Genomic DNA, 1,153,433 nt, shown 5'->3' with positions numbered 1-1,153,433 from the left:
GCATGCTGCTAGCCAGAGACAAGAGCCAAATTCAACAGTGTAAAAAGTGTGGTTTCTACTGAGTGCATGTTTCACATCGCCTTGAAGGCGAAATATCTTCAAACTGTTGTTAGCTAAGGAGTGGACCATGCTGTGTTTGTTTGCTGAGTTAAGGATTTGTAAGAGGAGCTCTTTCTTGCACTTAGCCTTGTGTCCCTATAAGCGATGTGAAACCCAGTGCAAGGTCATAGCCATGCAGTAGGTGCTGACTGTGTAAGCAAGGTGTTAGGCATGATCTGTCAAATACAAGATAGAAGCTGATGCTTTTGAAGATTTATTTTAATTTATGAAGGGAGAGATCTTTCATCCACTGGTTCATTTCCCAAGAGTTCTAAACACCCAGAGCTGGACCAAGTCAAATTTAGTGTCCCTGAACTCCAGCCAGGTATCCCACAAGAGTGACAGGGGCCCAAGTGCTTGGGACAACTTCTGCTGCATCCCAAATGCATTGGCTGGAAGCTGTATTGGAAACATGGTGCAGCATTCCCTCTATCCCAGGCCCTCGTGTTTGGGATGTAGGCATCCCTGGCAGTGGCTTAACGTGCTGTGTTGCAACATCCACCCCAAAAGTTGACCTTTTTAAATTAGTGATAACGACTCTATACTTATAGGCTGTCATGTAAATCTATTATTACTATTATTATTATTACAATTGTATTTACTTTTTCTCAGAACAGTTCTCTTTCTCCATGCCTCGCTCCCTTATATTAGGTAACAGAGGAACTGAAACCTGCGTGGATATATGATGAAAAAGGGTTTGGTTCTCCTCCTGTAGAATGCACACAGGCAGGCCCACTACAAGCTATACATCATAGCTTTAAATCACTACCCAATTGCTCCCTGTAAAAACTCTCCCTAAAATCTTTATTAGAAGGAATAGTGTGGCTGCTCCAATCCTGGCTTGACAGCAGGAAGAACTCCTCCACTACACTGACCAGTGATGCTGAAATTTGACCATCACAGCTTTATAAAATAGTTTAGGCATTTACTTCTATACACTGCTTTTAATAATAAAGACATTTAATATCCAGAGTGAAAATGACTTTGATAATCACAGAGTTTGATTTATGTCTTCCTTATCTCTCAGTAAGGATTGACTTAAATTTCCAACTCTTTCTCCTTCCTTCAGCCTTTTCCCTATTCCATAGATAAATTTCTTTTGGTGTCCAGATCTGCACATAATGCCTGGTATAAAGTGGTTCCATTAAAAATGAGATATTTTATCTTGGTGTGCAATTATTCTCATTTTCCCAGGACAAACTGTTTGGAGAATTTAAAAGTTGTATTTCAGAGGTTTTATCTGTGATTTTATGGAAATGAAGAAAACTTAAGACAATACCAACCAGGCAATTTTAGTGAAAATTCCAAGGAAAACAATCTAGGAAAAGGGAGAAAAAGAAAGAAATTCAAAAGACCCTGTAATCTTCTGACATGCCACGTTTTCCTAACTAAGGGAAATAAAACTGTAGTCACTCAAAACCTTCCCTAAACATTGCTGTTTTCTGGACATTTTTATGTTTTCTTCTACTTTCTTTTCTTTCTTAAAAGGTAATTAAGTATTCATTACTTTTAGAGAAGAGATTGCTCTGATAATACGGTCAAGAAAAGCAGTTTCTTAACATTCCTCTGTCAAAAATGTTAAGAAAAGCAATAAAACGCACTAGCAAAAGGAAAGTACTCAGGTTGAATGAAAAATCCATTTTCAAGTGTTATTGTAGTGGTGTAAAATGATACTGTGTGCTGAAATGCCTAAAAACCTTTGAAACTTTGGAATGGTATTTTTAGTATTACTTAGGGTGTTGTATAATCTTACGTAACTTCTAAAGTATAGCATTTTGAAATTCTCAACTTCAGTTTATGCTTCTATAAACGTTGAAGTGCAAAATAATATCCCCACCTCGAGGGATTATTGGGAAGGTTAAATGACATAAGGACATATGAAATACTTAGCACACTGCCTCACATAAAAGTCAATGCCAAAAAAGTGATAGCCAAAAGCAAATATTGAAAAACTTGCCAGACAAAAATAGAACTACAATGAGCACGTATGGATCAATATGAGCATGTTGAGAGTAAACACAGGTGCTGTCAGTAATTCTAACTGAACCACAGTTATCATCCCTAATGGCTCCCGGGACACCATCACATATGGCTTCCCTATCAATAATCTATTATATGACAATCCACCAACCTTCATTTTGGTAATGGCCACATACACACAAGACAAGCAAAGCCCTGAGTTAATGGTTTACCAATAACTTATCCACATTGTCAAGAAGCAATATTTATCAGGATTATTTTCTAATCAGAGTTTGGGTTTACCAAAGTACCGATCAGCCATGATTCCTCAAATAGATCCACAAACTAGCTTGTCTTATTTACACTTTTCTTATAAACTGCAAAGTTCCCCAAGATTTTACTCTCTGCCTGATTAAAGCTAATGCGCACCCCAAGTGTTTTTGGAATGTCCTTGTAGTCAAGGTACTGTTATTTCAAAGTGCCTATAACTTCCTAGCAGAAATTAAAATGACATTTAATGAGTACAAAATGTGTTTTCACTTGAAATGCAATTAAACCAACTTGGACAAACAGTATCTTTCTAACTAATATAAAACCAGCTGTGTTTATTAAGCTGCTCTGATGGTATTAGAATTTCTCTCATAGAAACATTTGTTTTATTTAAGATATATGATTTTCTAAATTATAATTGACACCATAGATAATGCTATTTTCATGGCAAGTTTTGTTCAGTCAAGTTATTTCAAGAGTCTTCATTTTTTTTTTGAGCTCTCAGCAAGCTTGAGAGATCATGCATTAATAAAGATTTTTGTGGAGAGTTGTCTTACAGGCTTGTATTTGGAAAATCACATAATAAAAATTCCATTTTATGACTAGATATGATGTATTCATAATTATGCTAAAATTTTCATTTTTAAATGCCCAAAGAAATAAATGACTTTTGCATAAATTTGTTTCATTTTCCTAAGAGGCAAAACTTGCAAATCATTTTGATAGTGTAGAAAAAAACCATTTCTGTAAATTGCTCACTTTTTTCCATTTTCATTTATATGTCTTGGCATATAAGACCTATGTCTTCATGTATTGCATGTTGCTGTGACTCATTGAGGTTTTATGCTAAATGTGGCAAGTCAAAAATTATGTTTTCCAGCGGAAATAAATGTGTCCATAGGCAGAAACAGAGAGAAGTATATCCCCATACTTGCAATACAAGGATGATCTCACAGTGAAACGACAGATAAGCCCCTACATTGTTGGGAGACACCTCAATGGCAGTATGATGGACTTCTGGGGGGTACTAGAAAGACACCTAGTGAAAGACTGGAGAGGAGAACAGTGGGAGGGAGGTGGAGGAGATACCCCAATGCCCATTAAGCTGTGTCATAAAATAAAGAATAGAAATTATGCTTTCATTTCCACATTCAATGTTTTTTCTTGATTTTTCACAATTTAGGTCCATCGAATTTATTAGTAATTAATGTTCTTGTGTGTTTATGTGGATTCATATATACAAATAATGACAGAAATACACAGTTTTCTGAGCAAAACCAAACAGCAAAACCAAAAACATTACTGCTATTAAGAGCTAGATCTTAAAAACAGGATTGTAAACTGCTCTATCTGAAAAGAGCCTGTTATCAGGCTATGAAACTAGAAATTTAAATATCTTAAAATGAATTTGCATATTGATAGGCTACACAAATGACAATTTTACATCAAGTTTTCATTGGCTCCCTCCTAACAGCCTGGGAAGAGCAGTGGACTGTGCTTAACTATGTGTGTTGACTAGGTAGATTCAATCCAGCTTAATATGAATATATAATTCAATCACGCATTATCTTTCCCCTTTGAACTAATCATAGCACAGTTTTAGGATTAGGCCGAAGCTAAGACATTCCCTTTTAGATTAATGTCATTTTATTGGCATTAACTTCTCTTAACTCTGTTTGTAACAATTGGCTTTGGGTTGGTGTTTGGCACAGCGGCTCACACATCCAAATTCCCCCATCATATGCGCTGTCCAGGTTTGAGCTCTGTCCGTTTCGTGATTCCTACTTCTGCTAGAGGTGGCAGGTGACGACTCAAGCACTTGTGTCTCTTTCACTGTTGGGAGACTAAGGGAGTTTCTGCTCAGCCCTGGCTATTCCAGGCATTTGGGGAGTAAACCAGCAGGTAAAAGATCTTTCTGTCTGTTTCTTTCTCTGTCAATCTGCCTTTCAGGTAAATAATAAAATAAGAATATGAAACACTTTTAAAAAGAAGTGTCTTAAAAATAAATGTAGAATTAAGAAGTGAAAACTACCAGGATATGTCCAAATTAAACATTGTTAATTAAACCAAAAAGATAGATTTATTCATTATCTACCAGATATTTCAACATACCTGCCAGATAAAATCACTGTGTTTAGTACCACGAAAGACATTAAGATTGTAATAAGAGACTCTGCCCTCAAAGAACTTCTTACACATTGATGTGTACAATAATACACATTGGTCATCAAAATTCATAGAGTGCTTTGATTAGAGACATATGGGCAATATAATTAGATGTAGTCTTTCTTTTTCTTTTAGTTTTGATATGCTGTATGTGGACACATTTATAAATTATAATTACACTTAATCACATAAAAGTGATAACAGGTAATAGAAAAAGGAAAATTGGAACATAAAAAATTTAAAATGTGGAGACATATGGAGGCACACGCATAGAACTTCCACTAGTATTCTTTGTCTGTTTTTTGTTTTTTTCTCAGTGTTTTTTTTTTTTTTGTAGTCTTTATTTTCTAGAATTTACAATGTAAGGCAAAACAATTAGTTCAAAGACCAATGGTGAAAATATTAATTATTTAAGTATTCTGGGCCATTTTGATAAGAAATATGTAAATAGAACTGTATCTTTAAAGAAAAGATTTGTTTATTCATTTGAAAGTCAAAGTTACAGAGCACCTGGGAGACCTTCCTTCTGCTGGTTCACGCCCCAGATGGCTGCGAGTCAGCACTGGACCAAGCTGAAGCCAGGAACTAGGCGCTTCATCCGTATCTCCCACATGAGTGGCAGGGGCCCAAGCACTTTATGCCTTATCCGCTGCCTCTTCCAGGTCAACAGCAGGGAGATGGATACCCCTCTTACGCATGGAGCAGCCAAAATAGGAACCAGCACCTATATGGGAGCATGAATTGTAGGTAGCTGCTTAACTCATTGTATCACAATGCTGAACTCTGTAATTTTGACAGTTTCTGTCACACCTGTCCGTCAGAAAACAGACATGCTATCCCTGATGGTAGAAGGGAGACTATGTTTCCCAGCACACTTATGTGCTCCTTCCCCAGAAACTGGAGAAGTTTTATCAAGCCATGTGCACAAAGTGTGGTGATGAAGGAAAAGCAACAGCAGTCTAAATCACTCAGCGTGTGTAATGCCAAAACCAAGCCTTTAACGGTGAAAACAAAAACAAGAACTATTTAGTCAAGTGTCAACATAGCAAATCCTAGCTGGTAAACTTCTCCGCATTTTTTATTATATTCTTCAAACTATGTTTACAGACTCCTTCTAACAGGAATGAATTTGAGATGCCTTCTTTAAAAAAAAAACAGATTTTTTTTATGCAAAATTAATTACAGGACTTGGATGGGACTCTTGCCAACATGGGGCTCTGAGGTGTAAATTTTATTAGTTTCCCAATCATTTCATTTGATTCCCCAAATTCTTAAAACACTGAAAGTTTGATTGAAGCCAGATGTGACTATTGAATTTTAGCTTCATCATCATAGGATTTGTGATGGTGAAACACTTGGAGATAATTCATTAATGACTTCTACTAATGATCTCAGGCCCTGTCCACATACATATAGACTTTGCATAGACAGTTTCATCAGCCCACAGACCAATCTTGATAGTCAGAATCTTAGTTACAGCACTACTTCAGAACTGGGGCTCAGCTGATCAAAATCAGGCTCACTATACTCTTCTTTTTTCAAAAGATTTATTTTTATTGCAAAGCCAGGAGCCAGGAGCTCGTCCAGGTCTTTCACGTGACTGAAACGTCCCAAGATCTTGGGCCATCCTCGACTGCTTTCCCAGGCCATAAGCAGGTAGCTGGATGAGAAATGGGGTAATAGGAATTAGAACCAGCACCCATGTGGGATCCCAGCACATTCAAGACAAGGATTTTAGCCACTAGGCCACCGTGCTGGGCCCTCACTATATTATTCTATCATCATTTTACATTGCCCATGGAGCATCTGTGGACTGAATTCAAACATATTTTGAGTATTCAAAGATTGAGGATCTGAACATTTTTAATTACTTTGGTTTCTTGGAATTACTTAATACACACATATCCCAACATTCATCGAAAAACACATTTAAACCAAAATGGCTCTAGGGTGATGTTTACTGTTTTAGTGAAGTTGGAAAAAGGAGATAAATTCACCTGCTCAGAGTAATATAGTAAAACCTTGTGGAGAGGAATGCTTTTCTAAACTGCATAGCTAGGCTTTCATTCCAGTTGATTTTGTGGACTTTACTCTTTCTGTCTCCTGAGAAGTTTCTGTTTAGGTGACCTCTACAGATTCACAGATAAGACAACATGTGCTAGAGTGAAAAGAAAAAAAAAAAGCTGCTTTTCACAAGAACATTATTGCTGTTTCAGGACCACGGACTGACCTTAGCAATGTCTGCACATTTCTCCAGTGAAAGCTTGGGCTGATACACTTCTGAGTTATTATTTACAGGTAAATTCTTGATGTCTTCCATGAATGTGCACTGAACTTTCTATGGCATTCATTTCCATGGCAGGTGCCTTTGTGTACTGATTATTTTGGCAGAAAACAAATGCCCAAAATAGCCCTGTAAGAAATAAAAGCAAACCCAAACCCTTCAAAAACAGAACAGAGTGACGATTCTTCAGGTCCTCATTGGGCCTGAGGACAAGGCTCACGAACCTCCTTAAATCCATTTCTTGTCTGAGAATCTGGCTGAGAAAAAGTTGTAGACAGGATGATGGCCTAACAGTGGAGGAGCTGGAATTCCCAAATCGAGTTGGATCTTCTACTACCTGTGAAATTCTCCAAGTTCCCCTTACCCATGTGCCTTGGTGTATCCAATTGAAATAGAAGAATTTTCTAAGTGGAGTATGTAAAATACAATGTTAGGGTGTAAAATGTACCTTGGGAGGCGACCTCTCCCATAATTCAGGTCCTCTCTTTGCATGGGAGTGCCATGGGAAAATTTGAAGAGAGGAGTATGGGAGTGGATCAAAAAAGAAAAGTAGAAAGTCTACCAGGTAAAATAAAGAAATGAAATTCTAGCAAGAAGGAAAAAGAGCATTAAAGTTATGGCAGCAAGTAGATAAATCATCTAGTTTGTCCAGAGCACCCCGAATGCTCAGGTGAAAATGCTCAATAGTTACATAGCAGTAAGGCTGGGAAGGACCTGGCTGCTTTCCAAAACTTAGCTCCAATGTCATGGCAACAGGAATCCAACAGAGATGTAATGCTAAGGGATGGACAATAGCTATATTTTAGAAGATCAGTTCTGGCAGCAGGACAAAAATGGCTGGGTGTGAGAAGACAACTGAAGCTGTGCAAGGATCGCTTAGAATCCAATCATCAAAGAATGACAAGGAAGACCCAGAGAAGGCAGAAATGAAGGAGATACCAGTGAAAGCAGCTTCTCAGATGGACAGACTGGATTTGGGGGAGGGCGGAGGAGAGGAGAGAGGAGGAGAAAAAGGAAGGATGGTATTCGGTTTCTGGTCTGGAGCTGTGTTTGATGGGGAAAGAGTATTTTGGGCCAAACATGGTATGAGGTAGCGGGAAGCAGAAACTCAGCATTAGAACATCAACAACAAAAGTAGAGCCAAGATAGACATTGGTGAATTATCAAAATTTGAGGTGATGTCAGAAAATGACATTTTTATGAAATAATGATATAGTTATGAAAAGCATAGTTTAAAATATTGGGCTATGGGCCAGCATTTAAGAGACAAATATGAAAAAAAGTTGAGGGGAAGAAAGGGTTTCTTTAAAATTATTTATTTATTTATTTATTTATTTATTTATTTACTATTTGAAAGGCAGATTTTTACAGAAGGAAGGAGAGACAGAGAGGAACATCTTCCATCTTCTGGTTCACTCCCCAAATGGCCAAAATGGCCAGAGCTGAGCCAATCCAAAGCCAAGAACCAGGAGTTTCTTCTGTGTCTCCATGTGGCTTCATGGTCCTGAGGACTTGGGACATCTTCCACTGCTTTTCCAGGTCATTTAGCAGGAAGCTGGAATAGACATGGAGCATCCATATGGGGTGCTGGTGTCACAGGGCAGAGGATTAGCCTGCTGTGCCTTCACGACAGCCCCACAGCAATAAAGAAGCTTTTCTCACTGAAATACTTCTAGGGGTCTCTGGAATTGATGATGATCAGGTATCAGTGTCTTCTAGGCATGAGCAGGACTAAAAAGCACTCTTGATAGGACAGGAAGGAAGGCTGGGTGAATTCTGAGTGATTCTATGAGAGTGATGCTGAGTTATTGGAGTAGATGAATTCCTTGAGCTAATAAATGAGAATGGTATCGAGAGAGTTTGGTAGTGCAAGGAAAGAACAGCCAAAAGAATATGTGTTGTTATGGTTTGTTGTTAGAATGGAAAAAGAAAACATTCAAGGAGAAAATGACTATTTGGTGAGAGAGTAAACAAAAGATTGGGAGGGGAGGTACAACACAGCAGGAGAAAGAAGAAAAGAATCAGCGATACATGAACGGATGTCTCTTCGATACCAGGAAAGGTGAAATGTCTAAAGAATAAATTAATGGAAAAAATACATATGAATTTAAGCTTCTTATATTGTGCTTCTGAGATGGCTTTAAATCTTACAGTGGACACATACTGGTAGAAATCCAAACACACTTCTGGCTTTCAGGGGTCTATTATCATCATGAAAATAGAATGTTTTCCATGTTATTCCATGATATTATTTTTTGGAAATACTAGCTGAAAAGAAGGTCATAAAATCCTGAGGCGGGACATCTTAACAAACTGACTTTGTCCTCCCACTTCGAAAACCAGGGCTGGTTTGGGCCAGTCTGAAAGACAGGGAAGGAGACACTTGTGTCTGGGCATAATTGCTTGTTGTGATTCCAGACCCAAAGAAAGCTAATGTGAACACATCCCCAGATGTTTCCTAGAATTTCTAGGTCCCAGGTTTACTCCCAGAACTTGCAGGGAGGCTCACTCCCAGAACTGGACTCATGGCAAGACGAGAATTCCATGACTGTTCAGAGTAAGTGGTTTCCACCTTGCACCTGTGGCAAAGAACTGGAGCAAGCTCAGTCTTTATAATGAAATGGAAAGGACAACATTTTCCATTGGAATGCAATCTTCTGCCTGGACAGTTACCAGTTACGTTTTTTGGACATTCATTTGTTTTCCATCAGATTACCCAATTGTTCTTCTAACTGATTTTTAAAAGATGAACTGCCCAGTTGTTAATACTTGGGAAAAGTCTTAATTTCTTTGTCCCAAATCAATGAGAACTGAAACACATACATACATTTTAACACATGCATACACAAAAATTACTGCACATAGTGTTGAAAGTCAAACTACTGAAAACCAACTTGTGTTCTAGGCCTGGATCCAGGGGTGCAGGGGCTGCCATATTCTTGCCTTTCAGCTTGAAACTAGAGATCTGTAGTCAATCTAGAAATATCAAGTACTTTAACATGAGGAGGTACCGAAAGCAATGGTGGATAGGGGTGTTTCCATAAAGATTTAGCAGGGAAGCCAGAAGGAATTATGTTGGAGAGAAGGAAGGAAAAGGCAGAATTGTAGTATTATTGCATGTCTGGGCCCTATATAGGGCACAGTGCACCAGTGTTTATTCCGTAGAGTCCCACCATCACGGTAACATTATGAAGTAATTTCCTATATACCATAATCTGGTTAGGAAGTGCTTTCCACAAGGTGTCTCCTATAGGACATACAGGGGAAAAAAAGAGAGAGAGAAAGAGAGATACTTGATCTGTTAAATTACTCTCACTGTTCAAATATTTGAAGTACTAATTCATCACCCGAGACATTCAATTTATATTTTAACATCATTATAAATTTAATGAGATGAATCTTTGCACAGTTGTGAAGAAAGTGTCCTTTGAAAGGAAAGATATTAACCTTGGAGAGGACATGTGGGTTTACTCCTGAGAGCTACCACCTCATCCAATCTCTCTTGGTTGTGTAATTAATGTACACAGAATCTGATCTCCCAGAACGAACAGAGAAATCCCTCTGCCTTTGCAGGATAAATATGGGTAATGGGATGAGAGCAAGATGCTAGAGAAATTAAACCTAAACTCAAAGACAATTCTAAGGTGGTTCCTGGGTGCAACTTAAAGAAATGACAATATAAGGGCTTATGACCAGACTGTGAGTAAAAAAATAATCCAACACTTTGTTTAGAATAAGAGGAGCTTTTTGCTGTCTTAGCAATGCTATGTATTGTAGATTTTCATTTATTATCATTTTTGGAACCTTTGCCTTGCTAAAGCCCAGGTATTTTATAGGTCTTTCTGACACCTCCCAAGAATCCATGGGAGGAAATAAAACCAATAAAAGCAATCTGCAGGTGAAACTTGTAGAGGTGACTTAGGGAAAAAAATGTAATTATTCTATGTGGCATTTTACCATTTTACAGAAGTTACCACTTCATCTCCCAGAGGAAGTATTGACAGATTATACTGACTGGCCCATGATTTTAATTTATGTATTTGTTCTTAAAAAAACTTGTGTTAATAGGAGTTACCCCCTAAAGCATCAATCCTGGTATCCTAATCATCATTACCATCTAAACATTAAACCTAATTGAATATCAACACACACATGGATTGATGAAATAATTCTATTTCTCTTCGCACATCCACCTTTTAACAAAATATACATATTAACTATGATGAGATAGGGATAATGGTAGACATCTAAGACAGGACATGAAATACTCCTCGCCATCAAAGAGATTAATACCCAGTGGTATGAGATTATTGTAAAAAATAATCACAAAATAATTACATAATTACAAGCTGGGAGAAATGTTTAAAGGGAGATTAAAACAGGATGCAGCAAGACAGTTTTCAAAGGCAATGAAAAGCTTTTCCAAGCAATTGAAATTCAGCTGGAGCCTGCATGGTGAGTGGTATTAGGTGGAGTGTGGTGGCTGCTAGAAAAACAAGGCAGGGGGAACAGTCAGTTGGGGCAGGGAGGGTGGGAAGCAGGGCAAGTTCTAAGGTAGGAGGCCTAGGGAGCAGGAAGGGCAGGGTTAGACAGATTGAAATTAGGTACAGCCTTGCTCTTCAGGGGCCCAGAAATGGTTCTGAGAAGCAAAGAGTGAATGGGTTGCCTCTGCTCTGTGTGGCAAAATAATCAGAGGAAGTGACTGTCCAGGAGGAAAGCTTGTCCAAAGTCAAAGCACAGACAGGAGGAGTCTCGGGTTTGGGTGGCACTTAGTGAAGAGGAGGTAAGAGGAAACTGGCATCAAAATGACAGAACTGGGTGACGGCTTGACTGCAGTAAGAAGACATGCAAATGACTATCGGTAACGGACTGATAGAAAATGCCAATATCAGAACCAGGCTTTTTAGGTCTGTTTTGTTGTATTTAAATCTGTCCAATACAAAAGGATTTCCTGCTTCTCAGGTTAGGAGTGTGATGCTAGAAATTCGAAAGGAGAGCTGTATGAAAAGGTGGGTAGCAAGACACACAAATTCTACCTGCTACTGGCTCACATTCAAATACAGGCAATGACTCTCTTTTTCAATAGAGAAAATGAGAAATAATCACATATCTGAATACATATATGTACCCACAAATGTACATCCATGTGTATGTCCATATATGTATATATGTTGAAAAACTTGGGATACTTGCATGGTCTCTACAACTAAAATACAGATATGTTGCAAGGGGATTGAGGAGGATAAAGAGAAATAATTCATGCTCAGGTCAGAAAGAGTAACTGAAAAGAAGGGTGGGACGGTATTTTTGAAAGAATCAAACGTGTTTTCAAAAACCAGTAAGTCTTGTATTTCCACCTTATTACAAAAGACAGTGGATCAATTTATCAAATAGTATATAAGAAAGAAATTATGTATGAAGATTCAGTTGCTTTCTGCATTTTTTTAAGTGAGAGGTTAAGAAACTGAGACAGACAGTGCTCCCATCTGTTGGTTTGCTTCCCAAGTATCTAAAATGTCCAGATCTGAGCCAGGCTGAAACATAGAGCAGCAAAGTTAATCGAGGTATCCAGTGAGTCATTACTGTTGTCTCTCCAGGTCTACATTAACAAGGTTCTGGAATCAAAAGTTAGAGCCAGTGTCCAGCATGATGGCCTAGTGGCCCTGCATCTGCTGGGATACCTTGTGGGCACCGGTTATGTGCTGGCTACTCTACTTCCCATCCAGCTCACTGCTTGTGGCCTGGGAAAGCAGTCAAGGCTGACCAAAGCCTTGGGACCCCGCACTCGTGTGGCAGACCGGGAGCGTGTGCTTTGAGTCCTGGTTATTTGGCACTTTGGATGCAGCCTCCTGCTAATGCAGCAGCTGATGGTCCAGGCGTCGATTCCCTGCCATCCACAAGGGAAACCTGGGTGGAGTTCCTGACTCCTGGCTGCGGCCTGCTCTAACCTAATACTGTTGCTGGCATGTGGGCAGCGAAGCAGCAGATGGAAGATCTCTCTCTCTCCACCCCCTTCCCCTCTGTGTGTGTGTTTCTGTCACTCTGCCTTTCAAGTAAAATAAATAAATCCTTAAAACATTCACATGTGAAGAAAAACACAAGCAGATTTCATTTTAATGTTGTTTGAGCATGTTTTTAGCATGTTTCTTCAGATTCTAAACTTACTATTTTGTTAGAAAACTGACTCTCTTCTTAAGCAGACGAGGATTAGTTAGTAATTCCATTAAATATTTGTCCAAGGTTGTAGAGGGCTCCCACCCTTTTTAGTTTCTCTAGGGTGTCTCGCTGGTGAGAGTGCTTTGCTTAACCCCCCTGGGTGTTGATTCTAGGAGTCTAAATATACACAACACTTGCTAATCGGTGAACTAAGCGTTCTTCCACCTCCCTTTCCTCCCTCGTAAGGTAGGCCTTACCTGTTCCAGTTTTGCTCTGTTGCTGTTGATGACTTGTTCATGTCTCCTGTGTGTGGTAATGCTGTATAACAGTGCTGTCTGTTCTCTAAGACAGTATAACTTGGTGAGCCATTAGGATCAGCATGGGACAGATGGTAGAACAGTCTTGGAATCATTAGACGCAAACATGCCATAAAGCTAATGAAGTTACAAGGCTTCTCCCCTTGCAGGGATGCCCTCAGGGTTCTTGGACCTAAATCTGTATTTTTAATTTTATATTCTTTTCCTTCAAAAAGATCCTCTCTCCAATGAAAGAACTTCAGACTCAAAAAAACAAAACAAAACAAAAACAAAAACCCATGTTTTCACACTGTGCTCCAATAGTTTTTCTGCCTTTCTCACAGTATTTCAGCTTCATGAGAACAAGGGTAATCTTATTTCAGTTCGCTATCTAGCATTTTGTTCATTTAGCGTGAATGAATCATATGCATTTAGTAGTTGCTCTGGAGTTGTCTCTGGGGAGTGAGATTTTCTTGGCATTCATGCATCTTCATTAATGTCAAGTTGGTGGCAAAAAAAAATTAAGGTAATCCTTGTTTAAGTCATATCTTAGGTTTTCCAGGTTTTTAAAGAGTTCAGAGTAACTATTTCCAGAGTTTTGAGTTAAATGCATAACAGTTGGATCGGTCCGGACAGTATTTTGCAAAAATGTCAAGTCATGTCAGTCTTCTTTCACTTAATCTTTTCCTGGTTTATTTATGTATTTATTTTAAATTTTCTTGGAGTATTTCCCAAATGGGAATCACTGAGAATGGATATATTCAGCCAGCTTTGTAGACTCTGAGAGTGCTTCTAAAAGCTAAGACTAGGCTGAGAAACATAATGACACATGATTGAGCTTCCTTTAAGCTGTCATTTCATACAGGATCTAAATTTTGCCTCTGTTTATTTCTCAGGGTGCTTCTTAGGAGTCTCCACTCCTTTCTTAAAGTTGACAGATGCGGACAGGTTGGTTGACATATACTACCCAAGAGCTTATAGTCTCTACATGATTCCTCTTTAAAAGCTCAATGATCCACAAGTTAATGACAAAAAATCATGAATGAATATCATCATTTCTAAATCATACAATTGAGGGTCATACTCTGGGTTTTAAGAAAGCAAAAAAAATGGTTTTTTCCTGCTTTCTTTGCTATGGTCAGTTCCAAGGTTTTTTGTTTGTTTGTTTGTTTTTTAATGCTACAGAAATTCATTTGTCATTTCCTGACCACATAATGAATAATTTAAGAACAATGCCAAACTGTTGATACATCTCATAAATGTTTTAACTAGTAAACAAATGGATTATTATGGGGATAATCTTTTAGGTAGTCATAAATAATGTAACAAAATAGCCCCCTGAAAAATGATCATAAAATAACATGGGTAAGGATGTAGTTAAACACTGTACTCGTAAGAAAATTTTGAAATTTGTCATTGATTGCCTGACAATTCAGTAGCTACTGACAACGAAAATATGGGCCAGCCTTGGGATGTTATAGGAAGCTGCCTTGTCCCTCACCTGCTACTTTCTTGCAAGTTCCTTCAACATTTATCATTGCAAGTTTGATCCTGTTGTCCGTCCTCTATTCATCCAAGCAAAGAAAAACAATTACTAAATGTTCATTCATACGCATTTGCCATCTTCCGTTCATCTCCATCCCCCAGGCCTATGGTTTCTTTAGGAATCCCCACTACCTTGGTTTATTTTTCAAACACAGTAATCTCAATCACCTTTTCTGGAATTTATGCTTAGTTGTGGAAGACTGTCAACATCCTTGATAGATCCTTTCAGATGGAAAATTATCACCAAAATGGTCTCTTTCCTTACTCTCCAGGTTGCTATGAATTAATGTATAAGCTGTCTGGCCCAGTAAGGCATCCAGACCCCAAACAAAAGTGACTGAATTATAATATTTCTGGCATCAGTTTGGTTTTACCAGTGGCTTCCTAATTAATATTTGGGAAGATCTGAATTTTAAAAAAAAATTTTCCAAAATAAATTTTGCTGCAAGTCCTTCAGTTCTACAATAATGTTCTGTGTGATGGCATGCAGCTAGTGTAGGCTAAGCTCTTACACCTTCTCACATGCTTGAGATATAGTATCCTTTTTAAAAAAGGACTTCTCTGATTTTGCTGCTTCCTGCCTGCTGAGCAGTGGCACTTCTGGGGAAAGCACAGTCATTCCAACCAACTCCGTAGAGTATTATAGTGCATAATCTTATCTTCTGGTTTGCTGTTTTGGTGGCCTAGTATAATTTATATTTGGTGAATATTCGACAGCTACTAGAAGGTATATACACGTAGGTACTTCTAAGAAAAATAGCAAACAGCAGCATCATTGCTAAGGGCTCTTTGAGCAATTAAAGCCACCCAACAGACTTTGTGTCTTACTATAATGTCAATGCAGTTTGAATTAAATTCTTTCAGGACAGCTTTAAAACAAACGCTTTTTTCCCCCGGCACCCCTCCCTTCCTTTCCACACACAACACAATAAGGCGAGGTGCTCCAGGTCTCACTTCTATTTATTTAATTGCGGCAACCAGAAATTACAGAGAAGCCGGTATGCATTAACACCCGAGAATGGAAAATCAGAGGCATGTCATTTTGAAACTGCAGTAATGGGTTAATGCATATGGATGGTGCCTACTCACCACTTCCTAACCACAACACAGAGTAAGGCACTGTCAAGTCAGGCCAAGTGAGCCACGCAGGCTGCCCTGTGACCACGAGAGCAATGTCTCTGGCACCAAGGCCGGCTGGATCTTTCCGTGGTGCAGAGCGCTCTGGCCTGTGCCTTCTCCGCAGCGCAAGTGCCAGGGCACATCGGATTGCAAGGCGCTGCGAATTCTCCACCAGAGGGAGGACGAGGAAGCTCTAAGTTTCGTTCGCACCCGCGGTCCACAGGCAAGCTGGAATCCCAGACAGCCGGCGCTGAAGAACTAGGGGTTTCCAATTAACCACTACTCTCTTCCAGGGCCACTCCCTGACCTCGCTCACCCTGGGCACAACCCAGCGGCTGGGCCAGCGCAGCCAGTTGAGTGCTGGCTGCGCTGGAAGCCCCATTTCCTTGGCTTCCTGGGAAATTCAATAGCCTTTGAAGAGCTGAACGCCTTCCCTCGGAAGGGTTCTGGCCAGCGCAGCCAGGGCTTCAGCGACTGCTGGCTGAGCTGGAAGCCCCTGTTCCTCAGTTTCTTGGGAGTTTCAATAACCTTTGATGAGCTGAACGCCCTCCCTCGGAAGGGTTCTCTGGAAGCAAAAGCTGGAGATAGGGATTCCAACAGGCACGTTATGAAACACAGATGACATACACACACATACACACACACACACACACACACACACACACGGAGCTGCAGAGACAGCGCCTTCTGATCACCTTTTCGAGGTTCCTACCAGTCCTACCTAGCTAGATTTGTTTTACCTGCAACCTCCCGACAGGATTTACTTTTGCCCCCGAGTGCCAGAGAGCTTTGTCACCCACGTGAAAAAGGAATGAACCTTTCATGCTCGCTAAACAACGCACATGCCTCTCCCTCCTGGGGGTTCATTTTGGGGCGAGCAGGTGTCACAGCTGCAAACTTTTGTCGCCAGCGTTGCCCCCTCTCTCTCCCCCGACCCCCAACTCCAGCGCAGAACAGCCTGCCGGGGCACTGCCTGCCTACGGAGTTCCCGGGTCCCGTGCTGGCGGCTCGGTTCCTCTTTGCGCAGCTTCCAGCGACCCCTGTCGGGGGTTCCCGCAGCCGCCCGGCGCGCCGCCCCCCGCCCGGCCCGGCCCGTCCCGGCTCGCGTAGGAAAAGGGGCTGCGCCCGGGAGCGCCGAGGCCAGGCTCCTCCCTGTGGCGCGTCCGCGCCTCGGGGTGGGGGTGTGGTGGGGAAGAGGGAGGGGGCGAGGCAAGGGGAGGGTGAGAAGGAGGCGCCAGCCTCCAACCTGCGGGAGGTGGGTGGCTGTGGGGCAATTGAAAAAGAGCCGGCGAGGAGTTCCCCAAAACTTGTCGGAACTCCGGGCTCGCGCAGAGGGCAGGAGCGGAGCGCAGCGCGGCCACTTGCACAGGAGATGGGAGCACGGGCGGGACGCTGAACGCCTCTCCCTCCTTGGGCTGCGAGGGCGCCGGGCAGAGGCCAAGACAGGAGCGGGACGCAGCGCAGCGGGCTCCGCGACTTTCCGGGGAGCCAGGAGCACTCCCCTCCCATCCCGCATCCCAGAGTGAGGGGGAGCCGTCCGACGGAGCGACCGCCAGCCCCAGGTGGCCAGTACCGCGCGTAGCGTCCGCAGCGTCCGACAGGAGACGCTCCCGCGGCCGCGCGAGCGCTGCAACCCCGGGGCCGCTGGCCCTGCCCGCCTTGAGGGACAAACTTTCCCCAAAGCCCCCGGGGACCCAAACTTGTCGCGCGGCGCTCTCGGCCGGGGGAGGGCCATCCGGGCACAGCACTCACTTCTCTGGCGAGATGTCCGAGCGCAAGGAAGGCAGAGGCAAAGGGAAGGGCAAGAAGAAGGACCGAGGCTCTGGCAAGAAGCCCGCGCCTGCTGAGGGCGGCCCGAGTCCAGGTGAGTGCGTAGCGCGGCCCGGGCCCGGTCATCCTCCACCTCCTCCAGTGCAGCCGTCGCCCCTCCCCGGCCCGTCCGCCCGCCCTCGCCCTGCGCTCCGGGGCGCCGGGCCCCGCTCCGGTGAGGCGGCGGAGTCGGGCGGCGCTTCCCCTCGGTGGGGTCGCCCCTCACCTGGGCGCCGAGCCCTACCGGGCAGCCTACCCCCTCCCCGCGCGCCGGCCCTAGGGCGGCTGTCTTGGGCCCAGCACCCTTCTAGGCTCCGGGGCGCGCGGCATTCGCTGGCAGCGTCCTCTTCAGAGCAGGAGAGGCTGAGCCTCAGGAGCGGGATTCCCAGAGCAGAGGCCGAGGCCGGGTGCGCGCGTGCCTGGGGGCCGAGGGCTCCTTTGCACGGGCCCCGTCTGCCCTCTAGCGAGGAAAGCAGGAACGGGCCGCCTGGAAGGAGAGCCTGTTCTAACCCCAGAGCGGGGTAGCCTGGCTGCGCAGAAAGGGGGAGTTCGCCACAGGGTCCCCGGCGCGCTCCTGGGATGTTGGAACCCCGGCGATTTGGGCATTTGGGGGACGCGACGTGGTATCGCTGTGTGTGCGTCGGTTCACCCTGATTCAGGCCTGAGATATGGAAAACTCGGAACCCGGAGAGGGATTCCTAAAGGGCAGCGAAGCAGATTTAAAAAAAAAAAAAAAAATCCAGCCCCGTGCCAAGGAACGGAGGCTGCTCCACGTTAAATTCTACAAACTTTGGACTTGGCGGGTCTCTTCGGGCTCGACCCCAAGGGGTATCCGCAAGTAACAGTTTATCTGAATGTTTGCACTCACTTAGTGATTATGTTTATACACGGAATGAAAAAAGCGATTGAACCTCTAGAAACAAGTCTTCCTGGGATCTTCAGCGCAGGAATGCCAGTGGCCGTTTGACCGGGTTGTCCTAAGAAAGGCTCACGTTTTAGTCCTGGTGACCAAGAGAGACATCCCAGGGGAGTAGTGGTTTCCGAGTGAGTGAAGAAGCTGGGAAATAAAAGGGGCGGGAGTGAGAGTGCCAGGGCTTTTGTTTGTTTGTTTGTGTTTTTTTGTCCCCTGCTCTTGCAGTTCCCAGATGCTAATTGTTCCAGAGGCATAGCCTTGTCCCAAGCACCCAAGCACCACTGCAGAATTCATTCAGTGGCACGCCTGGTAATGCTGTGGTCCAGGCAGATAAGCAGTGGCACTGTCCCGTTTGGTGCAGGAAGAAAGCAAAGCAGATTGGTTTAGGCCTCTCGTTGGTATCACTGATACAGCGTTTCAGAACCGGGGCTATTGCCAGAGACCTCAAACAGGGCTTTGAACAAAACAGAAATCAAACAGAGAGTGATTGTTTGCCACTGACCCTTCCCTGTGCATGCTTTTGGAATGAGACACTGCTGATTGGAGTCACCTTAATTTCTCTTCATTAGCCCTCGTGAGAGTGCAGAGAAATTCCTCTGATTTGTCAGGGGACGTCTAGCATTTTATCGAGTAAGGTATTTGATATGGGGAAGTGAATTAGCAGTCTGGGTCAGTGATGCCTCTACTGTCCAAGGAAGAGATGTTAGATTTGAAGTTGAAAAGACTGCCTGGTGCATCCTGGTCACCTGTTTGTGGTGCTGTCCTGGCGCCTGGCTGGCCTGGCCGTCTGTGGCCCTGGGAAGTTTCTGTGGTCTCTGTGGGTGGTCTGTAGAATGGAGGAGAAGGGGCGGTGGTCTGAGGTAGGATCCCCTGGAGGGGTTACACTCAGAAGTCCACAGCCGCTCACGAGCTAGCCCGTGATGGTTCAGCTAGGTCTGCCCTTCTCGGAGCCGAAGAGTAAGCAAGCCTTGGTGCCTCGCGGGTCTCCTAGGGAACCAGAAGATTCTGGCCCATGCACTTTCACGCGCTTGGTGGGTCTCACGCTGCGTTCAAGTATGCAGCTGTGAATCTACCCATAGGGGACATTTATTCCACCACCATTCTGGAAAGACTGGGCTAAACTTGACCTTCAGGCAGTTTCAGCATAGTAAGGTACATCCAAAAGTTCGTGGAAAATGTAATTTGAAGATGCCTAAAGATGAAGGCTTGCTACTTGGATGCAAAGGATGAACTAAACAGTCTGGAGAGTTCCTGAGCCACTAACTGCAGCATCGCACAGATAATAGATATCCTAATGTGTGTTTTCCATGAACTTTTTGGAGTCCCCTGCATTTGCCTGCCTCCCCTCCCCCCACCCAGTCCTTTTTGGAGGAGGGATTTTGTGCCCTCTCCAGGGCACCTCGTGCATGATAAACCATGCAAGAATATTTATTCTGCACTCGATTCCAAAAGGATGGTCAGCTTGAGCCAGCTGCATGGGAGCATAGAAGCACATTTTAACGAATAATACTGCTTTGGAATGAGGATTTGTCTCCTTCTATCATTTTCTTTTCAGTGGTAGATGTCAGCGTCCGTTTCTTCGCGAGAAGACATCACCGACAGCTGTGATGGTTGTGGGAGAACATGCGTTGTTGTGTGGTCTTAGTGCCCGGAGTTAGGTCTTGAGGCATACTCTGAGTAATGACCTCTAGATACCACAGCTAGCAGTATTTGCATTTGCTGTGCCAACCCTGAAGAGGGCTGATAGGAGGACCACCATCTTCATAAATGCCTGCATCTTAGTATGTTCTGGTCTCCTGTGCTCCTGCACATCCCTGGGATCTGAAGGCAGCAGCCAGGGCTCTTGGTGTAGTGTTGTGACATGGCTTCTCTGCCATGTGGGGAAGGATCATGCTGGTAGAACTCAGCCCTCAGACCCACCGTATGCTGTATTACACATGGAGGCGTGAACACATCTGTTGGACGGAAATTTTCACAGCGGGGGCGGGGGGAAGGCCCCTTTAACTTTCATATGACATGTGTGACTGATATGTGATACATACATGGCTATGTTTCATAGCATCTGCATTTTTACACAATTGAATGAATATTGAATTGCACACTGTTGGGACTGCAGATGTTCAACAGAATTATCTATTCTGTAATAATAGCTCTAAGAGGTCCCAAACCATGAGGGTCACTGATTTTCCCTTCTTTGCTCAGAATAAGCACACCCTTAGCATAATTGTGGGGTGTGCATTGCAGATTTTCTACCAAGGACTCTGGCGACATCTTGGGTCTCAGAGATGCTGACCCTCCCAGACCCAGACTTTTGCATTTTGAGGCAACTTCACAAAAGCTTTCTTGGGAAGGCAAAACAAAACAAAACCTTTTTTTCCCGCAATGAATACTTGACTGTAAGCTTCTTTTATGATTCTGTTTGCTGATTTTGTTTGTTTGTTTGTTTTTTCTGATTCTGAAAAGGATACTTCTCTCCCTGCTCTCCCCACTCCCCTGCTCTTAAATGACCTGGAAAAAAATTCATTCTCTTGCCTTGTCAAGTTCTAAAATGATTGTGTCTTCTTTCTTTCCTTGCTGGCAGAAGGGCTATTTGTGAGTTCAGGTGGTGGAAAAATTGAGAAGTTGAGTGTTCCAAATGGATAGAAGTGGCCTGTGTGCTCCCTGAATGACATCAGCCACCTGTTAAGTAAGTGGCTGCACAGGCTGAATACTTGTAAACATTCTTGGACAGAGAGTGCCCTGTCACCCGGGGGCAGCGTGTGTACACAGAAGGGGAGGAATGTCCAGTGATCTGTTTTTATCTCGGTTACTTATAACCACGCGTGGTATGTAATTGTGGCCAGCATTTGAGGTTGAAACAGAATGAAATCAGACTGTTGAAGAAATAAAATCGTAGGCAGAGTGGGAGAAACTTGGATGCTGCTTTCCTACCTGCAGAATGACAAAATGACACTTACCGGTAAAAGAGTGGGGAGGAAAAGGGTGAAATCCGAGACTCAGAAATGTGAACAGAAAGAACTTTGTTACCTGTCAGGCACTGCGCTCAACTTGCTTGTATCCATTCCTAAGGAAGCTGCTGTTGGTTGAATTCTCACTGTATTCCAGACAGTCTGACGGATGTGCTGTGTGTTTGATCACCTGCTTCACTGTAAGGCAGCAATACGCAGATGGCGTGCTTCCTAGATCTCCTGGCTGATTGCCTCGGTTTAAATCCTGCTTGGATGGCTCCTTAGTTGTATACTTCTGGGAGCGTAATTTAGGCTTTCTGTGCTGTGCGTAATTTAGGCTTTCTGTGCCTCAGTTTCCTTTTCTGTCAAATGGGGATAATTATTATTATGACGTCAATGCCAGATGAGGCCCAGAAAGCGCTGTATACATTGCCCAGTGTGTAATAACTGCCCAGAAAATAACAGTTCTCTTTATAAAATTACCAAGGAAATGAGATGTCTGTGTCCAAGGATATTTGATGTACATTACAAGATTTACCTTTTATGGTAAAAGAAAAAAATCCAACACTGATCTAAGTTCTGAGCTAATGTAAATATTAATATGTCCTACCTGTAAAGATAGAGCAAAGTGGATTCGTATGTCAAATTCCGAAGCTGCATATATGTATTATGAAAACAGAGCTGAGTTCAATCTAAATATTGAAAGTAGAGTGAGGTGCAAGATAATTTTATCTCTGGCAGAAAAATGCTGAGGTTTCGAGGTATGAGAAGATTTGCAAACATGACTCCTTTTCTGGCAATGTGAAAGAGTTGATACTTAAACCTTTGTTGCATAGAACGCAAAATCTTCTCTTTGGGGACTAGTGGAAGTAGTTGGAAGGTAAATTGTACAGCAGCTCGCTTTTCTTAAGTTTTCATCAGGGGTAACAGTACATTAGCAGTAATTCAAGGAACTGGGTGCAGGTGTTCCTAAACACAGTCTCTCCAAGACAGTGAAGATAACCAAGCCACCATCTCTCACTATTCCCCCTCTTACCTGTTGCACAGGCTGCGTTCAGTGCTTAAAGTTCCGGGCGTGTGATCGATTCTTACCACACCATTGATCTGTTCACATTCTCAAACACAAATTTGACTTTAACAATACTGACAGCTTATCATGTTCCATTACGATAGAAGTAAAACCAACTTAAAGTTGTTGGTGGTTTAGGTAAATCGTTTTGTTTGTTCAGAAGAGGTAACAAATAAACTTCTCATGGTTCATTTAACCCCTTGACAACTAGGGAAAAATAGAAAATTTTATCAGACAGTGTTAACTTTGATAAGTATTTGTTTTAAACATCAGAAAAAATGTATGAGATTTGTTAAGTTACATAAAGTAAAATTTCCCCAGAGGAACAGTGATATTTTGGATTTGTCTTAATTTGTGCATGGCTGGGTGAGTATATCCTTCTTTGAATTTTCATAGGTTAAAAAAAAAAAAAAAGCAAGCTACCACAATGCCAATAGATGTCAGTGTTTGTTGCTTTAGAAAAGCAAGGTTTAGGAGAAAAAGAGAGAGAGAGAAAAAAAAGGAAATAGCTTCATTTATTCTCAGTATTAATAAGCATAAAACTAGCTACTTTAAAAGATTTGGTAATCATACATTGTATATTCTTGCTTACTAAATTACATTTTTTTGCTAATGAAAATATCAGTTGGTCACCTCCGCTTCAACATGCTAACAAAATGCCTCAGCAATAAATTCCCAAGAAGAATTCAGAATGTAAGCAGAAAATACGCTAAACCCTGCTGCTTAAAAAATGTATTTATTTAAGAAACTCAGAGAAAGGGCAGATAGAGACTGAGCTCCAGTATTCTGGTTTGTTTTCCAAATAACATAGCAGTTGGAATTGAAGGCAGGAAAGGGGTTAATCCAATTTGCATATATCCCATGTAGGTGCCAGGGATCCATTTGTTTGAACCATTGCCACTGACTCCCAGGGTCTGCCATTAGCAGGAAGCTGGAGTCAGGAATCGAACTAGGCACTCTGATAAGGAATGTAGGCGTAACTGTTAAGCCAAATGCTTGCCCTCTAATTGGTGCTTCAAAGCCAAAAGTGAAGTCACAAGGCCGTCTGAGAATGTTACACATTGCATTTGTTTTGCATCTTCCAAGTCTGCATTAGCCATCCAAGTTTCTTCTCTCCCCTTCTTCACTTTTGGGCATCTCAAGTGAGACCTTTGTGCAGGTCAGGGATGCTTGGGATTCTCAGCATTCTTCCTCTGAACTGGTGTCACCCTTCTCTGGCCTCCAGAGGGTGCTGCAAGAGCATCACACTGCTACTCCCCAAAGATTGACGTTTCACCGTGAAGTTACTGCAATGTTCTGCGCAATCTATGGAGAGGGGTGGGCTCCTAGTTACAACAAAGCCAGCTGCTTCAGCTGGAGTTTGTCTTCAGTTAGAGCTAATGGCCCAAAACAGTGAAGAATTCTGGGTCAGAACATTGAGAAATGCCATTCTGATGGTGGCAATGCGTCTGCTCAGATTTCCCCCAACCTCTGCCCCAAAGAACTAAGGGTCTTCCTAAAACTTCTTATGGCAGGTTCCACTATGTGCAAGTTACCCCCAAGACATGCAGTCATATTTCAAACTTTGACTTTTGCATTGGAGAATCATATGGGAAAGCATCAAAATCAAACAAAGGATCTTTACCTTTTCTTTCTTCCTCTGGCTGTTTCCTTCACCTCTGACTGTAATATTTAAGAGCCCCACTTAGGTTGAATTACACTTCTCCCTCACACCACATGCAGGTTTGCAAGATCCTTCTTGTGGCCCGTGGGCTAATACTGTGGCACTGTCACATAACCTCTGTTGTTGGGTAGTACCTGCTCATGATCAGTTTGCCCCGCACCTGACATCTCCCTCGTGAGTTACTCCCTTTGCCATACTTGTCCTTCTTTGCATTGAGCAGGCAGCTGCCTCCTCTGGGCAGCTGTTGAGTTTTCTTTTCAGTGGTCTGAGACTCTTGCATTGTTTTATTAGGTTGAATCATACAAAGCTGTCATTTATATAGGGCATACATGGCTGAATATTGTCAGGGTCTTAGAGTCAAGTCTAATACTTGGACTTCCTTGAGTAGTTTGCTTTTATTTATGCTTTTTGTATCAGTCTACACAATACAGCAATGACAACTTTGAAAAAAAGAAAGCTTGCAAGTTTTTGTAACCAAATAGGGTTATAGTAATATAAAAAAGAAATCTGGCCTAGGAAGCAGTTAAAGTGCAACCAGCAGATCCACTCAAATGATATCTATTTCAAATGACTTCAATATAAGTTGAAGTACCAAGGGAACTAGCATCTTTTTTTGGAGTGAAGAGTAGCAAAAATCTTCTGCAAAAGATGGCTTAATTTTTAATTGACCCATTAGTGAAACTGTGATCATGGTTTATCTTGGCCACCGTATTTCTACAGAAAAATTACAGAGCTGTGAGTAGGAGGTGTTGAATAGTGAAGAGATAGGCCTTGTTTAGCAGAGTAATAGGAGAAACAAAACACCCTTGACTTACTTTCATGGTGCTACATCAATAACTCAATGCTTCTAGTAGTTTTAACGTCTGAATTTTATTGTCAAGTGAAAATGTATCCTTATCAGATAACCTATGCTTATAAAGAAATCATATTCTAGACAAAATTAGGTTTTAAAAATATGTGTTTCTATGATTGTAATTCACCTCATTGTTAGAATAGGAAGTTACTTCAAATGGTTCATGGAAAATGAAATTAACAGATAATTTGTTTTGGTGCAAAAATGCTTAGTATATGCATGATTATTTGATAGCATGTATTTTCTATGAACTTTTAAAAGACTCTTCATACATTCTCATAATTTTACCAATTTTAATTGCATTTTTAAAGGATTTATACCTGTCTCTAGTTACAATGTGGAAAATCTAAAACCAGTCTTTTATGGGGAAATACCTAAAATTTGTCTTAAAATTATTTTTTCTCCCAGAAAAACTAATTTTGTAAGTACAGTGAAATGTTTTGAATACAGATTATTTTATGTCTAGTGATTTCAAAATTGAAAGTTGTGATTCCCATATATCTTATGGTATTTTAGAAAGATGTTTGACTATAAGGCAAAGTTTGAATATTAGCCATGCTTAGAAAAAAAAAACTTCTCTGTTAAGGTCAGAAAATTGTAAGACTACAGAAAAAAGCTTTAAAATTTTATAAAGCTTAAAAGTAGAGTTGAAACTTTATGAGAGAGGTTGTTTTCTTGTTTTCTTAGCTTTTCAGTAAGTCACTTATTTGTAAATTTTTATTTGTGTAAGAAGAAATCACAGCCTGTGAGCTGATATGAAATGCATCAAAGAATCCAAAGAAAAAAACCGAAGGAGTCAAGCACTGAGGATTTAAAAATATAATAATACAAGAGGCCTTTCTTGAATAGCGATAAATCCATATGTTCCTATTTAAGTCTTTAAAAATCTGTATTTTACAAATGTAAGACTGCTGTTCTTAAGTTTATCTGGGCCCAGGAAACTTTCTGCTTTGTTACAGAAGAGGTATTTTCTCCCCTTTCTCATCATAGTCTTTGTACTTTCTGGAGGATAATTAAAAGAGTAGAAGAGGATAGATAGCTGTGTAACCTGCAGAAAGAATTCGAAGTCTTGTAGATCCTGAACACTGCAGCTTGGTCCCTTCCGGAAGACCTTTGTGCTGTGTTTAACGTAATTATGTATAAATGAAAGGGTTGTATTTTGTGTGGTTATCTATATTCATGTGACATTTGAGGATATACTATAAAACCTTTTTTGGATGGAGGCCAATGTCATTTCCATTTGTAACCTCAATTATGGTTGGCTTTAGTCTAAAGTATACATCTGTGTAGTCAGCAGTTCAGATGAAATCCAAACAGGACATTTTTAATCATCATTTTGATGATTCTGTTATAAACTTGAATGGCATTTTTGGGTAACTAGCATATTTTTATTTTTCCCTAATCCGTGGTAATGAAGGAAGTAGCAAGTATGAACGGCATTTTCGATTTGCATTTACATGTTCCACACAGGATGGAATGAAACAAAATCCTTCCATTCAGGAAGTGCCTGAGCTACAGTCCCCAAGGAGCGCCCCACCCCCGACACCATTGATCCACAGCCTCCCAGCCAGCAGTCAGTGCCCCCAGCACTCAGCAGAACCTGGCCTGCTCTCAAGATTATCTGGCCTAGCCACCTGAAAGGTACAATCCCTAGCCTGAATGTGGCCACGAAAATAGGAAGGAAAAGAAAAAAAATGTGACTCTGTTCTGTTTAATCGATGATTCTTGTATTGGGATACAGAGTATTTCAGAAAATGTCATCATGGACATTTGAGCAGCACCTAGTAGAAGTTTTACTGCAATTCCTGCATCTTTTTGTCTTGCCCCTGTCTGTGGGAAGTCACCAGAGAGTGGTTAAGAGACAAAGCTGTCGCTCTGTCTTCTGATAGCAGGGCTGTGAGCCTCGGATATAGTCCCCCTCCCCAACCCTTCACAAAAACAACTCTCTCTGTGAATAAAACCTTTAGGCCTAGGTTTCCACATATACATAAGGGTCCATCACATTTGTATAAAATATCAGTTTTCTTTGAAATGCCAGTTTTATGAATAAAACAAGCGTTCTTTCAATGCGCATGGGGTGATATGTCCTGTCACTTATGGTGATATTCCTGCACTCTGAACTTAGGCCACTGGAAGGAAATTTTGTAAACATTGTACATCTTTTCCTGGCATTTTACATACAGATTTTTTTTGTAAAGGATTATTATATTGGTAATACTTGTATGCATCAAATATTGATTGGACATAAATTTGGAAGCTTTGAAACATTGATGAAACATATACCAAATGTATACAACAGTCATATTATTTTTTTAAAGATTTCATTATTAATTTATTTTTTATTGGGAAAGCAGATGTACAGAGAGGAGAGACAGAGAGGAAGATCTTCCGTCCGATGGTTCACTCCCCAAGTGACTGCGGCGGCTGGAGCTGAGCCAATCAGAAGCCAGGAGCTAGAAGCTCTTCTGGGTCTCCCACGCGGGTGCAGGTCACAAAGTCTTGAGCTGTCCTCGACTGCCTTCCCAGGCCACAAGCAGGCAGGGAGCTGGATGGGAAGTGGAGCTGCCGGGATTAGAACCGTTGCCCATATGGGATCCCAGCACATGCAGGGCAAGGACCTTAATCGCTATGCTATCGCATCGGGCCCGTAACAGTCTTATAACTTATACCACGTGTTTCACTTGAACCTTGGCCTTTGAGTAAAGTTACTATTGGAGAATGGCAGAGCAATAGCAGCGGGTGCTATTTTAACTGATTGATGCACTAATGCATCATATGCACTTGTGTTTGAATAACACACACACCTGAATATCCTCAACAGTTTGTTACTCCCTCATTAGTTCTTTAGCCGTGACCATGCATTCCTTACCACTCATGTCTCTTGTTGGATAACTTTGCATTATATAATGCTTGATAGTATACTTGTATGTAACTATTTATAAAACTGGTGAGTATGAATTATTTCTGTATGTGTGCATATCTTTTGCTTATTTTATTGCATGAGCCACACATATATTTGATTATTTTATTATGAGGTATAGTAAGTTAATTTTTATTTGTTTAGTAGGTAGATATTATATATGCGCCTATATGTCAATCTTGTTTTTGTATTCTTTTGGTATTTACTCTTCCAACAAGGGAATTAGAAATATGTTATTGGTATTAAACCCAGCAGTTCATTGTTTAACATTATCATATTCTTTCCACATCTTTTACTCCAAATTGCTTTCTAATGAGGGCTGCCTTGAGCCCCGTGTGATAACATATTTCAATAAACAGTTATAGTAGAGGCAACACTGAAATTATTGCCATCTAGTTCTGGGGAAAAAAATATTGAAGGCTAGTATATTCTCCCTAGAAGAATTAGATCAAATACAGAAAATAGATTGCGATTCTAATTTGTTTTAGTGAGGTTACCTTGTGGTATATTTGGAACCCCCCCCATGGGGACCTTTCATGCATTATCCATTTGGGGAAAGAGTTAGACTTACAGGAATTATGGAAATTAGCTGCTAGGTTTGTCAAGAAAAAAACCAATTATTTGAATATTAAGTTGAGTGGAAAATGGAATACATGATTTTCCATATATTAAGTTGAACAGCACTGGGACACTTATGTCCTGTGGTTTGGGGAGCATTTTACTATTAGTATTTTTTAACATATTGGCTATATTGTGTGTTTTTAGCTGTCCTGAACCTGACAGATAGAATACTGATAGCAATGGTTAATATTTTTTGGGATTTGGAACGTAATTGTAGAGTTTTAAGTGTTGTGTACTTGATTTATGACCCCTCCCCACCCCATCAAAAGGGACTTTGCTCTATTTGGGTAAGGAAGAAAAGACAAGGACCATTAATCTTTCTCAAGGAATTAACAGAGGCTAAGAGAGAGCAGGGAGGGTACATGCCTGTGATTTGTGCAGGTTCATTATCCTCTCAAGTTGGATCTAAGACTTCCCTTCCAAAAAGAGTCTATAAATTGGACCATGCATGGCGGCAATAATGTCACTGATCATAGAACAGGAATTCTGTGTGAAGTTTTCATGAAGCTTGAAAAACTCCGTGGAAGCTCACATCGGCCCCTGGGGAACATGACTACACTCCGACAGGGTCCTGCGGGTTTCAGTGCCTGTCCCCACCTTGTACCTCGAGTCAGCTGACCCCACTCTGTCTCTCAAAGTCATGATGAGTAGGCGTGACCCAACCACCTCCCTGCTTCTCTCGCAGAACAGCCATAAGTCTTGGTGGCAGTCCTATAGAGGTGTTCCTCCCGGAGAGAACTTTCAGGACTTCAGGTGAAAGGTGGCCAAAGGCAGGCTGAATGCTCTTTCAGTCACTGATGTCATTTTGTGACGCATTTGCTCATTTGAGATTCATGCCTAAGAAGCACATTGGCAGCTGAATGCCACAGCTCCTGGATAAGGCTGTTTGATCTGAAGCAATATTAATCACAGTTGTATCAAGAGAAGAATTTGTCTTACTGGTCTCAGGTTGTCTTGGTCTTAAATCAACTCCCAAGAAAGGAATAGCCCTCTTTATATTTTGGCACTGCTAACGATTTTAACTCACCATGAAATTCTCTTTTCTGGTAAAAATTTAGTTTTTGATTGTGAGCATTGAAGTACTTCATTGAAAAATTCCCAACAGATTTAGCAGATAATGGACATCACTAGAATGATAGTGTGTCATGGTGCATGTGTAAGTGCAAGCTGCTTTGTAAGCTGTGACAGGTGAGTTCGTTGGAAAAAGGCTTTGTGTTGCTGGTCACTGTAGGAAAAAAGAAATGCGACATAGACATATCCGAGGGGCTAAGTGTCAGTCTTCACATTACCTGGTTTTGTTTTTAGGTTAGTATAGGCTTTCTTTTCTGTTAGTTTAAGACGGTACTAATAGGGCAGACATTTGACTTTGTAGTGGAGATACCAGTTGGAGTGGAGATGCCAATTGTCCTGGCTATTCTGTGCAGGTTCCTGCTAGCGGGAAGGGGGTGGTGGCCCAAGGACTTAAGTCTGCCAGCTGTGTGAAGACACAGATGGAGTTCTGGGTTCATGGTTTCAGCCTGGTCCAGGCCGTATGGGTATTTAGGAGAGTGAATCAGCAGATAGAAGATCTTCCTGTTTCTGCTTTTCTAATGAAATGAAGACAAATGTGAACGTTTTTAATATTATAGTCAGTGAGTGAAGTGGTGAGAAAATGCTGCTAATTTAATTAAAAGAATGTGTTGAGTCTGTGTGTGTGTTGCTGCCTTTGGTAAAGTATGGATGTAAATCTACAGTACCCCTGATGTATGGGCGTGTCTCTCAATGGATCATGCATTTATCTTGTGGCTTAAATTTGCACAATTTATTTTAGAGTTCTCAGTAAGTATTAATCAGTGCTTCATTATTCAGACTCTGGAATTGGAATTAGAAGTTTGGTTCATCCACAGCTCCTGCTCCTCCTGGAAGGGATTGTGTTACATTTTCTATTAAGTACATGGAAGCGATTAAGAAATTAAGCTGAGGCAGTTCAAGGAGTTAATAGTCATCAATTACTACGACCACTGACTGCATCTAATACTTCTTAAGAGTTTGTTATATAAGTAACAACTATTCCTGATGATAAGTGAAAATATTAGCGCTTTAGTACTGCCTTGAAATGAAAGTCTATTTTTTTTTTAAGATCTGTTTTATTTATTGGAAAGTCAGAGTTATGGGAGGGATGGAGACAGAGAAAGATCTTCTGTTCATTAGCTTACTACCCAAGTGACCGCAATGGCTGGGACTAGGGCAGGCCAGAGCGCAGAGCCAGGAGGTGCAGATAGCAGATAACAGCTTGCGTGTGTGTGTGTATCAATAAATTCATGTATGGTGTAGATTTTTATGAGCTGTCTCAGCTCTCTAAAGCTTTGTTAGCTCCAACCCTTAATATGAGATATTCAAGCGCGTGAAAGAGGTCTTGGTGGGCTCCCTGGATACTCTTTGTAGGAATGGTGTACGTATACCAAGTCCTGAGCACTTGTGTCTTGGCCCTGGCCCTGAGACACCAAATTGCTGGCCAGCATCGGTGAGCCACCGACCAGTGGCTGAATGCAGTGACATCACTGACAACCCAAATTACCTCTGACCCAGGGACCCAGAGGTCAAAGGCTTTCTAGTCCATCATTAGATTTCTAGGGTGGTGGTTCCATTTGCTTTAGGAGATTTATTTGTTTATTTAAGTTTTTGTTTGGGAGGATAGAGGAGGCCAGAAGGAATGTTGTGATTTTGTCTGGGTCTCACATGGAACTTTCTGGGAGCTTCACAGACCAAGCGCCGTTTAGGGAAGTAGTGGGGAGGAGATTTGCCTTTGAGAGTGCCATAACCTCCCAAGCTGCTGAATCCTTTTAGCTGGCCCCAGTCCTGAGTGGGTTACATTGTGGCTAGAAAGGGACCGAAGAATCCTTTGGGAGGCCATTCCAGGAGCTGGCAGGATAAACTGCTGATTGCAAGTCAGCAATGGATTGAAAGGCTATCCAGGCCGGAACGAGGCCAAGGTTAAAAGGGCTAGAGGATGAAATCCTGGATTCAGTACATGCGTGTGCTTGTGTGTGTGTGTGTGTGTGTGTGTGTGCTAGGATGCCAAGTCTGCCTTTTATTTAATCAGTGATCTCCAGTTTAGTGTGAGGTGGGATCCTGATACATTTTCAGAGTCTTAATTAGTGAACACCTTTTCCAAAGCCCTTAAGTACTTAAAAAACAGTAAATTACACGAGGTCTAGGTAAACAAAGAATTGGATTTTATGTAGAAAACAGTTTACTTGCTGAAGAAGAACTTTGGGTGGGTGAAATTTAATGTGGTTCATTTAGCTTAGCATATACCTAGAAAATTTGTTTAGGTATATAAATTATTTGGCAAAAGATAGAACTTGTTTATATATATACATATATACACACATACATCTACATATTATATATAATATGATTTTTTTAAGCATTTGAAAGGCAAAATGGCAAAGAGAAAAGGTTTTCATCCGCTAGCTCATTTCCCTCGTGGCTGCCATGGCCCTGGCTGCACAAGGCTGAAGCCGGAAGCCTGGAATGCCATCTGGGTCTCTCACATGGACAGCAGAGGCCCCAGGATTTGGCCCATCTTCCACTGCCTGCTCAGTTACATTGCTGAAGACCTTGATTGGAAGCTGAGGAGCTGACCCTGTGATTATGGCAATCCATTGTACCACAATGCCATTTTTAATAGTTGCCATGTTCTCTTCATACGTGTATATTATGTGATGGACCCTTCTCTCCTGACTGTGATCATTGTCATGAGCCCCATGCCGTGAGATGTTAATATCCCCTCTTTCAAGGAAAAAAAATGGTTGGTGATATTCTTTTGGAAGCTCTAGCTATACCATTCCTTCTGACAGGTCCAGTTTTGATTTCCACATGTGATTCTTCCTTCTATTTATTTGTGTACTTATTTATGTGCTGGCTTTGCTCACTTGATCAGAGATAATCTTCACTAATTCATCAGGTTTTTTTTTTTTTTTTGAAAGATTTATTTATTTTTATTGGAAAGTCACATACACAGAGAGAAGGAGAGACAGAGAGAAAGGTCCTCCATCCTCTGGCTCACTCCGCAAGTTACCGCAATGGTTGGAGCTGAGCCAATCTGAAGCCAGGAGCCTGGAGCCAGGAGCCAGAAACTTCTTCCAGGTTTCTTACATGGGTGCGGGGTCCCAAGGCTTTGGGCTGTCCTCTACTGCTTTCCCAGGCCACAAGCAGGAAGCTAAAAGGGAAGTGGAGCAGCCAGGACATGAATTGGTGCCCATGTGGGATCCTGGCTCATGCAGAGTGAGGACTTTAGTCACTAAGCTACTGCACTAGGCCCCATCAAGTAGTTTTTCAACTCTGTGGATCATCTTAACAGCAGGATCGTAATACCCAGCTGATTTATGACACCATATTTTTTTTTTCTGTGTAGTAACTCTGAATTGTCATTAAGCTATTTATTGAAAGGATACCTCTTAAGCTTTCCATTAGTATGACTCCCAAATGTATCCAGTCTCCTCTTGATAAAACGCTTATTTTATTAGATAAGCAGCCGACTGCTTTTTAAGTGAAGTGGATTAAGCAGCTGGGATTGTCATTTTGATTGCCGTTTTCACGTCAGAGTCCCTGAGTCCCACGCTTAGGGCTGTAAATGCTGTCTGTGAGTATCAGCACCATAATTAAGGATTTCCTGATAGGATATCAAGCACAAACCAAAGAGCTGAGGAAAAGTAGATGGAAAAATAAATAATAAAAGGCTTCACAAAAGCTTAACCTGAAAAAAAAAATGTAGTTGGCAAGCGTCAGGCCCTGCACCGGTGGCTCGAGATCCGTGTAAGCCCACCAGCTGCGGGTCCGTTTACTACCAGGAAAGGGTCAGTTCCACGTTTTTCTTTCTCTGTGGCTCAGTTCCAGGAAGGTATTTTAATTGATTGGTGGGAAGATTTCAGCAGAGACAGAACTTAGAAGCTGAGACCCATTATTTCTAGTACAGCGGCTTCACCACATTATTGGGTAATAAAGCTAAAGGCTGCCGAATGTTTCAGAATTATTTTCTGAAATTTACATCCTCTTTATTGCCATCACCTTGAGAGAGTTCACGGAAAGGCCTTAGTCAGCATGCAATTATGGTGTTAGATATAACATATGGTTTGGTCTGAGCCCAAAATGCGCCTAGTCATCCGTGTACTTCAGTTGGGCAGGAGCTATTGAAGAATTACCTGTCGGTCTCCACACCAGCCCTTTGAAGGTAATCTGCCTTTCTTCTCTGGATGCTTTGAAAAAAGATTTGCCCTTCCTGTTCCCCTGCTCCCCAGCATCACTATAATGTAAGAGATGCGTGGATTACTTTTTCTTTACCCTGCCCAGGATCTTTGGGCTTCTTGAGTGCATGAATTGACTTTCTTCTAGAACATTCTTGTCCACAGATCTTCAGAGATATGCTATAGCCCATTCTCTGCCCTCCACACTTTCTATCCCCCGCCATCCCCCCAGAACTCAGATGAAAAGTGTGTTGCGACTTATCCCCAGTGCTCTTTGCCAGGCTTCCCAATGTCGGTCCTCTTCTTCATCCCAGTGCTTTTTAATATGTGTATGTATTTACTTGGAAATGCAGAGTGTGCAAAAGGGAGAGAGATCTTGCATCCCTTGGTTCACTTGAATGTGCTTAATTGTAGCTGGCTTGGACAGTCTCACTCCTGAGATTACCTGTGAGGATTTTCTTCTTCAGTTTTGTTCCCCATGTCTAACAGTTTTATTTGGTCCCTTTTCAAATCCTCTGTGTTGTGTTTAATGTTGAAAAGTTTTATTTATTTACTATTTATTTATTAACTATTTGAAAGACCAAAGGGACAGATAGAGATCTTCCACTCTCTTGATTCATTCCTCAGATGGCTCCAACAGCTAGGGTTGGGTCAGTCTGAAGCCAGGAACTCCATCTGGGCTTCCTTCTGGGTGGCAGGAACTCAAGTACTTGGGCTATCAGCAGAATCTGCATTAGCAGGAAGCTGGAACCAGGAGCAGAGCTGGGAATCTGTGCACCTGACAAAGGACTCAGACATCCCACTTGGTGTCTGCCACATCAGAGGCTTGCCATCCCATGTTTCACTGAACCCTGAAAATATCTTGCAGTTTATTATTTATTTCTCTTAGCAAAGTAAGCCTAAGTGTTTCTTGCTTTGTAGGTGATGGTTTCAGTACGTGTTGTTTCCATGCCTCTGCGACAGTCGCTGCCCTGTAAAAAGCTGTCAGTGGGAAGATGCAAGTGCATTGCTGTCAAGTTCTGTGTTTGTCACTGCAGGGTCCCTGGGCCCTATAAAGGTCATATCTGCAGGTTCCCTGGGCAATAATTACTCAGTAGCTTACCTGGATTTTCAAGTGTCTGTCTGCAGCCTCAGCACTGTCCTCTAGCTTCACCTGGGGTTGAGGCGATGTCCCTTTAGTCTTTGGGGCTTGCCTTGGATGTCGCTTTTCTTTGGGTTCTGTACAGATCTAGCGCCTTAGCTTACAGTGGGGGAGAATCTGATCTGCGGCAGAATCTGATCAGGCACGTCCTGAGCCTTGAATTCTGTCTTCTTCCTCAGGATGGGCAAAGCCTTTTAAAGAAAAAGTGATTGCGTTACCCAGGTATTTTGCTTATATCTTTAAGATGCAGGATTTTTATCAGAATTTGCCCTCAGAGTTCTCTATTTTTTCAAAAGCCTTAAAGGTGTTGGTTATTGTTGCAAGTAAAAGTTATTTTCGATTGCTGGAATAGTTAGCATTTTATGATCAATTATTATCAACCTGTTGTTACAGGGAAATCAGTGCAAGGGATGGAGGTAACCTCATTTTCACTGGAAAGGAGAATTTTCCAGTGGACAATTCTCCTTGAGCAAAATGAAATTTAGTGAGTTGGAAACCTACCTCACAGTGGTCAGGTGGGGAGTTTTTAAGACAGGAAGACTTGACAACGTGTTTAAAGTGGTGTCTTTTTTAGTACAGTTTGGGTGAGCTTAGTATAACCGCTAACCATTAACAAGAGGTGGAGACACAGCCCAACAGAAGGCCAACGTAGTAATCCTATGTAACTTGCCCGGGATGAAACAAAAAACCTTCAATAGGGTGTGATGCATAACTTCTTTCTATTTCCATGATAAATCTAGAAGGTAGACAGGTGGGAAGGCACTTTTGTCTTACTGAAAAATCTTTTTTGCCTGGCTAGAGCATCCTTAATTTATTTGTCCGGAAAGATTGTGTGCTGTTGCTGTGGCTCTCCAAGGCAGCAGTGGCTGCTACAGGCTGTCACCGGTGAGTGCACACTTGAAACTTCTCTAAGTGTGCGTACTGCAGGGCCAAGAGTTAACAGAGGTAAACACAGGCATTGCAGCTTGGAGTGTCAGTTGAAGAAATGGTTATTGTAGTTGAATTGGCAGCGTGTCCTCTGGCTGCCATGAGAAGTGGATGTGTGGATTATAGCTGGGGGAGGAACACAGCTGCAGGACACAGCGCAGAGCCGGACTCCCAGAATCTTCTTTGCAGGTCGAGGGTGAGATTCAGCCTAACAGGATTTGGATCATACCCCAGGCTAACCAAGTCCTGGTAAAATCAACTCCAGGTGTTTCCGTTATTCTTCAGGCCTAAGTATTATTAAGACAAAAATAAAATAAAGCAAAAGAGTGTTTTAGGATCTGAATGGGAGGGGGTTGGTCACTAACTGCTTGGGAAGGGCCTGCTGGTAACAAAGTTTGTTCTCTCTTGACAATTGCTCTTGCCTGTTTAACATACGCCCTGCATCTCCAAGGGCTTGTTTGGGTTTCCTGCAACTGGGCTGTTATGTTTGTCCCCAAGAGAATGCTACCTCTTGGAGCTTTTTGTACTTTGTGCTGTAGAATTTGGGCTTTTGGTGTATCCACAGTTCTCAAGTTCAGTTATAGATGATGACGTTTTAAGTCATTGACCTTTTTTTTTTTTCATTTGAAAGGCAGAGTTGCAGAGAGAGAGGGAGAGACAGAGAGAAATCTTCCATCTGCTATTTCATTCTCCAGATGGCCATATAGCCACAGCAAACAGGGCCTGGCTAGGCTAAAGCTAAAAGCTTCTTCCAGATCTCCCACGTGAGTGAAGGGACCCAAAGACCTGGGTTATCCTCCACTGCTTTTTCCAGCTCATTAGCAGGGAGCTAGATCAGAAGTGAAAAATGCCTCTCGTGAGAGGCCTCTGCTCTCAAGTCCATTGACTGAACTTGACTGGCCTAGCTCCTTCTGCTTGCATCCCCACTTCTAGTTCATTCTGTATGCTGATGAGAGTTACCTTCCTAAACTGGAGTTAGACCATGGACCGTGGATGCTCTTCACTTTGAAAGCGTTCTTAATTCCCTTTACTTGTGGATTGAATTCCATGGACCCGCAAGGCTTGACTGATTGCAGATATTTTCAGATGTCCTCCTCCAACCCGCCACACATGCATCCTCTTCCTCTGAGTGCATGTTTGAGTCTCGCCTGCTTGGCACTTACTGTGCCCTGACAGCAATGGGATTCACTACTTGTGCCTGTGATCACAAATCTGGTTATCTCTTTCCGATTGCCCATCTATCCTCCAGTAATCCCTTCTAGATTCTTTCGTAAATTTTGTCTTTCTCTTTGTTTCCTTGGTAACATTTCCTTTATCTAGTATTATACCTATCTGGGACTAGTGTGGTAGCACAGTGAGTTAAGCTACCTATTGCAATGTGGCACCCCATATTAAAGTGCCAGTTTAAGCCATGGCTACTCCAATTATGATCCAACCCCCTGCCTGCTGATGCACCCAAGAAAGCTGCAGAAAATGGCCTGAGTGCCTCTGCCCCTGCACCCAGGTGGGAGACCTGAATGAAGCTCCTGACTCCTGGCTTTGGTTAGATCCAGCTCTGGCTGTTGTGACCATTTAGAGAGTGAACCAGTAGGTGGGAGATTGAGCCTCCACTTGGTCCCCTGCCCCTCTCCAAGTCCCCCCCCCCCAACTCTCTATCTTCCTCTATCATGTGCTTGCCAATTAAAAAAATAAATTTTATCTCCCTTCCCACTAAAGTGTTCTTTTTATTTTCTAAGGCGGTGTAGGCCTGCCAAGGCTTCCCGTAAATGGCGAGAGCAGGAAAGTCCCTAAGACGTGGTAACTTTGTGGAATCTAAAACCCCTTCCCTGAAAGTTCACCTTGATAATGATTCATTCATGCAATCCACTCTATTGCCACATGTAATCTGGGATTCTTACTCCCCCAGTCTCTTGAGCTACATAAATGTTGTCTGAAAGCTCCTCTCCATCCCATGAAATGTATGAGCTCTTGCAGTAAGGATATGTGTTTTCATGAGGGTTTTTGGTTTGGCTATTCATAGCCAAGTTTTAGCCTTAAAAGAATAACCCTGTGTCTGTGACACTCTAGTATATAGTTTTAGGATACTGAGATAAGCTGCCATGATCTTGTGAGTGATCTTGCACATCTTTTAAAGTTAGTTGTGTTTTGCAAGTTGCCATCAGTTCTTTGTTACCTGTTTTATTCTTGATTTTCTGGATATATTTAATATAGTGGTTCACAAATGTGGTCCCTGGACCAGAAGCATCAGGAATACCTGGACACTTGTGGGCAGTAGAGCTCCTGGGATGGGGTCCAGAGTCGCCTTTTGGGTGACTCTCAAGGGTGAGGCCCATGCTGTGGAGAATCCTGGTTGGTATAAAAGCTCACAAGCCTAAGTGCCGAATTCCTTGAGCTGGGACCCATGGTTGAGAGACATGCTGAAATTGCAGAGTTAGAAAAACTGAATGGCAAGGAATGATCATGGTGTAACCCCTGTCTTGCTTGCACAGGGAATTTGAAAATAGACAATGAATCCAAGAGCTACAGGGAGAGAGATGAAAATCCTGAGCAAAGGGAAGTCACGGGGCCTGTACCATGGCTCAATGGCTAAATCCTCACCTTGCAGGTGCTGGGATCCACTAAGGGTGCCATTTCATGTCCTGGATGCTCTTCTTCCCATTCAGTTCCCACTTATGACATGGGAAAGCAATGGAGGATGACTCAGAACCTTGGGATCCTGCGCCTGAGACCCAGAAGAAGCTCCTGGCTCCTCGCTTCAGATACGCTTAGCTCGGAGTATTGTGGCCACTTGGGGAGTAAACAAGCAAATGGAAGATCTGTTTCTCCTTCTGTCTGTAAATCTGATTTGCCTTTCCAATACAAATAAAGGGATCTTTAAGAAAGAAATGGAAATCAGGAAGTCAGGAGAAAAAAAAGTCTTTCACATAAGAATTGCAAAATGATACTTAAGACCAAAAGTGGCAAAGATTGAATTCTAGAACTGCATAAGTTGTTATGGGTACATGTACATGTTTTTATTTCTTTTGGTCATTTCTTTTCGTGATAGTTTAATTAAATAGTGTGTATCACTAGACCAAGAATGCTTTTAGTAGAAATACCTTCATTATTTGTTCTACTGTCTATTTTCTCCTTTAAAAAGAAAAGATTTATTTACACAGCAGACTCATCACATGTGATAACGGTGAGAAACATTACATGCAACTGTCTTACTGCAGCTGAAGCACTTGTACTTCCTTTTCTCGTGTGTTCATTTCCTACTTTGATGTTAACACTCCTCAGTTTTCCCATGACTCATGGTTCATGAGGAAGATGGACTCCTGTGGAAGTCACTGGAAATGTGAGCATTCATTGAAGCTGCAGGTGACAGTGGTGGAAGAAAGCAATGCCCAGCACAGGCACGGTGTATGTCTGCCAGGAGTCTGTATTCTAGTGATGCTAGGGAGTGCTTGTATGTGGAATTCTTAGTTGTATATAGAAATATGAACTTCAAGGGCAGGCCTTACCTTTAATTGTGTGTGTGGTGTGTTGTTTGTGAACTTGAAGTGTTTTTAGTTCCTCACAAAAGACTTCAGTGATATTCCTAAATAAGTATTTTTGCTCCACTCTGTCATTAAGCTTTTTTAAGATGAGGACATCTCAGCCAGAGTATTTCCCAGTGTCACATCATTGCTAATTACATTTCCCACCGAAGAGAGAGCCAGAAAGCCCTGGGTGTTCACTCTGGTTTTGAAGAAAACCTTTCTGTGAAATGAAGTACCCCATTGCTAACTGAATTATTGATGATTGTGATTCTTTTAGGTAATCAATGATAAGGTGATTAGAGTAATATGAGTAATGATTATGGGGTATTGGTAATGGGCAGAAGTGCAGGTGAATGACATGCATGCGCATTGAGTTCGTCATCATAGGTTCATGTGAAGCGAATCCCTAAGAAGTGCTGTCCTTCTCCCCTGTTGCGTCTGAAGGAGTAGTAGATTTAGATGTGAGTGTATGTGCTGAGTGCATACAGATGTTGACGGTGACGAGTTATGTACTGGAGCTACCTAGCTGGGAAAAGCGAGTTAAGAGGATTGAAGTTAAGAATGAATTTTTTATAGTCTTTACACTACAGATGATAAAATAAAACAATAAAAACACTGTTCTAATTAAAGATACATCAGTGGCATCTACATTTGCAACTAGTAATGATGGATGCTGGGCTCTTATTAATTTTTACTTAGCATTCCTCACTCACCAGGCATATTTTAGGACTGGTTCCTTTGCAGTTTGAGATGCTTGTAAATGCATTTTGCTCCGGGGTAAATATTGTGCGTACAAGGAGATTCTCAGCTCCTAAGGTCTGACCTTGCCTTTGGTGCCATTATGATTTATTGTCTGGGTGTGACTTTCAGGTCTTAACTTCACGGTGTTGACTCTGTCTTTCTGCTTAGGTTCAGCCTCGGTCTCCCCACCTCCTTAACTTGAACTTTATGTATGGGGTGTGAGTCCTTTGCTTTCACACAAGCTAACAGAGGCCAGGTTTCTTAAGGTTAGGATTTACTTTTACTGACAGCATCCTAACGCTTAGTAATATGTACTTCCATTCTCCTTGTCTTTGTTTTCGTCTCATTTCCCCCCAGTTTTAAAAAAGACTTTGAAAGAGTAATGCAGAAAGAAGAGAGGGGAGAGACAGAAAGAAAGAAAAGTATTTCATTAGCTGCTATACTCCCTGGCCGGAAAGGCCAGGGTTAGGCGAGGATGAAGCCAGAGGCCAGGAGTTTCACAGGGGTCTCACTCATGGACTTGGGACCATCTTCCACCATTTCAGCAGGCACATCAGTGGGAATCTGTCCTGGATGTGAAACAGCTTGAACTCTAACCAGCACCCATGTGGGATGCTGGCACAGCAGCCCATGGCTTCACCTGCTCTGCACAATGCCACCCAGGTTTCTTTCTTACTTTAAGTCCCTGGCTTCAACCTTTTCTCATTATGACCATTGAACGGGAATTGTATGACTTGCAGTTCAAGTGTAAAAGAACAAGAAGGCTGAAGAGTTACTCAAAAGAATGAATAGAAACATCCCATGGTAAGACAATGCAGGAAATAAATAAATGCAAATATATGCATGCAATCACTATGTATATCCATTTTTAAATTTTAGATACACACATGGCCATAAAAAGTCTGATACTGATTAAGGCTCCAAAGTGATTCCAAAGCTCATGTAATTTTTGTGTGTAGTTCAATACTGGTCCTTTTTCCTTCTGAGTTCTTTTTGACCTTTTATCTTTCGTACATTGTTAAGTTGCTTATATTTTATAGTGCATCTTTCACTGACTTCTTACTCCAAGTATTTCATCCTGATCTGCTTTCACGGAGATTATTTTCATTTCCCCTTTTCAGTGAAACAACTGTGACACGTTTTGGAAATACTTACGTTAGTGGCACACTCTCCAAATTCCTTCTAATCTGTTTTCCTCCACTTCTCAATTTTTGATTTTAAAGTCACTTATGTCTTTCCTGCTAATTCCCATCACAAAAATTCAGCATGATTTCACTGTCCCTATGGGAGTAAAATGATATCAAATTAATTTTTTAGAGTTTAAAGTCTTTTGATGCTGTTAGATTTTTCTTTTTAAAGCATTTTAATTTATTTGAGATGCTGGGAGGCAGAAAGAGAATGTGTGTGTGTGTGTGTGTGAGAGAGAGAGAGAGAGAGAGAGAGAGAGAGAGAATGTATGTATGTCTGCCAATCTACTTCTCAAATGCTCCCAACAACTAGAGTTGGGCCTGGCTGAAGTAAGATCTTCCATCCAGTGATTCACTTCCCAAGCAGCCAGAGCTGTGCCAATTTGAAGCCAGGAGCCTGGAGCTCCATCCAGGTTTCTCATGCAGGTACAGGTTCCCAAGGCTTTGAGTCACCCTTGACTGCTTTTCCAGGCCACAAGCAGGGAGCTGGATGGGAAGCTGCTGGGATTAGAACCAACACCTGTATGGGATCCCAGCGTGTGCAAGGTGAGGGCTTTAGCCACTAGGCTACCACGCTGGGCCCAAGTGTCCCAAGTCTTAATTGCTACACCAAATGCCCTTCCCAGATTTTGACTCCTGAAGCCAAAACTTCATACTTTCTAGAATTATACTGTATTGTCACAGGTTCTAATGCTGTCGGAGTTCTCGCTTAGCCAAGGCTCCATCCCAATGTGTATATATGTATCTCATTCCATCTTAGCTCCTCTTTACTGTAATAGAAAATCATTGACAGCCATGAGAGGATAATCTGTCGCATTTGAGGAAGAGTTTATAAATCATTGATTTCGTAACAAGTGTGTTCTTGTTATGGCAGATGTAGTTGTCCAGTTGGATGAGCGAGTCCAAGTTTGATCTGTAATTTTGCTCCCTCTGGTCTCTAACCTGCTTCTTCTTGTCTCTGTGATCATCAACGTCAACCAGGGAGTTTCTGATCAATAAATCTTCCCCTTTGTGTTCAAGGTAGGAAACCATCATCAAATAAAAGTCAGCATAGCAAGCAACTGTGTCAAATAAGACAGGCATTCACACATTGGTAACGTGTTTTTTCTCTGACTTTGATGTTGGATTTCCATTGTCATTTTGTTTCTTTATTTTTTAAATATTTATTTATTTTTATTGCAAAATCAGATATACAGAGAGGAGGAAAGAGAGGAAGATCTTCCGTTTGTTGCCAAGTGGCCACAATGGAGCTGAGCCAATCCAAAGCCAGAGCCAAGAGCTTCCTCTGAGTCTCCTACACGGGTGTAAGATCCAAGGGTTTGGGCCATCCTCTACTGCATTCCCAGGCCACAAGCAGGGAGCTGGATGGGAAGCAGGTCTGCTGGGATTAGAACTGGCACCCATATGGGATCTCTTCACGTTCAAGGCAAGGACTTTTACCGCTAGGCTACTGTGCTGGGTCCTCCACTGTCATTTTCTAAGCAGTACCCCCGACCTCCACTTAGGGGGAGGTTTTTTTCCTGCCTGAGCCGGGTAAGGCTGACATTGATATTAAGCATCTCATAGCTCTTTGCTTATGTGGATGGAGATCTCGTTTCTTTAACATTAACAGATAATACTGTGAGTATTATATTCTATAAACTGTTTATTCTTAGAGCTGAAAAATGTGGATCCCTCAGGAATTATTTCCATACTGCTGTCTGTGTGTAGGAAACGAGCCAATTTCAAGTGCTCGGTGAAATTCTGTAGATGTTCTGTGGTAATCTGTTGGTGCTCTGTAGTCACCCTCCCTGAGTTTCTGTGAAGAGCCAGCTCTACGCTTGGGGTGTGAATACAGCCATAGGCAATAAAAACTAATGATGGAGACCATGTTCCAATAAAACTTTATTCATCAAAAGAGATGGTGGGCAGAACTGTGGCCTTCTTTGCTCTATAATCACCCTTGAAGTCTTATCATTCTCTTGGTATCTTGCAATAAAATAGTTACCATTGTCTATACAAGAATTAACTGTAGTTTTATGTATCTGGTGTTTCTCATATTTTCTGGCCAATTTCATCTGTTCACTAGGTATTTGGCTTTTTTTTAACATGTTAAACAATTGATAAACTTACCCAAATGTATGGTTAGGAAAAGTTCCACATTCAGTGGTTGATCAGATACCCTAAATGCTCTTCAGTTCACAGTCTGTGCTCCAAGTGCACCAGCATTTGCACCCAGAGTTACCGAGTGCTGAACCCTGACTCCTCGTGGGAACACCATGCTGCGTGAGGAAACCAATTATGTTCCCACAATGAAACCTCAGGAACAAAGGGAACTCTCTACAAATGGGCCAGTTTGACAATCACAGAGTATAGTTGGTCAGGGATTACTTGCGTCTTCAGAACATGCACTCTTCTAACTCTAGCTTCTGAACCTGTCCTGGGCTTCACAGATGACCTTGATCTCAATGTCCATGACAGTCAGTCATAGCTCTCTGGCCTGGGCATCATGATGGGTGCCAGCCTTCTTAGTGGCTACTGTTCTGGCTCTTGATGGCTACTTTCCCTTTGCCAGGATGCATGTTTTAGCTCAATCTGTGTTCAGTTGCCTTTGTGGTTGGCTTAACTTGTCTTTTCCCTCTTTGCTACTTTTGTGGTTGCTTTCCAGGGGATTGGTTCCTGGCTTGTTGTTTTGGCTCATTGCCTGTTACCATCCTGAAAATGCTGAGCATGGAAATGGGGGACAGGAGTGGGTGATAGTAAACTTTATTATTATCATTTAGTCAAAAAGTAGTTACAGAGAGAGAGAGAGACAGGTTTTCCATTCACTGGTTCACTTTCCAAATGGTCTCAATGGCCAGTGCTGGGCCAGAACAAAGCCAGGATCTAAGGGCTTTTGCGTTGGGCTCACATCTTCCACTGCTTTCCCAGGCACAAGGACAGGGAGCCAGATATTAAGTGGAGCAGCTATGGAATCCCTTTGCCACAGATGGTGGCTTTATGTGCTATGCTACAACACCAGCTCTGGTAGTAAATTTAACTAAGCTTGTTAGTACCCTGAAAGTAAGGTGTATGTAAGTGAGAAATTAGTACTTTTTTTAAAAAAAGACTTATTTTTTTAAATGGCAGCAGCAACTGGAGCTGAGCCCTACCAAAACCAGGAGCCAGGAGTCTCCTACTCTGGGTCTCCCATGTGGATGCAGGATCCCAAGGCTTTGGGCCATCCTCTACTGCTTTCCCAAGCCACAAGCAGGGAGCTGGTTTGGAACTGGATCAGCCAGGACACAAAGTGGTGCTCATATGGGATCCTGGTATTTGCAGGTGGAGGGTTAGCCTGTTGAGTCACCATACCAGCCCCAAGAACACAGTATTTTATCTCTGTTAACAGAATGAATGTTTGTGCCATTTCTGACATAACCAGCGTGATTCGGGTTTGGATTTCAGAGGAGAGCTCTGTGCTGGGTCAAATTCTCCTGGGCGTTAATCCTCTAGTTTGGCTTGGAAGGAGATAAAACGTGAGAACATTTGCAGGTAGGATTCTTGTGACCGAAGGGTAACACCAAAGTAGGACCTGCGCGTCCTCTTGAGAGTTAAAGTAGATCCAAGAATGAGCAGATGTTGTACCTTTGATAGTTTTCGACTATCGTTTGCCAAGGTAGTCATTCACATCAGAAGACTGGTGTATGCTCGTCTTCTAGAAAGCACACATCCAAAGTGATTTGCTTCTTTCTTTACATAGCTTTGAAGACTATAAAGGACCTCTTTAAAGCAAACTTCGTATGAATGCTCCAGAAATAACTGTGTTCTTGATTAATGTAATGTACTTTATTTTTCAAATTCACTTTGAATTTATTTTTTTGATCGTCAGGGAAAATTGCAAGTATTTATGGCATTCAGCTTGAGATTCAAAATAGGTATACCTTGTGGAAAAAACAAGTTAACTCTAATTGACTTGCGCGTTATCACATACTGGTCATTTTTGTGTGTGGTAAGAACACTTAAGTGCTACTCTGCAGTTTTCATGTAACACCATGTGCTTTGAATCAGCTGTTTAAATATTATGAAATTAGTATTTACTCTTACCTGCAGAACAACCTTCCATTCCTAACACATAGACTTGGTGGCATGGATCTAGCTGAGGGATAATTAGAATAATTGATCTTTCAAGTCTTTAACTTTCACTCCCCCCAAAATTCAAAAATTTATTTTCTTTTATTTATTCAAAAGAGTGACAGGAAGAGGGAGACAGAGAGAGGGCATTCACTATACTTGTAAAGTCACCACCATCTCCTGCCAATCATTGTTTAATAGATTTGCTGCATAATTTTGATCTTATTCCACGGTTTTCCCATGTTATCTGAGATATATCAAAGGCATATAAGAACTAATATCTGTAATCTTTGCATCTAGATTGAAACAGAAATGAGTTAGGAGATGTATTAAAAATCAACCCAGAAGTGAATATTATGGGAATTTGTAAAGAATTTTTCTGAAGATCTGTTTGGAATTCTTCTGTTCATTAAATGGTAATTTAATATTACAGATGATGACAGTTTTTTTAAAGGATTTATTTATTTTTATTGCAAAGTCAGATATTCAGAGAGGAGGAGAGACAGAGAGAAAGATCTTCCATCCAATGATTCACTCCCCAAGCGGCCGCAATGGCTGGAGTTGAGCCAATCCGAAGCCAGGAGGCAGGAGCTCTTCTGGGTCTCCCACGTGGGTGCAGGATCCCAAGGCTTTGGACCATCCTTGACTGCTTTCCCAGGCCACAAGCAGGGAGCTGGATGGCAAGTGGGGCTGCCAGGATTAGAACCGGCACCCATATGGGATCCCTGTGTGTTCAAGGCAAGGACTTTAGCCACTAAGCTACTGCACTGGGCCCCAGATGATAATTTTTTTTTTTTAAAGCAAGACATATACTGTTATCTGTATAGTAAAGTCATTAGGAAAATAGCATATTTGGGACAAAGTATTTGGTGCAAGTAAGTTGCTGCTGTTGGTACTCAGCAGGGGACCTGTGGCAGTGGGTTAAGCTGCTGCTTGTGTCACCAACATCCTATTTCAGAGCACTTTTTAGAGTCTCAGCTTCCCATCCACCTCCCTGTTAAAATGCCTCTTGTGTTGTTGCCACCCAAATGGGAAACCCAAATGGAATTCCAGGCTCTGGGCTTCAGCCTGGCTCAGCTATGGCTGTTATAATCATTTGGAGAGTAAACTATCAAATAGAAATCCTCTTTCTGTTTGTCGCTTTTGCCTATTACTGTGCCTTTCTGTTTTTTGTTGCCATGGGGATGCCAGTCACCGAAAATCACTGTGTGAGTTAGGTCAGCAACTCCTTGTGACTTCCTGAAACTTTGTACACAATGGGTAGTTCTTTAATACCCTGCAGCTTCACAGCACTGAGAGATGATCTGAGATGTGTTCCCTTTTGTGAGATGAGGCCTGAGAGAGCGGGTGTTGGTCTGGATCTGGACGACCTGTGGTCAGTCCCTGTGGTCAGTCCCTGGGGTCAGTCCCTGGGGTCAGTCCCTGGGGTGAACTTTACTCCTGATCTGACGTCTCCGGTGTGCAGCTTTCATTCCTTGGGGGCTCTGATCCTTCTGGATAATGGAGCTCTTTCCTTGGCTCTGAATGAAAGAACATGGAGGTGGAGTGATGTCTGTATAGTTACTGCTTCTACCTCAATGCCACATTCTCTTTTTATATACCAAGGCCCTAGATGTTATTTCCTGGGATAATTTCTTGGGCAACTGCTAATATTAGGAAATCTGCACAAATGATTTTTTCTGGGGGGGAGACGATTGCATTTTTAAATTTTTTTGTTTCTCCTATAACAAATGCCTTAAGTTTGGAGGCTTACAGTAAGTCAATTTTAAAATTTATTCGACAGCACAGTGATAGGTAGAGAGAGATTAAAATAGAGAGTGATCTCTTGTTTGCTAGTTTAATCCCCAACTGCCTGCAGCAGTCAGTACTGACCAGGCAGAAGGCACAAGTCAGGATTTCTGTCTGGCAGCCCAGTGCTTCATCTGTCACCTGCTGATCCATTAAATGTGCATTAGCAGGAAGCCTGATTGGAAGCGGAGGCAGGACTTGATGCCAGCAGTCTGATAAGAGGTATAGGCATCCCAGATGGTGGTGTAATCCACCAAGCCACAAGGCCCGTGGTTTTTATAGTTTGTAGTTCTATGTGTTAACTTGTTTTAAAGATTTATTAATTTTTTTATTTGAAAGTCAGAGTTACAGCAAGAGAGGAAGACACACAGGGAAAGTAGCATCGTGTATTCGCCCATTTACTCCCTAGATGGCTAAAACAGCCAGAATCAGGCCAGGCCAAAGCTAGCAATAAAAAGCTTCATCCAGGTCTATAGGGTAGGTCACAGAGACCGAAACAATTGAGCTATCTTCTGCTGCTTTTCTCAGGCCATTAGCAAGGGCCCGGTTCAGAGGTGAAGCAGCTGGGACTGGAATCAGCACCCAAGGTCAGCACCCAAAACGCTGACATTGCAGGCTGAAGCTTAAACATGTTGCACCACAGGGCCCTACACGATGGCTCAGTGGCTAACTCTTCACCTTATAAAGGCCAGGATCATGTATGTGTGCAAGTTTGTGTCCCAGCTCCTTCACTTCCCATCCATCTCCTTGCTTGTGGCCTGGGAAAGCAGTTGAGGATGGCTCAAAGCCTTGGGTCCCAGCACTCATGTGGGAGACCTGAAAGAATTTCCTGGCTTCAGATCATTTCAGCTCCAGCTGTTGTGACCACTTGGTGTATGAACCAGTGGACAGAAGATCTTTCTCTTTTTGTCTTTTCCTGCTCTCTGTAAAATCTGCCTTTCCAATAAACATAGATAAATCTTAAATTTAAAAAGCAAAGCATGTTGCACCACAAAGCTGGTGGGCATTCTAAGTCTTGATGTGATAAAATCGAGTGAGTACAGGGTTTTAGGAGGCTCTAGGAGAGAATTTATTTTCCTGCTGTTTAAACTTCTGGAGGCTGCCTTGGCTCAGGTCATCTCCTGACCTCAAAGCCGGCAACACCACATCTCTGACTCTTTTCCTTTAAATACACTAAGGAAAGATGGTCTTCCTTTAAGCATCCACATGATTACATTGAGCACACTTGGCTAATCCAGCATAAACTCCTCTTCTCAAGTTCTGTAACCTTGGTTTTGTCTGGAAAGCTCTATTTGCTGTGTGTTTCAGGGATGAGGATTGAGAAGTCTTTTCATGATGATATTTTACCTGCCCCCGGAATGAGTAGCCTATCACTGGCTAAGATTTTTATTTCTTTTATTGTTGGTTTATTTTTCATTTGTTTGGAAGGAAGAGGAAAAGAGATAGAGGGAGAGAGGATATGAGAGAGAGAGAGAGAGAGAGAGAGAGAGAGAGAGAGAGAGAGAGAGTTCTCCCCCATCAGCTGGTCACTCCCCAAATGACTGCAGTAGCCAAGGCGGAGCCAGAAGGAAGGATCCAGGTACTCCGCCTTCATTGCCGATGTGGATGCAGTGGCCAAAGAACCTAGCCATGCCTGCTGTCTCCCAGAGCACACAGTGTAGCAAGAAGCTGGTTGGAAAGCAGAGTACCCGGAACTCACCTGCTGCACCAGAACAGCCACCTCTGATTTCAGCAAGTGGGCAGTTAAGTGAAAAACGAAACTTTACATTAATTTGCAAGGCTTTGTAAATTGCTAAAATTGATCAAGGACTTAAGTGACAGGGCAGTGAGAATTGTTACCAACATTTGTGGAGTATTTGAAGTGTGACACACACTAACTGCTATGTACTTTAAATGCAGTATCTTATTTAATCCTTTTAACAGCCCCGTGAGATAGGTTCTCTTACATTTCGCATCTTAAGAATTTAGGACTTAGAGAAGCTTAGTAAGTTTCCTAAGCGAAATAACTAGTATGTGGCACAATAAGAATTAAACTTGATATTTAATCAGTATACTTCCTATTTATATTTAATCCTAAAGTGCTAAAATTGTGACAAAGTGCAATGCAGTGTTAAGAATGTGATTCATACAAACAAATGCTAATTGTTTTCACAAATGCTTTCAGAACAAAATAATTGAGTAGTTAGTGTTCCGTTGATTGGTATTCGTTGGCTGTATGTGGATTTAGTGATCAGTCCTCAAAGTCTCAGTATAAGTAAAAAAGAATAGTCCTATTCCTTAAAGAGAAGACATACAGTTACCTAAACAGTTTTTAATGCTCTTAGATTAAAAAGGTGAAGGATTTATTTTTCAAATCAGATTATTGTCCAATAGCTTCATAGATTTTCCATCTACTCTGCCAAACGTGGAACTTGTTCATCTTACTCATGTCTGTGAGCCCAGTAATGAACAAGAGGTAACCGTTTAAGAAATGGCCGATAGCATTTGCTGAGTGAATGGAAACTGAACGATGTCTAAGAGGTTGATGCCAGTTATCTGTGTATGAATGAACCACAGTGAGGGTGCTGCTTAGATATCAAAAGTTTGTATAGCTCAATACAGAATAATCTAATATAAATTGGCCAAGAACAGACCATGTTCTGTTCAAAACATCAGTGCAAATTGATGTCAAAAATTAATGCAAAAATGAAATTAACAGTTGTGTTTGCTTTGAGGCCAAAATTGAAATCCATTATAGTTTTTTTAATGTTGCATGGTTCCACTAATTCTCTCAGCACCCTTCTTAAAATGACTTAATATATAAGACTAGCAAAGATAGTAGCTCTTATCAAAAGTTACTTAGTGTGTTTTGAGATGAACCTTTCTGCATTTAAACCAGTGGCCCGTTTCATATGGCATATTAGATGCATAGATGAACTTTTTTTATTCATTTATTCATTCTATTCAGCAGACACTGAGCACTGTGCTAGCTAACTAGGAGAAAAGATGCATTAAAACACAAAAGCCTCTGACTTCCAGGAACACTGTCTCTCCTGGGTAAAACAACCACAATATTTTTTAAATGTGTTGTATTAAATGGAATAGCAAAATGGTTTGATAGGAATGCAGAAGAGAGACATTTTCTTTCCAAAAGATGGTGATTGGACTGTCATCTTGAGTTTGGAGGCAGGAATTTTGGATTTATGGAAAGCTTTCAAAGATAGATCCCATCTGTGATTAAATCTAAGAATGTTTTATAAAAAATGTTTTTGTTTGTTTGAAAGGCCAAGTTGACAGGGAGAGAAAGATGCCTTCCATCCACTGGTTTATTCCCTAAATGCCAGCAGTGGCCAGGTCTGGACCAGGTCAAAGCCAGGAGCCCTGAACTCCAGCAACTCCTAGACTCTGATGTGTGCTTGGCAGGGATCTAACTAGTTGGACTGACTTCCATTCTTCTCCCAGGCACATTGGCAGGAAATTAATTGAAAGAAGAGCAACCAAGACTCAAAGCAGAGCTTGAATATAAGATGTTGGTGTCGCAGGTACCAGCTCAACCCACTGTGGAATGATGGCCAAATTTGAGAAATTAACAGTGACACAGTACTACCAGCTAGCCTGCAGGCTGAACTCAAGATTTTACCACCTCAAGTACACCTGTTAGTGCTGAAATGAGACAATGAAGGGAAGTGCTTTGTACACAGGAGGCTAGATGTTTGGTAATGTATAAAATGCCCTGTGAGTGAGTCCAGGGCAGGTTGCTGGTTATGAAAGCTGCCTTTTTGGGAAGCAACTTTAAACAATCTAACCACGAATTCTTTAAAGGAAACTAAGGATGATGCACTCTGTCCATGGATTTAACTAATTCCTCATGCATCTGCCATTAGCAGGCAGAGCGGGGGAAGTTGTAGCTGTTGTTGAAGGTGGTACTTGCTGGTTGCTCCCCTGAATTCCCTTCTTGGTGCTTGGATGCTCTTCCTTTGTCCTGTGCAGTGTGACCTCACTTTGCTGGTGAGGAAGATGAGGCTCACACACAGGCAAACCACCGAGGGGTAGGTGGGAAAACTGGAAGTAGCATCAGGGCCTGCTTGGTTGCAAAACCCCTGCCTTTTCTCCTAAACACTGCTGCCTGAGTTGTTTCCTGCATGGCCTTCCAGAATAAGTACTTTCTGAATTGTATTTCTCATTGTGCGAAACTTCATTTCCTTTTTTATTGTAAAACTTGACTTGCTTCATGCTTCAAGGATTTTCCACAAATTACTGAGTGATTGAACAAGAATGCTTTTGCTCTTTGGAGGATTTCATAACTTTAAAGACTCATGGCTTTTCTTTCTCGGCCTTCTTTTTGTCAGTCCTTAGGATTCTATACTGTTTAGTCTATGACTTTCCACTGGCTGCCTTTTCCTTTGAACATGGGAGTGACCCCTTGATTGTTCCCAGATGCTTGTTTTCTTTCGTTCTGGGGAATGGCCAAAGCTATATGCAATTTTTGGGGTGTTAATTAGGTACACTGTGCCAGATGCATTTATAGATTTGAATATCTTTGGACTTTTTGATCATTATTAAATTAACATTGAATTTTTAAAACCATGCAAAATGCTTTCAGTACCTTTTTGTAGCAGAATTTTCACAACTGCATGGAAATAAATATGGCAGGTGTTTTCCCGCACTCTTATGCACAGGGAGAGGTTCAGAGGAATGTTGAGACTGATTTGTCCCACAGACTCAAGCACCATAACCTGAGTTTCCTGATTTTCCATTTTTAGTTGAGACTATCAAAGACAGAATAGGCAGAAGTGTAGGATATGAATTACTGGGTTTTGCAATTGAAATTCATGGGCTGTAAACTATTAGCAAAGAATCTAATTAACCGTCTTTCTAAATAAAACAAACAAAGTGTATTTCTGGCAACTGCGAGTATTTCTGGGGAGGAAGTGAACACACACCTTGACAGGCTAAGGGAACTGCATTTTAACTTCTTTGAATCATATGGATCTATGTGTTAAGATAATATTCTTGCAAGCTAGAGCCAGAGGATTTTCTCAGAGTGTAGTTTACGTTCACTTTCAAAAGATACTTGAATAAATTTGTTTTTTTATCACAGAATTAGGGAAATCACAAATTCTAGTTCTTATTGTGATTTCTTTCTGTGTGTGGTCTGAAAGCACAGTGCATTGATTCAAATCACACAATTTGACTTGTAAGAACTGTATGGGAGAGTGTAGTAGCCTTATAGTTCATTCTGTTGACTACATAGTTTGATGACTTTAGGTGATCAGTAATGTAACAAGGATTTTCAGACTACCAACAGTGGGTTAAATTTCACTCTGATCATTTTCTACCTCTTGGACAAATTAATTTCAGTGTTAACCCTAAGACTGGAAACTCGCCATTCTTGATCTTTCTTGGGGGCCGAAGACTCAGAAGTTAGGTTGTCTGTGGATCTGCCTGATAACATACATAAAGGGTACACACACTTTCCTGAGCTCAGAAAGTCAAAATGAAAGAAACCAAAGTAAACAGAGTAGGAACCCTACCCATTGTGTCCATTGTCCTGTAGGACACCTGTAAGAACTGAAATTGAGCAATAAGAAGTATATTTACAATAAATCTTGTGCAATTAGAATGTTCACAGAATTGGAAACTTGAGACCTAATGGGTTTGAAGCGATAGGTCTCAGTGAATGAAGAAACCTTGTTTTATCCCAATATGTGTGTTTTCATGTCATTCAGTTTAATAAGTTATCTGTGGACAAAAAGGAAAAGTTAAGAAAGCCACAGTGACAAGGAACACAGACTTGCCTAACTAGCAAAAAAGCAGAGTGGAGAGGTCCAGAAAGGACACATTTATTTCATAATTAGCTCTGCTAAATTTTTTTTTCTTCCTCATAAAGGAGCAAGTTTTAACAGGTTACATGAGCAATATTCTGGGTTATGATGAATGAGTATGCAAAGTTCATTGGGTACTTGGTTAGTTTATACGCCTTATTTAAAAGTTTCCACATCATTGTCATTGTTTAAAGCTACTTGTAATGAAGTGCTAACTCATCTTACCTGAGAATTTATGCAGCTCAGAACCTGTGAATATATTCCTGCTGCAAATAAAATGAGCATTTTAGTGACAGCAGGTAATTAAATGTAGTTCAGTGTGAACAAAGGAAAAATAGTCATGAAGAAGTATTAACAGATCAGAGACATGCTAATGTGAGCACTGAAGCAGTAAACACGTCAGAACAGAAAATAAAACAAATACAAATACATCCAATTTTCAGTAACTGTGTACTTTTCGGCTTCTGTTTGATTGACAGTTTAGAGGTGCATATATCCAGAATATATAACATAAGGGAAAAAACCACCCTGTCTGTGAATGGCAAGAAGTAAATGTATAAACCTATCTCAAATGAAATTAGTATCACATCAGTTAGGTAAAATTTCCACCCTGTGAGCTGGTGGGCTGGAATGGAGCTTGTGGGTCTTCTTTATGCCCTTGAGTGAGAAGCTCCTGGGGCAGCTGTGGTGACATCATTCATTAGGCAGATGTGTTGAACACCTACCTTCCAGGTGCTGGCAGGGGTGCGGTGATTTTTTTCCCAATGGCCACTGTCATGCTGTGTTGCCTTCACACCTTGAAAGAAGCATGTTGATTTGCTAAGATGCTTTGGTAGCTTTGTCCTCACGTGGGGTTTTAACACATTTCAATAAACATCAGAGCGAGATACAATACTGTTCACCCTTGTGGCATTTGGCACTTTACCCAGGACAGCCAGTTACATTCAGATAAAGACGTAAGAGTGTCTTTGTGATCTCAAAATTCTTTAAAACACTTGAAGCCCATAAAAATTATTATTAAAGAATTACCTATAAAGTGTATGGCCTTCCTCTGTGGATTTTTGGGTTTCTTTTTTTCCAGTTTGAACAGCACTGACTCTGCCTTCAACCATGTTTTTAGTTACGAACCCAATAGCAAGTAAGAAGTTTACTATAGTTTTAAAATATATAAGTATTCAGTTTAAAAATGTTTGACACTGGTTTAGGAACTAATCCTGGCCTCAGGAGTTCATTCTTGCAGAGAGAATGTGGGTTTGGCTTCAGTGTCTCACATCGTGGAGCCTGGGTTCGATCCTGGTCCCAGCTCCTGACTCCAGCTCCTTGCTACTACAGACCCTGGAAGGCAGCACTGATTGGATTGCCGCCACCTGTGTGGGAGATCAGCTCAGCTTTGCATTTGAGCCCTTTGCATTGGTTCAGCCATTGTGGGTATTTGAGGAGTGAACAAGGAGTGAACAGGTACATGGGGAGCACGCTCTCCCCCTTTCTGTCTCTTTCTGTCTCTCAAAAAATCATGTTTTCATAGTTAGTAGACTAGTATTTTCTAATGAAATAATTAACGTTTTATTTCGTGTGAGTAAACTCTGGCCGAGTAACATGTGTCAGTTTCAAATGTTTTTTTTTTTTTGCAAACATAGCTATTTTACAATTTCTCACAAAAGGAAATTTGCCTTTTTGAAAATCAGCTCGTTATGGGGAGAAGAGGAAAAAATCATGCAAGCTACACAAGATTAAATATTCATTTGTATTTTTATATGCAGTCTGTGAATCTGTTCTACCTAGTAGTGTAGCAACCAAGAAGAGAAAGACTTGTATTGTTGCTAAGGTTCCTGGGTTTGAACTTGGAACTCCTAAGTGAATGAGGACCTTGTGGGGTTCCTCTCTGTCCTCAGGGCACTCACAGTCTGGGGATGTTGTTGTGCAGCTCTGCTGGTGGTGCACAGATCTGTAGCTCTGTGCTAAGGAGGACTTTGAGTTAATGTCTCCAGGTAGCTGTTCTTTGAGAAGCTGGGGGTTCTGGTATCACAAATGTTACCCCAAAGGACACAGCAGTATCCGTGTCACAGTGAACTTCTGTGGGTGCAGCATTGAGCAGTTTGGGAGCTTTTCTACTTTGGATAGGTTTGGAGCTAGTCAAGGAGACTAGTGAAGAAGAACCTTTGTCTTGATGGAGTGAGAATAATCTCTTCAAGCAAGGGCTCTTAGCAGATGAACCAAAGGGAAGGATAAATGTTGATTTGCCAGACAAGTGATTGGTTTCCTCCCACCAAAGGACATGATGGGATTGCAGCTTAAAAGTCATGGGTGTGAGGTTGAAGCATCTGAGGATTTCAGTACAATATTCTTTACCCAATGTCAACATCTTATTAATTCAAGTTGTATATTCTTATTGAAATATTGGTAAGAATTAGACTGAAAGCCCAAACATGATTCTCTGGGTACGTAGGGTGGAGAAGACATAGCTAGCTCCTAGTGGTAAGATGCCTGCATCTGGCATCAGAGTGCCCTGGGCTTTAGCGCTAGCTTTGGGGTTGATGCCAGTGCTGGCTCTGGGGGGGTAGCATTGAGGGCTCAAGGAGCTGGGTTCCTGCCACCCACCTGCACTGCTTTCCTGGCTCTGGCTTTGGCCCTGTCCCAGTCCTCCTACTGTGGCCATCTGCAGAGTGAACCAGTGGATTAGCGCTCTTTCTGTCTCTTCCTCTCAGACTTCCTCTCCAGTCACCACCACCAAATAATAATAGTTTTTACTAAACCCTGGGCCTTTATTTAAAGGCAAAAAAAAAAAAATCAGATGAGGAAGGTTAGAAAACAGAGAAATCAAAGTTTCCTTTGTTTCCCTTTCTCTGTGGCTTTGCATTACTGTAGGCATTTATTCTCCATCAGCTGAATCATCTGAAATTTAGTTAGAAACATTGTGATGTTTCACCCCTGAATTATTCAGGTGATGTTTCCTGACAACAGGGAGTTTCTTTCTTTTTTTTAAATATTTATTTTATTTTTATTGGAAAGTCAGATATACAGAAAGGAGGAGAGACAAAGAAAACGATCTTCTGTCCAATGAATCACTCCCCAAGTGGCCGCAACAGCTGGAGCTGAGCCAATCTGAAGCCAGGAGCCACGAGCCTCTTCCAGGTCTCCCATGTGGGTACAGGATCCCAAGGCTTTGGGCCATCCTCATCTGTTTTCCAAGGCCACAAGCAGGGAGCTGGATGGGAAGTGGAATAGCCAGGACCTGAACCGGTGGCCATATGGGATCCTGGCGCATGCAAGGCAAGGACCTTAGCCATTAGGCTACTGCACAAGGCCTGAGATTCTTTCTTTTAAAAGATTTATTGATTTAAGTCAGAGTTACAAGGGAAGAAGGAGACAGAGAGAACTTTCATTTTCTGATTTGCTTTCCCAATGGTTGGGACTTGCTGCAGCTAGGAGCCAGCAGTTGCATCTGGAACTCCCACCTGGGTGTGGACTGGGTCATGTTCTTTTCCGAAGTGTAGCAGCCAGGACACATGATCCGGCGTCCATGTAGGACGCCAGTTTTGTAAGCGGTAGCTTTACTTGCTCAGTCACAACCTAGCCCTAAGGAGATTGTTCTGTGTGAGCACAGTGCTGTGACCAGACATAAGACATTTAATTTTCAGTTGATAAGTTTATTCATGTTTTACAAATGATTCAGTAATGTCATGTGTAGCTATTTTTTCATAACAGAATTGTCAATAGCTATATATATATTGCTTTGCTTGTCATATCTGTTAATGATTTTAACTTCCTATAATCCAGATTAGTTTGATAGCTCTTTTCTTTTCCTTTTTTGATCACTCACATAATTGACATTTTTAAAGCCTGGATCATTTTTTTTTTAAATTTTTTTTCTTTTTATTGTATTGTTGTTGACAATCTTTACATAGTTAATTACAGTTAAAGGAAAAAAAAAAGGTTTAGGGGGATAGGAAAGTGGGTAATGCTATTATGTCCATATTGTTTCCATCATGTATCTGAGGTAAAGGGGGATATTGAGGGAGAAGCCCCACCCGGTTTCCCGCCCACCCTAAGTCCCGGATGTGGGGCATGCTCTGAGATATGTGCTCGAGTGGTGTTAATAGTTCTGCAGTTATGAATCGCTGCCAGTTTCGCTCGATGAGGTCGTCCACCAATTGATATGGTCCATCATAAAGTCTCCGTTTGCCCCATAATTTGCTGCCAACATATAGCTGAGATGAATGATTGACCTGTTCTGTCTTCTCTCCTTTCCTGGTTAGAGTTCTGAGTCCAGCAGTTCGATTGGGGAGATCTCCAAAGATACTTTGAGGTATTCCCAGACTAGTTTCTTGTATGTTCTAGCAAGCACAGGGCCCGGCACAGTCCATCACCCCGATCAGCTGGTGGTTGCAATTGCTGGGTTGGTTCCGTTTTCAGTCCCGAGTTGCACTGGAACCAATGGGTGTTGCAGTCCAGTCTGGTTCGGCCCTTACATCACCCAGTGGGAGCTGCAGCCTAGTCGGGGCGACCCACAATAACCCCCACCAAGCCTGCCCCCTACCCTGGTTTGCCAGTATGTGTAGCAGAAGACCAGTCTGTCCCCCATCCCATTTGGCTCTGGTACTTGTCAATGGGTATTAAAGCTTAGTTCTATCTAACCAACTCAACCATCCAGCCCTCCCAGATGTTGTTGAGTGCCTCTCTATCTAGCCATCCCAGCCCCCGTCCTAGTTTTCATGCCCTCCCACGGGAATAGTGACCCAAGAAGGGGGAACCCACTTTTCCCTCCCAGGTCTCTCTGTCCCGGTTTATGCACTCTTTAGGTGGTCCTGAGATTTGACTCGACAGAATTAGTCCCCAGTGCCAGCTTCTGCCAGCTGATGCTGCGGCCCTGATCTAGTCCACATGCAGCGCACAGGTGTTATAGCCTTGCTTGGTCGGGTCTGTCTCTATCCCAGCCAAAACTCTCTACTGGGAGTAGCTGACTGGTGAGGGGACCAGCCCCTTAATCCCCCCGCCAGCTCTGCCCCTTCCTTCCTGGATCTCACGTGTGCTGGATGGGTGCTGCATTCACATCCAGTACAGGCAGCCACGCCCTGGCATTCCATAATGTGTACTGGTTGTGTCGCAACCAAACCCGGCCCATCCCACACTCTGTTCTGGCGATCGGATTTGCCAGTGGTTGACATGAACTGATTCAGCCTGGTCTGCTTTAGATTTTTTTTATTATTATTGGAAAGCCGGATATACAGAGAGGAGGAGAGACAGAGAGGAAGATCTTCCATCCGATGTTTCACTCCCCAAGTGAGCCGCAACGGGCTGGTGCGCGCCAATCCGATGCCGGGAACCAGGAACCTCTTCCGGGTCTCCCACGCGGGTGCAGTGTCCCAGTGCATTGGGTCGTCCTCGACTGCTTTCCCAGGCCACAAGCAGGGAACTGGATGGGAAGTGGAGCTGCCGGGATTAGAACCGGCGCCCATATGGGATCCCGGGGCTTTCAAGGCGAGGACTTTAGCCGCTAGGCCACGCCGCCGGGCCCAAGCCTGGATCATTTTTTAAAAATAGAATATCACTCCATTTGAGTGTGTCTGATTATATCTTCTTATTCGAAATCAAGAGTTATGCTTTAAAATCGTCAAATGGAGAGGAAGACAAGATGAGAGAACAAAAAAATGACAATGAAGAAACAATGACAGAAAAGGGGGGATAAAGAGATACAGACCGATTTATGATAAATGTTTATCAAAAAAAGAAAGTTGAGTAGATTTTGTTGCTAAACGAGTGTGTGGAGTGGTTGGCAAGGGCATGAGATACTGAGAATTCGGGACAGTTGGCTGAGCAGCAAAGGCGCAAACTTTGAGTTTTGGTTATGCCCAAGTTAGAGGTAAAATCCAGAAGAAGAAGAAAGTCAAACTGGTTCTTTTAGCCTACATCTAAAATAATGAGGCAAATTATTTTTTCTTAGTATTTGTAAGCTAGCTTCTCTGATGCCATTTAGCTGCAACCAAATTTTTTTTCTTTAAAAACCCCTTATCAGACTCATACCTTTAAAAACCAATTTAAGGAGTTAATAAAAATATAAATGCACTATCCTAGAGAGATGAAAATTCAGTCTATTTAATAAACCTCCAAAGCAGAGATTCATGTGCTACCTCACAAAGAGACGTTTTTGAGAACTCTTCAGGAAATAAATCTTTTTATCAAGCCGTCAGAAGACAATGAGGTGATCACAGAAGATGGTTAAGAAATCGCAGTTGTTTTTAACATATTGGTTACTCAATACTATAACTATTAGTTACACAACGAAGTTAATTGTTGCTGAGGGTATGTTGGAGCCTTTAATTGATCGGGTTGATAATCTGATGGTTCTGCCCTCGGACCGGACAGGGTCTCCCCAAGAAGCTGAGGAACTAGACTGGACTATAAGATGTTGGACTCTATGTTTAGTTTATGCTTGCAAAGAGGGAATCTCAACTGTACTTGATCAGTGGATATGCAACAAGGTGGAATATTCCACATGGGGGGAGGGCGGGGGAGGGGTGGGGTGATTCCCAGTTCCAACGAAACTGTATCACATAATACAATGTAATCAATGAATAAAAAAATAAATAAAATAAAGTTATAAACAACAACAACAAGAAAACAACAACAACAACAAAAAAGAACTAGACAGAATCATCAGGTATCAAAGGCAAGGAGGAGCTGAAATAAGTTTGCTGACTGGCCAGGGTGTTGACCACATTTAGTGCAGACTTCTTCAGCTCTCTGGATACATAAAGGGAGGATGCATGATTGTAGAAGCCCTGCTACAAAATCTCAGCATTCGAATCATTTCTGCTGTAACTTACTGCAAGCCTCATAGATGTGTTCCTGGCAGATTCTGTTGTTGTTTGTTGTTTTTTGTTTTGATTTGGTGGTAAGGATGGAATTGGAGGAAAATCAAGACCCTGAGTGGGAGAGGTGGTCCCTTTCCTACACATGGCTGAGATACTCTGCTGTCCTTGGAGTCTGGTTCATTTACCCAGGGAGTAATTATGCAGCAGATCCTTGAGGCTCAGTCTTATTTTCCTGGTCTGTTGTTTGGGATTTCCTGTGAATTCCTGAACTGAGGAAGAAATGGATTTTGTAGTTGGCTTTTGCAAGGGAAATCGTTGCTGATCTTTTACGTTCTGTAATATTGACACTCAAGTACAATTGTGTGTGCAGAAGAAAACTCATTCATCATTATTTTTCAAGGGCTTTTTTTTTTTTTTTTAAAAATATACTTATTTGAAAGGCAGAATGACAGAAAAGAGAGGGAGAAACAGAGAGGTCTTCCATCCACTGGTTCACTCCTCAGATCCCACAATAGCTGAGGTTGGACCAGAGTGGAGCCAGGAGCTAGCAACTCCATCCTGGTCTCCCATATGGGCAGCAGGGATCCAATCACTTGGGCTTTCACTTTCTGCTTCCCAGGGTGTTGGTTAGCAGGATGTTGCAACCTGGAGCAGAGTTAAGAGTAACCCAAGCACTTTGAGTTGCTTCCTGCACCTTCCTTTCATCCCTGCCCCCTAAAGCTCATGAAAGGGTAGTGGTCATCTGGAATGGTCATAGCAACTGTAAGTTCGATAAAAGAGCACGGTTGTGAGTTTCTGTCCAGACAAATAGAGCCAATTGTTAAAGCCTCTGGGGCTTTCTTTCTTTTGGGGGCCACCTCTGATGACAAAGGATAGTGAAATGAGCCCTAACTTCCAAGTCAGTCATTTGCTTATCTCTCAAATTGAACTTCTCAATTTTATGAATAGTGTAATGCTTTCTTGTCTATTCAGAGAACTGAGATACATAGCTATTTGAGGCATAAGACTTAAAAATAATGCCTGGTGATAGCACAGACTTTTGATTCTTTAAAATGATCAATGTTTGAAATTTTTAATATAATAAGAGAGAGGGATGTGAAGTAACTACCTAGAATTTGTCTCAGAAATAATTATATAGTCTAGCTTTCCTTCCTCCCCTTTTTTACTTAATATATGTTTTATTTGGGCATTTTATTTTTCTCCAAGTTGAGACCCATTTTGGCTCACTCATTTAATTTTTTTTTTCGTTCTCTCTTGAGTATAACTTTTAGGAATGGTGTCTCAATCAGGCTTACTCCAAATTAGTGTGCTTCTCTTCGAAAGATGGCCTGGTGACCAGAACATGTTTTCCCTTTCTTTTCCTTTTTTAGCCTTACCTCCCCGACTAAAAGAGATGAAAAGCCAGGAATCAGCTGCGGGCTCCAAACTAGTGCTTCGGTGTGAAACCAGTTCAGAATATTCGTCTCTCAGATTCAAGTGGTTCAAGAATGGGAATGAATTAAACCGAAAAAATAAACCACAGAACATCAAGATTCAAAAAAAGCCAGGGTAAGTATAATGCATATGATAGCAGGCTCTGCATCTAGCCCCGGGATGCTATGGATGTGTTTACCATTGCCAAGCATGGCATGCAACATAGGAAAATATTTTCAATCATTTTTAAGGACCAGAAATTGCATCATCATCTAAGAAAGGATTTGGAGTTCCTGATTCTAAGAGGTCTGGAGGAAGAAAGGAAATAGTGGATAGAGAAAGAACTGTAGAAACTGGGGAGAAATGGAAGGGAATAAGGAAGAGCATTATTGGCAGCTGCTACATATAACTGATCTTTCAATAAAAAATATGTTGTTTAGAGTACCACTGTCTCATGCCATCAAAACCCCAACTCAGTTATGAAGCTCACTCAACACCTACACAGATATAAACAGTTGAAATGTAATCAAATGGATTTGGAATGTTCGCCAACAAGCGGTTAAAGCATAGAATTGCATCCAGTAAGAATTTTTAATCGCTAGTTCTGTTAAGCTGCATTACTATTATAGCAAAGTAAAACATTTGGATATCATAAGCAGAAAGAATCTTAGATTTCCCTTCACTCCAGGACATGCCCATAATTGGAAGGGCTTCCTGCAGGAGTTGTGTGTTCTGTACCTAAAATGATGTGCCTTTATTATCTCTACCTTCTCCACTTTCGTTTCCCATTTAACAATTGTTTCATCAAGTATCCAACTACATTTTTAAAGTTCAAAAAAGATGGGTGTGTTGGGTTTCTGCTTGAAAGCAGTCCTTCCATGATGGTGACATGTGCAATAGAAAGCATCAAGGGTGCTGCTTTCCTCACCCATACCTCACAGTGCCAGTAAAAGCCCAGGCATGAGAAGGGAAGCAGCAGCAGAAGGATCTCCTCTTATATTTATTGTATAGGATGTGCACCATTCGTGAACAACTGAGGACAGAGTAATTATAATGAGAACTTAATCTAACCTTATCAAAGCATTTAATTGCTCTGATGACTCTGAGTTTTGTTTTTTCTTATGTTCTTGGTTTAACTACACTGATACTCTTATGTTGTTGAGTGGGTCAGCGAAATGTGTTGATTTGGATGGATAATGATGAGGGAGAGGACAGGTAGGTATTGCTGTCTGCAATAGGTGGTACTTCAAACATAAAAAAAATGCAAAGATGTGTAAAGACAGGATATTTTCAGTTATAATCTTATCTTTGTTAAAAAGATAGCATTCCAGGGCCTGGCGAGGTAAAGTCCTCACTTTGATCACACAAGGATCCAATATGGGTGCTGGTTCTAATCCCAGCAGCCCCATTTCCCATCCAGCTCCCTGCCTGTGGCCTGGAAAAGCAGTCAAGGACAGTCCAAAGCCTTGGGACCCTGCATCCGTGTGGGAGACCCAGAAGAGGCTGCAGGCTCCTGGTTTCAGATTGGTTCAGCTCCAACTGTTGTAGCCACTTAGGGAGTGAATCAGTGGATGGAAGATGTTCCTCTCTATTTCTCCTCCTTTCTGTATATATGCCTTTCCAATAAAAATAAAATAAATCTTTTTTAAAAAAAAGATACCATTCCAATATATGATAGGGCAGCTGAACACTCTTTGGAAAGGAAAGTTATATATAAAGGAAGTTATAAATTAATTGTTACATGGTTTTGATGACATGTGAAATATCATTAGCATTCAAAAAGGCATTATTGTTTTCGCTTTATCTCTGGACAGCTAAGAACACTATCTATGTGTTAATAAGATCCCATTAGATTGGGAAGGCCAATATTCAGAAACTGCTTCTTTTAAAACAATAGCCTTGCTGGAAGGAATTAAATGGGGTAGAATTTATTCATATTATGTGTCAGAAAGTTACTCCTGGGAAAGTTTTTAACATACTTGATCTGGAAAGAAGATGTATTTTGTGTAGAGTGGGCAGTGACTTGGTAAGCTTATGGGTTTTCTGAATTGGGCATTTTGTCACTTATGAAGTTGTACTTTTTTAATAGCATGATCATATTTTTTGTTATTTTGAAGGTAACACGTCCAACAGAGTCTACAGTCAATACAGTATTTTTTTAGTGTATCTTGTCATTATAAGTTTAATGAATACTATTATTATTGAAATATTTTTTAAGATTTATTATTTATTTTTATTGGAAATTCAGATTTTACAGAGAGAAGGAAAGACAGAGAGAAAGATCTTCCATCCACTGTTTCACTCCCAAAGTGGCCACAATAGCCAGAGCTGCGCTGATCCTAAGCCAGAAGCCAGAAGCTTCTTTCAGGCCTCCCTTGCAGGTGCCTTTGGGCCATGCTTATCTGCTTTCTCCGGCCGCAAGCAGGGAGCTGAATGGGAAGTGGAGCAGCTGGGGCGTGAACAGGTGCTCATATGTGATCCCAGTGCTTGCAAGGCAAATATTTAGACAATGAGCCATTGTGCGGGGCCCTATTTGTTACCTTTATGTTGATGAAAATTTGTGATTTTCACCCTGTTGTGGACTGTGCTCACTGGTTCTATATTTTAGGGGATATATAATGGAAGTGTAGCAGGGACTGATATGTTCAGATATGGAGAAAAAGTGCTATATGTCTGTATGCATACAGACCAAAGATAGATTCCCAGTGAACGAATTGAATACATCCTAACAGTAAATATCTGACAATATCCATGCCCATATTGTCGGAAAACACCTCAATAACAGCGTGATGGACTTGTGACTGTTCATGAAAGACATCCATTGTAAAACTAGAGGGGAAATTAATGGGGGTGGGGAGACAGGGAACTTGGGGAAGGGCACTGGCAACCCCAGAGCCTATGGAACTATATCATAATACAAAATAAAATATTTTTACATGTAAAAAAAAGACAAAACCATTTTTAACATAAAGCAATCAGTGGGCCCAGCGTAGTAGCCTAGTGGCTATAGTCCTCGCCTTGCATATGCCAGGATCCCATATGGGTGCCAGTTCACATCCTGGATCATTCACTTCCCATTCAGCTTGTGGCTTGGAAGAGAAATCAAGGACGGCCCAAAGCCTTGGGACCCTGCACCTGGAACAAGTGCCTGCCTCCTGGCTTAGGATTGACTCAGTTCCAGCTATTTGGGGCCACTGGGTTGTAAACCAGTGGATGGAAGATCCTTTTCTCAGTCTGTCCTATTCTCTGTAAATCTGACTTTCCAATACATGAATCTTTTAAGAAAAAAAAAAAAGCCATCGGTACCCTGAGGATGAAGACTATCTGTGTTCTGCAGTGGTTAATTAGGCATTACTTACTTTCACCTTTGTGGCTCAGATCAAATAAGCACTGGTGAATTTTAGTTTGAGGTTTAAAGAGTTCTCTGGGATTCTTTTCAATAAAACATTGACTGTTTTCCAATCATGAGTCTAGGTTTCTTTTTCACGTTTTATGATGTAGATTCTTCATAGCAGCCAGAATTTCCTTTTAATCCCTTAGTGGCATGAAAAGATTTCACACCAATATGCAATTTCAGTTATTTTGTGAATCTTATCCCTCTTTCATTTCTGCTCCGACCAACAAACTACATTCCTTCATGTCCTTCCTATGGTTTTTGAGTTCACGTTTGAGCCTTTGTTTGTTTTATTTGGCTAAGTAATGTGTGGGAACAATTAAAAGACACGGAAACCACCCTATGTTATACATCTGCTTATCCCTTTGTTTTTGTTTTCTTCGTCTGGTGGATGATTTTGATTAAGGAAACTGGTCAAAGATCTGGGTGTGTGACACATTCATATTTCAGGGCTGTCCAATGGACTTCATTTAAATATCTGTTCCACATTAACTTTAGGAAAGGTTGACTTCCTACCTTTGTGTGTTTCACAAACCCATTTTGCCTTGTCTCTTCATTTCCATTCTTGTATACTTTTTTGTTGGTTGGATGATTGTGATTTCTTCAAATTACAAAAAAATGTTAAATAATTAGTTCTTCTTTGTCATGAATGCAGGTTTTGTTTTGTTGTTCGCACACCTACCCTTATCTTATTAGCTGGATGCTTCTGGCAAGTCGCTTGAACTTCATAAGCAAGGCAGTTCTCGATTTCCTTATGCAGAAAATGGGGATACCCAGGAGGCACGGGTACAGTGCTGAGGTCTGTGGCCTATGTTTTGCATCAGAGAAATGAAATTGTACTGGCTGTGGAGAGCTTTCCCATGTGCAGTTACAATCACCTTAGCCTAGAAACTATGTAAGCTGAGTACGAGTAACAGCTGGAACCAAGAATAAAACTCACAAATGGATGCTTACTTAAAAAAACAGTAAACAAAACCAAAGTTTGCTTTTTCCAAAAAAAAAAAAAAGAAAGCATCTAGCACTCTCAATTTAATGTGTCATTGTTTTCCTTATTTTAAATGTAATCCGTGTTTATTACAGAGATCCAGATATTTCAGGAATGTGAAATGTAATTGTAATAGCCAACACTGATTGGGAGCACACTACTTTACATTGTTTTAAAAATACCTCAGTTAACTTTTAGAAAATTAAATTCCATTGTATCACCAGTTTTTTTCCCAGATCTCCAGAAAACTCATCAAATGAGGAGCAAAAACGGTTACATGGATGATTGGATGGGAATTGATGATTTTCCCAGGTTTTACTTTCTTGCTCTAGATAGCAGTGGATGGCCTGTTGCAATATAGGATTTTGAACCAAGTTCTGGCTGTTTGTCTCTTTATTCTGGCTCTACTGTAGAAATCAAAGCTTTGAGCTCTTCCCAGGTAAATCCCAGTGCCCATAGGGTCTTAGCGACTCTCCGAATGAGTGACTTGAGAGTTGTGTTGCTGGAGAATCCTAATTTCTGTCTAATTATAAAAGAACGACATCCACTTCGAACTAAACAAATATTCTATCGTATTTTGGGGTATAAGGTTCTGATTGAAGTTTTAATTTCAGATAGAATTTTAGGGAAGAAATAGCAGAAACCATCGATTTGATTTAATCTTCTTCTGCCTAGAGATTCTGCCCTAGGAGTGTGCTTGGCAGGTGGCTGTCCAGATGTCACTGACTTCAAAGAGAAAACCTCGTTTTCATAGAACATCCTATCCATTTTTTAAACTTTTTCTGAACTTTATTTTATTTTTATTTGAGAGGCAGAGTTGACACAGAGAAAACTTCCATCTTTTGGTTCACTCTCCAAATGGCTGATCCGAAGTCAGGAGCCAGGAACTTCCTCCCGGTCTCCCTTGTGGGCACAGGCTGCTAAGGTTTGGGCCATCCTCAACTGCTTTCCCAAGCCACAAGCAGGGAGCTGGATGGGAAGTGGGGCAGCTGGGGTGCAAACCGGCACCCGTACGGGATGCCAGCAGTACAGGAGGAGGTTTAGCTTATTATGCTACAGCACTAACCCCACCCCTTCCTTTTTTCTTTTAATGTAGAAAAAATTCTTTCTTAGGATACCATCCAAAATATACCAGTAAAGTTTAGTTCTATCCTAGTTCTTTTAAGTTTTAGTTTCCCTATGACTTAGTGATCACAAGTAATTTCCTTCTCTAAATAAGAGACTTGCAAGCATGTTGAAATAGCTCTTTATACTTCATTCATGGAGATCCCTGTTTCTTAGGCCAAATTCTCTCCTGTGATAAAATTTCTAAGCCCTGTTCAGCTGTGATCGTTTCCTAACGTCCTCCTGTTACTGCTAGTTCTCACCAGTGTCACTCCCGACATAATTCAGTAGTGATCCATTGAGTGAGCAATGTGTTGGGATATTCATCCCATTTATGCTCTGGTTTAATATCCATTTGGCCCAGCAATGAAAGTTTCTTTTCGTAAAATAATTTCTGATCTGTTCCTGCCTCTGACTTTTGAGCCTGTCTTTGCTTTGCTTATCTTGACTGAACTGAATCTTGGTCTTGACTAAATTAATGTTCCACCCTAGAATTCCCAGCGGTGTTTTCTTTTTTTTAATTTTTAATTTATTTTTATTGAAAAGTCAGATATGCAGAGAGGAGGAGAGAGAGAGAGGAAGAACCTCCGTCCACTGATTCACTTCCCAAGTAGCCACAATGGCCGAAGCTGAGCCAGTCTCAAGGGTGATTTATGCAGAAAGGATTCTATGTCCACATTTCATCCCTGCCTTTAGAAATTTACAGTACACATTTCATAAAAAAAAGCACTGAGAAATATTGCAGGAAAGAAACCTGCTTAGCTTTTTAAATTCAATATTTATTTGAACATCAGTTTTTCTGTTTTCTTTCCACTCTCTTAAAAATGTAGCATGTGATTCCATTAATCAAAATAGCATTTCAGGAAACACTGCCTAGTCCTAATAGGACTTTTCTTTTAAGGACTATATATTTTTTAATTATAATGAACAGGTTTGCCATATTTCTTATAGTTTGATCCAGTTTACTGAATTAGGATGTTAGTTGCACAGTGTCATGAAGGGGTTTTTATATACAGATACTGCACTGACCCTATATTTATTCAAGTAGGGAGCAGGAGGTTTTCTTGGGGATATTATAATCATCTTCATTTTATATATTCTTGGGATATTGCTATAATAACTTGGTCTCAGGATTCTGTGATTGAACAAGTTGCTGTTTTCTCATTTTAGAGATTTATTCTTTCCCTGATGTCCTTTCTGTGGTTTTACATCATATATGAAAATTCTTCCAGCAAACTGTGCTGAACTTTGGACGGGAAAATCTCATGACAGTGTATTTCTTCCATGGTTTCTTAGTATTCTCCAAGGGTGTCTGTCATGAAGGAAACTGATTATTTATGGACCAAAATTATTAATAACTGACAATTTAGTTAAACACCTTATAAATGAATATTCCAAATCCAAGCTTAAAAATGTACCTAATGTAGTGATATAATATTGTTGAGTTTTAGTCATCTTGAAAGTTGTTGTATTTCATAGTGACTAGTCATTCAAATGGCCTATTTTGACTTTTAGACATTTATTTCCCTGTTCTCTGAATAACCTTTGTGGCTAATGTGTGACTAGTCTTCTAATGGTTGTTGGTGGTTCCTTTGTTACCTTTTTTAGATCCATTTTTCATCAACTCTTTTCTGTAGATTGTTATTTTCAGAAAGTATAAGCAGGTATTTCCTGTGAATGAAAAGGAGTCCATGGTCAGATCATTTGGAGAGAAGTCAGAAAATAAAGTTACTTAACTATGAGGGTGTGCTCTGAGAATACATCTGTTTTTGATTTCATCTTTGTGGGCACATGGGGCAGTGTCTTGGCACACACCTGGTCAAGCCTGTTGCCCATAGAGCTGTGTGGCCTGCTCATGGCACTCCAAGGGCACAGATCTGTTTCAGCACCTTTTCAACTGAGTCCTGTAGGCATGACATAGTAGTGCAAGAACACACAAGGCATTGATATCGATACCCAGAAAGGTGCATTAAACAGACCATGTAGAGGATATACAAAGGAACACTTGTGCAGGGAAATGAATGTGCAAAACTGCTTGCGTGAGTGAGTGGGCAGTGAATGTGCACTCTAAAGAATTCATGTCTACTACTGTAGATGCAATAGACCTGGCACACTACATTTACAAGAAAAGACTTTTCCTTCTTCAAAAATAATTGCAGGGTCTTCGTGCAATAGCCTAGAGGCTAAATCCTTGTCTTGTATCTCTGGGATCTCATATGGGTGTTGGTTCATAGCCCAATGGTCGCACTTTCCATCCCGCTCCCTGTTTATGGCCTGGGAAGGCAGTAGAGGACAGCCCAAAGCCTTGGAACCCTCACATGATAGACCTGGAAGAAGCCCCTGGCTCCTTGCTTCAAATTGGCTCAGCTCTGGCTGTTGCAACCACTTGGGGAGTGAACCAGCAGATGAAAGATCTTTCTTTCTCTCCTCTCTGTGTATCTGCCTTTCTAATTAAAAAAAAAAAAAGCAGACAAGATCACATCTTCAAAAATTATTAATTACTGTAACTTTTTAAACTTTGTATGCATTTCTTTTTGTTTTGGATTTGGGACGCTAACTTCATTGAAAACACAAACTCATTGTAGGCCACAAGAACTTTTTACATCATTTTAATTTTATCAGATTGCCATTTGTCAAAGCCTGTAATGTGGCCTATCTCTGCTTCTTGAAGAGTCTGAATGTGTTGATGAATTAAACGCTCTGTGAAATTATCTAGCATTTCAGAATAAATGAATACAAATTCTATCTTTGACCTTATGTTTCCAAACTTGCTTCCAGGAATCCTTTTAGTTTCCTCCAATTTATCTAGTGCAGTCCTGGTGGATTATGACTGGTGAAGTTAATTTTTCAATCCACGTACTGGTTTGATTATTGCTGCCCTTGATTTGGGCTACCTTACATTCTCTCGGCCTTGTGAATATTGCATTATTTTCTCCTGCAGTCATCATTAGGTAGGAATATTAGATCCTGTGGAGTGCTTAAGTGGGAACATTCAGCTATTCATTTTTTTTTTCATTCTCATCCAGTGACGTTTAAGGACACATCAAGGACAAAACAGTGGTGTGTACTCTGAGAGAATACCAGTAAGTCCTGTACATATTAGGTTCAGACATGAGACATGCTGAAGGAGCTCTCAGAGAAAGAGGGTCATGAAAAACATATGTAAGACAACCACAATTTAGATAGAGAGGGCTGCTTGCCACATAAGCATAGCAAGCATAATGAAGCAGAGGGTGCATTAGATAGTCCTCGAAAGTCAGGGAGGATTTTGTGGGGTAGAAGTGCAAGGCCTCCACTGTTGGAGGAAGAAATGAAATGAGCAAGATGGGAGAGTGGGGAGTGTTGGAAGACCACAGTCTTACGTGTGGACCTCCCAGATTTGCTTTCTTTGACTAAGGATAGTAAGGATAGAATTTGAAACTACTGATCCAACTTGATTAATGCTATTGTTTGACATGAAGACCAGAACATTCACTAAAATCCAAGCAAGGTACAATATGACAGTCTTGTAACCTGGAATTTTATCTTTACTCTCTGCTTTCTTTTCTCCCCTAGCAAGTGACACACCAGGCTAAGAGGATGCTTCACAAAGGTTTTAGTAAATGCTGAGCCAACCCTGCAGTGCTGGGTTTGGATATCCTGCAGATTGCTTAAGCGACAGACTATGCAGCAGTAAAACCCACACAAATGCCAGTCATGATGCTGTACTTGTGGCAAGAGAGAGAGAGAAAGAGATGGAGAGAGATGCGTATTGATTTAATATTCAGAGTTTTAGAAAAGTGTGTGCTAATGTTGCATGAGTATTTGTTCCGGTATTAAGCGCTGTTCACATGGTACTTTGCTCACAGCAGTGAGACTATTAGGGGAAGACAAACCCCTTTATTTGGGAAATGATACATCCTCTGAATTCAGTGGATGCTACTCTACTGAGAAGCACATGGTCATTTTTCCTGTTCTTATCTTCATTGTCTTTCTTCAGCAGATTTGTAGGGAATGATTTTAACTTTTTTTTGTTCTTTTCCCAAACTGATGACATTTAAATAAAGATGAGAATACTTAATAGTTTGATCTAGGAATCTAAGGGTGTAACATGCCTGGTGATATGGTAGAGCAGTAGGAAAAAATGTTAGAGAAGATCTCTTTTAAATTACTGGCCTGACCCCGGGCCGCCATGCGGCCTGGGTGCGAGGGTCCCTGCCACGATTCCAGCCTAACACAGCCAAGCTTTCCACCACCTGCGCAGATACATGGGGTGCGAGGCTCTCGGGCGGCCAGTGCGCCATTTGGCGCCAGGCTTCGCCTGCTGGCCGCCCGGCCAGGAAGTTCTGGAATTTGGTTTCTCTGATATGCTGCATGAGACGCTCCGTGCTGAACCCACAGTACTCTGAGAATATGTATTAGTCCTTAAGCTTTTCAAAGGCATTTAATCTTCCTCTGAAGAACCTGTAGTCACTTTATAGTGCCGATCGCCAACATCAGCTCACTTAAAAGGCAAAATTCCGGGCTTTTCCAGCAGGATGCCCCATTACCTGATAGGATGAGGGATCAGCAGAGGGGTCACAGAAGGCATTACTATGACACTGACTGGCATTCAAGAACCATACTCGGGGCTAGAATGTGTAAGGCATACGTGGACCAATGCCCTGACACTCTGACCCCATTGGACGGTTTAGAAGGGCCGGTGGAGTCTATGCAGGAGGCATGACAGTCTATAGGACGCTCTGGGCTGACCAGAGCAACCTCTGGCATAGTTAACACTGGCTGGCAACAGGCCTGGTTGGAGAGCGTGGTGGAGGCCTTGGCTGCGTGGAGCCAACCACTAAGGGGCACAGGAACTGGAGGGAGGCTGAGTTCTGGTCGGGTCACAGTTGTAATCCCTTGGCACAAATATCAATTCGGCTTTGACGCACCATGCCGGATTAGACCACAGCACAGTTTGGTGCTCTGGAGGACCAGGATAGACGTTGGACGGGCTCGGCTAGGCCTCAACCCCATCTGAGCCATATATGAGATATGCGTGGGTATGGACGAGCCGTGGCTGGGCTGAAACTCTCAACAGCAGGAACCAGAATGGATTGAAGAGCGGTGCTGGCCGAAGGACCTGCTGGAATGCGTGAAGCCCGACACCATGAAGGAGTCGGAGGGAGGAACCTGAACAGATCCTCTGACAGGACACTGACTCTACAAATAAACGCAAGAAGCATGGAGGTAAATAACCCAGAAGAGGCTTTGGAATGTGACCCACTGGAATACACTTGGCTCGGGTTGGGGCAGACCAGGCTGAGTCGGTTCACGTCATCCACTGGCAAGCCCAAGTGCTGAAACTGTGTGGGGGCCTGGCCGTGTTTGGTTGCGATAAAAAAAAAAAAAAAAAAACAAAAAAACAAACAAAAAAACAGTACAAAACACAAAATGCCAAGGTGAAATGGCCTGTGCTAGCAGGGAATGCAACACCCGACCAGCACTCCTCCCACTGGTTTAGGTGAGGGACAAGAGTGTGATGGGCAGAGCCGGGGAGAGATGCGATACTCATTGGTTCCAATAGAGGTCGGGGCTCAGAAGAGAACCAACCCAGGGGTTAAAACCATCAGCTGATCGGAGTGATGGACGGTGGCGGGCACTGTGCTTACTAGTAGTACATGTAGGAGCCTGGACTGGGAATGCCTCAAAGTTTTTTTTAGGGGGATTCCCCTGAACAAAATGGAGGAATCAAAGCATTAATCAAAAAAAGATGGAAAATGGAGTAGATGAATCAACCACCTCAGCTTTATGCTTGCAGCGGAAAACTGGACAAGGGGAAACCCTAAGACGGACTATGTCAATCAGTGGACTCTGCACCAGCCTCATCATACCTGGACTGTTGCTGATGATATGTTGGTGCTTCTAATTGATCGAGGTGACGCTCTGCTGGCTCTGCCTACAAACCTGAGAGGGCCTCCCTAAGAGGCCGTTGAACTTGAACTGGACAAGTGGGATGCTGGACTCTGTATGGTGTAAACTTTTAATTAGGGAATCTAAACGGAACTTGAGCTGTGGTTATGCATAAAGGTGAAGGAATTCATGATGGGGGAAGGGTTTGGGGTGAAGGGGGGGGAATCCCAGTACCTATGAAATTGTGTCATGTAATGCAATGTAATTAATGAATAAATGAATATTTAAAAAAAAAATTACTGGCCTGAATAATAACAAGGGTTTTATGCTTGGTTCCACTTAAGTGGGATGTATCTTACTTTTACTCTAGATGAAAAAATGCAGCCAGATCATTGTAATAGCAGGTTTGTTTGAGCAGGATACATATAAGGTAGGGAAAGGAGTTGGACAACTCTGAAATTACATAAAAATGAAGCTTGGTTTTTATTGGATTTCTCTAGTGTTGACATCACATTGGTTCTGATCTTACAGGAAGTCAGAACTTCGCATCAACAAAGCATCACTGGCTGATTCTGGAGAATATATGTGCAAAGTGATCAGCAAATTAGGAAATGACAGTGCCTCTGCCAATATCACCATCGTGGAATCCAACGGTAAGAGCTACCTACCGCATTGTGTTTCTCAGCTTTGAACAGGAGTGATCAAGATAATGGTAAGACTTGGGATACATTGCTATGTTAAAACTTGTTCAGAACAAATAACAAATATGGAAAGAAAACCAAACATCTCAAGTATGTGTGTCCCTCTTAGAGTGCTTCACTTCATGAAATGATATAGAGCTGAAATGTACAGACTTTTAAAAAAATATTTTAATTAGATCATAAATGGCTGAAATAGGATGCGTAGCTGAGAGAACGAGGTTATACATCTCCCCTTGATCCTATCAACAATACGAGAAAGTCTTACAGGGTACTTTCTCTGTGTGTTGTGATTGTATGTGTTTTTGCACTTGTGTGTATGTATGTGTATGTACTGAACATAGTCCTAACTCAGTCTAGATCATTTTAATGCTGCTAAGTATCTTTTAAGTGATTTCATCTGAATCCAAGTAGTGTTGTTAGGCCTATTCATTTTTTTTTTTTTTAATCATTGGATTTTGAAGTTAAGACAGTTTGAGTTTTCCTACTGTGTTTGGATTTCAGTTTCAGCTCTCCTTACAGCAGTGTTGGAAAATGTTTGTGAGACAAATGAATGAGTTGGAGGCACAAAGTGCCACCTGGTCTCTGACAACGTCTCTTGAGTTTGTTGCAGGGAAGTAAAGAGCGCGTGGGGGTGGCGGGCTGTCTCACAAACTGGAGAGGCATCCACAGGTGCTGATGACGCACTAGCAAAGCTCATTCAAAAATCTTCGGGAATGATCAAGTTCTCAATCAAGGCCATAGGTTCTCCTTTCCCAGTTTGAACCCTGGAACTTAACTACTGCCTTTGTAAGTTCTATCATTTGTTAGAAAACCAAACCTAATCGCTTTGCTCCTTGGAAGGAGATCAGAAAGTGCCCTGTGCAAGAGCACGATTTCTTAAAATTATAAGCTCAAAGTGCAAGGGAAAGGAGTCAAAGGTCAGTCTCAGGATTAACTCCATGGGAGGTTGATTAGCTTTTGCTGTTTGAGCCACAGGTGACATAAGAGGAGAGAAGGGAATGAGATAAAACACAGACCAGGGCTGGGTCACCTCTGGACTGTGAACTAACTGCTCTGCCGCAGTGGAAACCCAGCTCATTACTGTCATTTTAGATGACTCCTCCACAGAGAGTAAAGAAGAATAATGAAAAGTAGTTTCTGTTACTGGGATGGAGATCTGTGTTTACAATGGTTTCGAACATAAAGGCCATTTAGAATCCGTACCACAAAAGGTAGTATCATTTGGTTCTTCAGCTCAGATTAGTCCACGTGGAATTTTATGGAATATTGTTTGTAACATAAACTTTTCAAAATTGATACCTGTCCATCATCCTTTGCTTTTACCATTTTATTTTGAGCTAGTTCTCCTCATTTTGTCCCTGGCTTGGTTTACTTGGTTCTAAATGCTGTTGAATTATGATTTTGACACTTTGATTAGATTTGTGTAGCTGTGCCATGGAAAGCAAAATTAGATTTCATGTCACGTTACCATGAAATGTTTCCAGAAATATATTGATTATTCCATGATTTCTGATTTATAGGATTAAGCAGTGAGTTATTTAACTTATATGCGGTAGTTGCAAAAATTCATGGAAAATGGAAATGGAAATTGCATAAATAGCTTTCCATGACTTTTTAAAAGATGTTTTGTAAGCATGATTTTCAAAAAATTTGTGCACTAAGATAAACTTAACTTTTAAATTACATTTTTCATGAGTGGATCTTTTATAAATGTTTACTTATTTATTTGAAAGCCAGTATGAGGGGGAGAGGGAGCGAGATTCAGTCGGCTTCCCAGTTGCCTGTCACAGTCAGGGCTGGACCAAGCTTTGAATTCCCATGCAGCCCTCCCACGTAGGTTGTGGGTTGGAGGGATGTTAGTCTTTGAAACATCCCAGGATGTCCCTTTTCAGGATTCAAACCAGGTCCTCTGGTATGGAGGCCTGTTTGTGGCTGTATTCTTCTTGGTTCTTTTTAAGACATTCTATCAGGCCTAACTCCTATTTGCATTTCCTTCATTCCCCAATCAAATTCTCCATGACAAGCATCTGATTAGCAGTGCTCACTGTGCCATACCACATCAAAAGACTTGATGACTTTACAAATCTTCTGGTTAGATCTCTTCCACTGGCTCCCCCAGGACAGGGGAAGCCCCCAAAACAAAGCAGCCTGGAGGCGGTGTCTCTTTGGAGTGTGATGTGTGGCGGGCACCATGACGGACAAGGCCTGTGTGGCTTACCTGTCAGCCAAAGCCCTGCTCTCCCTATGCCTCAAGAGTTTGATAGTGCCACTGAAAGGGAAATAACGGTCACCCTGCTGTATCACCTCCCGGCTGGCGTTTCCGAGTTCATGTGGTGATCAAGGCTGCTTCTCCGAGCAGTGGCTACGGAATCCTGCTCTCTCTGGGGCTCCCAGGTCATGCCTTTGTGCTGTCACATCGCACGGAATCTTGGCAGAGGTGTTTCCCACAGTGAGAACTCTATGGTTTCTACTGTGCCGTGAACCACCTCACAGCCAGACCATCTCTTCCCAAACAGGTAAATCACTGTTGACGGAGGCTCATAGAGACACATTCTCAAAGACTTGTTTCCAGGGAGGGTCAGGGGAGAGTGGGGATGTCCTAGAAAAAGGAACGTCTTTTAAGTAAGAGCATGTTGCCAAACTAGTCTGTGGAACTCTTCTTGAGATATTATTTATATTCTTTGTGAAACTATTTTGTTTGCTTTGTATTTACTTTTTTTTTAAGATTTATTCACTTTCATTGGAAAGTCAGATTTACATAGAGAAGGAGAGACAGAGAGAACGATTTTTCATTCACTGGTTCACTCCCCAAGTTACGGCAACAACCAGAGCTGAGCTGAGCCGAACAGGAACCAGGAGCCTTCTCCGGATCTCCCACATCGGTGCAGGGTCCCAAGACCTTAGGCTATCCTTGACTGCTCTTCCTGGCCACACTCAGGGAGCTGGATGGGAAGCACGGTGGCTGGGACACCCATATGGGATCTCGGCGCATGCAAGGCAAGGACTTTAACCACTAGGGTTCCGCGCCAGACCCTGTATTCTCTTCTTAAGAGACATATAGTTGTCATTGGGTAGTTTCTTTTTCATTAAAAACATTCTTTAAAAATTTTTATTTTATTTGCTTGAAAGACAGAATTACAATGAGGGAGAGAGAGCCAAAGAAGAGTGGTCTTCCATCTGTTTGTTCTCTCCCTAAATGGCTGCTGCAGCTGGAGCTGGACCAGGCTGAAGCCAGGAGCCTGGAACTCCATTCAGGTTTCCAAAGTGGGTGAAAAAGGCCCATTCCCTTGGGCCATCTTTCACTGACTGCTCTCCCACTGCAGTAACTAGAAACTAGATCTTGAAGTGCAGGCAGAACTTGAACCAGTGATTCTATGTTATGCCAGTGTCATAGGGTACCCATTGCACCCCAGTGCAAGGTTCTTATTTTATAACTTGTGAAGGTGTCCTTAATGATTGACCCTGAAATATAGGCACAGTCTAATTATCCTAATTTGATTGTGAAAGATGCCTTATGATTTACTGAAGTTCTCACTCAAGTGCCTGTTTGTGCTAAGATGTTTGAATTACTTTTTGAGAAATGTGGGAAAACATTGCTGGGAAGCTGTGTTCTTTCTCCCCTGACAGCATTACCCTTTCCAGTGGTTGTTGCCTCTAAGACAGCTATAGTAATTGTTAGGATAAAATTAGCTTAGATCATAAAAGCCTCATTGTTTAGGCCCACCTAAATTAACAGTAGATTTAGGTGAAATGATCTGAAAATGTGGGAATTCCCTTATAGTTGCGTGGAATATAATTGAATGAAACGATGACTGTACTTGTGGTATTTTCAAGTGTTTAGGAAAATACGGGGGCTGATGGTATGGCATGGGGGATATTGGTGGCATCAGCAATATGCTGTTTAGGCACCACCTCATGTCTTGGCCGCTCCATTTCTAATCAAGCTCCCTGCTAATGGCCTAGGCAAAGCAGCAAAACATATCCCAAGTGTTTATTGGTTATGCTACTCAAGCAGGAGATTCAGCTCAAGCTTCTTGCTCCTGGATTCAGCCCTGCCCAGCCCTGGCCATTTTGGCAATCTGGGGAGTGAACTAGTGGATGGAAGATTTTTTTCTATCTCTCCTCTGTAATCCTTTCAAATAATATTTTAAAAAGATAAAAATACAAACGTATAGTAAAACATTGTTAGCCATTACTTTCAGAATATGTTTCTGCCTCTCATTGGCCAAAATAATTTATCATCTAGTAGAAATGCGTGTATAAACCTATGCAACCTGCAAATTACCTTTGATGCTATGTGAGTCTGATTAAGTCCACTTGAGTTTTCATACAAAGCAAATCTCACAAGTGACAGCCATCAACGTGATGAATTGCAAGTGGTTTCCTTTGATGCATCCAAGTTTGAAAGACCCTATAGACTACATGCATACAGCATGTATAATGTATCTTCATTTTTAATTTATAGATTATTTTATTTATTTGTTTCATAGGAAACCTGCATCTAGCAATTAATTCTTAGCTAACAAGCACCATGAAACCTCCTGGGAACTGGAGTAGGGAAGAGAATAATAGTCTTAACTGGTTTTCAAATTAATTAAGTAATGCTGTCTTTTGAAAGATTAATCCAGGAGACTGTACAACAAATCAATCATATCTTCTTGGCAGTTTTCTTCTTTAATCAGGAGAAAAATGATCTGAGTGAGATTTGGCCTCCCATAGGAGCAATTGGGCTCACAGCAATAAAATAGCTGCTGCATTTGAGATGAGCAGAAAAGTTTTGTTTTTCCAAAAATTAATTAAATTATCAACTGGTGCTGAAGAAATTGGCTCGATTGACTTAGGCCAGCACCCCCACATTGACGGTATCTCTGGAAATGTCGCAGTGTTTGTGGACAGCCTCTGGTGGTGCTGAAGCATGTGGAGCATGTGTCACAGTGTGAGTGCAGTCCGTGTGTGTTATCTTCAATAGCAAGAGCAACGCGAGTGGGAGAAGCTGATGTATCTTTCAGTGCATGGGTTCCATCCCATCTCTGTATCGCTGATGAATTTTAGGGTTTCTCAGGGTCTTTAAACACTCGTTGTGTGCAAGAATTCAGATACACAAACAGATTCCTAAAGCCTCTTTACCTACGCTAATAAGTAAGTGTGCCCGCTTTTTAAATCTTAAAAAAAAATGACTGAGTCAGAATATTTGTGTGTGTGATAATGCCCTACAGTTTTAGGAAAACACGAGTATGTTGAAATGCACGCAGATACGTTATGTTTGTGTGTGTGTGTGTGTGTGTGTATATATAATATGTCTGTGTGTTTTGCTGAATAGTTGTATTATGCTAATGGAAAAAATCTCAAGTCATGCATTCATAGCAATTAGAAAAACTCGTTTCCAGAAATTTTTCATACACTACAACTTTTTTCCCTGAAACCAGATCCAGTTTATTAAAAAAAGCAAACATTACAAATACACTAATGTTCCTTGTGTTAACTTGCCTGCTCAGCATAATTATATTCAATTCCTGGTGATTCTAATCTTCGTTGATTTGTACCAATCAAGGCGATATTGAATGAATGCATTTGATATACTAAATGACTGTGGGAAAAATATGTGACCTTGATAAACATCAAAGAGATTCTAGGCCTTAATATTATCTTAAACATCTCTAAAACATAATAATTTATTCAATCATGCAACAAAGGTTATTTTGTAGATCATGAATTATACCCATGCCATCCATTATAAGTGCTGAGTGACATTCATTAAAATTTTAATTTTTACCTATTTGAAAGAGTAACACAGAGACACAGAGACAGGTTTTTCACCTGCAGTTTTACTCCCCAAATCCTGCATCCAGCTGGAGCTGGGCCTGGCCAAAGCCAAAAGCCTGGAATTGTATCTGGGTTTCCCATGTTGATGACAAGGACATGTGTTCTTGAACCTTCTGCTGCTGTCTCCCAGGGTGTGAATTAGCAGGAACCTGGAAAGGAAACAGACCCAGAACTTGAACTTAGGCCTCCTCCAGTACGGGGTGTGAGTGTTGCAGACAACATCTTAACCCCTAAGTCAAGAGTCTTTTTTAAAACAAAGATCTTTTCAGTGTAGAAGTAGATGTTAACTTCTGAGTTTGTATTTCCTCTAAAGTTAATTCAGAACTTAGTATTATTTTTTGGTGTGTATCTGAAGCCATAATCATTAAGGATATTTTTAAGGTCCCCAAGCTAAAAATCTAATTTTAGGAAAGGAAGTTATTTTAAGTTGTGTATGTGGTTTCACCTTTGTAGTAACCTCCTCTTCTGGTATTTTTATGTAACATTCAATTTAAAAAAGGAAATAGTATGGTTAACCTTTCCTCTAATCTGAGGTTTTTGTGCTGCAGTTAGGAAAACTCTGATTTTTTTTTTTTTTCTTGGAAGGTCATAGTGGATAGTTACTTACTTTGTCAAAAATAAATCTGAGTTGGGCTTGGGACTTTTGCCCAAGTCTCATTGTGTACCTTCAGCTCACCACATTGCTCTGGTTTCCATGTCATTGGTGCGTCGTGAAGGACAGAGTGAGGAATTCTCTCTCTTCTGTGGACTGTTTGGAAATATGGATTTTCTTCTAGGCTTCCCCAGGGAAGCATGGACAGCGTACATCTTTGATCAATGTTTGCTCATAGTTTTTCCAGGGCACAGACTGCTTTTCTACAGCTCAAACACAAAGAATACTAAGTGGTAGCTGCTTCAGAAGCAGATATCTCAGGCCCTCCAACCCAGCCAATCCTCATTCCTCAGCTCTGTTGGTTTGAAGCAGTCCCAAGGATATTGCACACCTTCCTCATTGCTTTTACTACTTCCTGATTTAGGTGGGTCAGAGCCAGTGTAAACATTGATGTCTTGATAGCAGTCTTACTTCTTGAATGGCTGTGTCCTCCAAATACTTGATTAGACAAGCTGCTATTTACTCAGCGGCACCACCAAGTCACACAGCCTTACTATTGGTATATTTCTGGTCTTTCTATAGTTCTATTTAACCTGACACATAATCCTACACATCCCTACTGTCTTGTCTGACCTTTTTTTCCTAATAAATCTTTTTGTCCCCAGAGAAATTTCACAGGTTAAAAACATATTATTGCTCCTTAGATTGGAAAGATAGATACCCAAGTGACTGTATCTATATTTAAAGATGATCATATGGATAATGAGCATTTGTAACTCCTTGATTAACAGGGTAGTCATTCAGACTAAACACGATAGCATGTGTGACCTGCTTAGCATTTCCAGTTAGGTGTAGAGAGGCTCCCCAGAGCCCGTTTCTCTGTTGTATTGGTTAGGAAGTGGGAGCTAACATTGAGTTATGAAGCAGGACTTGCTCAGAGCATGCAGCCTGGAGAATGGCCATTGTTGCAACTCTGCAGTTTTCCAAGCTTCATAAAACTGAAGTGAGAAGTATTCAATTCTTACAGATGGAAGCCTTTCCCAGGACTAAACACAGACTTAGCTGGATACCATAAAAGGCAATAAGAAAGCAAGTACCAGGTTTGAACAAGACTTACAGTTCTTCACTTGTAGAATGTACATCTTTGATTTCTTTCAGGTGAGGAACTGCCTCCCCACTCTATGCTGTGCCCCAAATAGCTGAAATACCCTTAGATATTAAAATACCTGTTGGAGTCATCTAACATTTTTTAAGTAGGTTTACATGCCAGAAGTCAATATTTTTCACCAATGTCAGCTAGAAGTGTTGCTTGCTTTTCCTTTGGACTCAAAAACATACTTTCCAAAGATCTGTGACTTGAAAGTTCTTGACTGTAACCTTGTGATCCTACAGCAATGACTTTTTTGATTCCTTCATTTTGGCCTTTCTGAGTCTCTGCCTCTTTCACTGGCTCACTGACCCCAGTGTTGGCCGTGAGTTCCTTCTGATTGTTCCGGCACAGTTCATCTTCTGCTCTTTGCCCAAGAAAGAAGAACTGGGCATTTGAATAGCATCTTTTGCATTCCTTACTCTCTGTGTGTATGCACTGAACTTTTTTCATGTCCATGCATTCTTCCTTTCTTCCTATTCATGTTCAGTTTGAAAGCAAGGCTCCAGTACCAGCACCCGGCCTCCAGATCATACATCATAATATGCTGTCACCTTTTCTTTTTTGCAGAGATCAGCACTGGCATACCAGCCTCAACTGAAAGAGCATATGTATCTTCAGGTAAGAAAAATAAGCCTGGCCAGTTGTACTAACCAGAATGACAGGCATAACTGCTGGCTGCTCCTTCTACTAACCAGAATCCCCTCTGCATTCAAATTCCAGCTCTTGTTTTCTGCTCCAATATTTTTCTCAGCTTTGTACTGGATTGCCCTTTGGATATTACTTAAGAGAGCATGGTTCTTATTGTGCATCTGAACTTGGTTCTGAGAAGCGCAGATGAAAGAAATCTATATCTCGATGCAACTTAATGCCTTTTCACAAATAAAGAAGGCACCTGGGTTACAAGGATAGTTTCATTACCTTTAGAAATGCTTCATTTTGCTGTGTCTGCATTTCCCCTGTCAGACTCTATTCCTGGAAAATTTATCAGGGTCTGGTCTCTAATTTTTGGGCTTCTAAGGACAATTTTTGGATCGCTAAACTTAGAAATACCTTGCAGAATGATTTTAAAGTGTTGTTTTTGTTTTTGTTTCACACTTGCTAGTAATATTTACTGATAGCATTTATAGCCTGGGGAAGTTGTTTATTACCCAACACTGTTTAACACATGCAAAGCTATCATTCACGTATCTGTCCATTTTGTTTCTTATATTTTCTCTATCTCTATAATTCTGCAATTAATAGATCTTTACAACATTAAAAGAATTCTTATTTTGAAGCAAGTTTTTAGAATCTTGATTAAAAACTCACTTCAGAAATATGATTCTATGGTTATAGTTGTATGGTTTGGGTGACCAATTTTTGTCTCTCTTTTGATAATCACAATCAAATCATAAAACTAGGCATTGTTTTTTTTCCCAGTTTACAGGTAAATAACAGGAGCATTAGAAATATTAAGTCATACATGTCAGAGTTAGAAGAAGAAGGACACAAGTCAGCATTCTTTCTGTTACCCAATGTTTAATGTTTCAGCTTCATTGATATTCTTCATTATGGGGGCAGAATGTTGTTGGAACTATAGAAGGCTATGTAATCAAATATAGTCCATTGTCAGCGTACATCTATCAGTGTAAACTCTTCCCTTTAAAGCACTGTTCAAGACTTAAAAAAGCTTGTTATTTCAGTATCTTACACTGTGTTAGCCACATTTAAAGAATATTCAATGTGCCATTGCTAAGATCTAGAATGTGCGTTATGGAGCAAAATGATCTTGTAGTAGAGGATGTCACTCTTCTGAAAGAAGCATTGAAGATAAAGAGGATGGATGAGAGGTGGGAAGGAAGGAGGGGAATGAGAAAAGAGAAAATTGTTGAATTACCGAATCTCTTTACCTTTCATCCAGTCATGTCTCTAACACAAGGACTTCATTATTGAGCTCCAGTAGATGCCTTTAGGAACCTGAACAACTTAATTTATATGGTGCTTGTCATGGGAATTTAGGTAGACCATAGCTGTTATTTCCTGAAGTGTGACTTGAATCTTTAACTTTCTGGCAGTTGAATCTCAATCCTTCTTTGAGTCTAAGTTTGTCTTTTCTTCTTCTTGTTCTTTTTTTTTTTTTTAATGAATGAACCCTGGGATGAAATGCCTTTATTCTGCATGAATTTTATCTTACACTCGGTCTATTTAATACTGGTTTTACTTCTTTTATCCTTGTTAAGAGAATCTTGTTATTATACTTTTTCAACTGTTGCTTTGTTTGTTGAGCATGTTTCGGTTGAAGGTAACTGCACTCAGGAACTTTGCATGGACTGTATTGAACACTGTGTTTGGTCAGGATGTTTATGCATATACAAATAACCTGGGTATGCATGAAAATTGACTTTAATTATCTCTGAATAGGAGGGTTGTTCTCTGTGATTTCAAGTTTGTTTTTAAAAAAATACCAGGTCTGAGAGAAGGAATTATAGATGTCACCTGTACTGCGGATCTGTTCAAAGTAGTGTTTTTAAGAACTTACTTAAAGCACTTGCAGAATTACTGACTCCATTTTCATTTCTCTCTCACAAGTCTTGGGTCTAAATCTCAAACACACCCCTTTGTGGTCTTTGAGTATAGTGTACAGCTTGCTTTGACTCAGAAATGCTTCAGTTACTCTTTGCACTGTGTCCTGATACAAATCTCTCTCTAGATCGTATCTAAGCCTGGCAGACTGTTAATTTAAGCATCCAAGCAGCAAGATTCAACAAAGCCTCATTCCACTTTTATGTTTTATAGAGACTCCCATTAGAATATCAGTATCAACAGAAGGAGCAAATACTTCTTCATGTAAGTATATTTAAATATCGTGTTTACTGGTTTTTAACCCAAGACAGTGTCTTCCCTGGAAGATAATGCTCCTTTGTAGCGTTTCCTCTACTGATGGGTAATATGTTGAGTTTTGGAGCAGGATAATATGTGATACTTTGAATAGAATCGGGCTTCTGTTATGTTTGGGGTCAACCAAATGCCTCTTCCTCCCACTTATATGTGAGAATATTAAATTGCAGCATATAGGGCATACTATTCATGTACTGTAGTGGGACTGAATGCTGAGAAAATAATTGCATAGCTTCTAAGGCCTAAAAGCAATAGAGGACTTTGTGGGTTTTTTTTTTTTTTTTCTGGTTTATCCTGGTGCCTTTAGCAAGTGCTTGAGGCATGATTCCTTGCTGTCAGGGGCCCCTAATCCAAAACTCTTGGTTCTCATATAAAGGCTGCTGTGGTGAAATAAGGAAACTATATATAGATGCCCTTAATTCAAACTCAATAGCAAGTGACTAATTATGAACATGCTTGAGAGCAAGTCCCTGGGCAAGGTCTCAGATTAATTCTCACCTGTTTAATATGAAATGTGCTTTGTGCTTACGGACTTCTACAACTGTTAGATTGATTGGTGCTTTGTGCGATGTCAGGGGAACTCAAGAAATTAGCAAAGACTAGCAAAACTCGTTTTTGATACCTCTAAGTTGAGAATAGCAGAGTATTAAATTTTGATGTTCAACAAGGGAGTTGACCAGTCCTTGAAAATAAAACTTGTACGTGCAAGTTTTTTTTCCAATTTAACTCTTTGTTTAAAATACTTCTCAGCTTGCTAAGTTCTTCAATAAATATGTTCTCAGTGAACCCGAAGAGTGTATTTTAAAGCAACAGTCTTCTTTGACTATCAGTGTAGCAGGAATCTCTTGAAAACAAGTCTGTGCTTTGGGCAACTTGTTCTGTCAATTTGTTGAGCTAGATCCAGTTTTTTTTCATAAAGCCTTTCCCTCCAGGTTGGTGTTACCAGACCTGTTAGTATATGATGTCAAAAATATCTTTTGTTGCCTGAAAGGATGCTGTTTTAATTCCACAAAGCCTTATTTATCTGGATTGTTGGCAGCAAACTTGTAAGATCAATGAGCAGGAAATGAAATGGTAGGAAGACTGAGTTACCCTCTCATGTGTTCTAAGGACCACGGTTCTGCATTTCAGAACAGTAATTCCTCCTGGGGAATTTGGGATATTTGTAATGTAGTTCTCCTTGTAAAAATAGTGTAATCACATGGATCTTACCTGACTATCATTAAGGAAGGAATCATATTGAACTTCTAGAAATTGTTAGTGTTTATTATACAAACGCAAACCCTAGATTTGTTTTGTTTTTGACATTTTGTTTGAAACTGACACTTCCCCTGCGTGATTCATTGACTACAGTTATTGAAATGCTTGTCATTGAACCCTTCCTGCTATCTTTAAGAGGGCTGTGGATGCTGACCGTGAAAGAGGACTTTCTAGTGCTTGGTTTTCCAGTGCTTGTGGGAACTGAAAGGAATCTCTCAGCTTACATTTCTGTTGCGGCAATACTATTGCAGACAGAAATGATTCTGAAATCCTACCCTGTTCTCTAACTTACAGCAGAACTAGTGCTTGTTGCTTGGTAATGGTTTCATCCTTAGAAAGAAGGTTTTGTGTACCATAATGTTCACATCTTTCCATGAGCCATTTTCACACATTTACTACCTGTTCTGGGGCCATGAATATGTTCCTCTGTCATGAAATAAGCTCTCTACTTCAGAAATGTAAGCGCTTTGAAGGTAGAATTCTAGGTGTAGTTTCATTTAGAGTGGTGCAAAGAGCATAGGATGTGTTTATTAGATGATGACCACCGACCGCCCGCCCGCTGGTGGAATAATATCAGCGAGTTGTTCAGAGTTGTAATGGAAACTTTATTGGAAAATCCACTCCTGGGCCCCCTTCGCACAGAGGGGAAAGAGGAGGGAGGCGAAAAGGGCCCCTGAGATAGGGGTGGAGGAGTTTTATAACCCCCTAGACACATGGGCAGGGAAAGGGGCTGTCCGTGCCCCAACTATGTAAGGAATGTCCATTTAGGTGTGCCATTGGTCAGTGGGAATCCCGCCAGGTCATTGCCGTAACTGGCTCCGGTGGCTGCTTTGTTCCAGGCTGAGGCCTGGGAAATGTGCTGGGCTGGAGCAGACCAGCCCCCTGTCTCCAGTGCCCTGGGCAGCCATCAGTGTTGTTTATATCAGAGCCACATGTAGAATTGCAGTGCAGAAAAACTGGAAGAAAGAAATAGCCCCACTTAGGAAGTCCTGAAGTGGAACCTGAAGAGTCAGCAGGTACACCAAGCTGGACTTAGTAATTCAGCGTGTAATAGCGAAAAAGCCAAAGGCCTTGTAAAAAGTTCACCTAGCTCAGAAATAATCAGTTCCAAAGAATAGGTTTCTTTTCATTTTATTTCAGCCAGAAGGCAGATGCCACTAAACCCTGTATTCTAAAGGTGAACTGTGCTTTTATAATGTAATCGTGCCTGTGTGGGCTGCATTCCGAACTGTTGACATTGAGGTTTTTCAAAGCGAATTTTGGAAAGCCTTTCTGAAAAAATATGGATTTGGCAAAGTTTTTATGTATTAAGACAATTATGTGTGAAAGAGGTGAGGCAGCCCAGTTCCTGCTTGGTTCTGAAGATACCAAGGGTGTCCCTAAGAGCATCTCACTGCCTGGTAAATTTTGGAAAGTTTGGTTATATTAGCTCTGTTCTGGCTCCTGCTTGGAACCCCACCTGGGAGGCCAAGTCCATCTCTCCTGTTTGTATCCTGTTTAGGCCACTGTAATTTATGTTGGATTAGAAAGAAAGGAAGACACATCCCCTCCATAACTCATCCGAGACAATAATGCTCGTCTTCTAGTCTTTTTTAGTCACTGTCTTTCAATTCTAGCTTTCTAGTTATCCATCTTCCCTGTCTGTATAACGTAGCATGGTATTTTTCATATAATTTTAAATATTAATTGGAAGTTAGAAATATGTTTTTAAGTTATGGTAACAGTAAAGAAATCAGTCTTCCTTTTTTTTCTTTAATGTCACAGAAATCGTTTTTGAAGAATTGTTTATTGGGACCAGCATTGTGATACAGTATTTTAAGCTGCTGCCTGCACCCTGGCAACCAGTATTAGAGTGCTGGTTCAAGTCCTACCTACACTACTTCCAATCCAGCCTCCCCAGTAATATACCTCTGCAAGCAGCAAAATGTGGCCCAAGCACCTGCCTCCCTGCCAGACACGTAGGAGGCCTGGGAGGAGTTTTACCTGACTTTGACACATTCTCTCTGTTTCTCACTCCTCCCTCTCTCCCCATCCCCTCTAACTCTCTCTTTCACATAAATGACTCTTTCAAAAAGGTTAGTTTGTTCATTTGAACATCCAAATTGGCATGGGGTGTCGGCAAGCACAGGTCACTCCACCGTGCCACAATGCTGGCTGCAAAGGAGTCATTCTGGACTGGAGGCTTGAAGATTTTGTTTTTGTTTTTGTTGGTTTTCATTTAGAATCTTCTTACTAGTTTTGCTACCTTTCTCTTTTTGTTTCCTAGCATTTTGTAAATATCGGTAAGATATCAATTACTAATCCTTTTGTTTATAAAGCAATTTTTACTTCTTTTTTACAGCAGCAAAGTACTACTGCTTCAATTGAGAACTTTTAGTTTATGTTAGCTATTTTTAGTTAACTGTAATCTTGCAAAAATGTCAATTTATTGATAATCATCCTATTTTCAGTATTTTTTTTCCTGAAAGTTGGGCATCTGTGAGTAAAGTTTTAAGTGGCCGAATGAGTGTCCTATTACAAGTAAGTGACAGGGTTTAGAAGAGCTTAACTCCATAAACCAGTTGATAGGACTGTCTTTTTCCTCCTTTCATATAATTAGCAGAAATATAAATGGATTGTTCAGAACAAACTTTACTGAAATATCTGAAGTGTCAGCTGCCAGTGACCCTGTATTGCAAAAATTTCTGTTGAATGCTCTAAAAATATGTTTTATCAGCCGCTTTATAGTGAAGCAAGCACCATCCATGCCAAATATGTAAGAAAATAAAAATAAAAGTTTATTGAATAACAATAATAAGAAAAGCATAATATATGTTTCAGATAATAATGGCAGCAAACATTTGTTGAAGGCTTCCTGTATGCTAGATACTGTGGTATTTTACATACATGAAGACTCATGTTTGTAGATGATGAAAAATTGATGTCTTGCCCAAAGTCACACAAGCAGGATGAAACCTAGATAATCCATAGCCTAGTATAATGCCAAGGATTTTGTCCCAGCAAAAAAAAAAAAAAAAAATGCTTTAGTAGTTAAAGCATTCTGCAAATGCTTGGAAAAGTAGCTTTTGATACCAAGTGGTTGGGAGCATGAGTAGGAGAATAAACTCAGTGAGTTGTTTCCTCCCTATGTATCAAAGCTTGACAGGTGAATGTGATGGAAAAGGACACAGACTTTGGTTGGATTTCCACTCCAAATGTCTAGGTTTGTACATGTATTAGGAAAGCTCACACTGGAAAAAAAGATATGCAAATCACTTAGCTCAGCTTTACTTTAACGGTATCTCTCCTATATGTGGAAGAGAACTCTGTACGTGAAAAAGTGATGTGGCTCTAAGGGAAAGGTAAAGATTAAGGAGTCGTTGTGCCTTATTGGAACAGTGCTGGAAAGTATTCTAATTGTTGGAGAAGGAAACAATTTATGACTTTCAGCCCCCTGATGATGCTGAATGTTCTTTGCCAGGAAATCACTGTCTTTTCAAAATAAAACATATTCTTAGCTGAGGCTGCATTTGAAGTCCTCTTTAAAATCTATGAATGAAATGAACAGTTCAATCTTATTTTTGGCACCTGAAAGAGGGAGCTGAAGAGGAAAAAAAAAATCTTTTATCTGCAGATACTCTGTCCTAGTAAGACACAACCTTTTCACTTGGGAATAACACAGTGGTGTGTATTGATCAGAGGGGACCACGGCTTTGAACAAGCATTCTTGCATTCTTGCCTGCTTTAATGGGACAGGAAACTGCCTGGACTGTTGCTAAATGATTCTCAGCAAGAGAAATAGCATTTCCATTTCAGATCTTTATTGGTAGTAAAATGTGAACCTGTCCCGTCACTGCCAGAGAGCTGCTTCTAACTGAATCCAAATTGTATTTCCGGATTGCTTGGCATGTGGAAAGGAGCAGTGGCTCTAGCGACTGTGGACAGTTAACAGGCAAGTAACCATGCACCATAGAGCAGTCAACCACTAACCTAAACAGAAAATTACACAGCTGGTGATGTACCCTTCCTTCTGAACGCCTGAAGAATTATCACAGATGATTTGAGCATGAGTGACTTAGAGCAAGAGTTGAGGTCTGTGTATCTTAGACTTTAACACATGCAGGCAACTTACTACCTTTATGTTATGTTCATTCATATTATTAGTTTGTATTAACTTCCATATCCCTTACTGGTTTTTTTTCTTACAATACCACCTGTAACTATAATGTAGTTCAACAGTCCTACCTTTGCTCTTTCTAAAGTCTCTCAATGTCTCATTATTTTCCATTACTGGATAAGGTAACTTCCAACCTTTTGACCAAGCATTAACCTTTAGTATGAGGTTAAAATGAACATGTTACAAAAGTATTCTTTTTGAACAATAAAAATACGTATGTGTGTGATGTGTGTATGCACATAACTGTTATTTGCATCAAACCTTATATTTTGTGAGACTCATTTTCATATTTTTCTGATTTAGTCACATGACTTGATGACTTAGACCGAGATCCTGTTTATCAAATGAGGGATTTGAAGATGAACATTTTTTCTGTCTGTCTAAATGAACATAGAAACTCTTTAAAAATCTGTAATTATTTATGTGAAAGAGAGATGTAGCAAGAGGCAGAGAAAGAGAGGCCTTTCATCTGTCGGTCACTCCCTACATGCTCACAGTGGTCCATGTTGGGCGACAGCCTAAGACAGAAGCTACGAACTCAACCCGGATCTTCTCTGTGGTACTTGAGTCGGTGCCACTGGCTCCCAGGATTTGCGCTTGACTGGAATCTGGAGTCAGGAGCTGGGGCTGGGCGTTGCACTCAGGCTTCTTCCTGTGTGGGGCCACAGTTGTGTTCTCACCATAAGTCAAATAAATGCCTATTCCCACAGTTGTTTCAATTTTTTTTTCAAGTTATCTAGGGATGTAAGGCATAGGAAGATGGGGAAAGATGCCTTTCACTTAAAAGGCCTTAGATGCTATTTTAAAAATACCCTCCTTTTTCCATCAAAACATAGCAGAAGGAGTAAAGAGCATTGTAATGGAACAGCCACATAAGAAATACAGGCAGTGATTTTAATTTAGGAATTTCCCAGTAGCAGGGGATAGAAATTCAATTCTAAAGAGCTTAAATATAAAGGGAATATCTGGGTTTACATAAGGGGCTAAACTCAATCCATGGGCTTCAGTGATGTAATTGGTTCCTAGGTCTTTGTGCTTTGTTTCTCTACCAGTGTTAGCTTCAGTCTCAAGGGGTTTTGTATGTCTGACAGAGAGATCACTGCTGATGGCTCTAAACCTCGATCTCCGTGGCTCTTAATCTAACAAGAAAGGCAGAGTCTGGTCTTTACACATTGAGCAGATTGTAAGACAGAATCTGATTGGCCCTGATTGCATCATATACCTACCCCTAAAATACTGTATCCAAGGAGCTTAATGATCCCACTGAGTGTGGACTGGGTCATGTATCCACCCCTGTGTGCGTTGGGGCTAGGGAGGGCGGATGGGCTCAGCCCCATGGGAGCTGCAGAGTGTTGTAGCTTCATTATGGAGAGCAGAGTTCAGCACCAGAAGAAGGGGAAAGTGAGCTCCACTGGAGAAAAAGCAACCAATCAACTACCACTCATGAACCAGCAACCTCAGAACAGTCAGGAAGTGGATACTAAGTGCCAGAATTGGAAAGGGAAATTAAAGGTAGACAGTTTTAAAGAATTAAAGCAAGCTGACCAATTTGAAAAAAAAAAATAAAGAGTTAGGCAATTGAAGAAAACGGGCGATATTATTGTTCAAGATTCTGTATTCATACCTCTGAACCCACTAGGACCATTCTTAATAATCCCGGAAATAAAGCTTCCTGCAGAAAGTAGAAAATGAATTACAGCTTTCAAATTAGGATGCATGAGGAGCACTACGAAATGTGCTAAGTATTCTGACTTTGCGGTTATCAAAGAGTACTCCTTTTAAAAACTCCAGGATTCAAGAAATTATTTTCTTTTGCCTAGGTAATTATATATTGATTAGTTTTCTTTTGATTGATAAAGAAAGAAGGCATGCTTAGCCCACGCCACTTAAGATTTTATGGAAATCTCAACAGGTCTCCTTGAGGTGTGAGATAACAGTGACTTTATCAGTTGTATAAATACCACTATTTAAGCCTAATGATAATGACGTTGGTCAGTCATTTATGCCCCTCACTCCCTTTTCTCTGTCCCGTTCTTATTATAGTGTGTCCAGTGTAGCAGTAGCAGGCGCTTGCATCCTTCATGTCTTCAGCAAACGTGTTAAGTACCCATAGTTCAGCTAATCATCCAAGAACTGCTATAGGGGCATTTCTTTTATTTTAACCCTCTTTCTATCTGAGGTCAGCAAAAATTTAAAAAACCAATTATATGTGCTAAAGTGGATTATGGCCTGCTCATTTTCATATGAATTTCTTCATTACTTTGGAGCTCCTGAGTTGTGGTTTGCCCTGATTGTCCAGAGAATCCCTTTTGAGAGACAAGCTTTCTAAGAGCTGCATTATGAAAACTCAAAGAAAGAGAGGAGAGCTTTGTGAGATCTTCAAAGGTCTTGTAGTGCCAGGATCAGAAATTTAATGTATTTTAGTGTTTTAAAGGAATTTGATTTTTAGCCTCTTTAAGTAAGAAACATATAATAGAGGCAGGGCTTGGCTAAAGCATAAGGAAGGTCAAATGCCAAGTGAATGGTGACTTTAGGATTAAAATTCGAAAACTGTTCCTACTGTTTGATTTTTAGATCACTGAGAAGTTTCTCTCTCTTTAGTTAAATTAAATAGTGAATGCCTTTCCTACTGGGTTCCGGCATGGCGGTGGGAACTGCAAGTGCTTGCCTCTTGGGATGTGGTGGGAGGATGCTTGAAGGCCACCCTTAGGGATTATTTCTGAGCGTGAGGAGTTGAAAAAAGTTAGAAACATCAGCGTTGTAGATTATGCGTGATTATCCATAATTGCAACATGAAATAGAATAGACAGGTGGACTTTCCAGTTAGGTTTGGTATATCCTCTTTTTAATAATATTGATAGAAAAATAAATCATTTGTGGTATATGATTTAAAAGGAAACTTTCTTTAAGGAGTGACTTATTTTTTTGTTGCTGCATTTTTAAAGAAAAAAAAAAACAGTAAATTTTGTTGCTGCTTCATATTAACAGGTCAGTCATCTTACCAAAAAATCAGACTCCTGTTGAAAGATGAGGTTCTATAATTTATTATTAAAAGTATAAACAATGAAGTGATGATTAACAATGATCAGAAATTAATTCACACAAAATAGGGCATTGAAAGCAGTTTGGAGGGACTGGTAAGGAACTGAGAAATTTAATTTGCACTTTTGGAGGCACCTAATGGCAGGATAGCCTGTTTGAATTACTGGTGATTATCAGATACACACCATCGATTTATAGCTGGGATAGTGGATCATGAACATAACTGAGAATTTGCTTTGTTTGGGTAACCTGGAAATGTATTTGGAAAGTTGCAGCTTCTTAAGTAATTTTATTTCCTTCAAGATTTATTTTTCTCTTAATTTTTCAATTGATAGCCTTTAAAATGCATCCTTAGTTATAACTGAATGGCTCAGTGTAGTAAATTAAAATGTTAAACAGTTAATGCATCAAAGTTATTAAATGTTGAAAGCATATTTTTTGGACTTTATGCAAATCTCTTCTTGGATTTTTCTTAACATTTTTTTGAGAGCACCATTTAATTGATAAGAAGCTTCTGTGCCATTCGATTCAGATTTCATCTAAAAATTTACCTTATGGGAATTAAGATCTATTAAGAAAAAAAGTTCTATGGGATGTAGTATTTTTTAATGTTGTAAAATAGTGTTCTATATGCATGCCCTACATTTTAGTCCAGTGCTGTAGCTATTTAATCAACCTGTAAAAATACATTTTATTTGCAAATAATGTGACTTAGAGAACGGATCATGGTTATTTCTAATTCTCAGACATAAAAGCCGAACGATGCAAGTTGCTGCATTTTCCCCCCACTGACTAATAGAAAAGAGCTGTAAAATCTGACATACTCACCTCTGATGAAACACACCAGGAGATGTCCGTCTGACACAGACAGGACATTTCTATCATAAGACATGCTGTGCAGGGCCTAGGGAAAGGAACAGCTTTACATATACAAGAAAGGACATTATTTAAGTAGCCACCATAGTTTTTTGCTGTAAATTTTATGCATTTCCCATTGGGCTAATCAGGTGAATTTCTTTTTTCTCTGCTATGCTCATGCCAGCTTCTTAATTTCAGTTCCCTAATGGTCCAAAGCATAAATGTATCTTTGTTCAGACTTTGCTTAAGTTATCTGTGAGAAAATAAACTGTACAAAGAGTCCCTGGGTATGCTTTAGGATGAATAGATTACTGGGGTGAAAGAATTACTTGTACGTGCAAATGAGACTGTATGTGAAAGCAAGATAAGATTCAAGAGGGAAACAGATGACTCAAGGGCACCTAAGAGATTTGTTAGAACTTAAACATGTTTTTACAGTGGAAGCCAAAGGGACTGGGGTTTTAAATTATTCAACCTAGTAAAAATATACATATAAAGATGAAATGTAATAGGCAGTACATGTGTATACACAGAAACAAATACTATAGTAATAAGATGTTGTGTGTGTTTCTAAAGCTTGTAGCGTGTAGGCTCTGGATAAAAGGATGTTTAGAGTTGATCTTATGGACGCTTCTAGTGGGGAGGGTCTCCGTGACAACTGGGCTCTTTATAAGTTAAAAAGTTTTAAAATATTGTACCCCACTTCTCCTACTGGAAGTACAGACCTGAATATAATATATTAAAACAAAACCCTGACATTATAAAAAGAATTCTTTAGTTCCCAGCCAGGGATTAGAAGTAGAAAGTTTGTTATTCACCATTCTCTCGCTTCAAACCAAAAGCTAGCCACTTAGCTACCATGAACTATTCAATACTAGCATGGAAGACCCTAATGAAGAGGGAGTCTGGCTTTTGGTGTTTGTATTACTGTTATCTATGGGAGCACACTTTTAAAGGTTTGTGGGAAATGGAGTTAGTATTTAAATTTGTTTGGGTGCCAAAAAATATTGAAACTCATGTGTAGTATTTTTTTTTCATATGTGTTCTCCATGAACTTTTTAAAGACCTTTATACACATGAATTTAAAATAGTTCTTGCACCAAAATAAGCATATCCTTTAATTTTGTTTCTCATAAACTTTTTGAAGGACATCTGTCACTATGCCAGTTCCTAGAAAATATTGATTGAACTCATGTAAATCTTTTTTAATAAATTAGTAATTTTTAATTAAAAACTTCAATTAAAATTTACATAAAATTATATGTATATGTATGGGATACCATGTGATGTTCTGATACCTGTATGCATTGTGTAATGTTCAATCAAGTAAATATATTTTATTTTCTCAGATATCTAACATGTCTTTATGGTGAGAATATTCAAACTACGATTTCCTAGGTTTCTTTTTGCAGGGAAATATATAATAAATTGACATCTAGAATCACTCTTCTGTGTAATAGAACCGTAGAAGTTATTACCCCTCTGTAAGGGTAACTTAGCCCTGAGTAATCAGTAATCAATCACTCCCCATTCCCGCCTGCTCTCCTCCTTCCCCAGCCTCTGCTAAGCACTGTTACACTTTTAACTTCTACGAGAGCATTTTTTTAAACTCCATATATGAATGAGATCATATGATGTTTATCTTTGTGTGGTTGGCATATGTCACTTAACATAATGACCTCTGGTGCTTTCCAGATTGTCGATCCTTTGTATACGTGCACCACATTTTCTATACCTTTTCATTAGTTGATGGACACTTAGGTTATTTCATTTCCTGCCTGTTGTAAATAGTGGTGAAATAAACATGGGAGCTCAGATGTCTCCTTGACAGACTGATTTAATTTCTCTTGCATATATACCCAGTAGTGGGATTGGTAGATTTTGAGGAACTCTACATTGTTTTCTACAATGACTGTACAAATTTAGATTTCCAGGAGCAGTATACAGGAGTTCCCTTTTCTTCCATATTCTTGCCTGTAGGTTTGATTTTCCTTTTTATAGAATACAGAAAGACATCAATAGACAGAGCTCCCATCTGCCAACTTAAACCTCCAAGACCTACAGCAACTGGGATTTGGCTAAGAGCTCACCTTAACAATCTCAGGTTGTTAAGATAGATATGTAAATATTCCACAATAGAAGTTTTAAATATTATCTGTAGTAGTAACATGTTATGTTATGTATGTTATATGTTGTGTATAAAGTAAAATTGAAATGTCAATGAGGTGGTCACAGAAGGTGGTTAAGAACTCACATTTACTTTTAACATATTGGTTACTCATTACTATGTCAATTAATTCCATAATGATATAAATTTTTGCTGATGGTATGTTGGAGCTTATAAGTGATCGGGATGATACTCTGCTGACTCAGTCTTCAGACCAGAGAGGGTATACCTAAGAAGCCATTGAACTTGGCTGGACAATAAGATGCTGGACTCTATGTTTGGTATATGCTTGCAATGGGGGAATCTCAACTGAACTTGAACTGTGGTTATGCAACAAGGTGGAGGAATCCACTATGGTGGGAGGGTTTGGGGAGGGGTGGGGAGAATCCAAGTACCTATGAAACTGTGTCACATAATACAATGTAATTAATGAATTAAAAGTAATAAATAAAAAAAGAAAAAAATAAGAAAAAAAATAAATATTATCTGTAGTAGTATTAAGGAATTTGTAACTTTTTGAGAGATGTTCACACTCTGCTTCCATGTTAAACATACTGCAGCTTTTACATCTAAACATTTTCTTCATTTTAAAATACTCATTTTCATGCTAATTTATAAGAGTCTATCTCCGCTTTAAAGGGTTAGTAGAGATTATTCCAGACTCTGCATATTAGCTGGTCGCTGTTCCTCTCAGTGGTGCTGAAGACACATTGGTTTGGGAATAAATGAATAACCATACTAGTGCAATAAGTGGATTTTGTATTATTGTTATTATTAAAAATAATGATAAATATCAAAAAAGGAAACACATTAGTATCTTAATGACCCTCTCCTGGATTGGACAGATAGAGGTTCAGACAGCATGCTATTTGTTGAGATTTTGTAACAAGTGGTGGCAGCTGCAGAGTTCAGCTCTTGTCCCTTGGGCCTGTGTTCTTTTCATAGTAGAATAATATCAGAAGAAAACCCCCAGAGAACTGCTCTCGTGACCTCTAGTCCTTCCAGTCTAAAGGGCATATGATCATGGTCGCTACTTTCAAAACTACTTTTCCCTGATGAGACTGTTTGGATCACTATGACAAAAGGTGTTCAACCAAAACATGTTAGGTATCAAGTAATGTTTGCTTTGTGCTAGAATTATTTAGAAATATACGGTTAACTTTGGCGTGAGTTGAGACACATTCATTTTCAATAGGGGGATAATGAGAACAGTGTTGAGATAGATAGAATGTGTATGCAATAAATATTTGAATTACTTGGTTATGAAGGAAGAATAAATATAAGATGTGATTGATTGCTCAGTCACTTCATCCTTGATTTGCATGGCAACTTTCAGACGTGGCATTTTGTGTAGTTTCAGATTAATATGAAAAATTATTTGGTTTTATTCATCCTTACAGAAAATTTTGTTCTGGTTTTGTGAGCCTAGACTGACTGACTTTGTTTTCAGTGGTTTGTGTGTGTGTGTGTGTTTGTTTTTCCCCTCTGCTAAGCAAGATGGTAGTCTTATCCTTGCTTGTTAACATTTACAGCACTCGGTCTTTTGTTGCACTCTGGTGTAAATTCCAAGTGACTGTCAATGATTAAACATAAAATGCAACTTGAATGGCACTATCTCAAAACGTACTTAGAGCCATGACAGGTATCTGTCTGTAGCAATATATCAGTTTGGACATTAGAAAAATAAATACTTGTGTCTGGGCTTCTTTTTCTTTACAGCCATTGGGAAAGTACTGATTTTTTTCCCCTGGCTTGCTAAAACACTAGCATGGGTGGACAACACAAATTCAGAATTAATTATGCCAAAACTTAAAATCTCATTCTGTGCAACATACTTCTGTACCAGTTGTAATTACTCATTTGCATACAGACACTAGGATCACATTGGAAAAAGAACATATAACTGTAATTAAAAAGCAAGCTCTCGAGAAAGATAAGATACACGGAATGAATTTGGACTACAATTTGTCTTTCTTAATTGATGGCAGAAGCTGAGCAATTCGAATTGTGTGTCAGTGGTGATCTCAGGACTCTCTCCAACCCCCAAGGCTCTTCTTTTTAAACATTTTAAACATTGGTTATTACTTAGCTATTTTATTTGGCATGGATTCCTTCTGTCTCATCTCCTAATGCACTGGCAAGGTTCCTGTTGCCAATAGCTTAGAGCCTACTACTGCTAGGGTAAGCGACATAGCCGAACTTTGTAGCCTCTGCATCCTAATGAATAATGCATCTGCCTTCCTGTAACTATTTGAACCCTTGCAATCAGTAGGCATCACTTCATTAGTCTGGGTAGAAAAGTTTTGAGATGAACAGGTGTATTTTTAGGCAGTTGTTATCACTGATGTATATGTGAATCACTGGGTTAATGCTAATGGAAAGCCCATGGTGTTTGTGGCAGACAAAAACTAGAGAAACAGCATCTTTGCTGGTGAAACTGTGTGTTTGATTCAACCTGGAAAGCTTTGGTAATGTTAGTCTAGGTCCCTTTGAGACTTTGTTGTCTGTGATTGGACCTAACTTCACCCTTATTTATAAACTTTGTGCAGAATTCGTTGACATTTCAGATATGTGCACACTTGTACTTAAAAACAATAATAATAAGGCTGTTTTAAGATAGTACTTAATTCTCAAAGTAATTTGGTCTAACATTTTTGGTTCTTTGTGGAAGAAGCAAAAATACTACGTTAGTTTAATAGAAAAGCAAGTGATGTTTAACTTCCAAATGCTCATAAATTTATGAAATTAAACATTAATATTTTATTTTTAAGCATCAGAAAAATCAGTGTTTAAGCAAGAAAAACTGACTTTTAAAAATGAAAATGCATCACCATGGTCCTTTTAAATTGCGCCCTGAGTCCATGTGGATGAGTGAAGGTCTGTACTTTTGTATACCCTTGGCTTCAGTGGACCTGCTTTCAGTGCCTACATCTCAAAATCTCAGTGTTGAGCATGAGGGTTTTGTTGTAAGGATAAAAAACCTTCAATTTGATTTAGATGTTGAGTGAGAAGCATGCTGCTCTAGAGCACGGGTTGGGAACGTCTGGCCCATGGGCCATTTCAAGCCCACAAATCATTGGGTCTGGCCCTGCCAAGGCAACTGCAAATGAGACTCGAGATTCAATAAACTTGTAGCAGGCTAACATTTAAGTTGGTCTTTTTGTGTGCTCCATGGATGATGCTACAAATACCCAAATCTGAGTTTATGACTTGATTTCTTTCCTCATCTTGGTGATATAAGAAGAAATGTGTGAAGTCTTCAAAGAGTTCATAGAAAATATGTGTTATGAAAAATGTATGCATGGTTTTCCTATATTTTTGCATTAAAGACTTACCTTTTAATTGCATTACCTTGAACTTTTAAAACTATTCTTATATATACAACACAGGATCATCATAGTGTCCAGTAGACTAGTTGTTTTGATTCTTGTACTTTGTGGGAACTTCATTTACATGAATTGATTTTATCATGTCCATTATTAAGCCATATAGCATAAGTCAGTGAATATAACAACATAATGCTGCACTTTAATTCTTGGTGCTGGGGGAGCCTGACATGATAGCCTAGTGGCTAAAGTCCTCACCCTGCACGTGCCGGGATCCCATATGGGCACCAGTTCTAATTCTGGCAGCTCCACTTCCCATCCAGCACCCTAATTGTGGCCTGGGAAAGCAGTCTAGGACTGCCCAAAACCTTGGGACCCTGCATCCAAATGGGAGAATCTGAAGAATCTCCTGGCTTTGACTGGCTCACTCAGCTGCAGCAATTGCAGCCAAGTGGGGAGTGAATCAGCAGATGGAAAATCTTTCTCTTTTTCTCTGCTTATGTCTGTATACTTGCCTTTGCAATAAAAATAAATAAACGTTAAAAATTTTTTTACTTGGTTCTGGGAAAAAAGCTTACTGATCCAATAAGTAAATCTCAAATTGGGAATTGTGGGATGCATATTCTTATCACATTTTTTTCTTGTTTATATCTTCTTGCTAATCTTCCCCCCCCACACACACACACACTCTATTTCGGGCCTGAATAGGTCCAAATAAAATTTGTACAGTAGAGCTCAACAAAGAATTACCTCATACAGTTAATGAGCTCCTTCCTTCCTTCCTTCCTTCCTTCCTCTCTTTCTCTCTCTCTCTCTCTTTCTCTCTTTCTCTCTCTCTTTCTTTCTTTCTCATCTTCCACTAGTGTAATTGTTAATGCAATGTAGGGTCATCCTTGCAGTTACAAGAAAAATGATCTTTGAAATGAGATGATTTACATCTTGGCTTCACTATTTACAACTGTGTGAGCATTGGTTCGGTTGCATGGTTGTCAGCCTTCTCTTTTATATTCTAAAATTTATCAGGATTATACCACTCTTTAAGTTGGAATTGTGGTCTCCTCACCCCACCCTTCACAGATCTTGCTACTTCAAGGAAAAGAGTGATTGTAGGATGAAAAGCCTATAAATTCCTGATACCAAATTTATAAGCTCTAACACGATGTCTAACACATAACTAACCACTTAATAAACATTTTGGGGATGAGCAAGTGGTTATTTATTGCTAACTAAATGAACGTCTATCTTAATTCTTTAGAAATGGTAGCTTTATTTATCATATATAATATTGTGACCTTAAAATTTAAAATCTGCTGCTTTTATAAAGCAGGACATTCTGAGGTTTTTCTAGTTTTATTTGGCAGCTTGTGGAAAGTTTGTTTTAATGCTGAACAGCAAATTTTCCAATCAGTGGCCATATGTTGGCCGAATTACAGTAATCCCATTTCATTTGGCATTGTACAACTGAAGCATTTGCCCTGATTTTTTAACAGTGGAATAATTATTTTTGTACCCATTCAACACTTTTTTTCTTCTGCTAGTCATAGGTCACTGCAGCACTATCTGTCTCTAGAAATATGGTGAATGTTTTGCCTGAGATGCCTGAAGAGGTTTTGCACTCTTACTGCATTTTTTTTCATATTTCTGAAACTGTTTTACTATCCGTATGTCACCAAATGATATTCCCTGGAAAACTGCTGAGTCAGTGTTCTTTCACTAGCTGTTTTGCTTTTGAGGGTGTGAATAGGTGTGAAAAATCTTTTTTTATTATTTTTTTAATAATCTTATTTAGTTGATTAGGGAACAAAGGGTCAAGGGCTACAGGGTGAAAGTGGGTAATACCAAGGTGTGAAAATTCTAAGCTTTGATGTACCTTGAGGATTTGCATCCCTAACTTTTTCTTTGAATCTTGTTTGGGTGAAAGGAAAAAAGATTGAGTTGTGCAGAAATCCCCTTTAGATACCTTGGACTGCATTCAGTAAACAGTAGTTGACATTTGGAAAGATGTATTGGAAGATGAGAGTGGACCAAATCCAGGTACTTAACCTCAGATTAAGGTGACTTAACCTGAGGATGGGTTATTTGTGTGACCTCTAGCGACAAAGTCGTGGCAAAGCCTCAGGGAAGATTCTGAGAAATACTTCAAAAGATTTAAGCTTCATTTTAGCAGGCTGTCTAAAATCATCTCAAATCATTTTGTGCTAAGCCATGTCTTTCTAATGTGCAGTATCTGGGGGTAGAAGAGAAGCATATGGTTGAAACTCTGTGCACTGCTGTGGTATGTAAAAGAAGCACTTCCCTGTAAGGTTAAATTGCTTTGGTGCCTCTTTCTGTCAGTGATATGATTTAGTTAAATACAGATGCTTTTAGAGGGGCTTTGTCCTGCATCATACATATTTAACAGTTTATAAAATAGCTGAATACATAACAGGGTGGGAAATACATTACTGGAGAGGTTCAACCTCCATGTAGGAACCTCTGGTCTTACAGTGTCCATTGACTGGTTGACCATTGGACAAGGTAGATTCAGCCTGGCAACGTCCTGAATAAGCCAAAGAATCTATTTACTTCATCAGGATGAAGCTTATTTCTGACCCTGCTGAATCCATCAGTGGTGTGAACTCTACATTTTCTCTAGTGACATTATTTATACCTGTTCTAGTTCCCCAGACATGGAAAGCTTAAGGAAAATCCTCAATAAATGGGATTGGGGATGTTGGGGGTAGGGTAAGAAAATACTCTTACATTTTCTGCTGCAATAAACAGTTATATAGATACTTCTTTGCCACTAGATCAAGTTCAAGTGATATACATCCTTGATATAATTTTGAAATCTATCCTAAAAGTAAATTTCTTAAATTAAAAGTGGTAGGAGAAGGTACAGGGTGGGGAGAGAAGTTGCATGGCCAGGGTCAAGTATTCATAATAAAACAGAATATCACAATGAATTGCTAGTCATAGATAGTGGCCAAAAACTGCCAAGAAGAAATTATTTTTAAAAAATGCTTTGGTAGCTTTTGTTATTTCTAGTTGAAGAAATCATATAATAAACAAAGCTATGATTAATACCATGATTTTAGAATTAATTATTTAAACATTTGCATCAAACATCAACCCTTACATCAAAAAATAGAATTTGGAGTGAATTGCGTAGACAAGGGCATTTTACTTACAGATCTTCTAATATGTATGCCAGGCACATTTTAATACATTCTTTAGGAGAAAAATGTTGGTGATGAATTGTGCCAGCAAATAGAAAATGTTTCTCTTGAATAAGCCATGATAATTGGACCAGGAGTTTTCTAGTTCTTATGTTTCAGTGGCTGGTGACCCAGCCATCTGCAGCCTTCCTTTTTCTGTCCACCGGCCATTACACCTCCGCTTGCCCCAGTATTCTGATTCTCTGATTTGGCAGTCCTGGATCTAATGTGTATTGGCACCACTGCAGTACTGCTTGGTTGATGACTCTGCTGAATGACAGTTTTCTGTCTTGAATATACATTCCCTTCCTGTCCCTAGAGTCTCTATTCTAAGTCTTCCCACCTCAGCAGCAGAGCCAATTAAGATCTTTGCATCAACAAGGTCATTTCTCATCTGCAGCCCAGTCTCTGAAAAAGTTGCTGGGTTCTACTTTCCACACTCCTTTTGTTTGAGGACATGAAGTGGAGGTACTAAGCCCAAATGGGAAAGCAGGTGTCTGAGTGCTTCTCCAGCAGAGGGTCACTGAGTTGTGATCACCGGTGGTCATGGAGGCATTAGGTAGAGTAAACCTTCACATGGAACAGAGGTAAAGCCAAACTAAATCAGAGTCAGGGGAGCCATCCATGGCATGGTGACAGAAGATCTAAACAATGAGGGGATTGTGTGTACCTTGGCAATACATAACTGAGCAACTTTCCTTTGTAGAAATGAGCTGATGAAACAGGTAGCACATTCAATCTCCATTCCAGTCCCGACTCTAAAATTTAATTCTTTGTGACTCTAGGGACATTGTTTTTACCTGTTTGAAAATGTTTCTTCTTTTGTAAAATAAAATTCATAGAAAAGTTATGGTCCGATTCCAACATTTAATTAAAAATGTAAAGTATTGAAGGAGGGAGAGTATAAAAACTGTAGCATATTGCTGTGATGACAGTGGGTCTGTGCATTGAACCTAAATTCCTTTGTTCCAAATAATTTCTGAAATAGAAAAAAAAGATACAAGTCATGTTTAAGAGGGAAATAGAGGGGCCGAGAGAGAGAGAGAATGAGAACGTGCAATTCCATGCACATGTTTACTCCCCAAATAATTACAAGAACTGAGACTGGGTCAGGCTACAGGGAATCTAATCTGGGTCTCCCACATAGCTGGCAAGGACCCAGTTACTTAAACCAACACTGCTCCCTCCAGCGTCTGCATTAGCAGGGAGCTGGAGTCCAGAGGCACCGCTGAGTGTCGAACCCAAGTAAACTCTTACATGGAACACAGAGTTCTTACCCACTAGGCGAAACATCTGTCCTGGAGCGAACCGTTTTTAAGCAGATCTGATTCTGGTAACATATTGTTTGATTTATGGTAGTTTTAGGTTGAAGGTCAAATCATCAGATATTTTTGTCTTTCCACTTTGAAATTCATATTTTGAGGTAATAAAAATTGTCACAGAAAAAGGCTTCACCTCTTGAGCTGAGAAGGGTGGCATTTTGTTTTAAATAGGAAATTTCAGCTTCCCTGAGCATCTCAAAACCGTGAGCTTGCAGCGGTATTGCCTGCCACATCAGTGACTCACTCAGACTGTCCAAGCACCTCTGGAAGCTGCGTGTGTTGCCATCCTTCCTTGTTTTGGTTCCTTTGACAAAACTTTACATTTTTATCTTGTTCCACAACAAGGAGAAAAAAAAAACTGTTGAAAAGCTGAAGAATATGTATGCTACAAAGTCTTTTCAGATTCAGACATTTTTGATCAATAGGAAAGTATGACAGTTTAGGTAATTCCTTTCCCACAGTTTCTTGTATTCTGGGCAAGGTTTTATTTTCTGCACGGGTTTATGTGAAGTTTCAGGGTCTCTGAGTAGCTGGTGCTCTGATGAGTAATTCATGACAGCCTTCACATGTGTATCATCTCATGCTAACAAGTTCCTCTCTATTTTAAGGATAAGATTTAAAAATCAAATTCAACACATTTGTCTGGAGCATTTGCTCTAAGCGACATGCTGTGCTATATACTAACTGCATTTCTAGACTGATTTGCAGATCTGTTTATAGACATAGCTAACAAGCACCTGAACTTTAACCAGATAACAAGTGCCTTGGTAGAAATCAAAGGCAGTTTACTTCCATTACAAAACTTCTCTGAATTTGTATTAAATTGGTGCTGATTGACTGCACAATTCTTCCTTCTATTTAACCACAGTTTCTTTTACCAAATTCACATGCATCTATTATTGTTTTTGTTACATAAGATTGCACTTGTATATATACATAATAGCAAATTACTGCTTCTGTTTCTATTGTTTGCCATAAGTCTCAGTGGAAGAACTGTGTGTTGTGACATAGATGGTTAAGTTGCTGCTTGCCATGCTAGAACTGGCTGAAATGGTGGCACCTCCCTTTCTATGCCAGCATCCTGCTAATGGGCCTCAGAATTAAGCAGAGGATGAGGCAAGAGCCTGGGCTCCTGCCACTCAAGTGGAAGATCGAGTTGGAGCTCCAGGCTCCTGGTTCTGGCCTGGTAGAAATCTAGCTGTTGGCTGCTGTGACCATTGGGGATGTGAACCAGCGGGTGGGTTCTTTCCGTCCCCTCCCCTATTCTCTCTCTCTCTCTCTCTCTCTCTCTCTCTACATATATATACATATATATGTATATATATATATATTGCCCTCCCATCTTCCTCCTCCCATCTATCTTTCAAAGATATATTTAAAAAAAAAAGACTGAAGGGCAAAATAGACCCAAAAATTCTCTCTCGGCTCTTTAGCTGTGCTGCTCTGTGTGCTGCCCCTGTCTGAGACAGTGGAGGCTAGAAAGCAAGGCAGTGAGAATTTGACCAAAGTAACTAGGTCAGTATATAGGAGGGTACTTTAAAAATTTAGTGGAAAATGGAATTAAAATGTAATTTTTTGGGTGTCAGAAATAATGACATCTGTGATTCATTTTCTCATAATACGGATTTTCTGTGAACTTTTTGAAGACCTTCTCATATTGCTAGAGTGAATAGAATGGATGACCTTCTGTCCATGTACGATCGGATTACTATAAAGATGTTTTCTTCCTTCCATCATACACACGCATACACATACATACACGCATACACACTAATGGCCCCTGACTTAACAGTATTTATGTTGCTTCACCTAAATAGTTACAATCTGGAGTACCCCCTTTCTGGAAGATATTTTCTTATAATTTATATGGCCTTCTTCAGTGCCCTTTTTATGTAATGCATTCATTCAGTGTAGCTTGTTGAATGCTTCTGTGTTCCAGAAATGTTCAAGGTACTTGGAACGTAGTGCTCCAGAAATGTTCAGGGTACTTGGAACATAGCGAGCCAGAAATGTTCAAGGTGCTGGGAACGTAGCGAGCCAGAAATGTTCAGGGTGCTGGGAACGTAGCGAGCCAGAAATGTTCAGGGTGCTGGGAACATAGTGCTCCAGAAATTTCAGGGTACTTGGAACGTAGCGAGCCAGAAATGTTCAAGGTACTGGGAACGTAGTGCTCCAGAAGTGTTCAGGGTGCTGGGAACGCAGTGCTCCAGAAATGTTCAGGGTACTGGGAACATAGTGTTCACAGCAGACACAGGTGCTTGCCCTTGTTATGCTGGTGATGACTTTCTCACACATTTGATAAAAAACATACTGTGTAGACAGAAAATGGAGGATAATGGCCATTTCCCCCTCATCATTTACTCAAAGTTCTGGTATATTCTAGATAGGGGAATGGCCTATAGTTGTACAGAGGCAAATAGTATTTTAAGTTTATAAAAAGGCACAAAATAGTAAGCATTTGAGACTCATTCTCTCATCAAGCTTCTTTTGAATTCAGACTCTCAGTGACATGTCAATGTATGATATATATTTTTTCTGTTTTGGGGGTACTTGAAATAAACTCCTGAATCACAATTGTCAGTTCAGAGTTTGCAGTGAATAATGTCAGACATTCTATACTAACTGATGTATTGATTTGTAATGAAAGAAAAGCCTGCACAATTAGGTGTTGGAGAAACTGAAACCATAGTGAGTGTCTGGTTTATTTTTATTGAGTTAAAAGTCACAAAACATGGAATTAGCCATTTTAAAATGAACATCTTATGATGTTTGCACCTACGATCTCCAACTCGTTCCAAAACACATGTGCAGTGTCATTTTAAAAGTAAAATTAGAAACAAATGTTTTTGTATTTATCCAATGATTTTACTTACAGGGAATGAGAAACTAATGAGGTCTCTCAAAGAGAATGCACCAAAACTCTCATATAATATAAATATCTTTCTATGGAAAAACCTCATAGCCTCATCTCTGAGATCATTTACTGTATCTTGAGTGGGCACAGCACAGTCTGAACGCATAAAGAACAAAATGTGCCTGGGTTCATTGACCATTCGTGCTATAAAATGTGCACGCAAAAGAACAGTCAATAGTAAGCATTGAACACAGACTCTCACGAAGTAATTCTGAAGATTAGGCAACTCGTCCTCCCTAGGACGGTTTTCTCCAGATTGCAAGATGGTAGAGTCACAGGTATCGCTCGCCCTGCAAGTGGGCAGCACACATGCCTTCCCAGAAAGGGGATGTGGGCCTCTTCTCACCCCTGTGGCATCCCAGATCAGGTAAAAGAAAAGCCGGTAACATACTGGTTTTGTCTTGCCCTCGGAACTTTTCTTTTTAGTTGGGAAAAGAATGACAGACAAAACATCAGAAAAGCTGATTTACTTCAAACTTTCCCTCTCCTGAAAAGATGTGTGATGGTTGAGAGTTTAACCTCATTGTGAAGACAGTTTCTAGGAGCCAGCTGAACTTTTATAAGGCGTATTTTGGGGCAATCAGAGAAACCTAAATTTGAGAAGCATGTAACTGAATTGGATTTAAAACAAAAAAACTAGAGGGGAACACATGGATAGTGTTGGAGACATACGGGCTGATGTGAAAGTTGTCAATTTATAAGGGGTGCTATAACCTGTGTGCTCCTGACTCAATAAAACTTGAAACCAAACAAGGAGAAGGCAATGTGATAAAGCGGATTAATTCAACACTTGGAACACTCACATCCCCTGTGTCAGAGTGCCTGGGTTCAAGTTCTGCCTCTGCTTCCTACCCAGCTTCCTGTTGATGTGCACCTTGGGACGCAGCAGGCAATGGCTCAAATACTTGGGTTCCTGCAACCAATGAGATAGACGTCAATGGAGTTCCTGGTTACTGGCATGATATGGGCCAACTGCCTGATATGCAGGCAAATGGGGAATGAACAGTGGGTGGAAGATCTTTCACTCTGTGCCCCTCTCTCTGTCAATTTGGCTTTCAAAATAAATGAAACTACATGCACAAAACTAAATCTATGTGTAGCATGGATTAGGGTGACATGGGTTTGCGAAAACCAGAAAGCGATGGTTCTTGCCTTCAAAGAAAGTCTCCTTTCTCTCTCCTGTCCATATGGCATAGTTAATAATGCATGACTGTGAAAATGCACCCTGGGAATGGTGCAGGTACAAAAGGCTGAGGCCATGATTTCAAAACGGAGGAAGGGTTCCTTGCAGGAGCTGAGGCTCTGCTGAGGGGATGCTGTGGATGTGTGTGAGGAGCATTAGGTCCTGGAGTTTCCTCGGGAAAAATCATGATTTCATAATTCACTAGCAAGTGAATAAATGGTTTAGAATTTACACATAGTGATCCCCAAACATGAAATTATTGCTGTCATCATTTATGCTGTACTACCCTGCAAAAAATGAATTCTACTTATCTTGGGTCATGAATACAAGAAGCAAGGATACACTTTCTAGAGATAGCATTTTCAGAGTCAAATTAGAAAAGCAGAGAAAAGTAAAGGAGAAAGTAAATTTTTGTATTGTAATCAGAAGCAAAATGGTATTTGTAGTCCTCTTTCATCTCCTGAAGCTATGCTACCCACTTTGAATAATAAAATAAACAAAATTAATGCAGAACTAACTGTCCTTGCTTGATTGCAAGTAGCAGAGGAATTGAGTATTTGTTTTTATTTGATTCTATTGTGGGATTTTTTTTAATTCCCTGAAGATGGCTTAGGAGGATCTGAGATATTACAAAAGTGGATTAGAAATACAAATGCATTTCACTTTGTCTTGCTGAATCCCATTCTATTGTTGTTATGTCTCCTCTATTCCAAGTTGCCTTACCAGCATTTTTTTCCCTACCTTCTATGGTGGACTGTTTGAGCCTATGCTTCTTTGTCACTCTCTCCATTAAGATTTATTCTCTTGTCCTTAAATCTGGGTCACACTGTGTCTGTTTAACTAACAAGATGTAGTGGACATAACCTGTGCTGCTGCAGGCCCAGATGTCAGCGCACTTCATCTATACTTCTCCCTCTTCTGATGCTTTCTCTCAGAGCCCAGCTACCTTGCAGGGACAGACTCAAATTCTGTAGGTAGGCCCCAAGTTGGTGCACCATTTGGTAGCACCAGCTGAGCCCCAGCTGTCTCCTATCAGCCGCTTGTAGGTGCAGGGCCCCCTGGCCTCGGTTTGGTTGTACCTGCAGCTGGTTACAGCCAGAGCTGACATCAAATGGAGCAGAATATTCACTCTCTAAAACACAGGAATCCTGCACACTAATGAGCTCTAACAAAATAGTTGTGGATTTAACCTGCCTCGGGGCTTATTTTACAATCACATATAAATTAAATAGAGTGTTCTGGAATTGAGAGCAAGGGAGAACTCAAAGAGATAATATTTAAATGGCCCATGTTTAATCCTCCAAGCCTCTGAAAAGTTATTGAGTTAAATTCTAGAAGACTCTTATTTTGGAAGCTAGGCACCTGTAAGTGGTTTACAACTATGTTAATTCCTATATCACTGTTGTACTTTCTAGTTCTCTTATTCACTCATTGAAATCATAGTGAGCAATATATAATAAATACATTGTTTTGATTTAAAAGGAAAGCAGTACATTTTTAGCAGAAATATCACGAAACAAAACTTGCAGAAACCTTGGTTGTGTAATATTGTATTTTTCAGAGTACTTTATTATTTTTACATGTACTTTTTTTTTAATTCAAGGCAAAGACAATCAGCGGGTGGGAGAGCAGTAGTGGAAAAAGAGGAAAGAGGTCTTCAGTCCACTGATTCACTCCCTCAGTGCCTGAAACAGCCAAGACTGGGCTGGAATTTTTACTATGAGCACTAGAGTAATGCACCGTAATATATGTGTTTATAATGCTTGGTAAAATGAGTAGTTGCGATTGGCACAGGTTAAGAACTTTTTCTGATGGTTATAGGTCTTTGTTCTTGCTGTTTTCTCCTACCTGCCTGACTTGCAGATGACTGAACTGCATTATAGTCTTTAAAATTTAAATGACCTTGACCCTGGATGAAAAGCAACGTATGGTACTTGAGTACAAAATTGCTTTGGGACAGAATTGAGTAACGAAGTGCCCTATATTTAAACTGGGTGATCATTGCAAGAATTATAAATTGCTCTAGTTTGGTACAAATATCTATCTGCTGATAATATTTTTAATATTTGCATGGTTATTGATCATTAGGATGGTAGTATCTGTGCTTGAATACTTTAATAGAGTTTTTTTTTTACAATATGAAATTTCACATCCATCATAAGAATCTTTGTAAGAATGCTCTTTTCACTACTTCAAAGTCTAATGATTACACCTGGAAGAAAAGTGTAGGAATGATTTGAAAATACATGTTGCAGCTATATAGATGCAGACTGTACAGAGGTGAGCTTTCGGATAATTCCTGTTGTCCACAAGCTTGTCATAGTCATGGTTACAATTATGCAGATTGAGAAAGGCTTTTGTTGTTGTCATCAGTGATAACACTGCAAACATGTTTTCAGATGTTCATATCCTTTAAATCACTTATAGTTATAGGCTAGTTTCTTCTAGAAAGAAATGGTGATATCCCTCATCGCATGCCATGCAAAGCTTAATACTTGCTGAATGCACTGGAGATTGCATTGCAGCCAGTATAATGTGCTTTAAGCATAATTTCTCCAGACTCGAGCTCCAATGCCACTGCCTCTCGAATGGCTCCTGTGGATATAGGGTATACATTTAGAGAGAGTTTTTTAAGTCTCCCATTGGCATGGTGAAGAGAGTGGTTCCCTGGGAACCATTTGTGTGTCCAGTTCCAGTGAAGTGAGAACTAAAGGCTCAAAAGCAGAGTGTGCACAGCCAGAGAGCAGAATGATCAGTGAGTCTGGGTTCTCTACTAAGCACGTGGCCTTTATTCCTCTGTTTTAATGACTGCTGTGTGCAAAGAAAAAAAAAATAGCTGCATCGAAAGCCTCTGTAAGGCAGAACTGCTGAAACCTAACCCAAAGGCATGCTCTTAGTGCGGCTCTGGCTGAAGACATGTGGTATCTATTACTGCACCTAGGGAATTCAGACCTCTGCAGTGTGGAGTCACAGGCAGAGACTCCTTTCACAGTGAGGTGCGCTAGCCTTTGCTCTCTTCCCAGCTCTGTTACTTGCCCGTATTTCCTATTAACCTGACATTCATCTGGTCTCCTTTGGGGGAGGGGACAAGGGAGACGAAAAATTAAAGGGGACCACAGTGCGGATATATGGGCTGCCATCCGCAATCTGTAGCACCCTCTGTGTCCTACACACCCTCAGCAGCTCACACCAGGACATTCCAAGTCTCACTTAGTCCCTAGCAAAAAGCAGAGCTGTCCATGGTTAGGAAAATGTTCTAGCTGTCAGTTGAGAATCAGGTAATCCGGTTCCCTCTTGATGAACAAAACTTATCTGAGGGCTAGGGAAGGAATGCTACTGGCCAGCCGCAGGCAGGAAGAAATTGCTGCTGAAAAGCTTTGCCTCTCTAGGGAGGAATCAGATACCAGACTTTGCCAAGCCTCAGGTCCAACCCATAAGGTCCCACCTACATCCCCCCCCACACACACACCCCATCCAGCTTTGTTAGCTTGCTAGTATTGATCGCCAGCTTTTTCTCTGACCCAACGGTGGGTGAAGAAAAGAGAGTCAGCAGAGACAGACAGCAAGCAGGGTGGGTGGGAGTGGTGGAAGACCGACGGGGGAGGAGGGTTTGGCGCTTTTGTACAGAAAGAGAAAGAGAGGAAGAAAAGGGGTGGGGGCCCTGGAGACCAAGCTTAACTGGTGCCTGCCTGCTTCTCTTTGATTTGATGGTCTTTATTCCTTCTAATTGGATAAAATAGGAAGTCACTGGCAGTCCTGTGTTGCTGGGTGTACTGTACTGATTTCACTCAGACCAGCCAGCAGCTTGAGAGTGGGGGGTTGGAAAAGGAGAAGAGAGGAAAGAAGAGGAGACAGAGGGAGAAAATAAAAAGAGAGGTGTGTGTTTGAGATGAGGAGGGGAAAGAAAGCAAGAGACTAAGAAAAAGGGAAGAGACACGCAGAAAGAAAGTGACTGAGCGCTCTGGAAGGACAAAGAGGTGTGGTGTGGGGGGTGGGGGTGGAGGCAGGGCGGGGAAGGGAGGGACCTCCCCTCCCGGCCGGCCGCAGGCTTCCCTTCAGATGCTTCTGTGATGCTGCTGTTTGCAGTGATGCTCCGAGGGCAGGCACCTGCTGCTCTGTAATGATTCAGCCTCTTTCAGCCGTCGCGTTAACACAACAGGATGCTGTTGCTACTGTCATTGCTGCCTCTCTTGCCGCCGCCGCTGCTGCCGCCGCCGCCACTGCTCCTGCTTTTGCTTTTACTTCTGCTGCATGACAGTTGCTTTCTCCATCTAAGCAGACAGCAGCTTCAGATGCTCGAGGTGAGGAACATGCCTTTCAGTTTGGGCTACTGGTTTACCTAATTAACCAACGAGCAGCTCCCGCTTGTTTTGGCCCCCGTCCTCATGACCAGCCGGGATGCTTTGGAGAAGCATTGAAAAGAACTAGAAAAGTGGCCCAGAAACAAACAACAGCTTAGAAAATTATCACAATATACTTTTATTTTGTAGCTGTTAGAAGCTTTTTCTTTTTTCTTGCTTTTTTTTTTTTAATGATCTTCCTTCTGAATTCCTCTTGCTTTGGATAATGGCTTTGGACTAGGACGACTTATCGATTTCCCTCTTTAAGATGCTGTCTCATTTGGTTGGGGGGGCCTCTGCGTGGTAATGGACAGTGCGAGAGGCCAGGCCTTCTTCTGGAGGTGAGCCCATGGAGATTTATTCCCCAGACATGTCTGAGGTAGCCACCGAGAGGTCCTCCAGCCCCTCCACTCAGCTGAGTGCAGACCCGTCTCTTGATGGGCTTCCCGCGGCCGAAGACATGCCCGAGACCCAGACAGAAGATGGGAGGACCTCCGGCCTGGTGGGCCTGGCGGTGCCCTGCTGCGTGTGCCTGGAAGCCGAGCGCCTGAGGGGTTGCCTCAACTCAGAGAAAATCTGCATTGTCCCCATCCTGGCGTGCCTGCTCAGCCTCTGTCTCTGCATTGCTGGCCTCAAGTGGGTGTTTGTGGACAAGATATTTGAGTATGACTCTCCCACTCACCTTGACCCCGGAGGGTTAGGCCAGGACCCTATTATTTCTCTGGCTCCCACTGCTGCCTCTGCCGTGTGGGTCTCATCTGAGGCCTACACGTCACCTGTCTCTGGGGCTCAGGCTGAAGCTGAGGTTCAAGTTACAGTGCAAGTTGACAGTGGCCTTGTAGCCTCCAAGCCTCCACCGCCACTGACCCCCAAGAATCGCCTGTTTGCTTTCTCCTTCCTGCCATCCACGGCACCATCCTTCCCTTCACCCACTCGGAACCCTGAGGTGAGAACACCTAAATCTGCAACTCAGCCACCAACGACAGAAACTAATCTCCAAACTGCTCCTAAACTTTGTAAGTAGAGCGATGTGGTGACGATACATAAAGCAAAGGGGGTGGGCTTGAGCCCCCAAGAGGTGCTCTCCAGAGCATGTCGCTTGGGTCCCTTTCTTCTTGTGTTATAATTGCCTGGTTTCCTTTGATCACATCATGTGATTGAGATGATCGGGGGTGGCAGGGAAGGGATGCGTAGAAAAATCTCGTAAAGTCCCGGCGTCAATCAGGGCACTGACTGCGGCTCCTCCAGCTGCATTGTTAAGTCTGGGGCCAGGGATCCAAATCGTGTTTGAATTTAAGTTCAGTCCAGTCTTTTTTTTTTTTTTTTTTTAACACTTTCTGGAATTAAAACATTGGAGCATCCCTTATTTCAGCAAGCATATAACTTCTGTGTATCTCTGAGTATTATTTTGTCTCCTTTCCTCGATGTGGACTTCTCTACATCCTCTGCCTTCCCCAAGCTGCCCGTTACATTTCTCTGCCTTCTCTTTCTGACCCCTGGTCTTTGCCTCCCCTGCCCCAACCCCGTCTTTGTCTTTTAATCCATTCTTTCTGAAATGGCAGCAACTGCTAAAATGTTTCTGGCGCTCTACCTCCCAGGAGCTGGAGTCGCCTGGCTGTCCTGCTCTTGGTCATGGTTCGGGCTGCTTACTGGGGGGCAGCTTTGTTTGGTTTAGGATGCAGGACCGTTCTGCATGAAGGGATTTTTTCTCAGAGGAGTTTTGTCTTTGGCAAGCCGATGTTTTAAGAGCTTCCTTGGCAGTTGTTACAAAGCAAAGGATCTATTAGTAAGGTGCATCGTTGTTTCAGACATGTGTCATTTCAGACCGCCAGACTGCAGCAGTTTGATTTAATGACCTGTGGGTGAAGGGAGCCCACGCTCCTAAAACAATACAGAGCGCTGTACTGCTGTGTGCACTGGCTCACTGAAATAGCTTTATAAAGAAAGTTGACAAGGATGAAACCATGACTCGTCAGATTGTTCTGAACGTCAGTGCAGGGGGAGGAGTTTTCTGTAGCTTCTTTTAATATTTCCAGATTTAATATATATGCATCTATCTGTATCTCTCTCCATATATACCTGATATTCATATAGATGTAAATGTGTATGTATATTCTGGTTTATTTTTATTTCAACTTCTACTCCTTTTCTTGCTTTTGATGAATATTCACCAAGTGGAATCAAAGTAAAAGATCAGAACATTTGGTCCTTAATACCTTATGTAAAATCTCTTAGAGAGTTAAAAAAAAAAAAGAAAGGAAGAAAAAAGCTAGTTGAAGATGAAGATCCCGTGACCATTCTGTTTCCCTTCTAGACTGTAAGAGTGAGAAACACCTTTTGCAGGCATGGTGTTCTGTACGAACCAGAGCACTGTGGCAAAGAAACACAGCAAAACATAATTTGTGATTCAGGGAACTTAATTGGCGATTCAGTGTAGGTTTACACACGCTGCTTGCAGTGGCACAGATTGAAAAAAAAAAGAGAGAGACTGGGGATGAGAGACTTGTTTTCCAGGTGTAATTACGGGCAAGCTCCCTGTAGACACTGCTTTGTCCGTTTATCCAATCCCTGAAACCAGGTGGAAGCTCTGAGAGTCACCGCTGCTCTCCCCACCCCTCCCCACCTGGCAAAGTGACCCGGAGATAATACCCAGATGAAGTGAAAGGCTTCTAAAAGCAAGCGCAGTTCCTGCAAGAAGTCAAACTCACCATGCACACAAGGTTACTTCTTTGTTATTTTCAACTGAAGTGTCTCATTAAAATGTGTCTTCCTAGGTTTGATTGACCAGGGGGAGTGGGGGGAAAGAAGCTGTCAGTTTGAAAAATGCTTCCTCTTGATTCTGTAATTGTATCACCCAAAGACATCCAATAAAGAAGCATCTAGTACCTTTTCCTGAACTAGGACCATGTCAAAGTATGCTGGCAAGTTTTGAGCAATTATCTTTGGAAGGTGAATTCTTCTGCTTTGTGTTTTAAGAGATGTCACACTCTGGTTTTTTTTTCTTTTTTTCTTTCCTCTATTTTTTTTTCCCCATTGATTTTGTGGCATTTGCAATAAGTGGGAAAGATTTACTGCTGCCTAAAAGCATCACAGTGGCCAGTGTTGGCCAGAGGCACAGCTGCTGCATTCTGAAGTGTGTTGGAGATAAACTGGCACAGTTGTTCTGCGGAATAGTTTTCTCTGGAAAAGTTAGGGGTAGATGATGGGCTAACACTTGAAAGCCTACTGGGTCTCTCTGCAGAAAGCTGCATTAATATTTTCAACTAGTGCCCTTAAAACTTTTTTTTAATTTACCAGAAAATATCAACCGTGCTAGGAGATTAATAACTGTCAGTCATGTGTTGGTTTGGGGGAAAGAGTTGGTTCCAACAGCTTTGTTTCAGAGATTTCTAAGTGTCTGTTCTGCTTGTTATTAAAGAGTTCTGTAACCAGTATAGGAAAGAAGACGGTAAGCTTAGAATGGGACGGCCGCTTGCTTTCTCCTTCCTTCCAGCTAAGCAGGTACTGTTTACTCCCACGAAGTGCAGGGCTTTCCTTTCATCATGCGTATTGTTGACGTGAACTAACCTGTCGTGGCTCAGATCTGATACATGTCTCAGCAGTTTCAGAATTTTGTTCTTCCTTTTCCATTTTTCCCCCTGCCTCAGCATATTCAGCATGTTACATGCAGGGCTGTAGCCTTCAAGGTCGTTGGCAGTTGAGAGCTAATTGATTCTTCTTTCTCCTGGAGCCTGAGAGCGGGGAGGATAGACAGTCCCAGTAATTGCGTCTGCTCTGTCACTTCCTCAACCAATCTACCCAGTCACATTTAATTTTATAAATACTAGAATTACTCTTTTCCTCCCTGATTGTTATTTGCTTACAACATTCTTGATCTTTAGTATAATCAAAGGTAAAAGTGTAACATTTAATATAACCATAGTTTAGGTATCTGTGGTCTGGTTTTCTATAGGGGTAAGGTAATTTAATTTCATGTTTTCATTGTATTAATCCATGCATGTCTGGAGATCTTAAGGAGTAAAAACAGAAGTAACGTTTTTTTAGCTGAAGATTTTCTATGAGTAGGTAGTAATTGCCATTGCCACAATATGAATTAAGCTTTTATGTTTAACCAAGTCTTGTCATACTTGAACTATCCATTTGTTGTCTTTGCCTGGGCTTTTAAATTCTGCCAACCTTGTATTTGTGTGGGAAGGACTGACATTTGGGAGACTGAACAGTCAGGCTACCACAAGAACTGGTTAATATTGTTGCCAGGACACTGTGGTGCCTTCTTGAAAGGAAAGTTATTCTCTGGATTGGAGACCCTGCTTGACAACAGACTCTTGGAAACAGGAATGTATTGGCATTTGCATCTTCAGCCATGTTCATCTTGCTTTCTCTTAAACCTTTTTATGGAAGCGCATGGCAAAGCATTGTTACCACAGTGACAGTCTGAATCACCGCCCTCTGCAGAGGACCAGCGTGATGAACTGGACGTGCCAATGGACTCCTTGCCCTTGTCTGAGCCCCAGTGGGGCCTTCTGCTTTCATAAGTGTAATTTCTAACAACTTCTAGGCACCCTAGCCATACTCATTTAGATCTTAGACATAAAAAAAAACCAAAAGGAAATAAAAGATCTCCAGTTTGAATGAAATAATTTTACAAGTTTACCGATGAAACCCAGGCACTGAAACAATACCTGAAACTCTTGTACCGAAAATCACGAAACACTGAAAAATTAAGTGAAAATTATATCCTGTGTCCTACCATTTAAAGACACGTATTCACACACATATGTAATATGCATACACATCTACACACACATGCACTCATGCTGCACTGCCACTTTTTCCTTATCCCTGTTTTAGAGACATCAAGCTGAACATTGAATGAGAATTTAACTGGCATTGGACTGGCAGAGAAGAAGTTCAAGTTCAGTGACCACTACTCAAACGTGTCTTGCTCCTGTCACCTAAATTAAATTTTCTTCTTGCTTTCCTGTCTTGCTTTTATTAAATTGTCGGTGTTGGTATCAGTGGCCTCTTCCTTTTGCATCCATCCAGGGTTCAGCACGCTCTTGACAACAGCCTGGATGGCTAAGGGTGAGCTCTTCTCTGATGGATGGCAAATGACAGTGTGGACTCACCTCTTTGTTTGCACATCCCACCTGGAGTTTTCTTCCTCACTCCTTTGAGATTTCCAAATTAATCTTAGTGCTGTTGTGCCATCCTGACTTCCCACTCAGATGCTGCGGCTTCCTTCTTGTGCCCTTGTGGCCTGTTTTTTAAGATATCAAAATATCTTATCTTTTCAAATAGATCTTTATTTTAGTTCACTACTAAATGATATAAAGGTTTATCAGAAATGGAGTTATAGGACATGTTTATTCCATGTAGTGTAAAAATTGTTTTTGAAACCTGGGAACATTGGGGATTTTGAGTAAGTTTGTGGAAAACATGTATTAAGAAAAAATATTGCATGGATTTCAATTATTTTTTGTACCACAGTGAACATCTCTGATTTCACTTTTCCACTTATTTTTTTGAGTCATCCCTGCATTACAAATGTACAAAACACTCTTTATAGCTAATGAACAATAATATACCATTTCCTATTGGCACAATCCATCAGAAGCTTTGTTCCTCTTCTTTCTTGCTTCCTCTTCCTGTCCTTAGTGTGCCCAATGCCAGCTTCTCTGCTAATGCTTTTACATGCTTGTACATGCCATCTTTTCTTCATGCCCAGAAAATGATCATTCCAAAACCATACATCTTGTTTTCTTTCCCCCTTGCCTTGAGTAACATCTCATAGTACACTTTGAAAGCATGAGGAGTTATTTGATAGATTTAAAAACTGAAGTGTAATGATATCACAGATTGGACATTCCTGAGAACCAGGGCCATAGTTTCTGCCCGCTGAACCTATTGAAGTTTCCTTGGAACTGTAGGGTGTACCATGTGTATATCTGCTGCTATGGTCTAGTTTGCTTCAGTATTATTTTTCTGTGTGCTAGTGATTTGCTTTTTTTCCCCTACCATTTTTGGTTCTTCATTCATGGCTTAGGCTTCAGGTGCCTGCTTCATGCTCAACACTGGGCAGTAGTTGTAAGGTGTGCACTGGCTGAATGGCTTTGTGGTGTGCACTGGCTGTATGGTGTGTATTGGCTATATGGTGTGCACTGGCTGTATGGCCATGAGAACCAGTAGGACTCCTAGCCCTCAGGGAGCCTGGGGTCTGATGGGTTTTGAGTCTCAGTTAATTCAAAGTACTTCCTACCCTTCCCTTCCCTTCCCTTCCCTTTCTCTTTCCCTTTCCCTTTCCCTTTCCTCTCTTTCCTCCCCTCTCCTTTCCTCTCCTCTTCTCTCCTCTCCTCTCCTTTCCTGTATAAGAGGTCTTCACAAAGTTTAAAGAGGCTTTGCATATTGTAAAAGCCTCACCAAGAGACTAAATATTTTTTTTACACCAAAATAAGCTTCTTGTTAAGTTCCATTTTTTGCATGAATTTTCGAAGTATACTTACGTACTTTTTGAACTAGTATTTCTTCTCTTCGTCATTATTTTATTCACATTTTGACTGATTCATCTGCGCTTTCCTTAATATTGTCCAATCTACCTAGAAATGCCCTTTATGTTTTCAAGGTGGAACCAATCCCACTTTTGTTACCTACAAGCTGAGTAGACTTGGCTGATTGATACGTGGCCAATAAGGCACTATTTACTTGAAAGTCCTGCGGTGGTTAGGAAAGTAACGACTTCCAAGGCCTTTAGGAGTGCTCTCTGCTTGCCTACTTATTTTGCATGTGAGGATTGTTAACAATATTTTTACATTCTAACATTTTTCTTTTTCTTTTTTGGTTCTCTTATCTATGTGTTGTTTTACTTGCAGAACATCAACAGTATTAAATTATTTCCTAAGTGTTTCTAGTTGCATTGTCCAAGGAAAAGCTAGAATCCACTGTTGTGTTAATTAGTTGATAAACCAAATAGTGGTATGAATTTTTTAAGGTATCTTTATTTATTTGAAAAGCAGGATGACATTGTGAGAGGGCAGCAAGTGGAGAAAGACAGTGTTCCATCTGCTGGCTATTTCCTCCAAAGAGCTGCAAGAAGTAGACCTGGGTTAGGTGGGAGCTGGTAGCCCAGAACTCCCTCCCAGGTCTCTCATGTAGGTGGGAAGGACTCAGTTCCTTCAGCCATCTTCTGGCACTTTTCTGGGCACATTAGCAGACAGCTGCATAGGAAAACAGAGCAGCTGCTGGGACTTGAATTGGCCCTGGTGTCACAAGCAGCAGGGTGACGCACTGTGCCACAACATTGGTCCCAGCAGCGTGAGCTTGTGAGTTCGTCACAATTCCCTATCCCCTCCACAGATCTTATTTTTACTTACTTTAAAGACAGAGAGAGAGAGAGAGAGAGAGAGAGAAATCATCCATCTGCTGTTTGATGTAACACCAATCATAGCTGGCTAGGCTAAAGCTTGAAGCTGGAAATTTCATCCAGGTTTCCCATGTGGGTGGCAGAGGCCCAGGTACTTAGATTATTTTCCACTGTCCTCCCAGGCACATGATCAGGGAGCTGGGAGCGAAGCAGAGGAACTGGACTCAGCCCAGTACCCCTACCCTGTATGCTGGCATTACAGCTGCTGGTTTAACTCACTGCACCACAACATTGCCCCTCCATGAGTTCTTATGCCATTCATGTGAGGAGTGATTGATTGGAAGTGAATCAAAAGTTCATCATCATCAGAGAACTTGTTTCGGTCTTCACTGCGATGATTTCGATGTACTGTATGTGCATTCAAGGGTTATTTCTGAGCAATGTGATTGCTGTCATGCTTGTAGAATAGTATTTGTTGAACATTTGTTGGGGAGAGGGAGTATCTGGATCACCACCCAAGTGAAGAAATGCGTGTCTGGAATGGTAAAGTGACCTGCCCAGGTCATTACAGCTGGTCAGTAGCAGTGCTGAGGCTGAAAGTTAGGTGACTCTTTCCTTTGGCATACACTGTTTGCTTTTCTTCTCCAAGCTGTTTTTAGCATTTATGTTCATCTGTGGTAACTTCAGCAAGTTCATGAAAAGTAGAACTCAGACATAAAGCTGTAGTAGCCTAATCTTCCCATACTCTGCATTTCCATAGACTTCTTGAAGATCTGTATGTTATTATGTGCTAAAATAGTTCGGTTTTCCCACTTTGTATGTAAGTCCTGTTTACTAAAACTTTTATCTCTTCATTGTAGTTGCCTTCTTTAGAGAAGACTATTTTGCCTTGATGATTTTCATCACCATGAGTCACTCCTCTGGAGGTTGGAGGTCCATCTCCCAACATCATAGTGTATGGAGGAATATTTTAGCATTCAAGTTATCTCAACTGATGAGTGCTGTTAGTTTGGAAAGCAATTAGCTTCTTATAGCTGGAAGTATTGAAACAAAGGCACTGCTCAAGGGGCTTCAGAAAGTGCAGTACGAAGTCTATTATTAACCTCTGAAGTAGGGACCGATTTTCACGTTCTCTTGCCTTGAAGCATTAGCTTTCCATTTGGACATGCTTGAATTTCAGTCCCATTTGCTACTGTTTGTAACATTAAGCCAATAAGAGCATCTGAATATGTCTGCCCATTTATGTATAATAGGAATGCACATGTCTTATACTATTGGGAATTGAGGGAAATCATACATATACATATATATCCATATACATATACATATCATAAAGATAAAAACCAGTACAAACTTTCTCCCTCATTATACTTTTGACTCCCAGCCTCATTTTGCTTTATTCCTCCTTTGCTTCTTTTCTTTTCATTTTATTTTAATAAGAGAATGGAAAGGAAAGAGTATGAGAAATAAAAACAGAGAGAGTATTCACTTCCACAGACTTACTCCAGAAATGGCTATGGCAAGTTTTCCTGAGCCAGGGCTGAAACTAGGAAGCAGGAACTCACTCCAGGAGTTCCAGGCACGTGGGCCTTTCAAAGTATTAGCAGGAAGCAGAGTTAGGAATTAGAGCCTGCACGTGGACGCAGGATCTCTGTGTGGGATGTGAACATTTAACCACTAGATTGAACACCCAGCCCTCCTCCTTTCATCTCTACAGTGGTTTCATAACAAAATTTGGAAAATTTGGGAATTTGGGGAAGTTTACAAAAAGCCAGCAGTGTAGAAAACATTGAAAAAACATCCTAGTGAAGTTGAAATTGTATGGGAAACTTAAGATTAAATGTCAGCGCTACCACTTTGCTGCTGTGTGACTTTGAGCAAATCACTCCACCACTTGACAGTTTTTACATCCAAATAAATGGATCTAAATATTGTGATAAAAGAACTAAAATCTTGGTGAAAAAATCCTGCTATTAAAACACAGCTTAAAACCACTCTATTCCTTTCCTCTTTCTATCTGAGATCACACATGTACATATTCACAAGTGCTTTTTTGTAGGAACAAGTTGGAGAGCGTCTTCAGAGGGAATAGCACAGGTAGATGGTATTTGACTTACTCCTTGAGCTTCAGTGCCATTAAGAGAAATCGTTCTTCCATAAAAATTAGCCAGTGTCCATAGATGATTACTATTTGGATAATGCCCAAACATTGTTATATAAGGGATTTAATTATAGCCAGAATGATAAGAAGTTACTTGTAGGAGACAAAAAGAAAAGAGTAATGATTTGGTTGTGTCTAACAGAGAAAGAACATCTTACCTTAATCTTAACATCTTAAAGTGGGAAGGTGGGAGTCTTGGAAAGAAATCTATAACATTTAAATGCAGAACAAGGAAAGAACATTGACTGAAAAGCCATGAAGCCTTGACCTGAAGACAAATTATGTTTTCTGACTTAATAGCAGACACCGATAGATCCAGTAAAACTCAATGAGAAGTGATAGAAAGCTTCCTCAAACCAAGATTTTAAAAAATTTTTCATCAGAGGCATGGTATGACAGGACAGACTTGATTTACTGTAATTTTCAGGAAAATATTCTTTTTGAGTATCTGAATGGTTCTTCTTGGGTTGCTGTCCTCCCAGCCCAGGAGAACGTTTAGGAAATCTGGTTTAAGCAAAAGATAGTACAGAACTTAGCACACTTTTATTACTCTAATAAAATTTAGTCTTCAACTCGTTTTGATTCAAATTGTCACAGTTTCACATTAGGCAGATGTGCGTGGTTGCATATACATTTGCACCGAAGGTGAGATGTTCGTGTACATTATTTCCCAGCATGCCACCCCTTGTTTCTTTTTGACTTGGGTCCCCTAGTTATTGTCCTCTTTGCTCTCATGCTCCACCCCATTACTTCTCCAGTAATTTCCTGCTGTTCCCCGCATTGCTCTCTCCCACCCTGTTCTCAAGGCGGTGTCTCAGTGCACCCAAGGTTATGGAGTAGATGGCCCAGACTTGTGGTTTCCCACTGGGTAGCTTGGGGGAGAGTGAGTGAGGACCTTAACCACAGGCTTGACCACGATTAGCCTGATGACTCTCAATGCTGCCTCTTCCTTGCTAAGTAGCAGGAAGTATTTGTTTGATGAAATATGTTGTCACAGCAATAAAAGCTCCATAAATAAATGGAATGAGCTAAGGAGAGCAGAATTGAACTCTTGTTACCATTTGTATGTAATCCCTTGGTGGAGCTTTATGGGTCATAACTGGTTGCTCTTCTGGGAATAAAAGGAATGAGCAGCCATTGATTGTTGTATCATGCTAAGTATTACGTACAAAAGCAAATCTTAAGAATGATGAGTGGCTGAGTTTACTGTTACAATATCTGGGCACTCCTTACTGTAATCCTTAAAGTAAGCTGGATTTTTCCCCCATCAAACAACTCTTGTGGTTCTTCAAAAGAAAGAGCAAAAACAAATCATGTGATCTATAAAGAGTTATATTTACGTAGATCAAAACTGTTACATAAAACAATTACTCAAGCCTTTTTTTTCTTTCTGCCTCAGTGGTTTAAAAGGAGAATCTAAATTAGCTGCTCACCAGTGAGTTTAGTTTTGCCTGAATCTGATCCCGTAGTTAAACCTGAGCCGCAATAGCCAATGATAGATGCGTCGCCTACCTGGTTAGTAAACTATTCATGAAAACAATGGGTCAGTACAGAGAGACTTGAACTCATCATTCAAGATGGCTGATTTTTATAACTAGCTGATGACTTGTCACCTAGAAATTTTATTTCAGATTGCTGTCTTTTCATATGATGTTTTCTATTGGCCTCTAAAAAAGGACTTTTTAGGTATAAGATCATCATAGTGTTGGATATTATTGATATATTTAGGACATGGTGGTTTATACTATAACTTGTGTGAATACTGTGATTGTAGCAGTGAACAGGCTTGTAACAATGTATGTGTTTAATGTAAATTGGGTTATCACATAATCAAAGAATTTCAAAGCATTCATGCATAAACCAAATCTTTTATTTTAACATAAAGATGTTAAAATTTTGCCAGAGGTGATGTAAAACCAGAAAATCCTAATGATCTTTTTCATGTATCATATGCCTGTAGTTACCAAGTTACTTCGAAATTACTAGATATGAATAAAAGAGCTTTTCTATACTTCTTTTATAGTTCTGATCTCCTAGAGGTTTGGAAATCACATTTTATACAAGTTATATAAAGAAAAAAAATCTCTCTAAGTGAGGATCTGTACTTTAGAAAACATGTAAGTTTTGGTGACTTTTTTTTTTTTTTTTTGTATGTCACTTTTCCCTGTGATCTGCACCAACACAGTTCGGATGATCAGTCAGTGCTGCGGCAAGAGAAAGAGTAACTACTTGGTTTCCCACACATAAAGGACTTCAGCGTAATTCCAAGTTGTTTTGTGATTTGTTAGTCCTTTCATTAAAATGAGGGTATTGCAAAAGTTCAAGTTGAATTCAAATGTAAGTTTATTTTGTTATAAAAATCTGGGGGCGTGAGCAGCATTGTGCCTCTGGACTGCCATATGTGTGTCCCTGTGAGACTTTCGTGCTCCACTTCTGATCCAGCTCTCTGCTAATGCACCTTGGAAAGCAGTGGAGATGCCCCAGGTGCTTGGGCCCCTGCACTCACCTGGGAGACCAGAAGGAAACTCCTGGCTCCTGGCTCCTGACTTTGGCCTGGAACTGCCCACCCCCCACAGTAGTTGTGACCATTTGGAAAAGGGAATTATTAGATGGATCAGCTCTCTCTCTTTTTCTGTTTCTCTGTAATTTTTTCAAATAAATAATTCTTTAAAGTTTTTTGAAAACCATGCATAGATTTTTTTTCATCATTCATTTGTTCCATGAACTTTTTGAAGACCCTCTGTGTGTAGAGTGGTGGTAATTAATCTTTGAACAAGGATCATAGCATTTAATTTTCATTTATAAAAAAACCATATGATTACTGCGGAATTAACCAATCTGCTTTATTAAGTCTGTTTTGAATTTTGTGTTTTATGTGATTAATAAAGTAGAAATGACCTTTATTTCTTTTCATTTCTTGAGTGCATATTTAAAACAAACAAAAGGAAAGCACTGCTGTTGTCTCTTAACTCTTTCCCTGGTGTTCAAGGAACACAAACTTCCTAACTGGCTAACTCTTAGCTTCTTCTGTTCCTTTGCCCATATGGAATCTAGGCAACTAGGACTCATTTTTAAGATTTATTTATTTATTGGAAGGCAAAGTAACACAGAGAGATCTTCCATCTGCTGATGTACTCCGTAGGTAGCAGTTGCAGCCTCTCATGGTTCATACCAAAGCCAGAAATGCCTCCTGGTCTCTGCTGTTGCTATCAAGGACCTGAGCACTTGGACCATCTTCTGCTGCCTTTCCAAGCTCACTAGTGGAACAATGGATAGGAAGACAAGCAGCCAGGACTGAAGCTGCCCCTCTGATAAGGAACACCAGCATCTCACTGTACCCTAATACCAGCCTCTGGTCAACTAGAATACTACCTTCTACATCCTTGTATTTATATTTTCCATGTATTTTTGATTTTCTGCCATAAGTGTTCTTTTACCACTTCTCTACCTTTCTAAATTCTGCTCAGGCTCATGACTCCCCTGCCCCTCCAAATTAGATGTGGATGCTTCGACATCTTTCACCCCATGTTACACCTCATCTCAACACTTAGCTACCTTCTGACTTGCTGTGTTCCAAGGTAGATACTTTCTTATCATACATACTAGAACAAAAGTTTACTAAAGCCTACAGTTATGTTAATTCATCTATGGGCCCTGTACAATGCCAGATAATTTTTTTTAATGAAAGAACTAACCAGTGAGGTGTGGGCATTCAATCTGGTGCTTAAGCTGACAGTTGAGCCTTCTACAATCCCATGTTACTGGGTTTCATACTCACTGACTCATGCTTCCTGCCCATGCAGATCCTGGAGGGCAGCACTGATGACTTGAGTCATTTGAGTTCCTACCACCAGCTTGGGATACCTTTATTGAGTTCCCAGTTTATAGCTTCGGCCTTAGTCATGGGCATTTAAGGAGTATACAGTGACTTGTAGCTCTCCCCATCTCTCTGCTTCTAAAGTAAATGAATAAATACATTTTCAAGATGTCCATCATAGCATATAAAAGATTTTAAGCCACAAATGATTTTGTTTCATGATCTTGTGGGGATTAAGAGCTCACACTCTGGTTGTATTCCTCTGGCTGTCTGTGACCTGCTTTATATGTCTACGAAAGAGCAGCAATGATTGCACCTCTCTTGTGGGATGATTGTGAGGATCCGATGAGAACTCAGACATGAGCCAGTACCACGTAGCAGTTTTTTAAAAAATAGGCTGTGTTTCCATCCATTTCTTTGCTGTTAGTCTAATAGGCTTGAAGAAAGAGACAAATTCCAATGACCTCATTGGCAAAGATGCAGACAGGTTACCATCTTGGCTTGGCATGTTCCCGTGTTTTTTCCTCTTTGTGATTTGTGTCATTGTACCTGAACTGCACTGTGGAATCAGAAGAAGGGCAGACAAGGATAAGCATCAATCAACCTGTCAGTTAGAAATAGAGCCGACATGTTTGAGACAGGAAGCTTCCTTTGCTGGCAGAATGCCATGCATTGACATGGATGTGGGCAATCATGTGCAAGCATTTCTAGAACTGTTTGCCATGACTTCTTATTTTGTCATAAAAATATGAGCAAATCCACAAGGGGATAAGCAAATTTACTAGTTTTTGAAGAACAAATGTAGAAGCTTTGTATTCCTTTATGCTCTTTCAGTAAGGTAGAAATCGGTTTGTTATGTAGATGTACTTCATGAATTCATGTGAAGACCTGTGTTGTCAATTAGATGATAACAGTGGTTTAGAAATATCTGACCATAGAACTATTAAAACTTTAAAAACATAAATATCTTATGGAAAGGTTAGCCAAAATATTTTACTTTATCCATGGGGGAAGTCAAGATTCGGAAATGTAGAGGAATTGGCTCTTCCGTACTTTCAAAGTACAAGAAACAGGAATTGGTTTTAAAAATAGAGATACCATTCCATTTTAGTGTTTTTCACTTCTTAAATCTGTGCTGTTTCACTTGAAATGATCATTTTTAAGGCTAAGATCTTCTCTTTTTTTCATTCTTCCATTTTATTTTTCAAGTGCCTTTCATTGGATTTTGAAGAGAGAAAACGAGCAGAAAAAAATAAGAAAGGAATTTGTGTGTTAATTTGTAAGGTAGTACCTCAAATAAAGAAAATAGTGCATGTAGGATGGTCTAAATAGTGAAGGAAGAGTATGGTTATTTTGAATGATATGGTTAATTAACATAGACCTCTTTGGGACGGTTACAGCCAGTGAAAGACTTGGAAGAAGTAAGATAGCTGAACATTTGGATATATGGAAGAAGAATGTTCTAGATATAGGAAAATATCACTGCAAAAGCTTAAAGTCCTTGCATGAAACTCTAGGAAAAAATGGAAGACTGGAAGACCATTGTGAATGGAGTATTGTAAGGTATCCAGAGTGTATCAAGACATGAAGGAAAAGAGATGACAAGGGCCTCATTGGATAAACCTTCACATGTGCCCATGGGAATCACAGCTGTCCCACCAAATGAGATGAGTGGCTTGGGCAGAGTAGGGACCATCGTGTGACTCAGCATGCCTCCAGTTTTAACTGCCTGCTGTGTTGAGATTAGATCATGGAGAGGGATAATGGTGAAAACAGGAGGACAGGCAAGGAGACTGTTGGTACAGTCCAGACATGATTGTATGTGTTGTGAGACTCAAAAGATGTTACTGGATTTTTAGGCTCTAGGTGTATTTTGACGATAGATTTAGAGTATCTTAATGATGGTTTAGATATGAGATTTGAGTGACAGTTAATAGGGTTGTTTCATGTCAAACAGTTAATAAGGTGAGGTTGGCTCTAGCCAGATAGGGGAAGAGGTGAAAATTTATTTTGCTTGATCTCCTATTAGAGTTCTTGTCAAAGTTACAAATGAGGACATTGTTGCCTCATAAAACCAATATAACATGCCTAAGAACCTCCTGTGAAACCTATATAACGTATGCTACCAAAGTTGTTGAGAAATGTTAGGGTGAAGTTACAGTGTAAGTTGGGGAGGTCCGGGCAGGATGCTGCATTACAGTACCCTAAACTGATGGTGATAGAACTGAATCCCAGGGAACTCTATAATCTTTCAACAAAACCACTCTGTGGTTCCTCCCTTTATGGTTTCCTCTGAACATACTCTGTTGTTCCATGTTCACACCCTGTTCAAATTGTTTGCTTTGCCTGATGTATCCCTCTCAGCTCATTTTCGCGGCCATTTAAACTTTATTTAAGGACTCCAGTCATCTTTGAAATGTTTCCTTTATCCCTTAGAGTTGGCCAAATATCCACTCATCTAAAATTCAACAGTATCCAGTGTTTTCCACTCATTTCTCAAATACTTTGTTATATACCTGTATTCCCCTAAGACATAGACTTATTTTACCCTTGCAGAGTTGTTTCAACAAATCCAGCCATATCGATATTCTAAGGCTGTTACCAAGAATGAGCAGCATGCCTCAACTTTATTTATGTTTTCATTAAGCTCTCAATATTCCGGTTTTTATGCACAGGAGGAGCTCAAGTATTGCAAACGCTTCTGAAAGTTTTCTTCAATATGTCCAAATTTCACTTTTTGTTTGTTTATTTCACCTATTACTTTCCTGTTCTTTACTAGACTTTCATGGAAATAGATAAGCAATAGAATGAACAAAAGGCAGTTATCATCAAAGGAAAAGAAAATCTTAGTCATTTTTTTCTTCCTATTTTTCCAGACCTCTTCTTAGTGGGATACCCCCTTTTGGAGCTGCGCCGGCAGCCATGTGTTCCTGCTGGTTACACAGTGTTTAGCTCAGCCTGGGCCTGAGTTTCGCTACGTTCCCATCCTCTTCTGTGTCCTCAGTCTCATCTATTATGCAGGCTCTTATGCTCGCATTAGCAGCATGTGCTGTTACTGTCACCCATTGAACATGACTCTTAGTCTCCATTCCAGCAGCCTAGTCCCTCTTTAATGTTCCTTAACCATCCATTTCCCTGCATGTTTTTTGGCTTAAATTGTGTGCATTTTATATTCCCAAGTAGCCTTGATGTCTCTGTTTTGTTTTAACTTGTCTCTTCTAACTTAGAAAACATACCCTCTAAAGACCTTGAGTTCAGAGGAGTAGGACTAAGAGCTAGAACTAGGCAAAGACATGACATGCGTGCCCTTAGCCAGAATAAAATAAAAGTCTGTGAAAAGCATGGAGAGCCAATTCTGGTGAAGTTTGAAGTGAAAAAAAAATAATGATTAAAAAGAAATAGAATCATGGGGCTTGGTGTTGTGGGGTATCAGGCTAATCTTCCACCTGCGGCATCAGCATCCCTTATGGACACTGGTTCATGTAGCAGCTGCCTCGTTTCTGATCCAGCTCTCTGCTTATGGCTTGGAAAAACAGCAGAGGATGGCTTAAATCCTTGGGCCCTGCATCCACTGGGAAATGTGGAAGAAGCACTTCGCTCTGTGCTTTTTCAGATCAGCTCATCTCCAGCCGTTCCATTTAGGGAGTAAATTAGTGGATGGGAACTCTCTCATTCTCTCTTGCTTTCTGAGTGTAAGTGTGTCTCCTTCTCTCTATGTAAATCTGCCTTTAAAATAAAAATTAATAAATCTTTAAAAAAAAGAAGGAATAACATCAGAGGCATCTTCATGTAGGATAACTGAGGTGGGCCTTGATGGATGTAGGTACTAATGGGTGTCAGAATTTCAAGTGGAATGAAATGCCAAAAGCAAAATACGTATGTTAGATGCATAGTGACTGAACTGGTCTGGTTGGAGTGAAGGAATTAGTTGATAGTTTATGTCGTAAAATATGGAAATGCCATGTGTCTGCTACTGTTAGTCACCCCTGTTTTAAAAGTAACTGATAATGCAGAAGAAACTGATGAATTGTACATTAAAGTAACCTTAATTATGATGGGGCATATGATTGGCCTACCAGTTGAGATACTTGTTTCTCATTGTACAGTGCCTGGGTTGGAGTCGCAGCTCCACTCCTGGTTCTAGCTTCCTGCTCATACAAACCCAAGCTCAAGTAAGCATCTAAGTCACTGCCGTCCACATGGGAGACTTGGTGAGCCAAGTTTGGCCATCTATGTGTGTGGAATGAATCAATGAATGATAACTCTCTCTATGCCTGCAGCTACCCTCTCTCAAATAGAGTTTTTTTTTTTTTTTTCAAAAGAATAAGGGTTCTGATTAGTGATGGTGGTGGAGGTAATAACCTGAATGGTACAAGAGGAGGTGGGACATAAAGCACAGCTTTGAGACAGACTGTGAAGAAAACATTCTACGGGACTAATTGAATGTGGGGAAGGAAGGAAATGATTCTACTCACATTACTGATTTAGTGGTTGTTAAATGAATCTCTGAATGATGGCATCATGCATTTATTCAGCATGTATTTATTGGGTTCCACTAAATCTTTATGTATTTGTTAATGTTCAGAATCACTGGATTTATGGTAAGAAGTGATTTGTACTCCAATTTCCAGGAAACATTCATTGCTTTCTCCTGATGGAGCTGTCCAGTTGAGTAATATTAATTGTTCTTCCATTGATATTATGTAAAAATTGAAGCTGATAGAATACAGAACTTAAAGACATTTTCCTTTTACTTTTGACATTGTTTGTTATTGCTGTTTAATCAGAATGCCTTTAGGATGTGTATTTCCTTAAATGAGTCTCAAAAATTTAAATACCTAGATTTCTTTTGGTATAGAAAGCACAAATGGAATTACATATTGAGTTTGTATTTAGCCTGTTTTAATGCACTGTATTTACATGGATACAACCTATCCATGGCATTGTATTTACATAACATATCCATGGCATTGCATTACAGGTTCTTTTGTATTAGTGCTGCAGTTCGTGAATTTTCAAGCTTGTAATTATACAACTGGCAAAAAAGAAGATAGAAAGCGTTTCTCCAACAAAATTGTATCTTTCCCTTGTTTATCATCGAGTATTCATATCAGACTATCCACGCATTATATTCCACAAGTTGGTGCATTTAATTTATCCAAAATGTACAGCAGTTAATACAGGCTTTAGGCAGACTATTAATATTCACACTCCCAATTTGTAGCCCTTTCATCCATGTAATTCTGTTGATTTATGTACTCTGTGCTTGGGGAAGAAATCTTTCACGATTAAAGAGGCAGTCAATAGGTTGTTGCATATTTTCAATTTTTCAAAGCTAGCAAATGAAAAATGTAGAATGATTTCTCCTTGCCCTGTTCAAAAGGAAACTGTTGATATCAGCTGCATATCACGCATACATTGTTGCAGTTTGTAAATAATTAATACTGGAATTATCGTTTGTGTATTTAAGTAGTTACGTGAATTATTAGTGTTTGTAAGTTATGTTTGGAATCAGAATTTGAAAAGTCTAGTGAACTACTTCCATTGATGAAAACAGTAAAGAAAGGAACTTTAACAAGATCAATGTGACGTCTTCATTTTATCAGAATATGTTTTATTCAAAAATATGCTTCCATTTAAGTTAGAATTCAGTATGCAAGAATTTCAGTTTCTGTTTATTCTTGCCTGCTGATTCTGTGTGTCTTAAACAGGAATTTCTTTTGTGAATGATTTTTTTCTACTTGCACCCAAATCCCTTCTTTCCAAGCAGTGGTTAAAAGAGGCTAAATCTGTATTTTAGAGCATAAATGAGCATTTTGTTTTGCTTACTTTATTATTTGCATAATAAATTTGTGAATTTACAGGCACTCTTTTGCAGGGACTTCAATACCACATGTTCAGACAGATGTGGGCCAGAGATCAGAGAATAGATTGTTTCATTTGTTTGTTTGTTTGTTTTTAGCATTTCAAAGTCTTGCCTTTTGTGTCCTACTTCCAGGAGAAAAGAAAAATGATAATTAACAATAACTCCAAGTGAAAAACCCTTCTGGAAATAACATATGAAAGGATTCAACTTAGATCCGTGACTTTCACCTTCAGTCTCAAGCTTATAAATAGAAACATTGTTTTCATATTTTTCTCTACTTTTTGGAAAAAAAATATTTGAAAGTCAGAGGGAAAAAGAGAGAGATTTCCCAACCACTTGTTCACTTCCCAGATGAGCACAACGCCCAGGACTGATCCAAGATGACTCCAGTAGCTGAGTCTGGTGGCAGGGGCCAAGCACCGGCACCCTCCTGCTTCTCCTTCCCAGGTTCATCCGCAGGGACCTGATGGGAAGTGGAGCAGCTGCAACACAAACTGGTGTCCATATGGGATGGCAGCATTCCAAGTGGCAGCTTTACTCACTACACGACATTGTAGATGCCAACGCTTTCATGTTTTTCAAGGGAAGATAAAGACAAGTGTCTTCCCTGGCCCTGTTCTGTTACTTCCAGTTTACCTTCAGCTGACTTGGCACTGCCAGAGGAGCCCTGGAAGTACCCAAGTGTTTCGTTGACTATTGCTTATTGGATTCTTGTTAAGTTGTCATAAAATATATAGAGCATGAAATTTGTCCTCTCAGCCTTTTTAAAGTGTACAGTTCAGCAGCATTAGGTATCCTCACATTGTTCTAGAAAATTCTCCCAAACATGGAAACTCTGTACCTATTGGGATAGTGACTCTTGCTTCTGACCCCACCCTGCCTGTCCCGATGTTCAGCGTTTATTTTCCATCTCTGTGAATTGGATTCCTTTGGATGAGCTTGTTGAAGTGAGCCATGCAGTAAATATCTAGTCAGTCAGGACCATCCTCAGGACACTCCAGCTGCAGTACCTGTCACAATGTCCTTCCTGTAGAAGATTGCCTGCAGACCCCGTGTGTGTACTCACCACCCTCTGTGGGCACCTGAATTGCTGCCAGCCTTTGGCTGTTATAAATGACACTGCTAGGAATTTGGATGTAACAGCACAACTGTTTTTTCTTCATCTAGGATGTGAAAGTGAAACCAAGAGCATCATTTTGTGTGTGTGAATCTGGTCAAATTTATGCAAAATAAAATTTCCCCATGGAAACATACTATTAAACCTAATGTTCCCTACTTCTTATTTTAAAAACACCTCTAAAGAAAACACTGTTTCTCTGTGGAAAGGGTAGTAATTATTTGCTAGAAAGATGCTTTCAATTCCAGCCAAGACTTGGGATTTGCTTATTTCTTCCTGTCTTCCACTTTTGATCGTTTCTAAAATGCCTCACCCCGTCTCATTAAAACTGGAGGACTGACTTTGGTTGTTGACATACTCAACTATTTCAAACAGCTTATCATTTCCAAAACGCAGTTGCCTCTTTGAATTATTTACTAAAAATGGTCTCAAGACACTTTCCCACAGATGATGATAGTGATAATGAAGAACAAAAGAAAGCAGGGACCACTCTGCTACCCCTGTGAGGAGTGGGAACTTGGTTAAAGGTCTGTCCATATCCCCCTGCCTCAGAATCCCCCGGGAAAATCCCAACCTGGATTTTCTCGCAAGATCTCTTATACTCCACATTGTCAGGACATTTGTTTTTATCCAACTGAACTTGTAAAAATAATCCAATTTATACCACAAGTGGGTTTTGATATAAAAGAATGTACTGAATTTAGACAATTGAAGGACTGAGATTATGTTGACCTTTTTAGGCTCTATGCCGACTAGATCTAAGGTAGCAGTTGTACTTCAAATCCCTTGTGGATTTAAAAATAATTATATTTTGGTTCAATGTGTTTTTCAGATCGGGGCTTTTTTTTTCATAATACATGCTTTTCTTGAATTTTTTGAAAACTCCTTGTATGCATGGATCTCAAATTAACTTTTTCCCATGAACTTGTGCAGTGCCCTTGTAGTGGAATGAGGCTTTCATTAGAAACTCTTGGATTGCCTCTTTCACCACCTAGCTCTCTGCCTTACTGTGTTGGAAAAGTTTATGTGTGTGAGAGATCTAGCCAATTCCAAGATCGTTATGTTGACCTAAATGAGTGTCAATGTAATGCTTTGTTTTTTTGTTTAGTATCCAGGACAGAATGTTTGTTTTCTGTTTACTTTCTGTTCTCTAAGAGTGGGAGGAGAAATCCTTAAGCCTATGAAGCTATTACAGAAAAAATATCAAATGTAAAGTGAAGTATTAAAATATTTTGACATGGGTTAATGTGTCACACAGAGGTGTTCAGAGAACCTAAAGCATGTTAGCCAGGAGAGTTAGGATGCCCTGGAAAGTTCTTTGGTTTACTTAAAATCACACATATAGGGAGGAGACTACATTCCTCAGATACTACATTCCTCCTTGGATTGCCTGGGTTTGCTACCTGGCTTGTCTCAGGGCTTCTTGCTAGTGCAGACTCTGGGAAGCAGTGATGATGGTCTGATTGAGTTCTGTCACTCACGTTCGAGGCTTCCAGTATTTTCTTGCTTGTTTGTTTAAAGGTTTATCCATTTATTTATTTCAAAGTCAGAGTTATACAGAGAGAGGAAGAGATAGAGAGGTCTTCCAACTGCTGGCTCATTCTCCAGATGGCCACAGCGGCCATCTGCCTTCTTTGGATGAGCTTGTTGAAGTGAGCCATGCAGTAACTGTCTGGTCGGGCAGTAGATGCCCCACATTGTGGCATCGTCAAGACCATCCAGGCTGCAGTACATGTCAGAATGCAGAATCCAGGTTGGCTTCCAGCTTGGAATCCCTGTTGCAGCCTGCGCTGTTATAGGTATCTGGAAAGTAAACCTGCAGGGAGGAGATCCCCTCTGTCCTTCTCCCTCTCAAATACGCAAACCATTTAAAAATTACATACACAAAAAGTCACACCTCTAAACGGTGATGGATTTGTTAACTAGCTCATAGAAATCAGCCCATGTTGCATGCCAATATCAAAACATCACATTGTACGGACTCCATGAGTGTATATGATTGTTCATTTCATGTAATGTGAATGAAAGAAATACATAAAATCACACACCTCACTACAGGAGGTCAGCTTCAGGAGCTGGGGCAGTTGTGGGACCCTCTGCCTGGGTTTGCTCTGACTTTGCTTTATTTAACACGCATGAAAACAAGTTGTCCTTGAGAAATTTTCCTGTAACTTTTTGACTAATGGGTGTTGGGAGGGGGCTCAGAAACAAAGGCCAGGGATTCGTTTGCTTTTCCTAACCTTGTCCCCTTTGTTCATCCACATCGTATTACAACATTCCCTTCCCAATTCCTTCTGCTTTCCTCATCCGGAAAGGCTAAGGCTGATGGGATTAGAGGCATTTTTGTTTCAGGTACCTGACATCTGTGAGCCTTTATAACAAATGAGAGAGCTGGATTACGGGTTTCCTGGGGATAACGTTTGGTTTACAGCATAGGGGAAATTTGCCTTAATTAATTGACACTGTCATGGAATCTAGGAATATTGCTCTTTGCACAAGCAACAAGACAATATTCATTTTTAAATGCTTACGATTGTTAAAGAGTACACACATACCCACACATCACTGAGTCCTTCTTGCTGTCTTTTACTTGTTTTGACATTTAAATGTGAATTGTTAAAATCCTACAAGTGGATACTGATAGTGTCAACATTTCATGGATTCCTAGAAAATGATTGCTTTGAATTGGAAACTCCCTCCCCCTCCACCATACTCAAAATCTTTATGAAAATAAAATGCAGAGCCCTCTTATTGAAATAATCATTTGGTTTGAAAATACAAGAAAAAGCAATTTGTGGAATGTAAACCTCTCTCTCTCTTTTTATTAGAAAGCCATTCAGTACTGTCATGTGGGAATAAATTGATTTTCATATAATTTTTCTAAACTGATTTTTGCCCTGAATGGTAGTTTCTTGAAATATCCTCGTATTTTCTTTCTGAATTAACTGCTCCTCCATTAGACTTGAGCCATGCCCTGTTGCCCTTAGTCCTATGTACAATTTTATATCCTCCCTCTTTTTTTAGTTGCCAAGTGGTCTTCATTCAGTATGTCAAACATCATCTTTATCTTCATATATTGCTCTAGTCAGTCTGCTATCCACTTTATATCTCTTTGTCCTGAAAATTTCCTATGTGAAAAATATTGGAGACCCTGGACTTCCCAAAAGTTTAAATTTAAGAGCTTCTTATTTATATTTTTGTTTGTAGTATAAAAACTTCACAAATAAGTCTGAGTCTTCTTGGCTATGTAAGTTATGATACATTGTAAAATGAATATTTCATAAACAAAAATTAATTTACATAGGAACACAATGGCTGACATAATGTTTATTAGAAAATATTTCTTTTACCCACATGGTGTCTTTTATCTTAAAATTTTAAGAAAATTTGCAGTATGGATCTTCATAGCGATACCCTTCTGTTATTCTCATTAACATAACAGCAACAACTACAATAATAGCTATTATTACTACTATTATACTCTGAAGTATTTGGCCCCAAATAAAAAGAAGTGTAAAAAGTTCTTATGTTCATTTCTACCCCTCTTCTCACGTTGTAGATATAAAGAACTGTTTTTCCTGTTTGAGGCACAATTTTTAGCTATTATTTACCTAACAAAACAAAAGTATACAGTTTATTCCCACTGAACTTAAAAGCTAAAATGGAGCATGTTTAAGAATTAGTATCCATTACTGACCTTGTTGATCACAGATATAAATAAAACAAGAAGTTTGGTGTCAGCTCCCAAAGCAAAATATTTTAAAGCCATCAAGTAATGGCAGTGACTAAGCAAATAGCCCATCCAGTCAATGTGAGCTGATACTGTAGTGTGCTATAAAAAGGTAAACCTTTTCCAAAGCTTTAGAAATTGATTTAATATAATGAAACATGGATACTTCAGAGAGTGTAAGAAATGCGTTTATATGGGATGCAGGCATTGCAGGCAACAGCTTAACCCATGGCATCACACGCTGATTTCTCTGATGGGCTTTTCAGAGTAGTTGCTATAAAAGCAAAGAATTACATATCCAAAAATACATAGAAATACAAAACAGCTTGTATGTAACACAAGTTACATATGGATGATTGCTTTTATTCATAATAAGTTAAATTCAAAGATTAATAATAATCTTGATTGGATTTCTTGGAATGACCAAAATCACACTGACCTCATTTAGCATCAGTAGTCTCTGTCCCCTCCACCACCACCATGGCATTTCAGAAATGATGCAGCTAGGACTTAGAGATGTTGGCTGGCTTGCCTTGATCCCTCTAAGTTATGGTGACTTATTTGGTGAACTCCAAGCCTCTTCCTCCATCTTGGCTGGATTTGCTTTACCGAGTCACTTTTCAACTGTATCTGTGTGCCAAATATACCAAAGTCAGGTGGCTTTTGTATCAAATGAGATATCGCTGCAGAAACATTAAGTGCCATGTTTTCACCTTGAGGAGGATGTATTCCATGATGTGTACGAGCTCATAAAAAATGCGATGATGAAGGGATGATATTTTTAGTGCTGAGCTGGACACTGTACAAAATCATGATGTTGTTGATATTACTGGCTATGGCACAGAACCAAGCTGTGTGCGCATAAGTCAGGGTTGGAAATTGCTTCCCAGTGCTCCTCCTGTCACCCACCCAAACCAAGCTGCTTCTTTTTAAGAAGCTGAGTTCATAGAGTTTCCTGTTTTGTTTGCGTTAATAAAGAATACTTCCTGCACAGCCCAAACTAAAAAATTTGTACATTAGTCTTCTAATACAAGTGAATATTTGTCAATCTGATTTTTTTTAAGATTTATTTTTTTTTATTGGAAAGTCAGATTTACAGAGAGAAGACACAGAAGAAAGATCTTTCATCTGCTGGTTCACTCTCCAAGTGGCCACAATGTCCAGAGCTGAGCTGATTCGAAGCCAGGAGCTTCTTCCGGGTCTCCCACACGGGTGCAGGGTCCCAAGGCTTTGGGTCATCCTTGACTGCTTTCCCAGGCCACAGGCAGGGAGCTGGATGGGAAACAGGCTACCGGGATTAGAACTGGTGCCCATATGGGACCCTGGCGCATACAAGGTGGGGACTTTAATCATTAGGCTACTGCGCAGGACCCAATTTGATCTTTTAAAAAAAAAAAAAAATATATATATATATATATATAAATATAATATTTGGAATATACTGATTGCTCAGATTTGCATATTTACAGTTTAAAAGGCATCTTGATTATAGTCATTGAAGAAAAGAATTTGTACTGTTTAAATATTCTCATTACTGCTTATCCCATATACTTTGAGCAACAGGTATACTCTAGAACTGACTTTAGTGTTTGAGAAGAGGGACTAGAGATAAATGACTACATGCTCGGTGTGTATGTGCTGGGGGAGGGAGCCAGTGCTCTGTAGGAGAATGGAAAAGAGACAAGTATTACAATAAAAGCAGTTTACACGGTACCTTTTAAAGGTACATGAGATTTACATGGTAGATAAAATATGGTCATTTGTTAATTATTTAATTAAGCACATTTTATGCAAAACACTAGAGTCAGTTTCTCATGTTCACTTGGCCTTACGTGGATTTACTAAGCAACAGGAAATTTGTAGATAATCTCCTTTCCGATGTGCATAAATCAAGAGAATCAGAAAAGCATGCGCACAGTGCCGCCCCGACATCAGCTTGTGTGTCCTTTGTACCTCAAGTTCATGACGGTTACGTTAGTGAAACTGACACTCAGGATACCAATTATGCCTGGCCTTTCAGTAGCTGTAGTAGAGTAGATGCGTGTTGCTGTGAAGGTTGATCTTGCGTTGTAGCTAAGGCAACGGGCCTTCTGTTGATATTTCGGTGACCCCTCTAACATGTGTCATCTGGTGACACAAAAGTCAGTGACTCCTGCTTTAATGGGGTGACTCAACAGATTGGGGAGAGCAGTAAAGAAAATACACCTGGGCTTGTTCTTGACATGTCAGTCACCATGACCACACCAGGTGGTTGTGAGTGGAGCCTGGGGGAGACATTGTTCCTTCCACAGGCTATGCCGCCGGGACTCCCCAGCGGCCCTCTTCATGTCAGACTGAACCGCTACCGGGGCTGTGTTTCAGAAATGACAGCAATTTGTAAATCCAGGTGTGGGTTCCAGCTCCCTCGTTTACAAGCTATGTGATCTTGGCCTGTTGGTGTTCATTTTAGCACTTTCACTTGTCTTCTGTAAATCTCTCTAGGTGGTTGTGTGACTTCAGTGAAATGATGCGTGTGAGACTCGGATTCTGTAAACTCTAACAGTGACTGACACTTAGTGCTGGCTATGACTTTATCAGATAGGCACATGTTGAGATATGCAGCTTGCCTGTTGTCTGGGACTCCTGTGTGCCTCGGGGATGTATGGTATCAGCAGTCAGTGCGAGAATTTCAGTCTCTGAAATGCAGTATTGGCAGGAAGAATAACAGCCACAAGCTTTCAGGTTTGCTGCACATGTTGTCCATGTACAGGAACTGGTGAGAAGCAGGATTTGGATTTGAGATGTCCTTGCTTATCTCACTATTTAAGCGGGAGGGTGTTCAGGCCAATTAAATTTATTAAAACAATATCATCCTCTTGGATCCTTGGTGCATTCTGTAAAATGTGAAGATGTATCTTCTTATCATGCACTGGCTTTGCATGGGCTAGATCTCAGGAAGCAGAGAGCCTTCCTGTTTATCTAGGAGCATGCAGCCAGATAGAATCATGTGTGAGAAGTGTGATAATCCCTCAGCTTGGAGCTCAGCAGTCATATTGCCCTCTTCAACAGGTGAATGCCTTTGAAATTACTTAGCGAATAAGTAAGCTGACTCCTTCGCAAATATTGCCTAACTTTTAGTGCGGTGTGACTAAGTCAGATCATTTGAGGAAGGTGTACAAGTTAGCCGTCTCTCTCCATTGATGAACATTAAAGAGGACTATTGAAGTAAATGACAATTCCTTTGGAATCTCTGGATTTTGAGTTTTGTTCATCTGCACTTTCTGGAATTTCTCCTGGATGCGTTAAAGATGCTCTCTGGGACCCGGCGCAGTAGCCTAGTGGTTAAGGTCCTCATCTTGTTGTGCCGGGATCCCATATGGGCACTGGTTCTAATCCTGGCAGCCCCGCTTCCCATCCAGCTCCCTACTTGTGGCCTGGGAAAGCAGTCATGGACAGCTCAAAGCCTTGGGACCCTGCACCCATGTGGGAGACCTGGAAGAGCTCCTGGCTTCTGGCTTTGGATCGGCTCAGCTCCAACTTCAGTGGCCACTTGGAGAGTGAATCAGTGGATGGAAGATCTTCTTCTCTGTGTCTCTTCCTCTCTGCCTTTCTGATAAAAATAAATAAGTCTTTTAAAAAATGCTTTATGAACCAACTTCCACTTGCCTAGCAGGTCATGTAGACCACAAAACTGGAAGCAGAGGTTAACAGCCCCTCTCCTCAAATCGCCACAAATTGCCTCACCCTTTGTAATTAGGAGGTGACAAATAGGCCAAGTTCTAAGATTGGCTCAAATGATTTTTCCCCACAGTGACTGGAGTTTTTCCTGTGTTCAGTAGTTATACAGGCCTGCAGTAAGAAATTGTTGCTGTCTTCTGCTACGTGATTTCATCATTTCAGCTCAGGTTTCATTTACAAAAATCCTCTGTACTTTCCTTGTCTTTTCTGTGTTGATCACGTTATGTTACTGACAAATAGTGCTTATCTTCTGTCTGGGTAAATTATGTATATTGACTGTTTATTGAGATGATCATGTATAAAAACTCCATTGCCGAATTTAAATTTCACTCAAGTCAAGTGGATAATGGAAATTCACATTTTATAATAATTTATAATGGAAATATTTCTCAGGAGGTGTTTTCTTTTTTGTTTTTGTTTTGTTTGGATTTGTTTTCATGAATGTCCTAGGCCACCTACATGGAAAAACTGAGTGAGAGCTTGCTGCAAGATTAGGAAGCAGAGATGTCGCCCATGATCCAAGATTACTGGCAATATCTGATATTTTGGCTTTTGATCATATAGACCATGTCATGTAGGTTTTCTTTCTTTCCTGTTAGTCTGGAATGAAGTGATTCCTGTAGACTTTCTCGTTCTGTTTGAGTGCGATTAAGGGTTCTTAAAGTGCTCATCCCTTGCATTATAGGGCAGTCAGCTTTAATGAGTGCTCCAAGGTACTCTCATTATACGTAAGGCTTTTGAAATAAGCTCCTGTCTCCGTCAATTGCTTCATCTCCTTCAAAGCAATTAACATCAGAATAAAGGAGGTTAAATTGGACTTCCGGGCTTTGATGAAATTAATTAATACCCCTTCACCAGTGGGGACAAGAAGTGGATAACCAGCCATTTCCATTATTTTATATGAAACATGGTTGATCACCTGAGACATGGGTGCCTGTTAACCCATGCTGGATATGATAGCTTTTACATTCATAAAGTAAATGGGGTTTTGTCTATTATTTTGATAGCTTGACTAAGAGTGTTTCTCTCTGTTGGTGACTTGGGCTGGATAAGGATTGACTGTTAACCATTGACACTTGGATAGGATGAAAATTGGAAAAAATAAGGAAAAAATAGAAAAGGAAGACATTAGTAGGTACATTTCAATATTAAGCCATATGTCCTAGATAAAAGAAAGCTTTTCAAGATTTTTTAATTTGTTTATTTTTAAGGATTTATTTAATCGTTTATGAGAAAGATAGATATACAGAGAGAGAGATACACAGAGATCTTCCATCGGCTAGTTCACTCTCCCATGTGGCCACAAATGCCAGAGCTGAGCCGATTCAAAGCCGGGAGCCAGGAGCTTCTTCCGGGTCTCCTATGTGAGGTTTTGGGCCATTCTCCACTGCTTTCTCAGGTCACAAGCAGGGAACTGGATGGAAAGTGGAGCAACTGGTACTTGAACTGGTGACCATATGGGATTCAGGAGCATACAAGGTAAAGATTTACCCACTAGGCTATCAGGTTGGGTCCATTTATTTATATTGGAAAGGCAGATCTACAGCGAAAAGAAGATACAAAGAAAAAGATCTTCTGTTTGCTGGGTCACTTTAAACCCTGCAACTGTTGGAGATGAGTTGATCCAAAGCCAGCAGCCAGTGCTTCTTCCGGGTCTCTCACATGGGTGCAGGGTCCCAAGAAATTGGTGCATCCTCTATTGCTTTCCCAGGCAATAAGCAGGGAACTGGAAGGAAGGTGCAGCAGGGATATGAACCAGCACCCGTATGGATTGCATGGTTATTTTTCTTTAATATTTTGAGAATACTCAATACAGATCATGTGACTATGCCATTTTACATTCCAACTAAGAGAGCACAGGGATTCTCTTTGCTGCAGTTATTATTTTTTTAAGTCTCCTGTTGACTTTGATTGTATTTCCTTGATGGCTAGTGATATTGAATATTTTTCATATACCTGTTGGTCAATTATATGTTTTACTTTTAAAAATGTCCAGATCTACTGCTCATTTTTCCACTAGATAATTTATTTCTATTACTGAGTGAATTTATGTATGTATTCTGGCTGTCTCCCCTTTATCAGATGGACAACTTGGGAATGTTTTCTTCTATGCTGCATGGTTCCTCACTCTGGTGATTCTTTCCTTTGCTGTATAGAAGTTTTTAGTTTGACGAAATGTAATTTGTCTATTTTGCTTTTGTTTCTTTTGTCTGTGCCCATTTCAGTGTCTTGAAGTTTTCCTCGATGTTCTCAGCTAATGGTTTCATAGTTTCAGGTACTATAGTTAGGTCTTTGATAAATTTTGAGTTGCCTTTTTTGCAAATGGTGAGATTGAGCCCTAGTTTCATTATTTTGTTTCTGGATGTCCAATTTTCCCAGCACGTTTTTTTGAAATGACTGTCCTTGTTGCATTGCATAGTGTCGATGCCTTTGTCAAAACCAGCAAGCTATATTTGCATAGGTTTATTTCTAGGTTCACTATTCTGTTTTGTTGCTCTCTGTGTCTATTTCTATGCTTTCATGGTGATGCTTTAATTACTGTAACTTTGTAGTATATCTTAAATTCAGGTAATATAATGCCTCTTGTTATTTTTTTTCTGAATTCTGATGTTCTTGAGTGAGTGTATTTATTTATTTTGATCAGAATGAGAGGAATTTTTGTTAATGTACTTATAAATATATCCATATTCTCCTGTGACCTAATATACATATCATAGTCTTTGACAGCTATTTATTATAAACTTAGAGACAAAGAAAAAGTGATTTCTTTTAAAACAGTAAAATGCCTTATTATTTTACACATTGTAAATTAAACTGACAATGTACCATTCAGTCAATTCTTCTTGTTTGCTCTTGATTGCATTTAGTTGTGAATTAAGATTATGGGTTAAATTGGGTATGGTGTCTAGGATAATTGTCCCATAAAAGTTTATTAATAATGTGTCTGATGGTTCATCGACTAGAAATTACCTCCAGTCTCACATATTCAAAATAAATGTGTTGTAGATAGAGTGATAATTCCAGTAATAACCCTGTCATCCATTAACAATGAGATCTGAATGACTGCCTGGTGTTGTTTATCCAAGACTTCGAGATAGTGGATACGGACTCCCAGTTTCCAACATGGTACTGCAAGAGTACTGGGACACCTGAGTCAGTGCTCAAATCAGAAAGTATTAGGCAATTAGCATGAGGGGGTTGGCCCTGCCAGGATCCCTGCACAGTTAATTACAGTGAGATGATTTTGAATGCAGCTTTTAAGAGCCGCGATACAATTTAAGAACATGATTTCTTGGAAATGCAAACTTAAACCTTGGCACAGGCATACAGACTTTTGCCTGATGAAGGACAAAATTGTATCAATGCCTAAGATAATGACAACAGTAGTAACTAGTTATGGATCATAGACTAAATCATTCTAATATTTAAATAAAAGATCATGAGAGTCAGGCAGAGAGAACTTCCATCTGCTGGTTTACTTCCCAGATGGCCACAATAGGTAAGGGTTGGGCCAGGCTCAAGCCAAGAGCCTGAAACTCTCACACAGGTGGCATGAACCCAAGCACTTAGGCCGTCTTCTTTCCCAGACACATTAGCAGGGAGCTGAACTGGAAGTGGATCAGCCAGGACTCAAAGTTGAGTGTTGAGTGTTGAAGACTCAAAGTTGAGTGTTTGAGGACTCAAAGCTGGTGTTGCAATCGTGGCTTACCTGTTAAGGCCAGTATTCCTCAAGGTTGCAAATATTCACTCCTGAAGGTAGGTTTGTTTTTTAAAGGTAGGTTCTTAAGGAAAGAATTAGACCCACTACAACTGAAGAACCCAAAATGAGAACCCTAAAATAAGAGTAATCTTTTCTCTAACATTGCACTGGAAGCAATGCTGGCCGTTATTTCTCAGTTGTGTCTACAATTATAGGTGAATGATACTTTCATTGTTACTTCAGTTTCTCTGAGAATAAGGTTTCTCATTTGCTGAAGATTGTACAAAGTAAATGTTGTAATCAATGTATTGGGATTTTGTTTAAACAGGTCATTTTGTCAGACTTTGTGATTTTTCAAAAGTAACATGACTGAAAGATGTAGTGAATTGGTCTTGAGGACAACAGTCTGCAACATACAATTAGTTGTGCAGTACTTGCTTGTGATGCTCACTTTAACTTTCCAAAATGTATTGGTTGCTCTTCTAGGTGTCTGTGATGTTAAGCTGCAGAGCCACCTGGAAGACTGTATTGTGCTTGGAGGTGTCTCTTAGAGCTGTCATTAGACAAAGACATCTGTTGCTATTTTCAAATGACTGGGTTTTTTTTTTGTTTTTTTTTTTTTGTCTATAGAACTTCTTATCCACAATTTTACTTTTGCTGATTGTCTGTTCTCATGATCACCCAGGGTCCCCCAATGTCCAATTATTTAGTCCAACAAGATATTTTGTGAAAGAGAGAGACCATTTTCACAGAACGTTTATTATAGAATATTATTAAAATAACAATGCTGTATTTTGAGTTTTTGTGATGGACTCTGGAGTGTGTTCTATTTACGAATTCAGCTTAGGAGAGGTGTGTGTGTGCTTGTCTCTCCAAGAAACCTCACGGTAGCTGTAGGGTCTGGTGGTGCTGTCTGTGGTTTCTTGCATCCAGTGGTGGTCCTGGAATACATCCCCCCAGATAAGTGGTGACTGAAATATAAAATACTACAATGATAAATAATTACAGTAAAGCCTCTACAAATAAAACTGATGTAAATCTGTAGTTAGTGGGAAATTTATGTAGGAAAACTTAACTGTTTTTTAAGTAATTCTCCTTTCTAATAGTTTAGTTTATCATACAAAAACATGTGCCTTATCTAAAGTAATTTATACAGTTCATATTATTTTGATAAATATCTAAGGAAATTCATAGATAAACTTCCCAACTGAAAAAAAAAAGCCTAGTAACAATGTCATTTATCTTCGATCATTTATCTTTTTGATAACTATTTTCATAGCTTCTGAGAACAGTCAACTTTAATTTACATCTGATGGTTAAAGACTTTTAAATATTGTTTATGCACAGTCAGAATTATGACTTCTTAAAATTAGTTTTAAATCTTTGGATCTGCTCCATAGAGAAACATGTTGTTAAATGCCAATAAACTTGAGAAGCTCACCATTTTCTGTACTTACAGTAACAGCCAGCAAAACCTATTTCCATGTTTATTTACTCTTTGTTTTAGTGTGTTGTGTCAGTTGACAGTAGTCAGGGCCTGTGTTGTTCTAAATTGCCATAGAACCAGGAAACACAGGCTACAGAACTGTCGGCAAGGCGCACAGCACAACTTAGGGAAAGCGTTTGCAGCAAGAATCTGTGTCAGGCCTTGGAAATGGACTCTAATTGCAAACTGGCCCCAACTGCCTCTCTGGAACAAAAGAAGCAGCAAGAGAGGAACCACCAAACAAGCTGGATGCACTTTTAGGCACAGCAAGACAAAACTAGGGTTGCATTTGTTCATTCACAGCAAATACTCAGACTTGACATTTTGCTGCCCCTGGGTTTTAGCGAAGCCTGCAGTTCTCCCAGGAGGTGGCTTGCCTCATTCTAATTCATCTTAATGTTTCTGCTCCCCTCCTATGCAGAGTCCCCTAAGTCTCCCACCTCCCATATTTGAAGGTAAGACTTTCTCCTAAAGCAGCATTCTCTTCTGTTACCATTGTGTCTTTAGACGGGTAGGATGCTCCTCTGATTACTAAAGTTTGGATATAGCAGCTGTCTGCTGCTTAGTCACCATGTACGGCAGCCCAAAGTCTGCTCTAAATTCGTATTATTCAAAACCTTCTGTTCTTCTCATTTGCTTCTCTTTTTTAAGATTTATTTATTTTTATTGCAAAGTCAGATATACAGAGGAGGAGAGACAGAGAGGAAGATCTTTAGTCCGATGATTCACTCTCCAAGTGAGCCGCAACGGCCGATGCTGCGCCGATCCGAAGCTGGGAACCAGGAGCTCTTCTGGGTCTCCCACGCAGGTGCAGGGTCCCAAGACTTTGGGCCGTCCTCGACTGCTTTCCCAGGCCACAAGCAGGGAGCTGGATGGGAAGCGGGGCTGCTGGGATTAGAACCGGCGCCCATATGGGATCCTGGTGCGTTCAAGGGTAGGCCACGCCGCCGGGCCCCTCATTTGCTTCTTGAATTAAAAATTAATTCTAGAATTCCTCAGAGGGACAAAAGGTACATATCATGTTAATTTTTTTCTATGCTTATACACACACCTCCTTTGATATGACCTGTATGGAAAGAATTACTTTATTTAGGGCACAAATAGATAAGGAAAAAATTCTGAATTGCAATGGTTTTGCTTCTTCACTTTGCCTCATCGAAGGAGAATGGTTTTCTTTCTCAGAAGGTATCCCCAATTTAAATAGAATTGTAGGAAAGTGCTTTCTGGAAAGATCTACATTTCATTGTGCTGGTTTTCATTTTCTGCATTGATAAATGATTTATATTTTACTGAAATATCATCTTTAGGGTTTCTTTTTTTCATTGATTTTGTGTTTTTCAATTAAGAAAACTGTGGGAGATGTTATTTGAGGAAGCAGTCCTATAATACTATTTAAAAAAATTAATTTCTCAGATCGGGTTATGGTGAACCTTCCTAACTCTCAAATTGAAAGAACAACATTAATCAATGTTTAGCACCAATTCTTTGACAACTCATATCCACTTGAACATTCATTGTGAGGTAACTAGAAAATTTGTAGTGAAAGCACAGAAGTAATTAGATGCTTGTTATTAATTTTCACAATTTTGTCACTAGTGATATTTTCAGAAAAAAAAACTTGTTGGGCCTGGCGTGGTAGCCTAGTGGCTTAAGTCCTCACCTTGCCAACGGCGGGATCCCTTATGGACACTGGTTCTAATCCTGGTGGCTCTGCTTCCCATCCAGCTCCCTGCTTGTAGCTTGGGAAAGCAGTCAAGGATGACCCAAAGCCTTGGGCCCCTGAACCTGCATGGGAGACCTAGAAGAGGCTCCTGGCTCCTAGCTCCTAGCTTTGGATCGGTGCAGCTCTGGCCACTGCAGCCGTTTGGGAAGTGAATCAGCAGATAGAAGATCTTCCTTTCTGTGTCTTCTCCCCTCTTTATATCTGACTTTCCAATTAAAAAAACAATATTAAATAAATCTTAAAAAAAGCCCCACAACTTGCATATGCCCTAGTTCAAGGTTAATTCAGGTGATAATTAAGTGAAATTTTTTTACTATAGTTAATTTTTGAATTTGAGATGATGTGACAAGTGTTTAAGCAGATTTTCAAGAGTCTACCTCTAAATTCATTACTACCAAAAAATTTTTACATTTGAGTAAATACCTAAAAGAGGATTTAGAAGAAAAATCATTTCAGTGGGATCCGCAAGACATGGTTCAGTTCCCAGGTTTTAGTCACCTGTTGAGAACCACAGCCCAATTCATGTCTTCAACTACATGTTTGGAGGAGCTTGGTCAAAATCAATGGATTCTCAACGAAAATGAAAATGAGGACTTTCTCCTTGCCTGGACACTTGTCGTGATCTTAGTGTAGAAGGATTTTCTGGAAAGATAACCTGAGGAAGTTCCACTCTACTGGGGAATGTTCCTGAAGAAATCAGGTCTCCTGGCTTGGGAACCCAAAGAAATTGAGTCACTCAGCATAAGAATTTGACACTACATGATGTTTACTTTCAAACATATTTTGTAGTTTTGTATCTACTTATTTTAGAAATAAGTAGTTTTCTCAGTAAGTGTTAACATTTTTACATATTTAATAATTTATGTTTGTGGAGGCAGAGTGAGGAAGGGGAAGAGAAACAGAGTTTCCATCTGCTGGTTCATACCCCATTTGTCCACACTGGCTGAGGTGCCCAGGAACTCAATGTAGTCTTCCTGTTAATGGGTGGCAGAAAAAACAAATGGATTCATCACTGCTGTCTCCCAGAATCCACATTGGGAAGCTAAAGCAAGATATGCATTCCGAACCCGGACATTGTATCTTATCTCCTAAGCTAAATGCGCCTCCCGCTATAACTTAGATATCCTGTCTCCAAGGCTGGTTTCTTATAAAATTAACACAAAGGAAGAAAGCTAGTGTGAATTGTTACCATCGTCTTTGCTGTCTATCCATTCATGTGAAACCTTGGTTGGGTTCTTCTGAATAGTGTTGGTTCCCTGTGTGTGCCATGTCCACGTTACCTACCAGTATTGCCTTCCGAAGGCAAAATATGTGACAGAAAAGAAAAAAAGATATAGGATTCCAAGTTCTATGACCTAAGTCGTATTAGAGGATTGGAAAAAATTAGTGTAAACGACGACTCAAGCAAGGAGGTGAGAAGAAAAAGAATGCTGTTTTTCTGTATCCTACTAGGTATGATATATTAAAGGAAAAGCAAATATAGCCAGAAATAATAGCGTTTTCTCCAAGTTGCACATAAATGAGACTTTGATTCAATGAACCAATTTAGGGAGGTGGGGCAGGAGTGACAGAAGCAGAAAAAATCTGAGTCTCCATATCAGCGTGCAAGTTGAGGATAACCCAGACGATATGGAGAAACTACTTCCTGAGAGAAAAATTATGTGTGGCACAGTGGAAAGCCATCTAAGCCCTCATACTTGCTTTCCGTGGCTCCTCAGCTGGGCAAGTGACAAAGCAAGCCCCAAAGATGAATTGCTGACTGTATGGTAATGCCCTAAGGAAGGTCTCAGTGAGAGACAGGGAGGGCTAGCCTGTCCCTGCTTGCAAGCATCGGGGAATGACTCATAGGATGTGGAAGACAATGTGCTCAATTTATGGACCTGGTTCAGAGTGGTGGATTCGATATTAATGACCCCATGATTCCATAAGCACAGGAAACATTGTCAGTTAGCGATGAAGTAAGAAACTGATTGAAATTAGCCCAGTGTCTGAATCTAGATGCAAGAGGCTCTATGATGGCAGCTGCTCAATTCTTCATAGCCTTGCTCCTGAATGGGTGCCCAGTTGAGGAGTCTTTGGGATTGTGGAGATAGCTTTTAAAAAATCCTAATATGTAAGAATCTATCAAGTGCTTCCAACAATCTTCCTATTTCTTGCTATTTCTATTCCCCATTACGATGGAATTGAAAAAAAAAAAAACTGTAGAAATCATTACCAGAGGAGATTATTGTAAGAGAAACTGCAAAAAAAAAAAAAAACCTGGTGAAATCTAAAATATATTATCATTTTCAGTCCTTCAGTAAGATGAAACTGTTCCTGAATCCTCTCTAAAAATTTACTCGAGCTATGTTAGGAGGGAAGTAGGCAGACAGATGTTGAATGAATGGATGGATGGATGGAAGGATGGATTGATGGATGGTGGCTATTGTAAGTATGTGCATTGAAAGAAAATGTAATAGAGCACTATCATCTACAGTCTCTTGAAGTTATTCCAACAGGGACAAAAAGGGGGGAGTGGGAAACAAAGGAAAACCCGGAAACTGCATATGGGATAAGCTCTTAAGGAGGTTGTCAGACTAGACAGATGAGCCATTATCCGTGGAAACAAGAGACACTCAAAACCATTAGGCCAGACTGTAATCTTCCCAGGCAGGAACTCAGCTCTGATGGCCTGGAGAGCCCAGCAGTCTGCCCAGGCATGGTTGCTGCTTCCTGCATGCTGATCATCAAAACACCGACAGGTCCAAACCACAAGCTTCTGTTGTGAAACATGGAGCAAATGGTTGACTTGCAGGCTGTAGTAGCTATGGGCAGTCTGCAGCTTAAGGGTGTCTGAGAATACAAACAACACCTCCTTCCATCAGGGGTAATTATGCTGAACATTATCAAAATAAATGTGTGAGTGAAAGACTTAATTTAAAAATGATATATCTGAGTATTATGGGGAAAAGGTTTAAGTCACTGCTTTTTTTTTCTTAAGATTTATTTATTTTTGTTGGAAAGGAAGATTTCCAGAGGAAGGAGAGACAGAAAGATCTTATATCCTCTGATGCACTCTTCTAGTGGCCGCAATGGCCAGAAAGCTGAGTCAATCTGAAGCCAGGAACTTCCTTTGGGTCTCCCATGCAGGTGCAGGGTCCCAAGACTTTGGGCCATGCTCTCCTGATTTCCTAGGCCACAAGCAGGGAGCTGGATGGGAAGTGGAGCAGCTGGGACATAAACCAGTGCCCATATAGGATCCTGATGCTTGCAAGGTGAGGGTTTAGTTAGTGAGCCATTGCTCCAGGCCCAATATCACTGCTTTGTTAGAAATCACTTTCACAGGCCAGGCACAATAGCCTAGAGGCTAAAGTCCTTGCCTTTGATTCTAACCCTGGCAGGCCCCTCTTCCCATTCAGCTCCCTGCCTGTGGCCTGGGAAAGCAGTCAAGGATGGCCCAAAGCCTTGGGACCCTACACCCCTGTGGGAGACCTGGAAGAAGCTCCTGGCTCCTGACTTTGGATCAGCTCAGCCCCAGGCATTGTGACCTCTTGGGGAGTGTATCGGTGAACGGAAGATCTTCCTCGCTGTGCCTCCAATAAAAATAAATATTAGAAAAGAAAAAAAAAGAAATCACTTTCATATGTTTTCTGCACATCTTTGTCAGTGTTGAGAGAGTGAAGTGTTTATAAGCTGGGAATGAGCATGAGCTGCCTGGATTTCAGTCTTGCCTCTGTTTTCCTATAAGCTGTGTACTCCTGATAGTTGACTTCATGCTGTAAGATCTCGGTCTCCTCATCCATAAAATGGGCCTAAAATAGCCATTAAGTCATAAGATCAGGATGCCTAAACGAGATGCACTTAAAAAGAATCTCTTTGACAGTGTCTGAAGTATAGGAGGTACTACCAGCTCATAACATATTGTTCCCTGTTTGTGTCACTTCCTTCCGGTACCCTCAGAGCTGCACGTGGGTGTGCAAGCACAGCAGGGGATCTACTGGGTCTGAACAATGACTGATGAGTGGGCAGCTGCATCAGCTGCAGTAGAAGAAGGACAAAATGCACAGCCTTAACAGTCTAGCTAGTTCTTACAAAGAAATAGGGATTTAAAAGGGCAAGCAAGACAAAAGCCTACCTAAGAATCAAGTAGCTAAAATACACAGAAAATGTACAGCTCGTAGACATATGGGTCTTCGGTGTTCATTGTAGTTTTTAAAGCCCATGGTATTTTTCACCTAAGCTACTCACCCTGCTTGGAATTCTTGGCCTCCTGATCAGTTTCCAGTAAGTGACTTATGGTTCTTTCAGGGCAGGGGATGCCATATTGCTTTTATTCCCAGCCACAAGAATGTGTCCAAAGCTGCTTTTTTTTTTTTTTTAACAGTGATTAGATTTTAATCTGCCTTATTTTTCTTATCAGTGTCTGAACTCTTTAATGGTAAAGTCCTGTTAGAATGTCATCATTACAGCTTACTCTTTTGATGTTCTTTACCCAGCTGTCTTCCCTCTGCTCAGCCAGTAATGTGTTCGATGAATATCTCCTGAGTTATGAATGGATACCAAATATAAATATGCAAGGAGTTTCAAACCCTGGTAGAATTCCCAGAAACTCTTTCTCCAGCGCCGCCAACGGGCGCTGATTACACTCAGATTAATAATCGTAGCACCTTCTCAACACTATTTAAACAACATATGATATACCAAGGAACTACAAACGCCTTTGAAAGGAAACATAAAATTAAAAGATATGTTTATTGGGGTGCAAAAACAATGAAATCCATTCGTTGTAAAATGCACATTTTTCTTGATACTTTGAGGAAGATACCATGTATACATGGCTTACAAAAATGTTTACATCAAAATGAACTTACATGTTAATTCAATTTCCTACTCTCAAGTTACCAAATCAATAGCACCTTTAGCTTGTGCTTAAATACTCCTCACTGTTAGGTCAGTTTGCATCTCTGTGTATACTTGTTCCTGTTTTTATTGTTCTCTTGAAGCCATAGCTTGCTGCTGGTTCTTCTATTAGGCATTTGAAATGCTGAATTACTTTGCATCACATTTGTTCTTGTATTGTCTAGGCGCTCGCTGGCCTCCTAGGGCCGTCACACCATAATCTTAAACATAACATGTGCCTTGTGGCCCAGCTGTTTTCCAAGAGGGAGGGCTGCAGCCAAGAAAAGCAAGATAGTATCTTGAATACCCAAAGGAATTGATATGACTAAAAAGCAGCCCTGCAGCCAACTGCATAGCTGTCCAAGAAAAAATGAGCCTCTTATTTGGATAGTTGGAGTTCTTGTGATCAAATAGTAGCATTTGAAAAAAAATTATGATATGATCTTTTGCTGTACAGATTCTCATAATATCCTTTTGTAATAAAGATTTGGGCATTCGTCAGTCTTGTAGATAAAGCTGGAATTGTGGCAACAGGAAGAAATGAAGAAAAAACAGAAGAGTTCATGGACAGTGTGTTGTTTCTTCATAAACATGACATGATAAAAAATTACCTTTTTGTTCAGGACATTTGCAAACAACACAGAAAATGACTTAAGGTTGCTTCAAACTTGGATCTAGACAACTATTAATAAACTGCTCTCTTTTTGTTATTGTTTCTATTCTTCCCCTTGAAAATATTTGCCTGTAATATTTCTTCAGTGAGGAGAGAAAATTATAATATGTGATTTTTTTAAAGCTTTATATTTTCTTCTGGTGTCCCTCTTGCCTTACTTATCTTAAAAAAAACAGCCAAGTTACAGCTATTTTGTAATGTCATTTTCTACCAACGGCTTTATTTTATTTTTATGATCAATTAAATAGCTTGTGGTCATGGATATGAAACGCTGACAACATTTGGAATTCGTGTGTGACACATTAGCCTTGGTCCTACCTTTGCCCTCTAGAATATGTGTTGGCTTATAGTATGACCTCTTTTTAGTTAGTTAATTAATGAGCAAAGCAGAGTAAAGGAAGAATGAGAGACAGAGACCTTGCATCTGCCTGTTCACTTTCCAAATGCTTCCAACAGCAGAGGCCGAGCTAGGCGAAAGGCGGGAGCATGGAACTCCATTCAAGTTTCCTATGTGTTTGGCAGGGACTCAAGTAGTTGACCATCATCTGCTGCTCCAGAATCCATCAGCAGGAAGTTGGATTGGAAGAATAGTAGCTGGGTCTTGAACCAGGCACTCATGGCAAATATGGGCTTCCCAAGTAGCCCCACCCAGTCTGTTGCACCCAACACCCACTCCTATTCTAGCTGTCATAATTTGAACTGTTTCACTGCCCCTGCCCTAGTCCAGGAGAGAGGAACCAGTGGAAAATCATTTTGTTCTTGGATCTGTTTAGAAAATGAAGTCTGTCCTAGGAAAACTAGTCTTAAACAGTCATATCCTTCCTCACCCCAACTGTGATATGCCCTAAGCTTTGAGATCCCGGACTTGTAATTAACCTTGAGAGAGTTGGGCATGAAGAGAGCTTAATACTAGATCAGATCACAATGTTTTCAAACTCAGTTTCCTCCTTTTCTCCACTTCTATCTCTTCCTCTTAGTTGAGAAATAGAAAGATGCCTGATGCCCAAGTAAATTTCCTGAATGCCTGCAACATCTGGAGCTGGGAACTCTATCCACCTTGCCCAAGTGGGTATCAGGAACTCCATTGCTTGGGTCATCGGCCCTGCCTGCCAGCATATGCATTGGTAGAAAGTTGGAAGCAGGAACCCAGAGCCAGGCCTAAACCCCTGTCAGACTGGGAACACTGGCATCCTAACTGGTGTCCTAAGTACCTGGCTAAACTTACCTGGCCCTCCAATTCCAAATTTTGAAAACCAGCTAACTCTGTTTTCTCCAACTGAAGCTCCATTATTGTGTATCTAAAATAACAAAATCAAATTTCCTGTTGTTGAAATTCTTATAGGACCCAGGAAATATCTAGTCTCAGTAAACCCTGGTTCTCTTCAATCTCAATAGCCCTCCCTGAGGCTAAACTTTATTCTGTTCGCACTGCATTGGCTCTGCATTGGCTACTCCAGTTTGGCTGGGCCAACTGTCAGGGCAGGTTGAACACAGCTGAATTCTTCTCCTTCCACTGATGAGTGCCTCCTGCTGCACTTACTCCCAGGAGGGTTGGTGGTGTCCCTGAAGGACACTAAACCCAACAACTCCCGCCTAGTTCAGATTCAGCTTTTTTTATGCTCCGCAGCTCTGAGCCAGCAGTGGTTTCTAAGGGCCCAGGGCTCCCAAGGATTAGAGTCACCACCTGTGGAACCATCCCCTAGTGAGAAAACCCTGTGAGCATGCAGAAGAAGCTGGAGAGACCCACAAAATGACCTTTGGCTCCTTTGAATATCAATAGTAATCTAGGGCAGAATGATCATTTATCAGGGCCCTATGCAGTCTACAGTGTTGATGATAAAATCCGGAGTTAGGGACATAAAATGATTCTGTCTTTAATAATCCTAGGACCGACTGGATTCTGAGGGATGCCTTCTAAAAGTTACATGGAAATCTAAGAATTTTGCTGTTGGTTACTTCTCCATGTCTATTTCTTTCTCTCCTTCTATGTGTGTGTGTGTATTATGTGTGGTGTGGTGTGAGTGTGTGGTGTGTGTATAGTGTGTATGTGTGTGCATGCATGGTGTCTGTGTGTCTTGTGGTATGTATGGTGTGTATATTTGCATGGTATGGTGTGTATATGGTATATGTATGTGTCATGGCAGGTACGTGTGTTGTGTCTGTGTGGGTTTTTGCATGTGTGTGTGTGTGCATGTGTGTCTTAACCATTTATTTAAAAAGCCCCTCTCTCTCGGGCCATCCACAGACTTCAACTTCACACAAGTTCACAGGTGAAACGCAAATTCTCCTAGGAAGCCTGGTGCTTCATTTCTCCCAGTGATAACAGCCGCCCAGACATACGTATCTGGGCACCCTGTGAAGAAACACAAAATTTCAACAGGACCTGAGGGCAAAGGGAATATTGGTTTCAATCACTAAATCTGCTGTGTACTTGAATGGGTATTTATTGTGATGTGTTCAGCAAGTCTTAAAAAACAAATTTACAGATACTTGTTCAATGGACTTCAATTTTGAAAAAAGATGGTTTTGAGTCTTGTAAGAGCCTGCAGTAATAAAAGAAGTAAAAGCAAGCAAGTTTTTGGAATTATTGGGGTAATTAATTTTATAAATTTTTTCCTATAAATTCAAGTTACATTTAAGTTTGGTGTTACAAAATTACTTGGGTGACATCCTTTCTTTAAAAAAAATAGACTGCAGATATATTAATGGCTGGGCTGCTTTCTGTCATGATAATGAGAAGCAAATTACATGTATCCTGTTTCTCCTAAAGAAAAAAAATATATTGTCTTTATCACATCACCATCAGCATCTTCATGGCAGTGATCCATCTTTATAGAGTATTCACTGTAGACATAGGGCTGCTCTGATCTGAAACAAACAAACAAATGAACCTTTGAGGTCTATTTCCTATTCTTCCTACTTTATTTCCATAACTCAATTAGTCTCCAAAGCCCAATTCTAATATGCATAACGACTTTAAGTATCTTCCAAATACAATCAGTTGTTTTTAAGTGTTCTCCGGACAGGGTCAAAGCTACCTATTACATACATGCACTAGGAGAATTTAGCACAGTTGGCTGCTGGCAACAGACACAGAGATTTATCCTGCGCAGCTATTTGCTAGCCTGCTGGAGGCCAGCCAGTTGCCTAATGGATCATGAATGAGTCAGTTTCATTCAGCCTCTTAGAAAAGTCAATTTGTCCAGCAGCACACAGTTCTCTGTCCTGTGGGTTTCTGCTTGGCATTACTGTGACAGGCTGTAGTCTGGGATTTTGCTTCTCTAGATTTTAGCCAGGGCTTGCTCCCAGAAGGCTGATGGAAGGACTTAAAATCCTCCTCTAGCAAGAAAAAATGGTGTATTAAATGTTGCTTGGAAAAAATTCAGCAGACTCTACAGTTCACCTGTATCCAAAAGTGGGTCAGGGAGCAAAAATGTTCAGGTATTAAGTCGGATTAAGATTTGTGTGTGCGACGAACAGCAGTGCTTGCCTTTTGATTACTTCAGGCTCAATTGATCTTTCTATTTGCAGTTGCAGAAAAATAATGAAAACAGGATACAGCTGGAAGAGACTAAGAACGTTTGCTAAGAATCCTGAGCCATGGCCCAGGGTTGAAGAGTCAGTGTGGCTCCTTTTAAGGAAATATGTCCAGTACAAGGAACAAGGGGACCAAACCTGGGCAGGAGAGAGAGACAAGCAGTCTTCCAAGGTTGCCACAGGTGGAATTCCTCTGGCAGGATCTTTCCCTGGCATGTCCAGTTTCAGTTAGGTGGTGGGAAAGGAGATATTGCCACACACGTCAGGGTTTGTAAATACAATCTGTGATCATAGCTCTTATACCAGGAAGTCAGCTCCTCCAAGAACTTTGCCAGTAGCTTTGTTGATTGGTTGTACACAACCAAGAAGTCAGTTTTCTCCTGGAATGTTCTGTAGTGAGGGATGCTACTTAACGCATAGTTTGAAAAGAGGTATTACAGTTCCCTTACATAGAAGATTCTTGTTCTAGTTAATGACTCCCAGAACATCCTAATTTGTCTTCTCCATAAGTAATTCATTTTTGACTGAATACCTTTCTGTTGTTGTTTTTAAAAGTTTATTTGAAAGGGAGAGTGATAGAGAGAAAAGATGCATCTTTCATCCACTAATTCACTCACCAAATGGCCACAATAGCCAGGACTGGACCAGGCCAAAGCTAGAATCCTGGAACTCTGTCCAGGTCTCCCAAGTGAATGGCATGAACTCAATGATTTGATTCATCTTCTGGTATCTTTCCAGGTGCATTAGAAGGGAGCTGGATTGGAAGCAGAGCAGCCAGGACTCGATCTAGCTCTCTGATGCCCACCTCATAAGCACAAGATTAACTCATGAAGCCATAATGCTGGCCCCATGCGTACACTGTTCACTTCTCATTCCTGCCATGGCATCTAGACTCTTGCAGTGGGAAGAGAAGACAGAAGCAGCATACTTTTGCCTTCTGCCATGTCTCTGGTTCAGAAATCATTAGATGGAGCATGCTGGGCCTCAAAACACTGCAAAATTTTTATTTACCTTGGGAAAAAGGATGACTTAATATGTGTATTACCGTTCTTCATTTCCTCTACTTGTCCAGTAAAGTCAAAATCTTGTCAACCTTCAAGGATGGAAGCTTTTCCCTTCCCTGTCCATGCATTGCATTTGTTGAAAGATAGCTTAGCTGAGCAGCTGTTTGACTTTTCTTTCCTCCTGTATTCAGTTTGAACGATCGATCGTTATGTAAGGATGCAAACATCGTGCTTGTCTGTTTCCTCCTTGCCTTTTTGTCTCTTCCTGTCTAGCCACAGGAGCAAGTCTTTGGCTTGAGTTCAGCTGAGCTTTCTTAGCTCCTCCATGTCAAGTGCTTTCTAGCTGATAGAAACAAGTATGTTCTTGTCACTGGGGTTAGAGGTCCTAATTTCATCTTTTATTCTGACTTTTTCCCTCTAGCATCTATCTGATTAAAACCCACATTGTAAAAGTACATGTCCTAGATTGTATCCAACACTTGCTAATATCAATTATTATCATAACTCAAAGCCAAGATTGCAGATGTTCATTGTAACGCCTTGCCAATATTCTCAGGGCTGTTTCTTTTTTCCATAGATGACTGTTCCAATTTAAGTGTGTTTTCTTTTCAAGAGTTTTCTATATGTGCGACTTCTGACATTTACAAAATTTTGCTATTCCTAATATTTAGTCTCTCATGAGGTGCTTCATTTTTAAGTACTCTTTTCCTTGTGTTTTTTTTTTTTTGCCAGCATGACCCATCATTGCACTAGATCAGTTCCTTGTTATTCTTTTGAGCATGACTAATAATAATAATGTGTGAGCTCCAGTCTCATATTCCATATTTTAATTGTATAAAGCAGCTATGAAGACTCACACTGACAAGATGCCCAGCCTAAATAAAGTTAGGTCATGTCTAAAAGAAATTTTGTGACTCAAGTGAAATGTGTGGGTGTGTGCACATGAGAGTGAAAGAAAGAGGGTGAGAGACGCAGCACTTATGCACAGCCTGTAATACTAATAACATGAAGGTATTTCAAGAAGTTCCTGGAGGGGCCAGTGTTGTGGTGCAGCTAGTTCATATCTCGGCTGCTCCACTTCCAATCCAGTTCCCTGCCCATGTACCTGAGAAGGAATTTCAACAAGGCCCAAGTGCTCGGGCTCCTTCTATCCGTGTGAGCAACTGGGATGGAGCTTCACACCCCAGACTTTACTTTTTGCCCAGCCCTGGCTGCTGCAGCTATTTGCAGAGTAAACCAGCAAATATAAGATTATGTCTCTTCTCTCTCTCCCTCTCTCCCTGTGCCTTCCTTACAAACAAAGAAAGGAATTTTTTTTTTTTAAGGAAATTCATCTATATGGGGTCTTCAAGAAGTTCATGAAAAGTGCTTGCTATGAAAAAACTATGCGTAGATTTCAAAATATCTTGGCACAAAAGAGTTTTACACCAAAAGACCTTTGAATTCTATAATTCTTTTTGATGAATCCTTGTATTTCCTCAACCAATTTCTTCTCCATATCCTGTATAAAAGAAAGGAGATCAGAGGTGCAGCTGGATTCAGTTTACATATTAGTGCACCATAATCCAAACAAGAAGAAATGATTTGCCTGCAATCCCTGAACTAGGTTTATTGAAGGCTATAAGTTGGGTCTTATGGGTTCATGTGGTCCAGCCCTTGCTTGGGAGACTGGGTACTTTGCTCAACCTTTAGGTGCTTACCAACTGCTAATGGTCTAAAAGAAGAGGACATGTTAAATTTTAGCATTGCAGTCAATCTTGAAATACTGTGAGTACCAGCCAGATTGTACACTCAAAAGAAGACCTGTATAATATCAAACAATCTTTATTGCAGTTTAATGAATAAGTATAGAAATGAATAAAATGCAAACTAATAACATTTTGCATGGCTTGTAAATTGATGGAAACATCTAGGAGCAGTTATAGAATTGGAAAGAACTGGTAATGGAAAAATGTTCTCTGTTGGATTAAAACTCAGAATTGTGAAAGACATATTGTTTGAGATCCTATATGAAGTTGCTGGATTAGAAATTTAATGTGGTGTTGGGAGGTGGTGTTCTCCAGGGCATGCATGAGTTTCCAGATTCATAAAATGCCACATGGTCAGAGGATCCAATCCTTTCCGCTAATGGCATAGAGTTTCTTATTTTGAAAGTTAGGTGCTTACAAGTGAGAGGATTCAGTCAGAGGAAACAAGGCATCATATGACCACTTGTTATCAAAGTGTAACATCCAAATAAAGTCATCATCAAATTCACTCAGGAGTGCAGCAAAGGCATGTCCAGTGTTTTAAGCTGGTGTCTGGATGCTTATAATCAGATTAGCTGTCAGTGAAAGTGACCACAAAATTAGATGATTTTGACCCACAAAAATGCAGGAGCCTCCCTTCCAGGTGTCTTCCCCAGTTTTCCATTTCCCTTCTTCCCATCTTCATTCCGACTTCAGGTAAAAGGGAATACAGCTTGCTATTTTTCTTGTTTTTACTGAGCTTTAACATGAAGTAAAGTGCTGTCATCCACACCCAGCTTTGCTAAGGAAACCAGAGAAAATGAAAAAAGCCATTTACTCATGTCCCAAAAATTTTTTTCCGGGAGTAGGATTGTAATGGGTAATGTCATGATCATCTTCACTCTTGCGATTATTTAAATTTCCTTAGTGCAGGGGGAAAATTTAAGTGGTAGGAAATCTGCATTTCTCTTACTTAAAACAAAAAACAGTTCTCTTTAACTGGAAGCTGTGTATTTTTACCCTCTTCGATTTTGTGAGTTGCTTTTTATTTACATCATACTACTTCACGGACTAACCTGTGGGCTATTCCACATCGGCAAGAATGCAGAATCCTGCAATTCACTAGGATTTCGGAGATATTGATCATAGTAAGGAGCATCATACTTTTTTCTATATCTGTCTTATTTGTTGTTTTACAAGTTCATTGCTAATTGAAGGCAGTGAAGCTGTAGGATTCTTTTTCAAGAACTTTACAAGGCAATGTAATCTCTTTACAGCTTCTTTTGTGCATCTGAATGTATATTTGATGTGGATTCATAGAATCAAAATGTAGGATGGGATGGATGTGGTCTAAGGTTCTATTGCATCTATCATCCTGACTTGATGGTAACATCAGGTTGAGTATCAAAGTCAAAGAAGCAAGTTCTTCAGAGCAGAGAAAAATTGAGAAAAAAAATTAAAGTTGTTTGTACTCAGCTGATTTTGAACCAGCCTATTCTGCTGTAGAATTTCCATTTCATGCTAAAGAAGACAGTTTGGAACTGGCCATCACTTTCGGCTTGGCCATATTTATAATTCTTACAATTTCTGGGACCTTCGAGTAGGTGTTTTTGGGGGTGCATGGATAATTCAAAGCAAAGCAATGACTTTTTTCTTGCTTGATATCCAGAGTTACAAGCCCATTCTGAGTGAGCTGGAGGATTGCTTTGTGACAGATCTGACTGGCCTTCAGAATGTTCTGGTAAATGTGCCTGCTCATACAATTATACTGGTCTACATCAAAAAAGTCATTTTTCAATCCCATTTTCTACAAAAGTTTGGGGTGTTCTAATATTTAACCTCCTGTTTCTATAACTTAGATCTGTAAGTTTGATGAACCTTTGTAATTTTCTTCTATGAAAATGTTGAGTCACCATCAAGTGTCAACATTCACCTGGGGCTGACAGAGTCTTCTGCAATAATTTTTTAATGAGGCCGAATTTCAGCAATATGGGTGTCCACAGGAGAACCCGAATTAATCTTAGAGCTGCAATGTGGCTTGTATCCACTCTCTGTATTTATGTTAGAGCTGGTTGGCATATTGTAATTAGAAACCAATGAAAAGATATGTCTATCAGTATAAAACTATTACAAAAGTAATGTGCAGTGGCAAACATTTGGCCTAACAGTGAAGACACCCATATTGAAGTACAAAGGTTTGAAAACCAGGTTACTAACTTGGTTTTCAAAGGGAACTCCTAACTCCAACTTCCTGCCAATGCAGACACTGGTGCTGGCAGCGATGGTTCAATATTGGGTCCCAGCTCTTCATGTGGAAGATCTGGACTGAGTTCCTGGCTCCCAGCTTCAGCCATCACAGGGACACACAGATTTTTTTTTAAGGTTTATTTTTATTGGAAAGTCAGATTTACAGAGAGGAGAGACAGAAACCATCTTCTGGCCAAGTGGCTGCAATGGCTGGAGCTGAGCCAATCTGAAGCCAAGAGCTTCTTCTAGGGCTCTTGCATGGGTGCAGGGTCCCAAGGCTTTCAGCCATCCTCCACTGCTTTCCCAGGCCACAAGCAGGGAACTGGAAGCAAAGTGGAGCAGCAGGGATACGAACCAACACCCGTATGGAATCCCGGAGATTGCAAGGTGAGGACTTTAGCCATTAGGCTACCGCGCTGGGCCCGACACACATAAATTGAAGCATTGGTGGGAGCTTGTTTTTATTGCATCTGAACGAAGGTTTAGGCTCTTAAGAATTAGAAAAACAAATTTCAGTGCTGTCAGTGACACCTCAGTATAAATATGGAGCAATCTGTTAGACATCAATATACTGGAAAGATAGCAATTTTCAATAAGTAAAAACATAAGAACAGCGCAGAGTGAAATCACTTTCTTCATATAGCACCCAAGGAACAGCTGGAAGGTGAAGGAAATGTAGAGCGAATGACACATCAGACAATATGCATCAGTGATTCCATTGTAGGAAAGGGTCATTATAAGAGAATTATGGGAACAGACAGCATCTTCATGCTGTGCGAGAGAAGTTATGATAATAGGCCTACCTTGCAGCAAGGGCGTTATAGGCATATTAAGCTCAGTGTAAAGGTGCTACCACAGCAGACCTACCTGTCTCTGATTGCAGATAGAGAAAACACAGAGGGTGAAAAAAAGCCAAACACCAGAAATGATGCCTGAGCATCCATGTGAAGGGAGAATGACAAAATATAAAGACCCAACAGGATGTCAACTGGAGCACTGGTCAAGAGACCAAGGCCCCCACATCAGGTTCATTTTGGACAGTCTTGGCACCAGCACCAGGCAGGCAAGGGGCCTTGCATCCTTCATGGCTTGCTCCATTCTACAAAGGCTGCTTCTGGGAAATTTCTAGTGTTCTGTGGTCTCGAAGTGTGAAAGAAGTGAGATGATAGAATGACCCCCATGAAAACTCTTACTTTCATTTGCCTTTATATATAATATTGAATTCTTAGGGCTAGGAGTGATTTCCTAACTCCTGTCCACAGACTAAAGAAATACACTGCCCATTTCACCCATTCACAAATAAAGCAGAATCCTCTTTGACGAGAGGTTCCACAACTATCGTATAATTGCTGCCAGTAATAAAGAGCTCTTCCTACCCCCCCCCCAAAAAAACTACCCCATGGCTCTTTTACCAAGTCCATTTAAATGTCGTAAGTAAATGATACACATTATCCGTACTTCATTCATGTGTATTTGCATTCTTCATCAGAGTGCATCTGTTCATGGTCAATTAGTATGAAACCATGAATGGGTAATTTTGCAGATATAGTTTTAAATAATCATTACCAATGAAACTTATCTACTTCCTTCTATTCTGTAGTTGACAGTGATTGAGGAACCAAAATGGAATCTGTAAAGTAGAGCAGTTGTCAGATTCAGGTTAGTCAAGCACCTTGTTCGGGTTAGTGATTAATGTAGAGAGTGAAATCTGCTTTCCTTGGAAAGTCAGAAGAGAACCTTTTCATGCAATAGAGTTATGAGACAGTTGCTAGTTGTGTGAACCGTCTTTGAACTTAGTCGAATGGAGATATAATTTAATATTGGGACCTGAAGAAAAGGACGGAAGTCTGACTTCACATGTAAGAGAAGAAAATTTTCTTGCTTCCTCTTTAGGATATTGTTGTTTTATGTAAACATGTGAATGTGATTAGTACAGATGTTTAGATTATTCTCTTGTAAATTCTTTCATTGTCTTAAGCCATCTTTTCTTTGAAAACATACAGTTCTTCATACAATGACTCAGATTCTTCCATATTGTGAATGTTTAAGTCTTTATTCAGTAGTATATTTGGCTATCAGTAATTTAAGAAGTGTCTACCTATACCTGCCTCCCCTTCCCATGGTTTAATTCAAAGTTGTTTAAATTTTTTTGTGTGAGTAGGCAATCTTTTTGGGATAAAAATCACCTTTCATACGATTTATCCTTTTAATGTGTACAGTGTGTGTAGACTGTTCACAAATTGTCTAACCCATCACCACTGTCCAATCCTAGCACATTTTCATCAGAGCACACATCCCAGTGGTGGTCACTTCTCATTTCCTCTTCCCATCCTCACCTTCACTGTTCAGTTATTTTCAAAGCAGGTGTTCTGTCTTGTGCTTTTAGCTAGCAGAGATTTCATGAATTTAAGAAGATTAAATCTACACATTTAGACACATCATTAATTTGACCTTTTTTATTTTTACTTTTAGTGAAATAATGAACAATGAAATACTCATATAACGTGAAATAATTTTGGCAAGATTGTGAAGGAAATGAAATGGTTTAAATAAATGTGTTTTACCTACCAGTCAACATGAAAACAAAGCCAAATTCTATGACCAGAGTAAGGATAAGGGCAAATTCTTTTTAAAGAAATAAATGAATTATTTTTCAACTAGTGTGAAAAAATCATATAAATGCTATAATGATAGAAACAGAATTACCTTGAGAAATTCTGCAACATCTTCTGTTTACTCAGCATGTATTCCTTTTCACACCACCTGCAATAAATCCTTATTCTGTTCACCTCTGCCAAGTGATCTGTTGGGTTAGTCATCTTGTGCCTTTGCTGAAACAATCAGGTCAAAGTGTATCTCTGAACACAAGGGCTTGATAAGCTATTTGATAATGTAAGTAAGAGTACAAAGGGACTCTGAGACTTGTTATGCTAAGCTAATTCATGTAATTTATAGTGTGAACACTGCACACATTTTAAAATAAGCCAACCATGTTACTGTTGGATTCTGCCCAGTCTCGCCCTGCCACCCCTTCTCCAGACTGCAAACCACCCTGATACGCCATCCTGTACTGGACTGATGGGGCACTTCCTGCCTCTGGATCTGCAGAAATGGTGTAAATTTTCAATGCTAAGAGACAAGCAAGCAGAAGTCAGCCATGGTCTCTTCTCTGCAAACCTCACACTGTCCAATCACCTTAGGCACCCTGGCTCTGGGCTTTACCCCCTGAACTTCTGCTTCTTCACCGAGTGGTGCTTCCGCCAGTTGTTCTCTGCCCAGGTGAAGCCAGGACTTTGGGTTCTCAGAACATGCTGATTTTCTAAGTAGCACTTGTAAATCTATTCTAGTCTTACCCGTTTTCTGAAAGGCAGCAAAGATTGGGAAGCACTGCCTTGGTTGTACAAGCACTCCATGTGAGTATATTCACCCATGTGCTTGTGTATTTTTGATCCAGGATCTTTTTAGAAAATCTGCATTTCAGATTTTTTTTTCTACTTATTCAGAACTCCTTTTTTTTCAAGAATTCTGAGCATATTTTTAAAAAGCACACATGCACATTATGCCTTAAAATGTATTCCCTGTCTTTAAATCCGGAGACAAGAATGGCAGGGATAATGACTTGTCAGTAATTGTCCAGTGTTCACTATTTCAAAGCTCTGCATCTTTCTCCCAGAAGCCTGATGACTAGTGACAGATAGGCCTAATGACACTGAGCCAACACACAAGAAGGTGATTGGAAAAGATTCATTATTGTGGGCTTCAACTTGAATAATTTTGTTTTTATTTTTCAGAGTTTCAAATTTTTCTAAATTCTTGGAGTCTCAGTACAATGCATTGCAAAGTAGACAAAGGTGTCAGCTAACTAAAATGATTCACTCTGCTACACTTGCAGCAATGAATTGAGAAAAATGTAAATTATTGATCACTGATTACTTCCTAATATGTTAACATGTTTCACTCTTCTACATTCCATGATAAATTTAAGGTGTCCCAACTTTATAACATGTTCTTGAGTAAAAGAAATTGAATTCCTTCCTGTGAACTCTGCCTTGGTCAAGGAAGAATCTGCTTGAACTGAAATTCTCTCAAGTACTTTTAAAAAGTAAGATAATCCTCTGCGTTTGACATTGGCATCCTTTACGTGTGACAGTTCTTATCTTAGCTGCTGTACTTCTGATCCAGCTTCCTGCTAATGCACCTGGGAATGCAGTGGAAGATGGCCTGGGTCCTTGAGCCTTAGCACATATGTGGGAGACCTAGAGGAAGCTTCTGGCTCCTGCTTCAGACCTGCCCAGCCCTAGTCATTACAGTCATTTAGGGGAGTGAACCAACACATGGAAGATGTCTCTCTCTTCTTCTTCCTTCTCTCTCTGTAACTCTGCGTTTCAAATAAAAAGAAATAGAGCTTCAAAAACTTATTTTTTTTTGAAATGCAAAGAGAGAAGAACAAGTGCTAACTTCTATTTTGTGGTTCAGTCTGCAAGTGCGCAATAACAAGGGCTAGTCCAGGATGAAGCCAGCAATTCCATCCATGCCTCCCATGTTGAGAGGCAGAGCGGTTGGCAAGACACCAAATACTTGGGCCACCATCTGCTCCCTCTTGGTGCATTAGCAGGAAGCTAGATGAAGTGTTCTGATATAGGATGCCAATCTCCTAAGCCATGGCTAAAACCTGCTGTGCCACAATCGCCCATCCCATGCTTTTGAAAGACTCCAAACTGACAGTAGATACCCAGCTCAGGAGATCACCAAACCAGCATTTCCTTGAGATTTCATTATAAAATAAATCAATGTGCCAGGAATTGCATTTTCTATTTTCCTCATAATCATATTCACTGCTTCTAGCTTAGCTTTTTCTCTAAAACTAACAACTTCTCACCTTTGAGACTTGACTCATAAGGCTGAATGCCAAAGCTGGAAAAATCTTTGAATTCTTTTTCGTAATGTGGGACTAGGAGGCCATTTATAATAAAGTCATAGCAAAGTCATTTATAACAGCAAATCAATAAGAAGTGGCTGTGGAAGGGAAGCATATCCTAAGTGTTGCCTTTGAGGCATTGATCATATACAGCCCACATGGGAGAATAAAGACTAGTGTGTCACTCTCCCTTACCTCCTGCATGGAAGCTGCTGGGAAAGCTTTGTACCCCTGAAAGGCCGTATGTGGGATGCATGTTGTGGATTTGGTCACAAGTGGATGGATGGAAATCAAGGGAACCTGCTGAAAGAAACAGCCTCTTGTGTTTGGGCTTTTGTGGTGGTAGAAATCAGCTTTTGGAGAATGGATCAGTGGGTGACGGTTTCAGTATTACTGTAATATTTCACTTGCAAAATTATCCCACACTTCTTAGAACGCAAGGAAGGGAGAAATCAAGAACATTATAGGTGAGTTACAAGCCTTCCTATTTTCATTTGTCTTAAAGTGTTATCTTTTCCGAAGGTTTACTTACTACTTAGTGTTTATTTGAGAGGCAGAAAACAAGAAATACTCTTTCCTCATGGCTACAACAGCCAGAGTTGATTTAGGTCTCTCATCTTGAGGGCAGGGACTCAAGCCCTTGAGCCATCGCCTGCTGCCTCCCAGGACACTGAGGAGTGGAAAGCTGCCACTGGGAGTAAAGCTGGAAACTGAACCCAGTTGCTCTGATATTAGATGTGAGCATCTCAAGGGTGTCTCAACCACCACACTAGCCACCTGCTTCCTATAATGCTATCACTGTCTTTGCATTATTTCTTGTCTCTAATGGCTTTGGTTTTAAATAATACTACAAGAAAGCATTTAAAAATGATCAAATGAGGGTTTCTTTAAAGCTGCAAATGAGTTTGGCTTGGATGTTCATTTTCCTCAGCTTTTCTGAGTGCCATTTAATTGTATTTTCTACTTTTTCAGATATATTTTTATATCTGAAAAACATAAGCAACAGTATGTATCATAGCTGAAGGATGGGATGGGTATGTGGAAATAAAATGGGAAAAAAAAGTTCATGGAAAATGGCTTTGAAACAGAAAGGTTTGGGTATAAAAAATCTTGAAGTTTATGTGTAGTTTTTTCATGACATGAAATTTCATAAACTTTTTGAAATCATTTATATTTGAAGACCACCATTCTAGATTTCTTATCTGGCCTTGATAGCTTTCCTTGGCCGAACCAACTACAGCTTGAATACAAGCAACAAAGTAAGAGTAGGGGAAGGCTTATACTGATTAATCCTTTGGAATGTCAATATTTTAATGAATGCAATCAGTTCTGAAATATCCTTTCCAATTAATTTTCCCAATGATGGTAAAATGCCTTGATCTCTTTTTTTCACTGATATCATTCACATGTTTTTCTGATCACTAAAAAAAAATTTTTTTCACAAACGTCTAACCTAAGTTATAGGGCTGTATTTTTTTTTTAACTTATGTACAAACCAAAGTCATTTTCTGATTTCTCAATTTTTCCTCTGTGTCCAGAGACAAAGTATTGGATAGAAGTCAGAAAATCAATAGCAGGTTGAAATGAAATCAGCATTCCTCTTCTCTAATAACAATACGTTACTAAGATCTGTCTATTCGTGAAGCTGTCAGTGCCATGAACCACTTGGTTGCATCATCTTTGATACGTTTCAAACAGAGTCACACAGACATAGCACCACCAACAATACCAACAGCAACAAGGGAATGGCCAACGTTGTTGTGCAATAGGCTGCAATGCCAGTATATCATGTTGGGGTACTGGTTGAAGTCCTGACTGTTTTATTTGTGATCAGACTTCCTGCTTATACGTATGGGAAAGCAGCAGAAGATGGCCCAAGGGCTTGGCCACCTATCACCTATCAACATTGGAGACCTAGATGCAATTTCTGGCTCCTGGCTTCAACTTTGCCTCACTCTAGTCCCTACCAGACTGTAACAACTATGCAGAGAGTGAATCTCTAGCTGGAAGAGCCTTTCTCTCTTTCCCTCTCTTTCTCTGTCCCTCTCCCTTTCAAATAAATAAATCTTCAAAAAACCGTGGAGGGGACATATACACAAACTTACAACTTATACTGAAATAACTTGATTCTTACCTTTCTATTTTTCTTCTTCTATACTATTACTTCCATGAATATGGGGATTAATGGGGATTCTTGTAGAAAGAAACAGTTGTAAATGCAGTGTTTTTAGGAGTCTACTCTCAGTGAAGAGTAGAAATGGATGGCTGTTGTATTCTTACCTTTACACAAGACATAATTTTTTAAAAAATACAATAAAACCAGCTGTTTTTAAAAATTCAGAAAAATAATGTGGGAAAATTGGCAAAACATTTTGCATGAAAATATCCACACAGTTCATGCTCATTTTTTAATAGTCTGTTTGTATTTATTTGGTCAGATAGATAGAGATCATTAGGGAGAGAGTTCCCCCATCCCCTAATGCACTCCTCGAATATCCACAGTGGCCAAGACAGAAGCCAGGAGCCTAGAACTCAATCCAGATCTCACACTGGTGGCAGGGACTCAGCTATTTGAGCCGTCACCACCACTTCTCGGGCCTCCCATTAGCCAGAAGCTGAACTCTTGAGCCAGAATCAAGATCAAGCCCAGACACTGTGATGTGGAACCCTGGCATCCTACCTGCTAGGCTACTTGCCCACCTTAGATGGTATTTGTTAATGGAGAGGGATTGTAAGACCACGTATGGACAAACAGCTGTTGTTTTGTTGAGGTAATGTGAGAAATTCAGCATTTGCAAACACGATGGCTTCTGTAGGAAACACTGGGCTTGCACACCAATGACTCCGAGGAGGGTCTTTGTCTTGGTCGCCACCATCTTTGTCTTCTCTTTTACATGTGCTAAGGCCTCTTGGGATGAATTTCCAATACCATCAGCGAAAATGCAATATGCTGAGCAAGCACTTAGAATGTAATTGTGCTTTATAGGACAGAAACACGGCCCTTCAATAACAAAGAATGACTCTGATGAAATGAGTTAATCCAACAAATTGCCAGTTGCCTACCTGACATCTTAGTGAAAGATGATAAAGTGCGTATGTGTTTAAAGTATCCATAATTTTTTTCTTTCTATATTCTGTTCCCCAATACCCAGAGGGCAAATAATAAAGACAGCACAGACAAAATGGTGGATTTTAATAGTTGTTGAACTGATTTTGATGGATTTAAAATTGAAGCTTCAAAGACATCATTTCTTTTATCAAGAGTTAATTTATCATTGGGTATTTCTACTTCAGCAGCAGTAATACAATCAGACGGAAGTTTCCCACGATTTACTAAATTGTATAAGTAGCTTTGTACAAGGCATCATGAAAGAACGTTTTCGTAATGGACTGGAGAATTCATCTGTGGGTAATATAAACCAAACTTAAAAACAGGTAATTATCTCTTTTGTGATTTGATGACAGCAAATTAAACTGAAAAATAGATAGGATAGTCTAAAATCTGTATGTAAAAGCTGAATCTTTTTTTTTTTCATATATAACCAAGGCTCTAACTAACTATTGATTTGAGAAAATGCATGTGTTGTGTGCATTTCTGTACAATAACTAATTATTCCATGCTGGGTGTTTGGCATTACATGTTGTAAAATTAAAATATCACTGAAATATGCAGCCTTTCAAGTTACAGCAGAAACAAGCTGAGCTATATCATCTACAGACAGCCTTTATTGGTCCTTCTGACTTTAGTCACCTCCATCCTCATTCATCTGTTGATGGTCAGTGGAAGCACTCAGAAGTCACATCAATGAAATTAGTAATCTGTGAAGGTGGAACTGCGGATAAGGCCTGTCATTCTGGATTTGTGGTCACTGGGATGTGCTTTTTATGACCATTGAGAATTTTGGCTGGGATTCATAAAATTTTATTAATAAAAGGCGTCTATCCAGTGAGATGTATCTATAAAAAATTTCAAACACAGAAATCCTTTGGTAATCATTTGAATTTTGAAAATATTCTTAGTCAAGTATATATTGTAAAACAATCAGTGTGTGGTAAGTGACCACAATTTTTAACTAGTTTTTACCATACTGAACAAAAAGTACTAATGTGGCAACATTTTTCTTTAGAAATATGTGATAGAAAATGTGTGGAGGACATTAATTAATGCTTTTCTATTTCAGAGGGCTTCACCTTTCTATCCCCGTCCAAATGCAACTCAAATACTTCTTGAATAAATTATAATCAGGATGCCTGAAATTAAGATTTAGATATAGCACTTTGTGATATGTAAGAGTTGTACCAGGCCTTGCTTGAATACAGGAATTGTTGTGTAGACCAAAGCACCAACATCATTCACGTACCAAATTTGACCCTCAGAATAGTTGACTTCAGTGTCTTTCAGTCTATCCCGTTCCTCATTGCAGTAACCCCTATTAAAAATGTTCTGTAAGTTGTCAGTCCATGCTTTGTTTAGTTGCAAGGAAATGTTCAACCCACTAAGCCTTATTAGCTCTATACATTTTTCATGTGCATCCAACTACAAATTGGGGCTTTGTAGTTTTCATTAATTGGATCTTCTTGTTATGCCATAAAGAGACAGCATTCCATATATTTATTCATCTTTGATTTGGATGAAGACTGTTCCTCAGTTTCTTTAGTAATAAAATCCATGTCGTTATGATAGGTTTTTAGGGTTTTTAAGATGTTTATTTTCAGTGTATTTGAAAGACAGAAAAAAATTGCCTTTTTACTAGATCACTTCCTAAATGCCCACAACAACCAAGACAGTGTCAATAGGAAGCCAGGAGCTAGGAATTCAATCTGGGACTCCTACATTGTTGTCAGGGACCCCCAACTATTTGCAGCATCCTCTGTTGCCTTGCAAGACAAGCTTTAGGGGTCTGACGCAGTAGCCTAGTGATTTAGGTCCTCACATTACATTTGCCGGGATCCCATATGGACACCAGTTCTAATCCTGGTGGCTGCGCTTTCCATCCAGCTCCCTGCTTGTAGCCTGGGAAAGCAGTCAAGGACAGCCCACAGCCTTGGGACCCTGTGCCCCCATGGGAGAGCCAGAGAAGTCTCCTAACTCCTGGCTTCGGATCAGCGCAGCTCTGTCCATTGTGGCCGCTTGGGGAGTAAATCAATGGACAGAAGATCTTTCTCTCTCTTTCTCCTCCTCTCTGTATATCTGACTTTACAATACAATCTTCTAAAACAAAAGACAAGCTTTAGCTGAGACTCAAATCCAGACGTGCTGATGATGAGTGACGTCTTAGTAGCTGTGCCAAACACCTGTCCCCATGTGATCAAATCTGATGTCCTTAATGAAACAAATCTCTGTCTTTTAAACCAGGTCCATTTTACCGGTGTTCTGTTTAAAGACTGCTGCCTGTTGTGCCACAGTTAATAGCATACATGTTAGCTGAGTGACTAGGAGATGATTACTGACCTTTTTCTTCCAGAACATCAGGATCCCTGTGGCAGTGTTAGGAGCATCTGGTTTGAAAGATTGTCTGTGTCTCTTCATCTTGTCCCCTTTAGCCCACCGTGCTCCTGAGTTGGGGTGGTGTGCTGAGGGGCTAGCAGTTCTCCTGCAAACTCAGCCTTATTGGAGGGTTCCACATTTCAGTGCTACTCATGGATGTAGGATGTTACTGAAAAGCTGACTCTAAGACATGTGCAGGGCCTGTCCCTGGCGTCGAGGAGACCAAAAAACCCTTTCCATTTGGCTGATTCAGAATACATTATGACCTGGTAGGGCTGTGTGTGTGTGTGTGTGTGTGTGTGTGTGTGTGTGTGTGTGTGAGAGAGAGAGAGAGAGAGAGAGAGAGAGAGAGAGAGAGAGAGAGAGAGAGAGAGGAGGGAGGGAGGGAGGGAGGGAGGGAGGGAGAGAGAGAGAGAGAGAGAGAGAGAGAGAGAGAGAGTTTTGCTAGCTTACAGAAAGCTTTAATTTAAAAACTTCCCCTTCCCTTCCTGATCTGATCACAAGAGAAATGGAGTAGAAATCCCAGAGGTACAGCAATGCTGTGGTAGGATAGTTCTAATTGCCAATTTGATAAAAACCAGCTTCTGAACCGAATGGAAAAACATAGTAGCTTATTTTTAATGATTGTGTGTGTGTGTGTGTGTGTGTGTGTGTGTGTAATACTGTATTTTACCTCGACAAAGGAAGAATTTAAAGTGTTTTACACTATTTGGGTAGCAAGATAGCCAGCTGAATTTCTGACAACTGTGGATGAGGTTTTGTTATGCTCCAAATACTGCAAGGGACTTATACTGATAACAAATCAAATTTAATTGAGTTTTGGCTTCCAGAATCTGACAGAATCTGGTTTTGGATGCAGCATATTGACCTGTGGCTTGGTCTAGCAGCCAGAACTGGGCCAGACAGAAAGCAGGAACCCAAAACTCCATCTGGGTCTCCCACATATAAGTCCCAGGTACCCAAATACTGGGGCCATCACCTGCTGCCTTCTCAGAGACATAAGCAGGAAACTGGATTGAAAACTAAGCAGCTAGAACTTGAACACATGTTCCATACAATAGGGGATGCTGGCATTGTAGATAGACTTAACCCACTGACCGTGATGGCCAGGCTGAGAACTGAAATCTAGTTAAGAGGAACTGGATTATAGACAGTCATCAAATTGAAAAACATTGGAACGATGAGTCAAACCAAGTTTTAGATGTCTATATCTTCATTATGAACAGTGAATCTGAATTGAATGTTTATGAGACAATGGGAGGGTATTGTGACGAATGGGTCTGTGAATATTGCGGGGAAGTCTCTTGTGGGTGAGAACTTTATGGGGGATTTTCACTTTATAGGTGAATTCTGTTTGCAAAGAGATCAGAGGTAGGCATCAAAATACTTGAATGTTTTATGTCTCTTTTCTTTTATCTTTCCACTTTGAGATAAATGGGACTTGTGAGTATGTTAGTAAGCCAAAAAGGAAAAAAAATCTCTTATATTACCTGAGATCCTGACATATTACCCAGCAAGTCAGAGGTGATAGTTTTGGCGTGGGGCTTGGAGTTCATACTTCTGCATATGTACTCGGGTTACTTTTTCCTGAGTTAAACTTGAAAACTGGAAACTTTGAGAAGTGTGTGGCTATGTATACTGACATGAATGTCTGTTTTTTTCCAAGATTGTAGAATAATAAAATAATGTTCACCTTAGGGAAAATTAGACCAACATTTTACCTTAGGAATATTAACTTCTAGTTAGACAGATAGTATAGATACCCAAAGGAGTTTTTTAAAGATTTATTTGGTTTTATTGGAAAGACAGATTTACAGAGAGAGAGAGATCTTCCATCAACTGGTTCACTCCCCAAATGGCCTCAATTGCCAGAGCTCTGCTGATCTAAAGCTAGGAGCCAAGAGCGCCTACTGCATCTCCCACTTGTGTGCAGGGTCCCAAGGATTCCAGCCATCCTCTGCTGTTCTCCCAGACCATAAGCAGGGAGCTGGAAAGGAACTGGAGCAGGCAGGGCTTGAACTGATGCCTATTTGTGATGCTGGTTCTTGTAGGCAGAGGGTTAACCAATTGAACTATCATGCTGTCTCCACCAAAATTATTTTTGAGAACACCTCCGAGTAGTCGCTGGAGATGTGGAGATCATATGGAGAGGTTTTTTCAGTTTGTTTTTTACTTCTTGCTATTTATATTTTATCAACTATTAGGCTTGCTCATGTCCTTTGAGTTGGTTATTAAAACTGGTCTTGTGCATTAGAACTTCAATAGAAGGAAGGCTTTAGAATGACGTCTATTAAACTTAGAGATAAATGCTAATCAGCAAGATACAAATTATTAACTTTACAAATTCTTTTATAAACCACATCTGTATTTCTTTTGAGTATTATCTGTATATCCTTTAAAAAACAGTGAAAAAGCAATTCATGTAGAGAAGATAATACTTTTTAAAGAAAATGTATTTTGTGCTTGGATGCAAATTTTATTCATTTTTTCATAAATGAGACCTTAATCCAGATAATTTGAATAATTTAAAATAAATTATTAGAGCTGACTTGCCATTTCTGTGAAATAGTCATGTGTTGTTATCTACACATTAATTATTAGTGGTAACAAAATGCTACCTAGTGTCAATGAAAATGATATCTTGAGGATAAAAAAAAGTAAGACGTAAATACTAGAATCTCTTTCGCAAATTCCTGTCATACCTTTGAGAGAAAGTCCAGAGTCACTATTGAAAAATACTTCCTTAAATCTATTTTCAGAGCAATTGAGAAAGTTAGATATTGTTTCAAACTTGACATAAGATGAAGTATAACTTCCCACTATTAAGGCAATGAGGCAAGAGTACGTTGAATTATATGAATTTCTGCATTAAATTTAACAATAATTCAACTTTGACTTTCCTATTAAAAATGCCATTATATAAAATACTTAGGTATAGTCCTAACGAAGACATAAATAGGTCTCATTTGACTCAAAGTGCTTTTGTTTTTGTTTTTTTTACAAAGGAATTGACTTTTGTTTTCACTGTTGCTATCCTCTCCTTTCAGAAATCAGGCTTCTGAATTCCAGACTTAAAATTAAGAAAAATTTGAAAGTAGGGCATTTTTTTTCTTTTCTCAATGAAAAGGAAAAAGCCATGGACTCTCTTTATTCTGCTCTTTGAAGCCTCAACCACTTGAGGTGAGCCGTGTGGAATATTTGTTTTGTTAACCCACCAGGACACCTTTCAAAATAGCATGTTCCTTTATTCCATAGACAATCTGTAAGCCAAAGAATCATATTGACATTATTTTTGATGAAATCCTAAAGAGTGAATGTTAACACACTAAAATCTTCTAATTAAGCTTTCCTTTCCTCATTTACATTTTCTTTTTAGGATTTGCGATAATTTTACTGATGTTCTTACATATTCTTCTACCTGCTACTAAGGTAGTTAACCTACATTATTGAAGAAACTGAAAAAATGCTAAAAATAATGAGTAGAAGGAAAAGGCGTTTTTTTATTATCTCTAATGGAATCGTGTTACTGTATATTCTGAGTTATAAAATCAAAGTTCTCTTCTCATGAAGTCTCAACTTGAAATCCATGGAGTAATAAGAACTGCCTTCAGAAGCCAATGAACCCCAGGATTGGATATTAGGTTTTCTATTTGCACCTGTAAGGAAAAATCCATAGCTATCCCCAAATCTGAAAAGAGTGAGCTTCACAATTATCAGAAACACCACTGGGAAATAAAATACTTGCATACCCTCTTCGAAAAAAAAAAAAAAACAAACAGTAACACTACAGTTAGAGGTCTGAATTGAATCTTAACTCTGCTGTTTTCCATTTCTAAGTCCTTCATGTCTCTGAGACTATTTAGTGTCTAAGTGGGGGAATGATACTGAATTTATAGGTTATTATGACTCTATGGGGTCGCATGCATTGTTTTCCTGTGGTACAGAGAAGTCACACAATAATTGTTATTACCTGTCCCATCCTCAGAGATGTCACACATGTTTCTTAGCAGCCCGGTGTGAACGTTGAACGTGAAGGTTGCTACTCTGTCACTTGCACTGATGGTATCTAACACTAAGTGCATATCGGGGTCAGGCCTGCCCGGTGGCTCTCACTTGTGGAAAGCACCACATTCGCTGCAAGGTGGCTCCAGGTGACATTAGACTTTTATGCCTTATTTTTTTTAAAGTAATTTAAATGATTGCTTTTTCTTTATTAGGGAAGAAACCATGAGAATGCCAACTGTTTTGCTATGCTGAAGCTTCTCTTTTAAGCTCTTTGCAAGGACATGGAACACTCTTCTCTAATTACTTTTTATTGATTTCTTGACATTTCTGCCCAACCCCGACTGCTTAGTTTTAGGAATCAAAGGATACTAAGCTAAAAATGTTAATGGTCCATTTGAAAGTACAGAGTTCAATATTTTAGCCCTGTTTCTGATGGGCAGTTCAAGGTTAAAAGCTAAACAAAAAACCACCATATAACTGCTTTATTATGTGCCTCAGTTGTCTTCTCTTACCATAGAAATAAATAGGAAATTCTGTGTCTCAGAACTCTAATAGCTTCCATTTATTTTTGCAATATCTATGATGTTCCCTGTATCATTTCAGATTTTTAAATAGGATAAGGCTTGACATAATCAACTGAATAACGAATTTGCAAAAGCCTACTGACTAGAGAAGAAGCTGATGAAGATTAATTAAATTAACGCTGCACAAGGGGAACTTTCAAAAGTTCATTGAAAATGTGTATTATAGATATTTCAAAATTAGATTTTCAAAAATTTTGCACCAAAACAAAATTCATCTTGTAATTCTGTTTTCCATAAGCTCTTTCGAATACCCTTGTAAAATTCATTCTTGTCCCAACTTTGTAGTCATTTGCCATTGGTAAATATTTTGCCACTTCCTGGTTTATAGATAAATATGTAAAGCAACTCTGATTATATGATCTTTATTATAACTGACCCCAAAGAAAAATGTCATAATATTAGCTTTTTAAAACAGCCATCTTCTGTAAGAATTGCGCATTTAAATAGCTTCATAGTTAGAAATTAAAGGAAAGCTAGCACAGGATCCATTTTTAAAACCTTCTCGTGATTTATTTTTTATGTAAAAATCAGGTTAAAGAATATTGCTGGGGTGAGTGCTTGGTGCAACTATTAAGATGTCATTTAACACACTTGTCGTTGAGATTATGTCATTGAGGTACAAAGCAAAGTGCCTGGTTGCAGTCCCTGGTCCACTTCCTATCCATTTTCCTGATAATGTGCACCCTATGAGGCTGCAGATGCTCGCTTGTGTACCCAGGTTTCTGCCACCCACATGAGAAATTTTAGTAATGTTTCAGGCTCCTTGCTTCAGCCTGACCCAACCCCAGCTGTTGTGGGCGTTTTGAGAGTAAATCAGCAAATAGAAGTTTTCTCTCTCTCTTTCCTTCCCCCTTCCTTTCAAATAATTCTTTTAAAGAAGAAAATGACGACTTCGTAAAATGGACCTAATATGAAATGTCATGTTATAATTTTTCATTTTATGTAATTTGTCTCTATCTCTTACAGAAATATCTTTTTTCTCCTTTAGCACTTAACTGCATACAGTCAGCTTTTAAAGTGACATAGTGATAATAATTTTGCATAGATAGAGGTCAGAGATCTTATGCAAATATTCCATATTGCACAGGTATCAGAACTAAATTTAGCATCCCTTGGAATGATTCTTGCTGCCATAACTCCATTGTTTATGAATCAGAAAGTATATATTTGTATCTACGTGTGTGTGTACTTGCATTTCTCTTACTTTGGCTTCCTAAAGAAATTAAAAAGGCAGTTTTTTGGTAACTGGGAAATCTTTATTAGGTGAAAGTTAAATTATTTTTCTAGAGTAAAGTAGGAAGGAAAATGAGTAAAATTTGAATGGAAGTCAAATAGAATCCATTATGGCACTCCAGTACCTTGTGATCATATCATTGTATTTTTGATCTTTGTGAATTACTCAGGATCAACTTAGGGGTGCTTAACCACAAAGATGACCATTTTATTCTGAAGCAGACAACAAAATGCTAGATAATGTGGACTGGGCGTTTTCCCCTAGTTAAACTAAAAATAACATTGATTTGAGAAAGGCTGGCCCCCTGCCTTCTGCTTCGAAGGCATAATATGGAGGTAAAATTTTAAATATCATTTTCTGACAGTAGAGTTTGCAAATGTAAGGACCTGTTCAGCCATTGTATGTGCAGGAAGGTGGGAGAACATCACTTCTCTTGCCGTCATCTGGTTTCTGTTTGACTGCAAAGTCATGTCCCCCATTCTGGAATGAAAGGCAGCTCCGTCAGAGGCTGTCTCATGGGCTCGCAGTCAGGTTGCGTTGGAATTCCTCTTTATTAAGCTGAATGCACAGCAATGCCTTTGGACCCCCTTCGGTCTGTTCCTTCGTCTGGAAAAAGAGAAAGTGGTACCTATTGGTTTAGTTATAGTGGTATTCAAAATGCTGTGATGTCTGGCACATAGTAGGTGTTTATGAATACCAGTTTATTTTGTTTTAGCTAAATGTTTTAAGGAAAAAAAGGTAATCATGTATTGAATTGGATTATCATCAGGAACAGTGAGAGATTTTTCTGTTCTAGTTACCTGAAAGTCAGAGGAACCATCTTGATTGATTCACCTGCAAGAATGGATGTCTAGTAACCTAATAGGCTGATAAGCAGACCTCCTGAATTGTTGTAATTATTGTTATTATTTTAAACAAAAGGGTTTGGAAGTAGGGAGTGAGAAAGGGGCAAAGGGGAATTTAACATGACTTTTACTGGCAACGGCTGTGTGTGCTATTCACTTTGATTTTTAATAAGTTACTTCTTATGAATTTTGCCTGCAGAACTAGGAATGCTGCATATGAATTCTGTCATTTGAATTAGTTCAAATCCATGTCAGCCTCATTAAAGTGATTACTTCTCTTTTAGTTCGAACATATCATTTTTGCCTTATTAAGTCATTGAGCTGAACTGAGCATTGAGGGTGTATTTTCTTGTTATTTCAATTATACGATGTTCCTGCTACGTTTTAGGGTAGTCACAGCTATGACTTCAGTGCCACCCCTGATATCTCCTGCAATTACCTCTGATAGTGATAGATTCCTTCTGCTTCCATGGTTCTCTGATCTAAGAACATTTGGACTTGGTTCTGACCTCATATCATGGCTAATCACTGGTTTTCTTGTAAAATAGAGCATAACTTTTATTAACTCAGACATATTCCTTATCTCTAGAATTGGATCAGTCATGGTTTCCTTCTCAGACCAGTTAAAATGGTCACTATTGTTGTCTAGAAGCTGGATCCCTGGTCTCACAAGTTGGAGAACCACATGACTCAGTTCTCACTTGAGTCACCTTCTGTCTGCCTTTTGTGTACATATTCAAATTACCTATCTCTAAAATGTGACTCTGGCAACAGCGACCACATTGCCATTTACAGGAACATCTGGCTCTGTTGAGGAAACCGTGGACAGAACTTGAAATTCAGTAAATCTCTAAGTGGACTAATTTTTAAAAAATATTTATTTTGAAAGTTTGAGTTAGAGAGAGAGAAGAGATAGATCTTCCATCTGCTGTCTTCTCTGTCCAAATGGCCATGAAGGCCAGGATGAGCCAGACGAACCTGTGTGGTTGCAGGGTTCCAAGCACTTGGGCTGTCATCTGCTGGTTTTCCAAAGCCAGGGAAACTGGATCAGGAATGGAGCATCTGAGACACCAGCATTCCAGGCAGAAGCTTCACTCATTGTGCCACAACACTGGTCCCAACAGGCTAATTCTTAATTTAAATTTTATTTAATTTAATTAATACATTTTTGATTCCTTTAAATAATTAAATTTTTAATTAATTTAAATAATTTTGTTTGTCCCATAAATGGTGCTATAAATGTCCAAAGAAAAAATAGTGCTCCCTACCGTTTACCCAACTAATTAAATGTTACTAGACTTTCAAGCTGTTGTGCCTTGTATCCATATTACTGTTGTGATTCTAGACAGGAAACTCCACCTGACACTGTATTTGAAACTTGATCGCACCAAGATTTTTAAAGTCTAGAAAAACCAAAGGGGGAAATAAGTCTAGAAGCATAGTGCAATCAATATGAAGAAGCAAACTACTGTGCTAGGCACAGAGCTCCTTCTGCTTGCAGTAGACCTCCTGTGACTTTTTCACTTTAGTCCTGGTGGATGCAACAGCCTTACTTCACGTTGCTGGCATCCTGGATCTTCCCAATTGAATTGAACTTCACATTCATTTCTGGGTTCCAAATAGTGATCCCGTGTCACAAAGCCTTTCCACTCTTTCCTTCTCTCTCATCCGTCTGCCATAAGAGCATTTATGGTTTTTTTTTGCTTTGACTTTGTTAGTCATAGGCAAGATTTTTAAAGACATGTGTGCCCAGAATTTTCTATCTGTAGCATTAAGGGCTTGCTGATAGCTAGTTCTGATGTTAGAAGTATTTTGACACTGTGCATTCCTTTTTAATGCTTCAGTTGTTTCATCCTCATCTTCTGCTGGCTCATCTTGGTGCCTGCAATTTACAACAAAAATACTTAAATGAAATGATCTTCTGGGGAACCCAATGCAATGGCTCAATGGCTAAATCCCCACCGTGCATGTGCTAGGATCCCATGTGAGCATCAGTTTGTGTCCCAGCTGCTCCATTTTCCATCCAGCTCCCTGCTTATGGCCTGGGAAAGTAGTAGAGGATGGTCCAAAGCCTTGGGATTGTCACCTGTGTGGGACAACTGGTAGAAGCTCCTGGCTCCTGGCTTTGGATCAACTTAGCTCTGGCCATTGTGGGCATCTGTGGAGTAAACCAGTGGATGGAAGAACATTTCCTCCGTCTCTCCTTCTTTCTGTAAGTCTGATGTATCTTTCCAGTAAAAATTAAATCTTTGGTATTGGCGTGGTGGCCTAGTGGCTAAAGTCCTTGCCTTGCGCACTCCGGGATCCCATATGGGAATCAGTTTGTGATACGACTGCTCCACTTCCCAACCAGCTCTCTGTTTATGGCCTGGCAAAGCAGTCGAGTGTGGCCCAACACCTTGGGATCCTGTACCCACATGGGAGACCTAGAACAAGTTCCTGGCTCCTGGCTTCAGATCGGCTCAGCTCTGGCCATTGTGGCTACTTGGGGAGTGAAAGAGTGGATGGAAGACCTTTCTCTCTTTCCACCTCTGTAAATCTGACTTTCCCATAAAAATAAGTAAATCTTGAAAAAATAAAATCTTATAAAAAATAAACAAATATAAATGTTCTTCTGATCCTGAAGACATCCTACGAACAACTAAAACAAGTCAACTAAATGGCCTTGATGATGGCTAAGAATTAAATGAAAGTTTAAAAAAAATTAAATAATAATGATTCTCAATATTTTTGACCACTAAAGAAGTTTATATCAAATCAGCTTAAAAGCACTTTCGGATTTTTGATGAAGACCAGCTAATGAGGCTAAAATAAGCAAGCAGAAGATGTAGAAAATAAAAAAAGGGGAAATCATCTCAGGCTATAGAGCTAACAATGAGATATAAAAACAAATGAGCTATATCCTTATTGTATCAGTGAATCATTCAGTTTCTGTCATTTCTTCTGTAGATAAGCTGAAGAACAAAAACCGACCAGTGAGTGACAGAATGCAGTTTTATTTCCTTTTAGACTGTTTTGAAAGGCAGAGAAATAGACCCTAAGAAAGATCTCCCAACTACTGGTGTGCTTCCCCATATACTGCAATAAAGGGCTGGGCCATGCAGAAGACAGGAGCCAGGAATTCCAACTTGAACTCCAGCATGGGTGTTTGGGGGCCATGTATTTGGGCCCTCTTCTACTGTCTTCACCGGCACAGTAGAAGGGACCTGAGCAGGAAACAAAGCTGCCAGGACTCAAACCAGCACTCTGATATGGGATGCTGGAGTTACCGATGGTGGCTTCAGGTGCTATACCACAGTGCCAGCTCATCAGATTGCAATTTTCAAGGAAAGGGAAGCCACAATCACAGGCACAGACACATGCATACACACATACACGTGCACATATGGGAGTTGCAGGTCAGAGCCCTGTAGAGTCATGTAGACATTAAACAGATCCTGTTAAGATGTTACAATGAACAATATGAAGGGACAGTGAAGAATTATTGAATTATAACAGCACTTCTTTCATAATCAAGGTCATGATTTCTTATCACCATTTAGCTGCTGGGCTTCTTTAGAACAGTGGTTCATTTTTAGTAGTGTCTTTGGTTTCAAGGTGCAAGCAGAAGGGCAAGTCTTAGACAGGAAAGTCTTGTACCTGTGATTGTCTAGTAAGGGATGAATCTGTCCTGTGACTGAATACTCAGCACACCATAAATGATTGTGCAAAACAATCATCAGAGGCAAGGATTCATTTAGGGAAATGACATGAAGAAACCAGTTCTTTTTTTAGGAAAAGAGTAGCAGGGTTCTGTTGTCTTTGTAGAAATATCATGAGTTCCTACCTGTCAAACCTCAGCTCATCTTTTATCGGGGTTCTGAAGTATAATTCCATTTCATGTTTCTTGATAGCCACGACACTCTTGAAATAGTGAGGTAGCAAATTCCTCCTTAGGTGAAGTCATTAGATCCTTCAGAAATTGTATGGACTTACAAGAACTTACACTGGAAATGTACACACAGCCTAGAACTTGGCTTTGAATTATTTCATTTTTTATTAATTTTAGTTTTCATAATAATTACATGGTTGATCAGGCTGGGAGGGATCAAGATTTAGGGAAAACTGGGTGAACTCATTATTTCCAATTTTGCTGTTTCTTCTTGTTTCTCGGGGAAAGGGAGAGAGAAAGGGGGAAGCCACACATGACTTTCCAAACATCCCAGTACCCAGGAATGAGGAATCACCACCATTATCAATCCAGGGTCTCCACGTGTACATATTCCGAGGGTTCCGCCCAGGTGGCTTGGAAAGTTCTGGAATGCTGTCAATATTACCCTCCCAGTGTCCATTGGCTGATATAGTAAGCCTCAGGTCTCTGTTCTCCAAGACTTTTTGCTGCCATCGTTTGACTGGGGTAGTTGTCCAGTTTGGTCTGTCCTCCTTCTTCTGCTACAGCACCAAATGAGCTGCCATATTCTCCTTTTACAACAGGGCCTGTGTCCACTGCTCTGCCTTTTTCACTAAGTAGGACATGATCTTGCAGGTTAGCCCAATGACCTGGGCCAGGCGACCCAAGCCTCACCAAATCCCCCACACCTGGGGGTCATAAACCCAGGACCCACCTTGCAGGCCCTGGGACCAGCGACTCAAGCCCCACCGGGTCCCCCACCCCTGGGGCTCATGAACCCAGCACTCACCTCACAGGCAGGCCCCAGGACCCAGGGTAGGGAAGGCTCTAATTTTTAGATGGTTTTATTGAGCTATGGGTCCAAGCTGCTATGTTAAACACTCATTCTGTCCTGCTCTCAGTTGTTTAGCTGATGGCTGTTATGTATGGAGCACCTGGTCATGGTTGGATAAAATCAAGTTCTGTATTAAACACATGCTTGCAGCATCCACAGAAATGGTTTATATTGTGAAAAAGGAGATAGAAGTCCTTAGCCATTCCGAGTTCTTATAGCTCCAGGAGATGGAACTGTTATATTAGCCCATTTACACAGATGAATATAGTACTACAAGGGAAAAAAAAGCTAGTAAATTATAACCAATATCCTAAGTATGGACCTAATTAATATTCACGGTTTCTGATGGTGCAGGAAAGTGGCCAGGTAGGCTGAGTGAGACCCTGACCTCTCCTCCACCTCTGGTTTTACGATGTGCTTCAGCATGCCCTTTCTGGGGTTAGCTGTAACCTGGAAGGTTTCCTTTAGGCTTTTCCAACAGCAGAATAGTAGATGTATATAAGTTAGTGAGGCCAGATGATGAGAGTAAGATACTGAACACATGGCTCTGGTTTGTGCAGTTTGGAAAAGGAGTTCAGTGTGCACCTGTTTGGGTCTTTCCTTTGGAACAAGTTTAATGTCAACAATAGAAAACAGTCGCTTATTAGTTCTCAGTGCAGAGGCCGAGAAGTTTAAAAAAATAAAATAAAATAAGCAGGGTTTTAGGGAAGGTTTCTTTAGACATTATCTAAAATGTATCATTTTTGGCAGAGGATTTGCCTGTAAATTTACCTTCCTACTATTCTCATCTATGACCTAAAAATGTATATTTTCTTTAGAGAAACAAGATCTGTTATGAACCAAATACTTTGTGACCAGCTTGTCTTTTAGGGGGCAAGACAAACAAAAACAAAACAAATAATTTTCTTGAAGAATAGTCTTTAAAAACTTATATTTACTTTGAAACCTTGTTTCATTCCTGTTCAGATTGGTCATATGTGGAAAAACAATAACTGTATTGGAAAAACTGGATATCCATGTATTAGTTGTTTATGTAGAGATTGTAGTGGAAACCTAAAAACTGCAAATACTCTTTTAATAACGCATTATGTTACAGAGATGTTTTGCTACTCTGATCATGAACCTGGTAACAAGGAACTCCTGGGAGTTGTGGGAAAATATATGAGCTGAAATTAGCCAAGTGTTGGAAGGCAAGATTCATATGCTTGAACACGCTTTTACTACTTCGTTCCATTGTATGCAGCAACCTTTGGCCTCTGTGAGGAAAATGCTGTGCTGATGGAAACAGAAACTATTTATGTCCATAACCATCACACAAACATACAACTGCAGTAATTTGGATAAATGGTGCATAGCAATGTGCAATGCATGATTTTAAAGTGGTGCAGGCTAAACGGATAACTTTCTGAGAATATTATTCAGGCTATGTGTTAGTTAGCTTTTTGTTACTTCCACCAAAATATCCAAGAGAAGTTTGTTACGGTGGAAAAGATTTGTTTTAGCTTACCGTTTGGAGGATCACAGTTGAAGACCAGGTGTCTGGCCAAGGCAGAGCTGGTATGTAGCTGGTATGTAGCTGGTGATGGCATGCCTGAAAGTGAGTACTTGGATAATGGGAAGAGGTGCAGGACAAGGTGTGAAATACAAGTGAACTCTGGCATCGAGCTCCTGCCTAATTAACGTATACACATATGAAGTCGTGTTGTTTCTTCACTTAGCTTTTTGTTACCCATTATAATCTTGCTAATTTAAACATTGTCCTCCCTGTCTACACCTTTGAATGAGCTTCACTGATCTCATTTTCTTCTTCCTTTCCAAAGACTCAAGAAAAGACTATTAATTTTATTAATCAAAGCTCTACTCAAAAACCTAACTCTCTGTGGTCTACATATTAAACATTAATTCCAGCTAGGGTTATCAAGAGGTTCTCTGGTAAGGTGCATTATTATTTTATAAGTTCATTAGCTTCACCTCCTCATTTATAATGCATCTCCTAGTGAAACGGAGCCACTGCCTGCCACTAAACCAGGTGTTTCTTTTCTTACCTGCATCATTAATTCTTACTTCAATGGAATACCACCTTCTCCCACAGCTACAGTTCCAATTCCCCTTCTCCAGGTATCCTTCTTTAGAAACAGAAAAATAAAAATACGTCCTAGTCATGTATTTATTGCTTGGCTCATGCCCAATTAAATTAGTTGATTTATATTTTCTGTTGCTGCTGGGAATTCAACTCCTTTATTTCACTGGATTTGCTTAGTAGCTAATACTGGTATCCAGTCCTACAATTTTAAAACAACAATTATTTTCTCATTAGCCTCATTAGTATTGTTTTTGATTCCTGCCTTATTGCATTTGGCTGTATGTTTGAGAACAATACTAAATAATAACACCAGTAGTCAATATGGTTGGCTTTTTTTTTTTTTTTTTTTTGACACTCATGGAGAGACCTCCAGGAGTTTCAATGTTAATCTGACTTAGATTATTGACCAAAATTATATGTGGATATATATTTTTAGTTGATATTTAGTCTTATTCTCTTTTTTTTCCCAGATATATAATTATTTGAAAGACATAATGATACAGAGTGAAAGAGACAGAGAGGGAAAGAGAAACCTCAAACAATTTTGGATCGGCTGGTTTACTCCCCGAATGTCTTCAGCAGCCAGGGCTAGGCCTGCCTCAAGCCAGGAGCTAGGAATTCCATAGCAGTCTCTACATGGATGGCAGGAAGCCAAGTACTTGGGTCATTATCTGCTATCTTCCAGGGGGGTTAGCAGAAAGCTGGATGGGAACTGAACTCAATTCGAGGCACTCTAGCCAAGTAATGGCATACCCCACTATGCGACAATATCCACCCCCATACAGTGAGAGTACCTTGTAAAGACACATGTAGGAAAATTTGAAGCTATTTTATTTTGGTATTTTGTAACTCATACTTAACCTTGTACTATACAAGCATACTTCCAAAAGTTTTGAAAAATTGAATTATAACATAAATTCATTTTGGTGAAAAAATAATTCCAATCCATGCATATGAGGTGGCCTACAAAAACTCATGAGAAATGCATACTATGAAAAAACTATATGAATTTTAATCTTTGCACCAAAATATGAATTTTTAAAGCTCTTTCATGTATACATGCATTTAAACATATACATTGAATGTATGAAAATAGAAGTAATAATAATCAGGAAACTCCTTGCAACCATCAGCTGTGGAAGCAGTGGAGTTTCGTTTCATCCTGATCCTGTCCGATGCATTCCCTCTTATTGCTTTGTTGAATCTGCTAGTGAAATGTGCATTTCAGTGCATATTTCTAAAATATAGACTGCTTTATTTTTAAGCATAACTGAAATACATTAGACTCAGACAAAATTGCTGATAACCTTTTAGGCTTTATTAATAATTTAGTTGGTGGTCAGATTGCTTCTTTCAGATATCATGCATTTATAACAGTTTGCTTGTCTCAGGATCCAAATCGGGGTCATCTATAACAGTTGATTTGTATACCTCTAAACCCTCTTGAAAGTGTCTATGTTTTGGATTTTTTTTTCTCTTTTCCTCCATTTTACTATAGCCCACAGTCTGTTTGTTTCTTTTTACCTTTCTAATTTTATCTATTTGTTTGTTTATTTATTTTTAGAAAATCAGATTCATGTAGTTTTCCACAGTTTGTATTTTACTAATCGAGTCCCTCCTCGGTGCCTTTTGTTGTATTCCTTTGACCTAGTTTACTTCCTATGAATTCATCCTTAGCATGTGAATTCTTGATTAAATTCAGGTTTGAGAATAAAAATACTTGATAGCCTTAAACGTTAATTTTTAATTTCATTCCATTCTGGTTCAGTATCTATTGAAGGAAGTTTAATGATTTCTTTCTTTATTTGAAAGACACAATTATAAGAGCGAGAGAGAAACTAAGAAAGGTAGAAAGTCTTCCATCTGCTGGTTCATTTCTTAATTGGCAAGACTGGATCATGGAGCCTGGAGCTCCAGCCAGGTCTCCCACCTAGACATCAGGGACTTTTCTGTACACATTAGCAGGGAGCTGGAGGTGGCGTATCCAGGAGTGTAAATGATGATCACATGGAATTGCCATTGCAGGCAACAGATTAACCCAGTGTGCCACAATGCTGGCCCCAACCATGGTTGTTTTTGATTTGTTGCATAAGATAATGAATTTGCCTCAGGTTTCTTGCTTTTGATCTTTAATCACTCTCTTTTCTAAATGTGTTTTTATTTGATGAATAAATTAACTTATGTCATTAAATATCAAATGGTAATTTCAGTAGCTTGTTGAATAACTGAATCCTTGATTATTGTTGGAAATTCAGCCCTCTTGAGGTTGATTTATTTTGTTCAGTGCTCAAAACTTGGGCTAGCCTGGACACTGACATGACCTTCCAACCAAACTGATCCTGGTAGACAATGAAGAATATAGTGAAGAATGTGTGACTTCAACATTTAGCCTTGTGAAATCTATAAATATATCCAATTAAGCCATTCAATGAACTGCTAATATTTGCTTTGCAGGGTGGAAAAATTATACTCCCTTAGAAAAAGTATTGATGGAACACGATTCAGGGGACAACTTCAAAGTTTGCAGAAGGTTTATGCTGATATAAAACTGTCAGTGATTAGTGAGAAATATATGTATATAGTGTAACTGGTGTTGACTTCTTAGCCAAGAAAAGATCTTTAGCTTTGTGAAGAAGATGTAGCTTTCATGTAAACTCCATCCAGTGAGTTACTCGTTATGGAAAAAGACACTCTACTTTGAAAGGCTGTGAAATACTCTAAATAATTCTGATTGCTGAGTTATTGCTAAGAAGTAGTAGACTAGGAAAATTGTACTGTCATGAGTAAAACGCACTGTGGGAAAAAGGAAACAAAAGCAATCTTTCCCAATCATCTTACTTTTGGGGATAACACTGTCTAATGAGACTGCATCAATTGCTCAGGCCCTGGGAACTCAGAATCTGCTTCCTGTTAAGCCACAAATGACATCAGTGTTACATCAAACATTATAGTTCTGTTTTATGAAGAGAGACACTCAAAGGTCACCGTTCAGTCCGTTAAACAGAAGAAGAAATAATATCGTGGTCTGTCCAGAGAGCTGTGAGCAAAAAGCTGGAGCCATGCTTTTTAATCTACTTCCGCTCCAGTACACATTTAACAAAACAGAAAGCAAGCATTTCCTAATTCACCTGTGTGACCTTGGCCAGCCCTTCCCTGCGCACATTTATGAACTCATACCTAGAGGTACTTTATTAAATGTGCAGAGCTGTTCCTTAGAGATGATGTATATTTTACAATGTGGAGTAAATCATAAAATATACTAATGTCCCTGTGAGTCCTGCCATTGTATTTACGTTTCAGTGATTCCTTAAGCCTAGGTCCATCTGCTAAACTGATTCACCTCCCCCTGGCCCTTAGTGTTAATTGGCCACCTTCTAGGTAGTCTGCAAACCTCTAAGTGCTCTTGGTTTGTTGGACAAATCCTGATATCCGTAAGGTGAGGTGCTTACCTCTGCTTCAGCATACTGTGGTTCCCAATATTGTGTGTGGCCTCTGGATACCGCTGCCTGCCTTCTGTGTTTCTGTACTTTGGCAGAGTTCAGTAGAGCAGAGGTCAACAGCAGCAGCTGGCCCCGAGAACCTCCAAGTCCATACAGGTTTATTTTATCTCCTCCGGCTCTTTTCCTCCCTCTGTTCAAGCATCCACTTGCTATTCAGCGAAGGATTGAATTACAACTCAAAAACAGCAACAACAACAACAGCCAAAACACATGCCATCCCAGAAGGACAGAGCTACAGTCGCTCTGGGTCAGGCTCTGGAGTTTTCCTTTGAAAAGCTAACGGCTGCACCTAATCTTTGTAGTGACGAACAGCTTAATATTTAAAATGTAACAAAATCATGGATTTCATTGAGAAAACTGAGTAGAAATATTAGTTAAATTTTCTGCAAGTAACTCATTAGGAATTCTCTGGGAAAAAAAAAAGAATTGCTGGTAAACAAACATTCACTCAGAGCAGATAGGATCTAATAATTGCTCCATGGGGTATGCGCTGTGTATTCCTGCTAATTGTCAAGGACTAGAGCAGCTCCTTATCTGTCATTTGCATTTGTGTAATGGTCCTGGACTATTGCTGCTGTCTACTTCTCCGATAAGGAAAACACCACTTAAAACAAACAAGAAAGCAAGCTATATTTTTCAGTATTGTATTCTTCGCTTGCTTGGAGCAGAAAAAAAAATTGGCACACTACAAGAGATACTGTGTGATTCCGTGGGAAAACATTTAGTAATGAGCAGCAAAGACAATTATTCCTCGGATTCTTATTCTGTGTTTTTTTTTTATATTTGTAACATAGAAGCAAAGTATGGCATATTTCATATGCAGAATAGTCACACTATTTAAAATATTTTATAGTTTTTAAAATATTATGCTACCGGGCTCGGCAGCGTGGCCTAGTGGCTAAGGTCCTCGCCTTGATCCCATATGGCTACTGGTTCTAATCCCGGCAGCTCCACTTCCTCTCTGTCTCTCCTCCTCTCAGTATATCTGACTTTGTAATAAAAATAAAATAAATCTTTAAAAAATATATTATGCTACCACATAGTATTATAAATACATATAATTTATGTAACTTCGTAGTTCAGTCAAATATTATGAGTTTGTGTACATGATAAAGGTGAATAAAGCATGAGCTTATACTTAGCTTTCTTTTAAATATTGTTTATTTTGTTTTATGAACAAATTTACTGAGTGTAAATTATTGATAATTATAGTAAAGTTGCATAGAGTATGTTATCACTTTTCACTTTCACTTTGCAATCATTCAGTGATTCAGATGATGTCACAATACATAATTTCCTAGGAAGCAGCCTTTGACTCTTGAATGTTTACAGTGTCAGAATCTGGGCAGACATTATTTTGTTTTGCTTTTTCAACATTTCTGTCATTACTAATAGTACAGAATGATCCTTTATTGGGTTACATCTGACAAGACATTTTGAGTTTCAGGAGGCAGAAAGTCACCCAGAATGAAATGGGTAAAATTGAGCCTTTGACCAGGGTTTATTTTTGTTTTTGTAATTTTTCATTCATTTACTTTTATTATATTTCAAAGACATAGAAAAAACTACCTTTATCTACAGCCCTACTGCCCAGATTCCCACAACAGCTAGGACTTGGCCAGGCCAAATGCAGAAACCTGGAACTCATACTGGGTCTCCTCCATGGGCAGCAGGGGTCCAACATGACCTGCTCCCTAATGTGCACATTGGCAGGACACTGGATAGGAGTGGAGGGGCTAGGATTTAAACCAGGTACTCTGATATGGGATGCAAACATCCCAGACAGCAGCCTCGCTTCCCTGCCAATCCCTGACCTCAAGCATCTTAACATTTTTAACCCTGTTGACTTCAGTTGATATTATTACATCTTGCACGTCTTGGGCAGTCATTGAAGAACTGAGGGAGGGAGAAGGAAAGAGAGGGAGTGAGGCAGAAGGAAACAGGAGGAGGACATTTGCTGTGTGGAAAAGCAAGCTCATTGAGATCTGAGAAGTGGCAATCCTCGGAGAACTGTCTAACCTCCCTGGGAGTATGTTTGTCTAAGCAGAGCAGGTCTAGAGAAAAATACCCCAAAGTGCATTCTCCAGTCATAAATTGCTGCTTTATTTATGTTTTCTTCCTTATAGTAAAGAATAATTTCCCTGCAAATATGTCAAGGAAAGTGTGTTTGGGATAATGTAGGTTCTTGTAGCCATGACAAACGTAGGCAATAAAGTCATCTTTAACAGTGCTCCTGTTGTTGTTTCCGAGCTGTGACCACTGGTCACAAAGCAGAGGGAGACAGGTGTATTAAGTCCCGAGTGAATGAGTGCTGTTTACGTCCTTCTCAGAGCACTACCTGGAGTCTTTCCTTTTTTTTTTTAATAAATATTTACTTTTTTATTCTAAAGGCAAAGTTACAGAGGGGAGGAGAGCGAGAAAGATCCATTCATTCTATCATTACCCTGAGGGACGCAATGGCAGAAGCGGGGCTGGTCTGAAACTAGGAGTGTCTTCAGAGTCTTCCGTGTATACAGGGGTTGAAGCACCTGGGCTGTCTTCCATTGCCTTATCAGGTGCACTAGGAGGGAGCTCGGTCTGAATTGCAGCAGGTGGGACCTGAACCAACACCCACATAGGATCCTGGCGCCACAGGCGCCAGTGTGCTATATAATAATACCAGCCTTGGGAATCATCACTTGTGTGTCTACGAAACCTTTAGGTTTGCCTTTAATAAAATTTCTCTCCTACTCCATTCTGAAAGAATGTTGTTTGCATACTTTGTTGTAAAACCTGCTTTGTCCATTTCACTACTTCCTGGCAGTTACCAAATGGAAACTGACTTGGCGATACAATGTGTGTAAGCCAAATACAGAGGATATCAATACTATAGGCCTAAATGGATGGATTGTACACTGAGTTCAGCCAAGATGCATGAAAGGAAAACTGGAAAAAATCTGAAGGGTGTTAGAGTAGCATCTCCACCCAGGATCGTGGAATGACTGCCACTGATTTCGCTTGGTTCAGAATCACAGTATCTTGTCAGTTCACACTGGCATCACCTGGGAGTTCGTGACCCCTTTACAGTTCATGATCATGTTTTGATTGCACTGCTGCTAAAAAACAACAGTAATAAACACCCGAGCCCATGATTGTGTGATAAAGTTGATAACATCATTCAAAGAATTTTACTAGTAAACATCCTATTATTAGTTGCCAGTAATGGCCCAAGAACTTTCCAGAGTAGTGTGTCAGAGCTTGGTACTTTTGGATAGCATGAAAAAGATTGGCTGACGCCAAGAGCCAGGAATTCTGTCTGGGTCTAACATGTGGGTGGTCTGGGGTACACATACTTGGACCATGTTCTGCTGCTTGCCCAGGTGCATTTGCAGGGAGCTGGATCTGAAGCAGAGCAGCTGGAACTTGAATCAGTGCACATAGGGGGTGATGTCATCTTAACCAACCTGGCCAAATTGCCAGGTCTTATTTCTAGTTTTAATCTTTATTTAATAAAGATTATTTACAAAATTGGTGTGAGGAATGACATGACGGCTCTGTCTCTTCTGCTTCTACTTTGATGATCATTTTACAATGTATGTAGAATTTCTGCGCGTGTGTGTTGGGTGGGGGCCTTGTGTTGGTGTTGTTTTCGTGAAAGCCTCAGGACCTGTATTAAGTCTGTGCAGCATTTGTAGCTCGGCTTGGGTGATGGGAACTCGTTAAGAACCTGTCAGGGATTCAGACACACTAGGGTCTGCAGGTGGTTGGGTCTTCTGCAGAAATGTGTAATGACAGCACGCTGCAGGTGGTCCATTGTCAGTGTTCAAGGGCCAGGAAGGACACCCTACCCAATTTGTCATTCCTTGGAATCCTGTCAGCGGTCAAAAGCCTCAAGCACAAAACCTTGAACAATGGAGGCAACTTCCTTTCTGATATATTTTGGAAGCAATTGTCTTGGACGAATGTATTACTGCATAGCATATAATGAAACGTGTTTACTCAAAATATAATATTATCTTAAAATTAGATGCTGTGGGAAATACAGAAACAGCTGCTCTGTGCTTTTACAGACGAAGAGAAGCAAGTTTCATTTCTCTCTTTCTGATAAAGTTGTTAAAGGATAACGTTAGCTAGATACTAAAATCTCTCGTCTCCTCACAACACAGATTGAAAAAATCGGAAAATGGACTCAATTGTCGTGTTCAATAGCAGATTCAGGAATAGTGTCTTTGAAATCCCCCAGATTTCCACAGTCATGCTTTTTATCTGATTGAAAAGTACAGCGTGAGGATTCTTCCATGCACGCTAGAATGCTGCCTCTGTGCTTTTATCTAGATTACAGTTACTCTGCAAAAACTCCTAGAAGAGTATAACTATCTCTGTTTCTATATGGGAAAATGGAGTGTCCTGGTTGACGGTTTGGTGACTTGCTCAAGGACGCAATGCTAGTAGGAGATGCAATATGAACCAGGTCTATCACCAAAACCCCAGTTGCTTGGACTGAAAGCCATGCCCTGAACACTGAAAATGGTCCACAGACATGTATTTCCTTTCAGTAAGAAGCAAGAAAACTTGTCTAAAATGGATATTTTTTCCCTGAAAGATTAAATAAGTTCCTCATTGAGTTGATGTTGGTTTTGCTTTTCATCCTAATTACATGAGTGATAAACATGTTGAATGAGACCTGTTTGAATTGGCCTGGCCACTGCCCGTAGTGTTTTGAGTGGTGTTCAGGTTGGGAGAGGTTCCTGAGACTAAACGATCTTGAAAGCTTAGTCTGGGTTTTGGCTTCATGGACTCCATACACCCAGCAGTGAGGGCTCATGTTCAACTTCATTTCCACCTACCTGTGACTTGAAGCTGTAAATATGAACATTTTCACTCAATGGTGCTACAAACCCAAATGAAGTTCAGTTTCACCCCCCTAATTCTAAAGAAAAGAATGTTTATAGTACTTTATTTGATATTCTCAGAAAAATAGAACTGTCTTTGCATTTTCTCAAAAGTCATCCAAGAGTGTTCTTCTGAGTAAGAACTATAGTAGATTAAAAATGGAACAGAATAGCTTCCACTCTGTATGTCAGTATGTTTTGAATTATAAATCTTTCGTTTGGAATAGATAAGTCACCTGATAATTTTCTTTCCCATTCACCATGTCTAAAAATGAAACATCCTATACATGTGAGGTGTAATTTCCACCATGAGTAATATTACCAGTTAGTCGCCACTGGAAGCCGACATGCAGATTAAGCTGCACTGACATATGCTCAGACCAATAACTTTGAGTCTTCCTGGAAAATGCATTTTTCTTAATGACATTAGAGCTTTACTTGTCCAACTACCTCAGAGGATATAATATTGGTTCTAAAAGTGAGTCTCTTCCCTATTTAATTATACTTAAATTAACTGTGCAATTACTTATTACTTTATGATTTTACTCCACAAAACTACATCAAAAAATTCATGAAAGAGTGGATTTATACATATATATGCTTAGTGTGTTGCAATTTTTAAAAATATCTGCACTTTTTGCCTATTTTTTAAAATCTGCATTATTTTTTGTCTATTAAATGAATTTCTAAGTGTCCTTGTGTTTAATTACGCACCTGATAGAACCTAACTTCTCTGCCATTGTTTGTCAAGCCTGAGAGTTCAGTGAAGTCCAGTCTACATAATATGAACTCTTTCATCTAAGAGAATTTAAGAGTCAAGTCTGCTTAAAAGGAGGATGATAGATGTAAACCTTCCTCTTCTTAATCTCTTCTCCAGCTACGTCCACATCTACCACTGGGACAAGCCACCTGGTCAAGTGTGCAGAAAAGGAGAAAACTTTCTGTGTGAACGGAGGCGAGTGCTTCATGGTGAAAGACCTTTCGAATCCGTCAAGATACTTGTGCAAGTAAGGAAAGACATCCTCTGTGTGCCTCACATCCGTATCTGTCAATTTGTGTCTCATGTTGCATCATTTGCTTTTTCCGATTTTGTTGCATCCTGTTGAATAATGCTTGTTTTATTTTTGTAGAGTTTTTTGGAACATACTTAATAGCATTTGTCACTCCTGTGTTTTATGCAGAATTGGTTTTTGCTCTTTTCAGTGCATGTGGGTTTTATTGTTTTGTTTGGGGTTTTTTGGCCTTCATATTTATAATGTTGCTTTTGTTGTGGTTTTCGTCATTTTACTGAAAATGAGTTGTGTAAATATCACGAAGGGCTATAATCTTTGATACCTACTTCTCTATCCAGTACATGAATTAAGCTGTTAGAGGATGTTCCTTCCTTATCCCTGTGATCACTTGCAGATGAATAGTTCAGCTAAGAAACATAGAAGATTATTGACATTGCTTACACTTGGAAATATATTATTGTTCCTTAAGTATTTTTGAAAATACACTTAGGGTCGATATTCCTGGTGGTAGGAAAGCAGATGGCTTATATTTGGAAAAGCATTTACTGTGTGTAGCCTTGTCGCATGTAGAAGGCGGTGATGTTCGACACACTGCTATTGTCTATAGATACACTATAATGGCCCTTTCTGGAGTAGCTGCTGCAGAATTAGAGTATCAAATTCTCTCTTAGTAGGGAGCATAAAAACAAGGACACTGATGGAATACTAAATATTTAAACCTGTGGTAAAAAAAAATCTGTATGTTCATTAAAACAGATGTATTTATTGTGCCAGGAATTTCATGTCTACTGTTGATCTTATTCTGTAGATGGTGTGTGGATTCACAATTTGATGTGAGTAAAAGATGTTTAATGTTTTATTGAAGTGATGAAAAACACACATTGATTCTCTGTTGACCCATGGCTGTGTCCCTGAAGCAAGATGTTTTTAAAGGCAATTCCTTTAAAAATATAGAGTCAAAGATCTAACAAATCTTACAAGCATTCCACAATGGGAAATGCAGTGTATACACTGGCACAAAGTAGCAGTGCTTATCCAAAAGCATGAAGAATCATTTAGTCATAAATATTGTCTCTTGTTCTAAAATAACAGTTTGTGACTTGGCTGTTGATAAGGAAGATCAAGTCTGTTAATCTCAGTTGTCTTAATGAAAAGAACAATTAGAAAAAATTAAATGGCATAAGAAATAGCAAGGCTATTTTCCTTTTACATTTTACAAATAGCATACAATGCTTATGAGGCAGTTCTAAGAAAGTTTTCTTTTTTTTTTTTTTTTTTTTTGGAGTAATGAAGTGTATCATCCAAATTTTGAGTCAGCACAAGTACAGATACCACTGATATCTTTACTTATTTATTTATTTGATAGAGTCAGGCTGGGAGTTCTGTTTTACCTCACAGATGCTGGCAACATCTAGGGCTAAAACCAAGAGCTTGATACTCAGGTCAGGGCTTCCAGCTACTGGAACCCTCACCTGCTGACTCCTAGGGTGAGTATCAGCAGGAAGTTAGATTAACCAGAGGAACTGAGAAGCAGGCACTCCAAAGTAAGAAGCAGACATTCCAGCATCTATTTTACCATTAGGCCAGACACTTCCTGTAAAATTTGCATTTTGCAGCAAATGTTTTACCTTACCCCAGAGGAGAGGTTGAGATTGGGCCCCGTGGCTGTGACTTCATGCCTTCTGGAACTGTTCCTCTGGAGGAGAAACCGCACCAGTGGCATTGGTGATGAGCTAGCTGATGTTACCAGTGAAGGCAGAAACTTTCAAAAGTATATGTGGTCTGTTACAGTGAATAAGGACTAGGAAAGAAAACGCGAGAATGCTAATTTCTAGCTAAACTCCTCTTTTGTGAAAAAGGAATAAATAATGGTAAGTCCCAAAATAATTATATGTCATAGTCTTCTAAAACTTCTACAGCAAGGTAAAAATGAATTTGAAGGAAGGGGGAAAAAAAAACTATTCCTTTAGGATATGAATGATGTCATGTGATTGAACTTATTGTTTAGAAACAAATTAGTGTTTTGATCATTGAAATAGTCAAATCTGTCTGTCAGCTATAGAATAAAAGCCTGTCACGATCAGGCTTTATTCTGATGATTTGCAGTGAATACAGCCCAATTGGGACACCCTAATCCATCATAGTGAATGGAGATCGATAAATTATATAGTTTTCTATAAAGATGATCTCTGATCAAAATAAGAAATAGCAGAAGCTAAGAATCATCTTCTTATGAGATTCATTTGTTACATGCAGAAACTTTGTTATTCTTTCCTAATCTTAGGCATAGAATGCATTTGTGTTTTCATAACTTTCTCTGAAAAACCCCTCAAAGTTCTTTCAAATTTATCCCATTTATAAGCAATCTATACCCATGTTATCTTTATCTCTTACTTTACTTCTTTAGAAAAACAGCTGAGACAGCTGTATTTTAATTATAATAATGAAACAGGATCGTTTTTCATCACGGCCTTTGCAGAGATTTACAAGCTGCGTGAGTGTGTGTGATGGTTTCTCAATACCTCCAAGGAGCTAGTCCAGCCATTTTCCACATATTAATTTCAGCCATTCTGTAGGCCTCCCACATCCAGCACAAAACTTTTAATCACATAAGTGCTGTTCATTTGTCCCATTTTGGTATTGTGCCAACAACTGTAATTTTTCCTCACCCACACAGTTTCTCATTAAATTTTAACCCAGTCGGGACAGGGGATGCAAATTTGCTCTATTTATTAAAATGTTGAAGTGCAGTGTGTGTTGCCTTCCTAATAATTATCAAGGTAAGACAATCGTGAATGAATACCATACCCCTCAAGTTAGTTAGCTGGTGGATAATACACCCGCCTTCTAGGTCTCAGAAAATTGCATCACTTTTTAGTTTTTCTTGGTAATTAGAATCTTTTAAATATATGTTAGAAATTATTGCTGGATCTTATTAGAAATAAAAGCTCAGATATTATTTTCAGAACAGGTTTTCCATCTTTTGGACCATGACCTCATGGGTCTGTCAAAGCATGCCAATACCTTGAGGGAAGGATGAAAATATATTTAACCTGAAAAATACTCCAAGTCTCCCTCTTTTTTTTTTCTTGCTGTTAAATGAAAGTATTTTTTTAAATCCCTATTTTAAAAACATCTATGGCTTTTAAAAAAATCACAACTCAGAATTTTAACAAAGGGACATAATACGCCATAACTTACAATAATATATTGTTCACAAGGCCACTTGAATAGAAACAGAAAACATAAAAATGTTGCATTGGCTCATCATGGCCCTGTCTATGAAGATCGTTCATAGTTTCCATATGGCCCTTCTGTCTAGAGCAAAAACATTGCTGAAGCATGACCCACATCGTTCAAAATCAGCTTTATCCCCGACCCAAGACATGACTCAGAAACACCACAAGCAGAGAAATTTCCAAGTAGTCTCTCTGGTCACCTAATCCACTGTTGTCTTCTTGGGAGTTGGAGTTGATTTTACAGCAAATCTCTTTCGTCTCTGTGTTTAGAACAAGCTGTTCCTTCCAAATGGATTAACCATATAGCAGTTCCACACTTCTCTAAGGAGAGATGTGCTAGCTACTTGGACATCCCCTGGGAACTGTGTGAGGATGTCAGTGGTGGTTCTTGTCTTTTATGTTTTTCTTCTCTCTACAATAGTTTAAAATTTATCCTGGAGGGGAAAAAGTAGCTGCTATTCCAGATTATATAAACACAGAAAAAAAAATCATTCTTTTTTTTAATCCCCTGATGCTCTGTGTCGTCATGTGATTCAAAGAAACAAGATCATTTTGAACATGAAATTGTCCAGATTTTCCTCTTTACCTCCCTTCTTTGTCTTGAATGAGTTTAATAATATCTGCTCTTCTAAATAACTTCAGTGGAGGACTATTTAAAAGATATTAAAGAGGATTGCTATCAAAATTGTTATATTTGCGGCTGTGTTTATAGATCTGAGAGCTATCCAGATGTGGCTTCATCATGTGGGGATTAGAACTTTAACCACCAAGTTTGATGAACAGGCTAGAGTCCTTCCATTTCAACTTTCTGAGTAATGTGTTTATATCAGAGTTAATATATTCTCCAAATTTTTTCTCAGGGAGTCATTCAAATTCAATGAGTTCATTTCTGCTGAAGTATCTTTTTTTTTTACTTTGGGGAAGTAAGATTTTTCCCCTCTTTTAGTAAGAAACAAATGATGGTATTATTTTCTCTGTAGACACTAGAAAAATAGCTCCAGCTATCTTATCGAACTGTGCTATCCTACTTAACCTGGAATTTTTCATTTTATTTTAAACAGTAATTTTTATATGTTTTTCTAAGTCCACCAGCTAGCGTTAATACTTTCCAGTTGATGGGGCACTTCATGTCTCTGATCATTAGCTTCTTTATCTGAAGAAGCAAAAGCAAGGAAACTAACATGAAGGGGTGGTGCTGCCAATGGATTTTTAATGATTATATAAGCTTAATATTTGTGAAACCAGTTAGGCCCTTCTTGCCTTAGATATTATTTTATGACACAATTGTGAGACATGTGTAACTATAGGAGATAAAATCACAATAAATGTTATAGTGAGTTAAGCTCAGTAACTGAAATCTAATTAACAATTTGTAGATTGTTTGTGTCAGGCATTTTGAAGCCACAGATCTTGGATCTCTGGGATAAAAAAGCAAAATATTTGAAATGACAAATCAGTGACAATTAATATATTCCCATTGTTACAATGCTGACTGTTCGGGTAGTGAAAATCTAAAGAAGGGAAGGACTGGGCTAAGTTAACGGGAATTTTATAAGCAGGGCCATCACATAAGGAGTCTTTCCTCTGTGTCAACCAAGGATACTGGTTGGATCTTTATTCTGTCATTGTGGCCAGTAGCTCTGATTTAGGGACTAAAATGAACAAGCAAGAAACCTATGAATTCTGAAGGCCAGGAGGAGGACTTTGGTCATTGTGAGAGTTGATAGGGACCCATAGGAACTTCTGGGACAGGAAAGTGGTGCCATGAATACAGCAGATATTTGGGGAGGAAGGACGTGTGTTTGGGGTTGAGAAATTTGATTACCAGGCAAAGTAAAAGGAAAAGAGATTCCAACCGGAGTTAAGGGTTTATAAACTACTGGTATAATGATGATCATAATAATATTGTATTTATTAGGAATGGATTGAGTTCAAATGATCAAAGGGGTGATAATTCAAACCCATAGTTGGGTCCTGCAGCCCTATCATGTTGGCCCTAGAAGGAGAGATGTGATTCAGAGGATACATTGGGTGAGAACAGCATCCAGTCCATGAGAACACACTGCTAACTCTGGTCCAATTCCTGCTCTGAAAGGACCCGTTTCTCAGAATGTGTGTTACCTTTGGCCTTGACCACTTCTCTGTTCTTGAATGTTGTGACATTCCACAGACTGCAGACATAGGTGGATCCTTGTGGATCTAGGTGCTGAGTTCCTCAGACAACCATTGCTTCTTCCCTTTAAGAAATCTCATGGATCTAGAATCCTGCTCTTTGCTTGTCAGGGATTTGTTAGCTCTATGTGATCTTGACTCACCTCGGGAGATTGAAGGAAACCCTTTTGTTTTTGTAGGAATCGCTTTAGATTCAGTTCTGCCTAAGATCAGGTGCAGTGCTGAGCAAGCCATTCTTGCTTCCTTCACTCCTATCTAAATGTGTGGAGCTCCTAAGAGAATGGACCAGTAACAAAATCATACTTGTATACTGTGTGGAGTCCATAGGCTACCAAAAATAACAGTTATGTTTCAAGTATTCATTTAATGATAAATTGCAGATATGCAAAATGCTGTGAAAGAATGTGTAGAGAACTGAGAGAATGTACAGTAAGGACCTGCATTTGTCAAAGGCGGAGCTCTATGGAAAAGAAAGCCGTGCAGTTACTACCTTCAACTGCAGAAAGTGCATGCTTTTGAAATATTTATGCGGAATGAAGCAAAGTATCATTTACATGTTTCATCATTAAACAAGGCTGAAAGCCCTCTGAATCTGAGCAGTTTGAGCAGGCAAGGAAGCATCATACTGTAGGGAGGGAGACAAAGGCAAATCAGCAGTCCATGTGTCATTGTGTCACAGTGACGCAGAGATGTCAGAGACGTGAATTGATCCCATATCCGATGAAACTGTTTGACCCCCAATTAGGGATACATCATACAGAGTAAACACTGGCCAGGGCTTTGGTCTGCAGCTGAACACTGCAGAACAAGCTGTGCAAACAGAGCTTTAGGAAGGGCACGAAGGTTCAAACGAGGAGGAGTTAATTCATAAACACTGCCACCCTCACAACTGGGATTGTATATCCTAGACACTGAAAAACAACATCTGAGGGCTGAGATGACTTCATTTTTTTTCTCAATGTTTATTCAGGAGTCCAGAGAGGCCCTCTCTATATGGATCCTGTTATCTCATGGATTGAAAGCTAGTCCCCAGTTAATAATAAAAAAGAAGAAAGGAGAGAGAAAGAGAAGCTGACCAGAGATGGGAGGTATAGGCTGGATCTGAAGGGAACGTTATTGGAACATCTTATACTTAATATTTTCTTTAATGATGTTGAAGAGAGCATTCTCTTGAGGCAATAAATGTATTTTGCAGATGATGCTGTAAAGAACACTAAAATACAAATTAGAAAAGCATACACAGATGTCAAGAAATTTCACTCAAAGGTAGATAACAAAATGATGTTCATCTTGGAAAAATGCAGACTAATAGTAACAATACACTTGGGAATGAATAATCTACAATACAGATACTCCACCAGTGAGTGGGTGAGTTCTGGCCAGAATGCTGAGCCAGCTCAGGGATAAGAAAAGTCAGGGTTTGCAATGTGATACTATAGAAAAACAGACCAGCGCAGTTTGTGCTGGTGTGCTCACAGCCAACCTGCATCTGTACAGAGAGAGACAAAGGTGTTTAATGCTTCAAACCCGCCCATATCCCTCCATATGTATTCATTGTCATGTTCAACATTTGATCTTTGTAAGGCTTGGCAGCAAGCAAGTCTTTTTAATGGTGCGTGTTGTAGAAGGAAATATCACCACTGGCACTGAGGAAGAAAAAAGATGATAGGATTCCTCTTCTTTAGACAAAAAAAACTCTTAATATTGTTCAAACATTTTATTGTAGGCTACTGATCAAAGCAGAGGTTGTTAATTTTGAATTTTATCCTCATTTTGCCTGGACAAAGGAGGGCCTGAAGGATACTGAAACTGAAAGAGAGAGCGAGAGAGAGAGAGAGAGAGAGAGAGAGAGAGAGAGGAAGAATAAAAAGTTATCTAATGATGATTTATCAATCGGAGGTGTATAATCAGTATTTTATAAAAGTATCCATGCCTAAAAAACTGAAAATTTGCTAGACTGTTGGATGTCTTTGACTATGTCTTGTTTCTGTGCCTTCCAAAAATCAGGAGGTGATTTATTAGAATAAAAGGCATTAAATTGTTTCTAAAGTACATGCATGTAAAAGTTTTCTCATTGCAAGAATGTCTGATTATTAACAATGTATTATAGTTAAGAACAGTTTTTACAATGAGCTGTTAGGTCCATTGTTTAATGAATGTATTTACATGTACAAGCTATGGTTAGAAAGGTATAGAAAACTTAATTGTCTGAAACTGCTTGGTGGCTGAAGGAAGTTTCAGATCATGCATGTAAAGATGTGACACTGACTACATCATACCTGCTTTCACTGGGATAAAGCAGACTTACAAATTCTTGCATGCACAATGTTCACGAACCTCTAACATTGAAACTATTTCATCTGGATCTGTGTCAGACTGAGAACATGAGATGAAGATACTCAGAAAGCCTCATTTAAATGCCCCTGAAATATAGGCTTGTCTCAGTGCACACATTTTTGAAATCCATGCATCTGAGAGGAGTTTCAGAAAGTTCATGGAGAACCACAGCTACAAAAATCTATACATCAATTTCAATATATTTCCTAAGAAAATAAACATCTTTTTATCTCATTTTCCACAGTTTCAAAATTTTCTTATACTTTAATATATGCTACTTAAGGACAAATGATTCCTTCCACCATCCACCCCCAAAAATATAGCTTTTTATTTTGCTAGTGTTAGACAGAAATCTTAGTAGATCTGCATTATTGAGTCCTAGGTAAACTGATATTTTAATATCTAAGACTTAAATTTGACATAATAGACTAGCTTAAAAAATCATAGAGCCTTTCCAAATAAAAAAAAATAATGTTAAGGATTTTTATTTGAGAGAGGCACTCTTTAAGAAAGGTATTGGGAGTTTACATTTAAAAAAAAAAATGGGGAGATTCAGAGTAGTGTCCCATAAACCATAGAAGGCAGGATCCAACACTGGCCTTTACTTGGCAGATCAGTCAACTGTGTAACAGCCTCTGATACCATCTTTTCTGGAACACTACAGTGCTAAGCATTAGAAGCATCAACTGGGTCCAGCGCGATAGCGTAGCGGTTAAAGTCCTCGCCTTGAATGCACGGGGATCCCATATGGTTGCCGGTTCTAATCCCAGCAGCCACTTCCCATCCAGCTCCCTGCCTGTGGCCTGGGAAAGCAGTGGAGGATGGCCCAAGAACATGGAGAACAAATATAGACCCAGGACTGTCATGTTAGGAGGGAATAGAGAATATTTGGCTTCATAGTTAAGGCAACCTCACATTGGGATACCTGAGTTCCATACGTTCCTCTGCTCCTGACTCCAGCTTCCTGAAATGTGAGTTGCGGGAGACGTGGTGATGGCTCAGAGAGCTGAGCTCCTGCCATTCCATGGGAGACCCTAACTGCATTCTTAGCACCTGGCTTGGACCTGGCCTAATCCCAGTGTTCAAGTATTTAGGGAATGAACCAGCAGATGGGACCATTCTCTCTCGCTCGCTCTCTCTCCGCCTCACCCTCTGTGACTCCCAGTCACAAATAAATCACTGAAAGTTTTAAAAGATTTATTTATTTGAAAGACAAATTTTTATATGGAAAGAGGGAGGGGCAAAGAGGCCTTCCATCCGCTGGCTCATTCCGTGGATGACTGCAAAGGCCAGAGCTGAGCAGGTACAAAGCCAGGAGCCATGGGACTTCTGGATCTCCCACACGGATGCCCAAGCACTTGGAGCATCCTCCCCTGCTTTCCCAGTCACATTAATAGGCAGGTGCATAGGAAGTAGAGCATCCAGAACTAGAACCGGTGGTGATATATGGAATGCTGCATCACAAGTAATGGCTTAATCCACTATGCTAACAATGCTGGCCCCTAAATAAATAAATAAACAATTTTTCAAAGAGTAAATACTAAAAAATTATAACAGGATTTCCATGTCTTAATCTGATCAATGAAATGAAATAGTACATTTTTGAAGCTGCAACAGGTGCTTGATTTTTCTGCAAATTCTTAGGTTCTTTCGAGAAATAACATGCTTAGAGTTTGCCCAGACCCAGGCCAAAACACATTGTTGAAAATTGGATTAAATTTACCGTATTTTTACCTTCTGGGAAAGTGATAAATTAAAAACATATCATGCAGCACTCATAATAGAAGTTTGCCAAAAGCCAGAGAGTCTCCCTACACTATTCAAAATTATCCTGTAGAATACTTTCCTTTGCATATGCTTTCCCCACAAGCAGTACAGAGTGCAGGTGCTTGTGCCGATTGCCTCAGCCAGTTTCTGCTTCCAGCTGTCTGCTTTGGCAACAACTCTAGATGTCTATGAAAGTTACAGAACGAATTCAGTTGCTGACACTTGAATTGCTGCAGTATTTACATGTGTTTTTAGTTCTATGATTGCTTTAAAATGCATTCCATCAAAATGATTTTTTTTAAAGTGCTTGACTTCTCAGTCCCTAAATAATCCATTATGAAGAAAAGGTGTTGGGGTTTTCTACCAGTGATTTCATGTGTCAATGTGAATATTAATTTCCAGAACTTTTCTAGTAAAGTGGATATTAAAAAAAAAAAGAGCAAGACATCATTTAATTAAAGGGCAGAGAGAGAGAGAGAGAGACCTGCAATCCTGTGGTTCATTCTGAAAATACCTGCAACATCCAGAGCTGGGTCAGGTTTAGTCCAGGAGCTGGACACTAATTCAGGTTTCAAAGGTGAGTGACAGAGAGGCAACAGGGATGGCTCTAGTCACTGGGTCTCTGTCACTCACCTTTGAAACCTGAATGGAGTGCCCAGCTCCTGAACTAAGCCTGACCCAGCCCTGGATGTTGAAGCCTAGCTTCAAGCCCTGTGCATTAACTGGAAGGAAGCCAGAGTCAGGGGTGGAATCAGGGCTTGAAGCTAGGCACTCAAACAAGGGCTACAAGTGCCCTGGGGGGTGGCATTTGCTTTTCCGAATGCTGTGCCTGACAGAGGTCCTCAGTGAAGTCCCTTCATTTTATCACCGAGGAACCTGAAGCCCACTCAGTACATTCAAATGACTTACCCATGTGCAGCCAACAGCAGAATTGGTTCCAGGATGGTGGGCTGCAGTGTCCTTATTCTTAGTTCAGGGCCCCTTCCGTCTTGAATGTACATATATTTTGGGGGGGGGGCGGGGATCTTGCTGAAATGAAGATTCTTGTCCATGAGTTCTAGACCTGGTACCTGAGATCCAGAATCTGTGAAAAAGCTCTAAGGAGATGAAAATGCTGTTGGTCCAGGGACCACACTTTGAGTAATCACAGGACTTTGTAACACCACGAAATAATGCTAAGCAAACTCCTCTCCCAGGTGAAGGTGAATGTTAGCAAAAGAGTGATTTCAGTTCAGATATAGCTGATAATTTTTAAAAAAAAAAACCTATAAACCTTGAATAGTACTAGTGTCATTGTAGCAAATATTGTATATGATCTTATAATAGAATAAGCTACCATTCCGTAATCTTAGATTCTTAGAAGATCATAAGGATTAGAAAAAATATTGGATAAGATTTTTTTATCTCATTCATGTAACATGTCCTTTGATCATCAGACTGGCATATTAGATACTTAAATGACAATTTCTGGTAAAAGCACTCCTTCTCTTAAGGGAATCACATTTATTCAGCTATTTCTTGATTTTATAATGAATAAGATCCAATAAATGGATATTTGTCACCTTAAATGGTCTGTCTCTCTTCTTCTCACATACACATACACCCCAACTTACTCAAAAACTTTATATTTTCTACATGAAATAAACTGATTATGGTGTGCTCAATATTTGATTTTTATCAGGAATGTAGCAAGTAAGATAAAATCATTTTATACAGCATAGCATTCAATCTGGAATTGTGTATTTAGTAAAGAATAGGTCTATATGGGTTTATAGTCCTGATTCAGGAACAAATAGACAAGTTTTTTAAAGATTTGTTTTATTTTTATTAGAAAGTCAGATATACAGAAAGGAGACAGAGAGACGAAGACCTTCTTTCCATTGATTCACTCCCTAAGCGACCGCAATGGCCGAAGCTGCGCCAATCCGAAGCCAGGAGCCAGGGACCTCTTCCAGGTTTCCCACACGGGTGCAGGGTCCCAAGGCCTTGGGCCATCCTTGACTTCTTTCCCAGGCCACAAGCAGGCAGCTGGATGGGAAGTGGAGCAGCCAAGAGTAGAACTGTTGCCCAAGATCCCAGCATATGCAAGGCCAAGAGTTTAGCCACTAGGCTATTGTGCTGGGCTCCAAATAGACAAATTAAAACCCCACATCTTCAGAAATTATTTTATCAAGCAAATTATATGGAAAAAAATCACATTCTTTGCTTTATTTCCTACTAAGACATTCTTAATGTAATATGAAAGTGTCACTATGCTCCTAAATCTGTATTAGGGAGTGTGGGAATTTTTTTACTAAAGAAAAATTAAAAAGAAAGAAACGACCCTCAAACTCTCAATTCATAAAACTTTATAAACCTTTTCTTAACATTTTATTTCAGGATTTTTTGAACTTAGAAAGCAAAAATTGTGAGGTAGTAATACAGACAGTTCCTCATTCACTGATTTCTTTAAGTAGATTCTCCTTTATTTCCTGCAACGAAAGTATTCTGCAGAAAAACAATCTACATCAAAAGTCTCATTTTTAAAATTTTGTTTAGTTATTTGAGAATAATGACCATAGAGAGAAAGAATTCCCATCTGCTGGCTCCCTCCCCAAAAACTGAGAGCCAGAAATTCAGTCCAGGTCCTCCATATGGGTAACAGCCCAATTGCAGAAGACCCCATCACTGCTGCTAGGTCGCATGAGCAGGAAGCTGGAGCTGGGGCTGAGCCCAGGTACTGTCACAGGGAATGCCCACATCTTAACTGATGTCTTAGAAAAGCAGATGAGTTGGAAAACACGAATTCAATGCAAGATGCTTGTTCTCTAAGTTTATTGATATTGTTAGTCATCATGATTCTACTGATAGTTACACAAATTCTCTTACGGCACAAAGTCTGGACCTGCTAGCCTTTGATTCTGTAGCCAGTACTCAAGCAGGGGGAGAACTGCGTGGACCAACACTCACTAGACAACATTTTTGGCATTTAGCTTGGTCTGAAGGGAGAGAAATCATCTCGGTAACTGGTAAAAGCAGATGGTTTTATTTTCAGTTTTTGATGTCAGAAAGTACTTATTTAATCTGGAGAAGAGTCCTGTGAAAATGAATAGGTACATATATGTTATCAGAGCTGATTTATATTAGGGTGCTTTGTATGATGGTTTCTATGTAAATGAGCTATTAACAAGAATTATGACTGTGGGTGTTGAACATTCAGATAAAGTTTTTTTTTATTTGTTTTATTTGCTTGTTAGAACCTTTTGATCCTAGATAAAACTAGTCAAATCAAAAATGTGAAATTCCTGAACTGAGAGCAACAAATAGAGCAATTTTCCTGTTTTATCAACCATTGCGTGATCTTACAAAGAGCAGAATATGAAGATTCTAGACACCTGATAGGTATATGTATAAATGAGCAAAAGAGAAATTTTTATGTCATTTTAATATAGATTTTACCTTAAATGTAATGTGATATCTATTGAATATACCTGTAGAGAAGTAATTTCTGAAATTTTTTAAAAAAAGATCTTTGACGGGGTAATTGGATTAGCACATTGTTACCTGCTTCTCCCTAATATCTTTCAGTGTTAAGAATAAGACTTGTATGAAGTCTTAAAAAATAATAAAGCAGGCTTTATTACTTTTCTTGCAATTACTGTAGCACAATAATCCTTGACTTTCAATTGTTTGACCATTTAACTTTCAATGTATGCAGTACTTATGAAACAAAAGTATTCTATTTATATATATGCATATATACTTTATATATACTTTTGTGTATATATATGAAATATATTTTTCATATATATATATGAAAAAGCTCAAGATCACTTCATAATAAAAGGAATGGAAAGAACCACGTAAGCTCTACCCAAAGCCAGATATTTCACATGGTAAGACTCAATGACAGCTGCTCGTGCCTTGTCCCCTCCATTCAACTTTCAACCTCACTGGAGTTAAATCCCAGCTAGCTAACCTTTCTGAAGACTGAAGCAAACAACAGCAGCAAAAATCTGTAACCGAGAGCTTTCATGGTTTTCTGTGAGTGTGGTCTTTTCTTTGTGTTGTTCAGGACCAGGTCATTTTTAGGACTCTTCATATTCCATAGGACGAAAATTGCCAGTCTGAAAGTTCAGTGTCTTTAGCATTCTATTGCTTATCACGTTTTTGCCCTTTAGGTGCCAACCTGGATTCACTGGAGCAAGATGTACTGAGAATGTGCCCATGAAAGTCCAAAACCAAGAAAGTATGTTAAAATAATCTGAAACTCGCTTTCTCCCCCAAACTACAGCAACAATCACTGCCAACTTGGTGCTTTGACACCTCGGTTGTAACTGATCCCTTCTGTCCTAATGATGGCTTGATCACTCAGGGCATAAGCCTAATTCCATATGATCTCGTTAACCACATGGATGGCAAAGTGTTTAAAAGCTGGCTGAGGATGCTCTCAACCAAGGCAGGCAAGCCAAGCAACAAAACATTTCCTTCCCAGGTTTTTGGACAACACGGTCACGTGGAAGACTGAGATGATTTCATTTTAAGTGGCTTCTTAAAAACAAAGGCAGTCACTTCACAATGCTGAGAACTTTTTGTTATACCCACCCGTGATGTTTCATGTTTTATTTTGACCATCTGGGGGACATGCCAGAGTCTAAAAGCCATCATCAGGAAGAGGAGTCAGTTCCTAAGGGTGAACCCACCAAGTTCAGTCAAATGACACTGAAGGAGCTTCTTTCTAGCATATATTCACCTCTTCTCTTTTTCTCTGTTTTTTCTACCATTGTTTTTTTGTTTCTTCTCTCAGGTGCCCAAATGAGTTTACTGGTGATCGCTGCCAAAACTACGTAATGGCCAGCTTCTACAGTACGTCCACTCCCTTTCTGTCTCTGCCTGAATAGGAGCATGCTCAGTCGGTGCCGCTTCCTTGTCGCTGCATCTCCCCTCAGATTCCACCTAGCGCTAGATGTCTGACCAGGTCTAATGTTGACTGCCTCTGCCTGTCGCATGAGAACATTAACAAACGCGATTTGTATTACCTCCTCTGTTCGTAACTAGTTGGCTCTGAGATACTGATAGGAGGGTGAGGCTCCAGATGTGTCTGAAGTTGATGTGGCATAATGTGCTATGAAGTGAGAGTCCAATGAGCAGAGAAATGATAATAAAGGCATTGAAAAGTGTCACTGTTATTGATCAAAAATAAAATCATTCCGCTGAACAGTCCAGCTTCTTTATCCCAATGATGGCATCCTGAGAAGGATGTGGTTAAGCTGTAACTAACATGCACTTGAAGTGATGGTAAGTTAATCTTGGTTCAGAATGTATTATTTATAACAAATAAACAAAATAAAAAGAGTACAGATGTTTCTCTTCATTAAGCGAACAGTTTGCATGTAGGTATATGTTTTAGAAAGCACTGATGAGGAAAATTAAAAGCAAACATTTCACAGCAAATGAGATATCCTCACTTCTGTTTATATTGCCTGGGGAATGAGTAATTTAGAACCAGTTCACACAATAATTTTCTTATGGTAACATTCACTATCAGAAGTATTTCTTCATGTTACAAAGGTACTTGTAGGAGAAAACAGTATTTTTAAAAAATGTTGAAACTTAGCGGTTCAGTTCTAGAATATCTGTTTTGCTATGCAGAACTTAGCAAATTCCGAGGGATTTCTGTGATTCATGAAACTTTAAACATCTTGACTAAAAGATCCAGTTCACGTGGTATATAATTGCTTAACTGAACTCTGCATTGTCATTTTGTGAAATGAGATTGCAGCTTTTGATTCTAAAACTTTCAAAGCATTGCATTGCAAAATGGATTCCATACAGTTATTCATTTAGATTAAGAGCTGGCACATTTTTTTGTTCTGTAAGGTTCAGACACCAAGTGTCTTAGAGTTTAACAGGGTACCAGCACTGTCAGCTACTTAACTCAGCCACAACAGTGTGAAGCAGCCATAACCAAAATGCGTTAACTGATACGCACGGCTGTGTTCCATTAAAATCTGTATTTACACAGCAGGCAGTTGGCTGGGCTGGCCAAAGCCCTGATTAGACTACTTTATGTAGTAAATCTACATGAGAAACAACAATCGTTAACTGTTGTAGAAAGTCACCAGAATAAACTATAGAAGGCATTGGAGATCCATAAACTATCAATAAACTATAGAAGGCATATGAGATCCATAAAACTCCATCATCTACTTAGTTGAAGTGGGATCTGTTGTCTATCCACACAAGCCATAGATCCTGCCACAAATTGCTTCCCGTTATTAAAAGAAATTGATAAATTACCACTGCTAACTTTCCAAGTACAGTCTTTAATCACAAATATTTAGATAATATGCATTACCAGGCAGAATTATTCTTTACCACCGTATGAAATTAAATTTTTGAAACTGTGTAGGATGAAAAGCAAAAATAGAATAGGAAAATACAATTTTATTTAAAACATGAAGGACATTCTTAGAAACGTGTTTGTATTCAGATAACATATTCAGCAAATCTTTATGATTGTCTGAATATAAAATAATGTTTTAAAATGTCATGAAATTTCTGGGCACATAAGTTCTTAGGTAAAGCTTCACTGTTCATTTGAAGCAATGTTGGTGCACTATACAAGGGAAGCCTTGAGAATGAAGGTATTTCCTTGAGTACTAGCACAATTAGATTTGACAATAGTCAACTGGTTTTTCAAATGATTTTTACTTTCATAGGATAACATGAGAAATAAGTATCTGTGATGTCTCCGATATGACTTCTAAAATATATTCTTTAGGAAGCTCTCAGTGACACTTTTGGAGAATATCCAGAAAATTACCATTTTTATTAAACCTAATTTCATGAGAATTAATAAGAAGAATACTAATGAGCAAATACGTGCAGTGACTTTGCATCATTGATCATTTGTGGAAGACCAGTAGCTTCCAGTCAGAAAGTGTTTTTCCAGCATGGGCTAATCCAGTTAGCTTTTTTTTTTTCCCTTGGGATTTATTTATTCAAAAGGCAGAATTACAGTGGGAGAGAATCTTTGATCTGATGACTTACTCCCCAAATGGCTACAGCATCCTGGTGGATGGAGCCTGAAGTTTCATCCAGGTCTTCTATGTCGGTACAGGAACCCAACCACTTGGGCCATCTTCTGCAGCTTTCCTATGCTGTTAGCAGAGTTAGCTAGGAAGTGAGACAGCCAGAAGATGAATGGAATTTATTATGGGATGCTGATGGCTCTTAAATGGGTTGCTGACATTGCAGGTGGCAATTTAATTCACTATGCCACAACACTGGCCCAAATTTTCTAACCCGCAGGTCTTACATTCTCAATTTTCATCTCTTAAAGTCCCTACATATGAGGCAGGAGAATCATATTTTGCTGCTGTGCGAACTTAATGTTCAAAGAGCAATGAAGGTTGAAACAAAGATGTTGCTACAACGATCTTCTTTGAAATTTGTTTTTAGCCATGAAGTCTAGAGAACAAATTTTTAAGAATGAGGGCAGTCCTCAGATTTATAGACAAACACTTCAAACTTACCAAACTACATTTGCAATTAAAAATAGCATCCTAAAAGGATGTACAGTTGCTTTTGAAGAAAATTATTGACTAGCTTTGGATACAGGGATTCTTATTAGAATGTCCTCTGAGGCATTTCTTGATGTATGAAAACATTTAAAATATGAAAGAAATGAGCAAATGTATATTTGATAAGGCAGCTATTTGCTTTGAACTATAACATATTTACAAGACTTTCTAGGAAACTACTGTCAAGCTTAGCTTCAAATTTGACCTCTGCTGACACAGAATTCCTTGTTGAAAGGAGTATGTTCATCACTACATGGTATATACACAGAGAAGGAGCGGGAAAGAGAGAGAGTGTGTGTGTGCGTGTGTGTGTTCTGACAATCCATAAGTGATTTACAGACTTTATGGAAGAAAAAGGATAAAATATCTATAGCTTCCATAATCAGAGACAATGAGGAGTAAACATTGTAACAAGCTAATATTTAATGAAGAGCTAATTATTGAATAGCTTATTGAATATTATGAAAGAATGCAATTTTAGAGCTCTAAGGCACATTTTCAAGATGAATAAACAGATTTCTAAAAGTGATTTTGAGTCTTAGGGAGTGAGTGCATCAGTCATTGGCATGGATTTCTAAATGCTTTAGAAACCTTGAGCAATATGATTATCAAACACACGTGTACCTTGCTAAGAGTAGAATCAAGACATACTCCACTTAGGACAAAACGACACAAGTTCCAGCTGAGTGTGACACTTTGTGATGTGTGTATTTGTGAGTATGCACATGTGCACATGAAAATTGGGGAGTGAGGAGAAAGTCTTCCACCACATTTCAAAGGGCTCAGTGGCAATATGGATTGGTTTATGTGAGAAACAAAGTATCTACGTTTATACAGGTAAGTCTAAAAGGCCAGACACCAAGTGGGTGCTGTTTAGGATTAGCAGCTTCAGAACTCCTTCAGAAAGCTCAAAGCTGCAGAAAGTCAAGAATGCATATAAGACTTTAAGAGTCTTTCCATAAAAAGGCCCAAAGTGTTAAAATAGTAAAAGCCTGGATATTTTCATATTGTAACATGCCATAAGTGCATAGATGTATAATTTTGGCAAAGCAAGTTAGGTTATTTTTCTCTTCTCTAATGCAATTGAAAATTTAAATTAACCTGTAGGTTAATCAATTTTCTTCAATTTCTTCAAGCAATCATAGAATCCTAAGGCAAAGGATTACTGAGTCAATATTTAATAGTTTCTGAAGACTTTGACTTAAATTAATTTTTTATATTGCCTAAGACACAGCAGGAAGTCAAAAGTAGAAAAGTGAAGTGAATTGTTTACAGTAACCTTTGCAGTTCTGAATTATTAATTTAATTTGAAAATTGTAGTGGTGAGGCAGAAATTCAATAGGAAGTATGTGATCCTAAGCCAACACAGGATTATAATAGGACAGACAGAAAGTAAAAACCTCTTCATGAAACAAAAAGTGTTTGCATATTCTGCTGTTTCTGACTCATGATGAAAGAAATGTAGCTAGCAATAATAGCAATACATTAGAGCAGAATTTGATCCAGATCTAGAATGACTGATTCATGCATGTTTCCCCTGCTTGTTTCCTTGTTAAGGCTTATGGCCAGAAGAGATTCCAGATTTAAGTACCCATTTCCCATTGAATTATTTAAAATTGGAATTGCCTGATATGAATGACTTCCCATGAAATGAAATTAGTGTTAGGCTCACAGACTTACCTATAAAACTGTAAATGCAGTAATATGTATGCATGGGCATGCTACTAATTTTATTGAAGACTTAACTAAGCTTTCTATGCAACTAATATAGATCATTAGCAGTGTTCATGTAGGCATGGGATAATGATTCTCTGGCAAGAGTTTCATAGATATGTCTTATTGTTAACCCTTAAATTATTACTGACTGGTAGGAGGAAGAGGCAAGACAAGGATGAGATTTTAGACAAATTGAGTACCCTCATTATGGAAATGAGTAAGGAAATTCATCATCAAATTCTTCGGAAAACTGATTTTTTTCCTTCACTTTGATGTTCCAAAATTTATATAAAGAAGGCAAATGGAAAAAATTTTTGCTAATTTGGCAAATGAAGTCAATAGGAATTCATTTGGATCTGAATCAATTATTTTGCTGTGAACACTTTACAAACAAATTTTCCCTAAATCCCCCTAGCTTCTGATCTATGGAGATTTAGGAGATTTGAGTACCCTGGACCTAAGACATAGGAAACTGTGTCATGGGTACAGATTATGCCTCCTGTTCCCATTATTATTTGATACACTATTAGATCTATTAGTATGATTGTTATTACCGTAACCCGGTTCAGTGCATTTCCTTCGGGGTAGTAACCTTTCTTGGACTTATCTCAGGAGCCTTTCAATTTTCCTCTCTCCATGAAAACCATCTAAAGTGAACCTGGATGCCGTCATTGCCCTTGGTCTCTGTGCAGAGGTGTTTCCTGAGCTGTTCCTTTCAGCGAGTGGCCAGCATATTGCACGTGTCTTCTTTTCTAGAGGCACGTGTTAGTAGGTACACCTTTCAATGAGACGTTAACTTGCCCAAAGTCACTAAAAGGTAATGGCAGAGGCAGGACCAGAGCCTAGGAGGACTCTGCTTCCTTACCTCCTACTTTCTGTGTATGTGAAGTACACTCTGTGCTCCAACCAATGTGTTTGTTAAGAGAAACAACCCTTTGCTACATATTTCAAATGTTAAGAGATGCATTCTCACATGACAAGAACACCCCAGAATCTCTCAAATCAGTAAATCTGGAAATAAAATATAGGTTTTGGTTCAGAGTCTACCCTGATTTCTCACCGGCCTCTTCACGATCACCACCGCTACACACACACACACACACCACACAGAAAGGTCTAGTCTTCCACATGATGGCACTTGAATTTCAGTTTTTCCAGAGTAAATGTTTTTTGGACCCATTGCCTCCCATGAGCCTGGGTAGGTTATCTTACCTGCACTCCTAGATTAAGCAGAGTCAGAATTGCTAGGGTTGCTGGGTAAAGACTCATGCCTGAAGCAATATTCACGGGCAGGCCTGAAGATGCTTGTAGCACCATGCCCCTGTGGACTTGGCCCTGTGTAGAGAGAGCTCTCTGATACTGGACGGAGCTATGTTTCCCCATCATAGCCCAACACACTTATAAAACAATTGTTTCTATTTGAAAAATGAGGCATAGAGTGCTCCCATATCACATACACACACACACACACACATAACACGAATGTGAAAACCATTTGATGAATGAGATACATTGACATAAGTGGTGAAGAAAGTGGAAGGTTATGGAGGAACAAGAGATAATAGGGTATGGCTCCTTACAAGCCATGAAAAATATAAAGCCACTGTAATAAAGTTTCCTGTTGGCTTCTACTCCTGGCTCTGCCACTATCAGTCTTAGGGAGAAAAAAATCACCCTTTTCCACCTCGAGAAGGAATAAAATATCAAGTGACTTGTATGATCATACAAGTTTTTCTGGATCTGAACCATGAAGTAGTTTAGAAGACAGTCCAGCTGTCTAACTTCTCCTTCAGTTAGGTTTTTTAAGGGTTAATAAAGACAGTGTGATTTGCACGGGTTACTAAGAACAGTTCCCTATGTGGACTCAGGGGGGCGTACCTGAGCACTGCTTCATTAACCAGTCACTGTCCTGTTCAATGTGCACGCCCAGCGAGCTGGAAGAGTCATGTGTAATGTGTTTTGGAGTGCGGTGTATTGCTCTTTTCTGAAACTTTTTCCCTTTCTTTTTTTGTCAACTTTCTGCATTGGCAGAGCATCTTGGGATTGAATTTATGGGTATGGACCAATCATCATTCCTTTTAGCCTGCAGATTTTAGAGCCTAAGCGCTGAAACCTTTTTCCCTTCCTACTCTTACTTTTCAGTTCCTGACTAATTTCCTTTTTCTTTAGAAGGGATCATACAGCTATAACAATGATTTCTCTGTTCTCAAGCTATGATTAGCCTACCAAAATGGTACTGAGTGCAGCAGTTGTTAGGGTACTAAGCTTCTTCCACTTAGAGTTCAAAATCACATCACCTGCTGCAAAGAGACACATATTCCACTTTGTTGGATTGGATCTGGTTAGGCTGTTATTTCAAGCCAGGGTAAGTTGGAGTGTGCTCCCTAAGACTACAGGGGAAATCGAAGCAGGGGCCTTAGAACAAAAGAGGCTGTCAGCTCATCCACTTAGAAAACATGCCACATGGTAGATGGAAGTTTGACATAAAATATACAAATCTTCTAAAAAGCCCATCCATTGCAGTATTAGAGGTGCAGATTCAGATTTGCTGGAGTTAGTCCAGTGGGATTCTTGTCCATTTCATTCTCTGATGAGCAGGGAAAGACAAATACAGAAAGACACTTTGTGCTATGTTAGGTGGAGATTCCAGAGCTCATGGAACTAAGTTTTGAGTGACTAGGATTATCCAGACTAATCACCAAAGAACAATTCTCACACTGGAACCTACCTAAAACGGCATCTCCCAAGAGAACCTGGGATACAGGCACACACCTCCTGAAGGCCTCATCCTCCATGATTAGGAGCAAAGGCCGTGCTGTCTTGCCAGTGACCCCAGTTTCTGAATGGCCTGCAGCCCTGGAATGGGCTCACAGGTCAACAACACAAAACAACACCTGATTATTGGTTGCAGTGTCTTAACACAGCCAGGGCTTCAGAGAGCTGGTGCCTTGAGGTGAGAGTGGCGCAGTCTACCCCTGACATACTCGCTATGGCTCAGGGCGAGTGAGGCAGCTGCCTGCTCTAGTACAGCAGCTGCATGAATTGCCCATTCCTCCAGCCAAACTCCCCTCTCCCAACATACATACCACCAGGGGTGGGAGGGGAGAATTCCTGGAGAAAATGCTACATTTGATGAGAAAACCCCCAAGTGTATATGGAAGGGTCTTTGTGCATCATAAACAAGCACGTCAGAATGGGCAGCACAATATGGAAACCAACACCACTGTTGGGGTCTCTTCCTTCAAGACAAAATAATATAATAGTAATAATAACCCCACTTCTGCAACTTACTGGCTTTTCCTATAAGGAGAAAAAATACCTATAATCCCTCCAGCTCTTCATTAACAGTGTTTTTCCTGCTCTGTAGCTGAAGGATCTGACTATGGATTTCACTGTCTCTGTTCCTAAATACTAAATAAGATTGTTCCAGTATCAGTAAGAACTTCTCAGGGCCAGTGAAGACAAATATCACACCTCTCAAGGCTCTGTGGCTGCAGGCTAGCCCATAGAGTAAACCCCAACAGTGCATCCCGAAAGAAAATCTGACCCTAAATGTCAATACAAAGTGCACAGACAAGAGCCGTGTCTCTTGGCCTGGCCAGCTATGGCTGAGACGGGCCTTGATCTGAATCACTGTAAAGCATCAAAGTGCATCTCAGACAAGTGGCTCAGCCACACGTCACGCCTGGAGACAGGCTCACTGATGCCATAGATTGTGTTTGAGCACTGTCTCTAATTTGTGCTTGGCCTAAGGACTCATTCATACACGGCAAATGATACTAGTAAGAAGAAAAAGGGCTTAAAAACCCATTGTTTGTATTGTTGATCCGGTAGGAGAGTACTTCAAAAAGGTCATGGAAAATGGAATTGAAAGTGTTCATTGTTGATGCCAGAAACTTTTAAATCCATGCATAGTATATTACATACTATGAATCTTCTGGGAACTTTTTGAGGACTCCTCATCTTTTTCCTTGAACATATTCATACCGTGGCAGGTGCAACTGCTCTAGCACAACCAAGTAAAGGTCAAATGCAAATTCAGCTGAGAAAAGTGCTGTGCATGTAATAAATGCTGATGTGGATACAGAGCTGTAACCCCTCCTCTGTATTCTGCAGGTTTTGCCTTCAGTTCTAATTTTAGTTCCTTCACATTACCCTTTGGCCTTTATTGAACTACCTTTTTCTTTCCCTGAAATAACCATTTTACTGAAAAGCGTGTACCTTCCCGCATAACAAGAATGGGCAAGTCATGTGCCATTTGTTCATCAACCCAGCTCCATCTATTCTGTATAAGTAACAAAAAGAAAACTTATCAGAGAGATCCCTGAAAATGACAGTTTTCCCCATTTATCCCTGGCACATGTCCCCATTTTTGCAATTTGCAGTAGCAGTGCCTCTGCTTTCTCTGTAGATAAAATGTTAGGGTGTCAGTGAAAAAGCGCACAACCAAGACCTTATCATGCCAGTCAAAGGAGAAAAAAGTGGAGTCAGCAAAAAAGGCTGGAGTAAAGGAGCAACTCCAATTTCTTGGCAACCATAGGCATGCTCTTGACCAGCTTACTGCAGCAGCAGGAGCTAGCTCTACAATTCTCATTCCCGTGGGTGAGGGCCATGCTGGGAGATGGGGGAGGTGAGGCCTCTGCTTCTTAAAACATGGATGCTAGCGACTGGGATGCTAAGTGCCACAAGTGCAGCTGCAGTGGCATCAGCTGTCAGATGACACTCATTCAGAAAATAAGATCCCTGTTCTGTGGTTCTGGGGGCGGGAGGCAGCAGACACCAGCAATGAAGGCATCAGCACTCACACTCCATGTCCTCGTTTGACTTTTGTGGCACAAAAATCTGTGACACCAACTCTGTGTCTTCTGGTCCATTGTCTTCACCGCAATGCACCAGCTGCTTGGCTTTCTAATTGTGGCTTCCACACAACCGCTAGCCCAGGTTAGGAGTTATGCTGTATGGGATAACCCTTCCACCTCTGCATCTACCTTTTCTTCCCACCCCAGCATTTCCTGCTTCTGTTTCTTTTTTATTTGGTTTTATTTCCTCCCTTAGTATCAGGCATGCTGTGCCAGGGACTTCAGATGGCTCCTTAACCTTTAACCTTGTTTTTCCTCACACTTTTCTCTCTCTCTCTTTCTCTCTCTCTGTCATTCTGTCTGTTCCTTGGTTTGTTTTTCTTTTCCACTCCCAAGCTTTTGATTTGTTTTTGTATAATCTATGCAACATTCTGATCTACCTACTGACTTCTTTGTTCCTCCCTCTCCTGTTAATAATCAGTATGTTATTAATATGATTTGACAATGCTCTTGACTTGTTAACTGGAATTTGATGCTCATGGGCTCGGCTTGTAGGGAAATGTTTTTGTTTAATGACAGGGTCTACTGTATCACAGAAATTATACATCACTTTTATTTCAAGAAAACTTCCCACAAATTAGCCTTTCCAAGGAGGAAAAAGCATATGCAGTTGCTGAAATTGCAAACAAAAAGTTAAAAATATCTTTTGAGGGTCTCATGTTGTCCAGGCAATGCAGCTCTGTTTGTATGATCTTCCCAACTCTTGACCAGCTTATTAATCATAATGGCAAGTAAGCAGCTTATATCACTTATTTTGTCATAGCAGAGTGTCTTTCTGAGTGAATTCATTGCTGCACTTCCGATGAAAATAATCAACTCATTAGAGATCTGAGTCCTAAAGTCTCCAGGTCCCAATGAAATCAGCAAACCTCATGAAGAACTTGAGCTACCTCAGTCTTATCAGGTCAACCTCCTCTCCCCACCCCCACCCCTTAAGAAACTGATTTGCAGATAGTAATGTTTCTGTGAATCAGAGATAGATAATGCAGTTGTGGTACAATGGTATCTTGAATTCAAAATTCTTAGCATCACCGTTCCTTTTTTATATTGTGCATTAACTAATTTGCCATATTGACCAATGCAGAAATGTACATTCGATCCCAAATTGTACGTCACCTGTGAGAGTGACTTCTTTATTCAAATAAATTTTGTTCTCTGAGTACAGTTGGTAAAGGAATAAGAATTGTCCTCCAAAGAACTCCCCTCCCCATCTTATTGAACTTTCTAGGATACAGTGCCCTGCTGGTCCATAGTATGTTGCTTCTTATGTTTCCCCTGTTTTACTGTGAAAGCATAGATGTTCTGACTCAATTGACTTGCTAACTACAAGCCAAGTTCATGTTTGCAAATGTCTTTGAATTTAATTTTAAGTTAGACATGACTTTTGTAAAGACCACCGGACAGTAAGTGTTGATGTAAGATATCTGGTAACTACAAAGAAGCTAGAGCCGGGAGGGAGAGGGAGGAAGGTATCGGTGGGACTGATGGCAGCTCTTTTGATGATGAGCATTCCTGTGGTCTTTACAAGAGATTATTTTCTTTACAAAAGATTTTCTTCAAAAAGTAAAAACTGCACAATTTTTATTAAATAGCAATTTTATACTTAATGCTTGTATCTTGCCAGTTTAATACCATACATATGTGTATATATTATAATATGTTGGAGTATTTTTATTGTAAGTGGCCTCAACTGGCTTTGTTATTTATGCACAAGTATACTGTAGAGCATGTTGTACCTTAGACAGATGTGTTAGCATCCTGAGTTGTAATGTATTTATTTTCTTGTGAACATGGACAATGTTGTGCAGCATGCCAACCGTTTGGGTGTAATGTGCCGAAGCAAGTGTAAGTGACCTTTGGTGACATCTGCCCTCATCCCTTTCCAGAAGCAGAAGAGCTCTACCAGAAGAGGGTGCTGACCATAACTGGCATCTGCATCGCCCTGCTGGTGGTTGGCATCATGTGTGTGGTGGCCTACTGCAAGACCAAGTAAACCTTCCTCCTCCATGCTTTCTCCTCCTCAGTGCAGAGATGCCTTAGAAGGCCAGGGCTGCATGGGGACCAGCTCCACAGCCTAGTCTTATGGAAGAAAAGCAGAGGGCTTGGGATAGGAGAGGTTTTCTGCCTTAGATTTCCCTCTGAATTATTCATCAAGGACCATTCCTAGTCACCTACATTAGAAAACTTTGCCATTTGTGGTGAAGCACCCCAAAAATGTGCAATAGGGGGTTACAGCTCCTGAATGGATGAAGGACTTAAGTAAGAGACTTGAACTTCAGGGGTGCCTATAGGTGGGATGGGGTGCAGGTATCATGCACTAGTTAGCTTCTCCTCATTACAATGAAATGCCCGAGGCAAGTAAGTTAATATACACACAAACATACATCTATGTGTGTATGTATGTGTATATACATATGTGTGTATGTCTATTCATATATATATATAGCTTATTTAGCTACCAGCCAGGTTTTTTTTTTTTTTTTTTTTTTTTTGGAGAGGAGGTAACATGAGCTGGGAAACACTAGGTGGAGGTTGGGACTGAGGAGAAAATGGGGTGGAGGAGCTGGGTTCTGGGAGATTGGGGCGGTGAGGGATAAGAATGGGCAAAAAAAAAAAAAGAAAAGAAAAGAAAAGAAAGCGGGGCTGCAGGGCTGAGGGGAGGGAGGCAGACCAGAGGAGCTGGGGTGGGTGGAGACCAAGGCTGAGAGAAAACAAGCAGTGGAGGAGTAAGGCTGAAGGGAAAAGGGTGGGAAGGGTGTGGTGGGTGTAAGCTAAAGATGAGAAAATTCACCAGTCAGTTTTGCAAGATTCAATTGTCAAGATTAGAAAGTCCTATTGGATTGAGCCGCAGTGAGGAACAGTGGATCAGAAACAGGAAAAATCGCTGGGCAAGACGGGAAGCAGAGAGCGTAAGACCCAAATGGAAGCTTTCATAACTCACTACGTTCACCAAGTTCACCAGAGAACCACCTCCTGAGGCCACGACCTCCAAGGGCTCAAGGCCCTCTTTCTAGTCCCTGTCTCTTAAGGGTTCCATACCCTCCCAACAGCAGCACCCTGGGGACTATGTAACACATGGGCCTTTGAGGGACGTCCTAATATTCAAACCATAGCACATGACATAGTGAGAGGGAGGTGGGAATCATCACTGCTGAGCAAGAGGAAACACTTGGTGATGTATTTGAACTTCAGTTTTGTGATAGTGATTGTTTTTCAAGTCTAATTAGGTTGCCTGTACAAATATCCTCAAAAGTGAGAGGTGTGTAAAAGAGATTTCATGGGAAGGAAATCAGACAACATTTGCTTTTAAAAAAACAAAACGGGAAACATGAAGATAAATGTGTATTCACCAAGTTTGACCCTTTGAGTTTGGTCTGTATTACTAAATGCAATTATTGTCTGAAATGAATTCACTTGTTTCTCCTACATATATCTTCCCCTTCAACCCTGGAATATTAAATTAACAGGTTTTTTTTTAAAGATTTATTCATTTTATTACAGCCAGATATACACAGAGGAGGAGAGACAGAGAGGAAGATCTTCCGTCTGATGATTCACTCCCCAAGTGAGCCGCAACGGGCCGGTGCGCGCCGATCCAAAGCTGGGAACCAGGAACCTCTTCCGGGTCTCCCATGCGGGTGCAGGGTCCCAAGGCTTTGGGCCCTCCTCAACTGCTTTCCCAGGCCTCAAGCAGGGAGCTGGATGGGAAGTGGAGCTGCCAGGATTAGAACCGGCGCCCATATGGGATCCCGGGGCTTTCAAGGCGAGGACTTTAGCCGCTAGGCCACGCAGCCGGGCCCAACAGGGTTTTTTAAAATGTTTTGCTTTTTGGACTTTGACTTTGTAACATAATCCTCTCTTGCCAAACCTGACCATGGGGATATTAGCCTGATAAGAATATTGCATTGGGGAGCATAAACATACTTGTAGGTCACAAAGGCCAGAACATGGATGGTATTTTCTCAGTGCTCCATGATTTTGAATGTTGCCAGAATTCATAGACAGAAAAAAGCCTTCAAAGAATCAACCTCATGAATCTTATTAACACCAAACTCAATATTCATTACTTAATAGTGTCGTGTCAGCAAAATCTGCCCATCCCTATGTATGTACAGCATGCATACACACTGTGTGATGGACAGATTTGAGACCAAGATCACATTCCTAAGAGGTTCACAGGAGGAAATATACATGGAATCAGCCTTCTCAATCCTACAGCTTATCTAAGACCAACAGCCATCTGTAAAGATTTAGCAAAAGATGGATCAGTTAGGCAATTCGGAATCTTAGCTAAACGCTAATGTACTTGTTTGTTCTGTTTTTGCTCCTCCTGGGTAAAACAGTCAAGCTTCGCTAAGATGCTCATGTAGCTTTTTACATCATTAGCTAAGGATGGGGGAGTCTCTTTATTCGTGTTGGAATGGCACCATACTTCATTCCCTCTTCCTTAACATCAACCCACTACTTTGAGTTGTCCTCATAGGGATTGGGAGGATTAAGGTTGGGCTGCACTAGTAAACAATAGCAACGGTAAACACTTCCTGTATTTATATTTATGTCCAGGAAGCAACGGAAAAAGCTTCATGACAGGCTGCGGCAGAGTCTTCGATCTGAGCGGAACAACATGGTGAACATTGCCAACGGGCCTCACCATCCCAACCCACCACCGGAGAACGTGCAGCTGGTGAATGTATGTTGATTCTGGCCAGTGGAAAAATCCAAGCATCTCGCTTCGCTTTGGGCGCCGTGACGTTTATTGGCTAAAGCTTTTAGGCTCTTAGCTGTCACCATTAATCACCAGGGCTTCCAGGAATCCAAGGTTTTGCCAGGAGAAATAATGGGAACAATTTTTAAAGTAGATTCGGTTACTGTAAAACCGGCACATTTCCTCTTATAAAGTGTTCATTAACAGAGTGGAATAATAACACAGGGTTTGTTCAGCAGGAAGGCCCTAACGGGGGGGGGGGGGATAAAAATAAAGTGAAGAAAAATAAGGAAATTAATGATACAAGAATCATAGGGAAATTTTAAATATATGATTTGGGAGCCCAAGCTATTCCAGTTGATTTAGAATGGAGAACGAAGTAAAGGTCTTATGGGTTTTTATTAGGAGCCCTCTTCAATGCCTGATCATTTTTCTGATCTTGATTATCAACAGAAGACTTTGCCACATGAAAAGATCCAGTGTTTTATCAAAAGACACTTCTCAGGGGCGAACCTGTACGAAAGCAATGCTGCCTTTATACCGCGCGACTGGGACTACAGTGTCCCACCCTGCAGTGGATATAGTGGGTCCCTAATCCTTCAGATATATGCAAGTCAGCTTTACCAACTCCTAGGATTTTCAACACAGATAACACAATATAAGATTGTTGGGAGCATTTATGTATTAGCTTCTAGAACTGTCTTTTGGACAAACATGGGACAGAGCTGAACTCAGTTTTCCTGGCTTTGGAGTATTGCTCTTCTGTGACAGCTTAAACCTTCTTGTTTTGTTTGTTTCTCTATTTTTACCTCTTGGCTCCTTTGTATGGTTTTCAAATAGATAAAGCTTGAAGATCATATTACATTGCCATTTCTGTCCTATGAAAAGTGTGTGCCGGGGTTTTCAAAAAGTTCATGGAAATGTGACTACATGTTTCCCTGAGCCTTTGAACTCTCTTGAAATTTTGAGGGGGTAAGATATAGCATAGTATGCCTGTAGTCCAAGACTACTTCAACCACCAGCCAAGCTTGCTACAAAAAGACCTTTAGGGTATTGTCGAGAATAGGCTAACACACTTACATTTTTTCCTCTTATAATCTTAGGCAAACTGTTATGCAGTGGTTAAGTGCAGTCTCCATGAACATAGCTCTAATCTGCCACTCTGCGTTTCCTGATATTGGATGCCTAATTCCATTTTCCATCAATGTTGAAAAAATTCTTATTTGTTTATTTGTTTGTTTATATTATTGGAAAGAGAGAGACAGATGCAGACAGCCAAGACACATTTCCCACGTGCTAATTCACTCCACAAATGCTCTCAAGAGCTGGGCCAGGAGTCTAGAACTCCTCTGCATGTCCCGTGCTGGTAGCAGGGACCTCAATACTTCAGCCATTTCCTTTTTCCTCCCAGAGTCTGCCTAAGCAGGAAGCTGGAATAGAGAGTAGAGTTAGGACTGGGTCCCAGCTGCTCCCACATGGGATGTGGGCATCCCAAGAGATGTCTTTAATTGAAATGCTAAATGTGCACCCCACCATGAACTTTTTGAAATATGCTCATCTGTAAGACATAGATGGACACTCTGGGTTTCAAGTATGGCTCAGATTGTGAGACTGGGTTATGTCTTTTCTCAGCCGTCTGTCTTCATCATGAAACCAGACTTAAGAATAAGACCTACTTCCAAGACACCTTGTTAGCTTTTAATATGATCATCTTCTGGAGACACTCAGTCCTGTGGCACTTAACCATGAGTGCTCAACAAGTGTGAAATATTGTTTTCAGCGTATTTGCTGAGCTTAACATTGCCTCCTAAAAGGCAGATCTGAAACGGTGAAGAAATGCAGAGTGGGTCACTTTGTTCCCTTTTTCCTAAGGCAAGCTGGCTGAACATGCCAGGAAGAGCCCTACCCAACATTCTGTTCCCTAGCAGAACAGCTCAAGTGTCAAGTCTACTTCTTTTCTCCTTTTCCTATCCATAACTCAATTAACAGCATTTAAAACAGTTCAAAATGGTCCTCGCTTGTTGATAGAAAACAGTAATAGTGTCTGTGGTTTGCTAATATAGAAACAAGCTGCACTAAATATAAAGCCCTCTGTACTTATAATGGACTTTGTAGAGACCTGGATATATTATTGCAAGGCTTTTGAATTTCTCAGCAGGCTTGTCAGTCTTACCAATGACAACAAATTTAAAATATCAGCAATAGTAGAGCTATGTGGGCACAAAGAAATTGAAAGACAATGGTAGATACAAAATACAGATTTTTTTAAAAAGTTGTTTTCTCCAGTAACCTGAAATTTCAAATAAGACCTATCATCTCTATGCTCCTGTTTCACTCAAGTATCCAATGGTTTCCTTCAACTTGTTAAAACCTTGGCAATAATAAATATGGGACAGATATTTGTATTGAATTCTGGTCATCCTACAATTGGAAATGAAATACAGAAAAGAATATATAGTTGTTTTTCCGTCAGAATGTAGCTGTGATTTGGGGTCCTGGGATATTGCATGCAAATGCAGAGAGTAACTCATAAACTTCAACTAATCTAAAAGCCTGTGCAGCTTCAAGAGATTTGACATATAGCCAAAGGAGAACTAGAATTTATTACGAAGCAAGTGTGTGAGAGTCTATTTTTGTTTGCATGACAATGTTTGATTTATATCTATCTTCATGTTTTGTCTCTTTGTTTATCTAGCAATACGTATCTAAAAATGTCATCTCGAGTGAGCACATTGTTGAGAGAGAAGCGGAGACATCTTTTTCCACCAGTCATTACACCTCAACAGCTCATCATTCCACCACTGTCACTCAAACTCCTAGTCACAGGTAGGGGAAAACACATTGCCTTTTGCTACGACCACCTACAAAAGGGAGCAAGCAGCATGTATGCAGCCATTAAGTATTTGATCTGTAGACACAGACCTTGGGTATCCACTGGCTCTGCCTTTAATTGCTGTGTAAATTTGAGGCTCCGTTTTTCCATTACCAGAGAAAGAAGAGGGATACTTAGCGCACAGGGTTCTTGGTTTGTATTAGAGATTGTGCTTACCCATGTCCTGCTGCCCACTGGATTGCTACACTGGGAGAAGTTTGTCTTAGGTTGTGTACAATACTTAAAAGTTGCCTTCTTTTGGTAATTGGATTGCTCTGTGAGAATGCACATATGAATGGGTTATGTAGCTCTCCAGTGCCACAGTGATTAGTACCTGAGGTACTCTACCAAGAGGAAGAGAGAAAAGAAAAATAACAAAATGTTTCCTTCACTTAAGCCACTCAAGGAGAGAAATTATGAAAGTTTTAGCAATGGTGGTATTTGAATAATATTTATTGCACAAATGACCACATGAATGAATGAATGAATGAATGAATGATAGATTTACAAAATCAACCTAAGACTTTTTAAAGATTTATTTATGCATTTCGAATCTAGAGTTATACACAGAGAAAGAGATTTTGTCTGATGGTTCACTCTCCAGATGGCCATAATGACCAGAGCTGGGCCAGATCAAAACAAGGAACCTGGAATTTCATCTGAATTTCCACACGGGTGGCAGGGGCCAAGTTCTTAAGCCACCTTCTGCTGTCTTCCCAAGCACATAAACAGGAAACTGGATTTGAAATGACACCAAGCAGCTGGGACCAAAAGCTGCACTCCTAGGGGATGCCAACATTTCAGGTGGTCATCCAACCAGCTGCATCACAGGATTCTTTGTAACAGTTCTGTTGGTGGAAACAAGCAAGGTTGTATGTTGTGAGCAAATGACTGATTGAAAGGATTGAAATATTGATCAGAATGACTTCTTTTGACTTTTATTTCTTCATGCGATTTTTTTTTTCTGAAATATCTCACTGCCTCTCACATTTCCCCCCTAGCTGGAGCAACGGACACACTGAAAGCATCCTTTCGGAAAGCCACTCTGTTATCATGATGTCATCAGTAGACAACAGTAGGCACAGCAGCCCCACAGGGGGCCCAAGAGGACGTCTTAATGGCTTGGGAGGCCCTCGCGAGTGTAACAGCTTCCTCAGGCATGCCAGAGAGACCCCTGACTCCTACCGAGACTCTCCTCATAGTGAAAGGTAAAACCGAAGGGCAAAGCTCCCGCAGAGGAGGACCTCAGTAAGAGGATGCCCCAAGCACCTGCGGTCTCCCTGAGGCCATCTGCTCAAGTCAGCAGAAGGGGAGACAGTACCCTGCTCTAGCAGCACTCTTAGCAGATGAAGCTGTTTTTGTTTGATTGAATTCATTTCTTCTAAGCCTCCAGTGGCATCCCAGTGGCCATCAGGCAACAAACTCCTAAGGAATTAGAGTGATTCGATGGAAAAAGTGCAGCAAATTTGCAGTTCCACACTTTGGCCACAGGCTCAAACTCACACAGGGTCTCAGGGTTCTCTTGGTGACTTAAAACAGAAGGCATCAGTGCCTATAAGATCCTGCTAATAAACTTACTTTACTTTAACATGATAGTCTAGCTGGCTGAATGTTCTCATATGCCACTTTGGTGTGACCTTCCAAGCTCAGGTTAATCAAGGGCTGAATCACTGCTGACTGTCATATAGAAACAACTACTGGTTTTCCTTTATGTAGTATCCCCTTCTGACATTACAAGAAGGGATAAATACCAGCATTCCTTGTGTGCTGTGTCTGGCAGTCTCCAAAGGTGATTTTTGAAGCAGATATTGCCTTTGATGTTGGCCTTTATTCCAAAAGCATTGGCTATATTCTGTGCCAGTTGGGTTGGTTTGAGGAAAAATAGCCAAATTAAAATAAAAATAGAGGAAAGTAAACTGGAAGAAATGATACATGCAGAACCTTAACCTAATAGATTAGCAATCCATTTTTACATAAATTGAAAGAGAGTTACTCCCAAGTGGCATGTTAGCCCATCAGAATGCTCTTATCTGTTGGTTTTCAAATCCACTGAATTGATTCTGTGTTATCATTGGCTCAGTCTAACCACTGAAAATTTAGTAGGAAGTTTGCATAATGCTAGATCAGCAATGGCTTGGTAGTTGAATGGGTGTTAAGGATTTGGGTAAACTCGCTCACTCATGAACTGGAATGTACTCATAGCAAACAATGAGCCATTCTGACCTAGCATCAGCCTGGATAGAACCTGCTGATTATGTCTTTAACATTCTTTTCCCAAAAATGACGTATTGGACTTTCGTGGGATTTATGAAATTAGAGGTTTCCTTGCAACCCATTTATAAAATGCTAAGGCAGGGTCCAAAACTGGTTTAAAACATTAGTTTGAAATGCATGTAATTGTGTCGTTATGTATTAAGCAAGTCTGTCCTTCCTAATTCAACCTTTTGTGAAATATGGAGAGAATGTTAGGGATGAAGTTTTCCTTTATCAGTACAGATGATATTTATCTTTTGAGGTTGACTTCCTTGCTGTGCTAGGCTTTCTCCCATACCCCAAATATTCTCTAGGACTGAAAAATGCACCTGAACTTGATAAAGTGAGAAGATGAATCATTTGTGTGTGCTGGTTGAATTTGGATTAACACTTACAGGAGAGCTTAATTTATCAAAGGAAAAAGTCTGGAGATGCAATTCCCAAATGTTTTTTATTTTTGAGACATGTTCCCATTTTAGATGCATCTGAATGTCATATGCATCTTTAAAAAACAAGCAAGAATGTTGGGACGTTTCTTCTCCAGTTTTGCATGAGTTCAGGTGATTCTGTCCTCACCGTCACAGAGAGTACCAGATCAGATCCAGTGAATAACAAAGTGAAGAAAAGGATCGTGGAGTGTTATGTGCCAGTAACATTTTTATCAAAAGATGAATAATGTGGCTTTGCATAAGCCAAGTTCTCTTCAGGCCTTCTTTTTCTAGAGGCATGAAAGCATGATGTGGTAAAAACAGGGTTGCATATTGATGACAGGATTCAAACTTGACCTATAGGGGACTGGCTCAGCCCACCTGTGAGCAGGCACAAGAACTAAGCCAGAGACTGGACTCCATTGTGATGATGACATAGCCAAACTAAGGTTCTCTTAGGCTTTACTTTTGCAAATCTTGGACTTGGGGATGGTTAGTTGCTAATTGGATGTTAACTAGTTGCATTTCATAGAAAAAGATTAAAAGCACACAAATGTATGACACTGTTATCAGGAATAAATCTAAGTTACTATGCTCTTTTTTTTTCATAAGACATAACCTTATAGCTGAGCTAAGGAGAAACAAGGCACACAGATCCAAATGCATGCAGATCCAGCTATCAGCAACTCATCTTAGATCTTCTTCCATTTCCCATTTGGGCTTCATTCTCTAAGACCCCTTGGCCTTTAGGAAGGTATAGTATTTAAGTAATACTTCTTTCCCTTCCAAATCCCTGAGCCTTGGTCCTCCTAAACCAAGAGGTTTCCAGAACCCTTGGGCCTCTTTGTCTTGGCTCATTTGCTTTTCTTTTTTTTTTTTTAATCATAATAATGAGATTGGAAATCCCAAAAGCTGTGATGAGCTAGGCAATGTAGTTGATCTTTGCATGTCCTCCCACAAGGAAACTCTTGGCTGCATAATTTTAGATTCCAAGGGTGCTGAATTTCCTAGTGTCAAGATCAAGAAGAATGCCGTAAATAGAAAATTCTTTGTTCTTTGATTATATAATACCATTATCTCTATGTCCTGACCCTCCCTATTCTGTGTCCTGACCTCAGCACACTCATGCAAGCTATTCTGTGCCCACACAGGTATGTGTCAGCCATGACCACTCCGGCTCGTATGTCACCCGTAGATTTCCTCACGCCAAGCTCCCCCAAATCGCCCCCTTCGGAAATGTCTCCGCCAGTGTCCAGCATGACGGTATCCATGCCCTCTATGGCGGTCAGCCCCTTCGTGGAAGAAGAGAGACCTCTGCTGCTCGTGACACCACCAAGGCTCCGGGAGAAGAAGTATGACCACCATCCACAGCAGTTCAACTCCTTCCACCACAACCCGGCGCATGAGAGTAACAGCCTGCCCCCCAGCCCCTTGAGGATAGTGGAGGACGAGGAGTACGAAACGACCCAGGAGTATGAGCCAGCTCAAGAGCCTGTTAAGAAACTTGCCAATAGCCGGCGAGCCAAAAGAACCAAACCCAATGGCCACATTGCCAACAGGTCGGAGATGGACAGCCACACAAGCTCTGAGAGCAGTAACTCAGAGAGTGAGACAGAAGATGAGCGAGTAGGTGAAGACACACCTTTCCTGGGCATACAGAACCCCCTGGCAGCCAGTCTAGAGGCAGCACCTGCCTTCCGCCTGGCGGACAGCAGGACTAACCCAGCGGGCCGCTTCTCCACGCAGGAAGAAATACAGGCCAGGCTGTCTAGTGTCATTGCTAACCAAGACCCTATTGCTGTATAAAACCGAAATAAACACATAGATTCACCTGTAAAACTTTATTTTATATAATAAAGTATTCCACCTTAAATTAAACAATTTATTTTATTTTAGCAGTTCTGCAAATAGAAAACAGGAAAAAACTTTTATAAATTAAATATATGTATGTAAAAATGTGTTATGTGCCATATGTAGCAATTTTTTACAGTATTTCAAAACGAGAAAGATATCAATGGTGCCTTTATGTTATGTTATGTCGAGAGCAAGTTTTGTACAGTGACAGTGATTGCTTTCTCACAGTATTTCAGCGAAGCGTCCCATATATTCAGTTTTTTGCTGGCTTCTTGTGCATTGCATTATGATGTTGACTGGATGTATGATTTACAAAACTTGCACCTGTCCTTCTGTTTGCTTGTAGTAGCACCCAATGAGTCTGTCTTCTAATGGCACATCCATCCTAATACTCTTCTCTTTTGTATGGAATTTTCTTTGCTTTCAGAATATGAAATGAGTTGTGTCTACCCTGCCAGGCAATGGTTTGCTTCCTTGGGCTCTGAGATAATAGTAGATCCAACAGCATGCTACTATTAAATACAGCAGGAAACTGCGTTAAGTCTTGTTAAATATTAGGAAGAAAGTAATACTGTGATTTAAAAAAAACTATATTCTTAGTCTGAAGACAGCCTGCTCTTATTCAAAAGAGCTACCATTGTCTTTATTTAGAATTTTTTTTTTCTTCACAAAAAGCAACAGTTGTAGGGATAATTTAGAAAATGGGTTCTGGCTTGCTATCAGGGTGACTGTGACACCAACCAAGAGGATGTAATTTCACTTTCTCTCTGGGGGAATGATCCAGAAGTTCACTGAAGATCACAATTGGGAAAGGTGCAATCATTTCTGACTTGTATTTCTTGAAACTAGAGCTTGATGCTGTCTTGGATCAAAAAAAAAAAAAAAAAAAAAAGATGCATTTCAGGCAACAAAAGGCCCCATCCAAACAGCACAGCACCTTTAACAGTTTATGTCAAATACAGCCAGAGTGAAATATGCCTGCTGCTCAGGGAGGTGACTTGTTGTCTTAGGGCAATATTTCTGTGGGAAGGTATTTAGGAATGAAGCTATAGAAGACACAGGTGGAGAGCAGCTGTAGAACATGGCTGATGGCTTTTAAAGGTCCTTTCTTCCCATTGTTTTTCTTTTGTTTCGCAATGCTGCCTTGATGAGATCTAAACTATGCATGAACATTTTTGTCAGGAATGGCGAATGTGCATGTGATTTGTGATTACTAAGAACCTCCCACCAGGGACGATTCATCAGAAAGTGTCAGGAGTGTTGGAAGGATTGCACCTTTCTTTAAAGAGGTGACCCCCAACCTGTGTTCCGACCTCCACTTTTATAGCCTGTACCACCCTTTTTCTCCTTCTCTTAACTTTTGCTTAACTGTCACAAACCAGGACTAAGATTGATCTAAACTTTGCATGTTCTCTTGGGATTATCAATCCAAGGAAAGTCCACAGGAGTTCACATTTGAAATATCTGCTAATTTAGGAAAATTAGATTTAAAAACAGAACAAAATGCAGAACGCATTTCATGCCCTGCCTGATTATCTGTCAGTCAAGGCTAAAGATTTATGGAGGCTCCAAGTGGCTTCCTAGGAGTGATGGGGCTAAACTGGGAAACAGCTTAGCGTTTTGGTTGCAGGTGAGCTTCCCCAAATATGTTGCATTAAAATTTAATGGGAAGGAATGACATACAAAGAGGTCTTAGAAGAAAAATGCAGGCTGGGCATGAGTCACGTCATGATATTCCTACATGTTTCTACAATCCACAGAGATACTTGTCTTGCCCAGTTTTTCTGTCACTGTTCATATGCCACTCACTCTATGCTCAGTAGTGTTCTCATCTACTTTGCCGTCTACTCTAAGGCACTGCTGCCAGGTTGCACTGATGTCCCCAGTCTGTAGAAATGAGTAACATCATGGCACAGGGAAGGAGACAGTCCTCAACATTACTTTGGCATGCATTGCCCTTGAAAGCCTTAGCTCATTCTTGAGTATTTCAATGTATACATTCTCACATAAATGAAAAAATAATAACCTGAACATTCATTTCCAAATGCCTTGTACATTGCAGTATTCAGATGTTCCATCCTAGGAAATTTCCAAAATAGAATTTTTTGTGAGGAGATGTGAATCACATTTTTCTGAACCTTTGAAAATTGCTGTAGATTTCCAAATAAAAATGAGAATTTAGGACAAGAGACAATTTTATCAGTAGCTTGGTTCTGATCATTTAGAGAGGTGGTGTATTAGTTGGGACAGCCTGTCTGCGCATAGAACAAGGACTTTCCTGCCCAGGGCCACTTGCTGTATCCACCATATTCATAGTTATTGGGATGTCTCTAGCCACCCTGCTTTGCCACATCACTCTGAATTATGAGCCATTTCTGTTTTGTTTTGTTTTGTTTCTTAATTTGGACAATAGCTACAATGGCAATTCCAAAGGAATATAGATCTGTGTTCCAATCATGTGGAGCTGTCCAGGGCTTTGAGATTGTGGGAATTTCCTAGGACTTTTTCAACAATTTTGTTACCTGGAACTGAAATCATGTTCCACCGAAGGGTATGCAATAGAGTATAGCATCTGCAAAACTGTTTGTGTTACTCAAGAGTCTTGTTCTATCCTGTTGTGTTCCCCAAGCGTGCCCAGACAGCCTTCTGCTTTCTGCAAAATGCCACTCTGAGTAGGTGAATGTGTCCCAAATAGCATCATACTCTTTCTAGTGTCGGGGTGACTGTCTTAATGGTAGTTTGCTCAGTAATTATGCCTTTCTTTGTTGGTGTTATTTTGTTATTAATTTTTTTTGGCCTGGGTTGAAGGGTACATGGCTCACCTTGATGAAAATAAAGAAGGCCTGTCTTACTTTGTAGTACTGGCTCCATGCCATCAATCAGAGATGTGCGTCCTCTGAGATCCATGAGACACTGCAGAGAGATACAGATGGAAAGATATGGCCACATTTCACAAGTTCCATTATATATTCTTTTGTAAATACATATTGTACATTACTTGGATGTTTTCTTAAACCATTTATTGTCTTTATGAGTTAATGTCAGTTTTTACTCTCTCAATTTACTATGTAACATTGTAAATAACATAATGTCCTTTATTATTTATATTTAAACATCTAACATAGAGAGAGTTGTTTTCATATAAGTTTAAGATAAATGTCAAACTATATGTTTTTTTGTTTTTCTTTGCTTTAAAATTATGTATCTTTTCCTTTTTTCTTTTTTTAAAGAATAATTTATTGTTCAGGAGAAAGAATGTATATGTAATTGAAACTATTTGAAGAATGCACATTTGAAGGCCGTGAGGTACTGATAAACTAAAGAAATTATTATCCAAAATACTAAGCAATAAGTAATTGTGATTTATTTAAAGTTCTGTTCATTTTCCATGAAAGACATACTGCAATAAAAATGCTACTCTGTGGACACCCGGCAGTGTTGCTCAGCAGACTGCTGTTTGAGTCTGTTCGACCAGCACCCTTCATCTTACTGCAGTGTTGTGTTCATTTGGGAATGTGTTCTGTGGACTCCATCGTCATATTGTCTGACCACTGCTTTTGCCATACTGCCTGTTCTTGAATCATCTTCTGACCACTAATTCTGTCTGCCACTCTACTTCTTGATAAGGGACCCCATGGTAAAGCAATATGGTACCCCCCTCCACCCCATTACATAATAAAATGTCTAAACATTTTAGGGCATGACTACCTGGATCCTGGGTATCTATATGTTCTATAGTGGCAGCAGGAAACCCTATCAGACTTGTGGAAATGTCAGTGTGCCAGTCCCATGCAATCAAGAGGGGTAAACCATGTGACCATAGTTCAACTGGTCCAAGGACCGCAATGGGTTCTAAGGCAACCACTTAGAATGTAGTTCAGGTAAGCTTCCCTATTGCTTCTGTGGATTTACTTTCCATCGAGCCTACAATGAACCTTTTCACAGTTAAAAAGAGGGTAGGGCTGCATCAAGTTCCTTCCCCTCATCCTCATGCTCATCTTTCAGCTCAGGGAGGGGCTCAGGCATGAGAAATATCACCTTTTAAGACCCAGTCATAGAGATGAGGATATTACTTCTCTTATTGCTCTTAACCTAATCAAAAGCCATATTTTAACTAACAGGTATTTGCATGGTCCTTTGTATACATTTCAAGCATATATTTTAGTTACTAACCACATACATTAAGAGTTTCTGCAGTGTGGAGGAAAAGTCTGCAATACCTTTGGTATGCAGTGGCCTTGTTTGGAATGTGAAGGTAACTTGAGGCTTTCCAGGAAAACCATCTCTGCTTCCTTTTACTAACTTCACTAGTGTCACCTCCAAACAGTCTGGTTGTCTAGGAGATTCAAAGTATAGCCTTGATTGTATTAGTTTTTACTAGTGTAACATTCAGAGTTGTTCAGTATCCTCCATTGGTGTCACATTTAGTTGTTACACACACACACACACACACACACACACACACACACACTCCTTCCAAACATTCTGAAGCCAGCCACTTTCTTCGTTTGTCCCATAGTCATTCAGCCAGTTAATTATGCAGCAGATGCAGTAACGCATGGGATACTCAAACATGAAAGATTGGGGCACATTCCTCAGTTTATTCTGATGCTTTGTCCACTCTCCAAATCAAAAGCTGTGAACACATACCTTAGTAACTTCAGTTACGGTTACTATCTAAGACCTCAGGGTATTTGAACCAGACATGTAGGGATTTAGGGACCGATGGCATGGCAAGGGTGACTATTCTCAAGCAACCAAATTAAATAGCTGGGTAGTTATTACAGTTTTCATTCATCGTTGACTCTGGAATGACAAACCCAGACCAGCTCTACAAACTAGCAATCCATTTCCAACATAGTGTTTTCCAAATTATTTGGTTATTTACTCTTCGTAATGATGAGTGACCAAAGGACTCAGTGTCTAGATTTGGCATTGAATGAAGCTGACCTGAAATCTAAAGACAAGATCCTGGAGGCGTGTGAAATTTCTGGTGATCCTGTTTGATCCACTGAGTTTCTTTCCCTCTCTCTCTCTCTCTCTCGTTCTCTCATCCTCTCCAGAATAGATATAAACAAAATACATTTATAGAAAAATTCTCTGAAAATTTTGGTAGGAAATAGAAGTGTATTCAGCTAATGAGTGACAAAACTTTGTTATTGCAACATTACTAAAGGTTGTTGATGGACAGGGTAGCAATGCCCTCTCTCCCATGCACCTTCAGGTTCCTCTTGACATTAGTTGTTGGCCCTCTTTGGTTAGCTGTGGGTTTCAAGCTTCAGCAGAGTTTCAAAATATCATAAGAACAGTATTTGTTACCCAAAGGAAACCTATCATTTCACAAGTAGACCAAAAGAAGGACCCATCAATTCCTAAAGAAAAGGCAGTGAATGGGATAATAGTTCCATTGGAGATATTTCTTCAATCCTGCCCCTTCCAAAGTGCTCATTGGGACAGAACTTGACTAAGGAAGAGATCCCTCTTTCCACTTCACATTACATAAAAAAGAGGTTAAAAATGTACTGCTGTTGACTTAAATTTTAGTGTCTTATGTATATATTGGCTCATATACAGAGAAATGAACTGTTAGATACACATAACATTTTACAGTAGTTCATGGCTCGAAACACCTTTATAAAAAATTCTGCTTATCTCATGATTTCATAAATGATTGGGAAAACTCAGGCATAAGAAAGTTGAAACTCTAAGGAGCTGCAAGGATAATGCTGTCCCCAGGGCTGCTGAGTGGGCCTTTCCATTCCATCCTCCCCCCTTGCCATGCTTCAAGCATGAACATATCCTTAACTTTTAGCCTTTTTTTACATGCAAAGTCTAAGTGACACCTAAAATTAGGTTTCTTTAGAGAAGAAGTAAGCCCTTCTTGCCTGTGGTTCAGTTATTTGGGGACCATGTAGCTTTCTAAACAAATGAAGTATAACCAAAAGAGTTAAGTGTGCAATCTCAATATATAGAGTTCTGACTACCCACCACTTGATAACTTTGAGTTCACATTTTTCTCCTCCAGACTTTTTTGCTGAACTCTAAGTGCAAGGCTATAGTACAGAAAGGATTAAATTTGAACCCATGTAAGGAAACCGGCAAATACCTAAGACAGGGTCAGTGTTATAGTCCATTTGCTTCTTTCCCTTCCAGGTTCCTATGTTACAATCTAAATTCACTACGTTGCACCAACTGATATTTCAGATATACTTTATCATTTCCCCTATCCAATGTCATTAAACAAGTTTTAGAAATAACAATTGTGTGTTGAGAAGCATAGTCACCAATTAGCATTTGCAGTTGTAACTTAAATAAATTCCTCATATCTTAGAATGCATCATAGGTACAATTTGCCACTAGTGTAGCCACATCCCTTCACATCAGCTACCTAACTTTTAATAGTTTATTATGAGAATTCATTATAATTTCACAGAAATTTAATGAAAACTACTACTTTAGAGTTTTCATAATCCAACCTTAGACATCTTTGCAGTCACAGTAGAACAATAAAATCACTATCCTACCCTGATATAAATCTGTGAACATCTGTTTGGCTAGGTCTATACCCAGGGTATTCACACATATTCCACTTTCTCAGACTATAATCCAAGAAAATATCTCCAGATGACAAATTTGGAGGTATTAAGCCTCATATTCACTTCTTCAAAACCATATTTATGTATTTATTTGAAAATCAGTATTACAGGGAAAGGGCCACAGGCCTTGAGAGTCAAGGTTGGTCCATGTTGAAGGCAAGAGCCTGAAACACCCTTCTACATGGATGGCATGGCCCGCATAGCACACTGCACCACTATATCAGCCCATTAATTTAACTGTCAATTGTAAAATATCACAGAGTTTGTGGGTGCTTACCACTCATGTCCTCTACCTATCCAGTAATTCTTGGGGTTCTAGCCACTCTTCTATTTATGTGAAAGACAATATTCTTTTTTTCTCATCTCACATATGAATCAATAATTTACAAATCTAGGCCATTTGAATTTAATCTTATAGAAGTCATCCAACTTCAAGGGTGGTGGGTGATTTGTTTATGATATCAATCATTAGCTTGTGGTACATATATATTGATAATGATACGAGAGGCACACAATTTTTTATCCATTAGTCCTCATTTAAGTAAAATATGCTTTTATTGATAACAATGGTAACTCTAGCTCACTACAAAAATAAAGTGTAATGAAGTGTTTAGAATATCTTGAGCAAATAATCTAGATGTCAACTTTGTATCCTTCTGTCTGCTATCCCATGGGTGGAGCTTACACTTTGTTTTAGTGCCCAACTTTCATCAGGGGATTCCTTTTTTGCCTTATCTTGAGCCATGCTCTTGAATTGAGATGTTTAGAGAGCTTATCTGGGGCCTGAGGGCTTCAGGCAACAGTAGTTCTCTAGAACTTTTCCAGTTTGCTACAGCGGAGCTTCACACAGCATCTCATCCTCTTCAGAGTGGCATGCACTTCTGCAGTTAATAAGATAACAGAACAAACACTTCCATCTTGGGTTTGAGGCACTCTCTGCCATGAAGAGATTAAAAGACCCACTGTGTGAAAATCCCTTGTTCTAAGCTCTCCAATACCTTGTAACCAGACTCCTGATGATCCTGAAATGATTCTATGTTCACTCAGGAGTTTTCCCAGAGATATTCCACCCTTGCTCTAGACCGACCTCTACAGAAAACACAGTCCTCCCATTGTAAATCTTTGTTAGGAATGCTTCTTTCCCCAGCAATTCTCTTTACTGATACCTCTTTATTTCAAAGACACCCAAGTCTTAATTCCACACAACTTAACACTTTGAGCAGGAAGTTGTGTTTCAAGGGAATTTAAGGTAATTTCACCAATCTAAAAAGTGCTTCTTGACTAGTTGGACCCCTTTTAGATGGTTGAAAGGCATAAACACACATCAACATGTCTTTCCATTTATTGGCTTGACCAAAGATGATGCCCAGCATGAAAAGGTATCAACTTCATGACACATTTTGGACTTGCCTTCATGTACTGTAGCAGTTGAATCTCAGTCAGGAATCTGAAGCGATTGTTCCTATGACAGTGTCAATGAGGTGTGTTCCACTCAGGGTCAAATCATGTTAATCACCAAGCAAAGCGGCCTGTATGGGCAAAGGCCTCTCACCTGGTGAGTAGAGCCACATACACCCTGAAGAAACACCTGTGCAAATTCTGGATGTCTCCTTCCACATCTGATTAACAGTGGAGGTCATACTGCTGAAGTGACACATGACCACGCCCCCTTCTTCACAGCCTCACTGCTTCTGCCCTTGCTCAAAACCTCAGGATCTCTCGCGGGAGCCCATTAGCCTCCTAGCTGAGCTGCTACCTTCAGTTCCTCTGGTCCATTCTTCTCATTGTGCTAGGAAGTTGTTTCTAACTTGCAAACCTTGTCTTGCCGGTCTCTTGATGCGAAACCTTCCAAGGCTTGTCAGTCTGATGTCACAGGCCCATTACATGGTCTTGCTCCCACCAAATCATTCTGTCTCATCCTTCATTTCATTCATATGATTTTCTATTTCCCAAACAAACCACAGCAGTGTTTATCATTCCTAGTCATTGGCACACCCACTTCATGATTATTACCATACTCATGTACCCACCTATATAATTTTTTTGCATATGATTTTTAATTGACTGCATTTTTAACTTAAATGAAGTCATTACAAATAAAACTTTGTATCAATGCTGTGAATGGAAAAATGCAACCCATTGCCATAATGAAATCAGAACTGTAAAAAAATAAATATAATTTTTAAAAAATGACTATGAAGTTCTAACAGGATATCATTGCTGGTTAAACTCTATGCTATAAGTCTGTTCTTTGATTGATGAAAAGGCAGACCAGTGAGTGTTAGGGAAATGCAATATATCTGGAAAATACAAGAAAAATATATCCCTTGAGTTAGGTGGGATTGTGAGGGAGTTGACAGTAGAGTCACTTCAGTTTTATTTAATGCTATTTAATTCTTATTCCGAAAACCATCGTGGACACATTTACTCACTCATGCATCTTAGGAAACACAGTCCTGTGTTGGCTAGACTCCTGCTCCTGTGCACTTCCTCTCCCTTTCACAAGACTCTCTTCTCTGTTCCTTCACCTCTCTGCCTTGAGTCTCTTTTGAAAGTCCTACCCCAATGCTAAGTGCCTGTCTTTTGCTATCTCACAACATGTTTTGTTTTCGAACATGTTATTTTCTAGTCATCTCAGGGTTTTCCATAACCTGGAATTCCTGGCACAAAAGACAAAGCTGACATCAGAAACCATTATTTTACTTGTATGGCTCCCAGTGCCAACAACAGAGCCTAGAATGTGACGGATGCTGAGTGCCTTGTGAATAAACCACTGGCAGCTGGAGACCCAGGATATATAATGGAAAGAAATCTTAGTGATCATAGACATTTTTATTTTTATTCTGCTTTTTTTTCAAAAATGTATTTATTTATTTTAATATCAGAGTTATCAAGGGAGGGTGGAAGTGGTAACACAGATTCTCTCTGTAACTCTTTCAAATAAAATTAAAAATAAAATAAAATATTTCTTTTCAGAAAAAGAAAAGAGTAGCCCATACATTAAGAAAACAAAGCCAGATAGATGTGAATGAAACTAAGCTTGCTACATCATGGTCCAAATCATCAAAGCTCAGAGCCCAAGAGCACAAGCGAGAAAGACTTGGTGTGGAATAGGTTTTGTAATGAACACATGAGTATACCACACATACCTGCTGTCCTCAGCATGCTTCCCTCACCATCCAAGAGGCCTAGCTAAAAACCATCCCTTCATTTCTCCTTTCCCTCGTCCCTCAAACTTCTCTCAAAAGTCTTGAAGATTAATCCATTTACACGATCTTATGAAGAAGTCTTCCACATAGACCAATGCATTAAAACTGATCCAAGACACCAAACCTTTGAAAAAGTACGGAAAAGTCCCAAATGTAGAAAAAATCCTCAACAGGTTTCTCAAATGCACATGTGTAAAACACAAAGTCAACACCACCTACGGCCCTGGCACAGTAGCCTAGAGGCTAGAGTTCTCGCCTTGCACACGCCAGGATCCCATATGGGCGCTGGTTCCAATCCCTGCAGCCCCACTACCCATGCAGCTTCCTGTTTGTGACCTGGAAAAGCAGTTGAGGACTGTCCAAGGCCTTGGGACCCTGCACCCACATGGGAGACCCAGAAGAGACTCCAGGCTCCTGGCTTCAGATTGGCTCAGCTCTAGCCATTGCAACTGCTTGGGGAGTGAATCAACAGATGTAATATCTTTCTTTCTGTCTCTCCTTCTCTCTATATATTTGACTTTCCAATAAAAATAAAAATAAATCTTAAAAAAAGAACACCTACAGGGCAAGCTTTGTGGCACAGCATGTTGAGCCATGATTGGCGATCCTGCCAACCCATATGGGAACCAGTTCAAATCCAAGCTAGACCACTTCTGAACCAACTCCCTGATAATGCAGTTGGGAGTCCAGAGTGCTTTGACAGCTCTCTTCTTGGGCGCCTGCATTTACATGGGAGACCTAGATGAAGCTCCTGCTTCTTGGCTTTGGCCTGACCCCGCCCTGGCATTGCAGCCATTTGGGGAGTAAACCAGAAGATAGAAAGTTCCTTTCTCCTTTTCTTTCTCTCTCTCTTCTTTCTGTATAATTCTGCCTTTCAAATAAAAATCATTTCTTAAAAGATGCTATGCGTAGAGTCACAGAATGTACAATTTAACAGATGGAAGGCTAATTTGTAATTCCATATGTTTGGTAGGTATGTGGAACTAGTAGCAAGGGAGTAGAAAGATATCTGCCTTCTTACCCCAGATGACCCTAGTCTACAAATACAACCTTCTGAGGAAATCTATCAAATTGTCTGCTTTAAAAATAATAACACAAATTTTTGTTGAGTCTGGTGATTCTATGACTGGCCTCAAATGTAGTTAGCAAAACTAAAAGAATCTAACCATGTCATTATTTCAGCTTTGCTGAATAAGAATCAAGTGCAATGATATGGCACACTGATGGTCAATGGAATATCATGCAACTTTGAGGTTCAGGAGACAGACAGCTGGATTGGAAATCCATATAGAGCTTTTAGAAAATTCCAGTAAAATCAGGTATCACTGGCATTGAGCTGATGATACCCAAATCTCCCGTCAAATTTCACTCTAGTTAGACTGAGAATCCTCTCCTTAGACACCTACTCAGTGATGCCAGGAGGTGCGAGCGTTGTGCACAGCACTCAGATCCATTTGGTTTCTGATATCTTAAAATACCCACCTGCAATGCACCAGGCTCAGGGTGAGCAGTCATTCATAATTTGCCAGCAAAGGGACCAGTGTTGTGACATAGTGGGTAAAGCCACTGCATCTGACACTTGCTTTCCATAAGAATGACTGTTCATGTCCCAGCTGCTCCACTTCTGATCACGATAATGGCCTTGGGAAAACAGTGGAGGATGACCCAATGTTGGGGCTCCCACGACTCTTGGGAGATCTGGAGGAAGCTCGTAGCTCCTGGTTTCAGTCTGGTATAACCATGGCATTTACAGCTATCTGAGGAGTAAACCGGTAGATGGAGGATTAATCTCTAACTCTAATTTTGAAATCAATTAGTCAATAAATCTTTTTTTTAATGTCAGTTAAGATTTGCATCCCACATCAGAGTATCTGCATTTGAGATCCAGTTCTCCTTCGGATCCAGATTCCTGCTAATGCAGACCTTGGGAGGTTGTAGGTCATGGTTCAAGTACTTGGTTTCCTGCCACCCATGTGAGAAGCAGGAATTGAATTCTCAGCTGCTAACTAACCCCTTTCCAGCCATCATGGGCATTTCAGGAGTGAAGCCACATGTGGTAACCCTCTCCATCTGTCTGTCGGCCTTGTTCCCTTTCAGTCACTATGCCTGTCAAAAAAGAAAAAAAAAAATCAGCAGGCTGACAACCAGACATTAAAATATAAATAGCCATGAGCTTGTGCATGGTTAAAGCTATTAGGTCAGAACAGCTTCACTCCATAACCAGGTCAGTGGCCTATTATTATTTTTTTTTTCAAAACCAAGACCCAGAAGATTTAGAACAAACCACTCAGATGATTACAGCTCTTTCCATTGAATCCACAGTTTGAACATTAAACTCATCCACACTCACCCAGCTAACAAAAGGCCTGGACAAAGGAACTGGCAACTCCTTACCTGCTATTAGGAAACATACCTGTTGATGGGTTAAAGACTGGAGAAAATTCAAAGAGTAGTAGCTTCATGCATTCTTGCCTAAACACATACGTCCACACTTTACTTTGGAATCTGACACTGGGTCAATTTTCCTAGAGTTTTCCCACATTGAGGTAAGAACCAATGTAACATAAAAAACACAGGCTCTGAAATCAATGACACCTAGCTTTGGATCTTTCTGTTTCACTTGGGAATTCGGTCAATTTAATATCAGGTAGGCTCAGATACATGGTGGAGGCTAAATGAGATAGGGGATGCACATTCTAGCATGATACAACACCAGTAAGTGATTAAATACTATATTTTTAGTTGACGGTTAATTTATTGGAGGGCTGCTACAGATGGGTACTCCCGAGTTTGGTCATCTAGCTTACTGGGATTGTTCCTGCCCTGCTTTTGGGAACATTCCCCTGGGGTGGCTAATTGAGCATTTATCACTAACAAGCTGGATTCCAGGCTGTACTGCCAGAACAGAGCTCCTTTTTTGCTTACCCAGCAACACCAAAACATAACAGTGCAGGCTTGCTCAGAGCCGAGTGAGCCCCACAAAGCAGATGCTTCTTCTTCCCCAAGAAGAAAACTGTTTGACCAATTCTGCATTGGGGAAGGCTAGTTTGCTCCATCCAATTAGCAGGAGCTAATTGAGATTTCAAGGTCATTTGTGCAGCATCCCCTCTCCCTCACATGCCCAGAGCCTTGGCTCCACTCCCTCCTGAACTCTGTGGCTCAGCATCCCAGTACGGCATCCTGTCAACAATCGCAATTCCTGTTTTAAAGTTGGCTCTCCTGATGATATGCCACAGTCCTCATTTTTAAGGAAACCGATGCTTGGCACACGATGAAAGGCTTCACAGATTACGAAGGTGATGGCACTGGTTTCTCCTGCCTTATGGCTTAATTTAATTAGAAGGTCTGTAATAGCTCAGCAGCCGACTTGTGCTGCAGAACTAGCTCCAATGCACCCAGAGGCAAACGGCAAGAGCAGAGCCAATAGGAGGCAGGCTGGATGACTCATCAGTGGATGGCACATGCAAGGCAGCCTTCTTTTTTCTGCCCGGATCAAGCAAGGTGACTGAGAAATCTTCCCTGGGAAGAGAAACCTGGTAACTGCTTCTAAAAGCTCACTTTTAAAAATATGCTCACTGGGAAGTAATCAGCGGAATGACTTCCTGACCTTGAAAGGCTGCTTTGGCCACAGGACCTTGAAGACACTAATGGAGGCAGTGAAATCCAGCTGTCTGGGACTTTGATCAAGTTCATCTGCCCCCCACAGAGCAGGCAGGACCTGCGGTAGCAGCTGCTTCTCTGGGACATAGGGCCCAGGCAGAGAAGGTGGGCAACCCAGCTGCTTTTTCTTATTCTGGCAGAGGCTCAGTTCCTGCACGCTTTTGCAAGATTTCAGATGTGCACAAATTCTGAGATTTATGACCTTTATCGGGAACATGAAGCTTCACAGATTTTGTTATTCAATCATAACAAACAAACAAACAACAACAGAAAGCAAGACCCTGAAGTCACAGAGTGTCCTGGCAGCTCTCTTCAGGCTGGACACTAAGGCTGCCCCAGGGGAGAACTGCTTCTCTCCAGTTCCATTTTATTTTTTTATCTTCAAAAGGCCAAGGCTGAGAAGCAGAGATAACATGTGGTGTGGAGCTATGGGATGGCGATGTTTTGTTGAGATGGAGATGAATAAAGGTTTGACAAGTGATGAATGAGTTCCTAAGAGACTTCATGCAGTTGTGGGCATTTGGGAAGTGAACCAGAGGATGAGAGGGCTCTCTCTCTCTCTCTTTTTCTCTTTCGCTTGCTCTTTCTGCCACTCAAATACATACAAAAAAATTGAACAGCCTAAAAGAACATTGTTAAGGTTACCCAACACATAGAAAAATACAGAAATTATCATTTGGCACAGAGCAATTGCCTAGTAAGTGTTTACGTGAAAATTCACAGATACAGGCCCAGCGGCGTGGCCTAGTGGCTAAAGTCCTCGCCTTGAACGCCCCGGGATCCCATATGGGCGCCGGTTCTAATCCCAGCAGCTCCACTTCCCATCTAGCTCCCTGCTTGTGGCCTGGGAAAGCAGTCGAGGATGGCCCAGTGCTTTGGGACCCTGCACCCGCGTGGGAGACCTGGGGGAGGTTCCTGATTCCCGGCTTCAGATTGGCGCAGTACCGGCCGTTGTGCTCACTTGGGGAGTGAATCATCGGACGGAAGATCTTCCTCTCTGTCTCTCCTCCTCTCTGTATATCTGACTTTGTAATAAAAATAAATAAATCTTAAAAAAAAGAAAATTCACAGATACAATGATGATGAGTGTATTAGAAATTTTTATTTCTGATAAAAATTATCAGAAATAATTTTTTTAAGAAAAAAAATAACTGCCCTCAGAAGGATATCTTTCAGTCAGGTTTGAAAAGAGGTTTTTTTTTTTTTTTTTTTTTTTTTTTTTTTTTCCCCAGCTAGCAGAGAATGGACTAAAGACAATTACTGCCAATTACTTTAATGAGAATATGCCGGGGACACTGGCAGAACAGAGTCTATTCAAGTTTTTATAGAAGCTGTAGCTGGCAGGTGGGATTGAGGATGGAATCAATATAAGGCTGATGTGGCTGTCATTACATTTTGGAGTAAATTTCAGAAATAGAAATTATCAAATTAATCTAGAGACCAAGACTCTAAGGCAATGGGCTGGGGAGGCGGGGGTACTGAGGGGGAAAGATTTCAGAGGTGAAGGCGATGTTGTAGATGAGTAATGACCATCAGGCCCTGCTGTGGATTAGTGGCAGGAAAGAGACCAGGAGATGGAGTGGAGGGGGATTGATGAGGTGAGAAGCAATGGACTAGATGACTGAGTGATGTGTGCTGTGAGGTGAGAGAGGATCCAAGGATATCTCTGAGCTTTGGAAAACTTCCTGACACCTGTTCTAAGAAATTCAATAAAACATTCTTCATGTACTTGTAGAAGTACAAGCAGCAGGAGTTGAGACAAGCCATTACTCTATTCATTCATGTAGTCAGACCCTGTTTGTCACTGTGGGCTGCTGATGCCTTGCTGTGCTCATATCTTCCTGGCTACCACATTTAACCTTCACCACGTGACTGTGAGACGGGGTTTATTCACAAACTATAGATGCTACAGAATGAGTCTTGCCTAATGTCATGCCATTAGCTAATACTGGAGCCATAGATTGGGTGAGATTTGGCCTCATTCTAACACCCTGCTCTTATAAGCTGCCTTCTCTCTGCTCTGTTTGGGAACTGGCTACCTCACAGGACTTCCACTGACAGGCACTAAATAGTCTCCCTTCTTCAGATGAAGACTGATTCTCCCCATGGTCATAGATGATTTGTTTTGGGATCCCAGCTGAAGGCAAATTATGCTTGAAGCTAGGTTGTGTTCCTGTTTCAAGTTATTTATTATAGTAGCAACACGCAACTAAAATAGGCATGAAGCTCATACTGTTCCCCACATCCATATTCATTCATTCATTCATTCATTCACTCATCACTCTCTAGTGTGCTTGCTATTGGCAGCATCCCTGTGGTACCCTCTGCTGTGCTGGGCTGTGCCAGGCCCTGGATCAGTGCTTTGAGGATGTCCATGATGCTGCCTTCCTTCCAACAGACCACCTTCTACAGCAGGAATTATCCCATGGCACTCTGAAAGGGCATGCTCCTTGATTTTGTGTCTCATGCCTAAGATTGCTAGAAATGTTAGAAATCATTTTTCACTCAGCATTGGAGGAACTACATTGAGATCTGCCCAACCAGTCTTCCAGGAAATTGAGTTTAGGTTTATGGCTGATCCCCAGCTGCTTGTCGGATGTCAGGGACGTTTGCTGCACTCTCCTTTAGCCCTAATGCTTAGAACGGTGCCTAAAACTTAGAAGGCCCTTAGTAAATATAGCTTGGATGTACTGCTTTAGGTACAACTAATGACAGGAACAATCACAAGGCTCTACAGAAGAAAAGAGCTTAATTTGTTCAAGATTCTCGTAGCACTCCTCTTAAGATGAAAGGCAAAAGTCTATACTTACATAAGGGCAATGTGGATGGTTTTTTTAAATCAAGATTGATTACAATAGTGTAATTTTGTTCTTGTATCATTTTTTTAATGTATCATCAAAGAAAAAAATCTCCCTGAACAAAAAAAATCATGAAGAATAATCTTTGGTTCTTTCCATTAGTGTAATTGGGCATCTCAGTTTAGCTAGGGGAGCTTCAGTCACGCCTGGGCATGTCTGGCAAATTGGTAGGAGCAGCTGCCAGGAGCCTGATTGCATATGGATGGAGGGTCCTTTGGGAAAGTTCTCATTCTGAAGAAAGAAGTTGCTTGGCAACAAGAGGGTGACCCATGGAGACAGCCTTACCTAACAGAGCATCAGGGAAGCCCTAGTACAGGGTGATGTATGTTATTTAGGCGGTTTTCCAAATGATGCCATGAATTTATACAGAAGTGCCTGGACAAATGAATCTGCTTTGCCAGTGCCTTTTTTAAAACACTGGATCACAGTGTGGTGTTTCAGGATCTATTTCACAGATGGAAACCTCCATGTAAGCAAAACTTTCTCTCCACTACCACTCTCCCCTTTTTCTTTCCTTCCTTTTCTCTGTGTGTGTGTTTTGCTTTTGTTTGTTTGTTTGCTTGTTTGTTTTCATTTTTAAAACTGAAAAAGCAGTTTTGGCTGGGAAGAGTTTGGCCTGGTGGTAGGATGTTGAGATGGCTATGTTCCCTACGGAGATGTGTGGGTTTGAATCCTAGTCATTTCCTGATTTCAACTTCTTGCTAATGTAGACTCTGAAAGGTAGCAAGAGAAAACTCAAGTGGTTAGGTCCCGGCCACCAACATGGGAAATGCAGATTGAATTCCATGGTCCTAGTTCTGGCCCTAGCCATTCCAGACGCTTGGGGAGTGTATTAGCAGATGGGAATGTGTCTGTTTCTCTGACTATCAAATAGACAAATAAATAAATAATGCAGGGAAAGTGCTTCTGTTTAGTCAATTGAAATGGACCTCTGATGCCTAAGGCACCCAAGAAGTATGCCATGTGCCCCAGAGAATTGAGCAGTCTCTACCAGAACTGGGAGAGGCCATGACTAGAGAGCTGAGGCAAGTGCTAGTGAAAGCCATGTTGATTCCAGAAGCTTATCAAGGCATAAGAAATTCACTGTGGTAAGACGCTTACATCTTAGTCTGTTTTCAGTACCAATCCTTGATTCTAATGATTTTTTTTTTCCCTTGAAACGGGCTTCTCATCCAAGCTGAATTACTTCTCACCTAAGGGAAAATTTCATGCATTTGTAGAATAGCAGCCAGACCAACACACTATATAGAGCTAGTACTGTGCATTTAGTTGCTGAACATGGACAGATCTAGAAATGAAATGGAAACAGAATTAGAAAGAACACAGTATGGCCAAATTCCTTCTACGTGACAAGTGATGGCATATAAACATTTCATGTAAATTATTGCACAATATTTACTATACAATATGTGTGCAATGTGCATATATTTGCATATAATTTATAATAAAACTATATATAGATATAAAAATCAAACTAAAAACTTCAGCAGCCACAGAGACAGCCAGCCAGCCAGACTTGTTCATTCCTTAAAGGCCTGAATTGGTTGGGACTGGGTTAGGCCAGAAAGCCTGGAATTCAACCCAGGCGTCTTAATCCTTAGGCCAAATGCCCCCGTTACCCGGGCAATCCTTACCACAAGCCATCCTGATAGTTGGTGACATGTGTCACATGATAATTTTTAAGTCATAGGGGTCAATCTGTAGCATTGTCAGCTGACGAGATAAATCTGAACACATCATGTACATCAGTGTTTCTCTTCTATTCATAATCATGCAGCGATTATAACAGGTTCTATGTTCCATTAGGATTGAACGTTTGACTGTCACTTAAGGTCTCTGAATATTTTTCAAGAATTATCCAGACTGTATGGAATTATCTAAAAGGTGCCTGAGGCCGCAGTCACCCAACAGGAGGTTTTGGAGCCTGAGTTGGAATCTGTCTATTGGTTCTCAAGACCATAGTGTTTATATCACAACATACTTCCTGCCTAGAGTTATTTTTACGTATCAAAGGTGTGATAGTTTCAAACAGCACTTATACTGGAAGAGTTAGCAAAGCCACTGCCTGACCTTAAACTTGATTTGTGAAAGCTGCTGCAGTTGCTAGGGCTTTCCATTGCTGTCAAAGAGGGCAACACACCCTCCATCTGGCAGCAGAAAAAGTCGTGTCTGCCCTGAGAGGCAAGGTCAAGATTAAAGCCACAGTAACGTGTCCAGAATGGAAGGCTCCAGAAAGGCTGTCAGGAGGTGGTGAAGACGTTCTCCCTTGATTAAGCTATGACTTAAGTCAATGTTTCAGATACACCCAGACTGACTTCAGCATCCAACTTAGTAAGTCAAGTCTTGCTCTAAGATGAACACACCTTTTCTGAAGTTGTTTTTTTCTGAAAGGGAATTGGAAGTCATGGTAAGAGAATGAAGGTTGTGCTTGGCCATTGCTGAACTTCCCTTAAATTCACTTTTTTTCTTCTACCCCCTATCTCTCTGCTGTGTTATTACAGCATAGATAGCAGGTGAAGGAAGTCTCACACCACCAGAGACAATACTGACTGAGAAACCCACTCAGAATTTGAGCCCCTACTGTCTAATGGGATAGTCAATGTTATCTAGAACACAGATCTATCTACCTTTTCTGATGTCAGGCTGATAGATGTGGCTTATGGACCTAGTCATCCCTGAGAAATCTTACATAGGATGCTCAAGATGAGAAAAATAGAAATGCAATATTTCTAAGATATTGACACACCCTAGAGTCCTTAAGACATTTTCCAAATCAAATTGTCTTATTATTCTAAATATTAACGTCCATCAAGTTTGAACTTATACCTTCACTACTTTCTATGCAAATAAAGTTAGGAAAGCCACTCAGTCTCTCTGGTCCCATGTTTCCGTATCACCACAATGTGGAGACTAATACCCACATCACACTGCAAAATTCAGACTGAGCATCTGGAGGATAATAAACAAGAACATCTCCAAAAGAAAGTTCATAAAAATTACATCTGATTTGGGCTGGCACTATGATATAGCAGGTAAAGCCACCACCTGCAAAGCTGGCATTCCCCATGGGCACACCCATTCACATCCTGGCTGCTCTGTTTCCCTGTTAATGCACCTGGGAAAGCATCGAAGGATGGCCCAAGACCCGGGTCACCCATATGTGAGGCCCAGAAGAAGCTTTGGGCTGCTTTTTTTTTTAATATTTATTTTTACTGGAAAGTCAGATATACAGAGAGGTAGAGGAGAGACAGAGAGGAAGATCCTCCATCTGTTGATTCACTCCCTAAGTGGCCGCAGTGGCTGGAGCTGAGCCTAGTTGAAGCCAGGAGCCTGGAGCTTCTTCCAGGTCTCCCTTTTGGATGCAGGGTCCCAGACCTTTGGGCCATCCTCAACTACTTTCCCAGGCCACAAGCAGAGAGCTGGATGGGAAGTGGGGCTGCCAGGACACGAACTGGCACCTGTATGGGATCCCAGTGCACGCAAGGCAAGGACTTCAGTCATTAGGCTACTACTGCACTAGGCCAGCTCCTGGCTTCTGACCAGCCCAGCTCCAAATCTTACAGTCTTTTGGGGAGTAAACCAGCAGATGGAAGATTTCTCTGTTTTTTTTTTCCTCTGTCTCTATGTAATTCTGCTTTTCAAATAAATAAATCTTTATGAAACTACTTACATTCATTGGGAGATAAAGCTATGTAATATGTGTTGTCAGCACAAATGACAACTGATTTATGTTAACAGTACTCACTGAAATGTACTGAGTATGTGCCAGGTACTCTGCTAAGCACTGTACTGTGTTGTTGCTGAGATAAATCAGATCTGATTGGCTTGCATTCTCAGCTGGACCAGTTAAAATCTGGTCTTACTCCAGAATTTGGTTTTCTAAGTATTATGAAGAATCTCATGAATGTATTTTCTTGTTCATGAATTAGTTTTTTTCATTTCTAGCTTCTATTTGCCCATTTGACAACTCAAAACTAAATCAATGCACAATGGCTATATTTTTTAAAAAGGCTTATTTTTATATGAAGAACAAATTTACAGAGAAAAGAAGAGGGAGAAAGAAAACTCTGCCATCTGCTTGCTGCTTGTTCATTCCTCAGGTGGATGCTCCTGCCATTACCACTGATAATGAAACACAATGCAAAAATCTCCCGTAGTGGCAGATGTCTGGCAAAGAGGTTACTTGACAGGTTAGTATACCCCACTTTGCATTTCTGTTTTCTGTTTATGAATTTATTTTATTTTTGATGTTGTTTACATAGTTGAGAAGAATGCATACCCATGTGGGCCACCGATTAGGGTGGGGAGCACCAAGGCATGGGGCAAAGTGAGTAAGACAATTGCTTCCAGGTTTTTTTTTTTCCGGTATCTGGGAGTAGTGGGGAGGAAAACGGAGAGGGCTACTCCCAGCAGCCCAACTGCATCAGTACACAGGGATGAGGGACGGCCTCTCAGTGTCATCTCAGAGTCCCCAGTGTGGAGCACATACTGAGGAGACTGCTACGTTGCTTAGACAGTTCTGACATGTTGTTGATTTCATTGCTCCAAGGTTGAGCAACTCCTTCCGAGGTCCTATAGCTGACATAGGTCACCCTAGAGTCTCCATTCATCCAGACACTTGCTGTCAAAGCTTGGTCAGGAGAATCATCCAGTTTGTTCTGCCATCTGTGGTCCCAATGTCTTCTGCAGGCCTGAATGATCTGTCTTGTGCTCATGTACATCTGGGCATGTCGTCCGCTACACAGTTTTCAGCAACCGAGGAGGCTCAGTTCTGACACATGCACCCCATGATCCTATGGGTTTCCCTATGATTGAAGTTTTGAGTCCAGTGGTCCAATTGGGGTTGTCCCTAAAGAAACCTTGACAGAGGTGACCCCAGACAGGATGTGCCAGCCAGTATGGGATCTGGCTTAGTTCATCACATCAACCTACACACTGGTAGTTGCAGTCATTGATAAGTTCGGTCCCAAGCCTCATCTCATAGGCAAACCAATAGATGTTGTGGCCCGATCCAACCCTAGTTACCACATACATACCCTCATGCATACCAGCAGGAACTGCAGCTAGTTGGAGTGATCCACAATAACCTTCACCAGGCCTGCCCTACACGTGAAGGTATATGCAGCAGACTGGTCTGGTCTGTCCTATGTCCCATTTGGCTCTCATATATATCAATGGGTGCTACAGCCTAGCCCAACCTGACTGACCCCACTACCCAGCACACACAAATGCTGATGGGTGCTACACCTTGTTCAGCCAGGCCTGCCCCCAGCCCTGGTTCTCATGCTCACTGGTGGGAGCTGTGGCCCATCAGAAGGGCACTCATAATTTTCCTAATAGGCCCACTCTCAGCCCTGGATCCTGAACTTTCCAGGTGGCACTGTGGTCAAGCCTGATGGGCTTGCCCCCAGCCACAGCAATTACCAGCTGATGCTGTGGCAAAGCCTGACCAGCCTGCATTTATTCTGACTCACGCATGTACCAGTGGACACAGTCATTTAGTCCAGCCTGGCTCACATGCAAAACAACAGGTTTTGTAACCCTTCCCAACCTGGTCCACCCCAAGTCCCAGCTCACACACTCACTAGTGGGAGCAATGGCCCAGCAGTGGATCCCTCACAGTCCACATATTGGGCTTGCCTCCCCTTCCCCCAAACCTGGGGTCTTACCTGTGCTGATGGATACTGTGGCCTAATCTGCCTGCCTCACCTTGGCATTCGCTGGCAGGTGTTGCAACCTCACTCGGCCCAGTTTGCTTCCAGTTCCAGCTCATGCTGGCAAATGCTGCAACCTAACACAGCCTAACCAGCTCTCAGTCCCACTCCTAATGTGAGCTGGCTGACACTGTGGCCCAACCAGGCCTGTCCCTCACCCTGTCCTGGTTCTCCGATCTGCCAGTGGGTGTTATAAACTGGCCCAGCCTGGCCTGCCCCAAGACCTGACCCACATATTTGCAGTGGACACTTTAACCCCACTTGATTTGGACTGCTCCCAGACTCACTTGGTTCTTGTGCTCAACTGCAGGGATTACATCCCATCAGAGGAGTTCCCCAAGCTCCTTAATCATGCCACCACCCAGTTGCAGATCTTACACACATCTGTGGGTTCTTGGCACAGCCTCAGTTGGTCAATCTCCTGTCGCAGCAGGTACAACAGCTTTATCCTTACTGTAGCTTCCAGCTCTTACCATTGGGCGCTACAGACCAGCCCCACCTGGCCTTTCTCCGAACCCAGCCTTCACGTGACTCGGTAGGTGCCAGAACCTATCCCTGTCTACCCTAAAACCCACTCCAGCACCAATGGATGCTGGAGCTCAGCCTAGTCTGACACACCCAAGACCCAGTGGACACCATTGCTAAGGGAGCCTGCAGCTATTTCCAGCCCTGTTCACTGCCCCCATTCTGGCTCTTATACTTACCAGGGGGAATCACAACCCAGCCAGGGAATTGTCTTAGCTCCCTGACCAGGCCCGCTGTCAGTCACATATCTTGCTTGTGCCAATGGTTGTTCTGATCCAGCCCAGCATAACCCATCACCCAGATTGACCTTTGCCATCAAATGCTGCAGCCTGGACTGGACTGGCCAGATTCTTGTTTTGACTCTCACTGGTAGGTGATGCATCCAGCCCTATCCAGCCTGCCCCCATTCCTGGCTTTCATGCAGACCAGTAGGTGTGATAGCCTAGCCTAGCTTGGCATGGCTTGCACCCTATCCTGGCTCCCATGCATACCAGTGTGCAATGGTTTGGCCTGGCCTTAGCTGCCCCCTCCAACTCCCCCACCATGAGCCATCCCACATCCTGCCAACACATGGAGCATCCCTGACCAGCATGACCAGCATCTAGTCTCAACTCACATGTTCACCAGTGGGAGCTACAGCCAACCAGGGGAGTTCTCCAAGTTCCCCACTAAATCTACTCCCAGACCCAGATGCCTTGCATGGCAACGGGTGCTAGGCCCTTACCTGGCATAGTCCATACCACCATCTCAGCCTTTGTGTGTGCCAGTAGATGCTATAGTCTGGCCCACCCTACACCCAATTCCTGGATGCACTTGTGGGTGTTGCTGCCTGGACCAGCCTAGCCTGTTCCCAACCCCAGTACTGATGAATGGTGCTGAGTTCCATGGTTATGCCTAGCTCAGCCGATTACCACCCACACTTCTTGAGCAAACTAATGGATATAGTGGTTTCACAGGGGTGAGCCCACGTGTCTCTCACAAAATCTGCTGCCAGTCATGGTTCTCTCACGTGCTGGTTAATGTCATGACCCAGCCTAATGTGGTTCCGTTCCCTATCATGACACTCATTGGCAGGCTCTGCGGTTGAGCCCTGTCAGATAGGCCCCCAAGCCCTAGCTTTTATGTTCACTGATGAGTTGTGGTCAGCAGTGGAAGATGCTAAATAGTCCAGCTCAGATCCTCCATGGGAGTAGGTGTATTGGTGTAACCCAGAAAGGCCCTCCACTTTCCCTCCACAAAACCACTCAGTCTCAGCCCCCTTGCTTACTTGTAACTACAATGGCTTTGTTGGTGGAAGTCTCCTAGATGACATTCCTTACTGCAATGTACTCTCTCAGCATTCCCCCTCCCACACGTCTTACACCCTCTTCCCTTAGCAATCCACAGCTCCCGGGCCTAGGAGTGCATGGGTTCCCAGCCCAGTATTCTGGCTAGGTGGCATGCTGGCCTGGAGCCTTGCATGTCCACCTGGGACTAAACACATGCTGGTTCCCTAGAGTCAGTCCTTCAGCATGTGTGCCAGCCTAGAACCCTACTCCTCCATCCCTGAGACCCAAGTACATTCATTTTTCCCCAAGTCTGGTCCACCAGTAGGTCATGCCATCATGTCAGCCTAGGATCCCCTCTCCCCCTCCTACCTTGCCTGTCCACCAGCCCAGTATCCAAGCATATGTGCAAACCCCAGACTTGCTCTGCTGTCTGGGCACAAGCCCGCACTGTTGCAAGCAAGGCCACCACTTAGTGTTATATGGATTTAATTCTTTGCTGTGGCTCCTGACATCAGTTTCCTATTAATGCAGGCCTCTGGGAGACAGTAACAATGATTCAAGTAATTGGGCTCTTGACACTCCTGTGGAACATTGGGATCAAGTTCCTGGCTCTTGCCTTTGCCCCCATGCCCAGATGTTGTGGTATTTGGGGAGTGATGCAGCGTTGGGGGAGAGGGACTCTCTCACACACTCTCTCTCTCTCAATAACTAACTAAAATTCAACGAAAAGGAACCCAGGCTCCTACCACGACTTCTAGCAGAGTCCAAAATCTTAACTTCATTGCCATGACTTCAGTTGAAGAAGCTGCAGCTGACGGCCAGTTTTAGTGGCTGACTTCCTGCACACAGGGCACATAGGCCAGACAGGAAGAGAAACATCCCTTCTTCTGTGTTGTACCCAAGGAGCCAGACTATGTCTGAAGGAACATTGGTGGTACAATGTGTTCAGCTCACAAGCACTTGTAATCACACACCAACTGTACGCACAACACACACACACACACACACACACACACACACACTTGTTCTAGGAGTAGTTTCCCCCATCCTGTATAGAGATTCAGGAAAACTGGATTGAGGCTTATTTGGACTTACCTTGCACCTGACCTTAGATACTTACATCTCACACAACGCCTTGCTTTCAGGCCTTCTTAGTCTCACTTTTGCTCAGGGATTTCGTTACCATTTTCAGGAACCCGTCCTAAGTGAGGCCTGTTTAGTCCAGGAGACAGACTCTCGTGAAATATTTTTAGCATCCATTTTATTTGGAAAGAGAATTCAACTTACTTGAATGAAAAACTGTTAGAATAATGTAATGTATAGAAAAATCCTTTATCAGCACTGCAGTACTAATACAACTGGGTAGAACAACAATTAATGATTTTTTTCTACTAGGGACAAGTCATACAAAGACCCACAAACATACTCTTCTATAGCTTTTTATGTTTGCCGCTGACTTCAGGAGTAATTAGGAAAGTGTGATTGTTACTGTTTGACAGGGAGGAAGGGAGATTCCGAGCAGGCAGTTGACCCCCAGACCCAGTGTAGAAATCCAAGTTTGTTCCCAATATTTTTCCTGCTGATAAAGCAGGCGTGCCAGTAGATGTACTAAGCATATTTATATCCATAGTTCCTAGTTGTCTTCTCTGTCTTCTGAAAAACAAGCACTTATTATTAAAGTATAGGACTCAGAGGCAGATGCAAGCTTTCTGGATCTTCAGTTTAGTAAAGTGTTACAGTTTACCTGGATGTGCTAACTGAATTGACTACAAACCAAGTAAAAGACAATTCCTGCTGGAAATAATGACTCCTTCATCGCATTATGTGGTAAACATAGGCAGAAGATGTAAGGAGGCTCAGTTTAATTTTGAGAATCTAAATGGGCCAGGTAATAAACGGAAGAATGACTTTTATTAAAATACAACTTTTCTGTATATCTAGTAGTGGCAAATAATACTGAGAAATACAATCATCATTAGCATCACAGTTGCCAAAACTTTTAGTGAGATAGGAAAATGATCAGAATACTTTCAGTTTTAATGCACAATTAATTGCTATCTATTTTTTAAGCAACTTACCTCTCTGAGTGAACACTCACATCTATGGGTTTACTAACTTATTACATTCAACAGGTGGGGGTTACTTCTGTGCTTATGCAGGGAGCTGACAACTCAATTCCATACCTTCTATTTAAATGCTAAGGATCACACTACTTGAGCCATCTCCACTGCCTACCAGGTCTGCGCTTACAAAAAGCTAGGCTCAGGGATAGCATTGCAGCGTAGCAGGTAGGGTGGCCTCTCCCAACGCTGCCATCCCTATGAACTCTGGTTCCTGTTCTGGCTTCTCTACTTCTGATCCACTCTCTGCTGAAAGCAACTGAAGCAGGAAAAGCAGCGAAAGATGACTCAAGTGCTTGGACTGCTGCACCTGCTGGGAAACCTGGATGAAGCTCCTGACTCCTGGCTTTAGCCTGGATCAGCTGTAGCTATTGTAGCCACCTGGGAATTGAACCAGCAAATAGAAGGTCTCCCTCTCTCTCTCTAACACTGAATTTCAAAATAAATTAATCACCATTTTTGGGAGAAAAAAAAAAGAAGCTGTATTCAAGAGCTAGAACCAGAATCAAACTCTGATGGTACTCCAATGTCAGGCAGTGCTTATCAGCATGGTAACTGATATGCCAACTATCCACGTTAATATTGACAAATGTGTATGCTGCATACTCCCATCATATATAGGCATTGAAAATATGATAACATGATATTGCAGAGTGAATGAATATTTCTAAATGATAGACTTATAGATGATATTTTAGACTGTATATTTCATTTTCTGCAACAAGTAGGCACTCATTTCAAATTATAAACAATAAACATTTTCATGGGGAAAAACCTTAGGTCTGTTATGTATCTAGCTTGTTTTGGACTTGAATGGATGTTGTGAGGGATCTCCTCTCCTGCCATTTTGTAATTTTGTACCCTCTGTTGAGTCTTAGTGCCACTTGTTCTCCATCTTGCTCATCTTTGTATTGCTGATATGCAGTTTGGAATGTGGCAGGCAGCTAATGGCATGTACTGAATGAATGGAAGAAAGGAATTACATTGAGGATCGAGAGTGGGCCCCCAGGTTAAAGAAACAACATGAACAAACACCAGAGTGGCAAAGATCTCTGTGTGAATGAGGGTAGGTAACCACGTATTGCTGAGAGAGAGGGAAGGGATTAAGGAAGCCTTGGTGGGCAACCCTGAACCTCTGTATTTTTTATTTATTTTTATTTATGTATTTATTTTACATTTTGTGCATGAGAACTCTGAGGCTTCCTAAGCTTAAACTGCTCCAAGTTGTGTTATTGGAAACAAAGCTGAGATTGGAACCTAGAGCTGTCCTGCTTCCAAAGAGCCTTCCAGTTCTCCTGCATGCCTGGAAAAACCATGTAGGCAGAAGATAATAATAGGCCACCTTTGACTTCTGAGGCAATGATTATTGTTGGTGGGGCATGACGCTGAAAAAAGCGGCAAAACACACTGCTCACCCCTCCCCTGCCCTGTATTTTGTATACTTGTTACCTTGTGCTATTCCTGACACTCACATGCCCTTGGGTTCTTGCATGGAAAAGCTTTGGCAGAATACGTTTCCTGAGAGGTGTATCTCAGGGCATTGGTAGTTTTTCCATACAAATTATCAGCAGGGTAAAAACCCTGTAGGAATCAGGCACATTTCTGCCTTTCTTCTTTTAATCCAATAATCTGCTGTGGGGCACCTACTATGCCCCCACTCACTGTGTAGGCATTTCATACGTATCATGAACAAGACAGATACTGTCTCTTCTGAGAATGAAGGGCCAATCAATCCACTTGGCTGCAGGTGGAAGAGAGATAACAGCGTTGGAAAGCTAAAACTACAAAGAAGAAAGAGTCTAGGCAGGGAAGAACAGATGCAATGGGAGCCAGGACTTTTTTTAAATATCTATTTTATTTTTATTGGAAAGTCAGATATACAGAGAGGAGGAGAGACAGAGAGGAAGATCTTCCCTTCATTGACTCACTCCCCAAGTGGCCGCAACAGCCAGAGCTGTGCCAGTCCAAAGCCAGGACCCCGGAGCCTCTTCCAGTCCCCCGAGGCAGGTGCAGGGTCCCAAAGCTTTGGGCCATCCTTGACTGCTTTCCCAGGCCACAAGCAGGGAGCCGGAAAGGAAGCGCAGCCTCCGGGTCACAAACTGGTACCCATATAGGATCCTGGTGAAGGCAAGATGAGGACTTTAACCGCTAGGCTACCACCCTGGGCCTGGAAGCCAGGACATTTTAGAGACCTTGGTATGACAGGAGAGTAAACAAAGAACCCAGAAGAGGTGCTCAAAGGTGCTGGTCTGCACAGTGGAGGTGGCCTCCCACCCCTACCATGGCAGAGTCACGTGATACTTCCTCCCTACACAGCCTTGACCTGCAGAGACAATGAACCGCACACAACTTCAGCATGAATCTTGCTCAGATGAGAAAAATGAGTCTTGCATCCTTAACGGGGAGATTGCTATTACATACTAGTGACACCATTTCCACTGTCTCAGACTTTTTACATTAATGCAGCCCAAGGTGTGGACTGAATGATATAAAAATGATTGCACGCTTGGGAGCTATTTTGGGGTTTGATTGTTTTATGTCACACACGGCTTATTTGGATTATGAATTAACTAATAAATCTGTGTTACTTCTTAGGTTGTAGGATTTAAAGGTTTCTTCCTCCTTTTGTACCAAGTTAATTCAACTATCACTGGTGACAGAAGATGATGACTCAGTAGTGCCATTAGTGTGACTTGCTTCACACACACACACACACACACACACACACCAGTTTTCCCCAGAACCACCACCCATCACTCATCTTTCTTAACGATTGAGACATTGTGTCCCTAGTATTATGAATAATTTATGTTCTACGCCATGTAATTTACCTCAGCTTCAGCACACCGTCTTGAGCAACTGACCCAATAAATATTTACTCAAATGTATTGACTTTTTGTATATTTTGAGCTATATGTGGGAATCAAACTTAACAAAATCACTCTAAACATGATGAAAAAAAGTCAAAGTATCACCATATCCTAGATACAGGAAGAAGCAAAGTGTTCTTCAGCCTAACTCTCAATGCTTCTGACACTGAAATATTTGTATGAGAGATAGGAATAACCAAACTGCCTTTTTTTAGTAGTCCAGAAATCTTTTTTTATTGTTCATTTGTAATTATCATGCCAGAGAGTCATATGAAAAGTGTTCCAGCAACTCAGGTTCCTTTCCATTGGTTCAGACCAAGAAGGGCTTCTCTAGTACCACTTCCGTTGGACCTGGGCCCTTTTGCTTCAGCTTCCTTTTCCTGCTCCTTTTCATTGACATGTTCCAGGAAGCTAACTGGTTTCTGGGAGGGCATCCTATGCCCAATATGCACGTTAATCCTCTTGGCAAGAATCTTGCGCTCCTCTCTTGTCCGTGGACTCGCCCAGTTTGGCCATGCTAACACAGGATATTCCTTTTTGAACAGTTCCCATTCTGCTGATGTCTACATTATCACCATTCTTGTAGATGTACTTGGATACAGCCAAAGATACAGCTCCGTGTTTTCCAACACATCCGTGGAACACGTGTTCCGTGTCTGTATTGCTCTTATCTTTCCCTTGGTGTACGTCATTTTGATGAATTTTTGGAAGAGAGTAGTTCCAGCCAAAAGGCCCAAACTTCTCTTCTTGCTCTTTAACATAGTGATGTGAACTACACAGGATGACCACACGGTTGCATTTTTTCCACACACTAACACATTCTCTTAATATTCATGCCCATGTGGATGCCAGGGATCCAGTAAAGCTTTGTTCCAAAAAAATCAGAGCAAAATAAATGTATTGCTACTCTTATTTCAATTCCTATTTTAAAATTTCAATCATTGTGTCTCTTTTTCTATTAAAAAGATTTATTTATTCAAAAGGCAGTGTTACAGGCCCGGCACGGTAGCCTAGTGGCTAAGGTCCTTGCTTTGCACACATCAGGAACCCATATGGGCATCAGTTCATGTCCCAGCAGCCCCACTTCCCATCCAGCTCCCTGCTAGTGGCCTGGGAAAGCAGTGAGGACGGCTCCTGTACCTACCTGGGAGATCCGGAAAAGTCTCCTTGCTACTGGCTTTGGAACGGCTCAGCTCTGGCCATTGCCATAAGATAACCTGGGGAGTGAATCGATGGACAGAAGAGCTTCCTCTCTGTCTCTTCTCCTCTCTGTATATCTGACTTTGCAATAAAAATTAATAATTTTTTTTAAGGCAGAGTTACAGGACAAGAGAGAGAGAGAGATCTTCCATGCACTGGTTCACTTTCCAAATTGCCACAGCAGGGCTAACGAAGCTGAAGCCATGAGCCAAGAATTCCATTTGGGTCTCCCACATTGGGGGCAGGCAACCAAACACTTGAATCATCACCACTGTTTTTCCATGCACATGAACAGGAAACAGACGTGGGAACAGAATAGCCAGCTCTTTGCCACGGGATGCCAGCAGTTTCTTCATCTGTGCCCCAATGCTGACCCCATGGCTGAAGCACTTTGGTACAAAAAAAAAGTGCCAAAAAAAAAAAAAAAAAAAAGCTGTACCAGGCACTGTGGCCTAGCAGCTAAAATCCTTGCCTTGAATGCGCTAGGATCCTATATGGGCACCAGTTCTAATCCTGGCAGCACCGCTTCCCATCCAGCTCTCTGCTAGTGGCCTGGGAAACCAGTCGAGGATGGCCAAAAGTCTTGAGACCCTGTTACTCACATGTGAGGCCTGGAGGAAGCACCTGGCTCCTGGCTTCAGATTGGCACAGCACTGGGAGTTGTGGTCACTTGGGGAGTGAATCATCAGACAGAAGATCTTCCTCTCTGTCTCTCCTCCTCTCTGTATATCTGACTTTCCAATAAAAAAGTAAATGAATCTTAAAAAAAAGTGCCTGTTAAATCAATACTTCAATCTCTGCCTTTCAAAGAAACATGGAAAGAAATCCATAAAAACATTTTTTAAATACTAGATCTCTTGTTTAAAAAGATATTCAATTTTACTTTCTGAATGACTGAGTAAACTGAATGACTTAGAATAAAGGCCTTTCTGGAAGTCAGGTTAAAGGAAAGTGCCGAGTCACTGCAAGGCTGGAAAGAGACCTACCTGGAACAAAGCATCTACTCAGCCACGCTTCCTCGTGGGTGGCGAGCTGGCGTTTTTCAGGATTGTTACGTTTAGTCCCTCCAACATCTTTTTGATAGAATTATCCTTTTTCTAATCAGTAATCTGAAGTGAAGTTAACTGAATCATCAAAGTGCATTAACTTAGGCAAAGTTCTCACATGATCTTTACACCATGCCTTGCTGTACCCCAGCAACTGTTCCGTGGACTCACGCACTTTTTTCTAACTTAAAGATGTCATATTTTCTTCCTGATGCATGTGTTAACATCTGGTTGCTGACTTCAAGTCTGGCCCAACCCTGACCTTTGCAGGAACTAGGCAGTAAATCAGACAACCTGGTCCAGAATTCAAGAGTAGGAAGAAAATTATTTTGAAGCTTGACAAAGCCTGGCCCATCATCACTCTTTAAGAAATAAAAAGACTGTTTTTTTCCTCTAAAGATTTATTTATTTTCATTGGAAAACAAGTCTGATTTACGGAGAGGAGAGACAGAAAGATCTTCCATGCACTGGTTCACTCCCCAAATGGCCACAACAGCCAAAGCTGAGCCAATCAGAATCCAGGAACTTCTTTCAGGTCTTCCGTATGGGTGTAGGGTCCCAAGGCTTTGGGCCATCCTCGACTGCTTTGCTAAGCCACAAGCAGGAAGCTGGATGGGAAATGAAGCAGCTGGGTCACGGACTGGTGCCCATATGAGATCCTGGCACTTGCAAGATGAGGATGTAGCCACCGAGCCATCATGCTGGGCCCAAAAAACTTACTTTGTTATTTTGTTATCTCATTCTTCTGAATTTAGTCTCTGCTATCCACCTGAGTTTCACATTTTAAAAGAACAAACAGGAGGAAGATTTATCTCCAGCATGAGGTGGTAAGGAGAATAAATACTTTCTCCCAAAGTAAGTAGAAAACTAGAAAACTGTCATTGAGTGCTCTAGAAATTGATCACAGACTTATACAAAACCAAGAAGCATTTATGTATGACACTTTTGGTAAAATCAGCAGAGGCCAGAGTTTCCCTGTCTTTGGGGCTCCCACCCCTCCTCCATTTGGGTTGGGGAGCAGAAAGGATGGCTGTATCAGGAGGGCATGACAAGCCCTAAAACAAGATGCTTTGCTTCTGGTGCAGAGCAGGCTCCCTTTATTTGACTGTTGTTACCTTCCTTGTAACCTTTTTAAATTTTTTTAAGATTGATTTGTTTATTTGAAAGACTAACAGAGAGCTCTGTGCTCTGTGCTGACCACCCAAAAGGTGTCAATAGCCAGGGCTGAGCCACATTGAAGCCAGCAGCCAGGAGTTTCTTCTGGGTTTCCCATATGGGCACGAGGTCTAAGCGCTTGAACCATCTTCCACTGCTTTCCCAGGTGTCTTAACAGAGAGCTGGATTGAAAGTGGAGCAGCCAGGACTTGAACTGGCTCTCATATGGAATGCCTGGTGTTGCAGGTGATGGATTAACCAACTATGCCTCACTACCGCCCCAGGAACTGTTTTTGAAGTATCAGAAATCTTACTTATTTGATAACCGTAGAAGGACATTGTGACCCTAGCAGGTCAAGGACCACAAGATTACAATTGATATGATAATATTTGTATGAGAACAACTGGATGGATGCCATTTGTGTATTCATTGGATACCATTTGTGTGAGAACAACCGAATGGATACCTTTTGTAGAACTGATTGGATATCATTTGTATGAGAACAGCTGAGTGGACAGCATGTGAATGAGAACACTTGGTGGAATATACAAAACAAGAGTTCCAAACAAGAGTGTAGAAACACTTGGTGGGTTCTGTTGATAAGCTCAATACCTCCTCCCTTATCCTATATGATCCTGAGTCTATAAAGTCTGATGCCACTAATAAACTTCGGCTTTTGACCATCAGAGTCTACGCATGTTGTTATCGGCTCCGTGCACCAGTCCATCTCTGCGAGATCAGCTAACAGATAACTTCCCTTATTAGATTCTGTTCTTGTGGGGAAAAAGCTATTCTTTATTGTGCTACAAAGTCTCTAGCATCAGTAATGAAACCACACATTCATGAGACATCACTGGAGTTATTTTCCATGGGAAAGCTATTCATAGACACTAAAAAGCTACAATTCCGTTATACATTTAAGAAAAATGAGAGAGACAAACAAGTGCTTTTTACACACCACAGTAGTGAGAAAGTTCTTTGTCCATGAAAGACTGCCACATAAATCTTGATGCGACATCTGATTTCTGGGAGGGAGTGAAATAGTAGTCTGTTTGGTGGCAGTGCACTGGCAGAACATTCCCATTGACAGTTGAGAAGAGGTGAGGTGTGCCTGGAAGCTGCAGGGAGAAGGTTGTCAGGTAAAGTAAACAGTAATGGCTGGAAAAGAGAGGCCTGGTCCATGGAGTGTGACATTACATTTGCCAAGTTTCAAGGAATCAGGGACTGCTTTCCCTTCACTAGACTGCTCTGCCCTGCAAACCCTCGTCACTGGCTGGAAGGACTGTTGGGAACCACTGCAGGTAACAATTGTTATTGTCACCTGCCCTGCAGACAACTGAGGGTCAGGAGTGCATGATCGTGGTTGTCATTTTATGCTTTGGGTTGCAGCGTAGAAATGTTCCCAGGCAAATCCCTCTGAAAGGTAGAAAGATGGGAGGAATTCCAAATCACTTCCAGCCCACAGTTCTATCAAGGCATTCCCAGCACCACACAAGCCTACGTGTTACTCAATCTGTTGAACATTCTTTTTCTCTGTTATAGTTAGTAAGCATTTATTTTGGAAATTTTGAAAAAAAAAGATTTATAGCTACCATGAATATTTTTACACAGATTTTCTACCTTCTTCACACAGGCATTTCAAATTGTGATCACAATAATCAACACAATTTTCATCTCTTCCTGTCTTCATTTATCTATATTTTCTATTATAAATGCTTAGCAGGGTCTGGCATGGTAGCCTAGTGGCTAAAGTCCTCACCTATATGGGAGGATAGGATCCTATATGGGCACTGATTCTAATCCCAGTGGCCCCACCTCCCATCCAGCTCCCTGCTTGTGGCCTGGGAAAGCAGTCAAGGACAGCCCAAGGCCTCGGGACCCTGCACCCACGTGTGAGAGACCTGGAGGAGACTTTGAGCTCCTGGTTTTGGATTGACTCAGCACCAGCCGTTGCGACCACTTGAGGGTTGAATCAATGGACAGAAGATCTTCCTCTCTGTCTCTCTTCCTCTCTGTATATCTGACTTCCCAATAAAAATAAATAAAATAAAGCTCTAATAAAATGCTTAGGAAGCACCACTTTTAACAGTTGCCTTAGCAAACTCTGTACTCAGGTTTCTAGGTTTCATAAATTACACTGCAATGGATATTTTGATACATGGAGTTCTCTACATATTATAGAATATCTACTTAAAAGAGATGCTCAGAAGTACAAACAGTGGGTTAGAGTGTACACACATTAATTTTTAAGGCTTTGGATAGATTTTTTTGTTCTAAATGCTTGCAAGAACATCAGCAGTGCTAAGGTGGTCCAGCCTAAATGGAACCATAAGTTATCTTTTTAAGAGGAAGATGCCTGGGCCCAGGGCAGTGGTCTAATGGCCAAATCTTTGCTTTGCATGCTCCGACATACATCCATATGGGTGCTCATTCATGTCCAAGCTGCTCTACTTCCCATCCAACTGCCTGCTTGTGGCCTAGGAAAGCAGTAGAGAATGGCTCAAAGCCTTGGGACCCTGCACCCCTGTGGAAGACCGGAAAGAAGCTTCTGGCTCCTGGCTTCATATCGGCCCAGCTCTGGCTGTTGTGGTCCTTTGGTGAGTGAAACAGCAGATGAAATACTGTTCTCCCTCTGTATCTCTTCTCTCTGTAAATCTGCCTTTCCAATTTAAAAAAGTGAATCTTCAAAAACAAAAAACAAAAACAACTCTTGGGTGTAACTCTGTCTTTCTACCAAAGCACAGGCTTTGCCAAAGCACAGGAAGCAGACCATCCATTTTAAAACCTTTTCTACTTTCATGATATGGATGGACATGCACCAACATGGGAGGATTTCTCATCAACTGTGGCTGGGTTCAGGGCTCTGTGTGCCCAACACCTGCCTTACATCCCCGGACCCCTGCCATTCCTGTCTGCTGCATAAGAGGCTGTCTCCAGCGGTTCATCCTTTAAAACAGAAATACCAGAGAAGGAATGTTTTTTAAAAGCTATTTTGGTGGTATTAATATAACAGGAGAAAGGATGACTCTTTGGGAGGTACTGGCCTGGTAGCCTAGTCTGAAGTGCTTTTGAGACACTAGCTGTCCTGATGCATAGCCAAAGCATGCAGATCAGTTTTGACGGGAGGCCAATCTTTCCATCTCTCAAGTCCAGAATAGGACAGGAGGAAAGAAAATTAACAAGTGAATGGAGAAGGAGAAGTGGAAAGAACCTAATGGGAAATGGTTATAAATCCTCCGCTAACACTGACACTGATGCTCATGGTCATGTAGATGCTGGATTGTGTAGCTGTGCTAAGGTTGCGTTGGCAATGAAACTGCCGTCTGCTCATCTAAAGCTGTATGCATGAAGCAGACAGTCATCCTCTTTATTTTCAAATTTATTAATACATTTATTTTCATCTACTCAAAAGGCAAGAGTGATAGGTAGACAGGTGATAGATAGATAGATAGATAGATAGATAGATAGATAGATCGATCTTTCCTTCCCTAGTTCAATTCCCAAATGACTGTAATTACCAGGACTGGACCATGCTTGAAGACAAGAGCGTGGAATTCCTTTTAGTCTCCTACATAGGTGGTAGGAAGCCAAACACTTAAGCAATAACCCACTGCCACCCAAGGGCATGTTAGCAGGAAGCTGGATAGGAAGCAGAACAGCTGGCATTCAAACCAGCATTTCTTTATGGGATTCAGAAATCCCAAGCATAGGATCTCTAAGCAACAGCACCACAATGTTGGCCCCTATTACCTTTGTTGTATAAATTTAGATCCTGAGATTTAGAGATATAAAGTAATTTGAGTATTTCAGCAGTAATTTCAGTATTTCAGTATTACAGCAGTTAAGTATGGAAGTAGTGGTGGGGGGAGGATGTTTTGTTTGAAAGATTTCTTTTATTTATTTGAAAGCCAGTGTATCAGAGGGGGAGAGACACAGAATCTTACATCAGCTAATTATGGTTGCAACAACCAGATCTGGCCAAGCCAAGGAGCCAGGAGCTTCTTCATATCTCCCTTGTGGATGCAGGGGCCAAAGCTCTTGGGCCATCCTCTGCTGCTTTCTCAGGAACACTAACAGGAGCTGGATCTGAAGTGGAGCAGCCAGTACTCAAAACTGGCAACTCTATGGAATGTATGACAGTGTCAGAGATGGTGGCCATAACTACTAAGCCATATTGCTGGTACCCAGAACTGGTATTTAAGGCTGAGATCCAATCTACATGATCAACTCTCAGAAAATACAGATGGTTAGAGAATTCGTGAGAAGAACTCAGGCTAAATCTATTAATGCATAAGTAGAAAAAGTAAAGAAGCAGGCAGAGAACTGAAATAACTTAATTAAGGTTTGTTTATATAGAGCTCATTTTTTTTTTGAGCATCAATGAAGTCATTTTAGCATGAGTTTAAAACTAGGCCAAATTGTACAAGTCATACTTACTAATAAAAATCAAATAACATAGCATCAAATTTTAATAATATGAACAAGTGAACAATTTTTCCAAAATGAAGTAAGTCATGAATAAGGGAAGAAATAATAAGTTTAATTACAGATTGCATGTAATATAATGACAATGTAAGACATTTATTAAAGAGAGGGAGAGAGATTTCCATCTGTTGGCTCACTCCCCTGACCAGGGCTGGATTAGGACAAAGCCAGGTGCAGGAGCTTCCTCCAGGTCTCCCTATATGGATGCAGGTGCCCAAGCACTTGGGCCACCTTTCACTGCTTTCCCAAGAGCATTAATAGAGAGCAGGATCAGAAGCGTAGCAGCCGGGACTTGAACCAGCGTATATATTAGATGCCAGTGCTACAATTCACAGCTCAATCCTCTGTGCCTTACCGCTGGCCCCAACACAGCTATCTCTTCTATGAAGACAATTTTAGAAGTCAACTTTTGCACAAAAGTCAGTCTGTGACTTTCATCCATGCTCTCCTAATAGAATGGGACCAATGTGTAGAAGATAAGCTGAAGTCTAATCATGAGCTAAAAGACAGCCATTTTTACTTCTGCTTTATCTGACAAGTCATTTCCTTACAGGACTCACTAAAGTGGATCTGAACTTAAATAACTAGTGTTTTTTGGTGTTTTTTGAAGCAATTGCAAAGTGGTAGATAAATGCTGATGGGAAATTTTCAGTCTCTAGCACAGAATAACTCATCTATTACTATTATGATCCCCTAGAAATTTTCTCTCTAAAACGGTGCCAAATGATTATTTATGAATATCTCTGCTAATTATCTCTAAAAATGTGCCAAATGATTACTTACTTACATTGCTGCTAATTCATGGGCATTGATCTGAGTAGTGTGTGTGTGTGTGTGTGTGTATACATACATGCAAATGCACACACAAAAGTCACTACAACATCTGTATTTCATGCATTCTTGGATTAATTGTCTTCTCTCTTCCATGAAATTCTATTAAAGTATAATGTCTCTTCATGTCTTCAATTTTCTTGAGGACTCCAGCATACATAGAGTATCAGGAATTAATAATTTCGTTCCATGTGCCAAAATGCACCAATTTAATTTTGATTTACTGGAATTATTAAAAGCATACCTCTTTCAACTCTCTTGAGTATTTTCCACCCTTTTTAAATTTTTTTATCTTGTCATTGCTAGCAATGATTTGCCACATCTGATGGTTCTTAAAAATATATATATTTATTTTACTTATTTAGGCAGAGTACAGAGGAAGAAAAGAGAGAGAGAATCTTTCATCTGCTGGCTCACTCCCCCAAAGCTGCCACACCAAGTCTGGGTTTCGGCCAGGCCAAAATCAAATCCTTGGAACTACATTCCCATCTCCCACGTGGGTGACAGGCCGTTCTCTGCTGCTTTCCCAGGGGCATATGTAAGTAGCCGAATCAGAATCACAGCAGTTGGGCCTCAGACTGGTGCTCTGATATCAGGTGCTGGCACCAGCATCAGCTTAACTTGCTGTGCCACAGTCAGCCCCTGTGCTGATCTTTTGTTAGATCCTGATGTTTTTCGGTGCTTCGAGGGTCCTGTGTTTCTAGTACCCTTCCTTAAGGGACACCACAGTCTCCTGGTTCTTTTATTGCATTTTGTCTCTCTGAATAATTTTTCACAGATGTTTGTGTTTTCTGCATGGTGCTGTAACTGTGTGTGTGTCTGTGCGTCTGCTTTATCTTCACTAAACGTGCGAGCACACGAGAGAAATGCCTGTGTTTAATACTTTGTCACTTTCATGAACATCTGTTATACATGTGCTTAAGCACATAGACACGCAGCGCTTAACAACAGGAAAGCATTCTAAGAAATATCCATTAGGTCATTTTGCCACTGTGTGAATATCTTGGGGCATACTTACATATAATATGGCTATGACAGCACCAGGCTACTTAAGCTTAGGGATCACTGTCACAAAATACATCATTGACCAAAATGTGGACATAGATCACATTTTCGAACATATGTATATGAATGTGTGTAGTAGTCTGGCCATATTGGCTGCTTAATAACTACATATAAAATTAGGAAAGAAATAGTGGCTTTTATATAGTGTGAATAACTATTCCTTTGATGAAAACAAAGCTGTGTTAATATTATTTTTAATTTAAACTCAAGACTTTGTAAATACATAAAACCTGGATGTACAAATAACCTATCTAACGTCCTAAATAGTTACTTCGAAACTCTTCTATCTCAACCTCCTATCTCAACTACATGAAGAATTTTTAAAATTTAATAATCAGTTGTGATTTCTAGCCTTATGACACTCCTCTGGTATAGAAGTATCTCTTTCCATCAAAACAGCAATAAACAAGACTGAAAGTACAGCAAGCAAAATTCAGAGAGTGGACCAACCTAAGAGCTACCTGAAACCTGACTTCAAAGTCTGATGGTAGCAGGTATGTACTCAAAAGGACTGGGACTTCTTGTGATACTGTGGTTTGTAAGGTCAAAGAATATGGTTCTCAGAAGCATGTAGTCATTTTGGGTCAGCTCCCTGAGTTTCCATCCTTGAACTTACCTTTGCTCTCTCAACAATCTGCTGTGTCTCAAGGCACCTGGAGATTTCCCACACTCTGAATAAGCCAGTGGTGTTAAAAAAAAATTCTGATTATCAACCACAGTGCCTGGTTGCTTGAAAATACTGTGAACATATATATTTCAGATATACTATTCTGAGTCAGACAGGAAACATTCTTGGAATCAGCCTTCAAGTAACTTCATTAGTCATTTTTTCCCCTGTGTAGAATTGTTCTGTTCAAATTCTGTCTGTGACATGGCACATGTAATATCAGAGTTGACTTCACACACATGACTTGGTCTGTGGCACATGGTCTGTAACACATGACTGTTACATGTGCTCTTATCAGTCAGTTGGCATTCCCACTGGTCATAATGAGATTGTATATCCTATGTACTAGCTGCTCATTGATCCTGGCACTTTGAATAAGAAAAAAACATGGTGCCATTCTGAAGGTGACATTACCTGCAGAGAATCCATATAGATGACCAGCAGGCCACATTGTGAGAAATCAGTATTTCTGGTTATAAGCCTCTGTGACTTGTGCTGGCTTCCTATAAAGCATTTTCACTAAGTACATTTGCCCTGTGGGAGTCCGGAACTGCTATGAATTAGTGACTGGCAGCTTCAGAAACCTTTCCAAAAGGTTCATTGTTGTGATCATGGTGTGCTTTAGTTTTACTTTTACATGATGATGGTAATGTATGGCTTTTCTTTAAGGATTTATGTATGTGAAAGCCAGAGTTACAGAGAGAAGTGAAGGTGAGGGAGAGAGGGAGAGAGAGAGGGAAGAAATGAATCAGTCTCCCACCTGCTTGTTCATTCCCCTAAGTGACCACAAGAGCCACATCTGGGTCAAGCTGAAGCTGAGTGCCAAGAACTTGACCCTGCTCTCCTACCTGGATAGTAGGGGTCCAAGGACTTAGGTCGTCTTTCTCTGCTTTCCCTGGTGCATTGGCAGAGAACTAGACAGGAAGTAGACAGCTGAAACTCATATGGAGAGCTGGTGTAACAGATGATCACTTAACCTACAGAGCCAAAATACTAGTTCCATGTGTGTGAACGTAAGGAATGTAAATAACCTTTCTCCTGAAAAAAAAAATAAGAGCCCTATTTGGGTTTGAACTTCAAGTCTGATGTGTTTCCAAGTATTCTTCTGAAGGAATATATGAATTTATTTTGAATGCAGATGGAGAACAACCAATGGTATGAACTGGGATCAATTGTCATTCAACACATACGTTATCCTCAGCCATCATGAGAGAATACTATTGATCCCAACCAGTGTCAGCTTGTTCATCCATGTTACTGTGAACAGTCGAGTTATGAGAGGAAGAGAGAGCATGCCAGTTCCAAAGAAAGATTTTAAGAGGCATTCAGAGTTTTTGCCAACCTCCCTGTGCTCTATTTCTCATCACACTGATAGAACTAAATAGGAGGTATTCCTTTACCTTTGATTCTGGTATGAGAAGCAATCTATATTGCAATGTAGCCATAGCCAACAGACAGAGCTCACTAAAACGTGTCTGTGGTTACAACTACCTGAAATTTATGAGATACGTTTCTTTTTTAAAAAAAGATTTTGCTTTTTTTTTTTTTTAAGTTGGAAAGGCAGATTTACAGAGGGAAGGAGATACAGAGAGAAAGATCTTCCATCCACTGATTCACTCCCAAATGGTTGCAATGACCAGGACTCAGCTGATTCAAAGTCAGGAGTTTCTTCTGCATCTCCAACATGAGTGCAAAGTCCCAAGAACTTAGGCCATCCCCTGTTGCCTTCCATGGGATAGTCAGGGAGCCAAATTGGAAGTGCAGTAGCCAGGACACAAACTGGTGCCAATAAAGGATGTTGACACTTACAGGTGGAGGATTAGCCTGTTGAACCACTGACCCAGCCCCTAAGGGATGCTTTTCTATGCAGCACTGCTCAATAAAAAGGGCTCAGATACTTTAAAAATTATTTATTTCTTTGAAAATTGGAGGGGAGAGAGAGAGAGCACTTCTGTTTGTTGGTTCACTCTCAGTTGCCTGCATCTGTCAGGGCTGAAGCCAAAAGTCAGGATCTTCATCCAAGTCTTCCATTCAAGTGCAGGAGCTCAAGCACTTGGACCATCTTCAGCTTTTCCCAGGTCATTAAAAGGAAGCTGGACCAGACGTTGTGTAGCTGGGATTCCAACTGGTGCCCATGTGGAATGCTGGCATTAAAGGGGAAGCTGTATGTGATATGCCACAATACCAGCATCTTGGGTACCTTTCTTTATCAAGGGTAGGGTTGAATGATTTTCCATTTAAATACATGTAGAAAATATCATACTCAAAGAAGGATGATTCTGAAAATTATTAAGTCAATCAGGACCAAAGATATTCAAAACAAATTCTGTTATCCACCATGCAAAATGTCACACTAAAAACAAAAATGAAAATAATTGATAGCAACTTCTCTGAAGATTGCTGGCGGACTGACTCCATCTCCTCCTGAGCTTGAGTACATAGTCAAAGCATCATTTCCTTGTAGCTCATTATTGTCATTTCCAGGCATTTTATGTTTTGTTTCACTCTTTTTGAATTTGTTTGCATTATTGCATCCATTTGCTCAAGAGCCAGAATATTTGAACAGACATATTTTTAGTTGTAACTAGAACTGTTTATGTTTAAATTACAGGCACTGGGCTTCCGCATTTTAACTTTTGCCTAAAGAACAATTGGTTTTTTTTCTCTGATTTGTTTCATATCTGTTACTAATTTGGCAGCTCCTTTTCTCTGGCCCCCTGGGGGATGCTCGTCAGAAGTCTTCCTGGAGTAGTGATATATTTTTCTGCAATACTTGCAGTAGAATATATCAAGATTTTGATTTATGTCTGTATGCAGGATGAGTATTCTTATCAGGAAATATAACATCCAAAATTTCTCAAATAAAAACTCAAAGAAATGTAAGGACATTTCAGATTTTCAAGTGTTTCAGACTTCAACTTTTCATAATTTGGGTGCCCAACCAGTAACACACATGCAAAGCTTAGAAAACAAAACAAAGCAAACAAAAAAACAAAACAAAACAAAAAACCCCTCCAAAATCTAAACTCTCTGATTCCAAGGACTTTGAATGAGAGCTACTCAACCTGTATTTAAGTATTACATTCAGAATTATCCCACTGGCCAAGAAAATGAACACAAGTATAGGCAGAGGTCATTGGCACTTCAAGCTCTTTGTGGAAGTAGCTGTAGAGCCTCAATAACTTATAAACATCAAGCAGTTGTGACACATGCCAGATTATTTTATCAGCAATGACCACCAAGTTCTTTCCTGAGATTTTCATATCTAGCTTTAAACATAATATTCCCTTTTAATTGACTGTATCTCAATACACAATGTCTAATTAGGTGCCTTATCAATATCTTATCATAGGAATTAAGTATATAAAAGCCAATTGCTTGCATTCCTTTTTTTTGGTTACCTTTGGTACCTGCACTGAACCAAGTGTTCAGTACCTGGAAAGAAACAAAACCTCAAGAACATGTAGTTGGGATAATCATGCAATGATTAGTACAATCATTGGGAAGCCACTTTATGATTATTTCTTGAAAGAAAACATACACATCTCATTCACAATAGCTGTTGGGTTTTTTCTTTTTAATGTGTTTGTTTATTTGCATTTGAAAGGCAGAGAGAAAGGGAGAGACAGAGATATGACATCCCCGGGTTCACTCCCCAGATGTCTGGCACTGCCAGGGCTGGAACTCCAACTGGGTCTGCGTAGGACACTCAACTCCTGTAGTTGCCATCTGCTGCCACCCAGGGTTTATACTGGCATGGTTCTGGAGCTGAGTGCAGAAAGGAACTTGAATCCAAACCCTCTACCATGGGATGTGGGCATCAAATGGCATCTTATTCAGTGTACCAAATACCCACCCTTCAAATGACCTCAAATCCATAGCAATGAAAAGAATTCTCAAAGTCAAGAACATATAAGTAAGTGCATTTAAAAGTATGCTCTTTATACCTGTTACTATGAGCTGGTCCGTGTCTCTCATCCCCGCCTCCCCACCCCCATTCATATATTGAACCCTAGTCCCTATTGGGTTGGGCAGATCAGAAAGGATTGCATCACTCAGAGAAAATGAAGCCGGCATTTCCAACCAGAAATGTTTGGAATGTCGAATCACCCTTAACCTTGTCCTTGTGCAAACGGTCAACACCCACCATGATGAGTGCCCTGAGCTACAAGTTACACGTTCGCAAATCGAGGAGCTCCTGCCTTCTCCACCTCCATCCCACCGTGCATAACATACATAAAAACCCAGGGTTGTAGGAAATGGCTGGGGGAGGTCATTTCCCTTATGCGGTCACCCCGATGAAGAAGTGTTCCCCAGCAGTCACCCGCCAGGGAGCTGTCCATCAGATTGTCTCCCCTGGCTAATAAAATCCTTTGCCCGAACTAAGAGCATCTCTCTCAATCGCCTTCAAACCCAACAGTCCCCGGTAGGATAATACTAGTGGGCGGGACCTGTGGAACATGATGAGGTCATGAGGGCAGAACTCGTGATTGATTGGTGACCTCATAAAGCAGAATCCAACTTCTTCTCTCTGCTCTCCAGCATGGTGGTCAACTGCTAACCAGGAAGTGGACCTAACAAACACTGAATTTGCCTCAGTCCTGGACTTCTCAGCTTTTAAAAAACTGTGAGAAAATAATTTCTGTTATTTTTCACCATTCACTTCATGGTAATTTGTTATTTAGAAGCCTGAACAGACTCAGACACCAGATATATTCAGTAATAGATTATTTAAAATTTCTCAGCCTTATAACAGTTGCCAAAAATAGTATATGCCTAAAATTAGCATTAAAAAGATGTATACAACAGCTAATTAACAAAATTAGACATCTTAAAAGGAAAACTGAATAAAAGAAGTGGCAATACATGTTCTTAACAGGTAAATTCAAACAAATTAGTTTTCCCAGGCTATTTGTTGGATGAAAATCTCCAAAATGTTTTTTTTTTATTTTAAATTTAATGAAATAGGTTAATAATAAAGTATGGCACAGCTACAACACAATTTCCAAAACAAGAAACAATAGGACTATAAACAATAAGGACTATACTGTAAATATGAAAATAAAATACGAAAACCAGAATTATTTAACAGTAGAATAAAACTTATTGCACACATTAACGGCATAGGATAAAAGGTACTAAAACCAGTTTCTGTATACACAAAAAGTATCAAATTATGGAAATCAAGAAAATCAATTATTTTGGGACAACTAATTACCCCTATAGAAAATAGTTTTTAAAAAAGTTTTATTATCTTAGTAAAAATTTGTAGCTAGATTAAAATGCTACATGTAAAAAGCGTGGACTTTATAAAAAATTAAAGATCATTATGTGAGTTTAGAGCTAGGATCTTCTTAGCATAGGACAATGGATATGATATTTGACGGCAGAAAATGAAAATAGGCAGGTCTAAATATGCATAAGAAAAGAAAATGCCCTGGAAATGTAGAAAGGAGGTTTCGCATGTCACAAGTTGCCAACACACATGATAGAAGTATTTAATTCCAATATAAAGGAAAACAAAACGAAACAAATATTAGATTGGGGTTGGCAAAAGATAGTATATAAAGTTAAGCCACTACGTTCAGGGCCAGCATCCCACGTTAGAGTGATGTGGACGGAGGTGTCCAGTTCAGGGCAATGAGTTGGGAAGCCAGTGTTTCCTCATCTAGGTAATCCTTTCGCCCACCTGTGAGTCAAACATGCTGATCCATCATTACCTGGGAGCTGAGGGAGGCGGTGTAGCATTACCACCCTTGTTTAAAACCCCTCAAAGCCCATCCTGAGGAGGGGCCTGCCTTCTTTGTCTCTCACATGCCCTCTGGCTCAGTTCCGGTGGATGGACTCCAAGGATGAAGAGAGCAATTTCTTTTACGTTTTCCCTTTCTAATCCACTCTTCCTGAATGTGATTCTGAGGAAAGACTCAAATACCGGCCCTGAAGGTCCCCGCTGCTTTGGAGTCTGTACTGCTTTAGGTATCTGCTTCCCCTTTCCTCCTGTTTGCAAATTTCGCACCGTTCAGTTGCCCACCAGTCCCTAGCGGCCCCTCTCCCTAATCCCCACCCTCCTATCAATCATCTGCAGCTCCAACAGTCTCAATTACCAATCCCTTGGGTCCTGCCCACAGCCCCTCCCAAGCAATTCCCCATGCCCCCACACCTCCCAGGCTCACCTGAGTTGTATGAAATGAGTCTCCATGTGCTTTTCCCTTTTCTTTGCTCTCTCACCCTCCCTTTCCTACTTTGTTGGAACAAAGAACCTCCTAGGTACCTCATTATGTCAGGTACTTCGTCTTGCAGTAAAGTTACCGTGAAAAGAGGACTTGGCTGCGAGAATGAGTTGTAAGAACTTAATTGTGTGTGGGGGGGGAAATCTAACAGTGACCCATGTAGCTTTGCAATCACCTTCTGAATACACTTTACCACCCACTTAAGCTGTGTCAGTGTCTGCTTAAAATATCTCTTAAGTAAGAAGAACCCAGGAAATCAATAGCGGGGCCAAAGCCAGATCATCACAAGAGTAATGATTCAAATGCAGGATGCTCTTATTTCTCTCCAGCTTCCTGTGACAGTACCTGGGAGTGTAGAGGGTCCCTGGTGCAAACAGGAGACGACTGGATGGATTTCCAGGCTCCTGCCTTTGCTCTGGTCCAGCTCAGGCCTTGCGAACTTTTGTGTGATGAACAGGTGGATGGAAGAGGTGTTTTGCTTATTTTCTCTCTCTCTCTCCCTTTTTCTCTGTTATTCTACTATTCAGATAGATAAAATGTATCTTTAAAAAGCAAAACAAAAAACATAGTCATGTTATATGTTGCAATGTTGCCTAGAAGAAGATACTTGAATCATTACTGCACACAGACAAATGGGCAGAGATTTTCAAGAAATAATGGACAAACTGATCCGGAGGTCAAAGTTGAGTTCACATCATGGGGCTGGCACTTGTGGCAGGGCAGGTTAAGCCTCTGCCTCTCATAATGGCACTGTTCAAGTCCTGGCTATTCCATTTCTGATGTAGTTTCCTGCCCATGTGCCTGGGAAAGCAGTAGAAGAAGGCCTAGATCTTGGGTCCCTCTACCCACACTGGAGAAGAGCTCCTGCCTCCTGCCTTAACACCTGCTCAGCTCCCACTGCAGTGGTCATTTGGAGAGTGAACCATCAGACAGAAGATTTATTTCTCTGTCTCTTGCTCTATCTCTGCAACTACACCTTTCTTCCAAATAATTTTAAAGAAAAAATCCTAGAGGGTTTGGCACTGTGGCACAGTTTGTTAAGCTGCTCCATGCAACACTAGCACCCATGGCCGATGACCAGATCTAGCCCTGGCTGTTCTGCTTCTGATGCAGCTTCTTGCTAATGTGCCTGGGAAAGCAGCAGATGAAGGCCCACATGTTTGGGCCCCTGCCACCAATCAGGGAGACTCGGATGGAGTTCTCAGCTCTTGGTTTTGGACTGACACAGCACCAGCCATTCCCCCCTTTGTCTTCCTCCCTTTCTCTTCTACCCTCACTCACCACATTTCAAATAAATAAAATAGTTTTATAGTTGAAAAACAACTCTTGGGATGAGGCATGAACCTGCTGTTTAAAAAAAGAGAGAGAAAAGCAGGTTTGTCATTAATTTCTACTTCACAGTAGTATGAATCAAAAAACAAAGAACAAGTTAGTGTTATTACAAGAAATTTGATGCAAAGTGCGGAGATTGCCTTGTCTCACAAGAAGGAAGAATTTTCATGCAGTTTTCAATGAGCAAAGCAAGATTTATTAAAGGTAAAAACCTTTTGCCACAGCATCAGGATGGTGGACTCCAAGAGAGGAAAACCTGAAAAGCTGGTTGAAATGGAGGCTTTTAAATGGGTGGGTGGAAGTGGAATAGAACAGCAGCTAATAGAAAGGACTGTGAGGCCTCAGAACCCAAAGGACTGCTAATCCTTTCTAGCTTGCTCAAAACAAAACTCCGTCAGAAGCATGTTATTGGGAATGTCATTGTCGTGATGAGCTAAAATCTCCAAAGGGTGAAGTCACTGCCTGTTTGCCTACCATTCTCACAGTAAAGCTAGGAACTCAAGAAAGTGATGCATGCTCCAAGTGGTGCTCCACCTAACTGCCCAACAGGTGCTATTCTTATGACACAACCGGAAAGCAAGAGAAACTTGGTAGTTTGCTTTTCTAAAGAGCAGAATAAGAGAGAAGCAAAATCTTAAGCATTTTCAGAGTCACCGCCTCTTTGTCATTTCATCAAGAAGCTGCCCCTTTTTGCCTAGGTGTCACTAGTTCTCAAGATAACAAATTATTTGAATGACTTGCTCATTCTCTAATCTATCATTTCCAAAATATTTCACTGACACAGTCATCATGTTTTCAGAGACATGAGGAACTCTAAGGAGAAAGGAGAGCGTTTTCCCGACGTTATTTCTAAGATTAATATATACATATTCATATAATATATATTCATATATATATATGAATAAAAACCGGTGGTTGTTGAAATCTGAGCTTGTAATGTAGGAGAGTCCCTTGGCTGGCTCAGATTGGGAAATCTTTCAGTTCTGATGTAAGGATATATCTCAAACCCCACCCATTCCCTCCATCAAGACCTCAGTCTGCGTATATCAGGGCAGTGGACAGGACAGAGAAAGCAATCAAAGAAAGTGGCTATTAAAAGCTCACAATCTTGCTGGAGGGAGGAAAAATGAGTTTTGCTGAGAGCTAAATACCTAGCAGCTATTTTCTCCCTGGGCTTTTGTTTGGGATTCTGCATATGCATATTCACACTTTTCTTTTGATAATAATGTTGACACACATTTCAATGGAGCACTTGCTGAGCACGTAATGACTGAGTTGCATAAGAAACCACTTGGACTATTTCGGACTCTTGCCATTTCTAGGGATTCCATCTGAGGAGGCAGAAGGGATCTAAGCCAGTCCTTGATTGTTTTTCTGAATGAGGTCAGTGCAGTGGCCAACCCAGCCTTCAGACCCCAGCTCCCTGCTTCCTGTTGTCTAGATTCTGCTAGCTTCCTCTGAGGCCTGAAGTGGAGATTATTGCGGGTGTGCCCATCTGTCTACAGCAGCATTTCTTAGGAACTTCCTCGTTTCCCCGCTCTGCTCTGCTCTGCTTCATGGTAGATGAAAAATCGATCGTCTCTGCTTCTCTGCAGCCAGGCAGAAACCTGCAGGACACCGAGGATCTATCAAAATCATGACCTATCAGCCGTGATACGTGTGTTGATACATGCTAAGGGCAAAAGGGATGTGGTTGATGAATACTCCTCTTTGCTACCTAGGATACAAGAAAGGAATGTGTTCAACTGTCAGTTTATTGTAAACTTGCAATGACAATGGAAAACAGCATTTGGGGGGGGGAGCGCACTCAGATTACACACTAAGTTACTTTGCAGTGTTGACTCTTCTGGACCCAGCGCAGTAGCCTAGTGGCTGAGTTCCTTGATTTGCATGCACTGAGATTCCATGTGTGCACTGGGTCATGTCTCAGTTCCCTTCCAGCTCGCTGCTTGTGGCCTGGGAAAGCAGTCAGGGATGTCCTGAGGACATGGGCTAGCACCCACATGGGAGACTTGTAAGAAGTTCTTGGCTCCTGGTTTCTGGTTTTGGATCAGCTCAGCTCCAACCTTTGCACTCACTTGTGGAGTGAACCAGTGGATGAAAGATCTTTCTGTCTCTCTTTCTCTCTGTAAATCTGACTTTTCTTTTTTTTTTTTTTCTTTAAAGATTCTATTATTATTGGAAAGCCTGATATACAGAGAGGAGGAGAGACAGAGAGGAAGATCTTCCATCCGATGTTTCACTCCCCAAGTGAGCCGCAATGGGCTGGTACGCGCCAATCCGATGCCGGGACCAGGAACCTCTTCCGGGTCTCCCATGCGGGTGCAGGGTCCCAAGGCTTTGGGCCGTCCTCTCCTGCTTTCCCAGGCCACAAGCAGGGAGCTGGATGGGAAGTGGAGCAGCCGGGATTAGAACCGGTGCCCATATGGGATCCCGGGGCTTTCAAGGTGAGGACTTTAGCCGCTAGGCCACGGCACCGGGCCCTGTAAATCTGACTTTTCAATGAAATAAAATAAATTTTAAAATAGGTTGACTCCTCTGGAACTCAACTGGTAATGACAGTATAAATGGGTAGGGAGTTAGTTATCAAAGGGGAGCTGGAATTCTTGCAATGGAACTTTGTCCCTTCACCTGTCCTCTTGATCAACTTGATACACTCACCTTCTCAGGATGCACTGTGTCTCATCCAAGACTGAGAAGCAGGATGCACTTTGATGACCATGAGGAGGAGCCACAGAAATTACCGGATAACTTCCAGCACGCTAAGACCTTAACCCATTAGCTTATTCCACTAAAGCAACAACCCCTACCTCCTTGAAGAGAATGAGAATAGGGCAGAGACCTCTTTTTGTCCCTGACCAGACTTGGGGCTGTGACCTGGGCTTCATCCTTTTGATGCTTATTCTCTCTCTCCTTGTAGATAATTCTCTGGTCCACTCACGATGGCTGTTTCTGTGGGGAATAACCCACATGCAGCGTGAATGTAAGCTCATTCTTCCACTGATAAGTAAATGCTAATCTCATTGTGCATTGTTCTGTATCTCTGCTTGCAGTTCTCATCTCTAGGGCAGGGGGAAAAAACCTAGTTTAAAAGTTAAGACACAGAGAACCGTTATCAGTAACAATAGCACCCACATTCAAGAACAGCAGCGTTCTTCTTCCTGTGAACCATGGCTTCTCGGAGCACCAGTAGGAGGTACAAATGATGGTTAGAATGCTTGCAACCTGGTTTACCCACCTGTAGTGAGATTTTTTTTTTAAGATTTTTTGAAAGATTTGTTTATTTTTATTGTATAGTCAGATATACAGAGAGGAGAAGAGACAGAGAAGAAGATCTTCCGTCCAATGATTCACTCCACAAGTGGCCATGACAGCCGGAGCTGAGCAGATCCAAAGCCAGGAACCAGGAACTTCCTCCAGGTCTCCCACATGGGTGCAGGGCCCCAAGGCCTTGGGCCGTCCTTGACAGCTTTTCCAGGCCACAAGCAGGGAGCTGGATGGGAAGCAGGACTGCCAGGATTAGAATTGGTGCCCATAGGAGATCCTGGCACATCCAAGGTGAGGACTTTAGCCACTAGGCCATCTCACCAGGCCCTAAAGATTTATTTTGATTAGAAAATCAGATATACAGAGAGGAAGAGAGATGGAGAGGATGATCTTCCATCTGACGATTCACTTCCCAAGTGGCCACAATGGCCGGAGTTGAGCTGAGCTGAAGCCAGAAACCAGGAGCCTCTTTGGGATCTCTTACACATGTGCAGGGTCTCGAGGCCTTGGGACGTCTTTGACTGCTTTCCTAGGCCACAAGCAGAGAGCTGGATGGGAAGCATGGTCTCTGGATTGCTAACCGGTGCCCATATAGGATCCCAGCACATGCAAGGTGAGGACTTTAGCCACTAGGCTGTCGTGCTGGGTGGTGAATTCTTTTTTAATCACCATTTAAAAATATCTTTTCAATATATCCAACAAATACAACTGTTGTATTTTCATTTTTTAAGGGAAAGTTACAGAGAGAGATCTTTGATTTGCTGGTTCACTCTCCAAATGACCAGAGTTGGGCTGTCCAAACAAGGAACCAAGAGTTTCTTCCAGGTCTCCCATGTAGATGCAGGAGCCCAAGCACTTGAGCCATTCTCTGCTGCTTTCCCAGGCCATTAACAGGGAACTGAATAGGAAGTGGAGCAGCCACAGGGTAGATAGCAGGAGGCTTATCCTGCTTACAATTATTGTATTTTTTAAAATAAATTTTTATTTTTTTATTGTTGGTGCTGTTTATGTAGTTGATCAGGGTGGAAGGATTGAGGGTTGGGGAAAACTGGGTGTGATCATTGTTTCCAAGTTTTCTATTTCTTCTTTCTGTATCTGGGGGAATGGAGAAGATAAGGGGAGAATCATACTCAGCTTCCCAACTGCCCTAGTACCCAGGGATGGAGAGCAGCCACTTGATATCAACCTAGGGTCCTGATGTGGCACATACTCTGAGGTTTCCGCCCAAGTGGTTTATATAGTTCTGGAACGCTGTCGATCTTGCCAATCCAAGGATGAGGAAACACTTCCAATATCCATTGCTTGACATAGTCCACCTTAGAGTCTCCATTTGCCCAGATGTTTGCTGTCGTCATTTGGCTGCGGTAGTTGTCCAATTTGTTCTGTTCTTCTATTATGTTACTTGATGTCCTCCACAGGCTCCAAAGGACTTCATATCCTCCATGTATATCAGTGCCTGCTGTCCACTGCTCTTTTACACTGAGGAGGCCTAGTTCTGATGCAGGCACCCCACAGTCAGACCATCAATCCTAGACCTGAGATCCCAGGTTCCTGCATGTCCTCACTTGTGCCATCCCACAGACTCCCTGCAAACCCATACATCAAGTCCCCACTAGCATGCCTCTGGACAGTCAGTTAGCTTCCCCCAGTGTCATTGGCACCCAGGTCTGGATCCCCAGTCCCCCGAGCTCATGGACCTGACACATACCATGCCCATACTGGCATGGCTCACCTCACCTTGGCATTCACTAGCAGGTGCTGCAGCCTGGCTTAGTTCCAGCTCCTGCTAGTGAGTGTTGCACCCAAGCCCACCCTAGCCAGCCTCCAGTCCTGGCTCTAATGTGAACTAGCAGGTGTTGCAACCCAACTTGGCCCATTTTGTACTCCATCCTGGTTCTCAAATCTGCCAGTAAATGTTATGAACTGACACAGCCTGGCCCACCCCTATACCTGACCCACACATCTGCTGGGAAGTACTATAACCTGGTCTGATCTGGGCTGTTCCTTGCTTTGGTTCTTGCGCTCAGCTACAGGTACTGCATCATGACAAAGGAGTTCCCTAAGCTCTTCTATTAGGTCTCCTACCAGTGGCAGATCTTGTGTACATTGGTGGGTCCTTGTCCTAGGGTGACTTACTCCACCTCTTGTCCTGGTAGGAACAGTGCCCTTGCCCAACTGGTCCACACCCATTCTGTTCTTACTGTTGGGTGATGCAGCCTAGCCACACCTGGTCCACACCCAGATACAGTTCTCATGTGGTTCAGCAGGTGCTGAGATCTAGCCCAGCCCATCCTATACCCACCCTAGCTCTCATGAGCACCAGCAGGGGCTGGAGTCTAGCCCAGTCTGGAACACCCCAGACTCAGTCCACACCCACGTTGAGGGAGGCTATAGCCATGTCTCTCCCAGCCCACTGTGCCCTTTCTGATTCTCACACTCACCAACCCAGCCAGGGGATCCCCGTAGCTCCCCAAACAGGCCTGTTTCCAGCCATAGTTCTTGCATGTCCCAGGGGAGATTGTAGCTCCACAGGAGTGAGCCCACATACATTCCTCATTCCTCTCTCCCCCCAACTGACAGATTCTGCCCCCAGATCTGATTCTCTCACATGCTGGTTAGTATCATGGCCTAGCCTACCATTATTTGACCCTTGTTCAGACTCCACTGGTAGATACTATGATCTAGCCCTACCAGGTAGGTCACCAGTCCTAGCTCAGTCTCAATCCTCTCTCTTACCTGCAAGTACAGTGGCCTTGTCTATGGAAGCGCCTCAGTAACCATTCCTCGCCTAGACATGACTCCCACCTGTGCTGTTGCCCAGAGCCCCTGTAAGCCTACATCCCCAAGTTCCTAGAGAGCACTGCCAGGTAGTAGGGTCAGAGGACCGCAGCCAGGCCTGGCCCGGGCTGCCCACCCTTGCTGTCAGGTGGGTGGGTCCACAATTATTGTATTTAAATGTTAAGAATGAAGCAATAGGTGAATGAAGCCAAACAAGACAGAATAGTTAATGAAATTAGGAAGCTTGGGGTCCTCTGATAAAATCTACTGGTTCCTTTGTGATGGAAATATAGCTTCAGCTCACAGGGTAGGAAGGGTTGGACAGTTGTTTGAGGGAGTTTTTCCTTATAAATCTGTCTCCTGCACTGCATTTCCATAGAAACCAAAACAGTACATTGTAATCTGAGTGTAAGTGCCCTAGGGACCCTGTGCCCTGAATGTTATATAAAGTGTCAAAGTTGGATGATACCCTGGTTACCTGCTGGCCCAATTCCTGCATCTCAGAGGAGTTAAAGGATCTGCCCCAGGACGTACCATGGGTCAAGCTATTGGCACACTCTGGTAGACAGCTTTCCTTTATCAATTATGCTGCTGCTTCATGCTGTCCCCTTTCCCAACGCCACTGTGATCCTAAGTCTGACCATTGTCACATCAGTGATTTCACCTAAGGAAGGAGTGGTGATGTGAGTGGTTGTGCATGATGGAATTGTTATTTTGCATTCGTTTGCACAGGTCTTGCAAGCAGCGATCCCAGCATCTGCAGCATGCATGTGAGCAGCCAATCTACTTTCCTACCCAATCTTATTACTTATTTACATGAGAAGCTGACATTCCTTAGCTTATAAATCATGTCCTTGCCACTGTGATGGCAGTGCTAGAGTGATTTCCCCAGGGGGCAGGCAGAGACAGAAAGTAACTGTGCATCTAGAAGGGCAGATAAATGAGGCTTTTAGCAACTTGAAAACCAAGGGAAATTGGATGATGCTCATGGTCATGGTTAGCAAACGGGACAACACTGGAGTCAGTTTCTGGTTTTCTTCCCAAGTCTACAAAATAGAACAATAGTAAGCCATTGTCATAATTCTACCATAACTTATCTTATTGAGACTAAAAGAAGCAGAGTACTATCTAGCATCTAAATCATACTACTGCAGTTAAAAGTCCTCACAATAACTTTAGAAGTGAGTGTTATTTATAATCATCATTTTGTAGATGAGAAAAAATGAGCCTCAGAAAAGCTGACTTTCTTGCTTAAGGTCTCAATTAGAAAGACACCTGGCACTGAACATGTGCTGTTTGGCTGCCGAATCGTCACACTCTGACCTGAGGGATTACTGGTGTAGGGTTCTAGTTTTTGGACTGAAAACACACAAACCCAGAAAGATGATATAGTCAAAGAGAACTGCTACCCATTTGTAAGTAGTGCGATCTGACTTCTAGTTCTGGGGTGTCCTTAGGCAAGTTTTCTATTTTGCATGGTTTTTGCATTCATATCTGTGAAACAATGGGTGTTGGATCATTTACTTCCTCTGTTCTAACTTGCTAGAGTTAGTGTCTAGTCAAGCTACAGGCAGAAGATAGGTCAGCAGGCTTATTTCAGTGTAGTTTACAACCGGAGATTGACAAATACACAGAACAATCTAAAAAACACAGCTCATACTCTCTAGGAGGGCTGTTGGGGAGCATTTAACAAAACTTAATTTTTAAAAAAAACTTTCAATGACTATTAAATAGGAAAGTACAGCAAGAAAAAATAGCAAAACCATGAGTCTCTTTTTTTGAAAAATTATTTTATTGGAAATGCAGATTTACAAAGGGAAGGAGAGACAGAGTTGATAGCGTGGAATATGGATCAGAAGTGTGGCAAGTGGGATATGAACTGCCTTCCAAATGGGATGCTGGTGTTTGAAGGTTGACAATTAGCCTGCAAAGCCACTGCACTGGCCCCAAAACCATGAGTCTTGGCTATAATTTTACCACTTATATTTCCAGGCCAACTTTTTTTTTGGCGTTCATATTTACAAGCATTTCCTTTCCTTTTTTTTTTTTTTAAAGATTTATTCATTTTTATTGCAAAGTCAGATATACAGAGAGGAGGAGAGACAGAGAGGAAGATCTTCCGTCCGATGGTTCACTCCCCAAGTGACCGCAATGGCTGGTGCTGGGCTGATCCGAAGCCGGGAGCCAGGAGCTCTTCCGGGTCTCCCACGCGGGTGCAGGGTCCCAAAGCTTTGGGCTGTCCTCGACTGCTTTCCCAGGCCACAAGCAGGGAGCTGGATGGAAGCAGGGCCGTTGGGATTAGAACCGGCGCCCATATGGGATCCTGGCGCGTTTTAGGCTAGGACTTTAGCCGCTATGCGATCATGCCAGGCCCCATTTCTTTTCCTTTTATTTTTACTTCTTTTTATTATTATCATTTTATGATACAGTTCATAGGTCTTGGGATTTCCCTTATGCCCTTCCAAACTCTCTCCCCCCTCACTGAGATCCCTTATAACATTAATATAGTATAGTTCTTCATACACAGTCATATGTCCATCATTGCGGGCATGGACAATGGCAGAGAATCTGGCATCCTATTGTCATATATAGTAAACAGTTTCATTGGGAGTCCATCTTTTGAAGTAGAGATGCATACTGCATTGTGTACTCACATCTAGATAAGATAGTCTCCTTTACATAGTTACTATACATCCCCTTAAATGAAAAGCCACAAAACAAAATCAACAACAGGAAGAAAAAAACCAAATCAACAACACCATGAAGTTAAATAACATACTACTGCATGACTAATGTGTTGCTGAAGAAATGAAAAAGAAAATCAAGAACCTTCTTGAAGAAAATGATGCTTCTGTATGATCTAAGAGTCATTGAAGAATTTAATACGAAGAAAGTGTTCTGAAGAGATGAAACTAAAAAAAGACAATGAAATCCATGAGACATAGTTTCCATTGATCTTTTTTTTTACAATGAAAAAACAAAAAATAAATCTTAAAAAATGATACTTTAAAGACTTGGTGCTTTGGAACCAGTGTCATGGCATAGAAACCTAATCAATCCTCCTCCCACAGATGAGGGTGGAAATCTGTTCCAAAGATGGTGTTTAGAGGTGGGGTGTTGGGGAAGTGACTGGGGGGATTGTATTGCTAGGGGTAGCCACCTTGAGGGAATCAAAGTGGCTCTGCAAGGAGAGACAGAAGCTTGGCTTCACCTTGGCATGTGCAGCCAAGAACATCACTGCTAAAGGTTGAGCCATGGAGATCGTCCCACCCGGGACTGGAGAGCACCATAACTGAGTCAAGGTAAACCTCTTCTCTTATACAAATTGGTGGCCTCAGGTATTTCATTGCAGGAAGGAAAGTCTAACTAAATGCACTTATACAGTGGGGATGGCCAGCAAACTGGGAACTGAGCGAGGCATGTTGGGTGGCCTGTAAGAATTGAGACTCGCCCCTGGCTGCTAGCCAGCAGGAAGGAAAAGTCTAATCACACCGGGTTGGATTTAGCCAACACCCTATGAATTTGGAAGAGCCCCCTGAGCTTCAGAAGGAGTGCAGCTTAAGTAACACCTTGATGGTAGGTATTCTTGGGAGACTCAACTAAGCTGGGCAAGAACTCTTGATCAAGGAAACAATACATGTACTGTTTGTTATGTCACTCATTTTGAGATAATTTGTTTTACTGTCATCAACATGGTTGACCTCCACATCCATGGGGTGTATGCTTCTTCTCTGTGGTCCTGTGAACGTTACCATACTTCAACAGTGCCCTTTGTTTTACTGAAAATGCTCATTTGCTTGCTCTTTTTATGTAAACCGTGAGTTCCAGAAAAATAGAGGCCAGGTTTCCTTCAGCTTTCTGTCCTCAGAGCCCAATAGGCATTTAGGAAATGCTGAATCAGATCCCCCAAGTCAGCATTGAAAGCAGCAGAACTCACAGTTCACGAGCTGTCTGAGGCTTTCGGGCCAGCTGCATCTTCCATGCAAGGTTATAAAAGCTGTAAAGCATTCATATAACTCTAAATGTAGCAAGGCTATAGCAGAGGTGGGTGTTTTCTTCAAGGTACCTGACTTTTATTATCTCCTAGTAAGTCATTGTGTCATCTTGTTCATGTCACTTCACGTCTGAGCCACACCCCCCTCATCTGTAAATTTAGTATCTGGACTCCCTGGCTGCTCCCTACGGCCATGTAAGCTTAAGCATTTTATAACTCTATGAGGCTTCAAACTAGAGAACACATGTGGATCTATTTGAAAGGAAAGAGGAAAAACATCCAGGAAAGTGTGTTAGCACCACATTCACTAGATCTAATAATCATCAATGCCATATACTTGGAACACTCTTATCCAGTGAAGAAGGGGAGAAAGAGAACAACAGGAAACAGTGAATTATGAAAGCAGCACCAAAAATAGCTCTGAAGCTGAGCTCCAATCCCTAACACCTTTGGTGATGTAAGCGTTATCAGGCCCTAGCTCCTCTTTCTTAACTGGCCAGATCAACTCATTAATAAGGGGACACCAAGCGAAAGCCAGAGCCCCACCCCTGAATTCTACACTCAATTGCCCCCAGTGTTAATGTAATTACTACCTCAACACTAACCACTATTCTGAGAGCTTTGCAGGGATGGAGGCCCTGATGAAATAAATACCCCATCTGCCCTTAAATCCAGACAGACTGGAGCTCACTTCGGCCATTTCAAAGGAAGCAGGCCGGTTCCTATCACTGACCAATCAAGAGGAAGGCCACAAGTGTTGTGGACCAGCCAGAGACTCACCCATGAGCCGGTGGTACATTGCTCACTGCCAATGTCAAGCTCCCTCTGAGAGTAGAGAAATGCGCATTAGCTCCCTGCATCCTTGCTCTGCATGGTGCACAGCTTTCTTCACTGTGCAGCTGGCTGTGCACTGGACGAGAGGCCCCAGTTCGCCAGGTTCTGGAACAGTTTTTCCAACCAGTGTTGAGCCTGTGGCTTAACACCTCTCATGTAAAAGATCACATTTATGACATAAAGATCTTCATTCTTTTATTAATGAGGTTAAAATATTTTTTTCTCTGATGTTCTATTGTTTTATCAAATACAGTAAAAGCTATAAAGAAAGTTTGAATTTTAAAGAAGATAAAAAAAAACCACATGGAGTGCATGTTGTGGTTATAGAAGCCATGGTTGTTGTGTTTCCATTCAGAGCCTGGGTCATTCCCACATATTTTTGTATAAAAATGAAGCTAATCAGCATCAACGCATAAAACCTTTAAAACGCATAAAACCTTTGGAAGCCCTGCGTTGCATAGAGGTCAAAGACAAATGCCTGCCCAGCAGCAACAGAAATTTTGCAAGTGATGGGTGTCACATTTGCATATGAGAATTAGTTTCTCTATAAACACAGTTTGTTCTGTGGATTAACATTTTGTGTCCTCATTAGATAACAAACATTTCCATATTCAACCTACAAAGCTGCCAGAGTTGACTCTGCTTGCCATTGCGCAACAGCATTGGAACCTCTGTTTATGTTGATGCCAATTCGTAGTGCTAAGTCTTAGTGGAATGGAAGAGATCACTAAGGCTATTAATCTGAATAGTAGTAACAATGTAGGAGAGTTTTTGCAAACCCTGTTAACTTCAAAGATCATTAGCAGCAAAGTGTCTCTGGGTTGGAAAAAGTTGTGTGGCTGACTGTGTTCCTGGGCTAATAAAAGTGTGAGAATGTTTCCAGTGCCTTCTGAATGAACGACGTGCTATAAAGAAGGATGTGCAAGTAAAACTGGGGAGACCAGGGCACTATGCTAAATTTTGCATAACCCACACCTCTCAGCAGGTTGATAAGAACTGCTGTCTCCCCAGGACCCTGAATATTCAGAGGCCGACCTCCCTTTCGCAGCTCTCACCTGAGTGCTCTATTTCTCTTGCCTGCTGCATCTGTCTCCTATTTATACCTGACCTTCGATGGGGTTTTCTCCAATTCTTCTGCGTCCCACTGCTACTTTGCTGTAGAGTGAATGTCCTTTTTTCTGTTCTAGTAGGATACCATATTTCTCCCACTTCTGTGGTGTACAGTATCACCCCAGTTTCCCAAGAGCACAGCCTGAATGCTCAGTGTTGACCAGACTTGATCTTTGTTACGATTCCTTCACCTCCAGCTTTGACACAAGTTTCTGGTAGGGAAAGAGGCTAGATCTAGCTCCTGGGCACCTGCCCCTACTCCATTTTTCCTTTCTCCTGTTGGCTTGTAGTTCTGAAAGGATGACCTTATACTTGGCTAGCTAGCTGGTTACTGGTTTCACTATTTAGTTCTTCACGCAAAAAGGCACCTGCTGGTCTCCTTTCTGCTATTCACATTTTAATCCTTAAGGTGTATATATGTATGGCTCCCAGATTGGGTGTTTTGCTCTACCTTTCCAGCTGTGGAAAGAAACCAGGGACATTGAATTTACAGAAGACAAGGTTTAGGAGGCACAAGTCAATTTCTCTTAACTCTTGAAGGATCATCTTGTGGAAAGAAAGATTAATTTGGTCCTTACAAGCAAGCCAATGGATGGAGGCTATAAGGAAGAGAGGCTAGCTAATGAGAAAGAGAAATCTAACACCTGTGCATGGAAAAGTGAGTCCTTTGTTCCTAGAGGTATTCTAGTAAAAGCTAAATTGTAACTGGCAAGATAGCCAGTTAAGGAAATTTGTGCCTCAAATGAATTGTACTAAGTAGCTTTGAATCACTAACTAGGGCTGTACATTTCTCTGTGGCAAGATGTTCAAAAACTGATAAAATCTGAAACATATCTTAGGGGTTGAGGAGAACTTTAATAATTTTCTTAACCATATATTTAGCATACTCCTTTATGCACAATTACGAATCAATTATTCTTACCAAAGAATAAAGCTACAGACTGGAGGTAACTGTTCATTTATTGTACAATGTTCACTGAGAACTTTTTAAAAGATCTATTTATTTGAAAAGCAGAGTTACAGAGAGAAAACAGGGATCTTCCATAACCTCAATAGCTAGGACTGGGTCAGGTTGAAGCCAAGAACTTCTTCTAGATCTTCCACATGGATACTAGCATAGAAGTGGAACAGCCAAGACTCAAACTGCCACCCATATGAGATGCAGGTGTCATGGGTGGTGACTTTACATGCTACACCTTAGGATTGGCCCCTCATTGAGCACATTTTATGTCATGGATGTCTTTTTAGGTTTTAGAACAGAGTGATGAGTGGACAAAATTTCTACTTTCATTGTATTTTGGAGGTAGAGAGATCCTTTCTGTAGGTTCACTCTTCAAAGGCCAAACCTGAGAGCCAGGAACTCAATCCAGATATCCCCATTGGGTACCAAAGATCAGTTGCTTGAGCCATTGCCTTGCTGCTTCCCAAGATGCACACTAATAGGAGGTAGGAGCCAGAGCAGAAACCCAGGACCTCAGAGCTGGAACGTTAGCATCTCAAGCCAAAGAGAGCAGCTCCCTCCACCACACACCCAGCATTCCTATTTTTTTCTGTACACAATTTTAAAACGTATTTGAAAGGCAGAGAGAGGAAGAGATATGAAGAAAGATATCTGTTCCATCCTCTTGCTTCATCTGTAACTATTGGTAACATCCTTGCTGGGTGAAACAAGAACCTGGAACCTTATTCAAGCTACCCATGTGGGTGACAGGGACCCATGTCTTTAGATCATGCTACTTCACTTTCCCATGTGTGTGAACTGGGAGCTGGATTGGAAGCTGAGCAGCCTGGACTCTAATGTACTCTGATAAAGAATGTCACAATGCTGGCCCTCTGAGTTCCTACTCCTGAACATTCTAGTTGAAGGCAGGGTTAGGTCTGTAGACAAAAGAAAAAAAAAAGATAGACATAAGAAAGGGTAGAAATATGTCAAGACACCCCCTCAGCTTATCTTTATAGCACTTCCTTTATGTCCCTTTTACTCTGTGAACTTTTCTGAAACACTAGTGTCAGGGTAACCAGGAGAAACAGCAGACAGAGAAACCATAGATTGTTTCTGATTCTAAGACATGATGAATGCATTTCTCTTACAAGCTGTTTCATTCCCTAGAGTCAAGATGGAAAGAGGAAGAACTCTCTCTCATAATGGAGTCTTAATAAATACCCATTCAAAGAATGTAGACTATGTAACAAACCATTGTGATGTAAATCCTACTCTGTATTGCTTAGGGGAAAGAAGACAGAAAATCATCCTCCTGAGGCAGGTGTCCATGAAGTTACTAGGAACGGCTGTGAATTCCCAAGGACCGAGGTGCATGCTTCCCTTGGAGTGGCTCACAGCACTGCATCTTCTGAGCCCCCACTGTTTCCATCGCAAAACAGATTCTTGGAAGTGAAGCAAGTCTGTTAAAAAACTGTTCTTTATGCAATGAAGGATGTAAGGAAACTGGAGGAAGTTCAAAGAAGAATAACAAGAATGATTAAGGGGCTGAGAGCATGATTTATGTTGAATGATTAAAAGGATTAAACATGCAGAACTTGGCCAGTGCTACATACTTAGCTATAAAAAAAATCAAAAGTAAGTGCCAAAGCTCTCAGCTCCCATGAAAAATACAAATTTGCATATAATTTGGCACATATTTCTATGTGAAGCTCTGCAGATCCTTACTGAGGCAACATTCATATGATGCCAAAACCACTAGTCTGTTTGGTCACTTTCGAGTACAACCTGGTGATGTCAGTAAAAACTTGCTATTTGATCTAATTGCGTAGACAATGGAATCCCTATGTACCCTCCCAGGACCACCATCGGCATGTAACTCATCTAAAATGTATAAAAAATACTAGCACACATAATCATTTACTGAGGGCCATAAACCAAAATCCCTTCCGAGGGGAAACAGGTCACAGCAATAGTGAAGTGGCTTGAGCCTGGGGGCAGGTGGTATAGGGCCCATCGGAGGGGAGTATCCAGTATGAGTTCCAGCTAACTGTTGCCAGAAGAGGATATTAGCAATGAGTAGAATTGGGAAATCCAGATTGTCCCATATAAAGAAATCTGTTGATTAACACAGGCATTTGGGCAATGAACCAAGAGAAGGAAGACCTCTATGCCTACACTGCTCTATCTTTGTCGCCCTGCATTTTTGCATCCTTATTAAAACTACTTGATCCTAAATATTAGAGCTAGTTTCTGGATTCTTTCTATGCTTCTTTGATTTGCATGTTAGTAATTGGTAATACTGTGTTAATTATGATAGCACTGAAGTACATTTTGAAATTTAAAAAGAAATATGAGTCCTCATACTTTATTATATTTAAAAGTCCCTTGAAGTCCTTTAAATTCCATATGCGTCTGAGAACGGGGTTTTGTGTTTGTAAAAAAAAAAAATCACTGGGATTTTGATGGAAATTGCACTGAATCTGTATACTACTTTGGATAGTATTGCCATCTTAAAAATATTAAGCCTTTAAAAGCATAAACATGAATTACTTTCCATTTGTTTATGTCTTCTTTAAGTTGTTTGAAAAAGTTTTGAAATTTTAATTGTACAAATCTTTCATTTCCTTGGTTTAGTTAGTTCCTAAGTATTTTATTGTTTTTTATGCTGTTCCAAATGGAATTTTATCCTCTGGTTTTGAAAAAATGATTTGTTCATTTATTTGAAAGGCACAGTAGCAGAGAGAGGGAGAAAGAGTGAGAAAGGGAGAGAAAGAGATGTGCCATTTACTGATTGGCTGCCCCCCCACCCCATCGCCCAACTGCCTTCAACATTCAAGTTTGGACCAGGCAAAAGTCAGGAGCCTGAAACTACATTTTGGTGTCCCCTCCAAGTACTAACTAACATTCACGTTTGGACCAGGCAGAAGTCAGGAGCCTGAAACTACATTCTGGTGTCCCCTCCAAGTACTAACAAGCCCCAACTCTGACTAATGCTGTGGTTAGATGAGATTGGGCACATCTCAGGACGGTGTGACTCTAGACTCCATCCTGGTCTCCACATGGGAGGTGGGACCCAAGGGTCTGGGCTATCTTCCAATGCCTTCCAAGTCATACCAGCTGGGAGCTTGGTCATAACAGCTGGCATCTGAATAGGCACTGGGGATGTGGGATGCAGGTCCATTAATTTCTTTAATTGTTCATTGTTAGTGACATTTGCATGTTGGCTTTCTGTCCTGAAACTACTGAATTTCTTGCACTTTTTGTGTGTGAAGTCTTTAGAGTTTTCTATGTACAAGATTATATCTCTGGGGGTTCGGGCCTTGGGATTCGGGGGCAACTGCCGCTCCTCACAGTGTGGCGGCTGTGGGGGGTGCCCCTGCCGGGTCGGACCCAATGCTGGGGGCTCACGCCAAAGACACTGCCACAAGACAGTGAACGAGTCCTCGGCCTCATCCAGGGCGGCCATGCACCATGTGGTGCCAGGCTTTGCCTGCTGGCCGCCCGGCCAGGAAGCTCTGGGTAATGGATGTCCGAATTGCTGCTTATATAGCTCTAGGGTGACCCCACTGTTTCTGGGTTCTGAGTCAATCCTAAAGATTCCCAACGCCAGTAACTCTTCTTTTGGAGAACTTCTAATCACTCAATAATGCTGAGCTTTGAACACCTATAATGCAAAAGATAAGCCCTGGATTGTCTAGCAGGATATTTTTTTGCCTGACATGATGTTGGTTCAGGAGACTGGTCACATTAGGCAGGTCCATAATTTTAACTAGCACTCTAGAACCTTATCCTGGGGTGGACTCTGTGCAGGATGTGTGGGCCACACCCTGTAGAAAGTTTGGCCCCACTGGTAAACCTAAATTTTAGGTGGTTATGGACTAAGCTAGGTGTGACCAAGGAGCCTGCCATCAATCACAGGTAAAGGGATCCGCCATAGACTGGACTGGGCAAGGCAGCAGCACCCAAATGTGCATCCTGAATAGGCTGTGGGGTGGGCCGGGCTGCAACATTCACCAGCTCATACAAGGCCAAATAGGAGGCCAGAGTACACCGGGCACTGGCCTAAAAACCAATGGCATGTATGTAAACTGGGTTTTGGAGTGGATCAAGTGGAGGTACTTGGGAAGCTCCCCTGGCGAGTCATAGCTCTCGCTGGTGAACACGCCGTCCAGATCAGGGGGTCGGACTAGCAGGGCATAGTAGCTCCAAAATGTGTAAATTGGTAATGGAACGTAATGTACTGGGCAGGACTAAGCAAACCTTTGTTTACAAGCAAAACTAGAAACCAGCATGGAACACAGGTCATACCGAGCTAGGCTCTTGCACCTACTGGTCCTCAGAGCAACCACGGGCAGGTGCATGATTTACAGCTAGGAACAAGCCCAATCGGGGAGGTAACGGGACACCCTAACTAGGTTGAGGTTCCCACCAAGGGGCGTATGTACTAGAATTGGAGCTGCGTTCTATCTAGGAAACAGTTGTAGTCACCCGAGGCACTAGTGTGGGCTGGGATTGGATGCACCAGGCCAGTTCAGATCCCAACACCATCTTGAGCCATGCATGAGCTGTATGTGGGTATGGACGAGCCATGGCCGGGCTGAAACATCCAACAACAAGAACCAGAATGGGGTGAAAGCCAGCCAGGAAAAGCCACAGTTCCTGCTAGGACAGGAGGTGAACTGAGTTGGGTTGGCTCAAGGACCCCCTGGCATGCGCAAAACCTGCCATTGGGAGGGGTTCTGATGGAGGAGCCTGGGCAACTCCTCTGGCAGGACACAGTCCCTGCAGGTAAGCGCAAGAAGCATGATAGGAAACAGTCCAGAATAGGCCATGGAAAGTTTCCCACTGGCACACATTCAGCATGCGTCAGGAGCAGACCGGGCTGAATCAGTCCATATCACCCACTGGCAAATCCGATCACCAGATCAGAGTGTGGGATGAGCCGGGTTTGGTTGCGACAAAACCAGTACACATTATGGAATGCCAGGGCGTGGTTGCTTGTACTGCATATGAATGCAGCACCCAACCAGCACACGTGAGATCCAGGGAGGAAGGGAGGGGCAGAACTGGCGGGGGGATTAAGAGGCTGGTTCCCTCACCGGACAGCTACTCCCACTGGAGAGCGTGGGCTGGGATAGAGACAGACCAGACTAAGCAAGGCTACAACACCTGTGCGCTGCATGTGGACTAGATCAGGGAAAAGCCAGGCTGGGCTGATTATTCCTGCTGGTGCAAGCATAAATTAGAGTGGGTGAGGGATGTTTGGGCATAGCCGCAGAAGCTGGCACTGGGGACTAATTCTGTCAAGTCACAGGACCACCTAAAGAGTGCATAAACCGGGACAGAGAGACCTGGGAGGGAAAAAGTGGGTTCCCCCTTCTTGGGTCACTATTCCCGTGGGAGGGCATGAAACTAGGATGGGGGCTGGGATGGCTAGATAGAGAGGCACTCAACAACACCCGTGAGGGCTGGATGGTTGAGTTGGTTAGATAGAACTAAGCTTTAATACCCATTGACAAGTGCCAGAGCCAAATGGGATGGGGGACAGACTGGTCTTCTGCTACACATACTGGCAAACCAGGGTAGGGGGCGGGCCTGGTGTGGGTTATCGTGGGTCGCCCCAACTAGGCTGCAGCTCCCACTGGTTAGTGTGAGGGCCGAGTACGTGCTGGGCAGAACCAGACTGGACTGCAACACCCATTGGATCCAGTGCAACTCGGGACCGAAAACTGAACCAACCCAGCAATTGCAACCACCAGCTGATCGGGGTGATGGACTGTGCCGGGCCCTGCGCTTGCTAGAACATACAAGAAACTAGCCTGGGAATACCTCAAAGTTTCTTTGGAGATCTCCCCAATCGAACTGCTGGACTCAGAACTCTAATCAAGAAAAGACAGAAGACAGAGCAGATCAATCATTCATCTCAGCTATATGTTGGCAGCAAAAAATGGGGCAAACGGAGACTTTATGATGGACCATATCAATCAGTGGACGACCTCATCGAGCGAAACTGGCAGCGATTCATAACTGCAGAACTATTAACACCACTCGAGCACATATCTCAGAGCATGCCCCACATCCGGGACTCGGGGTGGGCGGGAAACTGGGTGGGGCTTCTCCCTCAATATCCCCCTTTCCTCAGATACAAGATGGAAACAATATGGACATAATAGTATTACCCACTTCCCTATCCCCCTGAACCTTTTTTTTCTTTTTCTTTCTTTAACTGTAATTAACTATGTAAAGATTGTCAACAACAACACAATAAAATAGATTATAAAAGAAAAAAAGAAAAAAAAAAGATTATATCTCTGACCAGAGATAATTTTGCTTCATCCTGTGGAACTTTTTCCATCATTTATTTTTCTTGCCTAATTACTGTCTAAAACTTCCCATATCTTATGGATTAAAAATGATGAAAATGAACCTTGCTGTTGTTAAAGCAAAGATTTCAATCTTTCTCCACTGATGTATTCTGTTAGGTTTTCATATATAACTTTTCAAGATTTATTTATTTTTACTAGAAAGACAGATTTACAGAGAGCAGGAGAGACAGAAAGATATTCCATTCACTGGCTCACTCCCTAAGTGGTCACAAAGGCCAGAGTGCTGAGTCTATTCGAAGCCAGAAGCTTCTTCCGGTTCTCCTACATATGCACAATGTCCCAAGGCTTTGGGCCATCCTCTACTACTTTCCTAAACCACAAGTAGGGAGCTGGATAAGAAGTGGAGCAGCTGGGACACAAATGGGCATCCATATGGGATCCCGGCACATGCAAGGCAAAGATTTAGTCACTGAGCTGTTGTGCTAGGCCCTATATGTAACTTTTATTATATATAAATATATTATATTGAGGTAGTTTCCTAGTTTGCAGAATGCTTTTATCATAAAACTATTTCATAGCTGTGGATTGTTGGTTTTGTCAAACGGCTTTTCCAAATAAACTGAAACAATCATGCAACTTTTACCTTTTATTGATTGTTTTTTCCTATGGTGAAATATTTCTCGCATTCCAGGAATAAATCTCACATGGTCATGTTATACAATCCTCTTAATATGCTGCTAAATTTGATTTGCTAGTACGTAACTGATAATTGATTGAATTTTCATAACATTGCAATAAGCACCACATTCAACGTTTTCTTTTCAATGACAATTTCATTCATTTCAAAGAGCCAAATTTCGGTTTCTTTGATTGTTCTCATTTGTTTCCATTCTCTGTTTTGCTCCATGCTAAGTTTTGATTGTTTTCCTCCTTTGTCTAGCTTTGGATTTCGTTTGTTCTTCCTTCTAATGCCTTAAGTTATGAAGTTAAAATCTTGTGTTGTTTTTTTAATGGTTTACGTTGTTTGAAAGGCAGAGTTACAGAGAGAGAAGGAGAGACAGAGAAATCTTTGATCCATTAATGCACTCTCCACAATGGCTGAAACCAGGAATTTCCTTGGGGGCTCTCATGCAGGTTCAGGGGTCTAAGCACTTGGGACATTCTGCTGCTTTCCTAGGAGTATTAGCAGAATACTGGATTAGAAGCAGAACACCAGGGACACAAACCAACTCCCATATGGAAGGCTGGTGTTTTAGGTGGCTGTCTAACCTGTTACACTACAATGTCAGATCCATGTTGTGTTTTGTCCAAATGTAATGTTTATAGCTATAAATTTCCCACTTTAAAACTGCTTTTGCTGTGCCTTATAAATTTATAGATATGCTGTGATTTTATCTGTTTTTGTCTTCTGATTTCTTGTGTGATTTAGACTTGATTGATTGGCATATGATTTGATTTTCACAAATTTGTGGCTTTTTTTTAGTATTCCTATTGTTAACATATTCTAACTTCATCCTGTTTTAAACAAAGAAGGCACTTTGCATAATATGTACCTTTAATAATGTATTCTGGCTTAACGTGTGGCCTACTATATGTTCTGTGTCAGAAAAATCCTGAGAGCCCGTGGGAAAACATGCCTGTGGCTATTGTTGGGTAGACCGTGTATATTTGTGTTAGAGCTAGATGGTTTGATGTATTAAACCCTGTATTTCCTCCCTATCGCTTATCTGTTTCTTTTATCCACAACTGAGAGTGCCGTATTGACGTTTCTGACTGTTATTGTAGAACTGTCCACCTCTCTAATTCTTTCCGTTTTCTCTCTTTCACCTTGTGGGAGGAGACTGCCTTGAAGAAGCTGGGGGTCAGAAGCCTCCTCTGAATCTTCCACGTGGGTGAAGTGGTCCAAGGACTTGAACCATCCTCCACTGCTTTTCCAGGTCATAAGCAGGGAGCTAGATTGGAAATGGAGCAGCAGGACATAAACCAGCGCCCATACGGGACTCTGGTGCTGCAGGCAGAGGAATAGATGCTATGCCACTGTGCTGGTCACTGCTCCTTCTCTATCTGTATAAATGTTTATGATTTCTATGTCTTCTTGATGTTTAGAATGTTTTATGACTATATAATCTTGACTCTGTAACCTCTTTTAAATCTGTCTAAAATTAGTATAGCTGTGTTTGCTCTCTTTCAATTACTATTCGCATGGAATACTATTTTATTCTTTTTTCACTTTATAGCTGGTTTTTTTTTGATATTTGAATGTTTGCAAACAGAAAATACACATGCTCTGTGATGTACAATGAGGTTTTGTTCTGATAAGTTCACAATAAGTTGAAAACATCATGATTTTAAAAAAAGGACATCAAACTTACTGAACTTCATGATTAAGCAACACAGCTCACTCTATTGGCTTCTTCACCTCATAACCACATATCCAGCTGGAAAGTGCAGCCCGCCATCCGTGATCAGCTTCATGAGAGAATATGATACCACACATTGCTAGCTTGGGATACGATCAAAAAACAATGTATGGCATCTACTGAGTTGCTTTTGCATTATTTTAAAGTAAAGAAAAACAATCATTTTAACCATTCTAAGTCAGGGAACATCTGCAGTTAGTATCACTTTTTAAAAGGAATAATGGAAAAAGAAACATTTTGTCAATCTCTATGATTAGATATTTTACTTCTTACTCAATCATGATCATGTGCTACAAAATGACATTTGGTCAGTAACAGATCCTGCATGTGACAGTGGTTCCATAAGACTATTAATAAGGTGCTGAAAAAACTCTGAAGTCTCCTCGCTGCCATCTTAATGTTGTGGTGCAATGCATTCCTATGTACTGGTGGAGATGCCGGCATGAACACAGCTAGTCCATGCCAGTCAGACGAAAGCTTAGCAACACAGCTATGTATGCTACAAAATGACTGGGATGATAAGAAACAACTATATATGGCTATGCTGTGGTTTTTCGGTTGTTATGTTAGAATGAATGCTTCTAACTTCCAAAATAAAAGCTGACTGTATGCCATGGTACATCAGCAGAAGGCCAGTGCATCTTGTGTTTGCCACATGTCTTGATCCCTTCGGATGCCACGTCAGTGGCCCGACCTGCCCCATCTCCAGGTTTGTGTTAAGTGCACTCATGATATTTGCAGAGCAATGAAATTGCCTCATGACGCATTTCTCAGAATGCATTCCTGTGGTTAAGCAACATATGACTGCACATTTAGAGTAATTACTGATAAGGAGAGATTGACTTCTGTCGTCTGGCTATTTGCTTTCTATATGCTTTGCGGCCTTTTTGTCCCTCATTTCCTTCATTGCTGTCTTTTGTGTTGGTTGACTTTCTTTGAAATGAACTATTTTAATTCCCCTTTATCTTCTCTTATGTGTACTTTACAAATGTTTTCTTCACAGTTAACATGGAAAACAAATTTAAATCGGAAATTTATAGCACTCTAATGTGAATTTATAACACTGAATACTCAATGATGTAGAAAATCTACTTCTTTATAGATTTGTCCCCAAGATGACATCTTTATATATTATAGTTCTAAAACTATAAACTAATAATTGTCTTTCTTTAATGCATGAGGTAGTTAAGTGATGGAGATAGTAAAATATGGAGTTACAAACCAAAGACACAACAACACTAGATTTGACCATTTCCCATATACTTATTTTCACTGTAATCTTTACTTCTTCACTTGGCTTTGGGTTATTGTCTGACGTGTTTTTATTTTGATCTGAAGGCTTCTGTTTAGTTCTTGTAGAGCCCATTTATTGCTACCAAATTTCTTTAGCTTTTGTTTCTCTAAAAATATCCTGATTTATCCCTAATTTTTAGAGTATGGTTTTGCCAGATACAGACTTCTTAGTTGACATTTATTCTTGAATTTAAACAAATTATTAATTTTTTTTATTGGAAAGTCAGATACACAGAGAGAAGGAGAGACAAAGAGGAAGATCTTCCATCAGTCGATTTACTCCCCAAGTGGTCACAACAGCTGGAGCTGAGCTGATCCAAAGTCAGGAGCCTGGAGCCTCTTCTGGATCTCCCAAATGGGTGCAAGGTCCCAAGGCTTTTTTGGCTGTCCTTGACTACCCTCCCAGCTTACAAGCAGGGAGCTGGATGGGAAGTAGGGCTCCTGGGACCAGAACTGGCACCATATGGGATCCCAATGCATGCAAGGCAAGGACTTTAGCCTCTAGGCTACAGCTCCAGGCCCTTCTTTCATTTTAAGTGCATCCATTACCTTCTCATCTCCAAAGTTATAGATGAAAAATACACCTTAAATCTTACTCAAGAATGCCTTTGTATAAGGACTTATTTCTTTCTTGTTAATGTCAAGATTATCTCTACACCTTTGCCATTTGATAGTTCGATTATAATTGTTCTACATAAATATTGCTGAATTAATTAGGTTTTTATCTCTTATGTTTGTATACTTCATCATTTTGGAAAATTTTAGCCATTTTCTCTTTGATATTCTCTATTCCTTTTTCTCTCTCTTCTCCTTTGGGAATGCAACATAATACTTATATAGGTCTAGTTACTGGCACTGCACAGGTCCCTTAGAATCTGTCCATTTTCCTTCTATCTTTTTTCTTTCTGTTACTCAGAAGTGAATATTCCAGCTACCCTTATCTTAAACATTTCCTGATAAATTGGTCTGCTCAAATATAGCTAATTTAGCTTTCAATCCTGTTGAAGTTTTCATCCAGAATTTCTTTCTGATTTTCTTTTCAAATTTCCATACCTTAATGGGTATTTCCAGACTATCCATATATTTTGGTGGCTTTCTTCATATTTTCCCTTTTAGAGCATCTTTAGTAAAGTTGTTTTAAAATCTTTATCTAGTGAATTTACCATCAAACTGTTATCAGGAAAACGTATCATTTTCTTAGGAAGAAATACTATTTTCCCATTTCTTTGTGTGTTCTCTCATTTATCTTGTTTCAAGCTGGACATTTGTGTCTAATTCTGTGATTCTAGAAACAGAATATTTTCCCTTTCTCAGGGTTTACTATTTTTATTTTTCTGTTTTGATGGCTGTGTGCTGTATCTATACCAAAAATCAAACAGGAATAAACTTACGATCTTTTGAGGTAATTTCTGACGCTATGCCTTCCCCTGTAAGAATAATTTCTAGTTCTTCCCTGTATTTCCAGTTATTCAGGAACATTTGTATTTGTTTCCCAAAACGAAATAAGAGAAAAATGAAGTGGTGGGACAGGGGAGATGCTGAACCTATACATCTCCCAGAAGTCACTTCACTCAGGATGAGAGATTCGTAACAACAGACAAAGCTTAACCATCATGGTCATAGGGGTCATGTCTGTATGTCTGTATGTCTGTGACCAGAATCAGCAACTGGAGATCAAAGCACAAACTCTCAGTAATTGGAGGACATGGTCCTTTTTCTTGCCATTCCAGCTCCTTTTAGCTCTGTTCAAGCTAATCCAGGAGCAAGCACACAATTTTCTGCCACATGATTGAAGGGAGAGGGATGGGTTGCACCTACCTGCTGAGTTAGGAGCTAAAATTGACCTAAATTCATAACAATTTATTGTTTGAGCCTTTATCTGGAAATTGCAACCCTTTAATTAAGACAAACTCTATTAGTGTAGCTATGTTTGTTGTGGGGTGGTGTGCATGTCAAGGTGGACATACTGGTGGAGGAGACAGATTCCTGGGATTCCTACTCCACATTATGTTTTCAGAGGCTTCTCATGACTTGTAACTTCCATGTCCATTTGTTGTTTAAATAAGGAGGTTGGACAGCATGTGTTAAGTATTAATCATGATTCTTACCTACACAAGTTAAATATACCTAAGAGTGATAGCTATAATTCCAAAGACTATAGGCACATCAGTATACATTTTTATGTCAGATAAATACAAATGTAATTTTAATAAATACAAAGGAGAGAGTTTGTTTTAAGATTTATTATTTGGGGCCCTGTGCAGTGGCCTAGCATCTAAAGTCCTCACCTTGAATGTGCCAGGATCCCGTATGGGAAACAGTTCTAATCCCAGCAGCTCCACTTCCCATCCAGCTCCCTGCTTGTGGCCTGGGAAAGCAGTTGAGAATGGCCCAAAGCTTTGGGACCCTGCACCCGCATGGGAGAGCTGGAGGAGGGTCCTGGCTCCTGGCTTTGGATCAGCACACAACCAGCCGTTGAGGTCGCTTGGGGAGTGAATCATCGGATGGAAGATCTTCCTCTCTGTCTTTCCTCCTCTCTGTTAATCTGACTTTGCAAAAAATATATATTTTTTAATTTATTATTTGACAGGAAGACTTATGAAAAGAAGAAGAGACAGAGAGAGGTCTTCCACCTGCTGATTCTCTGCCCTAAACGGATTCAAAGCCAAGAGCAAGGAGCCTCCTCTTGGTCTCCCAGATGGGTTCAGGGTCTCAAGGACGTAAGCCATCCTCCACTGCTTTCTCAGGCTGTAAGTGGAGAGCTGAATCAGAAGCAGAGAAGCTGGGACATGAACTGGTGCCCAAATAGGATGCTGGTGCCAGCAGGCTGAGGATTAGCCTATTGAGCCAGCATGCTAACTCCAAAGGAGGGAGTCTTAAAGATTATTTTTAACAGGACTTCAATGGTTTAAATGTAGTTAATGCTTCTAAGGTTCACCTATTAGCAGCTTGTGGAAGCTGATGGAATCATTAGGAAGTAGAGCTAATTGGAGAGGCCCTTAGGGATGCAGGAATTTCTCATGGGAATCTGATTAACTTTTCTGAGATGTTTCCTTTAAAAGTTTAAGCGTGGCCCCACTTGATCTCTTCTGCTTCCTGTCTGGCAGTGGAACCACTTATTCTTCCGCCTGCTGAGACAATTGCCAGCCAAGAAGTCCCTAACCCATTCCAGCACCAGGCGCTTGAGCCTCCAGGATGATAGGGTACATTAACCTCTTTTCTTTCTCAATAGCCTGCTGCAGGTTTTTTGTTATAGCTACAAAAAGCCAGGACAAGAACCGTGTCGGTTTGCTGACTGTGTACATTATGCAGTTCTAGTGACAGCAGTGGGAAGTGCACATTAGGCATGTCACACCACGGGTAAGATAGGCTAGCATGACAAATCCTGAACATGGGAAAAGTGCAGTTCTTGGGATGATGAACCCTCATGGTGCAATCAGGCTAAATGTCTAGCATATTCCCAAGATATCCTTTGTTTATTCTCTGCCAGGCTTAAACCACAACGACTTCCAGAGGGAGAGGATTAGGGAAGAGGTCTGGTGACAAAATGAGAAGTGATTCCATTCTGGCAGGTGGGAACGCAATGGTCATTTTTAGAAAAGAAACGTTTTGACTAAATAAATTTTGACAGTGAGGATTATGAGATGGGGGAAGTATGTAGTGAAGGAAACTGTGGGAGCCCCATCCCTGGAGCCATGTGAAAATCAACAGGACGAGGATCTAGAAAATTTCTAGGATTCTGCATGGACTTTCCTGGGGCTGCGGATGACATCATGGGTCTCCCCTGCTTCCAATGGCTACAGTTCTCAGATTTTATGTGCTTTCCAGGGTTTTATAATAATGTCGCTATGCTTGGCTCCCCTTACACCCCAAAATGAAAAAAAAAAAATTCAAGCTGTCTGATTCAAGGAGCATGAAGATGCCCCCAAATGGAAACTGTGCATCATAAAATTCTCCAGTGTGAATTCCATTATTCCCTGAAGGTGTAAGACACCATCATTTGGTTTTATTTACCTTGTTCTTTTCCTCCTCTAGCTTGTTTTCATTTTAAGAGACAAAACCAATGCAACAGCAAATTCTCACAGTACTGACTCGTCTCAGTCCACTGGTTTGCTAACAGGGATTGTGACTTCCTGAGTGATAACTTGGTAGGAGATTGAGGCAAAAGGAAAGCTCCTTAACAGCAGTTTGACTGTGTCGAATATGGGTTTCTCTGAGATTCAGGCAATAGAGAAATTATTGCTTGGAAACAGGCTAGTGTTGTGATGTAGTGCGTTAAGCTACTGCTTACATCCCACTTTCCACCCCGTTCCGTACTAATGCACCCGGGGAAAGCAGTGGAGGACAGCCCAAGCGTCTGGGTTTCTGCACCTCATGGAAGACCTTGAAGAAGCTCCTGGCTCCTAGCTTTGAGCTGGCCTAGCCCCAGTTGTTGCAGCTATTTGGAGAGTGAACCAACAGTTGAAAGAGACCCCTCCCTTCTCTCTTTCTGTAAATCTGCCTTTCAAATAAATACAAAATAGATCTGTTTTTAAAAGGTGAGTTTGAGGAGTGTGTCTGGATGAATATTGGTGTGCCTGTAGCTGTAGTGTTGTGTTTTTCATTCTTTGACACAGCTGTTTGTTTCTTAATAGTTACAGATTAATGGATGGCAGCAAGGTTGTCCACAGCTCTGTGGTCTTCAGTGGTAACCAACCATCCTTACTACTGGCTACATAGTTAAAATCCATGATTAGAAGTCTATGTTCTGTGTCTTTCTCTCTATTGTGTGTGTATAGTGTATAGTGCATGATAACCTTTAAATTTTGTATTTTTTTCTTGTAAATATTTCCACAGACTTTCAACTTTCCCTAGGACAATCTTATTCTGGTTGATGAGGACCACAGTGTGCCACTAATGGCCAGATGCTCCATGTTGAAAGCATCAGGCTCCTCACCCCAGAGGCATGAGTCTGGGCTCTTGATGAGGGAAGGAGCAGAATGAAGAAGGACCCAGTTCAGTTCAGTTTTATGTTTGACACCTTACTTCTCACACCACTCCTTTACTGTTCCATTTAGAATCTGACTTAGCAAAACATCAGAAACTTTTATATTTACTTCGCAGCTGGGGAGTGAAACAGTTGATGGAAGATTTCTCTGTCTCTGGCCTTCTGTGTCATTCTGCCTTTCAAATAAAATAAACCTTTAAAACAAAACAAATCAAAACATCATCACAAGCCACTGGTATTGAACTGAAATCTAACTGTAGAAATTCAACTCAGTGTTGTCTGACCTGCCAATCTCTTTGCTTTCGTCCCTTATGCTCACCTTGAGAAACAATGAAATCTAGTGTTTCTTCAGGTCTGCTTCTCCAGGACATTTTAGGGCATTTTCTTTCCAATCTCCAGCCCTGTCTCCACCAATAAACATGTTGCTTTGCCTCCAGTTGAGGGCCCGAGTCTATATGAAACCATGATGTTACACAATGCGTGGTGTCACAGAATGCGTGTTGATGTCATAAAGTACTAGAAGATTCTGGAAAAGGCGCTGATCCTGCTTCCCATGTCCCCACTGTTCCCAAGGGATCATCACATTTTCTGTCTATGCTCCAGTTGTGGTGGACATAAATAGAGCTGAGTTAACTTTGGGCATTCACATTTTGGCAAATTTCTATGAAACACCATAAACAGAGTATAGAGTTAAGGAGCTGAAGTTATTAAGATGGGGTGGGGTGAGCAGAAAACATGCCAATAAAAACAGACAATAGGTTTTTTTAATCCTTTCCACAAGAATTCAGGCAAAAGGGGAATAAAATAATTCTACAGGGTCACTTGTAATTCAGCTTAAACTAAGCTCAGGAAACTGAATAATATTCCTCAGAAGGCTGATTTATGTGCTTCAAGTTACTAAGTCCCAGGTGCTGCAGAAACTAATACAACTTCTAGAAATGTCCTAGCTCGTGGGCTCAAACTGACTGCCTAAGTCAATTTCCAACATTCTCTTAAAGCATTTCAGATTCAGTTCTGCTGGGACTGCATAAGTCCTGGATTTCTGCATTAACTGGGATGGCTTCATGAAGGCCAAGTCCAGGAACCTAGGCAGGCTCCATCTCAGAAGCAATTTTTGTTCCAACGGCTGTCTGTGAATCATTTCTTTGGAAACCTAAAGACCCTCTTGTTATAGAACCAGAGGTAGTCAAAGCTCCCTGGCTCTTGTAGCCCTCCCAAGTCTATTTAAACCATGCATGGGTCAAATCTCCTCTACTGCGTAAAACCCCACAGAACAGTCACAGAATCCCACCAGGCTGGAGGGAGGAGAGCCCATTTAACACACCCTTTTCTTCCCTTACCTGCTTCCCCGAATCTTTCCATTTATCCCTTAGTTGGGGGTGGGGGGGTGGAATAAGAACCAGATGGAAATGTGATAGAGTTAAGATGAAGGCTTCTTCAGACGTTCAGGCATTTTATAGACCAATGGTACTGATTTTTTAATTACAGCTCACTAGTACTTAAGTTCATCTTTCTTGAAAGAGAGACTAGCAGAGAAAATGATCCAACAAAGGCAGAAAAAATCCAGCAATTTCTATGGGCAAGAGGCCCTTCTGGCGTGGCTGTTGTTGCCATGTCAAGACATCTAAAAAAAAATCAAGTGTTTCAAAGTCAAATTTACTTGAGACCATGAAGCTTCATTTTTCTCCTTGGTTCCAACGACCTCATTCACCCAGGTCTTTATTAGGCATGCTAATAAAAAGTAAAACAGAACCATTTTTGGCAACCTATAGCATTTCTTTCTTTTATCCCCTCAAAAATGCCCTGGAGTGGTGGTCCAGAGTGGAACTAACACATCCCAAATGCAGGCAGTCGGAGGGGATGGAAGAGAAGCAGAGTGCCCGGCTCCGTCCCAGGCCGGATACGAAGACCTTGATAACCGAGGTGACTGTGCTTGGAATTTCCCCGTTTCCTCCTGCAAAGGAGATGGGGAGCCAAACGGAGCGCTTATCTGAGAAGCGTCAGAGCCTTGTCATAAGGATGCTGGGCAGGCAGGGTGAAAGTTTTGGCAGGTACAGATGGGATTATGTTTGACAATGCATTTTCTTGGTGATATTAATCTGAGCTCTGTTAGTTCAAGGCCTGAAGGAGTTCCGTAATTCCTTTAGTGCTGTCTATGGTATACATTGTATTCCTTTGACATGGATGAAACAAAATAATTCCAGCTCAGTGTTTGGGAGAAAGTCACTCCAGCTGGAGAAGTGTGACTGAGGAAGAAATCTCTAGCATATTTCACATGGGGCTGAAGCAAACAGTGATGAATGGTTTCTAGGAGAAACCCTGCTTTGAAAGAGCCCCCAGCTGGATGTCACAGACCCCTCAAAAGAGAAGGAGGAAGCCAGAAGCATAAGCACATAAAAAAGTTTATTTCGTTGGGAGAGGACTCTGAGAACATCCATAGTAAGTGTCTGAAATTTCAGGACAAATGGTAATTCTGTTAAATTCTTAAATTTGACCCACTGACACAATGTGAAAATTTGCTCTTCTCCCTATTAAAGCCAGAGTGACATTTTAGTATACATAATTTTAAGGAGAAATATGGGAAAAGAATCTCACGAGAGTTATTAAAACAGCTGTAAAGGAGAAGTAATTTTTCCTGTCTAAAAATAAAACTGAAAAGCATTCTATCATGTACTTCACACTAGGGAAGTATCTGATAATATCAAGAAGCTTTAACTTACATGTTATTTATTATTTGAATTGGGAAGAGAAAGAGAGAGTAAGAGAGTACCCTTTCCTGCTGTTCACTTCCTGAATACTTACGATGGCCAGGACTGTGTCAAGGCTGAGGCTAGGAACTGGGACCTCGACCCAGGCCCCCCACGTGAGTGGTGGAACCCCAACAACCTGCATGATCACTGCTGCTTCCCCAGAGTCTGGATTAGCGGGAAGTCAGAGTCAGGATTTGGAGCTGGGAATTGAACTCAAGCATCTTAACCATGAGGCTAAATGCCCACTCCTGTTGAAATCAGATTTTTAAGATACTCCATCAAAAGGAGAAGCTCACCATCAAAAACAAAGGAAAAGGAATGACACAGATAAGAAGAAAGTGAAGGGACTAACCTAGAGGAAGAGTTGGTGATGGAGAGAGAATAGAAAAAGGGAAAGGAAAATGTAGTTCAGAGAGAAGAGAGGGCACATAGGAAAGTAAGAGGTTCTACTTCCATGGGATTTGCACTTCTGTAAGAAGGCAAACTGTGTTAGAATTACGTAGACTAAAGCAAACATGATAAAGGAGAGCTTGAAATCCAAGAGAAATGAATTGTTTCCAAAGGCATCTAGCTTTCAAAGTACATCCAAATGCTTAGATTCAGGTATGTTCTGTCCTAAGATATTGAGGGATCTTTGCAGGCAAGATCTCAGCATAATCGTACAATTGTATGGAAGTACAGAAAGATGTGCAGGAAATTTCCATACAAAATTTACCTAGCCTCCAACAATGTTGGTAAGTGGGATTTAAAAGAAATTTTGCCCTTATTTTTGAGAAATCATGGAGAATGATGAGAAAAATTATCAGAAGACTAACAGATAAGGTATTTTAGGATTTTTCAAAAGTGGTAGGAAGGTGTTTTCTAAAAATCTGTTCTTCAAGAAAACTTGTAATAGATCTCTTGGGAAGTTCTACCAATGGTTGAGCAACTTTGAGCATGTATGAAACAGTCACCCCAGGTGTAAGAATGATCTCACTGTAAAGAAATCAGGTCTTCAGTTTTTCGTGAGAAAATTTCTTGACCAATGAACCAATTGATTTTTTGCCTGCAGCATATCTGCTTTCCCAGAGGTTATTTGAAAAATTCTTTTGTTATACATCTGTTGACAAATTGGTTTTAGCTGTATGTAGTAGATTCCCAGCTAGTGCCAAGAGATTAAGGAATCAGGAACAAAATAAAAATCATTCCAACAGCATGTCATAGCGCTTGGGCACTGGCTTAAACATGAGATGGCTGAATAAAAATTGAAAGATAACTTTGATTGTTGGGAGACTAGCTTGAAACCACAAAGTTATATTTTGATTATTTTGGAAAGACTATTCTGTGTAAAATACATGCGAGAAATGTGCTAAAATAGCAATTAGTATGAGAAGACTGTGGGCTTTCAGTGGATATTTCAAGGTGAATTGTAAGTGGGAAACATTAGAGCAAGTTTAGACGTTATGTGTCTAACATAAGGGAAAATAGAGTGACACTACAGTTCACATGGTTAAAACCTGCCAGGAACATTATGATCCAGTGCAGGTCTCACGTCCAAGGGGGCTCATTGACAAATCATTACTCATTCACAGAAAGGGGAAGAGGTCATTCTTTTTTTAAGAAGACAAGTCACAGCAATGGAATATATTATAGTTGTTTTCAAAAAGCAGGAGCTAGTACATGGTCAAGTGATTAGATGAATTCTCAGTGTTCTAAGATGCAGAAATAGTCCCAAGCTACAGAGGATGTAATAAGCAAGCTTAAATTCATTTAAAACAGGGACAGAGACCAATCGTTCCGTATTTTTAGTAGGTCAATCAACTTAAGTGTTTGTAACTTCAAGGAATCATCTGGAAGGAAAAGCAAGACTGGGGAATCAACAGACAGTAGATGAGAGCATGTGCGTGTCCTAGGATTCATTTCTTCCCTCTGTGTCCTTCACAGAACAGCCGAGAAGCTAAATTTGTATGTGTACATGTCTTGGAAGAGATAGCCTGTGTTGTCCACAGAGTTGCATAGGTACTACCACCCTAAAATTCAGCTTCTTTTGCCTACGTTCAGAAAGAGGCCTCAAGCAATGAATGGACCACTTGAGGCGCACTTGTTTTTAAAGTGTAGATACAAGAGCGAGAAGAAAGGGCAAGTAGGCCACTTCCTGTCTGCTTCCAAGCCTTCCCATCTGTTCTCTGTCTGTCTATTCTAACTTGTTTGTTCGTGTTTGTTATGAAAGGTTTCTGGAGCAATCCTGATGGTCCTTATAAAAGAGAGTGGGGACCCAAAGTTGGAAGCAGGCAAGGGCCAGAGGAAGCTCCCCTCCCTAGTTCCGAAGGAAGCTTACTGTTCTTCTGTTTCCGCGGACCGTCCAGGGATCCTGGCTGTCGCACCGATGTCCCTGAATCCTGCAAGGCAGGAATTGGGCTTCTTCCATCCCATATTGTAGGTCCAAATGGGGGTGGGCGACCTCAGAGTTCCTGGCCTCCGAAGGCACTCCTTTTCTCCCGTGGTCTCCTTGGCAGTAGGGATGTAGTCCTCGGTGGTCGTACTGATAGTCCTTGGTGAGGCTCCGGGAGTCTTCAGGGTTGGGACACAAGCCTCCTCCTGTCCCCCTGCTCCGCTCTAGGGTCCGCCACCGACTCTATGCGTATGACCTCCTGTTAAGAGGTTGTTAGGATTGCTCCTGATTCCCTCCACATGTCTTTGTAGTTTTGCTATTGTCTAATGCTGACTCGAGACTGCTTTCTATGAGTTACCAGTTATGATCCTGATGGGTTATATTTCCCCCGTCTTCCTCACACCTACTGGGGTGATGTAAGATTTCTCTGCCCTCCCTCCCCATTTCCACGTGTCATAGGGCTTTACAAGTTTGTTAGGTTTTACAATTCTTGATGTAGATCATAAGCAATCTGACTCATATCGATTGTTGGTTCATTGGTTACTTCACAATGTCTTATTGCTTGAGATACAGGCTGTTTGGGGTTGGAATAATGTTACTGTTTTCTGCATTGACATCATTTCATAACAGCCACATCATCACAACCACAACAACATCATCAACACCAGAGTATAGCACCCTGGTAAAATAATGGGCAGCTGAGTAACCAACACATGCTTAATTAAAAGGAAACACAGAAGTGGAAGTGGCCAGCCGGGATGCACTTGTGACTCACTGGGTGGGACACAAAGATCAGATACTCCTCTCTGGGGTGTTGAGGATTTCTCTGCACACCCCTCCCAAAAATATTCACCTGAACTGTTGACATTTGTCCTGTTAAAGTTATAGAGTTGGACTACCCGAAAAACAGCCAGGTTCAGCAAAATCACGCTTCAATGCTATAAAATGCTAAATACTAACATTGAAAAAGACAAGAGACAGCTGAATAGCAATCTATAGCCATTTTAAGGTATATAGACCATGGTTGAATGTAAACCAAAGTTGAAATGTCTATGGGGAAGTCACAGGTTGTGGTCGAGAACATGCATTTTCCTAGTAACATATTGGTTAATCAATACCATGTCAATTAATGCCATAATGCTGTAAATGGTTGTAAATATTGGGTTGAGTTTTTTACTTGATTGGGATGATACTCTGCTGGTTCTGCCTTTGGACCAGAGATGGTCTCACCAGGAAGCCGTTGAATTTGCCAGGACAATTAGATGCTGGACTTTACGATTGGTCAAAACCTCCAATGAAAGAATCTCAACTGAGTTTGAACTATGGAAATACAGCGGGGTGGAGCAATCCACTGTGGGAGGGGGAGGGTTTGGGGAGGGGCGGGGGGAATTCCAGTGCAAAAAAAAAAAAATGTGTGTCACATAATGCAATGAAATTAATAATAATAATAAAAAAAAAAAAGATTTAATAAGTCATAAAAAAAAAAAAAAAAAAAAGTAGTATCAAGACCATAACATCAAGAGATCTAACAGTTATAATAAGGTGTTAAAATAGATAAATTTGAAAGAAATTTTTATTTAATATTTTACCCTGTTTTAAATAATTGATAGATATAATAAACTAAAATTATTTAAAAAAAAAAAAAAAAAAAAGAAAGGGCAAGTAGGTAGTGACAGAATTTAACGGGAGGCAATTTGAAAGGTTTCATGTGACAAAAATCGTAGCACGCCTGGAAGAAATGGGACACACATCTTGAATCAGGTAAATGACGTGCAACAAGGCGATGTAAGAGCTGTCAGGGAGCCCTGGTGTGAACTCATTTAGAAATCAGTGACGCAGAAAAGGGCTGTGCAGTCAACTGAAGGAGAGTTTCAGTAGGGAGAGCTAGAGGTTTAAGGAGACTTGTGGAGACAGTAGGATGTAATCCAAACCTGAGAGTTGAGGCACCCTTCCTTTTATTTCAAAGGCATTTTAATAAGTATTGGAGCTTCATTCCTCTGACTGATTTAGTCTTCCAAGCAAAAGCACATGCTTCACTTAAGAGGAATCCCTGCACCCAAGTTTCACTATTCTGTCACCCCCGGACTTTCTTGCCCAAAGCTTCAGGAGTTCTTAGACCTTGCAGAGGAATCTATCTCCAGGGAAAAGCTGCTCAGGGTTTGATTAGGAGCCAAGCTCTTGACTCCTGGAGGGGAACTGCTGAAGGGGAAGCTTGTCAGGAGCAGTTGTATCTAGAATTTGAAAAGAGCACGTCAAGTCACAACTGAACGCAAAAAAAGATTGGAAAAGGGTCTAGGGCAAACGAAAAGGGTCAAGGGCAAACCTTTTTGGAGAAGAAAGAGACACAGCGAGGTAATTTCCAGAATGCGTGATGGATGAGAAAGCAGAGATTGAACTCTCTTCGACTTCGTAATGTTCTCAGCAGCTCTGGTGCTCAGAGAAGTGTGACGGGGAGAAAAGGCCAGCCTTCACCTGTAACATCTTCTTATTACACAAATGGCAAAGATGCATAAGATAATTGTGGAAGGGCCCCTTCTAATGCAATTCTGAGCAAAGATCCAAGTGCATCTCGGTTGCATTTTGTTCTCTGCTCCCTGAAGTGAGAGTACAGATTATTCACAAAGGATTTGGAACATCTCTTCCATAGTTACGTTCTGAAATCCTCTGCAGATTATCCTGTAGCCTGGCCAGAGGAAGCCCAAAGAACTGTAAGGCAATCCTGGGTCCATGCTCTGCATGGGTGGGGAAGTTGGAGCAGAGTGGAAGAAGGGATGCTCGACCCTGGGCACTAATTGCCTGGTACAGGTAACTGAAATGAAGTTGACAAGTCAAGCACTTTTTTAAATAAAAGATTTATTTATTTATTTTTATTGGAAAGTCAGATCAACAGAGAGGAGAAAAAGAGAGGAAGATCTTCCATCTGATGGTCCATTCCCCAAGCGGCCGCAATGGTTGGAGCTGAGCCCATTCGAAGCCAGGAGCCAGGAGTCTCCTCCAGGTCTCCCATGTGGGTGCAGGGTCCCAAAGCCTTGGGTCATCCTCAACTGCTTTTCCAGGCTACAGGCAGGGAGCTGGATGGGAAGCAGGGTCACCAGGATTAGAACCGGCGCCCATATGGGATCCTGGCATGTTCAAGGTGAGGACCTTAACCACTACGCTATCGCGTCAGGCCCCAAGCACTATTTTTTAAAGTATGTTTAAACTTTCACTAATCTTCAGAAAAGGGATGAAAAATGAGTGACAGAAAATGAAAAGAACCGTGTTAACTACCTTGGAACAACTTTCTCATAGAGAAATGAGCAGCCCCTCCATGCTGGAGCTATGTACCTTATTTAGGGCAGGGAAAATGCTGAAGATAAAGAAAGGATTCTGAGCTGTTCGGGGAAAGGATAGTTTCAGAATGTATCTGTGCAAAATGAATGTTAATGTTAGAAATTTTGACCAAAGAGTATTTGTTCATAGAGCATTGAGGATCCTAAGTGGCCCACCATCATAATGGGGACTGGATAAGCCACTTTCTACCGGAGATGTAGTGCTTGAAAGGCAAGAGATTGCTTGCTTCCAGAGCTTGCTCAAAAAATAAATGTAGCTAAATCCCTTCATGCTGGGTGGATTTGGCTGCATTCCCCATGGGACTAATATTTCTTCTGAGGGTTCTTTTCTTGAAATTCGTGTGAATGTTTGCAAAGAGGTCCCTATAGAGAAAACTACCTCAGTCACACAGCCTCTGAATTATGTTGCAATTTCTAGTGTGAATGCTATGTTAATGCAGTATCATGGGTGACAACGAATATGCACCCAAGTCAGGAAACTCATATTTATGACTTAAGCAACAGTCTTAACTTCTCCCTCTCTGGTATGCTCGGTGTTTTATGTTATTGTACTTCCAGTGAAATTTATACCTCTGTGTGCATTGTGGGTGAGTTATGGCTACACTGGGAATGTTAATTTTGCATTTCTTGACTTCTGTGTGTTCAAAGGGACAAGGTTTCAAAAATGCTCTAAAGCATAGCATGTCAGATCAGAAGACGTGGGGTAATTCTTTATGCTTGTGTTATGGAAGTTAGAAGCCTACAGATGGGCACTCCTTAGAAGCTGATCCTGGGTCACACTTCATGGAGTGCAGGGTGATGGGTGGAGAACATGCTGTCCCTGGAAACATTCAAGCCAGGTAACAAGTATGAGGCGATAGAACAATAAAGTAACGGGGATTCATTGCTGCTCTAGGTAGCAATCACTTATTAAGCACCTATTGCTCTAAGTATTTCACTTGTGCCTTTCACCACCACTTAGGATTTTATAATTCCAACTATGCACATTAAGACACTGAGTAATGTGAAAAATCCATCAATGGCTATAGGACACTTAATGAACAGAGTCACAACTAAGCTCAGGTTCTGTTGACCTTGAAGCCCATGTTTTCCGGTTGCCTAGCCTTTACCTGTGAATCCAGCTCAGTTCCCCTTGGCTGGGGAATCATCACAGAAAAGGAAGTCTACTTTAATTTCTCCTTTGGGGAAATAGGGATAATGCATAATGAACATGCTAGACTTTTGTGGGATTATTTTATTTATGACTTCACTGTTTTCACTGTAACTCTCCAGGTCTGTGAACCAGCAGCAGTTTAGGTGATATGGTTTTTGATGCTGTGGCTTACTTTAAGAGAGAGACTTTAGAGAGATAGATGGTGCCTCTTCTTGTCTATGTCCCCATCAGGTCACACATTCCTGCCTGTAGGAGAGTCACCTGACCCCATCAAGCTGTGATTTTTAAGTCCTGATCTTTGTGTATCTTAGCATGTTAGCAATCATTTTAGTAACTTCTTCCATATTTCAGAGATTTCTTCTCTTACGTTTTGTAAAATGTCTAGGTTTCTGATACTCGTTCATGTGTTTCTAAGCTCTATAGTCAACCAACATCCCCAGCACCCTTCTAGCTATGCTCGCATTCACCAGGTTTGGGAGCTCTGTGCTTCGTTGTTGTCATCTTTTCTTGCTTTGCTGGAGCAAATAACCACAATGTCATTCCCCTATGGCTACTTCAAAACTCAGTCTTCCTCCAGTGGCTCATTGATAGTCCCTTAACTGATCCATTGTGAGAGCTCCGTGGACTCCTCCTGTCAAGGGTGATCTCCCGAGATGACGCTCTTGCTGCTTATCACTCCTCATCTCTCTCCCCCCTCTCCTCCCCTGTTCCATGAATCTTCTTGTTCATCTTTCTTGTCTGCTCTCAAAAAAGGCAAGATTTTAATACTAATAGCACTAAAAGCAAGACCACTGGTTTGAATCACTTCACTACTGAATTTCTGGAAGACAAGAAGTAAATTATAGTCTCTATTTTACATCTTGCTTCTTTTTTCCATTCTTGGGAATAGGTGACAATGCCTTCTTCACAGGAGCTAGCATGTTAATATTCAGTAGATGCTGGATAATGAACAAAGAAAAGAAGTTTGGCTCATCATGCTTGCAACTTCAAGGTCCTGACAAGGGGCCCTTATGTGTGACACAGAATGATGGGGGGAGTGACAAAGGCCAAACACAATAGGATCTCTTCTCCATAATAACCCTTTCCTATGGGGACTGATACAGTCACTTAAGCCCTAACCCGTACCTATCAGACAGCATTATTCCATTCAAGATCCTGGAGCATCCTTGATCTAATCACATTTCACTAAGCCCCACTTTTTAAAGACTCCATCATCCTATCACTCCACACAGGGACCCAAGCTCCCAGCACATGATCTTTGGGGGACAAATCATACCCAAACCACAGCCACAACCATCATAACTTTTCTGTTCCTAAAGAGAAAGAATCTCACTCTAGGTTTGTTGGAAGAACTGTTTGATAGTAAAAGAAAATTGGAGGAAATCTCAGTCAGATTTTCTTTTCTTGGGGCTATTGGGTGTAGAAGAGATTGCAGAAAATGTTGTTGTAACTGTGAGAATTATGGTACTTAGCAATTTGATTTTCTTTACTTTAAGGGCATAAGTAGATCTATTCTTGCACTGTATCATATTGATGTGTATTTGCATATACACATGTGTTCACCTGGATTGAAGATTTCCTTTTCCCGTCTGAAGCAGTAAATGTATTCATCATTTTCAACAAAACTTTAGAGTGCCTCTTGTGTAGGTGATATTCTGACGTGCTGGCTAAAATAGAAACCCTTCCAGATGAATTGTCAAATCACAATAAAGGATTGTAATGCCATATGACAAATGCCACTGCAGTGTCTCAGAAAAGCTCATTTCTGTTTCAGGAAATGGAAGCATTTATAGGAGATGTTCTTCAAGGGTTGCCCTCTGACTTTTCTCCATGTCCAAGGGGCATATTTCCTTTGAAGTACTTCATGTTAGTAGAAGACAGTGACACAGAGAGGAGCTTCCAGGAGTCTTGGGCAGTTGCAGGGTACGGAGATCATTCAGAATTGCTTCTCTGTTGCCAATTTTTAAAAAGTTCTTCCTTATTCACTTGAAAGACAGAGTGGCAGAGAGATGGATCTTTTGTCTGCTGGTTCACTCTCCAAATGGTTCTTGCAGGAGCATGGAATTCCTGATTTAGCAGAACGCTAGATTGCAAGTAGAGCAACTGGGACTTAAACGGGCACTCCTATGTGGAATGTTGATATAATAGGTATTGGTTTAGCCCACTGTGCCACAATGCCACCTCCATTCTATTTTAATTATTTAAAGCAGTCTTAGAAGATTCCTGAAAGCTAAAAATGCTTGTGCCGTGAATCAGAGGCAAGTTTTGGGATTTTGGTTTTGCTTTTCTATGCACGTATGTAGAGGTACAGCAGGGATAGATGGCTGACTGCAATATGTCCATAGTGTGTGGTTTCAAATGCCAAACCTCAGTGTAGCAGCCACATGCTGGCCTACCCAATAGGTGGACAGGAGTGCTGCTTGCTTATTCTGGTAGCAGAGGAGTCCTGTGGGATCTAGGATTCTGCATGTGCATAAACACACACAGACATTTTATGGTGTGTCTCTGGTCCTCAACTGGACACCATCAAACAGGCAATTATTTTAAAAACAACCTCGAGTATTTGTAATCTCACAGGCATTCTCTCTCTCTCTCTCTCTCTCTCTCTCTCTCTCTCTCTCTCACACACACACACACACACACACACACTCTCTCTCCCTCTGTTTCTCTCTCACACACGGATATACACTGTATGGATAAACTCTTATAGCAACCACGTATCTAAGATTTTGAGATATTTTTGATTCTAAGTTTTCTGCTCCATGTTCAGACCTCATTTGAATTGTGTGTTTTGGTTTGGGGTTTACAGATGTATGAATATTAAACATCAGTGTTCTGTACTGGATGTTGTGGCTTGGTAGGTTAAGTCCTTGTTTACAACACAGGAATTCCATATGTATTAGTTCAAGTCCAAGCTGCTCCATTTTTAATCCAGTTACTTGCTAATGCATTTGAGAAGGCAGTGCATGATTTCCCAAGCGCTTGGAAGCCCTCCCTTCCATGTGGGAGACCAGATAGGGCTCCCAACTCTTAGCTTCAGCCTGGCCCAGCTCTGGTTGTTGTGCAGTGGACTAGCGGGTGGTAGGTCTCTTTCTTTCTCTCTTTCTGTCTCTCTCTCCGCTGTTTCTCTCTGCTGCTCTGGGTTCTAAATAAAAACAAATAAATACACATGTTTAAGGAAATGATGTATTTTTTTAATTTGAAGGGCAGAGTTCTGAGAGAGAGGGAAATGAATCTTGACTTCACTGTTTCATTCTCCAAATGATCACATGGGCTGGGGCTGGGGCTGGGCCAGGTCAACACCAGGAGTCGGCAGCCTCTTCCAGGTCTCTCACTTGGATGTAGCGGCCCAGGCACTTGGACCATCTTCTGCCTCTTTCCCAGGTGCATTAGCAGAGAACTAGATTGGAAATGGAGCAGCTGGGGCTTGACCTGACACCTGTATGGCGTGTTGTCACCACAGGCAGCAGCTTTGCTCAATGACCCAACTATAGCTCCAATAAATAAATCTTTAAACAAAACAAAACAAAAACACTGTATTCTTTATTTAACACATTAAACTCTTCTGATAGCCCCATTTTTCTCATTGGCTTTGGCCCCTACCATAACTTACCCTTTTCTCTCCTATGTTTTTAATGGACAGTCCCTAGGCCCAGGTATTTCTCATATTTGACAGTAGTCATTGAGAACAGCTTTGCCCACCCATGTGAGGTCAGGGTTGCAAGACATCTCACTTATGTAAGTTGGTTTCAGCTACTCCCCCAAAGTGCAAATTAAACAAAGAGTTTGTAGTGTCTAAGTTTGCCATTTATATGATCATTACTTCTCTGCTCCGGTTGTCACTCAACCCATATGTGTCTAGGTTTCATCTTCTGTAAAACTGGTGTTTTCATTAGATAAGTTCACATGTTTAATTGCAACAGTGAGTGGAGAATAGGGGAACAGTAATTACTTGCCTTTTACTCTACCTACTACTAACACTACGACAGCTCAGTCAGAGCAGGGGAAGGGCCCTAAAGTTTGCATGGATACACGTGGCAGCCTCATATGAGCACAGGACAGGAAGAGAGTAAGAAGTTGTTTGAATCAAGACCAAGCCATCTCCCTCCCCTTACACAAAGAACTATGGATTAACAGTGAGGGTTATGGGAGCCCATTGGATGCTAAGGGCTGTTCCAGCAGCTCACATCTGCTCCTTACTCAGTTCTATTTTTCTCCTTGTTTACCTCTGCATGCCATGTCAACCCCTGCCCTTCAAATTGCTGTCACTCTTGCCTCTGACTCAGCCAGCAGGCATCTTAAAAGTCAACACAGGGAGTTCCCCAGCCAAGCATCACAACTTTATCACTCTCCTTGTTTCTCACTTTTGTGGCATAACGTCCCTTCCAAGGCCTCTGGGGGTCCTCATTTGTGCCCCCACCTCCCCCTCTCTCACCCTGTGGCTTCTTTCCCACCATCAACTCTATAACAAATCATGACATGGACATTGTAATTTAGTCTGGAATTTGAGCTTTGAGTTTTACCCAAGAAATTATGTATTTCTAAATATTGGCCTTTGGTTCTACTCTTTGAGTCGAAATGATATGTTCAAATATTTCCTGTCTTTTCAGATTCATGATAACTTGGGTGATTGAGTGTTTTTTTAGGCTGTTTTATTTTATTTAAACTCTAACCCTCTTCTTTAACCTTTGAGGGTTTTTTTTTTTTTTTTTTTTTAAGGAAAAGAACTGTCCTCAGGTAAAGACCAATTTATTTTCAGAAAATGTACTTGTCCTATGATACTAACTTCTTTCCTTTAACACAAATATTGGGCCCGGCGGCGTGGCCTAGCGGCTAAAAGTCCTCGCCTTGAAAGCCCCGGTATCCCATATGGGCGCCGGTTCTAATCCCAGCAGCTCTACTTCCCATCCAGCTCCCTGCTTGTGGCCTGGGAAAGCAGTTGAGGACGGCCCAATGCATTGGGACTCTGCACCCGCGTGGGAGACCCGGAAGAGGTTCCAGGTTCCCGGCTTCGGATTGGCGCGCATCAGCCGTTGCGGCTCACTTGGGGAGTGAATCATCGGACGGAAGATCTTCCTCTCTGTCTCTCCTCCTCTCTGTATATCTGGCTGTAATAAAATGAATAAATCTTTAAAAAAAACCCACAAATATTATGCCTTATCTAGACCTGCTAAAGAGATTAATCCAGAAAATAGACCTGTAGAATGGGAAGGTTTTTAAAACCTTCGACGTTTGCTGGTTAAAAAAAAAAGAAAGCCTTTTGCAAAGTTGTCAATTAAAAAAAAATCCAAGTGATGATGAACAGAAGCTGAATAATATTCACTTAATTTAACAATCCAGGCCAAAAATATGAAAACGAAAAAAAAATGAAAACAATTGTGGTTTGCAGTCCACAGTGATTTCCAAGGTTGGGCAGGTCCTTGAAGTCTTTTGATCTTTTGAGGAAAGCTGTACTAACACAGTGTCAGGGAAACATCAGGTTAGCGGACTGCTGTGACTTTTGCCAGGGCCACAGTGGTACATAGGATGTGTGAGTGATGAAAACAGGCACACGGATAGGAATGAAGAAGCCAGAACAGAAGCCAGAAGCTAAACAGAAGAGTGTCTCAGTTGAAACGGAACAAGTTTATCTATACCAGTTCGTTAGTTTGATTCATACAGAAGTTGAGATCTTGAATATCAGTAAATTGCTGACACATAGCAAATCATACAATAAGCAACAGTAGCCGCCAGGACACCCTGGCTCTGAACTACCCTTTCCCATGAATTTCTGTGGACACTCATTGCCTCTGCTTTTAGAGCAGTGATCTCAGAGCTTGACCTCAGTGCATGACCCTCAGAGCTCTTAGGCTGAGGACTCCACGATGCCTGCCCTAGTCCGCTTTTGGTCATTGTTCAAGAAAAAGGATTCCTCGTTATCGAGGCTGTTTGCAGTCTCATGTCTGACCACACTTTTTTCTTTTTGCCTTCTCTGGTTGGTTCTGGGTAAACTCCACTCCTTTCATGCGGCCTCCCTTCTTGAATCCAGCCCATATGGATGTCACTTTTTTTCTGCTGCAATTATGTCAGAACTCTAATGCTGAGAGGCCAACCTACAATGGGAAATTGGTCCTTGGGAACCCCTAAGATATGGAAATTCAGGGTTACTAAAGTCCCTTAAATAAAATAGTGTGGCATTTATGTCTACAGGACCAGTTGTATAAATAAAGGTGACAGTGAAGGCCCAGGGTCACCAGATCTTTCTATTGTAAGTAAAATTTCTCAGGAGATGAGTCTCCCATTGTCACTAACCTCTTATTCTTTGTTCTTACCTTTCAGGAAGAGGAAGAGTGACAGCCGGAGGGGCTATACCAGGCTTGGGCACCCTCTTGCCTGCTATGGTGCCTCAGGGAAGTCTTACATCACGTCTGAGGGAGCCACAGCAATGCTGACAAATGGATACAAATGAAATCTCAGTTGTGGGAGCAGACAGAGGTCACTCAATCACCCCATCTTTCAGATGCAAAATACTCTGCTTTCACTGTACATATGTATTTTAAGATTTATTCATTTATATGAAAGAGTTACAGAGAGAGGGAGAGACATAGAAATCTGCCATCTGCTGGTTCACTCCCCAGATGGCTGCTGCTGTCAGCACTAGCCAGGCCAATACCAAGAGGGAACAGTTTCTTCCAAGGTGGCAGAAGCGTGGGATAACACGTGCTCATGTTTTGGAAAAGCTTTATCTTTTGGGAAGATTGTTGACTCTTGACTCCTTGCAGGATTGCCCTTGCTGAGGCCACCCCTGACACAGAGAAGCTGTTCTTACTTTAGTAAAAGGCAAAAGATCTATGCAATTTGAAACCAGAATATTGTTCTTACTTTAGAGACTTGAATGAGTCCCTCTCTTCTTCCTTGACTCCAAAGAAATGGATTCAAGGCTTTGTTTGAAATCTAAAATTCTGTTTTATTTTCTTTTTCCTGACCACTAACACAGTTGGTATGAAAGTAACAGGGTGGGCATTTTGTACAATAGTTAATTTATATCCAATACTAGTATGCCTGGTTCAAGTCCCAACGACTTCAGCTGCCTGCCATTGTGTGCCCTTGGTGGTGGTAGATGATGGTTCAAGCACCTGTCTGGGTGCCTGCCACCCACTTTGGAGACTTGGACTAATTTCTGGGTTCCTGGTTTTGGCATAGTGTTTGAAGAGTGAGCAAGTGGATTGTAGATTTTTCTTCATCTTCCTGACTTTCAAATACAATGGGGAAACTTTTTTTTTTAAGCATCATAGTTTCTCTCATTTTCTGGAACAAATACCAGTTATTTCATTGAACAGGGACATACCAATTACTTCACTGAATAGGAAACACATCCTACAGCTGTAATGAGGTCTTTTTCAGTATGCTGTCAATGAAATTTATGAATTACCTGTACAAAACTTTTCAGTGTTGATGTCTGTGGGCAAAGTCAGAGAATAATTAAGCAAGTCAAGACTAGAATCAGCCAGATTGTGATGAGCCTGGAATGTCATGCAAGCATCTTGAATTTACCCCACAAAAAATACACAGGTAGAGGTGTTATGTTTCGTAATAAAGTCACAGCGGTGATAGAATGGAAGACAGGTTTTAAAGAGTGAAGGATTAAGAGGATCAGCTGTGGCCATGGGTACAGAATAAAGTGACAGAGCTGAGGGTTATTTCAGCCCAGAATCGGTGTCTAGTGGAGCTGGTGTTGTGGTGCAGTAGGGTGAAAAGTCAGTATCTCAAATGTGCACCTGAAAGTCTTGGCTGCTCCCCTTCTGATCCAGCTCTCTGTTAGTGTGCCTGGGGAAGCCCTAGACAATGATCCACGCACTTGGACCTCTTCCACCTACTTGGAAAACCAGATGGATTTCCAGGTTCCAGATTTCTGACTTAACCAGTCCAGCCTCTGTGGTCATAAGTGAACCACTGGATGGAAGATCTTTCCCTGCCTGTGTGTAATTCTGCCTTTCAAATAAATCTAATAAATAAATAAATAAATAAATAAATAAATCTCAAAAAAATTGGTGGTTATTGCAGGACTCATCTTATTCAGCTTTTCTCATGGATTACAGTCCTGGACTACTTTTTAAAGAGATAGCTAAAGCCAATTACTTCATAGAGTAATGAGAAGGTAAGACCAGTTAGGAATTTCTTGAATTATAGCTGGTCTGAAGACTTTTATCTATACTAAAATTCAAGATTTGCATAGAATTCCAAAATGAAATCTCCTTTAAAAATAGGAGGTGCTGGGTCCTATGCAGTAGCCTAGTGGATAGTCCTTGCCTTGCGTACACTGGGATCCCATATGGGCACCAGTTTGTGTCCCAGCTGCTCCACTTTCCATCCAACTGCCTGCTTGTGGCCTGGGAAAGCAGTGGAGGATGGCCCAAAGCCTTGGGACTCTGCAATCATGTGGGAGACCCAGAAGAAGCTCCAGGTTCCTGGCTTCATATTAGCTCAGCTCCGGCCATTGCAGCTGCTTTGAGCGTGAACCAGTGGATAGAAGATCTTTCTTTCTGTCTCTCCTTCTCTCTTAAAAAATAGGATGTGCTAGAATGTCTCATTTTTTTCACAAGATATGTTGATTAAAATTGAATTGTGATATAGGTTAGATAGTACCTTGGGTGTCCACAGAAGGTCTTAGTCCTTAAAACTTGGTCCCCTATGTCTTAGGCTAATGGCTAATGGATTAAAGGTCAAGACTCAATCCAACTGTGGTGACTGAGAGTGGACATTCAGGAAGTGGTTACACTGGATTAAGCACCTGAGGTGGAGTCCCTGTGATGTGATCCATGGTGACTGTATGAGGTGAGACCACGTGGATGTGCAGGACTTCTGTGCTCCCTGCCTCTTTTGACCTCCTGGCTCGCCATGTAATCCCTCCTCCACATATATTTGACCCCTCACTCTCCTTGGACACATGCCCTCGTGGGCCTCTGATTAGGTCGGGGAGGGTTGAGGCCTGGGTAGCACAAATGTTTCATTTTTTTTCCCTCCTGTGTTGAGTTCAGGAAGGAGCCAGGGGAGAGGAAGGGGAGCAGCTCCTTGCCATCAAACTACAGCAGTAATCCGGGAGAGGGGACAGTTATTTGCTTTAGATACCCCAGGCCACGTATTTGCTGATGGGTGCTGCAGTTTAGCCTGGCCTGGCTTGCTCCCAGCCCTGTCTCTCCAGGAGGAGCTGTGCCTGGCAGAGTTCCACACGTTCCTGTCCCAGGCTTGCTTCCATCCCTGGATCTCACTCATGCTGGCAGCTGCTCTGGCCCTGCTTGACATGCTTTGCCCTCATTCCTGGCCTTTGCATGTGCCGGCAGGTGCTGCAGCCTAGCCCAGCCAGTGTCTTCTGTCTTCCCAGGCCTGTGAATGTCAATGATTTTCACAGTACAGCCCGGCTGGGCCCATCACCACCCCCAGCTCTCGAGCAAACTGGTAGGTTGTGCATTTCCACAGAGGCAAGCCCAAAGGCCCTTATAGAATCTCCCCAGATCTGTCAGGTGCTGGCGGTTCTTCAGCCCAGTCTGATGTGCCCCACCCCCTAACTTACACTCATGGACAGGTACCGCAGCCTCGCCCAGCCAGGCATGCATCTTATCCCCAACTTTTGCGTGTGCCAATGCAGCTTTTGCATGTGGATGGGTGATCTGGCCTAACCCAGACATGCCCTCTGGTTTCCCCTCTCTAAAAAACCCCATCTCAGCTTCCTCGCCTACCTGCAAATGCACCATCTGGATTTGTGGAGGTCTCCAGAAGTCCCCACTCACATGTCAAACCTGCCCCTACTCCAACACATTCCCAGACTCCTTTCCCCAGGGAATCTGTACCCTTGCCACATGGTGGCTTGGAGTATGCAGGGGAGCCAGGGTGGCATGTCCCAGGAAGGCAGCCCCTATCCGACACACTAAGCTGTGTGGAGGCACATAGAGTTCCCTGTGTATCTATTAAAAAGAATGAAATTCTACCATTTGCAGCAAAGTGGCCCCACTTAGAGACCATTATGCTCAGTGAAATAAGCCAATCCTGAAAGAAAAGATATATTTTCTCTTTGATATAAGGCAACTTTCATGTAAAATACAAGATCAATATATACACATACATAGGTAAACACATATGTACATATATTCATTTAGAGGAACTGTATAATGGAGACTAACATACTGCAAAATGAAGATTGCAGTACGCATTTCTATTTCCAAATAAAAGATAGACTTCCCATGAAACTGTTAAATATACCTTGACAATAGGATGCTGGACTTTCTACCACTGTCTGTACCTAGAATGTCAGGATACACTTAAATAGCAGAATGATGGACTTGTGACTATTGCTGAAGGACTATACTATTGTCACATTATGGGGAAATCAGCTGGGGGAAGGCGGAAGATGAGCGGGAAAATCTTTGAGCTTATGGAACTGTATCATTAAAAAATTAGATAAATAAATAAAAACAGAATGAGAATACTGGTTAAAGTTGTGTATATTAAAAAATAGAATAGGCATTTATACTAGCACACGGGTATAATTACAACAGATTTGGCATTAAACAGGCCCAGAATGCCCACCAGTTTTTGGGTGTTTTTCTTCCAGCAATATAACATTTGCCTAGGTACAAGGCAATCTAGGCAATTACCTGCAGTTGGGGCAACTCAAGTTCTAACTATTATAGGATAGTATTCCTCCACTGTAAAGATTTTATTCTGACCATGCTACACTGTTAAGAGTTTGTCTGTTGGGATGAATTGCAACTTGTCACTTACCACATCATTCTATTATTATTTTGGATATATTTATCCAATTCTTACATGTCTTGATAATTGGTTGTTTTCCTGAAGGTGGAATTTAAGTTCACTCTGACATCCTTCATAGCCCTGTGTGTAGTCCTTGATTCTTGCCAAGTATTAACTGGATGAACAATTCACTTCTTCAAGATCTGCAGTGCAGTTTCCAATAATGTTTTTAAACATTACTTGTTAGCCAAGTCATACACACTTAAGGTTTTATATTGGGGAAGGGCCTAGAGACACAATGGATTACACCACCACCTGCGATGTCAGCATCCCGTGTGAGAGCCTGTTCCAGTTCTGATTCGCTACACTTCCACTTCAGCACCCTGCTAAAGTGCTTGGGAAGAGAGGGGAGAATGACCCAAGTACCTGAGCCTCTGCCACCCACATGGGTGGAACTAGACTAGGGAGTTCCTAAAGGGAAGTTCCAGGTTCTGGGTTCCTAGCTTTGGTCTGACCCAACCCTGCCCATTGTGCACATATGGGGATGGAAAATCTTTCTCACTTTTCCTCTCCTCCTTTCACTCTGCCTTTCAAACACATAAAATAAGTCTTTAAAAACATTTTCATATTGTTTACTAGGAAAAAAATCACACACATTGGTTATTAGCAAAATCATGCACATTCAAAATTTTCTTCAGTTTACTTTCTTAATTCACACACATATTCATATTTATTATGGTGGAATTGAACCTGACATTGTTCTTAATTTAATTGTGTCTATTCCAAGAAGGCTGACTTGGGAGAAAAAATAAACCAAAGATCTGGAAACCCAGAGGCTGTTTTCTTAATTATGCATTTTGGCAGTGGGAGTTGCAATATGTTGCCACCTATTAATTAAATTTGTACTCTGGTGGATTGGCCAAGAATGAGAACATTCAAACTAAAATGAACCAAGAAGGATGAGGAGGGTAATAAGTCTAGGAAACCACTTGGGTAATCAGATCCTTTGCTGCAGCAAGACCTTCTAGGGACTGTGAGAACACTTTGGGGGAAAGGTGAAAGCCAAGAAAGAAACTACAAATTCCAGCCAGAAAAATCACCATCAAAATATTATGTGACTGTATAACATATGGATAGGTAGTATTCAACCTGGAAGAAGAGACAATGGTAAGCTTAACACGAATTGGAGTCTTCAGTGTGGATGAAATTCCAGAGACCTTGTGGATTCTAGAGCGCTACCACCTGTCACTGCCTCTCAGATCCCTCTGAAGCTGCAGATCGCTAGTGAGTCCATCTCCTGAAAGTGCACCAGCACAAACAACTGGCTGAAACCTTTGGATTCACAACACATTTACCCATTAAAGGCAAGAGAAATAGAGTTCAGGAAGGGTTGGCCACCTGCTCCAGATCATGCAGGTTGTTAGTGGCAGAGAGGCAAAGAGGCTGAGGAGTGCATCCAGAACTCCAGCTCAGTCCTGGGTTTCCTCCAACACATTTTCCCTCCTGTGTTGTACTGTTCCATCATTCTTCATTGTATTTCATTAAAACTCCCTTATCTTTTTGCTCCATGGGAGAGAAGCTGAAATACAAATGCAATGTCTTTTGTGTGAGGGACTAGGCTGAATCCTTTCAAGTAAACTATTTTCCTAGTCTAACAACCACAGAGAATACAGTTCTTATTGTGTGGTGAGGAAATTAAGAGAAAGCAGATAATTTTCCTAAATTTACTCAGGTGCTATGAAATACAGCTCTTTCCTTCCAATCTGCCAAGCTGTCTCACTCGGGATGCTGCTTCTGCTATGGGAATGACAAGGTGTATTGTGAACATTGCTGTGACCATGATTCAGTACTTTTAAACATAAGGAGACTTCAAGTGGAAAACTATCAATAGACTTGTTTGGGACTGTCTTTATCTCTCCCTACTTCTTCTGGCATAATTTTCCTAGTTATTCTAGTCAAGTTTATCTGTCTCTTCTTTCTACTTAAAACCTCAGCCTCAAAGCTGACCATAACTTTTCAAATTTTGCCTGTGTCTTATCTCAGAGTTCTGTTAATTCTTCCAAGATTTAATTATTTGTATTGGAGAGGCAAAGTTACAGAGAGAACAGACAGAGAAAAAGATCTTCCATCCACAGTTTTACTCCCCAAGTGATCACGACAGCCAGAGCTGAACCAATCTGAAGCCAGGAACCAGAAGCTTCCTCTAAGTCCCCCATGTGGGTGTAGGGTCCCAAGGCTTTGGGCCATCCTCATTATTTTCTCAGGCCATAAGCAGGGAGTTGGTTTGGAAGTGGAGCAGCCAGGACATGAACTGGCTCCTTCCCGTATGGGATCCTGGCACTTTAAGGGGAGAATTAGACAATTGAGCCATCGCACCAGGCCCTAGAACTACTAATCTGATACTGCAGAATTCATGGAGTAATAAGCATCAAGCAAGTACATGAAGGTGTATATCTAAATAGTTTTTTATGATATAAACATTCTACTATGAGACAAGCTAAGCATCTAGCAATAGAAAGGAGGGTTGTTCACATAAGGCAAATTTGAGCATGTAGCTTTTAGAAACGATGTTGTACATGTATTTACTGGGATGGATATAGTCCTATGACATAATTAGTGAGAGGACTGTGATCATATTTACACACAGAATTCTGTGACTAGCTTTCTGATCCTTTTAAAACTCTATAGTATGCTATTGTGTGATCATACTATATTTACCTACTACCTGACTAGTAGATCCCTTAATAATTCCCATGTTTGGGGGCTCTGTAATGGCCTTCAGTTTTCTCCCCAGGGATACAATGTCCCTTCTCTAGATCTTTTGCCTCCAAATACTTCTTCTTCCCAGGAAGAAATCTATTTTTCTTTCCATCTTATGGGAAATTCACTCACTTGGGCATTTTTGCTGTAACCACATTGTTTGTGATAGTAGAACCTCCATGATCTCAGTCAGCCATATTTTGTTTCTCAATAAAGGAGAAATTATGAAATTCAGAACGGGGAGGGATTGGTACGGTGATTCAACAGGCTAACCCTCCTTGTGCAAGCAGATGGAAGATCTTTTCCCCTGTATTTCTTTTTGCAAATCTGTCTTCCCAATAAAAATAAATAATAAAAAAGAAATTTAGAATGTGTCACCTCTCTCGATGAATTATTGTCTTCTAAAACAATTTTATTAGACTGGTAAAAATGTATTTTTTTCCAAGTCAAAATCACAACAGAGGCTCTTTTCTTCTTCGTTCTGTTGTAAAATTCTAATTCCTTACTGAATCAGCAGAGGCTTTTGGAGGAGTAGGGGTCAAAGAAGGAAATGGGGAAAGATGAAAGCACATACCTAGGTATAAAAGATAATATACTTATTGACTTGATGTGGTAGTTTAATTTCAATAGAAAGGGGGTCTCCAAAAGGAGACTGAGGTGAGTGCTGGAGTGCCTGGTTTAAATCTCAGCTCCTCCACTTCCAATCCACCTTCCTGCTAATACACGTCTTGGGCTGCAACAGGTGATGTCTGAGGCAATTGACACCCTGCTACTGACACAGAAGACCGAGTTGCATAACAGATTTCTGGCTTTGTGTTGGCACAGCCCTACCTGTTGCAAACATTTGGGTGTGAACCAGCAGATGAAAGATAACTCTCTCTCTGACTTTCAAATAACATATGAATAAACAAAGTTTGTTTTCCCATTCAAGAACATGTTCATCTTTTAAATAACTCAGATCTTCTTACTTATATAAAAATGTATCATGATGTTTCTAATAAATTTTATATTTATTCTTAGTTTTTATAGTCGTGGCTGCTATTCTAAGTGTGATATTTTCATTTTCAATTTTATTTTTTAGATGGTTGACAGTGTATAGAAAAGCAACTCACTTTTGTGAGCTGATTTTGCGCATAGCTACATGTTAGAATCTTTCCTCTTTTCTGATTGTTCTGCTTGAGTTGGAGAGTGGTTCTTCCCGTAAGTGTCTGGAGAGACAGTTGTGACACTTTCATCACTTTTGGATATGTTCCTTCTGATTTCTTCTGATTTCTTTCTGTGTTTCATGTTAATTAGAAGCTTAAGGAAAATAGGAAAATGTTGAAGTGTAGCCATGATATGGGGTAACTATATTGATTGGTTTTTTAAAAAGATCTATTTACCTTTATTGGAAAGGCAGATCTACAGAGAGAAGAGGCAGAGGGAAAGATTTGTACCTGTTGGTTAACTCCCTAGGTGGCCACAGCTGAGCCAATCCAAAGCCAGGAGCTAGGAGCCCCTTCTGGTTTTTTCATGTGGGTCTAGGGTCCCAAGGCTTTGGGTCCTCCTTCACTGCTCTCTCAGACTACAAGCAGGGAGCTGGATGGGAAGCAGAGCATCTGGGACACAAACTGGTGTCCACATAGGATCCTGGCACATGCAAAGTAAGGATCCAGTCACTAGGCCATCATGCCAGTCCCAACTATATTGATAAAAAACAAAACAAAAACAAACAAGCAAAAAACTTGGAAAACCTCAATCTGAGTGTTGAGCTCAACACACTGTTATGTTTTTGTTAGTCACTGCTCCAGGTGGTAGGACTTTTCTTCTGTTCCCAGGTGACTAAAGATCACAATCAGAAAAAGAATCAGGAATGGGTATTCTGTCACGGAAATGATGATTTTTTCCTCCTTAATCTTTTAATTTATTGAGTTACATGGATGAATTTTCTCATTTTGGAGCCCCCTCAATATTCCTCAGTAAATTGTAATTGGTCATGGTCCATTATCAGATTTAACTTGTGACTATTTTAGCATTTTGTGTCACAATGTTTAATTAGTGAGGCTGGTCTGTAGTAGGGAAGCTGTCCATTTTTTCCTATGGGTTGGAATACCTCATGCAACATAAGAATAATCTTAGCTTGGATAGTTTGGCACAGCATAATCCAAGAGAGAAAAGTAATTTATGGGCCATTAATTATAATATGATCTGTTTATTTTTAAAATGCAAACACACGTATCAAAAACCTAGATGAATGTATCAAAGATTAATAATGTTTCTAAGGAGACAGTGGGTTTTTTTTCCTTGCTTTTATTTTTGCAGAACTGCACATTCTAGGATGTGAATATTTGGGAGAATGTTATGTAGGGGCAGAAGTATGTAAAAACTGTGTGACCTGAAACTGCCCATTATGGGGATATGCTCTCAGAATCTCTGAGCAAACACACCTTGCACTGTTGATTGGGTTTCTCTGTCTCTCCTCACTCCCCCACATCTCTCTTCTAGAACTTGCTCCTCATGTCTGCATTGATCTTGAACTTAAACGCCCTCCCCAAAACACACATACATATAGATACTCATATATGTTATATAAAGCAGAGAGAAAAGAGAGAGACAGAGCATTCTCTTCCATTGGCTTCCTTCCTAAATGCCTGTAAGGGCCAGGTCTGGGACAACTGAATGCCAAAAACTCCACCCAGGCCTCCCACCTGAGTGACCGGGACCCAAGCATTTGATCTCTCACTTGGCATCTCTCAGAACACGCATTAGTGGGGACTTAGAATTGGGAGTGGAGCTGGCACTCAAAGCCAGGTACTTTGATAGGAGATGAGTTTCCCGAGACGGATCTTAGCTACTGCGATGGATGCCTGTCCACATCTTTTTGTCTGATTTGTTCCAGTCCGACCTTTGCACAGACTTTCTGACATTAATTTATTCTAGATTCTGTAAATATGTTTTCCTGACTTGGGAATCTTTGGGGTGTAACAGTAAAGCTTGTATCCCTTAGCACCTTCTGACTCCATCCACTTTGTCATACCCCATCATATATTATTGCCTTTTGGGTGGGAAATGACATTGCCTTTGGTGGAGGGGACAGGGTTAAGGAGGAGTTTATGGGTTTCCTTTCTACAAGTTTTTATGAGCATATGTCCCAGATACCTACTTGCTTTATTGGGATGGAAGAAACACCAGAATCTTTGCCACTGCCTGAAATTTACTTCTATTTTTGAACTCAAAGGCAAAAAAAAAAAAAAAAAAAAAAAAAAAAGGATTTTTTTTCCTCCAAGGAAGTCTATTAAAGAGGGATGAGGTGGTTACAGAGTTCCTATTTATGGCCTTAGCTAAGTTTTTATCTTAGACTGTAGAGTTGGGCTTCTCAGCAATTTATAGAGTCACGTAAAAATAACTCAGGGCAGCAAAAGTTACCTGCTCCAATCATCTGAACCGGTTTAACTGGGACACACTGCAGCTTGGGGAACACTCCTCGCCAGGGTTACCCTGCTCTTCATGGGCTATGGATACCACTTGATGACTATTTTCAGAATCGCCAAATCAGCCAGCACCTGAGCCCTTAAGCAGTCTCCCTAGTCAAAATGGAGTCCTCTCCAATGCACTCTTACAGGGCAAGACTTTCCTTCTTTCCAGCTACTTGACCTAAAGCAATTTTAGTCTCTGTTCAGGTCAACACCCTCCTCCGACATCTAGAAAACTCACTTTGATGAAATGGTTAGATTGTTTCTTAGCATGAATTCAGAGCAGTTTCTTCCCTTTTGGGTCCTCTGCCTCACGTAGGAGGGACTCTGAACTGGGGAACAGTATGAGTTAATGGTTCTGCACGTGAAGCCTGGAATGTACTTCCTGGGTTCAGAATTGACACCTTGACTTTAGCTGTGTTGACTTGAGCTGATTAATCGTGCTTCACAACTCTTTCCCAAACTGTAACACTGGGGAAAATAATAGACAGTTAATAATGTTGTTGGGAACCCGAGTGTCAAGGTCTTAGCAGAGTGGCAATTTCTCAGTGGATGCTCTCTGTTCCTGGGGACCCTGGGAAATACTTAGGGACTCAGTGAACTTTGGGGAGAGTCATAAAAAAGAAAATGCAGAAATTAATGTAATAGAACAAAAAGAAGCAAAAATCTCTGCTTAAGATAGACTGGATCACGGATGATTTTGGTGCAGGCATTTCCGAGCATGTATTGACATGTACCTATTTGTGCCTCGCGTTTGAGTGCTCCACTCTGAAATCTAGAAAGCTGACTTGGACTTGGGGTTAGTCTCTTTCTTATGATTTCAGGGCAGGTACTCTCCTCTCAGGCTCCTTAGGTAGGTCCCCCAGTAGGACTCCAAAGCAAGAGGTCACACACAGGATACTTCATGAAGTTCATAAAAAATATTAGTTCAAAATATTTATTGTGCATTTGCATTTATTTATTTTATTTTCATTCAAAGGGCAGAGAAGGAGAGAGAAAAAATTCCATTTGTTGGTTCACTCAGCAAATGCCCACAATAGTTAGGGCTGAGCCAAGGAAACTTGTCAGAGTAATTTATGTATCTCCTCCATGATAACCTTAATACTTGTTTCTTGCAGAAAATAGAAAATAGAACTGAGTTCATTTAGAAAGTAGTGCTTTTTGAATGTCTTCTTTAGAGTTATTCTTTTTGTTTGTTCGCTTATCTCATTGTAGAGGGAAACTAACACACTAATATTAGAATGATACTAATACTGATATAAATATGTTTTGGTAACCTAACATGACAGCCTTAACGTTGACTCAGCATTACTTGGAAACTAATTTGAATCTTGGAAAACTGTGAAGCTCAGTTTACAATTTTCCAAACCTCTTGGGCTCACATTCGATATGTGAATTTTATTAAACTTTACTACAATACAGAAATGACCAATTCTTAGAGTCTGTGGTTCGGAGCTGTATCATAATCATATTTTAGGTCCTTTTCCAACATTTGAAAAATCATTTGAGTACACAGGGCATGTGAGCTCATGTTAGAAACACTAGACTGTCATTTATGGGGATAAAAGTAGCAGAATTCAAATAAATGCAGAGTCATAACTAATATTGGTGACCTAATATGTACCAGATCCGGTATCCTATATTTTAAAAATAATTACTGGTGTTATTTTTATTTGTGTGTGTGTGTTTTTAAGATTTTTTTTTATTGGGAAGTCATATATACAGAGAGGAAGAGAGACAGAGAGGAAGATATTCAGTCTGCTGGCTCACTACCTAAGTGGCCACAATGGCCAGAGCTGAGCCAACCCGAAGCCTGGAGCTTCTTCCGATTCTCCCACACATATGCAGGGTCCCAAGGCTTTGGACCATCCACGACAGCTTTCCAGCAGTCTTTCCCAGGTCACAAGCAGGGAGCTGGATGGGAAGCAGGGCTGCCAGGATATGAAGAGGTGCCCATATGGGATCCAGGCGCGTTAAAGGCGAGGACCTTAATTGCCCCAGGCCCTGTGTGTTTGTTTTTTAAATAAAGGGGTAAGGATCACTTTCCTATGCTCTTCATACAAGCTTATTTTATAAACTTCAGTTTAAAATTTTTATTTTTTTTTTTTAAGTTGGAAAGTCAGATATTATAGAAAGGAGGAGAGAGACAGGAAGATCTTCCATCTGCTGGTTCACTCCCCAAATGACCTCAACAGCCGGCACTGAGCCATTCCGAAACTAGGAGCCTGGAGCCTTTTCGGGGTCTCCCATGTGGGTGCAGAGTTCCAAGGCTTTGGGCCATCTTTGACTGCTGTCCCAGGCCTCAAGCAGGGAGCTGGATGGGAAGCAGGGCCACTGGGATTAGAACCAGCCACTATATGGGATCCTGGTAAGTTCAAGGTGAGGACTTTAGCCATCAGGCTACTGCGGTGGGCCCTAATCTCCATTTTTCTAAGTATTTATTTTATTTTTAGCCAAAAGGCAGAGTTATAGAGAGACAGAAGGAGAGGTGGGAGCAGGGGAATCTTCCATCTGCTGCCTCACTCTCCAACTGGCCTCAGTGGCTAGAGTTGTGCCAATCTGAAGCCATACCCCAGTAGTTTCCTTTAGGTCTCTCATTTGGGTGCTGGGATCCAAGGACCTGAGCTATTCTTCACTGCTTTCCCACACTACAATCAGAGAGCTGGATTAGAAGTAGATCAGCTGGGACATGAATCCGTTTCCATATGAGATGCTAGCTGCGCAAGCAGAGGCTGAAGCTACTAAGCCACTGTGCCGGCCCCTCAACTCCATTTTTTAAAGACGCTTTTCATATCCTGGATCAATGGTTCAATTTTTCTGAGCTGTGAGCAACTTCATGGGAGAGCTGTTCCACAGATTTCCAATCCATTTACCAGCTTTTTATTGAAGATTTTCATTATCCATGGAATTTGTCTTTAGTACTTTTTTGTTTAAACTCATCATGTCTGCTTACTAAGAAAGTTAAAAGCTAAAAACCATATTCTTTGCCATATTTTTTACTTCTTCCAATATGGTTAATACTGTAAACATATGTAAGTATATATTTATGCATATATGCCTACTTTTTAGACACTTGATAGCTATATATTTTCTTGGAATACGATGTGAGATTTCAATACATGTAAAAATGTGTACTGGTCAGATTAGGATAATTGCATATCTATAACCTCAGACATTTATTGCTTCTTTGTCCTGGGAACATTCAAATTCTTATGTACCACCTATTTTTGAAATATTTTGTTAATTCTGATGGTTAGCATTTTTTCTATAAGAGAGAATTAAATTTTAGAAATCTGTTCATTTAATTTATTTGTAAATGTTTGTGTACTCATTCTTATTTTTATTTGAAACAGAGGGACACACAGAGATCTTCCATGTGCTGATTCAGTCCATAAATGCCTGCACCATTTGCGTCTGGCCAGAACGAAACCAGAAGTATGGAACTCAAACTAGGTCTCCTAGTGGCAGACCTTCAGGTAGTTGAGATTCGGATACTTGAGCAAACACCTGTAGCCTCCCAGAGTCCGTATTAACAAGAACCTGGATGGGAATCAGAGCCAAGACTTGGATCAAGTGCTTCAAGATGTAAGTTTCCTAAGCAGCAACCCTTCTGTTATGTTGAATGCCCGCCCCGTACAAGAGAATTTAATCTGGGATGATGAAATCACTGCACATTTGGAGAGTGAGAGATGGAAGGGAAGGGGAAGTAATGAGGGTGTGAGTGTGCAGTTAGTGCGGTCACCTTTGATGTGCACAAGCTTCTTGCCCGCATACTCAGGAGTGCAGAAGGACTAAAGTGAGAGACATTCGTGCTAGCTGGCTTGTCTATCTGCTGTGGCCTCTAGCTACCAGTGAGAGGAGGAAACTGTGCCTCTAAGGATACTTCTGGTCTTTTCTTGGTTCACTTTTTATTCTGGAAAGTCTCTATCATATTTAGGCATCATAGAAACAGAAAACTAAATAGAGAGAAGGGATCTTATTCCAACCTTACACGGCATGTAAACCAGGGCACAAATACTCCAGGATGGGAAACTCGCAAGTCACAGAGTCACTAACCTTGCTAATGAGTACCAAGGTTCTGAAGTCCCTTTAATAAGTTTATGATGGAGGATGAAAGAGTGGGAAATTATAAAGTGAAAATTATTTTTTTAAAGATTCATTTACTTTTATTGGAAAGGCAAATTGGATTTTACAGAGAGAAAGATCTTCTATCTGCTGGTTCACTCCCCAAATGGCTGCAACAGCCAGAGCTGAGCTGATCCAGACCCAGGAACCATGAGCTTCTTTGGGGTCTTCCATGCAGGTACAGGGTCCCAAGACTTTGGACTGTCCTCGACTGCTTTCCCAGGTCACAAGCAGGGAGCTGGAAGGGATGATGCAACCAAAACACAAACCAGTGCCTGTGTAACATCCTGGTACTTGCCAGGTAAGAATTTAGCCATTGTGCCAGGCCTGAAAATTATCTTTATTATTGATTTCATTTATGAGAGAGAATGGATATAGTGTGATCTCCCATTGTTGGCTGACTTTTCAAATACTCACAACATGCAGGGTGGGACCAGGCCATGCTAGACACAAAGAAAGCAATCTAGGTCTCCCACATTGGTGGGAGGGACCTAGTGACTCGATCCAACACAGTTGCCTCCCACAGTTTGCACTAGCAAGAAGAAAGCATGGAGAGCAGACCTCGGGCAAGATGGGCATCCTTGAGGGTGGCTTCACCGATAAATGCCTGCCCTCCTCTCCCCTAACTGATTTTCAAATACATACGGATACTTTTTTTCCTGAAAACAAAGTGATAAACTATGGCTTATGATACAAATATCTGGATTTTTCTATGGCTATACTATATTACACTTACAAAATTACACGTCCTCTATGACCATTTTTATATTACAGTGACAGAATTGAGTGGCTGTGGCAAAGCCTGTATGTCTAAAAAAAATAAAATATTAACTGCTTGCTCCCTCACAGAAAGTGCCAACTGACTCTTGAAAAAATTTTTTGTTCTGTGATTCTGTGAAATCAGAAAATAACACTGCCTTGTTCACATCTGTGAGCCCAGATCAAGGCTGATGGGTCCTTCGAAATTCATTGACTATGATAAACTGATAAATGAGACGAAATAAGACAGCTGCAGTATCTAAGTGGCTGGTTGTGTTGATGACTTGGGCAAAGAATGAAGGGTTTAAAAACAATCTGGGACAGGAGAGCAGGTTTCAATCTGTTAAAGGTTTGCAATTAGAATGAAGTTCTACGGGCACGGTCCTTGTAAAGATGGAAGGTGAGGCCGCTTTTTCCAATCTAACTCAGTTACTCCCTGACCTCAAGAGTGTTTAGTGCTGTTTGCCAAATATTAAAATTCTTCTCATTCAGGGACCGGCCATGTGAGTAGACCCAGCTAATGAGTCTAAATTGAAGTGACAGGTGTCACTTTCAAGCACAGCAGTTAATCGGTAATGTAAGACACTTCAGTATTCTTTTTCCTTTAGCTACAGTGACTGACAGTGCTCCCAACAGTGACTGGTCTGTTATCCTGGGACCCATTGCAAGTATAGGCAAGTAGAATGGAGGCTCCAATTGCTGCCTGGACATGTGGTATGTGGCAGAAATAAACCATTGCTGTTTTACAGCTAGGACATTTGAATGGTGCTTGTTGCCGCATGTTAAAGGAGTAAGAGAGAAGTGGAGATGGAGAATGTAGCCTATTTACATTGATGTAAAAGTAGAGTCTTCTCAGCAAATGGGCCCAGCTTGTGTCCTAGCCTTGCACATGCCGGGATCCCATATGGGAGCTGCTTCCAATCCTGGCCGCCCCGCTTCCCACCCAGCTCTCTGTTTGTGGCCTGGGAAAGCAGTAGAGGACTGCCCAGGGTGTCGGGACCCTGCAACCACGTGGGAGACCTGGAGTAATCTCCAGGCTCCAGGCTTCAGATCAGTGCAGCCCTGGCCATTGTGGCCACTTGGGGAGTGAATCATTGGATGGAAGATCTTCCTCTCTGTCTCTCCTCCTGTCTGTATATCTGATTTTCCCATAAAAAATAAAATAAATCTTTAAAAACAATCAGATCAAAAAGTAGAATCTTCAAAAACTTTAGACAAAATACATGAAAACATTTCCCATATGCTTCAAAAGCTTTTTGCAACAAAGAAACCAAAACAGACTTCTCTGTTAATTCCATTTGTCTTGACCTTTTTGAAATAGTCCCTACAATTCCACCTGGAGTAAATAAGACCTCCTGCAAGTTTTCCCAAGTCCTCATTTTGATTCTCATTGGCCCGGTTTATCCTTTCCTTCTCTGCTCACTGGAATTTTAACCCTTCTTTAAAGAAACTGTCTTACCTCCTTCAAAGCCTTCCCTGGCCATATTATGCACAGAATCGGGCCATTTCTCTGAAATCTTGATTTTCTGTGCCACTTGTTCCTTTGTGTTAAAGGGCACACAAGCTATTTTTTTCCACTCATATACAAGCCCCTTGAACTCATCTAAAATCAGGTTTAGCACTTACTGAATCTCTCTAAATATCTGTGAACTTGAATAGATTACTCACAGCCTTGATCCATGTTTTCAGTCTGTCCACAGGTATGTAATGAGCGTCTACTATGAGCACAAAAGAGACTAGTAATTTGTTCATCAGCCTTTTCCCCTTTCGTTCCTTGAACTTGCAGCTAAATCACTCTTCCTAGTCTTTTAAGTTACACATGAATGAATCCCAGTTAATGGAATGTGAGTGGGCAAATTTTAAATGAATTTTCTCTTAGCATGTGCAAATATCCTTCTTTAACCAAGTCTGTCTTTCTGTATTGATTTCCAGAGAATGACTCAAATCAGCATGACAGCCAGCAGAGCCTCCACGTGGCTGAATGTCTGACCAGGGAGCAGTGTTTTTTATTCCTTCCCATCAATCAACCAAATGAACTTCATCTGAGGGAGGAATAAAAATTTATTCGGACAAGCCATGGATAGTTCAGCTTTTAAGTGTTACAGCTTCTAGTACTAACTAGAAAAGAGAACTGGAGGTGAAAAATTGTGATGTTTAACCTAGCGGTCAAACTGTATGACTGAATTTGAGTATCTAGCACAAAAGTCACTAATATAAATGAACTGTGCTTATTGCAATCATGCGTACCACACTTTTTTTTAATAAATAAAAAGGTTTAATTTCTTTCAAATGTAGAGTGATAGAGAAAGGGACAAAGAGATAGACAAGCCGATAATCTTCAATTTGTGGCTTCACTCCCCCTCATGGCTCTAATGGTGCTGGAAATGAGGCAGCTCAGAACCCAGCATCTGGAATTCCATTTGGGTCCCCCATACGATTGCCGACACCCAAGGGCTTGGGAAATCCCATTGCTTCTCCAGGTGAACTGGAATCAGAGAGTGTCAGACTGAATCAGCATGCTGACAAGCGATGCTGCTGCTGCAGGTACCAGCTTTCCCCCACTACTCCATGGTGTCGTCCCCTAGACCACACTTGCAAACATCATTCTCCATTTTTCTTTTGTATGTATAACAAAATTCATGTGCCTGGTGTGGGCCCAGAGGAAAGAATTTGTACAGCTTACCACTCTACATAAATTAGATCACAACTGTAACTGAATCATGACTTTTTCTATAAAAGTGAGAGAAGGCCTTAAAATCACCCCATTTTTCATACACACTCCTAGGTTGTTAGTGATTGCTGGCAGCTACCAGTGCAATGAGAGGTCAATCTGAGATTTTTCCAATATTTCACTCCACTCTAGAGTTTGTTCTAACAATTGTCTTTTCAGGTGAGCCTAAGGTCAAAAAGATAGCTGAATGGCTATTCTTCCATTTCCCAAATATAATTAAGCCATGAGGCTTACCAGAAATTGCTATTAGTGTGTTCACTGTCTGTTGTATTAATAGCTAAATACCATAAGATTAAATCATTGCTCTTACTGTTGCTGTAAAATGACCAGTAATAGAAAAATAAACTAAGATATTGCAAACAGAAAAGTTACGAAAGGGTAAAGTAGAATATATAACATAGTAATAGAAAATATTTAATTGATAGAGTAAAATATGGCATAGATGTATTTCTTTTAAAAATAATTCACCAATTTGGTAAATTTAAATCATAGTGAACATTTGGGACACAAATATGGACAAATTTGCCTTCTAATACATTAGTGGTATAGAGCAAACTTAAAAAAATTAGGTTAATTTGAAAGTAATATTGAAACCTTGAAAGGTGTACATACTTTCTAATAAGGGTCTAGAATTAGTAAAACAGATAAACAAAGCTAATTTCCATATCTTAGTTACCAAATTCCATTTTCCAGTTACAAAAATTACAGATTCTTAAAGAAATTACCTATTGTAGAACCAAGCAGGGAAAACGTAAGAAGTCTAGAATATCCTGTGTGATGTTATGTTAGGAGATAAGAAAAGAAAACCAAACTTCAGGTAGGAGTGAAACCCAAAAGAACAGGGCAAAGCTCAACATTATGAGAAACAAATAAGTGAAGATGCATTGAACTTTCAGACCTCAAGAAAAAAAAATGTCATGTGTCCACACAGGCAGCCATTTAATCAAGCATTCAACCATTCAATGAGGGAGAGGGAATCTTCACAAGAATTCCAACAAAGATGAGTAGATTCTGTTCATTTTGGAAGAAGGAACTTAATTTCTCACTTCTGAGCGTTGATTATACTTAGTGACTTGCCCCCAATGAAACAAGTATGCAAAACAGGCTAATTTTACATGAAGAAATATGGCGAATCCCACTGTAAGCATATAGTAAGGTTAATATCACCATAGTAATTCACAAATATATCATGTGCTTTTTGGTAAGATCCAGTGCGAAGAGCATCTCTCCATTCTTCCCAAAACACATACAGTCTCAACTAAAAATATCTGACACACTGAAAATGAGGGGTACTCAATGAAACACCCAGTACACTTCCAAAACATCAAGATCTTACAACACAAGGAAAGCTTAAGAGATTGCTATGGACCCAAGGAGACAAAGAAAATGACCACAAACTGTAATATGAGATCAGGAACATAAAAGGCCCTCCATGAAAAGTTGCTGGCATGTTTTAAAATCTGCCATTTGCAACAAAACAGTCCCTACTAGAGGTCATTATACTCAGTGAAATAAGCCAATCTCAGAAAGAAAAACAACCATATGTTCTCTCTGATATAAGGTAAACTTCATGCAAAGTACAACATCAATAGAAATGCAGGTAAGCCTGTGTATTCATCAACTCATCTAGAGGAACTGGATAATGGAGACTAGCATACAAGAAGTGAAGATATGTCGCAGTACTCATCTTCACTCCTGAATAAAAGGAGGACTCCCAAAGAAAATGTTAAATGTATTTTGGCAATAGGATGCTGGACTTTCTACAATTGTCTATTGTCTATTGTCTATGCCTGCAATGTCATGATACACCAACAGAATGATGGACTTGTGACTGTTTCTGAAGGACTGTACTATTGTAATAATATGGGGGAACACATTTTGGGGGAATAGAGGTGGTGGATGGAAAATTCCTTGTGCCTGTTTAGTTAAAAAAAAAAAAAGTACCCTTTCTCTAAGTGAAACTAACCCTAGGCAATTATTCTGTGTAAACAATTATGCTGTGCGCTGGTGAACTTTGAGTTTAGCACACAATAGAGTCCCTTGGAAGGGCAGATCCATGTCTGGTCCCTACTCTCATGCACTCTTATTTGGACTTTATGGAAGAGGGAAGGAGGGTGAATGTACTTCTACTGCCAGTGGCCAGGAAACCAAACTTTGAGAAACACATGTAGGTACAAAGTTATCTCTTGAATTACATGACTTTTTATTTTGCTATAGTTTCTTATCAATTTTTCAAATCTTCAATAATTATCAAATCCCTTAAAACAATGCACATCATAAGCATTCTTCTGTAATACATGTATACTGTTCATAATAAAATCAAATTTCCATTAAAAAGCCTTTTTTCACATGAGGGTTTTTTTCCTATGATTTACTTATTTTAAAACAAAGAGATACAGAAACTGAGAGGAAGAAACAGCGAGAGAGAGAGAGAAAGAGAGAGACACACAGAGAGAAAGGTATTCCACTTGCTGGTTCACTCTCCAAAATGGCTGCAATGTCTGGGACGAGCCAAGCAGAAGCCAGGGACCAGGAGTGAGGAGCCAGGAACGAGGAGCCAGAGGCCAGGAGGCAGGAGTTTCCTTCAGGTCTTCCACCACGTGAGTGCTGAGGCATTCTCTGCTGCTTTCCCAGGCACATTAGTTGGGAGCTGGATCAGAAGTGGGATAGACAGGACTTGAACCAGAGGCCACATGGGAGGCTGGAACTACAGGTAAAAGCTTTATCTGCTATATCACAGCATCAGGCCTTTGCATGATGTTCTCAATTTTTTTTTCACTTCTCGTTGTTTGTGTGTGTGTTCAAGAAGGACGACTAAAGCACAGAAGTGTTGTTTTTCAAAAATTAATAGAGTGGGCATTATGGCACATCAGGTTAGGTCGCTCTTGGGATAGCTGCATCCTGTATTGGAGTGTCTAGCTTACAGCCCTGTCTTTGCTTCTGATCCAGTGTTTTGGTGATGTGTGCCTTGGGAGGCAGCAGGTGTTAGCTCAGGGATTTGGGTCTTACCTACCCGAGTGATAGACCAAGATGGCATTCCTGTCTCCTCACTCCTGACTTACCTTGATGAAAGTTTGGCTTTATGGCTTTTTGGAAAGTAAATCAGTAAATGGAAGATCTCTCCTTCTCTATCTCTAAAGCTTTCCCTTTCTGTCACGCACCTTGCCTTTCAAATAAATAACTGTTAAAAATGTTATCATTCAGGGCTGATGTTCTAGTGTAGTGTGTAGTAGTTTAAGCTGCTGCCTGTGATGCCAGCAACACATATGGGTGATGGTTCATGTCTTGGGTGTTCTACTTCCAAATTCACTTCCCTGATAATGAACTTGGGAAAGAAGCAGAAGATGGCCCAAATTTTGGGGCCCCTGATGCCTTTTTTGGAGATCTGGATGCCTCTCCTAGCTCCTAGTCTCCATCTGACCTTGCCATGGTCATTGTGGCGATTTGGTGAGGGGTGAATCAGCAAATAGAAGATTCTTTTTGGGTGTCTTTACTCCTCTTTCTGTAACTCTGCCTTTCAAATAAATAATAAAATATTTTTAAAAGATGATCATTCAATTTATTAAAGTAACACAAGAAAAGATCTAGTTTTCTCTTAGGCTGTTCAATTCACCCTACAACTACTTTAATTATGGATCTAGTGACACTGAACAATCACTTTTGAGGGATCGTTGACTATTTTATACTCTTCTACATATTCTTATTTAAGAATTTAGCTAAATAATTTTAAAAGACTTCAAACCTCATTGATGAATATGATTCCATTCATATATATTTTAACAAAAATATAATAGGTTCTATTTTTATATATTTTAAATACCTCTTTAACAAAACTTTCCAAGATTCTTTTACATAGCAAACCAATCTATCAAATTGTACTTTAAAATGCAAGTCTCAAGTTCTTGAAAATAGTCAAATGTTGTTTACATACTTAGTCAAAATCTCATACTTTCCAACTTAAAATTCCAAGCTTAAAATAAATGAGTCAGTTACATGTTTTGCATTTTCTTCCAAGGCTAATCATTCAGAATTTCAAAATGCCACATCTTTTAAATGTGACAGTCATTTCAAATGCCAGATCCTAAACCAAGTATAAACGTTCAGTTCTGGCCCTGATTTACTTTTTCATACATGTTCTGTTACGGGTTGGACGATAGCCTTCTCATCTCACTTCCAACATTCATACATTGACATCCTAACCCTACTCCCTTGGAATGTGACAGTATTTGGCAATTGGGTCTTTGCAGAAGTGATTAAGTTAGCACAAAGGGTCTGGGAGTGATGCCTTAGGGAGGTAGAGAGAATGCACTTGGCAGACCAGCTAACTATTCCACCAGCTAGGAGTGCTAAACTAGGAGATGATGGCTAAAACCACCATGAGAAAATGAATTCAACTTCAGTTCTTCACTGAGAGTAGAATGTATGAATAGGAAGAAAGTCAGCATATTGGTCCATTTGAGTCATTAAAATGCGTTCTTGGGGCAGTTATCCAAGCAGTTAAGATAAGTGTATGTAAATACACTTACATCCGACATCATAATATCTGGATTTGTTATCATTTATAGCTCCTGACTCCAGCTTCCTATCCATGCAGACTGCGGGAGGCAAGGGTCGCTGCCACTCACGTGGTCCGAGTTCTCTGCTCCTGGATTCCTCCCTGACTCTGCCAGTTGTAGGCATTCTGAGAATGAGCTAGTAGACAGAAGATTGCCCTCTGTCTGTCTCTGTCTTTCCACCTCTAAATAAATAAATAAATAAATAAACAAAACCCTCTACAGTCCTCTGGTGTGATGGCACATAGAAGAGCACAGCTTTAGCCTACCTGTGTATCAGCTTTTTTTCTTTCTCTGTTTTGCTTCCCTGTGTCCCTTAGGATATTGGGTGGAATTACCTCCCAAATAAACCTCAAATTCCTAATTCAAAGTCTGCATTTGGGAGAACCCAACTTAAGACAGTGATGTACAAGCTATGAAAATGTTCCAGAAAGCAGGAAGCTAAATTTGGATTGGAGGGCGTGGATGGAGTCTGTCTTTTGTTTGTATATTGGAAAGAAAAGTGGCCTTGTAGTCAGAAAACTTGGACTGAAATCTTGGCTCTATTGCGTGAGATGAGTACATTTGGAAAATGAACCTCTCAGAATCTCAATATTATACTCTGTAAAATGAAGGTAATAAATGATAATTAAATGAGGTCGTTCTATGCCAAAGTGTCTGCCGTATCATAGAGACTCGAAACATATTAATTCTCTTTCTCTTTATTTCTGCCTTGATTTTATTAATATGCAGTTGGAAAGCCAGTGTGATGTTGGAGAGATAAAAGTCTCTCAGACAAGCTTAGATTTAACTTTAATCCAGGCTTAAACATGTGATCTTTGGGTCTTGGACTAAATGAAAGATAGCGGCATTTTTCTTCTACTGGTTGAAGAGAAAGGGAGATCTTTCTCTCACTGATAGCTGTTCCAGCTGTTTATGACATCATCAGAACTGTTAATGTGGAACTAAAATGTATTCCAAGGCAGCAGCCTACCACTTCAACTCTGTAGGAAAATCTTAATTACTTTAAAATTGTGGGAGGTTTAATTAGGTGTTGCACAGATGAAAGGTTGGCGTACAACCCCCATTGTATTTCGTTGTATGAATTTGAATTTTAGTCTTGAGTAGGTCAGGCTTTTGAAATGGATTTCTCCAGTGACTTTATTTGAGTGGTTACTCAAATGTATTTGATAAAACTGAACCAATCATAGCACATGCACACACACATACACGTACACATGTGTGACTGACTGGCTTAATGTGTATCTGATTGTTTCACAATCACTTCAGCTTCAAAGAAGAAAAAACTTTTGTCCTATTAACCACAGCTTAGTTCTACTGGTCACTTGTCACTGTGGGAGACATACTTATTAATTTTTAATCTAAAATAGTCCATTCACCAATACTGGCTGTATGTTCATGATAAAGAAATCCTGTTTGATTCTATGTAAACAAATTTTAATTTGGATCTGGAATCTGAAGCTTTGAATTTGCCATACTCATTATTAAGAGGTGGGCTATGAGTCCTTTAAAAACTAAACGTGAAATTTTTCCCAGTGAAATTGTGCTGAATTCAATTTTGTGGCATCATCTACACATGGAAAACAGAATATCTGAATAATTATAGCAGACATTTATAAAAAAGCACTTATTCCATGTCACTGTTCTAAATACTTCATGCATGGCATACTATTATAGTCTTATAACTAACACATACTAAAAGGTTATTCTATTTTCAGTTGAAAAAACAAATGTTGAAGGAAGAGAATTAAATGCCCATGGCCTTGTGATAAGATGTACTGGAGTAGGGGTTTGAAACCAATACCTGCTGACTTCAGAATTTGTTATCTAATAGTCTACAATGATCAAAAATTTACATAATATTTTACCTAAAAATCTTGGATCTCATGAGCTTCCAATCTTGTGTCCAAGAACTCTTTCACCATGGTCTCTGCAAATTATTCATGCTCCCAGAGTCTTACCTTCCCTGAAATTCAGTTCCTTGGCTGAAAACCACGACTAGTCCATTTTTGTTGACCATTTTGAAATAAATTCTTTTATTTGAAATAAAAGAATCTTGAATAAGGCCTTGCTATCTTTTCCCCCTTATTAGCACAAATGAAGTGCCAAAGACAAGCTATTAATAAAAGGAGAAAAGGTTCTGTGCCTTCTGATGATGGTGCTGGATGGTGGGTAGTGGATATTGACAGAAGAAGGATTTCGTGGTGGGCCAGGAAGGGCAGAGAGCTGCCCTTCCACGGAATGCAGGACATGCCCACTAGTCCTACCTCCCGAACACTGTAACTGGATGATGTTTTCAAGGTCTTGGTCCTATCAACTTACAATTTTAGAACTTTTACATCCTCTATGTGTTCATGAGCCAAATCTCATTCAAGCCATAACATGGTCCATTTTCTTTACTTCTTATCTGCTCAGTTCCTACCGAACCAGAGTTCTTGCCATTCCCCTGTAATTAATTTCCCAGGACCACTGTAATGGAGTGTGTCAGACTGGGTGGCTTAAGCAAGAGAAATTTATGATCTCACAGTTCTGGCAACTGTAAGTTCAAGATTAAAGTGTCAGCAGTGTTAGTTCCTCATGAGGGCCACAAAGGAGAATAACATTCCATGCTTCTCTTTCTAGCTTCTGGCATTTTCCTAGACGTCTTTGGCATTCCTTGGCTCTGCTAAATTACCCTTTATCCACATGACATTCTCCCTAAGAGTATGTCTTTGCTAATATCTTTTCCTGTTTTGTAAGGGCATCTGTCATGTTGGATAGAGGGTGTACCCTGTTCTACCACGACTTCATCCGGACTCTAACCACATCTACAATGACCCTATTTCCAATGGTGAGCATATTCTATCATCTTGGGACTAAGACTTCAAGGATATAGACAGAGTTCAATCTATAACACTTTTCAAGCATGAAATATTCTGTGTTTTCAATTCCAGATGCTGCAGCATTGAGTGATTCTTCCTTTACTTCTTCATAATGAATTTCTATCCAACTTTTAAGATCTTCTCAAATATAAAGTCTTTGTAATACCATTTATGAATTGTCCTAGATACTCAGTTACCATTCACAACACAGAGAGCCGGCTTCCTAATGGCATAGCCCTGCCTACATGTGCAGCTGTAATTTATTATCTTTCTGAAAACAGTAAGTTGTTCAAGGTCTGTATCCATGTCTTTCTCTTCCCTATTTTTTAGTGTTATCACAGTTTCTGACATTTAGTAAGTGCTCAGTAAAAGTGGCTGAATAACTGAGACATTTTCCTAAATCTGATTACAGGTCTTCCAATTTTATAGCAAAATGCAAGATTACTGAAAATAAAGTATCATAATACATAAGGTCAATATTAAAATTTTTTGAGGAGCTGGGCTATTCTTGAGGCCTGCCACCTCACCATGGGTCCTGTTTGCTATTTCCACAGGTTCATTCCAGTTAGAATACAAAGGAAAGCCCTGGTACCATGTCTTAAGGTGGGTGAAAGTATAATGATAAAGACACAAGACCATTGAGTAGAATCTCTGCACTGGAAACTCTTGGGAAAATGCAATTTTGAATCCTATCAGTGCTTCTCAGACGCAAGTCATTTAGCAGTCACAAACAGCTGCACCGTACTGCAGTTCAGGATTCTTAGAGCATCTCCGTTCCTGTCACTACAATGGATAAATGAGTTTCTACAAGGAAGAAAGTAGAAACAGCTCTTACACTTTTACTCAAGCAGTTGCTTAAAATCCTTACCTCCAGCGTCTCCATCACAGCCAGCTGTGTTACGTGCTAATTCTAAACCTGGTGATTTGCAAGCCCATAGTAAGAACTCTGAACTACTTTATAAATGTTTTCATTAAAATTTGCACTACTGTTGTGAAATAAGTACATGGCTAATGCTAAGTTGTTCATTTTTCTGGGTGGGATCATGAGCTATTGAGTTTAGTCTACACAGAAAATACAATGATTTAGTATTATACAAGAGTGATAATGTGACTGCAAAGTAATGCGGCTTACTATTTTAGCAGACATTCTAGAAATATCACATGAGCATTTAAAACACAAATAAAAGAAATTTATTTCAATGTGGCTGTCATTTTCAGTACCTTGTTTCAGTCAGCTTTAGGGATGGAAATACTTCATTTTTTGCATTTAAGGAGTGCTCAAGAGACATCTAAAGCCAAGGCTAAATACATTGGGTGGATCCATGGCTCAGCTGAGGTTGGGATTGAAAATAAAAATGATTTTTTTTCATGCATGGCTTCAACTCCGGCGCAACTGACTTTTGAGATTATAGGTACAGACAGGTTAAGTAACTTGTCCAAAGTTACATAACTAGGAAATGCCACCTTTCGTATGGAAGATACCACGAAGTATTATTTTTTAAAAAAAGAACGTACCTCAAAACTTCTCAGAAAAACTTTTGAAACCACTCTGCTCCTTCCAGTGGATGCTTGAAAAGGTGTTCTATGAGTTCCTTACAGTAATGAAATAAACCCAGGGAAGGGGGAGGGATTTTCGCAGGCTGAAGGCAGGTGCACTGTTGAGCCAGAGGGGTGTGCAGCACAGGGAGGAGAGTTTGAGCCTGGCTGCCCACTGCTGGAGTCCTGCTCTGTCCTTCCTGCTCTCCTCTGTAGAAACATGAACAAGGATCCAAGAGCACCCGTTAACAGAGACAACCATGTCTTGGTCTACTCCTGAAGCTAATTATCAGCCTGCACAAAGATTCTACTCTTGTTCAGCAACTGCTCAGACTAAACCTACTTTCATGACACTGGATGCTGGAAGTAATTCTAAAACAGAAAGGATAGCAGGCTCAGAGCAAAAATGACTCAGGCAGTAACACAGTATTCTGATAGTAGAGTGGGACTCATCTGGAGAGCTCTCGCCAAGGTAGTGTGCTCTGAATTCATTTGCCTATCTTTGTCCTGTGAGGGCTGCAGTGGTCCTGTCTTAGGCCCTGAAGTTTTGGCAGAAATTGTGTAATCTTTATGATCTTTCAATAAAGCAAAAATTGTTCACATCTGGATTCTCACAGAGTCTATTCACTTATAACCAAGTTAAGCCATAGTTAAGTCAAAGTGTATACAGTGGGCCTACCTGACATCCATTAAGGTCAGTGGAGATAAACTACATGGAAATCTATCAACAAGGTAGAGATGCAACATTAGGGATGTGTTAAAATTATACTGTATGGGGGCCCGGTGCAATAGCCTAGCAGCTAAAAGTCACCTTGAATGCCCCGGGATCCCATATGGGCAGCTCCCCGGCAGCTCCACTTCCCATCCAGCTCCCTGCTTGTGACCTGGGAAAGCAGTAGAGGACGGCCCAAAGCCTTGGGACCCTGTACCCGTGTGGGACATCTGGAGGAAGTTCCTGGCTTCTGGCTTCAGATCAGCATAGCACTGGCCATTGCAGTCACTTTAACTTAGTGGTTAAAGTGCTCACCTTGAACATGCACCAGTGCAGGCCCAGGTCTCCCAAGGATTAACTCCACAGCTTAGCTTGTTTCTCAGAGCATAACAGGATTGGCAATTTTGACCTGATACATCTAGCCACTGGCTTAACCACAAGTTCCTGCTTCCTATTTGTCAAGTTATCTGCCAAGGGATTGGATAAACACTGGGAGGAACTCAAGGGATTTAGGGTGGCCACTACTGGGAGGAACTCGAAGGATTTAGGGTGGCCACTTGAGGACTGGATAAACACTGGGAGGAGCTAGGCAGAGTATAAAAGAAAGCCTGGAGTTTCAATAAAGATCAATCTATCAATCTATCATCGATCGGCATTCGGTGTACTGCGTGTTGCCTTGTGTTGTCTCACTGCTCAGCTCGGGGTACGTGGCGACGCGGGCGTTGCCAACACACCAGGAACCCATATGGGTGACGGTTCAAATCCTGGCAGCCCCACTTCCCACCCAGCTCCATGCCTGTGGCCTGGGAATGAAGTTGAGGATGGTCCAAAGCTTTGGGACCCTGCATCCACATGGGAGACTCAGAAAAAGCTCCTGGCTTCAGACTGGCTCAGCTCCAGCCGTTGCGTCCTCTTGGGGAGTGAACCATCAGAAACAAGATCTTCCTATCTGTCTCTCCTCCTCTCTGTATATCTGACTTTGAAATAAAAATAAACTTTTAAATAAATAGTACACTGTAAGCCCAAAGTCGCATGATTCTAGAGAACCCATCATGCCATCAGTCTGTTCCTTCCAATCTATCCAGCTTTTTGCATAAAATTTTTTTCTCTTGGGCCTGGCATGATAGCTTAGTGGTTAAAGTGCTTACCTTGAGCACACACTGGGAGCCCATATGGGTGATGGTTCTAATCCTGGCAGCCCTGCTTCCCACCCAGCTCTGTGCCTTTGGTCCAGGAATGCAGTCGAGGACGGCCCAAATCTTTGTGACCCTGCACACACATAGGAGACCCGGAAAAAGTTCCTGGTTTCGGACTGGCTCAGCTCCGAAAGGATAATCAGAAGATTATCCGAAGGATAATCTTCCTCTCTGTCTCTCCTCCTCTCTGTATATCTGCCTTTCCAACAAAAATAAGTAAATCTTTAAAATTTTTTTTCTCTTAAAATCCTGTTGCTGTTTAGGAAATGTCCATGAACACCAATATAAACTTGTGCAGTATAGACTTTCCATATTTCAACAAATGTATTGCATTTTGCTTTATATTTTCACTAGCTGGACTTTGATCTAACTAGGGAGTGTTTGTTGGTCCCAACAGGGCTAATTGATGCACTGATGAGCTTGCTGATGAGATGGTGTGATTTCAGGAGGTACAGTTAGGATTAAAAATCGCTGGACACTTCTCCCATTGACCCCATCTTTCCTGGCAATTTCACATTTAAATCTTGTGAAGGCTGCTACCTTTGTAAGAGACAGGCATGTCAAATGGTTAATGATTGCTGTTCCTTGTAAAGGATTTTCTACATGGCAGATGAGGATCCACCAAACCCAAGGGCATTTGAGGTCAATTAGAAAGCCATCAGCACATACAGAATGGTGTATGTGTTAGGTGAATGTATATATATTTGTAGGAGGAGTGTTTTTGTAAGATCCCAAAAGAAGCCAACTGAACAATTTTCCCACTTACACAAAAATCCAAGAATGATCCGTTTCAGCAAATGAATATTAACTAAGGATAAACAAGATTCCTGCGAACAGCATTGCCTTTATGCTTACAGGGAGGTGTAGAGAACTGTGATCATCACTTCCTTAATGGATCCACATACCAGACATTCTGAATTTTTAGGAGCTAACTAAGTTTCAAATATTCTCTTCCATTTTCACGCTGATAGTCTCATATCTGTGGAGTTGCGTGTCCACATTATTGCTGTAGAATCTGCAGGAAAAATTCACCTTGACGATCTTGATAAGTGAGTTACCTACTGAGAAAGCCAAATCATTTGGGAGTTTTGCCTAGTGACTCTGCAGTCAGTGGAAAAGAAATGCTTCCACTAGAATAAGGCCACCAGGTCCATCACACGTTTCTTTTTCACTTTTTATTTTATCATGCTGGGTTTTTTTTAGAATCAAATTCCTTTGCCGTTGATCTTTATCTATATCACCTTCCAGAAAGCCTGGATAATCGTCCCTGTCCTGTGATGGGGCTTATTTCATCCGAAAGTAAACTCTCCTTCCTGGTACTTAACTGGTATCACTCTGCCTATAAATGCAGAGTGGGTGTCACATTTCACATTCTCAAATGCAGATGTGCAAAGATATGAACATTTTTGTAAAACTGAACTTAATGTAGCTTGTAAGTAGCCATTTCCGCCAGGCAGACAAAAGCCGGCTCATGGCATTTCAGGCAATGTTCATCTTGTTCTGTGACTATTGCATTAGTCACAGAGTTTCTCTACTTTGCTGCTTTTTCCCTGTGTTTTTGGGCAGTAGGGTTCCTGGTTAAGATTATTGTTTATTCATTCACCTCCATGACCAAAAGAATTCAAAGTGGAGGCATAAAAACATGGCTAGGAAAGCAGGATTTATTTAGAGCAAACAAAAGTACATATCCAAGAAATAAGTCAGGCAGCCTGGAGAGAGATAGGGAGGGCGGAGAGAGAGAAGAGAATGAACAATTACAACTAATTACAACTAACACAAAAAGACCTCAAAGGAAAACCTTTCACCAAGAAGAAAAACACCTTAACATAGAAAACTCCCAAACCAAGAAAAGCTCTTCTTCAAGCACATTATGTCTTTATCATCTGCAGACCTAAGGAGGATGTGCCGGCTGAGACCCAGCTGAATGTTCAAAAGGTGCAGGCTTGAGAGAGGCTCAAGCATGTCTTATTTCCTAGGCCTTTTCTCTTTAAAAAAATTTTTTTTTAAATTTATTTGAAAGAGTGTTAGAGTGGTTTACTTCCCAAAGGCCAAAATGGCCATGGATGGGCCAGTCCAAAGCAAGGAGTGAGGACTCCCCTCCAGGTCTCTTACATTGAGGTAGGGGCCATAGCACTTGGGCCATTTTCTGCTGCCTTCCCAGGTGCAGCACCAGGGATGAAAAGTGGAATACCAAGACCCAGCAGCCTTACTGGGTGCCAGCACTGCAAGCAGCAGTGTAACCTGATACATTAGAGGAATGGCCCCTCCATGTTGTTATTGTTTTTAGAACTATGGAAATATCATGGTATCAAGTGCATGATGGGAGTGGTAATGCCCTGCTCATGGTAGCTTTATAATAATGATATCGCAATGACCTAAAGGTCAGTTTATGGTGGGCAGAGGCATATCCTGCAGCTGTGTTAAAAATTTCTTGCAAGCACTGGTTCTGCTTTTTCAACACTGTGGAATTTGTAGCTTCTGCTACACAGAAAGTAGGGATTATGGAAGAAGACATACCGGGATGATGCAGAGAAAGGGAGGCTTGTGTAATGGATGGAAAAGGGCGGGATCACGGTGTTGCACAGAAAAGGCGTTGTCACAAAGTCTGTGCTGGCTGCAGCTGTCCCACAGTGGGTTGGCCGCAGGAATGGGCCCACAGTAGGTCATGCCATAGATGTCAAAATTGCCTGGGGCTGTCAGTGAGCAGACTGCCCAGATCAGCCAGGATTGTCAATCAGCACAAGGTGGTTGATTACCGTGACTTATCACCCTGGAGTCAGGGAGGGCTGGCCCTTCCCCTCAATCACTTGGACTACCACTGAGCCATAGTTGATACTATTCTGTCTGGATGTCCATCTCTGACCCTAACCTGAGACCCCGCTCTGGACCCTGGATGACATCATGCCTCCTCTCAGCTCATTGAACCTGCTAGCCACCTCTGTGTTCTCTTGGGGACCCTAGGGAATACTCACCTGCATTTTCCATACCTCACTGGATGCTCAGACTGATGTGCTACTGCCCAAGTACATACCCTCGCTTTGGATGAGTTGGCTGCTTTACTTCTAGGCTTGCAATTTCCCAGGCTTCACTCCAGTAGACCAAAGTGCCTTCCCCCCAACTCCTGCCCCTCCAAAATCTATTATTTCTGCCAGTGCTTACAGGATCCAGCCTCAGCTGCAGCTGGATTCTGAGGCACCTGCCAGTTATTCCTGCTGCTGTGCTTCTTCCTTTTAACTCTGATTTCATCTTTGTCTCCTGCAGGCAGGAAGTTGTTCTTGGATCATTATTCACAGTTGCCTTCTTTCCCACTCAAAGCTTGAACACTTGGTCAGGAGTCCTCAATGGCTGTCAGTCTTTGGAGCTTGGTAAATCTCTTTTTTATCAGAAATTCCAGTTCATACTGCAGAAGCATTTGCATTTATGGAGTGCATTTCTGTCATTTTCAAGATTGATTTGATGGTAGTGATTTAGTAACAATTTTTCTGTTTCTGCTTTTTCTCACCTTCCATGGGACTGGTGCCTCAAGAAGCTAACTGTGGCTTTCTTGGAGGCTTCCAGAAGATTTAACCCCTCATCATTACTTTCAATTGTATTTCAAGGCTTGTTCTCAAGAAAGTCATTACAAAATAGATCATTTAATCATCTTTGTATATACATTTATCACTCCACTTATTAATTTGCCAAAGTCACTTACTTAAAGGATCATGCCCCCATGACAGATAAAACACAAGAATGACAAGTAAGGAGGTGAATGTATTCAGGCTATGCTACCAGGGAGACAATTCTCAATGAAAGGAAGCAAACCAGGAGTTTCAAGAGGAAGTTCAACAAGTGAGTCACAAGGAAGGATGGAATGCAACAATATGATGTTTGAGAAGCAGGTGGAGGTGTCCTTCCAGCGGAATTTTCAAAGGTGGGATAAATCAGAACCCATGGTTGGCAATTATTCTATGGTGAAGTTCAATACTGCCGGTACTCCCTTTTGGTTCAACAACAATGTCCTTCCTCATCATTCTATAATCAGTTGACTTGCTCAGATATGTTAGAAATTATCTCTTACTAAAGCAAAGTCTAAATACAAACCCTTTCGGTAAAATCTTATCCATAAACCTGTCAATCCACAGCTGATAAATAAGATTTATATTCCATGAATTTTCTACAAGCATTTAAGCGTAATCCAACACAATAATAGTCAGTCAATTTGCTTTAAGACAAACTCACTCAATTTTCCTCCATCAGAAAGTATTGTGGGCCCATGGCAGCCTAGTGGCTAAAGCTGTTGCCTTGAGTATATAGTTGCAGGTTCTAATTCTGGCTGCCCTGTTCCCATCCAGCTCCCTGCTTGTCGCCTGGGAAAGTAGTCGAGGACGGCCCAAAGCCTTGGGACCCTGCACGCTCATGGGAGACCTAGAAGAGGCTCTTGGCTCCTGGCTTCAGATCAGTGCAGCTCCAGCCATTGTGGCCGCTTGGGGAGTGAATCAGCGAATGGAAGATTTTCCTCTCTTCTGTCTTTGCTCTCTGTATATCTGCCTTTCCAAAAAAATAAATAAATCTTTTTTTTTTAAAGTGTTGTGCAGGGACCCGGTGTGTCAGTGGCTAAAGCCCTGAACTTGCACGAATCAGGATCCCATACAGGCGCCGGTTCATAGCACAGCTACTCCATTTCTTTCTTTTTTTTTTTTAAAGATTTATTTATTTTTATTACAAAGTCAGATATACAAGAGGAGGAGAGACAGACAGGAAGATCTTCCGTCCAGTGATTCACTCCCCAAGTGAGCCACAACAGGCCAGTGCGCGCCGATCCGAAACCAGGAACCAGGAACCTCTTCCAGGTCTCCCAAGTGGGTGCAGGGTCCCAAAGCTTTGGGCCGTCCTCAACTGCTTTCCCAGGCCACAAGCAGGGAGCTGGATGGGAAGTGGAGCAGCCGGGATTAGAACCGGCGCCAATATGGGATCCCGGGGCATTCAAGGCGAGGACTTTAGCCGCTAGGCCACGCTGCCAGGCCCTACTCCATCTCTAATCTAGCGCCCTGCTTGTGGCCTGAAAAAGCAGTCAAGGATGACCCAGGACTTTGGGGCCTTGCATCTGAGTGGGAGACAAGGAAGAAGCTCCTAGCTCCTGGCTTCAGATCCGCTTAACTCCAGCTGTTGGGGTCACTTGGGGAGTGAAGCAGCAGATGGAAGATCTTTCAGTCTCTGCTTCTCTCTGTAAATCTTACTTTCCAATTAATTAATTAATATTTTACAAGAAAGTATTGTATAAATCTCATCCACAGTTATATGTCTCTATTACTATTGCCTCCAGTAGAATCTCATTCACCCTTATTTATTTAGCCACAGAGACATTTTAGCAAAAACAAAACAAAACAAAATCTCAGTCTGTTAATACCACTACATTTTAATAGACAAGCTGAACTCATAAAAATACATCTTACAACATTCTATAGTTACAGATGTCTCTCACAGTGCAATTTTTCAAAGTAATAAAAATGAACATACTACTAGGCTAAAAGGCCCACTTTCCATACTGAAGTTTCTGGGTTGGTATCAGCTTCTGATTCCCTCTTCCTGTTCATTCAGACCCTGGGAGGCAGTGATGAGGATTCAAGTGGTTTGCGTTCCAAACTTCTGACTTGGACCTCAAGTCCAGCCCATGTGAGTATATGGTGAGTGAACCAGTGGGTCTTATTTAGTTCAATACAATTTATGATCTTAAACATTGCCAAACTTCCATATCAGTACTAGCTTAATTAATCACTAATCCTGGGTAAATTTACACAAACACTATCAAATATATAACACGTCAATGTGCAAACTTAACCCTGATTAATTCTGAAGAGATGTAACTGAGCCTTAAATATTAAACTAATGTTGTTTGCAAAAGCTTTATCTAAATTATGTGAGGTTTTATTCCTAAAACATATTTAAATTAGTTTTTGTAAAAGCATTTTTCCATCTAGCACACTGACAATGTTGAAAATTCAATTTTTAAAATTTCTGGTAATTTTAGGAACATTCAAGATGTTTAAGGATATATTCATAAATAAATAAGAAAGGAGCTCTATTGATTTATTTGCCTAATTTGGTGATGCCACCTTGAGGTAGAGAAATACACCGTGTTCACACAATCAGAGGTAAATTATAAATCCATGCCAAAAGAGAGCGAGCTTTCAGTTTCAGTTCTAAAGTTTCTGCCACAGGCTAAGCATAAACATATTCATAAAACTCACTAGAGTTAGCATCAAAGAGCTGTCCTTTTACGTGGATGTAAGTCCTTCACCTATTGGACCTCAACATAGACCAGTACACTGACAAAAAGGACCAACACACTAAACAAAGCCAGAACAGGAAATGAAGCTAGCCCTCAAAAGAGGCCAGTCAGATGCTTGCCTTCCTACTCACGGATGTGGGTCAAGAGCACAGGGGTATGGCGCACAGAGCAGGGAGTCAGATCCACACCTGGGTTCCCAGAGAGCCAGCCAGAAACTGAACACCAAGGGCTCCAGGAAACTTCTATGCACCTAGACAGGATAAACAAGGATCTGAAAGTAAGATGTGGTCCTATACAAGCCATGGCACCAAAGCGGCTGAAGACACATGTCCTGGGAAACGCAGCGCTAGCTACGGCAATGGGCAGGTCCTTCATCAGTGAGGAGGAAGTCAAGGAGAGAAAACCTGGGGTTGAACTGAGGCAAGGGCACTGGAATAACGTGCTCTGAGGAGTATCCTGGCAAATGTGAGGACAGCGTGGTGCTTTGTGACCAGCCCTTCTTGGAATGACTGCGAGACTTCTGAGCTGCAAAATTCCAGGGTTCAAAGTTTCACACCATCACACCCTTCCTCTACTACATACATCTCAAGTGGTATAGGGTCTTGGGAGCAGGAGCCATGTGAGGCCACAGACACAGGCAGGTTGGAGGTTATTTAACTGGTTTTTTTATTGCACTGAAATGAGAACCATTTATCTTCCATAACTTCACCTGCTGTGTAACTCTATGACGTGAGGGAAGCTATTTAACTTTTTGTGTGTTTTGCGTGTCTTTCACGTATTTTTCCTACTCAGCAAAACTAGGAGTTTGTAAGCAGGTGCAATGGCAGCTTAACCTGCCCCAACATCTCACCTTTGTTGCCCTTAAACCATTTCTCATATTTATCAAGTATTTCATATTTATTAAGCACCTTTCTTTCAAACATATTTTCCCCAAAGCTACTGAGACAATAATAGCTTACATGCCTAAATAAAGGAAGAAAAAAATTTGACTGCTCCATATTTGATTTTTTGTCCTCCTAGATTTTGTAATTCATCATCCTTTCTTGGTGTATTTTTTTCTTTTTATTTATATGACACACAAATATAAAACCTAGAAAAAAGTGGGGAAAAAAGGCTTAGGTAAAGCTCACCTGAATAATAATTGCTATCAAAATATATTTTAAGGGGGCGTTATTTTGTAAGCTGTGGCATCTGCTGTCTGGTTAGATTACACTGACAGTAAAAAATAACCTCTTGTTAAGTGTTCTAAAGGCATTTAATCATTCTAAAAGAAAATTCATTTCTAACTTTCTGCAAAGATTATATCTGGTGGTAAACACGTGCAAATCTTTGTGGATAAATGATTGAAAGCAAATCACTTTTGATAAAACGTTGCCCATATTTACTGATTCTTTTCGAACTCGGGTATTACAGACAAAGGGACGACACTCTTCTCTCCCTTCTGCAAATCTGCCCTTTTTGTAGTGGTCCAGGGCTTCGCTTCACTATTTTCTTCAGGTTTCAACTTCTGCAACCTCTGGACTCTTTCAGGCAAAGCAGAAACACATTCTGTTTCTTTACTCCCAGTATTCATCTTGCTCTGCCATGGCTGTTGCTAGCATAGTCTCAAAAAAACTCTCTTCCATTTCACCGACAACTGGGAGGTAGGTGATGAGAGCTCTCGGGAATATCTGAGCTTTTCAGGAGTCTGGCAGAGCTCCCAGATACGCACAACTGGAGAGCAACTCGGTGGGGCTCACTGCTCTTCTGTTTTCTAGCAGTTTCCCACTGTAACTGAAAGAGAAGCACAGCATGTAAACACAGAGCCAACGGTATACACACTTACATCACACTTACTAATTGTATTTCAGAAGGTAATCATACATGTGTCATTCAAACATCAAAAGCTTTTCATTAATTAACTCAGTGTTAGTCCAAGGTGTTATGTTCCTTAAGAATCTCAGATGTTACGTCCAACCTGATACACTTTGAGATATGATTTACTGATGATAGAGAAAGGATATCAAAATTGCCTCTCAATTAAACGCAAATCAATATTTTCATAGTCTTAAATATTATGCTGCGGCAATATTAGCTTTTTCCTTGATAAATAATCCAATACAGATTATCCAGAAAGTTCAGGTTAATTAGCTTCTTCATGAGAAAATGAATCCTAATCTTATACAAATAAAATGTATTCTGTATTATATTCCCTGCTGACAAAATCAAGAGAAAAAGATATAGCTGAAGTATTATTCTTTCTTAGACCCAAATTATTAAACCACAAGTGATTAAATTTCAATCTTGTGGACTTGTATTTGTGTTTCTATAGAAATAATTTTATTAAAATTCTAGCAGATTTCAAAATTTAATTTTCTTATTTTTCATAAATTTTAGAAATAGCATCCATCAACTAATAAAATAGAATTCATTTAAAATAAAAAAAATCTGTAAATCATGTCTCAGTGTATTCTAGAGTAAATTCCTTGGAATTTCTAACCATTCATCATATTCTACATATTTTTTCTTATTTTCCTTTTAAATAAACGAAGAAATGCTAAGAAATGCTAAGAAAAATAAAATGATAAGATCATGGTTTAATTTCTTCTCTGTGGGTAGCAAAGTATTTCATATTCAAGGCTGAGAGGACAGCCTTCCTGCACTACACACACACACACACACACACACACACACACAGCTCCAGATTAGCCCAACAAGGAAACACACAAATGTCTCATCCAGAAGTCAAAGGGTTTCTCTTTCCCCAATGGAAAAAGGATTCTTAACTGACCGGGCTCACAGAGAAACAGGCAAAACAGGCACAAGACCCACAGGCTGAACCTGTCTGTGCTCTTTTGTGTTGCCCAACATGACACCTGAAACTAAGTAACACAAGGAAAGGAGATTTACGTTGGCTCCTGGTTCTGAAGACTGGAAAGGCCAGGATCCAAAGGCCACCAAGGTCAGCTTCAGTGAGGTTCCTAGTGGCCTCTGGCCTTACATGAGAGGAGCGTGCAGGGAGGAGAATGCAAAGAGGAAGGTAACTTCTCACCTGATGAGGTACCCACTCTCAGAGGAACTGCCTCAATTCCTTCACGAAGGAGGAGCCACATGACAAAGAATACGGTTATCCCAAATGGTATTTAATTACTGTGCCAAATGTCTTACCCCAAACTGTGCATAATTGAGTAAACAGAATTAATAGACAGTGTGGAGAAAACCTGGAGTTAGCAGATTAAAATATGTATTGCTGGGCCCAGCACGGTGAAGTGGCTAAAGTCCTCGCCTTGCACCTGCTGGGATCCCAAATGGGTGTTGGTTCTAATCCTGGCAGCCCTACTTCCCATCCAACTCCCTGCCCGTGGCCTGGGTAAAGCATTCGAGAACGGCCCAAAGCCTGGAAGAAGCTACTGGATCCTGCTTCAGATCAGCTCAGCTCAGACCATTGAGGCCACTTAGGGAGTGAATCAACAGACAAAAGATCTTCCTCTCTGTCCCTCCTCCTCTCTGCACATCTGACTTTTCAATAAAAATAAATAAATATTTAAAAAAATATGTATTGCCATTAATGGCAGCAACAAAACTACAGCACCAAGTTAATGGGCTCAAAGGGCCCCATTCTCCAGAAACATCTACATATATTTATCTACATATAGATACATATTTTTTCTTTTACAAAATAAATATATTTGAGAGTCAAAGAAAGAAAAAGGGTGCACTCTCATTCACTGGTTCACTGTCCACATGATAGCTAAAGCTGGGTCTGGGCCAGGGCTGGCTCCAGGAATATAATCCTGGGCTCCCATGTGGGCCACAGAAACTTAATTATTGGAATTATCACTGCTTCTTTTCCATGGTTGTCTTTAGTAGGAAGCATGAGCCATGTGCTAGAGCCAGAAATCAAACTTACACATTCTGCTATGGGATATCAGCATCTTAATTAGAGTATTTATTGTTAGATTAGCCACTCACTGCCAACAATGTGTTTCTTTGGTTATGTCTGGTGAGTTTCTGGATAAGTTTGGTGCAACACAACTGTGTATTATATTTCTCAATTTTTTTTCAATTTTAAATGAAAGATTTTAAGCAGGTGTGAAGTGAAAAGGATAGTGTCAGGAAACCTGTGTGCCCTTGGATGAGCGTTCGCAGTTGCCACTCAGGGCAATTTTCCTCTGTCAAGTTCATGCGCAAGTCCCTTTCTTCCCGCTTGGTCTCTTCTACTTCTTTTCCCTAACATCCATAACTCCATGTATAACTGCAAGATAGAACTCTTCTAAATATATGATATGATAATGGAATCCCAACTTTTTTGTTTTTATTTTCCAGAGTCAGTTCATACTGATAAATATCCATAATACCAGCAAAACTCGAAATGTCACTAACTGGCATATTTATAGATGGTTGAATCAGAATTCATACTCATTTCCATATTTTTGCTGTTATGTCAATAAACATTCGTTTTGTTACAACACACATTTGTTGATGTATCTTTTAAGTCTTTTTAAATCAATAGGTTTCATGTCTCTTATACACTATTCTATATAAATATCTTTATGAATTAAGATATTATTTCTACTAAATATATTATTCATATCTTTTATTCAAGATACCTGGTAATTGATACTTTAAATGTTTCTGGAGACTAGATTTTGCTAATTGTTATCACTGGAAGTTTGAGTAACATTCTTCTCTTTGCCCCATGCTTTTCAAGTAACTATATTTACATATGTAATCAGGTCTAATTTAAAAATACAAAATAACGTGTGTGTGTGTGTGTGTGTTCTTGATGACGCAGGTGGGGAGAGAAATCTTTTGTTATGTGGTTTTTCCACATGGTTACAACAACCAGGGCTAGGCTTAGTTGAAACTGAGAGCCTAGGACCTCAGTCCAGGTGTCCCACTCAGCTGTTGCCTTGTGGGTGTTCATGAGCTTGAAGTTGGAAGCAGGGGTAGGGCAGGCACTTGAGTCTAGGCACTCTGGGATGGGATGCCAGCATCTTCAGTGGCATCCTAATGACTGTGACAACTGTCCTATAGAGTTAGTTTTGATGTGCTGGAAAGAATTCTTTATAGTAGAGCTGTGTAGGGCCTGGCGGCATGGCCTAGTGGCTAAAGTCCTCGCCTTGAACGGCCCAGGATCCCATATGGGTGCCGGTTCTAATCCCGGCAGCTCCACCCCCCATCCAGCTCCCTGCTTGTGGCCTGGGAAAGCAGTCGAGGACGGCCCAAGGCCTTGGGACCCTGCACCCGCGTGGGAGACCTGGAAGAGGTTCCTGGTTCCCGGCTTCGGATCGGCGCGACACCGGCCATTGCGGCTCACTTGGGTAGTGAATCATCGGAAGGAAGATCTTCCTGTCTGTCTCTCCTCCTCTCTGTATATCTGACTTTGTAATAATTAAAATCTTAAAAAAATAGTAGAGCTGTGTATCTTTTTCAAAGACTATACTTTTTGTCTTTTTTGATTGATCATTCAGTTCAGGTATTGTCAGCAGTATGCTCATTATTAAGCTCCCTCTGAGCACATTATGTAATAGTTCTAGATTGGTGATCAATTCCTAGATCACAGGAACTGTAAAAGTCATTCATCAGGGGTTGTAAAATGGAGATATTCTACAATTCCCTTATGCTTTATCAGACGGGATGCTTCTACTTTAAAAATGGCAGGTGTTCAACAAGGAGATGGCATAATCCAAGTTAAACTTAAAGAGAATGAATCTGATATTGATTTGAAAAATGAGGCAGAAAGTAGGATTTCAAAGACATACTTCAAGATTGCTACGCGTTGTCTGAGAAGTAACGAATGACCTCCAAGCAGTAATAATGGAAAGAAGAAACTTTTGTTTTTTTGAAGAAGCACTTCATGAAATTACAGCTGGCAATTTTTGACAATGACAGAAAGATCGAAGAAGCTGATATCTGGGAAGATATTGATGCCACCAACAGTGACAGAGGACTCCTGGCTTGGGGAAGGAGAGATGGTGGGCATTGTGGTATCTGTTTTTGTCTTCTTGCTAAAGTAGGTATTCTTTTGCGCTGGGTTTTTTTTTTTTTCCTATTGCTTTGGGGACTCCGATTTGAAAAGCTTCATGGTGGTATCAGTCAACCCCTTCAGGGAGCCCCTTCATGATCTAGTATTTCACACCATCTGGAAGTGGAAATATTTACCCGGCAACTAACCAGAATTTTTATTCCATACATTTGTCTCTCTGAACTGCAAACACAGTCATTTCACAGGTTTATAGTGAGCAGAACTCTAATTTTTTGTTTTGTTTTAGTGAACATTGGGATGACCAAGCTAATTTAGAATTCAGATGGTTGTCTCAGAGTGTGTTTTAAATACATAAGCCAAGGTATTTTATTCTACGTAGTGCCCTAATTAACCTTTGTTCCGTCCCTATTGCGTTCTTTAGCTACTGAGCTGTCACTTCTAAGCCTGCCCTCCAGGGTGGGGAACTTCTATGAACAGCCTTCAGTTTCATGGGTCTTTGCCCTTAAATCACTCTTATTTTATCATTACATGTAATTCTGATCTTTGTTAACTCCAATGAGTTGATCTGTGGTATTCTCATATCATAGTGTACACGCGTATTCAGGATCACAGATTAAACATATCATAGACATTTGAAAAGAGGTTTTTCCCTTTTTGCTGCATCGAGTCACCAGCCGTTGGCCTTCCTTGCACTTCCAATTGAATCCTTAATTTCTTCATGTGTATCAGTGTTCTCTGACACTAGAAAAGTCACTTGGAACCTAAGACCACAACATTCAGAAATGAGGAAATAATTTACTTCTGTTTTGTTCTCCTGGTACTATTGCTTGGTTGTGTCAATAGAGAAATTTCATTCCAATTATGTCACATCACAAGTAATAGGCCTTTCCTTAAATTCTTTATCCAAATCTGTTTTTTAAAAACGGAACTTTAAAAGAATGCACCAACAGAGTTAGATACACAAAATAATCTTATCTAGAGACTTGTTTGAAAAGTCAAGAAACCCTTTTTAACAATGGGTAACAGCCCCCTAACGAATCTGTCAAATTATGCATGTTCAATTTCCTTAAAATGTGACAGGAGCCTGGGGATATTCTTGCTTTCAGTTCTAATATTCTCAAAGAAACAATGCAAACACAGTGCAGAGTATCAAGTTATGTCAACCAGTGGGATTTTCGAGAATAAAGAACAGAGTCGGGGATGAATTGGCCACTTACTTTCCAGGGTCATGGCTGCTTCTGAGAAGAATAAGTGTTCATAGAGTAGTAGAGGTGGCTTGCATTTTTGCTCAGTTGGTGCAAACACCTAGTCTTCTATGGCTTCCCAGTCACAGACAGTTAGTTGGGAAGCCGACTTTGATGTCTGCAGCCAGGATGGGCTAGAAAAGAGCCTGCGAACATATGCCACTCACAGCATGACTTGTCAGACTGTGGAGAAACAGCTGGGAGATCTCATGCTCATCTTTCAGAGAATCTGCAAGATAGATTAAGTGACCTTGCCTAAGCTGGATGAACTCCTGCTATCCTAGGCTTTCTAAAAGAACCCAGAGCACCCATAGCAGCTCACAGACAAGTGTCAGACCACGGGACATATGGTATGGGCCTGGCCTCTGGGGGTGGAAATGGGGCACTGTGTTCCTAGTTTCTGCAAAAAATGTGTTAAGAGGAGTCAGATGATGGAGTGAAAATCCATCCAGATTCTCCTTGTCCCTGGCCTGGTAAAGCCGGCACAAAGATTGACAGGGCCTATTTTCAGAACATTGTGCAGTGGGTGGCCTTGAGTCCACTGTCCTTCATGAGTCATTTTAGACATTGCTCCTGAAGAAGTAGTCCTTGGAATGCTCAGAAAAGGATGTGCAAGGAAGAGTAACTCCTGAGCTATTCAGTTCTGCTCATTCAAAAAGGTAAGTTTTTTGGCCTGGCACAATGCCTCAATGGCTAAATTCTCACCTTGCATCCACTGGGATCCCATGTGTGTATGTCCTAGTTGCTCCGCTTTCCATTCAGCTCCCTGCTTGTGGCATGAGAAAGCAGTGGAGGATAGCCCAAAGCCTTGAAACCCTGCACCTGTGTGGGAGACCCAAAGTTGTTCCTGGATTCTGGTTTCAGATCGGTTCAGTTCCAGCCATTACAGTTACGTGGGAAGTGAACCAGTGGACAGAATATTGTTTTCTCTGTCTCTCTCCTTCTTTCTATAAATATGCCTTTACAATAAAAATAAATAAATATTGAAAAAGATGTTTTATCCGTATATAGTACATTTTGATAATTCTTGTCTACTTCTGCTTCTACTTTTTCTTCTCCTTCTGTCACTCTGCCTTTGAAGTAATTAGCTAGCTAAATGAATAAATGCATCTATCTTTAAAAGAAATGAATTACGAAAGCCTAAAAAAAAAATACCAGTGAGGTTAGTGACTTGGGTGTTAACTTGGCTTTTCACAGTGTACTCGAACAGAAAGTTCTGTGATGAAAATGGAAGACCCTCCAGCACTTGTCATGACCTGCTTAACCACAGAGTCTGAAAAGATTGTCTATCCCCAGCAGGTACCTGTTAAGAAGATGCCCTTGAGTACGAAAACGTTGGAAATATTCCAAGGTTTGTCACTCATCCAAAATGAACTGCAGAGACAATTAGCTAAATTTGCCTAATTTGTTGAAATTCACAGCTAGGGTTTTAATTTGCATGTGCAATGGCTGCAGCTGTTCGGCTTTTTAGGGCACATCTAACCTGTAGCATGACATCATCTCTGTAAATAATTTTAGTAACAATGAACTGAAGCAAAATGCCAGCAGCTTCAAAGAATCTGGTGGTCTGTGCCCCAAACTGTACCAGAAAAATAGTCATGGGTCATCCAGGCAAACAGGTTGACCATCTCAGGCCATGCAGAATTCAAGTGTGCACCCACTGCTGGGTTGCTAGAAAGCGATGTTGTGGCATTCGAATGTGAACTATCCTGGATATAAACGGTTTAAATAGCAAGATCTGGTAAGAAGTATTCACTTTGGAAAACACCCAATTTTAGTATTTGTTTGCTTGTTGCTGTAATTACTGTGGAAGTTACACCAATTAAGCAAATAATCACTGTTTATAGAAAGAGAAAATGCAAAAATCATCATTAAATCTAAGAGGGTAATTCTTTGTGTTATAAGAAACCAAGCTGTGCTTGCGGCTATTTTTTTGTTTTGAGTCATTTTGAACAGCTCTCGACACCTCGCTAGGGTATCTCTGACTCACCTGACTCCAGCTTTCTGCTAAAGCAGACCAGGGAGGAAGCAGTGATAGGTTTAGTAATTGGGTCCATGCCATCTCTGTGAGATCCCCCTGGATTTAGTTCCAGCTTCCCAGTTTGGGTGTCCCACCCAGGGCTGTTGCAGGCATTTGAGGAGTGAACCAGTGACTGGCTGCTGTGTCTTTTTTTCTCTCTTTCTCGGTCTGTCTTCTCACTCAAATTTTTAAAACTATACAGACTTATATAGTCAAAAATACATATATATGCATATATACATATCAAGAAAAAAATCTCCCTTTCTTGGAGGGAATCCCTGAAATTTTTCTGTCTTTGAAAATGTTTATAACATAGAGAATTAACGTTTTGATGGTTTTAACCAGAACATCAGGAGAAGTCATAGTTAGTGTCTGTGTAACATTTGTTTATATTCGTTAATGGTGGAGCTTCTCCGCGTTTGTTTTGCTTGTGTTTATGTTCGAATATATGTAAGTCTATGTGAGGTGGTCCAAAAAAACCTTCTGGGAAACTTAACTACAAACATGGATTTGAGGAGGGCGATGTGGTACCACAGGTTAAGTCACTGCTCCTCAAACTTGCACTCCATAATGGAGCACTGATTTGAGTTCTGGCGATTGCACTTGTCAGCCAGCTTCCTGTTAGCAGGCCTGGGAAGGTGGCAAATGATGATCTAAATGCCTAGGTTGCTGCCACCCACAAGGGAGTTGCGAAAGGAATTCTGGGCTCTTGGCTTCAGCCCAGCCCACCAGTCCTGGCTATTGTGGACACTTAAGGAGTGAACCAGCAGCTGCAAGATCTTTTCCTCTGTCTCCCCTTTGCTCTCTGTCACTCTGACTTTCAAGTAAACAAATCATAAAAAGTCTATGTGTTTGGGGCAGACATTTGGACGAGCAGTAAGGACACCACTTGGAATCCCCACAACCCACACTGGAGAACCTGGCTGTGAGTCCCAGGTTCACTCCTCGTTCCAGACTTCTGCTAAAGCCATAGATGATGGTTCAAGTAATTGCATTCTCATTACTCATCTCGGTGACCCATCCTGAGTTCCTGGCTCCTGGTCTCTACCCTGACTTTGGTGAACATCTGGGCAACAAACCTGTGGATTGGGTGATCTCTCTGTCTCTTCCTCTCTCTCTGCTTTTCCAGTAAATACAAAAAAATTAAAAAATAAGACTTTATTTTGCTACAAAAGTTTTAAAAATCAAAGCATGCTATCTTTTTAATCTTCTTAAGACACATTTTTTTACAGATTCTGAGCAAAAATTGGGGATCAAAACAAGTTTTTGTAAAAAAAAATCATGTTAATGCTATGAACTTTCAGAGGTCTCCTCATTCTGTGTATAACTGTCTAAATACACATGCAAATATCGAAGCCATTGTGCAAAAATGAGTGAGTCTCTTGTTCTTCTCCGTGAGTTGCATATACATCTAATTCAACTTGGCTATTAAACCGTTAGGGTTTTGTTGTTGTTGCTGCTGTTATTTTGTTTTATTTGTTTGGTTTCATTACTGACTGCATTAATGTTTAGAAAAGATTAACATTCTAGGTTTTTCTGTAACAAAAATTTTATCAGGTAATCTGAAAAACTGAAACAAGTGTCAGGCAAAATTCTGACACATAGACCATCATTTTTTCAGCTCATTCACATAGCTTGTTTCTAGGATTGCGCAGAAAATGGGGTAATCAACGGTACCAGTTTGCTTAAGGTGATCTCAATGTCAGCAATGAAGCTCCGAATCTGGAAGACCTCAGCCCTAAGAGAACCAGGGCCACTGGTTATCCTACAGGCTGTAGATGCCATGATGACGCATTCCATGACAGTATTACATGAGGTCAAGGGAAAATTCTGAAGCAAGGCACACACAAGCTAATGGTTCACATATTGTGTGACAACCCTCTTGGCTCAGTTGGTCTTGAAGGAGATATGTGGGGCGCCAGCCCTAGGTCCCAAAATCAGAGGTAAATTTGGAGAATTTGCTGGATATGGTCCCTTTCTTCACAAAAGAGTAAAGTATCTTTAAACATCCATTAATCCTGAGAACTCCTCATCCCATTGAAGCATCCATTACACTATCGATTTAGCCATGACATTAACCAAAGGAACCCATCCCTAAAATCCAGTGTGATGTTCTGCACAAGCCTCCAGTCTTTAGTTTTCTGATTACATGTCTGATTAGCAGCCTGTGGAGCAAAATGAACCCTAAGCAGCTATGAGACATTGTATAGGATCAGATTACTGGATCAGTTATAAAAATCCTAAATGTCTCAGGCAATCAGAAGGAAACCTGCAACCTGAGAAGCTGGGGGATTACTGTTTCCTAAGCAGAGAAAAATCTGAAGAGCTACACACTCTCATGTCCATAACAAGGTCAAACCCCAGCAAAAAAGAAAGTTATGATTCTTTCTCTAGAAAAGAGAAAAGTAAACCCATGCCATTCTAGGCAAATGTTGGTCTACCGGAAAGATGACTTGTGCAGTTCTTTCACTATTTCTTCACCAGCACCAGATCACAGCAGTCACCACGTCAATGCACTTGGTATCTCATACATTCTTTTATCCTTTGTTGTAAAGGATGGTTGATCATTCAAGTGTCTCTTCTAGCTCTTGAAAGTGCCCCAATTGCAGATTATTATTCTATTTCAATGTCCTGCTTTACATTCATAAGACATGATTTGCTTTGCTTGTACTTTACCAGACTTTCTAAGTAAGGATTCAGGAGATTGCCGTGTAGCTGGTTCTTCAACCACCCTCTTTTTTCAATTCCTTTGGAAATGGAGGATGATTTCTCTGGAGCAATCCAGAGACGGCTGTGAAGACAGCAGTGTTTCGTGGATGTGTCAGCATCTTCAGTGTATCTAAGTCCTTTCCACTCTCAGCAATGGTGAGCCGACCTCGACCACTGAAAGAGCTCTCCATTCAAACATTGTGTGTGTTTACTTCACATTCAAAGACAGTGTCCTAAATAGTCATTCCCTTGGAATGCAGACCTTACAGCTTTGGCATTAAATTTCTCTAAGTGGAATTTGCTGCACAGATAAAGCACAAAACACAGCAAGTTTTGACTCTGAGGACATTTCCTTTGATAAACCACACTAAAAAAAAGGCTATACAAATAATATAATTTGGTCCCTTGCTTATGGCAGAGCAATTATCTCCACAGTACAAGCTGGAGATACTCACATGCAAAGCAATTCTTTAGGACGTTTCACTCAGTTTCTCAAACTGATGGGCTGCTTGTTCCGACATCTAACTCCACTGAGCCATTGCATCTCAGGGCTCACATCAGAAGACTGGCCCTGCCAGAGAATCGATAAAGGCTGTGTCAGCTTCATTAATGACCAGGAGATTCTGATTGTAGAGTGGAGGAGCTTTAACTATATGGTGGCAATAAACTCCTGAGGAAGAATCTGCAAGGAATAGAATGCGTGTTCAATAAATACTGCCAAGTCAGGGACATGATAGTCATTCACTTTTTGGTAGAGGATCTGGTTGTAAATGCTGGATAAGCAGTGTGGGGTCTGGTGGGACTTGAAAACTATTTCTCTATCTCATGGACCCATCACAATCCTTGAATTAGAAGCTTCTAGCAAAATGCTATGCCAGCTACCTTTAAGAGGATGTGTATCACGTGCTTGGAAAACTGGGTCTTGTTGGAATGAAACCCTGATCAGGCATATGAGAATCCTTCACTGGACAGATGTTCGGGTTGTTGACAGTTCAGATGTTGACAGTTGCTTTAAAAGCAGTGTGAGCCCTTCTTCAGGGTACCTTCCCTGGAAATGATGACTGGCAAGCTTTGAGGGCAGTACATTGATGTCACCATAGGAAGACAGTATGAGCAGATTCAGAGGAAATGAAAGCTGGCCTGTGGACTCCTGTGATATGCTCTCCCTGTTCAAGGGCTCAGCCCTTTGTTTCCTCCTGTTTTGGCAAGTCTAGCCCTCATTCTGCCAGGCTATAACCTTTCGATTCACAAATGTAGCAGCATCACTACAGAGGGAAGTGGCTTGTGCTAGAGGTGGACTTGGCCTATTACACTGCTCACCCAGTGTTGCCCGTTCCCATCAGCTCAGCTCCACCACAGCCAACTGCTCCAAAGCTTTGCTTTTGGCTCCTCTCTGGGTCAAGATGAAGGAAATCCTTTCTGTGTAAGGATTCTTTTAAATGGCATTGGTTAACTTTTAAATGATTCTAAAATATGACCCAGTCATCATTTGTGTTCTTCTTTACTGAATGAGACTCTTGGATCAACCTCTTTCAGTCAGGTTTCCTTTCCTGCCTTCAGACAACCTCGTGTTTCCTGCTTGTTCTCAGAATTGTTGTTGATACCAAAATACATCTTAAACAGAGAACCAACAATGGCAGCCCCATGATTCCACATTTCTCACAACTTCCCAAGTGATGCTAGTTTTGCTGGTTCCATGACCTCGCTTTGAGTATCTAAAGTACAGACAATTATTTCCCAACTTTTCATTTCTTTAAACCTTTAAGAATCCCTCCCCCTTCTCATCATTCTTACTTGGTGACTTTGCTTCTTACTTCATTGCGAAAAGAGAAGCATTTAAGCAGTGTACCACAAACGCACACTCCCCCATCCACCCATGGTCCCCATCCATATTGCTTACTCTGCCTTCCACTCAGCAACTGTAGGGTGAAAACTTGAGCTCAGCTTCAGAACTCTTCCACCCAGCACGCCACACTCCTTCTGCTCTTCCTCATCAAAGCCTGTTTCTTCCTGAATCCTCTCCTCTGCAGTTCTGCTTCATTAATTTTTTCCTGTCTGTAATTGTTTCCAAAATACCATTGTAGTAATCCATTCTCTGCTGCTGATGGTGAAATACCTGAGGCTGGTTGATTTTGAAAACACGAGCTACAACTCTCAGTTCTGGAGATTCAAGAGAATGGCGCCAGTGTCTGCTTGATTCTGGTGAGGGCCTCACAAGAGATGACATCACAATAGTGGGAGGGTGTGTCAAAGGTGATGTCACTTGGAGACACAGGAAGTAACCATCCTCTTGTGAGGACTAACTTAGGATCCCCTAAGATCTATTATAATTTCTTCTGAGAGTAGTGCTCTAGGACGAATTAAATGATATCCGATTAGGTTCCATCTTTTTTTTTTTTTCAGATTTGGCTTATTTTTATGGGAAAGTCAGAGATACAAAGAGAGAAGGAAATAGAAAGGTCTTCTACCTGCTGGTTGACTTTCTAAATGGCCACAACTGTTGGGGTTGGGCCAATCTGAAGCCAAGAGTCAGGAGCTTTTTCCCAGTATTTCACATGTTACAAAGACCCAGCAGTTGAGCTAGCCCCCTTCTACTTTCCCAGGCCACAAACAGGGGCAGCTGGGACTAGACCTGACAGCCACACAGTACAATGGTGCCACAAGCGAAGGTGTATCCTGTTATGCCAGACCTAACCATCTCTTAAACATCGTATTACCTCCTACATTACCACACCAGCAACAAGTGTCCAACAAACCCACCGAAATAACAACACGTACAATAATCTTTATTTTTAGGTATATCTATTTGAAAAGCAGAATGGCAGAGAAAAAGGGAGATGAGTTGGGAAGGGAGGAGAGATCTTTCATCTGCTGGCTCTCTACCTACACAGCCAGGGCTGAGCCAAGCCACGTCAGGGTCCTAGAACTCCATCCGGGTTCTGTCATGTGAGTGGCAGAGATGGAAGTACTGGGGCTGTTATCTTCTGCGTTCTCAGACACATAATCAGGAAGGCTGATCAGAGGCAGGGTAGTTGGGACTCCAGCTGGCATTCTGGTATAGATGATGGCAACACAAGATGTGACTTAACCCTCTGTGCCGTAACAGTGGTCCCAAACACCTTTTATTTTAATATTCAAAGGTGAAGGACTTGGTTTGATTCTATTCTTCACACAAACTCAAATTTCTATACCAATTTGCAAAGTACTATTTTTGTGTGTGTGTGTCCAACTGCATTCTCTCGTAGTCAAGCCACTCCAGCCTCTCAGCTCTTATCATGAGAGTCATACTTCTAAATCCCAAGGTTCATGCTAGGATCCAATTCATTTTTCATCAGCATCTGATAGATTTCTTAACTCCCTTCTTGACACAGCATCTTAGCTTGGTCTTTTAAATACCATGCTTCACTCTCGGTTTTTCTTCTACTTCAGTGGTCCCTCACAGCCTTCCCTTGTCTCTGGCTGCTGAATTCCGTGTTCACACTGCAGTGCTCAATCTCTCTTTCTTTTCTCTATATGCATTTTATGATAATGACTTCTAAAAGTGTGGTTCTAAATGCCATGCATATGCCAAATACATACCTCCAGCTCAAATCCTTAGCCAGAAATCCAAACTCACATATCCAATTTGCTATGCAAGTCTACATCAAGATTTTAAGAACATTCCCAATGTAACAGGTTCCAGACTGAGCTTATGATATTCTTCTATAAATATTTTTCACCTGTAATTCTTCCCATCTCTGGTGATAGTCCCCCTTTCATCCAGCCCAAATTCCTTTCTAATCATCCCCGATTTACCTCTTGCACACTTCACATCATTTGTGAAACACAATGTTATTGCATCTTGGGAATATTTTTATCATGCTATGATTATTACCACCTCTACTGCTAGCACTCTTTCCTGAATCACTTACTTGTAAGGAGTGACTGTAGAAACTCTGAAACAACTCTTTCGACATTGACTTCTGCCTATGTTCTCTTTCAACAAAATCTCTTTGAGAATTTAAGTTGGATCAGATGATTTTGTGCCTTGTTGTCATATATATATATATATATATATATATATATATATATATATATATATAATTTTGAATTTTTAATTATGTGGCACATTTTTGTATAGACTGGGATTTTCCCCCAAACTCCCACCCACCGACAGATTTTCCCCATTTTACTGCCTTCTGAAAGACTTTATTCTGTTCATAGTGCACAAGCAGAAAATCTCATGGCATTCAAAAGGACCAGCAGAGCCTACGTCATTTCATGGCCTCCCAACCGGATCATAGAGCTTGCTGAGTGTCTGCTCCACCTCTGGTCTCCAAGCATGTTGACTTCCTTGGAGCTCCTTGTATTTCCCAGGAATGCACTTGCCTTCCCACCTTTGCAAGGATTTCCCTTCTCCTGAGAATATTCTTCTTTCTACGGGTAGTTTTCTCACCTCCTTTAGTTGTTTGCTCAAATGTCATTTTCTCACTCAAGCATATCCTAAACACTTAAAATAGTAACTATCCCCCATGTACTGCTTCTTTCTGGCTTTCTTTATTTCAGTTACTCTGTTCATCTTTTTTTTAAATGAAGCTCAATCGCATAATTTATTATTTTTACTTATTGCTTGGAATATAAGTTTCCAAGAGGACAGAGATGATTGGCTTTTGCTTTCTAATTTTTTTTTAAGTATAGAATTTGTGGCATAAAGGGATACTCAAACATTTTTACCGAAAATGAATGAATAAACAGGATGAATGAATGAAAGAAAAAGATTTTATTGTAGTTTTAAGATGGCAGATGACAAAACAAACTCCATTGGTCAAGAACCAATGCTCAGACCATATGCTTTACATATGTATGGCAAAAGTCATCCCTTTCTAATCTGATTTTGTAGCCATGTTCTAGGAAAAGACTTCTGTCTACTCATGAGTAAGATTTACTGGGATGTGAAAAACATTCTCCTCCTAAAGTTTTGGCCTAGTCCAAAATCTCAAGGTGAATAGCTATTTTCTATTGCAGGCAGCACTTTGCCAGCATTTTATGGAATGAAACAAATGCCTCGTAACATAGGATTTGGGCTATTGACATAATGTACAGGGGAATGTAGAGGGTCTAGGGCAATGTAGAGGGTCAAGGGCAATATAGAGGGTCTAGGGCGATGTAGAGGGTCTAGGGCGATGTCGAGACGTTGAGTGCACTGAGATTTTGGAGTCAAGTTGTCAAGACAAATCAATATGTGGAGCCAACAAAATAGCTTTGTTCCCTTCAAATAGGATCCTGTTTTCTTTATCAAGGAAACAGATGTTTATGGCTTTCAGGCAGAAAATTATAAGTCAGACAGATTTACAAGACCCCCTTTCCAGTTTGAAAGCATATTTGTCAGTTGCTTCATCCTCGGAGAAAAGAAGCAAAGCAAGCCATGAAAGGTAGATGATTGGTGGGCGTCATACTTGGCACCTCATTTCTTCTTTCTGGCTGGGGAAATAAAGATGCTGTTGACTTCCCACTTAGGGAAAAACACATTCTTGACAGCAGTGTCGTCTTGGGACTCTTGCTTGGAGCAGAGAAACCATGTAAGTGTATGCTAATGCAGAAAACCAAAGGAACCTGGCAGGAGGCAGTGGAGACAGCTCCCATCATGATTCACAAGTAATGACTCCAGAGCCAGCGTTTGTTATAAGTGAGGGAGAAATTTCATGTCCTCGTCCCAAAAGCAATTTAGAGCAGGCTGAAGGAATAACCTAGAAACCTCTATCTTCTCCATGATCTGAAATTCTCAAGGAGCGGTTTGTACAGATTTCAAGAAAATTTAGAAAATGACAGCAGTGGTTATGATAAAGATTCAGAATCTCAAAAAAAAAAAAGTAAATCCAAATTGCAAAGGACACTCAGTAAAATTCTCCAAACACTGTGGGTATATATTTCTGTGCTCTGACTTTGAAGCATTTTAATAATGATTTTTAAAACTATAGGGTGACTATGGAAAAGGGAGGTTTGTAAGATCATGCAGATGTTTTGAGGTGGAAGAAAGCCAGGGCAAAAGGAACCTGAAGAATCCTTCTCCACACTGAAGTGCATCTATGGGAAACAAGTGGCAGGGGAATCCAAGCATTGGCTTCAGATGCAATCAATGCGAGTTTCACACATGCATATGTCAGAGTGTTTTTCACATGGGTATATCACTACGAAGGACTACAACAATTCTTCAAGCTAATCTTAGGGTTTTCAGAGCCAGCAACAACAGTCAAATTTGACACCTGGCTCCACTAATAACTTATTAGCTGATGGAGGAAACTCAGTTTTTGCTTGATGTGTTCTAATAGTCTGTGTGGGTGGGCCAAGCTGCCTCCTGACATGGTTGATTGCTTGAAGGCAATGGGAAGGCATGGATTTAGAGATGTCCATCTGGATTTAGATGCCTGCTTTGCACTTAGTAGTGTAGGGGAGAAACAGCCTCAGGGAAGAAATCTGTTCTTGTTCATCGGTTGGTTTAGGGCTAAAGCATGTTCTTAATGACCAAAGTATAATTTGTCACCTACAGCAGTGCTTGTATTGGCAGAAAGGAACTTATAAACATTTGTGGAGCCGAAACAGCCTTTCAGGAAATGTAAACCCTCTTCATTAACAAGATGCTGCAATTAGCGTGGTATATACAGAAGAGATGACTTCAACAATTTGTGGAAATAATGTTGAGGAAGATGATAAAAAGAAGCTATGTAATTTCAAAAAAATACATAAATTAAACACAGGATTAGAAAGCCAAATAAATAAATAAATGTAATTTTCAAAAGGAAACATAATTTAAAATGGAATTTTGCTAAAGGAAAGGAGTTGAATGCTGACAATCGACAAAGAAATACTCATAGTTTTATTTCATAGAAATTTCTGTAATACTGTTGTTTAGAGAACTATGGATATTCTGCCTAATCATCACATTGAAAGTAGCTGTAGTTGATATGAGTCATATTTTTTAATTGTGGAAAAGTTGTAATTGGCAGCAGCTTGCTTCAAACTTAGAAAGCCCATCTTTTTACCTTATTTACCTGTCCTCATTTTTTCTTTTTTTTTTTGAAGATTAATTTTTATTGAAACGTCAGATATACAGAGAGGAGGAGAGACAGAGAGGAAGATCTTCCATCCGTGTGCTAATTCACGCCCCAAGTGGCCGCAACAGCCGGAGCTGCACCAATCCCAAGTCAGGAGCCAGGAGCCTTTTCTGAGTCTTCCAAGCAGGTGCAGGTTCCCAAGGCTTTGGGTCATTCTTGACTGCTTTCCCAGGCCACAAGCAGGAAGCTCAATAGGAAGTGGGGCTACTGGGATTGGAACCGGCGCCCATATGGGATCCTGTCAGATCCAAGGCGCGGACTTTAGCCGCTAGGCTACCGGCCGGGTCCTCACTTTTATTTTTTATATGATAATTCTTTCTTAAGGAAATTCTGTCGGGGCAGATGTTGTGGTGCAGCTGGTTAAACCTCTGTTTAGGAGGCCAACATCCCATGATGGGATTTCTAGTATTGAGACTCACATTTGTTAAGATCCAGTTTTCTGCTAAAGTACATCATGGGAGCTGGTAGATGATGGCTCACACTCTCGGTTCCCTGAAACTATGAGGCAGACCTGGGTAGAGGTACGGGCTTCTGGATTCTTCCTGGTGCAATCCTGGCTGTTGCAGGCATTTGGGACATGCACCAGTGGATGATTCTCGCCTTCAAATAAACAAAAATAAGGAGAGCAGATCTGTGGAAAAGAATACCAAATCATCCTTTTATGTTCTATTCTCTTGTTCTGGGTCCTTTTGTGCATTTTTAGTCCCAGCTTTTGTCTTGTATTTTCTTTCCTATGCTTTTGAGGAAGAAGGTTGGAAAGAAGGTGTTATAGGGTACATTTCACTGTAGCTGTCAGTAATAAGGTTTCTTAGGTTTTACAAATATGAAAAATAATAATAATAATACTTTTGAGGAAAATTAGCATTACCGATACGGACTGGAAAAAAAACACAAAAAGCCTAAAACAACAAAAAAGTGATTGAAATGATTTAAAGAATAAAAAAGAAGGCTCACTATTAATGGATACATAGAGTCACAGTTGCAGATTGTGTACATCATATCACAGACTATAGGAAAAAACAGGGGGATAATATTAAACTTGATCAAGTAATACACATAAGAAAACTGAAGTTAAATGTCAGTGAAGGAATAGATGTACCTGACCAAAGTACGTAACAATGGAGAATTGTAAACATTCTTTAACTTTCATATGGTACCTACTTTAAGAAAAAGAGGAGGGTGTTATCAGTTTTAAAACATTTTGCACATTTGACTTTATAAAGTTGAATTGATTAGAGAGAGTTTTTATGGTCAATGAGATATCAGAGTTAAGAACAGGATGACCTGAAGCAAAGGCTCATGGGTTACAGTCATGATGGAATGCAAAATAACTGAAAAATAAAATGTTATTGGGAGCTGATGCTGTGGCATAATGGTCTGTTGCCTGCAGTGCCAGCATCCAAACGGCTGTCTATTCAAGTCCTGGCTGTTACACAGAATCCACTCCCTTCTATGCACCCGAGAGGGATAGTCCAACTCCTTGGGTCCCTGCATTCACACCGGAGACCTGAAAGAAGCTCCTAGCTCCAGGTTTCAGCCTGGCCCAGCCTCTACAGTTCCGGCTATTTGCAGAATGAACCAGCAGATGGATGATCTCCCTCCCTGTTTTTCTGTAACTCTGTCTTTCAGATAAAGAAAATAAATTTTTTTAAAAAAGAAAAAGCATACAATTAAAATAGGATAGACAACTGCTAGCAGATCAAGGCTTCCCACTATTCCATTGTATTTCCTCAGTTAAGCTGGTCTAGAAATTTGGAAAAAGCACAGGCCTAGTTTTCCTAGAAGTCAACAGAAGTCTCTGATTGACAATGTCTCGTTATTCACCTGCTTTATATAGTGATTGTCAACTTTGGGGAGTTTTAATGTAGGACACCTTTTCGTTAGGCAGAGGAGGAACATTCTTATGGTTCATTTCACAGGTGTCCTTGGAGATCCTGTGGCAGGAATTTCCCTTCACATTGCTGCTGTCATGGGGAATAATGACACCGCTTCCATCTTATTTTAGAGGGATATTAAAATCAAATGTAATAAAATAAAAAAAATCTGGTGTGAACACAATTCTTTCTCCTTCAATGTGAATATCAAGGTTATGTGGCCTCCTAAAAGAGATGGGAATTGTTCTCTATTTTTCTAACCTCCTGAATACTGATTAACTGGGGTTTAAACACAATTAAACCATAGGTGGTTATGTCATATGGCTGCTCAGTGCTGTTCCATAGGTGAATATGCTGGATGACAGATTCAGAAACCTTGATTGGCTATAGAATTTTTTGAGGAATACAGTTACTCGATAAATATATACTTTGGGAAGCCCTAGAAATATTCCCATTACAGTTAGGAATAATAGGTTCATGCTAAGTAACTCTATTGTAAACATTATTTCTGCTGTGCTAATGTATTAAGCTATGGTATTTAATGGCTAAATGTTAAACAGGGGGTAATGCTTTCACTAGAAGGTTATGATTTCCTCCTGTAAAAATGCAAAAAATCAACTAAACACTATTAAAATTTAAAAAGGAATGTCAAAGAACAACAAGGCCATTGCCATAACATAATTTCTTCTATAAAAGCAAATTCAAAAATTTACCACCTTGCTTCTGACCTTGTATTATCTATTTTGTAAAAGGCGAAATAATTCAACCAAAAAAAATTGACAGTCTGGACTCTTGTGAAAATAAGATCGTGAAACAGTTTCTCTGGTTTCCATGTACCCCTTTGGTAGAATCTGTCATGTCATGAATCTAAGTCTGCCAAGTTCAACATTCCACTTCTTTAATTTATTAAAAATTGCTCTTTTCTGGTTAAGCATAAGGACTTCTTAGACGTCATCCATTTCATCACCAACACTAGCAATGGTTTATTTCTCCCACAAGAGCCATTTTTCTCAAACAGACTAAGTTTTTATCACTTATGAACAGCTACTGCATGTGAGCAAGGAAGAGCAGAACCGGCTGAGGTGAGCTGCTTCTGAGGGTTTGTCAGCTAGCTTTCCTCGGGGGTGTCCTGCCCAGCTCCCTGCATCAGGCTGTGTGTATACAATGAAATCATGTTACCACCAGACTTCAAACACAAGCTGTAACACCAAGTCTCTGAAATCTAGGAGTCCACAGAAGTACCAACTAGTACAGGGGTATTTATCATCACCATCACCTTTTTCTATAGACCCACCCTAAAATATTTTACTGTAAGTCACTAAAATTAAAATATCCCACAGCATGTTTCATTGCTGCCTATTAAAATATGAAATTCATGAGAAATTACTTTAAAATATAAGGTAAGTGGATTCAGCAATGAATCCATCTTCAAAATAATACTGTGGGGCTGATTATGGATCATTTAACCTTTAATAATTCACCTCTTCACTGCCCTTATATTATAAGGGCTATGAGTTCCATTTAACACATACGGAATCATAGACAATAAGAGGTTAACTGGCTTTTTGTGGGCCTCATGGAAAATTGTTGGTGGAGAGAGAACGAAGAATAATAAGTCATTAGCCTCAAATAATTTTCTCTTGGATTTTTCATTTTCATTCTCTTGGATTTCATTTCCCTTGGATTTTATTTTTCTACTGTTATATAATTTTCAAATTTTAGAAGGTTGAATATTCTCAACCTACAATGAAACAATGATATACTTTAAGGAGAAAACAATATAAACACAGAGAAATAAAAGTGCAGAAATTCATGTACAGCCAGCATCAATGACTTGAGATTCCATAGAACAATTACGTGGAAAAGGAGCATGTTTGCTAGCCTTGGAAATCTAAACTAGGATCCAAAATACCAAAATGATCCTCATAGAAATTCCAGAGAATCTTCATTTTCAGTAGTGATTACCAATCATCATCAATAGTGATAACTGTAAGGCAGTATTTTAAGAAATATTGCCTAATGGCTAAAACTTCCTGTATTTGTTTCATGTGGATCCAGATCAAAAATATCTTGTCTTAAATTGGGCTCCCTTAGAAGCAGACCATGACTGAATTCAAAAGCTGCTTAATCACAGAGGCAGTTTCAAAGGGGCCAATGAAAGATGCTAAAAATCAGCTTATCACTGTGAGGAATTAGTTCCTGGGGCCTTGACGACCTCTGGATGTCAACCAGGCCTCAAACTAACAGAATCACAGTGTGTATCTACAGTGTGCATGTTTGTCATTTGTTGACATTCATAGAGCTTCTGTGTTTTATCTGATGTCACACCTGCAGGTATGCACGAAAACATGCACACTGAATGTCAAGAGTCATGCCCAGTGAATTCTGTGTGTGCTGTTCCTTTCCTTATCCTCACGTCTTTCCACCACAGTCAAATACTCCAATCTGTACATGATTTCTTTCTTGGCCTCTTGGTCAACTGGCATAAGAACCTGTGAGTAATGTGGTAATCTTAGTAGCTTTGATGTGGTGGCATCTGTCCCCTGGTATAAGTCTTCCTTTTCCGTAGCAGAGCCTGTAATCCAATAGATTCCTGAAGCCGAAATGGTATAGCTAAAAGCACAAAATGTCATCAGTGAAAGGAATGGCAGCTTCTGCGACTCCACTTCGGCCAACTTGCCTGCTTTCTGGACAAAAAAAAAAAAAAAAATTGTTTTTCTTTTTTCATCCCTGCACTTTTGTAGTCTTGTACTCTTAGACAAGCAAGCATTGCCCAATACAATATCATAAAGGTTTTCCTTCATGTTTTCTCCTAGGGATTTGGGTTTCACATCTTATATTGAGACATTTAATTCATTTTGAGTTAGTTTTTGTATGTAATTTAAATAAGAATCCAGCTTCACTTTAGCTGGGGATATCCAGTTTTCGAACATAGCCTGTTAATGAACCTATCCAATTATGTAAGCATGGCACCTTTGTGGAAGACTATTTGATCGAAGAGAGAAGGACCTACTGCTGGTCTCTCTGTTCTGATCCCTTGGTCTACATATGAGAGGAGACTTTTACAAGCTTGTAGGAAGTGCATAACACAGAACAACTATATGGGATTTCAATCTGTTTTTGAATCAAAGTAAATGTGGCTTTGAAGTCATGTTCCATGAACTTTATAAAACACTTTACGGGAGAGAATCAAGATGGCAGAATAGGGTAAGTACACGTTTAAATGGACAGAAAAACATTTAATCAGGATGAATCAGAGAGGACACATTCCAGCAAATAGGAAAGGACAGAACAACAATAGAGGGGTACCTGGTGACTGACCGACACAGGAAAGCAGCAAAAACAATGGTGTGGTGTTGCAGTGACTGATACTCCAGTGGCATTCAGCTAATAGCAATCTGAACTCTACCAGCAGCTGGAACTCCACCAGCAACCAGGTAGGAAGGGACTTTCACTGAGAGCTTGGGAGGTGAGCCCAGACAAAGAACTATTCGTCCTGCTGGTCCGTTTGATTTGACCAGAAGTAGAGACAGAACAGCAGATCACAGACGGGCAGTGCGAGAACAGGGTGGATTTCACAGCCCAGTCAGCCCCCTAGAGCTGAATTGGGCACCATTTTGCATAAGGAGGCAAAGGCAAGGGAAAGGACTGAGTATACGCTGAGCTGGGAGTGAATCATATCTGCAACGTGGCATTCTACAGGTTCCACCAAAGACAGGTCTGGGTAGCCCTCAGACCTGACGGCCAGCAGATCAAGAACTGTAGTAGTGGTATGTCAGGCACCATTTTGTACACTGTGGCAATAGCTTTAGGACTGCAGGGGACAACAGTGAACTGTGCATGTGCTGAGCTCGCAAGAACTCACTGAGTTCCGTGGATTACACTGGTCCCGCAGGAAAAATAATACCGACTGTGAATTTGTACAGGTCAAAATAGGTCCATGTGGCACCCAGACCTAACGTCCAACAGTTTCCGGCAAGATCAGCACCACTAACAACCAAACAATATAGGACACCTGGTGTCTCTCCAGTCCTGGGACCTGCTCCAACCGGAAATGGGAGAAAGGTTGCAGAGACAATGGTGCAGCCTCAGCACAATGTCACAGGAGATGGAGAGTTGCGAGCCAGGAGCTGGGGCTGTGGAGACCATGGTGGAAATCTAACATAAGAACCCAGACCTGGAACTCGCTGGAGGTTATGGCACAAGTGGCTGCAAGCAAAGAGTTGTGTACCAACTGCAATAAGTAAAATCTCATTGTAGACCTGTGGGTGACACAGCTTAGAAACCTGCCCCAAGGAGAAGACTCTACTAACCAGAAGTACAATGACCAAGAGCAAAAGAAGAGACAAAAGCACAATAAATATTACCAAAAACTCCCCTGCAAAGGAGCAAAACACATTGCCAACCTCAGAGTTAACTGAGGAAGACATTGAGAAAATGGGGGACACAGAATTCAGAAAACTTCTGATCAACAATGAGAAGCACATACCAGAGTTCAAAGAATCTAAGGAAGCAATAAAACAAATCAAGGCTGGTATATCAGAAATTAAGAACACAGTAGAGAAAATTAAAAGTACAGTGGAGAGTCTCCAAAATCGAATGAAGCAAGCAGAAGAAAGAATCTCAGAATTGGAAGGTATTTCCTGTCATCAGGGGGAAGCAAACAAAAAGCTGGAAGCAGAGCTGGATCAGGCCAAAAAAAGTATTCAAGAATTGAAAAACACTATTAAGAGGCCAAATATAAGAGTTATGGGAGTCCTAGATGGTACAGAAAGAGAAGGTGAGTTTGCAAATGTATTTAATGAAATAATAAAGGAAAATTTCCCTAATCTAGAGAAAGAATTGGGAAACAAGTTCCAGGAGGGGCACAGAACTCTCAACAGGCTTGATCAAAACCAATCCTCACCAAGACACATGATCATCAAGCTCTCTTTCAATTGAACATAAGGAAAAGATCCTTAAATGTGCACGTGAAAAAAATCAACCGACATATAAAGGAATGCCAATTAAGCTCACAGAAGATCTCTCACAGGAAACTCTATGGCAAGAAGAGAATGAAGTGACATATTCCAGATCCTAAGAGCAAACAATTGTCGGCCTAGGATAACATGTCCAGCAAAGCTTTCTTTTGTCTTTGAAAATGAAATAAAATTCTTCCACAGTAAAGAAAAGTTAAAAGAATTTGCCTCTTCCAAACCTGCCCTACAAATGATACTTCAAGATGTTCTCTTCACAGAGAAGAGGAATAGCACTTACCAAAACCAAAGGCAAATGTGAAGAACATCCCAGTAAAATGACAACAGAAGACTAAACCAATGAACAACCCATTCCTAAAATGACAGGACCAAAGTACCATCCATACATCTTAACCCTGAATGTAAATGACTTAAGCTAAATCAAACGTTATAGATTAGTAGACTGGATTAAAAAACAAAACCCGTCTGTTTATTGTCTATAGGAGACAAACTTTACCAACAAAAATCAGCGGAAACTATATCGCATGGGTTTTGTTGTTTTCTGTAAGTTTCATCTCTTCAAAACACTTCTGATTAAATCAGACAATGACTCATAGACCATACAGTAGCATCATTTTCTTCAAGAAGGTTCTTGATTTTCATTTCTTCAGCTGCACGGTAGTCATTTAGTAGCATGTTATTTAACTTTATGGTGTTGTTAATTTCTTTTTTCTCTCAGATGTTGATTTTGTTTTGTGGCTTTTCATTTAAGGGGATGTATAGTAGCTGTGTAATGGAGACTGTCATATCTAGTAACATGTCATTTAACTTCAGGGCATTGTAAATTTCTATTTTTGTTTCTATTGTTGATTTTGTATTATGACTTTTCATTTGAGAGGATGTACAGTAGCTGTGAAATGGAGACTAACATCCAGATGTGAGGATACAATGCAGTATGCATTTCTACTTCCAGACAAAGATGGACTTACAATGAAACTGTTCACTATCTCTTGACAATAGGATGCTGGACTCTCTGTCATTGTCCATGCCTGCAATGATGGACATATGACTGTGTATGAAGAACTATATTTTATTTTTTTTAATTTTTATTTTTTATTTAACATATTTTATTATTATACCTCAAATACCAAAGATGATAGAAGCAGCATACAAAGTAAAATTATAAAGCACCTTAACACATAAAGATAGAAAGATTCTTGACAAAATGTTAAGTCTTGCCCAGCAAAACTTAAAATGACAATACATCAAGACAATATATTTTATATCCCTTAAATGGAAGGTTAGTTCATCTTCTAATACATATCTATAGATATGTATTAGAACTATATTTTAATAATGATATAGAGGAACCTGGTGGGCGGGGAGGGAATTGGGGAGGGGATAAGGGAAATGCCAGGAGCCTATGGAATTGTATCATAAAATGATAATAATAATAATAATAATAAAAAGTAATAAATAAATAAATATAACACTTTATGGGATATGTCTTTCTGACACTACCATGCAATTTTGACTACTGCAACTTTGTAATATATTTTGAAATCAGGAAGTCTGGGCCTCCATCTCCTTCCTTCCTTTCTTTCTTTCTTTCTTTCTTTCTTTCTTTCTTTCTTTCTTTCTTTCTTTCTTTCTTTCTTTCTCTCTTTCTTTCCTCATACTGTTTTGGTGCCCTGTGATATGCTGAATGAATTTAGGGACTTATGTCTCTACTTGTTCAAAAAGAAAATTCCAGTAAGATTTTAAGGAGAATTACATTGAATCTAGAGACCATTTTGACTTATGTGGACATTTTACCAATAGGAAATCTTCCAATCAATCACATTATGTGTCTGTAAATTTAGTTGTGTCTGTAAATTTAGTTGTGTCTTTTAAAATGTCTTTTTAGCAAAGTTTTGTAGTTTTCTGTGTGTGAGTCTTTCAGCTCCTCACTTAAGTTTTTTCCTATTTTATTCTTTTTGATGTTAAATTGATGATATTTTCAGATTTTCTTTTGATGCTTTCTGACAGTGTATAGAAACACAACTGCTTTCTTTTAAGATTATTTATTTGCAATTCAGAGTTACAGAGAAACAACACACAAACACAGGCAGGAGGAAGAGAGCAGTGAAAGACAGAGACACTTTCTATCTATTGATTCACTCCTGAGATGATGACAACAGTCAGATCTGAGGCAAGCTGAATTCAAGAGTCAGGAGCTTCATCTGAGTGTTCCACGGGCATGGCTTGGGCCCAAACATTGGATCATCCTCAGTTCTTCTCCAGCAGAAAGATGGTCAGAAGTAGAACATGACGACTTTATGTGCTATACCACAATGCAGGCCCAAAAATGCTACTGGTTTTGTGTGCTAATTTCATATTCTCTAACTCTGGACACGTTTGTAAAAGATGAGTCCATGCAAACAGTGGCCCCAAAAAAAAAAAAAAAAAAAAGCTGAGATGACCGTACTCACACCAGATAAATCTACCATGTCTTGAGCATCCCTGTAAACCAACTGGACCCAAAAATAATACATGGGACACTTCACTAAGAAAGAATAGAATGTACACTGCCTTCATGCAGATGATTTTCTCTAGTATAGATCTGGATTAGTCCACAAAACAAGTCTTCACAAATTTAATAAGACTGAAATAACATCAACAGTTTCTTGAGCAAAATGGAATGAAATAGAAAATTAATAGGTCAAGAAAATCTAGGAAATCCACATATTGAAAGTATGTGAAAACTGCAAAATGAGCATCACACTCAAACAATCAATCGATCAAAGAAGAAATCACAGGGGAAATGAGAAAAATCTTAAGACAAACAAAAATACAACAAGGTAAACATATAGGACATAGCAAAAGCAGTACCCAGAGAAGTTTAGAGAGGAAAAAACAACCGACATTAAAAAAGTAGAAATACATGAAATCAACAACCTAACTTTAGCAATCAAAAACTGAAAAATAAACAAACTAAAAGCTAAACAGGGCCTGCTGCAATAGTCCAGTGGTTAAATCCTTGCTTTGTATCTGCTGGGATCTTGTATGGGCACTGGTTTGTGTCTTAGCTGCTCCACTTCCCATCCTGCTCCCTGCTTGTAGCCTGGCAAAGCAGTAATGGACAGCCCAAGGCCTTGGGAAGCAGGACACGCCTGGGAGATCTGAAGAAGCTTCTGGCTCCTGGCTTTGGATTGGCTCAGTTCCAGCTGCTGCAACTACTTGGTGAGTGAACCAACCAACAGATGGAAGATCTTCCTCTCTGTATTTCCTTCTTTCTGTATATCTGCCTTTCCAATAACAAAATAAATCTTTAAAAAAATTAAATGGAGATAAGTATACCACGTAGTAAAGATACATTGTGGTATACATCTCTACTCCTGAACAAAAGCACAACTCCCGATTTAACTGTTAAATATATGTTGACAAGTTAGAAGTGAGGCTTCTGAAGATGCCAGTTATTTAATTCCTCATTTTTTAAAATCTCTTGACACCTCTGTATATTTTTTTCATTCAAAGTTCAAACTATTGAAGTAAATAATGATCTTGTTTCATATTTTCTGTATGTCTTATATTTACATTTTCCATCTTTGTCATTTCCTTCTTTTTTTTTTGTATTTTATTGATTTCTCTCTGTGTGTGTTAACACAGTTTAAACCCTCTCATTTTGTGTATCTTCTATAGGCATTTTCTTTTTAGTTATCATTGCAATTGTCAAAATTCTTACACAATTTTGTTTTAAACTAATAATTTAATTTCAATTGAAGACAAACTCTACTTCTTTCATCTTGGTTAGCACTGTTTATTTTCCATGTTACAAATTATATCGCTTATATTTTGTTCCATTAGTATAGTTTTATAGTCATAATCATTTTTTCTGGCCTTATTTTAAACTGTAAATTAAAAGTGAGTTCCATTGCACCATCACGATGTTATAGGGTGCTGGATCTTCCTTTAATGTTTAGCTTGATTACAGAGTCCTGTTATTTTTTGATGCTTTCATGTTGCTGGTTAAAAAACTTTCATTTCAACCTTAAAACTTATCTTTAGCATTTCTTGTAAGACAGGTTTGGTAATGATGATGTCCCTCAAGTTTAGTTTATCTGGAAAGGCATTTATTTCTCCTTTCTTTTAGAGGTTTTGTAGGATATAGTTGTCAAATTATTCTGAGTATTCTAAATTGATGATTTTTTTAAATCTCCACACTTCGGTCAAGGAAATAATCACTAGATTAAGCTATCTTTTGCTTTACTCTCAAACCTTGTCCTCATTATTTTGATCCAAAGACCAAAGATAGGATCTTAGCTTTCAATAACAGAATTAAATACCTAAGACAAGCTACATATGAGGGGAAGAGGTTAATGACAGCCCAAGAGCAGTCAAGCCCCTCTGGCTTGGTGTCTGATAAGGGTGATGGTGGCAATGGCAAAGCAAAGCTAAAGAAGGATCCCGTGGTGAGCCAAGGATTAGATGTAGTGTGTCCAACTCAACTTTAAGAAGCCAATGGCACATCTCCAGTGGCATGAACACCTTTCTCCAGGCCTACCTCCTTCACACCATAATTGATTCAAGTCTTCAATAATTTTTTTAAAAATAATTTGTTTGTGAAGGAGAGAAGGAGCAAGATCAAGATCAGGAGAGAAAGTGAAAAGAGATGAAAAAAGGAGAAAAACAGAGACAGTAGATTAAACTCAATACTATGTTCCACTGCTGGTCCCTTCCCTAAATTCTTGCAACAGCATGGTGCTGGGACAGACTAAAATTAAGAGTTTGGATTTAAACTCAGGTTTCCCCACATGGGTGACAAGAACCCAATTATAGCAGCCACCGTTTGCTGCCTCCCAAGGTGTACTTTAGGAGGAAGCTTGAAAAAAACATGAAGCCTAAGCCCCAGTCCAGACACTTGCATATGGAAGGCAAGGATCCCAACTGTTGGGTTAAGTGTAAGGTCAGATAAATAGTTGTCCCCAAACCACTCAATCCATCAACCATTCACATAAGACTTGGGAAACCAAGTACTTCACCCTTGGATCTTTGGTGGATACCAAGTCTGATATCCAGGCCACAGCATCATGTAAAATTTATTTAAACATTTTTTTTATTTGAAAGGCATATTTACAGAAGGGAAGAGACACACAGAAAGATCTTCCATCCACTGGTTCACTCCCCAAATGCTTGCACTGCACGGATCCAAAGCCAGGAGCCATTAGCTTCCTCTGGGTCTCCCATGTGGATATAGGGTCTCAAGGCTTTGGGCCATCTTCCACTGCCTTACCAGAGCATAAGCAGGGAGCTGGATTGGAAGTGTAGCAACTGGGACATGAACCAGTGCCCATGTGGGATGCCAGCATGACAGGCATAGGGTTAGCTAATGAGCCACCATACCAGCCCCACATCGCCTAAATTTTTGAGCACTGATACATGGTCTCTGAAATTTCAGAATCCGATATATTCACTTCTCAGAACTACGTGATTCTGTCCTAAAGATCTACCAAGGCCAGTCTTTCATTAGGTCTTCTTATTTCCTAAACTTTAAGGAGCATTGATGGTGACTATTAGAGTAAACTGAAGACATGTTTGTGAAAATTTTCAATCACGAATCAAAGAACAGCTCATACCATTAAGCTTTCCACTATCCAAACTCATATTTCAACCTTAAGCTCCAATCCAATAATTTCTAGTTCCGGTCAGTCCAACATATCATGCAGACTTTGAGTGTTGCTGAATAATTGCTTTATTAGCAGCATGAGAAGTAAAAACTCTTCCTAAGAGCATACTGAAGTTTTATTCCAGAGATTAACTTCAAAGCATCAAAAGGAATAAAAACAGTTATCAAAAAAAAAAAATAGGCAGCATTTTGCTAGGGACTTGGTGAAACTGATCAACAGTACATAATAAATGTCCCAAATTTACATATTTTAAAACTACATTTATCTCATGTCATGCTGAAAGTCAAGAATCAGGGAGCAACTAAATCCGCAGATTTCAAATTGTCTCCAACAATGTTATGGCTGGTGCTGCGTTATCTGCTGGGGACTGATTGAAGAAAACAGTCAGTTGCAAGATGATTCAGCCCTCTGGATGCTGGCTGGATCTCAGTCTCCCCATTCTCCCCACTTTGGTAAAGACATCACCAGAAGACTGCTTGACTTCCATGGCAGCCTGGTAGTGATCACTTCCCTAAGTGGGTGTAAAGAAGAGAAAGCAAGGAGAAAGCCACAATGCCCTTTATAACCTATTAGATGTCACAGGGGTCACTTCTGCCGAGTGCTAATAGTTTCTACTCAAAGGGCCAGGGTTTTTAAGCTCTATGCTTTGACACAAAGAATATAAGCTCAGTTTTGAATTTATTTTTTAAATTTTAATTTATTTGAAAGGTCGATAGACAGTGAAATCTCCAAATTCCCATAATAACTGGACTGGGCCAGGCTGAAGAATTCCATCTAGATTTCCCACTTGGCTGGCGGTAATCCTCATACATTTCCCATCATTTATTGCCTCCCAAACACATTAGTTGGAAACTTGACCAGAACCTAAGAGTAGATAAGACTGTTAATCAGCCACTCTGATACAGGATGGGACGTAGGCATCTCAAATGGCAGTTTAACCTGCTGTGCCACATGCCCATCCCTGGTTTATTTTAGAACTACGTTTGATCTTGATTCCATGATTACTTATTTGCAGTATTGTACTGGTATATGGAAAACACAATTCTTTCACAAATTAATAAAGAAATGAATGAGTTAATAGGTAATTAAGATGAACTTAATTACATATAGGAAATATCTAAATCGGAGCCCTAAAACATATATGATTAGAGTTCTTTACCTTTTAATATTTACTAAAATCTTGTTAGTATAGGAGTTGAATTGTGCAGTACTAATTTGCATGTGTTATTCAAGAATCTCTTATTTCACATACGTAACACCTTTTACACGCTATTAGCCTTTGACTTATAAATTGGCATAGATTTCTCCGCACCTAGCAAAAACCACTCAGTGTTCACCGCAGCCACTGCCTTAGCTGTATGCGTGTTGTAAATGTCTTTCTCCTACTTTCTCCAAGGACATCGCCAACAGTTTTCTGCTGAATGACATTGGTGGGCTAGCTGACTTTCATTTCATGTCGGCTTTTTCTACCGTCCTAACACTTACTGAATTTAAATAAGAAAAAGAGAAAAAATATCTCCCAGAGAAACTGCCTTGAAAACACTCTGATTTATGATCTCTTCAATTTTTCTGGGACAAATAGAATTCGTTTTCTACATAGCCAGTGTTTCCACAGAAATTAGAAGAATAAATGCCAAACGTAGGCGGTCTCTGGGGAAGAACAACAAAAAAGACACAACTCACAGACATTTGGAGCCTTGGTTTTCAGTCTGTTACTGTGTTCAAAAAAAGGGAAGACCTTTCTCTTGCGGCTCCTTGGGTAACTACTGAATTCTGCTTGACAGAGCATTCACTGAGATTTTTATTGAGGAAGAGAATTTATTCTAAAAATTTTAACTTATTCAATTGTGGTTCCCTAAATGGTGATGTAATCTAATTTCACTTTTGTAGTTTCCACCAGATTGTTTTGGGAATGAAAACAAAAGCTAAGCGATTTCTGGGAATGATCTAAGATGTAAAAGAAATACCAAAATGGAGTTAGGTATTTGTTTTAGGCACAATCCCAAAGATTATTTAAAATGTGAGAATAAATGTAAAGTAATGAAGCTTTCCATCAAAATCGTTTTAACAGGATCTATAGGACAATTTTGGGATCCCACCCGAGTTTTTGGTTCTATACAAAGCCCTGTCCCTTTTGTCTATTATTTCACTCTGTGTCAATTATTTGCATCTTGTCCTTCCCCTCATATTCTCAGAAGTGTCATAGAGAAAATTATATACATTTGTTGATTTACTGAAAATTTCAGAGGGAATTTCTTTTAAAATAGCTTTCATGTGATTTTATAAATCTTATGATTTCCACCTTTAAGAAACGTATGAGCTGTGCTATATTCTATTGGAACAATGTAACAGTGATCAACTAAAAAAATGTGAAGTGATATGAAACTGAATGTAGAAATGTTGGATAGAGGTATAGAATTTAAGATGACAGTCTCTGTGAACTTAAAGTCTGTATATGTGAGGAAGAGATCACAAGGGAGAAGAAAGGAGGGAAGAGTGTTAGCTGGCCTTTGGATGATAGGTCAAGCTTGGATTCGAAGGGAGTGGAGCTTATTACCTAGTAGGCAGAAAAGACAGCATCGTGGTAGGTACATCACATAGCAAACATGCTGGAAAGGTAGAGTACTTGTAGGGAACATGCAAAGCTAGAGACCAGATGAAAAGCATTTTTTGTATCTGCTAATGATCTACTTAGATCTCTGTTAAAATCAAATTTATAAAATCCTCTATTTCATCTTTTTACTATTTAAGACCCAGAAAACACTATCCTTGTTTATCAAAGTAAGAGAATTGAATTATCCAAATGAATTTATGTTTTTTGCATGCCCTTACAGGGAAAGATTTGAAATCACCATGTGCAAGGATATTATATTTAATGTTCTGGAAAATATTCTGGGATCTCAAATTTTTGAGGTTTACTAGTCACATATTTTAAAGATTCCACACACCTGTGGTATGGACAGGTCTAATTCTTCTAATCTTATGTGGGGAATTATGGGTTTTGAGTCATACACAAAGATTTTCACCATCATGGATCAGGAACAAAATTTTTAATGTGAAGTATTGTGCTGTGATTCTAGGTATGCGAAAAGGAATGCTGAGAAGGATTCAGCTTTCTATCTGATTACACAGTATCACTCGGGCACACAAAATACATGAATTGAAAGTTGTGACGTGATTATCCGGTTTAATTTTCTCAAAAATCAGCTCTAAGCCAGACACAGTGTATAGAGATGGAGATAGATGCGGAAGACCACTGTGTGCTGTTCTCGCTTGCTGTGTGAGAGATTTTGTTGGCCCACGCATGCCCCACTGATCTAAGGAAATCTGCTAAGGAATACCCGAGATAGGCTAACAACATAAAGAAAATAGGCTTAGTTAGGTTATAGTTTTGGAGTTTGAAAGCCCAAGGAGCATAATGGGCTCTTCTTGGGTATCCTTAATTGCATTACCTCATAGCAGATGGCAAATGGGAGAAGCCTGTGTGAGAGGAAGTGATCATATCAGGAAACAGGAAGCCAGAGAGCTCGGTTGGGACAGGCTTGGGTTTTTATTACTATTATTTTTATTTGAAAAGAAGAGTTCCCTCCTGAAGTGCCTGCAAAGTCAGTAGCTGGGCACAGAGTCTCAGACCTAGCATTGGAGTTTCAGAAAGGCAGCTTTGTGAGCCATCACTATTGCCTCCCAGGGTATGTGTTAGCAGGAAGCTGGATTGACAGTGGAGCTGGGGCTTGAACCTGCTCAATTAAATATGGGTGCAGACATCCCAGCAATGCTTAACTGCTGCAGCGAATGTCTGCTTCAAGGCTTAGGTTTTTGTGACCCTCTCATGAGAGCTCCCATGGAATCACACAAAAGCCAGCTTAGTTCTTTTAAAGGTATGCGTACTTTTTTGAGCTAAACTGCTCCAATTAGTCCCCAGACCAAAACAGTTGTACTACCTCCATATCACATCACCTTGTGGACCAAGATCCCAACACATGAGTGGGGGAAACTTTAGCATGTAAACTATGACAGACATACAAGTAAAATTTTACTAGGTGGTTCCAGCAGTAACTACACAAACAAGATCATATTTGTTTTAGCTCTGAAACCCTGAGAAGCAATCAATTGAAGTGATAAACTGAAGCTTTTGTGCTCAACAGTGAAGTCGGGTTCTCATTTCAAAGCCTAGTGCTCCATAGATTCCATGGAACCAGGAACACATGGTTGGCATTTGCAGCTGCTAGGTTTAGGGCTCTGATTTACATTTTAAACATTTCAGTTAAATATCACAGTTTGACTACCATTTTTGATGTATTCTCTAGGTCAGTTATCCCTTGAAAAGGTCCAAAGCAACAAATCACCCAAGGATTGTTGGAACAGTCACAAATGCAAGCTTTTTTTTAAGAGGAAATTTTTTGTTTCTTCCTTGATGTGCTTCTTGGCATATCACATCATTTCTAATTTTTAATGTCAGTAAAAGTGACTACAATTTTAAATAAATACCAGTGCTAGCATTTACCTTGACATTGTATGACACCTCAGCTTTACTTAGCTACAACAAAGTTCCTGAAGTAACTACATTTATATGGATAAAATACTTATTTAGCTCACAGTTTGGAGAGGCAAGTCCAAGATCAAGCAATCTCATTAGTTTGGCATCCATTGACAAATGGCAACTCTGGAGTGTGGGCAGAGGAAAGAAGCAAAGAGGGTTGGATTCAAACTCAGGCTTCACTTACCCACCTTCTTGTGAGAGCTGCCTTCCAAGAACCTTCTTTTACCCCTTAACCTTCCTAAGCGAAATAAACTTCCACCTTCGTACTGTTAATTATTGACTGTATAGTTCAAATATCTGCAAATTATGTTCCAGCTATAACAATGAGTAATTTTAGTGCAAATATAAGGGCATGTAACTTGCTTGTTTTGTAGCTCATATATGTACATGTTCTTTTTCTTATGGGAGTAATGAAATGATATTAAGTTAACCTAAACATCCCACTCCTTCATACAAACACGCTCTACATTTGGTTTGTTGATGAATTAGGGAAAATTGAAATAAGAGGAATTTCAAGTTGTCTTACCATCCATTTTCCCTCTACATCATCATTCTCAACATAAATTGTTGGTTAATACAAAGAAGAAGCACCAATAAAAATGCATGTAATCTGAATCTTTGACTGTTAGTATTCCTTAGTTGGAACTGTCTTCTTCCTGTATTCAAATCAAGTTATGTCTCTAATGAAAAATGTTGGTTCATGGATCATCCAACATCTCCAGAATCTTCCTTTTGTCATCAATACTTACATTGATGTTCACATTGTACCCTTTTTGAGAAGTGGTGAGCTTCCATGCATTGCTATCTGTTAGAATTGTGTGCTTGTGGCAAACATTGGTAGCAAATCTAGGAAAGAAAACAGGACACACCCATTGTGCATAGCATCTCTCATCCTGTTCTTGCTGAATTACTCCCCTTAGACTTAAAAATTCCAAGTTTAAAGATAAAATCATTAAAATTTCAAGGCTGTGGTAGAGCACAGGCCCTTCTGATCACGAGGCCCTGTGAGACATCAACAAGGTGGCACACCTAAGGAATTGTCCTTGATAACAACTTGCCATACTGCACAGGTTGAAAGTTGGCTGTTGAATCCACTTTAAGAATGTGACACAAAACATTTCCTAAAGATCTAATCTACCATGTTCCTAAAACTCACCCAGTTTTTAAAGAATATTTTTGGCAAACACAAATTTCTTTTGATATAGTTGTGTGATTTTTCAAAGTAATTTCTATGATTTAAATTCAACAGCATTAGTGTAAGGCAAGGTTAATTTAGTTTATCTACACACTTTGTTTCTAGGAGCACTAGCAAACTTTTGGACTACCCCCAGACAAGAACAGATTTTGAGCTGATTCCCACTTGTAAAGTGTGGATCCAAGCCCAAATTTCAAGGTCAAGAAATAGGACAGCTTAACTGCTTGATACTATTCAAGTTAAAAAGAAGGGACCCCAGTGATCTCATGATTGAAGAGATAAATAAAGTCTATTGATTTTAGCACCTCTTCTATCATTTGGAGCTCTTATAAGGAGAATCCATTAGATTTCAGCACAGGAAAAAAAATTGTTACATGTAGAAGTTGATATCTTCCATCTCTGGTTAAATATGGAGACAGAGTTTGGAAGATGGGAGTAAAGGCAGGAATAAGTGATATAGATTTACTAGTAAGGATCTGACCAAATAGCTATGAGTTCAGGAAAAAGAGTAGATCATCTTGAATAATATTTGTTATTTATTTGCTTGGAAGACAGAATGACAGAGTCAGGAAGAGAGACAGCAAAGGAGAAAGCTTCCATCCACTGGCTAACTTCATTACTGCCCACAACAGCCATGGCTCTAGTAGGATGAAACCAGGAATCCAGAACTCTTTCTGAGTCTCACCTGGCAGACAGTGACCCTTAGTAGTACTTGGACCATGATGTGCAGCTTAGCAGGTGTCTTAGCAGATAGCTAGATTAGAGGAGGATACAAGGCTCGATTCTGTGCACCCTGATATGAGATGCTAATGTCCCAAGTGATGGTCTCACAGTGCCACAGAGGTGGTCCAGACCAACATGAACTTTTTTGTTTTCTGAGTTACCTTGGAAATAATAAATTACCATGGTTCTATGAGAACAACACCATTATCTAACCCATTAGTGTTTGTCAAATAAGTGATATTTTTAAGATTATTTAGGTATCTTCTTCCATTTGGCTTAAGAATATTAGGATAAACATTAAAATGTTTCTTATACCTTTTCAAAGGTGAGACAGATTTGTCAAACAATTACATAAAGTATGAGGCTAAAATTAATGTAGGAAATAACAGCTGCATGGAAGGCACAGGCTAGAGTAATGACAAAGTCAAGAGGAATCATGAGTTTCTTGTAGTCCAGACTCTTCACTCAGATACACTCTGGTCTGTATTTTTGGTGATTTTTCTCTATGATCATTATGGAATTTTACAAGGCCTGTGGAGTTTGTGTGCTGATACATATGTTTTAATAATACTGATGCAAAGTTTTATATGTAGTTTTTTTATTCCCCTGCTAGTCTTAAAAACGGGACAAGAGTTTTTTAAAGGGAAAACAAGATTTCCTTTCACTTTAAGAGTCCAAGTAGAACAGAGAGAACTTGGAAAGTGCAAAGAGTGCTATATTCCTAGAAGTGTGACTCAAAAGCCATCCTTGGTTTTACACCATCTCTAATCTTATTTTTCTCTAGCATTTCTTTAGATTTGCATGGCAGCTAATCCTCATAAAGGAAAAGCCACACATGAAAGCTCAACTCCAACATTTTTGATAAAAATCTTGTAAGAAAACATCTTCTCTCCCTGCCCCCACCCCCTTTGATGCTATTAAAATGACTACACGGAATAGAGTCAAACTTCTCTCGCCAATGTACCTCTTTGGGTAAAATCCAAGCATTAACTACAAGACTTGTAGAGGGAAATGAGCCAATCCCAAAAGGTTAAATACCACATGTTTGCCTTAATTTAAGATGATATGATGTTATGTATAACATGTTATGTTTTGAATGTTATATGTTGTGTATAAACTAAAATTGAAGTATAGGTGAGGTGGTCACAGAAGGTGGCTGGGAACCCGCATTTACTTTTAACATATTGGTTACTCATTACTATGTCAATTAATTCCATAATGATGTAAATTTTTGCTGATGGTATGTTGGAGCTTTCAATTGACTGGGATGATACTCTGCTGGCTCTGTCATCAGACCAGAGAGGGTATACCTAAGAAACCGTTGAACTTGACTGGACAATAAGATGCTGGACTCTATGTTTGGTATACGCTTGCAATGGGGAAATCTCAACTGAACTTGAGCTGTGGTTATGCAATAAGGTGGAGGAATCCACCATGGTGGGAGGGTTTGGGGAGGGGTGGGGAGAACCCAAGTATCTATGTAACTGTGTCACATAATACAATGTAATTACTGAAGTTAAATAATAAATAATTAAAAAAAAAAAAAAAAGACTTGTAGAAAGTCAGATGCGACTGGATGCAGATTATCTAGAATATGCCTTTATGGTCCATAGGACTAACACCGCATGGAGGGAAACATAGGATAGTGGGAAGGCACTTCTAATCACATACACATAATTTTGTAGCCTATCTAGTTCCAGTTTAAAAAAAATCAAGGTATGTAACATGCATTACCTTATGCATATAAAGAACCTCAGAGAAACACCGTGACAGGCCAGAATCTATATTTTTTATTATTGCAATTATAATTACTATTGTTAATATTTTTCTTGTCTTGGAAAAAAGGTTCATATGAAAAGGAGGCTCCTCACAGGCATTTTCTTCCTAAATCCTTTGTGAATACATATTGAGAAAGAGGGACCAAAGTTTATGAGCAAAAGTTTCCACAACCCTTGTCTCGGCTTGGTTATCAAGTTAGAGGACCATCCAGAGAATTAGATTTCATGTTTGCTTCCTTCAAATCCAAGTGGAACTCAGAGTTCAACCTGGAGAACAAATGAAACAGCAGGGCAGAGACCAACCAGCTGTTATTCCTACTGTACCTGGGCAGGTTCTCACTTTCACCATTCTTATCTGAGAGTCTGCATAAGGTTTTTCACAGGGAGAGTCCTACTGTCAGGAAGATATCTGCTGAGAGCTGATACAATAGATGCTATTGTGATTCATCTCCAAGTGAGTGGATAGTGCCTTTTCATTGTCATTTTGCTGCCCAACCTATTGCTGTAAAGAGTCTAGAAGCCACAATGGCCCCCCAATGGTAGCATTTGTACCACACATGCATGGATGTAATAAAGGTTTTCCTCTGCCACCTTCCTAATGCTCAATCTACTAATTTTTCGTTTTGCTTGTTAAAGCTGAAGCTGCTTTCTGTCTACTAAATCTCAAGTATTCCATTCTTTCTAGTAACAGAATCCCAATTTTATTCTAAAATGTAACATGTCTATTTAGAGCACTACAATTCAAGGCCTCATTTGTGGCTAAGTGTGACTGTGCCACTAAGTTCTGGTAAACAAGATAAAAAACTCTTCAGTGGAGGGCACTAAAAAATGACAACAGTAATTTGAAAATTTAAAAAAGTGGACAGGATTTGGGTTTTAGTTCAAACTCCATTTAAGACTCCATAGGTCATATTGAAGTACCTGGGTTTGGTGCTTGACTGTGACTTTTGATTGCAGCCTTATTCCATTGCAGTAAATCATGGCTCAAGCACTTGCATTCCTGCCAATCAAAATGAAAACTCAAGTTAGCTTCCTGACTTAGGCCATGGCCCAATGCTAGCTTTTACGGACATTTGAGGAGAGAATCGGTGGATGACAACTCTCTCTCTCTTTCCATCTCTCTCTCTCTGTATGAATGCATTTTACACTCAACCAAATGGAAAAAAAGTGCAAATAGAAAAGAAGCCAACTTATGAAATAGGTAGGTATCTTGACTGCTCATCAACTGGTGAAGCCACTCTTAACAATTTGACATCAACTAAGATTGAACACACACCTTGTTCATTCAAAACAAAACGCTATCTATCTATCTATCTATCTATCTATCTATCTATCTGTCTATGAATGGATCGGAGTTAAAGCTATCAATGTAAATGAATCTTTCAATTACAATGCGGAATGAAAACTCAAATTACAACACAGTATGTTCAAAGCATCTTTTATGTAAGGTGAAGATGTGCTAAGTTTGCAAAGAAATAGTCTAGAATAAGAAGCATGTAAATCAAGCTAGATTAGTACTTCTAGCAGCCTGGAGAGAAAAGATAAGCCTCAGATTCATGAATCATTTTTTTATTTTCTATGCTATGTGGTGGATCATGAGGGTTCATTGTATGATCCTATCTTTCTGTATACCATAAGTAATTTATATATATATAAGTAATTTTTAAAAACCTTACATTTAATATGATTTCACATCACAGCAGCCTCATATGAGAAGCTAGCTGAAAACATTTTTCTTTTTCTGGAAATTTTGTCCCTGTATGACAAATCTTATTATTAGTAAAATGTACCTTTTCCTGAGATTTCCAGGGAATTAATAGAGCTACCAAAAATTGCCACCATGGGATATAATGATATATTTTAAAGTAAGATTAGATTTGGAAAGTGTCATAGATGGACTTCTTGACCACATTGAATAATCAGGAATGCTTGGGAAGACATTGATTTTGATGGTAAAAGGGTATATTCTGCCTGTGAACTGGCAAACATGTGGCTGAATTCATTTATGGACTTAATGTAGGTCCAATTTTCCTATCTCCTTATACAGTAATGATGATGGATGAGTCTGGGGCTTGCCTGGGGTTTGGGAATGCAAGACCCTGACTCACTGCAATGCAAAATCAATCCAGAATCTTGCCTTAGATTGTATATTAGGTGGTTGGCTCCTGGCTGTCTGCGTTGGGCTGCCAGCCCCAACTCGTGCACAAAATGACCCTGTTGTCTTCTGAGTGATATCTCCCTCCAGGAACAGATTCTGATTTTCCATGAGATTATAAAATAGCCACCACACTAACATTACTCTCAGCTGAAATGCCCACCAATGGATAAGTCTTGCTGAGAATCCTGCTCAAGCCAGTCCGAGCCATTTTCTCTTGTTTATGGACAAGGAAAAAAAAGGAAGAGCTGAACATTTGGAGTCTGACTGCATTTGGATGCATCTGTGGGACCTCAGAACTTGGTCAGCTAAAGGTTTGTTGGAGGGCTCTCTAATTATAAACCATTGAAATCCACCCAAGAATTATGACTGAAAGCAGGAACTTGAAGTTGCAAGAAGATTGAAATTTTTACATTTCTATGTAAAGAGGGAAAGGCAAGGATGTTGGAGCTACTCGGTAAGCATTAAATAAATCATGCTCTTTCATTCTGTTGCAGAGGGATCCAACACTTCCCCTGCTAGGTCCAGCTGATCGACCTCTATAAAATTCTTAGCAGGCGTTTAAATCCCAGAAGGAGCTCTTTTGAGATGAAATCATACAGTGCCTGTGGACAACACCCCTTTTCCCATCCCCGTAACAACCGTCCATCTTCCAGAAACTGAGGCGAGGACTGATTTCCTTAGGAAAACTCCCCAGAGATGGAAATGGCTTATTGCATTTCAGAGAATCCAGTACTCAGGCTCCAGGAAGAAGATCCTTTTGTCTATAGTACCAGGGTAAGGAAATGAACCATTTTGTTCTAACTGGGAAGTAAATCTTGGTCTATCAGTGGAAGTGATAGGCTGACACATTTTTTTTTTAAATAACAGACTTCTCCACATATGGAGTGCTGCTTCCAGTGGAATGGCCTATGTTGAAAATTAAGCATTGTAATGCTTCAAGCAGAAGACAGATGTTTACTCAGCAGAAAACTAATAGGAGAAAAAACAATTGAATTAAGAGGAGTCTCTGACAACACTGAAAGCAGATTTGGATTCTTTCAGAAAGTTTGAGTTGAATTTATTAGGACCAGCAATTAATGCCAGCATCTACTCATGCAGACCAATCTCTAGAGAGGATGAGCTGGATGTATTGGAAATTGAAGCAAGGGAAATCCACAGGGCACAATGGTTGTTAAATGCAAGGGGTGTAGGAGATGGGTTATGTGGCCTCTAGTTTCTCTTTGCTATGAAATGACTCAGTAATGTCAGATGACTTTGTTGAAGACCCAAGTCTAGATTTCTTCTATCAAATCAGGGAACACAGCCATATATTTCCCAAATTCTTCTTTCTATTCTTAGAATCTCAAACTCATGAACTTCACAATTCATGGGACTGAGTCACAAATTGTGTTAGAAAGGAAAGATCAGCATCACCATCTCTTGAAGATAGGTCTTAACTGAAAAAGGACATAGGGAGAAGTAAGTGATAGTGGAGTCTGCCTCAAAACAGGGATAATGAAGTAATAATTCAAAAACTTTAGATTTTTTGGATTGACTTTTTTCAAACAAAAATAAATCATTAACAGTGTGTGAATCTGTTTTATCATGCTGTGATCTCCATTCCTTTGTACTTACAACAGCAACCTAACAATCATTTTTTTTTTAATTTTTACTCAAACAGTAGACCAAGACATGGAATTCTGAAAGCAAATCACCCTCATGTTAATTCTAATATTGTATTCTTTGTCTCCCCTATCTGTTAAACAATACTCAAGTACTCCGTAGTCCAACAACCATACCAGGTCGATAGGGTTCAGACACCTGCTGACGTAAGTGGACTGTCAAGTCCTCTTTCAGAGACACATGCAGATATCCCACATCATTTTCTTTCAGGACCAAACACCTGGTTCTGAATTCCTAGCCCGTACTTCTTAGCAGGTTCATAATGTGTTATCACAAGAAAGAGGTTCTATTAACAGACCTGAATGTTCTTGCCAGTGGCACAATTTCCAACATCACGAAATCATAGAAGTCCCTCTAATTTTAGATGTGAGTCACATTGCAGTTGCGCGGATAAGTATGAAGAATTGACTTCATTTCATATCATTAAAACTTATGAGAAACCAAAGATGAAACATACAGAGGGTATTTGCTGAATGCAAGTTTAATCCTTCTAGTACCTTTAATGCATGTTGTCTTTCTCAAACTTAATCCTGAGTGTAACATCTAGAGCGGGAAATTGAGCCAACTCAGTATTATCATTTATATTTGATAATCAGGAATGACATGTGATATGTGGACATTTGGGTTTTTTTTAAGAGTATGTTTTTGAGCCAAAAAAAACTTCTAATTAGTAAAAATTTGACTGAAATCAGGAGCTTGTGAGTTAAGGACAGAGAATTCAATGTCAAATGTCATTTCTTAATTTAACATATGTGAAATGTTTCTTCCTGCCATGGTGGTCTCTGGGATTTCCTGGTACTTACATTTCACCTCAGAGAATTCCCATACCCCTTACTAAAAATTGGTTTTACCTTCTCTGTTTCCAAAATGCTCAACCTTTGCTCTGCCATGTAAATTTCTTCCAGTGTATTCCACTTTGTAACAGCGAGGGGGGAGCCTATATAAACCATGAAGCAATAAGGACATAGTGTTTGCCACTTGCAATAATTTTCACAGCAAATATTATAGAAGGACTTACAAAACCATTTAACCCTGAAGCACCTTTGCTAGACTAAGTATTGCAAGTTTGGAAAAGATGATGCCGTTCAAATCCCTTGTTTCTCTTCAGTAGTAGGGTGCCACAGTGCCTGCTTCTCAAGACACATTTTGGGGCCTAGAGTGGTGGCCTAGTGACTAAAGTCCTCACCTTGAATGCACCGGGATCCCATATGGATGCTGGTTTTGATCCTAGCAGCCCCACTTCCCATCCAGCTCACTGCTTGTGGCCTGAGAAAGCAGTCTAGGACTGGCCAAAGCCGTGGGACCCTGCGCCCACGTGGGAGACCCAGAAGAGCTCCTGGCTTCTGGCTCCTGGCTGCTGATTGATGCAACTCTGGCTGCTGCGGTCATTTGAGGAGTGAATCATTAAATGAAAGACCTTCCCCTCTGTTTTTCCTCCTCTCTGTGTATCTGAGTTTGCAATAAAAATAAAAAAAAATCTTTTTAAGAAAAGACAGCCTTTGTTTTCTCCTTCTCCTCCATGTCCCAAGTTATTCTTGTAGGTGACAGTGAATCCTTGCCTTCTTGCCTCTCCTCTTCACACTTGGCTCTCTTTTGTCACCAGGAAATATGAGAAATTTCATTCATTGAAGATTGGTCTCTAGCAAACAGGATGCAAACAGAGAAAGCACCTCCTATTTCTGGAGTGATTCAACAGTGGTTTATTATACAATACTGGAAGAATCCCTTGATAGGACATTAGAAAGCCAAACCAAACCAATCAACACGCTGAAAAATTGGCCTTGGAGGCCAAGCTGAAGTCTAAGCCTCCCTTGGTCTCTCACTCTCCAAGCACTTTGTATTTGTCTACTCACTCTTTTAAGTTTCAAAAAACACAGCTAAAATGAAATGCAATTATATTTCAAATTTGACCTAGGGTATGGATAACAACACAAAATTTTCTGTCTGGGAAGCTGCTATGGTTTGACAGGTGCTGTCCTTCCCAGACCCATATTGAAATTTAACCTTTTCCACTACGAATTGGATGAAGGCTCTGGAAGAGGCGTTTCTGTTATGTGAGGACACAGCTTCAGTGTGTGTCCTTAGAAAACATCAATGTGCCAGTACATTGATCTTAGACCTCTCCAAACATTCAAAAAATACATGTCTATGGCTTATAAATCACCTAGTGTGTGGTACCTTGTTACAGAAATACAATCACACTAGGACAAACACTGTTTGCATACAATGGGGAGACGGTGGAATTTAGGATTAAAGGGATGATTTTTTTTTTCTGTGAATATGAAGTGCAGTCACCAACTTGTCAGAGAATTAAGATTTCTCCTTCTTCTCTCTGCCCACCATCAAAATTACCAACTGGAAAGAGAATCTTGAGTGAAAGAGAGAAGTCCTGTGCATGTGGACCAGGATTACAAAGCCTTCCACACAGACAGAAAAGACACTTGACCACCCTGTGAAGTGAGTTCTGACTTACTCCAGTGTGACGCTGTCAAAGTCTGCAAAAGTCCATCTTAAAATTCATTTCTAAGCATAGAGGACAGCTTCGCCATCTGCTGCTCATGGGAGCTGGAAGCCTTTGGAGTGATCACTGTGGAATGCCAGAGCTCACAGGAATACCTCATAGGGAGCAACTGTTATTTTCCGTTGCCCTTGCCGCTGTTCTCCCTTCGCTCCTAAGGATTCTATCATTAAGGGAACCAGCGAGTTAACACTTGGCCAACAAGTGACAAAGGAGAGAAATTTGTGTTTTCTTTTAAAAAACAAAGGCAGAAAAACCTTCGGGTTCACTGTTGATTCCTGGATGGCAAGTCCCAAGCAATGGAAGGCTCATATATTTTAGTGCTTAGTGCTACCTAATGTAGCGTTTGCTGCTGTGTGACTGATCAGAAGAGTACAGAAGTCACTTCAAGTAGGCACTAAAGATGCTACTCCCTAGGGTGCTAGTCAAGAAGAGAGTTAGATGACTCCCTTAGATGTGGGAACTAAAGTCGGAAGGAAAGAAGGAAAGAGGGAAGGAAGGAAGGAACGAAGCAACAAAGCGAGGGAGGGAGGAAGGAGGGAAGGAAGGGAGGGAGGGAGGGAGGAAGAAAGGAATCCACCGGAATTATCTGCTACTATGAATGTGATGATTTTGTGACTTCTAAGACTTACTATATGGGTAAGATTGAATGTTTTTTTTCATTGACTATTATCTACCATTCTTGTCTGTTTTCCTACTGGAGTATGGTTTTCTTACTTTTCATTTTTGGAATTCTTTATTAATCCAATCCATAAGCCTTTGACTATAATGTAAATTTAAACTGTATGATCACAAGAAACTTTAAAAAATTTTTTTAAATGTATGAAAAACAAGCAACAAATATTTAAAAGGCTGGGGGAATAAAGGTTAGACCAGGCACGGGTCAGGCTCTTGGGGGAACAAGTAGAAGCGAGAAATGCTCATCAGTTTGTACCTCTGGGAGACGAGGCTAAGCATGCTTATTTTCTGTAATTATGAGAGCCAGGCACAGTAAAAGCTTTGGCATGGTCAACCTCACAGAGCAATAAAATAGTACAGCACTCCAGACTAGAAGCTCCCCAACACCTGAAGCTCCTCTCGTTGTGAGCAAAACTCCTAGTCTCCAGCTCCACTTCCTAATGAGACTTTTCATGATTTGAGACCTTAAAACCACAAAGCCCAGCTATCATCCCTGTCATACTTTGGCACGAGAGAGGTAAACTCAAATTTTCACCCATAAGCCTCTATTTTCTGATTTTACTAACTGGTATATTCTCTACCCCCAAAGATTTAGAACGTATTTTTGATAATTCATGATTTACTCAAGGCTGTGGGGCTAAACCAACAGAAACCACTCTTTCAGGTACTAGTCTGTGCCTTGAAGCCTTCAACACTAATATTAGTGAGGTCAAGTGTCCAAAGTAGTGGCTGTGAGGATTTTCTAGTGTCTTAATAGTCTGCAGTCTACGGTAAAATGCAAATTATTTTAAAATATGTATAGTCTAAATCTACATTGAAATCTTACCCAAACTTTTCAAATGATTATCAAATGTGCACAGACCAGTTCTTCAGGGAGTGGTTTTGCCATGTTCAACAATAAGTTGTTTCTTTTTTAAATTTTATTTTGTTTTATGACAAAGTTTCATAGGCTCTGGGATAACTTCATTGCGAACATGTACCATGCATAGGGTCCAGCCTCTTATTGTCCAGATAAATTCAGCAGTTTCCTTAGGAGTCCATCCCTGGTTTGAAAGTAGAGCTGACAGAATATCATCCCCTCCAATGAAAAGCCACAACATAACATTGAAAACAATTTACCACATTGTGGAGTTAATTGACTTGGTATTGAGTGACCAATATGTTAGAAAATGCAAGTTCTTAACCACATCCTGTGACTACTTCATTGACATTTCAATTTTAGTTTATACACACTGGCTGTTATACACCTTAAAATGGTTATAGTGTACTATTCAGCTGTCTCGTGTCTATTTCCATTTTTACATTTAGCAATTTATAGTATTGAAACATAACTTCTACTGAACTTGGCAAATTTTAGGATAGTCCAAACTGGCTTATAACTCTAATAAGATGTATATTAACAATTGAGGCACAGAACAGTTTTAGGAGGGGTGTGCAGAGAACTCTTCAATACCTTAGTGAGGAGTAACTAATCTTTGTGTCCTACCTAGTAAGGTATATGTGAGTCCATGCTGACTGTTTCCTGTCTGTTCTAAGCTTTCAAAAAATTAGATTAGATAGACAGGGACCAATAAGGAAAGCTTAGAACAATAAGTTGTTTCTAATGCTTAACCTCATGGCTCAGTCACTTCTCTGGACTCCTGTTGACTGAATACTGGTCTACTAGGAGGGATTTAAAATACAGAGATTTGGATGATCATGGAATAGTTGGATTTGTTAGCAGAATGGGTACAAGACTGAGCATCTACCTAGGAGTTCTGCCAGTCAGACCTCCTCATTGGCCCAGCTGAAGGAAATCTTACCCCCTGAGAATTCAGAGGACATCCAGGGATGTGCTGGGCTTAATACCTATCTGAGGAGCTGGAATTCAGATCTTTGGAAACCATTGCTACAACCTTTGCAACTACGTATCCATCACCTCAAAGTTGGTGATGAAGTTAATGCCACATGTAGCTGTAATACCACTCACCTCCAAAAATTGACTCACTGGCAAAAACTGCAGATTTCACTTCTGCCAATATCAAACAATGGGTTGATTCTTCCAATTATAATATAAAACATCTAATTGGAACAATCCAATTTGCATCCAGAACTCTAGTATTTAAAGGAACTGGGGAAATTCAGTTCTTAGACCTCTGGGTTCTTTAACACAAAAGAGCATACCAGAGAAAATTTGGGATAGATGATGAATGTCAATTTACTCGGGCAACTGTAAAAACACACATTACTCTTTATTAGTGCTTTGTTCCTGGCGCTCACACTTGTCTTTTAAAAATACACAAAAATTATTTTTAGGCATCTTATTAAAAAATCTTGCAGGCATTAAAAATGTGCCTGTGAGGGCCCAAAGCTGTAGCTTAGTGGCTAAAGTCCTTGCCTTGCATGTGCTGGGATCTCATATGGGCACAGGTTCATGTCCCAGATGCTACGCTTTCCATCCAGCTCCCTGCCTGTGGCCTGGGAAAGCAGTAGGGGATGGCCCAAAGCCTTGGGATGCTGCACCTGTGTGGGAGACCCTGAGGGAGCTCCTGGTTCTAGGCTTTGAATTGGCTCAGCTCTGTCTGTTGCAAGCACTGGGGAGTGAACCAGTGAATGAAAAATCTTTCTTTCTGTGTCTCCTTCTGTCTGTATATTTGTCTTTCTAACAAATATAAATAAGTCTTAACAAATGTGTTTGTGAGATTGCTTGTTAAAATGTTGAATTACTTTCTTTTCTTAATAGGTATTTTAGCATGGTTTATGTAATTCATTCATTTAAAACATTTGCTTATGTTGAAAGTGTTAGAGAGAGGGGGACAGGTAGAACGCAGTGAAGGAGAGAGAGACAGAGGCAGAGAGAAAGAGAGAGTTAGCCCCATCCTCTGGCTCAATCCCTGCATGGCTGTAATGTGTAGGGATGAGCCAGGTAAAAACCAGGAGCCAGGAACTTCATCCAGGTCTCCCACATGGGTTACCTCCCAGACCATAATGCCAGCCTTATAATTTAGCTTTTGATGGCTGAATATCTTGAAGTCATTATTGTGAATATTCACAGTCAGTGCCAAAACAATAAGAAAGATGGCAATGCAAAATAGAAGATATTCATTCTAACGAGCCATGGTTATTTCAGGAGAAACCATATGGACCTAAATTATTATATTTCATCTCTCTATGAAAAGCTAACTATAAAAAACGCTGGGTAATTCAACAGAAGTATAATTTTGGCTAATCTAAACCTATTTAGCCTAATACATGTAGATTATGTTACCTAACATCAACATATTAAGCTTCTCTATCAATAAATTTTTCCAAAATGTTTATTTGGAAATGTTTCTGTGTTGGCCATTGAAAGAAGCCCATGAGGGGGCTGGCATGATAGCGTAGTAGTTAAAGTCCTCTCCTTGCACGCACTGTGATCCCATATGGGTTCCAGTTCTAATGCCAGCGGCCCCGCTTCCCATCCAGCTCCCTGCCTGTGGTCTGGGAAAGTAGTCGAGGATGGCCCAAAGCTTTGGGACCCTGCACCCACGTGGGAGATCTGGAAGAAGCTCCTGGCTCCTGGCTTCAGATTGGCTCAGCTCCAGCCGTTGCGGCCGCTTGGGGAGTGAATCATCTGATGGAAGATCTTCCTCTCTGTCGCTCCTCCTCTCTGTATATCTGGCTTTCTAATAAATAAATACACAAATAAGTAAATCTTTAAAAAAAAAAAAAAAGAAAGAAAGAAGCCCATGAATAACACTCTGAGTGTTGTAGAAAAATCATAGTGTCAAGGTCGTTAAACGCAAAAGGATTCAGACAGAACTTCTGGCTTGTCTACTGTTACTCACTAGGGAAGTGGGGAAGCCAGATTGTACACCTGTGTCTTCTGATTAGCACCAGTCACATACTTCTTGTTGTTTTGACATGGAACTGAGTTTCCAGTCTTTTAAAACAAACATATTAAAGTCTGCATTCATAAACAATCGGTTGTCACTTAAGAACTGGGATGCATTCTGAGAAACGTGTCATCATGTGATTTCACTGTCATGGGGACATCACAGAATGTCCCGACATAATCTGGGACAGCTGTGACGTCACTAGGCTTTGCCCTGTCCCATTTGTGATTTGCTGTGGCCTGCATCATTGTGTAATACAAGACTGTAGTTGCGCCTTTAAGGATTCAAATCGTCCAAGCTATTGTCATGGTTGAAGAAGGATGACTTTTTAGCATACTCAGCAAAAACACACGCATACGTGTATACACACACACTCTGCCATCTGGTTGAAGTTTTGGTTTCAATCTATGTGTGAACCAAGGTGATGACAGTGACAGAAGCAGAGCTTTCAAACTCCCTTCCACTGAGCGATTTTGTGAAATTTAGTCTGTTTGTGTGATGTTGCACTCAAAACACCGTTGTCCCAATTCACATGATGGATTCCTTAACTTCCTTAACTTCCTTAACTTTGACTGAAGAGTTGAGATCACTTCAGTGTATAGTTCTGCTCGCTGTATGGTGAAAGGTTATCAGAGCTGCTCATTCTGATAAGAAAATTGGAAAAAAGAATGTCTTAAGTATTAAGCATTGGTAGTAAATGCTACAGTGGCATGATGTGGCATGATGAATTGCTTCCAGGAATTGAAATATTTAAGGCTTGGGGCTTCTGGGAAGAAAGAACACATGGCAGACTGCAGAGGTGGGTGTGTGTGGGGGAGGAATGAAATAAAGGACAATTGAGTGGGACATTTCCCAGGACCGGTAAAATGAAATCTTCTATTATCATCTTTCTAGCTCTTGGTGGGGCTTTTAATCTTATTTTCTTGAATTGAGTAATTATTCCTATCTGCAAAGATGAATCTGTACTGATCAATGGAAGGGAATAACAAGCAGCTGATCCAGTGACCTATAGGAAAGCTCTGCTTCCTCCCTCCACTTCCCCTTTCTGTGCTCCCTCTGCATAATGTGTGAAATAATTGATGTTAGCAGCATAATAGGGTCTGCCTCCCTCCTGACAAAATCTGAGAGCTAGTATGTATCCAAAGGCAATGTGCTTATTTTTATAAAGAGTACATATATGAGCCACTATGAAAATGGCAATTATTCAGCCTTTATTGGTCTAAGCTAGCCTCTAGGATGCAAAAGACTTCTCGTAGTAATGGTATGATGGTAACAATAACAGAACACTAGTGATAGTATGAAGGTGGGGAATCTTAAAAAAAGTATATTTTAATGCATACTGGGAGCTACAAAAGGTGTGCTAGTTTTAATAACGCTCTGGATAAGGAATGAAACTATGCTGAGAATGCAGAAAAGCAGATTGTCAGTTAAGATCAACTGAGCATTTACTGTGTTAAAAATTCTGCATGAATTATTCTCTCCAGTCATTATATAAAATGGTAAGTACCAGCAATGATAAAATGCAATGTCTAGCTAATATGTATAATCCACTGGAGATCACTTGCGTTACTTCACAGAAGTTCAATCATAGAGTCCTCATATGTGCTCTACCAAAAGGGCACTAATAGTATCACTACTTAGTGCAAGTATGAACAAAGTCCAGATATGGCAAAAGAAACATGTCGGAAATTTTGTGCCACTTGATGAAAGGGCCCGAAATAAAAGGGCCTCATCAGCCTGACCCAGCTCTAGCTGTTGTGGCCATTTGAGGAGTGAACCAGTGGATGGAAGATCTTAGTCTCTGTGTTTCCCACTCTCTCTGTAAGTCTCCCTTTCACATAAGTAGAACGATTCTTTTTAAATCAAGTCAAAATCACAAAGTCCCAACTAAATAAAATCACAAATATATTGGAGAATTTTGATCAAGAACTGCTTTAAATTTCACATCGAGCACAACCCCACAGTTGTAAATAAATGAATTATTAAAGATTTTTCTTTGTACAACACAATCTAGAATGAAATTGGAACACAAAGCACCAGAAATTGGAACATTAAATGCATGAAGTCATTTCTCCTCATCAAATACTTTTTGCATAACATTTACTAAAGGCATGGCCCCTGTTCATTTTATGGACTTGCAATGGTATTTTCTATTGTTAAGCATCAAATATTTTTGTTGTTGAAAGTTTAGCAATCCTTACATTTTACAGGATTATTTCTGGAGATTTGGACTCTACAGTAAAAAAAAAAAATGAGCTATGGTAACTTAAAAAGGAATACATGTTTGCTACCAGTTGCTCAGTCCCCCATCTACCACTTGCTTTACTGCAACAATTTTAATTCAGGAATTCTATCCTGACATGAAGACAGATTATACTTCAGCATTCTGAGTGGTCTGCTCATCTCTGGTCTCTTCCTTTTCCAATTTGTTCTGCTTACTATCAAATTAATCTCCCTGAAGTAACAGGTTCATCATATGCATGTCTTGCTTTAAAGCTTTCAAAAATTCATTTAGACCTTGTGAAGGAAATTCAAGCTGATCCAGGCATGCTTCCCAGGATGTGTATTGTGTTTTCTCTTTTAATAGAGAGCTCAGGACTCCTGTAAACTTGAACTGCCTGTTTTCCATCAACATGTCTCTTCAGTATGCGGCACAAATTCTCATACATAAAACTTGCTGTAACCAATGGGACACAAGCTTTCATAAACTGGTGACATCCTTCTCTCTCTCTCTCTATCTATCTATAGATATATGTGTATATATATATATATATATATATATGCTTGCGTTGCCATTTTCCTGCTTCTCTCTATAAATGCAGATGGAGTCCCTGGAGACTACGGGGAACAGAGAGAACAAACCACTCTGAGTTTGCTGGTGTCTGGTGATTGTGAATTGGGCCACTGGAGTCTGACAGCAGTCATCTATGTGGATCAAAGGATGATTTTTCCAGCTCACCTTCAGATTTTCAACTTGATGTCAAGGAGTCCCATGCCCTGTGCATCTAATTTGCTCCAGTGGATATCAGCTTTCCTTTCAGTACCATCCTCACTTAGAAAGCCCTTATTAAAAACAACATAAAGAATGTGTTATTTCTTCAAATTCCACATTTTCTTTATCCACTCATCCATTCATTAATTTTCTGTCTTAGCAATTGTGACTTAAACTGCTGTACTAATGCACTTAACATGGATGTGCTAATAAAGCCCTCATATGCTGAATTTTTTTATTCATTGATTACATTGTATTATGTGATACAGTTTCGTTGGAACTGGGAATCACCCCACCCCTTCCCCCGCCCTCCCCCCATGAGGAATATTCCACCTTGTTGCATATCCACTGATCAAGTACAGTTGAGATTCCCTCTTTGCAAGCATAAACTAAACATAGAGTCCAACATCTTATAGTCTCATATGCTGAATTAATTTCATTTGGGTAAATTCCCAGGAGTAGTTTGGCTGGGTCACATGGGTAGATTTATTTTCAGATCCCTGAGGAATCTTCAAATTGTCCTCCAAATGGTTGTACCAGCCTGCATTCCAACCAACAGGGTAACTTCTCTTACATCCTCACCAGCACTTACTGTTTTTGGATTTTCAGATGCTAACTGCTATAACTGACGTGACTTGAAACTTCACTGCAGTTTTTATTTGCATTTCCCCAATGACCTGTGATCCTGAGCATTTATTCATGTGTTATAGCAATATTTTAAAGACTTTCCACTAATTCTGACATCTTAGAATCTTGAAAGGGGAATGTTAAGTCAATCTTGAAGTTAGAATCTTGAAGGAAATCTACAAAGGATCCGCTTCTGTTGACTACTCCTGATATGTACTATATTTTCTGGTATCACATCTTGTTATATTTTTGTTGTATGGCAGACAATATGTTTAATAATACTTCACAAACTAAAGTTGATGTTATCCCTACTCCTGGAAAGAACATATGAGAAACTGACCATTTATTTACCCATCAGGATTACATCCAGGTCAAAACCAGGTTGCAATTTGAAATAATTTCTATTTGCTTTTGGTTTGCAGTCTTGAAAAGGCTGCATGCCCAATCTGCTATATGATAGTGCCCCCAGCCTTTTCTTAATGGAAAATAGTCACCGGAAATCCTGTATAGAAGTGGCATGCAGTAAACACTGGCTACATGCTGGATGCTGTTCTACATTCTGACCTGTTGTGTTCATTCTACACAGCTGGTAATAGCTATTATGGTTTCTCTTTCCTCCCAAAGAATCCATTTTCTTTTGGTAAGTCAATTTTCTGTTCACACTCAGATTGAGTAAATTCAACTTACCCCTGGAGGCCAAAGGACAGCCAGCAATTTCTGCTCCACTGGGAAAGTCTTTTCCCTCCCTGGAGTTTAGTTCTTTTGATTTTGCACTCACAATTCTCCAAATTTGCCAGTTTTGGATGGATTTTTTCATGGGAGCAATGATCAGAACTTTCTACATGCTGACTGAAAATGGAAATGTTTTCAGTAAGTCTGGGCACCATCAGAAAGCATGATTGACAAATCAGTGCCAATTAGTTCTTGAATAAGTGCTACACTTCTGAGCTTTTTTTTAACTTTTTTTTTCATTTTCATTGGATGAAAAACATTCAAGGCCAATAAGCATGATTTGTTAGTTTTGTGTTCTTTTTTTTAGATTTATTTATCTTTTATTGGAAAGCCAAATATGCAGAGAGGAGGAGCAACAGAGAGAAAGATCTTCTGCCTTTGGATTCACTCCACAAGTGAGCGCAATGGCCGGTGCTGTGCCGATCCGAAGCCAGGAGCCAGGAACTTCTTCCAGGTCTCCCACGCAGGTGCAGGGTCCCAAGGCTTTGGGCCATCCTTGACTGCTTTCCCAGGCCACAAGCAGGGAGCTGGATGGGAAGTGGAGCTGCCAGGATTAGAACCGGCGCCCATATGGGATCACAGTGCATGCAAGGCGAGGAGCCACTAGGGGCCCCAGCTTTGTGTTCTTTAGAATTTGTAACATGTAACATCACCAAGAGTAAAAATAATTGACCTTGTTTAATACTTGTAGCTTCTAACAGAGGCTGAATTCTACTGTAATTGAAAAACAGGTGCATTACAGATCACTTAGCTATTTTGTAATCACTTCCTATGGTCTTTTTACATCTGTATAACAAAGGTAAAGCAAGTTTTAAGATAATGAGTTACCAATATCCACTATTACTTATTATTGGTGCTCGTTCTCTTTACATAATGTGATCTTTCGGTCAAGAAATTCTTACAAGACTGTGTACTCATATTTTATAAAAGCCCATATGAGGTGATCTCTAGGTATCTACTCATTCAACTGAGATCTACACTTTCACCTTTAATGTTTTTATGAGGGGCAGCATTTCCAAATATTCCAGAGTACACTGGGTCCTATAGATCCATGGAAAAGGATTCCACAATTCATAGTTTGGAACTACAACATGTGAAACTTCACATTTGATATTATCAATGAACATTATTATTAGAAGGATCTGAAGTGTTACAGAATAAGTTATTTCTTTGCAAAAGTAAAAAAGTGTTATTCTATACACTTAGTTAAGAAATCTTTTATTAATATATTATTGAGAGGTATTAACTCAATATCCTTTGAACCTGCAGTTCTATGAAGCATACTTCAGAAATTGCCTATCTGGGAGAATAATGAAGTTAAAGATATGATGTCTACAACTGTCTGAAAATTATTTGTAGTAAGGCAATTCTATTGTCATATATGATACACTCAAGAAATCTCTTCCACAGAGATTTTGAAGTGAAATTCCACAGATTTTAAACTAAATATCTACATCCCTATGTAAATGTTGCAGTCTCTGAATGCTATGAAATCTGTGAAGATGGCAGAACTGTCAGAATTATAGAATAAGAATTACTGGGCCTAGTGCAATAGCGTAGTGTTTAAAGTCAAGTGCTCGCCTTGAACATGCTAGGATCCCATATGGGTACTGGTTCTAATCCCGGCAGCTCCACTTCCCATCCAGCTCCTTGTCTGTGACCTGGGAAAGTAGTCGAGGATGGCCCAAAGCTTTGGGACCCTGCACCCACGTGGGAGACCTGGAAGAAGTTCCTGGTTCCTAGCTTCAGATTGGCTCAGCTGCAGCCATTGCGGACACTTGGGGAGTGAATCATCTGATGGAAGATCTTCCTCTCTGTCGCCCCTCCTCTCCACATATCTGCCTTTCCAATAAAAACAAATAAATCTTCAAAAAAAAAAAAAACAAAAAGAGTAAGAGTTACTATTAGAACAAGAAGTAAGATGGCTGTCTGATGTTTTTGACTAAGTGGTTTCCAAATAGATTTTTTGAGTGGCACCCATCAATCTATGTCTCTTTCCTACCTCTTAAGTCACCCACAAACATTTCCTAAGGCTTTCTGATCCTATCAACAGGATTTACATAACTGACCAATAATCCTAAATACAAGCTAATTCAGATTTATTTATTTGTTTTTATTGGAAAGTCAAACTCAACTGGACCTAACTAAGTTTTACTCTAGTTAGTACAAGTTTCAAACATGATCCAGCCAACAGAATCAATGGAGTCCTTGTAAGTCCCACACGTAGGGTGATTCAGCTCCATGATGCACCCAGGAGTTTGCAGCTTTGAAACACAATGTAAGAATTGTCTCACCTGCAGGTGGATTCTCTTGGAGAAACTTGGGTCTCTGAGCATTCTTGGTTGGAGTGGATGTTCCCTCTCCCTGGAATTCTTTCCCCAACATCTCTCTTGGTCAAATCCTAGAAGTTTTCATTTAAATGTTTCTGTCTGAGAGAGGACTTATGTTACCTCTTTCTCCAAAGCAACTCAACTTGAGCCCTACACAGTTCTCTTGCACAGTAACCCATTATTTTGTAATTATAACTTACTTAATTGCTAAAATATTAAGCCTTTGTCTTCACACTTGAATGAACTCTATGGGAGGAAAGTTTTATTTGTTATTTTTCCTTGCTCTGTTAAACACATTGCAATCAACATTAAGGCTAGTTTTGACACATAATAGACACTCAATATATGGAAGAATAAAGTGTATGCTTCTTACATTAAAACCCAAGCTGCTAAACTCTTAGAAACAGGGAGTAGTGATTAACCAAGCTAGGGGGACAGCAGGATAAAGAACATTGTTACTTAAGGGGTATACAGTTTTAGTTATATAAGATAAATACGTTCTGATGATTTATTGTTCAACAACGTAACCTAAATGAACAGTTTTAAGAGAAGAGACTGTAAGTGTGTCAGCACACAAAACAGATAACTATGTGAGGTGCTGACTTTTTAATTATCTTAACTTTGGCTAATAGTTCACTGCATATATATTTACTTCAAGATATGTCTATATTAAATCATCAGGTTTCTAGTATAGCAAAATGTATACAATTTTAACTGCTCCTTAACAAACTTTAAAAAAATGATGTGTATTTTGAAATATCCCTTGATTTCGTCATATAATTTAATCCTAGCAAAAACAGGTTTGAATTACCAGATCTTCCCCAGAGTATAATAGAGTTCTCTTCAGAGTCCTCCTTTGCTTTAAAATAAAACTAGAGCTATTGATGGATGGGCTGATTATGAATCCCCAGAAACAAGTTTATTGTCATAACAATTTCCACAAGGAAACAGCTTTAAAGATAAAGATTAACTTTAATGGTAAGGTGATCACATCCAATTATGGACCCAAAATATTTGAGAAATACTGACCTCTTGTTTAAGTTTCTTTTAAGAGAGTCCTTGGAATCTCATTGAAAACGGCTGATTAACAAGACTTTGTCATGGTGAAATGCAGACACAATTTTTATTATCTTGTGTCTCTAATTGGATTGATAGTGTTCGAGGGGTGGTATTTATACATTTGGATAAAGTTGTGAGGCCCTTTCCCCATAGGAGAGAATAATGCAGATTTTCTGAAAAGGTTATCATTTCATTTGCTTTTTAGGACTTTGCCAATGTTAGACTGTTTAGTGTAGCATGGATGCCCCATACCAGGTGCTAAAACTTGCCTAGAGTATTGTTAAAAATAGTAATTTTCATCAGAGTGACTAATTTGTTCTAAAAAAAAGATAATGACTGCTGAAGAGACAATTTCCCTAATGTTTTTCCTCCTATTTCTTTCAGACATTCATGGTGGGAAGCACTGTTTTAAATCAGTACAAACAATTGTGTAGTTATTTGGGGCAAAGCTGTTCTTTAAGAAATCCTGAGTGGTGTTAGAATGTTGAGGAAAGATGTCCCCCACCTTTTCCTTCCTGCCTGCCTGCCTTTAGTGGAACACACATACATTGCAGGTAAAAATTCAATCCAGAGGTAGAGTTGGCTCTTGGCTGAACAAAAAGGTTCTTATGAAAGGGAACAAGGTATCAGCTTTTGCCATGAACAACAGAACTAAGATGCTGCTAGAAAGCCATGGAAGAGGATTCTGGAACATCTCTTCTTAAAATTCTGTCTTCCTCAGTCCCTACCTCTTTTAACCACAGTCCACACAGAGAAGTTATATATTGCTCCACAGATCCGAAAATTATAAATCTTTATTTTTAGTTTTTTTTAATTGTAGTGCATTGCATGAAAGAAAGAGCAACATAAAATGAAAAACACTCTTTTTCTTTATAGCGTCATCTCACCAAGCTGGACTAGATGCAAAGTGATTCATGTTAGATAACCCTTTAAGGGCTAGACCTCTGCAATAAATAATTAGCTACTCACACGATTTTCCCAGATGGAAGTTATCTAATCAAATGTCTTCATATTTACAAATGAGGACTAAGTCCTTGGATCTCCTCTGAGAAGAAGTTCTTGGCTATTTGAAGGAACAACTCAGATGTCTTCTGATTACCTCACACATTAATGAAAGCAATGTTAACAGTGGACAGAGATTTAATCGAAGCCAGAAGTTTTGTTAAAGTGACTTCTTGGATGTTGGCAGGGTTTCTGTCCATGACTACACTCCTTATTTCCTGAGTTAGCATTTTCCAGGACTGTATCATCTGTGAGCATTGATACTTGAATTTAGGATCAAAAGCATAGAGCGTAAAAATAGTGTCCTTATGTACAGTCTTTCACTATGTGGCCCCAGCAAGCATTAAAACAATCCTCAATAATTTTTATTCATTTTGAGTATCTAATATCTTACTGGATGATTCTCCTGTACAAACAGAGGAGATAAGAAAGGAAGAAGGATGTTGAAAGAAAAAGCAGGAAATTCATCAGTATTTATTTAGCACATGTGTTCTGCAAAATGCTTTCATGCATATACTCAATGATCTCCTTTAATTCTTTCAACAACTCTCTGATGCACGAGATATGCCATGTTATGGATGCAATAAGCCAAAACTAGGTGATGAATAATCAATAAACTAAGTAATGAAGTGATGGGAGATGACCATGTGGTTGGTTAATTCAGATCTTCACGCCTTCAGTGATCTTTGCGCAAGCATTTCATTTACTCCATCATGGGAGCTTCAACTCTACTGAATAAAAAACGACATGGGAGTTAGAAATGGCAAAAACATGAGTGTGCCATAAAAGAAAGAAAAAGGTGTTTCAAAATGACAATCCTGAGTGATTGTCTACACGAAAGTAGATATGGAACTTAGAGCGAACAGGTACAAGAGTGAAGTGGCCTGTGGGGTACACATCTTCTCTGTTTCCATGTTCAGAAATTTCTCTATCCGGTTTGAGAAACAAATCTGCTTCTTACTGTGTGTGTGAGCATGTGCAAGTAGCCAGAGTTTGAGAGTTCGATTCAATAGCTAAAACCCAACTCCTGAGTTAGGCTTATCACCTATTGAAGAGCCCATGTATATATGTACACTCTGGGAAATAAGCTTAGTGAATCATTCCTCAAAGAAAAAGACTTGAAAAGAAAAAAAAAGTCATGGGCAACTATCATATCATCATATCATATCATATCACATGAAATACACAATGGGTAATTTTTATTTCAATCAGGAAAAAGATATCTCTTAAATACCCTGATTCCCGAATATCATTCAGAAACAACTATATCCAATTTAAATCTAGTTGGAACTGTTTATTCAAGATACTTACGCTACGGTTCAGAGCTGTGACACAGCATGTTAAGCAACACGCATGAGTGCTGATCTAAACCCCAACTGCTCTTCTTCTGAATCATCTCCCTGCTAATGTGCCTGGGGAATCAGTGGAAGATGTCCAAAATGTTTGGGCTACTGCTACCCAAACGGGAGATCCAGATGGAGTGCAGGCTCTTGGCTTCAGCCCGGCCCAGCTCTGCCTGTGGCAGACACTTCGTGAGCGAAAAAGCAGATGGACGATCTTTTCCCTTTTCCTCCCTCACTCGTTCCCCCTTTCTGTAACTCTGCCTCTTAAATAAATACTAATAAAAAGATAATATATATCATTTGTATGCTTTAGTAGGATTGTATTTGTCCAAAAATTGTCAGTTTTATGAGAAAAATCCCAAAAAAGAAAAGCTATATAAGAAATAATTTGGGGGCTCAGCGCAGCAGGCTAGTGACTAAAGTCCTCGCCTTGAACACGCCGGGAACCCAGATGGGCACCAGTTCTTTTCCTGCTGGCTCCACTTCCCATCCTGCTCCCTGCTCATGGCCTGGGAAAGCAGTAGAAGACAGCCCAAAGCCTTGAGACCCTACATCCATGTGGAAGACCCGAAAGAGGCTCCTGGGTGCTGACTTCAGATCGGCTCAGCTTTGGCCAGTGTGACCACTTGTGGAGTGAATCAGAAAGCAGAACATCTTCCTCTCTGTCTCTCCTCTTCTCTGTATATCTGACTTTTCAACAAAAATAAATAAATCTTTTTTAAAAAATAATTTTGTTTCTCTCACATTTCAAAAATAATATATTTTGCTTTTACCACACTCAATGTCTTTTTATATCATATTTTGCTGTGAAAAGCTTTTGATCCTTAACATTACCTAGAAGTGCAAGATGACTGCCAGAGCTCCAACAATCACATCCACATTTTATCAGTCATGAAAGAATGTATATCCTAAAAGTTGTACAAACTCTGTTCACAAACAGTTAGTAATATCCTGAGTACCCAAAAAATACATTTATGGGTAGATACCCAGCTAAAAAGTCAAGACTCACATTACTATTTTTCAGTTGGACTATGGTCACTGGAGGAGAAACAATAAATATTCTTCAAATAGGAGTATGGAGATTTTAAGGGAAAGAAAAATACAGGCAAAACCAGCACATATCACATTTGGGTACAGCTGAAGCATTAGTGGAGATAGACACAAGAGTACCATGACTCATTGGCTACATTCTTCAGACAACTAGTATCCTTATTTCCACATTTTCTTTCTGTTTGATTATCTCTTCTTCATTTTCATTGTTCATCCAGACAGTATTCGTTCATGCAGAGTGAAAACTGACGTTTCTCACCTCCTTCTATTCCATTCTCTGGGAGCGCAGGAACAAGGGAAATTCCTTCTCCTACTTGATCCCCCTACTAGTCCCTTCCTCCTTTCATTATCTGCAGGTACTCCCTGCCACCTTGCCTCACCCTGTGCCCTGCTGCTGCAACCAGCTGTGTAGGAGACTCATCTGATATCTTCTCACCTTGTCTCAGTTGAATATCTTCACACACACTCCCTGGAAGCATGAGGGACTTTGAAGCATACGAAGCAGCACTTAACCAATAGGAAATGCAAAAACACCCATTACCATGCTTCTGTCGCTCTAGGGGGCTGATGGGCACATTCCAGAATGGTTTGCCCTAGGAGTCCAGTGGTAGTGAATTTCAGCTGCCCACACAGCAAGAAAACATCTCTTATCAGCTTACCCTCTTTTCCTTTGAAGATTTAATTCTCTCTCCATATTTTGGTTCAATAGCAAATTTATTGTGTTTTGCATTCATTCAAATATTCTGACAAGACAGGACGAAGGTCAGAGCCCTATGACCTCCTACTAAAGACCCCCTCCTCATCTTCCCTTCCTCTGTATTCCAGCGTGACCCTTCAGTCTTCATGAGAACTCGTGTGGTGCGCTGTTCATTCAGATAAAAAATGGTCTTTATAATATTATCTTTCTTCTCACATTTCATCCTCTTATCCACAAGAACAAATAAAAGAACAGGAAGTCTTGCAGAGGGTAATAATTACGAGGTAGTTCACTGGTGAGAAGCGAAAGGAAAATGGAGCTTACTGGCAGGAGAGCCTCTGGAATTTTATCTTGCCAAGGAAGGAAATGGTTATCAAGTCTGAAGGGCTTGAAAAGTAAAGCCTGAAAGATGGAGTCGAATCGAGTAACCTCCAGTTCCCCCACAGAGCCTGGGCAACACCCAACCAGAAGAGAAACTGTGGCAAAATGCTCCAGATTTCCATTTGTTTCCATGATGGCAAGGCTGAGGAAGACAAGACTCCTGCTAAGAAACAACAGGTAGCAAGAAAACCGACCACAGTGGGATAAGTCTTGTCCACGAAGTTGAAACACAAATGAATGTTGAAAGGCCCTCCATGTCAAGAATGAAACATCTATCAAGAAAGCAAACACACACACATAGTAAGGCAAGGACTGCTCTGCACGTGGAAATACTTCTTTGTGGCCCGAGACAATTTCTAGAGTCAGTGTTCCATCTCCATCGTTTTTTCATGTGTCATTGATTCAGCAGGCTCAAGAGATCCAAACTTCTGTCCATTAAAACCTATTGCATGATAGGCTTTCGATTTCCCCCCAGTTCTCACAACAATTCCATGGGATAGGTATGCTTCCTTGCCTTTCCAGGTGGAGATGTGAAGGTCAGGACGCTGCAGTGGTCTGTATGTGACGGCAAGCAATAGGCAAGCACAACACTCAGGTTGGGATCCTGAGAACACCCTGGTTGTCTCAAAGATAGATAACAACTGTTGACACAAGGTATGGGTCTTTCGCCCCAGAAATTCAGCTGTTGATATTCCTGGGCACAGGCAAAATGTAAAGGAGGTTTTGAACCCTATAATCCAATAGTTGAATTCAACTACATTTGGCTTATACAGACTTCTTTTTGCTCCCGTGGCCACATGTGCATTTGACTGCATAAAACTTAACAAAGTAACTTTGAACTTCCAGAATTCATAGCTGGAAAAATAAGCTACTGAGAATTATATTCTTTTACCTGACTTCTCAAAAGAAAATCCAGAGCTGCAAGTTTGATCAAAATAAGTGACTGAAGGGGAAATTGATGCTAACTCATAGAAGCAGATATTCAGAATTAACTTTTTTTTTCTTTTGCCAAAGGCAAGGAACATTTATTTAATCTTGTTGGAGGCAAGAAAATCACAGTTCATACTCAGGGCAGCATTTTTCTTGCATTTTGCCCCTGCTTCTGCCATGAGCTATCCTTACTTCCTCTAAGGTCTAGATGATATTTCAATCTTTCATCAATAACAAGCTGATTTACAGCTACTTTAAAAAGCTAACAGTGAACTTATGACATCAAATCTTTATTGTCCCTGTAAGTTTCCTCAGGGGAGATTTGTATGTATTTTTCTGCCTTTACCTGCCAAAGAATATTTACCTTACCAGTGATACTTTGAGGTCTTGGCTGATTAACCTTCTGGTACAAACCTTGAGGAAACCACTGTTACTGAAAATTGTCATTAGAAACGCTATCTTCTGGGAAGATAGTATTCTTTAGTCTGCTGTCTGATTATTCTCCAGGCTCAGCAGTCTCCTGGCATGGGGCCACTATAAACTGGAATGTCTTTTGTTTTCTCAACCCCAGTGAAAGTTGATGGGCTTAATTGTTATTGCTTCTCTTAGCACACCACCGACTGTATTTGTTGACATTTGATGCAAGCTGTGCATCCTGCCACTTGGGGTTCCAAGGCAGTCCTTTCTAGAAACCGTCTTTTATGTTGAATTTGAGTTGTTTGAATGTTCTCCATACTGATTTCCATAGAGGCTGTACCAGCCTGCAGCCCCACCAGCAGTGGAGTAGGGTTCCCTTTTCCCCGCAACCTCGCCAGCAAGTGTTGTGCAAACAACTCAAATTCAACATACCGTCTGATCCGGCAATAGCACTCCTAGGAATATATCCAGAACACTTGTTTTATGAGAAACCAACATGCACTCCTATGTTCATAGCAGCACAATCAGTAATTGCAAAAACGTGGAAGCAGCCAAAATGCCCATCAGCAGAGGATTGGATAAGAAAGCTATGGTTCATCTACTCCATGGAATACTACTCAGCTAGTAAAAAAAACAAAATGCAGTTCTTTGTGGCCAAATGGGCCAAACTGGAAACCATAATGCTAAGGGAAATGAGCCAATCCCAAAAGGTTAAATACCACATGTTTGCCTTAATTTAAAATGACACGATGTTATGTATAACATGTTATGTTAGGTTTTTTATATGTTGTGTATAAACTAAAATTGAAATGTCAATGAGATGGTCACAGAAGGTGGTTAAGAACTCGCATTTACTTTTACCATATTGGTTACTCATTACTATGTCAATTAATTCCATAATGATGTAAATTTTTGCTGATGGTATGTTGGAGCTTTTAATTGATCGGGATGATACTCTGCTGGCTCTGTCTTCAGACCAGAGAGGGTATACCTAAGAAGCCGTTGAACTTGACTGGACAATAAGATGCTGGACTCTATGTTTGGTATATGCTTGCAATGGGGGAATCTCAACTGAACTTGAACTGTGGTTATGCAACAAGGTGGAGGAATCCACCATGGTAGAAGGGTTTGGGGAGGGGTGGGGAGAATCCAAGTACCTATGAAACTGTATCACATAATACAATGTAATCAATGAATTAAAAATAATTTAAAAAAAGAGAGAAAAAAAGAAACCATCTTTTAATGTATGATAAATTATTAGCTGAGTTCTCTTGATTCTGAAGTGATGACACTCACTGATCACAACTCACCTGGCAAACAAGAACTGGCAAGTAGCTAAAGGAGATGTTGGGACTCTTAAAAATCCCTTGGTACAAGCTAACTCGGGCTTTTGAAGAGAGTATCTGTCTCTCAAAGCATTGCAGAACACGCAGGTCTCGGAGTCCAGACAACATTTAGTACTGCAGAAGAAATTCTACTATTGAAGCCTCTAGCTCAAGGAATTCCTCATTTGTGAAACTGAGCATGTGGAAATTTCTTCTGTAGTCCCTGGGCAGGTATCATTTCTTCTCCCTCCATGAAGGACTTAGAGTGATGGTTTCACACAGGTGGTCCACTGTGCTATTACTTAATCTTGTTGTAGGCCACCCACTTCTTGGAGCCAACTGGCGGCAATATGGATTGGCACTTTTCCGTATGCAGGGACTGTGTGTAGAACTTGCCTTTGCCATCATCCTGTTGCAATGAAGGAAGATTAGAGCTTCGTGTTTAGGGCCGTATTCCTTGAAGGATTCAGACTCAATGTCTGGTATCTGGCAGTGCCAATCCTGGTTTATTGCTTTCCTTGTCTGTGATTCATGACAGTTCTTTTTAAATTTCAGTTCAATGTTCCTAGCCAGAGAAAGCTAGTGCCCTCTTCTGTTGTTGCCACCTTCAGAATCACCTTCTGCTCCTTGTTAGTCATAATTGTATTCTGATTTCCGACTGTTGGAGGGAAAGCTACAATCTTATTTCCAGCCATGGGTAAGAGAATTGGAATCCCTGTCTCTTCTGAGAAGCAAGGCAACAGGGGAAATAGTGGAGGACTATGAAGGTCAGGACACAGGCCAGAGGTTTCCCTTGCCCCAGGTTGCAAGGCCGGACAGCTGGGGAATAGCACCAGTCCCCTGGTGAACTCTGCATAAATGAAGATCCACTTAACCCAGAATTATATAACACTACTGTGATGGTTCTTCCACAGCCCTGGATGTGTTTGTTTTACAAGCTGGGTGATTAAAATGAAAGTAAGCAATTCTGTTTGTTTTGCTGAACTCTTGCTAGTAGGAAAAGAGAAATGAACTCTATGAATTTGAAACCTAAGTTTTGGGTATTGGTCTGGGTGTGTAATCAAGGTTTGGCAGGTGCTACATAGAAGTCTGACCCACAGTGGCTGTTATCAACTGCTGTGTGTATATGGAAAGCCCTGATGGCTAGGGAACAAATCACCCAGGAGGATATTAAAACAGAAATGCATAGTGCTGCTAGGGTTTCTGAAAACTTGTTGCTAATAAAAGTAAACATTTTACAATTAGGAGAAAATATCAACAAACATACCAAGCAAGGTTATTGAGCTTTCAGAAACATGGAAACAGCCCCTTCACACAAAGCAATGTTTGTGTTTGAGAATCATTTTTGTTTGTAAACATTATATATCCAGATTGTTGCTTCGGCTTTGTTATTTCACAAAATGGTGTTGGTGAAAGTTTTGAAAGGTGATCCCATTTTCAAACCATACTCCATTTTGAAAAACAAATTCTTTTGGAAGATTTCTAGATTAGCAAGAAGTTGCATACATTCTAGCAAGTTCACTTGTACCTTCTATCCAGTGTCTCCTAATAGTCGCATCTTCCATAAGGTATAGAAAAATGTCAAAATATTTGTAATTGTCGTAATTGATACATACTATTTGGATCTCACTATCTTTGGCTACACTCACGTATGTGTGTATTTGTGTAGTTCTATGCAATTTTATCCCATGTAGATTCATATAACCATCACCACAATCAAAATAGAGAACAATTCTATCATGGCAAAAGGTCTCTCTTTGGTTGCCCTTTATACTCATGTCTATTTCCCCATCCCCATCCCCATCCCCTGGCAATTACTAACCCATCATCTGTCTCTATACTTTCATCATCTTGAGAATACTGTATAAGTGAAACAACACGGTCTATGATCTGTTGAAATAGTTTTTTTTTTTTTAACCATTTTATTGTATTGTTGTTGACAATCTTTACATAGTTAACTATAGTTGAAGGAAGTTCATCTAACCAACTCAACCATCCAGCCCTCACAGATATTGTTGAGTACCTCTCTATCTAGCCACTAAGCATAATTTCTTTCAGATCTATCCAAGCTGTAGTGCACATTAAGAGGGTTTTTTTTCCTTTTCCTTGAGGAATACTATTCCACAATATGGACATACCATAATTCGTTTAACTCTTCTATTGAAGAAAACCTGGGCTGTTTCCAGTTTTGGACTCTTACAAATAAAGTGGCTGTGAACATTTGTGAATTGGTCTTTGTGTGGGCAGATTTTCATTTCTCTGGGTAAATACCCAAGAGTGTTATTGCTGGATTATGTGATTCAAGTTTGCTTAGCTTTTAAGAAACTGCCAAACTATTTTCCAGAGTAATTGCACAATCCCACCAGGAATGTAGAGAGATCTGATTTTTCCATAACTTTGCCAACATTTGGTATTGTCACTATTATCATTTTAGCTACCCTAATAGATATGTAATCAATTCTACTATTAAATAACATACGATGTCATTTGATTTTTGCTATCAAAAACAGCTGCACCAAAAAATTGTAGTTAACTTTGTGGCTAGGACAAGCATAGTTGCATGATTTATGTTCTGATTTCCATGTGATTTAACAATTTAGGTTTAGCTAACTCTTGTGGGGATTAAAAAAAAGATGACACAGTCATTTGTAATGCAGCAAATTTTGAACAAGATGGTTGGGTTTCTTAATTTTTTTCCACCTCTGAAAAAGCCAGAAAATTGGTCAATTACTACAGTCATGATGTAGAGTTTGTAGATTTTTACAATGGAAAATGTTTCTGGGGGCTATGTAGAAGTTAAACATGCAATAATCTTTTGTGTTTGCTTCTTCGGACTGTTAATATTTGATCAATCCAATGTACTTTTCCTCAGTGTGTTTGATGACACTAAAGTATACAAGGGCGGGTTCTGCTCATTCCCTGTGGAGAGCTGGTTATGTGGGTCACACTCCCTGACTTCCAATGACTGTGCATGATCTCCTTGCTCCCTCACTTCCTGAATCAGGGGAGGAAGGAGCTGTGTTAGCCTGAATCCCAGCTCCCATTGTCCTCCCAAATGGAGATCCATGAAGCAATCTGTTCCCCTATCTGTCTATCAATAGAAATGGAAGCAGCATTCCTCCTGGTTCTATTTTCCCGTCACATCATATCCCTGAGAACATGAGATGCTTTGAATTCTGTGCTAAAAAGTTCCTTTCTAGTATAGGAGGTCCAATTAAAATCCCTTGAGCCATAGTTTAGCTTTAATGTATGTCAGTGTTGAGCAAGAGCGGTCCATGTAACATGAATGCAATGCAAGCCAGTCATTTGGAATAAGTGGTACCATAAATTTGCCAAGACACAGAGAAACAGTCTGTTGGGAAGAAAGGCAAGATGACCTCAGTCATTTCAAATTATCATCTTTATAAAGCTGTTCAAATCAGAGAGGACTCCAAATCATGAATGCTAACATTTATAGTCATTGGTTTGCAAAAAGGGGAAAAAAAAAACAAGAAATTCTAGAGTGGAACACCACCTGAAAACAAAACAAATCTACATCATATTCTCCCTTATGGAACATACATGCATACATTCGCTATTCCAATGGCACCATTTTTGAAGAAGAATGTACAAAAACACTGCTTCTTCCAAAACTCATATTGATGGAAGTGTCTCATCAGAGATAGACCTTATGTGATAACTGCCTTTGTCAGCTTGAGGGAGATGATCTACAGGCTTTTAAAAATCGGTTTAATCCAAGCATTTCATAGTACATTGATGCCCGTTTGTAAATGTTAATGACTAACTGTCGAAATATTCTGTCTCCTGATAAGTCTGAACGGTTGCCTTTTTAGGCACAGGTCAGGAAGTTACTGCGAGAACCACCAGAAGTCCCCAATCTCAGATTCATAGTTGCATGCGACATGTGTTTTCTACCCAGCTTTTATCACAGAACCAAGGTCAAAGGGCATCAGAATCTACAAGTCAAACAGTCTAAGAGGAAGACAAAACAAAGCTGGTTTTAATGAGTGAGAACAATGGGGAACAAATCCAATGAATAATGCCCAGCCTGTTTTCAGGATTCCTTGTGAAATAACATGAGAATTCTTGGAACTCATTTTTCCTTCTCTTCTCCCTGGCGGTTAGCAAGACCTCATTTTCTATTGCTGCAGGATCTGAAGGCTGCTGCCACCTTCTCCATTTTCTTGTCATGTCATCTGTTAACAATTCTTCACTTTCCCTTTTAGGCTCCTTCTGAGATACAGATTCAGTGGATTTTGCATGGTGATTTATTTGTGCCTTCTCTGCCATCCTTCTTATCCTGGGATCACCCACGCTGAGAGCCTTACTATGTGCAAATGACTTCAGACCAGTCTAATGACTTCAGAATAACATAGTTTGAGTCCTTGAATTCTGTTCCTCATATCTTTTCTTCAGAGAAAAGCATTATTCATGTCTTCCAAACCAGAAGTTATCTCAAAATCATCCTACTCCCTAATAACTACAGAAATTAAAATTTCTGATCATTTGATAATTTTCTTAGTGGCTACATATTTTTAGTCCTTCCTAGACTCATCCTGTAATAATGTTGAACTGGTCTTGAATTGTAATGGATAGTAAAAGACTATATATGATTGGTTTTCAAAATATGCATATATGTGTGTATATATAGATGCATATTTTTCCTTTTATATATATAGAAAGAGGTATGTATATACACTCACATGCATTTATTTTTCTGTTTCTGTGTAACATGTTTATATACTATATGATATGTGTATATATAATGTATTTATGGATGCAAGTATATATACACATATATTACAGACAGATGAGCGACATCTAACAGATCTTCAAAAAATTCATAAAAATGCATAATATGAAATAACCAGGCAATTGTTAAAAAGATTTATTGAATTAGTGGAGAGGTAGAATGAAGGGAGAAGGAGAGAGTGGCTTCACATCTGCTGATTCATTTCTTAAATGACTGCCAAAGGTAAGGCTGGGCCAGGGCGATGTCAGAAGCCTGGAACACCATATGAGACTGCCCCAGGTACATGGCAGGGATCCAAATACTTCAGCCATCCTCTGCTGTTTTATCTAGCTAATTATCAAGGTGTTAGATCAAAAGTGGAGCATCTGGGATTCAAACTGGTTCTCCAGTATGAAACACCAGCAACTGTAGGTATTGTGATACGTTAACCAACTGTGCCACTATATTTGTTGTGCATGTATTTTTATGTTCACAACAACAAAAATGCATCTTTTAATTTCATTTTTCCATAAATTTTTGAAGCATCCTTTATATCAATTTCTAAATAATTTTATTGTTATTTTCATACAATTTAGTTGGTGGTGGGCACTCCTCTCCCCCTCCCCACATTCTCCTCCCTTCCCTCTGTTCTCCTGTCTAGAATCATAATGTATGTCCATTGTGAATTTTCCCAAGTCCATCATGCTTCCGCTGGAATAGTCCTGGGACTCTAATATAGGTACAGTGAGGATTAGGCCTTCGTTGTTTATGGGCTGTACCAATAACAGTTATATGTGGACACTGACACTCACAGGTGGTTATAAACAATCCACCTTCTGTGGATGGTTAATTAATGAATTACTTCACAAGTTCTTGTTACATTAGGTGCAAGTAAGTATGAAATAACATTGATTAACAGAGTAAGATTCACGTACGATATCTCTAGATTTGACATCATATTATATTATATTAGAGCAAACATATGATATCTAACCTTTTGGGGTTGGCTCATTTCCCTTAGCATTATGGTCTCTAGCTTGGCCCATTTGGCCACACAGTAATACATTTCATTTTTTTAATCACTGTGTGGTATTCCATAGTGTAGATGAACCACAGTTTCTTTCTCCGGTCTTCTGTTGATGGGCATTTATGTTGCTTCTAAGTTCTTGCGATTGTTGATTGTGTTGCAATAAATATTGGGGCACATGTTGCTTTGTCGTATAACAACTCTTTTGGATATAGTTCTAGAAGTGGCATTGGTGTGCTGTATGGTAGGTGAATTTTTAATTACCTAAGTGTTCTCCATACTGACTTTCATAGTGGCTGCACTAGTCTGCATTCCCAGCAGCAGTGGAGTAGGGTTCCCTTTTCTCCACAACCTCACCAGCAGGTGTTGTTGGTAGTTTTCTGTATATGGGCGATCCTTTCGGGAGTTAGGTGGAACCTCAGTGTTGTTTCTATTTGAATTTCCCTTATTGCCAGAGAGCTTGAGCATTTTTTATGTGTTTGATAGCCATTTGAATTTGCTTCTTTGTAAAGTGTCTGTTTATTTGCCGTGCCCATTTCTTGGCTGGTTTGTTTGTTTTGATGTTATTGTTGTTCTGGAGCTCTATGTATATTCTGGAAATTAGCCCTTTGTCTTCTGTGTAGTGTGCAAAAATCTTCTCTCATTCTGTTGGTTTCTTATTTATTTTGTTGATTGTTTCCTTGGCTGTGCAGAAACTTCTTAGCTTAATATAGTCCTCGTTGTTTATTTTGGTCTAGACTTCTTTTACTTTTGGTGTGTTTTCTAAGAAGTTTTTGCCCACTCCTTTGTCCTGCAGAGTATGTCCAACTTTTTCTTCCAAAAGTTTGATGGTCTCTGGGTGTAGGTTTAGATCTTTAATCCATTTAGATTTGATCTTTGTGTGTAGTGAAAAGTATGTCTTGCTTCTTGTTTCTACATGTTATTAACCAGTTGTCTCAAAAGCAATTGTTAAGACCTTCCTTTTTTCCTGGATTGTTTTCTGTTTTCTTGTCAAATATTAGGTAGTTGTGCATGTGTGGGTTCCCTTCTGGATTTTCTATTTCACTCCATTGATCTACCCCCCTGTTTCTGTACCAGTACCAGGCTGTTTTGATCACCACTGCCCTATAATATGTCTGGAGATCTGAGATTGTGATCCCTCCTGCTAGGTTCTTATTCTTCAGGATAGTTCTGGCTATTTGTGGTTTTTTATGTTTCCAGATGAACCTTTCCATCATTTTTTCCAGTTCTGTGAAGTATGCTCTTGGTATCTTAATTGGAATCTCATTGAATGTATATATTCCTTTTGGTAATATGGCCATTTTGATGATGTTTACTCTGCCCATCCAAAAATAAGGTATTTTTTTCCATTTTTTGAAGTCTTTTTCTATTTCTTGTTTTAATGTTTTGCAGTTTTCTTCGTATAGGTCTTCCACATCTTTTGTTAGGCTTATTCCCAAGAGTTCCATTTTTTGTTCTGTTATTTTGAAGGGCACCATGCTGGTTAGCTCTTCTTCAGCTTTGGGGTTCTTTTCATACACTATGGCTGTTGATTTCTTTTCATTTATTCTATAGCTTGCCACTTCGCTGAACTCTTGCTTAGTTGTAGCAGTCTCTATATTGAGTCTCCTGGTTCTCTACTGTATAGGATCATGTCATCTGCAAACAAAGATAATTTGATTTTCTTTTTGCAAGAATTTCCAGTACTATATTAAATAGCAGTGGTGTTGGATTTTGTCAAAAGCTTTTTCTGTGTCTATTGAGACTGTCATATAATTCTTGTTCTTGAGTTTTTTTGATATGGTGTATCACGTTTAGAGCTTTACATATATTGAACCATCCCTGCATGCCTGGGATGAATCGCACTTGGTTGGGTGAATGATCTGTCTGATGTGTTTTTGTATTCTGTTGGCTAGTATTTTGTTGAGGATCTTAGCATCAATGTTCATCAGAGATATCGGTCTGTAGTTTTCTTTCTCTGTTGGATCTGTATCTGATTTTGGTATTAAGGTAATGTTGGCTTCATAGATGAGTTTAGAAGAATTGCTTCCCCTTCTATTGATTTGAAGCGTTTATGGAGGATTGGGGTCAGTTCTGCTTGGGATACTTTGTAGAATTCTGCAGTGAAACCTTATGGGCCTGGACTTTTCTTTGTTGGTAGGGTTTTGATTACTGATTCAATTTCTGCCTCTTTTACTGATTTGTTCAGGCTTTCCGTTGCTTCTTGGCTAAGTTTTGGTAGTTGGAGGGAGTCCAAGAACCTCTCCATTTCTTGGATGTCTTCTGATTTGTTGGCATATAGTTGTGTGTAGTAACTTCTAATTATTCTTTGTATGTCTGTGGTGTCTGTTGTGATATTCCCTTTTTCACCCTTAATGCTATTAATTCTTGTTTTTTCTCACTTCGTTTTGTCAGTTGGGGTAGTGGGGTCTCTATTTTGCTTATTTTTTTCATAGAACCAACTTTTTAACTCATTGATTTTTGTATATGGCTTTTTTGGTCTCTATTTGGTGAATTTCTTCCCTTATTTTGATAATTTAAAGTTTTGAGTTATTTTGAGACTTGTTTTGTTGTTGATTGTCTAAATTCTTCAGGCATATGCTGAGCTCATATGTCTGTTGTTGCTCCTCTTTCTTCACATAGGCTCCAATTGCAATAAATTTACCTCTTAAAACTGCCATGGCAGTATCCCATAAATTTTGGTATGTCGTGTTTGAGTCTTCATAAGTTTCAAGGAATCTTTTGATTTTTTCTTTAATTTCTTCTCTGACCCATTGTTCATTTAGGAACATGTTGTTCAACTTCCAAGAGTTTACATATTTCCTGGGGTGTTTTGATTGATTTCCAATTTCATTCCATGATGGTTTGAAAAGATGCATGGTATGATTTCTATTTTCTTGAATTCAGTAAGACTTGTTTAGTGCCCTATCATGTGTTCGATCCTGGAGAATGTGCCATGCACGGCCGAAAAAATATATATATTCTGTGTCTTTGGAATGGAAGGTTCTATATATATCATTAGGTCCATTTGTTCTATTGTCTGCGTGAGTTATGTTATTTCTTTGTTGAGTTTTTGTTTTGTTGATCTTTCTAGGGGTGTTAATGGTGTGGTAAAGTCCCCTGCAATGGTAATTTTGGCATCAATGCCTCCTCTTAAGTCACTTAATAATTGTTTCCTATAGCTGGGTGCTCTCCTGTTTGGCGTGTACACATTTATTATCATTATTTGTACTTGGTGGATGGCTCCCTTTATTATTATGAAGTATCCATTTCTGTCCCTTTTGGTATCTCTTATGGTGAAGTCTATGTCATCTGAGATTAGAATAGCTACACCTGCTCTTTTTTCCTCTCCATTCACGTGAAATGCCTTTTTCCATCCTCTCATTTTCACCTTCTTCGCATCTTTGCTGGTTAGGTGTGTCCCCTATAGACAGAAGACAGTTGGGTCTTGCTTTTTGATCCATTCTGCTAATCTTTGTCTTTTTATTGAGGAGTTTAGGCCATTTGTGTTCAGAGTTAGTACTGACAGCTTGCAATTTAGCCCTGTCATGATTGTGTGTGTGTGTGTGTGTGTGTGTGTGTGTGTGTGTGTATTGGTGTCTGTCTAGCTTTTCCTTTTATGTATTTTAGTGTGGAGATCTTGCCCTTTCCCATCTTCGATTCCAGTCCATTTATTTTCTTTCTGTCTTCAATATATTACTGAGGACCATTTTTAGGGCTGGTGTGGTGTGGGCAAATTCTTCCAGCTTCTCAATACTGTGGAAGTATCTAACTTCATTTTCAAATAGAAATGAGAGCTTTGCTGGGTACAATATTCTTGGTTGACAGTTACACTGTTTTAAAGTCTGAAAGATGTTTCCCCATTCCTGTTTCACTGTTCTGAGAAGTAAGCACTGATTCTGATTGGTTTTCCTCTAAAGGTTTTTGTGCCTTTTTTTCTTGCTGTTTCAGTATCCTTTCTTCGTATTCCTTTGAGGGAAGCTTGATTACAATGTGTCCAGATGAGGGTCTTTTTGAGTCAAATCTGCTTGGTGTCCTCTCTCCTTCTTGGATTTGGCTTGCTTTTATGTTCCCTGAGTTTGGGAAGTTCTCCTTTACAATTTTGTTGAACACCTTCTATAATCCTGTTTCCAAGGAGCTTCAGACACCTTTCTCTGCAATTTTACATATTTTCTTCTTCTCCGCCCAGTTCTGTCCCTCTCTCTCTGCACTCTCCCCTAAACCAATCCTCCATGGTTGGCCATCTTAACTCTCTCTGAAGTATCCTTTATATCAATTTTAACTATCCTACCAAACTGATGTGATTGGAGATCAGATACAGAAGTTTTAGTTATCACGCTTTAGGTTTCCCATAAATTGAAGTACTCATTTACTCATTAGGACTTTTTTGCAAATTCTACTACTTGTTTCATTTATAGTGAAGTGCTTTGAAACCATTTTGAAGTGAATGCAAGCTGGAGTGAATTTATGTATTCAGAAAAGTTGAAAGAGAATACTGCTGTTGCCATTGTCTTGAGATTGATTACCCTGTTTTGTTTATATATACATATATGCATGGCTACTCATAGGCTACCTCCAAATGCACTGGTTATTAGCTACCTCATACCTGCATTTCCTCATTCTTAGCCTGGATGCTACAAGTCATCGCTTCACTGTCTTGTCCATCAACTACTACAAAGCTCTGATGCAACTATTTCTCCAATTTAACATCACTAGACTGGAAATCTACTGATGACAATTCAAAAAGTCAGAGGAATGAAAGCGGTGCTGTTACAATTATCTAGAAAGCTTTCAAAAACTATCCATGCCAGAATAATTGACTCAGCTTCTTTTGAATTATACTTGGGAATAAGTATTATTTATAAATTTCCCTGGTGATTCTATTCTTTTTAAAGAGTTACATACTTTCATTTGAAAGGAAGATTTTTACAGAGAAGGAGAAATAGAGGCCTTTCATCTACTGGTTCACTTCCTAAATGGCTGAAATGGCCAGAGTTGAGCTGATCTGAAGCTGGGAGGCAGAACCTTCTTCCAGTGCAGAGGCCCAAGTACTTGAGCCATTCTCTGCTGCCTTCCCAAGCCATAAGCAGGGGCTGAATCAGAAGTAAGCCAGGTGGACAGGAACCAGTGCCCACATAGATGGCAGCACCACAGGTGGAGAATTAGTGTACTTCACCACTGCTCAGGCCTCAAGACATTTCCGTGACTGTGTTTTCTTGAATGCTCTGCATTTGATTGTGGTCGTTGCTTAGTTTTTAACTCACTCTTTTCTCTCATCTTCTGGAAACATTTTGCTATACATGAGTCTCTCCTTTTCCTTCTCAATGTGTTTTACTTTTGTGGGTAAATTAAATCCCATGGCTCCTATCAGGGGTTACATATCAATGACCCCTGGCTCGTATGTGCATTCCAGAATCCTCTTCTGAACTTGAAAACCTTAGGAGGTCTCAAATTCTTTATTTATCTACTTTATTTCAGAAACAGAGACACAGAATAACAGGTGGACAATAGAGTTCCCATCTGCTGGTTGGCCCACAAAATGCATGCAATGGCTGGGATTGGGCTGGTCCTTGGCTGGGGCCCAGTTACAGCACAAGCTGGGAACTGTGGACACATTCCAGATGGCCCGCATGAGAAGCAGGAGCCCAGTTAATTGGGCCACCACTGCTACTTTCCAGGATCTGCATTAGCAGGAAGCTGAAGCTAGGTGCCAAGGCTGCAAATCAAACCCAGCCAATTCCTATGTGGATCACAGCTGCCTTCACCACTAAACTAAATCCCCACTTTGTATTGAGCTCAGTTTCTTAGAGTGAATTCTCTTTTCTTTACGAGAGTGTACTCACTCATTCTCTGTTGCCTGCCTTGGTTTGTGACTGGTCACTAGCTGCAAACAACAGTAGCAAAGTCTTGCCATTCTGTCTCCTCTGTGCACTTGGTAATCTATTGCTATGATTTCTGCATCATTACTAGAGGTTAGGCTCTTCTCAGTTCTTGCTCAGATTGTAGTAGATCATGCAGGACTTCTGGCTTCCAGTCTTATCCTTGCCTCATTGTTTTTGTGTACTCCACATCTCCTTTTTCTCTTGTTCTGGGCTTGAATAGTTTCATCTGTGTTTCAGAAGATGGTAAAACAAGGGTGTAAAATAACAAAAGAATACACCAAGTGATTTTGAACTCATAATCCATAGGTTTAACTTGACAGCAAGAGAGATGAAAACAAAAGGACATAGAGAAATGAGGCGAGCAAGAACAGGGCAAGGCGAAGGCACCAGTGTAACAGAGGACTTGAAGTTGAAGAACCAGCAATTGGAATGAATCAGGCAATCAGGAGAGGAATGAAGTGAAGTATTTTCTTTTCACTTCTTAGATATATTTAATCTCCTCACCCCATTCACTAAAACCTCCCTACATAAAGTTTTAAAACTTGCCAGTCCAAACCAACAAAGGAAGTAGATACAGAAGTCTGGCAAGAGAGGTGTTTGCAGCAAGCAAGTCAGTGCGTGTGGTATGAAAACCAGGACCATTGGGAAGAAATTGGATTGTTTCACAACCATCTATGTCAAGCACCGATTAAAAAGGAAAAATGTTTTTACAAAATTCAATTTTATATTCTCATGTGAATTTATTTATTGGCACTTCTTAAACTTGTACAAAGCATTCACCATTCAGAAAATGATTGCCATCTTTCAACCTTAATTCTGTGAATACAATGGGAAGAATTCATAGCAATTCCTTTGGAATAGAGTTGAAATTCAAGATTGCATGCAAATTCCATCAACACCTCTGACCAACCCACCTTTCTTTCACTGTCTTCCCCTCCTTTAACTGCCCGGTCTTCCCCGAGATCGAGATATTCTTATTTCTCAAATACATTCTCATTCTTCCCAGTATCTGTACCATTCTTCATGCTTGGAATGTCTCCTATCATACTTGTCTGTTTGTATTTCTGTATTAGAAAAATGTTGGGAACACAGTGAACACTGACTAAATGCTTTTGCAATATAAGTCAAAGCTGTGGGTTGCCAACACTGAGGAGTTGCAGGGTCCATGCTACCTGTGATATGGCATCCTGTACAGCCCCGGATCCTGTCCCAATGAGCCTATTTCCCTGATAATGCACCTGGGAAGGCAGCAGAAATGGTTCAAGTGTGTGCGCCCCTGCGCCCATGTGGAAGGCATGGGCAGAGTTCCAGGATCCTGCCCTTGGCACAGCCCAGTCCTTGTCATTGCAGCCATTTGAAGAGTGAACCAGTGGACAAAGATCTCTCTATCTCTCTGTAACTTTGCCTTTCAAATAAATAAACAAAAGCTTATCAAAAAATTACAGGGATTTATAGAAACAGTACCTTGTAGAAATAGACCAACTGTATAGTACCTTTTTTAAAACTGAGAGAACAGGCTTAGCTTAAATGAAAAAGAAATGAAGAGCATTATTTGGAGGCATTGCCATAGCCTTAGTCGCAGATTGGGTCTGTTCCAGTGCTGGCAGAGTGGCTAGGACAGTCAGGGCATAGCATGCAAGGTCACACACTATTCATCTGCATCTGCGGTTTTTTTCTTGAAACCACCGGGAATCCACCCCTGACTCTCAGCTCAGCTTAGCAGTCCAGGATCCCCCAGGACTCAGTTTAGCAAGCTCACCTTCTAAACAGAGATTTTACTTTTTGTTGTATTTTTTGTTTGTTCTTGAATTTGTCCTCCTAGATGAAAATTGCAGATGTACACAGAATGCTGTCTGTCACAAAATCCCAGGTGCACACGTGTAGTCCTGGATGAAGAGATGTGGAATTGCAGAGTCACATACATTTTGTAAATAAAGCCAAAAGGTGTTCTAATATGTGAGTTTACATTGTCACCTGCAACTTGTGATGGTTCCTTCCAGTTACATCCTAACCAACAGTTATCATTTCTGCCTGAGAATTACCATCGGCATTTTCATTAGTGCTCATTGATGAGAAACAGATCATTTGTGTTTTTGTTTGACTGTTTTCATTTTATTACCTTTTTTATTTTTAATTTTTTAAAGACTGATATGTTTTATTTGAAACGCACGGTGATGGAGAGAAAAAGAGGGAAAGAGACAAAAATATCTCCCATCCTCTGCTTCACTCCCCAAATGCCTGCAACACCTAAAGCTAGGTAAAGTCAAAGCCAGGAACTCCATCTGGGTTTCTCCTATGGGTGAGCAGGAAACTGAGCCATCATTCCCTGGCTCCCAGGTACACTTTCAGGTGGCTGAATCCGAAGTGCAGGGTAGCTGGGACCTGAACTGACATTTGAAAATAGGATGTGCACATCCCACGTTGCAAATTAACCTGCTTTGCCACCTTGCCAAAATTGCTTCTTTCTTTTTTAAAAAGTAAATTATCAAAATAAATTTACATAAATATTTTAAATTGAACAGGTTATTAGTGAACAATTTGTTCATATGACCAACACCCTCTTCTGTCTAGCATCTATCTATCTATCTATCTACACAATACCCTATCTATGCGTGTGTGTGTGTGTGTGTGTGTGTGTAGCATTCCCAATACCTAGGAAGTTCTCTCTTGTCCATTTTCAGTATTCTTTCTCCTCTTCCCCAGCCTAAAGCCACTACCCTTTTGGTTTCTGCATGCATGTATACCATTCGCAGACATAGGGCAGCATTGTATACACTCTCCTGTGTCTGGCTTGTTCTGCCCAGCAAGCTGACTTTGAGCTGCATCTATGTTGTTACTTGCATTTCAGTAGTCTTGTTTTTTTATTGTTGAATACTAGTCCATTGTGCATATATACTACAAGCTGTTATTCTACTCTGCTGTTGATGGACATTTAGAATGTTTCTAATTTATTACTGTCATAAATAAAAATTCAATAAGTATTTCAGTATATGCTCTCATGTGGACATATGTTTTTATTTATTTGGGGTTAAATTACCAGAAGTGAAATTTCTGACTCTCAAGGTATATATTTAACTCTACGAAAACAAATATCTATAATTTCCCTAGCATCTGTGTTATTTTTTACCGCCATGCTCCCAACCTCCATCATGGTACTTAAGAATACCAGTCTCTTTGCATCCTCTTCAACATTTGGAATTTGTAACACATGTCAATTTAGAAATTCTAATGAGTTACAAACTCACTATGGTTTAAATTTGTATTTCCAGAATGACTGGTGATGCTACATATTTTTTATGTTCACAGACAACTTATAAAACCCTTTTTTGGTAGTCTTTTCAAACATTTCCCCCCATTTTAGCTGAATTAAATAACATTTTGTTATTGATTTGTAAAAGTTCTTTATGTAGTGTTTATGTAAATTTTACATGATATATATTATGGTGTATGTGGTATGGTAGGAATATTTTCTTCCTATGATCTCCTTGATTTTACTATTCTTAGCAACTTCTTTTGATGAAAAATACTTTTTTATTTTACTGAATACTGATCAAAACTTTTCACATATTGTTAGTGATATTTGTATTTTAATTAATCTCTTTGCCTTGTGTAACAAAGATATTCTCCAGGTAGCAAAGAGCTTTATGCTTTTAGTTGTTATATTTAGGTGTATAACCCATCTTGAGTTGAATTTTCTCTATTGCATGAAATACAGGTTAAGGCTCACTTTGTTGTAAAAAATATTCAGTTATAGCAAAAAGATGGATGAAAGATTTTCTTTTTCATATTGAATTATAATAACAACTTTGTCAGCAACTATTTTACGTTTTATGTATGCATCTATTACTTACCTTTCTATGAGGTTTGTTTGGTCTACTTCCCTATAATTAAATGAGAGCCAAATTGCCTTAGTTTTATTATTAAAATGTTTACTTATTTATTTATGTGATTATTTTAAAAGCAAAGTGACAGAGATGGGGAAAGAGATAGACAGCTTGGCATCAACTGCCCGCTCCACTTGGCATCAACTGCCCGGGCTGAACCAGACCCTATGCAGGAGGAAAGCAATTCTACCCTGCTCTTAAACAGGAAGGATCAAGAGCCCAAGAATGTGAGCCATCATCTTCTGTTTCTTCTGCTTCCAGGGAGCAGTAGCAGGGAGCTGGGTAGGAAGTAAAAGAGCTGAGACAAGTCAGTATTCCAATATAGAATGTTGCCATCTCAGTGCAGCTTAACCAACTGTGCTAAAGCATCCACCCACACTATTTGTCTAATAATTTTATATTAAATTTTAAAATAAGGTAATGTGAGTCCTCATATGTTGCTTATCTTTTCTCAAAAAATATTTTGATCCTCCTTATAGGATCTTTATACTTCCACACACATGTTGTTATCAAGAAGTTTTATTTAAGATGTTATTTGAATTTGTAGGTTTTAAGTTTACCCACAGACTTCTGATTGTTTTTAAGTTAACTTTATACAGTGTAAGATGTAAAGTGTTTGCCTTTTTTGCATAAGGGTGATATATAACTAATGCACCATGTGTTTAAAAGTTATCCATTTTTCCATAAAATTGACTTGGTATCTTGGTCAAAAATCAATTGGCTGAGTGCATCACAAGATGTCAAATCCCTGATCTCCAATAGTAACACATTGAGTTAACAATGCATGAACTAGAATGTGACTATGGGAACTTTAAAGACTGCTTAACACTTAGACTATCGTAAAGTACATTGGCCCCTATTAAGGTTCCTCCCTTGAGATTAAAAAAAAAAACAAAAAAACCTGAGCACTTCTCTCGGCTGCCCAGAGAAATAATATCTGTTTTATAAAACTCAGAGCACCAGCAACAAAATTTGAAAAATTTTGAAAACGTAGGCAAGCAACATGCTAGATATTTCATTGGAAGATGTGAAAAAAAAAGAGAAGCATATCAAAAAAGGTTTAAGAGTTCCTGCAACATTCAGCCATGTGATTGCTGAAGTTTTACATGAGAATAGTACACAAAAACTGAGTAAGGTGTTCTTTTTCAAATACCCATAGTCAGAGTAAATAATGTAAGATACATAAATGAAATGAGAATTGTTCAGGCCAAAATCAAGAACTGAAAATGTATAATTTGCCTGATAAAGAATTTAAAGCAACTTATAAACTTGCTCAATGAGATAAATAAAAATACAGAACACAAACTAAATAAAATATGCATGAATAAAGTAGAAAATGTAAAAAAAAAAAACAAATAGAAGTTTTTGAGCTGAAAGTCATAATAGCACAAGCAGAAAAGTTTTATTAGAGAAGCTTAGTATCATACTTGATCAGACAGAATAAGAAACAATCAAGCCTTAGGACAGAGAGTTAAAATCATAGCATCAAAAGCATCCAAAAGAAAATAACAGGAAGAGCAGAGAGCATAAAGGCTCTTGTGGGATAGTATCAAGTGAATGAATATATTCGTTATGATAGTTGCAGATAGGAGAAAGGCAGAAGAATGAGAAAAAGAGAGAGACGGGGTAGATAGAGATAGATATAGAGAGATATAGATGATGGGCAACAGCAAGAAAAATAGAGTATATTTAAAATATGAAGGCTGGAAATCACACAAATCTGAGGAAAGAACTATACATATGGATTCAAGAAGCTTAAAGAAAACAAGATAAACGTATAATCAACTGTCCAAAGGCAAAGAATCTGGAAAACAGTAAAAGAAAAGCAGCCTGTCCATGAAAGGGAGCTTACAAAAGCTTATCAAAAGATTTCTCAGAGGAAATATTGTTGACCAAAGAAGAATTGATCAGTATATTTAAAATGCTGAAAGACGAGCAAAAACTTTCAACTGAGAATGCTGAATCCAACCAAAGCATTCTTCAGAAAGAATATGACAGAATCAAATTAAAAAAGGATTTCATTAATGTATTTTATATAATTGTAATAACAACCACAACGAAAATACCTATATAATATACAGAAAAGGAAATCAAAAGGGAATGAAAAAATACAGCTACAAATAAATCAATGAAAAATAGAAGAGATAATGAGAAAAGAAGGGCCACAAGAACCTAGAAGACATTTTCAAAATAGTTTTTAAAAAGTGCAAAAATAAGTCATTCTTTAACAGTAGCTAAATGCTTTGGATTAAACTCCCCCATAAAAGGCATAGCTGAACAGATATAAAAGCATCGAGCTACATTGCCACCACAAGAGACTCATTTTAAAACTAAGGAAACACTCAGGCTGAAAATGAAAGAATGATACTTGTGCAATTGGTAACCAAATGAGAGTGGGATTTGCATATACTGACACCATATCAGACAGACAGACTTCACCACAAGAGACAAATACACACTTTATATGATGATAACCAGGCCAACTCACCAAGAAGGGAATAATTGTAAGTATTTATGCACCAAATAATTGTAAGTATTTATGCACCAAATTCCCTCTAACGAAATGAAGCAAATTTTGACAATATTGCAGGGAGAAACAGATAGCAACAATACATCCAAACATGCCACATTCCATAAGGGGTACAGTGACAACACAAAAGGTCAATAAGGAAATAAGAAACTTGAGCAACTTTATAGACCAGTTGAACCTAATAGAAATATGCAGAACATTTCATTCAACATCAGTGACCAGATACTCCAGTGGCAGTCAGTGAGAAGCGATCTGAACACCACTAGCAAGAACTCCACCAGTATCCAAATGGGAAAAGGAGCTCACCAACAGCTCAGGAGGTGAACCCAGACAAAGAACTGCCCATCCTGTTTGTTTGATTTGACCAAGAGCAGAGACACAGCAGCAGATTCCAAACTGGCAGTGTGGGAACAAGCTGGATTTCACAGCCCAGACCCCCCAAAGAGCCAAATCAGGTGCCACACTGTGTAAGGAGGCAAAGGCTATGGGGCAAGAAAATGTATGCACTGAGCTGGGAAATAATTTCTGGCTCAGTGCATTGCAACAACATGGCATCCTTACAGGTTCCACCCAAAATAGGCCCGAGTAGCCCCCAGACCTGACAACCAGCAGATCAAAATTCCACCAGTAGCATATGAGATGCCATTTTGTGCAGGATGGAAAAGGCTTTCAGCCTGCAGGGACAACAGTGGACAGCACATGTGCTGAGCTTGGCGAGAACTCATTGAGCTCGGCGCATTGCACTGGTCCCACATTGAAAATAATCTCAACTTTAGCATCTTATGACTCAAAATAGGTCCATGTGGCCTTCAGACCTAATGGCTAGCAAGTTCCAGCCAGATCAATACCACCAACAACTAAGCTATATAGGACTCCTGGTGTCTCACTAATCCTGGGAACTATTCAAACTAGAAGTCAGAGAAAGGTTATACAGAAAACGGTGCAGTCTCACCACAGTATCATACGAGAGTAGTGATCCAAAAACTGGGGTTATGGAGACCATGGTGGAAGTCTAACAGAAGAACCCAATCTGAAACTTGCTGGAGGGAGTGAGTGACACAACTGACAACAAACAAAGAACTGGGTACCAACTGCAGTAAGTAAAATTGAACTATAGACCTGTGGGTGATGGAGCTTAGAAACTTGCACTAAGGAGAAGAATCTGCTAACCAGAGTACAATGACCAAGAGCAAAACAATAGAAGAGGCATAATGAATATCACTAAAGATTCCCAAACCAAGCAGCAAAAGCCTTTGCCAACTGCTCCACCTTTTTTTCCATTTTTTAAAAAGATTTATTTATCTATTTTTATTGGAGAGTCATGTTTACAGAGAGAAGAGAGGAAGATCTTCTGCCCACTGTTTCACTCAGACTGTTCCACTTTTGATACAGGTCCCTACTTATATGCCTGGGAAAGCAGCAAATTCTGTCCATGAGACCAAAAGAACAAACCACCACAGTCTCAGGGCCTTAGGATACAATAGGGTTCTTGCCCAAGTCTTCCAGAGCAAGAGAAGATTTTTCTGAGGATTTTAGATGGACAGCTGCCAGTTTAAAGCACAGGATTGCAGCTAGAGCTCTCCAGGTCTTATCAGTGTGACAAAGTTACTCCAGGATTTGTAGCACCTGTGACAGCCACAGTCTCCAACGTTTTCTTGGCCAAGTGGAGTCTTTTCCTGGGCCTCCAGGGTAGCTGTGTTTCCTTCCTCCCTCGGTGCTGGCTTTCTGATTCTCTGTACTTTGTAGTGTCTGTCTCCCTTCTTCACCAGCCTTTTCTGCTCAGGCACATGAAGGCGCAGTCATTGCTTTTTTGGAGGGGGTTCTTTCTTTGCCCAAGGGAAGGGCAGACAGAGCCTCTCCACTCAGCCATCCTGTACTTGTTCTATGTAAGTGTGTACAGAGGCTTTGCCTCCCTCCACATTGCTTTATCCTCATGCATCTATAATTTATTTCAAATAATGTCTCAGTATCTTCAGAGCTATGCTAGGTTGTCTTACCATTTTTGTTACAATAGTTAGACAACATGTAGAAAAGAGGTAAGCCTACTTACTTGCTCACATTCTTCTGATCACGATCTTCCTTTCCTACTAATGCAAATACCCTTTATCTGTATGAGGATGGTCCCATCCATTCCTTGTTCATTAATAGTTTTTAAACATAAGGCTGAAGTTTCATAAATGCTGAAGTTCTTCAGTCTGGTGACAAATCATACTATTTTCAAATTTACATCCATAAGGAAAATTTGAGAGTTCATAAACAATCACTAATTAGGTGACTACATGAGGCATTTCATTTTTCCTTTCATGATTCTTTCTAAATTATTTGAAACACACGTGATTTTTAAAGAAAAAAACATTGTGATAGATACAAAATAGAGAAAAGTACACACCATTAATAACACAAGGGAAAAGGGGGCAGAAAGGAAAAAAAATTGTAAATTTCCTGCATTACAAAATTACGATTAAGACACTGCTTAATCAATGTAAACTATTACATAATCTTAATTAGTGAATGCATATATATTTTTTAAAGATTTATTTTTATTTGGAAGAATCACAGGGAAAAGGAGAGACACAGAGAGAAACTTTCCATCTACTGGTACTCCTAATGGCTGAACTAGCTGAAATTAGACTGATTCACGGCCAGGAACTTCTCCTGGATCTCCCTGGATCATGTGGAGCAGGGAGCCAACCACATGAGCCATTTTCTCTACTGCTTTCCCAGGCATGTTAGCAGGGAGTCGGACCAGAAGTGGAGCTGGGACTCAAACCAGTGCCCATATGGGATGTTTTATGCCTTAGGCAACAGCTTAGGTTTATATTCCACGGCTCCAACCCTATAAATAATTTATAAATAACTTATCAGCTATGTTCTGGACATGTTTCTTCCTTGTCTTTCAAGCATTCAAGGCTGGCTCTTTTCCAGAGGGTAGGCAGCCTTTTCTTGTCGTTTATATCTGTGCTATTGAGTCACCTCCTCAGTGAAGACTTTCCTCACTACTCAGTCTGCACAATTCTTTTTCTGATCAATTACGTAGTTCAGATTATCTTCTTTGTATTCAAAAACCTGGTATCACATTGATTTGTTTTTTATGCTGCTCCTCTTACCTACTTATGTCCCCAGGATCCAGCACAACATTCAAGCTTTGTAAATCCTCCAAACCTTCATTTCATACAAGGGTATACAGAGGTAGAAAAAATGCAGGCACAATGTGTAAAGACATCATCAGAATCTAGGATCAAAATTTCCTCCTGTGGTTGTGTGATTGGTGATGGAGAAGTGGCTATGAATCTTTATTCTTTCCCTTGATAGCCATTATACACACCAGATGAGTCAAAATAATTTGACATTTGACCACTTTTTCATGCAAAAATGCTTGGTAGAATGTTAACAAGTAGTCAAATGACCAAACTCTGAGCATCAAAAATGTAAAGAAAAGAAACGCAGCCAAGTTAATTTGAGAAATTCTAAGTAACAGAGAATTGGCTTCAGCTCAAAACTACATAACCTAAGGAACAATGTTACTTTCACGTATCTTTCAGCAAAAAATTTTCTCTTTGGAAAAACAATTTACACTTTTATGCAGTGGTGATCTCTATGCCAGTTATAATAGCAACAGTCTCTCCCACAGTCAAATGATGTGCACTCATTTTTTTTTTTGCCCAGAGAATATAAGGCTTATTCAAACAGTTCACTTAAAAAAAAACAGAATTGAAAGATAAATTGATTTTGGTGCATAAGCTTTTTAAATCTGTACATAGCTTTATCAAAATATGCCTTTCCTGAAACTTAAGGCCCTTTCACACAGGCATTTGAAACTTTATTAGCACCAAAAAAAAACCCAGGTTTTGAAATCCTATTACCCATGAAATATTTGAAGAGTGTCCAATGGCATTTTTTAAAAAGTATTTCTTATCCCATTCCTTCTGTTCGCCAAGCAAGTTGCTTTCTTTGTTCTCCTTTTCCTTAAATAATTCATTTCAAGGAGTGCTCACTCTGTCCCGATGCTAGTACCATGTTGCCTAAGTATATCATGTCATTGAAAAACCTCATAAACTCAATGAAACTGATTTATAATTCTTTTTAGTAAACCAAGAAATTGAGCTGAAGAGTCTTAAATAAAATCCCCAAAGCTCATACCTAATGAATACCAGAGCTGGAGTCCAAATCCCAATCTGATTTCAGTACCTGCACATGCAGCCACCACGTGGCTCTCTCATGCACCTGTACTTACTTGTGCAATCTTTCATATTCCCTATCCCAGGGCCCATTTGAACCATACTCTATGCACCTTTCCTTCTAAGCATTTCTATTAAACTTACACTAGCCGTAATTCACTTCCAAAATTCTTTCTAGCTTCCCATATCTCATTTTATTTTTGTATTTCTTAGTCCCTAAGATGCAGTTTGTCTATAAGTTCCTATTTGCTCTGCACTAATTTTATTAAAAAGGTTCACTATTCCAAGATGCTTGTAGAAATTCATAGGACAGCAAAGCTTCCAGAATCGCTATTAGAAACTTTTGGAAAAATCTCAAAACTATCTAGAATTCACAACTTTTGCTAGATGTTGTTCCAGATAAGAGTTCCAGGGCTGCCCTGAAGACCAAACCTGGTGAGACTGGTTGGATTGTGGTGACAAGCCTAGAGAGATCCAGAGATTTCTCTGGAACCTTAAGGGATTCATTCCCCCCACATACATCTCTGGCCAGCAGGAAACACTTAGTGGAATTCTTACTTGAGAACCTGGATGGCTGGGGAACAATCTATTCAAAAGTTTTTTTGGACTTGATGCCAACTTGTATGCTGTCCAGTGCAATCACTGTTTTTAGCAAAGGTGAATGAGTAAGCCTTGAACAGCTAGAAGGAAACTTGAAGTCCCTGGTTGGATATTCTTAAAAATAGCTGACTATGCCACAGGCAATTCTCCTCAGTAACTTGTGATTCACAACCCTATTGTCTAAAGGTTGATGAGTTTTGGCCATGAAATTATTTCCCGTTATAATGTAATTCAGATTCTAGTAGAGACAAGTCATCTCAGGTTTCCGTGGTCATGGCTCATAAACCAGGTTATCATTAAAGGAAATTTCCATATCACGGCACCAAAAACCTGTGAGTTGCAACATTTTCAGTCACAGAGAGGCTGTTGTGGATTCGGACTTTGACCACCCACTGTATGAGTCACAAGACAGCTTTCATTTGCTTTGCTGGAGCTAAATCTCTGTAGCCCACCTGGCCATTGGCCAAGGAGGCACTTTCTGGTGCTGCTGGACATTTTGTCTTTTTGCTGGGAAAGGCATATTTTGTTGTTGTGGTGTGTGCTATCTCCATTGCAGGACTGTCAGAGGTCAGAAGGGATGTACAGCTTGTGCACCAAGAGCTACACATGACTGTCCTCCAACATAGGCCCCTTCCCTCTCTCTGCCAAGCAGATGTCCTTGGGGATGTTGCTGGGCCATCCAAGGTTCAATTCTACTGACATGGGACTGGAAACTGCACAAGAAATGGAAACGCACTGTGGCTTCCTTTGTCCTCTTTTGCTCCTCCAGCCAAATTGCAAAATGAGCTTTTGTTTTAGGGGGAAAATGAGACTTGAGAACAGGGAAGGTGTTAGTACTTCTCCCTCCCACCCACACTCAGTTTTAACCACTGCCATGGCTCCATGGAACATCTGTTTCCAGGTAACCTGACAGAGCCTGGGAATAGCACCTTTGGATTCCTTCTCTTTGGGGGCCCTTCAGTAATGTTCCCACAGAGTCGTGTCATTTTTTCCACCAAAATGTTTCTCCTTCCCTAATTCAATTCTCCTTTCACTCTGCTGTTGGACTCAGGGACAAGGAAAATTGTGTTGGAAATCAAAATAGCTGCAAAGCACAAAATATCAGTCAAGTTGAAAATCGCAGGTTGAATTTGCTGGAAATCTTGGCCAAGTGTTTTTCCTGGTTGCTCCTTCCTCTGAGGTTGTAGGGAATTACACTGACGTGTGTGGATAGATATCATGTACGACTCGATAAGTCCATCAGGTTCCGAAAGCAATACCCTTGCTTTAGGTCCTATCTAGTGCCCACATCACACTTCATGTCCAGTAATATTTTAAATTAAGCGATGCTGAAGAGCAAAGTGATCTTGTCCACCTTTGCAGTTTCAAGTCACCATGAAAACAGCCTGTGTTGTGGGGTTAGGCAGCCCTTGTAATGCCAGCATCCTTTACAAGGGTTGGTTCAAGACTCGGCTACTCCACTCCCAATCCAGCCACCCAGCTCCCTGATATTAAACCTGGAATATCAGAAGATGGCCCAAGTTGGATTTCTCTCACTCACACAAGAGATTCTGACTCCTGGCTCCCGGCTCCTGCCTCTAGCCTGGTCCAGGCCATGCTGCTGCAGCCATTTGGGGAGTGAACTAGTGAATACAAAATCTGTGTGTGTGTGTGTGTGTGTGTGTGTGTGTGTGTGTGTGTGTGTGTGTAACTATGCCCTTTGATTAAATAAATAAATCTCTGTTTTTAAAAGATCACTATGAAAAAAGAAGTCTCCTAATGGGAAAACTCAGACTTATCACAACTGGAGACCTTGACAAACATACTTTCACACTTTCAAGATGCATATTTAAAACACCAACACAGATACTAGATATCAGCTCAGAAGAAGTTATTTAGATCTCACTGCTTTACATTTCTAATTTTAGGAGAAATTGATTAGAGTTGTGCTCATCAAAGGAGGTAAAAGCCCTTCAGAATACTACAGAAACAGTTCACAATGTGTTCAAATATAAAGAAATAGAGCAGTGAGCAGAATTCCCCAAAGATTCTGATAGAGGATTGTAGTGTTCATAGTACATGTGTGTGGTTTGGCTAAACTCCACTAGCACCAAGTGCCAGTCAACCCTTTCATTCACTTCTCTTCATTCATCCCAACCTCACAATTCTTTTTGCTTCATTCCAGCCACACTCTATATTTGATGACAAGAGAATATGTTAAAATCCATATTTACCTAACTTTTCCCAATCCCTATTGTACAACCTGATCTCTTCTTTTGCCTTCTTTCAACAAACTGTGGTAAGTTGTCCAACCAGTGTCTTTAAGGATGCCATAAGGAACAAACTATTCCATAGATACATAGAGTTAATATGTTCTACCCTGAATTTTCCTTCCTTCTTCCTTTTAGTTGCCTGTCTTCCTTGGGGAAAATAAGTCTCTTCCCTCCTGGACTTCCTTTTGTATTCCACACTGCAATGTTTGGCAGGCCCCCTAATGACTTTCCAGTTCTCATCCAGACAAGATACAGAACAATTCCAAAGCTGTGGCTCGGATCACTTTCTAATCCTTGAAGTACAGTGTGTAGATGTTAAGGCCTGCTCTGGTTGGATTAGATGATCTAATTAAGCAGTGCTGTAACTTTAGCTCACCACACACCTCCCCCACTCCCTCTGGCCCTGTTTAATTTCTGAAGTGTTAATTGCTGTCCCCTTATACACACACAGAGTCATAAATTTCAAAAAAGTCTAAGCATCTTCTAAACAAGTCATAAAGTCTAGTATTCTCTTTTACTTCTACTTTGGTCTTAATTGAACTTGTTCTGATTTAAAACAGATTTGCTTCATATTTTACTGCTAATCAATCTTATTTTTCTCTTTCTTATAGCTAATCTTTTTGTAGTGTATATCCAACTCAGTTTTGCCCTGTTCTTTTCCACCCCTTCCCTCCAATCCTCCATCCTTTTTTTCCTCATTTCTTTCCCTCCACTTCTCTTTCTCCCTCCTTCCCTCCTCCCCGCCCTTCCTACAATGAACAAGTTTGCTAACCCAACAATATGCAAACTTTGAACCTTGTTCAAAGTTAACATTGATGTGGCCTGGATTGTGACACAGTGGGTTAAATTGTTTCTTGTGATTCCTGCATCCAATATCAGACAGCTAGTTAGAGTCCTGGCTACTCCACTACCAATCCATCTCCCTCTTATGGCACAGGGGATGCAGCAGAAGGTGGCTCAAGCATTTGAGCACCAGTAAACCTGGAAGGAGACTTGGACAAACTTCCAGGCTCCTGGTTTTGACTCTCAAGTCATTCAGGGAGTGAACTAGAAGTGAGAGATCTCTCTCAGTCTCTCCATCTCTGTCACTGTCTTTCAGCGTAATTATTCGGTTAATCAATTCATTCATCCTTTTCTTTATAAGTCAACATAGTACTAGCTTTATTCTCTCTTTTTGAAACTTTCTATGTATTTGATTTTTGATAACAATCATATTTAACATAAATGAGGAAAAATAACTTTCATTTCAGCTGGCAAAAAAGGTCATTAAGCATTTAAATGCCTTGCACAATTTTTGATAACCAAAACAAATCATCAGGATAGTAGGCAATACTTACAAATGTAGAAAGCACTTCGGAAGTCAATAACAAATTACATGACAAATGCATTGTTCTGTGACAATCCCATGTCTTCTGTGTTGATTTCATGATATGAGTCAATTATTTCTGTGTTTTTTTGGTCATGGCTGAGTGAAACTAATTAATAATTTCAATGAATCTATGAGTAGTCTAACCATCCTTACTCTAACATTTCCCTGAGATAAATTAGAGCCATAAATTTATTGGAAAAATAGTTGTAATAGCTTGACTCACTAGTCCTGACCTGATAATGGTGATTATAAGCTGTTTACTTAAATCAAATGCTATAGACTAGATGCTGGTGGAGATACAACGACTGTCAACTTTGTCTTCTATTTCTAACTACCTTGCAATGGAAATGAAAAGAATAAATGGTTCTATGTGTGTTTTAAAATTGACCGCCCATATTATTATTTTCTACAAAATTCTTCTCATTATGCAAATCTTTCTAATACTTGAAACATATTTATCTGTATGTTTAATATTGAAAAGAACAAAAGGTGATCTTTTACTCATTGACTCACTCCCTAAATGCCCACAATATGGGCTGGACAAGACCAACGCCGTGAGTCAGGAACTCCATCCAGGTCTACGAGGTGAATGCAGGGACCCAACTGCCTGGACCATCGCCAATGTCTTGCAGAGTTCACATTACCAGGAAGCTAGAATTGAATGTAGATCCCCGGATACGGGACACAGGCATGTCAAGTGGCATCTTAGGAAAACGCCTGCTTGGATATAATTATTCTAATTTCTGTTTCCTATGCTTCATTGTTCCTTCCATACACTGATTTATCATCTAAATATTTTTATTTTAGAACAGTTTTAGATTCACAGGAAAAAAAATCTATAGGGATAATACACTGAGTTCCCAAGATGCTACAGTCAGTTTTCTCTACTATCAGTATCTTACCAAAGTGGAGCACATTAGTCACTATTAATAAACTGATATCAAGGCATAATTCTTAACTAAAGTTCATATTGCATTTATGTTTTATTAGTTTCTAAAAGGCTTTTCTACCAAAGGTTCTTTTTTTTAATCCCAGGATTCCATCCAGAGTCCCACATGACATTCTTTGTAACAGCTTCTTGGCTCTGATAGTTTCTCACACTTTCCTTTTTATGACCTTGAAAGATTTCAGAACTGGGAATGAGATTCTTTGTGGATTTTCCCTTGATTTGGATTTGTCCTGTTTTTCCTTGCTAGGTAGGCTGTGACTGTATGTTTTTGTTTTGTTTTGGTTTTGGTTTTTAAAGATTGATTTTTATTGGAAAGTCAGATATATAGAGAGGAGGAGAGACAGAGAGGAAGATCTTCTGTCCAATGATTCACTCCCCAAATGACTGCGACGGCCGGAGCTGTGCCAATCCGAAGGCAGGAGCCAGGAGCTCTTCTGGGTCTCCCACATGCGTGCAGGGTCCCAAAGCTTTGGGCCGTCCTCAACTGCTTTCCCAGGCCACAAGCAGGGAGCTGGATGAGAAGCAGGGCTGCCGAGGTGAGAACCAGCTCCCATATGGGATCCTGGTGTGTTCAAGGCAAGAACTTTGGCTGCTAGGCCACGCTGCCAGGCCTGTGACTGCATGTTTTTAGAAGGAAAATCACAAATGTATACTTTCGTCACATCGTATCAAAAGTATGTACTTACAGCAGGACTTAACACCAGTGAGTGTTGACCTTGATCATGTAGATACAAAGCTTGCATATTTCTCCTTTCTGCAGTTAACTTTTTTTCTGCATTTCAAATTACACTTGTTGGAAAGTAAATCACTACCTATTGCTCATATTTAAGGCCTGAGACAAGTATATTGTTCTTACTTGAGAGCAGAACATCTGAATAATACACAAAAACCTCTTGTATATGGGAGATTTGTCTTTTCTACTCCTATCGTTTATTTACTCAAAAATTTAGTCATTTAGATATGATATGAACTTGAGGGTATTTATTTTTTCCTTGGGTTATAATCCAGCAACACTTTATTTTACTGCTATAATTGCTGTGGCTTTATCTGTGGTAAGCTTTTCCCATTGGTTTTGTTGTCCTTTGAAGCTATCTGTATCCTTGAGCAATTTCTGGTTTTCCATTCACTTGCTGTCTCATATTTTGAACCTAATAATGCTACAGGTTCATTGTAGATCTTTCCCAACCTGGTTTTAGAGTCAGTCATTTTCCCAAGGAAATATGGCTGTGTTTATCAAAAAACAGTATTTAAAAACAAATCTAGCATCCAGAAATGTTTGTTCTTCTAAACTGTTACTTCTAGATCATCAGGGAAGACAGAACAAGAAAACCTGTGTGTGCAAAGAAGCTCTATAGATGAAGGTACTTCAAAAAAGTTCGTGGAAAATGCATATTACTAAAAACTGTATATATTCTAAAATATTATTGTACTAAAATAAGCTTTTTTCTATAGATTTGCATAAGCTTTTTGAAGCACATTTTTACATTAATGTATTTCTTTATGCAGCCATCAGTATTCCTATAAAGCCAAACATGAGTTTAATATGATGTTTTCAGCTCTCATTCCTTTCCACTTGTGTCTTTTCCTTCTTCTTTCTTTGCTCTTCTGCAAACTTCTACCCCTATTGTGATAAATCTAGACCTTTCCGTCTTCCACCCATTTATATAATTGCTCAATTCTAGAATGTATAGTGATATCAGAATCATTGCACCATACCCAGACATTTATTTTTCAGTGGAGTTTTTGGTAAGCAATTGGTTGCCTGGGTTTGAGCTACACATATTTAAAAACAAAACTTCAGTAGTTCTATTTCATTATACCTACCTTACAAGTGAGACACCCCAGTAAGTACAAAATATGATCAAAATAATAATAACAAAGGAAAACACTGTAAGTATTCTTAGTTCACTTATCCTGTGAAGCAGAATCCAGACAGGTATGCACCTGTCAAGTTTACACAGATGACTCACAACTATAGATGGGCTCATCAGCACTTGGTACAAAGATGTCTGTGCTAAAATATAATGTTCTCTATGATACATACAGAATACAAAATATATAGAATTTTTTGACATCTTGTGATTTGATTATTCCTTTTAGCCCTTATTTTTACTCCTGTGGAACTATATAGTCTACCTTTCCCTTGTTGAATACTGCAATTAGTGGTACATTAAGTCTTTGATTAAAGAGTGGGCTAAAATTAAAGGTAAAAAATAAATGAAGTAGGGAGAGCGAGATTGAGAAAGGGACAGAAGGGGCAAGAGAAGTATGGTTATCCTTCTAGAATTGTAACTATGAAATATATGAAATGAGTTATCTTTATGCTAATAAAATTAAAATAATATTTTAAAATGATTGCGCACCACTTACACCAGACATATCATCCTTTTCTTTCAGAAGATTATAATGATACATTACAAAGAAGAAAGTGTAGTTCTACTGGAGGTTCATGGAAGAAAGAATAAAAAGAAGGAGTCTTATTAAATGTAGCTCCCGAAAACCTGGAAGAAAATCTTAGAGTTATCTTTACCTATGCACAAAGCAAATGGAGATGATAGAAAAGCACTTGGTTCATTTCCTCCAATAATATCCATTCTCTGAATGGGGAATATCAGTGTCAATCATAAGTTGAACAGGATCTGGCTCTGCAAACCTGTGAAGACACATAAACCCCAAAGTTTAATGTTAGTTGGTGATGGATTAATGGTTAATGGAGACTTTCTCTAATTATGGCACCTGGGACAAGACCTAGTAAGAAGTGTGTCTAGTCACTGGGGACTAGCTCTCAGAATATACTATTGGTGAGAGGGTTTTATCTAGAAGTTAAATGTATTCCCTGTGGCTCTCTGCTGCCTGATTTATCATGTGACCATCCGTCCACTATCCTTCAGCCTTCCCGAATGCCTCAAATAATGGGGCCACCTGGTCTTGCAGTGTGGATCTCCAAAACTATGAATTATAACGGACTTCCTCCCTCCTAAGTTGCCTTCATGAAAAGCTAACTGAGAAAATGTCTGAAATTTTCCTGAGGTATTTGTCCAGTATCAATAAAGTTAGTATCCATAAAGTTAGTCAAAAGCAAACAGATATAGAAGCAATGAGATGTTTTTCTGAATGCAGAGCAAACGAGAAGAGATGAAAATTATGAGACAGAAGTTATTGACATGGGAATGAGAGAAGGAATATTTGACCTATACAGGAAATCTAAATAAAAAGATTCAAAACAGCCATAAGTTTTTAAAATGATGTATTTATTTTTATTGGTAAAAAGATTTACAGAAAGAAAGAGAAGCAGAAAGAAAGATTCTCTTACTGCTGATTCGCTCCCTAAGTGGCCACAGTGACCAGAGGTAAGCTGATCCGAAGCCAGGAACCAGAGGCTTCTTCTGGGTCTCCCATGCAGGTGCAGGATCTCAAGACTTTGGGCCGTCCTCAACTGCTTTCCCAGGCCACAAGCAGGGAGCTGGATGGGAAGTGGAGCAGCCAGGATAGGAACTGGCGCTGATATGGGATCCTGGAAATTGCAAGGTGAGGATTAGCCAATTGAGCCATCCCACTGGGTCCAAAACAGTCCTCTATTTTGAAAAGTTTAAGCAGTGTAATAAATCTTGCAATCGAAGTGATATATTATGACTGGAATTATTGTTCTCTTATGGAATAATTGACTTCCTGGGAAATTTTTAAAATCATCTTAGAGGCTCTTAAAATTAATCAAAAGATTAATAAAATGTCAGAACAGAACATTTGCAGAAATTATTGTCTTTATTTGTTGATTAGTAATAAGCACTTAGAAAACATACTGGAAAACATCTAGTGTCCATGGTGCTAGGGAACCGCCCCAGGGACATGGACAAACAGCAAAGCAGAAAGACAATAAACAAGAAAGTTCTCTAGGCTGAAAGATGATCAGAAGACGCAAGTTAAGTTAGGAGGGGTATGTTTGGGGTCCCATTGTACTGCCTTTGAAGAGACTGAAGCAAAAGTACTCCAATTATCCTGCAGGGCTAATGTCACACAGGACTAATGAGAGCTATAATGTCATTCACACAAAGAAATCAAGAGGGCCCACTGAGTGTTACTGGGGATCATAGAGACAAGATTTCACCACCTACCCAGCACTAATGGGATACTCTCTGCCACCTGACTGGTTGGTGTCAGTAGACTAATACAGAAGCAGCATGTTCCGTACTGTTCTTCAGTAAGGAGGTCCCACTGCAGTGTCAGTGGAGACCAAGGGAGGGGTAAGACTTGAACCATGCCCACGTAATGGTGAAGCAAGCCATGCCTCTACCTCTGGTACCAGCATCCCATATGGATGCCAGTTCCTGTCCTGGCTGCACTGCTTCTAATCCTGCTTCCTGTTGATGATACAGGAAAGCAGTGGAGTATGGCCCAGGTGCTTCAACCCCTGCACCTCACAAGAACCTCCTAGTTTCCAATTAGCTCAGCTCCTGTTGTTGCAGCCATTTGGGAAGTGGATTAGAGAATAGAAGATTCTCCCTCCCTCCCTCTCTCTTTCTGCCTTTCCAATAAAAATAAATAAACCTTAAAAGAGAAAGAGAGAGAGCTAGAGAATTGAACCATGCCCAGCAGTAAAGAGGAGCCCTCTTCCTTAGGTAAAAGTCAGGGTAAGTGAGGAAGCTTAACTTGTAAAATGACCCGGCAGTCACAAACTAATTCCCTCCCTCTGCTGAGCGATGTCAGAGAAGGTCATCTAAAGCAGTATGTAAACAGAACAGGCATTTCTATAACTCCAAGTGAAATATTAAGCCTTTTTCTTTAAAGATTTATGTATTTCTAGTGAAAAGGCATATTTACAGAGAGGAGAGACCGAGAAAGATCATTTGTCCACCAGCTTATTCTCCAAGTGGCCACAACAGCCAAAGCTGAACCGATCCAAAGCCAGCAGCCAGGAGCTAGTTTCTTCTGGGCCTTCTACATGGATGAAAAGGCCAAAGGCTTTGGTCTGTCCTCGACTGCTTTCCCAGAGAGCTGGATGGAAAGCAGAGCAGCTGGGATGCGAACTGGCACCCATATAGGATCCTGGTACATTCAAGGTGAGGACTTCAGCCATTAGGCTGTTGTGCCCGGTGGGAAACAGTGTTAAGGGAAATTTTAAAAGCATATTGAACTGAGCAAAGATAAAAGCATAATATATAAAATTTGTGAGACATATCTGAAGTAGAACAGGGAAATTTATAGCAATAAATGCATGAAGTAAAAAGGAGTCTCAACTTAATAACCTAATCTTACTCTCCCCACTCAAAAACTTGGAAAAGAAAGGAAGAGAAAAATAAGCCCAAAGCAAGCAGAAAGGGCAAAAGGCAAAAGTCAATGAAACTGAAAACAGGAAAACAACAGATTGAAACAAAGTCTGGAGTTTTGAAATGATCAGTAACATTGACAATCAGAAACAAAACTAACAAAGAAAAAGGAAATAATTTATCTATGCTAGAAATGAAATGGGAGCATCATTATTACTGCGACAGATGTCAAAATGATAAATGATAAGCAAATGCCACGAACAGTTTTATACACATGAATTTGAAAAATCAGACAAAATGGATCATCTCCTTGAAAAATACACACCAATAGAATCACCCAACATAAAACACATCACATCAATTGAACAGACTTATAAGCACAAAAATGTTGAGCTCATTACTTAAAAACTACTAAGAAGGAATTTCCCAAACTTTGAGAACTGTTCCAAACATATAATGATTTAAAAGGAATCTCTTAGAGAAAATAAAAGAGAAAGCATTATTTCCCAATTTTTTGTATGAAGTTAATATCACTAATATTATCTAATATCAAAATTTATACTATAAGCTCATAGAATGCAACAATTCCATTCATTAGTAGAGAGAAAAAGATACACAAAAATTACAAAACAATTTAGGATAATTAACAGCTTGACAGAAAACTATTAAGCAATATCTCTCATGAATATTGATTTTAAAAGATCCTTACTGACAGTGCCAGAGCAGAGGCAGGCTAACTTGGACTGTGGCAACAGCATCCAGTTTAGGTGCCAGTTTGAGACTTGAATGCTCCACTTTCAATCCAGAGCCCTGTTAATGGCCTGGGAAAGCATCAGTGGATAGCTCATGTCCCTGGGTCGTTTCACCCACGTGGGAGAACCTGAAGAAGCTCCTGGCTCCTGGCTTCGGACCGACCCATCTCTGACCATTGTGACCATTAAAAAGTGAACCACGGGTCCGGCAAGGTGGCCTAGCGGCTAAAGTCCTCGCCTTGAACACGCCGGGATCCCATATGGGCGCTGGTTCTTATCCCAGCAGCTCCACTTCCCATCCAGCTTCCTGCTTGTGGCCTGGGAAAGCAGTCGAGGATGGCCCAATGCATTGGGACCCTGCACCTGCATGGGAGACCTAGAGGAAGTTCCTGACTCCTGGCTTCGGATCAGCGCAGCACTGGCCGTTACCGTCACTTGGGGAGTGAATCATTGGACAGAAGATCTTTCTCTCTGTCTCTCTTCCTCTCTGTATATCTGACTTTGCAATAAAAATAAACAAATCTTAAAAAAGTGAACCACTGGATAGATCTCTTTCTGCTTCTCTGCCTCTCTCTGTAACTCTGCCTTTCAAATAAAAATAGATTTTAAAAAAAAGCTCCTTACCGACATGTTTGTGTATAGAATTTGACCATATATAAGAAGAATATAACCGAGTGAGATTTATTCTAGGGGTGAGTTACTGGCTTGATCGTTTTTTAAAATCATTTTAGCGAACAATGTTAAGAGTTTGCAAAAGAAAGAAACTTGTATTATTCAACGCAGAAAAGACATTGACAATAATCAAGAACTATTTACGGGGGGAAAAAGCTTTGGAAAAACAGGAAAGAAACAATCTTTTTCAACTAGTTAAAAAGTCAGCTAGCATAACCGTCAATGATGAAAGACTGAATGCTTGCTTCCTAAAATGCTTTTTCCACTTCAGGAAAAACACAATCTGCTGGCCAGGTGTTGTGGCATAGCACAGCAAGCCTCCACCTGTGATGCCAGCATCCACATGGGTACCAGCTCCAGATCCAGCGGCTCCCCTTTCAATCCAGCTCTCTGATAATGGCCTAGGAAAGCCATGGGGAAGATAGAATAAGTGCCTGGGCCCCTACACGCCCATGGGAGACTCTGTCTGTTGTGGCCATTAGGGGAGTAAACGAGTGGATGGAAGATTTCTCTTTCTCGGAAGGAAGGAAGGAAGGAAGGAAGGAAGGAAGGAAGGAAGGAAGGAAGGAAGGAAGGAAGGAAGGAAGGAAGGAAGGAGAAAGGGAAAGGAAAAAGAAAGAAAGAGAGGGAGAGAAAACTCAAAAGTTCAACTACTATGGAACCCCATTTTTATGAACATGATTGAATTGACAAAAATCACAGAGGCACAGAACAGATGGTGATTATTGAGGGTGAAGGAGGGATTCTGGGGGGAGGTGGAGGCAATGGCAGCAAAGGGCTGCCCGAAGGATCTCTGTGGCGACGTTCTGCATTTTGACTGTTGCATCAGTGTGGATGACCTGACCTGGCTGTGATATCGTACAATTGTTTTGAAAAACGCTACCACTAAGGAAAACTGACAAAATGATTTACACAATCTCTGTATTATTGTTTACAACTAAATTAAAAAGCTAAATTTCTGAAAGGATCAAATAAGTCCCACATGTCACACACCTAGGTAAAAGATCAAATTTGCTAATCATTATTTTTCTATTTAATATGTAGACTTTGTACAATATAAATCATAATGCCCTAAAATGTATACAGTAAATTGACAAAACGTAAAACTTTTGTAAATTGAGAAATAAATAAAATGCTAAAAAGTTGCAAAATATTCATTCAAAGAAACTAGAAATACTCTAACATCTTAATATGTCAGTACCAAGTATTAAAAAAGACAAAAAACATAAAAAATAAACATACATGGTAAGTAAAAAAACCATGAGATGTTCAATAACCAAAGTTATCAAAGAAGCAAGAAATAAACTAAAAACATTGCATACATCTTAAATATCTGGCAGAATACTTGCAAATCTATGAACCTTTCCAGTTCCCCCTGAAATGCATTTTCTAGATCATTTTCCCTCAGTTATCTGGAAAAATCCATCACTAGCCTCTCAGAATACGTTTATTGGAGTCAGTCACTGGACATTGCACATCTGTTGGTTTCCGGATGTACAACTTCCCAGTTTGTCTTCTTGACATTGCTAAGAGTGGTACTACCACACTAGTTATTTACAACTGCCAAGTCTCTGGGCAAGGAGAGACCAACCGAGTCAAGGAAAAGAGATTGTAACGCGAACCATTAAAGTCATGGGTATTCAGAAGAAATGAAATCTTCATGGAGTACATTCCACAAGGAATGTGGACATTCCCAGGAGTGTGTGACACTCTCAGGAGCCTGGAAATGGACGATACTCTCCAACAGACAAAGACGGGGCTCCCTGCCTCTTGGGTTTCCAAGAGCTGAATGTGCTTCACGGTTTGATTTTTCTCCTGTGCTACGTCTCCCTTGCAGTGAGCTATGACCAGTAGCTACAAAATGGCTCCTTTTTGTCCATGACAAGTTGGTAACAGAATGAAGACCCAGTTTTTGGCCTGAGGCTGAGAAGGGAGCAGGCTTGGCACTGACGTTTACAGATTTCAGAATAGAGTAGAAACAGAGATGCTCCCTCATGGTGAGCAGCAAGGAGCTAGTTCAAGCCAAGGAACCTCAACTCCCAACATATCCTTGGCCTCTTCTCTCTGCATCTAATATCACACATGCAAGGATAGGAGGCCAGATTCAAACACAGAACCTCCAAATGTCTCAGTTCCCAAGCTGGAATGTGCATGGGAGCCAGCCCTTCTCTGCCCAGGCCCTGGCTCACCCACCCCAGTTTCTCCCCCTCTTCCTGTCCTGAACTCCACCATGTCCCACTAGGGTCCTCTGGACACTCCAGTCATTGCACTCTCTACTCACCTCCTAAACACTTAATCACTGTGTGCCCTTCTTTGAGTCTGAGGATAGACATGCCGGATCTGTGATCTGTTCTCTGAATTGGTGGTAGGACCTGGTGGAATGCCATGCAGGAGCGGGAAGAGAAACCAAAAATGTTTGGCAAAGAATTCTAAGGTTTAGGATACAGATTGTAATCTACTGGGGGAGGGCTTTGGGGTCCCATACGTCTAACCTGTCAAGAAAAGTCCAGTTAGAGAACAGAGGAAGGTGGTTCAGGGACAGGGGTGCCCACAGTGATTCAACTGCTGATTGATTCTTCAGCCATTACCAGCAATCTGGTCACTTTCCTTTACACCCACTCACATAAAAATATGCTAATGAATGATGTGTATTATCTTCTCAGTGTCTAAGCATTTGCAGGGAAAATAAGATGGAACTGGAGAACACAGCAGGCGTGCACTTGTTCTGTCTTTCAGGATTGGATGGAGTAGGGGGAGAACACGAGTTAGGAGTTGGAAGGTCACTCTGCCTTCCTCACCTGTTAGAAAAGGATGGGGCCCGCAGTGCCACTAAGACGGCCAATGAGATCCTTGCCTTTCATTACTGTTCTGCTTCTTTTTTTTTTTTTTTTTAATTTTTTTTTCTTTTTATTGTATTGTTGTTGACAATCTTTACATAATTAATTACAGTTAAAGGAAAAAGAAGGAAAAAAAAGGTTTAGGGGGATAGGAAAGTGGGTAATGCTATTATGTCCATATTGTTTCCATCATGTATCTGAGGTAAAGGGGGATATTGAGGGAGAAGCCCCACCCAGTTTCCCGCCCACCCTAAGTCCCGGATGTGGGGCATGCTCTGAGATATGTGCTCGAGTGGTGTTAATAGTTCTGCAGTTATGAATCGCTGCCAGTTTCACTCGATGAGGTCGTCCACCGATTGATATGGTCCATCATAAAGTCTCCGTTTGCCCCATAATTTGCTGCCAACATATAGCTGAGATGAATGATTGTCCTGTTCTGTCTTCTGTCTTTTCTTGGTTGGAGTTCTGAGTCCAGCAGTTTGATTGGGGAGATCTCCAAAGATACTTTGAGGTATTCCCAGACTAGATTCTTATATGTTCTAGCAAGCACAGGGCCCGGCACAGTCCATCACCCCGATCAGCTGGTGGTTGCAATTGCTGGGTTGGTTCTGTTTTCAGTCCCGAGTTGCACTGGAACCAAAGGGTGTTGCAGTCCAGTCTGGTTCGGCCCTTACATCAACCAGTGGGAGCTGCAGCCTAGTAGGGGCGACCCACAATAACCCCCACCAAGCCCGCCCCCTACCCTGGTTTGCCAGTATGTGTAGCAGAAGACCAGTCTGTCCCCCATCCCATTTGGCTCTGGTACTTGTCAATGGGTATTGAAGCTTAGTTCTATCTAACCAACTCAACCATCCAGCCCTCACAGATGTTGTTGAGTGCCTCTCTATCTAGCCATCCCAGCCCCCGTCCTAGTTTTCATGCCCTCCCACGGGACTAGTGACCCAAGAAGGGGGAACCCACTTTTCCCTCCCAGGTTCTGCTTCTTTTAGAAAAGTACTCGCAGCATCACTGAAGTTTAGTTCACTAGAGTTACCTTTTTTCTGTTAAGCTTTAGTCATCATAAAATTTAATTTCCCACCTGCCATTTCACTTCACCCTGATCTAATAGGCTATGTTCAAGAGTAACTTTCTGATTTCTAAAGTCTGTAGTGCAGTAAAAATGAACAACTTCAAACATTTATTGCATAAAAATATAGTGAATACTTTTTAAGTATCAGAGACAATATACCATCCTAGGAATAAAACAGTGAAAAAGACTGAAATGATTCTGCTTTTATTATGCATACAACTTAATGAGGGGGAAGGAAAACAGGAAAAAATTTAAATTATTAATTTTAATAGGTACTTTTGGGGAAATACACAAGAGGGCAAAATGCAGAATTTGTATGTTTATAGTGGCACAAAACTAGTAGATAAAACTTATGTTCTTTGCTCAGGTCAAGCTTACTTTAAAAAAAATCTACTTATTTTTATTTGAAAGGCAGAGTTACAAAGAGAGAGAAGGAGAGATAGGGAGAATGATTTCCAACCACTGGCTCACTCCCCAAAGAGGTATAAGGTCCAGACTGAGCCAATCCAAAACCAGGAGACAAGGGCTTCTTCTATGTCTCCCATTTGGGTGCTCAAGGACTTGGGCCATTCTCCACTGCTTTACCAGGTCATAAGCAGGGAGCTGGATCAGAAGTGAAGCAGACAGAACACAAATGTGCACCCATTCGGGATGCTGGTGCTAGCAGGCAGAGAATTGGCCTGGTATGCCACCACACTAGCCCCAAGATCACTATGTTCAAAATACTTTTCCAACTACTGTATTTGAAATAGCAATAATTCTAAAGACAGTATTGTAGCACAGCCAGCATCCTGGACAGTTCAAACCCTGGCTGCTTCACTTCTGATCCAGCTCCCTGCTAAATCACTTTTCACTTGAGAAAACAGTGCTTAGGCCGCTACCGCCCAGATGGGAGACAAGCAGCATGAAGTGCCAGGCTTCCCTGGCTTTGGCTTATCCTAGTCTTGGCTAGAGTGTCGATCTGAGGAATAAACAAAACATGGAAGATCTCTCTCTCCTTCTGTAATTCTGCCTTTCAAATGAATAAATAATATTTAAAAATTAAAATAGTAATGTCTGCTTCAACTTTCCTTACCTTTTCATCAACATTTTCTCAAATGCACACACACACAAACTTGCTAACACACACGCACACACTATGACTGACTTACTTATTTGTCTATTCATACATTTGCTCTATGATGATAAGGGACTGCTACCTTCTGTTAGATTCAGTTTTGCTCTTACTCTGGGGTTCAGATAGTATCTGGCATAGTAGTAGCCCATAGAATGAATAAACTATATATAATAGGAAAAGATTTTCTGGGAAGCTAACACCTACAATGGAACCTTCCATGCAAGGAAGCTGGGAGAAAGAAACTCTTCTATGTTGAGAATACATCAGTCACACAGGTCCTGAAACCAGAAAGAGACTGACACAAAAGGACCAAGAAACCCACACAGTGGAAGGAAGTGTTGGGGAACAGCCGGAGGTCAGACCAGAGACATGAACAGGGAAAGAGCGTGCTGTGCTTCACAGGTCAGGGTATTGAATGGATTTCATCCCCAAATTGGGAAGACACACAATCCAAGCAGGAATATAATAATCTGAGTTGACCTTAAACATGATCACTCTGGTTTCCGTGAGCCAAACAACAATTGGGTAATGATACAACTTTAACTATATATGGTATAACTTTAACTGTAGTCATATCACTACTATATGACTATTGCTACAACAATAATAAAAATATTATGCAATATTTATTAAGCACCTAGTCTTACCAGACATGGATGCAGTGCTTTACATATTGCCTCATTTAAATAAAGATTAGATTAACTAATTGATAAATTGTCACTGTTTTCATAAATTTTTTTCTTGAGCTTTATCTTCTATATTATATCGTATCAGTATATACAAAGCCAGTTTTTTTAAGTTGCTATGTTACCATTCAATGGGACTCCAAAGAGAACAGCATGCTTCTGAGTTCTTATCCATCTCTTTTTAAAAATCATTTTCATTGAAATAAAAATTATTTTCATTTTATTTGAAAGACTGAAAAAAGAGAGAGACAGATAGGCTGAGGGCTTCCACTTGCTCATTTATCCTTCAAATAGCCAGGGTTGGGATAAGTCAAACCTGAGGGCCTGATCAATCCAGATCGTCATGCAGGTGGCACAGACACACATATTTGAATCATTAGCTTCAGACTCCCACAGTGTGCATTAGCAGGAAGTTAGAGTCAGCAGTGAAGGCAAGACTTGAACCCAGGTATTTCAATATGGGATGTCAGCATTCCAAGCAAAAAATTGTTTATTATTTTATCATACAGTCCATAGGCTCTGGGATTTCCTTACTCTCCTCCCCCAAAGCCCTCCCCTCACTGGTTTCTTCTATATTATTACAATAGCACAGTCATTAATAAACAGTCATAGGTCCATCATTCTGCTATTTAAGTGTATCCTGACATTGCAAGTATGCACAATGGCAGAGAGTCCAGCGTCCTAATGTCAAGTATATTTAACAGTTTCATTGGGAGTTCATCTTTGATTTAGAAGTAGAGCTGCATACTGCTTTTTTTATCTTCACATCTGGATATGCCAGTCTCTAATACACAGTTACTATACATGCCCTCAAATGAAAACCCATCTTTTCTTCTTAAAATTTTGAGAAATTTTCCCAACAATATTTTAGAAACACTATGGATTCTTAAACATTTCCAAGTATGTTTGGAGGTGAAAAGTAATGTAGCAATGTGGGAGATAGCCTCAGAGAATCTTCTTAATAGAATTAAGCTGAGAAAAGGGTAAGGAAACACACCCATTAGGGGAAGAAGTGAGACTAGTATGACTGTAACACAAAACATGGAAAGATGGCAAAGTCAAAAAACCTGCCAAAAATAAAATGGAAGGAATCGGATACCTGATTGAACATGTGTGAAGCCTGACAAGGAGAAACCAGCAATATTTGCCAGGTTTGGAAAAGGAGGGAAGTAGTGGACATTGTTTATATCCTTCCTAGATCCTATTTCTGTGCTCACAGAATCCATCCCCCAACCAAAGGGGTCAGCATCTGTTAAAATCACAGCTACAATCTCGTCTGCAGAAATGTCCTGAAAGGTTGCCCTCAGAGAAACACGCCAGGGAGAGTTACACTTTTCCTACAGGGACAGCTGATGGCCACTGACTGGCAGATGTGTCTCAGCCATGCCTGAAGATGAGACAACTCTGAGAAATTGTTCTTGCTCCAAAGCTCCCGGCAGGGTCTGACTGAGGCTAGACTTCCACCCAAACTACAGCTCAGCCTAGTGTCTGCGCCTGCCTTATCTGTGTCCTACACTTCCTTCCAGGGCCCTCCTGAGATAACTTCCTGAATCAATCACTTAGACAAGAAACCCCAGCCTAGGCTGTCCTTCCACAGACACTGACCTGAGATGGGATAGTAGGGAATGATTGGCTGGCGAAGCCAACGGGGAAAACAGAAAGTAAGAGGGAGGTGTCCTTTTGGGTTTGAGACAATCAATCTTTTCCTAGGATGCTCCAAGTTCCCTCAGAGTACCCGTTGCACAAGAAGGGCAGAATACAAGCTGAAGGTAGTAATCAAGAAATAACGAAGAAGAAGGCACATTTCAAGTACACTTGACCTAAATTTGACTTTTTTGCTATCTATTTCTGAACTAGAGAGCCCAACGCCCATTGAACTACCCTGAAGCACCTTTTATTGAGTGACCTACATTTTAAAATCTAAGTACTTTTCAAATAAAAAATGGAGACCCCGTGAGTAACCAGTGATCAGCAAAACAGCTCAAACAATTTTTCAAGTGTTTTATTTTTGGTAAAACTTGATTTAACTCACTTTGAAAGTGCTCTTCCCCTCAGTTTTTAAACCCTAGGGCATTTCATAGGAAATTTAATCCATATGTTTCTTATTCATTTACATTTTAACTCATAAAAATGTTATTTTTATAAGAGCTGTTTGATATCCAAGAAACTTTCTGAGCCTTTTTTTCTTCTTAATCTCTTTAAAGTCTTGGTTGAAGCCAGAAAGCAGACATGGTGTGTGCTGCACCACCCGAAAATGTAATCCAGACAGACTCAACCATGGACTGACCTCAGAAAAATTCTTGCCACATTCAGCCAAAAAAAACTATGGCAACGAGACGATCAAGACAGTTGTTCTGGACACCGGAGGATCCTTGAGAAATACAAGAGAAGCCAACAGCAAATGATAGCACAGATTAAAGTGAGATTCATCAGCTTGTTATTGATGTATCAGTACCCATACGCACCAGACTGTCAGACATTACAGCAAGATCTCAACCCAAGATATGTCCAGGAAGGGCTGTGGATTTGTATGGGACAAAGTCTCAAATCACCACCCAGAGTTTTCATAGATAATTGTGCCTTTTCTTGGCATGCTACATAATACCCTCCCACAATCTCAGAGCTGTTGATTACATATTCTTAACACACACTACTAGGCATAGAATAAGATGATTACTAAAATATTAACTTAATGATGTAGAAAAATGATAACGCACTGCTACATGAGAAATACAAGAGACAAACCTATACACAGCCATAAGAATCACATTTTTCGTTGCTGTTTATAAAGGAATATGAGGGTTTGAGCCATGGATTGGGGCAAAAGCAGCTCCCTACAGTGTGGCGGCTGTGGGGAGTGCCCCAGCCAGGCCGGACCCAATGCTGGGACTTAGGTCAAAGTCACTGCCGAAAGGCAGTTGACTGAGTCCTAGGCTTTGGGTGGCCAGTGCACCTATTGGGCACGAGGCTCTGCCTGCTGGTTGCCCAGCAGCGAGCTATGGGGTTTTTAGGATATGTAATTGCTGCCTAGGGACACACATGAATAAGGCCAGTGTGAGTGTAGGTGAGGGATGAATTCTGGGTGGTTCCCAGCAATGGGGACTGAAACCTGGTGGTTTGAAGGGGAGAGTCCATAAGATCTATTTGGGTCAGATTGATTCACTAGTCCAAGTGGGAATCCTGAGATGGGCTGTTAGCATAGAGCATCACTGACTGCCATGCACCAGTCCACACAAAAGTTATGGATGGGGACCTATCTTGCAGGGCTAGGTACCAGTACCTGACTGAGGTCACACTTGGCAGGGTCAAGACACTAACCAGCACGTAAGAGGACCAGCCCAGCCAAGGCTTGTCCATACCCAGACACTGCTCACACATTGCTCAGTAGGGGCAGAGACCTAGCCTAGTCCGTCCTACATCTACCCGGGTTCTCCAGAGCACCAGATGGTGCTGGCATCTAGCCTGGTTAGGTGCACCCAGCCCCAGTTCACACTTGTGCCAAGGGAGATTGCAGCCATATCCAGACCAGTACGTAGCCCCCACTCTGCTCCCCCACACTCTCCCATGAGAACTGTAACCCAGCAAGGGTGTACTCTCACAGCTTCCCAACTGAGCCTATTCCCAACCCTAGATTACGTGCATGCCTGTGGTTGCTCTGACCCAGATGGCTTAGCCCCTTGCCTGTCTCAGCCTCTGCCCTCGATGCCGTGGCCTAGTATCCCTGACTCATGCAGATCAGTGGGTATAAGAGCCTAGCTCAGCATGACTGGTACTCCATCCTGATTTCTGTTCTTCCTTGTGAGTTGAAGTTTTCTTGGCCCTGCCCAGTCTGCCCCCTTCCAGTTGCAGCTCGGCCCACCCCACATACTATTTTAGGATGCACTTTCGGGTGCTGCTGCTTTGACCTCCAGACTGGTTGTTGGTTCCTTTACCCGTAAGTGATGGTGAGTTCCATGGTCACACCTAGCTCATGAGCTAACCTACAGAACTTGTATTTCCACAGGGTTGGGCCCACACTTCCCCCAGAGAATCTACCCCCAGACCTGGTCATTGAAATTGTTGGGTCAGCCCCAACTAGGCTGCAGTTCCCACTAGTTTGTGTGAGGACCAAGTATGAAGTAGGTAGGAATGAGCTGGACTACAACACCCATTGGTTCAAGTGGAAGACAGGGATGGAAACAGAACTGACCCAGCAATTGCAACCACAAGCATGTGCATAAGCTGATTGGGACGACGGATGGTGCCGGAACCTGTACTGGCAAGCACACACAAGAATCAGGTTTGGGATCATCTCAGATGAAGTTTCTTTGGAGATCCCTCCAACTGAACTGCTGATCTCAGAACCCCAATCATGAAGAGACTATGTCAGCCAGTGGATTCTGAATAGATTTCATCACAATTGGAACAGCGAGATTGACAGTAATTCAGAACTATTGAGCCATCAAAACTGCTTGAGCAGGACCCTCGGAGCATACCTCACATCAGGGACCTGGGATGGGTGGGAGGCTGGGTGGGGCTTCTCCTTTTTTTTCTCCCCTGACCCGAGATACAGGGGGCAGAAATGATGATATTAGTGTGGAAACAATGGTATTACCCATTTTCCTGTAGCCCTTGACCCTTTGTACCCTAATCAACTAAGTAAGATTATTAAAAAAATAAATAAAATAAAATTTTAAAAAGGAATATGAGAATATGTTACATATGCACATTAAAATATTAAAGACTAATTATCTTCTACCGGCAGGATTGACATGTTTCTTTTTTTGTTTGGTTGTGTTTTCTGATTTTTCTACCATGTGGAATTTGTTATTTAAAAAACACATTTTCTCGTTTTAACATAATTGTCCAATATAGGATCTCCAGAATAGTATAACACAGTAATGCCCATGTTTGTCTTCCCCTTTCTTTTCCTTAGAAACAATAGTGCATGGGGTCCAAGCCGGAGGGGGTGCTAAAGTAAGCACCAGATGATTGAATCGTCTGAGAGTTGATGGAATGCAAGTATTTGTCTGGAGTGGTTGACTCTATGGTGACCATACTTTCTGAACCCTACAGTGGTCAGACAATCTAAAACGTGGGAGGTATGCAGCAGGATAGATTACTTAAAGTCAGAACTATTCTCCAAATTCTAGGACATATGGTTGTTCTGGCTTTGGGCTACTTGACCAGAAAGGAAAGAAAATCCTAAATAGCAATTACAGGACTACTCTCCACAGGAAAAAGAAAATAATGACAAATAATTTCTAAAACTATAGCTGCTGGTGCTGAAGAACCACCGAAAAGAAACTCCTGATTCTCCCTTGTGCATTTTCAATCCAAAGGACTATTATTTTCACATCTGTTGGCATGTAGTCAGATGCTGTTTCAAGTACTGCCTGCACAAAATGTGCATGACTGCCAATATTATTTCCACAATCTGACTGAAACATGTGAAATAAATGCTTTCCTCTGAAAAGTTACTCTCCCTCTCAGCCACCTTCGGCACCCCGTTTCCTCTCCATTTTTCTGTCATCCCCAGCAACCTCAGGGCTGGTCCCCAGTAACAAATATGTTCTCTTCTGTTCAGCTGGGAGCATGAGATCCTCTTTGATTATAAAGATGGAGTTACGGGAATATCCTTTCCTGAGCTCCTATTAGTTAGATAAATAACCCTTAATACTTCCTTCCAATCAAAAGGCATGGAGTAAGTAAGGGGTTTCAGTTAAGTTACATAAAGTCAAGTTATTTCAAAACCCCAGAAAGGGTTGGTATTTTAACTTTTTGTGTTTAATTATATTAAAATCTATTATATTCTCTCCTTCTGGGATGACTGACACCCATTCTAAATAGTCATTGACTTTGAAAGTTCAAAAATGAAGAATTAAATCAATTAGCCCGTCATGCTTAATCATCATTTCTTGCCAAAAGCTTTCAGCTCAAGCCACAAAAACATGAGCTCTTAGCTCCACTTCCTGTTGAATAGGTCCTGAACATTGAGAAATCACCTTTTAGTTTACCAGGGCCCTCATTCTGGATTGATACCACCCAGATGCAATGCCTTTTCTAAAACAGAACTGCATAAATCTACTCACCCTATAAGAAATGGTATGTTTTACTGATATTTTGCTCTGAGAAAAGGTGTTGTGAAGTGGGGGAAAAAAGAGAGAAGAAAGAAGAGGAAAACAAAAAAGAGGAAGAGGAGGAATGGGGAAAAGAAAGTGGGAAGGAGGAAGATAGAGACTGATTTGGCCTTTGTTCATCCTTTAGTGTTGCGTTGTGGTCATGATGACAAGCATGCTTGATTCAAATATCACCGAAAAGTAGCACCCAGCATTAGACAAGATTTGAAATAGCCTAACAGCTGGAGGTGTCTAATAATGAATGATCTCATCCTATCCATCTCTCATTCATTCATTAAACTCACTTGAGAACCCACTCCATGGCAGTCAATAGAGTAGGCACGAAGAACACAGGACTCAGTGAGACAATATCTCTGCCCCCGTAGAATCAATATTGTTTCAGGAGGATAATCAAACCAGCGAAAAGAAAAAGTATAGAGTGAGCAGTACAAAATAAGGAAAACTGAATGTAGTGTTAGGAAAGGGAAGCCAACTTTCTCAGAAAAATTGGCACTTGAGATGAATATTCAAGGATGGTTAGGAGTTAGGCAAGTCAAGGCTAGATGCAAATGCAGGGAATGAATGGATCAGTGGATGAAGGAATTGTCCTTATCAGTACGTGTTGGTCCATGCGTACCATATCATTTCCTGTCAGAACTGGCAGGCTGATGGACTCCACCCACCAAAAGAAAGCATGAATCAGAATTGAATTATGATTGAATATGTGTTTCAAAACAATTTAAAAATGAAAACTCCTATATATTTTTATTATTGCTCATTCAAGTGGAGCAAGATGAAGAGAGACACACACAGAGAGAAAGAGAGAGTTCTAACCAACAACCTAGTCTTCAAATTTGCACAATAGCCTTGGCTGGGTAAGGGCTGAGGGCAGGAGACAGAAACTCAATCTAGGCCTCTCATACAGGTAGCAGGAGTCCAATCACTTGAGTCATTCCTGTCAGAAAGATGTATTCAGGAGTAAGAGCCAGGAACCAAAAACACATAATCCAATATGGCATGTAGGCATTGTAATCATTAGGCAAAATGTTCATCACAATACCCTTAATTCTAAGCAAATAGATTAGGGGTCCAATGAAATTTTGTAAGACACTGTGATGCCTGAGGATACTTTATTTTTTTAAGATTTATTTATCTTATTTAAAATGCAGAGTTATAGAGAGAGGGAGAGAGAGCTCTTCCACTGCTTCTCCAGGTGCTTTGGGAGAGAGCTGGATCAGAAGTGAAGCAGACAGAATCAAACCAATGCCTATGTATGACACTGGTGTTGCAGGCTGTGGCTTAACCCATCGTGGCACAATGTTGTCCCCTATGCTGTTTAAAATACAGAATATTATGTGTTTGAGCAACAATGAATTTAAGTTGCTGTCTCACTTTGACAGATAATAGCTGTATAACTGAGCATATTAACTACTATGGGATCAATTTCTCTATTTGGCTTAATACAAAATTCCTTTTCTGTTTCACAGGACTATTAGGAGAACGTAAATAGTGTATATAGAGGTCCTAACACAGTATTTGGCATTTAGTGCATATGTTTTCTCTTTTTTGTTACTTAGGGGTAGCAGTTTGAGGAGAGGAGAGAGAGAACACTGGATGACCATCTTGGAACTATTGTGCATGTTCTGGCATCTCTAACACTTGCCTAGTTGGCTTCATATAAGTTAGCCTGCCTAACTCGTGTCTGATCATGTTCCTTTTCATCAGCTTGAGGAAAAAAAGCAACTTTTAGTTATCAGTTTTGGATGTCGGTAGAGTGAGTGCTCCATGTTTCATTTACACAATGGAAAGACACCTGCAGTGTAGTTTGTAAAACAGAATAGGATTATTTTATATGAAACATCTCCCATGGTAGCAAAGACACTTATAGTTAATGAGCTAATAAATATTGTCAAGTGACCTTTCTCTTGCCAAGCATTAAACTGTAAAGAGAAGGGGGAAGGGACGGATTAGAACTGCATACTTTCTACAGAGTTCAAGTCCTGGGCTACTCCTAGCTAACTTTATGATATATGACCATATTTCAGGATCAGCAGTCCATTAGTTCCCCCTATTGCTTCATGCTACATGTTTTCAGATGCAGAGTCCTCTTCCTGATAGGCAAATGTCTGGCAGAAAGCACGGTGTTCTTTTCCGATCAGTGCTGGCCTGCTGCAGGCTGGCTTCTCCTGCTACTTCCAGCACAGAGTGAGCTCTGGCCTTCCCTGCTGAACCATTAGCCTCTTGTCGTCTCATTTCCTAGTCTCATTTCCCCCCAGAGATTGCTAGGAGTGCTTGTTCTCAATATTTGTTTAAAAATTCATGAACCCTAATACTTCTATCCAAATACTTGATCTGCCCTTTTTCAGCAGAATGTCACCATGTCTCAAATTTCACATTATAGCCAGTGGCGTTGTTTAGATATTCAGGGTGGACATTGTTGGTGCAGTTGATTAAGCCATCATTTGATAGGCCCACCTCCCATGTCAGAGATCCTGATTCCAATTCCAGATATTCTGTGCTTCCAATCTAGCTCCATACAAAAGCATCATGGGATGGCCCGGCGGCGTGGCCTAGCGGCTAAAGTCCTCGCCTTGAAAGCCCCGGGATCCCATATGGGCGCCGGTTCTAATCCCGGCAGCTCCACTTCCCGTCCAGCTCCCTGCTTGTGGCCTGGGAAGGCAGTTGAGGACGGCCCAATGCATTGGGACACTGCGCCCGCATGGGAGACCCGGAAGAGGTTCTAGGTTCCCGGCATCGGATCGGCGCGCATCGGCCCGTTGCGGCTCACTTGGGGAGTGAATCATCGGACGGAAGATCTTCCTCTCTGTCTCTCCTCCTCTCTGTATATCTGGCTGTAATAAAATGAATAAATCTTTTAAAAAAAAAAAAAAAGCATCATGGGAGACAGTAAAATATTGGATCAAGCATTTGTGTCCCTAACACCCATGTGGTTCGGTGAACCCAGATGAAGTTCTAATCTCCTTGCTTCAGCCTAGAGTCATGGCATTTGAGGAGTAATTAGCAAACAGAAGATGTCTCTCCATTTATCTTTGACACAATGCCTTTGGAATAAGTAAGTACCTCTTTATATAAATAAACATAGAGAGAGAGAGAGAGAGAGAGATCTTTCATCTGTGGGTTTACTCCCTAAATGGCTGCAATGACCATAATTGAGCTGGCCTAAAGTCAGGAACCAAAAGATTCCTCCAGGTCTCCCATGTGGGTTCAAGAGCCTAAGTATTCGGGCTGTCCCCCACTGCTTTTCCAGGCCATTATCTAGCAGCTGGATTGGAAGATCACCATTGCACCCCATATGGAATGCAGGGGCTGCGGGCAGAGTAACCTGTTAAGCCACAACAATGCAGGCCTCAACCTTCTTCTTCCTTTTTTTCCCCCCTTGTTTTTCAAGAAAGAAATGTTCACAAACATCTTGGTGCACATCCCTTAAAAAGGTTACTCCTAACTCCCTTCACCAGGACTGTATGCTAGACTGAGAAAGTGATGAGTGGTATCAAGACAAGACCACAAAAGGCATTGAGGCCTCTTTTTATTATCCCTCTAAGGTTACCCACTTTGACAAAAGTTGGTGTCATGCTTTGGGAGCTCTCAAGTAACCCTAAGGAGACATCCGATAGTGAGAATGTAGCCCCCTTCTGCCAACAGCCGTGAAGTCATTGTCCTGGGAACAACCCTCCAGCCCCAGCCAAGCTTTCTTGTAGATGACAGGAATCGTGTCTGACCTCACAAGAAACCTTGAACCAAAATTTTCTACATAATTGGCTCCTGAATTCCCGAGGGTTTCCTGCCAGCAGGTGCCTGAGACCACTGAGGGGGTGAGGCAATAGTGTCCTGCAGGCGCAAGAACCACCGGAGACAGTTTGGTGGAGCATGTCCAATTACTGTAATGCAAGCACAAACTTCTATAGACTAGGAAAGGAAGGCAGAAGGACTTTTCCTGACAGTCTTCCCACCCAACAATGGCACTGTAACTGGCTAGAAGGCATGTCTATCTTTCTGGACCCTCCAATCAAGTCACAGTTCATGCAAAACATGCATGGCTGGCAGGTATGCCTCAGGTCACAAGCAGGTAGGACATGAGTCATGTACAACATATAGGCTGAAAGGTAAGCCTCAGGTCACATTTACTACATGTTGGCAGGTAGGCTGTGGGTCACATTTGACTTCTTAGAGTAGCTTATCAAGAAAGTCCCAATACAGCTCATCCAATGACAGAGAAGAGAAACTGGGGTGCAGTCCACCACTCTAGCTGCATGCCCAGTGAACAGGCCAGATTGAGGTGTCATGAAATGAAATCATAGTCTGGAGACTCCCCCGAGGAAACAGTGTGCCATGTGCCTATAGCCTCCCACATAAGTTAAGAAGGTAGAGATCCAGGGCAATCTCCCATACTGAATTTTTTTATAGCCTAGTTTATTTGTTCAGACAGAATGACAAAGAGGGAGAAATATATACGTAGAGACCTTTTATCCCATAGTTCATTCACCTACTTGCCACAATAGCTGCGGCTGGGCCACACTGAAACCAGGAATCAGGAGCCCCATCTACACCTTTCATGTAGGTGATCGGAACACAGGAACTTACACTATCTCCCACTAATTTGTCAGGTGCATTAGCAGAGAACTAGATTGGGAGCAGAGCGATCAGGAATTCCAATTGGTGCTTAGTTTATGTACAGATTGCAGAATCAATTTCTTTGGCACACTTTCACTTCCTAAAGAAGAGGCAAATCATTCTTTATCTTTCTTGAAGTTATTTCAATGCTTGCCCCTAATAAATAGTGTACGATATGCTTTTAGATTTGTTCATTCATTTGAAACAGATAGTTAGAAAAGAGATGGAGACAGAAAAAAACAGAGATGTCAGAGAGATCTTCCAGTCACTGATTCACTCCCCAACTATATCAGCAAGCCACGACCCAGAAATTTCAGCTGGATCTTTAGCGTGGGTGGCAGCAGCCTAAGAACTTGGGCCATGATCATTCTTCACCTCCTAGGTACATTGGCTGGAAGCTGGGATTGGATGCAGAGTACTAGGATTTGACCAGGAACAATCTGACGTAGGATGCAGATGTCAAAAGTGGGTGCTTAACCTGCTGTTCAAGGATGGTGTCCTTCACCAGCAAGAAGAAAAAAATGTATGCCCCCACCAAGAGTAGATTATTGGCTCTGGTTTGTTTGCTCTTCCTCTGCTCATCTTCATGATTCTCCTCCCACTTTGGGACCTCCCTGGTGCTCTCCCTCTCAGCTGTCAGGTCCCATCCACCAGGCAGGGAATGAATAGGCGTGCTCATGGCAAAAAAGGCACACCTGTGAGAAGGGAACGGTCCTATGGAGATGGAGGGAGACAGGGTGAGGAGATCCAGACCAGGGGGGTCCTTGCACATGTCTAGAGAAAATGAACTGCCAGTGAGGGCCTGGGCCACAAGTAAGAGTGTTGAAAACCCAACAACCTACCAAGGGTCAAGCCAAAGATTGATAAAGTAGGGAAGTTAACCATGAGATAAGCAAGCATTTTAGAAGGAATTTGGCATCTTCAAGTGATACTAGGATGTTCTCAGTATCCACTTCCTTGAAAAGATATCATTTGCTTCACTTGTCTTTGGTGTGGTCACAGGCTCTGAAGCATCTGAATCTTGTGATCTCCTCCACAGGTGAATCCTAACTGTTGGAATTCTCAGGATTCCATCTTTTTCTGTGCACTTGCCCTGGATAACGTCATCTTGGCTTGAAATAAATCTGTATGGCCATGACCTCAAACCTATCTAGGCTCTCTCCTCCGAACTCAAGATTTCTATAACCAGAATCATACTTCTGTCTTTAAATAAAGAACTATTTGATTTATCTGAAAGTCAGAGTGACAGAAAGGGTGGGGGAGACAAGCAAGAAAAGAAATTCCATCTACTGTTTCACTCCCCACATGGCTGCAATAGCCAGGTCAAGAGCTTGTAAATCCACCTTGGTCTCCCCTGTGGAGGATAGGAGCCCAACACCTTGCACTATGATCCACTGTTTTTCCAAGTGCATTAACAGAGAGCTGGATTAGGATAAGAGCAGCCAGGACTTAAACTGGTTCTAATGTGAGTTGATGGTATTGCAGGCAGTTACTTAGCCTTTTGGCCACAACAGCCGCACCCAGAAACATTCTTTCATCTCTGTATGGTTATCTAAAATCGTAAGACAGTCTGAGAACCATATGCTTAATTCATACCCTGTAACTCACTGATTTTTTTCAGTCATGAGTTTTCAAAATATTTATGTGTATAAGTATTTATTTATTTATTTATTTATTTGCTTCAATTTAGGACTTAAGTTTATCTTCTCTTTTTTCCCCATCAACAGGTCTTATTAAATTTATTTCTAATACCCACTCTTTTCTCTCACTTGGTCTGCTTAGTACCATAATCCAATGAATCTTGTCACTTCCATTTCCCAACCCATAGTTAACCATAAGCATCAACAACCCATGTCAAGTCTTCCAAAAATTCTTTTTTACTCTGAGAACAAAACTCAAACATCTCACTCTGGGTTTATGATCTGGCTGCTGACTTACATAATTGCTCTAACTCATTCCTTGCATAAACATCCTGCTTTTCCTCCCATATATCAGGTGCCTTCTGGCCTCAGAAACTTTGCACTTGCCCTGTGCCTTACTGCTCAGCTTCCTGATCCTTGCATCCATGGTTCTTCACGATATTCAGTCATCAACTTCAGTGCAACTTCTCCCAGAGAGGTCATTCCCAACCAAAATGACTACACATTCCCTCATGGCATCACTATTTTCTTTTGTCATTCTCGTTCCGTGTACTTCTTATCCTTCTCTCTCTTTTTTTAAATTTTATTTTGATGATGTTTACATGGTTGATTAGGGTGGGAAGGGTTAAGGGTGAGGGGAAAGTGGATGAGACCATTGTTTCCACATTTTCCTTCATCTTCTTCCTGTATCTGGGGGAAGGGATGAGATAAGGGGAGAAGCCACATCCAGCATCCCAACCACCTCAGTATCCAGAGATGGGGAACAGCCACCCAATGTCATCCCAGGTTCCCCAACGTAGAGCATGCTCCAATGGTCATGCTCAAGTGGTTTTGATGGTTCAATAGTTTTGAAATGCTGTCAATCTTGCTGTTCCAAGGATGATGAAATCCCTCCAAAGTCCACTGGCTGACATAGTCCAACTTAGAATTTCCATTCACCCAGAGATTTGCTGCCAATGCCTGACTGTGGTAGTTAACCGATTTGTTTTGCCTTTCTTCCTCTATTATGGTACCAGATGTCCTCTGCAGGCTCTATTGGACTGCCATATCCTTCATGTACTTCTGGGCATGCGATCCACTGCTCAACCCAAGCCACTGAGGAGGCCCAGTTCTGGCACATGCTCTCCACAGTCAGACACAGAAGCTGCTTGTTCTGTTTGGAGTTCTGAGTCTAGAAGTTCAGTTGGAGGGATCTGCAAAGAAACCTCATCTGAGCTGAACTCAGACCTGACTCTTGCATGTGCTAGTCAGTATGGGGTCTGGCTGTGCCTGTAACCCACTTCAGCCTACACACACATTGGTGGTGGCAATTGCTAGGTCAGTTACGTCTCCAGTTCCATCTCCTGCACAAACCAATGAGTGCTGCAGCACAATCTGACCCTGAACACCACACATTTGGACCCCTTGTACACCAGCAAGAGCTTCAGCCTAGTTGAAACAACCCCAAAAATCCTCCACTAGGCATGTCCCCAGCCCTAGTTCCTATACTTACCAGCCTGTCCACATTCCATTCGGCTCTTATACATGTGCTCAACTCGACTAACCCCACATTCCAGTCCACACTCATTTGGTGGATACTACTATCTGTCTAGCCTGGCCTGTCCCCAGCCCTGGTTCTTATGCTTACCAGTGACAGCTGTAACCCATCAGAGAGGTGTCCACAGTTTCCCTACTGACTCCACTCCCAGATCTTGCATTTTTCAGGTGGTTCTGTAGTCTAGCTTGACAGGATTTACCCCTAGTTCCAACACTTAGCACCTCATGCTGTGGCAAAGGCAAACCAGCACTCACACACTCTGGCTTATGCACATACCAGTGGATACATTTGACTAACCCAGCCTAGCTCTCCCATAACCCAGCTTACATGTAGGGCAACAAGCATTGTAGCCCGCTTGGTCTGCCCCTATTCCAACTTTCACACTTGCCAGTGGGAGCAGTGCCTCAGCAGGAGAGCCTGCTGCATAGTCCCTACTGAGCTCACATCCCCTCCCCTGGGTCTCATATGCACTGGTGGGTGCTATGCCTCAGTCTAACATGGCCCACCTCACTTTGGCATTTGCTGATGGGTGTGTAGCCTGGCCCAGCCCAGTCTACTCCCAGTTCCAGCTCATGCTGATGGGTGCTGCAGATTTGCCAGGCCCAGCCCATCCCTATCCCAGCCCTAATTTGAACTAGCTGGTGTTGCAGCCCTACCCTGTATGTCCTGCATCCCATCTTGGTTCTAACATCTGCCACTAGGTGCTATGGATTGGCAGCCTGGCCTACCCCTGGGCCTGATCCACACATATGGCAGCAAGTACAGTAATCTGGCCTGGTCTGGGCTACTCCTTGCCTTGGTGCCTACACTCACTTGCAGGGACTGTGTTCTGGCATAGCAGTTCCCCATGCTTCTCTATCAACCCTCTTCCCAGTGGCAGATCTCATGCACACCAGTTGGTCCCTGGCTCACCTGACTTAGTCCATCTCCTTTCCCGGCAGGACAGTGGCCTTGCCCAACAGGCTCACACCCATTCTTGTTCTTACTGTTGGATACTACAGCCCAACCAAACCTGGTCCATGCCAAGACACAGCTCTTACACAGTTCAGCAAGAGTCAAGACCTAACCCACCCTGTCCTACACCCACCCTGGCTCTCATAAGCACCAGTGTATGCTGAAATCTAGCCCAATCTGGCACACTCCAGACCCAGTCCACACCCATGCTAAGGGACACTGCAGTCATATCTTACCCAGATTGATGCCCCAATTCCAGTTCTTACACTCACCAGTAGGAACCACAATCCATCCAGGGGGGGTCTCCGTAGCTCCCTAACCAGGCCTATTTGCAGCCATGGATCTTGCACTTGCCAGTGGTTGCACTGCCCCAGTTTGGAATAGCCCATCCTCAGTCTTAGCCTTTGCCATAGGATGCTGTACCCTAGCCTGTCCTGACCTGCCCTGAATCCCAACTCTCACTGGGGGATGCTGCAACCTGATCCAGCTCAGTCTGTTCCTATCCCTGGTCATGCAAACGAATGGGTATAATAGACTAACCTGGCATGGCACGTATTCCAGTCTGGCTCCTGCACCTGCTAGTGGGCTAAGGTTGGCCTCACCCTGCCTGGCCCACTCCCTCCAGAACTAACCCACACACTTGCTGATGGATGGAGCTACCTTAGCTGGCCTGACCAGCACCCTGACCTGCACCAGCATCTTGCAAAATAAATAAAATATTTTAAAATTAGCCTTCCTCATGCACCCAAGCAGGAAAGAGATATCTCCTGAGCATGCACAGATCCATTCTTGAAGCTGGAGGGGTGATGGGTGTGCAGTTTTCAAAAGCTAGGTATGGATGTTGCCCACACGTGAGCAATTTGTTTTCTAGAAGCAAAGTATAATGCTGAGCATATGTTATCTAAGTAGCCTCGGAGAACTGATACCAACTGGACAGACTAAAGTCCCTGTACCGTACACGCTTCTCAAACCCATGTCTAAGTCATCCAGACCCATCTTCTGAGCCTATCTTTACTATAGACCTTGGTTTTTCTGGGAACTGCCTTGGCTCTTAGGAACAACGTTTCCATTTGAGAGGTCAACAATAACAGGATGGATGTATCCAAAGGCAGAGAGTCCGTTGTGCAGTCAGAATGCCCCATGGCTCAGGCCTCTGGCAATCTCTGTGCCCCCAAAAAGGCAGACCCAGCACATCTGCCTCCCAGCTGTACAGCTGCACCCTGGGCAGCCACGTGGAGTTGTATCTCATGGGTCTACTGGCAAACATTTTATAGACTCCTTCTCTTGTTGAAAATCCCTCACCATTTAACAGGCTCTGAAGCACGAGCCAGATTCTCATCTGCCAAATTAGGAACCTGCCTTCTCAGATGCCAAGTTCAGAAGGTGTTTAAAAGGAGAATTAAGGGAGTTTGACATGATAAGTACAGGGAGTTAGCTCTTCATAGAAAACTTATGTGAGTATGTAGATCCACTCATATTCCCAGCAAGGCATTGTCTGTCTATGATACTGAGTATTTGTCTAGCCACGCACAAGCTGGAAAATCATTTAAAATGTTGTTGAGATATCTTGGAAGTCAGTATTTTTTTTCCTAAGATCCAATCACTTAAGCATAAGATTAGAAGGAACATTTTAGGTGCCAAGTATTGTGCTTTGTGCCGGCAATAAGATACAAATGACCTCAAGAAAGCCAAGACCAAATAAGCAAAATGAGAAATGAACTATGATGATACATAGTGACACATGCATTGGTAAGTGTGTATACAAAGAAAAAGTCATGTGAAAACAGTGTGGACATGGCATGCTAAATGGACTCTTACAAGATAAATAGGAGTGAAATAGATGGTAAAGGGACACATTACAGGGAGGGGTGGTATGAACACAGTGCCTGGACCACAGGCACGTGTGAAATGTACACACCTCATGCACTGGGTGGGTCAGCCTTGGGCAAACATGAGCATGTGCCTTTAGTGAATGAGGCACCATGTTCCTCAGCTGTATGTGGGTGATACACAGAGCAGGTGGTTGTAGCCCCAGCACCACAAAGCCTGCCATGAATCCAGCTCACCATGAGGCTCTTACCTACACCTGGATTCAACTCTGGTCCTGGGTAGGAGCATTCTCCATGGAAGGACACTCAACCCCTGCAGGGCAGGCACTTAGGAGTGAGAGGAACAGGAAGGCAGGGAAGTCCTGGAAGCAATCTCCAAGTCAGCAAACTGAGGCACCATTGGCCCTTGCTCGTCCCTTTCAGTGACTTCCCCAAAGTTCAGTTCTTTTCACACACCTGCTCCTCACCAGCCTTTTCCACCAGCAGCAGATTCATCTGCAGTACTCTAAACCTCACAGCACGCTTTTATCCCAAACCACCTTTCCCAGGAGTGGTCCTGATTTCACACTTGTGCCCTTTCCCACCAAATCTTCTGTCCTTGAACAACATGAACCTCAGCTTGATATTGACTGGAAGATGAGCAAAGTAAACAGTTCTCAGTAAAGTGTGAGTGATTAAAATTCTCTACCATTGCCCTAGACAGTCACGGCTGTTTCCTTTAATTGCGCTGCTTAAATCAATTATACAGGATGTTTCTGGCAGTTTGGATAGGATGCTCTTGTGGGGGAGAAGAGGAGTGCTTGTTGCAATAGTATTTACAGTCAGCAACCAGAACACAGCATGTGCCACCCATGTGGAAAATCATTCCTGGGAACCACAAGAGAAAAACTCTCCTGGGTTCAGGTTTCCTCCCCTCCTCTTCCTTCTTCTCTTCTCTTCTCTTCTCTTCTCTTCTCTTCTCTTCTCTTCTCTTCTCTTCTCTTCTCTTCTCTTCTCTTCTCTTCCTTTTCCATCCTCTCTGTCTCTCATCTGCTCCCCCAGCTTATGGTGAACTTCCCAAGGCCATTGTGCCTCTCCATGCCTGGCAGGCATGGGCTGTTTGAAAAGGGCAGGGAAAAGGGCTACCCAGAAGCAAGACATAGGTGGCTTTGCTACCCCTGAACTTCCCTGACTAGTTCCCAAACACTGGAACCAGCTCATCCAGCCTGGGGCTTGTGGTACCCATGCACATCAGTCAAAGAAGCCTCCTAGCCCTCCTTCAAACCTTACCTACTTTGCTAAATTCCCTTGCTTCTACTCACAGGTGACAAGGCATTCCATAGATGTCCAATGAGATTCACTCCGGATTCCTCTAATATCTCTCCTAGCCAATGGGCTCAGCTCCTACCCTGTTTCTTGGTTCCAGTAGATTTTCTAAAGGAGGCCTTGGATTTGCAAGCTCCTGACAGTGCTGTCCTGAATCCTGTATCTTCCTCTGGGACACAGGCCTGGAAAAGCCATCTCTGGCTCTAATCCCAGCGCAGCTGGGCCTCTTCTGAGTAGAGAGTTTATTTCTGGAGCTGCAGCACCAGGAACACCTCACAGCTTGGGTTAGGCAGGCTGTGGCTGTAGACACCCCATGGGAGCATGTGGCAGGCTAAGCAGCCTTACCACCACCATCTGCCCAGCTGAAGGATCAGGAGCCTCTAATGTTTTCAACTTCTTAGTTTCTTTGGCTTTGGGAAAAAAGACAAAAGGAATCCCAAGAGAATCTTATCAGCCACAGAGAACTCCAGCAACCCTCAGCTGTTTTGCAGGCTTGTTTGTTTATTTTCTATGTGCTCACTCTGATAGCCCCCACTGGGCTCGCTTCTCTTGCCTTGTAAACAACTGGCTGTAATTAAACTTCTGCTGTTGGATAAAGGTATATAACCTTGGAGAGTGCGTGAAAAACAGCTTCACTCTGATGACTTCAAAAAGTGCGCGGTTCCTTGGTCAGGCCCTGGACAAGCTTAATTTATGTCGTCGCTATCTCGCTCTGAAGGACTCTGGTTACTTCACATCTGTTCTCTGTCTAATCTTTGTAGAAACGTTGTGGTGGTCTTGGCAACTCCATGCATCTAGTGGTCTCTTAACTGTTTCCTGCCCAAAGTGTCCAGGCTCTCAGATTTGATTTTCTCTCCCCTTGTGTCCTCAAAAAAGCTTTCAATTTCCTCTTAGTATCCTGGCTGTTTCTTGTTCTTGGACTCCTGCATGGCGGAGCTGTCATGCTCTGCAGTTTCAGTGACTTTAAGCGGAAGCTGGGAAGTTCCACAGGCAGACGAGACAGCCATTCCAAAATGGAGAGAAGAGATGGGGTGGGGGCACAGCATGATGCAAAGAAACATGTACGGTAAAGAACATGTAAGTTGTAGCTAGAATTTTAGAAAATTAAATAGATCTATCACAACGTGTGGTATTAGCAGAGGTAATCTTCGGTAGACCTTCTTTTGACTTGTGCGTGTGTGTATCACCTAATCATAACTGAAAAGTTTGTACTTGCCAAGGAACAGTCAATATGGTTTAAAACTATTCTCTTAGTGCATCTGAATCTGCAACTCTACAATGCGGTCCCCTGTTCTCTCTGAACAATCTGTTCAAAGACCTCAGGGATGCCTGAAACTGTGAGTATTACCAAACCCTATATAGACTACTTTTTCCTACATGTATGTCCTATGATTAAAGTGTAATTAAGAAAACAGCAATAGCAAAATATCAATTTTAACAATAGAACATTTCTAAAAAAAAATACACTGTAAAGGCATTTTAAAAAGCTGATTGTCCATTTCTAATATATTTGAAACAGGACTAACTGAAACCATGGAAACTGAAATCATGGTGAAGAGGGATGGCTGCCAGTGTGACTGAACAATTGGATGATCTTCTGAGTTTTTGTTTCCTTATCTGAATGAGGGATAAGATGTTCAAAGGACTCCAAGAAGATATCATGTGTGTGAGCTTGATACGAAATCTCCTCCACAAACAAGTGATTCTGAAGAGCATCCTCAAGTAGGGTGATTGGGTTTAGATGTCATTCCAAGTCCTCACACATTACTTCATTCATTCATCAGTATTTATCAGATACCTTTTGTGTCACAGAGACTATTTTAAAAACTATTTATGTGGTTATTTGAATGAGGGAGTTGGAGAGAGAGAGAGAGGGAGAGAGACTGACTTTCATTTGCTTGTTCATTCCCCAGATCAACATAAGCCAAGGTCTAGGAATTCCATCTAATTCTTCCATGTGGCTTGTAGAAGCCCAAACATCATCTGCTGCTTTCCCAGGCACCTTGGCAGGGAGCTGAGTAAGAAGTGGAACAGCCAGAACTTAAAGCTGGTGCTTAGATTTGGGATGCTGCAATTGTGGGCCCTGGCTCAATGAAGACCTTGTTGGGGACTGTTTTAGTAGCTATGAATAAACAAAGTCCCATCCTTCATGTTTCTTACATTCTAGTGGATGGAATCAAACTAAATACACACACATAAACACACATATGTGCATATAGTGTGTGATATTATGTTAAATTTAATGGCAGTGCAAAGAGTAGTGCATCTGCTAGCAATTTATCTGTGATCCCATGTAGGGTGATTTTTGTTTCTATTATTTGTTTAACTTTTAAGCAATATTTGGTGACTGAAGATCTTAGAACAATCACTATATGATTATGCCTTTGGAAACATATGCTATGTAAGGTACTCAAAGATTTTTTTGGCAAAGGACAACCTTGGAATGCACTACTTTTCAGAGCTTTCTGGGACAATCAATCTTGGTCATCTCTCACTTATGTCATCATCAGTTTTAATAAAAATAGGCTCTAAACTAACAGGAAAGGCTTCTTGTCTAGAAGGGAAGTAAACATATGGAATGTATTACCTGAGCTAGTTGTAAAAGCCAAAACATAAACAAGTTTAAGGCAGGCTTAGAGAATAGTACATGGAGAATAAATGTGTAATGGCACTAACAATTTTTCAAAGGCATCACACAAGCTGTAACAGGGGATCCCGAGACACTATGGGTGCTCTCTGGGGCTTTGTGTCAAGCGTCTCCCTGCTCATTGTACAAACACTTCAGAGCTGCTTTATCAGGATGAAAGTCCCAGGCCTTGGTGACGGGGTTGAGCAGCAACATGAATCTACAAACCACAAAAGCAATCTTGGACAGCCCATGGAGGACAGCTGGACAATGTGCTCACCCCAGCTTCTAGGTCAGCATGTCAGCTAACATTTCTAAGGCCCACCATCCTCTCCCCAGTTAGTATCTGTGAACCTGGAGGCCCCACTCAGCACTGGAACAATAAAAACAGAAAACTTTCATAGGAAATTTTGTTGTGATATCCTTACTTTATCTGGGAGAAACCAAGAGGTAACTGTCAGGATGGTTTATGATTGAACAATGTACCTGTGAATTAACTGTGATCTTGGGTCTGACCTTCAGTCTCATATTCACAGAGAGCTGAATTTGTCAGTGCACTGAAAGAGAAACTGCTTCTCAAAGGCAGTGTTCATCTACCAAACAAGAATTTATATATACGGCCCGGCGGCGTGGCCTAGCGGCTAAAGTCCTCGCCTTGAACGCACCAGGATCCCATATGGGCGCCGGTTCTAATCCTGGCAGCTCCACTTCCCATCCAGCTCCCTGCTTGTGGCCTGGGAAAGCAGTCGAGGACGGCCCAATGCATTGGGACCCTGCACCTGCGTGGGAGACCTGGAAGAGGTTCCTGGTTCCCGGCATTGGATCGGCGCGCACCGGCCCGTTGCGGCTCACTTGGGGAGTGAAACATCGGATGGAAGATCTTCCTCTCTGTCTCTCCTCCTCTCTGTATATCCGGCTTTCCGATAACAATAAAAATCTTTAAAAAAAAATTTATATATAAACAGAATTATACCTTTTATCACAAATGCAGATATATTTATTCTCCCTCAATAAACCATGGCTTGCGGGGCAGACCTGTTTGTGTAAGGAGTTTTACTGGACCATAATCACTACCATAGGTTTATCTGTAAACTGTGAATTTTCTTATTTCATATTTATTTATTTGAGAGGGAAGGAGAAAGAGCATGTATTCTATTCTATTGGTTCACTCCTTCAATGCATACAATGGCTGGAACTAGGACAGGCTGGAGCCAGGATTCAGGAACTCAATCGCAATCTTCCACATGGGTAGCTGGGACCCAACTATCTGAGTTGCTACCTGCTACCTCTTAGATTGTGCATTTGGAGAAATCTGAATTGGAAGTGGAGTCAGGACTTGACCCCCACACTCTGATATGAAATGTGGCATCTTAATACAGTATTTCAACAGCCAGACCAAAGCTTGCCCCTCTCTTGGAAGAAGTAAACCAGGGTGAGACTTTGCTCAGTAAACATAGGATTGGGTGTGCTTCTGCATGTGGAGTAGTTCTCAGTAAAGAAAGCATAGGATCTGGTTGTCTAGTATTGGAAGCAACTTGCCAGGAAAGTCATAATATTAAAATCCACTGGACACAGAGGGTTTTCTATGAACTATACTTGAATATTTATTGTCAATACTTGCTTAGTCTTTGTCTTTTATTATTGTGCTCCTATTGCCAGAATTTCCATCAAATCAATACTTTCTTAATGCGGCATGAGCAAAATTGGTCACACTTCCTTCCTCCCCAGAGGCTACCAGAACACAGCAATGTATCAGGATGAAATATACACACAGCTCTGAAGTCATGAAGTGGTTCTGTCACATGGTAGCAACATGTGACCACTCTGCATCACATATCTATGAAAATCATGGTTGGTTATCTCATCCATATTATGGCTTGCAATCTTCATTGCTCCCTCTACATAAATTGACTTTTATCTTCCGTCTTTTCTTTACCATGAAACCACACTACATTTCTCATTTTGAATTTTATTTCTGTGGAATCTCTGATACACCTTTTGGCTTCTCTCACCCCTAGTCATAGTCTACATGATTTGCAAAGATTTCATGACTAATAAAAGAAGAAGAGAAGGAGAAGGGAGTCAAGGGAAAGGAATGGGAAAGGAAGAGAAAGAGAGGGAAGAGAACAGAAAAGGAAGACATTTCTGTCATATTTCAATCTGTCAATTATTCTCTGTTTGAATTACATCCTCCCGCAAAGGAGATGTAGAAATTCTAACCACAAGTACTGAAGAACATTTTTAGCAAAATTTTAAAAGATTTGTTGTTGTTGTTGTTGGAAAGGCAGATGTACAGAGAGAAGGAGAAACAGAGAGAAAGATCTGCCTGCTGGTTCACCCCCCAAATGGCTGCAAATCAGCCAAAGCTGAGCTGATTTGAAGTAAGGAGCCAGGAACTTCTTCCAGGACTCCTACATGGGTGCATAATCTTCTACTGCTTTCCCAGGCCACAAGTAGGGAGTTGGATGGGAACTGGAGCAGCCAGGACATGAATTGGTGCCCATACAGGATGCTGCACTTTGAGGTGAAGGATTAGCTACTTGAGCCATTACACTAGCCCTGAAGTTTTTCAGCAATTTACCATTGAACATGGTGTTAGCTGTGAAGTTCTGATTTATGGTCTTTACTGTGTTCTGGTACATTCCTTCTATTTTTTGAGTTTTTATTTTAATCAGGAAAGAATGTTGACTCATGTCAAATGCTTTTTGAGCAATATTATGTTGTCTTTATTCCTCATTCTGTTAATGAATGGTATCGATTGGTGTATCATGAACCATCTGCACTCCCTGGAAATTAATTCCAGTTGAGTGTAGTGTATGCACTGTTATAGTTGCATTTCTAGCATTTTACTGAGCAGTTTTGCATGATGGTTAATCAGGGATATTGGCTTGAAATTTTGTTAGCATCCTCATATGACTTTAATGTCAGGATAATGTTGGCCTCATAAAATGAATTTGTAAATATCCCTGCTTTTAATTTTTTTTGGAAAAGTTTGAGAAGGATTAGTACTAGTGCTTACTCAAATGTTTGATAGGACTCCGATGTGAAACCATCAGGTATCTGGCTTTTCTTTGATAAGGGATTTTTTAAATAATTTATTAACTTTACTTGAAAATCAGAGTTACAGAGAAGGGGGAGAGACAAAGAGAGATCTTTCATCATCTGATTCACTGCGCAAATGGTCTTAGTCACCAGAGTTGGGCTGATCTGAAGCTAATAGCGAGGAACTTTCTTCAGAATTTCTCCCATGAGTGCCAGAGGCACGAGAATTTGAGCTATCCTCCACAGCTTTCCCAACCCATAAGCAGGGAGCTGGATTAGTAGTGGAGCAGCTGGGAGATGACTGAGTACCCATATGAGAGGCTGGTGCCATAGACAGAGGATTGGCTAACACACCACCATGCTGACCCCAAGATTTTTTTATAAATTACAATTTTAATCTCATTGTTAGTCTCTTTTACTTCCTATATTGCCATAATTCGGCCCTGCTAGGTTGTATTTTTCTATTTTATTTCTATTTAGTTGTCCACGTTGTTGGTGTATTATTGCTCACCATGGTTGCTTGGGGTCCTTCATATTTCTGTGGTATTAGTGGTAATGTCACTGTATTCAGTAGCATTCTTGTCTCTCTTTTGTTTTAGGTGGCTTAGTTGTAAGGACTTGTCAAGTTTTGTGAAGTCAAAGATAAAAAATTCCAGTGGGCTCTGCAGAAAGAACCACTGGGACCCTAGTATTACCTGCTGTGTGGCTAACACAGACATACTAAGTACACAAAGCTTTGCGTGTGGTTGGTCACTCTTCATTACCCATGGTGTCACTACAAATTCTCCTTTGGACACTTGAACCCTCCTGAGGCGACTTTGGTTCCTGGTTAGCTGTTTGTTTTTATATAGTGAGAAGAAAGTTGACACTTCCTACTCCACAATATCACTGATATCATGCACTCTCAGCTGTCATCTTGATTTTATGCTTCTGGTCTCCAGCATTACGAGATGAAAATTTTCAGTTCTTTTAAAGCACTAAGATTGTGGCACTTTGTTATAGCAGCTGGAAAAAACTGAAACATAAATATACGGAGTCACATCATGTGCTTTCGTGTAAGATTTTGTGCAACTTTAATCTATTTCAGGACCTTGGTTTTATAGCCTAGTCCTCTGAGGGAAGTTCACTTCTCTTTCCCAATTTTTAGGAGCTCCTCATGTTTGACCCTATTTCCTACACCTGGGAGGGAAGATTTTTTTTAATATTTATTTCTTGTCTGCTCCAAGAAATAATTTTTATAGAAGTTTTGGACCCATCCTATACTAGAATACATTTATTTTTAAAGTGTGTGGAAGTACCTTTCCTTAGTCATTTCTAACATAAGAAGTGTTCTCGTTTGTGTGAACATGCAGTGGTTAAGAAATCAAAGCCTTACTCCCCAAAGCCCTTCTTCTCTGTGACTGTAATTTACTGTATTTCCCCATTAACTTTAGCATCTGGAACTATCCCATGCTTCTCCCCTAAATCAGACATTTTCCAGGTAGGTCAGCATCCTTTAAGAAACAAAGCAACTCATGCAAGTTTTGGCTCAGTCACTGGTAAATAACAATGATGATGATGACAGGAGTCTTTGGCTTTTTGAGCCATTAAACTTAGCTAAAGAATTTTGATTCATAGCTGGATACAAAATACTGTGTGAATGTTGATTAGCAGGTGGTCCCATCAGGTGCTTGAATCACTTACACTTTTTCCATAGTTATCCACAGTTCATTTTCCCTTCAGAATTTTTAGGTAAGCATTTGGAGCACTTGCATGTTTGGGTTTTAGATTCTGGAAGGATTGCAATGGAATTTTCTGGCAATCTCTGTAAGTGATTTACATGCTGTTCCCTTTGGGTGACTTGTTTTACGCATGTGTGTCAGGCTAGTGCTGGACTTCTGCTTTGGAGACTTTTGCTTCAAATTGGCACATGTTGGCCCTTCTGGACTCTGCAACTTCACATTCAAATGAAAAAAGTCCTTCCCCAAGAGAACCCCCATCACATTCTACATTCTGAGGGAAGGAATTCTGAGATCCCTTCTCTGCTTTTTGTCCATTGGGAAGAATTACTGAAAAGCAGCAAAATGTAAGAGCACTGATTTTAAGATTAGTAGAGAAAATTCCAGCTGAAATAACTTGGAAATATGTTGGAGATTCTTTAGCAGGGATACAATGTGTGGAGACAATATAATTAAGAGTCACTGAGGTCTTCGACAAGGCAAATACTGTTAAGGCATCTGGTTAGTATTCATGTCTTTGATGATAGTAAATGATGAGGTGGCTCTTCCAGTTCTGAGGCTGCATCTTGTCCTTGTTAAGTGGAAAGAAGAACTGCAAGCAGAGCATGTCCAAATCATCCTGAAGATAGCAGGGTTGAGGCACCCACAGACTTGAAATAATTCCTGTCACAGCCATCCTCTAAGACAGGCACAAAGGAGTTGGCATAATATTTCACTGCTAAGTCATTCAATGTAGCATCCTTGCATGAGTATAACATATTGGAGTCATAGCGTTTCTCATAGCGTTCCTGTATAGGAGCATGGCTTTTCACAGAAACCCTGCATTTCCACAACAGAACAGCACTAGTGCACTACCATATCTAAGGAAAATGTGTGTTTTTGCAGTGGTGTTTGATGTCATGGGAGAAACAAATTTATCCAGATCCATCCTTACAAAGCCAAGGGTAAATCTGGGTGCTCATCGGGTGGCTCTTGTAATAATTAAGATACATACAATAGTCAGAAGAGAGTTTTTGTCATTAGTTTGAGAGGCAGAGAGGCAACTGTCAGAGTTCTCATTAATGTATTCACACCCCCAAATGCTGAACTGGCTGAAGCTGGGCCAAGGCTGGAGCCAGAAACCAAGCATTCAGTCCATATCTGCCACATGAGGAGCATTGCTGCTGCCACTAGGGGTCTGCCCTGGTGGGAAGCTGCAGTCAGATACCAGATGTAGGCGTGATGACATGAGATGCAGGCGTCCCATGCCAACTACATGCTGATTCCCACATTGAAGAAACAGGATGAAGAGCATCACTAACGTATGTGGGGTGCTGAGTGACTGGCAACAGTCAGAGCCTGCTACCACTTCTGAGCCTGAAAGGATACAGGTGAAAGGGCCACTGCTGGATTCTGGAGAGTAGGGCGGAGAGAAATCTTTTTGTGGTGCATCATGGACCTGTTAGAACTGCTGTGAGGCCAAAAGACAGTAGAGATGAGATTCCCTCACTCTTCCCAGCCTGTGGTCTCCCAAAGTGGTGGCCTAAATTTAACTCAAATGTGAGGGAAGCTTTCGGTAAGAATTTCCTAGTGATGCTGTCTGTATGAGATAGCCTCTTTAGGCAGAAGAGTGGCAAACAAGGCAGAGGTTGAGATGGAAGTAGACATAGAAGAGTGTGTAGCACAAGCACCTAGAATTCAAGGACCCCACCTATTGTATAAGGTTGTAAACACAGGTTACCTTGAGATGAATCACTTCTATTTTGCTTAACATTTCTGGAATGGTTCATCTGCCCTCTTCCAATGTACAGTCCTACCCTATTAACTGTGTCAATAGAGTAGACAGGGATTCCATACTGGAGGAAGGAGAAATGGTAGGAATATTGTTGCCAGAAATATGTAAAACCTGAAAATACAGGTTTGGGCAAAAATACAGTTCCTGGAGAAGAAACATGTTATTTTACAAAAACATTAAAAATCTTTCTAAATTTAATGGGTGGACCAAGAGGACAGATACTGAGGCTAGCAACAAAGGCTGAAATCAGGATCTTCCTGGAGGTTCCTGTCGGAATACATCCCATAGAAAGCTGGGACAGCGGAGGCCTGTGGGACCCTATGGGCTGTATTCCGACAGTTCCCATGAGAAAGTTAATTTTGTAGCATGGTTGGTCAATAACAAGTGTTATTCAAAAGACTCAAAGAAAATGTGAATGAAAAAACTATGGATTTTAAATATTTTGCATAAAAATAAACTTACCTTTTAATTCTATTTCCTATGAACTTTTTAAAGTCCTTTCATAGAACACTTTTAAAATTTACCACTCAGGGTCAGTAATGTGTGCTTGAATGATGATGGCTGGTGTGAGAAAGAATGTGACCATGGGACATAATTCAGTCCCACCGTTAACTGGCCAGAGAAGTGGATGAGAAGTGGACATATGCCACAATAATCTGAAATTAGTGGCCAGAAACAACTTGGGCTAATCAATCAGAACCTGTTTATTTTTTCCTCTTCACATACACCACATACAGTCCCAGTCTTATAATCTCCACCTCAGAAAGGCAGACAAGAGTTACACAGAGATAAATACAATAAGATAGACCAAAATGGGATTTCTTGGGCTGGAGGGTTTGCTGTGCAAAGCCACGGAAGGGTCTCAGAAGCTCAGACGTGAACTGAGCCCAACAGGATGGTGGCTTGTTTGGGGAAGCAGAGAAGAATGTTAGGACAAAGCCACATTCCAAGCAAAGGTTCCCTATGCATGCTGGGAAGATGATAAGCAGCTCTTCTAGATGAACAAGTGTGCACCACCCATTGTTGAGCTGAGATGTGATGGAAGTAAGTGTTTAATAATGCCATTCTGGTCACAGGTATGCCAATTAATGCCTCTGGGGAGAACTACAGGTAAGGAGATAAGTTAGGACACTATGTTGGCTAGGAAATAGTTCAGATGGGAAAGATAAGGACTCTGTTATGATGATGGAGACGGAAGGAAGGGCTGACTCAAGGGACTATGGTAAGAAATGGCCTTGGTGACTACTCCATAGCAGAGGGAAGACTGAAGAATGGAGGCACCAGGGGGAGCATCAGCCTTAGTCATGAGATGCGGCAAGTGAGTTGAGAGGAAGTTAATCATTTTATAAAATAAATAAGGTACATTTAAGACTCTATTAGACCATCTGGGAAGACATTCAATGGAGATTTTTTTTCCACAGGCTAATCCCTAACCTGGGATTAAGAGTTTATTAAAAGACAATGACTGTTGTATTATGATGGCTAGGATTTTGTAAAGGATCTTTGCGTCTATGTTCATCATAAGGTGATATTGGCTTCATAGAGTTTGGAAGGATTTCCTCCCTTTCTATTATTTGGAATAGCTTGTGGAGGATGTGGTCCGTCCTTATTGAAATATTTAGCAGAATTCTGCAATGAGGACATTGGGACTTGTGCAGAGGGAGCTCCCAGTGGCGTGCAGGCTACTGAAGGTAGCTGAACCAGATTGGACTCAATACTTGGGACTGTAGCTCCAGCCACCACTGCCAACTGGTGAGCGGTGAGTGAGTTCTGGGCTTGCCTAGGCCTGAGGGATCCCCCAACTGAATTGCTGGACTCAGAACCCCATCCATGAAGAGAGTTTCAGGTTCCATGGTCTGTGGAGTGCATGTGTCAGAGTTGGGCCTCCTCAGTGGCTTAGACAGAGCAGTGGAAACATGCCCAGGTGCACATGGAGGATATGGCAGTACTTTGGAGTCTGCAGAGGACACCTGGAACCATGACAGAGGACACAACAAATTGATCAACTTACCCCAGCCAAAGTGTTTGCACTGAATATCTGGGCAAACAGAGACTCTAAGGTGGACTGTCAACAAGTGGATTCTGGAGCAATTTTGTCATGTTTGGAGTGGCAAGATTGGCAGTAATTCAGAACTGTCTAACTATTGAAACCTGTTGAGCAGGACCCTCGGCATGCCCCACATCAGAGACCCTGGGGTGGTGTCTGGGGGCTATCCTCCATCCCAGGGTGCAGAGGTTTGGGAGACTAAGTGTGGCTTCTCTGCTTGTCTCCCCCTTCCCCCAAATATAGGAAGGAAAAAAAGAATATGTGAAAATGGTGACCTTACCCACTTCCTGTAGCCCTTGACCCTTATCACCCTAATCGACTATCATAAAAAATAAATATAATCTAATAAAAAATAAGCTAAAAAATTCTGCAATGAAGCCATCTGTCCAGAGCTTTTCTTGTTTGAGAGGTATTTGAATACTGATTCAATCTCAGTCCCTCTTAAAGATCTATTTAGATTATTAATTGCCTCATGATTCAGTTTTGGTAGATTGTATGTGTCCAAAAATTTATCCATTTCTTCTAATCTTCTGATTTGTTAGCATATAGTTGCTTGTAATAATTCCTAATAATTCTATGGATGTCCCAGGTATCTGTTGTTGTATTTCCATTTTCATCTCTAATCGTATTGATGCGTATTTTCTCCTTCCTTTTCTTGATAGGTTAGACTAGTGGCATATCAATTTTTTTTTCTCAAAGAACCAGCTCTTTGATTCATTGATCTTATATATGGTGCTTTTGGTCTCCATTTGGTTTATTTCCTCCATTATCTTGGTTATTTCTTTTTTTCCTGCTAATCTTGGAATTACTTTGCTGCTGTTTCTCTATTTCCTTCAAATGTATGGTTAGCTCATTTATTTGGTGCTTTTCTAATTTTTTAACATATGCGTTGATTGAGATAAGCTTTATACTAGCCAACAGAATTCAATATTACACAGGCAGATCATGTACCCAGACTAGATGGAATTTATCCCTGCCATGCAGGGATGGTTCAACATTAGTAAATCAATAAATGTGATACACCATATGAACAAGTTGGAAAATAAAAACCATATGATCATCTCAATGGATGCAGAGAAGGCATTTGATAAAATACAACACCACTTCATGCTAAAAACCTTAAGCAAGATAGGCATAGAAGGAACATTCTATAAAACAAAGCAATTTACGAAAAACTCAATGCCAGCATCATACTAAATGGGGAAAGACTGGAAGCTTTTCCACTAAGATCTGAAACTAGGCAAGGATGTCCACTCTCACCACTTCTATTCAAAATAACATTGGAAGCCCTTGTTGTGGAGCTATTAGCCAAGAAAAAAGATTAGAACTGAGGAATTAAAATTATCCTTATTTGCAGATGACATGATTCTCTACTTAGGAGACCCAAAAGACTCAGTCAAGAGACTGTTGGAATTCTTAAGAGACTTTGGCAGGTTAGCAGGATACAAAATTAGTGAACATAAATCAATGACACTAGTATGCACAAATAACTCCATGGCTGAGAAAGAAATTGTAAGTACAGTCCCCTTTAAAATAGTGGAGAGGAATCTCAAATACCTTGGAATTAACCTAACCAAAATGTGGAAGACTTCTATAATGAAAATTACAAAAAAAAATTTTAAAGAAATAGAAGATATTAAAACATGGAGAAACCTACCATATTACCAAAAGTAATATACAAATTCAATGTTATCCCAATCAAAATCCCAACAACATTCTCCTCAGAAATAGAAGATACAAACATTCATCTGGAAACACTAGAGAACACAAACAGCCAAAGCTATCCTGAAAAATAAAAATCAAGCAGCAGGAATCACAATTCCAGACTCATGACTGATTGTAAAGGACTATACTATTGCAATGATATGGGGAAATTGGGGGGGGGGGGCGGCAATTTGGGGAGGGGGCAAGGGAAATCCCAGAGCTTATGGATTTGTATCATGAAATAATACAATAAATTAATTGAATTTTTAAAAAGACACTGGCACCCACATATTTCTCACACTTAACCCTCAGCATCAGCCTCATCACTTTTCTCCATTGGTCTTCAAGTTTTGTTAGTGTTACTTTTGTTCTCTCTCACATCTACCCACTTCCCCCAATACCATGCTGTTCATCTTGGGTTCACTGGAATCAGCGACTGTCTCCCAAATAATGTCCCAATCCTGATCAGCCACCTTCCAAAAGCAGGACAGCATGTTCTTTCTGAATTAAAACCCTAACCCTACCATCTGCCCATATGTACTCTAGGTGATTCTCTCAGGCAGAAATCTTGCCAGACCTGACAGACATCTCATAGTTGACACCCATTTAATTCTTATTTTCATCTTTCTATAGCTCATATTCTGTGTCTCAACTGTATGGGTTATTTGCCTTTTAATGAATATGTCACCTCCTCTCACTTTCAGTCTCACAGAGGATGACCCACTCTGATTGGAATGCCACCTTTCTTTCACATTGCATCATTTTTTACATTTGATGTAAAAATATCCTTCCTTCAGGGGATCTGTATTGAGCTCTCAAAGCCAGCTTAGATTATTCTTCTTATTTTTTTTTCTTTTTAAAAATCTGTTCCATTTGAAAAGGAGGGAGGGGAGAGAGAGAGAGAGAGAGAGAGAGAGAGAGAGAGAGAAAATTTCCATCCCCTGATTTCACTCCTCAAATGGTACAACAGCCAGCCATGGCTAGGAAAGGCCAAAGCCAAGAGCCTGGAATTCCATCCAGATCTCCCAGCAATGTGTCAGGGGCCCAAGCATTTAAGCCATCTTCCTTTGCTTTCCTAGGAGCATTAGAAGGGAGCTGAATCAGAAACTGAACAACGAGGACTTGAACCAGTGATCCAATATGGGATGCCAGTGTTGCAGGCAGTAACTGAACCAGACACACCACAAACTGACCTCTTTCGCTTTCTTAGCACTTTATACTCATATCGCTCTACAGAGTTTTTTGGTTACTTATCTGATTCCTACTCCAAACCTGACCTGTTTCAACTATTTTTCAAAAACTACTTTTTTAATGAATAAAGAAATAAGACATATAGGAATGTGATTTTGCTGATATTTATTCCAGTTTGAGAAGCTGGCATTGGATACTCTTTGACTTGTCCTGCGCTAAGGGTGGTCATATAACAGAATGTTACATAGATTATCTTCAAACAGTAATCAAAAACTGTGGTATTGATAAATCAGATAATGTATCCCATAGTGGGAGAGTTCAGTAATATTTAGAAGTCAGAAGAGCACAATAGAAAAAGTCTTAATACTAAGGCTGAGGTTCAACTCATGCTGCAATTTTTACATGACTTTGAACCAAGTCCTTCCATCTATAGTGAGGGTATAAATCCTTCTTCCAATCTTATTTGTGTTAAGTAACAAACATCATACAGTAGATGTTTGATAATGCTGTTTCTTTCTGTTTATATGTATCGCCATTACATTTATACTTTCACTTGTTTTGGGACTTCAGGCATCTTCAGTATATCTTGTTAAAATATAACTATGGATGAGGAGTAGAGATGGGTTAGAATTTACTCACAAAAGGTGGTTCAGATCTTTCTAGAGAAATTTTGTTATGGAGCAGAACAGAGAAGAGCCCAGATGTCATGCCAGAAAGACTGAGACAGCTCCCCTAGCATGTGATGCACCTGCATGTGGGTAGAAACAGAATCCAATTGGTGTGTTTAGCTGAGGTTGACCTTGGCCTACCAACCTGAACATCACCAGCAGTGTGGAAGTCACAAGGCTTTGCAGTCACATCAGCTTCAGCTCTTTCATATCCCTAATGCATTTTCTCTTTCCTTCCAACCAGTTCAGAAGGTACCTAATGAGACTGACTCTGTTAGGGTTTGGCTATGGTTTGGGTGTTTCCCCAGGGTCCACATGTGGAGATTTAATCACCATTGTAAGATGCTGGCAAAGTAGATACTTAATTTGTCTACGATTTCAAACTGTGGGGCCTTTGTTACGTGGTTTGAATTAGATAAAACCATTAGAGTGGTATGAGTCCTGCCTTTTGGGGGTAGGAGTCTAGAACACATCTAGAGACCATAGTCAAATTAAGTGCTGACTTTGCTGGAAACAAACAATGGGGGGGGAACCAGTAGAGGGGAGGTCTTTCTTCTCTTTCAAATAAAAAAGAAAACTAAATGAACAACATGGGATAAAATACACATTATGAAGAAGCAATGCATGGGTCTAAAGTGATTTCTGTCAAAATAAGTTTATCTTTAATCCCATGTCTATAAACTTTAAAAAATCCTCATATTTATTCCATTAGCTAATTTTATGCATTCTAATGATTAACAGTTTGAGATACCTGCTGAATTCCTTGTGAAATTCAAAAACAAACAAGCAAACAGACAAAAAATTCTAATTGGCAACTCTATTTAAAACTTCCACTTAGAAAAATGTCTTTTGAAGTCTCAGTTGAGCCAACTGGGAAACTTGAACTGATAATTCCCTAAATGGGAAGAATTATTCTTTGCCTCTTCCAAGCATTTCTGTTTTAACTCTTCTCTTGTCTGTAACTGGTTTGTTTTGGAACTTGGAGGTACATGGGGCATGATCAATTCTTACTCCAAATCCCCGGCTCGCCTAGAATTACAGAGCAGGCAGACCCAGGGCAGGCCTGCCTGAACTTGACATTGGTGTCAGGTTAACTCAGATGGAAGAAATCCTTTGTGGGTTTCATTTAATTCATGATTTTTGGAGGACATTTCCTCTGATCTGGAAGAGAGATCTTTGAAAGTGTGTAACAACTAGGCTCACAGCCTGGTTCATTAAGGGGTCACATTGGCTTACACAACTAAAAAGAAATGTTCCCTAGTGGCTCATGAAACCAGGAAGAGGCCTGACTCATACAATGTTAAACACATGGACTAACCCAAAACAGTAGACTCTCCCAATAGTCAGTCAGTCAAATGAAAAAATGTTCCATTTTCAGTCCAGACTTGATCTCCTAAAGACACATAAAGTCAGATTTCATCTCTGATGTTTTTTTGAAAATGAACTTTAAGCCAAAAACTGCTAATAAACAGGTATTCTTGAAACTCTAACAGAATCCTTTAAATTTGTTCAACAAAAGCATACTAAGGGACCACTGTGAACGGACTTTGAAAGGTCTTTTAACCCAAAGTGTCTCAACTATGTGTCACATCCCCTGAGTGCGTTCAACTATCTCATGGCCAAGGGTTCCCTTCACTCTCTCATTTCTCCATCAGTCTTTTTTTTTTTAAGAACAATTTATTTGCTTACTTACATAAACTTATTTTTAGATGGGATTTTCATAGTTGATCAGGATGGGAAGGATCCAGGGTTAATGAAAAATGGGTGTGACCATTGTTTCCAAACTTTCTATTTCTTCTTCCCATTTCTGGGGGGAGGTAAGAGATAAGGGGAGAAGCCATATCCAACCTCCCAACCACCTCAGTACCTAGGAATGGGGAACAGTCAATCATTATCAACCAAGGGTCCCGATGTGGTGACACTCCAAGGGTTCTGTTTAAGGGGATGTGATAGCTCTGAAATGTTATTGATCTCTCCAATTCATGGATGAGGAAACCCTTCCAGCGTCTATTAGCTAATACAGTTGAACTGAGACTCTCTATTTGCTGAGATATTTACTGTCGTTGTTTGGGGTAGTCGTCCAATATTTTATTTTCCATTTTCTGCTATGGTACCAGATGTCCTCTGTAAGCTCCAAAGGGCTACCATATCCTCTATCGGCACCAAGGCCTGCCATCCACACTACGTCCTTTGCACTGAAGAGAACCAGTTTTTACAGGTTGGCCCATGGACCCTGGGCCTAGCGACCCAAGCCTCACCAGACCCCCATCTCCAGGGCTCATGGACTCAGCAATCACCACATAGGCAGAACCAAGGACCCTGGCCAAGCAACACAGGCCCTACCAGACCCCCACCACTGGGACTCATGGATCCAGCACCTGCTCACAGGTGGACCTAAGGATCCAGGCCAGACAACCCAGAACCCAAAAGACCCCTTACCCCCAGGACTCAAGGCTTTGACACACACTGTGCAGTCAGTCCCAGTAACTCAAGCCAGGCAATCCAGGACTTGCCAGACCCCTACCAATGGAGCTCATTGATCCAGTACTCACCTCTCAGGTGTGCAGAAGGTCCCAGGCAAAACAACCCAGGCCCCACCAGACCCTCACCCCTGGGGCTCACGGATCCAGCAGCCACCTCACAGGTGAGCCCAAAAACCTGATCCAGGTGACCGAGGCCTCACTGGACCCCCTCCATCATGATTCATAGACATGGCACCCATCATGCAGGTGGGAACAAGGATCCAGGCCAGATGACCAGGGCTCTGCTGGAACCCTATTTACACCCCCAGGGCTCACAGACCTGATATCCACCACACAGGTGGGCTCAAGGACCCAGGCCAGGAAACCAGACCCCACCAAACCCTCCACCCTTCACAGATCCCTCTCACAGGTGGGTCAAAAGGTCTGGGTCAGATGCCCCAGGCCCCACCAACCCTCCTGTCCCCAGGGCTCACAGACCCTGCACCCACAGCCCCCAGGCTTACTTGGCTTATCTTACCTCGGCAGATGCTTCAGCCTGGCTCGGTCCAGCTTTCCCAGTTCCAGCTTCTGTTGGTAGGTCCTGCATCCTAACCTTATCCAGCCGGCCCCCAGGCCTGGCCCCAATGTGAACTGGTTGGTGTTGCAGCCCAATCTGACTCCTCTTGCACTCCATCCTGTTCTCGGATATGCCAGTGGCTGTTATGAACTGGCCCAGCCTGACCTGCCCCCAGACATGACCCACATGATGCTGGCAGGTACTGCAACCTGGCCCGGTTTGTGCTGCTCCTTGCCTTGGTTCTTATGCTTACCTGCAGGGACTGCATCCTGACAAAGGAGTTCCCCAAGTTCGTCTATCAGGTCTCCTCCCAGTGGCAGGTCTGGTGCATGCCAGTGGGTCCTTGGCCCAGACTGGCTTTGTCTACCTCTTGCTCTGGCAAGAACAGTGTCCCTGCCCAATTTGCCCATACCCTATCCAGTTCTTACTGTTGGGTGTTGCAGCCTAGCCACACCTGGTCCATACCCAGACACAGCTCTCAGGTGGATCAGCGGGAGCTGAGATCTAGCCCAGCTTATTCTACACCCACCCTAACTCTCCTGAGCACCAGCAGGTGCTGGAATCTAGCTCAATCTGTCACTCCCCAGGCCTAATCCACACCCATGCCTGGGGAGACTGTAGCCATGTCCAGCCCAGATAATACCCTCATTCCAGTTCTTGCTCTCACCAGTGGGAACCACAACCCAGCCAGGAATCCCCTTAACTCCCCAACCATGCCTGTTCCCAGACACAGATCTTGTGTGTGCCAATAGAGATTGTGGTTCCACATGGGTGAGCCTACATAGTGCCCCACAGATTCTACCCCCAGGCCCAATTCACTCATTTACTGGTCAGAATCCTGGCCCAGGCTCACATGACCTGTTCCCTGTTGTGACTCTTGCTGGAGGGTTCCATGATCTACAGTTGTTCCATGATGTACAGTGGCCCTGCCCATGCAAGTCCCTCAGAAGTCATTACTTACCAGACATGAACTCTCAGGTCCCTGCTTGCCCCCACCTGTGCGATCCCCCAGACTCCCTGGAACCTCACACTCCCAAGTCCCCAGAGAACAGTAGAAAAAAAGCCCTGAGCCTCTAGCAGGGCTCAGCCCAAGTTCTGCCATCCATAACCACATATCTGGTAGGGGGAAAAAAGCCAAGCCTTTGGCCCAGACTGGCTCAAGTTCCGCCCGACACATGGCAGCAGAGGACAGAGCTCCAGTGCAAGTTATTATCACCACTTTCTCCAATGGGTACAAGCATTATTCTCCTTGAGCCTACAATATTAGAGGAAATTTTACAATGTTCGTGAGAATTAAAACCATAGTGTTGGGTTTGCCACTTGAAGTCTTTGGCTTATCAGAGAGTCATTTAGTCTTTATGGTTTTAAGCAAGATATTTAATTGACAATTTTTAAGGATTCTAGAAAAGATACATTTTCATCTTCACTCACTGTTCCTGAGTAGTACTCCATGGATCTAAGTTCTTCCCACGTTTTGTTTATCAATTTATATCATACTGAGTTGGCACTGAGTCTCCTATGTTAACTTTTTTATTTGTTTCTCTCTTATCCTTTCCTGCATATTTCTTTGATGATTTCTTATTAATTGCTCATCGCATCTATTGCTAACATAATACAATGGGCTCACCATGTTCCCTGATAGATTCAGATGTGTGAGTATGGTACAAGCCCAGACAGTTTTTAATTTCACATAGCTGGCAGTCACATGTTAGTTACCACTTCTGGAAACCTTGTCATTTTCATCTGCATACCCCACTGTTGGGAATTAAACATGTTACGGTTCTATTGAATCAAGTTTCAGGCTTCCAGTACTTGGGCTCAGAAATCTCATCTGTTTTACAGTGTGGAGGAGCGGATGACAAGACCCCCACTTCAACTACTGTGACACTTCACTGAGAAGCAAGAACTAATGACTCTTAAGAGTAGCAGAACTCAGACTACATGTAAATATCAGTCATTAGCTGGCAAAAAGAAAAAGAAAAACACTGGGAATACAAACAGAATAATATAAAACTTTCCTGGATGCTGAATGTATCATTTTGAGCTCATGGATAATTATTGCGCCTGGTTTGAGGATCACAGTAAACTATTAGGTCAGTTTAAGTATTAGAAACTTTAAATATTTTCACTCAGTTTAAGGCAACAATCTCATTTGGCAAATTCTTCATATAGCAGATGATCCTGGTGTGAGCAGGATACCTGTGGAACCAGATCATCCGAAAACTGTCCCCTTCCTTTTAATTAGTCCACCGCAAGGGGGCATGATCTACATATGGCCTCCTCATTCTTGCCCATAGATCATTCCGTTAATACGCCCAGCTACATCACTTGCTTTCCTGTGTAGCTCTCAGTTTCAAGGTCTGCCCTGCAGGAAAGGACACACACATCACATATGCATGTTGTCATCGTGAGAGGAAGCTGTGACTACTTTGAATTAATTAAAATGACCTTTCATGCCTTCATTTTGTAAGTTGACAACTAGATGGAGTGGAATGTGGGCATACGCATAACAGCAATAAAGGAAAACAGACACAACATGGATTCCACATTATTTGAGGCTAATGAGGGAATTTAGTGCCATATAGAAGAAAACTTTGATTCCAAATTCCAGACATAAGCCTACAGAGATAGACCATGGGGGTACTTTTCATGTTTTCAAATCGACTACATGCAGATATTATTTGTGCATGATTTCCTACGTGTAAAAACTAGCGCATTTCCTCATCACACCACTGCCAAAATCAAAACAGAGAACATTTGTCACCCTCTAAAATTTCTCCTTTTTCCTACCCCCCTCACCCCTGATTCCAATCAACAACGATCTTTGTTACAGCTTTTTGACACTGGGTGGTGCCAAAAATGAGATAACACTTATTTCTGACTTCTTACACTCAATGATTTTGGCGTTAACTCATTTTGCTGTGTATATATCATTTGGCACAGTTTTCACCCATTGTTGACATGTGGATTGCTTCCAATGTGAGTTGTACAGGGAGCTGCTGTAAATACTTGTATTTAAATGTTTATGGGGACACACTCTTTTTGGGGGGATATAAATACTTGGAGTAGGATGTCTGGGATCATAGGTTTAATGGCTTAAGAAATTATTACACAGCTTTTTTCAAAGTGACTGTACCATGATGTGTTTTCACAAGTGATGCTGAGTGCCCCAGTTACGTGGGAATCTTGCTAGCATTTGCCACTATCCATCTTTGTAATTATAGTCTCTGTAATGGGTTTACAGTAGTGCATCACTTATTTCCCTGCTGAATAATGTGCTTTATATATTTCATGACATTAACGAGGTGTCTGTTAAAATTAGTTTTCCATTTTTATTCAGTTGCTTAACTGCTAACTATCGAGACAGCAATATTTTTTTAGTCTCAATGTAAGTTCTTTGTTGAATAAATACTTTTCAAATATTGTACCCAGTGTTGGTTTTCTTCTCACTTGCTTAACAATGTCTTTCAAAGAGGAAAAATTCTGGGTTGAGGTTCCCACCAAGGGGCGCGTGGGCTGGAATGGGGGCTGCATTCTGATCAGGATACCGTTGTAGTCTCCCTTGGCACAAGTGTGGACTGGGATTGGATGCACCAAGCCGGGCCAGACTCCAACACCGTCTGGTGTCCTGGAGGACCAGGGTAGCTGTGGGACGGACCAGGCTAGGTCTCAACCCCTATTGAGTCATGTGTGAGCCGCATGTGGGTATGAACGAGCCGTGTCTGGGCTGAAACATTCTACAGCAAGAACCAGTTTGGGTTGAAGGTGAGACAGGAAAAGCCACTGTTCCTGCTAGGACAGGAGGGGAACTGAGTGAGGTTGGCTCATAGACCCACTGGTAAGCACAAATCTGGCACTGGGAAAGGTTCTGATGGAGGAGCCTGGGAAACTCCTCTGGCAGGACACAGACCCGGCAGGTAAGCGCAAGAAGCATGATAGGAAGCAGCCCAGAATAGGCCATGGAAAGTTTCCCACTGGAATACATTTGGCATGGGTCAGGGGAAGACCAGGCTGAATCAGTTCACGTCATCCACTAGCAAATCCGAGCACCAGAACAGAGTGTGGGTTGAGCCGGGTTCGGTCACAACAAAAACCAGTGCACAACACGGAATGCCAAGGTGAGGTTGCCTGTGCCAGATGTGACCGCAGCGCCCAAAAGCATGCGTGAGAACCAGGAAGGGAGGGGGCAGAACCGGCAGGGGGAATAAGGAGGGGGGCTCCCTTGCTGGACAGCTACTCCCAGTGGAGAGCGTGAGCTGGGATGGGGGCAGACCAGACTAAGCAGGGCTACAACACCTATGCGCCGCATGTGGACTAGATCAGGGAAAAGCCAGGCTGGGATGATTGTTTCCTACTGATGCAAACAAATTTAGAGTGGGTGACGGTTGTTAGGGCTTAGCCACAGCATCAGCTGGCAGAAGCTGGCACTGGGGACTAGTTCTGTCAAGTCAAACCACAGAACCACTTGGAGAGTGCATAATCCAGGAGTGGCAGAGGCCTGGGAGGGAAATGGTTGTCTCCTCCCTCTTGGGTTACCACTCCCACGCAAGGGCATGAAAACTAAGACAGGTATTGGGGTGGCTAGACAAAGAGGCACCAACAACAACCATGAGGGCTGGATATTTGGGCTGATTAGATGGAACTAAGCTTTAATACCCATTGACATGTACGAGAGCTGAATGGGATGTGGGACAGACTGGACTAGTCTGCTACACATACTGGCAAACCAGGGTAGGGAGCGGGCCTGGTGGGGGTTATTGTCGGTGGTTCTGACTAGGCTACAGCTCCCACTGGTTTATGTAAGGGCCGAGTATGTGCTGGGCAGAACCAGGCTGGGTTGCAACACCCATTGGTTCTAGTGAAAGATGGGGCTGAAAACAGAACCAACCCAGCAATTGAAACCACCAGCTGATCGGGGCAATGGACTGTGCCGGGCCCTGTACTTGCTAGTACATACAAGAATTTGGTCTGGGAACACCTCAGACAAAGTTTCTTTGGGGATCTCCCCAGTCGAAATGGCAGACTCAGAACCCTAACCATGAAAAGAAGACAGAACAAGTCAATCAACCATGTCAGCTATATGTTGGCAGTGAAATACTGGGCAAATGGAGACTCTATGATGTACTATGTCAATCAGTGTATTCTTCAACAACCTCATCGTGCTTGGAGTGGCGAGATTGGCAGCAATTCATAACTGGTGAACTATCAAATCGCTTGAGCAAGAATTTTGGAGCACGCCCCACATCTGGGACCTAGGGTGGGTGGGAAACTGGGTGGGGCTTCTCCCTCAGTATCCCCCTTTACCTCAGATACATGAAGAAAACAATATGGAAATAATAGTCTTACCCGCTTACCTATAGCCCTTGAACCTTTTTGCCCTAATTGGCTATGTAAAGATTGTCAAAAATATAATTTAAAAGAGCAAAAATTTCTCATTATGGTGAATCTAATTTCTAGATTATTTTTTAGTTCATGTGTTTGGTGTCCTATTTTTAAAATTTTTGCAAAACTCAATGTCAACAGAACTTTTCCATTGTTTTCTTCTAGGAGGTTCCTAGCATTAGGCTTTAATTTAAGTGCATAATTATTTGAGATTAGTTGTTGTTTGTGGTTTGAGGGAAGGATTGATATTTTTTTTCTTTTTAATACTAATATCCTTTATTCCATTTCATGGCTTGAATATGTTTTTATCTTCTCCAAACTCATGATAAAATTTAATATCCTTTGTGAGGTTAAGAGAATGGAAACATTCTGAAAATGGCTTTTAGAAGCAAGGCCTCTGGGAGGTGATTAGGATTAGATGAAGTTGTAGAGTGATCATGATTGAATATTGGTGACTTTATGAGAAAAGAGAGAAGTTGGAGAAGACACGTGCACCAACTCTGGCTCTCTCACCATGTGAGCACCGCACTGACCTTGGCATCAGCCAGTAAGAAAGCCATCCCCAGATACGGCTCCTTAACCTTGAACCTTCGGACCTTTGAGCATAAACGTTTCTTTGAAATTTACTCTGTGGTTTTGTCTTATGAACAAAAGACAATGGACAACCAGTTTCAGAAGTATTAAGATTCTTGGGCTTGGCTGCGTGGCCTAGTGGCTAAGGTCCTCGCCTTGATCCCATATGGCTGCTGGTTCTAATCCCGGCAGCTCCACTTCCTCTCTGTCTCGCCTCCTCTCAGTATATCTGACTTTGTAATAAAAATAAAATAAAATAAATCTTAAAAAAAAAAAAAGATTCCTGCCACATCTCTTAAATATGGACTGCTTATCTAAGTTTGAACCTATTCCTGGACTGTATTCAATTCCATTGTTTCTTATGTCTGACTTTATACTGATAATACCCTATCTTGATTATTATAGTGTAAGTTCTCCATTTGGTCCTTTTCAAAAAACAAAAATGTTTTGGCTAGTCTATGGCAACCAATGTTTCAAGTAAATTTTAGAAACTACCTGACAATTTCAGTGAAAATGCCAGCTGGAATTTGATTTTGCTCTGAATCCATAGATCAATTTTGATAGAATGAACACTTTAACACTTGAATATTCTACTGAACCTATAAACATCCAATGAATTATGGATTAGGATCTTTCAGAAAACGTAAGAGTATGGATTATATTTCCATGTATGTGATTCTTAATTCCCTTTAGTTAGGTGAATAGTCACATCTTTTGTTAAATACATTTCAAAATTTGTCTTAATTTCAGAAGCTTTTTCACATAGAATTATTTTTGAGCACTAACTGTGTGCTCTCCAATGTTGCTAAATTTCATACTGATATTAGTATTTGTTGTATAGATTCCCTGGGATTTTCTAAATAAAGTACCCATGCCATGTATAAGTGAGGTTCAATTTTCTTCTTTCTTCCTCACTTGTTTTTCATGGAATTTTTATTATTTTCATTGTTTCTCTTTTTTTAATATTTTTTTTATTTGAAAGGCAGAGTTACAGAAACAGAAGGACACAGAGAATCTTTCATTCTCTGATTCACTCCTCAAATGGCTGCAATGTCCAGAACTAAGCTGATCAAACCCAGGAACCAGGAACCAAGAGCTTCTCCCAAGTCTCTCAGAAGGAACTTAAGGACTTGAGTCATCCTCTGTTGCTTTCCCAGGCATATTAATAGGAAGCTGGATAGGAAGTGGAGCAGCCAGGATACACCCATTTGGGATATTGGTGTCACAGGCAAAGGCTTAGCTTATTTTACCATGCTGCCAGGCCACTTATTTGTTTATTTATTTTTTGACTTTGAAGTCAACTTTACACTTATTGTATAATAACACCACATGAAAATCCTGTCCTTTAAGGAGGAGACAAAAGCACAAGAGAGGTAGAGTGAAGTTAAACACTAAGTTGAACACTAAGTGAAGTTGAACACTAAGATGTTTGATTTAAAATATTTTAAAGGGCCAACATCACAGCTTTTAATTCTCCTTATAATTATTAGTCATATTCAGAAACACAATTTTCACAGGCCTTTAACATCATCAAATATGTAAGAACTATAGACAGTGTTTTTCAAAAGTGATTGTGACTTTTAAGCGCGTTGGCCCTCATTGAGAGCTTAAAAATGAATGTGTACAAAAATAGCCTAGCATGCATGATCACTTTAAAAATGGTTGCTTTGATGTTTGTTCCCATTTTTTTCTCTGGTTCTTTTATGATAATACCTTCTGTCTTATATCCCAATGTACAGTTCTATTGTATTCCTAGATCAACACTGACAAACAGCATTGTCATCATCAAAATACGTAATTTTCAAATAGACAAATATTAAATACATGATTTGTGTACCCTAAAGTAGTTAATAAAATATTATGCTCAAATTACTAGGAAACACAAAAGTGAAAGCCACATACCCAGAAAGCAAACCTTTAAGCAGTTTTTGTTGCTGTTTGATCAGTTCATTTCACTTTTATTAGACAAATCTTATCCCTTAATATTCTATTTTTCAGCTTTTTCTCTAAACATAGTTGGCGTCCATTGTTTCATTTTCTTCAGCCCAGCCTTTTCTCAAATGACTATCATAAGCACAAGCAAATCTCAGAATATTATGTGAGCATCTCATCTTCAGTTCAAGACTCAAAGACCACGCTCTGTTGCTCAATTCAAGTTCATTTGACTGGGATAGAAAAGTTTAAACAGTATTTATTTTTATGGTACGAGAATCCCTAATCACCTTCCTCTTTGTTCCCCTGAGGAAGTGATGAAGCCTCATAGAATCAGAGGAGCTACAATAACTGAGAAGTTGGGTCAGCTATTGCTTAAGTAGTAGGCACCCATGGTTTTGTTTTTCATTGTTGTATCATATCACAAAAAGAAGGAAGAGAACTTTGACCATTCAACCTGAGAGCAATTAATGATTGATTTGCTATGTTTGGAATGTATAATGGAGTGAATTCCAAAGTATGTGCCTATCTGTTGCCAGCGGACAGGAAAAATGTGCAAATCTTTCTCAAAAAAAAAAACAAAAAAAAAACTCTGATTAGATTTCTCACCAGTGATCATGAGTATTGTTTTAGGTGTAAAAGTTGCTCTGAAATTCAAGCATAAGAAGAAATTCTGTTGTAATAGATAGGCAAAGGTTGAGTCTGTGAAGAAAAACTATTTTATCAAGTATGTATTTGTAAAAATAAAGAAAAAAATCCACGTATCTTCCATTACAGACGTGTTCTTTGGCAATAACTCTCTTTCCGGTTCTGATGGTCATTAGATTATGACCTTGAGAGAATTGATAGCTTATAAAGTGATTCAAAAATTGTTTTTAAGATTAAGTAAATCCAACGATTGCAGATATTTAGCACAGTGTCTGGCATATGCAAGCGCTTTATTAAATATTCATTTTCTTTTCTGTTCATATATGTTGCTTTTAAGTGTGTTTTGTATATCACTTGGAATGTCATATAAGTTTTGAGAAAATATATGGAAATACTTCTGCTTTACAAACACTATGGAAAAGTTATTTCACTCACATTGTGAAAAAAGGCATATAACAGTATGCATTATGTAAAAATCCAGGCCAAAGCTCTTATGTGGGTCTTAAGGCCAGTTAAAGAACAGTTGCAGACAAGGTAGAGGAATCCACCATAGGGGAAGGGTTTGGGGAGGGGTGGGGGAAATCCCAGTGCCTATAGAGCTGTGTCACATAATGCAATGTAATTAATTAAATAAAAATAAAATAAAATTTAAAAAAAAAAGAATAGTTGCAGGCAATACATTGTATTGCTTCATCTGATCAAATAGACTGGAGGTTAAAACAGGTGTGCAAAACAATTTGAAAACGTTGACCTGTTGGTGGTGTCAAGTGAAATCTATTATCTGTATTTCTTTATTTCTAATTGTGTACTAAAAAGAGAAAATGCATTCTAATGGAGTACAACCAAAAGGAAACCCTCACTGAAAATGAGGAATCTGCCAGCTCTGCTAAGATTTCTTTTAAAAGTTTATTTATTTCAAAGACAGAGTCCTAGAAAAAGAGACACAGACAGAGAGATCTTCCAACTCTGCTAAAGCCAGGATGTTAAAACTCCATCCCAGTCGGCCACATGGTTGGCAGGGGCCCGAGTACCTGGTTCATCCTCTGCTTCTATCCCAGGCACATTAGCACTTCTCTGAACACAAGCTCCCAGGGCTTGAGCCAGCACTGAGATATGGGATACTGATTTCAGAGATGGCTTAACCCACTGCACCATAACACCAGCTCCTCTCCTAAGACTTGTGTGCATGAACTCAGACAAATTTCGTGCCATATTTGTTGCACACACACACACAAAAAACCAAGATGAACAGTGTTACAGGGGAAGGGACTCATCCAAAAATTTCTTGTTTGACAGAAATGGAAATTATTACATGCTTTTAACACTCTCTTGACCATGGATAAATAATGGTGTGGGTTAAAGGACTATATTAAGACCAACATAGATGTCTCCTTGTTTTGGGTGAATATTTAATGCATTAAGGCCTAAAGAAACTGCCTCCTAAAAAATGATGAAGGATTGCCTGCTGCCTCAGACGGGACCTATAGCTAAGCATCTGTCCACGTACCAGTGCCATTCAAAGGGAAAAGATTATCCTAGAGATGATGGTTGTGGATGGCATCCAGGTTGTTTGGGTTAAGACACCTACCTATGACCTAATCCTGGATTACAGTTTCTAAGAGGAAATTTTCTTGGGTGGAAATCCCTCAGAATATTGTGCCTCCAGTTCAGAAGACACACATACAAAAACATCCTTCTCTCATTGATCTGCATCTGTTTATGTAAAGACATGACATATGGAGACACATCAGCCATGTTCAAACCCTAAAAGAAAGCTCAAGGTGAAAACAACACACTCAAGGATATCCCAGCAGAAGAGTGATAGGAATGTCTACGTCATGAATGACTTCATCTCAAATTCAGAATTCTTTCTAAACAAATGCATAATTTTCCATTTGATTGGAGCTACTGATGATCTTCAACTTCTGATGGGATTGCATTCTTGTAAACTTACGGTAAGTTGAAAGTATATTTGATCTACCTAGCCTTCTGTACATCAGAGCTAAGCACTGTGGTACAATACAGAGTACTAGCTGTTAATCTGTTACTGCTTGGCTAGCTGGAAGCTACCGATGGTAGCCACTGCCCATCCTTTCAAAAAGGTGTCATAATATATGTCACTGCAGAAGAGAGCAAACTTCAAAAGTCATAGTGTGCTTCCTAGTAAATGCACATCACTTGGTACAATTGTGAAGCAGAAAAATCCAACAACCAATCAAATAATTCAGGGACCAGCTGTATCTTAATGGAGGTATATACACTCTACTTCAGGATCAAGCGTTTCAATGGATGTAACAGTTGTTAAATGATGAAAAGGTGCTTCAATCAAGACTGGTAAAATCTGGAACAAAGAGTAAATTAGGAGAGTTCCAAGCTGTGTTATGGAAAACTACTGAAACAAATACCCTTGCCACTTCACCTTCCTTATCTAGAATTCCTATCGGTAGAGGCTTGGCAATATCCATTTCTTTTACAATCAGTCTTGGCTTCCTATTTTGCGTGAGGTTTTCAGAAGAATTTCTGGGATATAGTCATACTAAAAACTTGCTCATAGCTTTTTAGAAATTTTGATTTAACAGAGTATCCTGTGTCATCAGCCTAGTCTGACAGCATACCTAACTGCTGTGTCCTGGGGTAGGTTTTAGGGTTACCATACCACTCCTCACGTCAAGGAACTCATTCTTTCAAAGCCTCTGGATGTTTCTGATGGCTGCAAATCCACCCTGGAACCCTCTGGTCCAACTCCACATTCCACAGTTCAGGAAATGGAAGCCCCCAAGAGACACAGAAACTCCAGAGCAAAGGCAGAACCAGCACCTGTGCACAGAATTCTTTCCACTGTACTCTCTCTGCAGCAGCTTCACTCCTGTTCCCCAAGGTTTTTTGTGTTATGGTGAAAGCATGGCTTATACTAGCTTGGTAGAAAGACAGAGTGCCTATTTTCTTCGATGAGAAAAATCATCTCATTCAACACAATTGTGTGTTATACAACAAATGATGTTTTTTATAAAAAGAGAACTGTCTTAAAAACTTGTCTAAATCCATAAAAATATTTTTCTTAAAAAAGAAGAGAACTTGCCAAATATTAATTTACATACAAGGGGTATTCAAAAAAGTTCACGGAAAATGTATACTATGAAGAAGAAAAACTATGTATGGATTTCAATTTTTTTACAGCCAAATACTCTTATCCTTAATTTTTAAAAACTTATTTGAAAGGTGTACACACCCACAGAGGGGGGCGTGATAGCGATCCCCTGCACTCCAGTGTTTCACTCCCCAAATGACATCAACAACCAAGAACAGGCAGGCCTAACTCAGGAGCCTGGAACAAAACACACATCTCCCTCATGACTGACAGGAGCTCAAGGATCTGAGTCACCATGCACTGCCTCCCAGGGTACACGTTAGCAGGAAACTGCCATCAGGTGCTAAGCCAAGACTCAAACCCAAGTACTCTAATATGGGATGCAGCTGTGTCAAACATCCACTCCTGCACTTAGCTTTCAATTTTATTCTCTAACTTTTAAAAATCACCTCATATTTCTCATATATGGGATAGGGAGAATAAATAGAGGTGATCTGGGAAATCGCTTATAATGAAATGTGACTAAGAATATCACTTCTTTATACCAGGTATCCTCTGTCAGAACATCCAGTTGTGATGCCCAGAGTCCATTTAAGACCATGAAGTGAGTTGTCCAAATGGCAGACTTGTTACGGAGAGTCTAATGTGGGAGAGAACACATTACTTTATCACAACCATCTCTGTCTCCAACTACCCTCACCACAGGTGGGGAAGCTTTTCATGAAATCCAAAACATGAAGCATTTGCACCCCAACTTTTCCCAATTACTCAGTTTCTGCTAAAACTTTCTAGGTCCCCTTCAAGTTACCTCTATTTTGGTTATCTCCCAAAACCCAAGCCTATGATTAATCACTTCTGAAAAAAATTTTTGACTAAAATAATTCTGGTAGGCTTGTTGATATTTTTATAGGAACTGCATTACATGATAGTCTCACTTCATGTAGGTGAGACTATATTATGGTGCAGAGATATGTACTTCTGTATATGAAATGTTACAAGTACCCCTGAAGAGATCTGTCTGTAGGAAGGTGGAGTAGGTCTCACCTGCCTGGGCAAGTTGTACTGGTTGAGGTCAGTGTTATGCAAGCAGCATTCCAAACATTTTTCTCTCACAACAATGAGAGGGGCAACTCAAGTTTCTGGTACTCTTATTAGCTGGAAATGACACGGGAGCCTAGAGAGTACTTCAATTCTGGAACGGAAAGATCTCTATTCACCTAACCTCAGTGAAGTTGTGAATCTCTCTCTCTCTCTTTGCTCCATTTCTGTGCCTCTGATTCTTGATCAGCCTAACTCAATATTTGAAAACTAGGCAACAGAATTGAATCTTTTACTTGAACTTTGATCTCGGGAAGAGAACATATCTTCAGATATTGACCATTGCTGAACAAATAGAAAAGGCTAAATTCCCCAGAACTCGAGGGTAAAGTTTGAAGCTCAAATTTTAACACAGGAAAGCTGTGTTTATTCTCTCAAGTGTCATGACATCTAAATGCTTTTGACTCTAGATAATGAGATTACACTGTGACTTTGGAGTATTTTTTTTCTTCTGTCCCAAGACTCCCTGGCTACTAGAATGCAGTGCCTTCCTTATCAAGCCTATCCATTTATAAACATCAAAAAATACTTGCTGATGAAAAGTGTTCTCTTTCATTGTTGTGAACAGAACCCATTGAAATCTATCAGTTCCCTCAAGCCTATGTGGTAAAAGTATTCCAAGGATCCCTGAGCACAGGACATAGGCCATGCCTACAGCTAAAGGTAGGTGTGTCTGCTGGAGGCAACATTTGCACCTACAAGTCCAAATGGCACCTAGAGCGTATGGTTTTACTCAACCGATGTGGGCTGCTGTGGTCTTTTAAGAGATTAAAGAGACATAACCTTGTGCCATTATTTAGTACATAGATGATCTTGATAAACCCAACAGAGACTGAAAATATCTTTAATTGGGGGCACGGACTGAGTCCACCTAACCTCCTGCACAACCTAGCTCAACAACACAGCAGTGTACTGTAGAGACTCCATGGTGTCCCCTAAGCAGGGTTCCTGTTGAATGTACTTTGCATGAAAGACAAAAAAATCAAACACCAAGTCACTCTTTGAAACTGTGCCTGAGGAAGGAAAGCTTGTGTGTGGAGGGATAAATGAGATTCTCAGAAACAATAGAGAAAACCAGAAAAGTCAATATTTGTTAACTGTATCAGATAAATGCTACTCTCAGTATCCCCAGTGAAAAAGCCCCATCCATGTGCTGCGTTCACTCCTGTCCTAAGAACTCAGGATAATCTAATATTTATTTTTACCATCAAAATTCCATCCACTTAATGTCTTGCTGCCAATAACAATCTAAGAGATGACAAGAAAAGCTACTCTCTCTCTGAGTTAAACGTAATATTATTTCAGCAGCATTATCCTACCCATTCAAAACCATGTTTAGATGTCATGGATACTCTTATCTAAGAACACTTTTGGGATCCACTTATCTCACAAAGAGGATGGGTAACTCACTTCAGTGCAGCAATATGTTTAATTTTGGGGATAGAATTTCTCATTGATGTTTTGTTCTGATCATATATCCCAATCATTTACCCTAGCTTGTTTTCTGTAAATAAGTGATTACTTTCAAGTAAAGGCTGAACACTACGGCTAGTCAGCTTTATGTTATTGCCACTTTATATTCAAACAGACCAGGACATACAACCTTCTCAAAGACAATGCTACAATCACTTCCACTTTCTGTATCCATCTTTACATGATCAGTATTTAACTGGTGGGTAAATGACTAGTTCAAAGAATTCTGATAGGCGCATAATGCCATCTAGTGGACAATTTTCCAAATATCCCATAGGCCACTTTTTTTTTTTTTTTTTTAGAATCAAAATAAGTTTTTATTTTTTGTGGAAGTGGCCCCAGCTACCAACTAAAGATCATTGAATCCTCAGACAAACTTCTGACTTGTTTCTAACAGTGGAGCACTCCTAGTGAACACTAACACACCATCGTATGCTTGTTGAACTCCTCATCTGGTCAATGTATGGGACTAATGCTACTGGAATAAAGGAGTTACATAACATGGACACGTCATGCACTCAGCTCATCCTTGCTAATAGCATACAAGGTATCTAATGCTTACCACCTGAGATAAACAAGTAGGGTGACTCACTACCCTGGAATATGGTAACAAATGTCAAATGAAATTTACAATCTTGCAGTTACATGTAATTCTAACAGTTACTTTGTGATGAGAGTGGAATGTACTCAAATTGCAAAGGAGGGAATTAAAATTATGGAAAATTGAGCAACTTCATTCAGGTCTGATATCTATTATAAAAACTAAGCCTATTTATGCTTTCAATTAACAGTATATTGAGGATTCCTTCATGACAAAGGAGAAGTTCACTAAGAAACTCAGAGATGACTTAACATATGCTACCTATTTTATGTGATTTGATTCTTCTCCAGATATGAAAGGAAAACAATTTATGGTTATTTCAACAGAGGCTTTGAAAGCATCTGATAAAATATGACTCCTATTTTTGGTAAAATGAAAGTCACAATAGATTATGAAGAGATGTTAACATAAGTCTGTTACCGATTATATTAAGAATCCTGCTATTATCCTTACACAGAAGGGTGAAATATTATAATTATTTCCCAATTACATTCTTTAATTCAACTAATATTTCTGCTGCTATCACTATTAATTCAACAATGAACTTGAAGCCTGAGGCAATGCAATAAGACAAGATAAATATTTAATAGGTAATATAATTGTCTCAAAACAATCTGGATGCATTAATGTTGGGCTTTTTTTATTGATTACATTGCATTATGTGATAGTTTTATAGGCACTGGGATTCCCCCAACCCCTCTCCCCATGGTGGATTCCTCCACCTTGTTGCATTACCACAGTTCAAATTCAGTTGACATTCTTTCATTGCAAGCATTTACCAAGGATAAAGTCCAGCATCTAATTGTCTAGATAAGTTCAACGGTTTCTTGGGGAGATCATCTCTGGTCTGAAGGTAGAGCCGGCAGAGTATCATCCCAATCAATTAAAATCCCCGACATTACATCAGTAACAATTTAAAACGTTATGGGATCTACGGCTAGGAACAGGCCCAGTTGGGGAGGCATGGGGACACCTTAACTGGGTTGAGGTTCCCACCAAGGGGCGCGTGTGCTGGAATGGGGGATGCATTCTATCTAGGAAACAGTTGTAGTCACCCGAGGCACTAGTGTGGGCTGGGATTGGATGCACCAGGCCAGTTCAGATCCCAACACCATCTGGTGTCATGGAGAACCAGAGGGTAGATGTGGGACTGATTAGGCTGGGTCTCACTCCCCTCTTGAGCCATGCATGAGCTGTATGTGGGTATGGACGAGCCATGGCCGGGCTGAAACATCCAACAACAAGAACCAGAATGGGGTGAAAGCCAGCCAGGAAAAGCCACTGTTCCTGCTAGGACAGGAGGTGAACTGAGTAGGGTTGGCTCAAGGACCCCCTGGCATGTGCAAAATCTGCCATTGGGAGGGGTTCTGATGGAGGAGCCTGGGCAACTCCTCTGGCAGGACACAGTCCCTGCAGGTAAGCGCAAGAAGCATGATAGGAAACAGCCCAGAATAGGCCATGGGAAGTTTCCCACTGGCACACATTCAGCATGGGTCAGGGGCAGACCAGGCTGAATCAGTTCATGTCACCCACTGGCAAATCCAATCACCAGAACAGAGTGTGGGATGAGCCGGGTTTGGTCTCAACAAAACAAGTACACATTATGGAATGCCAGGGCGTGGTTGCCTGTACTGGATATGAATGCAGCACCCAACCAGCACACGTGAGATCCAGGAAGGGAGGGGCAGAACTGGCAGGGGGATTAAGGGGCTGGTCCCCTCGCCGGACAGCTACTCCCGCTGGAGAGCGTCGGCTGGGATAGAGACAGACCAGACTAAGCAAGGCTACATCACCTGTGCGCTGCATGTGGATTAGACCAGGGAAAAGCCAGGCTGGGCTGATTATTCCTGCTGGTGCAAGCATAAATTAGAGTGGGTGAGGGATGTTTGGGCATAGCCGCAGAAGCTGGCACTGGGGACTAATTCTGTCAAGTCAAACCACAGAACCACTAAAGAGTGCATAAACCGGGACAGAGAGACCTGAGAGGGAAAAAGTGGGTTCCCCCTTCTTGGGTCACTAGTCCCATGGGAGGGCATGAAAACTAGGACGGGAACTGGGATGGCTAGATAGAGAGGCACTCAACAACACCCATGAGGGCTGGATGGTTGAGTTGGTTAGATAGAACTAAGCTTTAATACCCATTGACAAGTACAAGAGCTAAATGGGATGGGGGACAGACTGGTCTTCTGCTACACATACTGGCAAACCAGGGTAGGGGGCGGGCCTGGTGGGGGTTATTGTGGGTCGCCCCAACTAGGCTGCAGCTCCCACTGGTTGATGCAAGGGCTGAACCAGACTGGACTGCAACACCCATTGTTTCCAGTGCAACTCGGGACCGAAAACTGAACCAACCCAGCAATTGCAACCACCAGCTGATCAGGGTGATGGACTGTGCCGGGCCCTGCGCTTGCTAGAACATACAAGAAACTAGCCTGGGAATACCTCAAAGTTTCTTTGGAGATCTCCCCAATCGAACTGCTGGACTCAGAACTCTAATCAAGAAAAGACAGAAGACAGAGCAGATCAATCATTCAGCTCAGCTATATGTTGGCAGCGAAATATGGGGCACACGGAGACTTTATAATGGACCATATCAATCAATGGACGACCTCACTGAGCGAAACGGGCAGCGATTCATAACCGGAGAACTATTAACACCACTCGAGCACATATCTCAGAGCATGCCCCACATCCGGGACTCAGGGTGGGCGGGAAACTGGGTGGGGCTTCTCCCTCAATATCACCCTTTACCTCAGATACATGATGGAAACAATATGGACATAATAGTATTACCCACTTCCCTATCCCCCTGAACCTTTTTTTTTTCCTTTTTCTTTCTTTAACTGTAATTAACTATGTAAAGATTGTCAACAACAACACAATAAAATAGATTAAAAAAAACGTTATGGAATAATTGACATGGTATTGAGTAACCAACATGTTAAAAAAAAAAAAAGAATAAAGTTCTGAACCACGTCCTGTGACTTCTTCATTGACATTTCAATTATTAGTTTATATACAACTGGGTTCTATACACCTTAAAATGGCTATAGGTTACTATTCCGCTATCTCGTGTCTATTTTAATTTTAGTATTTAGCAGTTTATAGTGTTGAAGCATGATTTTGATGAACATGGCTGGTCCTCCTCCCCGTGTAAGAAATTGGCACCCCTTTTCATAGCCACAAAGAGGAACAATATGACAGAACACAGACCTAAAAATTAAGAATAATATCTTTGTTTTGTGCTTTTAGGAGATTTTCTGGGATTCATGATCAGTTGAAGCAAATTCTCCATGAGTTAGAGGATTAAAAGTATTAGGGGAAGTAGAGAAATGGGTCATGTATCTGTCAGATTGGAAAGGCAAGAAGGAGAAATGATAGAAACGACAAGAGCCAGGATGATGTTCTAGAAGAGATAAAACGATTGTGGTTCAGAACTTGCATCTTGTAGCATATTGGTTACTCAATACCATGACAATTAATTCCATAATGTTGTAAATAGTCATTGATGTTAAGTCGGGGCTTTTAATTAATCAGGATGATATTATGCCAGCTTTACCTTCAGACCAGAGATGATCTCCCCAAGAAACCGTTGAATGTATCTGGACAATTAGATGCTGGACTCTTTGCTTGGTGTATGCTTGCAATGAAAGAATCTCAACTGAATTTGATCTGTAATACTGCAACAAGGTGGAGGAATCCACCATGGGGGGGAGGGTTGGAGGAGGGGTTGGGGGAATCCCAAGGCCTATGAAACTGTGTCACATAATACAATGTAATTAATAAAAAAAAAAATAGGGACAGAACTTAGCTCGGTTCATGTCAGTGTTGGAACAGAAAGGAAAGGATCTACTATAAGGAGACATACAGAACTTTCTGAGCTGAGGGAAGGATTGCTCATATATTGATTTTGTTGGTGCCTACAGGCAGTGCTTAAAGGAGTGCACTTTACTGTATGTGAACTAAACCATGAAAACGACTTGTTCCTAAAGCAAATCCATGCACTAGAAAACACTGAATAAAAGTCTACAAATACATTCCCCATGTTAGTCTTTTAAGTTAGACAGCTCTCATTCTCTATAAGAGAATTTATTACTTGTTGTCCCCTATTGCTGTGTGATCTGAGTTTAGTTCCCATGGAGCATTTTGATATATGAGAGAGTACAATAGAAATTTTTAGACAGCATTTTAGCTATTAAGTGTATCACAAACACTTCCAAGGGGTTAAACCCAGAGAAATGAAACAAAGAAAAATATTCAAATCAATCATCTAGCTTCTAATGTGGGTTAAAGAGTCTTGAACAAAGCCCCAGATGTTTGAGTGGACGGCAAAGAACTGACAACATGTATAACCCTGGCTCCCAAAGAGCGGAGAAACAAATCCTGATCCGTGATGTTCATGTATCCCCAGGGTCAGATACTGACTTCTAGGCTCCTTCAAGCATGGAGCATGTCATTGAACAAGGAGCCAGGAGTAGATACTGGGAAAAGATATTCTTTTTTTTTTTTTTTTAAGATTTATTTTATTTTTATTACAAAGTCAGATATACAGAGAGCAAAGACAGAGAGGAAGATCTTCCGTCCAATGAGTCACTCCCCAAGTGAGCCGCAACAGACGGTGCTGTGCCGATTCGAAGCTGGGAACCTGGAACCTCTTCCAGGTCTCCCACATGGGTGCGGGGCCCCAAATCTTTGGACCGTCCTCAACTGCTTTCCCAGGCCACAAGCAGGGAGCTGGATGGGAAGTGGAGCTGCCGGAATTAGAACCGGCGCCCATATGGGATCCTGTTGCGTTCAAGGCGAGGACTTTAGCCGCCAAGCCACACTGCTGGGCCGGGAAAAGATATTCTAACCTGCTGTTGGGAGCCAGCAGAAGCCACCCAAGCACACCTCAACTCTTCCCCACTTAAAATTGCTGTTTCAACCAGATAGTAATAAAGTTTGTGTAAGAGTTTTGCTCACAATATGTGCTCATTACATGTTACTGTCTATATGAGTTTATATGGATGTAACTTTCTGCTTATTGATAGCAAAGAGTAAAACTTTTGGGGGCCAGTGCTGTAGTGTTTCAGGCTAACTTTCACCTGCAGTGATGGCACTCATATGGTTTAAATCTTGGCTGCTCAAAATTTGATCTAATTTCCTGCTAATAGCCTAGGAAATCAGCAGAGGATGGTCCAAGTCCTTGGACCCTTGTGTCCATGTGGCCCATCCTGAAGAATTTCCTGGCTGCTAACTTTGGACCAGCCCAGCTCTAGCTGTTGTGGTCATTTGACAAGTGAATTAATGAATGGAAAATATCTCTCCCTCATCCTCTCTCTCTCTCTCTAACTCTTTCAAATAGAAGATGAACAAATCTTTCTAAAAATGCTTGAATTGTTTTTACTAATATAATATTAATATAAAAAGAATAGATTTCAGTTATACATGTATCATCAAATTTTTGTATTTATGAACAAATAGCTAATTTTGTTATACAAATCATAATAAAAGGTGGATAGATATTCAGATACAAAATGATAAATACTCAGAGAATACTTATTAATGGCCATCAGCACACAGTAATCCATTGGTCCAAAGCAGAACAGAGAAAAGGGACTCAACTGTGCTCATCACAGGTGAAATTAGCATTGACTGAAAGGTGATTCAAAGCTGAAAATGTTCATATACTGTCTTCTGGTTGCCATGTTTATTATTTGATGATGTAATTAAAATATGTTTTAGAATCATCTCTGTAAATTTCCCTCCCCTCTTTCCATGTTCTGCCCATTTACCAGTATGTCTTAAATGGATCCACATTCTTTTTTATGAAAGTCAATTTGTAATCTTAAATACAACAAGAAGGCAAAATAAAAGGTTGAAATGATGAAGATATAGAGTAATTACTCCCTGTGGTTTTGCATTCCATGATTCCAACTACCCATGATCCAAAAATACCAAGTGGAAACTTCCAGAAAGAAACAATTCAAAATTTACAATTCTAAGGAGCGAAAAGAAGTCTCACCCTGTCCTGCTCCAACATAACTGCAACATGAATCATCCGTTTGTCCAGCACATCCACATTGTACATGCTATCTACCCATTAGTAACCATCTTAGTTATCACACTAAATTACACAGCACTGCAGTTTTGGGGTTCAAGTAACCTGTATTTTACTTAACATTTGTCCCCATGCATAGTAATGATGCTGGCAAGCAGGATATGCCAAGGAGAAGCTATAAATAATTTTCTTGAAATAGAAAGTGGAAAAGTCTCAATAAAGAAAGAATCACGCTGAGGTTACTAAAATCCACATCAAGAACAAACAGGACAAAACCTATTGGGTACCAGCTGTGATTTCAGGCATCAACTGGAGGTCTCGGAACACATTCCTGGGGTCAAACGGGGAAATGCTGCACTTGTTTATGCAAAAATTTAAAACTCTCCATAATGTTTGTGTGTACCTCTGGCTGCATCAAATTGTACCCTTGGTTGTTGACAGAGGGAGGAGGGCTGACACATTTTCCCCTCTCTGGAAGCATTGCCATTGATAAAAAAGCAGATTATTTTTCCACAGGTCTTTCACTCTGTGTTTCGGAAATCTGCCAGCACAGCTGCCCAAAGGAACAGGGTCTTTCCTATAACTGCATTCTTCAAAGCTCCTGTTAGGACTTTGGTTTTGATTTTGTGTAGTTGAAAGTCTTCAACGGCTTCTGGGGGTGGGGTGAGATGTGGCAGGAAGATGGTGCCTGGAGTCACTTTATACAGAAATACAGAGGTTCTGTGGATGGTCTTCTGCTCTTCCTCTCCCCCTTTTTAATACGTCCCAGCACCATGTCTGTCCTTAGGACATTTGAGCAGCAACTCAAAGAAATCAATGACGCCACGTTACTAAGCAGTACAAATGACAAGGCAGGACTCCACATTCCCAGAGAGGAATTCATCACTGCCTGCTCAGTAGGGCTGGCATGGAAGCCTTGGTTCCAATCTTAGCTGGAGGATGCAGTGATTATAACTGGGGTGTCTATTTTGACACATATATACCTGGACTATGTAATTGTTTTCAAACAGTGGCTGTATCCCCACAACCAAAGGGAAAAAGAGGTTCTAGGTTCTTTACTTCCAATTCAACCCAGAGTGTCCTCCCTTTAACTTTTACATATTTAGAAGTCATGGAGAGATTGTTATGAAAAAAATTGCATATACATATACACTCATGTCTGTGCATTGCATGTGTATATGATGCATACAACACAGGCACATTTCCACCCTTACACTTCTTCACTTGCATGTGATTGTTTTATCTCTGCATTTATTATTAAAATGACAAAAAATTCTTGCATTTGTCCTTATGAAGACTTAACATCAAGCATTAATGACCTTAATGAGTCTAAGGGAATGATACAGTACTTAATGTAAAAGATAAGGAAAAGGTGCCTACTACAAAGCAGTGGAATTTTAGCTTACTCTATGTATCGTCATTAAAATCTGCAAAAGAAGTGATATGGAGTTTTAAAGAAATGCCTCAGAATTCTTCTTTTTAGCGAAAATAGTTTCCCAATTACATCCATTAGTGTGTATCTGACCTTCGTTCCTTCCAACTCTGTTCAGATCTTGAAGTCCATGACTAGAACATACAATTAAGACTCACCCTTCCAAAGTTCCTCAGCAGAGCTAGGCAACCAAAAACATTCTCTAGGATTTTAGGTTTATTTTATAGACTGTTTTCTCTTTGCAAAAGTCATTTGATTCTTACTGGATTGCATTCAGTTTTAATCATTGAGACCAACTGTCTCGCTTTACAAACAAAAAGTTAATCTTCTTAGAAAACAGTTTATATTTCATTCCATATTTAATTTAATCCATGACAAATTAAAATGGGCATTTCTTCCTTTACTAGGAATGCTTTCATTTAGTGTATAGACTATTTGTTGACTGGTCTCTGGAATCTTCATGAATGGCATTTTTACATTCACATTAATACAAAAAACATGGATAAATTCCTACTCACTTGAGTCAGAACAAATCTGCCCATTTTTAAATTATTTTGTTTTGACTATTTAAGCCATTCCAATTACTTATACTGCATGTCAAAACCAAATTGCATAGAATCAATTCTAGAGGAAATCAATGACCAAAATTATTACAAGCACTTTCTGTAAGTCTTGGATACTCTTTAAAAAAAAAAAAAAAAGGATTAAAGGATTTGCCAAAACACTAGACTTAGAAGGCAAATTCTCTTCATGTTCTCTAATTACTAAAAACTTCATTATTCTAACAAAACACACTATAGGACAATGAGTAGGACAGTAGGATGCAATTTTCATCAATAATGAATATTAAAGTGTTCTTGATGGGATACCAAGTTCATTTTGAGATGCCTGGAATCAGAGATCTCATCCCAGTGCGTGAATCCTGTTGAACCAACTCCTCTTTATTTCAGCTCATTTGACCTTGAGGAAGCTGAGTACCAACAAGCAACTTTCAAGGTCACCCAGAAATTCACTGGAGATTGAGGGCAAGGATCCTGGAATCTGCTTTTCTCAGATCTCATTGGCTAAGTAAGCTGGACTGAGCTCTGGCTTACTTCATTGCTATGGGGAGAAGGAAGGTTAAAACTCTGAGTTTTGATGTCTAATTAGAGTGAAGGACATAATAATTACCACTTCCCAGCATTGTTGTGCAGGTCCCTTGAAGTCACTATGTGAAAGGAGCCCACAGATAGTGGCCTGAGTAGTGGAATACTAACATGTGTCTTAGTATCCAAAAGGAAGCTATCCTAATGAGCTCTGCAAGAAACTGGAATGTTACAGTGTTCCTATCAGGAGCACTTTACTTCTCACCAAGATTAAAAATGACTGATACAGATATCCCCTGGGTTCCTCAGATTGCCTTAAAAACAGGAAATTGGTTCTTATAAATCAATACTTACTCCGGCTGCAACAATAAGTTAAACAGCTGTTTCGTCTATCTTAAATAGAACGAGCTATACCACTGAAATTTGAGCGTATTCCATTTGACTGACAGTTTTTTCCTCAAGCTATATGGAGCCTGGCTGGATAAAGGTTAATTGCTAACTCTGGAGTGCTAATGATAGCACATCAATGAAATTACAGGATCACTGATAGAAGAAAGGTTCCTAACACACTGGAAGCTAGAGGGAAGCTCTAAATAACAGTTATTGATTTGTTTTTCTGAAAGCCAGCCAGTAACACAAACTACTCAGAAAAACAAAAATTATCCACAGGGTTTTCACTCATTTATAATTCATTCCTTATCTTCTAATTTTCTACCTGCCAATAGTGACTTACAAAAGCTATAGATGTCTCAAACAAGTATTTATACTGAGAGAAACAAATAGTGCAAATCATTCTTTTTTTCAACTGATTTCCTCAGTTGAGTATATTTTATGAAGCATAATAATAAGGGAGTAGGTAACTCCTAAACCTCTTGATTTTAAGAGAAATGGAGACTCCAAAGAATGATGTATTGAAAGTGTTACAAAAAGTGAACCTTAGAACATGTCTCAGCATCCTTAATTCTCAAATTAGTTGTCATTTGGGGCCAAATTTGACTCAAGAATTTATCTTCATTGCCGTGTTCTTGAGAAGACATCAGGCCACTTTGAACATGATTGGGCTCCTGAGCCCATGTGGACATTTAAACATCATTGTCCATGCTAATAGTACAGAGTTGACAGCAACTTTCTTCACAGGTGGACCTTGTGTGAAGACTGGTCATTGGAAGAGGTGGTTCCGGTGAAAGGGTTGATACTGAAGTCTGGGGTGGGCTAATTGCTTTCATCTCATCATGTGGTTCTTCATCTGCACACACTGCAAACCACCCTCATGACAGAGGGTGCTCCAAGGGCACTTGATGGAGTAGCCTGAAATAAGAGGGCATAAGCTCCTCGGCTTAGTCCAAACACACACATCACCTGATGCGTGTTAATTTCACTCCAGACTCTTGCCTTGCACAAAAACAATTGTTCTAAACGTAGGCACATATGAAGTGTGAAAAAGAGAACAAAATGTATTCAGCCAGTGAGAAAGTGAGCCCACATGCACACAAAGTATTTGTGGGTTGTCCTATGACTCACGGGCAGTGAGGCAGAATGTGAAGTGCTGAGGCATTGTACAGCAAGCAGCTGAAGCTGAGCTCTACTGCAAAAGAAAGAGAGAAAGCTACCTCATCCTATTATTGGCCTCTTTATGAAGTAAGAGGTGGCACCTCTACAGCTGCATGTGGAGCTTAATCCCTGTATTTTCATGTCCCCCACCACTTAAATCTCAGAAGAAGCAAATGTATCCTGAGAAAGCAAGTGTTCTGATTGACAAGAGGATAGAATTACATGTGGGGAGCTTGCATATCACACTGACATGAGCGTACCTTTTGGACCACAGAAAACTTGCCCTAATTGAGGAAACACTGCAGTTATAAATATGCTTCTTGGACTTAGAAAGAACAGCTGTCCTATCCACTACTCCCATGCAAACATATGACAAGAGTCATCCAATCTAAGAAGGGACTGCTGCTACAGGAATATCCCTCAGACCTGTGTTGCAGCAGACGTCAGCCCCTCCCTGACCTCCTTGTCTGTTTTTTCTTTGCCATGTGTCCCATAAATCTAGTTCTATTCTCTGTGAGCTCCAATGCAGTCTTCTGCCACTCAATGCTGACCTCAATCTGTTTCCTCCTATGATATCAATCAGAAACCAAATCGATGGAGCCACTCAATCTTGGGACTAGAACCTCTAAAAATATGAGCTAACTAAATCTTTTCTGCATTTAAGTTAATAGCCTCAGGCATTTTGTCATAGTTATTAATTCAAAGCCCCATTCCCTCTTGGCTTGTGCTCTTCCTCCCCCCATTATTGCTTCAATCTTTGTTAGCATATATTGGCTGGGAATCTTAGAACCAGGTTCTGTGACATGGCAGGTGCCTTGGGTAGTTTAATCATCATATCCTCCTAAGGAGGCTCTTACTATTTTTGCTGCTTGATGGTGAAGGAATTTGGAAATGAAGTAGGTGAAAAAGCTCCCTCAGTTTCAGAGTTGCTCATGTCAGAGATGGAGCAGTATATCTGTACCTGTTAGGCTTCCCAGGGATACAGCCTGGAAGGTACTTCTCCTTTCTACTTGGCCAGCTTCTTCCCCACAGATCCCAGATTTTCAAGCTAAACTGCTCGTTTGCCTAGGAAACTTGCTCAGTTAAGTTGAGAGATCTCAACGCCTAGTATACATTTTTATTATACATGTTTAGTATGCATTCTAATTTTTCCAATCACTTACACTTCTGTCCAACGTAGCTACAACTCAGGCGAACTTTCCCATACCTCCTCATCAATTTTGATAATTTCCTATACTAGTACTCAGAACACCGAGAAATACTTTACCTCCTATTCTCACTTTATTTTATGGGATACATATGAACAGCCAGGTGAAGTATACCTGCCAAGGCCCCATCCTTCAACAGTCATTATGTTAGCACAAACCAAGATATGATTTAAAATGGTTAACTGCAATGACAAAAATCACTTCATCACTGCTATAACTCAGCAAGCTACAAGTATTTTAGAAGCTTTGCTGGGAATCAGGGATAGAGATCCTAATGTCTTATCTCACCCCTAAGAGTCTAACTATATTTTATATTCTGACTCCTAAGAATTGAAAGATAGCAGCAATTATCATTCTACTAATAGCAGTTTGGAATGAAATCAAAACCAAACTTATGTGACTATTCAAAAAACAGCCTCAAAAGTCCATAATACATTAACAAAAAAGTCATTGTAATTTGGATGTAAGCTTCATCAATGGATTTTCAGATGTGTGACTTCAATGTTTTGGAATCAGCATTAGTGTAGTCTGTGGCCATGACTGGATCAGAAAGACCAGAAAACAACCAACAGCCTCTCAAGTTCAGCCCAAGGCATCCCAAAACACAGAGACATGGTCACGAAGAAATTAAAAAGGCAGATCATTAGGTTTATATACACTCAGACAATTGTCCAGGTGTGTGTTTCTGAACCCCTTGGCAGGTGTTTCTAAGAGCCCCACCCAGCTGTCCACAGCTCAACCAAGTCCAAGGGAGAAGAAAGTGACTGCTGGGGTCATAAAAATGCGTAATTCCCAAGCTCGTGAAGTACTTCATATTTTTTTAATTGTTTTTTGATATGGTTTAGTTGACATTGGGATCTCCCTTCCCCCTCCCCGAGTTTCCTCCCCTCCCTGCTCTACTCTCCTCCAGTCTCACAATGGGTGTGTTTTGTGAATTTTCCCAAGTCCATCATGCTGCCATTGGGGTGTCTCCCAACCGTGTAGGAGATTGTCAGTCATTTTGTTGTGAGTTCATTCTTATACGCCAGGGCCCTAATGAAGGCGTAATGAGGACTAGATCTTCGTTATTTATGGGCAGTGGTAGTTTATTTTTAAATTAGTTTCATGTCATTCTACTTGGGGAAGAAAATTAACAATGGCACAAGATGTCAAAGCCGCCTAGTTGCTGGGCCAGGGGTCATTGTCCTTTCAGCCTTGTCCTTTATCCTTTCACAGCTCAGGACAGGCAGCCAAAGCCCTGCTGTTCCTCTGTCCTAAGCAAAGCCATCATGGGAGTCCACCAAGGCAACAATTCTTGCACCAAGGGTCCACTGTGTTCGCTTTCACGTTGTTATGTTACAGTCAATTATTTACCAGAAACCACACATGATGTAGAGCACTTACTAGTGTGTTTCCATGGAAACCGTTAGTGAAAACAAAACAAAAATTGTGATATAAATTGGTTTTGGCCATGGAGCTGCCTATGTCCTGCGACTTCTTGCTGGGGCCCCTTGTAGGGGATTCTAGGGACCTCTCATTGCCTTTAGCTCACACCTACTTCTTTCACATTTCAATCCCTTCAAAATAAAAGTGTACAGAGTCTAATCAGGAAATCTTTGACATGCCTGTCTCTGTCCAGCAACGCAGAAGCGCCTGAGAGTGGCCTCTCTACCCTTCCCTTCTGTCACTGAATCTACAGGTGGGGTTCTTTCATTTAATTTTACATCACTCTCTTTCTTTAGCTAAAGAAATCTCTATACGGCTATGACTTGTTGATTCCGAACTCTTGGGAACTAATCCTACTGAGTATCTGTGGGTACCTTGTATCACTGTGGTGGTTCCTGTAAATTCCCTAGAAACAGGAAGATGATTGCTGAGAGGAAAAAGTCCTGGAAGCTATCCAAGTCTTCTAAGTCAAAATTTGCATTTTTCCCCCAAGTGCTTCAGGTGACTCTAATGGGCCCAAATACTGAAGCCTTTTGCTCTGAAGAAAGCCAGCACATAGAGAATTCAGACAAATTATCATGGCAAGCAGAAGAAGTAAAACTTCATTCATTCCCTTTGTCCATTTTCTGCCCTGATAACAGCAGACCTGAGAGTAGGTAACTTATAAAGAACACATATTTATTTCCCATAGTTCTAGATGTGGAGAGTCCAAGGTGATATGGAATAACAAAGCAGAAAAACCAGGTGGTGGCTGAGCTGGAATCACAATTTCTGCCAGCTCTGCATTGTAACTCCACCCCTCACCTGTCAATGCAGTACTCCATTTTCTTATGATGCACCAATGTCTCATCCAGGACCAGGAAGGAGGAAACACTGTTAGGACCACGTGCAAGTTAAGCACCATATGCAGGTACCCTGGAACTGCCAGGAAGCTTCACACACCTTAACCTACACTAAATACACTCTACCCTATTTGCATGTTCAATTAGGGGACAGCTTCCACCCATAAAAGTGACTGTTACCAAGCAAAGCAGTCCCATTTTGGGTATTTTGTTTCTTTATTTGTTTATTGACTTTTAGGCCTCGCTTCTAGTTTCTTCTCTGGCCTCCTCCCATGCTCGACCCCCTCAAGTAATACACTGGCTCACTCATGTCAGGTCTCTATCCACATGTCCCCTTGTAAATACATGGTCACTCACTCTCTCCTTAAAACAAATCCAGTTCTCACCTGTGTGCTGAATTTAGGCCTCTGCTTTGAATTCCGGGGCAAGCTCTGGGGGTAAAAACTGAGAGAGTTACTTCTACAACAAAGGGACCCACAGCTGGTGAGGGTCTTCCCATTGGGCATGACAAGACAGAGTCATTAAACAGAAAGACCAAGTCCGCTGGCTTGTATCTCACTTCCTCACAGAAAACTGTGAACGTCATCATGGGGAACCCTGCACTCATGACCTCATCTAATCATAATCACCTGGTGGAGGCCCCACCTCCAAATACAATTACCCTGTGGAGGTGGGGATGAAGTTTCCAACATGTGAACTTTTACAGGGACACATTCAAACCAGAGTAGCAGTCAGTGTGTCCGTCACAAGACTAGCATTTCCGCATGAACTACAAGCCTGTTAGGAACACAGAATTTCCACCCATCCACCAAACCTACTTGAACTAGAATCTGCCTTTTAACAAGATCCCCTGTTGATTCTATGCGCAATAAAAACTGAGAAGCACTATTCTAAGAGCAAAAGGCCTGAAAAGTTAGGTGATAAAGGCCAAATTCATTTCTCTTGCTTGAATCGCTTGGGTAATTGCCACTCTCTTCTCTTGCTTTTTGTAATAAAGTTAGAGCTTTAGGCAAAAGCCGTCTTTGATAGAAAAATTCCAAGGTTCCCCAGGGCTGCTGGAGGGACTCCTGTTTCAAGGTGTATTCTCAGAGTACTCTTGACAAGGCAGGCAGCCTCCGGGCTTCACAGACAACTGCACCATGAAAATGAGCTTGCCTGAGGAAAGGCCAATCATCTCCTCCAAAATCCCTGATCTAGATGAAGGTCAACAGGTAAAGTCCCAATCTGTGTTCATTTGCTTATCCAATTCCCTGAAAATCTTAAGCACATTATAAATATTAATTGCAATTAAGAGTCCTACATAAATCTAAAGGGTAAGCCTGGCTGGATTCTTCTCTGGTAAAAATCACACTTTCACTTTGTTTCTCTACGAAATCAGGCATCAGCCAACCTCAGTTCCTTTTAGGCACATTTATTTTCTATGAAATGGTGGAAGTAACTGGATGTTAGGTCAGAAATCCTTTCTTATTTATTGGCTTTATTGGGAGGTCTTGAATAAATCATTTAACCAATCTGCATCTTCGGTTTTTGTCTGCCAATAAACATAGTAATAGCTAATGCAATCAGATGTTAAGTTTTTTTTCCCTTTCTTAGGATAAAGAAAATATTCTTGAGAGTGCCTTGAAAGCTACTTGATGGTTTGCAGGTAGGAGTTTTAGATGCTTAACTAATGTGATTCAAGTCAGAGCTGACAGATTTCTATTTTTCAAATGTCCCCAGTCTTTCTGCTTTCCTCCCTCTCGTCATCCTAATGATGACATCAGATTTAGACCCAGCACCAGTGCCCTGCAGACACCACCCCTGCACACTTGCTGCTCCTTATCTTTTATCTTCCAGCCAGGCTTCTGTAATACAATGCTGCTTGTGCCAGCACAGTCACTGACATTGCATTTTGCAAATAAGATCCTTTGGGATGCTAGATCAGATATTTCCCTGAAGTCTAGACACATTCCAGGGAGCCTACTCCATTCATTATTTATGCCTGAGTCCGCCATTTAGTCACCTGAGATCTTTAGGATAAAAGCTTGGTTTCCTACCCCCTGCAGATGGTATAGATTAACAAATCAGAGGAATTTCTGATGCTGCCATAACGCTTTACCTTTTACTGGACTGTAAAAGGCAAGGTCTCATTTTGACTTTCATGAAAACCCATGAGATCTACAAGGTAGGAATGTTTAGACCTTCTGTGTAAACCTTGAAACAAGCCACCTGAAATCACCAGGTAACAAATACTAAATGTGGATCCCAAGTCTCCAAGCTCTGACCATGACCACCAAGGGTCCTGAGACTGGGGAGTTTGTGAAGAACAGCAATGTGTTTTCTCATGATTCTAGAAGCCAGGAAGTTCCGAAAACAAGGCATCTGCATTTTCCATTGCACTATTTTGTTCCTTGCTCTCTGCTTCCAAAATTGCGTACTCTGGCTCTTTGGTCCTTGTGTGGTGAAAGGGGTAGAAGGGCAAGGGTCAGGCCTAATACTGTAGGAAGACTTTCTGGAAAGGGTCTTAGTCCCAGTCAGAAGAATTAAGGTCTCTTGGACTAATCATGCCTTGAAGGCCACACCTCAAACGCTCTCACACAAGCCACGCCTGACATCCAGAGAGGCACTCAGGGCCTGATGCATGTGTCTGTCCACTACTGGATTCTGACACCTGGAGGAGAGGTAATACAGCTTCTTCACTCATGCTTTGGAACCGAACCCATTCTCTGTCACCTGTATCATGATGGAAATGTTTGTTGACTGAATTTCAAGAATTCATGTGAGTAAAAAAAAATGAAATTTTATATATATATATATATATATAAAATTATATATATATAATTATATATATATAAAACAGTAAAGAAATGTTCAAGTTTATTGGTTTTGCTATATGACAGTACCTTGAATGGCTTAAGCAGCAAAAATGTATTTGTCACTGCTCTGGATGCAGAAAGTCTGAGGTCAGGGGACCGGTCAGCATTGCTGGGTTCTGGTGATGGTCTCTGTGTACTTTGAGAAGTATGTAACCTCCCATCCCTTAACTATAAGAACACTAACTCCATCAAGAAAGTCATGGTCTCCTGAGCTAATTAGCTCCTATTACCCCAACTCTAAATACCATGACATTGGTGGTTGGGGTTTCAGCACAGGAAATGTGAAGAGCACACAAACATTCAGTCTTACAAAACAACCAACTTAGAAAATCCATCTAAATCCATTTTAGCCTATTATAATATTAGGCCTGCAGCTGTAACATTAAATATCCTTCCATTTCTTAACAAAAAGCTCCTATATTCTCATAGCATAGAAGTCAAGAATACAGATGAACCCAGTCTACTTTTATTTGAACCCTGGACTCACTATGTGTCCTTCAGAACATGTCATGGGCTCAATTTCTCTATGTACAAAATGAGGGTAGATTATGTAACATATGTATTGAAATTGGGAAGTATAGACAATTTCACATGTTCAGAGCACTAAATTACTAATGTGCTAACTACTATTATCATGATAGTCTCCATTTTTATTTCATTCTATTTGAGGGCCAACACATTTCAAAACTGGCCAGTTTTTAATGTTAGTAATTTACGCCAGATAAAACCAAATTATTACTATGACCTTATTTTTGTGTCATCAAAGATTATCAAATTGTCACATAATTTTACACTGCTATCCAAACACTACACACACATTTATTTCATACAGTTATTTCACTGGAGTTAGTCTGAGCTCTAGAATTACACCATCCAATATGTATTTCAAATTATTAAACCTACCTAACACAAAAAATTCAGCTTTTCAGTTGCACTGATCACCCTTCAAATCACACGTGGAAACAGCTATTATTACCACGAAGATATAGAAAATCTTTTTTATGGCTAAAAGTTCTGATGGATACTAGAATTATACAGATAACTGCATAACTTCATATTGCTAACAATCTACTATGGAATGAATACAGAATAATCATGAATTCATGATTTTTACAAAGAAGCACTATTTGTTAAAATATATTTTAGTGGCTCAGAATCAAGATAGCAGAATAGGGTAAGAACACATTTAAATAGATGGAGAAATATTAGCCAGTATGAAGCAGAGAGGGCACATTCCAGAAAATAGAAGGGGACAGAACAACAGCAGAGGGGTACCTGGAGACTAACAGACACAGGAAAGCAGCGGAAACAACGGTGTGGTATTGCAGTGGCATTCAGCAAATGGCAATCTGAACTCCACCAGCAGTCAGAACTCCACCAGCAGCCAGGTAACACCCAAGATAGGTCTGGATAGCTCTCAGACCTGACGGTCAGCAGATCAAGAACTCTAGCAGTGGCACATCATGCACCATTTCTTAGAGTGTGGCAAAGAATTTAAGACTGCAGGAACAACAGTGAGCTGACATGCACTGAGCTCAGCAAGAACTCACGGAGCTCAGTGCATTGCACTAGTCCGATAGGAAAATAATACCAACTATGACTTTGTATGGGTCAAATGGGTCCGTATGGTCCTCAGATCTAACAGCCAACAGGCTCAGGAAAGATCAGCACCACCAACAATCTAGCTAGATAGGACACCTGGTGTCTCCCTAATCCTGACACCTACTCCAACCAAAGTGGGAGAAAGGTTGCACAGACAACAGTGCAGCCTCAGCACCATGTCACAGGAGGTGGAGACTGGTGAGCCAGGGGCTGGGACTATGGAGACCATGGTAGAAATCCAACACAAGAATCCAGATCTGGAACTCACTGGAGGGAGTGGCATAGCTGACTCCAAAAAAAAAGAGCTGTGTACCAACTGCAATAAGTAAAATTAAACTGTAGACCTGTGGGTGACACAGTTTAGAAACCTGCCCCAAGAACAGGACTCTGATAACCAGAAGTACAATGACCAAGAGCAAAAGAAGAGACAGAGGCAAAATGAACATTACTGAAGACTCCCCTGAAAAGGAGCAAAACCCTTTGCCAACCTCAGAGTTCACTGAGGAAGACATTGAGAAAGTGGGGGATAGAGAATTCAAAACACTTGTTATAAAACTTCTCATCAATAAGGAGAAGTACGTAAAGCAGGCATTCAAGAAATTCAAGGAATTTGTCATGCTGGAAATGAATCAAATTAAAGCTGATAAATCATAAGCGAAGAATATGGTGGGGCAAATTAAAAGTACAGTGGAGAGACTCCCAAATAGAATGAAGGAGGCAGAAGAAAGAATCTCAAAATTATAAGACATTTCCTGTCACCAGGGGAAAACAAACATAAAGCTGGAAGCAGAGTTGATCAGGCTAAAAAAGTATTCAAGAAATGAAAGGCACTATAAAAGGGCCAAATATAAGAGTTATGGGAGTCCCAGAGGGTGCAGAAAGAGAAGCTGGCTTTACAAATGTATTTAACGAAACAATAAGGGAAAATTTCCCTAATCTAGAGAAAGAATTGGGAAACAGCATCCAGGAGGGGCACAGAACTCCCAACAGGCTTGACCAAAAGCAATCTTCAACAAGACACATGTCATCAAGCTCTCTTCAATTGAATATAAGGAGAATATCCTTAAACATGCACGTGAAAGAAATCCACTGACATATAAAGGAATGCCGATTAAACTCACAGGAGACCTCTCAGAGAAAATTCTACAGGCCAGAAGAGAATGGAGTGACATATTCCAGATTCTAAAAGCAAACAATTGTCAACACAGGATAATGTACCCAGCAAAACTTTCCTCTGTCTTTGAAAATGAAATAAAATTCTTCCACAGTAAAGAAAAGTTAAAAGAATATGCCTCTTCCAAACCCTCCCTACAAATGATACTTAAAGTTTCTCTCTTAACAGAGAAAAGTGATAGCATCCACCAAAACCAAAGGTAAATGTGAAGAACATCCCAGTAAAATAACAACAGAAGACTGAACCAATGAACAACCCATTGGTAAAATGACAGAACCAAATTACCACCCATTCATATTAGCCCTGAAGGTAAACAGCTTAAATTCATCAATCAAACGTCATAGATTAGTAGACTGGATTTTAAAAACCCATCTATTTGTTGCCTACAGGAGACACATTTCACCAACAAAGATCAGCAGAAACTGTATCTCATGGATTTCATTGTCTTTTGTTAGTTTCATCTCTTCAAAATACTTTCTTCATATTAAATTCTTCAGTGACTCACAGATCATGCAGTAGCATCATTTTCTTCAAGAAGGTCCTTGATTTTCATTTCTTCGGTGACACAGTAGTCATTCAGTAGCATGTTATTTAACGTCATGGTGTTGTTAGTTTTTTTTTTTTTCTTCCTGTTGTTGATTTTGTTTTTGTGGCTTTTTATTTAAGGGGATGTATAATAACTGTGTAATGGAGACTATCATATCCATATGTGAGGATACAATGCAGTATACATCTCTACTTCCAGACAAAGATGTACTCCCAATGAAACTGTTTACTATATCTTGACATTAGGATGCTGGACTCTCCATTATCCCTGCCTGCAATGATGGATGTACAACTGTGTTTAAAGAACTATACTGTAGTAATTATATGGGGATCTCAATGAGGGGGGAAGGAATCGGGAATAGGATAAGGGAAATCCCACGATCTACAGAACTGTATCATAAAATCATAATAATAAAAAGAAGTAAACTTTTAAAAAGTAAAATAAAGTATATTTTAGAAAAATTAATCTTATACATGATTACCAAGGCAATTCTTATATAACTTAATCTATTCAGCTTATCAATGTTTCACCAATTACAAAAGTATAAGTTGTTTATTACAGAGAATCTAGAAAACACAAAAAGGGAAAATATATGCATACCACGACTTTATTATAAAAGATTCTCACACATATATTCTCAGGTTTTTCTTAATATTTGCATTTAAGTATTTCAACATGTCATTTTTCAAAATATTAATTTCATTATCTACATAATATCACAGTTCATGTATATTTCATCACTGGCTCTCCAGATTTTAAGTTGCTTTAAATTTATTTTTTCTAATATCTAAATGAAAATTTGTGTGTAAGTTTAAATGTAGATACAAAATTCTTTGCTATCTTTATTTCTTCACGACAAATGACATTTTTAGAACATTTTATATTATTATTTTATAATAAGGAAACACTTTCCAAAACTCTGAAATTATTTTCTCATATATTTGCTCATCAGTGAAAATACTTGGTTTAAACTTATGTTACTTGATTGGTAAAGACAAAGAACAGTATTTCATCTATCATGCACTACTTATATTTTCTCTGTGAGTTACTTGTTTTATGCCAATTTTTCAACTGAAAAATTAAATGAGCTCTTAACACTTTGATGATATCCAACATTTGTCTTCACACTTTTCGCACACAATTTATTCATTTTCCTTAATATTTTGATTGTATTTCTAGTTTTTATACATGTAAAAATTTTGAAAATTTTATTTGCAAATTATTTCATTGCTTTTAAGCTTTGAAAGGACCTGTGTTTGGAATTTCTCACACTTTGCAAATGTTCCTAAGTATTCAGTAAATAAATGAGTGAATGGATTATTGAAATATATCGCTTATACTGCAAGTAAGTGTTTTGATTTTTCATGCAGGTGCAGGTCAACCCTTCCAGTAATTTGAATATGACCTGGAATTACAAGAAAACCTTGAGATGAAAGTCACATTTCTGATGGTTATACACCCAGTATCTGGGAAGTTCACACCATGTATCATCTCCCTGGCTGGCCCTCTAGCTAAGCCCATGAGCCTTCCATTTTAGCTAACCAGTCCTTAAGTGGACTCCAGATATGGTCCATCACACAGGATCAATTCTTGTGATAGCTTTCTTTTTCAAGGCACCCATTGTTTATTAAATGATTAAAAATAAACCTCCATCCCTACTCAACTTCTCCCTTGCTTCCTCTATCACTTCTTCCGTTATAATCTTGAGGGGATGGGCAAGAAGCAGATGGAAGGGAAGAGGCATAAGGCAGAAAAAGAGAGAACAAAAGGTTTCTTCTTGCTCAAAGTTGTTATCACAAGACCACAATGATATAATTTGCATTTGCAAGAATGTAAGATAGTGCAGATTAGAATAATCAAAACTTTTTTTCAGTGAAAAAATATAGTGTAAGATCTGCTGATCTCTCCCAGTAAAGGAATGAATTGCTTGCCATGCTCCAAACGTGAACTGTTCTCCCACTTATCTCTTCTGAGCTTATTGATTCCACGTTATCTAAAATGTCCTGATCAATGCTGTGCTCTGCCTGGCAAATTCCAGTTCATTATTTAAACTCCAGGGCAAATGTTGCTTCCTCAGTCAAGTTGTCCTTGATTTATTTATGTTGTCAGGTCCTTTTTTGTCCTCACTACAACTCCACCGTGTTTCTATTTTAGTTTATAACTTCCAAGACAGTCTTCTTTACTCACTTTTAATCATTTTTCATTTATTTATTTTTATAAGTATTTTACTGAAAAACAGTGTGCATACCAAGAAATGCATGTAAATATATGGGTGAGTGAGTGTTTTGTCTCCTGATCACACACATAACCAACACCCAAATTAAAACCAAAATACTACAAGTATCCCAAGAGTCCCCACTAGCTCCCCCTCTCCATTTCCATTTTTTTAACATGAGAAAACTAGAGTATATTGTCATTTACACGGTTTAATTCAGCAAAACGATATTTATCACCATATACCAAACATTAGATCATTTACATAATTTTTGTATTTTGTCTGTATATTAACAATTCTGTTTCTCCATTTTTCTTTTGAGCCCATTCACTGAAGCTTTTACTTCGATTATTATCTTTCCATTTTGCTTCCCCTTACATTTTCAACTTCCTTGCCAAGTCTTTCTGTTTAATCCCAAGAGTGTCAACAAACTCTTGCTAAAGTATTTTTCTTATCATGGCAATTCTAAACTACCTGTTATGAGGTAGCACATGGTAACACAGCCGGTAAATAAATCCTTCTGCCTCCAGTGCCAGCATCCAATATGCCTGCAGGTTCGGGTCCCTGATTCTCCACTTTCAGTTCAGCTCCCTGCTTATGGCTTAGAAAAGCAGCAGAGGATGAACCAGGGCCTAGAGCTTCTGTCCCCATATGGGAGACTCACAAGAGGCTTCTGACTCCTGCTTTCAGACCAGCTCAGCTCTGGACATTGTGGCCATTTCAGGAGTGAACCAGCAGATGGACCATCTCTTTGTCTTTCCCCACTCTCTCTGTAACTCTTCCAGTCAAATAAATAAATAAATATACCTTTTTTAAAGACGTAAAACACCAGGGTCCAGCATGATAGCCTAATGGCTAAATTCTTGCCTTGCATGTGTTGGGATTCCATGTGGGCGCTGGTTTGTGTCCCTGCTGCTGTACTACACATCTACTCTCTACTTGTGGCCTGGCAAAGCAGTACAGGATGGCCCAAGGCCCTGAGACTATCACACGTGAGGTAGACTTGGAAGAAGTTCCTGACTCCTGATTCAGATAGGCTCTACGCTGGCCACTGCAGCCACTCAGGAAGTGAACCAGCAGAGAGGAAATCTTTGTCCCTCCTTCTCTCTGTGTTACTGACTTCCCAATAAAAATAAAGAAATCTTTAAAACCGCCTGTCATTTCAACAATTAGCCCTGCTGACTGTCTTTTCTCTTTCAAATTGAGATTTTTATGGTTCTTCATAAGTAAAAGTGTTTTTTGTTCTTAGCTCTAAAGATACAAGGTTAAAACATCCTTCCAGGCCCTTTAACTGCACTAATTACAGAGGGATTCTCCTCCCATTGGACTTCTAAATCTTGTTTTCACACACCAAATACCTTCCTATTGTTTATGACTAGTTCTGGAATGCTTCCACATCTCTACACACAATGACAGTAGAAAGCATCATGCGATGTGTTCTAGAAAAGCATGGGGCTCCGAGTCAATCTAGCTCTGAGTCTTTGAGGGAATGACTTTATGAACTTGTTCAAGTGCGTAACTTCCCAGAACCCTGAGCTTCATCTGCAAAGGAAGTGATCCTTCGCATTATTAGTGTTATGGTGTTCTAGGTCCTTAATTCGCTTAGATACCACAGCAGCCACTTAGTAAATATCTTTATTAAAGTCACCACATACACAAGGAAACAGCAACATAGACAAGTTAAGGTACATGCCTCAAGCCTACAAGCTTACAAGCAAAAGAGCTGTGATCTGGACCCAGGCATTCTGACTCCAATTAAATTATATATAAATAGGTGAAATATTTTAGCAAAAACAAGGCACTCCTATGTTACTCTTGCTGAACCTAAATAATCATCAGTCTACTCCACAGAATCATTGCAAAGTTTAAGATGAAGCCAGAAGACATACTTTATAAAAGATAATTTCTTACACAAACATAATGTGTTATAGTTCTGAGGATGCTTCCTCCTTTCATAATTTTCCCCAGACCTTTCGTTGGCTTAAGGTGCAGATATTCTGTGTGGACACGCAGTTGGTCTCATTTTTTATTAGCGCTTCTGTATCTCCAATTAACACAGCTTATCTTTTGCAAATCCCTCTTCATGTTAAGCCTTCTCACATCTCCTTCTTCATTCTTCCTCTCTGATAATTTCTTCTCGTGCTGTCCACCTCTCCTCTGAGGGACACATTCCCAGACTTTGTGATAATGAGCACATCCTGACTATATTTGCTCTAGTCTATTACTTTCTTAAGATAGTACATGGGAGTTGCAGATGTGGGTTAATAGTTTCAGTAACCTTCATTTTTTTTCCCTCCTGGAAATGGTATAACCTTTCAATGCTTCTATGAGGCTCAAAAAAGTTTATATAAAGCTTTAGTTTTCTTTTGTAGGTATGATTCTCAGTGGTTCTAAAATTTTCTTTTAATTCAATTACTAAGAAATTAGTTCAATCAGTATCTATTTCATAGATGCCTTATTAAAAAAAGTTCTACAAGATGCTAAGGATGGAGGATTAGTTTTACATCCTTGTGAAAAGTTTCAGTAGTGACAGACTTCTCATTTTGCTAAAACTGTAGTCCTTGCAAAAGAAACACACTAGCTCTCCCTCATCTTCCTTCTGTTATTCATTTTAGAGATTCCAGAGGAGGACAGGAATATGGGAGGGATAGAAGGGGAGGAGGAGGAGTGGAGGAAAGGGAGAGAAATTACAAAATCACTCGAGGAATTCTAATGCTAAGAAAGCCATTGCATCAGTAACTGGAATAGGAATTAACTCAAGGGGATATTCACCTTATCAAGCATATTGATCATAATTTTGAGTACTTTATGTATGTTCAAGGAGATAAACAAATGCAAAACTGTTACCTTAGGAAGAACACAGACTTTCAAAACAAGATCCAGTGGACTAATTAATTTCAAAAGTCAATTAGACAATGTCAACATTGAACTTACATTAATTACTGAAATTTGAAAACTGCTATAGGTAAAGTAAATTCTAATATGAATTATACAAAAGGGCTAATTCGTGAATTTGGAAAATAGCACTAAAATGTGAATATAGAATTCAGGGGCCCGGCGGCGTGGCCTAGCGGCTAAAGTCCTCGCCTTGAAAGCCCCGGGATCCCATATGGGCGCTGGTTCTGATCCCAGCAGCTCCACTTCCCATCCAGCTCCCTGCCTGTGGCCTGGGAAAGCAGGGGAGGACGGCCCAATGCATTGGGACACTGCACCCGCGTGGGAGACCTGGAAGAGGTTCCAGGTTCCCGGCATCGGATCGGCACAGCACCGGCCCGTTGCGGCTCACTTGGGGAGTGAATCATCGGAGGGAAGATCTTCCTCTCTGTCTCTCCTCCTCTGTGTATATCTGGCTGTAATAAAATGAATAAATCTTTAAAAAAAAAAAAATTCAGTAAAGTAAGTCTGAGAGAGAAAATGTAAAAGTTAAGAAAAATAAAACCACATTGAGAAGCCTAACTACCAAATATTCAATAAATACTGAAGAAGCAGAGAATAGAAAGGCTGGAACTCAGCTGTATTTAAATAATTAATTGCTGGGAACACTGCAAACTAAATTAAAATATGAATTTTAGATCATGAATTTGCTTCCACAACCAACTGAAAAATAAAAACAAATCTAAAATGAAACTAGAATAATTAGAACAATGTGCACCTAATCACATAGTATAAATGTATAGCAACAAGAATGCAGAGAAAAATCTTACGTAAGTTAGCAAAGTTAAAGAAGCTCTGATGGACTGTTCTGAAATTACCCATTATTCACAAATTAGAAGATAGTACAGTAGGATTATCCAAGTTCAGTGGAGCACAACTTGTCAACCTAGAATTTTACAATCACAATATTGGTGCTTCTGTTTGTTCGTTTTAAAATTTGTTAAAGACTAAATTGGGCCCAGTGCATGACTCAGTGGCTAAATTCCAGCCTTTCACACACTCAGGTCCCATATGGGTGCTGATTCATGTCCCAGATGCTCCACTTCCCATCCAGCTCCCTATTTGTGGCCTGAGAAAGCAGTGAAGCATAGCCCAAAGCCTTGGATCCCACACCCACATTGGAGAAGCTCCTGGCTCCTGGCTTAGAATTCTCTCAGCTCCAGTTACTACAGGCACCTGGGGAGTGAACCAGCTGACCGAAGATCTATCTCTCTATATCTCCTTCCCTCTGTAAATCTACCTTTCTAACAAAAATAAATAAATCTTAAACAAACAAACAAACAAAAAACGAAAGGCTAAGTTACAGAGAGAGAAAATGGGAGAGAAATATCTTTTATCTTTTACCTGCTATCTTTTATCTTTTACCTTCCCCAAGGGTCACAACAGCTAGGATCCATGAGCTTCATCTGGGTCTCCTATATGGTGTCAGGGGCCCAAATCCTTGAGGCATCTTTTGATGCTTTCCCAGGTAATTATCAGGGAGCTGGGTTGTCAGTGGAGCTGCAGGGACCAAGAACTGACACCTATATAAGACACCAGCACTGCAGGCAGTGACTCAACTTGTTCTGCCACAACATCAGTTTTCACAATAATAGAGCAAAAATTTTAAAACTTTTTATTGACACACATCAACTAAATCATAAAAGATGTTTTTAAGAGATATAACAATGCTAACAATTTTAAAACTATATTTTATTTTTTATTTGCTAATACATTACTCTGGTGAGAGATTCTAAATGAATAACAGGGTATGCTGGGAATGGTCTTGCCCTCTATTGATTTGGCTTTCCTTCCCAAGACGTCAGCATTTACAGTTTCTAAACTTTTTGAGGCTAGACATTCCAGTATAGGTAAGAGTCCACGCATACACTTGAATATATAGAGCAATTTCTGAGTCCTGTCTATCCTTTCTTTCATTATACTTTTTCACTTTGATGCATGACATGGACAGAGGTGATATTTACCCTAAATTTTTTCTCTCAACTGTTCCTATATATACAAAAACAAAAAAACAGGTACAAGACATCATGAATTATTATTCCCTTATCATTTATATCAAATTTGGGCAACATTTTTATTTGGGAGCAGCTCTTTTGTAAATATATTTATTCTACTCTTTCCTATTTATTTCAGTGGTAACCATCCCAGATTCTTCAGTTTCCCTTTTAAAAATGTCTCTTAGGCTGGATCTGTATCCATGGACACGGTATAGATGAGACTTGACCAGTAATTCTTTTCTTTGCTTCCAAGTCCAAATTTCTCATTATCCCAGTTTATGCTATACCTGCAGCATTGTTCTTCATGAAAACACATATTTGATTGCATTACTGTCCTCCAGCTTCAGTCCCCCCAAAACTTGCATAACTTTTTTTTTTGAAAGATTCGTTTATGTACTTTGGATGGAAGAGTGACTGAGACAGAAAGATTTTTCACCTCCTGGTTCACTCCCCAGATGGTCACACAGGTGGGGCTGGGTCCTGAAGCCAGCAGCTCAAGCACGTGAGCTACCTCCCCAAGCAAATTATTGGGGGAGGGGAAGCTGGATCAGAAGCTGAGCCATCAGGATTCCAACCAGTGCTTCCATATGGGATACAAGCATTGTAGGTGGCCACTGAGCTGACTGCACCAGGATGCTAGCCTCTTCAGAGGAATAAACAATCAGTGTCTCACAATGACTTGACATGTGACTTTTTTCACTCTTTGATGCAAAAGACTGCTTTTTTGATGCAAAAGACACATGTAGTAGCAGCTATACTTAGCATTCTGCTCTTTTCTAGGTCTAGCGATGAGGGCCACCCCTCTCATGTTGTGGGGCTGTGGCAGCAGTAGCCTGGATCATGAGGCAACTCCAGTGTTCTACAGTGTATAGCATCTGAAGTCCAGTAGGTCAGAACAATTAAATGCACTTTGCACATACCGTACTTTCAGTGTATGACTTTATCACAACACAACCCTCATCACATCTAAGACCCTCTACCTGTCAGAGTTTCTAACCTTTCAAAGTTCAAAACCCTTTTAAAACCCAAGCTCTCAAAACCTTCTATATTCTGGAGATCAGCCCTCTATCACCTATGTCGTGTGCGAAGATCTTCTCCCATTCTGTGGGTTGCCTTTTTACTTTGTTGATTGTTTCTCTAGCTGTACAGAAGCTTCTTAGTTTGATGAGGTCCCAATTGTTTATTTTGGTCTCGATTTCTACTGCATTTGGAGTCTTTTTTAGGAAGTGAGGGCCTACCCCTAAGTGTTCCAGTGTGTTTCCAACATTTTCTTCCAAAAGTTTGAAGGTTTCTGGATGTAGGTTTAGATCTGTTATCCATTTAGATCTGATCTTAGTGTATGGTGAGAGATGTGGATCTATTTTTTTGTTTCTGCAGGCTATCAACCAGTTGTCCCAACAGCATTTATTGAACAGACCTTCCCATTTGCCTGGATTGTCGTTTGTCTTTTTGTCAAAGATTATTTGGCTGTATCTGTGTGGGTTTCCTTCTGGTGTTTCTATTCTGCTCCATTGATCTTCCTCTCTATCTTTGTGCCAGTACCACGCTGTTTTGATAACCACTGCCCTATAGTATGTCCAGAGGTCCGGAACTGTGATTCCCCCTGCTAACTTTCTGTTCTTCAGGATGGTTCTAGCTATCCGTGGTTTTTTGTGCTAAACAACCAAAATGTCAAAACAAACAAGCCACTCAAGAAATGGGCACGGGAAATGGGCAAACACTTCACAAAGGAACAAACCCAAATGGCAAATAAACATATGAAAAAATGCTCAAGTTCTCTGGCAATAAGGGAAATCCAAATTAAAACATCAATGAGGTACCACCTAACACCAGTAAGACTGGCCCACATGAATAAAAGCACCAACAACACTTGTTGGAGAGGTTGCGGGGAAAAGGGAACCCTACTCCACTGCTGGTGGGGCTGCAGGCTGGTACAGCCTCTATGGAAATCAGTATGGAGAATATTCAAACAACTCAAATTCAACATACCGTATGATCCAGCAATAGCACTCCTAGGAATATATCCAGAACACTTGTTTTATGAGAAACCAACATGCACTCCTATGCTCATAGCAGCACAATCAGTAATTGCAAAAACATGGAAGCAACCAAAATGCCCATCAACAGAGGATTGGATAAGAAAGCTATGGTTCATCTACTCCATGGAATACTACTCAGCTATTAAAAAAAACAAAATGCAGTTCTTTGTGGCCAAATGGGCCAAACTGGAAACCATAATGCTAAGGGAAATGAGCCAATCCCAAAAGGTTAAATACCACATGTTTGCCTTAATTTAAGATGATATGATGTTATGTATAACATGTTATGTTTTGAATGTTATATGTTGTGTATAAACTAAGATTGAAGTATAGGTGAGGTGGTCACAGAAGGTGACTGGGAACTCGCATTTACTTTTAACATGTTGGTTACTCATTACTATGTCAATTAATTCCATAATGATGTAAATTTTTGCTGATGGTATGTTGGAGCTTTCAATTGACTGGGATGATGCTCTGCTGGCTCTGTCTTCAGACCAGAGAGGGTATACCTAAGAAGCCGTTGGACTTGACCGGACAATAAGATGCTGGACTCTATGTTTGGTATACGCTTGCAATGGGGGAATCTCAACTGAACTTGAGCTGTGGTTATGCAACAAGGTGGAGGAATCCACCATGGTGGGAGGGTTTGGGGAGGGGTGGGGAGAACCCAAGTATCTATGTAATTGTGTCACATAATACAATGTAATTACTGAAGTTAAATAATAAATATATATTAAAAAAAAAAAAAAAAAAAAAAACCTTCTATAGACCTTTCCAGCCTCAGCTCCTTTACTCACCGTATCAACACAAAGGTCCAGCATAGACAGTTCTCCTGGCTTTAGACTCCAAATGGTGAAGAAATGAGTTAGGTGTTGGTATCAGATTCATTTCATTTTCTCACCTTCTGGGGAGCTCACTGTAAGCGCATTGTGTAAGATTATATTATATAGGAAGTTCTCTTGTGAGACAAAGAATTGAAATGATAAGAACCAGTGACTGCCTTTTATGGTATTAGTAAGTGTACCCAATGCCAGGGAAGCATTTGGACTTCCAATAACTGTCTCCTTGTGACACTGCCCAGAGTCATTTTCCAGTGTTATAGAGTGTGATATTATTCTGCCATAGTGACTATTATACAATTTTCAGGTTCCCTTTTCTGTTGATCAACTCCCCTTATCTTTATGGCTTTGTATCTTTGGAAACAACCTCCATCAACAAAATCAAGATGCAGAAAACAAACTACAGATAAGACTCATTGACGTGCTAATAAGGGTTTCCACTGCTTTCTTTGTATGTCTATTTTGGTAATTCTTGATGTCAGAAATTTCTTTTTGATCCTCAATCAGAACATCTTTTGATGTGAATGGCAACTCACTACATCAAAATATAAAAACCAGCCATGCATTAACACCTCACTTTTTATTGTTTTGTGTTTTATTGTCTCTTATAGATCAGTGATCTTTTTGCGTTGAAATTACCCTTTTCACTTGCATAGTTAACGTGAATTATTTCTATCATTTGCCCCATCAATAACTTATTTCTTTCAGTTGTCCCATTATGCTCTCTCCATCACATAATGTCTTTCATTATGAAGACACTAGAAATTGAATTCAAAATGCATATAGCCCGGCATTTTGCTTCCCTTATCAACAACTTCAATACATTTATTTGAAATGTTTCTTAAAATTCCCATCCACTCTCACTGTTACGGTATCTTTACTCTGGCAAATGGAGAAGGATTGAGATAAACTATGGAATTGTTATGGCTTTGTATTTCTAATATTAAGATGCTGTTTATTGAATTGTGTTGGCGATTGCTTGATATAAGGCACAGCTAAGGAAGTCACACTGTGCCACGCCAACCCTCCTCCAGTTTCACTCACTCTGAGTTTGTCTAAGCAGTACAAAAAGAAAAACTTTCGTATATCTCAAACCCAGTATGTTCTTCATTGAATTTGCCATCTTCCTCCAACACACTTGTTGCTCTTCCTTTTGTCCTAACCATTCCTATGAGCAGCACAGAAACCGTGGTCTCTAAATGAGAAGCACTCAAACTCCTCACACTAGCACTCAAACCTGTCTTGAGTCAGCCACATCTGGCTCTCCAAAGTTTTTCCCATTGTCTCCTATGCATACCATGCACTCCAGCCAAATTATTTTCCCTTCACGTCTACCTCTTAGTTATATATTCTTACTTCAATAATTACATCTTCTCTTCCCTATTTTCATATGTCCAAGTCCTTTGTTTCCTTTAAAACTGAGTTCAAATCCCTTATCTAGGTTTTATGTGACAGGAAGATGTGTTCTACCTACTAAGAATGTGCACAGGCACAACTTTGAAATACTTGTTCTTGTTTTGTATTGGGGAATGGCTTTCAGGAAGTGGATGTGATGTCCTATGATTTGCTCCTGTGATTAAATGAGCATGACAAAAATACCTCCTGAACCAGTGGGGATAGAGAGGCATTGATATACAATGCCCGGTTTCTGGTGTGGTGAGGCATTTGGTAGCAGTCTTTTGCAGAATCATTTCATGTCAACTGTGAGTGTAGAAAGAAGATACTTTAATTTTGTGAGTGAACAAATGAGTCTTCCTCACATAACCTGGGCTACTTCCTGATGAGTATAGACTGGTCTTGAGTTCAGCTTCATGAATGGAAAATTAATGTTCTCCCTCACACTCAGCTTTCTACAAGCTGAGAGCTGTGAGTTCAAACCATTTTAGTAGTGAAAAAACTGAGATGAAGTGACTTACCCAAGATAGTAGAAATGGAGTGACAGGGTGCCAGTGTTGCATGTGAAGCAGACAGTAGGACAAAGTTGAATCTGTTCTGTTAACTGTAAGAGAAACAGCAGAACATCGTTTAAGTCTAAATCAATGTAGGGTCCCTTAACGGCTCTTGGACTGAGACCCGCAGGGAATTCTCTGCTTCTGCTAAGTATTAGTTGTGTATCCTTCAGCAAAGTAGTTTCCTCATTTGTAGGACATGATTTTTATAACTGCTTCCTTTATGGGACTATAATAAGGATTGGGGGACACAAAGCCTGACACATAGTAAATTGTCAATAAAACATTGCTTCTCTCTTCGATAGGCTCAAAGTTGAAGTTCAAATGCAAAAACAAACAAAAAAAAATTGAAAGAAAAAGTATGACAGCCAAGGAATGTTCATTTCAAGCAGAGGAGGGATGTAAAGACCGTCTGAATCGGATCCAGTCTGGAGATGTAACAGAGGACATAAGGGAATTAATAAAATATGATTTTTCATTAAGTGTTTAAGACATGTAGACAATCCAGGTCTGGCCATTTTCCCTTTATGCAGAGAACATTCTAGCCACAATAAAAGTTGGAGCATGATCAATGTAACATTTTCAATGAAGTTTCTGGAGTGTGCATACTCGCACATGACTGTCTGAAGGGCTCTCAGTGGAGTCTCTCACCACCTCCACCTAATGGGCAGCAGCTGCTGGGAACAGTCCTTCCAGATTACCTTATCAGACCACAACAAAACATCATTTTCATTCCACCTCTGCATAACTGTCTGTTCTGTTCTTGGACAATCTCTTTCAAGAAAGTTTTTACTAAACCTGGTAGCTCTATCCTTTTAGTGCTCTCTGCTGAATAACTAATTCCTCTAATTCTCTCTCTCTCTCTCTCTCTCTCTCTCTCTCTCTCTGCATTTTAGTTCGTTTCTTTATGAGCAACACGATTGAATTTTCTACTCTCTCTTTGACTCCTATTTGGCAGCAATAATGAGGAGCAGCTGTCCACCCTGGGGATTGGCAGATCATGGTGTCATCATGAATAGTACAAAGCTTGTATAGCTGCCTAGATCAACTAGCTCCTTGACTTGTTGTGCAGTCAGCTTTCTGGTTCATGCTCCACATCAATTTTTTTACTTATATATACTGTGCCTTGTTTTTTGCTGTTGTTGTTGCTTTTTTTTCTGTTGTTTCCTACTGCTCCCCCATTGGATCACTCTTATTGGAGATGAGGGAAAAGAGAACAGTGATGCAAATTTACTCTTTGCATCTTTGCAATCTTTAGGAAGTTCATCATTATACCACCCTTCTTCCTTTTCTTACTTTCATCTGTCAGTGCCTCTTTCCAACTCTTAAATATTCATATGAGAACAGATTCCTGAGTCAATACAGTAAAGAAATAATTAAAGCTAAAAGAAAACTCAAAAGGAGTGAGAAAAGTTACTGGAAAAAAAGTCTCAATATCTGGTGCCCTGCAGCGGTAATCTGAATATAATGTCTGTGGTATTTATTATCCGCTACTGGAATTTGTGAGAGAGATGTAAATGATCAAAAGCATTGCATTCCAGTCCACAGAAACAGAAGAACAGTAAACTTCCTTCGGGACTAGGGAAAGGAACTTTCTCTGGTCCTTGCCTGGTTCCAACTTTGGGTCCCCACCCTCTCCGGCAATGACCATCAGGATCGCTCCAGAAACCCCTCAAAACAAACAAATAAACAAACAAACAAACAAAAAATCTAGAATAGATAGAAAACAACAAGGAAAGCTTAGAATCAAACAGGAAATGGTCAATGTGGGTTCACTTATGCCTTACTAGGTGGGACACAAAGATTAGTTACTCCTCACTAGGGTATTGAAGATTTCTCTGCACACCCCTCCTAAAACTGTTCTGCACCTAAACTGTTGACATATGTCTTGTTAGAGTTATAAGCCAGTTTAGACTATCCTAAAACCTTCCAAGTTCAGCAAAATTATGCTTCAACGCTGTAAAATGCTAAATACTAAAATTAAAATAGACATGAGACAGCTGAATAGTAATCTATAGCCATTTTAAGGTGTATAGAACCTAATTGTATATAAAGTAAAATTCAAATGTCAATGAAGAAGTCACAGGATGTGGTTCAGAATTTGTATTCTTTTTTTTTTTAACATATTGGTTACTCAATACCATGTCAATTAATTGCATAACGGTATAAACTGATCTTGATGTTATGTTGGGGCTTTTAATTGATTGGGGTGATACTCTATCGGCTCTACCTTCAGACCAGAGAAGGTCTCCCCAACAAGCCGTTGAACTTATCTGGACAATAAGATGCTGGACACTTTTCTTGATATATGCTTGCAATGAAAGAATCTCAACTAAACTCGAACTGTGGTAATGCAACAAGGTGGAGGAATCCACCATGAGGGTGGGTTTGAGGAAGGGTGGGGGGAATCTCATTGCCTATAAAACTGTGTCACATAATGCAATGTAATTAATAATAAAAAAAGAAATAGCACTTAAAAGATTAAAAAAAAAAGTATTGCATTCCAAACCATTTGTCTTCTCCTGTACAAATAGGAGATGGAGATATGCAATAAAATGAAGTATGTAGTGGACTCAAAGTTACCAATCCTGGTCTCTGGTTCTAGATCTGGCCCTAACTATGTGACCTTGGATTAAATAAATAAATATAAACTTTATATGTACATATATGTATATATAAACATTCATGTTTCTATAAACATCTACAAATATATACATGTATATGTTTATAGTAACATGCATGTGTATATATGGAAAAACACATTAACATTTTAATGAAGATATTTTACAGAAAACAAATTCATATTGAGAAATCAGAACTAAAATGTAGTAAAAGTAAAAATAACAGAAAATGTTAAAGAATTTTGAAATAACTATAATTGTGTATGTGTCCCAAAGATTAACTATTCATAAAACCCAACTTCTCTTCTTGGAATCAGAGTCAGACTATATGTAGCACATTTCCTTGAAATTAGATACAGTCACATGACTGAGTTGGAGTCAATAGAATTTGTCCCATAAAAACTGCACTACGAATCTTTTACTCTTTCACTCTTTCAGTGAAGGCATACAGCTTGGAAAGCACGTATTGCAGATTCGTGAATCCTGATACCCTAGCACCGCTGCCTGGGGAGGATGCAGCCTGTCAGTTAAAACACTTGTTTACGTCTCTCAGAAATACACTTGCATTGGGGTAAGCCTTGGAGTTGGGGTCTATCTGGACAGATGGTGGACCCAAAGGACAGATCGCCAAGATGCTAGAAGTAGAATTCGTTTAATTTTAATTGAAAAGAGCTAATGTTTGGCTGTTAACTATGAAAGTAGGTCTATATGAACCTTCAGGAACACATTCTGAGGTCCTAAGATGAAATTTCATGTCAATCTTACAGCTCACTTAGAACCACAGGTGATGTCTCAAAGAATCCTAATCATCTCTTTTTAAAAAGTGGCTGTCCATGAGTATGTCTGTTACGTGAAGACATCCTGTAAATTCATGCCAGTGAGACTTTAACATCTAGGATTATCAACAATGACAAGTCTCAAGTTCTTTCATTGCACTCAATTTTTCATGTTCTGTAAAGTTTTACTTGATCATGGAATTAAAATAATCTAGTTACTAGTCAATGGTCCTATTAGTAGTCCAAAGCCATCAAGAAGAATACACTGAGAAATATCTCAGAAAAAAATATATAAAAATAAGTAATGTCTATGTTTAAATGGAATTCAAATGCCCAGTTACTGGCATTAAGCCTAAACAGGAACCTAAAACTAAAAATTATACTCCTCCAAAATAGACCTTTCTAGGGCTGGTTCTCTGTGTTATTGCAATGTTAAATGCTGTTCAGTCTTTTCCACTTATTATTAACAAATATGTGGCCCACAAAACTTGTATTCATTAAATTTCTTAGGAAGTTACTGGTTTTACAACTGATTCAGTAACTAAGAGGATAGCTCTTTGCTTTCTCTTTGTCCAAACTCCAACACTCTGATAACTTACAGGTAATTTCCTACTCCAAACTGTCAGAAATTTGACCCTTTGACAGGCACAAGCCTAAAAAACTCCATGCTCAGCCCTGGAGAAAGATCATGAGCACAGTCTGGTGTTTCTGGTAAGGGCCATCCTGTTATTGCACAAACTCTTACTACCTGATGTAAGTCAAACATCACATAATCACCTAGGCACAGAGTAACGGAAAGGAAACACCACTAACAGTACCAGTGAATTAGGATTCATAAAACTGAGTTATACTGAAGACTCAATTAGTGTAATAACTACGGACATTCAAATCTGATTTATTCACACAAAATTAGGCCAGTTGGGGGTTTCCAAATTGTTCTAGCCATCATTTATTATTATTACCGCCTTACAAATTCTGCGTCATAGGCCCACAACTTCAGTGAGACATTCACAATGAGATGTGATATGGGGTGTCTCGCCATCCTTTCAAAGCACTATAATCTATGCACATTGTAGATCCCATTGGATGTTCTAAGGCTAAATGTGGGGTATATATTTCTCAGGGTTTATGTTTTCCAAAATAAATGACTGTGAATACACACAAATGAAGTATTCCAGCGTAATCTCTAAGAACCATTCCAGTAATAGTATCTGAACCAGAAAATACCCTTTTTTCTATCCAGGGAAAGGGACACTCCTTGGTTATCTCAAATGATAACAGATTTATTGTTTAAACAAACACTTTATGACTAATAATATTTACACTCTGATGGTATAAGCACTTTTTAAATAATTCCCTTAAAAGAAAAAAACCTTTTCCAAAAGAAAGATTTCACAAAGATTTCTTTTCATCTTTCTGACTCAAAATAAAGTTGACACAAAATCAGATCTCCAAATAACAGATTTTGTATACACATCAATTTCCAAAACAATTATAAAGCTAATTATAATCACTAACTCTCGAGGCTATCCTTCTTTGGGACTCGAGGTTTTTAAAAAGTTGTTCAAGTGTGACCAGTGCATTAGCTCAACTGTCTAATCATCTCTGCCTGCAAGCTCAGTATCCCATATGGGTGCCAGATCAACTCCCTTCCAGCTCCCTGCTTGTGGCCTGGGAAAGCAGTGGAGAATGATCCAAAGCCTTGGGACCCTGCACCCATGTGAGAGACCTAGAAGAAGTTCCTGGCTCCTGGCTTCAGATCAGCTCAGTTCTGACTATTGCAGCCATTTGGGGAGCAAACCAACAGATGCAAGATCTTTCTGTCTTTCCTTCTCTCTATAAATCTGCCTTCCCAATGAAAACAAATTAATCTTCAAAAAACAAAGGGTGCTTAAGTAATCTTAATGTCATATTTTCTAATCACACGATGAACAGTGATTTTTTAAAAATCTTATCACCAAATACTACTTTTCATTTATAGGGTGGATATAGATAAATCATCAACTAAGAGAATTAAGCTTTACTTCATATTATTTTCTCCTATGTTTAAAATTCCTATCGCTGTAACAGACTCATTTGCTTGGGCAAAAGATTTTTTCTCTTTAAAACTCTCCTATTTTAAGAGTTTTTCACTTTTTTAGTTAAATTCTAAACAATTCAAATATTTCCTCAAGATAAGGTTCATGTTAATACAGATTGAATCTCATTTACCCACAAAAATTGGAACCAAAAGTATTTCAGATTTTAAATTTTAGGATATTTGCAAATGTTCAATGAGATATTTTGGCAAATGAGATCTAACTAAACATTACATCCATTTGTGTTGTATATGTACTTGACACCTACAACTCAAAGACAATTTTATGTAACATTTTTCGTAATTTTGTATGTGAAATAAAGTTTCATGGTTTGGAACTTTCCATTTGTAGCATCACATTGGCATTCAAACTTTCTTTGCAATTTATTTGGAGTATTACAGATTTGCAGCCTAGGCAATTTATCCTACAATTTAAATTTAATGTTGACAGAACTGACATTTGTTTCTACTTGTGTTCTGCTTCTTATTAGGACCCAAAAAGTTGTGGAAAGGATATTGCTTCTGTCTGCACAACTCTTTTCCAAACAGTCTGGAACCATGGTTATGAGATTCACCTCAAAGAAACTTTGCTCACCCGTGTGAAGTGAGATTCTAACAGGTTCTCTGGTCTACCTTAACTTCACAAACGAGCAAGTTGAGGTTCCGGTTCTTTCCCCTATAGCAACCTTTTCTTAGACTTGGATTCTTTTTTTTTTTTTTTTTTTTTTTATATATAATCCATTTTATTGTATTGTTGTTGACAATCTTTACATAGTTAACTATAGTTGAAGGAAAATCAAGAAAGAGAAGGAAAAAAAAAAAAAAAGGTTCAGGGGGATAGGGAGGTGGGCAATGCTATTATGTCCATATTGTTTCCATCATGTATCTGAGGTAAAAGGGGATATTGAGGGAGAAGCCCCACCCGGTTTCCCGCCCACCCCAAGTCCCATATGTGGGGCATGCTCTGAGGTATGTGCTCAAGTGGAGTTAATAGTTCTCCAGTTATGAGTCACTGCCAGTTTCGCTCGATGAGGTGGTCCACTGATTGATATGGTCCATCATGAAGTCTCCATTTGTCCCATATTTCGCTGCCAACATGTAGCTGAGATGAATGATTGTCCTATTCCGTCTTCTGTCTTTTCTTGGTTAGAATTCTGAGTCCAGCAGTTCAAGTGGGGAGATCTCCAAAGATACTTTGAGGTATTCCCAGACCAGATTCTTGTATGTTCTAGCAAGCACAGGGCCCGGCACAGTCCATCACCCTGATCAGCTGGTGGTTGCAATTGCTGGGTTGGTTCTGTTTTCAGTCCCGAGTTGCACTGGAACCTATGGGTGTTGCAGTCCAGTCTGGTTCGGCCCTTACATCAACCAGTGGGAGCTGCAGCCTAGTCGGGGCGACCCACAATAACCCCCACCAAGCCTGCCCCCTACCCTGGTTTGCCAATTTGTGTAGCAGAAGACCAGTCTGTCCCCCATCCCATTTGGCTCTGGTACTTGTCAATGGGTATTAAAGCTTAGTTCTATCTAATCGACTCAACCATCCAGCCCTCACAGATGTTGTTGAGTGCCTCTGTCTAGCCATCCCAGCCCCCGTCCTAGTTTTCATGCCCTCCCACGGGAATAGTGACCCAAGAAGGGGGAACCCACTTTTTCCCTCCCAGGTCTCTCTGTCCCGGTTTATGCACTCTTTAGGTGGTCCTGTGATTTGACTCGACAGAATTAGTCCCCAGTGCCAGCTTCTGCCAGCTGATGCTGTGGCCCTGATCTTGTCCACATGCAGCGCACAGGTGTTGTAGCCTTGCTTAGTCGTGTCTGTCTCTATCCCAGCCAACACTCTCCAGTGGGAGTGGTTGTCCAGCGAGGGGACCAGCCCCTTAACCCCCCCGCCAGCTCTGCCCCTCCCTTCCTGGATCTCACGTGTGCTGGATGGGTGTTGCATTCATATCCAGTACAGGCAACCACGCCCTGGCGTTCCAGAATGTGTACTGGTTTTGTCGCAACCAAACCCGGCCCATTCCACACTCTGTTCTGGTGATCGGATTTGCCAGAGGATGACATGAACTGATTCAGCCTGGCCTGCTCCTGACCCATGCCGAATGCATGCCAGTGGGAAACTTTCCATGGCCTATTCTGGGCTGTTTCCAATCATGCTTCTCGCGCTTACCTGCAGGGACTGTGTCCTGCCAGAGGAGTTGCCCAGGCTCCTCCATCAGAACCCCTCCCAATGCCAGATTTTGCGCTTGCCAGGGGGTTCTTGAGCCAACCCTACTCAGTTCACCTCCTGTCCTAGCAGGAACAGTGGCTTTTCCTGGCTGGCTTTCACCCCATTCTGACTCTTGTTGTTGGATGTTTCAGCCCAGCCATGGCTCGTCCATACCCACATACAGCTCACACATGGCTCAGAAGGGGATTGAGACCCAGCCTAGTCAGTCCCACATCTACCCTGTTTCTCCATAACACCAGATGGTGCTGGGATCTGAACCGGCCTGGTGCATCCAATCCCAGCCCACACTAGTGCCTCGGGTGACTGCAACTGTTTCCTAGATAGAACGCAGCCCCCATTCCAGCACATACACCCCTTGGTGGGAACCTCATCCCAGCTGTGGCTTCCCAGATTGGGACCGTTCCTAGCTGTAAATCACACACCTGCACGTGGTTGCTCCGAGGACCATTAGGTGCCAGCCTGCTACACAAGCCGGAGCTTATCTTTTACTTGATAGGTGTTCAAAGCTCAGCATTGTTAAGGGATTGGAAGTTCTTCAAAGGAAGAGTTACTGGCATTGGGAATCTTTAGGATTGACTCAGATCCCAGAAACAGTGGGGTCACTCTAGAGCTATCTCAGCAGCAATTCAGATGTCCAATACCCCAGAGCTCCCCGGCCGGGCGGCCAGTAGGCACAGCCTGGCGCCAAATGGCGCACTGGCCGCCCTGGCCCAGCCCGCCATGAGCCATGGGCACATGGCGGACTGGGTTCGGGATCCGAGCTAGACGTCCTCTCCCGCAGCCCTCGGCTCGCCTCTGGCAGCCGGAAGTTAAATCCTGCAGGCCCGAGGTTGCGCCCCTCCCCAATCCCGTTCACCCACCACCCAATGAGGGTGTTGGGTGGGTCCCGGACATGCCCAGTCACGGAGGCCTCCCCCCTCGGCGTACTCACCCCAGAAGGAAGCAGGCCGCACCCAGGCATGTCCGGGCCCAGTCCGCCATGAGCCATGGGCACATGGCGGACTGGGTTCGGGATCCGAGCTAGACGTCCTCTCCCGCAGCCCTCTAGACTTGGATTCTGACAAGGACACTGGCACTGACTTTTCATTCTTGAGTGTTATCTGCTCTCTTCCTTGTCTGAGTCCATTGTCTTAAGAATGCCTTGACTGTCTACATATAGGCCAAGAGAAACAAACAGGAAATTAAAGTAGATAGCTATTTCCTTTTCTAAGACTTGCAGACCTCCAACTAAGATATGATGCCTCCGGCATTTCCTGATCAAACCTTGGTCACCCGGTTAGTCACATCAGCCAGCTTGTTGGAGCAGTCCCACTCACTGTACTAAACGCACAAGTGCCCTCCGCAGTTTCTCCCTTAGCAGTAGGATCCAGAGATCTGTTCTTGCACTGAGGAATGTGATCAATACAGATCTTCTGTGGCAGACCTGTTTTGTTTTGTCTTGTATTTAATCAATTGGAAATACAAATGAAATCTATATAAAGAAATTTAGAGTTGATTGATCCCCATTATGAAATGGGTCTTGGGACACCTTAGAATTCAAGTCAAAATGTATTCATTCATTCAAATCTACAAGGCATAAAGACAGGCTCTGTGACACCCATGACGCTAACTATCCTCAAAGGCATGTAATTTCAACCCCCATTTCTACACCGGAGCTTAGCAAAACTGAGAGCTGGGTGTTCAATTTGGGTCTGCCACTTAAGATATCACTTGGTGCCACCCAGGGTATAAGAGTGAATAATACAAATCAATGGGAGGAAGAATAGGCTACTAAATAAACAGACTGGATTATTAATATCTGTGCAAAAAGTAATAGTAGATATATACTTTACACCACATACAACTATGTATCCCATGAATTAACTCCTAAATGTGGAAAGCAAAGATTAGAAATTTTTAGAATATAGAATGTCTTTATGTTGTTGGAGTCTTAGGGCTGCAAAACATTTTTTCTGTCAAAGATCATTTGGATATTTACAGCATCATTCATGAACCATACAAACTTACCAACTGAAAAATTAGCCTGTTACAGATTTACTGAATTTATTGCAGGTTCTACCTGTAATTGTCATGTTAGGATCAGACCAAATGGTTTTGTAGACCTCATGTGGTCCCCAGTCCAGATCTTTCCCAGTCCTGTTAGGGAAACCTCAGACACAGTACAACACAGAGAAAAGACCAACTAAAAGGAAAACCATGGAGCATTGGTCACATTAAAATTTATGTACTATGAAGATTTATGAAGTGAAAGAAAATGGCTTATGTACTCTGAAGACTTATAAAGTGAAAAAAGAAAATGGTTTATAAACCTAATGTGTATAAACTCTGCCCAATTATTAAGGATTTTCTTGTGAAATAGAAATGGGTACTATTACTGGCTCATGAGATTTTGGACAATCTTATTATTTTAACTTACAATTTGTATAATGGTGGCCATGGTGTGTGTGTGTGTTTATGGAGAAACATGCAGGTTTCGTACTGGGTATATATATTCATAAAATGAATCATATAAGTCATTTGCATATAATCATTTGAGTGAAATATGTAAGGAAAATTATATGAAGATATTTTCTTATTAATCCCTCTAGTAATTCAAAATTGCTTTTGAGTAAAGCAGACAAAAATTACTTTAGCTATACTTGATTTTAATGAACCCTTGCAGAAGTTCTCCGAGCTTTGTTGGAAATTCATTCTTATATATGCCAAAACACATGCTAAGAAACAACTCTCAGAGCCTCAATCACTAGGTGGGCATTCTTCAAGGCAAAAAACAAAAATCTGTGAGGTCTCACTTCAGCAAAACACATTTACTAGCTATTTTACTGAAACACTTTTGAATCCTGAATCAACCGTGAGCCTCCATGACTTCGGAAAACACAGCTTGGAGGAGACCCAGATAGTTGGGGCCCACGTGGAAAAGAGGAGAGAAGTGCTGAGCTAGAGGTCAGAGATCTCTTGGGTTCACCCAAGTCCTTGGTTGAATATTCACCTGCAGATGTTTGCAAAAAAACTTCCTGAGCCCAGGGAATGACTCACTCCACAGAAAAAGAGGAGATAATCTTGTACCCAGTTAGTACCAACACTGGAAAACAACTCGGTTTGCTGAGCTCAGAAGAATGTTGCCTTTGGGTACATTAGCCTTAAACTTCAAGTTGTTCTCTTTTGCCTAGTAGGTAACAGCTTAACAGCAAGTATCAAAACAGGAAAGTGTTTATAAATCACTTACTTGTGCTTCAGAGTACAGTTCAAGAACTTTCCATGAATGCAAAAATGACACTAATAAACATTATAAGTTTTAAAATGTTCATTTACATTTTTAAAAAATCAGATATTTAAAGAAGTACCCTCCAGGCTAAGGAGGAAAACTGGTCAAAACACACATGCTCAGAAGGGACACTAATTGACCTGCAGAAACAAGTAAGACCATTAAAATATTTTCTTAATCACACATACTCAAGAAAGTAGAAGAGAGAGGGAGCATAAGGCATAGGAAGATGCAAATCAAAATTCTAGAAATAAATTTTTGAGATAAAGGTATACTGATCAAGATTCACATCAGAAACACATCAGTGAACTTGAAGACCCAGTAATAGAAACTATTAAAAATGAATCACAGAGAAAAAGATCAAAACTATTCAAAGTTCAGATTTCAAAACCAAATGGGAACTGATTGTGTACAGTTCATTGTGATGAATATATTTACACAACAAGTTAGTAATAGTGAAACTTTTTGCATTATGACTCCACAATTTTTGAAGATTTATTGATTTTTTTTATTTGAAAGGCAGAGTTATGGAGAGAAAACTAGAGGTAAAGACAGATCTTCCCTCCACTGATTTACTCCCCAAATGGCTGCACTGGCCCAAAGTGAGCTGATCCAAAGCCAGGAACCAGGAACTTCTTCTGGGTCTCCCATAGTCTGCATCTGCTTGAGCTCCTACAAAGTCACCTTAAGAGCTAGTGCTTGAGACTGTGAAGATGCCAGATGGGATGTTGCAGTGCCAAGGGTTACTGCCTGGCAGGAGCTCCTGACTCCAGCTTAGTGCCAGTGCAGGCTCAGAGGCAGCAGATAGTTATGGCTCAAGGGATTTGACGTCTGCCCTTCAATGAGATACATGATGGAGATCCCAGGTCCTGGCTTTGACCTGCTCCGGCCCAAGCTTCCACAGGTATTTGAAGAATCAGTCACTCACGGTGGTCCTGTGTGTGCGTCTTTGTTTACCTGTTTCTCTGCCTCTCAAATTGATTTTTAAAATAAATATCTTAAAAGCATCTTTTCAAACCCTACTTTATTAATAGCTTGCAATCATTTGACCAACAATTTTATATAAAATTTCTTGTAAATGAAAGTGACAAATGTGTCTTTCTTTTATTAGAAATAATACTACTCTGTGATAAGATTAGCTTCTGCCATGTGGCATTAAAATACTAGTTAAAGTAAGGTTGATTTAAAATCAATTAGTTAAAAACACACTTACTGGCAGTTAACATTTTCTAGAAAAGAAAATAATCTCTTATTTAATGACACAGAAAAAATGTTTTTTATGTGCTAAGTGGAACTTTAATAGAATTTAATAACTTACCCAAGGAAAGCAAATCCAGTTTTAGTAATTATTACCCAGGAGCAAGAAGCATCATAAGCAGGTTTAGAGTTTAATATATTAGATCAACTCCTTGCCCCAACTGTCAACATTTTTAAATATCCTAATTAACCGAAGCGAAAGAAGTACTGATCTATGAAATAAAAGAAATGCTGATCAATGAAGCGAAATACTGATCAATCCATACAATCAAAGAAGCATTACTGGAAGAAAAAAAGGGCATAAATAATGGTTCAGATGAATTTGAACTGTGGTTAGAATTACAGTTGGATGGTTACTACCCCTTTAACTTTGGATCATAATTTGTAAATTAGTTTTCTGTAAGACTTTTGGATAGGCCAAATAAATTCAGTTTGTAATAGGTGGTTGGTAATCTATAATTATTGATTTTAAAATATAGGAGTTCATAGGAGCTTTAGGAAAATCCATAAAATCATTACTTTTAATAATAAGAATTTACTGAGAAAACCAGAAAAATCCTCTCATCACTTGTGTAGTCACTATAGTACTTGTGAGAGTCGATTCATTTCAGGCCTCTTGGAAAAGAAAACCAGTAGCTTAACTGTTCAAGGTAAACTCAAGGCTCATCTTTTGGCTTGGCATTTGTGTGCTTGCCAAGATCAGAGACTGTAACTGCCTAATTCATTACAAGTCCAAGGTGGAGTAAGATTTAGAGGCAGAGTGCTCTCAAGCAAATTTTGGTCTTCAACCTACACGTGAACCCTGACGTCTGGCCCTGGGTGGTGCAATCTGGAGGTGAAGGATGGAGTTCCAGACTGATCATTCTACATGCTGTGACCCAGCAATGCTGGCACAAGGCAGGAGACCCAGTCGCTTTCCTCCCAAAAAGGAGGTGTGAGCATCGCATGTTCATAAAGCTTCAGAACAAGTTCACTGGGACAAAAGTTCAGCTGGAAAATTTACAAATCTCATGACACAGTGTCTAGCAATGGGCTGTAATCAGTCCACTGGGTCTTGCCTCCCTACAGTGTGGTCTGAACACTTTCTTGAGGAAGAAAACTGGGGCAGTCATAGGGTTGAGCTTGTTTGTTTGCCTTCACTTAAAGAAGCTTATTCCTCTGCCCTCACTTCCTTGTGCTGCTGAGTTACAATGCCTGAGCACCATTGCTTCCTGGATTTTGACTGTAAGATTTTTCTCAGTTGTTTCAAGCAGAAAGATAAACCTGGTTCCTGTTACTCTGTGTTGTCTGAAAGCAGATGTAAGCCCTATATGTTTGATCAAAATGCGCTGGAAATATAAATCTCACACAAGTGTGAGGGAAAAGGGAATGCTTGAATGGATGTCATAATGTTCAAGGGAGTTCACATTTTAAGAAAATTGGTGGTGGACAAATTGGCATAAGGCAAAACAATCTGTTTCTAAGTTCACATAAGCTATCATTTTTCTATCTGAAAATGATAGCAGCACTCCAGGAAACAGTCTAGGGATAACTAGAACTTCAACCAGGCCTTGAAAAATAGCAGTCCAGCCCCAGGGTCAAGTGAAGGAAATGCTTTTCCAAGTCTCCTTCAAACGTGCCTCAAGGGAGATGAATTGCAGATGGCACTTTGATGAAAAGTCTCTTAGACTATTTCATTGAAAACCTAGAGATTAGTGGACAGGTGTTTGGCTGAGCCTTAAGATAACTATTGCTATGCCTATATCGCATATGAAATCCGTGGGTTTGATTCCAGTTTCCCAATAGTGTGCACCCTGGGAAGAAACAGATGATACCTCAAGTAATTGGATTCTTGCCACCCATGTAGGAGATCAGACTTAAGGTACTGGCCCCAGGCTCCCACCTAACCTATTAATGCACACCCTGCTCACATAAGTAGATTCATGTAATGCACATAGGAGATGCAGATTGCTTTCCTGGAAAATCCTTTCTCTTTCTGTCAAATAAATAACTATTCCAAAAACAATCAGTACGCACAGGAAATTAGTCTTGCACAGTGACAACCACGTAAACCTTAATAAAACTATCACAAAAGTAATATAACAAGCACTTTTTTAAAAATAAAAAATAATTTCAATACTCATACTAAAGTACTTCAAAATATCTCAGAAAAATTAAATTAAAAGGCAAGTTTATTTTGGTGAAAAGGATTTTGAAATCCATGTATAATGTCATTGCAATACATGTTTTCAGAAAACTTTTTGAAGACCCCTTCAGTGCATGAATAAATAATGTTTTGTATTTACTTCCTATCTTTCTGAATCCTCTATCTCCATTGAATTCTCAATTACTGACAGACACTACACTGCGTGCCAAGCATGAGTCAATGGACACCCAGTGGCCAAATAAGATGAAGGAAAGCTTGGTAGCACATAAACACTGTAAGACACGCCTAGTCGTTGATGTGTCTGCAAGAGTCAGTCCAAGGAAAATTGGGACCCAATTATGATAAGAGCATTCCCTTATCAAAAGGCCTTATTTTGGTACCAACAGTATCAAAATGGTGTTATTTGTTATTTACTTTGTAAAAGTTATGTTAGCACTATGCAGTGCTTTTTTCTATAGGTACAAAGTACTGAGGATGTCATGTCAAACAATCTAATGTAGCCCAAAGTGGGGGTGGGAGGATCTCATTCCCTTGCTTCTCTTAGGTATTTAGCTGCCTACAGATGGCAACAGAAGGACATAGAGGCGTTCGTGGCAGACCAGGGAAACGGTTCTGCATCCCCATGTCTGTCTAGCCCATGTCTGAGTCCTCAGGTCTACCCACACATGAAAACATAAGTCAGACAAAGAAATGCTTCTGCACAACAAGATAAAGCAATGCAACCAGTAGGCAGAAGAATTCACATGGAGTAAGGAGTGTTCCAGGGTTGCCAAATATTAGGATATGCTGGGAGATTGTAAAATAAAAGCAGGAGAAACTGTCTCTGATGTGTTGAAATTTGCTGCATTGATGGTGGCAGTGGTGTATGAAAGATAAAATTTTGTAGAATTATATATATAATTATATATCATATATAATTTTATATATCATATATATATTACAAAGTTTACTTAAATAACTGGTAAAATCTGAATAAGGCCAGTAGTTTAGCTAAGAATTTGTGTGTGTATAGCTTTTAAAATATATATATATAAATATGTATATATTGCTTAAAAATTATTTATTTTTATTGGAAAGGCAGAGTTACAGAGAGAAAGATCTTCTGTCCATTGATTCACCCTCCAAATGGCCACAATGGCCAGAGCTTCTTGTTGTTAACAAGAATTCTTATAACACGTTTTCTGAATTCTGTAGCCCCAATTTCTTCAATGTATTCCTCAATTTACTCTGAGGTTGGCAAAGGCTTTTGCTCCTTTGCAAGGAAGTCTTCAGTAATATTCATTGTGCCTCTATCTCTTCTTTTGCTCTTGTTCATTATATTTCTGGTTAACAAATTCTTCTGCTTAGGATAGTTTCTAAGCTGTGTCACTCACAGGCCTACAGTTCAACTTTACTTATTGTGTTTGGTACCTGGTTCTTTGCAGCAATTTTTGCCACTCCTTCCAGTGAGTTTCAGGTCTTGGCTCTTGTGTTATACTTCTACCAGTCTCCATAGCCCCAGCTCCTTGCTCACCACTGTCTACTTCCTGTGTTCCTATGCTGAAGCTGCCCAATTATCTGTGCAACCTGTCTCCCACTTCAAGTTCGACCAGTTCCCAGGATTAGGGAGATACTAGGTGTGATAAATCATGAGGTTGTTGTTGGTTCTGATCTTGCCAGAACCTGCTAGCTGTTATGTCTGAGGGCCTGGTCTGAGGGCCACCTGGACCTATTTTGAACAATAGAATGCCAAAGTTGGTATTGTTTTCTGTGTGAGATCATTGCAATGCACTGAGCCACAAGTGAGTTTGCTCCCTGCTCAGCATATGAGCAACTCACTGTCGTCCTTCCATTCTCAGCCTTTTCCATCCTGTACAAAATGGTATCTGACGTGCCACTGGTGGAGTTCTGGATCTGCTGACATTAGCTTTGGAGACTACCCAGACCTGTTTTCGGTAGAACCTATAGGATGTCAGGTCAGTGCAATACACTGAGCCAGACATGAGTTCACTCACAGCTTAGTGCATGTACAGTCCTGTCCCAAAGCTTTTGCCCCTCTACACAAAATGGCATGTGATGCATTTTGGTGGGGGTCTGGGCTGAGAAATCCACCCTGATCTCACACAGCCTGTTTCTAATCTGCTTCTCTTTCTCTGCTTTTGGTTGAATAAACAAATCAACAGGCTGGGCAGTTCTTTGCCTGAGTTTGCCTGCTAAGCTCCCTGTCAACTCTGCTTCCCATGTGGATGTTGGTGGAGCTCAGACTGCTGCTCACTGACTACCACTGGGGTATCTGCTCGATGCAATACCACACTGTAATCTCCACTGCTTTCCTGTGTCCATCAGTCTCCAGGTGCCCCTCACCAAAGAAGGAGGTTTCAATGAGAAGCCTAAGATGTTGCCAAGATTCAAGAGAGACTAAGTGGAAAGGCAAAGAAAGAACCTAGAGAGAGAGTTTCTGGCAAGCCACATTCCTTGGGCATTCCAGAGCTTACCAAATAGTCAAGGAAGGAAAAGGGGGCATAACAGAGGTGTCACATGATGGGAACAAACAGCTAATTTAGTGGGTGCCCTGCAATCTCTCTAGGGAAAGCAGGTACCTGGAACTCCATGTCTCCATGCCCAGAGGAAGAACTCAAGTTAATCCAAACTAGGAGGTGAAAAGGCAGGATGACAAAACACTCTGAAATATTCTCTGAATCCCAAGCCCCAGAGAGCTCTAATCAGGTTTTCATGGAGACATTTTCAGGAATGTTTTCAGCTACAGATTGGGGTGCTGGAGATCAAGAATTGTTTTGTAGATGGAGAGTAGAGGAAAGGCAACACACCTTAAGTTTAAGGTTGAACTCCTCTCCCATTGATATACTGTTTTGGAAACAGGTGATTGAAGGTAGGTTGGAAAAAAGCAGACAAAAAATTATGAGACTTGCCAAAAGTATGCTGAACACATTCTAGATGGCTGGCATTAAATTCTTTCATTTTGACTTTCTCTTTGGGCCTGCAGTTTTTTCTAATAATTATTTTGCTTTTGATGATTTTTACATAGTTGGTTAGGGTGTTTAGGGTAAAGGGCTACAAAAAGGATGGTGAGACCATTATTTTCACATTCTCTTTTTTTCCTTCCTATATCTGGGGAAAAGAAGGAGATAAGGGGAGAAGCCACACCCAGACTCAGAAATGCCTCTGCACCCTGGAATGAAGGACAGTCACCTAGCATGACTCCAGGGTCCCTGGTGTGGGGTGTGCTCTGCTGTTCCTGCTAAAGGAGTTTTGGCAGTTCAACAGTTCTGAAGTACTGCCAATCTTGCCATTCTAAGCACAATGAAATCTCTCCAGAATCCACTGGCTGACATAGTCCACCTTAGCATCTCCTTTTGCCCAGATATTCACTGCCAGCATTTGACTGGGTTAGCATTTGACTCCGTACTCTGTTATGGTATCAGATGTCCTCTGCAGACTCCAATGTACTGCCATATCCTGCATGTGCACCTGGATATGTTGTCCACTGCTCTGTCTAAGCCACTGAGGAGGCCCAGCTCTAGCGCACATGTACTCCACAGTTAGACCATGGAACCCACAACTCTGTCCATGGTTGGGGTTCTGAGTCCAGCAATTCAGTTGCGAGGATTACCAAATAAATTTCATCTGAGGTGATCCCAGACTTGATTCTTGTGTGTGCCTGCCAATACAGGGTCCAGCATAGTCAGTCACCCAGATCAGCTTATGCACATGCCAATGGTTACAATTACTGGATCAGTTCTGCCTCTAGCTCTGTCTTCTAGACAAACCAATGGGTGTTGGAGCCCAGCCCCATCCTGCCCACCACACATTTGGCCCTCAAGCAAACCAGCGGGAGGTGCAGCCTAGTTGGAGTGACCAATAATAACCCTCACCAGGCCTGTGCCCTGCCCTGGTTCCCATGCTTGCCAGTATGTATAGAGGCAGACTGATCCAGTCTGTCTCATATCTCATTTTTTTTAGCTGTAATACACTTTATTTAGAAGAAACATGTATAATATTCATAACTTTCAAAATCTGAAGATATTTCTAATGTATATTTACCTTTTACAATTGTATTTATTTATTTGAGCATGACATACAGAGAGCTCCTACACAATGATACACTCCCCAGATGACCACAACTACATGGGATGGGCCACGTTCAGGCCATGCTACATGAGTAGCAGAACCCCAATTACTTGGGCCATCATCACTACCTCCTCCAATCTAGAAGAGTAGGAGTAAGGGCTGGGACTGAACTCTGGCACTCCACCATGAGACTCAGTGACTCCAATGGATCTTAACTGCTAGGGCCAATGCTTACCCTTATATTATTCATCAACTGGTAAATATTTGGTATTTGCTCAACTAAGCTGAACTCTAGATAGTTACCACAAGGACTCCAGTCTCAAATCAGAGTCTGTTTCAGAAATGGCATGCCAAGTCTTCAGGGAGGAAAACTGAAAAATGTCACAAAGAGACAGAGAGAGAGAGAGAGAGACAGAGTTTGTCAGGAACCCATGGTGTTGTCTAGTAGCACCTTTTCCTACCCAGGGAAGTACTGAGGGAAATATATTTTGCCTTCAATGAGCCCCTTTTATCATGCAAATGCTCCCAGAAAGCATCAGCCAAAAATTACCAGCCCCTTTCACCCTGCAGTTCACACTTCCAGAAGAGAAAAAATGCTGCCTTTGCAGTCCCACACATGGAGCAGAATTTGGTCATTGGTAGACTCTTGACAGGTCAGAAGAAAACTTGGAGGTTGTGGATTCTTCAACTAAAGTCATGGAACAGGAGGAACAAGAGGACCCAGCTGCCATTTGGCTGACAAATCCATTTCATCCCTATGCTTTTTTTTTTTTTATTGTTAATTATTTTGCATTATGTGACAGTTTCACAGGCTCTGGGAATCCCCCCCCTCCCTCCCCCTCCCCTCCCCCCAGTGGATTCCTCCACCTTGATGCAGTATTACAGTTCAAATTCAATCAAGATTCTTTCATTGCAAACATATACCAAGCATAGAGTCCAGCTACTTATTGTCCAGATGGGTTGAATAGTTTCTTGGGGAGACCTTTTCTGGTCTGAAGTTTGAGCTGGCAGAATATCATCACAGTCAATTAAGAGTCCCAATATAACATCAACAGCAATTTGCAATGTTATGGAATTGACATGGTTTTGAGTAACCAGTGTATTAAAAAGAAAAAAAAAAAGGAAAACAAGTCCTAGCCACCACCTATGATTAGCTCATTGACATTTCAATTTTAGTTCATATACAGGACCGGCTGCTCTATACCTTAAAATGGCCATAAGGCACCATTCAGCTGTTTCGTGTCCATTTCATCTTAGTATTTAGCCAGTTGTTGTGTTGAAGTAAAATTTTGCTGATCTTGGCAGATTTTAGGATAATCCAGACTGGCTTGTAACTCTAACAAGATATATGTCATGCTTTAAACAAATGTCATGACATAAACCACGTGGGAGCTGGCATCATGGTATAGTGGGCTAAACTGCAGCCAACAGCACTGGCACCCACGTGCCACATTTCAAACCCCAGCTGCTCCACTTTTGATCAAGCTCCCTGTAAATGTACCTGGGCAAGCAGCAGAAGATGACTCAAGTGCTTAGACCCCTGACATCCATGTGGGAACTTTAAATGGAGTTCCCAGCTCTTAGCATCTGCCTGAGCAGCTCTGGATGTTGTAACTCTTTAGGGAGTGAACCAGTAGATGGAAGATCTCTCTTCTTTTTCTCTCTCCTCTCTGTCTTGCCAAATCTGCTTTTCAAATAGATAAATAAATCTTTTAAAGTATGCAAATTAGATAGTGGCTTATAAATAACTTTGAATGAAATTAACTTGATAGATTCAAGATCTATCCACTTCTGTTCTCCTATCTCCTGTTAGGTAAAGTACTTATTCTCTCATGCATCTTTCAAGACCAAATTCTTTTTTTTTTTTTTTTTGTCTCACATCTCATTAATCTCTCGTACATGTCAATGGAAATTAAAGCCTAATTCAAAGCAACCAGCCCCACTATCGAGCCCACACACATGCCGGCAAATGCCATTCTCTGTCTAGCCCTGCCTGCCCTAGTCCTGGTTCTCATGCTCACCAGTCAGGGTGGCAACCCAAGAGGGAGGTGCCCACTGTTTTCCTCGGGACTCACTCCCAGTCCCATATCTTGTACTTTCCAGGTAGTTTTGCAGTTTAACTTGACAGAATTAGCCCCCCTTGCCAGCATCTGCCAGCTGATGCTACGGCAGAGCCCAACAAACCCACACTCACTCTGGCTTATGCAAGTACCAGGCTTTCCCCTGATCCAGCTCACATGAGGCCAACAGGTATTGTACCCCTGCTCAGCCTGGTTGGCCTCCATCCCAAACGTCATGCTGCCCAGTGGGAGTGGTGGTCCAGTAGGAGAGCCCCCCGCAGTTCCTTTACCGGATTCAGCTACTTCCCCCTGGGTCTCACATGTGCTGGGTGGGTGCTTTTGATTATAAACTGCTGATAGAGTACAATTATTTGTGTTTTCCTCTTATTCTTCTGGTAACCCATAGAAACTAAAGAAACAGTAGAACAATACAGAATAACTTCAAGAGAGAAAATAAAATATCCTATAATTCCACCATATTAAAAAAGTTATCAAAACTGGACAAGGGGAAGCTCTAAGATAGACTATGTCAATCAGTGGACTCTGCACCAGCCTCATCGTACCTGGACTGTTGCTGATGATATGCTGGAACTTGTAATTGATAGAGGTGATGCTCTGCTGGCTCTGCCTTCAAACCTGAGAGGGCCTCCCTCAGAGGCCGTTGAACTTGACTGGACAGTGGGATGCTGGACTCGGTATGGTGTGAGCTTGTAATTAGGGAATCCCAATGGAACCTGAGCTGTGGTTATGCATCATGGTGAAGGAATTCACCATGGGGGAAGGGTTTGGGGTGAAGGGGGGAGAATCCCAGCACCTATGAAATTGTGTCATGTAATACAATGTAATTAATGAATAAAAAAAAGTGATCATGAAGTATACGATGGCATCATTTTTCCCAAGAGACTTCTGTGTTTCCTTTTTGTCACGCATGTGTTGGTTACTCAGTGGCACGTTATTTTTTCAGGGTGCTATAATTTGTTGTTGATGTTGTTGTTGTTGTTGTTGTTATTGATGTGGCTGTTATGAAATGATGTCAATCCAAAAAACAGTAATATTATTACAACCCCAAACAGCCTGTATCTCATGCAATAAGATATTGTGAAGTAATCAATGAACCAGCAATCAGTATGAGTCAGATTGCTTATGATCTACATCAAAGAACTGTAAAACCTAATATACTTGTAAGACCCTATGCTACTCAGAAATGGGGAGGGAGAGCAGAGAAATCTTACTTCACCCTAGAAGGTGTGAGGAAGACGGAAAGTATAACCTATTAGAATCATAACTGGTAACTCATAGACAACAGTCTCGAATCAGCATTAGACAATAGCAAAACTACAAAAGCATATGGGGGGAATCAGGAGCAATCCTAACAACTTCTTAACAGGAGGTCATATGCATAGAGCAGGGGGGACCCAAGAGTGGAGCAGGAGAACAGGAGCAGGCTTGTATCCCAACCCTGGAGACTCCCAGTTCCTCACCAAGGACTATCAGCACGAGCACCGAGGACTACATCCCAACTGCCAAGGAGACCACGGGGAAATGGAGTGCCTTCAGAGGCCAAGAACTCTGAGGTCACCCACCCCCATTTGGATCTACCACATGGGATGGAAGAAGCCCAAAGTTCATCGGAACGACAACCAGGAGCACTGAGCGGTCCGCAGAGACAGAAGACAGTAAACTTCCTTCGGGACTAGGGAGAGGAGCTTACTCTGGTCCTTGCCTGGTTCCGACTTCGGGTCCCCACCCTCTCTCGATCCTCATCAGGATCGCTCCAGAAACCCCCCAAAACAAACAAGCAAGTAAACAAACAAACAAAAAATCTAGAATAGATAGAGAACAACAAGGAAAGCTTAGAAACAGACAGGAAATGGTCAGTGGGGATGCACTTATAACTCACTGGGTGGGACACAAAGATTAGTTACTCCTCACTGGGGTATTGAAGATTTCTCTGCACAACCCTCCTAAAACTGTTCACCTAAACTGGTAACATATGTCTTGTTAGAGTTATAGAGTTAGACTACCCGAAACACAACCAGGTTCAGCAAAATCATGCTTCAATGCTATAAACTGCTAAATACTAAAATTAAAATAGACATGAGACAGCTGAATAGTAATCTATCGCCATTTTAAGGTGTATAGAACCCGGTTGTATATACACTAATAATTGAAATGTCAATGTAGAAGTCACAGGATGTGGTTCAGATCTTGCATTCTTTTTTTTTTCTCTTTTAACATATTGGTTACTCAATACCATGTCAACTAATTCCATAACGTTATAAATTGTTACTGATGAGGTCCCAATTGTTTATTTTGGTCTTGATTTCTACTGCATCTGGAGTCTTTTTTAGGAAGTGAGGGCCTACCCCTAAGTGTTCCAGTGTGTTTCCAACATTTTCTTCCAAAAGTTTGAAGGTTTCTGGATGTAGGTTTAGATCTGTTATCCATTTAGATCTGATCTTAGTGTATGGTGAGAGATGTGGATCTATCTTTTTGTTTCTGCAGGCTATTAACCAGTTGTCCCAACAGCATTTATTGAACAGACCTTCCCATTTGCCTGGATTGTCGTTTGTCCTTTTGTCAAAGATTATTTGGCTGTACCTGTATGGGTTCCCTTTTGGTGTTTCTATTCTGCTCCATTGATCTTCCTCTCTATCTTTGTGCTAGTACCATGCTGTTTTGATAACCACTGCCCTATAGTATGTCCAGAGGTCCGGAACTGTGATTCCCCCTGCTAACTTCCTGTTCTTCAGGATGGTTCTAGCTATCCGTGGTTTTTTGTGTTTCCAGATGAACCTTTGGATCATTGTTTCCACTTCCATGAAGAATGTTTTGGGCAATTTGATTGGGATTGCGTTGAATGTATATATTGCTTTTGGCAGTATAGACATTTTAATGATATTGATTTTACCTATCCAGGAGCATGGGATGTTACTCCATCTTTTGAGGTCTTGTTCAATTTCTTTTTGGGTATACCTAAGAAGCCGTTGAACTTGACTGGACAATAAGATGCTGGACTCTATGTTTGGTATACGCTTGCAATGGGGGAATCTCAACTGAACTTAAGCTGTAGTTATGCAACAAGGTGGAGGAATCCACCATGGTGGGAGGGTTTGGGGAGGGGTGGGGAGAACCCAAGTACCTATGAAACTGTGTCACATAATACAATGTAATTAATGAAGTAAAAATAATAAATAATTAAAAAAAATAAATTGTTACTGATGTAATGTTGGGGCTTTTAATTGATCAAGATGATACTCTGCCAGCTCTACCTTCAGACCAGAGATGATCTCCCCAAGAAACCGTTGAACTTATCTGGACAATAAGATGCTGGACTTTATGCTTAGTAGAAGCTTGCAATGAAAGAATCTCAACTGAATTTGAACTGTGGTAATGCAACAAGGTGGAGGAATCCACCATGAGGGGGGGTTGGGGGGTATCCCAGTGCCTATAAAACTGTGTCACATAATGCAATTCAATCAATTAAAAAAAAGAAAAAAATGAGATGTGCACCATTAAACTGTCATATATTCTTTCATTGCATTTCAATTTATACATGCAAACACATGCAGCTATATCTATGAATATTACAAAGATAGGAAAATCCATTATATTCTACTCCTCAGAAAATCACTTTCTGCAACATTTATCTATTTTTATTGGAAAGGGGAATTCACCAAATAGCCAATGGCTGGAGCTGAGCCCATCCAAACTCAGGAGCCAGGAGTTTCTTCTGAGTCTTCCATGTGAGTACAGAATCATAAGACTTTGTAACCATCCTTGACTGCTTTCTCAGGCCACAAGCAGGGAGCTGGTTGGAAAGTGGAGCATCTGGGACACAAACCAGTGCATACAGGGGATCCTGGCACTTGTAAGAAAAGGACTAGATAAGCCATTGCTCCAGTCTGTCCATATTATTTTAATTGCCTATTTTAGTCATCTTACCTGCTTGCTTTCATGATCCTACTACCTCACATTATACCTAGAATAGGGGGGCAGACATGATACAATGATGTACACTCACCCCACGTATTTTGATAAGCAAATTACCCTTGTGGCAGCTTGTAGCAATTTACATACCCACATGCAATTAGGGGCAGTTCATGCCCCTTCACTCATGACAAAACTGTGCCTTACCACTTTAAAAATCTCCGCCATTTTGATGGGATTACTTTGTCTCTTGTTTTTGAGATTTGCATCTATAAGCCATTAAGCCAAAATCATTTTCAGGTGTTTGCAAAAAAAAACAAAAAACAAACAAAAAAACCCATTGATATTTCAGCGATTTTTGCCTGCATTCTGCCTTTGCTAATATTTATTGCCTTGTAAAAACTCAAGTTAATATTTTTATTTGTTGGGCCTGGTATCGTGGCTTAGAGGTTAAAGTCCTTGCCTTGAACACACCCAGATCCCATATGGGCGCCAGTTCTAATCCCAGTGGCCCCGCTTCCCCTCCAGCTCCCTGCTTGTGGCCTGGGAAAGCAGTGGAGGACGGCCCAAAGCCTTGAGTTCCTGCACCCGCGGGGGAGACCCAGAGGAAGCTCCTGGCTCCTGGGTTTGAATCAGCGCAGCACTGGCTGTAGCAGTCACTTGGGGACTGAATCATTGGACGGAAGATCTTCCTCTCTGTCTCTCCTTCTCTCTATATATATCTGACTTTGCAATAAAAAATAAATAAATCTTTAAAAAAATTGTTTCATTTGTCCCTTTGTCAGTATCCTCTGAGAATGATGACTCTTTCCAGTCAGCACCACTTTCCTTTTGCTGCTTTGAATTCAGTGTTTATGCAGGGTACTGTACACCCTGGGCACTGAAGTTGTGCATTGCACAGGGAAATCTGTCTACACTTGGAGGAAGTTATAATAGAGTTTATATATATAAAAAAAATCTGGGTGTGAATGTCATGGCCACTGGTGACAAGCAAATAGGGATTCAAATCCTGGCTTTTCTACTTACTGTGTGACCTTCAACAAACGCACAATCCCTGTGGGCTCCAAGTTTCTCATTTAGAATAAATAATGCCAATTTGTCTTGCAAGGTTGCTACAAAGATCAAGCGATATAAAATATGTAGAAGCACTCTACAACTGCAGGTTACTGTTGCTCTCATTACTATTTTCCTTGGAGATAAGTATTGCATCCATCACTTGTTTAGAACCAAATTGGCAAAGACAGTTTCCTTGTCAAGCTTAAAAATAAAACACAAGAGAGAGTGGGAGAGCATACACAGCATGGAAGTTTGCACTTTCTAAGGAAGTTAAGAAAGCTAAATAAGAGCTTGTTCCACTAACACCTTAATATCATTCTCAGCTATAACCCAATTTGCTCTGCTTGTCTACATACAGAGCACAGATTTGTTCTGCAAACGGAAGCACATTCAACCTCCTCTTGGGGGTGATTCAAACTTGGGGAGGCATTGACTGACATGAAAAAGAACCCTAGAGCTGAGGAAAGCACTGGGGGGAGGGATTCTAAATTAGCTACAACACTTGAAGGTCTTAAGTTTCTCATTTGAAATTTTAGAGAGCCAAAGAAGAAACTTAATTCAGTCTTACCCTACAGGCTTTAGCACAATTCAGACAAGTGCTGCTAATTCAGTGATTCTTACCCTAGGTTTCCTTATCAATTGAGGAAATCTCCACTTCAAACCTTAGTGTATATAATATATACTTTCAAGCAGTTTATTTTATATATGTGTGTGTATATACGCATATATATATGTGTGCATATATATATGTATATATATATACTTTACAGTAGTTAAACAAAAGTCTTATGGCTTTTTCAGAGTTAATTAAAAAGCATTCTGAAATCAATCTGTGAGACACAATCTCCTTTTATCAAGATGGAGGAAATTACAAAAAAATAGCTATAGTTAAGAAGCACAAAGGCTATTATACCTCAGTGTTCCCACATTATGGTCTCCAGCTCTAAGGTTCCTATCAGCCATTGTCAAAGAAAATTTTATATTTCTTTTTTTTTTAACATTTATTTATTTTTATTACAAAGTCAAATATACAGAGAGGAGAGACAGAGAGGAAGATCTTCCTTCCGATGATTCACTCCCTAAGTATCCCTAAGGGGACAGCCCTAGCTGGGTTGAGGTTCCCACCAGGGGTGCATGGGCTGGAATGGGGGCTGCATTCTGATCAGGATACCGTTGTAGTCTCCCTTGGCACAAGTGTGGACTGGGATTGGATGCACCAAGCCGGGCCAGACTCCAACACCGTCTGGTGTCCTGGAGGACCAGGGTAGATGTGGGATGGACTAGGCTAGGTCTCAACCCCTATTGAGCCATGTGTAAGCCATATGCGGGTATGGACGAGCCATGGCTGGGCTGAAACATTCTACAGCAAGAACCAGTTTGGGTTGAAGGCCAGTCAGAAAAAGTCACTGTTCCTACTAGGACAGGAGGTGAACTGAATAGGGCTGGCTCATGGACCCCCTGGTATGCACAAAATCTGGCATTGGGAGAGGTTCTGATGGAGGAGCCTGGGCAACTCCTCTGGCAGGACACAGACCCCGCAGGCAAGGGCAAGAAACATGATAGGAAACAGCCCAGAATAGGCCATGGAAAGTTTCCCACTGGCATACATTTGGCATGGGTCAGGGGAAGACCAGGCTGAATCAGTTCACGTCATCCACTGGCAAAACCAAGCACCAGAACAGAGTGTGGGTGGAGCCAGGTTCGGTCACAACAAAAACTAGTGCACAAGGTGCCAAGGTGAGGTTGCCTGTACTGGATGTGACCGCAGCACCCAACCAGCACCTGTGGGAACCAGGAAGGGAGGGGGCAGAGCCGGCAGGGGAATAAGGGGTGGTTCCCTTGCTGGACAGCTACTCCCACTGGAGAGCGTGAGCTGGCATGGGGGCAGACCAGACTAAGCAGGGCTACAACACCTGTTCGCCTCATGTGGACTAGATCAGGGAAAAGCTAGGCTGGGATGATTGTTTCCTACTGGTGCAAACAAAATTAGAGTGGGTGAGGGTTGTTTGGGCTTAGCCGCAGCATCAGCTGGCAGAAGCTGGCACTGGAGGCTAATTCTGTCAAGTCAAACCACAGAACCACCTGGAGAGTGCATAATCTGGGAGTGGCAGAGGCCTGGGAGGGAAATAGTGGGCTCCTCCCTTTTGGGTTACTACTCCCACTGGAGGGCATGAAAACCAAGACAGGGGCTGGGGTGGAATGGGGTGTTGGACAGACTGAACTACCTCTACACCTACTGGCAAACCAGGGTAGGAGGCGGGACTGATGGGGTTATTGTGGGTTGCTCCGACTCTGCTGCAGCTGGGCAGAACCAGACTGGGTTGCAACACCCATTGGTTCTAGTGAAAGATGGGGCTGAAAACAGAACCAACCCAGCAATTGAAACCACCAGCTGACCATGACAATGGACTGTGCCAGGCCCTGTACTTGCTAGTACATGCAAGAATTTGGTCTGGGAACACCTCAGACAAAGTTTCTTTGGGAATCTCCCCAATCGAAATGGCAGACTCAGAACCCTAACCAAGAAAAGACAGAAGACAGAACAAGTCAATCAACCATGTCAGCTATATGTTGGCAGCGAAATACTGGGCAAATGGAGACTCTATGATGGACTATGTCACTCAGTGGATTCTTCAAAGACCTCATAGTGCTTGGAGTGGCGAGATTGGCAGCGATTCATAACTGGTGAACTATCAAAACCACTTGAGGACCTGGGGAGGGTGGGAAATTGGGTGGACCTTCTTCCTTAATACCCCCCTTTAAACATGAAGCAAACAATATGGAAATAATAGTCTTACCCACTTTCTTATAGCGCTTGAGGCTTTTTACCCTAATTAACTATGTAAAGATTGTCAAAAATAAAATTAAAAAAGTAAAAAAAAAGATTTATTTTTATTACAAAGTCAGATGTACAGAGAGGAGAGATAGAAAGATCGTCCGCTGATTCACTCCCTAAGTGACTGCAACGGCTGGTGCTGCGCCAATCCGAAGCCGGGAGCCAGGAACCTCTTCCGGGTCTCCCACGCGGTTGCAGGGTCCCAAAGCTTTGGGCCGTCCTTGACTGCTTTCCCAGGCCACAAGCAGGGAGTTGGATGGGAAGTGGAGCTGCCGGGATTAGAACCAGCGCCCACATGGTATCCCGGCACTTTCAAGGCGACGACTTTAGCTGCTAGGCCACGCCGCTGGGCCCAATTTTTATATTTCTAAGCTATTACATAGCCCAGTGACTTCTACTGGATCCTTACGCCTACCTCATTCCCCTAGTTTCACCAGACACATTAGCCCACACATTACCTGGTATAAGATTCAGTCATCCATATTTATAGACCAAGATAAACTGGTGAGCAAGCAAGTCAGAATTAATTAGCAGCTGAAGAATTGAAGGAAAACCATGTAACTGGAGCAATTTTGTAGGTGAGGAACTTTAGGCTCCGCATCACAAGGTGAAAATCACAGCCAGCCTGGAACCGGGACTGGGTATCTCCCACCTCCTATTTCAACATTCTTTTCCCCCAATCAAAAATAAACCCAATGTAGAGCTTGAAGAGAGCTATCTAACCAATATTAACAAGCACAGTCTCCAGTCTTTTATTTTTACCTTTAAAATGCAAATATTAGTTCTCTATCATGTGTGCACACATGTGTGGCCATGTTTGTATAGCAGATACACAGGTTACAAGGATGAATCTCTTGCCCTCAGAGATATTGAATCCCAGGAGAGACAATTCATTTACATTGATAAGGATAATAGAGAATATGATGATGGACACTCAAAGAGATAAAGATGATGAGAAAAAGAGGTTAAGAAAGTATGGGATTTGTATGACTTTGATAGCAGGCCAATAATTTAAAAGGCTCATCTAGTACAAGATGCCTCTATGTGCAAGCATAGATCACTTTCACTCATGAACACAAATGCTTCTTCCTCTACACAATCTGAAATTAGATTTCAGTATAAATTCATTTCCTCTCTTAGTTTTTCTCTGATCATCTCAATCATAAATCACCTCCGGAATCTCCAGGAGCACTGAGCAGTGCTGGTACATACCTTGCCACTACAACCTAAACCTGAGTTGTGGTTCTATGACCATAGGTTTTGCTAAAGAAAAAGTTATTCATGCCACTATGAAAGATAAGAGAGAGGAAGACAGGTTGTGATGCAAGGGATGAAGCCACTACTTAGGATACCCAAATGCCATCTTGGAATATATCCTTTGATTCTCCTCCAGTTCTGCTCCAGTTTCCTGCTAATGCACCAAGGAAGGCAGAAAGTGATGGCCCAAGTACTTGAATTCCTGACACCTATAAAAGAGACCCAGATGGAGTTCCTGGCTACAGCTTGGGTCTAGCACAGCCCTGGTTGTTGTGGGCATTTTGGGAACGAACCAGCTGATAGAGAAACTGTGTATGAATTTCTTCCTGTCTCTATCACTCTGCTTTTGCAATCAATCAATCAATCTTTTCAAAAACTGTGCTGAGTAGAATTTAAGAAAAGGGGGTTAAGGAAGACTTTAGGTGAATTATAATGGGGCTTTATATTGCTATGGATGAGAGAGATGATGCTCCATTATAAACGCAGCAAGGAAAAGTAAAGATTTGTACTGAGGAACCAGTGTGTGTTGGCAATGCATGGGAAGTTATTAGGAAGAAACATCAAGGTTCAAGAGACTCTGGTTGGATACACTCAACAGGATACTTGTTGGAGCTGGGGTGATTAGACACAAGGATGAGGGATATTATTCTAAACAGACTCAGCAAGAATCTTCTTAAAATGGGGTAAATGAGTCATAGGCAGAGCTCAAGGTTGGGGATGAATCAAAAAGGAAAGTCAAGAGGAGTTGATTCAAGTTTGATCAAAGCAGAGAATTCTGTCCTGTTTACCTTTTCTGGCCTTATTTCCTAGAAGCCCACCTGGTTCTCACCACATTAAATCCAAAATACATGAATGACCTTAGCTCCCCAAGTGCTGTGTTTACTTCCTATTCACTTGCCTTTGTCCTACTTTTCTTTCTTTCTGGAAAGCCTATCCTTCTGTTTGTTTCCTCTGTAGTATTCCTCCAGCAATTTTTTTCCTAATTTTCTGCCCAGTTTCCCAATCCTTGCCGGTTGTGTTGCATGTGTTCTGCTGTGCTGCTTGTTATTCTTGTTAAAAATTTATTTATTCTTATTGGAAAGTCAAATTTGCAGAGGGAAGCAGAAACAGAAAAAATCATTCGTCTGCTGGTTCATCCCCCAGTGACTGCAACAGCCAGAGCTGAGCTGATCCAAGGACAGGAGCCAGGAGCCTCTTAAAGGTCTCCCACACAGGTGCAGAGTCCCAAGGCTTTGGGCCATCTTTTACTGCTTTCCCAGGCCACAAGCAGGGAGCTGGAAGGTAAGTAGAGCAACCAGGACATGAACCAGTGCCCATATGGGATTCTGACACATGCAAGGTGAGCACATTAGCCACTAGGCCCTCTATATTGACAGTTTAATTGTGATTACCATGTATTCTACAAACAATAACTCCACACTGAGCTTGTTCTGATAACATAAGCTATAACTATACAAAGCGGCCAGCTGATAGCATCACTGGTTGACTAATGGCCATATTGACAATTCTATGTCCTTATGCAAATAAATTAGTTTGGGTTTGGGAATTCTCCCAATAAGATTGACATCGAGAAGCTAATATCCTTCTGGAGAAATAGATGCACATGCCTTCAAACTGCCTCTTGAGACACATCTCACAGTGTTTCTATTCCTTGTGAGAATTGGCACTATAAAGACACCAGCCACCAGAAAGTAATATCACTTAATAGCTATCAGCCCTCAATAATCCAGTGTCACCTGAAGAACTGGGTCTTCCCAAAACATTTTAGTTGCCTTCATGGATGCATGGTGTTTGACTCCTTACCAGCCCTGGAGGAAGTTCCTGGCTCCTGGCTTTGGATTAGCTCAGCTCCAGCTGTTGCAGCCACTTGGGTAGTGAACTATCAGGTGGAAGGTCTTCCTCTCTTTCTCTCTTTGTCTCTGTATATCTGACTTTGCAATAAAAATTTAAAAATCTTTTAAAAAAATACAACAGCACTTCATGCTGAAAATCTTAAGTAAGGTAGGCATAGAAGCAACATTCTATAACACAATCAGAACAATTTATGAAAAACCCAATGCCAGCATCTTATTAAACAGGGAAAGATTGTAAGCCTTTCCACTAAAATCTGGGAACTAGAGAGGAATGTCCACTGTCACCACTACTCTTTAATAAAGTAGTGGAAGTCCTTTCCAGAGACATTAGGCAAGAAAAACGAATTAAAGCAAACCAAATTGGAAACAAGGAGCTGAACTTATCTCTATTGGCAGATGACATGATTCTCTGCATAGGAGAAAGAAAAGACTCAGTCAAGAGATTATTAGAACTCATAAGAGACTTTGCAGGGAAGCAGGATACGAAATTAATTAACACAAATCGATGACACTAGTGTACACAAATAATTCCATACTGTAAATACAGTCCAGTTTAAAATATCAGAGAGGAATCTTAAATACCTAGGAATTAAACTAAATATATGGAAGACCTCTATGATGAAAACTATAAAACATTTGTTATAATACAAATAGAAGACATTGAAAAATGGAGAAACTTACCATGTTCCTGGATTGGCAGCATCAACATTATCAAAATGTCCATATTACCAAAAGTAATATATAGATTCAACACAATCCAATCAACAACATTTTTCTCAGAAACAGAAAAGAAGATACAAAAGTTTGTATGGAAACACAAGAGACCACAAATAGCCGAAGCTATCCTGAAGAATAAAAATCAAGCTGGAGGAATCACAATTCCAGAACTCAAGACATACTACAGAGCAGGGGTCATCAAAACAGGCTAGTACTGGTTCAGAAACAGAGAATAACATCAAAGGAACAGAATAGAAACACCAGAAGGGAGCCCACACATGTATAGTCAACTAATCTTTGACAAGACAACTGAGAACAATCCAGGGAAAAAACCTGGTCTATTCAATAAATTCTGTTGGGACAATTGATTAGTAGCTTGCAGAATTAGGAGGCGCAACCCACACCTGTCACATTACACAAAAATTAGGTCTAAATAAATCAAGAACCTAAATCTATACCCAGAAACCATAAAACTATTAAAGGAAAACACAGGAGCCAGTCTCCAAGTTATAGGAACAGGGAAAGACTTCTTGGAAAAGAAGCCAAGAGCACAGGCAGTCAAAGACAAACAAATGGGATACATGAAAAATGAAAGGTTCTGTACAGCAAAGAAAACAGTTAACAAAGTGAAGACGCAATGGAATGAGCAAAAATCTTTGCACAGTGCACAATTGGTACAGGACTAGTATCCAGGATTTACAAAGGGCTTCAGAAACCCAGGGACAGTATTTAAAAAAAAAAAACTGAAGAAATTGGCAAAGGACATGAACAGACATTTTTCAAAATAACAGATTAAAATGGCTAACAGAGACAGGAAAAGATGCTCAAGCTCCCTAGCCATCAGGGAGATACAAATGAAAACCACATTGAGATTCCACCCAAGTCCAGTGAGGTTGGCCTACATTCAGAATTCTACTAATAACAAATGCTACTGTGGATGTGGGGAGAAAGGTACCCTCCTTCACTGCTGGTGGGAGTGTAGGCTAGTACAACCACTATGGAAATCAGTATGGAGAGTGCTTAGAGAATTGCAAATAAACCTGCAATAAGACCCAGGTAACCCGCTCCTAGGAATATACCCAAAGGCATCAAGAACTGCATATGAGAAGGGGCTCTGTAATCTACAATCTACAATAGCAAAGACATGAAAACAACCCAGATGCCTCTCCAAAGAGGAGTGGTTAAAGAAACCGTGGTGCATCTACTCCATAGAATATTACTTAGCCATTAAAAGAGAATGAAATTACATCATTTATACCTACATGGTCCCAATTATAGACCATTATGCTCAGTGAAATAAGTCAACCCCAAAAGGACAAATACCATACATTCTCTCTGATATGACAGCTTTCATGCAAAGATCAATAACCTTTTCCATTCTGTTTTTGCTGCATCCCATGTGTTTTGAGGTTTTTGCTTTCATTTTTGTTTTTTTCCAAATAGTTTCTTTTCTCTTGTCGAATTCATCACTGGCTCATGGATCACATGGTGGCATCATTTCACCCAAGAGGCTTTTGTGTTTTCTTTTCTTCACCCATGCATAGGTTATTCAGTGGCACATTTTTCAACTCCCACATTTTTCAACTTCGATTTTTTGTTTTAACTCCATACCTTGTTCTTGAATTTTTGTGGCTATTCATTAAGGGAATGTATAGTGATGGCCTAATAGAGATCATTATATTCAGATATGAAGATACAATGTAGTATGCCTCCCTACTTCCAAATCAAAAATGGATTCCCCAATGAAACTGATGGACATATCTAGAAAATGAGATGCTGGACTGTCTGACAATGTCTGTAGCAGCAATGTCAGGGCACACTTAAATAACATACTGATGGACTTATGACTGCTTATGAAGGACTATACTATTGTAACAATATGGGGAAAATCCGTCAGGAGGGTGGAATTTTGAGGAGGTGGGGGAGGATATCTCAGACCCTATTGAATTATACCATAAAATTCAAAATAAAAAAATTTTAAGACAAGAGGAGATTGTTTTCCTTTCCTGCACAATGTATCCCTGATTTCTGTGCTTTTGACCCTTGGTTAAAATCATCAGAACATCAAAGAATAGCAATATTCAAGATGCCACCAAGAACAATTAATACAGGCTGTCTGTTGGTACTCAATCATTAGCATATTTTAAAATTTCCTAGATACTGTGATATCAGGGTTCAGAAGCAATTAATTTATCTATTGGTGTATGAAGTTAGAGTAGTGTACAGTGGCCTAGAGGTAAAATGAAGGCCAGATATAGTATGCAGAGCCCACAATTGGTGATCAGCTCAAGGTTTTTGCTGCAGAGTGGGTTTCATGAATGCATGGAGATTAAGCCAGCGATGAAGGACAGCACAGTGGGCTAACACCATGTGGGCTGGAATGCATTCAAGTATGCTGTCTCAAGAGCGCATGCAGGGCTGCCAATAGACAGGGAACCTATCAGAGGCAATCTCTCCCTCCTCTGACTTTCCAGTCATTCTGATATGCACCATATGCTATTATAATGTTTAGGTGCCTGGTTTCCTACTATACTATAAGATTCTTTCTTGAGTCAAAGACTATTGTGTTGTTTATTATTATATTTTCTTAATTTATTTTAGAGAGAGAGGGAGAGAAAAAATGAACATTGAGATAAAGAATGTCCATCCATCAGTTTACTCCCCAAAAGACCAGAGCAGCTGGGAGGCCAAACTGGCAGATGGAACTCACCCACATGGAGCTTCAAATACTTCGAGCTGTCACTCCCAGGTTAGCACTAGCAGGAAACTAGAAGCAGAAGAGAAAAACAAGAAATATGGTAATAGCAGGTGTTGATTTACCCATCACAACATCAGCCCCTTAACCAACATCTTAATTGTCATATCAAATGCTCATTTTGTTTTGCTTCTGTTTTAAATATCTGTCTACCTACAACATTTCTCAGCTTAATAAATCTTTGTTGAATAAATGAACTACTTGCATATCTACTTGCATACTTATATGCCTTAGTCAGTTCAGGCTGCCATAACAAAAATAACATGCAGACTGTGTGGCTCAAACAGTATTTATTCCCCACAGTTCTTTAGGCTGTGGAGTCTGATACCAAGGCCCTGGCAGACTCCCTGTCAGGTTTCCAAGCAGCCATCACATCTCTGTGACCTCACAGTGTGAGTGGCCACTCCAAGGTCTCTTCCATAAGGAGACTAACAAAACCCACTTAGGAGGGCTCCACCCTTGTAATCAAGTCATTCCAAAAGGCCTTGTCTTCTAATACCATTCCACTAGGGTTTAAGATTCCAACACCCTCATTCTGAATGGATACAAACATCCATTCTACGATGCTTGGTTTTGGTATCCTTCCCCCTTCAGGAAAAATTTGGAAAAATCAAGTACAATCCTACTCCTTAAATAGGTCAGCTGTTATAAGTAAATATATATCCTGTCACAGGAGAAAAAAAAACATGTGCAGACTAGACATGTTTTGGTATTATGCAAATTCAACACTTAAAAAGAAACTTAATTCTGATCTATAATTTTTGATTAATTGGGAAAAGTTTTGTTTACAAGACTGTTCTAAAAACAATATGTGCTTAAGGAAAATAACTACATGCAATGAAATGAGAGTGAACAGAAACATGATCCTGAGTTCCAATAGTTCCCAAGACTACCTCTGCCACAGCCAAGCAATATTGGTTTTCTGTCAAAATAGAACTAAGTTCATGAAAAGAGTGACTTTTTTACCTGCTTACTATTGCTCAATTCAATTGTTTTCGTAAAAGAGACTGCATGTATATGAGCCCAGCGCAGTGGCCTGGTGGCTGGGGTCCTTGCCTTGTATGCACCGGGATCCCACATGGGCACAGGTTTGTGTCTTGGCAGCTCCAAGTCCCATCCAGCTCCCTGCTTGTGGCCTGGGAAAGCAGTCAAGGACAACCCAAGACCTTGGGACCCTGCACCTCCATGGGAGACGCAGAAGAAGCTCCTGGCTTTGGCTTCAGATCAGCTCAGCTCCAGCCTTTGTGGCCATTTGGGGTATGAAATCAGCAGATGAAAGATCTTCCTCTCTGTCTCTCCTCCTTTCTCTGATTTTGCAATGAAAATAAATAAATGTTTAAAAAAAATTCTGAAAAGACTGTATGTATAGAATAAAACCCTGTCGTTGCCTGTTTCAACCAACATTCACAGTGAGAAGTTGGCATGAGTCAGTCAAATCTAGCTTCCTAAATGCCAATGAGCAGCTATAACATTTCATCCTAAGTTTTGGTAAGGAGAATTCCATGGAAGAGTGACAGACTAGATGTAGCTGAGACACGTTGCAAGAATTAATATGCTCCGACTAATACACACCAAGAACATAGCATAGGCTACGCGTTTTATTGAGTCTTCAAAAAAGCTCATGGAAAATGCATATTTTGAAAGACTATAAGTAGGTTCCAAAATTTTTTTGCGATTAAATAAGGTTACCTTTTAATTCTGATCCTCTTTGTTCTTTTTGAAGTCACCTCATATTAAGTAATAGGGATACAGCAGTTGATTAGATACAGACCTATTTTAACGGAGGTTACAGCTTAGTGGGGGAAGAGGAGACATAAACTAAACAACAAAGTAATAAATGAGAACTACGGTAAGCTCAATGGGGAAAAAAGACCCTCTGAAAGATAGCACAAGAGAAGCTGCTAGAGATTTGGCTATCAGAAAAAGCTGCTCCTCTGTGGAGGTCCTGGAGGTTAGACGTGTAGCCAATCACTCCAGAATTAGCAGAGCAGTCTTGAAATTTATCACGATGGGACTTGAGAATCAGGAGACAGACATTTCACAGCCTGATTAGCACCTGTCTCTGAGCCTTCCATGCCCTCAAAGAGATCAAATCCACTGAGACCTTAGAGGTGCTCAGAACACTTCTCAACCAGGATGCTACCTCCCCTGTGCAGTTCTGGAGTCAGCAGGAGGATCTGAGCTTCCTAGCAGTGGGAAAAGTTGGTCTTCCAGTTCCCCAGATATGTTCACACTGGTCTGTCTTTGGAGGCCAGCACAGCCATCTCTTCTGGCTTTCTAGGGTCTTCACAGCACAGATTCTGAAAACAGGGCTCTGGACAGGGTCTTGTCAAACCCACTGAAAGTAAAGCTCTGAGTGCTGAAATTGCAAAACTTCAGTACTAATATTGCAAGCCCGTAGGATGGCATACCAGGTACCTGAATATTTCATTAGGGGCTATTTTTAAACCATTCTGTACAAACAAATGGGTCACATTGGATGTATTTATACGAGGAGAAGGAGAAATGTGATGTATTTAAATACACAGCTTTTGGCTTAACTAAGCACCAGAGCACATTTTCTAATGCTATCTTTAGGCAGCAGGTTTCCACGTTTAAGGAGTCATGAATTATTGAAAAGCACTTTGCAAAATTTTGGCAGTGATCCCTGAGCCATAGTCTGAATCAGATTTTTAAGCTTCTAATATTTCTTCAGTGTGATACTCCATGAAAGAGATACTCAAGAGAGATCAGAGCCTAAATGGAGTGAGGGTCTTAAAAATTAAATAACCAAATCAATGACATGACCAAATACAGAGGAGGACAACACTAAGGACAGGAATGAGAAGACCTGTGTGTTGACACCAGCGTTAACACCTCAGAGTCAGAAGCATGGATAACAGTTAACCGCACTGAGTTTCATTTTTCTCCTTTTACAATTGGAGAACATGATATCTACCCTCCTCATACTATTGGCCATGATAATCATAATAAATAAATATAAGTGTGTTTATGGGTGTGCCTTTTTGGTTTTGTGTGCACACACAGAAACTCTAATGCATAAAGAAATAGAAAGGATAATTCATACAGATGATAAGATGTGGAATCAACTTAACCATCTATTTATGGATGAATAATCAAAGAAAGCATGAAGAATACACACAAAACTATTCATTTATTAAAAAGAAGTTCTGCCACTTAAGACAACATGGGTCAAACTTCACCTTGCATGTGCTGAGATCCCAGATGGGCAATGGTTCTAATCCCAGCATCCCCACTTTTTTTCCAGCTCCCTGCTTGTGGCCTGGGAAAAGAGTTGAGGATGGCCCAGAACTTTGGAACCCTGCACCGATGTGGGAGACCCGGAAGAAGCTCTTGGCTCCTAGCTTCAGATCAACTCAGCTCTGGCCGTCACGGTCACTTGGGGAGCGACTGGAATCTCTCTGTTTCTCTTTCCCTTACCTCTTTCTCTCTGTCTTCTCTGGCTCTCCCCTTCTCTGTCACTCTGTCTTTCAATTAAGTAACTCTTTTTAAAAATAAATAAATATATGTCAGGATGATAGGATCGTTGCATAAGCATTCACCTTTTAACAGGCTACGATGATGTAATATAGAATCAATCTAAATATGGTTTTGACTAATTCTTTCCGTATTTACCAAAAGCATAAAAACAAAAAAGAGGCAGGCGTGTAATGCTAATGAAGCTCTGCGGTACTGACACACCACAGAAGTCATTTGCTTTGTGCTACTTTACAAAGTGGAGAGAATGCGTGACATTATCTGTTGATTCAAGAAGGAAGAGCTGCTTTCTTATCTCCAGGAGAGACAAAAAGAAGTGAAGCTTAACGACCACTCTTGCATTGGAGTAGAGGAGCTCCATGTGGTTATCCAGGCTCCTTCCAGAGAGTCGAATGGATCCAGTGTACTATGGGGAGAGAAACTGTAGCCAGAATCTGTAAGAATGCCATCAAAGCTGCGGAAACAGAGTGGAGAATGGGAAGGCGTACCAAGATCACTTCAAAAGTTTCTGTAATGTTATACATCTTTTTGAAAGCGTGATGCAAATAAGATGAAACTTTAGTCTGTGCTATATTTTATGTTATTTTTCTCTCTGATTAAAACATTATTATATAAAGGCTTTCCTGTACATCCTTTTAGGTAAAACTTATGATATGAAAACTAATCACTGCCTTGCATTCTGGAAGCCAGGGACAGGTATTGCTGATATTTTAACTGACAATAAATCAGTGGAGAAGCTTTCTCTCACTCCCTTATACTACCCCCACATGCATTACTGTACTGCCTGAAGTGAAATTTAAAACATCAGATCTGGCATGATGGTTCAGTGAATAAATCTTCACTCTGAGTGTACCAGGATCCCACATGCGTGTCAGAGCTACTCCACTTCCCATCCAGTTCCCTTCTTGTGGCCTGGGAAAGTAGCAGAGGATAGCCCAAAGCCTTGGGCTCCTGTACCCACATGGGAAACCTGGAAAAGGCTCCCAGCTTCTAGTTTCAGATCAACTCAACTATGGCAGATGCAGCCACTTGCGGAGTGAACCAGAGGACAGCTCTTTCTGTGTCTCTCCTTCTCTCTGTAAATCCGTCTTTCCAAAACAAAAACAAAAACAAATCTTTCAAAAAAGAAATTTAAAAAGTTATTAGATTAGCAAACGCCATGTTTTAAAATGTGAACATCATTAGACTTGAGATTTTAGCTGACACTCAACACGTGTTTTTTGGTACAGTCTATTCATTTAAACATGATTGCCACAGAGTCAATTTCCCACAAATCCATAAACACTAAACTTTACATATAGACTGAATAAACTGTCCTGCAAATATGCATGATGCCATTTAAAAATACATATGAGAAAGTTATATTGATATTAGTCAAATGTCAATCGTTTTCAACTCTAAATAATCTGAAACACATTGTTCATCAAATGTTTCCTCCATCAGTCGGTTAATGAAAGTATGAAACATCGTTAAACATGTCAAAATTTGGAAATACTGCCAAACCATCCAGGAGAGTTGTGTTTCATTTCTTTTGTTGATTACTTAATATCCGATGGTGTGAAAGTACTGTAATGTAGTCAGCCATTCCCATGGTGATGAGCTCACTGTTTCCAGTTCATGACCATTACAAACAATGGTGCAATAAATATCCTCAAACATAAGACTTTACCAATAAGGACTTTTGTTTCTATGAGGTTAAGTCCCAGGAGTGGGAAGGCTGAACATATTTTAGGCTTTAATAGATGTTGTTCTACTGCTTTCCAGAAAGTCTATGAAGCTTTGCAGTCCCACAATCTACAGGTTTAAATCACACCCCAAATCCCCACTGACTTGGATTTTACAGGATTTTTCCTTTTTTCATATTGTTTACGTAGTTGAGAGGGATGCATGTCTATGTGGTCCTTAGGTTAGAGTGGGGAGGGTCAAGCTATAGAGGAATGTGGGTGAGACAAATGTCTCAATTCTTTTCTTTTTCTCCTGTATCTTTAGGGGTGATAGGAGAAAAGGTTGTTCCTTGCTGTTAAACTACATTAGCACTCAGGGATAGTGGATAGTCATTTGATTATGCCTTAAAGACCCTGATATGGGGAAGCATGTTCCAAGGGTGTTGCTTCATGGTCAATTTCATTGTTCCAGGGTTGAAATAATCTTTCCAAGGTCTATTGGTTGACAATGTCCACTTTAGTGCCTCCACAGCCACTTGCTGCAAAGCTTGGCCAAGACAGTTCTTTCCTGCTCTGCTTTCCATACTCATGTGGGCACTCGATACCCACTGGTAGCCTAGATGAGCTGGCTACCATGTCCTTTGTGTGTGGCTGTGCATCCTTTTCTGCCACACAGGCATCAAGAACTGAGGAGGTCCAGGTCCAACATGTGTACTGCAAGGTCAGACCACATACTTTGTGATTTTTCCTGTGGCCAGAGTTTGAGTTGGTCAGTCCCCCAAGAAACCTCAGTGGGGTGACCTCAGACTTGATTGTTGTGTGTGCCAGGTAGTGCACAGTCCAGTTCACTGAGTCACCTGTACCAGCCAATGCATATACCAATGAATGCAGCTGCCTCGTCAGAATCACCCCCAACTAATCTCTCACACAAACTGATGGGTGCCATGGCCCAGCCAAACTCAACCCACCACAGGCCTAGTCCTTATGCATACCAGAGGGTACTGTTGTGTTCCCTAGTGGTCTAGTGGTTAGGATTCGGCGCTCTCACCAGAGGGTACTGTTTCCTAGTCAGAGTGAACCTCAATAATTCTCACCAGACATGCCCCCTACCCCAGTTTTTGCATGTGCCAGCATGTGCTGCAGAGCATCCCAGTCCTTTCCAAGTCCCATCCAGAACTCATATTCACGGATGCTGCAGCTTAGATCAAGTTTACTTCACCCCCAGACTCAGCTCATACATGTGCCAACAGATGCTGCTATCTTGTCCAGACTGGTCTGCCTCCAGCCCTTATTCTCATGCTCACCAACAGGAACTGCAGGCTAGCAGGGGAGTACCTACAGTTCCCCACCAGGCCTGCTTCCAGCCCTGGTTCCTGTATTTGCCAGAGTACCATGGGCCAGCCTGATATGACTTATACTCAATCCCAGCTCTTGCTAGTGAATATCTTCACCTACCTATTCTCATGTGTACCAGCTGATGTAGCACCCCATGCCAGTCCAGCCCTTCCCCTGATCCAACCCACATGCTGGCCAAACGGCATTGCAGCCCTACACAGCCTGATCTGCCACAAGTTCAAGCTCTCACATTCACTAGTAGAAGCAGCAGCCTTGCAGGGAAGTCACTGAAGCTTTCCTAACAGCTCTACTCCCAGCCCCAGGTCTTGTACATGCCAGTAGGTACTACAATTCAGTCTGACATGGCCCACCCTGTTCTCAGCACTTACCAGCTAGTGCTGTAGCCTAGTTCTGCTTGGCTTGCCCTAAGTCCCAGCTCACACTGGTGGGTAACAACGTGGCCTACCCTGACCAGCCCCAGCCCTAGCCCTCGCATGAACTGGCTGGTGTTGTGGCCTAACCTGGCCTGGCCTGGTCTGCAGCCCATCCTGAAACTATCATATATCAGTGGGTTCTGTGATCTAACCAAGGCTAGCCCACCCCCAGACCTGGCTCTCATATGGAATGGCAGGTGCTACAGCAGAGTTCAGTACATCCTGCACCTATTCTGGTTCTCCCAAATGCCTGTATGTTCTAGGGCACAGCCCAGCTTAACCTGTAACCAGACCAAGCCCACACAGATGCTGAGGAGTTTGCAGCCCTGCTCAGTCTGGTCTGCACCTTCCCCTCCCTCCACCCTGGCTTTTGTGCTCACCAATGAGAGCTGCAGTCTAGCAGAGCCCTGGATCTTGCTTCAACCTAATCTGACATGCCACGCTTCCAGTCTTGGCACTTGGCACTGATCTGGCCTTGTCCACCCCCAATTCTAACTCTCGCTGGTGGGTGCTGTAGCCCAGCCCAATCTGGCCTGCCCCTATCCCTGGCTCTCATGTGAACCTAGTCTAGCATGTCCCACACCCTGACCCGGCTCCTGGGTGAGCCAGTGTGTGTTAAGTCCTGGCCCAGCCAGCCTAGCCCCAGACCCAGCCCCCATGCATGCCAACTAATAGGTCTTGCCTAGCCTGGCCCATCCCAGCCCTAGCTTTCATGATCACCAACAGGAACTGTGGCCTAGTAGCAGATTTCCCCAAGACTCCCCACCAGGCCCACTCTAAGCCCCAGATCTCACATATGTCAGAAGGTGCTAGGTCTCTGCCCAGCATAGTTTTCCCCAAGTCCTGGCCTCTGCATGCACTAGCAAGTACCCTAGCCCAGTCCAGCCCATCTCCAGACCTGGTTCTCAGGAGTGCCAGCAGGTGCTACAACCTAGGCCAGCCTGCCCTACTCCAATGCCCCAGCTTCCTTGATCATAAGTGAGTTCTGTGGTCACGCATGGCTTGACCTGTCACCACCACAAGCTCTTGCTAAAACCAATGGGTTCTACAGTTTCACGGGGTTGAACCCATAAATCCCTTACAGAATCTGCCAAACTGTTTGGTGCCATAGCCCAGCCCCACACAGCCCTGATTTGGTACTCGTTGGCGGGTACTGCATGCTTCCTAAGTGTGCCAAAAGTGTGCTAGCTTTCACATGTTCCAGAAGGCAGTGGGTGATGCCATGCAACCCAGATCAGGTCTCCCACCTTGGTCAGACCCAGACAAACCCTCCAGTTTCTCCTTTCCAAATCACTTGAGCTCAACTGTTTTGTTTTCCTGCAAGTGTTCTTATCCTTGGAAGTCCCGTACAGTAATTCCTTACCTGCAAGTGCAGTAAACTAGTGCTTGAAATCCCCCAGAAATCATCCCACACCTGTCACACACGCCATTGGTGGCCCCTCTCGCACAGTTCCCTAGATAATCTACAGACCCCTGCCAGGATTCAGGCCCTGAGTGACGGCTTCTGGAGCCCTAGCTTATACTTGTTTTGAGTGTGACAAATTCTATGGTATGAAGTGACACTGCAGCATCATTTTCATTTACATTTTTCTTCCTGGTTAAGAATTTGGGCATCTTCTCATAATGTTTAGTGACACTGGGTTTTACTTATCAGAAATTAGTTAGCCAAATCTCTGTGGGTTTTTTTTTTTTTTTTTGCTGTTGTTTGACTTTTCTGAATATTGTGTAGGTAATGTGTATCCAATACTACAAAATTTACCCATATGTAATGTTTCTCACTCCTGTGTCTCAAGTCATGTTTTTGGCATACTGATCTTAATTTTCTTCATAATAATTCCAATATTTAAATGCATTTCATTAGTTATTTCTTGACTGTCTCTTCCAGCAGAAGATAAGTTCTATGAAAAGAGACACTTTCACCTTTTCTGTATCTTCATCATCCATGAGAGTAACACAGGATGGTACCTAATAACATTTGTTAAATGAATTAGTGAGTGAATGAGGGAAAACAAATAGAATCAAAATAAAATGCTTGATTGAAATTATCAGTGATAAATGACAACAATATACTTCCAATTATTTCAGATAATTTTGCTGTGACAGATGACTTGGGCCTCGCACCATGGCATAGCAGTCAGTCTCCATCTGCAGCACTGGCATCCCATGAGTGCAAGTTTGTGTCCTGGCTACTCTACCTTGAATCCAGCTCCCTGCCTAAGGCCTGAGAAAGCAGCAGGAGAGAGATCAAGTTCCTAGACCTCTACACTCACATGGGAACAATAAAGAAACCTCCTGGCTCTTGGTATTGGATTGGCCCAGCTCTGGCTGTTGTGACCATTTGAGGAGTAAACCAGTGGATGGAAGATCTCTCTGTCTCTCTTCATGTCCTTCACACTGTAACTATACCTTTCAAATAAAAGTAAAATAAATCTTTTTTTTGACTAACTAAAATAATGCTTTTATTTAACTTTTTTGTAATATTTCAAGGGTAACAAATATAACCCAGAGAGGGGAGCTCAGATTACTTGGTGTCTTCAGTGTATGCATTTATCTAGGCAGGACTTTAATGGTAATTTCAAATTGTGATTCTACAATTCTCTTTCTTTCACTTTTTAAAATTTTTAAATTAATTTATTTTTTATTGATTGAATTGCATTATGTGACACAGTTTTATAGGCACTGGGTTCTCCCCCACCCCTCCCCCAACCCTCCACCCATGGTGGATTCCTCCACCTTGTTGCATTACCACAGTTCAAATTCAGTTGAGATTCTTTCATTGCAAGCTTCTACTAAGCATAAAGTCCAGCATCTTATTGTCCAGATAAGTTCAACGGTTTCTTGGGGAGACCATCTCTGGTCTGAAGGTAGAGCTGGCAGAGTATCATCCCAATCAATTAAAAGCCCCAACATTACATCAGTAACAATTTATACCGTTATGGAATTAGTTGACATGGTATTGAGTAACCAATATGTTAAAAGAGAAAAAAAAAAAAACAATGCAAGATCTGAACCACATCCTGTGACTTCTACATTGACATTTCAATTATTAGTGTATATACAACCGGGTTCTATACACCTTAAAATGGCGATAGATTACTATTCAGCTGTCTCATGTCTATTTTAATTTTAGTATTCAGCAGTTTATAGCATTGAAGCATGATTTTGCTGAACCTGGTTGTGTTTCGGGTAGTCTAACTCTATAACTCTAACAAGATATATGTTACCAGTTTAGGTGAACAGTTTTAGGAGGGGTGTGCAGAGAAATCTTCAGTGAGGAGTAACTACTCCAGTGAGGAGTAACTAATCTTTGTGTCCCACCCAGTGAGTTATAAGTGCATCCCCACTGACCATTTCCTGTCTGTTTCTAAGCTTTCCTTGTTGTTCTCTATCTATTCTAGATTTTTTGTTTGTTTGTTTGCTTGTTTGTTTTGGGGGTTTCTGCAGCGATCCTGATGGTCATTGTGAGAGAGGGTGGGGACCCGAAGTCGGAACCAGGCAAGGACCAGAGTAAGCTCCTCTCCCTAGTCCCGAAGGAAGTTTACTGTCTTCTGTCTCTGCGGACCGCTCAGTGCTCCTGGTTGTCGTTCCGATGAACTTTGGGCTTCTTCCATCCCATGTGGTAGATCCAAATGGGGGTGGGTGACCTCAGAGTTCTTGGCCTCCGAAGGCACTCCATTTCCCCGTGGTCTCCTTGGCAGTTGGGATGTAGTCCTCGGTGCTCGTGCTGATAGTCCTTGGTGAGGAACTGGGAGTCTCCAGGGTTGGGATACAAGCCCTCTCCTGCTCTCCTGCTCCACTCTGGGGTCCCCCCCCCCCCCCCGCTCTATCCCTTTACTCACTCTGCATAGAAATTCTTCTATGCTCTGCATAGAAATTCTTCTTTTGTATGACACAAAAACCAAACTTGCCTCTACCTCTTACTTCAATTTTTGAGTAACAACACTGTGAATTACCTATTTGTCTAGCCAGCTGCAAAGCAATCTGAATTAGAACTTTAGAAGCCTCCTGAGGGGTGCTGACTTGGAACCGCCAAAGTTGACCCAGCTAAGGAAGGAGCTTCCACTCGATGGAAGCCCTACACCTGCCCTCGAATTCCCCCTCAGAGCGCTGCCTGGACCCTCCTCAGAACAAACCTGAATGTGTGCATTGCTGTCAACTAAACAGCCTCATTGTTTCATTCCTCACCTTAATTCTGCAGTTACCTCAGCTCCTTTAAAGACCCCTCCTGCTGTCTTGTTAAGCAGAAAGAGTACATTTTGGATTAGTATTATCTCTTCCCAAGATGCTCTTTCTTGAAGTAAACTCTTTCGTCTAACCAACACTGGAATAGTGAATTGACTGTTCAAGTGGATGTATGAGTGAATAATCCAGTGTAATTACGGCATGCAATGAGTGTTGGGCCAAGAGAGAAGATTGAAAAGAACTGTAAATCAAAAGATGGGCATTGACCTGGTTATGGACAAATTACCTGTAAAGCTAAGCAATCTGCACCTTTGCTTGCCACAAATACAGAGAAACATCGACTGGTCAGAAGTTTTCAGCAGGAAATATGTTATATAAATTTATGATACCGGAAGAACATATTGATGGCAATGCTATGGATTAATTAGAGTAGAAGATTTTATTAATAACCATCTTTCTCACAACTTTAAAATAACTCGTGCCACGCTAGTTCAAGTATATTTTATGGACAGTATTTATAATAGAACCAGCAGAGTCAGCACACATTTCCTGAATCAGATGACAGAACAGACACTCTAAATTTTCTCCAATAGCTTTTGATGCCCAAACCTTTTATGCCAAAGAGAAAAGAAAATCATGTAAGTTGCATTAATTTCTTCAATAAAGTAGATGCTTAAATTGATTGAGAGCTATATTCAGTTTCTGCCAAATTATATCAGCTTCCTATTCTCATCCAATATTTCAGAAATACCCCTGAGGAATTCTGTGTAAAATACTGCACTTAACCCATACTTGGTAATGAATTTAAGACAAACTGATTATCCCTAAGATAAAGAGAATATCCTCACCTTAGTCTCTCTTAGTCTGTCAACTTTCCTATTTGGTAGAGATGTGTCTGAGTGGTTAAGTTGTATTTGTATCAGGACAAGATAAGAGAAGATATTTATCTTCCTCTGCTGGCTTAATAAATCTCAAAGAATACTCTTTGACATGAATACTCCAATCTGCACTAGGTATTGATCAACTAAAGTGGTAAATTGGCACATCTTCCTCTAAGAAAAGTAGTAGCTCTCTTCAGATAGCATTAGATGCTCCTTGAATGATTAAAAAAAAAAAGCCTCCTCTGACAAGCTGATCCATACTTATTAAGAAGGTGTAGGATAGTTAAAAGGACATGACTTTGGAGTTAAGACACTCTACATCTCAAATCCCTGCTGTGCTACTTAATTCAGTAACTCTCATTTTATATAATTTTTTTTGCCAGTTATTGGTGTGGACACTAGGCTTGAAAAGCTCTGACTTGAAGACTTAATAACTTAGTAAGAGAGGCAGACAAAAAGAAAAATTGTGCCTAAGGGAATCTTCCAAAAAGTACATGAAAATGCATATTATAAAGAAACTCTGTATGGATTAAACATTTTTTGCCAAAAATTGTTATTTCATAATAAATTTATCTTTTAATTCCATTTTCCCACAAACTTTTGAAGATTCCGAATACAACAGAGAAATAAGCTAGAACAGGGGCGTCACAGACAAAATGAAAATCAGAGATTGAGGCTAAAGGAAAAGCATTATGATCACAGGAATGAACATAAAGAACAGACGTGTTGCGACTGATACACACGGTAGCCCCAGAACGAGTGAAGATGGGTTCATTCCCATGCCAGTCTCCGTGACAACAATGTATCTGACGTCTAGCTAAGTGCAGTTTCGTGTACTGGGGAGAGAGCTTGGTACACAGCTGGTGCGCGACCAGCAAAAGCAGAGCATGAGGAGACCTGGAGCTGGAGAATAATAAAGAGAGGCATCCAAGTTCTGGATTGGGGTTCCTGGGTGAAGTTCTGAAGAAATGTAGTGAAGAGTGTCTAGAGAGAAAGTCAATTGGAGGAAAAGACAATAACTTATAGGCAGGACACACTGGCAATGTTTGTTGTAAACAGAGTCTACAAGGTAGAAGAAAAAGGGGAACTGAATCTCCAGAGAGAGTTATAACTAAAGCTATACAGAGAAGATCAACATATAAAAGAGAAGATCAACATGTAACTGTTACAGAAATTGCCCCAGTAATTCTTTCTATAAAATGTTGTATATGACAAAATCCAAGGGTATACTGCCAAAAGTGCCTTTGTAGATTTAGAGGTACCATACATAAACATGAACTTTGGAACAGACATACAGTTGGCTTTTGCCAGTCAATAGAGACGGTCTCCAGCACACCATTTTAGGTCTCTTAGACATTCACATACAATATCCTTGGAGTCAGCCTTCTTAATGGGTCCATCCATTCAGGAAAAAAAAAAAAAAAAAGACTCTCCACCCTAGCAATAAACACAACACAATAAAAGTGTCAAACCCAGTACAATCAAATATAATCATTTCTTCCCAGGCATCCCATCTGTTCCTCCCAGCCCTCCTCGGGTTGCAGCCCTTGGCCTCCATGCCAGCTGGCACCACCGAGCAGTGGGGTAAAGCCATTGCTCATTGTCCAGATGTATCATAGTTCTGGCAGGTCTGGGCATTCTTTGACTTCTTGGCCTCTCCAACACTCATCAAAGCCATTAGCTTAAGCGATCACTCTGGAATCACTGACTTAGAGCCAAGTTCCAGCACTGCTGTGTTGGGAAGGGCTGGCTGGCTAAGTTTGCAATTCCTGGATGCACACCTGCTTCACAGGCACCTGTATCTCCATTCGTTGAGACAATCCCCACATCATTCATTTTCCTTTCATGATGCTGTCTGCTCAAGAACCTTTAAAAATCTCTTCCTGAAGAGAAGAGGAGGGGTGTGGAGAGAGGAGGGGTGTGGAGTGAGGCAGCAGAGTACAATAAATGTCTTGGCTGTAATTAGTCTCTGCGTCTAGGGAAACTACAGCTTCTCTGACATCATGTGGCAGGATACTGAAAGGAGGCCTGACATTTGCCAGGCCATCCCAACTCTGCTGGCCTGATAGACTACACTTGGCCTTCTCAGAGACTCTTACTGTTGGGTTCTTGTCCTATAATCGACAGACTGCAACTTTATTTAAAGATAGTGTTCCTTTTATCTGATTTAAATCATTTCTTTGGTGAAATGAGCTGGCGGGCAATTGATTCTTTGAAAATAAAATGTCAGGCACCTATTAATAAAGTATGCACAGATTTTCTTTGTTAAAGTTTCATTGGTATTACAATAATGCATGTGGTCTCCTGAGTATTATCTTGTTTGGGATTCAAAGTATTTGTTGAAGAACATCCCACGAAAATGACAACAGAAGACTAAACCAATGAACAACCCATTCCTAAAATGACAGTACCAAAGTACCACCCATGTATATTAAACTCTGAATGTAAATGGCTTAAACTCAATCAAACATCATAGATTAGTACACTGGATTAAAAATCAAAACCCATCTTCTTATTGTCTGGAGGAGACTCACTTCAACAAAGATCAGCAGAAACTACATCACATGGGTTTTGTTGTTTTCTGTCAGTTTCATCTCTTCAAAACACTTCCTTCTGATTAAATCATTCAATGACTCGTAGATCATGCAGTGGCATCATTTTCTTCAAGAAGGTTCTTGATTTTCATTTCTTCAGCTACACATTAGTCATTTAATAACATGTTATTTAACTTCTTGATGTTGTTAATTTCTTTTTTCTCCCTGATGTTGATTTTGTTTTGTGGCTCTTCATTTAAGGGGATGTATAGTAGTTGTGTAATGGAGACTGTCATATCTAGTAACATGTCATTTAACTACAGGCATTGTAAATTTCTATTTTTCTTTTCATTGTTGATTTTGTATCACGACTTTTCATTTAAGGGAATGTACAGCAGTTGTGTAATGGAGACTGTCATATCTAGTAACATGTCATTTAACTTCATGGCATTGTAAATTTCTATTTTTCTTTCTATTGTTGATTTTGAATCATGACTTTTCATTTAAGGGGATGTAAAGTAGCTGTGAAATGGAGACTAACATCCAGATGTGAGGATGTAGTGTGGCATGCATTTCTACTTTCAGACAAAGATGGACTTACAATGAAACTGTTTACTATATCTTGACAATAGGATTCTGGACTCTCTGCCATTGTCCGTGCCCGCAATGATGGACATATGACTAGGTATGAAGAACTTTATGTTAGTAATGATATAGCGGAACTGGGGGGGAGGGAACTGGGGAGGGGATAAGGGAATATGAAACTGTATTATAAAATAATAACAATAACAAAAAATGTATTTAAAAAGACATCAAAATAAATCATTCTTGCCTGTCAAAAAAAAAAAGTACTTCTTGAGTCTACGACTCCACCGGCTAAAGGAAATTCTCAGACATGATCTCTTCAAGTAGTGTTTCTGTCCCACTCTGCGTGTCCCCAGCACTTTCACTCCTGCCTTCCATGTATGACTCCAATTACACAATGTCAGACTCCTCTCATGTTCCTCATACTGCTTATGTACTTTTTAGAATTTCACCTTGTCATTCTCTTCTTTTCTTCCAGTTTACTCACTCCAAAGCCATGCCTAGTCTGATCTTAATCTCATCTGTTACCTCCTTAGCTTCTGCAATTACCTATTTCCATTTTAGAAAGTCATTTGATGTTTTGTGTAGCAGTGTTTTCTTCTGAATTTGTCCATTTTGTTATTTACTCTAAAACACACTAAATATGTTTAGTTTGGTTTGGTGACCCCCAATAACTAGGTCAGCTGTGGGTCTGTTGACATAACCCATTTTTAGTCACCTAGTGCTTTGTCATTGGCAACATCTTATTGAATAATACACCAAGTAACATTTTGTTGTTGAAAAAAAGGTAGAGATTGCCCAAGGTGCTATCTTCTTCAAATTTATGCTAACCGCAGGCAAAAAAATGGGGGGGGGGAGGGGACAGAAATATCTCATCTGAATCAATTCACACATTGACTGGATTATCAAGACTGGATTTCAGAAAGAAAGGTCCCAGCTATCTTAGTTCTCCATTACTTCCAGAACATAGACTTCCAAAGGTTTTAAGTGAAAGCCTGTTGTGTTCACAAGGTTTCCAAACTCCAAACATGATCTTTTCAGCACAATAGAGGCTAACGAAATTGTTTAGCACAGTGGCCTCTTAGTCCTTCAATTTTATAAACAGATATTTGGTAGGAAACAGCAGTAATGACTATCAAACCCATTCTTCCATGATTCTCTACACTCAGTGGTCTTGGGTCTTCAAATCTTCATAATTCCTAAAGTTGAGTATATCCCACAAGACTGGAGAAGACTCTCATCAGCTTTTTTTGTCTTGTAGCTACTGTCTCTGCTGAGCGTCTTCCAGAATGACATAGCTTATGAACATGTGAGAGGAAAGTGAAATCAAATTTGGTGCTTAAAAATTCTCTTCTCAGGGCCACCCTGGTGTGAGAGTGGGTGAAGGAGCTGCCTGAGAAGCTAGCATAACACATAGGTGAAAGTTCACGTCCTGGCAACAGCACTTCCAGTCCAGCTCCCTGCTAACAGCCTGGGGAAAGCACTGGAAAATGGTCCAGGTATTTGGGCCTCTGTGAGATTCCATGGAAGACCCACATAATGCTCCTGGCTCCAGCCTGGCCGACTGCTCATCTGTGTGGCTGTCTTTGGAGTGAATCAGCAGATGGAATACTCCTCTCTCACTGTATCTCTGTAACATTTTCATAATAAAAATTTTTTTTTGTTTTAATTTATGGAATGCTTCATGAATTTGCGTGTCATCTTTGCACAGGGACTATTCTAATCTTCTCTATATCATTCCAATTTTAACATACGTGTTGCCAAAGCAAGCACGGGAAAACGTTTTTTAAAACTGCCCTTCTCTCTGAGATTTCAGCCACTCCTGGTCTGGCTGGAGTGACAATTTTGTGATGCTTTCTAATTGATTTTCTTCTTCTCTCTTTTATCCAAGTTTTCCATGTGTTCTCTAAGAAAGGATTGTTTGATTGTAGCTTGCTAGTTCATTAAGCCAGAAGCAGAAATGCAAGACCGAATACTCATGGAAGGATTTGTTCTTTTATGCAACTTAAGATATAAGAGATGAATTATGAATTATCCTAAGGCCTTTGGCCTGGACTATTAGAAAGACTGAGTTATAATTTATGGATATGAAAGAGCACATGAGGAGATGGCTTGGCAAGGAACTATCGGGACTAAATTTTGAGATGGTTGTTTATAAAGCAAACAGAATGTATCCAGTAGGTATTTTAATATATGAGTCTTGTGCATAGAGAAGAGATACAAAGTGGAGCTATAAATCTAAAAATCATGAGCCGATGGATAATACTTACAACCAAGAGGGTAGTTGAAGTCAGGAAATAAATGAGTGTAAATGGAAAAGAGAGAATAAATAAAAATAAAATACTCCATCCAAACTGCTTGGAGGAATTGCTATAGAATCCCCCAAACTGTGTCTACTGGCCTAACATTGCAAGGAAGCAATCATTGACCTGGCACAGCAGAAGAAAAGAAGTTTATTGAAAAGCGCAGTGCAAGGAACCAGGCAGCTGTCACATAATTCTAGGTCTCCACCAGGGGTTAGAAGTTACAATTCTTACAGATTGAAGTTGGGACTAAGAGTTCCATGTTCAACTCAAGTCCAAGTTCCTGACTGATCTGCAGTGCTGCTCATGGCCCTCCTTCAGCTGGGCATCAGGGAGCTTTGGTGACAGCCATATGGCTCCCGTATGTCTGTAGAAGTGACGATTGCTTTTTGCTCAGAGCCTAGGGCTCCTGGAAAAACAGCCCTTCAAGACAAGACCAGATATCAAGATTTTATCTCCTGGAGAAACAAATGACCTCACAGGTCCGATGATTACAGCCTGGTAGGGCTGATGATTTAGGACCTGGTCGGCCAAGATGTGTGGTTCCCACAATTCAATGAGTTCATTTTTACCACAGGACCTCATGGGCTTGGCATCTGCCATCAGGGCACTGTGTAGGATCTTGATCCATAAATTTATAGGTGAGCATTTGCTCTAATGATGAAGATCTGGGCAAGAAATTCATGCCCCACATCAGAGTACCTATATTTGATCCTATCTCTGGCTTCCAATTACAGGTTCCTGTGAATGTAAATCCTGGAACATAGTAGTGGCGACAGCTCAAGTAGTTGGTTTTCTGCCATTTGTGTGAGAGACCTGGATGGTGTCTTCAGTTCCCAATTGGACTTGTCTCTCACTCTCACCCCCAACTCCGTATGTGTGTGTATATGTGGGAGGGTTGTCTGCCTTTCAAACACATCACACACAAATTTTAAAACAAAGGTAAATCTCCATCTAAATAGATACTCGGGAGATGAGGAGAAATCATCAAAATGAGTAAGAAGGAATCACAAAAAAAAATACAAGAAAGTCCTGAGGGAGGGACAAATCCAGAGATGGTTTAGGGAGATAAGGAAAGTTGCAGCTGTGTGGCTCAACCATTACATTGCCACTTGCAAGACCCACTTGCAAGCCCCACATCCCATATTGGAGTGCCTGGTACAAGTTTCTACTCCATTGCTTCCTATTCAGCTTCCTAACAATGTGTCACTTGGGAAACAGCAGAGACTAAGTGTTATTGGGTCCCTGCTACCTACAAGAAGACCTGGATCGAGTTCCCACCTCCCCACTTCAACCTGGCCCAGCCCTGAGTGAAACCGTAGATGCAGCATGCCTCTATGTGTGCCTCTTGGGCTTTCAAATGTAAAAAGTAACAATAATGAGGACAGCACTCTGTATGTCAAATGCTATTAAAAGATGTAATAAGCTCACTGAGTAAAGACCATTGGGCTTGGCTCTTGGAGTCCTCAATCACACCCATGAGAGTCATTTCAGTGGAGCAATAAATCAAAGTCTGATTCCCTCAGGCTCCAGTTTGTTTTTCTATCCCAAGTTATTTACCTCAAAAAATTAATTTTATCTAGTGGGAATTCCCAGAAAAGCAGCTCGTCTAAACTTCGCTGGATTTCTTGGAAAATACTGATATGACTTACGTATTCTCAAGTTATGATTCTTTTTTTTTTTAAAGATTTTATTATTATTGGAAAGCCGGATATACAGAAAGGAGGAGAGACAGAGAGGAAGATCTTCCATCCGATGTTTCACTCCCCAAGTGAGCCGCAATGGGCCGGTGCGCGCCAATCCGATGCTGGGAACCGGGAACCTGGAACCTCTTCTGGGTCTCCCACGCAGGTGCAGGGTCCCAAAGCTTTGGGCCGTCCTCAACTGCTTTCCCAGGCCACAAGCAGGGAGCTGGATGGGAAGTGGAGCAGCCGGGATTAGAACCGGCGCCCATATGGGATCCCGGGGCGTTCAAGGTGAGGACTTTAGCCGCGAGGCCACGCCGCCGGGCCCAAGTTATTGATTCTTTAAGAATACTTCCTTCATATTGTTCATAGGATATAATCATGGCTGAAGACTCTTTTTTTGCCCCAAATGTAATATAATATGGGGCTGGCACTGTAACACAGTGAATCAACCTCCTTCAGAGGTGCCAGCATCCCATATAGATGCCAGTTCTAGTCCCAGCTGGTCCGTTTCTGATCCAGCTCCCTGTTGTGGCCATTTGAGGAGTGAACCAGACCTGGAAGACCTCTCTCTGCGTATCTTTTTCTCTCTGTAACTCTGCCTTTCAAATAAAAGTAAAATAAATCTTTAAAATATATGGAATAATACTGTGTAAAATATGAATAATCATATGTAAGACTAAAGATTTTCTGTGCTTTCCCCACTCCTCAAACTGTCATCTGGAGTCCTCAGGCAATGTTGTGCCATGATAAAAATATAAGTAATTTATAGAATATGTACTACAACAAATACTTTTCCCCCTAAGGCTTTTTTGCATCTGCCTCTGCTTTCTCAGTTCTAGAATTAACCCTGGATTTTTTCAGTCAAAATTCAAAATAGCACACCCCGAGAAAACACACACAAACACACACCCTCACAATACACATCCGCTGGTGGCCACTTTTGAAACTACCATATTTATCCAAAATGGGTTCCAGATCTGAGGCTCACACAGAAACAACCGCCTATAAATCTTGGAAAGATGGCAGAATCTAAAATATAACAATTTACATGAATTCTACTCTCCACTTAGTCCTCTAGAAAAAATTTCATAACAACATTGAGTTGTGGTAGCAAACTCCTGAATTGATGTTCCAATTCACTTTTTCTTGAAATCTCAGATAACTCCATCACTAATAAGACTCCTGAGTACAACTGGCATCGATCTGCCTTCTGTACATCTCCCAATGTGGTGGACCCATTCAGAGTTCAGGGTTGTAATCATCACAATGGGAAGCTGTGCTCATTCTGTCTCTATAAAGCAGTTGTTTTGCGGGCCTGGCGTTGTGTCCTATTGGCTAAAGTCCTCGCCTTGAACACACCCGGATCCCATATGGGTCCCTGCAGGAAGGGACTTTCACTGGGATTTCAGAATCACCGCCAACAATCTAGCTAGATAGGACACCTGGTGTCTCCCTAATCCTGGCACCTACTCCAACCAAAGTGGGAGAAAGGTGTAGAGGCAACGGTGCGGCCTCAGCATGATGTCACGGAAAGTGGAGACTGGTGAACTCAGGTGCTGAGGCTATAGAGACCATGGTAGAAATCTAGCATAAAAACCCAGACCTAGAACTTGCTAGAAGGTGTGGCATAGCTGACTCCAAAAAAAGAGCTGTATACCAACTGCAATAAGTAAAATTGAACTGTAGACCTGTGGGTGACACAGTTTAGAAACCTGCCCCAAGAACAAGACTCTGATAACCAGAAGTACAATGACCAAGAGCAAAAGAAGAGACAGAGGCAAAATGAAGACTCCCCTGAAAAGGAGCAAAACCCTTTGCCAACCTCAGAGTTCACTGAGGAAGACATTGAGAAAGTGGGGGATAAAGAATTCAAAACACTTGTTATAAAACTTCTCATCAATAAGGAGAAGTACGTAAAGCAGGCATTCAAGGAATTAAAGGAATTTGTCATGTTGGAAATGAATAAAATGGAAGCTGATATATCAGAAGTGAAGAATACAGTGGGGCAAATTAAAAGTACAGTGGAGAGACTCCAAAATAGAATGAAGGAGGCAGAAGAAAGAATCTTTTTTTAAAAAAAAAAAGATTTTATTATTATTGGAAAGCTGGATATACAGAGAGGAGGAGAGACAGAGAGGAAGATCTTCCATCCAATGTTTCACTCCCCAAGTGAGCCGCAATGGGCCGGTGCGCGCCAATCCGATGTTGGGAACCTGGAACCTCCTCTGGGTCTCCCACGCAGGTGCAGGGTCCCAAGGCTTTGGGCCGTCCTCAACTGCTTTCCCAGGCCACAAGCAGGGAGCTGGATGGGAAGTGGAGCTGCTGGGATTAGAACCGGTGCCCATATGGGATCCCGGGGCTTTCAAGGCGAGGACTCTAGCCACTAGGCCACGCCGCCAGGCCCAAAAGAAACAATCTTAAAATCAGAAGACATTTCCTGTCACCAGGGGAAAACAAACATAAAGCTGGAAGCAGAGTTGATCAGGCTAAAAAAGTATTCAAGAAATGAAAGGCACTATAAAAGGGCCAAATATAAGAGTTATGGGAGTCCCAGAGGGTGCAGAAAGAGAAGCTGGCTTTACAAATGTATTTAAGGAAACAATAAGGGAAAATTTCCCTAATCTAGAGAAAGAATTGGGAAACAGCATCCAGGAGGGGCACAGAACTCCCAACAGGCTTGACCAAAAGCGATCTTCAAGAAGACACATGGTCATCAAGCTCTCTTCAATTGAATATAAGGAGAATATCCTTAAACATGCACGTGAAAGAAATCCACTGACATATAAAGGAATGCCGATTAAACTCACAGGAGACCTCTCAGAGAAAATTCTACAGGCCAGAAGAGAATGGAGTGACATATTCTAGATTCTAAAAGCAAACAATTGTCAACACAGGATAATGTACCCAGCAAAACTTTCCTCTGTCTTTGAAAATGAAATAAAATTCTTCCACAGTAAAGAAAAGTTAAAAGAATATGCCTCTTCCAAACCCTCCCTACAAATGATACTTAAAGTTTCTCTCTTAACAGAGAAAAGTGATAGCATCCACCAAAACCAAAGGTAAATGTGAAGAACATCCCAGTAAAATAACAACAGAAGACTGAACCAATGAACAACCCATTAGTAAAATGACAGAACCAAATTACCACCCACTCATATTAGCCCTGAAGGTAAACAGCTTAAATTCATCAATCAAATGTCATAGATTAGTAGACTGGATTTTAAAAACCCATCTATTTGTTGCCTACAGGAGACACATTTCACCAACAAAGATCAGCGGAAACTGTATCTCATGGATCTCATTGTCTTTTGTTAGTTTCATCTCTTCAAAACACTTTCTTCATATTAAATTCTTCAATGACTCATAGATCATACAGTAGCATCATTTTCTTCAAGAAGGTCCTTGATTTTCATTTCTTCGGTGACACAGTAGTCATTCAGTAGCATGTTATTTAACGTCATGGTGTTGTTAATTTCTTTTTTTCTTCCTGTTGTTGATTTTGTTTTTGTGGCTTTTCATTTAAGGGGATGTATAATAACTGTGTAATGGAGACTATCATATCCATATGTGAAGATACAATGCATATGCATCTCTACTTCCAGACAAAGATGGACTCCTAATTAAACTGTTTACTATATCTTAACAATAGGATGCTGGACTCTCTGCCGTTAACCATGCCTGCAATGATGGACATATGACTGTGTATAAAGAACTATACCCTAGTAATGATATAGGGAACTCAGTGAGGGAGCCAGGGTATTGGGGAGAGGATAAGGGAAATTCCAGGGCCTATGGAACTAAATCATAAAATGATAATAATCAAAAGAAGTAAAATTTTTTAAAAAACTATTTATTACGTATACAACTGGGAACAAAATCTCAATTGTAGAAATTTTGGTGAGGATTAAATGAGATAAAATATAGTACATATTCTACCACAGAGTACTGTTCACTAAATTATCTATTTTTTTCCACTCTTTTTCTCTCATGGATACACCACTCTGCTCCACAAAGGGCAAACCAGCTTTTAAAATATGTAAATTTGCTGTCCAGGTTTTTTATGAATTAATCTAGAAGGGCAAGAAAGTGTCGTCAGTCAATGGCACTGGGGAACTAGTATATACACATATAGAAGAATGAATGTAGCCCTTGCCATCCATACCTCTGATAGGATAAAGACTTGAAGAGCCAAAAGCATGAAGCCTGGATGAAGACATGCTTCATGACACTGGTACAGAAAAGGATTTTGAAGGTAAAATTTTCAAAGCACAGACATCCAAAGCAAAAAGAAACAAATGAGATTAGATGAAATGAAAAGGATTCTGCTATGTAAAGGAAACAACAGTGAAGAGAACCTACAGAATGGGAAAAACATATTTGCAACCTATGCATCTACCATTGGTTGTAATTCTAAACATAAAAAGAACTCAAATTCAACTGAAAATAAATCCAATTAAAAGGTGAGTAAAAGATTTCTGGACAAAGTTTTTTTCAAAAGAAGACAAATTATCCATTGGTAAATAAAAACAATGCTCAGTATAGCTAGTCCTCAGGGACATACAAAACCAAATCAAAACATGATATCACATCGCCACAGCTAGAAGAGCTAAAAAGATACAATATAAATAGTGTTATTGAGGATGTAGAAAGAGGGGAACATATTGTTGTTAGTGGGAATGTAAGTGAGTACAACCATTATGGAGAGTAGTTGGGATTTCCTCAAAATACTAAACTGAGACTATTATGTATTCCAGTAATCCCACTTCTTGATGTGTGAATCCAAAAAAGAGGACATCAGTATGTTGAATTGATACCAACACTCTTCACACACTTACTGTAGCAATACTCAAAATAGCGAAGATTGGAATCAGCCCAAGTGTCCTGCAAAGGATGAGTGGATAGAGGAAATGTGGAACATATGCATAATGAAGTACTATTCAGCCGTTAAAAAAAAAAGAAAAAAATTTATTCATTTGGATAAACATGGAAGCCATTTTGTTAAGTGAAACAAGCCAGGAACATACGGACACATGATCTCACTTCTCTGTGAAATCTGAGATTTGATCTCATAGAAGTAGAAAACATTGAGGTAAGGGAGGGTAGGAGAAGGGGACACTGGCAGATATTGGTTAATGGGTGACATGTTACAGTTAAGGGAATATTTCTGATCTTGTTGTACTATATAGGTCGATTACAGTTAACATATTGTATATTTCAAAAGAGCAAGAGATATTTTGACTTCTGCTCACAGAGAAATGATCAACATTGTAAGCAATGAACACTAACGGCTTTTTTTAAAATGACTTTTTAATTTTTATTGGAAAGGTAGATTTACAGAGAGAAGGAGAGACAGAAAGATCTTTCATCTGCTGGATCACTTCCCAAATGGCTACAACAGCTGGAGCTGAGCCAAACTGAAGCCAGGAGCCAGGGGTTCCTTTCAGGTCTCTTAAGTGGGTGCAGAATCCCAAGGCTTTGGGCCATCCTCTGCTGCATTGTCAGACCATAAGCAGGAAGCTGGATGGGAAGCTGAGCAGCCAGGACACAAACCAACATCCATATGGGAACCCAGCACTTGCAAGATGAAGATTTAACAGATTGACTCATCACATGAGCCCTGCTGATGATGTTTGGTTTGGTCTTTACACCATGTATGTGTGTTTGTGTCAGATCATCACTCTGTACCTTACAAGCATGTACAAAGATTGTGTTTCCAGAAAAACTCAAATAAAATGCTAAAAGCGCAAAGAAGGGCCCTGGCAAAGAAGGCTGGAGAACTTTGAAATACATTGTTGAAATGGATGTCAGTAGCCACCTCCACAACTGAATAAAAAATGAAGCATGTGAAAAAAAGGTAATCATTTTTGGAAAGGAAGAGGAAGGAAGGCTGAAATAAGAGATTATATGAACCTCGAGACAAAAAAAAAAAACTTTAATGAGTTTGTGATTGGCATAAAATAGCCAGGACTTTTACCTCAGATGGTTGTCACATTAAACCAAACAGACAAAAATGTTGTAAGCATCCTCGATGGAGTGAACTGTGGTAGGGGAGAAACCAGATGACTCTTCAGGATTAACTGAGCTATAAAAATAGGGGAATCCCAGTACCTATGAAATTGCGTCATGTAATGCAATGTAATTAATGAATAAATGAATATTAAAAAAAAAATAGGGAAAGACAGAATATTGTATTTTTATTTTTAACAGCTAAAAACTAGAATAATCGCCTCCCAGGACATATAAAGGCAGCCAGGAAATGTCAAAGATAAAAATGTTAATTAGAACATTTGGCTTCTTCTTAAAACAGACTGCAGCGTTGTCCCTTTCTTGACATTTGGAAACTTAAAATTCCTCACTGCGGGTTCACCCTCGACTAAAATACCCCTTTTGTTTAGCAAATAAATTAGTGAAGATATTTTTTTCAAGTTCTGGAATTGTAACCTCATTAGGAGGTTGGTACTACAGAATCAAGCACCACAAAAATCTGTAGAAATGTATCATTGAACTCTTCTGAGGGTGGTTGGTATCAAAGTGGCAGACACAAAGTGACTTCTTCATTCTCTGTGCTAACCCTCTCCATCATCATTCAGGCTAACAGACAGAGCTGGGCTGCTGAAAACATGTGTTTCCATGAAGTACAGACAGAGCACGCATCCACGTGGACACACAACACATATGTTTCTATGAGTATCTGGGTATTGTCTGAGTCTTTTGAAGTGTGAGCTAAATATATTGATTCCAGTCCTTGGCCAACAAGCCTCTCCACTACCGTACCCAACTTTCTTGGGCTCTAAGGTTGCACTTCATTTTTGCCTCTCCCATCCAACATGCCCCAAGTCTGTCTGTGTTCTGTGACCTGTACCTCAATCTGCCTGCACATCCCCTTTCACACTTGCTCGTTTTTTATCCTTCCGTCTGATCAATCACTAAGCCCTCTATAGCTTATATAAATCTCTCTCAAATATACTCATTTGTGTTTCTGTATCTTCCCTTCCCTTTCTCTCTCTGAATATTCAGTCTGGTAGAGCACTGTGTATTATGGACACCAGGGGAATGAATCAATAGACAGGACCTTTCTCTGTCTCTGTGGCCCTTTCTCTCTCCCTCTCTCTCTCTCATACTCAAATCAATGATTTAATAAATAATTTTTAAAGGATTTATTTTAGGCCTGGATCAATGGCTGAGTGGCTAAACCCTCACCCATGCTGGGATCCCATACGGGTGCCAGTTCATATACCAGCTGCTCCACTTCTCATCCAACTCCCTGTTTGTGGCCTGGGAAAGTAGAAGAGGATGGCCCAAGGCCTTGGGACCCCGCACTTGCATGGGAGACCTGGAAGAAGTTCCTACTTCTTGGCTCCTACCTTTGGATCAGTTCAGCTCAGACTATTGTAGCAACTTGGGGAGTAATACAGCAGATGAAGCATCTTTCTCTCTGTCTCTCCTTCTCTCTGTAAATTTGCTTCATAAATAGATAAATAAATCAGACTTTTTTACAGAATGAGAAAAAGAGACAGAGAGATGTGTTCTATCCTTTGGTTCACTCCACAAATGGCCACAATGGCCAGAGCTGATCTAATCTGAACCCAGCAGCCTGAAGCCTCTTCCAGGTCTATGCCATGGACACAGGGTTTCACGAACTTGTGCCAGCCTCCACTGCTTTCCCAGGCCATAGTCAAGGAGCTTGGTAAGAAGTGGAGCAGCTGGGACTCTAACTGGTGCTGATATGGAATATAGGTGCTACAGGAAAAGAATTATTAGCCTGTTAAACTACCACGCTAGCCTCAGGAAAAAAAATGCTAAGTTGATTTTGCTGTAAACCAAGTTTGAAATTCATGTAACACAAGGTTCTTCAAAAAGATTAGAAAAAAAATGCATATTGTGAAAAAAACTATGACTGGATTTCAAAAATTTTTAGCACTAAGATAAACTGATTTAATTCCATTATTCTATAAGCTTTTTTTCAGTTCTCTCACAGAAGTACATCCCTAGAACTGTTGATTGAGAGGATCAGGGAGCATGATGGAAGTGGCTGTATTATGTAATGTAGGCTGTATTATGTTAATGTAGGTACAAACTGCAAAACAATGAATTCCATTCTAAAGTGTTCAAGGGTGGAGAAATGTATTCTCAAATAATTCAGGAGAAAAAAACTATTTCAATGGTATCTGAAAGCTTTTGCTAATCTGATACTGTTTTAAGATAATTTCTATGAGGGCCTGCATTGTGATGCAACAGGTTAAGCTATGGTCTGTGGCGCCAGCATCCCATATAGCTACCGGTTCAACTTCCTCTGCTCCACTCCTGATCCAGTTCCCTGCTGATGGCCTGGGAAAAGCAACAGAATGACCCACGTGTTTGGCCCCTTGCCACGCATTGTTGGAGACCTGGAAGAAGCTCCTGGTTTCCACTTCTTGTGAGCATCCAGGGAGTAAACCAGTAGCTAGAAGATATCCATTCTCCCTCTCTCTCTTCAACTCTGATTTTCAAATAAACAAATGTTTTTAAGGATTTTCATGTGTATTTTTATATGCTTAAATATATGCTCTTTCTGCGAGCAATGAACAGATGCAACAGGCAGAATGTCAGTATGGATATAGTTGACCTGAATAGCATCATTGAACGCCTAGAACTAATGTTTATAGAGTTTGTATCTAACGGCACAAGAACATATATTCTCAAGCTCACACTAGAGCATTCACCAAGATATACCACATTCTGGGTTAGAAATTAAAGCATAACAAATTTTTCATAAGTAAAAACTACATATATTATGCTTTTAGATCCACATTGGAATTAGAATAGAAATCAATAGTACAAAGGCAGTTAAAAAAAACAATATATAAAAATGAAACAATAAACTCTGAGACATCTCATGGTCACAGAAAAAAAATCTCAAGAAAAATTTTAAATACATCAAATTGACTCATTACAAAAACACAATTTATCAAAATTTGTGAAAAGCATAAAAAGCAATTCTTAAAGAGGAATATAGAGCAATGAATGCATCAATGAAACTTTTAAAAAAAATCTAAACTCAATCTTTGAAGCTTCTACTTCAACAAACTAGAAAATGAAGAACAAATCAAGGCCAAACTGAGCAGCATAGAAGAAATAACAAAAATATAGCATCAAGGAAAGTGTAAGCAATAAACTAATAGAGAAAAATCAACAAAGTGAAAAAGCTATTTCTGTGAAAATATCAATAAAATTGATAAGCCTCTACCAGGTTAACTTGGAAAAAAACCGAAGGTGAGAAAAATTCCTATTATCAGATATGAAATATAGAATAAATATGGAACCCTGGGTATAAAATGGATGACAAAATAATATTATGTGCAGTTCCATGTCCACAAATTAGATAACTTAGATGAAATCTGCCAATTCCTTAAAATACAAGATCTATAATAACTCAGAGGAACACCAGATAAACTGGATATATCTAATAAAATTGAATCAATAATAAACTTCTAAAGCAAGAAAATCCAGTTCTTGATGACTTTGCTGATAAATTTTATGAAACAGAGAAATTCATACCAATTCTCTACAATCTGTTTCAGAAGAGAGAAGCAGAGGAGGCAAACACTTCCTAACTTGTTTATGAGGCCAGTATCACTCTAACACCAAATCAGAGAAAAATGTTATGGAAAAGGGAAATCACCAACAGCTCTCATGAGGATAGCTGCAAAAACCCACATAATATCATGAAAAAAATGTACACAAAACAGCCTACTGGTAATTACCTCATGTACGTAAAGTTGGTTCAATATTGAAAAATCTAATGTTCAATCACAATAAAGACTCTTCACAAAACAGGGGAAACTTCCTTAACTTGATAAAGCAAAAACAAATGCCAAAACCCTGCATAAATCACACTGAACGGTGGGAAACTAAATGTAAGGGTAGCCACTCTTCTCACTCCTATTCAACATTATGGTGGAAATCCCACTTAATGCATTATGGCAAGAAAAAGAAATAAAAAGAATGCACATTGGGGAGGAAGAAACAAAATTGTTTCTATCTGCAAATGATAGAATTGCCTATGAATAAAATTCCAAAGAGTCAACAATAGCAGCCTCCTGGACTAATATGCAATGACAGGAAGGATTAGAAAAAATAAAAATATGGGGCCTGGCATGATAGCCTAGCGGCTTAAGTCCTCACCTTGCATGTGCCACAATTTCGTATGGGCTTCGGTTCTAATCCCAGCAGCCCTACTTCCCATCCAGCTCCCAGCTTGTGACCTGATTAAGCAATTGAGGGCTGCCCAAAGCCTTGGGACCCTGCACCTGCGTGGGAGACCCTGAAGAAGCTCCAAGCTCCTGGCTTCAGATTGGCTCAAGTCTGGCCATTGCAGTCACTTAGGGAGTGAATCATCAGACGGAAGATCTTCATCTCTGTCTCTCCTCCTCTCTGTATATCTGACTTTGCAATAAAAATAAATAAGTCTTTAAAAAATTAATATGAAGGCAACTACTTCTCTACCTGTAGTGAGCAATCAGAATTTGGACTTTAAAAATACAAAACTTGTGGGGCCAGTACCATTGCATGTTCAGTTGCCTCTGACTTTGGTGGTATCATCCCATATGGGCACCAGTTCAAGTACTGGCTGTTCCACTTTCAATCCAGCTCTCTGCTGATGTGTCTGGAAAAACAGCTGAAGACAGACAGGTCCTCAAGTCCCTGAACCAATGTGGGATATCTGGAAAAGCTCCAGGTCCCTGGTTTCATATAGGTCCAATTGTGGCCAAGTGAACCAGTGAATAGAAGATCCATCTCTCTGTCTCACCTTCTCTCTCTGTAAATCTACCTCTCAAATAAAAATAAGTAAATCTTTAAAAGGAATACAAAGCCATTTACTTAAGTACTCTCCAAAAATAAAATTCCAAGAACAAATATCACAAAATATGTATAATAAATATATGTAAAGATATAAAACTGATTAAAGATCCAAAGATCTAAAATAAATAAAGATTATTTTGCATTCAGAGGGAGAAAAACTCAACGTGGCTAAGATGTTACTTCTTCCTGACTTAAAGTAGCAATCTCCTAACTGTGCTCTTTACATTTAAAATTGTATTAGCTATTCTGGCGCTTTCACTTTTCAGTATAAATTTTATTATCAGTTTGTCTTTGGATTCTGATCAGCAGTGCATTAAATCTAAAGATCAAGTTGGAAGGACTACCATCTTACTAATATTGCGTGTTTTTAACACATAGTAATGGAAAGGGCCTTGCGTGGTAGCCTAGCAGCTAAAGTCCTCACCTTGCATATGTCAGGATCCCATATGGGCGCCGGTTCTAATCCCGGCAGCTCTACTTCCCATCCAGCTCCCTGCCTGTGGCCTGGGAAAGCAGTAGAGGACTGCCCAGGCCTTGGGATCCTGCACATGCGTGGGAGACCTGAAAGAGCTCCTGGCTTCTAGCTTCAGAATGGCTCAGTTCCAGCTGTTGTGGCCACTTGGGGAGTGAATCATTAGATGGAAGATCTTCCTCTCTGTCTCTCCTCCTCTGTGTATATCTGGCTGTAATAAAAATTTAAAAATAAATCTTTAAAAAATCGTGATAGAACAGGTGGGCATCCATATGCAAACAAGTAAAAATATACACAAAGTTTAGTCCCTTCATAAAAATTGGCTCAAAGAGGATCATAGACCAATGTATAAAACATAAAATTATTAAACTGTCAGAAGGTTGCAAAGGATGAAAATCTAGATGATGTGCTGGAGATGATTTTTCAGATGCAACATGAAAATTGTGGTCCATGAAACAAGATAGTAAGCTGGACTTCACTGAACATCTCTGCTCTGCAAGAGCCACTATTAGGCAAAATAAAAATCCAATCCACTGAGTAGAAGAAAAGTCTTTGAAAAGTATGTGTTTGAAGTTGCTGGCACCAAGACTTGGTAGTTTGAGCCTTTGCCTGCAGTGCCAGCATCCCACATGGCCTCGGTTTGTGTCCTGGATTGCTTCTCTTCTGATCTAGCTCCCTGCTAATATGCATGGGAAAGCAGGAGAAATGGCCCAAAGCCTTTGGCCCCTGCACCCATGTGGGAGAAGTTCAAAACTCCTGGCTTCAGATAGGCCCAGCTCTGGTCATGTGAACATTTGGATAATGACCCAATAAATGGAGGATATTTTAATCTCTGATTCTATCTCTGTAAATTTAAAACTAATACTTACAATGCAACAATTTAAAAAAATCACATTTAAAAGAGTGCACAATATCCAGATAGACACCTCATCAGAGACCTGTAAATGACAAGTAATCGTTGGAAAAGATGATCTACATTATAATTCATTAATAAACTGTAAAAGATATACCTATTATAATGGCTAGAATTCCAAACACTGACACCAATCCTGAGCAAGATGTAGCACAGGAGAAATCCTCACTCATTGTTAGTGAGAAGGCAAAATTCTGCCATCCGTCTGAAAGGCAGTTTATTAGTTTCCTTCAAGGCCAGATATAGGCTTACCGTGTGATTTAGCAATCACACTCCCAGGTACCGAGATGAGTTGAAGATTTATGTCTACTCAAAACTTTCAAAGGAGTGTTTAGAGAAGTATTATTCATAACTGTCAAAATTGAAAGCAAACAATATCGTCTTCAGTAGGTCAATGGATAAACAAACTATGATACAGCCGCACAATGGAATATTATTTGGCATTTAAAAAAAATAAAGAGCCATAGAGTATATGGAAAATCTGTGTATCTTTCACTCCATTTTAGTGTGAACCTAAAATGAAAAATGAAGTTTGTCTTTGAAAAATGAACTATCAAGTCAACAAAACACTTGCACGTACGTTAAGTGCATATTGCTAAGTGAGAGAAGCCAGCTGAAAAAGTTGTGTTGAACTGTACGATTCCAACTATATTACATTCTGCAAAGGCAAGGCTATGAGGCAATAAAAAGATCCCTGGCTGCAGCATTGGGGCCAGGAGGAAAATATAAATAGTATAGCACAGAGGATTTTTAGGATACTGGGACTATTGTGTATTATTCATTTCTCAAAATCCAAGAACTACACAACAAACACAGAACACCCTTCTGTAAACTGTAGACTTCTGGTAACAACTCATCCATATATGACTGAACAGACTGTGACAAATATAACATACTCAGTGTCTATGTGGTAACAGTAAGTGGCTGTTAGAGGTATATGAAACTCTACAATTTTCCCATAAACTTAACACAGCTCTAAAGATATTTTTTAAGTGATAATAAAGTCTATTAAAAAGATCTATCTATGAGTCCAGCATAACAGGTTAATCCTTTGCTAGCATACAGGTACTGGTTCATGTCTTGAATGTTCCACTTCTGACCTAGTTCACTGTTAATGGCCTGGAAAAGCAGTGACCCAATTCCTTGGGTCCCCACACCCTGATGGGAGATCTGGAAGAAACTTCTGGCTTCCAGCTTCCAACCAGTCCAGTTCTGACCATGGCAGCCATTTGAGGAGTAAACCAGCACATGGAAGAGCTCTCTGCCTCTCCTTCTATCACTAATTATGAGTTTCAACTAAAACAAATAAAACCAAAAAAAAAAAAAAAAACCTTTTCTTCACTACAATTCCCACACATCGATTCATCTTTTGCCTAATTTTCTGAAATAGCCTCCTATCCACCATTAAATTTCCCTTCTCTGATCGACTCGGCAGCAGGAGAGAACTCTTACAATGTAAAAAGTACCAGGTTTCTCTTCAGCTAGGAATATTTCATTAGTTCATTGCCCTTAGAATATGATCCCTAACCCTTAACTAGGATCTTCAGGCCCTCTTTACCTGGTTTCACCTCCCTGATTTCCATAAAATCTGCCCTCACCTCTAAGTACTGGCTCTGCTAAACCACTTGTAGCTTCTGAAGACTCTCCCCTGCCTGGCCCAACAATGTCCTCCTCCCTCTCTGGTCTCACCTTGAACACCTCTTCCTCTAAATAGTTATCCTACTTTAGCTAAAAATAAACCCTAACAATCCTCAAGTTGAGAAGCCAAATTCTATGAATTTGCAAAAAGTATACATCTGACCCCTAGCTTTATTACATTTTAGTGAGAGACTGAGAAATGCATTCCAGCCTAGAGCCTATCTTTAGTAGGTAAAACAAAAGCATCTGAAGGGGAAAAAAATACGAACCAGAAAAAAATTCCGCTCAACCACGTGTGTGCGATCGGCTTTCCAAGGGCAAGTATATCTGGGCTGGAAATCAGCCTGGAGCCCAGGGAGAACTTTCAGGCTCGAACCCCACATCACAACCACAACAAAGTTAAGGTGACCCCTGGGAGAGGGGACAGTCATCACAGCTGTTCTGGTGCAGCCAGAGGCAGATTACCCTAGGTGATAATGACTACTGCTGGAGGAATAACTTGTAGCATGAAACGGGCATTGAAAAAAATCACTCAGTTGCACATAAAAGGTCACCTCGGCCTTTCATAACAAGAGGTGAAGGGTCAAAGCCAAGGCTAAGCTCTGAATTAAAACTGGCTTGGCTTTCAAGTATTCAGGTTGGAGAAAAAAAACCAATGTTTTATTCAACACTAAAGCTTAAAATGCAAGCAAGCCATAGGTATTTTGCTCCTTCCCCCCACACCCCCTTTTTTTTCCTAACAAAATGCGATAAAGTGACTGGCACCTGTCAGAGACGATGATCATTGTATCCAACCATACATAAACAATTGTGGCTTTATTTGTTCTCCAAAAATGTTTAAACGGTAGGCTCAGGTTTTAATCCTTCCAGACTCAAGTTGAGAGTCAGAAATGCAGACAGGGAAAAGGTTGGGGAAAGGTAAAACTGAGGAATGTCAGACAAGGCAAGCAACAAAAGAAGGTGAAAATAGTGCTAATACTACCCAGCCTCCCTGAACGCCCAGGGTAGCCTTGAGCTAGGTGGAGAGGGAGGAATGAACGGCCTCACAGCCAGTAACCACGTGTGCAGCTGGCTGCACACTCAGTGTTTGGCCCTCTGCTGAGATACTCCAATACAGATTGCTATGCCGCACCTTTCAGTCCTGGCTCATGCATTCATTCATATATCATCCAACAATCTGGCACTTTAGATGCAGTGACAAGACAACCAGTCAATAACCTTGATCTCATCGAGTTAATCACTCTCAGTAGGGAGGTATACAACAAATAGATAAGCAAATACATGCACAAGTAATGTCAGGAAGTGGTAACCATCTTAAAGACAAACAACGGTTACAAGAATAGAGAAACAAAGAATGCTATTTTAGGTGAAATGGTCCAAAAAGTCCTCCTGAGAAAACCATGTCGGTGGAGACTTACTGGAATTGTGTAGGTCACATAAGTATCTGTAGGAAACCAACCAGGCAGGGCAAACAGCAAGTACACATTCCAAGGTGAATTGGGGTAAGGAGAGTTCCAGAGGAGTTGAGTGTGGCTAAAGGAAAGAAAGCAACAAAGAGGGGCACATTGGTCAATGTGACTCTTAGCTAGTTCCAGTGGCCTTATTGACTGGTGTTAGTTCTAAATGTGATGGGAATCCCTGAAGGACTAAAGCCAGGGAAGTCTTGATTGGGTTTGCTTGCTTGTTTATAGTAAAAAAAAAAAAAAATCACATAAAATTTTCCATCTTAGTCATTCCTAAGTGTGTGAGTCAGTGACACTGAATGCACCGACTTTGTCCTACTCTCAACCATCAGTCTTCCTCGACACCACTTTCATCTCCCAAGATGGAAAGCCTGGACCCCATTACTCAATCCCTCCCCATCTCCTTCCTCCCTGTAGCCCCTAGCAAACACCATTATCCTTTGTGTCCCCACTACCCTAAACTACTCTAGGAATCTCACGTAAGCAGAATCACATGCATCTTTCCCTTTGTGGGTAATTTATTTCAGAGTGAGCATAATGTCTTCAGAGTTCATCTTGGTTGTCACATATCAGAATTTTGTTCCTTTTAAGCCTAAATAACAGTCCCCTCTCATCTTTTATAACACAACTGGTTGTTTTCACGTTTTTGGCAGTTGCAAATAGCGCTGCCGTGAATAGGAGTATACACACATCTCTTTAAGATCTTGCTTATTATTTTATGAAGTATATACCCCAAAGTGGAAATGTTAGACTTTACATTAATTCTAGTATTCTTTTTTTCTTGGAGGAGATATATCATCTTTTATATCTGCTGAGCCATTTTACATTATTGGGTTTCTATTTTTGAAGGAACATTCTGGCTGCTGGGTGGAAACTAAATTGTGGGGAGAACAAGAACAGAATCCAGGGACACAGTGAGAGGGTTACAGCAGTGCTTTAGGAACTCTGTGCGGTGTCAACACCATGTCTGCTGGCTCATGGACTGAGGAAAGCCACCATGACGACATTGAATTTGGTTCCAACACCCAGCCATGCAGCAACAGGACCACGGCCTGACCTGGGGGTGACCAGTGACTGCATTTCTAGCAGTTTGGCTCAGTTAACAGTCTCCAGGGATGTTCTGCTATCCTTACCTGAGGCTGAGGTGTGACTTGGTATGACACACGAAATCTCACACACATAGCCAGCTAAGGAAAGCTGGCCAGCAAGGTCAGCACCTTGTTTGGAAAGCAGTTCCTGTGGGAAGACTGAAAACTCAAAGCCCCTGAAAGGCATCGCTATTCCCTAATTCAGTTATTTCTGTTACCTTCAGTATGACTTTGGGGTTACACTGAAGAATGCAGGTTTGCTCTGTTTAAAAGAAAAATGCCACTTCTTATTTGTGTTTGTGCCCAGAGAGCTGGATGGGTTAGGAGCACAGAGAGCTGTGATTTCTCAACCTCACCGCTATTTCTCATAACGTCCAGTTATTTTATTTTTGAGGCAAACCAGCACACCTTCTGCTCAGTAGATCTAAATACTCATCAAAGTTGTTTTGTTAATAAAGACATTTAATAAATGGCTTCTGTTTCACCTTTTTAGAATATGATCCAGAAATTCTTCCCGGGACCTGAAGAGTTCTTGAACTTTTAAAATGACAAGCTTTTCATTTCAAATTACTGGGCTAAAACACTTCAGATAATAAAAGGAGTATGTTTATTCTAACACGGTGATGTGTTCCAGACTACACATGCAAGATGGGTGGCAAGAGGAGTTGAGTCTTGATGGAAAATAAGACAAGCCTGATTTCTCACTATTCAATTAACAGGTTTTATTGGCAGGACATGAATATTCCATTGAACGAGGAAGGTCTTGAAACCAAAAACCACAAAACCAAATGGTTGATTGTCGGGAGAAATCCACCTCCAAATGGATCCTGCGCAATCCCAGAGGCTGATGGGAAATGGTGTGTAAGAAATACTCACAAAAAAGTCAACAATGATGAATAGATAAATTAATCAGGAAAACATAGAGACTATATGTAAGGTGTTTGGAAGTTTTTCCTCACCAAAAACCTTTTGTTTTTAACCATACAGTATTTCATAACATTATGCTTTTCCTGGATTGTCTTACAGAGTAATAACAGGGATCATTGGCATTTAAGTTCTGTACAAAAAGTGACTTCCTTGTAAGCACATACTTCAGAAAGCTTGTGGGAAGAGCAATGAAAGGTTTATTTTGATGAAAACATTGACATGCATACATAGGTGTTTCCTAATGTGTATTTTCCACGAATGCTTTGAAGACCATTTCCATGCCTGGGTTTCATTTTTTCCACAAAAATAAACTTTATCTTTTATTTCTTTCTTTTTGACCAACTTTCTAAAATGCTCCTTTCCACCAGTTCTTAAAAATGTCTTTATCCAGTATCTCATTTAAAACAGGAAAGTGGAGCAGGTGTTCGATTCAGCAGTTAAGACAGAGGTTAAAATATTCAGGTCCCATATCAGAAAATCTGAGTTTAATCTCAGTTGATTCTAGCTTCCTGCTTGCTAATGGGCACCATGAGAGGTGGCAGTGATGCCTCAAATAACTGCACTTCCATCACCCATGCTGGAAACCTGCCTTTGGTCCTCTGGCCATTGTCGCTCAAATATGCTTTTAAAAACATGGGAATGGTCTCCATGAAGTTGTTGAGCTTATCTTCTACTATGTGCATAGTTCAAGTGCTGTTTGGAACTCACAACTCTTCAATTTCAGCATCTGGGCAGCAAGTGCTTCAGGAGACAAGCAAGCAAATGCCTTGTAGCTTTAGGAACATGGGAAGCCGGTTTAAAAATAAAGTCACTATTATTTAATCTTAAGATCAGGAGAACAATGAGGGTAAGCGCAGTGCTCTTTGGCGGTGTGGTGGTGGCACATGCTTTGTGGATGGGGAAGAGGAACAGAGAATTTTTGCTCAAGCAAAGGTCCAACTTCTTCACCCAGATTGACTGTAACCTCAGGGAGGCTGAAGAACCTCAGCCTCAGCTTTACTAATATGTGAAGTGGGAAAAATAATAGCAACTCCCTCACTGGGGTTATGAGGACTAAACATAAAACTGGACATGCTGGGAATCACCTGGTGAGAGGAACCTACGACTCCTTCCGGGCAGAGGGACTGTGGGGGTGAGGGTCCTTGTTCAGTGGCAGCTGCCATGGCTGTTCCTAGGAGTACTTCTGAGCAACATTGCTGATGGCTGTCAAAGGTTCAGTGTGCAGAGAAGGGTCTTGGAAGGAAGCAGATTAAGGCAGATTAACATATGCAAGAGGGGGCCACCGTTATGGCATTGTGGGGTAAAGCCACCTCGTACAGTACTGGCGCCCCTACAGTACAAAGTGACCCAGCTCTGGTTTTTGGATGGAAGATTCTCTCTCTCTCTCTCTCTCTCTCTCTCTCTCTCTCTCTCTCTCTCTCTCATTTATTTCTTTCTGCTTAAATTCTGAATCACCTGAGAAATCAGGCAGAAGAGAAAGGGAGAGAGGAGCCAAGATGTCATGCACATAACTAATTGTTTGCATATCCACTCACTGCCCCCCACCATCTGTTGTCTTGGCGATCACATGTCCCAGGCTCCCTCAAAGTCATGTAGGTGTGAATGACTGTATTCTCTACAAGCGTATAACGTCTCTCTGTGTGCAGACCAATCCCACATAACCTCCCATTCACAATCCTTCCCTCTCTTGTGTCTTTCTTGTGGAGAGAAATACAGTGATGGATGGAATGGAGCAGAAGGGAAGCATGGCAGGGTGCCATCCTACTGATATGAATGCCAGCTTGGGATGCTTATAAGACCAAAGTATAAACTCCATGTGCTTTGATCACTAGATGGTTAGTGTCTTCTGCGACACAAGTTTAACCTTCTTTTGTCTTGATAAGACTGATTTTAGATGACATCTGTGTTGCAGTGGATCCCAGCATCTTGGCAGACCTATCCACCCAGCCCCTGTGCCCAAGGCTTCCTCAGGCTCTTGCTGGCAGCAACCCAGCAGAAAGCCTGCCCTGCTGACTCTCACGGCAATTACAACCCGCTTTGGCATAACTGCTTCTGGAAAACACTTACGATTTTTACTTGATTTTAGTTTTTCTGAAAAGGTGAAAGGTACAGGATTGGAGAATAGAGATAAAAAGGAAATAAATAAGGGGTGGGGGACACATTCTCCTTCTGTGTTAGCCTGGAATCTGACTGTGATCCATCAGCAAGTCGACTTGTGCTTCATAGACTGAACTTTGGCACACACTTCTCCAGCATCAGGTTTTGGCTGGCCTGGCTGTGTCTTTCCTTTCCCATCCTGGCCCCACAGCTGGGAGCTCTGCAGAAGCAGAAGTCTGCCAAAAACAATAGCTTTCCTAAATGTCCGACAGCTTGGGAATTGGTGTACAAATTAATGAAGCATCGGTCAATGGAGTATCATTTAATCACCAGATACAATGAACATGAAACCTTTGGAAAACGCAGAAAATGTCCCTAAAATGATATTTTGAAAGGTATAGAAAAGCAAATCATAAAATAACTTACGTACGTGATAACAACATAGAAAAGTACACATGGGAATAAATTTTGGATTACACTCAGAGAAATAAAAGCACTTATTGGGTGAGAGTTGTGGAATTCAGAAAAAATATATATTTTATTGTTTAATTCAAGCTGTTCTGATGCTTTAATGATAAAAGGAACAGCCTTTGTTATCCTCATACTACGGAGGGATACAAGACCACCCTGTCTCGTCTCCAGCAGCAACCCTCCCCACTAGGAGCCGGTGGGAGCCGAATCTGGCAGAGCTGGAGAAGGCCTGACTCCAGAGACCCCAGGAGCTGCCTGATTGGAAGCTTGAACACAAGTCCTGCTGTTGCTTCCATATGTCATTGCTTTATTTTTAAGTCTTTTAAGCTTCCAAGCATTCTGCATTTCAAGAGTGATGTTGTCTCCCTTAGTAACTCAGGCATCCCAAACCGAATGATGACTTGACTCTGTCTTGTTGACAGTCCTCTTGAGCATGACCTGGTAGAGAAGGACTAACGGGAAATCCACATCCTTAGCTCATTTCAACAGAGTCCCCTAACTCCATTGACAAAACTCTTCACATTCCTTTCGGCACCCAGGAAGGTATTTGTAACGGGGCAGGATGATTTTAAGTTATTTTTGTCATCAGTTGGAAATGTGCTTGGAAAATGGTGCATGAAAAGCATCCAGCACAAAACAATTCTTATCTCCAGACCTTGGCTTTCCTATCAGCATCCTCCCCAGCTCTGTCCCAGCAGCCGTATCCTGTTCAGTAAAGAAAAAAGGCAAGGTGCAACGGTGCCTGGCTCACAAGCCCTCATCTCAGCCCCTCGAACAGCAATTCAGGGGCAGAGAAGGGGATGTTCTTTGCTCAGACAAGAATTCCTGGCTCCAGACATTGTGAAATGCCTGTGGAGTTGAAGCAACTTCAGACAGGGACTGAGACAGAGGAGAAAAAGCCAAATGGTGAGGGTCTTACACCAGAGCCTAGGGAGAGCGACAGCTGAATCAACCATGGGGAATCTCGCTCAGGGAGATGGAAACTGAAAACACAGAAGCAGTCACTGGATGAAATTAATGAATTTTTTTGACTGAGGAATTTGACCCTAAAACTCTTTCTCAGTGGTGGCAAGAACAAATCCAGGACAGCTGACAGGTGCTGGCGATGCACTGTGAGGCAGTGTGCAAAGCAAGGTCTGCCGCAGGCAGCAATCTTCCCTGAATCCTCCTGTTCAGCCCCCGTTCAAAGCTCACCAGCACCGGTCTTGACCCCTTTCCCAATCTCTTTTCCTCCCAACCTCGCCCTCAGGACTGCTCTTGCCCTGCGTCAAACACAATTGCTCACATCTTTGTTTCCTTTGCTGCCTTCCCTAACACTCTTCTTCCTCTCTTCTTCCTCCTTGCAATACCTAACACAGTTTCCTGCAGTTATTTGTGATTTTTGGCTCCCACCACTATGCTTTGCATATTCCTTGTGAGTCAGGATCTTTTCACACGTATCGTAGTATCCATGATATCCAGGAAACTGCCCAGCACCCAATAGGTGTTCAGTGCTCTCCTCTACATTATGTTGCTTCCTTGATTTGCAGTCTTTAAAAAAAAAAAAGATTTACTTATTTATTTGAAAAGCAGGGAGCTTTGCACAGTGGCTCAATGGGTAAATCCTGCCCTTGAATGTGTCAGGATCCCATATGGGCACCAGTTCTAATTCCAGAGGCCCCACTTCCCATCCAGTTTCCTGCTTGTGGCCTGGGAAAGCAGTAGAGGACAGTTCAAAGTCTTGGGATCCTGCACCCACATGGGAGACCAGAAAGAGCTCCTGGCTCCTGGCTCCTGCCTCTTGCCTTCAGATCGGCTCAGCTCTGGCTGTTGCAGCTACTTGGGCAGTAAACCAGAGGACACAAGATAAGTCTCTCTTCTCTGTAAAATTTGCCTTCCCAATTAAAATTTAACTAATAAAATAAATAAATGTGAAAAGGCAGAGCTATGCATAGAAAAACAGAAAAAAAAAAGAGAGCAAGAGATCCACCTTCCATTTGTTAGCTGACTGTTCAAATGACTGCAACAGCCTTGGTTGCGCCAGGCTACGACCAGTGGCCAAAAGCCAAGAGCATCCTCTGGGTCTCCTACAAGGATGGCAGCAGCCCAAGCACTTAATTAATCTTCCACTGCTCCTCCCAGGCCATTAGCAGAAAGCTGGATCCGAACTGGAGCAGCTACAACATGAACCGGCACCCATAGGGGAGGTCAGCATCTGATGTGGTGACTTTATGCGCTACCACCATCACCACACCTGCTATATTGACTTTCTACCTGAAGATAACCACAGTGCTTGCTCTCTCTGGAATAGAAGGCCCACGTAGGGAGAGAAGGGCTGTACTGTTCGCCACTCTGATCCAGTCCTCTACAAAAAGGATTCACCAAGAATATCTTTGAAATTGAACGTGTCTTTACTCTTTGCAGGTACCAGCTTTCTACAAGTTTTTCATGGATGCTTCTTCAGCAGGTCAAAGGAAAAGAGAAAAGGAGCAGTAAAGCTGACCATCACAACAGTCTTCTGATTACCACCTACTATTATCGTCATTCTATTTACCCAACACTGGAATTTGTGTATTTTAAGATTTATTTATTTGAAAAGCAGAGTTGCAGAGAAAGAATGTGTGTATGTGTGTGTGTGTGAGAGAGAGACAGACAGACAGACAGAATCTTCCATCTGTTGGTTCACTCCAAAATAGTCACAATGGCTAGAGCTGGACCAGGCCAAAGCCAGGAGTCTGAAACTCCATCCTGGTCTCCTAAGAGCAAAGGTCCAAACACTTCAGCCATCTTCCACTACCTTCCAAACAATATTAACAGGGAGCCACATGAGGAGTGGAGCAGCCAGTACTCCAACTGGCACTTAGGTATGGGATGCCAGCCTTGCAAGCTCTAAAACGGGAACAGTGAACTCTGAACATCACATCATCTGGGAGATGTCAGCACATCTAGAAAACCACTGTGTGGTGTGGGACCTGATGCTGAAGCAAACAGTACCTGAAGTTACTGAATCCAAACATCTCTGTACCAAGCAAAGAGAGAGATGTGCAATAGAAGTAAGACTAGGCTTCAAGTTTTCTCAAGAGCATAAAACAGGATTTTCCAGGTGAATGTGACATCCCAAGGGCTTTTTTCTCTCTAGTGGAAATTTCTTATTTTATCCTTAAAAATGCAGTACTTCATTCTGAATTCATTAAATTTTTGCTGTGATACTTCTAGTTTAAGATGTAAGAATATAATTTTTTAAAAAAGGATTTTTGCCTGCCTCTCATGTTGAGTTAATAAAAGGTGAAGATAAAAATTCACACTGAAAAGTAAAAAAAAAATTTTAACAGAGCTCTCTGATTTCACATACTAAAAAACATGCCAATGACATAGAGATGTTTTACCCAATACCTGAAGTGAGGATATTGGGCTGATTTTCTAAAATAACTCTGAGGAAACAATATGTATAACAGACAGTTTATTTATGAAAACAGCAGTAAATGTGTCTGTGGAATCTAAGATGAACTAGGAAACAGAGGCTATCTATCTTCATAGCAGGACTGGCATACAGAATTTGAAACTTGGATTTAGAAGAGGCTTTCAAGGCATGGGCTTTGAAAAGGGAGCAGACCTTTTGTTTTCAGCATCTGAAGTTTTCTCCTCAGGATTGAAATCAAGATCATAAGCTCTTCCTCCTTCTTGTGGCCCCGGAGGTGGAAGCCACTGCCCTAAGCAGGAAGAGGAGAGGTTTCTCCTCCAGAAGGACTCCTGCTTCGTTGCATCCACCGCCCGTGTCATCAGGTACAAACTCTGCAATTCCCTAGCCGATGCTTGGCAGACCAAGAGTCTCCAGCAGTGGCTCATTAAAAAGCCAACGATACTCATCTTCGTGAAGCAGCCCACTGAATCCTCTCTCCTGCCTTCCCTGGACTTCCCTGGGCTTCCCTGGGCTTCCCGGTTGCTGCTTCACTGACCCTCTAGATTCTTCTGTGGAAAGTAACTTCCTTTCAAAGGCAAGGGGACTCGGCCATTCTGATCACCCGGCATCCTTCCTTCTTTTTTATTTATTTTATTGGAAAGGCAGATGTACAGAGAGGAGGAGAGACAGAGAACATCTTCCATCCGATGATTCACTTCCCAAGTGGCCTGTGCTGCGCTGATTCGAACCCAGGAGCCAGGAACTTCTTTTCGGGTCTGCCACGTGGATGCAGGGTCCCAAGGCTTTGGGCTGTCCTCAACTGCTTACCCAGACCATAAGCAGAGAGCTGGAAGGGAAGTGGAGCTACTGAGATTAGAACCAGCACCCATATGGGATCCCGGCATGTTCAAGGCGAGGACCTTAACCATTATGCTATCACACCGGGCCCATCCTTCCTTCTTTTTATAGGCAGTTTCTTGATGTCCACAAAGGCTGCGTGGATATCCTGTGGATTCCCCTGATGCATGTTTGCATGCATTGCACTAGTCCGTTTCTTCTCATTTGAGGGGAAAAAAAACCTTCATGCCATTTTGGAGAAATAAAGCCAAATTCCAACAGTGATTTCATGCTCCTTGACTCCATGGGGTTTGCTGTGAGAGGATACTCGCCTGTTTGGGAACTGGAGACAGCTAGTTAGTTGTCTACTTGAGGCCAGTTAGTTATGCATTTCTTCGTAAATCCAGTCAGTACACTGTGAGATAGATAAATCATTGGGGAATGTGAAAGTATATTTGCCACAGTGTAGGTACAAGACACAACCCTTCTCTATGCTGTGCATCCTAATTAACATCCCAGGGGATATTTTCTATTAATTTTCATTGTAGGTTATCAAAAAAGAAGATTTAATCATCATCAGCTTCCATGAGTCTGGTTAACAAGATAGATGAAAGAGACTCAGTTCCCTCATCTGAATCCCCACGTACACCTTAAGTCTCATGATGCAAAGATGATTCACGAAAGCTGCCAATATTTTAAAAATGATATCCTTTTAATGATATTATAAATACCCCAAGATCCTAAAAACTACAAGCAGTGCAGTGTGTCTCTCCCACCACCATTTTGGAATTTTGTAATGAGAAAAATACTGTGGTTTTTGGCCTGTTTTTGGACTGCCAATGATTTGGCCGAGTTTAAGTCTGTATGTTGTTTCAGTGGATTACAAGCTCAGGAACCCAGAAGGCAAGTTTTATCAGTAGAAAGTTACTAACATTAAAAGGGATACTTTATAGAGACTAAATGTCTTGACTCTTTTGGAAGTTGGACAAAGAGAAAGGTAGAGAGTTGTGAAAAATCCTTGTATTTACATGTAAAAAGGAGGAACAGGAGGGCTTTGGACTAATCACTATTTCTTTCCCACCAATGAATATCAGCATTTTAATAGCTCTTCAGCTGAACTACTTCATGGGCAGACTGCAAAGATCAGAAGAACAGCAAGCTGCATAAATGAAGAAAAACAACGGGCTACAGGGTCATACATATGTTCACACACAGGGTCAACCAGCGTCCAGCGTCTTTTTGTGTAGACTGAAGAATTTCCCAGAATACAAGATATTCTATGCTCAACTTAGAACAGCACCAGTAAAAACTGGGACAACTGGTCACACTACACTACAGTTCAGGAACTTAACAACTGAAGAACTTAATCCAAACACTTCCTTAAATTTCAATCTCCTACTCTCTGAAAATACCAAGCTATTATTGAACATTGAAATACAACGAACATTAAAATACATTTGAAGTACAATGGTACTTTGAAATATCAAAATTTGTGTTAAATCTTAGTCAAAAGAGTGTTAAGAATTATCAACTACTATAGATTTAATGAGCTATGATTATTTTTTATTTTAAATTCACTGTATATAAATGGACATTTTTTCACTTGATTATTGTTTATAGCCTTGGTTATATTCCTGCTGAACTACATTTTTTCCTACTATTTATTGAGCTCTTTATTTAACGCTCCAGCATTAAACCTTAGACTACAATGTAAATTTCAGATGTTGTCTCAGGGCCAGCATTGTGGAGTAATGGGAAAAGCTGCCGAAAGTGATGCCAGCCCCCCATATGGGCAATGATTCCAGTTCTGACTGCTCCACTTCATATCCAGCTCCTTGTTTATATAACTAGGAAAGCAGCTGAAGACAGACCAAGTACCTGAGCCCTGCACCCACTGGAGAGACAAAGCAAAAACTTTCGGTTCCTGGATCCAGTCTAACAGCCCAGGCTATGGTAGCATTTGGAGAGTGAATGAGCAGATAGAAGATCTCACTCTCTGCCTTTTAAGCAAATAAAATAAATCTTCTAAAAACAAGTAAGCAAATAAAGTATTTTATCTCAGAAAGAAAAATTTCAAAAATCATGCACACAGAAAGTTCTTAGAAAATACGTATTATGAAAGAATTATGCATGAACTTAAAAAGTTTTGCACCAAAATAGTGATGTTTTATTTTTATGCTCCATAAACTTTTTGAAATACCCTTATATAGATCCTTGGATGTTCAGAATACATTTGACATTTAGTTTTACTGATATATTAAATAGTAAATAATAAGGATGAAAATTTAAATCTCACCTAAACTCTATATTTGACATGTTTTAATCAGAGACATTTTCCTTATTTTAGTATATTCTTTTCAGTATAGCCAACTACACTCTTCACATTTCAAAATGGTTTCAATTCAGTGAGGCTGTGAAAAACAGAATCCCATCAAATGCCTAGAAACTGAGTGTCACTGCTGATTTATCTTGTTTCTTTAAAAAAATCAAAGTCATGCTAATTCCAAAGGAATCAAAGTTTTCCCACTTTCTGAGACTCTGAGCATTCTGAAAACCCCTCGGTGAGCCTGAAGTAGGCAAGAAAGGAATAAACCCATCTTTGGTCAAAGCGAACTGCAGATAAACCTGGATTGAGGCCAATATTTAAAAACTGTAATGGGCAGGGGCATGACAGGAGCCACCCGTGATCCTGTCAACTACAGGACTAAGTTACAAACACATCTTTGGGTCAAGATGAATGATGTTACAAAGTAGGTTCAGCTTCAAGGTTTGTGTAAGGTGTGTAAAGGCTCCAGCAGAGAGCCTGCGATCCAAGGCAGGCTCCAATCCCAATAAGGAATTGGAATAGAAATCAGAAAGAAAGAAGTAAGTTGTAGGTACAAGATAATCAAGCCAACCAACCCAAGTTATAGGATAATCTCTCTAATTAGATTCAACATTTGAAAATGACAGTAGAAGCAACAACAAAATGCCACTCACTCCGTCTTGGGCACAGCACTTGCTGAAGTGGGGCTAGCATTAAGTTTTGGGTCCAAGAAGAAATTAGTCAAGAAAGAAGTTATTGTTGCTGGAAGATGTTTTCAAAAGTTCCTTAAAACTCAACACATGCTTGGCAAATTCTTGCAGGGAGGGAATTTCAACTAAACTTGAACTATGGTTATGCAGCGGGGTGGAAGAACCCACCATGGGGGGAGGTTGGGGGGGGAGAATCCCAGATTCTATGTAATTACAACACAATGCAATTAATGAATAAATTTAATAAAAAAAACTCAACACAAATATTGCTCATTCAGTCAACACTTTTATGAAAGCCAGGCAAAACTGTATTTCTACTAATCCTCATTGTAGGTTGTGAAAAAATGTGTTTTCTTTTTAGGTTTTCTTTTATTTTACTTAAAAGTCAGAATTTGTTAGGAGCCAAAGACTTATGGGCCTTAGACTTGGCCTACCTGACAGCCTGTTGCATTGCAAAAGCCTGCAGGCAGGGCTACAGCAAGCAGGATATTAGGCCAAAACATCCTCTGTAGAGCAAACAGAATACAACCTCCACCCTTGTTCCTGTTCAGATAATTAGTTCCTCCCCTGTTTCAATGTAGCTGATTAGTTCCTTCCTGCTTCAGTGAAGATAATTACTCCCAGGAAACCCCTCCCTTTCTCTTCCTCCCCTAGAGAAGGTATATATATGAGGAGAAAAAATAAAGAGAGAGGCACTCTTTTCCACCAAGTACGAGTGTCCGTGTGTTTCTTGGGCCAGCAGCCCGGCATTCCCAGTCCACCCTCAGGGTCTGAGCGTCGTGTCCTGCAGGTCCGGGACAAATTGGTGGCCCGTACGGGGACCCTGATACGGTGGAGCAACTGAGGAACCTCGCGGAGAAGACTTCGGCCGAAGCGTTTGGGTGCGAGGCAAAAAGGGTGAGTCGATAATTGACTCGGACATTTTTAAGAAAAATGTTGTAGGGGCATAGTGATTTCATCTCCAGACCCTCTCCCTGTCCTAGGGCACGAGGGACAATCTGAGAGACCCCTGGATCTCTGGAGGGGCATAGTTGATTTCATCCCCAGACCCTCTCCCTGATCTGGGCACGAGGGACAATCTGAGGGACCCCTGGAACTTTGGAGGGGCATAGTTTATTTCATCCCCAGACCTTCTCCCTGTCTTGGGGCACGAGGGATAATCTGAGGGACCCCGGAAATCCAGAGGCAAGCTTAGAGTTAAAGCTTAATGGTAATCTACCCCCACCTATAGTTACTCCCTATTCTTCTGAAAATCTATAGTGGTTAATGTGTGGTGATCTGGACTGGGCTGTTTTACTCCTGTCCTGCCAGGCCAAGTTCAATACACATTATCCCCCTTCTCTTATTCTTTCCTTTCTTAAGGGTCACTCTGTCGTTTTCCCGAGATTAGTTAGACCAACCCCTATTAGTAATGTTTTAACAATTTTTAATCAAGGATTATACTGTTGGGAAGTCTATGTTAATTATAAACAGTCTTAGCAAGCCAGGACACGTGTATTTATCTTTATGAATATAGAAAATGAAAGTTAAGACAACACATTAAGATTTTCACAGTACATTGAAATGGTAAGAAGAGACATTAGTTTGTTTGCAAAACAAAAGATATAAACTTGATTATGGCAAGTATGTGATTTTAGAATTTGTGGCATATTCAATGGCTGCTTCCTAAGACATGCACATATAAGTAGGTAGCAAGATTGCTTGATGTCTCTTTTTCTTATATTTGCTGGTAATAACCTATAAGACTAGATTTGCATGCTGTGTATGAAGTCAGAATAGAAAATTAAGAAAGTAGCAGAACCTTCCTAGTGAGTTCAGTGGATGAATACATTAAGAATGGCCTGATTGTGAATGGGTATCCAGGCAGATGGTAGTACTAAGACACTCAAAACTTTTGCTTCTAGTAATACTTGACCTCTATTAATGTAGTCATGCAATAACAGAGTAGAAAAATATAGCTTATTTTCTCAGTGTCTCTCAGTAGCTATTGAGTAGACACATAATGAAACTGTGTGTATCATTTAGCTCAGGGAAAGAACAATTATTTCCATTTTGGCATTGTTAAGCCATTGTTAAACTTGAGATAGTGATGTTTGATCATCATAAGGATTCTGAGATTTGATCAGATGACAAGAAACTGGTAGTGGATCACTTTTGTGAACTTCCTAACAATTGTCTAGAGCTGCTGTCATATCTTGTTTGCAAAACCACAGGCTCCATTTTACAACTAAGAAGAGTAGCCCCTCACAAAAGTCTGTTGAAGATGAAAGTAAAGCAGATGTTTTAAAATATATTGAAAATGAGCCGTTATGCCTGGTTCAGAATTAGAAGCTTAGGGTCTGACAGTGTAATGTCTACAGACCCCTGGAACTCCCAGAAAAAAGTAAACTACCAAAGCGTAAGAGGCTTTACCATGTCTATGAGACTTCTGAGTGGTCTTATCACCCGAGAGGTCTCTAAACTGAAGAATACTTAGTGGTTGTGTTGTAAAGCTACCTGTGAGGAGCTGTGTGTTAGTGTTGTGTGTGTCAACACTGTTAGACGTGGGTGTGGTATTGTGTACTATCCTGTCATTGCATGCGATTTATACCTCACAACTCTACTTCCTCTACACCCCAGTTCCTGTCTCAAAGTCAGGATTCTGAAGGTCTCAGTCTGGAAAGCTGAATTTGGATGAGGGCCCCCGACAAGACCTGCAGAACCCCCTCAAATGCAAACACTCAAAGCTTTTCATTTGCTAAAGTTGCATCAATGAAAACCAAGCCATCTTCTCGTTAATGAGAAGATTTGCTTACCTTTGACTCTCTCCTGCAAAGTTGCACCCATGCCCAAGGAGAAGAGAATAAAATCAGTTCTAACTATTTGGGCCTAATGAAAGCTACCAACACTTTCTTCTGTTCCTTTAAATATTTTCCCCCTGCTTTTAGCTCTTTTTACCCTTAATTTTTAAAATATTGATCATGAGGGTAACTGCAGCAGATCGTCATTGGAACCCACGCTCAGGGAAAAAACCCAGTGGTTTTTGGAAAACTGTTTTGACTGGACAATGGCAAGGGCCAGACCCTGTTCTTATCTGGGGAAGAGGAAGTGTTTGTGTTTTCCCACAGGATGAAGACAGCCCCAGATAGGTTCCCGAAAGGCTGGTTAAACATCATTCTCCCAGTCTCACTATTTCTACTCCTATGGATCCCACCACCCAGAAAAACGGAGGTAGACTGGAAATAATGAGAGTGATCCCACTTCCACTGTCCTTGGGACCCACGACTAGAGTCCTCCTGAAGAATTTTCAGGAATACTAATGCTGAACCAAAGAGTTGATTTGTTACTCGGGTTCAATGCAGTATGTGTCACCTTGGTAAAGTGGGAATGTTTCTCTACTAATCTCTCTCATGAGCTCTCTTACAGATTGAACAGTTCCTGGAATGCAGACTTTGAAGGCTTGCTTTGACATCACATCTTTGTCATTTATTCCACCTATGTTGATCCCATTTCCTGGAATTCTCTTGCAGTTAGTATAGCCCAGGGGTTCCATTTGTTCAGGAACTGAGTGGAGGTTGCTGCTAGGATGACTCTTATGCATAGGCCTCCTTTTGCTGTGCCTTCAGCTTAAGCGGCTAAAACAGCAAGCACAGGCTCAGGTTATGGACATAAGACAAGTCTTTGCAGCCCTAGAAGGAAGGCAAGACCCTCAATTCTGGCTCTCACCTATACAGTAGCCGGGGCTGGTAGTCAAAGACGGGCAACCTCTGACCCAGTCAGGTACCAACCTAAGACAGGAGTTAGGCTTTGCCATCTGCCTAAGCTTCCCATGACGGGTAAGGACCTGACGGGAGGTCAGATGACCTAAGACAGGCACAGTCACTGAGCCATACCCTTACTGTATCATAGAAAAAATAAAAGGGGGAACTGTTAGGAGCCAAAGACTTATGGGCCTTAGACTTGGCCTACCTGACAGCCTGTTGCATTGCAAAAGCCTGCAGGCAGGGCTACAGCAAGCAGGATATTAGGCCAAAACATCCTCTGTAGAGCAAACAGAATACAACCTCCACCCTTGTTCCTGTTCAGATAATTAGTTCCTCCCCTGTTTCAATGTAGCTGATTAGTTCCTTCCTGCTTCAGTGAAGATAATTACTCCCAGGAAACCCCTCCCTTTCTCTTCCTCCCCTAGAGAAGGTATATATATGAGGAGAAAAAATAAAGAGAGAGGCACTCTTTTCCACCAAGTACGAGTGTCCGTGTGTTTCTTGGGCCAGCAGCCCGGCATTCCCAGTCCACCCTCAGGGTCTGAGCGTCGTGTCCTGCAGGTCCGGGACAAGAATTATAGTAGACAGGGAAGGAGGGACAAAGATCTTCCATCCCCTGGCTCATTCCCCCAAACGGCCACTCCTGCCAGATATGGGCAAATCTGAAGCTCGGAACCATAAGCTTTTTCCAGGTTTCCCACATTGGTGCGGGGGACCAAGGACTTGGGCCGTCCTCCACTGCTTTCCCAGGCCATTAATAGGAAACTGGATAGAAAGTGAAGCAGCCAGGACTCAAATCAGTGTCTATATGAAATGCTGACATCGCAAGCGGCAGCTTTACCTGCACCAATTCCCCTTAAAAAATGTTTTTTAATCATCGTCAACTTTCCATGAATCTGGATAACAAGATAGATGAAGAAATTCCAAGTTCCCTCGGCTGCTCCCCCCCACCACCTTAAGTCATGTCTAAAGTGATAAACATGAAGATGATTCACAAGAGCTGCCAATGTTTTAAAAATGATATCCTGACAATGATATAACAAATACTCCTAATGGGAGAAAGAGAGAAAACATAGCTAAAAGAACCAGTGTCCTTGAATAGACATGTCCCCAGAAATTAAATAGTGGGAGGTGAAGAGAGAAAGGAGCAGACCCAGTATACAAAGAGAAGAGAAAAGAGAAGTTGGCTTGAATCTCTGGTAATAGAATTAAAATACCTAAAACTCTCCAGTAACTGTAAAATGCCAGGCATGGTAACAGAGCAAACACACTTTTTGTTACCATAAAGACAAATAAAATAAGGAGAAGTATTCCTCAGCTGCCACTGCTACTGATGCAACATTAACAGTTGACAGGGAGATAGAAAAGAACTTAATTTAGATTTTCCTTTGGTCTGCTCTGTCAGCAAGCATACATTTTGTTCTGAAAACGGTAGAACAAATATTGATAGCTGCATGACGTCAAATAAAGAAGCACCTGGCCCTTCTGAAGTAGTTTGGTTACCTATCTGGACACACACCCTTGACGTGGCAGGCTTCCAGGGAGGGCAGTACTTTATGGGATTTTGGTGACTGGAGAAATGTGTTCCCACTTACCTAAACAAGATGCAGATGAATTCTTGTCATTTATGGACTAGTGAGCTTGACATCAAGTCCAAGCAATATTCCAGGACGGAACAGGAGTAGTTCCCCACTTACAGGGAGAGATAGTAGTAGGTGCTGAGGAAAAACCATGGGATCCACCAACTGTTCCAAAATGGCTACACACACAGACACACTTCTTACACTTGCATACACATAAACACATGCACACACATGTAAATACATCTGAGAAGATGTGTTGAGAATATTAAGAGAATAAATGCTTCAGAAAAGCTTTTATAAGGTCTCTCATGACATCCCTAATGGAGAGATACAAAGACAAAAAGAAATCAAGAGCAAATTCTCAACAATGATTATAACTGACATCTTGCCAAAAGATAATAAATTACTTTTGCATACACTGGGGAGATTAACCAGCAACGAATGGTGTCATTTTGATCAACACATGTTCTACATGAAAAAGGGAGGGTTCCCAATGAGTGTCAAGTTCTTAAAATTATTTTGTGGGAAAAAAATAACTGAAGATGTTCATGCATATTGAGAAAAATTATTTTACTATATTACTTGGTCCATTGAGCACCATTAAGTTGACATCACATGGAAATACGTTAGGAAAAAATGAGTTAAATCAAGAGAAAACTATGAATTTAATTTATTCTCTCACTTGATAAGAGAGAACATCAATTAATTTTGGAAAGGTCTGAAAAATTCCAGGTTTAACCACAGCCTGGTCTGAAGAGCATTGTGTGGTGCTTAATATCAAGACTATTTTTAATCAAGATTTTAAAAGGGGTTCAAAGGATGAGAGCAATTGATTGATCTTTAAAAAACATCAAACCCTATGCTAAAAAGTGCCCAATTATAGAAAGAATGAGATGTGGCTGAAGAGCAGCATGCAAAGCCTACTGGATTTTCACTAAGTGTTAAATATCAATGCTAATGCTGTCAGGAGAGAGAGACCAGGATTCTAAATGTGAAGTTAGCTTCTGTGTAGGAACCATATTCATGCAGCAATGAAGGGCATGATGGTAGCCTCCATTCTGTGCTGGGAAAAGGGAAGTGTTACCCAGTAAAAAACCCTTAGGATGATTCGATCATCTGAGGAGCAGATGCAGAAAAACTGCCATCACTTACAGGAGATGAGAAGTTCGATCACCTGAAAGCTGGATTTAAGCAAAGGGTGTTATTCTCAGGATGGACTAATGTGCAGATAACTAGGAGAGCCAGCAAAGGGGAGTCCTGAGGGAGGCCCAGAGCCAAGGGGTGATTAGCTCAAGGTCGGTGACTATCAGAACTAGCACAGTTTGTAAAAGGTTGCAAAATCCAATATTGCAATTTTTTTGAGGAGGGAGATAGTGGAGCCAAGGCATGAAGCCAAAATAAATAGAGAAAACCAGGAAGCCAAAGAGAAAAAGAGAGAGCAAACAGTAAACAAGAGTGATTAGGATGGAGCAAGACTGAGGAATTCTGGAGCCACCAGATGGTCCTGACACTCCTTAAGACTCTTGCTAGCCAAACCCATGAGTATGTTCATTTTAAACATGTGTGTGTTGTGTATTTGAGAGGCACACAGGAAAAGAAACAGATGACTGGAGAGAAAGAAAGCTGCCATGTACTGGCTCACACCCCGCCCCCCAGATACCCTCAATAGCTGGGACTTGGTCCTGTCAGAGTCAGGAGCTGGAAACTCAATCCAGTTCACCCATGTGTGTCAGGAACCAGATTAGTTGAGCTGTCACTACTGTCTCCCAGCATCTGCAGTGGCATGAAGCTGAAGTCAGGAGCTGGAGGTGGGGCTCAGACCTGGACATTTCAGTTTGAGTTGAGAGAATATTAACCAGCCTTAGGTGCTAGACCAACCAACTGCCTCCTCGCCCTGCTCTCCCTCCCCCCAGCCCCCAGCTCTGTGCATTTCTTAAGAAGCTGGAAATAAAAGCACCAATCAACTCAACCTCCCTACACACAAGCCACAAGACAGCAAGGAGCTCCAAATCTGTGGTTAGGCATCTGGAGAAGATGACCAATTTTAAAGTCCTATCTCAAGATAGAATCAAATTCTAATTCAGAATATGCTACCAGAAAAGACAGAATCACATTTGTGTGGAACAAAGAAAAGTAGAAACCAAGACTGAATCAAAATGAAAAGAGGTGATGGGCAGACGACGGTGAGCAGATGGAGTAGAAGGGACACAAGCTGGGACAAAGGGTTGTGCCAGTGTCCATAGTGGGGTTTATGGAATTATCCTCTGACCTCAGTGGAAATGCCATGTACCCATTTCAGAGGAGTGACTGCAGCCCTCCAAAACAGCACCTGCCTGGCACATTGTACTTGAAGGAGGACAAATTGACCTGACTGTGTATGTCCCAGCTGCTGTGGGTTAAGCATGTCTGCCAAGGAACGCAAGACCTTCTCAAGGCATTTTCCACAAATCTGAAAAAGAAACAATCTATTGACTTCTAACTCCCATTCCTGCAGAGCAGAATGAATTTTGAATGAGAAGAGACAAGAGTAGTAGACTCAAGTTCCAAGTAACTGCATACATACTGCTGCCTAGTAGAAGGTGGTCCTTTTCAACTTACCTGGGGTTGATATTGGATAGGTCTGGTTACAACAAGTCCATATAAGCAAGACATTCAGTGAAATAAATCTATGTGGAATAGACATGTTTCTTCTTTTCCTTCTAGAAATTGGTTCTTAAACCTAATTATGATGAAATACTGGGGAATAAATCAGCACTGGTATCTTAAAATCTTTGATTATTCACAACAAAATCTTTCTTATCTGATTTCAAGAAGGTGCCTTTCCGGAACACAATTTCATCTTTGTAGGCTCAAAATGCACATCCTTTGGGGTTTTTCCAGAGCGAGTGTGTGATACTTCAAGCTGTAATAGTTGTTCAAAGAACTAATTAATATGATTTCCAAAGAGATAAGGATCTTTCCTCCTCAAAGTCACACAGGATGAGATTCATAATCTCAGAAAGATGTACAAGATCAGTGCAAAGTGGACAATATATCACCGCACCTTCCTGCACATCTAGAAGGTTGCTGGAAAGAACAGAAGGAGGACTGGTGGTAGACTTCTGAGATTTAGTGGAAATCAACTCAGTCCTTAATTAGAAGAGGACAAAAAGTAGCGAAAACTTGGGTATTCAAAAGCAGCAGTGGTCTCCGAAGTGCCCTCCATGCACAATTTAGTGAAGTGTTTTTGTGGCTTCCTTGAAAGTGCTCACTCTACTAGGACCAGCAGGCTTCACACTCAGAAATATATAAGTATCTGGGACTGCCAAACCAAAGTTAGACCCTCACAGTTTTTTTCAGAAACTTAGTGATTTTCATGATGAACCTGAATATCAAAACCTGCTACCCAGGGACACAGAACATGTCCATCCTCCCACTTTCCTAGCTGATGAATAAGGTGCACTGGGATGTACATTGAACCTAGATGCCAGAGGAGGTGGCACAAGATGCACCTATTAATTCAAGTCACAGAGCAGTGGGTTCCAACAAGGTGTGGCTGGATTCTGTAGATGGGTAGTATTGGCCCTTGGCCTTATTTTAGTGGTCAATTTCTGAATTTCTCTCCATGGAACTGCAAAGACTGGTGGTTGGACAGTGCCTACATTGGCATCTAGGTATAATTTATTTGCATTCATAAATGACATATGGTGAATAGAAGCCAAAATATCAAAGAGGATCCATCATGAGAAAAACACAAGATGAAATGATCCCTATAAGTTCCTTGAATGGTAGCATCTGTTTGTCTCATCCCTGAATTTGGAGAGATGCTTGTTAACCCAAACACATCTTCGATTCATAGTTCTAGGCATTGTAATCAAGTGGAGGAGGAATTGTTTTAATATTCAGCCACTACAGGAAAACGGTCATTTGGACAGAGATTGATTATTAAACCTGTGCTATAACTCAGCTGTTCAGCCACCCTAGGCCAATCTGAAGCCAGAGTGGAGGAGCACATGTCAAACTCACAAGTGCATTCAATGATTGATTTTCTACATCAGTGTGCTTTTTACTCTGAGAAGGAAGCATAAAGTTTGGATTCTTGCTCTGCCACTTACCAGATATTAGTTGGGACAGAATGCATTTCTTCAGGCCTCAATCTCCTTGTCCAACAAATAAAAATATTAGTACCTCTCTTATGGGGTATTGTAAGGTTTCACATGGTACTAAACACAAACAGCACATATAACAGTGCCTGCCTTTTTAAGATATTGCTTATTGAGTTCTATTTTTTTTTCTATGAATTGCCCTTCTTTCCAGAATTTTCCTAAATCACTACCAATGGCCTCCAAGAAGTAAGAATTCCTGAGCAACTCAGTGTTATACATTCATATATAACAACATCAGGCAACTCACTGCTATATCAAGCACTGCAAAGTGGAGAAGATAGGCAACTCTATTTTAATCACTTAAATGCAAATTAAAACTATCTGTATCTTCTCTCTTCAAGTTCTAACGAACCAGAAATCCCCACTGAACATATGCGATACAAGGCCTAGTGACTCAGCTGGGAACGCTCTCTGTGATCTTCTGGGAAGATGTGAATATCCCCAACTTTCCATACTCAGGGGCTTTCCTCACATCTCTGAACTGTTTGGAGAAACTCAGCCACACTTTTATCCTGTCAGCTACTATTCACATACCTTTTCTGAAATGTCCACTTCTAGATCTGACAGCAATCATTTGCCAAGTTCCTAGGTGGCTGGGTGTCACCACTAGGAATGCGCAAAAAAAAAAAAAAAAAACACAGCACCTGGATCACAGCAAGTGATTGGTCCTGATTGTGCCTACAATACTGAGGAGTGATTTGTTTTTTTCTCATTCAAATGATCAATGAGTTTCACTGTATTCTAGTTGCTTGCTTTCACTTAAAACCAGTCTAACGACCTTCATTTGCATACAAACAAATGTGGAGCATCTTGTCGCTCACAAGACAATGAGGGTTTTACTAATAACCCTTGGACATTGCAAATGCTTTGAGGATTCAGTTGGGTGAGAGTATAGCAGTTCCCAGAAAATGCCTGATGTGTTGATATCACCTGAATTTACCCAGCCAGCAGGCTTTGGGTGACCCATAGGCCCTAGAGCATTACAGTATTAATTTTCTGTACCTAAGCCTATTTGAAATCACAGTGGCATTGCCACATTTGTTCCCATGTTTCTGTTGAGATGAGTATTTGGGGGACTTCACCTTTTAGTTTTGCACTTCATCAGCACATTGGAGTGCCCAGCTCTGCGGACATGAGTTATACTGTATGCCCCAAGGAAGCCCCATTATAGACTTGGCTATTTTGATCATATAAAGCCATGCTCCTTTAAATGGTTTCCCTAGCAGGTGCTTAATTTCTTGTCCTAATCACTGACTTGTGAACAATACTGCCACCCTCAGGGAGTCCTAGACAATGCCTCTTAGTGAAGAAAATTTTAACATTGGGAATAGGCTAGTGTACCCACAAGAAATAAATTAAACAATATTTGCTTGAGTTGCGAGCTTTGGAAGAAAGGACTGTGTTACTAAAATGTGGCAACAATTGGAAGAAGGGAATTTTGGTTGTTTTAACAAAAGCTGGATGAAAGCAGCCCTTTCTTGAGTGTTCCGGGGGGTTTCCGTGAGAGTGGGATCAAGGCACCGTTTCCACATAATTGAGAAGCGACTCACTGATGAAATGTCAGCAGTGGGCCACAGTTTGCTCATTGTGCGTGCCTGAGCCTCAGAAACACGCTGCACTGCGCAAGTCCCTTTGGTCAGCAGGGTGGCGTTGAGGGCCCTGCCTCTCTTAGTTGAATGGCACCAGTGTTCCGATGACCCATGCTGGTGTCCGATCAAAAGACATTTTTAACCCACGCACTTGAGCTTTGAATTACTATAGCAGCTTAGAGAAACCTACAGGAAAACTCTCTGATACAGAACAATCTTGATATTCGAAGTCTACAGGAGAGGCCCCTCTCTTTGATCTCAAGTCTCCAACATCCAAAGCTATAGAATGGGTAGTCTCTCTGCCCAGCTTGCTGTAGAATGATGGGACATCCATTAAGTAAGCAGCACCCTCTTCACATTTTCAGAGGACTGGGTACAGTATTCAGAAAACCCTCCCTAGCCACCTCCTCTTTCCAATACCAAGGGAATATGAGATACTCAGAGTGGGCCAGCACCACCCATAAGTAGCAAAAGGAGCCTGCCTACAGGCTCCCCCTACACCCTAAAATATTTCTTCCACCCCCAGTGTTATGCCTGCAATGTCATGAGCTTTGCTTACCATTTGTTGTTTTCTTCCTTATTTTTACTATGTTTATTTGAGAAAAGGAGACAGAGAAAGAAGTGTCTAGATCTACTAGTTTACTCTTCAAATGCCCACAGTTAGCTGAGGCTGGGCTAGGTCAGAGCTGAGTTCTCAGGATTGAGTTCTCAAGACAGGAGCAGTGTAACTTAATGTTAATTTGGCTAGTTGAATATTCCCATTCATGTGTTCATTCATTCATTTTATTAACTGCATTCTATAATACAGTTGACCCTCTACATCTTGGTCCCACATATTCAACCAAATTCAGATCAGAAATATTCAGGGGAACCATCATGTTGACATAGACATTAATCCTCCACCTGAGAAGTGGGCATCCCATATGAGCACCGAATCATGTCCCAGTTGCTCCACTTCCCATCTAGAAAAGCAGATGGGCCCCTGTGCTCACATGGGAGACCCAGAGCTCCTGGTTCCCAGCTTTGGACCAGTCCAGCTCTGAACATTACAGACATTCAGAGAATAAATCAGTAGATTGAATCTCTCTCTCTCTCTCTCTCTCTCTCTCTCTCTCTGTTTCAAGTAATATAAATATTTTTAAATGTTCTGAAAGATATTAGTTCTATAATGAACATGTGTAGACTTTCTTCCTTGTCTACTCCCTTAAAAATAGAGTATGGTATCCATTTACAAAGTATTTTCCTTATATTAGGTATTGCTCATTTAATGACTATTTAAACATTGCAGGAGAGTATCTATAGGTTATATACAAATATCATCTTGTGTAAGGTCTTGAGTATCCATGAATTTCAATACATCTGTCAATATATCTGAGAAGAACTAAGACCAATCCCCTATGGACCATGAGAGGCAATTACATTTATGGCTCACCATGCTGAGCTAGGTTGTAGGGACAGAAAAATGGCAAAGCGGTTGGGAGACTGGTTGCCTTATTTGCCAGAGGCAAGGATTTCAGTTGTATGACCAGCGTTCAGCTCAGCAGGTGGACAATGAAGTTCTACATCAGACTGCCTGGAATTGAGTCCTGCTCTGCTCTCAGTTCTAGCTTTCTTTTAATGCCCACCAAGGAGGTAGCAGATGGAAAGTCAAGTGGTTGGGTCCCTACCCTCTATGTGGGAAACTCACATGGAGCTCCTGGCTCTTGACTCTGCCACATCCCCACTGTAGCTAGCTACTGGGTCTACTTGGGCGTTAAACTGATGGATGGAGTCTCCTCTTTTCCTCTCTCTCTTCCTGTTCCCCCCTTCTCTCTCTGCATTTCAAATTAATTCATTGGAAAAATACATGCAGATTTGTGGAATTATTTATTTTTATAAATTAATTGAGGCCAGAAATTCCTGCATGAACACCCAATCTAGGACCTGCAATGCTTTTCTACGCGCACACACACATACACACACACAAAACTTTGCAGTTCAGTTTCTCCTCCTCCCAAAGGATATTATAGCTAAGCTTCTTCTCAAAAGACTAGAAGACATAAATGGCTGCAAACCTCCCAAGACCTCTGAAGGGCTTCACAATCCCCACTCAGTCTTGCATGGACTGACCTGCACAGACTCCTGTCAACTGTTTGTGAGTACATGACAAGGAATAAGGCCAGTGGATGCCACCTTTTGACTAAAAATCCTTTGAGCTTTCCCAGACTGCTGAACTTGTCTTTCCTGCCTTCAGCTGACAGATGCCATTGGGAAGCCCAGGAGGAATTCAAAAGCACCACCCACCACTCAGCTACCATGGAGTAAGATGATAGCAGCTTCAGCCACATTGAAATGTGCCTGTAACAGTACTTGAGTTTTCCAGTCCCATAGTTTATCAGATCAAATCAAACATTTACCAGATCCACAAGTCATCCTAACCGACTTTCTGCCTAGGACAGCCTCTACGTAACAAATCTTTTTGAGTGTGTGCCATTGTTACCTGTATGTTTATCCTGACAATGGAATGCTTTTCCTCCTGTCTTCTATTTCTGTATATGCTACAGCTATATTTGATCATTTGAATGCTTTTCAGATATATAAGCAATGTGGAAGCAATGTGATGACAACAGTTTAGCAATAGCTCTGTGCCTTTAGCAGGGCTCCCAACAGTATCAGTTTTCAGAGCTGTGACAGACAGAGGCTTCTAGGAGACTCAATTCCAAGATTCGTGGTCCTAAAGTGAAACTATTAACAGAGGTGGAGACAAGGTTAGTATTTGCACCAAAGAAAGATGACTGACAGTAACTACCTCTGTGGTATTTTCTCTATTGAAAAATACAAGTGTGATACCATATAATGTGGGTTTGATTTCCTTTCAGCTATAAAGAATCCAAGAACAAGGAGGAAGAGAAGAGGCCAGCGGAAGGAAGGATCTATTCCCTTCCGTGCTATATATGGAAGGCAGTGGTTGGTAACAAGCACCTTTAGTTTTCAAGAGCCTCTGCTGTATGCTGAGCTCTGTACTAACTTACTGAGATTTAAAATGAATGTGAAAGACATGCCTTCTTTTCCTTATGAAACCCTCAACAGAATATGGAAGAGGGAAATCAAGCAAATTACCAATGAGAGGCTTATGATGAAAATGAAATGCTCTAGTTGCTGTGAGAACATATGATAATGTGGCTGGGCCTATTGATAGGAGAAGACAGAGAAAACTGGGAGGGTGAGAAACATCCTCCATGGAGAACCGAAGTTGTAGCCAGCGTCACAGAGAGTAATCGCTCAGCTAGGTTGGAGGAGGATGGAATCTGGGGTCATGGAAAAAGGAATACGGAAACAAGACAAACCTGCAAACTACATCTGACTCAGGTTGCTTTTATAAGCTAAGTTTCATTGGCACTCAGCCATGCCTTTTCAGATAAACATGCTGAAAGAACGTAACGGCATTGTTGCAAAAAGGAACTAAGACTTTTAAACATAAAACATGGACAACTCAATCTGTTACTATGAGAGTCTGCCAATCCGTAGTTGAGAGCAAGTGACTTGGTCAACCTTGCTTAAATCAGATTCTGTACCAGATCACTCTCACACCTAGACATTTATTCATGAAAGTTTGCCTTGTGTGTAAGGCTGGCTGATCAGTGATCTGGTCAGGGCCATGCATACAGTGAAAGCAGGGGCACTGCCTTGAGGGTCTGTCACCTCCCATCCAAGGCTCTGGCACATCCAGCTGTACAAATGGGAGACAGAACACCCTGCTAAAGATATGAAGTTGTTAAGGAACACATCTGGGTATGAACATCTCAGTGAGTCATCTCCATTTCCACAGTCACATGTTCCCGTCAAAATCCAGAGTGAAGCTCACCGAGGAAGCTGTCCTGAGTGTTTGGAAAGAAAAGGAACTGCTTAAGGAACACATGGCTCTGTCTAGATGGTGGAAAATAACGCAGAGGAAATCCAGTGTAGTTGAGCTTAGGTTGCACAAGATGTAAGGCTAATGGATACCCAGGTCATGGAAGGCCTTGTAAGCCAAATCCCAGAATTCTAGAGTTTTACTAATGCCTGCATTACCTAGTGTATGACTGATAAGCTACATAGCCCAAAAGATTCGCTGCTCTGCTACCCAGCATGCAAAAACAGAAGGGTACTCAGTGGGACTCAAACAAGTCTAGTACGTGGAGCTTTTAGAACGTCCCCTTTGCACAAAGTAAGCATGCAGTAAATTGTGTTTCTTTTTATCAAAACAGAGGAAATTCCCACCTTCCTTCCCCAAAACCAGCTCTTCCCACCCCAACCCTTGAACAGCAAAGATTCCTTACTGTGTAACACTAAGCCATAACCCATAAGAAAGAAATGGAAGCATCCAGATCACCTTTCTGACATTGCATTGACCATTTCATATTTGCCACCATCATTCCAAGAGCACAGTGACCTGGAGAACAATCAGTTCCTCTCCACCCAAGGTAACCATGTTGCAAACCAAAATAATTACTTTTCCAAATCCCTCACACTTCTTGGATCCAGAGATGATGTCAATCAAAGCTCAGGCTTGGTGGGGATAGAGGGAAAAGAGCAAAGCAAGAGTGATAAAACCCAACTCAAGGTGTTAGGTATCTAACACCTTGTAGCTCCACCCTCATTCTAAGGGGTGTTTTTCTGTCTGCATCACAGTCTATCTTGATCTTTTAATATCCTACATATTTCTAAGGAATCTTAACTAGAGGCCTCTATATGTCAGAAAAGGTTTGGGGTTTTTTGTTAGTTTTTTTGTTTTCTAAGTGCAAAATAATACATTAAAAACAAACAAAAAACAAAGATTAATCAGACTGGCATTTAACTCACTGGTTAAGACCCCAGACATTGCAAGCATTCAGGAAATGAACCAAAGTTGGGTCTCTCTCTCTTTCTCTTTCTCTCTCTCTCTCTCTCTCTCTGTTTGTGTGTCTGTGCATGCATGTGTGTGGTTCAAATAAACATTTTTTCTTGAATAGGAAAAGGTAGGATAATGTAGAGCAATAGCAAAAAGTTTTTTACAAGAGAAATAAGAATGGATGGGCCAAGCAGATATTAAAAGACTTTAAGAGGATGTTGACACAGAATCACTACATATCAATGAAATAAAATACAAACGAATTTAATGGTTGCAATGTAACTCAATGAGGAAAAGAAAAATATAGTGGTATTAAATCATTAATAATTTGAAGGAAAATATGCCCTTATTCACATTAAAGACCACACCAAACAAACAAGAGGAAAGAGTGAGGACTGAAGCAATAGGATCTCCCAGCCCAAGATGCCTGGGATTCCATCCCAACTCTACCAATGCACTATCTGGCTTGTCTACTCTTGCAAATGATGCCATCTCTTTGTATCTTATTTTCTTGCAAATTCGTAAGAAATGGTGAAAAGTAATTGCCTTATAGGATTGGTATGAGATGTTGCAGTATGCATCTCTACTCCCAAATAAAAGGAGGATTTCCAATGAAGCTAAGTATATCTTCACAATAAGATACTAGACTTACTACCATTGCCTACACCTACAATGCTATGATATGCTTAAATATCAGAATGTTGGACTTATGACTGTTGCTGAAGGACAGTATTTTTATTGCAATAATACAGGGGAAGACAGTGGTAGGGGAGGTCTGTGGGGAAATGGAAGGAGAAAGCCCTGTGCCCCTAGAACCATATCACGAAAGAAAATTAAATGTATGAAGGTTGAGTGAATTCATACACATACAGCAAATAGAAAGTTTCTAACAGAGATGAAGCTATCAGTGTATATTAATTATTGTCGTGGGGGAAAAAGTCACAATGAAAAGGTTGCTGTTGTGCAACCTAGTCCACTATATACTTAACTTCATTAAGCATTCTGGAGAAGACTCGGAGATTGTAAAATGGAGAGCACATGGCCCAATCTTCAGAGAGGAGAGCTTGTATCCTACTGTCAGTTAGAAATGTGTCTATAAATGCTTCATTTTCAACAGTGGGTTTTGGAACAGAACCCCTGCCACACACGCACCCTATCTTCTCTCAGCTTGAACATATTGCAAACTGAAGTGCTTGATCATATCACTGGAAATGTGTCTGTCCTGTAACAAATTTATTTTGTTCTATGCATGTATTGTTATTCATCATTGCAATGCTGTTCTTTTGGGAGAATAGATTATGAATAGTGTAATAACTATGACTAATAGTAAACAACGCTTTTCACTTCTTGCTCAAAGGGAAATAAATCAGCCAGAAGTTGAATTCCCTGCTCCACCCCCAACTCCCCAAAGAGAGCTATCTATTACTGGAAAGTATCTGCAATTTTAAAAATTTGACTGTTGCTCCCAAAATCAAGACAAATTACATCAAGTCTACAGAAAATTTCCGAATATTTCAGGATCTTTGCAGAGGCTATAGGCTATGTTCTAATGCCTAACATTGTAATTTATCAAACATGTTTGTAGCAAGTTATACTTTGTCCTCCTTCTGGCTTTTAGTCCCATTCCCCCCTCCTTGAGTATCATGCACACAGCAGACTGACCAAATTCTTCAGTGGGATCTGGGGAGATGTCTCTTCCTCCATCCTCTGAATTTTGATGGGAGCCAGCCTCTGCCTTTCTGCACTTATTTCTCTGCCTGGTTTATGCGCCCTCTCTTGATGACTCCAAATCGCAACCTCCGGGTCGTGCAATGAAGACTAGACTGGGAGTCACAATGGAGATAATTTTTGCCTTATACCCAACTAATACTTCTCTAGGGTTTGGCATCCTCATGGTAAAAGGGAATATATTATTATAATGTGTCGCTCTACAAAGGACACTCTGCATCATGGTTTTGTTTTATTGGTTTTAATACAGTTTAGTTTGCACTGGGGTCTCCCTTACCTCTCCCCCAAGTTCCCTCCCCTCCCCTCTGGACTCCCTTCCTGTCTCAAAATGGGTGTCTTTCATGAATTTTCCCTTGTACCATCATGCGGGTTGGGTCAGGCACTAATCAATTGGCTTTGGAAGCCTTACCTAGTTGGCTTTGTTCACCCTGAAGAGCAGTCCTCTCTCCTTAGACAGTAATTCCTTGCAACCCACCTTGCACATCTTAAGACCTCTCCTGTTACTCTTGGGCAGATGCTATGGGGCACTGTATTATCTTTATGGAAACTGGTATCTGTCAAAGAAATGTTTAGTTTTTTCCCATCTAAGAAATAAAAAGAACATTAGCTGCTCTTAATCCAGAGGGTCATTTAGGGAGCAAATAGAATGAATTATGAAAATTTGTATACAAATAAAAAACAAAAGGGGGACCATTACTAAAATTATTTTCCTTGAAAACCAGAATACCTGCGAGTCACACAAGGATACCTTTAGTAATATTATTACAGAATTACTGAGATCAAAATGCTTAACGACTTAGTGTCTGAAAATCTATTTTGTGCTCTAATAGAACATTGGAGGTGTGCAAACTCCATGGCCTGACATTGACTAAATATGCTCTATTGCTTTCTCTATACCAATCTTCTGAGTGGTTGAATACACACAGAAGAAATTGCCCCTGCCTTTTAATGTAATTACAGTGCAATTACAAAGTGGCTGTAATTTTTGCTAAGGCTGACCCTGTAAACTAAACTTTTCAACTTTTCATTACAGCTAAGAAACTAAACAAAGCATAACAAAAACACGGCACGATTCTAATTCTGACAAAACAGTGGTGGAAATTCATCCCATCTCTCCTACTTCCAGTGGTCATCTTTTTCCAGGTTGTACACACCTGTCACTCTCCGCTTGCTTACAAGTTCTTCCTTTTCTTTACCAACTTGTCACACTCTTTTCATCTGTAGGGCTAATTTTCCTCCTTTCATCCTGGGAAGGCACGAGTTCATAAAACTTATCGATAAAATCATGCTCATGGCTTTATTTCTCATCACCATCAAAAGGCACTATCAGTTCTAGCCTCATAAATAGCTCATCCCTTCTTCCTGGTGCCCTCCTTCATGGTACCAGTGCATTATCTCCCGGCTGACACCTGGATGGGCCACTTACCTGGTCCGCTTCACAATGGTAGCAGTTATTCCTCGGAAACATCGGGCCTATGTGAAAATGTAAAATGCTATTACCCTGCCAAATGTCATGCACATTACCTGCAGAATAAAGTTCATGCAGTTTAGCTGGCTCTCTAAAGCCTTTTTCCAGCTGTGTCAGAGCGTATCTACCCAATCTCACCTTCAATCACTTGCCATTAAGCCAGCCCTTGACATACACCAAATAAGCGCAACACCTCTATGCCTCTATCCTCGGCTGCTCATTTCCCTGACTTCAACAGTCTTAGTTTGTTTCCAAAGCTGTTATATTCCAGGTACTCCTTTAAGGCACAAATAAAACGCCATACATTCTAGAGAAGCTTTCCCAAACACACAGGCAAGTTGCGCCCTTTCTTTGGCTTTTGTAATTCCTGGAACGTGGCAATAAGACTGTGGCATATTCAATGATTGATTAGTGCTGCACACCCCTCTTTTGCAATTTCTTAAGGCTTTCAATTTAGAGTCTGACACACAATAGATGCTCAAAAATTGTTTTTCAAATGTGAGAATGAAGAAAAGAGAGTCACAGAATAAGTGGTTAGTTGTCACATAACCTGGTTTAAAAAATTTCTAAGTTTTCCTGCACTAAAACACACCATCTTTTATGAAATATCAGTAAAGTGATACAGCGATTTTTTTTCATAATCTGGTAAAGTAATATTGAATTTTGCAAATTGCACTCTGGTCAAGAAATATGAATTCTGAGATGGAAAGAATTTTTCTTTAAATGCCTCTCCTATTGTTGGATGAAATGTGTGAGTCCTGGAAGGAAACCAGCATTAGGCTTGGAAAAGAGTCAAGAGCCAATAACAACACTATTTTTAATTATGTTAAAAGCATCTTGTAAATTTCCCATCAGTTATACCAAAATTTCTCTCCATTCATCATTGAAAGGGAAGTGTTTGCAATTTGGTCTCTGGGGATAAGCTTGGGGCCTAAAATAAGTCTTAATCTCCTCAAACCTTTGTCAACATGATCTATCTCTCTTCATCTCTTTCATATTGGTATCTCCATGTCTGTCTCTCATGCAAAGAATGGATTTGATGTAAAAGCAGTTTAGTATCGAGAAGGAAAGGTGGATGAGTGTACGTCTGCAGGATGCCCTGGAGTAAGAGGCAGGTCAGTGGTGGTGGGGAATCCTAGGTGCTGATGCAGGCATCACATTCTCTTTGGGGGGTATGCAGGAAGCTATGTAGCATTGTCAGGAAGAAAGACGAGAAGTCTTTAAGCTCTAATTCTGGCTTTATCATTAACATAACTGCGACCTTGGCTAAGTCAATTCTTTAATATCTATTCTTAGACCAGCTTAACCACTCAGAGTCTATAGTGTGATTCCCGCCAGAGTTAACCTTCACTGATTTCTCATACTGTGTCCTTGATTTTTATGAAAGAACTAATAATACAAATTCTACTTCTAATATAAGCATCTATTTGTGCTTGAGGAAGCACAGGAGGTGCTATTTATTTCCTTGCTACAAAATTTCACAAGAAAAAAAAATTCTCATAGAAGTTAATTCCAGGAAAACTGCCTCCTCTCTCTCAAACACATTAAAGCAGTTAAATGTTGATGCATTTCATATTTTTACTGTGACCAAATGCCCAAAAATTTTTTTCATTTTTTTATTCAAATTTCAACTCAAGTAAAAAATGACATGTAATGTATATGATTCTTAATAAATGTATGTTTCTTTCTTAAAGATTCATGCGCTTATTTGAAAGTCAGAGTAATAAAGGGAGAAAAAGAGAACTCTCTTTCCATTTGATGGTTCCCAATGGTCATAAGAGCCAGGTCTAGACCAGAATAAAACCAGGAGTCAAGAAACTGCACCCAGGTTTCCCACACAGGCAGCAGAGATCTGAATGTTTGGACAATCTTCTGCTGCTTTCCCAGGTGCATCAGCAAAAAGCTGATACAAAGGGTACAGCTAAGACTCAAACCAGCACTCTGATACAGGATGCCAGTCCAATGCACCATAACATCAACATACATACACACATATACATATATGCACACAAACATACATACACATAAATATATCTGTTAAAGGCAGAGTTACAGAGAAGGTTTGGGGGCAGAATCTTCCATCCACTGATTTACTCCGCAGATGGCTGGGTCAGGGTGAAGCTTGGATCCAGGAGCTTCATCCAGGTCTCTTACGTAGGTGACAGGGGCCCAAACACCTGCTGCATCACCATGCCAGCACTTCTACTACATGGGTTTCTAAAACCTCAAGCTAAGCATTTCAAAATTTTTAATTTATGGTCATCAGATTTTCTTCTCAGTAGTTTTCTGCGCAGTTCAGGTTATACTATATGTACAATTTTGTGTGCTCCCTTTTTCATTTCATAGCATTATGTCAGCTTTTTCCTCATGTAATTATAACAATTGCTTCAAATTTGTCATTCAAAACAGAGAACCCAAATTATTATGTGTATGCATATACACCCAAAACTATAATATTAGCATCCATGACTAAAAAGCACTGTCTTGCTCTAGTCCTTATTGCTACTATAGATACCTCTTTTTGCAAATGACTCTGAATCCTTCCTTAAATAAGTCTTTGATCATTGCAACTATTGCTTGGTTCTGGTTTCATCTACCACAGGCACAAAGGTATGGTGAGAGAAAATACAGGTGTTTATTTTCACTATGATCCACATAACTTTTTCATTATGTTCCTTTACACAGTGCCATGGTTTGAACAGGATTTGTCCTTCATGTACTAGACATGTGATACCCAATGTAGCAGAAGTAAGATGGGGTGCAACCTTTAAAAATAGGGTAATTAGGTCCTGGGGGGCATCATCCTCCCAAGGGTTTTCATGGAGTGAATTAGTTCCTGTTAAGAATGAGTTGTCATAAAAGAGCAAACTGAATCTTCCCACTTCCTGTCTGGCCATATGATCTCTCACTCTTGCAGACATTCTTGCCAGAATGCCATCTGCCATGTCATAATGCAGCCAAGGGGGCTCTCCCCAGGGCTGAACAGATGGGGCCATTCAATTGTGGACTCTCAGCTTCCACCCAAAACTGTGAACTTATATAAACTTATTTATTCAAAGGCAAATACAGAAAGAGAGAGAGAGAGAGATCTTCTATATACTGATTCACTCATCAAACTCCCACAACAGCTGTGGCTGGATCAGACCCAATCCAGGGGTTGGGAACTCAATCCACATGAGAGGGAAGGACCACCTGAGCCATCACCCATTGCCTGCCATTCTGCGTATTAGCAGGAAGCTAAAATCAGAAGCACAGCTGAAACTCAAACACAGGTACTCTGATACAGGATCTGAACATCTTCAATGATGTCTTAACCATTGTGTTAAATGTTGATCACTAACTCTGTTTCCTTTATGAAGTACCTATAGGTGGGTATTTTATTACAGCAACAGAAAATAGATATATACATCAGCTTTTGATGTAAATAAATAATAAACTACCTGCTCAGTAAGGGGTAAAATTGCATAATTCAAAAAAAAGTGACTCCTTTGACTTGGCTTCTTAGAGAATCCAAAGGTGTTCCTTATGCTGATTATTTTCTGTATTTCACAAACTATCTTCAATATCCTTCCTTGTGTATGATTTCTTAAATCTTTTTCTTCCTCATCTTTATCTTAACTCTCTGGCACTTCTCAGTTCCTTCAAACACCAATAAAGGTGATTGCAGAGTCACAATTTCAAGTCCTTTCATTGTTTTTAACAGGAATCAAGGGGGCAGTGCTCTGGCATAGTGGGTAAAGCCACCACCTACAGCATTGGAATCCCATATGGCAATGGTTCCAGGCTCAGTTGTTCCACTTCTGATCCAGCTCCCTGCTAATGCACCTGAAAAAACACAGAAGATGGGTGAAGTGTTTTGTCCCTGTACTCACATGGGAAACCTGGAAGAAGCTCCTGGCTTCAGACCAGCTCAGCTCCAGCAGGCCATTTGAAAAACAAATCAGTGTATAGAAGACCTCTTTCTTCCAGCAACTCTGCCTATCAAATAAATAAGCAAATCTTTCCCAAAATATTCACTGAAAAAAATCACTGTAGTTGTTTTCAAAGAATATTAATCAAGGGATGTTAATTACATTTCCTGAAAAGAGTTTTTAGAGTCCTTAAGGGTTAGTGAAATGGATTTGGAAGCTGAGCGGCTAGATTCAACAGCTAAATAGTTAAGAGCAGTAAAGGAAATGGTACTGCAATGGCTATTAGGTTATCTAATGATATTTTCTGCTATATATACCAGATATTTTCTGATATATATATAATTCTTATCTCAACGAGTCAAAATTGGGATTCTCTTTTTATCATTGTAACTGTTACCCTTACAACTTTTCATCTGGTTCTACACAGTTATTTCATGAAGAGAGAAAAGGAGGGGGAGAGGGACAGAGAAAGAGAGAGATTCCTATATATCACACATAATTCATGCAATTTACAAAGCATTAATGTATATATTATATTTGATTTTGACTTGTTAACATGCATGTCAAATATCTTCCATTTATAGATGATAAATGTATAAGCAGTTTGGGAAGTGTATGATGCCAACACCAGTGATGCCTTTTTAAGGCATTGCCTGTAGGCTAATTTAAGCTTGAAGTCAGGATGGCAAGTAGTTGTCAAGGAAATCAAATAGCTTAGGAATAAAGCAGAGATCTGATACTGGTGAATTCAATTAAATGAAGCAGCTGAGAAAGTCCAGTGGCAACAGGGTAGGCAATAGAATGTGACCTAAAAGCAAACAGAGAACACAACCTTCAGGAGCTCTAACATGCATGTTTTGAGTCTTATATGATGCCCATGGGCTAGCCTGTACTTAAATAATGTCAGTTAATTTAATCCAAATGTAGAAGTACACGAAATGGTAGAGGTAAATTGTGGTATGAGGTCATGTTGTGGTATGATGGGTTAAGCTGTGCCTGATATATCAACATCTCATATGGGCACTGGTTTGAGTTCTGGATGCTCCACTTCTGACCCGGCTTCCAGATAATAACTTGGGAAAGCAGAAGTAGGTGGCTCAAGTATTTGGCTGCCTGAATCTCTATGGCAGACACAGAAGAAGCCCCTAGTTCTCTGGCCAAGACTTGGCAATTGTGGCCATTTGGGGAGTAAGCCAGTGGATAGAAAATTCCTTTCTCTCATTCTGTTTCTCACTTTCTGTAACTCTGCCTTTAAAATACAATTTAAAAAACGTTTGAAAAAGACAACAAGCCGAGTGGCATGTCCTTTCAGTATTTTACGGAGGCAAGAGATACACAAGTATAGTCTAAGAGAATGTATTTAGTTCATCTCTTTTCCCTGTAGATAAAAATCTCCAGACCTAGTGAAGTAATTGGCTAATGTGCAGCTTTTTGTTAGTTAGCAATGCAAATAAGAACTGTCTAGGGGAAAGAGATAACCCTAAAGATTTATGGCTTTTTGGACATCAAATAGATTTATGCTTAATTCAACAATCTTATTCTAATGTTTTCTCATTAACTTGAGCATAAATATCCTGGTTCCTTAAAGGTTTTTCAAATTAGTCATAATATCTTTCAGTTTTCTCATTAGCTAATGAATCCTTTAATAATAATAAATGTCTACCCAATTCTATTTGACCCAGTTTCTCCCCACTAGCACAGCTCAGGAAGTCCCTACAGATAGCATGCTTCTTGATTTTACAGCAAATGCCTTTGGCCAGCATTGCAGTACAGTGAGTCAATCTACTGTCTGTGATGCATACCAACGGATGCCGGCTTGAATCTGATCCAGCTCTCTGCTAATGCACCTGGGAAAGCAGCAGAGGATGCTGTGATCCATGCGGGAGACCCAGATGGAATTCCAGGCTCGTGGCTTAGGTTTGGCCCAGCCCAGGCTGATGCTGCCATTCAGGGAGTGAACCAACGGATGGAATTTCTCACAGATATTCATCTTTCCCTCTATTTCTATCATTCTGTCTCAATCTTTTTAAAAAGGCTTTCTTTGTCCATCTTCATGGCCTGTGTGTGGGCCTAATTCTCACCTGTACTTCTCTACAGTTCACTTCTGGTCATCTAAGGACCAACTATCCCACATGACATTTGATCTCTACATCATATGTTGCCCCAGGACCCAGCTAGTAATTCCCATAACAGAGCTGAGACATGTTGTAACAGACCATGTCCTAAGCTTTAGCTGAGCTCAGGACATGCTATTACAGCATATAGGATCTCTGTATATAACAGAAACAAGAGAGTCATCATTTCTTACCTCCAAACTTTCTCCCCAGAGGCAGTTGTAAAACCTAGGATGAATTTTCTGACCTTCTACTAAGGCAAGTCATAAGATAATTTCAGTCAAGAGGCATCCTCCCTATGCTTGGGAAAAAACAAAAAGGAGCCAAAGAAACAGAGAAGCCAAGAAAAACCAGAATTAACAACCCTTGTAGAACTTTTCCTACTGTATTCCCCATTGACCACACCCTCTTCATCCAAGCATAGGTACCAAGCCAGTTCACACCTCACCAGACCAAGCTTGAAAACACACATTTCCCCCCAGCTATACATAATTCCCTAGGTTGCCTTGTACCTAAACAAGGGTTATACTGCTGGGAGAATACCTGGAGAGCCTGGTATAATGCCAAATTTCTGTTAACTATACCTGTGTGTCAGCATAGTTACCTATCCTTTGGAAAAAAATATGGGGAAGACAGGGAGCCCATGCCAGGGTATGCCACCCCAATCTCCAGGCATGGGACTACAGATTCCCCAAGGAAGGGGGTTTGGGAATGCCTTTAAGTGGGAGCAGCTGAGGGTGTATTCAGCAGGGGAGGAATGACTTCTAGGGACTTCCATAGACCAGGGCACTGCACTCACAGATAAGCAAGGGAGCTGAGACCAAGTAGTTTAGAGAGGGGAAACCAGAGGACAGGCCAAGGCACATGCCCATGTGGGACACCTGGGCTAAGCTAAATAGCATTACCCGCCACTTGCTGGTGCTCATAAAAGCTGGGGCTGGGAGTGGGCACGCCTGGCTGAGCTAGGCCACAGTACCCACTCGCAAGCATTGGAGCAGGAGGTGGGTCACATTGTGGGCTATAGCATCCACCAGAACATGAGAACCAGTTCTTGGAGCAGGTTCTAGAGGGGATTTATGGACTTGTCTCTGTAGTAGTGCAGCATCTGCTGGTTTGTAAAAGAACTAGAGATAGTGACGGGCCAAGCCAGGCTAAACCATGGAACTCACCCAACAGGAACCCACTGACACTCATGGGAGCCAAGGCTTAGAGGAGGATAGGTGGGGCCGGGCCACAGCAGCCACCAGCACATGCAAGGGCCAGGATTGAGGGAGACCACACCAAGTAGGATACAGCACCCAGCGGCACACATGAGGTGTGAGAGAGAGCCAGAATGGATGCAGGCCAGCTGGGCCAGGCCACAGCACCAGCTGGCAAGTGCTGGGACAGGGTGTAAGTCATGTCAGGCTGGACTGCAGTACCCCGTGGTAGGCACAAAATCTGGGGCTGGGAGTGGGCATTTCAGTAGAAACAGGACTAAGAAAGCAAAATCAGGAAATGAAAAAAAGAGATAGGTTGTTCCCAAGTTCCTCTCCTTACAATATAAAACAGAAGGGATTTTCTCCTCACAGCTGGTCAGGTAAACTGGATACCTTCTGATCGCTTATTGTGAATCTCTTATTTGTCTGTTTGCTTGAAAAATGGCTTATCTCAAGCTCACCTTGATCATTTGACCCCCAGCATAGTTTGGTCTACCAGGACCACCACAGCAGCCTAGTCCGCAGCCATGGCCTCCCATAAATTTTGTTTAGCAATGCTTTTCTCTTGTTAATCTTCTGCTGTAACAGTCTTAGCTCTGGATCTCTCAATGGAAGAGGAAAAGACATCTTCCCCTGTCAACAGCACATGCGCATTAGAACATAGCACAAGACTACACAAGCTGACTCTCAGACACACCTGCCAGGGTTTGCTGCTCTAACTCCCTCTTGTGCCTCCCTCTCACAAGGTGTCAACACAAAGCAACCAGTGTCCCTCCTTGGAGAGGTAGAGCCCATCTGTCAGCTTCCAAATCCCAGTACCAGACAAGCCTGACCACTTCTCAGAGATCTGAGCTCCAGGGGGCACCTATTCCAATCATTCACAGTCCAGCTATTCCCTCTTCTTCCTTTTATTTGCTGGGTGTTGAAATCTCAGCTACTTTTTAAAAAAGATTTATTTATTTTTATTTAAAAGGCAGATTCAAAGAGAGGAGAAAAAATAGAAGCAGAGATCTTTGAGTGTCTACTTCTGAGAAATCCTTTTAGTCATCTGCTTAACAACTTCATATCTAATTAATAATTCTGATTGAAATTCTCTTCATTTAAGTCACTGGCGTGACCCTAAGCCGGTTGGATTCTACTGACAGGTAAGAGCTGAGGGTTAAATCCAGGCAGGCTGACTTCAGTGTCCATGACCTTGGCCATCACCCCAGAGGAGAGGAAGACACACACAAAAAGTGCATCCAACTCTCATCAGCAACAGTCAGGCTCTCCTCACCCATAATCTCAACAATACTCTTTTGTTCAAGAGCAAGGCATCCTTGGACTCAGCCTGGTAGAGCCATGTCTCACTGTCTCCTTCCCCATGTAGAGCTGGGCTACAACTTTGCAAAACCTACAGTGTTTTTCCGGAACAAAAGCACTGTTGGCCTCCAAAGTCACCATGAAGGCTCTACTTCTAACAACACAAGGAACACTGACAGTTTGTAAAGAAAGCTGTTGTGTTTCTAGGTTTCACGTAGCTCAGAGCTGGTTCTTTAGGGGAATTCAAGGTCAAAGTATTTTCTTCTCCAAAGTCTCTTCAAGGGAAATACAATTTCCAAGCACAAGCTGTAAGGGAGGTGGCACAGCTTGAAATGAAGCACCAGCCTGCTCTGCATCCCATCCACAACCCCACCCAGCCAACACCAGTGAGTGCGGTATTTTTGCTTGGAATATTTATTTCGTTCATTAATGCTGCTTTGGCAGCAAGTTTGGGAACTAAAATAATAGTGCATGCTAGCTGAAGTGAAGAAATAGCATGGAATATATATATCAGAAAACCTAAAGGCAGATTAGAAAGCTGGTAGACTTAGTAGATGCTTGAGAACCTAGGAATTAACAAGGCATCTTAACAAAATTTTCCTCCTTGCTTCAGGAATGAGAAAAGAAGACAACAGAAAACATAAAGAAGAGGAACGGTTGACAAAGATATTAGGGACCTGTGAGCATAATAGACAGTAAACCAGATTTATTATTATTATATGCACATTATTGTATATTATATAATATGCATACTATATGCATAGTATTATATGCACAGTAGCATAGTCCCACAAGTAAATATGTAATGTGATTATATTGTTTACAGCATATAATTCAGTGTAGAGCTGTTGGAAAGTGGAGAATACAGCAGAGAACTGCGGACTACGTCCTTGCTGAGAAACCCACTTAGGGGCTCACATCTCTGAACTAACAGACCCATCCCCTGGAAGTTATTCCTAAGGTTCAGCTAAGGGCATGGGACAAGTTGTATAACTAATTAATTGCCAAGCCTTGAAAATCCTGAAAGGGCCTTTCTTTTGGTTCCTACTTCAAAGGTTGCATTCTTCATGTCAACCTCATTCTTTGACAACCCACGACTCCCCTCCTCACACTCTCCCTCTCTCAGACCCATACACCCCAGCCATGCAGGCTCTGTGTCATCACTGTTGGGGCCTGGTCTACTCTGGTGAATCCTCCTTCTTCCACATGTCATGACCCTGCCTCAGCAAGCAAGTCTAGCATCCCCTCCTGTATCCACTGGCAGAGTTGGGGCCAGAAGCCCAGAGTCTGTTCTGTGCCTGGAAGCTTCTTCACAAAACTAAACTCAGTTTTTCCTCCTTATTCGCCTGTGTCACTTTGCATAAACACCTGACCTGACTCCTTCCTCTGGGCATCCTTGCCCCAGGGACAGTACCATGTAATACAACTATCAATTACATACATGTATGCCTGTGTGCCTTAGTCCATTTTTTGCTGCTATACGGAGTATCACAGACTAGGTCATTTGTAAAGAAAAAGATTTGCTGTCTGTCAAGTCCAAGTCCAAGTTGCTGGCATCTGGCCAATTCCTTCAACCTTCATCTTAACATGGCCAGAGGCAACCCTTGAAGAGACAGAGCTATTGTTGGGGACATGTGTGTGGCACAGAAACCAAGGTACTAGTTGAGATGTCTGCAACCCAGACAGGAGTGTTAGGGTTTGAATCCTGATTTGACTTCCAATTTCAGCTTTCAGCTACTGTGTTGTTCTGGGAAACAGTAAGTGATGATGGCTCACCTGATCCCACATGGGGGACCAGGTAGGGATTCAGGATCCTGCACAGCCTGACCCAGCCCTGGCTGTTGTGAGTACTAGTAAGTGAACCAGTGGGTAAATCTCTGCTTCTGTCTCAGTCTGTCTCTGCCTCTCTGTCTTTCAATAGAAGGAAAAAGTCAGCTGGTGTGTGTGCCCATGTGTCTCTTCTTCTCAAGCAATTAATCCCACCAACATGACCTCATCTAATCCCAATTACTACTCAAAGTCCCCATTATATACATTTGGCAATTATGTTGGCAACAACAACAACAACAACAACAACAAAAACAGCCTTTTGCAACACATTTAAACCACCCCACTGTGTGTGTCTATTTGTTTTTCAAGAGATCTATAAAATTCTGGTGTTATGAGCTATCCTCTTACAAGCCCATTTTATACTCAACAGTATAGGATGACATTATTGAATGCCTAGGGCCTCACACCAAAAGAAGTAAAAAAAAAGAGAAGATGCTCAAATTATAACACAATAATAATTTCATTGGTGAGTTACTAGTGGATACCTGGCACTCTGCTGAGAGTCTTAATTCTTTCATTTAGTCCTACTATAAACCTGGCAGTCAGTTCTAACCACATCTGCAGGAAACTAAAGTAAAAAGATCAAATTGCTTGCAGAGCTATGATGCTGGTAGTAGAGGGCGCTCGGCTTCGCATTCTTGCTCCCAGAACCTATGCCTTTCTTCCTCTCCTAGTCTTACCCACCATGCTAGGGCTGCAGGAAGTCAGCCCAGCGCCTGACATCTGCTTTGCCAGGATTGCTTTCCTGGCCCCTGGAAGGATGTGCGCCAGGGGTGCATCTGCCACTTTGCTGCCAGTCCCTTCATCACCTGGTGGGGAGTGTGCGCTAGTCTCTGCTGGTGCACCTCACAACCATACAGGCCATTCCAAGGGAGAAAGAAACATGTGAGTGGAGGGAGGGGCACAGAGTAATAAACAGCCCTACACACAGGCATTCTAGAAAAGCCAGTGGCTTTTCAAACTCCAGAGCACTCTACTTTATGTCTTTGGTGTCCTCATTTTACTAACTATTGAACAATTCTATTAAAGAGATCAGCTTTGTCTTAAACATCAATTAGCCTGGGTGATCTTGAGCATTCTTAAAAGCAAGTGCTCTTCTTTGGATCCCCATCCTCTCTCGCAATGACCATCAGGGTCGCTCCAGAGCCCTCCCCCAAAAACAAACAAACAAACAAACAAAATCAGAATTGACAAAGAACAATAAGGAAAGCTTAGAACCAGACAGGAAACGGTCAGCGTGGATTCACATATACTTTATTAGGTAGGACACAGAGATTAGTTACTCCTCACTGGAGTATTGAAGATTTCTCTGCACACCCCTCCTAAAATAGTTCTACACCTCAACTGTTGACATATGCCTTGCTAGAGCTATAAGCCAGTTTAGACTATCCTAAAATCTGCCAGGTTCAGTAGAATTATGCTTCAACGCTATGGACTGCTAAATACTAAAATAAGGATAGACACGAGACAGCTGAATAGTACCCGATAGCCATTTTAAGGTGTATAGAAGCTGGTTGTATAGAAACTAAAATCGAAATTTCAATGAAGTAGTCACAGGATATGGTTGAGAACTTGCATCTTGTAACATATTGGTTACTCAATACCATGACAATTAATTCCATAATGTTGTAAATTGTCGTTGATGTTAAGTTGGGGCTTTTAATTGATCAGGATGATATTCTGCCAGCTCTACCTTCAGACCAGAGATGATCTCCCCAAGAAACCGTTGAATGTACCTGGACAATTAGATGCTGGACACTTTGCTTGGTAGATGGTTGCAATGAAAGAATCTCAACTGAATTTGATCTGCAATACTGCAACAAGGTGGAGGAATCCACCATGGGGGGAGGGTATGGGGAGGAGTTGGGGGAATCCCAGAGCCTATGAAACTGTGACACATAATACAATGTAATTAATAAAATAAAAGAGAGAGAGAGAAAAGCAAGTCCTCTTAAACCCTGGAGAACCAGGTTCCTATGACACCATTAAAGAGAGAATGATGCCAGCCTTGATTATGCACAGCCTCAAAACACCAGCTCGGGGGCAGCTCCATTACTTTTCAGAAGCTTCTACAGTTTCCATTTTAAATGGTTCTCCACATTGCTCTTGGCTTCCCTGTCTTCTTGTCACATGTGGGTCACAGCAAGGGGATAAATCCATGAGCTCAGAGATTCCTTTCTATTTCTTTAACAAACTCTCCCATTGAAGTTTCTTACCAAATTCAGGTACACTTCGTTTCAGCAGCAGTGTGTTTTTGTTACATTTTAATTGCGCCTGTATTTACCTGCGTTAAATTTCTGACAGTGCTGTCTAAAACATAACATCCTGTTCACAAAAAGAATACAAGATGCAAGCATATAGCTCCACAGCCTTTTAAAGTGTTTTCCCAGGAATGACACAATCCTCTCCATCTCCCTGCCTGTGTGAAGGAGCACACTGCTGTTCCTTTATTTTGAGACTTACAGGACACAGTGTGCCCCCTTTGTCCTGGAAAACTGTGAATGCCAATGAGCAAAGAGGCCACCTGGGGAACTTCCCAGCCTCAACTGCCCCGTTGAGTTCTTTTCTCAAGGAGTCTCACAGACGGAGATTCATTCTTCTGTGAAGGGCTCATCAACCAAGCGACTTCCCAGCGCTACTAAATTGCCTAAGGGTGGAAACCTGATTAAATTCTGATCACAGAAACTTGGGAACACTACCTTTTCCGTAAGTGAATGGAAGTGAAAAAGTTTAAAATGCAAACAGCTCTGGTTTTCCTCCTTCTAGGAAAGCGAAATGAGAAAGGTTGGAGGAGGACTGAGATTGAGCAAAGTCAAGAGACGAGGATGTGAGCTGGAAGAATGAAGAAACCATAGCAAAACATATTGTAAAAATGGTGAGGAGACATCATTTGGCATAGGAGTTAAAACACTGTTGGGATATCCACATCCCATATTACAGGGCCTGAGATACAGACCCAGCTCCACTCCCTATTCCAGGTTTATGCTCACATGCACCCTGGGAAACAGCTGGTGATGGCTCGAACACTTAGGTCCCTGTCACCTGCATTGGAGACCCAGAATGGGTTCTTGGCCTCTGGTTTCAGCCTGTGCTATACACACAATACACACAGCCCATCTCTGCCACTTTTAATATATGACCCCGGGCATGTGCTGTTTCCTGTTGTCACATATAAACCTATGATAATTGCAGTCACTATCTTATTCAATAGATAAGACTGTTAAGTTAGATAATACAAGAAAGCATTTAGAAGAAGGTTTGATACATAGCAAGTGCTGAAGGGGAAAAAAATAGCTCTGTTATGTTAAGTTCTGAAGATGACACAACTTCTGACCAAGGTGTTTTGTTTTTGTTTGTTTGTTTGCTTGCTTTTTTTTAAGAGGTGGGCCAGGCCAAAACCAGAAGGCTGGAATTCTATCCAGGTATCCACACTGGGTGGCAGGAATCCAAGTTCCTGGGACATCTTCTGCTGTCTTTCTAGGTGCATTAGCAAGGAAATGGATGGGAAGTTGAGCAACCAGGACGCAAACCAGCACTCATATGGGATGCTAACATTTCAAGTAGGAACTTAATCCAGTGTACCACAACACCCCTAAAACAAGAAGATTTGATCAGCCCCAGTTTATTTTCTTCAAAGAGAAGGAAAAAAGCTCACTTTAATGCCTCAAATCCCATCCCTACCTTTAAAGAGCGGTAAGTGTACTGCCAAAGCCAAATCCATGGAATTCACCTTCCAGAACAAACTTCAGAGTGGACATATCCAGGAGAAGGAAGAGGAGGACAACGCTGACATAGCTTTCCCCCTGTAAGACACCTCCCTTCCCTTTTCACACCTGTGCATGGTATCAGACACCACCTCTTTGTGACAGCAAATCTAAAACGCACTGTGCAGCTAGTTTATGCTGTTTCAAGGTGTTTGACATTCTCCTCGCTAGTTCTTTCCTTTTAATTTACCTGCATTGCTTTGGAGAGTAAATTTTTAGCCCTCTATTTTTTTTCCCTACAACCATGAACTATTCAATTACAGGACCTTTCAGAATCCTGACAGTCGAGAATGGGTGTCTGTGTTTTATGCATCTTATTTTCTTAGGATAAAAAAAAACTTTTGAAATAAAATGGATGTTGTTAATGAGCTTTGTCTTATTTTTCTAGGTGGAGAAGTTTTGAAATGTATAAAATAGAGACTCTGGCAGCTGTGCAGGTTATATTTCACCAAGGTTGATAAACACTTCTGCTACAACACTGGGGTGCTCTTTGTTACTGTCCTCAACCCATTAATCTCTTTATACAGGTATCAGAAAGGAAGGGGCTTTTACTTGCTGAATGTGCTAGCTGAGGCCTAAGATAATACAACAGGGCAATGCTCATGGATGACTTAGTTTCATACACATTACTATCTGACATTGGTAGTCTAAATAACGTACAAATATGACTTATTATACAGCACTATGTGCAAAAATCCATCAAAGATTCCTCCATGATCATTTAAGTTTCATATTCACGTAGTCCATGTGGTGGTTCCATCACACCTGTTAAGTTTCTGTGAGGGTTACGAGGATGTCTGATTCATGATTGATGCTGGACTCGGAGAATCGTGATGTCATAATCAATGACTTGTAAGCATGGCAGTGTGAAGTCTAAATGAGAAAAGTAATGACTTCATCAAAATGGTGCTCTTTCTAGTGTAGCACATAAAGGCTTAAATGAAGCTTTCACAGGCATTATTCTCCAGTCCCAAAAGCCACCTGCAAAGTGAATAATAGAGAGACCACTGCATTTCTGCACTGCACAGTCAGTTGTGACTACACCGTCCCAAGCAGCCAAGGTTAATTTTGAGTTTTGCTGAGTGATATTTTTAAGTTGTTTGTGCAACAAAAATATAATGTAGCAAAGAGGCTCTGAAAACTGGAATGACTTTAGCAAACTGCCCAATATCCTCAGCCTGATGTAAAGAATTCACTTGATGCCAACATGGGTTAGTCTCATGAAGGATCCAACAGTAAATTTTCATGTTATGTGGATGGGATGGAGAATGGGAACCAGAAGGGTTAGAAGGAAGGGAATCATAAAACGTTGTGAGAAAACTTTGGGGATGATTCTTATGTTTATTATCTTAATTGTGGTGGTGATGTTTTCATAAATATGAATGTAGGCCAAAACTTCAATTGCATGCCAATCAAATATTAAAATATGTTAAAAATTGAATTGCTAAAACTTAAACTTGAAGGGTAAATGATATGGCAGATAATATTTCCAAATGTGGGGTTTCATAAAGACCTAGCACAAAGTTACAGGCACTCTCACTTTCCAAAGACTGAGCTGAGATTCTAAGAGATTAACTGATTTGCCAAAGGATAAACATCAATCAGGGTTTGAACTTAATGCAAACCTCTAGTTTTCACACAACACCAAGCTAACGTGGAGCACTGCTCTAATGATGCAAAAAAGAAATTCTTTAGGAAGAACTCTTACTAACCCAGGTCCAGGGGTAGCCCTAAGATAAATTGTACAGTAAATACACATTGATCTCCAGGGCTTAGAAGTCAATACACTCACACACTTCTGCCTCAAAGCCTTCTTATTACTCTTCTCTTACCTAAATAAACTTCCTATAGGCCAGTGTCTTCTCAAAACCCTTTCCTGTGATGCCTTGCCTAAATCAACCCATTATGACCTGCATAAGACTTCCAGGTGGGAAGTCTTATACCTTCACAGTCTTTCTTTTTGCTCTGCAGAACAGTAACTAATTATGTGAGAAATTCATCTATCCCAAATTTCTCAATGTAATAATGTAGTCACCTGTTCTCCAATAAAAGTGGGCATTTGGCATAGCAATTAAGATGCTACTAGGTTCATGTCCCACATTGGAGTTCATGTTCTGGCTGAGCTCCCAATTCCAGTTTCCTGTTGATGTGCACTTGGGAGGCAACAAGTGATGGCTTAGGCAGTTGGGTCCCTGCCTTCCATATGGAAGATGTGAGTTGAGTTCTTAGCTCCTGACTCCAACCTGTCGCAACCTCAGCTATTGCAGGTGTATGAGGAGTAAATAAGTAGATAAGGTAAATATATATATATATATATATATATATATATATATATATATATGTATATATATATATATATCCCTTTCAAATAGGAAAACAAACACAAATTAAAATATAAAAAGGATTCATGGGCAGTACACTAGCTTAAGCAGCTGGATTTTGTTTTTTTGATGGCACATATTTCAGCTGTATTTTTTTTAAAGATTGTGGGTTTTGTCACCAAATGATGATCACTCATTTCATTAATGAGTAAGAAGCAGCCCTAATCAACTTCTGCTCATTTTTTTCAGTCCTGAAAGGAAATCCTTATATCAAATTAAATGTAACTCCATTGCATAGAATGTTCCTCACTAGGTCTTGTCTAACAGACTAATCAAACTAAAGAAATAGTACTTGGGTATTTTGATGGGAACTCACCAAATACCAGTTGACTTTAAAAGCGGATTCTTTACAAATGATACTTCCTTTTTGTCTCTTTGTTTCTAATTTGAGTTCTTGAACAAACTTGAGGACTACAATGAATGTTGAAGGAAGAGGTGTCCTGGTATACCTTTTGTTTCATTGAACTTTTGGAAGGCATAATGTGATGGAAAGTTCAAATCTGAGGTCACTAACTTATTCCCAAGGATGGAGATCTTACATTGTAGATTGATTAATGGTCTCTATGTTTTTCAATTAAAACAGGAAACAGATTAAGTTCCAGCATGGCTTTCACTTTTGTTCTAATGGAAGGAAAAGCATATGTTTTCTTGGATGCTACAGAGAAAGATTGCAATAATCCAGTAGATAGTAAAACGAGGATGAGCTAAGGGAGAAAAACATGCATGGAGAGAATTATAGAGTAAATAAGAGCATGGGATCTGGTGCCCAAGTGGAGGACATAGTTTTTAGACAGTAGCTGACCCCACCAAGAGGTGGGGAGTTGCAAGATGTGATGCGGAAATCCATGGAAGATCACTTTCCTGAGTACATTGAGAAGCGACATCACCAGTTAAAAGTGAGACTGATGGAGTCATGTGTTTTAGTAGACAAAAGAAGCATTGAGATAACCATACAGGTTGAAAAGTGGTGAATGGAATTCCAGAAAAGCCAGAACACATTTAGGAAAACAAATGAGTGTCCATTGCCTCCTTTCTTCTCTTTAATGGGGGTGGCATTTTCCAGTTACTTGTTTGAAACCTGATAAATGCTGACCAGGTGGGGCTGCTGGAAAGGGAGAAGGAAAGAGATAGTTTTTGAAATACAGATCTGGAGCTGGGCATCACTGATTAAAATAGGCAGGTAATTTAGCTCCAGTTATTACACTTTTAGTAAATGCTTAATTAGCTGACAGAGATAGAAATAGAGAGACCAGAGTAAAGCAATAGTAGAATTTGGAGACCTGGAAAGCTATCATTCTGCAGGACTTAGCTCTCTGGTTATAGACTGGTGGATTATAGAAATAGACGAATAGCCCTCTAACTGATCATAGTGTGAAATGAAAAAGCACTCCAAATGTTCTGCCTGCAGGTCTGTTACATTAAACATGATTGCAAAGTTTGGAACCTCTGTGGCCTCTAAATAAGAGGAGAAGAAAACATTACAAAGAAAAGAGAGCCAGGATAAAAATGATGATGACAGCCTGATGGGATATTTGTTCATTCTCTTCCCGATGATTAAGCCTGTGAAACAGAGCCTTGCTATTATCCTTTCCAGAGGCTTGACTTTGAATTTAAGCCACAAAGAGCGTATCAGAGGACTGGCTATTCTGAGAAAACTCTACTTGAAGTCTCTAGGGAACATAGGAGTGTATCACAGGTCTGTTTCCTTTCGGAACTTAGCAAAGTCATACTGGCAGGCTGTTGTAATGGAAAGGCTTCAGCAGGAATTGAATGTATTATTAAGTCTCATGTATGCTACTCTTCTGGATTTTTAAAACGCTGTGGTTTGAAAAACATGGTGGCTATAAGCAATGATTTTTTTCAGTCTTCTTAATGTATTTCGCTAACCTTGAGATTAGATCTGACAAGGACAGCCTTCTGGGTGATAAGACCCTTCAGGCAGATGGCTAGCTGGATTCCCAAACTCCAGGGGGCCAGTTGTGTATCCTCAACTGCTTTCCCTGGCCACAAGCAGGGAGCTGGATGGGAAGCGGGGCTGCCAGGGTTAGAATTGGCGCCCATATGGGATCCTGGTGTGTGCAAGGTGAGGATTTTAGCGACTGGGCTACCGCAACAGACCCTCTAAATGTATATTTTTAACCCCAGAATTCCCTTATAAACTCGAAACTGACACACTAATTGTGTTCTCAGCATGTCTACTTTTATATCAAACTCAGGGTGCCTAAAATGGAAGCTTATCTTCCTGACATCTGAAGACCTTGTCCCCCCATCCATAGTAACTCCATCCTACAAACCAGCCCATGACAGAGCCTCAGATCTATAGGTTTTACACTTTCCTTGCTTCCAAACATCTAATCTGTAAGCACATCCTTTGGTTCTACCTTGAAAACATGTCCAGAATAAGCTTCACTGTCCACCACTTCTGTTCCTATCATCTAGGCAAAGCCAGGCTTCACTTCCTGTTCAGAGCATGACAATAGCCTATGAACACAATTTCCTGCTCCCAAGCTCACCCCTTACCAATCTGTCCACCCTACACACAAAGGTAGATTTATAAATTACATTGTCACTTCTCTACTAAAATCCTGTGATGATGCCCATATCTTTGGAGTGAAAAACATAATTTTACAACTGCTTGCATTCTGCCGGACCTGACTTCTCTAACCTCATATCCTATCACTCTCCTTCTCCTTCATTTCACTCCAGGCATCCTAATCACCTTCTTCCACAAACACGATGGGATTAGGACTTCTGCTCTATTTCATCTTTCCAAAGGCTCTTTGTCTAGCTTCTTAGATGATTTCTTCCCCTCTTTGACAACTTCACACAAAACTCACCTCTGCGTGTGGCCCACTCTACCACAGAAGGTGAAACTGCAGCTCTTCAGCTCCACAGCACTCCAAATCCTCCGTAGCCCTAATCACCTTTGTGTTTTATTTATGCTTCCTTAGTCATTGCTTATGAAAGAAAACATCTTCGTCCTTTCCTTCTCACTCATGAATTTTAAGCGGCAGACTCAACAAAGATGTAGTGAGTGGATGAATATAGCTAAATGCGTGAGTGTCACAAATAAATCTTGCTGTAATATCATGATATGGGGCATATCATCTTGTTAACATTATCCACAGCAGCCAGCCAAGGATGGATGCTTCTTAATTATAGCCAGCCAAAAGCAAAACCTGTGACTACTGAAAAAAAGCCTGGTTGAAGATTTTGCCTCCTAGAAGTTGTCTGTATTAAATAATGTCCAGTCCAGCCAATCCAGTTGCCTACGGAGTGCAACCCAAAATATAAATTTTATAGACCATCAATACATAGAACGATCCAATTGGAAACATGCTGAGGCATAGTTGGCAGCTTGTAGGAGTCATAAATGAACAGGATTCATGAGTTGTTAAGTCGATAACAGATGAAGAAACAAAGAAAACCTAAGACCCAAGAGCCATGGCCTGTGAGTACTATCTCACACAGTACATGCATCACATGACAATGGGGATATGTGCTGAGAAATGTGTGCTTGAGTGATTTTATTGTTGTGTAAACCTCCCAGAGTCTATTTACATAAACCTACGTGGCATAGCTTTCACACTCCTAGACTATATGCTACAGCCTATTGCTCTTACAGATTTGTTCAGCCCAACTGCTCTGATTTGCTCTGCCAGCTTTCTCTTGCCTGATTTGCTCTGGCAAATAGTTTTCACTCACAATTAATAGATGTAGAGATTTTAGAATTCTTCAGCTGCCTTCACCTCGGCAATCATGAACTCATCACTCACATTCACATTATGTAATGAATAACAGTTCTTGACACATTTAAACTGTTCACAGTCAGCAGTAAATTCAGCATCGTAGCCTATTCTTTCACCACTCTAGGCAAACATTTGGCTTCAGCAGTGATTGTCACAATACTAAAAGAGGACACACATCTGTGACCTTCAAGCCAGGTTATCAGGATTTTATCTGCTTCTGACATAGGCCCTTCTTCAATCTGTGTTAGTCTAATTAATTTCAATGAATGATGTCTTTTAACAAGTTCCATCATATTGTTCTTGGTCTTTGAGATCATCACTATGGGATAGAATGTATCAGATGGCTGTATAATGATTATCATTGATTTCCCACCTCCACAGTCCATAATCACTTTTAATTTCATTTTCAGGCTTATCATTCAATATAATCTCTTTCTGGCAACATTAGTAGTGTATTTTGTAACTTAGGGACCATGATGAACAAAACAACTTAAATCAAGGACAGGAGATGATGACATAATTGAGATACATGGCAAACAGGAGACTTTATTTGAATGTGTCTGCTGCCAGAGTAACAAAGCACACTGCTTCAAAATTTCTTTGGATAAGTGGGGTATACACTAAAATAACAACAAAATATATAATATAATAAATGCACAAACCAGTAACAGTCATCTATTATCATTTTGAATTATGAATATGTGCAATATATAATTGATTAGACCATACATACTATTATGATAGAACAGTAAGATTTGCTTATACTAGAATCACCACAAACCTGAGAAGAATGCATTGTGTTACATTTTCTCAGTTATGATATCGCCAGGTGACAGACTTCCTGTTCCAGCATAACCTTGTGGGACAAGGTTACACAGTCCATCATCAACTAAAACACCAGCATGGGGTGCACGAGTTTACAGAGATCACTGTGACACACTGAAAAAAAAATCTCCAGTTCTCTACAAAACCTGATTTTGACATTGCCTTGACTCTGCTTATTTCTTTATCTTAACAATAAATACGTATCACCTCAGGCAACCTTTGTGCATGTGGAACCCTAAAGTACTCATTCATACCAAGGTAACAGACCCTTGTTAAGCTCCTTGTGCCTGCCTAGCTCTGTGAAACATGCTGGGACAACTCTTCAACTTCACACCAAGTGATTGGACAATAGGGTGATGAAGAATGTGAGCCCTGGATCCAGTCTGATGGGCTTGAAACTCAGCTCTGCTGTTACTCAATTGTTGTGAGGACTGAACTGGAGGTTGCATACAACACGCTTGGACTAAGGTTGAAAACAATCAATGTTAGTTCCTATTATTATATATTACACTCCCATCAATCCAGGAGAAATATAATAAAACTATATCTGTAATTTACAAATGTTACCAGCCATATTTAAAAAATAATACATGATAATAGGGAAAATTTTTAAATTTTAATACTATATTTTATATGTACCCCCATACATATTTCATATGGACCCAATGCCTTTTAAACATACAAGGAGTGCTATAAAGGTTCTTGGAAAATGTACATTATGAAAAATATGCATTGGTTTCAATTTTTTCACCACAGTAAATGTATAGTAACTTGCAATAATGTCTGAACAGGACCTAGTCAGAGGAACAAAAGGGTAAGTACGAAGCAAGAACAAACATCCACATCAGTGTGTGAGGAATAATCAATTCTGTGTGCTAACTGAAGAGAACAAAGGTGTAACAAAGCAGAAAATAAAAGAGCTAACACCACAGTTATCGCCACCGTTAAACTAAAATAGCTTATTTTGAGGGAGAGACTTCACATACACCGGTTGATACTGCAAATACACAATACAGGATCTCGGGACTCAGTCTGGGTCTGCCACATGGATGGTGGAAAGAGCAATCCCAAAAACCGTTGCGTGCCGCCTTTGAGAATTCACATTAACAGGACCTGAGGATCAGGAGGAAAACCAGGAGGACCGATGTCGGAATGGGGGAGGACAGGTTTAAACTGACAGAGAAAGATTAACTGAGGTGAAGCAGAGAAGACACGATCCCAGGAAATGAGAGGACAGACCAACAGCAGAGGGACACTGGAGACCTGTGGATGCAGGGAAGTGGCAAAGACAGCAGAGCGGTGCAGATACCCCAGTGGTAATCAGCGACCAGTGATTGGAGCTCCACTGGCAGGAGGTGGGAAGAGGAGTTCACTAGGAACTCAGGAGGTGAACCCAGCCAAAAAACTACAAGTCCTTCTGACTTGTTTAATCCGACCACAGGCAGAAGCAGAGTGGCAGAGCTGAGGAAGTCAGGTGTGGGAACAGGTGAATTTCACGGCCCAGACCCCACCAGTGCCACATCAGGCACCATTTTGCAAACTGAGGTAGAGGAGCTGGAGGAAGAACAGTGAGCTGCTCATGTGCTAAGCCAGGGGAGAATTCATTCAGGCTCAACATATTGCACTGGTTCCACCAGGAAAACAATACTGACTCAGCGTCCCACGGGATCCATCTAAAATAGATCCGGTTGCACCCAGATCTAAGTGCTGTCAGGTTCTGGCAAGAGAAGGAAGGGGGGGAGGGAATGTGTAATGGGTGCCACTGACAACCCTGTAACCTAGGACAGCTGGTGTCTCCCTGATCTCAGATACTGCTGGAACCAGAAGCAGGAGAAAGACTGTTCACAGCACAGGATTACAGGGGGATGCAGAGTGGTGAGCAGGGAACCTGGGACTCATCTCCCTGAAGGGAGTGGCACAAGTGACAGCAAATGAAGAACTAGGCATGAAACAGGATCAGCGAAGTCGACTGGTAGACCTGTAGACAACACAGTTTACAAATCAGCCCCAAGGAGAAGAATTTGAAGTTGCAATGAGCAAGGACAAAAGAAGAAACACAGGCACCATGAATAAGGTTACCAACACCTCCCCTGCAAAGGACCAAAATCTTATTTCAGCCTCAGAGTCAACTGAGGAAGACATGGAGGAACTGTTGGATAAAGATTTTTTTTGTTTTGGTTGATTTTTGTTTGGTTGGTTGGTTTGTGTTTTGTGTGTTTGTTTGTTCGCTGCTGTTATCAAGCTTCTCCAAAACAACAAGAAGCACATGCAAAAGTTCAAGGACTATGTTATAAAGGAATTAGCAATGTTGAAACAAAATCAAACTTAAATGTTAGAAACAAAGCACACAATGTCACAAATTAAAAACTCGCTGAAGCGCTGCAACAATGGAATGAGTGAGGCAGAAGGAGGAATCTCGGCACTGGATCCTGAACACTCAGATTTGGGGTACAGATGTCGCAGAGTGTGGGGTAACCACTGAACCAAATGCCTGGATTCAGGTACTCAATTTTGACAGAAATATTAGTGAAAGCAAACTTTTTGCTCCTCGGGCACCAAACCGATGAGGTTAAATTCCCATAATCTTTAGAGATGGATTAAGAGGCTGGGATTATTTCTTACAAAAGTTCCTTTAATTTGATGGAGGTATGTTACACAACTAAATTTATATTTTCACTGTTTTAGTGGCATTCTTCCACAAACCTTTGGAAGCCTTCTCTTTAAATCAAGATTAAAATGCTTAATGAGATATTTTATTCTTGTTACAGTGTATTTCATTACAATTCATTACAAAAAAAATATTTACTATAAATCATTACAATTCCAGTGTACCTCTTACACTTATTAATACATACCCATCGAGATGAGAACATTACTAAGAGCTCATGAGCCAGATGTAGCTAGTGGCAACAAGAAAGAAAACCCATGGGGTAGTGCCATTCTTCTCTTTCTGTAATTTATGTCTTAGATTATGACTCTTCACAGTGCATGCTGTTTTCACTACAACTAAAGTTCCAAGATTCAGCCCACCATCAGTGTCAGGATCCAAAAATTAATAAAGTACTGGACTTTATAAAGTCCTATACCTAATTTCCTCAAGTGGACAAGGGATTAATCCATTCTTTTCCTAAGACATCATACATCTCTTCTCTCAGAAGTTACGTTGATGCTGGCTTTCTGCCATGATCCATTATCCCCAAACATTTCTTACCTTCAATTTGATTCATATGCTAATTCACATATTGATTTGTACTTTCCATCTCTCTCTTATTTTTCCCATCATAGTAATTTTCTACAAAGGAGATATGGAATTAACTGACAGCTAGGTAAGGGGTAGGTTGAGAAATAAGCCAAAGGAATGAGTTTCTGAAATGCAAATTCAGGACCTAGGTGAACTATCAGTAGTGGAACTATTGCAAGCTGACATGAAGCGTGGTAGAGATAGAGAAGAGGAATGCAAAAGTCACTGGTTGCTCAACTTCACCCTCTTCACTGGGCCACAGCAGTAGCCTAGAATGCTACAGATGCTAAAACTGGATGTCTTTCTTTCCTCTTGTTTCATGCCCTATCTTCAATCAGTAGAACAGTAATTGCACATTAGTTATTAAATAATTGATGTGGGAAGGGAAGGGAAAAAGAAGGGAAGAGAAAAAGAAGGGAAAGGGAAAGTAAAAGGAAAGAAAAGGAAGAAAGTAGGGAAGGAAGGTTCCACCCTTGGCTTCCTTTAGCTCCATTCCTTCCTGTTAATGTTCAAACTCAATAATGCTCAAAAATCAGCAAGCCTACTGAAACTTGATCCTGTACCTACTTATCTCTCTACCCTACTTGACTCACTCTTCCCTACCCCTAATTACATCCTAACCAAACTGCCTGTTTCAGTATTTGGGACAGTGGGACCTGACACTGTGACATGAGAGGCTAAGCTGCCCATTTGTGATGCAAGTATCCCATTTGAACACTTGTTCAACCCCTGGCTGCTTCATTTTCCATGCACCTCCATGCTAATGACGTAGAAAAAAAAAAAAAAACAGAAGATGGTCCAAGTGCTTTGACCTCTGCTACCCATGTGGGAAACCCAAATGAAGCTCCTGGCTCTTGGCTTTGGCCTGGCAAAATCCATCTATTAAGGCCATTTGGAAAGTGAAACAAACAGTAAAGATCTTTCTCTCTGTATCTCTCTGTATCTCTGTCTTTTGAATAAATAAGTCTTTGCTGGGGGGAGGGTGGAAAGCCAACATTGATGCTGGCATCACATACTGGTGCCTGGTTTGTGTTCTAACTCTGGCTCAGGTCCTTACTGATCTACCTGGGAAATACAGCAGAAGGTACTCAAGTGTTTGGGCCATTGCCACACACATGGGAGCCGGAGGTGAAGCTTGTGGCTCCTGATTTGGGCTGGCTCAGTTCTGGCCATTTTGGCCACTGAGGGGGTGAACAGCTCAGAGATTTCTCTGTGTGAGCCTCCCTGTCTCACTATAACTCCGACCCTCCACACAAATAATCTTTTAAGAAAATAATTTTTAGATTTTGTTCCAGAAAGAAGATAATTCCTTTGACTGAGATTTCACTGCCCTAGTGCTTCTTTTTTTGCCTTCACTTCCTCTTTGCCCTTGAAATTGTATCTTAGTTATTACTCAATAACATGCATCTTCTTTGAGCGTAACTCATTGTTCTCTATGCCAACTAGATAACTGCTTCCTTTGTAGGGTGTCCCCATTTTATAATTAAGTATTAATTGATCTCTTCCTCACATTCCTCACTGCATTCAGTAATGAATTCCATCCATTTCACTCACTTCTTCCCATACATTGCTTTGTATAATACCTGGTGCACACATATCTGGTCAAAACCACCAAATTTAACTATATCAAAGAGTTCACTGACATACAAATTCTTTCTCTAGACTAACTTATCATTTGGTTTTAACTTGATTCATTCTAAAAATGAGAAGCATATGCAAAATAAATGGAACCTGCATATCCTATTTGACTGGGAGCAGCACCACTGTTAGAGTACCTCCAGCCAGAATGATGGCTCAGCAAGACTTAGCCTAACCCTGGTGTGATGTTTCACTAGCAGTGAAGAAAATTTCCAGGGGCACAACTCCATTTCCAAAACAGGGCACCTTGAAGACCAAACAGACCTTGCTCTGAAACAATCCTGACTTTCAGGTCAGCAGGGAACTTGTCACGTGGGTGTTCTAACAGGGAAAAGATGAAGATAAGGGATATTACTACCCTTTCGCTGCAGTTACTAAATATTCTGTCTCTGAAGTACTTTGCAGAAGCATTTACGATGTGCCATTCTGCTAACCTCTGGACATGCATAATTTCATTTAATGATATTGAAAGCTCATATTATATTTAGTAGAACGCCATCATATTTGGGGGGTTGTCATTATAACCATTTGACAGATGAAGAGCAATGATGCAAACACTGATTTGGTGACTCGCCTTGAAACACTACCAAGCTGAAAAACTGACGTTTGAATACAAATTTGACGATGGCAATGCTAATGGCTCTGTGCCTTCAGTGCGGCATCCTGGAGGCTGTCATTGCAGATGGAAGACAGAAGCTGAAATTCAGGGAGTGAAGACCTCCCCTTCCAACACAGCACTCTCAACTGCTGACCGTGAGAGCTGTGAGTGATGTTGCTACCTGGGTGATAACAGTGAGTAGGGACAGCATGACATGGTCCCTTCCCAGGCCAGAACAGACTTCCTCCCTGAATGTGTGCAGGGCAGGGAAGTGAAGATTATGGGCCAGCAGTAGCACACAGATCCAAGGTCTCATCTGTTATTTCAGGGAGTTCTCAGCCTAGCAATTTGAATTCATGTGCAGACTCTACAGTCTTTTGCAGAATATCCCCTTTCGGTGGACAGTTACCAGAGATTTAAAATCAGTTCTACTGCATGAAAGCATCCAAAGAACCTTTCCAAATAAGCAAGCAAGGTTGTCATAGTAGCTCAGCAAGCTAACCTTCTGCTTGCAGTGGCTAGCATCCCACATGACCACTAGGGCATTGAAGTCATTTGGTGAATGAATCAGTGGATGAAAGATCTCTCTCTGTGTGTCTCCCCTTTCTGTAAATTTACCTTTCAAATAAAAATAAATAAATCTTAAAAAAAAAAAAAAAAAAAAAAAAACAGGGCCCGGCGTGATAGAGTAGCGGTTAAAGTCCTCACCTTGAACGCACCGGGATCCCATGTGGTGCCAGTTCTAATCCCGGAAGCTCTACTTCCCATCCAGCTCCCTGTTTGTGGCCTGGGGAAACAGTCGAGAATGGCCCAAGGCCTTGGGACCCTGCACCCACGTGGAAGACCTGGAGGAAGTTCCTGGCTCCTGCCTCAGATCAGCACAGCAGAGGCCATTGCAGTCACTTGGGGAGTGAATCATCAGACGGAAGCTCTTCCTCTCTGTCTCTCCTCCTCTCTGTATATCTGCCTTTCCAGTAAAAATAAATAAATCTTAAAAAAAAATAAACAGGCCATGAAAAACAGAGACTGCAGCCTCAAGCCTGAATTATTTCTTAAATCTTGTTTTTGTTGAAATGTTTATGGTAATGGTGTTGATGAGATTAACATTTCCTCGTTGTATAGGTGTATGCTAGAATATCACCTCACACAAACACACAGAAGCAGCCATACTAGCAATGCAAAGAACCCCATTTAATCACCATCTCTCCGAGAAGGAGGCTGTAGTTCTCTTCTCCGCTGGAGGAAGAGTCCTGGCGTGGGGTGCAGTTCTCTGCAGGCATCTCAGCACAGCAGAGTGAAGGGAGGACTCCTCATCTCTCCCTAGCGAAGGCTCTGAATAGCACTTTGCATAGAAGTAAATCTCTATTTCCTGTTCATTTTTTACAAAATTTTATTTATGTTTATTTTATATAAAAGGCAGGGAAGAAAGGAAAGAGAGAGACGAAGAAAGGAAGGGAGGGAGGAAAAGAATCTTTTAATCATCTATCAACTGGTTCACTCACCAAATCTTCCAAATAGCTAAGGCTGGACCAAGTTGAAACCAGGAGCTGGAAACTCAGTTTGGGTCTTTCACATGTGTGTCAGGGAGCTGAGTAATTGAGCCATCATCTGCTGCATCCCAGAGCACACCTTACTAGAAAGTTGAGATCGGAAGCATAGCGAGAACTCAAACCCAGGCATTCTCCAATGGGATGCTAGTGTCCCAAGCAATGCGTCAAATGCCTGCTCCATTTCCTATTCATTTTTGAAAACACAATGTATTGGTGTGTCTCCAAACTCAAAATATACAAAAAAGAAGTCTCACCTGAAACCTTGACATCACCCACTTCATTCTCATGATAGATATCTTATTTTTATTATGATTGTAATGTGTCTTGCTAGCGTGTATTTATGGAGTTATAAATAAATACGCATTCTTGTTTTGCTGCACCAGTCCATTTTGAAATTTCATAATCATTGCTGACTTCTAACAAGACACACACAGAGTCACCTGAACTAATCATGCTCCCAAAGGATCTCCATTCCCTTTTCTTTCTCACAGGCATCAAACAATAGATTTTCTGCAAAACAGCAGACCAACAAATACTCCTAGCCTGTCAGTCCTATTCAAATTAACTGATTTATATTTTAGGCTTCAGTGAGAGCAGTGAAAGGTATTTGTTCAGATCTTGTCATTTCATCCCCACAATATTAGCCTTCCTAATAACAGAAAACCACCAACAGTTTTTAAAAATTATACCACTATTTCAAAAACCATATTTCACTACAAGGATCCAAGAACCTGTACAATATAGTTAAGTAACTTAAGGTGAAGATGAAAGAGTTGAGTTTCACATTATATGTATCTCTTACACAGAATTTGAGATAATTTGCCTTAATATGACCAATTTTTTAGTAAAGAGGCACTTTGTACTAGTGTTATCTCAAAATTCAATTCCTGGAGAGAACATAATTTTTACAGTATCTCATATATCCACAAGAATAGTTTATAATCATCAATGAGGTACCACCTAACTCCAGTAAGACTGGACCACATGAATAAAAGCACCAACAACACTTGTTGGCGAGGTTGCGGGGAAAAGGGAACCCTACTCCACTGCTGGTGGGGCTGCAGGCTGGTACAGCCTCTATGGAAATCAGTATGGAGAACATTCAAACAACTCAAATTCAACATACCGTATGATCCGGCAATAGCACTCCTAGGAATATATCCAGAACACTTGTTTTATGAGAAACCAACATGCACTCCTATGTTCATAGCAGCACAATCAGTAATTGCAAAAACATGGAAGCAGCCAAAATGCCCATCAGCAGACGATTGGATAAGAAAGCTATGGTTCATCTACTCCATGGAATACTACTGAGCTATTAAAAAAAACAAAATGCAGTTCTTTGTGGCCAAATGGGCCAAACTGGAAACCATAATGCTAAGGGAAATGAGCCAATCCCAAAAGGTTAAATACCACATGTTGCCTTAATTTAAGATGACACAATGTTATGTATAACATGTTATGTTAGGTATGTTATATGATGTGTATAAACTAAAATTGAAATGTCAATGAGGTGGTCACAGAAGGTGGTTAAGAACTCGCATTTACTTTTAACATATTGGTTACTCATTACTATGTCAATTAATTCCATAATGATGTAAATTTTTGCTGATGGTATGTTGGAGCTTTTAATTGATCGGGATGATACTCTGCTGGCTCTGTCTTCAGACCAGAGAGGGTATACCTAAGAAGCCGTTGAACTTGACTGGACAATAAGATGCTGGACTCTATGTTTGGTATATGCTTGCAATGGGGGAATCTCAACTGAACTTGAGCTGTGGTTATGCAACAAGGTGGAGGAATCCACCATGGTGGGAGGGTTTGGGGAGGGGTGGGGAGAATCCAAGTACCTATGAAACTGTGTCACATAATACAATGTAATTAATGAATTAATAATAATAAATAAATTTTAAAAAAAGAAGACTCCAAAAAAAAAAGAATAGTTTATAATTCAGTGCCTCAGAGGATGTAAATAAACAGACATTAGAAGTAATCTTAGTCTATGCAACATAGCTTCTGCAACTTAAAAGAACCCACAAACCAACCAAAGAGTAATGTCATTCTATGAATATCACTATTTAGGACTATATATGTTTTAATTAACACTAGTAGAAACTACACATTTCCATCTGTTATGAATCCAATGTTTTTCATCATAGATATCAGTATTACTATATACTTTAAGAATAATCACATGTGTATAACAGCCGGTTGTGTATAAACTAAAATTGAAATGTCAATGAAGTACTCACAGGACGTGGTTAAGAACTTGCGTTTTCTAACATATTGGTCACTCATTACCATGTCAATTAACTCCATGATGTTGTAAATTGTTGTTGATGCTGTGTTGTGGCTTTTCATTGGAGGGCATGATATTCTGCCAGCTCTACTTTCAGACCAGGAATGGTCTCCCAATGAAACTGTTGAACTGGTCATCAATAAGATGCTGGACTCTATGCATGGTACATGCTCGCAATGAAGGAATCATGACTGGCTATAATCTGTACTGCTGCAACAATGTGGAGGAATCCAGCATGGGGGGAGGATTTGGGGAGGTGTTGGGGGAATCCCAGAGCCTATGAAACTATGTCATAAATTAAAAAAAAAAAGAATAATCGCATGCAAAAGCATGGCCAAAGGCTAGCATATGAGAAGAACATGACAATGGACCTCACCAGCAGCTGATTCTGTAATAGTCTGCTGTGAACACAAACCTCGTCTTAACCAAAGTGCTAGGATAGACAGGAAAACTGAAAGTAAGCAAGATTTGCTAAAATGGAAACCCAGAGCTAAACTCACAATGTCCTGGCTCTAAAACTGAAACTTTTTTCAGTCATTTGATATCAAATTGCCCCAATAAGAAATTTTCCTTTTGGAATTCCTGGTTTTCCTAGTAAGATCCTCAACATTCTGCTACAAGGAAGCCTTATTTTGCTGAAGAGGAAAATCACCGAAGACCCAAAGAACGGATGCTGGAAGAAGTCAATGGAGGACTTCAGAGGGCTGATTTTTGCCACATGTGACCTGACCTCTCTTCACACCTGTGTTACAGAACCCGTTAAGGAACAGTGCACATTTCTCATAACAGTGGCCATCTCTAAAGTGAAAGATGATGCCATTGACTGATCTCAAAAGCTGTCAGCATAATTTTCTATACTTACATCATGACACACTTAAATAGCAGAATGATAGACTTGTGACTGTTGTTGAAGGACTATACTATTGTCATAATATAGAGAAAATCATTCTGGGGAAGGGGGTAAGGGAAGGGTGGAAGGGGAAATCCCTGAGTCTGTGAAACTATATCATGAAAAAATTTTTAAATAGGGTTTTTTTTTAAGCGTCAGTGTAGATCTATTTACCGTACCATAATCATGCACTTGGAATAATCCACCACACTGTGGGAAACAAACATCCAGGGAGGGACATCAGGATGGACCAGGCATGAGGCTTTGAACCAACTTTTCAGTGAGCATGGAGAATGTTGCTACGGAAACCATGCCTAGGCAACAGGAACAAATGATTCCTTATGCAATAGTAACAGAATTCCAAGTCAGGTGGGAGGTTAGACCTTGAGATTTTTTTTTATTCAAGATTTACATTTCCATAGCTACTTGGCCTCATTTCACACTCCATTGGGCCTTGTATATAATCCTTGCAACCCATCTATCTGCATCTAAAATCAGCTTCATATACAAATATAATTCATCTATGACTGGGATATTTAAACCCAGGTATCAAAGCATTCCTAGCATTCCTTAATTAGATTAGTTGCATTTGCCATCTTATCTTTGACAGTTTTGTGCAGTCACCCAAGAGACTGTCCATCCTTTCTTCCAAGAGTGGTACCAAATCAGAAACTACACATTCCCAGGTCTGCCTGGTGCAGATACAATGCTTCCATCAGACATATCAATGTCATTATACAATGCAAGAATAAGCATTTAGAAAAACCGGTCCAAATGTTGGGTATCTGTGGACTGTGAGCTTACTATTTTGGCTCTCTTACAGAATTTCATGTTATTATTATTATTATTATAAGACAAATTCTACAACCCCTGCATAGCTACTCAATTCAAAGAGTCATCCTTGGCCACTCACCTTGAATCTCCTAGGGCTAGCTTCACCTTGGGATCTCCAAATCTCTAAAGCAGAATTCACTCCTCTTCACTTTCTATGCTCACCTGTTTGGCAATCCCATGCAGATCTGTGACTTTAATACAATCTCCACATTGATGACCCTCAAATCTGTGCTTCTAGTTAAAATACATAGCTTTATACTTGACTTTTCCAACTCTCAACTTCTCCCTTTAGATGATGGATACTATGGTTTGAACGTGTCTCCCAAAGTTCACGTTTTGGAAACTTGATCCCCTGTATGATCGGTGTTGGGAAGTGTGACCTGAGGGTCATGGAGAAATTCTCAGGTTGACATCCAGAGAGAGGGATCCAGACAGGAACTCAGCACACTCCCTGTATGATACCATTACACAGGAGTCAGTTTGTTGTCATGAGTGTGACTTTCATATGAAAAGAAAACATTTGCCCTGTTTGTACTTTCTTGTGCTGCTGTAAGAATATCTCTGTCTCTGATCAGGGATGACACAGCATAAAGATCCTCATCAGAAGCCAATACTTTCATGTTGAACTTTCCAGACTCCAAAGTCATTAGCCAATAAACTGCTGTCCATCACAAATTACCCATTTGCAATATTCAGTTATAGCAAAAGAGACAGAGAGATGTCTATCAACATCTAAAAATCAATGTTTGAGGACAGATTCTTGATTTCCCCAAAGCCCTGCCCAAATTTGTTATTTCCCAATTGATCAGCAAATAGTAGTTTTATCTTTCTAGCTGCTCAGGATAAAACCAACAGCAACTTTTTCCTGCCTCTTATAAAGCTGACCTGGAGTGGCTCTGAAGCACAGTAAATGCCTAGTGTGTAAACTTGAAGCACAAGGTTGGGGCAACCCAGCAGTCAGGGAAAAATTCATCTCACAGTGTAGACACAAGAGATAAGTTCTAGTTATCTGAAGGTCAGATTTGGGGCAGTTTCAGGGTCCTGTGACTGTAGTTTTAGGAAAGTAGGATTGTGACAGCCTTGCTTAGTACCTCAAAGTCCCACAATTATGTGATTAAGCATCTTAAATCTCTTAAAAAATTTATTGCATAAAATTATTATGTATAGGAACTGAGTATTGAGGATACATCAATAATGTATCAAGGTTAATTTAAGTGGATGTGGAAGGGAAGTCTACACTCTAAAAAGAGAAAAATATCTTTACTCAGGAAGCTAAAAATAATAGCCTTGTGTGCCATATTGAACACTACTGTTAGATACAGCCAAGTAATTACATATCCTAAATCTAGCTTACTCTTTCTATTCAAATATAGCAATGCCAAAAAATTGGAAGCTTAGCTTTTGATAATACATGCTTCCTAAAAAATACTTCCTACTTTTTAAGACAAATTTCTCAGCAAAATTAAGAGTAATTTTCAATGCTTTAGTATAATTGCAAAAGCGTGTTTTTCATGGCATTTCTCTCCACTTACTATCTCCTCTCTTTAGTCAAACAGTCACCTTTCTTTACATTGTCTCCAGAGAAGAGTGTGAAAGCAGGGCAGAAAGCAAGAACAGGTCAAGAAGTCTATGGTTTATGTTCTGTATCCCCAAAGCCCCAGACCTTGCTTATGGACAAGAGCCCATTACTGGTTGCCTTTCCAGCTAAAAAGAAAACGTCTACAAGGTGGAAAGAGAGAGGGAGAGAAAGAATGGAAACCAAGAAATTAGCATGTTTCTTTGCGAGAAATTCACACACATTTGCAGCAAAAACCTAATCCCAGAAAAACAGAGAATGACTACATGGTACTAGCAGAACTGAAGAGCCATGGAAACAAAACAAAAAAAGTCTCAGGATCAACTACCCACAGTCTGAGAACCATGTGGGCTGCAGGGAGAGCCCTGGCTCTTGATGAAATTCTACAGCAGCAAACCATATTCCAACTGCACTAAGATGCCATTTCTAGTATTCTGTATTTGCACACCCAGCCGAGATGTAATCACAGGGCCCAATGGACCCTCTTATCTAAAATAACAAAAGAAGCAGAACAAGTTAAATTATGTGAAAGAAAGGCTTTTGGGACATTGAACATCTGTGTATGAAATACACTGAACTCTGAGAAATGAGAGGGGAGTTCTGTTGGTACCTAAGTTGACTGTCCTGAGTGAATTCTCAGGTTGACATCCAGAGAGAGGGACCCAGACAGGAACCAGGCACACTCCCTGAGAACCTAGAGAGATCTAGGAAGCTGGGCTGGTCAAGATTGAATTTTATATCCAGCGAAAATATCCTCCCATAATGAAGGTAATTAAAAGATTTTTTTCCTGATCTACAACAGCTGAAAAAATATATACCATTAAGAGTAAAGCAAAATAAAGGTCCATACAAGAACAGAGAGTGCAAGAAGATCTGGGAGCTACATGGATAAATGTGTAGGATATTTTTTTCATTATATAGTCTCTTTAAAAAAAAAAACTATTCACAGCTGAGCATTTAGCCTAAAGATTAAGATTTTGGTTAATTTGCCTGGTTCTTGATTCTAGAAGCAGAATGTGAGAGGCAACAATGATGGCTCAGATGGATGGAACCCTGTCATCCCCAGGATTGAAGTGCCAGTTCCTGGTGTCAGCCTGGTCCAGTCACAGGCATTTGAGGTAGAGACCAGAAAATAAAGGATTGCTCTCTCTCTCTTTCACACCCTCTCTCAAACAAACCAATACATAAATGTAGGTATAATTATACTACTCAAGCGTAAGTAGCAATAAGATGTTGGAGGAGTTGTATGTACAAATAGATGTATGTGATAGCATAAAGGCTGGAGAGGGAGAAAATAATCTTATATGTAAAGTGGTAATAAAATATCAGCTGAACAAAGGTAAATAAGAAAAAATGTAAACAATGCGCAGATTTCTTTTAAAAACTAGAAACAGAACTGGATTATGATCTAGTAGTATCACAACTGCATGTGCGCACGCACACACACACATACATATCATGTTTATATCTATCATGTTAACTGCTCCATTGTTCACAATACGTAAGATATAGAATGAACCAACATATTCAACAACAAATGACTGGCTAAAGATACTGTGGTATACATACAGACAATGGAGTAGCATTCAGCTATGTAAAAAGAATTAAATCCTGTCAATATCGGTAACACAGATGGAAGTGGATGACATATATTAAGTGAAATAAGCCAGTCACAGAAAGACAAATATTGCATGTCCTTCCTCATACAGGACCTAAAAGAAACCAAAAATGCTCAGTTTGTACACACAAAATGATGATTAACAGAGGCATAACAGTGAGGGTAGAGGGAATTTGGAAAATAGACATTAAATACAATTTAGATAAAAGAAATAAGTTTGAAGCATTACATAGCACAGTGGACAAACTATAGTTTTCCATAATCTAGAATATTCTGGATGAGAAAATAGAGGAGAGACACTAAACCTAGGGAATTAAAATATTGATCACACTCTTTTCAACAACACACACTGCATAGACACATCAAAATGTCACAGTGAAGCACATGAACATGTACAACTAAAGTCGGTAAAGTTTGATTAGTACAAAGTTAATAAACATTACACTAAATGCAATAAACTAGTCACGAGGGGACAAAAGCAAGGCTATGTATTATAACCCTTAAATAAGCCACAAAATAACAAAACAGGATTATAGATAAAAAATAAACCCAGCAAATAAAACAAAACCATAAAAATCTCTCAGTCAGGCCTGGCACAGCAGCCTACCGGCTAAAGTTCTCTCCTTGCACACTCAAGATCCCACATGGATACAGGTTCGTATATCCCAGTTGCTCCACTTCCCATCCAGCTCCCTGCTTGTGGTAGAGGATGACCCTAAACTTTGGGACCCTGCACCTGCGAGGGAGACCTGGAAGAAGCTCCTGACTCCTAGCTTTAGATGGGCACAGCTCTGGTCATTGCAGCCACTTGGGGAAGGAACCAGCATATAGAAGATCTTTCTCTCCTTCTCCCCTTCAGTCTGTAACTGTGACTTTAAATAAATAAATAGAACATCTTTAAAAAAATCTCTCAGTCAGAGTGGCACAGTGGTTATTCAGCACCCGCATCCCAGATCAGATTGTGTCTGCTTGAGGCCCAGCTCTGCGTCTCATACCAACTTCCTACTGATAAATGTCCTGCAGCAAGTGAAGGCTCAAGCACTTGGGTCCCTAACACTCACATGGGAGACCCAAATTAAGTTTTTTGACTCGTGGCTTATTATGGACGAGGAATGAATGAGAATATAGAGGATTCATTCATTCTCATTCTCTCTCTCAAACGTGAGATGAGATGACTAATGAACCCTTGAGATCTTGCAACATCCAACATCTCAACTTCTAATCATATCATCCTCAGTTACTCAAAACCATTCTAAAGTACCCAGTAAAAATAAATTAAAGCACATCTCATAGACTCTGATCATAGTTTTGAAATCATATTCACTTTTCCGTGATTGCGGATAAAAACATTTAGCCAAGTACTGACTGAATGAAATGAATTCAAAAAGAATTGGCAAAAAGAATTCAAATGTTTATCCAAGTCAATGCCTGCATCTTAGCATCACCATGGTGACATGCAAACAATTCTCACTCTTAAGGGAAGCCTGCAAGACCCAATTCTCCTACATAATCATCAGTCCCCACTCTGCATAGGATTTATGCCCTTCTTGCTAATATTTTCTCAGATCTGAGCACATTACAAATGGGAGTGGATGGGTGGAGTTATATCCTAAAGGTGCAATTCTGTGGTTACTAGCATTTTTGTGCACTTTTGTTGACGGGATTTGGGACCTAACTTGAATTCAATCTCTGCTAGATAGGCTTCTCTTTATGGTCCCCTCCTTCTGCTGTGGGCAGGTATTTGGGGTTAGTTGGAACAAAGGAGCTGTGTTTTGACGCCTGTAGCCGACTCATAGCTTAATATCTCAAGCTGACCCTCTTGGAGACAGCCCCAACCATAACTCACCCATCATAGTAGCTGTGGCTGACCCACATGGCAGCATGGACTACAGTGTGACAGCTCCATCTCACCTCCTATGCAACGGCTTCAGCCAACCTGCCGAGGGATAGACCTGGCCGGCTCATGCCACAGCTGTGTCGAGCCTCAACCTGACAGCCTGGTCTAGCTTTTATAGTAACCTAGTCTGGACCACATAAACTCCCTTTCTGTGTACTATCCAAATCTTCCTTTCACTAGGTGCCAACTTGGAAGTCACAAGCTCCTCAATGTGGCAAACTTAAAACCAAAACCAGAAAGAAATGATCAATATGGCTTCAAGGTATGTCTCCTGAATGACCTTTTGGTCATTATTGTTTCACTATACCAGAACCAGAACCCCTATTTGCATCATGCACCTGACACAACGACACTTGTGAAATTTCCAAAAATCAGCCTGGAAATGGGAAACATTCAAACCCTGCCCCCTTTGAATATTCAATTATGCCCCACCCTAGACACCAACCCTTATGCTTTCTGATAGTTTAAAACATGGCCCAAACCACACTGAGATTTTGCTTGTTTTTGTGTTTCTTCATTCTCTCTTTCTTGGTCACTTCTTTCTTGCATGCGTACTTTTCCCTTTTCCTGCACACCTTTATGAGTGTTTTTTGAAATCTTTCCCCTAAGGGGAGGGGAAGAGCCTAGAATTATCCCAGCCAGAAGCCCCACTATCTATAACATATCTACTCCCCAGTATCACACCACCTAGTTAAGGCTGTTGAGATACAGTAAGTTGGGGACTATAAAAGGAGAGTAAGGCTTTTAATCTGCATGTCCCTGAGAAAAGTCTCAACAACAAAAATTAAAAGATATGTGTTTGCCATGCAACTCCCTTAAGACTCAGCTCAGCTCCTGGGTTTGCCACCACCGCCACCGCCACCACCACGTATGTGCTCTCCTCTAACTACACATCCCCTTTTACAAAACACAACAGTAAAAATTTTCCCCAAAACCCTGCGGGAGGACAGCATTGCCAAGCGCAGCCGTGCCACGCCCTTTAGCCTTCCCATGGCTTTCAGCCTTTGCAGAGCTTACATAATGCAAAGAAATGGAGCCTCGGTCCGTTGGAGATTTTATTTAGCATGCAAGAAGTCAACACTCTGTCCAAGCCCCCTTTCTTTCAATGTTTACTTTCAAAATTTATTTTCCTGGCACAGGTATGCACAGCTAAGCACACTAGCTCCCTGGGGGTAGCGGGGGTGGGGGTTGGGGGAGGGAAGCTCAGCAGGCCTCCAGGACCCATTCTGAAGGTTAGGTTGTATGACCCACACCGATGCCTGTAGCCAGGCCATGCAGCTTTCCTTGGGAAGGGGCACTTGCAGCAGGTATCAAAGGTGCTAGTCGAAGCCCCTCAGGCCACCAGGTGGCACATCCTCAAGGTTAGAGGGTCTTGATTTACAGGGGGATGAAGCGATCACACAGGTGGTAGTGAGAGATAACCTGTGGTTTTTATGCCCAGGTTCAGAATTACAGCTGAGGGACTTCCACTGATAAATCCATGACATGTGTGTATAAGTAGGGGACTGACACCAAATTGGTTTGTAGGGGAGAACAAGAGTGAGAGAATGGTTCTGATAGCAGAATCTGTGGGGGCAATGTGGGCTCACCCCTGCAGAACTGCAATCTCTGCTGGCTTGCCCAAGAATGGTAGATGGGTTTAGACCTTGCTGGGGAGCTAAGCTGGTGCCCCAGCTGGGTTGGGATTCCCACTGGTAAGAATGAGAGTAAGATTGAGGGCAGCAGGTGTGGCTGTACATGGCTACAGAGTGCACCAGTGCAGATGTGCACTGGGACTATGGAGCAACATATTGGGCTAGACTCCAGCCCCCACCAGTACTCATGAGAACCAGGTTGGGTGTAGAACATGCCAGGCTAGGTCTTGAGTCTCACTGAACTATGTGAAAGCTATGTATGTGCACAGACCAGGTATCGCTGGGCTGTAACACCCAACAAGAACCAGAATGGGTGTGGCTGGTTGAACAAGGTCACCGTTCTTGTCAGGACAGGAGGTAGACAAAGTCAGCCTGAGCCAATGACCCACTGGTGTGCACAAGAACTGCCACTGGGAGGAGACTCAAGGGAGGAGCTTGGGAAACTCCTTCACTGGGATGCAGCCCCTGCAGATGAGCACAAGAAGCAAGGCAAGGAGCAGCCCAGACCATGCCAGGTTACAGTCCCCACCAGCATACATGTGGGTCAGGTCTGGGGACAGACCAGTCTGGGCCAGCACATAACACTCATTGGCAGATCTGAGAACCAGGGCAGGGGGCAGGAGGAGTTGGATCCGGTCACAACACCAGCCAGTTCCCATTAGGACCAGGACAGCAATCAAGCTGGGCTGGGATAGGTTGCAGCACCCACCAGCAACAGCTAGAACAGGGGGCAGACTAAAGTATGACAGGCTGAGCAATAAGACTGTGGACGCAGAGATGAGGCGAGTCATACCAGCCTGGGTCCAGCAGGGGCCGAGTATGTGAGTTTCAGGAATGGGGGATCTGTCAGGGCTCAGGTATCTTGGTTTAGGTCCTGGGGCCCACCAGTGTGGTGGGGTCTGGGTTCCTGAGCCCCGGGGATGAGGGAATTGGTGGGGTTTGGGGTGTCTGGTCCAGGCCCACTTTCTAGGGGGGTGTCAGGCTCATGAGCCCCAGGGCTGGGGGATCCAGTGGGGCTCAGGTCATCTGGCCTGGGCCATGGGGCTGACCAGAGAGGTGGGGGCCAGGTATATGAGCCCCAGGGGTGGGGGATCTGGCAGCGCGTGAGTCTCCTGGTCCTTGTCTCAGGGCCTGCCTACTAGGTGGATGCCGGGTTTGGGAGCCCCAGGGAAGGGGGATCCGGCGATGCTTGGGATGCCTGGCCAGGGTACTTGGACTTGCTTGTAAGAACATGTCATACTTAATAAAAATGTGGAACAGTAGACACAGACCCTGTTGTAATAGGAGGATATGGCAGCACATTTGGTGCTGTAGCAGAAGAAGAACAGAACAAACTGAACAAGTACCCCAAACAAACGATGACAGAAAAAAAAAACTTGGTGCATGGAGCCAATGGGCATTGGGCATTGGGAGGCATTTACTCCTTGGATCAGTAAAAACAGCAGCGTTTCAGAACTATCCAAACCACTCAACCAGAACTCTCGGAATATGTACACATTGAGACTCTTGGTTGAAATGAAGTAATGGTTTCTCATCCATAGATACTAGGACATGTGGAAAGTCATGAGTGGTTTCCCCCATTGTCTCTCCCCTTCCCGCAGGAACAACAAGAAGAAATAGCAAATCTGGAAGCAATGAGTTCACCCAATTTTCCCTAAATCTCAATCCTTCCCACCCTGATCAACTATGTAATCATTATTTAAAAATAAAATTAAAACTTTTTAAAAATTATTTTCTCAAATTACAGAATGTCCTAGTGCAAGGTTTAATCAAGGTAGTTACTCAGCAACATCCTCACAGACACAAGCTGGTTTCCCCTCTCTGCTCTGCTGCATAAACCATTAGCTTTATCTTAGGGCTGGAACCCTCAGGGTCAGCAGCTGGGACATCAACATGCTATTGCTTATATTCTATATGAAAAAGACATAGACTTCTTTGTGAAAATCTCAGGAATCCTATGTCCTACCTAGCTTTATTTTCACTATTGGAAGTTTTTTTTTAATTCATTAAAAAACCTTCATTATAAAAATGATGCATGGATTTTAAATTTTTATTATCAAAATTTTTTTTTCCATTTATGTGAAAGATGGAGATGCAGACAAACAGAATATTCCGTACTCTGGTTCACTGCCCAAACAGCTACAGCAACTAGAGGTGGGCGAGAACAAAGTCAGATATCTGAAGCTGCATCCAGCAAAGGGTGACAGGAGCCTAAAGTACTTGAGCCGTCTTCCACTGCCTTGTGGGTATGAAGCAAGCAGAATAGCTGGGAACGGAAGCAGCACTATGATATGGGCTGCTGGCACTGCAGGCAGTGGCTTAACCCACAGTAACACAACGCCAGCCATAAATTTAACTTTCAATTCATTTTCCACAAACTTTTTGAAGTGCCCTCATGGACCACCAACATGTCCAGAGAAATTGTAAAGGCCTGCATGCCATGTGAAAAGCTACCGGCACATTCTCATTTTTCTGGACATACTTCAAATTTTCTCCATGTTCTTTTAGATATGTTTTAAATATTGATGATATAAGGTCACAATATCATATGCAAAGTATTTTAAAACCAATGTTTGAGGCACCCAGTATATAATAGAAGTGCAATAGAAGTTGAATGGAGGAAAGAAGGAAAAACAAGTCACATGGACTTCAATTATCTTGAGCTAAACCAGTAACTGGCACACAAACAGAAATAACCATCATCAGTTTCTCATCCCAGAGAGAGCTAGAATCCCATTACAGGGAAATCAGCCCCATAAAAAACCTTCACCGCGGCTCCACAAAGACCCAAGCAAAAACCTTGGTACTAAACTGTTTCTATTTTCATGCATATTTTTACGTTTCCTACAAAAACAAATCAGGGGAGAATGTACGCTCCTGTAATATCTGAACACGAATGTCTTGAAAGTGTCCCAGTTCCTGCTACACAAGCAATTCCAAAAATTCAGGAGGGGAAGCAAGGTTTGATCTTCCAGAAAAGAGGGTTCATCCACATGTCACACGTCCTATATCATGTTCTGATCATTTTTCAAGTGGGAAAAGCCATGCCCACCCAACACAGTGTTGAAGTCCTCATTCTGTGAATGTGGTCTTAGCTGGAAACAGAGTCTTTGTGGCTTGAATCTAGCTACAATGAGGTACCCTGGCTTAGGATATGCACAGACGTGATGGTTGGTGCTCCTAATAAAGAGGAAACGTGAACACAGAGATGGAAGACACACAGGAGAATGCTACGTGACAACAGGCGCAGATAAGGAGTGATGGGTCTACAAGGCAGTAAAGAAGTCCAGAAAGCATCAGAACAGCTTTCAAACAGCACAGTAGCCTCATTGCCTTCCAGCCACTTCCCCACATCTTTAGCCTCTAACTGCAATGTGTTATTTATGCCAACGATTCACATGGGTCTCTAGTTCCAAAAATATATATATTTTAAATCCCTCCTGGCACCAAAACTAAGAAAGCAGTCTGAAGAACTCCTTGTCCAGCCACGGTGTTAATTCATCCACATCAAAAACCACGGTCTGGCATGGTGGTATAGCACACTAATTCTCTGCTTGTGGATGTCATTCTTTATGGATACTGGTTTGAGTTTCAGCTGCTTCACTTCTGATCCAGCTCCATGATAATGGCCTGGAAGGGCAGTGGAGGATGGTTCAAGTGCTTGAGCCCCTGCACCCATGTGGGAGAGCCAGAAGAACTTCCTGGCTCCCAACTTCAGATCAGACCAGCTCTGGCCATCACAACCATTTGGGGAGTGAAACAGCAGACGAAAGATCTCTCTCTCTCTCTCTCTCTCTCTCTCTCTCTCTCTCTCTCTCTCTCTCCCCCACATTAACTGTTTCAGGTAAAAATGCATACATCTAAACAAACAAAAAGCTCTCATGCTTTCACAGTAGAGTTCATTCTGTTCAGCATATGCCAATAGCCAGTACCAGCTTCATATCAAATCCTCAAAGCAGCTGTTTTTCTCCTTTCTCTTCCTTTCCATGAAGTGCTGTAAAGCTCTCAGCCTAGAAATGATGGCCTAACTCCTCCTCCACTGGACAAACAAACACTCAGCTAAGTGTGCCTTCTGGTACTCCAGCCATGACACCTGAACAGTCACACCACCCTGTCTCCATAGATTTCACTACTTTTGCTATCGATGTCTCACTCACGCATTCACTCATTTATCCAATATTATATACTAGGTGATACGATCATTCAGGTACTCGTTAGGCATTGGGAATATACCAGCAAGAAGTGAATATCACAAATAAAAATCATGCACCTGTTAACAAAGGCTACAGAATGCAATAGGTAGGAATGGGATAGAGAAAGGAGTTTGATTTTCCAAATGGTGTTCAGAGTACACCAACATCCACCTACTAACAATATTCTACTTACTGTTCTGAATGGAAGAACATTTTTCTGAGTATCATCCCTCAGTACTCAAGATCTTTGCCTTCCCTCTTACTCACTGGGAGGCTTCTTTTCCAATCCCTCACTTGTACCCTCCCCTCACCTGTAGGGCAACAGTTGACCAGCATCCTGCTGGCTCCAGCTCTACTATCTCTGAGCATGGTGCTCAAAACTGACACCCTCCATACTCCAGTGGGCTCTGACCAATGCAACAATGGGACAGAATCATCACTACTGACACTCATATTTTTTTTTAAGTATTTACTTAATTTTTTTTTTGGAAAGGCAAAAACAGAGAGAAAGGAGAAACTCAGAGAGATAGAAATCTCCATTCCACTGGTTTATCCCCCACAAATGCCTGCAATAACCAGGGCTGGGCTAGTCCAAAGACAGAAACCGGAAACTGTGCAGATCTCACACCTACTTGAGCCATTGTGTCCAGCCTTTCAGGATGCATGTTGGCAGAGTGACTGCAAGCAGAGGGAGGACTCTATCCTGCACACTCTGATAGGTAATGCAAGTTCTCCTAGTGGCAACTCAACCAGTTGTACGTCATGAGGCCCAACTCCCACCTTTGGAATTCTTCACGCTGCATACTCAGCTTATGATGGCACAAACACAAGTGTGCATACCTTTCTTTTAATATGGACACTGTTGACTTATGTGAAACCTAGAGTCAACCAAGAAATTTTTCTGTTAGGGCTGACTCTGTGGCATATAGGGTTAAACCACTACCTGTAGAGCAAGGAACCCTACGGATGCCAGTTGGAGCTCTGGCTGCTCCACTTCCAATCTAACTGCCTACTATGTGCTTGGGCAGGCATCAACAGATGGCCCAAGTCCTCGGGCCCCTGTCACCCATTAGGGAGATCTGGAAGACATTCCTGGCTTTAGTCAGCCTCAGCCTCATTTCTTGTGGCCATCGGCGGGGGTGGGGGGGCGGGGCGGGGGGGCTAAATCAGAGGATGAAAGAACTCTCTCTCTCTCTCTCTGATTTAAAATAATTAAACGCTTAAAAAGAAATAAATGTTTCCATCTCCCCACTCTTCAACCCCAGACTCTTCACTCTGGGTAGTCTCTGCCCACTTGCTTTCATTCGCTTTTGGAAAACTGAAATGTGTTGACGGTAGCTGTGCCATTCAGGATGCACAGCATGGAGTGACCTCAAGGTTTCCTTGATGTTCCTTGTGACTCTGCCTACTTTCTCCCAGAGATCTGATTAGCACCAGCCCAACCTGTCAGGCTTCAAAGTGCTGAGTTATCATCTGCCTATCTTTTTTTTTTACCCTCTAATGTTGAAAAAGAAATCAATGGATGGCAGCTCATGTTTCTGTCCTTTGCTTTCCTTGCCAGAGGTGAATCCCACTGTTTCTCAGCAAGAACAGACTGCTTGCTGTCCTGCAGCTTCTGTAGCGGAGGATGAGATCACAGTCAAGTCACACTCCCTCCTTGCTGTCCTGCTCCTCCTTGTGACAACTGAGACCTCTCTTAGTCTCAGGCCTAAGATGTAATTTTTATTCTTGGCCTGGCAGATCAATATGGATAAATCACTGAAAAAGAAGGCAGAAAGAAACTGTATATGATATCTGTTATAAGAACATAAATCCAGTTCTCATTTCATCAAGTGAAATCTTGGCTAGGTCACTCAGCCACTCTGTGATTCTGTATCCCCTCTGTAAAATGTAGTTAGCAATAGCAGTTACTTTCAAGGCACACTGTAAGCATTAAATGAGCTCTTAGGTATAAAGCCCTTGGGACTGAAACTGGCAGAGTGAACACCAAGTAAGTGCTGGCTGCCATTTGAGTTTACCATTCAGTACATAAATTCTCTCTGTAATTTAGAAGCAAAAATGTGCTCTGTTTTCCTCAGGGTTGACAGTGTGATAATGCAGGTTCTGAAAGCTCACACACAACAAATGCTACCTAAGTTCCATGGCATGACCTTGGGAATGTTCTTCATCCTAGGCAAGCCTCGTCTTTTTCATTCACCCCACAGTAATGATAGCACCTCCTTCACATGCCTTCAGTGACTCCCAGGTGAGTTTAGTGTTGTTAGCAATCCTATTGAAAAAGTACACCAAGGGCCCAGGCCTGTGGCACAGCAAGTTCAAATGAGCCTGAGAGCTCAGCATCCCACATGAGCTCCAGGACCACTTCCAATCCAGCTACCTGCTGATCAACCTAGGAAAACTACACAATGCTGCACAAGTACTTGGGCCCCTGATACATATGTAAGGGGTCCAGATGAAATTCCAGGCTCCTAGCTTATTACAGCCATTTGCGAGTAAACCAGTGATGGCTTCAGATGCATAAATTATAATAGGCACCCTTTGTGGGAGATTGCTTGCTGGAATGGTAACTTCACTCCAGTGCTAGGTTACATTTCTCCTGGAACCTATGTGTATAGAAAAGGAGTGCTCAGTGCCTCTCCTTCTGGGCTTTTCCTTCCAGTCCTAGGACTCTCCCAGCACTCCACTCAGCGCTATTCCCATCTACCTTGACCTAGTTTGCTACTCAGAACCCTTTTCTAAATATGGCAAGCCACAAAGCCAAACCTTCTCAATAATTGTGGACTTTTCAGTCATTGGTTTTGAATGTTAATAATAGAGGCTTTCTAGGGACAAGATCAATTGAAAAGAAACAACAAGGTGGGCATTCAGAAATTGTGGCAAGATGAACAAGAGTAGGAAGCCTGGTGGTTTATGGGTATTTCAGTAAGTCATCAAAGTAGGTAGCCAAGTCTTATGACATACGTATGCAGAATTCTTTGTCTGAAATAAAAATGGTATCATACAAATTCAACATCTGCTTCTGACTGCATTGAATTTTCTTTAAATGTCTCTATGATAAAGGGCTGCTGCTCTACTTACACACTAACAGAACTGGGAGCAAAAGTGACTGGTACATGAGTAAAAAGCTTTGATTATTACTTCCTCACAGAGACGTCAACATGAATGCACACCAAGTCATCTTTGCAACAGCTGTGTAAGGACCACAGTGCCTTGTTTTATTATAATCGAAAGAAAAGTCACTTTGAAAAAAGAACAAAAGCAAAAAAAAAAAAATGCTGCTGCTGTCACTTCTCCCCAGCTCCCAGGAAGCATGGCTGGAAGAGAAATGCCTCCCCCTCTGGGAGAATAAACTAAATCCTAAATTCCAACTCTAGCTCCAGGATTCAATCAGACTGAGCCCCACTCTGCCACCTGAACCCTGCCCCCAGTCACACAGAAAGACCAGGAGAAGGAGGTCAGGATGATATCAGTCTTGGGGTTCAGAGTCAGGTCAGCAGGCCAAGACTCAACAGCTCCTAAAGTCCAAAAGCCTTTTCCCCATTGGCTGGTGCTTGTAGACCAAGCCAGAGGTCTTATTTGGTGTCAGGTGAAGATTGATGCTCTGGTGGATTGAATTTGTTTTGCTATCAATACTGGTCTTGGGTGGGTTTGTCAGATGCCTCTGGGACTTGGTGGGGACTGATGACAGTGGGACTCTGGTGTGAACAGCCTGGGACCAGTCTGGGTGGCCCAGAGAGCTGCCTTAATCAATCTTCTTCAACCTCGGGAAGATAGAAAGGGACTGTGTGTCCATGTCTCGGAACTCAATGGGCTGGGGTAGCCCAACGCTGGATGATTCTGGAGCTTTCCTCTCTAGGCAAGTGCCAGTGGACAGTGCCTCCAGACTTGCCCTAATATTAGGTGGACATTTGAATGCTGATGAGATAGACTTGTTCTTTGTATATCACCAATAGCCTCTTGTACACCTGCTGTACACAGCCACCATCCATGATGGCACAGAGCCAGGTGATTGTGAGACTCTGATGTGACCCAGGTAATGCTTGCCTATGAGCTATAATATTTGACAGACAACATAGAATCACAGTATTGTTTTGGGACTCAGCTCCAGGCTAATTGAGTAAATCCTAATCCCAGGACAGTGCCTACAGAGCCTCTGCAAATATTTCAGTGCCAAGAAGCGTACTATGATGCTGGTTGAGTAGCCTCATACCTCAGTCAACATCAACTATGGCATCAGACAGTCAGTCCATCTCAGCAGCAGAAAGATCACAGCAGAAGGAACTTTGGTCCTATCCCCAGGATGCAGTGGCCTTGGTAGAATTTGAGCTGTGAATGTGATCAGGCACCATAGCATTTGCAGACACAGGACGAAGAGTTTGAACCTGCCACAGGCACGAGAACAGGCTCCTAGTTCTCACAATAACACTGTCTCCTTTTTTCAGAACTTTCCTATTTCGTTCTGAACAGCAATCAATTTCAGCTTTGGAACAAATTTGAGTCTGGGGAATATTTCAGGATTGAATCAGGTTCCTTTCATGTTGTGGCTGCCCTGGAGGCTGGCGGAGGTGCGGCAGCCAGTAATGCCCGGGATACTCCTCTGGAGGGGTATTATGGAGCTGGAAGCACCTTTGGAGGAGCCCAAGAGCCAGAGGAAGGAGAAGCAAAAGGAAGTCCCTCATGTGGACCTTTGAGGAACAGATGTAAGTCAAGGCACCATTATGACTCAGATGACAAATCAGAAACAAGGGAAAGCGGTGTTGCAGATGACTTAGATGGTCCCAAGTCCAAAAAAGCTAAAATGAGAGAAAAGCTAAATGGAGACACTGAAGAAAGATTGAACAGACTTTCAGATGAATTCTCTGTATCTCGGAGGTCAAGAAGAAAACATCTGCCAAATGGAAGTATTGAATATGAAAACAAATCAAACCATGTATCTTCCTTGGACAATGCTCACAAATCAAGTGATAATAAACAAGAGGAGTTCCTACCAGTACTTATGAATTGACTTCTGACTTCTTGCGACAAGGACCTAACACGTGAACAGAAATAAGGAGCTTTCTCCAATTTCTCAATCTCTGAAGCGATTATAAAGCTTCTTAAAGGTCAAGGGGTAGCATACTTATTTCCTTGTAAGTTAAGACCTTTGGCCCTGTGTATGAAGGAAAGGAACCAATTGCTCAAGCATGGACAAGAACAGGGGAGACATTCCCCTTGATTGAAAGGCTCCAAAGAAATCAAGAAACAATTTTTAAAAGCCACTCACCAAAGGTACTTTTTTTTGCTCCAACAAGGGAACTGGACAACCAAGTAGCCAAAGACTTTAAGATATAACTAGAGGGCCCGGCGGCGTGGCCTGGCGGCTAGAGTCCTCGCCTTGAAAGCCCCAGGATCCCATATGGCCGCTGGTTCTAATCCCAGCAGCTCCACTTCCCATCCAGCTCCCTGCTTGTGGCCTGGGAAAGCAGTCGAGGACGGCCCAGTGCATTGGGACCCTGCACCCGCGTGGGAGACCCGGAGGAGGTTCCAGGTTCCCAGCTTTGGATCGGTGCGCACCGGCCCATTGCGGCTCGCTTGGGGAGTGAAACATCGGATGGAGGATCTTCCTCTCTGTCTCTCCTCCTCTCTGTATATCTGGCTGTAGTAAAAATGAATAAATCTTAAAAAAAAAAAGATATAACTAGAAAACTCAGTGTTGCCTGTTTTTATGGTGGAACATCATATCAAAGCCAGATTAATCATATTCAAAATGGTATTGACATATTGGTCAGAAAACTTGGTCAAATCAAAGACCATCTGCATAGTGGCTGGTTGCATCTCTCTAAGCTACACCATGATGTGCTTGATGAAGTGGATCAAATGTTAGATTTAGGTTTTGCTGAACAAGTTGAAGATATTATCCATGAATCCTACAGAGCAGATTCTGAAGACAATCCTCAGACTTGACTTTTTTCTGCAACTTCCCCACAGTGGGTATACAAAGTTGCAAAAAAAATACATGAAACCCAGATATGAACAGGTTGACCTTGTTGGAAAAATGACTTAAAAGGCTGCAACTACTGTGGAACATTTGGACACCCAATGCCATTGGTCTCAGAGACCAGCAGTTATTGGAGATGTCCTTCAAGTGCACAGTGGGTCTGAAGGGAGAGCTATTATTTTTTGTGAGACCAAAAAGAATGTAACTGAAATGGCCATGAATCTGCACATTAAACAGAACGCCCAGTGTTTACATAGGAACATTGCACAGTCACAGACAGAAATCACTCTAAAAGGCCTCAGAGAAAGTAATTTTAAAGCACTGGTAGCAACCAATGTTGCTGTCTGTGGTCTGGACATTCCTGAGGTTGACCTGGTAATTCAGAGTTCTTCTCCATAGGATGTTGAATCCTGTATTCATCACTCTGAATGCACTGGAAGAGCTGGCCAAAAAGGAATTTGTATATGTTTTTATCAACCTAGAGAAAGAAGTCAACTAAGATACATGGAACAAAAAGCAGGAATTACTTTTAACCATGTAGGTGCTCCTTCTACAATGGATTTAGTTAAGTCTAAAAGCATGGATGCCACCAGGCCTCTGGCTTTCATTTCTTTTACTGCTGTTGATTTTTTCCAACCATCAGCTCAGAGACTGATAGGAGAGAAAGGGGCAGCGGATGCATTGGCTGCAGCATTAGCCCACATTTCTGGTGCATCAAGCTTTGAACCAAGATCTTTGATCACTTCTGATAAGGGGTTTGTGATCATGACTCTGGAAAGCCCTGAAGAAAATCAAGGTGTCAACTGTGCTTGGAAGGAAGTTAATAGTAAGCTGAGTAGTAATGCCGTGGCCCAAGTTGCCAGAATGTGCCTTCTAAAAGGAAATACAGTGTTTCCTTTGATGTTCCTACAACTGACTCAGAAAGATTACAGGCAGAGTGGCATAATTCAGACTGGACACACTCAATACCAGCCAAATTACCCGGAATTGAAGAACATTATGACAGAAATACATCTTCTAATTCGAGACAGAGGAGCAGTTGGTCAGGTGGTCGATCAGACTGATCGGGCCAGGCAGGTGGTCGATCTGGCCGGTCAGGACAACAGAGTCGACAAGGAAGTTGGTCAGGAAATTGAAAAGATGGTAGCAGACAAAGTGGGAACAGAAATCAATCAAGAAGCAGGGGACACACAGAATTTTGACTGAGTGTTTGACATTCTATCCATGTGAGCTTACCTATTTTCTGCCTAATCAAGTACATTATCCACAAAAAAATAGGTCATCACAGTTGAAGTATGTATCTGCTATATACAAAGAAGTTGGTAGTATCTTTTAAAAAAGCATTTCACAAGAATGGTTGAAAACAAATCTACTTATCCAGTTATACCTTTGAATTTAAAAGAAAAAAAAACACCTTTTAATGTCAAAAAAGATTGAATCAGAAAAAAATATTCACATTGGTCCTGCAGCACACTTTGCTTTGGGGTGCTATCTAGTGCTAAAATAGCATAAGTATCCATAGGATCAAACTGTGTAACATTTATAGGAGCATAACCACAAACATAGTCACATGCCTGTAACAAATCCTTCAATGTGCATATGACGTAGTTCACCACCAAGTATCAAGAGGTTTCAGGGAACCATAACTTCCTCTAAAGAGTGAAATAGGATTCCAAAAACTAACCACCTAGGAATTGAAATTTACAAATGCTTGGATAAAATGTTTTAGGAAAATCTGACAAAATTCAAGAACACACAGAGAGATTTGTCAGTATTGTAACATTTTTGATGGAGACTGGAATTATTACCAAAAAACCAAGTATAAACCGTTCAAACTGAAAAATACACTAAGTGGAATGAAACATGTGTAGAATGGGCTAACAGTATAACCAATCAAACAGAAGGAAAACTTAGTGAGCTTGAAGGCAAACAGTTTGAACATGCAGAGAAGGAAAAAAAGGAAAGACTAACAGAAAGAATCAAGAAAGCATTTGAGAGCTCATGGCTCCTGACTTAAAATCATCTCAGCCCTAGCCATTGCAACCATTTGGAGATGGAAGATCTTTCCATTTCTCCTCTGTAAATCTTGCTTTCCAATAAAAATAAATAAATCTTTCAAAGAAATTCAGGAGGCAAAATATTCACCAGTAATTATAACCTTCCAAATAAATTCACAGTGCTGATACTGTAAATATGGTATGTATATAGTTTATAACCTTAATGTGAAGACTAAGAAGTTATAATCAAATACTAAGACATGAGCAACATATAAACATAGAAAACGTAACTTCAAAAATCTGAAATGTGGAATTCAATGGAGCACAAATAAAGAGATCTTTATTAAGATTTCTTGTGTCTATTTCTTATTCATCTCTATGTCTGTCATTATAATTAATGTTACAAAAATAGTAAATAAGGAATTATAGCACACTGCTAAAAAAATCAATTAACCACAACTGAAGATTTTAAGAGGTAAAAAAAGAAATCATAATAAATATACAAAATACATATCAATACTAGTAATACCTTACACATCAATGATTACTTTAGATGTCAATGGACTAAATCCTCTTGTTAAAAGACAGAGAGTGACAAAAAGGATTTATGAAATAGGGTCCAGATACATGCTGCTTATATGAAACTCACTTTACCTCTAAGGATATGTATAGATTGAAAGTGAAAGGACGGTACAAGATATTCCATACAAATGGAACCCCCTAAAAAAGCAGGAGAAACCATTGTTCTATCAAATAAAAGAGCTTCTAACTCAAAAGCCTTAAAATGAAACCAGGAAAGTCATTATATAATGATAAAGGATTCAACCCAGTTAGAGAAAATAACATACATATGTACATACACCCAACATTGAAGCATCCAAATATGTAAAGTAAATCTTAACATAACTATAGGGAGAGATTGATTTCAGTGCTACTATAGCAAGAGACTCTAACACTTCACTATCAGAGATGGATGGAGTATTTAGGAAAAAAAAAAGCAATAGAGCAATAACAGAGTCACATTTCAACCTGGACTAGTTGGACCTAAAAGAGACCTATAGGACTTTTCATCTAACAGCTATTGAACATAAATCTTTTCAGCAGCATATGGAGCACTTTCCAGGATATACCACATGTTAGGTCACAAAGCAAGTCTCAACAAATCTAAAAGGATAGAAATTATACTGAGAATCTTTTTTGACCACAGTGCAATAAAATTAGTAACAAGAAAAGCTTTGGAAATGAAGCATATGGAAACAAAATATATGAAAAATATACTTCTGAACAACCAATGAATAAAGGAAGAACAAAGAATAAGTTTAAAAGTTTCTTAATACATATGAAAATGGAAACACAACATACCAAAACCTGTAGGCTACACCTCAGATAAACACCTTATCACTGTACTTCAAAACAGTAGAGAAATGGGAATAAATAAAATCCAAAATTAGTAGAAGGAACAACATTTTAAAAAAACTCAAAGCACAAGAAATTGACACACAGACTTAAAAAATATATTTTCAAAGCAAATCAATGAAGCAAAGGGCTGGTTCTTCAAAAGCAAAGTAAAACCCTTAAGTAGAGTAACCGAGAAATAGAGAAGATTTAAGAACACAAAGCATCAGAGAAGAAATGGAGACATCACAATTGACAGCACAGATGACTATGAATGATCGTATACAATTAATTTTGTCATGCAGAAAATATGGGAAGGTCTTTACACAAACATCATTTCAAGAATGAATGATGAGGAAATAAAATAACAGGCCAATAATAAGTAGTAAAACTGAATCAGTAATAATAATAAAACATTTTTCCAACAAAGTGTAAGACTAAACAAAATCATTGTTGAATTATACAAAATATTAAAAAAATTGATACCAATTCATCTTAAATTACTTCAAAAAATAGAAAAGGAGAGATTGTTTTAGAACTTATCATGTGAGCTCAGCATTGTCTTGATACCAAAACCAGAGAAGCACATGATGAAAAGAGAAAGCTACAAGCCAATATCCCTGGTAAATATAGATGCAAAAATCCTCAACAAAGGAATACAAAATTGAATCCAACAGCACATTAAAAAGATCATTAACCATGATCAATTAGGATTTGCCCCAGGGATGCAAAAGTGGTTCAATATACACTAATCAATAAATGTGATACATCACACCAACATGACGGAGGACAAAAATAACATGATCATCTAAATAGATGCAGATAAAACCATTTCATAACATCCAACATCCTTCTGGTAAAAACTCAAAGCACATTAGATATAGAAGGAACATATCACAACCTACTGAAGGCAGTATATAAAACTGTATGATGCAGAAATTCCACTCCTGGGTATATATCTAAGGGAAATGAAATTTGCGTCAAAGAGACATGTGCAATAGCTGTTGACAAGAAATAGAAATAACCCAAGTATTTATATACCGATGAATATGGGGAAAATGTTGAACAGATGCAGAATGGAATACCATTCACCTGTAAAAAAATGAAATACTGCCAATTGCAACAAAATTGGTAGGACTTGGGGGTCTTTATATTAAGTGAAACAAGGTAAGCACAAAAACACATATATGATCTCATATATGGGATCTAAAAGACACATTGTCTCAAAGAATTTTAAAATATAATGGTGATAACCAAAGAGGAAAGAAATGGATGGGAAAATGTTGATTAACAGGTATTAGGTTATAGATGGGTAGGAGTAAGTCGTTCTAGAATCCCACTGCACAACAGGGTTACTACAGGTAATTTTAATGTGTTATGTATTTCTCTGTTTAAAAAATAGAAGATAGGGTGCTTTTTATATTTTCAGCTACAAATAAATGTTAAATATGACACATAGTTACCCTGGCCATTGTACAATGTATATATGTAATGAAATATCACATAGTAACCCACAAATAGGTACAATTTTCATATGCCTATTGAAACTGTTTTTAAAATACTTCTTTAGAAAAAAGTAGCTCAGGGATTGGGTGGATGGACCTCCTCACAGCTACTGGTGGTTTGGAGGAGGTGGGGGGGGGCACTGAGCCAGGGTAGACACAATGCTTGGGACCCTGGCCCCAGCACCACTGCCAAGCATCCTGAGATTGCCTGGGCTCAAGTTTTCTCCCTTCACAGAGTAAATTTTTTTTGGCAGCTCGGGTCCCTGGCTCCTCCAACCACCACCATCTTGGTGGGATGGGCCCAGGTGAATTCGACTTCAGGGCTTGGGTGGATGGACCTCCTGGCAGCATGGCGGCTGCTGGGGGGAACCTGAGCCAGTGCAGACTCAATGCTTGGGGCCCTAGTCAGAGTCACCACTGCCACACAGTAGGCAAAGCCTGGGCTTGTTGGCAGCCACAGCACCAACTGGTGCCAGGCTTCGCCCACTGGTTGCCCAGCGACGAGCTCTGGGGTCTTGGAGGTGTGACATTACTGCCTAGGGACATCCATGAATAAGGCTGCTATATGTGTAGGCAAAGAATGAATCCTTAGGGACTCCCAATGAAAAGGCAACTGTACCTACAGGTAAGCGAGGGGACCTTGTGGTTTGAACGGGAGAGACCAGAAAGTCCGCAGGGGTCAGACTGATACAGTCCACATGGGACTCCTGAGTAGGGCTTGTTAGCATGGAACATTGTTGACCACCACAGGCCAGCTCACACGAAAGCTAGGGTTGGGGGCCTGTCTAGCAGAGTGAATGTTGGAACACGGAATGGGTCACATTAGACCAGGCCATGACTAACCAGGTCTGGGAGTAGATTCTGTGGGGGATATGTGGGCCCAACCCTGTGATTCAAGTCCTGCTGGTTAGGTTAAGAGTGGGGTGGTGATGGGCTGAGCTAGGTGTGACCATGGGATGTGCCAAAATTCAGGGGTACAGTGACTGAGAATAGCCTGGGCAGGTCCAGGCTGCAGCTCCCGCATGTGCATCCTAAAACAGAGTGTGGGGCAGGCCTGGCTGCAACATTCACCAGTTCACTCAAGGCCTAGATGGAGAGGGCAGGCTATGTCAGGAAGGGGCCTAGCACCTGCTGGCATGTGTAACATCTGGATCAGGGAGTGGGCCAAGTGGAGGAATGTGGTAAACTTCACTAGTGGGTCATAGCTCCCACTGGTGAGCACGTGGTCCAGGCCTGGGGATTGGGAATGCTGGGCAAGATATCCCCAACTGTTGCAAATGTGTGAGTTGGTTTTGGAAGGGGATGGACTGGGCAGGGCCAAGCAAATCCTAGCTCATTGGCAATTGCAGAAACCAGGTTGGAGTGCAGGTCATGCCAGGCTAGGCTGTCACACCTATTGGTTTGCATGAGCCAGGGATGAGAGCAGACTGAGTAGGGCTAGGTTGCAGCACCTGCCAGTGAGAGTTAGGACTGGAGGCAGACCAGGTCAGGGCAGGTTGCAGCATCCAAAGGCAAATGCCAAGGCCAGTGAGGGCCTATGCCAAGCTAGGTCAGAGTAACAACTGGCACATGCAAGATCTATGGCTGGTAAAAGACCTGGTTGGGGATCTAAGGGGACGCCCTGGACAGGTTGTGGTTCCCACTGGTAAGTACAAAGGCCAGAGTGGGAGCTGTTGTCTGGTCTGGGCATGGATGCAGTGTCCCTTGACATGGGTGTGGACTGGGTCTGGGATGTGCCAGACTGGGCTAGACTCCAGAACCCACCGGCACTCATGAGAAGCAGGGTAGGTGTAAGATGGGCTAGGTTAGGTCTCTGCCCCTGCTGAGCCATAAGTGAGCTGTGTTTGGGTGTGGACCAGGCTTAGCTGGGCTGTAATTACCAAAAGTAAAAACCAGAATGGGTGGGGCCCCATGCAATAGCCTAGTGGCTGAAGTTCTCGCCTTGCACATGTCGAGATCCCATATCCCATATGGGTGCCCGTTCTAATTCCGCCCTGCTTCCCATCCAGCTTTCTGCTTGTGGCCTGGGAAAGTGATTGAAGACAGCCCAAAGCCTTGGGACCCTGCATTCTCATGGGAGATCTTAGCTCCAGCTGCCTAGAGAGTGAATCATCGGATGGAAGATCTTCCTCTCTGTCTCTCCTTCTCCCTGTATGTTTCACTTTCCAATAAAACAAATATATATATATATATATATATATATATATATATATATATATATATATATATTTAAAAACAAAAAATGGAATGAGTGAAGACCAGTCAGGAAAGGCCACTGTTCCTGCTAGGACAGCAGGTAGACTAAGTATGGCTAGCCCATGGACCCACGGATGGGCACGAGATCTGACATTGGGAGAGGTTCTGGTGGAAGAGCTTGGGCAACTCCTCTTTTGGGACTAAGTCCCTGCAGGTAAGCACAAGGTCCAAGAAAAGGAGCATCCCAGATCAGGCCAGGTAATGGTACCCACTGGCATACATTTGGTGCAGGTTGGGGGCCAACAAGGCTGGCCCAATTCATATCACCCACTGGCGGTTCCAAGCACCAGGATGGAGTATGGGTCAGGCCAGGTTGGTTTGCAGCACATCAAGGCCAGGACTAGGGGCTGAATGGGATAAGTTAGGCTGTAGCCCCCACCAGCATGTGCTGGAATTAGGGGTGGGCCGGGCCCAGCCAGGCTACAACACCCACTGGTAAATGCGAAGGTGAGGCAGGCCATGCCAGACTGGGCTGCATGTGAGACCCATAGGGGGAGGGGACACATATGAGACCCAGAGGAGGAGGGGCAAAGCCGGTATCTATGAAAGGCTCCCCTGCTGGACCACCACTCCCACTGAAAAGTGTGAGTTCGGATGGGGGCATATCAGGCTGGGCAGGGCCACAATACCTGTTCACTTCATGTGAGCTGGATAGGGGGAAAACTAGGCTGAGCAGACTGCACCTTCTGGTGCATGCACAAGCCAGAGTGGGTATGGGTTGGTTGGGCTTCACCACAACATCAGCTGGCAGAGGCTGGCATGGGAGGCAAATTCTGCCAAGATAAACTAAAAAACCACCTGGAGAGTGCAAGATTCAGGAGTGGGAGTGAGCCCATTAGGAAAACACTGGGCACCTCCCTCTTGGGTTGCCACTCCCACTGGTAAGCATAAGAACCAGGGACTGGGCAGGCAGGGCTAGACAGAGAATGGCAACTGTTAGCACGTGTGTGGGCTGAATAGTGGTGCTACTTGGGATGACCTAGGCTTCAATGCCCATTGACATGTAGGAGAGCTGAATGGGATATGGACAGAAAGGATCAGTCTGTTGCTATACATACTGGCAAGTACGAGAAACAGTGCCGGAGGCGGGCCTAGTGGGGGTTATTGCAGGTCTCTCCAACAAGGCTGCACCTCCCACTGATTTGCAAAAAGGCCAAGTGTGTGGTGGGCAGGATTGGGATGGGCTCCAACACCCACTGGTTTGTGCAGAAGACACAGCTGGAGTCAGAACTGATCTAGCTATTGCAACTACCTCTGTGTGCCTGAACTGATGTGGGTGACAGACTGTGCCAGACCCTGTACGGCAAGCACACACAAGAATCAGGACTGGTATTACCTCAGATGAACTTTCTCTGGGGATCCCCCCAACTGAATTGCTGGACTCAGAACCCCAACCATGAACAGAATTGCAGGTGCCCTGGTCTGACCATGGAGTGCATATGTCAGAGCCGAGCCTCCTCAGTGGCTTAGACAGAGCAGTGGATAGCATATCCAGGTACAACACACATGGAGGATATGGCAGTACATTGGAGTCTGCAGAGGACACCTAGTACCACAACAGAACAAACTGATCAACTACCCCAGCCAAGTGTTCACAGTGAATATCTGGGCAAATGGAGACTCTAAGGTAGACTATGTCAGCCAGTGGATTCTGGAGAGATTTCATAGTGTTTGGAGTGGCAAGACAGGCTGAATTTCAGAACTGTTGAACTATCAAAAGCTCATGAGCAGGATCCTCAGATCATGCCCCATATTGGAGACCCTGGGGTGGTGTCAGGTGGCTGCCCTCCATCCCAAGATGCAGAAGCTATTGGGAGGCTGAGTATGGTTTCTTCTCCTGATGTAGAAGTAGAAGCAGCATCAGAAATGCTTTCTCCCCACATGTGTCACTTGCACATGACTAAACTGAAAAGTGAAGTGACGTATCCATGTTCACGAAGGGAAGTGATGGATCTGGCATTGGAGTACACTGGGGTAAGCCACTGCTTACCATAACAGCATCCCATGTAACAGCACCAGTTTGTGTCCCTGCTACATTACTTCCAATCCAGCTCCCTGCTAATGAGACAGAGAAGGCAGTAGAAGACAACCAAATGCTTGTACTCTTGCCACCCATGTGGGAGACTAGGATGGAGATCCTGGCTCCCAGCATCAGCCCAACCCAACCCATTTGTTGCAGCCATTTACCACAAAACAGTCTCTGACTCTCTCTCTCTGTGTTTCTCTCTCTCTCTCTCTCTCTCTCCCTCTCTCTCATAAACAGAAAATCCTTTAAAAACAAATATATTAGATAACCTTGGTTCTGAAGTTGGTTCTGTTTCTCTTCCCACTATACCATACTACTTCCCATTTCTATGAACCATGATTCATCAATGTGTTCAAAACTTCTTTCTCATTTGACTGTGTCAACTCCTGATGGTACAAAGAAAACAATGTTCTCGAGAGTGCCTCTGTAAAACCAAGTGCCAAGAGCTTGCAAACAGTTAACTGAAATTAGTTCTGCCTGAGGAATGCTTTCATTTATTACCATCTTTGAGTCACTCAAGATGATTTTGTGCCTTTGTTCATCAAATTTTCCAAGTAAAACTTCATCAGTCACCTTGACAGATATCATTTCCTGCTGATAAACAGTCCTTGACAAGGCTTATAAACAGTAAGTTTCTACCACCTGGTCCTTAGACCCTAGGAATGCCCTATACCCAAAATCTTAATTGCTTAAATAAATGGTTTCCATGGGTGATTAAGTCTCAGAGTGAATCTGCAGCACCTGCTGATACCAATAGTAGCTCTCGGTGACATTCCTCCTATACTCCTGTCCTCAGTCACAGAACACCGCAGTGAGAAGTTGAGAAAGTAGTGAAGCTTGTGAAGAGGAGATGTGAATGTGCTCTTTATCCCTTTGCAGATACAGTCTGAGAGCAGGTGCACACAGCGTGAGCCTGTGAGACAGAAGGCTCAGGTGGGAATACACTGCTGTGTTGTCAGCAAGCATTTAGGCTAAGTCTCAAGTTTTATGATTAAATAGGTGCCTCAGTTAAGATGCTATAAACAGAAAGATTCTCAAGCAGGACTTGGGAACACTCAAGTTCTCGGGAAAACAGTCCCTTAGGAATCATGTGCCCAGTGCACCATTCTGGTCTGGCTTTCTGTATTGGCTACGCAGAGAATAGCCCAGCTCCTCAGCTTTTGTGGAAACAGTAAGCCTCCTTCCAGCACCCACAGCCTGAGTCATCACTTGCATAGCTACCTCAGGAGCACTTGTTCTGTGCTGTAACTCCGCACCACAATTGACTGGACCAGCCCAGACCTCTGATGCAAAGAAACCTAATAAAATCCCCTCCTTCCTACAACTTTTGAATTTGAAACCAGAGTTTGAAGTCAGTATCTTTTCATTGTCTGAAGCACATAATTTTAATCTTGGAGCATCCCTTGACTATTCCTTTGAAAGACGTGGTAAACGCCAATGTGAAGAACAAAAACAGTGGGAACCGAAACACATGAAATAGGAAAATAAAATGAAAGCAAGGAGTTTTATCATTTGCTCCAGCAGTTCCTGGAGCCCACCGGGATCTGCTTAGACTTCCAAACATTTGAATAATGCAATCTCCGCCCCCACTTAGAATTTGTCAACTTAAAAATCAGTAATAATGACAATCTTAACAAATACATTTCATTCTTCCTTTTGATGCTGTCTATGTGGTTCATTATTTAATCCTAGGGATATTCTCCCCTCTTTTTTCTTTAAAATAATTGGTTTCTTTTATGATCATGTCACAGTTAGTGAAAAAATCTATAGTACCCAAGATTTATGCAATCTTAAAATTTCCTAATGGTGTCTAGTTGCGCACAGGTTATCTTGTTGCTGCCAAATGCCAGGAACACCTGATCTACCGGGAAGCCTAGCCAGTGCTATGAGGAGGTGACTCTGGGATTGCAGGCTTGTTCACCCAACAAATCCTGTCACCAACCAACTATTATTATAGGATATGGCTCATTACAAGGAAAAGAGGGGTTTTGGGTAAGTGGGCAACTCTTCTATGTGAACTTGAAATGCTGCCTTCCCACCATACCCAGGTACAAAATAGCAGGATGTTGGCTTTCTGCTTGCCCTTGTCCTAAGGCACAACTGGCCTCAACTTCTATAGCAAAGCGGAGGATCCAGTCAAGTTAGAGCTAATCTCAACCCCTGTGAACCTCAAGGACCACCATGACAGAGAGGGAATGTGTTGGCATGGATCGGGTGACAAGTCTTGATGCCCAGCACCAGAGTCCTATAGTCATTTTATGATTTTGCCATGCCAGCACTCCCTTCCTTGTACCTCCTCTCGAGGCCCCAAGCTCCTCAGGCAGAGGAGTCATCCTTGAGACCCGGAGGTCTGCTACCTTTTCTTCTGTCAATGGATGAAATGTTATCCTTCAACCCAGAACTTCGTCTTCATTATTTTGCTTGGAACCTGGAACTTTGAGTAACACAACTACAGAGTTGAAGGGAACCATAGCAACAGTAGAATTTCCAAAGATTCATTAGAGAAGACCAGTTTAGATTTCCTCAGCAGACACAGAGAGACATGACATTTGGAGAGTCACATTCCTCCGAGATGATAGCTACGGTTAGTAAATGGAGGTAAGTGCTGGTCTCATGGGTCTGGAAATCTTTTAACAGCAACTATTGAGCATATTTGTGAAAACGAGAAGGGGTGACAGAGATTAAAAGTAGAACCCATGAGTCTCTGTTCTCGCCTCTGTTTCTCACCACCCTGCTCCCACTGTCCTTTGTTCCTTTTCTCACTATTTTGTCTGATCTGAGCAACTGCATGAACCAGGGGCTCTCTGCCCTCCACGATGCTCCCACCCAGAGCCCCCAGATTTGGATTCCTTGCTAGATCTTTATCCTCCCTTGATCCTTATCTCAATTGCCTCTCCTGTGTGCTTCATCTTGCTCTTTGTGTAAAATATTTCCAACAAATGCCTCATGCATAAAATGCCAATTCTTAAGAAATGCCCTTAATGGAGGAATAGCAGGCAAAGTGTCAGACAAGGTGGGAGTGGGTCTTTTAATGCTTCGGGCATAAATAATCTGATAGTGATGCTGGAAACCAGCCCCAGTGTCTCTATGCCTGAGTTCACACATAAGCATTCCATGCGGTGAAGTCCTTAGGCTTATTTTATTTCCTGCTGTTTTGTATTGATTGAGGGCCTTTCCTTCTGAAATTTAAACTGCTCCATAGCATACTGCTTCTCTCTCGCCATTTCAAAAGGAAGGATTAAGTAATTCAGAATCCTATGTATGCTAAAGAGCCCGGGTTAGGACTGGGCATCAACTCAACCACTATGGTGCCTCTCAGGCACATTACCCAGCATGGAAAGAAAGGAGGATGATAGGGAGACAGGAATTTATAAGGGGATGCTGAAAATTTTGTGCAAATTTTGAATTGAACAGTAAGTTTATTTCTTCCTCTTTCTCCCTCTGTTACTCTACCTTTCTCACAAAATAATTAAAATGTTAGATTAAGAGGCGATCAAGAGAAAGATTTAGTTTAGGCTAAGGGTTGCATTAATCAGAGGAGAGAGTCTGGCGGGACAGAATCTGAAGGGAGACAGCCCAGGACCACTTTCACATTGGCAGAGTGACCACAGGAGGGAAATGGCCGCCCAAGGTATACAGCACTGGGCTTTTATTTATCTTAAACATGGAGCATGAGAGAAGGCGGCAGCTCCTCGCTTCATGCACGCTTGCAACCTGTAGTGCAGGATACTCATCAATAACAACATGGTAGGGAAAGGATCCCCTATCTGTATTTATCCCAGTTCTTGTCTCTGTGTGGGAGAATTCAAAGCAGTCACAAAGAAACAAACGGCAGAGATGGTAACTCAGGGGTTAACATCGTTGCTCAAGAAAGAATTCAAATGTGAGAAAAAGAGGAGTGGTGGACAAGGTAGCAAGGTTAAATGAGATAGAACATCCGTCAAAATAGATGGGCACCTCTCCAGACAGATCCAAGAGAGTGCTCGGTCATTTAGGACAGCAGCAAGCATGCTTACAAGACGTAATGAAGTCTCTGGAAAAGCAGTAGAGGATGGCCCAGAGCCTTGGGACCCTGTACACACTTGGAAGACCAGGAGCAAGCTCCTAACTCCCACATAGGATCTTCTCAGCTCCGGCCGTTGTAGCCACTGGGGAGCGAAACAGAGGACCAAAGGTCTTTCTCTCTGTATCTCCTTCTCTCTGTAATCATGAGGGGACCCAAATGAAGTTGCTTGCTCCTGGCTTGGCTTAGTTCAGACCTGGCTGCTGTGGTCATTCAAGAAGAAAAAGAGCAGATGAAAGATCTGCCTTATTTCCTCCTCTCCCTATAACTCTGCTTTTCAAGAAAATAAATCTTTTTTAAAAATCACACATATAATTACTACCATTTACCAAGATCACTTGTTTAATGTCTCCTTGATTAGTTGCTGCTGCAAGCCTGTCTCTTGCTCATCACATCACTATGCTAGCACACCTAGCACAGTACCACTTAGCGTGCACAGTACCACAATGGAGGGTCCTCGATCAACACTCTAAAAGGTAAAACATGAGAGCCAACTGTGCCTACAGCCAGCCTTGCTGCAGCCACTCTCTAAGAGTCAGGGCTGAATCCTCAGGTTGGGTTTCCCCACTCTCTCTTTTTCCTCCTTTTACTTTTTCCCAAGTGTCTAAGAGCAACTATTTGCATGTTCATGACATCTCTAGCACATCCTGTCCTGGGCCAAATTTTTTTCTACTGCAGCTCCTGTGTGTTGGAGGAGTGATTACCATGCACAAGACAGAGAAAGGGAGGGGCCCTAAGCTGCTCCTGGAAATGAATCTACCATGATGCACCAGCCAGGAGCTTAAAAGGGAGCATGATCTTCAATTTGCTGAGGCTAGCTCTACCAGGAGTCCTGAGCTGGGCTTGTGACATGCCATTTCTCAGGGGATTTCAGTTGCTGCCACTGCAACAGGATAGGATGAATGACTCTGATGAGAAATTTGAACACAGCCCTCTTGTAAAAAAGAAGTCCTAAGGATGTCAGGTTAATTGGAATTTCAAGCATGTTCATGATGCACATGACACACATAATAATGTGCATCTGTTATACGTGTAGTATAAAAGGGTAGAGCACCAGAGTATAAAGCAAAAGCCGAAAGGACAAAGGCAACAGGCAAGCTAATCCACTTAGTGGGTCAAGGAGCTCGGAGCTGAGCCACAAATGCATCATTTGATAACGGTAATGAAAAAGGCAGCCATCTATATCTACAAATAGCATTAAGGCAGATTTGGTTTAGAGGCCAAACTAAGTTGATGTGAAATTTACGAGACTGGCTGTCGCTCTGTGAAGGGAGGGTACAGAGGCTATTCAGCTTCCTCTTTTTCTTTCTTTGGGGCTCCTTGTGAATTAGCTCTTGTTTCCAAGATGCTTTTTCCCTACATGTAGGGCTTTGTGTCCTTGATTTTTGCCACCCAAGCTTGTCTCAGTGTTGAAGATGCCAAATTTAAAGTGGGGAAAGTGTGTTTAACAGTCTTTGTGTGTATTTCAATCCCCATCCAATCTCTACAGATCTCCTGCTTTCAGAGAAGGTACACACACACACACACACACACACAGACTTGAGCCTCGCAGGTGGCCTGAGCTGTATCTGCAGTAAGGTGTGTGTCTGAATCATGACTTAGCATCTGGACCTAGAAAATACCTGAAATGAATCTTGATGATTTGGATAGTGTGCTTCACGTGTCTGCAAATTCCACTACATATGAATCTGAATAATGCTGTTGGAAAGGTGCTCCATTCTCAGTGAAAGTTCTCATATATCCTCAACAGTAATGACAGTACATTGCATTGCAAATATGCAGGTGCATTAAGCTTTTTTTTCTTCCTATGATACTTTAGTCAAGATCAGGTAGTGAACACAAGGATAATGAAGTCTGCTTTCAACACAGCAATGTTCCCCAATTACGTGCTGATTGACCTTCACTTTGTGCTTTACCTGCAGAGAAAGAGGACCCTGATCTATTGCGCAGGGCAGAGCACGTGCAAGTCAGATGCCTGGGAGTAGTAATGATCTTGTTCCTGCTGCGTGCAAGGGGAGTTTTCACTACAGACTCATTACTAATTCAAGATGATATTACAGAAGTCAAAATCAAAGTTTAGGGAGGGAATTATATTTTTAAAAAGGTCATCCCATGGGCCCAGCATGGTAGCCTAGTGGCTAAAATCCTTGCCTTGCATGCACTAGGATCCTATGGGAGTACCAGTTCATGTCCCGGCTACTCCACTTTCCATTCAGTTCCCTGCTTGTGACCTGGGAAAGCAGTTGAGGATGGCACAAAGCCTTGGGACCTTGCACTCACGTGGGAGACTCAAAAGAAGCTCCTGGCTCCTAGCTTTGGATTGACTCAGCACTGGCCATTGTGGCCACTTTGGGAGTGAACCAGCACATGAAGATCTTTCTGTCTCTTCTCTCTGTAAATTTGACTTCCCAACAGAAATAAATGAATCTTTAAAATAAAAAGCTTACAGAAACTGCATATTATGAAAACACTGTTAAAAAAAGCTTTATACCAAAATAAAATTATCTTTTCACTCCTTAAGATTTGTATTTGAACAGGAGAAAAACACACATGCAGAGGGAGAGTTCTCATCTGCTGGTTCAGTCCTCAGACACACTGCTGGTCTGCGTTGGACCAGGGCAACGTTGGAGGTCAAGGACTCAGCGCAACTCTCCCACCAAGGGTGCAGGAACTCAAGGACTTGAGCCCTCACCAATGCCTCCCAAGGTCTGTATCAGCAGGAAGCTGGAGTCAGGAGACAGATACAGAGATTGAACCCAGATATTCTGATGTAAGACATGGGTATATTAACCAGCATCTTCACTGCAAAGCTAAATACCTATCCCATAAACTCATCCTTCGATTCCATTTTTTCATTAACTTTTTGTAGCACTTTCATATAATGGTTTAGGTGTAATTTATATGTATTCCTTGCTCACCTAACATCCCTACCATGTCACTCACAGACCCAAACTGTTGGAATCTTTGTCAACATGTGGTGTCCACAGTTCCTCAGAGGAGTATATGCTAATCTTCTGAAAGCTAATCTTCTGAAAGCAGAAAGAAGGAAGAAAATGCCCATAGGCTTTAATCACATCATTTCTGCTCAGTGGCTAGAAATCAGCCAACCTTGCTGCAAGGCACACTAGAAATGTCACCTCCCTGGGTGCTCAGAAAGAAGAGAACATAAATTATGGTAAGTAGCTAGATATCTTTGCATTACTCCCCTATCCACCCATCCCTTAGTGTTGGAGCCCCCAGTTTGTAGGGCCCACATCAGTGTTATCATGGTGCATGTCCTCACCAGACACACGCTAGATGCAAAGATTACTGTAATAAATGTGCAGCCAAAACTCATCCCCTGAGTCAAGATGGAATCTACCATATATCTATTTGATTATTTAATAAGTACTTCAAAGTTACACATACAAAAACAAATTTTGCATGTGACGTCTTCTGTAAAATGTAGGTGATAATGGTATCTATTCATAAGGTTTTGTTAAGTATTAAATAAGTGAATACATGTAAAACCCACACATAAAGTACCTGATACATAATAGATGTTGAATAAATGTTATTTTTGTTATATTCCTTGTGTTACATTCTCACCCACTTTCCCAAGTTCCACAGCACTATCACCAAGTTCACGAAGGTCACAGGTACTGTTCCCTTCTATTCAGCTTTTATGTCTACCCAGTCATTCTCAAGCAACAAGAGCCCAATCTTCACTTCCACACCATGCTCTATTTCAGACTCATTTGTGTGACTACAAAAGCTCTGCTAACCGACCTTCCTTCTCTGGTCTCTTCTTCTCACAATTCTTTTCACAATATTGATAGGACAAATATTTCCACAATATTTTAAAACATTCTTGAGCATTTAGCTAGATTTTTAGTTATCTACAAGTGTAAAGTCCGTGGTCAGTACTGAACAGGAGGGTCAAACCCCACATCCTAGATCCCACACTTCTCCCTTTCTCTGATCCAAGCAGGGACAACCACTCACACTTTTCATCTGTGTCTTCTTTATTCTAGTCCTTCTACCAAAAAGTCCATCCATTTCCTTCTCTCAAATTTCTCATTTCCACCACAAATATCACTCTGTCAGAATTCATCATGTCTGCCTCCATTTTCCTCTAGCATTTTATTCAACCCTATACCACTTATAAATTATAATCTGCCCTAATGCTCACTGAGACCACCTCTGCTATGGGAGTATGAATCTTTGAATGCTCTCAAGCAGTTCTCATGACTGTGATACTGTCAGTTATTTTGAAAGTTGCTCAGCCCACTGAGTATAGATATGAAGCTGTTTTGCTTCGACTCCAATAACTACTTCAACTGGGCTACACTGGTTCCCTCTTCAGGGAAGTGGCACCTTTAATGACACTATAGCAGAAGCAAGAAACATCCAGTACCTGTTAGGTACCAGAGAATTCTGTGATCCACATCTGACACACCTGTCCCTTCTTCTTTCCAACTTGAGAGTTTCAAACACTGGGATGAAGGAAAGGGGATAAAAGAGGAATCGCCTTAGATAGTGGCAGTTTTCCTCTGGACTCACTCTGATTCAGTATCATTCTACCAAATGCTGGTGGCTTCCAATGCAATATGAAGGGGAAAAAAACTGGCTCTAACCAGGCCTCTTCCCTCACTGAGAACCACTGTCTACACACACCACAACTGTATTTCCATGTAGAGCAGTATTCTGATCGGTACACTTACTCTAGACAGCCTCTGCTCTTGCTACCAATGTGTCTTCTTCCTTGATGGGGAGTTGTCCTCCCAGGAGCACCCTGATGCTGCTGAGCACAGCACGTGTTTGAAGGATATTGTAAGAGCACATCCTTACAAGGCGCTGCTGTCCTCCACTGGGCTTTCTAAGCAGAACGGTGAAGAGTTGAGAGACACATCATTCTCCCCAACACAACAATCTGCTTCCTGCCTGTCTACATAGCCTATTTCAGCGGACCCTTCATCTTTGGACCTGAATTCTCTTAGTGTAAGCATGTCTCCCAAACTCAGCACATGTGAGACTCTGAGACAGAAACAAATAATGTGGGAACTGCCCTGGGGTCCCCGGATGCTCTGACATTATCCTTCAAACACATGCTGTACTCAGCAGCATCAGGGTGCTTCTGGAAGGACAACTCCCCAACAAGGAAGAAGACACCAATCTCTGCAACTTAGAGCTACCTCTGACCTTTGCAGGAAATTATCTCAGAGCCCTCACCCTTGGCTTTGGAGAGGGAAGGAACACTGCTCTGCTCACTCAGGTGGGATTCCCTGCCTTCCCATAACCTTCTCTGAGAGAAGGAGGTGGATAGAGGAAAATATTGGGGAGGTGCCGTTCTGGACCCTCATAGTAAGCCCTAGGGGAGAGATGCTGAATGTAGCAGGTGGAAGGCTTTTGTGCTTCTGCTTTCACTTCAGTTGTAATTTGGGAACAGAGGGTTGGGGGCGGGAATCCCATTCCAACACAATATTAAATGCATTACATACGTGTAGACTTGTGTTGGCCATACCATCATATTCATCACATTTTTTAAAAGATTCATTAATTTTTATTGGAAAAACAGATATACAGAGAGGAAGATCTTTCATCTGCTGATTTACTCCCCAAGTGGTCACAATGGCCAGAGCTGAGCCAGTCCAAAGCCAGGAGCCTGGAACTTCTTTCGGGTCTCCCACGTGGATACAGGGTCTCAAGGCTTTGGGCTGTACTTGACTGCTTTCCCAGGTCATAAGCAGGGAGCTGAATGGGAAGCAGGACACCGGGATACGAACAAGTGCCCATATGGGATCCCAGCACCTGCAAGGCAAGGACTTTAGCCACAAGGCTGCCATGCCAGATCCTGTATATATTTTTTTTATTATGCCTACCTAGAGACACCAAAACTCAAGCAATGCATCTTCATCATTTCTTATCTCCACTTACCTGTGCAGGAATGAACATTTTGTAGGTGCACATTCTACATCAAACATATTGTGCTTAATCTCCAACCAAGCTGAAGTACGAGCACCATGAGATGCCAAGCTCCTCATTTTCAGAAGATGAAACCCGGGTTCAGAAAATGAGGTCACTGATCCGAGGGCACTCAGCTAGTTGGGATTCCATTTCACGTACAAATTCATACACTTAATGGTGCGGCAGAAGCATAAGTGAGCCAAGTATATTTGATGACTGGCCTTTGGAGAGAAGAAAGTGGGTAATGGAAAACACTGCAGAAATTCCAAAAGTTAATTTTTGCAGATGAAGCGCATTTTTCATTTCCCGATCTAGTAGGTTTTGCCAGTGTATGCCGTGACTAATTCCTGTTGGCCCAGCTGAGACTTCCTGTTTTCAGGGCAGCGTGACAGATTTGTTGGTATAATTTGGCTCCCATTCATTTCAGCCCAATCCTGGAAACCAGAGGCTCTGTCATGTCTCATTGCAACATTAACTCCATTTCTCTGCCTTCACTCCTTCTATTAATAAGCAGAGGCCACTCAATAGGGCAGTCCTAACAGGCTGCTGAAGGTGACAGCATGAAATATAAATAACTCTCCTCATTCAGCCATTTATTCTTTTTAGGAAAAGATATTGGTTTTGTTATCTCTTGAGTAAATGCAAAACCAATAGACTCATTCGAGACAGCATACAAATTTCTTGGTAAAAGAGGGTTTCCAAGTCAGATTTCCTAAGAGCTATCTCCTACAGTGCCATCTGATGAACGCACAGCAACTCAAGGTTAATAAAAGGTCTTCTTTGAGTTCTAATTGTGCCCATATTTTACTCTGTCGGAGCATGGAGTGGTTACAACCTGAGATAGCATCAACGCTTGTCTGTCTTCTGTTTTGCTTGCAAGCACAGAAAAGCGGTGCACTCACTCAGAATAGCCATGATGTGGTAAGAAAAGAAGAGAGTTGGGAAGCAGAAGTGAGCCACTGGTCCTAGTCTCCCACACAGAGTGGTTCCCTGGCAAACCCTGGACATACCTGTGTACAGCCTTGGGAAAGAACAAGTCCTTCATCAATAGCTTCTCAGTGGCAACACCTGTGTATATGGTTTATGGTGAAGATCGTTCACCTCCAATCACTGAGTGAGGCCCAGTCTGAGTCCACCTCAATCTACAGTTGTCATTGCCAGAAAATGTGAAGGTACAACTATTCATAATTCTTGTGCCCAACAACAAACCAACAATTCCAGCCAGGCCAACCAAGAACACCTGCTGACCTGTCCGTATATATACACACATATATACACGGGAAAGGAGCATCCAGTAAAGGACCAGGTATGGAGACATGAGGAACAATGAACAGATACTGTCCCAAGGAGGGGAGGATGGGCAGGCATCCAACCCATCAATGAAGACCCCTACACTTTTTATTTTGCATTTTCAAGTTAACTTGCTAGCACATTACCTAAAGTAATTTTGATATTTCATATGACACTTAGGTCTCGTATAATGCCTTCTGAATCTATTGGATATAACATTAGGCCATGCTTTCCCAAAACCTATAAGGCTGTGTACATAAGAGCTAGGAACTGTATACACTGGCTGACTTCTGTGCTTTCCAAAAGTATATTTCCCATGTCAAATTTCTATGTCAAGTTTCCTGTCTTTTCCAATTGATTTCCTTCGTTTCCCACCTTTAGGATCACATGGAAATTTTTTTAGAAATAAGCAAGTATTTCAGAATGGAAAAACTGGGAAAAATGTATTATCATTGGATTGGTCATACTTATCAATGGGAAAAAAGTTAAATATAGCAGGACATTTAAAAAATCTAAGAAAGCTGATGGCTTTCCGAAGTATTTTTCTGTAAACAACGCAAACACAGAATTTTCTAAGACAAAATGTTAATCTTCAAAAGGTCTATTGTTTAGCCTAGTGGTTAAGACATCGCTTGGAATGCCTACATCCCATATTGGATGGCCTGGGTTCAAGTCTTGGCTCCACTCCCAATTCCAGCTTCCTGATAATATGTACACTGAGAAGCAGCAGTGATGCCTCAAGTAACTGGGACCCTGCCACCCCTAAGGAAGTCTGGGATTGAGTTCCTAGCTGGCAGCTTTATCTTGGCCCAGCCTCAGTTGCTGCAGGCATTTTGGGAGCAAAACAGCAGATGGGAGCTATCTCTTTCTGTATCTCAAATAAATAAAATAAATAATGTAAAAGATTATTAAGGGAGAGGCTGTGGTCTTCAGTTGAAAGCTGAAAAACTGGTAGTTTTGCTTTTTTCAATGCTTGTTGTTGTTCTCGGTCTAATGCTGAGTGCAGAGCAGTTATTCCTGTGACACAGTTTCTCAACGTTGCAAAGGGAATATGAAGCTGATTTTTCCCATTCATCATGATGTAGCTTGGAGTCCCTCTGCTCCAAGCAATGCCACAGAGGATGAAGAGGCAGCTCTCCTTATTTTCATTTCACTCTTAAGTAAAAATAGGCAGCCAAGAATTATGACCATTCATAATGAGGTGTTCTTGCAAGATTTAATATGTTTCTAGGCTGCCATCAATATAACACTGGGCTTTTGGTATTTCTTATAAATGGGTCTTTCCTCTTCAAAGAACGTTTTTGTTGCTTTCCATCCAAAGACTCACTTAAGCAAATGCATAAACCTAAGGGGGAATAAAAGAATAATATAGTCTTTTTTTTTTTTAGCTTCACATTCTCCTCCGCCAGAAAATACTCAGCACTAAAGGGAAGAGATGAGGAGAAAACGTTGGTGTGTATTGATTACAGGGAGGCAGACGACGGTTTAAGCAAGGCAAGGTGGGAAAGGGAAAAAGGGACTACAGTCCTTTACATGTTGGTTTCACTCTGCTCTCCCAGACTTGGAGCTGACAAACTCAAACATTAGAAAATACAGAAACAACAACAACATTTCCATCACTCCAAGAAATCACAAACTAATTCGGCAGACAAGCATATCAATAAGAAAATCTCACATATAGATAATGTCTGTCAAACGCACATTGGTATGATGGTTGACCTTCAAGAAAACTCCAGTTCTCACAGTGCATCATACCTGTGTCCCATTCTGGCTCCATCCCTAATGAGCTGCATGGTTATGCACAGGTTGCTTAACCTCTCTGCGTTGTTGTGAACATATTCTTGTTGAAAGCTGCCTCTCACTTCATCTCTGGTCCTGCCCCCGCCTCTTCCCATGCTCCAATCCTACCATTGCAGAAGGAGCCTCTGCCTCTGTGATGTTTCGTTCTGCCTTGTTCATCTACAGTGAGCTTTCCGACCTGCCTGTTAACCTCTAGGGGCAGCACTGTGATTTTTCACCTGTATCATTGCAGTACCCAGCACATTTCCTAGAACAGTGCAACTACTCAACAAACATCTTTGCAACTGAATTACACAGTAGGCAGTTAGATAATTCTTCCTAGGGAAGAAATCAAGGAAGTTTTTCCATAAGCGCAAATGACTCAAGCAGTCTGATCTGAAGGATTAATTAACTCATCAGGAGATGGAGATCCAGTGTTTACAAATTGTTGGTTGTGTTACCTTAAGAAAAATAGAAGTGTGAGCCTAAATCCAAGATATTGCATGGAATGGGTGCTAATTTGTGAGCTGAAGGAAAAAAGAGGAGGCACATTTCCTTTAAGCAACTTTTTTTTTCATAGTAAGAAAAACCCTACTTGGATCACTGATTTCATTTCAGCTTCTCACAGCTGCCCAATTTTTGTAATCTTGTGAATCTTGAGAAAGGAAGAGGCATTAGCCATTTCTCAGACATTAACAGACAGGTCAAAAAATAACAAATAATTCTACTGCCGTTAAATTCTCAGCACCATCCCTATTTTCCATATCTGCTTTGTCCCACCCACCATTTCCCATAGCAATAAGAACCTCTCCTCAATGCAGGCATAACCTGCGCGTAACCAACCTCCTTCATCTGCAGGTCTGAGCTTGTGTAGAAATCAACCTTAGCAACCAATAGTTACCAGAGCAACATCTTTGCAAAATGTCTGCAGGAAAGATCAGTTATTTTCTGTTCTTCAGTGGTCAAGAAAACATTCCCCAGAAAGACATATGTTGCACAAGACCTAAGCCAAAGTAAATCACCAAACTTCCCATTAGGTCTTCCTCTCTGAGTGTGACTTAACAAGGAGGTGCTCGGTATGTGTGAAGAACAGCAGGGAGAACTGGGCAGTGATACAGGTGGCAGTGGCATGGGGAGATGGAATCAGAGCCATCAGGCCTAGTACGGAGGGACACCAGATCATTAAGGGAACTGAAGGCCATAACAGACTCTTCAGACAACACACACATATTTCCCTCCCATATAGAGAAACTGTTTCCGGGGGGCAAGGGACAGGGGAGGAAGAGACACCTAATTATAAATAGTTACAGCAGGATAAGCACAATGAAATGAAGATGCAAGAATGGAGTATTACATAATGCGGGATTTTAGCATGTCTAAAGAGTTCAGAAAAGACTTTCTGGGTTCTTTAAAGGAAGCATTAGTCTGGTGGCACGGTAGAGTTGAGGCAGGGTAGAACATTCCAGGGACAGGAAGCAGGATAGGACAAGGCCCAGAGCCAAGAGTAGAGTGCTTTGGAGGCCCAGGGGAGTACAGTGGAGCTCAGCATCAGGAGCACAGAGAGCGGCTCTGGGAAGGGCTGGAAGGCAAGACAGGGCTGGATCTGAGGAGCTCTCAAAGTCATGGCATAGACCTTGTCCCGTGTCCTAAGAGCAAGAGGAATACATTTTGTGTAGTGGAATGACATCAGCACACAGAGGAGTTAAGCAGGCCATAATGGGAGATAACTGAATGTGGCTAAGATATGGTGTAGAGTAGATTAGGCAAGAGACACCATTGAAGGAGTTAGCTGGGGCCATGTGGGAAAAAAAACCAGAAATATTGTTCTGTTCAATTATTTTTTTAAAGAAAAATTATAGGCAATCCAACACACCCTAAGAAAAATACAAGACTCTAATCTTGGGAACTGTCCTTCCTTTTCCCATCAACTTCATTCTCTTATCCCATGAGACTGAAAGACACGTTTTCATTATTTTAATATCTGGTCATTTTATGTATGGAAAAGTCAAAGAGCAAAGGAGAGCTTTCATATGCCGGTTCATTCCCAAAATATCTTCAACAGCCAGGGTTAGGCTAGGTCAAAGCCAAGAGCTGGAAACTCAGTTGGAATCTCCCACTGGATGGTAGAGACCCACTAACTCCCAGGATAAGCACTGGCAAGAAGCTGAAATAAGAAAAAAAATTTAAAAAACTCACTCCCATACAGGATGCAGGCATCCCAGGCAGTATTCTAACCGCTGTGCCAAGCACCTGCCCTACTTTCACCTTATTCTTAGCTCCACAGTAACTGCTGACATATGGGCCCCTTAAACGAATGCTTCTCACATTTAGCTGAATGCACGCAAAAATTCCCTCGGTGACCTTATCAAAATGAAGGTTCTTACTTAGTATACTGGGACCTGGCCTGAATTCTGTATCTCTCGCATGCCAAGGATGCTGCTCCACGGGCCACACTTTGAATAGCAAGGCCATAGCCAGTTCTAAGGCTAAACCAAGGCCTGCCTGGCTTTCTGGCTCTATATTCACTAATAACAGTTAAACACATAAAATGGCAAAGAGAACCAGCAGAGCAGGCCTGTTAATGTCTCTGTATCTTTAGAGAGGACATGGATGTGACTTGTAAAGAGGCTATAGCAGTTGCTTAATGTGCAACTTACGAAGAAGCAAATTCAACGCAAGCAATCTTTTGAAAAGTAGATTTGAAGCTTCTTGCTGACGGTGACCCTACATCGCAGTGACACCTGCTGGTGAACTGATGGATTACATTTTTATGACTATTTGTATAAGAAGGCTTAGAATAATTGAATCAACTGAAAAAGTTTGTTCATACTTACAACTTTGCCTGAAGTGCATTTTCTGACTGTGAAAAAAACTTTATGAGAGTTTAAAATGCTTGGGAAAAAATAGGATTTGAACAGTGGTAATCTAATAAATATTTAACAATCAGCTCCCCAGGAAAAAAGCATGTGGGGATATGCATCACATAAAAGATTATAGGACATAATCCACATAATAGAATTTTCCTGTACAATGTTTTGAAAGTTATTCTTTTAATTCAAGATACAGCAAGACAGTTACTCAGACTGGTTCATTCCTCAAGTGCCCTCAAATGACTGGGAGTGCGCCAGGCTGGATGTGGGAGCCTGGAGCTACAGATTCATTCCAGGCCTCCCATGTTGGTGGCAGGAACCCAACTTTAAGTCATCTTTCCTGCCTTTCAGAAGCAAGAGCTGAGAATGTAGTCCAGGCATTCCAAAATGAGACAAACACCTCAACCAAATCGGCCAAATTTCAGCCACCATGTTTTCTAAGTTTTAGATAGAAATTTATTTTCACACAATAGTTCATTTTTATAAAACTTTCATATTGGCTTCAAACTCCTAATCGTAATACAATTATATCTTTTGACAAGCGTGGGCAGCAAATGCCTAATGAGTTTCTAATTCAGCCAACAAGCCATTCACATCCTGGATGGCAAGAACACAGTTCTGACTCAAAGGTTGAATGATTTGCTTGTTTACGTTGATGAATAAAACAACAGCTACACAACAGACGCGTGCTTTCGTCAGTACGTCAGCATGACTTTGTGGGCTTGGGTAACAGCCTTGCATGCTGGAAGAGTATCACTCCCATTCAGGGGCTACTCCTTCCATAACTGCTGTAGAGATGACAGTTACTCTAGACAGTCAGCAAAACAATTGCCCAGCCCTGGTTGGTAGCAGTTTTCCATTCATTGTCATAAATAGTCCGGTCATGGCCAGTTTCAAGCCATCAATCCAATATCCCTGACCACTGAAGTAGAAAGACATACCATTCTAATATTCTCACCATGTACATACAATAGGTAGAAATAACCTCAAAACTATATAAACAATTGGAACCTATGGTAAAAACAGAATAATAGATTTTCAGTATTTTAAATGCCATTTATTTCATTGTAAACTTAATTTGTGTCACTTTAAATAATGATGATCTTTAACAGCTAGCTCATAAAAATTCTTAAAAATCTAGTAATTTTGGCCCCAGCATACCCATGGAGTCTGAGTGGATGCAGAAATTAGAGAAAGATACAGAAACAGGTTTAGGAGTCCTGAGGTTGAGGACTTAAACCTTAAAAAAAAAATCTATGCCAGCTCTTAACCAAGTCACCAGAAAGTAGCAGATAAGCTCATGGAATCACAGCAGCACATACCTCTTCCTGACATGGAGAATAAAGTGAGACAAGAAACTAAGCCATCTCATCTGAGGAAGAATTTTAGTGGGAACACATCGGGGCCAAGACAGGGGACTGAGGCCACGGCAAGATGGCCACAAGGAGAAGGGAGGTAGGAAGGACAGCCTCCTTGCGGCAGCGCAAGGCCACTCAGTGAGATGAAACAGAGCTGTGAAAACTCTGCACTTCACCACAAACCCACCTTTCCTCTAAAGACACACCAGAGTGATGAACTCTCAGCTCTGGCCTGAGCGAAGGCTCTTCCTGCTGTTTATGCTCCCTGCCCCCTCACCCTACACCCTACCACACACACACAGAGAATTGTGGCTGTGTTTAAGATTGGATTGCTTTACAATCAGAACATTTACAGGTCCAGGAAAGAATTTTAAAATTATTTAATCCAATCTCACATTTCACAAACAGCTACAAAAATCAACTAAGATTTCCAAAATCAACAAGATGGAGTAGAAATACTTTGCTGTATTCTTCCTGAAATGTACATCTTCTTACTCTTCGTAGAAGAGAAATGACTCTGAAAGGTAGCGGGAAACTAGATTAGCTAGGGGTTAGTCAACCACACTAAAACTAAAGTCAGAAATCAAAGAGGGGACTCCTCAAACACTCGACAGAAGCAAAAATGAGGATAAAAAAGCACAACGAACAACTGTATACCAACAAACTGAATAACCTGCATGAAATTCCTAGACATTTATAGAACCTATCAGCACTGAATAGTGAAGAAAAAGAATCTGCAAGGCACCTGTGTGTTAGTTGTTCAGGTGTGCTATGACCAAAAGACCACAGAATGGAGTGCCTCAGTGATGTATTACTCTGCAGTCTGCAGTGTCCATCAGTTCTGTCTTTCTTGAGGCCTGTTTCATTTGCTTGCATGTTTCCTCATTCTCCCTGTATTCTCATTCAACCTTTGTAAGCACACATATCTCAAATCTCTGTGCCCTCAATCTCTTCTTACAGAGACAGTGGATTAAACCTGCTTCGCACAGACGTTTATAGCCACATTATTTACCTTAGCAAAAAGATGCAAGCACTGTGAGAAATATATACAGTGGAAGATCTAATCATCCTAAAGGAAAATTCTGGACACTCAATATAACATGAATGAATCTCGAAGATAACTGATAGTCAGTGAGATAACCCTAATACAAATGGAAATAGTGGGTGGTAATTCCACTTACATGAGATAGTCAGGGTAGTCATACTCAGAGAGAAAACAGCATGGTGGTTTCCAGGTTCCAGAAGGAGAAGACAGTAGAGAATTACTCTTCAGAATTCAGAATTTCAGATTGGGAAGATGAAATTTTCCGGAAGTGGATGATGGTGATATTGTTTTAACTATATACATGTCCTTAATTCCATTAAACTATGCACCTCAAAAGTTTTTAAAAGCTTAATTTCATGTTTTGCATATTTATCACAGCCAAAATTAAACAAAAATTTGCCCTAAGACCCCATATGCCAGAAAAAGCCAAGGGAGAAATCTACACTTCTACTCTTGCAAGCCTGTAACGAGCACCTCATTTCTAGAATGTGTCAGAAAAGACAAAATACAAAGCAGGGACTGGCATCCTCACCAATGAGGAAAGATCCGTACTCTCACAGAGTCGGTGGACTACCTTGGAGTGGGCAGGAGCTTCCACGCTCATGGACAAAACTAAGATGCTTCTTTCTGTCCTTGGAAGATCAGTGAGAGCCATGACGTTCGCCATGGCTCAGCAATCATGAAATCAGCACCACCCAGCCATGCAGTAGCAGTGGAGACGGATCCAAGGGGAGCTGAATGCTCTACTCGTAAGTAAGCAGCTCCTACTGAGGGATCCTCAGGAGCCAAGTAAGGTACCAGAACTTGGCCTCTCAACAGCAGTCATACAACAGCATACATCCTATGCTTCCCTTCCCTTGGTGAAGCAATGTCAGTAAAACTCAACTGAAACAAAAGGTTGCAATGTTGAGCTTTACAAAAAAGGGTTTTTGATGCTCTAAACAACAAATTGTTTATCATACCAAGACTCTGAAAATTCCCAAACTGAATGCAAAAAGACAATGTAGAAATGTAATTACTAATAAAGATGTTAGATTGATACTGAAAAACCTTTTTTAAAGATTTATTTTTATTACAGCCAGATATACACAGAGGAGGAGAGACAGAGAGGAAGATCTTCCGTCTGATGATTCACTCCACAAGTGACCGCAAGGGGCCAATGCGCGCCGATCCGAAGCCGGGAACCTGGAACCTCTTCCGGGTCTCCCACGCAGGTGCAGTGTCCCAATGCTTTGGGCCGTCCTCAACTGCTTTCCCAGGCCACAAGCAGGGAGCTGGATGGGAAGTGAGCCGCTGGGATTAGAACCGGCGCCCATATGGCATCCCGGGGCTTTCAAGGCGAGGACTTTAGCCACTAGGCCATGCTGCCAGGCCCGTAAACTATTAATGCAGTCAGAAATTTTTTTAAGTTCCAACAGATAACATGAAGATACTGGAAATAAGTGAGACAATAGAAAGCTTGAAGAGAGAAATTTAAACTTTCCTTGAAAAAAAAATCAAAGATACAAAGCAGAACAAATGGAAATAGCACAGCTAAAATATACAAAATGGGCAAGCACCACTTGGGACATCCACATCCAATATTAGAGTGTCTGGGTTTAAATCCCAGCTCCGGACTCTATGTTTGGTATATATGCTTGCAATGGGGGAATCTCAACTGAACTTGAACTGTGGTTATGCAACAAGGTGGAGGAATCCACCTGGTGGGAGGGTTTGGGGAGGGGTGGGGAGAATCCAAGTACCTATGAAACTGTGTCACATAATACAATGTAATTAATGAATTAAAAATAATAAATAAATAATTAAAAAGAAAAATAATAAATAAATCTCAGCTCCACTTCCAACTCCAGCTTCCTGCCAATGCACAATCTGGGAGGTAGCAGAAGATAGGTCCCTACCACTCATGGAAGACCTAGATTAATATTTGGGCTCTTGGCTTTGTCCTTGTTCAGTCCCAGCTTTAGTGAACATTTGGTGAATGAACCAGCAAATGGAAAATGTGTGTGTGTGTCCCTGCCTTTCAAACAAAGTGAAAATAAGTAAAACTTTTTGAGAAAATACATAAAATATATGATAATTAATATAAAAGCCCAGTCATGAACTGATTGTCAGAATGGATAACATAGAGGAATAAAGGACAAGTTAACTGTAAGGCAAAATGATGGACATTATCTAAATTAAGAAAGAATAAATTTTTTAAAAGATTTTGTTTGTATTGTAAAGCCTCTGCCTGCAGCTTAAGCATTCCAAATCCCATGTGGGCATCAGTTTGAGTTCAAGCTGTTTCACTTCTGACCCAACTCCTTGTTAATGCACCTAGAAAAGCAATGGAGGATACCCCAAGTGCTTGAACCTCTGCACCCATGTGGGAGACCCGGAAGAACCTCCAGGCTCATGGCTTAAGCCTTGACCAGTCCTGGCTGCCGTGGCTATTTAAATTGAACCAGCACATGATGGAAGATTCTCTCTCTCTCTCAACTAGGAATTTCAAATAAATAAATAAATCTTTGAAAGAAACCTAAAACTTATACAAAGCTAGAAATTCACATTAAGCAAAAGTTAAGTTTACAGTAATGTATGGTAATACCCTAAGTTTTTATATCCACACACTAGTCACTCATCCACGGCAATGTACACTAATGCCCTACAAAGGCTTACCACCTTTCTTATCCTTTATAGCACATTTTAACTCTGCCTGTTCTGTGTTTAGCTGTATTTAGACATGCAAATACCATTGTCCTACAACTGCCTACAACCTTCAGCATAGTAACATGTTCTGTGGTTTGTATCCCAGAAGCAGTAGGTTGTACTGTGGAGCCTAGATGTGGAGCAGCCTTTGCCATCTGGTTCTGTGTATGTACACTCTGTGATGTTTACACAATGAATAAATTGCCTAACAGGCAATCATAGAATGTGTAGTCTGACATTGGAGTGCATGTATTGGAACTGAGCTTCCTCAGTTGCTGATACCTGTGCAGTGGACAGTATGCCCAGATGTACATGGTGGACATGACAGCCTGCTTAGCAGAGGACATTAACTGCTTACTCAAAGAATGGAAAACACAACAGACAATTCTCCAGGTCAAGTTTTGCAGCATGTTCCTGGTTCTGTGCATGCAGCAAGGCAGACTTTGTCAACCAATAGATCTTGGAAATATTTTCTCAACCATGTAGCAGTGAAGCCAACAACTTCTCAGGGCTATTGAAACCACTCAAGCATCACCCTTGGAAGACTGTTTCCCAAATAGGGTCTCCAAGGTGAAATCAAAGGACTGCCCCGTCCTCACATACTGATGTAGTTTGACAGCAAGGATCTTTAAAGCAAAAAAAAACTTAGCAGTTTCCAAAAGATCTTGTTTTACAAAATACTGGCAGGCCACACACATCCATTTGCAAGAAAAAAAAAATCTTGTTCATGATCTAATTAAAGAGGCCTGACAGTTAATAGCAGAGATAATAATCAATACCAAAGACTTTTCAACTGGTTCAGTTATACAATCTGGCTGAAAATGTGAGGTGAACTTTTTGCTCAATATGTGCCATACCTGTTACATTCGGATTAGCTACAGGCAAAATCAGAGCTTTCAATGGAAATTTGAAATAGGTGCTATCAAAATCCTGAAACATGTGTTCCAAGAATTCTAGCAGCAGTCAAACAGATTTACGAGGATAATCCTGAAGACAAAGCAGAAGCAAAGCAATGGTCACCAAGACATGGAAGAAATGAACACTAAAGAGGACCAATTAAAGGAAAGCTTATGGCAAATATTTTTGAGATGCTCCAGGTATCTTCTTGTTGATTTTCTGAATGAAAAATGGTAACATCTGTTTATTACAATAGTATTTTGGACAAGTCGGCTAAAGCTTTAGCAGACAAATATCAAGGAACGCTTCACCAGAGAATCCTCTATAGCAACACTTCTAATTCCTCTCATCAAACAAGGGCAATTTTACGTGAATTTCTATGGGAATTTCTTAGGGATCTACCTTACAATATGGATTTCATTCTTTCTGATTTCTTCTTTTCTAAACTTCAAAAAAGATAAGCAAAAAAATGTATCTTCAGTTAAAAATGTAAAAAACATAACATTAGGAGCTTATGCCATGTCATAGCAGGCTGAGCCTTCACCTATACACCAACATCCCATGTGGACACCAGTGCAAGTCCTGACAGCTCCATTTTCCATCCAGCTCCTTGCTAATGGCCTGGGAAAGGAGCAGAGTATAGCCTGTCCTTGAGCCCCTTCATTCATGCGAGAAGCCAAGAAGCTTCTGGCTCTTGGTTCAGACCAGCACAGTTCTAGCCACCTCAGTCATTTGGAAAGTGAACCAGCAAATGGAAGATCTTTTTTTTCTGTCTCTCTTTCTCTGTCTGTAACTTTGCCTTTCAAATAAAAATTAATAATAAATCTTTAAAAAGAGAAAAACATTAACATGATTAAATTCCCAGGACTCTCAGTTCTTTAGAGATGGACTAAAGAACTGGTATCATCATGTACAAAGTTGTCTTGAACTTGATGGAAATTATATTAAGAAATACCTTTTTGTTTTCCATTTTTATTTGCTAAATCTATTTTTCACAAGCTTTTTGAAATTCTCTCCTATACAAAAAACTCAAGAGTAAAAAGTCAAAAAATGTCATTAGGATATAGGTTACATGAAGAGACATTTCACAGAAGACAAACAGACACCCAAAAAAAGCCAATGAAATGGTGTTCAAACTTATTAGCCATTAAGGAAATCCAAACTGAAATCACAATGTTTCACCATACATGGAGCAGAATGACTAAAATCAAACATAACAAAAACACTATCTGCCAGTAAGAATGTATAAAAACTGGATTGCACATACACTATTGATGGGATTATGAAAATCATTCTGAAAAATAATTGGCCAATTTCTTTTAAAAAATAAAAAGCTACTAGATGATACAATAATCACACCTGAGGGCATCTATCCTAGAGAAATAAAAAGCTATTGTAACATGAAAACCAACATAAGGTTAATTTCTTTAAGTTTTATTTTATTGGAAAATCAGATATATAGAAAGAGGAGGAGAGACAGAGAGGAAGATCTTCTGTTCGCTGATTCACTCCCTAAATGGCCACAATGCCAGGAGCCTCTTCCGGATCTCCCATGAGGGTGCAGAGTCCCAAGGCTTTGGGCCATCCTCGACTGCTTTCCCAGGCCACAGACAGGGAGCTGGATGGAAAGTGGAGCAGCCTGGACATGAACCGGTGCCCATAAGGGATCCTGGCACGTTCAAGGTGAGGACTTTAGCTGCTAGGTCACCACGCCAGGCCCAAATTTTATATTATCTAATTGACTACTCAACAGTTTTACAAGACTCTGTCCTGTCCTCTGGCCTTTATCACAGATCTATCCATCATATCTGGAATGGCATTTAAACTTTGTCTAATAGATAATGGTTGCTCCAAGTTCTGTACCAAGAAATATTCTAAGGCCTTAGGATTTCATGGTTTCACAACTGCTGAGCAGTGTTTGTTATGAATACACCCAATCCTATTCTAAAATACGCTGACTTGCTACTCACAGAATGCTCAAACCAAAGATGAGATCAGGAATGGCTGATTGTACACCTTCTTTAGTATACTGATGATACTAACAAAGAAGCAAAATAAGAGAAAGCCAGACACTTCATTCTATCAAGTCCATTCTTGCTCCAAAAGTTACTGATGTGCCAAGTCAGTGCAGAAGGAATCTGGTTTGTGCAGTTACTTCTCACAGTTTCTTGAGGCTGGAATTGTCCTAGACAAATGGAAATTAATCATTCTAGAAGAAAAAGTTTGTAACTTCAAAATTCTTAACTCCTTTCACAAATATCAACTTGAAGTCTGGCATCATGGTACAACAGTTTAAATCTCCTTTTAAGAAGCCAACATCCCATATGAGCACAGACTCAAATCCTAGCTGCTCCACTTCCAACAGTTTCTGCCAGTGAGCCTGAGAACACAGAAGACAGTCCAAGTGCTTGGGCCTCTGCACCCACATGGGACACCTGGATGAACCTGCTGTTCTTAGCTCAGCCTGGCCCAGCCCAGCTGTTGCAGCCAGTTGAGGAGTGAACCAATGAATAGAAGATTTCTCTCTCTTCCTCTCTTTCTCTCCCTCTCTCTCTCTTTCTCTCTCTCTCCTCTGCAACTCTCCCTTTCAAGTAAATAAATAGATCTTTTTAAAAAGATAAAGAAGGTTGAACAAAGGCTTCCAAGACTGCTTGATCTCATTTAAGCACATGTGTTCTTCTCTGCTTACAAGAAGTAGCACAGTAGTGGAGGAAGCATACATCAAACAAGGCATGAGGACCCGGAAGCCCTCTCTTGCTGCTTGCTCTTTTAGTATGTACAAATCCTCACACCACTGTGCTGAGAATTCACAGGATTTTATGGGCTTCCAGAATTGATAGGCTCCATTTTCCCTGTTAATACCAGAGAGATCATTAAGAAAGAATAAATGGAGGCCATTGGGGGCCTGTGGATATGGGCTTGGGGCAGGGGAGGGATAAGGGTATAGCACAGGTGAGTATGTGGGGACCCTGGAGCTCACCTCTAGGCAGAAGGAGTGAACCTAGGGATTTCCCCATGTGATTGGTCCTGGGAGAGGTCAGGGGAGGGAGGGGAGAATCCCAGGTCAGCATGCTGTGCTGGTGTCCTGGTGGATCAGGCCTGAAGAACCTCAATGGACCAGGATGTTGGGTGTTTGGAGGGATAAGGCACCAGGCCAGTGCATGTGCCAGGAGCTTGGGACTCTGGTGGGCGGGGAAAACCTCAGATCAGCACACCAGCCTTTGGGCTTCCAAAGACTGGGCTAGAGCACCCATGCACTCCTGGGCACAATGATTGTGGATTGGATGGGGAAAGGCGTATGGGTATGGGGGTAAGGAGGACCACCATGGGAGTACCTTGCAGGTGCGGAATGACTCCTGAAGGACTCACAATGATAAGGCCACTGTACCTGCAGGTAAGCGAGGGGACTGAGACCTGGTGTTTTGGAGGGGAGAGACCAGAAGACCTTTCTGGGTCAGACTGATGCACCAGCCCACATGGGAGACCTTTGCTAAACTTGTTAGCATAGATCATTGCTGATCACTACATGCCAGCCCAGATGAAAGCTAGGGCTGGGGGCATGTCTGGCAGGGCTAGATCCCAATACCTCATAGTGAGCGTCAGAACATGGGACAGGTCACATTAGGCTGAGTTATGACACAAACCAGCATGCAAGAGAATCAGGTCTGGGAGAGGTTCTGTGGGGATATGTGAGCCTAACCCTGTGAAAATACAAGTCCTGCTAATTAGCTTAAGAGTTGGAGTGGAATAAGTAGTTGGACTTGACTGGACTATAAGATGTTGGACTCTATGCTTGGCATATACTTGCAAAGAGGGAATTTCAACTGAACTTGAACTAAGGTTATGCAACAAGGTGGAGGAACCCACCATGGGGGGAGGGTGGGGAGAGAATCCCAGATTCTATGTAATTACAACACAATGTAATTAATGAATAAATTTAATTTAAAAAAAGAGTTGGAGTGGGAGAGGCCAAGCTAGGCATGACCATGGAACCCACCAGCACTCATGGGTACTGGGAATGGAACAGGGAAGGACCAGGCTGCAGCACCTGCATAAGCACCCCAAAACAGGGTATGGGACGGGCCAGGCTACAACATCCACCAACTCATAAAAAGACTGGAACAGAGAAGGCAGGCTATGCTAGGTAAGAGTCTAGTACATGCTGCCACATGTGTGATCTACAACACCTGCTGGTCTGCATGTGAGCTGGATAGGGGAAAACCAGGCTAGGCAGACTGCACCTTCTGGTGCATGCACAAGCCAGAGTGGATATGGGTTGGTTGGGCTTCACCACAACATCAGCTGGCAGAGGCTGGCATGGGAGGCAAATTCTGCCAAGATAAACTGAAGAACCACCTGGAGAGTGCAAGATTCAGGAGTGGGAGTGAGCCCATTAGGAAAACACTGGGCACCTCCCTCTTGGGTTGCCACTCCCACTGGTAAGCATGAGAACCAGGGACTGGGCAGGCAGGGCTAGACAGAGAATAGTACCTGCCAGCATGTGTGTGGGTTGGATAGTGGTGCTACTTGGGATGAACTAGGCTTCAATGCCCATTGACATGTAGGAGAGCTGAATGGGATATGGACAGAAAGGATCAGTCTGTTGCTATACATACTGGCAAGTACGAGAAACAGTGCCGGAGGCGGGCCTAGTGGGGGTTATTGCAGGTCTCTCCAACAAGGCTGCACCTCCCACTGATTTGCAAAAAGGCCAAGTGTGTGGTGGGCAGGATTGGGATGGGCTCCAACACCCACTGGTTTGTGTAGAAGACACAGCTGGAGTCAGAACTGATCTAGCTATTGCAACTACCTCTGTGTGCCTGAACTGATGTGGGTGACAGACTGTGCCAGACCCTGTACGGCAAGCACACACAAGAATCAGGACTGGTATTACCTCAGATGAACTTTCTCTGGGGATCCCCCCAACTGAATTGCTGGACTCAGAACCCCAACCATGAACAGAATTGCAGGTGCCCTGGTCTGACCATAGAGTGCATATGTCAGAGCCGAGCCTCCTCAGTGGCTTAGACAGAGCAGTGGATAGCATATCCAGGTACAACACACATGGAGGATATGGCAGTACATTGGAGTCTGCAGAGGACACCTAGTACCGCAACAGAACAAACTGAACAACTACCCCAGCCAAGTGTTCACAGTGAATATCTGGGCAAATGGAGACTCTAAAGTGGACTATGTCAGACAGTGGATTCTGGAGAGATTTCATCGCGCTTGGAGGGCTGGGATCAACAGCAATTCAGAACTGTTGAACTATCAAAATCACTTGAGCAAGATCCTTGGAACATATTCCACACTGGAGATGCTGGGATGATTGGTAGGCTGGGTGTGGCTCCTCCTCTTATTTTCCCATTCCCCCAGATACAGGAAGGAAAAAGACAATGTCAAAGCAATGGTCTCACCCACTTTCCTCTAGTCCTTGACCCTTCGCACCCTTATCAAATATGTAAAATTCACTTAAAAATAAATTTTAAAAAAGAAAGAAAGAATGAATGGAGTCAAATTAAAACTTTCAGGTCTTGATATGCTTATATTTTTAAAAGAGGGGGAGGAGCCAATTTCTCAAATCGACATCCCAGAGAACAAGCCCTGATAAGGGATCTGAATTTATTACTGGGTACTTTGGGTCAGCAGGCCTCGAGGTCTTCCTGAAAGGCTACAGCTTTGTGGCAACCTCCCTGAGTAACCATGCATCGATGACGAATGAACAGATAAGAATGTGGGGATCAGGGTGGGAAGGCAGACCTGACACCTGATCTTTCCCAGAGTGAAACCTGTGATAACAGCTCACAGTGTGCCCTCTGAAAGCTTTCTGTGGCCTTTGCTGCATCCAGCCTTCTACCTTATCAGCAGGCACCAAAAGCTTCACATTACAGCAGCTAATTGGATGAAAACGGAAATGCATCTTTCTAATGGAATGAGAGATTAATGCCCTGGGATTTGCTCTTGCCTTGACTTGCTGAGGCAAAACAAAAACAGAGAGGAAGGTTGTGAGGCAGGGAAGTGAATTAGCTCACACGAGAGCCACAGAGCAGATGTTCCAGGTAAAATCTTAGGTGTCTTACTGGAGAGATTATAGACACATATTGAGAAGAAAGAAAATAACCCAAGAATAGCAATTGCTAAATTATCCACAAGACAAGCTGCCAAATCCCTTGCTCAGGAAACGTTAGCATTACCATTTACCCCCTCCTACATGGATAAGTTGCTTTGTACCTAGAGATAATTTCATTTATGGCCTGTTTTTACGACATTTTTATAGCCGTGACACTCTATATGGGTCCCAGAAATAAATAGCGCTGAATAACAAGAGGCATCAAAATATTTAATGGGAAAGTTTCTAATGCAACTGGGACTCATGATATAACCAACAGTACATATTTTTCATGAGCATTGTGTTGCTCCAGTAGGTTTCCTAAGAATGAATGCAGTTTGTATTAAAAACACATTGACAGCTGACTTGAAAGAGATGACTCTGGAGACATCAACTTATTTAACGAGATGCAATTAAAAATGTATATAGGGTAATTTCATCTTTGCATTAAATTACCCTGAAGAGGAGAGCAACGTTACCATCAGGCGATTACAACGCTAAAACTTGAAGAAGCTTAAGAGAGTGAGACGAGTCGGACTCATGCCACTTTAGAGACAAGTCTGTGATCAAGTGATTTTTTTCTTCTGACAATTAGTGATCATGTCTGATTAATTTTAATGTTTTTATACTCTTTCCAAAGGATGCAATTTGTGAGTATCTTCAAGAGGAACGATCGCCGTCACCACCATAAAGGGAGCAGTGGGGAACAGAACACCTTGTTCTGCCACCTGACGCTTTCATTCACACTGTCCAGCATTAAATCCTTTTCTCGCATGAACTAATTAGAGGTGGATTCTTGGATTACACAAGTTCGTGGATGACCAGAGTGGCACTGATACATGAGAATACACCGACTCAAACATGCTGGCTCCCTATTTCATTTTGTCAGCTAAACGACCACCAAGTGTATCCTTGGGAACAAATAGCCTTCAAAAAAATATGCTGCAGAATGGCCATGAACTTTGCTCTGGACTCTGCCGCCTACATGGTGCATAAATTTGGATGGTACTTAATACTTTGCATCTGTTTTTTGGCCTGCCGAAAATCAGAAGGATAATATTTCCAGCTTACAGAGCTGTGCAGAGACTCAAAGTCAGATTGCAGCCATATGCAAAAGTGTTTGGAACATAGCATAGATACATTGAACTGTAGAGAATGTAAAGGGAGGCATGAGCCCTCAGGACAACATAATCTAGTAGGTGAGATAAAATCAGGGATTATCCAAAGGCATCCTATAAATGTGTCATATAAATACAGAGAATAGAAACAGCCCACAGGAACATTATAGTCACTCACAGCAAGCCAAGGGTCATCATGAGACACTAAGTAAGAGAACATATTCCAGAGATTTCAGCCCCTGAAGGAAGCTTGATCTCTCCATAAAATCTTAAATTATAGTATGCTATTGGCATGTGTAAGGTGCATAGATCTCCCAAGAACTTCTTCAATATTTTACCCTCCTCTCTGACCCTTAGCAGTAGCAGTTGCTCAAAACATTCATCAAAAACCAACCAATATCCAGGTGTTCCCTCTCCTGTGCCTGTCACCATCTGCACAGAAACCAGACTCCTCTGAGCTCTGAGCAAAACAAGCAGCCCCACCTCGCTCTCTGCAGTCAGCACTTGAGAGTTGACACCTGGCTTCCTCTTGCAAACAAGCTCATGAAAACAACAACAACAAAAAAAAGCAGCCTGTGTGGTTTTGTTGCATCGTCTCTGAAGTCTACTGTCTTCCCTGGTAATGCGCCAGAGGTTTCCCAAATATTGCTTGCACCTATACATTAGACCTATGTGACAGAATCTTCCATTCTCTTGTTCACTTCTCATATATACCCAAAGCGGGGTCCATCTAAAGCTGGGAGCTTCTTCCCACATGAGTGCAGGGACCTAAGAACTTGAGCCATCCTCCCCTGTTTTCCCAAACAATAAGCAGGGAGCTGGATCAGGAAATGGAGCAACTGGGACATAAATCAGCATTCATGTGGGATGTCAGCACTGACAAGTGGAGGATTAGCCTATTATGCCGCCATGTCAGCCCCTTCCCTGTTATTAATTTTTAATGGGAAACTGTTTTAAATTCAAACATATTTGTAGATATATAAATACATTTTCTATTGCTCGGGAGCAGATTTTTAGCTATGACAAAACATGCTGATAACAACTTTGATCATGGAAGTGTGGGCAGAATTCAATGTCATACATTCAGTCATGGATTCCTTCTGAAAGGCTCGTGCTAGGCACTAAAGGTGTACAGCAAAGAAGACAAGGACACAATCTCCAAGGGACCTGATCTGCAGAAGACAGACATGTCAACAGTTGTCAAAAATTACAACATGATGAGTTCTTTTATAGGCAATGGTAGGTCTGGCTTGTTTGGTTTTGTTTTTTTGTCTCACCTCTCTCCTCCTGATGCCAGGTGCCTATCAGACCAACATAAGAGGAAAATAGGAATAATTTTAGCAAATATAATGCACAGAACATACTTATGGTATTTCAGATACTCCCTGATATGAAATTCTGGGAAGAATGAATCTATTGTTTCAGGTAAAGAAAAGAAACTGCAAGAAAGAGGAAAGACCGCAATATGGCAGAGGGGTCATTCCTAACGTTAAAACTCATGAAAATTCCTGTTTATTTATTCCTTTAAATCTTTTTTAAAAGATTTTAACTTTTATTAGAAAGGTAGATTTTACAGAGCGGAGATAAAAAGAAAATGAAGAGGAACACATACACTTAGCCAGTTAATTGTTGTGGCCATTTGGGGGATGTTTGTACAGCTCCCTTGTTTTCTGCACTGCAGAATAACCTGATGACTTCATAGAACAGATACATAAATATATGTAACAAAACAGAAGAAGGCATATTAGGGCAAGACTCACCCAAAATAATTTGCCTTCTTTAAATTCTTATGTGTTTACTTGCGAAGCAGAGAAAAAGACAAAGCAAGCATCTATTGGTTCTTTCTTCAAATGTCCATAGTGGTCCAAACTAGGCCGGGATGAGACTGGGAGTGCAATCCATATGGGAGGAAGTGTCCCTTCCTCCCATATGGATTGGCCACTGCTTCCCTTGTACACGTTAGCAAAAAAGCTGGAGTTGGGAGTCAAGCAGGGCACAAATACAGACACTCTTGTAGTGAAGGCAGGCGTCTTAACCTGTAGATCAAACACTTAGCCCTCAGAAAAGCACTTGCAGTGTGTCTTATAGGTTAAATAGAAATTATTAATCTGCTATCCTTGGCAGAGGAAACAAAATAGCATATACAAAGATGTATCAGTATGAAGAAACTAACAAGCACTCAGACAATCTGTGATTTGGTCTAGCCAAAGAACAAGGGCATATGAGCAGCAAGAGGTAAGAGGAGCTGGAAAAGTCCGGTAAAGACTGCATCAGAACCTACATCTTCAACCTACAGGTGTTGAATACTTCCTAAAAGCTATTAAGGAAGTGTTTAATTTGCAAACATTCTGGTGCAAGCAAGGCTCTAGGAGAAAGCACAGTTCAGGCTAAGTCTCCACCTGTAGTGCCATCACATATAGGTATTGGTTCAAGTTCCAGCTGCTCTACTTCTGATCCAGCTTCCCTGCTTAAGGGCCTACAAGAGCAGTCGAGGCTGGCCTGGGTTCTTGGGTCCCTGCACCCATGTGGGAGAGCCAAAAGAAGCTCCTGACTCCCAGTTTAAGACTAGCCCAGCTTTGAATATTTTAGCCATTTGTGAAAGGAGCAGATAGAAGATCTGTCTCTCCTCTCTCTCTCTGTAACTCGACCTTCCAATAAAAGTAAAAGAATGGGGCAAGTGTCCTGGCTCAATAGGCTAATCCTCCACCTTCAAGCACAAGCATCCCATATGGGTACTAGTTCGTGTCCCAGCTGCTCCACTTCCTATCCACTTCCCTGCTTGTGGCCTAGGAAACAGTAGAAGATGGCCCAAAGCCTTGGAACCCTGAACCCAGGTGGCAGACCTTGAAGAAACTCCTGGCTCCTGGCTTCAGATTGGCTCAGTTCCAGCCATTGTGGCCTTTTGGGGCGTGAACAAGCAGATAGATTATCTTTGTCTCTCATTCTCTCTGTAAATCTGCCTTTCCAATAAAAATAAATAAATCTTTTTTAAAAACTTTTTATAAGATTTTAAAAAGAATAAAAAAATTTTAAGGAAATCAAGGCTCTAAAGTAAGCAGAATAGAGAGAGATCTTCAAAAGATTCACGGAAATACATATTATGAAAAAAAAACTTTACATGGATTTCAGGGATTTTTTTCTACCAAAATAAGCATCTTTAATTCAATTTTTTGACCTTTTAAAATATACTTTTAAGAAGTTCATGCACTATTAGTGCCTTAGGAAAAGGCTACCCAAAAGTCACCAATGCTGGGAGCCAGGGGATATGGACATGACTTTGGAGCAAATTAATGGAAAAGCACAGTTCATTGTTAAGAGGCTACCCATGCCGCTAGTGTCAAATCACTGTATCAGCACAGCCAGTAGGTGCACACCACTCATGAATGCATCCGTTCCGCTGGGCAGGTGGCATGCCCGCCACTCTGCTTGCCCTTGGACCTTCCATTGACCACTCACTGCACATTGTCTTTGGAACACTCTTTAACCATAAGATTCATTTGGGCCCAAGAGTTTACTGAACACCAGCTGAAATGATCCATGTGGCCACACTCTCCGCTATAGTCTCATATGTTCTTTTTTTTCCATTGTACATTTTATTTTATTTTATTATTTTTTTTGTTTTTTTGATACAATTTAATTGGTGGTAGACACTCCTCTCCCCCTCCGCAGATTCCCTCACCTCCCCTCTCTTCTCTCTAGAATCATAACGCGTATCCATCATGAGTTTTCCCAAGTTCATCATGCTTCCACTGGAGCATCTCCCACCATATAGAAGAATAATTTTTTATTGTAGGTTAATTCTTGTATCCTGGGGCCCTAACATAGGTACAGTGAGGATTAGGCCTTCGTTGTTTATGGGCGCCCGTACCAATAACAGTTCTATGTGGACACTGACACTCACAGGTGGTTATAAACAATCCACTTCTTGTGGATGGTGAATTTATTATTTACTACACAAGTTCTTGTTACATTAGGTACGAGTAAGTATGAAATAACATTGATTGACACAGAGTAAGATTCACATATGCTATCTCTAGATTTGACATCATATTATATTATATTAGAGCAGATACATGATATCTAACCTTTTAGGACTGGCTCATTTCCCTTAGCATTATGGTCTCTAGTTTGGCCCATTTGGCCACAGAGTAAAGCATTTCATTTTTTTTTAATCGCTGTGTAGTATTCCATAATGTAGATGAACCACAGTTTCTTTATCCAGTCTTCTGTTGATGGGCATTTAGGTTGCTTCAAGTTCTTACGCTTGTTGATTGTCCTGCAATAAACATTGGGGCACATGTTGCTTTGTCGTATAACAACTCTTTTGGATATATTCCTAGAAGTGGTATTGCTGAGTCGTATGGTAGGTGAATTTTTAATTGCCTAAGTGTTCTCCATACTGACTTCTATAGAGGCTGCACTAGCCTGCATTCCCACCAGCAGTGGAATAGGGTTCCCTTTTCTCCACAACCTCACCAGCAAGTGTTGTTGGTAGTTTTCTGCATATGTGAGATTCGTTCAGGTATTAGGTAGAACTTCAGTGTTGTTTCTATTTGAATTTCCCTTATTGCCAGAGAGCTTGATCATTTTTTCATGTGTTTGATAGCCATTGAATTTGCTCCTTTGTAAAGTGTCTGTCCATTTCCTGTGTCCATTTCTTGACTGGTCTGTTTATTTTGGTGGTGTTGTTGTGGAGCTCTATGTATATTCTGGAAATTAGCCCTTTGTCTTCTGTGTAGTGTGCAAAAATCTTCTCCCATTCTGTTGGTTTCTTATTTTGTTGATTGTTTCCTTTGCTGTGCAGAAACTCCTTAGCTTAATGTAGTCCCAGTTTTTTATTTTAGTCTTCTTTTGCTTTTGGTGTTTTTTCTAAGAAGTTTTTGCCCATTCCTATGTCTTGCAGAGTATGTGCAACTTTTTCTTCCAAAAGTTTGATGGTCTCTGGGTGTAGGTTTAGATGTCTAATGCATTTACATTTCATCTTTGTGTATGGCCTGTTCTTGGAAAAAGAAGAGACTCAAGGCTGCAGTTTGAGATTTGGGGTTTTGCTGCTATTGTTGTTGTCAGGTTTTTTTTTTTTTTTTTTTTTTTTTTTATTGCTCACAGTTCTGCAGTTAAAAAGGGCCCATGATGCTTTGAAAGCAATAAGATGGATACCACTAAGCCCCAAGAATGAAGAAGCCACTTGCTGGTCCCAAAGATAAATACCAGGGTGGCCATTTGATCTAGTGGTTAAGATGCCTATGTGCCCCAGCCAAGCACTTGGGTTCAATTCCAAGTTATGGTTCGTGATTCCAACTTGCAGCCAATGCAGACCTTGGGAGAGGCAGTAATGGCTCAAGTAACTGGATTCCTGCCACCCATGGGGGAAACCTAGATTGTACTCCTGGCTCACAGCTTTGGCCCTGGCCCAAACCAGGTGTTTTGAGAATTTTAAATATTGAGCTAGTCTCTGTTTCTGTCTTTTCTTTCTCTTTCCTTCTCAAACAAAGCAAAAGGCAGAAGAATTTTTAAAAAATAAACAGCAACAAAGAAGGGCAGTTTTCCTACTGGGATGATACTTCTCTAAATATTACCCAGGGACTTTCTGACAAACCAAACAAATGAACATGTTTGCGTGCCAGTGAAAATTAAGAAGGAAGGAATGTGGGAGAAGGTATTTCACAATTTATTAAGCCAACTACCACATTTTATTTCTTTTTTTAAACAGACTCACATAAGTGTGCTTCCACTTACAGGGAGGAAGAAAAAAATGTGAAGTTGAATCCATCAGGGAATATCTAACAGATGGAAGCAGAAACATCTAGGGGAAAGGAAACAGACACAAATATGGTTGTCATGGTTTCTTTGAGAGGCAGTAAACACAGGGGCCCAAATGGATATGAAATCTCCCACCACGAAAAGCCACCTGTCACTTTTCTTACTGAGATCATTGCCAAGCTCACTTTAAATGTCTAGAGTCAATGGGAGGTAAGTAAGTAGAGATGCTGCCACTCACTCCTGGCTATTTTCAACCTAGATTTACTCTGGGAACATCCTTGCAACAAACCTAAAACAATGAATGATTAGCTCAGTTTAATCAATTATCTCTGTGGGCAGAGCCCAGAAGAAATATGGAACACTTGTAAACATGACATGGACAAGTTCTCCATTTCACTGGGAAGCAGCTCAGAAGCTTTGTAAACACAAGCCAACTCTCAGTCTCCAGTCCCTTTCCAGTCATCTCCCAGTTTAGCCTAAATAACCCAAATGAATCCCAGTTCCTCTGTGCGTAGTACCATCATGGAACCCGTCTCCATTGTTGAATGTCTGCCCATAATTCCTTTCAGTGGTGTTAGGAGAGGGCGGGGGGCAGTTGGGCAGGACTCCTTTGCAGCTGCTTTTCTAAGAGTAAACCTGAGGGGCCAACACCATGACTAAGCCTGCGCCTGAAGTACTGGCACCCCTTATGGGTGCCGGCTCAAGTCCCGGCTGCTCCATTTCTTTTTCCCCCTCTCTCTCTCTTTCTTTTTTTTTAATTTTTGATGATATTTACACAGTTGATTAGGATGGGAAGGATCAAGGGTTAGGGGAAAGTGGATGAGTCCATTATTTCCATTTTCTTTTTCTTTTTCCTATATCTAGGGGGAGAGAAGAGATAAGAAGAGAAACCATACCCAGCCTTCCAGCTACCTCAGGAACCAGGGATTGGGAACGGCCATCCGATGTCATCCTAGGGTCCCCTATGTGGAGTATTTCTGAGGGTTCTGTTCAGATGATTTCAATAGCTCTGACATGCTGTCAATCTCGCAGATCCAAGGATGAGGAAATCTTTTCAAGGTCCATTGGCTGACATAGTCCACCTTAGAGTCTCCATTCACCCAGAAATTTGCTATCAAGCTTCACTGGGGTAGTGGACCAATTTGTTCTGCCCACCTTCCTCTGCTATGGTACCAGATGATCTCCACAGGCTTCAGTGGACTGCCAAATTCCCCATGTGCATCTGGGTACGCTGTACACTGCACCATCTTCAGTAACTGGGGAGGCCCTGTTCAGACACATGCACTCTGCCATCAGATCACAGGTCCTGCCACTCTCCCCGGCGTTGGCGTTCTGAGTCCAACAGTTCAGAAGGGAGGACCCTCAAAGAAATCTCATCTGAGGTGATCACAGACCTGACTCGTGTGTGTGCCCACAGGAACGGGGTCCACTCATTCTGTCACCCACATCCTGGTTGCTCCATTTCCGATCCAGCTCTCTGCTAAATGGCCAGGGAAAGCATTGGAGGATGGCCCATGTCCTTGGGCCCCTGCACTCATGTGGGAGACCCAGAAGCAACTCCAGTTTCCTTGCTTCAGATCAGCCCAGCTCCAGCAATTGTGACTATTTGGGAAGTAGACCAGTGGATGGAAGATCTCTCTGTGTGTCTTTCCTTCTCCCTCTGTAAATCTTCTTTTAAATAAGTAAGTAAGTAGATAAATAAATAAATAAATCTCTGGGGAGAAAAAAAGTACAATTTGAAGTCCAGTGTGGCAACAATTGCGCCTACCTGATGTCAAACAGGCAAACGCAGGAGGCACTCATTTGGCTGAACTTGCGTGTTTTGTCTGGAGGTTCTGATCAAACTGTCACAGACTTTCAAAAAAGAAAGAAAAAAAAGTGCTTCCCAAGGTCACCCAGAGGCTGACAGAGCTGAGATCATTGCTGAAACCCTTGAGTCCTCCAGCAGCCTCACCCTCACTATTGCTTAGGTTCCCTCTAGTCCCCAGCAGGGGAGAGGCTGCTCTCTCCATGCCTTCCCTGCCCTTCCTGAATGACCCTCTGGTGTGCCAAAGCCCTGGGCGCCTTCAGCAGCAGCCCTGCAGCAGCATAGCTGGGCAAGGTTGCCGTAGTGATGCAAGCATGCTAGGCAGTAGGCTACCGGGCACTGAAGCCAGCTGCACATGGAAGGAGGGAGGATGGGTGGTTCCACCCTGGCTCCACTCAGTGTCCTCAGAAGCCAAGAAATCATCCAGCAATTTTTAGGATGTTGAAATTTATCTCTCTCATGAGTCTGTCCCCAAAGCCCAAAGCTTGCAACATCTGATTTCCTAGTTGGGGATTTCCTGAAACTGAAACTCTGACTTTTGGCTCTGTGAGGAGCCCATGGAAAGCCTTCTCTCTGCAATTCCAGCTGCATGCACCAGCCTCACCAGTTCTCTCCTTTAGCCCCAGTGCTAGCCTGCTCATAGGTTCCTCTTAACTCTTTTTCTCCTCTACCAGTGCCTCTGCTTTGCTTCTGTAATGGTCTCCACTATTTTATCATCTGAAAGTCTGTGGCTACATATCTAGTCAGAGACTAGATAGTCCTACCCACAATTTTTCAACTTCACAATGGCATGAAAACAATACTCATTCAATACAAAGTGTATTTCCAGTTCTGATGGTTATTTGTTGCCCAGGCTAGTGCTATGCAGTCAAGTCCTCTTTTTTGATCCTGAGCAACACATACAGCTCCCAGTTAGGTCCACAATCATGTGACCAGAAATGACATTCTACAGGGTAATGGGTTGCTAAGCTCAGTTATACAGTGTATTAGCTGCAGTTGATGCATTCTTGACTAATGATACTTTTAACTTACTAATGAGTAAATTGGATATAATTCCATTCTAAGCTGAGCATCTGTGTAAGAAAGTTTATTTTTGAGGTTTTGGTTTTTCAGAAGACAGGGTGAAATAAGAACCTTAGAGAATCAATGTCCTAGTGGTAGGACTCTCCAGAAAAACAGAACCAACAGGAGATGGAGGAAGTACAGACAGAGTTGGAAATAGAGAAAGATATGCAAATACAGAGAGATGGAAACAGAGAGAGGCAGAGAGGGATTTATCATAATTGCCTCAAGGCTGGTGCTGTGCCACAGTGGGTTAAATTGCTTACTAATTTGCCTGGGAAAGCAGCAGAGGATAGCTGCTAATCACATGGGAGATCTGGAAGAAGCTCCAGGCTCCTGGCTTCAGCCTGGCCCAGTGTTGCAGCCATTCATGGTGTAAACCAGCAAATGGAATCTCTCTCTCTCTCTCTCTCTCTCTCTCTATATATATATATATATATATATATCTCCTTATCTCTATGTAACTCTATATTTCAATAAATAAATAAGTCTTTAAAAAGAGAGATGAAAGAAATGGCCTATCAGCAAACCGGACAGTCAGGGAGCTATTGATGTAAATCCTGGTCCCAATCCAAGACCTGAGTCCAGAGGCTCAAGATTCCCCAGTATCCATATACCAGGGCAAGAGATGAGGGAGGCCCTAGCCTAAGAAAAGACAGACATCTTCCTTTTTTGTCTTTTTGTCCCATTTGGGTCCCCAGCAGATGGAATGCGCCCACATACACTGGTCAGAGTGAGCCTCTTGACTCAGTGAACTGGTTCAGATGCTAATCTCTTCTGGAAATGTCCTGATAGACAATCCCAGAAATAATATTTTATCAGCTAGTTAGCCCTCTTATCCTATGCCAGTTAGTACATAAAATTAACAACTGCACGTTATTGTAAACAACCTTGTTGTTGAGATTCCAACCTGTCACTCATTAATTAGATCATATTGAATAAATTTATATATATAATTTATATGCCCTGCTTCAATTAAGTTATATGATAAAGCCACCATTTAAGGCTTTCAAAATGAGCCTCTGTCTTTCCAATCTCAAATAAGTTTTCATCTTCCTTTTTAACACTTCTAATAAATCTTAGCACTTTAGGAGCCTATTAATCTATGGAGTGGTTCTTGGCTATAATTACTTTCCAGGAAGAAAACTGGGGAAGTTAATTGATGTGCTGGAAGGTGCCATTCTCTGCCAGAATGGCACTTCAGCTATCATATAGCTGGGTTTTTTTTTTCAGTACATACTTTAACTAGCTAAAGTATTTTTTCTTCCTTCTGCTTTTTTTGCTCTTAATTCTCCTTTTTATTTTCTCAGCTTCAAAAGGTAATACACACATACACAATTAATAGTCAACTACACTAGATTTGAAGTCAGACTCTTGGGGGACATTCTGGTGTTCTCTCATAGGTGGTCTCGGTTAATATCTTGTTAGTCCATGAGAGATTTTCTAACAGGGCTGAATCTCAACAGAGGAGTCCCTGAGTTCATTCAGGCAAATTCATACTATATTCTCCTAAACCAATGGTTTGATTCTTCACACATACCAGTAATCTGCTCAGAAAATGAAGGGGGATCAACAGAATGAAGATTTAACCTACAAAATGGGAGGACCTATTTGCAAACTATACAGGTAACAAAAAAATTAGTAACCAAGATGTGTAAGGAATTCAACTCAATAACAACAATCAAAAAACCCAGTTGTAAAATAAGTAGTATTCTGGTAGATCTAAACAGAAATTTCTCAGCCTAAGACACACAAATATCATATAGGTCAACAAGAAAACACTCAACATGGAGCCCGGCACAGTGGCCAAGTGGCTAAATGTGGTACATATACACAATGGAATATCATTCAACCACCATCACCACCCCCAAAAAAGGCAAAAAGTCATTTGCAAAACCATGGATGGAACCCAAGGTCACTATGTTAAAGGAAAAAAAGGCAGGTACCAAAAAAGACTAATACTGCATGTTTCACCATAATGGAATATAAAAACCTCAGCACACAGAAGTTGGAGATACGGAGGTGGGAAGTGGTTATCAGAGGCAGGGGAAAGCATGGCTAAGAGCTTGGGGCATTTTATTACACAATAGGTTGATCACAGGTAACAAATACCCCAAATGCAGTCCCTAGCTTAGCCTAGCCTTCAGCTTAGCATTTGACCTGCGTCGCCCCGACAGGGCTGCAGCCCCCACTGGTTGATGAAAAAGTCTAGTGCGTGCTGGGCAGAACCAGGCTGGACTGCAACACCCTTGGTTCCAGTGCAAGTCGGGACTGAGAGCGGAGCCAGCCCAGCGATTGCAACCACCAGCTGATCGTGGCGATGGATTGTGTCGGGCCCGGTGCTTGCTGGAACATCCGGGAATCTGATCTGGGAATACCTCAAATTTTCTTTGGTGATCTCCCCAATCGAACTGCTGGACTCAGAGCCCTGGCCAGGAGAGGACGGAGGACGGAACAGGTCAATCAACCACCTCAGCTAAATGTTGGGCAGCGAAATACTGGGCAAATGAAGAGACTCTGTGATGGACTGTGACAATCAGTGGATTCTTCAATGACCTAATCGAGCTGGGAGTGGTGAGACTGGCAGCGATCCATAACTGGAGAACTATTAAGACCACTTGAACAAGTATCTCAGAGCATGCCCCACATCCGGGACTTTGGGCGGGTGGGAGACTGGGTGGGGAGTCTCCCTCAATATCCCCCTTCACCTCAGATACATAAATAGTATAATAAAAATACATATATTAAAAAAAAAACAAAAAAAGCATTTGACCTGCTTATCTCTCTCTCCCTCTCTCTCTGTTACTTCGCTTTAAATTATATACACACACACACACACACACACACGAAATGTTTAAAATTTTACCCACCAAGGTTAAACTGAATTTTACTTAATTTTGTATTCTAAAAAGCAGAGGAAAATGCAAACTACTAGTCTCAAATGGCTGTTATAATAAACACTGGTATATGTAACAGCACCTAGCACAGTGCCAAGTCAGAGGACCTTAGTGAATATTAATGACCATTTTCTTTCCAAGCACCTCTGCTTCTGATCACAGCGGTGCCTAACACTGCTCTTTCCCATGCTCCCTTTACCTAAGCCACCACGTGTCCCAGTTAGGTTTCCTGCCCTGGTTTAGTCGATGGCGCCCCTTTTCACTTTCAAAGTGTTCCAGATGGCAGGACTAATTATATTTTCACAGTCTTTCAACAAAATGAATCCATAGAGAGACCTACACCATTGCCTTTCTGAATTCAGGTTGCTGAAATAGGTTTCCAAAGGCAGCCCTAGAGCAAATGCAAAACCAAATACACGAATGGACTGGGTGGAGATGATTGCCACAGACCCCGGTTTTGTTTTCATTGTTGCTGCTCCATCCCTTCCAGGTTAGTCACCATGCTGGAGCTGAGATTTTCAGATTCCCAAAGCAGGAAGTAGCACACATCCGTGATGAAATGTTGATGCTTAAGGACATGCATCTAAACGACCCTCACTCTCTCGGCAGAGCAGATCATTGCAGTGGTGAAATGAGCCTTCTTACTAATGGGGTGTGCACTACGGACACAGTGATGGACTGGGGCTCCTGAGAGAAAACTTTTCACCCTTTCTGAGGCACCATGGCTACGTAAATATTGACTTACCCAGGCTCTCTGGCTCGAGGTGAACAGATGTCCTTGCAGCAGAATGGAACCCCTCACCCCAGTGGCTCACCTTCCTTCTTTCTTCGTGTCCCCCAGGCCAGAGCGCTTGTGATTGCCAGAAATCACCCACGGCTGACAGCAGACATGCCCCTCTCCCAAGGAATGGGAATCCACCCTGGAGAAAAGAACACAAAGAACAGAGGCAAGATGTGCTTCCAGACTTGCCAGCTCACTGCAAGGCTGAACTGTGAGTACTTTAAAAACATCTTGTTATTACTACGGCCCATTTAGTCCACTCTATAAATACAACTCTTCTATATCACATTTCATGTTTCAAAACAGAGTCGTGGGGCTTCAGAAGGTGAGCTCCATCTCATGGGATTCTTACAAAGTAAAGAAATCAAAGCTTTCTCAATGCATCTGAAATGTGAAGGCATTTTAGAGTGTTAAGCTCTGTGAGATCAGAGGTTGTCAGTCCCATTCACTGTTGCATCCTGGTCCACAATAAGTTCTCAATTTAAAAAAAAAATGTGTTAAATAACATGGATGAAGTTGAGGCTGTTCGAAATTCTGAATAATTTTAAAAACATTGATTATTTTTTTTTTAGAATTCTTTTTTTTTTCCCCACCCCTCCCCAAACCCTCCCACCATGGTGGATTCCTCCACCTTGTTGCATAACCACAGCTCAAGTTCAGTTGAGATTCCCCCATTGCAAGCGTATACAAAACATATAGTCCAGCATCTTATTGTCCAGTCAAGTTCAACGGCTTCTTAGGTATACCCTCTCTGGTCTGAAGACAGAGCCAGCAGAGTATCATCCCAGTCAATTAAAAGCTCCAACATACCATCAGCAAAAATTTACATCATTATGGAATTAATTGACATAGTAATGAGTAACCAATATGTTAAAAGTAAATGCGAAAAAAACATTGATTATTAAATAAAGGATCAATAGATCTACTCTTTTGAGGATGTATTCATTTATTTGAAAGTCACAGTTACCCGAGGGAGAGAGGGAAAGATTCTCATCTGTTGATTCACTTCCCAGGTGATCACAGTGATGTCTTAGTTGATTTTGTTCCTGTCACCTCTATGGGAGTCCTGAATTGAGTTTGGCCTCCCAGCTTTGACCCTGCGACCTTTTAGAGCGAATTAGATGAGACTTCTCTCTCTCACTCACTGTCTCTCTGTGTCTCTTTCTCTCTCGTCGTTTGTCACTTTCTTTCTCTATTTGTGTGTCATTATCTACAGGAAATGAATTTTAAAAACCCTAAAAGACATGCTCAGAAGTCAAAAGTTAATCATTTTATGGCTTCACCAAGGATAGTCTTGCATAGTACTGGGTTTTTTCCCTTTTCTGTGGGTGGAGGGACACATCAAACAAATTTACTCTTTTTGTACTCATACAAGAAGCAACATGTTGGTTTCATTTCAAAATCTGTTAGGTTAACTCCTCTAACTCAAAATCACTATTAGTATCACCCTTTACTTACAAGGACAGTCCTTAAATTTCTTAAATTACGTATTCTGAATACTCATAATGGCCTATTTAGATTTGTATATTCTCCCCTGGTAAGTTAAGTTAAACAATGTGGTCACAGATTGAGTGGAACAAACATTAAGGAATGGATTCTTGACTTAATACCCTTGGATGCATTAATCACCATCTAGTTCTGATTCATTTCAAAAGATTCAGTGCTGATAATTAAGCTGCAAATGTCACTGTTGCAGGGGGCTACAAAGGAGCACTAGAGAGAAGAAAGGAACCTTTATTGATCAGGTTGGTCCTATCTTTTTATGGATCCAGCCACATCTCTGATCACATGCTCAGCTGCTACACCCAGTGAGTTAACAGAAGAAAAACCATCAATGGGTCACATCTGTCCCTCCCATACCTCTGCCTCTAGCCAATATCCGAAATAAGCTTCACCTCCAGCACCAGTGGGTTGTTGATTTAATAGGCAGGAGCTCACAATACTAACATAGGCTCAATTTTTTTTTGTGAGAGTTACAATAATAAAAACCATCTATACACTTTACTCCAAATTCTCACATCCACACCCAATGAAGAACAGGTGAGAGCTTGACTCTGGGAAGCAGGCATGGTCAAGTTTCTCTTCTTTGACTGCTCTTCAGTTAATGAATGAATAGGCTCAGTCATTTTTCTCTGGTTTCTCAACAAAGGAGGTTGGTCTCAATATTCAGCACAGTGAAAATAAAGGCAGTAAAGATCCTATGTAGACTTCACTAAGTCTGTGCTTTCATCATAGATCAGGACACTCACTCTCTTTGAAATCAACTATGTTCATCTATTGGAGTTTGCACAGTTAGTATAAGGAGACTGAGTATGATATTGGGAGTTTTATGCAAAATTTCAACAGAAATATTGTACAGAGGAAGGACAGAAAATAATTCAAACATTTCTCAGTCCTTGGATTTAATACTATCATAATATACCTGGTATCTTCTACACCTTTCTCTCCCATGTCTTATTAACATCATCTATGATATCTAACATGATGAATACAATGCAGGCATTGTGGCAGTGGGTTAAGCCAGATCCCATATGGGAGTGTCAGCTTGATAATTCATTCTATGCCTACATTATGTAATAACCAATCAGAATAAATACATTGATACTTTCAAGCATTTATAATCTTTATAGTGAAAACATCCAAAAATTCTAGCTTCTAGAAATTGTTTAGGGAGAAAAACACATTATCTATAGCCACCTTATTGTACAATACAACCTCAAAAATGTTTACTCCTATATAGCTATAACTTAATCCCTATAAATCAGTATTTCTCCACACTTACCTCTATACCAACTTCCCCAAACTCTGGTAACCACTACTATGCTTTAAATGTCTATGAGATCACCTGTAGTTTAGACTCCATGTATGAAAATGAGATCATGTGATATTTGTCATTCTGTGCTTAGCTTACTTAACATAATGATCTCCAATTCCAACCGCATTGTTGCAAATGACAATATTTCCTCCTTTTGTGTTTAATGTTCCATTGTGTATAGGTATCACTGGTGGATGCACACTTAAATTGCTCTGTTCCTTAGCTATTATGCAGAATACTGCAATAAACATGGGCGTTCAGATGTTTCTGACCAATGAATTTCATTTCACTTGGGTTTATACCTGGTAATGTGATTCCTGGACCACACCATAGACTAGTTTTTTGAGAACCTTCCGTTTTGCTTCCCACAATGGCTGTCCTAGTTTGCATTCCCACTGACACTATGCAAAGGGTTCGTTTACTCCACATTCTTGCCAACATTTTTGAGTGCTTCTCTGTCACTAGTAAATCTTAAAGGTGTAAAGTAACATTTCATTGTGATCTTTATTTGCATTTCCCTGATGATAATGTTGAGCACAAACCCATTGATAACCTGTATTTCTACCTTTAAAAGTGTTTCTTTAGATCTACTGTTCACTTTTAAATTGGATAATCTGGATGGATTTTTTATATGATGTTGAAATCATTTACTCTCAATATTAACCTATCAGATTGCAGGGCCTGGTCTCCCAAGGGTTAACTCCACAGCTTAGCTTGTTTTTCAAGGGGTAACAAGATGCACAATCTTGGCCTGATACATTTAGTTCCTGGCTTAACCGCAAGTTCCTGCTTCCCTGCTTCCCATTGATCAAGATGCCCCTGGGGGTCTTAGGAGCTGTTCGAACATTGGAAAAATACTGGAAGGAACCAGAGAGTATAAAAGGAAGGCTAGACTTCAATAAAGCGGCATTCTCTTTGCACGAATGGCCCAGTGTGTGTCTTCTTTGTAACCCTAGTCCCTCCACTCGGCTCGGCTCGGGGTATACAGCAATGCGGGCGTTGCTGACATCAGATGTGTGTCTTTTTTATAAAGATTTGTTTTATTTTTATTGGAAAGGCAGATATAGAGAGGAGGAGAGACAGAGAGGAACATCTTCCATCCGATGATTCACTCCCCAAGTGACCGCAATGGCCAGTGCTGTGCCAATCCAAAGCCAGGAGCCAGGAACTTCCTCCAGGTCTCCCACTCAGGTGCAGGATCCCAAGGCATTGGGCCATCCTTGACTGCTTTCTCAGGCCACAAGCAGGGAGCTGGATGGGAAGTGGAGCTGCCGGGATTAGAATTGGCGCCCATATGGGATCCCGGGGCATTCAAGGTGAGGACTTTAGCTGCTGGACCACTGCGCTGGGCCTTCAGATGTATGTCTTGTAAATATTTTCCCATTTCACAGGCTGTCTCTTCATTCTACTGATTGTTTTCTTTGCTGTGTTGACACTCATTAGTCCCATTTTCCCAGAACTATTCATTTCAAGGGCTATTCTTTTTTCCAATGTGTGTTCTTAGCATTTTTATTAAAGACCAGTTGTCTATCAATGTATCAGTTTACCTGTACAATCTCCAATCTGTTCCATTGGTCTAAAGATGTTTTTATACCAAACTACATTTTTTAAATTACTGTAGTTCTGTAATAAATTTTAAAGCTAGGTAATAAAGTGCTTCTTTAGTTCTTTTTGTCCAAGATCACTCTATTTGCATCTTTCATGATGCCATAATAATTTTGGTAGTGTTGCTTCTAGTTCTATTGAAAACATCCTTGAGATATTTATGAGAGTATATAAAATCTGTAAATCACTTTGGAACATATGTACATTTTAGCAGCACTGATTCTTCCAATCCATGAACATAAAATGTCTTTCCATTTCTTTGTATCCTCTTCAATTTCTTTCATCAATGACTTATAGCTTTAATTGTAGAGATTTTTCACCTTTTAGGTTAAATTTATTCCCAGGTATTTCGTGTGTGTGTGTGTGTGTGTGTGTGTGTGTGAAAGCTGAGCCCCAGAATGAAAACATTTGGAAGTAGGGTCTTGAGATGAGAAGATCATGAAGATGAAATGCTAAAAAAAAAAAAAAAAATCACCTGAGGGCACTGCAAGATGGCCATATAGAAAACAAAGTGAGTCCCTGCCGGATACACACTCTGCTGGCTCTTTAATCTTAGACGTCAGGCCCCAGAACCACGAGGAATGGATTTCTGTTGCTTGCAAGGCCCTCAGTCCATGATATTCTGATTAGCAGTCTGAATAGATGAATAGATGAAGACAAATTTTGTCAACAAATTTTTATCTTTAGTAGAAATTATGCCCTAATGACTTTAAGACTTATTTATTTATTTATTTGAGGCAGAGTTAGAGAGAGAGGATGAGGGGCAAAGAGAAAAAGATCTTCCAACCACTGGCAGATTTCCTAAATGCCAACAGAGCCAGAGATGGACCATGTTAAAGTCAGAAGCCTAGAACTTCATCTGGGTCTGCCACAGAGTGACAGGGACCCAAATACCTGGATTATCTTCCACTGTTTTCCCAGGCACATTAGTAGAGAGCTGGATGGAAAGTGAGGCAACCAAGAGTACCATTGGCACTCTTACGAGAGTCTAGCATAACACACAGCGGCTTAATTCATTACCTCACAGCTCTAGCTACCTGCTAGTGACTTTCTAGAATACACAATATTGTTCCCACCATTTCAAGTTCATGTTTTTATTGTGCTTGGATTCACACAGTGGTCTGTAGATGCTGAGTAGGTTTTCTCAAGCACAGTATACAAGATGAGACTGAGGAATGATAGTCATTTGTGCCTACATCTCTTTATTTTTGAGTAGCATATTGGGTACTAAAGGCATTCAATCAGTTAATAATAATGATCATGACCCTCACTGACATCAGTTTCTATAATCTAATTCTTTTTTTAAGATGTATCTCTTCTTTATTGGAAAGGCAGATTTACAGAAAGGAGAGACAAAAAGAAAGATCGTCTGTTTCCTGATTTATTCTCCAAGTGGCCACAATGGCCAATGCTAAGCTGATCCAAAGCCAGGAGCCAGGAACTTCTTCCGGGTCTCCCACATGAGTGCAGGGTCCCAAGGCTTTGGGCCGTCCTCTACTGCTTCCCAGAACACAAATAGGGAGCTGGATGGGAAATGGAGTAGCCAGGATTCGAACCAGTGCCCATATGGGGGCCCAATGCATACAAGGTGAGGATTAGCCACTGAGCCATCATGCTGGGCACTAAAATCTAGTTCTTAATAGTGACAAAAGTCAGCATCCAGATTCTGAAATGTAGTTTTTGTGCAACCAAGTCAAAACTGCGTCCATTTTCCAGTGAGGAAGTGAAGACTACTGATGAACACCACTAACCATTTTCTCCAACACTCCTGAAAAGGCCTTTCTTTATGTGGTCATTGCTTTAAAAGTGACTCTTGAAGAGCAAAGCCAAGTGAAATGTACTGACGCACTAGAAACAATGTCATTTTGTCGCAATGTCCTTCATAGCCACCTATGGAGTTGGCTATTGTCCTACAGTCAACAGAAAGATATATAGGGGCTGGTGCTATGGCAGCATGGATTAAAATCACAGACTGCAGCACCAGCACCCTAAATGGGCAACAGTTCATGTCCCGGATGCCCCATTTCCCATCCAGGTTCTGCTAATGTGGCTGGGAAAGTAGTGGAAGATCACCTAATTCCCTAGGAACCTGCATCCTCATGGCCTAACCCTGGTTGTTTTGGTCATTTGGGGAGTGAAACAGATGATGGGAGGTCTCTCTAACTCTGCCTTTCCAGTAAATAAATATAAGAGAAAGGTATGGAATGATGGGCTCTACACAGATAAAATAAACTGAGGGGCCTTACATGAAATTCAACAAATAGAGCTACCACATTGTAGGTAAGGATCCTGCTACACTGAGGACACACTCCTCTCTTGTAATAGCAGGTGTCAAAACCTATAGTGCACCGACTTATTAATAAAGTCATATTACAAAAACAGATTTTAATGAAAAAATTCTCAAGTCTGTGAGCGCTCAGAGTTCAAAAATCATTTATTTTCTTTGAAATCCACTCAATTTTCCATCCCATGGAATACTCCCTTCTCCATCCTCCTCCCTACCCCACCCCCCACCACACAAACACACACACAATCTTCAGACTGCATTAAACCACCACTGGTTTGAGGTCAGGAACACATTCTTGAGAAAAGCCAAGGCAGAATTTCATCTGTGCACTCAAGAACTCAGAACAAGATCACATGGCACTTGGAGGTTTGGGACATATAGGCAGCATAAAAGCACTGGGCATCTATTTCAGGCATTTACGGTGAAGAATCAAAACTATAATAGTATCTTGCCAGTGGCATAAATAATTTCTTGAGCTTTCCTTGGAAGGTTCCAAAAAAATTACACTTCACTTAGCATACAACTTAAAATATGGTCTTTAGCAGAATTTATACCACATCAGTGATTATTAGAGACTCTTTCTGGACCACGGTACCAACAAAGAATTCAGAAGCCATAACCCTTCAGGTGGCAGCAGCTGCTGGCATAATCCAGAAGCCTCCCTACCCTTGCATGGGAAGAGAGGCTATCCAACCTTATTACTTCTTGTTTTTTACAGGACTCCAGGAGATATTCCAGACAAGATGGCTGAATCTTCTCTGTGACAAGATCACAAAGGACAGGCAGTGTTCACAAACTGAAGGTCTGTGGCTTCCGGGTACGACTGACTAGACATCATCCCAACAGAAGATACATCAGCTCCAAACACAACTGGAGTGGCTGGAGGCATTCACTTGTACTGTCAGCGATGTTGAAATCACGCAGGGTGTCGAGCCTGGATCCTACAAGTCTTATTATTCTGCTCAGCAGTATAAGGAACAATTGGCTGCAACTGAGCAAAACACACAGGAAGAGTCACACCTTTGCAACACATTTCACTTTGGAGGAGAAATGTGGGAAGGCCACAGGCAAGTCAATAATTTAAAAAGGGTGGAGAGGTGACTGAGATTATGAGGCAGAAGGGAGACACACATATGCTGTTTTGACTTGAAAGTGAACTTGACACAGTTTTTATCATTAATTTACATGCCAGGAAGCCAACAGATGGCTGGTATCATTGCGAAGAACCAATGTGTTTCATGCTCACACTGAGCATCAGGACACTAGACTGGCCAAATACCAATAAGCTATGGATGGTCAAGTACCAAAAATCCACAGATTTGTGCCTCCACTCACCTACCTCAATGAGTTGCTACAAAGGTAGTCAGCATGTAGGTCCACACAAGTACACTGAAGAGGATCCGTGTCCACAGAAGCATTTACCTTCTTGGTATAAAAAATATAGTGACAACCTCTAACAGTCGTGCAAATCTATGACCTGACTGAGCTCATTATGAGTACAGCAGCAATTAATTCTTTTCCTAAACGACAGTCAATGCAATAGCTGCTACACTCAACTAGTAAGGCAACCTAGAAGAGAAGCCCCAAGAAGGCTTTCGTGTGTGTCATCGTCATCCTTTCTGAAATTAGTCCTTGAACACTAAGGCCCAAAACTCTTGAGTTGAAAAGTTCTGATTCCTATCCGTCAGCCACCGTAGTGCCTGGGCTTCTTTCTTCGACTGCTGGAAGCTTGGTATCCACATCTCTCGCAAAGAGTGCCACCGCGGAGCCTGCCGGCTCACGGGCGAGAAAGCAAACATAGTAGGCTCCGGGCAGCTCAGGTGGCTGACTTCTGCCTTCCAGGTTTTGCGTGGTAAGCCCTGCATTGAGAGAAAGGAGAAACGCAATTAAAAGCTCTAGTTCTATGTCACACTAGCATAACCCAGTACACACTTTCCCAATACCCAATATCTTCACTCCACAGAATCCCAATAGTTATATTGTTGACAGTGGAAAGTAAAACATATCTAACAATTATTGAAAATATTCTTGGCATTAGACTCTGATGGGCATTTTGCATTGATTTTCTTGTTTAATTTTTACAGCAAGTATATTAAATAGATACTACCTCCTCATCTTACAAAGCTTCTCCAGCTTTATTCTCCTTGCTATTTGCTGGTTCAAGTATGTAGTTATTTATTCCTGTAGTCCCACTCCCACTACCAATTAAGAAAAATTTATAAACATTTTAATGCAGTTCTTAGTATTTAAATGTATGTGTGGAAAAAATGTGTTCTCATTTTCTGGGCATTTATATGTCATTATACCACACACCTCTTCCCATTACCCACATTTTTTACAACAATCATTTTACATCTAGCTACACTGTCATATGTACATCTAAATCCCTTGTTCTTCTTGTCTATCCACTGTGCTCAACTAACCCTAACACTAGCAGGTTTTTTTCCCATGTTCTCGAACCAGTCCTTGAGTTCTACCCCGATCCACTGCAGGCTGTATTCAGCAGCTCCTCTCAGTCCAGATTAGAGTCCAAGTTCAGGATGTGGTCATTCAATAATTTCCTCAGAGAGGTAGGAATGTAGGGAAAGAGAAAGGAAATAAAAAGAATAAAAAATAAAAGAAAGATAATAAAATAAATAAGATAATAAAAATAAATAAAAAGAAAAAAAAAAAAGAGAACGAAGCAGACAGACTCCAGAATGGCAGGCTGAACACACACAATTTCACTCCCCCCTGAAATGCCATAAAAATGATTGTAAAAGGATTGTTCACAAAAGGTATTAACCAGGAAGGGTTGAGAGAAAAGAAGGAGGTGAGAAAATGGGAAAGCGTTAGAAATTGGAAATCATGTGGACAAGTAGTAAAACACTAGATTTTTACAAACTGAACTGAATGATAAGGCAGTAGTGTGGTGGGAATCATCTGCAGAGACACAGAGGCACCAGATACTCCTGGGCGTGAGCAATGGATGACAAATAAAGATGCTTCACTAGAAAACCTATTCAAGGGGGCTGTTTCCCAGATCTGTTCTACTCCTCATGGCCAGGGGTCAGCCTCTTCCCTAACAAAAAAAACAAACAAAAGAAAACACAAACAAAAAAAAAACGAGTTGAGGTTTATTTTCTGCTAAAATGAAACACACCAGATCTCCAACCAGGTAAACAGGCAAAGTTGGAGGGACAGGTGCACCAGGAACAGAAACTTCGGTGCGTTCATGAATGCTGGAGGATAAGACTATCTTGCCTGCTTCCTGCAACCTGCGCCCATAACGTTGGTTGCTCAAGCCTCAGCACACAAGAAGAGCAGCCAACATTAAAAAGAGAAGTAAATTCTTCCAAGGGATGCGAAAGGGAGTTCTCAGCTAGTGTTACACACCAAGTAAAAAGGCATCCAGAATATACAGGCCACAGGCAGAGGACTCTGAGAGAGAGCTCTCCAACAAAATAAAATAGGCTGGATGTCTCAAATATCTACAAGCCTTTCTTGAAATTTTTTAAAATTTATTTATTTGAAAGAGTTACAGAGCTCTAAAGAGAGAGATTCCATTTACGAATTCATTCCCCTGATGGCTCCAAGAGCCAGGGCTGGGCTGGGCTGAAATCAGGAGCCAAGAACTTCCAGGTCTCCCATATGGATCACAGGGTCCCAAGCACTTAAGCCATTTTATGCTGCTTTCCCTGGGCCAGTAGCAGGAACCTGAATCAGAAGTAGAGTAGCCGGTGCCCACTGGGGATTCCAGCTTTGGCTTTATCCACTATGTTTATATCACAGTGACAGCACTGAGAGCCTTTGAAGGAGATTTAAACCATCAACAAAGGCTGAACTGGTTACAGATATTTAGGGAGAGAATCAAAGACAATTATTAACTAGAAGGGAACAAAAGGCTGTGTGGGTAAGGGGGAAGAAACAGCATGCCAGCTCTTCTCTGAGTAAGTACAGAGACACAATTGCATAAACGCTGAACAGCAAATAAACAGTGCATAAACATATTATTTGGAAATATCAGGTATGTGTAAATAATCAAATGAGCGGTTAATTAGCCACCTATTGTGACTGCACGGGGGGAAGGAAGGGAGGAAGCAGAGGATGACTGTTTCATTAACCTTGTAAAATTGTTTGATTCCTTAATGTGTATGCATGTGCACCTTTTTTTAAAAGCAAAGCAAAAAAATTTAATGGGAAAATAATGACATTAATGTGATGAGTTCACAGGGGTTAGAATCTTCCAAAATCTAGAAGGCAGAACAAAGAAATCAATTTGGAAATATAACAATTTCAGGATTATCTACATGGTTGGAAAAACATTTTTTTCCATTAAAACTCCTACAGAGAATATAAGAACATAAGACATGTTTGCCCCTATGATGCCAGCCTCCATTATTGGAGCAGCTGCTTCCAATCCAGCTCCCTGTTAATATGCTTGGGAAGGCATCAGAGGATGACCAAGCGCCTAGGTCCCTGCCACCCAAATGGGAGACACTGATAGAGTTCCTGGCTCCTGTCTTAGGCCTGGCAGAGGAGACTGTGTGCCCATTTAGGGGAGCAAACCAGCAGGGGAAAGCCCTCTTCCTCTCTGTGAAACTCTCTTTTCAAATAAATTAAACTTTTATTTTTTTTTAAGGAAGAAGATACTAAAGAGTGTTTAGCTCAGGAAAAATTAAATTTGAGTGAACATTAAGCTTGTTTTAGGCATCTGAAGGGACATTTACATGAAAACATGCAATAACTGATTAATTTGTTCAGGAAAGCATGAAAAGCAGGAGCTGGTACGGTGGCTCAATAGGGTAATCCTCTAACTTACAGTGCCAGGATCCCATACAGGCGCCGGTTCGAATCCCAACTTCTCCCACTTCCCATCTAGCTCCCTGCTTGTGGCCTGGGAAAGCAGTGAAGGATGGTCCAAGTACTTGAGACCCTGTATCTACCTGTGTGAGGGACAAGGGAAAAGTTCCTGGTTCCTAGCTTTAGATCAACTCAGTTCCAGCTGTTGTGGCTGCTTGGGGAGTAAGCCAGCGAATGGAAGACTCCTCCCTCTATCTCTCCTCCTTCTCCTCTCTGTAAAACCTTTCAAATAAAAAACGGAATAATTAAAAAAAAAAAAGCAGGGAAGATTGAGTTCCCAAAATCCTCTGTTCTCTTGGGAACCACTGACAGATGATCATGAAATTGGCTTCCACAGGTCTAGAACTAGTACAGAGCTTTTCCTTTTTTAAAATCGAAATAACACTAAGCATGGAGAGGCAAGATATAAATCCAACCTGCAGCTTTAGAAGGTCCACAGCTTAACTTTCTTGGCTGGAAGATGCAAATGCCAAAGTCCACCTGCTGAAGTTCAGAAGCAGATAGCTACCAAGTGACTGTACAGGGGGGAATTCTGGGTTCAATATAAACACTCATGTCTCTGTCTAAACAAAAGATGAACTAGACCTACCATAAAAATAACATAATCACCCACGTTGGAAGGGCTGTGGCATAAATTAGTGGACAGCTTTTTCATGACAATGAATCACCAGTAACCTAATCAGTTGTGTCGATCCTATAGCATCAATGGCCTGTCTGACCCTGACTGCTTCCTATGAGAAAAAAAACATAAAAAAGCCTATCTCCATGCCTACATGTTTGAGAGTCCATCCAACAGTGTGGCTTCCTCTGAGAATGACATCACAGAGAAAAGAGTCTGACAAAATAGAACCTTCTAACTGTATTATTCCACCAGAAAAACCTCACCATGCAACCTAAAAGAAGTTTGTTTGATGGAATAGTCATGGCTTTTTCAGAAATTACTAAGTTTCCCAATTTGCAGGAACAGTCAGAAAAACAAGCTATTTCTGACTTATGGTTTCAAAAGATTTTGCTTCCAAAGAGAACACAGCTCCTAACTAACAATGAGAAAATGCCAGGTAATTTTCAAAGTCATAACTTCTCTTGAGTCTCACAGGGAACTGGATTCTGAGGAGTAACAAACCTTTCCAAAGAGTGATGGATGTCATTTACTTCACCTTTGGTAGAACTGAGGAGAAAGGTGGCCATCACACGAGAAATCAGTTCAAATTTTAATGAATTCTTCAAGGTGACATATGGACTACCCTGTCAACTTAGAAGAGTAGCCGGGAGTCCCAGGTATAGAAAGAGCTCAAATTCACCCAAAAGCACTGTTGTGGACCTCCACTGAATGCCCAAGAAGGAAGACAGGGTGAGGGTGGGGTGGGGATAATGTTATGGCATAGCCAAGTTAAGCCTCCACCAGGGACACTGACACATCCCACACGGGTGCTGGTTCTAGTCCAAGCATCTTCAATTTTGATTTGTTCTCTGCTAATGGCCTGGGAAAGCAGTGGAGTATGGTTCAAGTGCCTGGGCTCCTGCACCCACATGGGAGACCCAGAAGCATCTCTAAGCTCCTGGCTTTGGTCTGGCCCAGCCCTGACTGTTGTGACCATTTTGGAAGTGAAGCAGAGGATGAGGGAAGATATTGTGTGTGTGTGTGTGTGTGTGTGTGTGTGTGTGTGTGGTGTCTTCCTTTCTCTGTAACTCTGCTTTTCAAATAAATAACATCTAAAAGAAAGAAAGAAGACTGGGAGGAGGCAGCAAGGCACTAGAGTGAAAAGTGTCCTCTGCTGGATGCAGGACAGAGGAGGCAGGGGTATTGGTCAGCTTCAACCTTCACAGACCCTTCCCATGCACATGACAAAAGCCCTAAGCCACCGTCAGAGCAATCACACACCCTTCTCCCGCCACCCCCTGATCCCAAGAACAAAACCAGTAATCCTGAGAGGAGATGGGAAACACACTCATCTTTGTCATGACTGAGGGTAACCTGGAAATAGTTTTGAGTCTCAGAACCTACAGTGATATCGAAATTCACCTACCGCTGGTGGAAGACACAAAACTCACTCCTATCCAAATGAACCACAGACACAAGGCAGAGCTTGGCCATCCCGGGAAGGCAACACAAGAACACTGGAAGTCTCCCCCCACAACACACACACACACAGCCCAGGCATTCAGAGCCTGCCTAAACCTGGGGCCGCTAAGACAACCCAGACACCATCCTGCACCTGGCATGGGCCTCGCAAGAGCAGTTTACTGGAAGAAGAGAACGAACACAGAGAAGAGACCTCATCTGTGGCATCGCCATACAGGAACTGTAAAATAAAGTGAGGGTACAGGAAAAGCACCGAGAAAAGCCCTTGAGCACCCCATTCTGATGTAGGAAATAGCAGGGCTTAGATATTGAATAATTATGACTAGTGGAAAATGTTGAAGCCTCTGGAGCACAGAAAGCAGCAACAGCCACACAAAACCCAAAGCCACCTCGAATGTGGAGCATCTGACTCTATCCCATGCAGATGATCGGTCTCACAGGAAAAAAAAAAAGGATGCCTACTCCACATGTAATTGCTATTTACCTCAGTCTGTAGTTTGGTACAAGATGTCCAGCAACCCCAAAAAAACACAAGATGATACATACAAAGCAACAGAAGGATACTGTCAGAAGACAGACAAAGAAATGGACAGGCTGAGACTTTTTTTAAAAAATGACTCATAATGGAAATACCAGGTGAGAACTTTAAAAATAACTACTATTAATGTGTTGAAGTATATTGTGGAACAGACAGGCAGCATGGAGGATCGTAAGGAGTATTTCAGTAGAAAGATGTAATACGAAATAAGACTCCGATGGAAATGCTAGGCTTCTGTGGCTTCACAGATGTTGATTTAGGGAGTGCTAAGTTACTTTCAGCTATGATACTCTGGGACTCTAAGATCGACACTTTAAGAGGCTGAGAAAAAAAAAATCAAAAGACATGAATGGTTCGCATATAGGAAACAGAGTAACGTATTTTTTCTCTATTCCCTCACTCTTTCCACTTATCCATAAAAAGGAAAAATTAATACAAGCAGCTCCCATTAGAAAACAAATCCTATTAACCTTAAGACAGATTGTCTACTGGGTTGAGTTTAAACTCAAATAATTAACAGCTCTACATTATCTGGTCTTCTAAGGGTATCCTTACAAACCTTCCATATTTTCATACTTTATCATTCCAATTTCAAAAACTCATGGAAAATACCTACAACATCATCTTTAATCTTTAAAAAAGAAAAATGTTGGGCCCGGCGGCGTGGCCTAGCAGCTAAAGTCCTCGCCTTGAAAGCCCCGGGATGCCATATGGGCGCCGGTTCTAATCCCGGCAGCTCCACTTCCCATCCAGCTCCCTGCTTGTGGCCTGGGAAAGCAGGAGAGGACGGCCCAAAGCTTTGGGACCCTGCACCCGTGTGGGAGACCTGGAAGAGGTTCCTGGTCCCAGCATCGGATTGGCGCGTACCGGCCCGTTGCGGCTCACTTGGGGAGTGAATCACCGGATGGGAGATCTTCCTCTCTGTCTCTCCTCCTCTCTGTATATCCAGCTTTCCAATAATAATAAATCTTTAAAAAAAAAAAAAGAAAGAAAAAGAAAAAGAAAAAAAGAAAAATGTTGACCCAAGCTACATCTGGTTGGGTGACTTCTAACAACTGACATCTATGAGACAGCAGAAAGCTTTTAGTTTAGCAGATATTAGATTTGAAAAGAAGTTGACCTGGAGGGACATATTTATGGTACAGCGTGAGAAAATGGTCCTAATGGTTAGTAGAATGGCTCTTGAAAAATGCAAACTGGTCCTGGACACTGAAAGTCCACTGTAAACACAACAAGGATACCAGAGCTCTTTCAGAATATTTGGTTAGGAAGCTCAAAACATCAGAGGAGTTGGAATGGGTTTACCATAAAAGACCCAAAACCATCTCCCAGGTGAGGTTCCCTGAGGGAACCAAGAATACATCTCCTTTAGTGTTAACACAGCCCTTCAGACGTTTCTTACAGGTACTCCTATGGGACCAGGAACTCTAAAACAACAGGGATTTCAAAATGTGGGAAAGACCAGATACTAGCACCTATCAAAGACAGCAATGTCCAACAGGTACTGCTTCAATTCAACAGGAATCATGGCATTTCTACAGGTGAGAGAGATGATCAAGGTAAGTAGACTATTGTTCAATTGCATAACAGAAAGGGAGAAGTTGCAAAGAGAAAATGGATGGCAACTGCCATGGTAGAAGTTCAAGCCCTTAACTCTACTTTTAGAGGGGCCACTTCTGTGGAATTGGTCACCTGATAAGGAAAACAAAAGACTTTTAGACAGAGAGTTGGAGTTGAGATTGTTACCAGGGACTCAAAACTCCACCACAGCCCTCTGCTTAGGGTGAGCACACAATAACCAGGTGACTACAGGTATGTTCCCCTGTGCCTACCCAGTTCCTTTTAAGTGTCTACAAATCCACCCACATTCATTTCCTTGGTTTCCACTTATCTGGAAGTTACCTTTTGCAACTAGGACAGACCTTACAAACTTCACTGATCTGTGGCCTAAGAAAACTCAAGTCAGATCCTGTTAAACCTCAAACTTGAGCAAGCTGGAGATATTAAGTCTGAGTCAATAGCAGAACCTTGAAAAGATCAATGCCCCATCAGACCGGGAGGCTTTCCTCATCATAACCCCACAACAACCCCACTGCATTCACCTTTTTGACCTCTCACACAAACAAGATCTATCATAGCAGATGGCAGGGGGTTGCCACACACAAGACAGCAGACCTAAAACCAACAGCCCTGTTGAATTCAGAATGAACACTGCTCCAGCTAACTTTCATGGAAATGCTTGCCAACAAGTCACCACAGAGAGGAAGCTCACAACAAGCAGGTCCATGGTCTGACTGGTCCTTGAATGTCAGCCAGCCTTTTCCTTTTATCACTTCAACACTAATTCCATGGGGCTGTGACCGAGAAGACATTATGGCAAAGATAAAAGTAATGCATGAACCAAAATGTCTTGTCTGCTATTCTTTTTTTTTTTAATTATTTATTATTTAACTTCAGTAATTACATTGTATTATGTGACACAGTTACATAGATACTTGGGTTCTCCCCACCCCTTCCCAAACCCTCCCACCATGGTGGATTCCTCCACCTTGTTGCATAACCACAGCTCAAGTTCAGTTGAGATTTCCCCATTGCAAGCGTATACCAAACAGAGTCCAGCATCTTATTGTCCCGTCAAGTTCAACGGCTTCTTAGGTATACCCTCTCTGGTCTGATGACAGAGCCAGCAGAGCATCATCCCAGTCAATTGAAAGCTCCAACATACCATCAGCAAAAATTGACATCATTGTGGAATTAATTGACATAGTAATGAGTAACCAATATGTTAAAAGTAAATGCGGGTTCCCAGCCACCTTCTGTGACCACCTCACCTATACTTCAATTTTAGTTTATACACAACATATAACATTCAAAACATAACATGTTATACATAACATCATATCATCTTAAATTAAGGCAAACATGTGGTATTTAACCTTTTGGGATTGGCTCATTTCCCTTAGCATTATGGTTTCCAGTTTGGCCCATTTGGCCACAAAGAACTGCATTTTGTTTTTTTTAATAGCTGAGTAGTATTCCATGGAGTAGATGAACCATAGCTTTCTTATCCAGTCCTCTGTTGATGGGCATTTTGGTTGTTTCCATGTTTTTGCAATTACTGATTGTGCTGCTATGAACATAGGAGTGCATGTTGGTTTCTCATAGAACAAGTGTTCTGGATATATTCCTAGGAGTGCTATTGCTGGATCATACGGTATGTTGAATTTGAGTTGTTTGAATATTCTCCATACTGATTTCCATAGAGGCTGTACCAGCCTGCAGCCCCACCAGCAGTGGAGTAGGGTTCCCTTTTCCCCACAACCTCGCCAACAAGTGTCGTTGGTGCTTTTATTCATGTGGGCCAGTCTTACTGGCGTTAGATGGTACCTCATTGATGTTTTAATTTGGATTTCCCTTATTGCCAGGGAACTTGAGCATTTTTTCATATGTTTATTTGCCATTTGGGTTTGTTCCTTTGTGAAGTGTCTGCCCATTTCCCGTGCCCATTTCTTGAGTGGGTTGCTTGTTTTGACATTTTGGTTGTTTTGTAGCTCTTTGTATGTTCTGGATATTAGCCCTCTATCACCTATGTCGTGTGCGAAGATCTTCTCCCATTCTGTGGGTTGCCTTTTTACTTTGTTGATTGTTTCTCTAGCTGTACAGAAGCTTCTTAGTTTGATGAGGTCCCAATTGTTTATTTTGGTCTTGATTTCTACTGCATCTGGAGTCTTTTTTAGGAAGTGAGGGCCTACCCCTAAGTGTTCCAGTGTGTTTCCAACATTTTCTTCCAAAAGTTTGAAGGTTTCTGGATGTAGGTTTAGATCTGTTATCCATTTAGATCTGATCTTAGTGTATGGTGAGAGATGTGGATCTATTTTTTTGTTTCTGCACGCTATCAACCAGTTGTCCCAACAGCATTTATTGAACAGACCTTCCCATTTGCCTGGGTTGTCGTTTGTCTTTTTGTCAAAGATTATTTGGCTGTATCTGTGTGGGTTTCCTTCTGGCGTTTCTATTCTGCTCCATTGATCTTCCTCTCTATCTTTGTGCCAGTACCACGCTGTTTTGATAACCACTGCCCTGTAGTATGTCCAGAGGTCCGGAACTGTGATTCCCCCTGCTAACTTCCTGTTCTTCAGGATAGTTCTAGCTATCCGTGGTTTTTTGTGCTTCCAGATGAACCTTTGGATCATTGTTTCCAGTTCCATGAAGAATGTTTTGGGCAATTTGATTGGGATTGCGTTGAATGTATATATTGCTTTTGGCAGTATAGACATTTTAATGATATTGATTTTACCTATCCAGGAGCATGGGATGTTACTCCATCTTTTGAGGTCTTGTTCAATTTCTTTTTTAAGCAGTTTGTAGTTTTCTTCAAATAAGTCTTCTACATTTTTGGTTAGATTTATTCCCAGATATTTCATACTTTTCTCTGTTATTTTGAATGGTATCTTGCTGGTTAAGTCTTTTTCCATCTTGGGGCTGTTCGCATACACTATGGCTGTTGATTTTTGTTCATTAATTTTGTACCCTGCCACTCTACCAAACTCTCGTACAAGTTCTAGCAGTCTCTGTATTGAGTCTCTTGGCTCTTCTACATAAAGAATCATATCATCTGCGTATAGTGAGAGCTTGACTTCTTCGTTTCCCATTTGGATTCCTCTGATTTCTTTTTCTTGTCTTATGGCCTCAGCGAGTACCTCTAGGACTATGTTGAATAGTAGTGGAGAAAGTGGACATCCCTGTCTTGTTCCAGATCTCAGTGGGAAGGGTTCCAGCTTTTCTCCATTCAGTATGATGCTGGCGTTGGGTTTTTCATATATGGCTTTAATTATGTTGTGGATTTTTCCATCTATGCCTACCTTGGTTAGGGTTTTTAGTAGGAAGTGATGTTGGATTTTGTCGAAAGCTTTTTCTGCATCTATTGATACTATCATGTGATTCTTGTTTTTCAGTTTTTGGATGTGGTGTATCACATTTATAGATTTTCGAATGTTGAACCATCCCTGCATTCCAGGGATGAATCCTACTTGATCTGGATGAATGATCTGTCTGATGTGTTTTTGAATTCTGTTGGCTAGGATTTTGTTGAGAATCTTAGCATCAATGTTCATCAAAGAGATAGGTCTGTAGTTTTCCTTCTCTGTTAGTTCTCTGTCTGGTTTTGGGATTAAGGTAATGTTGGCTTCATAGAATGAGTTTGGAAGGGTTGCCTCTTTTTCTATTGTTTTGAAGAGTTTGTAGAGGATTGGGGTCAGCTCTGTTCGGAATGTTTTGTAGAATTCTGGAGTGAAGCCGTCTGGGCCTGGGCTTTTCCTTGTTGGGAGGTCTTTAATCACTGATTCAATCTCTACTTCAGTTATGGGTTTGTTCAGGTCGTTTGTTGCCTCTGGGCTAAGTTTTGGCAAGTGGTAGAAGTCTAAGAACTTTTCCATTTCTTGGTGATCTTCTGATTTGTTGGAGTACAGTGCTTTGTAGTAATTTCTAATTATGGCCTTAATGGATGCGGTGTCTGTTGTTATGTTGCCTTTTTCATCTTTGATGCTGGTAATTCTTGCCTTCTCTTGTTTTTTCTTTGTCAGTCGGGCCAGTGGAGTGTCTATCTTGTTTATCTTCTCAAAAAACCAGCTTTTTGATTCATTGATTTTGTGTATGTTTTTTTTTATTTCTATCTGGTTGATTTCCTCCCTTGTTTTGATGATTTCTTGTTTCCTATTGTGTGTGGGGCTCTTCTGCTGTTGTTTTTCCAGTTCCTGGAGGTGTGTGTTTAGTTCCTGTATTTGGCACCTCTCTTGGGCCTTGACATGAGCTCCAATTGCGATGAGTTTACCCCGTAGCACTGCTTTGGCAGTGTCCCACAAATTTTGGAATGTTGTGTCAGAGTTTTCATTGGTTTCCATAAATTTTTTGATCTCATCTTTAATTTCTTCTCTGATCCATTGTTCGTTTAGTAGCATATTGTTCAGCCTCCAAGAGTTTCTGTATTTCCTGGGGCATTTTGAATTGCTGATTTCCAGCTTCATTCCGTGGTGGTCTGAGAGGGTACATGGTATGATTCCTATCTTTTTGAAGTTATTTAGGTTTGCTTTGTGTCCTATCATGTGGTCGATCCTGGAGAAGGTGCCATGCACTGCTGAAAAAAATGTATAATCTGTGGCCTTAGGGTAAAAAATTCTATAAATGTCAACCAAGTCCAGTTGTTCTATTGTTTGTATGAGCTCAGTTGTTTCTTTGTTGAGTTTTTGTTTTGTTGATCTGTCTATAGTTGTTAGTGGGGTGTTAAGATCACCCACTATTATTGTGTGCATATCTATGTCTCCCCTTAAGTCCGTGAGTAATTGCTTCACGTAGCTAGGTGCGTTTGAATTTGGTGCATATATGTTCACAATGGTAATTACTTCCTGATGGATCAGTCCCTTCACCAATATATAATGTCCTTCCCTGTCCTTTTTGATGTGTGTCAGATTGAAGTCCACATCATCTGAAATTAAGACAGCTACCCCAGCCTTTTTTTCTCGTCCATTGGCATGAAATATCTGTTTCCAACCTTTCACTTTCAGCTTCTTCGAATCTCTTCTGGTTAGATGTGTCTCTTGTAGGCAACAGATAGTTGGGTGCTGTTTGATAATCCATTCTGTTAATCTATGCCTTTTGACTGGTGAGTTCAGGCCATTTGTGTTGAGAGTTAAAACTGAGAGGTTGTGATTTTGCCCTGCCATACTTGTTTTTGTGGGTGTTGATATCTGTGTTATTGCCCTTCCTTGTGTGGACTTTAGTGGGGAGACCTTCCTGTTTGCCATCTTTGCTTATGATTCACCTCCTTTTTTTCTGGAATTAGTGCATTTCTAAGGAGATTTTGTAGAGCTGGTTTTGTGCTGGCATATTCTTCTAATTTCTCTTTGCTGTGGAAGTATTTGATTTCGTTCTCAAATATGAATGAGATCTTTGCTGGGTACAATAGTCTTGGTTGACAGTTGTTCTGATTCAGGATTTGGAAGATCTTTGTCCATTCTCTTCTTGCTTGTAAGGTCTCTTCAGAAAAGTCAGCCGTGATCCTGATTGGTTTTCCCCGGTATGTGATCTTTTCACTGCTTCGTACTTGTCTCAGGATTCTTTCTTTGTCTTCGTTGGAGTGGAACTTGAGCACCATATGTCTGGGTGAAGATCGCTTTGGGTCATATCTGCTGGGAGTCCTCTGACCATCCTGGATTTGAGCTGGATTCATGTTCCAAGTGTTTTGAAAGTTTTCCTGTATAATTTCGTCGAGCACCATTTGCATTCCTGATTCTTTCTCCGCTCCTTCAGGAAGGCCAATAATCCTAATATTTGATTTTCTGAGGTTGTCTTTCATTTCTTGTATGGTCTTATTGGCTTTGTTCAGACTTGTCTCCAGCTGTTTAATGAACTGGGTGTGTTCGTTTTGTGTGTCTTCCGTTTCAGAGATCCTCTCTTCTGCTGTATTTGTTCTGTTGGTTAGGCTCTCAATTTTGTGCTCTAAGTCAAGGATTTTACTTTTCATTTGTTGTATTTCTGAGGCTATGTGATTCTTGAATTCCTTGAAGTCCTCCCAATTCTTCTCATTGTCTCTGACATATTTTAACATTATTTTTTTGAATTCCTTGTCTGGTAGATCTTCTATGTCTTCATCTCGCATCTCCGAAATAGACATTGGCTTTCGATCCTTTATTGGTAGGGTGTTGGCACTCTCATCTGGATCATTACCTTTTCTGGTATTTCTTCCCATTGTGTTAGTGTTTCTTTTTTGAGAGACCTAGGCACCAGTGTGCTGAGGGGTCTCCAAGCACTATCCTGTAGAGATCGGAGTCTGCAGGCGTGGAGTAGCAGGGTGTGGGAATTTTCAAGGCACTTTTGGTGCGTCTCCAGAACACTGGACCTCAGGGCGCCACTTCCAGGGCCCAGCGGATTCAAAGCGCACTCTCAGCTCGTCCCCTACAGGTATGCTACCACAGGGCGTGGGGGAGTGAAGGCACTCTCTGTGCGTGCCCCCTGTGCACTGGATCACAGGGCTCGGAGCAAGGGACTATAGGGCGTGGGGTGTTCCAGGTGCTCTCTGGAAACGCCTCCTGCGCAGGCCCGCCCACCCCAGCACTTGCAGGGGACCGACCGCCCCAGTGCTAGCAGGGAACTGCCCAGCCCAGAGGCGTGCTTGGGTTCCTGTGGGATAGCACCGCCCAGCTGAGTGCCAGACCGCAAAGGCACGGGGGACTATCCAGTGTGCCTTTTGCCTTTCTCCCAGACACAGTTTTGGCAGTTTCAAGGCACTCGCCCTGTGTCTCTAGAGGCTGGAGTCTGGGGGGGGGGGGGAGGGGCGGGGAGACGAGCACCAATTGTGTTCAGGCTCTGTCCGTGCCCCTGGGGGGCCAACTCCCGAAGCCTCCAACCCACCACTGTCCCCACCCAACTCACTCAAACCTCAGGTTCTTGCAGTCTGCCTCTTCCTCTGGTGGGAATCCTGGCCGCCGGTGCGTCTCCCGACTGCTGCGTCCGTTGCTGGTCTCCGCGGGTCGCGATGGAGCCTGGAGGCTGCGGCTGGTGCAGGTCCCGGGGGTTGGCGACCAGGGTGGGCAGATGCCGGTGGGTCCTGGTGATTCAGGGTCCTGGTGTCCGCAGCAGGGCAGGTCCTGGCGAGTCCTGGTGACCAGGGTGAGCAGATGCCAGCGGGTCCCAATCACCGCCGGTCCTCACGGCCACAGCGTCTGCGGGTCGGTCTTTGGGTGGGTCGGCGGCTTTCAGCGTCTGCACTCAGAGGTGACTCAGCAGGTCAGGAGCGGAAAGTCGTCTTCCCTGTCCTTTGCTTTGTTTTTCCCTGGTTGCTCTTCCGAGTTGTGTGGATTTTTTTGGCTCCACACTGTCCAGGGAACTTCACGTTCTTCTCCCTGTAGTTCTATGCTGCTCCACTTACGCTTTTGTCGCGTTCTAGCCCTCTCTGTCTGTGAGCTCTCTCACAGTCTTCCTCCTATGTCGGCCATCTTGCGAGTCCTCTTGTCTGCTATTCTTAAAGATAGAATCCATTCCTGCCACTGCTGAATTCTTACCAAGTCCACCATGATTATAGGTGCTGAGCCTGTTGATACAGCACCATTCTTTGAGGAGACTAATTTTCATTCACTCTATAAGGACCAACCATCTGTATTTGCTGAAACTGGTGTTTACTCTACACACAGATGCTTGACATTTTTGTCCTCCATTCCTTCTCTGCCAGGACTAACTTTCAGAAGTTACAGAACACCTTTTTGAGCAACATGACAATCTGTACAACATTAACCCACACTGCATGGTGAAGGAAGTAGCAAAATGGACACATGACACCGTGACAACAGATAATATAATAGTAGAGTCAACATTTACTCATTCTTCTCTGTACCCCACTACTCAGAAGATGCTGGCCTCAAAGATCTGCAGAATAACATGGATGGCTCAACCCAAGGACCAATTCAAAGACAGAATTCTATGGATATATTAAACTGATCACCCGTATTTGCAGCTGTCCTCTCGTAAACAGCTAGACTGGAAAGTTCTAGGAACGAAGCATGAAAGTGGAACCAACTAATATGAACACACACGGTGATGCTGTTGCCTATTATGTGTTTCTCAACCCTGGCACCTTAGGCTTTCCTTGGTTTCTAGTTAGTAAAAAGCACCCACAGAGTGGAAGCTCATAACAGGCAGGTGTATAGTATACATGTCCTTGAATGTCAGCCAAAGGTATTCTTTTCCATCACGAGCACGGTAAAGCTCCAAATGAACCTCAATCTATACAACTACAGGGCCCAGCGTGGTAGCCTAGTGGCTCAAGTCCTCACCTTGCATACCCTGGGATCCCACTGGGCACCAGTTCGTATCCCAGCTGCTCCACTTCCCTTCCAGCTCCCTGCATGTGTCCTGGAAAAGCAGTAGAGGATGGCCCAATGCTTTGGCCATTTGGCATGGGAGACCCGGAAAAAGCTCCTGGCTTCTGACTTCAAATCGGCTCAGCTCTGGCCATAGAGGCTACTTGGGGAGTAAACCAATAGACGGAAGATCTTTCTCTCTGTATCTTCTACTATCTGTAAATCTGACTTTCCAATTAAAAAAACATAATTTTTTTTTAAATCTATAAAACTACAACTACTACCTAGGCACTCTGAGTTCTTCATACCTGTAGCTGAGCAAGAAAATCAAGAACTAACAAACTAACAATCAGGTGTGTCAGGGACTGTATAACATCCACACACAGTGGTGCATGTGGAAGTTCAACTACAGCAATCACAGCCTGGGGGAGTGGAAGCAACTCTGGACTCCCAAGAGCAACAATAACTGGCTCACCCCACCAAGCAAGCCACCAAGACCAAAACACCAATCAAGAGGGATGAGAATAAAGAGCAGGTTATACAGGAGGAAGAGAATGTACATTGGTCACCGCTTTGAGACCAGCCACAGCTGGGCGATCTGGAACTTGTTGCTAAACCTCTTGTAGGAGGTCGCTCAGAGATTTGGGTTGACCCACATTTTTGAGAGAATTCTATTACTAACTGGACTTGGGGGAAACAACGATGGTATCACCTGTCACAACTGTTGAATACTGGAGTGTGACACCTCAATATATTGGGGAATCTGGATGCTCTCAGGAATGGACTGCGTCCAACACCTGCCACGCCATCTTTCCTGATCTCAGCATAGGTGGTCTCCTGTTCTAGCTCTGTCTGGGATCTAACACATCGCACACAGACATAACTTGATACAATACCTCTTGGCTACCTTTCATCTCCTGCCTTACAGTTACCCAGAGGAAACTTACATGAACACATGCACACCACAAAAGTGTGGGGGCGTTAGAAATCCTTCCTCTTTTCTTCCTTTACAGAGGCATTTAACATTTTATGTAGCATTACAGGAGAGCAGTCCCACAGATAAAACAATCAGTGACGTCTAGCATTGGTTGCCATAGTACCCCCTCTTTGTGTCACTCCGCATCTCCTTCCTTGTCCCTGTCTCTGGCTTGCAGGGATTGTATTCACAAGAAAAAAACAACACTTAAACCCTCTGTGCTGGCTAGGATATAAAAGGGTTACATGGAACTTCTAACACTGAGTGCTGCCAGACTCCAAAACCAAGTCAGTGCCTTCCTCAGATGAGCTCAGCAAAGCAAAAGGTAAGTAGATCAACTCGTAAGATGACACAAGGGTACTAAATACTTGTGTACAGAACAGAGCCGGAAAATACTTGAAGCAAACGTGTATGGAACACAAGGAAGAAATAAATAAATCAACAGTTACAGCTGGAGATTTAATACTTCCCTCAGTGAGTAACAGAAATAAACAGAAGAGCAGACAGATGGGAGCAACATGATCAAATAGCTTGATTAAACAGACATTTATAGAGCGCTCACCCTGACAACTGCAGAATACACGTTCTCTTTGATGCATCCATAAAACATGTACTAAGATAAACCATATTCTGGGCCAAAAACAATTTATGGTCATATTCTGGGCAATAAATTGTTTCAAATCGTATAATACATGCTCTCACAACATAATGAAATCATATTCAAAATCAGTAGCATGCATTAAAACATGCATTAAAAATCAATGACCCAGGTGCCCACATTAAGAACTTTAAAAAGAAGAGTTTTTAATTAAGCCCAAAATAAGAGGAATAAAAAATAATGAAGATAGGAACAGAACTCATTAAACTATAAAACAGGAAACTATGAGGGATAAAAAGAATGTAAAGGCTAGTTACCTGAATATATCAATGAGATTGACAAACTTCTATTGAGGTTGGTCATGAAAAAACACAAAATAGTATGAGAAATGAGGCAGAAATGGGAAGCATTGTGGCACAGTGAGCTAAGCTGCTGCTTTCAATATTGGCATGTCACATTCAAGTCCCAGCTGGTTAGTTTCCCATCCAGCTTCCCTTGAATGTGCCTGGTAAGGCAGTGGAGAATGGCCCACGTACTTGGACCCCTGCCACCTACATAGGAGATCCAGATGGAGCTCTCGGCTCGGGGCTTGACTGAAGCAGCCTCTGACATTGTCGCATCAGATAAAAAAAATCAACCTCTCTCTCTCCCTGTCACCATACTTTTCAAATGTAACAAATGAATCTTAGATAAAAAAGAAATCAAAAAGATGGCATACAGATGCAAACATTAAAAGAATAAAATAATATGAGTAGCAACTTAGTTCTTGAAAGATACAACTTATCAAACCCGATTCAAGAAAAAAAAATAAACCTGAATGGCCTCCATCTATCAAAACAACTTCTCTTCATTGAGAAGTTCAACAAAACATTGAATGGAGCTATAGTCCTGACTCTGCACAAATTCTCTGATGAAACACAAGATGAACGAGTATTTCTCGACTGCCATAGTTAAAAATTAGACAACGACATTAAAAGAAAAGTATAAACCAGTACACTTCTGATTACTCATGCAAAAAAAAAGTCTTCACAGGGCTTGGTCCCGGCTCAGTGGCTAAATCATTGCCTATCCTGCACTGGGATCACATACTGGTGCCATTTCGTGTCCCAGCTGCTCCACTTGCCATCCAGCTCCCTGCCTGTGGCCTGGGAAAGCAGTAGAGGACGGCACAAAGCCTTGGGACCCTGCATCTGCGTGGGAGGCCTGAAATGAGGCTCCTGGCTCATGGCTTTGCATCAGCTCAGCTCTGGCCATTGCAGCCACTTGGGTGGACCAAAGATGCTTCTCTCTGTGTCTCTCTGTAAATCTGCCTTTCCAATAAAAATAATCATTAAAAACAAAAGTTTTCACAAAAAAGTTAATAATTCAAATCTAGTAAATAAGAATATATTATAAGCAAGTAACAATCAACCCAGGAAAACAAGGCCTTGTTTAACCTTCAGAAATCACCACTGAGAGTTCAATTAACTAATGTATACATATATGTGTCTGTGTGTGATCTTATAACAAATGTTAAAAAAAATCAATATGACAAAAATCAGTATCCACTGAGGATAAAAATTCTGACCAAAGTGATTATAGAAGCAAACATACTCAATATGGCAAAGGATATCAGAAAAATCCTATTGTTTGCAAATAATAATATCATAAAGAAAATCCTACTGATAACAAAGTGGTTCATGGAAAAAAACTGAACGCTTTCTCCCTGTGATTGGGAAGCAGACATACAGTCCCAACAATACTAGTGAAAATTGTAATGGAAGTCCTCATCAATGTGTAACAGGGAAGGTAGAAGTAGGTGAGAAAACTATTTTCACTTATAGACAAAATGATCATTTGTTTGCAAAAATCCTAATCTATAAAAAAATCCTGCATAACTAATCACTGATTTGCCAAGGTTGAAGTATGCAAATTCAGCATGCAATTTTTTCTCAATATTAACAAGTAATCATAATTTTTTAAAATTTCATTTATATTCATATCAAAAAATATGAAGTATTACTGATATAAAACTGTAAAATGCTGCTTAGAGAAAGAAGACCTAGTCAATGGACAGGTAAATCCTTCTTATGGATGAAGTGTCTCAAGGCTGTTATCTATTCTCCCAATATGACATACAAATTCAACACAATGACAATCCCATTAACTATTTACATAGTATCTCAAAAAAGTAAATCTAGAATTGACATAGAAAAGCAAAAGGCCCAAAGCAATTAAAATAATCTTTCAAAAGAACAAAATTTAAAGACTGATATAACCTCATTCAAGACATTTGTTTTAAAAATTTATTTACTTTTATTGGAAATGCATATTACAGAGAGAAGAAGAAACAGAAAAATCTTCCATCCACTGATATGATCTCCATATGGCCACTATGGCCAGAGCTGAGTCAGTACAAAACCAGGAGTCTGGAGCCCCTCCACGTCTCCCATGCAGGTGCAGCGTCCCAAGGAGTATGGCCATCCTCTACTGCTCTCCCAGGCCACAAACAAGGAACTAGATGGGAAGCAGAGTAGCCAGGACCCACGCTAGTGCCCATATGAAATGTCAGTGCTTGCAGGTGGAGGATTAGTCAGTTAAACCTCATGCCAATCCCACGCTTAAGACATTTTTTAAAGCTACAGTTTCAAGACAGTGTGATATTAGCATAAATACAAATGTATTATAAGTCCAGAAACTGATCCATCATATATAGTCAATTGATTTTTTTTATATTCATTTATTCATTAATTACATTGCATTACATGACACAATTTCATAGGTACTGGGATTCCCCCCCTTCACCCCAAACCCTTCCCCCATCATGAATTCCTTCACCTTGATGCATAACCACAGCTCAAGTTCCGTTGAGATTCCCTAATTAAAAGTTTACACCATACAGAGTCCAGCATCCCACTTCACCAGTTCAAGTTCAACGGCCTCTTAGGGAGGCCCTCTCAGGTTTGTAGGCAGAGCCAGCAGAGCGTCACCTCGATCAATTAGAAGCTCCAACATATCATCAGCAACAGTCCAGGTATGATGAGGCCGGTGCAGAATCCACTGATTGACATAGTCCATCTTAGGGTTTCCCCTTGTCCAGTTTTCCGCTGGAAGCATAAAGCTGAGGTGGTTGATTCATCTACTCCATTTTCCATCTTTTTTTGATTAATGCTTTGATTCCTCCATTTTGTTCAGGGGAATCCCCCTAAAAAAAACTTTGAGGCATTCCCAGTCCAGGCTCCTACATGTACTACTAGTAAGCACAGTGCTCGCCACCGTCTGCTACTACATGCAAGATCCAAGGCTAAAAATAGGCCTAATAGGAGAACTTTGGGAATTTCCCTGCTAAGCTACAGCTCCCACTGGTAAGTGCGAGAGCCGGGGCTGGGTGTGAACCAGCATGAGCAAAGCTGCAGCACCCAACAGCATCAGCATGCATGTAAGCTGGGTTTAGGGTCGCGTAAGACTCAGCTAGACTCCAGCACCTGCAGGCACTCATGAGAGCCAGAATGAATATAGGACAGGCAGGGCAGGGCCACAACACCTGCAAGTTCAAATGACAGCCAGGTTGGGAGGTAGGCCAGATTGGGTTAGGCTGCTGCACCCACCAGCAAGAGCTAAGACTGGGGCTGACTGAGCTGAGTGAAGCTGTAATATCTGCTGGCAAATGCTGAGACTAGAGGCAGCCATCACAGAATGGACTAGCAACTGCTACCTTACACAAGACCTGGGGAAGGGAGCAGGTCTGGTAGGGGAAATTCTTACTACTCCCTTGCTGGGCTGTTGCTTCCACTGGTGAACAGGAGAGCTGGGAGTGGAGGCAGGCCAGCCTAGGGGTGGGCCAAGCTGGGCTAGGCAGCTGCACATGAGATCCACAATGGTGGGCCCAGCGCAGTGGCCTAGCAGCTGAAGTCCTCACCTTGCATGCGCCGGAATCCTATATGGGCGCCGGTTCTAATCCCAGCAGCTCCACTTCCCATCCAGCTCCCTGCTTGTGGCCTGGGAAAGCAGTCGAGGATGGCCCAAAGTCTGAGGACCTTGCGCCCGCGTGGGAGACCCGGAAGAGGTTCCTGGTTCCCAGCTTCGGATCGGTGCAGCACCGTCCATTGCGGTCACTTGGGAAGTGAATCATCGGACGGAGGATCTTCCTCTCTGTCTCTCCTCCTCTCTGTATATCTGACCTTGTAATAAAAATAAATAAATCTTTAAAAAAGAGAGTGAGTTCCACAATGATGCAGACCAGTCAAGCCACAGCACCTGCTGGCAAGTGCTAGAACTTGGTGTGAGTCATGTCAAACTAGACTGCAATACTCCCTGGTAGGCGCAAAATCCAAGGTTGGGAACATGCCTGGTGGGGAAATTATGGACACTCCCCGGCGGGCTGCAGCTCTCACTGGTAAGCATTAAAGCAAGGGGGCTGGGCAAGGCTGATCAAGGCACAGAAGTGGGCATAGGGAGAAGGAGGGGTTAGACTGAGCTAAGCTGCAGGACCCATGGTAGTGTACAAGAGCCAGATAAGATGTGGGATGATTCTGGCTGGGCCACAGTACATGCCAGTACATGCAAAAAGCAGGGCTGGGGTGGACCTGGTGAGGGTTACTGGGAATCACCCTGACTAGGCCATGGAACTCCATGATATGTGTGAGGACTGGGTTGGTGGCAGGCTGACTGGGCTGGGCTGCAGTACCTGTTGGTTTGCATGGGAAACAGGGCTTGGGTAAAAATGACCTGGCATTTTTATGACCTGGTATGCACACTGGCTGGTGCAGGTGACAGACCCAACCTGACAGGCTGGAGCACACAAAAGTCTGAGTTATCCCTCAGGTAAGCCTTTCTCGGGGGAGTTTCCAGATAAATGGCTGGATCCAAACCCCTGCCACAGGGGGAAAAATCACAATACATGCAGTCTGAGTTGCTGATGTCTGCACAGTGGACAGCATGCCCAGATGCACATGAGGGACAGGAAAGCCAGCTCATCTAGGCCAGCAGAGGACATCAAGTGCTTTGTCGGAGAATGGAAAACAGAACAAGTTAGACCACTCTCCTGGCCAAGCTTTGCAACATGTTCCTAGGCCTGTGGATGCAGTAAGGCAGACTTAATCAACCAATAGACCTTGGAAAGATTTTCTCAACCCTGGAGCAACAAAGCCAACAATATCTCAGAACTATCAAAACTATTCTAGCAACACCACTGGAACACTGTTCCCTGCACTGGGGTCTCTAAGGCAACATCAGATGACTGTCCTCTATCCCCAGTGCTGATGTAGTATGAAGCAAAGAGTGTACTCACTTCCCTCGTTGCAGACACAGGGAAAAAAAACTGAAGCATGGAGAATCAAGATGGCAGAATAGGGTAAGGACACATATAAACAGATGGAAAAACATTAGCCAATGTGAAGCAAAGACTGCAAATTCCAGGAAATAGGAGAGGATGGAACGACAGCAGAGGGGCACCCGGAGACTGACAGACACATGAAAGCAGCGACAACAACAGTGCAGTGTTGCAGTGACTGATACCCCAGCAGCATTCAATGAAAGGTGATCTGAACTCCACCACTAGCTGGAACTCCACCAACAGGGTGGGAAAGGTAGCTCACCGTGAGTTCAGGAGGTGAACCCAGACAAAGAACTTCCTGCTCTGATGGTCTTTCTGATCTGACCAGGAGCAGAGATACAGCAGCAGATCCCAGTACAGGAAAAGGGTGGATGTCACAGCCCATTCCGCCCCCCAAAGCAAATCAGGCACCATTTTGTGTAGGGAGGCAAAGGCTATGGGACAGTACTGTGCATGCATGGAGCTGAGAATGAACTCATTTCTGACTCAGTGAACTGCAACAACGTGGCATCCTACAGGTTCCACCCAAGATAGGTTTGGATAGCCCTCAGACCTGACAGCCAGCAGATCAAGAACTCCAGTAGTGGCACATCAGGCACCATTTTGTACAGGGACAACAGTGAGCTGTGCATGCGTTGAGCTGGGCTTGAATGCTTCCCATTTATGGGAATGTAGAGTGATGGAGTTCTAGGGACTACTATATCCAGATGTGGGGGTACAATGCAACATGCATCCCTGCTTCCAAACAAAAGATGGATGACTCCCAATGAAACTTTCGGAAATGTGTAGACAATGGGATGCTGGACTGTCTGACAGCAATGTCGGGGCACACTTATAAATAACAAACTGATGGATTTATGATTCCTTATGAAGGGCTATAATTGTACCAACATGGGAAAAATCTGTCGGGGGGTGGGAGTCTTGGGGGAGAGGAATCCCAGTAAATTGTACCACAAAATTCAAAATTTCAAAATAAAAATATAACCAAAAAATTTGTCACAACTACTAAAATCAAAGCATTACAAATTTATCTAAACATAAAATATGTAGTTTATGAAAGCCCAATATAGGATAAATACGATACATTAAACAAAAGTAATTTCATGTTTTGTTTAGGTTTATGTTTAACCTGAAATTAATGAAAGCCAAATTAGGCATTTAAATACTTAACAAAATCACTTACCTTGAAAGAATTAAAAAGCAATTTGGTCTATGGAGTGAGACAAAGAGATGCTGGGTTACAAACATGGGCCACTTGGTATTTTTTAAAATCTCAAAAAGTTGAAATCACTCTTTTTGTTTCAATACAAACTTCCTTTAACAGAATCAGTTATATGTAATATCAGAACATTCCCATTATAAATAAACAAACAAACATAGCAAGATCAACCTAAGAATTGAGAAACACTAAGAAAGTGAATGATAATAATCCAAGAACATTTTTTAAGGATTAGCCCCACCATTCTCTGAACTGTCTGTGTACATTCAGGTTGAGCATCCCTACCCAAACATTAGAAACCCTCTGAAATCCAAAACTTGTCAAGCACTGACACCATATGTTCAAAAAGATCTCACGTTTTGGTCCATGTTGACTTTCAGGTTTTTGGAGTAGAGATGCTTAATTAAAAAGGATGCAAATATTCTGAAATCTGAAAAAACTCCAAAATGTGAAATACTTTTGGTCCCAAGCATTTTGAATAAAAGATAATCAATGTATTTCAACAAGCATTGTAAGTGAAACAAACAGAGCGAGAACAAGAGAGGTGCTCGTGTTGTGGCACAGCACGTTAAACCACTGCAGTGCCAGCATCCCTTATTGGAGCACCGTTCAAGTCCTTGCTGCTTTGTTTCTGATCCAGCGTGCTGCGAACAATGCATCTAGGAAACCAACAGGTGATGCCTCAGGTGCCTGGGACCCTGTCACTCACGAGGGGCATAGAGACAGAGTTTCAGGTTCCTGGCTTCAACCTGATCCGTTCCTGGCTGCTGAAAGCATCTGGGAGTGAACCAGTGGAGGGACAGATCTCTCCCTCCCTCTTCGCCCTACCCACACCACACGACACCACTCTGCCCTTCAAATAAATAAATCTTTGAAAAGAGAAAATAACAAGAGAGATGAAGTATGTTCTATACACAAAATGAAGATGAGTTTTAAAATGTTAGGCTGTGAGTGTAAAGGGCCTGGAAGAAACCACGTTGCTCCTGTGCCAGAGCATCGATGGGGAGTTTAAAGGACTGACTCTCAAGGGTCCCTCTGAATGTGAAAGCCAAGAAGAAAATGGGACACAGAGGATGCAAAGGCGAGATGAACCAATGCACACTTTATTGAGTTATACTGAGCAACTTACACCATAATTTTGGCAGAGCAAGCAGGCGGATAAAAGTTACTAGCTAATTAAACAAGAGCATACAAGCTATTCTAACAATAGATCACAAGGGATTTGGAAAACAATCACCAGGTCTCAGGCAACAGGATAAGTAAACATGAGTTACAGGAACCAATGCTGGTAAACAAACAGATCTAACTAGAGGAGAAATCTAACAGAAATTTCTTTGTACTCAGATACATTCAGGCCACAATCACTAAAGGAAGGGGAATATGATAGGATGCCTCACAGTTCCCCAAGGCATGCTGTGCCTACAAGGTGGCCCGCAATCTCAGCAGAAAGTCTGCCTTCTGCAAAACTCTCAGCAGAGAATGTTTGAGATTCGGGGACCTCGGAAATTTGGTGGTCTGGTTTTGGGGATACAATCCTTCAACAATTGACCGTGAGGATGACGCACAGCATTCTTACCTTTTATTTGGGGGACTTTCCCTCCTTGTATCACTGTGTGGCACCTGCAGCACAGGTGTCAGCTAGAAGGAACAGTGAAGAAGCATGGAAACCTTCGGGAGGAAGGACCTAACGTGCAAACTCCAATGCAATTCATGAGGCAATAAAGAAAAACATGACCTGGCAGAGCCCAGGGTCTGAAGGAACAGAGAGCAGTGGAGATGCAGCAGCCACAGACGGAAGTACAGCATCCACTGAGAACAGCACAGATGAACAGGAGGCCAGCTGGGCGGACCCAGACCTACTTACCTTTTCCAGAAGCCTCAGGTTCTCCCACACCTTGTTGCACACCATACACTCAAAGGAATCGATGTAACTGTCCTGGCTGATGTCCTGCACACCCCACTTGCGTTCCCGGAGGGCTGTCAGGAGCCGCTGGTTGGAGATCTCCCCCTTGAGCTTCCACTCCAGGTAGGCCGTATACAGCTGGTCATCAGAGTCCAGCCGTCTGATGTAACTTGCCAGCTCTCTGGGGTGAGCAAACTGGGACACAAGGATGGCACTCCTGTTACTGGGGAGCCAGTCTGCGATGCTGGGGGAGCCGTAATACACGGGGACGACGCCCAGTTTCAGGGGTCTCCAGAGCTTCTCTGTGATGTAGTCGTCGCAGACCGCATTCTCAAAGGCAAGGATAAACTTGTACTGGGCCATGATCCTGTAAAAGCCCTCAGTGTCCATCGAGGCTGGGTTTTCCAAGTGCGGAGGGAGATGTCTGTTACGCAAACACTCTCCGTAGGAATCCACCTCGATGTAGGTCATGAGCTCGCGGACGAAGCTGTCCCTGTCCGATGGCGGGTCACAGTCTGACTGCACGTAGGCCAGTGGGGCAAGTCTTTTCCTAAGGTCGTTTTTGGACTGCAGAGGGACGTGATAATGAAGGGACATCAGGGCTCCTAGGCCCTCCAGGTACTGGGTGGTGAGCGGCAGGTGCGAGTGCCTGCTGAACGTAGCGGTGTAGTTGAACAAGGTGATGACCGGCTCGTGAAAGAGTTTGTAGTTGTTTTTCGGCGACTCCTCATGGAAAAGGGCCCAGTCGTGGTGGGCTTTCCGAGGCAGAGGGAGGCTATCGATGTTAAAGTCAGTACCTAGGAAAAGAAAAGGAGATACTGCTACAGGAATCTGACTGGGTTCTCTATCTTAACAATGATGAAGAATTATGATGCCGACAGAAGCGAGGGACAGTAGATTTTACTGACAAACTCAGTACAGACTCCCGCTCAGCCAGGGGAAGAACCCAAGGAATCGTGCAGCATGGTGTGAGTACCAGGAGCTGATCGGTGTTTGCAAAAGGAGTGCTTATCAACCATCAGTTCTCCTACACAAATTCCATACATCAGGAGCTCACTTTTGTTTTTTGTTGTTTTGTTTTTCTGCCTTTCCGAGGCGGTCACAATTACTGACCAGGTAACAAACATTTCCTTCACGACCACTTGAGAGATATTGACAGTTAAGAATATGCTGCTTTGTAGCATGTTCTGGTCGGTTACCTATGGGTAAGGGACCTGTTGTGTTGCATAAACAACCTTTCCATTTTCTTGGGGCAATGTCTTCTATTCATCCAGCGGATTTCCTACAAACACCTGGTTCCTTATTCCAGCAAGGGCATTTCCTAGCTGCCTATTAACTCCCTCTAACTCCTCCCGAAGTTAATTAGTAAGTCCAAGAGAACTTGGGTCTCAAAGTTTGAATTAACCAGATAAATTTAGCATTATCTGCAAGCAAGTTACAGAGACCTGCAAATCCTGAGGTTTTTTTCAGCCCAGGAACTATGCATGCAGAGGACTTCCAAATGGAGGTACCACCCTTTTCATTTTATGAAAAAGTAGACTGCAGTAGGGCTAGCTAGTTCTAAAAGAAAATTTATTTCACCGCCTCCTGTAATCAGCTTCCGTTTCCGATGGGGTGCTGTGTGTAACAGAGCAAGAGAAATAAAAGAGACAAAGATAGACAGTTTTTTTTTAAAAAAGTAAGAGGAAGTTAAAAGGGGAAATGCAAATGTGTTGCAAGATGAACTGGGAAGGGAAAAAAGCACAAAAGGGAAAATTGTGCAAAAATAGTCAGAACAAATATATGGGATTTTTTTAATACAAAATGATCAGTTTCATCAAAATGCAATGGATTAGTCTTAGTCAAGATGGTAGACAAGAAGCTGTTAAAGGCAAAACAGCTGGTAATAGCACTATGTCACAGACCACTGGAGGCTGGAGGTGAATTAACAAACACATCCAGAAATAAAAAAAAGGCTTGACAAGATTATAATTGTGAGTGATCCTCGGAATTAACTGGAAAACCTTTGAAACATGATCATGGGCAGACAGAAGTGATGCTTTTGGTGAGCCACTGTGTCTTGACTGTGTGAACAGGGAGCCAGTCGGAAAGAGTTGCTTTCTGGAACTGGGAAGGAAGGACCAAAACAGCACCACAATAGGTAACACAGAGTTTCTTGCAATTGTGTGAACGCTGTTTGTAAGAACGGGGCAGGTGTTAACACTGCTGCTTGAGACCCTACATCCCAGCTTGGGTTCAGGTCCAGCTCTGTCCACCATTCCAGTTTTCTGCCAGTGCATACCTTGGGAGGCAGTGATGAAACAAGTATTTGGGTCCTCGCCACCTATATGGAGACCCAGATTCTGGTACCCAATTGACCCAGCTGTGGAGTTGGGGGTCTCTGAAGAGTAAAATGACAAATGGGAAATTTCTCCCCCTACCCTTTCCTTTCTTTTTCTCTCTCTACCTCTGTGCCTACAAAAATGAAAGAAAAAAATCAATATAAAAAAATGGAGTAAAATTCATCTTCCACCAACTATTGGAAAAAATAAATACCTACAGCAGAATAAAACATATTCTCTGGTGGAATTCATGAAAATTAATACTGCCAGTGCACAACAGTGCACATGCTCTCCAAAAAATACCAACTCTTTGGTACCAACACACACATCAATGAGGAATTAATCCAAAAAGGCTTTTAAACAATTAAAGATCAGCTAAGGCCATGGCGGAGGATGTGTGGTAAGTTCAGAAGTTGCTGAAGAAAGTACCTGTGTCTTCATAAAGGGCTTTTATTCTCAATCATCAGCAATTAACATGTTTTTAAAAATGAGTATACATTGGACTCCTTTTCTGTCTTTGACCCTGAGCATCAAAAAGAATACTGACGCATACACCTGAGATTGAATGCACTCAGAGCTGGATGGCAGTACAGGTTAACGATCACTCTAGAGAAACAGAAGGACATCAGAATTTGAGAAGAAAGGCAGTACATCACATTCTAATGTTGGTTACTCAAAAACGCTAGCTTGGTGTAGTGGCCAAAGATAGGAATTGATCAAATCAAGTTAGAATATATATATATATATAAGGTGGGCCCAATGCAATAGCCTAGAAGCTAAAGTCCTCGCCTTGCACATGCCAGTATTCCATAAGGGTACTGGTGACCCCACTTCCCATCCCAGTGGCCCCACCTCCCATCCAGCTTCCTGCTTGTGGCCTGGGAAAGCAGTCAAAGATGACCTAAATCCTTGGGACCCTGCACCCACATGGGAGACCCAGAAGAAGCTCCTAGCTCCAGGCTCCTGGCTTCAGATTAGCTCATCTGAAGCCACTTGGGGAGTGAATCAACAGACAGATAATCTTTCTCTCTGTCTCTCCTCCTCTCTGTATATCTGACTTTCCAATAAAAAATAAATTAAAAAAAAAAGAATACATATGAGGCATGGCAAAGAACTTGGACTTTTAATCTGGCAGGGGAAAGTCCACATTCCAATCCACAGGGTCAAAGACAATCCTACCAACCTGTAGTATGATTACAGGGTTTGAAGAGGAGACAGTTAAATTTAAGGGGGCCGGGTCTAGAATTAGTCACTGGGGGAGTGGGCACAGAGCTTTAGAGGGAGTGCTGTCTACTACTAACTGCTGGGTAGCAAGTGGGCGATTCGTATTCTGGCTCATGGTACAGCGTCACAGCAAAGACTCCCGGTGCAGAGCCATAAAGCAGAAAGACACAAAGCCTGCCTCAGGGATTCAGACAGTGGAGAAGGGCCGGTGTCCCACCTCTGCTCACCTCTGTCAGCAAAGTGAAGAGGGAATGACCAACGGCTCCTCACGGCTGCCAGGCAGGTCTTGTGCAGGTGGTGCCAGCAGTAAAAACTGGACTTAGAGCCTGCACCAGTGAGAACAAACCTGGGACTCCTCGTAACAAGCTGACAGACTCACCTGTGTACCTACTCAGCAGTTAGCAGTAGTGTGAGGAACTGTGTACCTAAGGAGTCATTCGCCCTCCAGCCACAATGCTATTAGAAGTCTGGGAGGAAGGGGAGGAAGGTAAAGTTCCTCACACGTGCAATCCACATAGCCAAAAAAAAAAAAAAGTCTGCAACATCTAAGCAAAGTTCTTATACTCATGTACTAAGAAGGAGCACACCTGAGGCAGGCAATTGGTGTAGCAGTACTCGTGCGGGGTTGGGGCAGGAAGGCACCACTGCAGCAGAGCACTAAGCTACAGCCTGCGATGCCACCATCCCACCCAGGCACCAGTTCAACTTCTGACTGCTTCCAACTTCCTGCTAACATGCATGGAAAAGCAACAGAAGATGGTTCAAGCATTTGGGAACTTGCCACCTGTGGAAGACCCAAATGACACTCCTGGTTACGACCGTCCCAGCTCCTGCCATTATAGCCATCTGGGAAGGGAATCAATGAGTGGCAGCTCTCTTCTTTCTCCCTCTTTCTTTCTCCATCTTCCTCTCCTCCATCTCTCTCTATTTCTCTGTAATTTTTTCTTTCAAATAAGAAAATACATCTTTTCTTTAAAAATGTCATGAGAAACACCCACACGCTGTTTCAGAGTGTGTAGGGCCAGATAACCTGGCTCCCTTCTGTTTTCACCCATGGCCCTGTCCCAACTGCAAGTCCAAGTTCTATCCAAATAAGACTTGCTCTTGGACCGAATTTCACTTAGACTCCACTATGCCTCCCTTTTCCATAAGGCCTTGACCTTAGACTCGTTGAGTCCAGTTTTAGAAATAAACAAATAAATAAATAAATAAATAAATAAATATCCTGATGTGCCAGCTTAGCCGGAATCTCTCATCCTTGATAGCTGAATAAGTCCGTCACCCCAACCCTGATTTAAGCCCTTGATGTGCCTTCAGCTCAGTGATACTCCACCCACTCAGTCCCATCACTCTGCTTCTTGCGTGGAAATCCCTCAGCTTACTTTGCTGTACCCAGAGTTGAGCTCAGCTTTTTACTGAAGTCTCTCTCCTTGTGGAATTGCACAGATAAAATGCCTCACTGTTCTTAACACATATTTAGTGCACCAAAAATTTCTGCACCTTCCCCATGAACCCAATCCTTTCCCCATCTTCTTTCGCTCCCCTAACCTGAAACTTCGGATGAGCTAGGTGTTCCACCTCTAAGCACACCTCTCTCTTTGGCTTTCCTTTTTTCAAATACAGTCAATGTGCTACCTCAAGACATCTCAGTCAGACCACATACACAACAGCAATCCCAAAAGACTATATCCCCCAATGACATCATAACGACCTAACACTGTCGAAGTTTGCCCCCAACAATGAAATCACCTGGTGCACTGCTCAGAATGTGTCTCTAATTATGAAGTGACACATGACCATAGATCTCTGGCGCACAGCACTTGGGTGACTATAATTCTTACTACAGGAGATACGCACTTCAATGGGGAAAGTAAAAACCTGTTCAAACTCTTGTCATTCACCTCTTTTTTTTTAGTATTTATTTATTTTTAGTGGAAAAACAGATTTACAGAAAGAAGGAGATACGAAAAAAAGATCTTTCTTCTGCTGGTTCACTCCCGAAGTGGCTGCGGTGGCTAGGGCTGAGATGATCTGATGCCAGAAGCCAAGAGCTTCTTCCGGGTCTCCCACATGGATGCAGAGTCCCAAGGCCTTGGGCCGTCCTCAACTGCTTTCCCAGACCACAGGCAGGGAGCTGGATGGTAGATGGCTCCCATATGAGATCCTGAGCATGGTAGGTGAGAATTTAACCACTGAGCCATCACACTGGGCCCATTCACCTCTTCTTAATTGTAACACCCAACTTAGAAACATAAGGGAATAAAGGAGTTGTCACTTTAAGACATTGTCTCCAAGATTTGATCAACCACTCAGGCTTCCATATGTTGGACCACCACAAGATAATCAGATAAAGATGCTTCTGGGCCCAGTGCGGTAGCCTAGTGGCTAAAGTCCTCGCCTTGCACCTGCCAGGATCCCATGTGGGTGCCAGTTCTAATCCCAGCAGCCCCACAAGCTGCCCATTTGTAGCCTTGGAAAGCAGTTGAGGACGGACCAAAGTCTTAGCACCCTACACCCATGTAGGAGAAACCCAGACAGAGATCCTGGCTCTTGGCTTCAGATCAGCTCAGCTCTGACCATTGTGGCCACTCAGGGAGTGAATCATTGGATGGCAGATCTCCCTGTCTACTCTCCTATTTATCTGGCTTTCCAATAAAAATAAATAAATGTTTTTTTTTAAATGCTACTTTTGTTTTTCCTGAAATGATTTGAAACATACCATTCTAAATTACAAGAAAAAAACAATTATTACATAGAATATCTTGCCCTTAGGAAAAAAACCCACCAAAATGAATCAATGTTTTAAGAAAACTCATTACTAAAGCAAAGGATTTAAAGCACAGGGACCTTGTTTTTGCTAGAGATTAATTTATTCCAGATACACCCATATCCCCCCAAAACATCTTCCTTCAGGCTTTCAAATATCAAGTTCAATGCTACAATGGCCTTTTGCTCATTATAGTATTCTCCGTTAAAGCTGGCCTCATTAAGAGCAGAAAGTTCAGCTTTTTTCTCTCTCGGGAGGCTGCAGCAGCTGTTGCGAGGAGTGACTAAAGCCCAGAGATTTTGAAGCCCCCTGCTATTCTACCTCCCTCGAGTCCTGGCTTCTTCAAGGCTTGCTGGTCTGTACCTCGTGTTTTGCTCCCTTTAGATTCAGAATTTCCTCCCTGCCAATCCACCGTGACCCCATAATTTTGTACCCACCAATGCCCTGCCGCTCCTACCCATGGCCTTATGCCTGACAGCCATATCCATCAGTCCCCTAGGGCCATTACACCCACAGTCCCTGGTCTCTTGCAGCTGCCTCCCGTTGAGTAAATAAAGCCCGCCTGCGTGACTTGCTGCGTCTGGTATCTTGGGTTTGTGTTGGCAAACTGAAAGAACACACACTGCTGAAAAGAGCTGTACTGTCAAAGAGAGCTAACCGTTGTCAGCGCCTCTGCTCCTTTCCAACCCTTGTGTGCTGATGCGCTCTCTACGTGGCACTGAGACCCTGCACTGGTCATTTTTCAGAGTCCCTGGACAATATGGAGACTGGAAGGTGGGAGCAGAGAACGTCTACGGAAGGCTGCCGATGAGGCAGAGCCAGCAACAGCACAGGTGACCACCTTCCATCCTCGGATTATGCGGTCCCACCAGAACCACCAGAAGCTCGCCTTCCTGTCTGAGTCCACCCGGTGAGAAGGCGGCCAGAGAAATGCCAGCCTCCAACTTAAAAAGGGAAAATTCAACACTGGGAAATGAGATCTCCCTTAAGAAAGGAATCATCAAATTATTGGAATGTAAGACTATATTCTTCACCCAGGACTGTGCTTTAAATTCCTTCTGTGAGCCATGAATTAAATACACAGGTTTCTGGGACCCTGGCAACTAGAGAGAAATCAGCTGCAGGAGAAGATCTTCCGTCAAACTCAGTGGCCACATTCTCAGCCTTACCACCATGACTAATGCCCTCCACTGTGTTTCTTGACACTTCATGTAAGAAGAGATCAATATTTTATGGTTGCAAAGAGGTTTTTACAACACAGGCTTTTGCCCGTCTGAAATAAAAACTTCTATGGCTAAAAGCTGTTAAAAACAGATGAAATCACTGGCAAACTGTGGGAGGAGAGAGAAATGGCTCACCTATTATTAATCAACACTGCTGTAAAATCACAGCGACCTCTCTCGAAGTTTTTCATCACTGGCTCGTAGGTTTCCCGAAGCTCAAACAGCTTTCAGTATCTGAGAGAACTACTGAGCGCGCCAATCCCATGTCACAGCTCTCTGCACTAGGCTGATGGCACATGAACGTGCTTCTGGAACCCAAGCACAAAGCCAGATCCAGTTTCTCCTGATAACTGGCGAACGTGAGAATCAGAGATTGTGAAAAGGAAGGGTTTGGGAAGAGCTTGTAGAAAACAGAGCAGCGATGATAGCTTCCAGGGCAACCACTGCCCTGCCCTCCACTGAGCGAGACAGGGACTGAGCCAGCAGCACACCAATGATCATGACATTCTGCTGAACTTGGTTGGTGAAACTTGCATGACAAGACCAAGCCCATGGAGGGCCTGTGACTGTCTGTCAATACATACAAAGAACTTTTCCTTAGCAAAAGCCAAATTAAGATGTTCCCATGTAGTATATTCTGTCTGGAATCAATCCATCTGGAGACAGGAAACCACTGACTCAAAAAAGCAGAGCCATTCCCAAAACGCAGGGCTCCCACTAAGTCCCGCCATTTAGAGAGCATTCAGAAAGCCCTGGGGCCTTGAAGATGAACCAAATAAGCTTCAGTGGATGTTGGGATTCTGAGAGTGGGTGTCAAACCACCATCTGACATTCAAACTAGAATAACACAAAGCAAGGAAAGAGTAATTACATCTGACTGGTCAAAGGTCCTGGACTGAATTACAGACAAAGACGCAGAAAGCCCAACAATTAAAAGCCCAATTATTATCTCAGGGCAAATAAGAAAAGTAATCAGTGCATTGTCTGGTTCAACTGTGACTATCATTTGCATAGACAAATAATGTACATACTGAGTACTGACCAACCTAACATGACAATGAAACTCCATGCACAGGGCAGGATATGGGGAGGGTGTGTGTTGAACACAGGAAGGTGAGACTGTTCTTCCTCCAAGACAGGGAGTCAACAGACAGTATTTCCTAAGGAAAACCCATGAAACACAAACATTAACACGTTACTTACAGATCTGAGAACAATCGCAAGTCTCAGGTAAAAACATTGCAAGTGGTCATCTCAGGAAATAACCTCATGCTATTTAAAATTTGGACTTGGACTAAGATAAATAAAATAATTGAACAAAAAGACTATATGAAAAAAACAGGTCCCCTTCCCCATATGTCAGCCACCCAGGTCCTATTTTTAATTTATACTTATTGAGTGAGCTTTTTAAGATTTACTTTCAGAGTTTTATCATTTATCACTCTTGCGAATACTTAGAAAAGATCTTAGCTAAACTTGATAAAATAACCAAGCACTGCACAGACACTCCCTTACTTGCATGCAGAGTATTCTATCTCCTTCATGATCACAAGTGTGACCAATCACTTTATTCTTCCAATTTCTCCAAATGGGGCGGGGAGGAATCCACATTATGAGAAGTGGCTCAAGAAACACCTATTTTCTTACTGAAATTGGGTGCACTGTATCCTAAGGCACACAGTATTGCTGATATGTTCAGTAGCAGCTGAAAGTTCCATGTAGTCTGTGTGTCTTCGTTGCCGAAGGGACATTTCATAGACGCACACACTGAAAACAGCCATGAATCTCCATGCGAAGAACTCAAGGGTTCATCCTCTGAGAAGAATGACTGACTGACACAGTAACTACTGCTTTGTTTTGTCTTGCTTTCCCAAAGCAGGCCTGCCATTAGAACCTACCACATCACCTCACTGCACTTCACCTCTAGCGCACATATGATCTGGGCTGCAGGCTGTGACTTGGAGAAATAAACTCACACTCAGAACCTGCAGCATGTCACTCCATTTCATCAATCTTAGAATCTCTCTCTATCCCAGAGGGAAGCGGTACAGAGTAAAACCGTGTCCTCCAAAGTAAACCAGGTCTACAAACTCCTGACTTGCGTTTTAATGTACGTGTCTTCATCATCAGAACAAGAACTTCAAGACTCGGCCAAGGATTTTAGGTTCACATGACAGATCTCCAGTCTAACACAAGGCACACATTGGCTTTTCTAGGCCCAGGTCCAACACTGTGAACAGGTAAGATCGATTCCCCCACAGCCATCAGGAGCGAGTGAGGTATTTATAAAGGCCCAGAACAAGGAGATCAGCATTTTCCACCCATATTTCTTCCATTAGATTTTTCTTCATCAAATTTCTACTTCAAAAAAAATTCCTGCTCAGTACAAGAAAACATACTGAATTTTTTTTTAAAAGCACACAAAAGATGGAGGGGTTAGATGGCAGAATGAAGAAGAGGAGGAGAAGTAACACCCACACTCCCAAGAAAAAGAACATTTAATATCCGGCAATTTTCTCATGCGTACGTGTTTCTATGATGTATATGGCGTGAGGGACAGAGGAGACAAAGAGAGAGGCAGGGAGAAAGAGAGAGGAAGAGATTTAAAAAGCACATGCAAATTGTAATTCATCAAGGAGCCACTACCAATTTTTTGAGAAAAAGATTTTAATCTCAGAATAATTTATTCTGTATTATGCATACCTAAAGTAATAAGAAGTTTGTGACAAAACTACGTATCCTATGGAAACTATGGCTCAATGAAAGAACAGAACGGGTCCCAAAACAAGAGCTGAAGTACTCTAATCACGACAATCACGACCAGGGATGCTTAACAAATGATGCCTTTTGCTTCACGACTCGGTCTGTCTTGATTTCCAAAGCTGCAGGACACATGAGGTTTCAGAAGGTGCAGTACATGCAGGGGGGCTGCTGGTGGGCCACACATCAGCAGGTGAAGGACATGTGTGCAGCACGCACTGACCAGGGTCTGCATCACAGCACCACACGGGAGACCCAGAAGCAAGTCCAGCCTCTTGGTTTCAGCCTGGCCCAGCTCTGACCACTGCAGCCATTTGGGGAGTGAACTAGCGGGTGAAAATCTCTCTCTCACTTTCTCACGCTGTCACTATGCCTTTCAGGTAAATAAGCCAATCTTTAGAAGCCCCTACATCTCCTTCAGAACTTACTCCTACTTCTCTTACAAGTGCAGTCAACTCTCAGTATTTTGAGGGGTTGGTCCCAAGCACATAGTGCGCACCAACATTCTTGGAAGCTCAAATCTCTTACGTCAAATGGAACAGAATTTCCACATAAGCTGTGCACGTTCTTCGTGGAAGACCTCTCTATCATCCCACCCCACATCTCTGCTGCTCTGCCTTTCAAGTAAAGAAAATAAGTATATCTTTAACAAAAGCAACAACAACTACAAGGTAAAGATAATGTAAATAGTTGTACAATATTGCCCAAGAAAAAAAGGTGTATATCTTCTTGGGGGGTAATAAGGGGCAATATTTTCCATCAGCAGTTAGTTAAATCTTCGTATGTGAAGATTCCGTATGTGAAATTTGTGGGTACATAGAGCTAACCTCAGAGCAGTTTAATTTTATTTTTATTTTTCAAAGATTTCTTTATTTTTATTGGAAAGGCAAATTTACAGAGAGAAAGAGCAACAGAGAGAAAGATCTTCTGTCCACTGGCTCACTCCCCCAATGGCCACAAAGGCCACAGCTGTGCTGATCCAAAGCCAAGAGCTTCTACCAGGTCTCCTATGTGGGTGCAGGAACCCAAAGCTTTGGTCCATTCTCTACTGCTTTCACAGGCCACAAGCAGGGAACTGAATGGGAAGTGGAACAGCCGGGACATGAACTTGTGCCAATATGGGATCCTGGCATGTCTAAGGCGAGGATTTAGCCATTAGGCTACCGTACCAGGTCCTTTTTGTTTGTTTGTTTGCTTGTTTTGTTTATTTAAAGTCGGGGGAAAATAATAATAAGTGTCCATCGCCAGAACCTCCAATCCAGCACTGGCTCCTTTAGGGATCATGGATGGCCTAGAAGATAAGAGGAAAGCTCATGCTTAAGAAAGGCTGCTGCCTGGGCCTGGTGCAATAGCTCAACTAGCTCATCCTCCCCTTGTGAATGCTAGGATCACATATGGGCGCCAGTCTGCGTCCTGGCTGCTCCACTTCCCATCCAGCTCCCTGCTTGTGGCCTGGGAGAGCTGCGAAGGATGGTCCAAGGCAACAGCTTCAAGAGAGAAAATATCTGTCTGCCAGCAATCACCAGAGACAAATAGCATTGCACACAAGCACACCCAGCAACTGTGCAGAAACAAGAAACTGGATGTGGTGTACGTTGTCCCGTTCTTGATTTTGTTTGTTTGTTTGTTTGTTTGTTTTAAGGCCCAAGGACTTGAGCCATCCTCTGCAGCTTTCCCAGGGTGCTATAACTCAAGTGAAACAGCCAGGACTAGAACCATAAAGGATGCTGGCGCTGCAGGTGAAGGACTGGCATGTTGAGCCACTGTGCTAGCCAACCTCAGAGCAATTTTATTTTAATAACTTACGATACACCATGGTATGACCTCATTAATAATAATAATAAAAAACATTATGGAGCCTCAGCAACAGCCTAGCATTCAGGTACTAATTCTCTATAAAAAGAAAAATTTTTGACAGACTCAATAATTCAAGAATTCATTGATTAAAGACCAGAAAATGAGATACAAAGCAAACACAAAAGAACTGGATTCCTAACCTGAGCTTTGTTCTGGAGGCTCTTTGCAATTTCTTGATTATTCCACTCTGACTGCGTTTTCATTAGCATCTGTTACGTGGAAAGATCTCGGCAGTCAATCAAGTGGAAACCCGAGATTCACTCCAATTCTGAGTTCATATGAAGCCCAGGAAACGACAGCAGGCAATAAATCAATAAGGCAAATGTCTCCAGCTTTTCCTGGGATCTTTACGTAAATGAGATGTATGTGTATAAACCAATGAAAATGTTGTCACAAGAGCAAATTCCCAATTTGCTATTTTTGAGTTTGCAAAATGCAGCCATTCTTTTTTCTTTGATTACCAAATTCTCATAGGTTACAATATTCAGGCTGGTGGCGGGGGGAATGGGGGAGGGAGGACTAATGGGGCCCTTTCAAAGGTCAAGTGGAAAACACACATAGAAACTGCAATTGGATTTGCCCACTGGCATAGCGACTCCATTCCCAGATATCTAGGGGACCAACAGCAGGCATGAACAGAGACATGCAAGTTCATAAGCACCTAACGGAAAACATAAATAACTCGAGGAATCATCCACAGGGGAACGGTTAAAGAAATACAGGTCTGTCCATTCTGCAGAGCCAAAAGAGCTTTAAAAATAATGAAGTAAGCTGATACATCCCAATATGAAAAAAAAAAAGCTCTTTAAAAATTCTTACGTGGAAAAAGCTATACAGTATATATCTACAGTATGCTTTTATTTAAGGTGGGGAGAAAGAAAGGGAAATAAAAAAGAAAGCAGGTAAAACTCCAGGCTGCAGGCAACTGCACATAAAAATTGTGGAATGAAGAGCGAGAAAATAAAGATCACATTTTATTTTTCTTTTTATCTTTTTTCTTTTTTTTTTTTTTTGCTTGAAGGGGCTATTATTATTTCAATTTTGCTAGAATGATGGATTGTCATGCATGATTTGTGTAATTGTGAAAAGCCATAAAAATTAAAGGTAAAAATGAGACATCTCTCTGGAGGCGGAGGGAGCTCAAAACACAAAACAGCCTCCTCCCGCCCTAAGGTAAAACAGACAGTTTCACAGATGCGCTGCGGAACTGCCATACACTCCCAAGGCTGCTCAGAAAACCCCGGCCTTGGCATCCTGCCTGCTGCTGCATAGTGTCAGCTTGCAGAAGTCTTGCGTGGCACAGTGTACCACCAGGGACTTCACCTGTCCCCAGAGGAAAGCTGGAAGAACATGGTTCACTTGAACATGAGCCAGTGTCTTGTGCCCTCATTCGGCTCGTGCACAGCTCCAGAAACCAATGACAGATCAGGACACACACACACACACACACACACACACACACACACACCTCTGAGGGGCCACAGGCAGAACAATGGCTTGGGTCACCAGCTTAAAAATTCAAACCCGAATTGTCATCGGGACCCTCAAGCTGGGCTCCACCAAAGCAAGCGCTTTGAAACAATAGCACGCATGGGTTTGTTCACCTCAGTGCTTTCAGATCTGTGTTTCATAACCATTGAAGAACATGAAATGTTGTCCTTGGTCAGAGCTTTTAAAATGGTATTCCAAAAGGCAGGAAAGTCATAAAACATAATATGTTCTTAATAAAACAGGAAATCAAACCAGAAGGAATGTGAAAAGTGTTCCTTTTAAAACTTGCTTGAAATCAGGTAAGCGAGGCCGGGCCCTAGCACACCCTCCAGCTGGGTTTGGTTTCCGGACTGGCTCTGCCAGTCCCAGGTCCCTTGTAACTGACAGCCTCAAGGGAAAGAAACAAAACTCACAGGGTGTGCTACCCTCCCACTGGGGGGCAGAGGCTCCTACTCCTGGTACCCTAAGTCGGCACAGCCTGGAGCGGGTGAGGGCGATCACGTGTCTCATCTGTCTAGGACTTGCCTGGTTTTGACACTGTAAATCCTGGGCAACTTGGGACAATCACTCACTCACTCACTCACTCACTGCCCAGGCCCACTCCCCATCAAACCAGCCCAGACCCCTCAGCAGCCTCAGCGAGGTCAGGAGAGCTATGCTATTCAGCCTGGCCACACGTCAACCCTTACCGAGCCACACAGGCTGAAGATCTGAGTTGAGTGTTTTGAGTGGCAATATATTAAGTTTCTAAATTGGCAGGTCTAACCCGCAGATCAGTGGTCACCGGAGGTGGCAGAAGCAAGGGCAGGAGGACTTGAAGAGGACGTAAGGACACCTTCTGGAGTGAAAGAGACACTCCCCACCTTGTCTGGAGCGATCCTCGCAATTGCAATGCGAGGGGCCAGTGTAGCAATGCAGTGGGTTGAGATGTCACCTGCAGCACCGGCATCCCATATCACCGCAGGTTCAAGTTGTGGCTGTTCTGCTTCTCTCTTCCTTTTCCCTTTTTTTAAAGATTTATTTATTTTTATTGGAAAGGCAGCTATACAGGGAGCAGGAGGGACAGAGAAAAAGATCCTCCACTCACTGGTTCATTGCCAACTGGCCGCAACAGCCAGAGCTGAGCTGACGCAAAGCCATGAGCCAGGAGCTTCTTCTGGGTCTCCAACATTGGAGCAGAGTTCCAAAGCCTTAGGCCATCTTCTACTGCACTCCCCGGGCCACAGGCAGGGAGCTGGATGGGAAGTGGAACAGCCAGGACATGAACCGGCATCCGTAGGGGATCCCAGCATGTGCAAGGCAGATTTAGTCACTGAGTTATAGCTCTGGGCCCTCGGCTGCTGCATTTCTGGTCTAGCAGCCCGAGAAGGGGCCTGGGAAAGCAGTAGAAGATGGTCCAGTTGCTTGGGTCCCTGCACCCATGTGGGAGATCAGAAGTAATTCCTGCCTCCTGGAGTCGCAGCCATTTGGGAGATGAACCAATGCATTGAAAGATCTCTGTCTGCGGCTCTGCCTTTGAATAAGTAAATATATCTTTAAAAACAGGCAGCCAGAGGCACAAGAGCAGGGGAACTTGAACGACATTCAGCACTGCAGTGAGGGCGCACACACAGCTCCTGGCTCATGGGGAACCCCAGCTGCGGTGGGGAACTAACCTCACAAACTGTGCAAAGGCCTTTGGTTCAGACGTGGGCTCCCATGTGATCTTCACGCCTTACTTACTGACTTGAAGGAAGTGTCTATGAGTTGACCACTAACTGGAAAGAGTTCCAGGGGGGATATACCTAGCAAGACCCAAATAGATCTTTGAGCGCATCCAATGGCCCTCCCATGAGGACACGATCCTTGAATATTTGATTTTGATATTAGCTTGTCTAACCCAAGGAAACAGCCCCCATCTTCCCTAGGTCTGAGGCCAGGAGTCTGCAGTGATCACACAGCCCCAGCCACCACAGCTGTCACACACAGCATGAGGAAGAGGCGGTGTCTGGCACAAGAAAGCAGCCCAAACTACCCCAGCCATATGTTGGCAGTGAAAAACAGGGCAAACGGAGACTCTAAGATGGACTATGTCAATCAGAGGATTCCTCTGCGACCTCATCATGCTTGGAATGGCGAGATTGGCAATTCATACATCGTTGAACTATCAAAACCGCTTGAGCAGTGCCCTCGGAGCATGCCCCACTTCGGGGACCTGGGATGGGTGGGAGGCTGGGTGGGGCTTCTCCCTTTACCTCCCCCATTACCCTAGATATAGGGGAAAAATGTGGAAATGATCATCTTACCACTTTCCTGTAGCCCTTGAACCTTTGTGCCTTAATTAACTATGTAAAGATTATCAAAAATAAAATTTAAAAAAATAGAAAAAAGAGAGAGAGAGAGAAATCAGCCCAGCCTTTCCCGGGCCCACCGGGAACCTCCCTCAAGCTTGCCCCAAAAACTGAACCAGTGGAAAACCAGCAATCTCCTTCTCCAGCCCTGTTTGGCAAGGGGCAGGTCTCCTGAGCCTGGGTGGGTGTGTGCACGCAAAGACAGGTTTCGGTGCCAAAGATCAGGAGGAGGTTCCTGTTGGCCATTTCAGCAATTCTTCGCACTACTTCTGGAGCCCAACATCTTCCTGGAAAAAATTCCCCGACTGGGGATGGTGGGAAGGAATTGGGCTGATTTCTTCCACCTGAGGGTCCACAATGAGGCCGAGTGCACAGCAGAGACCCCGACCTCCCTGCAGCGGGGAGGGGGTGGTGGTGTTGAGCTGGCACTCACAGACCCCACCATGGGACCACAACAGACCCCTCACGAGGCGCCTGCTCCTGATGGCCACCTCAACAGCCTTCCTCAGGTTTCCTACCACATGGGCAAGTCCCCTCTGTCTAATAACAAGCGTTAAGTGCTGGGCGTTATGGTCCAGGTCCGTTTGGATGCCAAACCTTGAAAATAAATCCTCCCCTGGTAGCTTGGAGCTAGTGCTTAGGAAAAAAATAATGGCACCACAGAGATATCACTGAGCTTGCATGAAAGGAATCGGAGGATTAAAACCGGTGAATGACGCTATGAGAAAAATAGCACGTGCATCGATCCAAGGTAAGAAAATTAAGATAGAATAACACAAAAGCGAGATGAAGGGGTGAGACCAGGAAAGCTCAAGTTTTAATCCGCAGCACGGCTGGAGCTGGTCCAGACTGAACCGGGGAGCCATGTATTTTTTAAGAATCTATTAATCTGGTGCGTAGCAGATATGCGGAAGAGGATATGCTGATGTCAACTTTATTGAATGGCCCCGTCTCATGATGTAAAATCGCAAAGCACCATTAGTAAGAAAATAAATTCCAACTTGGAAAAAGTCGTTTTCGCAACAAGCCGGTACAGCAGGAGGAAGGTAGGCAGAACACGACGCAGAAGCAGTTCTCACCAAAGCGGCCAGTGACTTCACGGGGCAGCAGCAGAGCTCAAACCCTCGTGGCTGTACCCACCTGGGCAGCCGCCCCCGGCCGCTCACGTCAGACACCTCACGATGCCCACGTTCTCATTCATTCAGTTAAGACATCAGGTCACACGTCCACAACACAAGGTCCTCAGCAGAGGTAACATTGGGCACTCATGAAAGAACACTACATGGTAGCTCATGTTTTTAAGTGTGTTTTGAAAGATTTATTTACTTATGCAAAAGGTAGAGCTATACAGGAGAAACAGAGATTGAGAGAATTTTCCTCCACTGGCTCACTCCCCTAAAGCCTGCAGCAGAAGGGCTGTGCGAGGAGCCAGGAACTCCACCCAGGTCTCACCCATGAGAGGCAGGGACCCAAGAACTTGGGCCAATGTCTGATGCTTGCTCAAGCACATTAGCAGAAAGCTGGATTAGAAGCAGAGGACACTGACTTGAACTGGGTTCTCTAAGAGGGGTTGCCTGCATTGCAAGCACAGCTTAACCCACTGCATCATGCCAATATCCTCTGCATTGTACTTAAAGCCCAGGCTTGGGCCTGGCGCAATAGTATAGTGGTTAAAGTCCTCGCCTTCAACACGCCGGGATCCCATATGGGTGCCGATTCTCCTCCCGGTGGCCCCACTTCACTTCCAGCTCCCTGCTTGTGGCCTGGGAAAGCAGCCGAGGACAGCCCAAAGCCTTGAGACCCTGCACCTGCATGGGCAACCTGAAGAAGCTCTGGCTCCTGGCTTCAGATCGGCTCAGCTCCGGCCATTGTGGCTGCTTGGACAGTGAACCAGCAGACGGAAGATCTTTCTGTCTCTCTTCCTTTCTCTGTATATCTGAATTTCCAATAAAAATAAATAAATTGTTAGAGAGAGAGAGAGAGAGCGCCTGAGACAGATTTCAGAGCTGAGTGACACAGTCTGGCAGAAAGAGGCACCAGTCACGGGTCACCAGGAAGACAAAGACCCACTCCAAGCCCTATCAGCATGAAATTTCCAGAAAACAACTTACTTATGTGAAGTAGGAAGCAAACTACCACAGGATACCAAGAGCAGTGACCTGATAGAAGACCCACCCAACTGCAGGTGGTGGTATTCTTCGGTATTTATAGTACCCTAACTTCAGAGACAAGAGGTAGAGTTACTCACCCAATGCAACACTCCTGTGTGCCCTGACTATACTCGCCCATGACTCATAAAGGGCACAGAATCAGAATGGTATCAGACTTCCAGAAGACAGCAGGGGAAAGTCCACATCATACCCAGGGAAGGTGGCGGTCGACCTCGATTCCATACCTCCGCTTACCCTCCTCGGGTAACAGCTCAAAGATAGGCCATAGCCACTCAAGGGAGTAGACTGGGAAGGCAGGAAACATGGCACCTCAGAGAAGCCATCATGAAGAAGGCAGAAAATAGGGCCCGGCGTGATAGCGTAATGGTTAAGGTCTTCGCCTTGAATGCACCGGAATCCCATATGGGCACCAGTTCTAACCCCGGCGGCCCCACTTCCCATCCAGCTCCCTGCTTGCGGCCTGGGAATGCAGTAGAGGACGGCCCAAAGCCTTGGGACCCTGCACCCACGTGGGAGACCCAGAAAGAAGTTCCTGACTCCTGGCTTCGGATCGGCGCGACACCAGACATTGCGCTCACTTGGGGAGTGAAACATCGGACGGAAGATCTTCCTCTCTGTCCCTCCTCCTCTCTGTCTCTCCTCCCCTCTATACATCTGTCTTTTCAATAAAATAAATAAATCTTTAAGAAAAAAAATTAGAAGGCAGAAAATAAAAAGATTGCACGGGATCCCTGAAGCTGCAGGGCGAGAATATGCAGCAGCAAACATTCAGTGGGGTCGGAGAGCAGCACGTTTATGGGTCGGGGGGCCAGCACCTGTGGAGCAGCGAGTAAAGCCACACTGCCTAAGGCATTCCGTGTTGTTTCCAGTTGCTGTCCCGAATGCTCCACTTCCAATCCAGTTCCCTGCTAATGGCCTGGGAAAAAACAGCAGAGGATGGCCCACATGCCACCCACATGGGAGCCATGAATGACGTTCCTGCCTCGTCGCCCAGCCCTAGGGTGAGGTCAAAGATGCTGAACAAATGCCCACTGAGGACCCCAGCTACAGGCAGCAGCCTAACTTGCCTTGTTACACTGCTGGGGTAAAAGCAACCCACAGCTGGCAGGCATTCTGGACCTGGTTAATACCAAATTTATGTGAACTATACCAGCATGACATACCACCCTGGCCCCCAGGTTGGCAGGTGCAGCTTGCCCAGGGAAGAAGTCTGAGGATGTATTCGAGTAAGAAAAGCTGAGAGCATGTTTGATAGAGAAGGAATGATTTCTAGGGTCTTCCATGGACCAGCCCACTGCAATCACAGGTAGGCGAGGGAGCTGAGACACAGTGGTCTAGAGGAAGAAACTGGAGGGCATGTCTGGATGAAGCCAAGCTGCCCACCAATGTGGGATACCTGGGCTGGACTAAATAGCATCATCCGTCACCCACTGGCACTCTGAAAGGAGTATGCCGAGCTGGGCTAGACCACAGAACCAACACTTGCAAGTGTTGGAGCAAGGGATGGGCTACGTGGTGGGTCACAACACCCACTGGAACATGGGAGAACCAGATGTGGGGAATTGTGGGTTCACCACTGTGGGAATGCAGCACCCTCCAGTTTACACAGAGATCTGGGAGTGGTGATGGGCTAAGCCAGGCTAGACCACAAAACCCACCTGACAGGAACCCACATGAATACTCAAGGGAGCCAGGGCTGGAGGCAAGCTGGGCGGGGCCAGGCTGTAGCACTCACAGGCACATGCAAGGACCAGAACTGCGGACAGACCATGCCAAGCAGGGCCGCTGCCCCCTGCTGGCACGCATGAAATCTGAGGCTGGCAGCAAGCTTGGCAGTGCTGCCGCTCCCTCTGCGGAGTACAAGAGCTGAGCTGGAGGCAGGCCAGGCCAAGCAAGTCTGCAGCAATCATCAGTTTTTGTGTGGCCAGGGTCTAGGGAAGACCCGGTTGGGCCAGGACTCGGGACCCGCTGACATACAAGACATACATGCAACACAGGGTGTGGCCCATGCCTGGCTGGGCTAGGCTGTGAGAGCTGGGACTGTACGTAGGCCATGCTGGGCTGAATTGAAGAACCCACCAGTACACACAAGACCCAGGGCTGGGAATGGGCCTGCTAGGGGAACTCTAGGAACTTCCCTGCTGGGCTACAGCTCCAACTACTGATTGCAAGAGCTGGGGCTGTGGGTGGATGAGGCTGGGCAAAGCTGCAGCACCCATCAGCACACATGCGGACTGGGTTTGGCTGCGAGCCAGACTGCACTAGTCTCCAGTACCTACTGGCAACTACGAGAGCCAGAATGGGTGTGGGACAAGCCAGAGTAGGCCACGGCACCTGCCAGGTTACATGAGAGCCAGGTCTGGGTCTGAGCCAGACTGGGCTAGGCTATAGCACCCATTGCTGACAGCCAGAGTGGGTATGGGCCAATTGAGGTAGGCCGCAGTACCCGCACTGAATGCCAGGACTAGGGGCCAGCCATGTCAGTCCGGATAGCAGCACCCAATGGCACACACGAGATCTGTTGCTGACAGCATTGTAGGGGAACTTGAGGAAGTCCCCTGCTAGGCTGCAGCTCCCACTGATGGGCACAAGAGTTGGAGCTAAGAGCAGGCTAGACCAGGCTGGACTGCAGCACCCATTGGCATATGTGTGAGCTGGGGCTGGGGGCAGACTGGGAAGAGTCAGTCCACAGCACACATTGGCATAAATGAGAACCAGGACAGGGTGCAGACCAGGCCAGTTTGGATCACAACACCAGCTAGTTCACATAAGGGCTGGGATTGGGCCAGGTTTGGCTAGGTTGTTGACCCTATGGCAAGAGCTGGGAATGGGCTGGGCTGAACCAGGCTATAGCACCTGCTGGTGAATGCTGAGACTATAGGCAAGTCAGCTCATACTAAGCCACATCACATGCTGGTACACGGGTCACACGTACCATGGCCACAAGGAAAAGCACAGGATATGTGGTCTGACTTTGAGGTGCATGTATGGGGACCTGGGGCTGGGAGCAGGCCCGGTAGAGGAAATTCACAGACTCCCTTGCTGGGCTGCTGCTTCCACTGGTGAATGTGAGAGCTAACACTGGGGGGGTGGGCCAGGCTGAGCTAGGCTGCTGTATCCGCTGGCACGCACAAGAGACAAATGCGTGCAGGCCAGCTGGGCTATGCTGCAACACCAACTGGCAAGTGTCAGGCTGGACCACAGTACCTCCTGGCAGGTACAAGATCCAAGGCTGGGCCCGGCGGCATGACCTAGTGGCTAAAGTCCTCGCCTTGAACGCACTAGGATCCCATATGGGCACCGGTTCTGGTCCCGGCAGCTCCACTTCCCGTCCAGTTCCCTGCTTGTGGCCTGGGAGGGCAGTCGAGGACGGCCCAAAGCTTTGGGACCCTGCACCTGCGTGGGAGACCTGGAAGAGGCTCCTGGCTCCTGGCTTCGGATCGGCACAGCACTGGCCGTTGCAGTCACTTGGGGAGTGAATCATTGGACGGAAGATCTACCTATCTCCCCTCCTCTCTGTATATCTGACTTTGTAATAAAAATAAATAAATCTTTAAAAAAATAAAAAAAGATCCAAGGCTGGGAACATGCCTGGCAGGGAACTGTGAGCACTCCCCTGCTAGACTGTACCTATCACTGGTGAGCAGAACCAGGGCTAGGATGGGCCAGGTTGGACATGGTGGTGGCACCTGTCAGCATACATGAGGGCAGGGTCTAGTGGCAGGCTGGGCTAAGCCTGAGAACCCAACAGGTTGTGGGATAGGCCGGGCCAAGCCACAGCAGAGGCTGGCATGTACAAAACTTGGGGACAGGGGTGGGCCTGGTGGGAGTTACTGGGGATTTCCCTGACTAGGCTGCAGCACCCACTGCTGTGAGGACACGCTCTGTGGTGGGCTGGCTGCACCCGTTCATTTGCATAAGATATGGGACTGGGGTAGAAGTGACCAAGCAGCCACATTCATTGATACATGCTTTGGCTGGTGCAGGTGACAGACCACACCTGACCCTACACTGACTAGTGCACACAAGAGTCAGGTCTGAGGTTACTCCAGGAGGTGTTTCTGGTTGGACTCCCCAACCAGACTGCTGGACTCAAACCCTGGCCACAGGGAAAAGCACAGGATGTGTCATCTGACCTTGAGGTACATGTTTTGGGACTGGGCCTCCTCAGTAGCTGAGTCCTTGGCAGTGGACAGCATGTCCGGATGCACACAGGAGACATGACAGCCAGCTCATTTAAGTCAGCAGAAAACATCGACTGCCTCATCGGAGAATGGAAAGCAGAACAGGTTAGACCACTCTCCCAGCCAAGCTTTGCAGCATGTTCCTAGGTGTGTGGATGCACTATGGTGGACCTTGTCAACCAACAGACCTTGGAGAGATTTTCTCAACCCTGGAGCAACGAAGCCAACAACTTCTCAAAACTATCAAATCCACTCAAGTAGAACAGCCTTGGAACATTGTTCCCCACATTGGGGTCTCTAAGGCATCATCAAATGGTTGCCTCCTGTCCCTGGGTGCTAATGTGGCTTGCCAGCAAGGAGCGTTTTCCTTCCCCACCTCTCCTGTGAACACAGAAGAAAAAACAAAACAAATAAAACAAACAAAACAGAAACATTTGTCCCACCCACCTTCCTGCATACCTGAACCTCTTCACCCTAATCAGGTCCACACGGGCATGCATCCCTCTCAACTATATAAAAAATATTAAAAATAAAATTTAAAATTAAAAATGAATACATTAAAATTGGTATAATATCATTAGCAAATAATATAAACTGCACTCAACTAAAAACAAAAAAATGGCTTTCTTTTTTAGTTTTGGGGGGAAAAATAAAATTGATGAGCATGCACTTAAATGTTACTCATTTGAAATACATTTTTATAGACCTGAATATATGTGCACATATATATATATATATATTTGTATGTGTTTGCTATATCTGATGGACCATTATTTTTTTTTAAAGATTTATTATTTTTATTGGAAAGGCGGATATACACAGAGGAGGAGAGACAGAGAGGAAGATCTTCCGTCTGATGGTTCTCTCCCCAAGCGGCCGCAACAGCTGGTCCTCAGCCAATCCGAAGCCAGGAGGCTGGAGCCTCTTCCAGGTCTCCCACACGGGTGCAGGGTCCCAAAGCTTTGGGCCGTCCTCAACTGTTTTCCTAGGTCACAGGCAGGGAGCTGGATGGGAAGCAGGGCCGCCGGGATTAGAATCGGCACCCAATGGGATCCCAGCATGTTCAAGGCGAAGACTTCAACCGCTACACTATCATGCCGGGCCCTGATGGACCATTATTAAAACTAATGATTAATAATGAATAAAAACTTCAAAAGGCAATTGTTAACTTTAGATTAAAAAAATAAAAAACACAAAAAGGAAATGCAATCCCTGGCTGCATGTTGAGCAGTATCTTCCTAGCAGTCCCAATGGCAGCGAGGCTGGCCAAACAACTTGGTGGTGTGAATTCATCTCCAGCGGGCAGGAGGGTGATGACGTGTATCCAGCAGAAACCAAACTCAGACAAGAGGAATCCGACGGGCCTTGCAGCTGACTGAGTGTCCACAGGCCCTCCCCATCCCATCTGTTCTGGTTTGCATATGAAAATTGCCAGGATGAACAGTTAAAATCACAGCAATTATACGGCAAACAACGATTTCCGATGTAATAGGATTTGACTATATTAGATTGGATGGAAAGTAGAACTAGGTCTGCGGAAATGCATTAAAAACCCACCAGGGGGCCCGGCGTGGTGTTCTAGTGGCTAAAGTCCTCACCTTGAATGCGCTGGGATCCCATTTGGGCGCCGGTTCTAATGCCGGTGGCCCCGCTTCCCATCCAGCTCCCTGCTTGTGGCCTGGGAAAGCAGTCGAGCAAGGCCCAAAGCCTTGGGACCCTGCACCCACATGGGAGACCCGGAAGAGCTCCTGGCTCCTGACTTTGGATCGGCGCAGCACCAGCCATTGCAGGCACTTGGGGAATGAATCGCAATGGAAGATCTTCCTCTCTGTCTCTCCTCCTCTCTGTATATCTGCCTTTCCAACAAAAATAAATAAATCTTTTAAAAAAAAAAAAAAACAGGGGCAGGTGTTTGGCACAGTGCTGGAGGTGCTGCTTGTAACACCTGCAGCTCACATCACACTCCCCAGGTTTCAATCCTGGCTCCACTTTACTCCAGCTTCCTGCTGCTGCACGCCCTGGGAGGCAGCAGGCGACGGCTCGAGTGACTGTGCTGCTGCAGTTCACGTGGGGCAGCTGCCGGAGGGGCACAGTCCCCACTGTGTGGGTATCTGACGGGTGCTCATGGGCAGAAGACATCTCTGTCTCTCTCTTTTTTAAACGAGTAAAAGTAAATTGTTAAGAGGAATTAAACCAAATATTCAAGAAATGCAAACGTGCAGATAGTATTTAAAAACATATACCAGAATAAAACACAGGTGAAGATGTGTGGAGAAGAGGGGCTGCTTTTTTATTTAAAAAACAATGCCATTTTACATGTAAATATTACTTTAAGAATGTTAAAACTCGGGCTCGGCGGCGTGGCCTAGCGGCTAAAGTCCTCATCTTGAAAGCCCCGGGATCCCATATGGGCACCGGTTCTAATCCCGGCAGCTCCACTTCCCATCCAGCTCCCTGCTTGTGGCCTGGGAAAGCAGTTGAGGACGGCCCAATGCATTGGGACACTGCACCTGCATGGGAGACCTGGAGGAGGTTCCTGGTTCCCGGCATCGGATCTGCGCAGCACCGGCCCGTTGCGGCTTACTTGGGGAATGAATCATCGGATGGAAGATCTTCCTCTCTGTCTCTCCTCCTCTCTATATATCTGACTTTGCAATAAAAATAAATAAATCTTTAATAAATAAATTAAAAAAAAAAATGTTAAAACTCTTCATCTTCTTAAATATTTTTGCTATGATAGCATATAACATCAGTGTCTTAGATTTTATTTTATTTATGCAATGAACTGAAAAACTAAGAAGTGATAGGTGAACATTTCAAACAATCATAATGGGAAACAGGAATTCAGTCAGCAGCTCAATGACAGTTTCGCTGTGCATACTGCCCTCTAGTGTCGCCTCCTGGAAGAGCATCTTAAATTGTGTACACCAAAAGTGAACTTAACAGCTTCCAGAATCCCACAGATGGCAGAAAAAAGTTCAACACGTGGTGTCTGCTCCAGGGGCAAGGAGTGCGGCAACGGAACGTCCTGAGAGAAGGGGAGACAGAGATTTTCCACCTACGGGTTCAGTCCCCAAATTAGCTCAATGTCTGGGGTTGGGCCAGGCTGAAGCCAGGAGCTGAAGGTACTGTGTTACCTGTCAACCAGAGTGCCATGCAGAATAGTGATGTATCCTCGTATGTGCTTACATTAAACCACATAACGAATTCAGACAAGGCAACGCCACCAATACAATCTAAATCACTCCTAGAGGGGAAACAGATTAAAATGGCAAACACTTCACCTCCGTGTCTTCCACCTCCTCCTCAAAGGGGGAAAAAAAAGACACAAGTACTTCCCTCACTCTTCCCTTTGCGATGAGAATGCATTTTCTTCCTAGGCATTAGTTATTTGATTTAAAAAAATCATATTTTTCCCTGCCAAACTTTTGGCACGTCAGAGGTGACTGGGCGTGGGGGTGGGCGGGGAGGTGGTCTATGCAAATACTATGTCATTTTAGACACAGATGTTGGTATCCACAGGGGTCCTAGAGCCAATCCCTGGACGCCAAGGGATGACTGTATTTCTCTTTAGACTCCTTTAGGCACAGCCTTTTACCAAACCTTTAAAAATTTCACCAGAATGTAAGGGAAAAGTCGGGCTTGGCCACACAGCTACAGTGCGGGACCTACAAGGGTACCTCAAAAGTCGACGGAAAATGGAACTGAAAGTGGTTTGTTTTTGTGCCCTCCCCCAAAAAAGTTAAATTCATGCATGGCTTTTTTTTCCATATGTATTTTTCTGCGAACTTTTTGAAGGCTCCCCCTGGATTACTCTATCTGAGCCGCAGCAGTCCCAACTTTTTTTGAAACGAGGAAAATGTTGACCCCATCGGGCTAATTTGTACCTGTAATCCAGAAGGCACGGGGGAAATGCGGGTTTGCACCCTTCAGCCTTGCCCACAGTGTCCCACGGAGCGGGCACAGCCTGACAGAAGCGCAGGGCGGTCCAACCCGACAGACCGCGGCGGCTCTCTGCTGCCCTCTCTCGTCAGCACGTGGAACGCCCTCGTCACAGAGCACACCCCGCAGAGCGCGCTTCGCGTTCCAGGGAGGAGCCGCACGGATGCAGGAGCACCTGCCGGTGGGCCAGACACGGCGTGCTGGGTGCTGGAGCACAACCGTAAACTGCCTTCCTCTCGTGGAGCTCAGGGTAGAGTGGAAAGAGGAGGAATGCACGAAACGACCACGTAACTAGAGGTAACGCCGGAGCCCAACAGTGTTGGGAAAAGGTGTGAGGGTGTTTGCTCCAAGGCTGTCTAGAGTTCAGAAAACGCTGAGCCTGGAGGAGGAGTGGACTAAACAGAAGGAGAAGGGAGGAAGGAGGCGGTGTGGTGGCGCTGTGGCGCTGTGCGTTATACCTCAGCCTGAACCGCCTGCATCCCACGCTGGAGTCAAGCCAGGCCACCCCTGCTCTGGCCCCCTACTTATACTCCTGGGAAAGCAGTGGAGGACGGCCCAAGTCCTTGGGCCCCTGCACCAATGTGAGACCCAAATGAAGCTCTTGGCTCCTGGCTTAAGCCTGGCCCAACTCCAGACATTGAGACTAATTTGGGGGTTGAACCCGTAGGTGGAAAATCTGTCTCCCCTTCTCTTGATAACTCCACCTTTCAAGTAAATGAGTGAAGAGAAGCAGCAGGTGGCAGCCTTAAGCTGTCAGGTCCCTGCCACCCTGTGGGAGACCCGGATGGAGTTCCTGCCCCAGGCTTGTTGCAGTCATTTAGGGAGCCATCCAGTAGATCAAAGCTCTCCCTCTCTCCTTCTCTGTCATTCCACCTTTCAAATAAGCAAAGACTTTTAAGAAAAAAAAAAAAAAGAGGGAGGCGCATGCCAGAGAGGGAGTAGCATTTTTGTAAGGTCTGTGATAATTATGGGCAACTGAAAGAAAAGAAGATGGGAATGCCTGGAGCTACGGGGATGTGGAAGTCGGGCAGCCAGAGAGGGTGAGGGACACGGGTGGGCAAGGGGCTCCGGTGTGGTCCAGGCGCACGCACCACGGCCTTGGAACGAGGTTTGGGAAAGCATCAGATAATAGTCTCGGCACGGTGAAAAGAAGGTCATGATGGACTGGATACCCACGGGGATGGTCACTTTGGGTAAGAGCGGCATTAAGAAATACGTAGGGGTGCCCGGCGCAGTAGCCTAGCAGCTTAAGTCCTTGCCTTGCATGCGCCAGGATCCCATATGGGAGACAGTTCATGTCCCAACTGCTCCACTTCCCTTCCACTCCCTGTTTGAGGGCTGGGAGAGTAGTGGAGAATGGCCCAAAGCTTTGGGACCCTGCACCCATGTGGGAGACCTGGAAGAAGCTCCTGGCTCCTGGCTTCAGATCAGATCAGATCAGCTCTGGCTATTGCAGCCACTTGGGGAGTGATCAACAGATAGACAATCTTCCTCTCTGTCTCTCCTCCTCTCTGTATATTGGCCTTTCCAATAAAAATGAATAAATCTTTAAAATAAAATAAAATCAACAAATAAAGATTTCTAAGAGTCACATCTGCCTTTGTTCATCAAAAAGCAAGCTCTTTCTGTTAGAGTATCTGTTAACACATATTTAAGCTTCTTGCTCCCGAGGAATGGTGTGAAATAAAAAGTACAGCAAGACAGAATGAAACGAGGACAGAAAGGCAGATTTACAGAGACAAGGAGATGCAGAGAGAAAAATATTCCTCTCATTGGTTCACTCCCCAGATGGCCACAAGAGACAGAGCTGAGCCAATTCGATGCCAGGAACCAGGATCCTCTTCTGGGTCTCCCACACAGGTGTAGGGTCTCAAGGCTTTGGGCCATCCTCGACTGCTTTTGTAGGTCACAAGTAGGGAGCTGGATAAGAAGTATAGCAGCTGGAACACGAACCGGTGTCCATATGGGATCCTGGTGCATGCAAGGTGAGGATTTAACCGCTGAACCATTGCGCAGGGCCCCAGATATGCTTTCTATGAAGCATTGAGCAAGTTAGAAGGCATGAAAAATGGCCATCAGGTGTGTTCATGAAAGTCTTGGCTTAGCCTCAGCACGGACAAGATACTAAGTCTCCGCAGCGTGTAAAACAGAGGATTGCAAATTCCAAGTAGGTGAGCTGCTCAGTTTGCCAGGCCAACAGTGCACCGTTTATTCACTTTGTAATCACCAAATGCGGGTTCCAAGGCCTCACCCTCCCCCTTCTCACCGGCTGAAGCCTTGATGACACCACAGTGTAACTGCCCAACAGCGACCCTGCCACCCCTCCCTCATCCTGCCTTGGCTGAGGTATCAAGTTTAGACTGTAGCTCCCAAGTTTCTCAAGCAAGCAGAAGCTGGGGGAGAGACCTCAGGGAAGGGGAGCTGAGTCTCTGGGGGAGCTGCCTCCTTCCACCTGCTGATCGTCACTCCCCGGACCAGCTGGCAGTAAACACCTCTTTCTGCTTCCTTCACATGTCTGAGTCCCTCCTTTGGTGGACAGGTGGCCTTAGGTGGGCTTCCTGCTCAAACAAGGGGAAATTTCAAAAGATGCTGATAGGTCAACAAGACAAGAGGAGGTGCGGGTAGAGGTAAGAAGGAGAAACACATGATCTTAACTGAAATGAAAAGGAATGGCCCAGTTCATGTTGAAGCACTGCAAACTCGCGCCCCCCCCCCCTCATGCTACCTGCACCCATCACCAACTCCCACTTCACACAGTGGCGGACTAAGAAAACTGAGGCTGGGTCCAGGGCCTTGGAGGAGGAAAGGTGGGGTGCCCACCTCCTGGACCCCGTGTCACGGTTCACTGTCTGCACACGCTAGATGGGCTGTGTGTGCTGGAACTGCCAGGATAACCTAGGCGAAGGGTGCTTCCCTTCTGCTGCTCTGTCCAGTGGAAGGCTACAGAGCGTGCTCCCAGAACAGGGCAAGACAGACGCCTGAATACTCTCATTCAAGACACCTCTCCATCAGACCAGGCTCCTGGATCCTGCCATGCTCCTCCCTGGGTTCATGACTGTGAGAAAAGAGTAACATTTTCAAAGCCCACGCTGTTTCCCTTAAGCCAGCATCTAGTCGGACACTCCACTTGCCTGCTTCTTCGCGGGGCGCTGGTTCCCTATTGCTTTGTTTTCAATAAAGATTCTGTTAACATTTGCACTTACTTCCTGGCTTGTTGTTTCTATACTAAGCTGAAGAAAGAACCCACCAACCTTCACCATCCTTCCAGCCTTAAACCTGATGACCATCCTGGCAGCATTAATGAGTAATTCAAGCCAACCGTCCACATTAAGCAAGTTCCTAAGCATAGATCTGGAATTTGATGTTCTTACTCATCTTCATGGCTCACTCACCTTGGTTGCTTCCAAAGTGCCCTCGACAATCCCATCACCCCCAAACCATCGAGGGCAGATGGAGGAGAGAGGAAGCTACAGCAGGCAACACATAGGGTGGGAGACAGAGGGGCCAGGGCCCTGCTGACTGAGGACTGCCTATTAATGTCCAGTATTTAACTCCGTTGCATGGGTACCTTAACAACAATCCAAAAGCTGCCATCATGGCAGAGCGGGTTAAGCTACTGTCCGTGACAGTGACATCCCATATGGGCACTGGTTCAATTGTCAACTGCTCTACTTCCATCCCAGCTCCATGCTAACATTTCTGGAAAAGGAACATGAAATGACCCAAGTACTTGGATCCCTGCCACCTGGAATGGGAGACACAGACAGAGTTCTTCACTCCTGGATTTGACCTGGCCTAGACTTGGCCATGCAGCCATTTGGAGAATAAACCAGGACGTAGAAGACCCCTTTCTTTCTCTGCCTCTGCCCTTTCTGGGACACTCTGCCTCTCAAATAAATAACTCTTAAAAAAAATCCAGGGCCCAGTGCAGTAGCCTAGTGGCTAAAGTCCTCACTTTGCATGCACCAGGATTCCATATGGGTACCAGCTCATGTTCCAGCGGCCCCACTTCCCATCCAGCTCCCTGCGTGTGGCCTGGGAAAGCAGTTGAGCACGCCCCAAAGTCTTGGGCCCTTGCATCCATGTGGTAGACCCAGAGGAGGCTCCTGGCTCCTGATTTTGGATCGGCTCAGCTTCAGCCATTATGACCACTTAAAGAGTGAATCAGCAGACGGAAGATCTTCCTCTCTGTCCCTCCTCCTCTTCCCTGTATGTCTGCCTTTCCAATAAAAATAAATCTTTAAAACAAAGCAAAAAAAAAAAATCCAAACCAAAGGAACCTCAAAAACATTGTATTACCTTTTCTTCCCTTCCCACCAACACTCAGGGCCACCTGTGGTAACTGCAGTGCACCCAGGGTCAATGTCCGGGGTGACTACAGGAAGAGCACCTGCCGTCAGAGTCTTAGGAGAAGGTCCCACCCAGGGTCATGGCAGGGCTGCTCCTGGGTCCCCTTGACATTCACACATACCTCCAAGGTGCTGCCTCCTGCTGGGAGCTTTCCATCTCTCCTGGGTCCCCTAGGGGCTCACACATACCCTGACAAGGTGCTGGGAGCTTTCCATCTCTCCTGGGTCCCCTACGCATTCACACGTACCCCCAAGGTGCTGCCTCTTGCTGGGAGGTTTGTTCATCTCTCCTGCAGACACACTGGCTTGCTGGGCTGCACTGGTCTTCCCGGAGGCTGCTCAAGGGACAATCACATGACTCAAGGTGCCAGGACAAATGCTAACCAAGGGAAGACAGGAAAGAGACAGCAGGAACCGCAAATGGCTTCTTACTCCTTCCTAATAGGAGGCCTGTTTCCCTGTGGCCTCTCTAGAGACCTCCCAGCTACGTTTCCTGGTAACACAGGACCAGGTTGTTCTCTGTTTCCCCCTCCCCCCCACCCCGTGGCTTCCTTGAGACTGGGACTCCCAAGAAAGCTCTAGCTCCAGGGAACCCTGGCTAAGACTTAGGAGTAAATTAGGTATCAGTCACAGAGGAAGGAAAAATGCAAGGAGAGAAAGAAGGAAAGGGGAAGGGAAGAAAAAGAGGGGGAAAGAGGAAGGTAGCGAGGGAGGATGAGAGGACAGGAGTGAAGGAAGGAGGAAGAATTAAAACAGGGCCACCTGCTTTTAAACACTCTTGCTCGGGAAAAGCCCCATGGAAATTATCTGAACATTTTTCCCTTAGACTGGTTACATGCCAGTGACTAATTTAGTCAACAAGAGTCAGGGAGTTTGCATTTATGTTCTCAGATGTTCAAGATTTTGGCAGTGAATTATATGCATGCCAAGCAAGTCCACCCTTGGATTTTAATTACCTGTCCTCCTGCGGAACTGAAATATAGACTAGCCAATGAACTGCATGTTAAATTTAGATGCACGTACTCACGAAAGTAAAATATGCAGCTATCAATAATCCTAAGGATTAAAAATTTATATGCCAGTGGAAGCAGAATACTTAGTGATCGATAACTTACAGACTATTGTTTTTCATCTGTCAGGAAGCAAACAAATAACTGCATTCATTTTTTTTTTATACTAAGTTATGCTAAGTGGATTACATGAGGCTGAACAAAGTGTTTGAGAGGCCAACCAGGGAAAGGAATACCTCGCTTCGTTTTCCTCTTTGGGCACCTGCACAGGTGAAAACAGACATCCCTACGCTATCAGTAAGACACAAACTCCACACTGCCATTTTTATTTAGTTCATAAAACCATGACTCAGCTCCACAGTCACCTGCCATTCTGCTTCCCAAGGGAGAAGCCAGAGGGGATCTTACTAAAGCCTAGATCAGAACCGAACAAAGTAAAGAATCAAATCATAACCACCCCTGCTTAAAACCTTCTGATATTTTCCCATGGCAATGAGACTACAGCAAATACCAAAGCTCTCAGCCTGTAGGGCCTGACGCAATAACGTAGTGGCTGAAGTCCTCGCCTTACACACGCCAGAATCGCACATGGTCGCCAGTTCTAACTCCAGTAGCCCTGCTTCCCATCCAGCTCCCTGCTTGTGACCTGGGAAGGCAGTCAATGACAGCCCAAAGCCTTGGGACCCTGCACCTGTGTGGGAGACCCGGAAGAGCTCCTGGCTCCTGGCTTCGGATCGGCACAGCACCAGCCATTGTGGCCACCTGGGGAGTGAATCAGTGGACAGAAGATCTTCTTCTCTGCCTCTCCTCCTCCCTGTATATCTGACTTTTAATAAAAATAAAATAAATCTTCTTTTAAAATCCATGAGATAGTTATGAAAGGAAGAAAGAAGCTGCCTCAGAAACAAGGCTAAGACAGCTCCTGGTCCTCACTGGTCACTCCTCACCCCACCCCATCCCCGGCAAACTCATTACTAAACCCTTTGTTCTCACATGAAGCTGAATCTAGAACACCTCTATTTTTTTTAATTATTATTATTCTGAGAAACAGAGTTACAGGGGATGGAGGGAAAGACAAAGAGAGATTTTCCATCTGCTAGGCATGCCCTGAAGAGCTGCTGTGGCCAGGGCTGGGCCAGGCTGAAGTCAGGAGCCAGGAGCTTCATCTGGGTCTCCGCTGTGGTTGGCAGGAGTTCAAACACTTGGGCCACCCTCTGCTGCTTTCCCAGGCCATTAGCAGGGAGCTGGATGGGAAGTGGAGCAGCCGGGACTCAAACCAGTGCCCATACAGTATGCTGGCTTCAGAGGCGAAGGCTTTACCTGATGCACCTCAACACCAGCCCTTGATATATTTTTTTTCGAATCTAGAAAGACTGATGGTCAAGCAATGGAAATATATAATCTTTTTATGGAAGGAAGTGAGTGACTTTGTTATAAGATACACCAAAGGCTTGACGTAATTAATACTTTTTCCCCAGAGTATCTTACAATGCAAAAAATGCCAAGGAATTCTGTAATTAATAATCTTCGTTATTACCTTTGTGCAGCTATCTTATGACAAAATATCTTTGTTAATTAAATTCTTATTTACATCAAGCAAATATCTGCACAGAGCTTTACAAGTGAACTGGACTGTGAGACTCAACACAAGATAGCAGCCCCTTATTCCTACATGTTAGAGACCTTCTTCCATATTTATGCTTCAAAACAACCCGAGTGACAGGATTGCCGTGTTACTCCTTGATTTCTCAGTTTCTCATGACATTTACCAGTCGTGCTGTTGTAGAAAATGTGGATTTAAGTCTTCCCTGTTCCCCTACACAAATGTCTTCTTGCCTCTCCATCTTTGACCAATTTGCTTGTATTATTGCAAGGGTAAGTTCTGCAGACTGCCGAGCCAAGCCCAGGGCATTAAGGTTCTGTTTTCTTTCTTGAAAATGTGTTTTCCAGTCCCTGGCTAGTTCCTTCTATGCCTTCCAGAAGTCTGTAAAACTCTTGTCAAATCCATCTCCCACAGGCAAGACTGAACTGCCCCGACCCATCTCAAGGCATCAACCCCTAGAACTCTGAAACTGTAAGTCTGAAGTGAGGCTCCTGGACCTCAGCTCGGTAACCTGTGACCTTGAGCCGAGACTGAGGACAACTCATCTATAGCAAAATTAATGCTGTCACATAGACTGTCAGGTTCTAGAAATTCAAATGGCAAAGAAGGTTAGTCCCTTTCTCAACTAATTCCGGTGTCTCATGCAGAAAGTTTCTAGCAATGGAAACAAACTGGATACAAGATGAAGAAAGGACCCCCAGGAACACCCAGGAAAAGCATCAGACTTTGGATCAGTGTTCTGGTTTTATCACAGTCCTACCAAGCACCCTGGCACATGAACAAACACTGTGTTTCCATGTGCTTCTTGTTGGATAAACTTCTCCATACAACCCCCACACATGCCAGTGAAGGGTGTTTGGCTTGAGTTCCTAACCTCAGCTGTCAGAGGACACCGAACTGAGGTAACCAATCACATCCTGCTGATAACATTAAGGCTGTAGCACAGCTGTGTGCACGGTGGCCATGCTCACCCTGTGCAGCCTAGTGCCACCAAGGTGGCCTCCAGGCCACGCATCCCGGTCAACAGGTGGCTTAAGCACTATTTTTTTCTCCTTTTCCAAGACTTGAGACTTGAATCTAATTTGTGCCTTCTCAGCTCTTGATCATACAGATCATGAAGAAACAGGTCTGTGGCGAAAGGTGACAGATTGTGCATTACCATTTATAGTACTGACATTTATTTCCTTTTTTAAGGATTTATATTTTTTGGACAGTACAGGGAAGAGGAGAGACAGAGAGAGAGAGAGAGATCTTCCGTCCTCTGATTCATTCCCCAAGCGACTGCAACGGCCGAAGTCGAGCCAATCCGAAGCCTGAAGCCTCTTCTGGGTCTCCCACGCGGGTGCAGGGTCCCAAAGCTTTGGGCTGTCCTCGACTGCTTTCCCAGGCCACAAACAGGGAGCTGGATGGGAAGCAGGGCTGCCAGGATTAGAACCGGCGCCCATATGGCATCCTGGCACGTTCAAGGTGAGGACTTTAGCCACTAGGTTTCACGCCGGGCTGCAGACATTAGGCCATAGAACCAAAGAGACAAGCCGAAGAGATAAGCAGATGCAGTGACTAAGGAAGGACAGGGATGAGAGCCACTGACACAGCAGCCTCCAGGTTGGATCTAAAACTCACAGCAAGAAGGCCAACGGGTGACTTAATTCATCTACAAGCTCTCCCAGCCCGACTCCAACAGGATGCTCAAGACTGACAGCATTAATTATGTCAAATCGCAGTCTGAAGGTAAAACTAAGTGCAGAGGATGGGTTAAAAATCAGTGTGAGGTGCTGGCGCAGTGGCACAGTAGGCTAGTCCTCCGTCTGTGGTGCTGACATCCCACATGGCACTTGTTTGAGTCCCAGCTGCTTCACCTCCCATCCAGCCGGGACACGAACCAGCACCCATGTAGGATGCCAGGGCTTACAGGAAGAGGATTAGCCAATTGAGCCAGGGCATTGGCCCCATGATTGTCATTTCTAAGATGACGTAATTTATGGAGCAGGTAAGGTACTCGTCAGATGCTAAATGCCTGGCTGTGTACTCAAAACTGAACGTCTTGTTCTGCAGCTCTGGCTGTGCTGATTAATATGTATATTCTACCTCACTGTCTACACCAGCGATCTTCAACCATGCAGGCCAGGTTCAGCACCTCTCACCTTTGGAAATGCTAGTTGGGAAAAAAATAACAATAATCAGGGGCTGACACAGTGGCATAGCAAGCTAATCCTCCACTTGCTAGTGTCAGCATCCCATATGGGTGTCAGTTTGTGTCCTGATTGCTCCACTACCACTCCAGCTCTCTGCTATGTCCTGGGAAAGCAGCAGAGGATTGTTCAAGTCCATGGGCACCCATGAGGGAGACTGGAAAGACACTCTGGGCTCCTGGCTTCAGACTGGCTCAGTTCTGGCCATTGTGGCTATTTGGGGAGTGAACCAGTGGCTAAAAGACTCCCTCACTCTGTCTCCCTCTCTCTCTGTAAAATCTGCCTTTCAAATAAAAAATAATAATTTTTTTTGAATCAGTGGATCCAGTTACTATCTTTATCTGTGTTTCATGCACGCATTCTCTTTTGTTGGCTCATTCTTTTAGAGATTTCTATTTGTTTGCATTTATTCATGTATTCACTTTGTGACCTGCATGATGAATGAGAGTCACGTCAAGGCAGTCAGCGTGCCACTGCTCCATAATGGACAGGGCACGCTATCAGGTCCTCCTCATGTCCTGTATAATCTACCCCTCAAGACTCTGAGTGTTCACCATAATTCTAAGCTCACTAAGCAACCCATTGATTCTAACTCCATTCTCTGGGTAATTCCATCACTGGTGGCAGGCAGCACGTATGGTGAACACAGTGAACTCAGGACCCCGTCACTAGGAAGACACAGTGACACATGGATTTTGTGTTCCCAGCCTCTCTCTCTACTATTTGGATCCATGCCATTCAGTTCATTCAATGCTGATTCTTGAAGAATTGACCAGACATTGAGATCCTGTCTAAGACTGAAATTCCTCTCTCTCTCATCGAGACCCCAAAAAGTCCCAAAATGTCTCCTGGAGCAAAGCTGATGTCCACTATGTATGCTACGTGAATTCAACACTCCTCCCGGAAAACAGACCATCCAGTGGTGACACAGAGGAACTCCTTCTCCCTCAGGAGAGGACACCCTGCTTATTAGCATGCCAGGTCAGATCAGTCCCTCGGCTCCTGACACTGCATCCTTGCTTCTCTCATAGTGTCCTCCTGGGCCCACAGCCTCTTTTCTAAAGCCCTTCTCCATACCTCACAACCTTCAAGGGGTCCTGCTGAATGATGCTGTCTCTTTCCGATGGCCCCTTCATTCTGCATCTTGTACAAAGTTGGAGAGACCCTGAGGACTAGTCTCATACCTTTGTAGAAAGAAAACACAGGAGTCCCTGCTCCCCTGAAAGCAGTTTAAGACAAGCCCTGGAATCTGGAATCCTGCTTTATAGTTTACTCTTCATTAGCACAGACTTAGGGGCCACCATTGTGGCACAGTGGGTAAAGCTGCTGTCTGCAATCACAGCATCCCATATCCAATAAAAGTCCCAACTCCCCACTTCTGATCCAACTCCCTACTAATGGTCTGGGAAAAGGCAGAAGAAGACGGCCCAAGGACTTGGGTCCCTGTGCTCAAGTTGGAGATTTGGATGGAGCTTCTGCCTTCAGCCTGGCCTGGCCCATCCCCAGCCACTGCAGCTAACTGGGACATGAAATAGCAAATGAAAGATCTCTCTCTCTCTCCCCATAACTTTGACTTTCAAATAATTAAAATAAAATTTAAAAACACAGATTTATTTACTCCTACCTACATGGCTGTCTTGAGTGTTTTCTTTTTTTCATTATACAGTTCCATGGGCTCAGCGATTTCCCTCCCATCCTCCTGATTCCTCTCACCCCCACTGTTTTCCCTACATTATTACAATAGCATACTTCTTCAGCAAGACGCAAGATCATCACTCTGCAATTTAAGTGTATTATGACACAGTAGGTATAGACAATGCTAGAAAGTACAGCATCCTATTGTCAAGATATATTTAACAGTTTCATCAGGAGTCCATCTTTTACTTGGGAGTAGAGATGCATACTGTGAAGTATCTTCACTTCCTTGTTATGCTAGTCTCCATTATACAGTTCCTCTACAGGAATATATATATATATATTTACATATATATATCTCCTGATCTTGTATTTTGCACTGCATGGCTATTTTGATTTTTTTTAATTTACTTATTTTTATTGGAAAGGCAGATATGCAGAGAGAAGGAGGGACAGAGAGAAAGATCTTCCATTTACTGGTTCACTTCCCAAATGGCCACAATGGCCAGAGCTGAGTCAATGCAAAGCCAGGAGCTAGAAGCTTCTTCTGGGTTTCCTCTGAGAGGGGGCAAGGTTCCAAGGCTTTGGACCATCCTCCACTGCTTTCCCAGACTACAGGCAGGGAGCTGGATGGGAAGTGGAGCAGGCAGGACATGAACCAGCATCTATATGGGATTCTGGTGCATGCAAAGTGAGGATGTAGCCACTAGGCCATTGCACTGGACCCTATGTGGCTCTTTTTAAAAGCAAATGAAAACATTCTGAAGAAAGTGCCTTGAAGGGCTAGCTAGCGTTATGGCTCAGCAGCTTAAGGCAACTGCCATGCCAGCACTCCATATCAGAATACAGGTTTGAGTCCTGGCTGCTCCACTTATGATCCGATTCCCTACTGTTGTACATCAGGAAGCAGTAGCAGATGGTTCATGGATGTGAGTCTCTGCAACCCTGCATGGAGTTCCAGGCTCCTGGCTTCAGCCTGGCGCAGCCCTAGCCGTGGCAGGCATCTAGGATGTGAAACAACAGATGGAAGATGGATCAACCTCTCTCTGCCTCTCCTCCTGCCTTTTATCCCTCTCTCTAATTAGGCTTTTCAAATCAAGAAATCAAGGAAGGAAGGAAGAGAGAGAGAGAGAGAGAGAGAGAGAGAGAGAGAGAGAGAGAGAAAGAAAGAAAGGAAGGAAGGAAGGAAGGAAGGAAGGAAGGAAGGGAGAGTCTTGAAAACTAAGCGCTTTGAAGCTCAGGAGAACAGGAGCGTGAAGCCAAGCGTTGAGGTCCCCAGGCTGCCAACAATGCTCGAGCCCAGCCTGGAGCCCAGCATTAAGGGATGCCCAGCATGAAGGGAGGCACAGCATTAAGGGACACACAGCCTGCCACTGAGACAGACCAGCTCTACAGCCTTCCTGCTCATAATCCACACACCTGTTCAAGGAATAACCGATACCACCGTCCACAATTCCTCAGCAAGTGTAATATTCCAAAGCCTGCTCTTTTTTTTTATGACAGTTTCACAGGCTCTGGGATCCCCCAACCCCTCCCAGACCCTCCCCCCATGTTGGATTCCTCCACATTGTTGCAGTAGTACAGTTCCTATTACAAAGCCTGCTCTTTCTTTTTATAAACTCAGCAATTGCAATAGCCACTCCTCGCTCTGCCCACCCCCACTCTCAAGAACACTGCAGTCTGCCCTCGTCAAGGGACCTCTTTCAAAGGCAATATGGAAAGACCCAGAGAGTGCTCTGCAATCACAAGGGGGATGGTACCCAAGACCAATGTCAGCATTGTCATGGGCTTTTGAGTTAAAAACCATAATCTCATAATTTATGCACTTGCAACTTGCATTTCAGAGAATCGTAGCTGGAGCTAAATCCTTCCATTCCTCCCACAGCTCAAATCCAACACACATCAGTTAGAATCTCTAATTAATCTCCAAAAATGTGCCTATATTGAATAAAAGAATCATCTCTGGAAAGAAAAAAAAAAAAACAATGAAAGTAGGTTGCAAAGGCAACCAGCAAAACAAAAACAAAACAAAACAAAAAAAGTCTAAGCTTACAGAAGCTTCAAGGTCACCCAATCCTCCAGGTTTACTTTTCTTTCAATTAGGTCAGCTTTAGATACCTCTAGCATGTTTCCTTTTCAGTCCTGTAGCACTGAGTCCCAGCTGCAGTTTAACTGACCTACTTAATCAGAATTTGGAACCCGCAGACACAAAGGCACGCTGTCTTCATTCTGTTTTACTCAGCAGACCTCAGGCCCGAAGAGAATTTCTAATTCAGTTTATTAAAAACCATGCACCTTCAGCAAGCCCAGATCCCCAAATAATGGGCTTTAATTACGCTTGTGACTGCCTGTTCCAAGGTGGTCTATGGGAAAGAGTACCCATTCAGGCTGTCTGCCAGAGTCTGCTACTAAGTGTGCCATGGTCCAGCCACACCCATGGACCCCATGAGCTGTCACTTCTCAACTCCACCAGGTACACAAAAGCACAGCGTTAGACACGGGGACTGGAGAACGCACAAGGATGAACAGCCGTCGCCCTATCATGGACAATGGGATGGCTAGATGGATGCAGCAGGATACTGACCCTGAGCTCACGCAGGACATTAAACCCCAGAAGTCATAATTATTATTGGTACTAAGAGGATCTAAACTTCACCTATTGATGGTGCTTAGGAGGTGGGGCCCAGAGGGGCGGTCTTAGCTCACCGGGCATGTGCCCTCAAAAGATAGTCCTCATGAAAGGTTTGGGTGACAAATGCCTGACAGGACCCCACTTAATGCCTGTTTCCTGGCTCCCACATGGTCCTTCCCCCATACACACTCCCACCAGCGCCATCCACCAACCTCATCAGAGGCCAAACCAATGGATCCACCCTCGCTTGGACCGAAACCCCCAAAAGTGTGAGAGCTAAAGGGACCTTGGTCCTCTGTAAAGTTAGTGGCCTTGAGTGTTTTTGTTGCAGTGCTAAAAAGCTGACCAATAGCTAGTACAAGATGCTACGGTTACTTTATCTTCTCTGCTTCTCATCAAAGGCTGCCTAGCACACAGTAGATGTTCTGTAAGAGACAGAAAGCAGTCAAATTCTAAAGCGCCCTGAGAGAAGACAGGCTTCGTCTGACGGACGGCAACCAAGAATGGTTCCTAAGTCTTATATCTGACTTGACCTTTTAAAAAAATATATTTATTTACTTATTTGAAAAGCAGAATTACAAAAAGAGAGGGATGGGGAGGAAGAGATCTTCAGTCTGCTGGCTCACTCCCCGTATCACCGCAATGGCTGGGGCTGGGCCAGGATAAAGCCGGGTGCCAGGACCTTCTTCCAGGTCTCCCGTGTGGTGGTGGTCCAAGCGTGGACCATCCTTCACTGCATTCCTAAGTGTGTTAGCAGGGAGCAGGATTAGAAGTGGAGTGGTCAAGAGAAGTGCCAATGCCCATATGGGATGTCAGTGTTATGGGCAATAATTCAACCCCTGACACCAGAGATTCACATCCTCAGTAGACTTTTAAAAGGCTATTCTGCTTTCAGTGACTCCCTAACAATGTAAGCTCGCAAACCAACACTGCAGACTCCCCATGTTCTGATCCCAACATCTCCTTCAGTCCATGTCCATGACACGCAGGAAGATGCCACAGCCGATTAATCCCCACACAGATGCTTTCACATCTGTGCTTCCTTGAGGCTTCCGTGTCTCCCAGTCTCACACCACCCCATGCCACTATCCTTCGAGGCCCACATGCAGTTTTCTCCTACTTTATGGAGAAGGGTGTCAGAAGTCTTTCCTGATCCCTCCAGTCAGAAATTGTGTCCACTCCACAATGACTTGTGCACATGAAGTTTAGCTGACAGAATCAAGGGGTTAAGCTGAGAAGGCAGGTGGTGGTAGGATCACACGGCACCTCCAATGCCAAGCTACACAAGCAGCATATGTTCTGTTCTCAGTGACACTCACCTGGTACTTTAGGGCACCAGTGATTGAGAGGATCTAAAATAGGAAAATATAACCAGAGGATTCCGGCTGAAGGACGAGTCTCCTGGAAATCTGGTTGCAGATGAGTCCTTCCCAGGGAGGAAAATCGATTCTTAGGAAACAGATGAAATCAACTGCAGGAACCTGTAGCTGTGTGTGTGAGTGCTGGAAAAGTCAACATGCAGGCCTCTGGGAAACAAGCAATAAGAGGAAGGAGACACCCACACCACCATTACCAAGTTTCCAAACTGGTGAGAAAGAGAAAATTTTAGGGTCCGGTGCAATATCCTAGTGGCTAGATCCTCACCTTGCATGCACCTGGATCCCACATGGGCATCAGTTCGAGTTCCAGATGCTCCACTTCCCATCCAGCTCCCTGCTGAGGCCTGGCAAAGCAGTCAAGGACAAGCCAAAGCTTTGGGACCCTGCACCCCCGTGGGAGACCCAAAAGAAGCTCCTGGCTCCTGCCTTCAGATCAGCTTGGCTCTGGTCGTTATGGCCACTTGGGGAGTAAACCAGCAGATGGAGGATCTTTCTCTCTGTCTCTCCTTCTCTCCGTAAATCTGACTTTCCAATAAAAATAAATAAATCTTTAAAAAAAGAGAGAGAGAAAATTCTATATGCTTCCACAGAAGGAAAAGGTGAGCAAAACAGCACACTGTACACACTATACACAAAGGATGTGTCTTCACGTGTGTGTTTGTACATGTACAGCTTCTTGCTTTCCCTGAAATGGCAACAAATATTCTTAAATAAATTTCTACTAGAGGTTCCTGACAGTAACAGAAACAATGCACTGTATTATTTTGCATGTTCTAAACCTTATAACTTGGACAATACAGTTACCTTCTATCAGTATCTTGGTTTTTGAGATTTTTCAAAGCTGCAAGCTCACAGTTCTGCCTTATTTACAATTATACAGTACTCCGTTGCATTATATATCATACTCCATTTAACCATTTTCCCATTGCTGCACATTTCAGTTATTTTAAAATGTAAATGTGCAATATTTTTAAGGTTATATAACCAGGAGTGAGGTTATTTTCCGTGAATTAATATCTACTAGATATTGCCAAACCAATAGCCAAAATGGTCATCATAGTTTGCTCTCTTTTAAATATTATTAGAATCAATAAATTATACATGCATTTAAAACCCTGTAAGTCTAAGCAACACACATGTTATATACATACATACACATACACACACACCAACTTCAGGATCATGGTTGCCACTGGGGTACAAAGAAAGAAACTAATAGTTCTAAGTTTAATTCTACTTGTAATGTTTTATTTCTTAAGCTATGCGATAGGCACATGATTACCCAATACATGATCTCTACATTTTCATACATAACTGAAATACTCCTAGGGGCTTCTCTTAAACTTTAGGAACTCAAACTCAACATTTAATTTTGCTTCAACTGGAAGCAAAGAGGAATATAATCCTTTATCTGAACCTTCAGAGCAGCAGGTGCCTCAGAATTCAGACTGCTGGAGCTTTTAAAATGGCGTTCAGACGCACCATGCCGAGCTGTGCTGTGTCACACCTGTGGGGCATCTGCGCTCAGAGATGCCAACATCAGCAGGGGTGCCGCTGGGCTGTGGCTTTCCTCTCAGGACACTCTAGCCCACCTGCAGACCCCCACGCTGGCTCTTTTCCAGAGCGGAGATGCAGACCAAGTGGACCAGCAGGCCTTGGGCAACCTGGCCAAGAGCCAGAGTTTTAAGCGCCTGGAACTTGTCTAGATTTTTAAGTACCTAAGACACTCCCAAGTGCTGCCCAGTGCCTGCTCGCTGCTCTGCAGCCCTGCCTGACCCATGGGGTGGGGGGCATATGTACCACCTCACTCCTGCTGAATTCATTCTCAGCTTCAGTTAAGCTGCTGCCAGGCAGGACCCTGGGGATGACTCAGGTCTTGACTCAGCGTCTATCAAAGCTTCAGTCTGCCTCCAAAGTCAGCGCTAGGCTTACACACAGACACACACAGTCTCACACACACGCACGCACACGCACACACACACACACACACACACACTTATACCCATTTTAATCTTGCTTATACCTGGTCAGCTGACCCACCTGGTCCCTTTACCCCCCATCACTCAAACCCCAACACAGAAACCCCTAACTTTGTAACTGTTGCTGGCATCCTGCCAACCTTTGGTTACCCTGTCATCCCAGCACAACACACACAAACAGTCCCAAGAAGAGATGAATACCAACTTGCTCTTGAAACCTGACACTGAAAAATCCATTTGCTTTCTGATTCATTTGACATCCAAGACAGACAGAGCATTAAGCTTGGTTGGTGTTCAACTCGACATCTGCCGTGATAATCAAAACCACCTGGCTATTAGACGCAGTGAAGTCCCTGAATTATGTCAGCAGTAGGTGCAATACCTCATTTCCCCAACTACAAATACACAAAGCCAGACCCCCCAGCTGTGGTGAGAAGAGGCACCTAGTCCCCACTGCAAACACCCAGTGGCCTGGCCTACCACCTCTGTGGATCAGGACGCTTGCTGAATGTTCAGATCTTCCACTGAGCAGACACAGAGGAACCCAATGGTGCCTCGGGGTTCCCCAACCCGTCATGTGTGTGTGCGCGCACGTGTGTGTGTGTGTGTGTGTGTGTGTCCTGCCAGGCAGCAGTAACTCAACTTTGGGTTGGGAGGAAAAGCAAGAGCCCTGCTTACCGTAGAAGAGGAGTGCTCTGGTCATGGGGTGATGCAGGTAGGTCCGGTTGATGGTGAAGAAACAAGTGTCGGCCCCACACTGGCCCAGCCGGCCCGTCTCCCCAGTCAGCGGGGACCACCAGAGCATCACCGGGTAGCCATCAACCTCCACTGAATTGGTCCAAGTTAAGGTGGGTGCTTCGTTTTGAAGGTGTGGATGAAGATGGCTGCGTTCTTCCTCTGCTTCTGTATGCCCATTTTGCCAATCAGAATTTCCAAACGTGCTCCTTTCAAATCTCCCCAGCTCTACCACTACCTAGGAGAGCAGAAAATGCTGAGCATCAGAGTTAGATAGTATAATTCCCTTTTGCACCTCTCCTGTCCGTTGTGCTGGCTCAGCCTCTCCTCCCGTTAGTTTCCTATAGCTGCTCTAACAAATCACCGAGAGCTCAGTGATTGCAAACAACACTCCCTTACTGCTGCACGGTTCCCAAGGTTGGGAATCAGAAACAGGCCTCCTCGGGATAAAATTAAAAGGTCCCACAGAGATGAGCTCCTCTCCAAGACATCAGGGCAGAATCTGTTCTCTTATTTTTTTCTATTTTTTTTTTTTTTTTTGAGGCCCTCTATAGTCCTGGGTTCCTTGAACACTTCTTTCCATTTTCAAATCCATAGGCAGAAAAGTCTTTCTACTACTTTTTTTTTTTAAGATTTATTTAAAAGGCAGAATGATAGAGGTAGAAGAGAGAGATCTTCCATGTACCGGTTCACTCCCCAGATGACCATAACAACTGGGCTGGGCCAGGCCAACGCCGAGCACCAGGAATCCCACATGAGCCTCCCACACGGGTGGCAGGGACCTAAGCACTTGGGCCACCTTCCGCTGCTTTCCCAGGCACACATGAGCAGGAAGCGGAAGTAGAAGCGGAGCAGCCAGGATTCAAACCAGGGTTCCAATATGAAATATGAGCATCACAACACGGCTGTTTAGCTGGCTGCACCGGAACGCCAGCCCGAAGCTGTTTGCCTGCAAGGACCCCTGTGAGCACCCTGGACCCCACGGACTAACTCAAAACATCCTGTCTCACTTGCTCCATCTTGCAAGGATAAGGCAGAATGTTCTAAGTTGAATTATTCATTAAAAATGGGCTGACTTGGACTCAGCTCAGCAGCCTAGTGGCTAAGGTCCTCGCCTTGCATGCACTAGGATCGGTTCGAATCCCAACTGCTCCACTTCCCATCCAGCTCCTTCGTTATGGCCTGGGAAAGCAGTCAAGGACTGCCCAACGCCTTGAGATCCAATGCTCCCATGGCAGACCCCGAAGAGGCTTCGAAGCTCCTGGCTCCTGGCTTTGGATCAGCTCAGCTCAAGCCATTGCAGCAATGTGGGGCGTGAACCATCGGGTGGAAGATCTTTCTGTCTCTTCTCCTCTCTGTGTATCTAACTTTTCAATGAAAACAATAAATCAATCTTTTTTTTTAAATGGGCTTATTTGTATTTCTTCCACTCTACAGGCTGGGAAGCCCCAAGTCAAGGGGCCCACACCTCGCAAGGGCCTTTTTGCTACATCATCCTATGGCAGAAGGGCAAGAGAGCATGAAAGAAAGGGAGAAACGAGGCAGAACTTATCCTTTATGTCAGAAATCCACGCCTTCCTTAAAAAAATTATTTATTTTTATTGGAAAAGCAGATTTACAAAGAGAAGGAGAGACAAAGATCTTCTGTCCTTTGATTGGCTCCGCCAAATGACCACAATGGCTGAAAATGAGCTGATCCGAAGTCAGGAATCAGAAGTTTCTTCCAGGTCTCCCACATGGATGCAAGGTCCCAAAGTTTTAAGCCATTCTCCACTGCTTTTTCAAGCCATTAGCAAGGAGCTGGATGGGAAGTGGAGCAGCCAGAACATGAACCAGCACCCATATTGGATGCCGGCACTTTCAAGTGGAGGATTAGACAACTGAGCCATCATATCAGCCTCAAGAAACCCACTCCTTTCATGAAGGACAGTGATCCATTCAATAGGGCTAAGCTCTTATCACCCCATTACTTTCTTTAGGATTTATTTTAATTATTTATTTATTGGAAAGGCAGATGTACAGAGAGAGAGAGAGACCTCTTCTGTCCATTGGTTCACTCTCCAAGTGCCTGCAATGGCTGGAGCTGAGCTGATCCAAAGCCAGAAGCCAGGAGCCTCTTCCGGGTCTCCCACACAAATGCAGGGCCCCAAGGCTTTCAGCCATCCTCTACTGCTTTCCCAGGCCACAGACAGAGAGGTGGATGGGAAGTGCAGCAGCTGAAATACGAACTGGTGCCCATATGGGATCCCGGTGCACGCAAGGTAAAGATTTAGCTACCACACTATGGGCCTCCCCCCGCCTGCCATCACTTCTTTCTTTTTTTTTTTTAAGAGTTTTTATTATTGGAAAGTCATATATAAACAGAGGAGGAGAGACAGAGAGGAAGATCTTCCGTCTGTTGATTCACTCCCCAAGTAACTGCAATGGCCGGAGCTGAGCTGATCTGAAGGCAGAAGTCAGGAGTTTATTCCGGGTCTCCCATGTGGGCGCAGGGTCCCCAGGCTTTGAGCCATCCTTGACTGCTTTCCCAGGCCACAAGCAGGGAGCTGGAAGGAAGCAGGACTGCCAGGATTAGAACCAGCGCCCATATGGGATCCCGTTGTATTCAAGGCAAGGATTTTAGCCACTATGCTACCTCACTGGGTCCCGTCATCACCTCTTAATGCCCCCGCTCTCAACACAGCTGCACTGGATTTCCATTTGCAACAAGTGAACTTCAGAGCCATCGTCAAACCACACCCTTCTCCATCTCTCAGTAACTCGCGTGAATTCCATCTGCAAAGTCCCTTCGCCATGACAAGCAATCGGTTCACAGCATCTCTCATGAGGGCATGGACACAGCCTTCAAAATAGCTACCAACAAGTGTGCTTCATATTTTTCACCACTTTCAACAGGTCCATTTCCCTGCCATTTACTGAGCAAACATAGTTTCCAGAAAAGGGGTTCTTTTTCTAATATGTATTTATCTATTTGAAAGGCAGTTACAGAGAGAGGGAGAGAAACATCTTGCATCTGCTAATTTACTCCCCAAACAGCCACAGTGGCTGGAGCTGGACTGGTCTAGAACCAGGCGCTTATTCTGAGTCTCCCACATGGGTGCAGGGGACAACCACTTGGGCAATTTTCCACTGCTCTCCTTCGTGCATTAGCAGGGGGCTGGGCTGGAAGTGGAGCAGCGGGGACGCAAATCAACACCCATACAGGATGCCAGCACTGTAGAGAGCAACTCCACGTGCTACACCACAGCACCGGCCACAGAGTCTGTTTCTTAATGAAACCTATAGCAGAGTTATTATTTGGCTACTACCAGAGACTGTACTCTAAGAAAATCAGTTATAAAATATAACTAGTTATTAAATATAATTAGAATAAAATTCTAACTAAAGCAGTCATAGCATTGATGCTCTGCTAAGAAGACCTATTATAGCACTGAGACTACAAAGTAACAGTCAACGACAAAACTCCCAGGTTCTGTGTGACCAGCACAGCACACCGTGAACCCTGGACTTCCAGTCCCCTTGACAATGGCATTTATTTAACTGATTTCAGAACAGTTTAATTCTGGGTCATTGGACAGCCAGGCCAGCAGTAATAGTTATTTAGAGAACAGGACAGGTGCAACCAAAGTTCTTTAAGAGACTGCCTTTCCATCATACTTTAAGATTTGACACTGGGGCTGGTGCTGTGGCGCTTCAGGTTAAGCTGCCACCTGCGACACAGCAGCCCATAATCTGAGCATCAGTTAGAGTCCCAGTGCTGCCAGATTAGCTTCCTGCTAACACACCTGGGAAAGCAGTAGAAGATGGCCCCAGTGTGGAAGACCTGGCTGAAGTGCCAGCCTCCTCCTACTTACGGCCTGGCCCAACTCTAGCCACTGCACTCTTCTGGAGTGTGAACTAGTGGATGAAAGATCTCTCTTGCTCTGTCTCTGCCTCTCTTTCTATTATTCTACCTTCAAGTAAATAAGTATTTTTTAAAAATGGTATTGAGGGGATAGCATGGTGGTACAGTGAGATAAGCCGCCTCTTGTATTGCAGGCATCCCACATCAGAGGGCCAGCCTGAGGCAAGCTCCCTGCTAACATGACAGAACACAGCAACACGTCATGACCCAAGTGCTTGGGCCCCTGCCATCCACAGGAGACCCAGATGGAGTTCCTGGTTCCTGGTTTCGGCCTGACTCAGCCAGGGCCATTGTAGCCATTTGAGGAGTACACCAGAAGATGCAGTATTTCTGCCCGCTCCCCTACCCACTGATGCACTGTCCTGCCTTCCAAATAAATAAATCTTTACAAAAAAAATTAAATGATTAAGTAAAAACTAAGTGGTACTCCAAATGGCATAACAAATTATATTAGCTTTAAAAATCAAAACCATTGAGTCCACCTGTGTCACGCAAGGCACCAGGAGACCAGAAAAGCTGACAGTGGAAACTGAAGCCTACCTAAGCTTTGCCAACAGCTTTCTTAGCACGTCTGTGATGCAATGATGTGGTTCTCCCCTGGGAGCTTGATGCAAGGAAGATGACTTCAAGCGCAAAGCTATCCTCTCCTCCAAGCTTCCCCTTCCAACATCCAACCAGCAACTTAAAGAATTTTAGAAAGCCAGGGGACATAGCTTCAGAAATAAAACCTGTTCCACATTTCTGACTTATCTCCTAGGTGAAATATGAGATAAATGGTAAACAATTGGGATTGCTCTACGGAAGAATTTTTGGTTCTGTATTTCATCTCTGTAAACCTGCCTTTCCAATAAAAATAAATATTTTTTAATTATTTAGCCAAATATATCACTCTCAGGCAGTAACAGATATGGCAGACAGAGGAACATATTAAATAGAACCATGGGGACCTGATGCAATGGCTCAATTGGCTAATCCTCCGCCTGCAAGTGCCAGCATCCCACATGGGTGCCAGTTCAGATCCCAGCTGCTCCACTTGCATCCAGCTCTTTGTTAATGGCTTGAGAAAGTAGCAGAGGATGGCCCAATGCCTTGGGACCCTGTTAACAGGAAAGAAGCTGCTAGTTCTTGGCTTTAGGTCAGCCCAGTTCCAGCCACTGCAGCCATCTGGGGAGTAAACAAGCGAATGGGAGATCTTTCTCTTTGTCTCTCCTTCTCTCTGTAACTCTGCCTTGCAAATTAAAAAAAAAAAAATGTGATGACCTGAATTGAATTGTGCATCCCAAATATATTGGGATGTTGAAATCCTAATTCCCAAGAACTTGGATCAAAAATATGTTTCAGAAGAGGGTCTCAAAGAGGTAATTAAGTTACAATAAGATCACTAGGGTGAGTCCTAATTAAACACAAGGGGTGTCCTTGTTGAAGCAAGAGCTTGGGCACAGACAAGCGCAGAGGGAGGCCCGATGGGCAGGAGGGTAAAAATGGGGCCTCAGGAGCAATCGCCTTGCTGACCTTGAGCCTTCAGAACTACGGGACTTTGAACTTCTGCTGTTAGGCCACAAAGTCTGTGACCCCTTGCTCTAAGACAAGATCTGTAACAGAACATTTTTTTCTAATTCATCCTTCACTTAACCAACTTATGTGGCAAATTTTTTCATCTTCCTAGCCTTTGAAAACTCCCAAACACAAGAAAGGTTCTGAATGCACAGCTCTCTCTGTCTTCATTTACCATAACACTGAACACTGCAACATGCAATGGACCCATGAGGAAAACTGGGGGACTGCCCAAAGCAACTGCAAGCCAGCTGCAGGTCTGGCTCCAGTCATCGGGCACACCGCTCAGGCTCTAGACACGCACAGGACACATGCCTATCACACACCTGGCAATCTATTCTGACATCAAAAGGAAAACTCTAAGCTCAGATGCAGGCATTCCTCACGGCTGGAAGAGATGCCAAAGCAAACCCATTGGAAGATCAAAGCTCTCTTTTCACTCCCCAGAGAATGAAGAAGAATCTGTCAGAACCCCTCTTACCCAGCAGGCCCTGGACCCCTCCCCCCAAGACATTCAAGAAAACAGTCAGATATCTCCCCTGACCAGAATCCTAGTCTAGCACAGCAGAGGGCAGGACTGCAGTACCCAAAAGGCTTCACTTCCAAAGAGCAGACAGAAGCACCCTCAGAGTCAAGGAGGGCAGAGAACACCTTCATTCCCACCAGTCCCAGAACTTCAGTACTCACACCCTTAAATAATCTTTAAGACTCATTTGGATTTTTAAGTGAACAGCTCAGCATTTGTGCAAATCTAAAATATACCGAGACTCCTACCTCTACTTTTACTATCATCCTGTCCATTAGTCCCTGTTCTGTTACTGTAACATAATACCTGAGGCTGCAGATCATACAGAGAAAAGAAGTTGGTCAAACTACAGACTTTCAAGCCCCAAAGGACAGTGTCCAAGCAACCCTACCACTCTGAGCTTTCATGGCTGCACCACAACGTAGTAGATGGCATCGAAGAGAGAAGTGTGCAGAGGAAATAGGCAGCCATGTGGCAAGCCAGGAAGCCAGAGGGATGGATGGGTTCGTTCTTTTCATAACAGCCTCCTCTCTTGGGTCATCTTTAGACCTGCACGAAGCCCTTCTAAGGGTGGAGCTCCCAGTACTTCAGCACCTGCCACCAGGCTCCATCCCTTAAAGGCTCCACCACCTCCACGTTACGATGCTTGGAGACAAGCACATGAACTTCTGGAGAGCACACTCAGACATACCCAAATCACAGAACAATGGGATTTTTGCTTTGATCTGAAATCAGCAAGAGAAATTCAGAAACAAACAGGACGAGTAAAGAAATGTTTGCACTTGGGCCAGATGCAACGGCTGAACGGCTAAAGCCTCACCTATAGGTGCCGGTTTGTGTGAAAGCAGTAGAGGGTGGTCCAAAACTTTGGGACCCTCCACTGCTTTCCCAGGCCACAAGCAGGGAGCTGGACTTTCTAGGGACTTGGCAAGAGTCACACACTGACCACCAATTTCCATGACTGTTTCTGTGCAGCACATTCAAACACTGAGCTTTACATAGAAAGCCCCTTAGCCTGAGAAAATAGGCAAAAAAGGAGTTCTGAGAGAATAGAGCTGGAGAGGTAAGAAGGATAACAAAAGCCCAGCAATCCAAATCTCAGCAGCCCTGAACACTTCCTACCTGGAGGGTGACCAGCAGGAAGCCGGTAGCTGCAACACACAGGCAAGATGCCAGCAGCTTCCGCCTCCGAATTCGCACCATGCTGCCCTGGCCCGGGGTGACGGACACCAGGCCAGCCTGACCACCAGGCGTTCTCGCCTCAGTCCGTCGTCCGAGACAACTTCACGCAGAGGAACCATCTGGGTGCCGATTTCCGGCCCTGCTGTTCCTGCCGGGCCTCGGTCTTCATGCAGGACTGAGAGCTGGGTTGCTGAGTGGGCCTGACCTGGCACGGACAGCAAGCAGCATGCCGTCTTCTCAAGCCATCATCAGAGCAGCTGGAGAGCCTTCCAACACAGGAGGGCATCCAAAAGTTCTGTAACAAATGAACAGACAATCTTTCAGCCATGTGCAGAAGATAACAATAAATGTAACCTTGTAGGGTTATTATGTAGAAGTCTGCTTTAAAAAAAAAAAAAAGATTTACTTATTTTTTTTATCAGAAAGGCAGATATACAGAGAGAAGGAGATACAGAAAGATCTTCCATCCGCTAGTTCTCGTCCCAAGCAGCCAAAACAGCCAGATCTGAGCTGATCCGAAGCCAGGAGCCAGAAGCTTCTTCCAGGTCTGCCACATGGTTGCAGGGTCCCAAGGCTTTAGGTTGTCCTCAACTGCCTTCCCAGGCCACAAACAGAGAGCTGGATGGGAAGTGGAGCTGCCAGAATAGGAACTGGCACCTATACTCGAGCCCTTGCCACACATATGCAAGACCTAAATGGAAACCCAGGCTTCTGGCTTTTGGAGAGTGAATCAACTAACGAACAATCGCTCTAACTCTGCAGAAACAAAATATCAAAAGATGGAGACAGAATATGTAAATAAAGTCAGGTACTAGCACAGTTACCATGCAGGGTTACCATGTGGTTGCATACCTGACAGAAGAATTTAAAGTTACGAAGATTTCATTGCATCTGAAGAATCTCCACTGAAATGATAACTCCAAAATTAGAAGGGCAGTGGAGTCTCAGGGGACACAGGGGACCAAGTCTCAGGGCACCAAGTTAAACACCCACGGCTAAACAACAGCGCCAAGCCAGGGTAGGCAGCACGCAGCAATCAACCAAGCCTCAGGTAACAGGGCAAAAGTAATAGTCACCCGAATTCCCCAGGAACCTGCCATTATGTCAACGGTGCCCCCACTGGCAGCACAGATGGGCTGCGGAGAACACCAGGGGACCAGCAAGCTCCAATCCAGTGGGACTCAAATCTTTATTTCATTATCGCCTGCCAGAGTCCTGCCAGAGAGTGACCCAGATACTCCTTTCTAGGTAAGAACCAAGGGTTCACTCTGATGAGCACTACAGGTAACATCTGACCCAGACTAACCCACCCTCAGGAGTTGAGGGGCTGAGCTTCTTCAATGCCTTGCACGCCTGCTGTGCACTGCCCAGGGCTGGCCAGCTGCTGCTCAGAGAAGGGCCTGCAGCTGAATGTCGACTCCCTCCTAGTCCTGCTGAGGCATCACACCAAAGGCCGCAACAGTTTCTCCCCACCAATAGTTTCAGAGTTTCCCACTTAATTTTGCATCAAGATGAACGGAAGAAGGACTGAGCATGTGAAAGGGAATTGGCAGACAAAGGCTGGCCCGGCTTCAGATCACCATCTGCAGGGACAGTTCAAGTACCAGGTAAGTCTCCAAAATGCAAACGAGAGAGGTCTGCATTCCTACAGCTGACCAGAAAGGAGAAACCAACTCTGGGTGACGGATGCCCTGGAAGCCAGGAGCTTGCAGGTCCTGACAGCATGTCCCCCATGTCTCCTCCACTGCTCCCTCCCTCAGGCCTACTCACCAGAGAAAAGGGGGGAAGTGGAAGGCAGGTAGCCCCAAGAAGGCTCTTTAGCTTGCCTCTCTCCACTCCACACTTGGGACACCCAGATGAAGCTCCTGGCTTTGATTGGACCTCTCCCTGGCCACTGCAGCCATATGAGGAGCAAACCAACATATGCAAGATACGTATTTCTCCTTCTCTCCTCTGTAATTCTGCCTTACAAATAAATAATTCCTTAAAAATATATATCTGCAATACTTACAATACATATGTATTTTTTAAAAGCCACTACTGTTTGTCCAAGCTATATTCCTTTCCTTAATTGCCAAAAATTAGGTTTGGATTTTTTTTTGAGATGTATTTATTTTTATTGGAAAAACAGATTTACAGAGAGGAGAGACAAAGAGAAAGATCGTCCATCTGCCAGTTCACTCCCCAAGTGGCCACAACAGCCAGAGCTGAGCTGATCCGAAGCCAGGAGCCAGGAGCCTCTTCTGGGTCTCCCACTTGGGTGCAGGGTCCCAAGGCTTTGGGCTGTCCTCGACTGCTTTCCCAGGACACAATCAAGAAGCTGAGAGAAAAGTGGGGCAGCCAGGATACAAACCTGAGCCCATATGAGATCCCAATGCATGCAACACAAGGACTTCAGCGACTAGGCTATTGCGTCAAGCCTTGGATTTCTTTTTTCAAAAAATGCTTGGTTCATTGAACCAAATGGAAAACTATATTTGTCACTTTCCCCTTAATAGTAAGATGATGGGGGCCCGGCACAATGGCCTAGCGGCTAAAGTCCTCACCTTGCACACACTGGAATCCTATATGGGCACCGGTTCTAATCCCAGAAGCCCCACTTCCCATCCGGCTTTGAACCAGCGCAGCCCTACCCCTGCAGCCACTTAGAGAGTGACTCAACAGATGGAAGATCTTCCTCTCTGTATCTCCTCCTCTCTGTATATCTTACTTTCCAGCAAAAATAAAATAAATCTTAAAAATAAAAGTAAACTTTTTTTAAAAAGCAAGATGTCCTAGTATGAAGGCTCAAAGGCTAAATCCTCACCTTACAAGCACCAGGATCCCATATGAGCACTGGTTGTGTTCCAGCTGCTCCACCTCCCACCCAGCTCCCTGCTTGTGGCCTGGGAAAGCAGTCCAGACCGGCCCAAAGCCTTGGGACCTTGCACCCATGTGGGAGACCCGGAATAAGCTCCTGGCTCCTGCCTTCAGATCAGCTCAGCTCTTGTCATTATGGCCACTTGGGGAGTGAACCAGCAGATGGAAAATCTTTCTGTCCTTCTCTCTGTAAATCTGCCTTTCCAATAAAAATAAGTAAATATTTAAAGAGAGAGAGTGTGTGTGTCAAGCATACCCTCAGAACTGAGGCTGGGCACTTAATTCACTGCTACACACTGGCAGCTAGCAGGCAGCTGGCCAGGAGGTGCAAACACCAGGGCTGGCTCATCACCAGGCCCACCCAAGGGAGGCCATGCAGGTCCCTGAGGGGCCCTGGCCTGGCCCCAGTGTGACACCCAGCTAGCACAGCTGTTAGAGCTAGTGGCCCATTATGCCACTAATATAATAAGATAATATAATAATTTGAAGATAAAGAAGAAAGGAGAAGGGTGTTGAGGGACAGAGAGAGAGAAAGGAAGCATGGTTGTCTTGGAATTGTACCTATGAGATGCATGAGGTCTGTTTCCCTTACTGCGATAAATAATTTTAAAATAATAACAAAAGCACTTGTTCCCAAGTCAGAGCTGCAAGCATCCCACAAAGAAAGGTAACAATTCACGCTTGGTCGTGCCTAAAAGACCCTCTGCCCCAGAAGCTGAAAGGAAGCCAGAACAGTGAAGAGGCTGCCACCTGTGCGGGCTGTGGTTATCTGGGAAAAAAAAAAAGTTACTTTGCGTTTGTTCTGTAGTAACGAGTCCGTAAAAGGTCCCCAGAAGATGTCCTCATCACCACAGGAATGTCGTTTCTTCTGTCGGGTTGCAAGAACGCCAAGCAAAAGGCACGAACGCCTGCGAGGTCTGAGGGGTAGAGAGGAGGGTTCTCCCGGCGTCTGTTCTCCAGTCACCACACGCAGTTCCAGCAACAAGTGATTCTCGGGGTACCCCGGAGCCCCGCCACGGGCTCAGGCCGGGAACCCCTTCTTCCGCCTCCGGGGCCGCGGCAAGCCGGGGTCACTCGTGCCCGGCCCCCTGCCGGCCACGCTCGCCCGCTGCTGCCGCCTCAGCCGCCCACGTCTCCCCGCGCAGGGGCGCCACGATCCCCCGCGGCCGCGGCTTCCTCAGGCGCACAATTCCCAGCACGGAGAGGAGCCGGACTCCGGAACAGTCTCTTGGGGCGCCGGCTGGAGACGGGAGCGGGATTGCTTCGCCCCGCACCGAGCCCCCAGGGCGCCCCTCACTCACCTGGCCCGCCGCCGCCGGCCGCCGGTTTTCACTTTTTCTCGTGGCGCCCCAGCGGTCTCAGCGGGAAGACCGGGAAAGGGGAAGCTGGAAAGGCAGAGGCCGGGAGCAGCGGCCTGAGGGATCCGGGATCCGGGTTTTGACTGCCGCCCTGTTGGAAAGCTGGCGGGATCTGAGTTCCCGGGGTCCCCGGTCTCCCCGCCCCGCTGGTGCGCCTCAGGCCGTCACCATTCCTAGGAAGTCGCTGACCGAGGCTGGCTCCTCAGACCCCGTCCTGAGCAAGTCGCAGGAAACTTTTTATAAAAGTGGATGTTTGCTCATTTGAAAGGCAGAGTGACAGCGAGGTGAAGTCTGGCAAGTTTCATCCAGGCCTACCTTGTTGGTGGAAGGGGCCCATGCGCTAGCAAACCCGGGGGACGCCTTGTGCTTCTCCCAAACCAGACATGCCTGGAGGGCCTTGAAGCTGAGTCAAGACTGGGCGAATTCATCAGCCTGCTCACAAGGTTTAGCAGATGCTAGCTTAAGGCTTAAAGGTTTAGAGAAGAAGGCTTGGAGTGGCCTTTTTTTTAAATTAATTTTCTTTTTTAAAAAATATTTATCTCTTTATGGAAAGTCAGATTTACAGAGAGAAGAAGAGACTGACAGGAAGATCCTCCATCCAATGATTCATTCCCCAAGTGGCCACCATGGGTGGAGCAGAGCTGAACTGAAGCCAGGAGCCAGGAGCTTCCTCCGGGTCTCCCACACAGGGTCCCAAGGCTTTGGGCCATCCTTGACTGCTTTTCCAGGCCACAAGCAGGGAGCCCGGATTAGAACCAGTTCCCATATGCGATCCCAGTGCATTCAAGGTGACCCTTCATTTGTAAGGTTTGTTTGTTTTTTAGTTGAAAGGCAGCATTCCACACTGAGGAAGAGAAAGACAATCTTCCATCTGCTGATTCACTCCACTCAAGTCCAAAGCTGGGCCAGGTTAAAATCAGGAGCTTCTTCCTGGTCTTCCAGGGGCCCAAGCACTTGGCCAATCCTCTTGCTTCCCCAGGCACCGTAGAAGGAAGTGAAGCAGCCAGGACTCATGTGGGATGCTGGTGGTCCTGCATCACGGGGCCAGCCCCATGAGATGGCCACTTAAAGCAGGAAAGCCTTTTATGAAGACCAGACAGCAAGCTGAGAGGAAATGAAGGTTGCAGCCTGTCTTGGCAGCAGGCAGGAGTTCTGAGAGGAGAGAGGGCCCAGCAGGCCATGCGCAGTAGCCTGTGTGTCCTGTCTGTTGGGAGAGACACGTGGACCGGCAGACTCACATCCAGTCCTTAAAGTGGGTTTGACCAAACAGAATACCTCTTACTTGCCATGTGTCATTGTGTTGGTTTGGTGTGTCCTGGCAGAGACGAGGTACCAGGCAGTACCGGGCAGTAAAACTGTCAGGGTGCTGATGAACTGTGTGCATTTTGCCAGTGTAAGGCCCAGCCAGGGTGGGTGAGGTGCAGCCCAGGAGGAGGCTGAGAAAGGTGGCTGATCAGGCTGCACCTGCAGAAAGCAGCCCCTTTCCTCAGCCTAGCAGTGAGCAGTTGGAACAGTGCCGTATGAATTCACCAAGGTCGAAGGGCACTGATAGCATTCTACAGCATCACATAAGGTGCGTTCCTTTGTCTCCCAGCTTCCACCTTTACAGCCCCCTGATGAAAACAACACTTCATGTCCCCTGGATGCAACTTCCCTGGCCCCGGCCTGCTGTCTGCACCGGACCAGTGAACCTCACCCAGAAGCGCTCCCAGTAAAGCTTGTTTTAAACTGAACTTTATTCTGTGTGGATTTTTGGAATTAACTGTTTGTTTTCCATCAACCCAGCGAGTCCCAACAGTAGACCAAACAATGTGATCTCTTAGTTTAATTTCGCTGTTTGTAGCAGTGTGGATTTTTGCCCCTGGTTGAAGCTGGGGGTATCTGGGAGGAGATTGGGTCACGAGCATGGAGTCCTCATGGATGGGACTCTGATACAAGACAGCATCTATGAGGGTATGTCAAAGTGTGGAAACACCCAGTGGAAATAGTGCGTTGGGCCGAACGTTTAGTGCGGTAGTTAAGATGCTGTTTGGGAAGTCTGCATCCCATCCCACAGGCCATGACCTTGAGGCCTGGTCCACTTTCCAGTCCCAGGCTCCCGCTGATAACACACCCTGGTGGCAGCAGGTGGTGACCTGGATGGAAGGACTTGCTGGCTTCACATGCTTTAGCCGCAGCCATTACAGGCATCTGAGGCATGAGTCAAAACTGCGAAGACAGGCCCCTCACTCACTTGCTCTCTCTGTGTACCTGCCTTTCAAATAAAATAAGTATTTTAAAAAAGATAACTTGATTTTGTTAGAAAACATTTTGAAATCCATTTGTTTAAAATATATTTTTTCCACAACACTCCTTGTCTTCATGGATTTCTTTTTTTTTTTAAAGATTTACTTTTTGAAAGGAAGAGTAGAAGGCCCATATACACAGAGATCTCCCATCCACTAATTTGTACGCGGGTGGCAGGAACTCAAGCATTTGGGCCTTCTGCCACTGCTTTCCCAGGTACGTTAGCAAGGAACTGGATCAGAAGTGAAGAAGCCAGGAATTACTGGCGCATGGATCTGGGATGCTGGTGAGTGCAGGTGACAGCAGAGGCACCACCACACTGGCCGCTGTCTGCATGGACTTCCATTTGTTCTTTGTTTGCACCAAAGCTTATCTTAATCCCATCCTCCAGGAACTCTCCATGAGCTACCAAATCTTCCAGCACCTTAATCTTGGACTACCCACCTTCTAGAACTGTGACTCGTTCACTATTGCTGTTTAGGAACTATCCAGTGCTGTGCTTTCAAGTCACTCCTCAAATGTAATGTCTTGTAAATTCATCCTACAGTTCACAGGTTGGCGTTATTGGCAGATTGGACTATGGGAAGTTGGCAGGGTTAGCAGAGCCCTGCCCTGGGGAATGGATTCTTCTATTAAAGGTTAATGGGTGATTGAGGAGTTGCTTTACTATAGAAGAAAGATCTCTCTCTGCCTTGCCACGTGATGCCCTCTGCCATATTGCCATGCAGCAAGGAGGCCTTACCATGCATTTCCTCTGACTTCCCCACCCTCAGAGCTGCTGCACATAAATTGCTTTTCTTTATATGAATGATTCAGTCTCAAGTACTCAGATGCAGCACCAGAAAAGTTTTTCTGCTGCCTGCTAATACACTTCAGAAGGCAGCAGAAGATGGCCCAAGTGCTTGGGCCCCTACACCCACATGGGAGACCAAGACGGAGTTCCAAGCCTTGTTTCAGCTTGGCCCAGCCCTGGTCATTGTAGCCATTTGGACAGTAAACCAGTGTGTGGAAGATTTCTAATTTTACCTGTCAGATAAATAAATAAGTTTTTATTAAATAAATAAGACTTGGATCAAATATGATATCAAACCATTTGTGGGAAATGTATAGTATGAAAAATAAACATATGGGCTTCAAAGTACTGTGCATCAAAATAATTTTTTTTAAATTATTTGGGGTAAGGAAGAGAGAAAACTACAGTATCAAGGAGCTACCATCCCCTAGCTTACTCCCCAGACGCCCACAGCAGCCAAGGCTGGGCTGAGGTTCAACTAGGATCAGGCAGGTCTCCCATGTTGGTGACTTGGACCCCATTACTGGAGCCATCACCCCTGCCTCCCAGGGTCTGCTTTAGCAGAGTCACAGAACTGTAGCCAGAAATAGAACCCAGGCATGCCAAATTGGGAAGTGGGAAGCTTAGCCACTCGGCTAAAGTCTGATCCCTAAGCTTATTTTTCCATTTCATTTTCCGGTAACTTTCTGGATGCCCACCCCATTGTATATTTTAGCTGCAAACACGGCAGAAGCAGCTAGTCCCTGGTGTTCGTGCCTTGTATTATCTCCTTCCCATCAGGACGGACCTGTGACTTGATCCAACCAATAAGGTATACTGCTTCCGATGCTGTCTTAGCTAATTGGAGTGAGGGATTCTCCTGCAGCCACACAGATGTAAGCAGCCACCTGGAGGAAGCCCACAGGGTAAGGAGCTACAGACAGCTCCCAGCACCTGAGCACAGCCTCCAGACCACAGCCTACAGTTATGGGGCTCCATCACATAGCCAATAGGAAATAACTGAATGAGTTTGGAGCAAGTGTTCCCCAGTCAAGTCTACAAATGAGCATGCAGCCAGTACAGTCCTAATGGAACGTGTCTGAGCAGGGCAAAGCAGATCACCTGAGCTAAACCTGGAGCCTGACCCCTAAGAACTGTAAGATAATAAACAGATGTATGGGCGGGCACCATGGTATAGTAAGCAAAGTCTCCGCCTGCAGCACCATCATCCCATATATACACCATTTCAGATCCCAGCAGCTCCACTTCCAGTCCAGCAGACAAGCTCGTATAAGATCTCCCCCGTCTGTGCTCCTCTCTGTACCTCTGCCTTTCAATAAATCAATAAATGGAAGAAAATTCTACAAAAATAACAATTAGTGTACAATCTCACCGCACCCTTGATGACACCCCTCCCCTCTCTCGCTCACTGAATGACTTTTTTTTAAAAGATTTATTTGTTTTATTACAGCCAGATATACACAGAGGAGGAGAGACAGAGAGGAAGATCTTCAGTCCAATGATTCACTCCCCAAGTGAGCCGCAACGGCCGGTGCTGCGCCGATCCGAAGCCGGGAACCAGGAACCTCTTCCAGGTCTCCCACGCAGGTGCAGGGTCCCAAATCTTTGGGCCGTCCTCGACTGCTTTCCCAGGCCTCAAGCAGGCAGCACCCATATGGGATCCCGGCGCGTTCAAGGTAAGGACTTTAACCACTATGCCACCGCAGTGGGCCACACCGCTGGCATCTTGTATCAAAGGACTGAGTATTGGTTTGAGTTCTGGCTGTTTCACTTCTCTCTCTCTCTAAGATTTACATATATATGTAAATGTATGTAAATATATATGTATATATGTATATATATATATGTAAATCTTAAAGAGAGAGAGTAAAGGCAGATTATATATAGTAAAGGCAGATTTACAGCGAGAAGGAGAGACAGAAAGATCTTTCATCTGCTGGTTCAGTCCCCAAGTGGTTGCAATAGCTGGAGATGAGCTTATCTGAAGACAGGAGCTTCTTTCAGGTCTCCCACACAGTTGCAGGGTCCCAATGCTTTAGGCCTACTGCTTTCCCAGGCCACAAGCAGGGAGCTGGAAGGGAAGTGGAGCATCTGGGAAATGAACCAGCACCCATATGAAATGCTGGCACTGGCAAGTGGAAGGTTAGCTAAGTGAGCCATCACATTGGCCCCTGCTCCACTTTTGATCCAGCTTCCTGTATAGCCAAAGCTGGCTCATGTCTTTGAGCCTGCCATCCATGTGGAAGTCTCAGATGAAGTTCCAGCTTCATGGCCATGGTCATTGTGAGCATTTGTTAAATAAACCAGAAGATAGAAGATCTCTTTCTCTTTTTCTACCCCTTGCTCTCTGTCACTCTGCCTTTCAAATAAATAGACTCTTTTTATTAGAAAAAAATGATCTTGTGTGCCACTTACCTAGCCTCCCCCAGGATAACATCTTGCAGAACTATAGTGCAGTGCCACCGTAAGGATACTGATGTTTCTGCTGTTAGGACTTACGATATTTCTGACATTTCTACAAAGTCGCCATTCTTAAATTGTCACACCTTTTTTCCCTCTTGTCTCCATCTCTCCCTTGACACAGATAACCATTAATCCATTACTACAATTCTATTAATGTTACAATGACTGAAGTTATACAGTGTGCAACCATTTCAGATTAGCCACAAGCAGATTCAACCCAAGGATTGTTGTCATCAGTGTAAATTAGTAGTTTGTTATTACTGAGTAGTATTCCACCGTATGGCTATAACACAGTTTGTTAAGCATTCCCCCACTGCAGAACATACGAACTGCTTGTGTTTTCTTAGTGGATAAATTTTCTGTTTAGCCATAATGCTAAGGGAAATGAACCAATCCCAAAAGGTTAGATACCACATGTTTGCCTTAATTTAATATGATATGATGTTAAGCATATCATGTTATGTTATGGATATTATGTCATTTGTAGTATATAAACTAAAATTGAATTGTGAATGGGGGGTCACAGAAAGTGGTTAAGAAATCGCATTTATTTTTAGCATGTTGACTGCACAATATCATGTCAATTCAATCCATAATCATGTTAATTGTTGCAGATGGTATATTAGTGCTTTTATTTGACCGGGAAGATGCTCTGCTGACTCTGCCCTCAGACCAGAGAGGGTCTTCCCAATAAGTAGATGGACTTGTCTGGACTATTGGATGTTGGACTCTATGCTTGGCAAATTCTTGCAGGGAGGGAATTTCAACTAAACTTGAACTATGGTTATGCAGCGGGGTGGAGGAACCCACCATGGGGGGAAGGTGGGGGGGAGAATCCCAGATTCTATGTAATTACAACACAATGTAATTAATGAATAAATTTAATAAAAAAAATTTTCTGTTTAGTTTTATTCATTCAGTTGTAGAGTAAAACAGACTGAGAGCTTCCATCACTGGTTCACTCTCCAAGTATCCCCAACAGCCCCTGGCTGGAGGTGACACCAGGACCAGAACTCAGCCCAGTGTCCCGCGCAGGTGGCAGGACTCTAGCTACCTGTGCCATCACCTGTTGCTCCTCAGGGTCTGTGTTAGCAGGAAGCTAGAGGCAGGCATGGAGTTGGGGGCCAAACCCTGGCACTTTGATGCAGGATACAGGCATCAGTCAGCTCAAATGTCAACCTCAGATGACACTTTTACTTATGATTCATATACCTTATAATTCAACACTGTAGAGTAAGCGATGGAGTGGGTTTTAGTATATTCTCATAGTCTGCAAGCATCACTATTATGTGACTATGATCATTTAAACATATTTTTATACCTTACAAAGAAAACCCATACTCAAAGCAGTCACTCCAATTTCCCCTTAGTGAATCCACTACCATGCCAGTCTGAGGCCATCCGCTTTCTGTTCCTATAGATTTACCTGTTCTGGACCTTTGAGGTAAGTGAAATCATACAATGTGTGGGTTTTAGTGACTTGTGTCTTTCACTTACCATGATGCTTTCAAGGTCATTCCTGTTGTTGTGTGCATCTGTCCTTAGTTGTTTAGGTTAGATGATCTACTGTATGTTGGTCCATTCATCAATTAATAAATGTGTGGCATTTCCACTTTCAGCTATTATGAATTATGCTACTATGACTGTTCACGTACAAGTTTGAGTGTGGACATGTATTTTGTTGCTGTTGGGTGTATGCCCAGGAATGCAAATGCGGGGTCATATAGCTACTCTGCTTTAACTGAGGAACTCCCAGATTGTTTTCCAAAATGGCTGTCACCTGTTTGTATTCCCTTGAGTAATCATTTCTCTACCTCCTCCTCGGAACCTAACAGCTGGCATTGGTGTCTAGTCATCTGCTGGGTGTGACGTGGTATCAATAGTGATTTTTATTTGTATGTCCCTGTTGACCAACAATGCAAGAATCTTTTCAGACTGTTATTGACCATTTGTGTTCTTGTTTAGAGAAATATCTTTTTATATCTTTTACCCTTTTTTATGGGTTTGTCTTTTCATTGAGTGGTTAAAAGTTAATTTACATACTGTGGCACTAATCCCCTTACCAGATGATCAGCAGTATGATTTGCAAGAATGTTCTTCTCTGTACAATTTCATGAGAAATCCAGTGTTCCTATTTTTTGGTTATTGCATGTGCTTTATGTGTCTTGTGTAACAAACCAGTGCATAATCCAAGACCGTGAAGAGAAATACCCATGTTTTCTTCTTCAGGTTTTATATTTTTAGCTTTTACGTTTAGGCCTTAGATCTACCTTGGGTTAATTTTTTCATTGTTTCTAGTCTTAGTTATTAAGAATAAAGTGGCTCCTAACATTTGTATACAGGATTTTGTATGAAACTAAGTCTTCGTTTCTATAGGATAAATGCTCAGGAGTGCAATTGCTGGGAAGTAGGATTGATATATAACATGTTTTTTTTGGGGGGGGGTCAGTAAGTTATGAGGCACACTAATCTTCTGCCTACAGTACCAGCATCCCATATGGGTGCTGGTTCGTGTCCCAGCTGCTCCACTTCCAATCAAACCCTCTGCTTATGGCCTAGGAAAGCAGTGGAGCATAGCTCAAGTCTACAGGACCCTGTACCCACTTGAGAGATCCAGAAGAAGCTCCTGGCTCCCAGCTTCAGACTAGCCCAGTTCTAGCCATTGTGGACATTTGGGGAGTGAACCAGAAGATGGAAGATGTTTCTTTCTCTGTAAAATCTGCTTTTCAAATAAAAATGTATCTTTTAAAAGTAGCCTTAACTGCCAAACTGTTGCCAAGAGGACTTTGATTTCATATTCCTACCAGTGATGGATAACTGATCCAGTTTCTACATTCTCACCAGTATTTGGTGTAGTCACCATTTTACATGAGCCATTATGGCAACTGTTAATCATTACCATGCAGCAGATTTAATTTGTATTTCTGCAACAGCTGAAAATCTTTGATCATTTTGAGTTTTTTTCTTTTTTTGAAAGGCAGATTAGATTCATGGAGAGAAGGAGAGACAGAGAGAAAGATCTTGTATTCATTGGCTCAACTCCCCAAAGGGCCACAAATGGCTAGAGCTGAGCCAATGTGTAGCCAGGAGCTTCTTCCAGGTTTCCCACATGGGAATAGAGTCTCAAGGCTTTGGGCTGTCTTTGACTGCTTTTCCAGGCCACAGATAGGGAGCTGGATGGGAAGTGGAGTAGCCGGGACATGAACCAGTGCCCATATTGGGACCCTGGTGCTCATAAGGTGAGGATTTAGCCATTGAGCCATCACACCAGGCCCTTGAGCTAATTTTTATAGAAGGGTTGAGACTTTGAATGAGTTTGAAAGTGTCTTTTTATCATTCTATTTAGAGAACTTCCTTCACCCATTTTTGGGATGTAGATTCCCTTTGCCTTCCTTCATCTGAGCATGTCTTGATTCCAATGACCCAAGGTTTGCATCATTCATCCACTCCCCACTAATCTGTACGTCCACCTGAGTCATCCACTTGCTTTGTTAATATCCCTGGGGCTGTTTCTGTGTCTCTACTCCAGTTGACACGTTATGGGGACACTAGGACAGTGGTGTGGTGAGAACAATCCTTAATCTACGCTTATGAAGCAATTTTAAAAATTATGCCTTTAGCATACCTTTAGTCCTCATCATAGGGCAACAGGTGACACACAGAGACCTGTCTGGATATAAATGCATATTAACCTAGGTTTAGCTCCCAAACCCATGCCTACCACCAAGATTTTCACCTGCATATGGCAAGAATCGCCTCATACAGGATGTCTTGGAGTATTTTGTAATAATGATAAGCATTCAAGGTAAGAGCCTGTGCCCTTTTCTTCCTTGGAGACTAACACAAAAACTGTGGTAGTAAAACTTTTCTTTTTCCACTAGCGAACTTCAGTGGCCGACCACGCTAAGCGTCCGAGGGACTAGCGGGTTTCTGAAAGAAACAGTTTGGAGCTTGGCCAAGGGGTGTACACACCAGCCTGGCCGGGCTTCGGAGGGGTCCGGAGTGGACGGCTGCACAGAGGAGGACGTGCGACCTCAGGGGTCAGCTCCGGGGCCGGCTGCACGGAGGAGGGCGTGTGGTCTTCGGGGTCAGCGTTAGGGACCGTGTGGGGCCGGCTGCAGGGAGGAGGGCGTGCGGCCTCAGGGGTCAGCTCCGGGGCTGGCTGCACGGAGAAGGCGTGTGGTCTTCGGGGTCAGCGTTAGGGACCGTGTGGGGCCGGCTGCAGGGAGGAGGGCGTGCGGCCTCAAGGGTCAGCTCCGGAGCCTGCTGCACAGAGCGGACGGCTTCACGCATGCGCCAGCTTCCCCCGGAACCAGGTCGCCAGGAGTCGCTGTGCGCGTGGCGCTGGGGAAGAAGGTCGGGCCTTCCGGAAGTGAGGCACCGGAAGTCGCCTGCTGTGTGCTCCCCGGACCCGGGCGGGTTCCGCACGCGGAGCCGCGTACACCATGCAGTCGGATGATGTGAGTCTTCTCCCGGGGTTCTTGCTCCCTGGCCTGGGCTCGGGGCGTTTCGCTATTTGGAAAGACGGGGTCTGCTCGGGTGGCCTGAACCCCGGGTTTGAGGACTTAGGGGATCACCTGAAGCTCCGGATGAGGGGCCAGCAGGCCGCCTGCTGAGCCCCAAGGATGTGCGGTGCCCAGCCGTGAAGGGCTGCTGGTCCCGGGCCGGCTGGTCCCCGGGGTGCCCAGCCGTGAAGGACTGCTGGCCCCGGGCTGGTTGGTCCCCAGGTGTTCAGCTGTGAAGGACTGCTGGCCCTGGGCTGGGTGGTCCCCGGGGTGCCCAGCCATGAAGGACCGCTGGCCCTGGGCTGGCTGGTCCCCGGGAGCCTGGGTCGTCCAGGTGCACGCTGACTCCTCGGGAGGCTTTCCCCGCTCCTCTGTGCGCCCAGGCTGTGATGTTGCAGGCATCTGTTTGTCCGCTTCTGGAAGACTTGGTTCATTCAGTGTGTTAGGTGTTATGGTAGTCACGGACCAAGGAGCACCCGCCTCAGATGTGGTGGAAAAGGCAGAAAGTAAGTGGAGAAACCCGCAGTTGCACCTCCATGACCCCGCTGGAGGGCTCAGGTGCACTGTCCCTGCCGACAGACCATGGCTGGGAGTCCCCTCAGGGCAAGTTTGAAGGGCTTGGGAGCAGAGATGGAACCAGCCGCTGTGAAGGGATGTGGAGGTGAAAGAGAAGAGAGAGAGGATGCTGCTGTGACGGAGTCTGGGAGATGGGAAAGACGAGCTGATGCGATGAACTTCCTGAGGGAACGCCTTGTCAGAAGTGTTCCAGAGGGAACACATTGGGAACGGCACCTGCTCGCTACCTGCAGGCGTTTGGAAGAGGTGGGAGAATGAAGGCGAGGCGATCAGGGTAGGATCAGAGTGGCTTCATTCAGCTAAGCCAGTAGCTGTAGGTGTCACCCATACAGCTGGTGACATGTCAGATGACCAGGAAGGTGGCATTTTGGATCCTCTAACATGTTTCCTATTGTGCCCCATCACACAAAGAAATTCCCAAAATTTATTTTATTTTTTTCAATACTTTTTTTTAGAATTTATTATTATTGGAAAGTCAGATCTACAGAAAGGAGAAGAGACAGAGAGGGAGATCTTCCATCTGTTGAGTCACTCTCCAAATACCTTAACAGATGGAGCTGAGCCAATACAAAGCCAGGAACCTGGAGCTTCCTCCAGGTCTCCCATGCAGATGCAGGGTCCCAAGGCTTTGAGCCATCCTTGACTGCTTTCCCAGGCCACAAGCAGGGAGCTGGATGCAGGGCGCCGGGATATGAACCGGCGACCATTTGGGATCCCATCGCATGTGAGGAGAGGAATTTAGCCACTAGGCTACCATACCAGGCCCCCAAAATTTATTGTTTTGTTTTACCCTTCTTCATGTTTCTTGCTCTGAAACTTTTTCCCAGTTTTTCAAGGCAGCTCATACCTAGACACTGTTTCTGTAGCTCTCCCCCACCCCGCATTAGACACCTAAAACTCTTTAAGGACTATCCTTGCTGGGGCAGGTGCTGTGGTGCAGCAGGCTGGGTTCCTCCTGTAGCCCCCCTCCCCCCTTTGGGGATGCCACATCCCACTTCTTTTTTTTTTTTTAAGACTTATTTATTTTTATTACAAGGTCAGATATACAGAGAGGAGGAGAGACAGAGAGGAAGATCTTCCGTCCGATGATTCACTCCCCAAGTAAGCGCAACGGCTGGTGCTGTGCCGATCCGAAGCCAGGAACCTCTTCCAGGTCTCCCACGTGGGTGCAGGGTCCCAAAGCTTTGGGCCATCCTTGACTGCTTTCCCAGGCCACAAGCAGGGAGCTGGATGGGAAGTGGAGCTGCCGGAATTAGAACCGGCGCCCATATGGGATCCCAGGGTGTTCAAGGCAAGGACTTTAGCTGCTAGACCACGCCGCCGGGTCCCCCACTTCTTGATAATGCTTTCTTGGAAGTGGCAGGTGATGACTCAAGGGCTTGGGCCCCTGCGTAGGAGACCCACAGGGCTTTCTGGATTCCTGGCTGTTGCAGAGTTGGAGAGTGAACTAGCAGATGGAAGGTCTCAATCATTTCCTCTCTCCCTCCTCCCTCTGTGTTTCCCCCTTCGTTCCAAGGAGAGGAAAAGTAAAACATTAAGAAAAAACAGGAGCTATCCTCCTTTCATTCAACAAATACTTGAATGTCTGCTGTGTCAGGACTAGGAAATGTGTCCTTCTTTTATATATATATTTTTTTATTTGAAAGGCAGATTTACAGAGAGAAGGAGAGATCTTTTGTCCACTGGTTCATTCCCCAAATGATCCAAAGCCAGGAACTTCTCCTGGGTCTCCCATGTGGATGCAGAGGTCCGAGGACTTGAGCCATCCTCTGCTGCTTTCCCAGCCATAAGCAGAGAGCTGGATCAGAAGTGGAGCAGCCAGAACACAAACTGGGGCCCAGATGGGATACTGTTGCTGTGGGTGAAGGATTAAGCTGCTATAGCACTATGCTGGCCTCAAGAGATGTCATTGTCTTAATAAATTAAATATATAGTAAATATTGAATGGCTAGTGAGCACATCAGTGGAGGAAAATAGATTATTTTTCTTGCCCTCAGTGAGATGAAGTTATGGCATATCTATCCAAACATCTCGGATTATGCGGACTTTTTTTTTTTTAAGATTTATTCATTTTTATTGGAAAGGCAGATACACAGAGAGGAGGAGAGACAGAAAGATCTTCCATCTGATGGTTCACTCCCCAAGTGGCCACAACGACTGGAGCTGAGCCAGTCTGAAGCCAGGAGCCAGGAACCTCTTCCAGGTCTCTCACACGGGTGCAGGGTCCCAAGGCTTTGGGCCATCCTCTGCTGCTTTCCCAGGCCACAAGCAGGGAGCTGGATGGGAAGCAGGGCCGCCGGGATTAGAACCGGCGCCCATATGGGATCCTGGTGCGTTCAAGATGAGGACTTTAACCATTATGCTATGGCGCCGGGCCCGGATTATGCAGACTTTAATGGAACACATTAAGTGAAAAGGGGGGGGAAATTATATATATGTATATATATATGATATCAGCTTGTTTTTTTCTGTTAGCACATAGACATAAGCATTCCTTTCTGTTATTCCTTGCAAAGACTTCTCAGAAGCAGTACCACCCTGGGATATTGTCTTTTTGATGAATGAGGCATCTGTGGGTTTGTCTTCTAGGTTATCTGGGATACACTGGGAAACAGGCAGTTCTGTTCCTTCAAAATAAGGTGAGTCCGCATTTGGAAGCATGGACTAAAATGTCTCCCGTTTCCCTCTCACTGACCGCCTGGTTATCTTTGTTTCTCTCCTCCCATCCCAGAACCAAGACTCAGGGCTTTTGCCGAAATGAGTACAGCCTGACTGGACTGTGCAATCGGTCCTCCTGCCCCCTGGCAAACAGCCAGTATGCCACCATCAAAGAAGAGAAAGGTAACGTCCTGGTCTCCACCCCCACGAGCACTTCTCACAGCTGTGAGGAAGCCGTGCCCTGGGCTCTCGGGCAAGAGCAGTAAAGAGGTTTTACTTTCCTCTGCAGGGCAGTGCTACTTGTACATGAAGGTGATAGAGCGAGCAGCTTTCCCCAGGCGCATGTGGGAACGGGTAAGGCTTGGGACGGAACCGGTGCTCACTGATGAAATGCGTCAGAAACACCATGTGCCCTTCCCCTGCCTTGGTCGTCGTGAGGTTAACCTTGGAAGCCATCCTCATTCAGGCCTTGACGCGTCATTAACAAAACCAAGATGTAATAAGCCATTTACCCTTGCCGCGTTAACTTGCTTTTTTGTTGTTGTTGTTGTTGTTTGGTAGGTTCGGCTTAGTAAGAACTATGAGAAAGCACTGGAGCAAATAGATGAAAACCTCATTTATTGGCCCCGTTTCATTCGGCATAAATGTAAGCAGAGATTCACCAAGATAACCCAGTACCTGATACGAATTAGAAAACTTACACTAAAACGACAGTAAGTATTTGGGCCATTATTTTTAAATCTTCCACAGATTTGTAACATGCTGTAGATTATGACCCTAAGACTGAAACCACTCACAGTGTTTTCTGATCCATTCAAATTTGTGTAAATTATTTGACAAGCAGAAAGACAGACAGGAAGAGGCAGAGAGGTCTTCTCTCGGTTGGTTCACTTCCCAGATGGCTCCAGAGGCCAGGGCTGGGCTGGTACTGACTGAAGCCAGGGCCCAGCTGCTTGGACCATCAACCGCTGCTTTCCCAGTCACATTAGAATGGAACTGGACTGGGATCAGAACGGGGACAGTTTGACCCAGTGTGTCATGAAATGTTAGCATTGTAAGCAGCAATTTAACCCATGACAGTGGGTGCTGGAAGGCTTTTAAAATAGTGGGGTAAGACTTGACCTTCCATACTTAAAAATCTTCAGAAGGTTTTCTTAACTCTCGAAGAGACTCTTGAAGATTGAAAATTACCGGGCCCAGCACAGTAGCCTAGTGGCTAAACTTCTCACCTTGCATATGCGTTGTGATCCTATATGGGCACCAGTTCATATCACAGCTGCTTCCCTTCCCATCCAGCTTCTTGCCTGTGGCCTGGGAAAGCAGTAGAGGATGGCCCAAAGCTTTGGGACCCTGCACCCGCTTGAGGGATCAGAGGAAGCTCCTGCTCTTGGCTTCAGATTGGCTCAGCTGCGCCATTGCAGACACTTGGGGAATGAGCCAGTTGACAGAAGAACTTTCTGTATCTCCTTCTCTGTAAAATCTGATTTTCCAATAAAAATAAGTAAATCTTTAAAAAAAAAAAAAGATTGAAAATTATGCACAAAATGTAAGTTGGAATGTAAAAACTTCCATCCTGATTCACTGAAACTTAGTTCAACAAGTGATATCAAACTACCTGAAATAGTAGAATCCATTTTTAAGGAGTGTTAGTCCCTAATAGTTTTTCATTGTGACTTGGTTGCTAAGAGTTCATCTTCTAACGGCTAATTTTTTTTCCTCTCCACATAAACACTACTCTTACTTGGTGAATACTTTCAGAAGCCTCAGAATTCCTAAGGACCAAAAAAGCACTCTGGAAAGTGATTTTATAACATTAAGTGTCTAGAAACTTTTGCGTAAATTTGCTGTATCGAAGGCTGCAGTCTATAAAACTGATACTGATCTTTTCCCCCTTTGCTTTGAAAAGCAACACATAACACATGAACTGGTGGTTTTCTGATAGTATGTTTTCTTTTCTGTAGGAAGAAGCTTGTTCCTTTGAGTAAAAAGGTGGAGAGAAGGGAGAAAAGAAGAGAGGTAACTGATTATTCCAGTGTTTACTGGTGTTCACCCTGGGAGAGGGCTGTAGCACCTTCTGCGTAGTGCGTCAGGCCCCGGCAGTGTTCACTGATGTATCTGATTTATCATATCCTCAGATTATGACTTTGATCTGGAAGCTTCGAGGATATATATAATGAAGGGTGAAAAGAATGTAATCAATTGAGGTCCACATCTCCTTTTTGAAATTCTTGAGTTCAGATATTTCAGAACTCAAGTGTTGGCGCTTTAATCCATCGTTACATATTCCTCTCAGCAAGGTCTGAGCATTCTAATGTAATCACTATTTCTGCAGTGAAAAGATAATGTTCACACTAAATTTTGTTTTGTTTTGATGCTTTTAATTAGTCTCATGTCTGTTTCCATCAGAGCTGCTAATTTCAGTTTGGGGAATATTAAAATTACTAGTGAAGAACTGGAAACTGCTTTGATCTGGGAATATTTGCTTCTGTGTAGTAGACCAGTGTGCTTTTGTCGTAGACTGGTACTAGTATTACCTTACCCTTATCCCTGGAAAACATGCTAGTGAGCACGCTCCAACCTTTGTCCGAGGGTCTGCCTCACTTGCCCCTCCCTCAAGCTGCCTTTTTCAGCAGCAAGACCCAGAAGCAGGTGTTCTGAGCAGTCATGTTTAGTATTTGCTTTGCTGACCTCCCTTTCACCAGTGGGCGTTTACTTGCCAGAGTTGCCATGTTTTGTTAAGAGGTAACCTTGATAATCTCTTTCTGTTTTGTTCCCATCATTTGCTGGATTTTGTATCTCAGATCTTAACCATTGACTTCTACCTCATCAATAGAAGTTTTGAACATGCTTTTCCCAATCTTATACATCTGTATACTTCCTCTAATTGTATCATGTGTACTATAAACAATAGTTCGTGATATAGCAAAAACAAGGCTCTCGTTCTTAGCCGAGTATCAATTTGTCCCTTTAAAAAATTATTTTTATTTGAAAGGCAAATTTAACAGAAAAGGAGAGACAGAGAGAGGGGTCTTCTATTTGCTGATTCACCCCAAAAATGCTGCACTGGCCCGCAGTGCAGAGACCCAAGGACCCAGGTCATCTTCAGCTGTTTTTCCCAGGCACATCAGAGTGGAGCTACATCAAAGTAGAGCAGCCCAGACTGAAATCAGCATGCATATGGGATGCTAGCATTGCAGGAAGCAGCTTAACTTCCTTGATTGTTCTGATCCTGCTCCTTGTCTAACGCACCTGGAAAGACAGATCATAGCTCAGCTACCTGGATCCCTGCCACCCGCGGAGACCAGAGAGTTCATGGCTCCTGGCTCATGCTGTTTTCGGGAGAATCTGCAGTTGGAGGATCTTTTTCCGTTAGTGTCACTCTGCCCGAGGGCAAGCCAGAACTCAGACCTACACCTGTGTGAAATGGAGTCCAAGTGTGTCTTAACTATTTACAAATGCCCGTCTCTACATCATCCTTAGCAGAAGAGAAGTTTGTTTTTATAGACTAATGAAATAAATGGGTTTGATTTTTGTCTCTTTCAGGAAAAGGCTTTAATAGCTGCTCAGCTGGACAATGCCATTGAAAAGGAATTACTGGAAAGGCTGAAACAAGACACGGTGAGAAAGCTAGTAGCTCTGGGGGCACCTATTTTTTGAGGTGGTACTGTGTTTTATTTTTTCAAAAATTCTAGAATGACCCCTACTCTTATGTTTGTCTTTAGAATACAGGCCTGGCATCCTCATTTTAATTCACTGGTGTGAGCACACACAATGTGGCAGCTCCCCTTGCTAATCTATTTACTTTAAGAGCTCGGTTTCCTCCATTATTCCCCAACTCTCACTCATGAACTCTCACTCATGTTCCCAAATGCAGCAAGGTTCTTTAAAAAGTTTTTATTCTTTTTAAAAATTAATTTTATTTCGACAAAAATAGTACTTTTTTCTGTATTTCTGCTTATCAGCAAAGTTCATTTGTCAATACATTTTATAATTACTATATTTTAAATAATCCAAATCCATCCAAAGAAGTGACATATTTGACATTATCCAGTGATTATTTTAAATATCAGAAATACTTTCAGACACTGTTAAAAAAACAGACACTGTCATAAATCGCTGAAAGCAAGCTTATGGGACAGAGGGACTTGAAGTGTAACGTCCAGAAGTGTTTGAAGCCACCTGTGTTCCTGTTCTTCAGTACGGCGACATCTACAACTTCCCCATTCACGCTTTTGACAAGGCCCTGGAACAACAGCAGGCAGAGAGTGACTCTTCTGATGAGGAAAAAGATGACGAAGAGGAGGAGGAGGAGGAGGATGAAGTAAGTTTATTTGGTCACACGGTAACTAATGCGACAGGATATATTTTTCTGTCATTCAGAGTCAGTTCCTTACCCAACACTTTGAACATTTTTTTTTTTTTTTGGCACGTATGTTTTGATTTGGTCAACTGCCTTGTTCTCTAGGCCAAACCAACAACAAACGAAATTACAACTTACTGGCATTCTAATCACTTCCTCTGTATAGATTTTCAACCAACTAAAATGAAGGTGTGAAGTCTAAGTCCAAAAGTATTAAACTTGATTGGGAAAAAGCTAAAACTTGCTTGTTTATTAAATACACTCTGATGATTGTTATTTACCGAATAAACAGAACCTGTCATGCTTTATTTTAGGTTGTGGGAAAAAGAGAGTTTGTGGAAGATGAGGAGGTGGATGAGAGTGATATAAGTGATTTTGAGGTGAGTTCTACAAACAAACAACTCTTTGGCCATCAGGAGTTTCTCAACATACAGAGCTGATCTCCAGCTTGAGGGACCAACCACGGGAGTCTGGAGAAAGCTAGCTCTCTCCTTCCTCTATCCGCAGGATATGGATAAACTGGACGCCAGCAGTGACGAAGACCAGGACAGCGAGTCCTCCAGCGAAGAGGAGGCAAACGCCCCTCACGCAAAACACAAAGGCAAAGCGCCCTTGAAAGGCCCTCTGCAGCGAAAACGAGCCTATGTGGAGATCGAATACGAGCAGGAGACAGAGCCCCTGGCCAAGGCCAAAACCACAGCCACCTGACGTTCCCCCAGGCAGCTGCAAATGGGACCCAACATGCTGAACTGTGAACTTATCTCAAACACCTCCAGGTTTTCTTGTCATGTTGAACACAGACAGTGAGCAAGACATGAAGTCTGTGGAGGAATACCTTAATTTTTGAACAGAGTATTTTTATAGCATGTATAGTTTAACCCCACACAGCTTAAAAGATCTGTTCTTGAAGCTGGATATAACTGGTTCTAAATACTAATTTCCTTATGTCTTTATACCATGGCATTTTGATTCTTGCTCTTTTCCCTAATCCTCTGGGCATGAAGGAAAGAGAAAAGGAGAGAGACTTACAATGTTCAGTATCAGAGACTCCATCTGTACAACATGAGATAGGAAGAAAACCCTTTCTTCTTGGGTGTCTTACGTTCCTTGCTGGGGGGCAGCTTCAGAAGCCTGGTGCACTTTTCTCAGACAGCTCACCACCTTATGGTCTTCACAGCTTTGGAGAACTTTGGCCAGGAGAATCTGAAACACCAACATAGGCTTTGATTTACCCAACCCTTTTATCTTGAATTCTCACACGCAAGAAAAAAGTAGATGATACCAAGCCAACTGGTGTTAACATGCTTATAAAGATGTTTTATGCAGCCAAGGCAAATCAGGTTGAAAATAGGGCTTAACTAAGATTCAGTTTGAAGAAACCGTAAGACAGCAAACTCCATACCGTCTCCAAACATTTTCAGGGCATTTTTCCATGCCTTCAGTCGTATCCGAGTGCCCAGGTTCAAGGCCTGGCTCTCCTGTGCTGTGCGGCTTGGGAAGCAGTACTAATGGCTGGTACTGGCTCCCTGCCACTGCTGTGGAGCCCCAGCTCGTACTGCAGGCTTCAGCCTGACCCGGCCCTGACTGTCACAGGCATCTGTTATTACTCCTACAAGGGCCTATAGCTCATTATTTCTCCTTTTTGAATTCAGAGGACTAGAGTAGATGCAAATTCCACTTTTTCATCAGGATGTTTTTGCCCGTTATCTATCCTAAACCCCAGTGACAGCCAATCCTCCTCCTTTTTGTCTAAATGGTTCCAAATTGTTTTAAGAGAAAATAAGGCATTTTATCAACCTCAATAAAACCCTGTTGCATTCATTTCCAGACTTGGTCAAGCACGGGAACAACAAATTATAATCCATCTCAGGAATTCTCTGATGAGGCACCCCTGAAAGCAAGCTGCTGCCCCCATCTTACCTTCACCTGTCCGTGCGAGCAGTGGTCCAGGATAATCAGGCACTCCGTGGCCTCCTGCAGCAGGGCACTCTTAACAGGTTCAGGTGTAAGGCTTGGATCCCTTGCTACATCACATATGAGCTTCAAGAGAGCCTTCAGAAAAACCACAAGTCTACAGGGAACTCTAGAATCAGGAAGAAAAACTAAGTCATACTCAATCAGGATATGAAAATTGAGAGATGTTAAAGGGCCGTGTGGTGGAAAGCTCTCGTTTCGTAAATGCACTAAAGCCAAAGGTACGAGACACAGAAGGCCACGGAGCTGGAAACAGCAGACTTCAGATTTGTTAACGTCAAGTCTGTTATGTCCATGGCACACTGCCTGCATACATACTGGCCTCCCTAAAACTCTCCTTCCAGAAACTGGTTCTCTTTACAGGAAAACGGCAGCCACCTCAACTGAGGAAGAGGAGTAATCCGGGTCCCTCCTTGCTAAACAAAGTCAGAAATGTGAGGGAGGGGCCGCTGCTGTGGCACAACACGTAATACCAGCATCTCATGCATGTCGGTTCATTTCCCAGTGGCTTCACTTCCAATCCAGCTCCCAGCTAATGGCCTGGGAAAAGTAGGTAACTCAGGTGCTTGGGACTCAACCACCCAAGTGTGAGACACAGAAGGTTTGGCTCCTTGGTCTGGCCCAGTATAAGGTGTTGGCAGCCATTTGGAAAATGAACCAGCAGGAGGAAGATCTCTGTCTCTCTCTGTAACTCTGACTTTCAAAATAGAGGGTCACAAAATAGTGTGAGGGAAATAAGCTTGGCTTTGGAGACTTGAAATTATAAGTCATTTCAGGTCCTCCTTTGCAATTGGTTAGTAAGTCCAGCTTATTTCCAATTACTAACTTTCCTGATAGCTTTCATTCTCTTCAAGAATTCTGAAAATGGACAGTGGTGATAACTGATAACATTACGATTATACACTTCATCTATTTTTTTTACTACCAGTAAAAACTACAAAATTTTGAAGCTGGAAAGTCATTAGTTTGTGATGTTAAACCATGCATGGTAAACCGTATTTCCAGACAGCAATGTAGGAGGTACATTTTATCCCTTCATCTAAAAAAACCCATTCTCCGGAGACTGCTATGCCTCCCAGAGCTGTTACTCACTTTTTATAATCTCTTCAGTTTCTACTCAGCGCCCTGCATTTATTCACCTCCTCCTTCAACCTGCAGCCTCTGTCTCTGTTCTTTAAAGGCCTTATACAATTTGATTTTATCTGTTCATTCTACTGTAGTCCAGTCATTCCTCAAACATCTGTGTACCTAACAGCAGGTGCAGAGTAGCCCTTGTAGAGTAACAGGCAGAGTCTTGCATTGTGCTGGAGGTTACAATTTAAAATGGTAAACAAATAAAGGCAATCTAGTTACAAATGTGACTAAGGTAAAGACTGGGGTAAGAAGTGACTCTGGATTCCTTTTACATTGATGAAATGAGGAAACAGGGTCTAGGCTAGATATTAAACCTTGCTGGAGTGCAGGCTCCTCTAGCTAAATTAAATTTACAGTTATTTCAGCAAAGACCCCCTTTGGCTGACTACATGGGGGCCTGCTATAACCTTGACCCCTGAGGCTCTGGCAGCCAGAACATTAGCACAGCATCCTCCTGCTGGCTGCTCTGCAGGTAGCAAATGATGTGCTATAAAGTACTCCATCCTCCACTAGACTCCAGGACCTTTTAGATAAACTGAGTAAAGCCCGTCTCACTTCTAAGGGGCCCTGAATATCCTTACATACAAGACATCATTCACAATAACTTCTTTTTCCTGCAGAATGTTAAAGAGCATTTGGGTGGACATTCTTCAAAACACCCATCTAAGCCACTCATGTGTGTTTGAAAGAAAAGCACTGGTGTCAAAAATATTCAAATATGAGCACCTGGAAAAACTAAATATATTTCATCTTTCTAATGAGATTTTCTGTCTTTAGGTGTGTAAAAATGGGAGGTACTCAAATATGACATATATTTAATATCTACACTAAACAAAGAGAAAACTGGCTGAGTTTTGTCCCTTTTAGCACAGCTGTCCTGCCTTCTGTACCTGGGCCATGTGCACTGCATGACCAGTTTCAGGGTCTCCAGTATCTTCAGTCTGGCCTCTTCCTCTGGGCCATCATAGACCTCCAGATAGCCAAGGATGACTCGCTCCAGCCTTTTCATGTGCCTCACAGTTAGGATCCCCAGCCTAGAACGGGAAGACAAGCCGTAGCCCCAGGGCTGAGCAGGGGAACCCCACTTCCCAGCCGTGAGGCACTCGCCTCCTGACGAACGCTGGCAGGTTTCTGGCGTAGGTCCTGCGCAGCAGGATGCGGTGCTCAGGCTCCATGTGGGTCAGGACCAGCTGCAGGACCGCGTCACAGTGCGTGGTGGGGCGGGACGCCTCTCCCTTCCACTGCAGGCCTTTCTCAAGGACGGGGAATAAGTCCAGCAGGCACGGGAGGACAGCCTACGGGGAGGGATGCACGCATGTGTAACATTCAGCTTTCCCAAATACTTCAGCAAGCTGCTGCCTTGGGGTTCCTGCCATAGAGGTTTAGACGATACTAACAACCGTATAGTAAGTATGTATAACTTTGTATTTTTTTAAAAGATTTATTTTTATTGCAAAGTCAGATATACAGAGAGGAGAGACAGAGAAGATCTTCCATCCGCTGATTCACTCCCCAAGCAGCTGTAATGGCCAGAGCTGAGACGATCTGAAGCCAGGAGGCAGGAACTTCCTCCAGATCTCCCAGCAGGTGCAGGGTCCCCAGGCTTTGGACCGTCCTTGACTGCTTTCCCAGGCCACAAGCAGGGAGTTGGATGGAAAGAGGGGCTGCCAGGATTAGAACCAGTGCCTATATGGGATCCTGGAGCGTGCCAAGATGAGAACTTTAGCTGCTAGGCTACTGCGCTGGGCCCCATCATCTTGTTATTATCAAGCCTTCTTGGTATTCTTATCCCTATCTGATAGTAACAGTTAATACCTTCTCTACAAGCCTACTAATTTGTAAAATGAGAATAGGAAAGTTGAAGTTAAGTTCAGAATTAGGAATCTAAGTTCACTGCCACTAGGTCATTAAGTCTAAGAGACCTTCAAATCAACTCTGACCACCCTAAGTATGCTTCAGTGTTGGGCACCTACAGTTCTGCTGGAAGTTTTGGTTTCTCTCATTGGTGTTCTGAGTGTCTTACAGTCTCTTTGTCCACTATCTTCAGAACCCAAACCTTTTTAGCTGTAAGTACCTGGATTCTCACACTCAAGCTGAAAAGGACGAGAAAGACCGCAGGGGGGGGAAGGCACATGGATGTGGCGGCAGTGATGATGTCACGCAGGATGCCTGCCCCAGCTCTGCCTCCCACCCACATCCAGCTTCCTGCTAACTGTCGTACACTGGGAAGCAAGGCTGAGCCCTCAAATACTCAGGACCCTGCCACCCGCCTGGGAGATTTGCTTTGAACTCCTGGTTCCTGGCTTCAGCCTGGCAGAACCCTCGCTATCGGAGACATTTGGGGAGTGAATTAGCTAATGGACAATCTCTCCCTGTCTGCTTTCAAATAATACATTTAAAAAATAAGTTTCGGCTCAGAGCAGCAGCCTAGCAGCTCAAGTCCCATATGGGTGCCGGTTCTAATCCCGGCAGCTCCATTTCCCATCCAGCTCCCTGCTTGTGGCCTGGGAAAGCAGTTGAGGACAGCCCAAAGCTTGGGGACCCTGCACCTGCATGGGAGACCTGGAAGAGGTTCCTGGCTTCAGATCATCTCAGCTTCAGCCGTTGCAGCCGCTTGGGGAGTGAACCATCAAATGGAAGATCTTCCCTTCTGTCTCTCCTCCTCTCTGTATATCTAACTTTCTAATAAAAATAAATCTAAAAAAAAAAAATTATACCCCTGATTTTATGTAATTTTCTTGCTTCTGACTTCAGAATGTTCTTCATCCTCCTAAGCATCTCCATCCTTCATAAGCAAATACCATTTCAGTCCTCAAATCCCCTAAACCCTCCACCCACCCCTCCTGCCAGCCGCTGTGGAGTCACCACAGCGCACACAGGCTGTCCCAGGGCAGCTTCACTCAGTACAGTTCACACACTTGGTGCATGCACACATCATCACGTTTACAACAGCATCTCCACAGAGGACTTCTCAACCCCTAAAGGCAGCCTGGCCCACCCTCAGAGCCCACAACGGCTGCTGGCACACAGCAGGCACTCGAGGTCTCTGCCAATGACAGGAAAGCAGCACCAGACAGGCAGTTTGTGTGTTAATGTAAGCACAGAAAGAAAAACATTTAAATTTTTAAAACCACAACTTTCTGTGACATAAAACGACCCCCCATGTGGAGCCAGGCCCCAGCAGCATGGCTGCCTGCTTGGTGCCAGCACAGCTCAGCTTGCCAGGGCGCACCGTCCCTTTCCAGATCTCTCAGCAGTGCCACCTGCTGCTCCTCCCAGGGAAGCCACAACCGCGCAGCAGCATCGCTTCCACTCACCTCAATGAGCTGGTGCTCTGGTGCATACAGGTGGTTGAAAATGGCATGGTACAGGACCTCGGCTCTGTTATACTGGAGCAAATCTGCCGCTGGCTGCAATAAGACGTTTCCAATTACTCCAAGTTTTCTTAGGCCGACAAAACCTTGAGGATTTCTGAAAACTGGATGATGCGTATCCATGGGGAGCCACCACGCACTCTCTGTGCATACATACATTTTAAAGAATTATTTTACTTGAAAGGGAGAGAGGAAGGTCAGAGTGTACTCTCGTCTGCCCACATGTTCCCCAGAGGGCCACAAAGGCTGAGGGGCCGAGGGCAGGAGCCAGGAACCCCGGCCATTAACGTAAGTTCAATGGGTCAGTACTGCTGCCCAAGGCTCAAGTCAGCAGGCACTGTGCGCTGATTCAGGCTTCGGGACTGTGCATCCTAACTGGCTCCTTAACCTTTCGGTGACTGATTACTCCTCTCTGTGTATTACAGAAGTCCCATAATACAGAGCTTTGAAAAGCAAAGGTTCCTCGGAGCCAGCGCTGAGGCACAGTGGGTAAACCTGCTGCCCATGATGCCAGCATCTCACACAGGTATCGGTTCATGTCCCAGCTGCTCCACGTCTGATCCAGCTCCCTGGGGATGGCTTGGGAAATATAATGGAGAATGGCTCAAGTGTTTGGGGACCTGTCACTCACGTGGAAGTCCTACATGGAGTTCCAGGCTCTCAGTTTTGTTTTGTTTATTTTTTTTAATATTTATTTTTATTGTAAAGTCAGATATACAGAGGAAGAGAGAGAGGAAGATCTTCCATCCAATGATTCACTCCCCAAGTGCCTGCAATGGCCAGAACTGCATTGATCTGAAGTCAAGAGCCAGCAGCCTCTTCCAGGTCTCCCACGTGGGTGCAGGGTCCCAAAGCTTTGGGCCGTCCTCGACTGTTTTCCCAGGCCACAGGCAGGGAGCTGGATGGGAAGTGGAGCTGCCGGGATTAGAACTGGTGCCCATAATGGGATCCCGGGCGTGCAAGGTGAGGACTTTAAACACTATGCTATTGCTCCGGGCCATACCCAAGTTATCTTAATGACTTGACATTACGAGAATGCCAGCAGACAAAAAACACAGAAGCTTCAGTGAAAACAAAGCAGCGATCTTGCCAACAGGACCAGCCCTGGCTGTCTCATCGGTACAGAGGTGCCTACCACATTGAGCACAATGTGCTGCAGGCAGCGCACGCCCAGGATCTTGTTCTCAGTTTGATAATCATCCGAGATGAGCAGCGACGGAGGGAGGACCCCTTCCAAATGTTGGCTCAGCCAGGGGCGAGTGACCTGCTGCAGTGTCCATGAGAATATGTGCTTGACGGCCGGGTTCTTCTTCCAGGAGTCCCTGTGTGCACGTGTGACAAACAACATGGAGTCAACGGACGTGTTCAAGAGAACAAAGTCAGCCAGTTCAAACAAACACACTGCTTTCCTGTCCTCCGGAGAAAAACATGTCTCTTTAAGAGAACTCTGGATTTTGGGCCCTGCGTGGTAGCATAGTGGTTAAAGTCCTTGCCTTGCACGCACCAGGATCCAATGCGGGGGGCCAGTTCTTATCTCAGCTGTTCCATTTCCCATCCAGCTCTCTGTTTGTGGCCTGGGAAAGCAGTCAAGGACGGCCCAAAGCCTTAGGACCCCGCACCCGGGTGGGAGAGCCGGAAGAAACTTCTGGCTCCTGGCTTCGCATTGGCACAGCTCCAGCCATTGCAGCCACTTGGGGAGTGAATCATCGGACGGAAGATCTTCCTCTCTGTCTCTCCTCCTCTGTGTATATCTGACTTTCCAATGAAAAATAAATAAAAAGTTCTCTACCACCTCACTACTGCTTAATATTAAGTCTCTAAGAAAAACAATAAATTAAGTTTGAAAGATAACTAATTCTATAACATATACTCCAAGATCTGTATTAAAATAACTTAAGTAAAATCCATTTAACACTCACTCAGGGATCTAAGTCTAAAGCTCCCTGTGTGAGAAGCAGCCATTTACAACCACAGCTGTGTGAAGCACTGTGCTTATACTGTGTGAAGATGTGCTCAGCATTAAAGACCCAAGTAAAGGAAATCTCTCAGTGCAGCTACCATTACAAAGGAACCAACATTTGCACAGTACTCTACAGCTTAGAAACTGTGTTTACACACACAAATTAACTAAGCTTTAAACTAGCAACCACAGGATAACAGGTGCATTATCCTTCCATCACACATGAGGCTGGGATTCACATCCCAAACATTGTTGCTCTATCCAATCACCACTCAAATGAGATCCTTTCAAGTCCCGTAAATTTCAACCATAGGCTCAAATTCCCACCCCCACCTAAGGTAGGAAATACAGAAGTGCAGGGAGGGCCCAGTGTGGTAGCCTAGTGGCAAAAGTCCTCGCCTTATGTGTGCGCGCCAGGATCCCCTATGGTCGCTGGTTCATGCCCTGGCTACTCTACTTCCCATCCTGCTCCCTGCATGTGGCCTGGGAAAGCAGGGCAGGATGTCCCAAAGCCCTGGGACCCTGCACCCGCTCCTGACTTCAGATCGGCTCTGGCCACTCAGACCATGTGGGGTATGAACAAGCAGATGGAAGATCTTCCAGTTCCTTTTCTCCATAAATCTGACCTGCCTTTCCAATGGAAAAAACAAAAACCAGGTGAAGAATCGCCTCTTTTCCAAGGTAGCTCTCGGGAGGACGGGAGAAAGTTTTAGAACATTCAATCTCAAGACGTCAGTACTTGCTAAGGTATAGTTAATGCCATGTATGCTGCGCGAGCCCTAACACGTCTGTGCTGCGCACACTCGCATCTTCCTGAACCGCGTTCCGCCACGGCGCCGCACTCACTTGTTCAGCTGGGGTCTGAGCAGCCCCAGGATCCCGCCAAAGCGGCCCCGGTCCTCGGCGGTCTCCCCGCGCAGGAAGCCGGCCACGGAGCTGCAGCCGGCGGCCCGGAGCAGCGAGGCCAGCGCCTCGGCCGCCACGGCGCGGGACTCGGGGCTGCTCCAGGGCCGCTCGGCGCCGTGCGTGACGGCGAACAGGTACACGGGCCCCGCCACGTGCCGCAGGCCCGCCCGGCCCGCCGCGCCCAGCACCCGCAGCAGCAGCCGCCCGGCTCGGGCCGCCCTCTCGGCCTGCCCGCCGCCCCGCTCCTCCTCCCCGGCCGGCGCCGCGCACGTCTCCAGGGCCCGGGCCACCCGCCCCAGGAGCTCGGCCATGCCGTCGTCGTCCGCCAGCAGCCGGCCGCCCTCCGCGGCTTCCAGGAGCGCGCCCAGCTCGCCCAGCGCCTGCTCCCGGGCCGCACGGCCCCGCCGCGCCTCGGGCGCGGAGAGACGGTGCAGAACGTCGGAGAGAGCGCCCGGCAAGGCGGACGGCGACAGCAGGGCCTGCGCTCCGGGCGAGTCCATCGCTCCGGCCGGCTCCATCGCTCCGGCCACACAGCTCGCCAAGGCGCAGGCGCGGCGGCCACGCCCCCTTTCCGGCAGCAGCTCCGGGTCCGGCTGCTTCCGGTTCCCGCAGAGCAGGCACTCTACGTCTTTTCACGACGTGTGCGGATCGTAAAGCAGTGAAGATCCGGGTTCAGTGAAGACGTTCGGCAAAGGCGGAGCTGGAGTGAATATATTTGCATGGAAAGTGAGGCGAGGCTGGTATATACATATTTTTTGTTTCTGCCTTCAATTCTTAAAGCAGAAACAAGAACAATCCGGAATATTAATGATGTTTTAAAACCAGGCTGAGTTTTATATATCAATAGTGATTACAATTTGACGATAGGAATTTCACCCTCTTTGTGAAATGTGTGACGTACACTTAGGACTTCTTGGTGCAGGTGTGGGCTTCGATCCTTTTGTGGTTCATAAGCGTGATGACTGGGTTTGCACACGGCTGTGTGACATGTGCCTCCCTCCAACCTTGTTACGACGTCGGCACATCACCCTTCTGACTCGGACCACAGGGATCCTGGCTTCCACGTGAAGTTTTAATGTTGCATTGTCATTTGGGGGTTGTGTGTGGTTGGTCTTCCTTTGCGAGGTTTTTGTGTAACTTTAAGCTTGAGAGGATTAGGTGTGGAAGTGAAGCCAGGTCCCATTTTCAGCATTGCAGCACAATCTGGGAACATTGGGTCCCCGCCAGGTTACAGGGGTTACTTCCCTCACGGAGACCTCCCGTGCATGTTTGCGATGTGGCTTTGGGCGGAAGTTGGGTAAAGCCTCTCTGTGCCCCAATTCCTTAATAATAGTTTTTAAAAAGTGCGAAGTAGCTCCTACCTCACAGAACGAACTTAACATATGTCAACGCTCCAAGTTCCACGCAGGTGCGTCCAACCTCAGGTTTCCTTCCAGGAAAGCTATGCGGTGATGACCCTCCCGTAGTGGCAGTGTCAACCCCTCACCACACCAAGGATCTCAGTCCCGAGTGGAAGCGTCAAGCCAGTCAGCACGTAACTGCTTGTGTGCTTCCTGTTCTGTGTACAGACCTGAGCTGAGCGGATGCAAGAGCCCGCTGCCTTAGCGGGAAAGGGCTGTTTTGCAGCAAGTACCGCCTCTTGCATTTAGTTTCCTGGAATCGGAGGCCGTGGGTGTCTCCGTGGCTGGTGTCTGGCACCATTTAGGCAGACAGTAGGTGGGGGTTGTTTCATCTGCAGAAAGCTGCGCTGAGCAGCCAGTGCTGAGGAAGCAGGGCTGTCCCCCGTTGCTGCCTTGGCGCTGCATGGAGCTCTCCAAGGAAGGAGGGCGAGGTGGAGCCCGGGTCCCTGCGCGCAGATGAGAAGCAGCCGTGGTGAAGGGCATGTGAGCACCAAGGCAGTGTGCGCTGCAAATGCCTAAACACCTGACAGGGTAAAGGAAATCACAACGAAAAGGAAGCGTCTGTGAGTAAAACCGTAAGACCATCTGTTTAATCTTTTTGACTTTGAAATCATCAAAATTCTCTACAATATAACTTTTTATAAGAAATAAACATGTAGGGGCCAACGCAAGGGCTCCATTGGCCAATCGTTTGCTTACAAGTGCTGGCATCCCATATAAGATGGGTTCGTTTTCCTGGCTGCTCCACTTCCTATCTAGCTCTCATGGCCTGGGAAAGCAGCAGAGGATGGCTCAAGCCCTTGGACCCCTGCATCCACATGGGAACTCAGAAGCTCCTGGCTTTGGATTGGCTCAGCCACAGCCATCATGGCCATTTGGGAAGAGAACCAGTAGGGGAAGATCTTTTTCTGTGCCACTCTTCTCTGTACATCTGGCTTTCCAATAAAAGTAATTTTTTTTTTTCCAAAAAGAAAATTAGTATTTAGGGAAAGGAACAAATGATCCATACGTAGATCGGGTCACTGGAATCTGCACTCAGAAAAATAAGAAACTGTCTTTGAAAGGCAGAGTTACAGATAGACAGACAGATGTTCCACCTGCTGGCTCTTGCTACAGTGCCTGGGGAAACAGAAGATAGACCTGACCTGGATCTCCCACATGCATAGCAAGAGCCCGAGTACACGGGGCATCCTGTTGCTTAATGCTTTGGCATTCTGGCAAGGAGCTAGATGGGACACAGACCAGCTGGAACTCAAACTGGCCCTCTGATGTGAGGCGTCACTGGTACAGCTTAATATGGGATGTCACAATACTGACCCTGAAACTAACTTTAAAACTTGTAAGTTTGGAGCTGATAGTGTGGCATGAGGAATAAAGCCACCAGCTACAGTGCCAATATCCCGTTAGGGGCATCAGTTCCAGGTTGCCCCTCTTCTGATTCACTTCCCTGCTAACGCGCTTGGGAAAGCAGCAGAAGATGGTGCAAGTGCTTGGGTCCCTGCTCATGTTTGAGAGACCTGAAAGAAGCTCAAGTTCTCTCTTTCTCCCTGTAAACCTCCTTTCCAATAAAAAGAAATAAATCTTTCTTTAAAAATGAAAAATATCCTGGGCCCGGCGGCGTGGCCTAGCGGTTAAAGTCCTCGCCTTGAAAGCCCCGGGATCCCATATGGGCGCCGGTTCTAATCCCGGCAGCTCCACTTCCCATCCAGCTCTCTGCTTGTGGCCTGGGAAAGCAGTTGAGGACGGCCCAATGCATTGGGACACTGCACCCGCGTGGGAGACCAGGAAGAGGTTCCTGGTTCCTGGCTTCAGATCGGCGCGCATCGGCCCGTTGCGGCTCACTTGGGGAGTGAATCATCGGACGGAAGATCTTCCTCTCTGTCTCTCCTCTGTATATATCTGGCTGTAATAAAAATGAATAAATCTTTAAAAAAAAAATAAAAAAAAATGAAAAATATCCGGAAGCAATGATAGCCCAATAGCATAAACACTTCTAGTGTCCATATTCATAGTCTAAGTGCCATTTTCCACTAATAGCAGAAATCCTTTAGGAAATGCATGATTTCCGAGCTGGGGACAAAGTTGTACAAGATGAGCCCATGGCATTTTGTTGTGCCAGAAGGCAGGATAGCTGTCAAATGCTACTGCGATTATTCTGAAGAACTTAAGAGTCCAGATGAAACATGTTAAGCAGAGGAAAGAAACATGATTGTCATGAATTGAAGCATATCAATTATGTGCCAACCAATGTATTCATAGTAATACTAAAAAGAAAATACTTTTTTTTAACCTTTGCATCAGCTAATGAAGGAATTTGATTTTGAAAAAACATGGTAAATGAAAGGATAAGTTTAAGCAGTTATCCTGCTGGGAATTTCAGGGCTCGGAGATAGTCCTGGAGGATAATGAATGCAACAGGACTGGTAGAATTAGACCATTGCTGTTCATAACGCCTGCCAGCATTGGAATAGAGCAACCATTGCCCATAGCTATGAAAGCTACAAGAAAAAAAGATTGAGGAGAAACTTTAAGACTATTTATTTATTCTTTTTTTAAAAAGATTTATTCATTTTATTACAGCCAGATATACACAGAGGAGGAGAGACAGAGAGGAAGATCTTCCGTCCGCTGATTCACTCCCCAAGTGAGCCGCAACGGGCCGATGCGCGCCGATCCGAAGCCGGGAACCAGGAACCTCTTCCAGGTTTCCCACGTGGGTGCAGGGACCCAAAGCTTTGGGCTGTCTTTGTTTTCCTAGGCCCGTTAGCAGATTTCTCGGAGATGGTTAACTTTTTAGGTCTGTGGCTGTTTTCATTCTGTGTTGGAAAACTGCACTCCTGAGAGAATGAGATACAAGAGACAAACCATGTGTTGATGATTATGAAACTAGTTTGGGGGCAAAGCAGGTGTATGGTGCAGTGGGTGCGATATCAACCAGCATGTCTACAGCCCACATCGGAGTGCTGGGTTTGGGTCTCCCCGCTAGCTCCAATTCCAGCCTTCTACTGGCGTCCACCTGTGAAAGCAGCAATTCTGGGGTCCTGGATGCCATCCAATGGGAGGCCCAGATTGAGTTCTGAGTTCCTGCCTTCAACTTGACCCATTTGGAGAGCGAACCAGTGGTTGGAAGAGTCTCTCTGTGTCTCCCTCAGCAATAGCAACAACAAAACTAGCTTTGATCTTGCAGTCCACCTAAAGGGTTTTGATAACCCCCATGGGCCTCCAAACCACACTTGGAGAAGTGATCTTAGAAATACATCCAAATATTAACAGCTGAATGATGTCTGAGATGCATTTTAAAGTACTCCAGGGGGAGCCAATGGAATGGCACAAAGGGTTGAGCCATTGCCTGCCACTCCGGTATCCCATATTTGAGTGCTAGTTCATATCTCATTGTCTCTGCTTCTAATCTAACTCCCTACTGCTCCTGGGAAAGCAATGGAAGAGGGCCCAGGCACTGGGACCCACATGGGATACACAGATGGAGTTCTAGGGTCTGGATTCAGCCAGAGGGGAAGATTACTTCTTCTCTATTGCTCTGCTTTTCCAATAAATAAGTCTTGTAACAAAAATAGATAGAGGCTGGCACAGCGGCTTAGCAAGCTAATCCTCAGCTTGCAGTGGCAGCATTCCATACGGACATCAATTCTAGGCCTGGCTACTCCACTTCCCATCTAACTCCCTGCTTGTGGCCTGGAAAAGCAGTGGAGGATGGCCCAAGGCCTTTGGTCCCTGCACCCGCAAGTGACACACAGGATAAGTTTTTGGCTCCTGGCTTTGGATCAACTTAGCTCTGGCTGTTATAGTCACTTGGGGAGTGGAACCAGAGGATAGAAGATTCTTCTCTTTCGCTATAACTGACTTTCAGGTTAAATTAGTTAACCTGGAATTAATTAATTAATTAATTAATTAAACTTCCCTTTGAGCTCCCTGCTTGTGGCCTGCACAAACAGTCAAGGACGGCCCAAAGCTTTGGAATCCTGAACCTGTGTGGGAAACCTGGAAGAAGCTCCTGGCTCCTGGCTTTGGATCAGCTCAGCTCTGGCCATTGCAGCCACTTGGGAAGTGAATGAGCAGATGGAATATCTTTCTCTCTGTCTCTGCTTCTCCATAGATCTGACTTTCCAAGAAAAGTAAATCAAGCTTTTAAAAATAAAATCATCAAGTACTCCTTGGGAAGGTTTGGTTGTGAAGGAGTGGTCAAGAGAAAAAACAGTCATCAACTTGTCAACAGTTGCTGAGGCCAGGTAAAAAACTGTAATTATCCTATATATTAGTCTTATGTCTGAAACTTGCCATAATAAATATCTTTGCTATTGCTATTGTTGGAACTGCAAAGTCTTACATTAATGTTAACATGGATTGTTTTTAATTTTTTAATTTTGATTTTCTTTTAATGTTGCTTACATAGGATGCACACCCATGTGGGCTTCCAGCCAGAGTGAGGAAGATCAGGTGTGGAGCAAGATAGGGGACGTCCATTTGATGATGCCCCAGAGACCCCAAATGTGGGGAAGAGTGTTCTAAGGGTGTTACTTGAATGGTTTTGATAGTTCTGGGACATTGTTGGCTTCATTGCATCAGGGTTGAGAGAATCTTTCCAGGGGCAATTGGTTGACAAAGTTCGCCTTCCACAAACCCAGGAGTATGCTGCAAAGCATGGCCAAGCGAGTGGTCCAACCTGTTCTGCTTTCCATCCTCTGATGAGGCAGTTGACACTCCCCACTGGCCTAGATGAACATGCTGTCATGGTCCCCATGTGCATCTGGGCATGCTGTCCACTGCACAGGCATCAGCAACTGAGGAAGCCCAGACCAAGGTTGGCCCACACATCCTGTGATTTTTCTCTGTGGGCGGAGTCTGAGTCCAGCGATCTAGTTAGGTATTCCCCCCAAGAAACCTTGCTTGGAGTGACCTCAGACTTGATTCTTGTGTGTGCCAGCCAGTACAAGGTCAGGTTGAGCCTGTCACCTGCACCAGCCAATGCACATACTGGTGGACACGGGTACCTTTTCAGTTCCTCCTCAGCCCAATATCTCACACGATCTGAACCAATGGTGCTGTGGCCCAGCCCAGCCAGTCAGCTCGCCACAGACCTGTTTCTCATAAATAATAGTAGGTGTCACCTACTATTTGGGGGAGATCCCCAATAACCAACCCCCCAGGACCCAGCCCTGATTTTTGAACGTGCCTGCCTCTGCTGTGGTCTAGCATGACCCAGCCTGCATCCTGTCCAACTCGGGACTAATGATGGGTGCTGCAGCTTGATTTGGCCTGTTCCAACCCTAGACCCTGCGCTCATGTATGCCAGCAGGTGCTGCTGCCTTGTCCAAACTGGCCCATCACTAGCCCTGATTCTCATTCTTACCATGCAGCCTAGCAGGGAAGTGTCCATGGTTCCTCTGTCATGCAGGCTCCCAGTTCCACACCTTGTGAGCACCATGGGGTACTGCCGTCCAGCCTGACATGACATGTACCCAGTTCTGGCATTTGCCAGCTGGTGCTGCAGCCTAGTCTATTCCGGCTCTCTCCCATGCCAACAGATTTGGTAGCCTAGTTCAGCCTGGCTTGCCCCCATCCAGCTGTCATGCTCATCCATGAAAGCAGCAGCCCAGCAAGGGAGTCCCAGAGGTTCCCCTACTAGGTCTGCTCTTAGCCTTAGATCCAGCACCTGCCAGCAGGTACTGCCCCCAGTTTCTGCATTCAACAGCAGGTACTATAGCCTGGCTTAGCCCAACCCACCCCCTAGTCCAGCTTTTGCCAGTGGGTACAGCGGCCTAGCTCAGTCTGACCCATTCTCAACCTCAGCCCTCATGTGAACTGTGAGTCTTGCAGACTGGCCTGGTCTGGCCTGCACCCTGTGCTGGCTCTCACTCATGCTAGTGTGTGCTGTGAACTGATCCTGTTCAGCGTGCCCCCAGACCTAGCTCACATGTATGCCAGTGGGTGCTGCAGCCCAGCCTGGTCTGGCCTGCTCCCAGACCTGGCTGTTGTGTACACCAGCAGGAGCTGCAGCCTAGCAGGGGTTGCCCAAACAATAAATCTTGCTTGTGCTGGTGGATACTGCTGCCTACGCTGCCCAGTCCCCAATCCAAGAGGAATCACACTGGAGGGTATTCCTCCTAGCCTGACTGGCCTATACCATTCCAGCTCTCACTATTGGGTGCTACAACCTAACCCAGCTTGGCCCACCCTCATATCCAGCTCTCACGTGACCCAGCAGATGCCATGGCCTAGCCTGGCCTGTTCCATGCCCATTCTGGCTCCTCTGAGTACCAGATGGTACTGGAATCTAGTCTAGTTTGGCCTGTCCGCAGACTCAATCCACATCTATGCCACTGGGTACCACAGCTTGCCCAGCTTGGTCCACCCACACCCCTGGCTCTCACACTCACCAATGTAAGCTATAGCTCAGCACAGGAGCCCCATAGTTCTCCTATCAGACCCATTCCCAGCCTGGGTCTTTTGTGTTCTGGTAGGTGCTTCGGCCCAGAATGGAATGATCCACTGGCAGTGTCAGCTCTTGCCTTCAGGTTACAGCCTAGCCCAGCAAGGCGTGGCCTACCCCCGTCCCGGTTCTTGTGTAAGCCAGCAGGTGCTGTAGCCTGGCTAAGCCTGGCCTGTCCCAGACCTGCCCACACAAATGCTGAGGAGCACTACAACCTTGCCTGGCATGGGTGCCTCCCCCCAAACCCTTAGCCCTGGCTCTTATGTTTCCCAGCAGGAGTTGAGGCTCAAATTCCCCTAACAAGCTTGATCCTAGCCCTGGATCCCACGCAAACTGGTGGATGCAGCAGCCCTGCTTGGCATGGTCTGTCCTCAGTCCCGGCCTTTGTGTGGGTGGGTGCTGCAGCCTGGCCCCACCCGGTTTTCTCCCAGCCCTAGCTCCTTTGTCAGAAAGGCTCATTTCTGGTAAGTTTGGCGGCCCAGCCTGGCTCGGCCTGCCATCACGTCAGCTCTCTGTGCCAAGTGGCATGTGCTGCAGGACTACAGAGATGAGTCCTTGAGTCCCCTACACAATCTGCCTCCAGATCCAATTCTCTGGTATTCTGGTATGTGCTGCGGCCCTGGTCGACATGGCCCACCCCTGCATGATTTTTTAGTTGGGCGTTATGCACCTTCTGGTGGTGCCTGTTCATGTGTCTATGTGTTTTCTGTCATTCCAGTAAACTATACACATCTTAGGAGTTGACACAGTTTTGGTCTTGTTCATTGGCACCGTGACTGGTACATACTAGCACATACTGGCACACACCAACTCAACATGTTGGTTATTGAATTCATCTGAAAAGGTTGACTTTCAAGTACAATGATCCATGTCAGAATTAGCTATAAATGGTGTAGTCAATGGATGTCAGCTGTGCTCAATGAAGTGAGGCCAATCCCGTGACATAAATACACGCTCAACAAAAGACAGCTGTGTTCATTAGGATGCTGGGGATGGTGGGAATGCATAAACTTCCTTATTTCTTACCAACTTGATTTCACTTCCTCATCTGGCTGCAAGTTTATAATTAGTATGACTCTGAGTCTTTCATAGACATTTGTTATGTGTTTTTCAGCACACCCAGAGGCAGTTACCATTATCTCCATTTTACAGAGGAGATAAATGAGGCTTAGAGGGAGTGGAGGAGAAGGCCGGGGTCGCCCAGCTAATTAGAAGCAGAGCTGGGCTTACCACCCATTCTTTGGATTCCAAAGCTGGCTTTGTTTATTCTCCCTTGCGAATTAATCTCATAATGAGCTGGCGAAGGGAACGTCCCCACGTTTGCCTACAACACAGGCACGTCTCAGCGCTGCCTGCTCACCAGTGAGCCTTTTGTTTCCTCAACACTGGGCCCTTCTGCTTTTCAATACTGGTTACTATGAACAAAACTCATTCATTCAAAACCGTTCTTTTCTTCATCTGGGCTAGCTTCACGCCTTTTTGTTGGGTAAGCAAGACTTTCTAGAAATTGCTTCTGATGGCTTTCTTCTCCAGGGGCACAGCTTTAATAAAAATCTATTTTTATAGGCAGATGTTAGTGTTGCCAGGTCTGTAAGTGAAAAGCGCTGAATCCTGTCTTAAAGAATGCACTAGTTGTGAATAGCAACTCCACGGAACGCCTGGCAGGGCAGTCGGTGGTGTCTGAAGGTCCTCAAACCAAACATGGATGCTTGAGACTGCATGGGCTTGCTGGGTTACAGTCTTTGCTGTGTCTCCAGGGTATACGCTCTGCTTCTCAGCGGGGTGATGAAGCCAAGGCGATGGCTTCCTACCCACCAGGAAACCCAGACATCTCCCCCACCCGGTTGGCAGACTTCCTCCAAAAAAGGTTGCCTACAGTGGTGCTTAAAAGATAATTCTAGCTTGCTAAATTTAGGGTGTGGAAAACACCCAAAATGAGACGATTCTGTGGGTAATTAGGCAAGAAACGTTAGTATGTGCAGTGAAGGGAGTATGCCCTACCCTCTTGAGCGCTTTGTCTTACCACACAGCGTGTCATTTAGCAAGGTTAAAAGTTAACTGAGACAGCCAAGAACTCTAGATTGCCGTCACCACATTTTACAGTGTAGATGGCGTCATACTGGAGTTACTCCCAAGCCACCCTGAAGTCAGAGTAACTCTCCAAAATGTACCAAAGTCATCTGTTTGCCTGCACACTGAAAGGCAGGCTTCCCGCCAGATCATCCCCTTACCCATGGCAAAAGCAAGCTCTCTGAAACAAAACAAAAACCCTCCACTGTGCTGGGGTGTGCTCGGGGCAGCCGAGCAGAGGCTGGACCCTTCAGGGTCTATGCTGCAGTCCAAACGCCAAGGCTCATTGGTTAAACACTTGCCTCGTATACTGAAGTCCTTGGGTTCGATTCCCAGCTCTAGCTGCTGACTCTAGCATTTCTGTAGACCTTAGGGGACAGAAATGATGGCTCGGGCAGTTGGGTTCCTACCTCTCTGAGATTCGGATTTCTGCTCAGCCCTGGCTGTTCTGGGCATTTGAAGAGTGACAGACTCTCTCCCTCCCTGCCTGCCTTTCTCCACGACCCTCAAATACATAAATTTAAAACAGAATGGGCATTTTAATGTGATCAGTAGCAGGGCTAAACCTCCACTGGAGGCACTGTCATCCCATAATGGGTGTAGTTCAACTCCTGGCTACTCTACCTTTTTTTTTTATAAGACATTTTATTTTTATTGCAAAGTCAGAAATACAGAGAGGAGAAGAGAGAGAGAGGAAGATCTTCCATCTGTTGATTCACTCCCTAAGCGGCTGCAATGGCCAGAGATGTGCCGATCTGAAGCCAGGAGGCTGGAGCCTTTTCCGGGTCTCCCACATGGGTGCACGGTCCCAAGACTTTGGAACCATCCTCAATTGCTTTCCCAGGCCACAGGGAGGGAGCTGGATGGGAAGCAGGGCCGCCGGAATTAGAACCAGCGCCCATATGGGATCCCGGCACGTGCAAGGCGAGGACCTTAGCCACTAGGCTATGGCGTTGGGCCCCTTTTTTCTTTTTAAGATTTATTTTGTTTATTGGAAAGGCAGATTTATAGAGAGAAGGAAAGACAGGGAAAGATCTTTCATCCACTTGTTCACTCCCCAAATGATCATAATGGCCAGAGCTGAGCTGACCCAAAGCCAGGAGCCAGGTGCTTTTTCTGGGTCTCCTTCATGGATATAGGGGCTTAAGGACTTGAGCCATCCTCCACTGCCCTCTTAGGCTTCAGGCAGGAAGCTGGATAGGAAGTGGAACAGCAGAGACATGAACCATGCCCATGTGGGATGCTGGTACTCACATGGAGAGGATTAGCCAGTTGAACCATTGTGTTGGCTCTGGATATTCCACCTATGGACCAGGGAAAACAGCAAAGGATGGCTCAAGTTCTTGGGCCCTGTACCCAAGTGGGAGACCTGGAGGAACTTCCAGAGGCTTCTGTCTTTGGATTGGCCCAGCTCTAGCCATTGCAACCTTTTGGGGAGTGAACTAGTGGATGGAAAATTCTCTCTCTGCCTCCTTCTCTTCCTGTAACTCTGCTTTTCAAATAAAAATAAATCTTTAAAAAAGAAATGAAGGAGTTGGCACGGTGTAAGTGAATCCTCTGACTGTGGTGCTGGCATTTCATATGGGCACCAGTTAAAGCCTCGGCAACTCCACTTCCAATCTAACTCCCTGCTTACAGCCTGGGAAAGCAGTCAAGGATGGCCCAAGTCCTTGGGCCCCTGCACCCGCACAGGAGACTTGGAAGAAACTCCTGGCTCCTGGCTTCAGATCAGCAAAGCTCTGATGGTAGCAGCCTCTTGGGGAACGAGAGATCTATCGGCCAGGACAGTCAGGGATGTTCACATTCTGTCCAATAAGGAGCTTGAAGTTCCTCATCCCTGTCCCAGTGACCCACTTTGCCAAGTCTGGATCCACTGTGGAATGGAACAGCCCACCCTTGGGGCTGCAGATAATTCAAGTACACTGCTCATTTGGCAATTCTCTGTTTTCCCTGACTGCACAAGCCCAGAGCTCTCTAGCACCTGCTACTGCTGTGAATGCTTTCATAAATGTCGGCTTCCAAAGCTCCGGGGGGCAATGAGGCCAAAATCGAATTGAGATCCACACGGCCTGGCTTTGTGCTTGCCCTCATTGTTATTTTTGTCATCGTGGGCAAGCCTTGTGCTTTTCTCGGCCTTTTCTTCCCTAACCTAAAACTCAGAGAGGTATATTCGGAAGGGAAAGCAAAATGTCTTTGGTAAGAAAACCCTGCAGATAAGTTAAGAGCTCATTATCTGAGCCCAGGGTGTTTGGTTGCCACAGAGATCATTGAGGTAGGAAGCCTGGTGTGTAGGATGAATACCTAGCTTTCTTCGTTGAAACACACTCAGGGTACAAATTCTTCAGTAATGAGAACCATACCAGGCTTGAGGTAGCTGCCTAGAACACTAGAAGGTGTTTCTGCTCTCAAATGTGCTCAGGTTATTTGCAAATGTACACTGTATCAAGTCCCGGGTTCCTGACCACACGTGGAGCTTCCCTAACCTCTGGCCTTTGCCCACAACCTCATACTGGATTGCTCACCATATCTGTCCCCAAACTGGCTGGCTAATGCTCGCGTGGCTTTGTCCGTGTTCTCTCTGGAGACTCAGATCTTATGTCCCAGCTAGGCACATTTGTTGAAAGGCACATTCCACGCTGGTGGCACACAGGGTGTCTGCCTCCTTCCTACAAATGTGTTTTCAGCAAGTTGAGCATGTGTGCCGCATCCCCAAATCAACGCTGTCGCCCATAGCCTGGCAGAGTGTCCGGCCATGGTAGCAGGCTCTCCAGAGTCTTGGAACTCAGTAGTAAGACCACACTTGGACTTAACGGAAGTGGACTTATGAATATAAGCTTCGTGTCAGCAGCTGCCGATTCATATCTGATCAGCTAAATACTATCAGAACGGACTGTTTTACCTAACTCGGTGGAAGCCCTGGAAATAACAAGGCAATTTATCTCTTGTGTATGTTGACTTCGTGGCTTGGAAACTCGTGAAGAGACTTTTTACTGCTAACATTCTGATCAGTTACCACTGACGGTCTTGCTTGAGGGAGCAGAGCGGGTTGAGCTGTGCCTGTGACACAGACATTCCACTTGACACTGCTGGTTTTTGAGACCCTGTTGCTCCACTTTCAATCCAGCTCTCTGCTTCTGGTTTGAGAAAGCAGTGGATGATGGCCAAGCCCTTGCGCCCCTGCCACCCCTGTGGGAGATCCGGATGGAGTTCCAGGCTCCTGCATTTGGTCTGGTCCAGCCGTGGCTGCTGAGGCCTTTTGGGGAGTGAACCTGTAGGAACCAATGGGCCAATGAACCAAAGGGAGTGAACCCCTCTCTTTGTCACTGTGCCTTACAAAATGAATGTTTTTTAAAGGTTTATTTATTTTTATTGGAAAGGCGGATATACAGAGATGAAGAGAGACAGAGAGATCTTCCGTCTGATGGTTCACTCCCCAAGCAGCTGCAACGGCTAAAGCTGAGCCAACCCGAAGCCAGGAGCCAGGAGCTTCTTCCAGGTCTCTCACAGGGCCCCTAGGCTTTGGGCCATTCTCCGCTGCTTTCCCAGGCCACAAGCAGGGAGCTGGATGGGAACTGAAGCAGCTGGGACGTGAACCAGCACCTATGTGGCATGCCAGTGTTTGTAGGTAATTAACTATGAACTCCTGCGCTGGCTCCTGTAGTTTCTAAGATAGAGAATGGCAAGATAGGAAAGTGGAAACTAACTACTCACGTCCTCCACCTGATCCCAACAAAACTTCCACCCTGAGGGGCGTTGGGAGTGGTTTCTGGTTGCTTAGGAAACGCACTTTACTCTCCACACTAAGACAAGTGACAATGCTAGACAGGGTGTCCCTAATTGAGACCAGGCCCATCAGGCTTGGCAGCAGCAAGTGAGAAGTAGGGGGCTGCGGTTCTAAGGAGCAAGGGTTACGCCTCAGAGTGCAAAGGGGAGGGGGTAGCAAGAACAGCGTACCTTGGGGCAGAAGAAGCCAGCAGGACAAGTGCCAATGGCTCGGGTTGCCCGGCTGCACCTTGAGGCTGTCTGTAGTGCAACCTGTGCAAAAAACCTCCATGGTGATGACACGATCACAGGGGTGGGGTGGGAAGGCACCCCTCTGCCCGCTGGCCTGGCACTTCTGTGCGCATGTGCCTCTTACCACTGCATATCTGACTTGCAGCACACTATGCAGTCTTCTAAAATGTTCACAGAAAATACATATGAACACACTGCATGGGTTTCAAGACCTTTTTGTACCAAAAGAAATGTCTTAATTCCACTTCTTCCCCATGGACCTTTTGGAGGAGCCTTGTATGTTGTGCCAGCCTTCCAGGATGGTATGGGTATCACTGTGTTCCACCAAGCCGAGGGCAACCGCGGCTCAGCTGCTCCAGGCTGATGACGACTAAGGAAACCTGTCACTAGGATTCATCAGCAATGTTGGAGGGCCCGAGGACAAGGTCTGTGTAACTAGGTGGTTGTTGTTACCAGGCAGCACCTGGAGGTGGCACGATAATCAGCTGGTAAGAAGAGATCGAGCCTCTAGGGTAGTAACCTGCACCTGCACCACCTGTTTGGTGATGTTAAGAGCTTTGAAAATGACTTGAATTAGAAGCACGATTCTGTTGGTTTTGACTCTTAGTTGTTGGAATATTCCTTTATCTTTTTTTTTTTAAGATGTATTTATTTCATTACAAAGTCAGATATACAGAGAGGAGGAGAGACAGAGAGGAAGATCTTCCGTCCGATGATTCACTCCCCAAGGGAGCCGCAACAGCCGGTGCTGTGCCGATCCGAAGCCGGGAACCAGGAACCTCTTCCAGGTCTCCCACGCGGGCGCAGGGTCCCAAGGCTCTGGGCCGTCCTCGACTGCTTTCCCAGGCCACAAGCAGGGAGCTGGGAGCTGGATGGGAAGTGGAGCTGCCGGGATTAGAACCGGCGCCCACATGGGATCCTGGGGCATTCAAGGTGAGGACTTTAGCTGCTAGGCCATGCTGCCGGGCCCAATTTTCCTTAATCTTAAAAAAAAAAAAAATTCCAGAAATCAGATGAACAAGACTAGCTTGGTCAGGTTTTTATGTACTGTGGTATTAGTCCTGATCTAGGCTGCTCAGATTAATGTATCAGCTTGTCGTTAAGCATTAGATACATGCATCTATGTTTGCTTTGAAGGTGAGGCAGAGGGCTTTGTCTCCTCTGTCGGTGGAAAAGGTGGAGCAGCTGGTTAGCTCAGCAGTGCATCCTTCAGCCAGTATGGTGGTATAGCAAGCGGATCCCCCACTTGCAGCACTGCTGTCCAGATGAGTGATAGTCCAAGTCCCTGCTGCTTCACTTCCAACCCAGCTCTCTGCTATGGTCGGATGGCCCACGGTCTGTGTCTGTGGCTCCCAGCTTCGGACGGACCCAACCTTTTGGGCAATGATGCAGCAGGTGAAAGCTCTGTGACTCTTTCAAGTAAAAACATCATTTTTTTCTTTTATTTCATTTGAAAAGCAGAGGTAGGGCCTGGAATTGGCCTAGTAGTTAGATGCTTGCCTTGTGTGTGCCAGGATCCCGTATGGGCACCACTTTGTGTCCTAGCTTCTCCACGTGCCATCTAGCTCCCTGCTTGTGGTCTGGGAAAGCAGGCCCAAAGCCTTGGGGGACCCTGTACCTGAGTGGGAGACTCAGAGGAAGCTCCTGGCTGCCGATTGGCTCAGCTCTGACCATTGTGGCCACTTTGGGGAGTGAGCTAGTGAATGATCTAGTGGAAGATCTGCCTTTCCAATAAAATAATATATAAACCTTAAAAAAAAAAGCAGAAATATATAGAGGACAGAGAGCTCTTATATTGGCTTGACTGCAGGACTGGAAGTGGAGCAACTGGGATCTGAAGCTGGTGCCTAAGTGGGATGATGGGGCCTTATGCTACAGCGCCAGCTCAGAAATAAATATTTAAAAAAAATGCCCGTATCCTGTCTGAGGATCATCTAGAAGGGCAAATTCAAGAGGATAATGAGGATTTGAGAACTTTTTAACATTGACTAAAATGAACTTTGATGTTAAAGATTTGATTTGACTTTAACCTGCTGCCAGCCCCAAATGAAATTACACAACTTTGCTAACATATTCCTTAATTTAAATTGGTTTTTGCAATTGAGTGGAACTTTATATAAAGCATAGGGAAAATAATTTAATTTAAAAAAAAAGGCAAAACCTGAACCACATTTGAAGAGGTCCTAACTATATATATATATATATATAATCTTAGATTCAATAGATCGATACAACTTTTTTTTTCTTTTTAAATATTGTACTATTTATGGTGGTGGGGCGTTCTTATTAATACACAAATAAATTCAGTAATTTCAAATTAAAAAAAAAAAAGCCTGCATCCTGTATCTGACTGACCTAGGTTCAATGCCCAAGTCTAGCTCCTGACTCTGGCTACCTGTTAATGCGGTCCTAGTGAGGCAATGGTCATGGCCCAAGTGACTGGCTACCTGCTACCCATGTGGGAAGACCTGAGATTGTCTTGCAAGTCCTGGACCAGCTCTGGGGACGTGTGCATATGTGGACAGTGACCCAGAGGCTGGGAGCTCTCTGCTTCTCACCTACACACAACAGGCACAGGCCACAGACAAAAACCAGCACGGGCAAAGACAGGTTAGAGAAACATATTATTAAATTTAATATTCTTTTAAATACATAACTTTCTCCCACCCCATTCTGGGGATTCCATGTGGAAAGCCTGAGATGGTGAGGAGGAAGTATAAACAAAAATACTATTTACAGGAGTGGGGGGAAAGAAGGCGCCTGCGCAACCATGGCTATACACGGCCCCCAACCCCTGGGGTCCTTTTGCTCCTTTAAGAAAAAAGCCCCTGGGAAATCAGTTTGAGTGTAGGCAAGCCCTTTCTCTGGAGGGGCACCGAGACCCCCGTACAGAACAGGAAGCTCTGACAGTAACTGAGGAGGAGGGGGCGAATGGATAGCACCTCAGATTCTAGCAGGGGAAGGGGTCTCCCCCACCTCCTTCAGCCTGGAGGCAGCCGGCCGGCCAGCCAGCCTTTGTTCCAACGGGGTGTCCAATGTAAACATCGACTTTTCCCTTGTGTGTGTCCCGGCTCTTCCTCCTGCAGCCCCGGGGCGAGGCCTGTGGTTCCTTGGTCTTCCCTTCCTTTCCACCTTTCCTGTGGGAGGAGCGGGGAGGGGAGGGAGGACCAGAGGGGGGCTAGGGCCAGCTACAGCCCTTGTCAGGACAACTTGTCCTCCCAAAAGGAGAGGTTTCATGTTCTAGGCCAGACAGGAACAGACTATTCCCCTATGGAAGCAGGGACCAGGCAGGTGGATCATCCAGTACCAGCAAACAGGATCTCGGTGCAGACCACATCAGGATGGGGAGGACGGCAGGATGGGTGACAAGGTATGTGACCAGCCCTCTCCTGTGCTCCCCTCAGCTGTGCGTGAGCCCATTCCCCCCTGACAATCTTCCTCATCCTGGCTTGTGCAGGCTGAGGGGGAACCGGGCGCTCCCAAGGCAAGAAGTCTTTTGTCCAGCTGCAGGTGTAAACCCAGGCGGCGCTCACACCAGCTCATCCAGGAGGATCCCGATGCTTTGCGAGGCCTCTGAGGGCCCGGCGATGGGCTTGTTACACATGGGGCACACGCAACGCACTTCCAGCCACTTCACCAGACACCTGTAGGCCAGAGAAGCACCATGAGCTGGGAGGAGATGAACAGGAGCATCCACCCTATCCCCTCTGTCTCGCATGTGGGATCGAGTACATCAGGTCTGGAAGGTTCTAGAAGATGCTTCTTCATTACACCCCCTTCTTCTGCTGGATGTAACCCCCCTTCACTCCCACCCCCTGACGTACTTGCGGTGGAAGGCATGCTGGCACGGGAGCACGCCCAGCTCGTCCTTCCCCTTGAAGTCTTCCAGACAAACGGCGCAGGTCTGCTGTGGAGAGAGACGGCTGCACGTGAGAGGAGACGGGGTAGCTCCTCATTCATCCATCCCCAGCCAAGCCCAGCCCTGGCCCTGTCTCCTCGATCAGACAGATTCGCAGCATCCTGCACCGGCAGGACGGCAGCAGTGACAAGAACAGGTCGTACATTCAGCTCATGCTCAACAGCCTCACATGGCCAGTGGTTCCCATACTGGACAGACTTCTGGGGTCACTGAAGTGCTGTTCTAAGACTCCCTGGCAGCCTGTCACATCTGCAGCAAGGCCTCTATGTAATAGCAACAAGTCGGGAAGACATTGTGGTGCAGTGGGTCAAGCTGCCACTTGGGACGCCTGCACCCTCCCGTTCAAGTACCAGTCACTCAGATTCTCATCCAGTTACCCTCAGGAGCAACAGAGCGAGAGAAACAGCAGAGAGATGATGGCCCAGGTACCCAAGTCCCTGCCACCCAGGTAGGAGACCAAAGTGACGGTCCCGCTTCCTGCTTTCCTCCTGGCCTGTTCCAAGCCATTGTGGCTGTCAGGGGAGGAAATGGAGGTCTGAAGACCCCTTGACCTCTGCCTTTAAAGTAAGATAAAAATGAATACAAAATACTTCCTGGAAATAGAATAAGAAGTTTATTTTGCTGCCAATATTTTCGAAGTCCATGCATGAGCATCTCAGAAAAGTTCACAAAATGTGAAAAAAAAATCATACATAGACCTCCAAATATTTTTTTTTGCAACAAAAAAAATCAACCCATTTAAAATGGCAGCCATTAAACTCCCCTCCCCTTTTAGATTTGTTTATTTGAAAAGCAGAGTAACGGGGGGGGGGGGGGGGGCGGGGGGAGAGACAGAGACCGGCCACCTGCTGGTTCACTCCTTAGCTGGCTGCCGCTGCTGGGACTAGGCTCAAGCCAGGAGCTTCTTCCCCATCTCCCACATGGGTACAGGGGCTCTGGCACTCTGCTGCTTCCCCAGGTGCATCAGCAGGGAGCTAGGGTGGAAGTGGAATAGCCTGGGCACAAACCAGCACCTGTGTGGGATGCTGACATGGCGAGCGACAGCCACAGTGGCAGTCCCATCCACTAACTGCAGAAATGTTTCCAACCCAAACAGTGTTAGAAAATAGAGATTGTTACAATTTTGGAATATTTCATAGAATATATCAGTCAAGGACATACAATACGAAACCTAAATTACAAAGAAAAAAAAAGGGAAAAATCCAAAATGGGCATCATGTTGGCAGAGCATTTCTGATTTTGGATTTTGATTGGAATGCTCAGCATGGATTGATTAGCTGCTGGGATGAGTTCCTTTTGTCTGGCCCAAGCAAATACCAAGGCAGGAACTTAAACAGGACTACAAAGATTCCTGCAGGGCCTGGCATGGTAGCCTAGCGGTTAAAGTTCTCACCTTGCATGTGCCAGGATCCCATGCAGGCACTGGTTCTAATCCTGATGGCCCCGCTTCCCATCCAGCTCCCTGCCTGTGGCCTGGGAAAGCAGTCAAGGACAGCCCAAAGCCTTGAGACCCTGCACCCGCGTGGGAGGCCCAGAAGATGCTCTGAGCTCCCGGCTTTGGATCAGCGCAGCACCGGTCATTGCGGCCACTAGGGAGTGAATCAGGAGACGGAAGATGTTTCTCTCTGTCTCTCCTCCACTTTGTATATCTTATTTTCCAATAAAAATAAATAAATCTTAACAAAAAAAAGATTCCTTGCAACAGCTGGCACAGGGCTGGGGAAAAAGGGCTGTAGACCTCCCTGCATACTTACTCCATATAACTGTAATTTCTTGGCATCACCTTTTAATACCACCTGTGAAGAAAGAGGGGGAGTGTAATGTCAGCAGAAACCAACTATGGGGGGACCAAGTGGGATCATATAATGAAAGGAGTCCCAGCCCCTTAGATGGGAGCCCGCCTCTCTCGCCTTATCAACAAGGGAGGGCTGTGGTTGGCCTGGGGCAAGGACAGGGGCAAGGGCTGGCCTCCTTCAGGGCTGCCTGAGCTTGCCCCTGCCCTGCCCTGCCCCAGTGGGAGCAAGTAGCCCAGGAGGAAGTCCCCCAGGAGAAGATGTGGCATCTTACCTCCTTGTATCCGTATCGTTCACTCTGTGCCTGATTCCGGAGTTTGCTGGGGGAGAAAGACAGAGGCAAGAGATCAGGTTACTTGCTTGTACCCAAGCAGAGAGCAGGGGAGGTAGGTGGGCTGGTGGCTTGGGGACTCAGCCCACGGAGCTGGCTGAGCACTGAGACTCTTAGGAGCTGGGTCCCATTCACGGGCTGCAGAGTTCTCGGGCAGGACAGCCCAAACGGTTCTTTACCCAGTCGCTCCTAGTGCTAGGTGAATCCTCCAGGTGTCTGAATTACACTGCTCAACCACATGCTGAGCGCATGGAAATTTAACATGTTCAAGACACATTCCTGTTAATAATCAAGTAGCTGGCTATGTGAAGTCTTTTTGTTGCTATTTTCTTTTTTTTTAAGATTTGTTCTTATTGGAAAGGCAGATCAGATTTACAGAGAAGAGGAGAGACAGAGATCTTCAATCCGCTGGTTCACTTCCCAAGAGGCCACAATGGCCAGAGCTGAGCCGATCTGAAGCCAGAAGCCAGGAGCTTCTTTTGGGTCTTCCACATGGATGCAGGATCCCAAGGCTTTGGGCCATCCCCTTCTGCCTTCCCAGGCCATAAGCAGGGAGCTGGATGAGAAGTTGAGTATCTGGGACATGAACTGGTGCCCATATGGGATCCTGGTGCTGGTAAGGTAAGGGTTTCGCCAAGGTAAGGATTGAGCCATCCTTTATGAAGTCTATTGTTCCCGGAGCATTTTCCACCCAGGGGACCTAAGAATTCTGGACCCATAGCACTGGACACTCTCCCTTCCCAGCACCAAACACCACCAACAATGCCTCTGGTTCCTGCTCCTTTTAGGTCCTGCATACGCCCAGACCCTCAGCTGCCAAAACACAGCACGTGGCCACTAACGGTGATAGCATAACAGCTCCTTGGTGCTTGCTGGGGGTCACTGCTGGGACAGTGAGCCAGTCACCTAAGTTCTCACAGGATCCAAGCACTGGGGATAAATGAAGCCCAAAGGAGTCACCTGCCCAAACTCCACAGGGTTCACTGGCTGGCCAATCTGGACTGACAAAATCTGTGTGACCACCCGCTCCCCCGCTGAGGCAGGACACGGCACAGTGAAAGGATGCTGTCTGGCCTACATTTCATCAAGCCCATGACTCTCAGAGTGGCCAGGAATAGAATCTCGTGCCAAGTTTCTGTTTGATTCTCAGCCAGGGAAACTTTGGCTCTGCAGCTGTACATGACCTCCTAGCTGTGGGCTCTAATAGGGACCTGGGTAGGGCTTTCTCAGTCATTTCTCTCTCAGGCCTGTGCTATGCCAAGGAACCATCAGGAACACGCCAGGTTAGGTTAGGTGTGACCAGCTATGATCTGAGGGTCAAATCCAGCTCACTAGTCACTTTTAGACAATCCACCACCTAAGAATGGTTTTTGTTCTTAGAGAACAGTAACTCTGAGGGCCAGCATTGTAGAACAGCAGTTAAAGCCACCGCCTGTGATACGGGAACCCCAGAGGGGTGGCACCAGATCATGTCATGGTTGCTCCATTTTTAGAAAAAGATTTATTTACTTTTATTGGAAAGTCAGATTTACGGATCAAAGTAGAGACAGAAAGATCTCCCATCTACTGGTTCACTCCCCAAGTGGCCACACAACCAGAGCAGAGTTGATCCAAAGCCCGGAGTTTCTTCCAGGTTTCCCACATGGGTCCCAAGTGTTTGGGCCATACTTGACTACTTTCCCAGGCTACAGGCAGGGAGGTGGAAGGGAAGTGGAGCAGCTGGGACACAAACTGGCACCCATATGGGACCCTAGTGCATGCAAGGTGAGGACTAGTCACTAGGCTAACGTGCCAGGCTCTTTTCTTTTCTTTTTTTTTTTTTTTCCCTTTTCTTTCTTTTTTTAAGGTATCATTAAACAGAGGAGAGAGAGAATCTTCCATTTGCTGGTTCATACTCCAAATGGCCACAATGGCCAGAGCTGGACTGTTCTGAAGCCAGGAGCCCAGAGCCTCATCCGAGTCTCCCCGGTGGGTTCAAGGGCCCATGCATTTGGGCTATCCTGTGCTTCTCTCGCAGGTGCACCGTAGGAAGCTGGATCAGAAGTGGAGTTAGCCACAACTTAAACCAGCACCCATTTGAGATGCCAAAGTCCCAGGCCCAGCCTGCCATGCTACATTGCTGGCCTGGCCCCTGCTCCGCTTCCATCTAGCACCCTGCTAACAGCCTGGAAAAACTGCAAACATGGCCCACGTGTTTCAGCATCTGCTACTCTTGTGGGAGATCCCAGATAGTGTTCTAGGCTCCTGGTGAAGCCTGGCCCAACCCTAGCCATTACTGTCATCTGGGGAATGAATCAGCAGCTGAAAGACATTTCTCTATATGTATCGTCCCCTCTTCTTTGTAACTTTCATGTACAAATAAATCCTCAAAAAAAATAGTTATCATGTAACATACAAAAATTACATGGAATTCAAATCTCAGTGTCCATGAGATGTCACGGGTACCCAGTCACATTTACAGTTGACATACTTTCTTGTCTCTCTTTGCACTCCAAGGAAAAGTCTGCTAGTTGTGATCCAGCCCTCTAGAGAACAAGGACCGCTGACCTGAGCTAGAAACCGAATCCCCAGAGACTAGCTGGATCAGGGGGTGGAGAAGAAATCTGCACCCGGCAACCCAGAAGACGGTTCCGCAGGTGGTGCGGGGGGCAGAGGGTGCGGCCAGGCCAGGTCCACAGCGCAGCACCAGGCAGATAAGCGCAGGCTGCCAGCTCCCTCTGTCCTTCCTGATGGGAAGGCAGGTGGTCGGGCACGGTTGGTGATTCCTGGCACCTCTACAGAATCACTGTCCAGGTGGACGGCTGCCATGGCTTAGGGCTGTACCTGCAGAGCCCTCCCCCCGCCTCTCTGTGATCCCTTCAGGGCTGGGCTATGGACCTAAGTGGGGCTCTCACTGTTCATAATGTGCAATGGATGCCTCTGTCTTTAGAAATAACTCTTGCATGTCTCTCTTTCCTAAATGGCAGGAGAGGCGCAGGGAAGGACGCATAGGAAGCTGCAGTGAGCTGTGCTACCACCTGCAGTCTCCATCACCAGGGAGCTCAGAGTCTCCTCCCGAGGAGACCAGACCCCGCAGGCCTGGGACAAGGTCTGTGCAGAGGTCACGTGCCCAGGAGCCTGTATTTTTCACTCTGCTGATACAGCTTTGGATACTCACAGGCCTTATCAGCCATGCAAGCACCCCCAGGTGGAGTGTGGCATCTTCGGCTTGCTGGATCTGCCTGCTAGCCTGCCCTCCCACTCCCACCTTCCCTGCTGTCTGGGCTGGCTCCTCTTAATGATCTCACTCAGGGGAGCAGAGCCTCTTTTACGCCAAAGGCCATTTGGATACAAAGGACTTCATTCACGGACCACAGGCAACCATCAACTTACACATTAGCTTGCTGTATATACAGATTCACTGAATTTTGAGTCCAGTCCGTGGAGGCCTTGTCAGGGCCAGACTGAAGGATTCTGTGGGGCCTTCTGGCCAGATGTGGCCCCATCCCTGGCCCAACTCAAGGAGTCGTGCGAAATGCTCAGGACAGGAAAGGGCTCCCGTGTGGCGCCTGCAGCCTGTGTACGGATCTCAGCTCAGGAAGGATCCGATCACAATGCAACAGGGCTGGAGGTGGAGCTGAAGGCGCCATCCCAACTGGGGTTGTGGTGCCAACCACTCCGGACAGGTGGCTTCCGCAGCTGTTCAGATGAGCCAAACAACTAAAAATACCTTCCCTTTCCATGGGGCCGGGGGGGGGGGTCTCCCTTTCCTCTTTTCCCTTATAGAACAACAATGCAGCCAGATCCCCCAAAATAATTGTTCCTTTCCTGTCTATTTGTAGTACGTGGGCCCCTCCATCCTGTGCAGGGCAGGGGTCAGTTCTTCAGGGCCCGAGGGAGGCGCGAGGAGGCGCTGGGGGTGGGGACTCTGGCTGATGAGCTCACCAGGTCGGGGAGCAGCAGTCACGGGCCTATTTTGGCCAAGGAGGAAACCAAGAAGCAGGGAGAGGAAGTGGCGTCTGCGCTTGTGTGTCCTTCTATATATAGATGCACTCGGGCTGCCACATACCAGTGGGCCTCGAGAACCCTGCAACAACAGTGTCAGCAGGCTTCAGGCTGGAGGACAGGCCACAAAGGAACAGACGAACACAGAAGTGACAGGTGGCACACGCAGCTCCACAGCTTTTCCTGTAGTACGCCCTGACTCCAGCCAAAGACAGAAAAACCAGTAGCTCCTAGGCCGTCCTCCACAGGAATCACCATCTCCCCCGTCCCCACCCCGGTCAGCTCTCTAGAGAGAGGGTGGCCACAACACCACAGCAGCTCTCCCACCTCCCACACGGGCACTGAGACTTGCAACAGCCCACTTGTGGAAAACGCCTGAAAGGCTAGCTTGTTGTTCCCAGGTGGGTACCTGTCTGGGCCTCCCTGGATGGGAATCTTGGGAAAATCCTTAGCCACCGGAACATAGCTTTTCTCGTTTATAACCTGAGGAGCAAGCTGAGCTAAATGACTTTAAAAATGCTGGCCTTAGAGGCCAGCGCTGTAGCACAGAGGATGAAACCGCCCCCTGCAGTGTTGGCATCCTATATAGGGGTGCCAGTATGAGTACCGGCTGCCCCACTTCTGACCCATCTCCCTAATAAAGCACCTTGGGGAAGCAGTGGAAGATGGCTCAAGTGCTTGGGCCTCTGCACGCATATGAAAGACCCAGAAGGAGCTCCTAGCTCCTGGTTTCAGACTGGCCCAGCTCGGACAACTGCAGCCGTTTGGGGAGTGGACAAGCGGGTGGAAGATGTGTGTCTTGTCTCTGACTTTCAGGTTTTTTTTCAATGCTGACTACAATTCCTCACAACACAGGAGACAACTCCAAGTCACACCTGTTAGTGCCACAATCAAGAAAAGAATCCCTTGTCATGTACTTCCTAGCCCAAAGCAATTTTCTCTAGAGTTTCTTCTCTTGACCACTTTTTGCCATCTGGAGTGCGCGTGTGTACGAAGACCAAACAGAGTTAGTTTTGCAAGCTCTGCTAGCTTTGTCATAAATCTATTTGGGGAGTCTCTCCACCTTCAGCCCCTGAGGAATCAGGCTAATTGCTTGAGTGCTTGTTTGGAGGTGCTAGCAGGGGAATGCAGCTACTCCTGTGCCCTTGATGGAAGCCCGGTCCTCTAGCGGGTAGGTCATCCTTTGCGACCAAGTGCACAACTTTGGGAGGAACGCCCATAGAGCCGTGAGGGAGGAAGGGGACCCATTTAGCCACCAGATCAGCCCAATCCACCCTGGCGATTAATGGGGCGACAGATGTCACAGCCAGATCATCTTCACATTCAAGGCCAATTGCCTGATACCACGATTAACGGCAGGGTCATTGGGCACAAGAGTTAGAGGGAGAAAACTCAGCCTTGGGTAAAGCAAAAGGATGGAGAGGGAAGTGGGGGGGACTCCAGAAACCTACCCTCACCCCCATTCTAGAGTTGGATGCCAATGTCACACTCGGTCACACCACAGCAAACCTCAACCCCAATTTCCTCTGCACAGACTTTGGTGAAAAACCCAAGGCAGCCACACAGGACTTCCTAGGGAGCCCCTTCTTAGCTGACAGACTGGGGAGCACTCACGCATGCAGGGCTTCTCAGCAGGGAGCCCAGACACCTTTGCCCTAATCTTCTTAAAGGATTTGGTCAGACACCAGCCCATACCCCACACCCTGGCAGACGTCTGCCCAGGCATTACCATTCTGTGTGGAGGGGGGATGGGTGAGCACAATTGTCACAGTGGCTCTAAGGATAAGGAGCCCTTTGGGAGGGGCAAGGATGCTCAGCACTCTACAGTCCCACAGCATGTTGGCGTCTGTACCACCAGCACACCCCAGGGACGTACACCCCTAGTTTAAGATCATCCAAAACAACAACCTTGCTTGACTTTTTTTTGAATGCTAGATACAAACCATGACTAATTTCCATGTCCTTCAAAAGGAAGCAGAAGAAAGAGTTGCTGGGGCTTGGCCAATGCTGCCAAGCTTAAATCTGTGCCTGGATCCTAAGCAATTAAGCATAGGTGACATTTTTAGCTTTTTTTCCCCCCCCTTCTTCCAGTCTCAAAAATAAGGGCTTACAAGGCAGCATAAACTCACAGTTCTCCAGACACCAGCTTGCTAATATTAGCAGTGTGGACAGCAAGATTTCCCAGGAGGGCAAAGGAACATGCCCCTAGGACTACGAGTCCCCCCGAAGGCATGGGTGGGGAGTGTGAAAGGACAATTGAGCTCTACTATACAATAATAATTCCAGGCTACCAGAGATGAGCTGGCCAGGAAGTGGAATGCAGTCTGACCCCTGATGACTTAACATGTTCTGGGCCACCATGATGGGCTGGTACAAACAGAAGCACCACTCTTCAGAGGCCCCAAGAGGGGCAGCTAAGCCACATCCTTAGAGCAGCTCGCCCCAGTGTGTGGCCAGTGACTGTTGTACAACCCTCTCTGCTCCCGCCAGGATTTTCCATCCCTGTCGGCCAGGCATGCACTCACCTGATAAAGTAGCAGCAGAAGATGAGGCTGAGCATGAAGACAAAGATGCCTGTGCCGAAGATGACCATGTAGATGTTGAGAGGAAGGTCTTGGAAACTGATGGGTGGCATTGAGCAGGACTTGTTGGTGCTAGCCAGTCCCAAGCCACAGAAGCACCCTGCAAAAGGAGAGGAAGAACAAGGTTAGAACTGTCAACGTACCCTCACGGGCTGAGGGCCCTGTGTCAGCCAGGATGCTAAAGGAACAGTGCAGGACATCAGACCCTGTTTCGTTGGCTACAGCCTATATAGCCCAGCCCTAACACTAACCAGCAATGGGATCCCGGCTGAAGTTATTTCATTGATCCATTAAATGGAATACTACATACAGTACATTAAACAGCATGCCATCTAAGCAGTCTAGTAATGGGCACAAAATTGAAAATTCAGTTCCATCAGGAGCAAGCCCATAAAGTTCAAAGACAGAATATATAGATATTTCTAATGTGTGAAAATGTATTGTTTGAATTCCGACTCTACCTTTCCCTAGGCAGCTCGTGACCTTTAAGAGATGCTGCACTTAGCTTCACTTTGTCATAGGAAAACAAGCAAAATGTAGAGAGGAGAGACCACGATGGTAGAAGAAATATGCTCTGTAAATTACACGGTGTAATTGCAAAGGTCATTTATCATGATGAAGCCACCTGCTCCAGAAGATGAGCCATGCCAGGACTAGAATAGAAATTGTTCACTCCAAGGCCTGGCCAGCATTCCAGAGAGTGGCCATAGGGACAGGGCTGGAGGGAACTGCAGCTTCCCTTGCTGGTCACCTCACGCCTTTTGACTCCAAGCCTCCATGTACACGCTGGCCAGGATATCCCCAGGGAACTTGTCAGACATGCATGCAGACTGTCATTGTCCCTCTTCCAAAACATGTGAAATCACAACTGGCATTTTCACAAGATCCTCGGGAGATTCCTGTGTGCACTGGGGTTTGAGAGGTAGCACTGGTGAGCACCTTCTAAAGTGGCTATGGGGGGTGGGGGCAACTGGGCATTGTGGCACAGCCCCTTAAGCTTCTACTTGCAGAGCTGGCATCCTAGATTAGAGCCCCAGCTTGAGTCCCTGCCATTGCACTTTTCCAAGCTAGCTCTCTGCTATTGTGCCTTGGAAGCAGTGGAGGACAGGTCATCATCTGGGATTCCTGCCATTCACATCACAGACTGGGAGGGAGTTCCTGGTTCCTGGCCCAGCCCCAGCTGTTGTAGCCACTTGGGAGTTGAACCAGCAGATGGAAGATCTTTTTCTCTTTCAAATCAATAAATAAAAACTTTTAAGAAGTGGCTTTGGGGTCCAGCACAGTAGCCTAGTGGAGAAAGTCCTCACCTTGCACGTTCTGGGATCCCATATGGGCACTGGTTAGGATCTTGGTGTTCCGCTTCCCATCCAGCTCCCTGCTTGTGGCCTGGGAAAGTAGTCAAGGACAGCCCGAAATCTTGGGACCCTGCACCTTTTTGAGAAACCCGGGAGAAGTTCCTGGCTGCTGACTTTGGATTGATCAGTATGGCCATTGCAGCCACTTGGACAGTGAACCAGTGGATGGAAGATCCTTCTGTCTTTCCTCTCTGTAACTCTAACCTTCCAGTTAATAAAAAAAAAGTGGCTGTGTACTTCCTTTTCTACAAGGGTCAGGGATAACTCGTGCTGGGTTATCGACTACAGTAGTCACCTCCTATTTGCCAGTATTTGATGGAAAGGTGACATCTCTGCTAGGAGCCACAATCTCAACAGACTGCACAGCTCTCTTCTTGGATGGTCCCTGGGTGGCCAGAGTTCTGCAGCAGCCTGGCTCCAGAGCCTGGAGGGGGACTCTGACCTCATGTGTGGCATTCCTTGTCACCCCTGGCGCGTACCCTGTGAGCCTCCATCTCCCACCTCTTTCAGTTGCTACACACATCAGATACACACTTCCCTGTTCCCCCTGCTCATTACACAGCACTGTCTGCCTAGAAGTGTCATCCTGCTCCAGCTTCCTGCTGCTCCTTCTGACCCCACAGCCAGACACACTGTATTTCTCATGTATTTCCCAGTCCTTCTGTCCCCCTAGTAGCTCCTGGCTCCGTGTTCTCCAACACCACACCCTAAGGGTCAGCCCAATGCCACCATCCACCCAGCTCTCCCCACCGGGGGCTCCCTCTCCACCTCTGCCACTGGCCAAACCTGGTCTTTGTCCAAAGACCCCTTGCTTCCTTAAAGCCTACAGTCTCAACCCCATACCACCTGTTCTTGCTCTCGCTTGCTCAGTAAGCACAGGACACAGCTCACACCCCTAGCACTGACTTATAGCTCAGACATGCAGAAAGCATCGATCACATGCTAGCAGGATGATATCGGGTGAGCTTACCAGATAGGGAACCTGACATTAGGATATGCATGACGGGAAGTGAGGTACTCTACAACAAATGTGGCTATAATCCTGCAAACAAAGCCAAGAGAGCCACAAAGTATGCTCTGCCTTCCCACACCAGCCCGGAACATTCGGAGGTCTGAGGTCATGGACTATCTGTATTCCCCATACCAGCCTGCCCTACTGCTGGGCCTGTTAGTCACTTCTGGGGTTCTGGTCCCCTCAACAAAGGCTCCTGTTTCCATGTAAGTAGATGAAGGTTTGGGCAACCTGCCCAGGGACTGCCCTCGGCGGACGGGTCACCAGTCAACCAGCAAGTGCTGCGGAGAGCGACTGCCCGCACTGACCTAGACGCTGGGAGAAATACAAAGTCAAAGAAACCCTTGTTCTCCAAGACTTTGATTAATTTGCAATTAAAGACTCATTAGCTTCTCAACAGCGCTAATGGTGCTGTTTCCAATAGGGAAGCACTTTTGCTTCTAGGCTCCAGCAAGGGCTGGAAAAGTGAGTTTTCAGAGGCCAGAGTTGTGATGCTGTGAGAGAAGCCACCCTGGTGATACTGGAATCCTGGGTGCTCGTTTGAGTCCTGTTTTACCTGGGATCCAGCTCCCTGCCAGTGCATCTGCGAAGATGGGGTAGGTGCCCAGGCTCCTGCCATTCAGGTGGCAGCCTGGAAGGGAGCCCCAAGCTCTTGGCATTGGCCTATCCCAGCCCCAGCAGTGGTGGCCATTTGGGGAATGAATCTGTGAATGGAAAATCTGTCTCTTTAACTCTGACTTCCAAATTAAAAAAATAAATAACATTTTATCTTTTAAAATGTATTTATTTTTATTGGAAAGGCAAATCAGATCTGCAGAGAAGGAGAGAAAAGATCTTCTATCTGCTGGTTCAATCCCCAAATGGCTACAACAGCCAGAATTGAGCTGATCCGGAGCCAGGAGCTTCTTCCTGGTCTCTAAGTAGGTGCAGGGTCCCAAGGCTCTGGGCCAGCCTCTACTGCCTTCCCAGGCCACAGGCAGAGAGCTGGATGGGCAGTATCTGGGCCACGAACTGGTGCCCCTATGGGATACCGGCATTTGCAAGGTGGGGATTTAGCTCTTCAGCCACGGCACCAAGACCAATTTTGTTTTTTAAAGTACCTTTCGGGCAGAGGATGGCTCAAGTCCTTGAGTCCCTGCACCCACGTAGGAGACCCTGGCTTCGGAAAAGCCCAGTTCTGGCTTGTGGCCATTTGGGGTCTTAAAAAAAAAAAAAAGGAGCAGCTTTTGCCAGCTTTCTCCACCTGAACACTGAATCTCTTTGCAGGCCACACCCAAACCATTTTTCTATGACGGCACCTTGGTGGACCAGCTAGAGACGGACGACTTTGGTCCACCCTAGCTAAGGGCCTCATGATTCCTGCCCAGGATATGCAAATCTCAACTCCCAGGAGCCTTTGGCCCTAGAGTCTCGGCAGCATGAGCTGGCATGGGATGGCGGAATCCCTTCTAAGCCTTGGAGCACCCCTTCACCTTGTATGAGCTGGACCTTGGTATCTTCAAGGTCGCTAAGAATCTCTCTCTACTTTCAGCCTTGACTTGGCAGAGCTGTGGGAGCGGGTACTCCCGCAGGCACACAGGGTCCAGCCCACCTTTGCTCGCTTTATCCCTACCAGATTGCCCTGCCAGAGAGAGGTTTTCCCTGGGTCTTGGGATTAAGTCAGCTCAGGACGTCAGGGGATAAAGAGCTGTACAAGGTAAGAGATGTTCATTTGCTCGTGTTACAGGTTGACTATCCCTTATCCAAGATGCTTGGGTCAAAAGTCTCAGATTGGATTTGTTTCCGTCCCTCTCCCCATCTTGGAATATCTGCACATACATGAGATTTTCTTGGGTGGGGGAGAGAAACCTCAACAAGAAATTGACGTTTCATACACACATGGCGTGCACAAATCTGACACACAGTACTTCAGTTTTGTGCATACACTCCTAAGTTTCACAGTGTGGCTTCCTGTCAGAACTTTATCCACCTGTGGCTTCCTGTCAGAACTTTATCCACCTGTGGCTTCCTGTCAGAACTTTATCCACCTGTGGCTTCCTGTCAGAACTTTCAGGATTTTGGAGAATCTTGGAATTGAGATTAAGTACATTCGACAGTATCTCCCAAAACAAAGGACGACAACACAGCAAGCCATGCAGGGCGTCCACGGCCTCCCAGGCAAGCGAGCCCCTCTCCCAATACGTGGGCCCCATTGTCTCTGCCAACCTCTGAAAGCCCTGACATCGCAGCTCCTCATCGCAAGCCTGTGGGCTGCGAGCAGGGCTGATGTCAGAGAAGGGCCGGCCCAGGAAGGCCAGTGGATCTGGGTACGGCTGCTCCTTCGCAGCCAACGGGAATCCTTCCCGGACTGGGATGCACCCCGCCGTCCCCCGCCCCCTCTCCCACATTACCGGCCTATCACACACAGCTTGGGTCGTTTTCAGGAAATTAGATCCGACTCGCCAAAAGAGGAAGGAGGGGAATGGGGGTGGGGAGAGGACATGCACCCGCATGCTGCCTCAAACCTTCCCCCAAAACAAAAGCCTCTCGAAATAATTAATCCAAGACCTGCCAGGAGTTGGCTCCCTAGAATGGGTTTTTCTTTTTTCCCCACCAGTGACTAGCCAGGCTGCCTCATCCAGAGACAACGCCAGCTGCTCCCCCGCCCCTTCTCAACTCTCCATACGTTTGGGAAAAAAGAAAAGAAAAGAAAAAAACCTTTTCCACACTCCCGGACCCTTGCGGGAAATGTGAGCGGGTTACAAATATTTGAGGTTCTGGCGTTTACCCCGCCTAACTAGTGTCACCCGAATCACCCAAGAGCCTCAGGTGAGAGGAATTAACTTGGCAACACGCCCCGAACCTGGGGAGCGGTGAGGCGGAGTGGACGCGCGGAGCAAGACACGCCGGGTTGGGGCGCAGTTGCTCAAGTCTCTTTTGGGGGCCCCGCACCCCAAGGGAGCAGCTGCGTGCTGGGCTGGGTGCAAGCCTTTACCGTGCAAAGAATCGAGGCTGTCTCATCTGGCGCCTTCCACAGGGTGGTCAGGGCGAAGCCAACAAAGAGCGAGCAAGCCAGGACGCCCCAGCCGCGCCGGTCCCACACGCTGCGCTGTGCACCTATTTCAAGCAGCCTGCAAAGTTTCAGGCTGGGAACTTGTGAGCTCCCTCTAGGAGATCCTAGCCCCAGCGCGGATTTCATTCCCCCAAAAACCCACAACAAAGAACCGAGCGTCTAGGGCGCACAAAGGCAGGGGCAAGCGGGTGAAGGACGAGCCCGACAGGCCACACAAAGGCGAAGTAGCTCCCATTCCCCTTCTTCCCCCGCACTCGGACCCCGGCGTGGAACTTGCACGGTTTCCCAACCCGCGCGGTGCACAGCCGCGCCGAGAGCCCGGGACGCCGTGTCCACCGTACCATCTTTGGAAACGCAGAAAACTTGGCTTCCCCGCCCGGGGACTCACCGTTACACCACTGGAATGGGTGCATTAAGGAAGTCTCCACGAGTTCCCTCGGGCGAGCGGGCGCCGGCGGCGGGGTGGTGGGGAAGGACGTGCGAGTCTGCAGGAATGGGCCGGTGCGCTGCTCGCAGCCGCCTCTCTCTCTCTCTCTCCGGGAGCGGGAGCACTGCGGCGGCGAGGCCGGGTTCCGGAGCAACAAAGGGGGAAGAGGAGGAAAACAGATCGCGGCAAAAGTCCGGTCCCGGCCCCGAGCTCACGCGAGCGGGTTGAGGGGGTGGGGTTGGGAGCGTGGGGACGCCAAAGCTCCTGGGTGCTACGCGGTGCGGGTTGGGATTCCGAAACTGACACCAACCGCGCACGCCCCCTCTTTTTACGCCCCCCTCCGGCCGGGGAAACTCCACCCCTTGCCCGTCACCCGCCCTCCGGCCAATAAAAGCCTTGCTCCTGCGCGCCCGGGGCGGGTGGAAGGGGTGGGATGGACACTCCGGCCCTCCAGCAAGGAGGGAACTCCCGGGCCTGGCGGGCGGACGTGGAGAGCCACATGGCCCTGCGTCCTGTTAGTGCCTGGTGCTTTTGGATCTCCTAGGGAAGCCGGAGCTGGGGGAGAGGCTCCAGGGCTGAGCGAAGGGACGAGATCCTTGTCCCGGAGTGGGGTGGGGTGGGGGCGGCTGGCATGTCCCCACCCCGACAGGGCAACAGGGCAAGGCGGGTGAGTTCCACTGGAGCGAGGACTGGAAAGGGCTCTCTCCGCCCTGGCCCTGCCTTGTGCTGATCAGAAGCGGAGATGACCCTTGAGGTAGCTGCCTCGTGCTAGGAACAAAACCAGAAACGGAGATTTTCAGAGCCTTTAGGGCAGGAGCCTTCTGCTACCTGTCACCGCACAGGTGTTGAATGGCTCTGAAGTCCTGTCCACCATCTTTTTATGTGAGGTTGCATAGTTTGTTTTGATGCATGGCTTGTTTTGTACTTTTTGTCTTTAATTATTTATTTTTTTGCTCCTTTTATTTTTAAGATTATTTTTATTGGAAAAGCGGATTCCGCCCTCCCCCCCCAAGACTTCTTTGTGATGGGCCCCCTCCCTGGTACACAAGCTGCTTTAGTAATCCTTTAGAAACAACGGGTCCTGCCTTGGGCACTTGGGGTTGGAAAGGAGAGGACAGCGTGCCAGCCAAGCACAAGCAAGCAAAGGAGCCAGCGGACACATGCAAGCAAGTCTGGGTTTTCCCGTGAAATTCTTATCTCCTTCCATCTGTTCATTTGAAGATAAGTGCTTTATCTGACTCCAGGGAATTCCTGACACCCAAATAAGATTATGCAGGATGCCTGCTTGGTTGTGGAAAAGCATTATCTTTAAAATATCACTTGATTGGAAAAGATCTCAGAGAAGGCTGGGACAAATGCAGTCCCCCCTCCTGTCCCCAGGGAATTGGATCCAAGCTACATCTTTCAGCTACCAAAATCTCCACGTGCTCTGTGTGGTTTTGTCTGTGACCTGTGCCAGCCTCCCATAGGTTCCACATCCCCTGGGGATTTCTTATAAAACAGAATGTAGTGTCAACGTAAACAGTTGTCACATGACACTGTTTAGGGAAGAGCAGCCAGAAGTCAGCATGTTCAGTACACTTGCTTTCCTCCCAAGTATCTGAAGATATGTCTGCCATCAGCACCCAAACACACACCGGGGAACATCGAGGCCAGACAGACTGGAACTTAACACGTCATGACTGGTTGTTACAAGCTAGTCTGCAGTGGCAGCATGTGCAGACCCAGCAGATTTATTAGTTGGACAGTTGTAAAAAGCCTCCTTAACTGGCCCGACGCGCCTCTGTATCTTCAGACTTCAAAGCCAGCGAGACTCTCTTTGATGGTGGAGATGGAACCTAGGCAGACTCCCCAGGCCCTGAGAGCCCAGAGTTGAGGTTTCGGTAGTTAGAGGACAGACCCCCAGAAACCTTCACTTCAATGGAAAAAAAGAGTGATCTGCCTTTATTTACCCTCCAGTCCATTCTTCATGCCGGCCCCAAAGCGGGCTTCCCTCTGAAACTTTCGTCTGCACACGCATCCCCTTGGTAGCTTTTCCTAGTCACGGTGTGGGCAGAATGGGGCTCTCATCTGCAGGGCAGTGCTGGAAGCTTTGGCATCTGGGCTTTGCCCGTTTTCCTGGTTCGCTACACACACGCACACACTTACACACCCACTATTCATCAGCGCACACGTGTGTGGTCCTGCTTATTGTTCCCTGAGCACAGTCTGTTCCCTCCCGACTGGCATTTTGTGCGTGCTGTTGCTTCCGTATGGAATGCCCATTTTCCTTCCGGGCCTGGCAAATATTTTACAAGAGGCAACTAAAAGTCCACCTCTTGTGTGGCCTTCCCTGTTAGCCTTGTCTCCCTCCAAATCTCCTTTAACACTTTACATGCACAATGAAGTGTGTGATGGAATGACAAAGATGACTCCGCGATTTCCTGAGTTTGACTTTTTTTTTCCTTGAGCGCTCCTGGTGAGAGATGTAAAGAATGTGGACCCACATTTCATGGTTCCAGTGTTTGATTCAATACGTGTTTTTGGAACTTGTGTTTGTGTGTGCATGTGAATAAGTAACTTGAGCCAAGTTCTAGATAGAGTGTGGAGCTTGAGAGATTGGGTTGTCTACACACTGTATGATTTCAACTGTGTGACTCTTCTGGAAAAGGCAAAACTTTGCAAAAAAAAAAAAAAAACAGGGCTGATGAAAAATGACAGAGTGGTAGGGCCCAGGGAACTGCTGTGTGCGGTGCTCAAACGGTGCGTACACATCATTACATATTTGTCCAAACCCCATGCAACACAAAGGGGGAACCCTAATGTAAACTGTGAACTTGAGGTGACTGCGGCTGTCACTGTGGGTTCATCAAGGGCAACAGACGCACCTCTGTGGTGCAGGTTGCTGATCACGGGTAGGAGTGTGACATAGTGTGACAGGCTGGTCTCACACTGCAGTTCTGGGGAGGGGGATGGTGTAGGAGAGTCTGTTCTTTCTCAATGTTGCTGTGAGGCAAAATTTGCTGTGAACTGTGGTCTAGGGGAAAAACAAGGGTGTGTGGTAGTTACTGGCCAGACATTCGTTGCCACTCACTGGGTCAGAGCAGAGGTGTGAGGAGGGGGAGGGGTGGGGATGCAGATCTCCTGCTGGGTGTTACCAGTGCCAAACTGTGGGAGAGTCTTTGAAGGGGAAATTGAGGTGCAGATCAGTTCCCTGCCCCCCAACTACAGACAAGCTCACAGTGGGCAAACATCTTAAAGATGTTCTCCAGGACACAGAGCTGGCCCAGCCAGTGCAGGGAGCCTTGCTTGTTTTTTTTTTTTTTTTTTTTTAAAGATTTATTTTTATTACAAAGTCAGATATACAGAGAGGAGGAGAGACAGAGAGGAAGATCTTCCGTCCGATGATTCGCTCCCCAAGTGAGCCGCAACGGGCCGATGCGCGCGGATCCGAAGCCGGGAACCTGGAACCTCCTCCGGGTCTCCCACGCGGGCGCATGGTCCCAAGGCTTTGGGCCGTCCTCTCCTGCTTTCCCAGGCCACAAGCAGGGAGCTGGATAGGAAGTGGAGCTGCCGAGATTAGAACCGGCGCCCATATGGGCTCCCGGGGCGTTGAAGGCGAGGACTTGAGCCGCTAGGTCACACCACCGGCCTGAGCCTTGCTTGTTAACACCTGCATGTACCCCGACTGCTGTTCTCAGCCCAAGTTGCTCCGAAGCGCTCTAACGCACTTCCGGATTCCAGCTTGCAACAGCCCTCACATCCCTTCGCAGTCTTCCAGCCCCATTCTTCCTGGCTGCTGTGGCCACAGGGCAGTGTGCTTCAGCGGGTGACTTGGGCTGCCATCTGTAGGACTGGAGGAAGGATTGGGCTACCTGTTGAAGCTAAATGGATTCCTTATAATGTGCCAATCTCATTTAGGTCTCTCCACCCCACCTCCACCAAGCCAGATGGTGGTTTATACCCCCAGCTTTCTGTGAGTCAGAACGCAAGTCTGTTATTTTATGGAAAAGGAAACTGAGGGCTGGTGTTGGGGTGCAGAAGGTTGACCTCTGTTTGTGATGCCAGCATCCTATATCAGAGTGCCACTTTGCTAAACCAGCTTCCTGCTAATGGGCTGGGAAAGCAGCAGAGGATGGCCCAAGTATCTGGGTGTCTGTCACCCACGTGGGAGATCTGGGGAGAGTCAACTTGGAATCAACCAGCATGAGCTGGAATTGGGGGTGGGCTAGGCCTGGCCAGGCTATAACACCCACTAGAAAATGCCTAGGTGAGGCGGGCCGTGCCAGACTGGGTTGCAGCACCCAAACAGCACACGTGAGACCTGGAGGTAGGGTATGGGGAGGGAGTGAACCTGGTAGGGGGCTGCATGGGGCTCCCCTGCTGGACCACCATTCCCATTGAAGAGTGTGAGAGCTGGGATGGGGACAGACCAGGCTGGGCAGGGCCACAACAGACCAGGCTGTTGGCCTGCATGTGAGCTGGATCAGGGGAAAGCCAGGCTGGGTTCACTATTCCTGCTGTTGCATGCACAAGCCAGAGAGGGACTGGGTTGGTTGGGCTTTGCTGCAGCATCAGCTGGCAGATGCTGGCACTGGGGCAAATTCTGTCAAGCCAAACTGCATAGCCACCTGGAGAGTGCAAGTTCCAGGAGTGGGAATGGTTCCATTAGGAAAATAATGGCACCTCCCTCTTTGGTTGCCACTCTGAGTGGTTAGCATGAGGACCAGGACCAGGATATGGCTAGACAAAAGAGTGGCACTTGCCAGCACATATGTGGGCTGGACAGCAGGACTGGTTGGGTTGAACTGGGCTTCAGTGCCATTGACATGTATGAGAGCTGAACAGGATTAGGGACAGACTGGACCAGTCTACTGCATATATTGGCAAGCACGGGAACCAAGGTAGGGGGCAGGCCTGGTGGAGGTTGTTGCGGGTCACTCTGACTAGGCTGCAGCTCCCACTGGTTTGTGTGAGGGCTGAGTGTGCAGTGGGCAGGATCCGGAGACAGAACTGACCCAGCAATTGCAACTACCAGTGTGTGCAACTGACTGTGCCAGACCCTGTATTGGCAAGTACACACAAGAATCAGGTCTGGAATCACCTCAGGTGAAGTTTCTTTGGGGATGCCCCCAACTGAATTGCTGGACTCAGAGAACCCAACCATGGAGAGAATTGTGGGTTCCATGATCTGACCGTGGAGTACATGTGTCAGAGCTGGGCCTCTTCAGTGGCTTAGACAGAGCAGTGGATGGCATATCCAGGTGTACATGGGGAATATGTCAGTACATTGGAGCCTGCAGAGGACACTGGGTACTGTAACAGAGGATAGAGGACAGAACAAATCAATCTACTACCGCAACCAATTGTTGGCAATAAATATCTGGGCAAATGGAGACTCTAAGGTGAACTATGTCAATTAATGGATGCTGGAAAAATTTCATCGTGCTTGGAATGGTGAGACTGGCAGTGATCCAGAACTGTTGAACTATCAAAACCTCTTGGATAAGACCCTTGGAGCTCACCCCACATCTGGGACTGGGTAGGTGGCCAGGGCCCCCAGGATGGTACAACCACCAAGTGGAAGACCTGAGATGACTGGGCTTAGGGATCTGTGCACTTGCAGGTGTAAGGGGATGTGGATTGCTCAGGGAAGAGGGTCTGGAGATGTGTGGGAGGGAAGACTACTGAGGGAGAATGTGATAGGTAAGGAGTGATTTCTGGGGGACTTCCACCAACTAGGCTACTGCACTTACAGATAAATGAGGGGTCTAAAACATTGATTTGGAGAAGGGAAACTAGAGGACATTTCAAGGCCAAGCCAACACACCCACACACATGGGAGACCTAGCTGGAATTGTTTGTATCAACCACCATCTGCTGGTGTACACAAAAGCCTTGGCTGGGGGGCCTACCCGGCAAGGCTCAACCATAGTACATGCCAATGGGTGTCAGGCAGCATGTAAACCAGTTTAGGCTGGGCCATGACACTAACCAGCATGAGAACTGGGTCTGGGAACAGATTCTGTGGAAAATTTGTGGACTCACCCCTGTGGGACTGCCATACCAGCTAGTTTGCTTGAGGGCTGAGAGTGGTGACTGGCCAAGCCAGGCATGGCCATGAACCTCATCAACACTCATGGGTACTGGGATTGGGAACAGGCCAGGCTGGTCCAGGTTGCAGCACCTACAGGTGCAACCAAGTAGGTGAAAGGTGGATCGGGCCACAACATTCACCATCACATACAAAGGTGGAGACTAGGGGGCAGACTGTACCAGGTAAGGCCTAGCATCTGCTGGAATGCATGAGCTCAGGGTCTGGGAGTGGGCCTGGTGGGGGAACTTGGGAAACTCTCCTAGTGGGCCATAGTGCCCACAGGTGAACATGTAAATCGATTGTATATTACTCAAGCTGGTCAGGGCTGCTTCACTTGTCAACAGGTGTGTGGATTGGTTTGGGGAGAGGGCCAGAGCTCAGACCAGACAGAGCTAGGCCAAACCTCAGCACATTGGTGTGCTCAGGTGCCAGGATGGGATGCAGGCCTTGGGTCTTTATGCATGCACTTATGTCCCAGGTGAGTGGAGAGGTAAGGTCTCAGAGCTGCATGTGTGCCAGAGGACTGGCTCTGGAAACCCTTCTATGATCCTGGGTCTATGGTGTGCAGACAGAGCTCCAGGCTAGCATGCCACCCCACAAGAAGAACGGGCTTGGGAAGACCAAGCTGGGGAACCCAGGTGCTCCTGAACACAGGTATATGGATTGCTCAGGGTAGGCTAGTGTGGGGATGTGAGGGAGGAAGGATCACTGAGGAAGTATGTTGCAGGTGAGGATTGACTTCTGGGGGATTTCCACCAACAAGGCCATCGTACCTGAAGGCACACAAGGGGATTGAGACTGAGTGGTTTGGAGGGGGAAGCCGGAGGATCTTTCTGGGTCAGTCTGATGCATCTGCCCACGTTGGGTTAGTTAGCATCAACCACCGCTGACTACCGTCTACCAGTGCACACAAAAGCTAGGACTGGGGGCATATCCAGCAGGGCTAGATCATAGTACCCATCAGTGAGTGTCAAAATAGGGAATGGGTCAAATTAGGCTGGGCCATGACACTAACCAGCACATGAGACAACCAGGTTTAGGGGCAGATTCTGTGGGAGATATGTGGGCCCACCCATGTGAAACTTGTTTCCACTGATTTGCTTAAGAGCTGGGGGTAGTGAAGAACTGAGCTAGGCATGACCAACACTCATGGGTACTGGGGTTGCGAACAGTTGGAATGGTCCAGGCTGCTGTACTCATAGGTGCACCCAACAAGAGAGTGTGGGGCAGGCCATACCACAATATCCACCAGCTCATACAAAGACCAGGACAGATGGGGCAGACTATGCCAGGTAAAGGCCTAGCACCTGCTTGTACACGTGAGATCTGGGTCTGGGAATGGGAAACTTGTGGGGGAACTTGGGAAACTCTCCCGTAGCTCCCGCTGTTAAGCATTTGATTGACCTGTCTGTTGGTCAGACCCAGAAAGGTAGCTCCATTCATTGCCAAATGTATGGGTTCTGGAGGGGGTGGACCGGGCAGGGCTGGGTCAGCATTAGCCCACTGGCATGTGCAGAAGCCAGGCTGGAGTGTGGGTCATGCCAGGCTAAGTTATCACGCCTACCTGACGTGTGAGCCAGGATGGGACCAGACTGGGCAGAGCTAGGCTGCAGCACTCACCAGAGAGAGTTAGGACTGGGGATGGGCCAGGCTAGACCAGGCTGATGGCAAAGGCCAAGCTGGGTGATGGGTTATGCTGGACTGGGTCAGAGCAACCACCAGAATGCACAAAATCTGTGGCTGGGGGCAGGTCTAGTTGGTGAGCTAAGGTGATGCCCCAGCTGGGCTATAGTTCCCACTAATGAGTGCAAGAGCTGGAATAGGGGCAGCAAACTGAGCTGGACATGGCTACAGTATACCTTTGCATGGGTGAGCCAGACTGGGCTAGGCTCCAGCATGTAACAGTGTTCACAGGAGCCAAGGTAGGTGTAGGACAGGCTAGGCTAAGTCTCTCCACCCACTGAATCACATGAAAACTGGGTCTGGGGGTGAAACAGGCAAGGCTGGGCTGTAGCACCCAACAGTAAGAGCTGGAATGGGTGTGGGCTGGCTGGGCAAGGCTGCTGTACCTGACAGGACAGGAGGTGGGCCAAGTCAGGCTAGGCCAAGAACCCACTGGTGAACGTGAGATCTGCCACTGGAGGGAAACCTGATAGAGGAGGTTGGCAAACTCCTCTGTCAGAATGCAGTCCCTGCACATGAGTGTAAGAACCAGGGCTGGGAGCAGCCTAGGCCAGGCCAGGTTGCAATACCTACCAGCATACGTGAGTCAGGTCTGGGGGTGGGTCAGGCTGGGCACCCACTGGCAGATGTGAGAACCAGGAAGAGGTGTAAGACAGGCTGGATTGGGCCACAACATCGGCCAGTTCACGTTAGGATCAGGACTGAGGGGCTGGCTGGGCTGGGCTAGGCTGCAGCACCCGCCAGGGAATGCCGTAGTGAGGCAAGCTATGCCAGACTGGGCTGCTGTACCCACCAGCACATGTAAGACCTGGGGGAGAAGGGTAGCGAGTCCGGTAGGGGGCTGTGAGGACTCCACTACTCGGACACTGCAACCTCTGGTGAGCCTGAGAATTGGGACTGGGGACCGACCAAGCTGGACAGGGTTATAATACCTATTGGCCTGCATGTGAGCTGGGTTAGGACAAGAGGCAGGCAGAGATAACTGACCAAATCTACTGGTACATGCATGAGCCAGAGTTAAGTGCGGGCTGGTTGAGACTTGCCACCTCGTCAGCTGGCAGGTAAGTTCTGGGACTGGGGTCAAGCCTTGTCAGGCTAGATTGAAGAACCACCTGGTGAGTGTAAGATCCAGGGCTGGGACTGGGCCTAGTAGGGAAATTGTGGCCACCCTTCTGATGGGCTGCAGATCCCATCAGTGTGCATTGGAACTAGGGCTTGGGGAGGGCCTGGCTGGACAGGCAGTGGCACTCACTGGCATGAATATGGGTTGGATAGTGAGGCTGATTTGGCTGAGCTGATCCAACACCCATTGATGTGTACACAAGTCAAACGGAATGCAGAATGGTCTGGACTAGTCTGCTGCACACACCAGCATGCACAGGAACCAAGGCTGGGGTGGACTTGGTGGGGGTTATTGGGGGTTGCTCCAACTAGGCTACAGTTCCCATGGGTGTGTGAGAGCCAACTTTGTGGTGGGCAGGCCTGGGCTGGACTGCAGCATCCATTGGTTTGAACATGAGATGGGGCTGGGGACAGAACTGACTGGGTGACTGCTGCCACCCATGTGTGTGTAGGCTGATGTGGGTGATGGACTAAGCCAGACCCCACACTGGCTGACACACATGGGAGTCAGGTCTGGGGTCACCTCTGGTGAGGTTTCTTTGGGGACTTCCTCACTGGATTGATAGTCTCAAAACTCCAACCATGGGGAAAAATCACAGGATTTGAATGTAATCCCCATTGGAGATCCTGGGATGACATCAGACCTCTCCCCTTTCTCCTCACTTAGCCCAGATGCGGGAAGAAAAGAGGAGGTTGGAAAGGGTTGGTTCATCCACTCTCCCCCATTCCTCAACCCTCGCCACCTGATCGGCGGTCCACATGAGCATGCATCCCTCCTGACTATGTAAGCATCATCAAAAACAAACTATTAAAAAATAAAAATACGTATTATAAAATTAGACAAATTGTCACAGTGTTTTCCCTTAATTTTTGAGAAGAGCCTTTGTGTAAAGTATTTGTGGTTTGTTAGAGAAGTTGAGAGTTAGTTATTCGTGCTCTATTGGGTCTTTCCATATTTTTTTTAGATTTATTTTCTTTGAAAGGTGCAGTTACAAAGAGAAGGAGCTATAAAGAGACAGATCTTCCATCCACTGATTCCTTCCCCAAGTGATCTCAAAATGGCAGCAGCTGAGCTAATCCAAAGCCAGGAGACTCCTTTGGATCTTCCACAGGAATTCAGGGGCCCAAGCATTTTTGCTTGACCTTTCCAGGTCATAAGCAGAGAGCTGGATCAGAAGTGGAGGAACGGGGACCTGAAATGGCACCCATATGGGATGCTGGCATTAACGGATGAAATTGTAGTTACTATGCTGCCGGCCCCAGCTCCTTCCATTTTTTTACTCTTAAAATCTCCATCCTTCTGCTGTTCGGATGCCTCAGGGACCTTAGAAGCCAGGCTATTTTTAGGGGATAGATGCAACTCTTGGCCAAAGGTATCTGACATCTTCCCAGGAATTTCCCCAGGGCAGATCTGTGATTCTCTGGGAAAGTAAGGAAGTCATTTTCCCTTCTCACTTCCTGCCAACCCACATGGAAAGATTCAACTGGAGAGGAAGGCACTTTCTTGCCTGAGTGGAAAATCCTGGATGGGCACTCCGGATGGATAGCGACTTATCCCAGGGCGCTGCACCAGCAGCCCTGGACTCTTTCCCTGGGCACCAGCAGAGCCTGGGAGGAAGCAGGTGCAGTGCAGCTCAGGTTGACCTGGTTTCCCAGGAATTCTGCACAGTTCTGCTTTGTAACGGCTTTCTGGAATAAAGCCAGCCCTCTAGCTAGAGCGGAACCAGCTCATGTTTGACACTGCAGATTCTAGAATAAAGTAGGGCCACCTTTTATCATTTTTCTTAAAGATGTATTTATTTGAAGGAGGTGGGGATATCTTCAAATCATTGATTCACTCTCCAAATGGCTATAATGTCTTGGGCTGGGCCAGGCTGAAGCCAGCAGCTGGGAGCTTCATCTGGATCTCCCATGTGGGTACAGGGGCCTAAGCAACTGGGCTACCCTCCCCTGCTTTTCAAGGCATATGAGCAGGGAGCTGGATGGGAAGTGGAGCAGCTGGGACTTAAACACATACCCACCAGGCCATGGCTTAACCTACTGTGCCATAACACCAGTTTCCAGAGGACCACTTTTATTTGTTTGAAAGGCAGATCAAGAGAGAGAGGGAGAGAGAGAAAGAGAGAAAGAGAGATTGCCCATCTGCTCGTTCACATTGCAAATGCCTGCAACAAACCAGGGCTGGGACAGGTCAAGTTCAGGACCTTCTTTCCCAGGCTATGGGCAGGAAGCTTGACTGGACACATGAACCAGCGTCATATGAGATGTCAGTATCTCTGGCAGTGAATTTACCCCCACTATGCCACAATACTGGCCCCTTTCTACTTTTATTTGAAAAGCACAGAGTGAGAGAGCAGGAGAATCGGAATGAGAGCAGACTGAGAGAGAGAACAAACATGAGCTCTCATATCTGCTGATTGACTCCCCAGATGCTCACAGTGGCAGGGGCTATGCCAGGCGCAAGCCAGGGATTTGCAACTTCATCTGGGGGCCTGGTATTGTAGTCAAGATTCTTAATGCAATGCTGGCATCCCACTTGGGCTCCAGATGAAGGTCTGTCTGGCTGTTCCGTGGCCCAAGGGCCCTTCACTCACATGGAAGACCTGACTATGGCCTGGCACAGCCTTGGCCATATGGCCATTTGGGGATTGAACCAACAGATGGAAGAGTCTCTCCCTGAGTTGATCCCTCTCTCTGTGTAACTATGTCCTTTAAATAAATCAAATCAAAACAAAACAACTCCACCTGGGTCTCCCATGTGAGTGGCAGGTACCAAGTACTTGAGCCGTCACCTGCTGCCTGCTAGGATGCTCACTGGTGGGATGCTGGGGTAGAAGTGAACCTGCTGGTGCTCAAACCAAGCACTGTCCTAGACGATGTGGCACCCCCCGGTGGTGATTTAACCACTGCTCCAAACAATGAGGGATATTTCCATTTCTGGGTGGCACATGAGGATACAGGGGGGAGGGTGCCTAAGGAAGGAGGTGGAGGGGGCAGGCACTGGCTCAATGGTAGGGACACCCACATGCCATATGGGAGTGGGTGAGTTCCATCGCCCACCTGCTCCTGACTCTGGCTTCCTGCTAATGTGTACCTTGGGAAGCCACAGGGGAGACTCAAATACTTGGACCCAAATGGAGTTCCAGGCTCCCAGCTTTGTCGTGGGCAGTTGGAGAGTGAGCCAAATGAAGAACTATCCTGTCTTTCTTTTATTTTTTCTACTTGTTAAAATTAATATTATAATTTTTTAAAGAGTTATTTTATTTTTATTGGAAAGGCAGATATACAGAGAGGAGGAGAGAGAGAGGAAGATCTTGCATCCTATGAGTCACTCCCCAAGTGACCACAACGGCCAGTGCTGCACCAAGCTGAAGCCAGGAGCCCAGATCCTTCTCTGGGTCCCACATGTAGGTGCAGGATCCCAAGGCTTTGGGCCATCCTCAACTGCCTTCCCAGGCCACAAGCAGGGAGCTGGATGGGAAGTGGAGCTGCTGGGATTAGAACCAGTGCCCTTATGGGATCCCGGCACATTCAAGGCAAGGACTTTAGCCACTAGGCCACGCCGCTGGGCCCAGGTACTATCATTTTATGATACAGTTCCATAGGCCCTAGAATTTTTCTTACACCAAATCCACTCCACTGAGTTTCCCCATATCATTGCTATAGTCTAGCTCCCCATAAACAGTCATAAGCTCATCACTGTAGGCATGGACAATGGCAGAGAGTCCATTATCCTATTGTAAAGATATCGTTAACGATTTCATTGGGAGTCCGTTTTGATCTGGAAGGAGGGATACCTACTGCATTATATCCTCACATCTGGGTATGAGAGTCTCCATTACACGGTGTACATCCCCTTAAATGAAAAGCCACAAAACAAAATCAATAGCAGGAAGAAAAAAAATTAAAAACGCTATAATTAAATAACGTGCTACTGAATGACTAATGTGTCACTGAAGACGTGAAAAAAATATCATGAACTTTCTTGAAGAAAATGATGCTACTGTATGATCTATGAGTCAGTGAAGAATTTAATGAGAAAGTGTTTTGAAGAGATGAAACTCAAACAAACAAACAAACAAAAATAAACCAAAAAACATCAAATTCCATGAGATATACTTTCTGCTAATCTTTGTTAGTGAGATGTGTCTCCTGTAGGCAACAAATAGACGGGTTTTGCTTTTTTAAATCCAGTCTACTAATCTATGTTTTCTGTGAATTTAATTGGCATTCCTTTATATGTCAATTGATTTTTTTTCACATGCACATTTAAGGATCTTTTCATTATGTCCAATTGAAGAGAGCTTGATTATCATGTGTTGTGGTGAAGATCGTTTTTGGTCAAGCCTGTTGGGAGTTCTGTGCCCCTCCTGGATGTTGTTCCCCAATTCTTTCTCTAGATTAGGGAAATTTTCCCTTATTATTTCATTAAATGCATTTGTAAACCTAGCTTCTCTTTCTGCACCTTCTGCGACTCCCATAACTCTTATATTTGACTTTTTAATACTGTCTTTCAATTCTTGAATACTTTTTTAGCTTGACCCAGCTCTGCTTCCAGATTTTTTTTGTTTCCTCTTGGTGACAGGAAATATCTTCCAATTCTGAGATTCTTTCTTCTGCCTCCTTCATTCTATTTTGGAGACTCTCCACTGTACTTTTAATTTGCTCCACTTCATTCTTCATTTCTGATATGTCAGCTTTCATTTGATTCATTTTCAGTGTGACATATTCCATGAATTTCTGGAACTCCTGTATTACGTGCTTATTGTTGTTGATAAGAAGCTTTATAACAAGTGTTTTGAATTCTGTATCCCCCATTTTCTCATTGTATTCTTCAATTAATGCTGGTGATGGCAAAGGCTTTTGCTCCTTTTCAGGGGAGTCTTCAGCAATATTCACTGTGCCTTTGTCTCTTTTTTTGCTCTTGGTCATTGTGCTTCTGGTTAGCAGATTCTTCTCCTTAGGACAGGTTTCTTTGTATTTGTTTTACTTGTTCTTTTGTTTTTGTTGATTTTTATCTTTTTTTTTTTTTAATTTTGGGAGGGCAGGTTTCTAAGCTCTGTCACCCACAGGTCTACAGTTTGATTTTACTTATTGTGGTTGGTACACGGCTCTTTGCTTGCAGTCAGTTGTGCCACTCCCTCCAGCGAGTTCCAGGTCGGGGTTCTTATGTTAGATTTCCACCATGGTCTCCATAGCCCCAGCTCCTGGCTCACCACTCTCCACCTCCTGTTACCCCATGTTGAGACTGCACTGTTGTCTGTGCAACCTTTCTCCCACTTCTGGTTGGAGCAGGTTCCAGGATTAGGGAGACATCAGGTATCCTATATAGCTAGGTTGTTGTTGGTGCTGATCTTGGTGGAACCTGTTGGCCATTAGGTCTGAGGACCACACGGACCTATTTTGACGCGTATGATGCCAAAATCAGTATTATTTTCCCTGTGGGATCAGTTCAATCCTCTGAGCTCAGTGAGTTCACTCCCAGCTCAGCACATATGCAGCTCACTGTTGTCCCTGCAGCTTCACAGCCTTTGTCACACTGTACAAAATGACACCTGATGGGCTACTACTAGAGTTCTTGATCTGCTGGCCGTCAGGTCTGAGGGCTACCCAGACCTATCTTGGGTGGAACCTGTAGGATGCCACATTGTTGCAGTTCACTGAGCCAGAAATGAATGCACAGTCCTGTCCCATAGCCTTTGTCTCTCTAGACAAAATGGCACCTGATTCGGCTTTGGGGAGTGGACTGGGCTGTGAAATCCACCCTGTTCTCACACTGCCCATCTCGGACTTGCCGCTTTGTCTCTGCTCCTGGTCAAATCAAACAGACCAGCAGGACGAGCGGTTCTTTGTCTGGGTTCACTTCCTAAGCTCCCGGTTAATGCCCCTTCCCACCTTGTTGCTGGTGGAGTTCTGGCTGCTGGTGGAGTTCAGATCACTGCTGTCTGAATGCTGCTGGGGTATCAGTCACTGCAACACCACACCGTTGTGTCCGCTGCTTTCTTGTGTCTGTCAGTCTCCAGGTACCCCTCTGCTGTTGTTCTGTCCTCTCCTGTTTCCTGAAATGTGCCCTCTCTGCCTCACACTGGCTAATGTTTCTCCATCTGTTCAAACACGTCCTTTATTTCTTTTAAATGAACTTTGAAAATTTAATTTCAGGTATCATCTGAGGGAGCTACTTCAGACTGTTGGACTCAGGACCTCAACCATGGAGAGAAGTGCAGGCTCCATGGTCTGACCGTGGAGTGCATGTGTCAGAGCTGAGCCTACTGAGTGGCTCAGACAGAGCAGTGGACAGCACATCCAGGTGCACATGGAGGCTGTGGCAGTATTTGGAGCCTGGTACCACAACAGAGGATGGAGGATAAAACAAATTGATCAACTACCCCAGCCATGTATGGGCAGTGAAAATCTGGGCAAATGGAGACTCTAAGGTGGACTATGTCAGCCAGTGGATTCTGGAGCTTTTTCGTTGTGTTTGGAATGGTGAGATTGGCAGCAATTCAGAACTGTTGAACTATCGAAACCACTTGAGCAGTGCCTTCGGGGCATGCCCCACATCGGGGACCTTGGGATGGTTGGGAGGCTGGGTGGGGCTTCTCCCTTTGTCTCTCCCCTTCCCCCAGATTCAGGATGAAAAAAAGAGAATAGGGAATGTGGCAACAATGGTCTTACCCACTTTCCTGTAGCCCTTGATCCTCTGTGTCCTAATCAACTATGTAAAGATCATCAAAATAAAATAATAATATAAAAAAGACTTGATTGTAAGCAACATTACAGTTCCTACATAGGTAATTTCTTAAAAGGTTTATTTTTATTACAAAGCCAGATATACAGAGAGGAGGAGAGAGAGAGAGGAAGATCTTCCGTCTGTTGATTCACTCCCCAAGTGAGCTGCAGCAGCTGGAGCTGTGCTGACCCGAAGCCAGGAGCCAGGAGCCTCCTTCAGGTCTCCCACATGGGTGCAGGGTCCCAAGGCTTTGGGTTGTCTTCGACTGCTTTCCCAGGCCGCAAACAAGGAGTTAGATGGGAAGTGGGGTCGATAGGATACGAACTGGTGCCCATATGGGATCCAGTGAGTGCAAGGTGAGGCCGCTAGCCGCTAGGTTACTACGCCAGGCCCAGGTGAAATTTTTTAACAATTAGTTTTTTATTTTATTTTTAATGTTTTAATTTTTTTTCAGCGTAAGAGGGGAGAAAAGCTATTCTAGAAATTAAAAATTTTACGTGAAGATTTCTGGGTGTGGAAGAGCAGCGCCATCTGCTGGTAAAGTGTGTGCACTGACCACCACTTTGCACTTTCGACTTGCCAGTTTGTTTTTCAAGCTGCTTTACAGATTATTCCTGTTACTTTGCAGCTTTTTTTAAAGCAATGCAACACACACACACACAATCTTCCATCTCCTGGTTTATTCCTCCAGTGCTCACCAAGAGTAGGTTGAAAAGCCAGGGTGCTGGAACTCCACCCAGGTTTCCCTTGAGATGGAAACACCTGCGCCATCACCAGCCTCCCACAGCGCATGTTCTCCGGAAGCTGGACTGCAGGGGGTACAGACTAACCTAGCTCCCTGTCTGTGGGCGGGATGCAGAAGCCCCCAGCGGAGGTCTTCACCGCTGTGCTAGGCCCCCTGCCCCCCGCAGCCAGCGACTGGAGGTCCAGGGGCAGGGCTCTCAGGGTGAGGCCAGGCACTTGTGTGAGTTGTCTGCTGTTTCTGTAACAATCTGCTCAACCATACAATCGTGGTACCTGGCAGCAGGTACAAGCGATAGCCCAGCCGTGCTAAGCCACAGCGAAGGCCTGTTAGCACGGCTGTGTGCGCCTTTGGCAGAACTGGCAGGCACCTTCCACCTTCAGTCCTTTTTCTTCTGGAAAGCAAGCGATGGGGACTGGTTCTTCTCCCATCTACTCTCTCACCACAGAGAAGATTCTTCATTTGGATAATTCTGTGTGAGTTATGGCATAGTGGCTAAAAACACTGCCTGTGCTGTTAGCATCACATATTGATTCTGGTTCGTGTTCTGGGTGCTTCAATTTCCATCCAGCTCCCTGCTTGTGGCCTGGGAAAGCAGTGGAGGGCCACCAAAGCTTTGGGACCCTGCACCCGCGTGGGAGACCCGGAAGAGCTCCTGGCTTCTGGCTTCGGATTGGCTCAGCACCGACCATTGGCTCATTTGGGAAGTGAACCAGTGGGAGGAAGATCTTTCTCTCTGTTTTTCCTTCTCTCTGTAAATCTGCCTTTCCAATAAAAACAAAACAAATAAATAAAAAGAAAGGCAAAGGCAGATATACGGAGAGGAGAAGAGTCAGAGGAAGATTTTCCATCTGATGATTCACTCCCCAAGTAAATGCAACGGCTGGTGTTGCGCTGATCCAAAGCCAGGATCTAGGAACTTCTTCCGGGTCTCCCATGTGGGTGCAGGGTCCCAAGGCTTTGGACCATCCTCCACTGCTTTCCCAGGCCACAAACAGGGAGCTGGATGAGAAGCGGGGCTGCCAGAATTAGAACCAGCGTTTGTATGGGATCCTGGTGCATTCCAGGTGAGGACTTTAGCCGCTGGGCCACCGTTCCAGGCCCAAAATAAATACACCTTTAAACAAATAAGTAAATCTTCAGAACCCCACCAGAATCCCCTCCTCCACTGATCTCTCTGTGTCAGAGCTGTAGTTTTTCTTTTGCATGTATTATTTTTTAAAATGTATTTTGAATATTGTTTATCTAATTAGGAGGGATGCAGGCCCATGTGGGCCTCCAATTAGGGTGAGGAGGGTCAGGTATGGAGGAAGGTGGGTGGGACAAATGTTGCAGTTCTTTTATTTATTTATTTTTAATTTTTAAAAAAGATTTTATTATTATTGGAAAGCCGGATATACAGAGAGGAGGAGAGACAGAGAGGAAGATCTTCCGTCCGATGTTTCACTCCCCAAGTGAGCCGCAACGGGCCGGTGCACGCCGATCCGATGCCGGGAATCAGGAACCTCTTCCAGGTCTCCCACGTGGGTGCAGCGTCCCAAAGCTTTGGGCCGTCCTCGACTGCTTTCCCAGGCCACAAGCAGGGAGCTGGATGGAAAGTGGAGCAGCCTGAACACGAACTGGCACCCACATAGAATGCCAGCACTTGAAGGTGGCCTGTTGAGCTACGTCGCTAGCTCCAAATACATAAAACTTAAAAAAGAAATTGTTTAGAGTACAATGAGACTTAGCAAATAGAATGTGTCTGTTAGGGTCAGTTACCAGAGATACGCTTTCACATCAGAACAAAAGGAGTCATGTGACATTGGAGCAGCATTACAGCCAGCGTTTCTGTGAATTTCAATTGTCTCGAGGGATTTTTTTTTTCATGAAACGGCAAGTTCTCCGGCCCATGGTTCTGATGGGGAACCAACAAACTTTAGTTGGAAGCTATGGTGCTCAGAGGGTCTCGCTGTATGTCTTAGGCAGTCTGTGCCTCTCCTGTGAAAACTGTCTGCCGTCTCAGTCAGCAGCTCTGGCTGGTCTCCCCTCCGACAAGAGCAGCCAGAAACATCAAGACCTGTGCCTCCTGAGAGACCCCGAGTTCTGCTTGCTACAGCTGGGAAGGGAAGGCTGGTGGGTAGGGCTGGGTGTGACTCGTGCCATCTCTCAGATGCAGTGAGAACTGTTGGTTGAAAGCATCAAGAGAGGTGCCGTGTCACAGGTGGTGGTGGCCTTACGACATTCTGGCCCCAAGAACACGCTTTAGTGAAAAGGAAGGGGCGTGGTGGCCATTGGCAGGTGGGGTAATAAATGAACACACTGTTGCTTGTGACTGTTGGGCCATGTAACTTCCTTCAGGGGCAAAGCCGAAAAGAGTGGAAGAGAAAATGTTTCTCTCTCCCCTTCCTAACACCCTGGCATCAGGGGACACACAAAACCCTACCTGTAGGAGATTTAGGCTGGAGCTGATGTCAGGTGAGTACCTGGGGCAGGCACCCGGCACAGCAGTCCAGCTGTTCCCTGGGGTGCCCGCTTCCCATATAGAAGACCGTGGGATCAAGTCCTGTCTTCTTCTTCTACTTCTATTATTTCTTTTTTAATATTTATTTATTTTTATTGGAAAGTCAGATATACAGAGAGGAGGAGAGACAGAGAGGAAGATCTTCCATCCGCTGATTCACTCCCCAAGCAGCTGCAACAGCTGGCGCTGAGCCAATCTGAAGCCAGGAGACCAGGGCATCTTCTGGGTCTCCCACTTGGCTGCAGGGTCTCTAGTCCTTGGGCCACCCTTGACTGCTTTCCCAGGCCACAAGCAGGGAGCTGGATGGGAAGCAAGGCCGCCGGGATTAGAACCGGCGCCCATATGGGATCCCGGGGCGTTCAAGGTGAGGACTACTACGTCGGACCCCTAGTCTTGTCTACTTCTGATCCAGCTTCCTGCAAGCTGGCAGCTGACAGCTCACCGGCTTGTGCCTCTGGCTCCCCTGGGAGAGACCCGGATGGTGTTTCAAGCCATTGACTACTGTTGTGACACTTCGAGGAACGAACCAGCTGATGGAAGACCATTCAGTCTTGTATTTTGAAAACCTATTTGAAAGGGATGGTTACGGGGGTGGGGTGGGGTGGGGAAGAGACAGAGATAGGGATCTTCCATGTGTTGTTTTACTCTCCAAACAGCTGCAATATCCAGGGCTGAGCCAAGCTAAAGCCAGGAGCCAGGAGCTTCATCTGGGTCTCCCACATGGGTTCAGGAGCCCAAGCACTTGGCCCCTACTTTCCCAGGTGCATAAGCAGGGGGCTGGATGGGAAGTGGAGCAGCTGGACTTGAACTGGTGCTCATATGGGATGCCAATGCTGCGGGTGGAGGCTTATTCTGTTATGCCACAGTGCCAGCCCCTCAGTCTTTTAAATAAAATGAAAATAAATAAAACATTTAAAAGCAATCTTCTGCTATCCTATCTGACTGAGGAACTGACATAGACACCAGGATGATCTCTTCAAAATAAAACGGTATTTCTTACACAGCCAAGCAGGTGAACAGCCAGACTCTAAGCCTGAGGGGTGGAGGGCTGGAGACATGGAGGGGTGGGGAGGGTGGAGGGTGGAGACTTGGAGGAGTGGGGGGTGGAGACGTAAAGGGTGTAGGGGTGGAGGGTGGAGGCTGGGGAGGGGTGGAGGGTAGAGGGGTGGAAGTGTGGAGGGGTAGAGTTGTGGAGGGGTGGAGTCATGGAGGGGTGGAAGGTAGAGGCTGGGAGGCTGGGGGAGGCGTGCAGGGTGGAGGGGTGGAGGGGTAGAGGGATGGAGGGGTGGACAGGTGGAGAGTGGAAGTGTGGAGGGTGGAGGCTGGGAGGCTGGGGGAGGTGTGCAGGGTGGGGGGGTACAGTCATGGAGGGGTGGAGACCTGGAGGGGTGGAGACTTGGAGGGGTGGAGACGTGGAGGGGATGGGGTCGGGAGGGTGGAGCAGTGGAAGGGTGGAAGGGTGGAAGGGTGGAGGGACAGAGTCGTGGAGGGGTGGAGGATGGAGGGGTGGAGACTTAGAGGGGTGAAGGATGGAGGGGTGGAGACTTAGAGGGGTGAAGGATGGAGGGGTGGAGACTTGGAGGGGTGGAGTCGTGCCTGCCATTGGAAGCACAAGCACAAAGATGCTGCCAACATCACGTTTCTGGTCCTCTGCTTCCCTCTCGTGGACTAACTGGAAATAGCAGCTCAAGATTTGGCTCCCGGCAAGGACGGGAACTGGAGCAGGGAGAAATGGCGCCGTAAAAATCCAGGGAGGTTCAGAGGCTGGTGCCAGGCTTTGGGCACGGACAGGAGGTTGTCAGGAGCTGTGGCTATCCTCAGCGAGGCTGGGCGGGGCGGGGAGAGTCTCAGGGGGAGAGGCGAACTTCACCCACCTGTCAATGACGTCAAGGACTCGCTCTGCATGTCCATCGTCTTTATTTTTCCTTCAGATATCTGTATCCAGTGTTCAAGCAACCATCGCAAGACCCCCAGTGCTTTTTCTGGCCACGAGCTGCTGCAGTGCCCCCGGGCACAATGCCAACCCTCACGCACCTCCTCTGGCAGTAACCAGCCCTTGGCTTTCTGCCTCTCCTGTCAGCGGTTCACTCACATCACCTCCTCCCGCTGTCTCTGTGCTCTGGCTCCACGCCCCTCCCCTGCCCGCTCGCACTGGACGGAGGCGCTCGCTGCCTTCTGGTCAGAGAGAGGAAATGAGAGAGGGGAAGGAATGCCTTCGAGCCAGCAGGCAGGAACCCCAGCAGCCTGGCTGTCTCCCGCCCCAGGCAGGCCCCATCTGGTGCCCACTGTACTCCCAGCCCCTCCCACAAAAGGGCAGTGGTGGCCTAGGCCTCTCTCTTGCCTCCTGGAGGGGATGCGTGCCCTGGCTCTCCTACCACCTGCGGACCTGGCCTGGGTTTCCCCTGCCCGCCGCCCCTCACGCCTCCAGCCCTTGCCGCAGCCTGCGGTCCAGGGCCAGGAGCTGCCTCAGGAAGCCACGGTTGGGGGTGATACCACGGTGGTCCTTGACCTTCTTGATGGCTTCCACGAGGGTGAGGTGGTGGTACAGCATGAGGTAGGCCAGCACCAGCGTGGCAGAGCGGCTCACTCCCACGGCGCAGTGCACCAGGATCCTCCCTGTGAAGGGGGCACGGAGACAGGGCTGGAAGCTGGCAGGAGAGGGAGGCCCTCGCACCTGGGGGTAAGCCGGTGGAGGTGAGCAGAGACCCAAGGGGTCCCGGCAAGGGATGCTGGCAGTATGCATCCGGGGGGGTGGGGGGGAGGAGACAGAGCCACCTGGAGAGGACACAGAGCAGCTCACTGACCCGCACTGGTATGAACTTGGCCTTGGCACAGGGTAACGCCTGAGCTGAGCACTGCTGGGTGCTCAGGGGACAGCACTCCCTGTCTGTCTTGTCCTTCCTTCCTTCAAGATTGATTTGAAAGAGAGAGAGGAGAGGAGAGGAGAGACAGAGAGATGGGGGGAGGGAGAGAGAGATCTTCCATGCACTGGTTCAGTCCCCAGTCAGCTGCCTGCACCACTGGTACCCACAGGGGCAATCATAGGAAGCAGCTTTACTTGCTATGCCACAACGCCAGCCCAGACACCCTCTGTGTAACCCTGCCATTCTTCAGTCTCCCTTCAACCGCTGCATACATGTTTAGTTGTATCTTCTTAACCCTCTACCCACCAAGGCTGAGGGGACAGTTTCCTGTCCTGAACGCTGTAGCATGAGCATGTCATCCTGCAGCTAACATCTGTCCTCCAGGGAGATGGGTGTTGTGGCGGAGTGGGTGAAGCCTCTGCCCGTGTGTAACACAAAGTCATCCTGACTTCCATGTGGTTTCCTCAGTCTGACAGGATAACAGATTTACCGCTCTTGCAATGTTTGTTTGTTTTTGTTTTATTTAAAAGGTTGAGAAACATAGGCACCTGCAGCACTGGCAGTCCAGATGGGAGCCTGTTTGAGTCCCAGCTGCTCTAACTTCCGATCCAGCTCCCTGCTAATGGTCTGGAAAAAGCAACAGGAGATGGCTCAGTGGCCTGGGCCCTGTCACCCAAGTGGGAGATCCAGATGACGCTCCTGGCTCCTGGCTGCAGACTGTCCCAGTCCTGTTTCTTGCAGCATGCCCTGAGAGTGAACCAGCAGACAGAAGATCCTGCTCTCTCTGTCCCCTCCTCTCTCTGTTACTCTTGGTTCCAAATAAATACACAAATTAAAAAAAAAAAATTCTCTCCACCCTTGAAGCCCAGGGCTCCTCCCTAGCTGTCTGAGGCCCCTTCCCCTCACCTACCTCCTGGCTGGCTCAGGGCCCGGTGGATGAAGTCGGCGGCTGTCTTGAAGTGCACACTCATGTCAAAGGCTGGCGAGTCGTGGGCCTCTACGCCCAGGTAGCGGATGCCCAGCCCTTCATAGGCCTCGGGGGTGCCTCGCCACCTGCTGTGTGACGCATTGAGGATGTGTGTGATGCCCAGGCGGCGGAGCTCTCGGCGGTTGTTAGCCATGTCCCTGCGTGGAACAGAGGTTAGAGACGGTGGGGGCAGCCAGGGGGAGGAGCCCCTTGCTGGCTCCAGGCGCTGTCACAGGGTGAAAGGAAGCAGCCAGTCCTTGCCTGTTGGCCTGGAGGGGAAGGAGCTGAGGGTAGGGGCGACGATGGGTCTGAAGAAAGGAAGGTACGGGGCGCAGAGGCCAGCAGTGGGAAGAAGTGGGTGTGGCCGGATCTGTGGGGACAGTCCTTAAGGGTAGAACTGGGATTGGAGGACGCCACTGGGAAGCTGACTCCAAGTTCCCAGCCAGGAGGACTACCAAGCAGAGTTTATCTAAGAGAGAGAACTGTCTCTGGGGTATTCAAACATTCGGAGATCACACAGGCACGGATGCTGCTGTGCGCACGGGGCTACCCGTGGGCTGCTGGACTTGTTCACATTTAACCTTGAGCTGCCGTGGCTCTAACCCAGTTCCTCTACGCTTCCTTGGCGAACCAGAGTGCTCACGGGTTTGGCCAGTTATCCTGCAACTTGTAAGTGCCTTGTTTATATGGCGCGACCGGCATGTGTTCGGTCGGCCAGTGACCCCTTGAGCTGAATGGTAGATGCCCCTCAGAGCCAGTGTGCTGTCTGAGAGCCAACTCCTCAAGGAGACCCTCCCAAGTCCTGCCTCTGCTACTGAGGACCTGCCCGAGCTTCAGTTGCTTCATCTGGAGCCCGAGGGCCGTGGGATACCTACCTCACAAGAGCTGTGAGGAGCAAGAGAGAGAAAACGCAACTGAACACAAGCCTTGCACACTCCCGAGCCCTTGGGTGGCTGGCGGGAGAGGATGAGGAAGGGGGCTGTCCTTCCTCTGGGGGTCCTGTCCCCTCATCCCTGCCATGTGCTGAGTCCTGCAGGCACTACAGGGTCTCAGGAGGCCTCATGCCTGTCCTTGGCTCCAGCAGTGGCCTCTGCCCGCAGCCATATGGCACGAGGGATGGAAGCACAGGGCGTCATGTCCAGGGCCAGCTTGGTACACTGGGCCGGCCTTGCCTACGGACTTTACTACACAGACAACCTTACTACCCATCCGGCCCACACTCCCCCAATCCCCATAGCCCCTCCCTGCCGCCTCCTCCTCCCTCCTGGGTCCCCACAGTGCAAAACCAACAGAACCAACAGCACACACTTGCTGCCTGCCTGCCTCTCTCCTCCTCCTCCACACACACACACACACACAGGTCCAGCCATGGTCCCAGGGTGCCCCGTACATACTGGTCTCCAAGGTAGAGGCCTGGCCAGACCTCATCAGCATGGTTGCAGGCTGTCTTGCCGGTGTAGAGGAGCCGCTCCAGCTCAAAGACATTCAGGAAGGGATGCTGAATGGCCGGCATCTCTTCCAGGCTGCCTCGGGGGCGGACGGGAGACCTGGTGCTCCCCCGGGAGAAGCGGGCCATGAAGGTCATGGAGGCCCAGAGCCAGTTCCCAGGGCACATCTTCCAGGCGGCTGAGGGCACGAGGGGCCAGGTGCTGGCAGAGGCAGGGGCGAGAGACAAGGCTTGGGTGAGTCCAGGGTGGTAGCTGTGGCTTCTTGACTGACGTCCTGGGCGGGGCCCCGGGCAAGCAGGTTCCTGAGTGAGGGGAATGTGAGTGGGTGTTGGGGGAAGGGCTTCAGGACGGTTTTTTTTTGCTGTTGTTCCCAGCAATGGCCAAGCTCATTTTACTCAGCCAGGCATGGAGGTAGGAGAGTCACATGCCCTTGTTTACGGGAAGAGTGAGTTGCCCAGCCCCCACTGCTCTCTCTCTCTCTTTTTTTCTTTTCTCTCTCTCTCTCTCTCTCTCATTCTCTCTCTCTCTCTCTCTCTCTCTCACACACACACACACACACCTCGCTGGCATATCAGGGTGGCCAGACCCACTGCTGGGGCTCATGCTAGCCCCGACAGTTTGGGTCTGTCGGCAGAAGAGTCTAACGGATCCGGGCTGGGGCTAGGGCCTTCTTGGAAATCCATCCAGAGGGAATTAGCAGGCAGACAGTAGCATCTGGGGCCATGACATATGCCAGGTCTGCCTCCTTGGCCCTGGAGATAAGCCAGTTATGGAAAGTGTGTGTGTGTGTGTGTGTGTGTTAGCAGCGCAGGGTGGGGCAAGCCAGAGAGAGAAAGAGTAAGTTTGGGGAAGCTACCTGCTGAATGCAAGACCTAGTGGGAGAAGACACTGATCTTTGGGCACAACAGGCAAACCACGAGGCTTTGGCTCAGCACCAGGACACTGATCAAACCTTACTACTTCTGTTGAGCATTCGTGGTTGAACAGGGCTGGACTCTGTGTGTGTGTGTGTTTGCAAAGGTGGGGTGAATGCACAGCAGGAGGGAAAGGGAAAAGCTAGGACCAGCCACACACAGGGGCTCGATGGCTGCCCCTGGTGGGAGTCAGCTACGGGGCTTGGAAGGTGGCTCTCACACTACCCGCGGGCAAGGAGCCCCTGACAAGGCAGAGCCAGGAAGGGTCAGCCTGGCAGACTTGCCCTGGGATCCGCGGGCAGACAGGCCACTTGGCCAAAACCCCTTTGCGTCCCTCCTCCTCTCACATGTCTAGGCTGGCCTGTTTGGAAGGATGGGCTAACCTGTAGAATACCCTCCCCTCTGCCCACCAACCTCAATCTAATCCCCCTCTCCTCCAGTGACAGGCCATCTTCGTCCAGGACCACACTCTTACCAGGGCCCGGCTCTTCCAGTTCGCCTTCCCGTTCCACCTTCTTCCCTACTCCCTCCCCACAGCCCAGATCAAGCCCTTGCAGGGGGTCTTAGCATCAAGTCAGGAGGGACCCCCGCATTCCTAGAGTGTTTAGGGAGAGATCTCACACATACCCCGCCACGGTGGGGTTAGAAGGAGCACAGGGCTGTTGGCACCTGTACCAACAGCACTGCTCATCTTCATCCGCCTTTTCACCACCGCTACCACCACCATCATCATCATCAACATCATCATCCTCACCCATCTGTCTCTTGGGGCCTAGAAAGACCCCATCACTTTTATTCCTAAGCATCCTCCCTTCTTTCCAGACCCTGCTGCCTACGTGACGCCGAAAGTAAGAGAAGCGGGAAGAACAGCCGATGAGCTCACCGTGGAACTCTAGATGTCCTGGCGAGGCGGAGACGCCCTCACGGTCTCGGAATGTACCCCTCCTGGCCTAGCCTTCTGCTAACCCTCCGCCGCTCTCAGGACTCTGAGCTGTCGCCGCGGTTCTAACAGGTTCATGGCTGTCGCCCCAGACTCGCCAACCCAGACAGTCGGGCGCCGCCGAACGAACGCGCGGAGGAGGGCGCGCTGGAGAGCGCGCAGCGGCTCGCTTATGTTTCAGGCTCTCTCTATACTCCCAGCCCCGAGCCCGTGGGAAGGCGACCACCCGCCATAGCCCCTCTACCTCGTCGCCGCGCTGAGCAGGGTCTCAGTCCCGATGGCAGGTGGTTATTGCACGCAGCCCCCAGGCCATGACTGCCTCCCGCGCCACCGCCGCCGCCGCAGCCGCCGAATGTCTATTTTTAAGCCGTGAAGCGGGGTTGGTGTCTGGGTGTGTGTGGGCGACACGCAGGCCCGCGGTCTCGCACGGAGCGGTGCGCGTGCCACGCAGCGTGGGCCCCGCTGCACCCTGCGCGCGGGCGGAGCGCACCCAGACCGCGCAGCACCTAGCGCGCGCCGGCCTGGGAGCCTGGTGGCGCCACCCAAAGCGAAGGCTTTGGGCCTCAAGAAGAGACGGTCCCAGCCTTTGCCAGACCGAACCTCAGACACACACACTCCTCCTCCCAGTAAGAGTCTGCACAGGGGAGTAGTCCAGAAAACCGTGTGGTAAATGGCAGTCCTTATCTCCATGTTCTAGATACCCTGGGCTTTGGTGCCGACCTTAACTGCAGTCTATGAAATCAGCATGACCATTATTTTCTCATTTTTGGCAGGTGTTGGAGGCACACAGAGAGGTCAAGCCATTTACCTTGGGTTGCACAGCGAATGATTGGTGGACCTGAATTTCAAACAATGTCTGTGACTCTGTGGGTCATGTCCGGTTTTTTTTTTTTTTTTTTTTTTTGAGATTTATTTATTTGAAGGACTGAGTTACAGCGAGAAGAAGAGGGAGATGGGGGAAGAGAGAGAGAGAGAGAATGAACATGTTCACTTCCTACGCAGTTGTAATGATTACTGCTGAGCCCATCTTAAACCTGGAGAAATGCACTTTTTCCGGGTCTTGGAGGGGTCCCAAGGCTTTGGACCATCCTCTGCTACCTTCCCAGGCCACAAGCAGGGCTTGAACTGGTGTCCATATGGATTGCCGGCACCACAGGTGTTAGCTTTACTTGCTACGCCACAGGGCCAGCCCCTGGTTCACATCCTTACCCAGACCCTCACCCAGGGCCCTTCCCACAGTTGTGAATTTTCCGCTTGCATCACTGAGCTCATGGCAAAGGTCACTCTTTCCCCAGACTCTGAGGAAGGAATGGCCACCAGCCTCTGCCAGCTCATCTTGAGTTACAGCGGAGTGAAAGGAGGGTAGGGATAGTAGAGTCAGGTTTATGCAAGCGCCTTCCAAGAGGGGCGGGCAAGAGTCGTCGAGGGGAGGCAGGGCACCCTCTTTTCCTGGTTCTATCCCTGAAGTGCCGGTTGGTGATGGGACTCTGATGCTCATGACTGGCGTTTGTGGTGGACACCTGCAAGCCATAGACCACTGGGTCCCTGTGCATGTGGGTGTGGACCAGCCCCTTGCGCTGTGGCTGGGCTTCCCAAGGATTTACAGATCAGAACACCGAGTTGACGGCGGTGTGGGGCGCTGTTGGACAGCAGGGTCCTTGGCTCTTCTTCTGGAGGTGGGTCTTGCTGCTCCTCCCTGGAAGCTCAGGTCTACCTTGCTGCCCACCAGCTGCCCCAGGCATGTTCCCTTGCCCACAAACTTCTTTATTGTCAGTATCGTGTAAGTTTCAAGATTTCAAGTGCATCAGAGACTATGGCCGGGGTACCTTCTCAAGAGCCTACCTCTTGGGGATGTGATGGAGTGGGTAGGCGAGGGAGATGAGGCCAGATGGGCAGGGAGGAGGAGGGTCCCAGATATTGCTGGGTAGAGAACCAGGCAAATTGCAACTCTAGCTGTCTCCTGGGTTAGAGCGTGTGGGTGGATTCTTTGTAGCTGAGATCCTGCCCAGCAGCTGTGGCACACCAAGCTTGTCCTGGGTGGGACAAGGCGATGGGATCACTGAGCCACTTCCGTGGGAAAGGGGCAGTCACTTTCCTGTCTGCTCTACAGACTTCTTCTCCAGAGGTACAAGGTTAAGTTCTTTTCAGTTCCCCTTGTGCTTGCTCGGTGGGATAGCATCCCTGAAGCAATGCAATCCTTGTCTTTTCCAGCCTTGAGGCGGCCTAGGAAACCTGAGGTGTGCATTGGCTGATCCAGAACACACTCGTTTGCTCCGATCACACAGTCAGCTGGGAGAGGCACTTTAAGTGACCTTCCGTGGTGCTGGTCAACTGAGAAGATGCTGCCTGCATCTTCTCCATCTTTCAGAGGACTTCTCTCCCAACGCTGTACTGAACCTCGCTCAGAAAGCTGGGACAGTGTGGTTTCAAGACCGGCCTTGTTTGTGGGTAACCATGGAAACCGGGCATGCCAGCATCTCCATGAGGACCGTTGCCATGAGTCGACCCACAGCCCACACGGCTTCCTAATTCTCTCTGACTCTGAAAGGCTCATTATGTGTTCAGGTGACATCAACCAAACAAAGAGAAATCACGTGCCCCCACGATCTCTGTCAGCCCAGTTAATCCCAGCTACAAGATGGGTGGCTGTTCATGTCCTTGTTGAATACCTGAGAAGGCTGATATTTGCAGCTTGTGGACACAAAACTTAAACTCAGGGCTGCTTTTTTTTTTTCTAGAAATGTCAATATTATAAGGATGAATGACTTCCTATAGAAAGCCTTGCTGCATTGTTTCTTATGCATTGATTTCTTTCTTGTGCTCCTTCTATCAAAGGATAGGAGTTTACTTGTTAATGGGCAGATTTAGAACTGTCCCTGGGGCTGGTATTGTGGCACATCAGGCTACATTTCTGCTGGTGATGCCAACATCCTATAGACTGCCCGTTCAAGTCTAGGCTACCCCGTTTCCAATGCTGCTCCCTGCTAATGGGCCCGGGAAAGCAGCAGAGGATGGCCCAAACGCGAAGCCTCCTACACTCCTAAGGGAGACCTGGATGGAGCTCCAGGCCTCTGCTGCTCTTTCACCAGCCAACCACATCCTAACAGCCTCATGCCTGTTCTTCCTGCACTGGTCTGCCATTGTGGGTCTAAGCTGCTCTTTTGGGAGGTGTTCAAACCTGGCAGCACCAACAGATAGCTCCTTTTGTCATGAAGAATAACAAAAGACTCAGTGATCTTTGGGGGTGCCCCGTGTTGAGGCTGGTTTAATTTTCATGCCTCCTTCTTTGGCTTCTTTCTCTACTTCTCCCACCTTGTGACTGGTCCATGGAGCCTTTCTCTGGATTGGAGAGCAAGCACCTTGGTCCTTTGAGTACGGTGAGAATTTGGTTTGGGGTTCAGGTCCATTCCTTCCTTCTGCCCCTGTGCAGTCTGCAGCACTTTTTCCATGAGGGATGAGGACACTGACCACCATGAATGTAACTTTCCTAAGGGCCACACATATTGCCAGGAGCAGAAAAGAAAAAAAGAAAAAACATGTGTGCAAGCATGTTTTGGAAAAGATGGTAAGGGACCGTGTTAAATACCAAGAAAAACACTAGCCTGAAGCATTTTTAGCTCAGTCTTTAAACCGTAGTCCCATTTGGTTGGCGATTCCTGACTCTTCCACCTCCTGGATTAATTAATTATTTTTCTATGAAATTGGCTTGAAACTTCCTGTGTTTTACACGTGCTTGAAAAACTGGTTATCTCCACTTGGGAACTCAGTTTTCCATCTTTATTTCCCTCCTATAAAAGGTTTTAAAAGATTTCAGATCATTCATTTTTTTTTTTGGGTTTCATTTTATTTGTTCCTGAAATTGGGATTAAAACCTGCAGTGTGTTTGTGAGCTTGTTGAGTGCCAGGCTGTGTGATTAACACGCAAGGTTTGCTGGTAATATCTCTTTAAAATTTAAAACGGTCTTTTGGATAATCGGTAGTGTCCCTAGGACTCTAAAGACATTTCACTTTAAATTCCACTGTGATAGTGAGATTGTCTGATTTATTTTTCTGTTGCCATTTTTGTTACATTAAATTCGATATGTTTTAAAAATATTTTTCTTCTTTTTTTTTAGGTTTAGTCATTTTTATTGGAAAGTCAGATTTACAGAAAGGAGGAGAGACAGAGAGAAAGATCTGCTGTCCATTGGTTCACTCTCCAAGTGGCCACCACAGCGGCCAGAGCTGAGCCAATCTGAAACCAGGAGCCAGGAGCTTCCTCTGGGTCTCCCACGCGGGTGCAGGGTCCCAAGGCTTTGGGCTGTCCTTGACTGCTTTCCAAGCCTACAAGCAGGGAGCTGGATGGGAGGTGGAGCATCTGGGACATGAACTGGCGCCCATATGGGATCCTGGTGAGTACAAGGCGTGGATTTTAACCACTAGGCTACCATGTGGGGCCCCTTAAGTATAACTTTTATAAACTGTTTATGTAACTAGATTAAAAAAAATCAGTCCATATCTCAGTGAGTCTTTTTATATTTATTGTGATTATTGGTATCAATAAAATGATTTCTGTTGTCATGCCTTCTTTTTCCCTTTGACTAGATTCTCAAATTTTAATTTGATTTTGTGTTATTTTATTTGGGAAACAGAGAGATGGGGGTAGGGGAGGAATAAGACAGGGTGGAATTTCCCATTCTTTGCTGGTTCACATCCCAAATGCCTGCAACAGCCCAGGCTGGGCCAGGCTGAAGTCAGGAGCTAGAAACTCACTCCAGGCTGCCACGTGGGTGGCAAGGATGCAGGCACTTGAGTAATCCCTCCCGCCTCCCATGGCATGGAATTGGCAGTGGAATCAGGATTTGAATCCAGGTCTGATATAAGATGCATGCACCCCCAACAGTGTCTTAGATGAATCCATCTGGGATTCTTTCATTTATATATGTTTATTGGAAAGGCAGGTTTACAGAGAGATCTTCCATCCACTAGAAGGTCTATAGGTGGTGACCCAGTTGCTTTGCTCTGCCTGCATTGTGGCACAGTGCGGTAAGCCACTGCGTATAGGGGCTCTGGCTGAAGTCCTCACTGCTCCACTTCTGATCCTGGTCCCTGCTAAGGACCTGGGAAAGCAGCAGAAAGTGCTTCAAGTGCTTGAGTCTCCACACCTATGTGGGGGGACTCGGGAGAAGCTCCTGGCTCCTGGCTTTGGCTGGCCCAGCCCTGGCCATTGTCTCCACACCTATGTGGGGGGACTCGGGAGAAGCTCCTGGCTCCTGGCTTTGGCTGGCCCAGCCCTGGCCATTGTAGCTGTTTTGGAGGTGAACCAGCAGATGGAAGATCTCTCTCTCTTCTTCCCTCTCTCCCCTGCCCTCTCCCTTTTCCTCTCTGCAACTCTCCCTTTCAAACAAACGAACAAACAAAAGAGTGAAAGTACCGGAGACCAGCTCCAGCTGACTCAGAGCTTGCAAAGGATGCGTGGATCAGCGAGACAATAAGAAAGAGAAGATAAGGAGAGGCAGAGGAGACATGGACCACTGTGGCATGATGCTCATAATGAACAACGCAGGAAAGTTACCTTCTTTACTTACACATAGATCATCACAAGCTTTTGCACAACATCCAATTGTTTCATTTTTACTTCGTTATAAAAGAATGACTACAAAATCAATCCTAAAAAATCTTACTGTTATTTTACTTCAGAGAAAATACTTTCAGCAAGCTATTACTCTTTCAAACCTGCAGTGACCTGGCTGAAGCCAGGAACTCCACGGTTGGCAGCACATGCAGTTACATGGTGGCAAGTGGTTTCTTATATCCAAAATCGGTTTTCACTAAACACAAACTAACATTACTTAAAATATCAAGAGTACAGAATTAAAAGAAAAACTCATAAATGAAAGGAATTTATGAAAGCATATACCATAGATTCTTTATTAAATCTTAAAATCAACCATGCATTAATTACCATCACCTTCACCTACTATTGATGCAATTGTTTTTTGGTCTTTTGTTAAAGGACAGTGAAAGGGATTAGGGCAACTCAGCCATTCTACAAACAGAGGGCCTTTACAATAGACCTCTTTTTATCTTTAGAAACTGTTTTCTTTCCCCAAATATGAGTGCCAATATAAGGCAGAAATTTTTATAAACTGTTTTCTTTCCCTAAATGTAAGTGCCAATATAAGGTTGGAATTTTAAGCCATTTTTTTGCGGGGGATTCACATTTGTCTCCCTTTAGAAGATGCCCCATATACTTTCTGCTTTCCGTGGCGAGAAACCAAAATGCGTCATTTCATGTGTTGTAACAGTTCGAGGCGCATGGTAAACAAACTCTTTGTACTTCCATGATTGCCATCTGTTCCAAGATATTATCAAGCTGTTTCTTAAGGAAAACATTACTTATATTAGGGCAAGCTCCAGGACAAAGGTACGCACATAACAGGATGTTTGGAGACATTGTGGGCTCAATTGTTCTATTGTATACTTTTAGCTGTGTGTCATTGCCTTATGTCGCTAAAGATGTTTTTATCATAACATGATTGATCAGTTTGAGGTGTTATACCGATTACAGGAATGATTTCACATTAGCAGAAAAATAACAACTACACACTCAGGAGAATTCTATGAAACATCAGAGAGGTGATTGAGTGTCCACACAATGGGGTTGAGGCAGCAACGAGGTGACCAGAGACATTCTGCCGGGCCTTTCCACGCGGCCAGAAACTCCTCATAGCCTTGGTAACTGAGGAGCGGTGCTCATCACAGACCCATGCCATCCAACCCAACTGCATGGCTTCCCCGGCATGGGTGAAAGGGAAAAACTTGGCCTTGAGCTTGTAACAGTGGCCTGAAATTGGCTGGGATCAGTGAGAGTGAAGTTGTGCACTTTGGGTATCTGTTGCCTTGCGTTTGATTACAACAGAAACCAGCTTCTGTGCTTTTTCATATCAACTTATACCTGGATGCAGCTACCCCACAATTTCATTACATACATATTTAATGTTTAGAATGCTAAAGCTATGTATTTGTTATTTGTAATTGAACCACGATTGCCTTTCTTTTAGACTTTCTGATTTCTCTTTAATAATTTCTGATTGGTCGCTTCCTTATCAGTGAATAGCTCACTCTTCCCACACATTCTCCTGCTTGTTTAAATCTTCTCTCAGTAAATATATCAGTTGCATTGTCAACATATGTTTCTTCTTAATTTTTTTAAAAAAGATACTCCTTTTATTTATTTGAAAGTCTTAGGGAGAGAAAGAGATCTTTGTTTGCTGGCTCATTCCCCAAATGACTGCAACTTGGGCAGACCAGAGAAGAGCCAGGAGCTCCATGTATGTTTTCCATGAGTGGCCCAAGTACTTGGTCCATTTTCCACTGCTTTTGCAGGTATAATAGTAGGGAGCTGAGTTAGAAGTGGAGCAACCAGGACTTGAACTGGTATTCATACGGAATGCTGGCATTGCAGGTGGTGATGCACCATGCTGCACCACCATGCTGACCTTCCAGGGTCTGAGTTAGCAGGACCCAGCACTGGACCTGGGGCACTCTGATGGCTATGGATATCCCAGTTGACACCATAAGCTGTGTGCCCAGTGTGCACCAGGTTTCTCCTGGAGCTTCTGACACATCCGTGTCTGGACAGGGTGCTCTTTCCGTTGCTGCCCAGCCTCACCCCAGGATCGACTTGGTCCTGTGGGGAGCTCTGCTTACCCTGGGTGTCCTGTCTGCTGGGCACCCTCCTTTTGTTATGTGTTTTTTCAGTGCTGTTGCTGTGCTCAGATCTGTGTAGTCTCTCCTTGATCAAGAGAACTTTTGTTTTATTGCCTTAGAGCATAAACCTCCAGTCTCCTGCTGGAGCAGGGAGGAGTATAGGTGCCAGGCTGCAGGGACTCACTTGCCCAGACTTCTGATCAAATCCGATTAGACGCCTGTTGCTGGTTCTCTGGACTTTCAGGTGCTCTGTTGTGTAAATCAGAATAGCTGAAAGTTTTCCCCCAAAATAGTTTCTTCTCTGCTTTTCCAGCATCCAGCATTTCATCGCTATTAAGGGCTTCTTGTTCTTTTGCTGTTGTTGTTTTGTTTGGATAGTTAGTTATTTAATCTACCGTCATTTTTGTGGGGTTTCAGGAAGAGGCAGAATTAACTACTTGTTTTTAATACACAATCTTTAATTAGGAGTGCCAGCTGGTTTTTGGAAATATAGGAGTGGTGATTGCTATTCTATTTTTTTACATTCAATATTGATTTAGACTTATCAGCATTTTAAACAATTCTTTTGCATACTGTTGCTTCTTTATTCTGTTCATTCCTTCTTTTTTTTTTCTGTTAAGGAGCTCTTTTTATAAGGAACTATTGATAGTAAATTTCTAAATGCTGGAATATCTAAAAATGTCTAATTTGCCTTGACTCATGAATAATATTTTTGCCTGAGTTCAGAGACTTAGGTTTTCAGTTATGTTTCTTCAATACACCCAGCATGCATTTCTGCTTAGGAGAAGTCCTTTTCTTAGGGCCCTTGCTATTTCTTTGTTATCATTTACCCTTCACTTTTTGCTGGCTTTAGAATTTTCTCTTTGTTCTTGAAGAATGTCAGCTTCCCAACTATCGCCAAAACAACCTCTTGTTAACACAAAGCTGACTATTCTACTTATCACAGTAAGGGAAAATGCTGCCCCAGGCAGATAGCATCTCTGAGAAGGGAGCTGTGTGCAGGCTGATTCATTAAGATGTTGAACTGTGCTTTAAGGTGGATCTTTCAATGCAGGGAGTTGATTAGAACTGAGTAACTTATGTAATGAATAGTTGAGGATTGTGGAAATAGAAGGGTGAGGATTTTTCTTTAAAAAGATATATTCATTGGAATGGCAGAGTTTTAGAGACAGAGGGAAAGAGGGAGAGATCTTCCATGTGCTTGTTCATGTGTGATGTTGGCATTGTGGGCAGAGGTTTAACTACCTGTAACACAGTGCTGATCCCGAGTAGAAGGTTTGGATTTTCATTGTCCTCCCCTCATCACCCTCATCCTGAGCTGAGGGATAGACTATTTGTTTCTGGGTGGTGAATAAGCCAGGTTGTCACTGCTCTTTGAGGCACCAGGTTCATATATCAAGTACCAGAACCGTGGGGCCAGCATTGTGGTGTGATGGGTTAAGTCACTGCTTGTAATATGAGCATCCTGTATGGACACGGTCATGTACTGGCTACTCCACTTCTGAGCCAGCTTACTGCCAATGTACCAGGGAAAGCAGCAAAGCCCAGAATGATCTTTAGGCTGTTGTACCCACTTAGAGGGCTTGGAATGGGTGCCAGACTTCTGCATTCAGCATGACTCAGTCCTGGCTGTTGGGGTCAGTCAATTGGCAGAGTAAATCAGTGGATGGAAGATCTCTCTATCTCTAGAAATCTGCCTTTCACATAAATAAATATATAAATAAATAAGTTCTTGGGAATGACCAGTTCACCTCTATGGCTCTAAGGCTGTTTGTTACAAGCTCCACTAGCCTTGGATTTTTCTGTGCCTTTTAGCCCTTTTTAAATCTCTGGAGACGCTTTGAACGTTGAAACTCTTGACAATACGCCAAGAGAAGGATCACGTTCAGAGCTGCATTCACTTCTCCGCCAGGAACCAAGCTAGTGCCCAAATTATGCCAAGGCCTGAAGATTCTGTGCAACCAGTTCTGGTGCTATTAGCCAAGTAACAGAATTTTCTTACTTGTTTATTGGTTCCTAGGTTTTTATTTTGGTTGTTTTGGTGGTTTAGTGGTATTAGATATTCCGGAGACAAAATTTCAGAGGTTTTCAGGGCTGTAAGTACAACATTCTTCTAAAAGAAGACCTGTTCCCTAAGAGAAGTCAGTGTCATATCTGTTGTCACCCACTCCACTCCAGTGCCAATCCAGTTTCAGCCCAGGAGTCTTATAATTTTGATGGCATCTTCCAAATATGCCTGCTATATTCTAGGCTTCATCTTCTTTTCTTTTCTTTTTTCTTTTTGGTTTTCATTTTCAAGATATTTAAAAAATTTCTATTGAAAGCAAGAGTTGGAGAGGGAGGAGAGAGTGAGAGAGTACAAATTCTTTCATCCACTGGCTCATACTCCAAATGTCTGCATTAGTTAGAGGTAGTAGATCCAAAACTCAGATCCAGGAGCTGCTTCCAGGTCTCCTTCACGGGTGCGGGGACCCAAGTCCTTGGGCCATCCTTTGCTGCTTTTCCAGGCAAATATCAGGAATCTGGACCAGATGCAGAGCAGTTGGGACTAGAACTGGTGCTCATATGGGATCCTGGCATCACAGAAGATTAACACCCAACCTGGCTCTCATGAGTACCAATGGGTGTTGGAGTCCAACCCAGGCTGGCACACCCCAGACCCAGTCCACACCCATCCAAAGGAGATTGCAGCCATGTCAATCCCAGCCCAATGGCCCATTAACATCTCTTGTGCTCACCAGTGGGAATTCTAATTCAGCCAGTGTATCCCCTTAGCTCCCCAACCAGACCTATTCCCAGATACAGATCTTGGACGTGCCAATGAAGATTGCTGTTTCACATGGGTGAGCCCACATACTTCCCCACAAATACTACCCCCAAGACCTGATTCACTTATGTGCTAGTTGGCTTCTTGGGCCACCCTCACATTATTAATTCCTTGTTCTGACGTTTGCTGGTGGGTCCCATTGCGAGTACAGCAGCCTTGTCCATGGAAATTCCTCAGAAGTCATTCCTCACCTGGACATGAACACTCAGGTCCCTGCTTGCCCCCACCTGTGCCATCCTCCCTGTCACCCCATACCCTAAGTCTCCAGAACGTACCTCCGGGTGGTCTGAGGGCTTCACCCAGTGTCATTGGCACTCAAGCCTGGTGGCCTCAGACATGCAACTGGGGGAGCAAAAATCCCAAGCCTCCAGCCCAGCCCAGGACAAGATCCACTTGCAACACGGTGGTGGTGGGTGGAACTAAAATCCTGAGCTTCCAGCCCAGTACAGGTTGAGAACTTCCCTGGCTTTGGTTTCTTAAAGCAATAGGTTATTTTCCAGTTTAAAGGGGATAGCCACTGGATCCTTGTGCTGTTAGTCTGAATAGTAACGCAGGGATGTCCAATGATCTTTTTTTTTTTTTTTTTCTTTTTTGCCAAAATAGCTATTTGAGTTACCCAAGGTTGTAGCACTTTGGCTTCATTTGATAGCAAGGATATTTTGGTATCGGGTGATGACATTTATAACAACAAGATCATGAGGGACTGTCAAGGTGCAGTGGGTTAAACTATTAGCTGCAGTACTGGTGTCCCAGCTGCTCTACTTCTGGACCAGCTTCCCACTAACGTGCTTGAAAAGCCAGTGGAAGATGGACGAGTGCTTAGACTCCTCACAGCCATGTGGGGAAACTCAGATGAAGCTTTTAGATCCTGACTTCGCCTGGCCCAGCCCTGTTGGGAAGGAGGCAGTGGATGGAATGTCTCTCTGTGTTTCTCCATCTCTTCAACTCTGCCTTTCAGTGAACTAATTAAATCACTTTCTTTATTTTTCTTGGAATGGCAAACCCTTTGGGCCATCACCCATTTCTTTCCCAGGCCATTAGCGGGGAGCTGGATTGGAAGCAGAGCAACTGGGGCTAAAACTGGTGTCCACATGGGATGTTAGCATAACAGGTGGCAGTTTCCCTTGCTGTGCTACAATGCTGCCTGCCCACCCCCTCAGTGGGAGCTGTGGAAGGAGAGACACAGGAATGTTGTGAATAAGCATTCTCTCTCTCTCTCTCTCCCCCCTGGCTTACCATGTGATCCTCCTCTGCACACATTTCACCATCCACCACCCTCATCAGATACCAATTTGATGGGATGGCTTGCTCTTAAAATCTGAAACTCCAGGGGCCTTGGGTTTGGGGGCAAGTGCCGCTCCTCACAGTGTGGCGGCTGTGGGGGGTGCCCCTGCCGGGTCGGATCCAATGCTGGGGGCTCATGCCAAAGACACTGCCGCAAGGCAGTGAACGAGTCCTCGGCCTCACCCAGGACCCAAGGGAGCTCTTTCTTCAGGGTAAGTGCACCATGAGGGAACTTGGGAACTGGGTTAAAATTCCTAGCTCCGCCCAGCTGCTAATATCTTGCGGCTAGGTGAGTTTGGGAGGGGTGCGGGCCTTGGAGACGGGGGCAAGTGACGCTCCTCACAGTGTGGTGGCTGTGGGGGGTGCCCCTGCTGGGTCGGACCCAATGCTGGGGGCTCACGCCAAAGACACTGCCACAAGGCAGTGAACGAGTCCTCGGCCTCACCCAGGGCGGCCAGTGCACCATGTGGTGCCAGGCTTTGCCTGCTGGCCGCCCGGCTGCCTGCTCTGGGGTTTTTAAAGATATGTTTGCTGCCTGGGGACACCCATGACTAAGTCCAATTTTAGTGTAGGTGAGTAGTGAATCTTGGGTGATTCCCAGTGACAGGGTCATGGAAGTTTTAGGCATGTGTGGGGACCTGGTGGTTTGGAGGGAAGTACCCAGGAGACAATTACAGTTAGTCAGTTACACCAACCCAATTCGGAATACAGAAATGGCCTGTTTGCCTAGAACATCACTGATCGTCACACACCAGCCCACACCAATACTATGGATGGGGGCCTCTTTGGCAGTGATGGGTACCATTACCCAACTGTTAGGTGGAGTGGTGGAGTGGTCACATTTGGCAGGGTCAAGACTGTATCCAGCATTCGAGAGAACTTGGTCTGGGGGTAGACTCTATGGGGTTGTGTGGGCCCAACCCTGTGGAAATACAAGTTCCCCTAGTTGGACACCCTAACAGGGTTGAGGTTCCCACCAAGGGGTGCATGTGCTGGAATGGGGGCTGCGTTCTGTCTAGGAAACAGTTGCAGTCACCCGAGGCACTAGTGTGGGCTGGGATTGGATGCACCAGGCCAGTTCAGACCCCAACACCATCTGGTGTCATGGAGAACCAGGGTAGATGTGGGACTGACTAGGCTGGGTCTCAACCCCCTACTGAGCCATGTGTGAGCTGTATGTGGGTATGGATGAGCCATGGCTGGGCTGAAACATCCAACAACAAGAACCAGAATGGGGTGAAAGCCAGCCGGGAAAAGCCACTGTTCCTGCTAGGACAGGAGGTGAACTGAGTAGGGTTGGCTCAAGGACCCCCTGGTATGCGCAAAATCTGCCATTGGGAGGGGTTCTGATGGAGGAGCCTGGGCAACTCCTCTGGCAGGACACAGTCCCTGCAGGTAAGCGCAAGAAGCATGATAGGAAACAGCCCAGAATAGGCCATGGAAAGTTTCCCACTGGCACACATTCGGCATGGGTCAGGGGCAGACCAGGCTGAATCAGTTCATGTCATCCACTGGCAAATCCGAACACCAGAACAGAGTGTGGGTAGAGCCGGGTTTGGTTGCAACAAAACCAGTACACATTATGGAATGCCAGGGTGAGGTTGCCTGTACTGGATTTGACTGCAGCACCCAACCAGCACAAGTGAGATCCAGGAAGGGAGGGACAGAGCTGGCAGGGGGATTAAGGGGCTGGTCCCCTCGCCGGACAGCTACTCCCACTGGAGTGCTTGGGCTGGGATGGGAACAGACCAGACTAAGCAAGGCTACAACACCTGTGCACTAGATCAGGGAAAAGCCAGGCTGGGCTGATTATTCCTGTGGATGCAAGCATAAATTAGAGTGGGTGAGGGATGTTTGGGCTTGGCCGCAGCATCAGCTGGCAGAAGCTGGCACTGGGGGAGTAATTTTGTCAAGTCAAATCACAGAACCACCTAAAGAGTGCATAAACCGGGACTGAGAGAGACCTGGGAGGGAAAAAGTGGGTTCCCCCTTCCTGGGTCACTAGTCCTGCGGGAGGGCATGAAAACTAGGACAGGGGCTGGGGTGGCTAGATAGAGAGGCACTCAACAACACCCATGAGGGCTGGATGGTTGAGTTGGTTAGATGGAACTAAGCTTTAATACCCATTGACAAGTACAAGAGCCAAATGGGATGAGGGACAGACTGGTCTTCTGCTACACATACTGGCAAACCAGGGTAGGGAGTGGGCCTGATGGGGGTTATTGTGGGTCACCCCGACTAGGCTGCAGCTCCCACTGGTTGATGTAAGGGCCGAGTATGTGCTGGGCAGAACCAGACTGGACTGCAACACCCATTGTTTCCAGTGCAACTCGGGACTGAAAACAGAACCAACCCAGCAATTGCAACTACCAGCTGATCGGGGTGATGGACTGTGCCGGGCCCTGTGCTTGCTAGAACATACAAGAATCTGGTCTGGGAATACCTCAGGGTTTCTTTGGAGATCTCCCCAATCGAACTGCTGGACTCAGAACTCTAACCAAGAAAAGACAGAAGACAGAACAGGTCAATCATTCATCTCAGCTATATGTTGGCAGCGAAATATGGGGCAAACAGAGACTTTATGATGGACCATATCAATCAGTGGACTACCTCATCGAGTGAAACTGGCAGCGATTCATAACTGGAGAACTATTAAAACCACTTGAGCAAATATCTCAGAGCATGCCCCACATCCGGGACTTGGGGTGGGCGGGAAACCGGGTGGGGCTTCTCCCTCAATATCCCCCTTTACCTCAGATACATGATGGAAACAATATGGACATAATAGTCTTACCCACTTCCCTATACCCCCTGAACCTTTTTTTTTTTAACCGCAATTAACTATGTAAAGATTGTCAACAACAATACAATAAAATTAAAAAAAAGAAGAAAAAAATCTGAAACTCCAAAAACGTGAACCAAAATAAATGTTTTTCCTTTGAAATAGCTTCCCTGGGGGTATTTCTGATAGTGACTAAAAGCCGACTAACACAGGTACCCATTACAGAATAATTTTGCCTCTCTGTGAGATATCTGGCACTGTATTTTTGGTTGTTGCTTGGGGAAGTGGGGTGTGAGGTGGAATTGCTACTCAGATATCATGTACAGAGGCATGACCTAGGTAACAGGAGAGCACCTCGCTTGATACTAACCCCTACTGAGGTGCCACAGTACAGATTTTAATTTACTTTTTAAAATTTATTTTATTTTTCATGATGCAATTTCATAAGTTCACCCTTCCCAAATATAATTTCGATATTGATTACCTGGTGGCTTATGTTCTGCCTGGGACTGCTATCACCTCAGACACAAACTGCAAATTTGAGTGGCTTCCAATCAGCCTAACTGACTGGCTATAGATTTGGGGGTCGCCTAATCCCACCAGTTCAATCATTCCTTACATGAACCACATGACTGAGGAAAGTGAGTTTTTTTTAAAAGATTTATTCATTTTTATTGGAAAGACAAATTTATAGAAAGAAGGGAAGACAGAAAGATTTTGACCCACTGATTTGCTCTCCAAATGGTTGCAATGGCCAAAGCTGAGCTTATCTGAAGCCAGGAACCAGGAGCTTCTTCTGGGTCTCCCACATGGGTGCAGGGTCCCAAGGCTTTGGGCCATCTTCCACTGCTTTCCCAGGTCATAGGCAAGGAGCTGGATAGGAAGCGGAGCAGCTGGGACATGAAGTGGTACCCATATGGGATCCTGGTGCTTGCAAGAGGAAGATTAGCCAATTGGGTCCAGGAATGTGAGTTTTCTGCTAGGGTATACCCATGGAGTGAGAGCTGAGAGTGGAGGCCTTCCATGGCCTCTCCTCTTGGGGCAGAGTCCATTACGCATCTGCTGCACCAACGTGTTTACCAGCGTGTTTACCAACCGGGAAGCTTCTGCTGCACCAACATGTTCACTAACCAGGAAGCTTCTCTGAGCTTCAGGGACTAGAATCTTCCAGATTCTTTCCTGGGCTTTCATGAAGTAGGTGTAAAAAAATAAAATCACAGACTGTAAGATTGAACTCAAGTTTTCTTCCATGCCCTCCACTCCTCAAAGGCTGTTCGGCTAAAGTCTTTTTTTTTTTTTTTAAAGATTTATTCATTTTTATTGGAAAGGCAGATATACACAGAGGAGGAGAGACAGAGAGGAAGATCTTCCATCTGATGATTCACTCCCCAAGTGAGCCGCAACGGCCGGTGCACGCCGATCCAAAGCCGGGAACCTGGAATCTCTTCCAGGTCTCCCACGCGGGTGCAGGGTCCCAATGCATTGGGCTGTCCTCGACTGCTTTCCCAGGCCACAAGCAAGGAGCTGGATGGGAAGTGGAGCTGCCGGGATTAGAACTGGTGCCCATATGGGATCCTAGGGCGTTCAAGGCGAGGACTTTAGCCTTTAGGCCACGCCGCCGGGCCCTCGGCTAAAAGTCTTAAATCCTAATCACACTTCGGGTTTTCTGATCACCAGTCCCAAGATGAACTTCCTGGGGTCAGACCCTAAGTCACCTTTTTAGTGTAATGGAGACACTGTTATTACTCTGAAATCCCAAGGATTTAGATTCTTCCTATTTAGAACCAGAAATAAAGGCCAGATTCTTAATTTTAAAACCTACCCATGAGTGTCAGCAGTGCTGGGTTTGAGCTAATGATCTTTATCAAAAGGATTTATTGGGGCCAGCATTGTGGCATACTGGGTAAGGTCACTTCCTGCGATGCCAACATCGCAAGTGAGCACCAGTTCAAGTCCCAGTTCCCTGCAAAAGTGTCTCGGAAAGCAGTAGAAGATGGGCCAAGTACTTCCATCTGCTGGTTCACTCCCCAGATGACTGCCAGGCTGAAGCCAGGAACCAGCAACCAGGAGCTTCATTTGGTTGCCTACATGGACAAAGCACTTGGGCTAGCTTCTGCTGCTTTTCTAGGCATGTTAGCAGGGAGCTGGATTGGAACACTAAACGGAACTTATATGGGATGCTGGCTTTGCAGATGGTGGCTTAACTTGTTATACCACAATGTTGACACCTTATATTTTAATTCTTTTCTTTTATTGATTTATGATACATTTCCCCAGGCTCTGGGATTTTCCATGCCCTTCCCAAAGTCCCCTCCCTCCCCATTGATTTCCCCTCTCATTTTACAGTGGGTGTCCTTCATGAATAGTCATAAGTGCATCATTTTGCTATTGAAATTTTTTCTGACGTTGTGGGCATGGACAGTGTCAGAGAGTCCAGCATCCTATTGTCAGGATATTTTCAACTGTTTCATTGGGAGTCCATCTTTGGTCTGGATGCAGAGACGTACTGCACCATGTCTCTACATCTGGACATGTCAGTCTCCGCGACACTTCTACTATACATCCCCTTAAATAGACAGCCAGAAAACACAGTCCATAACAGGGAGAAAAACAGAACAGTTTCATCAACATGAAGTTAAACAACATGTTACAGAATGACCAATGCTTTGCTAAAGTGATGAAAAGGAAAATTAAAAACATTCTTGTAGAAATTGTTGCTACTGCATGATGCATGTGGCACTAAAGAAATGACAATGAAAACAAGAACATCATTGCCGATGAGATGTAGCAAAAACAGTGTTGAAAGGGACATTTACAGCATCAGGTGCTGACAAACAATCAAAAAGTCTCATATGGATAATGAATAATAATAATAATGAATAATAATAGTAATAATAATTAATAAGAATGAATCACAAGGACTTTTTGATAAAGATACAAATGACTAGAAAGTGTGAAGAGGTAAAATTCACAGCAAAATAAATTACATTTGACACTAAAATACAGCAAATGGTAGAAAAAAAAGGGCCATTCCCTAAGAAGATGAGCAAAACAACCCCTCTACCATAATAGTTATGAACATCACAAGGGTACAGTCACTAAAAATTAGAGGTGAAAGAGAAGTGGTTCCCACCTTTTGCTCTCTATGTGGGTCATGACATTGTTGGCATGATCAGTAGTAGGGATTGTAATTTTTTTAAACAAATATTTGTTTTTATTGGAAAGACCGATATATAAGGAAAGAAGAAGAGACAGAGAGGAAGATCTTCTGTCCAATGATTCACGCCCCAAGTGGCTGCAAAGGCTAGAGTTGAGCCGATCCAAAGCCAGGAGCCAGGAAACTCTTCCGGGTCTCCCATGCAGGTGCAGGGTCCCAGGGTGTTGGACTGTCCTTGACTGTTTTCCCAGGCCATAAGTAGGGAGCTGGATGGAAAGTGGGGCTGCCAGGATTAGAACTGGTGCCCACATGGGCTCTTGGCACATTCAAGGTGAGGACTTTAGCTGCTAGGCTATCACACCAGGCCTGGGATTGTGATTTTGTGTTGTCTAGGTATATTTAGAAGTTTCACCAGGAGTCTACTTTTATTCCTTAGTAGAGATGCGTTCTATTGATTTTCCCTGATTCCTGGTAGTCTGGTCTTCATTACACCCTTTGTTTATGGATGTTTTTAAAATTTAAAACCCTTTAATTATATTTATTTGAAGGCAAAGTAATAGTGGGACATGGAGAGGGGGATAGAGGAAGAGAGAGAGAGAAAGAGAGAGAGAGAGAGAGAGAGAGAGAGAGAGAGAGAGAGAGAGAGAGAACTCTTCCATCTGCTGGTTCACTTCCCCTTAAACAGGTGTGATGGATGTCAAGTCTAAGACAGGAATCAGCCAGGAACTCCACTTACGTCTTGTACATGGGTGGCTGGAGCCCAAGCAATTGGAGTATCTTCTGCTGCTTTCCCAGACCATCAGCAAGGAGCTGAACTGGAGGTGGAGCAGCGGGGACTTGGACTGGTGCTCCAGTGTGGGATTCTGGCATCGCAGGAGGCAGTTTAACAATGCCAATCACTCCAACACTATCTGAGGTTTCCACATCTATGAAAGTAGCAGAAATCTGCCCCTAGGGGGAGTATGAGCTTAAATGTAGACTAAGACAAACCCATCAAATATGGGGATGGGAGGCACAAATATATTTTTGGGGTGCCAACCAACTATACAGCATGACAAGATTTGGATCATCAGGAGAACAGAAAAGTCTCAGGGAGAAACATACCCTGTACATCTAGAGATTCCTGGACCAAACATCATCTTCGGGGTTTGCTATGTGACTCAGGATGAAGTTTCTGCTGATTACTGGTCAGAGAAGGACCTTGGGAGGAGTTCAGTCTCCGGGGCTAGTTTGATGAATGTGTTTCGTCTAAGCTCTAGCTCTCCCACTCTCTGTCTTGTGAATAGATGCCCATCACAGTGACAAGCACAGACAGAGACAAATGCCAGACTAATCAGTCACACAGCCGATTTCCACCAAAAAGAAAAGCTGTTTTTCACATCTTCTTCTATAACCACAACGTTCATCACACTCCGGAGACAAAATAAACTAGTACATTTGGGTAGCTCAGTGAAAAGAAACTAGAATTCAGCTTCTAACTAGAAAATCTCTTTGGATGAGGCTGACATTGTGGTGCAGTGGATTAAGTGGCTGCTCAGGATGCTGGCCACCCCATATTAAAGCGCTGGTTTGAATTCTGTCAGCTCTGCTTTTTTAAAAGTTTATTTATTTTTTGCTTCTATTTTGTTTTAAATTTTTTTTAAAGATTTATTCATTTTATTACAGCCAGATATATACAGAGGAGGAGAGACAGAGAGGAAGATCTTGCGTCCGATGATTCACTCCCCAAGTGAGCCACAACGGGCCGATGTGCGCCGATCCGAAGCCGGGAACCTGGAACCTCTTCCGGGTCTCCCATGCGGGTGCAGGGTCCGAATGCATTGGGCTGTCCTCAACTGCTTTCCCAGGCCACAAGCAGGGAGCTGGATGGGAAGTGGAGCTGCCGGGATTAGAACCAGCGCCCATATGGGATCCTAGGGCGTTCAAGGCGAGGACTTTAGCCACTAGGCCACGCCGCCGGGCCCTATTTTTAATTTTATTGTACAATTCCATAAGCTCTGGGATTTCCCCTACCTCTTCTCCATATTCCCTCCCCAACTTATTTCCCCCATATTATTACAATAGTATAGTCCTTCATAAGCAGTCATAAACCCATCATTCTGTTATTTAAGTGTGTCCTGACATTGCAGGTACAAACAATGTCAGACAGTCCAGCATTCCATTGTCTAAATATGTCCAACAGTTCGATTGGGAGTCCATGTTTGATTTGGAAATAGAGATGCATACTGTTTTGTATCTTCAAAACTGTATATGACAGTCTCTATTATATAGTTACTAAATATTCCCTTAGACGAGAAGCCATAAAACAAAATCAACAACAGGAATAAAGATAAAACAAAATATTTATAGCACCATGGAGTTCAGTAACATGCTATTGAATAACCAATGTGCCAGTAAAGAAATGAAAAAGAAAACACAAAAGCTTTTTGGAGAAAATGATGCTACTGTGTGATCTATGAGTCAGTGATTAATTAAATGAGAGAAAAGAAAGTATTTGGAAAAAAGGAAAATTAACACAATATCAAAACCCATGGGTTGCAGCAAAAACAGTAGGAAAGGGTTATTGATCTTAAAAGTTGCATTAAGGTTGCCTAATATCAGAGAGAATAAATGGTATTTGCCCTTTTGGGATTGACTTATTTCACTGAGCCTAATGGTCTCTGGTTCGAGCCATTTAGTTGCAAATTGAATAATTTCATTCTTTTTAATGTCTGAGTAGTATTCTATGGAGTAGATGTACCACAGTTTCTTCAACCACTCCTCTTTGGGTGGGCAGTTGGGTTGTTTTCATGCTTTGCTATTGTAAATTGTTCAACTCTGTTTCTGATCCAGCTTCCTGTTAATGTGCCTGAGAAGGCAGCAAATGATACTGTAAGCACATGATTTCTTAACACCCATGGGGGCCACCTGGATAGAATTCATGGCTCTTGATTTTGGTATGGCCCAAACCTGGTTGTTGTGGGCATTTGGGGATTGAATAAACAGGCATTCTCTCTCTTTTCCTTTCTCTCTCTATCTTGCTCTGCCTTTTACACACACACACACACACACACACACACACACACACACACTTTCTCTCTCTCTCTCTCTCTCTCTTTACTGACAATGGAGGTTCTCTGGCAGTGGACAGAGTGGACTCAGTGGACAGGCTGTTTTCTGTCCCAAGATCTTGAACATTCGCGGGAAGAACATCTTGGTCTTGACCCCATATCAGAAGTTCCATGAAAATGACTGAATATCAGGTTTTAAGCATTGATAGAATAATTAGTGCATAAAACAGAGCTCATGTTCATTGTTCAAGCATGGTATGGGGGAGCAATGCTTGAACAGAGTCTTGTAGGGTTTCTTGCAGAAAGGACAATATCTCACTTACTGAAATGTCGAAGCCTGCTGTGAAGTGGCCTTAATGATGATGGGATGAGTGATGTGATGGAAGTAATAAGGCGAGGATTTGGAGAACGATAGTTAAAAAAGACTTGGGATCTCACAAATCCGATCACTGTTGCATTCTGACTCCATGATGGGAAAATCCTTTGCTCAATTCATGTGCAAAAATGACTTTCAAGGGCTGTTGCCAGGGCATGGTAGGTTAAGCCTCCACAGTAACCATATGGGTACTGGTTTGTGTCCTGGCTGTTCCACTTCCAATCCAGTTCATTTTTTATGCCCTGGGAAAGCGGCAAATGATTGTCCAAGTGTTTGGGTCCCTGCACCTATGTGGGAAACCAGGGATTGGGTGCTGGCTCCCTGCTTTGGACCAGTGCAGCTCCAGTTGTTACAGTCATTTGGGGAGTGAATTTACAGATGAATGACCACATTTGTCTCTCCTTCTCTGTAAATCTTTTGAATTAGTATAAATAAATCCTGGGAGCCGGCATCATGGATCAACAGGCTAATCTTCCACCCAGTGGTGCCAGCATCCCATATGGGCGTCAGTTCATCTCCTGGCTGCTTCACTTCCAATCCAACTCCTTGTTTGTGGCCTGGGAAAGTGGAGGATGAGCCAAGTCCTTGGGACCCTGCACCCATGTGTGAGGCCTCTTGGACCCCTGCATCCAAGAGGGAGCCCTGGAGGAAGTTCCTGGCTTCCACCTTTGGATCAATTCAACTCTGGCCATTGGAGCCATTTGGGAAGTGAACTGTTAGATGGAAGATCTTTCTCTCCATCTCTACTTCTTTCTGTAAATCTGCCTTTAAAATAAAAATAAATTGATAAATAAATAAAATTTTAAAAGAAGTTTAAAAGGGAAGGGGGTGGCATGGTGGCTCTGTAGGTTAATCTGCCACCTGCCAGAACCATCATCCCATGTGGAAGCCGATTCATGTCCCAACTGCTCCATTTCCCACCCAGCTCTCTGCTTGGGAGCTGAGGAAGCAGCAGAGGATGCCCCGACTCCTTGGGATCCTGCACCCACATAGGGTTCCAGAAGAAGCTCCTGACTCCTGGCTTCAGATAGGCTCAGCTCTGGCTATTTTGGCCATTTGGGGAGTGAATAAGTGGATAGAAGAGATTTTTCTTGTGTCTCTTTCTCTCTGTAACTCTGCATTTCAAACAAAAAAATATTAAGCAAAAAGAGAATTATCATTTGGTAAAGATGAAATTACAAGAATTGCTGCAACAGTGGCCTGAAGCACAGGAATCATGACAATAGGTTACTTGTGGGAGAAGAATCTGTCAGAGTGTTCTTGCGGCCCGTGCTGTTTTAGGTTTAAGGTGCCACCTAATAAACTGGCACCCCATATCAGAGCCCCAGTTGAGTCTCAACTTCTCAGTTTCCAATCCAGCAGCATGCTGATGTGTGTGGCAAATCTGGGAAAGTAGCGGAGGTAGTCCCAGTCTGATCTTAGTTCCTTGCTTCCCTTGAGGGAGAGCTGAGTGGAGTTTCTGGCTCCTGACTTAGAAAGCCCAGTCTCGTTTCAACCATTGTGGGCATTTGGAAAATAAACCAGCAAATGGAAGATCTCTCTCTTTCTCTTTCTTTCCTTTGTTACTTGTCTTTTCAAATAAATGTAATAAATCTTAATAATAATAATATTAATCAGAAAGGATGGTCACCAGAAGGTAAAAATGAAAAACAAGCAGAGGAAGAGACAGCAGCAGACACGGAGTACAAATCTGAATGGCAGACAGGAGCCCCTCTGAAGAAGCTGTGGAAGATGACACATCAGAGATTAGCCCTTGATTGCTCAAGTTCGATATGTGAGGTATATTAAACATCACACTGTGGTCTTGTCAACACAGCCTGAGATTGTCCTCTGTTCGGTTTTTCTGCAATCAATGCAGGCTCAGCTCCCACTGATTGCTCAGGGCCACGGGTGCAGCTTTGCTACACAGAGGAGAGGAACCGTGGATTTGCATAGAGACTGAATGTGCTTGGAAAGAGCTGACTGCAGATGACCCACCACGGCCGCGTGTTAGCAGTGAGGGTGAGTGCGGTCCAGCTTTTGAATTCCTAAAGTCACCAACATGAAACCAGAAACTTCTCAGGGAATTGAGACTACCTGAACAGAGAGAGAGAAAATAATAAGTCAAAAGGTAGAAAAAAGAAAAAGGATGTTAGAAAAACAGAAGTCAACATAAGCAATATAAAATAACTTCTCTTCCTCCTCCTCCTCTTCTTCCTTTGCTGAGATTTCAGAAAACTGCAGCCAAGAGTGACCATAAAGGAAAAAATTAGAAAAAAGTAAAAACAGATATTCTGTGAGTCTGAAGAAAAGGGCAAATCTAAGAAGAGGAAACTACATGAGAAACTTTCTTTGTAACATTTATTTGAAAGGCAGAGTGACAGAAAGAGAGAGAGAGAGCGAGCGAGCGCTCATTTATTCAGTACTTCACTCACAATGTTTGGACTGGGCCAAGCTTTAGCCAGGAGCCAGAAACTCTATCCACATCTCGCATGTGAGTAGCAAGGATTGAACACTGGGCCATCCTCCGCTGGTTTCCTAGGCATGCTAATACGGTGATGGATCTGAAACAGAGACTTGAATAGGACTTGAACCAGCACCTATATGAGATGCTACCACGGCAGGTGGTGCCTTAATTCACTATGCCATGAATCTGAGTCCATGAAGAACTTTCTAGCAAGGAAGACCCTAGGATTTTAGGACAGGAGCATTTAGGAGAGAGCAGAAACATTGCCCGTCTGATGCTGACAAAAAGTCCAGGAACCATAATCATGATTGATTGACTAGATGATCTCAGACACGAGGGGAGCAGCAGAGCCAAGACAAGGATGCCAGGAGAAGTCCAAATGGGAGTCCTGGGGGTTACAAGTCAATAGCCACAGTGGAGTCCTGGGAGAGCGGGGAGAAGTGATGTGAGAGCCATGGCACAGAGAAGCTCAGGGGGTCAAGAGGGAGGGAGAGAGGAAGACAGGAGGAGAGAGGGAGAGGGAGAGGGAGAGAGGGGTGAGAGGGGGTGAAAGGGGAAGAGGGAGAGAGAGGAAGAGAGGGAAAGAGGGAGAAAGAGGGTGGAGAGAGGGAGATAGAGGTAGGAGAGGAGGAGAGGGAGATAGAGGGGGAGAAGGAGAGGGGGACAGAGGGAGAGAGAGGGAGGAAGAGAAGAAGGGAGAGAGGGAGAGAGAGGGAGACAAGGAGCGAGGAAGAGAGAAAAAGAGAGGGAGAGAGGCAGAGAGAGAGAGAGATAATGGTATAGTGGATTACGTTACTACCTTTGACTGCAGTGTCCTATATGGGTGTGGGTTCAAGTCCCAGCTGCTCCACTTCTGATCTTGCTCCCTGCTAATGCGTTTGGGAAAGTAGCAGATGACTCAAGTTTTTTGACCCCTAATACCCAGGATGAAATTCTTGGTTTATAGTTTTGGGGTAAAGCAGTGGATGAAAGATCTCTTTGCTTTCTCTGTAAATCTGCCTTTCAAATGAAATAAAATAAAGATGAATTTTTAAAAAAGGACCTAAGGAGTGAAAGTGTGTGGTGATTACTTGGGAATAAAAAAAGGCCTCCATTTTTCTGCTGAATGCATTTAGCAAGGGCTGATTTATGTACTGTTGACTTTCTAGTAAAAAAAGAAAGGAAACCCATCTGCCTCTGTTTTTCTTTAAAAGATCTTTATTTTAAATAAAGTCTTGAGACAAAAACTCTTTGTTGATGCCTTCTAGAGTTGCTGCATCTTTCAAGAAACTTCCATGAGGAAGACTGGCAAAGGGTAAGTGGAAATTTGGCATGCTATTCTTGCAACTACTCTGTACATTTGAAATCATTTCAGCATAAGCTGTTAAAAATGAAAGGATCTGGTACCTAAAATGAAATAGATGTAACAAATGTCTTTAATAGTTTTTGAATTTGTTTTTATTGGAAAGGCAGATTTACAGAGAGATTGAGATACAGAGAGAAAGATCTTCCATCCACTGGTTCACTCCCCAAGTGGCCACAATGGCCAGAACTGAGCCGACCTGAACCCAGGAGACAGGAGCTTCTTCTGGGTCTCCCATATGGGTGCTCTGGGCTGTCCTCTACTGTTTTCCCAGGTCACAAGCAGGAAGCTGGGAGGGAAGCAAAGCATTTGAGACATGAACCATTGCCCATATAGGATCCCAGGGCATACAAGGTAAGGATTTAGCCACTGAGTCATCATGCCAGGCCCCAAAAGTATGTTTTTTAAAGTTTATTTTTTAAAGTTTACTTTACCATCAGAGCATATTGCTCCTTTTTGTCCAACACATCCCAACACACTTGGCTTATTCTTCTCCATTTCAACAAGTAAAGCAGAAATCTGGAGAGGTGCTATTTAGCAACCTGGAGTAGTGGTGAAGAGGCAACTAGTCCTAAATACTTCAGTAGCTTTTGTGGCTCAAATGTTCTATAGCATTGCAAAAGTAATTCCTACTCTCCTCCCAATTACTGCCTCCTGTTAATGTATACCCTTGCGTGTAGCAGGTCATGGCTCATGTAGTTAGGATCCTGTGGCACATATGGACTGAGCCTCCTGTGTGCAGCTGTGGCTTGGTCCAGTCTTGGCCATTGCATGTGTCTGGGGAGTGTACCTGTGAGTAGGAACTCACTTGCTCTGTCTGTCGGGCTTTAAAAGACAAGCAAATAAATAAATAGAAATTTTCAAGAAATTGAATGAACAAGTTCATGTTGATGAGTGAATTTACATATTACCAGGCAGTAGAAGTGTCAGTAGCCCACGGTAAACACTAAATAAGCATCAGTTCTTATTACATTAGCCAGTCTACTTGTTTTTAGATTTGTTTATTTTTATTGGAAAGACAGATTTACAGATTTACAGAGAGAAGCAGAGATAGAGAAAGTTCTTCTGTCTGCTGGTTCATTATCCAAATGGTTGCAATGGCCAGAGCTGAGCCATACTGAAGCCAGGAGCCAGGAGTTTCTTCCTGGTCTCTTACATGGAAGCAGGGTCCCAAGGCTTTGAGTCATCCTGTACTGTACTGCTTCCTTAGGCCACAAGCAGGGAGCTGGATTGGAAGTGGAATAGCCGGGACATGAACTGGCGCCCATATGGAATCCTGGCACTTGCAAGGGGAGGATTTAGCCATTGAGCTGTCATACCAGGGCTCCTTTTCTTGTTTGAGTTGTTACACAGAGGGTGAACGCAGCTCTTTTATGTCTTGGGAAAACAAGTGTCACAGTTCATTTTGTGCAACCATAACAGCACTACAGACCAGACACTTGACAATGAACAGAAATGTATTTGATTCATGTTCTGGAGGATGCAAAGTCCAAATCCAAGGGGCTCACCAGGCAATGACCCTCTGGTTGCCAAGGCGTCACATGCTGAGAGTACGAGCCAGCAAGGGACACAGAGGGGGCTGAGCTCAATGTTATCACAGATCCACTCCCACAGTCACATTCAGCCACTTAACAGGGCGGAGTACTCATGAGCCAATCAGTCCCACTTCCTAATACTTCTGCCTAGAGGACGGTATCTCCAATACAGAAAAACATACTATAATTACAGTCACTCTGACCTTTGTGGTTTCCATGTGTGATTGTGTGTGTGTGTCCATGCACATGTGTGTATACCTTGAGCCTTCTTTCTTTTAAGCTGGCACAGAAGAAGTGAGAGGAATATTAGGGATCATTTCAGGAGACTGTCTATCACATCATTTCAAGAATCAGAAGATACAATCTTGGGAAAAGAGGAGTAGAGGGAAGGGGTGGGCATTGTGTTTGGCTGCTCCTCTGGCTGGTTCTGTCGGAGTCCTGCTATTCTACTTCTGATTCAGGTCCCCTGCTTTTGCATCCTGGGAGGCAGCAGATGATGGTCCACGTGTTTGGGCCCCCACTATCCACATGGGAACCTTGGATGTACTTTGGCTCAACCCTCATTGCAGGCCATTGGGGAGTGAGCCAGAAGACGGTGAATCTCTGTTTCTCCCTTTCATGTACGTGAAAACAAACAGACATTATTGATACAGTGAAAGAAAGAGGATCACAGGACAGGGTGGCTGAAACTGGGTTGCTTCAGAACATCTGAGGCTGAAGCTGTGAATGAACAGAGAGGACTAAATGAAGAGAAGGGCTTTAGGGGAAAGTGATGAGACCCAGGAGGAATTCACCCTTGCAGCCACTGGAGGCTGCTCTGGCTTCTCTTATCAGCAGCTGCGCGCAGCAAGCTCGCTTTCCTGCTTTCCTGGCAGAGGACTCTCATGCCAACAGCTAACACAGAGGCTCCACCCTCGGAAAGGGAAATGTGGGTGTCTATGGAGATCCTGGAGACAGAGCTATGAGTGCCTGGCAGGACAGGGACAGATCATGAAGACGGGATCTCTTTTGAGGACAAAACTATTCTTTCTGAAAATCTGGAGGGGCAATAGGTGGGCTAAGCCACATGACACCAGAACTTTCTGTAACTCAGATTTCCTCCTAATTACACCGCATAATGGAAGGGAAAATACCTCCGGGGAGCAGGTGTCAAATGCACACTGAGGTGCAGATGACTCCCACCAGGTTCTTTCCTGACAGCCAGGTTGTGTAGGACAGAGGCAAGAAGCAAATCTATTTCCTTCTAAAAGCCTGTTTCTAATGAGGAACGCTCCTATTATAAACATAAGCCCAGAAAACTATAAAGAAAATGCATTGCTCACAGTTCCTTTATCTAAAGGTAACTTCTGCTGATGTGGTGAATTTATTTTCAGTTTTAGGATTTGACACTGGAGGTATAGAATAGATTTACGAGACAAAACACTGGAAACCATATTAATTTTTAAGCTCTAGTATATTAAATATTCATTCTTTTGAGTTCAGCAAATGCAAAAAAAATACAGTGAAAAGATACAAACAATTATTCCCAAACCCCAGCACTCAGAGATGGGCATAAAGGTATTTTTCTCTTTTGCTTTTCATTTTTCCCCCCTGTGCATAAATACATATTTTTATGGAAATTGGAATCATATTGCATATACTGTTTGGTAACCATTTTTTCCCCACTTAAGAGTATTGTGTGACTTTTTCTCCATTCATTGAATATTTTTTTTCAACACAAAACATTTTAAATGGTTACATACTGTGTCATTGTGCGAATGCATCATTGTGCAGTCAATTAGAAAGGGACATTGAACAAATCTGCAGGGATTTAAGGATTTTTGGAAGTCATCATTTCAACCCAAACAATTACATGACTCTTGTGTGTCTACAAAAGAAAATTCAATAAAGCAAGATGAATAGGAAACAATATGAATAAAGGTAAAACAAAAATGAAACAAAACAAAAATATAACACAATCTTAGACTTTTTCCACTTAAGGTTTATAATGTAGTTTTCCATTAGTTTTAGCTAGTCTTTGCTAGAATGATGAGTCCAAACTAATGAGGGCTTTTGTATTAGTGTTTCTTTTACAAGTTCCCATACTCTGAGGTCTGCAAACCAAGCGAATTCTCCTGCTTTCTTCTCTCCCCTGTCTTGTGGGAAATGCAACTCCCCTCTCTGCCCCAGCTGCCTGATCCTGAAGTGGAAACTCCGCCTGTTCCCTCAGCCCCTTCCTTCACCTCATCCAATCAGGTTCCAGAGGAAGTCAATACCGCTGATTATAGTCTTTCTTTTTTTTTTCTTTATTCATTGATTACATTGTATTATGTGATACAGTTTCGTTGGAACTGGGAATCACCCCACCCCTCCTCCCGCCCTCCCCCCATGTGGAATATTCCACCTTGTTGCATATCCACTGATCAAGTACAGTTGAGATTCCCTCTTTGCAAGCATAAACCAAACACAGAGTCCAACATCCCATAGTCCAATCTAGTTCCTCAGCTTCCTGGGGAGACCCTGTCCGGTCTGAGGGCAGACCATCAGATTATCAACCCGATCAATTAAAGGCTCCAACGTACCCTCAGCAACAATTAACTTCATTGTGTAACTAATAGTTATAGTATTGAGTAACCAGTATGTTAAAAGCAATTGCAATTTCTTAACCATCTTCTGTGATCACCTCATTGTCACTAAAACTGATTATAGTCTTTCAGCTCACCTTCCTCCTGGCCCTGGCTGTCCCTCTTCAGGGAGGCCCGCATTTTAGGTATCCTAAGAGCCTCCAGATGGAGTCTTCCACTCTCTGCTTTGAGTACAGTGAAAGAATTTGTCATTTTTGAAAGGTAGAGCCACAGGCATCCATCTGAGCCAGGACATTGCTTTCTTTCTGCTCAGTCTTTGCTCATGGATGATGCTCAGTAGATATTTCACTCAAAAGCGAATGATGAGGGCCCGGCGCGAAAGAGTAGTGGTTAAAGTCCTCGCATTGAACGCTCCAGGATCCCATATGGGCGTTGGTTCTAATACCGACAGTCCCGCTTCCCATCCAGCTCCCTGCTTGTGGCCAGGGAAAGCAGTCGAGCAAGGCCCAACGCCTTCGGACCCTGCACTCGCGTGGGAGACCTGGAGGAATTTCGTGGCTCCTGGGTTCGGATTGGCACAGCACTGACCATTGCGGCCACTTGGGGAGTGAATCATTGGATGGAAGATCTTCCTCTCTGTCTCTCCTCCTCTCTGTAATAAAAATAAATAAATCTTAAAAAAAAAAAAAGAGCCTGGTGTGTATGAGGCTGATATTGTGGCAGTGTGGGTTAAACTGCTGCCTGTATTGCAGATCTAAATGGGTACTGATTCATGTCCCAGTTACTTCACTTCTGATCTAGCTCCTTGCTAATGGCCTGGGAAAAGCAGAGGAAGACGGCCCAAGAATTTGGGCTCCTGCTGCTCTCATGGGAGACCTGGCAAAAGCTCTTGGTTCCTGGTGTTGGCCTGGCTCAGTCCTGGCCACTGTGGCTATCTTGGGAGTGAACCAGTGGATGGAAGATCTGTTTATTTCTGCTGTCTCTCTCTCCCTCTATTTCTATAAGTGAATTTCAAAACAGGTAAATATTAAAGAACAAAACAGAATCTGGTAAGTCAACCATCTAAGACATAAGCCCTACACCCCTTGTTGAGTTTTTAGTTGAGTAGTCCTGATTAATATCCTGATTCCAGTTCAGGGGAGACCCTGTACCAGAACTATCCAGTTAAGCTGCTTTGGAATTCCTGACCCACAGACACTGAGAGGATCAACGTTTGTCATTTTAAGGTTTTACCGTTATAGTAGTTTGTCATTGAGGCTATTCAGGTTCACTTCTCAAATACCTGCAATTGCTGGGGCTCGGCTGCAAAAGCAAGGAGCTGGGAATATAATCCAGCTCTCCCAAGTGGGTAGTGCGATTCCAGCCACTGAAGCCATCACCCTTGCTGTCCAGGACTGCAATGATGGGAATCTGGAGTCAAGAGATGGGTAGAAGTGTTGGGAACAGGCACTGTGAAGTGAGGTAGGAGCATCTGGACTGTGAAGCTGAGACACCTGTCCTGCAAGAGAGTTCTGCAGGGGCACCATGGTAAAATCAAAGAATTGATGATTCCAACAGCATCTTCAGTTGTGCTCAGTTATTTCAAAAATCTTCACCCACCTTGGTAGAGAGATTTGCCTATAGTCTGGACAACTGATCTAGAATGAGTTGGAATCAACTCCGCTTTCAAGCACTGCATCTCTGGACACACTTTATAAACACACTTGGATCAAGATTCCTCCTGTGTAAAATGTAGGAAAGTAATAATTGTCCCAACTACTGATCAGGTCAGGTGTTCAGTGTTTATCACGGCCAAGCAATGAGAGAGATTCTTGGGGTACAAAAGTTTCTTCTCCATTAGGCCTTCTAAATCTAGAAAACAGGATAAGGAATAAGCACTTTGGATGAAAACCAAGCTGATAATTTGTCCTGTGGGGTCCTGGAGGGCAGTTGGCTAACTTGGTGAGTAGGGGTTGATGTGTAAAACTTGACAGAGGACGAAAGTTCTGCTGGGATACCTGAAAGATGAGCAGATGTTAGCTAGAAGAGTGTTGGGATGGGGATGGGGACAGATGCGCAGAAAGAGGGAGCATCACTCACAATGGATTGGAGATGAGAGGAGGTGGGTGGATTCAGGGCAGGGCACTGTAGCTGGAAACCAGGGTGCTAGGTAGAGATTGGTGAGAGAGGCTATGAGGCAAGTTGTATCAGAGTGAGAAAAACTTCACTGGGTTAATGTAAAAATTAAATAATATATGGAAAGTATACCAATAAGAGCTTGTTCCTATAGTTGAAATTTTAGTTCAATGAGATTTTTCTTTTTAATGTTTATTTTATTTTAAAGGCATATTATTGATTTTATTTTAAGATTGTTTGTTTTGTTAAAGACATACTATTTAATTCCCAGGTATAAAGAAGAGAGAGCAGCCATCAGCTGGTTCACTTCCTAAATACCCGTAACAGTCAAGGCTGGACCAAGCCGAAGCCAGTAGCTGAAAACTCTATCTGAGTCTCCATTATCCGCTGCCTTCCCATATGCGTTAACAGGAAGCTGGGTTGGAAGTGGGGCAGCCGGGACTAGAACTGGGTCTCTGATACAAGATGCCAGTCTTCACAAGGCTGTTTAACCCAGTGTGCCACTATACCAGCCTCTGAATGTTCTCTCCTGCCCCTTCATGCCCTGTGTGTTTCTGTTGCTGTATTCTTTAAATCCAGGTATTGGTTTAAGTCTGTAAGAAAATCTGGAGAAATAATACGCCTGAACAGTAGGATTTTGGGCTTTCTAAGGATTGCTGGATCGCATGGGACATAAGTGATTCAACACGTGTTCGCTGAGTATAAAGGTGATTGGGAGAAGTTATGTGCCAGGCCTTGGGTGACTTTTTGTTCTCCCTTGGAAAAGGAAATGTAATCATCAAATATAGTCATTAGGAGAATACTATTTCCACATCCATACTTGGTATTGAAGGACAGTTTTGTCTAAATATATATAAATAGTATTGTTTTTGGTATTTTGAAAAGGATTGATTTATTTTTTGAAAGTCAGATTTGAGAGAGAGAGAGGGAGCTTCCGTCACTGGTTCACTTCCCAAGTGGTTGCAACAGTCAGAGCTGAGCCAGGCTGAAGCCCGGAGCCAAGAGTTTCATTTGGATCTACCATGGGAGTGCAGGCACCCAAAGACTCAGGTCATTTGCTGCCAATGCAGGCACATCAGCAGGGAGATGGGTTGGAAGTGGGGCAGCTGGGCCTTGAACTGGTGCCCATATGGTATGCTGGTATCACAGGGGTAGCTTTACCTACAATACCACAATGTAGACCTTTTTTTATAAAAATTGTGGTAAAACAGGCACAAATTAAAATATACTACTTTAACCCCTTTTAAGTGTGCAATTCAAAGGAATCAATTACATTTACCACATTGTGCAATTTTTACCATTAACTTATCCCAATTTTTTGGAAAATAAATTATTCATCTCAAACCAAAACTCTGTAACCAGTAAGCATTACTTCCCAGTGCTTGTCTCTCCAGCCTGTGGTGGCCCTGTGATTTCCCCCCATGGGATCACACTTGGTGTTTGTCCTTTTGTGTCTGGCTTATTTCACTCAGTAAATTTTCAAGGTTTGCCTGTGTGGCAGCAAGTGCCAGAGTCCCATTCCTTTCTGTGATGAGTTATGCCCACCGGAAGCAGGCAATCATGTTTATCCTTCACGTGGTGAGAGATGCTCAGGTTGTTTCTATGGTGTTGTGGTGCAGTGGGATAAGCCACTGCTTGTGGTGTTGGCACTCCATAGCGGAACACTCGTCTGAGTTCTGACTGTTTTGCTTCAGACTCAGTTCCCTGATAACGTGCTTGGGAAGGCATTGAAAGATGCCGGAAATATTTAGGGTCCTGCCAGCCATGTGGGCGAGCTGGATGAATTTCCTGGTTCCTGGCTTTGGCCGGATCCAGCCATTTGGGGAGGAACAGAAGATCTTTGTGTCTCTGTCACTCACTTTATTTCAAATGAATAAAAATAGACTTTTTTTTTTTAAGAAAACAAATTGCTGCTATGAATCTTGTCATACAAATAACTATTCTTGCTTTCAATTCCTGGGAGTATATACATGGGATTGCATTTGATTGATCATTATGTAATTCTATGTTTAGTGTCCTGAGAAACCACAAAACTGTTTTCCACAGCAACCACATGGCTTCACATTTCAACCAGCAATACACAAGGGTTACAATTTTTCCACATCCTTTCTGGCCTTTGGTATTTTCCAACATCCCTGATTTTTTTTTTTTTATTAAAATATCCACCCTCACGGTATGTGTAGTATAATCTCACTGTGATTTTGGTCTGTAGTTCCTGGATGTTGAACAATATATCTTTCATTTGGTTTTCTAAATTACTGCTAGCATCACTAGTTGGGGGAATATTGAAAAATGAGACCCTTACATGTTGTGACTTGAACAAAATCCCATAATTTGAACAGTCAGATCCAGGATGGAAATCTAAGGCCTCTGGTTCCAGGTCCCTTCTACTGCACTGCATTTGTTAAGTTTTTAAACATCTTACATAGGTGCTTGTAGGGTTACCTATAAAGTAAGATAGTCTTAAGGCTGTTTCTACACCATAAATTGTAATTCATTGTTCTCCAGAATTTGTGTTTCTAGCATGAGATTTCAGGATTATGAAGGAACAGTGCATTTGTGTGGTTTGAAAGTGTAAAATCATTCTCCCTCCCTCCTCACAGTGCAGCAATCACGTGGTGTTACTATGTTGCTTTCTAACGCAGAGTATCTGCTTCTGGATCAGGAGAGGCAGCTCCAAAGGAGGAAGAGAAGGCAAAGAAAAAAAAAAATAAAAACCCTTCATAATCTTGATCCTGAATTTGATTTCGTCTCTCCCGGGCTTAGGTTCAGGTTCCTAGAAAGCACTTAATGGGAATATCAGTCATTCAAGCCAAGTCTTCCTTTTTCTCCCCAAGGCCCAGCACACGCCACCTGGTGGGAGGAATTTGACAGCAGGCGGATGTATTAGGTGGAACTTTTGAGCCAAGCTCCTTGATTTCTACCTTCTCCTGCTTGCGAAGGATAGAAGGGTGGCAGATGCCAGCACTCCTCCAGGGCCATCTCCTGGCCCCTCCTCTCATAGCTTCTTTCATGACTCTGGATTTGGGGAAGGGAAGGCATGGTGAGTGTGGAGCTGCAATACTGACCTTGTCTCATGAACACAATTGGGACCCAGTTCTGGATCTTGGTCAGAGAGAGCCGGGACTAAACTCTGCTTGGTGCTGCTGGGAAGGCTTGGGGACATGATCTTGGGATAGTCAGGGTTGGGGGCACTCGGGTCATGTTCAGATGTTCTTCACTGATGTCACTTTCAGGGCACCAGAGCCTCTGAGAGACCCCAGTCATCACTGAAGCTCCAAGATGGGGACAGAGCAGCCCCAGCCTCTCTTACGGCAATGCCTCTGCTGCCTTCAGGGAAGCTATAGACATGGCTGGTGGCAAGGGTGCTGCCCAGAATGTTACCAGAAAAGCCTGATGGGTTTTCCCCCTCAGCTTAATATAGAAATAAAAAGCCGGGAATCCGTTACAGAGAAGTTTTATTTGTGAAGTGATCAAGTGAACGGGTAAAGAAGAGGGAAGGGGAGGGCACCTCCCAGAGAGAGCTGGGGAGGTGGGGTGCCCCTTGAAAGGAGAGAGGGGGGGACGCTGAAGGTTTGAGCAAGGGTCTTGGGATTTTAAGCATTCCCTGACTGCTGCTTGCTGGAACCTACAGGTAAAACATTCCCCATTGGTGGTTTCTTAACCAGTTAGGAAACGAGTGGGTAATGCTTGTGCCACACTTGAAGGTGTGGCCAAGACTTGCGCAGCCTTAGATGGTCACAGATTCCCCCTCTTGGAATCCCACATCCTACTTCTGTATGGGTAAAGGGTTAAGATGGGTCCTAGCATCTTCCTAGCTTTACTTCCAGTAAAGGAACCCCTGGAGTAAAGGAACCCCTAGAGGTATGGGATCCACAGAGTGATGGTCTGAGTCATTCAAGTTGCTGTGACAGAAGTTGGTCATCATAAAAATTTTCATGTTCGGAGCCATCTGGAGTTTGAAGACCCCCTAATTTGGAAACAAAGAACATGAGATAATTGAGAGTAGAGGGACCAAATATAACAGGTTTTTGAACGTATACAAGACATGACAGGCACCTGCTCTGGCCAACAGATGTCATTTTCAGGTGTGAATGATATTTTGGATTGTAGCTCTGTGATAAGCAATTCCTGCTCATGGAGCTAACATTTTAGTTGCTGAACTTTTGGCAGAAGTGAAAAGCCACAATGATGGTCAGACACTGATACTAGGTGAGGGATGTGATCTACACAGAAGGAAAAAAAACCCTATTTGACAGGCACCTTTTTGAAAAGCACCTTTTAATATTCCAGTGGTTCACAGGTTGGTTCTGGAGAATCTGGTTGGTTAGGAATGCCAGCTTCAAACTGTAGGGTCAATGTGTACCTCCTAGAAGGTAAAATAACCTTGAACACCAGGAGGAAAGACTAAGCCTACAGGAACATTTGCCAATATGTCTGTCCCCAGTGAAGGGGCAGGTGTCTCAGGAATTACACAAAAGAAGTGGTGGAAGTAGATAGCTCCCCAAGGGCAAGCTGAAGGTTGGGAGAAATACCATTTGAGAAGCTGGCCAGAGAGGCCTTGTACAGTGAATTCTGAGAGGATCTTGACTCAGCAGGAAAGGACAAGGCAGAAAATTGGGCACCTGAGTCTAGTAAGAAATTGACCTTCTGAGAGCTCACTGTCATGGAGACTTGAAGCTCCTCAGTACAAACCCAGGTGGCGGAAGCCTGGATAGGAGACCTCAGGACCCATCACTGGGGGCCTTGGTCAGCAGACCCCAGCTCGCTTCGGAGCTTCTGACCTTTGGCTTGAGGGCACAACACAGACTACTGGCCACAGAAATTCTTTTCTTTTTCTTTTTTTTTTTAAATGACTACTGCTGGTTCACTTCCCAAGTGCCTGCAATGGCTGGAGCTGAGCCGATCTGAAGCCAGGAGCCAGAAACTTCTTTTGGGTCTTTCTTGTGGGTATGGGGTCCCAAGGCTTTGGACCATCCTTGGCTGCCTTCCCAGGCCACAAGCAGAGAGCTGGATGGAAGTGGAGCAGCTGTGACACAAAGTGGTGCCCATATGGGATGCCTGCGCCTGGAGTTGGAGGATCAGCCAGTTGAGCCAAAGCACCAGCCCTCATGAATTCCAAAGGTGGGTCAGAGAGACTGGTCTTGCTGATTTCTTCATGAACTTTGTTTTGTGTCTGTCTTCCCGATCCAGTGATTCCAGTGTGGCTCCATCAGTTCCCAGCTGGCACAGGGAGTTTTCCAGGAATAGCCTGCTGAAGTAGAGCTGGATGATTGGGAATATCCTTGTAGAAGTTGTTTTTAGAATCCTTTCCCCTCTGCTGCCTCCAGCCTCTGCACCTCTAGGGATGCCTTGGGTTATTTAAAAGGCATCCATTTGATTGAATTCTGCCCAATCAGCACCTTATCTTAATTAACTCAAAGCCATGGGACTTCATTTACAGCTGCCAACTCCCTCCTGCATAGCACCCCTCGAGTGGGGTTTGACGGGATAATCAGGAAGAGATGTGCTGTTGGCCAGTCTGGGAGCAGGGATCCCTAGGAATGAAATCCCATTTGCAAATCCAGAAGAGCCAAAACTTGTCTATGCACTTATTTAAAAGACACTGGAAAATGTCATGTATGTGCCTCTGGATGACTCACCTCTTTGTATGGCGACAGTGAGACCTCTTTTCTGTAGAATGAGTTGAAAATGACTTCACATTTCCTTTCAGCACAAGTGGTCCTTTTGAGTTCTCTAAAGTTGGTGGCTGGGAAGCATTTTCTTTCACTCTACAGGTTCTCTTGGAGAGTGCCCTGTGCCAGGTTCCCTCATGTTTTCTGGTTCAGCAGGCACTACATGTGGGGAGCCTTTGGCTACGCTCTGACCCAGCTGTAGAGAGGGACTCATGTATATGAGGGTCTTTTTTTAAAAAAAAAATATTCATTTATTTTTAGTGGAAAAGCAGATTTACAGAGAGATGGAGAGGCAGAGAGAAGGAGAGGCAGAGAGAAAGAGCTCCCATCTGCTTGTTTACTTCCCAAATAGTTGCAACAGCCAGAACTGAGCTGATCTGAAGCCCGGACCTGGGAGCTTCTTCCAGGTCTCCCATGCAGGTGCAGGGTCCCAAGGCTTTGGGCCATCCTTGACTGCTTTCCCAGACCACAAGCAGGGAGCTGGATGAGAAGTAGAGCAGCTAGAATACAAACTGGAGCCCGTATGAGATTCCTGGGGCATGCAAAATGAGGATTTAGTACTAGGCCATCATGCTTGGCCCATGAGGGTCCTTTTGATGGCTAGATGTGGTTCACCAAAAGATACTCAGGGGAAGATATTTGGCACAGCAGTTAAGACATCACTTAGGACAACCACAGCCTTCTCAATGTGCCTGGGTTTGAGTCCTGGCTCCTCTCCTGATTCTATTTTCTGCTAATGCATACCCTGGGTGGTAGCTGTTGATGGCTCAAGTGCTTGAGTCCCTGCCAGCCACATGGGAGACCTAGACTGAATTCCTAACTCCTGGCTTCAGTCTGTTCCAGCCCTGGCTGTTATAGATATTAGGAAGTGAATCAGCAGGTGAGAGATTTCATCTCTTTTTCAAGATAGATAAATAAAAATAAATGATTTAAAAATGGATGTTCGGGGGTTGGTGCTGCTAGTATCCCATATAGGTGCTGGCACAGGTCCTGGCTGCTCCACTTCCAATACAGTTCCCCACTAATGTGTCTGGGAAACCAGAGGAAGATGGTCCAAGTTCTTGGGCCCCTGCATCCACACAGGAAACCTAGAAGCTGGCTCTTGGCTTTGGATCAGCCCAACTCGTGCCATTGCAGTCATTTAGGGAGTGAAAAACTGAATAGGATATCTCTGTTTCTCCGTCTCTCTCTGTAATTCTACTTTTCAAATAAATAAATAATTTTTTAAAAAATAGATGTTCATATCTAAATCCCTGGCAGCTAAGATTGATACCTTATGTGGAAAAAAGGCCTTTGCAGATACAAATACATTTAGGGATGGGGAGATTTTTTTGGGACTATCCAGTTGGGTGCGAAGAGCCATCATAAATATCCTTCCAAAGAGGGAGACAACGAGACATTCGACAGCAAAAGAAGAGAATAACACAGCAGGATCATGGGGGTAGCAGTTTGAGTGATGGACAGCAAGTCAAGGAGTGCTGGGAGGAATAGAGAGAGGTGCTGATTGTCCCTTTGAGTCCCTTGGTGGAGAGAGGCCCTGCCAACAGCAGGATTTCAACCTGTTGATATTGACCTCAGATGCTGGCCTTCAGAACCACAAGAGAATAAACCGTTGAGCAGTTTTAAGCCACCAAGGCTGTGTTGAATTGTTCCAACAGTGTAGGACAAGAATTGAGTCCCACAAAGTTAAGCTTTATTAACTTCACATCAAATACGACCGCATTTTTGTGTTTTTACATCTTTGGCCAGAAGGTAGGTAGAGTGAGAGGGTGTAGCCGGAGGGTTAATTCATCTTCAGAAAGGTGCTTCAGAGCTAAGAGAGGAAGCCAGCTTTTATATCTAGGCTAGGGTTGCCAAAGGGTTATGTTACAGACCTGGACACTTACAGACAAATAGAGAGTTTTCAGGTTTCTGGAGGGCTGGGAGTTCAAGATGAGGTATTTCTTCTTGTTGTATCCTCACATAGCAGAGAGAAGAGAACTCTAGTCTTTTTATCTTTTGATGATCCTGTCTGAAGGCTCCTTACCTGCAGTTGGAACTTATTCTCTTCCCCCCTGGGCCCCTCCATGCCACCCATTGGGGTGGGAGGGGCAGGACTTCAATAAGAATTTAGTGGGGAGGGGACACAAACACTCAGTTTTTAGCATTCTGGCTATGGGGACATAGGAAAGCTCATTGAGCCAGGGTTGATTTCCGGTTGTTGGCCATTTTTGTGGCTGCTCTGTTGACTTGTAAGCTTAGCAAGAATGGAAGGATTAAGTGTTTGTTTTGACAGAAACTATAAGGAATGAGCTAAATGAAAACAAGGAATCTTTTGCACAGTAAGTCTCGGAAGAAACAGAAAATGGAATCCTATGAAATAACAATGGAGCCAGTAGTTTTGAAGAGGAACTTTGTATTTTTAAAGGCTTAAGTCCCTGGGGTTCAAGACAAGAACATAGGCGAGTTGGAGATACTTCTTATCTAGAGATGGGTGCTGAGAAGTGCTGCCTCATCAGCTTGGCACAACTCCACGTAGATTTTACTTCTATTAGAGAAAATGGAAGGGGAGAGCAATTGGCCTGTGGCCGAATGCCTTCCTGTTTCTGGTTGCTTTCTGTGTCTTTCCAGGAAGAGCAGTTTTGTATACTGGGAAGAGTGAGATGCTGGGGTTGTTTGTTCCAACCTAGCTTTGACCATGAAGTGGATGGACCTGGGGAAGGCTTTAAGTGCTGAGGCAAGCTATAGCAGTGAATATTGCAGAAAATGAAGCCTGTTGGAAGCAAGGGGATGGGATGCCAGGAGCATGGAATGGCATTTTAGTCAGGGGGTTTCTGGCACGAGTGAAGTGTTCGAAGGATAGGAAAGTGCTAGCTTTGTGCAAAAGTAGAGGAAGGAGCTCAGCAGAATGGGTGCTCCAGCCGAGGCTGATGAGGCCTAGGGGTGAATGTTTGTTGCAGCTCAGCTGCCGGTTGCGACACCTGCATCTCACATCGGTGTGCTTGGAATGGCTGACTCCTGGCTCAGGTCATGAATCTAGCTTCTGGCTAACGCACACTTTGAGAGGCAGCAGGCGATGGCTCTGGTGCTCGAGTCTTTGTCAACCACTTTCACTAAGTTTTGGGTTCCCAGGCATTTGGGGGAGTGAACCCAGCGAAACAGATGCCTCTCTCTTTCTCTCTCTGCTTCTCAAATAAAAATAATAAAATGGACAAAAGTCTGTGTCTAAGAGGATGCTCTCTATGGGAAACACGGAATAGATACATTAGGTTGAGGGGTGGTGTGTTTCTTGGAAAGGGGTTTGGATGTCATCTCCAAATATGGGGAAACTCTGAAGGTTTTTAAGAGGAAACAATAGTATCACATTTAGATGCTCAGTTGAATGGAATGGATCCTCTTTTAGGCAATAGGATGTGCGCAGAACAGTTGTTGAGTGGCCCAAAGGAAGCAGCTGGAACTATCTGCTACATGCCACACAGTGCTTTGTTTGCAAAGGTGTTTGAGGGTGATCCCATCATTAAAGGCAGCAGGTCACATATTTCTCTTTCTATTAAAACATGCATTTGAGTATTTTTTTTCTGCTTTGAAAAGGGAACAATGTGAAAGCTGAGTGCATTGTAAGCGAGTACCTCACAAGGCAGTGGCGATGAAGTGACTGCTCAGGGGAACACCATTAGCTACCATGGTGATCTTTATACACTTTTGATTTCCACTCTCAGGAAATGGTAGTTTAATATATTCCTATAATGTGCTGTTGCTTGAAGAAAGGAAGTAGAAGAGACCCATATGTTAAAACATAACGAGTTAGGAGTGCACATGGCAAACATTTCTGCCAGTTCCCTTCAGGGGAATAGTTATCATTGGTGTGAGTGTCTTTCTGCTAAGCAAATGTTTTAGAGCGAATAACTGGCCTTACCAAGTGGTTAAAACCAAAACCCAAGGAGTGCTTTCTCCCCTTCACTGGGAGTAAATGTTATCCATATCAAGAGTGTGTGATCCTCAGAGAAGCGCTTGTCAGTATCAGCTTGTAGCCTCTCAGCTCATCAATTAGACATACGACGACAGGTCGATAGCAAACTAAACCACTTCACATTTTAATGCTAAAAAATACATTCATAAGGTTAGGTTGTAAAGGCAGTTTTTGTCTAGATTTGATGGCTATTTTGATATAAAATTAGTCTTCTAACCATGTGTGATATAATGCCGGTTTGGAACATTTTATTATCCATGAGTAATTTAAGCAAAATTGGATAACATATCTCTTAGTAAATGAGAATAAGTTGTATGTTAACAAGATAGTAGTGCTTGTCACTTATTAAAGTCTCAATTTGTATTTGTCAAATAAATGAACATATATTGAAAAAATTGCGTGAATACAAACTTAATAAGCTATATTTTAAAATCAACACACACACACGAAGTGCACTGTTATCTGTTGGTCTGCTTCTCAAATGTCTGCAACTATTGGGTCAGACCTGGGTATCAGGAATTCAATCCAGATCTTGCACTTGAGTGGCAGGGACCACCTGTATTAGGAGGAAGCTGGGGTTAGGAGATAGGGCTACATATCAACTCCAGGCATTCTGATACAGAATGGGGCATCTTTACTGGTGTTTTAGTGACTAAGTCAAACACCCAATCCTATAACATAATTCTTAAAAGTGCGTAGGTCTAAAACTGAGTTCTTTCTGCATGGAATCTCTTCATGATTCTGGATGAGCAACAGGGTGGGATTCTATGCTTTGTGATTCTATACTATGCATAATATGAGATTCTGCTTGAGTGTGTGTTACATCAAGTACACTGGAACTGCAAATATCTCTTTGTAGAGATGGTCTCATGAAATCCTCTAAGATCCTTCTAATGAAGTGAGGAAACCAAGACTAATAAGGTCCTTGGCTTGTTCTAGATCACTTGGCAAATGAGTGGAATGGCTCTGATTCCAGCATGGGTTTCCTAGTTCAAACCTCTGCCCTGTTGCCTCCTGCTCCCATCAGAGTGGCTGAGTACTTTGATCTCCATGAGCAAGAAGGAGAGCCTGGAAAGGTGGTGGGAAGCAGAGGGGTGGAGCTGAGAGCACTCAGCACTTGCTGTGTGAGAGGTGTGAGGGAGCAGTGGGGGGCTGGTGTCACAATGGCGGGGGTGAGACTCTGTGCTTTTGGATACCTCATGCTTGTGATGCTTTTTGTAGTCACTTATTTTCATCTTATTTGGGGGGGGGGAGAGAAACTTTTTTTTAAAATAAAGATCTATTTATTTTCATTGCAAAGTCAGATATATATAGAGAGGTAGAGAGACAGAGAGGAAGATCTTCCATCCGATGATTCACTCCCCAAGTGACTGCAACGGCTGGTGCTGTGCTGATCCGAAGCCAGGAGCCTGGAGCTTCTTGCTAGTCTTCCCATGTGGGTGCAGGGTCTCAAGACCTTGGGCCATCCTTGGCTGCTTTCTCAGGCCACAAGCAGGGAGCTGGATGGGAAGTGGAGCTGCCGGGATTAGAACCAGCGCCAATATGGAATCCCGGTGCATTCAAGGCGAGGACTTTAGCCGCTAGGCCACAGCACCGGACCCGAAACAATCTTTTATTTGCTGGTTCACTCCTCTCAAATGCTTGCAGCAACAGGGCAGGGCCAGGTTGAAGCTAGAAACTTAGAACTCATCTTAGGTCTCCCTTATAGGCAGCTGGGACCGAAGCACCTGAACCATTGTCTGTTGGAATCAGAAGCAGAGCTGACACTCGACTCCAGGCACTCTGATATAACATGTGGATTTCCCAGTGTTATCTTCATTATTACGCCAATGCCTGCCTCTTATGGACACACTTCATTAGTTAGAGGTTGGCGTTATCTTGCTGAGGCTCAGGAGTATTGTCTGGGCTCCTAAGATGACTTGGCAATGGAATATGGAGCAAGTACCAAAGACAACATTTGCCTCCTTCCAGGATTTGACAGGACATCTTCCTGGAAAGGGATCCTTGATGATTTAATTCAGGATTTCTTTTTTTTTTTTTTTTTATAATCTATTTTATTGTGTTGTTGTTGACAATCTTTACATAGTTAATTACAGTTAAAGAAAGAAAAAGAAAGAAAAAAAAAGGGTTCAGGGGGATAGGGAAGTGGGCAATACTATTATGTCCATATTGTTTCCATCTTGTATCTGAGGTAAAGGAGGATATTGAGGGAGAAGCCCCACCCGGTTTCCCGCCCACCCCGAGTCCCGGATAATTCAGGATTTCTTGCAAATGAATTCAGAGGAGTCCCTCCACCATAAGAACCTGGGGGAACTTGGATCCTGAATGGTATTTACTGAAGACCATGGTGGTCAGCTACTCACCTCTACACACAGCAGACATGTTCTTGGCTTTGTGTCTGGGTAGCCCAGCATGGTCTGAGTTCACATTCAAGGTGTTATCCTCGTTTTGGATTAGATCATGGCATACCAGGCCAGAGCCCTGGCTCTGCTGTCAGGAACGTGAACAGAGTCTGCGGGCCATTCTCTGGGTGACTGTTCAGGGCAGACAGGCTTGAGAGTCTGCCTGTGACTCTGGCTCTGGCTGAGGCCAAGTCCAGTACCCTGTGAGGCTGAGAGATGGTTTGATGGCAGAGGGAATCCGTTCTTGGCCTCTGCTTTGAGGCAGGACTTGCAGTGTTGCCGTGGTGTCTATGGCAATTTATCACTCTTCCCAGGAATGCAAAAAGCTCCATTCAAGTCGAGCCGTTATAGGTAGGAGCTGTGGTGTGTGTGTGTGTGAGTGTGTATGTGTGATGAGCAGGGGGCAGAGAAGGGCAGGCGTTTAAAGCGAGTGAAAGACATCAAAATGCTGGGAGAGAGACGGAGACGAGCTACGGTGAAGGTAAATCATATCTAAGTGAACAATGATAATTTACTGCGGGAAAGGGCAGCAGGCACCAGCTGATATCTAACATTGTCTGACTATGAAAGGAGTAACCTTTCAGGAGAGCAAGGCATTCACACAGGGCAGAGGAGGAAGAGGCATTGTTCTTTGAAGGGCCATATGAAATTTGGCTTCTATTAAAATCAGAAAGGTCGGAGGGAGATAGGTGTTGAAAACAGGCAGATTTCTGGGGAAGTGTGGGTGACCCTGCCAGCAGAGAGGCCTGAGCTGCTGGCTGTTGCCTCCTTATGTGCTCATGGAGAAGCCCTGGCTAACAGGAGGGAGTTTGGGTAGATCAGGAGTGTCAGCTTGGACAGTGAATTTAGCTTGTTGGACTGACAAGCTGTATCTATACCTCTATCTCTGCAGAACTTGTTTATCTGAATGGTTCTCTGTACACTGGTCTCCTTGTGAGGAGTTGGAGGGGTTAATAGGCAGCTAGGAAAGCCGCTACCTCCCCGCCCCATGGGGCTAAGGAGCAGGTGTCTGTATGAAATCAGCCCTCTGCTGATGAGACAAAGACATTGCTGCAAGAAGATTAAAAGATTGATGGGGAGCACAATACATCCCCTACCCACAGGCGAGTGACCAGAACACACCACAAAGCAACGTGTTCTCAGTTGTCACAGTTTTCAAGTGGTTAGCAAGGTAACATTTGTTAACTGGTCAGTAACCATGACCACCTCCTCAAAGACAAGAGGAAAAAACAGGCAGACCCCAGATGTATGGAAACTACAAGTAAGACTTGATCCATTGGTGTGTACTCCCTACAGAAGCGCCCAGATCTTGGTGGAGCTCTCCTTTGGGGACCTGTTCTGGCAGCAGGAGCTGCAGTTTCTCAGTAAAACCTACTTGCGTTTGCTTTGCTCGCCTCCTGTCCCATTGTCTGTATCTTCATTCTTCATTGCTGTGAGACAAAGACCTGAGTCCCGACTCCTGTACAGTCCTCAACGGGCAGGATGTCCATTGCTGGCATGATGTGCTAAGGTCCTTGTTAGCTACGGAGACTCCCTCCCTGGAATTCCTTTACCCTCAAGACAGCTGCCAAGGGAAGTAGTCTGTCCAGCTGCACAATCCCTTATTTTTTTTTTTTTCATGAAAATAAGCAAGGTTTTAGTTTAGATTTTATTTTTAAAGCAATCTGTGGCCACTCATTTAAAACTTTTATTTTTTTAAAAAGATTTATTTATTTTTATTGGAAAGGCAGATTTACACAAAGAAGGAGAGACAGAAAGATCTGTATGTTAGTTCACTCTCCACGTGGCTGCTGTGGCTGGAGCTGCGCCGATCCGAAATCAGGACCAGGACCTGATCCTCCGTCAGCTACTTCCCCTGGAGTCAGTTTATCCTTGAACCCTTCTAAGAAAGGCTTCCCGACTTTCCTTTCCCCTCAGTTGATGCCAGTTTCCTTTGCTCTGAGAAGCTCTATAGATGTCTGAACTAAAACATTGTTTCTCAGTTGTCTGTTTCACTGTCTGTTTTCAGGAGTCATTTCAAGATCTTTGAGCAAAAGGACCATGTCTTTGCACGATGGCTGGCCCTTTGATGTAGCAGTTAAGATGTCAGGCACTCATATCCCACTCCAGAGTTCTTGGGGTCAGGAAGTTCTGTTTCTGACTCCGACTTCCTGCTAATGTGCACCTTGTGGGGCAGCAGGTGATGGCTCAAGTAGTTGGATCCCTATCACCTGTAAGGGGGACCTGCCTATGTTCAGTTCCCAGGTTCTGGCTCTGGCCTCGGCCTGGGCCAAACCATTGCAGGCATTTGAGGAGTGAACCAGTGAATGAAAGATCTGTCTTTTTTCTGTCTGTCACTGTTTGTTTCTGCCTCTCAAATGAGTACACCACACCTTTTTAATTTTAATTGTTTTTTAATTATTATTTCATTTTATGGCACAGTTTCATAGGCTCTGGGATTCCCTCCAAGCCCTCCCCCATATTGAATTCCTCTGTATTGTTACATTGGAGTACACCATACTTCAAAAATGAATAATCTATGCACCTTTAAGATCTAACAGGTACTTGACTCTTTTTTTTTAAAGATTTATTTATTTTTATTACAAAGGCAAATGTACAGAGAGGAGAGACAGAGAGGAAGATCCGTCTGATGATTCAATCCCCAAGTGAGTGCAATGGCCAGTGCTGTGCCGATCCGGAGCCAGGAGCCAGGAACTTCCTCCAGGTTGCCCACGCAGGTGCAGGGTCCCAAAGCATTGGGCCTTGCTCGACTTCTTTCCCAGGCCATAAGCAGGGAGCTGGATGGGAAGTGGAGCTGTCGGGATTAGAACTGGCAGCCATATGGGATCCCGGCATGTTCAAGGCGAGGACCTTAGCTGCTAGGCCACGCCGCTGGGCCCAGGAACTTGACTCTTACTAAATGGTTTGTGACTTCGTGAATACCATGCATAGAAGAAGGTAGATGAATAGAAGAAGGTAGATTCTAAGTAATTGCCAGTTGATCTATGACTAAATCACATTTACATCAACTATATATTCTATATATATATAGTTACATAATATATACACACACACACACACATAATAAATAGTTGATGCAAATGTGGCCAATAAGAGCTCAACATCAGATCTTTGTCATAAGACAAATACACAATTAGTTTTCTGGTGTTTTTGAGCAAGAAGTAGGCTAACTTTAAAAGTGTTTTAAGGGTAAGTAAAATGAAAACAGGACATTGGAGGTCTGGGTTAATGCTTACTACATAAAAAAAAAAAAACAAGAAATAATCCTATGTTTAATCCCTCTCTGCTTCTTTTCTTTCTCTTTTCCTGTTTTTTCGTTTCCTCTGTGATTTACATCCCAGACAGACACCGTGTTAACAGAATAAAGATGTCTGATGCGAAGTTGGGAGTTGGAATCTTAGCCTTGCCACAGGAGGAGTTGCTTGTTTTCTGAAGTGATATAAGCTGTTTTCATTTCATCCCACGAGTGACAAGCCTTTGTGTCACTGTAGCGCATTCTGTAGCGCTAGACACTGTTTGTGCCGTAGCTTTTATTTCATCAGTGGCTATCAGTGACAGAGCTGCTGCAGGAGCAAGGCTCTCTGTATTGGGCAGGGGTGGACAGGGTCTGGGTGAGGCTGCAGCTGCTGACCCGGCCATCAGGACCAGCTCTGAGCCATCTGCTTGGCCAGTCATTGATTGCTTGAACGTAGAAAGGAATAAAACCCAATCAAGACAGATGACCTTTAGTGGAATGCAACAATTTGCAAGCAGCTGCAGAGATCCCGGGACCCCAGAAGGAGCAGGCAGATCTGCCTGGCTTTTCTATTGGACTCACATCAAACTCGTTCATGTCAATAGCAGAGAAATTGAGCTTGTCTTCGTTGGGAGCCTAATGAAGCCTTTGCTGGTTGCACTAAATTCCTCCCTTTGATTTCCCTCTTTCTGCTTTTTTCTGTTTCCATTTATTTCATGTCCCTCATGGCAATGGCTCTTTCCCTTTAGTTTCAAGCAAGGGAGGGGACAGAGAAGTTTAAATACTAAGAAAAACTTCGACATGACTGGCTAGCCTTTTTCCAAGGCAATGTGCTTAGATCCCCAGAAGTCCAACTCTGGGAAGCCCCTGCAGTGGCTTACTGCATGGTGGGGTACAGGGGCTGCAGGAGTGGCAGAGGCTGAAATACATGCCAATGGACAGTTGGTGTCTTCCCTCCCTAGAGAACCTCCACTCATTGTGAACAATCTCATATGAAAAGATTAGCATGTCTGGCTTTTAAATTGATCTTTTAAAATCAGATTTTTTTTGCAATTATATATTTATTTTAAACTTATTTGAAAATCAAAGAGATCGAGACACAGAGAGACACATGTTCCATCTGCTGGTTTGCTCCCCTAATGTTCTCAACATCCAGGTTTGGGTGAGACAGAAACCAGGAGCCTGAAATTCAAGCCGGTTTTCCTATGTGAGTGGCAAGAACTCAAGCCCTTGAGCCATCCCACTCTGCCTTCCAGGGAGCCTGTTGGTAGGACACTGGAATCATAAGTCAAGTTGAGATTCACACCTGGGTGTTCCATCAGGATGCAGGACTCTTTAGCACTATGCCAAAAGCCTGCCCCTCCAACTTACTTTTAAGTAATAAAATAGGTTGTAGATAACAAAAAACTCATTTCAAAGTGATGTAAGCAAAAAAGAGACTTCATTGAGATATAGCTGGGAAATCTCAGAGTGAACCTGGCGTTAGGTGCTGTCATCAGAAATTGTTTTCTTCCAATTCCTGTTTCATAGTCAGATCCATCCGTAAGGTAGGAGTCCATCAGGTAGGAGTCTTGGCAACTGCAGGATAATGTCTTTCTAAAACCAGATTCAATACTCTGGTTTCTCCTCAGATTGTATAAAATCTTTCACCTTTTACTAAATATTTCCATGTGTCTTTCCCCAATATTTTGAGGCCTTGGTTCGGCAAGGGTAAACAACAACAACAGCAGCAACAGCAACAACAACAACAAACAAACCAGGTTCAAAAACAACAAAGGACTATCTGTTCTGTACACTACAACTGCTGTGTAAGTCCCAGGATCAGTTAGGATCGGACCAGTCTGACTGTTGAGCTAATCACGGTGGCCAGAGTGTGTGATGTGTTAACTGGCCAGACCTAAATGGTGAGTGTTGACTGCTAAGTCTTGGCTATGGATTTCTCTCCTGATTTAGGGTAGATCCCATTCAAATCGTGAGTCCTGAGAACTGAGAAATTTTGTATTTCTGAGAACAGAAAAGGGTACCATCATCATTGAAAAGAAAAAAAAAAAAAACTAGCTGAAGAATGGATATAAAGAAACTGCTATGGTTTGCATATGTTTTTCTACCCTGAAACTTGTGTTAAAATCTTATCCTTGCTTTGAGAAATTAAGAAGTGGGACTGGGCGTCATCTGTAAGAGGCGATTAGGGTTCTGGCCCCATGAATAGACTACACTCTTCTTTTGATTACTGGACTACTGGATTCTCTTAACAGAATGTCTGCTATAAAATCTAATGGCTAAATCTCCAGTGGACTTCCTGTCTCTTGCCCTGTGCTGTCTTTGGGACTTTTATCTGCAATAAAGTCATAAAAAACAAACAAACAAATAAACACCACAAAAAACCAACCAAACAAAAAAACCCCTCTCAACCTTGGTCCAGAACAATGAGCCAAAATAAATCCGCAATCTTGAATCTTTAGGTCTAGAGATTACCTAAACCATTACTCTGAAGGGACAGGAGCAGACCTCAGTGGTCTCCACACACTGCTACTTCTGTGGGTGCCAGGAATGAAAGAGCCATGGGGTCAGGGTTGCTTCCCCCAGGATTTCCAAGGAGAGGCTGGGGTGCCACGCCAAGGCTTGTTGCAGGGCTGGAGTCATGCCTAGTGGAGGCATGGGAGTGGGTTGGCTGTTGTGGTAATACTGAATGGCCAGAGCAGGTCAACGTGTGATTGCTGGAGTCACAACTCTAAACAGAGAGGGCTGTAGCACGGCAAAGCCCAGGGGCAGGGCTTCTCCAGGCCTCCGGGACCCACCCCTCTCCAATACACACGTGATGTCAGACGTGGGTGTTAAGATTTTGTGCCTGCTGAGCTGGGTTTAGAACTCACTTTGGGCTGTTTGTTCCTTTCTCATGCTCTCTTGCTGTCTTTTGGAGTGGGAACTGTGTCTATCTTGCGATTGTATATCAGAAGTCGAGGACTTCTTTAGACCGTATAGACTCACAGTAGAAGGAATTTGTCTGAAGTCTCAGTTGAATTTTTGGTTGGTGAGTTCGTTTTGGAATGAGTGAGGACTATGAAACTAATTTGAATGGAATGATTGTAGTTTTATATATGAAAAGGACATGACTTTCAGGGGAACTGGAAGAATGTTATGATGTGAATATGGTTGACACATTTTTCAAAAAGATTTATTTTACTTTTATTGCGAAGTCAGATAAACAGAGAGGAGGAGAAACAGAGGAAGATCTTCTGTCCGATGATTCACTCCCCATGCAACTGCAATGGCTGGTGCTGTGCCGATCCAAAGCTAGGAGCCAGCAACTCTTCCAGGTCTCCCACGCGGGTGCAGGGTTCCAAGGCTTTGGACTGTCCTCGACTGCTTTCCCAGGCTACAAGCAGGGAGCTGGATGGGAAGTGGGGCTTCCAGGATTAGAACCGGTGCCCATATGGTATCCTAGGGCGTTCAAGGCCAGGACTTTACCTGCTAGGCCACAACGCCAGGCCCTGATTGACACATTTAATCTCTACTGTAGTTGGGGGGATGAGTAATAAGAAGGAAGGGGCTCAGATAAAACTTTCAAAAAGGGTGATTAGGGACCCAGAGTCATCAAGGAGTAAGCTAAGCCCCTGCCTGTGACATGATACCAGCATCCTGTATGGGTGCCAGTTTGAGTCCTGGCTGCTCCCATTTCATTTGGAACTGAGTAGTAATAAACTGATAACTGATGCAGATGGGGCATCAAAGGTTTCAGAGTAGAATTGGGCTGGTACAATGTGGAGATGTATGTTTTGCACACTGTGTAGTATTTGGACCAAAATTTGTGGATAGATGTCAACGTGGATAGAATTTGAAGTGCAGAGTGAGCAAAGGGAGAAGGATACTGAGACACAGCATGTGTTGCCATCACACACAGACACAGACAGACACACAGATATACACAGATACAGACACACAGACATTCACAGATACACGCAGACACACACAGACATAAACAGACACAGATACACACACAGATAAGGACATACACACACACAGACACCCACACAGATAGAGACAGATATACACACAGACACACAGAGATACAGACAGACAGGCACACAGATACATACAGAGACACAGACACAGTCCAGTGTGTTTTATTTATTTAAGATTTATTTTATTTTTATTGGAAAGGCAGATATACAGAGAGGAGGAGAGACAGAGAGGAAGATCTTCCATCCGATGATTCACTCCCCAAGCGACTGCAACGGTTGGAGCAGTGCCAGTCTGAAGCCAGGAACATCTTCCGGGTCTCCCACACGGGTGCAGGGTCCCAAGGCTTTGGGCCATCCTCGACTGCTTTCCCAGGCCACAAGCAGGGAGCTGGATGGGAAGTGGAGCTGCTGGGCTTAGAACCGGCGCCCATATGGGATCCTAGGGCGTGCAAGGCGAGGACCTTAATCACTACCCCACTGTGCCGGGCCCTCCAGTGTGTTTTAAAGGAGACTATCTCCTGCTGTTTACTCTAGGTTGTTGGCTGTAGCGGGATAAGAGTGAGTGGGAGTGGAGGGGTTGAACTTTTTGATGTGGAAAAGTGAGGTTGCCCTCAACGGACACTTTGAAGACTTTGGATGAGTTAACGTATCATCCTTGTGCAGGGGCCATGGGAAACTTCTCTGTATTGTTCCGACTTTAGCATTTGTGTTGCTGAAGTGAGCACAGTTTGTGAGATTTTTCCAAGTCTCTTTTTCCCTCCCGTAACCAAACACACTTCCTCGTTTTTTCTTTTTCTTTTTTTTCTTACACAAACACAGGCTTATACCCATCTTCCTGCCTAATAAAAGAAAAAGGAGCCAAAAGAAGCCTTTTGCATACAATTATGATAGTCATGAGATGAAAAAATGTGATTAATTTAATTATTGTCACGTGGGTGTTCAGAAGGAGTACATTTACAAGTGCAACAAGCACTTGTTGCTTACCTAGCCTTTCAAGGTGAGGGAAGTGATTTTCATTACCCTGGGCAGTAAAGGGAATTTTACCAACATAGTAGCATAGGTCATAAAAATGATGAAAATAAAAATAAAAAACTATTCATTTAAATTATGTTTTAGAAATAAAGCTTTCTGAGAACATAAGGCTTGCTGGAAAAGCACTATGGGAAGAAAATAAAAAGGTTTAATGATTTTTCAGTGAAAGGAAATGCTAATTTACTTTTACGCAAATTAGGTAAAAAAATAAGCTCAGGAAATCCACAGGACTTGAGTTCTTGGTCTTGGCGCAGGTAGTTACATAAGCCTTCTGTGAGCAGGAGTGCTTACAAGGCCAGGTGCACTGCTGACTTCAACAGACAAGCTGACAACATTTCTGATAACAAACATACACAGTAGCAGAATTATGACTCAGCCACCGAACTGATTTTTCAGTATGACAGGAAAGCACTTTGCCATTTTTAGTAACTATTTCTGCACACTCAAATTTATTCTGAAGCTGTGTCGTCTTGGATTGCTGGTGGGCTTACACGCGTGGTGGTCAAGCGTCTCCTCTTCCTCAAAGCTCCTGCCATCCTCCAGTCTTCTTCAAGGGCCCACACTCAGCCGCTCAGTAGGTTGGATAGCATTTGGTTTCAGTTCTCATCAAGGCTGAAGTTCAAAGTGCTGAGCACCTTTTTAGGAGAAATGCCATCAGCAGGACAACAATGCGGTCATTTGCCATGACTGTCACCTCCGGTCTTGCGGTTTCCCAAGAGACTCTGGGAGACAGGTCACGCTGCCTCATCTAAGTGCCATGAACCGAGAGCCCTCCTTTTGGGTTTGCTTTGTGCTTCCCACAGGCAACGCAGTTGCATAATAAATGGAGCTTACATATTGAAATCCATCCTCTTCGTGTCATGAATTGAGAAGCAAAACCAATGAGATGCATGGCAAGCAAATGTTAGATGGCTGACTCCATTCATACCTTGGATTTCACACTTATTTTTTGTTACTGCTCCGTTGCTTGCAGTTTTTTCTTTACTCAGAGCGACATTTTCTCCTGAACTCTTTGGTCAAAACTCAGAGCCCACAATTTAATTGTAACCCCCTAAACAAACTCCTGTGACTCATCTCCATCAAACAGATGAGCAAGACTTACATGCCAGCAGAAACTATTAAGGGCTCATAGTCTAGTAATATCTATCTCTGAGCTTAGAAGAGTGAATTCTGAAATTATCTTCCACAGTACAACTTTGGTAAGAGACACCATTCAGATCTCTCTGCTGGGCCTGGTATGGTAGCCTACTGGCTGGGATTCTCGCCTTGCATGTGCTGGGTCATGTTCTGGCTGCTCCACTTCCCTTCCAGCTCCCTGCTTCTGGCCTAGGAAATCAATAGGGGATGGCACAAAGCCTTGGGTTCCTGTACCCATGTGGGAGACCTGTAAGAATCTCCTGGCTTCATATCGACTCAGTTCTTCTGGTTGTTGTGGCTGCTTGGGGAGTGAACCAGTGAATGGAAAATCTTTCTCTCTCTGTATCTCCTCCATGTAAACAAGCTCTTTCCAAAGAGAAAGAAGCAAGCAAGCAAATAAAACACTTTAAGATTTAGTGAACAGGGCCCGGTGGCGTGGCCTAGCGGCTAAAGTCCTCGCCTCGAACGCGCCGGGATCCCATATGGGCGCCGGTTCTAATCCCGGCAGCTCCACTTCCCATCCAGCTCCCTGCTTGTGGCCTGGGAAAGCAGTTGAGGACGGCCCAAAGCTTTGGGACCCTGCACCCGTGTGGGAGACCCGGAAGATGTTCCTGGTTCCCGGCTTCGGATCGGCACGCACCGGCCGTTGCCGCTCACTTGGGGAGTGAAACATCGGATGGAAGATCTTCCTCTCTGTCTCTCCTCCTCTCTGTATATCCAGCTTTCCAATAATAATAAATAAATCTTTTTAAAAAAAAAGATTTAGTGAACATGAGATGTCTGAAGTTGTTGCCAATGTAGCACAGCACATAGTTTTATCATCAATTGTGTATGTGTGCCAGTATACTATAAAAGTGTAGGATAGCAAGTACAGAAGTTGGAAACACAGTTATTAAGGTGTCAGGTGCTAAGCACTGTACAGAACTGTGTGTGTTACACTCGTGTATGACTGGTGGTGGTACAGTAGGCGTGTTCACACCAACATCACAACACACACATGAGCAGTGCTCTATGGTCAGGGGGACTGACTTGTTAACTGCGCTGTTACTTTATGGGGTTGCCATCAGCTGTTGACTGAAATGGCATTATGTACCATTGGTTTGTGTGAGAATACATGGCATGAAGTGCTGTGTGTGTGTGTGCGTGTGCGTGTGTGTGTGTGCGTGTGTGTGCGTGTGCGTGTGTGTGTGTGCGTGTGTGTGCGTGCGTGTGTGCGTGTGTGTGCGTGTGTGTGCGTGTGTGCGTGTGTGTGCGTGTGTGTGTGCGTGTGTGTGTGTGCGTGCGTGTGTGTGTGTGTGTGTGTGTGAGGCAGCTGGATATTTATATCATACGATTTCAAGTCTTCTTGTGAAAGTATTCCCTTCTCTGACCCAGCTATTTCCCCTGGGCTCTGTCAATACCCACTGTTGCCCACCATCCTGCCAATGATTCATGCTTTTAATTAAGTTATGGGCTGAGCAAGGCCTCTGTCAATATGCAAATAGTTGAGAGCAGTTAATACATTAAATAATTAGCCACAGGAACTTGGCTCTCAGTTCATGTGATTTGCCAGAAACAATTAGCCAGATCACTCAAGAATGGAAAACTGCAGCAGTGAGGTTTGTGGGGAGGCGCGGAGTCAGGTGCAGGAGGAATCAGGAACGGCGCCATGTCTCGGAAGTCCCAGGAGTGACTCACTGACCATCTGAAAAGAATAGCCTAGACAACAAATGCTTAGCACAAGAAGGGGAACATAGAAACCGGGAGAAAAAGGAAACATGTTTCTAACAGGTCAACTGAATTCAGGCCAGACTTGCGTCTTGCATTTGCTGCCATTGGTGTCATCTTTTGTTTTCTCTTAAACAAGACAAAGAGAGAGAAGGCAGAAGGAGAAAGAGAGAAGAAAGGTCTTCCACCTGCTGGTTCACTCTCCAAATGAACTCAGCAGCCGGGGTTGGGGACTGTAGCCTGGCGCCTGGAACTCTGTCTGGTGCTCCCCTGTGAGTGGCAGGAGCCCATGGACTCGGGTCACTTTGCACTGCTTTCCTGGGCTTGTTAACAGGGAGCAGGATCGGAACTGGAATAACGGACTTGAGCGCACACTCTGAGGTGGTGTGATGGTGTTGAGAGTGCTGCTTAGCATGCTGGGCTGGAAAGCAAGGCCTCCTCTCTGACTTACCTGCACTCAAGTTGCTGTGTATGTTCTGGGTGAAAGGGGGTTGGACGTGCCTACCTTTATCTGAATGGTTTTTGTGCTTATATTCATGTACACGTGTATACATCTGGAGAAATAGGCGCTGTGTGCACACTTATGTTACTGGAAGAAAAGGGACACTTCTGTGCACGTGTTATTCTGTGTCCTTGTCCCAAAGCATCAGCATCAAAGCTGACACTGTGTCGCATGAAGTCACTCATCTTGAGCATCTGAAATGAAGGAAAACACAAAGCCAAGTTGCTGTGCAGTGGGGTGAATCAGTGAAACAATGTAGCTAAAGGTTGGCCAACAGGTGTGTGGAGCTGGGTGGAAGGATAAGCTGCTTCAACAATGTGCTGAGCTATTTGGGAGAATAGAACCGTTAACCTAAACGGAACATTCTTTCTGCGTCATGCATGGATTTAATTCTCTGAGGAAGGAGATTCCACTTCCAGCCTGCAGGTGGCAGCATTGCTGGTCACAATTTCTGCTTGGCCATGGTTGACTGAGTTTGGGTGATGAATCTACCAGGGCAGAAATGCTTGTCTGCATCACAGGAGCCTGTAGCTTTTAGAATTTCATTAGGAAGAGAAAGGCCACTTTTGGTGCTATTACAATCATTTTACATTTCCCATATGTCTCCAGAGCGAGCAAACACAGTAACAGTGTTAAAAGTGCCTGGGTGGCTAGTTCACAAACAGAAACCAGAATTTGTTAAATCCTTGCCCACAGAGAAAAATACATGTACTGCTTTTAGTTGTATTTACAAAATAAAATTAGAATCTTGGCACATATTCATTGTGTTGGCTATAAACCAAACTCCTAGTTTTTAACTGTGCAAATTTTTCCCCATATATTGTATTTTCTTGACTGTATTGAATAGTGCCTTATTAAGCCACTTACTGGCAAGTCCCTGTCATGTTTCAGGTTTTGTTCAGAACATGGGAGTCATCAGATTTCAGCTCCTTGACATAATGCTGATAGCATGCACATAAAATGATGATATTTAATATTTATTGAGCCCTCAGTATGTGCCATCACTGTTTAAACACTTTATGTCCATGAGGTCATTAAATTCTCATTGCAGTGGTCCAAGGAATGTGTGATCACTGTCCCCATGTTACAGATGAGGAAACTGAGGAAGGAAATGTCAAATGATTAGGCACCAGCAATTGGGTGGGGGGGGGGGGTTGTCATAAGACCTTCCTTCAGGGGTAAAGCCAAGACTGCCCACTTGAAATTTTAACTCATGGGCAAAGTATCTTCATAAAGATGGGAGCCCTTGGCCATGTACACTGAGAGCCCTGAGTTGTGCAGCTCCTAGGTGTCAATCAATAACAACGTTCAACCATGAGCCTCGAGGACGCATCGGCAGGCAATGGCCCTTAATCAGGATGAACCCCTAGGATGCGCTGTCCCGCCTAGCCTGCTCTGCCCCTGGAGCCCGCTTGAACTGCCCAATTGCTCGCCTCAGGAGAGTTACTGATGATCAGTTATGATTTGTTTTAAAATTTGAGAAATGATTCATTTGTTGAGAGAGAGAGAAATAATTTGTTTACTGAAAAGCCAAGGGAGAGAGAGGAGAGAGAGCGAGATCTTCCAACCACTTGTTTATTCCCTGAATGTCCATCACAGCCAGAGCTGGGTCAAATGAAAACCAGGAGCCATTCAGTCTCCCACATGGGTGGTAGTGGTTCAAGTCCTTCTGCTGCCTTTCCAGGAGTACCAGCAGGGGGTGGGAAAGGCAGTAGAAACACCAGAGTCGCAAGGGGCAGTTGAAATTGCCGAGTCACAATGCAGGTCTCGTGGAGAGTTTTGCATGGGGAGAAATGTGTCAGTCTAGGCAAAATGTGCTCACTTGCTAAACCAGTTTTACTGTCAACATGGTACAATGTGTTTCTAGACTTAGAAAATACAAGATTTATGTTTCAATAGTTCTCTTGGTTGCTGACCTCATGTCAATGCCTTTACCGAGTCTCCTCATCTTTAATGAGAATAATCACCTTTGCGTGTCTCCTAGAACTGTGGAATGGACTGAATGCGTTAATGGCAGGAGAACACTTAGGAATATGAATGGCTGTGATTATGAAACCATGATCGATATTGCTAATACTCCACGTTTGCACGGTAAATCACACAGAAAATCTATGCTTTGTGTCCCAACAGCCCAGCGCAGCCTGTGAGACTCTGGGAGGCCGGGGTAGTTGACCAATTTGTTCTGTCCTCCTTCCTCTGCTATGGTGCCTGATTTATCTGCAGGTCCCAATGGACTGTCGTGTCCTTCATATATGTCTTCAGTCCACTGCTCTGTCTAAGCCACTGAGGAGGCCCAGCTCTGACACATGTGCTCCATGATTAGACCACAGATCCTGCAATTCTCTTCACTGTTGGAGTTGAGTCCAGTGGTTCAGTTGGAGGGGGATGGTGGTCCCATCTCTGACTCTCGTGTGTGCTTGTCAGAGATGGGGTCGGGCTCAGTCCATCACCCACATCAGCCTATGCACACATTGGTAATTGCCTTTGTTGCGTTGGTTCTGTCTCCAGCCCTGTCTCTTACATAAACAGATGGATGCTATGGCCCAGCCCAACCCGGCCCACCACACACTCAGCTCTCACATACACCAGCAGGAACTGCAGTCTAATCGGAGTGACTCACAATAACTCCCATTAGGCCTGCCCCCAGCCCTGGTTCCTGTGCTTGCCAGTATGTGCAGCAGACTGGGGCAGTTTGTTCTACATCCTGTTCAGCTTCACATGTCAATAGGTGTTGAAACCTAGCTCAACCTAACCAACTCCACTACCTAGCCCGCACTCATGCCAGCAGGTGCCACTGCCTGTCTAGCTAAGGCCACCCCCAGTCGTGGTCTTCATGTTCACCAGTAGGAATTGCAGCCCATCAGAGAGGTGCCCACAGTTTACCTACTGTACCCACTCCCATTCCTGGATCTTGCATTTTCCAGGTGGTTCTGCAGTCTAGCTTGACAGGATTTACCCTTAGTCCCAGCACTTGTCAGCTGATGCTGTGGCAAAGCCCAATCAGCCTGCATTTACTCTGGCTCATGCACGCACCAGTGGGCGTGGTTGGTTAGCCCAGACTGTCTCTCCTCTAACCCAGTTCACATGCAGGCCAACAGGTACTATGACTCGTCCCTGCCTGGTCTGCCTCTTATTCCAGTTCTCATGCTCACCAGTGGGAGCAGTGGCCTAGCAAGAAACCCCCCTGTAGCACTCCCCACTGGGTTCACATCCTCCCCCCACCCCAACCCCTGGATCTCATGTGTGTTGGTGAGTAGTGCGGGCCAGTCTGGCATGGCCTGTATCACCTAGATATTTGCCAGCAGATGCTGTGGCCTGGCCCAGCTTGGTCTGCTTTTGGTTCTAGCTCATGCTGGTGGGTACTGTGGCCTTGCCCAGCGCAGCCCAGTCAGCCCCTATTCCTGGCCCTAATGTGAACTGGCCGGTGGTACAGTCTGAACCAGCCTGTCTTGGCATCCCATGCTGGTTCTCACATCTGCTAGTGGGTGCTGTGAACTGGCCTAGGCTGGCCTGCCCCCAGATCTGACCCACATGTATGCTGGCAGGTACTGTAACCTGTGCTGGGCTGGGTTGCTCCCAGCCTTGGTTCTTGTACACACTTGCAGAGACTGTGTCCTGACAAAGGAGTTCCCCAAGCTCCTCTACCGGGTCTCCTCCAAGAGGCAGATCTTGTGCACACTGGTGGGTGCTTAGTCCACCTCCTGTCCTGGTAGGAACAGTGGTCTTGCCCAACTGGCCCATACACATTCTGTTTCTTACTGTTGGGTGCTATAGCCCAACCACACATGGTTTACACCCAGACCCAGCTCTCGTGTAGCTCAGTGGATGCCAAAAGCTAGCTCAGCCCATTCTATACCCACCCTTGCTCTCACAAGCACCAGTGGGTGTTGGAGTCTAGTTAAGTCTGGCACACCCCAGACCTAGTCCACACCCATGCTGAGGGACACTGCTGTCATGTCCAGCCCAGATCACTGACTCCATTCGGGCTCTTGTGTTCACTGGTGGGAACCTCAACCCATTTGGGGCATTCACTTAGCTCTCTCACCAGGCCTATTCCCAGCCACAAATCTTACGTATGCCAGTAGTTGCTCTGACCCAGGTCAGTATAGTCTATTCCCTGTCTTGACCTTTGCCATTGGATGCTGCAGCCTGTCCTGTCCTGTCTTGCTCCCTGTCCCAACTCTCGTGGGTGGGTGCTGCATCCTAGCCCTGCACACTCTGCTCCCATCCCTGGCTCATGATAGCAGGTAAGTATGAGAACCTAGACCAGCATGACCAGACTCCAGCCTGGCTCCTGCACATGCCGGTGGGCTAATGTTGACCTGGCCCAGCCCAGTCCATCTCCCTTCAGAACCAACCCACATACTTGCTAATGAGTGGAGTTATTTCTTCCAGTCTGACCAACACACAGTCAATCACATGTGCACCAGCAGGAGCTGCAGCCCACCAGGGGAGTTTCCCAAGTTCCCCCACCAGGCCCACTCTCAGATCCAGATCTCACATGTGCCAGCGGGCTAGGCTCTTATCCTGCTTAGTTTGCCCCCTCCATTACGGCCTTGGTATGAGGTGGTGTTGAAGGGTTCCATGGTCATTCTTAGCTCAGTCCTTCACTATCCCCAAGCTCTTAAGCAAACCAGTGGAAATTGCAGTACTACAGGGGTGGGCCCACATATCCCCCACAGAATCTGCCCTAGACCTGGTTGTCTCGTGTGCTGGTTAGTGTCGTGGCCCTGCCTAATTTGACCCATCCTCTGTTCTGACACTTATTGGCGGGTGCTCATCTAGTTCTGCCGGGTATACCCCCAGCCCTAGCTTTTGTGTGCACTGGTAGATGGTGGTCAGCGGTGGTTGATGATAACTAGCCCAACTCAGGTCTCCCACTTGGGAAGGTGCATCAGTCTGACCAAGAAAGGTTCTCTGGCTTCCTCCCTCCAAACTGTTTGATCTCAGCCCCCTCATGTACGTGCAAGTACAATGGCCTTGTTGGTGGAAGTCTCCCAGAAGTCAATCCTCACCTGGAACATACTCTCTCAGCAGTCCTCCCTCCCTCACATCCCACACCCCTTCCCTGAGCAATCCACATCCCTGTGCCCGGGAGCACATGGGTTCTCCAGCCCTGGTGAGGTGGCATGCTAGCTTGGAGCTCTGTCTGTGCACCAGAGATCATAGTTGAGTTCCCAGATCCAGTCCTCTGGCATATGTGCAGGTCTGGGACCTTACCTCTCCACTCTCTTGGGACGTAAGTTCATGCATGAGATCCCGGGCACTGCCCATGGACACACTACACTAGCATGGGGCCTTTCTCCCTCCTCCCCACCTGTCCTTGGGACTGAAACAGGTGTGTGATCTCTGGCTCTGACAGTCCCCAGTGTTGGTCCCCAGATCCCAGAGTTCATAGAAGAGAGTGAAGCCATGGGCAGCTCCATCCCTGCAAAGGTGGAAGTTGATTATTTGATTTTTAGCAGCAGTACGAATGATGTTGTGTTGCCTACGTGTGGAAGCCCTGCTCTAACTTCCTCTCTTTGCTAGGAGAGTGAACCGGACTGTGGGAGAGAATTTTCCGTGAGTGAACACGGAAATGCTAAGGAGGCTGAGGGGGTCTTGATGGGGTCTTCTCAGACTCTCTCAGACACCTGCCACTGTGCCAGACCCCCAAAGGGGTTGGGGAGCAGGATGTGGCATTGCTGTTTCCCCTGTTTAACACCATCACTGGACTGTCATTTCAGCAACATTTTAACAAACAACAATCCTCCACCGAGTCAATAGTAATTATAGGAATTTATCAGAATTGCCAATCAAGGTGTTCTGAAGAGACTCATCTTTCTTGTTAAATTAGCTTTCACCGCACGCAAACAGTGAGTTATCTTTAGGAAATCAATTGCAGGGAAATTACAGCTTTCACGGAGTGATATAACCTTGCCAGCCGTCTTGTTATACATAATTCCTGCACCAAGAAACTCAGCTGGGCCCGCTTGACTTATTTTTCAGAACTGCATTTTCAATGCTATAAATGTGGGAAAAGTTAACTTCTAAAGGCCCAGGAAAGAGGCAGAGGTAAGGACCTTGGAAATGTCTCCAGATGCTCACAGCCAATTAAACTGTCACCCCAGGAGAGGTCAGGAGGCTGGGGTTTGGTTATTTCAAGACTTTGATCCAGTGGATTTGAGGGTTGATGCTACCAGGTCTTCCTCACTTACCTGCACTGGAAGCAGCTTTGGTTAGAGGACCCTGCTGGTAATGACTAGGCTCTTAAAACATGCAGTAACACAGCAGGTTCCCCACTCCCCACCCCTGCCCTATCGCCCTGAGAAGCCTTTGGAGATAGAGCAGTAATCGGGACCCATCTCTGCAGCAGTTGGAGCAAGTCCATTTCAGCATTTAGTCTCTGCTGCAGGTTACCGAGTCAGATGTATGGCTCATTGATGCCATAACAAGATGGTAATTAATATGCAATTAACCCAGAACTACTAGGGAATTACCATGCGGTTTTCAAATGAACTTGACTTAGCAATTTTTACATTTATCAGCTGTGTCCAGAACATGTTTTCCTCCTGGAACATTTTTGTATGTACCAGATGATGCCAGCTACCATTAAAAAGCAGACAGAAGACAGAATCCTAAACTTTAAAAAAATGTATTTTTTTTATTGGAAAGACAGATTTACAGAAAGAAGGAAAGACAGAGGGAGAAACATCTTCAACCCACTGGTTCATTTCCCAAATGGCCACAGTGGCCGGAGCTGAGCTGACCCATAGCCAGAAGTTGGGAGCAGAAGTGGGTGCAGAATCCCAAGGAATTGAGCCATCTTCCGCTGTTTTTCCAGGCCACTAGCAAGGAGCTAGATTAGAGGCAGAGCAGCTGGGACACAAACTGGCACCCATATGGGATGCTGGCGCTTATAGGGAGGTATTGGCCACTTGAGCCATTGCATTGGTCCTGCAGACTTTATTTTCAAGGCATCATGGATACATGTGAGCCTGGTGTGTGCCTATGTGACTCAAGAGGAGTGGAGCTCTTAGTGGCACTGGTGGAAGGAGCTCTTTGAAGTTCCCTGTCAAGAGATTATTATTCACATTTTGCAGACCAGGAAACTGAGGTCCTTGCCCGAAGTCACATGGCTAGGAAAGGGCAGAAGCACGATGGGAATGCAGGCAGCCGACTCTTGGGTCTGCAGTCCTTGCCTCTTTCCTGGCTGTGTTCCCAGCAAGGACCCTTGAGGCTCATGCACTGTCAGCGGGTGAAGGCATGCCAGTCGGTTGGCTACTGGCTTTTCCTGAGAGAACCAGGGACAGTTTCCACGTACAGAAGCTTCGTCTTTCTCCAGCAGGTGCACAGATGGAGGACCTTGGGCAGAAAACATAGATAAGCTCAGCACTATTTTCTTAAACATTTGGTGTGATTTGGGGTCCTGAGTTCAGAAAGCTATAACGAAATGCCACACACGAGGCGTCCTCTAAACCATAGACGTGTATGTCATAGTTCTTGAGGCTAGGCTTAGGAGGATTATGGTGAGTGACTGCTAAATTGCAGACTGTCTCCTGCTCACTGCGTCCTCACACAGTGCAAGGCAGGACTCTAGGCCGCTCGGCTACTTGTACAGGCACTAGTCCTAACCATGAGGGCTTCATCACCTCCTCTAATACCACCACATTAGATGCTAGGCTTTAACGTGTGCATTCTAGTGGGAATGCAAAACCTTCAGACGAGAGTAGTCACTTAATGTTTCTATCCTCAGTGGCTTCCTGCTTTTTCTTTGAAGACACATTGCATCAGATGAAGTCTTTGATCCTGTCTGGTTACTAGAGTCAGCATCCATCAGAACTTACAATTTTAGACACATTCCTGGGTTGCTGTCGTCTCAGGGCCCTGGAACCCAGCTCTGGGCATGTGGATTCCCAGAGGCTGGTTAGGAGGCAGGAGGAGGTTGCTCTTCCAGGGTCACTGAGGCCAGAGGAAGGGTGCTAGGACTGTGCTAGGAAGGAGGGGTGGTCAATGAAGACGGCATCTGAAAGGGACATCAGGGCTGTGTCCTTCAAACATCAGAAACTATAGAGGGGCTGGCATTGTGGCATAGCAGGAAAACTGCTGCTAATGATGCCAACATCCCACATGGGCAGCACTTTGAATCCCAGCTGCTCCACTTCAATCCAGCTCCCTGCTCATGGCCTGGGAAAATCAGTGGAAAATGTCCCAAATCTTCGGGTTCCTACCACCCACATTGGAAACCTGGATGTCACTCCTAGCTCCTGGCTTTGGCCTGGCGCAGCTCAGGCCATTGTGACCATCTGGGGAATGAAGCAATGGATGAAGAAACTCACTATCATCTCTCTCTTTTATTTCCCCCTTTTCTTTTTCCAAAACTCTGACTTTCAAATAAATTTATTTAAAAAAACCCACAACAGTGTAAAATGCAAGGAGAGCTATTAAGTATCTTGTAAAGGAAAGGAGTACTGACTGGTGCAACCAAAAAGGGAAATGTGGTGGGAAAGTTGGATGTGGCTGATGGAAGTTTGTTGACATCTAAAGAACAGGACTTGTGTCAGAAAGTAATGCGTGGAATGCTGGGCTACCTGCCTTGGATGTGTGAAAAGAACTTTGGAGTCAAATGTCTGTGCTATTCTCACAGAAGGTGACCTGGTGACTTTCTCTGTTTACCTGCTTGCTTGCGTGGGGGTATTGCCAGTGCACACACTATTTTGTGTGAGTTGGAATAAGTAGTTATTTAGAACAAAGAATTGTTCTAATTCACAGGGTAGAGAGCTTTGGGCTGGCGAGGCTTGAGGGGAACAGATCACGTGGTTCCAAGAAAGGCGGTCCTTCCTCTTAGGCAGGTGTGGCTGTGCCACGGACAGGCCTGGGCAAGAGGGGCTTGTGCAGGAAGTTGGCCCCTGGACACCCAGCCAGGTACCCTGGAGCAGAAACAGACCCACAACGAAATGTCCTCTGTCCTCGTTGGGCACCGGGCCCCTGAAGCTGGCGGAATCAAAGGCACAGTCTGAGTCGAGTGGTCCAGGTTGCTGTAGGGTTAAGTTTTCTCTGTGAGAATGGCCTTCTATCAGTAGAGCGAAATTGAGACCTCATCTCTCTGAAACCGTTGCCCCTGTTTATAGGGCACACAGCTCAGATGTATGTCAGGGGCGATAATACCTGTTGGTTCTGTGAGGTGATGGGCTGGAGAGATAGTGCCGGGGCGTAAAATCAACCTGCCATTCCTAGTTTCTCTCCTTGATCTAGTTAAGAGCTTAGCAACTGACACGGTTTATGGCCCGCTCCTGCCTAGAGAGGCTGTGGCGGAGGGTGGGCAGGAGAGGAACCCTGCTGGAGAAATGCCCTTGCGCTAATTCAGTGCGCAGTGAGGGTCGCAGCACCTGGCCTTGGTGCAGGGCTTGCAGAAGGGGAAGGGCCAGGGCCTTGGACGCTGTAGCCTTTGAATCAGAGCCCAAGGTCAAACACAATTGGATGGCTCTTCCGCGTGCCCTTTGCGCTCCCAGGAGCCCAGAGTCGCAAAGCTATAGAAGGTGGTAGCTCTGTACCCTGAAGGTGCCTTGGAGCATCCTCCGGTTGTTCTGTGCAAACTTCTGTCATTGCTGGAAGCAAACGTTGCCCTCCAAGCCCTCAGGGCTAAAGGGACTCAGACAGAGGTTGGAGTTGGTGGGGGCGGGGATGGAGGGTAAGTGATCAGCAGAGAAGGCAGCTGCTAAGGCTTTAAAAAAAAAAAGAGTAGATTGCCTTTTCTCTTGTCCTTGTTTGTTTCTGTGAAAACAATAAACCTAAAATGAAATCTGAGAAAAAGAAAAACGCAACCCCCCATCCCCTAGCTCTACGCAGCAGCCGTTTTCACTCCAGCAGAGCGTCCTCCAGCTCTTGTTCTTGTATCTGTTTGTTTATACCACTATAAGTCAGACCTGCAGCTCATAATATATTAGGTGAGGAGAGCAGAATGCTGTCATCTCGTACTGCTTCATCTTCTGTTGTTTCTCACTTTTAATCACTAGAAAACCTTCATAGGCTAGGATAAGAATATACTTTCAGAACCTTACTGTTTAACCTTTGCGTCTTGTCTGCCTGTAAGCTTGTATCTTTTTAAACTTCATCCTGTGTGGAGCAGGAGAGAGTGAAGATTTTTTTTTAAAGATTTATTCATTTGGAAGGAAGAGGGGACACAAAGACACCTTTTTCTCTGCCAAATCATTTGCCAAATAGTTGCAGCAGCCAGGGCAGGGCTAGGCTGAGATCAAGAGGCTGGAGTTTCTTTTGGGTTCCCATATGGGTAGCAGGGACCGAAGGATTTGCACCACTGCTGTTTTCCCAGACCATAAGCAGGGAGCTGGAAAGGAAGTGGAGCAGCAGGGATTCAACCTAGTGCTCATATGGCTTCACAGGAGGCAGCTCAGTCTGCCGAGCCACAACGTTGGTCCCAGTGAAGCTTATTACCTTATAGTTAGATTATTTCATATTCTAGTTTCTGGGCTGGACAATAATGATGTAATAGGAATGGAAGAGTCTTCCTGACATCGTTGAGTTTTCTACCACTGGCTGTTAGTGAATTCCCATTGGTGACTGCTCTGACAGTTTATAGAGCCCTTCCCAGGGTCTCATGAGATGTTTACTGCCCTTGACTGGTAGCTGTTTTGTCACTTTTATGGAGAAGGACAAAGAGCCCCACAAAGGACAGTGCCAACGCCAGAACTTCTGACTGCTCTGGTGAACTTCTAGTTGCCCCACATAGTCCAGTTCTGAAGTTGGGACTTCTTGGGGCCAATAGTGTAAGGTAGTGAGTACAACCTCCGCTTATGGTGCCAGCATCCCATATAGGCACCGATTTGAGACCCAGTGGCTCCACTTCTGATCCAGCTCCCTGCTAATATCTCTAGGAAAGCAGCTGAAGATGGCTCAAATCTTCAGGCTTTGAAAGCCACAGGAGAGTTCCAGAAGCAGCTCTGGATTCCTTGATTCAGCCTGTAGCCTTTTGGGGGGAGTTAATCAGCAAATGCAAGATCTCTCTTTCCTCTCTCTTTCTGTCTCTCTGCCTCTCTGTAGTTCTGCCTTTCCAATAAATAAAAAAAAAATCTTAAAAATTAAAAATCAAAGTTGTGATTCTTGATAACTTTTGTTATCAGTTCCCTCCTAAATTTCATCTCCCTAGAATAAAAATTTTCCCTTATTGCTTTTTTAATAAGCAGGGACAACATAGCAGGGAGTTTGTCATCTTCACCATTTTTTAAATGTTAAGTTCAGGGGCAGTAAGGACATTCATGTCATGGTGAAACCATCACCGCGGCCAGTCTCCTGAGCTCTTCTTTATCTTTCTCAGATTGAAATTCTGCACCTAGGGGTTGGTTTTGTGGCACATTAGGTGGCACTGCCCCTATGATGTCACATCTCCCATGAGCACAGTGTGCATCTTGGCTGTTTTACTTCTCCAGCTCCCTGCCAATGCTACTGGGAAGGTAGTGGAAGATGGCCCTAGTGCTTCAGCCACCCACATGGGAAATGAGGATGAATTTCAGGGCCTCATTCTCTATCCAGGTCCCTGCTTGTGGCCTGGGAAGCAGTCAAGGATGGCCCAAAGCCTTGGGACCCTGCACCCACATGGGAGACCTGGAAGAAATTCTTGGCTCCTGGTTTCAGACCAGCTCATCTCTGCCATTGCAAATACTTGGGGAGTGAACCAATGGATGCACTCTCCTTCTTTCTGTATATCTGATCTTTCCATTAAAAAATGAATAAATCTTTAAAAAAATTCTTAATTTATTTTATGTATTTAAATGGCGGAGAAATGGAGAGGAAGAGGGAGAAAGAGAGACCTTATATTCACTGGCTCAAGTGTCCAGTGCCGATCAACAGCCAGGACGATGCCAGTTAAGAGGGGGCCAGGAACTCGGCACAACTTGTGTTGAGCCGTCACCTGCTGCCTTTCAGGGTGCTCATTAGCAGGAGTCTGGACTCAGGGGTGGAGCCAGAACCTTGTCACACATACACTGATACAGCCATGTCCCTGTCCCCAGTGACGCCTTCACTGCTGTGCCAACCGTTTTACCTCCTCCCCTCACTATCTTTTAAACACTTTTTAAAACACAATGCTGCCACCTACCCCACCTCTGGCCCCATGGTGTGTGGCTGGTGGTCCTGGATCATGTGAAAGGCCTGAGGTCCTGCAGGTGGAGAATGGGCCTTCCCAGGGCCTGGCCCAGTGCCGACTTGGCAGGTGCCAGTTGAATTCTGGTGCTCGCTCTTTCCTGGTTTTGATTTACTCACTGCCATTTCTTTACAAAAGTGTCCTTTAGTTGTTTCGGCCTATGAGGGAGAGAGGAGGATAAAAAGGGTTTTAATTTTTTTTTCTGTCCCTGAGGAGTTTGTAGGGAAGAATCTGTTAGTCATAATTGAGCCTTTCTATTTTATCACAGCTACCAAGAGTCTCACAACTCAATAGTACATTTCCAGGTTTTTATTATCAAAATGTTGGTGAGCATCTCCTGGATGACAGATAATGGGTTAGCACTAAGAATCCAAAATTGAACAAGATGCAGTGCCTGTACTTGAGAAATTTCTGGCTTCCGGGGGAAATATACAATAAAGCTATGCAGTCAGGGGCATTGTTTACTATGATAAGAACAAGGGAGATAGCGCCGTGTGTGGGAGGGTGGGAGTGGTACCAGAAAGCAGGACAGGATAGTGTGCAAAGTCAGGGAAGAAGGTGAGGATGGAAAAGTTGGAGCAGGGGGATACGGGGCAAGACTGTGAGCCAATGGGAGCTCAGTGAAGAATTTTAAATGGAGAAGAAAAGGAAGGCTCAGAGGGGACTGAATTAGGAGTCCAGCAGTAGCGAGTCAGCTCACATGGTTGGCAGTAAGCAAAGCGGGGCAGAGGTGGGAGCCTGGCGTGACCAGGCCATGCCCGATGGATAGCAGTGATGAGCGGAAGGAAAGGGTCAGGTGGATGACTGAATTTCTGCATGGCCTGTCTCCTTTCTGTTCCTCACTGGGTCAAGTGCATTTTCAACTGAGCGTTGCATGAGGATTCTTTCCCTGGGCTTCTGGGAGTGACTCCAAAAAATACATGCACCGTTGATTGATTTTGCTTTTGTTTATTTTGGAGGTCGTGTTTGCCTGTTTCTGTCTTCTTCTCAGTCACATGATGAAATATCAGCACCAACATCTGCGAGTCTCCGTTATTTTACTCAGTTCTTGCTTATAGCCATTGTCTGTGTTTCTGCTAAACTAAGGTTTTTTTTTTTTTTTTGTTTTTTTGCTAGTTAAGTTTTATTTTTAATTTTATTTATTTACCTGAAAGTCAGAGTTGAGAGAAAGAGAGGACAATATCTTCAATCCACGGGTTCACTCACCAAATGACTGCAAAAGCCAGAGATGGGTTGCTCTGAAGTCAGTAGCCAGGAACTTCTTCCTGGTCTCCTACGTGATTCCAAGGCTCAAGCATCCTCTACTACCTTCCCAGGCCATCGGTAAGGAGCTGGATAGAAAATGGAGTAGCTGGGATTCGAATCCATGCCTTATGGGATGCTAGTGCTGCAAGTGGAGGGTTAGGCTACTGTGTTACCATGCTAGCCCCAGTAATTTCATTAAAAAAGTTATAAAATTGGGCCCGGCAGCATGGCCTAGTGGCTAAAGCCCTCGCCTTGAACACGCCAGGATCCCATATGGGAGCAGGTTCTAATCCCGGCAGCTCCACTTCCCATCCAGCTCCCTGCTTGTGGCCTGGGAAAGCAGTCGAGGACGGCCCAAGACTTTGGGACCCTGCACCCGCGTGGGAGACCTGGAAGAGGTTCCTGGCTCCTGGCTCCTGGCTTTGGATCGGCACAGCACCGGCTGTTGTGCTCACTTGAGGAGTGAATCATCGGATGGAAGATCTTCCTCTCTGTCCCTCCTCCTCTCTGTATATCCGGCTTTCCAATAAAAATGAATAAATCTTTTTTAAAAAGTTATAAAATTGTTTTATTTGAAAGGAGAGTTACACAGAGTAAAGGAGAGATGAATAGAGATTTGAAAGGCAAGAGTTACAGAGAGACAGAATTTGTCCATCTGTTGGCTTACTCCTCAAATGGTGTAGTGGCTCCAAGCCAGGAGCCAGGAGCTTCTTCCAGATGAACCATATGGGTGCAGGGCTCCAAGGACTTGGGTCATCCTTGGCTGCTTTCCCAGGCCATAAACAGGGAGCTGGATGGGAAGTGAAGCAGCAAGGACATGGGGTGGTTCCCGTTTAGGTTGCTGGCGCTGCAGATGGAGGCTTAGCTGGCTACGCCTTGTCACCATGTGCTTGTTACAGTTCTTATTCTGTGATAAACTAAGCTTTTCCTGTGGTGTAAATCCCGACTATGCTATCTCAAAAGTTTAAAAAAAGAGAGAGAAGGAGAAGAGAGAGGGAGGGAGATTTGAGGAGCATGACTGGAGGGAGGAGGGGAATATCATTGTGTTGTTAGAGTTTTTAATTAGATGGTAATTAAAAATTTAAAAATGAGGATTAAAAACATTCATGAGCCTACTATGTGTCAGGTGCTTGCCATACACATATCCACTCTCCTGGGATTGCTGCACGGTGGTCACTGCTATTTCTGAGTAGTGGGCATGTCAAAGGCAGGGTGCTAATGCTGTCTTATTAGTTTCTCTACGTCAGAGCAATGTGATTCCATGAACCCATGTCCCACTAAGTCAGTCTGTTGTATTGGGAACCTTAGTTGTCCCGGTCGAGTAGCACTAAGGTGTTAAGGATGTAACAAAGCAGAAGCTTTGGAGCATGCCTGTCAGTTTGCTGCCCATGTTGATCACAGCTCATCTGCTCACTGTTGAAGTGCACGTGTTTTTTAAAAGGCATCCTTATTTTTTTTTAAATAAGATTTTTTTATTGGAGGGTGACATGATGGCCTAGTGGCTAAAGTTTTCGCCTTGCATCTGCCAGGATCCCATGTGGCCGTCTGTTTGTGTCCCATCCAGTTCTTTGCTTGTGTCTTGTAAAGCACTGAGGATGGCCCAAAGCCTTGGAACCCTGTGCCCATGCGGGAGACCTGGAGGGAGTTCCTGCCTCCTGGCTTTGGATTGGCTTAGCTCCAGCCATTGTGGCCACTTGAGCAGTGAATCAGTGAATGGAAGGTCTTTCTCTCTTTATATCTCTGTAGAATGACTCTAAATCTTATTTATTATTATTATTTATTTTCTATGGAAAGGAAGATTTACTGAAAGAAGGAGAGGCAGAGATCTTCCATCTCCGTGTTCACTCCTCAAATGATCACAATGGCCAGAGCTGAGCTGATCCAAACCTAGGAGCTGGATGGGAAGTGGAGCAGCTGGGACATGAACTGGCACCCATATGGGATGCTGGCACTTGCAGACAGAGGATTAGCTTATTGAGCTATTGCACTGGCCCCTACAGGCATCCTTGTCAAGACTGGGTACAAAGTGCTATGGGTCATGCTTCCCTGCGATAACTCCCAGCCATCCCCCTCCCATACTACCATCTCCTAGGAATCCTGCTGCTTTTGAAAAAAACAGAAACCAAGAAAATCTGTCTTCAGGCATCTTAAATAGATCGAGGGAGTTCAGGCTACCTTTTGGGAATGGGAATGAAAAGTATGATCATACAAAACATACAAAGCACAAAGGTAAGACCACCACCATGGACTCCTTAGAGTCATTCTGCACGCTTCAAACAGCTGACTTGGGAATTTGCCCGAGTTACCAAGCAGTTGAAATGATGACTCGCCCAACATGTCTGCGTCCTCACCGCTGTGTGCTGTGAAGATGTCACTGTACATGACACAAAGCAAGTTGCAGGTGTATTCAACAGACCACCCTGGATTATTTGAGTGGGCCCTGCTTCATTTCGTGAGTGCTTGGGAAGCTGAGGCATGTCAGCGGCTCAGTGTTACTGGCTTTGAAGATGGGCAAAGGAAGCCACCTGTCAAGAAGTGTGGGGTCCTCTGGAAGCTGGGAACAGCTCTGAGCCACATCAACCAGCAAACCAGAGCCTGGGTATAACAGCCAGAAAAGACTGAGGCATGCCCACAATGTGAGCAAAGACTTCTAGAAGGATAGCCTCACCTACTGCTTGATTTTAGGTCAGCAGGCCTGTAGGTGTGACCTGCATGAACTACATGGTAATGAATTTGCGTGGCTTAAATCTGGAAGACTGTGCTACTGTGTTACGGCAACAATAGGAAAGGACATCCTGCCACAGAGCTAATCCAAGCCCAGATTGGCCTCAGGCCCATCACAGCCTGGGGTTCAGCCTCTCACAATGACACTGTGTATTTTGAAGTGCTTCTAAGTTTGGCACTGTTCTACACAAAGTTATATTACAAAGTGGGAGCTGTGAATTTTTCCCATTTGCATGAATTCTATTGTTGTAAAGACAACAGATCTTATTCAAAGAGTGTTAGATGATACATAAAATCACATGAAAAGTAAAAGCTCCCAGAAATTCCATAATCTAAAAATCAGCCCTAATATGATTTTCACAAGCACTCTTCCAGAAAATTCGCTTTGCATGTATGGATGATAAATATTTATACTTTTATATATGTTTCTGTAATTGCTTTTTGGACTAGACAATTTTTCATAGATACCATTGTGTCCATAAATACAGAGCCACAGTACTATTTTAGGTGACTGAGTAATATTCTGTTGTGTGGATGTTTCATAATTTATTTAAGCAGTTCTTGTAAATAGACGCTAATGTTGTTTCAGATATTTAGCTTTTACAAACAAAACCATGATAAATGCTTTCTTATGATGTCTTTCTTTTTGGAAGATCCCATTAAGGTAATTTCTGAAAAAGGAGATTTCAGAGTCTGCATAAATTACATTTTTATATATTTTGAAAAAAATTGCCCTGCAAGATAGTTTTATAACTTGAAATCTCAACAATAGTGAATAAATGAACCAGGCCTTACATGAGCTTACTATATAGGATTCATTTATTTGCTTGATGAGCAAACAATAATCATTTTACTTTTGACTTTTTCTTATAATCACAACTGAGTTTTTGATAAATATACAGGTCACTTATGCAGATGACACAGCATATTTAAGATTTATGGCTTTTTGAACATCACCATTCCATCATTTGCTAACTGTATGGTCTTAAATGAGATATTTGTGTAGCCTGAGCTTCAGTTTTCCCACCTATCAATATGACATTGTGACAATATTTATGTCTTCAATATTTTGAAGCAGTTAAAGGAGATCACTCAAAGTACCTTAGCCTATGTTGAGTGTGTAGTGAGGTGTTTAAAAATCATTAAGGATGATTTTTTTCTGTTTTATTTACCACATAGTAAAAGCCTGTTAGCTATTCAGGCTATTTGCTGTTTAACATTTGTGTTGCAAAATGTTTTGCATAGGGGTTAGTATTGTTCAATAACAGGCTACATTGTCACCTGCAGTGCTGACATCTCATAGAGCTGCTGTTTGAAGCTTGGCTGCTCCACTTCCAATCCGGCTCCCTGCTCTTGCACCTGAGATATCCACAATGGAGACAAATGAAGCTTTTGGCTCCTGGCTTTGGCCTGGCTTAACCCTGGCCATTGTGGCATTTGGAGAGTGAACCATGTGATGGAAGATCTTTCTTCATCCCTCTGTATCTATCTCTATTTCTCCTGTAACTCTATCTTCCAAATAAAAAAGAAAATGAATCTTAAATCAAAAGAAACGAACAACCAAAAAGCCCAAAATGTTTTGTGTGAATATATTTCAGTTAATAAGGGTGGGAAGGAAAAATACAAGAGCAGTCATATAGAAATACAATGGCTCAAAACATTCTTTCAAAAATCAATCAATGTATTAAAACTGCAACCTCATGCTATATCTAGAGGCTTCCTATGAAAAACTATTTAGAATCCATACGGTCCATAGCTGGCTATTCCTTCTATAGTGCCATTACAAGTTTGTTGAAGCTGTTAATTTTCAGGAACTGATTGGGGCTGAAAGCTTTAAGCTTATGCCACGGACAAGAGGCTAGAACCCAACATTCAGCCCTCATTCAGCCAGTGCTGCCTTTGTCAGCAGGGCTTCACCACATTTTCCAAGGGAGGGGGATATGTATGTGTGTGTATATATGTGACAAATCGTCATCACTTAAACTACACAATACCAGGTGTTGGGTTTTGCTCAAGCTTGGCCTCATAGACATTTCAGGAGCTTTGATGTCAGCAGTTGAATGCCAGGCTTACGGATTGTGTGGGGAGGAGGGTGGCCTTTGGTGGCTCTCCTCCTGGCCACGGGGTGGGGCTTTTGGGCAGACATCTGGGTGCAGTCCCACTGGATGTTATGGGTCCTGGAAGGCCAGGTCCTTGCTCCTTTCTCTGAGTCTTTTCCTGAATCGTCAGTTTTCTTCACCTCCGCTGATTGACAGGAGTCCAGTCTGCCAGCTGCTGACAGAGCAATGATTTGTTGATTCATGTTAACAACTATTAATAGGGCTCATTATTTTCCAGGAAACCGACAGGAAGACGCTCCTGCTCCTCCTAGTCTTGTGTTTTCAGGGCACAATTGATTCCTCTTCACCACGTTAAATGGCAGCCGTTTAAATCATATTGATGTCTACAGATCAAAGGGATGCCTCTGACATTCTGTGAGTGAGCAAATTGAATATGGGAGCTGGAATCCTCGACATGCTATTTCCTTCTTGTCAGGTGCTGGGTTGCCAGGAGAGAGCTGGGATGTGTTACTCCATTGCACAGCTCTGTGCCTATGGTGTAGTGTTTGGAGTTTCCACAGAGAGGTGTCTGTGTGTCTGATTTCTGTCTGGATACATGAGTTCGATTCCTCTTTAAATTTGTTCCTTTATTTACATATTATATTCTGTTTTTTATTTATTAGAAATATGGAGAGCACGAGAGAGGGAGAGAGAGAGAGAGAGAGAGAGAGAGATATTTCTATCCCCAAATGCTTGCAGCAATGGGAGCTGGGCCAGGAGGCAGCCAGGAGCCAGGAACTCCAAGCAGGTGTCCTTGTGTTGGTGGCTGGGACTCAAGAACTTGGTTCACTGGTCACTGCCTTGCTAAGCTCACTGGCAGGAGCTCAATAATGAGCAGAGTAGTTGAAACTAAACTGGGTTGGGGAGGATCTCCCACCCCTCTGCATGATACTATAGTTGGCTAATGCACCCTCTACAAACATCAGGATCCCATCTGGGCACAACGTTAGTCCTGGCTGCCCCACTTGCCATTCTTTTCCCTGCTTGTGGTCGGGAAAGCAGCAGAGGACAGCCCAAAGCCTTGGGACCCTGCACTCATGTGGGAGACCTGGAAGAAGCTCCTGGCTCCTGGCTTTGGATCAGCTCAGCTCCAGCTGTTGAGGCCATTTGGAGAGTAAACAAGTGGATGGAAGATCTTTCTCTCCTTCTTTCTGTAAATCTGCTTAACAAATATAAATAAATATTAATTAAGAAATAAAAAAAGAGATTGAACTGAGATGGGCTCTGATATGGGATGTATACATTCCCAAAGGCAAGTTCAGCTACTGTGTCACAATGCTGTGCATTTCTGCTTTTAAAATATGCCCTCAGTGCCCAGATGGAGTTAAGAGGATTGTTTAAGGTGATTATCTAAGGCAAGGTAAGAGGATTGCCCTTCCACAATGGGAACTGAACTCTGTTTGAACTATGTATGTGTTGAGGAGGTAGGACAGCCAAGGCGGACGAGGAAAAGGAAACTAAACTGATCTTGGCAAGAGAAAACATGAGGCAACCTCTGAAAATGATTGGGTTAGCATCAAACAAGTCACCCAGCATATAGCCATGTAGACAAAATCCTGGGACACTGGGCCTTGCCTGCTGTTTCTTTATTCTCATTTTTAAAAAAAGATTAAAAAAAAGATATTTATTTTCACTTGAAAAAGTTACAGAGTGAGAGGGAAACAGAGAGGGACATCTTCCATTGACTGATTCACTCCCCAGATGGCTGCCATGGCTGGAGCTGAGCCATTCCCAAGCCAGAGCCTGCAGCTTCCTCTGGGTCTCCCACAGGGATGCAGGGACCCATGGTCTTGGGTCTTGGGCCATCCTCTGCTGCTTTCCCAATGCATTAAAAGGGAGCTGGATTTGAAGTGGAACAGCTGGGACTGAAACGGATGCTCACATGGAATTTCAGTACTGCAGGTGGATTAGTCTGCCAATGTGCCTATTCCTTGTTGTTTCTTTAATATTTCTTTATTATTATTAAAAAGAAAGAAAAAAACCTCTTTCTAATGCACTGAATACTCATCCAAGGCAAGGCAGGCTAGAGGAGGCCTTGGGGTAGATCTTCTGAGAAGACGGATTCCTGAGATTTCCCACCAGATCCCTGGACTTAATGAGCAATCCGAACAGGCTGCTGTCCACCATGGCCATGAGCATGTCCAGGTGGGTGTGGGTCACAATGTCTGTGACTTGTCTGTGACTTGTCTGTGACTTGACTTGCTGAGCACCGTGCACAGTCTCCGAGGGAGGGAGGGAGAACCCTGCTAGGAGCTGACCTGCAATGACTGTGTGAAGTGAACCAGAGTCAAATGAAACAGCCGGGAGTGGGAGCTTCTGGGGTGATTGTTCCCCTTGCACCCCTTAAGTGAGTTGGCAGCCAGTGGCACAGCTGATGGATTGATTTAACATTACAGTCTCCTCAAAATGTGGAGGGGCCATAATTGTTGCTGGAGGTAGCTGTCAGCTTCCCGCAGAGTGAGTGACTGCTGTCTCAGGGTCCCTGGGGGCTCTCACTGGTTCCGCATGACAGGTCTCCCCTCTTGCCTCACTGCCTGGCAGGCTCCACTGCAGTCAGACAATTCCTGGGTTCTGGAGGTTTATGTGCAGGCGACACGTACACACATCCCCCATATCCACTGGGGTTTGTGTTGCACAGTGACCTGGAAAACAGTCTCCCTTTACAGGGACCCTCAATCTTGCATGGACAGAGGAGTTTGGTTGAGTTCCTGAGGCAGGGAAGTTGGGGAGCTCTTGGCTGTTGCTAGGGTCTGCTCTTTTTGGAATTAATTCACAGGATAGGGTGAGAAGAGACAATGAGGTCATCTTGTCAGCTATTTGAGCAGCACTACAGAATGTGTCTTTTTTTAAATAGAGAGATCTTATTTATTTGCTTAAAAAGCAGAGTTACAGAGAAAGAGGCAGAGATGAGTGTGAAAGCGAGAGACAAACAGTGAAAGATAGAGATATTTTCAATCTACTTGTTCATCCTCCAAATGGCCATAATGGCTGGAGCTGGGCCAGACTGAAGCCAGGAGCCTGGAGCTTCCTCCTGGTCTCTCATATGGGCGCAGTGTCCCAAGCACTGGGGTCAGCCTCCACTACTTTCCAAGGTCATGAGCAGGGAGCTATATGGGAAGTGAAACAGCTGGGACTTGAATCAGTACCCATGTGGGATGCTGGTAGTACAAATGGATGCTTTACCTACTCTGCCACAATACTGACCCTGAGTAGGTTTGTTTTTGTCTGTCTCCCTTCATCAGAATATAGGTTCCTATTTTGGTTGGCGTGTATTCCAACTTCCTAACACAGACACTGGCAAACCTGTGTACTCAACCTACATCCATTGCTTACTTTATCCCCCGTATTTAATTCTTCTGCCTTAAGACATTCTCTTTTAGTCTCTCCTTGTAGCCTTCCAATCTGCATCTAACTTCCCAAGCCCTGCCTTAAGCATCTAATGTTTCCAGATCTTTTAGCAATTCTTATAACAAAAGTTATATATTTTGCGTTCTATTCTCTTAGGGCTCTGCTTTTAACTAGATAATGTATCTCCTAAATCTATGCTCACATGTCACACATCTGTTTTTTCCCTCTGAAGCGTTGATAATACACTTTGTCCTTAAAAATCTAAATGTGCTGCTCCCAGGAGTCATTAACTGTTGGACTCAGCTTTCTGGCAGGATGAAAGGGCAGGCATTTTGCAATGGTGAGGTAAGAACTCATGTCTCCAATGGGTAGCTTTGGTTGTTTGGGTTGGGTTAACACTTTCTTTACAGCAGAGGAACCAAGCACTCTCCTTTCCAGCCTCTACTCCCAACACAGTGTGCCATTTTCCTGTTTTTATTAATGAAATGAACATTGGCCATGCGTTCATATATATGTATATGTAACTTCATGTCAGCTATTGCGACAGGTTTGTTTGGCAAATGTTATTGTTCCTATTTTATAAGAGGCCCAGAGGAGTCAAGTAACTTGCATAGATTTACCCAGAAAGCAAGGTCACGAAGAGGATTAGAGTCCGTATCTTTTGAGTTCAAACCTAAAGCTCTTAAGAAAACCCATCTCATCTCTTAGAGTAGTTACAGTTTCTCACCAAGACGAAATGGAAGGTGTTGTGAGTTCTCATGGTCACCCAGGCCCACAACCTCCCTGCCTACTGACACCTGCCACCAGAGCGGTGCATTTGTTACAACTGATGAATTTACACTGACACATCATTATTGCCTAAAGCCCATAGTTTATGGGAAGGCTCACTCATGGTGTGTGGCTTCTATGGGTCGTGACAAATGCATAATGACACATGTCCATCACTGGAGTATCACGCAGAACAGTTTCATTGCCCTCAAAATCCCTAGTGTTCTGTCCGTTCATGCTCCCCCTCCTCTGAATTTTTGTCGTCTCCATAGTTTGGCTGTTTGCAGAGAATCGTATTATTGGGATCAAACAGTGTGTAACCTCTTCAGACAGACTTCTTCCACTTGGTGATCTGAATAAAATGCTTTCTATTATTATTTTTTAAAACAGAAATACTTCCTCTTGGGTTATGAAGCTGACCCTCTTGGCCACAACCTGAACATATTCAAATACACCCAAACTGGGCATGTACAAAGAAAGTTTATAATATGCCTAATTGTAATTGATTGTGTACATGCAATATGGTTTCCTTCATTCTGATCTCCCTCCTCCTGATTCTCTACCATTTGCCAAGAGGAATCTCTCTGCTAAGCCCATAGCAACAGGACTCTGAGCCAGTGGCTTCCTTCTGACTAATGAGGGGTTGATGGCAAGATAAACAAGTTGGGGTAGAAGAAGCCAAGAAGAAGGAGGAGAAAGCAACCACAGAGACATGGTGACCTCCGATTATTCAAAGCTGTTTCTTGAACACATTTTTGAGCTCAGACCTCCTGCTGCCTCCAGTCTGCAGGCTGTCTCACTCCTAATTAAAGCCAGCGGGCTAGGATGGAGGAAAACAGTTTCAAAGTATGGAGTAGGAGGCAGGGCAGGGAGAAAGCAACGGCTCCCCTTTCTCTCTTTTCAGGGGGACTCCCATGGTGAACCTGGCCTGAATGAAGGACATGCCTGGGAAATGAAAGCCTGGGCTGGTGGAAGGCATCATTTGAATCATCATGAAGGCATCATTTTCACTGAGGACGCAGGGCCGCAGCACTGTGTGATAGGAAGGGAGGGGAACTCTGCCTTCATCAGACTGAGCCTCTCAGCCAGCATGCCTCTCTGCCTGCCTTCCTGATCCATGGGGCCTCGAAGGGAGCAAGCAGCCATTCAAAAATGACCGCGTTGGCCACTACTTGCTTTTCTCAGTCTGCTGGAGGCATAGGTGGTTCTCAAATTTTGTTGAATGCCAGAGTCATCTTCAGGATCCAGGAAAACATAGATGGTTGTGGTCTTATCCTGTAGAATTGTGAGTGTTCCTGACCAGTTCCAGTGACGCAGACCCTGCTGGGCTGGATCCACAATGGGAAAACTGCTACTCTAAGTCAGTTGCTCCCTACTGCTTCATGCGTTGGCCTTCAAAATCATCCACGACTTTCCTTCTTCAGCTGACGGGACACTGTGTTTTGTTATTACCTTTTGCTGTTTGGCTTTCTCCCTCAATTATGGAGCCGAAGCATACTGGCATCAAAGAATGCTTTTAGCTCCGCTTGCTATGAACAGACAGGACCCTACAGTCAGCTGACAGGAGCAGTTCTACACTTCAGTCCTGGGGGTAGGGGAATTAGGCTCCTGTTAACAAATATTGCACTGCACAAGACAACAGCTAGGGATTGAACCTGTTTCTGTTGTGGTGCAGTGGGACAGGCATGTGTGGTTTTAGAGTTTAACAGGCCTCTTCTGTTCAGTTCCAAGCTCTGCTCCTTGTAGCTTATATCATGAAATGTGTTATTTGCACTTTTTTTTTTATCTGTAAAATGAATTCCACAGGCGTTTAGCATTGTATACCATCTTTCTGGCTCTTGAGGATATGGTGGAGATGGGACATGGTATCTGTCTCATGGAACTTATGTTCCAATGCAGTTGAGTGGGAGTGAGGGGTGGCATACAAAGCAGCTAGTAAATCAGTAACAATAAGGACAATAGAGAAACTGAAAAGGGGACTTGGCCTTCCATAGAATACTTCACTAAGTGGAACAGGTTAACTCATCTGGTTCCTAAGGAAGAGTGTAGTTGGCATCCATGATTGTCTTCCTATGCTCTGAAGCATTGGGGCAGTGGGTAGACAGTGGCTGGTTCTCAGGCCTGGCTTCGGTAGCACTTAATCCACCTTTTTTTTTTTTGTACAGAAGTGATTTTTAAATTATTTTTTTCTTTTTCTTTTTACTTTTTCCATTTTTTAAAAAAATTATATTTCTGGTAATCTTTCCATAGTTAACTAGGGTAAAAATGTTCAAGGGCTACAGAAAAGAGGGCAAGACCACTACTTCCACATTGTTTCCCTCATGTATCTGAGGTAAAGGGAGATTTCAAGGGAGAAGTCCCGCCCAGTCTCCCACCCCAGGACCCCTAATGTGGGGCATGCTCCTGGATTCTTGCTCAAGTGGTTTTGATAGTTCAACAGTTCTGAATTGCTGCCAATCCCACCATTCCAAGCATGATGAGATCGTTGAAGAATCCACTGACTGACATAGTCCATGTCAGAGTCTCCGTTTGCCCAGTTTTTCACTGCCAACATGTGGCTGAGGTGATTGATTGACTTGTTCTGTCCTCTGTCTTTTCATGGTTAGGGTTCTGAGTCTGCCATTTCGATTGGGGAGATCCCCAAAGAAACTTTGTCTCAGGTGTTCCCAGACCATATTCTTGTACGTACTAGCAAGTACAGGGCCCGGCACAGTCCATTGCCCCGATCAGCTGGTGGTTGCAGTTACTGGGTCGTCTGTTTCCATCCCTGTCTTCCACTAGAACCAGTGGGTGTTTGCAGTCCAGCCTGGTTCTGCCCAGCACATACTCGGCCCTCACATAAACCAGTGGGAGCTGCAGCCCAGCCTAGTCGGAGTGACCCACAATAACCCCCACCAGTCCCTCCCCCTACCCTGGCTTGCTAGTATGTGCAGCAAACTAGTCCAGTCTGTCCCACATCCCATTCAGCTCTCATACATGCCAATGGGCATTGAAGCCTACTTCGGACCAACCAGCCTACTATCCAGCCCATACACATACTGGCAGGTGCCTTTCTGTGTAGCCACCCCAGCTCCTGTCCTGGTTTTTGTGCCCTCCAGTGTGGGTGGTAGCCCAAGAGGGAGGGGCCCATGATTTCCCTTATAGGCCACTCCCACTCCTGGATCATGCACTCTCCAGGTGGTTCTGCAGTGTAACTTAACAGAATTAGCCCCCAGTGCCAGCATCTGCCAGTTGATATGGCGGCAAAGCCCAACCAACCCTCACCCACTCTATTTGTAGATTGCACCAGTAGGAATAATCAGCCCAGCCTGGCTTTTCCCTGATCTAGCTCATATGAGGTGCACAGGTGTTGTAGCCCTGCCTAGTCTGGTCCCACTTTGGAGCAGACATTGATTAGGAGGAAGCCTCTCTGTAGGGAAGCATAGTACAACTCCCTTGCACTTGTCTTGTCTGTGCTCAGCACACACCTAGGGAAAGCAAACTCCAGTCCCCTCACCACAGGCATGGATTTGAGTCCTTTCCCACTCTTTCCATGTTTCACAAGACCCTTCCCCACAGATGCAAACACAGGTGGGGACCAGAAGTATGAGGAGGAACAGGGAGTAGCAAGTTCACCCCTCAGGACAAGTCGGGCACCTCTGACTTGGCAGTAGGTGAAGACCCATGATTATACCGGATGCAATTTCTGTTTGGAGAATTGAAGTGCACCTGTTGTTCAGATTCCACTCAAATGCTTTGGCTGTTCGGAGTCTGTATCAGAACGTTTCTTCTCTTTAGGGACTATGAGATTATATGTTTATTGGAAATGGCTGTGAGGCTAAAAATGCTGAGGAAGATTGCAAGGAGTTTTAAAAAAGATTTATTTATTTTTCCTTAGAAGTCAGAGTTAACAGAGAGACAGAGAGGGAGAGACAAAAAGAGAGATCGTCTACTGACCACAATGGCCATATGGCCAGAGCTAGGTTGGTTCAAAGCCAGCAGCCAGGAGCTTCCTCTGGGATTTCCACATTGCTACAGGGATTCAAGGACTTCAGCCATTACCCTCAGCTTTCCCAGGCGTTAGAAGGGAGGTGGATCAGAAGCGACGCAGCTGGGACTCAGAGTGGCACCCATATAGGATTTTAATATTGCAGCAGGAGGCTTAGCCTACTATGTCATGCTGACTGTTGAATCTTTTTAAGTGCTCTGGTTCTGAGGATTCAAACCATCTCTGCCATCAAAGCGTCTTCAGACTTGGCAGAGCTAGGGTTGATATTTCATAACCTAGAAGCCTTCTGTTCTCCACCTGCACTTCCTGCAGCCACTCATACACCCACAGACACACATGGGACCTCAAATCTCCTTCCCACTCCAGTGGCAGAAAGTGTTTGGAAAGAGACTTAAGACTAAGTCACCATACTCATGTGATTTGAAATTAATGGGCTTATCCTTCCCCTGCCCTCCAAGCTGTCTGCAGTCTCTTTTCCAATGATGCATAATTAGACTCTTCCCTGGGAGCAGGCTTTGACACAGAGTGAGGCAAAGACGTAAGGGACAGTGGCGAGGAGGGAAGTGACAAAGAGAAACGAGAGGTGTGAGCATGTATGTGCTTGGGGCGAGGAAGGAGTAGACTTTGTGGCCGACAGGTTTAAGGTGGAATTCTAGCAGCTCCCCTTGCACTTTGGGCACACTACTTATCCTTTCCTCATCATTCATGAAATTAAAGCACTGCCACTAATCATATCTATTTCACTAGCAGTGGTGGGAGAAAAAATGGCCCCTGGCCTGCAGTGTCTGTGGTCTTTCAGTTGATCAATTCCTTCCCTGCTTGGGTAAGACGTATTCTCTGCCACATGGCTACATCTTTTAAGGAAGAAAGCTATAAACTATGTTGATTAGCACTGGGATTTGTGGCATAGTTACAGGTTATTTTGTCCATGGTAGTTGCATTTTATTTATTAAATTTATTTACTTCTTCAAGGGGGTAAAGAGACAAAGAGAAACAGATAGAGGGGGAGATCTTCCATCAGTAGTTCACTCCCCAAATGACTATAATGGTCAGGGTGGAGCCAAGCGGTAGTCAGGTGTCTGACACTCCACCTGGATATTCCAAAAGGATGTCGGGAACTCAATCAACTTGAACCATCTTCTGCCACCTCCTGGGTGTGCAAGCAGTGAGCTAGGTTGGAAGCAGAGCAGATGGGACTCAAACCAGTACTTGGAGATAGCAGGTGGAGTTTCCAAGTGACTAGATGTGTTATGCCACAGCACCCACGCCCTGGTGTTGCATTTTAAGAGGTAATTTTTTCATGGTGAAGGTCATGCTTAATCCACAACCTGGAGTTTCCAGCTTCCACTGATAGGCTGTCTTGAAAGGACGGTGGGTAGGGTAGCTTATTCCCTCTCAAAATAACTTCTGGGACTCTTATCTTGGGATAGTACAATGTGAGTATTGGTGACATTTTTGCAGTTGTCATGGGAGAGAGAGGTAAGCAAAACTTGCTAGTTTTTGCCCCTGAGGTTGTGGTGATTTTGTGTGTGTGTGTGTGTGTGTGTGTGTGTGCGTGTGTGTGTGTGTGTGTGTGTGTACCTGCACACTTCTTGTTGCTTGGTAGAGCAATGGCGGAATGGGGCTGTGAACTAAAGGTGAGTTGGTTGGGTAGTGGAAGGCGGCATAGAAGTACATGAGCTGGGAGGGTGTTGGAAACTGAGGAAGGAGCACCAAGCCAAGGCACTCACCAAGAAAACCTTGAGGTTGTGGGGAGCTGCTGGTCTCTCCCTGACTTGCTGTTCCTATCTGGTCCTTCCAAGGCCTTCCAAGTCAAGGAAGCCAGAGTGACTCATTGTCTTGAAGGACAAATGGCATGCCCTTCTTTTGTTTTAGCGCTGTCTTCCTCAGGTGGCAGATCCCAACCAGTCATGGCTCGGTGACGCTGTCTGTCCGCACATCAGTTTCTGAGAGGCACATGTGACCTTCTGGGTCCCTGGGTGGCCAACCTCTGCAAGTCTTTTTCTCCTTTGCTATCATCGACTCTCTCCACCACTTGGTTAATTATGTGATTACAGCACCCGGTGACAAGGAGAAAATTAAAAATCCATGCTGCATTTTTCTCTAACACTTTATTGCTCTATGCAAAAGAGGGCAAATGCAATTTAGCTGCGCTGTGGTGAACAAGAACAGCTTCCTTCCCCTCATTCCCTGGAGAGAAGCTGTGCTAGCAGTTGACTGAAGCAGGGTAGAGAGCAGGTGTGGGAGAAAACATAAATTACCAGTATCCCCGATGATGCTGGACAGGGGCACCCACAAAAAATTTGCACAGGCAGACTCCTCCTACCCCCTGCTCCATTCCCGGTCAGGTCAGTCAGTGGTGGACTCCAGATGAGTGCATTCATGTAGAAGACAGTGTCAGCTAGAGCTCCCATTTGATCTTTATTTCTTTGTGTTGACCCATGGGTATGTCTCATTAGAAAAATCCAACACACACAGAGAAGGGACACACTGTATGTGGAACAAGTATAGTTCTTGGAGCTGGGACTGAGTTCACCTCCCAGCTCTGCCTCTTCCCTGGTGACCGATGTTGATAAACTGTTGGCTCTCTTTCTTCCTCTCTCTCTCAGCTTTAGCTTTCTTACTTAGAGAATGAAGATTAAAAGAGGGGGGGGGGACAGACACATACACACATACATATTTAGAGAGGGAGAGATGGTCTAGCCACGTATTCACTCCTCAAACTCTTGCAACAGCTAGGCCAGATCATAGCCAGTTCTATGGCTCCCACATAAGTGATAAGAACCTAAGTACTTAGATCATTTTCCACTTGTTCTTAGGTTTATGAAAAGGAATGCTGGATCAGAGTAGCTGAGACTTGAACTTGTGCTCTGAATTGGGGTGTTGGCATAGTAGGCAGCCGTTTGACTCACCGTACCACAACACTGACTCCTAAAATGGGGTTTTAAGTCCCTTTTTATTCCTCTTGCTTTTTTTAAAAAAAAATATTTGCTTAATTGAAAAGCAGAGTTACAAAGGGAGAGGGAATGAGGGAGAGCCAGAGAGCTAACTGGCATCCTCTGGTTCACGCTCTAAATGGCTGCAATAACCAGGGTTGTGCTAGGTTGAAGCTAGGAGCCAGGAAATTCAGCCAGGTCTTCTATACGGTGTAGGTGTCCAAGCACTTGAGCCATTCTCTGGTGCTTTCCCAGGTGTATTAGCAGGGATCCTTGAATGAAGGAGGAGGAGCAGTCCGAAGCATGAATCAGTGTCAATATAGGATGTGAGTATTGCAGGTTGTGGCTTAACCAGTGGTGCCACAGCACCCCCCTGCTTTTTTTCCCCACCTCTCTGATATTTAGAATCTTTGAAATCAGGTTATCCTGAGACTGGATGCTGTTTTAGCATGTCTCAACATCTAATTGACCTCACTTTCTCTTCTTTATGGGCCCATAGAATGATATTGAGTCTTCAAACTAATATTTTAGATTTGATGAAATGAAGTACCTGATGTTAGGGCTTGTCAGAGGGATTGAAAGAAGAAATATATGTCATCTACCTGACTCTGAACAGCATTGCTTGAAACTGCAGGACATGAGCTATGATCTTGCTCTCTTGTGTCCCTAGGGTAAGTCATTCAAGCTTGGATGTTCTGCTGTGTCCCCATAGGTCTAGGGCTGGGGAGTCAACCACGGCTTAGTTGCTGATAACACCATCTCTACCCTTTTCAACAAACATCTGTGGGTGCCCAGATTTGTGGGGGAGGCAAAACAGATGGGATTTATGATGCATAGTTGGGAATGGACTACATGGCATCTTGATTTGTCTGGACAGCTGTAACAAAACATCACAGCCCAAGTAGTTTTAAACAGTAGGAATTTGTTTCTTACAGTTCTAGAAGCTGTGACGTTGAAGTTTAAGGCACTGGAAGGTTTGGTGTCTGGTGGGTGTCTGGTTTCAATGCTCTCAATATTGACCCCACATGGTGGAAAGCCCTCGCTGGTCCGTTCCCACAGGTCTTTTGGCATAAAGTCACTAATCCCATCCATGAGGGCTTCGCTCTTCATATTGTCACATTTGTGATTCAGTGTCAGCATATGAATTTTGGGGCCTTCATCCCGCAGTACATGGACACAATCATATTGCATAATGATATTACTACCAGGTAGGTCAGCATAGGGCAACACGTAGGTGATCTGGGGTTTGAGTGTCAGATGTGCAAGGCAGGTGACACGTTGGGAGCCATGCAAATGGCAGGCACTGTTGTCAGCCTGTTTGCTCAAGCCAAACACCTTGAAGGCATCTCTTACACTGTTCACCCTTTCTCTTCTGACTCCTGTGTCTGAGGCGGGAGTTCACGCTGTGAGTCTGACACCCAGCACATGACTCTTTCCCTCTCTCTCTCCATCTGCCTTGATCCCATCCTGTTAAAGGGGGCAGGAGGGAGGATCACTATTATTTCTCCCCTGAACTGTGCATGAGTCCCGCTGGGCTCATGCATCTCAGAGCAGCCAAATTGAGCCACTTAAGCTAAATATCACATTTGTTTGTTTCCTTGATGGTTTGCATCAGACATGGAATAAAAGTCCTAATGCCCCACCTTGACTCCAAGGCCTGTAGGATTCGGGCCCTGCCACTACTCCATCATCTCCCATCATTCTGCCTCTTGCTCCTGACACTGCATCCATCCTGGTCTTGGGTTTTTGCTTTGCCTGGTTCCTTTGTTTGAGGTTCTCATACTGAGAGGGCCAAACGGTGTGCTCCTATTTATTTAAGATTGACTTTAAATATCACTGTCTCAGGAATGATTTCTCATCACCTGTCTTAGAAGCTCCTGTCTGTACTTTTGTTGTTACATCTTCATCATTGGAAAGTTTTGTTTACTCTCTCAATTTATTCACCTTCCACCACTCCACTGAGACATTGGAAATCTTCAAAGTGTTTTCCAGGCTGAGGACAAGGCCCAACATGAAGTATATTTACTGAATAAATAAGCAAGACTGGAGTGGCAACTTGAGGCTAGGTTTTGGAGGATTTTTAGGTGCCATGCTGAGAAGTCTGGACTTCACCTGGTTAATCAACTTTTGGGTTAACACAGTTAGAATTTAACTCTGGGAATGTTAACCTTGGTGGCAGGATGGAGGAGAAACTAGAAAGAGGAGGGAATAGGGTAAGAGATCAGTTAGGAACACAAGTATTACACACTAGACTACTTGGAGCCTTTTAAAATATTTGTTGCCTCCCTGGCTCCATTTTTTAGCCTGTGCATAAATAGATAGCATTTGGATGCTTCAATAGTATCTTGGATGTAAAACTATTGGAGTGTTTATCAGGTTCAGATATTCTTACTTGTTTTCTCACTGGTTCCTCACTTCTTCTATGCCTTGCTAGACTGTGAACTCATTAAGGATGAGGACATGGTCTTGCTTAGCTCTTCAGCGGAGACTCTGACATTGTGGAAGGTGCAGGGTCCATGCTTAACGTGTGCTTATAGGGAGCATGGGTGTGAGAAGTGATCCTTTCAAGTGGTTTCAGAAGGTGGTCATCCTGAGTCCCATCAGCTAGGCCGAGAGGCAGAAGGCTTGCCCGGTGGACACCAGGACATGAAGCCTTTACTGAATGCGGAGACCTCTACGGGGATTCAGAAAGAAGAGGTAGTGACTCTGCTGTGGTCTCTTCTCCAGACTGCAGACTACAGAGATTTTTTTTGGTGGATTATAAATGCAGAAGAGATGCTTAGATCATTTTTAAAGGGATTGGAAAGGTGTCTGTGGCCATAATTCAGTGTGTTTGGTTCTGAGGAATGAAAAATCCTGTTTTCATTTCATGTGTTGTTGCTGAGCTCTGAAGATGGCCAATTAGCCCTTGCCCTCACGGAATGTGTTGGTATATTTGTAAAAATTTATGGGCCTTGAAAGAAAGCAAAACAAACAACCTTATTATTTTTCTGTACTTTTGTCTCTTTATTGTAGCACTTGCATCATTGACTTCCTGTTACGGTCATCGGTGGTTGCTTTCTGCTCAGCCAGGCTGGGGACTCTTTAGGGTAAGCACCCTCCTTATGCATCTCTTAGCATGGTGCCAGCAACATGGAAGAGGCTTAATGAATGCAAGTTGCATCAAACTTTCAAAAATTGTACATTAAAGACCAAAGAAAAGGGCTGTTTAGTTTTTATTTTCTCTCAGTTCCCTTGGGAATTAGATGTTCACTCCATGTTTCCACCTTTTTGTTTTCGCTGAAAATGTTTATACATTGCCTTCAGGTTATTCATAAAGATTATTTATACCTATTTTTATCCATTTACACTAATACTTACCTGTCCTCCAGTCCTTTCCCCTCCGCCCCAGTGCCTGCTCCCAGCTTGAGCACAGCTGTATCCCTTGCCATAAATATTCTTCTCTTCAGGAACTGGGTTGTATCTGTGGGATAAAAATCTCCCATTAAGACCTCCATTGGTATCTTTCTGAGATTTTTGCTCGTTTTGTAGCTTCAGGGATGTGGAGTAGCAGGAGTTTTCCTGTGAGGGAACTATGTTTGGAGTAGAGGGTAGAACCAGAACTTAAAGTAGTTGTTGGAAATATGGGTAGCTGCGCAGGCTAGTTGGGCTCTCCGTGACTTTGGGCCAACCTTGATTTGCACACATATATCTACCTTTGTGTTGACACTCAACTGACAGTGCCTTGGAAGTCTCTGATGATATTGCTGGAGCTGAAACTGAACCTTCATAATGTAAAAGCAGAACCCAGCCTCCTGTCTCTCTCCCCTAGTAAAAGGTGACCTTGCTTGTCCTTTATGGGAAGGAATTCATGGACTTAAAGGGGGGATCCAGGTTGCCTTGTAAACTTCTCATCACCGGACTCAAGGAGTCATTTGTTTCTCCAACAAATAAGACCCTCATTGGCCAGGACTGTCCTGGAGTGATTTGGGTGGGGGAATGTTGCTGTTGCATTCACTTTACTGCTAGGTCAACTGGAGCTCACATGGCCATCACAAATTCCTTAAAGAGCACGACATCACTGACTAATCAAGGAGCTCCACAGATCAACCAGGATCTTGGATATGAGTTGATTGCACACCTCTCAGCCCCAATTCCAATGTGTAAGAACCCTTGTTCCTAACTCTTCAGGGAGTCCCGGAATTAAGGAATAGCTGCTTTGCTCCCTGCTCTAATGCATTGCAATAAACATCTGCTTTCCTCCACCACCCTAATGTCAATGATTGATTTTTTGGGTATCAGGTAAGTGGACCCAGACTGAGGGTTCTACAACAATGCTTGCAACCGGTTTGGACTGTTGTTTAGCAGCAGACCCACCACTACCAATGCAGAGAGCCCTCAAAGAGCTGATCATACAGAATGATTTGGGAGTTGGTAAGGCAGCCCCTTACTGTTCCCCTTAACTCAAGTGGCAAGTTGGGGATGGCAAAACCACCTTTCAAACAGCTTGGTTGCTTGGTTGTGGTCTTGCTAGGACACAGGGTTCATGATAGAGTCAGGTGGGTAGATTCCAGAGAGGCATCTAGGTTACTTTGTTCCATGAATCCCAGCTCATTTTTTAGGGGGGATTTGATTTTAAATGTATGTTTCAAAAAGCTAATTTAAAAAAGCACAAGGTACTGGGGACTTAGGCCAAAGCCACTACCACAAGCAGTGGCTGAGTCCTCGGCTTCTCCAGGCCCAAGAGCAATCTTCTCCCAGGGTGAGTAGCCATGAGGGGAACTTGGGAACTGGATTAGTGTCCTAGTTCTGCTCTGCCACCAAAAGCTGGCAGCAGGACGAGTCTGGGAGGATTCCGGTCCTTGGGGTTGGAGGCAGCCTGAAAGCCCCCACAGGGTGGCAGCTGTGGGAGGTACCCCTGCCAGGCGGGATCCAAGACTGAGGACTCAGGCCAAAGCTTAGCTTTGGGCAACCATTGCACTAAGTGGTGTCAGGCTCTGCCTGCTGGCTGCCCAATGGCGAGCTCTGGGGTTTTTATGATATGAAATAGCTGCTTATTGACACCCATGAATAAGGCCAGTTTTAGTGTAGGTGAGACATGAATCCCTGGTTATTCCCAGTAACAGGGTCATGAAACTTTAGGGCAAGAGTGGGACTGAGACCTGAAGGTTTGAAGGGGAATGCCCATAAGATCTATTTGAGCCAGACTGAAACACCAGCCAAATTAGGAACCCTGAGAATGGCTACTAGCATAGAGTTCACCGACTGCCACACACCAGTCCACACCAAAGTTATGGATGAGACCATGTCTAGCTGGGCGCCATAACTTGACTGGGTGGTGGAACAGTGGACTGGTCACATTTGGCAGGGTCAAGACACTTACCAGCACGTGAGAGAATTTGGTCCGGGGGTAAACTCTATGGGGGAAGTGTGGGCCTAACCCTGTGGAAATACAAGTCCCGTAGGTTAGCTTGCGGGCTGGGGTGGCGAGGGACTAAGCTAGGTTTGGTATCTGCCATCACTTATGGATAAAGGAACCAATGGCATTCTGGGCAGATAAAAGCAGCATCACCGGAAGGAGCATCCTAAAACAGGATGTGGAGTGGGCTGAGCTGCAACTGGAAGGTGGCAGACTAGGCAGGACCAAACAAATTTCAACTCAAAATAAAAAGAATAGAAATCAGGATGGAGCACATGTCATTCCAACCCAGGCTCTTACAACAACTGGTCTACAGGAGGCAGGGATACAATGCCACAGCATTGAAGGCAAAGGCTGAGACGGGTGAGGGGAACACCTGTGGGCCTCATGTGAGCTAGATAGGGGAAGGGCCTGATTGGGCTGACTGTTCCCAATGGTGCAAGCAAATTAGAGTGGGAAAGTGTTGGTAGGGCTTTGCCACATCATCAGATGGCAGAGACTGGCACCGGGGGCAAATTCTGTTAAGTTACATGCCAGAACCACCTGGAGAGTGCACAATCCAGAAGTTGGAGTGGCCTAGTAGGGAGATAGTGGACACCTCCTTCGTGGGTAACTACTCCCACTGGAGAGCACAAAAACCAGGACAGGGGCAGGGTTGCTAAACAGAAAGGCACCTGCCAGTATGTGTGTGGGTTGGATAGTAGGCTGGTTGGGCCGAACTAGGCTTCAGTGCCCACTGACAAGTACCAGAGCTTAATGGGAGGTAGGACATACTGAACAAGCCTGCGGTACATACTCGCATGCATGGGAACTAGGGAAGGGAGCAGGCCTGGTGGGGGTTATGGGGAGTCACCCCAACTAGGCTGCAGCTCCCACTGGTTTGCGTGAGGACCGAGTATGAAGTGGGTAGGATTGAGCTGGACCACAATACCCATTGGTCCAAGTGGATGACAGGGCTGGAAATAGAACTGACCCAGCGGAGACCGGTCACATTAAGCAGGGCATGACATTAACAAACACACTAGAGAACCATATCCGGGGGAAGATTCTGTGGGGGATGTGTGGGCCAAACCCTGTGGAAATTCTAGCCCCACAGGTTACTTCAAGAGATGGAGTGGTGGTGGACTAAGCTAGGTGTGACCGGGGAGCCTGCCATCGATCACAGATTGGAGAACCGACAGCAATCTGGGCTGGTCGGGGCAGTGGCACTCGAGTGTGCATCCTGAGTGGGGTGTTGGGTGGGCCAGACTGCAGTGTTCACCAGCTCATGCAAGGCCAAGGGGAGGGCCGGACTGCACTGGGCACTGACCTAAAGCCCAGTGGCATGCATGAGAACTGGGTCTGGGAGGGGATCAGGGGACGAAACTTGGGAAGCTCCCCTGGCGAGTTATAACTCCCACTGGTGAACAGGTGGTCCGGACCTGGGGGTCGGACAGGCTGGGCAAAGTAGCACCAACAGCTCATCAACGTATGAAAAGGCAATGGAACGGGCACACCTGGCAGTACTGAGCAAACCTTAGCACACAAGTAAGATTGGAAACCAGGATGGAGCACAGGACATGCCCAGCTAGGTTTTTGCACCAACTGGTCTGTGTGAGACACGGATGCTGAGCCACAGTGTCTAAGACAGGGGTCGTGACAGGTGAGGGGTTGTGCCAAGTTGAGTCAGAGCAACCACTGGCATGTGTGCGATCTATGGCTGGGAACAGGCCTGGTTGGGGGGCTAAGAGGACACCCTAGCTGGGTTGAGGTTCCCAGCAAGGGGCGCACGAGCTGGAATGGGGCTGTGTTCTGGTCAGGATACAGTTGCAGTCTCCCTTGGCACAAGTGTGGACTGGGACAAGATGCACCAGGCCGGGCTAGACTGCAACACCTTCAGTGTTCTGGAGGACCAGGGTAGATGTGGGACGGACTAGGCTAGGTCTCAACCCCAACTGAGCCATGTGTGAGCTGTATGTGGGTATGGACGAGCCGTGGCTGGGCTGAAACATCCAACAGCAAGAACCAGAATGGGTTGAAGGCCAGTTAGGAAAAGCCACTGTTCCTGCTAGGACGGGAGGTGAACTGAGTAGTGCTGGCTCATGGACCCACTGGTACACGCGAAATCTGGCATTGGGAGAGTTTCTGATGGAGGAGCCTGGGCAACTGCTCTGACAGGACACAGTCCCTGCAGGTAAGTGCAAGAAGCATGGAAAGAAGCAGCCAAGAGGCCGTGGAAAGTGTCCCACTGGCATACATTTGGCATGGGTAGGGGGCAGACCAGGCTGAATCAGTTCACATCATCCGCTGGCAAATCCGAACACCAGAACACAGTGTGGGTAGAGCCAGGTTCAGTCGCAACAAAAACTGGTGCACACTACGGAATGCCAAGGTGAGGTTGCCTGTGCCAGATGTGACCGCAGCACCCAACCAGCACAAGTGAGAACCAGGAAGGGAGGGGGCAGAACTGTCAGGGCATTAAGGGGTGGTTCCCTTGCTGGACAGCTACTCCCACTGGAGAGCGTGAGCTGGGATCGGGGTAGACCAGACTAGGCAGGGCTCAGCACCTGTGTGCCTCATGTGGACCAGATCAGGAAAAAACCAGGCTGGGCTGATTATTCCTACTGGTGCAATCTACAATTAGAGTGGGTGAGGGATGTTTGGGCTTAGCCACAGCCATCAGCTGATAGATGCTGGCACTGGGGGCTAGTTCTGTCAAGTTAAATCACAGAACCACCTGGAGAGTGCATAATCTGGGAGTGGGAGTGGCCTAGAAGGGAAACAGTGGTCTCCTCCTTCTTGGGTTACCACTCCCATGGGAGGGCACAAAAAACTAGGACAGGGGCTGGGGTGGCTAGACAGAGACACCCAACAACATCCGTGAAGGCTGGACAGTTGAGCTGGTTAGATGGAACAAGGTTTTAATACCCATTGACATGTATGAGAGCTGAAGAGGATGTAGGACAGACTGGACTAGTCTGCCACACATACTGGTAAACCAGGGTAGGGGAGGGACTGGTGGGGGTTATTGTGGGTCACTCCGACTAGGCTGGGCTACAGCTCCCACTGGTTTATGTGAGAGCCGAGTATGTGCTGGGCAGAACCAGGTTGGACTGCAAACACCCATTGGTTCCAGTGGAATACAGGGATGGAAACAGAACCAACCCAGCAATTGCAACCACCATCTGATCGGGGCGATGGACTGTGCCGGGCCCTGTACTTGCTAGTACATACAAGAATATGGTCTGGGAACACCTGAGACAAAGTTTCTTTGGAGATCTCCCCAATTGAGCTTCTAGACTCAGAACCCTAACCATGAAAAGACAGAGGACAGAACAAGTCCATCAACCACTTCAGCTATATGTTGGCAATGAAAATACTGGGCAAATGGAGACTCTGACATGGACTATGTGAATCAATGGATTCTCCAATGAACTCATCATGCTTGGAGTGGTGAGAGTGGCAGCGACTCAGAACTGTTGAACTATCAAAACCACTTGAGCAAGAATCCCGGAGCATGCCCCACATCTGGGTCCTGGGGTGCGTGGGAGACTGGGTGGGGCTTCTCCCTTAAAATCCCCTTTTACATCAGATATATTAAGGACACAAAACAGAACTGATAGTCTTGCCCTCTTTTCCTGTAGTGCTTGAACCTTTTTACCCTAATTATGTCAAGATTGTAAAAAAAAAATATCACAAGGTGGATGCTGCAGAGGGGGTTCAAGAGATAGCTGGGGCCTTAAGAAGTACAACAGAGTGAGGCCAGCAGAGAGGCAGTGTGCTCAGAAGAACCACGGGGGCAGCTCAGAATGTTAAGAGCAACTGCTGCGAGCCAGCTCCAAGCCAGGTATTTTCACTGGAGAACCCAGGAGGGAGGTTTCAAACAGTGGTTCACTGGGTGACTGACAATTAGTTCTGTCTGGAAGAAGTCATAGCACTGGATATGTGGTCACAATGCAGAGATGCTATCAACAGTGGTAGGTGTAAGGATCAACAAGTTTATTCTATGGATTTGTAATTTTAAAAATTTAATGTTATTTATTTGAGAGCTAAGGGAGAGAGAGAAAGCTACTTACGTTCCACTGATTCAGTCACATAGCTGCAATAATCATGCCTGGGCTAGGCAAAGCCAGGATCCTGAAACTCTCTATAGGTGTCCCAGGTGGGTGGCAGGGACCCGAGGGCTTGGACCATCCTTTGATGCCTCCCAGGAGTGTTAGCGGGGAGCTGGATCTGGAGCAGAGTAGCCAGGACTTGAATAGGCAGATTGATACTGGATGTGGGTGTCCCAAGCTGCAGATTAACCTACAGGGCCACAGTGGCTGCCCTTAGAGTTATCTTTTAATTCCATTTCTCACGAGCTTCTGGAAATACCCTCCCAAGAATATAGTAAAATAATATTTGTTTTTCCACCGCAGCAGGAGTTTTATCCCCAGGAAGACAGTCTTTCCTGTCTGCCAGCACACCCGGAACTCTACCTTGTGAGGCAAAGGGGTCGACTGCTCCAGACCCTCCTTTTTGTTCTCTAGCTTTTCACCCATCCTTTTCTGATCACAGAACACATTTATGTGTCACAGTCTTCCCAGGTGGGAGGGCAGAGAAGGAGATGCTAGAGCAGGGGAGACAGGACTGTGATTCTGTCGAACGTGATGGAGCGGGAGGCTTCCAGGAACCCCATGGCATTGAAGGCAATCTGCAGTTTCACAACAAACCATGACACTTGCCAGCTCATCTCAGATTGGGCTCGTCCTGGTGGACAGGCAGAAAATGCTTTAAATCTGCAGCCTCAGGAGCAGGACAGGCCTTTGTTGTCTAACTGGGAGGATTCTCAGACATCTGCTTGAAGCAAAGCATGCCTAGTCTGTACAAAGGGCTCAAAAGTGAGAGGCGGTACCAAGCAGGTCTCCAAATCACCCTGAAGAATCCTGTGGAAGGTAGGCTGTGCATGAATGGTATTTATAGCACCTGTTTATTGGGAAGAGACTTCTCTAAACCAGCAAACATTTTTGAAGAATTAGGGTCTTAGAATCTCACAGCCACAGGACCCTGTAGAGCTGTGGAAAGGATCTAGCCACCTGCCATCCATGATGTAGAAATAGAGGCTTCGACATGACACAGATCTAACCAAGGTTGCTCCAGCTGTCCCCAGACAGTGCTATGGCATTAAAGGAAGTAAGACAGTGGGTTGTCTCAGGAGGACCCACAGACCTCCAGAGTGGCTTGATGCTTTTATTGGGCGACCTGTGAGTGGTTTTCTGTGTTGCAAGAAGCCACAGAAAAGTCATGCTTATATTTAGCCAGTTTAAGGTCAAATCAATTAACTAAAATGTCAGGTTTCATTACTCTGCTTAGAAATATATTAACCTGGTGTGTTAACACTAGCTTTTTTATACAACTAAAAAATTATGGTTAGCAGGTTATATCCATAATTATTAAGAATATGTGTAATCATATGATATAATTTACAATGACATAGTTATGACATATATACTATTTCTTTTATATGCATTGAAGATACACTCTATACTATATTATTATATTTATAAACTGGAGAATGAGTTAAGTTCTTACTTAATGCTGTGGGTTTGCCAGAATAAAGCTCTTTCGGTATAGCATCAGGGAGTACAGTTAATCAAAGTGATTCCTGGAGGGGAAAAACTAGGAGGCCAACAGACTCTAGCTGGCAGATCAAGCTTGACTTGCTCCTTGTAAATAAAGTTTTATTAAAATACAGACGTGCCCATTGCATTGCATTGCTCTCTACTGTAGACTTGAGCAGTTGTGCAGAGACCACACATCACTCCAACTCTAAAATGTTTACTCTCTGAGCCATTCTGGAAGCAGACCATTGTGACCTAGCACAGTCCTCCCAAACCACAGATAAGGAAACTACCCTATGGACAATGGGGCCCAGTCCAGACCCCTCGGGTAGACTGGGAAGAGGCGTTAGTTTCCCTCAGAGTGTTCACACTCTGTACCTGTGCTGCGCACACTGTTCATGGTTTTCCATCTTCACTGTCACTCATTTTCATTAAGAGGAGATGAGGCCGATGGAGAGCAGGGTTGTGACAGTGGAAAGGGAGGGAAGGGTGTGGAACATAGGGGTTAAGCTGGGGGTCACAGAATTTAGGCAGTGCCATAGCAAGAGGTAATTCAGCTTTGGGTGGGCCAACTTGGCACTTCACTCACTTCACTTGGCTTTTTTTTTTTCTCGGATAGCTTTAAGCATCAGTCATGGAACCAGCATTTAGAGAAATTGCTCCATGCACCAGTTCTTGGCTGTGTCTTTATAAGCATAAGCCTTCAATCCTTGCCAGCCTAGGGTATAGGGGATGCTTTACTCCCTTTTTAAAGATGGTGTGATGGAGTCATAGAAATGTTAGGTAGCATACCTATGATCCCACAAACAGAACTTGGTCGTGGATAAACCCCAGTGCTAACCACATCAAAATCATTCATATATCATTTCTTTTGCTTCTCTGATGTGAGGTCCGCTTAAGCCAGGATAGCACGCAGCATTGGCATTTTTGCTAAGCGTAATTGCACCCTCAGCACACAGAACCTGTCAGTGCCATTTGGCAGGGTAAGGCCGCTCATCCTTCCTACTGCAGAAGGAAGCAGTGCAGCTCAGGGCCTTGACGGCACTAATATCCTGGTTTGGGGTCTTCCTTCTTGCAGGTCACCCTGAGAGCCTAGGGGCTCCAAGGCGTAGGAGAGGTAACACTGGATTTGGGGGAAGGACGTTCTGGGATGGAAAGCAAAGTATAACTCAATCACAGTAAGAATCTGTGATTAGGTAGGGAATTATCCTTAAAAATGGGAATACAAGATTTTTTAAAAAATCCTTTTTGGTAAATCATTATACAAGTGCATTCCGAAATGCTTGTACAGAAATGGAAGTAAAACATGTTTATTTTGGTATGAAAATTTAAAAATCCATGGCCAATATTCATTTTCTATAAATCTCTGTGGAAATCCTTTTCAATCATTTTTACATTAAAATAAAGTGAATTTAGCAGTTTCTAGGAATTAAACACTTTTTAAAAGTTTATTTTTCCTGAGTTAAAGAAATATTTTTGATTTAAAAGACAGGCAGTGTGACAGGAGAGAAAAAAACTTTTCACCTACTGATTCACTCCTGAAATGACTACAGCATCTGGGCTTAGGCCAGGCTGAAGCCAAGAGCCTGGCACTTTGTCTGGGTCTCCCACGTGGTGACAGAAGCCCATTTGCTTGTGTCATCCCCTGTTGGTTTTCCAGGTGCATTAGCAGAGAGCTGAGTCAAAAGTGGAGGCGTGAGGGCTCGAATCAGTGCTCATGTGTGATGCTGATAGTGCAGACGTAGATTAACCCACTGTGTCACCATGCAGTCCCAACAAACAAGTGTATTTATTTATTTATCTTATTTGAAAGACAGAGAGCTAGAGAGATTTTGAATCCACTGATTCACGCCTCCCTGCTCCCTTCCCCCGAAATGCCTATAACAGATGGGGCTGGGGCCTGTCAAAGCTGGGAACTTGGAGCTCCATTTGGGCCTCCCAAATGTGTGGCTGGAATCCAAATACATAAACTGTTATCTGCTTCTTCCTTGAGTGCTGATTAGCAGGAAGCTGGGTCAGAAAGGAAGCCAGGACATACACCACGTACTTTAATAGGGACTGCAAACATTTCAGATAGCAGCTTCTTGTGGCCCCACAAGCTTGCCTCTCCGCCATAACCAAGACATAGAATTGTTCCATCACCACAAGATTCCCTTTTCCTGGCAGCCAGGGATCTGTTACTGCCACTCTAACAGGGTCACTTGAAGAATGTTCCATAAATGCAACAACCAATATTTAATTTTTGGGACTGACATTTGTTTTCCCCTAACGTGATACCCTGGAGATCCATGGGCAGTTGTGTGGTCATTGATTCAGGCATGCCCATTGCTGCAGAGCTGTCCATGGTACTCGCTGTTGACTTAACTACTGACCTCCTGAAAAGCATTTTTGTTTCCAGTTTCTGCAGTTTTGTGAGACTATTTTGTACAAGTCTTTCTGTGTGTGCACGTGGCCACAGACACTCATTTCTCTGGGATAAATGCCTTGGGAATACAATGTTTCATAGTACAAAAAATGCATTTTGGTCTGATAAGAGACTGATGGACTGTTTTCCAGTGTGGCTGTGTTATTTTACATTCCCACAAGGAATACATGAGATCTCTATTTTCTCTGCATTTTTGATAGTGCTTGGCACGTCCACTATTTCACACTTTTGCAATTCTAATGCGTTTGTAGTGATAGATAAATGTGGTTTTAATTTGTGTCTTCTTAATGCGTTTGGATGTGTTTATTTGAAGCTGTATATCCTCTTTCAATGAAATGTCTATTTTTGCATTTTCTTCATTTTCTAATTATATATGTATTTTAAGAAATGAATTTGAAAGGCAGAGTTACAGAGAGAGGAGAAAAGACAGAGCAAGCTTTGGTTTTAAGTTGTTGAATTTTGAGAGTGCTTTATGTATTTTAGATATGAGGCCTTCCTTGAATATGTTTGAAAATATTTTCTCCGATTCTGTAGCTTGGTTTGTCATTCTCTTCAAGATTTTTTTAAGAGTGAATTTTTTACTTTAATGAGTTGATCAGTGTTCATATTTTGTGCTTTTGGTATAAGTGAAAAAAAAATGTTTCACACAGAGGATGCAAGTTGGCTGGGACTTGTGCTACAGACATACCTGGGGACTAGCCGCAGAGGAAGAGTGGTGGGAAGCCTTAATTTTGCATCAAGCTATTGGGGAGTGCAAGCTGAGTCTTCCAAGGGGCATGGGAGTTTGGAAAAGGCAGCAGCATAGTGTCACTGCGCGGGTGCCCACTAGAACCCTCAGGAGCCAAGTGCTGTCTGAGAATTAATGGACTGTTTTCCTCCAGCCTCGTCAAATACCGCAGCTCGTTTCATGTGAGATAAATTACAGGACCTTGTCGCCCTGGCTCCTGGAGGAGGAGGCTTCTGTGATTCATGGTGCTGCCCTTGAGGGTCTCAGGTGGGGCAGTGAGGTCTGCGTGGCTGACTCATGACATCCCTCCAAGGCTGCTGTTTCAGGAGCAGGGTGGGGAGGGATTCAAATGTAGTTACTGCCCCCAGGATGGGTCTGGAGCATGCTGGCGCAGAGGGGCTGTAGCTATAACCACTGCCTAGTGAAAGCTAACATCGCCATTTGGGGTTTTGAGGCCTTTTAAGACTAAAGGCAAGAAATGGAGTTTAGTTTTGTTACCTGTAGCATTTGTTACGGTTGAATGTTGTGATGGTGGGTGCTATTGTGTGTGTTGAGGAGACGAAGAGTTGTATTATAAGGCAGAAGAGAGCTCTGGGAAGAATGGAGAAATAATGGGGTTTGTCAGACATGGAGTTCCGGGCACGATCTTGTGGTGACTGGGCTTCCAGGAGCAGCATGTGTGTCTGGTCCTCTGAAGTGTGGAAGTTAATGGGAATGAACCATGAAGCCACATGATTTTCTAAAACCCTGCTTTCTCTTTAGAACACCCACTGCACTTAGTTAGTTAAGGCACTATGGAAAAACTCAGGCATTCCTGTGAATTTTCTGGTCATTCTAAAAGTGGTACTATAAAAGCCCACAATTATTTCAAATTCCAAATACAATCTAGATCCGAAAATGAAGTGTCTGCTCCTTTGTTTTTATCTGAGAGTTGGGTGCAACAGTGTTCTTGTCCATGGAAGACAGAATTACACGGTGGCTGGTGACTTCCAACTCAGCAGTCCTGGACAGCTGCCTACTTGTCCCATATCATTAGGAACTTGGTTTCCTTTGAATTCATATAACAACAAAAGCTGAAAACATTCTCTTATCTTTTCATTTTTACTTTTCCTATTGTATAGTAACAGCAAAGGTTTATTGAAAGCTTACAAGGTGAAAGATATGGACATAAGTATCTTGCAAGATTAATTTTTTTTCACCACAACTCGGAGAGATACTGCTAATATTATGCTTTCATCCTTGAGACAGCTGAGGCTAAGAGAAGGGTTGAATATTTTTTTAGGAATTGGTAACTAGCAAAACAAAAATAAGAGCTGAATTTAGATCAGTCTTGATTTTCAACTTGGTCTTTTTTTAGAGAAAAGAGTCTCATGGAAGTTTGTTCTCATTTCCCTTCCTCTGTTTTTGCGAAAGCAATGGGTTTGTCATTTAAAGCGTAAAGGAAGTTTTACCCCTGAGAACTAAGTCTTCCCTCTACACCTGTCTCACCGGAGACGTGTTTTCCTTGCCCCCTTTGGACCACTTAATTACATTCTCTCTTCTTTAGGAGGAAAGCTGACATGTAATTATTTTCATGATTAACACTCTTGTGCTGCTAATTGTAATTATGCCTTATAATCACAGTTATGATCGTCAATTACTCATTCCTGCCTCATTTGAATGTTTTTCTTTATCTCAGATTCAGAAAGTTGATGGGGCTAATATGCCTGCTTTACACACACACACACACACACACACACACACACACTCATGCACTTTTAACCATATGTGGACATTCTTTTGGTCTTCTTTGTGCTCACCTTATTATTTTCTTTTTTAAGATTTATATATTTGAAAGGGGAAGTGCCAGCATAAAGCCAGGAGCCTAGGGCTTCTTCTGGGTTACCCATGTGGGTACAGGGGCCAAGCACTTCAGCCATCCTTCATTGCTATCCCAAGCATGTTAGCAGGGAGCTGTTAATCAGAAGTGGAAGAGCCAGTACTTGAACTAGTACTCTCATGGGATGTTAGTAATACAAGCCATGGCTTATCTTACTGTGCCCCTGTGCCCTGTTCATTTTGCAAGGGAGGGAGTATTCCTTCCTGAGGCAATTGGGGATGACCAAGCATTCATTTGAGAGACAGATGAGATTGACAGCATTTTCCTAGTCACAAACAATTCCAGCCCTGTGGTCTTCAGGACTACACAATGATTATGGACAGTGTGGACCAAGGAGGTCTGAGAGGGCTGCAGGTGCAAGTAGTTGCGTGCTGCTGAGTGAGTGGGGTAAACCCTGCCTGGTTCTGTGGGCTGGCAGGGAACTGAAGCTCTTCTGGGATCTGCAGTAACTGTGCCCAGTGCCAGTGGTAAGGACAGTTGTTTGACTGAAGGGCCTCATCCGCAGGAACATGGAGCAGAGAGTAAGTTGTGCTTAGGCTATGGGAATATTTTGGGGTATCAAGGCGACATGCAGCACAGGCCTTGTTTCTGATCTTGTTCCCTACTGCTCCCCTCTTGAGGTTACAGCAGTCATGGTATAAAGCGAAGAGGCACAAACACAAGCCCTGGAGTTAGACCATATAGGTTTGAGCTCTGGCTTCATTTCATGCCAGCTCTTTGATCACAGGAAAGTTACTTAACATTCCTGTTTCTTGGGAATAATTTGGCAGTTACTTCAAAAGGTTGCTGTGAATATTAATCTTGTTCTATCTCAGTAATAATGTGCTCAGCTCTGGGATTAACCTACTGTGTTGTTCACTGGTATTTATTTAGGCTGAACAAATTAAGAAAACAATGAATACATGAAGTTAGGTGGAGTGCTCTTATCCATTGGTTCATTCCCAAAAATGCCCCCAAAGGCCAAAGTTGGGCCAAGGAACTAGGAGCTGAATCAAAGTATTCCACGTGAGTTAAAGGAATTCAATCACTTGGGTGATCACTGCTGCTTCCTAGGGGCTGTGTTGGAAAGAAAGTTGGAGTTGGGAGCCAGAGCCAGGAATCAAACCTAGGCAGCAGGATTGGTATGTGGGCATCTTAATAGTTACATCAAATATCCAATCCAGCTTTGAAATCTTTAGATGACACTGATACTTCCCCCTTTTCCTTTGTTTCCAAGAATCTTGTAGAAGATGATGTGTGGCTTTATGTAGTTGTAGTATTGTAGTAGTATGTAGTATGTAGTATTGTCCTTTCTTGAAAGTTTCTGTTTAGGACTTGTTTCTACTCATTGTTATAATATTTTGTCCTGCTGCTGCTGATAGTATTTCTTTTGAATCCAAAAAAATCTGCCCAACCAAGATCTGAGTCCGGCATATGCATAGCAGGCACTTGATGCATTTTTGTTCATTAACCTTCTAAATGTGTGTGTTGATCTCAGCAGCTTTGAAGCCTGTTGGGACAGTGGATATGGTGTAGTAGATGACATTGAGCCTGAGGTTGCAGATGGGCCAAGTCTTCTCATTCCTTTTCTTTTGGGCTCGCTTGCTGCTGATTGGCTTGGCTCCTACCATCTGATGAAAGGAAGCAGATCCCAAGCTGAAGTGTAATTCCAGGACAGAAGATACAGGGTTCTATTCTGCACCCACATTAGCGAGTCACTCAGAAAAGGGGCCTTGCTTCTGGGGAGTTGAGTGGCCATCATCCCTCAGGAAAGATGAGAGGAGGAAAAGAAATGAGCATTTGTCCAACACCTTTAAATGGAGTGTGCACTGCCAGAGTCATTGCTTCATACAATCATGTGCCTGAAACACACACATGTTGTGGACTGCATTCTCCAGGAAGCACACCTGAGCTGCAGAATGACATGTAGGAAGTGCATTTGGGAATGCTCATGGATATAATCTCTGTGGAAAGGGAAAGAGATACGTCGGTGTCCAAAACAGGGAGAAGAAGATGGGCTCAAGGTAGCAACAACAAAGACCTCAGCAATCCTGTGTGCAGGTCTGATGCTGGGATGGTCTCTCAGGGACACCTCATGTTGGAAGAGGCCCAGGCCTTCATTACCATTAACATGTGCTGCCTCTTGGAAGGGATGGGCGATTCTCAAACAGGAATGACAGCTGAAGGTTGCTTGAAGGAAGCATACACAGAAACTGAGCAAATAAGTTGATCGATTGTGGCAGAAGAGGTGGGTGGTGTAACACAGCATCCACACTGACATGTTTTTGATCTCCAATTGGGTCTTTTCCTGTTGTCTCTGAACAAATCTCTTGACTCAGTGGTGGCCCCCACTGGTCATGTTCAACCATGACACCATTCTCTTGACCTCAGATCAATGTACCAGAGCTGGGTCCTGGACCCATGCTGGGCCATTCAACCGTTTTTCTCTGGGATTTTTACACACTGGGAGTCAGTGGATTAGAATTGTAGCTTCATGCTATACATCGAAAAAATGTGAGAAATACAGTCTGTGAAGGGACACAGATGTGGAAACCCATGGCATATTAGGTGATGAAGGGACAGGTGGTCCTCTTTTTCCTTTGATTGCAGTTCCAGTCCTCAGGCTCTGAAACAACCTGGTGACCACTTGTCCTTCAGTTAAAGAGGGTTTTGCTACTGACAAATATAAGAGTGCTGACAAAGACCACAGACGCAGAGTTGGAGGGTCAGGGAAGTTGAGAAACTTAGGTAAAATCACAGTGCAAGTTAATTACAGAATAAGCTCCAAAGGCTTCTCCTGCCATGCAGTGTAACAAATTAATAATTAAGGAAAACCAAGTCCAAGTTTTGGGATTATTATATCCATTTATATTTATTATCTTCTTTGAAGGTTTGAAAGTACACCCCTATTTATCACTTCATTATATTTAATCGATATAATAAAATCCATGGGTGCATGCACAGCAGATATTACAATCTCTATTTTTCAGGCAAGGAAACTGGTGTTGGTGAGGGCCAAAGTTAAGACAGAGAGAGAGGGAGGGAGGGAGAGAAAGAGAGAGAGAGAGACACTGCATTTTGAAGGTGAGTCCAAATGAGCCTGACGGTATCTTTTTTCGTATCAAAATATTCAGCTTGTTCTTCCTTCCTTTTTCCTTCCTTCCTTAATTTCTTCTTTTCTAAAGATTTATTTATTTTTATTGCAAAGTCAGATATACAGAGAGGAGGAGAGACAGAGAGGAAGATCTTCCATCCGATGATTCACTCCCCAAGTGGCAGCAATGGCCGGTGCTGTGCCAGTTCGAAGCCCAGAGCCAGGAACTTCCTCCAGGTCTCCCACGTGGGTGCAGGGTTCCAATGCATTGGGCCGTCCTCGACTGCTTTCCCAGGCCACAAGCAGGGAGCTGAATGGGAAGTGGAGCTGCCGGTATTAGAACCTGTGCCCATATGGGATCCCAGCATGTTCAGGGTGAGGACTTTAGCCGCTAGGCCACTGCACTGGACCCCCTTCCTTCCTTCCTTTCTGTTATTTATTTGACAGTGCAAGATATGGAGACATGCAAGAGATCTCTCTTCCATCTGCTTATTCATTCCTTAAATGGCTGCAGTAGCTGGGCCAGGGCAAGGGCAGAGCCAGGGGCCAGGTTTCCCTTGTGGGTTGCAGGGACCCATGCATTGAAGGTTCGGGTGTATTGACAGGGAGCTGGATCAATGTTGGCAGCAACCAGGACTTGAACTGGTGCCCATATGGGATGCCTCTGTGGGTTTACCTGCTGCTCCACAATGCTCTCTCCAGCCTATTCAGTTTCTTCAGGTGAGTGGTATTGGCCTGGTAATGAGCCTTGGAGAGCAGCGGAGGAAGGTCCAAGTGTGTGGGCTTTTGTATCCACCTGGGAGACCTGGAAAAATGTGTGTATAACAAGGAGTACAAGCAAAAGACTATGCTTTGGTCTTGGTTGAATGGATTAAGAGCCTTTCAGTTGAAGAATCAGGAGATTCTGAGAACTGGAAGGAAAGAGCAATGTCGAGATTCACACTCTGGAGATGAGGAACTGCCACTGGGACTCCAGGTCAGAGGAGCCCCTCGATCTGGCAGATCCCAGCATCCAAACAGCTTGGAACAGATCATAAGGAGGCTTGGAGGCCCATGTTGCTCCCTCCTTGCTGTGGATCTGGGCATGCTGCAAAGTCAGCTTGAAGTCCCAGTGCTGGGGACAGGGGCTTCCTGAGAGCATGCTGAAATGCAAGATTGGCTGAGCTGTGTGCATCACTCAGCAGCAAACTCTCTTTTATGAAATCAGGCCACATATAAATAGATCATAAGCAAACAAGGGAAGAAGGAGTGCCTCAGGCTAATGTGAACTTTAATATACTCACTTCTACTTCTTTGACTCTGAGCTATTTTATCTTTGGAGTCCTGAAAACAGATCTAAATGAGCTATGTATACTTCGAATTCTATAAGCTTAAGTTAGGTGTAGAATTGTGTTTTCCTTTTTGAAAAAATTTCCCCAGTTTAGCTTATACCCTGTCTCTTGTGGATGTTATGATGGTACTTCAAAAAAAATTAACACGGGGACAGAATTGTGGCTTAGTGGGTTAACCACTACCTACAATTCTGGCATCCCATATGAGCATCAATTTGAGTCCTAGCTGCTCCAGACTGACTGAGCTCCCTGGTAATGAGCCTTGGAAAGCAGCAGAGGATGGGTCAAGTGTATGGGCCCTTTCACCCACCTGGAAGACTTGGAAGAAGCTCCTGGTTCCTGGCTTCAGTCAGGCCCAGCCCTCTTGGCCTTTACTGCCATTTAGAGAATAAACCAACAGATGGAAATGTCTTTGTGTATCCACCCCTCTATTGCCGCAACTCTGCCTTTCAAACTAATAAACAAATCTTGAAGAAAATTTAACAGAATGAAAACAAAAAAAATTTATTTTGGTGAAAAAGTTTGAAATCCATGTGTAGTTTTCATAATATGCATGCTCTGTGAAATTTTTAAGGTCTTTTATATGCAGGTAGTTTGAGATTCTTTGCACCAATGATAAGCTTATTTTAATTTTTTCCATTAACTCTCTGAAGTCCCTTGTCTATGTGGGAATCGAGTGCTGGGGCTCCGTTGCTGCTATCAATGCTGCTGTGTGTGAATGCTCAATGCAGTTGGCTAACACTCTGATGCATTTCTCTTTGTTGGTGATTCCAGTGAGTCTATGCATCTGGTAAGTGCCAGTGTGGGGATATTTTCTGGTATTCCCACATCTGTTCTTCATCTTTGGGTTGACTTGATGACAACCGTGGGTGAAGCACCTGATTGTTTCGAAAGTCAATTGGAAAGTCTGTAATGGAATCTGATTCGTCAGTGTTTAAAAATTTGTTTGTAAATTTGAGACACGCGCACACACACACACACACACACACACACACACACACACACACCAGAAAGGGGGAGGCAGAGAGGGAATAACCATCTGCTGGCTCACTCCATGAATACCTACAATAGTGTTACACCTGGTGTTACAAGTGGGAGCCTGGAGCTCAGTCCAAGTTTCCAATGTGGGTGGCCAATATGTGATGCCAGGATCCACCCAAGCACATTCAGGAGCTGCGATCAGCCACTGCCATGCAGGATGTAGGCATCTTAACTACTCTGCCAGTCTTCCAGCTTTGAGGTATAAATTTTTGAGAAAATAATAAGAAGGAGATAGGATTATAAAGCGCATGGGAGTGTGTGTCTGTGTGTGTGTGTGTGTGTGTGTGTGTGTTTATGAAGCTGGACAATTTGTGAGGATGACAAGTACAGGGTCACCAAATTCTTGCTTTATAAGACTATCATTTTTTCCCCCCTGATACGTAAGAATAATTGTAGGGACTGATTCCCGTGGTCCTGGCATCCACTGTCACTTGGATTCAGTCCATGCTTCTCTACTCACCTCCAACAGAGAGCACTGAGGGCAGAATCCCATCAGCTATTCCGAAAGTCAGTCCTCTTCAGATGAATAAGTGAAGAGCCGACTTCTAGCCTCGAGGTGACTGCTTTGTTGGTAAAGCCTACAGGAAAATGTTTGTGTTGGGTGTCGATGAACCACAGGTCTCACTCTGGGTGCCTCATTTCGCTGGAGCGTGTCTGGCTCCGTGTGGGTTCATGCGGTACCACTCATGGCTGTCATGGGCCTAGGATCCTGCTGATGATACCCTCTGACCAGGGGGCTCAGCAAGGGTGTCCCTGCGCCACTCTTCCCAGCTTACTGCTAGGGCTCCCTCTGGCTCAGTTGGAGCAGAGTTTGTAAGATTTGGGAAAGCATTGTAAGGGCTTTTTTTTTTTTAAGCCTCAGAGAGCACAGTTTTTGGCTAAGGGAATGTTAGAACCAAGGGCTGTGTAACTCCTAATATGGGACTGTTTCCATTCTGCAGATCCCATGGTACTCAAGGATTAATGGCTGAGAACTTTGCTCAGAACAACTATTAGACATTCACATAAAAATTTCAGGATTTTTAAAATGTACCAAGGCAAATCCCCATTACGTAAAAGCAGAACCCAGCCTCCTGCCTGCTTCCCTTAGCGCAAAGTGTTCTTACCAAAAGGAATCACTGACTTTAAAAAAATTATTTTTATTATTTTCCATGACGTACTTTTATAGATATAACATTTGTCTCTTTTTCTCCCCTTCCTACTTTCCCCTCCTGCTATATTCCCTTGTATTGTTGCAGCAGTATAGTTCTCCAGCAACAGTTACAACTTCAAATTCCTACTACCCATGTGCACCATGGCATTGTAGGAATAGAGTAAGGCATAAAATCTAGTGTCATATTACTGAGGTGTATTTAACTGTTTCACTGGAAGTCCCCTTTTATTTAGGGGCAGAAATGTACATTACAAGGTATTTTCACTTCCACATACGCCAGCCTCCATTAAATCTTTCACTGATGAGCATATATGAATATGCTTGCACACTTACATTATCTATTTGTCTTGTGTTTTGTATGAATATTGCCTTATATTAGAGGGAACATATGATATTGTCCTTTTGGGATTGGCTTATTTCACTGAGCATATGATTTCCAGTTGGGACTATTTTGTTGCAAATGGTAGAATCATGTCCCTAGGCTGATTATTTAGACATAGGGAACATAAAGCTTGCATAGAAATAATTAAAGAAAATTGTAGCTATACAGGATAAAATTCCCAGAACTCATCTGATAACATTCTACGTTCATGAAGGAAGATAGAAAAAAATGACTTTTTGAAACTGAAGACCTAGATTTTAATTGTCAGGGTTTGGAGATGCAAGCACAGTTTGCCAAGAGATTTATGAAAGTTTTTCCTTTTCTGGAGATTTAAGAAAGAGGACAGTCATGGTTGCTGTTTGCTTATAGATTGAACTTCCTGTTGGTATAGAGGTAAAAGAGTAATTGTTCTTTGGGTTCCGGTAAGACTATCCGTTTTGATGCCGCATCACTGACTGATGTGATGGCATCAACCCAGATAGCAGGGAGGTATTCTCCGAAGGTTAATTGCATTCAGGAGCAGAATAGCATTGCAATTATAGGAATGCATCTGCCATAGTACAGCCTGAGTATATTGCAAGAGGCTGTGGCAAGGGGAAGCATGTGAAGGCAAAAATGAAGAGGCGTACACAAACTATTTTGGAACAATGACCCTTTGCCATGAGAAACAGTAAGGGTGGCACCAATCTCAGACTGAGCTGACAGTTGCTGGGCAGGTGTCCTTTGGAAGGATCTCTGTGTAAGGAAGTCCTGGCCTTTATTATTACTACTACTACTATTTTTTAATTGGAAAGGTGGATTGGTAGAGAGAAAAATCTTCCATCCACTGGTTAACTTCCATCTTCCAGAAAGATCTTCCATCCACTGGTTAACTCCCCAAATTGCTGTTACAGTTGGAGCTGAGCTGTTCCGAATCCAGGTGCCAGGAGCCTCTTCCGGGTCTTCCATGTGGCTGCAGGGTCCCAATGCATTCAATCATCTTCCATTACTTTCCCAGGTCATAAGCAGAGAACTAGATTGGAAGCGGAGCAGCGAGGACTTGAATCCATGCCCATGCGGGTTGCTGGTGCCTACAGGGGAGGATTAGCGAGTTGGGCCAATGTGCTGGTTCCTGGCATTGGACTTTTTCTTTTTTAACAAGCCTGGGGGTCTATAGGATATATTATTATACAATAAATACTACAAAGTACAATGGCACATGAGAAACTTCTCCACAACCTTCAGGCTCCATTCATGCTTTTTGTTAGGGTAGTCCCAAGTGGCTCCGTCTTGTGTCTGACAACTTTCAAACTGGATTAATTGACAATGACACCAAAGATAATCTTGTGTTTTATTTTTTAAAAAGCTTCGGTTATTACTTCTTTTTGAGTCCTCATTTTTTTTCTTGTTATTGATTGTTCATCTTTTAAACCAACTTCAATTCTGTAATAAAATCACTCACTGATTCTGTGAAACTGAATACCAATGGACTGTCAAAAACATGAAATTAGGTAGGACTAACGATCTCTCTATACTCTCTTACAGATTTCTTGGGAACTGCCTGATTACTTTGCACCAGCCAGCTGTTACAATCCTTTTTTTTTCTGTTTTACAGAAAAATAGCAATTTATTTCTCAAAATATAAAGAAAATTATACTACAATATCATTTGTAACTTGAGCTTTGTAAATTCAATGTACAAGGAAATATTTTCACTGATCGTGTTAAGGAACTGTGGCCATTTGAGCCAAGTCAGAGGATGTCAGAATTAGGATATTCTGAAGCCACGTTGCCATCCCATAGTGTGAGTAAAATGCTTAAATTTAAAATGGGTCCAAGAACTTCACCACATCATTAAGCTTAAGCTTATTAAGTGCATTCACACATGCACAAACATACATACACGATATACAAACTGGTTCGAAAGCACAGCATTAGTAACTTGCTTCATTTTCTTCTGTTTTCACAACAAGAAATGAGATAATGACTCACATAGAGATAATGGAAAAAGATTATTTTTTTACTCACAGCTTTCTCCCCAGATGAATGGTGACACACATATCCTGGAGAAGAGCTTCCTGCTGCTTCCTGAAGGCTGGTTGACTTGTCCCAGGCACCAGGATACCCAGGAGAAGCTGTCTCTGTTTCGTCTGGTGTAGTCTCAATGTTGCATGCAATGTGTAAACCTGAACCAACAGTATTTTAATTTTGATTTTCTTTTAAAAATTTATTTATTTCTATTGGGAAGGGAGACTTATAGAGAGAAAGAGAGACAAAAGATTTTCCCATCCACTGATTCATTCCCCAGATGTCTGTAATGGCCAGAGCTGAGCTTTCCTGCAGCCAGGAGCTTCTTCTGGGTCTCCCATGCGGGTGTAGGGTCCTAAGGCATTGGGTCTTCCTCTACTGCTCTCACAGACCACAAGCAAGGTGGAGCAGCTAGGACATGAACTGACACCCATATGGATCCCGGTGCTTGAAGGTGGAGGATTAGCTAATTGAAACATCATGCCTGCCTCTCAGCAGTATTTGTAACACATCTTCATGTAAGTTAATATTAACCAATGCTTGGCCTTGAGGGATCCTCAGGAAATGAAACATCCACAGAGGCCATTGTCACTACAGAGAAAGTCTGAGAACTTCTTGACTTTGGACTAACCACCCAGATGCAATGAAGAGTTCAGAAAGAGATGTGCAGATGCCTGCGTTAATTTCCTAGTACCACAAACTGAATGGCTTAAAAAGCAGAATAAAAACCCTTACGGTTATGGAAGCTGATAGTTCAAAGTGAACACTTGGAGACCCTGCACAGGCTCCCCAGGTGCCCTGGTCCTGCCTTGGCGCTTTCCGACTTGCAGGTACTCAGCTCTAACTTTGCTCCATCTTTGCACAATCCTGGAAGGATACCATTCATTGGAATTCAGTGCCCATCCAACCCAAGGGTGACTTTCTCTGGACTCCTGCAATAGTCTTGTTTTTAAGTTTGCTGCATTCTGAGGTACTTAGGGCTATGGCTCTACATATCTTTTTTTTGCAGACATAATTCAACCCATAGAAAATGGCCTTTAAAATACAAAGATTTATAAAGTGATGGCAAATGTCACACAAGTCAATACTACACTCTTTTCATTTTTGCAGCACCACACTTTTTTGATGAGAGTGAGAAAAAGGGCAAAGGGAATGATATAATATTTGGCTTTCTGAGAAATAATGGCTCATAGGTCTGGTTGTCGGAAGTAGTTTTTAAAAATAACTACTATGTCTGTCATCAGTATAGCCTTTTACAGTTTACAGAATGCTGTCACATACATTCTTGCGTCAATCATACAGTGTTCTTGTGAAATGGGTAATGCAGGTGTTTCCATTTCCCCATTTTACAAACGTGCAATGAGAGATTAAAGCCGGTTACATAGCTAGCAAATTGTGGCCTCTTGATATTAGATTACATTTTCCCAGAGTCCCTTGGGTAGTACAAAAAAGTCACTCTTCTGTGGTTCCTTATCTTAAACAGGTTAAATAGGTGTTAGCAGGTATTTCCTTAGGTTAAATCAAGCTGGGGGAGTGTGTGTGTGTATGAGGTGGCAGGGGGGAAGAGGTAAAATAAGAAGCTCACCCATCCTGAGGAATTGTTGATAATATTCTTAGCTGTCTCATATGCCTAGGTTGTTCTGGATGGTTTGACGGGCCTTCTGGATTTAATAGAAAACCTAAGCTTTTCTTCAAGGATTTCTCTCTTCAATGAACTATAGGCATACGATCTATGTAGGTTGTCTTAGTTCATTCAGTCTGCTATAACAAAATACCTTAGACTGGATGCTTTATGAACAACAGAAATTGATTTCTCACAGTTCTGTGGGAAAGGTCAAGTTGCCACTAGAGTCAGTGTTGCGTGAGAGCTTTCTCTGGCACAGATGCCACCTTCGTGCAGTGTTCTCATGCAATGAAAGAGAAAGCATGAGCTCAGCCCTCAGGCACCTTTCTACAAGGGCACTAATCCCATTGCTAAGTCAGAGCCCATCTGATGAGTTTTCTAAAATTAAGTTCATTATTAACATTTTTCATTTTATTTGAAAGGGGCACACACACGCACGCGCGCGCACACACACATACACACACACACAGCCTTCACTTTTTTGCATGAAACAGCTGTGATTGGGCCAGGCTAAAGGTAAGTTTCTGGAACTCAACAGAGGTTTCTCATAAGAGAGGCAGTGAACCAAATAATTGAAACAACATCCATTGCTTCCCCAACTGTGCATTAGCAGGAATCTGGATAGGAAGTGGAGGAAACTTCAACTCAGGCCCTCGGATATGGGTTGTTATAAGTGGCGTCTTCAATACTATGTCAAATGCATGCCCATGGAGTTTAGGTTACAACCTGAATTTGGTGGGACACAAACACTCAGTTTGTAGCACCAACCTGCATCTTACACAGGAGGTTGCATACTGTTCACAGCCTTTTGGATCTAATTTATTTCTTCAGGCAATGTGTCTTGGACATCTTTCCGTAACTGTGCAGACAGCCTCTTCATCTGTGCTACCTTGCATCATTTCAATTTTATAAATGCAAAGTTCAGCCAGGCCCTCACTGAAAGATATCTGGATTATTCCAAGTTAGTATTATGCTTAATGCTGGAAAAAACTTGTACACATATCATTTGGCAATACACAGAATATCTATAATAAAATCCCAGAAATGAGAGTGTGTTGTTGGGGTAGTTTGTTGTTCTGATAACTTTTGCCAATTGCTTTGGATAATATTTGGGAAATTTTTTCCAATGGAGTATATTGCCAAAATTTTAGATCCCTTGCCCCAGTGTGTTTCATCATGAATGAAGTGAACCGATTTCCATGTGGTTAAGGATTATTACTAGTTCATTTGCTGTAAACTGTTCATCACCTTGGCTGTTTTCAATTAGACTGTCACTTGCTTTGATATTTAGGTGTAATTATGCATTTAGTTGTTTTAAGTATGCAATGAATATATGGTCAATGCAAAAAATTAGAAGAAATGCATAAAAGCCCATTAAATGTAAAATCACACAGAAAACACTCCAAATAAAACACACAATTTTAGATTTATTTCTGTGTTCATGGGCATTTATTTCTGCAACACAGCATCCCATGATGGATATTGTTATGTAATCAGTACATCTTTCTGTGACATCCTGAGACTTCCAACTGAGGAGGCAGAGGATTTATGAACTTGGAGTGATGGGTCAAGTCCATGTGTATAGGAAATGACAAGCATTATCTCATCAGGAATGTCTGGAATACCCTACAGGAACAATACAGACCCTGTCTCAGCTCACTAGGATGAGTGCTGGGGCTACAAGTCACATGCATGCATCAAACAAGGAACTGCCACCTTCCCCCTCCCCTGCACTTATAAAATCCTGGTGCTGTATACCCTGGGTGGCCATTTCCATGTGAAAGTGGTCCCAGGCAGTCTCCTGCCAGACTCTTTCCTAATAAAATCTTTTGCCTAGACTAAAAACCTCTTTCTCAAGCTAGTCTGAGTGCCTCTGAGCCTAACACCAACAACCTGGGTGTGCATTAGCAGGAAACTGGATTCAAAGTAGGCTAGATGGAACTCATACCAGGCTATGGCATGTGGGCATCCCAAGCCATGATATGGAATTTGGGCATCCCAAGCTATGACCTAACTGCTGTGCCAAACGCCTGACCAAATAATGAAAGCTTTGGTGGAAAGTACAAGGAATCTTTTCATCTATTCTTCTGGCAACCCTATGAGACAAATACATTCCTTTAAAGCTGAGGAAATAGAGAATCCGAACGCTATGGTAATTTGCTCCGCTTGTAAGAGTTAGCACCAGGATTTCACTTGTGCAATGCTGCCTTCAGGGTGAAAGAAAAAAAAAAAAAACAGGAGACGGAGACATCAAGCACACAAATGTGTAAATACATGTGAGTGTTGAGAAGAAAGGGAGAGAATCCATGTTTTAATAATTCAGTCTTGTCTGCTATCTCACATGACATAGAAATAACTTAAAATGAAACTAAAAGCATAGACTTTTAAGAAATAACATGGGGGTCTTTGCGATCTTGAGATACACAACCGTTTCCTAGATGTGACACCTGAAGCAGAAGCAACACACACACACACCATTTAATAGGGACATGATCAAGACAAACAAAAATTCAGGGTCCAATGCTGTGATGCAGTGGGTTAAGCTGTAAGCTGCAAATCCTGGCATCCTATATGGTGCTGGTTTGAGTTCCAGCTGCACCACTCTTGACCTAGCTCCTTGCTAATGCACTTGGGATAGCACTGGAAGATGGTCCAAGTCCTTGGTCCCCTGCACCCACATGGGAGACATGAATGAAATCCCAGGCTTTTGGTTCTGGCATGAACCAGCGCCTGTAGCAGTAGTCATTTGAGGGAGTGAATCAACAGATGGAAAATTCTCTCTTTCTCTGTCTCTCTCTCTCTTCCTCCCTCCTCTTTCTCTCTGTCATACTCTGCTCCACCATCCCTTACCTGTAGCTCTGCCTTTCAAGTAAATAAACAACTATTAAAAATCAAAACAAATAAGGAAAAACACAACAAAATAAAAAATTTTTGTGCTGTTCATAGTATTAATGAGACAACAGACAATGAGTCCATGGAATAAGGGACAACATTTTAGCCATATGTTGGATAACGAAATTGTGTTAAGAATAAAGAAGCCTTAATACTCAAGAATGAAAAAATAAATAAACAGATTAAAAATGTTCCAAAGATCTAAATAGACATGCCTCCTAAAAAGGTATAGAATGATCTTCAAATGTTAACAAAGATGCTGAGCATCAACAGCATTAGAGAAACATAATTCAACGAAATACCACCTCAGACAGTAGGATGGCGGAAACAAAAAGGACAGATCATAACAAGTATGGGTGAGAATGTGCAGAAATTGGAGCCCTCATAACATTGCTGATGAGAATGTAAATGATAAAGCACTTGGAACAAAAGCCTGGCAATTCTTCAAAATGTAAAATGTGAAGTTATCACATAACCTGGAAATTCTACTTCTAGGTATTTACCCAGAAGGAATGTCAGTCTATGTGTACACAAAGACTTGTGCAAGAATGTTTGCAGAGGAGCCATGTTGTGGCACAGCAGTTAAATCTGCTGCCTGAGAGGCTGGATCCCACAGGAGTGCTGGTCCGAGTTTTACTTGCTCCACCTCTGATCCAGCTTCCTGCTCAGGCACTTGGGAAAGTAGCAGAAAATGGCCAAAGTACTTGAACCTCTGATGCCCATGCAGGAGACTAGAATGGAGTTCCTTGACCATTATGACCATTTGCGGAGTGAACCAACAGATGAAACATCTTTTTTCCTCTATTTCCCCTTCACTGTCACTCTTCCTTCCAAACAAAAAAGATAACTCCATAAAAAAAAGAACATTTGTAACATCATTATTCATAATAGCCCAATGAGGAAATAACCCTGATATTCACCCAATGCTGAATGAATGAAGAACAGTTGTTATATCCATAAAATGAAATATTATTTGGCAGTAAAAACAATAACATAAATTGCAACATGGATGAACCCTAGAAACAAATGCTTAGTGGCTATACACAGAGCAACACGTATGTTGTAATTCCATTTATATGAAAAGTTCAGGTAGGTGGATACAAAGAAACAGGAAGTACAACCACAATTGAAAGGGGCTGGAAGGGTAAGGGAAGAGGGAGTGAAAGCTAACGGATGCAGGCTATCTTTTGGGGATGATGAAAATGTTCTAAAATTAGATCATAATGATGGTAACTCTACTATGCGATTATGTGAAAGCTCATTGAATGGCACCCTTTAAAAGGATGGGTTTTATGCGGTGTGAATTCTATCTCAACAATGATGACACAAGCGAAATCGTTAAGGTCTTGGGGTTTAAGACAGCAGAGTAAAAACAGTTCTTAAACTGTCCTCACCTTCCGGGGGAACTTCCCCAGCCACCACCTAACTTTGGAAGATATGGAGATGTGTAACTAGATTCCATTATTGCTCAAGCCACCCTGGCCTACAATTTCCTGAAGACTTTCAGCAGTGCTACATTCAGAAAATTAGTGTGGAGTCTAGAGGAGAGAGAGAGATTTTCAGGAGGAGAGGCTTCGCAGTCGAGGGGCCCCTCCTGACTAGTCGAGAGACACAACAAAGAATGGATGCAGGTGAACTTGTAAGAAGCGGCACCTTCACATTGAGGCTCATACGCTGCATTTCTGTGGGCTGCTTGGCTCATTATTCTGATGAAAGTCGTGTGCCTCTGCCTCAGGCCAAATGAAGATGGCCACAGGTGCCTGCTGCAAGGTGACAGCGCTCCAGCTGGCTGTTGCCTCCTGGGGACCAGAGTTTCCACTTAATCAATGGCAAATACAGTCATCCATGCTCCCTGTTGCTAGCTCATGTCTCCCATCCTTCCCCCCAGGAGAGGCCAGCAGCTGGTGTTTGGGGGATTGCGCTGATGAAGTATTATGATCTATCAGTCTTCATTTTGAAAAATAAGAAGAGATTTAGATGAGTGGAGAGATCCTTGTGTTGAGCTTGCAAAGTATTCGTGAAGGCTGGGACAGCGTTTGGAGTCTAAAGGACAGAGGTCAGGGAATGAAGGTGTTCACAGGACACCTGTTTGCACTAGTAGGCAGAAGGAGGGTCTGTAATATCCAGCCCTGCTCCTCTTTTTCCATTCCCAAATCCTCATGCACATCCTTGCCCTCTCCTCTCCTGTTTCGGAAATTTCCCTTAACAAATGTCCCTGGGTTCACTTTTTACTGCTGTACTCTAATCACTCCTGCCAGCTTTCTTTCTCAAATACGAATTCGAAGCTATTGCTTCCTTGCTGAAGAATCCACGGAGGCTGTGTCTGAGCGTCGGATCAGGTGCAAAGTCTGTAGATCGGATTAAGTTCCTCATCAGCCATGATACACCCATCACCACCACTTTGCTGCCATTCATCCTAAGGCCCTGACACATTTGTTATATTTTCTCCACCTTGGGTATTCTTGTTCATTTTTGAAAATTCAGCTGAAATACACCTCCTGTAAGAAGGTTTTTTGGAATCTTCTTCCATGGTATTTAATCAGTACTATGGCCTTTTCCATGTACAGAAAGTTTTGGGTAAGTAAATCAGTTTTTTAATGGTTGGCTAAATATCCTAGATAGGCTCTTAAAATTCAGGTGTGCTCAACTCTCTACACATTGTCTTGCTAATTTCAGGCTCACGTATAGATATAATTGTCTTGCTAATTTCAGGCTCTCTCTCATATATATATTTATATATATTTATAGATGCACACACAAGTATTTAGAGGAACGTGCGTGCATGTATATTTGCATGTGAGGGGTCTTCAGAAAGTTTATGGAAAATGGGTATTATGAAAACAGCATACATGGATTTCAAATTGTTTTGCATCACAATAAATTATTTAAAAATTCTATTGTTCCTATTTTAGTATATGTGCTGCCAAAGTAAGCACTCCGTGAACTTTTTGTAATATTCTCTTGTGGGCTTACACACATTTTGATGAACAACGTGGTCAGTCCAGACTGTGGGAAAAAAAACAGGCTAAGCTGATGCAGCTGAGATTAGGGAAAAGCTGTTGTGAAAACTGGAACTTGCATATTGCATTTTTTTCTAAATAAAGGGCACCAAAAATGAAGGTGCCATAACGAAGGCAGAGAGAGACACCAGAATTGTTAAAGGCCTTTGTGACTTGAAAATGGTGTCCTCACCAGGAAATTAAACTGAGCTCATTATCTCATTAACTTTTGACTGGAAAGGGAATATTCTGTTGAAATTGTATTATCTCTCCAATATGACAAGTTGGTAACAACCTGGGATTTTGAAAGACGCTTTGTTTTCTTAGCTAGAAATTTCACCAATACAAATGAATATCCATGGAGAGGAATTCCATTTTAGAAAGACCCTCAAAGGCAGAAACCATGCGCGCCTAAATTGCTTTGCGTGCATGTTAATCCCAAAGGTTGATAAAGGTATCCTTACACTAAGATTAAATTTCACCACCAACATATTGGAGTAGTTAAAATTTTTAGTTGCTATCCAAGATAATTGCGCTTGACCAACCTTTTTCTTCCTCCCAAGAGATCCTTTGAAATGCAGATAACAATCCCAGAATTCTTATTAGCAGCCGCCATTTTTTAATGTCCTACAACTTTTGAGGAAGTATTATGAATTCTATGTTTAATCAGAGTGTTTACATAACTTTCTGACTCTTTCAACATGCACTAAAATTCTTAAGCTGCATGCTGGTCAGATCTGTTCTTCCTTTAATAACTAGAAGGCATCTGTGCTTTTGAAAGAAATTACTTTATTTCTTGTGCTTACCCGCATGGACTGTGTCCTGACAGAGTTTTCCAGGCTCCTCCATCAGAACCTCTCCCAGTGCCAGATCTCACACACACGGGTGGGTCCATGGGCCAGCCCTACGCAGTCCACCTCCTGACCTAGCAGAAACAATGTTAAGGAGCAGCTCAGACCAGGCCAGGGAACGGTACCCACCGACATACATATGGCACAGGTCTGGGGTGCACCAGGTAGGGACAATTCACATCACCCACTGGCGAATCCAAGCACCAAAATGGAATGTGGGTCGGGCTGGGTTCGGTTGCAACACACACCAGTACACATGAGAGCTTGGACTGGGTACCGGTTGGGCTGGGCTAGGCTGTAGTCCCCACCAACTTGAGTTGAAATTGGGGGTGGACTGAGCTGGGCCAGGCTTACAGCACCCACTGGCAAAAGCTGAGGTGAGGCAGGCCATGCCAGACTGGGCGCTGGCACCCAACCAGCACTTGCAAGACCTGATGGGGAGGGGCAAAGCTGGTAAGGGATGTGGAGGGCTCCCTAGCTGGATCACTACTCCCACTGGAGAGCATGAGTTGGAATGGGGACAGACCAGACCATGCAGAGCTACAACACCTGTGGCTCTCACGTGAGCTGGACCAGGGAAAAGCCAGGCTGGGTTGACTGTTCCAACTGGTGCAAGTGTAAGTTAGAGTGGGTATAGGCTGATTGGGCTCTGCCGCAGCTTTAACTAGCAGATGCTGGCATGGGGGGCTAATCCTGCCTAGTTAAACTGCAGAACCACCTAGAGAGTGCATGATCCGGGAGTGGGCCCAGTGGGGAAACAGTGGGTACCTCCCTCTTGGGTTGCTACTCCGTCTGGTGAGCATGAGAATCAGGACTGGGTCAGGCATGGCTAGACAGAGAGTGGCACCTGTTAGCAGGTGTGTGGGCTGGATAGTGGGGCTGGTTGGGTCAAACTAGGCTTCAATGCCCATTGACATGCTTGTGAGCTGAATGGGATGTGGGTCAGGCTGGACCAGTCTGCTGTACATACTGGCAAGCATGGGAACCAGGGAAGGGGTTGGGTCTGGTGAGGGTTATTGGGAGTCTCCCCAACCGGGCTGCAGCTCCCACTGGTTTTTGCAGCCAAGTGCGTGGTGAGCAGGATTGGGATGGGCTTCAACACCCATTGGTTTGTGTAGGAGACTGGGCTGGAGACAGAACTGACCCAGCAATTGCAACCACCAGCATGTGCACAAGTTGATTGGGGCGATGGACTGTGCCAGACCCTGTATTGGCAAGTACACCCAAGAATCTGGTCTGGGATCACTTCAAATGAAGTTTCTTTGGGGATGCTCCCAATTGAACTACCAGACTCAGAACCCCAACTATGAATAAAATTGCAGGTTCCATGGTCTGACCATAGAATCCATGTGTCAAAGCTGAGCCTTCTCAGAGGCTCAGATGAAGCAGTGGATAGCAAATCCATGTGCACAAGAAGGATATGGTAGTACATTGGAGTCTGCATAGGACACCTGGTATCACAACAGAGGACAAAACAAATTGATCGACTACCTCAGCAATGTGTTGGCAGTGAAAATCTGGGCAAATGGAGACACTGAGGTGGACTATGTCATTCAATGGACTCTGAAGAGATTTCATCCTGCTTGGAATGGTGAGATCGGCAGCAATTCAGAACTGTTGAACTGTCGAAACCACTTGAGCAGTGCCCTCGGAGCATGCCCTACATTGGGGACCCTGCGATGGTTGGGAGGGTGGGTGTGGCTTCTCCCTTTGTCTCTCCTCTTCCCCCAGAAACACGAAAGAAAAAAGAGAAAGTGGAAACAATAGTCTTACCCACTTTCCTGTGGCCCTTGGTCCTTTGAGCCCTAATCAACTATGTAAAGATCATCAACATTTAAGAAAAAATTAAAAAAAAAGAAATTACTTTATTTCTGCAGGTGGTTGTTCAGGTGAGGCAGTGGGAAGAAAAATGGGCTTGAATAGAAGAATGTGGGTTTCAACTCCAGTTACTGCAGAAATTTGCTTAACCTTGGTCACCAGTCTGTACAAAATAGAAGAGGTCTTCAAAAAGTTTGTAGAAGATTTACATCATGAAAAGAGTATGCATGAATTGCAAGTTATTTGGACCACAATAAGCTTACCATTAAAAATATTTATTTTCTGAGTGACAAAGTGATGTGAAAGACAGACAAAGAGAGAAATCCTCCATCTGCTGTTTCATTCCTCAAATGGAGTTAGAGCTGAGCCAGTCCGAAGTAGCAGCCTAAATTTACTTCTGGGTCTCCCATGTGGATGTTTGGGCCAAGTTTGATTGTCTTCCTAGCTACATTTGTTGGGAGCTGGATTAAAAGTGGTAAGTGGAATAGCCAGGACTTGAAATGAAATTGCACTTCGATAAGAGATGACAGTGTCAGCGGCACTAACACTGCCTAATATTCCCTGTGACAAAATGGCAGTCCCGAAAAACTTATTTTAAATTTCATTTCCTGTCAACTTTCTGAAATTCCATAGAAGGTAGAGGACAAAAGCCAAAAATTGTTGTGAATATTGAAGGCCCCAAAATATTAACCTGGACTGTGAAAGTCTGTGGGTATTAGCCTGGGAACATAGGTTCTTCCAGGTGCTTTGCAAATAAAATGACCGATGATTTTCTTCATGTCTTTCAAACAAATGTTTTTCTATATTATGTCTCTTAAAACTTTCAAGAGGGGTCAGTGTTGTGCCACCAGCTAAGCTGTTGCCTGCTGCGTTGGCATTCCATATGAGTGCTGGTTCAAGTCCCGGCTACTCCACTATTGATCCAGCTCCCTGCTAATGTACTTGGGAAAGTATTGGAGGGTGGCCCAAGTGCTTGGGTCCCTGTACCCACACAGGAGACCTGGAAGAAGTTCCTGGCTCCCGACTTTGGGCTGGCTCAGCCCCGGCTATTGTGGTCATTTGGGGAATGAACCAACAGATGGAAGATCTCTCTTTCTCTCTAGCTCTGCCTTTGAAATAAACAAAGTAATAAATTTTAAAAAAAAGTTTCCAAGTAGTGAGGAAATATCCATGAAAAAAAACCCAACCTTTCAAGAAATTTCACCAATGCAAATAAATACCCAAGATGCTTACAGGCAGAAAGCATGGAGTTCAACGTTTTTAAACATCCAAGTGACTACCATCATTATTTTGCAGGGTAAATACCTGCAAACACTGCACTTGGATGCAACAGAAAAAAACCTGCAATGGCACCCAACAGGGTTGCTTTCTCAAACAGCAAGCTTCTATGCGTGTGAACATGAGGAGACAATGTGCCGCCATGCTGGCTCCTCCTCTCTTCAGGAAGATGTTTTGACTCTGCTCCAGTCCACATTGTATGTGACAAACTAACTAGAATCAGATTCTCTTTGCTTAATTCTAGGGTACTTTAAAAAGTTCATGGAAAATGGAATTGAAGGATAAGTTACCTTTAGTGTGGTTAAATGGTTCACTCCCTCAATGCGCTTGATGACTGGTGCTTTACTGCCAACCCTGGAAGCCAGAAGCTCAATCCAGGTCTAGTAAGTGGGTGGTCCAGATCCAACTTTTTAAAGATTTATTTTATTTTTATTGGAAAGTCAGATATACAGACAGGAGAAGAGACAGAGAGGAAGATCGTCTGTCCGATGATTTACTCCCCAAGTGATCGAGCAGACGGATCCAAAGCCAGGAGCCCAGAGCCTCTTCCATGTCTCCCACGCGGGTGCAGAGTCTCAAGGCTTTGGGCTGTCCTCGATCACTTTCCCAGACCACAAGCAGGGAATTGGATGGGAAGCAGAGAGTCTATGGGGTTAGAACTGACACCCATATGGGATCTTGGAGCTTGCAAGGTGAGGACTTTAGCTGCTAGGCTACTGTACCAGACCCCATATCAAAATTTTTGAACCATGATCTGCTGCTCCCAGAATCCACATTAGCAGGAAGCTGGAGCTAGAAACTGGACCCAGGTAAGGAATCCATGCACTCCAGTGTGGAACTGACAGATGAAATACCCTCTGAAGTACAAAATATTTTGAGGTCAATGATTACAAGCGGTCTTTTTCAATGTTGATGGAAATTTGTATTATGGGATCTGGGCTTGCTCTGTGGCACAGAGTCAAGCAGGTACCCACAGTGCCAGCATCCTCTCTCTATAAAGCTCTGCCTTTCAAATAAATAAAACAAATCTTTAAAAAAGAACAAAAAATGTATTATGAGAAAACAATGTAAAGGTTTTTTTTTTGTGCCAAATTGAACATCTTTTAATTCCATTTTCCCACTAACTTTGAAATCCCCTGGTATAAGTTTATCTTTTGTTTTCTGTAAGAAGGAGAACACACATCCAACATAACCAGGAGTTTACTGCACACTCTGAGTAGGTGTCCTAGTCAAGGTTGAAGTTGGAACTAAAGAAGGAGGACGCCTGAGAGGCCGTTTGGTTAGAGCAAGTCACAGCTTTGCTGAGCTGTGCAAGGCAGGGGTGGGGGAAACCAATTACTCCGCATCTGCAGATGACTTTGTACTGAGATGGAAAGGTAGCAACATCTGAGTGAATGTTACAGGTGGCTGAATTAATTAACTCCAAATCCCAACACCCCCAAGCATCCGGTGCTGGGATTAGGGAGTCAGAGCTAGTTTACCAGTGAGTCCCAAATCACAAGCATTATTTGGATTCAAATTGGAGTTGTTGCAGATGGATCCTGGAGGGAAAAGTGTTAAGGAAAGGGATGGCTGGCTACTTTCTCGTCTGGGAAAAGTGACAGTCCTTTTCTGTCTGCTTTGTTCTCTCCTGTCTCTCTTTGTTGGTTCCTATGGCCGTAATTCTACCTCTTCCCCTTCTCTTCCCCGTGTTCCTGTCTCCCCATTCTATGCAATGACTCTTTCTCATTTCTTTCTACTTCTGGCAGCTCCCTCTTCACCCTTGCTCTACTTCAACCTCTTTTCCGTCTATTTCCCCCTTTCTTTTATTCATGGTTTTTATATTTATTGCTTCAAGGAACAGGCTCAGTGCTTAATGAGTTTCTCTTCACTCCAGAACATTTAACTAAACAAGTGAGAAAATACTGCCAAGATGAAAGGAAGAACATTAAAGATGAAAACAAACACTATCGGGAAGAATGGCGAGTGTGCAGGAAGAGAGAGGCTCTCCAAGGCCTTGTTAAACCCACCCTGGCTGGCCCATCTCAGTGACTGCTGGCTGATATTTTATGAGGTCTAAAACCTCGATACGGAACTGAGGAATGTGGGGCATTCTCAGCTTTCTCGGTATTATTTCTGATAGAGAAAGATGAGGTTTAGGAAAAAAATCAATCAAGTGAATTGATTATATTTAAGGTTTTTTGATTAGGAATGGCCAAGGGTTGGTGCTAAAAGAAGTATGTGATGTGACTTCCAACTTCCCTTTGGGCCACTTCCCGGGAATTGGGCATTAGATTCACAAGCAATAGCAGTGATGCTAAAAGGAGTTGTGTGGTCAGCACAACCACCCAGCACTCAGTCGTTTATGAATTATTTGATTTGGGGGATGTTACTTCAATTTCATAAACTTTAGTTTACTCACCTCTAAAAGGGGATGAGGAAACCTACGTGCAAGGCATGCAGAGAATTTTAACCAGATAGCATCGAGCAAGAGCCCCGAGCATGGTATGTGTTGGCATAAATGAAAGTCACTACTATTATTATTTCCATGGCAGTAAGGCCTGTGTCCATGCTTGTCCTACACTTCTTCCCCACCACCCTCTGTGCAAGACTCATCCCACAACCCTCAGTGAATGAAACCACAGATAATATCCAACTTTACACAAGCCTTGTTTTTTCCCTAGGCCTACAGATACAAATTTAATGCTTTTTCCTTCTTAAATAAGTACTTGTTATGCACTGTTGCTATCACTTTCTCAGGAAGATTATGAAATGAAATAAGGGCTGCACAGGCACAAGCATTGAACTATCATGCCGGTTTATCTGATAACCAAGGCCAATATTATGTGCCTAATTGGAGGGTAGCGTATATGACATGAATATGTTGGAAAAAAGAATAATTCAACTTCTGGATAGTGCAAGATTTCAACACATTATTCTGATTTTGTAACATTTGCTTATTTCTGGAAGCTGATTATGGGTAACTGCAACTGTGGAAAGTCAAACTGATCTTGGGGAGGGAAGCTGTGGGTGCTGAAATAGTATCCCAGAGTCTTCAAATTCTTTTTGAAGGAATGTATTGTATAAATAAATGAGGCATTTTCTGTCAGAGTCTTAAATTCTAATGGGCTGACTTAGAATGGAGTCTCAGACCAGCGTCTAGCCAACTGTTCCCATAAAGAGAAGACAGCCAGTCCTTATCTTAACTCTTCAGCTTCACTGGTTTATCCCTGGACACTCAGAGACACTATGAATGAATGAACTTGACTGTGTTCCCATGAGATTTTATTTGTGATGGTTGAAATCAGGACTTCTTATACTTCTCCTCATTTGATTTTCCTCCCCTCCCAAACCTTTCTGAGCCATTTAAAAATGGAAACACTGTTTTTAGTTAGTGGGCAATGCAAAACCAGCCCCCAGACTGGATGTGGCCTGGAGTTGTGCCTTACTGACTGCTGTTAGAGATCTACTGTGTTCTGAGACACTGGCTGACTTCCTGCCAGGTCACAGGTGAGGATGCAGAGCACAGCAATATTCTGTGCCCTGGGTGGAGTCTTTCCAGCTCAGTGGCAAAGTTTGGATTACTCTCTAGAGCCTCTAACTCTTGGCCTAAGACTTTTTCTGCCTGCTGCTTTTCTTTGTGGACTTCGTTTCTTCTTTGTCCAAAAATATCCCCTAGGTTGAAGAAGCCTGTATTGTTTGGTCTTTTCAGGATATTGCCTCCATTTTTTCACGTATTGATTTTTACAGAGCTCCCCTTTGCTTAGGAAACTCACATGCGTCAGGAACCAAGAAATTAACAAGCTTCCTGCAAAGGCCACATGGAGGGGCAGGAGATGTGGTGAGTCAGAGATCACATGACATGTCTGCTGCTCAGACAACTGGAACCAGCAGGAGGGAGTCCAGGGACCCCAGCTCTCCTGACTTTCAGGAGACATCAGAAATCTGGATGTTTACCTGGCATTTTAAGATATTAACACAAATTAAAACAACAACAACAACTAGGTAACAACCTAACAAAGTATGTCCAAGGACCACAGCCAGGCAGCAGGGGATCAACTTGAGATCTTTATCTTAAGACTGTCATTTCTTCATGTCACTACACAAAAGTGTACTATACTGATTTTGGAAATACTTTATGATTCATGTAGTAATACATTTGTTAAGGAGCTGGCATTGTGGTCTCACGGTCTCTTGCTGCTACATCAGCATCCTGTATTGATGCTGGGTCAAGTCCTGGCATTTGCATTTCCAATCCCTCTCCCTGTTAGTGCACTTGGAAAAGCAGCAGAAGATGGGCCAAGTGCTTGGAACCCTTTCACTCAGCTAGGAAACCTGAACAAATCCCCTGACTCATGGTTTTGGTTTGGCCCACTCTTGCCATTGTGACCATTTGCAGAGTTAACCAGCTAACAGAAGATTTCTCTATCATTCTGTCTCTCTCTTTGTAACTCTGCCTTTCAAATAAATGAATACCTTTTTTTTTTAAATATGCTTGTTAAATTAAAAAAATGCTCAAAAGGTAAATGGCCACTGATCCGGGTAAGTAGTTGGTGTTTATTTACTCGCGCAGCTGTGTAGTTGCTGAACTTGAGGGTAAACCTGAGGGGTGACTCAGGAATTCTGCAGGTGGGAGGACTGAGCAGAGGTTACAGAGTCCCTCAGGAATGAGCTGCAAATTTTCTTTTTTTTTTTTTTAAAGATTTATTTATTTTTATTGGAAAGTCAGATATACAGAGAGGAGGAGAGACAGAGAGGAAGGTCTTTCGTCCAATGATTCACTCCCCAAGTGACTGCAACAGCCTGTGCTGTGCCGATCCAAAGCCGGGAACCAGGAACCTCTTCTGGGTCTCCCATGCGGGTGCAGGGTCCCAAGCTTCTTGGGCCGTCCTCGACTGCTTTCCCAGGCCACAAGCAGGGAGCTGGATGGGAAGTGGAGCTGCCGGGATTAGAACCTGCCCATATGGGATCCCGGTGCATTGAAGGCGAGGACTTTAGCTGCTAGGCCACGCCGCCCGGCCCGAGCTGCAAATTTTCAAACCTCAAACAGCAGATACTTCTTCTATTTCTAAAAAAGGGGAAATCAAAACTCAGGAAAGTCATCAGTCACGTGGGTCCTGCGCAGACAGCAGCTCAGGCCCTCAGTGCCTTCTGCAGGTGTCTGGAACCCTGCTGAAAATGGCTGCCTGGGAGAGACAGCGGGGTGGATCCCATGCCTGGTGTGCTCTGGGACTTCCTCATCCACATTGCCAGCAAACCCATTAATTTTACAGTGGCTTGTAAATGCAACAGATTGGTATTTTTCTGTGATGTTAAAGACACCTTGAAGAAGAGAAGAAAGATCAGCTACTTTGCTCATCACAGCAGATGCTGTGGCTCCACGTAAGGGGAGAAGGTAAGTGAAGAGTAAGCAGAGAGCCAGAGAGCTCGGATAAAGGAAGTGTTGCCTTGTGGACAGCTCTCTCCTAAGCTGCCAGCAGCCCTCAGCAGAGTGATGGAGAGAACTACGCCCCACTGGTTCTCCAGGAAACATTGCTAATGACATGGAAATGATAATTATTCCCTGCCCCGAGTTTTTCACTTCCTCTGGACTGCAGGGGTATTAAAGTTGATTAAACACATATGCTTTGGGTAGAAAGCAGCTCCAGTCCCATATGGAGAGATCAGTCTTTTTCATGTTCAGTAAGACAGGAGCTACCAAGACTGCAAAGAGCCAGGCAAGGCCTGAGCAGTGTGGTTGGGAAGACAGGAAACGAGCAACAAATCCTTTGTTACAGGAAGACATGGGTGAAAGTCAAAAACTCTTTTTTTTAATTCCTCACATTTTTGTACTGTAAATAGGGTTAAAAGTGATTATTCAGGATAGGATTCAGTTTTACCCCTTTGTAGTTTTCTTCTCCTTACAAAAAGTATCTATTCAACACAGGCTAAGTTGTGCCTATAGTCTAAAATTTGCTCCTTAGATACAAATGCATGTGGATATACGCCACGGATTGCAGGTTGGAAAAACTAGTGCCATGTGTGGGAAATGACTCACCGTTCTCAGAACTTAATTAATTTTTAAAAAATTATTTCTTGAAACGATTACTTCTTGCTGCAACAGTTCTCAATGCCAAGAAGTGATGTTTGTCTCGTTTGGAATCATGTGTTTAATTAATCACAGCGTGACTTTCCACCCCATTGGCATGAAGAAATGTGAAGAGACTGTCATAAACATGCTTTGGAATCGCTGTGTTGGATCTAGAGAAGAATTTCTGAGCCATCTAGTTCTTCGTTGCCTGTCCTGACTCATCTCTCCCAGCTGTTAAGCAGAGAGGAGCCATGGATGATTGGAGGGGGCAGGACGGTAGGATGGGTGTTTGGGTCATTGGGAGTTCTGGTAATGTTATAAAATTATGAAATTATTTCTTTTAGTCTTGTGGAAAGAAGACAACCTCCCCACTGGATGCATTATGATCTATGTGTTATATATATGAGAAGGGAATTCATACAACTGCATGGACATAACCAAGACCCTCAGAGCATGCCCCATGTCCGGGACCTGGGGTGGGTGGGAGACTGGGTGGGACTTCTCCCTTAAAATTCCCTTTTACATCAGATATATTAAGGAAACAATATGGAACTAATTGTCTTGCCCATCTTCCCGTAGCGCTTGAACCTTTTTACCTGAATTGTGTCAAGATTGTAAAAAAAATAAAACAAACAGAAAAACAGTAAAAAAAAATAAAATAAAATAAAAAAATAACTGCACGGACAAACTGTACTGAAATACTTTAAAAGTCCATTTTTGTCCATATTGAAGCTCTTCTTTTTTTTAGCTCTTGAAGACTGATTTTTGCTGTTTATTCTGTTTTAATTCACATACATTTTGGGAAAAAAAATTAAAGAATGCTTCAATTCTGTCATTCGGAAATAAGCAGTGTTACAGTTTGAGTGCATTTGCCTCTTTTTTTTTCATTCATCATGTCTGGACGGAGTTGTGGTCGTTAGAATTTATCCTGGCTTCATCATGTAGGCATTTTCCCTGGTGATAAAACTATTTTCAAATGTAATTTTAATGATTTCACATACAAATTAGCTTTTTAAGTAATATCCATTTTTCTTGATTATAAAGTAACAAATGTTCTTATTAGAAAAATTGGCAAGTGTATACAAAAATAAAGGAGGAGTATACATCATCTAGTAACCCATCAAGAAAAAAGTTGCTACATACATTGTTGCTGCATTTCTCTCTCTTTCTCTACTTTCAGTCTCTCTCTGAATCTCCTTCCCTCTATACATATGCATATATTCTAGACACAAGATGACTAAGTCTATGTATGGGTGTGTAGAATTTTGGAAAAATTTAAATTAAATAGTTTTTAATCTTCCCAGGTTTCAAACTAAACAAAACAAAGCAAAATCAAACTTGGTTTTAAATTTCTCCAATGGCATTACAAAATCTTTCAGGACCTTTATTTAATAACTCCATAATATTTCAGTGTAAGGATGTACCAAAATTTACTTAACTGAACCAGAGAGATGGAAGATCTCTCTGTCATGGTCTCTGTGTCTACTTCTGCTCCCATGCTGGGAGCCTTCAGCTAGGAGCCCAAACTAACCTCTTTTCTTCCCAAGTGGCTTCCCATGGGTATTTTGTTACAGTGACAAACAGTTGACTGGCACATTGCCTTACATAGGGTGTTTTCTTCATAGGGGCATAGTGGCCCACAAGACATACAGCTAAGACTGCTGATAGGCTCAACCGATGACCTGCTGGGGTGCTTCCTCTTTTACACATCCTCACTTAGTGCTTGCAAAAGCTTGTGATGTTGCTACAGTCCAAGTGCCTTTGCTATGTTCCTCAGTGCTGCCCATCTCAGGAATAAGGCTTGGCCAACCTTTATGGTTGTTTCAGTAGGGGAAGGAACAGTGAGCCTCATAGCCTCTGCAGAGTCCCCTGGAAGAACAGTAGTTGAGAAGGGGAAGGGCCAGTGCTGTGGTGCTGCAGGTTGGACTACTGCCTGTGATGCCGGCATTCTATATGAGCCCTGGTTCAAGTCAAGCTGCTCCACTTTTGATCCAGCCCTTTGCTCATGGGCTGGGAAGTAGTAGTGGATGGTTCAAGTGAATTGGGCTTCTCCCACTCACATGAGACTTGGTTGCAACTCTAGGCTCTTGATTTTGGCCTAACCTACTCAGGCTGTTGTGGCCATCTGGGGAGTAAATCGACAGATGAAAGCTCACTTCTCTCTCACTCTACTCTCTCTCTCTCTCTCTCTCTCTCTCTCTCTCTCTCTCTCTGTGCCTCAATCATGATTCTTAAAAAAGGAAAGAGAAAGAAGTTAGCTGAATACCCTGAGTCTTAACTCAGTGCTGTCAACTAAAATCAACAGTTTGTGATGCTCAGAGGGAGTGGAACTGATGAAAAACAGCAAAAGAGATACAAATCAACAGGTCTTCTGGCACTTTCGCCAGCCAGTTGGAGACTAAAGGGAGGGACAGAAATAGCTGTTGCTTTGGAATGTAATTGCCTCTGTCTGTCTGGGGAAAAAAGTGTGAGAGCTCTAATTTGCAGAAGTCACAAACCAAAGCTCTTTGAAATGTACTTAAAAAAAATCGAAGTGCTGAGGCAGCTTTGTTCTCCAATAACCACAGTAGAAATTTAGGATAGTTATAGTTTTTAATCAGATGTTTAGGGAATCTATGTGGTTATTCTCTTGGTGGTGGCTGCATTTTTTTGTTTTTTTGAGAAAGAGCCAGACAAAAGTTTTGTCAATGACTGTTTCTGATCTAGATTAGACCAACAAAAAGCAAAATCCAAGCTGTTAACTCCTTGATGGCTGTTTGCATTTGAAAGGAGTATCAGAATATTTATTTATTTATTTTAAAGATTTAGTTATTTTATTCGAAAGTCAGATATACAGAGAGGAGGAGAGACAGAGAAGAAGATCTTCCCTCTGATGATTCACTCCCCAAGTGGCCGCAATGGCTGGTGCTGTGCCGATCCGAAGCCGGGAACCAGGAACTTCTTTCTGGGTCTCCCATGCAGGTGTGGGGTCCAAAGGCTTTTGGCCGTCCTCGACTGCTTTCCCAGGCCACAGGCAGGGAGCTGGATGGGAAATGGAGCTGCCGGGATTAGAACCGGTACCCATATGGGATCCCGGCGCATTCAAGGCGAGGACCTTAACCGTTATGCTATCAAGCCGGGCCCAAAGTATCAGAATATTTAAAACTGCTGATCATTAAGGCTATTTATTGAAAAATGTATGTATTTGAGAGTCATAGAGAAAAAGACAGCGAGGGAGAGAGAGAAAGAGGACTACCATACACTGGTTCATTCCCTAAACGACCACAATGGTTGGGGCTTAGCTAAGCCTGAAGTGAACTTAATGCAGGCTCACACATGATTGGCAGGGACTCAATTACTTGTGCCATCACGCCTTGTCTTTCAGGGTCTGCACTGACAGGAAGCTGGAGCCAGGAGCCAAACATACTCCAAGATGGATCACTCCAAGGTTTCGTACCACTAAGCCCAAACGTCTGCCCTGGATCACTCTGCTTCCCGGGGCCCTGCTACATCCCACGCTGCAACTGTGCTCTGATCCTGCCTTTCACATCTGGATCGATTTCCTGAGCCTTGGCAGCCGTGCTGCTGCTGCATGCGGGGATGTTTACTCCCACACAGCTGTTAAGCAACAGGAGCAGAAAATCAGCTCGGATACAATTAATACTGTCTTGTAATAAGGAGACATCACCGAGGGAGGCAGTTACTGAATTGATTATGTGATGTGAGAAGGGAATCTCTAATGATAATGGTGATTAATAGGAGCATGACTGTGTACAGGCTCTGAGATGGAGCCCATTTCTATCCTGTCTGTATTTATGCAGTTGCAATCCTTCATGCTCCAGTTACCCACATAGATCAGTTTTACACCAGTGCAGATACACTTGGCTCTGAATTGCCTGTATCACTGATGGAAACACGTTTAGTACATACAGCTCAGGTGGGTGATGGGAGTGACCCCTACATGCAGGCCTGGTATTTTGTTTTTCAGGTAGCATTGTCTGAGATTGCCAATATCCCTTAATGGCAACGGCGGCAAGCTGCTGGAGGCACAGTAGTCCTGCCCGTCTATATGCCATCTTTTGAAGCATGTACTAAGTGTCCATGTGCCCACAGGAGAGTCTCTGTTGGGTCCTCCCTGCCCTACAGAGAGCATTTGAGCTTGCTGTGAGTCTGTCCTGATAGCTGCAGATCGTGGAGAGTCCAGGATGCTGTGTGCCTTTGCTCCCAGCATGCACTGTGCCTTCCAGATTCCCCACTCTTCACTGAGATCCAGTGGCCTGAGTGATGGGAGTCCCCAACTCTGTTCAATTAGGAAAGAGTACCTAACACCTGTGGATTTAACTCTCCTCACCTCTCTGATGAAGTTAGGGCTTCGTGACTTTGGAAAACTCTCAAGACTGCGATCTAAGGGCTGGTATTGTGGCTTGGAAAGCTAACCTTCTGCCTGAGGTGCTGCATCTGAGGGCTCTGGTTTGTGTATAGGTGCTCCCCTTCCAGTCCAGTCCCCAGCTGCTGACCTGGGAAAGCAGCAGAGGATGGCTCAAATCCTTCGGCCCCTCCACCCACATGGTAAACCTAGAAGCTCCTGGCTCCTGGCTTTGCATCAGCTCAGCTCTGGCCGTTGCAGCCATTTGGTGAGTCAATCAGCAGATATTAGATCTCTCCCTCTGCCCCTCCCTTCTCTCTGTGTAACTTGGCCTTTCAAATAAAAATAAAAAAAAAATTTTAAATTGTACTCTAAAATTTCCCCACTGCAGAGATCAAGTGATGTATGGGAACGTGAAAGTACTGACTCATGGGACCTGGGCTCAGATTCTGGCTTTGCCCCCACTCCCCCCTCCTCTTCTCCATAGTTGAGTGACCATGGACACATGACTGAAGCTTCTTGTCATGTTCACAATGGTAATAAAATTGTACATACCTCACAGGAGGCTGTTGGTGATCAGGAAAATAACTCATGAAGCAGACTGACACAAATGGCTATTCTCTAAACCGTGTGTGTGTGTGTGTGTGTGTGTGTGTGTGTGTGCAGCATTTACTCAGAGCCTCTCTCCAGTCATGTTAGAAACAGTGGCTGCCAAAGCTGGCCAAGTTTTTGTGAGTGAGGGTTGGGGGTTGTGGTACTGGGGAAAGTCCTAGCTGGGACAGAACAGCTGGGAGACAGAGCTGCGGCTCTTCAGGATGCCTTGGATGGTAGCTATGCTTGTAATCCTGCCTCCTAATGCTGACTCAGAGGAGTGTCTTTTAGTTTGTGAATGCCCCAAGAGGAGAAACAAATCTTATTAGTGCCTTCCTCTGGGTGAGGAATGTGGCTAGCCAGAAGGACTGCAGTTAAGCCTCTCAAAAATCTCTTGGGCTGGTGGTTCTCAAATTTGACTGTGAGGAGACTCTTGCAAGCATAGATGCCCTGGTATCCCACATCGTGGGCTTTCTGTGATCTCTGTATGTTCCATGTTGAACACAGTTGAGCACCCTTCCCACGTGGCTCTAAGTAGGTCCTTGCAAGTGCAACTTGACAAACATTGACTGAGAAAATGCTTCCATTGTTTCAGAAAAGAATGTCTTTTTATTGGAGAGGGAGGGAGAGAGTGCGAGAGCGAGATAGCGCTCACACTGTCATCCACTCTTTCCTTTGCCACACGTTGACAATGGCTGGAGCTGGGAACTCAAGCTAGGTTTCTCACACGGGTGGTGGAACTCAATTACTCAAGCCATCATTTGCAGATGCTCAGGGTCTGAGATTGCAGAAAACTCAGGTCAGGAGTCAGGGCTGGGAAATGATTGGATCTAGTATTTTTCATGTGGGGTGCAGACATCATGATGGTAGAACCAAGCACCTGCTTCTACTTTCACGTCTACGGACAAGAAAACATGAAGCTTGAAGCCAACCAGCATGTTGGAGGAGGCATGGGACTGGGAGCTAGGCAGCCTGGCATTTTCTTTCTGAGTTCTCTCCCACAGCACAAATTACAGTAAAGGAAACCTCCAGAAGCTGAAGTTCCTGAACTCAGCGTCCTGACTTCTTTATTTTTCTGGTTTTTTGCCCTCATGGTGTCCTTTCGGCCTTTTTCTTTTAAGCTTTGTGCTGTAATTTGACCATCAGAGGCAAATCCTGGAGGATCATTTTGTAAGCCGCTTCTTAAAAGGATCTTGAGACATTTGCTGTAATGAGTGGTGGCATTTCTGCTCATCTGGGGAGAATCAGTCCCGGCTGCAGGGAGAGAGGAAGAGAAGGCCTTAGTCGCCATGGTAGTGAGCTTGCGGAGCTGTTCTCAATGCCACCTGCTGCCCCTAACCGTTGTGGGCTCCTGTGTTTCTGTGAGGCAGGCATAGAAAGGTTGTGGCTGTTTGTATGACATTTGGTATCATTCCACCACATGAACTTTTATATTATTTTTAAATGAGCTTAACAGTGAGAAGATAAAGCTTGCTTCCTATCTCCCGGCCAGAAAACCCACTTTGATGCTTCTTGCAACTGCTAGTTGATATTCTCAGTGTGTGTGCCAAGCTCATTTCTTGGCATTCTGTGCACAAGCAGCCCAGTACCAGCTTTCCTTCTTCATTAAATAATGGTCATGATAATATTATCTCCCATTCTTTATAATATGTCAGACACTATGGCAACAGCACATCACATATCGTTTCTCACTTTATTCACCTGAAAACTACATGGGAAAAGTTGCTACTATCACCACTTTAGGAATGTGAAGATAAATAATAATTTGTCCAAAGTTGCACTGTTAATAATTGGTACTGATAGGGCTCAAGTTGAAACTCACTGACACTCAGGCATATATCCTTGACCAATATATTCTACTACCCCTTGTCAAAACAGTCTGCCCTTGAAATATGAACTGCCCACAAGTTGAATTGGTCCCGCCTAGGACCGAGCACACACATGTCACACATGGAGTGGTGGATGGAAGGGATGATCCATCTGGTGTTACCTTCTGTTAGGCACAATTCTCATTTGTCTGGAAACTGCAATCAGGTTCAGGGTCCCTTTAGTTAGACATGGAGACAGTGGGGGACAAGACTGACCTTGTAGAAAATGGAGAAACAGAGTAGAGAGAAAACCATTTGCTTGGGTCCAGTCAACAAGGGACGGAAAGTCTTCAGCTTCTCATTGGCTTTCACTCAACATGAGCTACTAGATACAGAGGCTCAGCAAACACCAGAAGTACATGTAGAAGCATAATTTGAATCTGGGGAAGTAGACACGTCTTTTTAGAAAATTTTTAAAGATTTGTTTTGTTTACTTGAAAGGCAGAGTTACTTCAAGACAGAGGGAGAGATCCTCTGTTCACGATTTTATTCCCCAAATGGTTGCGACAACTGGTGCTGATCCAGGCCAAATACAGGAGCCGAGAGCTTCATCGTGGTCTCCCACATGGGTTCAGGGGGCCAAGTGCATTACTCGGGAGCTGGATGGGAAGCAGACTAGCTGGGATTCATTTGAACCAGCACTCAAATGGGTGGCCCTGGCAGACACATTTTAAACATGTCTTTTGGTGAGGGCCAACAAATACAAGCTCTCACCTTTGGTCTGATAGCTCATACCTCCTGAGGTTGTGCTGCTTATCAGAGGCCCATGCTTTGGGAGGGGCTGGACTGGCTCTGCCCTGTGATGGATACTCAGCTATCTGTCCTGCTTTGGCATCTGTCACTGGGAGGTGGTTTCTTCCCCATCTTCCCCTCTCACCAGCACCAGTTCAGCAGCTACATATTTCCTGTGGCCCACACATTGAAAGGAGGAGACAAAGCTGGTTAGCAAGACTCCTGGGTGGACCCACTCCTTCCATGTCTATCCTTCATCCCTGAATGCCACAGCTACATCTGTGGCCTAAGCCTACGAAGAATCTCCTTCTTGAGCCTGCTGTGATGGCTCAAAGGCTGAATCCTCACTTTGCATGCACCTGCATCCCATATAGGCACCAGTTTGTGTCTTGGTTATCCCACTTCCCAACCAGCTCCCTGCCTGTGGCTTGGGAAGGTAGTAGAGGATGGTATAAAGCCTTGGGACTCTGCACCTGCATGAGAGATCTGGAGGAAGCTTCTGGCTCCCAGTTTTGGAGTCTGTTCAGTTCTGGCTGTTGCTGTTACTTCAGGAATGAACAAACAGACACAAGATCTTTCTCTCTGTCTTTCCTTCTCTTTATAAATCTGATCTGCTTTACCAATAAAAATGAATAAATCTTAGAAAAAGAATCTCCTTCTCACTTACATGAAAATCAGGCTTTTTCATCATAGCTTACCATCCCAAGGGGACTTCTCCTTTATTTTCTGGTCTCCCCTCCTTGCCTCTCTACCAGCTACCTGGTCCTCTTTGTTGTTACTTTGGGAAGCCACGCAGACAGCACCCTGCCCAAGAGCTTCTTATATTCTCTGTTCCCTGCTTGGAATACTCTTTTGCAGCCTTCGTATGACTCAAATTCCCCAAGTAGTCTTTCAAGATATTACTAGCCAGGCCCTCTGTGACCTCCACAAATAAAATAACAGCCTGTTTTCACTAGTCTTTAGACATTTAACACTTCCCACTCGGATCTGTTATATGTTTATTTATTGTCTGTCTGCTTTTAATTCGACTGTAAGATAAAGAAAAGCAGGGTGATTACAAGGGGTCCAGGAATGTGGGAAGACAAGAAAATGGACAGGAATTCTCACAAGTATAAAATCATGACTAGCTCTAATCCTGTGAGAAAGCTCTGGGAACTCAGGGCAAAAGTTCCAAAGCAGTTAATATGGAAATGCAAGGGCCTAGCGAACTCCCCAGTCCTCAAGTTTAGACAGCAGATCAAGGAGCAGTGTTTAATGAAATACATTATTTTGTGACAGACCACCATTGCTGTTAGCATGTGAATCACATCCTTACTCAACTCCCCCTTCCTTATGTCTGTGTGACCTGAAGTCTTCTGATGCTGTGAATAAACTTCGGCTATTGAGCGTCAGTCAGTAGTCTGTGTGTATGATTGTCGGCTCCGTGCACCAAGTCCCCGTGCTCTGGACAGTGGACGCAGGAACATGGGAGATACTCAATAAAAATGCATGAAGTCAATGGGTGTGTACATCACGTACCCTATACTAATAGCCACTTGAGGAGATAAAGCGTGACTTGATGATTGGATGATTACAGAATAGCCCCAGTCTTCTTCCTATGCCAGAATGTGCACAGCTTACCATCCCATCCTGATAGGGATTTGCTAAAAATTGCAGGAATGTCTCTCCCTCCTTGAATTTACCTTACAAACAGATTTTGTATTATTTTATTTTAAAACATTTATTTATTTATTTTAAGAGATTTAGCAACCTGTTTTGAAAGACAGTTGATTTGACGCTATTTCCCACTGTATGAATGCTGGTTTAAGTCCCAGCGGCTCCAGTTCTGATTCAGCTCCACGCTAATGGCTTGGGAAAGCTGTGGCAAACGACCCAAGACCTTGGACTTCTGTACCCATGTGGGAGACCTGGAAGAAGCTCTTGGCTTCAACTGGCCCAGTTCTCACTGTTGCAGTCATTTGGGGGCAATTCAGAGGGTGGAAGATCTCTTTTTCTCTCTGTAGCTTTATCTTTCATATAAAAACAAAACTAAAATAAATCTTAATAAAACTGATAAGAAATAAAAAATAAAAACTTAAAAAAAGAAAGTCGATGATTTGCTTTGGCCAATGGATACTGACCAGCATGAAACAGACTTGAGAAGTGATTGCATAAAGAAATCATGCTAATCTCGAAACCTTGAGCCCCCATGCGACAAGATATAGTTGCCTTCTAGCTTAATAAGAGGCAAATGGCTCAGTTGTCCCTACTGTCCCATCTGGTAGTGAGCCAGTACCCTGAAGCTGAGTCACTGGCTTCAGACACACAAGTTAGACCAGCTGAGCCCGTGCCACAACTGTGTGGCTGAACCAGCTCAAATTGCTCCTGTGTAGAATCATGACCTAACTGGCTAGCATTTAAGCCAAAAGTTTGGAGTAGCTTATTTCCTGGCAAGAACTAACTGGTGTATTTGTGAGGAAAAACGAAGGAGTTACATAGTGAGAGAAGGATTTTAGCTGGCTTTGGTAGATGCTGGCATAAGACTTCAGAGTTTGAATAGTGGGTCAAGCCCGGTGGGTAATGTTCTCATTGCTGGGCCACGGAGCAGATAAACCTGGCTTTTAATGAGACTTTTTCAATAAAAAGCATTGCAGTTACTTTTCTCATCATGTACTTTCTCCTTTGGACATGGAAATACATACGCATAGACCAAATATATTTTTATGGCTACTGGATCTAAGCACAGTGGATTGCATTAGCAAGATAATTTGTTTATTGTTGCTGGTAATTGAGGGATAAAAATAAGAGAGGTCTTTTTTTTTAAAAGAGAAATTAAAAATTAAGAATAAGGGCCAGCAATGGGCCCGGCGGCGTGGCCTAGTGGCTAAAGTCTTTGCCTTGAAAGCCCTGGGGTCCCATATGGGTGCCGGTTCTAATCCCGGCAGCTCCACTTCCCATCCAGCTCTCTGCTTGTGGCCTGGGAAAGCAGTCGAGGACGGCCAAAAGCCTTTGGACCCCACACCTGCATGGGAGACCCAGAAAGAAGTTCCTGGTTCCCGGCTTCCGATCGGCACAGCACCGGCCCGTTGCGGCTCACTTGGGGAGTGAAACATCGGACGGAAGATCTTCCTCTCTGTCTCTCCTCCTCTCTGTATATCCGGCTTTCCAATAATAATAAAATCTTAAAAAAAAAAAAAGAATAAGAGCCAGTAAGCAGCAGGACCACTAATTTCCCTGGAAGACTCATGTCAGGAGTAACCCCAGCCCTAAGTAGAGGAGGAGTTCGGGAAGAAGAGAAATTGGATGCCAAAGGCTGGGGAAGGGGCAGGTGGTGTACTGCAGCCTGTGAGGCTGCACCGTGGGAAGTGTGGGCCCTATATTAGAGCATGTGAATTTACTGCTCGACTTTACTTCTGATCCAGCATTCCTGCTAACGTGAACCTTGGGAGGCAGCAAGTGGCGGCTCAAGCACCCGAGTCCCTGGTCCCCACATGGGAAATCCAGAGGAGTTTGTAGTTCTGTACCCCAGTCTGGCTCAGTCCCGGTTTGCTGCAAGCAGTTGGGAAATCAATCAGTGAGATGAAAGGCTGCTTTTTCTCTTTCTCTCTCTCCTGCTTTCATATCCCACCCAACTCTACCTTGAAAATATAGATGAACATAAAAAAAAAAAAAAAAAGACTGGTTGCAGTATCAGGCTGTGGGGGCCACATGTGAAAAGCTGCTGGATGCACACTGCTCTTAACCAATTTTGGGATCTTGAATGAGCCTTTTCATATCTAGAAACTTGAGATTATTTATTCCAAAGGGTTAGTATCTGGGTAATTGCGATGGTTTTGTGATGAAAGCTTTAGAACTTGTCATGGGGCTGGGATGTGTAAGATCACAGGGTTGCCTGTGGGAGAAATGTTGGTTAGGAGTAATTTGGAATCTGCAGTAGCAAGTGTGTGTGTTTGGACTGGGGTCTGTCACTTGTTTCAAAACTTGACTGGGGTGCCTGGTGGGGGGCAGATATTAATGGCATTATGAGGGGCTGGACTGTGGGAACCTATTATTGATCAAATTGTGTAATGTGTTAAAGGCAGAACATACCTGTGAAAGTCATGTCTGTTAGCATTTAGTAGAATCGATAAACTGATGACATTTCTAGAACACGTATCCTTGATGCCTACCTTCTCTGCATCACGCCACAGGTGTACTTCCACACAGAAAGTAAAGAAAGTTAAACACCCAAGCCAAGCTGATGGATGCCCTGGCCGCACACTGATGGCGGGATAATCTGGGAAGGAACACCAAAGCAGAGTGACTTGCGGGAATGCAGTTGTCCCTTGAATTCAGGGAGATGAGAGGCTACCTTGGAAAGGGCTTTGGGTGGTTTCCCGCCTTCACTTCTGGAAGCATTTGTCAGAGACATTCCCGTGTTTGTTTGAGGTTCTCCATAATTTCAGCAGCTTAGGAAGGAGCTAAGCAAGTACTCAGGCTCTGGGAGCAATCAGCTCATTCGTCCAGGGACTATTTATGGAGGGCTTGTGATGTGCTCTGTTCTAGGCTCCTGAAATACAAGAGAGAATAGAGTTTATGAAAATTTCCATCCTGGGATTGGATGAGTGAGTGTAGAGGAATAGTAAGTGACAAACACAGCAAAATAAGGAAGTACTATGGGAAATAATAGATGAAGTAGAGGAAAAAGCTATCCAGAATTCTGGGTGGAGTGCAAGGGAGAAGAGGGCTGGTTTCAGTATTGAAAAGGAGGTCTTAATAAGAGTGACCCTTGCTGAGAAGACCTAAAGGGGATACTGCCCAACTCTCGCCGTGGGAGTCGGCAATCCTTTTTGTTCACATCTTTCATCTTTCTTGTGCAAGATCCAGTCAAATACCTTATATACAGCAAATCTTTCTGGATGTAAATTAAGTTGCAGATGACCTCATATTATTGTTGTTGTTGTTATTATTATTATTATTATTATTTGGCATAGGGTGGAGTGGCTTTGTTCCAGAAAAGAAGAGCATCATTTCTATCCTTGCTATGTCTCTGCTTTCTTCCTTCTGTTTCTATCCTCTTGTTCTTCAGTCTGTTGAGATCTGGTGGTTGTCTTGATCCTTTCAATGGAATGGCACCTGTTTTGCGTTGACCAGCCTGTGCACTCTGGATAAAATACCAGCATCGCTGTGATTCTTTCTGTCACAGTCTAGCTGTTACCACTATGTGCCCAGGTGCAGGCCCACCCTTCCCTAGTGTCAGAGTCCCACATACCACCAAGAACCCAGGCCCTGGGGTCCTCTCCTTTTTCCCACTCTGTCTCCTTTCCTTGGCAGAAAGCAAGAAATACTGCTCAGCTGTCATACGGACAAGATACTAACTTCCATTATTCAGAGAGGCGATGCAGTTGATTGACAGACTAGAGAGAGCTGCTACTCAGTTAACCCACCGAAAGATATTATATGGCTTTAAGCAGTGCTCGGGAGCATGAGAAGGTAATAAACTAAGCGGGCCAGCTCGGTTCTCCGGGCAGCGAGAGCTGCTGCATTAACAGATGCTCAAATTGTTTCTCTCTTTCGTTTCTCAGGCCCCCTGTGCATGCCATGCTTAATAAAGGTAATAAAAAGGTGAGATTCAGAGGAAGGAAGAGGCCTATCAAAGACAGAAGGCTCTTTGTTTGCTCTCCTGTCATAGCCCCCTCCTGCTTCCACCGGCATTTCATTGCCGAAGTGGCGCATGACAAGCTGGAATGGAAGAACCAGTGAGCACAGATAGATTTGAAGCCACTTTGCAGCGTCCCCAGTGGTGTGGTTGTCTGTGAATGGAGACCAAACCCATCTCTTCTTCTCGAGAGATTATTCATCAGTTCTCCAAAAAAAAAATAGCAGAGCTGATTCTCCTCTCCTGGCGCCTGCCTGCTGTGGCAGCATCCTGGGATGAGGCCTCTTGGGCTCCACAGTGATGGACAAGATCATACTAGACAAATGGCCTGGAATCTTTGCATCCTACATCAGTTTGAGAACACAACTGGGCACATTGTTGGTGCCAAGTTAAAGATTTACTTATCCCTTACTCTCTCCCATGACTCCTTCAACTGTACAATAGAATAATGCACTAGGAACCCCCACTCCGGGGTGTTTTCCCACTGTGCATGGTCATGCGTCACTAGCATGTTGTTCACAGAATGAGAGTAAGCCTGTGGAGCCAACCCCCTAAGGAGTCTTCATAACGCTTCCAGTGCATGGTATGGGCATTTGGGATAGCCATTAATACATCCCTTGAGATGCCACCGCTCCATTTCTCAAGTCTGGGCTTGAACCCCAGCTGTGCTTCCAGTGAACTTCCTGCTAATACGTACACTGAGAGGCGGTAGGTGGCAGCTCAAGTAGTTGGATTTCTGACACCTATGTGTGAGGCTAAGATGGAATTTCTGGCTCCTTGTTTCAGTCTCACCTGGCCATTTAAGGCATTTGAGGAGTGAACCAGCACATAGAAGATCTTTCTGATTCTATCAGTCTCTCTGCCTTTCAAATAAATGCACAAGTCAATAGGCCAGCAAGCAAATAAATCGCGCATTGCCTTGAATTTCCTGGGAACTTGTGGGTGTTGGAACGACCCGGGAAGAATCCAGGCAACATGTGATAATTGCATGACAGTTGCATATTCAGCAACAACAGTTAGCTTGGGAATATTTAGAAAAGTTCATGGGAAAATGCAGATGACGGGAAGGCTTTGCATGGATTTAAAAAAAATGTTTTCTACCAAAATAAGCACATCTTTTTAATTCTGTTCTTCTATAAACTTTTTGAAGCACCCTTGTGTATGTATGTCTGTATATAGAGTTCTGTTCTAGGTGCTTGTGCATATTAATTCATTTAATCCTGAAAAACATGGGATAGCTAGGCACTGTTCCATCTTTCCTAGAAGAGAAATTGAAGCCCAAGAGAAGGTTTTTTCTAAATCTTAGAGTTGACATGGAGCACAGTCAAGGTGTGAACTCCACTGTTGTGGCCCCCAAAGTTCTCTTGTAGCATCACTGACTCTTAAGCAGGTGGTCACATACTCAAAGATGGTCACAGGAATCCTGAGCTAGCTTTTACTGGTAAAGGAAAGGTTACACTTGCCTCTAGAAACTGTTATTTGTTTTGTGTTTGTCGTCTTTCTCTATTTACATACCTTGACTAAAAAATCTTTTAATTTAAGGGTCAGTGTAAGTTACCTTGCAGGAAACCTGGGCGGAAAATGACCTTAAATAAATGAGGCAGGCAGTGATCTTGATGGCAACTGACAAAATTTATTTTCTGGGTTCTAGTTTTTATACACTTGGCAAAACAATAGCCTAAACACAACCTAGACTTAGAGCACATCTGTAAGCAGGGAGTTCAAGGGAAGCTAACAAGACACCCTGGTAAAAGCACTATTGAAATGGGAAATTGATAAGGAGTACTCTCTGTCCTTGGTTAGCAGGCTAGACAGATGTTCCCCTTTCATCACGGAGGGCATGAACACTTTTCCAAGGCCTCCTGGAGGCAGCATGCCCTCTGGGTGAGGGACCCTTTGCCTCCTCTTCCAGGAGCCTCTTCTTAACAGATTCCCAGCCTTGGATCTATCACCCCTGCTTATCTCGTTGGATGCATTCTGCCAGATCAGATGTCTGGTGCAGCTCAAATGCAGTTTGGGATGCCCACATCCTGTTTCTTGGTGCCTGGATTTGAGTTCAGGCTCTGCTTCCAATTGCAGCTTCCTGCTAATGAGCATTTTGGAAAACAGCAATGATGGCTCAAGTAGTTGGGTCCCTGCCATTCCCATGGGAGACTAGACTGATTTCCGGGCTCCTGGCTTCAAGTAGACCGAGCATTTGAGGGAGTGACCCATGAGATGGAAGCTCTTTCTCTGGTTTTCAAATAACTAAAAAGAGATGAGTAAAAATTAAAAAAAAGGATATGCCATGGATTCCTAGAGTGATGATGCTTTTTGACAGACAATATGTCCATGGACATTTCTTTTCAATTATTCACTTAACTGACTAATTTAAGCCACTGTGGGTCAGGGGATGAAGACTATATGGACGCTGGAGTTTTCCACCTGTTAGAGAAACAAAAATACACATATAAGCACTTCTAGGTCCAGATGAAGCTGCACTGGACACATGTCCATGGCATGATGCGTGCTGGAAACTAAGCTGAGACGGAGCTGTGCAGATCCAGGAGAGTGGCTGCTTGACTAGTACTGTTCAACACGCAGAGGGTTTGGATAAGAACAGAGAAGGGAAAGTGCAATGCCAGCCTGCTGTGTGGGTGGGGCAAAACAGCTTAGCGGCTTCAAGAGAAATTTCTCTTGGAGAGAATACTTGGGGCCAAATTTTTGTTCTGTTCCCTTTGGCTGTCTGTCTTAAGAAAATTAGTGGTTGGGCCTGGAACGGTAGCCTGGCAGTTAAAGTCCTCGTCTTGCACATGACAGGATCACATATGGGTGCCGGTTCTACTCCCAACAGTCCAGCTTCCCATCCAGCTCCCTGCTTGTGGCCTGGGAAAGCAGTCGAGGACGGCCCAGAGCCTTAGGACCCTGCACCTGCGTGGGAGACCCAGAAGAGTTTCCGGGCTCCTGGCTTTGGATTGGCACAGTTCCGGTCGTTGCAGTCACTTGGGGAGTGAATCAGCAAATGGAAGATCTTCCTCTCTGTCTCTCCTCTTCTCTGCATATCTGCCTTTCCAATCAACATAAATAAATCTTAAAAAAAGAGAAAATTAGTGGTTTGCTATTTCTGAAGAGGTAGAGGGAGGGATGAGTGCTTTAGCTAGTGTCCCAAGAGGAAGCAGAAAGAGTCTTACAGACAGGAAGAGAATGCTGGTCCATTTAGAATGTCAGCCTATGGGGTAGACAGCAAGATGAAAGGTAGCATCAGTGCGGGTGGGAGAAGGTGGGCTGTCCAGCTTCTCTGCCTCATCCCTTCCTGTGGGATTATCTGTCTTCCCGGAGCACCTGTCAGCAGCCTCCAGGACTCTCCTCCCCAGCAACAGCGAGCAGCCCCCACCCTCCCACCTTCATCTTCTGTCATTGATGATGTCCCTCAATGCCCTCCCTCTCTCCCCGGGCTGGCCTGTGGTTTTAAGACCTGACTCGATAACTGTAACCACATGGGCTATGGCCTTTCTAGAAAGAGAGCTGGATTTCAAACCACCCTCAGAGCCATCCTAGAACAGGCCACAGGATGCTTTGTTGTGGAAAGGAAGTTAATGTGCCTCATTACAGCCTGATGCAGAGATTCGCTCTGACAGACACATGCAATAATGGCTTGGAATGAACACACTCCCACGAACAATTGGATAAGAGGCTTTGCATTGTTCTTTGGGCCCCTAATTGGTTTGCCGTAAAAATGACTGCGTTGGTTGTACTACACATTTCCACCCTGAACAATGCCTTTATTGGGTCAACTTAAATCTATGAGGAGCGATGCAAGTGCTTTGTGAAAGGAGCAACCCAATGTCTGTGTGTGGGTTTGAAAACGAATCGTGTCTCAAAGTCAAGGACTTAGGGCTACTCTCTGAGATCAGGTGCATTCAGGGTGGTATGGCTGTAGACGACAACCTAGGGGCTACTCTCTGTGGTCAAGGGTGTAAAGATTACAGTCCTGTCTTTACCTAGAATCTTGTAGAATACAAGGATGCTAGGGCCCAGGACCAACTGGTCAACCACTGGCAGTTCCCTCTTTGGCTCCTGTGAAAGTGAGTGAAGGAAAGTGCCTGTCCATGCTAGAATGGCTGTCAGGGCGAGTGTGTAAATTTCCAGGATGCTTTCCTTCCAGGCGACAGTAACCCCAAACCGGTGGTGGCACTGCTTCCTGTGCAAAATGACACGGCAAGACATCTCATTTGTTGCTAGGAAGTCATCCATTTGTTCTCCTCTTACCCAAATTGTCTGCCACTCAGACATCCGCCTGATTGCAAAAGAGGCTGGGTTCCAGGGTGGGAGAAGTAAACGGGCCTAAGTTTCTGATGAACACAGATGAAGCTATAATTTGTTGCCTTCAATCAAAGACATTGGAAGGCAGTAGCAAAGGTCACTTGCTAGTCAGGCTTTTCTAATAGAAATTGGAGAGCCCTTCATGGAATTGCCCCCAAGGTCAAGCACTCTCCCTCCTTCCTTCCCACAGCACCCCTCACTTACAAGGATGACCTCAGATGAATTCAGATGGGTCTTCAATTTTGCTTTTGGATGCACACAAAATAATTGCTTTTGAAACAATATCCTTGTGATTAAAAAAAAACACTGCAGCTAAAAATATTTAAATCAGGAAGCATCCCAAATAAAGGACTTGGCAAAACACATCAGATAATGACAAAATTTTTTGCTGGCAGAATGTAAAACAGATATCAAAAGACTAAACCATGCATAAGGCACCATGAGTGGATGGCGTTTTTCCTGGTATCATTTTGCCTGAGATGTTTATACACCACCATGTAATTGCAGCTCGTCATGGAAATGCTTTGTTCCCATTGGAGATTTGTTCAGGTTGATGCCTCTTTCTTCGTGTGGGTGATTTTCTCCCATCTTGTGATCATTGTGCCTCAAAAAAATCCTCGAGAAGCCAGAGTTTGATTCTGTTTAATTTGCTTTACCCACTTTCTCATTTTCCTAGCTCATTTCCAGCATCTCTCAAGCTTAAGCCAAGGAAGCCCTACCTGTGATTTGAGCAAGAAATTCTTATTTAGTTTTTCTGCCCTATAAATCTCTTCCTTTCTTCCCTCCTTTCTTATCTCCCTTTCTCCTTTATTTCTTTTCCTTAGATTTTCTCCATTTTGTAGGGCAGTTATCAACTGCACGCTGTCATGTATTATGGGTGAGTTGTTCTGCTTGCTGGGTTATGGTGTGCAACAGATTTCAGGGTATGCGTTCCCATGTAGGTGAGAAAAGGCTTACCCTGAAACTAGAACTACTTCTTCTATATGTCACTACTTTTTCCGAGCAGATGACCATGTTCAAGTTGGACCAAGGACACAGTGTATGTACAGTGTTCATGATCTTCTTTCTCTCCTTCTTTACAGCAGGACAACTGCCCATTGGAGGTGGGCGGTGACTTCGATTGTCAGACCAAGGCGATCCCTGAGAGCATTAGCAGCTTCAGTAGGGAACCTCTGGGGTTCAGTAGGGTTCTGTACCAGAGAACAAGGGCAGGTGTGTGAGGAAGCTGGGCTGGAGCTCAGGTTTGTCTCCTCCTCCTCCTCTTCCAGTCTGACCCTGTGGGATTCCAAGAATCCAGGGATCCTTAGGTTCCTAGACCATGGAACTACTGCTATGGTGTAAGAGTAACATCCTTTTAGAATATTTCCCCTCATAGGAAAAAAAAAAAACTTATTTAACTCTCTTACTGTATATACAAGGCATCCTAATGTTAAAATAATAGAGCATCAACTTCTCTCAACACGTACCAGAGTCCCACTTCCCACGAACCTGTAGCTTACTCTGTCTGATTGTTCGGCTCACAGTGGTCTTTCCAGTTCAAACTCCCATACCCCAATACTGGGTCTCCTCTTCTCTTGGCAATCCCCATCCCTGAACAAGAGGCTACTTGCCTGGAACTCAATAATAGCCTCTAGCAACTGTGGTGCATTGATGCAAATGTTTTCCTAGCTACATTTTTGCTTTGCAACTGGATTTTAGTTCTCTCAGGGTGGCTGTCCACCCTGCAAGTAGGAGGGAGGGTGAGGTTCTTTGCATAAAATAAGTGGCTCATTATTTGTTTTGATGAGGAAAACTGAACTTTTCAAATATTTTCAATCAACTCCTTCCCTGTACGTCCTGTACAGTGGATATAGCGGATGAAGCATGCAAAGCAAAACAAGCAAACACAAAAAACAAACCATCCTTGTGCCCTGGGGAGTCAGAAAACGTCATCACAACAGTAACAATCTAGTTTTATTTGCTGGATGGCTGTATTCTGGCAGAGAGATTGAGAGGAATCAAATACCTCTTGGTCATGATCATTAATGTAGATTTGGCTTTGGAACTACCTGGGCACCATCATTATCTGGTCACCTGGTATATTGAGTCAATGTTGGGATTGAATTAGTTGTCTTGGAAATGCCCTGGGTTGTTCAACCAACAAGCTAACAATGTGTTGTTTCCCATTTAGTAGCTTGTCCAGTGCAAATTTCAACAGCTATCAACACAGGTTTTATGCTGAGCACTGGGCAAAGAAAGAGCATATCGGACACTTTACCACTGCCCAGGCTCAGGCTGGGGCTGTCATAAACCCTGCTTACCCCACCAGGGACAGTCTCTGCCGAGTGGGAGAATAGAGATGAAAACCAAATGTCGGTGGAGTGATTAATTTTGACTGCAGTGAGTCTGGCAGACTTCGCAAATAAATTGACATTTGAGTTGGCCCTTGATACTGGATTTTGACAGGCAGAGATGGGAGGAAAGAGCAGCAATGCAGACAGGTGAAACAGGATAAACAAAAGGCTTGAAGTTAGAGAGTGTCTGCCCTAAACATGCAGTGGAACATCGTGCCTGGATGTGGTTGGAATACCGAATGACCCCAGACAGGGCTTGCCCTGGCATTTGCCAGGTCAAACCCAGCTTTTGGCTGAGTTACATTTGGCCCAGTGCAACATTCTCAGTGTTTTTGAGTTGCTGACAACATGAAAAAAAAAATCAGGAGATTACACACACACACACACACACTCACACTCACACATTCAGGTTTCCAGTTGCTCTTGAAAAAACATCTCACAGTGCTGTGACTGTGTCTCTCCACGGCAGCAACTGGCTGGCGCTGAGTAATGGCTGCTCTTTTTAGACAGGCTCTTCAGTTGGTGAACTGCCTAACTGGCCTCTGTCAGCACGGGTAGGTACTGCAGATGCACTCTGACCCAAAAGCTTCCCTGACCACGGCGTGCGGGGAGAGCCGGTGTCCGTGGCAGTGAGCTTTCTCCAGGGGGTTGACTTAAACACACATCTGGATGACTCTTGGGAATTCGGCAGACGCTTCAAGAAGGGAAAGTGTCAGGAAGCCGCCCCAGATGCTGCTCGGAGGAATCTTGTTTGTCTAATTAGATCTTAGGCTGGCACACCTGGTGGATTTTTTCCAAGGCAAGAGATAATGACCCGCGCAGTTTAAAAGATCTCTCTCCATGGCAACCCACAACGCTTTTGTCAATTTGAGAGCTTGTTAGCCTCACGGCTCTGGTTCATCTTTCCCTTATAAGTGAGTTTTCTTTTTTTCTGGAATGCAGACGGGCGACATGCCAAGAAGAATTGAAATCCACTTGCAAAACAAAGAGGAACTAACTATCTATATGTTTCCTTCCCCCCTTTCATCGCCTTTGTTTGGAACTTTGCCAATCAGATGTTCGGGCTTCTTGGACCTCTGTCAGCTAACCTTTCATTTCCTCCTTTTCCTCGCGGAACAGCGCACTTTGTATTGATGCTCATGCAGCTATCCTGGACTTTGGCTGAGCAGGCATTCAAATATCTCCTAAATACAAACACATACACAAAGTGGCACACACATCAAAATGCAACTGTTTATGTACTAGGTACAGAAATCCCTGAGCTCTTGCTCACATCCAAGCCTGCTCTGTGCCTGATGCCGAGAGAGAGAGAGAGAGAGAGAGAGAGAGAGAGAGAGAGAGAGAGAGAGAGAGGTCCCTAACTGGCATAACCTTCTTTTCCTAAGAATAAAATGGAAGGTTACTGAGTCTACGAGCTAATCTGTCTAATTAGATGCCTCTGAGCAAAATGCATACGATTTGCATGAATTATGCTAACATGCAAAGAATAGGACACAGGAAGGAAAATCTAAGGAAATTTGCATTTTGATAGAGGCAAGGAATGTTTGGGAGCTATAATCCCGAAGGGGGGTGTGTGTGTGTGTGTGTGTGTGTATTTTCTGCTTTTATGTTTTGGAAACTCGCTCAGGTGGAGCTACAGAGGTGCTGGCCAATGTCCGCAGACAACTCGTATATCCTTGGGCTTTTATAACTTGTTTCCGCAAGTCTCATCAGCAGGCGGCCCCGCCAAATAGCCCGAGCCAGGACTGGGAACGCATAAGGCAGTTGCGCGGTCAGTGTACCTTCTGGCCTCTGAAGGACAGTCTCTAGTCGGCCTCTAGGTGGCACTATTGCATCTATTGTAAGAAGCGCTGTACTTGGACTAGATCAGCTTTGCTGTTTAAAATGGAGGAAAACAGGAAAAAAAGAGATACCCCCTTCTCAATACATCACTGCCCGCTCTACCTGTGCGCACCTCCATGCCACCCAGTGGGCATTACATGTTGTTTAACTTTCCATGGTTTATTTAAAACCGGTAGTTTCCTTAGTCCCTTGGCTACGTCTGTGCCCAGGATGATTCTTTGCAAACCCGAGCTAACTGCTAAAGAGCAAGAGCCAGGACCTGCCGGTTCCCAAGTCTCCTCCGCAGTCCAGTAGTTCTCCCCTGTGGCGCTGCCACCCAGCTGCAGGCCGCAGTATGGCTGATAGCAGGAGAAGGCCCGGGGCCCACACTGAGCCATGGACCCGGTAGAGGCAGGCACTGGTTGGTGGTGGGAACCTGTGCCTCTTGGAGGTGGCCTTGGGATTGCGATGACAGGGGATGGAAGCTGTACCCTTCTGACCTCCAGCTGGAGGGCGTGAGGTGGAGATGGAACAGGAGGAGTCGGCCAATAGGATTGTACCAGTTTCCCCAAGGCTGGGACAGGGACACGTACCATAAAGAGATGCATGCAAGACAACGAGACTAGGAGGCACAGGAGTTGGCAGCTGATTTTCAATGCCCCTTAGTATATAATGGACAAAAGGGAAAGACAAGAGGGAGCAACTGAATAACACTTTCAATTTCGCACCCTCTCCACCCCGTATTAATAACCTCATTTCCTCCCTCGTGGTGTTGTTACCGAATTCCACCGAGGTGAGGACCAGGGCCATTCAGTGAGGAAGCAGAACGAGTTCCTAAGCCCGGGTTGTGCAACTGCAAGCCCTGCTGCTTTCTTTTTTTCATCCATCAACAAATACTTGGTCTGAAAAGCAGTGTCAAGTCTAGCTGATCAATGCTTGCCTTACTTGGCACTCAAGAATCAAATCAAAATACTATGCCTAAGGCAGAGTGATAAAAAAGAGGCAGCCAGTGTTATTTATTTATTTATTTAGTTTTAGAGGCAAGGAGACCAGAGTGGAGAGAGAGAGAGACACGTCCATTTGTTGGTTCATGCCTTAATGCCAGAAACTCATTCAGTCTTCCATGTGGGTGGCAGGAACCACGGCTTGCCTCCTTGGATGTGCTTTGGTGAGAAGCGGAGTCAGGAGTGGGAGCCAAGAGTTCCGGCTAAACACCCACTCCCTGCTCCATTCCCTAAACTGTATGTGGAAATTCTGACTTCACGTTGAAACGCAATCTTCTGAAAATGTATTCTTTGTCTATTTTGCTGTGTTTCTTCAGCTCATTGTTTTATTATCTGTTGGAACCTCAATGCTAGTCCCTATATAGTAGGTGGAATAAACCTCTCCCAGGCCTTGGGTTTTTAGGAAAAAATAAATGTTTTAAGAGTCAGTCAGGGGTCTTTGAGAGAAAGATTCAAGACAAGTATCCGTTTTCTATCATTGTTTTAATAGCAGTTTATTAAGGTAAAACCCTGGGGAACTGTGGAAGAATATATGATTTTATCTGCCTGGTTATGTCTTTGAATTTTGTAGAAGTTTATAATGGATGAAATAGTACTTAACAGCTTCATAAACTGTCGGTTACGCACGTTTAAATGGTCTTCACTCTTATTATCTTAACTAATGAATTTTGCCCAGCATCTCCGTGATAGCTGTGTGATTTATAAAGATTATATTTATTTTTTCTCCTTATAAGAACCTAATGAGACCAAATTGGTTGCATGCAATCAGACACTGGCCTTTTTCATCTCTTCGGGTTTTATTTACGAAAGCTTATTAGAGCAAACGTACTAAGTAGTATGCAGCGATTGTGAGGTTTTGCCTAATGATCCCAAACAGCCAACACAGAATGCAGATAATGAAATGACAGCTGATTACCGATGCGAGGAGAGTATGTGTGCTTGGGGCTCGTATCTAAAGTCCCTACCTGGGCAAAGCTCCTACCAACGGAGGACACACGCAAGGATGAGATTCTGATGCACTGCTTCAGGAATGGTTGCTTGCATTGCTTGTTTTCCATCGCTGGGCAGGGTTAGCTTCAAGTACCGTTTCCAACTGGCATGAAGCAATGATGCAAAGACACACAAGATTAAAAAACTATTCTGTAGGAAATAAGTCCCAGGGCTTCAACAACCACAACTCAAATGGACTAACATGGATGCTTTCTCTCTCTAAGTTTCTTTTTAAGAGTCCACACTCTATGCCATCTGCATTGGTATAACCCAGGTAAGAATTAAGCATATTGTCCGTCTTCTCGCAAAGCCATAAGCCACTCCTTTGCTCAACTTCAGTGCAGCATCCTGGCTCATGTTATCTGCGGTCATCCTTGACACACAGCACTTCCTGCCTTCCTCACTAGCTGTTCCTTTCATTCCAATACCGCCGGGAGTTTCTGTGCTTTCAGCAGTAGAATCTTGACCTGTGTTTTCTCCTCCTTTAGAAGAAGGGACAGCTTCATCAACTGCCAGAGGGCAACCTTGAATATTTCCAGTCCTTCAGAAGTTGTACTCTGTAGTGACTTGGCCATTTATACTACCTTTGTAACAGCCCAATCAAAAATGGTGACAGTAAGGTTAGATCTCCTGAGACATTTCTAGGATGTGTCCATAACCTCGGATTCTTGGAAAATATTTCAGGTTCTCAGAAAGTCCCGGGAATGTGAGTGAGGGTACTTATCATAAGAAAATATCCCATTCCAGGATGAGATCTTGCTTTCCTTTTATGGCTCATGCAGTAAGGTGATTGCCCCAAACTGGTTTCTGTCCATGGAACTGGGAGGATCTGTTTGTCTGGTTCAGTCGTTCACTCCTAAATGGGATGCAGCTCTTACTGATCGGATAGTTCAGAGTACATGATGTGTCAAATGATTGGGTGTTTGTGTTTTACACCACTACAAAAATTTGTATTGTGCACTGATGTAAGCTTGGTTGATTGAATGATTTGTATCGTGTGCCAGTGTTCTTCAAATTGATTGGCTGATCAGAAATCCATGAACATGGATGATTGGGGCTGCTCCCCTGTTCCATTTGCAGTAGAATGAGCAAGTACACTGGCCAGTGAATAAAGAGTCCCAAGCTTCCAGGAGTTTGCCTCTGACTCATTTTGGGGATAGAATTGGTCTGCTCATAACACCTTCCCAAACCACTTGAAGTTGTGGATACATGAGGGTGTAGTGCATTTGGCAAGCTTACTACCCTTTGGGTAAATAGCTTCCTCTGTGAAGTTTCAGACACTGTTCCCTCATGCTAGTATTTTGAAATTGGGTGCTTAAATCTGCTTTCCCAATAGTCATGCTACTGCAGATTTCATAGGATAAGACAAGGTTCTTTTTTTAGAGTACATTTTTCTGGGAAATCGATACCTGAAGACTGTGGGCCAACAGGGATTTGAGAAACATTCTCTTCAGGCTGTCTTATTGGGAGAGTAATGTATTCAGGCTTTCCTCTTTAATTTTGTTTCCTTTATCTAAACAAAACTAGTTTAGAATAGTCTACAATGGAGGAGGAAAGCAATCATGGATTCGCACAATGTTAGAAGCCACACATACTGTTAGGTGAAGAAATTCAGGTTCAAAGAAGGAGGGTGACTTCACTGAGGTCACAGATCAGGTACAGAGGAATCTGAATTAGGACTGGACTCAGAGTGATAGCTTTCCCTGAGACTTGCTGAAGGTCAAGGTGATAGCTACTACTTTTTTTTACCATCCACTTTTGGTAAAAAGTCTCCATAATTCAAAACCATCTAGAGCGGGGTTGACCTTGTGGCACATCAGTAATAGATAGCCCAGATGTTCGACCGTTGCCACACATGTGGGAGACCTGTGACTTCCTGGCTCCTGGCTTTGGACTGGCCTGCCATGGTTGTTCTAGTTGTTTGGTCAATGAACCCGTGTATGGAAGATCTCTATCTTTCTCTCTCTGTCCTCGTTCCTTTCAAGTACATAAATAAATCTTTAAAAAGTTCCATCAAGGTAATATTTTAAATATTTCATTTACTATTTATTTGAAGGTAGAATCATGAGGGCAGGAGAAAGAAAGAGAGAGAGAAGAGAGAGAGAGAGAATGAGATCTTTTTAGTGATTTGCTCCCTAAATGGTCAGGAGCCTGGAGAACCTTTGGGGTCTCCATTGTGGGTGGCAGGGGCCAAAGCATTTGAACCATCTACTGCTGCTTTTCCAGGCTATTACAAAGAAGCTGACTCAGATGCAGAGAAGTGGGGACTCAAAACTGGTCCTGATTTGGGACATTGGCATTGCAGGTGGCAGCTTTATTTGCTATGCCACAACACTGGCTCTGAGAAGTTGATTTCTCTAGTTTCCAATGCTTTTTCACTTCCTAGTTCACCTCCCTGTTGAATGAAGGTGTTCCCAGACATTCAGTGTCTGGTTGCTACTTCCCACCTGTCTGGAGTGCATTGCAGTCACTGAAGTTACGTGTGTGCTAAGCTTCTTGAAATCTTCATATGACTTTGCTGTTGATTGCTCCTTTTTTAACTTCATCAGGACTTCTAAGTCTGGAAACAAATTAAAATTTGGGAACCCCAGGGGAACTGTAAACTCTCCCCAGGGGAGGTTTTCAAGATCCCAAATTAGAAATATGTTTTGTTCTCTCTTATGACAACTTAAACAGTGTAAAGCTCCAAGGATCATGACCTGTTGCCCCCCCTCCTCGCCCCCATCACCATCATCAGGAAGGTGGTTTGGTGGCTGGGAGTTGTTCCCCATCCACTGGTTTTAGACATTGGTCCTTCATATTTGATTTGGAAACTATGTTTTGCGTAGAGGTTACAGCCTCATCATTTGGGTTATGTCATTTCCTCTGGGAGGAATTCATGAAACCTGAACATGACCATCCATGCAGCGAAGCACAGGCCTCTTTTTGGAGCTGCTGGAGAACATCAGAGAGAAAGACATTGCTGGCAAGAGTATGTCAGGGTGCTGTGGAGAGCAGAGTAGGAAAGAATTGTGAAAGACAGACACATTCTTCTGTGGCCTACCCTTCATTTCTTTCTTTTAAGATTCATTTATCTTTGTTGGAAAAGAATATTTACAGACAGAAGGAGAGAAACAAAGAGAACTTCCATCTGCTGGCTCCTACCCCAAATCACCACAATGGCCAGAGCTAAGCCAATCCGAAGCTAAGAGCCAGGAACCTCCTCTGGGTTTCTGACACAGGTGCAGGGTCCCAAGGATTTGGGCCATCCTCTGCTGCCTCCCCAGGCCACAGTCAGGGAGCTGGATTGGAAGTGATTCAGCTGGGACATGAACCAGTAGCGCCCATATGAGATGCTGGCACTTTAAAATTGAGGATTAGCTAATTGAGTTATTGTATCAGGCCCTGTTCATATTTCATCACCTCTCTTCCCCCCATGGTTTCTGGTTTATTTCTTCCTCATTTTGTATTGCTTTACATTTTTGTAATTTCTTTCCATGTTTCTCCTTTTCTGTTTCTTATAATGTCCACTAGGCATAGTTCTTAAATCAATAAGCACTTTTTATGGGTTATTTTATCTTAGAGATGTTTCCTCTCGTGAACCCTTTTTATATGAGAGAGAATCTTCCATCTGTTGGTTCACTCACCAAAACATCTGGAACAGCTAGAGCTGGTCCAGGGTAAAGCCAGGGGCTTGAAAGTCCATCCAAGTCTCTTATCTGAGAGATGGGGACCCAGCTGCATGAGTTACCACCTGCCGCCTATCTGGGTGTGCTTTGCTGAAAGCTGGAGTTGGGTGCAGAGTCAGGACTCAAACCCAGACACTCCAAGATGGGATGTGAGCTTTACAGTGAGAGCTTGGTGACTGCAACCAGCACTGAGCTCACTTCACCTATTCTAGTTTGATGTGTTCTTTCCATTTGCCGGCGCTGTTAGAGATTTTGAGTTTGAAGAACACACTGCATAAAAATGTATCTGATGCTATATCCCAGGGCATGGTATCCATCTTCTTCCCATCAGAAGTATTTGAATCCAAAATGTTTGTTTCATAAACTTCACAATCACAAATATCATGTAATAACAATATGGATGCTGTCATCTGAATATGACTTACAAAGTGTATCTGCAGGGCTTGCCTCAGGTGGCTGCTCGACTCGTTGCTTTACGTAGTGGTTCCAAGTACCCAAAAGCCTTACCCTTCTTCTTTTGTAAGTGTGTGGGTATGCTTCAAACTCAAGGATAAGATGCCTTTAACTGCGTTCACCCCGCTGTATTAAACTGCTCTGTACTCAGTACACATTCGATTTTCTGGATAGGCTCAAGTATCAGTCCTTGACACAAGGGTCTCCACCTATGGATTTACTCTAAGAAATGTTGCGGTAGGTGTCAGACACACTGGAGTGCTGGGGTTGGATTCCTGCCTCTGGTTCCTGAATCCAGCTTCCCGATGATATGGACCAGGAGAGGAAATGGAGATGACGCAAGGAGTTGGGTTCCTGCCAGCCACATGAGAGACCCAGAATGTGGTCCTGGCTCCCAGCTTCAGTCCTAGTCCCACTTCAACCATGGTGGGCACTTCGGGAGTGAAGCAGGAGAGGGGCATTCTTTTTCCCTCAGCCTCCTTCCCCACCCAAACTTCTTAGAGAGAGAGAGAGAGAGAGAGAGAGAGAGAGAGAGAGAGAGAGGAAGGAAAATCCAATTCAAACATTAGGATTTACAGAACATACATTATTTATATTGCAAAATGATTTTTCATGGGGATTTCTTTAATATATTCAAATTATTTTTAGTTTTTAAGGAAATGAAATTTACATGGGAAATATGTGAACTTGATGCAGGATTGTAATGAAGGCTATAATAAGAAGACTTGATTCTTTGTTAGTGACTAATGACCTGATAATATCTCTTTTGATTATACAGTTGTATCATATATAGAAGTGACTCTCATTTATATGAATCACAAGTTCTCAGTTTATGGAAATGGCAAGCAAGCACAGAGGAAAAAGCCATTGTGCTCCTGAATTTCAATCCAGAACCTAAAATCTGTAATCTCTGCATCAGCCGGGTTTTCATCACTGGAACAAAATGTCTGACAAGGGATGTTTATAAAGGAGCAAGATTTCTTTTGTCTTACGGCTCTGAGGTTCAGGTCCAAGTGCAGGCAGCCCCCTTGGGTATCTGATGGTATAACGGTACACAAACAGAGGAAGGACAGTGTGTGGAGTCAGGGATCAGACAGGACGGCTCGACCTAACCCGGCCTTTATGACAGATCCTGTTGCAAGAACTGCCTTCCCAAGGCACAGAATCTGGCTCTAGGGTTGACTAGCCTCACTTCCTCTCCTCCAGCACTGTTGAGTGGATTACATTTCCAAACTCTCAGTACCACTGTGTGACTTTGGAGTTTATCAAGTCTTGGATGCTATTTTATAGCCAAATCATGTGCAAACCATAGCACACCGTTCGATGACAGGTGACTTCAAAGAGGATTTTACACACGCACACACACACCCCACATATTTTCAAGCAAGCAGATGGCAGCCCTAGAATGATCTCAGCCATGTTTGGGGACCTTCGCCAGCGCTGCTCCTTCCACCACCAGAGACCCTGTCTCTGCCCTGCTCAGTTGGAAGTCGGTGTGGTGGGTGTGGAGGCGTAGAGGTCAGTGGGGCAGGGCGCAGGGGAGGGCTCGCCCTGTAAGGTCCCGCCCATTCAGCGTGACAGGGCAGTAAAGCTAACACCTCAGTTCCTGAGCTGGCTCAGCTTCTGGCCCAGTGGAATGGGATCGCCGAAGGACTTACTTTTCCTCCCAAGGAAACGGCCATTCTCTCAGGCCCCTCTTTCTCGCTTTCTCCTACTCTTGAAAGCCAATTTCCGGCTTCAATCTTATTCTTATGAATAGAAACCCCGAGCTTGCATGGAGAATGAGAAACTACTGTATCATAGGAAGCAATCACACAGAACACAAAAAGCCATTCAAAGTAATTAAAGTACTCCCAGCCCCTTTTCTCTATTTCGCTCCGCACTGATGGGCTGTTTATCTTTGCCACCGCAACAGCAGCGGGCGGGCGGTGGCGGAGGAAACGCGGGCGATTTTCTGCACCAGCTCATGCCGAGAGGGCAAAATTAAGACAAACACTTTCATTCTTGGCTGCCAAAGCGTTTTAGCTTCTTCAATGCAAGGGAAGCAACGACATCACCCTTGTAGGGAAATAAATAAAGGCCCGGTGGGTAGGGAAGGAGCTTCTGGGGGTGATTTTTTACCTGTCAGGGAAAGGGGTGGGTGGGTGCGACCGGGGAAGGGGAGAGATGAGGAGTTTATTATCTTTCAGGCCCAGGCAGCTTTTGTTCTCAGCATTGCTAAGGGGGCTGCAGCTCTGCTGCCAGCGGTGCTGTTGCTTGTGTGCAATCTAAGAGAGTGACAGTGGGTGCCCATAGCAGGCAAGCTCCACACCCCCGCCCCCCGTGGTGGGTTGATGGGAGCTGCTGGCAGCTGGGGAGGGAAGAGGTCTTGAGTAAGCAGGGTGGAGTTAGCAGGACCTTCCACATTCATACCTGCAGAGATGTGCTTTTCCAGAGGAGTTGGAGAGAGGAAGGAGGAGAGTCTTGGGAGATCAGAGTTGCAGAAACAGGGAAGAACTTCACACCCATCAGGAACATGGACTCCCCTCCCTGACCAGTATCCTGAATGCATCTGGAATGTGGTACCTGTGACAATCAATGCGTCCACAGCATAAATGGTTTTGGGGTTCAGGACTCCCTGAGGACAGCCTGGAGGAAGTTTCCTAGACCCTTACCCAGCAGCACTTCCTAGGGAAGGAGTGAGAGGTGTCCCAAAGGTGACACACAGGAAAAAGCCTTGCCACAGGTGCCTGCTCCCTGTCCACCACCCCTGGGCGAGAAGTGTGGTTCACCTGCTCACCCCTGACCAACTGACCTGCTGTTATCTTTCTGGGTTCCAAGGACTTCTTCATCACCTTGGCATCTGGCACAGGTTGGACTTTTTGTCAAGGGATGGCCCGTAACATCCCCAGTCAAGCCCCATGGGCCATCACAGGTTTCTTTCAGGCCTGAAGAATCCACACCCTTTCTCTCCTGGCGCTGGAGATGTCTCAGGGTAATTTCAGAATGGTCCCAAGGGTCCTGCCTTCTCTCCATCCCTGGTCCTCCTGGTGCTGCCGATTTGGTTTCATCTGGGGGAGCTAGCACCTCTCCTGTTCCCCATCTGCACTGTTCAGCATTCTTGCTTTGCATCTGTCATTATCCTTTGTATGCAAGGAAGTTTCATGTGCAATAAATGTAAATGGGCAATGTATATTTTGTGTTTTATGAACTCTGATTTGAGCTTGTTGCCAGCATTGCTCTGTTTCACCAGAATGCATAGGTGAGACTCCCTCCAGGCCCTGGCTTCCTCTCCTTGCTCCATTTGCTTTCTGAAAGCTGCTTCAACCCAACCCAGCTCTGCTTCTGCGGAGGCCATTGTGCCTTTCCCTGGCTTCCAGGATGATGATAACACCCACCATCTAGGCGACGAAGGTTGCTGAGCTGACTCACCCATTATCCTCCCATCACGTATCCTCGGTGCAAATGCACAGAAGGGAGAGAGCTGCTGAAAATACTTTCCGACTTTCGTGTTGTTGCTTAGACAGGGACATTAAATCCTTTCCTCCCTATTTAAACATTTTTTAAAAGGCCTAGTTTTGTCATTTTGTTCGCTTTGCAAAAGTGTTCACTATGCTAAATGAAAATGATAATTCAATTTATTCTCTCAGTAGGAATCCTTGTAAGGTGCAAGGGAGGTGGAGCAATGCCTACCGAAAATGAAATTGAGTCTGCAGGGATAATGGCAAAAGATCTGGGGATTCTTGACTCCGAGGGCAAATGCATCGAAATTCAAGAGTCATGGGGTTTAATGGGCCTGCTTAAATACTTCTTTCGCTACTTCACATCGTTTCACAGAAAGCAGAGGAATTTGAATTCTGATTTTTGGGTGGGCAATGCATTTTCTGTAAACATTTCTAGGTCGAGGACCAGAGCATGTCAACAGTTTATAACTGAGACAGCCAGGCAGAAGTGTGGTGGGGGTGGGGCTGGGGTTGCTGAGGTAGTGCCTGCCCCCGAGGCACAGAGGGAGGGTCAAAGGTGCCTTTGACTGCCCCGAGCTCAGAGTCTTACCAGAAGATATTCAGAGAATTCAGTCTCAAAGTGCAAAGGTCTTCCTCCCAGGAGCTGGCCGTGTTGCAAATGAAGGGAACTTTTGGCCTTTCTGGACAGACACTTATCCCTGTCTCGGTATAAAAGGTTCTAAACTTTTCCAAGTGAAGTGAACAGTAACGAAAGCAGCTGAGTCAGAGATCAGCAGCATGCCACTGGCCCCGAATGTCTGCTGAGTCAGACACCTGGGTTCCCCTGCAGTGTGTTTTTCCAACTCATAATACGACCCAGGACACACAGAATGAGGGAGGACTGTCTACTTCCTTAAACAAAGAAAACAAATGCAAGTTTCATATGGAGTCATAAGGCATATGCCCTGCAAATATTTAAAATGTACAATTCACAAGTCTTTTGTAGATTCAGAGTTGGGCAACTCTGACTGCATTCATTTTGGACCATTTCCATCACAACAGTGTTAGTTAGCAGTTAGTTACTCCTCAGGCCCTGCCTGTCCACTTTCCATTTCCACTGGTTTGCCCATTGTAGATATTTCTGGATACCATCTGGCTGCCTTCTTTCACTAAACTGGCTTTATCCCCCTTGCAGTACATAGCAGCGTGTCTTTCTTTTTATTGCCAAATAGTATTCCATTTAGTGGCTCTGCTGTGCTTCATCTACCATTCATCATTTGGTGGGCGTTTGAGTTCCTTGCCCTGTTGGACCATTAGAGTCAGACCTCTGTGGAATGTGTATTTGCCTCTGAGTTCTACTCCTTCTGGGGTGAGGAAACCTCTGAGTTTCTACTCCTTCTTTGTCTGGAGGGTCAATTACTGGGTCTTATGTGAGCGTTAGAATTCCTACACACCTTCACTAATGCCTGCTTTAAAAAAAAAATTATTCTGGCATTCTGATGGGTAGGCCTGGAGCACTAACCCTTTGTGGTTTTGACCTATATGGCTCCAATGGTGAATAATATCCATGTGTTTATTCACTATTTGTCTCTTTTCTTCCGGGAAATGCCTGTCTACATCATTTACCCATTTTAAAATTGGGTTATTTTTCTTTTGAGTTATAGGAGGCCTTTTTTTAAAAAATGGATTTTGGTTAAAAATTCCCTTTATTTATATGATTTTAAAATATTTTCTCCCATTCTGAGACTGCGAGTTTTGTTTTTACTTGTGAAGATATCATTCATACAAATGTTTTTAACTTTGTTAAGGCCGGTTTTTTGTATTTTTCCTTTGTCTTTTGTGGTTTTGGTGATGCATTCTGGGATTATGTTTGAGGATAAAAAGGCAGGAACTGCAGGGATGGAATGGATTTGAGATAAAACAAGGGAGATGGTGAATGAAGTGATCTGCTTGCTCTGGTAGATCAGTTTTTACTCATGCTATAAAACATTTTCTTAAAAAATCCTCTGTGATTAAATGTGTCTTGCATCAATCCCAAGTGTTTGCACGCATTCTATCTTCTTTAGAGAAAGGAAGGAAATGTTACTAACACTATTTGATATCTTTAAAATCTTTTTCAAACCAACCGTGATTTAAACAGGATTTCCCTGTATAGAATCAACATCTTTACAGATTAAACATGCTGATGTACCACAGCCCAAATGTTCTCTGGTTTCCAACCCACTGCTAGTGTTTTGTCCCTGGGTTTCAATGACTATAAGTGGTTGAAGTTCTTCATGGCTGGTAGAAGCAGATCAAATCCCACAAGCTTATGACAAGTGATTGCAAATAGGAAGGAAAAGAACATTCAAAAAGTTGAGCTCTCAAACAGTTGGGAGACTTGGTTTTACGAAGTTGCACATCTTGGTTGTATCAACGATACCGGGATTCAGACAGATTAGGAAGGTTATTTCCTGTTCTTCTTACTTGCAGGGTATCTTTGATATTTAGTAGCAGTTGTCAAGGCAGAAATACTCTTTCTTCAGAATGAAATCAGTGCCTCCACGGAGTTTGGCGGTTATGATTTCTGGTTGTCGGACAGCGCTATGGAAGCTTGTAGCAATGGAGCCCTCACTTAGAAATGACACAGCTGGCATCTGTATTGGCCTGGGTGCCCTAACAGGAACAGAGCCAACAGACAATATAGAAAATCAGAACTGACCCATAAGGTTATGAGGATAGAGACTTTTTGAGATTTCTTTCTTTCTCTCATGCAAAGGCAGACAAACACCCAAAAACTGGAGATCTGAGAGACACACCAGTTTAGGACAACTCAGAGTCTAAATCTGAGGATAGGAAATGACATAAATATTTCAGTTGGAAAAGAGACAGGGGACTGGCCTTTGAAGTGCAATGGGTTACGTTGCTGCCTGCAATGCCAGCATCCTATCTGAGCACTGGTTCAAATCCTGGCTGCTCCATTTCAGATCAACTCTGTACTGATGAGCCTGGGAAAGCAATTAAAGATGGTCTAAGTGCTTTGGTCCCTGCTACACATATAGAATACACAGGTAGAGTTCCAGGCTCCTGACTTTGGTCTGGCTTATCCAAGATTGTTACAGCTGTTTGAAAAGCGAACCAGTGGCCGGAAGATTTCTCTTTCACTTTCACTCTGAAATTATGCTTTTTAAACAAACAAATAAACCTTCAGAGAGAGAAAGAGAGAGAGAGTTCTCTCTTACTCAGACTTCTTATTTTATGCAGACCTTCAATGTGTAGAATGAGATCCACTCACTTTAGAGAGAACCATCTGCCTACGGATTTGGATGTTAATCTCATCTAGCACAGCCTCGCCCCCGACCCCATCTCCCAACACAAACCTAGAATAATGCCAATAACTATCTGGGCTCCTCGTGGCTCAGGCAAGTGCATGTACATGGTTAACCATTGCAAATGTATTGAGACTCTGTACACTCGCTCTGCAGTCTGTACTAACCTTCATGGAGTATGATTTGTGAAAGAAGTGCTAGGTACACGATGGGGAGATGCGATCTTACAAATGATGAGCTCATAAAATTATATTTTAGACTATAAAAATATCCCAGAGAAAGAACTGTTTTTCAAAGAGACTGGAAACATTTTTCTCAGCTGTTGCTTTCATCCCTGCTCTGCCAACATCTCAGACCATTCCTTATTATAGATCCACATAATTGGAGGAGGTTGAAACTGTGCCCAGGACTCAGGATAGCAGATGAGTTTACTAATCCTTTTAGCGGGCAATTGGACTCTCCTTCTGTACACATTTGGGACAGCAAGTTCTCACGGCTGCCGTTGATAATGGTGTTGAATTTAATTATTACAAACTTTTGCTTTCATAAGTGCCAGTGTAGCTCTGGCAGTCCCAGGATACAGCCTTCAAGCTGTGCTCAGGCTTAAGAGCCCCCCAGTATCTTCCAAGACAAGGACCCTTCACATCACTAGTGTTGCCATGTTGGAAATGTCAATGATTGTTCAGTGTTGTCCCGTGGAAGGCTTTGGCTCTGGGATTGAAAGTGAGAAAAATGACATTAGCTTTGTGGGTCCCCTTGTACAGCATGTGCGTGCTCTCTGTTTTCCTGTCCAAATCTCTCAGGAATATTTTAAGCTCCTCTGGAAACAGAACACACCTGCCACTGACTTCAGGATAGTAATGGGTGATGTCAACAGAGAAGCAGAGAAACTAATTGAAAATGGACAAGTTTAGTCTAACCACCGTTTGGAGTCTGGTGGAGGGAGCTGGGAGGCAGTGGACAGCATGAAATAAGCAACACATCAGATAAGGCTATTTTTAAAATGTATTCGCTATAGTGAATTGATTGCATGTGTGAATGGGTTTCTGTGAACCAAAGCGGCCAGCTAACATGGTCAGTTCAGTCAATTAGCACTGGTTTCCTTTTCAGGCTGCTTCTCTGAGGTTCATATAAATTATGCAGGATCAGCTTTAGGCATTGGGTAGGCAAAAAAAAACCAAACAAACAAACAAACAAAAAAAACAAAAAAAAACCCAACCAACCAACCAACAAACAACAACAACAACAAAACACCACCAACAAAAAAACAAGCCTTTGCAGCTTGTGGGCTCTGTGGTCCTCTCAGAACGTACTGTCTCTGCAGTTTCCTGGAGCTCTGTAGATTTGTGTCATGGCTTGGTTGAAAGGGAGGCAACATTTTCCTGGTCTGAAGACTCTAAACCAATACTATTTGGAGCCAAAAGACACCAGGGACTGTGATCATGGGTCTAGTGGTTGGCTCTTTACAATCAGGTGGAAATCTGAAATACTGGTGAAAAGGGTTTGGACAAAGCATACGTGTTCCTGCCTGTTTTAAACCACAGAGGAAACAGTTTGTGACTGTCTCTGAATCTTCCTCCATCTATCACTCACATTTCAACTTCTCCCTCCTATGCATTCCCTGACCATTTTGTGCCTGTAGCTGTTATTACTGCTGTGTTTTCAGTTAGGTCACATGCTTATTCAAGTACTTGTTTTATTTCATACTGTCTTCTTGTATGCAGGAATATCCTATTTATTTTCTTATATTTTCTGATCCTTAATACAATGAATAATGCCACATATTTTACAAGTGAATGCACACTAAACCCAGATTGAACGGTGACTAAAATTTATAAATTTATAAAGAGACAGTGCATTCTAAAACATTGTTGAATTTGAAAGTCAGCATTTTTTGCTAACAAACATTTTCCACCAGGGTGCATGCAAGGGCAAAACGGTTCTTGTAAATGTTGGGAGCTGGTGTTGTGACACAGTGAGCTAAGCTGTCACCTGTGATATTGGCCTCCCACATCAGAGTGCTGGTTCAAGTCCAGCTTCTCTGCTACTGATCTGGCTCTCTGTTAATGTGCTGGGAAAGTGGTGAAAGGTGGCCCAAATCTTTGAGTTTTCATATCCACATGGGAGACTCAGAGGGAGTTCTAGGCTTCTGATTTTCATTTGGCTCTGCCCTGGCCATGGTGGCCATTTGGAGTGGGGGTTACCAGTGAGTGGAAGATTTTCTCTCTCTCTTTTTCTCTCCCTCTTTTACTAGCCATTAGAATGCTTCTTTCTGCCTCTTTCATTCTTTTGTCTCCCTCTATCACTCTGCCTTCCGAACAAGTAAAATAAATCTTAAAAAAAAGTTGGAGTATCATTTTACTATCTCTAAGTTTATGTAATGTGGAGAAGTCAATTAAAAAAATTAATATTTATCTCCTAGGCCAATCAGTTTGGCAAACATTTCCTGCATTGTGTGTCTTAAATTTGTCTTGCTGAAACAAATCATGTATACAAAAATATCTAAATAATGATCATTATTGGTCTAAAGAATGATAATGAAATAAGCCTGGGTACATCTGCCACCCCAAACCACAAATAAACCTAAACTGTTGAAGCTTCATGGTGTTTCCTTTCAGAGACTGCGTCACACTCCCCACTTCTTATCCCATCCCTTCCTGAGTGATTCATTGTCTTGCCATTCTTTGTGCTCTTAATAATCACATATGTATCAATAGTTAGCAAATAGGATATAATCTGATGCTTTGTGACTTGTCCACGACAGTGTTCTTGAATGGAGGTATTTAAGATCAGAAAGATGACAGTTAACCCCAGATTGAACCAGAGATCCAGTAAATTTTAATAAAAATCCCAGGAAATATTTTCATGGAGTACCAACATAGGCTTAGGAGCTTTATGCAGAGTAGTAAAAGGCCAAAAGGAGCCACTACTGAAAAAGCAGAAAAAAGAATGTGTGAGTTTGTGTGGGAGGGTGCTTTCCTTTCTCGATATGGAGACTTGGCACAAAGTGAGAATAATTAGGACAGCAGGGCCCTGGCACAGAGAGGGACAAGTAGACCAGGAGAACAAAATATGCCCTGAGTACCCCATGATTTTCTGGGAACTGAATGTATAAAAGAAGCTGCTCTGCAGACCACACGGGAGAGAAATAGACTCTAGCAAGCCATTATCCATATGGACAAAAGTAAAATTGTATCTCTGTATCAGCCATGCACAGCAATACACTCCTATTGAATAAAGATGAATGAGAGAGTTAAGAAAGTCAAACTCATGAACGTTTAAGAAGAAAATATGGGAGAATATGAGGTCCGCTTATGAATGATTCCTTTTACAAGACTCAAAATCAAAAGAAAAATGTGGACAGGTTCATCTAACTAAAAATAGGAACTTCCATTCATTGGAGGATAGCAAGAAAAGCGTAAAAAGACAGCTCACGAGTCGAGAAAAAATATTGTCGATGAATGTGATTGACAAAGATTTAGTAGCCCGAACATAGAAAGACCTCTAAGTCATTAAGCAGAAGTTAAATACCTAAATTTAGAGGTGGAAAAAATGCAGAGATATAAGCTTCTAAAAGGAAGCCTATAATCCATAAAGAGATGAAAAGATACTCAGACACATCAATATTCATTGAAATGCAAATTGAAATCACAAGGAATATTCATTTCTATCTGATTGGCAAAAGGTGATGAGGGGCTTTCTCTTCCAAACATTTGGAAGAGTGTGGAAAAAGAGAATAGAATCTTCTCATCTACTTCCAGTGGCCCGTGAACTGGTTAAAAAGAGTGGGACATACATAACAAATGCAAACATTCTGCATTGCTTTAAGTTACCAGCAGAAACCGGTGCCAGAGAAGGAGACAGAGCCTGGTGACTCGATACGTGTGGAAGTCGGAGAAGAAGAGAGGAGGTTGAGGGTTCCTTCTCTGGGAGAACCCTCATGGGCTCTTCTGAAGCTTGGTGTTCTTTCTTGGGCCAATTTGCTTTTTAGGAAAAACAAAAATGCCATCACAGATGAAGAATGTTTGGTGCAAAAGAAACAATTTAAAGACAAAAGTAACCAACTTTTTTTTTCCCCTTACATGTTGTCATTCAGGGCATAGCTTTGCTGCAACTGAACTTTTTGTCTGAGGCTCATACAAAGGGAGGGGAGACTGAGTCATTGGTATCTGCCCCCAAAGGGTAAGGAACATCAGGTCTTGGGTCATGGGAAGGTGAATGGGCTCCTACTCACTACCTCTAAGTCTATAACACATTAGCCAGCAGTTGCAGCTTATAAAGGGAATTTTGAAGGCTCTCAGCATAAAGAAACGGTAAATACTGGAGATGATGGATATAGCAATGACCCTGATGTGATTATTACACATTGTATACATGTAGTAAAACCTCTCATTGTATCCCTAAATATATATAATTTCTCTGTCTATTGAAGAAAAGAATTCTAGTTTTTGTAAGAGACCTTAAAACCTAGTGATTTGACTATATTTCTGATGGTATGTGTCCCAGGAATAAAAAGAACTGCAAAAACAAAACAAAACAGACTTATACTGATCATAGTACTCATATTACTGACAGTCGTTTTGGTACTGACATTCTTGTGAATATTGTGCATGTAAATTGAAAAAGTAATTCTGTGACAATCTAATTCTATCATTCCTGGAGTCACTGAGAACTGTAATTCTTTGTGTGGGAGAAAGGAGCCAGAGATGTAAATTAGAAGAGATTATAATGATCCATTCAGTAGCAATGCGCATGTGTATGTCTTGAAATACCAGTTCCCATGAAAAGGAATGAGATGTGCTGGAAAAGAGGGCTGATTCCATGTCTGGGAGAAGAGAGGTACAAGATTAATTTGGGAAATCCTGTCTGGGTGGGTGAGAAAGCAAAATAAGCATGGATTTGTCAAAAGGCATCGGAAGACAGCTTGGGTTTGGCAAAACACAAGGCAAGTCAATATCAATAAATGGATCTAAATCAATGATGGACCTAAATACCCTCTGAATTAAATTCATGGATTTATTATGACCCTGAGAAAAATGTAAGTGGTGGTCACTGAAGAAATTAGAGAGTTTGGTTAGGTGTATAAAGGGAGAGACCATTTATGCTGCCGAAGCCATGAACGATGTGATTAAATAATAATATAGCAATATAAAGGAATTACGTTTTAAAAAAGATTTATTGTATTTATTTGAAAGACAGAGTATCAGAGAGAGAAAGAACAGAGAAGTCTGAAAATGCTTCCATTCACTGATTTACTCCGCAGATGACTGCATCAGACAGGGCTTGGCCAGGCTGATGCCAGGAGCCCAGGACTCCATCTGGGTCTCCCTCCTGGGTGGCAGGGGTCCAAGTACGTGGGTCATCATTCACTGTTTTCCTAGGAAATTAGCTGGAAGCAGAGCAGCCTGAACTCCAGCAGGCACTCTCATGGGGGATGCCAGAGTTACAGCCGTCAGGTAAACCTGCTACTCCACGCTACCAGACCCAAGATTATGTTTTTGTGGGAGTCTCTGAAAGGCAGAGCAAGAGGTGAAGGAGAGAGGTAGAGCAGGAGGGAGAGTGAGTGTGAGAGCAGGAGGCAGAGAATTATACACTTAGGGGAGTGATCAACCAAGTGGGAAATGTGAACTTTGTTTGGGGTCTGATACAAATAAAGAAACAAGGATCCTGGGCATGACCCCTTACGATCCAGCTCCCTGTAGTGCAGGAGAAAGGCAGTGGAAGACCGCCTAAGTGCTCGGGCCCCTGCCATCCACAAGGGCTACAAGATTTTGGCTTCAGCCTGGTCTGGACCTTAGTCTTGTGGCCGCCTGGGAGTGAAACAGTGGGTGAAAGATCTTTTTCCTTTCTCATTGTGCCTGGCTTAGACTTTTAACTAACTAACTAACTCACTAACTAATTAAATATGGGTAGACTATAAGAGCCAAATAAAAACACTTGCTTTGTTATTACTGATTAGAAATATTTTCTCTAAATAAATTTACTTACTGTCTCTAGGTCACAGTTTCTTCATCACTATTACAGGGATGATAAACATACCTTCCTAGTAGGGCTTTCCTTGAAATTAAAGGAAGCATTTGTAAGCACTTAATATAATGTTTGGTCAGCCATACGGGCTTAATAATTCTTGCTATCACTGTTCCCACCGAAGGTGGTGTGGGAAGCTTGATAAGCGGTCTAGGATCTGATTACCATATTCAAAACTCGAAAATTAAGAAAAAAATTTAGGAGAACCAAATGGAAAGTCAGAATGTGCAAGAGAGCTAGCAGACTTAGGAGGAAGACAGAAGTAGTTTGGAAGAAAAAAACAGCTGAGGAGCAGCATGATCCAGAGTTTTGGAATTATCCACAGCCTGCTAATGCATGCTTAGACTCCTGGATGGATTTGCCAAGAGTAGAGAGAAGCAATCTCCAAGGAATAATCATGATGTACAACACACCATCACTAAAGGGAAGGTTGCTCAGTGTCTCACTTCAAGACTGGCAAAGCCAGTAGACAAATCCACATTTACTATTGAGTTCATTGTTTTTCCTGTTTGTCTTAGTCCATGTTGTGCTGCTACAACACAAAATCCACGGGACAAGGTACTCTGTAAACAGAAAAAGAAGCTTATCTGGTTCATGACTCTCGTGGTTGGAAAGGCTGAGTGACTTGGCCCCAGTACCTGGCAAGGGCCTCCTGGCTATGTAACAACATGGCTGATGACACCACCCAACGGACACATATAAGAGCACTGAGCAGTGTGTCTAAGAGAGGCATTCAGTCCAGGGGTGGGGCAGGGCTTGCTTTTTACAACTACTGTCTTAAGAGTTCATCCAGTCCCAAGAAATCCACAACTCTCAGGACACAGGGTGAATCCATTCATGAGTGTGGAGTCCCCATGACCCATTTTAAAAAGATTTAATAATGTTATTAGAAAGGCATATCTACAGAGAGGAGATGCAGAGGGAAAGATCTTGTCCCCAAGTAGCTGAAACAACCGGAGCTGAGCTGATCAGAGCCAGGAGCCAGGAGCTTCTCCCAGGTCTCTCATGCAGGTACAGGGTCACAAGGGTTTGGACATCATCGACTGCTTTCTCAGGCCATAAGCAGGGAGCTGGATGGGAAGTGGAGCAGCCGGGACATGAGCCAGTGCCCATACGGGATCCTGGGAATGCAAGGTGAGGCTTTAACCACTAGGCTATCGTGTTGGGCCTGACCCAATTCTTTCTGTTATCTGTTCCTGGAGATTTCATCAGGTCTCTCTGATGTAATGTTTTGCTCTCATGTTACTGTTTCTCATTCAATTTCTTCATCGTCATTATACACATTAGGAGGAGAGAACTCTCATTGGAGATACAACCATTATTTCTTCTTGTCTTTGTGACTTGCTGCTGTGATTATGGAAGTCATAGCATGTCAACACTGTAGAAAATGCTCTTTTCTGATGCCTTTAATGAAGCCTTGTGTCTAGGGGCAGCCATTTGTAATATGTAACTGATTTTGAACTGCATTAGAAATTAGGAAGCTAGAAGAGAGCCCAGTGCGATGGCCTAGCGGCTAAAAGTTCTTGCCTTGAAGGCGCCGGGATTCCATATGGGAGCAGATTTTAATCCCGGCAGCCCTGCTTCCCATCCAGCTCCCTGCCTGTGGCCTGGGAAAGCAGTTGAGGACAGTCCAAAGCCTTGGGACCCTGCACCCACGTGGGAGACCTCGAAGAGCTCCTGGCTTCGGATAGACACAGCTCTGGCTGTTGCGGTCACTTGTGGAGTCAATCATTGGACAGAAGATCTTCCTCTCTATCTCTCCTCCTCTCTATATATCTGACTTTGCAATAAAAATAACCAAATCTTGAAAAAAAAGATTGACCAGTATTGAGAAATTCCAAAAGGAATCTTACTGTGATGACTAAGTTTGGCTTCTGGAAAAGCTCATTTTATTCTCACCCTTGATGAAGACAACTTTACACAGTATGACTAGGCAGGCTGCGGGTATTCCTCAGTGTGTCTCTTCTGATTTTTTTTTAAAAGAAGACTATGGGCAGTGGTTATGCAACAATGTGGAGGAATCCGCCATGGAGGGGGGCTTGGGGAGGGGTGGGGAGAATCCCAGTACCTATGAAACTGTGTCACGTAATACAGTGTAATTAATGAATAAATTAATTAACAAAAAATAAAACTGTCAAGGCTTTGGGAGTTTTTGACTTGCTTTGGGCTCTCCACCTGACTGAAGCTTCCAGGGTGACACAAAACTTAAATCACATCATGAGAACTAGAAAATGGGGTGAGGATTTTCTCTACCAGCCTCTTTTGATAGTTGATGGATCACATTTTGAAATGCACGTCTCCTGCCTCTTACTTTTGCATGTCTTAATGCTATCTAATAAGCCATGTTTTATAGAAACTATTTCTAGGAATCGGACTATATTATATCTTCAACTTCTGGCACCTTTGCATGATTGAGATTTCTCAGGAATGGTTCACAGATAATTTAAAAATATTAAACTCTGTCTGTCATATTGTTGTAGAGTTTATGAAAGGGAACAAATGAGGTGACTAGAATGGAGCTTAATTTTATCATTACATTTAAGTGTCATTAACTCTCAAATTCCCAAGTATCTCTTCTGCTCAGGATTCAGAATTTTTGTCAAAAATAGCATGCCTCACAGAATCTCAATTTGCCTCAAGTCCTGCAAGTAACAATGAACACTCCAGACTTTAAGACCTGGCACCAGATTCTTTGGCACTGTAGCCTGAATTAGCTAGAAACTTTGATTCTGAGCTTCAGCAAAAGTACCATCCTTGGTAAATGAGTCAGATCAACTCTCATGCCAGGCACTCATATATGCCACATGTTGATTTCAAAATGGATTCATCCAGGAAGAGTATCTTCTGTGTTGATGGAAGACATAAGGTACGGCAATCTATCTTTCCCTTTGGTGGAGAGTTCCAGCCTGGATAACAAGATTTCTGGAAAGTTCATCTGAGTTGGAATCATTCGGGAGGTCACGGGCTGTAGATATTCAGAGTGACTGGTGCTTCTGCCAACGTGGCATCATCGGGCCCGGAGGCGTGGCCTAGAGGCTAAGGTCCTCGCCTTGAACGCCCCGGGATCCCATATGGGCGCCGGTTCTAGTCCCGGCAGCTCCACTTCCCATCCAGCTCCCTGCTTGTGGCCTGGGAAAGCAGTTGAGGACAGCCCAAAGCCTTGGGACCCTGCACCCACGTGGGAGACCTGGAAGGGGTTCCTGGCTCTGGGCTTCGGATCGGCGTGCACCGGCCCGTTGCGGCTCACTTGGGGAGTGAATCATCGGATGGAAGATCTTCCTCTCTGTTTCTCCTCCTCTCTGTATATCTGATTTTGTAATAAAAATAAATAAATCTTTAAAAAAAAACCCATGGCATCATCAATGGGGCCATTCAACAGGATGTGCCGTAACACAATGAGGCAAGCAAGGAATCCAAATCCAATTATAGCAAGAGTGGATGAGGGAGGGGCTATTGAAGCAAGAGAATGAAGTTTTAGAGGAGTATTTTAAAAATTAAGTAAAAGACCAAGCTTGCCCTGGTAGATTTTTCCAAATATATGCATTTTTTCGTAATATTTACCTTCTATGAATATTTTGGAAACCCCTCCTGCCCTGTATTAAAAAAAGGAAAGTAAATCACTCCTGGTGATTTTTGCTTCATGTTGTAGAAAATGAAGCATTTTGCAGATCAATGCTGGCATCAGGTGCTTTAGTCTGTGTTGATTTTCTCCAGTTAAAAGCCCACATCTGGAACAACAGAGTGATTTTCTGGTTAAGCTCATGATAATTTACTGTCCTTTTTCAAGACTCATCTGTGTTTTGCACAAGGCAAACCAGATCGTTGAATGTGGATACAAAGAATTTTAATTCCTGCAGCTGTCACATTTTTGAGTCTCCGAGTGGTGTGGTTTTGGTTTCAGGTCACTGTTGTAGTAGGCGTAAGGTTTTCACAGGCCTCCTATAAGCTTCTTCCATTTGTAATTCATCATAGCCTAGGTTAGGAGACCAACTGAAATATTGGGTGGTTGTTGTACATGCCCATTCCAACTATCTATGAAAGTATGCTAGGGAAAAAAGACGTGAAAAGGAGCTTGGAGAAAACTAGACCTGTTATGAGAAAGATTGGGGCCAAAACGTGTTACACAACCCAAATAAACTGTAGTAGTTCTCAGGGTATTCTCAAATGATTGAATTAGCTCAGAGTCAGTTTTCCAAACTCCTGAAAGGTGAGGTTGCTTCTTTTTTTTTCTCCTGGGCACAGCTACTTTAAGAAGTGGTGGCAGGGCCCTATGGGAAAGATCAGGTCGAACATTTATGTGAGTATCCCAGTGTTGCCCGGGTCATCCTCAGGGCGACAGCAATGTTTCTTTATCCACCATCTCCTGGAAATGATTCACATCAAAATGCAGACGAGAAGGAAATCATTCCTCTACTTACCTAATGAGACATTTTCTTCAGTTACAGAAATTGGTTAGTATTTTATTTATTTGACATTTTAATTTATATTCTCTTATTTGAAAAAGCATCGGAGAGAGAGAGAGCGAGAGAGAAAAGAGCGAGCGAGATCCTCCATTTGCTGGTTTGTTTCCCCAATACCTCAAATAACTAGGGTTGGGTCTGGCTGAAGTTTGAAGCCTGGAATGACATTCAGGTTCCCCAGGTAGGTGTTAAGGGTCCCATGCATTTGAATCATCACCTACTACCTCCCAAGATAAGAATTAGCAAGAAGTTGGGGAGTTGAGTAAGAAGTATGGGAGCTGGGACTGAAAGTAGGCACCCTGATTTGGGATACACATATCCCCGAAATTTTTTAATCACTATGCCAAACAGTCATCCTCAATGGAGATTTTAAAGAACAGGTCACTTATTTTGGCCCTGGAAATCTTATAATCAGTTATTTATATCCCAAAGTGCCTGGTATCACAACACTCTGGTTACACCAATCCTTGCTACCCATTACGGTGGCTATGCTTATTTGATTTTTTTTTTAAATTAAAGACTTATTTATTTTTATTGGTAAGACAGAGAGGAGACAGAAAGATGTTCCATCTACTGGTTCACTCCCCAGGTGGCCGAAATGGCTTGAGCTGAGCTGATCCAAAGCTGGGAGTCAGGAGTTTCATTCATGTCTACTACACTGGTGCAGGGTCCCAAGGCTTTGGGCCATCCTCTACTGCTTTCCTCAGCCACAAGCAGAGACTGGATGAGAAGTAGAGAAGACAGAACACGAACCAGTGCCCATATGGGATCCCAATGGCACCTGCTAAATGAGGACTTAGCCATTGAGCCATGGTGCTGGGCCCTGCCTACTTGACTTTCAGCAGTTAAATAGTGATAGTTGTCCTCTGCCCAGCCTCAATTCCATCCATCATTTCTATGAAAATTAGAGCATCTCTTAACCTTATCTCTAGTCAACAGACTATAGCCAACCTAGCATTCCCCTAGCATTTCACAACTTTATGACAATGTGTTTCTGTAACTTGTGGTGAAAGAAGCACTCAATGACTGTTCTGGAAAAGGGGATGGGTGAGAGTCCTTTTGATAGATTCATTGCCTTGTTTCCATTTCCTCGCTCACAACATCTCAGTGTTCTTGCTGTGGATAAACTAAGTGTTCATCACCTGGGATGTATTGGGAGTAGAGAACAATGCAGCTTGACATCCCTTGTCAGATAGCTGGCACAGACTGAGTAAGGCAGGTTTAGCTTTAGCAACTAGGGGAGGTCACTGCTTTTGCTGTTAAGAGGGCTGCTTCAGCATTTGGAATTTCAGGGAAATGAAATCATCACATCCCACCAAATAGCATCATCCGAATTCTCATGGTACAACTTTTTTTTTCCCCCTCTCAGTCTTTCCCATGAAAGATGTGTTGAAACTAGAATTTAGCCCATGGACTATAGAAACATCCTAGAAGAAAAGAATGTGAGCTTGATTTTAGCTGTCACTAGTGAAGACATGAGACGTATGTAGAACATAGAGATTAAAGGTTTTTGATTTTATGTTAAACTGAGAATTAAAAATTTTGATTATTTTATTTACTCCCTCCCTCCGTGTTTTCTTTGTGTTTGTTGGTGTCAGTTCTTGTATTTTCAACAATATTCGGCAAGATGTATACTTGCTGTTCTTCAATCTTCTACAATCTTGGCTTTTTATTCTTAGGAGCACGAGTCACAGTTTGAATAATCACTTTGATCATTGTGTGCCATAGAATGCCAATAGCTCATTCTCTAAGACTAAATAGATGTTCACTAGCTTTCAAAACCTGAACAAGAAATTGGATTGATTCCAGGTTCTCATTTCCTGGGCTCCTGTTGCCTGCAACTCTTTCTGTTATCAATCCATTTATAAATTAGGTTCTTCAATGTAGAAAACATAACCTACCCTAGCTAGTTTAAGCACTGCGATTGGATAAATATATTCGTTGGCTTGCAGAGATTGTTGGTGGGTGGAATATCAAGCTTGGCTATTGCATGATTAGGAGATATTTTAGGTGATTTGGTAACTGGGAGGCTCAGCAGTCAACTTCCACATCAATATTTCCTGTCCTCTAGTCTTGTTTCATCTTGATTCTTGCTCTATAGCACACCAAGTTTTTATCTCTCTCTCTCTCTATATATGTATATATATATATGCACATAAGTGAAGAGGATTAAAAAATTATTGAAGATATGCAGTATTTTAATTTCATTTCCATAATCCTTTTGAAACCAACTCACTATATTTCTGTATAGAATATATATTACTATTGTATTATGTATAATATAATATTGTATTATGTGTAAAATGTAGCATTATTTTATTTAATCCCAATTTTATCTACTAGTGCATTAGGGACAATTTTATTTCTTGTTGTTACCATTTCACACTTAGTGTCTAGCAATGTGCTTGGTTTGCAACAAGAACTAAATAAATATTGCTTACAATAATGAACAAGCAGTCCCTATACCTTTTGAAGAATTATTTATTGATTTTTTTATTGCAAAGTCAGATATACAGAGAGGAAGATCTTCTGTCTATTGACTCACTCCCCAAGTGGCCTCAACAGCCAGAGCTGTGCTGATCCGAAGCCAGGAGCCAGGAGGCTCCTCCGGGAATCCCACACAGGGTGCAAGGTTCCTAGGCTTTGGCCTGTCCTCAACTGCTTTCCCAGGCCACAAGCAGGGAGCTGGACGGGAAGCAAGGCTGACAACAGGATTAGAATCGGCGGCCATATGGGATCCTTGCGCGTGTAAGGTAAGGACTTTAGCCGCTGACCTGCTATGCCGGGCCTTAACTGTCCCTATTTTTGAGCTTGTATCAAGTGAAGGAGAAAGAGTAGACATACACAGTCTCCCAACCTAAGCATGAGCTTGGATCTGTTGTAAATCGTCATTATTTAATAACCTGCGCATTATTAATCTTTTTTTCCAAAATCATTTTCTCTGTGGCTTCTGGGTCAGCGAATGGTCACTATAGCCATCAGCCCTCTGCCCATTCACTCTTTGGCTGTCTCACTTGTGCAGCTTAACTGACTTTTCTTTTTTCCTTTAAACCATTTTTGTTATTTTTCATGATGCGGTTTTGTAGATTTAGAGATGTCTCCCCTCTCCATTTTCCCCATATGATTACAGTAGTACAGTTCTTTGGTACCAATTTGACATTCTGCTATTGAAGTGCATCATGGTAGTATAGGTACAGCCAACGGCAGAAAATCTAGTATTGTATTGTCATGGTGCATGTCACAGTTTCATGGGGAGTCCTCCTATTATTGGGGAATAGAGATGTCTACTGTGACATGTCCTCACTTGAGCACTTATGCGTTGTCTCAAATTTCTTTGGGATTTTTGACTTTTTACCTATCCCAATACTTTAGTTAATGAGTCTTTTCTGATCCTGCAACTATCTACTTATAGCTCCTTATGGCCCCCACTCAACTACATTTCTATAATGATTACGTCCTGTCACAAATCCCTTATTCCACATTGTTCTTAATGACTTTAGCCACCGATTAAATTTAAGTTGTTATAAAATAAGTGTCCAAATTTCATGGAAATTGATTGTAAAGATATTTTTACAAGTTAGGATTTAGCAATGCCTTGAGGGAGTGATAGGTTCGGCTAAGAACTGAAGAAAAAAAAATAAGAGGTAGCAAGGCAAGAGGGAGGGCCTGGCACCATGGCTCAATGGCTAAATCCTCATCTAGCAAGTGTCAGAATCCTGTATGGGTGCTAGTTTATGTTTGGCTTTTCCACTTCTAATCAAGCTCCCTGCTTGTGGCCCGGGAGAGCAGTCGAGTATGACCCAAAGCCTTGGGACCTTGCACCAGTGTGGGAGACCCAGAAGAAGCTCCTGGCTTTGGGTTGTCTCAGCTCCAGCCATTGTGACCATTTGGGCGATGACTAAGGGGATGGAAGGTCTTTCTCTCTGTCTCTCCTCCCCTCTGTACATCTTATAGGCCTTTCCAATATAAATAAATAAGTCCCCCTCCCTTTTAAAAAAAAGGGTAGGGAAAGACTTTTGGACCAAAGTATCTAAAAGCAGAGAAAACAAGATGTCAGTGTGAGTAGAATGAAAGGAACTGGTAGGGCCATGTGACAGGGACAGAAAGTCAGAATGTAATTGCATTATAGGAAGAGGCTATGTGCATGAGTTGGGATCAGACTAAGTAAGAGCTTTGAAAATTGTGACAAGTGTTTGTGCGTATGCAACACAACATCATATTTGTATCTTGAAAAATATTATTGCAGCTTCACCATGAATAATTAATTGTAAAGGGGCAAGACTGAGGGTTGGTAGACCAGTTAGGCAGCTTCTGTGTTGTTCTTAGGAATGGATGAGAGTAATTTGACTTGAGGTGGTAAGCATGAAGAGAGGAACAAATGGACCACCATGAGTTTCAAGTGAATTCATGTGTTTTTCAGACATCAATAGGAGGTAATTTAGGAAGTAGGGGTCTGGAGACACTCTCAAGTCTGATCTAGGCACAACTTTAGGAGGCATTTTCATGAATGTAGTCCTGTGGAGACAATTATATCCTCTTAGGAAAATTCAATCATAACTATTCAAGAAAAGAAAACCAAAATTGAATCACCGTAGTTTAAATAGCATGGAAGTGTGGGATTTTCTTGTTCTTCTTCCATTCAATCAGTACATGCACTAGACTGAGTGGGATTTCAAGCACACCAATCAACTATTTTTTCAGTGTTTAACTGAGTTGAATGTAATTGCAATTAAAAACACATCACATAGGTTTCATACACTGTACTGCACACATACAAAGTAACTCTTTCCAGAGGTCAATTGTCCAGTTTTGAAGTAAAAATCATCTATGTTGGATTTATTGAGAGATATTAAACATAATAATTTCTGAGAAGTTTTCTTGAATGACTTTTGGCTGTTTGTTTTTCTTCTTCCAATAGGCTGATCCTTAGGTAAGTAGGAAATTCCACTCTAATAAAGTGGATGAGATCATTTAGGGGAACAACATAATGGGAAAAAAAAAAAAGAAAGACTGTATAACAGATTCTTTAGATACTCCAAGTCTTGTCTTGATACAACAGAGGAAGTATAACAAAGAAGGCAGAGCAAGAGTTGCCTGAGAGTTAGCCATTCTCAGGTATCAAAAATGTCATGGGGGATATGTAAAACCTCATCTTCCATAGGTTTGACATATTAGATATTCTGGAGACAGGATTTCTTTAAGAAAGAAATTTATAAAATTTATAAAATGGTTTGAATAAAAATTTGGGCTCTTCTGACGTGAAGAAATCTTCAAAAGTTAAGCAAATGGGAAGGAAGTCATCTACACTGAAACTTCCGGTGGTGAACAAAGGACACATTTGAAGACATCCAAAGTAGGGCTTTTATGCACCTTACATGACTTCCCCCTGTGGGTCTACTTCCCTGAGGATGTATGCATAGACCTTTATGGTAGTAGAAAATGTGCTTTGGGAAGGTGCTACAAAGGAACTTGAGTTCAAAACTTCATTCTAGATTTAATCTGTGAGATTGGGAAAGAACTGGAATGAGCGCTGGTTGGTAGAGCGTCTGGCCTCCAGTAGAGGCAAAATCACCAAACTTTTAAGTTTTCCATAGGTTAAAATCAACCACTCTGGTGGCTAATTTTTTTTTTTTGTGCTAACTGCACTGGGCACAGAGAGAATTTCACATAAATGGTGAAACATGCCACAGAGTGTCTGCAAGGGTATCTCCTGATTCGTGTTGGAATCAGTCGACTGAATAAAGAAGATTGGCTTTTACTATGCATGCAGGCACAACCCAATCTGTTGAGTGCCCGAAAGGAGTAGAAAGTGGAGGGAAATGAAGCTGTTTTCTTTGCTTGAGCAGAGGTCCAGCTGCTTCTGTCGTAGCACATCAGCTTTTCTAGCTCTTGGATTTTGGATGCAGATCAGGATTTACATCTTTATCCACATGATTGTTTGGACTTAGACTGAATAATTCTATTGGATTTCTTGGTTCCCAGTTTGTGGATGGGCAAGCACGAGACTTCTTGGCTTTCATAACCATGTGAGTTAGTTCCTGCATAGTCTATCTCACCCCCCCAATACAATCATATGCTATATAATGTCTCAGTTGACAAGGGATAACAAATATGATGATGATTCATGTGACTATTATGGAACTGAACATTTCTTGTCACCCATTGATATCAATTACTCACCTGCTTGTGTTGATGTTGGTGTAAACAAACCTGTTATACTTCCAGTTGTATAAAAGCATAACAAGGCAATTAAGAATACTCTATATAGTTGATAATGACAGAAAACAATGATGCTGCTGATTTATTTATTTACTATATCATAGTCTTTTTTTACAAATGAAAACATTTGCTGTAAAAAGAGCATACTGTATTATACTAGCATCAGTCATCTCTGCACTGCTTTAAGAGGGCATAATGGAGAGATTTTGTTACAGAATGACTTAGCTATCTGAAATGCAGAGTGAGATACAGAGGCAGGAGTGGGCTGGATGGAAATTCCATTTACTTATTGAATCTGGGCAAATCCAAAGCCAGGAGCAAAGTGCTTCACCTGGGTCTCCAACCAGGGTGGCAGGAAATATTGGGATTATCATCTGCTGCTTCTCAGTTGCACTAGAGAAAGCTGAATTAGATACAGAGACAAGGTTCAATTCCAGGCATTCTGATTTAGAATGTAAGCATCCAGGGCAGTAGCTTACCATAATGCTTGCCCATGTGGAGTGATTGACCCATACCACCAAGATTGGTGCAAGTCATTCTAGAATGCTTATGTGATGACAAAATCTCCCAGTGATCTACCACTGAGAATACATTCATGGGACTAAGCAAGGCATGGCTATTGTTGAATATCTTATTCTGTTTCTCAGGGGGGACCTTGACTAATACAGACATTATGGGCTCCAAATCATCCTGAAAGAGAGAAACAATAGGTTTAGTTCCTCAAGGACTTCAGAGGATGGATACAGGATAACCATGTTCATTGTATTTTTGCTATGGCTATAACATATTACCATGTATTTAGCAATGTAACATAATACAAGTCCATAGTTCTGGGCTTCAGAAGTTAAAGATTGGAATGTTGGCTAGGATGTCTCCCTCCTAGGGACCTCAGAGGACAATATGTCTCCTGCTCAGCACATAGAGGATGTCTATCTTCATTGGTTCATGGCTCCTACTCCCTTCCTGCCAAGTTAAATCACTTTTAATTGATTCTCTTATTGTATATCTTTCTTTTGACTTGACTTATTTTTCTCTTCCCAAGATCTCTGTGATTGTTCTCAGCCTCCTCTGATAATCCAGGGTAAATTGTGACTTTCCAGATCATCAGTCCCATCTATAAATTAGAATAAGAGCTACACTGTGGAGGGGAGAAGTATTCTCTTTATCACATTATAAATGAAGGTTTAAATATTTTTTTGAAATAATGGCACTATATAAGGTTAATCATACAGAATTAAAAATAACCAAATACAATGTAATTGTTAAAATAACTAAAAGAAAATTTAAGGGGCAAGCCAAGCAACAGAGCAGGAACAACTAAAGATAGGATCAATGAACTGGAAAAAAGGATTATTTAGAGTGTCACCGAAAGCTGAAATGGCAGCTATGTCACAGGTTAATAGGTATGGAATGAGGAAATGCGACTTATTTCTGATGAAATTTCTAGGAAGAGAAAATGAAAACACTGCAGGAGAAGCAGTGTTTGAGAACACCATGTTTGAAGATTTTCAGGAGTGATGAAAGACATAAACCCACAGATTCAGGAAAGATAATATTTACTAAGCAAAATTAAAGTGAAACAGAAAACCTAGTTATGGTTGTTAAGAGTCAGCAAGTGCAGTGCATTAATAAAAAAGAGAATTCAGAAGCAGCCAGGTGAAAACTAACAGATTACCTTCCCTATGAAAAAGAAACAAAGGAGACCAAGATCGCGCAACTGCCTTTTTATAATAAAAAAAGCTGCATGTGTTAATATAGTATGTATCACGTGCAAGAATATTAAACTGGAATTCTATTTATCACAAAAACAAGAGTAACAAAAATTTTTGCACAGAAAAACTGTTGACTAGTTGGCTACATACTGATAGTGTTAATAAGAAACAGACATACACTAAAGAGACTTCTGGAAGCTACATTTCATTAAGAAGTAAAAATATTTTGGAAGAATGGTCTGAGGTGCAAAATGGAGTTGTAGACATGAAATTGTCAGATATCTAGATTAGCAATATTTATACCATGTTGAAGGATAGTCTGTTATTGCTAATAAATGCATGATTAAACTATGGGAAAGCTGTAGCATTTAAACCTAGAACCGAGATGAACAGCATTAAAATCAATTCTTGAATGGACCAAGTGAGGCCAATTTCTCAACAACAGAAATAGAGTACTTAATTTTCAAATAAGTGAGAAAAAATAAACAGGATCAGAAAATCATTCAAAAATTGTCAGAAAATAAACTAATTGAATTAAACAAGAGAGGGAACAAATCAAAGGCAAAAGTAAAAGTCCAAATACATCAGTGAATATATTACATAAATTCAAAGGAACTAATCTTGATCAAAGCATAGCTGTGCAGATTGAATTAGGAGCAACAACAAATACAGCTGTTAGTTCATAAAGCCAACCAGAAGCATAAAAATGTGGACAAATTGAAAAATAAAGCCACCATCATGTACCATCATTGACCAACCTCACTAGAGGAGAACCAATGGGGTCACCCAATCTTGGACTTGACTTCCAAGCAGTAAGACTCTTTGTCTTTTACTCATGTGGAATTGCCCAATTCATGTAGTCTCGTTTAGGACTATAGAAAATATGGTAACAATAGATCATGGTAATGAACAGGCAATATTGTGAAGTAAAAAAATGGTACTTCCTTAGCATGGCTACAGTAATGACTTCTGTGTTATGTTATTTTTACTTCAACAAAAAATTTAGTAAATAACATATAGAGTTTTTGACTATGAATTTGACAAAACTATCATCAATCAATGTGATCACTATGACACTTAATTATTGAAATTTTTGGTACTTCTTTGTGGCTTAATACATGTCAATTTTTATAAACATTTCATGTGGGTTTGAAAAGAATGTGTGCGCTTCTGTTACTGAAATCACGGTTCTACAAGTGTGTAATGGATAGAAATCATGTTGCTTGTCCTATTGTGCAACATAACATGTAAGAGCAAGTGATTACATCTGGAGTCAAGAAGCAGAGAGGACCAATGGAATGGTTGGGGTCCCACAGTTCGTTTTGAAGATGTGCTGTGAGGACCTCTCAGGAGGCCCCAACTCTAAAAGACTCAAGTATTTCCTAAAAAGTGTGCTTATGGGGATCAGCTTTTGACACATGACCATTTGGAGGATATCAAAATTAATGTTCAAATTACAGAACCCTATATCCATGAACACTTATTGTCCATGCCTCTCTCCTCCTCTAAGTCACAGCACTTGGGAACCACTAGATTACCTCCTGTTTCTGTGGATTTACCTATTTTGGAATTCATGAAAGTGGAATTATAGAAACGTGATCTTTGAGGCTGATTTCTTTCATTTAGCCTGATGTTTTCCTGGTTTGCTTAGGTTGTAGAACAGATCATTACCAAATTAGTTTGCTGCCAAATAATATCACATTGTACAGGTGTGCTGTATTTATTTTTTCTCTCACCAGTTGAATGTTTAGGCTCTTTCTACTTCTGATCTATTATGAGTCATACATAATTGAACATTTGTATGTATTTGAATAGAAACTGTTTTTATTTCTTTTGGATAAATCCGTAAGATTAAAATTTCTAGTTCATGTGTTCACTTTTTTCCCCCAGAAACATCTAAAGTGTTTAATAAAGTAATTGTGCTGTTTTATACTCTCACCAGTAATGTATGAGGGTTTGTGTTTCTCCGTATCTTCACCATCACTTGATATTTCCCATTTCAAATTAATTATAGTCATCCTAATGAGTAAGTAGTACCTCATTTGTGGTTTTGATTTGCATTTCCCTGATGAGTAGTGAAATTGAACATTTTTTCATGTGCTTATTGTCTATTACTATGTCTTCTTGGAAGACATGTATATTCAAGACTTGTGTGTGTTTTTAAACTAGGCTGTTGGGGAATTTCAGTAGGTTTTTATATATGCTGGATACTAGATATTTCTAATCTATATGATTGTCAACTTTTCTCTCATTCCGAGTCATCTTTTTACTGTCTCTTTCTTTGAAGATTGATTTGTTTTAATTGTAAAGGCAGATCAATTTTACTGAGAGAAGGAGAGATACAGAGAAAGATCCTCCATCCCCTGGTTCACTCCCCAAATGACCCAAATGCCCAGAGCTAAGCTAATCTGAAGCCAGGAGCTAGGAACTTCCTCCAGGTCTCCCATGCAATTACAAGGTCCCAAGCATTTGGACTATCCTCTACTGTTTTTCCAGGTCACAAGCAGGGAGGTGGATGGGAAATGGAGCAGCTGGGGCATATGAGATTCCCCAGCAGCCATATGGGATTCCGGCACTTGGAGTTGGAAAATTAGCTAATTGAATCATTTTACTGGGCCTTTTATTACTCTCTTGATTGTGTCACTTGATATATGAAAGCTTTTAAGCTTGAGAATGCTCAATTTATTTTTTCTTTTGTTGTTTGTGCTTCTTTTGCATTGTCCAACAATTTGTTGCTAAATCCCAGGTCATGAATGTTTACCCAACCTCTGTGTGTTATTCTGACAGCTCTTTACATTTAGAGTATGAGGGGATGGCTCACTTTCATTCTTTTTCTTAATTATCTGTCCTAGCATCATTTATTGAAAAGAATGCCCTTTCTCTTTAGAATGATTCTGTCTGTAAAACATACCAGATTATGCAGTTTTGGAGGTTCATAGTCCAAGAACAAACATATCTGATGAAGTTGATGAATGGTGGCTATGCAGAAGAATTGCCACTTGGTGAGCCAGCAAGCAGAGACCAACACAGGGAGCCCAGTCTTCCTTCAGGATCATGTGTCTGTCTGTATAATGTCAGCATGATTCAACCATGAGTGCTCTGCACCAACAACCCAATCCAATCCAAGCATCTCCCAAAGGTTCCACCTTCAGAAACCACAATGGAATCAAAACTCCACCCGCAATCCACCAACCATTCACATAAATTCAAAATCCTATCCTCAACCCATCAACTATTAACAGTAACTAATTAACCATCAATATAAGACTTTGGGGTTTAGATATCTGCACAAATTTGGGGGTCCAAATCCTAGTTAAAACATTACAGTAACTTGGGAAGAGTGGGTAAGTGGAAGTGTTTGTGGTAGACCCCAGACTTAAGAATGGAGATCTGTGACACATTGCTGGTGTCTGGTCCAAATGGCATAAAAAAAATAGGTCTTTAGTGGCTGCATTTTGTATAGCTGGGGCAGGCATAGTTTGCAAACAAGCACCTCAAAATTTTGGAGTATCAGAAGACTTAACAATGTATTAACAGTTGTTCCATGGAATTATTTTTCCTTGGTTTCATAAACTGCTATGACAGTATTTCTGAACTGAACTATTTGGTTGGACCAATTCATCCTATCTCCTTTAGTGTCAAGCCTTGTAGTTAAGCAAGATTATCCTTGGTGATTCAGACCATTTGAGAGCTATGCATTCCAATCTGGCTTTCTATTGACACAGAGATTTGTCTTACACCAAAGCAGGTGTTTATGCCTCTAAGGGAGTCTCATTTTTTAATTAAAAGTGAACAAGATGTGGTTATAGAGTTAGATTGCCCAGTCCATTGGAACAGGTTGTAAATCCAGGCTTTTGGCTGTGTTTGAGATCTGCGATTTGGCAGGAAGGGAGGTTTAGCTCCTGCAGGCAGTTTCTGGGAAACAACTTTCATCTGATGTGCATCCACAGCCATTCCCTGTGGTGCGGCTTCTCTGGAATTGGGAGATCTTGCTTTGAGAGAGTGGCTGCAGCAGCGTTCAGAAGATCTCGCAGAGGGTTGAGGCAGGGAGTCTGCTAATGAGGTATCCTCAAAACTGAGCCAAGGAACACATCCCTTCCTTGGGTTAGTGTTAAAAATTTCATAAGTAATGCACAAGGTGCCTAAAAAAGGAAGGTGTTGGGTTCAGTTTACAAAGTTTACTTTTGTAGGTAAACTTCAAGTAACTTTGACACGATGCAACTCCACTTCATCCTTAGGGAACAACCAGAAAGAGAAGAGAGGTACAACATACTTTCTACACATCTCTTGAGGGGTGACTGAGGTAGGTGTCATCCAATAAGACATTTACTTGTTCTACCCCAAACTCTTCCAGATACCACTTGATTATTTGTTTCTCTTAGGATTTATTTCCTTGTTTCTTTTTTTTTTTTTTCCTGGAAAACTGGAGTCTCCTTAGTTTGTTTTTCTTATCCTTGGAGGTTGTCTTTCTCCTCAATACCTTTACACTTTTTGGTAAGGACATTAGATAGAGAAGAGAAGCAGAAGTGTGACACTTGTGACTGCAATATCAAGATACACCAAAACAGAGCAGTTGGCAGAGGTGCCAAGAGAGGGCATGTAAGTAGGACATACGAACTGTCAATAAAAAGGGTCTTAGTCACTTTTCTCTTTTTCACTTTTCTTCACAGCAGAGAGTATATGAGTTTTGGGTTAAAGAGACTATCAATTATTCAAAAAAGAAAAACCCAGGGGTATATTCAACTGGTTAAGTCTGTCTTTCAGGTAAAACATGTCTTGCAGAATACACAGTAAAATATTTCTCGGTTGCTTATACTCAGACATATTTATAAGGAGTCAATATGCAGCATCTTTGGACCACACTCTGATAGAAGGTTATGTGGCTGTCACAGTGAGGTTATCAAGTGAGGGACACCTATCCGTATCCTGAATTTACATGTTCCTCTCTCAATTGTCCTTAGATGTGGCCCTTGGCATGCTTTGGCTAAAAGAGCATTTAAAATTGTGGCCCAAACTGGGATTTGTCAAACTCCTGTCTACTGGGACTTTCTTCCTTAAACAGTGTCTTGAATTGTTGCCATGTCAAAGCCCAGGATAAAAGGCCCCTGAGAGAGAGACTGTACCATTCCAGAAAAATCTCAGCTGAACCTTGTTGCTCACTGTACTGTCAGCTGGATGCTGCTGTGTGTTTAGTCCCTGGAGAGACACCCCAAAGAAGCACATGGTCAACTTACGGGGTTACGGCTAACAGTAGGTAATTTTTAATAAAGAGTAGTAAATCTGTGGGAGTGTTTTGTGTGGCACAATAGACAACTAAATAGGTCTTAAATTTTTCTTTCTTTCTTTCTTTTTTTTTTTTGCTTATGCCTCAGGGCAACTCTGTTGCGTTTCTTTTATTTTTATTTTTTATTGGAAAATCAGATATACAGAGAGCAGGAGAGACAGAGGAAGATTTCTGTCTGTTGATTCTCTCCCCAAGTGGGTGCAGTGGATGGAGCTGTGCCAATCCAAAGCCTGGAGCCAGGAGCTATTTCTGGGTCTCCTACATGGGTTCAGGATCTCAAGGCATTGGGCTGTCTTCAACTACTTTCCCAGGCCACACAGGCAGGGAGCTGGATGGGAAGTGTGGCTGCTGGGATTAGAACCGGCACCCATATGGGATCCCAGCATATGCAAGGTGAGGACTTTAGCCTCTAGGCTACCGTGCTGGGAACTATGTACATTTCATAACAAATTGTTATGAATTTTTTGTAATATCTCTAACATATATGCTAAAATACATTTATGTAAAAGTGAAATTATTTTCTCTAAGATATACCCCGAATCTCTCAATCCCAACATTCAGGACTCTGTACATACGGTATAATTAAAGATGCTATGAGCTTACAAGATTGAGAGATAATGTGTAATTAGACAACTAAAGAAGATATGATATATGTCTGTGGACTTACACTTGAGTGTGTGTGCACATGCAAGCTTACAGGTTGAGAAAGAAAGAGAAAGAGGTAGGTGGTGAGAGAGAGATAAGAAAAGAGAGAGAGAGAGAGAGAGAGAGAGAGAGAGAGAGAGAGAAAGCAACCAAGGAAGTGATTAAAAAGACCAAGTTAAAAGCTAATGGTTCTGAATGAGTGGTTACAGCTGAAACAGCACAGGTGGTAGAAACATGTTAACTTCTGAGCTAAAGACCTAATGATTAACAATCTACATGGATTCATAATTAAGACTCAGAGTAATAAACACATTAGTATTCCAAAGAATTCTTTCATCTCCAGGGTTTCCTTTGCCTTTTCTTCATATTGCTTGAATTTTTTCCCATTAGGTAAAATAGAAACTGCAAAGAAAAGTGAGGCATTAAAGAGACAATCTTATTTTGATATCAGCTTACCTGCAACATGGTCTATGATATTCTGTATGATTTTTTAAACTATTTTCGTTGAAGGATAAGAGAAACACTGAATTAAAGAACATTCTCCATTAGAACTTCATCTGTTAAGCAATGTTTGGCTTTATCCTTTTGCATGGGTGCACTTCAGTGTGTGTGTGTGTATGCATGCATATTCATGTGTGTTCTGCTACACACATTAGTGGCTGAGTATTTCCAAGCGGAGGCTCCACAGCCCTGCTGGCACTGAAGTCGGTACATCTCAGGAGCATGCAGTCTTGAGTTCCGCCTCTTTTGCGTGAGTGGTTTGTTTTATGTGTGCATATAATGCCCATTCACAGTGAAGTAATGAATCCTCCTAGAACACACAAAAAGTTGTTTTTGATGTAAGCAATCACAAGGTACACATATAGACACATATGTACGCCATATATAACGGAGGACATCAGCAGTATCTGTGAACTCATTTGTGATTGAAATCCTGGCCTTTCACGGCACAGATACCCAGCTTCTCGTTACGAAAAACTGGAGGCAATATTAATCTAGTCTTTCTTACTGCTTCTCTCATTGTCTTGCTATCATAACAGTGATGAATTCCAGGGAAGAAATCAGTTGATGTGAAGCAAAATACCATTTGCCAAACGTCCCCTTCAGAGTCTCCAAGGTAGATGGCCTTTTTCCTCTGGAAAGTGACAGCAGGAATGAAGCAGCAGCACGTGTGGTTATTTCACAGACGGTGCCAGACTCTCCTGGGGTCTAATGATGCTGGAGCTGCAGACATGTCAGGCAAAGGAGCTTCACGGCCTTCATTCCAAATAATTAGCTGGAGGACTCTTCTTGGTATACACAAACCATTTAGAGGTTACAATCTCACTTCTTCCTTCTTGTTCCTTTCTACCCTTTTGGCTCCATCGTAGGGTTCCTTGTGCAAATCAATGTCCATGGTGACTTTCTTTGCGGCAAATCTCGAGTAAACTTGATTTAAAAAAAAAAACCTTGCACTTATATTTGTAAGGGGCATTTCTTCAGTGTGGTCTGGCAAGCAGTGCTGTTGAAGCTAAATGGCAAGCCCAGGCAATGGAAGGTGTCCGGTCTCTCAGAATGGTGTTAGATTTTTCCTGGGAAATAAACAAAGAAAGGGAAAAGGTCTGTTTCTGTGTTCCTGGGAAAACAAATCTGAAGATCAATAAATCTGCTCCTCATATTGGCATCTTTGTAGTAGCTCAGGACATGCTCTGCCCTCTTTCTCATTCACCCTCTGCTGGAGACCAGCAGCCTCCAAATGACTTATTAAAGTTACTTAGGAAATGACAGATTCCTGGGAGCCTCTGGGGAAATTCTGACGCATAGGTCCCTAGGTTCATTAAGTCGTCCTTGCATCCTGAACCATACACTGCTAGACTTTTTTGTGTGAGAGAAATCAATTTCTATAAAGTTTAAGCCACTTTTCTACAACACGCAATGAAAATGATCTTTAACATTTTCAATGCACTAAGTAGGAAGCCCCTTCTGTTGTATCATTCTTAGTTAAAACAAAAGAAAAGTATTCATGGGGCTGGGGTTGTGGTACACCGGGTCATGTTGTGGCCTGTGGTGCCAGTATCTCATATTGGAGCTGTGACGACCAGCTGGGTGGGGAAGGGGCGGCTGCAGAAGGGAGGCAGCTGGGAGGGGAGACTGGCTGATGCAATCAGAAGCCCTCACTCAGACCAGCAATGATATATGGGTCCACCCAGGCCAGAGGGAACCTCTCAGCATTCATATTACTTTAGAAGGAAAAGTTCTTTCCCCTGCTTTGCCCCACACCACTTCCTGTTTGGAACTGAGTATAAGAGCACTGATTCACGATTCTCAGGTGAGACTTCCCGCATGCGTTTATGCCGGATTGGTAAATCTCGCGTGGGAGCGTGCCCAATAAAGCTCACTTTGAGCCAAAGCTTTGTTTCGAGCAGGTTCTTTACCTGAGAGTTGGATTGGACATTACAGGAGCCTGGGAAGGCAGTAGATGAACCTGATACTTAGGGCTCTGCCACTAAGGTTGGAGAACCAGATGGAGTTCTAGGCTCCTGTCTTCAGCCTGGTCCAACCCTGGGTGTTGAGGGTATTTGGGGAGTGAATCAGCAGATGAATGATTCTCTTCCCTCTCCCTTTCTTTCTCTGTATGTGTGTTTATGTCTCCCTGTCTCTCTGTTACTCTTTCAAATAAATAAGTCATTAAAAAAATAAATTCTACCTGTGTACATTCTTACCTAGGTAAGGTCACTATCTCCCCTAAAATATAGTCTTTGGCATTTGAAGATGTCACGGGCTCAGAATTGTCAACCTGAGCACCAGGGAATACTTTCACAGATTCAGGCTATCAAGTAGTGTCTGTGTTGTTTATAACACAACTTTATAAGTTGGGATCTGGGACTGTGACGTAGGAGCCAGATGTTGTGGAGGGTGAAGCAACACATCTGAACAAGGCTAGATATAGTGACCAGCTCAACTCACTTACATAGGAGAGAGACCAAACTTCTGCTTTATTCAAGTCATATTAATCTACTTCTTATCACATTCAGTCACACCTAACCCAATATGCTTAATAGTATCACACTTCTTTCCCCTCTAAATATCAAGTGTGACTGTAATTTATCTGAATCTTATATTGGATAGCTGGGATTCTTATTTAATTGAAATCTCACATAATATTAAAAACAGATCCTCCTTCTTCTCCCTTGGGTGTGTAAACTACCATTTATAATCGCACATCTGTGTTAAGAAGGCAGCAAATGATTTTCCACACTGACCTGGGTCTATTTAAGAAAGTCAGCCTGGGATTCATACACTGGGATGAGCACAAGGCTTCTTTTCCATCTCCTATCACTAGTGGTTAAAATACCTTTGTTCCCAAATCTGATGACTCCCATGTAATGACAGGAACTTGGCAAAAATATCCAGAAATTTTTCGTATTATAAAGAGTGGTGGATCACTTGTATTTTTATTGTTGTCGTTGTTTCACACCTAGTCTCTGTCCTTGTCATCATCCATTGAAGGACAAAATCAACTCATGTTCTAGAGATGAGGGAAGAAGACTCTGAGTTTAACTGATAGGAGCCATGAAACTGGAAGAATTGAAGGATTTTGACAATCAGGTGTGGAGTCATAGTTCTTTAGCTCTTACCACCCAGCCTTGTTGTTGGGGTGTTGATTTTCTTCTTTTCCTGCCCTTTGTTCTTTGGGGGACCACTGACTCTAAGCTGCCATTTACCAGAGCACTCTGCCATCCTTGTCTGCAACTTCCTAAAGAGACATTATTGAAGAGTCCGCAGTTGCTCACTTGTTTTTTGTTTCCTGTACCTGGACTGGCACATTGGAGCCTTCCAATTAAGTATGACAAACTGAACTCAGGTTGATAGCTGCAGAAATCTTCCTTCTAGGGAAACAAATGCTGGAACCCCATCTGGATGAAAATCATGTGAGGGAAGATGACAAAATTAATTCAACAGCCCATCTGAAAGATGGGAAATGAAAGAGCAGAGAAATAAAAAATCAAGAGCTAGGAGAGGATGGAGTAACAGAAAGGCAAATTTTGCTGTTGGCCCAGGAAACCTCAGGAGATACAGGTAATATGTACCTCTGGAAAAAGACATTGGGTGAGTCTGGAAGCAGGAGTGGCTGAAAAGTCTGTGCAAAGGGAGGTTAGATCCTCCGAGGACCTTTTGAACTTGTACCAAGAGCAGGAGATTTCTGGAGAGAAACTGCTTGTGACAATGTGGCACTAGAGAAACCGGGCATTTACAGGGGTCAGCACCACAACTGCTTTATGGAACCATGAATGGAGATTGTCAGAGCCCGTTTGCTGTTCATACCTCTCACGGCATTCACAGCGCCCAGGCACGTGCAGTCAGAGTGTTGTACCTCCACCTTTCAGTATAGAAGACTGGACATTCTTTCTAGCAGAAGCTGGCTGATTTTGAGGTCTGGTTGCCCCTTGAGTTCACTTATTGGTAACTCCACTTCTCTCATGGATGTCTCGTTCAGCTTCATACTGCTTTCAACCCAAACATTCTATTGGTACATGAATCATCAGATAAGTGAGGAAGACCTCCCACATGAAAGGCAGCCACAGAAGCCAACCAAAGTGAATAGAGGTCAATTTGACAGCAGGAAAAAGGATACAAAGTACAAAAGGAAATGTTAAAGTAAAGCAAGAAACCAGTGTTGGGGCCCAGTGGACAAAAAACATCAAACGCAATACTAGCATTCCATATGAGCTCCACTTCAAGTACCAGCGGTTCCATTTCTGATCCAGTTTCCTGCCAATCTGTGAAGCAGAGGGGTGATCCAATTACTTGGGGCCCTGCCCTTGGGAAACCTGGATGAAATTTCAGCCCCTGGCTTCAGTCTGGCTCAGCCCAAGATCTTGTGGCCATTTAGGGAGTGAATTGAAGACTTTCTCTCTCTCTCTCTCTCTCTCTCTCATTCTCTCATTCTCTCCCCCACCACTTCTCTATAACTCTACCTTTCAAAAAAAATGAATAAATAAATCTTTACAAAATAAAGTAAAGCAAAACATACTATATAGAACAATTAAACTGACTATGATCCATGTCTTTAGATACACACAGGAGTTATTGTATCCATGAAACAATATCGACAACTGTAATAGCCACAGCTTCCAACAACCCTTCACATCTAAAAGACAGTGGAAGACAGCCAGGCAGAATTCTTGGAATGTGAAATTGTAATGACAGAAATAAAAAAGATCAGGTGAAAAGTTTAAAGCTAAAGTTGAATTCTCCCAGCAAGTAAGGGAGCACTTCAAAGAGTTCATGGGAAAAATGGAATCAAAAGATAAGTTTTTTTTCTGTGCAAAAATTTTTTGAAATCCATTTTTAAGAAACACACATTTTTTTTCGTGAATTTTGAAGACTGCTTGTGTGTGTGACTTCTGCGGCAGGACCATGAAAGTCTTGATGGTTGTCTGATTCTGTGATTGCACCGGGTTCTGTGTTAAAAACAGCCTGGAGGACCCAGGATGCCCAGTTTCTATTTTTTCTTTTCATCTATCAACCATACAGTTAGATCATTCAACTACGTTTTCCTTTTTTTAACAAAGCAGAATTAATAATAATAATAATAATAAAACTACCTTGTATGGTTGAAGTGAGGGTGAAATTAATATGTGGATGATGATTAAAATAATTTCTAGCACAATATTATATATAATATAAAGTAACAAAATATTGTTCTATTGAGTAATTTGGTAGAGGAATTACTGATAGGCGCAAGACAAATATTTTCATACAGGAGACATTATTATGGCTCAAGTTTCAGCTAATAGGTGTATTTATCATTGCAATTCTGTAATGATTAACTATTGATTTTGTCAACAAGGTGACTTAGACACTTTAGGAGGCTAGAAGGAAGGTCAGTGTGTGTGTGTGTGTGTATGCACATGTACTAGGGTAAGATTAAGATAGAAAGATAAATAAGTGACAAGAGATGAAATTGTAAAATCAAGATCTTGCAGTGTAACTGTACATTTTAGAAATTGCTGGAATTGGAAAGAGGCAAAATATAACAGGAAACAACTGCTTAAATGATTAGTCCTGTGACCCTATTTGATTTTTTGAAAGTATTCAAATGCATTTAAAGATTTATTTATGTTTCTTGGAAAGTTACATTTACAGAGAGAAGGAGAGACAAAGATCTTCTATTCACTGGTTCATTTACCAAGTGACTGCAACGGCCAGAGCTGAGCTGATCTGAAGTCAGGAGCCAGGAGCTTCTACCGGGCCTCCCATATGCTTGCAGGGTCCCAAGGCTTTGGGCCATCCTTGGCTGCTTTCCCAGACCACAGATAGGGAGCTGGGTGGGAAGTGGAGCAGCCGGGTTATGAACTGGCATCCATATGGGATCCTGGCGCTGGCAAGAGGAGGACTTCAGCCACTAGGCTATTGTACCTGGCCTGCAAATATGTATTTTGACAAAACATTTTAAACATGAATAATGGAGTTAACATATGTGATAGAATGTGTTTAGCAGGGTGGAGCAAGCCAGAGAAGCTTCTTATCCAGTAGGTTCTGTGACAATACTCAAACATGTGGGCTGTAGAACAAAAAGTCACTTTAGAGGTCTGAAAACTGCAATTATTCAACATCTTTTAGGTCTAATTTCTGCAGATGTTTCCAAACATTGGTGTTCAAACTGGGCTATCAGTTGTAGTCACCTGGGAGTCTTAAAAACTTCAGTGTCCCAGGTCCACATCAGGTTGTTTAATTCAGAATTTCTAGGAGCAGGATCTCAACCTCTGTGTATGAGACCTGCCGGTGGTTACAGTGTATGGCCAAGGGAGAGAACAACTGTATGGAAATTGTTGGCCAGTGTTTAGCGGGAGTTTTACTACTCATTGGCTTTGTGATAAACAACAATGCACATTTATCATCTTGATCAGACCAAGTGCACAACTACTAGCAGTTTGCAGAAATAAATATAAAGTGTGTATATATGCAGCCATGCAGGGAGTCTCCCAAAAGTTCATAAAAACTATGAATTTTGAAAAAATAACTAGACATGGAGTTAGGAACTTTCTTGCACCAGAAAAACTCATCTTTACTTATAGAACTACTAATGGTTTAATCAATATTGTAGCTTTATTACTTTGGGAAGCTGGGATAGGAGTGGGGTATATGTGTGGCGAGTGGGAGAGGCAGGGTATAGAAGAAATCAAGTGACAAAATATGAAATTTTAAAATCAAGATCTATCAGTATAAGAATATTAACTTGAAACCTCTAAAATTGTTAATAGTGATCATCTCTAGGGATTGCATATACGAAAATATTTCAAACACTTCCAGGCAAAGTGAAATTAAAAGTTAAGTTTACTTGGGTGCAAAACAATTTTGAAATTTATGAGTAGATTTTTAAAATACAATTTGCATAAATTTTTGGAGCCCCACATACCTGAACATATACATATTTCCAAAATATATATGGGTATATATACATATTCATATATATATCCATATATACGTGTGTATGTATAAAACATATACATATTTACACGTATATGTATTTCTTAAGCTTTGCAATTTAGATTAAGACCATATTTGAACACTTCTCAGTTAATTTTGTTAAGCCATATACAGCTGTACACTAGTTTTTTAGTTATTTAATCCATAAATCAGACTCCTAAGTCTTAGAGATTTAAGTACTGATTACTATTATGGAAACATACTGATCTTTGTGAATGTAGGATTTCCCTGCAAACTAACAAATAACAGCAAAATTATACTAAGAAAACTCAGTATTAATTAGTATGTAATTCATACTGTGGTTTATAAATCAGATACAAAATCTGATAATTATAGGACAATAGCTAAGCAATTACCTTGACTCCGCATAGTAATTACAGTGTGATTTTGTCAATAGTTCACATCACATACCCATAAAGAGAACTGCTATTACTTTGCACCCTGGAGTTAAAAATAGCTAGCTAGATTATTATAGCATTGGCTTAGGGTGGAATCAATACATGATCCTCACTCTAATTTAGGATTCAGAAATCATTCAAGATTGAGTTTGTAACCTGGACAGTGTTTGGAACTAATTGGTACTGGAAATACTTAACATGGGATATAATTGGCGCAAGAAAGATCTAGGGATTCTATGCTATTCTATAAGGTAAATCATACATAATCAAGTAGATAAAAGTGATATCAGTGCAGAGCAATGCACTTTGATTAAGAACAATTAGAACCCAGTAGAAAATGCTAATTTTTCTTTGACTATATAGCACCCATAGTTTTATTCTAGTTCAAATTAATTTGATTGAAACTGTCTTTAGCAAGGAGATGGACTGTGGCTTGCTTAGCTTGGGGAGTCTTTTAGTTTTAAAGATTTATTTATTTATTTGTTTGACATACAGGGAGAATGACAGAGACCAGAGAAAGAGAAGAACAATAGATGTTTCATCTCTGATTCACTTTCCAAATGGCTGCAACATCTGGGAATATGCCAGCGTGAAATCAGGATCCAGGAATTCCATCCTGGCTACCCAAATGGTTGGCATGGGCCCATGTGCCTGGCCTAACACCTGCTGCCTCCCAGGCATGTTGACATGGAGCTGGATTGGAAGTGGAGCAGCCTGGGCTTGAGTCAGCGTTCTGATATGGGAGACTGGCATAGCAAACACCAACGTAACTTACGGCACCACAGTGCCATCCTTGCATTTTTTCCCAGATATTTCAGCTGCATTATAGCACACTGGACTGGGGAGACAAGAAAACAAATCTTAAAAGAGGGAGAACAGATAGAATTTAAAGAAATCTGATATTATGCCATCCCCTGCTCAATGAAGGGGCTTATGTTCTAAACCCAAACCTTAAGTAGGATAAAGAAGCTCCTGGCAATGTCCAGGTGGAGGTGAGATGGAAGCTTGGAGAAGGCAGATGAATTTCCCATGTTTCAGAATACAGCAGGTGCCAATCATGGATCTGGGTCACATCACAGATTTCACCAGCATGGCATAGAAAGGACAATAAGAACTAAGGTTATGCTTCGGCTGTCAGTTCCCTGGAGAATAGGTTCAGACAGGCTTAGATCCAGGGAAATGTTCAGAAAAGCCTGTCCCTCCATTCAGGTCTTAAAGTCCTCAGGCAGGGGAGAGTTAAGGATACTTCCTTCTTACACTGAAGGCTGTGGTTCTAGATGTTTTGCAGCATTAAGGTGCTTCAAGCACCTTAATGTGGTTGGCTGATGTGGAGAAAGTTATGGGTTCAACATTATTTGGAATGTTGTAAAAACGAACCTCAATTAAATAATCTACTGACTCCCAAAACTTTTCTGCTAGGTAGACAAATTTTCATGAGAGCTAAGCTTCTGGATATTTATGATTTGAAACTACAAAAGGATCAACTTCTAAAGACACCAAAATAGAATGCAGATTCCTTAAATCCTGTCCACCCAGACATAATGAGGTAATTGCTAGCTGATCGATAAAGCAATGAAACTACAAATAGGATGCAAAGTCCACTGGGACAAGACTTTGTAAATAGAAAGAGTGATTCTATAAATGTACTTCAGCCTTCCTAAGGCCTGAATACAACCCAAATTAGGTACAAATGGAAAGCTTCAAAGCTTGGCCTTCAAAGCTTTCCCTAAAGTATCTTCCGTATGAACCAGTGTCATTCTGCCCTGTGTATTTCCCTGCATCCTATGCTGTTGTCAATTTTAATACTCATTTTTGTTATGCCAAACCTGTGCCTTCTTGCAACTTGATTGTTCCCCTTACCTGCAATGACACAGCTAGCCCTGCCCTTCCAAATATTTATTCGTTCTTTCAGGTCAATGAAAAATGAACCCTCTACCAGGAAGCATTTTCTTACTCTTTTGCTTTCTGGAAATTGTAGAATTGTACTATGTATATTTTTACACACATTATTTTTATGGACTTCTAGATTCCTAAAGGCAGGTACTATGTGTATCCCTTTGGATTATTCCTAAGGGATTATTATTAAATTTCATGATATGATAAAAAGTAGACTAAATGTCTAGTCATTTCCTTTGTTAATTCTAAGCATTTCTAGGTTGTAGAAGTTAGTAGGCACCAGAAACATTGATTCATGCAGTAAACAATTTAAACGCAGATTTCTGACACCATGCCTCCAAGAGAAGTCTCATGGTGCACCAACGTGATATTTAAAAACTTGCTTTTTAAATGAGACTGAAGATTTGGTGTTGGAATTTGACGTGACCTCTATGAGTGATGTTAAGAAGAAATCTGCTATTTGATACAGGGCCACTCTTCGACAATGCTAAAGTACATACAGTTCATGTTTATGACTTTGTAATTCACATAAGATTTGGAACGGTAAGGAAGAGCTCAAGGGTGCTGGGAGAGGAGTCCTGTGTGGGTTTAGAAGACCAAGGTCTGCCCATTTACCTTCATCACCATCTGCTGTGAGTAAGGATATGACAAGGGTCACCTCTGTCATTTGAAAAGTTAAGGGTATCTGAGCTCTAAGACATCTGAGTCTTAAGAAAACTTGGTATAAATGCATGTCTTTGGGAAGAATCTTTAATGAAAAGAAAACAGGGCTGGAAGACAGCCTTGCGCAAAGATAATTAGGAAGCAATGGTCAAGGTTTCCCTGGTCACTTGGCCTTAGAAACTCTACAGTGAGGAACTCCTCTTCCATCCCTTCCCCCAGGCAATTGTTCCTGTTCCAGGTCCAAGGGCCCCAGCTCTCAACTTAGTGACTGCTCCTGGTGGACTCACAGTGGAAGACAACTTCAGGTCCGACTCTCCCTGGAGAACGTTTTGTGTGAAGGTACAAGAAGCCTGATCAGTTTTCAAGAACTAAAGAAAGAGTTTCTGTGGAGTTGGAGTGTTTACTCATCTTCTACATGTTTGCCTGCTCGTCCTATCCATCCTCATCTCAGCATGGAGTTGAGCAAATGGGATAGATCCCTGGTTCTAATCACTTGATGAAGAGAGATGTCTACTGTTGTGATTTCAATGCTATCAGCACCTCAGGAGCCCAGTTTTAGGTGAAGTACCTGCTTGTGAATTTTTTCAGGGCTGTCAGGAAGCAGTTATGAAGGTCTCACCTGGAAATGATAGTCTTTGAGTGCTAGATTATAAAGGGAGTGGCTATCAAGGACTTAGGTGCTTTTGACAGATCACACTCATACATATGGGCACTCCTGACCCAGGCATCCTTATTTCCAAACATCTGCTTCTAGATCCTGGGTGGGGGTCTTCTTTAGGCTCCTGTGTATGAGCACCATGAGGGAAGCCCTTAGGGACACTTTAACCTGCTCTGATTCTGGGTATGAGACCTTTCCACTCCCTCTCTTCCCTCAGTGATGCCTTTCCCTCCTCTCATCCTGCGATGCATTCTATGCATTGGTTTGCTGCTCCCTCAACAAGGAGCTAACACACATGACTTGCCACCAGCACACTGTTAGCTGAAAGGTCAGGGGCAGTGGAGCAGGCGTTTTCTCTGGTGTCAGCCACTTGGCTCTTAGCACACAGTTATCAGAGGCTTAATGCTTGCATTCTTGGCTTCTGTTCTAACCAGTTCCTCTGACACTCAGCAGCTTATTTTGATCTCTCCCAGCTTGGCTGAGTCCCTGCCAGGGCCATCAGTTTCAGAGCAACTGAAATGTGTTAGCTCTAGTTAGCACGACCATGATGATTTACCACAGGGTGTTACCCAGAGACCCACAGCACATGGCTGTATATTCATAGGTAAGTTGAAAAGCAATCATCACCGAGTTATGTAATCAAGGAATGTATGGCACACATATCCTTGTCAGGTTATTACAGTTCGCACTATAGTGGGAATAATGAACAAATAAAACAAACCCCCTGAATTATATTAACACAAGATGCATTAGAATCTAAGGATTGCAATGTTTATGTTTTGAGAAATAATTCAAAGTCTTGTAACAAAAATATTCTTAGAAACCCGTGGGCTAGAAGGAATTTGCATGTTGTTGGAGCTCTTCCATCTTTTGAAAAAGGTCACGGCCCCTGAAGAAACCCGGTGTTTCTGGGAAAAACGCACGTCCACTTTTACCTGCTAGCTCTGATGTCTGAGGTTGCTGCAAATGCAATTGACTTTCTCTTCCCTTGACCAAGACATACTGGAAATAAGCCTAGAGCTGACTGGCAGAACTGTAATAGGATTTAGTAAAGGGCTACAGTACACAGATGCAGAGTGTATATTTTACAGAGTAAAGAACAGATTTTGAATGTAGAGAAAATCAAGTGTGTGTGTGTGTGTGTGTGTGTGTGTGTGTGTGTGGCTTCAGAGAGACATACAGAAGCATCTGATTTATCTGGACCCATCAGATGCAGTGTTTCTATGTTTACCTAATAGGACAAAGACAGGTCAATGATTTAGGGCCTTCCCTTCATAAGAGAGGCTCATCTAATGGGTAAAATCAAGGCCACTTATTATTATGAGAAACAATAAGATGAGATTTCAGGGCATCACGACTGAATGTTCTAGAGAAATTCATAATAGGACAAACAGAACACTACCATTTTTTTTTCTAGCAAATATCCTTATTTACTAAGCCACTTCTCCACAGTACCCAGAGAAAGTAAGTGGTAGTACAGGTGATACCCAAAGATAATTCATTCAAAAGGAATGAAAAGGCTCAGCTGACTTACCATTCTCATTAATGCTTTTTGGACTTTGCTGTCCCATAAGAATTCAGCATGCTTTTGTGGTGTTCAGGGTTGATTTAATAATTTGTTAATTAAAAACCCAACATTTATAATGCAAAAAGTAATTAAGAAAAAGGTCTTGAGTTTTGAATGTCAAATAGGATTTCCTTCTTCTTACTATTATTATCATTTTATGATACAGTTCCATAGGCCCTGGGATTTCCCTTACCCTACTCCCCAAGTCCCTTCCCATCCCATTGAGTTCCAGTATACTATTACTCTAGTATAGTTCTTCATAGACAGTCCATCATTGTGCACATGGACAATGGCAGAGAGTTCAGCATCCTATTGTCAAGGTATAGTAAATAGTTTCATAGGGAGTCCATGTTCGATCTGGAAGTAGAGATGCATACTGCATTGTATCCTCACATATGGATATGATAGTGTCCATTACACAGTTACTGTACATGCCCTTAAGTGAAAAGTCACAATACAAAATCAACAACAGGAAGAAAATAAAAATTTACAGTGCCATGCAGTTAAATAACATGCTACTAGATATGATAGTTTCCATTACAGTTACTGTACATCCTCTTAAATAAGAAGCCACAATACAAAATCAACAACAAGAAGAAAAAAAGAAATTAACAACACCATGAAGTGAAATAACATGCTACTGAATGACTAATGTGTTGTTGAAGAAAACAAAAATCAAAACCTTTTTGAAGAAAATGATGCTACTGTATGATCTATGAGTCAGTGAAGACTTTAATGAGAAAGAGTTTTGAAGAGATGAAACTAAAAAAAACCAAAATCCATGATATACAGTTTCTGCGGATCTTTGTTGGTGAGATACGTCTTCTGTAGGCAATAAATAGAAGAGTTTTTTGTTTTTTTAATCCAGTCTACTAATCTGTGATGTTTGATTGATGAGTTTAAGCCATTTACATTCAGGGTTAACATGAATGAGTGGTAATTTGGTCCTGTCATTTTAGGAATGAGTTGTTCATTGATTTAGTCTTCTGTTGATATTTTGCTGGAATGTTCTTCACATTTGCCTTTGGATTTGGTGGGTGTTATCCCTTTTCTCTGTCAAGAGAACATCTTTAAGTTTCATTTGTAGGGCAGGTTTGGAAAAGGCATAATCTTTTAACTTTTCTTTACTGTGGAAGAATTTTATTTCATTTTCAAAGACAAGGAAAGCTTTCCTGGGTACATTATCCTGGGCCAACAACTTTTTGGTTTTAGAATCTGGAATATGTAGCTCCATTCTCTTCTGGTCTATAGAGTTTCCTGTGGGAGGTCTCCTGTGAGTTTAATTGGCATTCTTTTATACGTCAATTGATTTTTTTCATGTGCATATTTAAGGATCCTTTCCTTATGTTTGATTGAAGAGAGCTTCATGATCATGTGTCTTGGTGAAGATCGCTTTTGGTCAACCCTGTTGGGAATTCTGTGTCCTTCCTGGCTGTTGTTTCCCAACTCTTCAGTAATATTCATCATGCCTCTGTCTCTTCTTTTGCTCTTGGTCATTGCACTTGTAGTTATCAGAATCTTCTTTTGGGGGCAGGTTTCTAAGTTCTGTCACCCACAAGTCTGTAGCCTGCTGTTCTGTTCTCCCCTGTTTCCTGGAATGTGCCCTCTCTGGTTCACATTGGGTAATGCTTTTCTACCTGTTTAAATGTGCCCTCATCCTGTTCTGCCATCCTGAATCTCAGTCTTAATTTTTTAAACAAAAGGACTACTATAATATAATCCCAACTCTTGTTCACAGTGGCTGAAGAAAAATTATATGATACGCCAGGTAGCAATATTTTAACAATATAAATGAAAGGTCATTTAATACAAATTTTATTCAATGAAGTAGTTTCCAACATAGAAATTTATCATAAAGAAATCATGTTGTATGCACAAAAGTATGTATACTAAGGCTATTCAACATAGGTTGGCTTACCAAACAAACTTCAGTCAAATTAAGAGTTCCGTAACCAAGATTTAGTAACACTCATTAGCAGCCATTACAGGTGAAGATGCAATCTGAAATTTTCTGAGAATGTATAGCTCTAAGTGAAAAGCAACTTCAAAACAAACTGTATGTTGTAACTATTTTTCAAACTAAAAGTGGTTTATTTATCTGCAGCAGTACTTCTGACAGGCTATGAGTAAGTTTTCAACTGCAGTTGTGTTTGGATGGTGGATTTAGAGATCATTATTTTTTTTTGGTACTGATCTTCCATTTTTATGCCTACCTCTCCTCTGCACCAGTAGGGAACACAAATTACTTAGATATGTCATGACCTGTCCAGATATTATTCTTAGAACAACTTAAGAAGTACCAGTTACAACAATATTTTTTAGATAGCAGTGTTGTTTTTTAAAAGATTTATTTATTTTTATTGCAAAATCAGGTATACAGAGAGGAGAGACAGAGTGGAAGATAAGATCTCTGTCGGTCTGATGATTCACTGCCCAAGTGACTGCAGTGGCTAGAGCTGTGCCAATCAGAAGCCAGGAGTCAGGAACTTCTTCCAGGGTCTCCCATGTGGGTGCAATGTCCCAAGGCTTTGGGCCATCCTCGACTGCTTTCCCAGGCCACAGGCAGGGAGCTGGGTGGGAAAGGGGGCTGCCGAGATTAGAACTGGCACCCATATGGGATCTGGGGACATTCAAGGAGAGGACTATGGCCACTAGGCCACCGTGCCGGGCCCTTGATAGCAGTGTTCCATGACTTTGTAGAATATGCCAAAAAATACTATTTTTTCACTTAGCACATTTAAAAAATTTATTTATTTTTATTCGAAAGGTAGATTTTACCAATAGAGAAGGAAAGATAGGAAAGACCCTGATTACTTCACACATGGCTGCAATGGCCAGAGCTGAGCTGATCCAAAGCTGGGCCACCATGCCAGCCCCTAGTTGGAAGACACTTCCATAATGTATACTCTATACTTTTTTGTTTCATTCCCTTCCATCCTTCCTTCATACCTTCTGATCTTCTTTCCTTCCTTCCCTCTCTTTCATTCTTCTTTTCTTTAATGTCTGTCTCCCTCTTGCCTCCTTATGAAATTTTTCACTGAGATAAAATGTACTGCTTTTTGGTGTACAGACTGATGGGTTTTCTTGATGGCACACAGTACTACGCAGTTAGCACAATAAGGTGCAGAATAGTCGCCCCCACTTCCTGAGGTTCCTGTGACTGTGTGTAAACTCTTCCAGTTCCATTCCCAGGCTACCACTAAGTTCTTGTTCTTGCTGGCTGCCTTCTGTTTTCAGAATTCATGTAATTGCAATCACATTGTTTGTCACCTCAAGAGTCTGGCTTCTTTTATTTAGTGCAATGTATTTGAGATTCATTCACGTTGTTGGGTATATCAATAGCTTGCTCCTTTTTATTGCTGAGTGGTGGTCAATTATATGGCTACACCATTATTTGTTTATCCACTCACCTCGCTAAAGGGCATCTGGGCAGTAATGAATAAAAAGCAGGTGTTTGTGTGGTTGTATTTTTTTTCATATTGTTTGGGTTAATACCTGGAAATTAGACAGCTGGGTAATACAATTAATTTGAAAGAACTTTAAACAAATTTCATGGGAAATGAAATTAAAAGGTAGGTGTATTTTGGTGCAAAAAGTCTTTGAAATTCATGTAGTTTTTACAATTGTGCATTTCCACGAACTTCTCCGACACCTCCCATATGAGTCAAACTTTTTAAGATTCTGCCAAAGTGTTTTCCAAAGTGGCTGTACTATTTTGTACTCTCACTAGCACCATTTTTTTCTGACACTCCAGTAGGAGTTGGTGCTTTTATTTTAAACTTAGAAGTGCTATTTTAAGTGCTTACAAATATTAATTTCATTAGCTTTATGAGATAAATATTTTTATCTCCATTCTACTGATGAAATCATGGTGACAAAGAGACATCAAGTTGGTGTTTTGAGGTCACATGACTGAGAAGTGGCAGAGCAGAACTGAAGCTCATGCTTTCCTTGTATGTGCTCTTAATATTCTATCTGATGCTTCTCTTTCATTCAATATAGGAGAGCAAGAATTCCTTCAATTCCAGTGCGAGTTGGAAAGTTCATCTATTTCCAATCTTGGGAAGTTAGCAACAATGAATCTCAGATTAATTTGACAAAAGCATCCAGTGGTGTTCCACCTAGGATTATTCCTGCCAGCTAATTAAATGATGTCACTAAGCTGGCACTCTGAGGAATATCCTTGAATGCTGTGAGCTTGCTTGATTGCCCATGGTCTAGAGTCTGGCTCTCCGCCCTGTAAACCCAGAAACTCAATGTTTTTGGCATCCCCATAATGACTGAGGACTCAGTTGTGCTGGAGGACTTAAGATATGAAGTTCACAAGACACTGATATGTTAAACATAATGGGAATTGATTAATTTATAGTGAGAAATTTAGTGACTATAAAGCGAACAAGTATTCCTTTCTTTTTGACAGAATCTTCTCTGTAGGCAAACAGTGTGGGAATAAAACGCTAGTTAGAAGGTATCTAGGTATGCCTGGAAACAAAACTAGGAGGGTTCTCTGATTTTAATAGCCTGAAGCTTTAATAGTTGATCATAAAAACATAGCCCTTGCAGTCTGTGCCTGCAAAAGCCATGCTTGTTCATTTCATTTTTTTTTAAGTTGGCCTTAAATGATTCAACTGTTTTTTTTTTTAAGATTTATTTATTTTCATTGGAAAGGCAGATCTACAGAGTGAAAGAAAGAGAAAAAGATCTCCAATCTGCTGGTTCCCTCCCCAAATGGCCGCAATGGTTGGAGATAAACTGATTTGAAACCAGGAGCCTCCTTGGGGACTCCCATATGGGTGCAGCATCCCAAGGCTTTGGGCCATCCTCCACTGCTTTCCCAGGCTACAAGCAGGGAGTTGGATGGGAAGTGCAGCAGCTGGGACCTGAACTAGTGCCTAAATGGGATGCCAGTGCTTGCAGGAAGAGGATTAGTCTATGGAGCCATGGTGCCATCCCCTATTTGCTTGTTTCTACAAGTTGTGTTGCTTTGCCCAAGGACCATAGAGAAGGATCTATTGCTCCAGCTCTGATCAATCCAGCTTTTCATTGGTATATATATATATTTAAGATTTAAAAAAAAATTGCATTGAAAAGTCATGTACACAGAGAGGAGGAGAGTCAGAGAGAAAGATCTTCTGACCGATGATTCACTTACCAAGCGGCAGCAACGGCCGGAGATGCGCAAAATTGAAGCCAGGAGCTTCTTCCAGGGTCTCCCATTTGCGTACAAGGTCCCAAGGCTTTGGGCCATCCTCGACTTCTTTCCCAGGCCTCAAGCAGGGTGCTGGATGGAAAATGGGGCAGCAGGGATTAGAACCGGCACCCATATGGAATCCAGGCACGTGCAAGGTGAGGACTTTGGCCGCTAGGCCACTGTGCCGGGGCCGATGCATTATTTCTTTAGAATGGATCTTATCCCTAATTAATGGATTCTTATTTGCCTTCAGTGATCTAATAGGTGTTGACCCTCCGTGTGGTGACCCCCTATTATATGCTGCTGCTTTTGTTTTGTTTTTTTCCACCACCGTGACTTTCAACCTAACCAATATATGAATGCTTCGTAAATGTCTTCTGTGCAATGTATTTTCTCTCCTAAGCTGGATGTTTGAATTTCAGTGGACTGTATGTTTCTGGACATTTTATTAACTTCTCAAACTCAATATGTCTGAGATAAAGTCTGCTGTTTTCCTGTTACCTAGCAGTTCTTATTTTCTATCTACTTGCTATTTTACATTAATATAACCTTCATCATTGCAGGGGATTTTGACTGGTAGGCCACCCATACAGGTAAGGTGGTGCTGCCACCATGCTCATTGCAAATAATTCTCCGGAGACAGTTTTGGTGGACATGTGCATTTACTGGCTGTTAAGCACATGCGTATTTAGCGTGGGACCAGAAGATTAGACCTCGGGTTAGTAACAGTAATTCTGTAGAATGCAGAGACGCATCATACGTTATAAATCTAGCCAATCAGCTTAAGGTCATGCACTCCTCTGGGTGTTGCTGTGTGACCTGCCCACAACCTGAAGTTGTTTTTAACAGAATAGGGTAGATGGGGGAGAAAGGTTCCACGGGAGCCTTGGGCTCCTGCCAACTGCGAGGGCCACGTGGGGCCTCAGTGTGCTGAGGCTCCAGTCGGGACATGGTCCCTGGATATGGTGTGCTGTTTACCTGCGGCTCTCCACATAGGCAAGGTAGACCGAGACCCATCCAGGCACTTCAGCCCAGTCACCTCAGAGGTTAATCCCCCTGCTCCCATTTTCCCCTTTACCCAGTGAGTTAACAGTCTCCAAGGAAAATACTCTACAAACCTAGCTCTTAATTTCCATTGTTATTGCTACGGGATGGTTATGGCTTCATCTTTTCTCTCATGCATAAGACAGGAGATGATGAATGAAGCTCACTAAATTTACTCTCCTTTTCTTCCATTTTCTTTTTAATGTAACCCTCTGCTGATAAGTTATCAGATGTCCTAACTGGGCTCTGTCACACTCTGTTGGGGCCGCCTTGAGCATTGCCGACCCTTACCTCTCACTGTTGTCTGACCTGCTCTTGACTCTGGCTGTTCGCCATTCTGAGTCCCAGTTGCTTCATCCTGCCTCATCGTCCCTTTCAGTGGATGGAATACTTATGTCCTCTCAAAATTCATATTATGAAACTTGAGTCTGTATAAGGAGATCGGACCTAAGATGTCTGGGAGGTGATTAGTGCTCTTCAGAAGAGACTCTGCGCTAGGATGTCCATGACTGAACCAGGAAGAAGTGGGCCTTCGGCAGGCAATGAGTCTGTCGAAGCCTTGATACTGACTCCTAAAATCGTGACAAATAAGTTATTGATGTGTATAAGCCACCCGGTATGTTGCATTTTGTTGTACTGGCTTGAATGGATTAAGGCATAACTCTACAGTCTTGGTATCAGAAGCTGGTTCTCTCTTTGTTTGGCTGTCTCTGGTGAACTTCAATGCTGGGTCATCCTTTGAATCTCAAGCCTCCTTTCTCTTTCTGAAATGTTATTCATCGTATTCCTCTTCCTGTTTCCCCAGGCTAGCCTTGTCTTCATTGTTACTATTGTAGCTACTATGTTCACATCCCATTGAAAAAAAAATTCTCATTTTTCATCATGAGTCCAGTCCTGCTTGACGTACTATTTCTCTTCTTTTGTTTGCTTCTATCCTACCTTATTCCTTCCGTTCTGCTACTTGCCTTGGATGAGAGTGAACACAATGCCGTCAGTCTACATATCAAAACCTTTCATATCACATAGTGCAAGTAACCATGTTTCATTATTTTATTTTTAATTTTTATAATTCTCCTACAAAAACTTCTGTTCCATTTAAATTGGGGTCTTAAAACTGGAGTTCTCTGATATTTTCCAGTGTGATTTTTTTTAAATCTTTGGTTTTACTGGTTGCTACATTTAGAATGACATTTTATTTTTGCTTTACTTTTAAAGAGATTGTATTCTTGAAGAAAATCTACATTTTTCTTTTTGGTTTTCCTAGCACTTACATCAACAAAAAAGTAACCTTTCAGCCTTTGCCCTGGAAAATTACTTTCTATACAAGCTGTAGTTTACTATGCCTGAAAGTTCTTTGCATACGTGTTTCTTACTATTTCGGATAATAAGTTCACTGAATGTAGAAGCTAGGGTGTCTTAGCATTTATACACACAGCCAGGACCTAGCATTATTCTGCTACTCAAAGGGCCTAACGATTTAAGCCTACTGAATGAAGGAATGATAGGTTGAGGAGTCAATACAGCCTTAAACACACGTCTACTTGTTTCCCATTCAGGCCATGGCCCTGCTGGGCAATATTTCTCTTCTCTAGCCCCATGCATGTGGACAGTCCCTATTTTCAGGCAAAGCTCATATCCCAAAGCATTCACTGTGGATCACAGCCCTTAGGACGGCCTTTTGTCCTTAGACTGTGCCTTTTCGGAACCCAGTGACAAGTATGCAGACTGTAGCTCTCCTACCCTCCACTGATTGTGTGGGAAATTCCTGACATAATAGCCTGACCTGAAATGTCACTGAGGCAGGTTTGTGCTGGCAGCTAGCCTGATGCAAACAGCAGGGGGAAACCACGATGCTCTGCTCAATACTGCTCCAGTTAAGTTGTCATTAAAAGGGAAACACCTGCTACCCAGAGAGTCTTTATGTTTCACTTTACCGCAGGGGTCTACTCCGGACTTGTCAACTGATTGCTTTGGGGCTAGGTTGGAAAAAAACAAAACACATTCTCTCTCCATGTAGCTATCAAGTAAGGGAGGAAGTTTTCTCTGTATGATTAAGCCCATCCAGAAAACAGGCCCATGGAGAGTATAGAAACACAGGCTATACTTCAGTAGAAAAGGAGAAATACACTCTGTCTAGCTGTTATCTGGAGGAATAGAACAAGGGCAGACAGTCATGTCATGCAGGCAGAATACTACAGTTTGTAGCAGTCTTTGGTTTCTTGCAGCCGTCCCTGTTATCCTCAAGTTATTGGTTACGGATTGAAAGCAGCATAAAGTCCTCAATTTAAAAGTCTCACTTAATACAGTGTTCAGGGGGAAGAGTCACAGGGTTCAAGTCTATATCCTATTATTGGGCAAAACATTTAATGTCTGAGACTAGTTGTTCGTCTATGGTTTGTCAAATAACCTCAGAATCTGCTGGTGCAGATGCAATTGTCTGAGGCTCCAACCAGCGAACCCTTTCTAACTTTTGTAGTCGCATAATTGGAAGCACTAGAGAGTAGTACTGTGTAAGAGTGTTTTCTCAAGACTTTCAGGGAAATCTCCCAGGTGTTTGCTCACAGAACGGGCAGTGAGCAGTTTGAATTATGGGAGACTTTTTCAGAAATGCCATTTTTATGGGTTGCAAATGGGTGCAGTAAATATACTGGGCTAACAAAATGCTGCCAGGGTGTTTTGCCAAATACAGATCTTTGTGTGAATGTATCAGAATGATATGTAATTAACTTTTATTGTTGACACATCACTTTGAGCTTCTAAAGTGCTTCAAAACAGTTTGTTCCCTTTCATGGTTTCATGGGTACCTTTGTTGCCAGACTGGTATTTAACTGATACTTCTATGATGATTAATTTCATCGACCATCTTCACCGGGCAGGATTTCTGGTTGTGTTTGTGAGCATGTTTCTGGAAGACATGTGGGCTTGTAAGATTCTTTCTAAATTCGTATTTCCAAAAAGATGGCTTTTATTCATTTGAATGACAGAATTTAGAAAGAATAAGAGCAAGAGCAAGATAGAGAGAGAGAGCAAGAAAGAGAAATCTTTCATCTGCTGGTTCACTTCGCCAATGGTTATAACAGCTGGGGCTAACCAAACTGCAACCAGGAGCATGGAACTCCACTTTTATTCCCCACATGAATGGCAGGATCAGCTTTTACTGCTCTTCCAACCACATTAGTATGGTACTCAATCTAAAGTGGAATCACTTCTCGGCCTTTTGGCTAAGATCAAGTGTAGAATCTAAAGCAGAGTAGCTGGTACTTGCATTGGTGCCCACAGGGAATGTTGGCATTGTTGCCAGCAGTTTAACCTGCTTCTTCACAATGTCAGCCCTATGTGTCTTTCAAAAATTTCGTTTGAAAGGCAGATACACTCAAACACACACACACATGCACATATATACAGTGTACAGGCACAAGAAAGATAGATATCTTCCATCCTTTTATTTTAAATTGGATTGTCAGATATACAGAGAGTAGGAGAGACAGAGAGGAAGATCTTCCGTCTATTGAGTTACTCCCCAAGTGGCTGCAATGGCCAGAGCTGTGCTGATCCGAAGCCAGGAGCCCAGAATCTCTTCCGAGTCTTGCATATGGGTACAGGGTCCCATGGCTGTGGGCCTTTCTTTCCCAGGCCACAAGCAGGGAGCTGGATGGGAAGCAGGACTGCCAGGGTTAGAACTGGTGCCCATATGGGATCCTGGTGTGTGCAAGACGAGGACTTTAGTTGCTAGGCTACTGCACTGGGCCCCATCCTTTTATTCACTCTCAAAATGGCTGCAATGGCTGGGGTTGTGCCAGGTTGAAGCTACAATCCAGGAACTCCAATTGCATCTCCCACATGAGTGTTGGGGGGCCAAGTAATTAGATAATCACTTGCTATGTTCTTTTTCAGTTGCACTACCAGGGAGCTGCCTCAGAAGCAGGGCACCCAAGACTGCAACGAGTGCAGCATTGCAGGTGGTGCCAAATCTTCTGTACCACAACACCGGCGCTGACACGGGCTTTTGAATTAGTAGTGAGTAAGGAAGATCTGCTTTAACTGAGGTGGTTGGCATCATCCAGTCAAAGGCCCCAAACAACAGAAGCATAGAGGAAGAGTAGCATCACTCTCTGTCTTTGGGCTAGAGCATTCCACTTCTTGCGTCCTTAGATATCAGCCTGCCTGATTCTCACCCTTCAGACAAGCGTGTAGGACTTGTTGGCTTCCATAGCTGCATGAGCCACTCCTTCCATGATAAATTCCCTGTTACCACTCTCCTGTTATGTATTACTCTGATAAAGGTGCCTTATGGACAATTTTCTGGTGTGAGGTCAAACTTAAACTCGTATTTTCTTTTTATCAAAGCTTCCAGATACGTGATGAGTTGGGGTTACAGGATTTCCCTGGAGGCTTCTTTCTCTACTGTTTGCCTTCATTATTAAGCCTTGGCACTCCTGCAAGCTTTGTCTTCATATTTATCCTATTGATTCAGAAGTGTTACTTTATCTGGACCCAGCTTGAGGTGTGGATTTACATTGAAAACTACTCTCCTTTGGAGTTGAATCTTTTTGACTCAGTGAGTTATCAGCCATCCCCTTTTTAACCTAAGAGGACCATATGAAGATATTTCATAAAATATGAATACACAGGCTAGGCACTTTGCTTGGGGTTATTTTGTCTGTGTTCTGTATTGGGTCACCTTGCTTCCAGTCCCAGCTCTGGTTCCTGACTCTCATTGTTTACAAGACTTCTGACTCCCTATAGGATTAAGTTGTGGAGTTCAGGAAATGGTATCCGAAGCTCACTGACAACCAGGGTTCCCATCAAGGTCTTTTGAATACTTACCATGAATAAACTACAGTGTTGGACTAAGGTGAATTAAGGAAAATATAGTCCCACTCCCCTGCTTTGGTGAACTTTGTTGCAATCTAATAGAGAAGGTGAATTTCTTATAATTATTTTTTCTGTTTCCTAGAGGAGCTAATTTTTCCTTAGTCCTCAATCTTCAATATTCATAGCACCTTGCAGAAGCTCCTATCTTTTCAAATTGGTGACAATCAATGGTCCATCTTTTATAAAATCTTTTATTTATTCTAGTGATGAAAGGCTAGACAAAAAAGTTCTCCCATCTGCTGATTTACTCTCCAAATGCCTGGCACAGTGCATTAGCAAGACCCTGGATTAGAAGCAGAGTAGCTGAGACTTGACCCAGGCACTCCTCTAACATATGTGATCATTTCAAACAGTGACTTTCGCTGCTACACAAAACATCCACTCCAAATGTTACATCTTTTATTAGCCTGGGTCTATACCAAGGGAGTTGAAGACAGCAACTCAATACTACTTGGCTTTAGTTACAGCTTCTATTAAGTAATTCATTTATAAACTTATTTGAAACTGTAAAATGGCCTAATGGTACAGTAAAAATCTCAGAACAAATGAGTATGGAGTTGTTGGGAGTAGGCTGGGCTGGAAGAAGATCTTGACTTATGCCATAATTAACTGAGTAAGTGGCAGAGAACTTGATGAGTTATCTTCCATTAAGACAGAATCCGTGTATTCCTAGCCACAAAACTTCATCACTTTCAGTGTTGGGAACCTTGCTTCCTTTGCTCATGGAGAAGTAGAGTCAGTCCTGCTGTCTGTGTGTTGTGACACAAGATAGTTCAAAGCCAAGATGACCTTTCCAAGGCCTTCCCTTGGCCTACAGCATCCAACAGTCCTACCACTGGAGGCTGTAAGTCTGTGCTTTCTGGAAACATTTGCTCTGTGGTTTGATAAATACTCAACTTCCTGGATGGTTAATGGCTTTGGTGACTTCCATTTAGAAGGACTTTGCTTACCTGAAGCTCATGAAGTTTGACCTAAGTGAGAGAACTGAGCTGAGGGAAGAAAATAGAAAGTTTATGAAGTTTAATGAACACCTTGTGACTGGGAGGAAAAGCGAATAAATCCAACCAGGGCTGCTTTAAAGTCTCAGTGACTTTAGAACTATATGTTAAAGGCTTTGGTCATATAGAGGCTAGAAGAGCTATGTTTCTGCCTTCTTTTTCTGCTTTGCCCTTTGCTGGACAGGAAATATGGTTAAGGTTCCTCAGCATCAAATGGTAATGTGAACGCATGCTGCCTTATGGAGTGGGCACTGATGGTGCTGATCCAGGCTCTAAGAGATTTGCCACTGGGGCGGGAATGTATTTCCAGAGTGAAAAGACAGCACTGAACTGGGCACCAAGTTTTCTGAAATTCCAGTTGCTTCAAGTATACATGCTAGCAGTGGTGGAGGGAGGGAATAGCTGCTTCCTTGTCCCTCGTTTGAGAGAGTGAATGCAAAGTACAGCAGTGGGAGGGAGGAAGAAAGAGAGAGTGCGAAAGCTCCTGTCAGCTGATTCACTCTCCAAATACCTGCAGTGGTTGGCTTGAGCTGGGCTAAAGTCAGGAGCCAGGAACAGAATCCATGAAGGGTAGTACTCTTGCATAAGTGATAGAAATCGAATTACTTGAGCCACAATGGCTCCTTCCCAGTATCTGCACTAGCAGGAAGTTTGAGTCAGGAGTTGGAAAGGGGAGTTGAACCCAGGTGATATATATATAATATATGTGTGTTATATCATATATATATGATACATATATATACATATATATGTTATATATAGTATAGTACATATGATATATATATAATATATATCATATTCTATTATAAGATAACTAAGATTAGAAGATAATAAATATATATAATATATATAATTTTAGATTAAAAAATTTCTATCTTAAAGACAGAGTTACAGAGAAAAGTAGAGAAATAGCTCTTTTATCTGCTAATTCACCTTCCAAGCAGGAGCTTCTTTCAGGTCTCCCATATGGGTACAAGGGCCCAAGGACTTCAATCATCATTTGCTGCTTTTCCAGGCCATCGACAGGCAGCTGGATCAGAAATGGAGTAGCTGAGACATAGCTTGCACCCACATGGGATACCAGCACTGCAGGTGGAGGCTTAGCTTAGACTAACATGTCATGGTGCCAGCCCCACATGCTCATGTTTTACAAAAGCAGAAAAAGCTATCACACCTGGGAAATGTATCTCTTTTTTAAAGATTTATTATTGGAAAGTTATGTTGACAGAGAGGAGAGACAGAAAGATCTTCTGACTGCTGGTTCACTCCCCAAGTAGTTGCAATGACCAGAACTGAGCTGATCCAAAGCCAGGAGCCAGGAGATTCTTCCAGGTATCCCACATGGGTGCAGGGTCCCAATTCTTTGGGCTATCATTGACTGCTTTCCCAGGTCACAAGCAGGGAGCTGGATGAGAAGTGGAGCAATTGGGACATGAACCAGCACATATATGGGATCCTGGCAGATGCAAGGCGAGGATTTAATCACTAGGCTATTGTGCTGGGCCCAGGGAAATGGAACCTATATATACCATTATTTTAGAAATAAGATCTGGGGGCAGGTATTTCGCCTTGTGGCTACAACGTTTGCTTGTAGTCCAACACATTCTTCATTCCACATCCCATCATAGAGTGTCTGGATTTGAGGTCTGGCTTGGTTCTTGATTCTAATTGCTTGCTAATGCATGCCCTGGGAAGCAATGATGTGGGAGCCCTTTGTCTTTCTGTCTCTATCTCCCTCTTTCTTCTCCTCTGAGAAATAAGGTAATAAATTAAAACTTGATGAGAAATAAAATTTAACTTTGTAGCAAGTCATGATCTTGACTCTCACCAGCCTCTGGGTGGGAATTGGAGTGCACAGCTGCACATCCAATACCTGCCAAAGTTTCTTCACCTTCTTCTTGTGTCTGGATGTATGGCTCTTGAAGTACACTCAGTCTTGACCCAAGCCAGGCAGTAGGCATCTAGTAAGGGTAGAAGCTTGGATGTGACTATATCAACTGGAGCCAATTTGCAGAAGTAATATGATTTCCTAAATCATGGGAATTAGCTAGTGAAGCCTGAGAGTTACAATTACTCAGAAGCTCACAAGCCCTAATAACATCTGGAAAACTCCAACTGGGGCAGAAAGGAAAAAAGAAGAAACAAACAAACAAACAAACAAAAAACAACTGCACACATGCTATCCACAACAACGAGCAAACAAACTAACAACAAACCTAAGGCACTAACATCCATTTTTATGATAACATCCTTAAGGTCACCCAGTCAAGGGATGGAAGAAAATTAAAAGGAACTTCTCAGAGGACACTGCTTACAAGGATTCCTTTACTTAGAGCTTGTTAATTTTCACAGTACAGTTCCCTGGGCTGTGAATTAAAGAAACAGATGAAAAAAATATTGCGCCTTTAGCTGTACTCGCGGCCCTTTGCATACTCCTGTGCCTTTTGATGAGAAACATTAAACATTTTTAATTTAGCACATCAATTTGAAAATCTAATTTTTTTTAATGCTTTGTAGCAGCCGACGCGTTCACGGTGCTGTCACGACCATAGAAGAATTATGAGAAACTTGAACCGCAAAAAGTAAATTAGAAAAATCTCATTTCAGTTACTCTAAAAAGAGGGGAAATTAGATTTTGATTAAAATCACTCACACATACAATTTTAGGTAAACTAATTTAGCAAGACTGACTATATAATTTTTTTTCCTGCCAGTATGTCCTGTTTAATACTGGCGGTAAGGTGTTTGTACCCATAACCTTTCTCACAACCAATGTATATATACAAAAAGCAACTCTAATAAAGTGGCCTCTTGACCACCGTGTGTGAGCCTGCTAGGCAGAGATTAAAGCAGTGTATTTGTCAACATAATAGGCAGAAGCTACGAATAAATTAAGACTCTTTGTAGCAGTCTTGTTGAGCTTTCCCTCAGCTTGCCTTTTTAAGTTTGACTTTTTTTTCTTCCCTAGGATTTCAACTTGGAAATTTTTTGCTTTAAGGAATGATGTGTCAGCTAATGTAGGGGATTAATTGCATCATTAGTGCTGCATAATGTGCAGTCCGTGGCCAGAGGCCCCAGTCTGGGTTAGACAAATGCCACCTCCTCCAAGGTGAGAGGGGAACACAGCCCCTAATGCTTCTCATTAACAAAGGCAGACCCACGACCTCTGAAGAGTTGTTTCTGGTTGCAAGGAAACAGCATGTGTGGACATGTCTGTCAAACTGTGCAGAGCGCTGACCGAGACTGCAATGCTGAGGGTCTGCACTGCGTAACAGCACATCCAGCTGTCTCCTGCAACACCGGCATTCTGTATGAGAGCTCTGGTTCAAATCCTGGCTGCTCCACTTCTGATTCAGCTCCCTGCTCATAATATGGAAAACAGAATGAAAATATGTTTATTTTATACACTGAATAAGCAATAGGAGCTTGAAAAGTTAAGGTAAACTGAAATTCTTGGAAAAATTCAAATATCATAGCCAGTGTGTGGCTATGTAGACATAAAAAAGGGCCTTTTTGTTTTAAAGATTTATTTTATTTTTCTTGGAAAATCAGCTATACAGAGAGGAGAAGAGACAGAGAGGAAGATCATCTGTCTTTTGATTCTCTCATCAAGTGGCTGCAACGGCCAGAGCTTGCTGATTTGAAGCCAGGAATCAGGAGCTTCTTCCAGATCTTCCATGTGGGTGCAGGGTCCCAAGAGTTTGGGCCGTCCTCAACTGCTTTCCCAGGCCATAAGCAGGGAGCTGGATGAGATGCGGAACAGCTGGGATTAAATCCAGCATCCATATGGGATCTTGGCACATGCAAGGCGAGGACTTTAGCCGCTTGGTTATTGTGCCTGGTCCATAGTTGAAGAAGGTTTTAAGTAAGGTTCTGGTATTTCCAAAACTGAAGGTGAAGTGTAAGACTTAGCTGCACAGACCATAGTTAAAATGCACAAGTCTGATGAAGCAAAATGAAGATGGTTCCTCACATTTTTTCCTCTTCACTTCGTGTTTCTTGCTTTGCCCCCTCCTTTCTCTGCTCTCATATATCCTCCCTCTTTTTCCTGTTCTCTAAATTTCTTCCTTCTATATTTGAATTTCTTTTATCTAAAGCATCTCTCTTCTGTTCTTCGGTTTTCCTGGTCAACTTATATTGTATGTGGATTGCCAGAGCTGGAGGAAAGGAGTCAAGAAGAGAAGATTCAGTAAAGCTTTCTCTACCCTCTTCATCTTTCTGCAACGTACCCAGGTTTTACCAAACCATTGCCATTTTAGTTTGTTATTTTCTCATGAATGTAAATGGAAGTAAAATTAATGTTTTGTGTTTAACATTTTTGAAATGTGTAGCTTTTCTTAAGATATATATGTAACTTTTCTTAAGATTTTTTTATTTAAAAGGCAGTTACAGAGAGAGGGAGAGACAGAGACAAAGAGAGATCCTCCATTTCCTAGCTCACTTCCCAGCTGACTCCTATGGCCATGGGTGAGCCAGGCCAAAGCCAGAAGCAGGAAGCTCACCATATTCTCACACATAGACAGAGGCTAAAGTGCTTGGACCATCTTCTGCTGCCTTCTCAGGAGCATTAGTAGGGAGCTGGACTGGAAGTGGAGCATCCCAGACACAAACTGGGATGCTAGCATTACAGATGAAAGCTTAACCTGCTATACCTCAATTCCAGCCACCCATGCATATTTTTTTCATACTATACATTTTCCATGAAATTTTCAAAGATTCTTTGTGTCTTGTGTCATCATGTCCAAAGGTCCTAATACTTGTTACATCCTACGCATCTTGCAATGTCACATCAGCATGAAAGATCAGTTTAGGAGCCTCTCTCCTGATATACAAATCATTCTCGTTCTTACAGAAAGATAATAATTCACCCTCTGCCCTAAGCAAAACATCCCTAATGCATTCACAATGTAATTCTCAAAATGAGATTTTGTACAAGATGCTTAATAAGTAAAACTTTGTTCAATGATGGTCAAAGCTGAGACACCACAGGGTAATAATGCAAACAGATACCAGAATAAAACTGGTGCAAGTTTTTTTTTGTTTGTTTTTTAAAGATTTGTTATTTATTTAAAGGCTTTGGGCCATGCTCTGCTGCTTTCCTAGGCAATAGAGGATGGGAAATGGAGCAGCTGGGACACAAACTGGCACTCATATGGGATCCTGCCATGTACAAGGTGAGGATTTAGTCAATGAGCCATCATGCTGAGCTCTTACCGGCTGTCTTACCTGCTAACCTAAATACCTATTCTTCAGCAGAGGACTTATAAAGCTTCTTACTAAGTTGAGAACTTGCACTTTTCCACTTTCAAATGAGCATTACCCAGCTTCTCTTTTCATATCTAAATTTCTAGCACCATCACTCCTAGACTTTTAGATGTGACGTGGCTACAACACTGTAGTGGTAGAACAATGGGATCTGATGAATGAGAAGACAATTAAGTGACTAATGATGTTAAGCATGGGTGCAATGACCCATGGGAAGACACATTTCCTTCTGACATGGAGCAGGTTAACCTGAGACTTCATCCTGTTGCTTAGAAATGGTTTATTTCTGGAATTTTCCATTTGGTATTTTTGGACCACAGTTGACTGCAGGTAGATAGAAACACAGAAGGTAAGACTGTGGTTAATGGGGAATCACTGTATACTGTATCTAAACTGCTTATTCACATTTTTGTTTACTTTTGTTGGGATCTATATATTTTTCCTGCTGATTGGCAAGTGTTATTTATGTACTCTGAATCTAAGCCCTTTTCAATATGTATATTGCCAATATCCTCCTCCAAACTTTTAAAAAAGATTTTATTTGTTTTTATTGGAAAGGCAGATATATGGAGAGGAGGAGAGACAGAGAGAAAGAGCTTCCATTTGATGGTTCACTCCCTAAATGAGCGCAATGGCTGGAGCTGAGCCAGTGTGAAGCCAGGAGCCTGGAGCTTCTTCTGGGTCTCCCATGCAGATGCAGGGTCCCAAGGCTTTGGGCCATCCTCTACTGCTTTCCCAGGCCACAGGCAGAGAGCTGGATGGGAAGCAGGGCCACTGGGATTAGAACCAGCACCCATATGGGATTCCAGCGCGTTCAAGGCGAGGGCTTTAGCTGCTAGGATACTGTGCCAGGACCCTCCTCCAAACTTTTTAAACACTGTTTTTGTGATCAAAAGTTTTAAGTTTGGATCAAGCCCCAAGTTTTCAATATTTTCTTTTATATAAGTACATATTCTATTTATTCAACCTTTCCTAATTCAAGATTTATGCACATGCTATACCATATTCTAGAAACTTTATTGTTTAACTTACTGTAATACATTGGACATTATTTCTATAGAGCTTGTGAGGTAGAGACGGACTTTTATTTTACTTTCCTACTGCAAATGCCTTATTGATCCATAAGCTCCAACCTCCCCCACTAGTCTTCAGTTCCACGTGTTTCATGAACTACACATCCTCACGTGTTTCTGAGCTCTCTCCTACTCCAGCTTTCTCCATGTGTTTCCTGGAACCAGCAGCACAGTATCTGAAACCTGTCAGATTGTTTTCTTCTTTAAATTGCTTGGGCTACAGAAAGAAAAGTGCTGCGTGTTCTCATTCACTTGTGGAAGATGAGAAAAGATTGAATTCCTAGAAAACAATAGAATCACACTCATTGGAGATCAGGAAGGTGGAGAAGGAGGGGGAATGAAGAAAGGTTAGATAAACGAAGTTGAAAAACTTGAACTTAGGGAAGAGAGGAGAATTGTGGTCACCAGAGTTGGGGAAGTAGAGGAGTAAGGGGAATAGGAAGACCAGGGCGAAGACAAAATGAATGCACAACTACTGTTCGGAAAAAATGCGTTCTAGTTTTCTGTAGCAGAGTAAGGTAACTGAGCCACAATAATTTATGATATATTGAAAAATAACTAGGAAAGAAGAATCTGAAAGTTCCAACACAGTATGATAAATGTTTTTGAGGAGCTGGTAATTATAATTGCTCTAATTTGGTCTGTCACTATATATAATATACACATATTGTATTATCATCTGATATTCTATGAAATAGGTCCAAAAACAACAAAAAATTGGCTTGATTATCTTTTGCTCTTTACAATTTTATGTTCATTTTGAATCAATAAGCCAGCATCACAAAACAAAGATAATTTTTGCTTGAACTTTGAGATTGCTTTGAATGTATAAATCAACTTACGGGATCTTTATAGTATTTAACTTTTTAACCTATATGCATGGTATGGCTATGCATTTATATAGAGTTTTAACTTCTCTAAATGACACTGTTGGAATCAAGCTCACTTTGTACTTTGCTTGTACACACACACACACACACACACACACACATATACTGAGAGAGAGAATGAGAGAGAGGGAGAGAGAGAGAGAGGGAGAGAGAAAGACAGAGTTATAGAGACAGGAGGATAGAGAATCTTCCATTTTTTGATTCACTTCCAAAACGGCTGCAATGACCAGCACTGGGCCAGGCCAAAACCAGGAGCCAGGAGGTTTTTTTCTTGATGCCCCAGAACTTGGCCATTTTCCATGGCTTCCCCAGGCCATTAGCAGAGATGAATTGGAAGTGGATCAGTTAAGATTTGAAATGGCTCCTGTGTGGGGTGGTGCCATCCCTAGTTGAGGCTTAGCTTTTTTTTTGTTTTTTTGTTTTTGTATTTATTTATTTATTTAATTTAATTACATTGTATTATGTGACACAGTTTCATAGGTACTGGGATAACCCCCACCCCTCCCCACACCCTCCCCCCATGTTGGATTACTCCACCTTGTTACATAACCACAGTTCAAGCTCAGTTGAGAGTCCCTCACTGCAAGCATATACCAAACATAGAGTCCAGCATCTTACTGACCGGAGGCTTAGCTTTATGAGCCACAATGCTGACTATACTTTCTTATATTTGACTTTGAATTTTCCTTATCAAATTTTGATATTGATATCATGCTTGTAATGTATAATTGACTGGAATGTTCTTTTGAAAAAATTCTGGATAAATGTGTGTAAAAAGCAGTGGTAATTTCTCCTCTAAATCATTAGAAGGCATCTGAGGTTGGACTATTTTTTAGGTGGATAAAGTAGGAAGATAGGCATGTTTGAAGTGATGAAGCTAATCGATTCAGCACTAACCATTGTTCACATTGCTTGGCCATTTTGATTGGTTGTATTTTTCTAGGAAATACCCAGATTAGTTCTATTGGCATCCATTTTATGTCTACAGGATTTGTACAAATGGCTTTTTTTCCTATTCTACATCATCACCTCTTTTTTTTTTTCTTTGATTTTCCTTTGCAGGAGCAATACCTTTATGAGTTTATGCAAGTAAATGACTTTTCACAACTGCTAATATCCAGCCTGGCAGGACTATTCACAATGTTGTCTGCAGATTGATAACATTCTGTGAAGTACATCTTACTGGTCTGAGATGGGTTACAGAGATGAGAAAATTAGTTTCTAGGCAAAGGGCTTGAGCAAAATCATGTAGCTAGTATGTTTATTCTCAGCAAGAAAAATAGTGATAGTGTTGTGAATTAAAACAAAAGATAAAAGAATGTCATGATAACATTAACACAAAACATGTACAATTGTATGGCAGAGCTAAAAAATATAAAGATAATAACAATTTCACTAATGGAGAGTTATGTTAGGCCCAGGAAGCAGGACAAATGTTATAGCTGTCAGGGACAAGGAGAAGATGCTGGAAAAGGTTACCCAAGACCAAATGGAAGAAGAACAGGAGACGCTGACACCGAAGAGGAAAATAGATATGTCAGATAAGTAGAACTCACTGCTAATTGCCATCTTTAATGAAGGAACACTCAGATTTCATGACATTTTCTGAACCTATTGTCCCCAAAAGTTATCTTCAAGAAAAGGAAAATGCTATGGAATAGCAGATATTGAGGTGTAGTCCAATTAATTTAATTAATGTCAAGTGAAAGAGAGATCTCACAGACATCCAGGTAGAAAAAATAAGAAGGGAGACATAGAACTGTTTAACTTCATTTTGTCATTTGATTCTTAAAATAGAGTGGATAAATGTCTATGTATTTCTGTAGGAATAAAAAGTAGACAAGTATATTATATTTCATACCAACTTGTCTTTCATGTGGAAACACTTTCTTAAGCATGCAAATGATTAAGAAATGGGATTTTTACAAACTTTTTTGAAACAATCACTTCATGATGAAATCCATAAGCTCAGTGATATTGAAAGGACTGAGACAAGGAAATTATTGTATAAGGGATTTGCAGGTGAGCAATGAACCCATTTAATTACTTAACTGAGTTAAACTTTTGGAGATTTTTGTTACTAAAGAGGATTTAATTAATATAAACCTTGAAAATGTAGCATGACTAAGCATTCTACAAGGAGAGAGGGACGTTAGAAAGGTGAGATAGATAACTAGTTCCTTTAGGTTTTAAAACTGGAATTACAACAGAGAAACCAAAAAACCAAAACACCCAAAAAGGATTGTCCAAAGTAAAGTTAATGGAGGCTAAAGCAGGTAATTTAAAGGTATAGAAAACTTGGAGACAATGATAACAAATCTTAAGTGATCAGAGTGGAACAAACATTAATGCTAAGAAAATACGCACTACAAGAAAAACAGAAAAAAATGAGTATTAAAATAGAAATAATAATGTAAAATGGAATAATAGAATTCAAGTTTTCCTGCATAAATGGGTAACAATGTAATAAATTCACCTGATAAAACAAAAAGTCTCAGATTATGTAAAAAGGGCGAATTTAAAGCAAAATAACTGCTTAAGATTAAATACATAAATCATTAGATATGGATATGTACCAGATAAATAGACATACGGTATAAAACCCAGAAAAACCCAAAATGACAGAAACAAGAAGTGGTAAGTATAAGTGAATTTGAAACAAAAGCATTACATTAAGCAAAAGTAAATAGTTAATACAGGGTATCCTCAAAAATTTCATGGAAAACATTTTGAAAGAATTCACAATTGCTTTTTGCAACAAAGGCAGCTTATCTTTTAAAATTCAATTTTACTTTAGTTCGTAGAAGTGTTGTTTGTAAGGGTAAAACCTGTTTTTACCACATTGAAATAAAACCTCAGTATTTTTGCACCAAATGGCATCAAAATATTTAAGGCTAGAATTACAGTATACAATATGAAATTGACAAATATTCTAATAGTCGCAATCTCGAATGCATTGTGTTTGGCCTGTGACAGATGACATATAAATAAGAAAGAACAAAAATTGCATTGAGTTTTTACAATACAAATCATAAAGAGGGCCACATACTCATTTTCACAATTACAGATCTATTCAAGTCGAGGACATATTGCTTAAAAATTGCTCATACACCTTCACAGTATTTTATGAAAAAAATCAGTGATTTATAAAAGCTGCTGCACCATCATTTTGACAACTTTCTCTGAAGCCGTGGAATTTCACCAAGTAGACTTTGAAAACCTCTGAATTAAAAAACGAAAGCAATATCATTAGACAGTGTGCAAAGGTTTCCTTTCAATATTAAACGACTTTCCCCACTGTTATTTCAGAGAAAACTTAGCTCTGATCACAGGTGTCTGGGTGGCTGTTAGTTACAGTCAATGCTATCATTATCTAGCAAAGGAACTAGGGAAAACCCAGAATAGCAAATCACCTCTCAGAGACGGGTTTGAGAAGCAATAGCTGAAGTAGGAAACTCTTGGTTAGTCAGGGGTGTCCAGTATCCTCCAGTGAGGCTGTGCTGGCTCCCTTTGGAAAGTCAAGGATGCAGGCTAACGGACCAGGACACAGGCCCATTGGTTAGTACTCTGCATTCCTGAATCTTAATCCTCTGTCTCTTCAAACCCTTTTGCTTCTCCTTACATACCGCAATGGTGGATGCAGGAATGCTGTTCCATTGGTTGAGTTAGCATTGCAAAAGACTCTGTGGTCAGATTTGAGCGGTTTCCTAACTGTGGTTGCCTGAGGCTCTAGAAACTGTTTAGAGTCTTCCAACTTTGGAGGGTCCATGGTGTTGGGCTGGCCCCACGCCGGGTCACAAAGAGGGCTCCACTTGTAGGTTTCCCCCCATGGAAGCCGTTGCTTAGCCTGTTGGCTGGAACGGATGTAGGGATCCCAGCTCTGCGTTGGCTTCTACAGGTGCTCACCAAGCGATGCTGGTCCCCAAGGTATCCGGGCAGATGAATGTTTTCCAACTCACTGCGAATGGAGCTGGAAGCATTGCTGAGGTTTTCCAGTTCTCCGCATGCTCAGATCTTGTGAATGTGTGACCCAGTGTTTTATAGCTCTGATTATCTCCCTCTACACATTTCCTCTGTAGTGCTCTTATGTAAAGAATTTTTTAAAAAGTTCCTGTGATTAAAAAAAGAGATATTTAGCTTTGTTTGCTCTCTTTCTAGGTATCTACTCTGAGGGTTTTAGTTCCTGCTGAAGAGATGGACTTCTCCTAAATAACGGGGAAGACAGTCTAAAGAAGAGAAGGGAAGATGGGTGGCTGCTTCTAGCAGAAACACAAATCTTTCAAAAAGATTTATTTGTTTATCTATTTGAAAGTCAGAGTTACAGAAAGTGAGAGGGCCAGACAGACCAAGAGATAGGTCTTCCACTTGCTGGTTAATTCTTCTGATGACACTGGTGGAAATTAGGAGACAGGAGAGTCTTCCCAGGGACCCAAACATTTGGGTGATGCCTCTTTGCATCTCTGAGACTGCCAGCAGGGAGTTGGACTGCAAATGGATCAGCCCGGACATGAACTGGCATCTGTATGGGATGCCCATGTTGCATGCAGCGACTTGATTCACTATGCCATATTGCCTGTGAAACACACAACTTTGACAAGGGCCATGACTTTTTAACACTAAGACTGCTAACTTGAGATCAATCATTTGGGTCCTGCTGTCCCAGGATGGGAGTGTTAATTTATATTTATAATGCTGGAAATCGGACTGTGTTAAAACAGGATGAGAAAACATCCTACAATAGTAAATTTGCTAGCAAGATCTACCATCAATCATTTCTCAACTTCCCCTTTGGTGTTCCTTTACAAATTTATATATAAAACAATCTAAAGCTGAGCTAATTAAACTTTGGCTTCCAAGGGAATTCTATGTTGAGACAATCATTCAACCTTTGACCCCTTGAGGCAGTTTTTGAACGTTCAAGAAAGTTGTTGATTAGTACCCGAGTTGTTTAATAGAAACGGCAGGAAATGTCTGACTTTTTTTTCTGTCTTCAGTCCTTCTGTGAATGCTTCTGAATAGAGTCTGCTGGAATGCACCATGCAGAGAACTCTGGGGACAGTGGGAAGAGAGAGACAGTAACCTTGTCAGCCCACCGGCAGCTCCCTGAGACCAGAATAATGACTTGTGCATAAGCAATTGCGAGAGGACACATTTTTAAGGAGAGAGGGAGAGAATTTTGAAAGCTTATGTGTAGCAAGGATTAGTTCTGGCTAAAGAATCAAAGAAGAGACAATATTTGAGGTGAACTTGGAGAAAAATAGCTAAGATTTGAATAAGCAGACACAGGCAGCAACAAACATTTTAGGTATAGAGAGCACTGCGATGCAATTGCTATTAGCATCCAATCGATTTATCTCCCCAAGGATCTTACTTGGGAACCAGGCCTATTTTCAATTAAATGATACAAGAATTCTGGCTAATAATAGCTCTGACCTCCGTGCTTAGGGTCTGTATGGCTCTACAGCTCCAAACTCCGGATCAAATAGTAACAGCACCCCGCCACCTGTTCAAGCCTGCCAAGGCTAGTGGCCACTGAGTGTGCAGCGCAGTGACTCAGAGCACAGGACTCCTCTGTCTGCAGCTCTCCTGGCTGGAACATTCTCCTCCCAGCCATCTGCTCCTGCCAGCTGCCCATCACCTTCTAACAGATTTTTCTTGGTAGAGATGTATGCAACACAAGTATGGTTTTCCTTTTATTTTTTCTTTGAGAAGGGTAGAATAGGATGTGCCAACACAGAAAAAAAAAAAGAGGAAATTGCAGCTTTGTGATGCTTCCACTATTTGCTAATTTTGGCAAAACTGACTTACATACCTGATTTTCCATTTCTCCACTTAGAAAATAGGAATATTTACGTTGAATTTGTGCCATCTCTAGCAATTGAGGAAGGACTGATTTGCAAAGTGTTGCTTTGAACTTGGTATTTTTAAATGTGAAAACAGATGCAAGTCTTTCTTTGGACAAGGTATGGTTATATAGATTTAGCTATGGACTACTTTCAGCCCATTAGATAGTATATATTATTCTAAAATTTTCCCCTCATAAAAGCAAGATACATTCCTAGCAAGAAAAATTCAGGACAGAAAACTATGAGGCACAAAGAACATTCAGAATCTTACATCTCAGACCGTCCTTAAGAACTTACTACTAACAAAGTTTAACATAAGCCATGTGATAAATGACTTTATAGAAACCAAAGTTCCCTTGGATTTAATCCTGTGCAAGAATAAGGTAGGACCTTTAAAATAAACAATTTCATCCATAGGTAGTTATAATACATTGTATGCATGTGTGGAATTATCCAAGTACCTAATAAATGTGCGCAACTTAAAAAGTCAGTGCATTTATTGCCCTCTAGTAAGAGCCTGGGTATTCCTTAGCTACATCATACATTTACTAAAGTTCTCAGTCCTTTTTCTACATGATTGCTGTGTCTGGAAAGTGGGCCACGTTTCTTGGAGAGTAATTTAGCAAAGGTATCAAAGGTCTCAAGCCTATTCCTACCTTTTGACCTAGTCATTCTATGCCTGGGAATTTATTTAAGGCAATAATCAGTGATGTACCCAAAGATTTATGTATGGTGGTATTTATCACAGCGTTTTCTAGCAATGGCAAATAGTGGAAACAACCTAAATGTCAAATAGTCGGGAGTTGGCTAAATAAATTATGGTACATCTACATCCAGAATACTGGGTGGACATTAAAAATAATGATCTCAAAGCATTTTCCTAAGGCTATGGGGAAGTGCTTACAGTGATTTATAAAGTGAGAAAGAGGAAACAGAGCTGATCCTGTTATGTGTGTGTGTGTGTGTGTGTGTGTGTGTGTGTGTAGCACACTTATCTCTACACACAGAAAGAAGAATGCTCACATTTTAATAGCGCTAATCTCAGGGCACTAGGACTAATGATAGTCTTTTCATTTCTTTGTATTTTTACCTGCATTTGGGTTTCATATGTCAGTAGTATCTTCAAAAGTGATTTTCTATATGCGATATGGGCTATAGGTTACATTAGATACCTTCTAAATGCCCCTGATCCCGGGACTGCATTCCTGAGGTTTGCCTTTCTCAGGACTGTTGCTCCGCTCTGCTGTGGGCTTATACATTTTATCTCATCAGTGATTTTAAAAGATGACATGATTCCAGAGGGAGAGGGCCCGGAGATCTCATTAACCAAACCAAAAAAAAAAAAAAAAAAAAAAAAAAAAAAAGAAAAAACCAAAAAACAAACCAAAAAACACCCTGATTTCAAACAGCGTAAAAACAGACAGAGGGACAGAACTCTTTTTGAGCCTTATCCCTCAATTGTTCTATAGTTTCTGTTTTGTAGGAAATGCTAGTGTTTTATCCATAGCCTATGTTATTTCTTCAAAGTATTATGCAACTTTAAATACCATAATCTAATTGCTACTGGTGCTTTACTGGTTGCTTACTCTAAGGCAATGTGTGTGCTTTACGCTGACTGAACTGCTACATTCACGTTTTTGTCTACTAGCGGAATTTCTAAAAGCTCTCTGTCCATATTAGGGACTCAATTTGAAAATTTCCAAAACTACTTATTTTTGCATTATGTATTTCTTACACATGTATATAACATTTTTGTGTTTTTGCAATCTTTCATTATTGCTACTGGCTTTTGTGTAATTTTGTGGGCAAACTGGCAGGAGGACAGTATGAATGTTGTGAAACAGGAAAATTAAGCAAATATCTTAAGGTGTTCCTTAAGTATACTCAGTTCATTTCTTGGAATGGAATGCAGAGGGTGCTGATCTGGGGAGAAGTGTGTATGGGAAGTTTGGCATAGATGATATCCATGTGACTGCAATACATTTTCCTATTAGATTCCAAACGCCACCTGAAGATAATTTGGAAGGTGTAGCAGCAGAAAATTAAACCCTGTAAATGCTGTCTGGCAAATTAAAAGACATAATTGATTATATTAGCTTATTTAAGTGCTTCTAATTGCCAGAGATAGGATTTGTTTGGTGTAGCTCTGAAACTCGCCAAGCAAAGTTTACAGTGTCAACACAAGCAAGGGACAGAAGTTGCCAAATGGTTCTTTTAAAGATTTTAACTCTCAGATACTTAATTTTATTTGATGCTTTCTGTTTGGTGCCAGACTCTTTTCTGTCGTCTTTAGGAAGTGAGAAAAACAATAAAACCACTGTGTTGGAAACAGTGGGTGAGCCCTGGTGCTCACCTCTGCACTTCACCAAACACAGGTAAAAGCTGAGAAATTCTATTGCTGCTTGACACTGTTGGAACACTCATAGATCCTTCCTCTTCTAGAATTCCTGTTTGTTTTTACAAAGAGGAGAGAGATCTTCAATTTGCTGGTTCATTCCTCAAAAGGTGGCAACGACAGGAGCTTAGCCGATCCAAAGCCAGGATTCAGGAGCCTCTTCCAGGTTCCTGCATGTATGCGTGCATGGTCCCAGGACTTGGGGTATCCTCCAACACCTTTGCAGGCCATAAGCAGGGAGCTGGATTGGAAATGCAGTAGCTGGGACATGAACTGTTGTCCAGTGCTTGAAAATGGAGGATTATCCTGTAGAAGCCATGGTGCCAGCCTTGAGCTAGATCCTTAGTGAACACTATGCCTTGACTGTTCTGAAACACATCTTCCTTTATTTTCTGGATGTGCTGGGCTGCAGTAATAGCATTGCCTTGAGCTGGCACCGAAGTTCTCTGGATGCAGAGGCCTTGGTTGTCCTGCTGTTTTGAAACTTGTTGACACTGCATTACTCTTTTTTTAATTAAAGTTTTCTTCTAATAATCTTTTTTTTTTTTATTGGTTACATTGCATTATGTGACACAGTTTTATAGGCAGTGGGATTCCACCCACCCCTCCCCAAACTCCGCAGCCCCCCATGGTGGTCTCCACCCTGTTGCGTTATCACGGTTCAAATTCAGCTGAGATTCTTTCATTGGAAGCATCTACCAGGCATAAAGTCCAGCATCTTATTGTCCAGATAAGTTCATCAGTTCCCTGGGGAGACCATCTCTGGTCTGAAGGTAGAGCTGGCAGAGTGTTTTTGACATTTCAAAGGATCTGAATTGCTGCCACTCTCACCACTCCAAGCACAATGCGGTCTCTGGAGAATCCACTGGTTGACATAGTCCATCATAGAGTCTCCATTTGCCCAGCACTTACATTGCCAACACATAGCTGAGGTGGTTGATGGACCTGCTCTGTCCTCCATCATCTGATGGTTAGCGTTCTGAGTCTGAAAGCTCGACTGGGGAAATCCCCATAGAGCCTTTCTCGGAGATGTTCCCAGACCAAACTCCTGTATGTACTGGCAAGAACCGGGCCCGTCACGGTCCATCGCCCCGATCAGCTGGTGGTTGCAGTTGCTGGGCTGGTTCTAATAATCTTTTTTTAAAAAAGATTTATTTATTATTTTTATTGCAAAGTCAGATATACAGAGAGGAGGAGAGACAGAGAAGAAAATCTTCCATCCGATCATTCACTCCCCAAGTGACCGCAATGGCCGGTGCTGCGCCAATCCAAAGCCAGGAGCCAGGAACTTCTTCCAGGTCTCCCACGCAGGTGCAGGGTCCCAAGGCTTTGGGCCATCCTTGACTTCTTTCCCAGGCCACAAGCAGGGAGCTGGATGGGAAGCAGGGCTGCCGGGATTAGAACCAGTGCCCACATGGGAATCCCAGTGCATTCAAGGTGAGGACTTTAGCTGCTAGGCCACTGCACTGGGCCCAGTGCATTACTCTTGAGTGCAAGTGGGTGAGGCATTAGAAAAACATCCTGGGGCCTGGTGGCGTTGCCTAGGGGCTAAAGTTCTAGCCTTGAACACGCTGGGATCCCACATGGGCACCGGCTCTAATCCCTGCAGCTCCACTTCCCATCCAGCTCCCTGCTTGTGGCCTGGGAAAGCAGTTGAGAATGGCCCACTGCTTTGAGACCCTGCACAGCTGCGTGGCAGACCTGGAAGAAGTTCCTGGTACATGGCTTTGGATTGGCACAGCACCGGCTGTTGTGCTCACTTGGGGAGTGAATGATCAGACGGAAGGTCTTCCTTTCTGTCTCTCCTCCTCTCTGTATATCTGACTTTGCAATAAAAACAAATAAATCTTTAAAGCATACTGAATAGTCCTGCTTACATAAAATTCTTAATTATATCTTAATTATACATGCAAATTGTATCAAGCTATTAGGGACAGATAACCAGAGGGCTCATGGAACCCTCCAGCTTTGCTGAAACAGTACTTGTTTATGGAATACTGAGTCTCCCTATCAATGAATATTTATTGGGCTCTTTTTATGTACACGACACTATTCTAGATGCTTGAGGAAAAAAAAGTCTATGTCTGTTTTAGACCTCAAGCAGTTTACAGTCTGGCTGGAAGGCAGGCTTTGTTTGCTTTAAAATAGCCACAGCATCAATCATTTATCATTGTCAGCGGACACGCCCAGGAGACTGGCTCTAAATTCTACCAAGATGTAAGCTCTAAGAAGGAAGAACACAAATTCCCGGAGGCCCACCTGGGCTTGCTCCCTTGTGTTTGCTCGGTATCTGTGCCAGGAGACACCTTGGAGCAGAAGGAGATTGGGCTTAAGTGCTGGAAAAACGTTCAAGTTCAATGCGTGAGATCCTCTACAAGCTGAGGACAGGAAGCAGTAAATGACACATGGCATGCTATTTCCTGGCCTGCCAGCTCTGTTTGGAATCATCATTTCTTGGAGAATCACACAGGGAGAGACAGCTTCCAAGAGAATTTTGACATGATCATGATTTTGTATGATGAGCCTGGTACCAGGTTTTTCTGATTCAGGTGAAACTGAAGGTGAAGCAGTTTTTAAAAGTATAAATAATAGCAATGACCCTCCTTTTTGGCTAAACAATTTGTATGTCTCATACTAATTCTTATTGCAGTTCTACGAGGTCAGTTACTACGTTCAACAGCGCTGTTTATCCAAGGGCGAAGCAGAGACTTAGAAGGTTAAGTTACTTGGCCAGTTTCACCTGAATGACCAAGAAGCTCGAGTTCTCTTCCACTGCTCCATGCTGTCTCTTAAGAAGCATTTGATCACCCTGCAGAATGGTGATGTCTATTCAGGTGCCGGTGGTGTGGCACTGGTTGTGTCGGCAGCTCATGTTCTACATGGATTCCTAGGCTCTCGGGCACCACTGGCTGAGTTTTCCTGTAATCTCATTTTGCCCTAGTTCAAATCACCCAGAGGCATTTATGGTGGAATCCCACTCTGTCTCCACTTGGACACAGGGTCCTTTCTTGGGGGCACTCCTTTATCAGGTTGGGTGACCTATGTTCAAGACACAGCAGTTGTCCCCCAGGGAAATTGCCTTGATGGTGCTGCTTAGCCTTGCTGTTTGCTGTAGCCCTGTGGTTGTACCCACTGATGGTTCTTGATATCAAGAAAGGTCTTCCGGGGGCAGCTCTTGCTCCCAACTCTGCCTGAAGCCTTCCTTCTGGCAAGACCCTTTTCACTGCAGCAGTGTCTCAGTTCCAAGCTCCTCTGCTATGCCTCCCCTGTGTGGAAATACCACCACCACTTCCCGCCATGTGAGGGGAAAGGACTTACAAACAGTTCCTTCACAGTGCCTGGAGCAGGCCCTCCTGGCTCCCTAGCCAGACACGGGGTTGTTCTCCCTGCCATTACTCCAGTGTTGCAAATCTTTGTGCTTCACCAATGATAGACAGAAGAATGTGTCATTAATTCAGGCCCCACTGGTTCAGAATTTAAGGGAATTTGTTCACAGGCCAAGCCGAAATTTACATCTCAACTATCTATGAAAAAAAAAAGGTTCATTAAGTAAATCAATAAAGTAAGGAAGATTGCAGGGAGTCCGCTTAATCTAATTAAGAAAACAAACTATTTTCAGACACTTTGTAATGCTTCCGATGTATAAACAACGTGTTCGTTACAAATGACTAAAAGTGTTCATTAAAGCATATTCAGGAGGACTCCTGTTTGTACAACTTTTTGGGACTGATCATGTCAGGTCAATATGTGTAACTGAAGATAATGAAACTGCTTTAACGAAGAGTATGCAGTTTCAGCCTCTCCTATAATTGAACAGACCAGTGAGGTTATGGTCTGGGGAAGAGCCAACTGGGAGTCAGGCCTGGCTCTGCCCATGAACTTGGCCAAGGCTCTGTATTTCCTCTCCTTAAAGGAGCTTTGAGAGCATCAAGTGCAATGATGTATGTGAGGTGGTTTTCCCTCTTCTCAATGTACACTAATAAGCCACAGAAAAGTAGCTCCTTTCTCTCCTTCAGCCTTTTGCAACAGCACCTGCGAAAGTTGCCATTATTCTCATTTTACACTTGAAGACACATGGGCCCCTTACTAGGGAGTAACTTCTTCAGGCAGTAAATAGAGGAGCTGGTGAGCCCTTGAGACCAGTCTGGTGTCATGTCCACACCTCCTTCTTCAGTTTATCCTGTTCTGCTTGGTGGCGGCCAGCAGGGTAACTCAGCTGGAGCTTCTTGCAAAGTATGCTGGCTCTGATATGTTAAGAATCAGCCAGGGTTTAAACTGTTTGTGTCTACTTGAATGCAATAAGAAAGAATAAAATCTTTTCTCTCTTGAGTTTATTTGATTGAAAACTGTATTTATTTTCAGTTTATTTGGAAGGCAGTCACAAATACACACACACCGAGAAAGAGTGTGTGCGTGCGAGAGAATGAGTGCATGAGATCCGGTTGTCAGTATACTCTGCAAACACCTGTAACAGCTATGACTCGGCTAGGCTGAAACCCGGGTCCCAGAATTTAATCCAGGTCTCCCATGCTGGTGGCAGGGACACAGTGCGTAAGCCATAACCTGCCGCCTCCCAAAGGGCTTATTAGCAGAAAGCTGGGTCCGAAGTAATGGAGCCAGGACTCTCACCAGGCACTCTGTTAGAGGATGCTCCCCATGTCACAGGGTGGGTTAAACACTCCATCCAAATACACGCCTCTGTTTAATTTTTAAATTTAGGGGAAGGATTTGCTCGGTAGCCAGAGAGGAACAAATCCAGGGTCTCTGTTTTGAGGGGTATGGAAAATGCTTGGGGTCTGAGAGCAGGGAGGGCAGAGAGAAACAGCCCTGTGGCATGGAAGGGAGCAGGCGGGTCAGAGCGGTTCAGGGGTGGCTCAGATGAGCCCCAGTACTGCTACTTTTCAGCGCTGAAAGCAGAGCTTCCAGAATGATGGAAATCTATTGTTGACAAGAGGGAAGAAATATGGATTAGGCCTCTAAGTGTGTTCAGAGCATCAGGGGATGAATTAGCCTAATTGGAATATTAGTCTCAGTTACAGAGAGTAATCACTACAGGCTGCCTCTGTTTTCATTAGAAATTTAATTAAGTTTATCAATGTTTGGCTTCTCCAGCCTTCCCTTCCAGACTCTCTGGACAGCCGGATTGTTTAAAGGGAGTTTTGTTTTGTTATTCCTTTCTCAGGAAGGGTACTGGGGACAGAGCTCTGGAGAGGGGATCAGAGGGTCTTCTGGGTCTTCTTGGGGCTGGCCCTGTTCAGAAAGCCTTGTGGATGTGGCTCACAGGTGGACCAACTGATGAACACCCTTGGGGTGATAGAAGGATGGACTCTCCCAACTCCTTGCCACAGCTGCAGGAGGGAATTGAGTCTGTGGGGCAAGGTGCTGCCCAAGTGTTTCAGAGACCCCTCCAGTAACCACACCGAGATGAACCTCTACGGCTTTGCAATGTAGGCGCTGACAGGTGAGTCTCCTCCAGCGAAACAGACGGCCACGCTTACAGGGATTCACACTGCTGATGCATGTCTGAAGGGGGACTTCTGCGCCCAGCCCTGAGAGCCTTTCTTCTCGCCTTGCTGTGTCTTGCCCTCTTCCATCTCTTCCTCCTGCAAAGAGCTGATGTCTTATCCCGCTGCTTTCCTGCTCTGCACATCCTGACCCTTGACGCTGTCAGTATGTTACTAAATGTTTTGTCTTCACATACACGGATGGTTACCGCTTAGTCTTTGTTTCCTCCTTGCTGTCTTTTGACATATGCACATCTGCATGAGTTTGTGTTTAAGTGTATGCATAATATTTCCTAAGTTGCTGTCTTCTTTTGACGGTACTCATCAACATTTCAGCCCATAAGAAGGCTTGCATTGGCATGGAAATCATGATGAACAATTCTGTCCATGAAGTGTAAGGGCCTGTCCGCTATAACAGAACACTTTGAATGGGATGCTTTTGGGACTCTAGGAAGAAGAGACAGCATGGGGACGTATTGCAACTGCTGTTGATAATTTGCTATCAAATTAGATTGACGCCAAAAAGTGTTTTAGTTTTTGTCCCCTCCCCGACTAACAGAACCCAAGATTTCTGGGGAAGCGGGCGGGGGCGACTGGCTCTGTTTATGCGTCTTCTCTTCATCCACGCCTCTGTTAAAACTGAAAGCGCCCCTCTCAGCTGTATAGGAAATGAAATGTCACAACTGGGTCAGCTGTCTGGTCTTGGACATCCCCCACTGCAAAATTGGGGAGAGGTTTAAGGCTTCTCTGGAACTTCTAGAAAAATTCGAATGTATTACAATTTAAATGCCACAAAATGAGCCCATTTTAAACAAATCTCAATGAAGTTTGACAAATGTGTACTTACATGTATGTAGCAAACACTCAAATCAATGCAGGCCATTTCCTAATTTATCACCATAGCTGATCGTGCTTTCTGACGTCATACATCAGTTCAGCGTGTTTTACAATTTCATGCAGTATACATTCTTTTGTGCTGGCTTCTTTTGAAAATTTTCGCATTACTGCACACAAAAATAGCCATCCTATTTTGTTTTTATTTTCTAGTGTTCCATTGTATGCAACCCACTGGGATTTTCTTTGCATAACTCTAGTGCTGTTACTATCATACATTCTTCTTTCACACAAATCCTACAGCACAACATCATAATTTTTGCTTGAAACTATGAAGATAGGTTAAAAATGAGACAATAACTTTTTATTTTTATTTTACAGTTAATATCTCCAGTGTCATGCATACCTTTCTGTAGATCCCAGTTTGAGTTGATATATATATTTTTTTAGCTTGAACAACTTTCTTTCCCATTTCTTACAGTGTAGGAATGAATATAGCAATGCTTTTCAACTTTTGATTGCCTGAAAATTTTGCATCTTTTTGAAAGCTATTTTCATTGGTTATGCTAGGTTGACAGTCTTATTTTAAGTTTAACACTGTAAGCTAAAAAACAATTTAATCATGAGAAAGAGAAGAGAGAGAGAGGAGAGAGAGAGAGAGAGAGAGAGCGAGAGTTCTTCCACCTGCTGGTTTATGCCCCAAATGGCTACAGCAGCCAGGTCTGTTTTGGGCTGAGGAATCAGGAACTCTAGACATTTTCCGCCATGGCGGGGGGCATGGACCAGCCCCCTGGACTGTCTTTTGCTGCCTTCCAAAGGAAGGTGGAACACAAGCAGAGTACCTGGACCTCCACCTGGTGCTCTAACGTGGTATGTCAGAGTTAGCAAAGTGGCAGTTTAAACCTGGCGTCACAATGTTAGCTCTTCCTTCAGCATTTTCCAGATATCATTCTGTCTTCTTTTGGGTCGCACTATTTCCTAACCATAACTCAGCAATAATTTTAGCTTTGTGTTTTTCCCCATTCCCATTGAATGTATTTTATTCCCCCCGATTTTTGATTTTTCTCTTCATTATTACCTTCACTCAATGGATATTTGTAAAGTGCCTCAGAATAGGTTTCTTCAAGTTTATGTTCTTTGAGACTTCCTCAATTTTCTGAGGACTTTTCATAAAATACTGTCTCCTTTATATTTGCAAGATAGATGAATTTTAATTTTTTCTGCTCTATTCTGTCTCTTCTCTCCTTTTGGGAGATGATTACATGCAAGCTAGACTTTGTATTGTCCTACAGGACATGGATGTTTGACTCTGCTGCTTTCCCAGGCACATTAGCAGGGAGCTATTAGGAAGTGCAGCAGCCAGGATTCTAACTGGTGGTCATAAGAGATATTGACATAATAGGTAGCATCTAAGCCTGTTATGCCACAACTCTGGCCCTTTATCATATTTTTTAAAAATTATATTTCTTTAAAAAAATGACCTGTTTTAACTGAAATATACACAAAGACAGATTAAGAGAAAGAGATTTTCTATCTTACAATTCATGTCACAAATGTCCACAATAACTGGAGCAGGGCCGTCCTGAAGTCAGGTGTCTGGAACTCAATTTAGAGTTCCCATGTGGGCGGTTGGGACCCAACCACTTGAGCCATTTCCTTCTGCCTCTGCACTGCAAGAAGCCGGAATGGGATGTGGGTCTGTCACTTGAACCCAGGTACTCCCGCATGTGGGCATTCCAAGCAGCATTTTAACTTCCAAGCTGCTATGCACTGGGAACTCAAATCTTCTTCACCAGCTGTTTTGAAATATTCAGGAACTGGCATTGTGGCATGGTTGGTTTGTTTTATTGCCTATGATGTTAGTATTCCTTTTGGGTCATGGTTTGAGTCTTGGCTGCTCTACTTTCAATCTAGCTGCATGGAACCCATATGGGCGCCGGTTCTAATCCTGGCAGCCCCACTTCCCATCCAGCTCCCTGCTTGTGGCCTGGGAAAGCAGTTGAGGATGACACAAAGCCTTGGGATCCTGCACCCGTGTGGGAGACCTGGAAGAAGTTCCTGGCTCCTGGCTTTGGATTGGCACAGCACCGGCCATTGTGGTCACTTGGGAAGTGAATCAATGGACAGAAGATCTTCCTGTCTGTCTCTCCTCTTCTCTGTATATCTGACTTTCCAATAGAAATAAATACATCTTTTTTTTTAAGAGGAGAAAAAAGAAACAGTTTTAAAGCAACTTTAGCGAGTTCGTGACACCTGCAATGAAGACAGTGCTTCATGTGCTTCACATCTGTATCAACTCATTGACACTTCACTACCAATGTTGGAGAGACACACCGATGTTTTCCTGTGTTAGAGTTTCACTATTTTGCAGGGAAAGATGCTCAGGTAGCTAAACACTAGCTAACTTCTGCACTGAACACAACAGTGAAATAGGATTCCAATTCAAGGCCTTTGGCTCCGGAGACTGAGCTCTTAGGAGAGACGGTCCATGGCCTCCCTAGGTGTCTGCGTGCATAGAAATACAGTGTGACCGATAAAGACACAAGCTGCACCATGCATACACACAGATATGAGAACCGTTTAGAAATAGGTGTGGTCTCCCACATGGGTGCAGGGTCCCAAGGCTTTGGGCCATCCTCAACTGCTTTCCCAGGCCACAAGCAGGGACCTATATGGGAAGCAGGGCTGCCAGAATTAGAACTGGTGCCCATATGGGATCCTGGCTAGTTCAAGGTGAGGACTTTAGCCGTTAGGCCATCTCGCTGGGCCCCTTTTTTCCTCTTATTCGAGAGAAAGGGACAGAGAGGAAGACAGATTTTCTACTCACTGTGTCACTACCTAAGTACCCAGAGGAGCCAGTGCTGCATTATGTCAGATCAGAAGCCGGAAGGTCCATTTAGCTCTTCTGCATGGCTGACGGGGTCCCACTCACTGGAGCCGTTGTCAGCTGTCCTCCAGAGCATTCATTTGGAAGAAGTCAGACCAGAAGGTGAGTAACCAGGATTCCAGCCAGGACCTGCAATGTGAGCTGGGAGTGTCTCCAGCAGGGGTGCTTCCTGGCTGCACCCCACTGCTGCCCGTCCCTGGTCCTGTTCTAAATTTTTGCAGGCTGTCTATGATTACAGAGTCCCTGGACGTAGGCTGCATGCATCTTTTTTGTTTTTAGTCTTCAGTGCTCTGTCCTGCTTTCAGAAACATTTGGCAGTGAATTTGCTGTGTCTTGGGAGTGAATAGAAAATGTACTTAGAAAAAAACAAAGCCCAAATTCTTATTCCTATCAAGTCCTTCCTGCTCAGGAGCAGAGGCCTTTCTGGGTTAGCAGTCCAGTCCCTGAGAAGAATTTTGCCAGAGGGGATCATGGAATAGCTGACAGTTATTCTACAGGGCTTGGAGTTTCTGATGCCCTTTTATTCACCGTTCTGTGTGATGGCACTCACAGCTAACCTAGATCTCAGAAGCCTCTTCCTGGAGCCTCTTCTCTCCTCCACGCCATCCTAGCCACTCAGCCACCTGCTGTCGCCCTGCATGCACCCAGGCTCTTCCCCCCTGCATCCATGCCCGGCAATTGATTTCCTTCCTTGCTTCTGCCTCATCATTTACATAGTCTTCCCTGGCATTAATAAGGGAAGGGGAGCCACCCTCCTTACAATTCAGGAAATAATCATTAATAACTCAAAAAGATTTTCAAAAATTGGTCTGTGTTATTACATTAGCACAATCATTGTGGAAATGGTGAAATTATTGGGGTAGTCAAATTCTTCAGGAGCTGAGGACATACTTGAAGATCACACACAGACTGTGAGGCCGAGCAGGGCCTGGGTTTCAGCATGATTGTCCTCGGACTGAAGTTGCGATTTGTCCCAACCTACACTGTTCAGAAAGTTCCATTAGGGTCTGGAAGGTTAGCAGTCTAGGAGAAGCCAAAGCAGAAGCAGGATCCTACTCTGTGTGTGTGTGTGTGTGTGTGTGTGTGTGTG

General features: G+C 42.5%; 7 protein-coding genes, 2 long non-coding RNA genes, 3 other non-coding genes and 2 pseudogenes across 30 annotated transcripts; 7 read left to right on the top strand and 7 right to left on the bottom strand.

The window, feature by feature from the left end:
• Nucleotides 1-17,563: 17,563 nt before the first annotated feature.
• NRG1 (neuregulin 1) lies at nt 17,564-229,482 on the top strand. 11 transcript variants are annotated; one of them, XM_004592699.3, is made up of 13 exons: nt 17,564-17,758; nt 61,299-61,476; nt 73,227-73,348; nt 81,529-81,579; nt 83,737-83,787; nt 193,476-193,605; nt 207,913-207,971; nt 214,439-214,462; nt 219,153-219,255; nt 221,830-221,956; nt 224,667-224,797; nt 225,845-226,051; nt 228,676-229,482. In XM_004592699.3, the coding sequence occupies exons 1-13, from the start codon at nt 17,659-17,661 to the stop codon at nt 229,328-229,330; spliced, it is 1,938 nt and encodes a 645-aa protein (XP_004592756.1). In that variant the 5' UTR covers nt 17,564-17,658; the 3' UTR covers nt 229,331-229,482. The 11 variants fall into 11 exon arrangements, with proteins under 11 accessions (XP_004592756.1, XP_004592761.1, XP_004592760.1 ...); XM_004592704.4 differs by lacking the exon at nt 214,439-214,462 and adding an exon at nt 228,137-228,278 and having other exon boundaries at nt 17,585-17,758; nt 228,676-228,809; XM_004592703.4 differs by lacking the exons at nt 207,913-207,971; nt 214,439-214,462 and adding exons at nt 207,287-207,354; nt 228,137-228,278 and having other exon boundaries at nt 17,585-17,758; nt 228,676-228,809.
• LOC131481357 (uncharacterized) lies at nt 111,416-111,629 on the top strand. Its single transcript, XM_058669829.1, has one exon. It carries the CDS (start codon nt 111,424-111,426, stop codon nt 111,604-111,606), a length of 183 nt encoding a protein of 60 aa, XP_058525812.1. The 5' UTR covers nt 111,416-111,423; the 3' UTR covers nt 111,607-111,629.
• Nucleotides 229,483-346,620: 117,138 nt separating the features above from the next.
• Nucleotides 346,621-369,538, bottom strand: LOC131481359 (uncharacterized). Of its 4 annotated transcripts, XR_009246244.1 has the most exons (6): nt 369,294-369,538; nt 367,849-367,964; nt 362,638-362,893; nt 356,938-357,225; nt 347,253-347,478; nt 346,621-346,653 (listed from the first exon to the last, which is right to left on the bottom strand). It is a non-coding gene; the product is annotated as an uncharacterized LOC131481359 (long non-coding RNA). The 4 variants fall into 4 exon arrangements; XR_009246246.1 differs by lacking the exon at nt 362,638-362,893; XR_009246245.1 differs by lacking the exons at nt 346,621-346,653; nt 347,253-347,478 and having other exon boundaries at nt 356,606-357,225.
• Nucleotides 369,539-392,254: 22,716 nt separating this feature from the next.
• FUT10 (fucosyltransferase 10) lies at nt 392,255-832,241 on the bottom strand. 2 transcript variants are annotated; one of them, XR_009246242.1, is made up of 8 exons: nt 832,141-832,241; nt 827,921-828,275; nt 820,758-821,052; nt 776,992-777,827; nt 751,046-751,565; nt 743,034-743,138; nt 543,050-543,132; nt 392,255-392,365 (listed from the first exon to the last, which is right to left on the bottom strand). XR_009246242.1 is itself a non-coding variant. In XM_004592706.4 (5 exons), the coding sequence occupies exons 2-5, from the start codon at nt 827,999-828,001 to the stop codon at nt 751,332-751,334; spliced, it is 1,446 nt and encodes a 481-aa protein (XP_004592763.2). In that variant the 5' UTR covers nt 828,002-828,275; nt 832,141-832,241; the 3' UTR covers nt 749,836-751,331. The 2 variants fall into 2 exon arrangements, 1 of the variants encoding a protein (XP_004592763.2); XM_004592706.4 differs by lacking the exons at nt 392,255-392,365; nt 543,050-543,132; nt 743,034-743,138 and having other exon boundaries at nt 749,836-751,565.
• Nucleotides 594,760-594,866, bottom strand: LOC118760042 (U6 spliceosomal RNA). Its single transcript, XR_004996539.1, has one exon. It is a non-coding gene; the product is annotated as a U6 spliceosomal RNA (small nuclear RNA).
• LOC101522579 (ATP-dependent RNA helicase DDX50-like) lies at nt 689,255-693,556 on the top strand (annotated as a pseudogene). Its single transcript, XR_009246351.1, has 4 exons — nt 689,255-689,264; nt 690,816-691,245; nt 691,336-691,711; nt 692,045-693,556. The product of XR_009246351.1 is annotated as an ATP-dependent RNA helicase DDX50-like (transcript).
• On the top strand, nt 708,619-743,454 carry LOC131481361 (uncharacterized). Of its 2 annotated transcripts, none has more exons than XR_009246249.1 (3): nt 708,619-708,767; nt 714,217-714,280; nt 743,060-743,454. It is a non-coding gene; the product is annotated as an uncharacterized LOC131481361 (long non-coding RNA). The 2 variants fall into 2 exon arrangements; XR_009246250.1 differs by lacking the exon at nt 743,060-743,454 and adding an exon at nt 714,388-714,488.
• A 9,851-nt stretch (nt 832,242-842,092) lies between the features above and the next one.
• Nucleotides 842,093-850,622, top strand: MAK16 (MAK16 homolog). Its single transcript, XM_004592738.3, has 10 exons — nt 842,093-842,199; nt 845,410-845,459; nt 845,552-845,661; nt 845,768-845,832; nt 846,040-846,191; nt 847,440-847,494; nt 849,022-849,096; nt 849,677-849,799; nt 850,153-850,218; nt 850,346-850,622. The coding sequence occupies exons 1-10, from the start codon at nt 842,185-842,187 to the stop codon at nt 850,544-850,546; spliced, it is 912 nt and encodes a 303-aa protein (XP_004592795.2). The 5' UTR covers nt 842,093-842,184; the 3' UTR covers nt 850,547-850,622.
• TTI2 (TELO2 interacting protein 2) lies at nt 849,575-859,704 on the bottom strand. The gene is made up of 8 exons (XM_058670472.1): nt 859,127-859,704; nt 857,456-857,642; nt 856,264-856,356; nt 854,054-854,241; nt 853,837-853,980; nt 851,759-851,921; nt 850,868-851,041; nt 849,575-849,721 (listed from the first exon to the last, which is right to left on the bottom strand). The coding sequence occupies exons 1-7, from the start codon at nt 859,702-859,704 to the stop codon at nt 850,937-850,939; spliced, it is 1,458 nt and encodes a 485-aa protein (XP_058526455.1). The 3' UTR covers nt 849,575-849,721; nt 850,868-850,936.
• A 416-nt stretch (nt 859,705-860,120) lies between these two features.
• On the top strand, nt 860,121-860,224 carry LOC118760073 (small nucleolar RNA U13). Its single transcript, XR_004996564.2, has one exon. It is a non-coding gene; the product is annotated as a small nucleolar RNA U13 (small nucleolar RNA).
• A 16,253-nt stretch (nt 860,225-876,477) lies between these two features.
• Nucleotides 876,478-891,910, bottom strand: RNF122 (ring finger protein 122). 2 transcript variants are annotated; one of them, XR_009246241.1, is made up of 7 exons: nt 891,535-891,910; nt 885,671-885,827; nt 879,105-879,150; nt 878,792-878,833; nt 876,943-877,025; nt 876,550-876,762; nt 876,478-876,517 (listed from the first exon to the last, which is right to left on the bottom strand). XR_009246241.1 is itself a non-coding variant. In XM_004592707.2 (6 exons), the coding sequence occupies exons 1-6, from the start codon at nt 891,557-891,559 to the stop codon at nt 876,648-876,650; spliced, it is 468 nt and encodes a 155-aa protein (XP_004592764.1). In that variant the 5' UTR covers nt 891,560-891,910; the 3' UTR covers nt 876,525-876,647. The 2 variants fall into 2 exon arrangements, 1 of the variants encoding a protein (XP_004592764.1); XM_004592707.2 differs by lacking the exon at nt 876,478-876,517 and having other exon boundaries at nt 876,525-876,762.
• Nucleotides 891,911-912,570: 20,660 nt separating this feature from the next.
• On the bottom strand, nt 912,571-917,913 carry DUSP26 (dual specificity phosphatase 26). 2 transcript variants are annotated; one of them, XM_058670404.1, is made up of 4 exons: nt 917,807-917,913; nt 915,655-915,909; nt 914,204-914,418; nt 912,571-913,045 (listed from the first exon to the last, which is right to left on the bottom strand). In XM_058670404.1, exons 2-4 carry the CDS (start codon nt 915,873-915,875, stop codon nt 912,846-912,848), a joined length of 636 nt encoding a protein of 211 aa, XP_058526387.1. In that variant the 5' UTR covers nt 915,876-915,909; nt 917,807-917,913; the 3' UTR covers nt 912,571-912,845. The 2 variants fall into 2 exon arrangements, with proteins under 2 accessions (XP_058526387.1, XP_004592765.2); XM_004592708.2 differs by lacking the exon at nt 917,807-917,913 and having other exon boundaries at nt 915,655-915,993.
• A 50,659-nt stretch (nt 917,914-968,572) lies between these two features.
• LOC118760053 (U6 spliceosomal RNA) lies at nt 968,573-968,680 on the bottom strand. The gene has a single exon (XR_004996548.2). It is a non-coding gene; the product is annotated as a U6 spliceosomal RNA (small nuclear RNA).
• A 156,297-nt stretch (nt 968,681-1,124,977) lies between these two features.
• On the top strand, nt 1,124,978-1,125,150 carry LOC118760089 (U2 spliceosomal RNA; annotated as a pseudogene).
• The last annotated feature ends 28,283 nt before the right edge of the window (nt 1,125,151-1,153,433 follow it).

Source organism: Ochotona princeps, chromosome 11 (assembly GCF_030435755.1).
Source record: "Ochotona princeps isolate mOchPri1 chromosome 11, mOchPri1.hap1, whole genome shotgun sequence".
Classification (NCBI taxonomy): domain Eukaryota; kingdom Metazoa; phylum Chordata; class Mammalia; order Lagomorpha; family Ochotonidae; genus Ochotona; species Ochotona princeps.
The sequence above is the reverse complement of the archived record's forward strand: the minus strand, read 5'-3'. Positions and strand labels throughout refer to the sequence as shown.

Excerpts from the sequence above, each read along its gene's own strand:
- MAK16 (XM_004592738.3), top strand. Across the intron at positions 845,662-845,767 it reads CACCATCAAAGAAGAGAAAG|GGCAGTGCTACTTGTACATG; the intron begins GTAACGTCCTGG and ends TTTCCTCTGCAG. Across the intron at positions 846,192-847,439 it reads AAACTTACACTAAAACGACA|GAAGAAGCTTGTTCCTTTGA; the intron begins GTAAGTATTTGG and ends TCTTTTCTGTAG.
- LOC131481357 (XM_058669829.1), top strand. The coding sequence starts at position 111,424 with ATGCTGTTGCTACTGTCATTGCTGCCTCTCTTGCCGCCGCCGCTGCTG.
- NRG1 (XM_004592698.4), top strand. The coding sequence starts at position 111,953 with ATGGAGATTTATTCCCCAGACATGTCTGAGGTAGCCACCGAGAGGTCC. Across the intron at positions 224,798-225,844 it reads ACTCAAACTCCTAGTCACAG|CTGGAGCAACGGACACACTG; the intron begins GTAGGGGAAAAC and ends TTTCCCCCCTAG. Across the intron at positions 226,052-228,675 it reads GACTCTCCTCATAGTGAAAG|GTATGTGTCAGCCATGACCA; the intron begins GTAAAACCGAAG and ends GTGCCCACACAG.
- FUT10 (XM_004592706.4), bottom strand. The coding sequence starts at position 828,001 with ATGGTGCGAATTCGGAGGCGGAAGCTGCTGGCATCTTGCCTGTGTGTT. Across the intron at positions 821,053-827,920 it reads TCCTGCTGGTCACCCTCCAG|GTAGTGGTAGAGCTGGGGAG; the intron begins GTAGGAAGTGTT and ends CTGCTCTCCTAG. Across the intron at positions 751,566-776,991 it reads ACCTGAGGCTTCTGGAAAAG|GGCTTACCACGCAAAACCTG; the intron begins GTAAGTAGGTCT and ends CTCTCAATGCAG.
- TTI2 (XM_058670472.1), bottom strand. The coding sequence starts at position 859,704 with ATGGAGCCGGCCGGAGCGATGGACTCGCCCGGAGCGCAGGCCCTGCTG. Across the intron at positions 854,242-856,263 it reads CAGAGCACCAGCTCATTGAG|GCTGTCCTCCCGTGCCTGCT; the intron begins GTGAGTGGAAGC and ends CCCTCCCCGTAG. Across the intron at positions 851,922-853,836 it reads ATGCAGTGCACATGGCCCAG|AGTTCCCTGTAGACTTGTGG; the intron begins GTACAGAAGGCA and ends TCCTGATTCTAG.
- RNF122 (XM_004592707.2), bottom strand. The coding sequence starts at position 891,559 with ATGCACCCATTCCAGTGGTGTAACG. Across the intron at positions 878,834-879,104 it reads AACGATACGGATACAAGGAG|GTGGTATTAAAAGGTGATGC; the intron begins GTAAGATGCCAC and ends CTTTCTTCACAG. Across the intron at positions 877,026-878,791 it reads AGAAATTACAGTTATATGGA|CAGACCTGCGCCGTTTGTCT; the intron begins GTAAGTATGCAG and ends CTCTCTCCACAG.
- DUSP26 (XM_058670404.1), bottom strand. The coding sequence starts at position 915,875 with ATGTGCCCTGGGAACTGGCTCTGGGCCTCCATGACCTTCATGGCCCGC. Across the intron at positions 914,419-915,654 it reads GGCCTCTACCTTGGAGACCA|GGACATGGCTAACAACCGCC; the intron begins GTATGTACGGGG and ends TGTTCCACGCAG. Across the intron at positions 913,046-914,203 it reads GGCCCTGAGCCAGCCAGGAG|GGAGGATCCTGGTGCACTGC; the intron begins GTAGGTGAGGGG and ends CCCCCTTCACAG.